General features: G+C 37.5%; 6 protein-coding genes, 1 long non-coding RNA gene and 1 pseudogene across 14 annotated transcripts; 2 read left to right on the top strand and 6 right to left on the bottom strand.

Moving 5' to 3' along the window:
- Window positions 1–97,111: 97,111 nt before the first annotated feature.
- Window positions 97,112–118,502, bottom strand: CETN3 (centrin 3; the record flags this gene model as incomplete). 2 transcript variants are annotated; one of them, XM_082620446.1, is made up of 5 exons in its annotated part: window positions 97,112–102,672; window positions 108,386–108,577; window positions 114,705–114,819; window positions 116,418–116,553; window positions 118,375–118,502. In XM_082620446.1, the coding sequence occupies 5 exons, from the start codon at window positions 118,389–118,391 to the stop codon at window positions 102,629–102,631; spliced, it is 504 nt and encodes a 167-aa protein (XP_082476572.1). In that variant the 3' UTR covers window positions 97,112–102,628. The 2 variants fall into 2 exon arrangements, with proteins under 2 accessions (XP_082476572.1, XP_082476573.1); XM_082620447.1 differs by lacking the exon at window positions 118,375–118,502 and adding an exon at window positions 118,286–118,353.
- On the top strand, window positions 118,446–216,017 carry POLR3G (RNA polymerase III subunit G). Of its 5 annotated transcripts, none has more exons than XM_082620445.1 (8): window positions 118,446–118,514; window positions 181,589–181,710; window positions 184,462–184,591; window positions 197,624–197,680; window positions 200,083–200,133; window positions 205,789–205,871; window positions 209,767–209,913; window positions 213,640–216,017. In XM_082620445.1, exons 2-8 carry the CDS (start codon window positions 181,594–181,596, stop codon window positions 213,724–213,726), a joined length of 672 nt encoding a protein of 223 aa, XP_082476571.1. In that variant the 5' UTR covers window positions 118,446–118,514; window positions 181,589–181,593; the 3' UTR covers window positions 213,727–216,017. The 5 variants fall into 5 exon arrangements, with proteins under 5 accessions (XP_082476571.1, XP_082476570.1, XP_082476569.1 ...); XM_082620444.1 differs by lacking the exon at window positions 118,446–118,514 and adding an exon at window positions 173,362–173,533; XM_082620443.1 differs by lacking the exon at window positions 118,446–118,514 and adding an exon at window positions 173,401–173,490 and having other exon boundaries at window positions 205,792–205,871.
- LOC309804427 (phosphatidylinositide phosphatase SAC2-like) lies at window positions 151,847–153,805 on the bottom strand (annotated as a pseudogene). The gene is made up of 2 exons: window positions 153,754–153,805; window positions 151,847–153,371 (listed from the first exon to the last, which is right to left on the bottom strand). The product of its transcript is annotated as a phosphatidylinositide phosphatase SAC2-like (transcript).
- On the bottom strand, window positions 162,020–172,857 carry MBLAC2 (metallo-beta-lactamase domain containing 2). The gene is made up of 2 exons (XM_082623399.1): window positions 172,310–172,857; window positions 162,020–162,890 (listed from the first exon to the last, which is right to left on the bottom strand). Exons 1-2 carry the CDS (start codon window positions 172,761–172,763, stop codon window positions 162,505–162,507), a joined length of 840 nt encoding a protein of 279 aa, XP_082479525.1. The 5' UTR covers window positions 172,764–172,857; the 3' UTR covers window positions 162,020–162,504.
- A 1,287-nt stretch (window positions 216,018–217,304) lies between the features above and the next one.
- LYSMD3 (LysM domain containing 3) lies at window positions 217,305–230,444 on the bottom strand. The gene is made up of 3 exons (XM_082620661.1): window positions 230,194–230,444; window positions 226,014–226,279; window positions 217,305–221,331 (listed from the first exon to the last, which is right to left on the bottom strand). The coding sequence occupies exons 2-3, from the start codon at window positions 226,266–226,268 to the stop codon at window positions 220,666–220,668; spliced, it is 921 nt and encodes a 306-aa protein (XP_082476787.1). The 5' UTR covers window positions 226,269–226,279; window positions 230,194–230,444; the 3' UTR covers window positions 217,305–220,665.
- Window positions 230,445–295,737: 65,293 nt separating this feature from the next.
- On the top strand, window positions 295,738–824,234 carry ADGRV1 (adhesion G protein-coupled receptor V1; the record flags this gene model as incomplete). The annotated part of the gene is made up of 90 exons (XM_082623775.1): window positions 295,738–295,920; window positions 298,145–298,294; window positions 299,371–299,466; window positions 302,435–302,539; window positions 303,950–304,063; window positions 306,370–306,935; window positions 307,307–307,577; window positions 307,946–308,275; window positions 314,478–314,654; window positions 317,073–317,296; window positions 320,189–320,221; window positions 321,987–322,113; window positions 323,441–323,626; window positions 324,387–324,567; window positions 325,286–325,449; window positions 326,757–326,880; window positions 327,911–328,177; window positions 338,538–338,664; window positions 339,317–339,534; window positions 340,053–340,796; window positions 343,023–343,396; window positions 356,060–356,236; window positions 359,853–360,033; window positions 361,022–361,224; window positions 368,542–368,671; window positions 371,311–371,391; window positions 372,802–372,941; window positions 376,622–377,231; window positions 380,795–381,010; window positions 382,473–382,688; window positions 383,396–383,640; window positions 384,880–385,061; window positions 385,887–386,698; window positions 388,972–389,181; window positions 397,310–397,440; window positions 398,765–398,864; window positions 399,507–399,686; window positions 400,331–400,494; window positions 403,790–403,883; window positions 406,998–407,076; window positions 407,181–407,319; window positions 407,967–408,108; window positions 409,134–409,396; window positions 411,276–411,451; window positions 412,257–412,381; window positions 415,051–415,208; window positions 415,299–415,445; window positions 415,776–415,883; window positions 418,944–419,208; window positions 419,955–420,077; window positions 425,809–426,031; window positions 426,364–426,568; window positions 437,900–438,046; window positions 440,513–440,768; window positions 442,457–442,659; window positions 444,140–444,316; window positions 444,686–444,868; window positions 446,984–447,163; window positions 450,294–450,458; window positions 453,504–453,621; window positions 455,479–455,602; window positions 463,037–463,175; window positions 463,349–463,534; window positions 463,807–464,039; window positions 466,205–466,353; window positions 467,954–468,155; window positions 468,677–468,896; window positions 470,939–471,178; window positions 472,612–472,761; window positions 481,382–481,855; window positions 484,836–484,979; window positions 487,430–487,604; window positions 488,298–488,433; window positions 489,635–490,695; window positions 494,490–494,607; window positions 495,463–495,634; window positions 500,712–500,954; window positions 504,907–505,314; window positions 518,151–518,335; window positions 523,888–524,137; window positions 524,663–524,802; window positions 526,328–526,488; window positions 533,831–533,931; window positions 649,821–649,937; window positions 660,466–660,644; window positions 735,274–735,431; window positions 762,414–762,535; window positions 811,204–811,395; window positions 813,564–813,741; window positions 823,161–824,234. The coding sequence occupies 90 exons, from the start codon at window positions 295,738–295,740 to the stop codon at window positions 823,277–823,279; spliced, it is 18,891 nt and encodes a 6,296-aa protein (XP_082479901.1). The 3' UTR covers window positions 823,280–824,234.
- A 55,045-nt stretch (window positions 824,235–879,279) lies between these two features.
- Window positions 879,280–924,641, bottom strand: LOC309805669. Its single transcript, XR_014294281.1, has 3 exons — window positions 924,154–924,641; window positions 923,301–923,379; window positions 879,280–881,088 (listed from the first exon to the last, which is right to left on the bottom strand). It is a non-coding gene; the product is annotated as an uncharacterized lncRNA (long non-coding RNA).
- Window positions 924,642–987,846: 63,205 nt separating this feature from the next.
- On the bottom strand, window positions 987,847–1,001,980 carry ARRDC3 (arrestin domain containing 3). Of its 2 annotated transcripts, XM_082623776.1 has the most exons (8): window positions 1,001,474–1,001,978; window positions 997,458–997,539; window positions 995,373–995,520; window positions 994,221–994,323; window positions 993,620–993,876; window positions 993,129–993,291; window positions 992,704–992,858; window positions 987,847–990,588 (listed from the first exon to the last, which is right to left on the bottom strand). In XM_082623776.1, the coding sequence occupies exons 1-8, from the start codon at window positions 1,001,751–1,001,753 to the stop codon at window positions 990,532–990,534; spliced, it is 1,245 nt and encodes a 414-aa protein (XP_082479902.1). In that variant the 5' UTR covers window positions 1,001,754–1,001,978; the 3' UTR covers window positions 987,847–990,531. The 2 variants fall into 2 exon arrangements, with proteins under 2 accessions (XP_082479902.1, XP_082479903.1); XM_082623777.1 differs by lacking the exon at window positions 987,847–990,588 and having other exon boundaries at window positions 992,720–992,896; window positions 1,001,474–1,001,980.
- Window positions 1,001,981–1,153,433: the final 151,453 nt, after the last annotated feature.

Here is a 1,153,433-nt window from a genome sequence, read left to right as displayed (position 1 = left end):
CAGAAACGACACCTCGTTACTCCAAACCTAAGCCTCCTATCTGAAGACCTGTTGGTTAAATTGGTTTTATTTGAAGTAGATGGAAAAACTTAATAAAGGAAAGGGTATAAATATCAAAGTCACAATGGAGAAAGAGGGTTACTGATACCAAATTGAGCTCATGAGGATCCTGGAAAATGTTTTAAATACTCATCAAGGAAGATGTGAAAGCCAGCATCAGTCACTAGGAAAAGCATCAGAGTAAACAAGCAGCAGCAAGCAGAATGCATATACCAGGATGGCCCGGCAAATAGAGCAGGATGGGAGTGAAAGCACATCTCTCCTTAGATGGAGCTGAGCTGTGAGTGACAGCAACACAGTATGATGACAAGGGTAGAATGGGGAACTGACCAGCTGAGAACCAAGTGCCAAGGCCTCTGCTCTCACAGAAGATGGGGAGAGAGGAGATAAGACCACATGAACAAATCATGCTCCTCTTTTAAAACAAGTTTAGAATTTCATTGTTATAGATTGACACACACTCTTACACAATTTGTTCTTATCCTATTTTAAATCAGAACTACATGCAATGCATGGACCAAGTATATTCTATACTCTATAGGGAAGCCTTTCAGGAGAAAGGCTTAACAGTATAATAATAATGCCACTATTATATCTATAGCATTTTATCATAATGCATTTCGACAAAATACTTAATTTTATAATAATGAATAGTATATAATGTATAGTATTTTCTTATTATTATGTAGTATAATAACAAAAATTACATAATATATAGTATAATATAACATAATAGTCAATATTATAAAGTGGTATTTGTCTCCAAGCCTTCCACCAAAGCACTGACCTTCTTCTCTCCACTTCTGGCTAGCTCCTAAATTTCTCACACTCCTCCTTATCTGTGATTTGACTGTGAAAGTATTTTTCCTTCCACTCAGTGAAGGTTTGCTTTGTGGTTGCTCTTTGCACTGCCCAGAAAAGAAGCCAGTCCTGTAGCCACTGAGGCCACAGGCTACCTGCTGCCTTTCCCTTCTCCAGCCCCATTATTATCCAAGCATCAGTGTTCAGGGACATATTCTTCTCATTTATCTCATCTTCTCTCAAAGCTTTTCTAATAGAACTGAAGCTTCTATTACAGAGTTCCCTGGACGTGACCAGGTAAGCATCAGTTCACATTTTCAAATCTCAAAAAGTATGCAAAGGCCAAGTAAACAGATATCAGAGACCTGCCCACTCCAGCTCCCCCAGAGATCTACAGCAAAAAACACAGGCTGCATCCTAAGCCACTTCATTTAGTACCTAGTACATAGATCATCACAGAGGGAAATATTGTGAAACAGTTGATGGCAAGCAAAGACCACACAATAGCCTACTGGGGGTAACTTACTAAGACCGAACCTTGTGGAAGACAGACAAGTATGAAGATGGAGGAGATGGTGGAGGATAGAAAGGGGCAAAGAGGAGGAGAAGGAAAAAGAAACAGTATTCTTATTTGAAAACACATAAGATACCACCACTTTTACAAGATAAGTATATTTGGAAAATGACCACTGCTCAGTTAGACCCTAGATAACCACTCATCCTGATGGCTTACTTCATTCCCACAGTTGTCACTTTCCTCTGAGCCATGGAGATCTAAGTTGTCAATTAATAGATAGTGTAAGTTTACCTAGATGTCATGTAAGCTTTTAGCCATGTAGAAATACTTACAATGTTGTACTTCTCTTTCAAGGTTATCGTGCTTAATTAAACTCTGTTTTTCTGAGGAAAATCAGTGTTTAACAAATGTTCAAAGATTATAGAGTCAGTGACCCTTCGGGATGGGAAGTAATACAATTATTATGTTTTAAATGGCTCTCCACTCCTCTGAGACTACAGAATGTAATATCTGCTCTGAAAAATGTTTATAGTATATATATATGTATATATACATAGATTATATAAATTTTGAAATATAATTGCATGATATTTAAAATTTCCTAATACTAAGCATGGATTAATTTTAAACAGTTTTGTTTCAGTAAATGCTTTTTATCTATTTTTAAAACCTAAGTACCACATAATAAATGCAATTCAAACTGGAAAAGAGCTAGATAATGGAATATAATATAATTAGAAAACACTTGTCTCCTAAAGATACAGCATCAATGTCTCTGAAAGAGTTAATATAACTGCCAAAAATACCAAACCAGGGACTATGAAAAAGCAGTGAGAAAACTGGTTCAATATAATATTGATTTTTCGAATTCTTGAGTCCAGAGCGTGAGTTCCCCACTTGGCCTATAGATCCAGTCTATGTATTCCTGGAACGAATATCTATAGTTCAGGCAGAGAGCTCAAGAGAGATCTAGCAATATGAATAAAGTTTGACCAAATTAATTCTAACATGGTTTAGCTACAGGTCTACAAACAATCATGCCATTGTTCTCCTGTGAACCCTTGGACTTGCCCATATTATCCATCTTGCTGTGAAATGCCCAGATATACTCCAGCAGCCAGGTAAACAATGGATGGCATTTAATAAAAGCAAATCAAAGTTAACATTTTGAATCAATTTCTTTCCCTAATTTAGCAGCAGAGATTTAAAGCAAATGCTTTAATTGTGCATTTCTTCTGGCCAATCTTATTCTAGCATTAAAACAGTGCCTCCTACAAATTCATCACTCCCACCTGCCAGTACTAATGTTGTAGTTGTGTAGGCATAACCCATGTGCATTTAGGCCCAAATTTAAAATATTCTGGAAGTTAGTGTTCCTTTTCAGTGTACTTATCTATATACAAACAGGAAGAAGTTAAGTCTAGACAAAATCTGTATCTCTTAGGACATTTTGTCTTAAGCATTTTCCTCACGCTTTTTGTTCTTCTCATAAAACTGCTCTGTCAGATAATACTGGTTAAATTCTTAAACAAAAACAGCAGAGAACTGTAAATAAAGAACAGTATAAACAGCTCCTTGCTCCAAATTAATACATTTCCTATTGTATTTTGTCAGTGTAGTTACAGCTTAAAAGATATAAAAGGAAGGTCCAAAGCAGCTGTGTAAACAATAAATATTATCTAAAAATGAAACACCCTTTATTAGCTTTTTAGGACTTTCTATTTCTTTTGGCTAATAGAGTGAATAATTTAAATAAAACATTTGAAGCTAAATCATAAATCCATCAAAGAGCTTATTTTCCCTAAATCCCAACTTCCAAAACATATGGAAAATTGCCGTAAGGTAAAGAAAGTTGTTGCTTTTATCACACTGTGCATCTAAATTCCCAAGATGATTGATTTAACGAGGTTCACACATTAGAAGCCTTTTCCATTGTTACAATAAGAGGAAATCACGAGACAGATTAATGCCCTCTGCATGGTGCCACTGTATTAAAATGTCTTTGAAATGTCTTCACTCCAGGAGCACTTCCTACCCATGCCAGTGCTTAGTAAAGTTGGTCTCTGTGTAAAGAACTTATTAGTTATGGCCGATGAAGCTGTTGTGTTGGAAATAAATACCTGCGACATGCTTACTTTCAAAGAGACGTATAAGCCAGTCAGTTTGCAAACAAAATTTGATTTCATGGCTTGGTTACAAGGAGAGCACATCTCTGAGGTGCTTGCAAGTGAGGCCATTCACAGGCCTGCAACGGTATCTAGGATCTTGTCACAACAGGGCAGTGTTAGCAAACTGGAAGCAAAGCCATGCACCCTCCTATCACTTAGAAAACTTCTCACACTTGGAGGCTTAAGGTGTTTTCTCTAAAGTGACAGAATGTTTTCTTGCCCTCACCTTCCCTCTTTTCCACATACACTGGAGAAAAAACATTTCAACCCACTCCTACAAATCACTGGGATGGTGATATCTACCTGGGTCTGTTCCTTCTTACACCACTCTGGTAATACAAAAGAGGTGACTTTAGAAGAATTTTTTAAACCTGATTAAGCTCATACCACATGCAATCAACCATCCTACTAATAACATTAACTGGGCACCAATCAAATGCCTGGTAATGTACTGCATGCTGGGATATACACATGAAATGATTTATGAACCAAAAATATTATTTATTATTTCATGACCATGAAGTAGATAATAAAGTCCAAAGTATGTAGCCTATACAATAATAAGACAAGTTAGAAATAATAAAAATCACATTGAAAATCAAGAGAACTATGTCTGACGGATACCAAAATGTATACGGCATAGAAAGACAATTGTTGGCACACATTGAACATTGGACCAACAAGCCTGGAAACAGAAAGTTTTCTATCTATCACGTCGGTCTTATTCCCTGGTATTATGCATTTCTGCTTCCTAGCCTTTACTTACGCTCCCCTGATCTGGAGTGTTGTGGCTCCTCTCCATGTATCCAAGGGATGCTCTTCAATAAAGACTCAACTGAAACCCCACTTGCCTCATGGCAACTCCAAACCCCAACAACCTCTCACTTCTATAAATTCTTACAGTTTTTTTAAGCTCCACCTCATACTTCAGCAAATATTGTTCTATACTGCTTACTATTGTTTCCCCTTGGTTAATTTTATAATCCTAGCTAGCTAGCTTACAAGCTTCCTGAGGGCAGGAAACAAGTCTTCCGTAATGTCTGCCTCCCCACAATACTTAACTATAGGAATAAGCCCATTGTTATTTGCGCTAAATAAATACCTGACAGTTTGCTCTAGGATGTGCTGTTACCAAAAGGGCTTCCTGTGGTTCTAAAAAAGTTGAGAAATGCAGAATACATTTATTTACCACTTTAAAGTAAAAAATGAAACAGTTATCAAAATACATAGAAAACAAGAACACTGGGGTACAAATAGTAAAGTTGTAAATGTTTAATTAGGTCATTAGTTGAAAACAGTGAAGATTAGAATCATGAAGAAAATCCATAAGCAAACATAACAGGAACAAACAACGTAAGAAAATGCATAGTCTCTTTGCCTTACTCTGAAAAATTCTAGCATTGCTTCTTGAGCATCCCCCTCAATTTAAAGAGAAGATAGAGAGAAAAGCTGTTGAGGCAGCTACTGGTGAGAGAGGTAGGCATGAAAATACAGACCAGGGTTCCAGTTCTACTCAGATACTAACCAGCAGAAAGATTTGAGAAAGTTATTTAAACTCTTTAAATTACAGACTTCATATCTGTAAAATCAGACTGATAAAACCTAGCACACTGGGCTGTTGGGAGGATTAAGTGAGTTCTTAGCCTATGTTTGACTCTCAGTAAACGGAGTAAATGTAACCATGTTATCCGTAACAGGCTTTGAAATTTTTACTGATAATTACTTAGAAGAAAAAAAGTATCATTTGTTCCTACTTGAAAACATGTTTCCTCTTAGAAATTAGCATATCTCTAGGCAAATTTTAAGAACTGGACCCTATAAGAGGAGATCCCTATAGCAGAGACTAAACAGCATGTTGGTAGTGCAGAGAGAAGCCAGGTGAGCATGCCAGACCCTGAACTTTGCACATGTCCTTCCTCTCCATTTCACACTTCACCCTTCCCATTCTTTTGGCTATTTCTTCAAGCTTTCTTGACCTCTTCCTACCCAAATCCTACTTTCACCCTTTCTTCTTTTCCTATATTTTCATGAGTTCCCCTTCATCCATCCTGTTGCCTACACATATTGCTCCTGAGAATGCAGAAATTTTAAAAATGAAAACAAGAGGAAAAGTATTGATTCTCTTTCGTGTGTATAATAAGTTGAACCACATGAAATTGTCATTTTATAGGTAATATTTATAGACACAAAAATATACAGTATGTAACAGTATGTCTACCTACAAATATTACAAATATCTTTTAATGCTCTTACTGTTCTGAGTTTGTAAAAAGTGAAGGTAACTTCACTTTGGTAACATTGAAAAGTCATGTTCAAAGTGTGTTGAAATTTCAACTGGTTTTGAATAACCTTAAAACTTCCTTGCATTTGGCCAAGATGTGACTACAGCTTGTAAGTCAAATGCTTTTTCAAAAAATGAGCCATAAAACATGGATCACTGTGTGTGGGTATGCAGTTAGAGTTCTCTGGTTGCAAGCACTCAGTCTAACTTAAGCATGAAAAGTAACTTAATGAAAGATAAAAGATAATTCATAGAATTTTTAAAAATCTGAACAATCAGGTCTTGGGAAAAAAAGAAGATGGCCAACCATGAGCTCTCAAGAGCAGGAATTAATGTTCAGAATCCTTAGGAAGCTCCCAAAGAATGATAAAACTCCATTTAAAAAAAATAATAGACTTTATTTTTTAGGGAAGTTTTAAGTTCATGGCAAAATTGAGTGGAAGGTAAAGAGATTTTCCATATACCCCCTGTCCCTACATATGCATAGCCTCCCCCATTATCACCCAAAGTGTATAGTTTAAATTACGGTTCACCCTTGGTGTTGTACATTCTATGGGTTTTGACAGATGTATGACATGTATCCACCATTATAGTATCATACAGAGTAGTTTCACTGCCCTAAAACTCCTCTGTGCTCCACCTATTCATCCCTCCCTCCCCATAGCCCCTAGCAACCACTGATTTTTTTTTTTACTATCTCCACAGTTTTGCCTTTTTCAGAAAGTCATATAGTTGGAATCTACAGTATTTGTCCTAAAACTTATCTGAAAAAAAAGTGGTAATAAAGTTCTTATAAGTTAATATATGTAGACTGCTTAGAACATGGCTTGGGACATCATAATGCTCAATAAAAATTAGCTGGATATTATTCTCCCAACTCTCCTGACATAGGACTGTTATTAATTCTCCCATTACAGTCACCCCTCACCCTTTAAGCTTGTATTTATACCTGTCTCTCTGGAATATGGTCTTTGCTTTCCCCCAGACTATATTTCTTTGCCTCATCTCTCATAAAACCAACAGAGAACACTCCTTTTGGACTGACCTAATTTTTTCCCACCCACATATTGCCCCCATAATCAGTCTCTTAGTCTGATCTCTTATGACTCCAAATATGTCAGCAAACCAATGAAAAAGCTGACCCTAGGTATTCAAGACATCATCCCCGGGGCTTCCCTGGTGGCGCAGTGGTTAAAATTCCGCCTGGCAATTCAGGTGACGTGGGTTCGAGCCCCGGTCCAGGAAGATCCCACATGCCCGCAGAGCAACTAAGCCCGTGTGCCACAGCTACTGAGCCAGCCCTCTAAAGCCTGCGAGCCACAACTACTGAAGCCCACACGCCTAGAGCCTGTGCTCTGCGATAGAGTAGACCCCGCTTGCCACAACTAGAGAAATCCTGCGCCTGCGTGCAGCAGTGAAGACCCAGTGCAGCCAAAAATAAATAAATAAATATATTTTTAAAAAAGACACCACTTTCATGTTGTTTAGAAAAGAAGATCACAGTAATTAGGAGAGCATCAATTTAGTAGTGAAACCACCATTCAAGTTAGGTAACTTGGGATAAAATCCTATACTCTGGAAATTTCACTCATCTATGCTAAAAATTATCTTTATAGTATTCTTCTATGCCTAAACTTCACATAAATGTTTCAAATACTAACAAGGTGGCTTGGACAGCAAGAGCTCAGTGGTACTCAGATTGGTCCCAGGGAAGGAGTCAGGCCATGGGATCATAAAGCAATGGCAAGCCATTGAAAGAGAGGGAAGGAAGTAGATCAGCCATTAAAAGTTGTAGTGGATTTTGTTAAGACGTAAAAATAAAGATTCAAGGAAACTAAAGAGTACTCAGAGTATACAGGTAAAGGATAAGGTTTATTTTAGTAAATTCAGTTAGTTTGTTAGTGATCGAAAAATAAGGAGTGACAATGACATACATATAGAAAGTTATGTTTCACCAGGCATTGTAGTTGCCTACCCACTAGCAAGTTCTCTGCCTTTTCATTACTAACAGCACTCGGTTTTTTCAAATATAAAGCATCATCTTCTCCTCAAAGAACTGGGCTTCTATTCAACCCCAAGAAGGTAAGCTTGTCTGATTCAATTCTATTGTGGTAATTCTATTTCCCTTGCAAATGATCACTTCAGGAATAGACATGTGCTACCAAAGTGGTCAATAAGAAGTAAAGGGAAACTTCTGAAGATGGATGGATGCGCACGTTTTATCACTCTTAAAAAAGGCCAGGAGAAAATTTTAAAAACGGAAAGGAAGTATCAAGCATTTATTCTCTCTTTCCTGTATTTTGAGTAACTAAATCATTTATGAGGAAAAAATCTTCTTTATTTAAGAATTCCAACTAATAAATGCAACCTTTAAGAGAATAATGAATCTAAGCAACAAGTATCAATGCATGCCAAAATACTATGCAAAAGCTGACGTGGAACTTTATAAAGAGTGGATCTTACTGACAACGTCTGAATCCACTGATGAATCATAATATCACTAACAGTAGAACAAACAGATATTACCTGTCTTCTGATTTGAAATTTTAGGAAGTACACAGTATCACTTATGAAATATTCCTGCAAAAGTGAATCTGAATCTGTTCATCTTATATTTAAATATCTTAAATATGAGGAAGAGGATCAAGTTTAATGCAACACAAGGAAGCAATCAGCCAAATCCAGTATGTGGATAGTCTACAGGATAAATGATCCAGTTTCTTCAACAAAATAAATGGAGAGAGACAATTATAGATAAAAATAGATTTAGAAAAATATAACAACCAAATGCAGTGTGTGGACCTTATCTGGATTCTTTTTTTTTTCTTTAGATAGTTGGGGAAAATTGAACATAGATTAGTATGTAAATGTTTTTAAGGAATTACTATTACTTTTACATGTGATAAAAGTATATGATCTCATTAAAAGTCCATATTTACTAAATGCATGCTGAACAATTTATGGGTTAAATATGTGATATTTGTTGTAATATAGCCAAGGTTAAAAAGTGGAGGAAAGGAATAAATGAAGCAGATCTGCAAAATGTTGATAATCATCAAAGCTGGGAGAAGGGTGTATGCTTGAAATTTTCCAAAATTGAAAGATTTTAGAGACATGGGAAAAATCTGACATAGAAGGATGCACCCTCTTCCTGTTTCCAGATTCTGAACATTACAATGACCCTGATGGGGCACCTCTTCTTATGGCAGAGCAGAAAAAGGGAAAGAAATTCAGTCACTGATGACATCATTGAGCCACTGGATTAACCAGCTCTGACACCAAACTACTGTGTGATTTTATTAGGTCAAGTAATAAATGTTTTATTATTTCAACTAATTTTAAGATGGGTTTTCTATTACTTGCAGCCAGAATTATCCTAATTGGAACTGTTATTTTTAATTAAACAAGGTATTGCCTGCTCATTGAAAAAATAAACAAACAATAGAGAAGAAAACAGGGCACAAAGTTATTATTCCTCTTTATGCTCCCCCCCACCCCATTTCCCACTCCTTATCAGATGCATCCACTATTAAAACATTTTAAATTAACTGGAATACCTGCACCTATGTTTGCCCAGATGATACTGTTTGTGAGTATTCATTTGTGAATCTGTGTGCCTATATATCTATGTGTATCCTCATATGGGACCTAATCCTTTTGGGACAAAGAACTTGTCTTTTTATTCAGCTATGATTGTCTCCCTAAGTGGCTAATGTAGCACTAAAATTTCACCAGGCTCTCAGTAAACATTTGTCTGTAGATGATCATGATGTTAAAAAGAATAGCTGGGCTCACAGGAATCATTTCCAAACTGCACACAAACTGAACTCCAAGTCTGCAAATGCAATATTGTACCTTCCCCACCCCCGCAGAAAAATAACAATAGATCACAACTAAAGATACCAGCAGGTGTGCAACATGCAAATGGCAAGCATGGAAACTGAAGTGACTGACATTCTGAAGACATTTTCCAGCAAGATAAATTGTCAAAGCTGAGAACATTTGAACAGCAGGGCACAGCAAAGAGGCATTACATCTTCACATTTCAAGTCATTTGGCTGTGCACAGCAGAGTTACTTATAAAACTTAGTAAAGAGAAATCTACATTAACTGTTGAGCCATCCATAGGACTGCATTTGGTAAGGAGAGAGGGCATATGTGCCCATCTGTTCCGGATCTAGCTACCTTCCCAACCTTCCCTCTCTTGTCATTTTTAGAATGTAAACATTTTGAATGTAGGGAGGAACTGGGTTCTGTGGTATGTTCTGAACAGTTTCCAGCACTTTGAGCACTTAGAACATTTTTAAGGAATAAAAACATTTTGCATTGGACTGGAGGGAATAGAACTTCCCCTTCATTTGCTAAAATGAGAATATCTTTTATTCACCAAAAGCTGTTCTTTGGCTGACCAATTTAGTAAAAGAATAAAGAACTCTTCTTCTCATGCTTAGAAGAGACCTGTTCTTAAACAATGAAATGGTAATTCAAGAAGACATGTAGCATCAGAGAGTTAGTTTGTAAAAGTAGTACTTCTGTGAACAAGAAAGATAGTTTCAGAATGTAAAAGCTCAGTTGAACCCAGCCAGTGGTTCTGCTTTGGGAGGCCTAGTCTCTAGAGCAGATACAGAAGAAAAGTGTGCAAGATTAGGCTGGGCACTTATAAAAATGGACAGAAAACTTTTTAATTCCACATGTCCAAGTTGCAAAAGAGGGGAAGGGCTAGTGTCAATCTTGTAGAATCTTTAAGAAATAATAATAACCTGTTTCTTAAAAAGAAAATCAAAAAATTTTAAATCCTACTTGGAATTTATCCTACAAATATCATTGCTCAAGTGTGAAGCGGGTGTGAAATTAAAGTGAGTCATTGTGCACTGTAATAGTGAAAGATGGGAAACAATGTAAGCACCCATCAATAGGGGACCAGTTGAGTCATTTATAGCACATCAACACAATGGAATACTATGTAGCTATAAAACAAGAATGAAAAAAAAGTGCTTTACATTGTTATGGAAAGATCTGAGTTTAAAAAATACAGAATAGGGCTTCCCTGGTGGCGCAGTGGTTGAGAGTCCGCCTGCCGATGCAGGGGACGCGGGTTCGTGCCCCGGTCCGGGAAGATCCCACATGCCACGGAGCGGCTGGGCCCGTGAGCCATGGCCGCTGAGCCTGCGCATCCGGAGCCTGTGCTCCACAATGGGAGAGGCCACAGCAGTGAGAGGCCTGCGTACCGCAAAAAAAAAAAAAAAAAAAAAAAAATACAGAATAGTATGTATAATATAATATCAGTTTTAGAATAAATGAAAGATAAATATCTATATTAGTAGCAAGTATATGCATAAACAAAACTCTGTAAGGGCACATTTAAAATTTTCACAGTAGCTGCCTGGGGAAAGTGGGAACTGGTCATGTGTGAGAAAAGAATTGAAAGACTGCTTTACACTGTGTAGGTTTTCATAGTTTCTTATTTTGAATCACATGACTATTAAAAACATTTAAAATTAAGTTCTTTTTAAACTTTTATTAAAATTTAAAATTAATTAAACAGGCCAAATTTCTTTTTAGGACAATTTTTAAAAATACATTCTTCCAAATATTACAAAAGAAGGCCATGCTTCCTGCCCTGATTGCCTTAAAAAATAAAAAATTAATAAAAAGTTGGAGCAGGTAAGAAGGATGTAAGTATACAACAGACTGTTTTTCCCTAGATAGCTGTTAACCAGAATATATAAATATTTGAAATGGTGAGTTGCTAACGTAAAATGAAAGATGTAACCTCAGGGGTAGAAATGAATGCACAAGGGAATGACTACAATTTAGAGGAAGAAAAATATACAGTCAGACTAATGCTAAAACCTCAATTTTGTCCACAGAGACTGTAAACAAGAAGTCTAGGTGAGTGACAAACATTATAAGATCTTCAACAATGAATGCTGCTTTATATTCTCCACTCCACTTACATCAATAACAGTTATATTTATGGAATATATAGCTGGCATCACCCAAAGGCCCTATTACCATAGAAAATAAAAGTGTGGATAAGGGCAACTCTGCCCATTGCCCCTGGTAAAAATAAATTGTTGAGGATACAATCTAGTCAAAAAATGAATGCCTAAAGGCCTCTGTTAAAAGTTTTAACTTAATTCCAAAAAACTTTTGTTGTATCTTTATTTTCTGTTATTTCTCAATTGTTTTGAAAATAAGCACTTATGGTAGTAGGGGAAATAAATGCTGTATTAGGTTCTCTGCCAAGGCAATATGGGTCCTTCTCCCTCAATAATAACACAAAACAAAACAAAACAAAAAATTCAAGTACTATTGTTGGCTTCATTTTACCCTCTTTTCTTATTAAAAAAAAAAGTTTAAAGAAAATGACCACTGCTTTTTAATGTTGATTAAATGAGAAATAAGCCAATATTACACTAAAAAAGTGCAATGAACATAAATGATAAACCAGCTAACATTATTATATTTGCTATTTAATTTAGAGATATTAATTATAAATATAAATCAATATAATGTAGGCATAATATTCTCTGATAGTGATAAATAATTTCACATTGTAATTCACACAAAAATCTTTCACTGGAAAATGAAGTCACTTTTTTATATCAGGGAAAATACACTTGAGAAGATTGGAGCCTCTCCAAATAACTCATAGAAGCACAAACATGAGTTAATAATCTGAGTGGCATTTCAACTCAGTGTCGGCGAAGTATCAGATGTATGAAAAACTATGGTGAAAAACAAGGGGAAAACATGTCTCAACAAATTATCATTATAAGTTATTTTATTTCTATACATGGTTTTTAGGTTTGTTTTAAATCAGTTATCTTTCCTACAATCCAGACCACAGTATATCATAGATGACATTGTTTCATTTGTCTAACATCATTAAAATTTATACCCAAGTAGTTATCGGTAGTTACAACTTAAAAAATTTATAAAAGGCCCTGTTTAACAATTTGGGTATGCTATACTGTGACCTCAAATCAATCAATCAATCAATCAATCAAATCAATCCAAATGCAAAAGCAAAAGTGCAGTCACTCATCTTGATAGTTTGCCTAAGTCACTAAGTATCCAAAAGTAGAAGTGAAAACTCTTAAGGACTGGAAGGCTCTAAGAGGCTTTTAGTAACAGAGGGGACTTCTTCCACAACACCCCTTGACAGATGATCATTCACACTGGATAATTGGGTAAGCACTATGAGAGATGAGTAATCAACAGCGAGCAGTTCCTTGTTGAATAGTTCTAATTCTTATTGAAAAGCTTTCCTTATTCCAACAACTAGCCCCCATACCTTATAGCAATTATTCCAAATCAGATGAAAAAAAGTCTCTTTCCCCTACATGGCAGCCTTTCAAATATTCAAACACTGCTGCCATGTACTGAGGTTCTTTTAGGTTCCAAACCAAATATTCCGAAGCCATTCCAGTGTTTTCTTATAACATACTTTCCAGACTCTCTACCGTCTACCTTCCCCGATTCTCTTTGATACATATGTCAGTGTCCCTCTTGGAGTGTGACACCTAGAACTGAGTGTAATACAAGTTTAGTCTAACCAGCAGACAGTGCCCCAGGAAGTCTCTTGATGTGAACAATGTCAAGCTTCAATGAATGCAGCCTGTAATTGTATGCCTTAACAGTCATACCACTTTTTTTGGTCTCATATTGCATTTAGGATTAACCATAATGCTAAGGTCTTTGTAATATTATACTTTCTGATTTCCTTTATATTATTTCAATAATCTTAGGACTTTATATTAAATATTGGCAAAATTTTATCTGATTTCATCTTTCCAATGAGTATTGATTCTGTTATCTAGTATATTCACTATACCTCAAGGTTCATATTAGTTGTAATTTTTATAAGCTTGGATACTGTTTCCAAGGCATTAAAAAGAATGTTTAATAAGAAGACTAGCGCATTATGAAACTTCACTAAAGAAAGTCTTAAAAATTGACATCAGTGCATTAATTAACCATTTTTTTTGCATTTAGTTCACAGTCATATGCAATTCCAGTTAATTACATTATCACCAATTCTACATTTTATAACCTGTTCAAAAAGTACATGAAGAGGGGCTGTCAAATGACCAAGCCACTCTGTACCAAGGAATATTGCTGATGCATCAATTTCACAATCCAAAAAAAAAAAAAAAAAAGGAAATGGCATTACTTAAGAAGGACTTTTTGCTGGTGAATACATGCTGCCACCCAGAGATTACATTTCACATTTCTATATACCATGTACAAGTTTATTTTCTCATCAAAAAATTTTTCTTGTCCACCACAGATGACCTTAGAATTTGGAATTCAACCGTTATGGAGTGTGACATTTTTAAAACACTAGTGAAATTACTAAGAGAGGTCAAGGGAAAAAAGTAGAAATATGGTATGATTACTCAGTTCCAGTTGAATCTGGATAGGTGAGTTCTATCCAGTTTTATCTCCAATGTAGTAATAACATAAAATAGTCTGGAGAAAACAGTCTTCTTTTAAACCATTATCTTATTAATAGTACCCAAAGTTGCATGAGTGTTTGTTTTAAGTGGCTTCTCTTCTGTCAACATTTGTTACCTTCTTGGCAAATAGAGGAAGAGGCTAGGAACAAGATACTCCTCCTTGGTTATGATAGTATCTAGGATGAGCAAGTTAATGAACTAATGAATAAAAAATAGGTAGAGAGAAGGAGAGACAGGGAGGGAGGAGTGAGAATTATGTCTACTAACAAATTGATCTTGAAGCTCTCTTTGTTAGGGTATAAATGCTTTCCTCAAGTGACTTGTGGTGGGAAAGCAAATTCACCAAGGAGAGGAGCACAGAAGCAGTGGGAAAGAGGTACACTAATGACTTGAGACATACCACCCAAATCTTTCACACAAGTTCTTGGATAGACTTGATTAACTTATTCTAAAAGATTTTTAATTTTTAGTAGGGAAAGATAAACCCCTCAAAATCCTGTCTGTGGACTAATACAGAAACATAAACCAGTTGAGAGACCGTGGTCTGTCTACATGTAACATTTTGGAAGGCCTAATTAAAGTTGTAAGAATGATATAAATTATTTCTTCAATTATTTTAAAAATATTCCTTTTATAACAGATGAGTCTAATGCAAAACATTTTTTTCCCCAAGGGAACAAAATAAACTTGAGATGAATAGATTTCTAGAAAAAACTAATTGAGTTGACGTAACCTTATAAGAAAACATTAATTATAATACAAGTAGACTATGTAGAGATTAACTGATCTAAAATCCTACACATTGTGTAGGTGAAGATGAACTTGGTTTCACAAAGCAATTCTGGTCATTAAAATTTCAGGTTATAGGACAATCTAAAAGTTTTAAAGAATATTCTCAATTTTTGAAAACTAGTTTATTCTACAAGATTTCTCATTAATGTGCATTCTTTTCTTGGATCTTTTCCCTTGACATTAAGAAAATCACTTGATTTTTTTTAACTTGCACTGTTCTGCCAACTACAAATTTGAAAGGCAATATTATTTGCTCTTCCTTCCCCTTATTAAAAATTATAAGCATTAAAAAATTTTATTCCTATTTATGTTTTGTGCCACTTTGGATAAAGTGTGTAGGATGTTAATTGTGTAACGGAGAAGGGTGATTCTTGTTGAATTAACTCTCCCCCAACATCTTCTTAGCATGATATTGTGTTGGTCCAGGGATGGCTAGGAAGAGAAGAGATGCATGGGTACATTGAGCCACACTGGCTCTAAGCTCTTTGGAACCTTGAAGCCGGAAAAACTACCTTTTCAATACTGTGAGCAACTTTATGTCCTCCAAGATGTGGAATCATATACCACTTTTTCCTTTGTCCTTAGAAAAATACCACAATGAGTCCCTTTGTTATATAGATATAAAACAGCGATGTTTGGGAAGCTGTGACTCCTAAGAGCTAAATTTTTCATTGAGATCATGGAAAAGGCTGAGTTCAACTTCCACAGACTCTTTCCTTTAAAGAAAAATTCCTTTTTCATATCTGTTTTCATTGCAGCATACTTCCAAACTGTTGCTTTCCTTGTGGGTGAGGATGTGTGATAAATCTAATTATTGCTCACAGAATAGCAAGAACTAAGATTTAGAGCTACTGAAAAGATATCTGATATTATACTATTTCAAGGATAGGAAAGTGAATTCGAGTCAGAATCTCTGGGGATGGAGCCTGCACATGTATATTTTAGAAAGCTCCATGTATGCTTCTGAAACACAGTCAGGTTTGAAAAGCCTTCTACAATGGATTGTAGGTAACCCTCTCATGGTCTAATTTAAGGTTAAAAAACCCAGATTTTGGGCTTCCCTGGTGGCGCAGTGGTTGAGAGTCCGCCTGCCAATGCAGGGGACACGGGTTCGTGCCCCGGTCCGGGAAGATCCCACATGCCGCGGAGCGGCTGGGCCCGTGAGCCATGGCCACTGAGCCTGCACGTCCAGAGCCTGTGCTCCGCAACGGGAGAGGCCACAACAGTGAGAGGCCCACATACCACTAAATAAATAAATAAATAAATAAATAAATAAACCCAGATTTTGAAAATAATCTGATGTTGGGCTATTATGTTCTGATGTGACTGGAGCAAAGACACACCAGGAATGTTGTAAGACTGAGGGTTTTCTAAAAAGAAGTGGAAGTGAGAAGATCCAGGGACAAGACTGAGACTGCACGTGTGAGACTGGGATGGTAAAAATTTCTCAGCTCACATTGGGCCTTATAGTTCAGAGTATAGGACCTTGGAGCATCAGGTCATACTAGATGGTGCTCCTGGAATAAGCTGAAGTTCACTCGTGGAAGCAGACCAAAAGCCAGACTAGAAAGCACATGGGAATGGCAAGTGCCAAGGGAATACAGGCAGGGCACTGACAGCTTCACCTACACTCAGGAGCTAGGTTGTACTTGTGCATGAATTATGTACAAGACTGTCGAGTTACCCATCTATTTCTCATTTTTTGTCTGTTAAATTTATCTAAATTTGGTTCTGCACTTAAGTACAAAGATCACTCCATTTAAGATATTACAAATCATCACTAGTTCAAAACATCCTCTGCCTCTGGGACAAACAAATAGAGAAGAAAAGTTTCATCTGGCATTCTTGGCATCCGACTTCTTCTCCATCAGCAGCTCAAGATGAAATCTAAACGCTAGCACATGCTCCAGGCCCTGACAGAGAGAAATATGTTGCAACAACAATTGTTGCTACCATGTTCAGATTCACATGGATAATAGATACGACTTTGCAAGTTGCCTAGCAGTGACGAGACTGTATTTCATGTAAGTGAAAAGTGTATGATGGTAATATCTGCATGTGGGCTCAGAAAACTAACATGTTGCAATGAAATGTGCAGGATTTACAATATTTAATGACTTTTGTGCCATATAATGCACAAGGATCCTTGGACTCCTTTTTTTGGTAAAATATCTCATCGCTGAATGTGCTGATACTGTGATGCAGTGGCTACAGGAAGATTCTAAAATTTCATACAGATTTATACATAAGATTCTTATTGCTGAGTAAAAATGGAAAAGTCAACCTGTTATTTTGTTAAACATTGCAAAATTCCTTCCAGAGGAGTTGTACATTTTACACCCTCTTCCCCCAGAAATGTAAGAAAGTGCCTATTTCCACAAACTTACCAACAAGAGTATATTACCAAACTTTTGGGTGATAATAATCTGAGAGATGAGAAATACACCTTGGTGTCATTTTAACCTAACTTCACTTGTTATGAGTTTGGACTATCTCCTAATGTGTCTAGGGATCACACGTACTTTTTTCTGTGTTGTGTATGTTTATGCCCTTTGCTCACTTTTCTATTGAGTTCTGGTCTTTTTCTTCTCAATTTCTAAGATTTGTAAGACTCTCCCTAAATTAGCTTATAGATTTAATATAAGTCCAAGAAAAAATGCCAACAGTTTTTTTTTTTCCTGAAATAAGAAGTGCTGGGGTTTTTTGGATGCTTCTTTCTTGTTTATTTTTCTCTAAAAACTTGAGAACAACTTGGGTTTGCTTTAAATATATAGAACAACTTATAAGATTTGCATATTTCTTGTTAACTTTTCTCTAGGTACCTATTTTATCTTTATCTTGATATTGTAAATGGTGTCTTGTTTTCGACTGTATTTTCTAACTAATTTTTGTGTCTATTAAAGCTATTTTTTGTATATTTTAATTTCATATCCTGTTACCCTTCTGAGCTTTATTTGTAATTACTTTTTAACAGATTTTCTGGGAATTTCCCAGTTATCCATTCATAGATTGATTTTTCCTTTCCTATTCTTATCATTTTAATTTTTTCTCTTATTTAATTGTGCTAGCTAACACTGCCAATACTATTTTAAATAGTAGTGCCAAAAACACGTGTCACTGTCTTATTCCTGACTTCACTGAGAATGCCTCTGATGCTTCCTTTATTATGTAAGATGTTGTTTGGGGGATGATGACACACAAATATGCACATATGTGTGTATATGTATTTCTCCATTTAGATAGATATATAGATATAATTAATCTACCAATCATCATTTTATTGTTTTTTTATTAAATCAGAAATGGAGACTGAATTTTGTCAAATGCCTTTTCAGCATCTATAGACATAATCAAACGATTTTTTCCCCTAAATCCCCTAACATTACCAATATCAAACCACCCTTACTTTTATGGGATAAACCCCACTTGGCTATGAAGTATTATTTTTTACTATACTGATGAATACTGTTTGCTTATATTTTATTTAATATAGTAATTGCATCAATATTTAGAAGTGATACTGATTTGTAGGGTTTTTTTGTCTTGTGAAACCTTAGTTGTTTTGGTAACAGTATTATACTCCCTTCATAAATGAATTTGGACATATTCTTATGTTTTCTTTATTAAACTGGAACAGCTTAAATAGCATAGGAAGCACCTAACTATTATGATATTTTTAAGGGATACCACTTTGACCAATTTTTCTTTTTTTTCTAAACCTACCTTCCTTTTCCTCCATCATCCAATTTTAGTCAATAATTATTTTTCAGAGTACTTATTTTGGGAATCTTATATACGATTTGTCACCTTAAAGTGATATTACTTTACTTCTGGTTATTACTAAGGAAGCACTATTGAACTTACATTACTTTCTACCATCTGACCTCCTCCTTCTCCCAATTTTTTCTGAGGTGCTCATTTCTTGCATTGTTAAGGCATATAACATTTATATACTATTATTTCACCCCTATCCTTTTGTACATTTTTTTAAATTCTTGGTGCTATATTTATATCTATGTATTGCTTACTGCTAGTCCTTCTGCCACTGCTTCCTGATGGGAAAAAGTGCATCTTCAAGTTCTTACTTGTTCTACACTTTTTATCTGAAACTTCAATTTCTTTCCTGAATGCTATCAATTCCCATTTTCATTTCATTCCCATTGTCATTTCATTCCTATTGTCTGGCCATCTTTTCTCTGAGTTCCTTTATTTCTATTTCATGATTTTTAAATAGCTGTATGATATATATATATAATATATATATATATTATATATATACATATACACACATTTTCCTTTCTAAGAACATCGTTTGCAATTTTCTTCTGATTGTGGTGCTGTTTTCTAGTGAGTTTTCTTCCATTGCCAAGCTCACTTGTAATTCCTTATGTATGTGGATGTAGCACTTTTACTTTTTTTATTCATAATTGAATGAGTTTCTTTTTCTTGGCCTACCTATTATCAAGAGAACCTGTTGGATCCGAGAAGAGAGGTAAGGGTGCTTTCCCAGTGTATGTGGATGTAGCACTTTTACTTTTTTTATTCATAATTGAATGAGTTTCTTTTTCTTGGCCTACCTATTATCAAGAGAACCTGTTGGATGCGAGAAGAGAGGTAAGGGTGCTTTCCCAGTTTCTCAGATCAAGGAATCTGCCTTCTGTTGTTACTGTGACAGGTATTTTCTTTACTATCTTCCACTGCATCTTTCCACAATCATTCTCACTGCTTCCCCAAGACCTAATGCCTTGTCCTACTTGTTCTCAGTCCTGCCCTCAGCAGTCCTCACTCAGATAGGACCTTCCCTCTTTTGGAGGGTGAATATTTGCTGATTTTGTGGGTGTATTCTTACTCCAAGTTCTTCCCCACAGCACCTGCCATCCTGCAGCACCCTTTGGCATCCCAAGCCATTTTCATATGTTCTTTCCTCAACTTATATTTTATTTAGAGTTGGTGGAGTAGGGTGTGGGGAGTTGTATGTTTTGTTGTGGCTTTTTGTTGTTTTTACTGGAACCCAGGATTCCTCTAGTACAAACTTCAAGTTATTATCTCTGTTGTTCTTACATTGTGTTATCCAGGAAGCTTTAGTAAATTTTGATAAAACTAATAGCCAGGTCTCTGGAAGATTGTGGAACACTCAGAAGCATCTGTGTTCACGTATAGCATCAAACAGAAGGTGTAGAAGAGCTTTTCCAGTCGAAGGATGGTCAGCCATCTGAGACTTGAGAAAGCATGCTGAACAGAGGGAAGCTAAAAATCAGGGTATATCTGCAGTGTCGAAACAGCCAAAATAACACATGATGTGTTATTTATGAAGCTAGTAGGCACACTCAAGAACCCTCACAACTTCCTGTGGGGGAGAATAATAATAATAACAGCTAACACAGCATGCCTCCTATGTGCCAGGCACTGTTCTCAGTGCTTTACATTTCTCTCTCACAACACTGTGAGATGGTTACTGCTCTTTTCCCTATTTTACAGGTAAGAAAACTGAGGCACAGAAAGTATGAGTAATTTGCCAAAGGTTACACAGCCAGTGAAGAGTAGAGCTGAAATTCAAACCCATTCTGCTCCAAATGCCATGCTCTTGACTGGCATGTGATCTATATCTGTCAATCTTTTTCAAAAAAATTAGGCATCTTCAGAAAAGCTGATTTTTAAGGTGTCCTAAATATAGGACTCTACTTTCTTCAGTTTCTTAGGACATATGCCCAAAGCCGCTATAATTTGAGCAGTAATGTTAATGTGACTGCATATGAGCCAATGAATAGATCAGGGAAATTTTGCTTTGCACATATATATTAAGAACAAATATCACTCTGGCACTTTAGAAACCAACGGGTAAAAATTCAAATCTGGAAGATAGTTATTTAAGTGAGAAAGTAAATGATTTACTTCAAGATGGCAATGATTTGATGTGCTCCATATTTTACATAGAAAATGCGATTACAGTAAGTCCCCTACATAGGAACGAGTTCCATTCCAAGAGCACGTTCATACGTCCAACAAAGTTAGCCTAGGTACCCAACTAACACAATCGGCTATACAGTACCAGCTACGTCGTCGCTGCTTTTAAACCTGCTTCCGACATCCTGGGCTTGAAATAAAGATACTGTACTACTGTACTCTGTACAGTAGTGTACAATAAAGTACGCAAAAGCACAACCACTTGTGGAGGATGCACGCACGTGATAAAGTACGCCAGACACGTGAACTAACATGCAAATGCACATTCACATCTTTGAAAGTTTGCAACTTGAAGGTTCGTATGTAGGGGACTTACTGTAATTTTATTTCATTTTAAAACCAAACTAATATTAAAAAATAAATCCTCTTCAATTAAAAACTGTACCTGCTCTGTTTGCTAAAATGACATCTTTCATTTGTGTTCTATGTATGGCATACAATATTGCTTCCTTGAATATGGTCCCATGACTAAAAAAAGAGAACTCTTTTAACAACCACCAGAATGTACCAAACACCACTGATGAGTTAGTGTCACAATTATTAGAGAATATAGACATCGCATAGACAATTTGTGTTCTTAATTCCAAACTAAAATTTGACTTTCCAAATTTTTTTTTTAAAAAGGTATTTTCAGGAAAGCTGATTTCCCTGAAATATTTTACTCAGAGCTGCTTAAAAATGATTACTCTGATTCATATAATAAGCTGTCCAAAAAAGTTTTTGAGAAACATTCACAATCTTAAAATTTTAAATTTCTGCTCAAATGGTTTTCAAAAAACTCATTAAGAAAATGAACAAGCAAACCAATGACTAGGAAAAAAATAGTTACAGTACATATATCTGAAAAGGACTTGGGGTATATAAAAACTCTTGTACATTAACAATAAAAAGAAAAATAACCTAATAAGACATGTGCAAAAGATTTAAACACTTCACAGAAGAAGGTATGCAAAGGGTCACTAAAAAAGTTTTTTTTAAGTGCACAACACTATGAATTTTTAGGGAAAAAAAAGAAATCTTGACATTTAGGACAAAATAGGTACACCTTGAGGGTATTAAGTAAAATGAGTTAGAGAAAGACAAATAACATATGATTTCACTCATATGTGGAATCTAAAAAAAGACAAAACAAACAAACAAAAGAAATGAAAACAAACCCATAGATACAGAGAACAGACTGGTGGCTATCAGAGGGGAAAGGGGTTGGGGGTGGACGAAATGGGTGAAGGGGTCATTTGTATGGTGATGGATGGTAACTAGACCTTTGGTGGTGATCACTTTGTAGCGTATACAGATATCAAATATAATGTTATACACCTGAAACATATAATGTTACATACCAGTTTTACCTCAATTTTTTAAAAATGACAATGCAAAATGTAGCAAAGATGTAGAACAACTGGAATGCTCATTCTCTGCCCATAGAGGTATAGATCGTATAATCATCTTGAGAAATGGGTTGATAGTTGCTTGTGAAGGTAAACATACATCTACACTGTCATCCAGTGATTTCACTCCAGCTATTTACTCAAGAGAAAGTAAAACATATGTCCACAAAAAGACTTATACAGGAATACTCACAGCCCCCAAATTGGAAACAATCCAATATCCATCAACAGGAGAAAAAATAAATAAATTATGCTGTATTCATACAATGGAATACTAATATAGCAATTAAAAAGAATGATTTCTGAAACACACAGCATGGATAAATCTCAAAAACATTACATTGAACAAATGAAACAGAATACATAAGAATATCTGTTGTATGATTTCTTTTATCTGAAGTCCAAGAATAGGTGATATGTGGTGACAGATATCAGAAAGTGATCCCCTCTTAAGGGTTGGGAGAGTGACTGAAAAGGGACATAGGAAACTTTTGGAGATTATGGAAATGTTTTTTATCTTGATTGTGGTGGTGCTTATACACGTGAACCCAAATATCAAACTCATCAAACTGAACACTTAAAATATGTGTATTTTATTGTATGAGAAATATCCCTCAATAAATAAAAAGGGAAAAATTAACAATGGTCATTTTCACTTATTTATTCAAAAACATTTCTTGAGTAAAGTTAGTATAATTATATAATTGATTTAAATTTGGACTTAAAATGATAAATGCCATATATTTCCTGCCGTCAGGATCTTAAATTTCATTATTTTTCCTTCTATAAGTAAAGGAAACACAATAGCATCTGAAATGATCCTTAAGTTCTTTGGCTGAAAAAGAACAGACCCTCATTCAAATTACCTCAAATAATAAGGATATTTTGTGAGCATGCACACTGACATAATCTCGAGAAAACCCAGAAACAACCATGAGGTGGACCTCTGGAATTTGGAACAGGTCAAAAATTGAAGGACTTCATGTACCACAAAGTTCATTGCAGCTCTATTTACAATAGCCAGGACATGGAAGCAACCTAAGTGTCCATCCACAGATGAATGGATAAAGAACATGTGGCACATATATACAATGGAATATTACTCAGCCATAAAAAGAAATGAAATTGAGTTATTTGTAGTGAGGTGGATGGACCTAGAGTCTGTCATACAGAGTGAAGTAAGTCAGAAAGAGAAAAACAAATACCGTATGCTAACACATATATATGGAATCTAAAAAAAAAAAAAAAGGTTTTCATGAACCTAGGGGCAGGACAGGAATAAAGATGCAGACGTAGAGAATGGACTTGAGGACACGGGAAGGGAGAAGGGTAAGCTGGGATGAAGTGAGAGAGTGGCATGGACTTATATATACTACCAAATGTAAAATAGATAGCTAGTGGGAAGCAGCCACATAGCACAGGGAGATCAGCTCAGTGCTTTGTGACCACTTAGAGGCATGGGATTAGGGAGGGTGGGAGGGAGGGAGATGTAAGAGGGAGGAGATATGGGGATATATGTATATGTATAGCTGATTCACTTTGTTATAAAGCAGAAACTAACACACCATTGTAAAACAATTATACTCCAATAAAGATGTTAAGAAAAAAAAATTGAAGGACTCAAAGCAGGTATGGGAGCTAATTAGCCTATCACCCCCTCAACAGAAGGACTTTGTCGATTTCCCTCTGTTACCAGCTCCTGTACTTCTGCTCTAGCCACTATCGAGCCAACTATCTCGCTCTGTGCTGTATTATGTCTTTTGCCTTCTGCTTATGAATGATTTCTGCTTGCTCATAGCTTAGTCTCTAAGTAAAGACTGCTTACTCATCTCTTCAGCTCACTCAGCCCTACTGCTGCTAATAAAATAACCATTGCTTTCTCCATATATCTTCAGTAAGATGTACTCAAATAAAACATCTAAGTTGGCCTAAAAAAACATCCACACTTTGACAGAACTTACTTGCAAAATCACCTTGCAAAATGACCAGGTCATTCACTAGACAGCTTAAAGACCAGCTGCACTGAGTTTATTGCCCTTCCTTGAGTCAACCACAGTGACATAAAGACGGAATAGATGATGCCATCATAGCAAGATATGGGTAAGAAAATACATATGGCTTTACCCTCAACAGGGTGCTGCTTTAAGCAGAGCAATTTCCCTTAGATGGCACAATAATTGGTAAGAATGTGATTGGCCTGTACTGCATGTTATCACTCCTAAATAATCCAAAAATATACCTGAAGTCCATAGTGGATTTTTCTGATGGGAGAGGAGAGACTGGCAGGAGGGTACCAATCCCTAGAGATAATACTTAATTTGCAATGTGTCTTAAAGCTCATGGAAGTGAAATGAAGCGTAATCAGTGTGCTCTTGGTGGATCCTTACAAAAAGAATAATAGAAACCAGGCCGGGAGTGAGACGTAAGTCACCTCATTTAAGTGAGGGGTCAGTTAGATTAACATAATTATAATAACATAATAACAATTACATGGCACTCCCTACACACCAGGAGCTCTTCTAAGCACTTTATGTTATTAACTCTTAATTCTCATACATATTATGAGGTAGAGGAGACCAAGACACATATGGAAAAAGTCATTTATTCAATGCCAAATATCTCAGAAATGGCAGAGGTGGGTGGGATTTGATCATAAACACCTTAGCTCCAGAGTACATTTTAACCACTATATTATTTGGCTTCTTTGTGGCTATTCACCAATTTACCAAGATAGAATCTAGTTTGAAAATGGAGGACTGATGCCTATTTTAAAGGAAAGAAACCCTGCTTCTAGTGGGTGACCTCCTTCTATAACAGTAACTTGATTAAACCTTGTAAGAAACCACTAGAGTAGCTCCCCAATGAAGTCATGAGACTTCATTAATGAAGTGATGAGATTCACTTAAGTGACTCTCTAGATCTAAGGGGAAAATGCAGGCTCCATTCCTGGTACTATCTGGATATCATTGGTGAGAGGGAGAACCTTCACCCATGAGGTGGAAGATAAGTATGAACCAAGAGCCAAGCTCAGAACCATCCAGCAGTGGCTGCTCAATCACCTGCAACACATGCACCCAGAAGAACATCTCACTTCTCATTTTACCTCACCTTACATTGTTACACAGCACCTAATAATTTTCAAAGCATCTCCACTCTTATTTTGAGCTTACACCAACCTGGTAAGGTAGGTAGAACTCTATCATCCTCATTTCACAGATTATGAGGTTCAAGTTCCAAGACAGTAAGTGATCATGCAAGGCCACATGAAAAGTTAAGTGAAAAGGGGATGAAGACCCAGGGTTTCTGCACCCAGATTCGATGTTCTCCCCATAGCACTTTACCAACATGTACATGTGAGAGACAATCCAAATGCTTTCAAATAATAGAGCAATGAGACAACTTAGCCAGGCTTTCCACGTTAGGTCTAAGATCAGTAGTCAGATACCCAAGAATGCCATCCTAAGTATATTGGAGCTCATGACTTCTGATTTCTTGTTCAGTAGAGAGGTTACAAATTCATTTAGTTTTCTGTATATTTGCCTTTTGAAGTCATCCATCCAGTCAACAATAACTGGGTATTAAGAGAAGGACTGTCATGTATGTTAATCAAACATATGCCTAAGTTTTCACCAGGGCAAATGAGAAGCTTACATGGGTTAAAACTAGCTGAACTTCCATTACAAGTACATTCCAATAGATTAAAATCAGTTGACCTAAACCCATACAAATGATCCACCAACATGATATTTAAGTATACTACATCCTATTAATAGTCTATTTTTACAAAAATTTATTTTAAAAACTAAATAACTCTGATTGTAAATTATGAACAACAAAGTTTAAATTTCTCAAGAAATGTACCATTGTTTAGGAAATAATGCATTTGTTTTGAGAGTCAAATTACCTTTGACCAGAACTTTATAGATTCCAGTCAGAAAAGGCAACAAAATATACTAATGTGGTAGCACTTGAAAGGTAGCAGAATACACCACCCCAAAATATGATCGTAGGAGTTCAGGACAGGACACCCCACCCCAAACTATGCTGGTCTGGTGTATTGATTATTTTGAGCTGTAGGTACTTTAAAAAACAGAAAATTCAGGCTTCCCTGGTGGCGCAGTTGTTGAGAGTCCGCCTGCCAATGCAGGGGACACGGGTTCGTGCCCCAGTCCGGGAGGATCCCACATGCCGTGGAGCGGCTAGGCCCGTGAGCCATGGCCGCTGAGCCTGTGCGTCCGGAGCCTGTGCTCCACAACGGGAGAGGCCACAAGAGTGAGAGGCCCGCGTACCGCAAAAAAAAAAAAAAAAAAAAAAAACAGAAAATTCAGGGACAGGCTTTCTCTGAACTCCCCTTACCTGCCTAAAGGCAAATCCTCCAAAAGTAACTCAGTTGTCATAAACTTCCTCCCTTGGGAATTTCTTCAACTAGGAAAGATTGACTCATCACATGAGATGAGAGTAGAAATGGCACCACATGGGAATGTAAATTGGTGCAGCCACTATGAAGAACAGTATGAAGGTTCCTCAAAAAACTAAAAATAAAGTTTTAAAACGAAAGTCCCACATCTTAGAAATCTTCAGTCCCAGGCTAAACAGGATACTTATCACTCTAAATCTAGACTGAGTGTCCAGAAAAGACATACCATGAAAATATTATTTGAGAAAAAAGAACATTCCAGATAGAAGAAACAGAAAGTGCAAAGACTGAGGCTGGAACATGCCTGGCTTATTTGAGCAAAAACCAAGGACCAGTGTGGTTGGAGCTGGTGTGAGCAAGGTGTGAGAGAAGTAAAAAATGAGATGAAAGTATGACCCAGTGTGGTGCTTCAGGGAAATGTTCAGTGTCCTCAGCAGGAGGAAGGAATATCGTCAGTACTGCTGCTCCTTACCAGGAAGAAACCTGCCCTGGAAGCTGGCTGTTCCCACTTCTGACTTCTGGTACTTCAGGGAGACCAAGAAGCAAAAGGGGACAAGAAAAGTAGTTGGGGAAGGGAGGAGAAAGAAATGAGCCCAGCCCTAAGGAAAGGATCTCTCCCATAACTTCATCTTCCTCAAGGAAGTTTGAGGTTCAATCCTCAGATGTGCCTGCGTATTTATCCCATCTCTCCATTTCTTCCTCTCTAATCCTGTTCAGCTAGGCTCCTTCTGTTTGTTGACAACTCAGGGTTTTAAAGTTAGTACTACCACCAGACATTCCTGCTAATGGAAGAAGTCCAAATTCTATTTGGCCACGAATACAATTACACCCACAGAAGTATATTTTTGCTCCCAGCTTCAGTCTTCTTTTTGCCAGGTAGATAATTTATACAGAGCTAGAAAAAGATTGCTTGGGGGCAAATGACACAATACACTTGCCACAGAAAGACACAGCCTCCATTTCTGAGACTGAGACATTGAGCAGTTCACTTCACTTTTCAACTCCCATTTCAGCATCCGTTTGAATTTAAATGGAGATGATATTTCTTTACCATCTACTAGCTCCAGGAGGGTGTCATGAGGACACTTTTAAAATGTTTTCAACTACCCAAGATGAAAGATACTTTATGAGCATTATGAGATGCTGTCACTGAATCTTCATCCTCACTAGCCCTATTTATGTATCTTTCTTTTTTATTTTCAACAAACATAATCATGCAGTACACCCATTGTCTGCATACTTGGCAAATTTGCTAACTAGTCATTCGTGTGCTCCTCCAGGTGTTTCATCCATATTTATTGATATTCATCAAATAAGCAGGAGTAGTGATGTAGCCTGTTTGCTTTTTTTATTTTGTGCTGCTTTAGTTGAAGACGAATTAAATTGTCTTTCACATGTTATCAGCAGCTGTCAAAAAGCATACCTTACTCAAAGACTTATTTTGTATTCAGAAAGCACGGAATCATGCAACCCAGTCACCCCAGAAGCAAACTCAATAGTTATCTATAGCTGTTTATTGAGAGGCAACTATATGTCAACCATCAAATTCTTAAGACTGTATCTGGGAGCATTACTAGGAATGGGTAAACCACCATGTGACATATATGATTTCAAAGACTTCTAGCAATAATCCTTCCCCTGAATGTATTTTCCTAAATAGATGCCTCTAAATAATACGAGAGGGCCCATTAATGGTCTCCAGGTCTTGAGTGGAGGCTTCACAAGTAATTTCAGCCACAAACACCCTCATAAGAGGGGTGAGTTTAGGTTTGGGAGAGTGGGAAGTAAGAGGATAAGAGCATAAGCATAAGAAAAACACTTGAAAGAGATTAAACTGGATATGTGGGACCCCTGCCTGATAGAAAAATGAAGAGTAGAAATGAAAATATTGTATTTTAAAGGGTATTTTTATAAGTATTTGAAGTCATTCAATTTCTAGAAATTGACAATTGATACCTTGTAAGAGCTCATAATCTAGCAAAAATTTAGCCTTTAAAAATTATTATGTATATTTAACATAGCAGGGATGGGACTTACCTGGTGGCGCAGTGGCTAAGAGTCCACCTGCCAATGCAAGGGACACAGGTTCGAGCCCTGGTCTGGGAAGATTCCACATGTCACTGAACAACTAAGCCCATGCACCACAACTACTGAGCCTGCACTCTAGAGCCCATGCACCACAACTACTGAAGCCCGCACGCTAGAGCCTGTGCTCCGCAACAAGAAAAGCCACTGCAATGAGAAGCCCATGCACCGCAACAGAGTAGTCCCCACTCCCTACAACTAGAGAAAGCCCGTGCACAGCAACGAAGACCCAACACAGCCAAAAGTTAATTAATTAATTAATTAATTTTAAACAATGATAATTGGAGAATATTAGAAGCAATTTAAAAAAAAAACAGCAGGAGTTTTTTTGTTCAACTCTTTTTTTTCTTTTGTTTTCCTTGTATTTTGTTTTGTTTTCTTTCTTGAAAAAAAAAAGAGGGAGGAGTAAAATATTTACTAGAAAATGTACACACACACACACAGAAAAGAAACAAAAAGTTTAAGTTCATGAACCTTATTCTTAAATCTGAGATTGTTGACAAATTCATTTAACCTTCATATATATTGATTACCTAATCTGCCAGATGCTTATAACATTACCACCCTTCTCTTATCCCAGGATTACTCCATTATGTGAGATAACGTGTACAAAAACACTCTGAAAAACATATCACTATTCAACTATTAGATAGAAATCATTATTTTTTTAGTTTCAACCTACTAATTTTATTCTCCCTTCTGTCCATCAAAGTGTACCCTGAACAAACTTGCAAAAAACCCCTTTTGTGGGACTTCACCAGTGGCGCAGTGGTTAAGAATCTGCCTGCCAGTGCAGGGAACACGGGTTCGATCCCTGGTCCAGGAAAATCCCACATGCCGCAGAGCAACTAAGCCTGTGTGCCACAACTACTGAGCCTGCACTCTAGAGCCTGGGCACCACAACTATTGAAGCCCACGCGCTCTAGGGCCCGTGTGCTGCAATACTGAGCCTGCGTGCTGCAACTACTTAGCCCGCGTGCTGCAACTACTGAAGCCCGCACTCTTAGAGTCCATACTCCACAACAAGAGAAGCCACCGCAATGAGAAGTCCGCACGCCACAAGGATGAGTAGCCCCCACTCGCTGCAACTAGAGAAAGCCCATGCACAGCAACAAAGACTCAACACATCCAAAACAAAACAAAACAAAAAAAGAAAACAAAAAAAAAAACCTTTGGCATTTTCTTATGCAATTTCACTCTGCCACTTCCATAGGAGACTATGTTTATCTTCGCCCAACCTCTAGCAAGCATATCACTCCACCTTGTGTAGCCAAAGTGAAAGAATACTCCTGAATAAAAAAATAAGGGTCAATCATTCAATAGACAAAAACTCCTTGTGTTTCAGTCATCTACTTGTCATGATGAGAAGCCACAAAACTATATTTGCATAGGAAGTACAAAAATAAATAAATAAAAAATAAAGAAGGGGGAAAAAAGAAAAACCTGAGCAATCACCACATATTTTTCCTTTGAGGGAACATTCCTCAGTCTGTGTTTCAAGAAGGTATTTTTGTTAAAGATTTTTTTGTAGATTTCCCAATATGTAACCTTATAATGATGTAACCTGCATCTCTATAAATTATATAGCATGTGTCAGAATCAAATGCTCTTAAAATATTATAAAAGGTTGCTAAATATATTTTGCACATTCCTTCCTAACTCTACGTTATACAGTAATTGATACACAGCCCACAAAACATCTAAAAATACTTTTACAGAAAAATAAATGTCTGCAATTTCTTTCTACTCTATAGTAAATGTGGACCACAAAACCAATGTAGAAATTTAAAAGTACAATTCAGGAAGCAAAGGAAAGGAAAGATAAAATAGTGGTCTCCACAACTCAACATTTACTTCATCTCTGCCTAATTACCAATCTACGCATAGTTCAAAGAGTTAGAGTCCATTAGAATCATGCCCTTTTCCCAAACATATGGAAGTATATTTTTCTCTGGTCAGGAGACTGAATTTAAATTAAGCAACTATGAAGAAGTAGCAAACAACTTGCTTGGACACACTGTTGTTCGTCTATCCCACATCCAGTCTCCCTTCATCCTTCCTAACAGAAGGATGGTTTTCTTTAGGTATCCAATGACTCAGGAGAGGAGCTCCTGACTCCTCACCCTCTCTAAACGTACCTCTACACTGAGTAAATAGAAAATTGTGTAACTCTCGAAACTGCTTTTGGTCTAAGGTAGGATGTGTCCTAAGGTACACAGATTAGACTGAGGGGAACAACTTGATTCCATATGATTCCATACTTGAGGTCGGGGATCTCACTCTCTCCTATTGGATGTGAACAAGAAATCATATAACCCTGACAGTAACCACAAGGGAGAGAAACAGGAATAGGATGAAGCTGATGCTGTGTATGCTAGAGCACAGAGGTAGAAAAAAACCTGGATCCTCAATGACTTCACACCAGCCATTTGATAACAAGAAGCCTGCCTTACTTCTGACTTAACCAGTTATATAAAATAACTGTCATAATTGTTTAACCAATTTAGGTTGGATTTTTGCTGTTGTTGCTACTTGCAGCCAAACACATTGTAACTGTTAGCAGACATATTCCTTCCAAGTGTTCTTTTATTTTGTGCAGCTTATTAATGAGTAGACCTGTTAGGTAGGTACAAGCAAGCTCATACATGTACGTTTGCATTCATTGTATTGTATGCAAGTGATTAGTCCAGCTAGCTGCTGTTACTGGGCTGGAGAGGTGAGGGAACAGTAAAAATGCTTCATGCATCTCCATACAAAGGTATCAGTTTTAGCACTAACACAAAACAAGTAGTGACCCTTCCCTGCTAGGAGTTGTTAAAAACAACATTCTCATCACCACAGTGTACAAAAATTATTTATGAAGAGAAAACTTAGTTTAAAAGCCTGCATGCTATCTCATCTTCCTGAAGGAGTCTTTCCACTCTTCCCCTCCACCTGATCTGGCTGAGTCTTACTCAGTCTTCAGGGTTCAATATCATAGCCTCTTCTCCTGGGTAGCCCTTTTTGACCCATGAACACCAGACTAGATGCTCTTCTTATTTGTTTCCATAGCATTCTCTTTTTACCCCAATCCCAGCTCTCTACTATATGGCAATTCCTTTTTGTTTGTTTGTACTCACCCCTAGCATGTAAGTTCCCCTGGGGCTGGGATGATGTCCAATTCACTATTGCATCCATAGTATCTAACCCAATGCTTGTTCATCATAGGTGTTCAATAACCATTAACAGAATGAACATAGGCCCAGAATGCTTTGAATAGAACAAGACCTAGAATTGCAGCATAAAATAGCCATTCCTTTTAGAAAATTGAATAGGAACTATTTTGGAAAAAGCAAAATTTCCAAAATAAGACCTTCTTTGAGGTGAATTCTGAGCATTTGTAATTGCATATTTCAAAAAATGTATTAAAGGCCCTGATGCAAGAAGAAAATATATCTTATGCTATAAGAGATAATATATACCTATATTTTTAAACTGTGTAAACTAGGGAAGAAAAAAAAGTGGGGTTTATAGCAGAGACAGTACCCTTAGCTAGATTGCCTAGAGTAATCATCAGTTCCTTAATGAGAAATAATTGAACATGGAGATTAGAATTCTATGTCCTTTATCATTTATTGTTCTTAAGTACAGTTATATACTTCAGTCATTCTCAAAATTTTGTAGTGTTCATAAAGGTCCAGATTAAAGGGTCCTTTCAAGTATTTTTGATGTAGGTAAATCCTAATTGACTGTTTTACCCTAAAGATTCTGTTGCCCAGAAATGATGATTTCTATTATGTATGAAGTTTTAATAATTATTAACTTTTTAAAAATTTAACTGGGATTTCCCTGGTGGTCCAGTGGGTAAGACTCCACACTCCCAATGCAGGGGGCCCGGGTTCGATCCCTGGTCAGGGAAGTAGATCCTGCATGCATGCCATAACTAAGAGCCCGCATGTCACAAGTAAGACCCAGCACAGCCAAAATAAATAAATAAATAAATATTATTTTTAAAATTCACCATCTCCACCTTTAAGTAAGTAAACAAATAAATAAAATTTTAATCACTAGTCATGTTATTCTGGGTGCATATAATTCTAGAGGTCAATTACTATTTAAACTGGAACCAGAGACAACCAAAGTTATGTTATTACACCACAATGTTGGGTATCAAATAATTACAAAAACTCAAACTTCACTAGAAGGGGGAAAACTCAAGCACTTTTCTAATATAGGACTTTGTTAAAAATAGAACTTGTTTTATGCCATTAGAAAATGTCAAAATTTTAACAATATAAATTGTAACAGAAGGCTTTCATTTTCCTTAATTAGAGCAAAGAAATTTGTTTTTTTAAAGTAACATTTTTATTCATGAAAACCAACACCCCAAATAGGTCATAAAGTGTGTGAAGAGCAGATTTTATGGGAGATAAAGCAGAATAGTCACACTATATATCTAGAATACTTGCATTTGTTTTTATTCTATTTTATTTTTTTTATACAGCAGGTTCTTATTAGTGTATACATGTCAATACCAATCTCCCAATTCATCCCACCACCACCACCCCCACCCCCGCTTTCCCCCCTTGCTGTCCATAGCTTTGTTCTCTATATCTGAGTCTCTATTTCTGCCTTGTACACCAGTTCATCTGTACCATTTTTCTAGATTCCACATATATGCGTTAATATACAATATTTGTTTTTCTCTTTCTGACTTACTTCACTCTGTATGACAGTCTCTAGGTCCATCCACATCTCTACAAATGACCCAATTTCGTCCTTTTTTTGGCTGAGTAATATTCCATTCCATCTTCTTTATCCATTCATCTGTCGATGGGCATTTAGGTTGCTTCCATGACCTGGCTATTGTAAATAGTGCTGCAATGAACATTGGGGTGCATGTGTCTTCTTGAATTATGGTTTTCTCTGGGTATATGCCCAGTAGTGGGATTGCTGAGTCATATGGTAATTCTATTTTTAGTTTCTTAAGGAACCTCCATACTGCTCTCCACAGTGGCTGCATCAATTTACATTCCTACCCACAGTGCAATAGGGTTCTCTTCCCTCCACACCCTCTCCAGCATTTGTTGTTTGTAGATTTTCTGATGATGCCCATTCTAACTGGTATGAGGTGATACCTCACTGTAGTTTTAATTTGCATTTCTCTAATAATTACTGATGTTGAGCAGCTTTTCATGTGCCTCTTGGCCATCTATATGTCTTCTTTGGAGAAATGTCTATTTAGGTCTTCTGCCCATTTTTTGATTGGGTTGTTTATTTTTTTAATATTGAGCTTCATGAGCTATTTCGCTTTTTGAGATTAATTCTTTGTCCATTGATTCGTTTGCAAATATTTTCTCCCATTCTGAGGGTTGTCTTTTCATCTTGTTTATAGTTTCCTTTGCTGTGCAAAAGTTTTTGTTTCATTAGGTCCCATTTGTTTATTTTGGGTTTTATTTCCATTACTCTACAAGATGGATCAAAAAAGATCTTGCTGTGATTTATGTTAAAGAGTATTCTTCCCATGTTTTCATCTAAGATTTTATAGTGTCTGGCCTTACATTTAGGTCTTTAATCCATTTTGAGTTTATTTTTGTGTATGGTGTTAGGAAGTGTTCTAATGTCATTCTTTTACATGTAGCTGTCCAGTTTTCCCAGCACCACTAATTGAAGAAACCATCTTTTCTCCATTGTATATCTTTGCCTCCTTTGTTATAGAGTAGTTGACCATAGATGTGTGGGTTTATCTCTGGGCTTTCTATCCTATTCCATTGATCTATATTTCTGTTTTTGTGCCAGTACTATATTTTCTTGATTACTGTAGCTTTGTAGTATAGTCTGAAGTCAGGGAGTCTGATCCCTCCAGCTCCATTTTTTTCCCTCAAGATTGCTTTGGCTATTCAGGGTCTTTTGTGTTTCCATTTAAAGATTGGATTTAAAGATTTAAAATTTAAGATTTAACTTTAAGATTTTAAGATTTAAAATTTTAAGATTTTTTGTTCTAGTTCTGTAAAAAATGCCATTGGTAATTTGGTAGGGATTGCATTCAATCTGTAGATTGCTGTGGGTAATATAGTCATTTTCACAATATTGATTCTTCCGATCCAAGAACATGGTATATCTCTCCATCTGTTTGTGTCATTTTTGATTTCTTTCATCAGTGTCTTAAAGTTTTCTCAGTACAAGTCTTTTACCTCCTTAGGTAGGTTTATTCCTAGGTATTTTATTCTTTTCGCTGCAATGGTGAATAGGATTGTTTCCTTTATTTCTCTTTCTGATCGTTCGTTGTTGGAGTATACGAATGCAAGAGATTTCTGTGCATTAATTTTGTATCCTGCAACCTTACCAAACTCATTGATTAGCTCTAGTAATTTTCTGGTGGCATCGTTAGGATTATTTATGTGTAGTATGATGTCATCTGCAAACAGTGACAGTTTAACTTCTCTTTTCCAATTTGTATTGCTTTTATTTCTTTTTCTTCTCTGATTGCTGAGGCTAGGACTTCCAAAACTATGTTGAATAATAGTGGAGAGAGTGGACATCTTTGTCTTGTTCCTGATCTTAGAGGAAATGCTTTCAGTTTTTCACCATTGAGAATGATGTTTGCTGTGTGTTTGTTGTATATGGCCTTTATTATGTTGAGGTAGGTTCCTTCTATGCCCACTTTCTGGAGTTTTTATCCTGAGTGGGTGTTGAATTTTGTCAAGAGCCTTTTCTGTATCTATTGAGATGATCATATGGTTTTTATTCTTCTATTTGTTCATATAGTGTATCACATTGATTGATTTGCATATATTGAAGAATCCTTGCATCCCTGGGATAAACCCCACTTGATCATGGTGTATGATCCTTCTAATGTGTTGTTGGATTCTGTTTGCTAGTATTTTGTTGAGGATTTTTGCATCTATATTCATCAGTGATATTGGCCTGTAATTTTCTTTTTTTGTAGTGTCTTTGTCTGGTTTTGGTATCAGGGTGATGGTGGCCTCATAGATTGAGTTTGGGTGTGTTCCTCTGCAATAATTTGGAAGAGTCTGAGAAGGATGGGTGTTAGCTCTTCTCTAAATGTTTGATAGAATTCACCTGTGAAGCCATATGGTCCTGGACTTTTGTTTGTTGGAAGATTTTTAATCACAGTTTCAATTTCATTACTTGTGATTGGTCTGTTCATATTTTCTATTTCTTCCTGGTTCAGTTTTGGAAGGTTATACCTTTCTAAGAATTTGTCCATTTCTTCCAGGTTGTCCATTTTATTGGCATAGAGTTGCTTGTAGTAGTTTCTTATGATGCTTTGTATTTCTGTGGTGTCTATTGTAACTTCTCATTTCTAATATTATTGATTTGAGTCCTCTCCCTCTTTTTCTATTTTTTTTTTAGAATGCAAGTTTTATTTTTGAATCCCCATTGAAATAAATATGTTAATCTTTGAAAATTATTTGGTTATATGCCATTAAAATTATTCCTAGTGCCCCCAGTGATATTCATGCCCCATTCTGGAAAACAGTACCATAGGGAATTACTGGAGGTACCCTGGGGAGGTAGGATGAGGCCACTGTTTGTTGGGCAGGGGTCATCTGTGTCCCAAGTAAGCTGCTCGCTGTTGTTCAAAATTCTCTGAGCCCCAGACCTACCAGCATATTTGATCTTATCTTTCCTGGCTGGCAACTATTTGGTGGCTCCCTATTCTCTTCTAGAAAGAAGAGGAAATGCCTTAACATAGCCTACAAGGTCCTTGGGGATCCTGGGATAGGCCTACCATGGCCCCATCAGGCTGGTGAAGAGAGGAAGACAGGAGACAGGGAGGATCTCCTGGAGGAAGTGACATTTGAGCTGAAGTCTAACCGAGTTATGGGAGAGAAGTAGGTGATGTTGGTGAAGAGCTTTTACAGTAGAATCTCCCTCTTTTTCTTGATGAGTATACTAAGGTTTTATCAGTTTTGTTTGTCTTCTCGAAGAACCAGCTTTTAGTTTTACTGATCTTTGCTATTGTTTTCTTTGTTTCTATTTCATTTATTTCTGCTCTGATCTTTATGATTTATTTCCTTATACTAACTTTGGGTTTTGTTTGTTCTTCTTTCTCTCGTTCCTTTAGGTGTAAGGTTAGGTTGTTTATTTGAGATGTTTCTTGTTTCTTGAGGTAGGATTGTATTGCTATAAACTTCCCTCTTAGAACTGCTTTTGCTGCATCCCATAGGTTTTGGATCGTCGTGTTTTTATTGTCATTTATCTCTAAGTATGGTTTGATTTCTTCAGTGATCTCTTGGTTATTTAGTAACATATTGTTTAGCCTCCATGTGTTTGTGTTTTTTACGTCTTTTTCCATGTAATTTATTTCTAATCTCATAGTGTTGTGGTTGGAAAAGATGCTTGATACAATTTCAATTTTCTTAAATTTACTGAGGCTTGATTTGTGACCCAAGATGTGATCTATCCTGGAGACTGTTCCATGTGCACTTGAGGAGAAAGTGTAATCTGCTGCTTTCGGAAGGAATGTCCTATAAATATCAATTAAATCTATCTGGTCTATTGTGTCATTTAAAGCTGTGTTTCCTTATTAATTGTCTGTCAGGATGGTCTGTCCATTCGTGTAAGTGAGGTGTTAAAGTCCCCCTTTATTATTGTGTTACCATTGATTTCCTCTTTTATAGTTGTTATCCTTATGCATTGAGGTGCTCCTATATTGGGTGCATATACATTTATAATTGTTATATCTTCTTCTTGGATGATTCCTTGATCATTATGTAGTGTCCTTCCTTGTCTCTTGTAAGATTCTTTATCTGATATGAGTACTGCTACTCCAGCTTTCTTTTGATTTGCATTTGCATGCAATATCTTTTTCCATCCCCTCACTTTCAGTCTGTATGTGTCCTTAGGTCTGAAGTGCATCTCTTGTAGGCAGCATATATATGGATCTTGTTTTTGTAACCATTCAGCAAGCCTGTATCTTTTGGTTGGAGCATTTAATCCATTCACATTTAAGGTAATTATGAATATGTATGTTCCTATGATCATTTTCTTAATTGTTTTGGGTTGGTTTTTGTAGGTCTTTTTTTTCTCTTGTGTTTCCCACTTAGAGAAGTTCCTTTAGCATCTGTTGATGGTGCTGAATTCTCTTAGCTTTTGCTTGTCTGTAAAGCTCTTGATTTCTCCATCGAATCTGAATGAGATCCTTGCTGGGTAGAGTAATCTTGGTTGTAGGTTCTTCCCTTTCATCACTTTAAATATACTGTGCCACTCCCTTCTGGCTTGTAGAGTTTCTGCTGAGAAATCAGCTGTTAACCTTATGGGACTTCCCTTGTATGTTATTTGTTGTTTTTCCTTTGCTACTTTTAATAATTTTTCTTTGTCTTTAATTTTTGTCAGTTTGATTACTATGTGTTTCATCATGTTTCTCCTTGGGTTTATCCTGTCTGGGATTCTATGCACTTTCTGGACTTGGGTGGCTATTTTGTTTCCCATATTAGGGAAGTTTTCAGCTATAATCTCTTCAAATATTTTCTCTGGTCCTTTCTCTCTCTCTTCTCCTTCTGGGAGCCCTATAATGTGAATGTTGGTGCATTTAATGTTGTCCCAGAGGTCTCTTAGGCTGTCTTCATTTCTTTTCATTCCTTTTTTCTTTATTCTGTTCTGCAGCAGTGGATTCCACCATTCTGTATTCCAGGTCACTTATCCTTTCTTCTGCTTCAGTTATTCTGCTATTGATTCCTTCTAGTGTATTTTTCATTTCAGTTATTGTATTGTTCATCTCTGTTTGTTTGTTCTTTAATTCTTTGAGGTCTTTGTTAAACATTTCTTGCACCTTCTCGATCTTTGCCTCCATTCTTTTTCCGAGGTCCTGGATCATCTTCACTCTCATTATTCTGAATTCTTTTTTCTGGAAGCTTGCCTATCTCCACTTCATTTAGTTGTTTTTCTGGGGTTTTATCTTGTTCCTTCATTTGGAACATAGTTCTCTGCCTTTTCATTTGGTCTATCTTTCTGTGATTGTGTTTTTCGTTCCACAGGCTGCAGGATTGTATTTTTTCTTGCTTCTGCTGTCTGCCCTCTGGTGGATGAGGCTATCTAAGAGGCTTGTGCAAGCTTCCTGACGGGAGTGACTGATGGTGGGTAGAGCTGGGTGTTGCTCTGGTGGGCAGAACTTATTAAGACTTTAATCTGCTTGTCTGCTGATGGGTGGAGCTGAGTTCCCTCCCTGTTGGTTTTTTGGCCTGAGGCGACCCAGCACTGGAGCCTACAGGCTCTTTGGTGGGGCTAATGGCAGACTCTGGGACCCTCATGCTCAGGAGTACTTCCCAGAACTTCTGCTGCCAGTGTCTTTGTCCCCTGGTGAGTCAGAGCTGTCCCCTGCCTCTGCAGGAGATCCTCCAATGCTAGCAGGTAGGTCTGGTTCAGTCTCCTATGGAGTCACTGCTCTTTCCCTCTGGGTCCTGATGTGCATACTACTTTGTGTGTGCCCTCCAAGCGTGAAGTCTCTATTTCCCACAGTCCTGTCAAAGTCCTGCAATCAAATCCTGCTAGCTTTCAAAGTCTGATTATCTGGGAATTGCTCCTCCCATTGCTGGACCCCCAGAAAGCATGACGTGGGGCTCAGAACCTTCACTCCAGTGGGTGGACTTCTGTGGTATAAGTGTTCTCCAGTTTGTGAGTCATCCACCCAGCAGTTATGGGATTTGATTTCATTGTGATTGAGCCCCTCCTACCACCTCACTGTGGCTTCTCTTCTGTCTTTGGATGAGGGGTATCCTTTTTGGTGAGTTCCAGTGTCTTCCTGTTGATGATTGTTCAGCAGTTAGTTGTGATTCCAGTGCTCTTGCAGGAGGGAGTGAGAGCACATCCTTCTATTCCACCATCTTCAACCAATCTCCTGCATTTGTTTTTTATTTGATGCCTATTTTCACTTATTTCTAGTTTGCTGGTGATAACAGGATTTTCCAAGTTTATTACTGTTGAAAGATAATGATTTTAGCTGCATATCTCAAGAGGACACCCATAGAAGCTTTTAAAAGCCAGCAAAGTTGCCCCTAATAAGAGTTCTCCAAATATAATTTATTAAAAGCAAGCAACAAAACAAACAAACTAGGTTAACTCAATTTCTTTTGCAAGTTACAATTCCTATCTATAAATGTTTGTTGAAAACCCATTGTGGTTATCACTCAGCTCTTTTATGGGTTGGGGGTAGGAGGTTGAAGAACTGTAGTTAAAGACTCATCTTGCGTTCTAGCAACTGCATCCTTGGTGTGTGCCAATAGAAAGAAAGAGCAAGAGATCTAAGGAGAGATGACAGAGTTGGCAACAAAGTTAGCTTAGTAAATTCTTTGAGCCTCTTATAACCATCATGAAGAGTCTTGGTTCACCTTTATTGAGTATCTACCTACTTAAATCCAAGCATGTTAATTGGGACAGCTTATTCTGTTATTGCATGGATGGTTGGTTGACTGGGTGATTTTTGTCAACAAGGGAGGGAGTAGTTCCCTATACTACTATTGCCTAGACTAGTAAATATACTACAGTTTGTTGCTTTACTAATATTTACTCTTAAATAGTGACTGTCCTTATATGCCACCTTAATGCTCCTCCCAAGATATATTATATTTGTGTCTCTGTCTCATGCTCTAGTTCTCTATCTCTCCTCTTTACCTCACTCCCACTTTGCCATAGGTAAGTCTCTTTAGAAAAAAAATTGCTAAGAGTATTAAATATGAAATGATGCACCCTATAATTACATTCATCTCATTTTAGAAGTCTAGAAGGGAGAGAAATTCAAAAGCAGCCAATAGATTTTAGCTACATAACCTAGTAGGAAGAAGAGATGTAAGATTATCAAGCTGACCAACTTGAGAGAGAGACAATTTAAGGTTCCAAGAATGATGGCATTTGGGCCCTAAATATTGTGAAACAACATCTCACAATGCACCACACATACTAAAAACCTCATGTTAAGCAAAGAGAATGGAAAGCTTAGAAACCTGACATTTGAAAGGAGAAAGGTAAAAGTTGGTTACCATCCAGAGATGAACTGTGAGGAAGGTAGCATTGAGAAGAGTGGAAAATAGAAAGAAATCAGAAATGCTGCAAATCCCAATCATATCTATGGAAGATGCATAAAGGAGGAGTGGATGGCAAAGTGGGACATTTAAAAAAAAAGAACTTACCTCAGAAAGTAAAAATATCATCATCAAAATTAGAAACAACAATAAAGGGAAAAGCTAAATAGATTGGGAGTAGAAATTATAAATGTAATTGCATGGGATTTTGAATATTTACATACACAGACATACATGAAATGTCTATCTAACAAACTGCAGAACAATGGAGAAGAGGTTCAACTTGGAGCCCCTTAGTTGAGTGGAAGTGAGTCTTAGGACCACGCCTCCCTATGCTTGCTAAGACATTAATGTCAAAACCTAATATTGATATTAAATAAATCACTAAATCTTTGCTAAAGTCTGTAATATGTAACTAGAAATAATTCTCTAAAGATGTGTGGATAAATGTGAATATGCATAATAGTGTGCTGTACTATTATAAGCACTTTTTCCTTTTTTGATATTTCAATATCCAGCAGTGTGTAATTATATAATGTCAACCTGTTATATTTGAAAATAATACCCCCACAGGGGTTGGCTTATATCACAAGATCTTTGAATATGAATGTGCTTATAAAAATTTTCTTTTTGATTATACCTATGTTGAGGTAGTTTGTTGCTATAAGTTGTGGTAATAATACTTCACATTTTATAGCCCTTTCATACAAGGCTTTGGAGAGATGTTACTAAAAATAGGAGAGCTAAAATTCAATAACTAGAAAACCTAAAGTTGTGGTTCTTTCTCTATTTATTGTGGAGTATTTTAAAGGTAAGATTTTTTTTTTTTTGGCTATTTCTCAAATTTTTCTGTGGTAACACAGAGGAAGATTATACTAATATAAATGTAGAGGCAATTACAAGAAACATACAATTGCATAATCAACTAGAGTATATGTAATTGAAGAAAAATTTGTATCTAGAGCAAAGAAAAGACAAGCAGTTAAAGACTGCTTTGAACTCCAATGAAAACATGCTATATTTAAAAATAAGATCACAATGGTAAGCTTCTTTTTGAATTGCTTTCTTGGGAATATAACTGGACCCATATTTGCAAAACAGCAAACTATGTCTAGTATGCTAGGCTAATCCACCATTTGGAATGGAATATACATCTAGTTCTTATATAAAAAATAAAAACTGCAATGAGAAAATATTAGTAAAATTGCATTAGATTTTGAAAATTTATAATTCATTATAGCAAAAGTTCCCAACCTTTTTGGCACCAGGGACTGGTTTTGTGGAAGACAATTTTTCCATGGACCAGCGGGGGGGGGGATGGTTTCAGAATGGTTCAAGCACATTACATTTATTGTGCACTTTATTTCTATTACTATTACATTGTAATATATAATGAAATAATTATACAACTCACCATAATGCAGAATCAGTGGGAGCCCTGAGCTTCTTTCACTTGCCACTCACTGATAGGGTTTTGATATGAGTCTGCAAGCAATTGATTTATTATGGTCTCTGTGCTGTCAAACCTCTCTGCTAATGATAATCTGTATTTGCAGCCGCTCCCCAGTGCTAGCATCACTGCCTCAGCTCCACCTCAGATCATCAGGCATTAGATTCTCATAAGAAGTGTGTAACATAGATCCCTTGCATGCGCAGTTCACAGTAGGGTTCGCACTCCTATGAGAATCTAATGCCGCCACTGATCTGACAGGAGGTGGAGCTCAGGCAGTAATGTGAGTGATGGGGAGTGGCTGTAAATACAGATGAAGCTTCACTGACTTGCCCGCCACTCACCTCCTGCTGTGCAGCCAGGTTCCTAACAGGCCACGGACTGGTACTGGTCCATGGCCTGGGGGTTGGGGACCCCTGAATTATAGTGTGATAAGAATATAAGAACTTACTGCTAAATAGAGAAGGTGAACATACGTTGCAAAAATTTCTTATTTCATGAATCACTTGATTTCGAAAAGGATTGGATTTCTTCATTCTTGTGAGTAAAACCTGAATTTCAAAGTAAAAAAAGAAAAACTCATTCTAAAATAAGGGCTTCAGTGACAGACTAAGTTTTAATTCTAACTTTGTCATTTACTATGTTCCTTCAGCATTTTCTTTATATATATTAATACCTGCTATGGAAATATGTTATGATGTATATAAAGCACCTAAAACTTCCTGTTAAGTATGGTGGATTAAACACACCTGTTCTCTGGTCCTTCCCCAAAGCCCTAGATTAAAAAAGAACAATACAAGACAAGAAAAAACTTTTAAGTATGAATCCACAAGGACAACAAAAATAAGAGAGAAGAATGTAGGAGACAAGATTTGACAAGATAATTTTAATAGTTGGAAAGAAAATGGGTGAAAAGTAGGTGTCTTAACATATCAGAGAAAGCTGAAACCTGTCTACAATCTACTTGTGCCACAGAGCCTGGGAAGTCTCAAGAACTCACAGCACCAAGTATTTCTGAAGCTACATGTGGAGTAGGACTGAAAACAAAATTATAGACAAATCTCTCTCCTCCATCTGTGCTGAAGACTGAAGTTTACTATCTGGGGAGAATGAATGAGGGAAGTTCTGGAACTAGGGACAGAAGTTACAAGTGAAGGCATGAGCAAAGTACCAAGTTGAAAACAGGGGCACTGAGTGCAAGGTTACATTTAGAACAACCTTCCTCCTCAATCCCTGCTTGGTTCACAGAACACCAGCAGCTATTCTTACCCCATAACCCAAGACATAAGATAGAAGTTTCCTCTCTGAATTAACTGGTCCAAGGGAAAGTACATAGAAATGAAAATAAGAGGGAAAGAAGTAAAAAACTGAGGGATCCACCCAGGAAGTTCAATATCAAAATATCAGGGTTTTCTGGGGGGGAATACAAAAAAAAGAAAAATGGAAGGACATAAATTGTTATAGAACTAATATAAGAAAAAACTTCAAATTCTAAAAGTCATAAGTTCCAAACTAAAAGCTGGATTAAAATAGATTTTTTTAAAGCACTGGTAACAACTAAGGCAACCTGGACTTGAAGAGCCAAAATCACAGAGAAAGGGGAACTCAATGAGGTGAGTGTTACATACACTGATGCTTTTTCCCCTCAGAGTATGTGTTGATTTGCATTGTGGGGCACTGAAGTTGAACAAAAAGGGTTGGCCTAGAGTTTGTGTCCGTTTCCATGGTTTAGGGAGACCCAAATTTAAGTTCAGGGATACTCAGGCTTCCAAAATTTGAGGATCCGATATCCTAAAGAAAAGGGGATCACAGGAAGAAGTAAACTTGACATTCCTTGGAACTTTCTCTCCTCAAGGCATTTGCAGATCCTTAAGATGTGCAAGAGTAGAAGCCAAGAAACCAAGCAGAAATCTGAAGTTAGAAGCTAAAAATGAAGTAGAGTCTTCAATTGACCACAGTGTCAAAAAGACAAAAATTGGAGTTCAAAGCCTGCCAAGGATAAGAGGTCTTGGTAGACACCTCCAGACTTTTAGCTGAGAATTGCAAACAGAAATACTGTAAGAGCAAGAACAGACTGGAAATAACTAGCCACAAATATATCATGGTTGATCCATCCCTCTAATTGCCTGCTAGAAGGGGAAAAAGAATTCTCTCTGGAAAAAGATAAAATCAGAACCTCTATAATTTTTAATTTAAAATGTGTAGCATTAAGTCAAAAATTATGCATGCCAGGAAGACAAGAATGACTAAAAAAAAAGAGAAAAAATGAAAACAGAAACACATTCCAGGTATTAGAGTTATCAATAAGAACTTCAAAATAACTATAAAAATATATTCAAGAAAATAAATGGCAAGATGAAAAAATTCATCAAAACTGCAGTCTATATTAAAAAGAATCCAATGAAAATTCTAAAACTGAAAAAAGAAAATAACAGTTTAAGAAATCAATACATGGGTGTAAAAAGATTAGACAAGCAAAATAAAGGATTAATGAATTGGAAAATACTTCATTAGAAAAAAAATCCAAAACTGAAACATAAGGAGACTAAAAGAATGGAAAAATCAGAAACAGCATTAGAGACAAATGGGACACAGTAAAAAGGTGTAACAGACATATGAGTGGAACTCTCAGGATGACAGCTATGTGGCAGGCCTGAAGAACAACCAGTGCAGATCAGGGCAGGAGAACACAGGTCTCTAGAAGGGATACCTCTCACACATAATGAACATGATGGTTACCCAAAGTGTTAGGATTTCAGTTCTGTCAGAGAATTGAGGATGAATTAATGATAATTACATAGAAAAGTAAGAAACAAAAGAAGAATTTTTTTAAATTTCAAAGAAAATATAACGTACACCTGAAAGGAAGTGAAATAGAGTAAAATATATGGTTCACTTTCTGTATATAATATTTACATGATGATAACAATGTAAACAAACATTGACTTAAATTAAAAATGATTATATAATTTTACTGAAAGAATGAGGAAGGGGAGACATGTCTATCTTGAAGGGATGGGGATATAAGAGAGTTAAACTGCAGTCTTCTAGAGCAGGAAGTTGATAAATAATATTTAAAACTGACAAATCAAAAAATAGCAATAAAAGCTATTTATATATATGGAAGCAAATGTAAGAATAAATAGTTAAAAATAAAGTAGTTGCGACATTCACAGAAAGACAGACAAGAGGAAAAGGCAGAGGGCTATGTACCAGATGAAGGAACAAGATAAAACCCCAGAAAAACAACTAAATGAAGTGGAGGTAGGTAACCTTCCAGAAAAAGAATTCAGAATAATGAGAGTGAAGATGATCCAGGACCTCGGAAAAAAGAATGGTGGCAAAACCAAGAAGATGCAAGAAATGTTTAACAAAGACCTAGAAGAAATAAAGAACAAACAAACAGAGATGAACAAGAAAATAACTGAAATGAAAACTACACAAGAAGGAATCAATAGCAGAATAACTGAGGCAGAAGAACGGATAAGCGACCCGGAAGACAGAATGGGGGAATCCACTGCTGCAGAACAGAATAAAGATAAAAGAATGAAAAGAAATGAAGACAGACCTTCCTCCCCACGGATACACCAGAAATACAGCTACACGTGGAACAACTCCTACAGAACACCTACTGAACGTTGGCAGAAGACCCCAGACCTCCCAAAAGGCAAGAAACTCCCCACATACCTGGGTAGGGCAAAGCGGAGAGATTCCCACACAGAGGATCGGTGCCGAGCGGCACTCACCAGCCCGAGAGGCTTGTCTGCTCGCCCGCCGGGGCGGGCGGCGCTGGAAGCTGAGGCTCGGGCTTCGGTCAGAGCGCAGGGAGAGGACTGGGGCTGGCGGCAAGAACTCAGCCTGAAGGGGGCTAATGTGCCACAGCTAGCCGGGAGGGAGTCCAGGAAAACTCTGGAGCTGCCGAAGAGGCAAGAGACTTTTTCTTCCCTCTTGGTTTCCTGGTGCGCGAGGAGAGGGGATTAAGAGCCCTGCTTAAAGGGGCTCCACAGACGGGCGCGAGTCACGACTGAAAGCGCGGAGCCCAGTGACGGGCATGCGACACTGGGGCTGCTGCTGCCGCTGCCAAGAAGCCTGTGTGCGAGTGCACGTCACTGTCCACACCGCCCTTCTGGGAGCCTGTGCAGCCCGCCACTGCCGGGGTCCCGGGATCCAGGGGCGGCTTCCCTGGGAGAACGCACGGCGCGCCTCGGGCTGGTGCAGCGTCACGCCGACCTCTGCCGCTGCAGGCTCGCCCCGCACTCCGTGCCCCTCCCTCCCGCCCGGCCTGAGTGAGCCAGAGTCCCCGAAGAGGCTGCTCCTTTAACCCTGTCCTGTCTGAGCGAAGAACAGATGCCCTCCGGCGACCTACACGCAGAGGCGGGGCCAAATCCAAAGCTGAGACCCAGGAGCTGTGAGAACAAAGAAGAGAAAGGGAAACCTCTCCCAGCAGCCTCAGAAGCAGCGGATTAAAGCTCCACAATCAACTTGCTGTACCCTGCATCTGTGGAATACATGAATAGACAACAAATCATCCCAAATTGAGGAGCCAGGAGTCAGTGCTGTGCCTCTGAGGTGGGAGAGCCAACTTCAGGACACTGGTCCACAAGAGACCTCCCAGCTCCACATAATATCAAACGGGGAAAATCTTCCAGAGATCTCCATCTCAACACCAGCACCCAGCTTCACTCAACGACCAGCAAGCTACAGTGCTGGACACCCTATGCCAAACAACTAGCAAGACAGGAACACAACGCCACCCATTAGCAGAGAGGTGGCCTAAAATCATAAAAAGTCCGCAGACACCCCAAAACACACCACCAGACGTGGACCTGCCCACCAGAAAGACAAAATCCAGCCTCACCCACCAGAACACAGGCACTAGTCCCCTCCACCAGGAAGCCTACACAACCCACTAAACCAACCTTAGCCACTGGGGACAGACACCAAAAACAACGGGAACTACGAATCTGCAGCCTGCAAAAAGGAGACCCCAAACACAGTAACATAAGCAAAATGAGAAGACAGAAAAACACACAGCAGGAGAAGGAGCAAGAAAAAAAACCACCAGACCTAACAAATGAAGAGGTAATAGGCAGTCTACCTGAAAAAGAATTCAGAATAATGATGGTAAAGATGATCCAAGATTCTATTTCCAAGATCCAAAATCTTAGAAATAGAATAGACAAAATGCAAGAAACAGTTAACAAGGACCTAGAAGAACTAAAGATGAATCAAGCATCGATTAAAAACACAATACATGAAATAAAAAATACTCTAGATGGGATCAATAGCAGAATAACTGAGGCAGAAGAACAGATAAGTGAGGCGGAAGATAAAATAGTGGAAATAACTGCTGCAGAGCAAAATAAAGAAAAAAGAATGAAAAGAACAGAGGACAGTCTCAGAGACCTCTGGGACACCATTAAACGCACCAACATTCGAATTATAGGGGTTCCAGAAGAAGAAGAGAAAAAGAAAGGGACTGAGAAAATATTTGAAGAGCTTATAGTTGAAAACTTCCCTAATACGGGAAAGGAAATAGTTAATCAAGTCCAGGAGGCACAGAGAGTCCCATACAGAATAAATCCAAGGAGAAATACGCCAAGACACATATTAAGCAAACTGTCAAAAATTAAACACAAAGAAATCATATTAAAAGCAGCAAGGCAAAAACAACAAATAACACACAAGGGAATCCCCATCAGGATAACAGCTGATCTCTCAGCAGAAACTCTACAAGCCAGAAGGGAGTGGCAGGACATAATTAAAGTGATGAAGGAGAAAAACCTGCAACCAAGATTACTCTACCCAGCAAGGATCTCATTCAGATTTGATGGAGAAATTAAAAAGGTTACAGACAAGCAAAAGCTGAGAGAGTTCAGCACCACCAAACCAGCTTTACAACAAATGCTAAAGGAACTTCTCTAGGCAAGAAACACAACAGAAGGAAAAGACCTACAATAACGAACCCAAAGCAATTAAGAAAATGGGAATAGGAACATACATATCGATAATTACCTTAAATGTAAATGGACTAAATGCTCCCACCAAAAGACACAGATTGGCTGAATGGATACAAAAACAAGACCCATATATATGCTGTCTACAAGAGACCCACTTCAGACCTAGAGACACATACAGACTGAAAGTAAGGGGATGGAAAAAGATATTCCATGCAAATGGAAACCAAAAGAAAGCTGGAGTAGCAATTCTCATATCAGACAAAATAGGCTTTAAAATAAAGACTACTAGAAGAGACAAAGAAGGACACTACATAATGATCAAGGGATCGATCCAAGAAGAAGATATAACAATTGTAAATATTTATGCACCAAACATAGGAGCACCTCAATACATAAGGCAAATACTAACAGCCATAAAAGGAGAAATCGACAGTAACACAATCATAGTAGGGGACTTTATCACCCCACTTTCACCAATGGACAGATCATCCAAAATGAAAATAAATAAGGAAACACAAGCTTTAAATGATACATTAAACAAGATGGACTTAATTGATATTTATAGGACATTCCATCCAAAAACAACAGAATACACATTTTTCTCAAGTGCTCATGGAACATTCTCCAGGATAGATCATATCTTGGGTCACAAATCAAGCCTTGGTAAATTTAAGAAAATTGAAATTGTATCAAGTATCTTTTCCGACCACAATGCTATGAGACTAGATATCAATTACAGGAAAAGAGCTGTAAAAAATACAAACACATGGAGGCTAAACAATACACTACTTAACAACGAAGTGATCACTGAAGAAATCAAAGAGGAAATTAAAAAATACCTAGAAACAAATGACAATGGAGACACGACGACCCAAAACCTATGGGATGCAGCAAAAGCAGTTCTAAGAGGGAAGTTTATAGCAATACAATCCCACCTTAAGAAACAGGAAACATCTCGAATAAACAACCTAACCTTGCACCTAAAGCAATTAGAGAAAGAAGAACAAAAACATCCCAAAGTTAGCAGAAGGAAAGAAATCATAAAAATCAGATCAGAAATAAATGAGAAAGAAATGAAGGAAACGATAGCAAAGATCAAGAAAACTAAAAGCTGGTTCTTTGAGAAGATAAACAAAATTGATAAACCATTAGCCAGACTCATCAAGAAAAAAAGGGAGAAGACTCAAATCAATAGAATTAGAAATGAAAAAGGAGAAGTAACAACTGACACTGCAGAAATACAAAAGATCATGAGAGATTACTACAAGCAACTCTATGCCAATAAAATGGACAACCTGGAAGAAATGGACAAATTCTTAGAAATGCACAACCTGCCAAGACTGAATCAGGAAGAAATAGAAAATATGAACAGACCAATCACAAGCACTGAAATTGAAACTGTGATAAAAAATCTTCCAACAAACAAAAGCCCAGGACCAGATGGCCTCACAGGTGAATTCTATCAAGCATTTAGAGAAGAGCTAACACCTATCCTTCTCAAACTCTTCCAAAATATAGCAGAGGGAGGAACACTCCCAAACTCATTTTACGAGGCCACCATCACCTTGATACCAAAACCAGACAAGGATGTCACAAAGAAAGAAAACTACAGGCCAGTATCACTGATGAACATAGATGCAAAAATCCTCAACAAAATACTAGCAAACAGAATCCAACAGCACATTAAAAGGATCATACAGCATGATCAAGTGGGGTTTATTCCAGGAATGCAAGGATTCTTCAATATATGCAAATCAATCAACGTGATACACCATATTAACAAATTGAAGGAGAAAAACCATATGATCATCTCAATAGATGCAGAGATAGCTTTCGACAAAATTCAACACCCATTTATGATAAAAACCCTGCAGAAAGTAGGCATAGAGGGAACTTTCCTCAACATAATAAAGGCCATATATGACAAACCCACAGCCAGCATCGTCCTCAATGGTGAAAAACTGAAACCATTTCCACTAAGATCAGGAACAAGACAAGGTTGCCCACTCTCACCACTCTTATTCAACTTAGTTTTGGAAGTTTTAGCCACAGCAATCAGAGAAGAAAAGGAAATAAAAGGAATCCAAATTGGAAAAGAAGAAGTAAAGCTGTCACTGTTTGCAGATGACATGATACTATACATAGAGAATCCTAAAGATGCTACCAGAAAACTACTAGAGCTAATCAATGAATTTGGTAAAGTTGCAGGATACAAAATTAATGCACAGAAATCTCTGGCATTCCTATACACTAATGATGAAAAATCTGAAAGTGAAATCAAGGAAACCCTCCCATTTACCATTGCAACAAAAAGAATAAAATATCTAGGAATAAACCTACCTAAGGAGACAAAAGACCTGTATGCAGAAAATTATAAGACACTGATGAAAGAAATTAAAGATGATACAAATAGATGGAGAGATGTACCATGTTCTTGGATTGGAAGAATCAACATTGTGAAAATGACTCTACTACCCGAAGCAATCTACAGATTCAATGCAATCCCTATCAAACTACCACTGGCATTTTTCACAGAACTAGAACAAAAAATTTCACAATTTGTATGGAAACACAAAAGACCCCAAATAGCCAAAGCAATCTTGAGAAAGAAAAATGGAGCTGGAGGAATCAGGCTCCCTGACTTCAGACTATACTACAAAGCTACAGTAATCAAGACAGTATGGTATGGGCACAAAAACAGAAAGATAGATCAATGGAACAGGATAGAAAGCCCAGAGATAAACCCACGGACATAGGGTCACCTTATCTTTGATAAAGGAGGCAGGAATGTACAGTGGAGAAAGGACAGTCTCTTCAATAAGTGGTGCTGGGAAAACTGGATAGGGACATGTAAAAGTATGAGATTAGATCACTCCCTAACACCATACACAAAAATAAGCTCAAAATGGATTAAAGACCTAAATGTAAGGCCAGACACTATCAAACTCTTAGAGGAAAACATAGGCAGAACACTCTATGACATAAATCACAGCAAGATCCTTTTTGACCCACCTCCTAGAGAAATGGAAATAAAGACAAAAATAAACACATGGGACCTAATGAAACTTAAAAGCTTTTGTACAGCAAAGGAAACCATAAACAAGACCGAAAGACAACCCTCAGAATGGGAGAAAATATTACAAATGAAGCAACTGACAAAGGATTAATCTCCAAAATTTATAAGCAGCTCATGCAGCTCAATAACAAAAAAACAAACAACCCAATCCAAAAATGGGCAGAAGACCTAAATAGACATTTCTCCACAGAAGATATACAGACTGCCAACAAACACATGAAAGGATGCTCAACATCTTTACTCATTAGAGAAATGCAAATCAAAACTACAATGAGATATCATCTCACACCAGTCAGAATGGCCATCATCAAAAAATCTAGAAACAATAAATGCTGGAGAGGGTGTGGAGAAAAGGGAACACTCTTGCACTGCTGGTGGGAATGTGAATTGGTACAGCCACTATGGAGAATAGTATGGAGGTTCCTTAAAAAACTACAAATAAAACTACCATATGACCCAGCAATCCCACTACTGGGCATATACCCTGAGAAAACCATAATTCAAAAAGAGACATGTACCAAAATGTTCATAGCAGCCCTATTTACAATAGCCCGGAGATGGAAACAACCTAAGTGTCCATCATCAGATGAATGGGTAAAGAAGATGTGGCACATATATACAATGGAATATTACTCAGCCATAAAAAGAAATGAAATTGAGCTATTTGTAATGAGGTGGATGAACCTAGAGTCTGTCATACAGAGTGAAGTAAGTCAGAAAGAGAAAGACAATTACTGTATGCTGACACATATATATGGAATTTAAGAAAAAAAATGTCATGAAGAACATAGGGGTAAGACAGGAATAAAGACACAGACCTACTAGAGAATGGACTTGAGGATATGGGGAGGGGGAAGGGTAAGCTGTGACAAAGTGAAAGAGTGGCATGGACATATATACACTACCAAACGTAAGGTAGATAGCTAGTGGGAAGCAGCCGCATAGCACAGGGAGATCAGCTCGGTGCTTTGTGACCGCCTGGAGGGGTGGGATAGGGAGGGTGGGAGGGAGACGCAAAAGGGAGGGGATATGGGAACATATGTATATGTATAACTGATTAAATTTGTTATAAAGCAAAAAATAAAAAATAAAAAATAAAATTAAAAAAATAAAGAAAGAAAGAAAGAAATGAAGACAGCATAAGAGACCTCTGGGAAAACATTAAACACAACAACATTCACATTATAGGGGTCCCAGAGCAGAAGAGAGAGAGGAAGGATCAGAGAAAATATTTGAAGATTATAGTCGAAAACTTCCCTAACATGGGAAAGGAAATAACCACACAAGTCAGGGAAGCGCAGCGAGTCCCATACAGGATAAACCCAAGGAGAAACACGCCAAGACACATAGTAATCAAATTGGCAAAAATTAAAGACAAAGAAAAATTATTGGAAGCAGCAAGGGAAAAATGACAAATAACATACAAGGGAATGCCCATAAGGTTAAAAGCTGATTTCTCAGCAGAAACTCTAGAAGCCAGAAGGGAGTGGAATGATATACTTAGAGTGATGAAAGGGAAGAACCTAAAACCAAGATTACTCTACCCAGCAAGGATCTCATTCAGATTCGATGGAGAAATCAAGAGCTTTACAGACAACAAAAGCTAAGAGAATTCAGCACCACCAAACCGGCTCTACAACAAATGCTAAAGGAACTTCTCTAAGTGGGAAACACAAGAGAAAAAAAGGACCTACAAAAACAAACCAAAAACAATTCAGAAAATGGTCATAGGAAAATACATATCGATAATTACCTTACATGTGAATGGATTAAATGCTCCAACCAAAAGACACAGAGTTGCTGAATGGATACAAAAACAAGACCCATATATATGCTGTCTACAAGAGACCCACTTCAGACCTAGGGACACATACAGACTGAAATTGAGGGGATGGAAAAAGATATTGCATGCAAATGCAAATCAAAAGAAAGCTGGAGTAGCAATATTCATATCAGATAAAATAGACTTTAAAATAAAGAATGTTACAAGAGAAAAGGAAGAACACTACATAATGATCAAGGGATCAATCCAAAATGAAGATATAACAATTATAAGTATATATGCACCCAACATAGGAGCACCTAAATACATAAGGCAACTGCTAATAGCTATAAAAGAGGAAATTGACAGTAACACAATAATAGTGGGGGACTTTAACACCTCACTTACACTAATGGACAGATCATCCAAAATGAAAATAAATAAGGAAACAGAAGCTTTAAAGGACACAATACACCAGATAGATTTAATTGATATTTATAGAACATTCCATCCAAAACCAGAAGATTACACTTTCTTCTCAAGTGTGCACAGAACATTCTCCAGGATAGATCACATCTTGGTTCACAAATCAAGCCTCAGTAAATTTAAGAAAACTGAAATCATATCAAGCATCTTTTCTGACCACAACGCTATGAGATTCGAAATGAATTACAGGGAAAAAAACGTAAAAAACACAAACACATGGAGGCTAGACAATACGTTACTAAATAACAACAGATCACTGAAGAAATCAAAGAGGAAATCAAGGGCCTCCCTGGTGGCGCAGTGGTTGAGAGTCCGCCTGCCGATGCAGGGGATACGGGTTCGTGCCCCGGTCTGGGAGGATCCCATATGCCGCGAAGCGGCTGGGCCCGTGAGCCATGGCCGCTGGGCCTGTGCGTCCGGAGCCTGTGCTCCGCAACGGGAGAGGCCACAACAGTGAGAGGCCCGCGTACAGCAAAAAAAAAAATAAAAATAAAAAAAATAAAAAAAAAATAAAGAGGAAATCAAAAAATACCTAGAGACAAATGACAATGAAAACACAACGATCCAAAACCTATGGGATGCAGCAAAAGCAGTTCTAAGAGGGAAGTTTATAGCTATGTAAGCCTACCTCAAAAAACAAGTAAAATCTCAAGTAAACAATCAAACCTTACACCTAAAGGAACTAGAGAAAGAAGAACCCAAAGTTAGCAGAAGGAAAGAAATCATAAAGATCAGAGTGGAAATAAATGAAATAGAAAGAAAGAAAACAATAGCAAAGATCAATAAAACTAAAAGCTTGTTGTAGGGAAGATAAACAAAATTGATAAACCATTAGCAGACTCATCAAGAAAAAGAGGGGGAGGACTCAAACCAATAAAATTAGAAATGAAAGAGGAGAAGTTACAACACACACCACAGAAATACAAAGCATACTAAGAGACTACTATAAGCAACTCTATGCCAATAAAATGGACAACCTGGAAGAAATGGACAAATTCTTAGAAAGGGATAACATTCCAAGGCTGAAACAGGAAGACATAGAAAATATGAACAGACCAATCACAAGAATGAAATTGAAACTATGATTAAAAATCTTCCAACAAACGAAAGTCCAGGACCAGATGGCTTCACAGGTGAATTCTATTGAACATTTAGAGAAGAGCTAACACCCATCCTTCTCAAACTCTTCCAAACAATTTCAGAGGAAGGAACACTCCCAAACTCATTCTACGAGGCCACCATCACCCTGATACCAAAACCAGACAAAGATACTACAAAAAAAGAAAATTACAGACCAATATCACTGATGAATATAGATGCAAAAATCTTCAACAAAATACTAACAAACAGAATCCAACAACACATTAAAAGGATCATACACCATGGTCAAGTGCAATTTATCTCAGGGATACAAGGATTCTTCAATATATGAAAATCGATCAGTGTGATACACCATATTAACAAATTGAAGAATAAAAACCATATGATCATCTCAATAGAGGCAGAAAAATCTTTTGATAGAATTCAACACCCATTTATGATAAAAAGTCTCCAAAATGTGGTCATAGAGGGAACCTACCTTAACATAATAATGGCCATATACAACAAACCCACAGCAAACATCATTCTCAATGGTGAAAAGCTGAAAGCATTTCCTCTAAGATCAGGAACAAGACAAGTATGTCCACTCTAACCACTATTATTCAACATAGTTTTGCAAGTCCTAGCCATGGCAATCAGAGAAGAAAAAGAAATAAAAGGAATACAAATTGGAAAAGAAGAAGTAAAATTGTCACTGTTTGCAGATGACATGATACTATACATAGAGAATCCTAAAAATGCCACCAGAATACTAGAGCTAATCAATGAATCTGGTAAAGTTGCAGGATACAAAATTAATGCACAGAAATCTCTTGCATTCCTATATGCTAATGATGAAAAATCTGAAAGAGAAATTAAGGAAACACTCCCATTTACCATTGCAACAAAAAGAATAAAATACCTAGGAATAAACTTACATAGGGAGACAAAAGACCTGTATGCAGAAAACTATAAGACACTGATGAAAGAAATTAAAGATGATACCAACAGATGTAGAGATATACCATGTTCTTGGATTGGAGGAATCAATACTGTGAAAATGACTATACTACACAAAGCAATCTACAGATTCAGTGCAATCCCTATCAAATTACCAATGGCGTTTTTTACAGTACTAGAGCAAAAAATCTTAAAATTTGTATGGAGACACAAAAGACCCCGAATAGCCAAAGCAGTCTTGAGGGAAAAAAACGGAGCGGGAGGAATCAGACTCCCTGACTTCAGGCTATACTACAAAGCTACAGTAATCAAGACAATATGGTTCTGGCACAAAAACAGAAACATAGATCAATGGAACAAGATAGACAGCTCAGAGATAAACCCACCCACCTATTGTCAACTACTCTATGACAAAGGAGGCAAGGATATACAATGGAGAAAAGACAGTTTCTTCAATAAGTGGTGCTGGGAAAACTGGACAGCTACATGTAAAAGAATGACATTAGAACACTTCCTAACACCGTACACAAAAATAAACTCAAAATGAATTCAAGACCTAAATTTAAGACAGGACACTATAAAACTCTTAGAGGAAAACATAGGAAGAACACTCTTTGACATAAATCACAGCAAGATCTTTTTTGATCCATCTCGTAGAGTAATGGAAATAAAAACAAAAGTAAACAAATGGGACTGAATGAAACTTCAAAGCTTTTGCAAAGCAAAGGAAACCATAAACAAGACGAAAAGACAACCCTCAGAATGGGAGAAAATATTTGCAAATGAATCAGCGGACAAAGGATCAATCTCCAAAATATATAAACAGCTCATGCAGCTCAATGTTAAAAGAACAAACAACCCAATCAAAAAATGGGCAGAAGACCTAAATAGACATTTCTCCAAAGAAGACATACAGATGGCCAAGAAGCAATGAAAAGCTGCTCAACATCACTAATTATTAGAGAAATGCAAATCAAAACTACAGTGAGGTATCACCTCATACCAGTTAGAATGGGCATCATCAGAAAATCTACAAACAACAAATGCTAGAGAGGGTGTGGAGAAAATGGAACCCTCTTGCACTGTTGGTGGGAATGTAAATTGCTACAGCCACTATAGAGAACAGTATGGAGGTTCCTTTAAAAACTAAAAATAGAATTACCATATGATCCTGCAATCCCACTACTGGGCATATACCCAGGGAAAACCATAATTCAAGAAGACACATGCACTCCAATGTTCATTGCAGCACTACTTACAATAGCCAGGTCATGGAAGCAACCTAAATGCCCATCGACAGACGAACAGATAAAGAAGTTGTGGTACGTACATACAATGGAATATTACTCAGCCATAAAAAGGAACGAAATTGAGTCATTTGTTGAGATGTGGATGGATCTAGAGACTGTCATACAGAGTGAAGTAAGTCAGAAAGAGACAAACAAATACCGTATATTAATGCATGTATGTGGAACCTAGAAAAATGCTACAGATGAACCGGTTTGCAGGGCAGAAGTTGAGACACAGATGTAGAGAACAAATGTTTGGACACCAAGGGGGGAAAGCCGTGGGGGGGTGAGGGGGGCGGTGTGATGAATTGGGCGATTGGGATTGACACGTATAAACTGATGTGTATAAAAAGGATGACTAATAAGAACCTGCTGTATAAAAAAATAAATAAAATAAAATTCAAAGAGAAAAAAAAGATAGACTATCTACTGGACCCATGGAGAGGAAAAATGGAGCTGGGTTGGAAAAAAAAAAAAAGAAAGTAGTTGCCTCTGGAGAGAGGGAATTAGAAGAGGAGAAAAATAAAACAGGGGCCAGCTATTTCTCATGAGTCTTGAAGTATTGCTTGGGCTTTCCTTGTGGCGCAGTGGTTAAGAATCTGCCTGCCAATTCAGGGCACATGGGTTCAAACCCTGGTCTGGGAAGATCCCACGTGCCATGCAACAACTAAGCCTGTGCACCACAACTACTGAGCCTGCGCTCTAGAGCTCACGAGCCACAACTGCTGAGCCCACGTGCCACAACTACTGAAGCCTGTGTGCCTAGAGCCTGTGCTCCGCAACAAGAGAAGACACCGCGCACTGCAATGAAGAGTAGCCCCTGCCTGCCACGACTAGAGAAAGCCCGTGTGCAGCGACAAAGACCCAGAATAATGAATAAATAAATAAATTTATTTTTTTTAAAAGCTGGAATAATTTATCATTATCCACCCCACACCACCCCAAAAACCAAAAACAAAAAAAATTGTTTAACATTCACATTTCACCTCCATGTAACGATCAGATCTGCTTAGGTGATCATATATCTGATAAATTGCATTTATAGTGTGGCTATTTACAGCTTCAAATAGCACAGCAAACCTGATAAGTACCTGGAGAAACAAAGTAGTCCAGAGCAGAGGCTCAGTGTTTATTATTAGGATGGATGGATAGTTGGATGGATATAAGGATGAGTACTGGCTAAGAGGACAAAACATAATCATAGCACACACCTAATCTTAGACATGCAGTCTGAAAATATGAGAGTGAGGCTGTACCTCTTGTATTCCTTCTTTCACAATTTTGGGTTACCTTATACAGTCACAGGTCTCAGAATTGGAAAGGATATTAGGAGATCATTTCGTTCTCTATTCTAACAGATGAAGAAACAAAAGCTTTAAGAATTCAAGGTAGGGAGAAACTCTGGGAAGACAGTGGTGGCAGTGGGGTAGTTTTGAAGCTCCCAAATTCTGTCATAAAAACAGAAAACAGTTATAACAGCAAAACCAAAACCCACAGACCAACACCTAAAACAAAGTAGGTGATAAGGTATCCTGTTGAATCCCCAAATCAAGCAGATAGGAACAAAACATCAGCATCTACATGACCTGTGTGGAGTTGGCATTTTTGTATAAGGAGATGGAGAGGTGTCTGACTGACCTGAGGATGGCAAAAACCCCAAATCACTGGAAAATGTTTCAGGCTAAGACTCAAGGCTTCTTCCTAATAAAAATAAAATTGCTGTTTTAGAGGTAAATGTTGATTTAATTGATATCACAAAAGATCGGTGAGCTATTCTTATGCTCTAGACTGCAGATTGGGTCACAGAAAATTTGAATATTGGAAAGTTATCAGGTTATAACAGTCACATTAGTTGGCAGTTTTAAAAAATTCGTAGTTAAATAAATAGCAGTTTGAAAGACCACTCATGTATGTGTGTGCGACCTTATCTATAACAATCTATAAATATTTTTATATAATCTTCCTTCAGACTATTAGTTTTGTACTCTTTTTTTGATACTAAAACAAATATTCTAGAAAATCACTATATTTTGATTTTAAAATTGTTTCAAACTATGAAATTGACCTTTAAATATACTAATGTTTTAGCTAAGGGCTGAAGTATCCTTTTAGCATCAGGAATACTTATTCTTATTTTGGGGATATCAAATCTGCTATTTTCCCTCAGAATGCATGAGAAGACCCTCCAGTAAACATTGATATGGTGCCCTGAGGATGTCTCTATTTATAATGTGGGGTATCTCATGAACAATTCTGGTTCTAGGCAATAGTGCTCCAAGGCAGAAGAGCATGGTCTGTCCCAGGTGTTTCTTAGGTGGCCCCCTACGATGCAAATTGGGCTGCCCTCAAGGCACCCTGTAAATTTATTATAAAAATCTAAAATAAAAAATACACAAAACCCCAAAAAAGTTTGCCTTAATAAAATGAAAACTGTTCCCCTGAACTAAATGTAACTTTAAAATAGAGCAGAGCAACAGCTGCCATAAGAAACAATGGAGGAGGCCTCCAGTACTTCAAAAAACACTTGTATATAACTCTGAAAGAAGTTTTTAAAAATCTGATTTTAAGTTGCTGAGGTGATTATAGTGTCTTCCGTGCTTTGCAATCATTACATTGCTTTGTGGGTAGACAATGAGCATTGACAATTGTTACAGTTTATTATAACAAATCCAGGATTTGTTTTAATAACCTTCTCACTTTAGTGTCTCCAGAAATGGATCCTAGCAAGAATTGCTGAACAAATAGTTAAATTCAAGTCTTAAACTACCTTTTAAACTTTAGTTATTTGCAACATCTGCTTCTGACTGTGATAGAGTAACAGGGAGCTTTCCACCTTAAACAGTTAGAAAACTTGACCAAAATATAGGAGAGAGTTGTTTTCAGACATTGAATAATAGGTGGCATAGGAGTACGGTTCCTGAGGAGAGGGAGATGCTGAGCTCTGCAGCCCTCCAGCATTCTGCATGAAGACAGTTAACAGTCCTCAGGGAAGGGGAGGGAGCCCAAAGCGAACCTGGTGGTCTTGTTGAGTTGAAGAGACAGAAGGTGAAATTCAGAAAGGCCAAGACAGGTAGACTTTCTGGGGCAAAGTACCAGAGAGGCGGGAGCTACAGAGAGATTTCCAGAGTTCTGTGGAGGGTGTCCCACAGATCTTTGGCTAAGCACTAATTTGTACATGCAAGAGAAGATAGTACCTCTGACCAAACCAAGAAGCAGCAGAAAGCAGTAAGCGGATCAATTTTCACATCTCCTACAGGGATGGAAATAGTCCCATGTTCCCACCAGGCAGAGTGGGAAGACATGTAATACACTAAGCTTGAGGAAGAATCTTCAGAGGGTACTGCCTTAGCCACAGGGCCAAATTAGCCCTAGACTAAAGGCTGTTCTGGATCTGCCTAACAAAGCTTAAAACTCAGCTTCACCCCCATTGTGAAAGTGCAAATTGAGAGAGTGGCATGGACATATATACACAACCAAATGTAAAATAGATAGCTAGTGGGAAGCAGCCTCATAGCACAGGGAGATCAGCTCGGTGCTTTGTGACCACCTAGAGGGGTGGGATAGGGAGGGTGGGAGGGAGACGCAAGAGGGAGGAGATTTGGGGATATATGTATACGTATAGCTGATTCACTTTGTTATACAGCAGAAACTAACACAACATTGTAAAGCAGTTATACTCCAATAAAGATGTTAAAAAAACAAAATTCACACAAAAAAACAAAAGTACAATATCCATTATCCAATCAGTATTCACCACACAGGAAAAAGAGGAGTACATGACAGAGATTATAGAATTGGCAAACATGAGGTGATGAGGTGAGAAATGGAAGATTTTTTTTTATGGAACTTTTAGAGATGAAAATTTTAGGACCTGAAATTTTAAAAATATATATCCTGATATAATTAACAGCAGATTAGGCACTACAGGGGGGAAAAAAACTGGATTTGAAGACATTCAACAGAAACTGCCCGAAATGAAGCATAGAGAGAAAAGATTGGGGAAAGAAAGTACCACTGACCTCTGGGACAATGTAAAGTTGTGTAATATATGTGTAATCAAAATCCAGAGGAAAGCCAAGAGAGGGGAGGAAAGAAAAATATATGAGTAAATAATAGTTTGAAATCTCCAAAATTTGGTAAATTCTAGTTATTTTTTAAATTCATACTATCTCTAAGAAAATTCCATTCTCCAGTGATTGATGAGCCTAATATTTAACTTGGGGAGATAAAAAAGTCAAAAATTCAAAGGTAGTACTGAGAAATTCAACATAACATCTCAACTCTTTTATCAAAAAAAAAAAAAAGGGACAGAGAGAGAGAAAGAAAAAGAAAATAAATAGCCATAGGAAGTGAATTAAGGTTGAAATGCCATGTGGTATTTTACCCTTAATTCTGAATTTCCTTGTTCTCATCTATCTAAATGAGGCCCTAATGATATTTAAATGAAGCTACTTGTAATTCCCATAATAGGCAAAGAGAAGGGAGATTAAAATAATTCTATTATTTCACAATGATGAAACAGATTGAATATTTCAATTATTCTACTTATTATAGTACACATAGAACAATGCTCTGTAATCTGCTTCGATATATATAGGTTCTTTACCCACACCACAGTGGGACTAATGCAGTCAATTTGGTTGAGCCTCACTCGCTGATTCAGTGTTGGAATAAAGTACTTCACAGATTAGCTTAGTCTGCAGCACTTAAAGGTCAGGATTTATTGTAATGTAAATCACAAAGCAATTTTATCTTGACAGAGATTACATACTGTTACAATATTTCTCGCTGAATCTAGCGATGCGTTTGCTTTTTCTTTGCAACTGCTGTGCAAATTGGACCGTAGCCCAGAAAAGAAAAAGAGATGGCAGGCTGCTTTGGCTTTTTAGAAACAACTTAATTCTCTTCATTTTTCAAAGTTCCACAAAGAAAAAAAAACTCTGAATATACACATAAAACCATACATAAATACTTGTAAACCTTTACAGATCCTGAGCTTGAGTGCACACAGATATCTTTGAATGACCATCTCGCAAATATTTTGACGTGTTTTAGGAAAGAGTATAATTGCTAATGGCTGACCTCTTATCATTCATACCAAAATGTCTTGATATATTATCTAAATTGTCTCCATTTGAAGCAAACAAACAAAAGCAATAACAAGCACTCATGCTTTCTGTTGTTGGAAGTCACAAACAACAAAACTGAGTGCAAACAAAGTAAGGTGAGCATTAGGAAGTCCAGTGCTGTCAGATCTTGGTAACATACTGAGAGACAGAATGGTAACACCTTCCTAATTTTTCTGTTTCTTTGGAGACTGCAATTAAAATAGAAAGGATTGAGACTAGATATCAGAAAGACCTTTTTGATTACCAGAGAATTAAATGAACTACTCAAAGAGTTTGAAGAGTATTCATTCCTGAAATTCTCAAGATGAGATCAACTAAGTCTCCATCCTAAATCATGTATCTCAAAGAATAAACATGAATAAAATGTTCCCACGAAGTTTAAACCAGTGTATGTATTAAATTTTGCCAAGTTTTATCAATTCTTCATACATAGCTTCCATTATTAACATACAAAACTACTGGTGAGGCCCAGGACTTACCAGGAAATGTAACAAGGCTTATCTTCAGGTGCAAATACTCCATTTCTATTCCCCTCACCTGAGCCACAGTTGGGTATTTGTCTTCTCCAACTCTTGCAAAGCACTTTTCCTGGAATGAAAGGTGATATATTATAATACTGTTTATTTAAATACTGAATAGTTTATTCTTTCATTCTCCTGGCTGTATCCTATCAAGCAGAGCTTCACACATATCAGTCATTCTGTAACCCATTTATAATGATTTATTTGTTTCCTTTAAATCAATTCTAAGTTTGGTCTAAATAAATTTATTTTAAAATTAAAAACTTTACTTCCAAAAATATAGATTTGACATGCTAGTTTAAAAAATTTAATGTTTGCTATATAACAAATGAAATGGTCTCAGGTAACACCTGTTGTCCAGGTAGCAAACATTGGGAAATATAAGCTATACAAGGAGTTGCAAAAATAAAATATAAGTGGTACAGGTTCATCTTGTATGTGGGCAATGAATGATATTCTTATTCATAAAATTCAGGCACCTGTTTCCACAATAATATGTACAATTAGGCATAGGCACTTCCCATCTGAAAGTTCCCTACGTCTGGACTGATCAGACATCCTGGTTTGCTTGGGACGGTCCCAGTTTCTGTCTGTCATTGTCCTGGAGCTCCCTCTTTCACTCTCAGAAAATGTTCTGGTTTGGATGATAGCCAAAAGAGTAGAAAACTGGACACCCTCAGAAAACTGGACAGTCAGATGTTTCTGATTGGCCTTAATCTTATCTGCTGGACAGCTCTGCAGCTCTTCCATACACATTGTCTTATTCAGTCTTCACAACAAACCTGTGACTTAGGTAGTATGTATAAATTACAAATGGGGGGAAAGGCTCAGGGAGGATAACAACCCAGGGTTCACACAGCTATTCCAGGACACAGCTAGAACTCACATCCAGTCTCTGCTGCATATCGAGAGAGCTCTTCTAGGGAATTGGGAGGTGTGGGGCTCTAGGAAGGAAAAAGGTGGGGCTTAGGAGGCAGAAGCATTCTGAGACACAGCCCATTCTCTTTCACAGTGGTTTTGAAGAGATCAGAGCAAGAAACATCACAGCTCGTCTGCAATGTTGTCACATTCTCATGTCATAAGAAGAACTCATTTTCCATTAAAAGTTTAAGTACTGGTTAGATTGCCAGGATTATAATCAACAGGCCTTGTGAGTTAAATGGACTTTTGTGCTCTGCCCTGAAAATCTAACCAGACTCTTAATCACAGTTAAATTTTATAACTCTGTTTTCTTTTTTGATGCTGAAAAGAAAAGAACTAGATGGAGGAAAAGGAGGCACCCCTGTGTGGAGACATGGAGAAAAGGGGAGGACATGTAACAACATAGTCAGCCTGCCTTTCCCCAAGACCCTCCTTTCCTCCTGTGCCACTGTGCACTGCCAAGCACATCTCCCCTCCCAGCTCGCATCGGAGAGGGCCAAAAGCTTTGCGTTACACCACTGGTTTACACCCTGAGAAACGTTGTGTGAGCTGCAAAATACACTTTGAAGCAACTTTCTAAAAGGCACATCTATATTTACCAATGTGTTCCACATGATTAAACTGTGAAATTTGTCTCCAGTTTGGCAATACCTTAGAGAGATGTTGTGAGGTTTAGAAAGAAAATGTCTGTGAAGTGCCTTAAGTTCCATGGAAGGAAAGCACTATATACATCCAAGGTGCTGTTACATGCCTTGATGCTATATTGGTGCAACAGCAAATAAAATAACGTAAGTTATGATGTCACAATGTTGTCACGCAACATCATCCACAGTGAGAGCAAGAAAAATCTGTTTTTAAAATGCCTCTTTTCCCCCTCCTTTTCAGCATGTTAAAGCATATGGTATCCAAAACTAGTTCGCAGTGAACTTCATTTCTGCCACTGCTGTAAATGAAGTTTCTTCTCAGGCAGATGTCAGTGCTAAAAGTTTGGTGCTCATAAATACCAAATTTACATAAAATCTATATAGCTTTTCTCAAAAGTCTTCCTTGGTTGATTTAGGCTGATTGGATAGAATTCATAGTTCACTTATTTATTCCTGAATCCCTAATACATTTCAAGATTCACTAATTTGAAAAACAATAATTATGACTGAACCACAAGTGATATTCCCTGAGGCCTCTCTGACTGTAAATGTCACATATCAAAAGAAAGAGAAAAAACTAGAAAGGTAACGGATATTCTTGAACTGTTAATTTAGGCCTTATGGGTCTAAACTATGAGTCACCAGTTATACAAAAAGCATTTGTAGATGGAATAAGAAATAAATCTTGTATGTACTTTACTCCCTGAAAACACCACCAAAATAACCTCTTAATAAAGCAAACCTGAATTTATTGCTTACCACAGTACGAGAGGCCAATTCTCTTGACAAGAATCATGATGGTGTTTCAGAAGAGGAAAGGCAAAGACACGATACATATAAGATATGGGGGATCTAGTTTAAGATGGATATACTGGACGGCTTGATTACAATTAGGCAAATTTATGATCTGATAGTTTAGGACTGGTAGACAGAGGGAGGGGAAAGTTTTTTGTTTTTTTTTAAAGGGTTTCGGGGCTTCCCTGGTGGCGCAGTGGTTGAGAGTCCACGTGCCGATGCAGCGGACACGGGTTCATGCCCCGGTCCGGGAGGATCCCACATGCCGCGGAGCGGCTGGGCCCGTGAGCCATGGGCACTGAGCCTGTGCGTCCGGAGCCTGTGCTCCGCGACGGGAGAGGAGAGGCCACAACAGTGAGAGGCCCGTGTACTGCAAAAAAAAAAAAAAAAAAAGAAGAAGCTACTACTTCTTTAAGCTCACAGTTAGTTCTTGGGACCATTCCTTTCCTTTACGTGACTTAACATATCTCTATGTATACAGCATAGTTCAACACTTTGAGGACAAACCTCAAGTTCTTTGGAAACACCTCATCATCATTTCCACAGTAAAAATCCTGATCATATCTCTACTCTGCTTAAAACTTTTTAGTAAGTCTCCTTTGTCCTCTGGATGAAGACTAAACTTCTCAACATGCCTCTTGAACTGTATTTCCCTCTGCTCCTCTCTCACTTCTCTACATTTATGAGTTCATACATGAATTCTATATGCCAATCACATTAAACTACTTGCAATTCCAGGACACATTTGGCTCTCTCTTCCCTCACTGAAAGTTCTCTTCTGTGCAGAGCTGTGGCTTTCTGGAAAACTCACCAACACTCATTTACTTCTCTTTCCACTGGTTAATTCTACTCATGTTAAAGATCCACTCAGCTGGATCTTTCTCCAGGAAGCCTCTTGCAAATATAAGGGAAATGCTCCCCTTTAGTGCTCCGTTAATACTTTGTACTTATTTGCATCAGCCAACTCCATCCCCAATAATGAGGTTCTTGTTACATTGTATTGTAATGGTCCATTTACTTGCTTACCCCGTCCTCCCTGTCAGTAAGCAACTTGAGGGCAAGTACCATGTCTTACCACATGGTCTGGGAAATAGCGGTCGCTCAAGATATTTTTTGAATAGGTAGTGAGTGAGTGGATAGATAAAATCTTATGACTGTGACCAAAAAAATTATAAAACTTGACAGCATCTCAAAAAAAAAAATCATCTGATAGACCCTAAAAAATAAAAAGGAATTCTCAAAGTGTTAGTTCCAACTCAGCAGTAAAATTTAAGAGAATTAAAATTAAACTTTACACAAACCAGATTAATAAAACTTTTAAAACATGGGAATGAACTCTGTTGGTGAGGCTGTGGGAAGGCAGGCACTTTCATACCTTAGGGTACACCCTTTTGGAGGGGAATTTGACAGCAACTAACAAAACTACATACACATGTACATTTTAGCCCAACAATTCCACTTCTGGAATTTAGCCTGAAGATTCACTTACAATAGAAAAAGACATATACACCAAGTTGTTCATTGCAACATTGTTTACAATTGAAAAATACTAGAGACAACCTAAATGCCCATAAATAGAATAATGATTAATAAATCATGCTACATCCACAAATGGAGAATTATGCAGCTAAAAAAAAGAATAAGGAATATCTCTATGAGCTGATATGGAGTGATTTCCAGGATACTTGGTTAAGAGAAAACAGCAAAATGCAAATGAGTATCTATGGTATTCTGCCATTTGTGTTAGAAAAAGAAAAGGGAAATAAAAGAAGATATACATATAAAGGATAAATCCAAAACCAATAAAATTGACTACCTACAAGGGGTGGGAACAGAATGGAAGGAAGGAAGAATAAGAACAGGATAGAATGGATAAGGGGAAATATCTCTAAGTACATCTTCTTGTATAATTCTGGTTTTTAGAAAAATGACATTGTTTCACATACAAAAGAATATAAATAAATGATTAAAATCAACCAGGACTTGGAGAAAACCCAAAATGGAATATAAATAGCAACAAATGAGCCTAACTGTGTTAGAAAGGAATAACATAACCCTATTTAAGAGGACAAAGAAGAAAAGAACTAACCTAAGTAACTTTGGAAAAAAATTTTTTAATATATATTTTAAGTCTAAAGACAATAAAAACTGTACATAAGTGTTATACCCTAATTAATAAATTATTCTGAAACTAAATACATTCTAGAACTGAGCAAATAAGTATATTATGGATAATAAAATCCAGATATCTATTTCACTGTTGGAGAAAGGATTTACAAATAATGAAAGAGGGAAGGCTAGAATGAATCCTGTAGTGTAGGATTGGAATTAGAGATATCAGTATGAAATTGTGGTTTTTATCTATACAGAGAAAGAGAGAGAATGTTTCCTTGCTCTGTCCACTGAAAGGGTCTAGAAGCAATGACACCTCAGTAGTAATGAACACACTTAGCCCCCAGATCTTGATTTCTAAAGGTAGCAATACAATGAACCAGGACTCCTTGGAGAAATGACTTTCTCTGCTGGAGCAGAGAAAGTTCAATATGAGCCTAGAACATCTCGTGGAACCAGAAAGTATGGAAGTGTTCAAATAGGTAATGTTGATATATAGTCCCTACGCACACACAAATATACAAATCTCACAAAATCTAAATGAAATAAAGAAGGTGGAAAATATATGAAGTTTTTTTGTTTTATTTTTTAAACCCCACTGGTGGCAAGGGAGTGTAGAGAAAAACTATAGGGGCAATATTCAAAATAGGTACCTAAAATTAATTAATTAATTTAACTCTTGTTTAATTTTTTATTTTATTTTGTCTAGGTATCCAAATTTCCCAGCCTCTTTTTGAAGGGTATTTAGAATGAAAGCATAAGCAATTATTTTATATCATGTGCTCTAATACCATAAGTGGGAAAAAGAAAACATTCCACTTGCTTGATCATTTTAATCCATTTTCTCTTTACCTATTATGGTCATTACAAATAAAGATTAAATACTGCATACTTCAATGGTATTCTCAAGAATAATTTCCAACAGTAAGAATAAAGATCCACTTTTATGTCTCATGGCCCTACAATAGCGGTTGGTAAATAACTATAGACAGTATTTCTTTGCCCTCCCTGGGTTACCCCGGAAACAGAAAAGGGAAAAATGTAATTCTGGTTGCCAATATCAACTTCAAATGAATGCTTTTATTTCAAATGAAAGTTGACCATTCTTCAGAGAGTTGCATTAGCACATATTTATGCTAATGGTGAGTGTTCGGACAATTACTCAGGTACTACCTGGGTCAGCTCTTCTAACGTTGCTTTGAATGTTATTTAAATTTTCTATTTTTATTTACTTTTCCACTTGTTTCGGATGTCTGTCCACTGGTGAATCAAAGATACCTGAGGGCACAGATTATATCTTACAATTCTCTTCTTTACACCCCCTACAGCATGTATCACAGCATTTGCTTAAAGAAGGAGAGGGAGTTTGAGTAAGAGAGTGCTTATTACCTTGCAATTTTGATACACGCTTTCTTTACAAAGGAAGATAGATCAATGTTACATACTATGAATAGAAAGGACAACCAATTAATCAGAAAAAAATACATTTAATCATCTTCAAACTATTAGAAAAATGTAAATACAAATGAGAATTTGAAAATGATAAATACCTTTAGTCAAGTTAAATTAATCTAAGCAATTTTTTAAATGGCCAAAAGTTATTTTAGAAAAAAAGTAAAGGAGGGACTACCCTGGTGGCACAGTAGTTAAGAACCTGCCTGCCAATGCAGGGGACACGGGTTCGAGCCCTGGTCCAGGAAGATCCCACATGCTGCGGAGCAATTAAGCCCATGCACCACAACTATTGAGCCTGCACTCTACACCTCATGAGCCAAAACTACTGAGCCCATGATTGCAACTACTGAAGCCCATGTGCCTAGAGCCCGTGCTCCACAACAAGAGAAGCCACCGCAATGAGAAGCCCATGCACTGCAAAGAAGAGTAGCCCCCATTTGCCGCAACTAGAGAAAGCCCACACAGCAATGAAGACCCAATGCAGCCAATAAATAAATCAATAAATCAATAAATCTTTTTTTTTAAATGGGTGTTTTTCCCAGTACATTCCATTCTTTTTTTTAAACTTAATTTTATTTATTTTTTTATACAGCAGGTTCTTATTAGTCATCCATTTTATACACATCAGTGTATACATGTCAATCCCAATCTCCCAATTCATCACACCACCACCCCCACCTGCCACTGCTTTCCCCCCTGGGTGTCCATACATTTGTTCTCTACATCTGTGTCTCAATTTCTGCCTTGCAAACCAGTTCATCTGTAACATTTTTCTAGGTTCCACATATACGCGTTAATATACGATATTTGTTTTTCTCTTTCTGACTTACTTCACTCTGTATGACAGTCCCTAGATTCATCCACGTCTCTACAAATGACCCAATTTTGTTCCTTTTTTTGGCTGGGTAATATTCCATTGTATACATGTACAACATCTTCTTTATCCATTCATCTGTCGATGGGCATTTAGGTTGCTTCCATGACCTGGTTATTGTAAATAGTGCTGCAATGAACATTGGGGTGCATGTGTCTTCTTGAATTATGGTTTTCTCTGGGTATATGCCCAGTAGTAGGATTGCTGGGTTATATGGTAATTCTATTTTAAGGAACCTCCATACTGTTCTCTGTAGTGGCTGTATCAATTTACATTCCCACCAACAGTGCAAGAGGGTTCCCTTTTCTCCACACCCTCTCCAGCATTTGTTGTTTGTAGATTTTCTGATGATGCCCATTCTAACTGGTGCGAGGTGATACCTCATTGTAGTTTTGATTTGCATTTCTCTAATAATTAGTGATGTTGAGCAGCTTTTCATGTGCTTCTTGGCCATCTGTATGTCTTCTTTGGAGAAATGTCTATTTAGGTCTTCTGCCCATTTTTTGATTGGGTTGTTTGTTTTTTTAATATTAAGCTGCATGAGCTGTTATATATTTTGGAGATTGATCCTTTGTTCATTGATTCATTTGCAAGTATTTTCTCTCATTCTGAGGGTTGTCTTTTCATCTTGTTTATAGTTTCCTTTGCTTTGCAAAAGCTTTTAAGTTTCATTAGGTCTCATTTGTTTATTTTTGTTTTTATTTCCATTACTCTAGAAGGTGGATCAAAAAAGATCTTGCTGTGATTTATGTCAAAGAGTGTTCTTCCTATGTTTTCCTCTAAGAGTTTTATAGTGCTCGGCCTTACATTTAGGTCTCTAATCCATTTTGATTTTATTTTTGTGTATGGTGTTAGGAAGTGTTCTAATTTCATTCTTTTACATGTAGCTGCCCAGTTTTCCCAGCACCACTTATTGAAGAGACTGCCTTTTCTCCATTGTATATCCTTGCCTCCTTTGTCATAGATTAGTTGACCATAGGTCTGTGGGTTTATCTCTGGGCTTTCTATCCTGCTCCATTTATACATATTTCTGTTTATGTGCCAGTACCATATTTTCTTGATTACTGCAGCTTTCTAGGATAGTTTGAAGTCAGGGAGTCTGATTACTCCTGCTCCGTTTTTTCCCCTCAGTACTGCTTTGGCTATTTGGGGTCTTTTGTGTCACCATACAAATTTTAAGATTTTTTGCTCTAGTGCCGTAAAAAATGCCATTGGTAATTTGATAGAGATTGCATTGAATCTGTAGATTGCTTTGGGTAGTATAGTCATTTTCACAGTATTGATTCCTCCAATCCAAGAACATGGTAGATCTCTACATCTGTTGGTATCATCTTTAATTTCTTTCAACAGTGTCTTATAGTTTTCTGCATACAGGTCTTTTGTCTCCCTATGTAGGTTTATTCCTAGATATTTTATTCTTTTTGTTGCAATGGTAAATGGGAGTGTTTCTTTAATTACTCTTTCAGATTTTTCATCAGTAGTGTATAGGAATGCAAGAGATTTCTGTGCATTAATTTTGTATCCTGCAACATTACCAAATTCATTAGTTAGCTCTAGAAGTTTTCTGGTGGCATCTTTAGGATTCTCTATGTATAGTATTATTTTGTTGAAAGCTTTTCCTCCATCTATTGAGATGATCATATGGTTTTTCTCCTTCATTTGATGAATATGGTTTACCACATTGATTGATTTGCATATATTGAAGAATCCTTGCATTCCTGGGATAAACCCCACTTGATCATGGTGTATGATCCTTTTACTGTGTTGTTGGATTCTGTTTGCTAGTATTTTGTTGAGGATTTTTGCATCTATATTCATCAGTGATATTGGCCTGTAATTTTCTTTTTTTGTAGTATCTTTGTCTGGTTTGGTATCAGGGTGATGGTGGCCTCATAGAATGAGTTTGGGTGTGTTTCTTCCTCTGAATTTTTTGGAAGAGTTTGAGAAGGATGGGTGTTAACTCTTTTCTAAATGTTTGATAGAATTCACCTATGAAGCCATCTGGTCCTGGACTTTTGTTTGTTGGAAGATTTTTAATCACAGTTTCAATTTCATTCTTGTGATTGGTCTGTTCATATTTTCTATTTCTTCCTGGTTCAATCTTGGAAGGTTATACCTTTCTAAGAATTTGTCCATTTCTTCCAGGTTGTCCATTTTATTAGCATAGAGTTGCTTGTAGTAGTCTCTTAGGATGCTTTGTATTTCTGTGGTGTCTGTTGTAACTTCTCCTTTTTCTTTTCTAATTTTATTGATTTGAGTCCTCTCCGTCTTTTTCTTGATGAGTCTGGCTAATGGTTTATCAATTTTGTTTATCTTCTCAAAGAACCAGCTTTTAGTTTTATTGATCTTTGCTATTGTTTTCATTGTTTCTATTTCATTTATTTCTGCTCTGATCTTTATGATTTCTTTCCTTCTGCTAACTTTGGGTTTTGTTTGTTCTTCTTTCTCTAGTGCCTTTAGGTGTAAGGTTAGATTCTTTATTTGAGACTTTTCTTGTTTCTTGAGGTAGGCCTATATAGCTATAAACTTCCCTCTTAGAACTGCTTTTGCTGCATCCCATAGGTTCTGGATCATCGTGTTGTCATTGTCATTTGTCTCTAGGTCTTTTTTGATTTCCTCTTTGATTTCTTCAGTGATCTCTTCGTTATTTGGTAATGTATTGCTTAGCCTCCATGTGTTTGTGTTTTTTACATTTTTTCCCCATAATTCATTTCAAATCTCAAAGTGTTGTGGTCAGAAAAGATGCTTGATATGATTTCAATTTTCTTAGATTTACTGAGGCTTGATTTGCGTCCCAAGATGTGTTCTATCCTGGAGAATGTTCTGTGCACATTTGAGAAGAAAGTGTAATCAATCAGCTGTTTTTGGATGGAATGTCCAATAAATATCAATTAAATCTATCTGGTCTATTGTGTCATTTAAAGCTTTTATTTCCTTATAAATTTTCTGTTTGGATGATTGTCCATTGGTGTAAGTGAGGTGTTAAAGTCCCCCACTATTATTGTGTTTATGCCAACTTCCTCTTTTAGAGCTGTTAGCAGTTGCCTTATGTATTGAGGTGCTCCTATGTTGGGTGCATACATATTTATAATCATTATATCTTCTTCTTGGATTGATCCCTTGATCATTATGTAATGTCCTTCCTCATCTCTTGTAACATTCTTTATTTTAAAGTCTATTTTATCTGATATGAGTATTGGTACTCCAGCTTTCTCTGATTTCCATTTGCATGGAATATCTTTTTCCATCCCCTCACTTTCAATCCGTATGAGTCTCTAGGTCTGAAGTGGGTCTCTTGTAGACAGCATACAGATGGGTCTTGTTTTTGTATCCATTCAGCAAGCCTGTGTCTTTTGGTTGGAGCATTTAATCCATTCACATTTAAGGTAATTAGTGATATGTATGTTCCTATGACCATTTTCTTAATTGTTTTGGGTTTGTTTTTGTAGGTCCTTTTCTTCTCTTGTATTTCCCACTTAGAAAAGTTCGTTTAGCATTTGTTGTAGAGCGGTTTGGTGGTGCTGAATTCTCTTAGCTTTTGCTTGTCTGTAAAGCTCTTGATTTCTCCATCGAATCTGAATGAGATCCCTGCCGGGTAGAGTAGTCTTGGTTGTAGGTTATTCCCTTTCATCACTCTAAGTATATCATGCCACTCCCTTCTGGCTTGTAGAGTTTCTGCTGAGAAATCAGCTGTTAACCTTATGGGACTTCCCTTGTATGTTGTTTGCCATTTTTCCCTTGCTGCTTTCATTAATTTTTCTTTGTCTTCAATTTTTGCCAATTTGATTACTATGTGTCTTGGTGTGTTTCTCCTTGGGTTTATCCTGTCTGGGACTCTCTGCACTTCCTGGACTTGGGTGGCTATTTCCTTTCCCATGTTAGGGAAATTTTCGACTATAATCTCTTCAAATATTTTCTCTGGCCCTTTCTCTCTCTCTTCTCCTTCTGGGACCCCTGTAATATGAACGTTGTTGCATTTAATGTTGTCCCAGAGGCCTCTTAGGCTGTCTTCATTTCTTTTCATTCTTTTTTCTTTATTCTGTTCCACAGCATGAATTCCACCATTCTGTCTTCCAGGTCACTTATCCTTTCTTCTGCCTCAGTTATTTTGCTACTGATTCCTTCTAGTGTAGTTTTCATTTCAGTTATTGTATTGTTCATCTCTGTTTGTTTGTTCTTTAATTCTTCTAGATCTTTGTTAAACATTTCTTGCATCTTCTCGATCTTTTCCTCCATTCTTTTTCTGAGGTTCTGGATCATCTTCACTATCATTATTCTGAATTCTTTTTCTGGAATCTCGCCTATCTCCACTTCATTTAGTTGTTTTTCTGGGTTTTTATATTGTTCCTTCATCTGGTACATAGCCCTCTGCCCTTTCATCTTGTCTATCTTTCTGTGAATGTGGTTTTTGTTCCACAGGCTGCAGGATTGTTGTTCTTCTTGCTTCCGCTGGTGGATGAGGCTATCTAAGAGGCTTGTGCAAGTTTCCTGATGGGAGGGACTGGTGGTGGATAAATTTGGCTGTTGCTTTGGTGGGCAGAGCTCAGTAAAACTTTAATCCGCTTGCCTGCTGATGGGTGAGGCTGGGTTCCCTCCTTCTTGGTTGTTTGGCCTGAGGCGACCCAACACTGGAGCTTATCCAGGCTCTTTGGTAGGCCTAATGGTGGACTCTGGGAGGGCTCACTCCAAGGTGTACTTCTCAGAACTTCTGCTGCCAGTGTCCTTGTCCTCACGGTGAGACACAGCCACCCCCTGACTCTGCAGGAGACCCTCCAACACTAGCAGATAGGTCTGGTTCAGTCTCCCCTAGGGTCACTGCTCCTTCCCCTGGGTCCCGATGCACACACTACTTTGTGTGTGCCCTCCAAGAGTGGAGTCTCTGTTTCCCCCAGTCCTGTCGAAGTCCTGCAATCAAATCCCACTAGCCTTCAAAGTCTGATTCTCTAGGAATTCCTTCTCCCATTGCCAGAACCCCAGGTTGGGAAGCCTGACATGGGGCTCAGATCCTTCACTCCAGTGGGTGGACTTCTGTGGTATAAGTGTTCTCCAGTTTGTGAGTCACCCACTCAGCAGTTATGGGGTTTGATTTTATTGTGATTGAGCCCCTCCTACCATCTCATTGTGGCTTCTCCTTTGTCTTTGGATGTGGGGTATCTTTTTTGATGAGTTCCAGTGTCTTCCTGTCAATGATTGCTCAGCAGTTAGTTGTGATTCTGGAGTTCTCACAAGAGGGAGTGAGAGCACATCCTTCTACTCTGCCATCTTGAGCCAATCCAACAAATAAATATTTTTTTTAAAAAGTAAAGGAAATAGGAATGTAAGCATCTATTTGTTTCATCCTTACAATAACCTTGTAGGAATGTAGGAATTATTATCCTCATTTAATAGATGAGGAAACTGAGGCTCAGAGAACTTATTAAATTTGCTCACAGTCATTCAGCTAGTAATTGGCAGAAATAGAATTCACAATTCAATTTGATTTCAAAGCAAATAATCTCTGTACTATATCACAAAAAGAAACATCTCTAATAAAATCTGAAAAATATAAAATCAAAAGAGTCAAATGAAGTTTTAATTATATTAAAACTAAAAACAGATCATGAGAGGCAAAAACAACCTTAGAAATTAAAAGCAACTCAAATAGCACTGGACTAGAAGTAAGGAGACCTGGGTTCTACGTTATTTCTCACTTTACACATCTTCACTCTTCTAATACCTAGCTCATCAAAACCAGTCATTAAATATTCATTGCCTCATCCACTGACTGCAAGGTACAAATAGAATTCTTAAAATCAATCAACAAACTGTATTATAGTAAAGTTTCAATTAGCCAGAACAATTAGGAGATTGTTCATTTTAATATAATCCTTGGTTAATTAACCATAAATGAGAAAATCCTTTTTGTAGGTTCAAGGCTGCCATTGGAAATATTTCCAACTCTATTTTACTAAGCAGAGCGAATTTTATTGTACAGAAGCAGCACTGGAGGACTTGCTACAATGCAGATTCCTAGGTCCCACCTCAAGAGAGTATTATTTGGTATGTAAGTCTGGAGAGATTCTCATTCAGATCTTAAGATGAAACTAAGAAGCATTAAGTAAAGGATACAAAACATAATAAAATCTTTTTTGATGGCAAGACTTGACAGTACCTCAGCCATCATCCTGACCACTAATCATTTTTTCCAAACCTCTGAAATTAGAGGTTGAAGGCACAGAATCCTGGACAAGAATCTAAGAGTCAATAACCCTGGCTTTTACCTTTGTTCTCTAAGGAAACTATATTTTAAAACTTCAAACTGAGGTTAGTTGCCTTCTAGTAAATTGAGGTTTTGAAATTTTTATTAGATTTATGTGACATGGAATACAAAGTGATATTTGGGATTATTAAAAACAATGTTCATGATACATCATACCTCAGGAATTAATAAGAATATGCCAGTGTCACACAAATGGTGTACACCCGACCTACTATTTCACACCTTCTTATTTCAGTAGATCATAGGCTCAGTATATTCATGGTTACAACACAAAGTGCATGGTCAATAGCCATGGGTTGCTAATGGATATATTAGGAATTAGTCTATAAGTAGCAGAATTTAAGTGATATGTTAAACAGCTGGTACCAATATTCTTCTTAAAGAGAGAAAGAACAGGGCCTCCCTGGTGGCGCAGTGGTTGAGAGTCCGCCTGCCGATGCAGGGGATACGGGTTCGTGCCCCGGTCTGGGAGGATCCCATATGCCGCGGAGCGGCTGGGCCCGTGAGCCATGGCCGCTGGGCCTGCGCATCCGGAGCCTGTGCTCCGCAACGGGAGAGGCCACAACAGTGAGAGGCCCGCATACCGCAAAAAAAAAAAAAAAAAAAAAAAAAGAGAGAAAGAACAGTCTTTGTTTAGGAAAATGTCCTGATGAGCCACTTGGATGGGAAAATATAGATCAGAAGAAAACAGAAGAACAAAGGGAAGATTAAATTGTTCTGGATGAAAAATGTAAGAAATTTGGGAAAGATCTTCCTTGAGAGTGGAGAAAGAATGGAGAAGATAAAGGTAAGCAGTATGGCAGGAGGTTAGAGTACAAGCTATGAGAAATAGCTAAAATTTTTCATTTTCTTTAAGCACAGCAATGCTCAATACAATTTAAAATTATCTGTTTGGCTAAGATATAAACTTTTTCTCTCTCTCCAAACATTCACTGAAGTCCACTACTCTCTAAACTTATACTTTTCATTTTAATCCCTTCTGAATTGTTCTATTTTTAATGTATATATATATATATATATTCATAAAAAGGAGATAATATTCAAGTACTAAGCTCTTCAATATTTATTATATCATTTAACCTTCAGACCAATTCTATAAAGAAAGTACTATTATCAAATCCATTTTACAGATGAGAAAGCTGAGTTTAGAGAGGTTAAATATCTTACTCAAGGTCACAAAGCTACTAAATGATGTACTGGGATTCAAACCATTACTAGATCAAACTTATGTTCACAGCTAAATAGGTACATACAGACATATACACATATATACATACATACATACATACATACATACATAGAATAAAGAGACATCCTAGTATCTACATTTAAGCAAAATACATTTTTATAAAATAGGAATATTAAAAATATGAGTAATATTCAAAATACTAGCAACAATGTTATATTATGATTCTTTTCAAAATCACTAAAAGTGAAAGTATAGTAATAATGAATTCTAGCTATTGAATTCTGGCTATTCTGCATTTCTTCTTTATTCCTTTATCATATTATCATCTTTGAAGAGTTAATCACTAATTAATTAATTGCTAATATTAGTAAATAACTAATAACTACTTAGTTAAATACTAATTATAGAGTATAATCTCTACATTGATTTTAAAATATGCCCATGAATTTTTTTAACACTCCTCCCTTCAAAAGTGGATCCTAATTCCCTTTCCCTTAAGTGTGGACTGGACTCAGTGACTCACTTTTAATGAATAACATGTGGCAAAGTGATGGTATATGACTAGGTCATAAAAGTCTGTAGCTTCCTCATTGCCCTCTATCTTGGATCACTTGCTTGGAGGGAAGCCTGCTGCCATGACATAACGACACTCAAGCAGCCCTATGAAGAGATGCAGATAACAAGGAACTGAGTCCTCCTGCCAACAGCCAGTGAGGAATTGAGGCCTCCTGTCAACAGTCAAGTGAGTGGGTCACATAAGAAGTGGATCCTCCAGCCCCAGTCTAGCTTTCAGATGACTGCAGCCCTGGCTGACATCTTGACTGCAACCCTATGAGAGACCTCATGCCAGAACCAGCTAAAGTACTCCCAGACCTGTGCCCACAGAAACTGTGTAAGATAATAAACGTTTGTTTTAAGTCATCTAAGTTTGGAATAATTTGTTATACTAACAATAGTTAACCAATACACTCCCTGTGTCAGTGATTCCCAAAATGTGGTCCCAAGACCAGCAGGATCAGCATCTCCTAGGTACTTGTTAGAAATGCACATTCTCACTCTCTACCCAAGACTTACTGAATCAGGAACTCTGGAGTTGCAGGGCAGGAATTTGTGTTTTAACCAGGCCCCTAGGTGATTCTAATGTACACTAAAGTTTGGGAACCACTATGCTAAGCCCTCAATAATTTGGCTAACAGTTAACAAACCTCAAACCTCCTTAATACCAGCCCTCGCTCTCCACCTCCAGGGAAACCTGTATTTATTCTTGGAATATAGTATAATATTTCAGCATCAGATTGTGGACATGCTTCATTCTCATGACAAAACATCAGCTCGGAAAGGGCAGAGAATCTGCCTATCTCCACATTATGCCTGGAACATAGTCAATGTTAAATAAATATTACTTGGATAAATACATGAATAACTAAATACACAACCATTGTTTAGTGAAGATTAAAATGAAGTCTTATCTTTTTTTCTTTTCCATTTATCATCACTTGAACTTGAACTCTTTTAAACTGACTTCAGCCAATATCATGTTTGCTATGATATCCATGGAAATGAGATGTTCCTAGTATATAAAAGTAGAGGGCTTCCCTGGTGGCGCAGTGGTTGAGAGTCCGCCTGCCGAGGCAGGGGACACGGGTTTGTGCCCCGGTCCGGGAAGATCCCACATGCCGCGGAGCGGCTGGGCCCATGAGCCATGGCTGCTGAGCCTGTGCGTCTGGAGCCTGTGCTCTGCAACGGGAGAGGCCACAACAGTGAGAGGCCCGCGTACCGCAAAAAAAAAAAAAAAAAAAAAAGTAGAGATTAAAATGACTAAGCCTGACTTCACACAGACACTCACTTTGGTGGCTTGTGGAGTTGTAGAACACAAAATGAAGTCCATCAATTATCAGTAATGTACAATATGTCCCCTGGTCCTTATTAGGGACCTTATTTGGTGTTTGAACACCAAAAAGAGAGCTTGAGGAACCTGACAAATGCTAACATTTGCCTGACATTTGTTCTTATCATTCCTTTCTAAAACATGTATTATTAGAATATGATAAGTGCTACTGACTACAGGAGTGTAGGAAAATTAGCAGGTAGTGATATGAAGCCCTCAAAATCAGCCAACTTGCTGAGCTCATAACACTAATTCTGTAGCATTTTTAGTTAATTAAATTATAAAAATCTGTATTCAAACAATTGTGGGTTACAAGATAGAAGAGCCTTTTTTCCTAGTGAACATATCAGAGCCTTTGACATACACTAATGTGAAAATATGGAACCTTTTAAAGGAGCAGCTTGTAAAGCTAACACTTTAGTAAACAACAGTCTATTGTAAACCTTTAACAATTCCTTTACTTTGTTTCTTTTTTTTTTAATTGGAGTATAATTGCTTTACAATATTGTGTTAGTTTCTGCTGTACAAGGAAGTGAATCAGCTATATGTATACATATATCCCCTCCCTCTTGGAACTCCCTCCCACCCACCCCCATCCCATACATCTAGGTCATCACAGAGCATGGAGCTGAGCTCCCTGTGCTATACAGCAGGCTCCCACTGCTATCTATTTTACACATGCGAGTATATATGCCAATCCTAATCTCCCAGTTCATCCCATCCTCCCCTTCCCCTGCTTGTCCACACGTCCGTTCTCTACATCTGCGTCTCTATTCCTGCCCTGCAAATAGGTTCATCTGTACCATTTTTATAGATTCCACATATACGTGTTAACATACGATATTTGTTTTTCTCTTTCTGACTTACTTCACTCTGTATGACAGACTCTAGGTCCATCCACATCTCTACAAATGACCCAATTTTGTTCCTTTTTATGATGAGTAATATTCCACTGTATATATGTACCACATCTTCTTTATCCATTCATCTGTCGATGGACATTTATTTTAGCTTGCTTCCATGTCTTGGCTATTGTAAATAGTGCTGCAATGAACATTGGGGCACATGTGTCTTTTTGAATTGTGGTTTTCTCAGGGTACATGCCCAGTAGTGGGATTGCTGAGTCATATAGTAGTTCTATTTTTAGTTTTTTAAGGAACCTCCATACTGTTCTCCATAGTAGCTGTATCAACTTACATTCCTGCCAACAGTGCAAGAGGGTTCCCTTTACTCCCCACCCTCTCCAGCATAATCTGACCAGTGTGAGGTGAAACCTCATTGTAGTTTTTTTGTTGTTTTTGTTTTTTTGTTTTTTTGCGGTATGCAGGCCTCTCACTATTGTGGCCTCTGCCGTTGCGGAGCACAGGTTCCGGACGCACAGGCTCAGCGGCATGGCTCACGGGCCTAACCGCTCCACGGCATGTGGGATCTTCCCGGACTGGGGCACGAACCTGTGTCCCCTGCATCGGCAGGCGGACTCTCAACCACTGCGCCACCAGGGAAGCCCCTCATTGTAGTTTTGACTTGCATTTCTATAATAGTTAGTGATGTTGGGCATCTTTTCATGTGCCTCTTGGCCGTCTCTATGTCTTCTTTGGAGAAATGTCTATTTAGGTCTTCTGCCCATTTTTTTAATTACATTTTTGGTTTTTTGATATTGAGCTGCATGAGCTGCTTGTAAATTTTGGAGATTAATCCTTTGTCAGTTGCTTTATTTGCAAATATTTTCTCCCATTCTGAAGGTTGTCTTTTTGTCTTGTTTATGATTTCCTTTACTGTGCAAAAGCTTTTAAGTTTCATTAGGTCCCATTTGTTTGTTTTTATTCTCATTACTCTAGGAGGTGGGTCAAGAAAGATCTTGCTGTGATTTATATCAAGGAGTGTTTTTCCTATATTTTCCTCTAAGAGTTTTATAGTGTCTAGTCTTACATTTAGGTCTCTAATCCATTTTGAGTTTATTTTTGTGTATGGTGTTAGGGAGTTTTCTAATTTCATTCTTTTACATGTAGCTGTCCAGCTTTCCCAAAACCACTTATTGAAGAGACTGTCTTTTCTTCACTGTATATTCTTGCCTCCTTTGTCATAGATTAGGTGATCATAGGTGCATGGGTTTATCTCTGGGCTTTCTATCCTGTACTACTGATCTATATTTCTGTTTTTGTTCCAGTACCATACTGTCTCGATTTCTGTAGCTTTGTAGTATAGTCTGAAGTCCAGGAGCCTGATTCCTCCAGTTCCGTTTTTCTTTCTCAAGATTGCTTTGGCTATTCGGGGTCTTTTTTGTTTCCATACAAATTGTAACTTTTTTTGTTCTAATTCTGTGAAAAATGCCATTGGTAATTTGATAGGGATTGCATTGTATCTGTAGATTGCTTTGGGTAGTATAGTCATTTTCACAATATTGATTCTTCCAATCCAAGAATATGGTATATCTCTCCATCTGTTTATGTCATGTTTGATTTCTTTCATCAGTGTTTTATAGTTTTCTGAGTACAGGTCTTTTGCCTCCTTAGGTAGGCTTATTCCTAGGTATTTTATTCTTTTTGTTGCAATGGTAAATGGGATTGTTTCCTTAATTTCTCTTTCTGATCTTTTGTTATTAGAAAGTGGGCATACAGGGAACCTACCTCAACATAATAGAGGCCAAATATGACAGACCCACAGCAAACATCATTCTCTATAGTGAAAAACTGAAAGCATTTCCTTTAAGATCAGGAATAAGACAAGGATGTCCACTCTTGCCACTATTATGCAACATAGTTTTAGAAGTCCTAGCCATGGCAATCAGAGAGGAAAAAGAAATAAAAAATACAAATTGGAAAAGAAGAAGTAAAGTTGTCACTGTTTGCAGATGACATGATACTATACATAGAAAATCCTAAAGATGCCACCAGAAAACTACTAGAGCTAATCAATGAATTTGGTAAAGTTGCAGGATACAAAATTAATGCACAGAAATCTCTTGCATTCTTATACAACTTTACTTTTAATTTTTAATTTAAAATTTTAAGTAAATTGTTTGCTTTATAAGATATGTCTTCTAGTGATATTTAAATCATTATTTCATATACTTTCTATAAACTTAACTCCTACCCATTCCCAACTCCATTATTATATATTCATTGATATTATTATTATATACAAAGTAATTCTTTTATTATAAAGTACTTCGTTTTTAAAATTACATGCCCAAAATCACATCAATATTTCCCCTTGTGTTATTAATTTAAATAAAAACCATATAGAAATATTTTTAACAGCTCAAGGAAACAATTTTATAAACTGACTGTGATAGTCAAATCCTTTGAGAGTATACTTATAGTCTATATAATTGTACTGATAATACTCTAAAACAATGATTTCCAACTATAGTGTTTTCCAACTGTTATCTGCAGCATACACATTCTAGGTTGTCAACCTCATTCTCTGAGAACAAATATTCCACCCCATTCAGAGATGGGTCCTGATACCCATGTGTCCTGGTGCCATAGACCAGAATTAATTGGGCCAGATTTGGATACTCAACTAAAGCTTGTCCAATCAGATTCTCTTTCCAGGAAATTGTATTTAGGAATAAGAAATTCTAGTATGTCTCTGCTGTTGTTAAAAACTGAGTCCATATAAATTGGGGGACCTGTGGGATGACTATTAAATAGAAAAGAAAAATGAATTTGCAAGAAAACCAATAAAACATACACACCAAGGAAAGTGTATGACCTTAGAAAGGTGCTTCATAATTTTTTATTTGTAAAAGCATGGCATGTCTTTATAATGGATGCTTTACAGATTTAACAAAGAAAAGTCCCTTCAGTTTGTCACAACCTACATGAAATACACATAATAGAATGGTTATAAAGTAGTAGGTAAATTGCGAGTCATAGAACCATACTTAGAAACTTCTACTTTAACATAAATAAAAAAAATAAGGAAACAAATAAATAAAAACACTAAGCATTCTCCATTCCCCAAGGTCAAGCTTTCAAAGATCCTTTACCCACATCTAAAGCAGCAGCCCTATTTTTATAAATGGCTTCTGTAGCTGAACCACGGAACTCAAAGGCTGCTCTCTGTTCTTCTATCAGCAGATTTGATTCTAGGTAATGGGCCCTTGTAAGGAAAAACTTACTTCTGTGTGTTTCTCCTTTGCTTTCACACTACTACCACACTCACACTTCTGATACAAGATGTGTGGGGCTTTTTCTCACACCAAGCAATTTTTTGCGACACCAGCTGGGTGTCCTACAATTCAATTCAATTATGACACTAACCAGAGTTAGTTAAGTCCCCACAGGTTAAGGACTCAGTCCTACAACACTGTCCCCAACTTTAGATTTCAATTATAAGTAGTAGGACCTTTGGTTACCCACAACTGCTGTCCAACTTAGTATAAATTGGAGGTTCCCATGACCCCTCTCCTTGGATCCAATCATTTGCTGAAACAGCTCACAGAACTTAGGGAAACATTTACTTACATCTACCAGTTTATTATAAAGGATATGATAAAAGATACAGATGAACAGTCAGATGAAGAGATACATAGAGCAAGATCTTGGAGGATCTTAACACAGGAAATTCAGTCACCATGGAGTTGAGAAGTACCACCTTCTAGGTACATGGATGTGTTTGCCAACCAAGAAACTCCCTAAACTCTGTACTATGGGGATTTTATTGGAATCTCCATCATGTAGGCACAATGGAATATTAACTCTGTCTTTTCTCTGGAGAATGGAGATTAGGGCTGAAAGTTTCAAGCTTTTAATCTTGGCTTGGTCTTTCTGGTGATTGACCCCCATCCAGAAGCCCACTTAGAGTCACCTCATTAGAACAAAACACATTCCTATCACCCAGGAATTTCAAGGAAGTCTCAAGGAGCTCAGTGTCAGGCACTCTTTTCACTCAGGAAATTACAATGGTCTTAGGAGCTCTGTGTCAGGAACCACATTTTAAAAAAATTTCAGAGCCTTGCTGGAAAAACGTCCACCATCTTGTGAACTACCTGTGACTGTCATGACCTGCAGAGAAAGCTAAAGGTAAAACTTACAAACACTCCTTGCCCTACAAGGGATGGATGAAAATATAAGCTATTCGGTGTCTGAGATTTCAACTCTTCCTGACTTACTAGTGTATGATAGCCATCTGGGTTAAAAAGAAAAAAAAAACTATTCATTTGAAAAACCAACTATTCAGTGAATAATCTGTGGATGGAAATCTGTGTTGTTAAGATATCAAAAAATTATACTTTTGTTTACTTTTTTATCTATCCAACAAAACTGGATTATGATGTGATAATAAAACACCTCCAAAACATAGCAACTTAATACAACCAGTTTAATTCTTTCCATGCTAAATATTAAAGGTGGATCATAGGAGATTTCAGTCTTGTCACTAAGAAACCCAGGCTATGGAAATTCCATCTTAACATATAGCTTCCGGATCGTCACAGCAAGGGAATGCCAGACTGCACATGGGCTCTTAATATTCCTACCACTGGTTGACACGTATAATTTCTCCTCCAGTTTTATCATCCAAAACATATAATATAGCCCACCTAACTTCAGAGGTGGTGGGAAGTTCACTCCTTTCAAACTAACTCCTAAAAGTAGAATGTAATACTTGTGAATACATTATGACATGTTTTTCATTGGAGCACTTGACAGTTCACATTTCTGTTTAAGAAGTAGAAAACACTCCTCCTCACCTCCATAGCCTCTTCTCACTTAAAGTTCAAGTCTGACCCAAATATTTCAATTCATACACAGCACCTCAAACACTTCTGAACTAGCTTCTTATGATATAGAAGAATTCGCTAAAGGATTCTGGCACAGGCACTAGCAACTTTTCAGAAATAAGAGGAAGATGATTTGTGTAAGCAAAAGAAATAGTGAGGCCTTGCTTTTCACAAATATCTTCTACCCCCAAAGTCTATCAGTTTTACCTCTTTAGGTTAAAAGAAACTTAAAATTATTTTAAATTTAAAAAGCAATGTATGCTCAGAAATTTCAGAAAGGGTAGGAAAGAATCAAGACAATTCAACGTAATCTTTTTCACTACCTAGAGATATCTATTTCTTATTATAGAGAACTTCAATACATATTCAAAAGTATCTAAGCATTTGATACATGGCATTATATTGTTAGGCATTTAAGGAGATTATAGTTTTATGCATTATAAATAATGATGCAGTAGGAATTTGTGTGCATCAATCTTTGTACAAATCTCTTAAGTATCAGATTAGATTAATAAAAATATAATAACTAAATAAAAAAGTGAGGACCTTTTTAAAGTTCTTAATACATATTGCTCACCTGTAAAATCCATAAGGTCAGGAACTTTGCCTTATTTGTCCCTGGGTCAGCAGAGCCAGAAAAGTGACTGGCACATAGTAGACCTTCACTAAGAATATGCTAAATGAATGAATGAATATATTGCAAAGAGACTTTCCAAAATAAACTGTACTTTCAAATATTATTTTTCCCACAGAAAGTTAAGTCTATCACTTGTTGCCATCTTGATCTGATTCGTTGTTTAGCTAATTTCTTTCTTCCTGATAATCACTAAAGGAATAGGTACATTTAATGAGAGCCATTTCCTGGGAAGTAGTAAATGAGAGGATACAAATTTACTTTTCCCTCTAAGTCCTCCCCCAAATTTCCCTGAGACCTTAGGATTCAACAATTTATTTGACAATTTTGCAGCAAGAAAAAGAAATACACTCCATAGGAAGATATTTATATTTTCCTAAAGCCTGGGTAGGGGATAGATGCTTATAGTTGAATGAATATAAATACTATAAATTACTGGTGTGTGTGTGTGTGTACACCCACTAATGGACACAATAACACCAATTACATTTTGCCTCAGATGAAAAAATGTTTAAAAAAATTGTTCATATTCTTCAAATTAATCCACATCCAAAATGTATATATTGTTTTCCATTTCTAAACAGTACTATGATCTCAGCTCAATCAGCCTTTGACAAATTCTTTAGCTTGCCTGGCTCACTTTTCTCTAATAATACAAACGAAGTACACATGTAGTAGTTTGATATGAGCTTCTATATCTCAATTCCTAAATTAAGACCTTTCACAGAGCTTTTAATAATACAGTCCCATGCTCCTGGAATTACAAAGTTAAAAATGATTCCTTCTTTGCCTTTCAACAAATTTCAGTTCTCTCCTCTGTGTGCATGTAAATTCTATTAATGCTAATGGAGGCAATGCATGTGCATACGGAGTGGAATATATCTCTAAACCACACTTTAATCTTTAGCTACATAACTCTGGCGCCTGTTCAAATGATGCATGTGCCTCAGATACACACTGTATGTCTGGTTTCTGGTCTGGATATTAAAATTTATTCACGTATTTTTAGTAGCTATTACAACATTTTGGCCAACAAATTTTCCTATTATTATTATACATGTGTTGAGTTTTCACTGAGTGCTAAATGTGACTGTAAACATTCATGATTTATTATAATGTAATTAGAATGTAAATGCAACTCCTGACCAGGTTATATTTGTTTTAAAAAATGGAAAATTTCTGTTGTTTTCCACCTGGTTAAACATAGGTAGTAAAGAGAAAACATAATGCAAACAAAATAAATATAAGTAACCTGGTTGCTTGTTTCTGTACTGAATCATGGTTATCCTTACATTAAAAAAAAATTAATGCATGTATTTAAAACCCAGTTAAATGATATATTAGGTTTACTAAAAATACTAAAAATATTTTATTAACCATATTAACTTTTTGGAGAAAGTGGTTAGCTAAATAATTTTGCATTGTTTTTACATAATCCTAATTGATGTTCTATAAAACCATGTAGCAATTTCTCAAGAGAGCCCTACGTATCTCCATCTTTACATTTCTTCTTTCCTTTTCCACTTTTTATAATATTGCCCCAAAAGATTAAAAGAAGATAATCCTGAAATATGTAAAATATTGCATGGCCAAAACTTATATACTTTGAGGTGAAGAAAAATGGTAATTTTTCTCTATAACTTATCTCTTCTTATTCTGAAGCCCTGTTCCAGTAGAAAAAAAATTCCCAATTAAATGTAATTCAGTCTATTTGCGTTTTGAAATGTGAATATTCAGTCAATGCAAAGTTCAAAATCTCTGTCAGATCTGTTTTTCCCTTCCTTCCCCTTTCCCTTCCAGAAACAGTAGAGGGAGTGTGAAGCTTTCATATCCTCAGGCTGTGATGTAGGGAAGCTCTCCTGTGATCCATGCAGTTTTGTCAGTTCTTTTGGTTGCAGCCCAGTCATTGGCCTCAACCAGTCTTCAGGCATAAAAATCCACCTTCTACAGGAACTTCAAATTATATGGCACTCACATACCCTCTCAGACACCTCTCATTAGCTCCATTCTTCAGCGATCTAATCTCTTACACAGTGGCATGTTTGATGTGGCTTTATTCCAATTTCAGGACTTCTCTAAAAGACTTGCAATGTCCTAAACCATGTCTTAAGAAGCCAAGACTAAAGGTCCCTTCACTAGGAACCTGTGTGTTTCCATCACCCTTAACCTCTGCCTGCAAGGCCCCTTCCCAAGTTTAAACCCCAAGGTGTGGAGTCAAGACATTCATCACTGACCTTTCACTGCCTTTCTCTCTCTCCTCCTCTCAGTGAATTTTCCACTTTCCCTTCCTATCTCACCAGAACTATTGCTAAAATGTATATTTCTTCTTTTCTATTCCACGGCATTTGCCTTTCTCCTCCCTTATTCTTTGTTAACAATACTGGCTTTATTCAGGTATGAGTCAGAGTTGTGTTCAGGGGAGCCTGAGCCCCTTCTCAACTTCAGAGAGCATTATTTGGAGTAAGCCAACCTTGGTAATTCCATTACTCTGGTGACTTGTTTAGGAATGACATGTGATGCAATTATGATCGTTGAGATGTGAGAAGAGACATCCTGGGGCTTCTGGCAAAATGCTCAAATGTGAATGTCTTCATCTCCCATGCTGCCTTTGGATATTTATGAGGACATAAGGCCTGAACTGTTGCAGTCAGTTATTTTGCACCTATGACAAGAGTAGCCACCATGCTAAGAATGGCACACAGAATAAAAACAAAAATAATAATGTCATTGAGCCATTGAGCTAGACACCCTCCCTAGAACCAGTCATCTCAAGATTTCTTTTTATGTGAGAGAATATTTCCTTATGGTTAAACACTCCTAGTTGGCTATTATTTGCGGCCAAAAGCATACTAACTGATTATATCTTCTCTGGGGTAAAAATGTCAGAACGGCCACACAGAGAGAAATCAGAGACCAGACAAGGAAAACTATATGGAAATATAGTGTAAAAAAATTATACCCATAACAAATACGCTGTTGTCAAGTGAGGTGAGAGATATGTAGTATCATTTCACAATTCTCTCTGAGGGGGCTCAGCTATAAAAGAGTTATTGGTGGACTTCCCTGGTGGCACAGTGGTTAAGAACCGCCTGCCAATGCAGGGGACATGGGTTCAATCCCTGGTCCAAGAAGATCCCCCATGCCACAGAGCAACTAAGCCCATGCGCCACAACTACTGAGCTTGCACTCTGGAGCCCGCAAGTCACAACTACTGAACCTGTGCCACAACTACTGAAGCCTGTGCACCCTAGAGCCAGCGCACTGCAACTACCGAGCCCACATACCACAACTACTGAAGCCTGTGTGCTCTAGGGTCCGCATGCCGTAACTACTGAGCCCGCGTGCTGCAACTACTGAAGCCCGTGCGCCTAGAGCCGTGCTCTGCAACAAGAGAAGCCACCGTAATGAGAACCCTGCTCACCACAACTAGAGAAAGCCCACGTGCAGCAACGCAGACCCAATGCAGCCAAAAAAAAAAAGAGTCATTGGTGAATTCAGGTTCCTACCCAGGAGTAATGAGTCCCAGTTGGCTACCTGGACATTATTGAGGCTAGATTTAATCTAGCCTGCATTAAAAAAGAGTGCCCAAAGTGCTATTAGCCCCTATTTAGTGGCATCTTTGATAGAGACCCAGATGTCTACAGTGCTTGAAAGAGAACTCCAAAGAGTTCTTAATGACTCAGATTAAAAAAGACAAGATATAACTCTGATTTATCAGATGCTGCCTTCCATTTTTTTTGTTTGTGCTTTTTTTTAGTTATAAATATACATAGTTAACAGAATCAACGAGTTCTACAAAGTTTTCATTAGGAAAAAAAAAAGCCATCTCTCTTCTGTACTATCAATACATCCTGCTTCCCAGAGACAACCACTCTTTAGCTCTTTAAGGTAAATCTTCTGGAATTTGATAATGTATTAGTTTGCTAGGGCTGCCATAACAAAATACCATAGATTGTGCCTTAAATAACAGAAATATATTTTCTCACAGTTCTGGAGGCTACAAGTCTAGGATCAAAGTGTCAGCAGGTTTGGTTTCTCCTGAGGCATCTCTCCTTAGCTTGCCTTCTCTGTGTGCCATCTGTGAGAAGGACACACTTCTCCTCACATATCATTTTCTCTGTGCCAATGCATCCCTGGTGTCTCTCTGTGTATGCCCTCATCTTTTCTTATAAGGACACCAGTCAGATTAGATTGAGGCCTACCCTAAAGGCTTCATGTTAACTTAATTACCTCTTTAGAGGCCCTAGATCCAAATACAGTCACATTCTAAGGTACTAGAAATTAGGGCTTCAACATATGAATTCGGTGGTGGGGGAGGGCACAGTTCAGTCCATAACAAATAATGTAAATTGAAAATATTTATATTGCAGTTACTACATAGCAGTACAGTGGTGATCTAAGCTCACTTACATATTATCCTCACAATAATCGTGTGTGATGTGTATCATCATATCTCCCTTTTATAGATGAGTACTGATATTCAGAGAAGTCAAGTAACATGCCTAAGGTCACACTGCTGGAGAGCAGCAGAGCTATCTTTCAAACCTAGGCAGTCTGAACCCAAAATTCATGTTCTTAATACTAAAGTATGCTCCATTCTTATATTGCTACTTCTCTCTATAGAAGATGAGCATTTAGTTCTCTAACACAGCAAATACAAACACATGAACACATGCACATACACATGTGCATGTGCACACACACACCCATTCTTCCCTCATCTTCTCAATATTATTATTTCATTAATTTTGGTTAGATCAATATTCAACATTTACCTCTTATGATTATGTATGTTTTTTACGGTTAGGCAGTAAAGACATTATTTCTTTCTCTTTCTTGCATATGTTTTCATTTCCCTGGAGTTAATAGCAATCTTGTTTTTACATTTACTTAGTTTTATGTGTAGTTATCACCAACTTAACCCCAAACACGCTGAAAATTATTAAATCTCTTCTCAATTTTTTATTCACGGTAGGTGTTCTAGTGATTTCATCTTGAATAATTTCTGCCAGAGCTTTTGGACTTACTCAAATCTGGATTCGTCATTCTCTAAAGCCTAAGGGACAATCAACATCTTGGTATTTGCTTAATCCACATCATAGAGATTTTGCTTTGCTTCTTCTTTCATGGACAATACATCTTATAGTTTCTTATACTATGTCCTCATTTTACGGGAGTATATCTTCCAGGAGCTTCCAAAGAAGACAAATGGGGAGGTAAATTTTTTGAGAACTTTCAGGTCTTCAAATGTCTATTCTATCTCACACTTAACAGTTTGCCTGGCTGTGGAATATTAGCTTAGAAGTCATTTTTCTTCACCATTTTGAACCTATTGTTATATAGTCTTTAAGCGTCCAGTGTGCTAAGAAACCATTCTAATACTTAATACTCTGTATGTGACCTATCTATTCTCTCTGGAAAGTTACAGAATCTTGTTTTTGCTCCCTAGTATTCTGAAATTTTGCTGTGAGGTGCCCTATATTCACAACTGGGCCAAGCACTCAACCTGGAAGCTCATATCCTTAAGTTCTTAGAAATGTTATTATTTTACTGATGATTGCTTTCCCCTTATTCTCCCCCATGACACCCATTTCCTCTATTGTCTCTTTCTGAAGCTTTATTTATTCAGATGCCAGATATTTAGACTCACTTTCAGAACACCTTTCGCTGTACTTTCTGAGATTTCCTAAACTTTACCTTTAAACTTATCTATTGAGTTTTCTACATTTCTACCATCACATTTTTTTTTTAATTTTCAGAAGCTCTTTTTTATTCTTTCAATTTTTCTTCTTACAGTGTCTTGCTTTTGTATCATGGATGTAATATCTTCTCGTATTTATTTGAGGTTATTAATCTTTTTCTATTTTTTGTTTGTTTGTTTGTTTTAGCTTCTGTAATAGATAGGGTTTCCTGAGGCCGAGATTTAGGGGCAGGTGGTTAATCGAGGAGTGCCTTCAGGAACAATACCTTTAAGTGAGTGAGGAAGGCAGAATTGGGCTGACCGAGAAGCTGACCTCTGATGCAGTTGCAACAGCCAATCCCACAGGGAATTCTGAAGCCAGAATGGCCCTTTAGAGTTGTTCCCCATTTTTGTCCCCAGTTGAGGCAAGGGAACCATGTCTTTGTGACCGCAACTTAACATCTTACCTCTCAACCAGATGTGGGCTGCTCTGAGGATGTAACCCTAGGCAAAGTGACACTTCTCAGTCACTCAGCTGAAAGTGAGCCCTCAGTAGTCAACATTACCAGCAGCTGGAGGAAAGCTTCAGTCCTTGAAGAGCCAATCTGAACAGTGCAACACAGCATCTACTACAGTCTTTATCTTTCAGGTTAAAAACTTGCTTCAGTTAATTAGTGATCTTTGGTTTTTCATATTTAAGAGTGAGGTACTAAAACGTTTTCTGAAAGCTCTAAGTTCATGTTAGCACTTGTCAACTGTGAGCTTTACTGTACTGTGTTTGGGCCGGTCATTCCATTGGATTCCCCAGATGTCTTTTCTCTTGACTGGTCACATTTCATAAAGAAGCATCTTCAGCCTAGACTGGACTGTGAACACTCTGTGCACCAAGTGGGAAAAGAGAAATGAGAGAATGGGTCTTGATATTCAGTATGCAAATGCTCAATTAATCACTTTGTTTTCAGTGAGTTACTTACTCCTCCCCTACCTCTTCCTGGTACATTTTTTTTTTCTTTTTTTTTTCTTTTTTTGCGATACGCGGGCCTCTCACTGTTGTGGCCTCTCCCGTTGCGGAGCACAGGCTCCGGACGCGCAGGCTCAGCGGCCAAGGCTCACAGGCCCAGCCGCTCCGCGGCATGTGGGATCTTCCCGGACCGGGGCACGATCCCGTGTCCCCTGCATCGGCAGGTGGACTCTTAACCACTGCACCACCAGGGAAGCCCCCTGGTACATCTTAATCCAAAGAGTTTTGTGGGATTTTTTCTTTTTTTAACCCAGTCCAGAAACTAAACCAGAAGATTGGGGAAGGGAATTTGCCTGGCTGTGAAACTGGGAACTTAACTGCTTAAAGAGGCTTTCAACCATTCTTCCTATTTTTAGCCCCACCTTCAATCGCATTTCCAGAGGTAACTGGAGAAGCCAATTCCTGAACCTTTTGGATATTCTGCAATGTGAAAGCTTCTCAGCTTTTCCCACTGTCAGCGAAGAATCTGGCTTTCTGGGTCTGCTGAGTCAGTACCATTCATTCATCTGCTTTCCAGCTTCCAGAAATTTGCTATTTCTTCCTCTTCCAATCTCTCTGTCCTTGTTGGTGTACACCTTTTCAAAAATATCTCTTTATTGTCATTTTAGGAAGCAAAAGTATATGTGTCTACTTAATCTCTGACTTACATATTCTTTTTCTTTCCTCTTTCTCACATACACACTTTTAAAATAGGTAGAATATTCTCCTGGTTCTAAAGAAAATGTCTTTTTTACCCATCTCTCAGCTACCCAGTTGCCTCTTTTGCCTCTGATCCCAAGCAGGTAATCACTTGTATTAATCTTTTGTGTATCCTTCAAGAGTTTATGAATATAAAAGGAAATATGAATATGCATTCTTATTCTTTCCCTTTTAGACAAAAGGTGGCTTAAGACTGTTCTGCATCTTGCAGTTTTCATTTAATATTGCTTAAAGCTCTTTGCATATCAGTGTAGAGCTTTCTCATTCTCTTTAACAGCTGTGTAGTATGCTATTTATCCAACCTCCTATCAAGGGACATTTATTTCCAATTTTTGCTATAATAAACCTATGAATAACCTTGAACATAAATGATTTTGCATGTGCACAAGTATATCCACAGGCTAAGTTCCAAGAAACATGTTGCTGGACCAAGTAGTGTCTATCATTTATAGGGCTGATAGATGTTATCCACTGGTGGTTGTACCAATTTTTAATCCCAGCAGTGGAAGAATGTCTAGTTTATTTATTTATTTATCATCCCCCAACACACACACCTTCTAGTGTTTAACAGAGTATATTACAAAAATAACTGAATAGGTGAAAATGGTATCTCACAGTACTTTAACTTGGCATTTCTTTTAGTATGAGTAAAACTTTTCATATGTCTGAAACACATTTTTATCTCATTTTGCTTGAGTTGCATTCAATTCTTCATAATGTAGAGTTAAAACTTTTCTTTGGGGAGAAAAATGGTGTGTGTGTGTGTGTGTGTGTGTGTGTGTGTGTCTGTAAACAGAAATTAAAAGGCATCCTTAAAACACTGTTGAGTCAAACGTATTATTATAGTATGAACAAAAAATATCTCTTGCTACAACTAAAACACCATGTGCTGGTATTTTCTAGGGACAATGGAAATTATCCAAATACTTTATCTAGAGCAAGGCATTTCTCATACAGAAAAACATATCTAGTCAGAAGGTACACTAACTCAAATTATGAGTTCACTAGTCTTGGTTGAGAAATATGCTTAAGAGCAAGGCATTTCTCATACAGAAAAACATATCTAGTCAGAAGGTACACTAACTCAAAATTATGAGTTCACTAGTCTTGGCTGAGAAATATGCTTGGAAAGATGGTTAGTCCATATCAGGAATACCTTAAAATCAACTGTGGTATTGTGGAGAAAATACTGGGCTTAGAATCAGAAGGCACAGTATATTACATTAGTCAGGTGATGTAATCATTCTCAGCTTCAGTTTCCTGATCTGAAAAATGGAGATAGTAATATCTGCCCCACAGAATTTGTAAACTGTCCACCACTGAGAACCATTAATGTAAATTACTTCTAATCAGTAAACTCAGGAAGGAGGTAGTAACATGAGTCAGGTAAAAAACACCTAGAATATAGAAACAGAATTACTTGAAGCATAAAAAAAATTAAGGAATATTAAGAAATATTAGTATAAACAAATAGAATAGTACCTGATGCTAAGAAAGCATGTATAATCTGAAGGCACAAAAGAGAATGTCTTCACTAGAAATGAGGCAAAAAGATTTACCAATTTTGTGATTACATAACTTACCCATTTTATGATTATAAATATTATAGTATAAATAAAAATGTTCCATAAAAACTATAAGCCTTTACATCACAGACAAAAGCCAGTAGAGTAGGGAACAAAATATACTGAATTGGCAAAATTTAGAAACGTGTTTTGTGAAACAGATTCTTCTGTTTTATGTAGGTCATCCTATATATAATTTTAAATACAAATTATTCTCAAATAAAGACTGAATTTATATTTTCATTTTATAATTATTTACTAAAAAAAGTTTGTTAAATCAAGAAAACCTCATCTTATTTCCCTATTTTTATATTTTAATTTTTACATATAATATAAAAATAAAATTGAGAAATATTCATATGGAATATAAAAGCATTTTTTCAAATGTGTGTATACCTCAAAAAAAAAAAAAAAACTAATGTCATGTAACTGTCTGTGAAATGCATGTTCTTCCTCAGATTCAATTTTTTAGTTGCAGTAATAGGTCCCCCTGGTGGAGGCTGAAAGTATATTTTGTCCTATTTTTCTCTTTCTGAATACTATTCTAATGTGAACAGATTAAGTACATTTACATTCTTCCTTGAAGAAATGCATAGAGAAAGGTTTAAGAGAAGAACTGGTTGATTAAAATAAGTTAGAAGGCCTGTGAATTAACTGTCAATTGCACCACATGTAAATTTGTTCTTAACACATTCATAATTACAAGAATCAAAATCCCTCCCCCTAAAAAGAACATCCTCAAAACATAAGATTTAGTTAATAGAGATTAACAAAGTTGAATATGTAACAAGATGAAGCTTCAAAAAATCAGACCCATAGATTACAAGAATCTAGCTAATGACTCCTCTTATTGGTCTACATCTATTAATGTATACAAGGCAAATGGCTCCCTAGAGACAAAGTGCAATCACTGTTCACTGAAAACTCAAAAGAATATTACCAAATTGAAGTATCAAGAGTTATTACACTTCTCACTTTTAGGTTACATGGGATGATACCGTAAGTGATACAAAATGGGAGAAATAAGTGTGCCAACTTCTTCTATGCATGAATGAAACAAGTTTTTGAAATGAAACCAGAACCAGGTGTTCCCATTCAATCCCATCAGTGGATTCCCACCCAGTCACCTTAGAACAGTATGGAACTAAGATTTCATTCCGTGCTCTTTTGAAAACTGAGGTCAAGCAAAGTCAGTCTCAGGACAAAAACAGAAATTTGGATGATATTGTTTTCCACACCCTAGAGGTCCTGGAGATCCCAGAACATCCAAGATCAGATTGTAAATGCACAAGCCAATAACTACTGAGCAGTCTTTGCCATCAGTGTCTCTCGGCCACCCATCCTTTTCCGACAACTCCTTCTAGCTTCTCCCACACCACTCCTAAATCTCTGGCTTCCTTGAGGCTTAGGAACCCCTGAGCAGCTATTGATATGGTTAGCAGCTATTGAATTGGGCATTCCTCAATGCCCAATTTATCAGAATCCTGAGCCATGTTTTAAGATACTGGGCCATACATTACAGCAAACCTAATTTCTTTTAATTTCATGTTTCTAGACTTTCTTTAGAAAGTAGTATATGGGATATGTCACTGGGCAAACAATGAGTCTGCGAATTACTTTGCACTTCGGAAACTTCTACATCAACACAGTTAAGTCAGAGTCTAAATCAAGCTTGTATTTTTTTTTACCTCTTAGCCCTCACCTTTTACCTTGGTCTGGATTCCTGGAACAAATACCTTGATTATGTAGGAACAGGTTAACTACTCTGTAGATTAACAACACTAAGGTATAGCAGGAACCCAGTATTTTCCCTCCCCTACAGTCTAGGAGTTGGGGGGATGTACTGGAGAATAAGGGGCTGCTGTAGGTTCTCACTCCCACTTCAACCAGAGATGCTTCTCTTAACTCAGCACTTCTCCAATCCCAGGGAGACAAAAGGATGAAGGAGAGACTAAAAGGGGTAAAAAGCAGCTATTTGTGATGGGGAGATAAGCCTTGCCCCAGGTCTCTGCTAGCCAGTTAATTTAAAAACTCTTTCAAATTAACACTGAATAACTGAAGGTGACTCTGCTTTGTCTCTTCTTCCTTCCATCTGGTTTGTAATCTATTACTGCTCATTAAATAATCTTACTGTATTTGTGCTGGAGACGTTTGCTATAAATTTTTCTTTGGAAAAAGATGATATAAATTATCGATAAAATAGAAACAAAGAACTCTTTAAGGAAAAAATTTGCCTTTTCTCTTTTTCACATGAATTAGAAATGAAGAAATGAATACCCTTTAGAAATGAAGACTCTAATAGCTGCTAGGAGTTAAGATTAGCTTTTTACAATAATTTTTTAATATCTCTTGATCATAATAACTTAAGTAGAAATATAAACTGTTATGATTTTAAGCTTATTTCAACCAAATGGAAATAGTTAACATTATTATTGTTTTGACCAAATGTAAACAATATATGATTTATATAATTCTCTACTTTGAGATACCCCAGGTTCCCTAAGAATATACTTCCTTCAAATGGACTGAACACTGTGCTTGCTCATATGCTTATGAACATTCCAAACAAGAAACTAATGTGGGTTTAAAGTTTTCCTCTAAGCAATCTCCTAGCTACCTGGGTCTGGGTACACCTGAGAGTCCCTTAGGGGCCTTGGAGATCCCAGAATTTCCAGGATCAGAACTGTAAGTCACCTGGGCCCACAGATCAATAATTCCAACCAAAGTACACGCCTAATTATATGAAAATTCGTATTTTAATAAAATTTGCAATTCACAAAACATTTTCACAAGTGTAATCTAATTTTTCCCAAAACCAAGTAAGTTACAACAGATATTACATTTTCTAGTTTTTAAAAATCTTTCCTAGCTATTTTTTTCTTTTAATCTTTGCTATAGCAGTGAAAATAGCCAATTAGATTTGAACATAGTTTTCTTTCGTAAAGAAAATCCTTAGAATCTATATCTTGCTGCTTTTTTTTCTATGAGGGAGTTATTTTGTTTTTATTGCCAATGCTGAAAAGCATCACATCATCTCTTAGGACTTAGGTTTGCAATAATTCTCTCAGCAGGATTGGTATAGAAAAAGTCTCCTGGAAAGTTTAGTTTTGGCCAGCTAGTTCACATTTAATTGAATATGATTATCTTAATAGAAAATGAAAAAGAAAAATGTAGATTTTGTTTAAAGTATGGTTAAGTTTACCAGCTTGGCAAGGACTTTAAATGCCTGAATTTTCAACACAAGCAAAATGCATGTTTTCTAAGGAAAGACTGCTCCTCAGTAAGCCAAACACAAATCATTAATCTGCTGCTAAATTTAAGGAGGTCATCCATGATAGGAAATATGATTTGGAAATATTTTAACCATTTAGCATTTAGCCGATGTATGCTGAATGCTATTTACTCTAAAGAGACAGCCATTAGGAGTAGGCTTGTATCAATGAGTCACCAGAATTTATGTTCTACAACAGTACACGTTTCCTAGCTGTCAGGCTTACACAGACCTTTTGGAAGACCTTGGGGATAGACAGTCTATGATGATGCCACACGGAGAAAATAATTGCTCTTTTCAGAGAACATAGTGCTATGTTGGACAAATGTTATAATCATATTAAAATTAGAAATATTGGACTCCAGAAGTCTATTAAGTATCCCTGATTTCTTTTATTACAGAATAAAGAAAACCCATTTAAAAATATTTTTAATTAAGTATAAAATGGAAGTAACCCTGCTGATCTTTGATTCTATAAAATGTCAGTAATCTTCCCAAAATTACCATACAATGAAAAAATATTTTACGTATTCTCAGAACAGCGCAAGACATACAGCTTTCCCAAGTTCTAAAGAAAAAGACAATTTGGATTTTTGTAGACAATTAGATAATACTATTATAATTACACTCAGTATTTACAGTACAACTCACAAAGGTAACTCTTAACATAAATATATTATCTCAGAAAAAACAGAGACTTGATTTCACTAGTTTTAGATTGTATTTGGCAATCTTTTGCAGTCTTAGATGAAATTTTCAATGAATGCTGTAACTGTAGAATGACATATGACTTAACGCAGAATCAGGATATGTAGGCAAATTACCTATTTCAATTGAATGGGTAAGCCTAGGCTGTTTAATCAAGAGCTCCAAGACCCAATTAAGCTGCCATCCAGATGACTGCCACATTTCATCCCAAGAATTTCTCTTTGCAACCCAAATCCTAAACAAGTCATCATTCTACCATTAAAATAACCTTTACTGACCCTCTTCTCTGACCACAGAGACCGACAAGAGATTTGCTTTAGACTATCAGGTCCATAAACCTTCCTCCTCTCCAGCTAGATGCCTCAAAGATCTTCCCACACATCCTTTTACCAAACATACTCCTAAGCCCAAGGTTCCTTCCATTTCCTACCAAGAATTTAAAGAGTTCTTTCTTCATTCAAACAGCCCCTAAAATAAAATCTTCTCCACAAAGGGTAAGTGGAAAAAATGTTTTCTCAAAATGAAAATACTTTATGACTATTCAATAATATGCACTTTATCAATAAGCATTTGTTTAATATTATTTTTTTCCCAAACATCCACTTTTTCAATGTGTTGACTCCATGATTTTAAAAACAGTCTATCTAAGCTTATTAGCTTCCAGAGGACTGGCACCAAATGTTAACTCACATGAAATAATACATATTACAACAAATGCCATGCTAGATTATGCATAAATGTTTAATGCTTTTGCTGTTGAGCCTCTGAATTCCAGATTCTATCTCTTAGTTTTGTAGTTTTAAAAGTCTGATCCTTTACACCTTGAGATAGTTTATGAAAGTCATTGTAAGGAGATAATACAATCTAGTGGCTATGAGTGAGCCATGGAGTCAGAAGACTTAGGATCCAATTCCAATTCCAATTCCTATTACCGTGAACAAGTTACTTAAGCCTAAGCTTTGGTTTTCTTGTGTGTAAGACAACCCAACAGTATCTATGTCAGGTTACTGAGATTAAAATATATAATGTATGTAAATACCTATGTGTGCCTGGAACACAGCAACACTTAAGTTACTTTTTTTTTTTTTTTTTGCGGTACGTGGGCCTCTCACTGTTGTGGCCTCTCTCATTGCGGAGCACAGGCTCCGGACGCGCAGGCTCAGCGGCCATGGTTCACAGGCCCAGCTGCTCCGCGGCATGTGGGATCTTCCCGGACCGGGGCATGAACCCGTATCCCCTGCATCGGCAGGCAGACTCTCAACCACTGCGCCACCAGGGAAGCCCAAGTTACTAAATTTTTAAAGACATTTCCTTTATAAAACTTAGCTGCAGAATGGACAGAATATTCATGTGGAAAAAACTACTTCTATAATTTCATGTAAATACAAAGGAAAAAGGTTGAAAGAATCTCTAAAATAACAATGGTTACTATTCCTAGAGATCAGGTGACAGTTACGTCCTAGACTGCCCAGGCTAGTTCTGAATTACACCTGTTGTGCCAAGATAAATAATAGTCTCCCCTAAGCTCCTTCACTCTCAAGTAACCCGGTTTAGATCATAAAATATATGGTCAATTGTGTTGGTCATTAAACTTTTTTCCCCCACAGTTCCAAACCACTATTCTGTATTCAAATGTGTAACAGTAGGGTTGGGACTGTGTAAACTACATTTCCCCCTTGCCAGCTGAATTTTTTTAAGCTCCACTAAAAAGAGGACTAGAAGAATAAAACAGGAAGGCAGGAGGGGAAAAGACTCTTTTGCTGTTTCCAGTTTGCCTGGAGTTCCTGTCAGCATCCCCAGGGCAACAGTTCTTCGTTCCAGGAGCAACACTTGGTTCCATCCTCCAGCTTTTTCTCGAGATTCCCCAAACCAGCCTCATCATTCCCCATCAACATTAGCACCACCTACCAGTGCCCCCTTCCTCAACCATCTCCGAGTCTCTGCTCCATAGGACCATTCCTCCCAGCTTCTAGTTTCCAGTAACTATAACTTTTACCCTCAGCTATCTCAGTGTTCCTTTCCTGATTTTTTTTTTTTTTTTGGTTCTCCAGCACCAATTTAACCTATTCCCTATATTACACTCTGTGAAAATATCCAGTTGTGCTCCTCTTGATGTCTGAGGTCTAACTGAAACTGATACTATTCAGAGGAATGGGAGTGGAGCTGGCAGTTTAAAAAAAAAGTATTTTCACTTTTACTTTATATATTGCCTTTACATATTACTTATGTAATTTGTTTAACTTCATATTTTAAGTGATTTTTTGAAACTCTTTTGCCTTCTTCACATTGGTCTTCAGAACATTAGAAATTATCTTTAGTGTAGAACACAGCACCAGCAATTCCCAAGAGAATTTACACCCAGAGATTAGCATCAGACAGAATGGTTTAGGGAGTTGAGGAAATTAGCAACTCAGTTGGATCGTCTAACTCATCATGGTATTTGCTAATGCAAGACCATTAACACTGGCGCATCAACTAAATTTGAAAGTCTTCCATTAGAGGTGCTGTATGAATTTCCTGCAATAAAGATTAAATAAGCCTAGTGCAGTACCCACACCACATATTAACTGCATAACAAGTATGTTTTTGATTTCCTCCCCACCCCAACTACCTACCTCCAGACCCTAATCTAGGAGCTGTTAAGAGGCACACAACTTAAAGTAGGTTTTGATGGTTTATATATAAGACAAGATCTTAGCTGACAAATCCCAAACTATCAAAGCTTACCAGACACCAGAACAGCAGATGCAGTAGGTAAGTTTAGCAAGAAAGTTATTTTCTTACATCATGAAATGCCATTGTATAATAAATGTAACTATAATGGTAAATGACTAATACCCACCTTCACTTCCTTCTTGTTTAAAGCAAATTCACTCCTTTCTTCTTATTGCTGCCTCTACTAGCCAATTTTATAAGCCTCTGACTCTACAGTTATTAACACTGGAAAAAACTTGAAAATAATTCATACCCTTCTGTAGGAGAAAGCTTTCACAAACATAAAGAACTGAAGTGAGCATTCCTCCCTCAACCCACAGTAAGAAGAAACAAAATGCTGGCATCCCAAGGAGTACCCATTTATATTAAGAATAAAGAAGTTATCTCTGTAAGTGACAAAAAGTACCTTAGGTTATTTATTCCAATAAAGTGGTAGAAGACTAGCAAGCCTAAATACATGTTTGTGTTTTATTCTTCATTTTCTTTATTCTTCAATTTCCTGGAAATCAACACATTTTGTGATTGAGATATGGAAGGCAAATTCATCAGTAAACGTGATACAATTTTTTAAATTTCACAGTCTATTTGTTGCCCTGGATATTGGTATTACTGTGAACACTGATTTCATATTCAAAACTGAATTTTAATATGGTGAACGATTAACTTGCTTTCTAGATAACTATTTGAAATATCACCACTGTTACATTATTCTCTACTGATTTTTTTGTTAAATTTCTAGTGGATAACTCTTTCTGTAATATTCTAGGAGGCTCACAACATTTAAAGTGCCTCAAATTATTACTATGACCTATCTCCCCAACCACGTGTTTCCCCCTAACATACACTTCTACAAGGAAGAAGAACCCACCAATATCTGGAAAATCTGTCTCCACTGTTTCCTGGTGAATCACAGAACATTCCTTTATACAGCGAAAACAGAGCCTTAAATGATTTCTGTGGCTTACAGTTTCCTATTTTCATCACTGTGACGTTTAATTGAGTGATAATTATCTTAACAGATCAAAATTCCAAAATTTAAATCTTTCACTTTGTCAAGAAGTTAGATGATTCAAACTATATTCAATTAGTTTAAGAAAGAAATATCCAGATTTAACTGTCATAACTTAAGACACCAAAAGTGTTACAGAACATAATATTGAATACATGAGGATAAATGAGTCTATATGCACAATATTTTTCCCTCCAAACTGAAAGACATGACTCATGAAAAAGGAATTATGCCTATACTGAGTCATCATTTTGTACTGAAACATCAAATGTCAAACTTGTAATGGAAAAATGTGCTCTTCTATTGCAATTTATATTTCAATTTTCGTTTCTGAAACCAACCGTGTACAGAGAAAAGATTTAAGAAAGATACTCTCGAGGGTTAGCAGACATTTGGAATCAAAATAAACAGAAAATTTACCAAATTTTAAAATACTAAAAAATAAACATTTTATTAAGGAAAGTCTGAAAAACATGTGCACCAAAACAGAAATGACTACTAATGCTAAATAAAAAACCTTCAAAAAATGTGTACCACATGATTCAATTTTTTAAACTTTATATATAAAAGCTATATTATAAATACAAAGCTAAACTATTAGAGTACTAACAATACTGTTCATATAAAGAAACCTAACAGTAGTAAAATATGAATACATAAGATGCTTATTTTTGGTCCTTTTGGAAAAAAGAACTAAGTTGTTTTTTTTTTTAAACACGGCTTCAGGCACAAAAATAGAATATAAGATGATAACTGCAACATTCTTAGTGTTTATCCTTGTAATTCTTTAAATGTCACCAGTCATAATAGCAATGAATTCCTCTTGATTTACTGTGGTAAGAAAGAAAATGTAAGTCAGAAATACAAATTTTTTTCAGAGAACACTATTACTATTTTACCAAGTATCTTTAAATTTCATATTATACAAAATTCTTAATAAACCAAGACATAGCTTTTTGCTTTTACTTCTTTGCTAGGAAGTTGAATACATTAATTAAATTGAACTTCATGAATACAAAAATACATAAAATATAATAAACAATATAAATTAATATTCTATAGTATTAGCCAAGAAAAAGACATAGTAGTATATAAGTTACAAAAAATCCATCATAATCATAATATTTATACACACTTAATAGCTTTAAAAACTTAAAATTTTAAATTTCTTAGATAAACTCTCTTGATAATCGTTATTGTACTAGTTCATTTAGCAAACCCTTTCTTAATAAATAAGCTTAAATATATCACACATGTAAGTTAGAATTCTGAAGGATAAAAATATGTTAGAATTAGAAAAAAAGTCAAGTCATTGTTTTTTGGAACTTTTATATATTTAAAAGCCTATTTTAAAGAAAAACTAATTGAAACATAGTTAAAGAAAAAAATACTGCAAAAAATAAGCTATAGGGAGTTAAGAGGAATGAGCCATCCAGGAGCCGATAAAGAACCATGAATTCATGCATTCAATATGAAACATCTACAAGACACTATGATAGACACAGTAGAACAGAATACAAAACCTGTAATACAAAACTGAAAATACTTTCAGTGATTTTATAAATTGCAGTACTGATCTTTTAACCTTTGCAGTTAAACAAATACATTTCAGTATCTTATGAAAGCTATGACCCCTCTCTCCCTAGTTAAAAAAATATATCAAAATATATAAAAATTTTAAACAATTTCATCAATATGTACCTTTATTTAAGAACCCCTGATTTAGAAAAATCTAGAGTGAGGCATCTAGACCAAAACAGGAAACAAGGGTATATTTTTAAGAAAAACAACATAAGGAAAGCAGCCTTGGAATGATCTGACTACACATTATTTTAACAGCATAATAGAGCCATGATTAAAATATTCAAAATCTGAAAAGTACTTATGTTTTGTTACTTAAAGATCTAAAACTTTTTTCCCTCAATACTCAAATTCCAAATTAAGCTTCATATAGTTCTAAAACAAAGCAACTCAATATTTATATTATTTATATGTAAACACTTTAAAGCACTGTAGCAGTTCAGAAGTATTTTAAACTATTCCATAACTTCATACCTAAAAACAAAATACTTAAGTCCAAAAAGTGAACCTAAAAGCTGAAGGGAAGAAAGTGGCTAAGGAATTTAAACTAGCTCCTTTATCGTCAGTGAGACTTTCAGACAATTAGGAGAATCTGTGATGCCTTTATACATTTGGTTTTATAACCTTCTCTATCAAGTTCCTTGATGTAAGGAACACAATACCTACCTTAAAATAGGCATTTGATAAAATATATATTGACTCAAACATATATGACACTTCATTTTTTTCTACATTGCCTTTTTAAACAAAATTTTCATAAATCAATCATTTCATAGGGTAAATCTTATTACATGTCATTAAAATAAAAAATTTTAGAGAAATTAAGTACCTTAATTTCTTAAAGCCAGAGACCATCTGGCTTTGAGGGGAAAAAACAAATTTTAATATATGAAGTGTCAGTTGAATATTTTACTGACACACTATTTCCCATAATAGTATGCAATTTTAAAAACTCCATAAACACAGAAACCTAATTAATATTTTACTTTATAGCACAAGAGGCAATACAGTGTTATGGTTAAAAGCATATTCTTTGTCATTATGGAGGTATGAGTTTAAGTCTGGCTCTGTAATAACCTTGGACAGGTTATTAAACTCTCAGAGCTTTAGTTTCCTCATCTATATAAATGCATGTATCCTAAGCATAAATGGGTATAACATTGTATTCACTTCACAAAAGCTATTATGTAAATTAAGTGACATAATCCACAATGTAACATGCTAAGCACAGAATCTAACATATATAAAGTACTAAACAAATGTTAACATTCATCATAATTATTTAGAAGATGGTCCACTTTGGTTTTTTAGATGTTGCTTCCACTTTTCCAAAATGATTTACTGTATTTTATATATCTTGGGAGGGATTCTTTCTATATCATTACCACAGCTGTATTTATATTTTGTATTATATCTACTTTTCCTTTAATTCCTCATTCACCATGTTTATTATTCTATATATACAATAAAAAAATTTTTCATTGCTCTCAAATACTGAAGTGTGAAAAATTCGTAAGAACAGAACAATTACTGAAGTCCAAAAAAGGTAGCAAAGTATTATGATCTTTACCAGTTTAACATATACAAAGAAAGCAGGTTAGTTATATCTAAGAAAAACTCTGCCTACAGTCCAAATACAAAAAAAAAACCAGATTAAGTGATCAGATTAATAAATTATTATAAAATCTAACTTCCCACTTTTTCAAAAATGGGCAGATTTTCAGATAGCTACAGAGACCCAATATAAATTAAGGCAGTAACCCGAAGCCACACTAAATAGATTAGGGTTGGAGTTTGCATTGTTTCTGAATATGAAAATGCCTTTCAATAATAATTTTCTGGACTTGCCACAATAACAGCTATCCTTAGTATATCTCATTTGAGAAGTAGATAATGTCAAATAGCTATATAAACTCTGCAATCAATCACAATAGCATTTAAATATAACTGAAAAAAGCAGTATATGTATGCATGTGCAATACTATTATTATTATATTATATTATTATAATATTATTATAATATATAATTATATATATATAATATAATTATATATAAATATATATTTATATAAATATATAAATATATATTATAATAATATATAATATATAATATAATTATAATATTATAATATTATTTGTATGGTCTACAGACAATATTTGATGCATACATGAACTCCCAGACCCTGCACAATACCTCAGAAGGCCTCCACCCCTAGATACCCACATCTCAGATTGGAAACTACTGGATTAGACTATTTTAATATGATAAGACCACCCTCCTATCCCCCCCAAAAAAGACAAGTCTTAACAATAAAAGATTATGTGTCAGGTGTATTTTATTTGTAATCAATCACTTGGAAAAAAGAAAAAAAAGTGTTATTTGCCTGTTATTTTATTTGTAATCAATCACTTGGAAAAAAGAAAAAAAAAGTGTTATTTGCCTGTTAGTCATGTGAATAAATGACAGTAGGATGCCCAAGCAACAGTTGTACAGTGACTTAAAGTGGAATAATGCAAGCAGTGAGGACCGAAGAAATGGTTTAACGATGCACTAAAATAAATCTCCCAGCAATGGAGCACAGGTGTGAACTCAAATTCAAAAGAAGCAGGTAGAGCGGTCTAGCAAGGGATGCAAGAAATGGACACATTTTCTAAGAAAAGTTTCACACGAAGTTTGAATTTAAGAACAGGCTACTAACTGGTATTTTATTCTAATGTCAAATGAAGCTAATAACTAAAACCTAACTTGCATGAGCCTAGTACAGGAAAAAGAAGCTGTTTATAACTCTGGTCGTTTGACACATAAGTAGCTGGAGTATGAAAAAGACATACCAAGATTCTCTCTACCACTGAAGAGAGTACCTTTACATAAAAGAACTCATTTAAAGCTAATTTACGGTAATAATCAACAGCTAGGGAAGACACAAACATTTTTTAACTATGAAGACAGCGGATTATAAATCCAAATATTAGAATTACAGCTTAAGAAGTCCTTTAAGTTTTCTCAAGTTTTAATCATCTCTGTTTTAAAATATAACTAACTATATCGATACCCTTCAAAGAGCTAGTACTAAAAATAGAAAAGTTGTATAATGCTCAAATAATAGTCACATAAATATAATTAGAAAGCACAATAATGCACAATTCTAATGGACAATCTGAGCTGATAACTATTTGCTACTGTCTTATCTCCTTATTGAAGCATGCCAGTATTTCCAAGGTTTTAGATATATATATATTTTTTTCAATGTAAAAATGAATAGTTGGTACTATAGCAACATATATCTACTGTAATGCACACTCCTGCTCGCTGCTTAAGTCAACAAACGTCAGAGTACTCATCATGTTCAAGAAAATGCAGGAGAATATAAAGATGAAGAAGAAAAAGGAAAACAAGTTTACATTTAATGCTAGGCACCTTCAGTTATCTTCATTTAATACTCACAACCATCAGGAAAGGTATTACCATTCTGATTTTTATAAATAGGAAAACTGAGACTCAGACAATGTGAAAAACTTGCACAAAATTACAGAGCTAAGGGCTTCCCTGGTGGCGCAGTGGTTGAGAGTCCGCCTGCCGATGCAGGGGACACGGGTTCGTGCCCCAGTCCGGGAGGATCCCACATGCCACGGAGCGGCTGGGCCCGTGAGCCATGGCTGCTGAGCCTGTGCATCCGGAGCCTGTGCTCCGCAACGGGAGAGGCCACAACAGTGAGAGGCCCACATACCGCAAAAAAAAAAAAAAAAAAAAAAAAATTACAGAGCTACTTAAGTAACTGGCAGAGATTAAATTAAAATCCAGGTCTGTATAATTTTAAAGCCTCAGGCCTTTCACACTATATGATTCCAAACTACTCTTCAATGGCTCACAATATAACTGGAGAGACACACATGTATATAACTAACAGAAGGCAGTGTACAAAAGGTCAAAATAGTTTATTTCTCTAAATGTTATGGGCCCTTAATGGAAATCTCATAATTTATAAACAGAAACCACTGAGGGAGGCTTTTGAGAAAAAGATGGAGTTTAAAATGAACCTGAGAGAACGACTAACATTTTAGCAGACAGCAATTGGCAATTAGAGCATTCTAGGATTAAAGAATAGCGTGATGAAAGGCACAGCATAAAAAGATAGGACAGAGTATATTTTGTCAAAGTGTGTATACTATATGGGAGGTGAGGGTTAAAGTAGAAAGTAGAAGAATACAGTGGGAAATAAAACTAGATAATTATGGTATGACAGATCATAGAAGACTTTGGACTTTACTCCATAGGCACTGAAGAATCATCATAAGTGTTTGAACAGGAAAATGACATCACCAAACCTGCATTTTAGGAAAAGAATGCTGCTAGAACAAATTAGGAAGAGAAAAGAGGCTTATAGGCATAGAGGGCAATTAGGAGGCTACAAGAGACTGTAAAGTCAGTGAGAGCAGGGACAACATCAGCCTCTTTCATTGGGTAGCACCAGTCAGCACACAGAACACTGTACCCAGCAGGCATTCAAGGAAATAATGAACAAAGCTATGATAACATTCCTACAAAGAAATTAGGGCCTGAATTAGGACAGTAGCAGTAAACAAAGAAATAAAACAGATTAAAAATATTTGGAGGGTAGACTCAACAGAACTTAGACATGCATGTAGGTTGAGGAAGAAGACATTAAAGGCTGAAATTTTACTGAGTGGCTGAAATTTTGGAGATATTTCACCTCAGAGAAAAGTAAAGCAGTTTCTTGAAGTGTCGAAGCTCATACTATAACCTGTACAGTTGGTTTTAAAGGTCTGCTTCATTCTAAACTGAGTATGTGAAATATTTATGCAAAAATCCCACTATAGGATGAAAAACATTTACACTAAATAGATAGTTTGCAAAGGGTCTTGAAAATCATTTGGTTTTAGAAAAAATTACTATATGTGTATAGTAGGCATATTTGGAATATATGTTTTACTCAAAACTTACTTTCTCCATCACCATCTTTATCAAATTCTTCTATCATAGCCCGAAGTTCTTCATCACTCATGTTTTCACCCAATTCTCTGGCAACACGTCGCAAATTCCTCAGGCTTATTTTACCTGAATCATCATCATCAAATAGTTTAAATGCCTTCAATATTTCTTCATGTGGATCTCTTTCCAATATCCAGTCTGTCACTATAGTTAAAAAAATATGAAAAGTAAACCTTTATAGTCTCAAAGGCATTCATTTGTGAAATCAACTAATTATTAGATGAGAATTAAAGCTCTGAATCTGTCAACATTTAGTTTGACAATAAAAATGCCAAAGTCCAAAAGCCCAAAGAGATAAACAGAAAATTAGAAAAACCAAATCCACACTTTAAAATTTAACCTTTACATTATCAACAATTTATCCTATTATAAGAATAAGCATAACTATATCACACAGAAGCAAAATTTTGAAAACTACATTTATACCATATTTATTTAAGTTTTACTATTATCAAGAATTGTACTAGGCTCCACTGACATCAAGCACACAAGTCTAGGAGTTTGTAACCTAGTTGTAGAGATGATATACCAACAAAACAATTAAAACCAACTAGATAAAAGTTGTTTGCTGGCTAAACTTAGTAATACTGATTGTTCTTCAAATTTAATACAACTTGAAAAGAAACAAAAAACCCCCGACAAATTTATAAAATTAACTGCCACCACTGATACAGACACAATCTCAGACAGTAGATGAAAATTCCACTCATATCGTCATGATTTAAAAGAACCTCTGGGGCTTCCTTGGTGGCGCAGTGGTTGAGAGTCCGCCTGCCGATGCAAGGGACACCGGTTCGTGCCCGTCTGGGAAGATCCCATATGCCGCGGAGCGGCTGGGCCCGTGAGCCATGGCCGCTGAGCCTGCGCGTCCGGAGCCTGTGCTCCGCAACGGGAGAGGCCACAGCAGTGAGAGGCCCGCGTACCACAAAAAAAAAAAAAAAAAAAGATAATACCTATCAAACAGCTAAATTAAAATTAAATGTGAGTAATTTCAGGCCTCAATAGTAGTAATTATTTTAAAATACTAAATGTAATAATATATAATAGAGTCAACTTAATATTTTCAATATAACCACAGTCTTTAATCAATAGCCATAATAACAGAAATTTTTAAATCTGTGGTATAAAATTTTTTAAGTTACTAGATAAAATTCTGAAAATATCAAAGGAAATATCTCTGAAGTAATTCTACATGCTAGTCTACCACTACAACAAGACGTATTTATGACCTTCACTGTCCCATTAAAAATAACTCAGTCCTGGGCTTCCCTGGTGGCGCAGTGGTTGAGAGTCCGCCTGCCGATGCAGGGGACACCGGTTCGTGCCCCGGGCTGGGAAGATCCCACATGCCACGGAGCGGCTAGGCCAGTGAGCCATGGCCGCTGAGCCTGCGCGTCCGGAGCCTGTACTCCGCAACAGCAGAGGCCACAACAGTGTGAGGCCCACATATGGCAAAAAAAAAAAAAAATAATAATAATAATAATAATAATAATAACTCAGTCCCGTTGAGGTTTACAGAATCACTAAAAATTTGTAAATGCTTATAGATGGAAAATACTGGAATATTTAATGTACCCAAAAGAAAAATACAATCCAAGCCCCCACAAATAGTTGTTTTGCTGCTGTTTTCATCATATTTGGTTGAATAAGCTTTAGAATAAGCACCTATTCAAGCTAATGTTAAATCATCTACACATATATTCAATAGTTTTCTTTTATCCATTAATTTTATACAAAAAGTCTTCCAAGTAACTAATTGAAGTATATTACTATAAGTATGCAAATCATCAAAGCTCATAAATATTCAGTTAAAAAGGAGTTGGCATATATACAGCCATAACACCAAAATAAAATACCACACTTAACTCTATGGCTCATACTCAACTTATTTTGAATTTAGTCCCAACAAAAAAGCAGGACAAGGAAAAAAAAAAGTGTTAAGAAATTTTCTTCACCAATTAAATAATTTACATGACAGGTGAACCAAAAAAGCAGCTTGCTGAAAATATTAATGTATTTAAAGAAGCAACAGGGTGATCTGGGGAACAGATGGGGCTCCAAGATGTATAAATTCCTATCCCACTGGTGCTTTAATTGTGTAAGTTACTTCAGATTTATGTGTCTATATAATCTTTTATCAATACTTTGTCTTAGAATGCACCTTTTCTTTGGAACTATAAATACCCATCATTCTGGACAGCTAAAACATTGTAATTTTATGGTGACTATCCTCCATGCCTTCATCTTCTATTCTTATTCTACAAAGTAGAATTATAAGAAATACATTTATTTTTCAATGAAAATAAATCGACTGACATACAAGCAGTAAAGATGGGTTCAATCTATTTTACAAATTTCTGTCCATGTAACTCAATTTTCAAATGATTTAATTATACTCTCAGAAATGTACTTACTCAAAATAGGCCTTATACATTATAACAATCACTTAATAAAGCAAATTCAAAAACATCACATTAAAACTTTAAATCCAGTTACTTATATCCTAGAGTACTGAGGTTACCACCTTTTTTACTCTTGAATGTACCGCTTTTCTTTTTATTCTCACCACCCTCAGCATAAAAAGTCTATTACAGTTATCCCTCAGTTTCCATGGTATCCATGGGGGATTGGTTCCAGGACTCCCCTCAGACACCAAAATCTGGGACAGATAGCATTTGCATATAATCTATGTACATCCTCCTGTATACTTTAAATCATCTCTAGATTACTTATAATACCTAATATAATGTAAATGCTATGTAAATAGTTGTAAATATGATGTAAATGCTATGTAAATAATTGCCAGGCACTCAGCAAATTCAAGTTTAGCTCCTTGGAACTTTCTGGAATTTTTTTTTCCTAATATTTTCAATCCACAGAAGCAGAACCCAGGGATAGAGAGGGCCAACTGTATCTTCTGCCTGCAATCTCTTCCCTCCAACAAATCTTTAATAATCTGGACAGTTACCTCTCTAAAACATATTACCTCCTCTTCTTTAAAGACTGACATAGATCCTCTGCTAACTAAAATCCAAACCCTGTGTTATACAAGACTTTACCTAGCTGGCCCAGTCCTACCTTTCCAGTTATTTCCCTATCCTCTAGAGCAGGAGGCTAACTGAAGTTTTCTGAACATGCTATATGTCTGCTATTACTCCTTGTTGTTGCTGTTTTCTCTGCTTAGAATGCCTTTCTATACCCCTCCCACAATTTTCCCCTTGTGATGAAATCCTATTCCTGTTCCCAAAGCCTAAATTAAAAATCCCCTCTGCAAAGTCTTCAGTTGCTCTAGATCAGGAATTGACAAACTTTCCTGCCAAAGACCAGACAGTAAATATTTTAGGCTTTTTTTTTTGGGGGGGGGCGAGGGAGCATAAGGTCTCTGTCTCAACCACTCACTCTGTCATGGTACCACAAAAGCAGCATAAAACAATGGATGTGGCAGGGACTTCCCTGGTGGGGCAGTGGTTAAGAACCCACCTGCCAATGCAGAGGACACAGGTTCGAGCCCTAGTCCGGGAAAGATCCCACATGCCACGGAGCAACTAAGCTCATGCACCACAACTACTGAAGCCTACGTGCCTAGAGCCCGTGTTCTGCAACAAGGGAAGCCACCGCAAAGAGTAGCTCCTGCTTGCCACACCCAGAGAAAACCCGCACGCAGCAACGAAGACCCAACGCAGCCAAAAATAAATAAATAAATAAATAAAATTTTTTAAAAAAAAGAATGGATGTGGCAGCATACAGCCAACAGCTGAATTTGGCCCAAGGGCTGCAGTATGCCACCACTGCCCTATACAAAATTATAAGTTACCACAGAGCATCATAGCTTGTTATCACCCGCATTTAAATTGTAAGCTCCTTGAAAGAAGAACCTCTTAGTAACTTTTGATTAATTCCCCTCCCTCACCCCAGCACAGTACTGAATGCCAAAAAATTCAGCAAATGTTTGCTAAGCAAAACAAAAAACAATATAATATTCTATTCTAAATAGGCAATGAAATAATAAATAGTACATGCCAAAAATAGATGAGTACAAATAGCTGACTTATCTTGGTCTTACTTTAAAGCAGCAATTCCTAAAACACCTGTAACTCACTAGCCTCAGGCTGTCTAAATTCTAAACTTACATTAAGTATATTTTAATACTTTTTTCTAGCATTGGAAAGAATATGAAATGCCAAACTTTATCTAGAAATACCTGTAAATATCTGTGGAAAAATATCCTTAAACAGTAATAGATAGTAGATAAAAGTAAGATTCAAATATTCTGATTTAGAGTTATTTGTCCCAAATTATAAAACATATATTCATCTGTGGCCAGTTACTATTTAAAAATGATCAAAAAATGGGGAAAGTAATAGTTTTTGATTATTTGATTCCCAAACAGTAATAAAATTTTATTTGACAGTTGATATTCTCAATAGGTAACCTTAGGATAGTTAAAGTATGTACTAAGCCTGCCAAATGGTTGATCTTTGAAAGTCAGGCTGAAGTTTACTCATGACCATTTATTCTAGAAGGAACCCAGTATTTCTGTTCTGTTAATAACATAGAAGAGATGCAGGGTCAGGAAAGGTAGAGATTACATGGGACTCTGGCTTCAACTGCTAATAAAATCAAAACTTTAAAACTGTATTCACCTAAGATGAAATGTTTTGTAAAATTACTAGAGGTAAATAGTGCTTAAAATAACCTAAAACTACAGGAAAAAGGTAATGAGAAAAATATAAATACATGGAGCAGAATACTTTTTATGTTCCAGTGATATACATATTTTCCAGCCATTGAAACAAAGACTAATTTTTGAAGTAATAATAACAACAAACCCTTAATAGAACTTACTACATACTAGGCCCTTTTCTAAGTGCTTTACATAGTTTTAGCTTAGTTATTCCTCCTAAGAACCCTATGAGATAATACAACTATACCCATTTTATAGCTGAAAATGAGGCACAGAGAAGTAAAATGACCAAGTTACAAGCTAGTAAGTGGCAAAACCAAGATCTAAACCCAGGCAACCTGGTTCCAAAATGTCCATGCTAAAACACTACACTGTACCAAATGTACCTGAATTATAGCTCTTTCCTAGTAGTATCATTTCTACTGTATCCTGATCCTTGTTTCAATAAACAATCTAAGTTGAAACTTGAACTAAGATCATAAACCCCAGAAAGCTTCAATGCTGGGAAAATAAAGATGGCTCTCTACCTCTTCTCAAGTAAATAATTCTACGAACTAGAGAAAAAAAAAAAAAAAAAAGAATATGCTCTCCAAAGGGACAAGCTGCCTCTCTAAATAGTCATCTATTAGTTCATAAATTGGGGATCTTCTGTGCAGTGCTTTTTTTTGTCTTTTAGATTTATTTGTTCTTTAATTTCTTTTTTCCTTGCTTTTGGTTTGAATTTCCAGATTTAAAAGAAATTACAAATGATAGAATCTATTTTTCCACACGTACTAACTGCCATTTCTTTTTGTTTCTCATATTACTTCTTGTTGAATATTTAAAATAAAGGGTTTGTGTGTATGTCTGTGTGTAACTGAATTTTCCTAGATTTTTAAAATATCTAAAAATAACCAAATAATATGCTGATACTATAACCCAGTGGGTTGTTCTAAAATGTTTTCTCCTGCTCCCAGTCTGCCAACTGCCTCCCTTACCACAATCTTCTCCCCACCAGCAACTTTAAAGAGATGACTTTATTCATTGAGATCAAGGTCATCCAGAGTAGGTAGCCCCTCTTAAGCTTTGTCAACCTGAAGGCATGCACTTCATCTACAGCTAAAGATACCAACTGCTACCAATTTCCTCTCCTTCCACTTTGCCAACGAAAATCACATACTAGGATGGTCCTGGGAAATATTTTCCAAACAAAAATATACCAAATTTTATCTTTTACTGTGAGAAATAATTTTTTGGTCACTCTTTTAGTTTTATCACATAATATAGGTACATATTACATGGAAAGACATCTTCCCGGGAGAAGCTACAGAACAGTTCCTTGGTTAAAATCTTCAGAACAAAAGACAAAAAGATAAATCCCATTTACAGTGAAGCTATAAATCTTATTTTTTCTTTGAAAATCAGCAAAAAAAAAGAGTACCAAAAAAACCCGAAAATAAGATCCACATTACACAGCAATGTTCAATAGCAAAATTCCATAACCCAGAGACTTTAAAAAATATTGATAGTAACCAGATAACTTCCTAACAAACTGCTGATTACAAAGACTATTGTAAAATAGTCTTTACAATATTGTAAAATACACACCAACTTCATTAAAATCTTCAAAGGTGATTTTCCCTGTGGCTTCTCTGTCATAATCTTTAAGAATCTTCAGTACATCAGCTTTTTTTACATCAAACCCCAAGGCTCTCATTGCCACCTTTTGGATTAAAAGGGAAAAGCAAATTATAAACATTTTTTACAAAAGAAGTGAATTCCAATTCTTAAATAAGTTTTTACTACTTAAAAAAAGACAACACATTAATAAAACACACTCTTTTGCATGTTTTATGTCTCTAAAATAACAGTGATAGTTCTTCTTCATTACTGAAATTAAATGGCAATTTTTTTCATTTATATATCCCTTGTTTAATGACAAACTAATCAGTGAGTATTTATAAAATACATTCTACAATGTACTGACTTTAGTGCACAGATAATTTTAATAAGTTATTTTTTCTCAAAGGATTAACAAACAAATCCAAAAAAAGGCACAGCATAAATATTAAAAAGTTATACAATAGAAGAGATTTTAAAAATTAAAATAAGAATTTTCATCAGACTCGACATGGTTAGTTATCAAGTAAATGGTCTAAGAACCTGACCTTAGAGAAAGAAGAGATCTAGTTACTAGCAACAAGGAAGGAGAGATGTTACTGGTTAAAGAAGCCTTATTTGGAGAGATTCGAGTTGTTCCTCGAATCATATGTGGATGAAGTAGAGTAGAAGGGCATTTAGAAAAGAATGACTAGTATTAAAACACACAGAGAAATAAAGAATAGTCTTGAAGGCAATGAACAAAGCAGTTTACCTTACCTGAATGGGAAAAGATCAGGCGGAAGAAAGCAGCTAGCAAATGAGAAAAGTAGGTGGTAGTAAAAGTGTGGAGGGCATTCAATACAAATGAAAAAAATCTGAACTTTACCCAGTGTACAATGAGGAGCCACTAAGGGTTTATGAGCAATGAATAGTATGGTGAAAGAATTTTAGAAAGACGAACCTAATGATAGTGCATAGGAAATGGAGAAACCATTTAGGAAGTTACAGATATAAAATAAGATCCCAAACCAAGATAATAAGAATAGCAACAAATGGAAGAGACATTATAAAGGAAGAATGGATTGAAGCTGGGTAACTAAAACAGTGGAAAAGTGAGCTAAAGAGATACAAAAATATTATCTTTCGCATTGTGCTGAGTTTAAGACCCAAACTACCTTAAACACCAATTTCCCCTTGGTTCTTTATAAAATTCTAAAACCTAAAATTGACATTTTTTCCCCATTAGCATTGTGTCAACATCAGACATCACTTATGTTGTTTGCACCAGAGAAAATAGGTTGAGACTGTTAATAACATGCTCAAATTAAAAAAACAAATTAACACTCCCTCAGTGTGAAAAATCAATGGATCACCAAACAAAACAAAACAAAACAAAACATAGTGGGAAGAGGAATATAGTTAGAACTGTTTAAAACCTATAGTTTCAAATTTTTTAAGTATGTGAGTAGAAAATAAGCCCCTCCATAGGAATATATTTTTACAGTTAAAATACTATTCATTTTACCATGTGAAAAGGAGTTTCTAAAAAGATATGTTTTGAGTACTATTCAATTTTATTATAGCACTTAACGGTAAATGTTTAAAATGGTTTCATATTTCCAAAACCAGTTTAATTAAAACATTTAAAAATATATTTTAAATCAACTGTCAAAAATGCAAATCATTTTAACAAAAAAAGATATATTTTATGTATATTACCTTTAATTCATGATAATCTATTGCTTCATCTTTGTCTGTGTCAAAAAGTTCAAAAGCATCTTTAATTTCTTGTTTCTGTTCTTCAGAGAGTTCTCTTCTTTTTTTCCTCTTTGTTTTGTCTACTACAAGCTCATTTCTATGAAATGATAAGAAAAAAGTCTATTTAGTCCACTTTAATCCTATTCTCCTAGGATTCTAAATAATAAAATTCCAAAAATGCAATAAAAATTAGCCAATGAATAATTTTCTAAATTTCGAAAAAGGAAGTGTTTTGTAAAAATATAAAGAAATTTTCCCTATGTGAGTCAAAGCCCTGCTCATTTTATAGTCTAGGTTGCTATAAATGTGTACTTCCTAAACTGAAAAGTGTTACAGGTTATTAAAAGAAATGAGGACCTAGCTTTCCCTCTTCCTCGCTTTGTATTTATTCCCACTAATATTACTGTGGAAGAAACAAGAACTGTGAATAAGAAACACTAGTTTTATGTCAGAAACCCCAACAAAAAACAAAGCAACCATATTCCCATCTTTCTACAATATAGACTGTTAAAAAAAAAAAAGAATTCAATTCACAACTGATGATCACTATAGATTAGGTTTACTTTTATAGTGCTTATAATTATCAAAATCATTGTAAAAAAACATCTAATTCATCAATTAACTTACTATTTTGGCACTGTGGGTTAAAAATGTTTTTAGATTACACATTTTTAAGTTTGGCACTTCTTTGTAATTTCTCTCATTAATATTAACAAATCAGCCAAAATAATGAACCTAAGCATACCATGAATACTAAACACCAAAAAAAGTACATAATATTTGTGCTAATTCTATATAATAATGTGAAGAGGCAATAGTCTTGTAAATCTCACTTAACATATACATCTAGACTTAATTTCTCATAAACTCTGAAAAAACTTTAAGAAAGTAATTTACTGTAAAAGCCAGAAATGTCTTCCTTAAGAGGTGCCGATCTAAGTGTTCCAAGTTTTCAAATGGGGCTACAAAACTTGTATAAGAACAAGTTTTGAAACGAAAGAATTCTATAAATTTAAAAAATGTAAAACCCAGTGGAGTTTATTTATTTGCATTTGAAGTTGTTTTGTTTTCTGAAATCTACCCCGAAAAAGGCAAGAGACGACTAAAAATGACCAAAAGAGGTATGATAAAGCTGAGGAAGTTCTTTCACAAGAGACCTGACTTCACACAAACTTGCAACTCCCGGGGGTCATTCTCTTCCCAAGATTCTGAAGGGGCAAGTTCGCAACCCACCAACAGCTGACCCCATCCAAGGATACCACGATTATCCCTTATTAGAACTCGGTACCTTTTTAGTGTGACGTAACTACAGACATTTTTAAGGTAAAACTTCTAGCTGGGGTTGGGGCGGAGGCAACAAACAGTGCGTTAGAGGTTGTAACCGAAGGAAAGGTAAAGAAGCTGAAGACATTTAAGAAACTAAGAGATTACCAACTATAATCACTAAAATGTGTCTCCGATTATACCGTAAAGCCTGGCCGCAGGAGAAGAGCGAGGAGTGGGTTTTGTGTTATTTCCAAAATTTATGGGTAAGTATGTTAGCAGGAGGTCAGCGAGCTGGAAGCCGCTGACAAGGAACTGAAACAAGGGATGCTCCAAGGCCTGGTTTCCCGCAAACACCGCGCATAGAAACCTCGCGATATTTCACTGCCTCCTCGAGACTAAGACAGCCCACCTTTTTGGCGGTCCAAAGCCCAACGGCCTGACAAAAATGACCACCTCAGCAGAAGTGTGCGGAGCTCACCAGAGCCTCCAGGGTGAGGGGTCCGGGCCCGGGAAGGTTGGCCAAAGATCTCTCCTCTCGTCCCAAACTGCATTCCCTTCCTCGCCTCGGCCCCAAGCTGCCTCCCTTCCACACACAGCCGCCCTGGGGCCCGCGGCGGGGTGTGGAGAGCATTGCCGCCTGCTCATTACCGACCTCAGAGCTAAACTCATGTTCTCTTCGGACAGAGACGTTCCTCTCGAGAACGATTTTAACCCCTACCCAATGCAGCACGACTTCCACAAGCCGTTCAACAGACACCAACGACCTCCGCGGCCTCAAGCACCTCCCACAAGGTAAACACGTCTGAGCTGGATTGGTTGAAATCGCTAATGTCCTGCCCATTGAGGCGAAAGCGTCACTAGTCCTCTGCTCTCATTGGGCGTATTTCGCGTCAATCAAAGAGATCTCCCTGCCGGCCTCCCCCGCTACGCCTCCGGCCCTTTAGATTGGCCTATTGCTTTTCCTCCGTAATCCTTTGCGAAGCGAGGGTCTGAGTGTCTGTTTGGCTCTTCGGTCGGAAGGTGGCTGAGCAAGGCCTCAGGGGAGAGGGCCTGCGGCTTGTGGGCCAGTGTCGGGAGACGGGGCGGGAAGGGAAGGGGAGAAAGACGCCGCAGGCTGTCCTCTGGCTAGAAGGAAGGAGAGGCTTACGAAAGAGGTCTGCGAAATTTGACTGCCTTGTGTTCTACATTTTTGGATGGTTTAAGTATATGGGGAGTTTGTTTAAAACGCAGATTTAAATATCCCTCATTTTGATTCTAGTAGGTGTGAATCTGCGTTTTTTTTTTTTTTTCCTTACAAACGCCAAGTGATTCTGAGGCAGGTGCTATGGATTATACTTTGATAAGCACTGGGTTGAATTATTAGGCAATTTACGGTGGAGCTGTACCTAAAGGGCCATTTGCTCCCCTCTTCCTCCTTTGAACGTTTTTGTCCTTATTTTCAAGGTCTGTAAGCTGCTTATACACATGATGTTACCTTCACTTACCTAACCAAGTCTCTTGAAGCTCACTTGGGTATTTAATATCTTTACCTGTTCATCTCTCCTACTAATCTTGAAGGCCAGGATTATACCTTTCATTTAACGCTATTCCTAGATGTTCAATAAATATTTGTTGCACTGAATGGAATCTTGCTGTGAAAACTCACAAAGTACTGAGCTAAACTGAAAATCTCATAAAGGAATGAAATTGCCTGAGGGTAGGTGTCGAGCCGGGGAAGGAGGAAGATATATAAACCCTGTGGTATAAATATAAAGGGATACATGTACAGGTTTAGAGAAGGGAGAGAACACAGCAGGGTAGAAGAAAGACTTCTTGAAGGAGATGACATATATGTTAGGCCTAGAAGGATGAGCTAAATTTTGTTAAGTAAAGATGGTATGATGGAATAAAGCTAAATAAAAATTAATATTTACAGGATAGCCCCCCGAAAAAACAAAAGTAGAAAACTTCAAATTGTCTTTATAAATCACCTTTGAGTCTAAAAGGACAGTAAAATTGCAATTACATACTTGAACATAATGACAATGAAAAAACTATGTATTAAAATTGTAAGATAGAGACCAAGCTATAGAAGAAAATGATTATTAAATACGAATGAAAATAAACCAAACATTTATTTGAATATTTTAGAAATGAAGAACAAAATTAATTGAAATTAGGAAGAAGAAATTCCTAAAGATAAAACAATAACAAAAGAATTAGAAAACATGTTTTAAAAAGAAAATTGTTAAAATAGTAAATTGGTAAGATATTCTCATAATCTAATAATAAACTGGTTTTTGGCAATACCAATAAAATTGACAGAGTTAGAGAAGTGTAACAGGAAAGGGAATATTGTCACTAATAAAGTTGGTAGTTTAAAAGGGAGGTTTAAAAATTATTAAACTACTTTATACAACTTCATTCTGCCAATAAATATTAATACCAAAATGAAATAGTCACTTTTCAAGGAAAACAAAGATAAGGACTCAAAAAAGGTAGAAAACTGATTTAGGTTAATAGCTATAGACAGGACTTTAAAATGATGCCAAAGTTCTGTATCACAAGATAAAAAGGCATCCAGCCTACTCAGATGTATGGGTGAGTTTTAAAAATTCTTAAAGAGCCAATTCTTGTGCTTTAAATCCAAAGCATCATGGCGAGCTTCTTAGCTTAATTTTTGAAACTAGCACAACCCTTAGCGTCTTAAAAAGCATTTAAAGTACTGAATGCATGCTCCATGATGAGAGTGTGTGCATGTTGCTCACCATTGTATGTGTTGGCCTCATATTAGATATTCATTAGTGAACATATGTGCAAAAGTCCTAGATAGTGACAAAATGAATTTGGCATTGTCTTAAGGAACATTTCACTATAACCAAGTAGTGTTTATTTTAAAAATGCGAAGATAGTTCAAAATGTAAGTCTGTATTAATTAATCATAACTAATTAATAATAATTCTAGGTTAAGGTGATCATCTCAAATGTCCAAAAAAACACTGGAAAATACTCAATACCCATTCCTAACAAAATACATATTAATAAACCAAGTATAAAAGATACTTTTTTTTTAACATGACGAGTAATGTACCTAGTAAAATGTTAGTGTTTTTCACACCTGGTCTCTGAAACACTAGAACTTTGTGAGATGTTTACGGTCATTTCGTGGAGAATGGGTTTTGTGGGCAAATAATTTGGGAAAATAGAATATGGTAATCAGAATGGTAAGTCCAGAGCCAGAGCCAAAAGTAGATAAAACTCCTGATTTAAGAAGATAGTAGCATTAGTATTTGTTTAGTCTTCCTCCTGAAACCTTAATGAAACAATAGTAGAGAAATTAATTTCTAATACTGAAGTGACCTGGAGAAAAACCATCAGCAGACAAGATATTTCGAAAAATATTTGAAAGATCTAAAGAAACATGGAAGCCTGTTAACAAATGACACAGATCATCAAAGTGGCATCTCAGAATTTGCAGGAGATGACTAAAGGTTCAGAGAGAGTTGATCTGACTGGCAGAGTCCCAGAGAGACCCTAGGATTAGAGTTATACAGTAGAGGGTGGAAATGAGAAGAGGGCTAAATACAAAATGTAAATTTAAAAGCTCTTTAGGAAACCACTGCACTTCAGTTTCTCCAGATTCCTCTCTTCATTATTCTTTCTCTTCACCTCTGTCTAGAACCCCACTCTTAAAAAAATGAATGAAAAATCACAAACCGTCAGCGATAGGAAGAAAATCAATGGCATGAAAGATAAAACTATGGAAAACAAACAGCTATCTAGGAAGACTGAGCTTAGGAACCAAAAGCAATTCATAATAAATTAATAATATTAAGCTTTCTAAGAGGTGGTCAAAAAAATACTGTATTGGAGAATGGGATACTTTGAAAAAGGAACATCCTGACAGTAAGAAAAGACTTGAAAATAAATGATTGCAGAAATTAAAATTTTAATACAATGGTGAGATGGCTTAATTGAGGAAATATTTCAGAACATATAGCATTCAGACAAAAACATGGAAAAATTGAAAAAACGTGGAGGATTAATTCAATAGGTCCATCATATGATTAACAGGAATTCCAGAAAGAGAGAGCAATAACTGGAGAAGAGGCAGAAAACTATCAAAGTACTAAATACTTGACGAAAAATTTCAAGGTACTGAAGAGTAGCACAAGTCTCCACATTGATAGATATTCCTAGTGCTGAACAAAATAAATGGTAAAGAAACCACACCTAGCCACATCAACAAAACATTTTATAACATCAAAAAGAAAAGAAAAAGGCCTAAAAGCTTTCAGAGACAAGAATCTGATCTCCTATAAAAGAATAATAATTGAATTAGCATTAGATTTCTTATCAGAAACATTAGATAGATGACAATACCATCAAAATTGTAAGGGGAAATTATTTGAATTTAGGATTCTATTCCCTGTCAAGACAAAAATCAAATGTGAGAACATAATAAAGATTTCAGAAAATTCAGTCATCATTTATGCTGTCTGAGAGGTATACTCCATAAAAATGAGTGAAATAAAAAAATAAGATAGACATAAAAGACAAGAATTATAACCTAGTGTGGGAGGTAGAATGGCTCACCAAAAATGTCCATGCCCTAATTCCTGAAATTTGTGAATATGTTATATTACATTGCAAAAGGAACTTTGCAGGTGTAATTAAGGTTACCAACCTTAAGATCAGGAGCTTCTCCAGTAGGCTCAGTCTAATCACATGAGCCCTAAAAAGCAGGGAACTTTCTCCACGTTGAGGCAGAAGAGGTCAGAGAGATGTGCATAATGAGAAGGACTCAATCCACCATTGTTGGCTTTAAAAAGAAAAAATGATGTTATGAGTCAAGGAAAGTGGGCAGCTTCTAGAAGTTGAGACAACCTCCAGCCAACAGCCAGCAAGGAAACAGGGACCTCAGTCCTACAAAAGCATGGAACTGAATCCTGGCAGCAACCTGATTAAGCTTGGAAGCAGATTCATCCTCAGAGCCTCCAGAAGAGAGCACATCACTTCTGACACCTTGATTTCGGCCTTGTGAGACCCTAAGACTGAGTTGAACCACACTGTACCTAGACTTCTGACCTATAAAACTGAGACATAGTGAGCGGGTGTTGTTTTAAGCCATTGAATTTGTAGTAATCTTTTATGGCAGCAAGAGAAAACTAGTATGTTTCGTAATTCAATGAAAAGAGAAAAGGTGAGATACAAAAGGCTTAGAAGGCAATTAGTCTAAAATAAATAGATGGACACCTAGAATGTTTTCAAGAAGAAAAATTGAATGGATTGCAAGCAATAGATAGAAAAAATATATGTGTAAAAGATAAGTATGATAATAAAACCAATAAAACCCCCAAAATACAAAGATTAAAAAATTGAAAGGCAAATAATGAAGTAGGAAAAATACATGAAGGACAAGGAGATGTTATTTTTTATAATATAACTGAAAACTGTTTACTATACAATCTGACCTTGACATGTTCCAAACAAGAAAGAAGTTTATTTTCTTGTTCTCCAATTACTGCTTTCAAGTATACTTTACCCAATCTCTCCTTCCGGTTGCTTCCTGTCTAAGACATATCTTATAGCTTTCTTTTCATGGTTGATTATAAGAATAAGTCCCATTTCTATAATTATGATTTCCTTTCTGGTATTAAAACATCCAATCTTGTCTATGGCAAAATCACATCTAGTCCATTGCTTTTCCCTAATAGTTAGATAAGTTGTATTGGAACTGGGTAGCCTTGTGGAAAAAAGATAAAGATGGATTCATACCACAAACTTAACACCAGGATAAATTTCAAATGGATGAATGATTTAATAATAAGAAATGAAGTATAAAAAAGTACTACAAGAGAGTGTGAGGAAGTGCTTTTATAATATTAAGAGTGGTGAAGTCCTGCCTAAATGCGCCACAAAAGTCAGATGCTATATAAGTGTGTTATAGGTTGAACTGTGTCTCCCCAAAATGCGTATATTGAAGCAACCCAATGTAACTACATTTCTTGGTAGGTTTTTTTTTGTTTTTGTTTTTTTAAAGCTGTGGTTTTCTTTTTTTTTTTTTAAGATGTTGGGGGTAGGAGTTTATTAATTAATTAATTAATTTTTGCTGTGTTGGTTCTTCATTTCTGTGCGAGGGCTTTCTCTAGTCGTGGCAAGCGAGGGCCACTCTTCATCGCGGTGCGTGGGCCTCTCTTGTTGCGGAGCACAGGCTCCAGACGCGCAGACTCGGTAGTTGTGGCTCACGGGCCTAGTTGCTCCGTGGCATGTGGGATCCTCCCAGACCAGGGCTCGAACCCATGTTCCCTGCATTAGCAGGCAGATTCTCAACCACTGCTCCACCAGGGAAGCCCCCGTGGTAGGTTCTTAAAGAAGTAATTAAGGTTAAATGAGGTCACAAGAGTGGAGCCCTAATCCAACAGGACTGATGTCCTTATGAGAAGAGGTTGAGAAACCAGGGATATGTGCACACAGAGAAAAGATCATGTGAGGACACAGCAAGGAGGCAGCCATTTGCAAGCCAGGAGAGGGGCCTCCAGAGAAACCAACCCTGCTGGCACCTGGATCTTAAACATCCAGCCTCCAGAACTATGAGAAAATAAATTCCTGTTGTTTAAGCCACCCAGTCTGTTGTACAGGGTTGGCCAAAAACTTCATTCAAGTTTTTTCGGTTTATCTTATGGAAAAACCTGAACGAACTTTTTGGCCACCCCAATATTTTGTCATGGCAGCCCTAAAAGACTAATACAACACACAAAGATGGACAGATTCTACTATATGATAATGAAACATTTCTGTACAGCAAAAACTCCATTAAGCAAACTAAACAAGCAGACAAAACCATCGAATTCAAGATAAAATAACTGCCTTAAAAAAAATTGATTTGTGTTGGAGAACTGTATCTTCATATATTTCCGAAGCAACGCCACATAGATGACTTTCTGGTCCCAAGGGGGAAAATGTAATTTTACCACAGGGTGTCACCAGTCTAATCTAATGGTTTAAGTTAGCATCAGCAACTTGGAGTATTACCAGATATCAAATATCTGGTAATGTAATTAATATGAAGTACCCAACCCAACCTCTTACATCTTTTAGCCAAGAATGTTTAACTTCAATTTTATTAAATTATAATGTTTAATGTTCCATTTTATAGGAAATATAGGAGATAAGGAAACCTCTTTTTTCTTAAAAAAAAAAAAAAAAAAAAAAAAAAAGACACCATGAGGAAACAATCAGACGAGTCCAGAAAGTAAAACATTCTACAGGACAAATGGCTATTCTCTTCAACAAGTCAGCGCATGGAAAAAAAGGGGCTGACATAGATCAAAAGGGTCTTAGAAGAGAGTACTGGTTTGGACAAAGCAGCTATAAAAGGCATTATGTAGACAATTGAGAAAATTTGAATATGGACAGGGTGATAGATGCACAGGATGACAGGTGATACAAGAAAATTATTTTGTCAGGCATTCTAATAATATTTTGTCAATCTATGAAAATGTTCTCTTGTTTAGAGATACAAACTAAAGTGTTTAGAGGTGAAATGTTCAAAATATTTGTAGTTTACTTTAAAATACCATACCTAAAGCAGTTAAAAAATTTTTTAGTGCAAAGATAAATTCTATGACGAAGATAAGACAGGAAAGTGAGATAAGAGGTGAGTTGAATACTCAGAGGTTAAGTACTACAAATTTGGGAAGGTCTCTGAGAAACTGACATTCATACTGAGATATAAAATGATTGCCAGCTTTGTTACCTCAGGTCCTGTAAAGTCCAGAAGAAAAGATAGAATTGGGTGTGACAGAGATTAGGAAACATCTGTGAGAATAAGGTGTGGCAAGAAGAAGGCAAGAGAGTCTTCAAACAACAATCCAGTTGTGACACATGGGAAAGGAGAGCAGGAAGGAAGGAAAATTAGGTAGGAAGAGCTTCAGAGTGAAATGTAGTTGTGAGAAAATCTTAGGCCAATGAGGAGCCCCAAAGCAAGAATTGCCCTTTCAAGGAGTCCTGTGTTAGGCAGAAATAGCCTAACACTAGCTCTGATATCCCTGCAGTACTCACTCATTGGCAAGGTGCATCTCAGGATAAGTGTGGTCTCAATGTGAGTGGATCTGAAGGTAGAGCAGCTCAAAGGTAGTAACTAATGATCCTCACAGCAGGTTCTTTTAAAGGGAGATCTGACCTGGATGCCTTCATTACTGTTGCGCAAACCTTGCAAATGTCTGGAGGGAGAGTATATCAAAAAGAGGCAATAGCACAAAGGCCCTAAGATAGGAACAAGATTGGCATGTTCAAGGGAAAAAAAGAATTCAATAAGTCTGAAGCACAATGAAAGTGGCAGAGTGGTACAGAAAGGCAGATTGATAAACAGAGTCCTAATCACATAGAACCTAACAGATTATGATAAGGAGATGAATTTTATTTCAAGTGTAATGGAAACCCATCAGCATGTTTTAAGCAGTGAATTATTATGATCTGATTTAGGTTTTAGAGCCAAACTTCCTGAAACAATCTATATACAGCATCCATTTCCTCATATCTCATTTTCTCTGAACCCACAGCAAATCTGGCTTACATCCTTACCTCTCTACTGGAAGAGCTTTTACTAGGTCACCAAAGACTTCTTAATTGCTAAGTTCAATTGCTTCTTTTCAGTTCCCATCCTAGTTGTCCCCTGGGTCACATCTGCACATTGACCACTCACTCCGTAAAATTGCTCTCATGGCTGCTTTTTACTACTCCTTCCTTGTTTCCTTTGATGGCTTTTCTTCACCTACTCCCTAAATATTTATTTTTTACAGAATTATATCCTTAGTACTTCCATGCTATCTCTAGGCCCTCTCATCTCCTAAATTCCAATAATCACATAACATGCTAACAACTCCAAAATTTCTCAAATTTTTTCCTCTAGCCTTCTACTCTTAGTCTTTCCATTTGCATGTTATGCATGTCCATCTTAATGGAAAATAATATACCAAAACAAAAATCTTTTCTCCTAAAAGACTTCTTATGTATTTTCTACATTGGATAATGGCATTGCCAGTCACCTCGTTCACATAACTCATTGGAATAACATTTAACTCCTCACTGTTGTCAAAGAATAATTTTCAAAATTTAAAGATATGACTATTGTACAAATGTAGAATGAATATGAATATGTTTCCAAAATCTATTTAACTCTTTAATCAGGAAACCAGCAAGATGATAAAGCTGGTTTATAGAAAAATTAGAGAAACTGAGTGTACGTAGGTAGTCACAAAAGGTGTGCTGAAATAAATTTGCTAGGTTACAATGTCCTGCAGGTTAATGTTTTTATAAGTCAAAATAAACTGTAGCCTTTGGTATTACATTCTCTACCAGACAAAAATCATTTGCAAAAATCTACAAGTTAACATTTTACTCAGTTTTAGCCCTAATCAATGGCAAATGTATCAGTGGAGTAGGCCTACTCATACAGTCAGTTGATTCACTACAAAGGCACTAATATCATTCAATGAGAAAAAGATCTTGCAATGAATGGTGCTGCAGCAACCAGATGTCACACAAAAGAGAAATGAACCTGATTCTTACAAAAATTGATTTGAGATGGATCATAGACTTATACATGAAAGAAAACATTATGAAGCTTCTAAAAGAAATATAGGAGAATATCTCCATGACTTTAGGGCAGATAAGATTCCTTAAACAGGACTTAAAAACCATTAATCATAAAATTAAAAATTGAAAAATTAGATATCATCAAAATTTTACATTTTTCTCATCAAAGATACCATTAAAAAAGTGAAGAGACAAGCCACAGACTGGGAGAAGACATTTACAGTACATATATCTGACAAAGCATTACAAATCAATTATAAAACTACAAAAACCAAATAAGAGCATTGGATAAAATATTTGAATCGGCACTTTGCAAAAGTGGATATCTAAGTGGCCAATAAACATATAAAGAGGTGCTCAACAGTATTAGCTCTTAGGAAAATACAAGTTAAAACCACAATGAATATTATCACACATGCACCAAAATGACTAACATTTTAAAAAATGAAAGTTTTTTGAAAGACTATCAATATCACATGCTGGCAAGGATGTGGGCCAACTCTTAAACACTGCTGCTATGAGTGTAAAATAAAGCAGCCACTTTGTAAAATTGTCTGCCTCTAGTAATGTCAAGCTCACTTACCTTATGACACAGCAATTTCATTCCTAGGTATATACCCAAGTGAAGTAGTATGTCTCCCTAGAAAGATTTTTACAAGAATGCTTATTGCAGCTTTATTCATAATAACTCCAAACTGGAAATAACCCCAATTTCCATTAACAGGTTAAAGGACAAACAAAGTGAGGTATAGTCATAAAATGGAATACTACCAGTGATAAAAGAAAAATAATAAAGGACAATTCATAGAGTCAACAAAAAGATGGATATTCACGGATATTGTTTTAAGTGAAATAAGTCATATACAAAAGAGTACATGCAAATGAATTTGTAGCACATGATTCCATTTGTATAAAGTTCAACAACAGGCAGAACTAATCAATGTTTGTCTAAATCACAACAGTATTACCTTTGGGTAGGTAGTAGCCGATGGTATGTACTGAAAAGAAGCACAAAGGAACTTTATGGAGTGGTGGAAATATTCTATATCTTGATCTACATGGTGGTTATAAGAGTGTATGCATATGTAAAAATCTTCTAACTGCACAGTTAAGATTACTGTACTTTATGCATTTTATTAGGTATGTTATCCATTAAAAAATATTAGTTTTTCACAGGGTCTTTGGATGAAAGTTTTGTAGAATTAGGGAATATAGATTGTAAAGGGTTAAAGAATGATGAAGCAGTGATTAACTTCACTTTGAAGAAATTCGGCTATGAAGAGCAGGAGATTAAGGAATTAATAAAAATATCAACAAGTCAAAGAAAGTTTTAAAAATTCCTTTAGAATAGGGAATGCTTTATCAGGGGAGAAGCCAATTGAGAGGTACAGGTCAAAGACAGGAGTGAGGTAGGAGAAGAGAAAGTTGATAACACTAGATGCCTTGGAGTCAAAAGTGGAGGATTATCTAAATAAAGGGAAAGAAGATAGAGTGAAAAAAGAGAGGTAGGGTGAAGATACTCAGAGACCGTGAGGTGGAAGATAATTTGAGGGCTTTTACTGTACCTGTTCTCAAACTTCTTAGTAAAATAGGAAGTCAGGACATCTACTAAAAGTCAGGAGGTGGGATGAAAAGATGACTGGAGGGTTTGATGAAGCCAGTTAGCTATTTCATTAGCTGTGAAGGACTAGTTATTTACTTTTTAAGTTTCCTCATCCCTGTGATGGAGATTACATTTACTTCACAGAGTTGTTATGAAGATTAAATAAATTAATGAATCTAAAGTATCCATTAAGACAATCAATAAATGTTAGTTTCCCCTTAAAAAAAAAAAGGACCAGAGTTGCAGAAAATCATTCTCCATGAGTAGTTTGAAAAACAAATTGAATAATCTGAAGTCAGGATAAAAGACTAAGTGGAGGACAAGGAACCTAGTCCCCAGCACTTCCTTAACATTTGTGAGGACTGGTGCAAATGAGACTCCAAATACCTTATATACAAATATTTTAAAGTTATAAATCAAGCTGGCAAGCTGTTAAATAAAATATGTTCTATCCTCCTACTTTGACAAGTATAGCTTCATAATGACCTGAAGTCCAGGTTCAAAGTTAGAATTCTCATTCCTTAGTGTTTCATACTGAATCCTGGTAATGTGGGAAGATCCAGACCAACTCAGCCTTTCCTTCCTCCTTCCAACTCCACCCCACACTGTGAGGGGCCTGTAGTGTACATGTGTGGGTACGCCAGCCTGGAAGCCCAAGCTTCATTCTCACCCTTGGCAAATAGCGGCCACTTGGCCACCCATGAGCTTAGGGTTATACACTCCAATGGCAAGGTCCTTGTGCAAAAACCCTAGAGGCAGGCTCAGAGCCATTTGCACAGGGAATTCTGGGGTCCCAAGTATCTGGAACTTGGTCGTGAAGTGGGTATGTGGGCTTTGGGTGTGTAGGGGAGGAAAGTAATTTTCCCTCTACCCTTTTGAGTCCTTGCCTGAGATCCCTGTAATAAAAGACAGATTAACAAGAGAAAAACAAACAGAAGTTTATTAACATGTTTACCCCTCTGGGCTAATAAGGATCTGTCTCTAATAAAGGGGGATTTGTATCCTTTGAAGGACGTAGGTAGAGAGAGCTTTTCTGCATTTGCTGCTTCTTAATTGCCTTTGGCTCAAAATCCTTTTTTTTGTCAGAGGCACATTTTAAGGTAGCGTATTCTGCTACTCTTCAGACGGGTATATCTTAGGCCCCTGAGACTCCTCACCTCGTATGAAGTACAGCTTAGGAGGAGCCAGAGTGGGTTCCAAAGTGTGGTGCCCTGAGTAGGGACCTCTTGTGCCCAGAGCTCAGGGCAATATAGCTAGTCACACTTAGGTCTAGGATTAGCCTCACTTCCTGCTTCTAGCAGTGAATACACATAGACTCTAATACTCTTAACTAGAAAGAACAAAAAACTTAAGATCAAAATGTGCTGAAAAATATAATAAAAGTGAAGTGGAACATATACATCCTTAAGAAGCTGCTTTCCACTTAAGAAGTAAGCCATCTAGCCTTTTGAGTTATTTTGATGGATTGAAAGCTTCCCTATGAAGCACTGCATAAAATTGAAAATGATTTGTTAATTTTAGATCTCTTCAGATCAGAATATTTAGTCACCAGCAGTGGTCTGGTAACCAGCTTTGGGGAGCCTTGGCTAAAGCAAAAGAATGTCATGGCTTTTTTGTCTGGCTTTACATTTCTTAAAACCAGGTAAGTTGTATTTAGGTACTCATGATTGTAGATTCATAGGCTGTCTTTGAACCCAAATTGTGTTCTTATCACAACAGTTAGAAACAAAGGATTTTGCATTTTTTGGATGAATTCTCATTAGTAATGAGTCACTAAACATGCTACTAAATACAATATAGAGAAGAAGATTAATAGAGTTATTTTTAGCTATCACCTACATACTATAGGCAGACAATATCAAAAGCAGGAGGGAAATAATGGTTCTTTTAGTTTAATAAATCATAATGTTCCTAAAAAAGTCTTCTCTTTCCTCCCAAACTTGGGGCATCCAGTTATATAAAGTGGTTACTGTCGCAACAGCTAAGATATGAAGAGAAAGAAAAAGAGAGAGGGAAAAGAAGGGGAGGTGGGAGAAAGAGAGGGAGGATTGGGCTATTATACAAAAAAAAATGATTAAAAGAAAAAAGTGTTTTGACTGAAGAGTAAAATGTGGTAACTGGTAACTAAAAGAGAAACAAAACACTGAAATAATTATGTTTAGGGCTTGAACAACTCAATATCTGAATATCAAAGTAAAGAAAAACTTTCTGAATGTAGATAAAAGAAACACAATAGTAGCTTGCATACGATAGGGTGGGAAATATATTTATATTTCCAAATAAACCCTCAAGTCAAATTCAATAGAATATAAAATACCATATAAAATGAGATAAAAATTTACGTTATATAGTATATTATATATTATTATATATAACATTTAATATGTTTTTATATTAGAACCTAAAATATATGGAAGACAGGTCACATAAAAAGACATATAAATATCTTTTAAACATGTGACTTGCTCAGCTTTTCTAAAAATAAGTTAAGAGCTCAAATAAATTACACTGAGATATAAATCTTCACCTACTAGATTTGCAAATGTCTAAGCCTGGAATTATAAACTTACTATGGGCAATAGCAGGAAAAGCCTTCCTTATGCATTGTTGATAATTAGGTAATTTGGGGCAACCTCTTTGGAGAGCCTTGGAGTTCATATGTATCAAAATTTTAAATGCACATACCATTTGAACTAACATTTATACTTCCCTGAAATTATCCTGTGGATGTACTTGTGCATAAAGTATGTGCAAAACTATTCATTGCCATTTAGAAAAAGATTGGAAAAACACTAAATGTCCATGAACAGAAGGCAGTTAAGTATATTAATTTACATCCATAGCTTGGAATTATTATGCACCTGTTAAAAAGAATAAGGCAGATCTGTACATACTAATATGAAATATGTTTGAAATATATCCTTAAGTGAAATAAAAGAAAGTACAAACCAGTGTATATAACATACTATTATTTGAGTTTAAATAATAATAACAATAATAATAAAGAGAGATTAAGCCCACTTCACAATGTCAATGCTCTTAGGCCAAAGACTAAGAGAAATAACTGTAGTTGAACAAGTGAGTTTATTTATTTATTTATTTTTGCTGCAAACTCCATCAGGGAACTGTGAGGTGTCTCAGAAAAAAGAGTATAAGAAAGGACTTGTCTCTGGTTGAGTAATTTGAGAGGGTCCAAGGAAGCAGGGGGAGCTATAGGATTGGGTGTCTGAACAAATTTCATCTATAGAGAGGACAGCCTATAGGAGGATAAAGATATAATTGGATAAAGTCTCAGCTCCCCACTTGGCCTTTGCTGGCATGGGTGGGGATGGGGCCATAGCTTCTTCTGTGGTAAATGGGTTATTTTCTAACAGTCTTCTGTCTTGCTAGGCTGCCCTTTTCTGGTCATTTGGTTCAAGGGAGCAGGCTCTTGCTGGGCCTTTGTCAGCGCCCATTGTCATTTTCATGTTGCCGGCTTCGTTCTGGGATGATGTGCATAAAAAAAAAAAAAAAAATCTAGGCAGCTCACCATGTTGTTTGTTCTTTAGATCCTGAAGTCCTTAGCTACTCTGCTTTCTCTTTACCTATCAGAACCTTCATATGTTTGTTTTATATGTTATGCCCAGTATTTTAAATTGTAATTGGAAAAGTACAGCTATTCCATCTTCCGGGAAGTGGAAATCTCCTGGATATATTTTTGCACTGCTTGAATTGTTTCATTCAAAGCCTGACTCATCCATTCAGATAAATAAAAACCTACATAAATACATGCCTGGCTTTTTTAGAACTGATCATTGCTAAATATCTATGAAGAAAATAAAAGAGAACAATAAGATAGAGAGTAGATAAAGTATGTAAATCTGCGTGGATAGGGTAGTCAGGGAAAGCCTCTCTACAACACTTGAACTAGGATCAGAAGCCAGTCTAGTGAAGAGCTGAAAAAGAGCAGAAGAAGGGTAAATGCAAAAGTACTGAAGTAGGAAGAAGCTTGGCATAATCCAGGAACAGAGAGAATTCTAATATTAGTGGAGTACTAGAGCTGGCTAGTGTTGTCCTACTTATCGACATAATGAAAAGAATTAATTAACATTCATATTGGAACTACATTTGTTTTATCAGTTGCAACCACAGTTTGAATACAGATACAAGGTTTTTTTTGTTTTTTGGTTTTTTTTGCGGTAGGCGGGCCTCTCACTGTTGTGGCCTCTCCCCTTGCGGAGCACAGGCTCCGGACGGACGCGCAGGCTCAGCGGCCATGGCTCACGGGCCTAGTCGCTCTGCGGCATGTGGGATCTTCCCAGACCGGGGCACGAACCCGTGTCCCCTGCAGCGGCAGGCGGACTCTCAACCACTGTGCCACCAGGGAAGCCCCAGATACAAGGTTTTGACAAAAATCAATGAGAGAATTCTGCAATAATTGATATACTATATGAAATTTATAATAAAGAATATTTTCTATTTTTACTAATATTTACAGCTTTGTGCAACATATTCTTTATATCATTAAAATTTATTCTAATATGTATGAACCTTTGTATAAACACGTGTGTGGGTGTATGATGCTTCAGAAAAAAGTGAAAGCTAAGTATAAATTTGAGTCATCAGTATTTAAATGGTAAAGCTATATAACTAGATAAAATCAACTAGAAAAAGCAGCGTGTGTTAAAAAAAAATAAAGTTCAAGATGAAATCCTGGGCATGTGAAATGGAATGGTCAATATAAGAAAGAAAGAAAACCAGGAGAAAATGTTGTGCTCAAAACCAAATAGGAGGAAGTGGTCAGCTCAGTTGGACTTGGCAATATTGGTAACTTCAGCAAGAGCACATTTAGTGAAAGGTTGTTGTTGGAAGCCAGACTGGATTAATTTAAAATAGTCATAGCATTTCTATTGTTGATCAAGATTTATGCAAACTATTTTGAAATTTTCTCCTAAGTAAGAGAACTATAAGGTAGAAAGAAAACTACTTATATACATAGGTTTACCTGATAATTGGAGAATTTCTTCCTTTAACCTGATTCTATTATGAGATATCCCTTCTTGCTTGCCCTTCCCCCCCCATCATCACTAAGAATCTTCCCACAAGACTACTGTTTTTCATACATTCCTTAGGAAACTGTATAAATTTTGAAGTATTTACAAATGAGATGATGTGATGTCTACAGTTGGCTTCAAAATAATGTGTGTGTGCTTCAAAAGCATGTGTGTAGGGTAGGAGAGTAGGGATTTGATGAGGGTGTGGATGAAACAAAATTGGCCACATGTTGAAAATTGTCAGGATAACCAACTCAGGGGTTGATTATAGTACTATTTTTCTACATTTGTATATGACTGAAATTTTCCAGAATAAAAAGATTATTTAAGTGTGGGGGAAGAACAAGGATAGTCTTTACCATCAAAAAACTTACACACAACTTGAGAAGGACCTTATTCAAAAGAGTTAAAACTTGGCAGGTGAAGGGGGGAGATTGTGCACTGACAGAGATGGCTGTACCGTGTTGATGGAGGAAGCCAGACTGCCCCATGATTCAAGCATAGTAGGAACAAACATTCATGGAATGCTTATTTCTGTGTGCTATGTCTTACAGGTGTTTTCTCATTTACTGCTCATACATCCTGTGAGGTCAGTGCCATACACACACACACAAAATTAATGCTAGGACATGTTAAGTTATTTTTCTTGGGTCACAAAGCTGGTAACTGGAAACTTCTGGGTGAGTAATCTCACTGGAAAAGCCAGAGTGAGGAAGTAATGTGCTAAGGAAGAGATGACCAGAGACCACCTACTAGCTTAATAAGACCTACAGAAGGTATGTTTAAAATGTTTGATTTTGCTACGAATATTTACAAGCCAGGAACAAGGAACAAAAGTTTGCAATTTCTAGCTTGTCTTAAAGAATCGAAGATTTAGCATTACAGATGCTGCCCCCGCTCACAGCCAAGGTACTGCTGTCCCCTTTCTGTGGGACTTGAGCTCTTTTATGCCGGAATCCCCTTCACTCGTTTTATTGCAAATGAACTGCTTCACTTTGTGCATTATGGCCTGTATAATTATATGAGTTCATTTATATACTAATTATACTCAACTTGGAGTGTTATGACACACTAGTGTGGGTCTGATCAGTGAGAGAGAAAGGAATATAGTCATAGAAACAATGTGATTTGTCCACCACATGTTGAGAACTACAGTCCAAACCACTCGTCTAGCCATTAATCCTGTACTCTATGCCTATTGTAATGTCTCTTGCAGAGTTTTCTTGTGCTATAAATGTTAAGTGCCATATAAATGAATGGTATAATAATAAATGCTTGATGATTCAGAGGAGGGCACAATAATTTCTACAGTCATTAAGGCAAAGAATTTTAAAGTTGGGTTGAAATTTTATAAGAGAATCAAAAGCCTTTCAGATGGAAGGAAAATCAAAGGAAACATGCATGAATTTAGGAAAGTACAAAACATATGGAGAGACTAGGATGGCAGACTAGTATATTTAAAGCTGAGACTCCTTCATTCCAGTAACTCTAGTACTCCATCAGGATTGGATGGAATCACAGAAATGTTAATACTAGAAAGGAACTTACGGGTAATCTATACTTGAAGCCCTTCTTTCCACAGATAACAACCAAGATTTTGAAAAGCTAGGTGATTTGCTTAATGTCACACAGCTAATTGGTGAAGGAACTGAAATTAGATCTTCCGATTTCTGATATTCTTCCTCCATACTTCCCTTCAATGTGAGTTATTTTCATTATAGGCAAGGAGAGGAAAATATGAGCTGAGTTCTGGATATATTATTTTTAATGACCTCAAGTAGCAGCTGCCTTTTCCTTTCATCACTCGCTTCCACTTCAAATTTTTAACCAGGAGTTAAACCATGAAAGTGCTAGGGGAATCTGAAAGAAGAACGAAGGGTTAAGAATGGTTGATGTATCATACCACTTTCTGCCATTACATTATTATATTTACCTCATTCAAAAGGGATCGGCTCAGCTTCTAAATTGTACATGACTACCATTCTCAGTAAGAGGAAGAAACTACATAATGAATTTTCAACCCTCTAAAGTGGACATGAAAAGAGGAAACATATGCTGGCAGCCAAGTCTCAGGCTCAGCCTTTATAATAATAAGGATCAGAATCTGAAAATAGTAATCAGTCTCAATATTGCTCAAAAGAGACTGGGCTGCCTCTGGCTTTCACTCCAAGTTAGTGATGCCTGGTTTACATCTTGGAATTTGAGACTGGCAGTAGAGCATAGTATTAAGATCACAGGCTTTGGATTTGAATCCAGGCTGTAGCGTTTACCAGCTAAGTGATAAGAACAATTTATTTAACTTCTCCAAGCATTAGATTGCACATATATAAAACAGTGATAAGAATAATTTCTACCACTCTCATTGAGTTCGTTGAGAATTGAATACCTTGGTTTGGGTTTCCTCCAGAGCAATCTCTTAGACAAGGATTTGGGTTCGAGTAGTTTATTTGGGAGGTGATCCCAGGAAACATGGTGAGGGTGTGATAAAGTGAGACAAGGAAGGGAATCCTACTGGGGAATCCTCCACTAACGGGCTAGGAAACTTGGAAGGATAGTTATCCACGACCTCTATTCCCCACTGGTTGAGGGTTACCCCAGGGGTATTAACTGTTATACACTTCTGGCTTACCCTGAGCACAGGTCAGGCACACTCCAGGGTCAGAGAAAGCCCTCACAGAGAAAGGTTCAGGGCTTGACGTAAGAAGCTTTGGGTTTTTCCAGGAACTGTCAATGAAGGCTACAGGACCTCTGGAGGGGGCTGAGAGGATATGGGCAGGGCATTGACAGCATCTTCTATAGGGAGATAATGTGTTTGTCATGGTAGCATTTGGAACATAACCAGCCCTAGCAAATGACATTAGTTACTTAAAGTACAAAATACTAAGATTCCAAAGGGAAAGTCTTCCCAATTAAAAAGAAGAAGCACTCTTACCAAGGAGATGAGATGAATGGACTCAAAACAAAACCTAGAAGTCATCCTTCACTCTACCTTCCTCTCATCCCATCAATCTAATCACTTTAACACGTTCCGCTCTCTCTTCTCTGTCCCAGCAACACTCCTTAAAGCAGGCGTTTCACGTTTCTTGCTTGAATTATCAGGTAACCTTCTAACTGGCCTTCCTGCCAGTCTCCCTTTCTTGCCCCACCACTACCCCACTCAGCCCTTCATTCAGGACTATGAGAATGCTTTTTCTAAAACCCAATTCAGAGGGAGTTACCTTCTACTTCACTACTTCAATGATTCACCACTTATTTGTGGGTGAAAATAAAACTTTTCAGCTTAGGATACAAGACTCTTCATGATCTAGTCCTGCTTACTTCTCCAATCACATTTCCCCTGTGCCTCACTCTTAACTCCTAAATTCCAGATGTAAGAAACTTTCCTTGGTTCCTCATATATGCCACACTTTCTCATAATTCAGTGCCATTTTTCATGCTCTTCACCACCTTTCTTCATCTAGAAAACTACTAGTTTTTATTCAGGAATTCAAGTTGGGATCTTTTTATAAAAACCTATCCCTGACATTTACCCTTCCCTCTTGGTCTTGATCAGTGATCCAATAACATTTTTGTATAGCTCTTAAAACTTACCACGTGTATTATAAATGTCTGTTTACTTTCTTACTTACTAATTAGACCAATGTGCTTCGGATAATCAGATACTGAGCATCTGTATTCTTAACAAGTACCCAGGGTGATTTTTATTCCTACTGAAGTCTAGGAATCAATTTATTATACTAAGTGCTTCTTAAGGGAAAACATTTTTCTCTGTAATTCTAGTGCCTATTTATAGCACCTGGCATGTAGTTGGTACTCAATAAGCAACTCCTGGTTTAATAAATACTACTGTTTACATTTTGAGAATTTCCATTCTTTCACGGAGATTTTATCAGGTTGCCATCTATGGTAATATGACTCATTAAAAAATTATTCCCTGTACCAATGGTATTATAAAGTGGGAATCTCACTGGTGATCTGCCAGTCCTCCAGCTAAGTGGCTATTAAATTTGACCTGTTGTTCCACTTTTTCACCCTTGATTGCCTTTAAACCTTTTCCATGAAAAGTATTTAGTCTTACTGGTTTTGTTAACGGTGTCTAGAAGAATAGTTCTCAAACTAAGATGTATCATAAAGACCTGGAGAGCTTGTTAAAAATAGATATGACGGGGCTTCCCTGGTGGCGCAGTGGTTGAGAGTCCGTCTGCCGATGCAGGGGTCGCGGTTTCGTGCCCCGATCCGGGAAGATCCCACATGCCGCGGAGCGGCTGGGCCTGTGAGCCATGGCCGCTGAGCCTGCGCGTCCGGAGCCTGTGCTCCGCAAAAAATAGATATGGCCCCAGTCTCATAGATTCTACCTCAGTAGTATTTGAGAAAGGAGGGGCAATGCTCTATATTTTTAATAAGATCTTGAAGAAGGAACTGTCCCCTATAATAAATAGATCTACATATTATATAGACAGAGAAAAGGCTGACATTTCTACAGACTGCCAGATACATGTTTTATTTCGTCTAGACAAATAGTGTGACCTGTTTCAGCAGAGATTGTCAACACACTTTACAAATAGCACTTGAAGTTTAGCAGTTCTATAATATTTTGCCTTGCTTGACTTGCCTGGTAACTTAACGTACCTAAAGAAAATACATTGTCTAATTTTTTTCTTTTGCTTTTAGTAGATATAAATGTAGATTACATACTTAATCTACCAGGATCCTTTGCTTTTATTAAATAGCTCCATGACAGCAAAATTGGAAATGTAGTCAAGGATTAGGAATGTGGTCATCCAGCTTTGGCTTGTGTGTGTTCACATGGCTTCCTTCCTGCATGTAGCCGTCTTCCTAGATGCCAGAATCAAATCTTTCTCCAAACCTTGAGTCTGTGCTTTTTTCCATTAGAACCACAACAGGATCTGTAGTTACCTGAACCCTGACAACAATTGTGTGTGGGTTGGTTGGGAGCCTGCAGGATGAGAAGGAGTATACACAGTAATACTACTTCCTTCTCCTTCTTTTTGTTTGTTTGTTTGTTTGTTTTTTCCATCTACTGTCAGTCATCTTTCTTTTATATATATTTTTTCCTTGAAGTATAGTTGATTTACAATGTTAATTTCTGCTGTACAGCAAAGTGATTCAGTTATACATATATATACATTTATTTTTATATTCTTTTCCATTATGGTTTATCATAGGATATTGAATATAGTTCCCTGTGCTATACAGTAGGACCTTGTTGTTTATTCACTCTATATAATAAACTTCTCCTTACTTCTAAACACTACTCAAGGGTTATATGGCAATCTGTGCCCCTGAACCATTTTTGGAATAGAAGGTTTCATCATTTCACACAGGGATCATAAATGGAGCCTATCTGTCCCTCTGTCTGGTTTCTGTGTCTCTCCTTTAGATTTTTACATACCTTAGAAGATGCCATGAAAAGATAGCTTTTCTCTTGTTTGTCCCAGGCTGGATGGATTCCAACATGATACTTTCCTGACCAAGGATGAGAAGGCTCTGCTAAGTTCAATGTAAACATTATGGTTCCCAGAGTATAAAGTTTGCTTTAAAAGTGGAATCAGAGTACTCAGAAATTTTTATTTAAAAATTCCCCTTTGAAGAAACCTGGGTATATGATGATCTGAAAATCCAAGAGGTACCTGGAAAAATCCCTATCACAGCCAGATGGAGTCAGAATATCTGCAGGAGCTATTGTCTCTCATGCTGCTATTAGAAATGAAATAGTTCTTGGGACTTCCCTGGTGTCACAGTGGTTAAGAATTCGTCCTTCCCACGAACCCGTGTCCCCTGCATCGGCAGGCGGACTCTCAACCATTGTGCCACCAGGGAAGCCCGAAATACATTTCTTATAATCAAAATGAATGATAAAATAATATTTATTTAATGGAATATTCTTTTGTAGCCAGTTTGCTGTAACGGAGCTATTTAATAAAAGCAAAGGCTCCTGTTATAAGAGCCTAGCTTTAGACCATGCTTTAGAGAACATGCTATTATAATTGTATTTAATGTATACCTATTTACTTTATATAGTTCCTTTTTAAAATTTGATTTGAACTATTAATTTTATCATTAATTTGATTTTATGATTTGGTTTAACATTTGGTTTGTGGTTTGTGTAACATCTGACAATTTATTCAGTGGGACATTGTCTTTTATTAATATTTTCTTCAAATTATGAAACCATCTTTGCCTGTTCTAATTCATATTCTACAGAGCTTAATAATTAGGGAATATAACATGAAAAAAGGAGTAACAAAATCTGAAACAGTAATTTTTTAAAGTATATTAATAGTTGCTTTCTAAAAGCAAGTTTTTTCTTGTTGTTGTTTTAACTTAGGGCCACATAAAGGAGCTATTAATGTGAACCTTCATGAGAAAAATTGTTTTACTGAATTTTTTCAATTAAACCACTAGATGGCAATATCTTTGTTTCTTTATGAATCCACTAGACAAACGGCTCTTGAAGAAAACACTCAGTTATCATATTTTTTTTAAAGCTCTGACCTCAGCTACCAAATTGCTATTCCTCAATTCTAAGGAAAGAAATACACAGAGGAGAAAACTCCAGTCCAGTTAAAGAGGACTCTATTGTATTTGGGTAGTAAATTAACGTCCTTCCTTAATAACCAGAGGTGTCCCTGGGTCACTGAGGTGAAAACTCACTTTGAAGTTTGGCTTCACTTTGGAGCACACAAACGTCCAAGATTTTAGGCCTGTAAGGATACTCTGTACAGAAAGACAGCTGAAACAGTGTTCTTGAATCTTTCTTCATTTCTTACCACTAATTTTTTTGCTTTCTCATCTGATTTCACTATTTCTAAAATTTTTCTTTCCCCTTTATGGATTAAGAAATACAGCCAATTTCTCTTTCCCCTTTATGGATTAAAAAATACTCTTTGTGGAGGAGATTCCTTTACCACAGAAAAGTTTACATACTGAATGCCAAAACTATAGTCACTATACCTAAAATATTCTGTGCCTAAAATTATCACTACAACTAATTTTTGTATAATTTAGGTTTACATATTTAGTAACCTGTCTGAGTTTCTTTTTCAGTTGGAGCTATTGAAATACAATAATCAAAATATCAGGTATTTATTTGCTAAAGTATTATGTTCAAAAAGAAAAAAATATATTTTTTACTTTTATGTATATATAAAATGAACACACATGAAAGATTTTATTCAACTTAATAATGGAGAATCAGTTTAAAAGAAAATTTCAAAAACATACATGCATACACACACAATCAGGAATGCTGGAAAGAACTTGCTAATAGATGCAAAACTGGTTAATTCCCAATAAGGCAATAAAATTTAATGTTTGTGGTAATCTTTCCTATAAGGCAGAAATAAATTTTATATCTATGACACAAAATTAATTAATTTTCATTGATATGCACAAGCATTATTTGCTTTATTATTAGTTTTGTACAAGTTAATTTCTATGATATTGAGATGTAAAATAGCCTCCTCAGTAGAAAGTCAATCAAAGATGCACAACGTTATATAATCAGATAATCCCCAGAAGGTCTGCTAAGCTCAATTAACTCTTTTGCCTATTTCCAAGTAGTGGACAGTTTTTCCTAACATTACTACTTTTTAAAATAATTATGTTGCTGGGATGAGCAATATGGTTGCAGAAAGAGCCTTATTCCATGTGCTGCAATCTTAGGACAAACCACAAGGAGGCACTTTTTGCACTAGATTCCCTGCACAGATGGTGACCAGGACCAATGATTAAATCAGGCATACTGTCATTAAGTTTTGTAATAAATTAAGCAGACAATGGATTTCCTTTACTCTGGAAGTAGATGTCAGAGGAGGTAAGCAAAGAATTGTCCCTAAATTAAAAGAGAATAGAAATTACTTGTCTCTGACTTGGCTCACAATTTTGAGTGTAATGTGGCACCACAAAATATTCTCAAACCTGGAGATGTGTCACAATTTCTCCAGAAGTTAGATTTGGAAAAAAATAAAAGAATACAGTAAATTTCAGGAACTAAGAAAGATCAAGATTTGCAAACACGAATGCCTACAAGGGCAAGGCATTTAAGTAAAATGAGTCAAGCAGGCTGGATATAATACAGGACACAGTAGGGGAACTATGACAAATTGGGAAACTCATGCCCCATCTAAAGAGGGAGACTACTATGTGGGTCCAGCTGTATGAAAATACAGATCCCCAAAGGCCAGATTTTCAGATTTTTCAAGAGAAACAAGAAAACCATATTGTTATTTGAATTCTCCTGATTTTTTTTTTTTTTTTAATGCTGGCCACTTAACCAAAGTAAATAAATAAATAAATAAACATCATGTGTCTTCCCTTCCTCCCCCATAATTTGCCTAAGGGAATTTTCTAGAATCCTTCTCTCATGTGAAGGCTGTTGAAGGGGCAAGTTCTGAGAAGTGAGAGTATGATTGCAGAAGTAGTGGCAAGAATTGAGCGTCACGGATGAGCAGGTCAGCAATAAGTTTGGGTAGACTACACACCTATGAGCCCATTGGTAATTACCAGAAATGGAGGGTCCTTTAAAGGTTTAGACTTTTCATAACTTAGAAAAACCTAGGACATCAAAGACCACTTTTATCACTTATTGTCCTCCTCACCTCTCCCACCCCAAGTTGTCCAGTGCTGAGCTCACTGAAGGGAATCAATAAATATTTCCTCATTGAGTTTTCATTCAAATAAAAAGTCAAACAGAATGATCAAAATAACAACCTTAATTTTTTGTCAGCTGTTCGATAATTTAGAGTGTGTGTGTGTGTGTGTGTGTGTGTGTATTGTCTTAACTTCTTAAACTCAGTGGGGAAGAAAAGCATGAATGAATTAATGGTAAGATTCCAAAATGGAGCTGGAAATATACTATCGCCATCGGCCTCTTTACCCCTTAAGCGTTTCACAAAACTGTAGATGATGTGTATTTTAACTGGTCACAGCCCCTGTAAGGCCATATACTAAGGCCTCCACACCCTCTTGCTCCACCTGGAGACACCTGACCTAAACTGAACAAATCGGATTCTTTTTCTCAGACTTTTGAATACAGATACTGAGCCAATGAGTCAGAAGATGCTAAATACTTGAACTGAAAGGTCAGGGCAAAACATGAGAAAGAACAACAAATCAAAGCTAAGAACAAGATAATTTATGGGGGAGCAGAGGTGCCACAAGTAAACAGAGACAAACAGAGTCCATAGCACTCTGAGGGTCCATAACACTCTGAGGGAGGTGAAAGGAAGTTGTTGGGTCTATAACAGTCTTTTTCCATTTTCCAGGTGACCCAACTGTATTTTATTCTTCAAATGTTTTTCAAATGGCCAGTTTCATCCCTTTGATAAATCCCCCCTTTACTGATGCTGATTTGAGTGTGTATTTGTTATACTTGCAACCACACAGTTTTCTGTCTACTAGATGCAGCACTGCCAGATGCAGGGAACTTGTCTTTGGCAGAATGGAGAGACCTCATTAATGTGACCTGAGAACACGGTGTGGTCTCCATGGTGATTCTTACAGTTGATTCTCAAGTACTTTTTATCATTTTTTTGTTTTTTTTTATCATTTTGATTCTGAGGTTAAATTAAAGTGTTGCTGAAGAGACATGAAATAGAACCTCAGGGTCAAATTGAGTCTTCCTTGGCATTTCCTCTGTAATTCTCTCAACACAATACATTTCTGTTAAAAATATCATGATGACTGCTAGGCTTACGTTTAAAGGTTGTAATTTTTGCAGTTTTTGCCATAAGAAATACCATTTAAATATTTAAAATTTAGTTCATCTTATTGTCTATTTAATGGCCAGATATTTCTAAAAGCTTGAAATAACCTAAATAGTTCAATGGAAACAAATCACCTAAAAACAAATGTATTTCTCCTTGATTCATTGATCAATGGTTCAATTACTTTTTTCCCCCTTTCCCACTGTCTCATTTTTCCCAGTACCTTACCAGAATTTCTACATAGCTTGATAATATAGAACACACTCCCAATATTCTCTATTTGTGTATTCATTTGTCTATTCCCATAGTACAACATATAGTTCAGTACTAGGTACCTTGTAAATGTTAAATAAGCAAGAATTGAAATGAATTATAGAAGATGCATAAATCATAGTTTTTTAAAACATCTTTTTTCAAGTCTTTTACTGGCAAGTAGCTTTGTAATTATATCTAATTATACCAACTATGTGGACAGTTATGTTATGGATAATTAAATTTCATTATTATTATTTTGCTATGAACTTACAGTATAGCAATAAGAACAAATAGACTCCTCAGCTTCTTTACCTCTAGTAACAAGCTTCATTGTACATTAGTTTTTACCATCAGTAAATAAATATATAAATATTAAATGATACTGAGCTGGAGAGGATCTATTAAAACCAGTCTTTTAGGGAAATTATTCTAATTGTAGTACTCAGGATAAGAGAGAGAGAAATGATGGGAAACACAGTAAGAGGTTCCTGCAGTAATCCATGTGTTAGACGATAGAACCTTGAAATAGAGGGAAGCAGAAGGGATGAAAAGTAAAAGGGCAGCTTGAGAGACATCATGAAGATGATGGCATTTTTTTTTTTTTTTTTTTTTTTTTTTTTTTTGCTGTACGCGGGCCTCTCACTGTTGTGGCCTCTCCCGTTGCGGAGCACAGGCTCCGGACGCACAGGCTCAGCGGCCATGGCTCACGGGCCCAGCCGCTCCGCGGCATATGGGATCCTCCCAGACCGGGGCACGAACCCGTATCCCCTGCATCGGCAGGCGGACTCTCAACCACTGCGCCACCAGGGAGGCCCAATGATGGCATTTTTGATAGGGAAGAATCAGGGTAACTGAGTGTTTGAATCTGAGTACCTGTGAGAGAAATGGGGAAATCAAGAGAGTTGGTTTTGTGGCAAGACTGTCTAAGTCAGAGTGATGATACAACTATTCCTTTCATGATCAGTGACAACTTTTATTGTTATATTCTACACTATTGGCACCATAAATAGTTATTTTATCAATATTACACATAAGAATCCAATCATTTGGAATAATCAGGTCTACCTACATTGAATAATTCTAGCCTAGAGCAAAAATTGGTCTGAAATAGCCTTCTTTTTTTTTTTCCCCTCAGTTATTCATTAGATAAATATATTACTGAGCACCTACCTTGAGCATGTTTGTCATATTCAAAGAACAACAAGGGGGCAGATGGGACAGGAATTATGTGAGCTGGGGTAGAATGGGAAGAGATCAGAGAAGTAAGGGGGTAGATTGGTAGCAACTTATAAAACTACATAAGCCATCATTAGGACTTAACTTTCATTTGAAATGAGAAAAAAAAAACTGTTAAAGGTTTGGGGCAGAGGAGTGATGTGATCCACCTTATGAATTTTATAATGTCGCTCTGGACACTTGTTGAGAAAACACCATGGGGAGCCAGGCAGGAGAAGGGAGACCAGTTAGAATTTGTTGTTGCAATAACTCAGGTGAGATTTGATGGGACAAGGGTAACAGTGGTGGAGATAGTGAGAAGTACTCAAACTCTGAATTTGAATTAGATTTTGAAGGCAGAACCAATAGGATTTGTTATAAGTGGAGTGTATCAGTTAGGAATTTAGAACCTATATTCAGCAATTAGGAACAGAACTCTACCTAGACTGTTTTTTTTTTTTTAATGTAAAATAATCCCAGAAGTAGGCCATCCAAAAAGGTGTGGTGGCTCTCTGTGTCTTCTATCCAGCTAAGTCGGACCTTTTAAACAACCTTTCCTGAAGTCCTACAAAATATTAACATTTTGACTTATAATTCCTTAGCTAGAGCTTAGTCACAAGGCTATGCTTAACTACAAGGAGTGTCTGGGAAATGAAGTCTCTCAAGTGAGAATATTATTGCTCCCTGCCAAAAAACCCTGAGGTTCTGATACTAAGGAAATAGGAAGAATACATATTGGTGGTAACTAGCAGCTTCTGCTACATGGGTATGAGATAAACTGAGAGGTCAAGGATGACCAGAAGAAAAGGGCTTTTACCCTTCCTATGGCATGGACCCTTTTAGCCCTTGGTGAAGCTTATGAACCACCCTCTTAAAACAATGTTTTAAGTGTATGAAATGAAATGCATAAGATTACAAAGGAAGCCAATTGAAACATTGAAATATTGAATATTATATTGAAATATTGTTATCAAAACATTAGAAAATATGTGATATATATGCTTCTTCATAATTGCTCCTATAATTCAAAGCAATGATAAGTATGAAAGATATTTTGAAATTTCTGCAACAACTGTATATGATATAAAAATATCTGTGATTTTTATTGGTGACAATGTCACAGATACTACTAACACTACTGTGGTTTATTGCCTATGATCATAAATGAAGGAAATATTAAATTTTAGTTATAGGTTCATGGTATTATAGGTGTAAATTTTTCCAAGTTTATAGACTCCATCACCCCTTGAGCCTTCATGAACCCAAAGTTAAGAACCCCTTTCCAAAAGAATTTTAGCCTGTGCAACTGGAAGGGTATAAGATGCCATTATTGAGGTTTGAGAGAAAAAAATCCAAAGTCCATTTTTGGACATATTAAATTTGTGATGTCTATTTTACTAGTTAGGTTTAGATGCAGTTAAAATAACAGAAAAATTCAAACTATCAGTGGCCTACATAACATTAACACATAAAGGTCTGAGATAGGCAGTCCAGAGTTGACACGATGGCCCCACTATGTCAGTAACCCAGGATCCTTTCATCTTGTTGCTCCACCATGTTTTTTCATTCCTAAGTTTCCTCTATGGTCCAAGATGGGTTTTGGACCTGAATCATTATATCCATTCTAAATGCGTAGAACAGAATTCTGGCAAAAATGTAAATATTCGTTGAATGAATACGATAGAGACACAAATATTGTAGTCATCTTCCCAGAAGTAACAGCTCAAGTTTTAAGAGGAGATGAAATTTTTAAGGAAGAGAAATAGTTATGAGTGTGTGTATACACACACATATATGTATACATAAAAGCATATATATTTGAGATTTTTCCTTAAAAATCTAATTTTTATAAAGAAGTTTTGTTTGTGTATATATACATTCACATGCAAAACACACACACACACACACGTGTAGAAGGGTCTGCGTTTAGAAGGGTTCTACACTCAGCTTAATGCTCTGCCATTGCCATCTTGAAACTCTTTATAATTTCTGAACAAGGGGCCCCACATTTTCATTTTGCACTGAGTCCCACAAATTAAGTAGCTGGTCCTCTGAATAGGCTTTTTGTTTTGGTGATCCAAAACCTTAGATCAGTCTTGAGATTGTACTTTGTCTGCTGGAGAAAACAAAACCATGATAAATCTTGAGCTAATGGTCCTGGAATACAAATGGTGAATCACAAGTTTTAACTCCCACATAAAGTCTTAGTTCCCAACAGATAATACCTATGCTAAGATACACAAATAGAATTATTACGTAGCCAAACACATACCTGAATAAGCACATATATTGACTTGATGGAATCTAGATTAATACCGCTTTTCTGTATTCACAATTTGCAATACAGGACAAAGAAATTCAACTTCCTTGCTTGTCAGAAAAGCCTCTTAAGTGGAATTCCAGGTTTTGAACTATTTAATCTTTAATGGATGACACCAAAACATAAAGTTATAAAACAACTTGACAGTGAAACAAAAAGACTGGTGGCAGATAAGTTTAAAAAAAAAAATTCTTGACAGATTATATCACTAGAAATGCAGCTGGTTCTAATCTGCATTCACCAGCTACTTTTTCCTCATTCAAGCACAGGCTGCTCTTCATCCTCTAACCAGCCAAGGTGACTGTCACTGTCAGTCCCAAATATAAAGGAAGCCAGCTTGGAGAAATGTTTTGGGCATTTTGCCTAGTCTAAGAAAAGAAAAGGAGATGACCAAATCGTCATTTGTCACAACTGGATTTTTTTAAATTTAAAAATATGTTGATTACTTCAATCCAAAAGACCCTGGATATCTTGGAAATGGTGGAAAGAAAATATGAGTCAACAGATCTATTGCTTAAAGTTACCTAAACTGTCATTCAAAATTTCAGTATAATAATATTTCTAGCAGTGGTTCTTAACCCATTCTCTGAGCATCAGAATCACCTCTGGAAATTTTAAGCACTCAGATATCCAGGCTTTTAAAATTACAGCTCATCAGTTATACTTTTTTAATTGGTTTGTGTGCATCCCAGGCATTCATATTTTTAACACTCCTACATGATTTATATGTACAGTCAGGCTGAGAATTGTTATTTCTCTCACTTTTATATAAAGATATTAAAATATCTATTTTCCTATCACCCAAATACCTCTGGATTTTTTTTTCTTTTTCTTTTTTAAATTGTAGGGCAGGTCTGGGATGGTCTGACTTAAACTTTAGAGTTAATAGTAGACTTGCAATTTACTTTTGGTGAGTCCTATGATTACCTGAGAAAGATAAGCAGCCATCTGCAAAACAGCTACAGAAATCAGTATGTTTTGAGCTGATTCACACAACTTTAAAGAAGGCTCATGCAGCATAGCATGCTCCAGGGTGAAGAACAGCAGGATTTTATTTAACAATAGTCAATGGACTTCCATGCAGTGCTGGGAAGGCCACTAACTGATGTGATAAAAGTTCAACTACTTGGGGCCTCCCTGGTGGCGCAGTGGTTGAGAGTCCGCCTGCCGATGCAGGGGATACGGGTTCGTGCCCCCGTCTGGGAGGATCCCATATGCCGCGGAGTGGCTGGGCCCGTGAGCCATGGCCGCTGAGCCTGTGCATCCGGAGCCTGTGCTCCGCGACGGGAGAGGCCACAACAGTGAGAGGCCCGCGTACCGCAAAAAAAAAAAAAAAAAAAAAAAAAAAAAGTTCAACTACTTGGACACCTTGGGAAATAAAGCATTTTGGGTGGCAATTTTCTGGATAGCTGTATGTTTCTTCCTTTAAGCTTTAAAACCTACTTTAACCATTTGGGATACAAATAGTTCTCAACTGTGTTACAGACTTAGTATTTTCCTAAGAATTTTATTCAGTATAATTTAATCTTTTCTTTTTAATACAGATTCTTAATCATTATCAACTATTATGGAGTAATCAGTCAAGAAATTGTAAAGAAAGGTAGAAATGGTGAGGTGAGCCAGGGTTATCCAAGGTCAATAGGACCTGCTTTCTAACTTGAAGGTCCAGAGAATCATTCTTATCATAGGTGTTGTTAAAAGATAAACTGAGGCATATTAAAAATGTTAAGAGTTTATTTGAGCAAAAATCAATTTGAATTAGGCCGCATCCAATCTAGCAGATAGAAAGGAGCTCCAGGGGCTATACAAAATGAAAGACTTTTATAGCCTTAAGGGAGCAGGAACAAGGAAGTTATACTAGGCAAAAAAGCAGGTGGTTATTGCAAAGTTGCTTTTTTTTTAGGGGATTACAGGGATCTATCAGGCAGATTACCTAACTAGTGGTGATCAGGCAATTCCTGATTGACTGATTTAAGATTCCATTTCTGGTAGTGCTGAAACTGTAATTAAAGTGTCTTGGTTTGGTGACATGGGGCTTAGAATAAGCAACTCCATTTTGGGCCTGTTGTCTTGTTTTTACCATAGCCTAGAGCCATGATCATATAAGATTAAACTCATACTCACTGGGGGGAGGGATAGTACAAGAATGCCAAGTTTGTAACTCTAACTCTCTCACACTGGAAATACTGATGTTAACCTAGCACGCTTTTGCAAATCTTCAAGCTCCAAGGGAAGCCAAATAGACTTGTATCCATCATACAAGCCAAATGGACTTGTATCCATCATGATAGTATTACAGAGAGCATTTTTACAACCCTAAAATTCCTTTCTGCTCCACCTATCCATACCTGCCCCGGACCCCAACCCCTGGCAACCACTGATCTTTTTACTTTATCCATAGTTTTGCCTTTTCCAGAATGTTATACAACTAGAACCATATAGTATGTAGCCTTTTCAGAATGGCTTCTTTCACTAAGTAATATCCATTTGAGTTTTCTCCATATCTTTTCATGGCTTGATAGCTCATTTCTTTTTTTTCTTCCAGTTGTATTGAGATATCATTGATATGTAGCACTGTATGAGGTATACAGCATAATGATTTGACTTACATACATCATGAAATGATTATCACAATAAGTTTAGTGAAATCCATCATATCATATAGATACAGAATTAAAGAAATATAAAAAAATTTTTCTTGTGGTGAGAACCCTTAGGACTTACTTTCTTAACAACTTTGATATATGACATACAGCAGTGTTAATTATATTTATCACATTGTACATTATATCCCTAGTAATAATTTATCTTATAACTGGGAGTCTGTACCTTCTGACTGTCTTCATCTAATTCCCCCTCTCCCACTCCCTGACTCTGGTAACCACAAATCTGATCTCCTTTTCTATGAGTTAGTTAGTTTGCTTGTTTTTGATGTATAATTGACCAACAACACTATGTTAGTTCCTGTTATACAACAGAGTAATTCGATATTTCTATATATTTCAAAATGATTACCATGATAAGTATAGTTACAATATGTCACCACAAAGATATTACAAAGTTGCTGACTATATCCCCCACAGTGTACATTTCATACCCTTGACTCATTTGTTTTGCATCTGGAAGTTTATACCTATTAATCTTCCTCACCTATTTCTTTCCCCCCTTTCCTCCCCCACCCCGAACCTCCTGTTTATTCTCTGTAACTATAACACAGTTTCTGTTTTCTTTTTTCATTTTTTTCACTTAATTTATAATGATATTTTATTTTAAATAGTCACAACATCTGACACTTCAAAAAAAGATACCACTAATAAATAACAAAAGTAGAAATATCAAAGTTACAACAGACATAATGTTTAGCTGAGAATCACTTCAACAGAGTAAGGCTCTTAAGATATCAGACAAACCAATACTTATTTGGAAGAAGGTGTGCAACTTTCTTACTGTATAGGCTTACAGACAAGGCCCTGGTTCCATGTGGTCAAGGTTACAGTCATAAAACCTAAAATTTTAGCACAACTGTGCTTCAGACTAAATTTTCAATAGTTGTGCTCATCTACACAGGATGTTATGGACTGCCCCCTGCAAAACATTACAACTTGAAAGACTTCTTTCAAGCATTACCAGTATCCAATATGTATACATTCTTAACATTTCTGAAAATAGAGCAAAATTAATAGGTGCTGGTATTCACATCTCACATCTCAGGTTTTATAACTGGCAAGTCTTAATGCTCCTAGACTTTGGGGTGTACAATGTTGCAGTATTTTAAATTTGTTTAGGTAGAATGTAGAGAAAATCAGGATCAAATGGACATTCATTTCTTGACTGTAGCACCATTAGCCCTCAATTAACTCTTTATAGGGAATGATTAAGCCATCCAAAACTAAACTGATAGTTTTTATGTTAAAATGCTTCTCCATACTAGTAACACTTTGAAGTCACTAAAAACTAAGTATTTACCTTGTAGAGGAAACACACAGAAATGAACTGACAAACAGAAAAAAACAAATTATGAAAAACGCTAATCACCTAAATGGATCCATGTCCACCCTTTGTGTCTACTTCATACATTCTACTCACCCACCCCGCTCCAGAAAAGCTTCAGGTTATTACGTCCCAAAGCAATGTATTCTTGAATTACTTTTAGAGAGACAAACTGCTCTGTAGTGTATAAGCTACTTAGGTCTACACATTCTAGGGTGATGCACTTCCATTGTCCTAGCTCTCAAATTTGGAAATCTGCTCAGGTTCAGTCTCTTTTTAAAACCTTTCCAAGTAAACATAATTAGAATTTGGGATCCCTAGATTCAAAGACAGTACAGGTTATATGATACCTCCTTTTTTTTGGATTAAATAAAAGCCACAGGATTCTGTGTGGCTAAACACTAAATCTGAATTATTCGTGTCTGGCACTGAGTAAACATATTTATAAATTCATTCAGCTGGACTTCATTAACTACTTCAGGTTCTGCAGGGTTCTTCTGAACCTTTGCCACTGCAAAGTTTATCCCCTGGGTTAATCCAGCTTGGGTAATATTAGCAACCTGGACCATGCAACTTCGAATCTTTGCAAAGGGAGAGACTGCTCTGCTGCTACAGCTCTCTGAAGGAGAAGGAGTTCTATGAAGCCTTCTCTCAAGTTCAAGTGTGCCAGATTCAGAGCCGGGGGTCTTTTGAGATACAATTGAATGAACTGGTTCAACTGACAAAAGATGTGGGCCTGCTGCAGAAAAAGACACATCTAATTGAGATGGTCGAGAAGGTATCTGTTCCATTGATTCAAAGTGAGTTTCTTCGTTAGAAACTCGATTGGTCATTTGATTTCCTTCCCCACTAGCCTGCTGAGAAATAGACCTGGTTTCTGACAGCTGGGTCATTTTGTTTTATGCATCTTGAACAAATCTGTGGCAATAAATATCCACAGGCTAGGCAAAGCCAGTCAATGTGTGTATGTTGTCAGCAGAAGGACTTTTCTTCAAAGAAGACGCATAGCCTTTTCCAAGCCCACTTTCATGAGCAGGAGTAACCTCTGAAGGAACATGAATGCTAATTTCAGTGCTGCTAATAGACTGGGATGGACTGCCTAATCAAGGTATTGAAGCAATAATACCACAACTAGGAAGAACATAGTCTACTGGCCCTACATTCTCTAAAGAGTTTGCTAGCTGCCTGTCTTCATCAGACTTGGAATTTGTAAGGAATTCATCAGAGTGGTATGAGTCATTATCTGAACACATTTCCCCGTCTGACTCTGCCTGGGCTTCATTATCCATCACACTAGTGTTTTCCATGGTTTCAAGACTACTATCTGATTTCCAAAGATTTACTTTTAAGTTTGGTTTTAGAAAGTTAACTTTCATTTCAGGTTTTGTAAAGTTTCCTAGCTTTCGTAGAATGCCAATATTTACATTGGATTTGGTCTGTTTCACTTTTTGATTTAGAGATGAAAATTTGCTCATTAAAAAATTTTCCCCTGGGCCACAGAGCCTTGGTTTTGAGATCTGATGCCAATGATGTCTTCATGAGGTTTACTGCTCTTCCTCTCAAGCTTTTTCTCTATTATAGGTACATCTAATCCCATGGCTTCCTTGGTGATCTGCAGCATCTCTGCAATGCACTGAAGGGTATCTTTTCCATCCTCTTCTGCATTGAGCATTACAGCTCTCAGGGTGTGGAAATAGCCGCTTGCTTCTTTATATCTGTAGTGCAGTCGCATGCAGCAGAACTCTGCCTTACCAAAAAGAATAGGTTCAGGACCTATTTCAATTTTTTCCAGGTCTTCTAGACTTAGTCGTTGATACTGGTTTACCTTGTCAACTTCATCATCATAATAGGCCACATAGTAGGCAGAGTTGGAAAGCAGTAACAGCACATCCACGTCTCTGTGAGCAGCATCAATGAGGGTGCACTCTTAAAACTGTCGCTTGAGCCAAGCCAGAAAAATTACATCATGACACGTATTTTAATATGAAATAAATTTTAAACCTACTAATTAGTGTTACTTTATCTTAGCTTCTATTCTGACACTAATATTTACATTAGTCAGACATGATCTCAGTCAAAAGCATTATGTCCAGAGTGAAGAGCACTTGGCAACTTAACAGGCAGTGGAGAAAAATGTCAGCCCTCCCCACGCCCACATTTTTACCAAAGTGTAAGCTGCAGTAAATACTTAATTTCCCTCCCCTCTTAAACAAAAACAAAAACAAAAAACCCCAAAAAACAAAAACCCACACTTTTTCTTTTTAAACCCGGACAAGAAAACCCCTTTCAGGGCTTCCCGGCCCCCCACGCCTGCAGCTTGGAAGCAAGGGCTGCGCTGCTCGTTTTTCTCTTCCCGCCATTCAGACATCCCCTCCTTCCACACGATGAACACGAACCCCGCCAGCACCACAGGCAGGCCCACCACTGCGAAAATGGTCGCGCAAAAGCCACTGTCCTCAGGGGACATTAACAGGAGGCTTTGGAAAAGCGGTAATTTTCAGGAAAAATACAACCCCACGGGAACTTTAACCAGAAGTCCTGCAAAAAGGAGAAAAATCTTGAGAAGTCGTCGCCAGGCGGCCGCCTTCGGGCTTGGGCTCGGCAGCGTTGCTCGGGGCAGTGTCGCCTGCCGCTGGGCGGTTGGAGGAGGCCGGTGGGAGCGTGGCACCTCGTCAGTCCGTCGGTCCGTCCACGAGTGGAAGCTCAGTCAGAGCTGCCTGCACCAGAGCTAACACCTGCAGCGACTGCCTATTTTGTTTTTTAAGACTCCACATATGAGTGAAATTTGCCTTTCTCTGTCTGACATTCTCTCTCTGATTTTGGCATCAGGGTGATGCTGACCTTGTGGATTGCGTGCAGAAGGGCACCTTCTTCTGCAATTTTTTGGAATAGTTTGAGAAGGATAGGTGTTAACTTTTCTCTAAATGTTTGGTAGAATTCACCTGTGAAGCCATCTGGTTCTGGCATTTGTTGGTTAGGAGGTTTTTTTTTTTGTTACTGATTCAATTTCATTACTGGTCTGTTCGTATTTTCTGTTTCTTCCTGGTGCAATATTGGGAGATCGTACATTTCTTCTAGGTTTTTCATTTTATTGCTGTGTAGTTGTTTGTAGTAATCTCTTATGATCCATTATGTTTCTGTAGTGTCAGTTGTAACTTCTCCTTTTTCATTTCTGATTTTATTGATTTGGGCCCTCTCTCTTTTCTTCTGGATGAGTCTGACTAAAGATTTGTCAATTTTGTTCATCTCTTCAAGAACTAGATCTTTGTTTCTTTCACCTTTTCTATTGTTTTTTTAGTCTCTATTTCATTTATTTCTGCTCTGTTCTTTATGATTTCTTTCTATCTAATAACTTTGGGTTTTGTTTATTCTCCTTCTTTTAGTTCCTTTAGATATAAGGTTAGGTTGTTTACTTGAGATTTTTCCTGTTTCCTAATGTAGGTTTGCATGGCTATAAACTTCCCTTTTAGAACTGCTTTTTCATTTGTCTCCAGGTACTTAAAATTTAAAAAAAATTTTTTTTTTATTTTTGGCTGCGTTCGGTCTTTGTGGCTGCACACAGGCTTTCTCTAGTTGTGGCGAGCAGGGGCTACTCTTTGTTGCAGTGTGCGTGCTTTTCATTGTGGTGGCTTCTCTGGTTGTGGAGCATAGTCTCTAGGCACATGGGCTTCAGTAGTTGTGGCACACAGGCGCCATAGTTGTGGCTCGTGGGCTCTAGAGCACAGGCTCAACAGTTGTGGTGCATGGGCTTAGTTGCTCCACAGCATGTGGGATCTTCCTGGACCAGGGCTCAAACCTGTGTCCCCTGCAATGGCAGGCAGATTCTTAACCACAGCACCACCAAAGAAGTCCCTCCAGGTATTATTTGATTTCCTCTTTGATTTCATCAGTGATCCATTAGTAGTTTAGCAGCATATTATTTAGCCTCCACATGTTTGTATTTTTTGCAGTTTTTTTTTTCTTATAGTTGATTTCTAGTCTCACAGCATTGTGGTTGGAAAAGGTGCTTGATATTTCCATTTTCTTATACTTACTGTGATTTGTTTTGTGGCCTGGCATGTGATCTGTCCTGGAGCATGTTCCATGTGCACTTGAAAAGCAGCAGTAGGTGTTGCTGCTTTTGGGTGGAATATTCTATATACATCTATTAAGTTCACCTTGCCAACACATGTCCTCATGGTAGAATGACTCCCCCAAATGGCTGCAGTCAGTGTCTGTCCCAATGTGATCTCCCATTGCCTCCTTTCTCTCCAGGAGGCTCTCCAAGATCAGCAGGGAGGTCTGGACCCAGGCTTCTTTCAAATTACTGCTTCTGCCTTGGGTCCCAAAGCATGTGAGATTTTGTGTGTGTGCCCTTTAAGACTGGAGTCTCTATTTCCCAAAAGGGTCTCCCAAAAGTAAACCCTGCTGGCCTTCAAAGCCGAACATTCTGAGGGCTTGTCTTCCTGGTGCAGGAGCCCTGGGCTTAGAAGCCCAATGCAGATCCCTCACTCTTTGGAGAAAAACTCTGCAGTTGTAATTATTCTCCTATTTGTGACTAGCCCACTGGTGGGTACAGGTATTAATTATACCACATCTCTGCCCCTCCTACCTGTCTCACTGTGGTTCCTTCTTTACATTTTTTGTTGTAGAAGATTTTTTCTGCTAGTCTGCTGGTCCTTCTCATCAATAGTTGCTCTGTAGATAATCTAGTTGTAATTTTGGTGTGCCTACGGGAGGAGGTGAGCTCAGGATCTACCTACTCTGACATCTTGGCCACTTCCAGATAGCTGATTTCTCTTTTGGCACTGAATAATATGCTATTGTCTAGATGTACTACAGTTTATCCATTCATCTACTGAAGGACATCTTGTTTGATTCTATGATTTGGCAATTATGAATAAAGCTGCTATAAACATCCATGTGCAGAATAAATCTTTACTTCATTTGGGTAAATACTAAGGAGCACAATCAGATCATTTGGTAAGAATATGTCTTGTAAGAATGTGCCAATATTCTTCCAAAGTGGCTGTATCATTTTGCATTCTTACCAGCAATGAATGAGTTCCTGTTGCTCCACATTCTCACCACCATTTGGTGTTGTCAGTGTCCTGGATTTTGGCCATCCCAGTAGGTCTGTAGTGATATCTCACTTTTATTTGCACTTCCCTGATGACATATGATATGGAGCATCTTTTCATATGCTTATTTGCCATCTGTATATCTTCTTTGGTGAAGACTGTATATTTTTTATGTTAATTTTATATCCTGCTACTTTGTTAAATTCTCTTACTACTTTAAGTGGGTTTTTTTTTTCATTTATTTCCATTTATTCTTTTAGTTTTCCATAAGATGCTGGCTCTTGGTGTATATATTTAAACTTAAGAGTAGAAGACTTTACAATTCCATGTGTGAAGGTGCTAAGGAAAGGAGGCTCAGCAATTGTGCACTGCATTGTAGGGTAATCTCACAGGAACCTTTCTTTGGGGACTCTAGATTCAGTATCACTAGGTCTTTTCTTTGGGGAGTCAAATTTTTAAGAAATGGCTCTTAAAATCTACTGCCTAGAGGGTAAATCTTGGTTGCCAGCATTCTTTAAGCTAGGTTAGAGGAGTCTGGGAATGTGAACTTTTAGTATACAAACTTCACTGTACATAAAGCTTTGCTAAATCCCTCTCTTTTTAGTATAGGACCCTGGCTTAACAATGTCTAGTTTCTTTTGAGTAGAGATCCTATTTTATCCTCCTTACATAATAATCCTCTAGTCAGGAGCAGATCCCAGTTTTGCAGGGTCTGAAACTCATAAAATTTAGGGGCTTTGAGACAGAGAATAAAAAAATAACTTAGTTTAAAAAATTAAAACCAACCAAAAAATGACCATTTGAACACATTTCTTGGGCCCCTCCCAGGGCCTTGGAAGGGACCCATGCCAGTGCTAGGCTCTGAACCTAAAGATTACTTAATTTCATGGTAAATCTAAACTAGCCTCCGATCTTCCTTGAGGTGGGGGGAGAGGAAATTGCTTAGTAGTATAGAATTAGGGGGGGTTTGATTTAAATTGCAAACAAACTTTGAAGCAAAAAGACTTTCACTCCAAGTCCTAGAGGTACCTGCTACTATCAATTTCTCAGCCTTTTTAGGGGGAGTTGTGTTGTAAAGGATTGCTTCTTTGCTTTTCGCATTTCTGTTTTCAGCTTTCTTGTGTTTGCCAAATTAGTTTTTGTTTCTCTGTCAGCTGTCCAATGTCCAAAATGTTGATGCTGTTGGGTCCTTTACATTCTTGCTATTCTTGTTAGTTTATGCCACTTGAAAAAAAAAAAAAAGCCTTTCTTGTCATTTTACTGAGTTTCAGAAAGGGGCAGAAGTTAAGGTGTGCTACACCTGCCATTCTTAACCCAAAATCAGAATGTGCCATATCACACTCCAAAATTGCCCCCCAGAATAGCTGGAGGACTTTACACTCCTAGCAGCACAGCATGAAAATATCCACTTACCTTACCCTTGCCAACACTCCATATCCTCCACATTTCTTAATCTGGTTAAACTATCTCATTGCTTAAATTTGCATTTCCCTGATTACTAGTGAGGTTCAGGATAGTTTTATGTTTATTGGCCTTTTGTGTTTCCTCTTCTATGAATAACCTGTTTATATAATTTACCCATTTTTCTAATAGGTAGTGAAGGGTATCAGAACATGCCATCCCAAAATATATCACTGTGGCATGCTGATTAAGCTGAAGGCAATTGAGAAAAAGCAAATACAGAAAAGGCTCTCTGACTTCCCCCTTACTACCCAAAGCAGGGCATAAAATTTCCCTTGAGAAAGATGCCCTCCCTGTACCAGGACAAGGAGAACATTCTTATCACTGGAGATGGGGATGCAACATCAAGATTAACCTGTATAAAAAAAAATACATTAAAATAACCCTGGGACTTCCCTGGTGGTGCAGTGGATAAGAATCTGCCTGCCAATGCAGGGGACACGGGTTTGATCCCTGGTCCAGGAAAATCCCACATGCTGTGGGGCAACTAAGCCTGTGCGCCACAGCTACTGAGCCTGCGCTCTACAGCCCGTGAACCACAACTACTGAGCCCACGTGCCACAACTACTGAAGCCCACACACCTAGAGCCCGTGCTCTGCAATGAGAAGCCACCGCAAGGAGAAGCCCTAGCACTGCAACGAAGAGTAGCCCCCGCTCGCTGCAACTAGAGAAAGCCCGCGAGCAGCAAAGACCTGACACAGCCAAAAAAAAAAAAAAAAAAAAAAAGTTGTATTTCATTAGTTTACACAGTTTACCAACCCTAGCTCAAGCCCCTTTTTCCTGTCTCATCATTCTCCAGTTTGTCATTCTTTGCTAAAATGGTATACATGCACTCAAGCCTATCCATTCCTTTGGGTTTATATTTCACATATATTAACCTCTGTGTACATGTAAAAATATTAACGTCAAAAAAATTTGTATGCTTTGCTCCTGTTAATCTCTTTTGTAAGTTTAATTCTCAGGCCCAGCCTCAGAATCTAAGAGGGTAAAGGAAAGGTCTTTCCTCCCATACATTAGTTTACCTTTTTCTTGTTGATTTGTAGGCATTCTTTGTATTTGTTTAAAATTTTTTTTCTGTTACACGTTAGGAATATTTTTAAATTTCTCTCCCTCTTTAACTTTCATTATGACATCTGAGTTCTAAGACATTTTAAATTTTGATATAGTTTTGTTTTTTGTTTCTATATAGAAAAGATCTTCCCTATCCTAATGTCTTAAACATGATTAAAATTTTCTTTCAATACACATGTGATTCTGCTTTTTACATTTAGATGTTTAATCCATTTGGAATTTATTTTTATGATGGCAGGGGCCTTTTTTCCCACATCAACAATTGAAATATATATTAAATAGTCCCTCTTTTATCCATTTATTTGAAATGCTATATTTATTAATTACTTAAGGCTTATACAGGTATTATTCAGTTTCTGGGTTCTCTATCCTTGCCTAGGGATTTACAGCTTATTTCTTACAAGCTTTTCAAAACTGCACTTCCCATAGAAAATAACCTTGCAAGACATTAAATGGAAATTTGCTAACATTATAAAAAATACCAACTATAGGTTGAAATAAAATGTCCTTTAATAGTTATCACATAAATGTTTACTTACACTTATCTGAAAATTATAAGAGGACAATTTGTGCATGTCACATTCATATTACTATCCATATAAGAACAACGACACATAATCATTTATTCAACTATATCAGGATAACACACAAGGTTTTGTTTGTTTTAGACTTCTCAGTTACAAGGAAACACCAAATAAGGAAACTGAATTTCCAAAAATTAAGTTATTAACAAAATGAATAATAAAAATTATTTCTAAATGTCTTAGGTTTTGACAACTTTGAATTATACTTACATAATATTATTTCCCCAAACCATAAATTACAACAAGGGTCACTGTCAGGGTGAAAATATATATTTTTAAAGCTTCTTTAAAATATGCTATTATGCTTTAACATCACTTGATTTATTCTTGGCACATGTGGCATCTTGAAAAGTAAAAATACACTTTGCCAGTTTTATGTTATTGTGCAGGTATAAGAGAAAGAGCTCAGTTTGGGAGGCAGACAGACCTGTGTTCAGTTACCAGCTTTATCCAAAGTTGTGTTAGGCTGGTCAATTACTTCTTGGCACTGGGGCCAGGATTAAATTAAATAATGCCTATTTTAAAATGCATAGCATGGGCACTAAATGAATGATGCATCCTTTCCCTAATTTACCCACATTGAAGCCATAGCAAAATATCACAGTCTTATGTTTTGGTACAATTTGAAAAACCAGGAAAAAAAACTGGGAAATTTAAAAATAAAATCAATGTGCTTTGAAAAAATCGCACTTTTAAGAAATAAGGAAAGCCTTCATCAGGTTTAAACATTTTTCAATAAAACTTAGTGCCTACTATAACCTGATTTTTTTTTAAAGTCCTAAAATATGATAACATGGTCAATGGTTAAGGACTTTTGGTTTTCTCTTGTGCTATTGATATAAAAATAATGGCTATATTTAAGGCTCATTAAGTGATATAGTTTGTAGTTGCCCTGAACCAGATCTATGTTCTTGATGTTACACTATCAATTAAAACAGACCTACTGCCTTGAATGACTGTCATAGAGAAATTCCCAAGTTATTCTTCATTTCAACAACCATGGCTTCCTTGCTGATTTTAAGTAAGGGTTCATTTTGTGGCATGTGGCAGTACAGCTTGTCTGTCTTAAGGATGATTCTTATATACACAATCACAGACTCATCTTTCTCATGCTAAATGCTTGGTGTTTAGAAGATCTAAGACACTGGAAAATTGAATTGACACAAGGAATAGCCTACTCTAGACAGCAATACTTCCATCCCTATTCTTAGCACTGAGGATGCAGAAACAACCCCATTCTTGTTTTCTACCCTCACCACCCAACAAATCATCCTTCCAAATCTGACTCAAAAACTCCTCCTCCAGGAACCTTTCCCTAACCAAACTTCACACGCCTCCATTTATGTCCCTGACACTCATGTGTAATTTGTATTAACTTCAACCTGCATATACTATTATTCAAGTTTTGTTTGTCTTCTACTTCCAGCTAGGATATAGTCTCTGACTTTTTAAGCTTCCACAGTGTTTAGCACAATGTATGCATGTATGTATGTGACTGTGTGTATGCATGTGGGGTGTGTGTGTGTGTGTTGAATGAATAAAAGACTAAAGAACCTGAGTGGGGTGTAGGGTAGGAAAAGTTTCATATTTTTTCAGAAATCAAAGTTGCTGGACCTTCCTAATATTAAAAAATCTGATTTCCAAAGCTATCTGAGTTTGGTTTTGGCTATGTCAATAATAAAAAGGCAGTGAAAAAACTGTTTAAAAAACTCTCATGAAATATTCCAAAAGGCTTTTCAATAACTTATTAAGAGTACCAAACTAAAACATTTTACTAAATAGTGGGATAATCTTTTCTATATCTTTATAAATGTAGACTTCTTTTCATTCAAGACAAAGAATACTGAACAGGAATAGGTGTTGTGAATCAGGATAAAAAAAGGCAATTCACTCTAAGTCAATATCTAATGCACATTTTGCAATTAATTTGAAAAGCCTTCTGTGGCAAATATGTATGTTATGTTAAGTAAAAGAATGGTTTATATTAGGATGTTGTTTGCTACTATAAAATATGACTCATATACTAAAGCTGCTATTTAAAAAGAAAAATTTTGTTTATTATAGCTGTTATTATTAAAATAGGATATAATTTTAAAACTACTCTTAATGTGTATATTTTCAAATTTGCCTGACAGTGTCCTTTTGAGAAATCTGACAATTTATAGTTAGATTACAGACATTTGAATTTCACTTTTACAATTGAAAGTATTACACTTACATAATAACAAACAACAATATATAGTAGTTTCTTTTTACTGAAGCACTCTGCAATTTATATTTAAAACTTCGCAATAAAACAAAATTCATTGTACTTTTTGTACGTAAAATTACATAACACATAATGTACACTATAATTACATTAAGAATAAATAAAATGAAGAATAAAAATTCTGTACCATAACAATTGATTGTTTTAGCTGTCATTCTAAATGTTAGTTTAAGTTTTGAGTTCTAATGTACTTTAAACCCCAAAACCTTTATCTTCAAATAATATATTAAAAATATCAAGTTCGGAGTATAAACATAAAACTCTTTATGCTCTTTTTTCTAGGTCATCTAGGAAATAAAATGAGAGAAATGAGACGCAAGGATAGTTCTTTCTGTTACTGCAAAATGCCTCCTTGCTTCCCCATATACCTCTATATCATTTCTAGAACAAATATTACAGAATGATGGCAAATTACAAGCTTTGGCAAATTATAATCTTATTTAAGTGGTTTCTTATTTGGAAAAAAGAAAAAAATTTAAGAAGTTCCGTTTTTGGCTTATTCATTCTCAACCTTTTTTTCTCTAATACATAATAGTAGTAAAAAAGCACTTCTTAAAATGCTCACTATTTTAAACAACACAGAATTAATTGTATTAATTTATAGAATTAAATACTAGGGCGAGGTCCTAGAATTTGTTACACGTAGGGCTAAACTTGCAAGAGATCGCATGGCAAAAGTAGAAACTTTGTGACATATCCCAGCTTTTGAAATATAGTTAGAAGCCAATCGAAAAAGCCTTTCAGCACCAAAGGTATTGAAGTGCCCAGGAAGCACCTTCTCTACCAGACCTCTGTCCACTAATTCTATCAGACGTTCACAGGTTCCAACATAGTCACTTATCCTGCTGTATGGGAGCCAGTCAATCAGTGATCCATCATACACGACGTCTCCACTGAAGAGAATCTTTCGGTCTTTGTCATGTAAGCAAATACTGCCCCTAGAATGACCAGGCATGTGCATAACAGTGAGCTGTCTGTCACCAAGGTTGATCACATCCCCTAAAAATGGAAACAGAATTTACAGATAAACATGTTATATATTTGACTTCAATCACTTAAAGAATAGAAGAACACAACAGTTTCAAAGATGTTGGGAAGGATGAACTTATTTTACTTTTATTTTAAAAATACCTACTTCTTATTGATGATTTAAAATAAGTTGCCTATATTTCACTTCTGTTGTTTGCTAGACCAGTGTTTGCCGAAATAAACAGTGAAACACAATTTCTGCTGGTTGTTATAATATATAAAAGAAAAGAAGAAAAGAAGATTCTGTGGTCAAATAATTTTGAAAACTCTTCCTTCAAAGAAAATTAAGCAGCTTTCTTTTCTGCAAGATATGCTAATGTACATTTAATATGCTAATGTACATTGTGGATATACACAACGGAGATATGGCTGTATAGTTTCTCAAATTCATTTGACCAAAAACCTCATTTTTCAGAATATCCATTGTACTAGAATCTGGTGACACAATTCATGAATGGTGCTCTAGTGAACAGTATTATATTTTTGCCCTTTGTTTTGTCACTCTATGGAATTTAAGACCTGAGGAATCGGTACAAATGATGATGCTCTGGCTACTGGTATTGCTGTAATAAACTGTTCTTAGTCTCTGACCCAGGAACCTCATGTCTTCTGTCAGAATCCATGAAACTGTGGCAGGGTAACTTACTAACCTGCAAGTATGGTAAAATCTCACACTCTTTCCAGTTATTTGACAGTGGGGAGGAAACTGAGCTATGAATACAAATTGCTGTTTTACTGGATTTAAATCAGTACTAACTTAGGTAAATCATAATAAGTTAAAATATTCATATTGTTATCTCTAGTGCAAACATACACATATACAGAAAAAAAATCAAAGAAATATAGCTAAAATTAATAGTGAAATTAAAATGGTGTAATAATCAGGAATTGTTAAACATAAAAGAAGAAAATAAAGGAAAAACAAAGACATAAACAAGAAATGAGACATAGAAAACAGATAACAAAATGGCAGACCTAAATACAACCATATCAATAATTATATTAAATATGAAAGGGATAAATACTCTAATCAAAGGCAGAGATTGTCAGTCTAGATTAAAAAGTGAGATATGTATGCAGTCTACAAGAGAGGAACTATAAAATCAAAGACAAAAATAGTTTGAAAAATTATACCATATAAATATTAACAATAAAGGCTTCTCTGGTGGTGCCGTGGTTAAGAATCCGCCTTAACTTAATGCAGGGGACATGGGTTCGAGCCCTGGTCTGGGAAGATCCCACATGCCATGGAGCAACTAAGCCCATGCACCAGAACTACTAAGCCCACACGCCACAACTACTGAAGCCCATGCATCTAGAGCCCGTGCTCTGCAACAAGAGAAGACACCACAATGAAGAAGTGCACCGCAACTAAGAGTAGTCCCTGCTAGCCACAACTAGAGAAAACCCGCGTGCAGCAATGAAGACCCAACGCAGCCAAAAATAAATAAATTAAATAAATTAATTAAAAAAATATATATTAACAATAAGAGAACTAGAGTGGCAATACTGTCAGACAAAATGGATTTTTATATAAGAATATTACTAGAGGAAACAGGTACATTTTATGAGGCTATACATTAGGTCAATACATGAAAAAAATTCTAAATGCATATGTACCTAAAATAGAGACTAAAAATTCTTCAAATAAAAACTGACATAATTAAAATAAGAATAAACAGTTCAACAACTGTGCTTAGAGATTTGAATAGTCCTCTCTGAATAATTCATAATACAAGTAGATTGAAAATCAGTAAGGATACAGAAGACCTGAACAATACTATCAACCAGATTGACCTAACTGACATATATAAAATAGTTTACACCAAAACAGTGAAGTACACATTCTTTTCAATTGCACATGAAAACGGTGTTTTGTTATATTTGTACACTGAAAACTACAGAAACACTTTCAAGAGAAATTAAAGAGGATCTAAGCAAAAGGAGAAACATGCCATATGCACTGATTGGAAGACTCAAAGCTGTTAGGATGGTAATTAAATCCAGTTTTTCCTATAACTGCACTGTCTAATAGTATTTTCTGAGATAATGGAAATGTTCTGTATCAACACTGTCCAATATGGTAGCCACCAGCTACATGTGGCTAATGATACTTGAAATAAAGCTAGTGCAACAAGGAACTAAATTTTTAATTTTAATCAATCTTAATTAATTTAAATTTGTATTAGATAGCTACATGTGGCTAGTGACTACTTTAATGGTCAGTGTAGATCTATAGATTCAAGAATCTCAATCAAAACCTTGAGGGCTTCCCTGGTGGCACGGTGGTTGAGAGTCCGCCTGCCGATGCAGGGGACACGGGTTCGTGCCCCAGTCCGGGAAGATCCCACATGCCGCGGAGCGGCTGGGCCTGTGAGCCATGGCCACTGAGCCTGCGCGTCTAGAGCCTGTGCTCCGCAACGGGAGAGGCCACAACAGTGAGAGGCCCACTTACCGCAAAAATAAACAAACAAACAAACAAATAAATAAATAAATAAATAAAACCAAAAACCTTGACATGCTTTTTTACAGAAATTGAAAATCTGGCTCTGAAATTTATACGGAAATGCAAATGACCTAGAATAGCCAAAACAATTTTGAAATAGAGGTATAAAGTTGGAGGACTTAGTCTAATTTCAAGAGTTATAACAAAGTTGCAATAATCAGGAGAGTGTGGTGCTGGCTAAATGATAGACATAATCATTGAAAGAGACTAGAGTCCAGAAGAAAACACTCACATATATGGTGAGTGGATTTTTGACAAAAGTATCAACTAAGATAATTCACTGGGTAAAAGAATAGTCTCCTCAACAAATTAGAGTGGAATACTTTGGATATATATATATATGCAAATAAACAATAGGCACCTCTCAACCCTTACTTCACAATATTAACAAAAATTAACTCAAAATGGATCATAATCCTAAATGTGAGAGCTTCCAGCAAAAAAAAAAAAAACACAGAAGAAAATCTTTGTGATCTTGGGCTAGTCACAGAGCTCTTAGATATGATACAAAAAGCATAAAACATAAGGAAAAATGACTAATTGGACTTCATCCAGGTTATAAACTTCCTTGCTTAAAAAGATACCATTAAGAAAATGAAAAGGCAGGCCACACACTGGGAGAAAATACTTGCAAAATGTATATCTGATACAGGACTTGAATTCAGAATATATAAAGAACACTTACAACTCAATAAGAAAACAATTTTTCAATTTTTAAAAAAGAGAAAAGATTTTGATAGACCCTTAAACAAAGAAGATATTTGAATAGCAAATAAGTACCTGAAAAGATGCTCAATGTCATTAGTCATTAGGGAAATGCAAATTAAACCTCAATGAAATACCACTACATACTCACTAGAATGGCTAAAATCAAAAGGACTGACAGAATCAAGCATTGACAGAGATGTGGAGAAACTGGATCTCTTATACACTGCACTTGGGAATGTAAAATGCTATAGCACTTTGGAAAACAGTTTGGCACCTTCTTAAACATTTAGCATACATTTACCATACAACCCAGGAATTCCATTTCTAGCTATCTACCAAGGAAATGAAAGCATGCATCCACACAAAGGCTTCTATGCAAATTTTCATGCTGCATTATTCATAACAATTTCAAACTAGAAAGTTCAAATTTCCTTCAACAGGTGAATATATAAAATGTGTTATATCCATAAATGAGTTATTTCTCAGCAATAGAAAGGAATTATTAATAGATAAAACAACATGGATGAATCTCCAAAACAGTAGGCCAAATGAAAGAAGACACAAAATATATTATATGATTACATTTGTAGAAAATTTTCAGAAAAACAAAACTATAGTGACACAAAACAGATCAGTGGGGCCCGGGATGGGAGTAGGGATTGTTCTGGTCTTGCCTTGAATCCCAAAATTACATTAAAATGGAATCAGGTGCTCCCAAAGTTCCCCACATTCTAGTCATAAGGGGCCAGATTCCTTCACAGGATAATTGTTCCAGATTTAAAGTGCTCCTGGGGATCACAAACCACTGCCATTTCCTGTATGATTGGCAAGTAAGGTAAAGGAAATTATAGCTAAGTTGATTTAATAATAGAGCTGTTGGAGACAGATTGTTTAATAAATGTACAGAAAGGAAAGGAATGAGGGAAGTTCGATGCTAAAAAAGGAGCTCTAGAGAATTACCGATGGAGGGGTAGAGTCTTACGGGTTTTTGATATTCAAGGCAAGGTGATACTCAAAATACTTAGCAACAGATAAGACATAAGCACCCACCTATCAAAATGGATACCAACTATAAGCAACTGGTAAGGCCATAGTGACTGAATATTACTAGATCTGCCATTACCCTATGGCTTTATAAATGCCTCCCTTATGCTTATAATGCTCACATATAATTTCATCAAGACCTCTCTTATAAGAACCAAAACTGCCTATGAAATGTATCATACGTATATCATATATAAATATATATAAAATTATATATATACACACACTATCCTTCCAAGCCCTCACGCTAACCCAGTTGTCACCAGATTCCAACCATACTAGGCTTCTCTTGGCTTCTCAAATACTCTTTCCCATCTTGGCATCCCCAATTTTTAATTTTTATTTCATTTTTAATCAACAAACTAGATGTACATATTTCAAATAAAATACTTCAGAAGGGCTTAAAATATTCTTTGCCCCATCCTGGCTCTATCTCCAATTCTGCTCCCAAGAGGCAACAACTTTTAACAATTTTAGCAACTTCTTCTGGTAGTTGCCTCTACTAGATATAGTTATTTAAATAATATTTATACTTCATTTCTTGTTTTCCCAATTAGATATACTCTACTGATTTCATTCATGTATTACAATTTCTTGGTTTTTAAATTTTAGATGTTGTCCATTGACAGCCACTATGAAATATAAGGATTTTTAGTAGCTCTTTTTACTCCTCTCTGTCCACCTACCATCAGCACACATATATACATTTCTCATCCTTTCACCCCTCAAAAGAGTAATGATTCAACTGCTTAGATCTGGAACACTCTGTGCCTGAGGTTCTATCATTGTCAGTGTCATCCTTTGCCATCATCCTGATACTTCCTTTCACCTTTCTCTTGCATTAGATCTCCTGTTTCCTTTACTCCATATCTTCCTCTTGGTTTACTCCCTTATTTTGAAGGGAGTAAACAGGATAAAGGTATATCTTAGTATCTTCCTAAGTAATAGCATGCGGGATTTTTTGAGAACTTGATTGATAGTGGAATGGATGTTAGAATTTTAAGTTGGAAATCAGTTTTAGTCAGATAAAGCACAGCTCTTCTTTTCTAGCTCCAAAGCCATTATGATCTAGATGACCTTTTTTTTCTTTAAATTTGGAAGCCCGTAGACTCTTCTTTGATCCCAGTGTTCTGAAATTTTATAATAATGTGCCTTGGGTTGGATGTGTTTTCATCCATTGTGCAGGGAACTCCGTGGGCTCTTTCAATCTGGAAATTTACATCCCTTGATCATGGGATATTTTCTTGAATTTTCTCTACTATGTTTCTTTTCCTCTACTTTCTCTATTTTCTCTATCTGTGCTCCTACTATTCCAATGTCAGATTTTTCACACTGGTCCTTTACTGGTTCTCTCCTACTTTTCATTTTGCCTATTTGTTCCTTTTGTATGTTTTTCAACTTTATCTTCCAGATATTCTACTAAATAATTTCTGACATTTTAAATTCCAAGAGTTCTTTTATGAGTATGAATATTGTTCTGTCTGCTGCTTATTTTTAAGGCATCCTGTTGTCTCTCAGATATCTTGAATGCAATAGATTCTGTTATCCCCTGATGATATTAATGATTGCCCTCTCCTCTCAAGTTGCTTTATGCTGTTTTAGTATTTGATTTCACGTGAGGATTTTCTCAGATTTTTTATAATGCTTGGTTGTCTGTTTAAGAGTGGGGGATAATGAAAAAGTTGTTTGAAGCACATGCATGGGGCCTGGTGATCTAGGCTTCACTGTAGAAAGTTCAAGCCAAGGATTACTTAGGAATCAGCATCTTAGTCTTTCCTCTAGGGCTGGGCAGATTTTCCAGATAAAATTCTTCTAGTTTCCTACTTGGGTGGGGGAGCAGTAAAGGCCTGACTCTCAATTCTTCTGGGAAACTAGTAAAGAACATATATATTAAAAAAAAAAAAAAAGAACATATATATTTCCTATCTATCTATTCTTTATTTGTATATATACATACACATACACTTATCCCTCCTATTTTCCATCTGAACTCCTGAGCTCATTAGTACTTGGCATCCCTCAATCAAGAAACCCCTTTGCTTGCGCCTTCCCTGGTGGTCCAGTAGTTAAGACTCCTTGCTTCCACTGCAGGATGGGTTCAATCCCTGGCGGGGGAACTAAGATCTCATATGCTGCATGGCACAGCCAAAAAAAAAAAAAAGAAACCCCTTTACTTTATTCTCCCCAGAGAACAAACTAACTCTGGGGAGAGGAGCATTCACTTAGGGAGAAGAGTTCAGAGTTTTAACAGCTTCTTAAATGGCTTTCAACAAATTCTACTTATTTTAGTTTTCTTCCCTTTGCCCCCACTAAGGTACCAGCTACTGCTAATTCCTGAGCCTTTTAAATCTCCTGCAGTGAAAACTGGATTGGCTCTCAATTTTCTATTGCTGGCATAGGATAAAACTGCTAACTCAGTCATCACATTTACTCTCCAGCATCCAAAACAGAACCTCAGTCAATGTGGATTTACACATAAAACAAATAGACAAACCATGGTGCATTTGCTGTAATCTTAGTGGGATTTTGAGAGGGAGTCAAATTAGATGTGTTCGTTCAATCTGCTACCTTTCTGGAATCTATTTTTTGTTTTTAACCTCCCCAAATGATTTTTAAGTTTACCTGCAACAACTGTTCTAATATCTTGATGACTCTAGGAAAATTGTTTAAACATATACAATAGGGGCCAAAATGCCTGCCTATTGTGAAAAACAGGCAGAATGATGTGTGCCCATTCAAGAAGAATGTGCTGTATCAATTTAGGGTTTATTGCTATCTTCTTATAGGAAGATATGATTTCACTATTAGTAGGGCGAGTTGTTTTTCCATCAAAGATGATGCACTGGATAATGATCTCTCCTTGTCTTCCTTGTCCCTCATGCACAAGTAAGCTTTTGGGTTAGTGATACACTGCGCAGATTTATGCTTCTCCAAGACAGGTGGTCATCAATACACTAAATGAAATGTAGTAAGCTAATGAATTCAGCCTCCTTATTTTCTAACCAAAACAATGAAGACTTCATGCTGTTAGGTATGTACGGTTCATGTGTATGTAACTGTGTATGAGTTTTTAATATAAATATTTTCTATCTCCTTCCAGGCATCTGGATTATGATAATATCAAGTTAGCAGGCCACACCATTCAGAAGAGACAGGAAATTAATATTCCTGAGAAAAGAGGATATTAGATACTACTTGAGAGGGTGAGACATCCAGCTCCTAATGAAAAACAATTTTTAATTTAACACAGTATTACCACCTTCAAAGTGTTTAGTAAATATTAACCTTTCATTTCACACTTTCAAAGGCTTAAAGCACCACAAAGGTAGCTTGCAGGTCCCTTGCAACTCCAAAATCCTGTAATTCCAGCATCAACTGGGATTTAGGAAACCTGGTTTCCAGTCCGAGCTCTTTCCCTAAATATGTGACTTCAGGTATGATATTCAAGCCTGTGTGGATTCTTCATCTATAAAACAATAATTCTTATCATTCTTTCATCATTGATTTCCTATTTCTGGCACAGAAGCAAAAGTAAATAAATCAAAAGTCATTTATTCATTTAGATAATTTAAATATATTTTAAATACTAATGTAAACTTTTTTGGGGGGGGCTGGGTGTTAATTTAGTCTGAATACCCATCAACTGCATGGAAATTCTACCTCTAAAAGTATCAATTCCATCAAGAAATACAGCAATTAAAAGTACCTTTAAAGTAAATTTAGTTTTCTTTCATCTCAAATTGTCAGGTAATGTAAGACTCCCATCTAAACCATTGTTTTTTTTAATCTTTAGATTTAAAATTTTAACGAAAAGACTGTTTAAGTGGGGTGTGAAGTATAGAATCTTGCTTTCTCTTATGCCTCAAGTGATCAATATCTCATCTGTAAGAAACTCATTTTTGTAAAGTACTTCATTATTTGTCATACTGGTCGGTCATAAAAGTGAGACTTATTGTACTGCAGCAACTGGATTTTTCTGCCTCTTAGGGGAACGGTTTAATAAATTAATTTGGCAAATAAAAGAGTTTCAAGATAGAAAGGAAAGAGGGTTTCACCTCCTACTCAGAATTACCATAATATATTTATGGGGTAGGATTTATGTATGATCTACATGCTTTGATCTATTGTGCCTGGGTTGCAATCCTAGCTTTTATCTGTATCTTGCTCTGTGGACTCTAGACAAGCCATTTAATTGGGGGTCAGTAGCCTCACTTCAAATGTGTTGTGAGGATAAAATCAACAGAAGCATTCTAAAAAGAAAAAAGAAATTAATATACAAATATCACTGCTGTGACCAACTGGCTCAATTATTTAAGTGACTGTGTGAGGTTGGAAGAGCTGGAACCCTACACTATTTTATTCCATTAGTTTCTTTCTGAACCCCATCCTGCTTTTCACAAAGCCAAAGAGGCCCAAGGTTATCTAAGCACACACTTCTCCATTACGGGAAATAGCCTCCTTATTAATCTTTCTCAGGCCTTGCTTTCAACCAGAACAGAGAGCTGTCATAACATAAGACTCAGACACATTCTACTTTTTATGTTCACAATCAAGCTTTTTCTCTTGTGAGGCAACATCAAGAACAGAAACCTATCTGAAAGATAAAGATGCATGAGCAGATTAGAACCACTGCTCTCTAACGGCTTTCTAAGCTTACAGGTGGGAATTGTTCATACCCAGCGGATGAAGTCAGCAGTTCTCAAAAGCATAGAACATGACAAGCACTCTCCATGAGGCATCATTCCTTAAGAGTCTTTTCGCTAGAAAAGTGCCTGGAAATGTCAGACTTGTGTTCGGGAAAAGAATGGGAATCCTAGTCATAAGTCTCTATAGCGTTACTACAAACCGTACGTTACACAGGAAACTGACTAGGGGGTGGGGCCGGCTTACAGTCGAGTACTCAGCATTACTACAAGGTGCCGGAGCTTGTCTCTGGTAGGGAAGGCTGCAATGGCCTTCCAAAGACTCTATGGTCGAGTGGGCTTTTGACTCAGGGAAGGGAGAAACAGAAGTAGTGTTTCTGCGATGTGACACCTTACAGCCAAGCAGGTCTGCAACAAGCATCCCTCGGACAGTTTCTCCCCAGTCCCTTCCCTTAATGAGAGAACGCGCGCCCGTGAGGGACCATTACCATCCTGCAGGATGAGGGTGGGCTGCACCGCTTGCACTCGGAACTGCCTGGCCCTCCAGCCCGGGCTCGGCGCCCGCACCACCTCACTGTCGGAGAGCCAGGTCACGGTCTCAAAGTTGTCCCCGCGAGCCAGCGCCTCGGCCTCGGCGTGGTGCACCGCCACCCGGTCGAACTGGTAGAGGCCGCCGGAGTGGTCGAAGTGCACGTGGGTGGCCACAGCCAGAAGTGGCCGGCACGCCGCATCCTCTTTGGCCCTGTGGTCCTGCAACAGGCCGGAGGAGTACAGGTACTCCGGGAGGCTGCGCAGCCCCAGGCCTGTGTCGATCACCACGTCCTGCTCGGAGCCGCGCACCAGCCAGATGTTGGCGCGGTTGCCAGACTCATAGAAGCGTTCTTGAATCCAGAAGACGCCGTCGCCCAGGGACTTGTGGGCGTACCACTCAAGCGCAGACATGCTGGGCAAGGATGCGGCCAGGCGGAGTGGGTGTGGGCGTGTGTGCCTCCCGCAGGCTGTCCAGACTCGGGCGCTGCAGCTGTATGGAGCGGTCTGCCCGCAACCCGAGAGAAAGCGCAGAGCAAGGAGGGGGCGGGGGATGCGGATGGGGTTGGGGGGAGAACCAGGAGGAGGAAAGACGCGCGGAGACTCTGCCTGGAGCGTCCGCCCGCACCCTTCTGCCAGGTCCGCAGAGAGCAGGAGCTGCTCTCCTCGCACCGGGGCGCTGGAACAATCGCAGCCTCACTGGCCGCAGCACAAGGGAGCGTTAACGCAGGGGCCAATGCAGTAGACGAGAAATCCAGAAAGTGATAACTCTTCCCACCTCTGGGGGTCTGACGGCAGAGGCCCAGAGCTAAGCGTGGGAGGGAGCAGGGCAGCCCACCCACCGCGCGCTATCATGCGCACTTCCAGCTGGCGCAGAAAGAGTCAGACCAAAGGGGTTGGACGACTACGGCGCCCGCCAAGGGCTAAAAAGCTCTTTGCCAGGAGGGCGGGGCCTAGCTAGGAAGTGGGTGGGGCTAATTGGTTGGGTTTGAACGCGGCTGTGAGGCCGCGAGGAGGGCGGAGCGCGCTTCTCCAGAGGTGGAACCAGCATTGGAGCGTCGGAACGTTCTGTCCGCACCCCTTCCTTGCCGGCCGGCACTTCTGTTGCACAGTTTTCCAAGCCTCGAGACTTAGTGAGCAGGTAACAGAGGAGGCAACTGAGGGCTTGGGAGGAGTTGGAGAGGGTAAGTGGGGAGTTAAAGGGGCACGTGGAGAAGGTGGGGGAAGTCAGGAGTGGAGATTCATTAAAGCGCCTCTGGATTGAGGGGCATTGGGAGATAGCTTTACGTCCCCTTCTCCTAATCCCTTCACAATCGTTTAAAATTGTCGTTTCCAATTTTTACTTAGTCTCCACTTCCTAGGACCGTTTGCAATGAGAGTGGAATTTATACTCTTACTGATGGTAGATTTCCAATTCCGATGGTATGATTGGTTCAAACACGAGTCATTGCCGCAGACTTGCAGCTAAGGACAGACTATTCAGTATATTTTCTTAACTGTTAGCACTTTACCCTGTATCATGGGGGAGAGGTGTTGTTGATAAGATTTTTCCTCTCTTCTAAAAAATTAAATTATATATTTGTTCCCCTACCCTCCTTTGTTTTGCATTGTTTGTCCGCTCTTGGAAGACAGCAAAGAAAGTTGGGAGAAAGGCTCAACTAAGGAAAGGTGGAGGCAGCCGCACCTTGAGAGGACGGGAAAAGTGGATAATGCCTGGGCGTGGCCCCAACAGCCACAGAAATCACCCCACTATTAACACCAGGTTCCTGTCCCCATCCCGCATCTCCCCACTGTGGAAACATCCATTTAGGCTTCAGAAATTCCCTTGAGAACTTGACTAACCTCCTTGCTCAGCCAGGAAAAATTATAAAGAGACCCATGAGACAGCATTATAAAAGATAATTAGGAAAACACTTATTGTGGCAGCTGCTAATAAGCCTTCTTAGAGGGAGAGGTGTATTCTCCTCCCCTACAATCCTTAAGTCTTCGATGAGGATGTAGCCTTTCTGAATATTTGCCTAACCTAGTTAGAATTTAACAGACACTCTGTTCAGGGTTATTGTTATGTGCAAGTCCCAAGCTAAAAGATGTGTAAAAAACAGAATTGTATTTAAAAAAAAAAAGTCATGATCTGGGTTCTCAAGAATTTGAAGGAGGATAATAACTGTACACAAATGTTTGCAATGTAAAGCAAATGAGATATGTACCCCAGAGGAAGTAAAAACTAAGTGCTATGAGAATATGCATGGAAGGGATTGTTGAGTGGCATTTGAGCTGGCCTTAAAAGACCACTGTTTGTTAGGATCTTCTCAGCAGGGAAGTACAGAACTCTCTGCAGTTTTATTTTTCCTCTAGGCAAAGGGAGGTGAATTAGAGTAATATCCTTACTAGGCCATGAGCTCAGCAATAATTCTCCCAATTTTTATTGGACTTTTGCCAGGCTCTGGTTGGTAATGGGGCAGGAAAAGGTGAATAAGTCTTCAAATAAAGAGGCCTTCACACTTACAGATCCTTCTGCTTGTATTACACTTTCCCCTATATATCCTTCCCTAGTTCTCAGCCTGGCTTTTTCCTTCTCTTTGTCAGGTTTGTGCTCAAATATTACAAAATATAGGAGGACTTATTCAACCATTCTTTCCATAATAGCACCCATGTTTCCTACCTTTTTTTTTTTCTTGCACTAATCACTACCTGGCACTCTATAAAGTATACTTTTTTCCATTTCGCATAGTAGACTATGAGCACTACGAAACCAGGAATTTTGTTTTGTTCGCTATTATATTCTCATTATGTAGAAGGTGGTCTGACACAGAGGTTGCTTAACAAATACTAGAAGGATGGATAATTGAAGAAATTACTGGGGAGACAGACAAGAACTGACAATTACAACATGATTTTTAAAAGGGTAATAAAAGCAGTGTAGTACTTGGGAAACAGAAAAGAGATAGGCCTACCTCCACTTAGGATGGAGGAAATGGTCAGAAGTGGCATTTGCATAGTATCTTAAATGATGATGGGGGCTTGCTTACGTGGGTGTGGCCTTCCAGGCAGAAGGACCAGTGACATGCAGCAGCTGGTGTAGCAGAGTTGGGAGCAGTTAGAGCTGGGGGGTGGTGGGGGAAGGGGAGGTGCAGGGTGCAAGAGGCGGAAAGTTAGTCTCCAAAGCTCTGTTAGTCAAGGAGAGTGATACATCAAGTTTTGTGTTCTAGAGAGATGACTGGAGAGTGGATTGAAAGGGGGAGTCTGGGCATGAGAAGTTTATTTGTTCTGTATTAGAGGTCCAGGCAAGAGATGGTAAAGGCCTGAACTAAAGCAGAAGTGAAGAAAGACAAACATGTAAGAAGGGACACAGAGCTGATAGTCTTCTACTATTAGATAAAGAGATCAAGGGAGGTGGAGACAAGGTCAGCATAACTATTAGTTTCTAATTAGGGCAATTTAGGTGCTATTCATCAGGAAAGAAACTGTGACCTGGCTTTCAGTGCCTCTCCTAGCTTCCATGCCTGCTTATATCTGTTTGTATGTTTACTGACCAAGGTAATATGTGCAAGAGACTGTGAGATGTGGAGGTCAATACAGTTAAGCCACAATTATAACTCATAAAATGTTAGAACTGGGCCTCCCTGGTGGCGCAGTGGTTGAGAGTCCGCCTGCCGATGCAGGGGATACGGGTTCGTGCCCCGGTCTGGGAGGATCCCATATGCCGCGGAGCGGCTGGGCCCGTGAGCCATGGCCGCTGGGCCTGCGCATCCGGAGCCTGTGCTCCGCAACGGGGGAGGCCACAACAGTGAGAGGCCCGCATACCGCAAAAAAAAAAAAAAAAAAAAAAAAAAAAAAAAAAAAATGTTAGAACTAGGAGGAATTTCAGAGATGAGCTAAATCTCTGCCACAAAGTTGTTTCCACTGTTAATTAGAATAGGCTTTTGCATTTCGGCTCTTGGATACTTGAATTACACTCATCAAACTATCTCAGAACAATTCTGAATAGGAATTTTCAGGAGGCATCCCAAAATGGAAGGGTGGTGCATCTGATTTTACATTTCTTTTTTTTTTTTTGTGCGGTACACGGGCCTCTCACTGTTGTGGCCTCTCCCATTGCGGAGCACAGGCTCCGGACGCGCAGGCTCAGCGGCCATGGCTCACGGGCCCAGCCGCTCCGCGGCATGTGGGATCTTCGCGGACCGGGGCACGAACCCGTGTCCCCTGCATCGGCAGGCGGACTCTCAACCACTGCGCCACCAGGGAAGCCCTGATTTTACATTTCTAAAACCAATCTATTTTGCCATTACTATTTCACTTCATTGTAAAGATTAAAGACATTGCCGGGATTTAAAAGATCTTCAACTAACCCAGAAGTGTGCTGCAGGCAGCATAATATAAATGCAAGGACAATGGAAAGGTATCATGAAGCTTTAACCCAGTCTTGTCTTTGTTAGGAATTAACTCTGTCTTTAGGCACTCAGCTGACCTCTTAGAGCCTTGCTTTCCTCTTCTATATAATGGGAAGTTCAATCTGGAGCAGTGGTTCTAAATGTAGGTTACATATTGGAATCTCCTGGAATGCTTTAAAAAGCCCTAGTGCCTAAATCCTACCTCCAGAGATTTTGATTTTATTGTTCTGGGGTGATGCTTGAGGGGTTTTTTTTTCTTTTTCTTTTTCTTTTTTTTTTTTAACTCTCCTGATGATTCCAGTATACAACCAGATCGCAAACTTGTTCTAGAAGTTAAAAAAAAAAAATCCTGAATAGTAGGCTGACTGAATTCTATTTCTGTGGGTAAATTTGCCCATCAAATCATAGTAAGTAAGTAAATAAATAAGGAAAGCCTAACATTGATTACAGAGCTGTTGTATAGAGAGTATTCTGCTAAACAGTGGGGGATATAAAATCTCTACTGTTAATATAGTTGAAGAAATAAACAAAAAAAAATGGAAGTGAAACTCCTTCTCTTTGGAACAGGTCCATTTCCCAAAAGAGGCATTGTCTATATTTCTTCCAGAATTGAAGAATGCTGCTGCATTGTATCACCTCAATTTTTAAAAATCCATTTATTTTAGCAAGAGGATCTTTCCAAGAGCAAGGTGGGGTGAAATGACAGTTGTGGATGTTGAGGGACTTAAATTGGATCTTAAGGTAAAAAGGGATGCAGCCAGGCAAGGAGGAAGTGGGTTCCAGTGGAGAGAATGCTAGTCAAGACGTGATTATAGGCAAGTGAGTCAGGAGGATCAGTGCAGCCATCTTAAAAGGGCCCCCAGTACTTGTAATAGGGAGTTGTTGTTTTTTTTTAAATTAATTAATTATATTTAGTTTTGGCTGTGTTGGGTCTAAGTTGCTGCATGGGCTTTCTCTAGTTGCGGTGAGCGGGGGCTACTCTTCGTTGCAGTGTGCAGGCTTCTCATTGTGGTGGCTTCTCTTGTTGCGGAGCACGGGCTCTAGGCACGTGGGCTTCAGTAGTTGTGGCACGCAGGCTCAGTAGTTGTGGCTCGCGGGCTCTGGAGCGCAGGCTCAGTAATTGTGGCTCACGGGCTTAGTTGCTCCATGGCATGTGGGATCTTCCCAGACCAGGGCTCAAACCTGTGTCCCTTGCATTGGCAGGCATATTCTTAACCACTACACCAGCAGGGAAGTCCCTGGGATTTTATTAAAACCTAGAGAAGAGACAGTTTCATAAGGATGGAGGCAATAATGAGTGGTATGCTTTGGAAGTCCAAGAGCATGAACAAGGGGAAAATGCCTGTGGATTTTGCCATTGAGGACCATTAGGGACCTTTGCATTTCAGCATCTGCCTGAGTATAGTTCCCATCACAAGTAAGATAAAAGCCAAACCCTTTACCATAGCTCACTCAGGGCTCCACAAGATCTGGTCTTAACCAGACTCTCCTTGTTCCTCACCAGCTGCGTGAGCTTCATGTTCCTCAGACGCTCCCAGCTTGTGGCTTCCTCCTTTGCCCCTGTTCTTCCTTCTGTGCATAGCCATCTTCACCTCATTCCTTCATCTTGAAGCTCACAGCCCCTCTCCAGCACCCTGCTCCGATTTATCCTCCACAGAAAGACTTCCCTTGTGTGAAAAAGTCAGTACCATACCCCTCTGTTATTCTTTACCCCTTTACCATGATTTATTTTTCTTCAGAGCTGCACTGATTTCCTAGGCCTGCCATAACATATTACCACAAATTGGGTGGCTTAAAACAACAGAAATTTATTCTCTCACAGTTTTAGAGGCCAGAAGTCTGAAATCAAGGTATTAGCAGAGTTTGTCCCTTCAGGAGGCTCTGAGGGAGAATCTGTTCAGTAACTCTCTTCCAGCTTCTGTGGTTCCTGGCGCTCCTTGGTGTTCCTGGGTTGCTGCTACAGCACTCAGGTCTGTGCTTGCATCTTCACATGATGTTTCCCCTGTGTGTGTCTCTCTCTGTCCAGATTTCCCCCTTATGAAGACACCAGTCATTATGAGGGGGCTCACCCTTATCTTATATGACCTCATCTTAATTTGATTACATCTTCAAAGAGTTTATTTCCAAATAAGGAAGGTGACATTCACAGGTACCCAGGGGGTTAGGACTTCAACACATTTGGGGGTGGGGGGACATAATTCAACACTACAGGAGCACATAATATTATGCTACATACTTATGCTTGTTTGTGTTCTTTCGTCCACTGAAATATAAGCCCTAAAGGCAGGGAGTTGGTTTTGTTCAGTGCTCTCTGAGTCCTACCACAGTACCTGGAATGCTCAATATTAGTTGGATGAAATTGGCCCACATGAAGTAGAGGATGGTTTGGATAATGAGAAAATGGGAAAAGCTGGTTAAAAAGACTCTTCATTCAAGAAGTTTAGCAGGATGAAAAAGGGCCACAGTAATGGTTAAGTCAACTTTAAGGATTTCAAACAGTGAAGCTTAGGCCACACTGTGAGCCACTTTTTCCATGAGATGGTTACCCGAGTCCAGGGATTACCTTTCAGCTCTGCAAGAGAAGAAAATGAATTTAGCATCTTCCCCAGGTACAGGAGAACTGACTCATGATAACCAAACTAAAAAGAAATGGATTTGTAGGCCAGAATGCCATGTAACTATTAAGAGTGTCTCAATAGTTAGGATTGATTTTTCTGCCAAGGGCAGTACATTCACTAATGGTAATCAGTTTATATACCTGAAGGTTTCTTGATAAATATGAAAGTTTAGAGTCAGCAGAGTTGATATTTCTCAAGGGATATTCCATCAAGCAACGGCAGCTGATATACTCTCTTTTGTAGGGTGGGTTTTCCTTAGAGTGAGGGTGTGAGCTCTCCTGCTCAGCAATTTTTGTACTTGGGAGACCTGCTTTCTATAGGTTCAGCATGTTTTAGTGACTCCGCAATTGAAGCAAGGCCATTTGGATATTTTCCCTCTCATAGCGTGGACAAATGGAATGAGTTGGTAATTAAAGTAAGTATCTTTTCTGTATGAATTGTGTTGCATAGTAACTAAATAGTAGATGAGGGGAATTGATTACTGGTGGGATTCTAGTTAGTAAAGAAAGAATGATGAAATTTGTGTATCACCACATTACAATCCATAATGGAACCGTGAATCTAGGCTATGATCATCAATGGCTGCAATTTTAAAATCATTAAGTGAAAACTGGTAGGAACTTTATACTGGACGAAACAGACTGACAGCACCTAAACCCAATGACCAGAGAACATCACCGAGAAAGACTTCATGTGCGTCCTGTGATGCAGTAGGAAAAACAGAGCATCTCTTTTAAGTATTCTTGTAAAATATCAAACCCAAATTTGAGTAAGCCTCGATTCCATCTGTTTATAGAAAATACAGGAAGTAGAGCAATGTGTTAAACCACATCTTGTGTAATCAATCATGCAAATCCAGAATATGGGAAATTGCACAGCCTTCCTACTCTCAAAGTGTGGTCTGCAAACCAGTAGCCCTGATAGCTTCAGAGAGCTTGTTAGAAATGCAGATTCTCAGGCCTCACCCTGGGCCAGCTGGTTCAGATTCTGCCTTTTAACAAGATTCCTAGGTAATTTGCACATCCCTTAAAGTTGGAGAAGCATTGCAAAGGACAATGACCTTGTTTTTTTTCAACACATAAATGGTTAGGGAAAAAAGGGAGGGAACTGTTACAGTGGTATGGAGGGCATATTATTGCTTTCTTGGGCTTACAGAGTTGAATGATACTCAGTAGCATCATTGGGGGAAAGATTTAAAGAATGTGCATTATAATCTTCACTACAGTCCAATGCAGAGTTGTAGTGAAAGAGCCCTAGTGTAGGAATCCTGTTTTCGCATTACAGTTGACTCTGAACGACACAAGTTTGAATTACGTGGGTCCACTTATATATGGATTTTTTTTTCAATAAATACTAACACTACACAGTCTGAGGTTGGTTGAATTTGAGAATGCAGAACCACAGATTCGGAGGACTGACTATAAAATTATACATGGATTTTTAACTGCGTGGGGGGTCGGTGCCCCTAACCCCATGTTGTTCAAGCATCAACTGTATAGTGTAATCACATTTCAGACGATTCAGAAATTCAGTACAGGACTTAAGAATGACATTGTTATTATCTCTAAAGTTAAAGAGTACAGATTTATCTTACCTTTAACTTAACTATTTGAGATGTTTTTCTCTGAAGTTAAAAAATTTTTTTTGCTTGGACAGACCTCTTCAAAGTTTTACTGAGCCCATTCCCATTTCTAAAAGGAGGACATTGGAGGATCTCAAGGATTCTAACACTCAAATTTTAGGATAAAAGAATTATTTAAAAATTTAAAGTATACATGACTGCTGATAGTCTTCAAGTTGATTAAAAAAACGAGGTGTCCCCTCTTCATCAGCACAACCTTTCCTTGGCCACATTTTGTAATATGTATCTGAGATCTTGTTGCCAAACCACAGAGAGGTGGAGAGAATTGCATCAGCTGGCTGCACAGTGCTTGGGGCAGCATCGCAAAGGAGCCCCAGGATCAGCCCTCCACCCAGGATCTGGGTGAGGTAGTTGAGCCCATCATCACTTTACTTGCCAAACGTGACTAGATGTGACGGGTTCAGGAGTCAGTTTATCACATATTTATTTATTTACAGGTTTTGCTTTCCAGAAGTGTTTTAAATGGGCCATGCTATTTAAGGAGTGGAGTGTATTTTGTTTTAAAATGTTGGTTTCATTTTTCATTTGATCCAGTGAATCTTAATCATTAACAGTGTCTTAATTTGCCCACTTTTTCTGATGTAACAGTTCTGATGGCTGGGAATAAAGGAAGAGGACGTGCTGCTTACACCTTTAATATTGAGGCAGTTGGATTTAGCAGAGGTGAAAAGTTACCTGATGTAGTATTGAAGCCACCCCCACTATTTCCTGTAAGTACATTAACAGCAAAATGCTCACAGGGTGTTTTTTCATGTTTCAGAGAAAATTTAAATTCTGTATAAGACTTGAATATATGATATCATTACGATATCCTAACTATAAGAAAGTAAAAGAGATTGTGTCACTTACCTTTAATTTAAATATTTCCACTGTTCTTTTCTGAAACTTTTCTAATTTTCAAACTGCTTTCTTAAAATACAGAAAACTATATACACCTTTTCCTGAATGTATTCAGTATTTTTTGAACCAAGAAGTTTTTTTTCAATCCTTGCATCTTATAATGCTGTTATTGATATATTCCAATATTAAAATAATATTTTTAAAAGTAAAGTCAGGTTTTACAGTGGTCCTCACTTCCCATTGTGCCAGACCTTCACCTAATGATTTTCTTCTCATCTTGTATCTATAGAAGTTAATTTTGTTCCCTAGTATACCACTTGATCTTTTACCCACTGAACTTTTTTTTTGCTTATTTCCTTATTAAAGTCAATTTTAATTTTGTTGCTCTTTCTCAGAATATAAGCATTTGTACTATATAAGCATTTCTACATTTAGTGTTGCTTTTAAATTTAATGAGTATGCTGCAGACTTAATTGGTGTAATTTTTAATCTAATGTTTTTGCTTTATATTAAGTTTAAATGTAAGCTTACATTTCCAGATGCACATGTGCTGTAGTATAAAATATGAAAAAATCATAAATAACCAGATACTCCCTCCAGGAATCTTTTCCCTCTTTTAAAAGGAAACATCCTTTGTTGAAAGATTTATGTAAGTAGAGGACCCTGGATAAATGTATTGGGGATCTAGATGTCTCACATGGGGAGTGTCTACTTTTTGCTCTTGGTATTTTGCCTTTCTGATATTCATTACAGCCTAAAAACAAAGGTAAATATCTCAGGTATAGACATAATGTCACTTTACATTGATTTCTTTTAAAACAAGCTCTTCTTCATGTGTGAGGTTACTTCTAAAGCTTGGGAATATTAGTACATACTGTTTTTTTCTGCACGGAATAAAAATGAAATTCCTTATTACTGGCTAAAAGGCTCTGTCTGATCTGGCCTTACTGATGTCTCTCTGACCCTTTTCCTGCCACTGTCCTCATTCCTTAGCCATGCTGATCTCCTTGTTCCCTTAGGCATTTTCCTCTGCTTGTTTCCCTGGCTCGAGCCATTGATTTCCCCATTTCTTTGCATGGATGGCTTCGTAATTTTATCTAGATCTCTGCTCAAAGGTGACTTCCCCGAGAGATCATGCGTGCTTACCCTGTCTAGACCAGCCACTTCCAATCTCCACGTACTCCGTTAGCCACTCTTTCCTCTTCCTGGCTTCAGCCTTCCTATTTCACTTATCACTATCTGAAATTTTATATTACCTCATTTGTTTACTTATTTTCTCCTCTAGAATGTAAATTCCATGTAGGTAGGAAGTTTAACTAGTTCATCGCCTGTTGTCCTTGTGACTTATAACAGGCACTCAATAAATAGTTGTAGGGGCTTCCCTGGTGGCGCGGTGGTTGAGAATCTACCTGCTAATGCAGGGGACACAGGTTGGAGCCCTGGTCTGGGAGGATCCCACATGCCACGGAGCAACTAGGCCCGTGAGCCACTACTGAGCCTGCGCGTCTGGAGCCTGTGCTCCGCAACAAGAGAGGCCGCGATAGTGAGACCCGCACACCGCGATGAAGAGTGGCCCCCGCTCGCCGCAGCTAGAGAAAGCCCTCGCACAGAAACGAAGACCCAACGCAGCAAAAAAAAATAAATAAATTAAAAAATAAATAAATAAATAAATAGTTGTAGAATGAATAAATTCAGAGTGAAATTTTTTAAATGTACCCTATACTTAGCCTGTGAAACCAGAAATATCTTTTATATGTACCCTGAGTACCCACATTTTAATGAATATATATATTCTAAATATATATACATATGTGGGTGTGCATGTAATTTTTAAAAATTGAAGATACAGATTCAAATTTCTGCTTTGCCACTTTTGTGCTATATGGGCATATAGATTGTTCATTTCTCAGTTTCCTCACTATAAAAGGGGAGATATTGATACTTTAGATGAGTTCATGGATTTTGAATATTGAGTACATCCAGGTTGTAGTATGTAGTAACCAGTTGTTAAATGGTAGCTGCTACTACTTTTTTTTTAATGCTGCTGCTCCCACCAGTACCACCACCACGGACTGAGGTTAATAGGAGACTAAAGAGGCTGCTTTTATTTGGGTGCCTTGATTGTTAAAATATAGAATCACAGTCAACAGACTGTATAGCAAAATGATTATTGGTGTGATCAGTAGAAAAATTAGGGCAGGTAGGAAAACTAAGTATCTTTTCTACTTCTAAAAGAAGAGCAAAATTGGGCTTCCCTGGTGGCGCAGTGGTTGAGAGTCCGCCTGTCGATGCGGGTTCGTGCCCCGGTCCGGGAGGATCCCGTGTGCCGTGGAGCGGCTGCGCCTGTGAGCCGTGGCCGCTGGGCCTGCGCGTCCGGAGCCTGTGCTCCATGACGGGAGAGGCCGCAGCAGTGAGAGGCCTGCGTACCGCCAAAAAAAAAAAAAAAAGAGCAAAATAGGAGATGGGTGAAAGGTTTAATAGATTATAAAAGCTCAAAATCCTTAAAACTTAATACCTGTAAAATGTAGTTTTTCAATAAAACTGACATTTTTCAGGATATAGACAAAAAGGATATTAAAATATTTAATTTATTTTTAAAAATTGCCTCTTAATTTAAACAGGATACAGATTATAAACCAGTGCCACTGAAAACAGGAGAGAGTGAAGATTATGTGCTGGCCCTGAAACAGGAGTTGAGAGAAACAGTGAAAAGAATGCCTTATTTTGTAGAAACACCTGAAGAAAAACAAGGTGCGTATTGGACTCTTTATGTGGTTCACTGTCTACAGATGAAATAGTGTTTCAGCATAAGATATATGACCTTTAATACTGATTGATTTGATTCAGTCAGAAATTTCAATCAGCTGCCTTGAAAAAGCATATTTATGTTGATTTAACAGAAAATATATCAAACTTTTTGATATTTTATTTTTTAAATTATCTTTCAAAATAGAAGTTTTATATGTTCAGTGAAATTTATGAAAAACAGAAGTATTAAGAAAGTAAAAATCACCTGTATTCCTTATGTCTAGAGAACTACTATTAATATTTTATTGTATATTCCAGATTTTTCTTCTGTGTGTGTATTCCTTTTATAAAATTGGAGTCATATTACTTTGTATTTTCCTTTTTCACTCAATAGCATATTATTATCATTGTCACATATTCTTTTCTAGTTAATTTTTATTGGAGTATAGTTAATTTACAATGTTGTGTTACTTTCAGGTGTACAGGAAAGTGAATCAGTTATACATATACATATATCCACTCTTTTTTAGATTCTATTCCCATATAGGTCATTACAGAGTATTGAGTAAAGTTCCCTGTGCTATACAGTAGGTTCTTATTAGTTATCTATTTTATCCACATATTCTTAGCATTCTTAGAAAATATGATTTTTGATGACTATGTGGTATTCCCTTGTGTGGATATAACATTATTAATTGTAACTAGTTCCATGCTGTAAGAGTTAAGATTGTTTCTAGTTTTTTTTCTCGTATGTATAAAACTGTGAGTACTATCCTTATACATAAATCTTTAATCAGGTCTCTGATTATTTAATATTTTGGTTAAAATTTTTGAAAGCCTTGACTGTATTTTGCCTTACGATTTATATATCAGATATAAAATATAAAATATGTATTCACTGGTTATGCCAAGGACAGAGAGGGGAAATTACAGTTGGAGAAGGCTTGACAGTCTCAGACCGGAAGTGCAAACTGATTTTAGAGGAAGAGAACACATTCCTAAGTAGTTATTTAGCACATAGAACTATATTGATTTTCAGTTTCTGCCCCTGAATATTGAAATTAGAGAGATCGATATCATCCTTGAGTTCTCAAAACAACATCATTAAAACATGAGAAATAAAAAACAAACAAACAAACAAACAAAAAACAAAAAAAAACATGAGAAATTCATATAGTATCATTTCATTCCGTTAGTATTAAAAATGCATAGCCTTTTCCCTCATTCTAAAAGATTTAGATTGGATAAGAATCAAAAAGGAAGGCTTATATAGTACTATTACATGTGCTTATAATTGTAAGAAGCATTTTAGACAAGTTTATTTAATTTTTCAAAACATAGCTTCTTGAAGTTATGTAATAAACGGTTTGATATTTTTACCTCAAAAATACTGAATTTTTTACTTTCATGATTATGTTGCATGCTTTTCTCTATTTGAGTTTAAAAATGAAATTAAATCTCATTTTAAAGATTTAAATAAGTAAGATTAAATGAACTAATAAATATTCATTCTTAGTGAATAGTGTAAGATATACTTTAAGCTTTTTAAAATTAGTCTCTTGGGGCTTCCCTGGTGGCGCAGTGGTTGAGAGTCCGCCTGCCGATGCAGGGGACACGGGTTCGGGTCCCGGTCCGGAGGGATCCCACATGCCGCGGAGCAGCTGGGCATATGAGCCATGGCCGCTGAGCCTGCGCGTCCGGAGCCTGTGCTCTGCAACGGGAGAGGCCACAACAGTGAGAGGCCCGTGTACCGCAAAAAAAAATAAATAAATAAAATTAGTCTCTTCTCTAGATTATGGGATGTACTTACTTAACTAAATGTGGTTGTTATTAAAGTACATGTCTAATTTAAAAGTATGTCATACCATGGAGACATTTATTTGAGTCTTTTAAACCAGGAACATAATTTTGTTCCTGGTTTCGGAGAGTAGCTGGCTTATACCCGGATCAAGAGGCTCTTTACCTTTGATAACTGCATAATAAAGTATTTAAATATATAAGGAATCTTTTGCTACTGTTCCAGAAGAAACCTCTTGCATAGAATTTTCCAAATTGATACAAGTATATTCTCTTTGAATATACTCATGTTTACCTCTCTTTCCTGATATAATGTGTTATTAAAAAAAACTATGGTTGAAAGTAAAGGCTTGAGCTTCCCTGGTGGCGCAGTGGTTAAGAATCCGCCTGCCAATGCAGGGGACACAGGTTTAAGCCCTGGTCTGGGAAGATCCCACATGCTGCGGAGCAGCTAAGCCCCTGTGCCACAACTATTGAGCCTGCGCTCTAGAGCCTGTGAGCCACAACTGCTGAGCCCATGTGCCACAACTACTAAAGCCTGTGCGCCTAGAGCCCGTGCTCCACAACAAGAGAAGCTACTGCAGTGAGAAGCCCGCACACCGCACGAAGAGTAGCCCCTGCTCGCCGCAACCAAAGAAAGCCTGTGTGCAGCAATGAAGACCCAATGCAGCCAAAAATAAATAAATAAAATAAATAAATTTAAAAAAAAAAAGAAAAAAAAAGAAAGTAAAGGCTTTTTCGGTCGGGGCATGACCTTGGCAGACCTGCACTCTGAGCCTCTGTTTACTGCGTGCAAAAGGCACACGAGGCCCAGGGCGCCGCCTAGAGGCACCTGGAGGAAGGAGAGTTGGTGCAGAGCCGGAAGAGCATGCAGCCAGGCGGGGGTCGCGGCTCCTACAAAGGCACAGAGCATGTCAGTAAGCTGAGATTCAGTGGCTAAGACCGCTGTTAAGAGCCTTCTGGCACTACTAATATCAGAGCCCTGTGGCTGACAGGGTCTTGGTGCTCTGGCTCGGTGTCAGGCCTGTGCCTCTGAGGTGGGAGAGCCAAGTTCAGGACATTGGTCCACCAAAGACCTCCCGGCTCCAGGTAATATCAAACAGTGAAAGCTCTCCCAGAGATCTCCATCTCAACACCAACACCCAGCTTCACTCAACGACCAGCAAGTTACAGTGCTGGACACCCTATGCCAAACAACTAGGAAGACAGGAACACAACCCTACCCATTAGCAGAGAGGCTGCCTAAAATCATAATAAGGTCACAGACACCCCAAACACACCACCGGACGCGGTACTGCCCACCAGAAAGACAAGATCCAGCCTCATCCACAAGAACACAGGCACCAGTCCCCTCCACCAGGAAGCCTACACAACCCACTGAACCAACCTTCGCCACTGGGGGCAGACACCAAAAACAATGGGAGCTACAAACCAGCAGCCTGTGAAAAGGAGATCCTAAACACAGTAAGTTAAACAAAATGAGAAGACAGAGAAACACACAGCAGATGAAGGAGCAAGGTAAAAACCCACCAGACCAAACAAATGAAGAGGAAATAGGCAGTCTACCTGAAAAAGAACTCAGAGTAATGATAGTAAAGATGATTCAAAATCTTGGAAAAAGAATGGAAAACATACAAGAAACGTTTAACAAGTACCTAGAAGAACTAAAGAGCAAACAAACAATGATGAACAGCACAGTAAATGAAATTAAAAATTCTCTAGAAGGAATCAATAGCAGAATAACTGAGGCAGAAGAACAGATAAGTCACCTGGAAGATAGAACAGTGGAAATAACTACCACAGAGCAGAATAAAGAAAAAAGAATGAAAAGAATTGAGGACAGTCTCAGAGACCGCTGGGACAACATTAAATGCACTAACATTCAAATTATAAGGATCCCAGAAGAAGAAGAGAAAAATAAAGGGACTGAGAAAATATTTGAAGAGATTACAGTTGAAAACTTCCCTAATATGGGAAAGGAAATAGTCAGTTAAGTCCAAGAAGCACAGAGAGTCCCATACAGGATAAATCCAAGGAGAAACAAGCCAAGACACATATTAATCAAACTATCAAAAATTAAATACAAAGAAAAAATGTTAAAAGCAGCAAGGGAAAAGGAACAGATAATATACAAGGGAACCCCCATAAGGTTAACAGCTGATCTTTCAGCAGAAACTCTGCAAGCCAGAAGGGAGTGGCGGGACATATTTAAAGTGATGAAAGGGAAAAACCTACAACCAAGATTACTCTACCCAGCAAGGATCTCATTCAGATTCAATGGAGAAATTAAAAGCTTTACAGATAAGCAAAAGCTAAAAGAATTCAGCACCACCACACCAGCTTTACAACAAATGCTAAAGGAACTTCTCTAGGCAGGAAAAAAAAGCGAAGGAGAAGACCTACAATAACAAACCCAAAACAATTTAGAAACTGGTAACAGGAACATACATATCAATAACTACCTTAAATGTAAATGGATTAAATGCTCCAACCAAAAGACATAGACTGACTGAATGGATACAAAAACAAGACCCATACATATGCTGTCTACAAGAGACCCACTTCAGACCTAGGGACGCATACAGACTGAAATTGAGGAGTTGGAAAAAGATATTCCATGCAAATGGAAATCAAAAGAAAGCTGGAGTAGCAATTCTCATATCAGACAAAATAGACTTCAGAATAAAGACTATTACAAGAGACAAAGAAAGACACTACGTAATGATCCAGAGATCAACCCAAGAAGAAGATATAACAGTTGTAACTATTTACGCACCCAACATAGGAGCACCTCAATACAAAGGCAAATGCTAACAGCCATAAAAGGGGAAATCGACAGTAACACAATCATAGTAGAGGACTTTAACAACCCACTTGCACCAATGGACAGATCATCCAAGATGAAAATAAATAAGGAAACACAGCTTTAAATGACACATTAAACAAGATGGACTTAATTGATATTTATAGGACATTCCATCCAAAAACAACAGAATACACTTTCTTCTCAAGTGCTCATGGAACATTCTCCAGGATAGATCATATCTTGGGTCACAAATCAAGCCTTGGTAAATTTAAGAAAATTGAAATCGTAACAAGTATCTTTTCTGACCACAATGCTGTGAGACTAGATATCAACTGCAGGAAAATATCTGTAAAAAATACAAACACATGGAGACTAAACAATACACTACTTAATAACCAAGAGATCACTGAAGAAATCAAAGTGGAAATAAAAAAATACCTAGAAACAAATGACAATGAAAACACGATGACCCAAAACCTATGGGATGCAGCAAAAGCAGTTCTAAGAGGGAAGTTTATAGCAATACAATCCTACCTCAAGAAACATGAAAAATCCCAAATAAACAACCTAACCTTACACCTAAAGCCATTAGAGAAAGAAGAACAAAAAATCCCAAAGTTAGCAGAAGGAAAGAAATAATAAAGATCAGATCAGAAATAAATGAAAAAGAAATGAATGAAACAATAGCAAAGATCAATAAAACTAAAAGCTGGTTCTTTGAAAAGATAAACAAAATTGATAAACCATTGGCCAAACTCATCAAGAAAAAAAAGAAGACTCAAATCAATACAATTAGAAATGAAAAAGGAGGAGTAACAACTGACACTGCAGAAATACAAAGAATCATGAGATTACTACAAGCAACTATATGCCAATAAAATGGCCAACCTGGAAGAAATGGACAAATTCTTAGAAAAGCAGAACCTTCTGAGACTGAACCAGGAAGAAACAGAATATATAAACAGCAATCACAAGCACTGAAATTGAGACTGTGATTAAAAATCTTCCAACAAACAAAAGCCTAGGACCAGATGGCTTCACAGGCGAATTCTATCAAACATTTAGAGAAGAGCTAACACCTATCCTTCTCAAACTCTTCCAAAATATAGCAGTGGAAGGAACACTCCCAAACTCATTCTATGAGGCCACCATCACCCTGATACCAAAACCAGACAAAGATGTCACAAAGAAAGAAAACTACAGGCCAGTATCACTGATGAACATAGATGCAAAACTCCTCAACAAAATACTAGCAAACAGAATCCAACAGCACACTGAAAGGATCATACACCATGATCAAGTGGGGTTTATCCCAGGAATGCAAGGATTCTTCAATATACGCAAATCAATCAGTGTGATACACCATACTAACCAATTGAAGGAGAAAAACCATATGGTCATCTCAATAGATGCAGAAAAAGCTTTCAACAAAATTCAACACCCATTTATGATAAAAACCCTGCAGAAAGTAGTCATAGAGGGAACTTACCTCAACAGAATAAAGGCAATATATGACAAACCCACAGCCAAAATCATTCTCAATGGTGAAAAACTGAAACCATTTCCTCTAAGATCAGGAACAAGACAAGGTCTGTCCACTCTCACCACTGTTATTCAACATAGTTTTGGAAGTTTTAGCCACAGCAATCAGAGAAGGAAAAGAAAGAAAAGGAATCCAAATTGGAAAAGAAGAAGTAAAGCAGTCACTGTTGCAGATGACATGATACTATGCATAGTGAATCCTAAAGATGCTACCAGAAAACTACTAGAGGTAATCAATGAATTTGGTAAAGTAGCAGGATACAATTTAATGCACAGAAATCTCTTGAATTTGTATATACTAATGATGAAATATCTGAAAGAGGAATTAAGGAAACACTCCCATTTACCACTGTAACAAAAAGAATAAAATACCTAGCAATAAACCTACCTAAGGAGACAAAAGACCTTTATGCAGAAAACTATAAGACAATGATGAAAGAAATTAAAGATGATACAAACAGATGAGAGATATACCATGTTCTTGGATTGAAGAATCAACATTGTGAAAATGACTATACTACCCAAAGCAATCTACAGATTCAATGCAATCCCTATCAAACTTCCAATGGCATTTTTCCCAGAACTGGAACAAAAAATTTTACAATTTGTATGGAAACACAGGAGACCCCCAAATAGCCAAAGCGATCTTGAGAAAGAAAAATGGAGCTGGAGGAATCAGGCTCCTGGACTTCACACTATACTACAAAGCTACAGAAATCAAGACAGTATGGTACTGGCACAAAAACAGAAATATAGATCATTGGAACAGGATAGAAAGCCCAGAGATTAACCTATACAACTATAGTCACCTTATTTTTGATAAAGGAGGCAAGAATATACAATGGAGAAAAGACAGCCTCTTCAATAAGTGTGCTGGGAAAACTGGACAGCTACATGTAAGAGAATGAAATTAGAACACTCCCTGATACCATACACAAAAAAAAACTCAAAATGGATTAAAGACCTAAATGTAAGGCCAGACACTATAAAACTCTTAGAGGAAAACATAGGCAGAAAACTGTATGACATAAATCACAGCAAGATCCTTTCTGACCCACCTCCTAGAGAAATGGAAATAAAAACAAAAATCAACAAATGGGACCTAATGAAACTTAAAAGGTTTTTCACAGCAAAGGAAAACATAAACAAGACGAAAAGACAGCCCTCAGAATGGGAGAAAATATTTGCAAATGAAGCAACTGACAAAGGATTAATCTCCAAAATTTACAAGCAGCTCATGCAGCTCAATATCAAAAAAAAACAAACAACCCAATCAAAAATGGGCAGAAGACCTAAATAGACATTTCTCCAAAGAAGATATACAGATTGACAACAAACACATGAAAGAATGCTCAACATCACTAATCATTAGAGAAATGCAAATCAAAACTACAATGAGGTATCACCTCTCAACAGTCAGAATGGCCATCATCAAAAAATCTACAAACAATAAATGCTGGAGAGGGTGCGGAGAAAAGGTAACCCTCTTGCATTGTTGGTGGGAATGTAAATTGATACAGCCACTATTGAGAACAGTATGGAGGTTACTTAAAAAACTAAAAGTAGAACTACTCTACGACCCAGCAATCCCACTCCTGGGCATATACCCTGAGAAAACTATAATTCAAAAAGAATCATGTACCGCAGCATTCATTGCAGCTCTATTTACAATAGCCAGGACATGGAAGCAACCTAAGTGTCCATCGACAGATGAATGGATAAAGAAGATGTGGCACATATATACAATGGAATATTACTCAGCCATAAAAAGAAATGAAATTGAGTTATTTGTAGTGAGGTGGATGGACCTAGAGTCTGTCATACAGAGTGAAGTAAGTCATGAAGAGAAAAACAAATACCGTATGCTAACACGTATATATGGAATCTAAAAAAAAAAAAAAAAAACGGTTCTGAAGAACATAGGGGCAGTACAGGAATAAAGATGCAGACATAGAGAATGGACTTGAGGACATGGAAGGGGGAAGGGTAAGCTGGGACAAAGTGAGAGAGTGGCATGGACTTACATATACTACCAAATGTAAAATAGATAGCTAGTGGGAAGCAGCCCCATAGCACAGGGAGATCAGCTCGGTGCTTTGTGACCACCTAGAGGGATGTGATGGGAGGTTGGGAGGGAGATGCAAGAGGGAGGAGATATGGGGATATATGTTTATGTATAGCTGATTCACTTTGTTATAAAGCAGAAACTAACACACCATTGTAAAGCAATTATACTTCAATAAAGATGTTAAAATAAAGAAATTAATTAATAACTAAAAAGCAAATAAAGGCTTTTTAAAAAATATATATGTGTGAATACAGTTTTATATATACTGTATATATACATTATGTGTGTATATATATATATATATATATACACACACATACACACACACACACACACATAGTGTGCATATACACACCATGAATGGAAAAGAATTGGCCAGACTGAATAGAAGTGCACAACTGTCATAGGGAGCCATATTCTAGATAGTGTTCCATCTCTGTATGTTCACCAGCTTTCTCTCATCCCCCACTGCCTACGTGCTTTAAGAAAGGGAGACTTATAGACTAATGTAAAGAACTAAAGGTCTACAGACTTAGACAAATAAGGTAGGAGATCTCTTCCTTATAATCAAATGGCTGGTGGCTCAGGGCATTGAGATTTGTTCACAAAGAACTGAGGGCACAGATTAAACATATTTCATGTTGTAATAGATTCAATGTTTGTTTATAGTGTTCTGAGGTAGAATTATAGAAATGATTGGTATTTTCTCTGCAATGAAATTTATTATATTTTTAATAAAGAGAAATGAATCAATGAATTTTATTATTTTAATGAGTTTTAGCTGCAAAGGTGCATAGACAGCATCTGGTCCAGTGGTTCCCAGCTCAGGTTCCTGAACCACTGGGGTCCTCTGAGCTAGAAACAGGAGTGACAGTGGTGATAATTCTGTAAGCCATTTCAGAAGCTTAATGGAAATCATACATTTACCTGCATTGTGACCACAAGGTCTGTTATTGAACAAATGGAGTTTGTTTGGTTTATTAACTCTCAATATACTGTCAGGGTCCATTTTAATTTTTTAGTTTCTTTTTGAGCAGTTCTTACTATTTTATGTAGTGATTGATATTCATTACTTATTTTTTCATAGACATCTTCCAAAGAACAAAGAGAATTTGCTTTAGAAAAGAAAAAAAATTCATATTGTCTTAGCATTACCATACTGGCCAATTGGACCCTTTCATAAATCTAAAATACAGTTTGGAACCTTAATGATCTTATTTTTCTTGCATCTTGAAATATTTTACTGTTTCATCATCATAGATATTATTTCATCACTTTTCATTAACTGTTCTCTACTATGAACTCATGAATCAATGAGTAAACAGTATATCTCTAAGAATGAAAAGGACATATGGTATTTTCATACAATTAATCTTTCACATAATATTTTGTGATAGGAACCTTGAAAATTCTGTTTGCTAAAATGATGTGACCATTTTTTTTTCTTTTTTTTTTTTTTTTTTTTTTTTTCTTTTTGCGGTATGCGGGCCTCTCACTGTTGTGGCCTCCCCCGTTGCGGAGCACAGGCTCCGGACGCGCAGGCCCAGCGGCCATGGCTCACGGGCCCAGCCGCTCCGCGGCATATGGGATCCTCCCAGACCGGGGCACGAACCCGTATCCCCTGCATCGGCAGGCGGACTCTCAACCACTGCGCCACCAGGGAGGCCCTTTTTTTTTTTTCTTTTTTGATGGTATTTATATACCAAATTTTATTTCATATAGTTTGTAACAAGACAACTGCTGAAGGCAAGGGCAAAGACAAAGATGATTGAAAGGAAATAGATTATGTAGAAATGAAACAATTTATTGGACTGATCACATTAATTGGTAATTATAAATTTAATTATGAAAATGTTTTACAATTATAGATCAAAGAAGATGGCTGGGCCATCCTCTCTTCAACAAAAGTGTGAACCATAACAGTTTTTTAAAGTGTTACATTTTGATGGTGCTAATACAAGAAGAATTGGAAGTAATGATAAGCTAAAACCTATTAATAGAAATGTATTTGTCATCTAGAATCACTTGGGTGGTGCAGGTGTGAGAAAAAACAGAAATAATCAGTTAGAATTTATTCAAGATGTATTTGAAATCTGGAATCAGGATATATGAAATGCTTATATTTAAGGCTTATACATGACAAATTCATGACGCACAGTTGATGCACAGTTAGCTGCATTCAAAGGATGTAGCCCATTTTGGGTGACTATACCTTCAAAACCAGGGAAATAGTGGAATATAATGAGTTTACTATACTTTGTTATTAAAGTTCCCAGTAATTAATTTTCTTTTTAAATAACAGCTTTACTGAGATAAAATTTACAGATCTAAAATTTACTTTTTAAAATATTTCAGTGCGGGGCTTCCCTGGTGGTGCAGTGGTTGAGAGTCCACCTGCCGATGCAGGGGACACGGGTTCGTGCCCCGGTCTGGGAAGATCCCACATGCTGCAGAGCAGCTAGGCCCATGAGCCATGGCCGCTAAGCCTGCGCGTCCAGAGCCTGTGCCCCGCAACGGGAGAGGCCACAACAGTGAGAGGCCCGCGTATCGCAAAAAAAAAAAAAAAAAAAAAAATTTCAGTGCCTTTGAGTGTACTCACAGAATTGTGCTACCAACAGTGCTATCTAATTTTTAGAATTTGTTCATCATCCTGAAGAGATACCCCCACACCCATTAGTATCACTCCCCATTGTCCCCTCCCCCCCTCAGCCCATGGCAACCAGTAATCTGCTTTGTCTCTAGTGATTTGTCTGTTCTAGACATTTCATATAAATGGAATCATAATATGTGTTCTTTTGTGGCTGATTACTTTCACTTAGCATAATGTTTTCAGGGTTCATACATAGTAAACCATGTATCAGTGTTTCATTCCTTTTTATGGTTGAATTATATTCCATTATATGTATATACCACATTTTGTTCATTCATCAGTTGATGGACATTTGGGTCAGTTCCACATTGGGGCTACCATGAATAATGCTGCTATGAACATTCATATACATATTGTTGGGTGGACATATGTCACTTTTATTGTGTACATATCTAGGGTCATATGGTAACTCTTTATTTTACACTTTGAGGAATTGCCAAAATGTTTTCTGAAGTGGTTGCACCATTTTACATTACCAACAACGTATAAGGGTTCCAATTTCTCCACATCCTTGTTAACACTTATTACTGTCTTTTTAGTTCTAGCCATCTAACTGGGTATAAAGTGGTAGCTCATTGTAGTTTTGGTTGGAATTTCCCTAATGACTAATGATGTTGAACATCTTAGCATGTGCTTTTTGTCCATGTATATCTTCTTTGGAGAAATGTCTATTTATATCCTTTGCTTTTTTAAATTGAATTCCAGTAGTTGGTTTTCAACATCTCTTATTCTTCTGTAAATTATTTGAAAGTAACTTAAAAATATAAAAATGGTTCATTGGTAGTAACTGTTATTATTAATAAATGGTAATAATTTTTTCTTGGTAAATTGAGGGTTAAATTTTTTCAAAATATAGAATCTGTTTTGGAGAAAAATTTTAAATGCAGATGCTGGGAATCTCTCATTTGCCTTCTCTTTACAGATGAAAAACTTGAGAGCAAGATTGAAGTCAAACAGTTAAATATCTAGAAAAGCCTTGTCTCTTAGTTTCTGATCTACTCTTTATTTTAGTTATCTTTGTCTAACACCATGGCCTTAGTATTATTTGGTGTACAATATTATATGTTACAGGTGTACAATATAGTGATTCACAATTTTTAAAGGTTACACTTCATTTATAGTTATTATAAAATATTTACTATATTCCCTGTGTTGTACAATATATCCTTGTAGCTTATTTTATACCTAATAGTTTGTACCTCTTAATCCCCTACCCCTGTATTGCCCCTACCCACCTCCCTCTCCCCACTTGTAACCACTAGTTTGTTCCCTGTATCCATGATTCTGTGGAAGCATTTTTTTTAACATGGAAGAAAAATCAGTGTCTGCTTGGGTCTTAATTTTTATATTTTCATCTTTTATATTACCTTCTGCTTTTCATGACTATCCTCCTAAACCAGTTTTTATGATGAACCATGGTTTCAAGCTATTGTATAATGGTGTCACTTGCTAACTTGTGCTGTTGGGAAAGGGTTTGGGCCCTCATCGAGGGAATTTCTTGTGTCAAAGTGGGCAAAGCAGAGCAAGAGCCACAGCCACAGTCCCGTTTTTGGTGAGCTCATAAGGTCCCTGCAGAGTTCTCAGCAGTGACATGGAAGGCTTGCAGCTTGCTCATTCATGCCCCATCAAGTCCAACCTTGCCTACTCCTACCCTTTTCCCCATTGTCTTCCCCAATGGATTGTGAAAAGTAGCTCACTGAGAAGCCTAAGTAAATGTGTGTACTAAGCATTCGCTTACCTTACTGGAGGTAAGCAAACAGCCCTCCATCCTCACTTAGGTACTTGAATACCTTCCAGTTATACAAGGTTTAGAGATTGGGAGCTGAAGGCCAGTGTCACAAGAAGAAAATAGAAGATGCCAAGTAGACCCCCTGCCCTTATGTGTAAGTGGCTTCCTGACTTGTATTTGGGCTTTTGTGAATATTCTTAGAGATGAGTCAGATTGTCTGATTCTAAGAACCATAATTAGGGTTTAGGTCTCTGCTCACCCCCAGCCATTCATACCCATGTGCTTCTTGCCACTTCCCTAAACATGTAATACTCATTGAACTGTTCAGTATGTGTCCAGGAACACATTGTGGAGAAATGTAAGAAACTCCCTGTATGTGAAATAAAAGATGTTACCTGGTGTTTTCAATTATTTTAAAATTTGTTTTTCTATCTTTTTTCTAGATATTGAAAGATATAGTAAAAGATATATGAAGGTGTACAAAGAAGAGTGGATACCAGGTAATTGTAAAACTGAAAATGTTAAAATAATCTTTAAAGGCTATCTCCCTACCCCATATTTTTTAGGACAAATTTTGTATTTTCACCATAGGAAAGTAGAGTCTGGCTCTTTTCCTATAATTAATTAGCAACATAGATCTTTTGAAAACTAAGATGAAAAGATTTTTATATTGTAACACGGAAGGGTTGAAGTGTTTTTTTGGAAATTTTAGGATACTTTGTTTTTCTTTTATAAACTGGGGCTCACCAGAACCATTGGGTTTTCCATTTCCTTTTGCCACAATCACAGTTTTAGTCTCTAATCCCAGTATTCCTCACTTCTGTGCACCTGCGTGATTTTATAGCTTCTGAGGAGAAAGCAAGTCTATTTTTATGAATATTTTAAGCCAAGTTTGTGTATCTTCCTTTCTTTCCAGCAGGCATAGACTCTTTTTGATTGTTAAGATGCCTTTTCAACAGAACCATACCTAAGAGTTTTTTTTTTCAACATTCACAAAATTGCCTTGGATAGAGACAAGGTGAAAGGGGGCTGCAGAGAACTCATCCAGTTCATTCATTTTATAGAAAATTAACAGTTGCCATAGAAATGAAGAGACCTGTCAGGACGACATGGACCATACTACTAAAACCCAGGTCTCCTCATTTTAACTCACTTTCCTTTGACATCTCTGTCCTTGGTGTGTTATAGAAACTGCCTGTATGTAAATGCATAAGTTGCATTTACAGCATTATTGTTTTCCTGACTTACAGTGCTCTTTCTTTTCAGTGCCGATTATTGATAAGGTTGTGTCCCTCTGAAAACACTGTCTTAGGTCTCTCATTTCTTCTACTTCATAAACATTCATCTCTAAATGATTCTCTTTAAATACTTTCTCATGATCACCTGTGGATTGTTTATAAAAAGAAACATATTTAGGGCCTCCCTGGTGGCGCAGTGGTTGAGAGTCCGCCTGCCGATGCAGGGGATACGGGTTCGTGCCCCGGTCTGGGAGGATCCCATATGCCGCGGAGCGGCTGGGCCCGTGAGCCATGGCCGCTGGGCCTGCGCGTCCGGAGCCTGTGCTCCGCAACGGGGGAGGCCACAGCAGTGAGAGGCCCGCATACCGCAAAAAAAAACAAAAAAACAAACAAAAAAAGAAACATATTTAAAGCAAAATTTATTAGTTCGGCTAAAATAGCTTGAGATATAAATGTTTTCTGCAGAAGACACTGAGTTTTTCTTTTATTAGCAGGCAGCATTTTTATCTATTTTTATGTTGCTTCATTTTTCTGATTAAGCTTAAAAATGAAAAGGAAGTGACAAATTAAAGGAATTTTTTAATTAATGCAGGCAAAATTATTAATTGGAGGGAATTTACTTTTCCATAGCTATTTGTATTTTTAATTTTAAAGTTTTCCTATAATAGAATTGTTTATTTAGTTTTGCATGTATTAGGATTGTGATCACATATTTTAACTTTTGAAAAAAAATTTTATTACATAAGAAATACATATCAACTACAGGGCTTCCCTGGTGGCGCAGTGGTTAAGAATCCGCCTGCCAATGCAGGGGACACGGGTTCGAGCCCTGGTCTGGAAGGATCCCACATGCCACGGAGCAACTAAGCCCGTGCGCCACAACTACTGAGCCTGCGCTCTAGAGCCCACGATCCACAACTACTGAGCCCACAAGCCTAGAGCCCATGCTCCGCAACAAGAGAAGCCACCACAATGAGAAACCTACACACTGCAACAAAGAGTAGCCCCCGCTCACCGCACCTAGAGAAAGCCGGCGCGCAGTAATGAAGACCCAATGCAGCCAAAAATAAATAAGTTAAATAAATAAAATTTAAAAAAATACATATCAACTACAGAAAACTTACAAAATACAGAGTAGTTAAATAAATAACACTTAAGAAAAACAGCTGTAATCCTAACACTCGCAAGGAATTACTGTAATATTTTGTCCCCAACCTAGAGCTTCCTCTGCACAAATATATATAAAAATATTTATATGGTAGGTTTATTTTTTAAATGGAATTCTATATGTATTGTTTTAGAAGCTTTTTTAATTTACCAGTATATCATGAATAACTTTTCATGCCCATAAATATTTTTCTACATTTTTTGTTATGAAAATTTCTGTATTTGAAATTAATTATATAAATACTATATAGCTGTTAAAAGAATGTTGTAGAAATTTTATAACACTGTTTCAAAGCTATTTTAATAAACTTTTTTTCTTCATAGGAGAAAATATATCACTGTTATAATTTGATCCCAGCTAAATATGTATAATCAGATATTAAGAAACTTTATTTCCTTTGCATGAGCAACTATCATGGTCTTTAAATAGTTATAGCTATTGCCAGTAATTCCTAGAGGAAACTGCCATTTTTATATTTCTCCTTTTGTATGCACAGATTGGAGAAGACTCCCTAGAGAGTTGATGCCAAGAAAAAAATGCAAAAAAGGTACATTAACTAATATAATAATAATAATCCAGGTGGGAAAAGGTACATTAACTAATATAATAATAATAATCCAGGTGGGAAAAGGTTATTGCTTAACTTCCATTTAATATGGAACTGTCAATCTAATGTTACACTCAATGTTCTGAATGCTTTTTCTTAAAATATTTTTGACATTATGATTACTTTGTTGGAGCCTTTTGCTGTTGATTTTTTGTTTTGTTTTCTTTGCTTTTGTTTGTTTAATTGTTTTTCCTTTATGGAATTTTGATGTGCTAGGAAAGACTTTTCAATTATGTAGATATTCTCATTTGCATATTTGAAAGTTTTAAAATGATTATACTGGCTATATTTTAAGTTTTTAACTAAAACATTTGGAACTGGTAACTTTTGGGAACTGTCAAATAGAACTTTATGGTGTACATAAAATATCACAGTGAAAGCTTCTGTTGTGTTACTCTCTCATAATTCCACCAAATACAAAGTTGTTGAGCATCTACTATTGCCAGACACTGTGCTAAGAGGGATAAAACAGTGAGCAAAGTAGGAGTAATCCTCTCCCTCACAGAGCTCACAGTCAGTTGGAGTAAAGACATTAAATGTAACACACTGTCTTCACTGGGAGGCCAGGGAAGGGTTCTTTGAGGAAGTACAATTGAACTCCAGATTGAAGGACGAGTACAAGCTTGCTAAGATGAGGTTGTGGGAGAGACATTGAGAAATTGGGTTTTTTAATGCGTTTTTATTGTTGAGTTTTAGGAGTTCTTTGTATATTTTGGATGATAGTCTGTAGGAAAAACACTCTTGCTGGGTGTTTGTCCTTTCCTGTCACACCACTACCACATTCACAGCAATTCTGACACCAGATGTATGGAGTTTTTTCCTGCACATCAAGCCATGCTCTGCAACACCAGCTGTGTCTCCTACAATTTAATTCCGTTCTGACACTAACTGGAGTTAGCACAGACCCCACAGATTAAGGGCTCCGTCCCAGGAGACTACTCCCCACTACAGATGTCAATCACAAGTATAGTGTGTCTCCAGGTTACCCACGAATTCTGTCTGAATTGGCTACAAATCAGAGGTTCCCATGCCCTCCACCCCCAACCTTGGATTTGATTTGCTAGAACAGCTCACAGAACTTAGGGAAACATTTACTTAGGTTTACCAGTTTATTATGTAATAAAGGTTATGATAAAGGATACAGATGAACAGTCAGGTGAAAAGATACATAAGATAAAGTCTGGAAGGTCGCCAGTGCAGGAACTTCTGTCTCTGTGGAATTGGGGTGTGCCACCTTCTAGTACATGGATATGTTCACCAAGCCAGAAACTCTTGGAACCACATACTTTGGGGATTTTTATGGAGGCTTCATCACATGGGCATGATCAATCATTAACTCAATCTCCAGCCCCTCTCCTCTTTTCCAAGGGATGAGAGATGAGGCTGAAAGTTCCAGGCTTCTAATCATGGCTTGATGTTTATGATAACCCACCCCATCCTGAAGCTGCCCAGCAACCCACCAAGTGTCACCTCCTTAGAACAAAAGACACTCCTATCACCCAGTAAATTCCAAGGGATTTAGACACATATTAGAACAACAACAAAAAAACACACTACTGTCACTTAGGAAGTTATAAGGGTTTTAGGAGTTCTGTGGCAGGAACCAGGAGCTGAGACCAATATATATTATTTTCTATTTCACACAATCCTTTTTCAAATATGTCTTTGGAAAACATTTTCTCCTAGTCTGTAGCTTGTCTTCTTATTACGTGACAGTGTCTTTCATACAGCAGTTTTTAATTTTAATGTAGTCCAGCTTATCAGTTCTTTTTCTCATGGATCATGCCTTTGGTTTTGCCTCTCAGAAGTCATCACCAAGCTCAAGGTCATCTAAATTTTCTCCTATGTTATCTTTTAGGAGTTTTATAGTTTTGTGTTTTACATTTAAGTCTGTGATCCATTTTGAGTTAATTTTTGTGAAGGGTGTAAAGTCTGTGTAAATTCATTTTTTTGCACGTGGAAGTCCAGTTGCCTTTTTCTGTATTTATGTGGGTCTCTTTCTGGGCTCTCTATTTGGTTTCGTTGGCCTATGTATTTATTCTTTCACTTATACCACTGTCTTGATTACAATAGCTTTATAGTATGTTTTAAAGCCAGGTAGTGCCAGTCCTCTAACTTTGTTATTTTTCTTCGGTGTTGTGTTGGCTATTCTGGGTCTTTTGCCTCTCCATACATACAGTAGAGTCAGTTTGTCGATTTCTGCAAAATAATTTACTAGGATTTTGATTGAGATTGCATTGAATTTATAGATGAAGTTGGGAAGAAATGACATCTTGAAGATATTAGCTCTTCCTATCCATGAATATGGAATATCTCTCCATATATTTAGCTCTCTGATTTCATTAATCAGAGTTTTGTAGTTTTCCTCATATAGATCATTTTGGTAGATTTTTACCAAAGTATTTCATTTTGGTGGGTACTAATGTAAATAGTAATATGTTTTTAATTTCAAATTCCACTTGTCAGTTGTTCATATATAAGAAATCTATTGAATTTTGTATATTAACCTGTATCCTATAACCCTGCTATAATTGCTTATTAGTTCCAGGAGTTTTTTAGCCAGTTCATTCAGATTTTCTACATGTTGTCTGTGAACAAAGGAAGTTTTATTTTTTCCTTCCCAATCTACATACCTTTTGTATCCTTTTCTTATCTTATTGTATTAGCTAGGACTTCCAGTGAAATGTTGAAAAGCAGTGATGAGAGGGAACTTTTTTGCCTTATTCCTGACCTTAGTGGCAGAGTGTCAGATTTTTATTATTCATGATATCAAGTTTTTCACCACTAAGTATGATGTAACTATGAGGTGTTTTTGTAGATATTCTGTATCAAGTTGAAGAATTTCCCCTCTGTTCCTAACTTACTAAAAGTTTTTATCATGAATGGCTGTTTGATTTTGTCATATGCTTTTTCTGCATCTATGGATATGATCATGTGATTTTTCTTCTTTAGCTTGTTAATGTGATGGATTACATTAATTGATTTTGGACCAGCCTTATATCCCTGGGATAAATCCCCCTTGACTGTGGTGTATAATTCCTTCTATACATTGTTGGATTGGATTTAAGAATATTTTGTTGAGGAGTTTTGTATCTTTATTCATGAGAGATAGTGATCTTTAGTTTTCTTTCTCATAATATGTGTCTGATTTTGGTATTAGGGTAATTCTGACCTCATAGAATGAGTTAGGAAGTATTCCCTCGACTTCTGCCTTTTGAAAGAGATCCCCCTCTCCTTTTTAACATCTTTATTGAGGTATAGTTGACATATAATAAAATGCATATATTCGAAACATACAATTTGGTGAATTTTGGCATATATATTTTAAATGGAAGTATTTTTATTTTGTTTTATTTCAAAGCTACAACATATAAGAGTATTTAGCTTGATTGAGAACAGAATTATTATATATTGAGATCTGATAGTTTACCTGCTGTCCTTTATACCCTTGGCTTTTCTTAGACAAATATATTATTTTCACAATAAAATAACATTTGCTTGAATGATACTGGTCATGTCCTAGTGGATCACAAATTTTTAGCAGATTTTAAAGAGCTGAAAAGAATATATCTGATTTGGAGGAATTAATGTTCAAATACATCCCACCAACTGCTCATCCCTAGAATCACATATATACATTGATGATTTGTAAAAGCTTCCAGTGCATCAGGATTTTCATTTGTTGAAAAAGAAAACAACAAAACTTTCTTTTTCCATTCTTCTTAATATTTTTATTGCATATTATATAATTTTTGTGTTATGTTCCTGGTAAGCTTATACTCTCTCTTTTGTTAAAATGGCCTCCCTTGATTTACATGAAAGTAGACAATACCAAAACAGCCAAAGACTGAAAAAGTTTGTTTCTTGAAGAACCAGCTATTGGCAGGTGTTGAAAGAAACAAAAAAATTCAAATATATGCATGTATTTGGCCAAAGATGAAAAAAAATTCATGTAAATGTTTTGGGGTTGAAACAGTCTTTTAACAACTTTTCATAATTTGACACTTCTTTCTCAATTATAAATAATACATAGCCAAATTGCTGAGTAGACTTGAATATGCAACTGACTTTCTTGGCTAAGAGATTAATAATTTTGATAAGTTTATTTACCTGACCATGTTCTATAATATCCATTTAACAGATTTGTGTGTATGAAATTTAAATAATTTGATAAAAGCTCCTTAGAGACAAAGACTTCTTGATGTAAGTTACATTCTTAGCTAGTGTTTTCTAGTATCAATATTATAATATATATTGAGAGCTTTTTCATATATGATATTTTATGTGCTACAATTCAGTTTAAACAGTCTTTGCTCTCAAGGGGAACAGAGATAGTTACCCATCATTAAATCTAACTATTTTTTTTATAACTTTTGTTTGAGCAAAACCTCACTAATATGTATGTTTGGGAGTTCTGAACTCAGTGACTCCCTGAGGGGCAATTTGGTATCACAAAATAAATTGTAAATTCCATCAGTTATGGGTCATGCACCACAATCTAAAAATTTCTTCTGCTATAGGTTAAATGTTAATCTTTAACAAAATTACATCTTTCTGAGCCATATTTTCCTCTGTTACCAAGTAATTTCTAGGTATTTAGTTTGATTTGGGGAAAGAATGGTAATACTTTTTGATCACCATGGGACAATTTTGTAACATATCATAATGTTTTGGTAACTGACTAGCAGGATCTATATGTGAAACAATTTTTTATACCCTGCAGTTTCACATTAGCCTCAAAATGCAATATTTTTGATATAGCTTAAAAAATTTTGTATCCCAAAGCTATTAAAACATTTTATTTATATTGCTTTGAGTTTTCAGATTCATATGATGGGTGTGTTTGTTCCATTTAACTATTTTAATCTTCATTACAAAGATAATGCTATGCTGCCCTGAATATAACCTCTTTCTCATCTCTTTAACCACTGGCAAATACATATTTATTCTACACTTGTATGTTTTTTAATTGAAGTATAGTTGACTTACATATTATATTAATTTCAGGTGTACAACATAGTGATGTGATAACTTTTATACATCATGAAATGATCACCACTATGAGTCTAGTTACCACTGATTACCATATAAAGTTATTACAATATTATTGACCTATTCCCTGCACTGTACATTGCATCCTCGTGATTATATATTTTATAACTGGAAGTTTGTTTTTTATTTTCCCAAACCTGGTAGGATTGCCCTATTTAAAATTCCTGATCAGTGAACAGGAAGCCAGTGCAGATGATACATTTGTGGGAGCCTTTCACTGGCCCTCTAGTGCTTCTACCTGAGGGAACATTGTCGCAGTTTGGGCCCTGAGGACATTAAATGCCAGTTCAAGTTTTCAGTAAAGATATCTGGTTGCAGTCTTAGAAAATATCCTATTAAGTGATTATCTTTTACTCCTCACCATGGAAAATTGGTGATGTGTGCTGATTTGTTTTGTTCATTCTTTAGGAAAATTAATTCATCCTGCAAATTATGTGTGCCTGGTATGGCATACCAGCATGCTAGATGGCATATTAAAAGGTGAAGACATTTAATATACAATTGCTGTTATAGAAAAATGTGTTAACAGTGGTTTTACTTCAGCAGGCCCCAAATCCAAAAAGGCAAAAGATACAGGCAAAGGCACTTCACTCACTAATACTGCAGATGTATTGAAAAAAATTGAGGTAAGGTTTTCTTCTTATTATAAGAACAAACTGAAAAAATGTCATACCTCTTTTTGTCTTCTTCCACCTTTCCACCTTCTCTCTCTTTTTAATAACATGTACACTTGGCAGAGCCAAGCCCAGCATACAGGGTAACTAGCAAGGTTTGAACATTGTTGGCTGGGAGATATGGGGGCTCCATTCTGTCCTCTCTATGACTCACCTGTCAGCTTGCCTCACCTTTTGTCACCTGACTCCTTTCCCACTCTATTCCTCTTTTCCCCTTGCATTTGGATTATGCATGGGAAAGAAACATGAATGTATATCTTTAAAAACCTCTCATTTTTTTTCTCTTATTGGTATGTGTGTATTTTTAATGCTTTTCTTCTGCTTTATGTTTAAGTGTAGAAGACTTTATTGAGGGAAAATCCTATCTTATGGCACTTATTTTTATATCTTTATTTTTTAATATTTCAAAAAAAAGATGTAAAATTAAAAAGATTAATAAACTAAAAATATGCCCTCCCATCCCTGTCCCTAGCCATCCATTCAATTCCTCTATTTTAGACGGCCAGTGTTACCAGTTTCTTATATATCCTTCCAGAAACATTTTATGCATAGAAAATACAGAATTTTTTTCTTTTTAATGACAAAAAAGTAGCATATTGCACTGTTTTGCCTCTTCACCCTATCACTTAAAATATCTTGTCAATGTTTCCATGTCAGTCTGTGAAAGAGTTCCCTCATTCTTTTCTTTTTCTTCTTTTTTTTGGCTATACTATAAGAATGAACCATAATTTATTTAATCAGTAATCTATTGATGGACATTATGTTTCATCTAGTGTTTCACCATTATAAACAATGCTGCAGTGAATCCATGTTAAGTATGTGATTTCACATGTTTAGGATAGATTTCTAGAAGTAGACTTGTTAGGTCAGCTGTTATGTGTACTGTATAATATGGAAAATATGGATAAATATTGGCAGATCATTCTCCAGTGAGGTTATACCAGTTTATTCCCTTTATTCCCACTATCAATGCATGAATTACCTTGCATTGATGGTGATGGTGATGGTAATGATAATGATGATGATGAAAGCAGCTAGCACTTTTTGAGAACTTTTTATATAGCAGGCTCTTTGATGAGCTATTTACATCCATTATGTGCTTAAGTCTTCATAAGAACAAAGAGAGATGGGTATTATTATTCCTCACTTACCGATGAGGACGTCAAGGCTTTAAAACTTTTACTTGCCTGGCCAAGTTGGCATAGCTACCTGGTAACAGAAACTCAACTTTTAAAATTTTACTTTTGACCAGTACTTGAGCTGAAGATAACATGTCTGAAAATCAAGCCAGGAGGATTGTTGAAGGAATAGCAATAACTGTCAGGTTTTACTGTGGCGGAATGATGGATGGGGTTGCAGAACTAGCCATCTTGTATTGATTGAACACAGATTCTGACTGTTCCTAAAACTTCCTGGAAAGAAGTTTCTAAGATGATATGTGCTATAAGGAAGATAGATCTGGACCTCTGGATGTGGTTTCTTATAAGAAAAAGTTGTATTTCCTTATTCTCTACATTTAAACACCTTTTTTCATTACACACTTTGTTAAAACTTGAGTTTTAAATCTAGAAATCCCAATGAGTTAGCAGCTTTATTTAATAGAGCAAAGTTAGCCTCCAGATGACTCCATTATTGTTCATTTCTTCAGCAAAAGTAGTGGCAAGTGTTCTTTAATAAAACTTCTTTAATGGAGAGGGAATGACATCCAGTCAAATCTCATGGTTATTGTGTGAATAATCAGACAGCAGTAAACTAATATTTGAGCTTATTTCTGTATGACATAGAGGTGGCTCTGAGTGGTCTGTAGTATTTAAGCTAGAACTGTTAACTGTTCATAATTCAACTGTTTTCAAAGTGTTTTCACATTGTGTTATTCACATTGTTCTTTAAATAAATCCATAAAGTAGTAGGGGTAAATAGTTATATCTCACAGAACAGAAAATGGAGACTACTAAGTAGATGAATTAAAACTAATACCTTAACACAAAAGGAATAAACTGATGAGACAGTGTGTATGAGATCTTTTTTCTAAATTTCATAAATCTGATATTTGTTAACTGATTTAGGTATTTTATTGGTTTGATTTAGGTCTATGTAGTAGAAATAAAGTTGAAGTTATTTATTTAAAGATAATTGAGGTGGCAGTAGTGGAAGTCAAGACCTCCTAGTCCCTACATAGCACTGAATGAACTCTATATTTGAAAGTATTTTTACATAACTGGTTTAAATAATTCTATTGCTAATTATTAAATAATAGCTAATAGCTAATAGCATGGTTCTTCAGATATAGCGTATACCTTGCACAGAGTTAAATAAGTATAGCACTACAGTTCCCTTTTAACTATACAATCTTGTGGGTTGTAGGCCTTTTTACTAGAGTTTGATTAAAATAGAAAAGAAAATTTCATATCTTAATTAACATTAATATATCATCATTGTATGTATGTGTTTTTATAAACACTTAAAAAATCTGTAAATACTATTTTGTTTACATGCAGTTTTCCAAAGAGATTGCCAATTGGTAAAAATTGCACACATTATATTGTAGTAATAACTCATATAAGGTAACATGGGTCAGTATGAAGATAAATCATCTTATGTCTATTACCTTGGTCTTATTTGTTCTACCTAAGTGGGGTAAGGTGACAGGAAGGGTAGAGTTTGAATTTTGATTAAAAATTGAGACTATCTGATGTAGTCTTTCATTGCCTTTGGTTTTCTTAAATGTAATTAAAGGGATTAAAAAATATTTAAGAACCAAATGGAATAGTTAAGTTGTAGTCACACCAAATACAAAATATGTTTTCTCTCTGTATGTAATCTACAGAGCAAATATCTTATAATAGGGTAGAGTATTTACAGATTTATGAATTAGTGTTCTGATTACTGATTAAGAATAATAGTGTTTTAGTTAAAGTGATCTTATACATTAATTATGAGTATTAATATATGAAATTATTGCTGTCCCCCACCTCCTAGAAAACTGGTGAAATTCTGTCACTTGTGCAAATTAAGCATAGAACAATTTAGCAAATGGATGGTAACAGTAATAAAAACAGGTCACTTTTTATCAAATGGAAAAAATTATTGGTAGTCATAATAGAAATATAAAGATGTAATCTTAAAGTTAAATCTCTGTCTTATGAGAAGGTGGCAGTGGTTTTAACAAGGTGGATAAGTGGAGTCATCAGGTAATCAAAGTTTCTCTAACTCTGCATCTCTTCTTTGCCTTCATTCTTAGAGTTGCTAATAATTGCTAATATTTACTGAGATTTGAGTTTTAATCTCTCTTTTCTTAATGTACCTGCCAGATACATTAAGAAACAAAAATCCTTGGAAATGGGAAGTAAATAATGAGGGAGAATAGAGATAAGAACATGGATAATCTGCAAATAGGATGACTTGATATTATTTTAAACAGTTTCACTTAGAAACTAAAACATAAACATTTTGAAATGTTACCATTACATTCTCTTTTCTCCTTTCATGTTTGAAGGAAAACAAAATAACATTCTGAAAGTGCTTCTCCATAAACAGAATCAACTCAATATTTTAGAAGGAGGTAGGATAGGAATCATAAAAATAAAGCATTGGGCAGCAGAGCTGATATCACAGCATGACTCAAGACCCAGTTATGAAGTAGCAAACTCAGAGAAAATACCAATGTAATGACAGGCCATTTAGTCCCATCTTTCTTGAGTTAACTCACGGTGTCCTAGGTGGTGGCCTGGAGGCGTTGGTAAGGGAGGGTTAGAATTAGGGTGATAGGTAGCTGTTCTCTTGAGGTTGAGCAGGCAAGTCAGAGTCTAGTGGTTTCATTTAAATTAATGAAGCTCATTTATACCAGGAATTGGAAAAGAGAGGTGATGGTGAAAAATCAGATGAGGAAAATGAAGAGAAAGAAGGAAGCAAAGAGAAAAGTAAAGAAGGTGATGATGATGAGGATGACAATGCTGCAGAACAAGAGGAATATGACGAAGAAGAGCAAGAAGAGGTAATGGTCTATTCTGGGAGAGTAACAAAGTTAACTAAGCTTAAGGATGATCTAATATGGTATATAATTAAAGTAAACCAACAAACAAAAACCAAGTTGATGGGAACCAGGGGTATATTATTATCACTGGCATCAAGTTCTTGGTACCAGGAGAATTATTATAGCATTGAAATTATAGTGATACCAAATGGAATGTAAGAGGTAAAAGTAACTTGATAGGCAAATTTGAAAGTGGAAGTCCACAAGTTAAGGAAATTGATCAGATTAGTTTAAGATCTATATACATACAATTTTAAGTCAGCAATAAGGTAATTAAGGGTTTAGTCACATAAGTTTGAGGGGGGAACTCTGCAATACCATCAGGTTTTAAATCCCAAAGTGCAAGTGGACACTACCAGAGAACATTCATAATCCAACCTCAAGTATCTCAGTCAGAACTCAGTGTTTTAGATTTGGGATTTCCAACTTTCAGAAACATGGTGCATTTCAAAATAAGCTGGAGTCAGTCAAGCAGGGTAAGTTTGTTGGTCACAGCCTCTTTGGGACTTTGTAAACGTCTCATGAATTAACCCTAGGCTGAGAGTTTCTTCTGCATTGCAAGTGACCATTGTCTTCATTTCAGCTTCTCACACCACACTCTGAATCTTTTTTTTCATCTGAATTGCTCCACCTAAGAAATCTTTATTATATGCTACAAGTACTTTACATTAAATTTTGGATTCTTATAAAATTTATATTGGTGTGCAGTGAGGAGGTACAGAAACATTTTTATCTGTTTCCAAGTGGTTAGCCAGTTGCCTACCTCATGTACTAAATAATTTTCTTTCTGCATGGATTTGAAATTTTCTTTTATCAGCTATTAGATTCCTTCACGTACTTAGATATATTTCTGGACTCTGTTCCATTGATCTATTTCTGAACTATCACTAAGATGTTCCAATTAATAGAAGCTTCTGATTATTTGTTAATATTTTTAGAACATGTTACCCTTCTTTTTCAGAATTTTCCTGAATATTCTTTGGCTTTTGAAATGTTCTGTTTATAAAGTTTACTTGAGTTGAGCTGTGTTGAAATTTAGATCTGTCCTAACAAGAACAGCAAACATTAGGATTCTAGTAATTTCAGAATTCTGTATTGGGTCTTAACAGAGTCCAAAACACCACCAGTGGGTTTATATAACTATATTTCATTTAAAAAAACCCCCAACTTTCTACTTTAATAAAGAAAGGCTATATATTCTGAGTGTGAGGCTGGGTGAGTCAGGGTATAAGCAAGCTCAAAGCCTTTCCAGATTTAAAGCTACTCTTTGCTCTTTCTATCATTTAACTAATTAATGAAAAATTACTGCTAATTAACTCACCTGATATATATTGAGGATTTAAAGAGCATTTTGTTTTGAAGAGTAAAGTGGAGCAAATTATCTATGTAACACCTACATATAAAATTGAGAAAATATAGACTTTTTTCTTTCTGCACTCTTTTGAGTGTTACAATTAAAGAAAAAAGCAGGGGCCCAAATGAAGCCAAGAACCATTTAAGCCATCAATTTCAACAAGTTCTCACTTTGTACCAATCTTTGTATTAAGATTACTAATCTCACAAAATTACCTAATGCGCATCATTGAACATACTTGGAGGTGCTCATGTTTAAACACAAGTGGCATATGCTCAATTTGAAATACAGTATCTCTTCCTTACTCATTTCCACTTGTATGTACAACTTGGCTAGCTTATATTTTCACACAAGTGTCCTTGCCAAGATCTCACTTACAAGGTGGACTCACTTGAACTCTCAACCATTCCACTCGTCCCTGGTACATGGCCTCCGGATTCAGCCAGGTTTCCAGACTGTTGGATTTCTTGGCACCAGAGAAACCAGGCCAGCCTCCTAGGATCTTAGCTGGATACGGAAAATTAAAGTGTTTAGGGAGGACAAAGTAATGAAATACATATCTGAATAATACAGGTTACCTTTCTTATATTATTTATATAAATCTATATATAAAATCCCCCCATGCAGATACTAAAAAAGGTGATATCCAGGAGACTTTCTTTTGAGAACAGTCCCTATTTCTTACTCTATCATAATTTCTGCTGTAGATAGTAGAGATGTGGAGATTAATTGGGGGGGGGAGGGGGTGAAGTAGAAGAGAATAGCTTTATTGCTTTGCTAGGCAAAGGAGGCCACAGCGGGCTAATGCCCTCAAAACTGTGTATCCTGGAAATTAATTTTTTTATGGCAAATTTTAATCATTTACAAAAACTAGTTACTAGTATAATATAAACACCTACAGACTCATCACCTAGCTTTAACAATGATCAATTCATAGCCAGCCTTTTGGCCACTCTTTCCTCCACCCAGTCTGCTCCTTTCCCCCCCACTTCAAGCCTGCAGCTGCCTTGGATTACTTTAAAGCAAATCCCAGGCATTATATCATTTCATCCATAAATATTTCAGTATGTACTGAAAAATAAGGGCTCTTTAACAACATCACAATATCATTATCATACCTAGCACAATAAAATGTAACTCTTTAATACCATCAAATATTAAACCAGTGTTCAAATAGTTTTGATTGGAAAAAAAATTTTTGCTTATTCCAGTTGGAATCCAGCTGCAGTCCATACACTGCAGTTGGTTAATAACGCTCTTTTCTTTTAATCTATATCCAAAATGGATTTTTTAATTTTTGATAGAAAGCAGAAATATCTTGAGTCATTTACACAGATAGTAGTCTTACTCAGCCATAAGAATTGGAATGTTCCCAGGGGCTTAATCTCTCTTAATTTAAAAGAAACTGAGGGGCTTCCCTGGTGGCACAGTGGTTGAGAATCCGCCTGCCAAGGCAGGGGACACAGGTTCGAGCCCTGCTCCGGGAAGATCCCACATGCTGTGGAGCAACTAAGCCCGTGTGGCCACAACTACTGAGCCTGCGCTCTAGAGCCCGTGAGCCACAACTGCTGAGCCCGCGTGCCACAACTACTGAAGCCTACGCACCTAGAGCCTGTGCTTCTCAACAAGAGAAGCCACTGCAATGAGAAGCCCGCGCACCGCAATGAAGAGTAGCCCCCGTTCACCGCAGCTAGAGAAAGCCCGTGCACAGCAACAAAGACCCAACACAGCCAAAAATAAATAAAATAAATAAAAATTAAAAAAAATAAACTGAGGGGCCCTAGATGTAATATAATATGGCATCTTCTGCATTTGATTTAGTATCTTCAGGTCTTTTCGTTTGTTTGTTTTTTGGTAGGAAGCAAAAATCTCTGCTTATGCTCAGCTATGCATTGTAACTGGAAACCTCAGTTCTGGTGTAGTCGAATGAATGTTAGTATAAATTGGCTTCGTTTCTTGAGTGTTTGTACATTTGTTTGGAGTAAGTGTTTAGTGGTTTAACTAACTAAACCATGTATCATCCCACTAAGGTATAATGAATGAGATGTATAATCCTATTAAGGTGTAATGGGCATCCGTTTACGTTCTCTTAGCTAGTTGGTGCCTGAGAATAGTAGGAGATGGTGGTCTTGAGGAAGAAAGCACAGTTACATATGTGAAAGTTAATGTATGTTTTAAGCGTTGAAATAACAGAGACTTCTTTTAAGCCTGGCATATTTTCTAATTACCTAACTTTGATATTTATAAACTTATATTAAAGGGACTACATTACGTTCTTTAATGTTACTACTCATACTTTTAATGTTTACTGAGGAATATATCATTTCACTTAGGAAAATGACTACATTAATTCCTACTTTGAAGATGGAGATGATTTTGGTGCAGACAGTGATGACAACATGGATGAAGCAACCTATTAGCTATGAAATTTCTCAAAAAATATTTTTATGATACAGCTTCTGAACATTTGAACAGACTTGTTTTCTATTTTATTTCTGATAAGGAATGAGTATTTTATTTTTGTTCCTGTTTTGTTGGAAAGATACTTGTTACCAAAATATTCAGAACCACTTTGAGTTTACATATTAGTTACTTTACCAATTAGTCTCTGACATTCCTTCTCAACACCTCTGTCATCTCTCTAATGTATTCAAGTGGATTTTTTTTTTTTGGTATTATTTGGATTAGAATGCAAAGAGTTTTTGCATCTTTTAATCTATGTATTCATACTTAAACAAGTTTTTCTTGTTTAACTGCTGATCTTTTCTAAAACTACTAATCATCATAATGGATTTCTATAATCTGAAAGTTGGTTTAATACTGCACATGGAGCACTTTAAATACAAAGAAACTTGAAAATAATTTTCTTTTTTACTTTTACATGGTATGTTCTGTGCTACTATATTATGACTACATAAACCTACCTGAGCTCTTACAAGTGCATATTTTATGAGATTAAAAATTTCGTGATTGGAAACACATGCACAGGGAAAAATGCCAATCTGAGCTAAGTAAATTTCACAGCTTACATCTCAACCAATACAAAGGCCTGGGATGAATATTAAAAATACCTGAATTAGAGGCTAACTTCATACCATACAATATATGAATTAATCATCCCACTGTAACAAGTTTGATATCTCTGAGTCATTGGCTTATGAAAAATTAGACGGAGATTTAATTTTGTACTTTATAAAAATGTAGACTAAGTTCTACTCATATAAATCTCATTGCAGGATGCATGTATGTGTAATCTGTGAGGTGTAGTGGCCTCTGTTACGTTGCACAGGACTGAGCTCTCCAACTGATTTATATAACAATGCAGAATGAAACTCAGGTCACTTTGAAATTTAGATTAACCTTTTTTGATCCATTTAAAAACTAGCTCCCCTGCCTTTTTGTGGTGGGGGAGAGGATATCTATAAACTTCAGCCTCCAGTGACTCACATATGCCAAAGATTTTCAAGGAAATTCATATTATATATCTTAAATATGATTTATGAACATTACCCACCAAAAGAAATAAATTTTTCCCTCTTGGGAAGATACCACCCATTACCCTCTAACCTGAGAATCAAGAGCCCTAGATTCTATTTCTACCTTTACTATTAAACTCAACCTTGAAATTGAGCTTGTTTTCTGTGCCTTAGTTTCTTCACTTGTAAACAATTTTCTATAAAAATTGTTCAAATTCGAACCAAAGTTTACCATATGTATTCATTCTCTCACCTTGTAGAAATGATCATTCTTAATTTAAATTTAGTTCTCACCCTTTAAAAAATTGTAGATGGTAAAGTGATTGAAAACCAGTTTTGAGATACAAACATGTTTTCCTCATAAAATATAATCTGATTTTCCCATCTTATTTCCTGGTGGGAAAAATTGGAGAAAATGTGTATTGTCTTGTGACATTTTGTAACATGGCTTTCTCAGGAAAAAGACCACTTTCAATTATATTATCAGATAATTCAGTATGTGTGTGAGGGCCATTATTAGTTCAGTATTGTGCTGATCCTATGTGCTTTCTTATTTAAAGGAGCTTATCAATAATTTTAAAGATTCTAAATGGAAAACATGAATAAAACACTGAAGTATTAGCAATCTACCGTACTTCTTAGAGTAGAATCCTCAGTTTTCAGTTGTAATGGGCAAGTAGTCATTTAGGATTGATAATTAACAGAAGTTTCTTAATCTCTCACCTCCTTAGTACTATAGCCAAATACCATTTAATTTATAGAAAGCTTATCTTTATGGTTCTGTTTACTTGCTTTACTATACATCTGAAGATAACACTTAAATTGGGCAAATACACCAAAGATGCAGGAATCTTTTCCTGGCTTTCAATTTGTTGCTACCATTTTAGTCCTGCAGATGGTAAAGCATCTCCTATGGGCAAGGATTTCCCGGGAAGGCCCCAGCCATCTCCGTTAAGTGCATTGTCTTCCTCCTTTGGAAGATCTTTTTATGTTTAGACTAATTGTGAGAACAGGCAGAATGTATTTGCAGGTTGCTTTACCAGCATGAATCTTGTTTTTCTGGCTTAAAATCTCAGAGAATGCTAAATTATTCTATAAGAAGGCAAGCTTTAATACAGAAATTAACCTCATACTTGGTGAAGTATCTTTAAAATTTCTATATAAGATGCAAAGCTTTTGTTGCTCTAATGCTTATTTTTCTGTATTTGTTTACACATTAAATTCTTACAAGTGTCCTTTTGTTTTATATTGTTTTCTTTGACCCTGCTGAAATATATTTGATAGAGAAAGCTAATTTGTTAATACTTATTTTACGTAGTAAAATAACTGTGTATTGGGCTTCCCTGGTGGCGCAGTGGTTGAGAACCCGCCTGCCGATGCAGGGGACGTGGGTTCGTGCCCCGGTCCGGGAAGATCCCACATGCCGCAGAGCGGCTGGGCCCGTGAGCCATGGCTGCTGAGCCTGCGCGTCCGGAGCCTGTGCTCCACCAACGGGAGAGGCCACAACAGTGAGAGGCCCGCGTACCGGGGGGGGAAAAAAAAAACAAAAAACAACTGTGTATTTATTGAGCAGGGATGCCCGTATCAAATGTTCTTGAACAAACCACCATCAACAACAAAACTCCAGGTGATTAAAGTTGTGATAACAAACTAAGAGATTTGGATATTGAGAGAATGCTAAGAAACTCAGATGACCTTGTTAACCTTTCCTTCTCCACTACCTTCAGATGTACAGTATCAATGGCTTTCCTTAATATGGTTAAAGGCTCTTAAGTTAGTAAAAACTTCTTATAAGAAAAACTGTAAATACAATTTTAAGATCAAGATACTTTTAAAAATGGAGAATACAGGGCTTCCCTGGTGGCGCAGTGGTTGAGAGTCCGCCTGCCGATTCAGGGGACGCGGGTTCGTGCCCCGGTCTGGGAGGATCCCACTTGCCGCGGAGCGGCTGGGTCCGTGCACCATGGCCACTGAGCCTGCGCATCCGGAGCCTGTGCTCCGCAATGGGAGAGGCCACAACAGTGAGAAGCCCGCGTACCGCAAAAAAAAAAAAAAAAAAAAAAAAAAAAAGGAGAATACAAGGATTACACCACAAATTCTCCATTAAATAAATAAAAACTCCAAATAACTGTCCCAATTCTTTTTGCTACTGGTATTTAAAAAAATTAATATTTTGAGATGGAAAGGTTGTTTCGTGATAATAAAATTTACATATAAATAAAGCATATCGTTACAGGACCAATCTGTAACTTGCCAAGGAGGTGTGGACCAGGTCTCATGAGGCCTTCTTCCGTGAGATCAGAGATCCCCCCACCAAATAACATTCATCTGAAATTTGTTTTCATTTCCTTTCACTTATGTACTATAAATAATCCAGTGTATTTTGTTTCAGTATAACAAGGGGGAATCTGAATTGGTAAATCTTTGGCAATTCAGTCTATCTTACATAGTATCTCTAACAGAGAAGGAGAAAAGGTTTGCTTTATTCAATTAAATTAACCAGATTCCATTTTCGATTGAATAATAAAATAGAAACTTTATTACATTTTGCAGATCTTTTAAAATATGAAAAATGAGGGGCAAGAAGTTTTAAAAACCAGTTTTACAGATGTACATGCTAACATAACATTCTACAATTCCATGCTGCATTTGTATAAAATACATTATAAAAAAGACATAATTTGCATATATAAAAAGAATGAAAGCATCAGATTTCTGTGGTCTAACAGTGCAATATGCACATACTTGGAAGAAAAATACTGATTTCATGAGCACTTTGTAATTCAAAATAAGAATGATTCCCATCATAATGTACCATTTAAATACAGACTCCTAAAAACTACACCTTTACTCTGTAACACTTTGACTGGATCTTTGTTTCACGATATTTCTAAAACTCTAACTGTATCCTTCATATTCCCAAGTAGGTAATTTTAGTAGTAGATACTTTAAAAATAACTAATAACTAAATAGTGGTTCATTTAAAGAACTCTTCAGGCCACTGAACAAGTAAGTAGTGTCCAGAAAAAGATAAGCTTTAAAAAACAAAAAGTCTTTGGAGAAATTAATTTAACATTACTGTCTTCTAATTCTTAACGTGGCCACCAGACTCTATAACTGATCTTAATATATCTTTTGGGGACATGAATCATAATTTTCTAGGAATACGATGGCAAAAAATATTTAATTTAAATGGCATCCATTAGTTTGAAACAATCTTAACCATTTGTACCCAGACTTTAAGGAAGAATCTGCCCTTTTTAAAAATAGGTTTTTCTTCACTTGCAACTCCAACTTTTTAAGTGAGCCAAATGCAATGATTCACAGTTCTGTTACTTTTACATCTGCACGTATGTGTGTGTGTGTATATATCTTCTAATGTAAAGCCTCAAAGTAAATTCAAATAAGGGTTTCAACACAAAAGCCACAATATCAAATAACTTTTGTTTTATTAAGTTTTACAAAGTAATCTGCATTTGTTACAAATTTTGATGTATTAGTACTTTTTAAAAGCTAAAATTATTCTAAATCTATTAAATGCTTAGGAAATTTTTCCTTTACAAATGACACTTAAGGATTAGAATCTAGAATTCTATATATATAACACAGAATTCTATATATGTTATACATATATATAGAATTATATATAATTCAAATTATATTCAATTAAGTAAAAAAAATATATTGGGTTGGCCAAAAAGTTCCCTCTGGTTTTTCTGTAAAATGTTATGGAAAAACCCGAACAAACGTTTTGGCCAACCCAATGTAATTCAAATATATGGACAAAGGAAACTGCCTGTGTCATAAGGATATGTTATACTGCCTTCAAGGAATAGGACACTCTGCAAGACAGAAAAGGTTTTTAATCAAGTACATGGTATACCTCATTACTTTTTAAAAAGTTACTTATTTTATAAATCAGACTTCTCTATCACAATTTCAAAGTACCGCTAGCAAAAAGGAATCCCTGACTCCGTAATTTCATCAATTTGATGTAAATAAAGTTCTTCAAAGGACATCTAGCCCATTCTACCCTAAAATAATCTGTATTTTCTTTCTTGAAACTTGATTTTCAGCAGGCTTAATAAATACAATGTAAACTAAGTTAACACTGAGCATAAATTAGAAAGATCATACTTTTCTCACGATGCCCAAAGCACATTAAAACAATTTTTTAAATCTTAAACTAATAGAGTTAACTAAAAAAATCAATTTGCTACAAACTTGCATATTAACACTTTTTGGTAATTGTCTAAGGCCCTCTAATATATGCAAGGGCTTTAATGTTTGACATCTTTGTCCTTTCTATGATACACTGCTCCTAAAAGTACATTAAACCTCATTAAGCATATATATTTATTCACCCCACTTTGTATCAAGACTGAAGTTTGAAGTATAAAATGACTGGTCAAAAATCTGAAACATTAAAAGTTAGGAAATAATGCCCAGAAAATGAGGTGGTATAATATATCTCAAGGTACATACTTTATTATACACAAACAGGCAAGCCAGACTCCACCAAATGAATCATTTTGATAGCATTTTAAAAACACATACTTTTAATAAATGATGGAATCAATATGCAAATGCTTATTTAGCCAGACTCTGACCGACAACAGATCTTAAAAGTGGCACTCTTTTGACCAATCCATATACACCTTTGGCCTCTCTTCCCCGATTTGATGCTCTAGTTCAGGGAAAAAAGAGCTAAGTTGAACATTTTCTCTCTGAAAAACAGAGGTTAAGTGATCAACATACAAAGCAATTTGTCTGTTTTTGCTAATGCAAAAGGTCTCTTTACCCTTGCTTTTCTGCTACAGACCTCAGAGAGAGACAACGAAAATGTTATGATCCCATTAACTTGTGCCTGACAGTGAAGGTGGAGACAAATTTATACAGTCTATGTTATGAATCCTATCGGACCATCTGAAATAATGCTTAATTTTAATTCTAAAAATTATACTAGTTTACATAAAGTATTATAAGGCATTAAATGTAATTAAGGCATGTTATTACATGTAACACAGCAACAACTTATCACAGTATGTAAGGAAATATTTCCTAATTAATACTAATCTGTACATGTATAACACTTTTCATCAAAGAACAACAAAAGTGCTTTCAAATATCAGAGGCAAATATAATCACTTAAAAACAGAAGCAGAGGCAGCATTCTTTCAGAGACAAAGATAACTTTTAGGTCCTGACATAATCCAGTGTTTTAGTGACCAAATGACAACTTCCCAACAGTAACACATTAATTTGGGGGCTTAAAAATAATAATATATCTCAGCTTCTATTACAGACATTATACATGTCTTTCCCCTTTCTGTTCTACTTATGTTTTCATAGCGTATGTACTAAATGTGGGTTTTTTTTTAAGTTTCGAAATGAAATTTTAAGTCCTATCAAATAATTTTAGAATCAGACTTTTCTGCAACTAAATATTTTGATGGTTAGTAATAAATTTTCTTCAGTTGTAGACATCTGATGCTATCATTATTCTGCTTAATGAATTTACTATTAATAACCTCAAACCAAAAACAATTGCCTAAAAAATAAAATTTGAACATAACCAGTCTTGAATAAGAAAAAATGCATTTTCCAGGAACTTCCGAGACACATATTTAAATTTACTTCTGCTTTAAGCATTGATAGAACAGATATACAGATTTACTGCTTTCAGTATCAACAACTAGCAACTGTAGGGATTTTATACTTAATCCATTTGTAAATGGTTCCAAAAAACAAACAAACAAAAAAAGGTGAAAAACAAAGCAATCTCCCTAAATTCTGCCTTTGAAGTGGTTATTTAATATAACTGATTCACCCACCAAATTCCAGATACACATGTGATCGCTAACACTGTAACTGAACTAACTGCTACGTTTTGTGTTGAGCAGCAGGTAACTGAGAATATTGACTATAAAGCTTATGGTCATCTTGTGGGACAAAGGGTATTCCTTTCGTTGGAGCAATTTCATTTTCCGTTTCTCTCTGCTGTGATGGGGGTGTGACTCCTGAATGCAAATGTGAAGAATCCACTGTTGAATGGTGACTAACATCCACTTTAGCTAAAATTTCATAATACAGCAAATAAAATACTGGCGTTATTATACCTACTATCAACATTATCACTACAGCTGTCCACCACCCTATTCCCCAGTCAGCTCCATAATAAGGATCCTTACGTTGAATGTTTTTGTTATCAGGTTCAAAACGTACTTGTTGTGCTGTCAAGGCAGACACCACCTCATTAAGGTTCTCTCTTTTGGTGTCTGTACATTTTACTATTTGTTCTATGTCTCGGTCTACTTCTTTTAAAAAGCTACCAGCTGACTCACTGGAAGAAGGAAAATCATTAGCTGACAAAACTTCCTGTTGTTCTGAAAGGTATTGAACAGATGAAGGACGTGAAGTCTGTCTTCCTTTTGGAGGATAAAGTGTTTCAGTCAATGAACTAAACTTTTTTACTGGAATTTTGATAGACCTAAGGGCAAAAAAGTCTTGATCACTGATGAGATTGTTAACCCTCTTGATATCTGCTACCTGTAAAGGAAAAAAAAAAAGCAAAATTCAACTAAATTCTAAATCAAAATAGAAGTAGTAATATTCATTCATCCCAGTTACTTTTGGAGGGAAAAAAATTGAGTTTAATTATTGGAAGTAGTAAGTTATCACATCCAGAGAGGATTTTATATTATTTGTGGATAACAGTTCTATACCATTCTTGATCTACCAGTCTTAAGAAATCACCAATTACATTCTATAATCACCCACATATTATCAATATTAACACTAATTCTAGCTATTTAAGTAGATTCTAGGATCTTTTGGTATTTCTCTTTCTATATCATACACAAATATCATACTTCTGCCGCCTGTAAACAATTTGTGAAGGATTACAGATACTTATGTTCTTTCTTCTAATGTGGCGATTAGAGTATAAGCAAATGTCAACTTACCCAACTAAAAGTACCATATTTTATCAAAACCAAGATGCAATCCACTCTAAGATGTGCCATTATTTTATGTATCATTAAGGTAAAAAAAAAAAAACCACCAAATATTGAAGACGCCACCATTCTAACTTCAAAGATGTTAAAGTGTGTAAAAAAATACACCTTAGAATTGATAAAATATGATAATTTGTCTCCTTCACTTGTCCCCTGAAGCCATTTTTCCCCAAACCTCTTGGTGTAAATGCATCATTCAGCTATCCCCCAGATCAGCCATTTTTATAAGCTTTCCTTATATATTTTATATAGTCCTCAACCTGTCTACATGTTCTCTCCACCTGCCATTGTAAGGGGAGCAGGAGAGTGTTTCTCAGGTTACCAATTACTATGCCAGGCTCTCCAACTGCCTTGAAGTTATTAATCCATCATTTCCATCAATGCTGTAAACCAAGCACTGATCCTTTATCACCTGATTGATATCAGAGAGGTAAAGTGAGTCTAGGATAAAACTTAGATTTCTGGCTTGGCCAACTCGATGGATAATGATGTCACTCACTGAGATTATGGAACACTGTAGAGGGATAAAAGAGAATGAACACAGATTTCACACATGTTGACTTTGAGGTGCTTGAAATGTGCCAAGTGGAAGATGTCCAAAGGCAGTTATAAATGTATGCCTGAAATTCAGAAGAATGATCTCAGCTAGAGATATAGATTTGTGGATTACCAGCAAAAATGGTAATTGAAGTCACAAGAGTAGATTCACTAGAAAAAGTCTAGGAGAAAAGGGTAACATAGGAAAGATCCTTTAGGAATGCCAACATTTGAGGGGTATGCCGAGTTAAGAGAAATCCACAAAGGAGATTAAGAAACAGTGCCCAGGAAAGCACTATATGATGGTGGTTAAAAGCACAGACTGGGGCTTCCCTGGTGGCGCAGTGGGTGAGAGTCCGCCTGCCGATGCAGGGGACACGGGTTCGTTCTCCGGTCTGGGAAGATCCCACATGCCGCGGAGCGGCTGGGTCCGTGCGCCATGGCCGCTGAGCCTGCGCATCCGGAGCCTGTGCTCCGCAACGGGAGAGGCCACAGCAGTGAGAAGCCCGCGTACCGCCAAAAAAAAAAAAAAAAAAAAAAAAAAAAGCACAGACTATCTGGGTTTGAAGCATGGTCCTGACACTTTCTAGCTGTATGATTTGGGGCAAGTTGTTTAACCTGTCTGCAAATCAGTTTCACATATGTAAAATGACAGTAAAAATACTACCTACCACATAGGGTTACTGTGAAGATTAATGTATTAAAATGTCCAAAGAACACCTACAGTAGTGACACACAGTATGTTATGTAAATGTTAGCTGTTATTAAATTTTAATAGTGGGAAAGTCAGAAACCTGCAGAAACCTGGTTGTCAAACAGGGTTTTTAAGAGGTAGTAGTGACCTGGATTAACTGCATATTACTGATGAATAATGAGAGTTCTTATTGGAAAAATCAATTCCTTTGAAGTGTATGTGTGGGAGGAAAAGGGAGAGAGGACTGAACAGTAACTTGGAGATGAGAGTGTAATGTTAAAGGGTGCTTTGTCACTTTACTACCTTGAGACTCTTTTAAGGCAAATGAAGATTCACTGACAAAACCCAAAGCCTGATCCTATTCTCTTTAAATGCTCTTTTGCCTGGTATTGTATATTCTGACTAATAACTACTCAATAATCTTTCTGAACCAGGTTTCCAAGGTTTAGCTTCTACCTCGGTTATCTCTCTAAATATCCCTATAATATTTTCTCTGTTATGCTAACTTCCTTGGTTACATTTAGGATTCCAAATGTAACCTTGAGTTTTTTGTTCCTCTTATCACTGTTTTATAACAGGCATATTTTTAATAATTCCTAAGGCTGAATATTTATAAGTGGAATATAGCACTAATTACCATATTTTTAAATGATAAATCCTTTAGTAAGGTTAATCTTTTTTTTGCTAGTTGAGCTCTGTCAAAAGGGAGCACTGCTTAACTCCCTATCTCTGCTATATCAATTTTCCCATTATTGTGGCCAATGCCATCTTTTCCCTAACATTCAGCTAACCGCCTTTCATCACTCTTCATTTTAATTAAGGAAACAGTGGATACACCCTGTGATTTCCCCAATATACTTTCTATTGGCTTCTCTTCTTTACTATAAATATTTTAGCCTAAGCCCTAATCATATTCATTGGATCATCTTCCAGTAACGTCTTTCTTGGATTCTCTCTAATTCACCAGCAGGTTCCTGCCCCCCCCCCATCTGCAGCACTCTTGTTAAAATCTTACAATGATGTTCTCTTACTATATATCAAACTTTCCCTCAGTTATCTTAAAGCACTTCATCCTAGTCTGTGTCACTCATTTCTGAAACAGCTATTAAACTTCCTCCGTTGTCCGCCTTATTTCCTCCTTGAAATCTCCACATCACTGTCATGCCTGAAATACTTTCTCCTTCTCACTCCATTGGAAATATGACCTATTTTTAATCATTCAGATGGCACTTCAAATTTCTCTTTTTCTAAGAAAATTTTCTAGGCTCATTAAAAGAAAACTAATGTCTTTCTCTAATAAAGCTGCTGGACCACACTCTTCTCTTGGATCTTCACCTTGATATTTTCAGTCTTGCCCCTAATTTTAAAGTCTTGATTACTTTCCATTATCATCCTTCTAAAGCACATTCTATAATTTATTTCTCAGTGGTCTTATTTCTCTACAGAACACATATTAACAATTTTATTTGCATTAAAGAATGAAATCAGATATTTTCTGATTTAACAATAAATAATGTTGCCATATATGAACAAGTCGCAAAAAAAAAACCCAAACCCAGCTTCTCTTACCTCATCAAGAAATGCATTTCCATAAAATATTTATTAAACATTTAAATTAAAATTTATAATTTTTTTGATCAATCGTGAATAATTGCAATAATTATTCAGGAAAAATAATACATAGAACCTCATGGTCATCAGAGACTTTAAAATTAATTTAAACATATATATATAAATTTATCAATATATATGTGTTTCTATTGCAGAGAACTATGACAGGTAATAAAAGGTTTTCAAGATAAAAATATTTTATACTATGAAAGACTCTTGGGGGGATGAAAATATTAATCAAGGAGAAAAAAATTTTAAATATATAAAAAAATTTAAAATATAAAATTTCATGCTACTAAAAAAAGAGCTCATATATATATTTTTTAAATGAATAATTTTAGGTAGCAAATTCTAGTGGCATTTAGGATTCCATGCATATATTTAAAGAGTATTCTAATAGTCTCGTTTTTAAATATCAATATTGACAACATTCTGGAAATTAAATCCTTTATAACTACTTTAAGTCAGGACGTATTTAAGATGTTCACTTTAAAAGGTGCAAGGAGGTACACAGTATATACATTTCAAAATTCTTTTGGGAGCATGAGAATAAAAAGTTTGCAAACGAAAGATATCAACAGTTTCCATATCAATGTGTTTACATGAAAATAGATTCCATGCTATGGATACAAGATGGACATGACACAGACATTAAATGGATTTAAACAGAGTTTAATACCTAGTAAAATAAAAAATATACCTTTCATCTATAAATCCCACTTTTGAGAATCTATTTCACAGAAATAAGGTACCAGTTGTGATGATATTCACTGCACAATGCAAAACATGGAGAAAATCCTATCAATGAGTAAGAGAACAACTTAATAATTATGGTACATCCATACTATGCAACATTATATAGCTACATAAAATAATGAGTTAGATCTATAAGGCTATGAGGGATATGGTATACCAAGAAATGAAAAAGTCAAAGGCAACTTGCAGAGTAATAGGTATAATATAAACCAATTTTTAAAACACAAAAATCACTATACACATATATATCTCCCCCCCAAAAAAGGTATGGAAAGAAATACACCAACGTGTGTTATCTCAGGAAATTGGGTCAGGAAAAAACCTTTCCTTATATATTTCTACATTCCCTTACAACTTGAATAAGGAGAAAAATAAACACATTTGAGTGTTTTTCAATCTGAAAATAAAATTATGATTTAGAAATAAACAGAAATTCAGGTATTCACTTAAAAATTTAAAAAGTTAACATCCACCAACATGATACTGATTTCTGTGAAAAGATAAAAAAGTGGGGGGGGGGCGGGAATACAAGATAAAAGGGCACAGTATTTCAATTTTGTGCTATGAACAAATAATTTACTTGGGGCTGCATTATGCAAAATCAAATTAAAACTTACCGTACAACAGTATTGAAGGGCTATTGCATTTAAAGTGTCTCCTTCCTGTATATCTTTTGTTAATACTATAATGTCATCAAGTCTATCTTTTGATGTACTTCTTCGGATTTTTTCTTTTCCTCTGGATCGAAGCTCATACACTTCAGCATCCTCCTCCAACATATCATTGTCTGTACAATTTCCAAATGCATGTACTTGACCACTTGAATGAACTCCTGGAAGAGGAAAACTACGATTCTGATGCCTCCCTGCCATAATGTCAAAATCTGGTAGGGAAAGAAGGCAGAGAAAACTTTGGAATGTAGCTGATCCATTTGACTAATTTACATGAATCTTATATTCAGGACACTTTATCTTTTGTTTTTTAAAGAATGGTTTTAGGTTCCAGTTTTATAGTTGTTGAAGTACAATGAATGTATTTGGCAATGGAGACAATGGGATGGGAGGAAGAAGTAATCCATTCTTATAGACCATATATCACAAAACATGGTGATGATTACATTTTAACAAGGGCAAATTGCTATATATTTTGAGGTCAAAAAATTAAGTTTCCCCATTCTGAGTATGTGAAGAAAATTACAGAAATAATTCTGTATTATGTCTTAAAAACGTGTGATCATATATACAATTTACAGATCTGATAGAATCAAAGTATATGTTTATATGTACACACACAACACTTTTATGAACCCCAAACTTTCTGAGTTGTTCTGCATTTTAAGTTCCATGGGATTGAACTGTCTTTTGAACTCCCCACCTACTTCCCTGGATCACGCTGATTTCAGTATTTTTATTTAGTATAGTATGTGCCTTCTATACAGGTCAGTATTTTGCTCTCAACCAGGGATTTTTCTTCCCTGGTAGCTTTTCACCAAACTTTAACTTACCAAAGTCCTCATGAAACTCAATTTATGGTCTATAAAGATTGTGAACAGATTATAAGTTCTACATTCATTTCTACTTCAGAAAAGACATCTTAAGACCGAGATGAGAGCTGACCTAAGTGTACTCACTCTCAACTCACCTTCATCAAGTTAATCTATCCTCATTAAAAAAGAATAAGCGGGAGAAGTTCTCCGATGGGAAGGGCACTGGGTGCTACATGTTCCGAATGGATGACTTTGATGTGGGGATGCCACGATGCATGGCAATGCTGCCCGTGTCATCAACCACTCCTGTGAGCCCAACTGCTTCTCTCAAGTCACCCACGTGGAGGGCCAGAAGCCCATCATCATCTTCACCTACCCTGCACTGCACCCTGCATGGTGAGGAGCTCACCTACAAGTGCACCACTGATGATGCCAGCAACAAGCTGCCCTGCAACCGTGGCGCCAAGTGCTGCTGAAGCTGTGGCTACCTGCCACAGCCCCTGCTGCCAGCCTGGCCCTAGCCTGGGGACTCCCTCATCCCTCCCAGAGCATCTCACCCCACCCTCATGTTCAGGGTGGATGTGGGCATGCAGGTGGTAAGGGCCCTGCCTCCACCCTTCCAGTCCGCCCACCCAGCGATCACCCCCTTCCTGCCCTGGGGGCCCAGAACAGATACTGTACAAAGGTTTCTAAATCCCTTCTTATCTATATTAACAGGGTAGGATCTGGAAATCAGATCCCTGCCCCCATAAAGTCTGTCAATGTTAAAAACAAAATACAAGAACATAAAAAACTATTACCACATTCACAGTTTTAGCTTCATATTAATTGTTCACATAAGAAAGGATAGTAGATTATTCTCAATTATTGTGAAAGATGGAGAGTAGAGAGGTCGAAAGAGGAATTTGGGGAGATAAAATACTTAAGGCTTAATGATGTGGCTCAGATATGAAGAGAAGAAATTAGTTAAGGATCACACCAAGACTTCTGATCTGCATCCCTGAGTAAATGGTGGTGCCATTCTCTAAGATCTGGAACACTGGAAAAAGAGCTTGGTGGGGGCAGGGGGCTTGGTGACTTTGTAAATTCCGTTAAGACAACCAAAAAGAATGTCAAGTAGTCAAGTAGGCTATCTAGTCAAATTCAGAAAGGTCTGGGTGATATAATTTCATGACTCATCTGCACATAGGTGGAAACTGAAGCTGTGTAGATGAGATTACAGAGAGACAGAGAGACAGAGAGAGGGAGGGAGGAAGAGAGGGCGCGCGCGCAGAATAAGAGGGTCCAAGACTGACCCTTGAAGAACTGCTACATTTAGTACCTAGACGAAGGAAAATCAGACTGCAAAGACGAAAAGAAGTGTTCAGAGGAGGAGGAAACCAAGAAAATGTTGTGCCATAGAAGCCAAGACTAAATGATGTATCAAAGGCAGTTGTGAATACTATGGACAAGTACCAGGTGAAAAAGAAAAAAATCGAAAAAGACCAACTCCAAAAGTCTGAATTTGTAATATACATGACAATAGATTACACACTCTCAATGTCGGGACATACTTTAAAATTTGGGGAACTATTTCATATCATTGAATAGAACCCTTGAAAACCAGTTTGACTCTGCTCTATGGCAACACTGTAATGCTTCAAAAACTCAAAGGTTTCTATTCAGATAACATAAATAACTAATAGCTATATATTAAGTTGATAATTTCACCTGTTCCCCCAAGAGCTACATTATTTATTACCATGAACTGGAATTCCTAACTCAACAGCCACCAAACTAAAGAAAGCTACCACATTTTACATCTTAAAAGCAGTTTTAAAGTCACACCTATTCCTTCAAGGAATTCTAACAAGTGACAACTCCAACAAGCTTAAAGATTAAACTTGTTTTAATACCATAATAAATTAAGGATGCTTTATTTTTATTCTGTTCTCAAAAAAGTTGAAAGAGTATCTCACCTTCATCTAAAACAGATAATAATTTCCACTTATTTTACAGTCTTTCCTGTCTTTAATGTAGGGAATGTCTGTGAATCCTGTGGATTCCTAGGCAAAATTTTATACATATTTACATTTTTCTGGGGATAATATTTATTGTTTTCATATTCTCAAAAAGTTTAAAAAGTTATGAACCACTTAATATACAGCAATTTACCCATGGCTATACTGACTCAGTTATGCTGCCCTTTAGACGTTTTTCCCGATAATTTGGTCTCAGAACCCCAAACTGGCTTAGTACAGCTGAAATTCACTGAGCAATGCCCCAAAGCCATTTTAGATACTTGTATCAACGTCTTTCCATGATATATTGCTAAATAATATTTAAAGACTAGAACGTCATCTGTTTCACGATCTCTTCACTCCGCTTGGAATGAAACGCAGCCAGTAGAATACCACAAACTGTGTAGTCTGTTTCTGAATAATCAAAAATTGGTTGTGTCCCTAATTGACGCGAAAAGGTAGACTCTGGCCCAGGCATACAATTATCTGAGCCAAGTATATAGAAATTAGAAAGTACCCAGTATTCAAGTCATCTGGTTCAATTCTCTTCACCTGTCATAATTCTCTTAAGGCAGGGAAAAAAAAAAAAGCACAAATACCCCCTTCAGAAAACTGAAACAAGCCTGCATGCTACATAGATGACAAGACTAACACAGTGGATACCGTGTTGAAGCACTCATCAGCTCACTTTGTGACTGAAAATGATTCCCCAAACGCTTTCGTGCTGCATAAATGCTGCTGGGTGTTTCGCTTTGACATTCCTTAAGCAGAGAGCAATAAAAGGGCCACAGGTCACAATCCAGTTCAGCACTGGGACAGTATCACAGGGACTGTACCTGCCAGGGCCAATTCAGTTTCTAAAAACTTAACTTCCCTCCTCCTCCTTTCCACACGTCTTGTTTTTTCTTTCCCTGTTACCCCCTGCGAGAATTAAATCTCAGATCTCTATCTTACACCATCACACTTGTGGACGAGATGCTGTCAACGAATATTCAACAGAGACACGAAGTTGTAGGAGAAATGTAGTGTGTCTAGGTGGGAAATGCGCTGCTCCGGGATTGGAGCAAGTAGGAGTCCTTCCTCTGAGCCTCAGATTCCCCGACAGTGTAACAAGGGGCTTTGGTGGAGCTGCTCTCGAAGGTCTCCCCTGCCTCGGAGTCTCTTCCACGCGGGCTGGGGTCCAAGCCCCAACCAGGTGCCTCGCCACATCTGCGGCCGCGGGGTCCGCGCCGCCTCCAGCGAGGGTGCAGCTGGGGCCCAACCCCGCCGGCCGGGACCCGGCCACCCCCGACCTCTCACCGCCATCTTTACCTGTCCCGTTAGCAGGCGGGACTCAACGAGGAGACGGCTACCAAGTCTGCCGCCGCCGCCAGGGAGGCCGTCCCGGTCCAGTTCATGGCCGAGGCTCCGTTTTTGGCTGCCCCAGTCGACCGTCACCGCCGCCGCCAACGTCTCGTCCTTTCGTGCCGTGCGCCGCCGCCACGTCCGCAAACCTGCCGTGCGTCATCGCGTCAAGTGGGCGGAGGTGGGAAGGGACCTGGAGGAGGCGGAGGCCGGGGCGCGAGGGCGAGCCTAGAACCTGGGGCTCCCCAACCACAGGCCTACGCGGGCGCGCAGGCGCAGAGATTCCGCCGCAGCCTAGGAGTAGGGTCCAGTTCCAGCCCCGCCCTTGACTCCTCCCCTTAGGCCCCGCCCCTTCATCCCCAGTACGTAATAGATCCAGGGCCAAGGCCCGGGGCTAACCCGGCGGCCCGGGGCGACCTTCCGGCTGCGCTTTTGTCCTTCGTTAGCACAGCGCTGGCAAAGGCTGGCAAGAAAACACTGAGCGGGGAGGTGCTGGGGATTTGTCGGCGGCTGTTGTGTATTTCCTCTTGCTCTGCATCTGGAGTTTTCTGTGTGATGGTGAAGGACTCGCCAAAGCTATCGACATCCATGTTTTAGATTGTTCTGTGCTTCTAACTCTTCCTGCTGAATCCTCTAGACTCCTGCAGAAAAGACAAAATGCTGGAGAAAAAACCCTTGGGCGGCGGGAGACAGTTGTTTCAGCCTTTGTGCTTTTAGGTGAGGAAAGTGAGCCACCTAGAGTTAGACCCCGGGAAGTAATTGCCCTCGAGCCCTGGTTCCAGGCTTCCTATTCTCAATGAGACAAGGCTGTCTACAAGTTATAACTTAATTTATTTTGTTTTGAAAATTAACTGAAAGTCTATCAGTTTTGGAGTCAATAATATATTAGTTTGTAAAATGACAAATTCATGACCTCATATATGATTCTTCTCAGAAATTTACTGAATGAGTATGATAATGTGTTTGAATTTATGTAAATGAGGGTAAAGCGTTTTAACGATGTGCCTAAAGCCTCCCAGTGTTGACGTTAGACTTTGCACTTTGACGACCGTGCTGTCTTATAACAATATACATTTTAGACCCAGACAGGCAGGGTGCAGGATGCAGGGCACTTCTTTTCAGAATGTCTGAATATTTATGCATCATGAAACCTTTGAAGCTTTGTTTTAAATTATTCACAAAGAGTGTGTTTTTTGTTTTCTGGGAGGTGCCTCAGTAAAGGTTAGGAATTCTGCATTGCAATATTTTTCTTTTATTTGAGGGGATAGGCACTGCGTTCCACAATCTGCAAAAAGAACTGGAGGAGAAGACTTTAAAAAAAAATGTTTTTTAAGTTTGTCGGAGCTGTTCTGTATGCTGTTGCCCTTGTGACACCCCTGTCTGTAACCATTTATCACTGAGACATTTTCTCATCGGTAAACAAAGGATATATTCCCTACTTGATGTGTAGGGCTCAAGCTGCTCAGCCTTCATGAATGTTAATGTGAATACAACCTTCTTTCTGCATATAGGTTACTTTTCTTATTTTAATGTCAATAGGCAGTGGAATCCGTGTGAAAGCCCAAGAGATAGAATTTCAAGCACTTCTACAGGACTGCTACCTGTTTCCTTTGTATAAATACTTTCTCAATGACATGTGCATGCTCTTGAACCATTATTTATATTTGACAAAGGTGCAGTTATTGAGCTTTTTACAAAAAGACAGTAATAGAATTATATCTTATTATTAGAATATACAAAGGAAGCAGTTAGCCATGAATTTTGGCCAAGTTCCAAAAAGCTGGCCAGAAGGAACAAGTACTTTGTCCTTGAGAAAAAGGATGTCCCTAGTGCTGAGCAAGGCCACAAGGATTTTCAGTTTTTTAGATCTCATCTGACACAGTTTTTATTAAAAGGCTGTAGATGAAAGAATATGTAGTTTCTATGAATGTGTATTTCTGACATTAAACATTTAGGTTTTGTGGTTTGCCCCAGAATAAAAATTGTATTTTAATAAGAGTGTAAAGTGATGCAACCAGTTAGGAGTGTTACTTGGAAATGTGAAAGTTAAAAATGCAATTGACTGAACTAGTACATTGCAAAGTAATTACCTTGGATTCACTTACAGATAAATATGTGTAAGATTTAACAGATAGGTTCAGGAATGTTTACTACAGTAATAGCCAAAAATCTGAAAATATTCTAAATGTTCATCAATAACAGACTGGAAACTTCTGGTACATTTAAATAATGCAATATTATGCCTTTGCTCAAAACAATGAAGTTGTTTTTCTTATTTTCTGATTTATTCATTCATTTACCTAACACATTTTTTCTGGAGAAAAACTATTTCTGAGACCTTTGTTCTAGGCACTGGGGGTACAATGCTTAAAAAGACAAAGTTTCCTTATTCATGGAGCTTCCATGACTAGGTACATGGAAAGGTCTCCAAAATGTATTTTAAAGAGAAAAAAGTGAGCTGCCACATAGGAGGTATGTTACTCTTTTGTAATAAAATTTTAAATGCATAGCCCTCATCGCCCCCCCCACATTCATATATCTATATAGGAAAATGCATTTAATTTTTCTTTCTAGAAAATTACTAAAGGAGTTTTTAAGAGTGGTTGAAAGGACTAGATGTGGCAGGAAACTTTGCCTTTTCTTTTTAGACCTCTCTACATAGACTGAATTTTTATTACCATGTGCTTTTATTATTATTTAAAAATATTAAGACTGAACACATATTATTGATGAATAACTGGACTTGTTTTATCCACAGTTAACCAATAGTCAACCATGCACCCCTTAATCATTCCTGAGTCTCTTTGTAACTTGTGTTCAAGTAGTGAGTGTCTGTAAAAAACCAGATCAAATCTGGTTCTTGGAAATCAAAAAAATGAAAGAGTAATGGAACATTTAATTCTTTTTATATTTCTTCTTTATTTCCCTCTGCCAGATTTCTTTCATCCTTGCTTCTTAACTCTTTGCTCCTTCTTGTATCCTTTTATCAGCCGTTCCTTCTCATTCTACTTTCTAGAAGCAAAAGACTGTAGTACACCAAGGAAATACTTAAATGAATTTAAAACTGGATTATGAGATGAAACCTAAAAAGCCCCTCATCTCTTATCTTCAAACTATCTCTATATAGAAAAAATTATTGTGTCTTTTCTCAAACAAACAAACCAGACTGCATGATTCAGATTATGTTCTGCTAGAGATAAACCAGATGAGCTCCCTAGTTGCTGTTCACCCTGTGATTTTAAAGCATAGTGATTATCATAATCACAGCTCTGCCATAATGTGGATAAAAGAAGAGTCAAGCATACTTCAGGAATTCAGAGTTGCTTATAAATGCATTTATATATGCAAATATAAATGCTTATAAATGCAAATAAATGTCAGGGATATTAACTGTGACTTGAATGACTTCAAAAGTCTCTATCTATACAGACGTAACTAGATGAAAACTAGACTCAAAATACTATTCTTAAATTCTTTAGCTAGGTAGTTGTTACACATAGAAAGCAATAGTTATATATGTTTATAATTAAGTAGACTATAGTTTTTTTTTTTTAATTTATTTATTTTTGGCTGCGTTGGGTCTTCGCAGACAATGAAGACATCCATGGAAAGATCTCCAAAATGAAGACACAAAGTGTTTTCTTTTTCTAGTCTAGGTCTTTCCAGATAGTTAAGAGACCATTCCCGTGACAGTCCTTAGCTTAACCAACAGTATTTGAAAAGACAAGATAGAAATTCAAAGCAAAGCTTCCATGCCCATATAAATAATCATAGAACAGCAAGGTGCATATACCTAATGAGAAGGTAGTGCTCATCTGACAAAATATAGACAGAAATTACATCTATTCATTTGACAAATATTAACTTAGCACCTACTGGGTTTCAGGCTCTGTTTTAAGCACTGGGGATCTATAGTAAACAATCAGTCCCAAATCCTTGTTTTCATGGAGCTGAGTTTCTTGTGGTGGAAGAGAGATAAAATAAATAAATGAAACATTAGTACATTAGATAGTGATAATTTAATGGAGGAAAATTAAGTAGGGAAGGAGGTTGCCGTAGTTTGTTGTTTTTATTGAAGTATAGTTGATTTACAATGTTATGCCAATCTCTGCTGTACAGCAAAGTGACTCAGTTATATACATATAGACATTCTTTTTTTGAAGTGTTTTGGATGGGGGAGTTGCTTTTGCAATTGGGTAGGTAAGGAAAGGCCTGATTGAAAAAGTGATAGACGGGCTTCCCTGGTGGCGCAGTGGTTGAGAGTCCGCCTGCCGATGCAGGGGACACGGGTTCGTGCCCCGGTCCGGGAAGATCCCACATGCCGCGGAGCGGCTGGGTCCGTGAGCCATGGCCGCTGAGCCTGCGCGTCCGGAGCCTGTGCTCCGCAATGGGAGAGGCCACAACAGTGAGGGGCCCGCGTACCGGGTTGGGGGGGGGGAGAAAAAGTGATAGACACAAGCCTGAAGAGAGTCAGTTTGTGAGCCATGTTGGCACATGGGAGGAGAGCTTGCCAGGCAGAAGGAACAGCCAAGTGCCAGGTCTAAGGAATTGTGCAGTGTATTGGAGGGACAGCAAGAAGGCCAGCGTGGCTGGAGTGGATTGCACAAGGTCAGAGAGCAACAGGACATGAGGTTAGAGGGAGACAAATCGGATAGGACTTTGTAGGCCATTCCCAGGACTTGGGCTTTAACTCCCAGAAAGATGGGAAACCATGGGAGAGTTTGGAGCAGAGGAGGACATTATCTACCTTTTAAATGGATCATTTAGGAGAGCCAGGATAGAAGCAGGTAGATCAGTTAGGAGGCTATTGCAGTAACTAGAGCAGGAAAGAGGTTGGCGTGAATCAGAGAGAACATAATATATCAGATTGATTTGGATTAAAAATACTTGGTTTAAAAATATTTTTTCAAAGCACCCAAATTCGTGAGGTTGCTCCATTTTGGTTTTTAAGATATTTTTCACAGGTTCCTTCTTGTATACCTTCATTAGTGAGTCTCTTTTCCCTGTTAATACTAAATAAGCCAGATTTACCACTGTAGCAATTGTTGCATCTAAATTTCCCTTCTCCCTTCTCACCATGTTTTCTTTTATTTACAGTTAAGGTTGAGCTGATTTTTTTCCCTCTTTTTTCCAAGCTTTAATCCTATCAGGCTTCTAAATCCTTTCAGAATTATTTGAAGCAAAGAATGCCTGCTGACTTCAAAGAGGGTTTCACACTTGGATTTACCCGCTGGGGCATATAACGAGAGTAGCGGAACCTTCCTTCCTTTCCACAGAATAGTATGTTTGGCAATGGTATATGTTGACCAGTGAACAGTCTGCTAAGAAGAAACACACTGAAACTCATTTTTTTTTTGATCTGTTATTTTGAAAAGGACTTATTTTCCTTTCTAATATTCTAAATCTAATCTGTTATTTTATAGGAGAATCAATTTGTATTAATAGAAACTTGATTTACTTCCCTTTTATTACCTTGCCTTTAAGGTTACACTATAGATTTGGTTATCTATAGCATAACATAATATAAATGAATAATTTGTTTATAAAGATTTCTAAATCTTATTGCTTCACTACAGCAGTCCTCAAAAGTGTATTACTCTTGGCTTTGTGAAAGACAGTTTATATAGATTTTATAATTAATGCTGATGCAAAAGAAGGGATTAGCTTGAGAAAGAATGATTCTTTGTATAAAAATATTATGGTTGCTCATAAGACAAAAGCCATTAAAACCATTACATAATATAGTCTGGTAAAATAGATATGCTAGCTTTTCTGCTTTATTTGGTTTTAGCAACTGGATGGGATAGAGTTTGGTGGTGAATGTGATGTGAATTCACGAAAGGGTTTATAATAAATCTTTTTTCTTCCTGCCTTGTCCTACCTTCCATGAGCCATATTCACCTTTCTCTAAATATCTGTCCTTTCCCCATTAAAATTCCAATTTCATAATAATTGAAAGTGGGGACTACTGTTGCTGGTTGGGTGTGTGTAATGAGAGCACCTAAAGGCATTGCTAGTAGACTGGAAAACTTCAACAAGGAGATTATGATAAGAATGGTAACATCCACTTCTTTCAACATTTGTGAATTAAGGCAGTCTTATGCAAAACTGACATTTCAATAGCTATACCAGCTTTTGTCAAAGTGTGGTCTGCCAAACTTGTCTAAGTGTGGTCTTGCCAATCCCCAAGACTCCTTCATAGAGTCCTCAAGGTCAAAACTATTTTTGCAATAATTCTAAGAAGTTATTTGCCTTGCTCACTGTGGTATCATTTGTACTTGCGTGAATGAATCAAGGCCGTGGCATCAAACTATATTAGTAGTCATTATATTGCTCACTGTTACATACTCATTTTTTATTTTTAACTTTATTTATTTATTCATTTATTTGGCCGTGCCGCGCAGCTTGCAGGATCTTAGTTCCCCAACCAGGGATCGAACCTGGGCCTGCTGCAGTGAAAGGGCCAAGTCCTAACCACGGGACTGCTAGGGAATTCTCCATACTCATTTAAAAAAAAAAAACAAAAAACTTTACTTGAGAATGTTCCTTAATTATTAAATTTCAACCCTTGACTACTTATTATTATTCTTTCTGATGAACTGTTAAAGCTGCATAAAGGTCTTCTACTACATATCAAAGTACAGTTGTTGTTTGGAAGAAAAGCCCTTGAGTTGAGTTGGAAGCTGAACAAGCCATTTTTATCACCGGACACAAATAGAAAGAATGACTGATAGAAAAACTATGGTCAATAAGATTTGGATATTTGGTGGACATTTTCTTGAAAATGGACAGAGTAAGCCAGTTACTTCAAGGAAAACAAGACAGCATTTGCTACCATTGATAAAATTCAAGCTTTATCTCAAACAAAAATTAGATTTTAGAAAACTTTTATTGCCTCTATAAGTTTGGCAGCTTCCCAAAACTGGAAGAATTTTGTGATGAAATTGGTGGTGATATTATAATAACATGGTTTTTCAAATATCATATTATGAAAAGTATCAACACTTAAAAAATGTTCATAACTCAGTATACCTAATATTTTCCAAATGTACAGTGTTACAAAATCATGCACAGATAAAAGATGCATTTAAAGTATAAGGCTAAGGGGGACTTCCCTGGTGTCTGAGACTCTGCGCTCCCAAGGCAGGGGGCCCGGGTTCCATCCCTGATCAGGAAACTAGATCCTGCGTGCTGCAGCTAAGACCCGGTACAGCCAAATAAATAAATAAATATTTTTTAAAAATAATAAAGTATAAGACCAAGGGATTTTAACATGAATAAATAAACAATGCTTATTGATATAATTTCACATGCCACATTGCAGCTAACCTTTAAGAAACTATCACTTACTGAGACTTGATATAGTTATCAAAGACAAATATCTATAATTATCTGAAAAACTTGCTAAAATTCTTTTTTCCTATCTTAACTAAATATATATTAGAAGCTGGATTTTCTTCATATACTTCCACCAGAACAATATATAACAACAGACTGAATGCAGAGCAAACAGAAGAATCCACCTGTCATTAGTGCTAATAAATACCTTTAGCAAAGTTGTGGGATGCAAGATCAATGCATAAAAATCACTAGTATTTCTATACACTGCAATGAAAAATCTGAAAGAAAATAACTTCATTTATTATAGCACTGAAAAGAATAAACACTTAGGAATATATTTAACCAAGAAGGTGCAAGACTTGTGCACAAAAAACTACAAAACAATGCCGAGAAAATTAAAACAACATCAATAAATGGAAAGACATCCTGTATTCATGGGTTGGAAGACTTAAGATTGTTAAGATAGAAATACTCCCCAAAAGTGATCTACAGTTTCAATGCAATCTCTATGAAAATCCCAATGGACTTAGAAATGGAAAAGCTAATACAAAAATTCATAACGAATGGCAAGGGATTTCAAACATTCAAAACACTCTTAACAAAAAAGCAAAGTTGGAGGACTCATGTTTCCCAATTTCAAAACTTACCACAAAGCTAAACTAATCAATACAGTGTTGTACTGGCATAAGGATAGACATATATAATATATTCAATGGAATAAAATTGAGTTCAGAAATAAACCTATACATCTATAGTCAATTGATTTCTTCTTTTTTCTCTTTTATTGACTTTTAAAAATTATTTTTAACTTTTTAAAAACTTTTTTTAATTGAGTTAGAGCTGATATACAATATTATATAAGTTACAGTGTACAATATAATCATTCATAGTTTTTAAAGGTATAGTCCATTTATAGTTATTATAAAATATTGTCTATAGTCCCTGTGTCGTATAGTATATCCTTGTAGCTTATTTTATGCATAATAGTTTCTGCCTCTTAATCCCCTAGCTCTATATTGCCCCTCTCTCCTTCCCTCTCCCTACTGGTAACCATCAGTTTTTTTCTGTGTCTGTGAGTTGGTTTCTTTTTTGTATATTTATCAGTTTGTTGTATTTTTTGGATTCCACATATAAGTGACATTATATGGTACTTGTCTATTTCTATCTAACTTATTTTATGTAGCATAATACCCTCCAAGTCTATCCATGTTGTTACAAATGGCAAAATTTCATTCTTTTTTATGGCTGAGTGGTATTCCATTGTATGTATTACCAATCTTCTTTAGTCATTCTTCTGTTGCTGGACAGAAGATCACTTCCATATCTTGGCAACTGCAAATAATGCTGCTATGAACTTTGAGGTGTGTGTATCTTTTTGAATTAGTGTTTTTGTTTTTGTTTTTTATATATAACCAGGAGTGGAATTTCTGGGTCATGTGGTAATTCTATTTTTAGTTTTTTGAGAAATCTCCATACTGTTTCTAATTGGCTGTACCAATTTACATTCCCAGCAAAAGTATATGAGAGTTGCCTTTTCTCCAGATCTTCTCCAACATTTGTTATATGTGTTCATTTTGAAGATAGCCATTCTGACAAGTGTGAGGTGATATCTCATTGTGGTTTTGATTTGCATTTCCCTGATGATTAGTGATGGTGAGCATCTTTTCATCTGTCTGTTGGCCTTCTGCATTTCCTCTTTAGAAAAATGTTTATTCAGATCTTCTGCCCATATAAAAATATTTTTTTTGATGTTGACTTGTATGAGCTGTTTACATATGTTGGATATTAATCCCTTATCAGTCATATCATTTGCAAATATTTTCTCTCATTCAGTAAGTTGTTTATTTGTTTTGTTGATGGTTTCCTTTGCTGTGCAAAAGGAATAAACTTACCTCAGGAGATAAAAGATGTGTACTCAGAAAACTATAAGACACTGATGAAAGAAATTGAAGAAAACACAAAAAGATGGAAAGATATACTGTGTTCTTGAATTGGAAGAATTAGTATTGTAAAAATGACCATACTACCCAAGGAAATCTACAGATTCAATGCAATCCCTATCAAAATACCAATGACGTTTTTCACTGAACTAGAACAAATATTATACTTTAAATTTTTGCAAGGAAACACAAAAGACTTTGAATAGCCAAGACAATCTTGAGAAAGAAGAACAGAGCTTCAGGAATCACGCTCCCTAACTTCAGACTATACTGCAAAGCTACAGTCATCAAAACCGGATGGTACTGGCACATAGATCAATGGAAAAGGATAGAGAGCCCAGAAAAAACCCCACACACTTATGGTCAGTTAATCTATGACAAAGGAGGCAAGAATATACAATGGAGAGATGACAGTCTCTTCAATAAGTGGAGCTGGGAAGACTGGACAGCTGTATGTAGAAGAATGAAATTAGAACATTCTCTAACACCATACACAAAAATAAACTCAAAATGGATTAAAGACTTAAATGTAAGACTGTCTACTATAAAACTCCTAGAGGAAAACGTAGGCAGAACACTCTTTGACATAAATCCAAAAATTTTTTGTATCTGTCTCCTAGACTAATGGAAATAAAAACAAAAATAAACAAATGGGACCTAATTAAACTTAAAAGCTTTTACACAGCAAAGGAAACCATAAACAAAATGAAAAGACAACCTATGGACTGGGGGAAAAATATTTGTAAATGATACTACTGACATGGGATTAATTTCCAAAATATACAAACAGCTCATACAGCTTAGTATAAAAAAAAAGAAAACAATAAAAATGCAGAAGACCTAAATAGACATTTCTCCAAAGAAGACATACAGATGGCCAACAAGCACATGAAAAGATGCTCAACTTCACTAATTATTAGAAAAATGTAAATCAAAACTGCAATGAGGTATCACCTCATACCAGTCAGAATGGCCACATTAAAAAGTCTACAAATAGGGCTTCCCTGGTAGTGCAGTGGTTGAGAGTCCACCTGCCGATGTGGGGGACACGTATTCGTGCCCCAGTCCGGGAAGATCCCACATGCCGCGGAGCGGCTGGGCCCGTGAGCCATGGCCGCTGAGCCTGCGCGTCCAGAGCCTGTGCTCCACAACGGGAGAGGCCACAACAGTGAGAGGCCCGCGTACCGCAAAAAAAAAAAAAAAAAAAAAAAAGTCTACAAATAATAAATGCTGGAGAGGGTGTGGAGAAAAGGGAACCCTCTGGGGCTTCCCTGGTGGCGCAGTGGTTGGGAGTCCGCCTGCCGGTGCGGGGGACACGGGTTCGTGCCCCGGTTCGGGAGGATCCCACATGCCGTGGAGCGGCTGGGCCCGTGGGCCACTGCTGCTGAGCCTGTGCGTCTGGAGCCTGTGCTCCGCGGCGGCAGAGGCCGCGACGGTGAGAGGCCCGTGCAAAAAAAAAAAAAAAAAAAAAGGGAACCCTCCTGCACCGTTGGTGGGAATGTAAATTGGTTCAGCCACTATGGGGAACAGTATGGAGGTTCCTTTAAAAACTAAAAATAAGGCTTCCCTGGTGGTGCAGTGGTTGCGAGTACTTTTCTAAGTACTTAACACACTTAATTTTAAAACAATTTATGTTGTAGGTATTTCTTTTATTTCTTATGAGTTCCAGTACTTTGTAAGGATGCTGAGAGATTGTGTCTTGTCTAAGGTCAGCTAGCTAGTAAATAGTATAGAGCAGAGTTCTGAGCTCAGTTGTTCTAGAATCTGCAAAATTAACCACTAACTAACATTGTAAAGAGACTGATAACTGGTTTTGTGATTTTTATCTTTTACCTACAGGGTATATAAGTGGAATCCAAGAGATTGATCTTGAGGCGTGTCCTGAGAACTCCTTTGGAGAGAGCTGTCATTGTGCTGTGCATTCCACTTCTGCCAATCCCAGGCAAGAGTGGTAAAGAGTCAGAGAATCACTTACAGAACTTGACATGGAATTTGAGGGATAGATAGACTGGTACCTGACTCATCCTAAAAAAGTCAAAAGGTGAGTTTGACGCTGCTCTGAGTCAGAGTGATGGCAAGGGAAAGGTGTGGTGTTCTGAGGGTCAGTTGTGGACATGAGAGAGAGTCTAAATCATTTAAAGATACCACACTCAAGAGATATATCTAGAAGAATGAAGCGACCCCTACCAAGAGGATCTGTGACAGACTGTGAGAAGGCAGGGGCTGAAAGGTTAATTATAAGTGGCCTGCCCAGGGAAACATAGCCCTCCCGTGTCGGAGATCCCCATAGATGAGACTCTTCGAAGAACTCATTTAGGAAAGAACATTTCTTTACCTCTGTATATCTCTTTCCCTTCTTTCCAACCCTGAAGGACCCATAAAAGAGCACAGTAAAATGGATAAGTTTAAGAGTTGGAAGGGGCTTCCCTGGTGGCGCAGTGGTTGAGAGTCCGCCTGCTGATGCAGGGGACACGGGTTCATGCCTTGGTCCAGGAAGATCCCACATGCCGTGGAGCGGCGGGGCCCGTGAGCCATGGCTGCTGAGCCTGCGCGTCTGGAGCCTGTGCTCCACAACGGGAGAGGCCACAACAGTGAGAGGCCCGCGTACCACAAAAAAAAAAAAAAAAAAGAGTTGGGAGGAATCGAGAAAAAGAATGACCATGCCCTCCTTCTCCATTGTAGGCTTTATCACCTGCATCAGACTCAAGCAAGAACAGAGTGACTCTCAAAGCGTAAATGGGAGGGAGGTTTAGCTTTGCTTATACTATCTGAGCATGAGATCATTTGTTAGTAATTGAAAAGTGAATGTGAAACATGGGATCCACCCAAGATTTCATCCTGGGACAGAGAAGAATGCAGCGTAGCTTTAATGAGTCACTGGTGAGAGAGAACAAAACTGAGTTAATTTAATCAACTGGCTACTTTGGTGTGGAACCCCTTTCCAGTATTTTTCCTCAGGTAACCCTGGAAAACAGCTTCATCCTCCATCACTGCCAGACTGCCTCTGATCTTTGACTTTAATTTAGGAAGAGTTGTTTAACCGTTATTCTCCTTCTGGGAAATGTCCAGAGATGTGTGCTAAGCACAGTTTTGTGAGCTGCAAACAGTGTGAACTGCAAACAGAACTTTTCCAGTTGTTGAATGGAGGAGATTATCACTGACAACATAATATTTTTCAGTAGTACCACCCAAATCCTGCCCCTACAATGGGAGCCAACCACAGTTGTCTGAGCATGGGCCAAGCATGTGTTGGGATACCTATTCTGCTCTGGCCGTTGAGCCTGGAATATGGACAGTGCTTGTCCAACTCCCAGTACTACATCTTTAAACTAGGTTGTGCAGGCAGCACTCAGTGGCAAAGTTCTTTGTCTCTTTCAACTCAGTCCCATTCTGCCCCTCTTCTTGCTTCCTATTCTTCTCTCCTTTCACACTGTTCCTAAGATGAGCCAGCTTCTCATCGTTGGCTTTACCTTCTGTTTTCCAGCGCTAGGCTTTCTCTCGAGACCCTAGAGATGTGGTGTTTCTGATTGGAGGTAGGATGGTCATCCATAGTAGGATCTGCTTTTGCCCTCTAGTTCCATTTGGGTTAAATTCCACTCAGTCCTACTCCAGCAGCCCTACACCTCCCTCTCAGCTTCTCCAATCCCTCAACGCGCCCATACTACCTGCTTCTGGGCCCCTCAAATTAGCAAAGGGAGGAAGCCTGGCACATTGTTTATGTCCCCATTTTGTAGAAGGGTTATAGGAGCAGAGTCTATCTGGAAAAGAGTTTTCTCCTCTTACCATCATCTCAAATAGAGAAGGGCCTCCACTGAAGTGCCTCACGACTGTCTGAGAGTAGCCCTAACAGAAGGACAAGTGAAAAATTTTAAGTAAGATAACTGTAAGTATATCCAACTTATAAAATATTTATTCAACAAGGGGGAAAGGGCTTCCCTGGTGGCGCAGTGGTTAAGAATCTGCCTGCCAATGCAGGGGACGTGGGTTAGAGCCCTGGTCCAGGAAGATCCCACATGCCGTGGGGCAACTAAGCCCGTGCGCCGTAACTACTGAGCCTGTGCTCTAGAGCCCACGAGCCACAACTACTGAGCCCACATGCCACAACTACTTAAGTCTGCATGCCTAGAGCCCATGCTCCGCAACAAGAGAAGCCACCGCACTGAGAAGCCCGCATACCATAACGAAGAGTAGCCCTCGCTCTCCACAACTAGAGAAAAACCCGCGTGCAGCAACAAAGACCCAATGCAGCCAAAAAAATAAATTAATTAAAAAAAAAAAAAACAAGGGGGAAAAAAGAACATTAATTCATTCATGTGTTTAGGGAAAGGGGCTGAAAATGTTAAATAATTTAAAATTAAATAAACTACATAAAATTAAATAAATGTCTTTTATTTTATTGAATGATGATGATAAAGAACCGAATGGGCTGCCATTTTAAATTAGGAGGAAAATTGTGTATTAGATTAAATTATATAAAATTTCTACTATTCAACAATTTTTCCATTGTTTGACCATTTTAATGTAAGAAAATATCAGTTTCATGTGGTTCAGCCTAATATTGATGTTTTAAAGGCATTTCTGATAGTATTTCTCTGCTTTAAATAAATGATAATATATGTTAGTCTAAATTTTTTCTTTTATATTATTTTCAATTACTTCACACTGCCAGCAGAGTGTGTTGGGTGCCTGGTGATATCAAAGGAAATTTTTATAATAAAAATGTATGCTTAGACACATCTGGTTATGATTTGCTTTTCCTTTTCTCCAGTTGCATAATTCAAGTTGATGCTGCATAATTCTTTCTTCCTTTATTCCATTCCATATGGTGGCAGAACAACTACCAAAAGATGAATACTTTCAGTACCTTTCATATCAAAGCTGCAGCTTTCACATTCTGTTCTATTGATACCGCATTTTGGCAGTGGATTAAGGGACACAGTTAAAATCTCTGCTCATAATTGGTTTTATTTGGGAAAGATTTTCTTTGAACTGGTGACCACCCGTGATTTTATAATTATCAAAAATTAACCAGCTCAGCATTTCTTGTAGGAAATATTCACAATTCACTTCTTTGCTTTTAGAAGAAAAAAGAAAAGGAAAAAGAGAAAAAAAGAAAAACTAAGGAGTGTTAGAGAACTCCATTTTGTTTGGGAGTGTTCCATGTGGGATTACTCTAATGCAATGCTAAGGCTGTATTTGTCTGCATAGTACTCTTTCAAGCACAATCTAGAAAAACCTTTTTTCTTTTTCAGAACCCTACAAAGAGAAAAACTCAAAAGAATTTAGATTTTCTGAAAAGTGAGACAATTCCAGTGTAACTTTTCTGATATGACCTGACTTACAATACAAGCTACAGACAAAGCAATGAAGCTTTCTGCAGAATACTCTTTTTTTCTTTCCTTTCTTTAAACCGTTTTCTTGAGATATAATTCATGTACCATACAGTTCATCCATTTCAAATGTATAATTCAATGGTTTTTGATATATAACGTTATTAATGTTGAAAAGTAATAGTAAAATAAATATAGCATAAAGTTTGCCATTTTAATCATTTTTAAGCATCAGTTCAGTGGCATTAATTACATTCACAATGTTAGATATCATCATGATCCACCTCAAAAACTTTTTCATTACCTTAGCCAGAAACTGCAAAGAGTATTCATATGCATTTCAGTATGAGTTGAAATTCCTGTGGCTGTATGAAATTGTTTAAGTTAAGAAAGCTGACTGGATATTTGGAAGGTAAAGCACTCCAAACTTAAGTCTAAGGCTGCTGGCAACGATGTCTGTTTTAAGTAGACAAGCACCCACACATACATATACTTTGCAAGGCCCTGCGTGATCTCCAAACATAACATCAGTCAAACCTCTCTTCCCACTGGGCTTGATTTTCCCACCCATGTGGGGAATAGACAGCGGGAGCTTTGTTTGCAGTGGCTTTGTTTCCTTGCAGCCATTGGTAAAATAAACATTGCCTCAGTTTGAAGAAGTTCTTGGTAGAACTTGGGGGTCCTGGGATAGCAGATCTTATGGCCCAACACCGATGACTTCATCATTTTATCTGGTGTAGACTCGCCCCACTGAAGATAATTGCATCACAGCGTCCTGTGTGGATTCTCGTAGGACTGGCCTAGGTCAGAAGATGTTAAGTGGGAGACTCCTTGGCTCTGGGAAGAGGTGTAAAGGAGAAATACTGAAGAGAACCTTGCCCTCTCTCACATTAGCCTGCCCTATATGTCAATGAAGCTTCAAAGACATTTCAGGGTCTCACCAGGCAGATCCATACTTATGAAAATTTCTCATTTCATTGTTGGACAGTATTGATGAGCTCTACACTGAATTTAGCCCAGTGATAACTGAAAATACACACAGGGAGTATTTAGATTGAGAAATCAGACTCATTTTGTGACCCTATCCACAAAAAGTCTTTGAAGAAATAAAGACTTTATAAAAAGACTTTATAAAAAAGTCTTTGAAGAAATCTCAGTATTTGAAAATAGAAAAGATCAGTTTTACAATTTTATATTTATTGAAGGGGAAAGTGGACATTAATAAACAGAAAGATTTAGTAGTTAACATGCTTGTCCTGGTTCTTATTAATTATGCCTCTAGATAGGATATATAAAAATGGAATTTAAGGAATCGTATATTAAAGATTTAAAGATTTTCTATCAAAAGAAAATCTCTCCTCCCTGCCCTCCTCCCCCATATTGCCCAGGAAATTAGATATTTGAATTCAGCATTTGACAAGCTTACCACAGTCCACAGAATGTTTTTAGAAACTTTAAATTCTTTTTCACTGTATTATCAGGCATGTAAATGCAAGCTTATTACAAGATAATTATGCAAAGAGTGGAAACCTTATAGTCTATCCTCATAAATAAAGTGTCGACAGAAATCATAATCTTGACCCAAATAGAACCTGATATTAGGAACGAAGGATTTGTTTGCCTCGCTTGCTCCCAAACCTCAAGTAATAAATCTCAAAAGCTTCAATATTGATTCAACAAAATGAATGGCTGAGTCACACAGAACAACTCTGACAAGTGGACAAATGCTGCCATGGCGACATTTTGATATGCAGTGTGGTTACTGAGCTTTGCTGGTTTCTTCCCCGGCCATTAAAGCAAAATGACAAACCACGGGAAGTACCACACACAGCGTGCCTAAACCAGAGGCAACTAGGAAAAAAGATTTAATTAGCTGTTCTTAAAGGATTAAAAATTCCATACACATTTGTATCTAATTTATGGGGAAATTCCTTTTAAAATATGAGAAAAACTGTTCTGAGACATGCTTCTTGTTAAGAAATAGAAATTATTATTAATGTAAAAAAAGTCTCAGCATTTTCTGTAAATGTTTTGTAAACAGATTTCTTGAGGAAAAAACATTTTTAACTTGGCAAGATAAAGTTTTAAAATATTTTCTACAGCATATAAAATTGTACTTAATTCATTCTTGCTAAATAATGTAATAGATATTGCATATGGCCATAATAAAAATAAAATACAGTATATATGGCCAAATACTACTACTGTGTATACTTAGATTTATAAGGAGATGAGACTATTTGTTAGAAAGTGATATGTATGCTCGGCTATTACTTGATCTTAATGTTCATTTGATGGAGCTATTTAGCAATTACATATATATTCTTTTCTTTATTGGTATAAAATATACACAGATATATTAAAGACAGATGCCATCACATCATAGCAATGAAAAGAAATTATTTAAAAATTTTAATGGGGAAATGCTTTTAAATATACAATTATAAATTTGTAAAATTATTTATGTATAATTACCATAGTGCTTTCAATATTGGATTGGTTAACTCACAAGAGAAACTTTGTCAACTACATCTAAAATAGAGCTAGAGTAGGAAATCATTGTTTTTATTTCATTGCTTTTCTGTCAGTTATTGAAATCTCACTATGTACCAGACTTCACTATCTCTTTCAATCCACACACAAGTCTGTACAGTAGGTATTATAAAAAACCTCCATTTTGCAGATAAGGAAAGTAAAAGTGTGAAAGACTAATAAATTTATGTTTGCTCGACCTAGTTATGTTACATTACCTCTTGGCACCATCTGGACCTAGCTATGAGAAATGCTTTTACTTTTGTTCTTCAATGCCTTTATTTTTATTTTTTTAAAAACAAATTTGTTTATTTTTGGCTGCATTGGGTCTTCATTGCTGTGCGCGGGCTTTCTCTAGTTGTGGCGAACGGGGAGGGGGCTACTGTTCATTGCGGTGCACTGGCTTCTCATTGCAGTAGCTTCTCTTGTTACAGAGCACAGGCTCTAGGTGTGCGGGTTTCAGTAGTTGTGGTGCACGGGCTTAGTTGCTCCGCGGCATGTGAGATCTCCCCGGACCAGGGCTCGAACCTGTGTCCCCTGCATCGGCAGGCAGATTCTTAACCACTGCGCCACCAGGGAAGCCCCCCAACCCCATTTTAACTGAGGTTTTTGTTTATTAATTTTTTACAGTCTGCAGAAGTTTGATCATGAAAGTCTTGCATAGGGTAGGAAAGGCATGAAAAATGCCTCTCGGGAGCTATGGTATTGATAACCTTCCACTTATTCCAGGCTTCCAACTTTATTTTCTGATTTAAGCCTTATACTCCCCAGAAGGACTTACTCCTCTCAATTTTCCAAGACCTTTTTTGGCTTTTCAACCCCCTCATAAAGTACATGTTTTCTCATGTGGTCCTCATTGGTGTGAACAACTCCAGGGGGCATCCCTCACATAGATTTCCATGTAAATGATACTGCCAAGAGTTGCACAGCTCCTGCAGCCCTGGAGGGAATAACGCAGACAGGCAAGGAACCCAAACCCAAAAGAAACAGGTTTCTTTCCATTAATTGCCCAGTTGGCATTCATATGACTTTGAGTTTAGACTTATTAGCCAGGCTTTGATATTTTTTTTGAACAGAATTTTCAAAAGTGTATTTTGAAGAATATTAATAAGAATCACATAGAAAAAGAAAGTTTCTATGATCAAATAAATATATAAAACAGTGAGCTAAGCACATTTAAACTGGTTTATTTACTATAGTATTCAGATGCTTTAACATTTTAAAGTGCTTAATCGTTTTTAAGAATGTTTCCCACATTTATGGTTTGATTACAGAGCCTTTTGCCATTTGCAAATTTGGGAAACTGAAATCCACAGTACATGCTTTCGGAAATGCTGGTATAGCTGGTTTACTGAGGAGTTTTAATTCAGTGGGGTTCAAACATGAACTCCAAACATAAATATGATTTAATATTGTTGTCTACAGTCTCTTCCCTCTGTGTCCTATGTCAAATTATTCTTTCTCATTGGATAGCAAATCTCTTGGGGATATTCTGTAATTTCAATATATGCCAAACTCAAATCGGATTCAAAGCTTTTTCCTCCTCGCTACAGGCTAGACCAATGGCGCCAGGGGCCTGAAATAGAAAGGAGACATGATTAGGTGTTGAAGTATGTAGTGTGTGTGTGTATGGTGATTCTGGTTCTAGAATACCTGTCTTTTCTATCTGTTCCTTTTCAAGATCTAACTCTTCTGATGCTGAGAGCTGAGAGGGAGAATAGGAGAAGGACAAACATCTCTTTGACTGCTTATCGGCATAGTGTCCTCCTTTAAGGCTGTGGCCGCTTCTCTGGATAATACAGACTAGCTATCCTCTGTGTGCCTGGCATGCTGATGTTCTCAAAGGCACATGGGTATGTTCTGGTGGGTTCTGTGAGCCCTTCCCATTGCATGTTTCCTTGAAGTCAGTTTTTTCTTAATCGCCTCCTTCAGCGACTTCCCAGAAGTACAGAGTCTTTTGTTCCTGAGATCTTCCCACTTCATGGGCTGTTCTCTTGGGTCAGGTATTGACAAGATTTTACCAAAGTGCACTTTCCATGGTATCACAATCAATGAGAGATCTACACACTTTTGTACAAAGGTGACAGTGAGGCTGCTCCCTTACCCTCTTTCTCTCTGTCCTGCCTTCTTTCTTTCCCAGTTCTCTTTCCTCTTAGTGGTAGGGTCAGGGCAGATCAACAAATTTATTGGCCTGAGCAGACAACGCTGGAATGAGTAGCCAATCCTGCCTCTCTACTATGATCTCCAGTCTCTACCACAGTTCTGAAAGAGAGATAAAAGCAAGAACCTCCCCCATAGGCTAACTACTCAGGGATGATATTCTTCCCCATGAGGTGAGGGTGAAGGTAGGTAATTGTCCTATATTTATCTTTACACCTCTGAAAAAGCCCTGGAGGCACAGTCTGGTCTCAGTGGTTGGCCGCTTTCTTTAGAAGTCAGGTACTTGTCTCTTTGTTCCTGGCTTAGGCCAAATCAACAGTTCTATGGGAGCAGAAAATGGCCCATTCAGTACATTGATTTTTTTTTTTTTTTTTTTTTTTTTTTGCCGTATGCGGGCCTCTCACTGTTGTGGCCTCTCCCGCTGCAGAGCAAGGCTCCGGACGCACAGGCTTAGCAGCCATGGCTCACGGGCCTAGCTGCTCCGTGGCATGTGGGATCCTCCCAGACCGGGGCATGAACCCGTGTCCCCTGCATCTACAGGCGGACTCTCAACCACTGCGCCACCAGGGAAGCCCCAGTACATTGATTTTTAATACTGTACAATGTACACAGCAGATGGACAAGAAGCCCCAGTTGATGCATAAGTTGATAATAGTTGTTAGCTGCTTTTTTAAAGTTTCTTTTCTTTTCTTTCTTTTTTTTTTTTAAAGAGTGAGAATGTAGAACTCAAGGCAAGTTTGTTAAGGGTCAGAAGTTTGGATCAGAACAAGCAAGAACTTAGCCAGAATCTGCACATATAGTTGTTGTGAAGGTCAGATTAAAACATTGATTAGAAACTAGGCAGAGAAAAAAGAAACAGCAGATTATGAAAATGTGGATGTAGGACAGGGAATAGTCCAGACTTCTTGCAAAGACTCAGGGCTAGAATACATAAAAAATGGAATATATAGAGGGACCTTGTGGAACAGGACAGCAAATTCTGCTACAGAAGTATTCTTAAGGACTGAGACCATATCCTTATTCATCTTTACATTTCTGAAACATCATAGATCCTTGGCACTCAATAAATGTTTGTTGAGTGAATTAATCAATTTAGTATACCAGTATAAAAGAAAACCTGCTAACTAAAATAACTTTTGCTTCTGCATAGAGCAGGGATCAGCAAACTATGGCTCTTTGGCCATTTCTGGCCACTGCCTGCTTTTGTAAATAAGTTTTATTGGAACGCAGCCATGCTCATCTGTTTACATATTGTCTTTGGGTGCTTTCACACTACAATGGCAGAGTTGAATAGTTGCAACAGAGGCCGCACGGCCTGCAAGTCTAAAATATTTACTGTCTGGCCCTTTATAGAAAAAGTTTTCTGATCCCTGGCATACAGGTTTAAAATTGTTTTTCTATAAGTTTCCTGTTGAGTGTGACTCAGTCACAGCATGGTTAACTCAGGTCCAGAGGTCATTGGGAGCAGCTGGCTGTTCTGTCAGACAGGACAACGCAAGCCCTGGGAACCAGAGCCGGGTGGATATGACAGATCTGTCAGAGCCAAGAGGAAAGTCATCTTGATGCAGTCCTGTAATCTCGTCTCTCCCTTCTCTGAACCATCTTTGTAATCTCTTTGATGGTCACATGGTACTTTTGATTATCATGATTTATGTCTTCTTTCTTCTATTCAATGTGGACTATAGGAGGGCAGAGGCCACATTTTGTCCATTTTGTTCATACTCTGAAGGTCTAGCGATGCTTCTGGTTAAGTAGGTACTCACTTAGAAGACAAATTGTAGCTAGCAGGATTATGGTGCTATCCGAAGAAGAGGAAAAGCAAGGTCTGGCAGCTCAGAGGCAGATGGCCTTTAATGATCAGTAAGCAAGAGATTAGTTAAATGAATTTGGAGTAGAGTGTTCAAGGAAGCCGTAAAACTGAGGGATAGCTATAGTTCAGGGACTTGCTCAGATTTTTATGTCCAAAAAGTCCAAGAATATTTTTCTTTTTCTAAACTGGGAGAAGCACCTCAAGCTTAAAGTATTCTCAGTTATTAAATGGATTCTCTGGTCCCTTTGTGGCAGAGAATGGTTTCCTTTGGCTCACGAAATGAAATTCTGGGTCCAACAGTGGGGCCTCCTTCTGACGTATTTGTCCAGTCACATCACTCATTCAACAAATGTTTAATGAGCTACTACAGTGCGCCAGGCCCTTTGAGAGCTTGGATTTAAGCTCTGTTTGTTTTTCCATTATGAAGTGCTAAGATGATAAACACTAAAATTTATTGAGAACTTTATGACATATTGGGGGTGCAAGGGAGGAAATTTGATTGGCTAGTTGCCTAGGCAGGTCTGAACCCAGAGAAAGAGGAGTCCAGGAGTGTAGCAAGCTCCTGACAGATCTTAATTTTTTCCTGTCTGGGCCCAAACAGAAGAAGCCTCTGGCAGACAGATTTGGGTACTCCTGCAGTAACATCCTACTTCTATTTTTTTTGGAAGGAAGAGCAAGTAGCTACTGCCTAAGCTTGGTGTTGTTCCTTTGATGAAATTCCCTATGCATACCTAAACTTAGATATCTAAACTCAGAATGTCAAGTATGAGAAACACCTTTTTCAAGGAACTGAAGAGATCTTTGGAGAAGATTTACAAGGCTTATTAGTATGCAAGACTAACTAAATTGGAGAAGGAAGAAAAACTGTATGACATCAATACTTTCCTTACAGGGTTTAAGAAAACTAATTATTCTTTAATGTGTGAAATTTAGTGATTGATTTGATTTCATGAAGATTACAATAGTGAAAAAGACTTACACTCCATCCGTGCTGCATTTAGGCAGAATTGGGAATTGGGCCAACTTGCCTTCAGATCTTTCAGCTTTCCTTTCAACACCCTTCTCTCAGTGGCCCCTCCACCTCCCACTTCCAGATGCCCAGTAATCCCCCTCCTTTCTGTTTTCCTTATCAAAGCATGACTTGAAGAACCAGGTGTCTAAGCTGTAAATGATGGAAGAAGTTTAAAATATCTCTGATTCCAGCATATTTGTACTTTAACATGGGATCAAGTCATGTTTTCTAAGGCTGGATTGTGAAGTACAAGAAAATAAGCTCTGGGAATCCTTTTGATATGATAGCCTCCAGGTTCTTCACACAATCTTATTATATAGGCCTTTCCTCTCTCCCTCCCTTTCTTCCATACATATTAACTTTCTCCTATATCCCAGAGCCTATTCTAGCTACTAACTATAGAGCAGCCAATGAGAGAGACATGGAACCTACCCTCTTGGAGCTTTCATTCCTATGGGCAGACAAAAACACCTAAATAAACAAATAAGACCTTTATTAGGGATAAATAATATGAAGAAAATAAAACAAAGTAGTAGGTAAGAGTGCCCACAGAAGTAATCAGGTCAGACACCTCCAAGGAAAGGACAGTTGAGCTACCCCTCAAATGAAAGATATGATGGAAGGAGCCAGCCATATGATCTCTGACAACAGTGTGCCAGGCAGAGAGGAAAGCTTGTGCAAAGGTTCTGAGGCAGGAATGATTTTGCTGTGTTTGAGCCAAAGAAAGAAGTTCACTGTGATGGGAATACAGTGAAAAGAGGGAGAATGGGACAAGTTGAAGCTGGAAAAGAAAAGACAGAATCATGTGGTTCTTGCAGTCCAGGTGAGGAGTTTGGAGTTAAGTGCAATGGACGGACATGCATTGAATACTTTCAGCAGTTGGTAACATCTACACGATTTAGCTAAAAATATCAGCTATACTGTTTACTGTGGTTTTATTTTTCAGCTCTTGGGAGAAGCTTTCAGCATTCTATATAATCTCTTCCTCTCAAAGCATTGCTACTACTCTTTGGGATGCTCAGTTTTTTGCTTGGCATATTCTGCTTTGTGGTTCATTAAACTCTTACCCAGAGAGAGAGTGCAACCTCAGTGAACTCAGGGTGTGATTTAGAGATCATAGTTTTTCCCACAGTGCCTTCCAGTGTTTTCTGCTTCCTAAACACTCAATAATAATTGTTAATGAATTACTTAATTCCCTGAGGTAGCTTTGAGAAAAACAGTGGATGTTAAGTTTTCATTTTGACCCACACAGGGCCTAGGATGGTGTCACACACAGAGTAAAAATGCATGCTAAGTCCAATTGTGCAGAATGGCTTTAATCACAGAACTTGGTGAAACAATGATTGAGACAGAATAGCTCCTTGGTAAACACAGACTTTGTTGGGGTCTCAGTAAAGTAACATTTAACTGCAAATAAAGCCTTTAAGCATCCTAGTAATACAATAAAACTGTGGGTGGACTTCCCTGGTGGCCCAGTGGTTAAGAATCCGCCTGCCAATGCAGGGGACACCGGTTTCGAGCCCTGGTCCGGGAAGATTCCACATGCCGCGGAGCAACTAAGCCCGTGCGCCACAACTACTGAGCCTGCCCTCTAGAGCCCACGAGCCACAACTAGTGAGCCCGCGTGCCAAACTACTGAAGCCCGAGTGCCTAGAGCCCATGCTCTGCAACAAGAGAAGCCACCACAATGAGAAGCCTGGGCACCGCCACGAAGAGTAGCCCCCGCTCACTGCAACTAGAGAAAGCCCGTGTGCAGCAAGGAAGACCCAATGCAGCTAAAAATAAATTAAAAGCAAACAAAAACAAACAAAACCTGTGGGCTGAATATGTATTTTAGTAAGACATTTCAAATAATCTGGAAGCTTTAAGAGGTTTTAAATAATTTAGAAGCTGTAAATTCATGGGGTGTATTAGCAGAGTAAACACATATTAACAATAACTAATGTAAGTAAGTGGATCTGTTAATAAGGCCTCATGGATTTACAGCTTCTAGACGCAGATCCACCTTTGCAGCTGAGCCTCACAGGGAAACTGTTCAATCCCCTAGATCATTTAGGTCGCTCTTCTCACAACCTTCTCTTAAGTTTGAAGTGCATCATTTGCAGTCCCACACCATTTCTGCATCAGAACCCTTTTGCCTGAGTAACTTTTGGCTTTGATGCCATTTGTTGACTGTTGCAGCTTTGAGATGATGCACTTAGTAACAGCTCATAATAATGCTAAATGAATACTCCTGGATAGCAGTTTGGAACTCAAAGTAACATTCTGATTATTCCTGTTCCTACACCCTTCCTTAGCAAGGGAACCTTGGAAATAGGAAACCTAGGACCTAGTCCTAATTATGCCTTTAAGCCACTCAATCAGCATTTATTTTAATTTTTTCGACCATAAAATTAGCGGTGAGGTGGTGCTGGACTGCTAATTGCTAATTTCAATCTCCCTCCTGGTTTCAAACGTCTATAGTTCTAAGAATGCTGCATGTGCTTTAAAAATCTCTGATGCAGATGGTGATTTGCACGTTGCTGATGAGATGGTCTGACCTTGGGGGCTTTACTTTTAAGCCTTTGGAAATAACTGCCAACATTTGTTGAGGATTTACCACGTGCCAGGTGTAAAGAGTTGCACCTCACACGATCTCATTCATCTAATCCTTCCAACAGCCTTCTTAGGTAAAAATTAATAGTCGTATTTTATAAACGAGGAGACAGATAACTTACTCAGATGTTGATCTCAGTCTGCGCTTATAAGTGTATGTGAGAGTAGATTCCTCATTTCTAATATTTCACCAACTCACGCGCAAATTCTCAAGAGGTGAACATCTCGGGGCGTGCTTCAACGTTAAAACAAATGTCCTTTTAGGAACGGAACAAGACTCAGTAAATGGGTTTTCTCCCCGGAAAGGACACCAGCAATTGCTTACAGTGGTGTACGTAGGGCGGAGTACCCCGCTGTCTAGGTGCGTGTGGGGTTTTTGTGTCCAAGGGGTCAAACTAGCAAGTTTCGTCAAAGCTGACTACCAGATAGCGCAGTCCGCTCTCGAGGTCGAAGATGCGCTGCAGCTGCAAGACTCGCGTGTTCCTGCGCGCAGGCAGGTCAGCTCGGGGGCCTAGCTGCTGGAAGAGTCCATTAGGGACGGCCAAGACAGGGTGTTCCCGCCGCCGGAGCGCCGACCTAGCCGCCCGCTGCGCAAACGAGGGCGCGCTGCCTTGGGCGGCCACCCCCACTCCGCTGGTCAGGTGAGCGCAGCCCGGGGAGCCGCGAGTCCTATTGGAGCAGACGGAGGATGGAGGGGGAGGAGGCAGGGGGAAGGATGAGAGGGGGAGGATAGAGCCACCTTCCTGAGCCGACCCCGGGAGAAAGACTCGGCAGCCCCGGCGAAGCGTGGGGACGCGACCGAGAGGCGGAGCGAGGCTGTGCGAAGGGAGGACCGGCGGGACCTCGGGGCGCGTGCGGATGTCGGTGTCCCCGGGGCCAGGTAGGCTGTGGCTGCGGGGTGGTGCTGCGCACATCCCGGTGGCCCACGGGAGCGCCGCCGCACCCTCGGCGGCACCCTCGTTCGCCAGCACCTGTTGCTGGAGGTGGGCGGCGAGCGTGCCGCGGGCTGCGGCTAACTCTGACGCGCCGCCCGCGTCCGCCCTGTCTACGGCCGCGGCGGTGCATTGAGCGTGGCGTTCCTGTCACCCGCCCTTTCCACAGCTGCCTCACCTCAAAGAAGGTGAGAAGTGAGTGAGCAGAGGGAAAAGTTTCTTTTAGTCTCTTTCTGCCTGTTGGAAACTCGAATCCTAGCTTTAATTTTAAAAAGTCTGCCTGAAAAATAACCGTTCAAGAAAGGCGCGCCTTAGGTAATAATTAACACCGGGAAGGTTGAGATAAATTTAAGGAGTCTTATGTTCCAGAATAACCGGTACGTCGAAGAACTTTCAGGGAATTGATGTCAGGGAATTAGGAATTAGCCTGGAGCTGTAGAATAATACATATTAAAAACTTACACATTTTTAATGTTTTAAACTATTTTAAAATAGATTTTTTTCTTAAAACTAAAACTAAGAAATTATGGCAGTTTTCATCAGGGGTGCAGCTGATTTTAAGGTGCAGTGTTTTTTTATTCTGTGTAACTATTGTTTTAAAGTAAAACAAAAATTTCACAAAACCCAAAACCTTTAAAAACTTGTGTAATGTGTTTGTATGTTAGATGCACAGTGTTTTAGAGATTACTAATATCGAATCTTGAAGGTGCATAATTACTGACAATTAGGATAAAGCTCAAAAAGTGTACCGTAACTGATGCATTCAGCATTATATACAAATTCTTGCAGAAGTTATTACCTTACTTTACTAGAGTTCTTTTTCCTCTGCTGTGTTTCATTTATCAAAAGAACCAGATGGAACCACACAAAAGAAAAAAGAAAAAAAGATGTTTTATGTTCTAGTCATGATACAAATGAACACCAGCAATTTATTTATTTTGGGGTAATTTCCTAGGATGCTGGGATGTGCCAAGTACATCTTGAACTGTGTTGCAATAAAATGTTTTAAATATATGCGTTTAGGTATAACATGGCTTTGCCATTAATTTACAGTGACTTTGGACATTCACTCATCCTTCTGTGCCTTAGTTTCTTCATTTATAAAGTAAAGGGATTGGACTAGGTGCTTGGAAAGACTTACTATGTCTCAAGATTATAACTTTTTAAAAAGGAGTAACCAAACTGTATACGCTAAAAATAAGTATGACCGAAGCCTGTCTCCATGATGAATGACAATAGCAGTCACCCAGTATTGAATGCTTGCTATGTAATGAATTCTGAGAAGGCCTTTATATATGATATTTTATGTAACACTCACGACAAGACCATAAATTAAATAGTATTATCCCAATTTACAGATAATGGCACTGAGGAATGGAAAGTTTAAGCTCCTTGTCCAAAGTTAATAAGAGCTGGATCAAGGATTTTTCCTAAGTGCTTTGAGCATCTACACTATAATGAATGTGAAGATTAAAAGCTGAAACCACCCATAAACACCAGCTAAGAAATAATCTTAGACTAAAATGTAAGTTCATAATGGAGTGAAAGTAAATTATGAAACAACACTGAATCTTGATATCATCACATATAGAAATGATGTATCAGTTTATTATATTTCAATAACAACGATTATAGTTTATATTGTATATATACTTATCAAATATTGAGTGCTAATTATATTCATTGTCCCAACATGATAACATGAGGTATATTTGGAACACAAATGCTTTTGTGGTAATAAAAAGTAACGATTAGAAATAATATGGGAAGTCAGAGGCTAGTGTTACACAAAAGTATTTCAGATTATCTTTCTACTTGGAGGTGCCCTTGCCTATGCTACACTCAAAGAAAAAGTGTTCATAGAAGAATCAGCTGTGAGTAAATCCTTTTGTACATATTCCCACAATGAATGATAATAGTATGCCACATTTTTTGAAGGTCCGCTATATACCAGGAATTCTACTAGGCCCTTTAAATAGAGTAACTTTATATTTAGTTGTCAAATACTGTTTCCTTGATTTGCAGATGAAGAAACTGAGGCAGAAAGATCTATGCTTTGGGAGGGTCCACAAAAAAAATACATTTTGACTTAGATTAGGTGTGTGATCCTTCATTGTTCAGAAATTCATAGGCGGTGAATATAGCATTGAACTCCTCAAGTACTGGGAGGAGACTTGGAGCCAAACTAGACCAATCCCTTTATTTTATATTTGGTGAAACTAAACTTAGAAAAGTTAAGAGATTCACTTAAAGATATATATTCTGTTTTCCCATTTATGACTTCAGTCATCTGTACATTCCTAGAAACTAATAAGTGAGAAGCATGTTACCATTAACTTGGTTATTAAATATTGAACTTATTGCCACTCAACCAAATGCTGCCCCATGCCCGTTTTTATTTTGCTGTCTTCCTGTTACTGAAAATTTCAAAGTTGCTTCCATTAGGATATAAAATCTTTGAGGACAGTGACTGTATTCTGTATTTCTCCAGTATCTCTAGGGTTTAACAAAGTGGTTAATATATTGAACAAGTGGCTTTGTTAACTATTTACCTGTGACAAGGGATTATTTTATGTACTGGGTGCAAAATCTGCACAGTGGAAGCACTACGCCATCACCACTTTGACTTCATGTAGAGGGCAACTAGACAGTTTACACTTGCTTATAAAGCATATTAAGCTACTTAGATCATGATTGTTTAATTTGACTATAAAATATAGTATGTTACCATGGAGAGATGTGGTTGGGCATTTCCCTGATGTTGTGAGAAAAATAATCACACAGCTAAGTATTACACACAGTTGAGTGTACATTTCTCTCTCGCTGATTTGCAAATAACTTTTTTTTTTCCAATTGTAAAGATAATACAGAGTCATGTAGGACATTCAAATAGTACAGACAAAAATAAAAATTATCAGGAACTCCACTGTCCAAAGATTTTGGTGAACATCCAGCCAGAGAGATGTCTTTCTTCCCTTAAATCCTGCCGAATCAGGGTGAGAACTGAATTATTTATTTAACCGTTTACGGTTTAAAGCTCTATTTAGTCTTAGTATTCTCTCACTCTCAGGCAGCCCAAACATTATATAAACAAAGATATCTGTTGAGAAATGAAGATAAACATACTACTAATAAACCAGACTCTTTCCCTCTCATGCAGAATGAAGTAGTACAGAAAGTTGATTTTGCCACTTATGCAGGCCTGTTTTTTTCCCCTTCAGAAGGCAGGACTGGGGGGACAGGAGGCATCTTTGCAAGTTCGGAGGGTTCCCCAATGTGCCAGGATCTCAGGCCACACAGGAAGCCGAGCTCTGTTGTCCTGATAGAGGTGTGGCAGAGGAGGAGGAGGGTGGAGCTGGGACACAGGAGGCTGTGGTAATGCAAAGGCTGTGTTTTCTGATCGCACTGTGACACACTATACACTTTAAAATGTACCACACCAAGTCCCTCCCCCAGCTGTTGGGCAGGTGGTCATGGGGGCCCTTTCTGGTGCAGTCAGGCGTAAGTCTGCCTGTACCTCAGAATGAGGGCAAGATGCTGGAAGGACATTTCTCATTCATTTATTCAGAATTCTGAAAACCCAGAATGGACCTTCTTTCATATAAAAGGGCTAAAACTGACTGTTGGAATAGATGTCCATAAATGAGTTTTGAACTAATACAAAATTATTAGTTAAAAAGGAAGGCCGGGGGCGGGGGAGGTCTCTTTGAGAGAGGCAATGTCAGCTCTCCATATGTATTTGAATGTAATTACGTTGAAAATATTCATTTTAAAGATTATATTATTTGACTATTTAAATTTAATAAATGTATTTGTTATTCAAAATTCTTTTTCCCTAGGCATGTTTTCTTGATTTGTACTATGTATTTGGGAGTAGAATTCTTTCATGCTTTACTTTATTAGGGGCTTAACATGGCTTAAATCCAACCATCTGTTCGCATCTTGGCACATCAGGTTGGAGGTGGTGGTACAGGCTAAATAAAATTCCCACAATTTAAAGGTTAGGGAAAGAGCTACTTTTATGAATAGATTTCCAGTGATTCTCAGCAAGACAATAGTGCAGAAGTGGAATAAAAATGCACTTCATTCTCTGAAGCACAAGGTCCCCTGTCTGTCTTTAGTTTTGCTGAAAGGCAATTAGCATTTCAACTAGCCAATTTGGTTACATGCAACGAAGTACTTGGGTTTATAATTTGCTGCTCTCTGTCTGAGGCTGTTGAGCTCCAGCTCTTATGTAATCCTCTCCAAGTAGCCTTCTCTCCAGTATAGTTATTGTTGCTGGTCTTAAATAACTAATCAACAGAGAGTGTTCCTTGCCTTCGTAGGGTGCTATGGGGCAAGGAAAATGAAATGCCAAGCTAATAAGGGGATGATTGTAATTATTAAATAGTCATTATTGAAATGTGGCACAGGTTGAAAGATACTGAATAGCTTCAAATCAAATGCAACTTCAGAAAGGCATTGTGTGATACTCTTAATAGTTTATTTCTGCATGTAGTATGTGCAATAAACAGAGGGTATATATATTGGAATTAATTAAGATGACTCAAAATTAACAAAGAAGAAGCAATTCTTAATTATTTATGTTGACTTTGCTCCTTTCTGCAAGAAAGAATTCTGTGGGGAATATGTGTAAAAGAGAAAATAATTTTTTTCTTATGGGTTATAACAAATGAACAAGTGCTCTGAGGCATATTGTGGAAATAATTCAACGGTTTGTATTTGTGTGCTAATTGGAAATAAGATTTTGTTAGCTTCTTTAGTCATGAATTCTGATAATTATAGTACTGTTGATATATTTCATGTATATACTCATATCCCTCTGAAGGAACCACTGTATGTTATGATAATCCTTTTGTTAGGATAACTGAAACGATATCCTTTAATCCATGTCATGTGGCAGTAATTCAATTTAGCTCATCTTTTAATGCAGTCCTGTTTTTGCAAGTTGTGCTTATGTAATTATTTGGAAAAATAATACATTTCTCATTTTTTTCAAATAATGTTTAACTGAAAGAAGGCATGTATTAGATACAAGCCTTGCAAGTGATCATTATAATTGAGAACATATATGAAAAAATTGCCTGATTTTCTATATTTCCAATCTGTGATATAAAGTGAAAGCCCTATCTGCAGCTACAATTAGAGTCATTTGTATGTTATTCAACTAAATTCAGCAGTGTTGATGAGTAGGAATGAAACAAAGAAGGCTTACCTGTCCTCTGGCAGACTAGTCAACTAAGGATGGAAAGTGTTCTGGAAAAAGTGGGACTTGATCTGGACTTTGCAGAGTGGTAAAGGAGAGGGAGTGGGGAGAGGTAGGAAGAAGGGCCTGGGGAGCATCTCAGATCAAAGGTGCAGAGATAAGAATGTTCCGGCTGTCTTGTCCCAGATACACCTTATATCAACTTGACTGGAACTGTTGACAGAAGAGAAAAAGATGACTGAATGTACAGGGTGGGATGGATTTTTTTTTAAAATTGAGATATAATTCACTTAAAACAAAACAAAAAAATCACCTTTCAAAGTAGGTAATTCAGTGGTATTTAATGTATTTACAAAGTTGTGCAACTGTCACCACTGTCATTCCAGAGCATTTTCATCACCTCAAAAATAAATCCTGTTCCCGTTAGCGTTCACTCCCCATTCTCTCCCCACCCCCAAGTCCTCAGCAACCCGCCTACTTTCTGTCCCTATAGATGTGCCTGTTCTGGACATGTCATGTTAATGGAATCATCCAGTACATGGCCTTTCCTGTCTGCCTTCTGTCAGTTACTGTGATATTTTCAGGGTTCATCATGTTGTAGGATGTATCACTACTTTGTTCTTTTGTATGGCTGAATAATATTCCATCGTATGAATATACTACTTTTTGTTTATCCATTCATCAATTGATAGACACTTAGGTTGTTTCTACGTTTTGACTAAATATTATGGACATTTGTATACAAGTTTTGAGTGAACATATGCTTTCAGTTCTCTTGGTTAGGAGTGGAATTGCTGGGTCAATAGAGAGGTGAATAAAACAGCCAGGATGCATTTAGAAGAACTTTATCCCTTCTATACATTCTGTTAAGCTTAGGGTTGCATTACGAGGCAAATGCATCAAGTATGGCCTGAAGGTTTATCACTTAGAACTCTGCTTGCATAGATCTCTGCCAATTATAAGACATTTAATACAACCAAACTGTGATAAAACAAGAAAAAGGAACAGTTTGCAGCCAACAACTTCTCCCTCACCACTGGCTGTAGGTTTTCTTAAGAAGGGAAGTATGGTGATGGCTGGCATAATGCTTGACCTATCTAGGATATGCTAAAATCGGAAATATGATTGTATATTATCTGATGCAACTGAATTCAGTTTTCTGATGACTTCTTTCCTTTTGGTAGGCACTCATCTAAATGATATGGTTGAATTGACAAAATGAGATAAATTTATTTTTGCTACTAAAACAAATTATAGAAGCTTTAAAATGTTATTTTGTTAATGAGGGTAATTCATTAAATCGCTTGATTGAGAATTGGGTTTTAAGTAAAAGACATGTCCAATTCACTAATGTATAGTTTGCCAGATATCACTAATTCTGGTGTGTGTGTGTATGTGTGTGCATTCATGTATTTGTTTATCTGAAACCTTAAGTAGTTTCCTGAAAGGGTCTGATGTACTTTATAAAATAAATTGACATTTGAACAAGTTTGTCTAATTTTGGTTGAGGCAAAATATTTTAAGCTCTTTTGAAAAAACCTAAAAAATATATTTGCTTAGTGCCTTATGATTTGGAACATATGTTCACATAAATTAATTCATGTCATCTTAATAACCACTTCATTTTAAGTTAACTGTTTTTACTTTATAGATGAAAGGAAGATTCATAAAGGTCAACAAAATTAATTAAAAACAACAACAAACCCAGATCTTCAACTTAATGTCCAAAAGTTGTCCACTCATTAATAATCACAGTAATGATCATATTGTAATATTTTGTTATTTTTGGTGTCTCACAAAAACATTTTTCTATTAATTTTAAAATGAATTGACTTCCTATCTTAAATCTCCTAATATAAACAAATCTGTTTCGTTGGGTAGCATTACACTGAAAACCTTACTATAGTAAAAATATAATGAGAACCTCAGCCAGGACTTCACTTCTTTTGAACATTTGTTACCAAAATTATAAATAATTGGAGATAATCTTTGCATACCAGTGTAAAGCAATTTGATTATTGTGTAGCAGTTTTACATAGTATGTAAATACCTTTCTTAGAGAAAGTCAGCAAATTTTGGAAATTGTTCTTGTTTTTAGGTGACTAAAATGCCTTAGCTTTTATAAGTCAGTGCTGTACCTACTACTTGAGAGCTTGGAATAATATGATTAATAGAATTTCCAAAAGCTCTTTTAGCTTGCAGGGAATTTTATTACTAATATTCATGAAAGATATATTGGCGGTTGGTCATTCATGCATTCATTGTTCACTGAAGCACTCTACCATGGACTTGGAAAACACACTGAGCTGGTAGTGTCTACTTTCATATTTTATTATATCTATGGACCTCAAAATTTATTTCGATTTTATAGTGATTTTTAATGATACAAAATTCCAGTGATTTCATAGCACTGCGTGTTTAGAAATCCGAATGCTACACTTCTAGGCAGCCAACACCTTTCCCCTCCACCCCCAGGCTCACTTTTTTCAGCACAGGAGATGAATGTAGCCATGGAAAGAATTAGGGCTGCTTACTTGCCTTCTTTCATTGCTTCTGCTCTTATTAAAGTATCATGTCAGCTACAAATAAAATCTATACTGATAACTAATTACCTTGCAAATGGCCAGTCACTCTGGGTGTGAAATTGTACATAATATGACCATTCTTATTACATCATTAAGCATTGGGTATAGGGCTGTTCTGTTCATTAGACTACGAGAGTGAGTAGGTTGTGGCTGCCAGTAAGAGGCTGAGTTTGATTATAGAGAGAAGAGAATAAAGATGTTCACTTTTCACTTCATGGCTTTTTTATATGATAGGCTGTATGGAGTGGTGACTTGAAAAATTATCTTCCCTGTATGACTGTTAGCAAGATTCTTTTGTTAGTAGAGAATAGTAATCTAATATTTACTTAAGACCATGGGACCTGGACCTTGAGAGCCTGAGTTTGTAACCTGGCTTTGCATTTCCAGGGTACAGTCTTGACAAATATATTTAATCTCTCTGTATCTCAGGTTCCACGTCTGAAAATGAGTGTGATAATAGTACCCATCTTATATTTCAAATGGTTGCTATGAGGATCAAATGAGTTAACACATGTGAAGCAATTAGAACAACATCATTACCTAGCTTAGTAAAGTTAGCTGCTATTAGCTAATATTGTCACACATGAAGTCCAAATTATTGATGATTAAGGTGCCTAAGGATATTTTCTTCCTTAGCTCCTTTTGCCTTCTCTAGATCCCTGAAGAGGATTTAAATTTACCTCGAAGATACTAGAGCTCAAGCTTCAGCCCCTAACTTTTTTTTCTTTTTTACTTTGTAGGCTTATTTTAGATCCTTAGAACATTAATCTTTAGCTTTTCTATTTTTTTTTTTTGTTTGTTTTTGTTTTTTTTGCGGTACACGGGCCTCTCACTGTTGTGGCCTCTCCCGTTGCGGAGCACAGGCTCTGGACGCGCAGGCTGAGTGGCCATGGCTCACGGGCCCAGCCGCTCTGCGGCGTGTGGGATCTTCCCGGACCGGGGCACGAACCCGTGTCCCCTGCATCAGCAGGCGGACTCTCAACCACTGCGCCACCAGGGAAGCCCTTCTATTTTTTAATATAAGCACTTCCTTGAGAAAGTCTTCCACAAACCCTCAAATTAGGTTTTACGTCGTTCAGGGTCCTGTTTCTATAACGATTGCTGCTTTGACCCATGAGATTTTCTAGAACTTGTTTTTTAAAAAAAATGTACAAGTAATGCTGCTTTATTTTTGGTTTTTGGTATTATTAATTTATCAATGAATTTTATTGTATTCAGCATACAAGCTCAATATGATAACCAGTTTTTGGAACTTACTGTCAGTTTTTATAAACCTTTCCTGTGTGTTCAAAAGAACATTGTGTTCTCTGATTGTTGGGGATATATTCTATATGCCCATTGGATCATCATGTCAAGCTTAACTGTGTAGTTCAAATCCTCCAAATCCTTCCTAATTTTTGTGTACTTGATATAGCAACTACAGAATGGGGGCGGGGAGCGGGGAGGGAGAGGTGGAGGGAGAGAGAGATAGAGGATATGAATTGAAATCCCACACTTCTTTTTGGGGTTCTAGCAATTTTTGCTTTATATATTTTGAAGCTGTGTTTTAGATTGTAGTATCTCCTGGTAAATTGATATTTTTGTTACTGTATAATGACTGTCTTTATCTGTAGTAATGCTTTTTGCCTTGAAGTCTGTTTTGTCTGTTAGTAACAGACACCAGTAATATTTCAGTAGTATTTGCCTATTATCTCATGAACTTCAAAAAGAAGGGAATGATCCCAGAAGGGTCTAAGGTATAAGGAATGTTGACTAAAGTATAGAGTAAACATTTGGATAAATGAAGAAAATAAGAATGATTAAATTCTATATTCTAATGTTAAATATTGAGAGTTAAATAAAACAAGATATAGCTTACGTTGTGAACAAAATTAGTATGATAGTGGGGTTTGTGTGACAGATGGTTGGGTTTAACTAGTCTAAGATCTTTTTATTGTTCAACAGTAAGGTGAAGATATTAACTTTATTATTATTTTTAAAAATTAATTAATTTTTGGCTGCATTGGGTCTTCGTTGCCCCACGCGGGCTTTCTCTAGTTGCAGCGAGTGGGGGCTGTTATTCGTTGCAGTGCGCGGGCTTCTCACTGTGGTGGCTTCTCTTGTTGTGGAGCACGGGCTGTAGGCGCGCAGGCTTCAGTAGTTGTGGCGCACGGGCATAGTAGTTGTGGCTTGCGGGCTCTAGAGCACAGGCTCAGTAGTTGTGGTGCATGGACTTAATTGCTCCACGGCGTGTGGGATCTTCCCAGACCAGGGATCGAACCCATGTCCCCTGCATTGGCAGTTGGATTCTTAACCACTGTGCCACTGGGGAGGTCCCGAAGATATTAACTTTATTTATTTATTTTTCATTTTAAAATTTAATTTTTAATAAACATAATATAATTGACATATAACATTGTATTAGTTTTAGATGTACGTAATGATTTTTAAATTGAGGTAAAATTGACATACAACATTGTATTAGTTCAGGAGTGCAACATAATAATTTGATGTTTGCATATGGTGTGAAATTATCACCACAGTAAGTCTAGTTATCATCCTTCACCTCACATAGTTACAATTTTGTGTGTGTATGAAATGAGAACTTTTTTTGAAAAAGCCTTATTTTTTTATTTTTTTTAATGAATAGGTTTTTTCTATTTTTTTTATGCAGCAGATTCTTATTAGTCATCAATTTTATACACATCCGTGTATACATGTCAATCCGATTCACCCAGTTCATCACACCCCCACCCCCACCCCCCAGTGGCTTACCCCCCTTGGTGTCCATACATTTGTTCTCTACACCTGTGTCTCAATTTCTGCCCTGCAAACTGGTTCATCTCTACCATTTTTCTAGGTTCCACATATATGCGTTAATATACGATATTTGTTTTTCTCTTTCTGACTTACTTCACTCTGTATGACAGTCTCTAGATCCAGCCACATCTCAACAAATGACCCAATTTCGTTCCTTTTTATGGCTGAGTAATATTCCATTGTATATATGTACCACATATTCTTTATCCATTCGTCTGTCGATGGGCATTTAGGTTGCTTCCATGACCTGGCTATTGTAAATAGTGCTGCAATGAACATTGGGGTGCATGTGTCTTTTTGAATTGTGGTTTTCTCTGGGTATATGCCCAGTAGTGGGATTGCTGGATCATATGGTAATTCTATTTTTAGTTTTTTAAGGAACCTGTATACTGTTCTCCATAGTGGCTGTACCAGTTTACATTCCCACCAACAGTGCAAGAGGGTTCCCTTTTCTCCACACCCTCTCCAACATTTGTTGGTTGTAGATTTTCTGATAGTGCCCATTCTAACTGGTGTGAGGTGATACCTCACTGTAGTTTTGATTTGCATTTCTTTAACAGTGATGTTGAGCAGCTTTTCATGTGCTTCTTGGCCATCTGTATGTCTTTTTTGGAGAAATGTCTATTTAGGTCTTCTGCCCATTTTTGGATTGGGTTGTTTATTCTTTTAATATTGAGCTGCATGAGCTGTTTATATATTTTGGAGATTAATCCTTTGTCCATTGATTCGTTTGCAAACATTTTCTCCCATTCTGAGGGTTGTCTTTTCGTCTTGTTTGTGGTTTCCTTTGCTGTGCAAAAGCTTTTAAATTTCATTAGGTCCCGTTTGTTTATTTTTCTTTTTATTTCCATTACTCTAGGAGGTGGATCAAAAAAGATCTTGCTGTGATTTATGTCAAAGAGTGTTCTTCCTATGTTTTCCTCTAAGAGTTTTATAGTGTCCGGTCTTACATTTAGGTCTCGAATCCATTTTGAGTTTATTTTTGTGTATGGTGTTAGGGAGTGTTCTAATTTCATTCTTTTACATGTAGCTGTCCAGTTTTCCCAGCACCACTTATTGAAGAGACTGTCTTTTCTCCATTGTATATACTTGGCTCCTTTGTCATAGATTAGTTGACCATAGGTGTGTGGGTTTATCTCTGGGCTTTCTATCTTGTTCCATTTATCTATGTTTCTGTTTTTGTGCCAGTACCATATTGTCTTGATTACTGTAGCTTTGTAGGGAGTCTGATTCCTCCCACTCTGTTTTTTTCCCCTCAAGACTGCTTTGGCTATTCGGGGTCTTTTGTGTCTCCATACAAATTTTAAGATTTTTTGCTCTAGTACTGTAAAAAATGCCGTTGGTAATTTGATAGGGATTGCATTGAATCTGTAGATTGCTTTGGGTAGTATAGTCATTTTCACAGTATTGATTCTTCCAATCCAAGAACATGGTATATCTCTGCATCTGCTGGTATCATCTTTAATTTCTTTCATCAGTGTCTTTTCTTTTTTTAAAAAATTAATTTATTTTATTATTTTTGGCTCTGTTGGGATTTTTTTTTTTTTTTTTTTCCCTGTACGCGGGCCTCTCACTGCTGTGGCCTCTCCCGTTGCGGAGCACAGGCTCCAGACACACAGGCTCCGCGGCCATGGCTCGCGGGCCCAGCCGCTCCGCGGCATGTGGGATCTTCCGGGATCGGGGCACGAACCCGTGTCCCCTGCATTGGCAGGCGGACTCTCAACCACTGCGCCACCAGGGAAGCCCTCTGTTGGGATTTTGTTGCTGCGCGCGGGTTTCTCTAGTTGCAGCGAGTGGGGGCTACTCTTCGTTGCGGTGCACGGGCTTCTCATTGCGGTGGCTTCTCTTGTTGTGGAGCACAGGCTGTAGGCGGGCGGGATTCAGTAGTTGTGGTGCGTGGGCTTCAGTAGTTGTGGCTTGCGGGCTCTAGAGCTCAGGCTCAGTAGTTGTGGCGCGTGGGCTTAGTTGCTCCACGGCATGTGGAATCTTCCTGGACCAGGGCTTGAACCTGTCTCCCCTGCATTGGCAGGCAGATGCCTAAACACTACGCCACCAGGGAAGTCCTCATCAGTGTCTTATAGTTTTCTGCATACAGGTCTTTTGTCTCCCTAGGTAGGTTTATTCCTAGGTATTTTATTCTCTTTGTTGCAGTGGTAAATGGGAGTGTTTCCTTAATTTCTCTTTCAGACTTTTCATCATTAGTGCATAGGAATGCAAGAGATTTCTGTGCATTAATTTTGTATCCTGCAACTTTACCAAATTCATTGATTAGCTCTAGTAGTTTTCTGGTGGCATCTTTAGGGTTCTCTGTGTACAGTATCATGTCATCTGCAAAGAGTGACAGTTTTACTTCTTCTTTTCCAATTTGTATTCCTTTTATTTCTTTTTCTTCTCTGATTGCTGAGGCTAGGACTTCCAAACTGTGTTGAATAATAGTGGTGAGAGTGAACATCCTTGTCTTGTTCCTGATTTTAGAGGAAATGATTTCAGTTTTCCACCATTGAGAATGATGTTTGCTGTGGGTTTGTGGTATATGGCCTTTATTATGTTGAGGTAGGTTCCTTCTATGCCCACTTTCTGGAGAGTTTTTATCATAATTGGGTGTTGAATTTTGTCAGAAGCTTTTTCTGCATCTGTTGAGATGATCATATGGTTTTTATTCTTCAATTTGTTAATATGGTGTATAACATTGATTGATTTGTGTATATTGAAGAATCCTTGCATTCCTGGGATAAATCCCACTTGATCATGGTGTATGATCCTTTTAATGTGTTGTTAGATTCTGTTTGCTAGTATTTTTTTGAGGATTTTTGCATCTGTATTCATCAGTGATATTGGTCTGTAATTGTCTTTTTTTGAAGTATCTTTGTCTGGTTTTGGTATCAGGGTGATGGTGGCTTCATAGAATGAGTTTGGGAGTGTTCCTTCCTCCACAATTTTTTGGAAGAGTTTGAGAAGGATGGGTGTTAGCTCTTCTCTAAATGTTTGATAGAATTCACCTGTGAAGCTATCTGGTCCTGGACTTTTGTTTGTTGGAAGCTTTTTAATCACAGTTTCAATTTCATTGCTTGTGATTGGTCTGTTCATATTTTCTGTTTCTTCCTGGTTCAGTCTTGGAAGGTTATACCTTTCTAAGAATTTGTCCATTTCTTCCAGGTTGTCCATTTTATTGGCATAGAGTTGCTTGTAGTAGTCTCTTAGAATGCCTTGTATTTCTGCGGTGTCTGTTGTAACTTCTCCTTTTTCATTTCTAATTTTATTGATTTGAGTCCTCTCTCTCGTTTTCTTGATGAGTCTGGCTAATGGCTTATCAATTTTGTTTATCTTCTCAAAGAACCAGCTTTTAGTTTTATTGATCTTTGCTATTGTTTTCTTTGTTTCTATTTCATTTATTTCTGCTCTGATCTTATTGATTTCTTTCCTTCTGCTAACTTTGGGTTTTGTTTGTTCTTCTTTCTCTAGTTCCTTTAGGTGTAAGGTTAGATTATTTATTTGAGTTTTTTCTTATTTCTTGAGGTAGGCTCGTATAGCTATAAACTTCCCTCTTAGAACTGCTTTTGCTGCATCCTATAGGTTTTGGATTGTCGTGTTTTCATTGTCATTTGTTTCTAGGTATGTTTTGATTTCTTCTTTGATTTCTTCAGTGATCTCTTGGTTATTTAGTAGTGTATTGTTTAGCCTCCATGTGTTTGTGTTTTTTATCTTTTTTTCCCTGTAATTCATTTCTAATCTCATAGCGTTGTGGTCAGAAAAGATGCTTGATATGATTTCAATTTTCTTAAATTTACTGAGGTTTTATTTGTGACCCAAGATGTGATCTATCCTGGAGAATGTTCCGTGCACACTTGAGAAGAAAGTGTAATCTGCTGGTTTTGGATGGAATGTCCTATAAATATCAGTTAAATCTATCTGGTGTATTGTGTCATTTAGAGCTTCTGTTTCCTTATTTATTTTCATTTTGGATGATCTGTCCATTGGTGTAAGTGAGGTGTTAAAAGTCCCCCACTATTATTGTGTTACTGTTGATTTCCTCTTTTACAGCTGTTAGCAGTTGCCTTATGTATTGAGGTGCTCCTATGTTGGGTGCATATATATATTTATAATTGTTATATCTTCTTCTTGGTTTGATCCGTTGATCATTATGTAGTGTCCTTTCTTGTCTCTTGTAACATTCTTTATTTTAAAGTCTATTTTATCTGATATGAGTATTGCTACTCCAGCTTTCTTCTGATTTCCATTTGCATGGGATATCTTTTTCCATCTCCTCACATTCAGTCTGAATGTGTCCCTAAGTCTGAAGTGGGTCTCTTGTAGACAGCGTACAGATGGGTCTTGTTTTTGTATCCATTCAGCAAGTCTGTGTGTTTTGGTTGGAGCATTTAATCCATTCACGTTTAAGGTAGTTATCGATATGTATGTTCCTATGACCATTTTCTTAATTATTTTTGGTTTGTTTTTGTAGGTCATTTTCTTCTCTTGTGTTTCCCACTTAGAGAAGTTCCTTTAGCATTTGTTGTAGAGCTGGTTTGGTGGTGCTGAATTCTCTTAGCTTTTGCTTGCCTGTAAAGCTTTTGATTTCTCCATTGAATCTGAATGAGTTCTTTGCCAGTTAGAGTAATCTCGGTTGTAGGTTCTTCCCTTTCATCACTTTAAGTATATCATGCCTTTCCCTTCTGGCTTGTAGAGTTTCTGCTGAGAAATCAGCTGTTAACCTTATGGGACTTCTCTTGTACGTTATTTATCATTTTTCTATTGCTGCTTTCAATAATTTTTCTTTGTCTTTAATTTTTGCCAATTTGATTACTGTGTGTCTCGGCATGTTTCTCCTTGGGTTTATCCTGTATGGGACTCTCTGTGCTTCCTGGACTTGGGTGGCTATTTCCTTTCCCATGTTAGGGAAGTTTTCGACTATAATCTCTTCAAATATTTTCTTGGGTCCTTTTTCTCTCTCTTCTCCTTCTGGGACCCCTGTAATGAGAATGTTGTTGCATTTAATGTTGTCCCAGAGGTCTCTTAGGCTGTCTTGATTTCTTTTCAGTTTTTTTTTTTTTTTTTTTGTCCTGCAGCAGTGAATTCCACCATTCTGTCTTCCAGGTCACTTATCCGTTCTTCTGCCTCAGTTATTCTGCTATTGATTCCTTCTAGTGTAGTTTTCATTTCAGTTATTGTATTGTTCATCTCTGTTTGTTCTTTAATTCTTCTAGGTGTTTGTTAAACATTTCTTGCATCTTCTTGATCTTTGGCTTCATTCTTTTTCCGAGGTCCTGGGTCATTTTCACTATCATTATTCTGAATTCTTTTTCTGGAATGTTGCCTGTATCCACTTCATTTAGTTGTTTTTCTGGGGTTTTATCTTGTTCCTTCATATGGTACATAGCCCTCTGCCTTTTCATCTTGTCTGTGTTTCTGTGAATGTGGTTTTTGTTCCACAGGCTGCAGGTTTGTAGTTCTGCTTGCTTCTGCTGTCTGCCCTCTGGTCCGAAGATATTAACTTTAAACCTTTAAAAGTTTATAGGATAAAAATGAAATCTCTCAAAGAACAAACACATGTGCAAGCACAGCGAAGGGAAGAAAGAGAAGAAAAAATAAAACTGTGTAAGAGCAGGGCAAAAAAACCACGAAATAATATGACAGAAAAAAATCTAAATATAAGACTAATTGTAATAAATGAATATAAACTGAACTCTTCCATAAGAACACAGAGATTATCAGAAATGACCAAAAAATATAGAAATCAATTATATGTTGTTTACAAGAGACAGACATTAAACGTAAGGACATAAAAAGGTTGAAAACCAGAGAATGCAAAGAGAGATAACAACCCCTAACAATTTTGTATTTAATTTTGTACTCTTACTTGCAGAGGAGCCCTCGGTTATGTATGCTTCAGTTACAACCGACCACTCTAAAACTTAATGGATTAAAATAAACACTTATTTTGCTCATGAATCTGCAACTTGTGTAGGGCTTGGTAGGCACAGCTTGTCCTGCTCCACACAGTATTTTCTGGGGCAGCTTACCTGGAGCTGGAGGGTCCTCTCCCAAGGTGTCTCACTCCCAGTGGCTGGCGAGTTGATGCTGGCTGTCGTTTCCTCTCCACGTGGACTGCAGTATGAGGATACTTGTACTTCCTCATAGCATGGTGATAAGTTCCTTGAGCAAGCAGTATTTAAGGGACAGGAAGTGGAAGCTGTCAGTGTTGTAAGGTTTGAGCCTGGAAGCTAGTACAGTATTCACTTCCACTGAATTCTGTGGGCAAGTGGCCACAGAGTTTAGGTTTAAGAAGAGGGGACATATAAGCCCATTTCTCAATGGAGAAGTGTCAAAAAGTTGTGGGGCCATATTTGAAAACTACCACACTGCTGTTGTTACTAAAAAAATAATAAGAAAAGTAGCTATGATGGAGTACTTTGTTGAAGTGATGGCAGTTTGGCAGAGGGTATGTTTTGTGGGTTATTTAAAAGGGGAAAAAGCCACTTTGATCTCCTGATGGCAGTATATTCATGCATTTTTTTAGACTGGAATTTTTCAACTGAGGCACCAAAAAATATGCATATTAAATGTCAAAGCAAGTTGTGAGAAAGTATTGAGACTCAAAATTTCAAAGAAGATAACAAACTTATTGCATAATTAAAAAATTTCCTTGTATAAAGTATATAAAAAATTCAAAAGAGTGAAGTCTGAGAGAAGATTTTCTGAGGAGAATTTATATTTTAAGAACCATGGAAGTGCTGTGACTGTCCCCTTTCCTGGGAGTATCTGTGCCTTATCTTAAATGTGGTGAGGAGAACTTCAGCTCCCTTTGGAGAGTTTGATTTGTGGATGAGGACCATGGCAAAAAAGTTCCTGAATAATTTCTGAGAGGGCTTAGCACGATGGAGGGACGTGTGTGGCCTGAATGCATCACCTCCCACAACAGGGCAAAGGGAAGTAAGCCTTAAGGGCTAGCCATGACACTTACAGTAGGGATGTTAGCCTGAGGTCATTTTAAAGAGATCTTGCCTAAGAGGACCGCTTGCAGGCAGGCCCTAGTTGGGGTAAAAGAAGAGTTAGTGTTAAATTAATTAGAGCTTTGAATTGTTACGTGGGTTTGCCAGTAAATATGTATTATTATGAAAGCTTTCAAACATACACATACATAAAGAGAATAGTAAAATGGACCCCTTTACACCCACTGTCCAGAATTGGCAGTTTTTAAGATTTTGCCATACTTGTTTCATGTATCTCAACATATCACAGAAGGAAGCTGTAAAACGTGGTTATCTTCTTAACATAACCACAGTGCTGTTATCTTACCTAACGAAGTTAACAATAATTCCATAGTCTCATTCAGTAATGAGTTCATATTCAGATTTCCTTGATTGTCTCAAAATGTCTTTTTAGAGTTTGATTCTTCTATTTAGTATGTAAATAATTCTTAGATTTTCTATCTGACAGCCTCTTGAAGTCCTCTTGAATCTCCCCTTTCCCCCATACCTTTGATGTGTTGAAGAAACTTTGTAATTTGTCCCCTAGAATGTCCATGTTCTGGATTTGATTGTTTCTTTCTTTTTGGAATACTTAATGTTTCTTTATTCCCTGTTTTTTTTCTTTCCTGGTAAACTTGGAGTTAGCTTTCAAGCCTCCATTGGATTCAGGTTCTGTACTTTGGGCAACTTAAGTGGTGCTCTGAACTTTTTTTTTTTTTTTTCTTTTTGCGGTATGCGGGCCTCTCACTGTTGTGGCCTCTCCCGTTGCGGAGCACAGGCTCCGGATGCGCAGGCCCAGCGGCCATGGCTCACGGGCCCAGCCGCTCCGCGGCATATGGGATCCTCCCAGACCGGGGCACGAACCCGTATCCCCTGCATCGGCAGGCGGACTCTCAACCACTGCGCCACCAGGGAGGCCCTGCTCTGAACTTTATATGATATTTATATGGTCATGTCTAGTTCTCTCTCTTTAGCGACACTAGGAGTCAGCAGTGGGTTTGGGTGGTAAAAGCCCAATCCCTCCATTCACAAGTTTCCCATTAACCACCCCCCCACCCCCAGCAGTTTTTATAATTGACATATAACATTGTATTAGTTTAAAGTGTACAGCAAACTGATTTGATATATGTATATATTGTGAAATGATCACCACAGTAGTTGAGATAACATCCATCAGCTCACATAGTTACAAATATTTTTTCTTATGATGAGAACTTTTAAGATCTGCTCTCTTAGCAAGTTTTGAATATATTGTCAACTGTAGTCACCATGCTGTGTATTACATCCCCAGGACTTATTTTATAACTGGGAGTTTATACTTTTTGAACACCTTCACCCATTTCCACCCCTACCCAGCTCTGGCAACCACTGATGTGTTTTGTTTCTGAGTTTGTTTTTTTAAGATTCCACATGTAAGTAAGACTGTGCAGTATTTATCTTTCTAGGTATGACTTATTTCACTTAGGGTAAAGTCCTCATGGTCCATCCATGTTGTCAAAATGGAAGGATTTCCTTCTTTTTTATGGCTGAATAATATTCCACTATATATATATAAACATTTTCTTTATCCATTCATTCATTGATGGACACTTAGGTTATTTCCATATTTTGGCTATTGTAAATAATGCTGCAGTGAACATGGGGGTGCAGATATCTCTGATATAGTTAATTTTTTTCCTTCAGATATATACCCAGAGGCGGAATTGCTGGATCATATGGTGGTTCTATTAATCTTTTTGAGGAAACTTTTTAATGTTTTCTACAGTGGCTGCACCAATTTACATTCCCTCCAACAATGCACATCCTTCTCAACACATGCCTTGTCTTTTTTGATTATAGCCATTCTAACAGTATGTGATATTTCATTGTGGTTTTGGTTTTCATTTCCCTGATGATTAATGACGTTGAGCATCGTTTCACGTACCTGTTGGTCATTTTTATGTCTTCTTTGGGAAATGTCTATTTGGTTCCTTTGCCCATTTTTTTTAATCAGATTTTTTTTTTTTTTTTTGGTATTGAGTCTTATGAGTTCTTTATATATTTTGGATATTAACTCCTTATCAGATACATGATTTGCAAATATTTTCTTCCATTCCACAGGTTGCCTTTTCATTTTTTTTTGATGGTTTCCTTGGCTAAGCAGAAGCTTTTTAGTTTAATATGGTCCTACTTGCTTATTTTTGCTTTTGTTGGATTTGCTTTTAATGTCAAATCGAAAAAATCATTGCCAAAACCTATGTTAGGGAGCTTATCCCCTATGTTTTCTTTTAGTTTTATGGTTTCAGGTCTTATATTCGAGTCTTTAATTTATTTTTTGATTTTTATCTAATTGTTTCATCCATGAATGATCATTTCTTTAGTTATTTTTTTAGGAGTTGCAAACAGGTGCTTTTCTAACTCTCATTCTTGCCATATTACCTGGAATTCTCTAAGGAAAAACTTTTTCCTTAACTAGGCTATTTGGTTACTCTGAAAAGGAATTTACCCAGGATAGACAGGATAAATATTTAATTCTTCTTCTTTAAATGTTAATTTCAGAGTAAGGAGTTGATGCCCTAGTTGCTTTCATTGGTGACCAATGAGACAGACAGACGGATAGATTGATTTTAGTATCCTTTTGAACATAAGGATTTATATATTCAATGTGTTTCAAACAATTGTAGTCATTACCCTTTTAGAGGCACAAAATTTTAATCTTTGATCAGTGGGAATCCTTTCATGTTCCTCTTGTGTCCCATTGGCATGACCTCATTAATCTTCAGTAGCTTCCTTGCTGGTATGAGATATTCAGGTTCATTTTGCGTATTTCCCTCCCCAGACATCAGTTATTCCTCTAAAGAGCCCTGGTTCCTTTTGGCTGGGGGGATGGTGTTTAGAGACAAAAATCTGGGCACTAGTGATGCTTATTGTTTTGGGTTTGTCATTACTTCTAAGCCTTTTTAATGCTCAATAGTCAGGAAATATCTATTTTTACCAAGAAAACTCATGAAGTGATACTGCTATTTCCAACTTAAGTTTCACCTTATATAGACTTGGCATAATTTCTTTGGTTTTATTGTTGTTTCTTTCTTTTCTTATGTAGTTACTTATTATTTGTTCTATTCTACAACATATATAGTTCCAAAATATATTCTACAATGTATAAAATATGGTCCTGAAATGTATATTCTACAATATAAAAATTTAATTTAAAGAAAATAATACTGATGTTACCACTGACAATAAGAATACTGAATGAAGTATAAGCTTTCTTTGCAGGTGTATTTGTCCTTAGAATTTATTCTACTTAGGGCAGACAGTCGAAATACTATGTTCTAAACACACTAGAGATAATTATTTTGTCTGTGTGATTATGTCACCACTTGATATACAGTTACCTTATTTTGTTTCAGTTTGTTTGTCTCTATATAGTTATGTTTGCCAAAGAAACATTAGCAACATAATTCCAGGGCTAGTAAAAATGGTTTCCTGTAGAGGGAGGAAAGGAATAGGTGGACGGAGGTGAGAATTCTTTGAATATACCTTGTTATATACTATAGGTTTGAGCTTGTATTCATAGAAATGAGTTATATATTTTGAAAATTAAAACTAGATTAAAAGATTACCTACACCTTGAGGTGTCAAATAGTCTGATTGACATCTTCGCCCCAAATTTAGGGCGAAGTTTGGCTGGAGATGTAAATTTGGAAGACTTATGTTTAAAGCAGTGAGGTGAATGAGATCACAGAGTGAGTGTAGACGGAGAAGAGGTCTGGGCCTGGGAACTGGAATATTCTGTCACCCAGACATCAGGAAAACAATAGGGATCCAGCAAAGGAGGCTGAAGGGTACCTAGTGAGTGAGAAGGAAAACCAGACGTATGTGGTGTCAGGAAGCTGCATGAGAAAGTGACTCAAGAAGAAGGAAGTGACCACCTGCTCTTTCAGTCACATTTTGTATTGCTAGCTTTCTAGTATATCCTAAACCACAAGAGCGTATTTAAAGAGTTATAGGAGGTTGCTGAACTTAGGGAAATGGGAGATATTTAGAGTGGGAGGGGTTGTGCTCTGATAATGGGAAAGCAAGTCCAAGTTAGAAGAGAAATTCAAGTAAGCCAATTTTTGTAAACCCTTCACTCTTCATCTAACTACCTTCTCACAACCTCAACCTTCTCAGTGGATTTTGTAAGTGTAAATAGGACTCGGGATTTAAACTAGGATGAAGTTAAAATTTAAAGTTGAAAGAATAAGAATTAACAAAAAAAGTATTGTCTTTCATGAGTTGTAAAAAAAAAATTCAGACAGAAAAGTGATACATCTTTTTAAAAAAGCCAATTAATCTGATAAATTTTATGATGGAAGGAAGGGACAATTACCATGCTAGAAAGTGAGGGCCGAGTGGGTAGTATAACTTCAGAGTATTCTGTACCCTGGACACATCGATCAAAGGCAAAATAAAAAAAGGAGCAAGTCTGAGGGAGTCATCGCATTATGAGAAAAAGACTCCCTGTATTTCAATTCGTGACACCAGATCTCCTAAGGCAAAGTCAAGAGATGAAAGATGTTGTAGTTGATACACACAGTGAATTCTATTAAAGGCTTCCTTTCACTTGTGAATTTTCTTCAAAGGTAAGTTTCAGGTATAAAGGATTTCATGGATGTGAAATACACGTGTGTGGGGGGAACTGTGTTCTCTTCTCAAGTCATGTATTGCAGCTGAAAGAAGAAAATGGAGAATGGAGCATAAGGAAGAAAACGGGAAAGGTACAAGATGATGAAAGATTTGTTTGTATTCTTATTTTGATTAAATGATGTTTTTGCCTTTTTTGTTTTATAAACACACTTGGGTACTAAACATATCTAGAAGTTCCGTATTTTGATAATGGGTTGAGAATACATTCACAGAATTCTAAGGTTGTAATTCTTGGATTATAATCAAGCCCTGGGGATTTATATCTACAATTCAAGTGTTAGGATGGGGTTATTAGTTTTTGGGTTTAGTTTCAGAGATCTATATTTTGCTTTTCAAAAACAGGATCAGGGACTTCCCTGGTGGTGCAGTGGTTAAGAATCTGCCTGCCAATGCACGGGACACGGGTTCGAGCCCTGGTCCAGGAAGATCCCACATGCCGTGGAGCAACTAAGCCTGAGTTCCACAACCACTGACCTGCACTCTAGAGCCCATGAGCCACGACTACTGAGCTTTTGTGCTGTAGCTACCAAAGCCTGTGTGCCAAGAGCCCGTGCTTTGCAACAGGAGAAGCCACCGCATTGAGAATCCTGCACACCACAGTGAATAGTAGCCCCCGATTGCCGCAACTAGAGAAAGCCCACGCAGCAACGAAGACCCAACGCAGCCAAAAATAAATAAATAAGCAAATAAATAAGTAAATAAATTTATTTAAAAAAAGCCCCCCAAAATAAAAAACAGGATCAGAAATGTCCAAAGTAAAACATATTCAAATGCGGTAACTATGGAAAATGTAGAAAAGCACAAAGAAACAGCAAAATCACTTCAAATTTTTTTTACCTGAAGTTGACCACTGTCCTTTCAGTACTTTTCTATGTGGATACTCACTTGTATACATAAATGTGTGTGTATGTTTAGTATTTACTTTTTACATAAAGTATTATGTTTTAGGTTTACATACTGTAGCATAAAATTCAGTTAAAATAGACTAATATTTCATAATATGATGTTCTTCATTCTTTTAAATAATTATGTAATAAGAACTAAAGTGACACATTATATTTGATTTGGGGAATTAACATATATTAAAATGGCAGGATCATGAACAGAGATATTCAAGTTGTCTATTGCTGCATAAATGAACCATCCCAAAATTTAGTGGCTGAAATTAATTTATGATTATCTCTCACAGCTCTGGGGTTTGAAGGGCTGAGGGGTCATCTTGCTTGGGATTCATCACAGAATTAAAGCCAGATAGTGGCTGAGGATGAGTCATGTGACACTTAATTACTCACATATCTGGTCTGACTTGTGAGGTCATGTCTGGACAACTAGAAGCTGTCTAGGTATCTCTCTATCCTTGCAGCCTTTCCATGTGCCTAGCTTGGGCTTCCTCAAACCATGGCAGTCTCAAGGGAGGCACATGTCCTAAATTGTGGTTGACTTCTGCTGGGGCAAGCATTCCAAGAGGACTGGGCAGAAGCGTCAAAACTTTTTATGACCTAACCTCAGAAGATCCAGAATGTCACATTTATGCTACATTTTATTGGCAAGATTCAAGAAAAGAGGAATTAGATTCCACCGTCAAAGGAGAAGTGGCAAAGAATTGGCAGCTATCTGTAACCTGTTGCAAGTGCCCTCATCCAGTTTTAAAGTGGAATAATGCATTTCAGTTCCAACTTTCTATGATAGTAGACTCATACCAGCCATGTTATATATTCATCTAACTATTGTGAACACGGACATTTAAAAATAAAAATGCTCTCATAGTGTAATATTGTATTCATCCTACTTTTTAACCTTGAACGTTTTCTCATGCCTATAAATATTTTTATAAAAAATGTTTAAGGACTTCATAGTGCTCTCATGCAGTACTTCTTAAAAAATAGGTCTTTGCACAAGAATTATCAACTGGTGTTACTGTATTAATGACAAAATAGTTTAAATTGTTTACTCTAAATTGCAGAGAGGTTAAGCAAACCAATATAAAGGGCAAAAGTAACTAGAGATCTGCTAAAGGAAAGGTATAACTGCTGATGGCTCATTACTTAACTAGCCATTAGGGAACTGTAAATGATTTAAGAAGTCAACTAATCAGAGACATTTAAAGTGAATTCCTGTCTTAGTTGCTAAAAATAATTTCAACCTGGTGGAATTACTACTTTTTGATACATCCTTATAGAAGCTATAGTTTTGTTAGTATTATATGGGTGAATTAATAACAGTAATGCACAGTTATTGAGTAGTTACTCTAAGTTAGTGTGCTAAGAGTAGCTAGATGGAAGTGTCTGGGTAGTTGAAAATATGAGTCTAGTTCTTCAGGATGTACATAGATACCAGTAGGGGTGAATTGTTCTATGGTCATTATAGGCTTGGGAGATGATGGGTTAAATAAAGTTAAGTCTGCTGTGTTTAGGTCATCTTGGTGCTTGTTGTTTGCTTTAAGTATTTTGAATATTTAGGAAGGTATGTATAGTATGTATACAACTTTTCCTAAACATAATTCACAACAGGTTTCTTTAGTCTGATCAAAATGTGGGCATAGCATTGCATAGTATATTGGGGAATATTGGTTGGAGCTTACATGAGAATTTAAGAGTTGGACTTGGGAGTCTTTTATAGGGGTTAGGAAAAGTTGAGATTGCTAAGAAGGAAAGTTTAAATGTGATATTGAAGGGAAGGATAGAGTTGAGGTAGAAGCTTGAAGAGGAAGCAAGGTTGAGGACTGGGTATTGTTTGACTGTGTCTGGGGCACAGGGAGGGCTGGAGAGAAGGAAGAAGAGGGAGAAGAGAAAAGGTAGAGAAGAGGTAGAGAGACTAATAGGGGTAAAGTCTTAAGGAAGCATGAATGAATAGGGTCAGAAGCATAGGTGGTGGATTATTCTTAGCAGTATGGGTGTTCCATTTTGGGAGACAGTCATTGGTGATGGAGGAAGAGAGGGAATTTTGAGGGAAGGGAAATAAAATCCCTAAATTGTTTGAAATATAAAATTTTAAATGTGGGCAGTTAGTATTAATAGGCATTCTGATGCAGTAACAAAAGCAAAGAAGAATAAACCTTAGCTTAATTTTGAATTTACTAAGATGTACAATCCATTTTCCAGTAACTGTTTACACATCCATGTGGAGTGCATAGTTGGGAGGCAAAAACTGATCTAAAGAAGATTTACCTTTCCTTTACCTAGGAAGAAACTCAAGATGAAATTCTATTTTAATGTCCTGATTTTGGTCACGTTAACTGCTGTGTGCTCAGGCCTTAGACAATGCCTGGCACATAGTAGAGACTCAATAAGTAATTTTTGAATGTTGTTGAGTGATGAATGAATGTTAGACACAGCCACGGTACAGCAATAGGGTCCACGTGCAGCACATGGGTTTCCTTTGAGCTCTTTCAAACTTGCTTGCATGAACGAAAAGACTAAGCTCTTGAGAGGACTTGACAGTAAACTCTGTTGCTGGAGGGAGCTGGTTAGGGACTCTGTGGGCTGAAGAAGTGGTACAGTCCGTGCAGTGGCCCTCCTCTGAAAGGTGGTGCTGACCTGTGCTGGGAGCTGGGAGCAGTGTGGCACGAGGGCCACAGCCTGAGGCCGCAGGTGCAGGCAGATGGAGGAGGACCAGGTTCTGACAGGGTACAGGGTTCTGAGGCTCAGTGGCAGCTGGAGCACTCGAGTCTGCGAGACACCAGACCTTTTTTAGGAATGCATAATCCACTCGAATTCTTGGAGCATGCAAGTAAAGGGCCTCCAAGAGGTAAAACTGGATTTCCTTTTAGCATGGTGCATGGAGCCTTGAGTAGGATTTAATTTAATTTGGAGAAATAATGGCATGGTGACATATTTGCACCATGGTTGTTTTGGACTAGTTCATACTTATTACATACTAAGGATTCCAAGGAATTAATAATTTTCATTATATCATAGCTGTAAGAAAATTTTAATCAAATCTAACTCTGTCATCCTCCCAACGCCCAGCATAGTGCTGAAATAGAGTTTGGGCTACATTTCAGACAACAAACACTATATCCTTTAAGAGGAAGAAAGAAGAGAAATATTTAATTTTGGAATACGTGTAGGCAGTGGATCATGGCCATGAAAGACCCAAAAGAGTGGAAAGTTAAGGTAAGAAAAGAAAAAAATTAGATGAGTTAGAAAGAATGCTTTGAGAAAAGCACAGATATAGTTACCAAGCATGTTTATGAAAGCAAGAAAGAGTCAATATAGTTATTAGGCATTTACTTTTCTGTAAAGATGAGTTTAAATCAAACCTAACAAATATGTTATTTATAATGAAAAATGAGAAGATCTTTCAAAATGTTTTATACAGCTCAGACCCATCTCAACGATCTATTAATGATAAACTCCTAGGCTTTCCCTGAACTGGAAAAATTTCAAACTTTGACATAGAATTTTGAAATGATGCTTTGATAGGTGTTATAACGTTAATAACATGTATCAGAACATTAGTCAAAATCCAGCCTGAAATGAGTTTACTCTGGAGTTAGTGGCACTTCCGGAGGGTGCTTAACAGTATATAATGAGTTCAGTGAAGAGTATTTTAGCATTTGGAAGTTTTGACCCGCTTGATAGGGATACTTTTGTAATCTACAAAGTGTTGTAGAGATTTATCAAAATGAACTTTTGGCTTTATCATGATGCTTTTTATTTGTAAACCAGTCTGTGTAATTGGACAGTGTAGGAAGCTTAATCTCAGTGATTTCCCTTAGAGATACAAGTATATCGACAAAACATGGTAGCATACTGAGGTGACATTAAATCTATTTCTCACAAGTACAGTGTGTGTGAGACAGATGGAGAAATAAATTAATATTGAAAGGTCATTGGCTTCAAACTTTTGGGGATGGAAATGTTTGTAATCCAGTCTTAAGTTTTACAAGTTTCAAAGTTGCTGAGGACTATGGAAGTTGAAGGAAGAGTAGAAGGTGTTCAGACATTTTGGTTTCAAATTAATTTTGTTTTAACATTAAAATTTTGAACAGTTCTTGAGGCCCTATGGAAAATTTGAAAATTGTTAATTGAAGGGGTTGGGTATCTAAATTTGTTTAAATTAGAAGAGGACTCCTGGCAGTTGTAACAGATTGCATGGCATGTAATACCTTACAAATGGGAAAGAGGAATTACTCATCTGGACCATAGGTGATTTTCTATCATTTTACCTAATTCATCTGAACATTACATATTTAGGCAGTGTAGTTACTTTAAAGAAGCTGTTTACTTTACCTTAACAAAATTTTGGTGAGACCAAAGAACTAAAGGCTTTTTCCCCCCCTTTTTTCTTTTTTTCCCCCATATATTGTTTAGCTTACACTATTCAGTTTTGTTTCAAACTTAATAAGTGAAAAGGATTAACAGAAAACAGAATGTTATGAACAAAATTAAATAAAAGCCTACTTTTTATTAAAACAAAAGTAAAAATGGTAATAAATTTTAAAAAACCTCCCTTCTGCTTGGAAACAAGAGAAAACCCAGCTCTTCTAAATAATCCTTGTTTTACCGAGGAACTAATATCTGCAGTAATAAAATGTTTAGAATATCATAACAGCAAAAACTTGGCTTATCAAAACCTATGAGATGCAGCCACAGCTATTCTCGGAGCAAAACCATAGCTGTAGAGGCTAAGGAGTAATGAAAACTAAAATAATTTTTAATTTATGAATCTTAAAAAAATACTATAATAAACCAGTCAGGATAGAGAAATTGATAAAGATTAAAGAAAAAATAGGTGAATTCAAAAACAGAAAATTTGTGGACTTGGTAAATAAATCCAAGGTCAAATTAGCCAGATAAAGTCAGTAGACTTATTACTTCATTTTACAGGTGAGGAAGTAGACTCACAAGGTTAAGTGACTGCCTGAAGTGGCTCAGGAGTTTTTTTAACAGAAGCAGTAGTGAGCTTATGCACATATAACTTCAAAGAAATCGAGGAGCAAAATCTGAAATTGCTAATTAACCAACCATTTGGCTACATATCTTCATAATGACCCTATATTTTATTCTATTAGACTTCCATATGTATCCCTGGAAGATACATATCTTCCAAGGATACATATGAAAGTATCTGCATCTTTCAATTAGATTCCATAGACAAGTTATTACAGATTTATAATACTATATCTAGAAAATGTTTTGATGCTTGATATAGTTTTTAATAAGTGGATGGATGGATGAAAGGAAGTTGAACTTGTTTGATTTAAAGGAAAGCAATAAAAGCTTAAAAAAATAAAAGGGTAGTTGGCTGCACATAGTGACATCCTTTCAAAGAGTATAGTATGGAAAGGGGCAGAGGCAGGGGCTAGTAACTTTGCAGTGGAGAATCTGACAAATAGTACCTCAGTCAGGCGATCAAGGGCAGCAGCAACAGTGATGTCATTTTGATAGGATGTACCTTGGACACGATGTGATGAGAGTGTCACTATGTCTGAAGTCTTCCCCATAACCCCAGTCTAATCATGAGAAAGTCATCAGATGAATTTCAGTTGAAGAACATTCTACAAAATACCTGGCCAGTACTTTTCAAAATTGCCAAGGTCATCAAAAATAAGAAAAGTCTGAGAAACTGTCACAGCCAAGAGGAGCCTAAGAAAACATGACCACTAAATGTAACATGGTACCCTGGATGAGATCCTGGAACAGAAAAAAGACATTCGGTAAAAATTAAAGAAAATCAGAATAAAGTATTGACTTTAATTAGTTAAATTATGTGTTTTTTTTTCTATTTCATTATGAAAATGATAAATATTTATTTACAAAATCATGATATAAAGTCATGGTGATGACCCAGCAGAAGCCAGGTGGTTAAAGATGTGTAGTGTTTAAGCCTGAATATATCACTGGGCTCTGGCACAAAGCAGTTGTGGCAGGGGTTTTGACCTCAAGACACCTTCAGGGCCTCTTGGTCTGTCTTCTGTTTTTCTACCCTTCTTTTTTTTTTTTCCGCAGGAGGAACCTCACTTTACTACAGGTAGAATACAAACCAATTCTTCTAACTCTGAAAAGTACTCTCTTTCTGGGTTGATAGGTTGGACCAGGAGGGTGGGCATTTCCCACGTTCCCAGACCTCCCTTCTACCTATGCTTCCCATGCCAGGTACAGTGTTGTAGAGGTAGTTGATACTGTGGTTCAAGTTTTGCAGGTCATCCAGGAACATCAGGAACCCCACTATTTTGTTCTTCAAATACCATGTTGCAGTTCATTCCCCTTCTGACCTTGAAGTTAGAACCCATGATGGGTTTTCATTGTGCTTTTTGAACTTTCCTAGGTTCTCAATGTTTGCATTTACCATAAACATCCTCCTTTCATTCTATTGTTGCTGCTGTGAGGGGGAGTGGGTGGGAGGATGGTCTTTACACGGGCAGTCTAGGATACCCAATCTACTTCCTTTGGTGTCTTGACCATATGGACGTTGAAGGCCTAGAGCCTGGAATCTGGCACTTGGTGGCATGCTGGGATGAATTCCTTCCCCTGAACCTTACAACTACCCCGGTGCTGTAGCTGTTCTTTTTTCCTCCCTTTAACAGTTGAGGGAACTTGAGGCCCAGAGAAGTGAATTGATTTGTCCAAAGTCACCCAGCTGGGAAGATGGTTGAGACTAGAGTAGAGCCCATGTCTGACTCCAGAGCCAGTACTTACCTCCTGCTTTAGAGGCATCTAGGGGCTCAATACCCCCAGAGGCCTTGGCAGTGTCCAGCTACAGGCTTCATAGCATCTATAGCAGAATCTTCAGGTATAACAGGAATGCTTTCCTGTTGTCTTATAAAATCAAATTCCTGAAACTGCAGGGAGGCAGTCTGCAAAGTGTGTGAGTGTGTGTATCCATATGTCTGTGTGGGCACACACTTGTGCTTGTTTTTCTACCTTTGATTGGCATACATAGAAGAAATATTTTACTTTCCTCTTTTTTTTTTTTTTTGCGGTACGCGGGCCTCTCACCGCTGCGGCCTCTCCCGTTGCGGAGCACAGGCTCCGTACACGCAGGCTCAGCGGCCATGGCCCACGGGCCCAACCGCTCCGCGGCATGTGGGATCCTCCCGCACCGGGGCACGAACCCGTGTTCCCTGCATCGGCAGGCGGACCCTCAACCACCGCACCACCAGGGAAGCCCCTTTACTTTCCTCTTTGACCCTAGTCTGAGGAGATATTGGCAGGGTACTGGAGAGCAAATTATCTGTCTAAATAACAGCTGCTGGACAGATCCAGCCAATTGATGTCATGTAAAACTGTGGACTCAGATTTGCCAGGTCTGTAATTTTTCAAAATAGTCTAGAAATCCATTTTTTAAAATGTAAAATCTTCACATTCGATCTTGGCAAAAATTCTTTCAGTGTTATTTTGTAAACACAGTTTAGACTAAAAAACACACATCTCTAGGCTTCTTTGGGTTGAAACCTCTTGGTTTATATCATGAAGCTCTCTCCTTTACCTGCCATGAGTGCAAATAATTCATTTAGAAAATAAAAGCACCTACCTGCTCAGTAAAAACAGATGATATTCAATAACTAGGTACAGAATAGAAAGAAACTCACACAAACTGACTGAGAGAACCTTTCCCCACCTTTTTTCTTTAGGTTAATACTGAATCTCAGAGGAAAGACTAGAACTATTAGAGCTCTCATAGTGAGATCTTAATTTCAAGGAAATTACTCTTGTGACTTTTGTCTTTGAACTCTGTGAAGAATTAAAAATCGTATTTGTAGAGAGTTATGGGTGGCAAAAATCTATCTTTAAATTCTTATAACCTCTTTTCATAATTTGAGAAATGGTTTATAGATTGTTTTGGAAGATGGAGGGGTGCCATCTAATGGTAGTTCAAGAAACCTTCCTTTAGACACAGGATCCTTGTATTTCAAAGGAGCAAAAAGGCAAGTGTGTCTTCTCCTTGACAGAGCTGCCTTTCACACACTCAGATTTGGCGGCTGCGTGAACATATCTTGACTTAATTTATTGCTTCTGAGTTTGTCTCAAAGGATTTAGTATAGCGAATCTTTCATTTTGCGTTTTGCCAAAGTGGCGTTGAGAGAGCACAATTGAAATCCATAATCTTTGAGAGCTCCGCATATGTGCTCTAGAACTGAAGCATCTCTACACTGTTCATCCTTTTTCCTTGATGGGCATTTGTAATCCAGATATGAGCAGCTTGAATGGTTTTTGTGATATGCTTATTTGGTGACTTATGAAAATGAGAGTACATGATCTCGTGGAAAATGAAGAAATTTTACATAGAAGATAGGTTCCAGAGTAAATACCAAAGCAACTTGGAGGTAACAGAGACTAAAGAGAATAGAAAATTTTAAAAAATAAGTATTTTCTGAAAGGTAAAAGAACGTTTAATGGGTTAAAGGAAGAAGAACAGGATACCACTAAATTCTTAGAAATTGAAAACACAGTGGCATAAATTAAAAAAAAATAGTAGAAGAATTGAAATTTAATGATGAATTAAATTCTCTGAAAGGGCAGAAATCAAAGGATTGGAAATTAGAGAGAAAGATTAGAAAATCAGAGGGTTAGTCAGAGAATACTAATATCAAATAATAGGAGTTTTAGGATGAAAGAACAGTGAAAATGGAAGGAGGATAAATCATTGTGAAATAATATAAGAAAAATTTCCAGGTCTGAAGGATGTGTGTCAGATTGAAAGGAACTGACTGAGTGCTTAGCCAAATGGACAAAAATAAACCCATTCCAAGAAAAATCCTCTGCAATGTCATAACACTTTTGAACAAAGAGGAGAACATTCCAGAGAGGGGATGACACAAATATGCAAGCACATATAATACTTCAGAATCAGAATGATTTTGGATTTTTTAACAGCAACACTGTTCCATTGAAAACAATGGAATAAGGCTTTCAAAATAATGGAAGAAAACTGTTTTTACCTAAAATTCTATACCCAGTGAAAGTATTAAGTGGAAGATTAATATTACAGTAATTTCTAATATGCAAGACCTAAAACATTTATCTCTACACACCCTTTCTTGGGAAGTTACTGGAGGATGTTCTTCATCAAAACAAGGGAATAAACCAAGTAAACCAAAAAAGAGGAAAACATGGAATCAGCAAATAGGAGATCAAACACAGGGAAGAATCAAAGGGAATCCCAGGATGATGTTAAAGGGGATCTCAAGATGACTCTTGTGTTTCAGGTGTAGAGATCATGCTTAATGTAGTTCTTAATTAATGTAGGTTTTATAATGTGTGATCTAGGAAAGTGCAGGTTTCCAGATTTGTGTCTACTGTTCCCTTGAGGGTGAATTGATAGGTATAGTAAAAGTCAGCAGAAACCATCATTTTATTGATGAGATCTACAATATTGATGGGGATGTAGTTGAGACAATAGATATGTTCCCATCATGAATGTCTACATCGAAGCCTAGTATTTACCTCTCTATTAACCACTGTCTTGAAAAAATGTGTTGATTGCTGTAGTCTGTATGTAGAAGAAAACAGAATTCATTGCAGGCATTGTCTCCTATAGACGTACTTTTTTTTTTTTTTTTTTGACGTGGACCATTTTTTTTTTAAAGTCTTTATTGAATTTGTTACAATATATCTTCTTTTTTTATGTTTTTGGTTTTTTGGCCACGAGGAGGCATATGGGATCTTAGCTTCCCAACCAGGGATTGAACCTGCATCCCCTGCATTGGAAGGTGAGGCCTTAACCACTGGACTGCCAGGGAAGTCCCTAGACATACATTTTAATACGTGTATAATAGATTCTCTCATGAGAGACAGACGACATTGATAACTGTAATGGACTATGGGTAGAAGAAGCATTTGGCTGGTGGGGGCTGGTGTGAGGGAGACTGACTTTTTATTGTTTAATTTTTGTTCCTTTTTAATATTGTACCACCTCTACATATGTTAAAGATGAATAAAATATATATTCCTTAAAATTGTAAAGTAAGTAAAAAATAAAAAATAAAGGTAAGAAACATCATTTATAGTCTGAATAACTATGAGACTATTCCCTTTATCATTTTTTTTTTAAGATTTATTTATTTATTTGGCTGCATTGGGTCTTCTTTGCTGTGCGTGGGCTTTCTCTAGTTGCGGCCAGCAGGGGCTACTCTTCATTGCGGTGCGTGGGCTTCTCATTGTGGTGGCTTCTCTTGTGGTGGAGTACGGGCTCTAGGCGTGCAGGCTAGTTGTGGCATGCAGGCTCAATAGTTGTGGCTCACGGGCTCTAGAGCGCGGGCTCAGTAGTTGTGGCGCACGGGCTTAGTTGCTCCACGGCATGTGGGTCTTCCCGGACCAGGGCTTGAATCTGTTTCCCCTGCATTGGCAGGCAAATTCTTAACCACTGTGCCACCAGGGAAGTCCCTCCCTTTATCATTTAAAAGTATTTAGCATTTCCTTAATTTGTAACATTAGATTATTTTGCTTTTGAAAGTTGCACATTTAAATTCTATTTTGGTACGGAAGAAGGAAACGACCAATTTTTTGTAGTACTCGCCAAATACCAGTAACACAGATTAAGAATTCTTAGAGGCTGAATAATTGATGATATGAATGATGAAACTTCTCTTGTTCCACAGGAGTAATTCTATAGTTTTAGAATGCTCTTTAGTAAATGTAATAGAATTCAAGTAATTCTAAACTTGAAAACCTTGCTCCATTAGGATCATATTTTCAGTATGAATTACCTGGTGGTCACACCGTGGGAAGATGCTTGCTATGGCATTGACAGGGCAACAGCTGAAGCTGAAAGGTCAATGTATCTCTTCAATTCATCACTAGTAATGTTTGTCTTTTCACCTTGTCCTGTCATTCACAGAGGTTGTACATTTTTTTATTGTGAAACTTAAAAAGACCAAGTTAACTTTCACATTGATGAAAGGTTATGTATGAAAGTTGATCACTTCAAAATCAGCAAAATCAGTTGAATTCTCCTGTTTTTCTTTACATTGTCATCTATTGGGTCCTGATTCTCATTTACATATTTTATTCTATTTTGTTTCTACAGACTTATCGAAACTTAAAGTAGAAGACTATTCCCATTTATTCAAAATATAGTATACTTGCTACCTTTCCTGAGGTACCTATTAATAAGAGGAAAGGTGGGAGGAAGGTAATATCCTAGATAAACAGAATTTAGAATTCAGTGATTCTTATAACATATTGTGGGGGCAGGTATTTTTTTATAAATGAAATTTAGTATGTTTCTGTACTAAGTAATACAAGTGAGGAATGAAATTAGCAAATACCAGTAGATTTTCAGAAGGGAAGAAGAGCTAGGCATCAAGGGAGAAAAGCAAGAGAAAGGAATTAATGCCTGGCTAATTTGAAGAAGCATGATATTAGGGTTCCTTAGGACAATCAGAAGGGCATTAACTTTTTCAGAATGCTGAGTCAGTGTGGTATACTCCTGTCCTGCTTTGTTCTATTGTGAAAGCATTTTTGGTTTGTCTACGTGTCCTAAATTTCCTCACTAGTAATTGTCTATTTCAAGGTGGAGGGGATAATATTGTAGATGGTGGTAATAATTGCATGAGAACAGGAAAGTTAACTGGTGTGGTGTCCTTTCACAAATGTTTAGAAAAGACCATGGCTGTTGAGTGTGAGAGGGGAGGAGGAGGGATCTTCCACTTGGTGTATCCTAACATGAGTTCACAGTGTCACAGGTTTGAATTTAATGGATAAATACTGATGCTGGAAGTGACTGAATATCCAAACCAAGCTGGCTATAGCAGAAAATGTAATTTATTGCCTCAGCAACTGAAAAGGCAAGGGTAAAACTGGATTCAGGAACCTGAGCTTGATTATCAAGACGTGGCTCTTCTCCACCTCTTAGATCTGTCTTTGGCTGTGTTGGCTTCATTTTCAGACTTCAGAGAAAACTGGCCCCAATCAACATGATCCTGAGTCTAGCAGTAGAGGGAATCTGCATCTTTATGCTTAAGCAAAAGTCTCAGAATTGTCTTTAAAAATTTTTTTTAAATTTTATATTGGACTATAGTTGATTTACAAGGTGTGTGTTAGTTTCAGGTGTACAGCAAAGTGATTGAGTTTATACATACACATATATCTATTCTTTTTCAAGTTCTTTTCCCATTTAGTTTATTACAGAATATTGAGCAGAGTTCCCTGTGCTATAAAGTAGGTCCTCGTTGGTTATCTATGTTATATATAGTAGTGTGTATATGTTAATCCCAAACTCCTAATTTATCCCGCCTCCCCCGGCCTTTCCCCTTTGGTAACCATAAGTTTGTTTTCTAAGTCTGTGAGTCTGTTTTGTAAATAAGTTCATTTGTATCATTGTGTTTTTTTAGATTACACATATAAGTGATATCATATGATATTTGTCTTTCTCTGTCTGACTTACTTCACTTGTGTGATAATCTCCAGGTTCATTCATGTTGCTGCAAATGGCATTATTTCATCAGAATTGTGTCTTGTTGGCTTTGATGGCCTGATCTAAATCCTTTGCCCATCCCTGTGAATATCTTGGAACCAAGGACCATCCCTTGTGGGTCTTTGTGTCCTCAGTGATTAGCACAGGTGTTATACAACGTATAGTAGGCACTCAGTATACAGATGTTATACCAAACTGTAAGCTGCTCTTCTGAAAGCAACCAGTTTGCATGGTTAGAGCTGTTCTAATATATTCCTGAGTTTAGTTTTGAAGTATTTTTTGTAGAATTAGGTGACTAGTTGGTTAGGCTGAATATGCAAGAACCTGAGACTTTGTGTCTGCATGCTATCAGGACTCTATGCAAACTTCATAGTATAATCCAGGAAATAAGAAAGTAACCTAAATCTCATATTGTTTTAACACAATAAGAGATTGATTAAGAGATAAGAGATCTACTGGCAGGAACAATTTTCATTTTTTTTTTTGAATCATGCTGAGCAGGAGTGGGAGGTGTGAGGGTAACATGGATGGTAGCTGGAAATGAGAGGGTTTGAATATTGGAATATCATGCCATTGCAGAGCAGAACAATGATTCAGTGAAGCTAAAATTATTCTTTCACAGTTGTGACAGAATACGAATTAAGCACATAATGATCTTTAAACATATGTGGTTTGAAATTCATTTCATAGAGATGTTTAAAATAGGTGGTCTTGTGGGTCATGTAAAGCATTCATTAAATCTAATAAGAGAAAAGTGACCTGAAATAGATGTAAGATTTATGTGTTGTGGCTGTTACCAATGCCTAGTTTTCTGAGTTTAATAAAGGGAATTCCAAAGACTAGATTTTTAGTATGATAGAGGAAAATGTACCTAGTTACCCTAAAAAAGAAACTATTCAGCATTTGTGTAATTATGCCTGTCTTCTAATGGGAACTTCACTTTCAAAGCTTTTTCTTCATCTTCTAACTTCTATTGAATGCCAACTTTGCCTCAACAGCTTTTCTTACAAGTTGAAAAGATGAAAGCAGAGGAGATTCAATTATCAATGATGTCACAGAATTTGAGGCATTTCCAGTGATGCTTGTTTGTTCATTTTGCATAATCTCAAAACTCACTGATGAGAGTCAATTTAAAATGAGTTTACTGACTTAACCACAAGATCTAATTGCCTGGGAGACTGCAGGAATGCACCATTTGAGCTCATTGGTCCTGACATTAAAAGATGTTAAATATTTAAAGTGGTCAAGAGAACCGTAGTTTTAGCTAAATAAATTTCATGTTTAACAGAATAATAAGCTGCAGACTTTTAGGAGATGCATTAAGTATGCAGTTTTATGGTAGTTTTGGTTATTGTGCATGAATTTAAAATAATGGAATGCTTGGAAACATGTAGCATAAATTACCTACCACGTTATTAAAGACAGAGATGTGTGATTTGTAGGAATAACGTGTAAGAGGCAGTCTAGTGTGGTTATGGGTAGAGCGTCTGGAGGTAGACTTCTGGGTTCAAATCCTGCATAGCCACTTACTTAGCTAAGTAACACTGCCTGTGTTAACTAATCTGTCTGTGCCTTAGTTCCCTGAGCTATAGAACAGGGTTAATGATATCAGCACCTTCTTCACAGAGATGTTGTGAAGATTAATTGTGTTATTGTGTATAAAGTATATAGAACAACACTATATAAGCATTTGCTGTTACGATTTTGTTCTATAGGTCATGACATTTTTTTCTTCAGGATATATGGAATCTAAAATGCTATATAGTAATATGTAGAAAAATAAATGAGGACGTCTGCAGTAAGTTCAAGCGTATTGCATTGAAAAATTCAGTAATTAACTTAAAGCTACAAATGTGATCTATTTCATGTCTCCTCCAAGACACATTCCTCATAATTTCTCACACTCTTGGTTAATGTATTTCAAAGGGTGTCCCAAGGATCAGTTGTATTAGAATCGATAGGGCTGTCTGTTAAATGCAGATTCCTGGGCCCCACCCTAAACTCACTGGATCAGAATTTCTGGGTTTGCAAATCAGCATTTTAACAAATGTTGGAGTTGATTGTTATGCATGACAGATTTTGAGAACTTATGTTCCCAGTCATACATGATTTGCCCTTCTCATGCTATAACTCACTCTCACTTTTTCTTACTTAGAGCTTCAGGTGTCATCTTATTTCTCTCAACTCATGGTTCTATTATATCTCATGTTCAAGGAATTGAGATTTTTCTTTCAAAATTGCAACAGACCAAAGTTGTCTTTTCTTACACATCCAAGGCTTGGGTTATTACCTCCTCACCCCTCCATTCTGTATTCTCTTTCTTGTCCCTAGTTTCTTTCTTTCCCACTATTTGTCATAAGTGAGATGTAGAATCATCCTGGCTTTAGAATTCCACAAAAGATCTTCAATTGTCTCTGGTTTAGCCCAGAGCTCCCAGTTTCCCGCCTTACCTATGCTTTCCTGTTTTCCTTCTCTTTCATCTTTTTTCTTTCCTTCTCTCTCAGTACACACTCTTGGCTTAGAAGTCGAGGAAGAGTTTGCAGTTGGTGAGGGAGAACTATTTTATTTCTCCCAAGTCCCTTAGCCCCATGGCAGCCTTTCTAAGAGAGAAGGCACAGGTGTAAAAAATGCCTCAGTGCTCCAGAATCTCTGTCCCTGTTGGTCTACGTCTGTTTCCTGGACTCTGTCTGAACTCTGCATCCCTGTCTATGCAGCCATAAACATGTGAGACATCATTAGGCAATCCCAGACTGTACTGTTTGAATATACTCAACTGAGAAAATTGCATTTTAACCCTAAAATATATCAAGAGCTCGTTTATGTGGTAGTTCCTAAATAGAAAGCCATGTTTCGCCATGTGGAAATACCAGATACATGAAAATTTTATTACTTCTTGACCAAGGTAAAGATTAATAGGAAGCATTTTGGCTCGTAGAGTACATAATGCAACTCTTCTTTAAAACGCATGAACTTGTTATGTTCGTGTGACTGATCACATAATCCTTTGGAATCTTAATGATCCGTGAGATAAATTTTTTACATTTTTAGAGGTACATCTACATTACAAAATAGCAGCTCTTTCAAGAGGCCACTGCACTGTTATGCTTGTGAAAACTTGAATTACACAGTGTTAAAAGTAGGAACAATATTGATGACTCATAAACACACACATTGCACTAAGAAAACTAAGAGTTATGGAAAAGAAAGAAACACTTTGACAAATTTCCTTAGTTTTAAAGCAACATGGACATTTTCTAAGAAGTGATATTAGTATTTTAGCTAGTAAAATGGGAGAAATTTAAGTCCTGGAAATTTACGTGTTCTTTGAAAGGGTTAGCATTTCCTTGCAATAACTAAAAAAATTTAAAAAGCATTCTCAAGACAGAACTATGGGAAAAGTAGATACAAACAAGATATAAACTTTTAGCTTCAACTGCTTTATGTAACAGTTCCAAGAGATTGCTCATATTTGTATAATCATCAAATAAATAATGTCCCATTAAGATTATCAATCCATTTGGTAATTTTTAGTTTTGGCTTGTATTTTACGGTTTGATTTGGGGGAAGATGGGATTTGGGGGAAGATGGGCTTTAATTTAACTTTCATGTTGTTGCTGAGGTTTTACTTAGAATAAATTGGAGGGACTTTTTTTTAAGATTATTCTTTTTTAAATTAATTAATTAATTTGTTTTTATTTTTGGCTGTGTTGGGTCTGTGTTGCTGCACGCGGGCTTTCTCTAGTTGCGGCGAGCGGGAGCCACACTTTGTTGCGGTGCGCGGGCTTCTCATTGTCGTGGCTTCTCTTGTTGCAGAGCATGGGCTCTAGAGCGCAGGCTCAGTAGTTGTGGCACACGGGCTTAGTTGCTCCGCGGCATGTGGAATCTTCCCGGACCAAGGCTTGAACCCAGCTCCCCTGCATTGGCAGGTGGATTCTTAACCACTGTGCCACCAGGGAAGCCCTGGAGGGACAAATTTTTTTAATAAACTACATTTAATAAATAAGTTCAAGGCAAGTTATAACTATTATGTTAATATGTAAGTTAAAGAACAAAAAGTACTTATGGATAGTAAACAGTACCGAAGAGGGTTGTGATTTTTGACTTATTTCTGTGATCACACGTTTGCATTGGATGGCTTAATATTTGATGGATTTTTATGTCTTAGTTGCTTACTAACTCTTTACTCTTATCTGTAGGTAATGCAACGTAATGAAAATATATTGGATATATTTTGTGAACGAAATCTTTTTTTTTTTTTCCCTATAGGGATGCCCTCTGCATCTTTATTAGTAAATCTTCTTTCAGCTTTATTCATCCCTTTTGTGTTTGGAGAAACAGAAATAAGATTTGCTGGACAAACAGAATTTGTAGTTAATGAAACAAGTACAACAGTTATTCGTCTTGTCATTGAAAGGATAGGAGACCCAGCAAATGTCACTGCAATTGTATCGGTAAGAAATGACAGTAGTTCTGTTTTTACAGAAGTAGATAGGAAATGTTTTAGTTTCAGTGATAAGAATTTTTTAACTCTTTGAGATTGAGTAGTTCCATTATGATAAACAATTTGCAGGTAAATGGTTTATTCCTTTTATATCTGTTAGAGGTTTATATAGAATGCTGTAAGGTAGCATGTGCATTTGACAGTGAAGATAGTATTTTAAAGATATAGGCTGATTATTTTTAAATGTTCATATGTTTATTTTAAAACAAAACCCCAAGATATGAAGAAGTATTTCTAAGTAAAAGAACATTTTATTTTGGATAACTTGTATTCTCGTTATCTCTGCTTGGATTTATTGCTTAGTATCAGGTGGCTTAGAGAAAATATATGAAATATTTAAATGTAGAGAAATGGCAATTAAAAAAAACCCTTCTTATGTCAGAGAGCTCCTTTTTTGGGAGAAATTAAGTATATTAAGTAGAAGTTAGATGGAATTTGTTAAACTATTGCTCTATCTTGCACACAGTTTAGTTAGTAGATAGATTATATGTACATGTATTTGTGTTTAACCAGAAAATCATGTCATATGACCACTAAGGACATTGATATATTTGAGGCCCAAACTACTTGGAATTTTCATTTTAAAAAATAAGTTTTGTTTTTTTTTTTGCGGTACGCGAGCCTCTCACTGTTGTGGCCTCGCCCATTGCGGAGCACAGGCTCTGGACGCGCAGGCTGAGCGGCCATGGCTCATGGACCCAGCCGCTCCATGGCATGTGGGATCTTCCCGGACTGGCGCACGAACCTGCGTCCCCTGCATCGGCAGGTGGACTCTCAAGCACTGCGCCACCAGAAAAGCCCCCCAAAATAAGTTTTTAAACAATAGGTTAAATCGTCACATTGGGAAACACTGTAAAAAGAGACAAAGAAGAAAAACTAGCTATGAAAGAAACCCAGTATTATAATTTTGTGCATTGCTTTTAATTTATGACATGTATATATATTTATTGAATTTATTTTTAGTTTGAGTATATATTATATTTGATAACTTTTTACATATAATTTTGATCGTATCGTAATAATTTTTTCAGGTTGCTCTATCGTATTCACAACTTTTCTTGATGGTGGGGTCATCATTTCCCAGTCATTTCTCAGCAGTTTTTCATAGAGGTTGCTTCCAATTTTTGCTGTTGTAAATATTGCTCTGATGAAACTGTTTATGTACATATCAATTTTTATATATTTTGGATTGTTAAATAATTTTTTGGGTTGGATTACTGTGGTTTTTCTCTGTATTTGTATCAGTGTCTCTTGATATTTAATGCTTTCTAAAAAGATTGTGCCACTTTTTTTGTGTCACTTTTTATATTAAGGTATGAGAACAAGTTTTCCAACACCCTTAACAACTTACTTGGATTTTTCAAGTATTTAAAACTAACTTTATTTTGTAAATGAGAACTAGAAATTGACTACAATATCCCTATAGACATCCTTCATTTTTAGTTTATACTAAATCGTGTTTTTTTCTAGTAGCTAAGTTATTCATTTTGGGTTCTTTGGCAGAAGAAATCTCATTTGGATTTGCACAAGAACTTGCTCCATTATAATTTCATAATTATTGCTCCCTTGAGAATCTTAGCAATGCTGATGTTACAGAATGAGGTCTTAAAAAGTTTTGAGGAAAAATTTATAATGACTAGTAAATTGGTATGCTAAAAGAATTGGGTCCTTATTGGTGTTGTGGGAGAATATAAATAAAACTTCAGGTTTAAAGTTTTGGAAAGAGTAGTTTCTTTAAAACTGATAGGGAAATAATTGATTTTCCTGATATATTTTGGCTACTTACACCTCTTCTTTGGGAGAGTTTTAACTACAATTTGTCTTCCCTGTTAGGTTTGCTGTAATCCACTTCAGATCAATCAAGAGGCACAGAAAAAAATTTCACATCATTACTTTTCTATATAATTATTACTTTTCTATGTAATGATTCCTTTACCTTCTAGAGTGTAAACAAATGTTTTTATATAGAATCATTTCTTCTTATAATGCTTTTTTTAAGGTGATTTTTTATTAGTTGTTAGATATTTGTTTTGTTTTTCCACATCCTGTTTATAAACATCAGTGTCATTTGATGATTCATGTTTTTTTTACCTGTTGATTGCTCTAATTAGCATCAGTTTTGCTCGTCCAAACACTGTGTTATGTAAGAACTGTCTATGTTTTGCATTTGATAGCTGTATGGAGATGACACCAGTGACTTTTTTGACACATATGCTGCAGCTTTTATACCCGTTGGAGAAACAAATAGGACAGTGTACATAGCAGTATGTGATGATGATTTACCAGAGCCGGATGAAACTTTTATTTTTCACCTAACTTTACAGGTAAGTCCTTTTTTCCCCGATAAGCTTAAACTCATAAAAATCTTACAATGCTTAAAAATCATTTTCTCTAGAGATGAGCCAATTTAAGTGCCTGGTGGTGGTTTTCATAGAAGCCAGAACTGACAATCTCTTTGGCAATTCCACGGTCTGGTTATTCCTCAGACAATCTTGTTTAGAAGATTCTACAGCTAGTTTTTGGATTAATTCAGCTTATTTAGGAATTGCCATGACGGATGCTCAGGAAAACCTTGTCTTCCCTTTGGTCCTTTTCTCTTTTATCCCTCTTCTGCTACCAGATGCACATAGAATGACCGTGACTTCTGAGTTCAAAGGAGAAGGGTACAAAAAGCGGGCTTGGCAGTGGGAGGTCCCTGTGCATTAGAATAAATTTGGAGCGCTCCTGGGAAAAATGCTTGACTAGCCTAAGGTTTAATTGTCCTTTATAGCTGAGGCAGTGACGGCTAACACTGCTCTACTTAATTTTTCTGAAGTGAATTGAGAATTTTTTTAGAATGACTGGGTTGGTGTGATTAAAATTTTTGTGAAAATGGCACTTGAAGCAGTCATGTTTTACTTTTGTAAGACACTCTTTTTTCATATTTCTTTATGCTGCTATTGAATATTAATAGAAATGTAGCAAACTCTTCCCATATTAGAAAAATTGCTTTAATATTTTAGCTTTAATTTGGTTCTGTGATTTATAGAATATTTCTTAAGTTTCAGCACCTTCTATAGTGTAAGAAAAAATCGCATATGAATAGAATTTCATACTGTTACTTAATTCTGTTATATTAGTAATGAAATTAGAATATATTACTATCCAGTGATTATTTATAGTTATACCAATTTATATTTTAATAGTGATTAATGGTTTTCAAAACTCTTGAAGAATTCTTGTTTAGAACTTAACCACGTTGACTTAGTTTTAATATATTTTCTTAATCTGTACATTAAAAATATACTTGTATTTTTATTCATATTCTGAATACTTACGTAACGACCAAAATCCTTTAAAAATAATCTCTTTTTTCCTCTTATGTTTAATTTCTTAATTTACTTTTGGGCTTTTATTTTAGAAACCTTCAGCAGATGTGAAGCTTGGATGGCCAAGGACTGTTACTGTGACAATATTGTCAAATGACAATGCATTTGGAATTATTTCATTTAATATGGTATGGTTACAATTTGATTAATCTTGTGGTTGCTTAGATAACCGTCTATTAAATTTTTTTTTTTTTCTTTTTTTTTTGCGGTACGCGGGCCTCTCACTGTTGTGGCCTCTCCCGTTGCAGAGCACAGGCTCCGGACACTCAGGCTCAGCGGCCATGGCTCACGGGCCCAGCCGCTCTGCGGCATGTAGGATCTTCCCCGACTGGGGTATGAACCCGTGTCCCCTGCATTGGCAGGTGGACTCCCAACCACTGCGCCACCAGGGAAGCCCGTTAAATTTTTTGATTACTTTCTATGCTACCTAGAATCATCCTGTCTTTTGATGTATAAATAAAATTTGGTCTAACTCCATCTGTATTCCACATTCTGTAGACTATCCTTTTGCTTTACCTAAGATTTCTGTGAAATGAGGGGCCCCCTATGATCGTGGTCATCTCTTGCCCTAATCTCTTTCTGCTGATCATTTCACCTGACTCATTTGTTACCTCCTCTGGTGGTCTCTAACTCACATGTTGTCCTTGTCAGTTTGGTCTGCTATAACAAAATACCATAGACTGGGTGGCTTAAAAACAACAGAAATTTATTTCTTACAGTTATAGAGGCTGAGAAGTCCAAGATCAGTCAGGGCTTTAGCAGATTTGGTGTTTGGTGCAGGCTGACTTCCTGGTTCATAGAGAGCTGTCTTTTTCCTGTGTTTTCACGTGGTGGAAGGGGCAAGAGAGGTCTCTGGGGTCTCTTTTATAAGGATACTAATCCCATTCGTGAGGGCTCTGCTCTCATAACCTAATCCCATCCCAAAGGCCCCAACTCCTAATAGCATCACTTTGGCGGTTAGGATTTGAACATGAATTTTGGGGGGGACACAAACGTTCAGTCTGTAGCAGATGTTGTAACACAGTTCCTTGTGCTTGATGTCCCCAGTTGGCACTTCAAAAAGCATTGTCGGGCTTCCCTGGTGGCGCAGTGGTTGAGAGTCCACCTGCCGATGCAGGGGACACGGGTTCGTGCCCCGGTCTGGGAGGATCCCACATGCCGCGGAGCGGCTGGGCCCGTGAGCCATGGCCGCTGAGCCTGCACGTCTGGAGCCTGTGCTCTGCAGCGGGAGAGGCCACAACAGTGAGAGGCCCGCGAACCGAAACAAACGAAAAAAGCATTGTCTGTTAGCCTCCTCTGAAAGTTTGGGGTGATTCTAGACAAGAAAAATATATTGAAAGAACACTGAAAAAACCTATAATAAACTAACAATTGAATAGCAGATGTTATAGCTCTTAAATATAGTTATTCTATATTTATTCCCTACCCTGAGATTTTCCTATTAATTACTATTTCTTGAAGGTTAAAACTCCATGTCATCTTCCTCAGTTTTGCTCAACAGTTCATTTTTTCTCCTTTATCACCAAATTCCTGTGTCCCTGGCCAGTCCTATGTTCAGAGGGTTTTGTTCTTTAGAAAAAAAACACACAACACAGGTCCCCCCCACCTTTGAGAGAGATTGTTTTCAGCTCTGAAATAAAACAAAATTTATCTCAAGTAAAATTGGATATTGCAAGTTAGTTTTAGTCTACAATAAACTTCCTGGTGTGGAGTCCTTTTGAATCATGTTACTAATTATCATTACTAAAAGGTAATGTGACACTCCCCAGCTTTTTATTTATTTTCCAATTTAGGTTGCTACTTCAGTTGGTGTATTATATGTCATTTTCTTAGCACCTTGAATTATCTTTGAAACAAGGTGAGCTATAGATAAATACGATCTTTATAGTTGCAGTATCCTTATTAAAATGGATATGTGAATAATGCCAAGGTAGTAGACGTTTTGTAACTTCCATTATATCAACATTTACAAAAATTAATTAAATTAATTAATCGCTTCTATTTGAATGATATGGATTTTTAGTTAAGTTTGAACCAGGCTCCCTTAATTGCTTAATTTTTCTCCCTACTGCTTTTCCTCTACACTCACTCCCAACTTTCATCCCCCACCTCATACTGACTTGTTTAAAGGTTTCTTTCCTTCTTTCTTTTGACATTAAATATCTTAGCCTCTGGGAGTGAGTCCTAGTCTCTAGCATTTGTCCTAAGTCCCTGACTGTTGTGGTCTCAGAGCTGCCAGGAAGCCTCCGACTGGGCACCTGCCCTGTGTGATTAAAATTAAACTAAGTAACTGTTGAACTCACAGTTGTTACTACATAGGCTGGCTTTGGTTTCCAGAGTAGATGATGATTACATCGATGATGAAGGTAACGATGATGATGATAACAATTATAGCCAACATTTGCTGGGTCCTCACTATGTGACATGTACTCAGATAAGCACTTAGACGTGAATTATTGACACCTCATCGCAACTGTTTGAGACAGGCATTCCTATTCCTGTTGATGGATGGGGATACTGAGACTTAGTGTCACCTGCTGCCTTAGCTAGTGTGTACCTGCCCACTCATCTCTTCTACCCTGCCATGCCAACACTTTGCAACATTTGAAGTCCTGGCTTTTTCTTCCCCTCAGTGATCATGTCCTGAAAAAGTCATTAGCAGATGTCTGTTTTCAGTGGCTAGCTGACCAGTGAGGAGGGAGCAGTGGTTGGGAGCAAGGCTGAACCGTAGTCCCAATGAGCTGCCCTGGTTTGGAGGCACAGCTCATTTCTGTGACCTCCTGGGCCCCTGGGAGCATTTGAGTTCATCATCTTTCAATGAGATAACCTTTAAGATTCCTCAGCGGAACAGCTACTTGTTGCTGGAAGCAGGACAAGAACCTACATCTTTTGCCTGACTAGTTTTATGTTCCCTTTATGCTGTTAACGCTTTTAAGCGTTATTAGCTACAGTTAGTGAATGCTAGGAAACTCCACATTTTTAGAGCACAATGTGGATTGATTTGTCTGTGGAAAATTAGGATTTCTAAGGTAACAGTTTGCACGAGCTCCTGTCTCTGATTGATCAGCACCTGATGGTCTTTGCTCTTCCCAATAGCCTTTCTCAATCACAGTGAGTGAGCCCCCGGGCAGAAATGAAACTGTGCCTCTTACTCTCATCAGAGAAAAAGGAACCTATGGGATGGTCAGTGTGACTTTTGAGGTAAGTTTACTCTGAAATCATTTTAAATGGTAACGCTTCAGAGTTCATACCAGATGGCTGTAATTTTAAAATCAAGGTCCTTTGTATAATAAACATGACTCTTAATGAAAATAAAATAAAAGTAAATACTTTGATCATCTGATAAATTTCATGTTTAATATAAAACTGTTTTCCTTGCTGCTTGGATATACTGTGCTTACGTGAAACACAACATATCATTTTAGATTACAGGATAATAATAAACCACAAATTGAATAATAATAATGTTAATTCTATAAAATTCATAGAACCTTTATGATAAATCTTTTCAAGGATATAAAGTATTAAAATGCTTATGGGTTCCTTAGGCTTATATAAAATTATTTAATATGTAGTCTTCCCCCCATACACATTCCCCATTTAAAAAAATACACTTAATGGATGGTGTTAACAGCAGTTGTACTCCAAAATTTGGAAGAAAATTGGCTGTAGAAACGATAAGCCATCATCAGGTTATAGTGTTTTCAACTCTCTGTGGATGTCTGAAGTTATTTTATTAGCTCTTGAGCCTTCTGTTATGTTGAAATAATTACAGCTAACATTTGTGGAGCACTTAATATTGCCATATACTGTTCTAAGTGCTTTACACTGATTATCGCTGCATGTAAACTGCAACTTTTCCCAGCACTCAGTCTCCCTCATGCCCTGTAAAATTTTTTCTCCATAGTACTTACCATCATCGGGCACACATTTATTTATCTTCCATTTGTTCCTTTTCATTATATGTAAGGTCCTGGTGGGTAGAAAGTTTGCCTTGTTCACTGCTATATCCTTAGTACCTAAAAGAGGGTTAGACACAGAATACTTAATAAATACTTTTCAAAAGGCATATGATTTTATTAAATATTCATATCTAGCCTGGAAAGTGGACATTATTATGCTCATGTTAAAGATGAGGCAAAAGCTGGACAGAGTTATTAAATACCTTGCCCAAGGTTACACCGCCAGTGGTGGAACTGGTATTTGATTCCGTTACTTAAGAGAATACACTAACTGTGAATACATTCTGCTCAAGAACAAGTGCTTATAAGTTTTTTTGTCAGGTTTAATAGTATGGTTGAGAAAAAAAGAGAAAGCTCTTAGAAACCATGTAGTTTAATGTAATTATAGTCAAGATCTGTAATTATATTACAGGCCTTGACTATTAGTTAGAAGGGCAGACTTAATATAGGTTAGTATCATTCTTCTTCTTCTTTTTTTTTTCTTTTTGGTGGAAGTATCAGGATATATTTGTTTATTAAAAAATTTTTTTAAAGTATCATTTCTCTTGCAAAACATTTTTAACTAAATATGTCAGCTGATATCACAATAATGCTTTCTTATTCTTCTGAAATATTTCATGTTTATTGATGGCACTGTGTTTCCTTGCAGGTAGAGGGTGGCCCAAACCCACCTGAAGAAGATTTAAGTCCAGTTAAAGGGAACATCACTGTTCCTCCTGGCAGAGGAACAGTAGTTTATAACTTGACAGTTCTCGATGATGAGGTAGGATGTGTTAAGTGCTTAAAAGGGACAAGGCCTTTCTCTGTGTTACAGACATGTTAGAGAATATTATGTCAAGTATTAAATTATGTTCAGAATTTGAAATTATTCAAGAACATAGTCCTATGTGAAGTTAGTGTATTGTGGCCAATTATGCCTTAGCTATAAATATCTCTTTTGAATATATCTTGCTAATATTTATCTTATTTAATTCACATGAAGTTGTGTATCTAAAAGGTGATGAACTTGCATGTAACTGACAGCCATACTTAATACAAACATTTAAGCATTTGTAAACCTTGATGATTGACTTTGCTAGTGATTTCAGTTTTGAGCAGGTACAGTACTACTTACCCAGCATAAATATTTTACTATAAAAGCAAAGAAAATTTGGTTGCATATGATATTCATTTTTTTGGATATTTTAAATGTTTACATTCATAGGAAGGCTTTTATTATTTTTAATTTCACATTGAAGCTACCAAGGATTGAGATACATGATACAGCTAGTTTAACTGGTAAGGAAAGAATGAATTTGAACAATATGTACAAGGATGTCCCCCATGAGCTAACCAAAAGAAAACATGACTTAATAAAATAATCTTAGTATTAGTAGTATTACTTAGTAGTATTATCAGAAACAAAGGGAATAGCTGGGAATTTATAATTATCCCCCTACCTTCCCACAAAAAAAATCATGAAACCAAATCACAACAAATCCCAAGAGAAGAAAAATGAATTAGAAGACATTATTAGAAAAGAGTATTTCTCTTGAAAAAATGAAATATTAGATAGCATTGATAACTCTAATTCATCTGGTTGTGAAAGCTAACAAAAACCTTTTGTCTATAGATCCTGGAACATTTAACAGGCTATAATTTGGGGGCAATGATTAATTATACATTGTAATTATAAATTTAAAAGATCATCTTCTGAGGATCTACTATACAGCATGGTGACTATAGTTAATAGTATGGTATTGTATACTTAAAAGTTACTGAGAGTAGGATTTAGGTATTCTCTACACACACGTGCGCACACACACACACAGAGTTAACTATGTAAGGTGATGTATGTGTTAATATCTTGATCTTTGTAATCACAATGTATATGTATATCAAATCATCATGTTGTACCCCTTAAATATATTAGTTATATTTGTCGATTATTCCTCAGTAAAGTTGGGGGGAAAAAGATCATCAATCAAATCATTACATTTTCTTTTTTGAGATAAATAGCTTTTACTTTTTATATTTCTATTGATGGAGGTAAAAATATATATTTTTTCACTTTCACTCATTTATAGTGAAGTAAAAACTCAAATAGCACAGTAGAGATAATCCTTAGGATTTCTGTGTAGTTAAAAAAAAAAAAGTTTCAGGACTTCCCTAGTGACGTAATGGTTAAGAACCCGCCTGCCAATCCAGGCGTCACGGATTCGAGCCCTGGTCCAGGAAGATCCCAAATGCCGCAGAGCAGCTATGCCCATGCGCCACAACTACTGAGCCTGCGCTCTAGAGCCTGCGAGCCACAGCTACTGAGCCTGCGCTCTAGAGCCTGTGAGCCACAACTACTGAAGCCCGTGCGCGCCTGGAGCCCGTGAACTGCAACAAGAGAAACCACTGCAATGAGAAGCTTATGCACCGCAATGAAGAGTAGCCCCCGCTCGCCGCAACTAGAGAAAGCCCGCGCACAGCAACGAGGACCCAACACAGCCATAAATGAATGAATAAATTTATTTATTTATTTTTAAAAAGTTTCATTTTAACAGTGTCATCATTTTGCCTAATAGTGACTCTTGTAGCTTGTTCTCCAGAGAGACATGATATGTATTTTGAAAATCATGTGATTGGTATCATATGTTTAAATCTTGAGATAGAAGCTGTTTAGAGAGAAGCAAGAATAATTTGGCATGATTGAAAACTAACAATTTGTATGTGATGTTAATGTAGTTTTCCAGATTCTTATATATTATCAGACCTTGAATGCTGCTTCTGACCCTACCCACCTGATGAAACTAGTTTTTACTGTCAGATCTTTAGTTATCTAAAGATTGATCAAGGTTGAAAGCCATTATACTGACAATTCCTTACTTGTTCTTATCATTGCTTTATCTAAAATATGTTGTTTACCTTTGGAAAATATTTTAGTAAATAGACACTGAACAAGCCTCTTTATCTGCTCCCTTCAGGTAAAGATATTTTTATTTCTATGTAATTGCATTGAAACAGAGGGACTTTTCACACTTTGGTTTTTTTGCAGGTGTTTTGGTTATTGATGTTTTACCACTGTTTTTATTTCTCTGACAGGTACCAGAAAATGATGAAATATTTTTGATTCAGCTGAAAAGTGTAGAAGGAGGAGCTGAGATCAACACCTCCAGGAGCTCAGTTGAGATCATCATTAAGAAAAATGACAGTCCTGTGAGATTCATTCAGAGTGTTTATTTGGTACCTGAGGAAGACCACATACTCACAATTCCAGTGGTTCGTGGAAAAGATGACAAGGGAAATATGATTGGATCTGATGAATATGAAATTTCGATCAGTTATGTTGTTATAACTGGGAATTCAACAGCACATGCCCAGCAAAATTTAGACTTCATTGATCTTCAGCCAAACACAACTATTGTTTTTCCACCTTTTATTTATGAATCACACCTGAAATTTCAAATAGTTGATGATGCCATACCAGAGATTGCTGAATCATTTCATGTTATGTTACTAAAAGATACCTTACAGGGAGATGCTGTGCTATTAGTCCCTTCTGTTGTACAAGTCACCATTAAGCCAAACGACAAACCTTATGGTGTCCTCTCATTCAGCAGTATCTTGTTTGAAAAGACAGTTATAATTGATGAAGATACAACATCAAGGTAGGATTTATTTTAAATGTTGTATTGCTACAATTATTTTAATATATTATTCCAAGACTTAATATTTGTGGTGTTGGACACAGTGCTGAACTGTTAAGTGTATGTGTCATTTCCTTGACCATGGTTTCACTGTTTTTTTTCTATTTTGGGAGTGATATTTAAATCACATATTTAAATATGCAAGTTAATTCACATTATGGTAGTTTCCTAGGGCACATCTACATATCAACTCCTTCATATTAAAAACAGTCACTCTTTATGATTTGGATTCTGCTTTTACCAGTGTCTGGTGGCCAACTTGACATTGAAAATGCTCATTTCAAGGGAAATAGAGTGTATTATATGACCATATATTTTTTTTAAAATTATAGATTTGAAGAAATTACAGTGGTTAGAAATGGTGGCACTCATGGGAATATTTCTGTGAACTGGGTATTGACACGGAATAGCAGTGATCCCTCACCGGTAACAGCAGATATCAGACCAAGTTCTGGAGTTCTCCATTTTGCACAAGGGCAGATGTTGGCATCAGTTCCTCTTACTGTGGTTGATGATGATCTTCCAGAAGAGGCAGAAGCTTACCTACTTAAGATTCTCCCTCATACAATACGAGGAGGTGCAGAAGTGAGCGAACCAGCAGAGGTAGATCTCTTATTATGCTTTACTTGTGGGAATATTTCTGTGTCATAGAACAGCTGAAGAATTTGACCATACAAAGCACATTTATGTTTAGTTTGATGTGACAGGAAGAGCACTGGTTTTAGAAATGGTGGTTACTTCCCTTGCTGAAGGTCGTCCCTCTGTAAATAAAAAGTTTGCCCTTAAAAAAATTCCACAAAGTTTTCAAATGTGTTTTTGATTCATCTTTTACTCTATTACCTATGAGAGTAATCATTTTAGATGTGATACATAAATAAATATTAAAATTCAAAATAGCCTAGAAAATAAACCATTTGGCAATCTCAGATGTGAGAATTCTGCACTTTAATATTTTATTCCTTTATCTGCAGCTTTTGTTCTACATTCAGGATAGTGATGATGTTTATGGCCTAATAACATTTTTTCCTATGGAAAACCAGAAGATTGAAAGTAGCCCAGGTGAACGATATTTATCCTTGAGTTTTAAAAGACAAGGAGGAACTAAAGGAGATGTGAATATGTTTTATTCTGCACTTTATATTCCTGCTGGAGATGTGGACCCTTTGCGAGCAAAAGATGGCATCTTAAATATATCCAGGAGAAGCAGCCTCATTTTTCCAGAACAAAAAACCCAAGTCACTATAAAATTACCACTAAGAAATGATGCATTCCTTCAAAATGGGGCCAACTTCCTAGTACAGGTACTTGAATGATTAAAATAATCTCAACTTTGATTAAACTACAAGTGTGCTTATCTGAGTGAGAGAGTTAAGTAGTCATTATTTTGCCCTCATTTATATTTTGGATTCTGTTGCTTACTAGAAGTTATGTAGGGAGTCCAAAGAGAGCCTGTCTCCCCTTAACGCATATAAGGATGAATAAAACAAGGATTATACTAAAGTCTGTTTTAATCGTGATAATAAAAGTAGATCAGACATGAAATGTAGGTCAGAATATAATGGATGATGTAATGGAGAAATTCATGAACTCTGAGTCGGGGAGGGCCAGGAGAGAGTGAGCCATTCTTTTGAGTTGATTTAGGAAAATGTGACATAGGAATATAGTTTGTAGAATAAATATGTTTTTCATGATGGATGCTGCAGGGAAAGCATTCCAGAAATAAAAAAAGCAATATGAGAGAAATTGTGTAGATAACTTTAAATAGTATACTAAAAAATCTATTAACTGTAGATAGAATCTATGGACTTCTCTCTACTTAATAAGAAGAAATAAGGGCCCTATATTTCTCCATCTTATCTCTTTTATTTCTTAACTTTTATTAACCAGAGCATATTTTTATTGCCAAAGTTTGAAACATCTGTACTTATTTATGATACTATGGTTATATTTTCCATATGGTTGGTATTGGTTGATTTTGAAAATTAGAAAACAATAAAGGGTGCTTATCAAATTTTGGTTATGTAAATAAATTTAATGCAGAATCAGATAGTATGAATAGATCAGTAAAGAAAGAATGTATGATCTATGTCACCATACATTTTGCTAACTGAAATATATATCAAATGAAATCTCATATTCCATTAATTTCTTTGAATAATGCTGCATTTAAATTTGTTTCATATTTTTGCCTAGACTTTGTTTTATACTTTATTATTGCTTTCTCTGGAGTTTCTAATTGCCCCTTTTAATTTATTTATTTATTTTTGGCTTCACTGGGTCTTCGTTGCTGCATGTGGGCTTTCTCTAGTTGCGGCGAGCGGGGGCTACTCTTCCTTGTGGTGTGTGGGCTTCTCATTGCGGTAGCTTCTCTTGTTGTGGAGCACGCGCTCTAGGCACACGGGCTTCAGTAGTAGTTGTGGCTCGCGGGCTCTAGAGCGCAGGCTCGGTAGTTGTGGCACACGGGCTTAGTTGCTCTGTGGCATGTGGGATCTTCCCAGGCCAGGGCTCAAACCAGTGTCCCCTGCATTGGCAGGCGGATTCTTAACCACTGCACCACCGGGGAAGCCCTGCTCCTTTTTATATGCCATTCTTACCAAATTAGGTCTTCCAGCTGTCTTAGATGTGTTGAATGCTGAGTTTAGCTGTACCAACTGCTTTCTTCACTTGCTTCACACCTGCTACTTGGGACTGTTTTTTACTGAACTCCTCAATTTTCTTGATTTCTTGCCTTTTACTTCTTGGGTTGTGTTTTAGTTTTGTTGAAATATATCTATCCTCAAATACATGTGCAGAAAAAGTATGTGCAAGGTAAACTTTTTGAGTCTTTGAGCAACTGAAAATGAAATTTCATACGTTGATAACTGGCTTCATAGAATTTCTAGATTAAAATAACTTCTTCTTCAGAACTTAAAAGGTATTGCCTTTTAGCTTCCAGAGTTGCTGATAAGAAATTTGAGGGCAAAGAAATCATTTACCTTTAGGTTAACTTGCTCTTTATCTCTGAAAGCTTTTTTTAAAAATCTTGGCATTCTGAATTTCTCAGGGCTGTGTCGTACCTTGCTTAGCACTTGGTGGGGTGGGCCCTTTTATTTTGAAGACTTTTGTCTTTTTTTTGGGCTAAGTCACTGCTCACGCTTGTATGGTTTGTGCATTAATTGCAGACTCCTAGTGGAGGTGTCTAGTGAGTGGCCCGTTATGGGGATATATGATTTGTCGGTACGTAGGGATGCCTTTTTGCAATATGTCTACATATAGGGAGACCTTTTGTCAACATTCCAAAAGCTTTGTAGTGGGAGATCTGCTTTTCACCTTTATTATTATAACTATTATTATTATTCTATTGTGTCTCCTCAAAATGGGGAAATTATGATACGATGCACTTCTATCTATGAGGATAACCCACTTTTTTGGAGGACCCTTGAATTCTCTTCTTGGGGTGATGGGTGAACAGAACATGGTGTCATTCACAGTTGTTTCCGTTCCCCCCTGCAGCTTGTGGAATGCTCTTATGAGATGACTGGCCAGATGGTGGGGGATCTGGGTCTGTGAAGTGGAATTGAGCAAGTGGTCAAGCCCATGGCCCTGACCCCATTGAGCAAAAAGTTAAGGCAATTAGAATGCTGCCACCAGAGCACATTTAGAGAGAGATTTAGAAAATTTTAAAAAGTTTTAAGTTTGACCTTCTAAAAAACATGTCATAACTTACTTTTTAACGTTGGTCCTTTTAATATATGGAAATACATACTAATTTCACCAGTTTGCAATTAGGGTAGCATTTCCCAAACTTAGGAATTCTCAGGTGCCTCTGGGAGATTTAAATAACTTGTTGAGAGGAGTGTCAGAATTTATTGTGGGTTTTTGTGTGGTTTTTTTTTTTTTTTTTTTTTTTTTTGGCATCAGCGCTCTCCTTTGCCTTCTCTGAGGTTGGTGTCCTCTGTATTCAGAGCATTCTTATTAGTAGACATTGTCTTGGTCAGTTCGGGCTGCTGTAAAGACTACCACAGACTGGGTGGCTTAAACAACAGACATTTACTTCTCACAGTTCTGGAGTCTGGGAAGTCTGAGATCAGAATGCCGGCATGGTGGGGTTTTGGGGAGAGCCCTCTTCCTGGTTTTCAGACTGATGTCTTTTTGCTTTTTGTCCTCACATGGTGGAGAGAGAGAGAGAGGATGCAAGCTCTTTGGTGTCTCTCCTTATAAGGGCACTGATCTATCATGAGAGATCTACCCTCATGACCTGATCACCTCTCAAAGGTCCCATCTCCAAATACCATCAAATTGGGCATTAGGGTTTCAACATGTGAATTCTGGGTTTGGGGATACAAACATTCAATTCATAGCATATATGTTTAAGGTTTTTTGTCCCTAGAACCTCAGTATTCAGTTCTCCCGCTGTCTGTCTCCTATCCTGCATAGGTCAAAACTCATATGAGAAACAAATTATTAAAACAAGTGAAATGAAGCAAAGGTTTCACACAGTTGCTTTTGCTTCATGGAGGCCTGGGCATCCTGGAATTCCTGTAGTAGTTGCAGTGACGTGACATGAGTTTGAGAACTGATGATGCAGAAGGGTTGATTTTGAGTTGTAGAGAACTTTTCTGTTTTCCATTTCTGATATCTTTTTTTACTCTGCCTCAAAACCAGTTTTTACTGTGGATAGAGACCCCCTATATCTAGGCCAATATTAGTAACCTTTATATTAAACTTTCAGTCTCTTGAAAATATCCAGTATCTCTATCCAAGTAGCTGCAGAGAATCCTTTTGTAAACAAAACTTTATTAAGAACCTTCAATCGGTCAGATATTATTCTAGCTTTTTAATTTCAGCATTCTATATGAATATGACAGAATTTATTTTAGTCAACACTTGAAAAGAAAGGAAAAGCTTGAAGAAGCATGTAATATCTGAATTTTGGTGATTCCGGGTTAGAAATCTGTTTGCACTGCTAATTCCAGACTCAATTTTTTATCTACCTCTGTATTCAGTTGAAAAACAAAGGTCTTACAGTGCAGACAGTCAATTTAACACTTTAGGACAAAAGGTCATTATTAGTCACTGACACAATTCCTTAAAGTTCAAAACAGCTGTAGGTTCTGGAAGGCTAGTTGGAATTAGAAGGTTGTGTAGTTTGTATAGTACGTAATGGATGAGCAACTCAAGAATAGGAGGCATCAGACTCCGCATGGAAAGCTGAATGAGGCTGAAGAAAGGAGAATCTGAGACATGAGCTCCTCATTCTTCAGTAACCCTCTCAGCTAAAATACGTTAGTCTGAGATACTGTTTTTGGCAGGCATGGGGTTACTAATGTGCTGTCTCAGTTGCAAACTGTCTGGAAGCAAAGAACGACTCTTTATGAATGGAGTAGTTTGATTTAGCAGATGCTTAAGGAACCCAGACAAAAAGGCTTAGAGACTAGGAAATAAGCCATGGAAAATCAGCATTTTTCTTTTGATCAGTTCATTCCATAGCCTTCTATATCTTCTTTCTCTATATTTTCTAAAAATACTATACTTAGAATTAATTCTGTAACTGTTTTGATAAATGTAAGTAGAATATGAATTTTCTTCCTTTCTTTTTGAAAAGTTTTGAAGTAAAAATAAGTCATTATTTTCCTTGATATATTCAACAGTATTATCAGTTTAACTCTTTGTGAATGTGTGGGAATGAGAGTGTTCATTCACAAACACGTGCTAACTCACACAAGACCAGTGTATCTTAAAAAGTCTTCACCTCCATCCAATGCACACTTTATACTTATATGCCATTCAAATATATATTTTTATTTTTAATTTCTTGTGCTATTTTTAAAGATAAATACATATATATGGGTATGTATATTCTTTTTCTCTAGAAGGAATGACAGTTATGTGGTTTTAACTATGTATCTTTATGTTTGATATATTTTATAAAGTAAATGCAGTATCCTAAAGAACCGCATGTTATATTTTACTTGACTTAGTCCACATACCAGTATTTAGCAAAATTGGTCAGTCTGATTTCTTTTCTTTTACCCAAGTGAATATTTACCAATCATGGAATTTTTGATATTCTTCTCCTGTATATTATTTTCAAAGCAAAGTGTGTTACATTTAAAAAGGCATTTACTTTTACCCTTAAAATGTATATTGTTCATCACAAAATGTGAGCATATGTGCAGGATCAGTACAGTCCTTGTCCACCTGTGGAATATCAACTTAAATCACCAGTCTCTACAGGTGGTTACTTAGTGTCACTGTTTCCACATTACAAAGCCTAACAGAGGGCTCTGAAGAGTGGGCAATCCATAATGCCCCGTTAAGTTCACAGTTGCTTTTTAACTTAAAATCTCTATGCTTTTTGCAGTCCTGTAATGATTGTCTATGCCTACACTCACGTGAACACTGTGAGGATTGATAAGTTGGATTTTGAAAAGTTAGAATATTAAGATGTTGAAAGTTTTGATATATCAGGATTCTTATAGAGCTCATTTTGTCTTGTAGGGATAAATCAACAAGTCTATTGTGTAGCTGCTGTACTTAATGTCATGTTGCAGGAAAATACTGAGAAGGACACAGACACACAAGAGGTCTATAGTCCTGTTGGGAAGTAAAAGTCTGGAACACACAAAATGCTGACAAGCAAGCAATATGTGAAGTTTAATGTTAATTTCCAAGTTTAGTGAGTGTAGCAGTAGAAGTTCAGGAAGAGGTAGAAGAAAGAGGGCTGGAGAATCCAAGGAAGTCTTCATGGGAGAGAGGGATATTTAACTAGTCTTTAAGAGCGAGTACATTTTGACTTGTGAGATGATGGAAGGAGGCCATTCTACATGAGGAGAAACTGTGAAAGTTACTCTGAAGGTCATGTTCATTAATCACGGGGACATTATATGTTATACATGTGTCACATTTCTTTAAACATAAAGACATATTAAGTCACATTTGGAGTTCTGAATGGTCTTCTGATAGTGAATTTTCTCTGGCAGAGAAGGGGAGTGGGTGATTTGATTGGAGGTGTGGGTCAGTGGAAGAGAGGAGGGAAATGTGGGCAACTCGCCAGTATTTGGCTTTACATCAAGGTAGTTGGGTATAGGCAACAAGGAGGAAAAGCGGATGGTGGTATTGGTGAAAATAGTGGTAAGAGGACATGGAGCACAGATAGTGATTTCTCTTTGGCACATTCTATCTGTAAGGTATCTCTGTGATATTTATGTCATATTCAGTGGCAGTTGGTTATAAAGATTTGGAATTTGAAGGAGGGATCCAGAGATTATTATGGAGAGGGTATGAAATTATAAGATAAAGGTCTTAGGAAGAACCCTGGGGAATAATAATAATTGAGGATCAGAAAGAGCTCAAGAATCCAGTGTGGGAGGTTGAATCAGATGGTGAATGAAGAAGGAAGTTGCCAAGTTATTGGTGGCCTTACCCATGCTTATTTTTTTGTCCATGCAATTAAGACTTTAACATTTTTCTTAAAAATGTCTTTTCTTTCCATTTTTATGGGTTTTTTTTTGTTTATTATAGTTGGAAAATCTGGAGTTGGTGAATATAGTTCCCCCAATCCCACCCATAAGTCCTAGATTTGGAAAAATCCGAAATATTTCTTTAGTGGTTACTCCAGACATTGCAAATGGAGAAATTGGCTTTATTAGCAATCTTCCAATCATTTTGCATGAACCAGAAGATTTTGCTGCTGAAGTGGTAAGTAGGCTTTTTCTTATTTATGGGGCCTAATGAGTTTGAGATAATGTAAAGACACTATTTTTTTGAGGGGGAGGTCGGGTTAGTTTATTGAGTTAACAGATCTTGAAAAGCTTCACCATTTACAGCAAGCCTTCAGTATGTAATTTGACATAAGTAACTGGTGAATGTGTGATTTTTCATCATCTTTTGCCATATTTGATAGAATAAAATTAGAATTAATTGCTCACAGCAAAAGTAGGATTTTTTTTTTTTTTTTTTTGCAGTAGGCGGGGCTCTCACTGTTGTGGCCTCTCCTGTTGCGGAGCACAGGCTCCGGACGCGCAGGCTCTGCGGCCATGGCTCACGGGCCTAGCCTCTCCACGGCATGTGGGAATCTTCCCGGACCAGGGCACGAACCCGTGTCCCCTGCATCAGCAGGCGGACCCTCAACCACTGAGCCACCAGGGAAGCCCCAAAAGTAGGGTATTTTGATGAGGCTGTGTTCAGCTAGTGGTATGACATTTGGTAGAGTAATAGCCAAACACAATTTTTTTTTATTGGCCAAGTCATATGTACCACAGGAATCCTTGACCTTTTCTATTTCTGAGCACTCCTCATGCTTGCCTTGGGCAGGATTCAGGTGACGTCCTATACTTGGTGGTGGAGGTGTTGGTGGTAAAGTAGTGGATGCCAAATCTTCGGAATTATATATATATATATATATATATATATATATATATATATGTATATATATATAACATTTTATTTACATATATATGTAAATTTCTGGATACACACACACAGACACACACAAACATGCTCACATATACAGCACCTCTCCATGCCTCCCCCCACCGTGGTTGAATTTTCCTGCCATCTATATAGGGACCCCTCTGGTTTTTGACCTTACCATTCCCTGAGCCACAGTCTGTCCCTAAAACCCTCTCCAAGTCTCTTACACTTAGATTTGGTTTAAACTGGGTTGCAGTTGAGATCAGGAATGTGGAGAGTTGTTTTTGTTATCAAAGCCTCATGTCAAAATATGGTGATCACAACTTCCTTTGTATATTTGATTCTATGAATTGGCAGAGAAGCTCTATTTCAAGATGGTTTTGGCTTTTTATATTTTTCATAATATTTTTATATTTTCTTCTAAAAACTAAAAAGTGTTCAGTTTTTTCTGAAAGAATGGGTTTTTATTCATTTATCTTACAAAGCTGTACATTTACCATTTCGTATTTTTCCCTAGAGGAAAATTAGCTTCTAGGGAAAATTTTGGGCTCTGTGAAACCTGCATTCTTCCCATCCTGGGAAACAGCAGAAAGAGTGAGAATTTCCCTTTGTTCTCTTTGTCCCCATCTACAGCCTGGCCACGCCTACCCTCTTGGGGTGATTTAAGGGCCCAGTCCTCTCTTACTTTGTTTTGTCTTTTCTAAGAATCTTACTTTGCTTGCTAGTCTACAGACTTGACCGTTGCTAGCCAAATTAGAATGGTTAGTGAGGAAAATATCTTCCATGTTTTTCAAGATGGCCTATGTTCAAGGGCAAAGAGCAGAGGATACCTTTTTTAGGCACTTAAAAAGAATAGCATTATATACTATTAAATATTTGTTTACATTCTTTGTTTGAAAAAAACTTCATTATGATCTTCAGTGATCCTTTTCTTATACGTATTTAAAATGTGCTGCACTTAAATAAAACTACCAAATACAATTTGGTTCAGAATTATTATAATAGTTTCCATTTATTTAGCTCATGCTATGGAGAGACACTTTAATCTTCACCAGGAACTTGCAAAATAGGGAACCACTAGCTTCATTTCACATGTGGAAATTGAGGTCAGAGAGGTTAAGTAACTTGCCCAGGGTAACCCAGAGCCATGATTTGAGCATCTGATTTTGTTTCTGCTGCATTTGTTGTGTTGGTTAGAAACATTTCTTATTTGTATTATTATTTTCTTATTTTTCCCCCTATCACATTAGGATGCATTTGACATCACTGTGTACTTCCCAGATTTAGTCACAAAAGCTTATTTTTTCAGTTTGTATTGTGATATTAAATTCATTCTTTTTTTCAGAGAACCTCTGATGTAAATTTATTCTTTAGCCATTGTTCTGTGGTTTTCATGGTTCTTTGGCTTTTAAAATGAAGTCTTTTTTTTAAGACAAATCCCAGGTTAGGCGTGTTTTTGGGTGGGGGAAATTTAGTAGAGAAATTTGATTAGCAAAAACTAATATAAAATAGTCAGATCTGAAATTATCATCATACTTAAAGAGAAGCTTGTTCAATTGTGCTTTTAATATCATTTTAATTGTTCACTTCTCTATGCACAATACATAAACATATTCATATAACAAGTGTATGCACTAACTGAAAAGCTTATGTAATTTGTGAGCATGTATTTCAGAAGAACTTGTTCTGCTTTCTTTTTATAAGGTATGCATTCCCTTACATCGGGATGGAACTGATGGCGAGGCTACTGTCTATTGGAGCTTGAAGCCCTCTGGCTTTAATTCAAAGGCAGTGACCCTGGATGATATAGGACCCTTTAATGGCTCTGTTGTGTTTTTATCTGGGCAAAGTGACACAACAATCAACATTACTGTCAAAGCTGATGACATACCAGAAATGAATGAGACGGTAACACTTTCTCTAGACAGGTAATAACCCATTTAGGTAATGTTTAGTGACATTTATATGTTCACATTCTCTGAAATAATTCTGTTTCTTGTTTTAATTCTTTCCTCCACATAAAGTAAAAAGAAAAAACTAACTAGATAACGTCATGCTGACCTTCTTCTGACTTTTCTGCTGTTTGTTGATGGCTTCTGGTTAGACTGTTATAACATAGTGAACTCTTACCCTGCTATTTATCATGAAGAAACATTACATAGAGAATTTATGGAAGGTATTAGATACATCTTAAGCATAGCTAATATGTTGCTATGTTCAAAAAATAGGCAGCAGCAAATCCAAAATGTTAGGTTAGGCAAACATCTCTGCTGGCTTCATGTTCATCAGGGAAGAGGATTAGAGCTTTTTTGAGTGAGTAAAAAGAAAATGTTAATCTTCATATAATGAAATTCTCTTTTTTACATGGAATTTAACATTAAATAATACTAATTTTACAGAGAATAAAAAATAATAAAATTTAAGGGGTATTTTTAAGTAATAATAAGGATTTAGTTAACATTTCTCAGTAAGTAATTTATATCAAGAAAATATCACAATCTCTCAGAGAAATTTTTTTTCAGCGATTCAGAAAATTCTCAAAATAAAAAACTACTGTGCTTAACTGATGTTAATTTAAAAAATTGAAACCAAGGTTATCTACTACAGGTCTCTATATTAAAGTTGATACATATTAAAGAAGGTTAACATGTGACTTGAGGGCTTTGCAAAATTTTTATTTTAGAAAAAATAAAATTCATAGATGAATCAATATGTGTTATTTTATACTGTTTTAATCAGGACTGAAGTAGTAATAATTATTTTATGTAACCCCTGGTCCTCTCCAAATTTTACTCTCAGTCTCTTGTAGGTTTTTCTATGTTGATGTATTGTGTAAACATTTTATAAACCTTATGAGTAGTTGTTTTTATTTTTATGTGGAAGAAAAATTCAGAATATAGGGAACAAATCTGTTGCATGTCTGCTGTTCATTTTGTGTGCTTTCAGTACCACATTGTGTTTTCTTCCTTTTTCTTAACATAAAAATTAAGACAAAACAAAATAAGCAAACAACAAAAAAAAGCAAAAACCAAATACAACACACACACACACACAAACACAAATACACATGCACAGTCTAAATGACTTATGGTTTTAATATATATTTTCCATTAAATCTTAAGGAAATATATTTCATATGATGAAAAAATTGGTGAAATGTAATGAAATGTAAACTGAAAATTATTAGTTTTTCACTTGTGTGCTTTTTTCCCTTAAGTTAGATTTGAGTACTTATTAAATCAGTGGACAGTCTTAAAAACAAACTAAAGAAAAATGAACAGCAATTATTAACCAAAGAGGTAGCAATCTATAGAGACTTGTTAGCTAAGCTGTGAGTTTCTGCTCTGAACTAAATGTCTAAAGAATGATTTAAATTATACCTCTGCAAGTTCATAAGTGACTATTCTTCATATTCTTTCAAAATAGTCATTTTCAACCTTATCATGTAAATCTTTGAAATTAACTAAATATAATTTTAAAGTATTTTTTCTCTCTCTCTTTCCTTTGGGTTAAGGCAGTACACAAGAAAGTATAAACCATGGGGCAGAGAATTTCAGAAATTAATGGTTCCTCTCTTTTCAAGCAGAAGAAATTAGTTCAAATTTATACTAAAATGTTTTAATGCAATTAGTAACTAGTGCATACTTGTATTATCTCAGTTGTGCATGAACAAATTACAATTCAGTGTTCTAAGACATTTAATTAAATAAATGTGACAATCTCGTATTTTGTCAAAATCTCAATTTTGCAAATTTTTAACAAAACTAAAATGAAAGAATGAGTGAATGCTACTGTGATTACAGTAAGTTACAATAAAATATTGCAACAAAAAATAATTAACACTTTATTGTGATACCATTTACGATTTTCTTTTAATGTCAAATTCAAATGAAAATTCTCTATATTTCAATTAAATAGAGATAAAAGTTGCCCTGGTACTGAATGATTTATGATGCTTTTAATACCATACTAATTAAAAATATTTTGTTGTTTAGTTCTCGCCAAATCAGAAGCAATATTATTATGCCAATTTATTTCAGAAAAAATTGTAATATATGTAGTATACAACTCCTTATTTATAGTGTTATTTGACTCGAAAAATGAAGCACTACGACTCTATATTCTGACATGTTTTTCAAGGCTGTTTAAAATACAGCACATTGGGAATTTGGCAAAGTGTTTAGATTTCCTGATATGAAGTTATATTTAAGTAATATTTGTCATAATTAAAAGATACAGTGATATCTTTTGGCTTCTTGAGTATATTCCTATGCAAATGATGAAAGATATGTATTTCTCTGCTGATAGAGTTTTTATATTTTCAAAGAATAACTGGCTTTATATCTGAGGATGTGGGATTTTATTTTTTTGAAACCTAATTAAAGCTACTAAGTAATTAAAAGTTGGGCTGAATGAAATTTGCTCAGCTGCTGTGGTTTTGTGAGCATGCACAGTGCTTGGCAGGCTCCAGCGCCTTGGAGCAGTCCTGGAAAGGAATGTCTTCAATGGGTCTGCCTTGGAGCAGGCCTGGAAAGGAATGTCTTCAATGGGTCTTGACGTGCTGGCTGGTCATGGGGTCATCTTCCCTAAGTGGGAACTGCCAAACCTTTTGCTAGCATTTGTGAATAGCAAAGAACCCAGTGTGCAGAGTTCTCTTAAAGTGAATATGACTAGCTTGTGCGGGAGGGAGGGAAAAAAGAGAGCTTTCTTTAGCTTTATTTTTACCCTGCCATTCACATTTCTAACAGTATTGGTGAGATTTTGGCAAATAGTGTCTCTGTCTTCCCCCCCGCGCCCCCCCCTTCTTTCTGTGTTGACAGGGTAGAAACCGAAAGGTTTGTCGTGTATTTTGGGTAAGTGTGCTAAAGAATGTCTTGTTTTTGGTGATTCAACATTTTGCTTTGCAAGTCAATGTTTTGGACAAGGCTGCTGTTCTGCATGACTACCAGTCTTGAGAAAGTTTGCTTGTCCACCTGCCTGTGCATGCTTTGTGTGTCCTTTTATCTTCTAATGATAAGCTTATATGAAGTGTTTTTTTTTTGTATTAAGAGTTTTAAATTATGAATGCATTTAAGGTATCTGATAAAAATTTTTGAGAATTTATGTAATTACATGTTTTGAAGAACTTAAAAATTTTAACTTTCCTTATAGTGTACATATAACCAAGAGAACAATTAGTGTCCTTTGCTTGTGAGATTCTTACTTAACATCTTTTATGAATCTTGTGGTTTAACAAAGAATTCAGAAGCAGGGCACTCATCTCTTCCATTGGTTTTTGAGTGCATCTAAGCAATTTCTTGCCTACATTCTCTCAGTTGTCATATAAAGAACTTTTCAAAAATTTGCCTTTTTCCAAAAGGGTAGCACATTAAAAATAAATTCATTTGTTTAATGCTCAGAATGGATTTTTATATTTCACATTCTGATCGTGTTTTTTTGTCTCTTAGCTTATATGGACATAGGAGATTTTAATTAAAATATCAATGTAAATGAAATATGGGCAAATTTGCTATGAAAATCATATGACTGCGTTAATAATCTAAAAAGGATAACTATCTTATTATTTGGATTATATCTTCTGTGGCCACTAGTATGCTAGGTATTGGCTGTCAGATTTCCAAAAGCTGGGGAAGGATGTTAATTCAGATTCTCTATTACACAGGAAGTGTGCTGTCCTTTTTATATATTAATTGTGACTGCATTGTAATTTTGAGGTCTGATCAACGGTACTTTTTGATTCAATAGAAAGTGACATTTGGAAAGGTTTAGAACAGCTTGCAGGATTGAGAATTCTCAAAGAGTATGCTGGCTTTTAAACCGTCAGAGCGTTACAGTCCTAGTCCCTTTGATCATTCTAATTATAGGCTGAACATAAAAATCAGAAATAAAAAACATCTTGGTTTAATATGTTCTTCTGAGATTTGTATAGGAATTGCTATAGCATGTCACGTATCTCAGATCTATTCCATTTTTTTCATGTATGTCACGCATTTTCTTTTGTAATAAAACAAAAGAAAATGCGTGAGGTTAAAATCAAGGTGAATAGAATCATATTAAAGGTCACAAAATATTTCTAAAATCTCATCACAATTTTATTTTTGGTCAGTGTGTCTTGCTTTTAGTCCAAGCAGTTAGCTAACTTGTATTCAGTTAGTATAATCTTATGTAATGAGTTTTTTTTTTTAAAGAAATTCAAGTGTATGTAAAGTTAAAACAATTTTATTTAAATTATTTTTAAACTACATGTTACAAATTAACTTTTTCTAAAACTGGAAACAAACTTGTGAATTTGATACTACTTTATAAAATATATTTAAACCTTTGATTAATGTATTTTTAAGGTACATATGCAGTGTTTGGTTTCAGTCAAATATGAAAGAACCAATGAATTTAGAAATAGAAGTTCTCCCATAAATGTTATCAGTAAAACTGTTTTGATCTGAAGTGATTTTAACACACTTAAATTCAACTTAAATTTTACCTCCTAATAACCTTCATATTCATTATCTGAAGTGTTTTAAATATTTTAAATAAGACTTCAAAATTCAGAAGTAAGACTATAGGTAGTCTATAAGACTTACAAAGCCTGTAAGACTTTTTCCCCTCTGACTTCTCCAGGGTCAACGTGGAAAACCAAGTGCTGAAATCTGGATATACAAGCCGTGACCTAATTATTTTGGAAAATGATGATCCTGGGGGAATTTTTGAATTTTCTCCTGCTTCCAGAGGACCCTATATTATACAAGTAAGTACGAAAGAAAGTTCAATCTATTCTGTACTCACAGCTTCAAAAGAACAATCTCGAAAGATTTAAACTTTTGTGGACTTTTTTTTCCTGTCCTATATATGGTACTTTACGGGCAAGAACACAGTCATCATCACTATTATTGTTATAATCATATAGATAACATATAATGAGGGCCTTCTATATTCTATTCCCTGTTCTAAGCACTTTGTAGTCACAGCCCTTAATCTTCACAATGAGTTAAAGAGGTCTGTGCTCTATTTCACATTTTACAAACGTGAAAAAGAGACACATTGGCATTTCTAGCTGAGCCTTAGACAAACTGCTTAAAGTTGTGATGCAAAACCTATTCAGTCCAAAATTCAGGGTGTGTGGTTCTTTTGTTTTTTTTAAATACAGTTTTGAAAGGTTACTTTCCATTTACAGTTAGTACAAAATATAGGCTGTATTCCCCATGCTATACTATATATCCTTGAGCCTGTCTTACACCTAATAGTTTGTACCTCCTCTCCCCCACCTCTCTATTGCCTCCCCACCCACTGGTAACCATTAGTTTGTTCCTGTATCTGAATCTGCTATTTTTTTTGTTATATTCACTAGTTTGTTGTACTTTTTAGATTCCACATATAAGTGGTAACATACAGTGTTTGTCTTTCTCTGTCTGACTTACTTCATTCAGCATAATGCCCTCCAAGTCATCCATGTTGCTTCAAATGGCAAAATTACGTTCTTTTTTTTTTAAAGCACGGATCATTCTTTCTTTATTTTATTTAATTTATTTATTTATTTATGGCTGTGTTGGGTCTTCGCTTCTGTGCGAGGGCTTTCTCTAGTTGTGGCAAGTGGGGGCCACTTTTCATCACGGTGCGCGGGCCTCTCACTATCGCGGCCTCTCTTGTTGTGGAGCACAGGCTCCAGATGCGCAGGCTCAGTAATTGTGGCTCACGGGCCTAGTTGCTCTGCGGCATGTGGGATCTTCCCAGACCAGGGCTTGAACCCGTGTCCCCTGCATTGGCAGGCAGATTCTTAACCACTGTGCCACTAGGGAAGCCCAAAAGTTCGTTCTTTTTAATGTCTGAGTAGTATTCCATTGTATGTGTGTGTGTGTATATATATATATATATATATGTATATATATATATATATATGTATATATATATGTATATATATATATATATATACATATATATATATATATATATACCACATCTTTATCCATTCACCTGTTGTTGAACACTTAGGTTGCTTTCATATCTTGGCAATTATAAATAATGCTATGAACATTGGGGTGCATGTATCTTTTTGAATTTTGTGGATTTTTTTTAAGGAAGGAGAATCTGTAGAGCTCCACATCATCCGTTCCAGGGGAGCTCTTGTTAAGCAGTTTCTACACTACCGAATAGAGCCAAGAGATAGCAATGAATTCTATGGGAACACAGGGGTACTGGAATTTAAACCTGGGGAAAGGGAGATCGTAATCACCTTGCTAACAAGATTGGATGGGATACCAGAGGTATGGGATTTTATTTTTTCCGTGTGCTTTTGTGGAAAGTTGATAGTATCTTGTATATTATGAATATAAATATTTTGAACATTGGCAAGGAGATACAGGAAAGGAAGCGGGCAAGAAAGGATTGAGAAGTGCTTATGTTTGGAAAATTAAAAAAAAGAAGCTTAAAAAACAAAGTAAGACTTATTCCAATTTGAATTGTCCACGTTTGTCCTACATTAAAGCAATACCAAACAATCTGAAACGTTCAGTGTGTAATCAGTTTTCATCTCCTTTTAGGTTTATATATGTTAAACCTTATTTTATGTAGTCTGTATTAACTGAACTTTCAGTGATACAGTTTTGAACTGAAGAAATTTTTCTGTAAAATTACTCTTTTAAAGGAAATAAATTTTAGTTGTACATTAAGGGAATCAGATATTGTTCCATTATGTTTGCATACCATTGCATATGTAGCTTTTACATTAATTTTATTTTATTTACTCTTATTAGTTTAAATGACTAGATCATCAGTGATAAGGTTAAATCTTCTTAAAATTTTAATATAGTATCATGGTTTATCTTTTCCCTTTTTGAATAATGTATACTTATATCTGATGTCTCTCCTAATTGATGGAAGGGTGTTAAAAATTAAAAAAAAAATCAGCTTTGTTTACTCAGTGAGTGACATGTTTGTGAAAAGCTGATTCTTGAATATATATATTTTTATTTCCTCTGAAAATTTCAACTTTATATTTTTCCTAATTTGACATGTTCATTTTAGTTGGATGAACATTATTGGGTGGTCCTCAGCAGCCATGGTGAACGGAAAAGCAAGTTGGGAAGTGCTACAGTTGTCAACATAACGATTCTAAAAAATGATGATCCTCATGGGATTATAGAATTTGTTTCTGATGATCTAATTGTTACAATAAATGAAAGTAAAGGAGACGATACCTATAGTGGTAATTTATTCTACTTTTTATATTCTATTACTGTTTACTGAAGAAATTAGTCATATTTTTAGTTTATTTCTTTAGTAAATAGTTATTTTTAGTTGTCCAACTGCTGAGAAATTACATGTAGTACAGAAATGGGTGTTTTAAAAAATCATATTTAAGATTGCTATTTTTATTTCTTACATAGTATTGTGATGATGACTTCAGTTATATTTTGATTTCAATTAACCATATGTGGTAGAACTCAAACACTCAAAAGAGTGAGTTGAGTCAAATAGGAAAAACTTTAAGAGTTACTGCTAGGGAACTATTGCAGTGGCACGAAATGAGATGTATTGATAGGTTATTTTTAGAGCTGTGTCTGTCTGGGTAAGAAGATCACTTTTGAGTATGCAGCTTCCTCTTGCTGCCCTTAACAAATATCCTTATAGGACTTTGTGATAGGTGTACCTAATTAGTCACCATTCTGCTCCTTTTGCTGAATGACTTTTAAAATTGCAAACTGTGATAGAAAAGATCAAGTCCATTTATTTTATCAATTGTATACCTACAGAGGGAAGACTAGGTTAATTTATATATATACCTTGAGGCTGGGCTAAGGAAATAATTGGTTTTTATTAAAAAGAGGGCTTATTTTTACTTTTATTTGAACAATTTCTTCACTCATCATTTTCAAATTGTTTGATATATGCTCATATATGTTATACCCATTTGTATTTCACAGCTGTTTATGGTGTAATAAGAAATCGAGGCAACTTTGGTGATGTTAATGTATCATGGGTGGTTAGTCCAGACTTTACGCAAGATGTATTTCCTGTCCAAGGGACTATTTTCTTTGGAGATCAGGAATTTTCAAAAAATATCACCATTTACTCCCTTCCAGATGAGGTAAATGTTACACAAATAACTCTCTTTTTTTGTTTAATAATTATTTTTAAAAATAATTAAACATCTGCTAATTTACTTTGTCATGAGAATATGTGATAAAGCAGCAGTCCCCAACCTTTTTGGCACCAGGGACCGGTTTTGTGGAAGACAGTTTTTCCACTGATGGGGGTGGGGTTGGGCAGGGGGCAGGGGATGGTTCAGACGGTAATGTGAGCGATGGGGAGCGGCCGATGAAGCTTCTCTTGCTCACCTGCCGCTCACCTCCTGCTGTGTGGCCCAGTTCCTAACAGGCGGCCGTGGCCCGGGGATTGGGGACCCCTCTAAAGAACTCATGTGTGATAATGTCTGACTATAAGCCAAAATAGAAATATTATTTTTGGTTTCCCTGAAGGCATTTTTAACTCTTAGAACTCATAGTCACTGGTGACACTGTGTAGGTGTCAAATATCAGGGATTCATACTTGTGAGAGAGGTTAAGCACTTGGTTTGTACTTAGGCCCTTTGAGGATGAGGGCACCATCTACCAAGTATCCTATGGTGCACTCTGAGAATCGGGACATTGGACCAGATGGATGGTGGATTCAGGGTAATGCAGAGAAAGAAGTTAGTAACAATGGGGTGGACCTTTATGAGGGACACTGTGCTTCGAATAGGTATGGAAACCTGTCTCCTTTCCTTCACACTTGTGCCTCGAGAGACAAAGTTCCAACACTGTTCCATTTTAGGCTCTGGAGAAGACCAGCTTACATGGATGAGAAAGAGAAACAGTGTCCATCTGGGGAGCTATATAGGCTCAGAGATGTGGGGAGTCTCATCTTGTTAGGACAGGGGAATGAGGTCTTTGTGATGTACTTCGGTGAAACTTAAGTAAGGTTTGTAAGGGGCGTTTGAGAGCTAGCTGAGCTTTTGTTACGATTATGAATTCTGTTCTAAGTGTGTCAAAAAGTTATTTTTCTGTTCCATTGTTTTTCCTTAAAAACAATATATATCCTATTTTCTTATAGAAATAACTTAAGCTATGTAGTATTTCTGTTTTTAACTTATGTAAGGCAAAATATCTCTTTCCATTAAATTTTATAGTGAGTCAAAATAAAGTGACTGTTTGGATGAATGTACATTAAAATTTTGAGGGGTTCTGAGGCCTACTTGAAAAATTTAGAGTGGTTCTGCCTCAGAAGTAGAAACGAACATTAGTACTGTCATTAATAAAGCTCTTTTTTTAAAAAGATAAAAACAATTTAGGAATATGTAGTGGAATTATTTATACAAATCACCTGACTAAAAGCATGTGTAACATTTTCCAAAAGATTCCAGAGGAAATGGAGGAATTTACCATTATCCTACTTAATGCCACTGGAGGAGCTAAAATAGGAAATAAAACTACTGCAACTCTGAGGATTAGAAGAAATGATGACCCCATTTATTTTGCAGGTGGTATTGCTTTCTTATTTGAGTGAGATCACATCTTTCTTGAACAGTATAAAAATACTTTTTTTCAATAATTGTTTTAAGTGAACATTTTCAATAAAGCACAATTGTTGCTTGTTTAAATAGGATTTCATAATTTGTTTGGATGATCATTATTCAAACTCTTTGACATTTTAACAAATACTTTTAAGGATCTTCTGAAGGAAAAATAAAATAAAATAACTACTATTTTATTAGCTTTGTTCTCCTCCCACTTTTAAATTCCAAGGTATTTTGTTTCCATTGTGCAAAAATGAACACTCTTCCACATAACCTCTTCCAGTACACAGTGTAGCCAGTTCAGGGTCTGCATATTATACTTAATGAATGGTTACTTACTATAATTACTATTATTTAATGGACATATAAGTTAACATATAAATTAAGGTTTCCCCATTTTTGCCACTTTAATGCTTTCTTTAGAACTGTCTTTTCCACCTGAGACATCTTTTAGTTTTATTTGGTATCAAATCTATTGGTATCTAATTCTTTCTTAAATCATTTTTGCAAGATGTTCAATTTATAACTGTAGGACTCTTAAACCTCTTGAGTATTATTGATTTATATTTTAACCTTCAGTTAACATGTACTTAATGAGTTAGTCCTGTGTTCAGTCTTCTACTAACCCTGTAGAAGAAGTGGCAAAAATAAAACCTAAGATATCTGGGCCTATTCTCAAGGAACTTATGGTCTAAATTTGAAAATAAAGTGTATGAAACAGTAGGCAGAGGATTCCAGACACTATGTAATTTACTGACAAATTGGGTGTTGAAGAAAATGGATTCCATAGGAGTCAAGGCAAGAGGAAGGCCATTGACTAGAAGTAATCAGAGGAGACCTCATGTAGGCATTGGGATCAGAGCTGAGTCTTTAAGTAAAGACACAGTGGAGATCATTTCTTGTGGGGGGCCGGGAGAAACATATGTGATCTGAAAATATGTAGATGGAATCAGAAAAGCTCACATGTTTCTTCTTTTCTTTATGAATATTTCAGAACCTCGTGTAGTGAGGGTTCGGGAAGGTGAGACTGCTGACTTTATAGTTCTCAGAAATGGATCTGTTGATGTTGCCTGTACCGTCCAATATGCTACCATGGATGGAAAGGCTACCGCCAGAGAGGGGGACTTTGTTCCCATTGAAAAAGGAGAAATGCTTGTTTTTGCAGTTGGAAGTAGAGAGCAAAACATATCTGTATTCGTTAATGAAGATGATATCCCAGAAACAGATGAGTCCTTTTATATAATCCTCTTTAATTCAACAGGTAAATAAATTACATTTATGGCATATCTGTTTTTCAGTGCTTTTATGAGATGACATTAAGTATTTAACTGTCACCTGGGATTGTTCAAGAGCAAAATTGTTTATTTCATTGCTTTCTTGAGGGAAGGGTTGAGAAATATATGTGTTGAGACTTTGTGTACCTGGTATACTCTACGTCATTATTCTTAATCTTTTTTCACAATACAGCACACATAGAAAATAATGTTATTATTATATGAGGAATAGAAATCTTTTAGCTAAAGCTACCCTAAGTCTTTTTGACTCATCCAAGGGCTTAGGGCATCTGTAGTCTCTTCCCTCCTAGCAGGGTGCTGGGCATAGTGGTTGGGAAGCTGCATTCTGGGGGTGACTTGAGCCCAGTTGGCTCTACAGCCACAATGCATGACAATTTTCAGGAGGGGAAATTCCTTCTTCTCCATGGTATAAATGATGCAGGATGTTTTGTCCCCATTATATGGGTCCTGAGAATGTTTTGACCCCATCTTTAGTAAATTAGAGGGAATATAGCTTATTTTGGTATTTATTTTATTCTTTTAAGAGTAAATAGAGTTATTTTTTTCCTTAATCTTTTAGATTAAGAAGACATGATACTCCGTCACCCCTGAATACGCGAGTGTGTTTTTTCCTATATACTGGGACATTTTCCTACATAACCACAATATAACCATTGAAATCAGGTTAACATTAATACAATTATTGCCTCAGACCCCATTCAGATTTCTCCAGTTTTCCCAACAATGTCCTTTCTAGCAAAAATGATCCTTTCCTAAATCATGCATTGCATTTAATTGCTGTGTCTCTTAATCTCTTCAGTCCGGAATAGAGTCTTTCCTTGACTTGCATGACCTTTATAATATAGAAGATTACAGGGCAGTTATTTTGTTGAATGTCCTTCATTTTGGTTTGTTTGATGTTCCTCATGATTAGATTCAGGCTTTGCATCCTTGGCAGGAATTTCATAGATGTAATTCTGTGTTCCCATTATATCCCTTCTGTTGGCACATGATTCTGTTTTGTCCCTTTACTGCCATGTTTACTTTGACCACAGTTTAGGTGGTGACTGCCAGGCTTCTCTACTGTACTTTTTGTTCCTTTGTAATTAATAAATATTTTGTGGGGGAGATAGTTTATGTAAATATCCTGTTATTCATCAAACCTCCAATTTTTTCATTGATATATTTATCAGTATGGACTCAGGATTTCTGTTTAATGCAGTGGGTTATATTTCGCTATCATTTTTTTTAACATCTTTAGAGTATAATTGCTTTACAGTGTGTTAGTTTCCGCTTTATAACAAAGGGAATCAGCTATACGTATACATGTATCCCCATATCTCCTCCCTCTTGAGTCTCCCTCCCACCCTCTCTATCCCACCCATCTAGGTGGTCACAAAGCACCGAGCTGATCTCCCTGTGCTATGTGGCTGCTTCCCATTAGCTATCTGTTTCACATTTGGTAGTGTATATATGTCCATGCCACTCTCTCACGTTGTCCCAGCTTACCCTTCCCCCTTCCCATGTCCTCAAGTCCATTCTCTACATCTGGGTCTTCATTCCTGTCCTGCCCCTAGGTTCTTTTTTTTTTTTTAGATTCCATATATATGTGTTAGCATACGGTATTTTTCTCTTTCTGACCTAACTTCACTCTGTATAACAGACTCTAGGTCCATCCACGTCACTACAAATAACTCAATTTCGTTTCTTTTTATGGCTGGGTAATATTCCATTGTCTATATGTGCCACATCTTCTTTATCCATACATCTGTCAGCAGACACTTAGGTTGCTTCCGTGTCCTGGCTATTGTAAACAGAGGTGCAATGAACATTTTGGTACATGACTCTTTTTGAATTATGGTTTTCTCAGGGTATGTGCCCAGTAGTGGGATTGCTGGGTCGTATGGTAGTTATATTTTTAGATTTTTAAGGAACCACCATATTGTTCTCCATAGTGGCTGTATAAATTTACATTCCCACCAACAGTGCAAGAGGGTTCTCTTTTCTTCACCCCCTCTCCAGCATTTATTGTTGTAGATTTTTTGATGATGGCCATTCTGACTGGTATGAGGTGATATGTCATTGTAGTTTTGATTTGCATTTCTGTAATGATTAGTGGTGTTGAGCATCCTGTCATGTTTCTTGGCAATCTGTATATCTTCTTTGGAGAAATGTCTGTTTAGGTCTTCTACCCATTTTTGGATGGGGTTGTTTGTTTTTTTGATATTGAACTGCATGAGCTGCTTGTATGTTTTGGAGATTAATCCTTTGTCAGTTGCTTCATTTGCAAATATTTTCTCCCATTCTGAAGGTTGTCTTTTCGTCTTGTTTATGTTTTCCTTTGCTGTGAAGAAGCTTTTAAGTTGCATTAGGTCCCATTTGTTTATTTTTGTTTTATTTCCATTTCTCTAGGAGGTGGGTCAGAAAGGATCTTGCTGTGATTTATATCATAGAGTGTTCTGCCTATGTTTTCCTCTAAGAGTTGTATAGTGTCTGGCTTTACACTTAGATCTTTAATCCATTTTGAGTTCATTTTTGTGTATGATGTTAGGGAGTGTTCTAATTTCATTCTTTTACATGTAGCTGTCCATTTTTCCCAGCACCACTTATTGAAGAGGCTGTCTTTTCTCCATTGTATATTCTTGCCTCCTTTATCAAAAATAAGGTGACCATAGGTGTGGGGGTTTATCTCTGGGCTTTCTATTCTGTTCCACTGATCTGTATTTCTGTTTTTGTGCCAGTACCATGCTGTCTTGATTACTGTAGCTTTGTAGTGTAGTCTGAAGTCAGGGAACCTGATTCCTCCAGCTCTGTTTTTCTTTCTCAAGATTGTTTTGGCTATTCGGCGTCTTTTGTGTTTCCATACAAATTGTGAAATTTTTTGTTCTAGTTCTGTGCAAAATGCCATTGGTAGTTTGATAGGGATTGCATTGAATCTGTAGATTGCGTAGTATAGTCATTTTCACAATGTTGATTCTTCAAGAACATGGTATATCTCTCGATCTGTTTGTATCATTATTAATTTCTTTTATCAGTGTCTTATAGTTTTCTGCATACAGGTCTTTTGTCTCCTTAGGTAGGTTTATTGCTAGGTATTTTATTCTTTTTGTTGCAGTAGTAAATGAGAGTGTTTCCTTAATTCCTCTTTCAGATTTTTCATCATCATTAGTGTATAGGAATGCAAGAGATTTCTGTGCACTAATTTTGTATCCTGCTACTCTACCAAATTCATTGATTAGCTCTAGTAGTTTTCTGGTAGCATCTTTAGGATTCTCTCTGTATATTATCATGTCATCTGCAAACAGTGAGTTTTACTTCTTCTTTTCCGATTTGGATTCCTTTTATTTCTTTTTCTTCTCTGATTACTGTGGCTAAAACTTCCAAAACTATGTTGAATAAGAGTGGTGAGAGTGGACATCCTTGTCTTGTTCCTGATCTTAGAGGAAATGGTTTCAGTTTTTCACCATTGAGAACGATGTTGGCTGTGGGTTTGTCATATATGGCCTTTATTATGTTGAGGTAAGTTCCCTCTGTGCCTACTTTCTGGAGGGTATTTATCATAAATGGGTGTTGAATTTTGTCAAAAGCTTTTTCTGCAACTATTGAGATGATCATATGGTTTTTCTCCTTCAGTTGGTTAGTATGATGTATCACATTGATTGATTTGCGTATATTGAAGAATCCTTGCATTCCTTGGATAAACCCCACTTGATCCTGGTGTATGATCCTTTTAATGTGCTGTTGGATTCTGTTTGCTAGTATTTTGTTGAGGATTTTTGCATCTGTGTTCATCAGTGATACTGACCTGTAGTTTTCTTTCTTTGTGATATCTTTGTCTGATTTTGGTATCAGGGTGATGGTGGCCTCATAGAATGAGTTTGGGAGTGTTCCTCCCTCTGCTATATTTTGTAAGAGTTTGAGAAGTTTAGGTGTTAGCTCTTCTCTAAATGTTTGATAGAATATGCCTGTGAAACCATCAAGTCCTAAGCTTTTCTTTGCTGGAAGATTTTTAATCACAGTTTCAATTTCAGTGCTTGTGATTGGTCTCTTTATATTTTCTATTTCTTCCTGGTTCAGTTTCAGAAGATTGTGCTTTTCTAAGAATTTGTCCATTTCTTCCAGGTTGTCCATTTTATTGGCATAGAGTTGCTTGTAGTACTGTCTCATGATTCTTTGTATTTCTGCAGTGTCAGTTGTTACTTCTCCTTTTTCATTTCTAATTCTATTGATTTGAGTCTTCTCCCTTTTTTTCTTGATGAGTCTGGGTAATGGTCTATTAATTTTGTTTATCTTCTCAAAGAATCAGTTTTTCATTTTATTGATCTTTGCTATCATTTCCTTCATTTCTTTTTCATTTATTTCTGCTCTGATCTTTATGATGTCTTTCCTTTTGCTAACTTTAGGGGTTTTTTTTGTTCTTCTTTCTCTAATTGCTTTAAGTGTAAGGTTAGGTTGTTTATTTGAGGTGTTTCTTGTTTCTTGAGGTAGGATTGTATTGGTATAAACTTCCCTCTTACAACTGCTTTTGCTGCATCCCATAGGTTTTGGGTCATCGTGTTTTCATTGTCATTTTTTTCTAGGTATTGTTTTGATTTCTTCAGTAATCTCTTGTTTTTTGTTTTTTTTTTTTTTTTTTTTGCGGTACACGGGCCTCTCACTGCTGTGGCCTCTCCCGCTGCGGAACACAGGTTCTGGACGCGCAGGCTCAGCAGCCACGGCTCACGGGCCCAGCCTCTCCGTGGCATGTGGGATCTTCCCGGACCGGGGCACGAACCCGCGTCCCCTGCATTGGCAGGCAGACTCTCAACCACTGCGCCACCAGGGAAGCCCAATCTCTTGGTTTTTTAATACTGTATTGTTTAGCCTCCATGTGTTTGTATTTTTTACAGATTTTTTCCTATAATTGATACCTAGTCTCATAGCATTGTGGTTGGAAAAGATACTTGATATGATTTCAATTTTCTTAAATTTAGCAAGGCTTGATTTGTGACCCCAGATATGATCTATCCTGGAGAGTGTTCCATGAGCACTTGAGAAGAAAGTGTATTCTGTTGTTTTTTGGATGGAATGTTCTGTAAATATCAATTAAGTCCATCTCATTTAAAGTATCATTTAAATCTTGTGTTTCCTTATGTATTTTCAATTTGGATGATCTGTCCATTGGTGAAGGTGAGGTGTTAAAGTCCCCTACTATGATTGTGTTACTGTCAATTTCCCCTTTTATAGCTGTTAGCATTTGCCTTATGTATTGAGGTACTCCTGTGTTGGGTTCATAAATATTTACAACTGTTAAATCTTCTTCTTGGATTGGTCCCTTGATCATTACGTAGTGTCTTTCCTTGTCTCTTTTTGTAATAATCTTTAAGTCTATTTTGTCTGATATGAGAATTGCTACTTAACTTTCTTTTGATTTCCGTTTGCATGGAATACCTTTTTCCATCCCCCCACTTTCAGTCTGTATGTGTCCCTAGGTCTGAAGTCGGTCTCTTGTAGACAGCATATATATGGGTCTTGTTTTTGTATCCATTCAGCCAGTCTATGTCTTTTGGTTGGAGCATTTAATCCATTTACATTTAAGGTCGTTATCGATATGTATGTTCCTATTTCCATTTTCTTAATTATTTTTGGTTTGTTATTGTAGGTCTTTTCCTTCTCTTGTGTTTCCTGCCTAGAGAAGTTCCTTTAGCATTTGTTGTAAAGCTGGTTTGGTGGTGCTGAATTCTCTTAGCTTTTGCTTGTTTGTCTGTAAAAGTTTTAATTTCTCCATTGAATCTGAATGAGATCCTTGCTGGGAAGAGTAATCTTGATTATAGGTTTTTCCCTTTCATCACTTTAAATATGTCCTGCCACTCCCTTCTGGCTTGCAGAGTGTCTGCTGAAAGATCCGCTGTCAACCTTATGGGGATTCCCTTGTATGTTATTTGTTGTTTTTCCCTTGGTGCTCTTAATATTTTTTCTTTGTATTTGATTTTTGATAGTTTGATTAGTATGTGTTTTAGCATGTTTCTCCTTGGATTTATCCGTATGGGACTCTCTGCGCTTCCTGGAGTTGATTGACTATTTCCTTTCCCATATTAGGGAATTTTTCAACTATAATCTCTTCAAATATTTTCTCAGTCCCTTTCTTTTTCTCTTCTTCTTCTGAGACCCCTATAATTAGAATGTTGGTGCATTTAATGTTGTCCCAGGCGTCTCTGAGAGTGTCCTCAATTCTTTTTATTCTTTTTTCTTTATTCTGCTCTGTGGTAGTTATTTCCACTATTTTATCTTCCAGGTCACTTATCTGTTCTTCTGCCTCAGTTATTCTGCTATTGATTCCTTCTAGAGAATTTTTGATTTCATTTGTTATGCTGTTCATCATTGTTTGCTCTTTAGTTCTTCTAGGTCCTTGTTAAACGTTTCTTGTTTTTTCTCCATTCTATTTCCAAGATTTTGGATCATCTTTAGTATCATTACTCTGAACTCTTTTTCAGGTAGACTGCCTGTTTCCTCTTCATTTGTTTGGTCTGGTGGGTTTTTAATCTTGCTCCTTCATCTGCTGTTTCTCTGTCTTCTCATTTTGCTTAACTTACTGTGTTTGGGGTCTCCTTTTCGCATACTGCAGGTTTGTAGTTCCCATTGTTTTTGGTGTCTGCCTCCAATGGCTAAGGTTGGTTCTGTAGGTTGTGTAGGCTTCCTGGTGGAGGGGACTGGTGCCTGTGTTCTGGTAGATGAGTCTGGATCTCGTCTTTCTGGTGGGCAGAACTGCGTCCGGTGGTGTGTTTTGGGGTGTTTGTGACCTTACTATGATTTTAGGCAGCCTCTCTGCTAATGGGTGGGGTTGTGTTCCTGTCTTGCTAGTTGTTTGGCATAGGGTGTCCAGCACTGTAGCTTGCTCTTTGTGGAGTGGAGCTGGGTCTTAGTGTTGAGATGGAGCTCTCTGGGAGAGCTTTCGCCGCTTGATATTACATGGAGCTGGGAGGTCTCTGGTGGACCAGTATCCTCAATTCAGCTCTCCCACCTCAGAGGCCCAGGTCTGACACCCAGCCGGAGCACCAAGACCCTGTCAGCCACATGGCTCAGAAAAAAAAGGAGAAAAAAAAGAAAGAAAAAATAAATAAAAAGAAATAAAGTTATTAAAATCAAAAATAAAAAATAAAAAAATTATTAAAAATAAAAAAATTAAAAAGTAATTAAAAAAAGAAAAAAGAGAGAAAGAAGAGAGCCACCAAACCAAAAAACAAATCCACCAATGATAACAAGCGCTAAGAACTATACTAAGGAAAAAAAGGAGAGATGGAACCCTAGGTCAAATGGTAAAAGCAAAGCTACACAGACAAAATCACACAAAAAAGCATACACATACACACTTACAAAAAGAGAAAAAGGAAAAAAAAATTTATCTTTTGTGAAGTCTGAGGTCTTCTGCCAGCGTTCAGTAGGTGTTCTGTAGGAGTTGTTCCATATGTAGATGTATTTCTGATGTATTTGTGGGGAGGAAGGTCATCTCCATGTGATACTGCTTCGCCATCTTGAAGGTGTCTCAGGAATTTTATTGCAGATGACCTCATCATCTGAGGGGCTCACACACCGCCACGGTGACCACCTTCGCCTGCCGTCCAGTACCCTTCATGGTGACTGCGGCCACCACCGCCGAGCAACTGACACTAACAACTAACTACTCGCCCTATTTCGCTATCGTTATTTACTTTGATGGTCAAATTGTCCCAGATTTGGGCAGTGGTAGCCTGTTCAAGATGACTTTTTTGTCTTTGTGACCTGTCCCTATTATACTGTGAGCATTTTCTTACTTCCTGGAACAGCAAGCTAGTCCAGACTCCTACTTTTCCTGTCAAAACCCTGAAATCAGTCATTTTTTCAAGAAGCCCTGACTCCTCTTAGTGAGGAATGTTATTTATCTATTTTATTATTATTATTATTTTTTGGCTGCGTTGGGTCTTTGTTGCTGCATGGAGGCTTTCTCTAGTTGCAGTGAGCAGGGGCTACTCTTTGTTGCGGTGCATGGGCTTCTCATTGCGGTGGCTTCTCTTGTTGCGGTGCATGGTCTCTAGGCGTGCAGGCCTCAGTAGTTGTGGCTCACGGGCTCTAGAGGAAAGGCTCAGTAGTTGTGGTGCACAGACTCAGTAGTGGCTCGCAGGCTCTAGTGCGCAGGCTCAGTAGTTGTGGTGCACGGGCTTAGTTGCTCCGCAGCATGTGGGATCTTCCCAGACCAGGGCTTGAACCCGTGTCCCCTGCATTGGTAGGTGGATTTTTAACCACTGTGCCACCAGGGAAAGCCCAAGAATGTTAAGTAGAAAACAGGACCTCGGCACTAGGTATGCTTATTATTATTGAGTTTATGGTCCTCCTAGGCCCTCTTAAAGAGATAGGGAATATATGTATGTATGTATGAATTTATGTATATACACACCACATTAACATCTGTAGTTCTGTACCCAGCTGTATACATTGAAGACCGTTAGTTCACCTAGGGTCTCCATTTCTATCCAGTATCACAAGTTTCATTCTAGTTTTCATATTTATCTCTTCCTCCCCGGTAATGAGAAATCCAGCTCCCATTATCTTTAATATCAATATATTTACTTATTTGATTAATTCACCTTGTGTGTAACCACTTTCCCATTGCTTCGTTTACCTTCTTCCCACAATGAGTCTGCTTTTCTTACTGCAGTAGTGTTCTAGCTTCCTGCTCTAGGCCAACCCCCTACCCTCATGTGGATGCTCTCCCACTCCATTCAGACTCCAACATCAAACCCCAAGCTTTTCTCTGTTGGAGATGTCTTCCTTACCCTGCGTGAGCTCTAACCTTGTGTTGGGTCACTGTGGTGTCGTATCCCTAACTCACAGTATGCATGCCTACGTTGTGCTCTACCTCTTAGACTGAAATATCAAGAAAGAAGAAGAGGAAAAGAAAGAGATCACTTAATTTTTGTTTGTGCTGTGTTTATCTTTCTCCCTATTCCTTTGTCTCTCTATTTGTGTCTTTCTTCCTATTTCCCCTCCTCTCCATTATTTTCAATACCACCTATGACATGTTGCATAACAAATGTACATTATAGCAGAACCCTGCCAAAATTAGGCGTTCTTGTTTTATTTGTTTTTGTTAGATTTTATGATATATTTTAAGTTATTTTATTCCTGCATAATGTCAGGATTTTCTATACAGTGATTTACTGTCTGTTTTTATGTTTTTTTCCTCTTTCCATTTGCTAATATTATCAAGTAAGGTTGAGTACAATTGTATATTTATATAAATTATTTTTAATGTGCTGGTTTGCCACGTATTTCTGTTTCTCTAATTTTAGTTTTAGGTGTTGACCTCGTCTAATTTTCAAAGTTTTATTTGTGTCAGTTCAGCAAACTTTGATAAATACCAATGACTGAGCATCTACCCTGCTAGAGGATGAAATTGATTAAGAAGCATTTGTACAAGAACTTAACAGTAATATTGTGTGTGTGTGTGCCTGAGTGTGTGTACGTGTCAGTGTGTGTGTGTATTAATATAAGGTGATAATCACTATGCCAGATTGACAAAGTGTGAAGTGCTGTAGGAACACAGTGGAGGATGCACTTAACTTGGGAATTCAAGGAAGAATTCCCCGAAGAGTTGTTGCTTGAGCTGGTCCTGATGAGTGAAAAGAAGTGAATAAAGGTTGGGAAGACTTTTGCTCACAGAGGGAACAGCTCCAGTAAGAGGAAAAGCTATGGACCTCAGGGGAGTGATTAGAAGAGACCTAATTTATTGGCTGTAATGGTGCTAACATGCTGTGGAAACAATTGGAGTAGAAAGGAATCAAGTTCAACACCATAAAGATTGCTTTGTTCTATGTATGATCAGATCAGACTCTGCTGCCTAAAGGTGGAGATCTAAATGGAAATAATTGGGTTGCCCAAAAGGTTCGTTCAGGTTCTTCCATAAGATGTTATGGAAAAACCCGAATGAACTTTTTGGCCAATCCAATATTTAAGCCAGTGATTCTAATTAATATATCTTATGGGGTAATACTTTCATTAATTTTTATGAAATGAAAGAATCTACCTCAAAATGTTGAAATTTGATAAAGTTATGTTTTTAATTTCTAATTAAACTATTGAGGTGATATTCCTATTGCAAAGAAAAATATCATGTATGTTTTTCAGTAAAGTAGTTCTGTAATTAAACATTTCTTCAGAGACAGGTCACATTAAACTTATTTAGGCATCTCTTTCATTTATTTATGACCTTCAATGAGGAAGTTCTTCCTGGAATTTGAAACTTATTTTAAATTGTTTCTTAGTTTAAAAATACAAATTTAACAATAAGTCAAGTACTTTTTTGTTATTTTGACTTTTCCATTTTTAATTTAGGTGATACAGTAGTATATCAATTTGGAATAGCTACAGTGATAATTGAAGCTAATGATGACCCAAATGGTATTTTTTCCTTGGAGCCCATAGACAAAGCAGTAGAAGAAGGAAAGACTAATTCATTTTGGTAAGCATACTTGGACAAGCAAATTCAAAATTGGTTAAAATAAAATAAAATCTTTACGTATGCAAAAATTTGAAACATTGTTAATCTTTCAAAATTAAAAAAATGGTTAAGAATGGAATAATTTCAAAGTTGGTAGTCTGAATGAATTGTAAACTTTGTTTATGCTGTTTCCACTTGTTAAAAAAAACCCCGACACTTTAGATGGAAAGCAGATAATACTCTCCCCACCCTCCTTTACCCCACTTCTGTTCCTCATCAAGACTGAGGGACTTCAATTATTCAAGGTCTTCTGGAATTCTTCTTTCAAATGATATGTGACTACCCTCACCCTAGGCTTTGCTTTTGAAGAACTTTTGCCAGTTCTCATCTAAATATTTTTTGATTGGATTTATCTTAGAATTTATCTTTCAGTTTGGACTTCGAAGATTATGATTTTTAAGACTGCTTCTTTTTATTATTTAAAGTTCTACTTCATTCTTCCTTTTCGATGAGATTCTTCATGGTTGCTCAGTAAGAACTGGCTGGCTGGTTTATATTAAAGATGATAAATAGACAAAGTGTATTTCTGAGATAATACAGAAAGTTCTCAGTAGAGTTACTCACTACTTATACATTTTTCATAAAAAATCATTTTCTTTAATTTGTTATACAGGATTTGGAGGCACCGAGGACACTTTGGCAATGTTTCTGTGGCTTGGCAGCTATTTCAGAATGATTCTGTTTTGCAACCTGGACAAGAGTTCTATGAAACTTCAGGCACTGTTAACTTTATGGATGGAGAAGGAGCCAAACCAATAATTCTCCATGCTTTTCCAGACAAAATTCCTGAATTCAATGAGTTTTATATTTTAAAGCTTGTAAACATTTCAGGTACTGTGTTTTCTCATCTCTTTTATTTTACCACCAAAATTTACTATTTTATGCTGGAATAATTAGAGCTGTATAGAAAATACAGTTAAATGAAGTTTTATGGATGGAGACATATCCATCCTCAAACTTGTAAATAGATTTTTTTCCACACCAAATAGAGTATCTCAAACAAAACATTAATGGTAGTTAGGAAGTACAGATTCATGGTAGCTTAAAGTTGGTCTTCATACTATAATTTAAATAATCAATTTTCCCATCACTTTTGGTTTTAAGCATGGGAATTAAACCTTTCTAGTTAGTATCCTCTTTTCAGGCTTGACTGGTTGTTAATGAAATTATACTGAACCAGAATACCCTTGAAAATGTGGTGAAAGCCATATGGTGACACTATTGTTCATTGATTAACAAGTAAATTACTTAATGAGAAGTTTGCTAAACAAATTCTTTTTGTCTTCATCTTGTGCTAAAAAGTACTCCCAATTCTGGTTTTTCATTCCTTATAAATTATCTTATTACAGGTGGGTCCCCAGGTCCTGGGGGCCAACTAGCAGGAACCAACCTCCAGGTGACAGTAATGATTCCATTCAATGATGATCCCTTTGGAGTTTTTATCTTGGATCCAGAGTGCCTAGAGAGACAAGTGGCAGAAGATGTCCTCTCAGAAGATGATATGTCTTATATCACCAACTTTACCATTCTGAGGCAGCAGGGTGTCTTCTGTGATGTACGAGTAGGCTGGGAAATACTGTCTAGTGAGTTCACTGCTGGTTTGCCTCCAATGATAGATTTTTTGCTGGCTGGAATTTTTCCCAGCACTGTGCATTCACAGCCGCACATGAGGCGTCACCATAGTGGAACAGATGCTTTGTACTTCAGTGGACTAGAGGGTGCATTTGGAACTGTTAATCCAAAATACCATCCCTCAAGGAACAACTCAATTGCCAACTTTACATTTTCAGCTTGGGTAATGCCCAATGCCAATACGAATGGATTTGTTATAGCAAAGGATGATGGTAACGGAAACATCTACTATGGGGTAAAAATTCAGACAGATGAATCCCATGTGACACTTTCCCTTCATTACAAAACTCTGGGTTCCAGTGCTACATATATTGCCAAGACAAGAGTCATGAAATACTTAGAAGAAAATGTTTGGCTGCATCTTCTAATTATCCTCAATGATGGTATAATTGAATTCTACCTTGATGGAAATGCAATGCCCAGAGGAATCAAGAGTCTAAAAGGAGAAGCCATTACTGATGGTGAGTGTTATCTTTACAATTAGGACCCTGAATTTTGAGTTTTTAAAAATTTTGACTTCTTAAAAAGGCTAGTAGGTATTTAAAAATCTGCTTGTGTATTATTGGTTTATTTTTTTAAATAAAACTACACGTCTACCAAGACCATAAGTTCTGTGCTGAGTGTTGCAGAAATGAATGAGGCAGTCTCTGCCCTTAAAGTACCTGAAATAGGCTCTGGGAGAGAGGTGTGCAAACAGATCACTTCAACACATTGTAGGAAGAAAGAAAAAATTAATAAGGAAGAAAGAAAAAAATTCCTCTTGTGATAGTAGGAGGGATGGGTGTGATATTCCAGGTAGAAAAGGGAACAAAGGTGTAGAAGTGTGAAGCAGAGTATTGTATCTGGAGAACTGCTGTCAGCTCAGTGTTCTAGAGGTAAAGGGTGGTGGAGATAAGGTTAAAGAGGAATCAAAAGAAAATCATATTGAACAATCCAGCAATTACAGGGGTTTATAGTATCAGGAGTTAAATAGATGAATTCTGTGGTGTGCTTTAAAGAGAGAGAATCTTTGTCTTTAAGCTGAATTATGTGCTGTTTCCTTGAGAAACACACTTGTTTGCATGTTTATGTACAAATATCAGTTATTTCTGTTACAATCACCAGTTCTCTCCCAGGCCCTCTATCCTATAGTTTGATTCTGTTTTTTTATTTAGTAGGAAAGTAGAGCAGAGCTTATATACCCTTGAAAATATCTTAACAGAATATTTTCCTTCTGAACCTCCTGCATTAGATATCTGGTTGTATTTTTTCTTTCCTAGTAGGAAAAAAGATGGGAAAAAGAACAACATACACACACTACTGATTTCAGCCTGAAGAACTGTGCTTACAACAATCTGTGGCATTCAATTATTAATCTTTTGATTGTGTGAATATATACATATGTCTGTTAACATTGATGTTAACATCAGTTTTTTTGACATGATGTTAACCACCATGATGACATGGTGGTAGAATGGGAAAGATTGGGGAAAGTAAGAGCTGGTGTTTCTTTATGTAGCTTACTGCAAGGAACTTATATTGTCTATATAATTTGTAACTTAGAAATAAAATTGAAAAGGTATATATATATATTTAGGTTATTAATGAAATACAGGATATTTTATGTATATTATAAAATATACAAAAGTGTATATAGGTGTACAGGTAGATGAATTAAAAAAATTTTTAAATTCATCAGTTTCAGCACTCCATGTAACCAGCCCCCAGATCAAGAAACAGTGTTCCAGAAGCCCTCTTTGGCTCTTCTCTAGTCATTGACTCATCCCCATGCCCAACTACTATTGCCATTTCTAAGAGCATAAGATTAGTTTTAAATCTTTCTAAAATTTATGTACATAGAATTGAGCAGTGCGTACACTTGAGTGTCTGGGGTTTGTTCAGTATTGTGTGTGAAGTTCATGTGTATTTTTGTCTATTGTAGATATTTCACTCTCATTACTATATAGTCAGTCCAGAACCTCTGGAGAAGGCATGGAGGCAATCCCAAATCACTGCCAAACTCTCATCTTACATAAATATCTTAGTTGAGTTATTGGAGAGGGAATAAGTAAAGTAATAAGAATTGGTGAATTCCTAAAAAGGGTTATTATTGATGCATAGTAAAGAGTTGAGCTGCATATTGTTACTATCATGAAAAAGTCCTTAAAACTCATATAATGTTGTTCCTGGGAAGGAATATTTCTTTTTCTACATTTATTGCATTAGTTGTTTGGATTAAAAGTTAGTTTTGGTCCACAAAAACTCCTTCTGCTGAATTCTCACAACTTCATTTAACTCAAGGTGAATTTCTAACAGATCAAGAATTGAAGTTCTCAAAGGATGGTAGTACTAAAGTTTTAAAATTGTGACTGAATTGAATCATTCCATTCTTAGATGTGCAGGGAAATTTTTAGATTTCCCAGAAGAAATGTCTATCCAAATATATACATATACATATGTATATACACATACATACGCATGTACAATATATCCTTTGGTACAAAATATCTTAAATCCCAGCGATTACTTTACTGATTCATTTTTCATTATAATAGATAGGCTTTATTTAATTGTGTTCTAGTTATGTGAAAGCTTTACTTACCTAATAAGACTTTTTAATAAAATCGCTTCACTTTCTGAATCACACTTGTACTTTAGGACAGGATAGTTGTGGTTATTGTAGCATTTAAACCCATTTCTAATTTCAGGTCCAGGAACACTGAGAATTGGGGCAGGAGTGAATGGCAATGACAGATTTACAGGTCTGATGCAGGATGTGAGGTCCTATGAGCGGAAATTGACCCTTGAAGAAATTTACGAACTTCATGCCATGCCAGCAAAGAGTGATTTACACCCTGTTTCTGGATATGTGGAATTCAGACAGGGAGAAACTAACAAATCATTCATTGTTTCTGCAAGAGATGACAATGAAGAGGAAGGAGAAGAATTATTCATTCTTAAACTAGTCTCCGTATGTGGAGGAGCTCGCATTTCTGAAGAGAATTCTACAGCAAGATTGGTAATACAAAAAAGTGACAATGCCAATGGCTTGTTTGGTTTCACAGGAGCCTGTATACCAGAGGTAAGTAGTGAGTTTGGTGAATTTCAGAGTTAAAAAGTTCATCGTGCGTGGATTTGTTTGGGAGTGGGCTTTCTTTCATTTGGTAAGATTGCCTGAGTATTGACGCTAGGCCCAGAAGTATGCTATAGCCAGCGGTGCAAACGTAAATTATAAGGTCTTTTCTCTTGTAAGTTCACAGTTTGAATCAGAAGCTTAATAAGCTGAGATAAGTAATAATAAGTTAGCAAATGAAACTTTAGCAATTATCTTTAAAGTTAATGCATTTCACAGAATGCATAATTGTACTCCACATGTAATTTACGTTTTGGCTACTGTGTAAGTAAATGAAATAATATATATTGAAAGCTTCTATGAATAATTGTAATTGAGACTTTATTAAAATACGATTTTTTGAGGGTTTTTTTCCCCACATATGAAACGTTCTTAAGTAGTTACAGTGTTCGTCCATGTTGGATGTAAATGCCTTTCTTATCACCCATCTTGGCCAGCTTAATTCATTAGGCAGCTTTACTACCCTTATCAGTCCTTTCCAAGCTTTCAAGGATTCGTAATCATCTTGGTTTCCTGTTCAGTAATGTGAGATCTTATGAAACCGCTTCACAGGTGTTCTGTGTGAAGCAACAGCTCAGTGTCCATGAAAGGATGCCAACGAACAAGAGAGGCTTTCCTTTTGCAAGTTGATTCTTGTAGGTTTAGAGGGGTGCATATGTAAATTGAAGCAATTAAGAAAAACATGAATGGGTAGAGCTTGAAAAAATATCTAGGTCATAGGGCTCATTGTATCAATAGTTCAAATTGGGGTGCCTGGCTCTCTGGAATGTTTTATTGCCCCTCTTATTCTTTGGTTTGGTGACAGTCATAAGAGATCTTCAATAAATGTTCTTTTTCTATACCAGAAATAGAATATCCTAAACAGGGAGGACAAATGTCATATAAATCTATGACTTAAAAGAGAAATATGTTTATCTATAATGATAATACTTTTAGATACTTAGTTGTCAAAAGAACTTTACATGTTAGTTTTTTATGCACCTTTCTGACAATTCATAATGTAGCTGCAACAAATATTAATTATTACCTTCTCCACTTCATAGGGTTAGAAACGGCAGCTTAGAGACCTGAGAAAATAACTTACCCTAGTTGAATTAAATGAGATAGGACCAAAACCTGATTCAGAGTGTGGCAATTACTAGTATTTAATAAATACTAATTTTCTCCCCCTGCCTTCTTTTGTTTCTAAGATAACAGTGGGAAAAACTGGAATTTGAACTTATGTCTTGTGAATTCTAACCTGTTGTCTTTCCCCCATGTACGTTTGATATCATCGTCTCTATTTTTAAAAAGAGGAAGTGACTTCCATCAGGTTGTGAGAACCATTCTGTGCCATCTAAAATCAGCTTCCCTTCATATCGCTTCATGACCTGGCACCTGCCTATGGCTCTGACTTCTTGTGTAATTCTCCTGTTTGGTCAGTATGTTTCAGTCAGACTTGCCTTGTTTCATTTCCAATCTCAGGGCATCAGCACTTCCTAGCCTTTCAATCTGGAACGCTCCTATTCCACATCCTCAGAATTAGTCATTCAAGTCTCAGCTCCAAAGACATCTACTCAGTAAAGACTTTTTAATTTAAAGTAATCCTCCCACTTCTCCTAACTGGTCACTCTCCATCCCTTCACCTAGTTTTACTTTTTTTTTGTAGCATTGATCACACGCTTCAATTCCGTATGTTATTAATAAGTCTGCTTATATACCGGCTATCCCTTTCTACCACAAAGGTGAAAAAGCTCTGAGTGTGACAAGGTTTTATTATTGTTCATATTGTATCTCTAGGACCTAGCATGGCACATAGTAGGTACTCAATAAGTCTTTGTTGAACTTGTGAATGTATTTTATTTTATTTTATTATTTTTTTTGCAGTACTTGGGTCTCTCACTGTTGTGGCCTCTCCTGTTGCGGAGCACAGGCTCCGGACGCGCAGGCTCAGCGGCCATGGCTCATGGGCCCAGCCGCTCCGCAGCATGTGGGATCTTTCCAAACTGGGGCACGAACCCGTGTCCCCTGCATCGGCAGGCCGACTCTCAACCACTGTGCCACCAGGGAAGCCCCCTGTGAATGCATTTTAATATCAAGACATGAAAAGGCTCATAGTTCAAATAACAAACACATCTAGATTCAGCTAAACTGCATAAACAACCAAACTGAAAAACAAAACAAAACAATACATAAGTTTTTAAAACCTGCCTAAAATGAGTAGTTTTTGAGTGTTTCTCTGACTTTCTGGACCATTATAGTAAGTCTTCAGTGCTGGCTTATCTCACAATTTCCCTTGATAGATTGTGTTGGTGTTGGTTTAGTTCCACCTAGGTATGCACCTTTGTTCCCAGATATTTCAGAATTTGAACAGGGCCAGTCAACCATTGATTGCAGAAGAGAGGAATAGAATACATCTATACTGGAAAGAGTAAAGTTTAGATGGTTAATATAGGGAAAATGTTGTGTCTAAAAGATCAGATATTGGAATTTGATTGTCAGGAAGATTATAGAATTTTCATTCCTGAAAGTCTTAAGAATTGAAGTATAAAACTCTTACTTTCATCTTGGTGTGATCTGAGACGGGAGTGATATGAAATATTTTTGTCGTGATCACCATCATCAATATTTATTGATTGCTTACTGAAGTCATTCTCAAAGTGTAACGCAAGGACCCCTAGGGGTTCCTGAGATCTTTCAGGAGTTCTACAAAAGTCAAACCTAATTTTGTAAAATGCTATGATGTCTTTTTCATTTTATTGACATTTGCACTGCAAAAGCAACGGTTGCCGAAACTGCTAGCTGCTAGTGCCTTTGTATGAATCAAGGCAGTGGCACCAAACTGTACCAGTTGTCATTGTTTTATTGATCACCACACACCTGTAGTTTAAAAGGTGAATATTTCACTTGAGTATATTTGATGAAACAGTACAAAACATTAATTTGATAAAATTTCTACCCTTGAATACCCACCTTTTTAACATTCCATATTGTGAAATGAGAAGCACAAATAAAGCACTTCTGCTACATTAACAGAACATGATAGTTGTGAAGAAAAGTGTTTGTGCAGATACTGAGTTGTGAGCTGAACTGGCTGCTCTTGTCGTAGAACAGAATTTTTACTTGAAAAATGACCAACAAAGTTTGGTTATTCAGACTTGGGTATCTGGCAGGCATTTTCATGGAAATGAATGAAGTGAGTCAGTGACTACCTGGAAAACAACTGATAGTATTTGTTACCAGTGATAAAAATTTGAGCTTTCAAACAAAAATTAGGGTTGTTGGGACATTTTACCTGCCAAAGTGAGCCTGATGGTTTCCCAATACTTAAAGACTTTTCAGATAAATTGATAGTGATATTAGCAAGTGTGATTTACTTATTTTGTATAATGAAATACATCAACATTTGGAAGACCTGTATAACTCAGTGAACCAGTATTCTCCAAATAATCCACGTGTATCGTTACAAAATCATGCATGGGTAAAGATTGATTTAAAGTGCAAGGTACACCAATGGGTTTTAATGTATTAGAGTATGATTCCACATTGCAACTAAACTACCACTTGTCAAATTTTGGTATAATATTGAGGAAGAATACCCACAGCTGTCTGAAAAGACTATTGTAGTCCTCTTCCTTTTCCAGTTATCTATCTATGTAAAGCTAGATAGTCTTCATATACTTCAACCAAAATAACAAATAGCAACAGACAAATTGATTACAAATGGAGATATGAGAATCTAGCTGTCTTCTATTAAGCTAGACTTTGAAGAGAATTGTAAAAATCTAAAAGCAGTGCCCCCATCATTAATTTTTTGTTTTAGAGAATATAGTTAGTTTTCATAAAATATGTTGCTTATGTTAACATGAGTTTATTATTGCTATTTAAAATGAGTTAGTATATCAATATTTAATTTTTTTTCAATTTTCATTCATAAAATGGTAAATATCAGCAGATTTCACCAACATAAGCAAGGAATTCCTTGGGGTTCTCAGTCATTTTTATGAGAGCTCAGGAGTCCTGAAACTAAAATATTTGAGAACTGGTGGTTTATGCCTGGAATTATCTTGAGTTTAAATTTTATGGTTATTTGCTTCATTTTCAGAAATAAAAACCACTGTCACATCCATAGATTCTTCTGCATTGTGATGTTTCAGTGACATTGAAAAGTTAACTTTTTTCTTATTCGTCCAAAAATGCTGAAGCCGATAGGGATCGTTTAAAGACTTCTCTCTGAATTATGTTATGCTTTTACATTTTTCATAGATTCGTATGACATAAAGTAATATTAAAGTTAAAATGGGGCTTCCCTGGTGGTGCAGTGGTTGAGAGTCCGCCTGCCGATGCAGGGGACACGGGTTCGTGCCCTAGTCTGGGAAGATCCCACATGCTGTGGAGCGGCTGGGCCCGTGAGCCATGGCCACTGAGTCTGTGCGTCCGGAGCCTGTGCTCCACAGCAGGAGAGGCCAGAACAGTGAGAGGCCCGCGTACCACAAAAAAAAAGAAAAAAAAAGTTAAAATGAAAGCATAATCAGATCTTAAACAAATAATGAAAATATGTAGAATATGACATAGTCTACTTGTTGGCATATTGAAAGAGATGAGATTATTTTGTGATTTGTTTCCTCCTAACCAGGTACACCGTGTCCTGGCAAATAGCAGGTGCTTAATAAATTTAATTGAAAGAATGAACAAATGTAGTTTAGAGCCCTGGTGGGGTATGCCAAATAATTCTTTGTCTTCCTAGTGGGCTCCATATTGAGCAGATGGCTGATTTTTGTTGGACGTATTGCCTAGTAGTCACATTATCATGTTGCCTTCCTGTGTTTTGTTATTCATTGTACTTAACAGTGTTATTTTCTCTCCACCTTATTTTCGCACTGTTTTTTTTTATGTCCTGCAGTCTTGTATACCACATAATTATAAAGTTGCTTTTCCTAATGATTCATAGAATTTGCTAGTCTTATTTTACTTTTACAACTAATATTTAGATTATGTTTTATATTTATAAACTCATGGCTTAAGAATAAATTTAGAGATATTTTAAGAGGATCTTTGTAAAAACGAGAATATTACTTAACTTGGACTGTGTTTGTTTTTACACGCCTGCCCTATGTTATGTGAATAGATTCCTTTAGATATAAGTGATATTGGTATAATCTGATATTACAGATCATCAGCCAAGCATGAAACAAAATAAATAATTAATTCGATGTGTAATTGTTTAGCTTTAATCTTCTATCTCAATAGAGAAAGCCAAATTCATGTCTTGGAATAGTGTATTATTTTTTCTAGGAAAATGTATTTAAAAAACTCTTCTCATTGTTAACCTTTATAATTACTTTTCTGATGATCTGAAGATGTGTCAAGTTCCTGACTCAAAAGAGAAAACAGTAGCAGCTGCTACTGTTTCTTGTGAAAAACTGAGTGATGATGGTTCTGATGATTATTACTTGATGTTGTGCTCCTTCATATATATTGGCCTATTTGGAATTACAATATTTGATAGAATTCGCCTGTGAAGCTATCTGGTCCTGGACTTTTGTTTGTTGGAAGCCTTTTAATCACAGTTTCAATTTTATTACTTGTGACTGGTCTGTTCATATTTTCTATTTCTTCCTGGTTCAGTCTTGGAAGGTTATACCTTTCTAAGAATTTGTCCATTTCTTCCAGGTTGTCCATTTTATTGGCATAGAGTTGCTTGTAGTAGTCTCTTAGGATGCTTTGTATTCCTGTGGTGTCTTTTGTAACTTCTCCTTTTTCATTTCTAATTTTACTGATTTGAGTCATCTTCCTCTTTTTCTTTATGAGTCTGACTAATGGTTTATCAATTTTGTTCATCTTCTCAAAGAACCAGCTTTTAGTTTTATTGATCTTTGCTATTGTTTTCTTTGTTTCTATTTCATTTATTTCTGCTCTGCTCTTTATGATTTCTAACTTTGGGTTTTGTTTGTTCTTCTTTCTCTAGTTCCTTTAGGTATAAGGTTAGATTATTTATTTGAGATTTTTCTTGTTTCTTGAGGTAGACTTGTATAGCTATAAACTTCCCTCTTAGAACTGCTTTTGCTGCATCCTATAGGTTTTGGATTATCGTGTTTTCATTGTCATTTGTCTCTAGGTGTTTTTTGATTTCCTCTTTGATTTCTTCAGTGATCGCTTGGTTATTTAGTAACGTATTGTTTAGCCTCCATGTGTTTGTGTTTTTTACGTTTTTTTCCCTGTAATTCATTTCTAATCTCATAGCGTTGTGGTCAGAAAAGATGCTTGATATGATTTCAATTTTCTTAAATTTACTGAGGCTTGATTTGTGACCCAAGATGTGATCTATCCTGGAGAATGTTCCGTGCACACTTGAGAAGAAAGTGTAATCTTCTGGTTTTGGATGGAATGTCCTATGAATATCAATTAAATCTATCTGGTCTGTTGTGTCATTTAAAGCTTGTGTTTCCTTATTAATTTTCATTTTGGATGATCTGTCCATTGGTGTAAGTGAGGTGTTAAAGTCCCCCACTGTTATTGTATTACTATTGATTTCTTTTAGAGCTGTTAGCATTTGCTTTATGTATTGAGGTGCTCCTGTGTCGGGTGCATATATATTTTTAATTGTTATATCTTCTTCTTGGATTGATCCCTTGATCATTATGTAGTGTCCTTTCTTATCTCTTGTAACATTCTTTATTTAAAATCTATTTTATCTAATATGAGTATTTCTATTCCCGCTTTCTTCTGATTCCATTTGCTTGGAATATCTTTTTCCATCCCTGCACTTTCAGTCTGTCTGTGTCCCTAGGTCTGAAGTGGGTGTCTTGTAGACCGCATATATATGGGTCTTGTTTTTGTATCCAAGCAGTGAGCCTGTGTTTTTTGGTGGGAGCATTTAATCCATTCACGTGTAAGGTAATTATCGATATGTATGTTCCTATGACTTTTCTTAATTGTTTTGGGTTTGTTTTTGTAGGTCCTTTTTTTCTCTTGTGTTTCGTACTTAGAGAAGTTCCTTTAGCGTTTGTTGTAGAGCTGGTTTGGTGGTGCTGAATTCTCTTAGCTTTTGCTTGTCTGTAAAGCTTTTGATTTCTCCATCGAATCTGAATGAGATTCTTGCTGGGTAGAGTAATCTTGGTTGTAGCCACCGCAGTGAGAAGCCCGCGCACTGCAACAAAGAGTAGCCCGGGCTCACCTCAACTAAAGAAAGCCTGCACGCAGCAACGAAGACCCAGTGCAGCCAAAGATAGATAAATAAGTAAATAAATAAATTCAATTAGGTGAACATTTTAATAGTAGAAAAGATCTTTTAATTATCTATTCTCCATGTCTTAATCGTCTTCTTGTATTGCAATTCCATCCTCTGGTCTGCTATTTCCCAAAGTGCTGTGTGTGGATGGCCTTGGTTGGAAATATCTAACGCATTTTGCTGGATACCATTCCTGAATCAAGACCCCATTTCTGAGTCAGAATCTCTAGTGGGGGATGGGATGGGAGGCAAAAAGCTGAATTTTAAAAATGTTTTAAAATGGAAAATATCATACGTACAGAATAATAGAAAAAGTAGAATAGTCACCCCAGTGACCCATCACCTAGTTTCAATATTTATTAGCCTTTTGCCAGTCTTGTTTCTTATTTTTTGGCTGAAATAGTTTTTAAAGCAAATGTCATGCATTATGTCATTTCTCTGTAAATTCATAAGTATGAAAGGTGGATTTTTACCAAGCATCCCATGTCATTTTTTTTAATGGATTCTTGGCTCTTAAAGCTTCTTCCCTTGTTAAAACTTTACAGAGTTTACTTTATTGTGTAAATTATTAATTTATTAAAATTTCTATGCAATTTTGATATATAGCACACATCTGCACATATTTGTATTGAATATGGACAGTCTTTTTTTCTCTTCTTTTCCAAACTGAAAATAGTTAGTAGGTGATAGATTTTAATGAAGGCTTTACTGAATGAAAGTGTGGTTAGATAACTTTTCCCCATGTGATTCCTGCAAGCAAAATGCTTAGTCCTGTATGCTGCATGATAATGTCATTGACTTGGTAAAAAGCTATAAGAAAACATCATATTCCTTAGTGTATCTTTGGATCTAATTAATCTATGTCTCTTGCTGAAAGGGAAAGGCTGAATACTCATATGTTGGGATTAATGACTTATTAAGTTAACTCATTCAAAATAGTCATTCTGATTAAAATTTGGGGTGGGAAAATGGAGCAAATATGTCCCCACTGCGATAGGAATCTAAATACATGGGAATTTGCTTTTTTTAAATATGCAAGCATATAAGTTTCTTGATAAAATAAGGGAATGTTTTTATGTGGCATTTTTTGTTACTGTGTTTGTGTGTCTGTATTTTAAGAGGAAGAAGTATAAGATTTTTTTAGCACTTACTATTTTACTAGGTACCATGTAAAGCACTTGTTTAACCTCAACCAAAATCCATGAGACATTGTGATCTTCGTTTTAAGAAGAGATCACTTAGACGGAGGACTTTTGGTAAGTGGTGGAGTGAAACAGGCAAACAGGACTGTTTGACCTTAAAGCCATGCTCTTTCCACCACACGTGTTTGTATACCATTCAGCTATGATGAAAATGCTGATGTAAATGTCTAAGTGGAAATTAAATTAGGTGCTGTGTTGAGCACCTGTGTCTTTGCTGCTTCCTCTTCTCTCCAGCCTCTTAGGGTTCGAGGGCTCCACCTTCAGAACAGTTAATTCTGCCATAACATGATAGATGGGTTCCTAAAAATCACCACACTGTACCAAATCGCATAGTGAAAAACACAAGAACTTATGGGAAAGATGGGTTAGGCGAACGCTATCCAAAAATTTGCTCAGTGATGTATGAAAAGAAAGGAAGGGACCTAATAAAAAATAGGTTTACACAATAAGTGTTTAATTCTTAAGTATGATAATAAATATGGCATATATCTTGAAAAAACCTTAAGTTTGCTTGTAGAAGTGAGCATCAGAGGAATATAGCTTGCGTGCTACTGTGAAGTGATGGAAGGAGGTTTATTCGAAATCAGAGGGAAAGTTGCCACATTCACTGCAGATAAATGTGGCTGGTGACAGATGCGTTGAACTGAGGTAACTGGTAGATGTTTGGGTGTGTGTGTGTGTGTGTGTGTGTGTGTGTGTGTGTGTGTGTGTGTGTGTGTGTGTGTGTGTGTGTGTGTGTGTGTGTATTCCCATGTGGCTTGTTTCAGGTGGTACAGTTTTCTTTGTTCACCATGTTTCTTGTGGATGAATTTATACGTAAACAAATGTGAAATATGTTCAAAGTGCTCCCTGATGTATCAGTTGCATTGGAACAGTTTCATTTCAAAACCAGTGTTACAGAAGAACTGATTGTACTTGGTCCTTTTCTATCTATACTTGCTTCCCTCATTGTCTTATCCAGTCTTTAAATATAATTTATGTAATGGCCTTAAAATATACCATTTGTATATGGCCTTAAAATACCAGGCCATATGTTAAATACCATAACATTTTTACAATGTTATGCCAATCTCTGCTCTACAGCAAAGTGACTCAGTTATATACATATATACGTTCTTTTTAAATATTATTTTCTATTATGGTTTACCCCAGGAGATTGGATATAGTTCCCTGTGCTATACTGTAGGACCTTGTTTATCCATTCTAAATGTAATAGTTTGCATCTACTAACCCCAAACTCCCAGTCCATCCCTCTCCCTCCCCCTCTTCCCCTTGGCAACCACAAGTCTGATCTCTGTCTGTGAGTCTGTGTTTTGCAGATAGGTTCATTTGTGCTGTATTTTAGATCCCACATATAAGTGATATCATATGGTATTTGTCTTTCTCTTTCTGACTTACTTAATATGATAATCCCTAGTTGCATGCATGTTGCTGCAGATGGCATTATTTTGTTCTTTTTATGACTGAGTAGTATTCTATTGTATATATGTACCACATCTTCCTTATCCATTCATCTCTCAATGGACACTTAGGTTGTTTCCATATCTTGGCTATTGTGAATAGTGCTTCTATGAACATAGGGCTGCATGTATCTTTTTTTTTTTACAACTTTATTGAGTATAATTACTTCACAGTGGTGTGTTAGTTTCTGCTTTATAACAAAGTGAATCAGTTATACATATACATCTGTTCCCATATCCCTTCCCTCTTGCATCTCCCTCCCTCCCACCCTCCCTATCCCAGCCCTCCATGCATGTATCTTTTTGAATTAGAGTCTTCTCTGGGTATATGCCCAGGAGTGGGATTGCTGGATCGTATGGTAATTCTATTTTTAGTTTTCTGAGGAACCTCCATACTGTTTTCCATAGTGGCTGCACCAACCTAATTCCCACTAATAGTGTAGGAGGGTTCCCTTTTCTCAACACCCTCTCCAGTACTTGTTATTTGTAGACTTTTTAATGATGGCCATTCTGACTGGTGTAAGGTGGTACCTCATTGTAGTTTTGATTTTCATTTCTCTAATAATTAGCGATGTTGAGCATCTTTTCATGTGCCTACTGGCCATTTGTATGCCGCCTTTGGAGAAATGTCTGTAAAGGTTTTCTGCCCATTTTTTGATTGTTTTTTTTTTGTTGTTGAGTTACATGAGCTGTTTAGAAATACCAGTTTTTAAATTGAACTATAGTTGATTTAAAATATTGTGTTAGTTTCACGTGTACAGCAAAGTGATTCAGTTATACACACGCATGCACATATATATGTGTATTCTTTTTCAGATTCTTTTTCATTACAGGTTATTACAAGATATTGAATATAGTTTTCTGTGCTATACAGTAAATCCTTGTTTATTTTACATGTAGTGGTGTGTATCTGTTAATCCCAAAGTCCTAATTTATCCTTCCCCCCTTTCCCCTTTGGTAACCATAAGTTTGTTTTCTATGTCTGTGAGTCTGTTTCTGTTTTGTAAGTAAGCTTATTTGTATTATTTTTTAAATTCCACATATAAGTGATAGCAAATATTTGTTTTTCTCTGTCTGCCTTCACTTAGTATGATAATCTCTAGGTCCATCCATATTGCTGCAAACGGCAATATTTCATTCTTCTTTGTGGCTGAGTAATATTCCATTGTGTGTGTGTGTGTGTGTGCGTGTGTGTGTGTATTATACGACATCACCTGAAGCAGCTGGCCTAGTGCAGCAATGGGATTGCCTGTTAAAGACTCAGCCAAAGTGCCAGCTCAGGGACAACATCTTGAAGTGTTGGGGTTTTGTGCTCCAGGATCCAGCATGTGTGCCCAATGGCTGATAGCTAATTCCGTGCCCCCGGTAATTAGATCACATGGGCTCAGGAAGCAAGAGGTAGAAGTGAGACTCTTAACTCTGTCACCCCCAGTGACCCACTGTCAGAATTTGTGTTTCCTGTTCCCATGTTATAAGTTCCACTGGATTAGAAGTTCTGGTTGGACCTGGAGATGGAACATTTCCATCAGGAGACAGACTGAAGGTTCTTTTGAACAACCATAGGGTCATTTTGGGCTTCCTAGGCTCTCAGAGGAGCAGACAAAGGAGTTATATTGCCCCAGGGGTCCTTGATCTTGTGTATTCTGAGGCAGTAGGGTTTCTGCTGCATTTTGGAGTAGGAATGCTGATGCTCAGTGAAACTCAAAGGATTTACTGGAACAACTCCTGGTGCTTCCATGCTCATTGATAACTGTTTTGACTGTTGCCTGTTTGCAGACAAATTTCAAATCTGTTCTTTCTAGCTCTGATGTTGGCACCAAAATAGCTCTATTTAATGCTGATCAGAGGTGCTTATGATTGATGTGAAAAGTAGAGAATGACCTTATATATATTAAGATTTGTATTTTGAGCTCTATTTATTCAGTTTTAGTTCTTTTTTCTATGAATTTTATGTTAGATACTATAAAAATAGAAATGAGAGATGGAGAATTTAAGAATAGGAAGACCTATTCTCAAAGATATTCCAATTTCCCGCTCCATGTAATTTCTAAACATTATCTTAAATTATGTAAATAAAAATACCTTTCACACGAAAAATGCACACACATGTATGTATACATATGTATATGTATATATGTCAGAAATAGCAAAAAGATATTAAGCATGATATCAGTGCCCTCCTTTACCTGACTGTTGTCTCCCCACCAGGAGTTTCTCCAGGCTGTCCCCACTGGATAGTTTATACCACCCGCAAAATGATTTCACCAAATCCACTCGATTACTTCTTGTGTCTGTGCCTAGAAAGTTCTCCCTGATGTCATGTTCCACTGTTTACACCCAACTTTTTGTGCTGAACTCATCATAAAATCATGAGTTTGTTTTCCTCTTTAGACTTACCCAGATAAAGGATTGTGCTTTTTTAAAAAAAATCGTTTGAAGCCATAGCATCTAGCATAGTGGCTGATACACAAGAGGTTTCAATGAATGAATTACATGTGTAGTTAATTAATTATTATTGTTTCTGCTTTTATTTATCCCTTTAAAGGAATGAGTGGAAAAACCAATGATTGTAAATACTTTTTAGCAGTCAAAAATATATCCGGAGGAATGTAGAGGCCACCTTAGAGAGGTAGAAAGTTATAGAATTAAGTTTATGGTAAAAGGATTTCAGGAAAGCCTTGTAATTTTATCACTGATTTGAATTGGTGTATACTTATGAAGAACTTATGTTCAATTTCAGATTGCAGAGGAGGGATCCACCATTTCATGTGTGGTGGAGCGAACCAGAGGAGCTCTGGACTATGTGCATGTTTTTTACACCATCTCACAGATCGAATCTGATGGTGTTAATTACCTTGTTGATGATTTTGCTAATGCCAGTGGAACTATCACATTCCTTCCTTGGCAGAGATCAGAGGTAAACTCTACCTTCTCTGTTTCTTTGAAAGCCTCCTGGAAAGCTTTTCCTGATCTGTTTGTTCTGTAATTTATTTGCAGCTTCCTGCTTTTTTAAGCAATTTAGAATATTTAGACAATTAGTTATATATCATGGCATAAAATATTTTTGTATTTATTTCTGCAGTGAAAAATTAAGGATGTTAAATAATGTTGGTTATATCTGTTCTTTAATCTCAATATAATAAAAGTGGTATAGCTTGAAGATTTATCATTGTGGGTTTTTGGTTATTACTGATAAAATGAGAAACTGCAGAATTCTTAATGGTACTCTTCTGGTCAGCCAAGAGGAATTCCTAAAACTGTAATATTTTATTTTTAAATTTGGAAAAAATAGGTAATTTTTCTTTGTTTTGAAAGTACAAGCGATCACCAGTTTTATCAGAAGCTTTCCATGAATTGTTGTCTGATTTCTGAATAGATGCTCCAGAAATAAGTGACACTTACTGTAAGTGAAATTGGGATGAGACCTTCTCCTATATAAATTTTTGTTACATTCTAATATAAAATGTCTGATATGTTGGAATATTCATACCAGTATAATTTTTCTTTAGAAATGTAAATAGTTTATAGGTCATCAGGGATAAATAGTAAAATAACTTAAGACTTGCAAATATCTTTGAAGACATTTCTAAGGGACTTAGGCATTGATTGGATGAAAAAGATAAAATTAGGAAAAATTTAAAATATCCTTAAGATTTAAAGAGTTCAAGCTAAAGAAGAGTGATCAAATCTCTATAATTTGGGGTAAGAAGGAAACAAATAACTTACAACAGAAGTTCCCAATAGCAGTCTGTAAATAAGAGGCATGATAAATGTTTTACTGGTCTTTGGTAAAATGAGGAAAATTAGGACAATGAGTAAGTTTTCATAAGGCTGAAATTATTCCATTTAAAGGACTATAATTTATTCTGATCCTGTCTTTTTCACTTCTTTTTTGGATTTAAATTGCTATTTCTTTTATCAAGTAACAGTGATGATATGTGATAACTTTTTAATGTTCCCATTTGGAAAACAGAGTTGATCCTCAAAATTTTCCCCTGGAAAATTTACCCTCTATGAAATAAAAATATAACTGGGAGCCACTGTTTTATAAAGAGTATTCATATATATTTTGGAAGAGCTAAGAGTTAATAAAAGTTTGGTCAGGAAAATAGTCATAAACGCTCCTGTCAAGATTTATTTAAAATATTATATTCTGTCATTTTAAAATTTCTTTAAAACTAATTGACCTTTAAAGCAACAATAACATTGAATACGGGGGTTGGTTTATAGCGCTGTGCCTGCTGGATCTACACTAGCTTCTCAGTCTTACTAAGCCAGAGACTGGATACTGAGGTGCCTGCTGATGCTCCGTGACTATGCTTTACAGCACAGACAGCAGTCAGGTGACCTCCACTTTGCTATTGCCTTCCAGATGTCTGGGGAGTACATTTAATTAAATACACTTAAATCACATCTAGAAACCTAGCGGCAAGACAGTCTGGGAAGAGTGTGTGTGTGTGTGTGTGTGTGTGTGTGTGTGTGTGTGTGTGTGTGTGTGTGTGTGTGTGTGTGTGTGTGTTTTGCTACAGTACAGGAATGTATACTGGAAATGTGTTTTTCAAGTGTTTTTAAATGGCCCGTTAGTTATGAAATCAATTTAGTGAGTTATGAGAAAGATTTTCAAAAGAGAATAGAAAATAGCAGCGTATAACATATAGTAAAGGTAAATACTGTTTTGTGTACTGAGTCACCATGTGAGATACATTTATACCTTGATAGGGTCTTCAGTTTCAAACTCTTCATTTCACTAATTGAATTGAGCAAGTACTTTGGTATGCTTCAATACTTTAAAAATATTAATTGCTTCATTTTTAATGTATATCTTGATATTTTGGTATTGCTTTTCATAGCAACATTTGTCAGCTTACTTTCTAGGGGCAAGATATTTTAAATCTTCAGACCGCTATTGTTCCCTTTTAGTTCAAAAATAATGACAAGATTTGGGTAGAAGTGTCATTTTTATACTTTGAGCACATTGGCCATGCCATGTATTACTTTATTAATTAAAATTTTGATTAAAATGAACATTAAAACCAAATTCAGATTCTGTCTTGGGCCTACATTAAAAACTACATTAAAAAAAAAGTTCTTCAAATGCTTTTAGGCCTAATGACTAGTGTTTTGGAGATTGCATTTGGAGTTACAGTTTGTTTTCAGACTGTTGTCACCCTCCTTTCTGGAAGAAACCAGGAAATCATACATCATTCCTTCCTATCCCTCACTCCCAATGCTGAGTCTTTAAGGCCTTGGTCTTCTATTTCCAGAACAAATTAAAATCCATCCATTTTTCCTCATCTCCATTGTCACTGAATTAGTTCAGTACCTCATTAATTCTGGTCAGTCACCTCCTAACTCAGCACCTTGCGTCCTTTCTTGCTCTGTCCACTCTGTTTACATTCTGCCATGGTATTGATTCTAAAATGGAATTCTCATTTTGTCAGTCCCCTGCTTATGATTCTTCCATTTTCCTTTACTCTCTGTGGAATGAAGTTCATTTTTTTAATGATAGCATGAACGGTCCCTATGATCTTGACTCTTGTTTATCTGTCCAGACTTCTCTCCCACTCCAGCCTTAGTGGTCTAACTGTAGTTACCCAGGTGTCTTATTCTTTCATGCTGTTGTTTCTTTTACTTGCAATATCCTTCCTCATTATTACTCATAACTACAACTAATTCATTAAAACTTGCTTCAGACTTGTCTGTTGTAAAACCTTTACCAGATAGAGCTGATTGTTTTGTTCTCAGTTTACTTTGTACATAAGTCTATTATGACATTTTTGCATTGCATTTTAAATGTTTTTCCACAGATCTCTCTCCTACAGAAGACAGTGAGTCTCTTAGCAACTGGGGCCATTTCTAGCCCTGGCACATTGTAGATGTCAAAACATGCTTGTTCAGTTAATAAAAGAAGGTGGAATGGTTTTTTTCACTTCAAATTTTGACTTATATATTGTAGAGCATGGCTGAGTTATTGCTACTTCCTTTCCTAATGTTTTTTGAGCAGTTTGTGTATGCCAGACTTATAGGGCTCATTTTGGATCTGTTTTCTAGCATTTATTGTGGATCTGTTTTCTAGCATGCAGCTGCTAGGTATGTCAGGCTTTCCTTAGGCCAGAACTAGACACGGATACATTGTCCTTTCCTATTGCCTTACCACATTCTATCAGATAACGTGCAGTTCCTTAACCAGGAACTCTATACACGAGGTTGGTAATACCACCGTCTTTGGTACAAAGAATATATGATACTATATTGATATATCAATGTATAATATATGGTATGATATTAATACATGACTAGGATATTTTTATACAGAAAGTATTACTCCTCAGCACCCATTATTGATTAAAGAATTACTTTCTCAGATCTATCTCTCTCTTTCTCTCTCGCTCTCTATTTTTATGTCTAAGTTTGTGTAGAAATCTGTCATGTTAAAAAGTAACTTTGTTTGGCTGCTTTATTTTCTTCTGATAAGTGGCAAATAATTTCTACATGCCTCATTGCTTAATGCCTTTGGATTTTTATATTTATAGGTCCTGAATATTTATGTCCTTGATGATGATATTCCGGAGCTTGATGAGTATTTCCGTGTGACATTGGTTTCTGCGGTTCCTGGAGATGGGAAACTAGGTTCAACTCCCACCAGTGGTGCAAGCATAGACCCTGAAAAGGAAACAACAGATATCACCATCAAAGCTAGTGATCATCCATATGGTAACCAAGCCCTTTTGCAAGAATAATCCTCTCTTCTCTGGGTGTACTTGATCTCGCTAAGGGTTTAAGGGACTTCTGCAAATGATTGAAGTAGAACTCCTTCGGATGCTCTAACTTCCAAGCTCTTGGAACTTCTAAGCTGCCATTTTGAGGGACAGTGCTTGTGAAAAAAATATAGGGATCGATTTCTAAAGTTTAATAATATATTTTGAAAAGTATTTTTAAATGCAGGATTATTTTAAATGAAAAAAGTATTTTTATTCATGGTAATCAAATTTTTTTTAATTTTGAAAATTGTCCTACTGTGATATGTTAACACCTAATTGGAATACTTTGTAATTTATATTTTATTTAACTTCAAGAAGTAGCATTATCACTGTCTGTTTATATTAGTTTCTTTTTGTTTTAGGCTGAAAAGTGATAATTTTCTTAATTGAGGAACTATCATAGATGTCTGTCATAATAAGTTGAGACTGTTTTCTGCATTGAAAAGTAATAGTTCTTTTGTAGGAATAAAGCAAGACCATCCAATAAAAGATATGTGAAGGAAACCTGGGAAGTTCTTCAACTCTTATTTTCATACTTAAATTTTCAAAAAAGCGTGTTGCAAATCCTTTAGGGTGCCATTAATTTTGTTCTGCTATAAATTTAAGGATGAATTCTGGAGAGTCAAATATGAGTAAATGTTTGATAATAATATTTTAAAACTCCATCACTATTCTTTTTATTGATGCTTCCATTAAAAAAAGCTTTCTTTGGGTAGAGACAAGGAAAATTAGCACTTTAATTTTTAACATCCTGAAAACTTACTAACATATTCTGTCAAAAGCATGTTAGTCAAATCTTCACTCAAGTCTTTTCTAAATGAGAGCCCTCTGAATTTTATCCTGGTGATCAAAATAATTGTGTAAGATTGTTTCAAGTGAATAAGAGATTTTTCCACAGATAATTGGGGCAAGAATGCCCTGCTTCTCTTTGTATCTGCCAGGCTTGCTACAGTTCTCCACTGGACTGCCTCCCCAGCCTGAGGACACAATGACCCTGCCCGCAAGCAGTGTTCCACACATCACCGTGCAGGAGGAAGATGGAGAAGTTAGGTTGCTGGTCGTCCGTGCTCAAGGGCTTCTGGGGAGGGTTATGGCGGAATATAGAACAGTATCACTGACAGCATTCAGTCCTGAGGACTACCAGGTAAATCACTTAATCCTTTTGAAGCAGTATTTATGCTCATAAAACAGACCCAGTCCTCTTGGGGGTTTGGAAGGGACTTGGCACTGTACCTGGAACTTACTAAACAAGGAAAAGAAGCATTGATGGCTTTTTAGCCTTTAAATTTCTGTGAATTAAAGTATTTCAGTCCACTAAAGCCTGACACTTAAATAGCTGTCATATTGATTTCTCTTGTACCTTATATTTGTCATAGGCTTCATTTGTATTATTTATTTTAAGTTATAGGTTTTAATCATATATATTTAAAATTATGTTTCTTACACATTTTAAATCCTCTTGTCTGTGTCCACTGAACAACTCCAAAATTGTAAAAATATTATATGTCTATGTCATTTCAATTTTAATTTTTTTTTCTCCAAATGAGAACCAGTGTGGTACTGGCAAAAAAAACAAAACAAAACAAAACAAAAAACCTGGAATTTGAAACTGGGCAGAACTGGGTTTAAATTGACCTTCTAAATTTGTGGCCTTGGGAGACTCAGTCTTTCCTGACCTCAGTTTCCTTATTTGTAAGGGAGAGATAATATTTGCTGGGCTGGGCCACTCTGAGGATTGATGGCATTTTCAGTGTCACGTATAGTACATGGAACATATATAGTAACCCTCAATAACTGTTGCCTAGTTGTATTATCACCAATACTCATATTAAGTGAATGCTCATAATTTCTTCTCAGCTATACTTCTCAGGAAGTATTTTATATCCTTCAACATTTGTTTTCCCAAAGAATCTTTTTCCTTAAATTTAATATTAGTTTTCTTGATTTTCCTCTTATTCCTAATAAGACCTGTACAAGGGTGTAGTCTTCAGTAATTTGTACATACTTTTTCTCCCAAACCCCAGAAAACTTGGCTAATTGAATTCAATTAATTTTGGCTGTATTGCAGTTAGCAGAGTTTTCTTTGCTAACTGCAAGAAGATGATTTCTTCTTTCTCAAACGCTTTTATTGGGCAAGTTATATTTCTCTTGCCCTGACATTTATTTTGTCTTTAGTTTGGTATGTAGTATACTCCATAGGGCATCTCATCTCGGCTTAGTATTGTCTTCTCTGTGTTCTGTTAAAGAAATACTTTAGTCCTTATATTGATGGTCTTTTTAAAGTTTTTTTTAGCTTTATTGAGGTATAATTGACGAATAAAAATTATGTATATTTAAGATGTACAACTTAATATTTTGATACACATATGTATTGTGAAATGATTACCACAATAAGCTAATTAACATATCCATCACCTCACATAGATATAATTTTCTTTCCCTCCCTTCCTTCTTTCTTTCCTTCCTTCCTTTCTCTCTTTCTTTCAAGATGCTTAAAATCTACTTTCTTAGCAGATTTCAAGTGTACAATATAGTATTGCTCCAGAACTTACCTTGCATAACTGAAACTTTGCATCCGTTGATAACTTCTTATCTTCCCCTTCTTCCAGTTCCTGGCAAGCACCCTTCTAGTCTAGTTTCTGCTTCTATGAGTTTGACTGTTTTAGGTTCCACGTATTATTGGATCATGAAGTCTTTCTGTGTCTGGCTTGTTTTACTTAGCATGGTGTTCTTCAGGTTCGTCCCTGTTGTTGCATATGACAGGATTTCCTTTTTCTATTTTTTAAGGCTGAATAATATTCTGTTCTATCTATCTACTATCTAATTTTCTTCATCTGCTGAAAGACATTTAGGTTGTTTTAATATCTTGGCTACTGTGAATAGTGCTTCAGTGAACATGGGAATGCAGATATCTCTTCAACATAGTGAATTCATTTCCTTTGGATATATATCCAGGAATGGAATTACTAGATCATATGACGGTTCTGTTTTTAAGTTTTTGTGGACCCTCTGTGCCATTTTCTATAATTGCTATATGAATTTGCATTCCTACCAACAGTGTACAAGCATTTCCTTTTCTCCACATCCTTTCCAATACTTGTCATCTCTTGTCTTTTTAACAGTATTCCTTCTAACAGGTGTGAGGTGATATCTCATTGTGCTTTTGATTTGCATTTCCATGATGATTAGTGATGATTTGCACCTTTTCATATAGCTGTAGCCCATTTGTACGTCATCTTTTGAGAAATGTCTATTCAGGTCCTTTATTCATTAAAAAAATTTTAAAAAAATTTTATACGATTTTTAAAGGTTATGTTTCATTTACAGTTATTATAAAATATTGGCTATATTCTACATGTTGTACAGTACATCCTTGAGCCTATCTTACACCCCATAGTACCTCCCACTCCCTCAACACTACATTGCCTCACTACCCCACTGGTAACCATACTTTGTTCTCTATATCTGTGAGTCTGCTTCCTTTTTCTTTTCTTTTTTATTTATTTATCTATCTATCTATCTATCTATCTATCTATCTATTTATTTATTTATTTACGGTACGCGGGCCTCTCACTGCTGTGGCCTCTCTCGTTGTGGAGCACAGGCTCTGGACGCGCAGGCTCAGCGGCCACGGCTCACAGACCCAGCCACTCCGCGGCATGTGGGATCTTCCCGGACCGGGGCACGAACCCATGTCCCCTGCATCGGCAGGCAGACTCTCACCCACTGCGACACCAGGGAAGCCCCCTTTTTCTTATATTCACTAGTTTATAATGTTATTTAGATTCTACACATAGATAATTTCATACAGTGTTTGTCCTTCTCTGTCTGACTTATTTCACTTAGCATAATGCCCTCTAAATCCATCTGTGTTGCTACAGATGGCAAAATTTCATCCTTTTAATGGCTGAGTAATATTCCATTGTGTGTGTGTGTGTGTGTGTATGTGTGTACATATATATATATATATACATATATATATATATATATATATATATATATATACCATAATTTCTTTATCCATCCATCTGTTGATGGACACTTAGGTTGCTTTCATATCTTGGCAATTATAAATAATGCTGCTATGAACGTTGGGGTGCATGTGTCTTTTCAAATTAGTGTTTTGGGTTTTTTTTGGATATATATACTCAAGAATGGAATTGCTGTGTCATATGGTAGTTATATTTTTGGTTTTAGAGAAACCTCCATACTGTTTTCCACTGTGGCTGCACCAATTTACATTCTCACCAACAGTGTATGAGGCTTCCCTTTTCTCCACATCCTTGCCAACATTTGTTATTTGTGCTCTTTTTGATGATAGCCATTCTGACAGGTGTGAGATGATATCTCATTGTGGTTTTGATTTGTATTTCCCTGATGATTAGCTATGTTGAGCATCTTTTCATGTGCCTGTTGTCCATCTACATTTCCTCTTTGGAGAAATGTCTATTCAGTTCTTCTGCCCATTTTTTATTTGGGTTTTTTTGTTTTCATGTTGAGTTGTATGAACTCTTTATATATGTTGGATATTAATCCCTTGTTGGTCATATCATTTGCCAATATTTTCTCCCATTCAGTAGGTTGTCTTTACATTCTGTTGATGGTTTCCTTTGCTGTGCAAAAGCTTTGAAGTTTAATTAGGTCCCATTTGTTTACTTTTGCTTCCATTAGTCTATGTGTCTGTTTTTGTGCCAGTACCGTACTGTTTTGATTACTGTAGCTTTGTAGTCTACTATGAAGTCAGGGAGTTTGATTCCTCCAGCTCTGTCTTCAGGATTGTTTTGGCTATTCAGTCTTTTGTGTTTCATACAAATTTTAAAATTATTTGTTCTAGTTCTGTGAAAAATGACATTAAGGGACTTCCCTGGCAGTCCAGTGGTTAAAACTTCACCTTCCAATGCAGGGGGTGCAGGTTGATCCCTGGTTGGGGAGCTAAGATCCCACATGCCTCGTGGCCAAAAAACCAAAACTTAAAACAGAAGCAATATTGTAACAAATTCAATAAAGACTCTAAAAAAATGGTCCACATCAAAAAAAGCTTTAAAAAATGACATTAATATTTTGATAGGGATTGCATTGAATCTGTAGATTGCCTTGGGTAGTATGGTCATTTCAGCAATACTGATTCTTCTAATTTAAGAACACAGTATATCTTTCCATCTGTTTGTGTCGTCTTCAGTTTCTTTCATCATCATCGTATATTTTCGGAGTACAAGTCTTTTACTTCCTTAGGTAGGTTTAGTCCTAGGTATTTTATTCTTTTTGACGCTATTGTAAATGTGACTGTTTCCTTAATTTCTCTGATACTTTGTTGTTAATGTATAGAAATGCAACAGATTTCTGTATATTAATTTTGTATCCTGCAACTTTACCAGATTCATTGATGAGCTCTAGTAGTTTCCTGGTGGTCTCTTTAGGATTTTCTATGTATAGTACCATGTTGTCTGCAAACAGTGACAGTTTTCTTTCTTTCCAATTTGGATTCCTTTTATTTTTTTTCTTGTCTGACTGCTGTGTCTAGGACTTCCAATATTATGTTGAATTAAAGTGGCGAGAGTGGGTATCCTTGTCTTGTTCCTGATCTTAGAAGAAATGCTTTCAGCTTTTTACCATTGAGTATGTTGTTAGCTGTGGGTTTGTCATATATGGCCATCCCCAATCTCCAGTTGGATTATCATTTTCTTTAATAACTAAAACAAAATGAAAGAAACAAAAAAATCTATATATGTATCCTTCATGACTGTCAGAAAGCTAATACCCTTGGAGATGTTTCTGAGAATTTTCAGGCCATGGGTTGCAGAATGGATGTTGTGTTAGCAGGTATGAAAACAACATGAATCTCATTGTACATCTCTATTAGAGCTCTTGTGACCAGGTGCATTGTCAATGAGCAGTAATATTCTGAAAGGAATATTTTTTTCTGAGAAGTAGGTCTCCACAGTAGGCTTAAATATTTAGTAAACCATGTTGTTAACAGAAGTGCTGTCATCTAGGCTTTGTTGTTCCACTTACAGAGCACAGGTATAGTAGATTTAGCATAATTCTTAAGGGCCCTAGGATTTTTGGAATGGTAAATGAGCATTGGCTTCAACTTACAGTCACCAGCTGCATTATTAGCCCCTGATAAGAAAGTTAGCCTGTCTTTTGAGGCTTTGAATCCTGCCATTGAATTCTCCTGTCTAGTTATGAAAGTCCTAGATGGCGTTTTCTTCCAATATAACACTGTTTTAACTACATTGAAAATCTCTTGTTTAGTGCAGCTGCCTTCATTCATTATCTTAGCTAGATCTCCTGGATAACTTGCTGAAGCTTCTATGTCAGCACTTGGTGTTTCATCTTGTACTTATGTGTTATAGAGATGGCATCTTCCCATCAACCTTATGAACTAACCTCTGCTAGCTTCAAACTTTTCTTCTGCAGCTTCCTTACCTCTCTCAGCGTTTATGGATCTGAAGAGAGTTAGGGCCTTGCTGTGGATTAGGCTTTGGCCTAAGGGAATGTTGTGGCTGGTTTGATTTTCTATATAGCTACTAAAACTCTCCATATCATCAGTAAGGCTGTTTTGTTTTCTTATCATTCATGAGTTCACTGGAGTAGCACTTTTAATTTCCTTCAAGAACTTTTCCATTGCATTTAAAACTTAGCTAACTGTTTGGCTCAAGAGGTGTAGGTTTTGGCCTGTCTTGGCTTTTGACATGCCTTTCTTACTAAGCTTAATAATTATTTCTAGCTTCTGATTTAAAGTGAGAGACATGTGACTCTCCCTTCCACTTGAACACTTAGAGGTCATTGTAGGGTTACTGATCAGCCTAATTTCAATATTGTTGTATCTAAGGGAATAGGAGGCCCCAGAAGAGGGAGAGAGATGGGGGAATGGCTAGTCAGTGGAGCAGTCAGAGAGCACACACAATTATTAAATTAGCTGTCTTATATGGGTGTAGTTCCCTGTGCCCCAAAACAATTAAAATAGTAACATCAAAGATCACTGATCACAGATCACTGTTAACAAATATAACAATTAGGAAAAAGTTTGAAATATTGTGAGAATTACCAAAATGTGACACAGAGACAAGAAGTGAGGGAATGCTATTGGAAAACATGGAACCAATAAACTTGCTCTATGCAGGGTCGCTAAAACCTTTAATTTGTAAAAAATACAATATCTGCAAGGTGAAATAAGGCGAAGTGCAATGAAATAAGTTTTGCCTGTAGAAATTTGGAAGTTGGGAACATATACATGACATTAAAAGCCTAGAATATGGTAGCCTTGTCTAGAGATAGGGTCTAGAGGGAATCTGATGAAAAATAGTTTTTCCAGGTCCTAGGAGAATGTTAAAATTCAAAGAACACAAAGATGAGCTAAAAAGGTAGGAAAAATAGGAAATGTGGTATCACGGAATACCAGAGAGAGAGGGAGTGGCCAATTGTGTAAGATATTGCTAATGTCAAATAATATGGTTTCCTAAGACAGTCAAATGTTATTTCTGCTGTTAAGATTTGTAGAATTACTCCTTTGATGACTGCACTGTAGGCAGGGTTAATTACTTTTTTTGCTTGAGCTGCTGTGTGTCTTTTATAGCAGTTGTTTTCTATCCTGTGCTTAATACTCCTTAGGGAATGTTTTCATGGAGATACAGATATGATTTGGCTGTTTTTGAATCCCAAGCATCTAAAATGGTACAACGCACATACTATGTGTTTGAAAATATTGAAAAAAATTAGTAAGTGAGTGATTAAATGCATTGGTACTTGGGCTCCTCAGTTTAGCTTTAGGATCATTAATTGCTCCGCAGGATGAAATATAGTTGTCCACAAAAGCTAACCCTAGAAAAAATTTAAACATCTTTATTTATTCTCATGACTTGAGGGGGAAATGCTTATATTAGATAGTGGGAGAAAAAGGGCCTTAAGACTTTAAAAAACTACTTTTCTAGTAGCTATGAACTTTTCTGATGGGAGATTTGTATCGCGAATTGCAATTGTGATATAATCAAGGAAAGATTAATGCCCAGTGGATTGATACTTATCATTGCTATAGGGGAAATTTTTGGAATGAAAATACGATTATTATTATGCAGTGAGTATTTAAATTACTCAATGACATAAACCGAATAGTTCTCAATATACTTAATCAAAAGAATTCCATGCATCTCATTGACTTAATTCTTTAGGAATTTGTGGGTGTCACCTATTCAGATTTCTCATTTGCCTTAACAATTTTTTTTTGATGAATAGGAAAATAAGAGAGATAAAAATCCATCTGCTTTATTTAGTTTGAGGATATTTGTTTAGAATTCATATTGAACACTATTCATATCCACTTAAATGTTTTCAATTTTATATTTTACTTTATCTGTTTCAGTATTTATAACAATTTGGGATATAGTAAACATTCTTATTTTACACATTCACATACAGAATAATTATAATCTAATGGATAAATCTTTTATTTATATTTCAGGGTGTTGCTGGTACCTTAGAATTTCAACCAGGAGAAAGATTTAAGTACATTTCTGTTAACATCACTGATAATTCTATTCCTGAATTGGAAAAATCCTTTAAAGTTGAGTTGTTAAACTTGGAGGGAGGAGGTAAGACTCAAAAATGTCAAATATTTACTTGTACACTCACCATGGTGGTAGTAGATTCTATTAAGGAAATAGGTTCTTTTGAATTAACCTATTGTGCTGGTTTTCACCCTTTCATTACCCATTGGTCTTTTCCTAAAGTAGATGTGCTTTTACAATGAAATAATTTAATTATGCTGAATCACCAAATTATAGCTATCATTCAGAGTAGGTGCCTCTAAAATCACCTCTCTACCTTCTTCCTTATTTCAATTTTCACAGTAGCTCCTTTAGAGCTACCTCCAGCTGTAGAACAGGTCAAAGTTAATCTCTTTAGATAATCCATTATGAGGTGATTATCAATAAAACAGGTTAATAATACCTTACTCTCAATTCTGTAATGCCGAAAACTCTGATTATCACAGATTTTTGGAGTCAAAAATCCACTTTGTGGCAAAACTCATCTGTATTGAAGAGAGGCTACTTGTAATCTTTATTTATCCCACTTAGATTAACTATATACGTTTCTTTGCAGAAGTATCACTGTGTTTGATTATCAGGTGCTACTGGGGGTGTTACAGTACACATGAGATGTGTACCATATTACCTTTATAAATGTAAGAATTTGGGAGTTGGTATGGTATTCATCAGGTCAGTCTCTTCCATTACAAAAGCTGGTATTATTAGCTTATTATTATTTTTATGTTTTGATGAAGAAAGTCATAGTACTGAATAAGCCATCCAAAGGGAGAAATTGGGTAAGACAGAAATACTAAGATTGTCTTTTAGTATGCAGTGAGACTTTGGGGAAGTATGACAAAATTTTCCCATGTTTCCCTTCCTTGTTTTCCCAAAGCCCAGGTGGCAGCAAAGGAGGACAAGCCAGGGAAATGATTAAACAGCGCCACAGCTTGGCTGACTACATAAAACAGTGAAAGTATGCTGGACAGCCTGCTGGGCTGGTGTCATGTAACAATACCAGCTTTGCTTGTCTTCTAGAGACAAGTCCTTTCATTTCCAAATCATTATTTTCATGAAACGACTTCATTAATCAGAGGTCACTATAAAGTATTTGAAGAATCGTTCTTTGTATTACTTATAGCTAAAAATACTTGCGTAATAGAGAAACTGTTAGTGAGTATTACCTAATATTGATTAATAAGGAGCATCAAATATTCTTCAGAAATGATATTTGTGATCATAGTGATACTTGTGATTTTATATAGAAACTTCTATATCTCTAGAATATGCATCGTTATGTATTAATTGGGCATGAGTACTCATTTGAAAACCAGTCTTGCACCTTAAGTGGGCAATACTGGCAGAGAAGCTGATCCTCCCCCGCCCCCTTTGAGTGCGGATTGGAGGTAGAGGAATCTAGACGCTGGCCTCCATTCCTCCAGTCGTAGCTGGGACTGCCTAAGAGGTGAAATAGCTTGTAGAGCTAAATTCTTTTGAGGATCAAAGGAGAAACCCTTATTCCTCACTGTTTTGCCTATAATACTAATTCTACATATGATAGCCACCTGAGTAGATGTTTTATGCTAGCCAGGGTACATTGCTGTTAAATTTCACCCCTCTTCCTCACAACTTCTGGTTAATATGGAAGCCAAGCCATGCACTGGATAGTCCCTGAAATCCATTTTGCCTCTTATGTCTCTAAGATCATTTCAGGTTTTGAGTGCCATAAATTCTCATATATATCCCAGTCCTTTGGAGGGGAAACACAGAAGAGCAGGGCAGATCTTAGACTGGCCTGTCAATCAAGGATACTGGTAGAAGCACATAGGTGTGGATGTGGTCTTGCTACTCTTACTGCTTTTCCACTGCTGCCATCGCTGCCCTTCCTGTCTTCTTTGTTTTCAAATATTTGGCAAAATAATGGTTGGCTTGTGAGATGTAGTGGAAGTAAAGTTAGAATCATTTTCTCTTTATTATAGTCTTTATATATTGCCAGGGTACTTCATTTTCTACAATATTATTTATTTGATCTTTACAGTAGTTCTGCAAAAGGCAGCAGGCACGTTTCATAGGTGAGAAAAGTGAGGTACCAAGAGGTTTAGTGACTTGCTAAAGGTTTTACAACTGCTGTGTCTCACAGCCAGGGCTGAAGCCAAGGTTTTTAGGCTGCTTGTCCAGGGTTCTTTGAGAAATGTCAGTGGCAAAAGGGTGATCAAGCCTGAGAATGGTACATATGGTGGGAATTTAAGTGTGTGGTTGAAGGGAAATGTTAGATGCCTTTCCCTAATTTTGAATTGGTGGTTGTAAGTGGTAAGGTGACTGTCAAAGGTATATAGAACTAAGTGTAAGCTGATATGTGCACGCAGATGTTTAAAACATATTTAAAATGTTAAAAACAATTTACACTGTTGTAAAGTGAAAATTTAAAAATAAAACTAGTTAAATTGGCAGAAATGGGACATACCAATTACAGCCTACATGGAATATTTCCTGAAGCTATGAATGAAAGTTTTATGTATTGGTAGCTTGACTAATGTTATACTATTACCACCTAATATGTTGTTTTTTTTTGTTTTTTGAAGAATGCATGTCTAATATTACTGTATTTTCCTCTTTGCTGGATATGTTTTAAGAGCTCTCAATTTTCTCATTGTGTCAACGTGTGTTGCGTGGGTTGTGTCTCTGTGTTTCTCCTTGTGAAGTGACTGAACTCTTTAGGGTTGATGGCAGTGGTAGTGGTGATGGGGACATGGAATTCTTCCTTCCAGCTATTCACAAACGTGGTAAGCAGCTGTTCCAAGGCCCTTTACTATTCTACATTTTAACTTTTCTTTTTAGAGACAAGAAAATTAACCATTTATTGATACCTACTACATGCAGGTCCTTTATGTATTTCATCTCATTAACCAGCACAACTTTATGAAGTATTATTTGTTCCATGTTATTGTCAGCCAGCTAGAAAGTGATCAAGTCACAATCAGGTCCTGTCTGCCTCCAAAGCCCAGACTCTCCTCCTCTCTGTGTGAACCTAATGCAGTTTCCTGATTCTAATCATAACAACTTTTGCTTGGTATCATTTACAAAGTGATTATTGAAAAAGATTTTACATCGCTTTGAGTACCTGAAAAAGAGATAAATAGGACATTTATACTTTCACGTAAAATGTATCACACTGATTTTCTTTACGAAAACAAATGGGTCTTTATATGTAACTTTTAATCAGAACAAATGGGAAAGAGAAATTAAGAAGAAAACAAATGGGGAGAATAAGTTGCCAGTTAATGGGCGGGAATATTGAAAAGAGGATGCCTTTTGAATTATATTCGTATACAAACATGATTCAGCTTTTTACCTCAAATATTTTTCATATTAAGGGAGAATACATAGAAATACTTGTTTTCTTTAAGGAGTACTCTTACTAACCCTCAAAAGGATTCCTGTTGAGGAATCCTCAAAACATTCCTTTTTCACCATGTCAGGTTTTATATTTTAGTTTCAGAACTCATATTCCCACCCCTGTCATTCCTGACTTCCATGTAATGCCTCATGTAACTTCTGTATTTAATTACTCTCCTAATTTTGGGATTGTTTATTTTCTAGTTCAAATCCATTAATACAACATAAAAGTTGAACCTACTTCTTAGGAAAACATTAAATACTTCTTTAGATCTTGGCATCTTTTTAGTTATAGGACTGGATGAGACCGGGGGAGGTAGATCTATAATATCATAATATGATGAAAATAGGCCTTAATTTTAATGCACATTTGGAAAGCAAGAATCTGTGCAGTCAGATTGATGAAAATCGTAGGGAAACTAGTATTTCATAAGGGTAAGAATCATTTTGGTTCACGTTCTTCTGAGGTTAGCAAAGGTCATGGGAGAATTTCCTCATATGCTCCATGTGGAAGAATGTTCTCTTTCATAGAAAAGAAAAAGAAAAACAAGTTTTCCTTATTCATCTTCAAGTGCTTATGCAGCACTTGTATATCACGTTAGTGCCCAGACAGGGGAAGGTCATAAAAGCATGAATATGTGTGGCAGCCATTTGTGTGTGCCTTTCTTTCTAAAGCAAATTAGAACATGCTCAGTGAATGGTACATCTCTTTTCAAAAACTTGTTCCTTGCTTTTCCCTTTGGTTTGTAAATTACTGATTAACATTTTCTTCTGTTTGTTGGAACTTATCCATGCAGCCAGTCTAGGAGCGGCTTCCGAAATTCTAGTGACAATTGCAGCCTCAGACCATGCTCATGGTGTATTTGAATTTAGCCCTGAGTCACTCTTTGTCAGTGGAACTGAACCAGAAGATGGGTACAGCACTGTTATATTAAAAGTGAGTACGTTTTCCTCCAGTCCTAGACATTGCTTTTAACACTGTTTTATTGTTTTATTAAGGTGTACTTTATATTGATTTTTTTTCTATTTAAGTGGAGGGGAATGAGCCTGGAGGCACAGACAATTCAAACTGATAATTAAACAGCGATTTGGCATTTGTCTTTGTCTTTCACTTTGCATACAAATTCATCTTATGACTCTGAATATTCCTGAGTCTTTAAGGAATACAGTGAATGTGTCCTACATAGATTTTTATATTGATTCATATAGGCTGTAGTAACAAACATCTCCAAAGCTCATTGGCTTACTACAACAAAGATTTATTTTTCACTCATGGTTTACGTCCATCTGAAGTGGGCTGTCATCAGTGACTTAGAACTGAGGATTGTAGAGGCTGCATCTCAACAGGTGCTTCTCTCTCCACGGAGTGGGGAAGTGTGAATGTGAGGAACTGCACACTGGCTCTTCAGCTTCTTTCTGGAAGTGATTCACAGCATTTCCACTTAATTTCTTTGGTCAAAGCAAGTGCAAGTCACATGACAACGCTAATGTAACCACGTAGAGAAGTGCAATCCTGGCTTGTATCTCTCCCAGAAGGAAAGAAAATCCAAAACATTTGTGAACAGCAATAATAACAACTCTATGTGTGTGTGTATGTGTGTGTGTATGTGTATGTCTGTATGTCTGTGTGTGTCTACTCTGCATTCATCCAGTAGGAATTAAGTAGGATTCTATGGTTAAATAAATTAGAGGAGCTAGAAACTTGCTCAGCTTTCTCAGATTTTATACAAGTGATACGAAGGATCACTCAAAATATATCCTTTCTGTATTCTCATGGCAGATCTTCAGTTAACTGTTGTGGAGTAAATTAAACAACTTCAGAAGGGATAACTAATTTATTTTATTATTATTTTTTTGGTTGCTTTGGGTCTTCGTTGCTGTGCACAGGCTTCTCATTGCGGTGGCTTCTCTTGTTGCAGAGCACGAGCTCTAGGCATGCGGGCTCAGTAGTTGCAGCATGTGGGCCCTAGAGTGCGTGGGCTTCAGTAGTTGTGGTGCATGGGCTCAGTAGTTGCGGTGCGCAGGCTCTAGGGTGTGTGGGCTTCAGTAGTTGTGGCGCTCAGGCTCAGTAGTTGTGGCTCATGAGCTTAGTTGCTCCGCAGCATGTGGGGTCGATTGGGGGTTACTTTTAGTTGTGGTGCGCGGGCTTCTCATTGCAGTGGCTTCTCTTGTTGCAGAGCATGGGCTCTAGGCAAGCGGGCTCAGTAGCTGCAGCATGCGGGCCCTAGAGCACATGGGCTTCAGTAGTTGTGGCATGCAGGCGCAGTAGTTGTGGCTCATGGGCTTAGTTGCTCCATGGCACATGGGATCTTCCCGGACCAAGGATTGAACCCGTGTCCCCTGCATTGGCAGGCAGATTCGTAACTACTGTGCCACCAGGGAAATCCCGATAACTAATTATTGGATTGGCCAAAAAGTTCCTTCGGTTTTAAAGTAAAAATAAAAGACACATTTTTCATTTTCACCAAGAACTTTATTGAACAACGTATTCACCCTTCTGTTCCACTACCTTTCGCCATTTTTCAGGCAACGTCATAATTCCATCTTCCCAAAACTTTTTAGTTTTTTGAGCAAAGAACTATTCCAGGTATCTTTTACAATCTTCCAGGGAATTGAAATTTTTTCCATTAAGAGAATTTTGTAAAGACTGAAATAAATGGAAATCCGAAGGTGCAGTGTCTTGTGAATATGGCGGATGAATCAGAACTTCCCAGCCAAGCTGTAACAGTTTTTGCCTGTTCATCAAAGAAACATGCGGTCTTGCGTTATCCTAATGGAAGATTTTGTGTTCTCTGTTGACTAATTCTGGACGCTTTTCATCGAATGCTGCTTTCAGTTGGTCTAGTTGGGAGTGGCACTTGTTGGAATTAATTGTTTGGTTTTCCGGAAGGAGCTCATAATAGAGGACTCCCTTCCAATCCCACCATATACACATCACCTTCTTTGGATGAATACCGGCCTTTGGTATGGTTGGTGATGGTTCATTTCACTTGCCCCACGATCTCTTCCATTCCACATTATCGTACAGTATCCACTTTTCATCGTCCATCACAATTTGTTTTAAAAGCAGAACATTTTCATTACGTTTCAGTAGAGAATCACATGCGAAAATGCACTCAAGAAGGTTTTTTTTCCCTTAACTTATGTGGAACCCAAACATCAAAGCGATTAACATAACCAAGCTGCTGCAGATGATTTTCAGTGCTCGATTTGGACATTTTGATTATGTTGGCTCTCTCCTGTGTGGTATAACGTTGATTTCTCAAGTAATGTCTTTATTTGATCGCTGTCGTTTTTAACTGGTCTACCCATCCGGGGAGCATTGTCCAGTGAGAAATCTCCAATATGAAACTTCACAAACCACTTTTGACATGTTCAGTCAGTCACAGCACCTTCTTCATACACTGCACAAATCTTTTTTTGCATTTCAGTTGCATTTTTACCTATCTTGAGATAATACAGCTATATGCCAAAAATGTTGCTTTTTTCTTCCATCTTCAATATTAAAATGGCTACACAAAAATTCACCAATTTTGTTTTTTTAATGCACGCTGATATGATAGCCTTTACAATACAGTCTAACAAAATTGTTTCTAATGAAGTTAAAGACAACTAAGCACTACTAGAGCCATCTTACGGAAAAATAACAAATGAACTCTTTGGCCAACCCAACACTAAAGAAAGAAAAAAAAAAGGATCAAGGGAAAGCATCAAGTTTTATAAATTCCTGGCTCTAACTTTATTTCGAGCCAGCATTCATATTTTAAGTATAAATAAAAATTTCTTTTAGTTGGGACTTAACGTGAAGTGATTTCTTTAGGCTTTTCATTCTTTTTAACACACTGTTGACAAAATATTTCTTGCTTCTTAAATGTGTTTTATATAACCTTGGATTATGTACTTTTTTGGTGAACTTTTTTTTTTTTTTTTTTTTTTTTTGCGGTACGTGGGCCTCTCACTGTTGTGGCCTCTCCCGTTGTGGAGCACAGGCTCCGGACGCACAGTCTCAGCAGCCATGGCTCATGGGCCCAGCCGCTTCGTGGCATGTGGAATCTTCCCAGACCGGGGCACGAACCCGCGTCCCCTGCATCGACAGGTGGACTCTCAATCACTGCGCCACCAGGGAAGCCTGAAGTTTTGTTTTTTATATTGTATTGAACATACAATTAAATATAATTTGTTTTTAAAAATGAGTTTTATGGCTAACTTTTCAGAAAAATTATCAGTCATCTTTTCCTTACAGTAAAGTATATACCTTCTTTGTAGGAAATATAAACATTTTCATGAATATACTTAAATATAATACACTGTTAATTACATTTGCTTTATTACTAATATATGTTATGGTTGCAGAAGTGATACAGCTATAGTTTAGTTAGACGCTAAAAATGTTCAGTCAGTCTGTCATTTCCTGCAACAATCACTTTTTAAGTGGGACTCCCTGAGGGTCTTCAAATATGGGTAGTACATTGCCTTCAAGAATTTTATATTCTTGAGAACAGCTTATATAAAATAAAATAAAAAGTTAATATCCCGTTATCATTCTGTATTTACAGACCTCTAAGTCAATGGTTTTAATTCCTCTTTTAATACATTTTAATATTAAATATTTTAAAGATTATGAGAAGTCATGGGACTCTGTCTCGAGTGACTTTGCTTTGGAGCATAGACTCTGATCCTGATGGCGATCTGGCCTTCACCTCTGGCAACGTCACATTTGAGATTGGACAGAAGAGCGCCAACATCACAGTGGAAATATTGCCTGATGAAGATCCAGAATTGGATAAGGCATTCTCCGTGTCTATCCTCAGTGTCTCCAGTGGCTCTTTGGGAGTTCATACTAATGCCACATTAATAGTTTTGGCTAGTGATGATCCTTATGGGGTCTTCATCTTTTCTGAGAAAAATAGACCTATTGAAGTGGAGGAAGCTACCCAGAACATCACTTTGTCAATAATAAGGTTAAAAGGCCTCCTGGGAAGAGTCAAAGTCACATACGCAACACTGGATGATATGGAAAAACTGCCTTATTTTCCACCTAATTTAGCCAGAGCAACTCAAGGAAAAGACTATATTCCAGCTTCTGGATTCGCTCTTTTCAGAGCCAATCAGAGTGAGGCAACAATAACTATTTCAATTTTGGATGATGATGAACCAGAAAGGTCGGAGTCTTTGTTTATTGAACTGCTCAACTCTACTTTAATAGAGAAAGTACAGAATCGCCCAAGTAAGTAACCATTAGTGTGTTGTTATTACTATTAGAGGTAAGAATCCTGAAACAATAAATTAAGAATTTGGTATAGTAGAAAATTCTATAAAAATAATAAGTTCTAACTTTGAAAGCATCTTCTTACAAAAGTTTATCGATAAGGCAAATGGAAGTGGGATACTTGAAAACATGAAATCATGTTTTAAAAGCCTGTTATATTCCCAGACTAAATTTTTAGAAGTGTCTGTGTAATCCAGTGTAACTGATCTCTAGTACTATTGTACTTGATATTGTAGCTTCCAGAACATTCTGGAATCAATGTGGGGGTTCCAAGGACAGTCCTGGTAGCAAGATCCTGAGTCTCTTTGGCCTTGATCCACTCTGGAAGATTCCTTAATCAACAGTCTCTTTGTATTAGTGAGGAGCCTGAGTGAGGATCTGGCAACTGCATGAGGGAAGTGGGGGGACAGGGCTATGTAGTAGTAAGAAATCCTGGAAATTTTGTGGGTCACCGTGAAAGCTAAGAAGAAGGCAGTGGTTGGGGATAAGAATGAGGAATGCAGAGTGACCCGTGTTGGGCAGAGGATCTGGTGCAGCGGCTTCTGTTGGAACATAGCAGCCTCTACCCCTGGGGTTGTGGCTCAGTAGCTTTGTAGAGAGAGGGGGGCTACTAGTTGAGAGCAGGGCCTGAGCTTGGGGAGCTAAAGGTAGTTATTATACTATAGTTTGTTCATTAGTCACATCTCTCTGCGAAGATGTATAACTTTAGAAAGGGGGTTTTAAATAAAGAGAAGAATCTAGATTTCCTGGAACAAGACAACAAGGAAAGGAAGAATGGTGATATTAATTTAATATCAGTTTTAGGATAATATTGGTAAATATATATAACATAGTAAATAAATATTATGTATCTAACAATATAATAAAACCTTCTTAAGGAAATTGGAATTAAATAGTCCAAAGAGTAAAATTTAAGATCTGCATGTTGACTATGTTCTGCCATATAGATTAAGGTTTCTTACAAGTAAATTTCTTCACCTTACTGATAAACTGTATAGTGAGCACCATTCTTGCCCACAGTGTAATCATAGTCCAGGGTTATAGAAGGAAATTTACTTTCTAGGACAACTGCTAGCATTAAATTTTCAGGTTACAGTCAAGGTTAAAATTCTCACACAATAACCCGTCTCTTTTTTTCTTAGCAAGATTTAGCATCAGTTATAATAGCAAATACATTGAAATAAAACCCAATACTTAGTCTTATTAAGTAAAAATTATAAAATACATCCCTGTTTTCAAGGAACTCGCAGTTTTATTGAGTGAGCTGGAAATAAAACCGGGAGGGAGGATCACGTATAGCAGTGACTAGGAGCGATGGTTGCTGGTGCAGATAACTTAGGTTCAAGTGTATAGTAATAAATTGTTGCCATAAACTTTTTTTTTTTTTTTTTTTTTGCGGTATGTGGGCCTCTCACTGTTGTGGCCTCTCCTGTTGCGGAGCACAGGCTCCAGACGCGCAGGCTCACTGGCCATGGGTCATGGGCCCAGCTGCTCCGCAGCATGTGGGATCTTCCCAGACCGGGGCACGAACCCGTGTCCCCTGCATCGGCAGGCAGACTCTCAACCACTGCGCCACCAGGGAAGCCCGCCCATAAACTTTTAAAGCTCCAGTTTCCTAATCTATAATACAGAATTATTATAGGACTTAAATGTCATAATATATGTGAAAATGAATACAGTTTCTGGCATGTGGTAAGCATTCAATAAATGTGAACGATTATTATTAATAAAGTGGTATGTGCAAAATATTAATGTGCTGTGGAATGGGAGAAACAGTCAACATGTATTTATGCTTGATATGTTCCTGGAACCATGCAGCGTACTTGGGGTGATTCAGAATAGGCATAAGCTACGATGTGAAATAATTAAAGGACAATTAAGTGCATTAGAAAGAAAACAGTAAATGTCATTAAAAATGAAAAAAAAGAACAAGGGCAAATCTATGTGATATTGTCTCAATTTTAATAGCAAAATCAGTGTAGGACCTGATAGGGTCTCTCTACTCTGCTCTGAGTGTAACCATCAACCTTCAGGACAGCCGTGTGAGAAGACTGGTGATGAACAGGTGCAGGGCAGGATGAACAGTCGTGGATAATTGACAGTTTGATGAGGAATTGCATATAGGGAGCAAGAGATTAGACAAACCCTTACATGATGCCTCTTAATTGTGTCCAGCAGGTACTAGTCTAATGCCTTAGCTTACTTCCTCAACATCTTTGTGCCCTTGATTCCTCATCTGTAAAATGTGGATAGTGTTACCCACCACATAAAGATGGTATGGGAATTAAATTCCTAGATGCAAGAAAAGTGCTTAGAACAATGCCTTTTGAATAGGGCATACTCAGAAAATGTCAGCTGCTTCTACAACTCTGTGTTACTGCCATTTTTTTCCAATGTAGTTAAACTTAATTGTTATATTGATTTATAGTTTTGTGTTTTAAACTATATAATTTAGTGCAGTCTGGGCCTGTATCATTGAAATTAAATTGTGTCATTACTTGTTTTGACAAGGGTGCTAGTTGGAATTGAATCTAGAAAGTAAGGGAGTTTGTGGAGGGTCCTACATGCCTTCAAAATAAGTTTTGCTCTCTCTAAAATCAGTGGCAAGTAAGAAGAGAGTCTTAAAAGTAGGCTTAAAAGCATAGTCTTAAAGTATAGCCTTAAAAGCCTAAGTGAGCACACTCTGTTATAGCAGCATTGGGATAGCATGACTCCGCTTTCTGGATGAGGTAGATGCATGACTATTAACTGAGATGGGGCCGGGGGAACAGGTTTGTGAGGAAGGACAGTGAAGCAGGGAGAGAGGCAGTAATTGAATTAGAGTGTGATGATTTTCAGCTCCTCTTTGAGGGCAAGTAACTAGATTACTTACCTACTCAATTTTGTAACTGTAGTGCCTTTAAAAAAATTTATGGCATACTGGTAACTAATTAAAAGAGCATAATTCTGTAGGTTTCATCATTTTCTGTTATATTTTGCAAAGTGATGATTAAATATACTCTAATCATTTTTTTTTTGCCTTTTTTACAAGTTTCCAATAGTTATTAAAATAATTCTTGTAGGGTAACTATTCCTTTGCTATAATAAAAATCTCCCTAGAAGTTATAGGAGAGTAGGGACTTTCCGTTTAGTTTATTTTTGTATCCCCAACATCTAGATTAGTGCTGGTACATAGTAAACGATAAATATGTTTTTGCTAAAAATGGTAGAAAACACAAAATGATTCTCCCATTTGGCTGATGGATCTTGCCGAGGCTTTTTTTTTTTAAATTTTTTATTGAAGTATAGGTGATTTACAATATTGTGTTAATTGTACAGCAAAGTGACTCAGTTATACATATATATACATTCTTTTTCATCTTCTTTTCCATTATGGTTTATCACAGGATATTGAATACAGTTCCCTGTGTTATACAGTAAGACCTTGTTGTTTATCCATTCTATATATTGGCTGAGGCTTCTTGATGACTTTTGGCCAGTTCTTAGAATTTTGATATATTAGCTTTTCTTCTGTCTTTCAGTTCCAAACTCTCCACGCCTTGGGCCTAAGGTAGAAACTATTGCTCATCTAATTATCATTGCCAATGATGATGCGTTTGGAATTCTTCAGCTCTCAGCACCAATCGTTCGAGTTGCAGAAGATCATGTTGGACCTATTATCAATGTGACTAGAACAGGAGGAGCATTTGCAGATGTTTCTGTGAAGTTTAAAGCTGTGCCAATAACTGCAATAGCCGGTGAGAAAAGACATCTAAGGAGCAGTGAAGTGTTTTAGAGGGAAATTGTATCCTTGATTAACAAAGCCCCTTAAAGATGTAGTTTAAAAAATCAACTAGAAAGCAATAATACCCTTGAATGTTTTTAAGTCACAGACCTAGAGTTTTTATTATATATTTATCACATTGATTTTGTAGAATTTGTGAAAACTGTTGGCAAATTGTATATGAATTTAAAAGCTTTGATGACCCAAATATGCACAAACCAATGAAAAGTAAACCAAGGAAAGGGTTGTTAGGCTTTCTCTGTGTGTACTTTTAAGGTTTTTGGAAGGGATTCATGTGTAAATAATACTGAAGAATACAGGATAAAATGTGCAGCCATATGATTGCAGTGCTTGGCAACAGTCTTGTCTCTCAACTCATTTATCTTGCTTGTTTATTTATTTATGAAGAACATGGTAGAGTCAATGATTAGCATTAACTATTTTATGTATAAGCAAAAGGATTTCATTGTCAAATGCAAATATTAGGAGACAGCCTTCTTTGATAGTGCAGTTATAGCATCTAGAGAGAGATTTGCCTAAGAGCTATTCAGTCAGAACCTTTCTAGTGTGCACTCAAAGGACATGAGTGTGAATGGATGGGATAACATGATTGATTTTTTGAAATAAATCATCTGGATGTGATACTTGCTTGAAAAGACAATGAACCAGGCTCACCTAGTCCTTAAATGACATGTGTGTAAGGGGTGGGGTGAGGAGGGGTAGCTCAGAGGAGTGCCTATCTGTAGGGGGCTTTACACATTGACAGATGATGAGGGTTGATCACTGTTCTAGAAAATTAGCACCCAAATTCCATAGGAAGCCTCTCTCTTTTCCTCATTCACTTTTTGACCAGAGACAAAGCCACCCTGAGTGGTATGCAGTAGCAGCTTTTAATCCGACTTTGTAGAAAATTTCATAGTTTCCAACCATAAGATTGATGACGCTGACATGCCCGTCTCTGTGCAGCATTGTAATTTATCTCCCCAGTGAGATCAGAATTCTAGTTTTGTTCTTTGTTTTAAGGTATGATACACATTTTTTTTTTACTGTTGTAGATAAGGGGCCATCTTGTGGTAATGAATGATTCTCTATGTTCATGTGCATATCCATATCCATATCTATATGCCTCTGTCTATATCTGTATCATCTATATGTGTATATGGCAAATAGAACACATTATGTATACATTGTTCTAAAAATGAAGAAATGAACTTGAACAACCCAGATGTCTTTTTCATTATTTTGTTGTATCAAACCCATTTTTTTCTTGCAAGAGAGGTAAATCTTGTTTAGAATAAATGTAGTCACTATCCTCGAAAAAGTCTTTCAAAGTATGTCCATGGAATGTGATATGTCATAGTATTTCCCTAGAGTATGGGATGTTTATTATCATATACTGGAATAAGTCTTAGCATTTTTCTTTTTTGTCTTCATAGGTGAAGATTATAGTATAGCTTCATCGGATGTGGTCTTGCTAGAAGGGGAAACAAGTAAAGCCGTGCCAATATATATCATTAATGACATCTACCCTGAGCTGGAAGAATCTTTTCTTGTGCAACTGCTGAATGAAACAACAGGAGGAGCCAAACTAGGGGCATTAACAGAGGCGATCATTATTATTGAGGCCTCTGATGACCCCTATGGATTATTTGGTAATGAGACTAGTTTGTGTCTCTCTTTTACTTGTCTGTATAGATTCATACCTTCCTTTATTTTTAGAGACTCAGAATTGATTTGATCTTGTTTCCTTTTAACCTGCTATGACTGATATATAGGACACCTATGTGTGCTCACTAGCAGTGGTTAGTAAACCTAGCAGTGGTTAGAAATCAACCTCTCAGAATAAATCTGGAAATCATACACTTTAAGGCTTTTAGGTCAGATCTGGTTCCTAGATGTGTTTTGTGAAGTTTAGACAATTCTTTAAAAAACTAATTTAATTCACAGAAATTTGTACAAAAATCTGAATTTCTGGCCTATCTTTATAGTAGAAAAATATGGTGACATCAAGCCCCTTTCCTTCATAGCATCAGTCTTAGGAGAAAAATCGCAACTGCCAGGCTTGTCCCATGCAGTTAGCCCCCGAACTCACTAGACCTACTTCACTTATGACTGGTATATTCCTGACCTCTGTGGACATCTGAGTTTATGCTTTCTGCTTCTATCATAATGAAAATAATTTGGAAAATTTGGCAGGCCTGACCAATTTGTATCACAGCATGTTTCTCTCATGTTATAGGGTTTAGCTTCTTAGATTGCTTAGGGGAAAAAAAGAATCAACTGTAGGATGGCAATTGGTTTGCTCTACATTGACTTAGTTTCACTTTGTATTTGAAATTATCTCTCCTTTGCCCTTTAGGTTTTCAGATTACTAAACTTATTGTAGAGGAACCTGAGTTTAACTCAGTGAAGGTAAACCTGCCAATAATTCGAAATTCTGGGACACTCGGCAATGTTACTGTTCAGTGGGTTGCCACCATTAATGGACAGCTTGCTACTGGCGACCTGCGAGTTGTCTCAGGTAATGTGACCTTTGCCCCTGGGGAAACCATTCAAACCTTGTTGTTAGAGGTCCTGGCTGACGACGTTCCGGAGATTGAAGAGGTGAGAGGAATGGCTACTCTAGAATGACACTGTAAAACATATCTTGTCTTATAGTGACTAGAACAGATGGCTGTTACTGTGACATTTATAGAGGTGTCTGATAAATTATTTCTGCAAGAATGTTCAAAATATGGTAGTGTGAAAGTGATCCTTAGAGATAACAAAAAACAAGAATGTTCTAGAATTTACTAGTATAAGATTTTTTTGGTACAGTTATGTAATATTTTTCTACGTTTTGGTTAAATGATTAAACATGTATAGTCTGTCATAAGTTTTGCTGTATTGTTTCATATAAACTCTTAATTTGTTTGTATTCAGACTTCCTTTTGACTTGAGTGTGAGCCAGTCATTCTTAATTAAGTTTAGATTTTGATTTTCCACTCATTCGTTTATTCTTTAGGATTTACTATGTGACAAATACCATGCTAGATTTATCTGCCTGATGTTTATTTTTCATCATGAAGAAGCAAGGTGGCAAATAAAGATAGAGTCTCAGTGGGGAAATTGATTCATCACTAACATATATTGGCTGAAGATAATTTTATTTTATTAAATTCAAGTTTTAAAAGCTGGAGCTCATAAAATTACATTTAATAGCATTTATTCTTTAATAGTGTCAAATTTTTGTAGAAGGGAAATCCATAAAATTTATTTTTGGGTACTAATTGTGTCATTAAACACTTCTTAAATATTAGATATTAGTTAATACATATACAACATTTCTCTTTCCTTTTCTCTGAATTTAGGTATGAAAACCTAAAAACCTATCATAAATTTCTCTAAATTTATGATATGTTTTTAGTTTTACGTTTTATCAGAGAATTTTCATTTATGAGAATGTGGAAAATAAAGCATAATAAATGAACTATTCATAAAACACATATGCAGTATCCTCCCTAAGTAAAAAAAGATATAGGGATTAAAAGTATATTATTTAAGTGGTAAACATAAACAGGCATCTTAAAATTGATTCACAAGATTGTATAACAGAATATTAAGGAACTTAAACAGCCTGTATTTCTTCTGTGCCATCATGCTCTATTGTTAAAAGTTGGTGATGGATTGTTCTGTTACGTGTTGGGATTGTAAATGTAACGGAGGAGTTTCTTTGAGTCCATTTATATTTTACTCCATTTTGTTCTTGTACTTGTATGGATAGTTTTGATTTTTTTTCCTGCATCATTTTTATTCTAATTTCAGAAGCGGATTCTGTTAAGGAAGTTTTCACTGTATTTTTAGGTTATCCAAGTGCAACTAACTGATGCCTCTGGTGGTGGTACTCTTGGGTTAGATCGAGTGGCAAATATTATTATTCCTGCCAATGATAATCCTTATGGTACAGTAGCCTTTGTTCAGTCGGTTTATCGTGTTCAAGAGCCTCTGGAGAGAAGTTCCTGTGCTAACATAACTGTCAGGAGAAGGTATATGAGATGTGGCTGCTTGTATCCGGTGGGTGGAGGGGGGGGGCAGTGATGGAACTTGTGGGGTGGTGGGAAAGGATCTCTTACACAGTCAAATAAAGTTTGGTAGTTTTTATAGAATGTAAATTACTTTATAGGTTGTTATAATTTGTTAATTGAATTATGCCTATTAATATAAAGAGCTCATTGTAGCTATCATACCTTTTATTAGTGAGATGGATTATACAGCATTGGGCTTTGTAGCCCCAGACACTTATTGCTTTAATTGGTGTTGTGTTTGAATTAGAACTTGAATACAACTGGCTTCTAAATTAAAGAACATTCAGATGCCATATGAAGTGGTTGACTTTCAGGTTCTGTTTTGTCTGGATTTCTCTTGTGAGACCGCATCCAGTTCAATGAGCTCCTTCAGAAATAGAAAATAGCTGGTCTTGCTTGCGACATTGTGGCAAGTAGTTACATTTCCTTAAAATGTACTCATGTTGGTATCATTGTTACTTTGTTTCAGTGAAAGCTAGTAATGAAGATTCATTTTCTAAGTCTTTGAAAATTCTGAAATGGATATGATTTGCATATCGTACAAGATATTTTCATAGCTTGGTTAAAAATAAGTAGCATTTGATTGAAAATGAGCCAGATTTCCTTACATGAGAAAACACAATGCGAAAGACAACTGTTATTAAGAAACATGGTTGTGTTTGCGCTAGTACTTTATCCACTTAAAAAAAAAATGAAAATCACAATCAGCATTCTCTTCTCTATTATGTAATCCACAGATTGCTTTGAGTGCTTAACCTGTCTTTTAACTGTCACTCCACATTTTAGCGGAGGGCACTTTGGTCGGCTGTTGTTGTTCTACAGTACTTCCGATATTGATGTAGTGGCTCTTGCAGCTGAGGAGAGTCAAGACTTACTGTCCTACTATGAATCGCCAATTCAAGGGGTGCCTGACCCACTTTGGAGAACTTGGGTGAATGTCTCTGCAATGGGGGAACCCCAGTATACCTGTGCCACTTTGTGCCTCAAAGAACACGCGTGCTCAGCGTTTTCCTTTCTCGGTGCTTCTGAAGGCCCCCAATGTTTTTGGATGACATCGTGGATCAGCCCAACCGTTAACAACTCAGACTTCTGGACCTACAAGAAAAACATGACCAGGGTAGCGTCTCTTTTTAGCGGTCAGGCTGTGGCTGGTAGTGACTACGAGCCTGTGACAAGGCAATGGGCCATAATGCTGGAAGGTGATGAATTTGCAAATCTCACAGTTTCTATTCTTCCCGATGATCTCCCAGAGATGGATGAGAGTTTCCTAATTTCTCTCCTTGAAGTTCATCTTATGAACATCACAGCCAGTTTTAAAAACCAACCAACCATAGGACAGCCAAATACTTCTACAGTTGTCATAGCATTAAATGGTGATGCCTTTGGAGTGTTTGTGATCTACGGTATTAGTCCCAATACCTCAGAAGATGGCTTATATGTTGAAGTTCAGGAGCGGCCCCAAACCACAGTGGAGATGATGATCCACAGGACAGGGGGCAGCTTAGGTCAGGTGACAGTCCAATGGCGTGTTGTTGGTGGAACAGCTACTGAAGGTTTAGATTTTATAGGTGCTGGAGACATTCTGACTTTTGCTGAAGGTGAGTTATGGTTCTAAATGGACTTCAGTTCCCCCTGGTAAAGTCGTTATAGTCAGTTTTTATGACAAGGTTCATATGAATTTTTACTGTATACATTCTTGCTAATATGTAAAAGTGAATGATGGTTTTGAAATAATAGTAGTTGGCTTGTTAATGGTTGACATGACATATGTAGGCCCATGACATAGGGCCCTACATGTGTATCTTTTTAGTTTATTGAAAAGATTTTCAGGGAATGTGAGAATTGTATCCCTTTTATGTGTGGTAGCAGAACCTTTCAGGAAGTGTAGAGGCAGCTCTAAAGCAACTTTTAATTTTGTAAGGGAATTTACAAGAATTAGCCATGTAGCTACAACCAAGCGTGGGTAAGAAGTATTGGTAGCTAGGAAAATGGGTACTAACTGGGAAGCTTTTTCATGTGCACTAGACAAATCAGGATAAACCTCCAAAGAAAATAATTTGTAAGTATAAATAGCATAAACTTTGGTGAGTTGATTCATATTAAATTAAGACTAGTGGTAGATCAACTTATAATACTGTTCTTAGACTTGGATGGGACCACTATTTTAAATTTTCATGAACAATGAAATTACAGAGAACTTGGACAATAATTAGAATTAGGGTCAGATTCACTGATTCTTTTCCAGGGTTGGTTGAATCATTTATATTTGAAAATTTCAAAAGTTCATATATTTAAAATAGTTTTCTTTGGGTAGAAAAACGATATCTTTACTGAGATCATTATTTGAATCCTGATTTAGCCAATTATAAATTCCATATAGTTTTTTAACATAGTGTTTTTCTGATTGAAAAGTAATATTTATTCATGAAAACTTCAGGTTATACAACAAAATAAAGGAAGTAAATGTTATTCACAATTCCATATCTTAGAGCAATTCATTGCATCTTTTATCATTTAATTTTAATGCATATACTTTTTTGGAAACAGTAGTCCGGGGTCATGATACATATAGATTATATACTTTTTGAAACATCTAATAAGCATTATATTTTAGAGTAAATTTTTAAAATAGTATAAAACTTCTCAAAAATGATTGTTTCCTAGTAAATGGTTTTGGGAACAATGGAATAATGATATGCTTGATGCATGGGTTTGTGTGTGTGCACAGGTTAGTAACTGGTAACATTTCTCCCTATTTCAAAGGAAATAATGAAATTTGAGGAGGGAATGGAGATGAAAATTTTAAAGTTAGATTTTTTTAATGGCTTTGGTAACAATAAAGAAGCTATCATATTAAAGTAGTGGCATTATACAAATTAGTATTACCTTGAATTGTAACTTTAGAATCACACAAAATGGACTATATTTTATAGTTAACCTAGATTCTCAGATAATATATACTCTCTTGAGGCAACCTTGACACTGAATTGATAAAATATACCAGGGTCGTGTGTGAGAGAGAACATGCATTCACATCCACTTTCTCCTTTCTCCTGCCTTTTCTCACCCTTTCAACCTCTTTCCAGAAAGTGGCAAAGAATTAGATGGGGAACACTGTAAGTGAACAGCAGAAGCAGTGTTGGGTTTGGGGGTTTTCAGTGATGCCCTATCTACTAGTGGGGTCCTAGACCAAATTGCAAAGTAGATTGCTTGGCCCTTGTTGCTGTTATGTGTCCCTTTGAATTCCTTTTCTGTCTCCTTCCCTTATTGCCCAAATCCTGGAGACTAGTATTTGATGTTGTCATCTCATCTGGCTCCCCGAAGACTTATCCCATTTATGTGGGTTCTCTTGCCCAGAATTTACCATCCTTTTCTGTTTCCCATTTTGACCACTATTCCCTAAGGGTTCCTGGTCTTTCAGAGAAGTTTTGGCTTGATTACATGAAAATCATTCACGGTAATGCCAAAATGAGAATGAGACCCCACTTTCTAGAGGGATCTGTTTCTAAACAGTAGATGCTTCAGAACCTCTTCCCCTAGCTAGGTCATGGTTCTAGGCTAAAGATCAGGAAGTAAAACCATGATTCCTTGAAATAATTCTACCCTTTAACTTCCATAATTCAAAATGTCCTTTTCCACAATCTGCCCATATTAATGAAATTTTTACAGTCTTTTATAGGTGAAAGGGTATACAGGCTTACATACAACATTTGCTTATAGCGGCACTCATATTACTCATGGTATTGAACTGTTATAATTCACTCATGTATTTTTACTTAACTTTTGTCTTTGAAAGAAGTTATCTTGGACCTTTGTGAATTCTCTATTGATGATTTTCTTACTTAGGTTTTATTCCATTAATTCTTTATAGGTGAAACCAAAAAGATAGCCATTTTAACCATTTTGGATGATTCTGAGCCAGAGGATGATGAAAGCATCATAGTTAGCTTGGTGTACACCGAAGGTGGAAGTAGAATTTTGCCCAGTTCCGACACCGTCAGAGTGAACATTTTGGCCAATGACAATGTGGCAGGAGTTGTTGGCTTTCAGACTGCTTCCAGATCTGTCATAGGTCATGAAGGTGGGTTCCTTTTTTTGTTGAGCACATTCATTCTCTTTTCCATGGATGTCATTTTTTGTCTAGTTTTTTAAAGTTTCCCGTTTTAAAAATTCTTTCATTATTTTGTACAGCTGGGTTTGTTAATGTACATGGAGCTTATTTGGGAGAGGGCTGTATAGTGAACTGTTTAACCAGATTTAGGAGCCTCGCAGATTGGTATTGTGTTCTAGCTTGCCACTCCCCACTAGTGTGGTTTTAATGAAATTGGTCAAACCTAGGATGCTCAGCTTTCTCATCTGTTAAATGAAGGGAAATACTACTTCCTTCATAGGTTTCTGTGTGAGGATTAAGTGGATAAATGTAAAGTGCTTAGCATAGTTCTGGGCACATAGTGTTTATGTGCTCAGTGGTAGCTGTTGATGTTAAATGGTGAAATATTGGCTCTCTGTTCAAAAGAAAATAGCAGTTTCTGATCAGTGAATATTTTAGCCTGGATTTTATATGTTTGTATATTTTATGAACAAAGTGCCAAACCAGAAAAAAGTTCTACAATGTCCTCTTTTCCCATAAAAAAACAGTAATTTCCTCGAATCTTAATATTTTACATCATTTATAGGGTTTACATTTATAGGCTACTTTTTGTTTAAACCATTATAGCAGTGTTTTTGTCTTTGAATAAGTCTGTTTGAGATAAAACTGGTATTTATAGTCTGTTTCACTATAATTTGTGTTTAAAATTAAAAAATAATTGTACCTAAAAGAGTTAAGAAATGAAAAGGATATAAATCATGCATTTGGACTTCGACTTTATGGATGAGAAAACTGAGACAGAGAGATTAAGTGACTGGACAGAATCATATAGCTAGTTAGTGGCTGTGCTGGAAACTGAATGCATTTTAGTGTGCATCACCTTTTACCTTACTGTACTCCCAAGTTGCAAGTTTATTTAACTTAATGCAAATATCTGAGCCATTTCCCAATACTCTTTCCTTTTATTAACGGTTTAGAATCTCATGTTGTCATAGCAATAGTGAGTAAAAGTGACTAACAAATTGCTATAAGTCAATCTAAAGACAGATGATCAACTCTCGAAAACTTATTTGTAGTATAATACAGTAAAAAGTCACTGGAAGAGAAGTTAATCTCAATAATAATGACAACAACAATAACACTTATTGAGTGTTTTCTGCATGCCAGACATTTTATATCCATCATTTCACTTAATTTTAACAGGGCTATGAAGTGGGTGTGACGATATACACCAGTTTTTCACACAAGGAAACTGAATGTTAGAGGGATTACCCAGCACATAGTTATTCATGGTGGGGCTTAAACCTAGTGTTGTCTGAATCCAGAGCTTATGCTATAGGGCACCTTGTGAGAAGAAACTTGTTTTGCTTGAACTTACATCTACTGCAGAACCCGACAATGCAGGAACGTCGGGTAAATAGTTCAAGATTTGAGTTGGAAGGATAATGAATTTGAGTAACAGTGTCTATGTGAGAGGATGAAATTTGGTGAGAGAATCTGACTCTATCTTAAGCTAGGGGTGGAAATTGGATTTTTAGAGATAATCATTGAAATCAGGAAAATTAAAGATCTAAAATTAAGATCTTAGTGGATAGAGGGAGAAAAGCAAGTTGTCAAGGATGGAGCTATGTGGGACACCAGGGTAAGGTGCTGGGACAGGCAAAAGGCAAAGGGGAAAGAAGGCTCTGCCAGAGAGGTGGGAAGAGACCAAAATAAGAATGTGTTTTCATTAGTTATCAGAAGAAAGTAACCAGCGTGTCTCGTACTAACATGGGCAACAAGTGAGATTAGATTCCCAAATGGGCTAGAGGGAACAGTAGTAACTGCAGAGGAATTTTAAAGGAAAACCTGGCATGGAAAGCAAATAACTAAGGATAACAAAAGACAGGACTGTAGAAGCCTTGGGGGCAGTGCTCCTCAGAGTATGGTCCTCAAGCTGACGTCTGCACACAAAGTGTTTGCTTTTGGTTTGTGACAAGATAAGTTTGAAAATTGAAAGAATCTTTTCTAGAGACTTTTATAACGATTTCATTTTGCTGTGATATCCAAAAGTGATATCTATGGGCTTACATTTTGTATGTGTGTTCTTTTTGCCATTTAACTTATCTAGTCATTTGTTTTATTGTGTTTTACAAAAATGTCAGTTTATGATAGATCAAGGAAAACAAAACAAAACAAAACAAAAAAAACAGACAAAAACCCCTTGTCTGGGACTTCCCTGGTGGTCCAGTGGTTAAGAATCCACCTGCCAATGCAGGGGACACAGGTTCTAACCCTGGTCTGGGAAGATCCACATGCTGCGGGGCAGCTAAGCCCATGCGCTCTAGAGCCCGTACACTGCAACTACTGAGCTCACCTGCTACAACTACAGAAGCCCATGTGCCTAGAGCCCGTGCTCCGCAACAAGAGAAGCCACCGCAATGACGCGCACTGCAACAGAGTAGTCCCCGCTCACTGCAACTAGAGAAAGCCCGTGTGCAGCAACAAAGACCCAGCGCAGCCACAAAAAAAAAAAAAAAAGTGCTCAAAGCAGAATAAAGCCAACCCAGAATTCTATACTACTGAAAACATTTGTCAAGAATGAAAGTGAAATAAAGATATTTTCAGATAAAAGAAAACTAAAAAAAAAATTATTAAAACAAAACAAAACAAAACCCTGTCCTTCACTGCATTAGGGGTGAGAAAGCACTGCCTTAGGGGATATTCTGTTTGTTGGCTCTGTGAGCAAGGAAAGGAGAAAAATTGGAGAAACCAGATTAAAGCGTAGAGTATTTTGGACTTGCTTTGTTTTGTTGAAGAAATATAGAGAAGAAGGCAATGTAGAAGAGAATAAAAGTGTTAGTGGCATGGGGGTGGGTATAAATAAGTTCAGGGACCAGAAGGGATTAGATTTAAGGGAGAACACAGAGCTGGACTAGGTATGTGATTTTCAGCAATATGATGGGATTTTTTTTTTTTTTTTAAGAATACAAAAGTATTTGGATGTCCAGGATCACTTGAAGGGCATTTTAACCGTAAAGGAGCTAGCGTCATTACACGCATCCTATGGGAGTCTGGGTGGTGACAGTGGTGGTGGGTTGGAGGCTCTGAAGAAACCCAGACTCTTGTGCTGAGCACCAAGTCATCTTGGGGAAACTGCAGGGTCTTGGCACCTGTGTTCTCTTTCACCTGAACGAACTTAACACCTGAAAACCAGATTGTGGTCTCTTTCGTCTCCAACAGCTAAATATCTGCAGAGGATGCAAAGAGAAAAAATGATTAGTCATTAAAACACGTGGTCCAAATGTGTTATTGCTTTATCATATCAAAAGCATATCCTATCTGCTTCATCATTATCAATCTATGAGCATGAGTTTGGTACAGGAAATAGAACAATGAATTGCTTTCATTAATCAGTACTCCCTAGAATTTTTACATTTTCTAAATAAAAATTGGTAGGAATTTCTGTTTTTTTAAATTTATTTTTCTTTCCCTTTCCTCCTAAATCTTTTCCTATAGTCTAAATTAATTTTCTTTTTTCAAAAACATTATGTCTAACCTCAAGAATTCAGTATTTTGTGCATGTATTCTTTGTATTACTGCAAAATTGCATAGAGAAATGTATATCAAGCAGATGTTTCTAAAAATGAAAACTTCATGGTGATTCTTCAAAGATAACCGCTAAAGAAGTGGGGTAAAAAAATCATGCCATGTAGGCTTTTGACAATGTTAACGTTGCTTTTGACTTAGTGTTGGAGTTTCATTTATGTGATTAGGTTTAAAATGTGGACAATGCTGAATTTCTGGCTCTAGAATACATTTTCATTTCATGGGGAGGAATTGCCTTAGTGTTTAAAAGTGTATTGAATTCTGTAGAATCCTATTTCTGCATTTTTGTCCTAAAGCAATTGGACAGATGCCCAGTGGTAAATATTACTTGCTTTCAAATGTAATGGGCAGACTTCAGAAATATAGGACAATAGATTTTTACTGTGGTTGCAAAGTATGTATAAATGTGCTCTTTATAAATCTGTGTTAAACATTTCACTTCACACATCTCTGCAGCATCATAATCATTATGTCATGTTCAGTGGATTTAAAATTTCTCCTTTTCTCAGAGACAGCATGTATTTTTTCTAGGTAAAGATTTGAACAAGAGATGTGATTCTTTAAAAATATATATCGAACTGCTATATTAGAAACACTCAACTTTTTTTCTTATTGACAGTTTGTGTTTCATATTATTTCGTATCCCTGTAATTGTTTTAAGTCATTTTCTATTAATTGTAGAGCACAGTTTGGATGGTTCCTGTATACCACGTATACATGAATCTATTAAAATATATTTCCTGTATTTTAGTTTTCCATTATTTTTATACACATTGTAGTTGACGTTTATCTTTGTAAAAACAATCCTGATTTGTTTTAGGAAGAAATACACGAAATACTCTGGGTTATTAAAATGAATTTTATATTCATATTCCTTATTTGTGTTAGGCTAGGTCTAGAACCCATATGATAGATCTTCCTTGTTTTTTGGTCTTTTATGGCCATGCCACGTGGCAGGTAGGATCTTAGTTCTCAGACCACGGATTGAACCCATGCCCCCTGCAGTGGAAGTGTGAAGTCTTAACCACTGGACTGCCAGGGAAATCCTTTTTTTTTTTTTGGTCTTAGATCTTCTGCTTAGAGTTAAAATGTATCACTGATTTTTGGTGGACTCTAGATTTTATATCAAGATGATCTTCCAGGAATTAGTCAGACTCTTTAGTTGGGGAGGGCCCTCTCTAGATCTTCATTCTGGGCAAGAACTAGAAGGCAGTGTGGTAAAATATTGGCTGTCTGAAAATTTTACCTTCCTTCTTTAGGACATATCTTCTGTCCTTCCCTTGTATTTAGAAGACTGAGCACTTGTTTCTAATTTTTTCCTTTTCCTATGTTCTTTGACTTCTCTAGGTAGAAGGTAGCTTTCTGGTAATCCTTCCTAGAAGGATTTTTTTTTAAATAAATTAATTAATTTTTTTATTTATCTTTGGCTGTGTTGGGTCTTTGTTGCTGAGCATGGGTTTTCTCTAGTTGTGGTGAGCGGGGGCTACTCTTTGTTATGGTGTGTGGGTTTCTCACTGTGGTGGCTTCTCTTGTTGCAGAGCACGGGCTCTAGGCGCATGGGCTTCAGTAGTTGCGGCATGTGGGCTTCAGTAGTTGTGGCTCGTGGGCTCTAGAGCGCAGGCTCAGTAGTTGTGGCACACAGGCTTAGTTGCTCCGTGGCATGTGGGATCTTCCCAGACTAGAGGTCGAACCCTTGTCCCCTGCATTGGCAGGCAGATTCTTAACCACTGCACCACCAGGGAAGTCCCTCATAGGCATTTTAAATGGACCTGATTCTTGGCAGTCTGCCTTAAAGAGGCAGTTAATACCTCTATTTTGATTCTTAGGAAAATCTTCACACTATTTATGCTTTTGATGTGATTTTTAATAGGCTCATGAAATTATGTGTTTAAGGAATACTTGGTTTACCTTTGTGTGTGTGTTGTGCTTCAAATTGTGTTTCTTGTAATATTTTCTTGCAAGTTAAATTCTTGCATGGTAACATTAAATTTTCAAAGGTGATATCAAGTGGTATTAGACTGAGCATTTTTAAATTAATTAATTAATTTATTTATGGCTGTGTTGGGTCTTCGTTTCTGTGCGAGGGCTTTCTCTAGTTGTGGCAAGCGAGGGCCACTCTTTTTTTTTTTTTTTTTTTTTTTTTTGCGGTACGTGGGCCTCTCACTGTTGTGGCCTCTCCCGTTGTAGAGAACAGGCTCCGGATGTGCAGGCTCAGCGGACATGGCTCACGGGCCCAGCTGCTCCGCGGCATGTGGGATCTTCCCGGACCGGGGCACGAACCTGTGTCCCCTGCATCGGCAGGCGGACTCTCAACCACTGTGCTACCAGGGAAGCCCGGGGGGCCACTCTTCATCGCGGTGCGCGAGCCTCACTATCACAGCCTCTCTTGTTGCAGAGCACAGGCTCCAGACGCGCAGGCTCAGTAGTTGTGGCTCACGGGCCCAGTTGCTCCGTGGCATATGGGATCCTCCCAGACCAGGGCTCAAACCCTTGTCCCCTGCATTGGCGGGCAGACTCTCAACCACTGCGCCACCAGGGAAGCCCTAGACTGAGCATTTTTACATGTAATAAGTTTGTAGGAGGATTTTACTTTTTTCTCTCCTTAGCATTTCATTTTTAGTTTTGCCTTTAATGGTGTATTTATTCCTAAATGTCTATGTACCATCTTACAACCATAATTTTTTTTACTATGATATTTACAGGTTCCCCTTCAATATGGATTTTCATTGACCTACATTTTTTTTGCCACTTGTATTTCCACTGCATTTTTAGCAGTTGTTCAAACTTCTATAATTTTCATTTTGAAATATTACTAGGTTTTGTGATTAAAAAAAAATTGAAAACCATGACTCTGTATACCTTTTTATTTGGGTCACCAGACAACACTGTAGATGAAAGAGCTTAATAACTCCAAGGTTCTCTCTCTCCGCCATTCAGTAATAAACCCTTGAGAAATTCTGCCTGGTATACAATAGAGAGACTCCAGGGTTTCATTGTATTGCCTGTGTTTTATTCATATGAGTTATATAAGTATAAAAATTTTAAATGGCATGGCAATTATGGCTGATTGTACCCATTCTTTCAGTTATATCCTAACCTTTGGACACTCTGATTTCTAATAACATTTCCTTTATGTTTCAATAAAAACATCCAAGTCATAGTCTGCTATTGTGATAACAATTAAAAAAATTTTTTTTGAATTGAAATATTTTAAAATGTATACATTAAACATTGAACTGTTTTAGGAAATTTTATTTAGAAGTCTTTCTGTTTTGCTTTCTTATATTTTCTGCTGTCCCAAAATAATTTATGTAATAAATGTATTAAAGTTATATATGCTTAAATTTAGTATGAAAAATTTATTTTGTTTTTTAGTATTGAAATAAGATAATCTCTAAATTAATGAATTTATGATATTTTAAGAAACCTTTCTATTAGAAATAATTATTTTATTTTAAAAATTTAAAAAACTGGTAGTTAAAACATATTTGGAAAGGGTGTTTATATTTTATTGTGTTATTGCTACTCTCCTCATTTAAAAGTGTCAGAAGTGTGTATTTATTTGGATAACTAAGTAAAAGTGATATTTTTAATGAGCATGCATGGATTTCAACTATATGTCTATGCTATAAGGATGTGTTCTTTAAAGCCTTTTAAACATGAATTCATTTATCTTTTAACAATTATTAGTTTTTAGTAATATAGTTCATTAATGTACCTTAACTTCTGTTCATCATCATAAAACTTTTGAATTCAGCATATTTTCAGCAAGACACATGGCCATCACCAGTACTCCCTAGGAGCTTACTTTTCACTTCCAGCAATTTAGAAGAAATGACTTGTATGATTTTCTTCAATTTTACAAAATATTACATGAGGATAAAAGCCAGGAATGGAAAGTATCTAAAATGCCTCATTTATCCAGGAAGGATAGCTGTAACTTTGGTGAAGTTACAGAGGTTGATATACAGATTTGACACCTTTCCTTTGTATTTCTTTCTATAAAACAAAATCATTGATGGTATATGTAAGTTATAATTTCAAGAAATGTGATTTTCAGGTATTTGCAAGCATTTTTATGCATGCATTGTGTAAAATCACATTGCATACCAGTGTAAGGAATTTTTGTCCTTTTGGGAAGTGAAGGAAGAATTTACTTGTGTTATTACTAGTTTTGACCATGAGGACTTAATTATTTTCTTTAATTTACAGAACATTTATGTTCTGGTGCATGTTTTGGAGTGTATAAAAGTTTGTGTTTTCCATTTTAGCATGTGCTTTTGTAACTTTTACATGTTAAACTTCCTGAAGTTCTACTAAATGGAAGTATTTAGAAGTGGGATAAGCAATAATGTGTTAATAAACAATAAGCATGTATAAAGCTTCTAGAAAATTTCAAATAGAACAGCTTTGTAATATTCTTAGAAAAGGTACCGTAGTAGTTGCATGTTTGGGATTTGGGTTTTGTTGACTTCAAATGTTAAGCTCATTTTACATTAAGCATTCATCAATCTGTACATTTCACCTGCAGGAGAAATTTTACAATTCCATGTGATGAGAACACCCCCTGGTCGAGGAAATGTTACTGTTAACTGGAAAATTATTGGACAAAACCTAGAACTCAATTTTGCTAACTTTACTGGACAACTCTTCTTTCCTGAGGTAATACCACCAAGAAAAGCTTTACTGCAATATCCAGAGGTAACTGTGTTTTGTGAGGAAAATGGGAAAACTCTGATTACATAATACAAAGGTTAATAGAGATCCACGAGGGAGCTGCTTCCTTAGAAACCTAAAGGAAGAACATTACTTAAAGAATTTCTAAGAATTAAGGAGGGGGTTTGTTTTTCCATATGTACTAGGTAGATCTCTTTTAAGGAAACAGAAAAACTTGACTTTGTATTTGAGGCAAGCCCTCTTGTTGCTTTCTTGCCCTCCCACTGTTGGTGTCAACTGTGTCATTCTGAAGATGATGAGTACTGCTTGTCCCTCTTCTCTTACCCCTCTTACCTCTTACCGTCTTTCAGTGCACTTGGAACTTAAATGTTTCACTGCTATGAAACAGCAAATATAGCCTGAGAAACAAATGTCTTTTTATCTTCTGTTCACAAGGTATTTTTGAGGTTACATTTAAAAGCTCTTGCTGACAGTTTGAAAGAAGATGATTGGTGGAAAATAACTATAAGAAAGCAGTTCTTGGGTAGAAAGTTAGCACTACTTTATTGTTTCTCTTTGTCTTCTCTTCTCCACGCTCACTTGATATGAATTCTTTTTTTTTTTTTTTTTTTTTTTTTTTTTTTTTTTTTTTTTCTTTTTGCGGTATGCGGGCCTCTCACTGTTGTGGCCTCCCCCGTTGCGGAGCACAGGCTCCGGATGCGCAGGCCCAGCGGCCATGGCTCACGGGCCCAGCCGCTCCGCGGCATATGGGATCCTCCCAGACCGGGGCACGAACCCGTATCCCCTGCATCGGCAGGCGGACTCTCAACCACTGCGCCACCAGGGAGGCCCGATATGAATTCTTGTTTGGTAAATTGTTTAATTCTTTTTCTCTTCATTTCCACTCCCTCAATATTAAGCCTAATCCCTATAACCTTCTTCCTTGAGGACTACATTTGACTTCTAATAACTGGTTTCCCTACAACACTGGTCTTCTTTTCCATACTCCAGTTTTTCCCATTAACCACTGCCATAGAAATCTCTCCAACTTATTGCTTTGTCTGGAATTTTCAATAGGGCTACATTGCTCACTAGATAAGATCTATATTCATGAGCTCAGCACTCAGAATCTTCCACAGTTGTTCCCTATCTACTTTAAGCCTGTTTTCTTATGAGTCAGTGGTTTTTTATTTAATTTATTTTTTAAGCCACAGAACACTTTGTTTAAGTGAAAATATAGTTGGATGCACAATTTATAAGGCCAGTAAAAGCAGGAGATAGTTTGTGCTCAGTGACAGTAGAGGGATGAATTTCTTTCTGTTTGACATAGGGGTCACTGAATAAAACAATATCTGTGCATCTGTTGGATGACAATATTCCTGAGGAGAAAGAAGTGTACCAGGTCATTCTGTATGATGTCAGGACACAAGGTAATGCAGAATTTAATTAAATTATTTTTCTGGTGTATTATTCTTTTCAGAAAAAAATAATAGTTGCTGTCTCTATATTTAACAGTTAGATGCATAGCAATTTTAAAAATGTTATTTAAATATCATCTGCCCCATAACATTTAGATCCAAAAGAATCAGCTCAGAATGAAAATACTTATCTTTATGGATTCAAGTTAAAACCTCTAAAAATTTTGCTAAATATTTCCTATGGAGTAAAATATATTTCCAAAGGTAGAATTTAATGAAATTAATTTTATACGAAGCTGACCAATTTGGATTCTGGATCAGTTTTATGGATAAATTAGATTTACTAATTTGAGCAAGTTATCTGGGTATTTTCCTCAGTTTCTAATCAATTTCTGTAATTCATATGACCAGTATAGCACATAATGACAATAATAGGTCGAGCCAAAGGGGGAAAAAAAAAATTTGCCCTCTAAGAAGAAAAAAAAACCTAAAAGGTAACTTCTGTTTGTCACCCTGAAGATTTCTGTTAGAGGAGTAACCACTTTCCACTTTCCGGTTACTTTAATAGGTTTCAAAAAGTGGGGTTATATTTTAAGTATTTAGAAGTTAAGGTCAAGTCACTGTTAGATTTCTTGTGGTCCCTGACTTTCTTAGGAGTTCCACCAGCAGGAACTGCTCTGCTTGACGCTCAAGGATATGCAGCTGTTCTGACCATAGAAGCCAGTGATGAACCACATGGAGTGTTAAATTTTGCTCTTTCGTCAAGATTTGTTTTGCTACAGGAGGCTAACATGACAATTCAGCTTTTCATCAACAGAGAATTTGGATCTCTAGGTTTGTGTTACTCTAGAATGAATGGAGTTTCCAGGCAGGTGCTTTTTAAATATTCTACTAGGGTGGATGAAAGCCATTGCTAGAATAAATCAGGTACAGGAAAACAATATTTCTTAATTCAGGACAGGACTTTATAACTTCTTTATTTCTGAAAGATTAAAGGAACTTATCTAGCATCACAGAATGCTGTGCAACAAACAATCATAAAGTCTCAGCAGCATATGGTAATGGGCCAGCTGTGGGTCCACTAACTGAGTCTGGGCTTGCCTAGGGTGGCTGTATTCCATGTGTCTCTCATTCTTCTCCTGGAACCAGTAGAGGCATAAGAAGGCAAGCAAAAACACGCCAGACCCCATAAAGTCTAGGCTCAGAACTAGCGCACCATCACTTTTACCTTGTATTAGTAGCCAAAATAAGTCACACAGTCAAACTCAAAAGTCTAGAGGTAGGCAGGGATGCCTTGACCACAGTGCAACATCACTGAGCCATTACATGGTAAAGGCCAAGAACAGAGGAAGGCATGAGGAATTGGGGCCAATAATACAGCTACTGACATGCTTTTAGGAAAGTCAACAAGTTCATAATGAGATACTATTTTTTAATTTTAAATAATTTTAAAATCCCTTCCCATCCAATTCAATTAGGAGCCATTAATGTCACATATACCACAGTTCCTGGAATGTTGAGTCTAAAGAACCAAACAGAAGGAAACCTAGCTGAGCCAAATGTTGACTTTGTCCCAGTAATTGGCTTTCTGATTTTAGAAGAAGGGGCAACAGCAGCAGCCATCAACATTACTATACTTGAGGTAAAATGCTTATTTTGCTATTACTGTATTAAACGTGAATAACCAGATAAAAAGTAGAAGTTGATTAAATGTTCTGGTGTCTTTAAATCAGCTTATTTCTTTTATTGACTTTTTTTTTTTTTTTTTAAATCACACAGGATTCTGTTCTTGTCTAGATAGGCTGGTCTGTTGTTGTGTATTTTATCACAGAAACAACTTGTGATAAAGAAAATTTCCTTAGGGCAGTCCCGTTTAAGATGTCATTGGCCTAAGAGATTCTAAAGGAGCATTTTGATTACTCCAAAAGATTCATTGAACTAGCAAAGCCATGTAGGTCAGCGACTTAGTTGTTAGGACTGGTTAAAATAGAGATAGTGAGAAACTCACTAGAGGCTGATGGTATAAAATGTGATTATGGTCAAACTTAAAGTAGTCATTTCTGACTGAAATTGTGTTTTAAATGACTTTTCATGTTGGGAAATCTTGTGTTGTTTTGGGACTTAGTGTTTCAACTACCTAAATTCATTTCCAAGAAGTTTATGAAAATAGTACATATGGAGAGGGTAGGACACAGTGTGTGGGGTGGAGGGGTAGGGGAAGGGAGAAAGAGAGGGAATGAATATTGCCTCAGAAAAATAATTTTCAGTTACTATGTATTTTGGGGTTCTATTTTTTAAAGTTTTAATTTTTCTCAGAGGCCTTTTACTTTTACAAAATTATAAGTACTGTAAACCATCTACCATCTGAAATCAGTAATTCTTATTTTGTTGATTACTGTGGCACTGTGACCTAATATGGTAGTATGAGAACTCTAAAGCCGTAAGATGAAGGGTAATGTTATTTCAGTACGTGACATACAACACAAGATTTTATAAAACTTTAAGGTAAGTCTTCTTCCAAATATATAATCTATTAATGTAATTGAATACAAATAAATGGATTATTCCTTAGATACATTGGTTTTTAAAGCAGAAAATATATAGCCACCTTCAGAGGTCTGGTTTACAGTCTTGTTTTATGAACACAAGGTTTCAGAGTTTCGTTTTTTCTCCTCAAGTTTTTGCAGTCGTTTCTGTTCTCAGAGTAGCACAAGATTAAGAGACTGCAAGCCTGTATTTACAGAAATAAGCCAGCCTGGGGCATGATGGGGAGAGTTGTTGCATGGAGGTGGGGAACAGTGCGGGTAGGTGGGGGACAGTCCCTTTTACATCGCTGATTCTGTAACTCACATTGGTCCCTGTATTACAGAAGATAGAAACTGTGACCTTCATTTTCTTATTTTTTCACATGCCAGCACATCTCCATTAAATACAATGAAGAGAGAGGTGTATGTACTGATATTATATATTCATATATATACATTGGGTTTCTATGTCACAATATTGTTGGCTGTCTGGTTACTACTGATGTGGGTTTTGCTCGTCCTCATGTTTTGAGCAACTGCCTTATTAGCGATTAATAGTAATATTGTATTAAAATTAACCATCACAAATATCTGTCACTTTGTAGGGACTCTCTCTAGGCCAGGTACTCCATACACATTATTTTTAATCATTATTACAATCCCCAAAGTAGCAGTTACTTCCCTTATTATAAAGATGCCAGAATTGAGGCCTTAAAATTTAAGTAACTCACCTAAAATTACAGAAATTTGGTACTAGGTCTCTTTGACTGCAAAGCCTATATTTTTCCCATAGTATTATTCTATTCCTCATTCTAATCATTGGATATTAAGATAATTTAAAATATTTAGCTTTATATTTAAGGTACACTAAGTTTGTATATTTATATAATTGGTTTACATATTATATTAGTCCAGGTAAAAAATGATATAATATTAGCAGTTTCATATGGTTCAACCTAATAACCTATACAACAAGGTGTAAGTTTAATAATTTTATGTTTCTTTAAAAATTACAGCTTTACTGAAGTATATTTAACCAGTACTGTATGGTAAACTTAATGTAGAATCTAAAAAATGTATAAAATTATAAGATATTTGAAGTGTATATTCTGTTGATTTGATATATGTTTACATTGTGAAAGAATTCCCCACATCTAGTTAATTAACACATCCATCACCTCATGTATTTATCTTTTTTTGTGTGTGAGAACATTTAAGTTCTATTGTCCCAGCAAATTTCAATTATACAGTACAGTGTTGTCAACTATAGTCACCATGTTTTACCTTAGATCCTCAGACCTTACTCACCTTATAGCTGAGTTTGTACTCTTTTACCAGTCCCTCCCTATTCCCCCTGCAACCCCAGCACAGCCACTGGCAACCAGTTTTCTACGCTCTGTTTTTATGCGTATGACTTTTTTTTTTAGATTCCACACCATGCAGTATGTCTTCCTCTGTCTGGCTTATTTCCCTTAGCATGATGCCCTCAGGGTCCATCCGTGTTGTCAAAAATGCAAGGATTTCCTTCTTTCTTGTGGCTGAATAATATTCCATTTTATATATATACCACATCTTATCCATTCATCTGTTGACGGACACTTGGGTTGTTTCCATAACTTTGCTGCCGTGAATAATGCTGCAGTGAACATGGGAGTGCAGATACCGCTTCACTATTCTGTTTTCATTTCCTTTGGATAAATACCCAGGTGTGGGATTGCTGGTAGTTCTATTTTTAAGTTTCTGAGGAACCTTCATATTGTTTTGCACAGTGGCTGCACCAATTTACATTCCCACCAACAGTGTGAAGGGTTCTTCTTTTTCCACATTCTCACCAACACTTACCTCTTGTCTTTTTGATAATAGCCATTCTAATAAATGTAAGGCGATGTCTCATTGTGGTTTTGACTTGCATTTCTATGAGGATTAGTGATGTTGAGCACCTTTTAATGTACAGGTCGGCTGTTTGTATTTCCTCCTTGGAAAAATTTCTATTCTGTCCCTCTTCATTTTAAATCAGATTATTTATTGTTTTGCTATTGAGTTGTATGACTTTTTTAGATATATTTTGGATATGTATGATTTGCAAGTATTTTCTCCCATTCCATAGGTCACTTTTTCTTTTGTTGATGTTTTCTTTTGCTGTACAGAAGCTTTTCAGTTTGATATAGTCCCACTTGTTTATTTTTGCTTTTATTGCTTTTGCTTTTAGTGTTAAATCCAAGAAAATCATTGCCAAGACATGTTTATTTTTTCTGATTTAAATCTTTTCTACTCTATGTTTGCATTTTATGTTTTCTGTATACTATTTAAGTATATATATTTATAGTTAAAAGATAATTTTTAAAAACAGCTTGCAAGGTAATTAATTTGAGAGCATAATTATAGATAATTTAATGGGTGTAATTTTTGCAGGACGATGTACCAGAACTAGAAGAATATTTCCTTGTGAATTTAACTTATGTGGAACTTATCATGGCTCCTTTAACTTCATTTCCTCCTAGACTAGGTATGATGGGCTTTTTTGTTTGTTTCTGTTTACTCACTGCAAATGAAGTAAAGTTTCTTCATTTTTTAATCAGAAGTGATCATTGTGAAGTTTGCTAATCCCAGCTATATGTGTAAATATGTGAGCTTTTAGATTTATTTAAATTTAAAGACCATCATATATTGTAGCTTTGTACATTGGACAGCATAAAGACATTTAAAAATTGTGTGATGCTTTTTAAACATTACACTTATTTTACAACCAAATTTGTAATGTTCGAAATAGAATTAGTTCTTATGAAGGCATTTTCCTTTTAAAATTTAATTTGCTATTTTCATTAGATCTCCAAACTCTCAGATGTTTTTTATTTTCTCTTAGATTGAGTAGGGTGTTTGTTTGCTGTGTTCTCTGCTTCTTTTTTGACCTTTTATCTCTTTCTTTTCATGCTTTAGAAAAGACTCAGTTAATTCATTACAGACTGAAAGGTAAAACTTGAACCTTAGTACAACTTTATGTAGATTACTTTAAAAAGATATATTCCTATTATTAAAACACAAACTCTTGCTTACGATTTGGACATTTGATATTGGAAATTTTGTCTACAAGTTTTAGGTGTGACGGCCTAGTGGGGGTTGGTGGTGAGTTGCCCTGAAATAGCCTGCTCCCCATCCCTTGGTTAGAACAGCGGTCCCCAACCTTTTTGGCAACAGGGACCGGTTTTGTGGAAGATAATTTTTCCAAGGACCAGGGTAGGGGTGGGGATGGTTTTGGGATGACTCAAGCATATTACGTTTATTGTGCACTTTATTTCTATTATTATTACATTGTAATATATAATGAAATAATTACACAACTCACCATAATGCAGAATCAGTGGGAGCCCTGAGCTTGTTTCACTTGCCACTCACTGATAGGGTTTTTTTTTTTTTTTTTACATCTTTATTGGAGTATAATTGCTTTACAATAGTGTGTTAGTTTCTGCTTTATAACAAAGTGAATCAGCTATACATATATATATATCCCCATATTTCCTCCCTCTTGCGTCTCCCTCCCACCCTCCCTATCCCATCCCTCTAGGTGGTCACAAAGCACCGAGCTGATCTCCCTGTGCTATGCAGCTGCTTCCCACTAGCTATCTATTTTACATTTGGTAGTATATGTAAGTCCATGCCACTCTCTCACTTCGTCCCAGCTTACCCTTCCCCCTCCCCATGTCCTCAGGTCCATTCTCTATGTCTGTGTCTTTATTCCTGTCCTGCCCCAAGGTTCTTCAGAACCACTTTTTTTTTTTTTTTTTTTTAGATTCCATATATATGTTAGGATATGGTATTTGTTTTTCTCTTTCTGACTTACTTCACTCTGTATGACAGTCTCTAGGTCCATCCACCTCACTACAAATAACTCAATTTTGTTTCTTTTTAAGGCTGAGTAATATTCCATTGTATATATGTGCCACATCTTCTTTAACTGATAGGGTTTTGATAAGAGTCTGCAAGCAATGGATTTATTATGGTCTCTGTGCAGTCAAACCTCTCTGCTAATGATAATCTGTATTTGCAGCCGCTCCCCAGTGCTAGCATCACCGCCTCAGCTCCACCTCGGATCATCAGGCATTAGATTCTCACAAGGAGCGCGCAACCTATATCCCTTGCATGCGCAGTTTATAGTAGGGCTTGCGCTCCTATGAGAATCTAATGCCGCTGCTGATCTGACAGGAGGCGGAGCTCAGGCGGTAATGAGAGTGATAGTGAGCGGCTGTAAATACAGATGAAGCTTCACTCGCTTACCTGCCTGCCGCTCACCTCCTGCTATGTGGCCTGGTTCCTAACAGGCCACGGACTGCTACTAGTCTGTGGCCTGGGGGTTGGGGACCTCTGGGTTAGAAGGTGCTCTGGGCAGAGGGAAAATTAGTCTGAGTTAAAGGGGGAGAAGCATGGCCCAGAGCAGGGGCCTGAGGAATGGGAGTTCCTCATTCACTTCTGAGGCTCAGTATGACAACTTTGAAAATAGCAAAAGGGAATAATCAGTTTTTAACATTATATTATTACTTGGAAAGTTTCCATTTTTATGCAAAAGAAATATATGATTCCAACAACTAGGCTGTTTACATCAAGCAATTATTACAAGTTAATTATTGTTCACACTAGGAAAACTGACAGAGTACATCATATTTCCTTATACTCAGAGGTAATTTGAATAGTTTAACTTTTGATAAGTGCTTTCTAATGCTCCTGTTTCAAGTGTTTTGTATATTAATACCATTATTCCTTATGTGTGCCCATTTTATAGATGGGGGAGCTGAGCTAAGTGCCATGCCGAAGTCAAACAGCTAGGAACTGGTGGGGCTGGGCTTGTGCTCTGTAGCTTCTAGCTTGATGGGCACAAATCCTGATTTTATATTCTTTCTTCAACATTGTTGATCCCTTCACTCAGAGAGAATTCCACTTTCCTTACCCATTCTTCACCCAGACAGCTGTCATACGTATCCGAGAGTAAGGTGGACCTTCTGAAATTTAAAAGATAAAGGATGAACATATTAAAGAACAGAACAAAACAGTAACAGGGTTAGATGGTATTTCAAGACTGAATAATGGATATTGGTAACATACTGAGCTTGGTGGACAGAATACAGAATAAAAAGGGATAAGAGAAATTTACTTTAAGCTTAGTCTTTATTCCGCCTAACATTCCCCCATCTGTCCTACCTTCTCAACTTCTGTTTGTATCCCTGTATCTCTCTGTCTCTTTTTCACACCTGTATTTTTCTCTGCAGCACGTCCTGCCTTTCTCTTCCCATTTTTCCCCTCCTCTTTCTACTCCTTGCAACTATCCCCATTTTCCTTTCCTCTTGAAATGGATTAAAATAATAGAAAGTAACCGTAACTTCAGTTGCTTATTTTATACTGTTCTCAGTTGATTAGATTTCTGTAAGTCAGTGGTTCTTGTTAGCAAAAGTTTCCTCTTTCATATGTTATAAGTATTTATGTCTTATTTTCTTAAACATCTTTTGAGTAATGTTGGCAATACCTCTATATTAGGAATTATATAATACCAAAGGTCTTTAAATTCTATATCAACTAATTCTCTTTTTAACTACTTACATTTATTTAAAGGTATGTTTCTGTGCTTTTTCAGATTCAGAGGGCTTGACTGCACAAATTATTATTGATGCCAATGACGGTGCTCGAGGCATGATTGAGTGGCAACAGAGCAGGTAAACCGAAGGCTGCGTAAGAGCCCTTTTCTGAGTTTCAGATTCTCTACTATCTGCTGAATAAAAGCTTATAAGGAAAAATGAATGTATTCTCTTTATTATAGATTTGAAGTAAATGAAACCCAAAGAAGTTTAACATTGGTAGTCCAGAGGAGCAAAGGGACTCTTGGCCACGTTTCCTTGTTTGTGTATGCCCAGAATTTGGAAGCACAGCTGGGGCTGGATTACGTCTTTACCCCAATGGTGAACTCATTGAGAATTATAGTGATTTAGGCCCTGTAAATAAGTTAATCTTGAAATAATAAACTACTGTATATTCCATAGTAAATTAGGGCAGAAGATTTCCACATGGTGGAATAGCTCTCTTCACTATTTTGGTAAATTGTATAAATTAAACTTTCAGTACTGTTTTAAAGATTCTTCCGTATTTTACTTCATTCATTATTTTATTGTAATATTTGATACCCACTTCTTATTAATTTACTATCTTATTGCAATATTTGATACTGGAGAACACACATTATTGTGTTAAACAATTTATATCATTAGATGACCTTTCCAGAGTGTTTCTTACGCTTCCTGAAAATGTTAACTCTTCCGTTTCTTTGTTTTACTTTACCGAAACACCTTTAGTGTTTGAAAATGTTTCTTATCTTGTCTCTTTGTGCCTTTTACTGCTTAGTCAAATGTTTCCTTTCTTCCTCCACAACTTCTACTTTTTAAACTTAATATTGTCAATTTAAATAAAAAAAGATCATGAAAAAGTAAGGGAAAAATCCTGTAAATAGGTTAGTTCACATTCAAAAGTTTATTGTATTTATTTCCAAACATTTAAAAAAAACTCAGAGTGTATTTAAATATAATATTGCTACTTTTACTTTTTTGACCAGATTCTTCATTTTGCTAATGGAGAAAGGTATAAACATGTTGACATCATGATTCTTGATGATGACATTCCGGAAGGAGATGAAGCATTTCAGCTGATTTTAACAAATCCTTCTCCTGGACTGGAGCTGGGGGAAAATATAATAGGTAATTGATGATTTCTTATACACAACTCCTTTTCACCCCTTCACTCCTGAGTGAGCCACAAGCTATGGGTGATGATGCACTGACACCATCTGCCGCAGTCACACATTAGCATTTTACAATTTTTTTCATGTAGGTCTTACTTTTTTACTTTGATTCCTAGATATTGTTGCTATTATGAATGAGGTCCGTTTTTATTATATTTTTAAATGGTTATACCTGATATATAGAGGTATTACAATAATCTTTTTGAATGCATGCTCCAAAGCACTTCCTAGCTTTGAGTACCAGTACTGCCACATCCTAACTTGTGAATTTCCACAGATTGCCTGTCTGTGCTTCAATCATCAGTTCTTAAAATGAGAATGATAATATAATCAACCCCATAGGGTTATTGTGAGAATTAAATGAGTTAGTAATATAGGTTAAGCAATTTGTAAGTTCTCAGTAGTATTAGTTGTTGTTTCGGCTATTATTATTAACATTATTAGTAGTGGTGGTAGAAAATAGAAGCTCTTGATTTCTGAAGGTTACTCACCTTATATTTTAAACTCTTATAATAGTTCTAATAATTTTTTTCTCTTGCCTTTTTTAAGAAGACAATCATGATGTCTAGAAAATAGTGACAGTGCTGGCTCTTCCTTTCCATTGCTTTTATACCGGTTACCGGCTTATTAGCTCCAGGACGATGCTGAATAGGAGCAGTGATGACAGGCGTCATTGTCTTGTTCTGTTTTTAGTGGCAACCCTTCTAATGTTTCAACATTAAGTTTAATACTTTCTATTGGCTTCTGAGACATATCACTTCATCAGGTTGAGGAAGCTGTCTTTTATTTCAAGATTACTGAGTGTTTTTATTTATATCATGAATGAATGTGGAATTTCATTAGATGCCTTTTAAAATTTCTCTTGTTTTTAAGATGATCTAGAAAAGAGTTGGCCTGGCTTACAATGAAACATGCACATGCTTCTCACTACTTACAACCCATTCTATTTTCATTTATTGTTTTAATATTTTTATTTGACAGCCTTAATTACTGTCCTTGCTAATGATGATGGCCCTGGAGTTCTAGCATTTAACAACAGTGAGCACTTTTTCCTACGAGAACCGACAGCTCTGTACATCCAGGAGAGTGTGGCAGTGTTGTACATTGTTCGGGAACCTGCACAGGGACTGTTTGGAACTGTGACAGTTCAGTTCATTGTGACAGAAGTGAATTCTTCAATGGAGTCGAAAGATCTGACTCCTTCCCAAGGTTATATTGTTTTAGAAGAAGGTGTTCGTTTCAAGGTACAGGATGAACCTTTACTGAGAATGAATGATTAATAGTTACAAAATAATTTTCTCTTGGAGGAACACCCTAGATCCTAGAAAGAAAAAAAATCCAGCTTAGGTGATAGGTAAAGACGTGATTAGATTACCACGTGAAAGTGCTCTAGTGCTGTATTGTTTATATAGAGTGCAACCAGAGAAATTTGTTCCATTAATAGAGTAATAATAAATAATAATAAAGAAAATATGCATATTGCTTTAAATGTTAAGTATATTTAAATGGCATATTTCACTTTATATTGTCTATAAATCATAAACTAAAAGAAACTGCAAGCCATTCATTGCAGTCATTAAGCCATAGCCAGTCATTCTTTTGCCACATTTTCATTAAACAAAATACAACTGCTTCCTTCAGACTGCTTATTTGAGAAGCAGGTATCCTATGTGAACAGGAATAGCTTATTGGGGGAAAAATGCTGGATTTGGGATTAATCATAAATGTGAACTATAGTTGCAGAAGTTTACCTTCAGAAACTTCTATTGCTGTATATTAGTAATTTTCTGTTCCTGCTACTAAATTTTATTTTTAAGACACAGTTTAAGGTTAAAATAACTAATTATATTAGCTTAAGATATTTTTTAAGCCAGCTATATAAAGTATAATTCTAAAATAATATACTTTAAACTGTTTCATCTAAAAAGTCCACCTAATTATTAATTTTATTTATGATCAGTTTGTATAAACTTCAATACATTTTTGAATTCATATTCATTTGCATGTCTAATTTTTTCATGTTTCTGGAAATTTAGAACCTTTAATTGATTTATTCAAGGACACTTACATCTTGATATAGATAAAAAGAATTCAAATTTGAAGTATTTTATGAATTTGCTATTTTTTTACATTCACATGCCTTTTAAAAAAGTTTTAAATTTTATTTCATTTAATTTTTTGTATATTTTAAATTTATTATATTTCTATTGTGTTTTTTTTCTTAAAAGACTCTTTTTCAAACTGTGTTTAAAGACCTTTCGGTTCATTAGGCAAATTAAATTTTAGAGCAAATTGGATTAAATCGATTTTTCTCTCACCCACATAATTATCTTTTTCTCCACATGTTTTTATTCTGAGGTATAAACAGTAAAATATAAAAATCTTAAGTGTATGGCTCAGTGACTTTAAAGATATGTATACACCAGTGTAACAACCACTTGGATTAGTATATTAAACATTAAACAAACCATCACACAGAAGTTTCCTTCTTGTCCCTTACCCTCCTGAGAGGAAAGTGCTTTCTGGTTTCTGTCACTGAAGACTCATTTGCTAATTCTTGAACTTCTTATAAATAGAACCATACAGTATGTATTCTTTTTGTGTCTGACTTCTTTTGGTCAACATCATTTTTGGTTGCACACATGAGTAGTTGGTTCTTTTTTTATTGCTCAGTAGCATTTCATTGAATAGACCACTGTTTGTTTATCCATTCTTCTGTTGATAAACATGTGGGTTGTTTCTGATTTGTGCCTGCTGTGGCTATAACTGCTTTTTAAGAGTGAATTCTAGGCTAGGAAGAGACTTAATGCAGTTACATAGCCAGGGCAGGATAAAGAAGTAGCAAAAATGAAGATCTAAATTTAATTTTTTAATCTCAGTGATGTTTTCAAATGCCATAAATTTTATTTTTAGACATTTCAGTTAGACTGTGTCACAGTGTTGATAAACTTGAAAGTTGTAACTTGAAACAGTTGTAGCTATTACTTTATGAGGATCAGTATTAAAATAAAAAAGAGGTACTGTTTTCCAAAAATACTATTTTGTTGTCATAAAAGTTTAGCAAATTACTCTGTATGTGTGTTGCTGAATTCTAGTAACTTTATCTTTTGATTGTGTTTTCAGGCCCTACACATATCAGCCATATTGGACACGGAACCAGAGATGGATGAGCATTTTGTCTGTACCTTGTTTAATCCGACTGGAGGTGCTAGACTAGGGGCCCGTGTTCAAACCCTGATAACAGTTTTGCAAAACCAGGCCCCTTTGGGGCTATTCAGTATCTCTGCAGTTGCAAATAGGTATAATTTATTTTAAGGAAATTGTCACATCTGAAGCTAAGTAGAAAATAACTTTAGATGTAAAGAAAATGCAGAAGAAAATTGATCTCTGACTCTCATAATGGGGACTTTTAAAATGAGCTCTAGCAGATAGATTGAGAGAGGCCATATGCCCTCTCATAACAGGGAGCATCAAAAACCTAATCATGTGCTGTACAATGGTGTCATTAGAATTCTTATTTTCTCAGAATCCACACTTTCAGGTAAAAGCACTATTTTGTGTTTTCAGTAATAATAAAAAGCAAGAAATAGTTTAACTTATATTTAGCTGCTCAAACCAAATGAATGACTCTTCAAACATATATTAACATGATTGTAGTTTAAAAATTCCCTCTGGAAACTGACAAATATTTGTTTTTTTTATATCTTAGAAATATTCTAATAGATCTAGTTTTATTAATATGTCAAGAATTTCCCGATTCATTTTTTCTTTGTAAAATGTTTTTAGTTTATGTGAGAAGAAACTTAAGAATGACAAAGCTTTATTTATTTTAGAATATGTAGTGTGAAGTTACTGAAGTTACTGACCCTCAGTATTTTCTTACTATCATAGTATCAGATAATAGTGCTTTTTAAATGTCTTCATAAATGAATATTTTTGAGCTCTAGAGTCTAGCCTTCCTCCTGTATAAAATTTGTGGATGGATGTCACCTTGACTTGCATAAATTTAAGTGTATTAAATATATACTAGCAATGTGATACAGATATTTAACCTGTAGAAATTACATGCTTTTTCTGTTTTCTGCAACTGTTTGTTTCTTTCAGAGCCACCTCTATAGACACTGAAGAAGCCAACAGGACTGTATATTTAAATGTGTCACGTACTAATGGCATTGATTTAGCTGTGAGTGTGGAGTGGGAGACAGTTTCTGAAACAGCCTTTGGCATGAGTACGTTTAGTTTCTTATAAAAACAAAATTCTATAACCAAGAAAGATTGTATGTATAAGATTTACATTTTCCCTCATGAATGGTATCTTACAGATCTGTTGAAAATGGAGAACAGATATCTAATTCTTTCACTGCATTCACAGATACTTATTGAGTGCCTATCCTGTGACAGGCATGGTACTGAACTCACGGAACTTAGAATTTAGGGGGAGACAGAAATAAGTAAAAATCAATGTGTAGTTTGAGCTATAATAAATGTTTTAAAGGTGAAGTACTAAGTGTTGTGAGAACATAAGGGAATGCTTCCGCAGGGAATCATTGTTTGAACTAAGACTTAATGATGAGTAGGGATTATGCAAAGACTTGAGTTGGAGGAACATAGAAGAGAAAGCGGGAAGCTATCAAGGCAGAAGTCTAGAGCGTATAAGTGAAGATCTGAAGAGTGGGCACTGGGTTTAGAAATAAGGGGGAGTGCTGAGTTTGGAGAGCTAGATAAGACTAGATCATTCAAGAACTTGGAAGAATATATCACATACATTAGTCTTTATCTTAGGGTTATGGAAAGTCTCTGAGTGGTCTAGGCATGAGGGAGGGTTCCCATGTATAGATGTGGGGTGGTCTGATCACATTTGCACTCTGAAGGTATCATTCTTGGTGCCAGGTAAAGAATGGATTGGCACAGGAGAAATTAGAGGATGAAGGGAGACAGACAAAGGGGCAACAGATGATGGTAGCTTGGACTGGGTGATGGACTGGATGTGAAGAAGGTACCTGAGATGACTCTTAGGTTTCTAGTTTGTGCCGCTGGATGGAGATTCATGCCGTTCAGTAAGAAAGGGAGTGCCTAATGGAAACAAGGTGTTACTTTGCTGAGGAGAGTAAAATATTTGAATTTGAGTTAACTTTTTAGAAGACATTTCTCTAGACTCAAAAGAAGATCTCTGCTGGAGATACAAATTTGGGAACCTTTAGCATGCATATTGTTTTTAAAGTCATGGAAGTTGATGGAAAAACCTGGAAAGCGAGGACGAAGATAGAGAAGAGGACTCAGACTGAGTCAAATTGAATGACTAGGGAGAGGAGAAGGGGACTTCAGAGACCTGGTGAGAAACCCAGGGGAATGCAGGATTGCAGGCAGCAGTGAAAGAGCATTTTAAGAAGAAAGGAGTGGTAAATCTTGTCAATTGCTGGTGAGAAGTCCAGTAAGATGAGAATTGAAAAAAAACTCATTGTCATTAGCAATATAGAAGACATAAAATCACAAGAGCTATTTGTATAGAGGGATGTGGACCGAATAACATTTTGAGTGGAAGTGAGAGAATGCAGGCCTCAAATATGTACAACTAGTTCAAGAAGTTTGGCTGAGAAGGGTAGGGTCTAGTAAGAGTAGTGATGGAGTGTAGGAGTCAGGGTTTTTGTTTATGTGTTTAGTTTGAAGACACCTAAGCATGTGTAAATGCTGATGGAAAAGTCCTGGTAAGTAGAGAAGGACTGAGTATTTAGAGAAGAAGGGATAATTAGTAGTGGGGCAATGGCCTGGAAGCCAGGAAGAGATGGGATCCAAAAAAGAAAGATTATGGTTTCTAATTCAGAGTTATCTCATTATAGTTTGGGCTCTGCATGTGTTTTGTGGAAGTGCTTGTGGGAGTATGTGTTGGAGGTTCTGAAATGTCAGCAGGCATTGTTTATTCTTAATTCACCATCTTCCGGAATTACGGTAGAGGAGGATTTGACCATGTGGTCGACTTCAGTGCAAAACATTCAGACTCTTAAGGCAAAAGCTGTAGTGTGCCTTTAAAAGGTGGCAAGGCAGGAATCTAAAATATTGGATTTCTAGGAAAGGATATCACCAATGGATAGTACATAAAAGGCACTGACATTATGACTTCATCAACTGGTCATCTAAAAATGATCAATAATTTACAAGGAGCCTAGGTTTCAACTTTGACATTTGTTCTTGGTGCATCGTGTTCACACCATTAACTAAAGTTTAAAAAGAACTAACTTTCTATGGGAAACTGTCATGATAATAGAACACACAAGGTGTTTTAAAGGTATTCTTCATTAGGCAGGAATATTTTGTTTCTGTCTTTGTTTAATTGTAGCACAGAATTTTAGGACATGTACCTGTTATAGCAGGCTGATAAAACTTGATAGCTACTTGTAGTAGGTGAATCTGTTTTTGCATTCTTAAAATATACAACATGTAAAGTTGGAAATCATTGGATGGGGATAGTTTCAAATTAATAGTGTAAGTTTTAAAAACCTATCATTTAGCATGTTTCCATAAAAGGTGTTTATTATTTCTAAATTTCTCTGTTATATTTTCATCATCTTTATGAAAGCTGATAAAAATCATACTGAACATATTTCCTTTTAAAGTATAAATTCAGTATTTATTTATAAATATACCCTGGAAAAGTCTTTGTGGGTTTAGAGCACAGTATTAACAATTTTTCTTGTCTTTGGGTATTGATGTTTTTAGTTACTATCTATTTTGAAGTTCTCTAGTTTGTCTCTTCTCTGTCTTTCTCATACACATACACTTACCATGGAAGCATTTTCACTTCTAGTAACAAACTCACTAGTTTGACTATTTAAACAATAAACAGAATAGATAAAGTTTGGAGAGGATTTTACACAAGCAAATCACGATTTATGTTTTTCAGGGGGAATGGATGTTAAGTTTTCTATATTTCAAAGTTTTTTGGATGCATCGGCTTCTGGCTGGTGTTTCTTTACTTTGGAAGATTCAGTATATGGTATAATGTTAAGAAAATTGTCTTCTACTATTTACCGATGGCAAGGGATTTTTGTTCCACTTGAGGTAAACATCACTTATTTTATGGTACACAAACTATAATGTACATACAGATTTTGGATGCTCTGTGAATTACTGTTATTCCTTGTTTCCTAGGATTTACATATAGAAAATCCTACAACTTGTGAGGCCTTTAATATGGGTCTTTCCCCCTACTTTGTGATTACTCATGAAGAAAGAAATGAAGAAAAGCCTTCTGTTAACAGTGTGTATACATTCACATCTGGATTCAAATTATTCCTGGTAAAAAAACACTTCACTTTTTTTGTAGATTGCTTTATTTAAAAGAAAAATCAGATTCATGAGATTGAGCTAAATAGAAGATAGTGTATGTTCTGTGTTAATGTGATAAGGGGTTTTTGGCAAATTGATACACATTTTAGCAAGGTGTCTTAATCCAGGGATATTTTGGTCTTTCTTGAAATGACATCTGGATATGCATACCTAGGGATCAGAATGATTTTTCAAGTTTTGAACTTCAAATATTTACTCAGACTATTACTGTAATTCAGAGCTTTTCTTAGTTAAATTTTCCTTTAAATTTTTATTCTCACTGTTCTGTCTTCCTTGCAGGTACAAACAATCACTATTTCAGAAAGTTCTCAAGTAAGATATTTTACTTCAGACAGTCAAGATTATGTAATTGTTGCAAGTCAAAGTGATGATTCTGAATTAACTCAGGTTTGATTCTTTTAAAGTGAATTTTTTTAATACCATAATTGAAACACATCAAAGATGTAGTCTGTAGGTTTAGTATAAAAGAAAACCATAATTTGATTATGGTAAAGTAGTAAAAAGAATATAGATATTGATTAGTCATAGTTAATTTTTAAATGATAGAGTTTTGAATATTATATTGTCTTCAAGAACCAGAGCAAGTATAATAATAAGCATGAACATTTAATTAGAATTGCATTGGAAAACATGGAGAAAAATCACACAACTGGATAGATGGTATCACTAAAAATTCATGATTAACATTGCCAGATGGACACACGTCACTCCAGAAATCCCGTATTTCTCTAGTAAACTATATCACAGTGTCTTAATAATATTTATTTGATAATTTTCGTCACTCCTCAGATTCCCATACCTGCTTCTCATCTCTTCACTTTCAGCTCATGACTTTGTTGAAATGAAAGCTACCAGAAAGGAGATTACTCATCTTCCCAACACCAAATTCAGAAACTGTCTTGAAAACCAGTCTTATTTCTGCCTCCTGTTATAATGGCAGAAGTGTTTCTTCTATAAAAGACAGGCGCCTTACATAGGCTCCCCTCCTGCCTTCATAAGGGCCAGTTATTCCCTCTAGTGCCAGCATAACTAGCATCTCTCTCTCTGTAGGATTATTACAGTCAGCATAAATGCAGGATTTCCAAGCTTAAAAAGTGATTTCTCTTCTGATCTTATCCCCCTTTTCTTCCTGCTGCATTTCTTTTCCCCCCTCTATATTGATACCTTGAAAGAATTATCTACTTGCTTTGCAAACTTCTTCATGGTCACCAGTGACAGCTGGGTCGCAAATACAGTGGGTGTTTTTTTCTGTCATTATTTTGCATTGCTTCCCGTCTGCACTTGACAGTCACCTCATCCTCAAATTTAAACCGTCTCTCCTCTTGATTTTTGAACTACCACACAGATTTTCATTCTTTCTTTCTGTGTCTCCTTCTCAGTCTCCAATGCCACTTTCTTCTCCCTTTTCTGAACTTAGATATCTTGATGTTTTTCAGGTTCAGTTTTGGTTCACATTTCTTTTTTCTTTCTCTTCACTCACTCTGAGTACTTTTATCAGTCCTATGGCTTTAAATATCAACTATAGGCTGTCTTCCAAATTTATCAGTAGCCTTTCCTGTGTATTCTAGATTTCGTGTCTAACTGCCTGTTGGCATGTACACTTAAATATATTCTAGGTATCTAAGATTTAACATATCTCAAACTAAACTGTAGATTTTCTCTGTGAAACTTGTTTCAAGTGTTTGCTTTCATCTCGGGAAATAGTAACCTCATAAATGCAGTTGCTCAAGATAGAGTCCTGGGTTGTATCTTTTTTAAAAAATATTTATTTATTTATCTTTGGCTGCGTTGGGTCTTTGTTGCTGCGCGCGGGCTTTCTCTAGTTGAGGTGAGCTGGGGTTACTCTTCGTTGCGGTGCACGGGCTTCTCATTGCAGTGGTTTCTCTTGTCGTGGAGCATGGGCTATGGGCGTGCAGGCTTCAGTAGTTGCAGCACGCGCACTCAGTAGTTGTGGCTCATGGGCTCTAGGGCACAGGCTCAGTAGTTGCGGCGCATGGGCTTAGTTGCTCCGCGGCATGTGGGATCTTCCCGGACTAGGGATCGAACCCGTGTCCCCTGTATTGGCAGGCGGATTCTTAACCACTGCGCCACTAGGGAAGTCGATATCTTTCTTGATTTCTGCTGATTATTCATTCCCATCTAACTTATTATTAAGTGTTTTTGATTATATCTCCTGATACTATTTTGAGTACAGATGTTTCTTTCCATCTCTGCTTCTTCCCTAATCCAGGTCCCCATCACTTCTCACCGTGCTAGTAGAATAGTCTCCTAGCTGGTCTCCAAACTTCTCTGATCTCCTCAGATCCATGTTTCAAGTAGCTGGAGTAGTCTTTTAAAAATATTAATTCATGTTGCTCCTCATTTTGAAATTATTCAATGATTTCCAATTATGTTTGGAATAACTTCTGAATTATTTAATATGGACTGTAAATAGGATAACCATATGTTCTTATTTGCCCAGCGCAGTGCTGGGTTGTGCCTGTTGTCCTACAATGATTAAGATTGTCTCTTTCACTCTCTAAAGCATCCCTGTGTTAAATTATATGGGCACCTTAACGAAAGGTACCTCTCCAGTATTATCTTCATTCCCCCACTGCTGTCAACTGCATTCCAGCTGCACCGGTCTTCATTCAGGTTATGACAAACTTTTTCTGCCTTAGAAAGTTTATCATGTCATTCTTTCTAATTTTATTTCCTAGGACATTCATAATTCTCTATCATACCTTCCTAATTGTTGAGTACTTGTCTCAGTTTAGTAGTCATACATTTATTTAATGATTGGTGTATTTATTGTTTGCCTTTCCCTAGTAGTTAATAAGATCCATAAAGGAAGAAGTGATTCTGTTCCTAACTTCGTACATAATGTTTGGCTTATATAAGATTCCCAGTTTTTACTGAATAAATATAATCCTTTGTGAAATTGACCGGATGGCATAAGAAATCATGTAGATTCAGGGTTTTCTTTCAGTTTAAAATACATGAACACTCACCTGAAACCTTGTATGCAGTGCCACCTTCAGGACTAAAAAGTTTAGGTGTTTTTCTTTATATTCTATTGCTTGAGCAGTGGGTAATGATAATACAGCATTAGAAAGTTTCTTATCTCGCTCTGAATTTTTCATATTTAAATAAATTTTCTCCTATTTTTGGCTTCCCCTTCTCTTGCTGTCACCCACCCCTGCCCAGATGTATATTTGAAATTGATTTATTTTCAAATAACTTCTCTTTCATTCTGTGTCTGTGTACTCAGGCACACACACATACACACACAGATAAAAAGAGGGAGAGAGCAATGAGAGAGGATCAGTTTTGATATTTTCTCATTTATGAAAGTATCTTCCTAACTAAATTAAGGGGTCTAGGAGAGTAAACATGTGATATTGGCTAAATTCTCACAAGTGCTGAATTCCTAGTCATGAGTGTTTTGTGTCTGAACATTCCCTGCAGGTCTTCAGATGGAACGGAGGAAGCTTTGTGTTGCATCAGACACTCCCGGTCCGAGGTGTGCTGAGCATGGCCTCATTCACCAGAGGAGGTGCTATGTTCTTAGCCATTTCCCAAGCTAATGCCAGGTCAAACTCCCTTTTACTCAGGTGGTCTGGAAATGAGTTTATTAACTTTCAAGAAGTTCCCATCAGTGGAACAACACAAGTTGAAGCCTTGACTTCAGGCGATGATATTTACTTAATTTTTGCCAAAACTGTCTTTCCAGGTAAGACTAAAGTGTTTGCAATGCACACATAGTTGTTATTGAAATGATCTTCCATCATTTTATGTTCATATGAAAATGCTCTTGTAATAATTTTTTAGCTAATCCATAGTATGTTTCTTGATGGATCTAAGTATTGATTTTCAGCTAACAGATGGATTTTGGGAAAAAAGAAAAACATTTTAAGTGTTATGTCCATAACCTGTGGGTGTTCTAAACCACTACTTTAAAGATATTAAAATAAAATTGGGGATGGGTGGGTGAAGTAGAAAGAATTATGAAGATTTTACACCCCAGGTACAAACAGGTAACTTTTTATATGGCTATAATTGGGATGCCATGGATAATTTGCAGTGGTAATAAATAGTGCCAAGCAACTCCCGATAAGACCATTTAAAAATGTTCTCTGAAAAGAAATATGCTTTTTTTCTGCTTAGTAGGACTTTCATAGGTAAAATTGCAACATTCCTGAAAAATAAAACATTTGTTACTATTCCTTTTTTTGATATCAGATCATGATTAATGGCTAAACCATGTATCAATATATACTTCATGTGGTAAATGCAAGAAGAATTTTAAAGTGTTTCCTACTAAATTGTATTTTTGTTTAATTGAATGAATTCTGAGAAATGTCCTAAATTTGTTTCTTTAATTAAGTTTAATATTTTTATTATAGTTTTATTGTGTAATTTTGTCATTTTTTTCTGTAACTTTTGCCTTCAGATTTGCCTTTTATTCTGTTATTGTAGGAGATCAGAATTCAGTTGAAATTTTCATCTGGGAGGGAGGACAGTCTTCTTTCAGATATTTTCAGTCCCTGGATTTTGCTACTGTTAATAAGATCCACTCCTTCACACCAGCCTCAGGAATAGGTAAGGGGATTTTTTTTTAAATTTTATTTATTTATTTTTGGTTGCGTTGGGTCTTTGTTGCTGTGCACGGGCTTCCTCTAGTTGCGGTGAGTGGGGGCTTCTCTTTGTTGCGATGCGCAGGCTTCTCATTGCGGTGGCTTCTCTTGTTGTGGGGCACAGGCTCCAGGCGTGCGGGCTTCAGTAGTTGTGGCCTGTGGGCTCTAGAGCGCAGGCTCAGTAGTTGTGGCGCACGGGCTTAGTAGCTCCACGGCATGTGGGATCTTCCCGGATCAGGGCTCGACCCCGTGTTCCCTGCATTGGCAGGCATTCCTAACCACTGTGCCACCAGGGAAGCCCCCATACGTTTTAATTTTAAAACCTTTTGTAAGAAGGGTTTTCATTGCTTTTTTGTTTTTGCAGATCTCTTTAATGTCTGGTTTAATAGTTAGATTCTCATGTTTGCATCTGTAATTCAGCCTTTTTCAATAATATCAGTCATCTGGCCTCTGGAAGATCCCACTGTGCACTCATGAGAGAATGAGAGTGAACTAGACAAACAGCATCTTAGTATTATTAGGGAAATAGTTTTGACCTCACAGAACCTCTTGGAGGGTCTCAAGGACTCTTAAGGGTCCTTGGACTCACTCTGAGCATTACTGAGGTAGAGAAATCCTTGAAGGCATTTCAAAGGCAGGTGATGATCCAAGGCGTGTTTTTCAACTCCACCTAGCTTCAGTTTGTAGAACATGCTGGGTGCAGTGTGCAGCTGTCCGGGCAAGAGTAATGGAGAAGGCTTTGTGTGTGGTTAGAGGTGAGGGACTGAAATCAGGAGGACATTAGCAAGAGGACATATTAATGCATGGGGGTAGTTCAATTCACAAAAGTTAAAAATCTACAGAGGAAATTCTGTTGAGAAGAGTAGAGGATTTCTCACAAATACAGGAATCTATTCTTGGGTTTTTCTCTTAGGTGCCACACTGCTGCTTTCTCTGTCAGGTGTTATAAACTTTAGGCACTGTCACCTTCAGTCATCTGAACTGCTGACCAGGACTCAGAGGTTATTTACCTCATTTTTCATAGTAGATTGTTTATCTCATTGTACTTTGCTTCCATGTGTTCTAGTCCCCCCTCCTTAGCCCTGTGTCCTCCCAGATGTCCATGCCACGTGCTCCCCTCGCTCTGGACTCTTACATTATTTTCCAGCCTACACCCCAGGTTTACTCTGCTGACAGTCCTGTATCTGTCTCTGCTCTGCTCATCCTCTTCTTAAATAACTTCCCTTTACATTGTCAGCCTCTGACAGGCCATATAAATCTGTGATGTTACCCTGTGATTTCCAACTCTGTGACTTTCTTATCATTCACTCAACAATTGATTTACTGAATAAATTATGTATCCTTCATCATGTATTTGTTTAGTTTTTGTTTACTTGTCCTTTAATTTTGAGCCTTTATCATTTTTGCTTTCCTTATACCTCAAGTTTTCAAGTGGACTAACTACATCTACTCGAGTCACTTATTATGATTCAAAATAGTTGCTTAATGAATGTTTTTAAGGATGAAGAGTGCTGCCTGAATGGGCCATTAATTGAAGTTATAGAATTCTCTTTAAAGGCTTAAAAAAATAGAATAGGCACTCTTTCTAAAAGAATTTGTGAAAAATTCTGCCAAAGGCTTGTTCCCTTTATTTCTTTTGTTTCTGTGACTTGAGGATATAGAAGTATGAAAAGATTATAGGTAATTATTTAGAATGGCTTATTATAGATCCCCTGAAAGCTGAAATTATGCATTAAGTAATATTCAAGGACTTTATTTTGAATATGTCAAATATTTTATTAAATGTATTAGATTAGAGCCATGACTGTGAGGCTTACATATTTATTCTGGTTAATGGCTTGACAGAGATTATTGGGTAGTGACTGAATTCTTTAAATGGCAGAGGAATAATGAATATGACAGAGACTGTGAAGACATATAAACCTAGCTTCCCCTTCTCCCTTTTCTCCTTCATTATTTAATAGATCTTTCTTAGTGCCAGTTATGTGTCCAGCACAGTGGTAGACCCCAAGGAAACAAGGGTAAGCAAAATCAGTTCTAGTCCTTGCCCTGAAGAAGTTTAACATCTAATAGGGAAGAAGGCCATTATATGTAATCACACAAGTAAGTTTTTAGGTACAAACAGATAACTGCTATGAAAGAATAAAGTACTTGCATAACACGAAATGGAGAGGAGATGAATGACCTGGTTGGTCTGAGGGATGCCCAGAAAGCTTTCTTAAGGAAGAAACATTTAATTGTGAACTATAGGATGAGTAGGAGTTAATGAGGCAGAGATTTGAGCATGAGGCAGCCTCTAGGCAAAAGGAGCAGCAAGGGTAAAGAGGTCAGAGTGTGGCAGAGGACCAGGAAGAGGCCAGTGTGGCAGTGAGGGGAGAGTGGTCCAGGGTATAACTGAAGATGTAATCAGATAGGCCAGATAGGGACTTAAAGGGCTATTGTCTTTATCCTGTAAGTATTAGGGTGCCTTTTATGAGAACATAATGAGGAGACGAAAAAGAGAAGGGTTCAGTGAGAGAGAGAGGTAGACAGACACAGAGACAGATACTGTGTGTGAGAGTGAGTGAGTGTTTAAATATGTGTGTGTGTGTGTGTGTGTGTGTTTTAAAAATGGAATGTTGACTGCCAATGGGAGAAAAGCTTAGAGGCTGGTAAGAGAAAATGTCTGTAGACAAGCTGGAGGCTCTTATCACAATTCAGACTGAAGATCTTGAATTCTGGAGCTTGGAAAGTGGTAGGTGATAACAGGTGCAAAATCAGAGAAGTAGATTAATTCAGAAGCTGTCTCTCAAGTAAAATCCTGGGAGTTGATGATAGATTGCATATGGGGGTAGGTAAGAGTGAATATCAAGGATGAGCCCTAATTTCTTAAACTAATGGGTGAGTGGTAGTCCCTTAACTATTATGGTGATCACGGGGAGGAAACCAGGCTTTTGGGGGCAGAGATAATGAGTTTTGTTGGGATAATTTGAAATGCCTTTGAGTCTTGATATTTAGATACCAATAAGTGTTACTGGTTGGAGCTTAGAAGAGAAACCTAGACCGCAGCTACACATTTTATACGTTCAGAGGGTCATTTTATTACAGACAGAGGTGAAATTGTCTAGAAAGTGACTGTGAAGTATGTATGAGAGAAGGGGGCCTTGAACCAAGTTTTGCTGAATTCCACTTTTTAAAGAGAATATATGATAAAGGAGTCAGGAAAGATGGAAATCTATAGCTAACACATGCAGAATGTTTATTATGTCCAAGGTCCTATTCTAGTCCTTTACTTTATCTCATTTAATCCTCAAAGCTCTGTATGCTGCTGGAAAAATCCACCCCTCCCTCCCTAGTCCCTGAGCACTCTCAGTTTCATCAAAACCATTACCTTTGGAAATCATGGCCTTTGGAGATTATTTGTATTAATTCATCACTCTCTTCATCCCTGTTTAATCATCCTAAGAAGACCAGGCCCCCTGGGGATAAAGAGACTCTCTTCCCCATGTGGTCTATGCATGCTCTAGACCATATGAGCACTAATTTCCAGACCAGATGCTCAACTCGCACCTCCCCCAACTCCCCTTCCGTAATGCCCTGTGTATTGTATCTCAAACGTTTGTCAGAATCTTCCCTTCATCTCAGTGCTCTGGAGCTCAGCACTCTCCTGAGGACACTGTTTCTCATGCAGCCCTCTCTGGCTGCTCTGTCTCTTACTGGTTCCTTTTATATTCCCAGATCTCTAAATGTTAGGAATGCTTGCTCTTGCATTTAGTCATGGAACTTTTCTTTGTCTACACTCACTTTTTAAATAATATTATCCAGTTTCCTTCCTTTGGGATATTTTTTCTTTTCTTTTCTTTTCTTTTAAATAGTTTTGCTGTATGGAAGAGAATTCTGTAATCAGTACTAGTTAAAAATCCTGTTCCCCAGAGTAAATAGAGATTTAGGGAGTTTCCCCCGCCCTTTATAAATTCTCTGTCTAATATTATCTTGAACAAATATGAATGTCTGTTTTCTGAGAAAGTACTCTCTGCATACATATATGTAGATTTGAGCCCCTACATGACCTGCTCTGAATGTCTGATTATCTATTTGCTGCCTTGTCATTCTAATCAGATTGCGAGGAATTGAATAGGGTATATCTCTAAGGGTTAAGATAAATAATCAGTGATGTTCAGAACACTTTAGTTTATGATTTTGGTTAGACTATAGAATCACTTAAACTTGAGAGATGTGATTCATCTGGGGAATTTGCTCTTTATTGAATGTATATAACTTTATAAAACTTTATGAAACATGATCAGTTTTAAAATGAAAGTTTATTAATAACAATCTTTTTTGATCTTTATTATGTAATATTTACTAAACTGAAAGAGTACTTAAATTACTTACCATAAATAAACATTATCAATAGTTTTTGATATTTAAGAGTAAGGATATGGGATTTTCCATTTCAACCTATTGGCTAAAATTTTAAAAGAGACTCATGGTTTCTGGTTCTACATGTTATTTTAATGCCCAGTAAAACTTATTTGATACCTTCAGATTCCAATGTGTTTTTCCAAGTACTGGAATTTGTACGTTTCTCCATGATTTCCTACTTTTCTTCCCAGTTTTAAGTCTGAAGATTGCTTAATGGTAATACACAGAGTAGTAAGCCCCCTTCCCCTCCTAATTTCTGCAGATATAAATATATGCCATTGCTTTGAACTATTAAGAGCATGCTTTCCTACTAACATTTCAGAAAGCATTGGCAGAATATACTCTAAGATCATAAATTTGTTAATATCCTTTGGACACCTTTAAGAATTTATCAGGTGGAAATAAATAAAATGATGAATGCTGTCTCTAATTAATATTCACAAGTTAAATAGAATACAACAATAAACATCCAATGTAGGAGAATAATTATATTTTAAAGATAAACTCTGTAGATTAGTATCTGTGTATTAAAATTATAAATCTGAATGCTGTATAGAAAAATTTAAAGCTATATATATGTATAAAATGTATACTATAAATATAGCATAAGCTTTTTAATTAAGATGTTTTGTATTTAGACTGTGTCGATTATGAATTCATATGAATGGTGACTGGAAAGGAAAATATAAAAATGAAACATTTAGTGATGGGATTATGAGTCTTTTTTACTTTAAAAATATCCTACCATGCTATCCAATAAATAAATATTAAGATGAACACAAAAGAGTTCAAAGTTCATTTGGGTTTTAACATCCAGTGATTTTTTTTTTTTTTTTTAAGTGGATTGTGGGTACACTGTCAGGCTGACTTGCACCTTCCACAGTATTTAAAAATTATTATTTATATCTAGTTATTTCAGAAATTGAATCATAGTTAGTTACTGCAGCAATCAAAATGGAACTTTGAGGGCTTCCCTGGTGGCGCAGTGGTTGAGAGTCCGCCTGCCGATGCAGGGGACATGGGTTCGTGCCCCGGTCTGGGAAGATCCCACATGCCGCGGAGTGGTTGGGCCCGTGAGCCATGGCCGTTGAGCCTGCGCGTCCGGAGCCTGGGCTCCGCAGTGGGAGAGGCCACAACAAGTGAGAGGCCCACATACCGCAAAATAAATAAATAAATAAATAAATAAATAAAAATAAAAAATGGAACTTTGAGAGGTGGGAGGGTTTTGCTGTGGGAGCTGGTGAGGTGACATTCACTTTTCATTCTCGATGCCTTTTCTTTCCTTCCTCTAGTCCACATACTTCTTGTTGGCCAAGCTGTGTCTGCTCTTTACTGCTGGAATTCAGAGCTGAATCAATTCTCTTTTATTCTGGAAGCACCATCTGCTCATGATGCAGCCTCTGTTACAGTAAAGTCCCTTAATTCAAGCAAGCATTTAATTGCTCTTGCGGGAGCCATCCACTCACACACATATGAACTGGCCTATGTCTCGAGCCAGTCTGACTTCATTCCTAGGTAGGTTCAACATTTTATGCTGAATGTCTTTGTCTCACCATAATTTTATATGGTACCTAACTTCTGAGTCTTTATCTAGTGATGGAAGAATATACAAAATATAAGAACTATTAATAAGCCAGAAGTTTGGTTATTATCCATATTTCTAATATCTATTCTACCAAGTTAATTAGTGGTATATGAACATTTTGGATTAAAATTTTACTTACGAAATGTGATTTCTGCAAACTTTTAATAGTAATCAGTATTATGAGAATTTTATGATTAATCTACCATTTATATATCTTTAATTTGTTGTAGTTGACTTATTTTATATATACTTCTTATGCTAGTTCAGGTGAATTGATATTTGAGCCTGGAGATAAAGAAGCTATAATAGCGGTAAATATCCTTGATGATACAGTTCCAGAGGAAGATGAATACTTCAGAGTTCAGCTTAAAAATCCCAAAGGAGGAGCAGAGATTGGTATTAATGGTTATGTAAAAATAACTATTCTGTCTAATGATGATGCCTATGGAGTTGTTGGATTTGCTCAGGTAAAGATTCCACACTTTGACGTCAAATGATTTATTCATTGTATTTATTTATTAGCTACTATCAGCACTCAGTGAGTCATACTTTGAGTGTCTTAAGCCTTTCTTCTTTTCCTTTCCCTGCTTCATCCCCAACTCTGCATTATAGGGTGAATTCTACTGATGATTGAAATTTACAGACTTGCACAATGGACCCTTGAGTCAACTTGTCTTAAACTTGTTTTTGGTACTGATTCCTTTCCTAAGATTGAATTTGAAATGTTACCAGTTGGCCTTGGTCCAGGAGTTTGGCTCTGCTCTTACCCTTGTTTCCAGAGGGTAGTGGTAAAGCAGATTCCAAATACACACTATACACTGTGTCTTGTCACGCACATCACCTACAAATATATTACTGTCCTTTTATGCCTTTGTTACTTCTGTGTATTAAGAGAAAGAGAGAGAAAGATGTTTGTAACTGTATGTGCATCGTACACACGGAGATGCTTTCTCCTGAGGAAAGAGAGCTATCCAGTTATTCCAGTTTGACTTCCATACCCAGACTTCATATTCCTTTACCAATGAGCAAAAGGGCAACCTTCATATTGCATCATTTAGTCCTATTTGCAAAATGTTTCACGATTTCTTAGAGTTACAGCTGCAGGTATCTTGTGTTTTTCTCTGAAATATTCTGCAGATAAGGAAAACTGAAGTGAAACTGACTTAAAACACCTAGGGCGTGTCCACAGAGAAGGTGGGTTTGGGGTTGACTGGATACTCTGCTGTGTCACTATGGCTCAGATTCTTTTCATCTATTTTGCCAGCAAAAAGCTAACCTTTCGTTTTGTTGATTGAAAGCTGATGCTATCATTAGGGCTACTGCTTTCTTGTTCATGTCCATTGCACAGAGAGAGATGCCTTATGTGGCTCTCTGTGTAAGGAAGAAGTTTCCCAAAAGCCTCTTCTTATGTTTCATTGGCCGGAACTGGGTAACAAGCCCACTTACTCAGTCATTTATTCATTCATGTAGCAGGTATTTAATAAACACCTTCCAAGTACCAGATGCTGTTTAGGATACTAGAGATATGTTAGAAAATAAAACAGTAAAAATCTCCATCCTCCTGGTCCTTAAATTCTAGAGAGGACAAGGGGAGACAGACAATAAGCAAAGACAAAAGAAACATCTGTACCATAGCTGATGTTAATAAGTGCCATGGAGAAACATTAGACAGGGAAGGCGGATGGTGAGTGAGGGAGGAGGTGGAGGTTGTGTGCTGGGAAATCAAAAAAATCAGGGAGGGCTGCACTGAGCAAGTGACATAGGGCAAAGGCCTGGAGGAGATGAGGGAGGGAGTTTTGTGCATATCTCGGGGGAGAACATTCAAGGCAAGGGCACCCATCAGCAAGGGCAGAGGCCTGGACGTGAAGCCTTGCTCCTCTGGTGCAGCGAGAAGGCCACCGTGGCTGAAGCCAGTTACTAGGGGAGATGAAGGGCCAGGGCCCCATGTCGGGGTCCCCGCCAGCACCCACAGTTGTGACGACTTGCTAGGAGGACTCACAGGATGAGCATTTAGTCTTTCTCATGTCTCTGATTTATTGGAGTGAAAGGTTACAAAGCAAAATCAGCCAAGGGAAAAGGCTCATGGGTGAACTCCAGAGGAAACCAGGTGCCTTCTCTCCCAGTGGAGTCACATAGGACACACTTAAATTCCCCCAGCGTCAAGTTGAGTTGTGATAACGCTTGTGAGTGTTGCTGACGAGGGAAGCTTTATTAGACACTTAGTGCTCAAGGTTTTAACTGGGGGCTGATCACACAGGCACCCTGTACCTGGCATAGAACAAAATTCCAGAGTCCCAGCAGGAAAAGGAGTGTTCAGTATCAACCACATTGTGTGTACAAACAGTTCAGGCACAAGACGCTGGTTATCAGTTCTGTGGATGGTGAGAACCCTCCCGATATCCAGGTTCCCAGACATCAGCCAAGAAGGAACCCTGTAGGCCTTTTGAAGGATAGCAGTCAGGCCTGCTACCTTAACTCTTGCCTGCATGAGCCCCTTAGTGTTTTCATGAACTTGGCCTCTGAGGGAAACTGGGAGCTTTTGGAGGATTGGGGTAAAAGAGAAATTTGATCCAACTTGCACTTTTAAAGGACATTCTCTTCATAGAATTGAGACTAGATTGTAAGTGGACAAGGACAGATACAGACTAGGAGGCTATTGCAGTAATTCAGCAGCAAATGATAGAGCTATGGGGAGCAGGAATGTGCCTTTCACCATGTCACAACCACTGTAAGAGGAGCAGTTTGGGGGGATAAGATTGGACTTACTAATACCCTGAGTCAATTCCTTGCAAGGATCGTAGAGTCACCCTGTTACCCCTCTGTCCCATCTCTGGAGCCAAAGGCAGGTCAGCTTCCTCTGAGGCACCTCTGCCCAGTAGAAATATAATATGAGCCCCTGGGTAATTCGGAATTTTCTAGAAGCCCCATTAAAAAAGTAAAAAGAAACAGGTGAAGTCAGTTTTCATGTTATATTTCATTTAACCCAATGTATTTGAAATATTATTGTTTCAACATGTAATCAACGTAAAATTACTTATGAAATATTTCACATCCTTTTTTTCCCATATTTTGTCTTCAAATCCAGTATGCATTTTTACACTTAAAGACTAGTCACATTTCAAGTGCTCAGTAGCCACATGTGGCCAGGAGCTGCTGTGTAGGACAGAGTAGCTCTAAGATGTGAGCTGCGCGGGTAGGGTTAGAAAGAAAGAAGACAACTCCTTTCCCCACCAGGTATTCACATGACTTGTTTCCTCACTTTGTTTCCTCTCTGCTGAAATGCCATCTTACAGAAAGGCCTTTTCTTGCTGAAAATTGTGACTCCCACCATCATTCTTTATTACACCTTAATCTTCCTTATGGCACTTACAATGGCCTGATTTATCTATTGCCAGTTTCTTTTTACTAGAATTAAAGAGTATGAGAGCTGGCATACTGCTTTCCTCGCAGCTTTCCCCGAACCAGTCAAGTGCCTGGCACTCTGTAGGTGCTTCCTGTGAGCCTGTCATTATGCAGGGGAGGAAACAGAAGACTCACGGGGCCTTCTCAGGATCTCATACAACTATGGAGGGCAGAGCTGGGGCTCCTGGGGCAGAACCCAAATGCTCTGCAGCTCAGCTTCATCTTCTCACTGGAAGCTGTGCTGCAGATGGGGAGTACATTCTGTTCCTCAACTATTTAAGCATAGATCGTGCTTTATGAAGCCTGTTTCACAATTGTTCTAGAGACACGAAGTCACCGTGGTCTGATCCTTGCCAATAGATGTATCCTAGGTTTCTTCAATCCGTTCAGGAAAATTCCTCAGTACAGGCCTCTCGTGTCTGGACAGCCTGGTTCCAAGATGAGACTTAGTAGATGTTGAGAATTTCTTGAATATCTTCTGGCTGTATTAATCCTCATTTTACTAATCCTTGTTAACAGATGGCATGAAGCCTGAGAGAGACTTCTCTTTTTAAAAAGCATTTTCTTTCTTTCTTTTTTTTTTATTTTTTTTAATTTTTTTAATTTTTTTAATTTTTTGCTTTATAACAAATTTAATCAGTTATACATATACATATGTTCCCATATCCCCTCCCTTTTGCGTCTCCCTCCCACCCTCCCTATCCCACCCCTCCAGGCGGTCACAAAGCACCGAGCTGATCTCCCTGTGCTATGCGGCTGCTTCCCACTAGCTATCTACCTTACGTTTGGTAGTGTATATATGTCCATGCCGCTCTTTCACTTTGTCACAGCTTACCCTTCCCCCTCCCCATATCCTCAAGTCCATTCTCTAGTAGGTCTGTGTCTTTATTCCTGTCTTACCCCTATGTTCTTCATGACATTTTTTTTCTTAAATTCCATATATATGTGTCAGCATACAGTATTTATCTTTCTCTTTCTGACTTACTTCACTCTGTATGACAGACTCTAGGTCTATCCACCTCATTACAAATAGCTCAGTTTCATTTCTTTTTATGGCTGAGTAATATTCCATTGTATATATGTGCCACATCTTCTTTACCCATTCATCCGATGATGGACACTTAGGTTGTTTCCATCTCTGGGCTATTGTAAATAGGGCTGCTATGAACATTTTGGTACATGTCTCTTTTTGAATTATGGTTTTCTCAGGGTATATGCCCAGTAGTGGGATTGCTGGGTCATATGGTAGTTCTATTTGTAGTTTTTTAAGGAACCTCCATACCGTTCTCCATAGTGGCTGTACCAATTCACATTCCCACCAGCAGTGCAAGAGTGTTCCTTTTTTTCCACACCCCCTCCAGCATTTATTGTTTCTAGATTTTTTGATGATGGCCATTCTGACTGGTGTGAGATGATATCTCATTGTAGTTTTGATTTGATTTCTCTAATGAGCAAAGATGTTGAGCATCCTTTCATGTGTTTGTTGGCAGTCTGTATATCTTCTGTGGAGAAATGTCTATTTAGGTCTTCTGCCCATTTTTGGATTGGGTTGTTTGTTTTTTTGTTATTGAGCTGCATGAGCTGCTTATAAATTTTGGAGATTAACCCTTTGTCAGTTGCTTCATTTGCAAATATTTTCTCCCATTCTGAGGGTTGTCTTTTGGTCTTGTTTATGGTTTCCTTTGCTGTGCAAAAGCTTTTAAGTTTCATTAGGTCCCATGTGTTTATTTTTGTCTTTATTTCCATTTCTCTAGGAGGTGGGTCAAAAAGGATCTTGCTGTGATTTATGTCATAGAGTGTTCTGCCTATGTTTTCCTCTAAGAGTTTGATAGTGTCTGGCCTTACAGTAAGGTCTTTAATCCATTTTGAGCTTATTTTTGTGTATGGTGTTAGGGAGTGATCTAATCTCATACTTTTACATGTCCCTATCCAGTTTTCCCAGCACCACTTATTGAAGAGACTGTCCTTTCTCCACTGTACATTCCTGCCTCCTTTATCAAAGATAAGGTGACCCTATGTCCGTGGGTTTATCTCTGGGCTTTCTATCCTGTTCCATTGATCTATCTTTCTGTTTTTGTGCCAGTACCATACTGTCTTGATTACTGTAGCTTTGTAGTATAGTCTGAAGTCAGGGAGCCTGATTCCTCCAGCTCCATTTTTCGTTCTCAAGATTGCTTTGGCTATTCGGGGTCTTTTGTGTTTCCATACAAATTGTGAAATTTTTTGCTCTAGTTCTGTGAAAAATGCCAGTGGTAGTTTGATAGGGATTGCATTGAATCTGTAGATTGCTTTGGGTAGTAGAGTCATTTTCACAATGTTGATTCTTCCAATCCAAGAACATGGTACATCTCTCCATCTATTTGTATCATCTTTAATTTCTTTCATCAGTGTCTTATAATTTTCTGCATACAGGTCTTTTGTCTCCTTAGGTAGGTTTATTCCTAGATATTTTATTCTTTTTGTTGCAATGGTAAATGGGAGTGTTTTCTTGATTTCACTTTCAGATTTTTCATCATTAGTATATACGAATGCCAGAGATTTCTGTGCATTAATTTTGTATCCTGCCACTTTACCAAATTCATTGATTAGCTCTATTAGTTTTCTGGTAGCATCTTTAGGATTCTCTATGTATAGTATCATGTCATCTGCAAACAGTGACAGCTTTACTTCTTCTTTTCCGATTTGGATTCCTTTTATTTCCTTTTCTTCTCTGATTGCTGTGGCTAAAACTTCCAAAACTATGTTGAATAAGAGTGGTGAGAGTGGGCAACCTTGTCTTGTTCCTGATCTTAGTGGAAATGGTTTCAGTTTTTCACCATTGAGGACGATGCTGGCTGTGGGTTTGTCATATATGGCCTTTATTATGTTGAGGAAAGTTCCCTCTATGCCTACTTTCTGCAGAGTTTTTATCATAAATGGGTGTTGAATTTTGTCGAAAGCTTTCTCTGCATCTATTGAGATGATCATATGGTTTTTCTCCTTCAATTTGTTAATATGGTGTATCACGTTGATTGATTTGCATATATTGAAGAATCCTTGCATTCCTGGAATAAACCCCACTTGATCATGCTGTATGATCCTTTTAATGTGCTGTTGGATTCTGTTTGCTAGTATTTTGTTGAGGATTTTTGCATCTATGTTCATCAGTGATATTGGCCTGTAGTTTTCTTTCTTTGTGACATCCTTGTCTGGTTTGGGTATCAAGGTGATGGTGGCCTCGTAAAATGAGTTTGGGAGTGTTCCTCCCTCTGCTATATTTTGGAAGAGTTTGAGAAGGATAGGTGTTAGCTCTTCTCTAAATGCTTGATAGAATTCACCTGTGAAGCCATCTGGTCCTGGGCTTTTGTTTGTTGGAAGATTTTTTATCACAGTTTCAATTTCAGTGCTTGTGATTGGTCTGTTCATATTTTCTATTTCTTCCTGATTCAGTCTTGGCAGGTTGTGCATTTCTAAGAATTTGTCCATTTCTTCCAGGTTGTCCATTTTATTGGCATAGAGTTGCTTGTAGTAATCTCTCATGATCTTTTGTATTGCTGCAGTGTCAGTTGTTACTTCTCCTTTTTCATTTCTAATTCTATTGATTTGAGTCTTCTCCCTTTTTTTCTTGATGAGTCTGGCTAATGGTTTATCAATTTTGTTTATCTTCTCAAAGAACCAGCTTTTAGTTTTCTTGATCTTTGCTATCGTTTCCTTCATTTCTTTCTCATTTATTTCTGATCTGATTTTTATGATTTCTTTCCTTCTGCTAACTTTGGGATGTTTTTGTTCTTCTTTCTCTAATTGCTTTAGGTGCAAGGTTAGGTTGTTTATTCGAGATGTTTCCTGTTTCTTAAGGTGGGATTGTATTGCTATAAACTTCCCTCTTAGAACTGCTTTTGCTGCATCCCATAGGTTTTGGGTCGTCGTGTCTCCATTGTCATTTGTTTCTAGGTATTTTTTAATTTCCTCTTTGATTTCTTCAGTGATCACTTCGTTGTTAAGTAGTGTATTGTTTAGCCTCCATGCGTTTGTATTTTTTACAGCTCTTTTCCTGTAATTGATATCTAGTCTCATAGCATTGTGGTCGGAAAAGATACTTGATACAATTCCAATTTTCTTAAATTTACCAAGGCTTGATTTGTGACCCAAGATATGATCTATCCTGGAGAATGTTCCATGAGCACTTGAGAAAAATGTGTATTCTGTTGTTTTTGGATGGAATGTCCTATAAATATCAATTAAGTCCATCTTGTTTAATGTATCATTTAAAGCTTGTGTTTCCTTATTTATTTTCATTTTGGATGATCTGTCCATTGGTGAAAGTGGGGTGTTAAAGTCCCCTACTATGATTGTGTTACTGTCGATTTCTCCTTTTATGGCTGTTAGTATTTGCCTTATGTATTGAGGTGCTCCTATGTTTGGTGCATAAATATTTACAATTGTTATATCTTCTTCTTGGATCGATCCCTTGATCATTATGTAGTGTCCTTCTTTGTCTCTTCTAGTAGTCTTTATTTTAAAGTCTATTTTGTCTGATATGAGAATTGCTACTCCAGCTTTCTTTTGGTTTCCATTTGCATGGAATATCTTTTTCCATCCCCTTACTTTCAGTCTGTATGTGTCTCTAGGTCTGAAGTGGGTCTCTTGTAGACAGCATATATATGGGTCTTGTTTTTGTATCCATTCAGCCAATCTGTGTCTTTTGGTGGGAGCATTTAGTCCATTTACATTTAAGGTAATTATCGATATGTATGTTCCTATTCCCATTTTCTTAATTGTTTTGGGTTCGTTATTGTAGGTCTTTTCCTTCTGTTGTGTTTCTTGCCTAGAGAAGTTCCTTTAGCATTTGTTGTAAAGCTGGTTTGGTGGTGCTGAACTCTCTCAGCTTTTGCTTGTCTGTAAACGTTTTAATTTCTCCCATCAAATCTGAATGAGATCCTTGCTGGGTAGAGTAATCTTGGTTGCAGGTTTTTCTCGTTCATCACTTTAATTATGTCCTGCCACTCCCTTCTGGCTTGTAGAGTTTCTGCTGAGAGATCAGCTGTTATCCTGATGGGGATTCCCTTGTGTGTTATTTGTTGTTTTTGCCTTGCTGCTTTTAATATGATTTCTTTGTGTTTAATTTTTGACAGTTTGCTTAATATGTGTCTTGGCGTATTTCTCCTTGGATTTATTCTGTATGGGACTCTCTGTGCCTCCTGGACTTGATTAACTATTTCCTTTCCCATATTAGGGAAGTTTTCAACTATAATCTCTTCAAATATTTTCTCAGTCCCTTTCTTTTTCTCTTCTTCTTCTGGAACCCCTATAATTCGAATGTTGGTGCGTTTAATGTTGTCCCAGAGGTCTCTGAGACTGTCCTCTGTTCTTTTCATTCTTTTTTCTTTATTTTGCTCTGCAGCAGTTATTTCCACTATTTTATCTTCCACCTCACTTATCCGTTCTTCTGCCTCAGTTATTCTGCTATTGATCCCATCTAGAGTATTTTTTATTTCATTTATTGTGTTTTTAATCGATGCTTGATTCATCTTTAGTTCTTCTAGGTCCTTGTTAACTGTTTCTTGCATTTTGTCTATTCTATTTCCAAGATTTTGGATCTTGGAAATAGAATCTTGGATCATCTTTACCATCATTATTCTGAATTCTTTTTCAGGTAGACTGCCTATTACCTCTTTATTTGTTAGGTCTGGTGGGTTTTTTTCTTGCTCCTTCTCCTGCTGTGTGTTTTTCTGTCTTCTCATTTTGCTTATGTTACTGTGTTTGGGGTCTCCTTTTTGCAGGCTGCAGGTTCGTAGTTCCCGTTGTTTTTGGTGTCTGTCCCCAGTGGCTAAGGTTGGTTTAGTGGGTTGTGTAGGCTTCCTGGTGGAGGGGACTAGTGCCTGTGTTCTGGTGGGTGAGGCTGGATCTTGTCTTTCTGGTGGGCAGGTCCATGTCTGGTGGTGTGTTTTGGGGTGTCTGCGGACTTTTTATGATTTTAGGCCACCTCTCTGCTAATGGGTGGCGTTGTGTTCCTGTCTTGCTAGTTGTTTGGCATAGGGTGTCCAGCACTGTAGCTTGCTGGTCGTTGAGTGAAGCTGGGTGCTGGTGTTGAGATGGAGATCTCTGGAAGATTTTCGCCGTTTGATATTATGTGGAGCTGGGAGGTCTCTTGTGGACCAGTGTCCTGAAGTTGGCTCTCCCACCTCAGAGGCACAGCACTGACTCCTGGCTCCTCAATTTGGGATGATTTGTTGTCCATTCATGTATTCCACAGATGCAGGGTACATCAAGTTGATTGTGGAGCTTTAATCCGCTGCTTCTGAGGCTGCTGGGAGAGGTTTCCCTTTCTCTTCTTTGTTCTCACAGCTCCTGGGTCTCAGCTTTGGATTTGGCCCCGCCTCTGCGTGTAGGTCGCCGGAGGGCGTCTGTTCTTCGCTCAGACAGGACAGGGTTAAAGGAGCAGCCTCTTCGGGGACTCTGGCTCACTCAGGCCGGGCGGGAGGGATGGGCACGGGGTGCGGGGCGAGCCTGCAGCGGCAGAGGTCGGCGTGACGTTGCACCAGCCCGAGGCGCGCCGTGCGTTCTCCCAGGGAAGCCGCCCCTGGATCCCGGGACCCCGGCAGTGGCGGGCTGCACAGGCTCCCGGAAGGGCGGTGTAGACAGTGACCTGCGCTCGCACACAGGCTTCTTGGCGGCGGCAGCAGCAGCCCCAGCGTCCCACGCCCGTCACTGGGCTCCCGTCTGTGGAGCCCCTTTAAGCAGCGCTCTTAATCCCCTCTCCTCGCGCACCAGGAAACCAAGAGGGAAGAAAAAGTCTCTTGCCTCTTCGGCAGCTCCAGAGTTTTCCCGGACTCCCTGCCGGCTAGCTGTGGCTCATTAGCCCCCTTCCGGCTGAGTTCTCGCCGCCAGCCCCAGTCCTCTCCCTGCGCTCTGACCGAAACCCGAGCCTCAGCTTCCGCCCCGGCGGGCGAGCAGACAAGCCTCTCGGGCTGGTGAGTGCCGCTCGGCACCGATCCTCTGTGCGGGAATCTCTCCGCTTTGCCCTACCCAGGTATGTGGGGAGTTTCTTGCCTTTTGGGAGGTCTGGGGTCTTCTGCCAGCGTTCAGTAGGTGTTCTGTAGGAGTTGTTCCATGTGTAGCTGTATTTCTGGTGTATCCGCGGGGAGGACGGTGATCTCCGCGTCTTACTCTTCTGCCATCTTACCCGGAAGTCTCTTTCTTTCTTTTTTTAAAGGCATTGTCTTTTGTGAACAAATTATATGCATATTTTAAAATCAAAGCATTTTCTGTAGGAATGTGTGATTGCCTTGAGCAAGATTTTACTACTATGTAACATCTGTAACAATGTGTTAAAATGCTGTGTAAAATGCTATAGGATTGATTGGATATCTACTCAAGTTAGCATTCTAACTGGAAGCTTACATAAGCTTAAATGAAATTTCTTAATTTCATTTAAGAAATTAATGGGGGAGTCTTTTTTTAGATTAAGTAAAAGTAAGTAAAAAGACGAGAACAATCTTACTGGAAAGATTTTAAAAAATGTTTATACTCTGTGTTCTTGCTGTATTGCCTATGGAGAAACAAATGTTATTGTAAGAAGAGATTTTTTGGAGTATTGATTTTGAGGAAGCGTTCATTAAATGGCTGGCAAGAGAAGTCGCAGGCCTTGAGCAAAGACTTATAGTCACACAGAGGCAGAAATCAGTTTGGAACAAAGGTAAGAGGCTCAGAAGTATAGGTGAGAAGAAGAAGAGAGTAAGGGATTCTAACATGAGGGAAAAGGATCGTTCTGGCAGGAAAAACAGTTGTAAAGACCATGAGCTAAGAATGAAACATCATCCATGGAAACATCACAGCCTATAGAAACGTTTCAGAGGATATGAATTTAAGGATAAGAGACTTTTGTAAATGATCAGAAAGAGCTCACTGCTACTCATGATGTCATTACATTTGGATGGGTCCTTGGGGACCACATAGACCAAACACTTATTTTACAAACAGGAAACAAAGACCTAGAGGGATTACCAGAGCTTAACATAGGGGAGGAAGAAGATTTCTCTGTTCTCCTGACTCTCTCTATGACACTTCTGTTGTATAAGCTATTTACATGCTGTGTATACTCTTTTTAAAAATATATATGCTTTCTGAGTATAAAAATAATGTTTATTGAAGAAAATTTGAAAAATATAGAACCTGGGAAAAAATCCTATAAAAATTAACCTTTTCATCTACTTTAACTTAGTCTTTTACTTATTCAGACATGCATGTTTTAAAGTAAAATCATGGTCATCCTATATTACTGTTTTTTAAATATTGTTTTTTACATAATATGTCATGTTGCTTAGTACTGTGAAGTTTGCAAATGCATAATAGCATGACCTAAAAGTCTGCTTAGATGATTTCAAATAACCCCTTATGACTTCCTGTGTATTTTTCAGAATTCATTATATAAACAGGTGGAGGAAATGGAGCAAGATAGCCTAGTAACCTTGAACGTTGAACGCTTAAAAGGAACATATGGTCGTATAACTGTAGCGTGGGAAGCTGACAGAAGTATTAGTGATATATTTCCTACCTCAGGAGTGGTATGTAATTTACAGAATTATAGGAGAGTCACTTTTAAATTATGGTTACTATTGATGCATGGGACCAAACCCTGTCTTGTGGGTGAAGTGTTTGAGTTTGACCATGTCAGCATTGGATTCCTCCTAATCACCATAGAGAGGGATACAAGTTAAGGTTAGTTTTATTGTTGTAATTCTTCTTTTTTCCCTATAATACCAAAATTATCTGTAAAAAGATCATCCCTTTTGAGATTCAATACACTGGTTGGCCAAATTATGGATGTATTACACTGTCAGAAAGATAAAACTAATCCAGCTGGGGCTGGAAATGTGGTTTTGAGATTTGGGTAGAATAAAAGCAGTAAATAGGAAACAAGTCCAGTGAAATAACTGGAAGTATGGAAAAGTAGACCAGAGTTGCTGAGTGATGTAGGTTGAGTTTCCTATAAATAGACTCTGAGATTGAGAGTTGTGGGCCAAAAGTTCATTGGGAAGAGCACGTATAAGGAAGTGAGGAAGGCAGTCATGTGCAGAGGGAGAAGTTGATCCACAGACAGTTGTCCCTGAGGTTGAGTTTATGAGGGAGTTTTGGAGCTGAGCTTGTCCTTTGGAGTTGTTTCCAGTTGGGGTGAGGGGATATAATGTTGCATCCTGTTTTAGCTGTCCTTGACCTCTGGTCACCTTTTGGTTGAGGCATAACCTGGGGTGAAGAATATTATGGCAAATTTTATTGCAGTGAATATTTACTTTATTCAAGCTACCAAAACTGTAAGTTGTATCTCTCAGGTTCTGTGTGTTCTGAATTATAATATGCTTCCCCAATTAATATTTCTTATATAAGCATGATTAAAATTATTTCTAATTTAAATACACAATAGTATCTTAGGTATGGACTGTATTTTTTAAAAATTTATGTATTTTATTTTATTTATTTTTGGCTGTGTTGGGTCTTTGTTGCTGTGCACGGGCTTTCTCTAGTTGTGGCGAGCAGGGGCTACTCTTCGTTGCGGTGCGTGGGCTTCTCATTGTGGTGGCTCCTCTTGTTGCGGAGCATGGGCTCTAGGTGCGTGGGCTTCAGTAGTTGTGGTGCACAGGCTCAGTAGTTGTGGCTCACGGGCTCTAGAGCACAGGCTCAGTAGTTATGGCACATGGGCTTAGTTGCTCCGTGGCATGTGGGATCTTCCCAGACCAGGGCTCGAACCCGTGTCCCCTGCATTGGCAGGCAGATTCTTTTTTTTTTTTTTTGGTGGGGCGGTGGTTCACGGGCCTCTCACTGTTGTGGCCTCTTCCGTTGCGGAGCACAGGCTCCGGACGCACAGGCTCAGCGGCCATGGCTCATGGGCCCAGCCGCTCTGCGGCATGTGGGATCTTCCCGGACTGGGGCACGAACCCGTGTAACTTGCATCGTCAGGCAGACTCTCAACCACTGCACCACCAGGGAAGCCCTGGCAGGCAGATTCTTAACCACTGTGCCACCAGGGAAGCCCTGGACTGTATTTGGGAAGAGAATTATCTTATCCAAAGGTCAGTAAGTTCTGTAAAGGGCCAGATAGTAAATATTTTAGACATTGAGGGCTATATGTTCTCTTTCCCAGCTATCAGCTTTGCTCTTATAGCACAAGGGCAACAATAGACAGTATGTTATCAAATGACCTTTTCTGTTTTCCAATAAAGCTTAATTTATAAAAAATGGGTTTGACCAAAGGGCAGTAGTTTTCTGACTCCTGATTTTATTAATAAAGCTCTTGAGTTTATATCCTGAAGTGCCTTCTCTAGGTAGAGAGATGAGTGTCAGCAAAATAGGCCTGTAATGCTAGTTTGAATTGTTGTAAATAGTATGTATCCCTATTACTAGAGAATAAAGTCTGAAATGGGGAAAAAAGGGAAATGACATTCAAGAAGCAGACAGAAGCCCTATCAGAAAGGACTTCAGATGCTTTTAGCAAATTTAGTTTTGACTCTTCAGACAATGGAGACCCAGGAGGAGAGAGAGACTCTGATTTGTATCTCTGCCTATCTTTCTCTCTCTATTTCTATTTTGATTGATTCATTGTTAAATAATACATCTATTCAGAGTTTAGGTGAGGGAAGTAGCACTCCTAGCAAAAGTTTTGTAGAGAAAAATGTTTAAACTATATGCCACCTTCTTTTATGTTTTTAGATTTTTATATATGGTATCCAGGACTTAAATTTCCAGAAAGAGTATGTACTCAATATTTTATTAAGAAGGTAGGTTTCAGGATAGGACAGTTTGGCTACATGTTTTATTAGCTACGTTTTAGTAGTGGTTTACTTTTTCTTTTTCCTAACAATCTTCTACTTCTCATGTGAAAGGCATTTGATTGATTTGTAGGATCATATTATGTTGCTTAAATATCTCATTATTTAAGATATGGTCGATATTAAAAGATAATCTAACCTTTTGATATTCTTACTGCACAGTGATAAGTAGAATATAAATAAAATCTTCTTTCTTTAAAATTTTAGATTTCATTTTCTGAAGGCCAGGCACTGTCTACAATTACTCTGACTGTTCTTGCTGATGACCTACCAGAGTTGTCAGAGACTGTGACTGTAACACTCATCCGTATTATCACAGAAGGGGTTGAGGACCCATCAAAAGGTGCTACTATTGATCAGAAAAGAAACAAGTCTGTAATAACCACTCTGCCCAATGACTCGCCCTATGGCTTGGTGGGCTGGCATGCTGAGTCTCTCTTCATCAGAGTAGCAGAGCCTAAAGGTAAATCTTGTTAAGTATTTTTCAGGTTCTAGTAAGTTTTATTGGATGACTTAATTCTAATATTTACTAGTAATGTAAAAAAAAGTTTCTTTTTACATGATATTTTTCAGTTTGACAGGTCATACTCAATCCTTTTTTACTTTTTGTTTGTTTTTATTAAATTTTCTGATCATGTCATTACACAGTGATATGGCTATATGAAATATTTACTTTTTTTTTTTTTTTTTTTTGCGGTACGCGGGCCTCTCACTGTTGTGGCCTCTCCCGTTGCGGAGCACAGGCTCCGGACGCATAGGCTCAGCAGCCATGGCTCACGGGCCTAGCTGCTCCACGGCATGTGGGATCTTCCCGGACCGGGGCACGAGCCCGTGTCCCCTGCATCGGCAGGCGGACTCTCAACCACTGCGCCACCAGGGAAGCCCTACTTTTACTTTTTGAGACATTACTGTCATAATAGAAGTAATAATATTTTAGTAAATCATTATAGTAGAAGTGTTTGGTTTCTATTTTACTTTCTCTTTTTCATTTTTGTTATATCTGTTCTCTTTCCTCACTCAGATTTCTCTGCTATAGATTTTCAATAGTTATAGAAAACAATGAGCAGCACAGAGAAATGCATGTGGTACTCGAGGTGTTAATTATTAAACCCAAAGCAGTAATTAGAATAATATTTTTTCTGTGAAGCGTAAGTGATCAGTGCCTCTTTTCCTGTTTCCTTTGAGCTTAGTGTTGACATCTTTCTCTAAATGACTATTCTTATCAACTGTAGAATAAATAGATTTTTATAGATAAAGGTCATTTGACTTATTTGAATAAAAGGTTATATATTATATATATCTATTAAGAATATGTGAAGGCTCTAAAATTTTCAGATAGGAACATGGACATCTTTCAAGGACCTTTTATTTAATTAGTTGATGGAAAAAAATGAAGTGTAATTATGCATCTAGGTCTTTATATGTCTGTATATATCGGAATAGAAAGAGCAATCTTAAAATAAAATGATCTGTTCATTTATCCATTCAACAATCATTTTTGAAGCACCTAGTAAGTACCAGAAATTGTGCTATGTGTTCTGGAAACAAAGACATGGTATTTGGTCATTAGAAATTCACAGACTGGTAGGGAAATTGACAAGCAGTTTTTTTCATTTATATAGCAAACTAAATTTTAAAAATCTAAGAAATGAAATAAAAAATACGTGCTGGGAAATACCTTGAGCTTTGTGATAGCCATCTTTACTGTAAGAACGAAATTGCTCTTCTTCTAATGATTAGTTATTAAGTGATGACTCTATGTGCTTAATTTTTCAGTTTTCGTTAAGAATCTTCCTAGCATTTGTAATTAGCCCCTCTGCTCAACCAGCAGGTATGCACTTTCCTAAGATTTTCAGCAGTTTCTGTTAAAGTGCATGACATGTGCAACATAGGAGAGTGAATTAGAGTACCAGAAGTGAAGGTTTAGAACTGGGATGTAATGCTAACAGCGTGTGGTGATTCTCAGCACAACTTTGGAGACAAGGTGGATAAAACACTAAATACTCCCTGGGAGTATACATTGTCTTTGTTTTACCTCTCTTTTTTGCCTGTCTGAAAGGGGTAGTGCAGAACAGTCTATCCTAAGTGCTTGGAATAGCATCAACAGCAAATAGAAAAGCTTACTTAACTTAAGGCATGTCTGTCTCACAGAGAACATCACCACTCTTCAGTTACAAGTTGTTCGAAATAAAGGGCTACTTGGAAACATAGCCATTCAGTTGGTAGCTAAACCCAATTTCTTACTGCACGTCAGTAATCAAGCCACTGAGAATGAAGATTATGTGCTACAAGAAACAATGATAATAATGAAAGAAAACATAAAAGAAACTTATGTCAAAGTTGCCATTTTGCCGGTGAGTCTAAGGCTGCAATGAATGTGATATAAAATAAAGGAAAATACTCTTGAAGATAAAAATGTGATGCTCTTAAAGGTAAAATCTTTAAAAAGGGTGCTTTTTAAATATAAAGATACAAGTACTCTAATGCTCCCACCCACCCTAATATTTAATAATGAATGACTATTTAATAACTGAAAGATAAAATAAGAAGTGTATTAATTGTTTATATTTGTGAACAGGAATATTGTTTGAATGAACTTTGAAGCATTGAATCTGGATTGATTATGTGTCTGGTTGGATCTTCTGTTGCTTTGTTAGTTGGTTTCAGCTAATGATTGAATGAATAAAATACCCACGTCAATCTGGTTATTTTTATTATTGGTTTTACAAGACAGTGTTTTCATTCCATGATAAAATCACTTGAATTAAAATTAGTCTTCAGATGGTGTTTAGATCTGGTTTTAGTGCTCTCGCTCTATTTCTCTCCTTCGTCTAAAGAGAATGTGTATATACGTCTGTAGTGATGCCCAAGAAACTGAAATTTGTTATTAGTATTATCACTAATATATGATTAAATATTGTATTTATATATTGTAGTCCTACATATAATATTAATTATTATCATATCCTATTAAATGCATATAATATTGTATAATAACATTAGTGTTATTAATAGTGTTATTAGTGGCATTAGGTAATAGTGGCTTCTGGAGAGGACATTCTGGAAAGATGTAAGGGATGGGACAGAGCGGAGGTTTCCTTTCCTTTTCTCTAGGTATTCTTTCTATCTTTTGAAATTTTTTATTACCTATTGAAAGATAAGGCAACAATTTTTAAAAAGTTAATTAAAATATAGGATTATAATTAGATTTACAAGTTCAGAGCTTTCACTTTTTAAGATGTATGTAGCATTTACCAGTTTCTCCTAAATTGAGGGGATATTATATATGTAAAACATATTCAGTAGGATGTGGTCAAAATTGTAGGATAGATACTTCTAAAAAATTATTTTACTTGCTCATGAGTATGTGGCTTCCATTGAAACGTCACCAATAAGCTTGAATATCCCCTAAGATTCTGAAGTTGTCAGTGGAGATGTACTAACATATAAAAAGGAATCTTTTTTTATATGTGTGGTAGAGCTGCCCATGCCTGTGGACAGTCATTCCTTTTTTTTTTTTTTTTTTTTTTTTTTTGTGGTACACGGGCCTCTCACTGTTGTGGCCTCTCCCGTTGCGGAGCACAGACTCCAGACTTGCAGGCTCAGCAGCCATGGCTCACGGGCCCAGCCACTCCGCGGCATGTGTGATCTTCCCGAACTGGGGCACGAACCCGTGTCCCCTGCATCGGCAGGCGGACTCTCAACCACTGCGCCACCAGGGAAGCCCTGGACAGTCATTCTTTACTGAAAAATATTGTATTTCCAATGCAAATCAAATATATTAAAAAAAATAAAACACCATCTCTCTCCCCTCCCCCTGTTCCTTACCCCCAGGATGATGCCCCCGAGCTGGAGGAAGGGTTTATTGTCAACATCACTGAGGTGTACCTGGTGAACTCTGACTTCTCTGCAGGACAGCCAAGTGTGCGGAGGCCTGGGATGGAAATAGTTGAGATAATGATTGAAGAAAATGATGATCCCAGAGGAGTTTTTAACTTTCATGTTACCAGAGTGAGAGGAACTTTCACGTATTTATAGTAATAACAAAAGCTTGTACCTGCTGATTTGGCCAGTATCATATATTTTCTGAAAAGTAATTGACTTTTCTTGTAGGTATTAATAAATACCCATCTTAAAGTTTTTCTTATAGACTAATTCTTAGTTCTCTTTGAGCTAGAACAAAGGATTAAGCACGTTTATTTACATTACATTTAAATGTAAGAGTTCTGAAGACCGAATATGCATACTTATAGTCAACTATTGATTTCTACTTTGAAGAGTGAAGTATAAGAACTAATAGTAGAAATAATAAGTTTAGAAAGTGATGACTTACATGAGTTACGTTTGTCTTGCATTTTAACTTATATTCTTTATTTAAAGGATGTTGGTGGAGTTATTACTGCCTATGAGGTACCTCCACCCCTGAACATTCTTCAAGTTCCTGTAGTCCGGCTGGCTGGAAGCTTCGGGGCAGTAACTGTTTATTGGAAAGTAACACTGGACAGTGCTGGCCTGGAAGACTTTAAGCCATCTCACGGGATTCTTGAATTTGCAGATACACAAGTATGCTAGTTACAGACATATTAACATGTTTTGGTTGTACTTGAAACATTTTATAGGCATCCACCAAATGAATGTGCAGTAGTGATTGCTGAATGTATTAAATTCAAAATTTCCATGTCAAGCCAACAGAGATATCGTTAGTTAATGTATAATTTTTTAATGGACATGGGAAGAGAATATAAATAGGCAAGAATCTTACCCTCTCTGAAATTCCCCACCTTACTCTATTTTAAATAGAAGTTATAAAATGATAATAACTGGCTTGGAAGTACCTAAGAATGTATAAAATACTGCCTGATGAACTAGGCTATTCCTATGAACTTTAGGTTCTTATATTCTAGTTGTTTCTTAAGGATTATAAATATAAATTTTTTTTAGGATTTGCAGTAGAAGTGTATGCATTTATTACTAAAGACATTTATTATTATGTACATTTATTATTACCCAAAGATTTTTTTACAATTAAAAAACACTAAAATGATAGAAAAGGAACAAAATAGTTAAAACTGGAAAAAATTGAAAAACAGTATTCTAGATTTGGGCCAACCAATCTTAAAAATTACAAAATAATTCCTTAAGAATTGTAAGCTTGTGAACTGGGCATTTTGCAATATGTAAGAATAAGGTGTTTTGATAAATTTTTAAATCAGTAAGTGGAAAAAGCATGTTGAATAACCATGAAAATGTTAGTAGCTTCAAATAGCAGTATCTATTTAGATTCAGTCTGATTTTGCCTGCACAGATTTGCACAGCATGCATCAACTTACTAGTTGCCATTAGGGGGATAGTAAATACTGCTAAAAGATAAGCATACAGATCTAGATTTTCCTACACATAAAGGTCTGTTGTTAATATTTGAAATCATGAGATTTTAACAAATTTAAGACTTTAAAACATTTCCTACTAAAAGGAGGGGAAATGCAGATTTTCATGTTAAAAGTAGAAACAAATAAATTGATTTTTCATTGAAGTAACCTTCCAACTTTATATTATCAGGACTTTATTCTTTTCATGAAGTTAAAGTCCCATCACTTAGCAGCACCCTTAGGACCATCATCATTCTTAAATTTAACATCCTGTAGGGAAAGTATTCTGTGTTCTACAGTACTGATTTGAGGTGCAGACATTTTGACAAGCTTATATTTTAGCATTTGATTTTGTTCAGGTTCCTCTTTCTCTGAATGTGATGTCCAGATTTCTCACTTTTCTCTGTTACTATATTAAAGGTGGATTTAGGTAGGAAAACATTTTTTGATAAATGTCTGTGTCATTTCCCTTTGGGTTACAGAAAATATTTTAAATATGGACATACAGCTGGGATATTTTTATGACTAATAGTGAAATCACAAGCTGGACCAAAGTTTTACTCATTTATAAGTTATAAAAACTTGTAACTTAGATCCAGACAGATGAATGAACTCCTGATCACAAAGTTCTAAAAACATGAAATTTGGGTTTTCTTCCTGCCTGTCTTTTTCCCTACATTACAAGAACAGTAATTTGAAACCGAAGGGATTTATTCTAGTTACAGAAGATGATAATAATTTATATGGTACCATTTTATATCAGGTCGTATTAATGCTAAGTATACTAAAATTTATGTTTGTGCAATGGTTATTAGAGCCTGCATGACATTTTAAATATTTTTCATCAAGAATAAGCCTTCATTGTTTTTTTGAATCTATAAATTATCCTATATTTTATTACATATATAATTTTCTTTATCTTGGAAACAATAGACTGAAAAGTTTTGACTTTGAAATACTATAAATATGACTATTTTTTTTAATTTTTAAATTTTTATAGAAAATTTTTGGCTGCACTGCACGGCTTCTGGGATCTTGGTTCCCTGACCAAGGATTGAACCCAGGCCCTCGGCAGTGAGAGCGCAGAGTCCTAACCACTGGACCGCCAGGGAATTCCCTGACTTTAAAATAGTATTATGAACACCACAGGCAAAAATTCCTGCTTTTTTCTTTGGTACTATGTTTCTAAGTTTCAACTAAAAAGTTAAAATGTATGCGATCAAAAATTGCTATTGCATTTTACCCTCTCTCCCTCCCTTTTTCCTTCTCTCCCTCCCTCTTTTCCTTCTTTCCTTCTTTTCTTTTATAGGTTATCGCAGTGATAGAAATCACTATAATTGATGATGCTGAATTTGAACGCATGGAGATATTCAATATTTCCTTAATCAGGGTGGCTGGAGGTGGCAGACTTGGAGAAGATGTTGTGGTAACTGTTGTTATTCCACAGAATGATTCTCCATTTGGAGTGTTTGGATTTGAAGAAAAGACTGTAAGTGAAATATATCAGGAAGTGGGGTGCCTTCCCCTAAGCTAATTTTTTCATGTAATTTGTAGTAGAAAGGTCTTTTTCTTTATTTAAAAAAAAACCTCTGCATTACTCTTTACTTATAGTTCTTTTCTCAAGGCTCTTTTGAGTTGGCTTTTGAATTAGGGGCCAATCTGCTAACCTGTGCACACAGTTTGATAGTAGTGAGAGCTCTTAACATCAGGCAGTTACAAAGGGGTGTAATAGACTACGAGGTACTTTTTGTCTATACATTCTGTTCTGTACCGGCTCTGCTACCAGACTGCCATCCTGGTTACAAGGCAGGATTCTGTCATGCTCCGGTTTTACACCCCAGGAATGGATTTAGCTGAGGAGGGATTTATATTCCCCACCTTTCAGGCCCTCTATCTTGATTTATACTGAACAAAACACTACAGTCACCCCAGCTCCTGTGTTTCTCTGTATTTCTTCCCTCTCTCTCCCCTCTTACTTCTCATTGGCTGCCTACTTCTAAGACCTGCAAGAGTGAGCCTAATTATTATTGGTTCAACCCCTGAGAGAGAAAAAAAAGCTTTGGCTAGTACAAAATTCTCTCTCTACCTTAACTAGACAATGAGGTACTATAAACTATATCATAATTATTATGACATAATGATTATATCATCATCATTATGATTTACCTTTCAAAGGAAATTTCAAGATGAAATAATCATACAAATATTTAGATAATTTCGATAGACACAGCAACTTTTCTGGCTCTTTTGTCACCATTCCCTTTATTTAATCACTTATAGGTAATCAGTAATTCACCATAGATCATTTTAAATAATAGCAAATTGTCTAATGCCAATTGTCTTTACTGTTCAGTGGATGCAAGGCTAGACCTGCAACTTGCCTATCAGGGCTGGGCTTCCTAGATGCTCCAAAATTTAGATAAACCCTAATAATTGCCTAATTATTTGATCATTGAAATTTCAACTTCATAAGAAAATGGAAACTATAAAAGGAACAGAACCCTTCTACTGCTGTAGCCTATTTGAGACTCTTTTTCTTCCTCGAGAAAGGAATGAGCAGATATAAGTGTTTGTAAAGAGTGGTAGATTCACAAAAGAGTAGCTGTGAATGTTTTCTAGGCAACCTAAAAAGTCTGGAAAATACAAGATGTGTAAAGAAAAGAGTAAAAGTACCCATAATATTATTGCTCTAAGATAGATATCATTAGTATTTTGTTATATTTCCATCCAGGCCTTCTTTGCATATATGCAGAGAAATATTTTAATATATACGAGTATGTAATTTATTTTTATAAAATGTATTAAATGTACTAAAAATGTATTCTCTGTTACCTTCTGAGGTTAGATAAAAGGTTCAGGGTTTAAGTAGTCCAACCTCCAACTGATGAAATGTTATAATAATGTTTTTGCTTTTAGCTTTGTCACACTTTTGGACTTAGCCATTGGATGGTATATTTACAGGTTTCTCTCACCTTTTGAGAAAATGAAGGAGTTATGCTACTGTTCGTAAATAATTTCTGTTTATTCATTTTATCTTAACTGCTGTCGTAAACCTTACTGCAATAACTTTAGTGCATCCTTGATCTGGGAACTACTGTCTTATTATAATAGCCTCCGATTTCCAACTTGTCTTATAGTCTAAAAGTAAGATTTAAGGTACCCAAACCCTTGTTGTGAGGAGTGAGTTGATAACATGTAAAGCACATATAATTGGGCTTTACCCTCAATAGGTGTCAATTGCTGTTTTAATTGTTGATAATATTAGTAGTAGCTTGTGGCTCAGCCCTTTGTGGCTACTTTCCTTGTATCCTATCTTTCTTATAACCAATAGCTCTTGATAACTTGGAGTTTATCTTTTAACCTGTATCTAAAATACACAATATTGTGTGCATAGTGAACATTCTGTTAGTATTATTTGGTGAGACAGATTATATTCAGAACTGAAGAACACTGAGAAAGGATTATTGGTATTAATCTGTCAAAATTAATAAGCTTCTACAGGGAAATGTGCTGAGTATACCAAAGCACTGGGAATCGCAGAGACTCCTGGAAATATGCTTGTGAAACTGAAACTAGAATATTATTATCTATGGAAACGAAAAGGACTTATATACGCAGTTTGTTTATAATGGATTTTTTTTCTTTCTCACTTTGCTTTTTTCTTACTTGATATTTCTGGTGTCTGAGGAGTGCTTTGAACAGCACTGCGTGTGGAGTCAAAACATCTGAACTAAATCGCAGGCTCCTTTTCTCCAAATACATGTATATCTGTGCTCCTCAGCTTTCTTAGAGTTTTTGTGAGGCTTAAATAAGATAAAGTATGTGCAAGAACTGACACATATTAGAAGCTCAACAAATATCAGTTGGCTCCAAATCCCTACTCTTGGCACCAATGCAAAAATCTCATGAAAAAAGACCCCAACAAGATTGAATTATACACTCGTTAAGTGTCTTTCTTGAAAATGGAAAGCATTGTGTTATATGTTTGTATTTACATAACAGGTGCATAGTATAGGCTCAGTTTGGACTTTGCTTCACAGAGTCAATATGTGTAATTCGTATTAGGTCTGTATTATGTGGGGAGCCTGACTGCCATAAAAGAACCCCCAAATCTCAGTTCCTTAATATGATAAGAGTTTATTTCTTCTTTATGCAAAAGTCCTACATCACTGTTCCTAGTTGGGGTCTTATGGGTACCTCTTCTCCAACTGGCATCTCAGGCACCAGAGTCTCTCCATCTGTGACTGTCCTCCTCTAGTCATCCAGCAAATGGAGAAAGAGGGAGTGTGGAAGATTGTGTGGGAAGTTGATGGCCAGACTATGATTAGCATACTTCACTTCTGCCTGTATTCTTTTGGCCAGAATTCAGTCACAAGCTCCACCTAATTGCAGAAGGGGCTAGGAAATGCCAAGTAGCTGAGTGTCTAGGGCAAAAAGGGAATGGGATTTGGTGAAACATTTTTTTTCTACCACATGATTGTAACATGCTGTGATTAGAGTTCTAAATTCAAAAATTGCAGTCATTGAGAAGAGAAATGAGATTCTGTTTGTTCTTCCTGCTGCTTTTTGCTCTTTTTTTTTTTTTTTTTTTAAACCTTACTGGATTTTCTTTTTTTCAGGTAATGGTTGATGAATCCCTTTTGTCTGATGACCCTGATTCGTATGTGACATTGACAGTTGTCCGGTCCCCAGGAGGAAAAGGAGCCATCCGACTTCAGTGGACCATAGATGAGATGGCTAAAGATGACCTCAGTCCTTTGAATGGGACACTTCATTTTGATGAGGTATAATCGTCATCAGGACTCCTGTAGTTTTTCTCTAATTTGTCTTTGTTTGATTTTCTGAATTTTTTGAAATCATATGCACCGTGGAGAAAAATCACACACACACACACACACACACACGCACGCACGCACGCACGCACACACACACACACACACACACACACCCAAGATGTCTGAGATTTAATTCAGATGCTACCTACATCCCACCCTTAAAACTGCTCTTTTCTTGACATACCCTCCCCTGATTGAGGGCAAAACCAGTCAACCGAGCCGGACATCTGGGTGTCATCCCCATCGCTACCCATTCTGTAACTCTTGCATATATTTGACAGCTGAGTTTAGTCAGTTTTCCCTTTTAAATACCCTTTCTGTTCCTCCTACTCTGTCATGGCTGTGACAATCCGTACCTCCATCTTCTTTCCTTGGATGGTCTTTTAACTGATATTCCTACTCCAAGTCTTTTCCCTATTCTGTCCAGTATCCGTGCCACTGAGTAAGGCTACTTTTCTATAAGGAAGATCTCGTTATGCCACCCCCTGCTTAAAAGGATCCAGTGGCAGCGTCTTACCCACAGAACTTCAGGCTCTGAAATGTGGAACACAGAGCCTCTCGGAGGGAATCCTGGCGATACCTTCCTCCCAGTTAATCTGAGCACAGAGTTTCACTGTGAATGCAGTGTAACGAGAACCAAGGAGCATTTATCTATCAAACTCTGAACTCTTTTTTCCTGGAAGGAGGGATGGAGAGGTGGAAGAGAATTGACAGGCTGATTCTTAAATCCATATGGAAATGCAAAAGACCAAGAATAGTCTCAGAAACTCACAAAGAAGAATGGAGGGTGCCCCTCCCTAACTAAACTTAAGATAATATGTAGCACAGGTAAATGTGACAGTATGATACTGGCTCTGGGACAGACAAATAGACCAAAGAGAAGAAACTGGAGAGTCCAGATTTATCAATCTTTTATGGTTTTTGCTTTCATGTTTGCATAAATCTTTCCTAAATTAGTAAAAACGAAAGCAAAAGGAAATTAGTTAAAAACCAGAAAAACAGTAGAACTGATGAATTAGTTTTTTAAAAAGCAATAAAAAATAACCTCACAAAATAAGAACAAGCAAGAAAGAACCATTAAAGGAGAAAGTATAAAATTTTAAGAGATTACTTTGTACATATCTAGACAAATGAATATAAACATCTATATGAAACTGACTCTAATAGGTAAATAGTAGATATAGAAAGTCTAAGCAGATGAATTTCCATAAACGAAATAGAATTTAAAAAATTAAATAGGAGAGTAGAAGGTCCCCGAGGTGGTTTTCTAAAAGAAATTTGACCAAACATGTAAAGATAAGATGGTCCCAGTGAAACATGGTCAATCTATTTTTTTTGAGTCTATTGACCTTTTATCAGAGCTTTCAACACCAAACAACACAAAAGCAAATACTTTTTTTCATTCAGTTTTCTAATAGGTGATGAATAAATTAATCGGTGATGCCCTCTCGCAATCCATTTGCCACTTAGACATTCTGCCACCATTTTTGAGGTGTTGGTTACTCTAATGGAATTAAAGATCTCAAGCCAGATGGCACAGATATTTCATCCACTCATTTCTTAGGTTCTGATATGCGATGGCTCAAGAAACACCTCGGTTGCATGCCCTAAACCTCTATAAACTTCTCATTTGTCATGAGAAGAATTTAGAAATTACTTTGAAATTTCTTTAAAGATTTTCCATAGTAATAATGAGCAGTCATTTCCCAGTTACTAGATCTACTTCCCAGATGATTAGAAAGACTTTCTGGTGTTGAGCAGGATATCCATACCAAAATGGCAAATAGTCTGATCTTTTACCCCAGGGGATAAGGCTGTCCTTGTTCAGAGTACTGCATCAGGAGGGGTGAGTTTATGGGTCACCCTGGACTTGACCCTCTTCATCTTGTGCTTTGCTTACCAACCTGGTGCATTCCATGTACCTCTGCATAATAGCTTTATTGTTCTTGTATATTCAGCTACTGACATACCTATGTCTCCATTCTAACAAATGGCTTTGTAGCTAAGCACATAGTTCAGAGCCGCTAATTGACAATGTGCAGAGAGTAAAAGGGATGGGAGTGATTAATTGCATCCCAGGAATTATAGATTTTCCATGAGTGCATTTAATAAGGTCTGAGGCAGGAAGTATACATTTTCCTAGCAGCTCTTACAAAATTTTTAAGAAGTACAGTTACTGTAAAATATAAAAAAAGGACTCTTATGAAGAGAGGACAGCTTGAGTGAAGAGATTAGAATAACGCTTTTAATAATAAAAATCTCAAGAGATGCAATTGCGGAACTAAGATGTACATAAGAAGCAATAAACTGCAGAATTCAAACTATAGAAAACTAATCAGTGATGCATAGGACAAATTTGAGTTTTTTTAATCAGCATACGGAGGAGGCGGTAAAGATAAAAGTGATTTCTGTCACGGTTATGTCTCAAAGTATTAAGCTGGTTGTCTTCTATCTATTTGCTTTTCCTTATTCTTTCTCTTCCAGCCTACACTGAAAACTTAGCACATGTTCCAAGAAATTACTGAGCTAAGTTTAAGCCAAGAGAGGGAAGGCATGATAGTGAAAATGCTTGAGATCAACACCTATGGAAGGAATGGGAAGGAAGCAGGCGTGGGTAGAGGGCAAGGAGCAAAAATGGGTAGTAGAAAGATAACCTTTATAAAGTATTAAACCTATGACGTTCATCTATTTACATCATGCTGTGACCATTTAATTTTAAGTGATCGAACTTTCAATGGTTGAAAATTTTCAGGAAATTTAAAAGTTGTGTTAACATTTCCCCCCTTTTTCCTATTACGGACCTTAATCGGATTTATGCTCAGAGCTAATTTTTATATAGTAATTCTCTCTAGCAGAAACTCATAATTCTAGGGCACAGAAAGGACACACATTAAAAAATGCTTATGAACATAAATGTTATTCTGCTAATGGGAACATTCGAAACTTAACTTTGGTCAATCTGGAAAATGTGTTATTCCTCCTCATTTGATGTAGACTGAGTCCCAGAAGACCATTGTGTTGCACACACTTCAAGACGCCATGTTGGAGGAGGACAGGAGTTTCACCATTCAGCTGGTACCAGTTGATGAGGTAGAAATATCTCCAATAAAAGGTAAGAGAAATCGACATTTTTGGAAATTAAAAAGTAGATTTTTAGAAAAATGTAACCAGATAATCAATAGTTACAAAGATAGGTAGTATTTGTTTTTATAATTCCTAAAACATTTTCTAAATCTTAAAGATGTTATTTCCTACTTGTATAACAGCTAAAGACTTTTTAAAGCTAAAATTACCATACCCAATGTTGGTAAGGTCATATGCCAAAGACTTCATACTACTCAGCTGTGTGATTTTTAAAAAGATAAAGATGTTTGTTTTAGCAGTGTTTATAAAGTAAAATATGAAAGCTTTTTAAGTGATCCTACAGTAGGAGACTGGTTAAATGTAACAGAATACTATGCAACTATTCAAAAAATGTGGCAGAAAAAGCCTTACTTACATTAAAATTAAGAACACTTCATTACATGGATAATTGTTACATTAATAAAATAGGCTTTGTAACAACATGTTCAGTGTGATCCCCTTTTTGTCACATGCATGTCATAAACATGTTTGGAATTATTTATTTGAAATGTTGATAGTGGTTTTTGATTACCTATATTTTCTATACCTACTTACAATGATCACATGTTACTTTTGTAATAAAATGTTATTTTAAAACTTAGCATCTTATTATGTCTCTTTCAGCCTATCTATTGCCTATTTTGATCAGAAAGTAATTACTTAGATTTTGACATTTCAGAAACAGGCATCATAATTCTCACTTGCCTATGGTCCATGTGAAAATTTGTTTCTTCGGTCTGGAGAGAAAGGATTACTGGAGCTAAAACGGTTTCATTATAGTACAAATAGTAATAACCATAAAAAAATGGCCCAGCAACTTTGATATGAAAGCTTAGTTACTGTTGCATGTCCTTTTTTGCCATCAAGAACTTCATCCTATGCAAGGGTTCATGGTCAAAGAAGCAGAATTCCGTGGCTAAGGAAATTCGCAGAATTGTAGAGAGTATTGTGTACTGTCACCTATGAAATCACCTAGGGTAGTTATTCCTTTTGCATTTATATCTAGAGTACTTCCAGCAAGCATTTGAGGGAATCATATCTTTGCATTATATTCTTCCATAAGTCTTAAGTCAGCTCAGTTGTCTACATCGTGTTAAATGTCAGTGTTGATATTATATAGACTAATTAGATGCAAGAACAAGAATATACCAGTGGATCAAGGTAAATCATTTGTTAATATAAAAAATTCATAATATATTTCTAACTGTCACATACTTGCACTTGACAAACCACTCTTGATTCCATTAATCCATTGCCAAAGAAAGTGATAGTATAGTAATCCAATCCTTTGTTTCATTAAACTCTAATGTGTGCTTCTGGAAACAATTTTATTTAAGTTACTGCTAAATTATGATATGAATACTCAAATTACTTGATATGGTTTTTATTTCTATTTTAGTAGTAACACTTAGAAGCAAATGGTAGAGTCAGAAAATTAAAAATAAAAATGGGCCCCCAAGAATTCTAGCTTTTGCTACATAGCTAATACATACAGCTACATAGCCAATTTCAGTGAGCTACAAAATGGTTACTGTAGAAGTGGATTAATGCACATGGTAGAAGAGTACTTATTTATCATGGGAGTGATAGTGGAAGTACTGCCCACTTTATCCCTTTCATTAAAGTGTGATCTTGGGCAAGTCATTTGCCTTAGTGTCTTCAATGCCTCTATGTGCTTAAATGTCTGTGCTGGTAAAATGAGGATAATATTAGTACCTAACTTATATGATTGTCATGAGGACCAACTCACAAGATTAGTATATGTAAAGCCCTTAGAACATTGCCAGGCATGTACTAAGTGAATCCATGTGTTTTCTACATAAGTGGTATATCATCTTCAACTCAGGTAGCGCATCAATAATCATTCGAGGAGATAAGGGAGTGTCAGGAGAAGTTGGGATAGCTCCATCATCTAGGCACGTCCTCATTGGGGAACCCTCAGCAAAATATAATGGTACTGCTATCATCAGGTAAGGGTTTTCTAATTTTTGTTTGCGTAGGTGAGGGTTTTGAAGTTTTATTTAAATAATTAGCATTATTAAATACATTGTTCTGAATACAGACATATTCTTAAGGCATTGTCTTTTTATATATTTGTAAAATGCTGTGGAGAGTAGAACATATTTTTGATAAAAACTGAAGGTATGTTTTGAGTTATCTTGACGTTAGATCATGAGAAGTTTTTTTTTTAACACTTTTATTGGAGTATAATTGCTTTACAATGGTATGTTAGTTTCTGCTGTATAACAAAGTGAATCAGCTATACATATGCATATATCCCCATATCTCCTCCCTCCTGTATCTCCCTCCCACCCTCCCTATCCCACCCCTCTAGGTGGACACAAAGCACCGAGCTGATCTCTTTGTGCTATGCGGCTGCTTCCTACTAGCTATTTTACATCTGATAGTGTATATATGTCCATGCCACTCTCACACGTCGTCCTCGCTTACCCTTCCTAATCCCCATGTCCTCAAGTCCATTCTCTAAGTCTACATCTTTATTCCTGTCCTACCCCTAGGTTCTTCAGAACCATTTTTTTTGATTCCATATATTTATGTGTTAGCATATGGTATTTGTTTTTCTCTTTCTGACTTACTTCACTCTGTATGACAGTCTCTGGGTCCATCCACCTCACTATAAATAACTCAATTTCGTTTCTTTTTATGGCTGAGTAATATTCCATTGTATATATATTCCATTGTATATATATGTATGTGCCACATCTTCTTTATCCATACATCTGTTGATGGACACTTAGGTTGCTTCCATGTCCTGGCTATAGTAAATAGAGCTGCAGTGAACATTATGGTGCATGACTTTTTTGGAAGTATGGTTTTCTCAGGGTATATGCTCAGTAGTGGGATTGCTGGGTTGTATGGTAGTTCTATTTTTAGTTTTTCGAGGAACCTCCATACTGTTCTCCATAGTGGCTGTATCAATTTACGTTCCCACCAACAGTGCAAAAGGGTTCCCTTTTCTCCACACCCTCTCCAGCATTTATTGTTTGTAGATTTTTTGATGTTGGCCATTCTGACTGGTGTGAGTTGATACCTCATCGTAGTTTTGATTTGCATTTCTCTAATGATTAGTGATGTTGAGCATCCTTTCATATGTTTGTTGGCAATCTGTATATCTTCTTGGGAGAAATGTCTATTTAGGTCTTCTGCCCATTTTTGGACTTGGTTGTTTGTTTTTTTGATATAGAGCTGCATGAGCTACTTGTGTATTTTAGAGATTAATCCTTTGTCTGTTGCTTCATTTGCAAATACTTTCTCCCATTCTGAGGGTTATCTTTTTGTCTTATTTATGGTTTCCTTTGCTGTGCAAAAGCTTTTAAGTTTCATTAGGTCCCATTTGTTTATTTTGTTTTTATTTCCATTTCTCTAGAGGTGCATCAGAAAGGATCTTGCTGTGATTTATGTCATGCAGTGTTCTGCCTATGTTTTCCTCTAAGAGTTTTATAGTATCTGGCCTTACATTTAACTCTTTAACCCATTTTGAGTTTATTTTTGTGTATGGTGTTAGAGAGTGTTCTTATTTCATTCTTTACATGTAGCTGTGCAGTTTTCCCAGCACCACTTATTGAAGAGGCTATCTTTTTTCCATTGTATATTGTTGCCCCCTTTATCAAAAATAAGGTGACCATATGTGCATGGGTTTATCTCTGGGCTTTCTATCCTGTTCCATTGATCTATATTTCTGTTTTTGTGGCACTACCATACTGTCTTGATTACTGTAGCTTTGTAGTATAGTGTGAAGTCCAGAGCCTGTTTCCTCCAGCTCCTTTTTCTTTCACAAGAGTGCTTTGGCCATTCGGGGTCTGTTGTGTCTCCATACAAATTCTAAGATTTTCTGTTCTACTTCTGTAAAAAATGCCATTGGTAATTTGATAGGGATTGTATTGAATCTGTAGATTGCTTTGGGTAGTATAGTCATTTTTGCAGTTGTTGCTTCTTCCAATCCAAGAACATGGTATATCTCTCCATCTGTTTATATCATCTTTAATTTCTTTCATCAATGTTTTATAGTTTTATGCATACATGTCTTTTGTCTCCCTTGGTAGGTTTATTCCTAAGTATTTTATTCTTTTTGATGCAGTGGTAAATGGGAGTGTTTCCTTAATTTCTCTTTCAGATTTTTCATCATTAGTGTATAGGAATGCAAGAGATTTCTGTGCATTAATTTTGTATCCTGCAACTTGACCAAATTCATTGATTAGCTCCAGTAGTTTTCTGGCGGCATCTTTAGGATTCTCTATATATACTATCATGTTGTCTGTAAACAGTGACAGTTGTACTTCTTTTCCAATTTGTATTCCTTTTATTTCTTTTTCTTCTCTGATTGCCATGGCTAGGACTTCCAAAACTATGTTCAATAATTGGGGTGAGAGTGGACATCCTTGTCTTGTTCCTGATCTTAGAGGAAATGCTTTCAGTTTTTCACCATTGAGAATGTGATGCTTGCTGTGGGTTTGTCATATATGGCCTTTTTTATGTTGTGGTAGGTTCCCTCTATGCCCACTTTCTGGAGACTTTTTATCGTAAGTAGGTGTTGAATTTTGTCAGAAGCTTTTTCTGCATCTGTTGTGATGGTCACATGGTTTTTATTCTTCAGTTTGTTAATATGGTTTTTCACATTGATTGATTTGCATGTATTGAAGAATCCTTGCATCCCTGGGATAAATCCCACTTGATCATTGTGTATGATCCTTTTAATGTGTTGTTGGATTCTGTTTGATAGTATTTCGTTGAGGATTTTTGCATCTATATTCATCAGTGATATTGGTCTGTAATTTTCTTTTTTTTGTAGTATGTTTGTCTGGTTTTGGTATCAGAGTGATGGTGGCCTCATAGAATGAGTTTGGGAGTGTTCCTTCCTCTGCAATTTTTTGGAAGAGTTTGAGAAGGATGGTGTTAGGTCTTCTCTAAATGTTTGATAGAATTCACCTGTGAAGCTATCTGGTCCTGGACTTTTGTTTGTTGGAAGCTTTTTAATCAGTTTCAAGTTCATTACTTGTGATTGGTCTGTTCATATTTTCTATTTCTTCCTGGTTCAGTCTTGGAAGGTTATACCTTTCTAAGAATTTGTCCATTTCTTCCCGGTTGTCCATTTTATTGGCATAGAGTTGCTTGTAGTAGTCTCTTAGGATGCTTTGTATTTCTGCAGTGTCTGTTGTAACTTCTCCTTTTTCATTTCTAATTTTATTGATTTGATTCCTCTCCCTCGTTTTCTTGATGAATCTGGCTAATGGTTTATCAGTTTTGCTTATCTTCTCAAAGAACCAGGTTTTAGTTTTATTGATCTTTGCTATTGTTTTCTTTGTTTCTATTTCATTTATTTCTGCTCTGATCTGTATGATTTATTTCCTTCTACTAACTTTGGGCTTCGTTTGTTCTTCTTTCTCTAATTCCGTTAGGTGTATAGATTGTTTATTTGAAATTTTTTTGTTTCTTGTTGTAGGCTTGTAATGCTATAAACTTCCCTCTGAGAACTGCTTTTGCTGCATCCCACAGGTTTTGGATTGTCATGTTTTCATTGTCATTTCTTTGTAGGTATTTTTTGATTTCCTCTTTGATTTCTTCAGTATATCTTGGCTATTTAGTAACATATTGTTTAGCCTCCATGTTTTTGTGTTTCTCATGTTTTTTTCCCTGTAATTGATTTCTAATCTCATAGAATTGTGGCCAGAAAAGATGCTTGATATGATTTCAATTTTCTTAAATTTACTGTGGCTTGATTTGTGACCCAAGATGTGATCTCTCCTGGAGAATGTTCCATGTGCACTTGAGAAGAAAGTGTAATCTGCTATTTTTGGATGGAATGTCCTATAAATATCAATTAATTCCATCTTGTTTAATGTATCATTAAAAGCTTGTGTTTCCTTATTTACTTTCATTTTGGATGATCTGTCCATTGGTGAGAGTGGAGTGTTAAAGTCCCCTACTATGATTGTGTTACTGTTGATTCCCCCTTTTATTGCTGTTAGTATTTGCCTTATGTATTGAGGTGCTCCTATGTTGGGTGAGTGAATATTTACAATTGTTATATCTTCTTCTTGGTTTGATCCCTTGATCATTATGTAGTGTCCTTCTTCATCTCTTGTAATAGTCTTTGTTTTAAAGTCTATTTTGTCTGATATGAGAATTGGCTACTCCAGCTTTCTTTTGATTTCCATTTGCATGGAATATCTTTTTCCATCCCCTCACTTTCAGTCTGTATGTGTCTCTAGGTCTGAAGTGGGTGTCTTTTAGACAGCATATGTATGGGTATTGTTTTTGTATCCATTCAGCCAGTCTTTGTCTTTTGGTTGGAGCATTTAATCCTTTGACCTTTAAGGTAGTTATCAATATGTATGTTCCAATTACCATTTTCTTAATTGTTTTGGGTTTGTTATTGTAAGTCGTTTCCTTCTCTTGTGTTTCCTGCCTAGAGAAGTTCCTTTGCATTTTTTTTTTGTATAAATTTATTTTATTTATTTATTTTTGGCTGTGTTGGGTCTTCGTTGCTGCGCGCGGGCTTTCTCTAGTTGTAGTGAGCAAGGGCTACTCTTTGTTGCAGTGCGCGGGCTTCTCATTGCGGTGGCTTCTCTTGTTGCGGAGCATGGGCTCTAGGCACACGGGCGGCTTCAGTAGTTGTGGCACGTGGGCTCAGTAGTTGTGGCTCGCGGGCTCTAGAGCTCAGGCTCAGCAGTTGTGGCGCACGGGCTTAGTTGCTCCACGGCATGTGGGATCTTCCCGGGCCAGGGCTCGAACCCGTGTCCCCTGCATTGGCAGGCGGATTCTTAACCACTGCGCCACCAGGGAAGCCCTGCATTTTTTATAGAACTGGTTTGGTGGTGCTGAATTGTCTTAGCTTTTGCTTATCTGTAAAGATTTTAATTTCTCCGTCGAATCTGAATGAGATCCTTGCTGGGAAGAGTAATCTTGATTATAGGTTTTTCCCTTTCATCACTTTAAATATGTCCTGCCACTCCCTTCTGGCTTGCAGAGTTTCTGCTGAAAGATCCGCTGTTAACCTTATGGGGATTCCCTTGTGTATGAATTGTTGCTTTTCCCTTGCTGCTTTTAATATTTTTTCTTTGTATTTAATTTTTGATAGTTTGATTAATATGTGGCTTGGCATGTTTCTCCTTGGATTTATCCTGTATGGGAGTCTCTGCGCTTACTGGACTTGATTCACTATTTCCTTCCCCATGTTAGGGAAGTTTTCAACTATAATCTCTTCAAATATTTCTCAGTCCCTTATTTTTTCTCTTCTTCTTCTGGTACCCCTATAATTAGGATGTTGGTGTATTTTAATGTTCTCCCAGAGGTCTCTGAGACTGTTCTCAATTCTTTTCAATCTTTTTCTTTATTCTGCTCTGTGGTAGTTATTTCCACTATGTAGAATGTTCCTCTGCCTCAGTTATTCTGCTATTGATTCCTTCTAGTGTATTTTTTGATTAACTATTTCCTTTTCCATATTAGGGAAATTTTCAACTATTATCTCTTCAAATATTTTCTCAGTCCCTTTCTTTTTCTCTTCTTCTTCTGGGACCCCTATAATTCAAATGTTGTTGTGTTTAAAGTTGTCCCAGAGGTCTCTGAGACTGTCCTCAATTCTTTTCATTCTTTTTTACTTATTCTGCCCTGCAGTAGTTATTTCCACTATTTTATCTTCCTGGTCACTTATCCGTTCTTTTGCCTCAGTTATTCTGCTATTGATTCCTTCTAGAGAATTTTTGATTTCATTTATTGTGTTGTTCATCATTGTTTGTTTGCTCTTTAGTTCTTCTAGGTCCTTGTTAAACGTTTCTTGTATTTTGTCTATTCTATTTCCAAGATTTTGGATCATCTTTACTATCATTATTCTGAATTCTTTTTCAGGTAGACTGCCTATTTCCTCTTCATTTATTAGGTCTGGTGGGTTTTTACCTTGCTCCTTCATCTGCTGTGTGTTTCTCTCTCTTCTTATTTTGCTTAACTTACTGTGTTTGGGTTCTCCTTTTCGCAGGCTGCAGGTTCGTAGTTACCATTGTTTTTGGTGTCTGCCCCCAGTGGCTAAGGTTGGTTCAGTGGGTTGTGTAGGCTTCCTGGTGGAGGGGACTAGTGCCTGTGTTCTGGTGGATGAGGCTGGATCTTGTCTTTCTGGTGGGCAGGACCGCGTCTGATGGTTTGTTTTGGGGTGTCTGTGACCTTATTATGAGTTTAGGCAGCCTTTCTGCTAATGGGTGGGGTTGTGTTCCTGTCTTGCTACTTGTATGGCATAGGGTGTCCAGCACTGTAGCTTGCTCGTCGATAAGTGGAGCTGGGTTTTAGCATTGAGATGGATGGAGATCTCTGGGAGAGCTTTCACCGTTTGATATTATGTGAGGTCAGGAGGTCTCTGGTGGACCAGTGTACTGAACTTCGCTCTCCCACCTCAGAGGCTCAGGCCTGACACCCGGCCAGAGCACCAAGACCCTGTCAGCCACACAGCTTTTTAAAAAATGCTACTTTAGGGTCCCTGCACCTCTTTCTTTGCGGAATGGGAGTGTGTACCTTCTGCCTTCTGCTTTGGACCTGCTAGTGTTGGAGGGTCTCCTGCAGAGGCGGAGGGGTGCCTGTGGCTCCCCGTGGGGACAAGGACAGTTGCAGCCATAGTTCTGGGTAGTACTCCTTGGTGTGAGCCCTCCCAGAGTCCACCATTATCCCCACCAAAGAGCTGGGTAGGCCATGAGAGGGTTTCTGACTGTTTTTTTAGATTATTTGCACAGCCCCATGCCAAGGAGCGCACACTGAGTAACATCAAGAATTCTGTGCTTTCAGCTCTGTTCTGTCACTAACCATGTAAAATAGGAGTTACTTCATCTCTGTGAGCTTGTGTGCCTTAGCTACAGAATCATTCCTTAAAAAATCATCTGGATCAAAGATTTTATTATTCTGATTGTTCTAAAATTAGGACCTATTATTTAACTAGGGTAGTATGATCATAGGCAATTTTGTTTATCATAAATTTTCTCATGAGGAGTGAGATAGCAGTTATCAATAAAGTAGTTGAATTTGTGTCAAAACTTTATCTTTTTGGTAGTTTTTTCATTAACATTGCATGTGTGAAGTGTTTACTGTTCTTTATTTGTACTTTGTATCTTGTGTAGTAAGTGAAAAGTCCATATGTACTTTTTTTTTATTCCTTTAAGCCTTCTACTTTTACTGTTCAGCTTTTCCTAGTATTCTTGTCAAGCAGATTTACACAAGCTCAGTATTTTGGGTGTTACTGTCTTGGAGTTAAAAGACTTTTTTTGCTTTATAGTTGATAGATAGGGTTATTGAAATTCATAATATTCTTGAAATAATTGAAAATTTTTTATTGTTGAAGGATAGAGCAAATATTTAGGAAAAGCTCTTTCAATAAAAATGAAATATACATTTGTGTGTTGTTGTAGCCTCGTTCGTGGCCCAGCAATTTCTGGGGAGGTCACAGTGTACTGGAGGATATTCCCTCCTTCCATGGGGGAATTTGCTGAAACTTCAGGAAAACTAACAATGCGAGATGGACAGTCTGCAGCAATTGTAGTGTTACAGGTATCAGTATTACTGATTGCTGTTATGCCCTTTGCTGTGTGTGTGTGTGGTTGGGGGGTGGGGTGGTGGGAGGTGGTCAGTATCACAGAGTTCGTTGTTTTGCTTTTATGATAGATATATTTTTTAAAAATGTTCAGCTTCTGCTGCTCATGGCTCTTTCTGTCCTTCTCTAGGCTTTGAATGATGACATTCCTGAGGAAAAGTGTTTCTATGAGTTTCAGCTCACTGGAGTCAGCGACGGGGGGGTATGGCGTGAATCCAGCAGCACTGCCAACATCACAGTGGTGGCTAGTGACTTTCCCTATGGACGATTCGCCTTTTCACAAGAACAACTTCGGGTATCAGAGGAAGTGCAAAAGGTGGAGCGTGAAATGCTTAAAATCTTAAATATCATTTTTATTTTTTATATTGTGAGTGATCTTTAAAATGTGTTTCTTTGTTCATATTCCAAAGTAAAGTGTTCACAAACTCATTAACGTGTTCCTGATATCACTTTAACGTAGAATTTATATATTTTGATAAATTTACATGTAACTTCGACATAATCCTGGTAAATAGAATTAGAGACACTCAAAATTAAGTCTTGTCTGGTAGAGTACTCATCCAAAATAAAAAACTGCTTCTTGCATAGGTTAACCTCACAGTCATCCGTTCGGGTGGCTCTTTCGGCCCCGTGAGGCTCTGGTTTGAGGCTGTGAGTGGGACAGCCGAGGCCGGCGTGGATTTCATCCCTCCACCAGGGCAGCTCCTCTTTGAAGCGAGGGAGACGGTGAAAAGTGTGCACATTGAAATCCTTGATGACAGCCTTCCTGAAGGCCCTGAGGAATTTTCCCTAGTGATTACAAAGGTGGAACTCCTGGGAAGGTAAAGTAAAAGAGAAAAATAGGGAAAAGGAAACAAAACAGAGAGAAAGGATGAGTGAAAGCTAGGTTGTGCAGGGATTAATACTGAACTGACTGTAAAACAGTCTTTCCCTGCTTTGTCTCACATTTATGTGACACTAGACCAGGACAGTGGTGGCAAAGACTGTTAATTATACAATGTTCTAAAGTAAAATTTTTCCCTGAAAGTTGAAAGTATGTGTTTCTGTTGTGTGAAGTCACTCTGGGCAGCAGGGGAATCGAACATGGTGTAGTCTTGCAGTAATTTGGTGAGGAAAGAGAGGAGCTGTTCTCTAGGTCAAAGGTCAGCTGGTGGGGCAGATTTTGGTTCCTCCATCTCTGTCTCTACAGCAGGGAACAGGCTGGACTGAGAGATTTCTTTCCTTGATGTCTCTGAAGACTGTACAATATTGTCTTCTTTGTGATGAATGAGGTAGATGTTTGCCCAATGGCATTTTTGAAGCAGGGGAGAAAATTTGAGTAAAAGATGGTTGGTAGTTAATGCACCGTGTTTTCACTGAAAATCAAGAGTTAACCATATTGAGGCCCTCTCATTCTCTGATTTAGTGCAGTGACTTGATTAACAAGGGTGGGAAACACGTGTTGCATGATGAAATAGATGGAATACCTACAGGTTAAGTGGCTCAAGAAGCACCTCTGCACCTATGGCTTACATACAACCTTCAACTGGAATAATGTTTGCACTTAGATAGGTCCTAAAGGAAGTTTACTTGTGCATTCAATGAAAATACTTTTGCATTTGTGATATGAATGCAATGCTTTAAAGCTTTTTTTAACTAAAATATTATACTGAATGACTTAGGCAGAGTGTATATCATTCCCCCGGGAAAAATTATTGTGGACTCACTAACACTTCAACTCTTAAATTTCCCAGGTATGATTCTGTGTCTGACGATGGGAATGAATTTGTACTTCTATTAAGTGTATTAAAACTTGAGATGGTCACTGACTGTTTTAATTAAGTGAGTGAAGTTTGGTAAATGTAGCTCATTATGTGTGAGATTATATCTGTGTTTTTGACTAAGTGGGGATTGAGGCATTTGTCTTCGCTGCTGCTCTTTAAAAAGGCAATTCCTACTTAAGCTTAATTCTGAGGAAACAAGTTTTTCTTCCAGATAAATTTCTAGGCTTCCTTTGATCTGAAAAGGAGAGTAGTATAAACCCAATTTGCCTAGTTGCTAGAAAGTTTACTGCCTTTTTATTCAGTTACGGTAAGCAGCTAAACTATGATCCATCTCAGACTACTAATAACGGTTTCTCTTATCATTTAATATTTTAACCCCCAGTTTTCTAATTTTGTCTTGTATATAATCTAATTAATGAGCGTTCAACCTTTCCAAACTAGGTAGGTTAAAAATACTGGGTAAATAGAATTTGGGAATTGAAGGAAGGACTAAAATGGTTTAGTGCCATCTTTTTTGGTGGCTTCAGGAATTAAAGCGATGTAAAACCCAGGAAGTCAAAACTTTTCTTTGATGGGAGTAATAGCAATCTTTAAAAGAGACTTTCTCAGCAGAAATATATTGCTAGACAAGTAAACTACCATCTATATGAAAGAATAGAGGCATTGATTTAATTGATATTCACAGAAACTGGAATATTTTCTTGAATCTTGATGGTTTAGCTTAAAATTTCTTTAGTGGCATGACACTCATTATATCCTTAAAGTAACTCTCTCTTCCATAAAAAATAAAATAAAGTAATCCTCTCAACCTAACACTGTAGATCTCTAGCCCAGCTGGTTTCCGTCTTTGAGTGTACTACAATTTAATGTACATTCCCTTCCGTGACCCATTACTGTAGTATGTGTTCAGCAGTACATTCCTAGCCCCAGAGGTTCATTTTCCAACTTCTTCCCAATTTCCTAATAGTTTTATTATCTTCCTATTGCCTAAGTTTAATAACTTTACATTAGTTTTGGTTTTATGCAGGCAGTGATAATTGGGAACAGCACAGAAATATATTTCAAACATCATTTCAGAAAAGAAAAGTATTTTCGTGTTGGGATCTTTAAAAGGATGAAAAAGCTTAATAGGACTAAATTATAGGAGCTAATAGGACCCTTCTTCAATTCATGCTAAACAATTATACTCAGTTTATTTTATTTATTTTTTATGACTCTGAAAGAGGGTATGATTTTACCATCCAAGAAAATGGACTTCAGCTGGATCAACCTCCTGAAATAGGAGACATCTCCATTGTCCGAATCATCATAATGAAAAATGATAACGCAGAGGGAATCATTGAATTTGACCCAAGGTATACTGCCTTTGAAGGTAGGTTCAGTAACGTTACTTATAAATTTACCACCAATTTCTGAATTAGAGTACCTCAGCACGACATTGTCAGTTTGAATTGCCGTATGCAAATTTTCCTGGTTTGTGGTGTGTGCATGTGTGTGTGTGTGCGTGTGTGTGTACACATATATACACCTTTGTATGTATTTATATATACCTTTATATATATTTACATATTTATTTTTAAAATATATTTTGAGTTACCTTTGGGCAGTCTTGAATCTCACTTTTGTATGGCAAAGTGGAATGGTTGGGAATAAGGCATTTAGAGAAATTATGTTTAACTTTAAGATTGTTGAAATGTTTATATTTTGAACACTTATGAATATATTTCTAATTTATGTAATGCTTAATTTCCTTTGTGATTAGAAATCAGTGAATATTCACTTCCTGATGAATAATCACCTTTGAAATATTTTACTGGACCGCAGGTACAGGTAGTATCTGGACTCCTAGTCATGCTTTCTTGAAACAGTTTCTAATAGCAGCTTGCCTTATCTTGCCAATTCTCCCCTCTTGTAGAAGCAGAATGCAGAATATATGGTTATATTTCCTCCTGATAGAAGGAGGTGGCTGCTTTTTCTGATTTTATTCAAAAGCAGAATATGAATATACCTTTCAAAATAAACATGGTGTCTTCTTGTTGCAATTAATTTCTTGGCTTCATTGCCTCCGTCAAATTCTTTCGTTATCTAGCCATTTTTAAAGTTCATCAGAAATCACTTTAGGAGTTGATTTGTATTGACTTCATGGGTAAAGTCATGGAAAACATCACCATTTTGTGAACTTCAGTCTACAGCGAGTAAAAAAAGGCTGCATTTTTACACCAACAGAAAAATGGGACTTGGATCTTTTTTTTCACTGATTTCTGTTTGATTCACTATCTTTGGGGATATTTGGGACAATGCATTTATAATTACAATGTAAGTTCAGTACTATTTAGCCCTGGCTAGTGTGAACGCTATTAAATGATATTTTAATATACATATGTTAGCATAGCTGAAGAAGAAATAAAATATGAATAGAATTTTTAAGTTGAAATCAAGCACTGAGGAAACATTTTCAGATTTACAAGTAGATTTCATAGGAACTGAAAATGTAACAGAATCGTCTTTATATATGGATTTTTCAAACACTCATGATATAAATAACATACACCTTATTTTTTTATATTACTGATGTTTCAGTTAAATATGCAGAAACAATCCAGAATGGTTTCCTTTGAGTACACATATTTTAAGTGTTTTTTGTGCTCATCTAGCATTGTCAAAAAAGCAAGGGTTATTTATTTATATGTGGCACACAGAGAAAGAATGGCTATGCTAATGATTAAATCAATTATTTAAATTCTAACTTACACTGCTCACTATAATTTTCAACTTGTGACATACTGTAGTTCTCCTAAAAAAATTGTCATGACATTTTCACTAATTGTTTTTTAAAGCGATAAATGAACTGCGGAAAAATTGAGTGCTTGTGTTGTACTGTTATATTTAATTGTCATGTTTGATTTGACTGAATCTTATAAAAGTCACTTGCTTTGTCTGGCATACTAATTAACTTCAAATTCCTGTTACAGTGGAGGAGGACGTAGGGATGATCATGATTCCAGTGATGAGGCTTCATGGCACTTACGGCCATGTGACAGCTGATGTCATCTCTCAGAGCTCTTCTGCAGTTCCTGGTGGTGTTGATTATGTACTGCATGGTAGTTCAGTCACCTTTCAGCATGGGCAGAGCTTAAGTTTTATAAATGTTTCCATCATTGATGACAATGAAAGGTAAAACTATTTAGTGATATTGGAAATAACATGGGCATATGTAAAGCATGAGTATTGTGCTCCAGTCCTTACCTATGTTTTGCACTGATAATAGAATTTTAGATTATACTTGTACCCATTGAAAAATGAGTGAGACACTTTAGGAGGTGCTGAGATAGGGAAAAAGGGATTGGGAGTCCATTGTGATTGTGCATCACTTTTTCTCAAACAGAAGAAGAAATAATAATTTTTATTCTTCTAGATTTGAAAAGTCTAATCAGAATGTGGAAACATCCTGCAGATCACTTCCTTAATGCATTAAGCAATTAAAAAGAGGGGAAGGAAGTCTAATAACTATCCCAGTTTATATAATATTGAAGTGATCATTTGTGCTTTTAGCTAAGCACCCTCTTCTTACCACTTGGTGTGTGACTACTGTGCCTTGAATATGTATGACCAATTTGGAAAATGACTAGTTATTTGGATTTTAGAAGCATTTTAATATGTTTAGACTCACAGAATTGCTCCTTCTTGCTATGCAGTGAATTTGAGGAGCCCATTGAAATCCTGCTCGTTGGAGCTACTGGTGGAGCGGTCCTTGGGCTCCACCTAGTGTGCAGAATCACGATTGCCAAGAGTGACTCTCCCTTTGGTGTAGTAAGATTTCTCAATCAAAGCAAAATTTCTGTTCCTAATCCCAATTCTACAATGATTTTACCCTTGATGCTGGAGCGGACTGGAGGACTCTTGGGAGAGATTCAGGTAGAGTTATTCTCGCCATGATTTAAAAAATAATTTGGATTGATAGATATGGTGTTGGATTTTCTTATTCCTTAAATATAGTCATTTATTTATTCACAGTCAGTAATACTTATTAATTACCTAGTAGGTATAAAGCAGCTTCTGAAATCCTTTGAAGTACATAAAAATGCATAAGGCATATAACTGTCTTCAGGACACTCTTGAGAGAAAGTTAAAAATTAAATGAAGGATTCTGGTAAAACTCAGCAAGTATTTGTAGGGGGCTTTCCATGTACCAGACCCTGTTATAGGCCCTGAGAACGCACTGGTGAACAAGACAGACTTCATCTCTGTTCTCATAAAGTTTTCAAACAATAAACAAAAAAATGAAAAGAAAATGATCTGATAACACTAAGTTTTTGGCAGGAATGTAAAATCAGGAGACACAATCATAAGTGACCTGCTGGCCACTATTGATTGGATGGTAAGGGTGTGATATTAAAGCTGAAAGATGATAAGAGGTGCTCAAGTAATTGTTAGAGGGATGAGCATTTGGGCAGAGGGATTAGCTAGTGCAGATCTACAAAGTTGGCATGTTTGCGGTATGCAGAGGTCCATGTGGTGGCTGGGCTTGGAAATGAAGGGATAACAGCACAAGATAGATCAGAGGGGCCAGTAGGTGTTTGGTCACAGAGAAACTTTCTAAGCCAGGTTAAAGATGAGTCTAAGTGAAAATAGGATGCCATTAGAGAGTTTTAAGCAGGGGAATGATGTCAGTGTCACTGGGTTGTCAGCTCACTTATAACTGCTGTGAGGAAAATGGGTTGTCAAGAAGCCAGAGTAGAAGCAGGGAGAGCAGTTAGAAGGCTCTTGCCCTCTATAGCCCAGGGCAGAGCTGACGATGGCTCAGACGGGTGGAGATGCAGCTGGCCAGATGGGAATGGACATCGAGTATGTTCTGAAAGAAAAATTCACTGGGCTTGTGGAGGGGAAGAGAGTAATCAAGGATAACTGCTAGAATTTTAGTTGAGCAACTGGTTAAATTGTAGTGCTGTTTACTGAGATGCCGAAGCTTGGGGGAAAAGCAGGAGTTCTGTTTTGGCCTTGTTGATTTGAGATAGCTACTAGACACCCCAGTGGAGGGGCAGGTAGACAGGGGGAAGTTCGAGTGTGGGTTGTGGGGAGGTCAGGACTGCAGACAGATTCAAAAGATGTTGACACACCTGGAGGCATTTGAAACTGGCCTAAGGAGTGTAGACAGGGATGTAAGGGGTATAGACCCAAGCGAGGGCTCCCAACATTTAGGGATCTGAGGAGGGAGAGCCAGCCAAAAAGATTGAGAAGTAAAGAAGGAAAACTAGGAAGGTATGTGTTATGTGAGTAACATGTAAGCCAAGGCAGACAGGACACAGTGTTTCAAGAGAAAGAAGCGGTCAGCTGTGTCCAATGCTGATGAAAGATGAAACAAGCAAAGAGAAGTACCCAGTTTTCTTTCTTTTTGCATATGAAAAGTATACAATTTTAAATTATAGAAACTTTAAAAAATGCATTTGTTGCAATATAAAATTTTTGTTTCTTGTAACAATTTATGAAAATTTCTGTTCCTCTTACACTAGGAATTTAAGTATATTTATTGCTGCATGCCCAGCAGACCTTTCACATGATTTTATAGTCTGATTCAAATAGGTTTTGATGGACAGAAGCTGTGCACTAGCAAGACAGTTTGTACTCATATTTTTAAAGTTCATATTACTCTAATATGTATATTTAGAATATGTACCTTTATGTTTTTGTTATCCTGTGGTGATAACAAATGACTGGGTATTCAGATCTTTCTTTACTTGTTAGACATTGCTATTCATGAAAACAGATATTCTATAGATACATAGCTTATATTTGCAAATATTGTTTTAAGCAACATGAGTTGATAGCATAGGAGTTTGCTGGAGATACTCTAGAATAATTTTCACATGTATTATATATATTTTTAATACTACATATCCTGCTAAGTAATTCTTTGTTTAAAGCTGATCGTTTCTATTAAAAAAACAAACACCCTGCAGGTAAACTGGGAGATAGTCGGACCCAATTCTCAGGAAGCCTTACCATCACAGAACAGAGATATCGCAGACCCGGTGAGCGGGTCCTTCTCCTTTGGAGATGGGGAAGGTGGAGTGAGAAGCATCATTCTGATAGTCTATCCTCATGATGACATTGAACTTGAAAAGACTTTCATTATTAAACTTAAACTTGTGAAAGGAGAAGCTAAATTAGACTCCAGAGCTAAAGATGTTACATTAACAGTAAGTCTGACTTTGTTTTGCCCACAAAATTTTGGATTTAACGATTTATTGGAAAATGCATTTACATTTGTTGAAACTCTGTGGGCTTATGATGAATTGAAAGTTATAAGACCAAATGAAGTCATAGTAATTCCTGTGGGTCAGATGTTCTGGTTGTTATATTAGTTTATTCCATAGCCTCATTATTGATAATTTTTAAAGGCTTTAAGATAATGAGAGATACTTATTTTATACTTTCTGAGAAAATCTGACGTTTTGGGGATACTTGGCACTTTTAGAGAGGAGACATTTGTCATATCATATGCATTGGATATCTTTGCCATTAAAGTACACAAAAGTTCACAGATAGTCACAAGTCAGATTGTTGGAAGGAAGAATGGTATTTGTTCAATTAGGGCAATGATGGTGTGGATCAGATCCGAGTTCAGCATATTTTGCATGAATCACCCAGTCCATTTGGGCAGAAAGTACTGGGGACCAAGGTTACTGAAAAAAAGACTGAAAGATGCACCTTTTTTTTAAGTTTGGAAAACACTCTTGTCTGGGGTCTGTATCAGTCAGATGTCTCCAGAGAACCAGAACTATTAGGAAATATATATGGAGAAGGAGAGAGGTTTTTTTTTTTTAAGGAATTGGCTCATGGGATTGTAGAGTCTGGCAAGTCCAAAATCCATAAAGCAGGCTGGCAGGCAGGAAGCCCAGGAAAGAACCGAAGTTGCAGTCTTGAGTTTGAATTTTGTGGAGCAGACCAGCAGGCTGGAAACTCAAAACAGGATTCCTAAATTGCAGTCCTGAGGCACAATTCCTTCTTCTCCGGGAAGCCTCAGTGTTTGCTCTTTAAGGCTTTCAACTGATTGGATGAGGTCCGTTCACATTATTGAGAACAATTTTCGTGACCTCAAGTCAGCTGGTTGTAGATATTAATCATATCTGCAAAATACCTTTACAGCAACATCTAGACTAGTGTTTGACCAAACAATTGGACACTGTAGCCTAGCCAGGATGACACATTAAATTAACCGTCACAGGGCCTTTGCTTCTCTCCATATTGTATTATATCATAACGAGTAGAAAGAGGTTAGCTAAACTTAACTGGTTAAATGAAGCAAATGAGAGGCGAATAAAGCTAAATTCAGTCATTGAAGTATTATCCTTTGGTGATTCTACAAATTGTAGTTTTCTGAACACTTATTCCCATTATCCTTGGGGGATAAGAACCTACCTGTTTTGGGTAACAATCAGTGTAATAAAGAAGGTTTTTAAAAATCAGGTAGCTAGGTGGATTATATCCAAGTATCATGATTGTGATTCTTTCATTTCCTCAGCTTATCTTGTACATACACAATACATCAGTGTATTGATATATTGGATACCGTAATTTCATCCATAGCTGTTATATACATTTTCACTCTGCTCTCTGTTTCTCTTTCTAGATACAGAAGTTTGGTGATCCAAATGGAGTGGTTCAATTTGCTCCCGAGTCTTTATCTGAGGAGACCTATTTGGAGCCATTAGCTCTGGAAGGGCCCCTGATCATTACTTTCTTTGTCAAAAGAGTCAAGGGCACTTTGGGAGAGATTATGGTATCATTTTTCCTTTGATTTTTAAGTAGAGTAGTAATTTGCCTAACAACTGCAGTTGAGAGGAACAGAGAAACTGTGTGTTCTGGAGAATTAAAGTTTTAGATATACTGAAGTGACGTAAGTTTTCACACACGCTGAGAAGGCTCATTGGAGCACCTTTGGACTCTCTAGCCAGCACCAACCTCTGGCTGTCTTTCTAAATTCAGTTACAATTAAGTTAAAAAGATCTTTCTCACATTTAATGATGAAGAAAATGACTGAACTATTTTGTAATTTTTTGTTTGCTATAATGTGAAGCTTTTCCTACTGAACAGGCCTATCCATGATTTTTATAAATTGCTTAATATAGTCTTAATTTATTCTTTTTTTGGATATACCTCTTTAAATGTGTTTATTATTTTAAGAACTTTAGAACATTGTTTGAACTGAGTTAAATGTTTGTGGAATCCTTGAAACATTTCAAGAAAACATGGCTTGGAATCACTGCTGTAGACTGTTACTCTCTTAACATAGATCAATAGGCATATATTCTTTATTTTCAATATAATCGAGATGCTCTTGTAAATCATCAGCATATTCATTGAACAGATCAAGGTTATCTGTTTGCTAGCAAAACATATTTTGTGAACTCTCTCTATAAACTTACCTCTTTTCCTGTATTGGTGATTAATTGTTACTTCCTCAGTTGAAACTTTATGGTTTGGAGTTAAAAAAATTCTTAGAAGATAAGTTTTTACAGATTTTGGGAGAGGGGAAGAAATTCTTAATTTCTGAAATCTTAGATATCCTCTTTTTTTTTTAAACATTCAATTTTCTCTCAAGTTTTTTTGTTTTTTTAAAAAAATCTTTATATTGGAGTATAATTGTTTTACAATGGTGTAGATTCTGCTTCATAACAAAGTGAATCAGTTATACATATACATATATCACGGTACCTCTTCCCTCTTGTGTCTCCCTCCCTCCCAACCTCCCTACCCGATCCCTCTGGGTGGTGAAAAAGCACCGAGCTGATCTCCCTTTGCTATGCGGCTGCTTCCCACTAGCTATCTATTTTACATTACGTAGTGTATATATGTCCATGCCACTCTATCACTTTGTCCCAGCTTACACTTCCCCCTCCCCGTGTCCTCAAGTCCAATCTCTTGTAGGTCTGCATCTTTATTCCTGTCCTGCCCCTAGGTTCTTCAGAACCATTTTGTTTTTAAGATTCCATATATATGTGTTAGCATACGGTATTTATTTTTCTCTTTCTGACTTACTTCACTCTGTATGACAGACTCTGGGTCCATCCACCTCACTACAAATAACTCAATTTCATTTCTTTTTATGGGTGAGTAATATTCCGTTGTCTATATGTGCCACATCTTCTTTATCCATTCATCTGTTGATGCACACTTAGGTTGCTTCCATGTCCTGGCTATTGTAAATAGAGCTACAGTGAACATTGTGGTACATGACTCTTTTTGAATTATGGTTTTCTCAGGGTATATGCCCAGTAGTGGGATTGCTGGGTCGTATGGTAGTTCTATTTTTAGTTTTTTAAGGAACCTCCATACTGTTCTCCATAGTGGCTGTATCAATTTACATTCCCGCCAACAGTGCAGGAGGGTTCCCTTTTCTCCACACCCTCTCCAGCATTTATTGTTTGTACATTTTTTGATGATGGCCATTCTGATTGGTGTGAGATGATATCTCATTGTAGTTTTAATTTACATTTCTCTAATGATTAATGATGTTGAGCACCCTTTCATGTGTTTGTTATCAATCTGTATATCTTCTTTGGAGAAATGTCTGTTTAGGTCTTCTGCCCATTATTGAATTGGGTTGTTTGTTTTTTTGATATTGAGCTGCACGAGCTACTTGTAAATTTTGGAGATTAATCCTTTGTCTGTTGCTTCATTTGCAAATATTTTCTCCCATTCTGAGGGTTATCTTTTTGTCTTGTTTATGGTTTCCTTTGCTGTGCAAAAGCTTTTAAATTTCATTAGGTCCCATTTGTTTATTTTGTTTTTATTTCCATTTCTCTAGGAGGTGGGTCAGAAAGGATCTTCCTGTGATTTATGTCATGCAGTGTTCTGCCTATGTTTTCCTTTAAGAGTTTTATAGTGTATGGCCTTATATTTAACTCTTTAATCCATTTTGAGTTTATTTTTGTGTATGGTGCTAGGGAGTGTTCTAATTTCATTCTTTTACACGTAGCTGTCCAGTTTTCCCAGCACCACTTATTGGAGAGGCTGTCTTTTCTCCATTGTATATTCTTGTTTCCTTTATTAAAGATAAGGTGACCATATGTGCATGGGTTTATCTCTGGGCTCTCTATCCTGTTCCATTAATCTGTGTTTCTGTTTTTGTGCCAGTACCATACTGTCTTGATTACTGTAGCTTTGTAATATAGTCTGAAGTCAGGGAGTCTGATTCCTCAAGCTCCGTTGTTTGTTCTCAAGATTGCTTTGGCTATTCGGGGTCTTTTGTGTTTCCATACAAATTGTGAAATTTTTTGTTCTACTTCTGTGAAAAATGCCATTGGTAGTTTGATAGAGATTGCATTGAATCTGTAGTTTGCTTTGGGTAGTAGAGTCATTTTAACAATGTTGATTCTTCCAATCCAAGAACACGGTATATCTCTCCATCTATTTGTATCATCTTTAATTTCCTTCATCAGTGTTTTATAGTTTTCTGCATACAGGTCTTTTGTCTCCTTAGGTAGGTTTATTCCTAGGAATTTTATTCTTTTTGTTACAATGGTAAATGGGAGTGTTTCCTTAATTTCACTTTCAGATTTTTCATCATTAGTGTATAGGAATGCAAGAGATTTCTGTTCATTAATTTTGTATCCTGCTACTTTACCAAATCCATTGATTAGCTTTAGTTGTTTTCTGGTAGCATATTTAGGATTCTCTATGTATAGTATCATGTCATCTGCAAACAGTGAGAGCTTTAATCTTTCTTTTCCAATTTGGATTCCTTCTTTTTTTTTTTTTTTTTTTTTTTTTTTTGCGGTACGCGGGCCTCTCAGGGTCGCAGCCTCTCCCGTTGCGGAGCACAAGCTCCGGACGCGCAGGCCCAGCGGCCATGGCTCACGGGCCCAGCCGCTCCACGGCACGCGGGATCCTCCCAGACCGGGGCACGAACCCGCGTCCCCCGCATTGGCAGGCGGACTCCCAACCTCTGCGCCACCAGGGAAGTCCTGGATTCCTTTTATTTCTTTTTCTTCTCTGATTGCCATCGTGAAAACTTCCAAAACAGTGTTGAATAATTGTGGTGAGAGTGGGCAACCTTGTTTTGTTCCTGATCAGAGTGGAAATGGTTTCAGTTTTTCACCATTGAGGACGATGCTGGCTGTGGGTTTGTCATATATGGCCTTTATTATGTTGAGGTAAGTTCCCTCTCTGCCTACTTTCTTGCGGGTTTTTATCATAAATGGGTGTTGAATTTTGTCGAAAGCTTTTTCTGCATCTATTGAGATGATCATATGGTTTTTCTCCTTCAGTTTTTTAATATGGTGTATCACATTGATTGGTTTGCATATATTGAAGAATCCTTGCATTCCTGGGATAAACCCCACTTCATCATTGTGTATGATCCTTTCAGTGTGCTGTTGGATTCTGTTTGCTAGTATTTTGTTGAGGATTTTTGCATCTATGTTCATCAGTGATATTGGCCTGTAGTTTTCTTTCTTTGTGACAACTTTGTCTGGTTTTGGTATCAGGGTGATGGTGGCCTCGTAGAGTGAGTTTGGGAGTGATCCTCCCTCTGCTATGTTTTGGAAGAGTTTGAGAAGGATAGGTGTTAGCTCTTCTCTAAATGTTTGGTAGAATTCACCTGTGAAGCCATCTGGTCCTGTTCTTTTGTTTGTTGGAAGATTTTTTAATCGCAGTTTCAGTTTCAGTGCTTGTAATTGGCCTGTTTATATTTCTATTTTTCGTGGTTCAGTCCCGGAAGGTTGTGCTTTTCTGAAACTTTGTCCATTTCTTCCAGGTTGGCCATTTTATTGGCATATAGTTGCTTGTAGTAATCTCTCATGATCCTTTGTATTTCTGCAGTGTCAGTTGTTACTTCTCTTTTTCATTTCTAATTCTATTGGTTTGAGTCTTCTCCCTTTTTTTCTTAATGAGTCTGGGTAATGGTTTATCAATTTTGTTTATCTTCTCAAAGAACCAGCTTTTAGTTTTATTGATCTTTGCTGTTGTTGCCTTCATTTCTTTTTCATTTATTTCTGATGTAATGTTTATGATTTCTTTCCTTCTGCTAACTTTGGGGTTTTTTTGTTCTTTCTCTAATTGCTTTAGGTGTAAGGTTAGGTTGTTTATTTGAGATCTTTCTTGTTTCTTAAGATAGGATTTTATTGCTATAAACTTCCCTCTTAGAACTGCTTATGCTGCATCCCGTAGGTTTTGGGTCGTTGTGTTTTCATTGTCATTTGTTTCTAGGTATTTTTTGATTTCCTCTTTGATTTCTTCAGTGATCTCTTGGTTAATTAGTAATGTATTGTTTAGCCTCCACGTGTTTGTATTTTTAACAGATTATTTTCCTGTAACTGATATGTAGTCTCATAGCGTTGTGGTTGGAAAAGATACTTGATATGATTTCAATTTTCTTAAATTTAGCAAGTCTTGATTTGTGACCCCAGATATGATCTATCCTGGAGAATGTTCCATGAGCACTTGAGAAGAAAGTGTATTCTGTTGTTTTTGGATGGAATGTCCTATATATATCAATTAAGTCCATCTTGTTTAATGTATCATTTAAAGCTTGTGTTTCCTTATTTATTTTCATTTTGGATGATTTGTCAATTGGTGAAAGTGAGGCGTTAAAGCCCCCTACTATGATTGTGTTACTGTCAATTTCCCCTTTTATGGCTGTTAGCATTTGCCTTATGTATTGAGGTGCTCCTATGTTGGGTGCATAAATATTTACAATTGTTATATCTTTTTCTTGGATTGATCCCTTGATCATTATGTAGTGTCCTTCTTTTTCTCTTGTAATAGTTTTTGTTTTAAAGTCTATTTTGTCTGATATGAGAATTACTACTACAGCTTTCTTTTGGTTTCCATTTGCATGGAGTTTCCTTTTCCATCCCCTCACTTTCAGTCTGTATGTGTCCCTAGGTCTGAAATGGGTCTCTTGTAGACAGCATATATAAGGGTCTTGTTTTTGTATTCATTCAGCCAATCTGTGTCTTTTTGTTGGAGCATTTAATCCATTTACATTCAAGGTATTATCAATACGTATGTTCCTATTACCATTTTCTTAATTGTTTTGGGTTTGTTTTTGTGGGTCTTTTCCTTCTCCTGTGTTTCCTGCCTAGAGAAGTTCCTTTAGCATTTGTTGTAATGATGGTTTGGTCGTGCTGAATTCTCTTAGGTTTTCCTTCTCTGTAAAGGTTTTAATTTCTTCGTCGAATCTGAATGAGATCCTTGCTGGGTAGAGTAATCTTGGTTGTAGGTTTTTCCCTTTCATCACTTTAAATATGTCCTGCCACTCCCTTCTGGCTTTCAGAGTTTCTGCTGAAAGATCCGCTGTTAACCTTATGGGGATTCCCTTGTGTGTGAATTGTTGCTTTTCCCTTGCTGCTTTTAATATGTTTTCTTTGTATTTAATTTTTGATAGTTTGATTAATATGTGTCTTGGTGTGTTTCTCCTTGGATTTATCCTGTATGGGACTCTCTGTGCTTCCTGGACTTGATTAACTATTTCCTTTCCCATATTAGGGAAGTTTTCAACTGTAGTCTCTTGAAATATTTTCTCAGTCCCTTTCTTTTTCTCTTCTGGGACCCGTATAATTAGGATGTTGGTGCATTTAATGTTGTCCCAGAGGTCTCTGAGGCTATCCTCAATTCTTTTCATTCTTTTTTCTTTATTCCTCTCTACGGTAGTTATTTCCACTACTTTATCTTCCAGGTCACGTATCCATTCTTCTGCCTCAGTTATTCTGCTACTGATTCCTTCTAGAGAATTTTTGATTTCATTTAGTGTGTTGTTCATCATTGTTTGTTTGCTCTTTAGTTCTTCTAGGCCCTTGTTAAACATTTCTTTTATTTTCTCCATTCTGTTTCCAAGATTTTGGATCATCTTTACTATCATTATTCTGAATTCTTTTTCAGGTAGACTGCCTATTTCCTCTTCATTTGTTAGGTCTCATAGGTTTTTTCCTTGCTCCTTCATCTGCTGTGTTTCTCTGTTTTCTCATTTTGCTTAATTTACTGTGTTTGTGGTCTCCTTTTCACAGGCTGAAGGTTTGTAGTTCCCGTTGTTTTTGGTGTCTGCCCCAGTGGCTAAGGTTGGTTCAGTGGGTTGTGTAGGCTTCTTGGTGGAGGGGACTAGTGCCTGTTTTCTGGTGGATGAGGCTGTATCTTGTCTTTCTGGTGGGCAGGTCTGCATCTGGTGGTGTGTTTTGGGGTGTCTGTGACCTTATTATGATTTTAGGCGGCCTCTCTGCTAATGGGTGGGTTTGTGTTCTTGTCTAGCTAGTTGTATGGCATAGGGGTCCAGCACTTTAGTTTGCTGGTTTTTTAGTGGAGCTGGATCTTGTCGTTGAGATGAAGATGTCTGGGAGATGTTCACCATTTGATATTACGTGGTGCTGGGAGGTTTCTGGTGGACCAGTGTCGTGAACTTGGCTCTCCCACCTCAGACGTACCGCCCTGACACCTGGCCAGAGCACCAAGACCCTGTCATACACACGGCTCAGAATAAAAGGGAGAAAGAAAGAAAGAAAGAAAGAAAGGAAGAAAAGAATAAAATAAAGTTATTAAAATAAAAAGTAATTATTAAAAATAAAAAAATGTTTATCAAGTAATTTTAAAAAAAGGAAGAAAGAAAGAGCAATCAAACCAAAAGAAAAATCCACCAATGATAACAAATGCTAACAACTGTACTAAAAAAAAAAACAAAAATGGACAGACAGAACTCTAGGACAAATGGTAAAAGCAAAGCTATACAGACAAAAATCACACACAGAAGCCTACACATACACACTCACAAAAAGAGAAAAAGGAAAAATATATATATATTGTTGCTCCCAAAGTCCACCTCCTCAATTTGGGATGATTCGTTGTCTATTCAGGTATTCCGCAGATGCAGGGTACATCAAGTTGACTGTGGAGATTTAATCCACTGCTCCTGAGGCTGCTGGGAGAGATTTCCCTTTCTCATCTTTGTTCGCACAGCTCCTGGGGTTCAGCTTTGGATTTGGCCCCGCCTCTGCGTGTAGGTCGCCTGAGGGCATCTCTTCTTTGCCCAGACAGGACGGGGTTAAAGGAGCCACTGATTCAGGGGCTCTGGCTCACTCAGGCCGGGGAGAGGGAGGGGTACGGAGTGCGGGGTGAGCCTGTGGCGGCAGAGGCCGGCGTGACGTTGCACCAGACTGAGGCGTGCCGTGTGTTCTCCCGGGGAAGTTGTCCCTGGATCACGGGACCCTGGCAGTGGTGGGCTGTACAGGCTCCCAGGAGGGGCGGTGTGGAGAGTGACCTGTGCTCGCACACAGGCTTCTTGGTGGCTGCAGCAGCAGCCTTAGCGTCTCATGCCCCTGTCTGGGGTCTGCTCTGATAGCCGCGGCTCGCACCTGTCCCTGGAGCTCGTTTAGGTAGCACCCTTAATCCCCTTTCTTCGTGTACCAGGAAACAAAGAAGCAAGGAAAAATCTCTTGCCTCTTAGGCAGGTCCAGGCTTTTTCCCGTACTCCCTCCCGACTAGCTGTGGTGCACTAACTCCTTCAGGCTGTGTTCACGCAGCCAACCCCAGTCCTCTCCCTGGGATCTGACCTCTGAAGCCCAAGCCTCAGCTCCCAGCCCCCATCTGCCCTGGCCGGTGAGCAGACAAGCCTCTCGGGGAGACCGATCCTCTGTGTCGGAATCTCTCCGCTTTGCCCTCCGCATCCCTGTTGCTGTGCTCTCCTCCGCGGCTCCAAAGCTTCCCCCCCCCCGCAGTGCCCCCCCCCCACCCCGCGAAAGGGCTTCCTAGTGTGTGGAAACCTTTCCTCCTTCACAGCTCCCTCCCACTAGTGCAGGTCCCATCCCTATTCTCTTGTCTCTGTTTATTCTTTTTTCTTTTGCCCTGCCCAGGTACATGGGGAGTTTCTTGCCTTTTGGGAGGTCTGAGGTCTTCTGCCAGCGTCCAGTAGGTGTTCTGTAGGAGTTGTTCTACATGTAGATGTATTTCTGATGTATTTGTGGGGAGGAAGGTGATCTCCACGTCTTACTCTTCTGCCATCTAGAAGCTCCTCCTCTATATTCTCTTTTTATTAAAAACAAACAAAAACAAATTCCAAGATGAACGTCAGATTATCTACTTTTTACCTTCAAATATTGTCTGTGGTTCACTATTGAATATATTTGTGTTACTGGTATTTTAAAGTTAACTTGTTTATCTTTTCAAATTATGTTATTTTAGAAGCAGGTGAAATGAAATTTTATAATCCTGTCTTGCAAATTGCATACAACAGCCTGAAAGAGTTAAGATCCTTTCTAAATTACCTAACTACTTGGAAAGTTTCACTTGGAATATAATGATGCACACTTAATTGTTTTTGTATATAGTAGAGGAAAACTAATTTAAAGGATTTTTGATTCAATATACTGAATTGTATAACTTTGTTGGGTCTTTTTTTCCTTTTATTTTAGGTTTACTGGGAATTAAGCAGTGAGTTTGATATTACTGGAGACTTTCTGTCTACAAAAGGATTTTTCACCATTGCTGATGGAGAAAGTGAGGCCAGCTTTGATGTTAACTTGCTACCAGATGATGTACCTGAGATAGAGGAAGTTTATGTGATTCAGCTTGTTTCTGTAAAGGGAGGAGCAGAACTTGATCCAGAAAAATGCATCACACAGTTCTCTGTTTCTGCAAATGATGACCCACATGGGGTATTTGCCCTGTATTCAGATCACCAGTCCATACTTATTGGACAGAACCTTAGTAGATTCATCCAAATTAATGTAACCCGGCTTGCTGGAACATTTGGAGATGTGACTGTTGGATATCGAATATCATCTGATCCTAAAAAGCAGTCTGTTGTTACTGAAAATGCAGAGAAGCAGCTGGTGGTCGAAGATGGCACCAGATATAAGGTGGACACAGTGTCAGTCAAGAGTCAGGTTTGTAGCATTTCTTTAATTTCCTGATCATTGCAATAAAACTCCTTCAAGAAAGCCCTAGTTAATCTCATGATCAGTTTAAAGTCTTATTCTGATATTTAAATGGAGCCATGAAAAATGCCTTAGAAAATGCATACTAGTTATTGGATAATACATATACTGGAGTATTTGCAGATTATAAGTAAATAAGTATATTCTTATTTGGAGATAAAATATTTTTGTCTAGATAGTAGCAGGCACTTATTTAGTACTTCAGAGTTCCAGAAATTGTTCCAAGTGCTACACAAACACACACACACACACACACACACACACACACACACACACACACACACACACACTGGATGCTTGTTGAAGGGAAGATATTTGTATACTTCCTAGGACAGCAGACTCTTCTGCCAACATATCAGGTGAGGGTGCTAGGAATACATGGATTTTCTGTGGGTCAAATAGATACCTAGCAGTATTTCTCAGTCTGATCCACAGAAAGTGATTTGAGCAACTGTTTTCATCCTCCCAAGAAGATAACTAGTATCATTCCATATGCATGGCAGAGAAGTTAATTTATTTCATGCATGAGATGCATTATAGCTGTGAAGATTAATTATCTCATGGTTGAGAAAGTCTGTACCAGAGGACACTTTTAGATTATCTCCTGTGGTGGTACCTGGGACATTTTGAAGGATGGTAGTCCTCTTTTCATTTTACTTTGAAAACTTAATGATATAGTTGATAAAGATACTTAGCTTTCTTAATACCTGTTTGAATTATCTATGGATTTGTTAATATCTGTTTTGAAGCTCTATTTTTATGATTTCTGTCTATTTTCAATAAAGAGTAACAAAAGTTTACTAGCTTACAATATATGAAAGCTTCCTCTTATTTGCTTACTTTAACATCTTTCATTAGTGTATTTAAATTTGCATGGGTTCCTTCTGTCTCTTACATTCCACTATGTGTGGTATAGACTACACATAGATTATTATGTGAGTTAGTCTTCCAAGGTGACTATTTAGGGCAATGTGTGACATGCACATAAACTGAGGGGAGGATTTTTCCAGCGGTCCCTTTCTCACCTCACACCCTGGGTGTAATGCATCGCTCTTTAAAGTTTGGGATATTAGTTACAAGTTACATATAGATCTACCTGATCTACTGCCCTGATAAAAATTAGGACTTCGGACAGGTCTGCCACAGAGAAGGACCTTCAAGTGGGTCTTGGGACAGAATGAGTTTCCATTAGGCTCTGAAAACTAGAAGACTCTTGATGTTGGTTTAACATGAGGACCAGGGAGTGAACAATTACCTCACCTGGGTAACAACAGGCTTCTCAGATGAAGTACTCACTGATGATAAGAATCATTGGCACGATAAAGAAACAAGTCTACGTTTAAAAGAATTTAAGTTAGAATGCAAGATAAGATTATATTCATGGCTGTCATTTATTCAGATATTTATTGAGCACTTGCTATGTGTCAGTCATTGTGAGAAGCACAGCAGCTACAATGATCACAAAGACATAATCTCTGTTGTCAGGTTGCTCCCTGTCTAGTGCAGGAGAAGGCCCTTGAACAGCCAATTATAAAAGCAAGGAGATAAGCAGTGTTCAAGATGCACATAGGATATTATGGGGCTGTAAACTCCATTTGTGCCCAAAGCCATCAAGAATGATGGGAAATACGTAGAATAGTATTGGTGATGCAGTCCTGGATCAGGGACATGGAAGGGCAAAACAGAACACCCTCAACTCCTAAAAACCTTCAAGGTCCTTTTAAAATTAGTCTGCCTGCTTTTCTTCTGTAGGCAAACCAGCGTTTCTCCAAATCCACCATTATTCCTGTTCAACTTTAATGTTTAATTACTGCACCTTCGGGACCTGCCACACTCCACAAGTCTGTGTGCTGCACGGGCCCATGAACAGAAAAGTTGGGTAGGAAGGCACAAATGCCTGGGAGCTTTGAGCTGACATCTGGCCGTTCATTCTTTAGGAAATAGGGACAAAAAAATCCTTAGCTGTCCAGCCAGTGAACTGCATGGGGAAGGGACACACCCTTCAAGGAGAGGAGGGAGGCACATGATTGAAGTCAGGACACCATGATTTATTTGTTTCCTCAACACTTGATCTATGCTTCATGTTCAGTGAATGTGATTTTGAAAAAATGACGATTGATTGAATGAATAAAACATCTGTTCCCCTCATGTTGCACATTTGAAACCATTATAGTACATATTTTACACACTTAGAGGGTGTGATATGTGTTTAAGTACATTACATTTAAAAGAACAGACTTCACAGAAATGGTTATTTGTACATTCAATAAAGATGTACAGAGTTGTTAGTAATATTCCAGGTTACAGGGGCCTATCCATTATCAATAACAAGGTTTCTATGGAAAATGTATTATATCAATAAGTGTTAAAAAAATCTTTTAAAGTAATACCAGGTTTTAAATTCAGGATTTCTCTATTTTGTTGGATTCTAAAACTTTGAAAATTGGTAGTCTAATACATGGTGTTAGTAGTCTTTATTTGTCCAAAGTATTCAAATAATCAGTACACCTAAATCATTATCTGTTTTAAGTAACTGTCGTTAGAGCTCTTAGTTTCTATCCAATGAAAAGGGAGAAAATGAGTTTTGCTGGTTTTAGGAGCTGACACTGTTCACCAGTGAGCTCTTTCCATTCCTGTGGCACGTGATTCTATCACTAATACTACTTCTGAGATTCTCATCATTCTTCAGGTCATTTGGGCACACAGAGAGTATTTGCAGATTTGTGTTTTTTTTAATATTGTATGGCTCTCAGTGTTAGCATCAAAGTCTTCCTGCTGGTGCTTTGTTTTGTAACATGGGGGAAAGGGCATATACTGATGAAACCGATACAAAAGGAGGAAAGTGCTAATGACTCATTTCAATTGTCAGTATTTTTTTTGAAAATTATTTTTTGCTATTAAAAAAGTCATTGATACTGTTTGTATATAGGTCTTCCTACCCCTGGGCTCTAATTTCACCTTGCAACTGGTGACTGTGATGCTTGTTGGTGGAAGTTTCTATGGCATGCCAAGAATTCTCCAGGAAGCAAAATCTGCCGTCCTTCCAGTCCCTGAGAAAGCTGCCAATTCTCAGGTAATTGGCCCTGGGTGTGGTACTACCCCGGAACCACTAGAGGGCAGCTCTTACAGGAAGGACTAAGATTCTTAGAATTTCTTAAGATTCACTATTTTCTTAAATCTAAGTAATCCTATGAATATCAAAGTAGACAGTGTGGATACACTATATGAAAATGATTTGTCAATTTTCGACATTAGATAGAAAAATATATCTCCTTTCTTGAGTTTTAGAAAGTTTCTGTCTTTTAGAATGTAAGGTATAGAATTTTAAAATTAATTAATTAATTAAGTTTTGGCTGCATTGGGTCTTCATTGCTGCGCGTGGGCTTTCTCTAGTTGTGGCGAGTGGGGGCTGCTCTTCGTTGCAGTGCGCGGGCTCTAGGCGCTCGGGCTTCAGTAGTTGTGGCTTACGAGCTCTAGAGCGCAGACTCAGTAGTTGTGGCACACGGGCTTAGTTGCTCCGCGGCATGTGGGATCTTCCCGGACCAGGGCTCGAACCCGTGTCCCCTGCCTTGGCAGGCGGATTCTTAACCACTGCACCACCAGGGAAGTCCTAGAATTTTTAAAATAACAGTCACCTAGAGTCAAAACTTCAGGTTTTTTCTTGAAGATGAATATTTAACATTGAGGTATTTTATGCTAAATAATTAAAATTAGAATGAAACCTCAGTTCATATTTCAGACTTTCTCATTTACTAAGATTGTAAATATTTAACTTGTGGCAAGTTTGTTCTGATGTAGGTTAATGCTAGTGGTGCACCTAAGTATTTGAATCTTCTACCTGAGTTCATTTTAGGGAGGATTGTTCCCTAATCACTTTATAAATTCACATGAGAGCAAAGAATACCTTGAGGGCTTTGCTTCCTGTGTAGGCCAATTCTGTCGATATAGGAACAAGACAGGGCTCCTGTCTCTGGCTACGGTAATGTGTGTATTTTATAAACCATAATAAGGGATAAGCATGCATCCTACTCCTTCAGGTGGGAGTTCCTTCAGTTCCTTGACCAGGATGTGGAATCTGTGCAGGAGGGGCAGGAGTGTGGGCAGATCTGGCCACCAGCTTGTGTAACAGGGTCTCTGGCCATTAAGGGGATGCTCTTCAGTTACTCCCACCTGGGCTGCTTCTCCCCAGGGAATGAATTTGCTTTGCTCCCTAAAGTGGAATCCACCAACATTAAAATTAACTGAGAGGAATTGTCTTCTTTCTGCACCTCCTCTGCTCAAGAAGGAAAGAGGGTGTAGAATTTAATGCTTTGACATTTTGTTACCTTCTTTTTGTTCACAGGTTGTTATAACAAAGATTCCTTTTCAACCTGAATCCTTTGTTTGGTGTAGCAAACTATTTTCTTCTCCTTGTCCATGCATGTTGTCACAACATTATGTCACGTCAAAGGGCCAGATCAGAGCCAGTCATGGAGTATTCCTGTCCTTGGTGTATCCTCTGTACTCCTTACCAGTATTTGTATGTGGTGTGTGTGTGTGTGTGTGTGTGTGTGTGTGTGAGTGAGTGTGTGATGTGCCTAGGACACTTTCAAACAACCTCTAGCCATTTGGCAAGCATGAGCTCAGATATGCCAAAGATTTTGGCAATTGCTAACCGGTAGCCTCACTGTAATAAGGGATCTAGGCTGGTGTCAAATTGAAGTTGTTGTTGTTTTTTCTTTTCTGTGGCTTCAGAAGCTGTCCTGTGGCACCCTCTCACACTTTCTGCTACTCTCCATTCCAATTTAAAATGGGGAGAATGAGTCTTAATATAGAACTGTTGATCCTATGGTATTCCAAATTTATAGATATTGGGACCAGAGAGGTAAACTGAGTTGTCTAAATAAGAATGTGAAGCCAGGAATCTGGTTTTATTCTTATTCTTTGACCAGAACTTATTTTATCTATAAATCCCAGGGTACCCTGGGAAGGTTGCCCTGAAAACCAGATCTTACTTGGTGTGGATGAAAAAGATTGTTATTTAAAAGAAATCTTTGAGGGTTTCTGATCCTCAAAAAAAAGATATTGTATTGAATCAAAGAGCTGAAAAGAACCTTAATAGAAAATCTAGTTCATGGTACTCACTTTATAAATAAAGAATTTATTATTATACCTTAGAAAGAAGTCAGATTTCAGTTCTAGACAAATTAGGTTCTATAAAGACCCATGAACAAATATATTAAAATGCCATTTTTAATCTTTCCTTTCATTTAACCATAATTAAAATTATATTTTTAGATATTGTTAATTCAGGAGTTTACATTTTGATAGAAAAATAAAGCTATAAACTATAATCAGCATTATAAAATAGAATAAATTTTCAAATTTCACGTGTCATTTCTTAAATACTACTCTTTAATTGAATATATTTTAGAACAGGGAAATATACTGTGTAAACAAAGAGAAAGTTGACTTTTAACCCACTCTTCAGAAAACAAGAACCTTTAGAGAGAAATAAAATGTTCTAAGCATGTTTTTCCTCAGGTTGGATTTGAGTCTACTGCTTTTCCACTCATGGACATCACCGCCGGAACAAGCCAAGTTGTGATTTCTAGGAGAGGCACGTATGGCTCTCTCAAGGTTTCCTGGGCGGCTGGATATGTTCCTGGGTTAAAAATCCCCGAATTCGTTGTTGTTGGCAATATGACCCCCGAAGTGGGTGAGTTGTGGCTTTTCTAGGATTCTCCCTGTAGAACATGGAAATGTGTAATTGGCCTCTAATTTTCCTGGATCCTCTTTACTCTGGGCAGTGAGCTATTTGCCTTCTCTGGACAGTGAGCTATTTGCCTTCTAATACAGTCCTCTCAGATTTAAGTGATCAGAATTTCACAGGCTGCTTGGTGAGAATGAGAGGAACTTTATTCGTTCAAATGGAAAACTTCATACCTCACCTGGAAATAATGGTCACTAAGCAGACTACTCTGTTTATACCTGAGGAGTTTTGTTAAAAGTAGTTCTAAAAACCTAATGTGGCCCATACGATAATCAAAAAAGACACACCTTTATATCCATTTACATGTTCATCTGAATATTTCTGACAGTTGAGCAGCTGTTATTTCATCTACTTTATTTTTAGTTATACCATAAGCTCTGTGAGGATCAGTGAGATGCAAAAGTTAGATGGTTTGACCTCTACCTTGTAAAGTAGCCATGATTAAAGGCAAGGTGTGTGTGGTCTACGGAGCTTCCTCTATTTACACTCCTTCCCCCACTGACTTTTTTAATGTTTTACCTTTTGTAGACTGTCATAGAATTTTGGAAAAGGAAAGATTTCACTATATTTTTAAGAGTTGAATCCCAATTTAAGAACTCAGAAATGAAACCCAACTTCCCGTTTCATGTCCCCTGTCAGGGAGTCTTTCATTTTCCCATGGAGAAGAAAGTAAAAGAGTCTTGCTGTGGAGTTTTCCTAGCCCTGGTCGGCCAGAGGCCTTTGTCATTCACCTCTCAGGAGTGCAGAGCAGTGCCCCTGGTGGGGCTCAGCTTCGGTAAGACCAATTTGATTTTCAGCCAAGAAAGTCTCTGAGGAATAAGCTGGAATTTACCAGTTGAAACAAACAAAAAAAAGACACAAGGATCTCTCTCCTTGAAGCAGAGGCGAAAACAGTTTTAGTGTAGAGCAATATATGGTCCGCATTGCCAAAGATGCCACCACCCACTGCTTGCTTGAAGAGCATTTATCATGACCTCTCACTCAAGAACGTTGGCCTGAGGTGACATCTCCGAAAAGAACCATCATGGCAAAGCCACCTATTTTTAAAGGAAACTGTCTTCAGAAAGGTAGCCAAAAATACCTGATTTCTCCAAGAGATAAAGAGTAAGAATAAGAAATCATAGTAGGATAATAATGTGACTTGAACTAGTAGTTCTTTTGAGTTTAATTTATATCAGTATATTTGCAGATAAATATGTCCTGGTCAAAAGCAATTGACTTTTCTCATATGTGGGATGGACTTGATCAGAACAGCAGAGGACCAATCTTAGAGCCAGACTCCTGGGTTTAATCCTGGCTGTGTCACTTACTTTCTGTGTGACTTTGGGAAAGTTACTTGATCTTTCTGTTCTTAAGTTTACTTATTTGGAAACTGGGAAAAATGTGTGGGCAAAACCAGTGTGTGTTCAAGTGTGTTTATATACATATTTATGTATGGGAGATATTGGTTGATGGAATCCAATATGGCTTTTGATTATACATATGCCATTCAAAAAGTGTTTGGACACAACGTATTTTAGGTTAACAAATTCACATACCTTTAACAATAACAATAATAGCTAACAGTTTTTTTATGTCTTATTTTTAAATTTTATTGAAGTATAGTTGATTTACAATGTTGTGTTAATTTCTACTGTACAGCACAGTGATTCAGGCTAACAGTTTTATAGTGCTTACCCTAGGCCAGGCATTGCCCTCCTCCTCTCTCCATATATATATACATACATACATATATATATATGTATATATATATGGACCTTGTTAGGTCCTGTCACCTGTGACTGCAGCTCCTGTTCTTACCTTTCTTGTGCTCTGGTATATTCAACAATAAGTAAATAGGGTTTTATGGAATTTGAAAGGGCATGTCATTTTTAAGATGTCCTCATGAGCAGTATCTTAAGTGTGTGAAAGATGAATCTCTACAGTGGTATTCCTATTTTTCATCAGTTCTCTCATGGTTTAATTTTTTTTTCCAGATCAGGTTTCACCGTTGCTGAAATTGAACCAATGGGAGTCTTTCAATTTTCCCCTAGTTCAAGAAATATCATAGTGTCAGAGGATACACAGGTGGTCAGATTACATGTACAAAGACTGTTTGGGTTCCACGGGGATCTTATTGAAGTTTCCTATCAGACAACTGCAGGAAGGGCAAAGCCCCTGGAAGACTTTGAGTCTGTTCAGAATGGGGGGCTGCTTTTCCAAAAATTCCATGCTGAGGTTGATTTTGAAATAACTATTATTGATGATGAGCTTCCTGAGATAGAAGAAATTTTTTACATTAATCTAACTTCAGTAGAAATTAAAGGATTACAAAAATTTGATGCTAATCGGAGACCTCGCCTGAATCTAGATTTCAGTGTGGCAGTGATCACAATATTGGATAATGATGACCTGGCAGGAATGGATGTTTCTTTCCCCAAGACAACTGTGGCTATAGCAACGGACACAGCTCTTCCTCTAAAAACTGACTCCTCTACCACACACCCTGACCCAACCAAGATAACTGCCATTCCACAGCCAACCGGAGTGGTGTCTCCCATCCCTGAGAACCTTGTCACCCTTCCTGGTACGTCTGCTGGGCCCACTGTAACTGCAGATGTTTCAATTCATGGAACATTTAGTCTTGGGCCATCTGTTGTTTATGTCGAAGAAGAAATGAAGAATGGCACGTTTAACGCTGCAGAAGTTCTTGTCCGAAGAACTGGTGGGTCTACTGGTGATGTCAGTGTAACAGTTAAGACTTTTGGTGAAAGATCTGCTCAGAAGGAACCAAATGCATTGCCCTTTCCTGACATCCATGGGACTTCCAGCCTAACATGGGCAACCGAAGAAGAAGATTTTGAAGAGCAAACTCTTATCCTTACATTTGTAGATGGAGAAAGAGAACGTAAAGTATTCTTTCAAATTTTGGATGATGATGAGCCTGAGGGACAAGAATTCTTCTACGTGTTTCTCACAGACCCACAAGGTGGAGCACAGATTGTGAAGGGAAAGGATGACAGTGGGTTTGCAGCTTTTGCCATGATCATTATTACAGGTATATATTTGGAGTGATGGAGTTAAAAATGTACTTTTGTGATACAGAATTTGTAATAAGATCATTCTATCTTTAAGAAGGTGAATTACTTGACTCACCCATAGTGAATCATTAAAATTTTGTTTTCTTATGGCATGAACCCATAACATAAACTCATGATGTTGTTCTGAGGTGCCAGGCTAGAGTTTAATGGACTATAAATGTCACTTAGCTCAGAGCCAGCTAAACAATTAAACAATTTATAAATCTGTACTTTCACAATAAAGGGAAAACCTTAAAAATACTTAAGTTCATGTACTTCTTCTGAAATATACTTAATCACCCAAACATGATTGCCTGTCCTGTTTTGAAACCTCGTTCTGAATTTCCCAACCACTTTCATTAATCTATCCCAGAGTCTAAGATTTCATTGTCAGAAAATTCTTTATATCTTGTTGGGAAATATATTAAAACTATTTCCTTTTGTTCTGCTTTTGAACCAGTGCAGTTTATATAAGTTTTGTACTGTTGGGAAAGTTTGTGCATATATAGAGTTCCTCATGCATGTTATAAAATTTTTTGGTGATAATTTGCAGTTTTCCTCTGAAATCATACTATATTTCTTTAAGTGGCTTAGCTCAGCTTGTCAGTACCTTACTGTAATTAGAGTATTGACAAGGCTGTCTCATGATTCTTACCTACTCCACTCTTTCATACAAACAATTATGAGTTTTACACAGTGTTTTAGAGTTTCAGATAACACTATGGTAAAACATAGTAAAAAGAAAATTAAAAGTTATGAAGTCTATATTTTGACCCAGCTCAACCATTAATTGAGGACTTAATAAATCATTTAGTATTTATGCTTTGTTTTTTATAAAAGGAAATATTTAGAATAAACATGTTTATGATCCCCTTTTAGGATTTGGTGCTTCCTAGAATTTTATTTATTTTAGCCATTCAGTTATAATTCAGTCATAATTTTATAATCATGTAACTTTTATACCCAGCATCATCCCATTTATGCTACCCTGCAAATTTACACCAATTAGAACTGTCATTTTTTCTTATTCCTTCAGTTTATTGAATATTGTAAAGTCAAATTCTATTCTCCAAGTTACTTACTGATTTTGATTCACATTAGCTTAATGCCATCTATATATCTCTATTAAAATTATTTTGGCACTCAACAACCTCCTCCCCCATTCCATGAAATAGATATTTTATTACATTTATTTGAATAAGACCAGAGCTGACAATCAAGTATTTAGCAATTAGTTTGACAGAGGCACAGACCAATCACAATGGTTGCTGGAGGCTTTTTGCTGTCCCAAACATTACCCCATTAGTTACTGGATCACAGGGAGATCTCATACTGGTTAGGGTGGTCACAGAGGGTTCTCTGGGAGCTCAAGACAGCAGCTGTATTCCAACTGGAATGGAAGTGCTCCTCAGTCAGTTTGGCATACCAACGCATACCAATATGGCGTGCTGATACTATATCAATATGGCGTACCAGTGCCTACCCATGCATCAGCTCTGAGCCTAACTCACCAGGCAACTTCCCATTTATCAGCTCTGAGCCTAACTTACCAGTCACTCAGTTGAGCCTCAATGAAGTTCTCTAATGAGAACTTCCCTACCTAACATATGGCATCGTACATACTTGGCAAATGATTGGCTTCTCTTAGTGTCACATTATGTAATTCACCAGCACTTTTGCATGTCATGTACCCTAAGTTCCCTTACTCTGTCTATGAATGTTCCTATCATTTTCTCCTCACCTGGTTTTCTAAAAAAATTATATTATTTTATTTTTTTGGCTGCGTTGGGTCTTCGTTGCTGTGGGTTTTCTCTAGTTGTGGTGAGCAGGGGCTCCTTTTCACTGTGGTGCATCGGCTTCTCATTGAGATGACTTCTCGTTGCAGAGCATGGGCTCTAGGCGTGTGGGCTTCAGTAGTTGCGGTGTGTGGGCTCAGTAGTTGTGGCACACTGGCTTAGTTGCTCCACGGCATGTGGGATCTTCTCAGGCCAGGGATCGAGCCTGTGTCCCTTGCATAGGCAGGCGGACTCTCAACCACTGTGCCACCAGGGAAGTCCCTCCTCACCTGGCTTTTTTTTTTTTTTTTTTTTTGCGGTACGTGGGCCTCCCACTGCTGTGGCCTCTCCCGTTGTGGAGCACAGTCTCTGGACACGCAGGCCCAGCGGCCATGGCTCACGGGCCCAGCCGCTCCGCAGCATGTGGGATCCTTCCGGACCGGGGCATGAACCCATTGCATCGGCAGGCGGACTCTCAACCACTGCGCTACCAGGGAAGCCCTGGCTTTTTATTTTAACATAGTATTTCTGTTTTAACTATATCATTAATTTTCCTGATTCCTCTTATTTTTATTCCTCTTATCTTTAATCTTCATAATCTTCTCACATTTAGATTTTAGAACAAACTTTCAAGATAAATCGGGAAAATAGTTTATTTTGTTTTATTTTTGATCATTGACACATTAGAAGTTTTGATTCATCTTACTAGAAATTTGACATCGACTTTATTATTGTAGATGTGGCAAGGGAAGTATTATACTCATTAGAACCATGCTAGTTGCTATTGCATTGAAAAAGAAAATGAAGGTTCTGCTTGTGGGAAGCTTATAATCTATTATTAACTGAGAGGCCAAATTCCCATTAAAAGTGACAAGAAAACAGTTGCTGCTGAAGAAAAAATAGTTGATGTCTGGTTCTGATGCAGGGCTAAGAAGCGATTGTAGTGATTAATTGGTGAGGATGAGGATGGGCATCTGGCTGAGACAGAACACACATGAGGCACCAGGACAAAAGTGGTCCATCACCTCCATGTCCCTAAGCCATGGGCTCCACATTTGCTCACACTTCAGACCTTCAAAATATGGGCTGGTAACCACCAACTTTCCCCTTTCGGGACAGTTCAGTGGTTTTCTGTTTCCTTACAGAAGTTCTGTCTGCTTGGAATCAGGAGTCAGGTTTCAGGGTGAGGGGTACAAATGGTTTTTGAGGCTGATTGCTTTGGATCATTGCTTTTAGGATCACTTTGCAAAACTGAGTCATTGAGAAATAGAAAGCAGCAGGAACTGTTTATTGGTATTTCTCTCGTCTGAGAAGCTAGTTTACATTTTGGCAAGGATTTGGAGTGACTATTTCAGTGTAGTGTGGGCCCTAGGTTTGTTCCAGTTTAAACACAATTTTGTAGAATGATGGTGCCTGTAACCTCAAGAGTTGCTCAGAGGAGTTTCTTTTACTCAGAGGTTCTCAAGAGTTCCTTAATAGTTCTGTTTTTCTCTGGGGAAAATAACCAAATGTGAAACATAAATGGTCTTTCGGGTCAACTCTCTTATAGAGAAGTAAACAGTCAGATGGAGTTCATGTATTCACTAAATATTTATTAAACACTCTTCTTGGTACCAGGGATACAGCAGTAAATAAAACAGTTGCTTCTCAGAAGAACTTATATTCTGTCAGGATGCACTGATTTTAAACAGTAGTATCAAGGACTATGAAATCAAAAGTAGAGCCTCATCAGAGAGAGATGAGCATGTTGTCAGTATGGGGAGCAGGATTTGATGTTTTCTTCCTTTTCATCTTCTGTTCTCAAAGTGTCAGCTACCTTGAAGTGATCATTTTGATTCTAGTCTGTTTTTAGTAAAGATTGTTAAATGTAGCTCCTGCCCACCCCGTTCACTTTTGAATGTCTCAGTTTTATACCATCTGAGCTGGAAAGATTAGTGAAGCATTGGAGACCTTTTTAAAGTCTTAAGTATATTATAATCTTCTATTTTTCTTTTCAGGGAGTGATCTTCACAATGGCATCATAGGATTCAGTCAGGAGTCCCAGAGTGTACTGGAGTTGAGTGAAGGAGCTGAGATGAGCAGACTGCATCTTGTTGTCACAAGGCAGCCAAACAGGTATGTTTCTATATATGTTGAAGATGTAACATCCTGTGTATCTAATTTGAATTCACAAAATGGTAGAGGCAGGATGAAATGTTGGTAGAAGAAGGTAGGGTGGAATTTGGCATGTCAGTGTACAGATGCTCTAGTTCCTAATCTGTGATTTAACACACTTGGTTTATGAACATAACTTGGGGCTGCCTTAACATTTTGTACTTTATAAAGTACCATACAGATGTTAGATTATGTAAGTCATCACTTCATAGTATTTACTATTCTCTGATCCCTCCAAATACACAACCATTTACTGTTAGGGAGACTTGGATTACCAACGTTTTGCTTGCAACTTAGTACAGTATAGTATACATGAGTGTTCATCATGTACATGCACTTGGTATGCACACATGTACATGTATTTGTATTACCTTTTCCATTTTGGGTCTACATATTCTCTGAAAATGTAAGTCATCTCTTGCCCTTTATTTTTATGGTAACAACCATTTTGGCAGTAGTGTTTTTCCTTTAGAAGGATTCTTGTTAAAAGACAAATGAGGAACACTTACTTGAAGGCAAAGGTTCCCTATAATTTTTACTTTCATATTTCTGGTACATAGCATCAAGAATCATAGTTCAATAAATACTTAATTAGTACTGAATAAAGTGTGGTTAAAGAAATGCCATGTAAACTCTGGCCTTAATTTCTTAACTGTAGTGGGGAGAATTGGTTACTTTTGACATTATCATTGAGAGAGTAAGTGCTCTGCTTTGGATAGAGAGGTACACTCAGGCACAGTGATAACACATTCTGCATTAGCTACAGGAATAATGTACTCTGTGACTGCATTTGCATAGGTTTTGCTTTGTTCCTAGAGCCTTTGAAGATGTCAAGGTCTTTTGGCGAGTCACGTTTAACAAAACAGCTGCTGTGCTCCAGAAAGATGGTGTGAACCTGATAGATGAATTTCTGTCTGTGTCAGGGACCACAGTCTGTACAGCGGGTCAAACAAAGTGCTTTATCACCATTGAGCCCAAACCAGGGAAGGTAAGACACTATGAGACACAGTATTGGCAAATTCTGATTATATTTCTTTACAATTAATCATTCTAAAGTCACTTTGTTGAAACTTATACATTGCTTATGTGGAGATTCTTTGTGTCTTGCCTAACCAAATCTCTTAGATGAGCAATAGATGTCACACTTAGAATTTATTACATTATGAATTTTTGTAAATAATCTCATCACTTGCACACTTAAGACTTACACAATGTTGTAAGTCAGTAATAAAAAAAAAGCTTGTATCTCAGTGCTAAAAAAAAAGCTCATCAGTTTTCTCTGTTCTGTTTCTTGTCATTTCCACGATTCTTCCTGGCCCACCCGCTCACTGTGTGAATGATCCCTTGAGTCATTTTCAGCCAGATTAATATCTCTGATTACTCTGAGTGTTTAGTTTTTTGCTTTTATCGTATTGATAGATTTGGTCACATCATGTTATATCCATAGATTTCATCCAGAATGAAAGTTCTCTCATTCTTTAGAGAGTTCATTTCTGACCCACTGAAGAAGCACCGAGGCCATGCTTGATGAGCCTTTGGATAAATTTCTATTGGGTCATGTTGCACATGGCACCCAGGAGCCAGATGTTCCCCCCTCTTTCTAAAGGAACCTCCGTTATTCAAACGGTATCGGTCACTGATGACCTAACAGAGCTTTAGTCATTTAGTAATCATGTGTGGCTTTTTAAGATGACTATTTCATGATACTTTAATGCCTAAGGAGCACTCAATAGTATTTGTTCTTTGTCTGCTACTTAATTTATTGAACTCAAGTATTTATACAAAAACTAGCCATAATATTATGAATGTTCAAAAGTATCATGATTTCTTTGTATATGCCAAACACTTTAAACAGCAGAAAAAGCATTGCACAAATAAAATTATTTCCAAATGTATAGCTATATTAAACTCATTCTAAATAACAACCCTGTAGATTTAACTCTTTATTCATTTTCTCTCTACCTGTTTTTTCACTTTCTGAGAATTACTGAAACAGTTATATTGATCTTCTCTAAGATTACAGTGATACATATTTTCATACCTTCCCAGAACTGTAGTAATTTTATTGGTTCCAGAAGAGAAAGAATAATTGCCTCAGATCACTTAAGGTTACATGCTCTTGGTTATCAAGAGCTCTTTGTTCTTTGTTAGGATCACAGGTCCTGGTGCTTGTCTGAAGCTGTTTCAAATGAAAATTGCTGGTCATCTGATTGGCGTCCATTTTATGACTTGACTTGTGAGATCAACATGTTTTTTTTAAGTTCATGCTTTACAAGTTAATTTTTTCAACACCACGTGTTTTCCTCAGAATGATTTGTTCTTTAAATTTTGCAGTGCCAGCTTTAACTTAACCATTGCCCTGTCACTGCTGAACATGGAGCTGGTCTATTAGTGGTATTGGAAAGATAGACCTGCCTTGTTAATATCTTGTTAATATTTAAAAAGGCAACCTAGAGGCTTTACCTCATAAGAAATGAGATAACAAATCTGTGATCTTAGTGCATCTCTGCAGTTCATCTGTTCTGTCGTATTCAAACAAGCATACATTTGCATCATTTTTCAACTTCTGTGTGACCAATGGTACTCTAACTTCTTACTTGTTTTCATCTTCATTAGTATGTGTTTCACAGGTCCTAATAATTTATTCCTATTTTTGTTGCAATTCTTACTTTTTCTAGGAATAATTGTTTTATTAACATTTTTTATTAACTCTACTAACATACAAAGAGAAGAATGCTTATCATTCCTTAATAAATGAATGTATACTTAATAAAAGATATAACTGTCTTGATATGTTAACATTCTCCTACACATTAAACTTAATAAAATATTAGGTATACACTATTATACTCACATTTTTCATTTTAACCATTTTTTAATACATTACAATAACTTTTCTCCTTTAAGTACCATTATAGATTCAAATTCAACCAATTTTAATTGGTTACTAAATGCTTTTCTTTTTGCTACTCAAATAGTCATGTCATGGACACTGAAAGATCTATTAAGCTAGTCTTTTTTCTTTTCATATTGCTTTAAAAATCTCTGGATGCTTATTTGCCTTATAGCAATAACCTGTGTTCTAGAGCCATCTTGATTTTTCCTGCTCTTAAGACATCCAATCGACTGTTGTCTAAGAACTTGATTTCTTTCATCAAAAAGAGTTTCAGAGATCTGAATGTATGTTCTGGAGATAGGCATGAGAGGTCGTGGTTGACCGAGATGCTGCTGTGAGCCATCTTGGTAGTGACGGGAGCTAGAAAATATGTTTATTAAAATATTGAGTTCCCACTGAGTTTTTTTAAACTTGGGAAATTCCAAGAATTTTCTTTTTAAAAGTTTTTAAGGGGCTTCCCTGGTGGCGCAGTGGTTGAGAATCCGCCTGCCAGTGCAGGGGATACGGGTTCAAGCCCTGGTCTGGGAAGATCCCACGTGCTGCGGAGCAACTAAGCCCGTGTGCCACAACTACTGAGCCTGAGCTCTAGAGCCCGTGCACCACAACTACTGAGCCCATGAGCCACAACTACTGAAGCCAGTGCACCTAGAGCCCATGCTCCACAACAAGAGAAGCCACCGCAATGAGAAGCCCGCGTGCTGCAATGAATGGGTAACATTAGACAAATTGCTTAGACTTCCTGAGCTTCCCAGACTTGGTTGAGTCAATAATAGGGCTGTTAGATTAAATGAGATAATGACTAAGAGGTTTTTGGTTCTTGGCAAGGAGTTGGCCCTTCACAAGGGAGGGTTACTATTATTCAGAATGGATGGGAACAGAGCCCAAGGTGATTCAGTGACTTGAGTAGTAGCCGCATCAATCCCGGTGGCAGGGGAGTGACAACAAAACAACACAGCAAACACAATGCACGCTTTCATCTGTAGAGTTACACCACTGATTGATGGTGGTTTCTCCTAAAGACGCTCAGCTGAAAGTTTTTCTACTCTATCATATCCCTAATTATCGTCCCTATAGTTATTCAAAATTTTCATTTTCAAGTTATAAAGAATTTAAGTTACTTTCCCCAGGTCAATTACTTGGCAAAAATTAGAACTCATCTTTTGAATTCCAGTCCATTTACCCTTTCTCTGCTGGGTATCTTACTGTTCTGTGGTTCTGTCTTATGGTTCTGTATTAGCAAAATGTATAAAGGTCATAGTTAATTAACTTAGGATGCATTTATTAGCCCACAAAATCTGTTTAAACCAAACAGATTGTCTAAACATTTGTTGCAAATATTTTTAAAAAGTATTTAAGTAACACATTATTTCATTATTACTTCATTTGCTTCTGAGCAGGTCTGGGCCCAAGAAAAATTATTTTATACTAGTCGGGCAAAAGATCATCCTGGAATGCTGCTGCCCTAACTAGGAAACGAACTTGAGTTCTTGTGAGGTCTCCAGTCATATTTAGGTCCAGAGAGGTTCAGATAACGATCTGTGAGTTTTGCTTTCCCAATATACTTAAGGCATATTGTTTGAATAGAGTATTTTGTTGTAAGACTGGAAGATTCCTTTTGTCTCTTCTAATTATGTGTTGGCACCCATCTGCACACTGTTCAATTTGCATAGTTCCTTACTTAGATTATAACATATTCTTTTGACTCAAAGTAGTTATAAGTAATGTTTTAATCATCATCACAATGAGAAGAAATATTATGCTGAAAAACAAAGACAGGAGTATGTTGGAATGTAATATTGAAATCCCTAGTTAAATGAAACTATTGTGAATTCAAGCTCATTGGCCATTAGGGAATAATAGTTATTGAATATAGTTACCCATACTTTTCTAGTGCTTCAGTTTATTGTATTTGCCAAGTTTAGTTTCTCAAAAGCGGGAAGAGTGCATTTACCTTCATTTCAATATTTACTGAGAGTTGATCTGCAAAAGTAAAGCATAATATATTACCACAGGAAAACTAAATATGTTTCTTCAGACAATAAAAAGAGATTAAGTTCACTTATTGTGCTACTAAGAAGCAACTCCTTTTGAATAATACTAAAGAATTTGTTGTATTGCTTCATGACATAATGATTCTCATTAAAATGATCACAAAACAAATGAATAAGGTCCTTGCTGATAAATAAAAATGATGCATTATAACAAATTAGACAATGATACACGCAGTTGAAAATGCTTCAGCTTAGCTCTTGGAGTTATGCTAGGAAGCTAAAAATGCTGCTAAGATTTTTTAGATTATTGTGTAAGAGCAAGCAAGTAAAAACAGGTGATTGACAGTATGTTATAGAATTGAATTCAGGCTTTGAAAAATTATTTGAGATTGTTGAGGGAGAACCAAGGTAAAACATGAGCAAACTGTAACCAACAGACTAAATTTAGATTTCTTGATACAGAATTTAGGGAAATTTTGAAAAATACATAAAATCACTAAATTAACTCATCAATATTTGGTCATATTTATGTAAAACCCTTTAAAAATAAAACCTTACAAAGTTGAAGCTCCCTTTCACTCCTATCCCATGTTTTTTCAATTCCACACCCTGCCTACCCCCATTGCCACCCCTTCACCTGAGATAACTACCATCATGGTGTCTTATTTTCCTTTTTACTCTTTAAATAAATATGTATCCATTAACAAAATGTAGTAAGCTTTATGTAATTTAAAGTTTTACATTTATTGTAGCATGCCATACATATCATTATGCAACTTGATTTGTTACTCATTATCATGTTTTTGGACCCACCCATGTTGAAAAATATTGAAACAGTTCATTTTTTTTAACTACTAGATAACATTTCATTGTACGAATATATCTTATGTATCCTTTTGTTTATTGAAGTATGCATAGATTGCTTCCTGACATTGATTTTCTAGTAAGAAGGTCACCCAGAGAGAGTAAAGGTATTAAAGAAAGACCAAAAATAATAAATCTCATGGTAATCTAATATAAGAATTTAATTCTGTAATTATACAGCATGTATCTCTAGATGTATACTTATTTCTGTAATAATGTATATGAATAATACTACTTCTTAATATCAGAATTATCTTAAAATAGAAATCTATTAGTAATCATCCTTTTTTTTTTTCCTTTTATCTCATTGTCAGATACCTCAAGTTGGAATACATTTTTTTGTGGAACTGTATGAAGTAACTGCTGGAGCAGCTATAAACAATAGTGCCAGATTTGCACAGATTAAATTATTACAGAGTGATAAACCTCCAAGTCTTGTGTATTTCTCTGTGGGTTCTCGGCTGCCGGTGGCTCATAAGAAGGCCACTCTAATCAGTCTGCAGGTGGCCAGAGACTCTGGGACAGGATTAATGATGTCTGTTAACTTCAGCACCCAGGTAAGCATGCAGTATGTATTATCACACAGTAAGGTTTTCTTCTTTAACTGTAGCATGTATAATGAAACAGAGAATTGATATATTATTTTCTGAATTACCATCATAATTCACATTATGTTTATTACATTAAGCTTTATCCTTGAAACAGTTCAATTTTTTTCACTTAGATCATGTTTTAAGATGTGATGGTTTTTTGTCTTTTTTTATCTTTTGGAAAAGATTATATAGTGCAAAGTGTCTTACATAAATCTGTTCTATAAAATCTGTAGTGAGTTGAAATTTCTTCAGAATGAAACTGTATAAGACCAGAAACGAAAAGTATGGGTCTTTGTTCTGATTTTTACCTGAACTAGTTGAAAATCTTCTTCAGGACTTCAAACACTAACTGATCTTTATGTTTCTTTAAATCCATGAGTTCATGAGGTCTCACAGCCACTTTTCACATCCATCATATTAGGTGACATTAAGTGAAAGAGAGGGAGCAGGTGGGTATCCAGGGATTCAGAAGAGTAATGCTACGAAACGCTAAGCAACTAGAGCCTGGGGCTGGTCCACACAACATGCTATACCTTTTGAGCATTATGTTTTAAACTTTGTTTTAGGAACAAAACTCTAACATATTAAAGCAAAAGTGTGCATCTACTTTTCTTCAAGCATGATTGTAGAGGTTGGAGCTTGCCCACCTTAGCCCTCTCTTATTTCCCCTTGACTCATATAACTCCCAAAACCTCACAATTTGGAAACTACCATTCCGGACAGTGCTACCATTTCCCCGGTTTCAAGATTTCAAAGCTGATGACACTTTAGGCCTCAAGGTATCAAAGTTGTTTTCTGTTTTTTATACAAAGTGCTGTTTAGTATGTCTTTGGTTGTTGAGTGGCTCAAACACATAGAACATTCTGTGTATAAAATACAACATTTGTGCAGCCAGTTTGCTGTAGCAATCATGTGAGTCAGGGATCAGAGGTTAAGACTGGAGCTGTGGGTAGTGAGCTGTCCTGGAAGCTTGCCAGGCAGAAAAGTTGTCTTTATGACAAAGTCTACAGCTTGGCAGGTGAGAAGACAACACTTTATATCATATGAGACTCTAGAAATAAACTCCATCCTAAATAACGTTGAAATAGTACAAACATGAAAAGAAGTACTTTGATTCATGGATATTTTGGCATTTTTTTCTTTTAAGCATTTAATATGGTAAGAGAAATGAGAAAAAAAATATGTGCTTCCTTCTTCTCCCATGAAATATATATCATCAGATGCTCAGTACTTTGTAGAGTGGAAGACTGGAAGAAGGGACAAAAAGATTTGAGGCATACTTTGGTTCACACACTCAGTTGAAAGGGGAGTTGAAAATGCCAAAATAAGAGTGTGAGTGCCAATATCTCTTATCATATTTATTTATATTCTTTCTAGATTATCCACAAATGATTCTTTGCAAAATACATGCTGTCACTAGCATGTAACTCATAGCATTTTTATAACACTATAAAAATCAACATAGAGGATCTCTGTGGTGATGAAAATGTATCTTGACTGTATCAATGTCCATATCCTGGTTGTGATATATTATAATAATGCAAGATGTTACCAATGAGGGCTGTTGGGTAAGGGGCACAGGAGACCACTTTTTATTATTTCTTATAACTGCATGTGAATCTATAATTATCTCAAAATAAAAAGTTTAATTTTAAAAATTAGAAATAAAAGTTTTACCTGTCTGGTATGATTTTATTTTCCTGTTGCTTCATTGCCCCTGCATTTTCTCTCTCAATGCTAGGCATATTGTTAGAAGAGAAAGTCATATAATTCTAGTTTCCAGTAGCTGACAAGGATGAGAAAATAATTATGGACCAAGTTGCTATTCTGTTACAGTGATATTAACTTTGCTTTTACTTTAAACAGATTTTAATAATGTAGTTAAAACAAAAGCTGTAGCATACCTACCCTTCGGTAGGTCAGCATTCCTGGTACATAAATACTATAAGTTCCCTTATATCTACATATTTGTGATCTGAAGTTAAGGGATATAAGGATTTGAGATAATGAAAATATCACTCATTCCAGTTATCTTTAAATTAAATAGGCCTATAGCTAAGCCAAATTTGAAAACCAATTCCAGATATTTCATTTGTATATATGTGTACTAGACCAAAGCCCACAAGTTCAAAAAAGAATATGCCTCTCCTTCTTATTCTCACATTGCTTATTCTATCAAAGGCTATTTCTGTATTGATTTTCGTTGTTGCTTTTAAATTGCATAGTGCTTCTTTTTTGTGTTTGTTGTATGTATTTTATAAACACAAGAACATTTTGATTGTTCTATTTCCTTTAAATGTCTGAATTGTGAAATAAATTCTACCAGAAAATAGTGGACAGAATGTATATGTGCAGTTTATAGTAATAAAATCATCACCTTAAGAAATCCAACTTAATCAGGATCTTAAAACTAGCTGCCATGAACTCTTCTCTGATGCCATCCTGCTTTTTTCTTGCAGAATAACCTCTCCCCGTCTCTCCGGTAACCTCTGCCCTATATTACATGATGAATTATTACCTTGTTTTTATTTATAGTTTTACCACATACCATATGCTGTTTAGGTTTACCTGTTTTGGAAATTATGCAGATGAGATTCTTCCAGTTGTATTGTCTTATGGTGCGTTTTTTTTTGCTCAACAGTGTTTTTGAGAAATACGTGTGCTAATGTGTATAGTTCTTTCATTTTTCCTGTTATATGGTGTTCCAGTGGATAGTTTAATTTCTCCATTCTGAAGCCAGTAGACTTTTGTGTTGTTTCCTTCAGCAAGGCTTTTTTTCCCTACCATTATGCTGCAGAGGCTCTTGAAAACCCTTTTTCTTCATTGATTTTTCACTTTTTGTAACACTTGGTCACTTCCTCCTTCTGGATGTGTGCTCTTCCCCTTTGGGCCTCTGGAGCACCACACTTTCCTACTCTTAACCCTTTTCTCTCTGGCAGCTCCGTCCTGTTGCCTGTGTTGGTCTTCCTGACCAATAAATATTGGGGTCCATCTAGACTTACTCTCTAGGCTAGACCATCCATACCTGTTTTCTTTAAGTATCATCTATAAAATAAGAACTCCTGAATTTTTATCACTACTCTCCTCACTGCCCTGAATCCAGACTCATATATCTGATTGCTCTTACCTGACATCTTCGTTTGAATTGTCTAAAAGGCATCTCAGGCTTAATATATATAATGCATAACTCTTGATTTCTCCCTTAGCGCTGTTCCCCCCCAGTTTACTGCCTTTCATTCAGGCACACAGCCAGGAGTTCTCCTCCTTCTCCTCTCCTCTCCGTCCAGCACTGAATTAATCAGAAAGTCCTGCTGACTCTACATTCAAAATATATTCCCAGTCTGAGTACTTCTTACTCTTTCTACTTATACAACCTAAACTACCGTCTGTGTTTTTTTTTTTTTTTTTGCAGGAACTAATGTAAAAACGTTCTATCTCTTCTTCCTGCTTCCATCCTCATCCCCTGCTACAGCCTAACTAACTATCCACAAGAGCCAGAATACTCATGAAAATGTGAAATAAAGTGTGTCTCTCTCCTGCTGGAATCCTCCAGTGTCTTCCTGCCATACTTTGTATAATGGGCGTACATGATCTGACCCCTGGGCATATACGCCTCTGAATATCTACAAATTGTTAGTAAGCTCACAATTGGAGACATTCTGTGAGGCAGTAGTGACATTTCTTTTCTAATTCTCTTTCTTGATCTATTTTAAGGCATCCGTCTTTCCTGATCTCATCACTGTATGATGTGTATTTATCTCTCTAATTTGTTTTAGGAAATGAGAAAAAGTATAAAACCTCCTGTTTTAACAGTAACATTGTTGTGTCCCATCAGATTGTTTAGGAGAAATAAAATTTGTTTAGGACAAGATCAGAGGTTTATAGTTTCACTTAAGTGGTGTTGTTTAATTTCTAGGAGTTAAGGAGTGCTGAGACAATTGGTCGTACTCTCATATCTCCAGCTATTTCTGGGAAAGACTTTGTGAGAACTGAAGGCATGCTGATCTTTGAACCTGGCCAGAGAAACACCGTATTGGATGTCATCCTAACACCAGAGACAGGGTCTTTAAATCCATTTCCTAAACGCTTCCAGATTGTGCTTTTTGACCCGAAAGGTGGTGCCAGAATTGATAAAGTGTATGGGACTGCTAACATCACTCTTGTCTCTGACGCGGCTTCTCAGGCCTTTTGGGGGCTTGCGGATCAGCTGCAGCAGCCCCTGGATGGTGACATTCTCAACAGGGTGCTCCACAGCATCAGTGTGAAAGTGGCAACGGAGAACACAGATGAACAGCTCAGCGCTGTGATGTATTTAATAGACAAGGTAAGAAGCCCTCGCAAATGTTAGCAGTTGCAACACTGCTTCATACATTTTTTTTCATAGAAATTTACTTTATGTGAGGAAGTTCTTTCTAACCATAAAACAAAACCCCAGAGTCATAAAGGAAATGATTGATAAACTTGACCACATAAAGTATAAACAAAATTTCTCTTTGTATATACCACAAGCAAAATCAAAAGACACCTAATGGTTATATATCAATTATATCTCAATAAAACTGGGGGGGAGTAAGAAAAAAAGAGCGCTAATAGGTGTGGGAAATATTAATGCAAATATATGTGTAACAAGAATGTTTATTTCAGCATTACTTATAATAACAAAAATTGGGAAAAATAGCTATTAAGAGGGGCCTGGCATATCCATAAAATGTAAAACTTTTTCATGATTTAGACATATAATAATTAGAATAAGACAATAATGAAACCGGCATTGAAAATGTAGATAATCACATGGTAGGGTTGAAATTTTAACAATAAAATACAAGATGCCCAATTAACTTTGAATTTCAAATAAACAATGAATATATTTTTTATTATAAGTATATCACAAATAAAAATAAATATTTTTATTTACAGGCAGTATTTGGGACATACTTATATCAAGCAATTATTGGTTGCTTATCTGAAATTCAAATAGAGTCACCTGTATTTTATCTGGCAACCATTCTTATGTCCCATATGTACTTCATATGTGCTCTAAGATATCCTCGAATTCAGGAATACAGAATAGAACTTCCAAGTACTGATACAATGTCATTCTATAAGGTCTTGTATTTTATGTGAAATTGTTTCATATTTGTAAGTTTTATTATCCCTCAGATTCTAACTTCTTTGAAACAGAATCTGCTTTATGCTATATATTTCTTTATAGGAAGAGCTCAACAAATCTTAGTTATTGTTAGTAGTAGAAGTGACTACTTATTTATGTTCAGTAGAAACAGCTACTGTGCTAAAAAGAGCAACAGCCTTAAATGACTCACTATAAAGATGTTCTGGATAAAACTCAGCTGTGGTTTTGGGCAAATTTTTGTTATGACATAATAGTCTATCCCTTGATTTTCCTAGGTATGGTACAATGAAAATTATTTAAAATGCTGTCATTTGTTTTAATAATAGTATTTGTCTTTTAAGACTGCTGGATTTGATAATGCAAATTTTTAATTTCATTGGGTTTTGGTTTCCAGGTCATTGAAGCTTGGTAAAACACAAGTCAGGAGGCATTGCCTCTAATTTTGTGTTCTAGGACACTTGAAAAACCACAGGAATAATTTCATCTGTGAAACTTTGATAGACCCTCCTTTCCCATAAACGTCCCCCCCCCTTTTTTTTTCTCTCCTGACGATTTTTAAAGTTTTCCCCATGGTTGATTCAGGTTTTCCACTTCTTTGAAAGACAGTTTTGATAATTTGGGGAGTTTTTTTCATTGCTGTTTATGTAAAATGGCTATTTAGATCCAGCATATTTCTTTTTATCATATACTTTTTAATATTATATATCTTATATTTCAATAATTATTTTTTGCATTTGATTCATTTTATAATCATATGAATGATGATTTAGACTTGGCTCTATATTTTCCTACCTGGTTTTGTGTTTCATGCTTGCAATAATTTTGACTGAATTGTCTGCAGACTGAGTCAGTCTGTGTTGTTATTTTAGGACGAGCAAATGGGGGGATGTTTTGAGTCAGGGAAGGGTGGCTGTCACAGGTGCCTCCTGGGATTGGCTGTTCATCATCTCTGTCTCCCTGGAAAAGCTAGGTATCCTCTTTCTGCCTCAGTTTCCTTAACTGGAAACAAAGCAAAATAACACTAGCATCTTCCTCACCGGAATGTTGTGAGAATTAGAGAAGTTAGTATAATGTGCTGAGAACAGTACCCTTGCAAACCAAGGGTTACATGAATAGCCTCTTTGTTTTATTGATTGATTGATTGATTGATTGATTATTTTTAAACATCTTTATTGGAGTATAATTGCTTTACAATGGTGTGTTAGTTTCTGCTTTATAACAAAGTGAATCAGCTATACATATACATATATCCCCATATCTCCTCCCTCTTGCGTCTCCCTCCCACCCTCCCTATCCCACCCCTCTAGGTGGTCACAGAGCAGCGAGCTGATCTCCGTGTGCTATGCGGCTACTTCCCACTGGCTGTTGGTTTTACATTTGGTAGTATATATAAGTGCATGCTACTCTCTCACTTCGCCCCAGCTTACCCTTCCCCCTCCCCGTGTCCTCAAGTCTATTCTCTACATCCACGTCTTTATTCCTGTCCTACCCCTAGGTTCTTCAGAACCATTTTTCTTTTTTTTAGATTCCATATATATGTGTAAACATACGATATTTATTTTTCTCTTTCTGACTTACTTCACTCTATATGAGAGTCTCTAGGTCCATCCACCTTACCACAAATACCTCAATTCTGTTTCTTTTTATGGCTGAGTAATATTCCATTATATATATGTGCCACATCTTCTTTATCCATTCAACTGTTAATGGACACTTAGGTTGCTTCATGTCCTGGCTATTGTAAATAGAGCTGCAATGAACATTGTGGTATACGACTCTTTGAATTATGGTTTTCTCAGGGTATATGCCCAGTAGTGGGATTGCTGGGTCATATGGTAATTCTATTTTTAGTTTTTTAAGGAACCTCCATACTGTTCTGCATGGTGGCTGTATCACTTTACATTCCCACCAACAGTGCAAGAGGGTTCCCTTTTCTCCACACCCTCTTCAGCATTTATTGTTTGTAGATTTTTTGATGATGACCATTCTGACTGGTGTGAGGAGATACCTCACTGTAGTTTGGATTTGCATTTCTCTAATGATTAGTGATGTTGAGCATCCTTTCATATGTTTGTTGGCAATCTGTATATCTGCCTTGGAGAAATGTCTGTTTGGGTCTTCTGCCCATTTTTAGATTTGTTTGTTTATTTTTTTTGATATTGGGCTGCATGAGATGCTTGTAAATTTTGGAGATTAATCCTTTGTCAGTTGCTTGAGTTGCAAATATTTTCTGCCATTCTGAGGGTTGTCTCTTCATCTTGTTTATGGTTTCCTTTGCTGTACAAAAGCTTTTAAGTTTTATTGGGTCCCATTTGTTTACTTTTGTTTTTATTTCCATTTCTCTAGGAGGTGGGTCAAAAAGGATCTTGCTGTGATTTATGTCGTGCAGTGTTCTGCCTATGTTTTCCTCTAAGAGTTTGATAGTGTCTGGCCTTACATTTAGGTCTTCAATCCATTTTGAATTTATTTTTGTGTATGGTGCTAGGGAGTATTCTAATTTCATTCTTTTACATGTCCCTGTCCAGTTTTCCCAGCACCACTTATTGAAGAGGCTGTCTTTTCTCCATTTTATATTCTTGCCTCCTTTATCAAAAATAGGGTGACCATATGTATGTGGGTTCATCTCTGGGCTTTCTATACTGTACCATTGATCCATATTTCTGTTTTTGTGCCAGTACCATACTGCCTTGATGTACTGTAGCTTTGTAATATAGTCTGAAGTCTGGGAACCTGATGCTTCCAGCTCTGTTTTTCTTCCTCAAGATTGCTTTGGCTGTTCTGGGTCTTTTGTATTTCCATACAAACTGTGAAATTTTTTGTTCTAGTTCTGTGAAAAATGCCATTGGTAGTTTGATAGGGATTGCATTGAATCTGTAGATTGCTTTGGTAGTATATTCATTTTCACAATGTTGCTTCTTTCAATCCAAGAACATGGTATTTCTCTCCATCTATTTGTATCATCTTTAATTTCTTTCATCACTGTCTTATAGTTTTCTGCATACAGGTGTTTTGTCTCCCTTGGTAGGTTTATTCCTAGGTATTCTTTTTGTTGCAATGGTAAATGGGAGTGTTTCCTTAATTTCTCTTTCAGATTCTTCATCATTAGTGTATAGGAATGTAAGAGATTTCTGTGCATTAATTTTGTATCCTGCAACTTTACCAAATTCATTGATTAGCTGTAGTAGTTTTCTGGTAGCATCTTTAGGACTCTCTATGTATAGTATCATGTTGTCTGCAAACAGTGACAGTTTTACTTCTTTTCTGATTTGGATTCCTTTTCTTCTCTGATTGCTGTGGCTAAAAATTCCAAAACTGTGTTGAATAATAGTGGTGAGAGTGGACAAGCGTGTCTTGTTTCTGATCTTAGAGGAAATGGTTTCAGTTTTTCACCATTGAGACCGATGTTGGCTGTGGGTTTGTCATTTATGGCCTTAAATTTTGTTGAGGAAAGTTCCCTCTATGCCTACTTTCTGGAGAGTTTTTATCATAAATGGGTGTTGAATTTTGTCGAAAGCTTTTTCTGCATCTATTGAGATGATCATATGGTTTTTATTCTTCTATTTGTTAATATGGTGTATCACATTGATTGATTTGTGTGTATTGAAGAATCCTTGCATCCCTGGGATAAATCCTACTTGATCATGGTGTATGATCCTTTTAATGTGTTGTTGGATTCTGTTTGTTAGTATATTGTTGAGGATTTTTGCATCTATATTCATCAGTGATATTGTAATTTTCATTTTTTGTAGTATCTTAGTCTGGTTTTGGTATCAGGGTGATGGTGGCCTCGTAGAATGAGTTTGGGAGTGTTCCTTCCTCTGCAATTTTTTGGAAGAGTTTGAGAAGGATGGGTGTTAGCTCTTCTCTAAACATTTGATAGAATTCATCTTTGAAGTCATCTGGTCCTGGACTTTTGTTTATTGGAAGATTTTTAATCACAGTTTCAATTTCATTACTTGTGATTGGTCCGTTCATGTTTTCTATTTCTTCCTGGTTCAGTCTTGGAAGGTTACACCTTTCCAAGAATTTCTTAGAAAGGAATTTCTTCCAGGTTGTCCATTTTATTGGCACAGAGTTACTTGTAGTAGTCTCTTAGGATGCTTTGTATTTCTGCTGTGTCTGTTGTAAGTTCTCCTTTTCATTTCTAATTTTACTGATATGAGTCCTCTCCCTCTTTTTCTTGATGAGTCTGGCTAATGGTTTATCAATTTTGTTTATCTTCTCAAAGGACCAGCTTTTAGTTTTATTGATCTTTGCTATTGTTTTCTGTTTCTATTTCATTTGTTTCTTCTCTGATCTTATGATTTCTTTCCTTCTACTAATCTTTGGGTTTCATTTGTTCTTCTTTCTCTAATTCCTTTAGGTGTAAGGTTAGATTGTGTAGTTGAAATTTTCTTGTTTCTTGAGGTAGGCTTGTATTGCTATAAACTTCCCTCTTAGAGCTCCTTTTGCTGCATCCCACAGGTTTTGGATCGTCATGTTTTCCTTGTCATTTTTTTCTAGGTATTTTTTGATTTCCTCTTTGATTTCTTCAGTGATCTCTTGGCTGTTTAGTAATGTATTGTTTAGCCTCCATGTGTTTGTGTTTCTCATGTTTTTTTCCCTGTAATTGATTTCTAATCTCATAGCGTTGTGGTCAGAAAAGATGCTGGATATGATTTCAATTTTCTTAAATTTACTGATGCTTGATTTGTGACCCAAGATGTGATCTGTCCTGGAGAATGTTCCACGTGCACTTGAGAAGAAAGTGTAATCTGCTATTTTTGGATGGAATGTCCTATAAATATCAATTAAATCTATGTGGTCCATTGTGTCATTTAAAGCTTTTGTTTCTTTATTAATTTTTTGTTTGGATGACCTGTCCATTGGTGTAAGTAAGGTGTTAAAGTCCCCCACTATTATTGTTGTTACTGTCGATTTCCTCTTTTAGAGCTGTTAGCAGTTGCCTTATGTATGGAGGTGCTCCTATGTTGGGTGCATATACATTTATAATTGTTATATCTTCTTCTTGGATTGATCACTGGATCATTATGTAGTGTCCTTCCTTGTCTCGTGTAACATTCTTTATTTTAAAGTCTGTTTTATCTGATATGAGTATTGCTACTCCAGCTTTCTTTTGATTTCCTTTTGCACAGAATATCTTTTTCCATCCCCTCACTTTCAGTCTGTATGTGTCCCTAGGTCTGAAGTGGGTTTCTTATAGACAGCATATAGATGAGTCTTGTTTTTGTATCCATTCAGTGAGCCTGTGTCTTTTGGTTGGAGCATTTAATCCATTCACTTTTAAGGTAATTATCGATATGTATGTCCTATTACCATTTTCCTAATTGTTATTGGTTTGTTTTTGTAGGTCCTTTTCTTCTCTTATGTTTCCCTCTTAGAGAAGTTCCTTTAGCATTTGTTCTAGAGCTGGTTTGGTGGTGGTGAATTCTCTTAGCTTTTGTTTGTCTGTAAAGCTTTTGATTTCTCCATCAAATCTGAATGAGATCCTTGCTGAGTAGAGTAATCTTGGTTGTAGTTTCTTCCGTTTCATCACTTTAAATATATCATGCCATTCCCTCGTGGCTTGTAGAGTTTCTGCTGAGAAATCAGCTGTTAACCTTATGGGAGTTCCCTTGTGTGTTATTTGTTGTTTTTCCCTTGTTGCTTTTAATAATTTTTCTTTGTTTTTAATTTTTGTCAATTTCATCACTGTGTGTCTCGGTGTCTTTCTCCTTTGGTTTATCCTGCCTGGGACTCTCTGTGCTTCGTGGACTTGGGTGGCTATTTCCTTTCCCATGTTAGGGAAGTTTTCAACTATAATCTCTTCAAATAGTTTCTTGGGTCCTTTCTCTGTCTCTTCTCCTTCTGGGACCCCTATAATGTGAATGTTGTTGCATTTAATGTTGTTCCAGAGGTCTCTTAGGGTGTCTTCATTTCTTTTCATTCTTTTTTCTTTATTCTGTTCTACGGCTGTGAATTCCACCATTCTGTCTTCCAGGTCACTTATCCGTTCTTCTGCCTCACTTATTCTGCTATTGATTCCTTGTAGTGTATTTCTCATTTCAGTTATTGTATTGTTCATCTTGGTTTGTTTGTCCTTTATTCTTTTAAGTGTTTGTTTCTTAATTCTTCTAGGTCTTTGTTAAATATTTCTTGCATCTTCTTGATCTTTGCCTCCATTACTTTTTACTAGGTCCTGGATCATCTTCACTATCATTATTCTGAATTCTTTTTCTTGGAAGTTTTCCTGTCTCTACTTCATTTAGTTGTTTTTCTGGCATTTTATCTTGTTCCTTCATCTGGTACAAAGTCCTCTGCATTTTCATCTTGTTTATCTTTTTCCGAATATGGTTTTTGTTCCACAGGCTGCAGGATTTTAGTTCTTGCTTCTGTTGTCTGCTCTCTGGTGGGTGAGGCTGCAAGCTGGCTTACTTGATGGTCACAAGATGAGTTTCTGCAGCTCCAGAGGTGCAGAAATATCCTCTTCAGATGTCTCCTTCGGAATAAGAAAATCTTTCCCAGATATCCCCTTTCGGACCTTTATTACTGCTCTTTGGCTAGAACTGGGACATATGACTGCCCCTGAACCAGTCACAGGAGAAGGGAATGACATTTTGATAAGTGATAACTAGACTAATTAGGTTCTATCTTCGTGGACTGAGAATTTGACACATTATTGCCTGAAAGAAGGGTGGATGGATAACCCAACACATTGCGGTTCATGGAATGGCTCTTCATACCAGCCAGTAAGAATCTGTTTATGTGAAGATCTCTTTCCTGCTAGTGTTGGAGGGTTCCTGCAGAGGCTGGGGGTGGCTGTGGCTCACCGTGAGGACCTCCTTCATTTCTTTTTCATTTATTTCTGATCTGATCTTTATGATTTCTTTCCTCCTGCTAACTTAGGGTTTTTTTGTTCTTCTTTCTCTAATTGCTTTAGGTGTAAGGTTAGGTTGCTTATTTGAGATGTTTCTGTTTCTTGTGGTAGCATTGTATTGCTATAAACTTCCCTCTTAGATCTGCTCTTGCTGAATCCCATAGGTTTTGGGTTGTCGTGTTTTCATTGTCATTTGTTTCTAGGTATTTTATATTTTCTTCAGTGATCTCTTGGTTATTAAGTAGTGTATTTTTTAGCCTCCATGTGTTTGTATTTTTCTTTTTTTTTCTTTTTAAAATTTTTTTTGCGGTACGCAGGCCTCTCACTGTTGTGACCTCTCCCGTTGTAGAGCACAGGCTTCGGACTCACAGGCTCAGTGGCCATGGCTCACGGGCCCAGCTGCTCCATGGCATGTGGGATCTTCCCAGACCGGGGCAAGAACCCGTATCCCCTGCATCGGCAGGCAGACTCTCAACCACTACGCCACCAGGGAAGCCCGTGTTTGTATTTTTTACAGATTTTTTCCTATAATTGATACCTAGTCTCATAGCATTGTGACTGGAAAAGATACTTGATACGATTTCTGTTTTCTCTAATCTACCAAGCCTATTTTGTGACCCACAATATGATCTATCCTGCAGAATGTTCCATGAGCACTTGAGAAGAAAGTGTGTTCTGTTGTTTTTGCATGGAATGTCCTATTAATACCAATTAATTCTATCTTGTTTAATGTGTTATTTAAAGCTTGTGTTTCCTTATTTATATTCATTTTGTATGATCTGTCCATTGGTGAAAATGAGGTGTTAAAGTCCCCTACTATGATTGTGTTACTGTTGATTTTCCCTTTTACGGCTGTTAGCATTTGCCTAATGTATTTAGTTTCGCCTATGTTGGGTTCATAAACATTTACAATTGTTTTATCTTCTTCTTTGATCGATCCCTGATCATTACGTAGTGTCCTTCTTTGTCTCTTGTAATAGTCTCTATTTTAAAGTCTATTTTTTCTGATATGAGAATTGCTACTCCAGCTTTCTGTTGATTTTCATTTGCATGGAATATGTTTTTCCATCCCCTCACTTTCAGTCTGTATGTGTCTAGGTCTGAAGTGGGTCTCTTGTAGACAGCATATATACAGGTCTTGTTTTTGTACCCATTCAGCCGGTCTGTGCCTTGGTGGGAGCATTTAATCCATTTACATTTCAGGTAATTATCGATATGTATGTTCCTATTACCATTTTCTTAATTGTTTTGGGTTTGTTATTGTAGGTCTTTTCCTTTTCTTGTGTTTCATGCCTAGAGAAGTTCCTTTAGCATTTGTTGTAATGATGGTTTGGTGGTGCTGAATTCTCTTAGGTTTTGTTTGTCTGTAAAGGTTTTAATTTCTCTGTCGAATCTGAATGAGATCCTTGCTGGGTAGAGTAATCTTGGTTTTATGTTTTTCCCTTTCATCACTTTAAATATGTCTTGCCACTCCCTTCTGGCTTGCAGAGTGTCTGCTGTAAGATCAGCTGTTAACCTTATGGGGATTCCCTTGTGTGTTATTTGTTGTTTTTCCCTTTTTGCTTTTAATATTTTTTCTTTGTATGTAATTTTTGATGGTTTGATTAATATATGTCTTGGTGTGTTTCTCCTTGGATTTATCCTGTATGGGACTTTCTGTGCTTCCTGGACTTGACTGACTATTTCCTTTCCCATATTAGGGAAGTTTTCAACTATAATCTCTTCAAATATTTTCTCAGTCCCTTTCTTTTTCTCTTCTTCTGGTACCCCTGTAATTCAAATGTTGTTGCGTTTAATGTTGTCCCAGAGGTCTCTAAGACTGTCCTCAATTATTTTCATTCTTTTTTCTTTTTTCTGCTTTGCTGTAGTTATTTCCACTATTTTATCTTCCAGGTCAGTTATCCATTCTTCTGCCTCAGTTATTTTGCTATTGACTCCTTGTAGAGAATTTTAAATTTCATTTATTGTGTTGTTCATCTGTTTGTTTGCTCTTTCGTTCTTGTAGGTCCTTGTTAACTGTTTCTTGCATTTTGTCTATTCTGTTTCCAAGATTTTGGATCATCTTTACTATCATTAGTCTGAATTCTTTTTCAGGTAGACTGCCTATTTCCTCTTCATTTGTTTGGTGCGGTGGGTTTTTGCCTTGCTCCTTCATCTGCTGTGTATTTCTCTCTCTTCTCATTATGCTTAACTTACTGTGTTTGGGGTTTCCTTTTCGCAGCCTGCAGTTTTGTAGTTCCCATTGTTTTTGGTGCCTGCCCCAGTGGGTGAGGTTGGTTCTGTGAGTTGTGTAGGCTTCCTGGTGGAGGGGACTGGTGCCTGTGTTCTGGTGGATGAGGTTGGATCATGTCTTTCTGGTGGGCAGGACCATGTCCTGTGGTGTGTTTTGGGGTATCTGTGACCTTATTATGATATTAGGTACCCTCTCTGCTAATGGGTGGGGTTGTGCACCTGTCTTGCTAATTGTTTGGCATAGGGTGTCCAGCACTGTAGTATGCTGGTTGTTGAGTGGAGCTGGGTCTTAGCGTTGACATGGAGATCTCTGGGAGAGCTTTTTCCACTTGATATTACGTGGAGCTGGGAGGTCTCAGGTGGACCAATGTCCTGAACTTGGCTCTCCCACGTCAGAGCCACGGGCCTGACACCCAGCCAGAGCACCAAGACCCTGTCAGCCACATGGCTCAGAAGAAAAGGGAGAAAAGAAGAAAGAAAGAAAGAAAGAAAGAAAGAAAGAAAGAAAGAAAGAAAGAAAAAGAGAAAAATAAAATAAAAAGAAATAAAGTTATTAAAATAAAAGAAGAAAATTATTAAAAATCAAATAATTGAAAAGTAATAAAAGACAAGAAAAAAGAAAGAAAGAAAGAAGATAGCAACCAAACAAAAAACCCAATCCACCAATGATGAGAAGCACTGAATACTATATTAAACAAACAAACAAACAAAAAAACGGACAGACAGAACCCTAGGACAAATGGCAAAAGTAAAGCTATGTAAACAAAATGACACAAAAAGTATACACATACACACTCACAAAAAGAGAAAAAGGAAAAAATATATATATAAAAAAGAGAAAAGGAATAGAGCAACCAATCAACAAATCTATCAATGATAATAAACTCTAAATACTAATCTAAGTTAAACATAAAACCAGAAACAAATTAGATGCAGAATGCAAACCCCAAGTCTACAGTTGCTCCCAAAGTCCACTGCCTCAATTTGGGATGATTCGTTGTCTATTCAGGTATTCCACAGATGCAGGGTACATTAGGTTGATTGTGGAGATTTAATCCGCTGCTCCTGAGGCTGCTGGGAGAGATTTCCCTTTCTCTTCTTTGTTCGCACTGCTCCTGGGGTTCAGCTTTGGATTTGGCCCCGCCTCTGTGTGTAGGTCGGCTGAGGGCATCTTTTGGGACGTCTGAGGTCTTCTGGAAGCGTTCAGTAGGTTTTTTGTAGGAGTTGTTCCACATGTAGATGTATTTTTGATGTATTTGTGGGGAGAAAGGTGATCTCCACGTCTTATTCCTCTGCCATCTTGAAGGTCTCCCCCCTTGTTTTATTTTTTGTGTGCTTTGCTGAAAGAAACTTTCTGTTACCCTTGAATATGTATGAAGGTTTGAGTGGCTCTAGAATTCTTGGATCACAGCCTTAACATCCTGAAACTGCTTATGTTGCTCTGTTGGCTTCTGTCATTTCATTTGCAAAAAAAGTGTGATGTCAGAATGAATTTTTATTTCTCTGTTAGTAATATTTTTCCTGTCTGATTTCTGGTAAGATTTTTAAAAAACTCTTGAAATTACATTTAAAAATCACCCAAATACATCTGGTGTTTTTTCTTTTCCTAATTTTCTGTGGAATAAAGCAAACTCTGCATTTTAGACGTATTTCTTTAGCTTATCAAGGAACTATGTTGCTTTTTTCTTTTACCTAATATTTTATATGCTTGTTGTATCTTACAGGTTTGTCTCATTTGTCTGTAATGTTTTCTCTGAGTTCTGGGAGTGTTCCTTGAGCTTATTTTTCATTTAACATATTCAGTTTGATCGTTTTAGTAACCAATGGGCTGTTCCCTGTCTCCCCATTGTAGTTTTTACCTTGTTAAATTTCATTTTGTACCTCTTATCTTTTTCCTGTGTATTATTCTCCATTATTCCTAATTGTCTTTAAGATGGCTACTCTTATAAACTTAAATCTTGAGTTCAGCCATCATCTCGGCACTCTATAGATTACAAAGTTATTTAAAAAATACAGAGAACATTGAGCCACTTTATCAGTGAGCTCAACTAACAGCAGTAACAGAAAAATCATTTCAACATTGTCATAAGTTCATTAGTAAAAGTATGTGCAAGTTACAGAGTGTAGTCATGTATGCCAGCAGCTGGGGCATAGGGTAGAAATCACAGAAAAAGTGATGACTAATTTGGATTTTGAAGAATTAATAGGGACTCCTCAGGTATCTAAGAGTGTAGTGGAATAACAAGTCAGTGGCTTCACACTCATGCTTACTCTGACAGTAAAAATGTGTCCCCCATCATTCATGTGAGGGGTAAAAATTAAATCATGAAGGCTATTTTCCTCTTACTCTTCTTGTCCCTCAAACAACAAATAACCCAGTCCTTTCAGGTAGGAGGGCTCATACTTACCAATAAAGGCAAGAGTATCAGGAGCTCTTGACTACTCTTGGTTGGAAAAGGATTTTCTCATTTGATGTTTGAGAAATTTAGTGATACGTGGTGGCTTCTGTCCGATAAAAAACAGATAAGAATAAATTTTCTTCTATTATAGACATATATTCTTGTGTCTATTTCCTTAGTTGTTGGTCAAAAGAAAACAGAATCTTGGGGTAGGTGTAAAAGTGAGATTAATTTGACTCATGATGTTAATTATTGTAGTTAAAATTAAGTGACCAATGCAACTGTTTGGGGCTTTATCTAGATATTAAAGAGAAAATATTTTGGTGATTATGCCTTTTCTTTATAAAATGATTATTTATGCTTTTTAAAGTACAGATGTATTTGAAATATGATTTTGATTCTAACTTCTCTTAAATTCTTTATAGGTTCATCTTTATTTTTGTTAATGTTAGTAACTGGTAATAAAGAACAAGTTATACCATATCTATCATTTAAGCAGTTTATTTTTGAACATATATTTTCATACTTGGATTTTTTTCCAGATAACTGTTGAAGGAAAGAAGCAAGCATTAAGCATTGAAAGCCGAAATCTTTTCTATGACATTCTTTGTGCTCTTGTTAACCCAAAACGCAAGGACACTAGGGGATTCAGTCACTTTACTGAAGTGACAGAGAATTTTGCCTTTTCTCTACTGACTGATGTTACTTGTGGCTCTCTTGGTGAAAAGTAAGTATCATTTAATATAATAGCAGTACCTTATATGTATTCCTTCACAGTTTACAAAGTAATATGCAGTGCAAATTGACATTTAACTAATGTAACTCAGGATTATACAATCAATACATTGTACCTAATGGGCAAATTAACTTAATTATTTGAAGAAAACATAGAAACTACATCAAAAGAAAGTAACTTATACTGTCAGTAATATATTCCTCTTGTTTTGAAGGTTCTTTTAAAAATAAAAATGTGTTATTGCCTACTCCTATTTATATAATGAGTAGAAGATACATTTCTGAATGGAAAAAAAAGCAAGATGATTCCAACTTTTAGACATATTTTAGGCCACATTTTTTATTGTGGTAAAATACACATAGGATGAAATTTACCATGTAAACTGTTTTTAGGTGTATAGACCAGTGGCATTTAGTATATTCACACTGTTGCCACCATCACCACTTGGATCTCCAGAACTGTCATCTTCTCAAATTGAAAATCTTTACCCATTAAGCAGTAACTCCTCTTTCCTCCCTTCCCCCAGCCCTGGTAACCTCTATTCTACTTTTCAGTCTCTATGAATTTGCCTATTCTAGGCACCTCATAAGTGGAATCATACAATATTTGTCCTTTGTGTCTGGTGTACTTTGCTTAGCATGTCTTCAAGGTTCATCCATGTTGTAGCATGTGTCAGAATTTCACTCCTTTTTAAAAAAAGTTTTTTTAAATTGACGTATAGTTGATTTACAATGTTGTGTTAGCTTCTGCTGTATAGCAAAGTGATTCAGTTATAATATCTATACATTCTTTTTTATATTCTTTTCCATTATGGTTTATCACAGGATATTGAATATAGTTCTCTGCTCTATACAGTAGGACCTTGTTGTTTATCCATTCTATATATAATAGTTTGCATCTGCTAACCCCAAACCCCCAACCAATCCCTCCCCCTACCCTTGGCAACCGTTTGTCTGTTCTCTATGTCTGTGAATCTGTTTCTGTTTTGTAGATAGGTTCATTTGTGTCATATTTTAGATTCCACATATAAATGATATCGTATGTTATTTTTCTTTCTGACTTACTTCACTTAGTATGATAATTTCTAGGTCCATCCATGTTGCTGCAAATGGCATTATTTCATTCTTTTTGTTTCTACGTAGTATTCCATTGTATATATGTACCACATCTTCTTTATCCATTCCTCTGTTGAAGGACATTCAGGTTGTTTCCATCTCTTGGCTATTGTGAATAGTGCTGCTGTGATCATAAGGGTGCATATATCTTTTTGAATTATAGTTTTGTCTGGATATATGCCCAGGAGTGGGATTGCTGGATCATATGGCAACTCTATTTTTAGCTTTTTGAGGAAGCTCCATTTTGTTTTCCATAGTGGCTGCACCAACTTACATTCCCACCAATAGTGTAGGAGGGTTCCCTTTTCTCCACACCCTCTCCAGCATTTGTTATTTGTAGGTTTTTTAAGATGGCTCTTCTGACTGGTGTGAGGTAGTACCTCATTGTAGTTTTGATTTGCATTTCTTTAATAATTAGCCATGTTGAGCATCTTTTCACGTGCCTGTTGGCCATCTGTATGTCTCTTTTGGAAAAATGTCTATTTAGATCTTCTGCCCATTTTTTGATTGGGTTTTTGTTTTTTTGTTGTTGAGTTGTATGAGCTATTTGTATATTTTGGAGATTAAGCCGTTGTCAGCTGCATTATTTGCAAATATTTTCTTCCAGTCTGTAGGTTATCTTTTCGTTTTGTTTATGGTTTCCTTTGTTGCACAGGAGCTTTTAAGTTTGATTAGGTCCCATTTACTTATTTTTGCTTTTGTTTCTATTGCCTTGGGAGACTGACCTAAGAAAACATTGGTACGAGTTATGTCAGAGAATGTTTTTCTTATGCTTTTCTTCTAGGAGTTTTATGGTGTCGTGTCTTATGTTTAAATCTTTAAGCCATTTTGAGTTTTTGTGTATGGTGTGAAGGTGTGTTCTAACTTCACTGATTTACATGAAGTGTGTGTCCAACTTTCCCAACACCACTTACTGAAGAGACTGTCTTTTTTCCATTGTATATTCTTGCCTCCTTTGTTTAAGATTAATTGACCATAGGTGTGTAGGTTTATTTCTGGGCTCTGTATTCTGTTCTGTTGATCCATATCAACTTTTAGACATACTTTAATATACTGTTAATTGTGCTTCTCCCTGGAGTTTTGGTTCAATTTCATCCATTTGGAGGCAGTTCTCTGAATGTTGTTGAACTTCAGAATCTGTTGTTTTAGAACATATTGCTGAACTTCAGAAATTTTGTTTCTGGCTGGAGTTTCAGGGCAGAGAGCAAGCAAGAGGAAAGGGAAAAAATAAAATGTGGTTTGTGTTATTAACTATATAGTTAATTTTGTAACTGTGTTAATATTCTCCAGTTCTGGTGTTTTATTGATAAATTACATTCGTAAGGTAAATTGGATCATTGTAGTACAAAGACCTAAATCGTGTTTTAATTCTGTTTGACTTAACATAAAAATAGCTCGTAATAGAACATGGTTGGAAGTTGATATTTCCCTCCAATTTTCACAAAGTACTATGTTATTTAAAAAACAATTATTGTTATTTAATGGGACATGTCTGATTAAAAGTGTTGTTCAGGGGCTTCCCTGGTGGCACAGTGGTTGGGAATCTGCCTGCTAATGCAGGGGACACGGGTTCGAGCCCTGGTCTGGGAGGATCCCACATGCCACGGAGCAACTAGGCCCGTGAGCCACAACTACTGAGCCTGAGCATCTGGAGCCTGTGCTCCACAACAAGAGAGGCCGCGATAGTGAGAGGCCCGTGCACCGCGATGAAGAGTGGCCCCCGCTTGCCACAACTAGAGAAAGCCCTCGCACAGAAACGAAGACCCAACACAGCAAAAATAAATAAATAAATTAATAAACTCCTACCCCCAACATCTTCTTAAAAAAAAAAAAAGTGTTGTTCAGTGAAGTCAAATAGTTCATAGCTTTGCATAGTTTCAGTCCTTTCTCTTTGCTTTTCCATATTTATGCAAGATCACCAGGATGTTGAGATAGTGGTAGACGTGAATCATCTACCCTGCTGTGAATGTTGATTCCATCTGTGCTCTCAAAGGCCTGGTGAGAACTCAAAAGGGTATAAGATGCACAAAAGGAGTGGCTTTTTCTGTCTTGTTGCCTAATGTATTCTCAGGGCCTAGAACAGTGTCTGGTACATGATAGATTCTCAGTGGTTATGGTATAATGAGTGAATAGAATGAATAAAGGAATCAGTATGTTTTTGGCCATGTGCATCGTCCCTGCAGGCTTGCTGTTTCGCATGTATAATGGCAGTCAGGCAAGAGGAGCGAGCATGGCACATTTGGGGAAATCATCAATTGGGGAGATCATCAACCTTTAAATATTGAATATAGAATACATTAGGTAGGGTGTGTGTATGTGTGTGTAGGAATCTGATTTAGGATTTTAGAGCCATCGTGTTGAGGACTATGTTAAAGTTGAGTTTTTTTTAACTCAGGGAACTCTAAAGATGTTGACCATTCTAATATGCATTATTTATACATTGTCTTAAGCAGTATTCAGGGGCATCTACTGAGAGTGAAGGGTTTGGGAATAGAGCAGGGATATTGAGGAGAATGATGGTACCTAGAACAATCATTTGGAAGCCAAGTAAAAACAATGTCAAGTGGCATTGAGGGTCTGACTGAAGTTGGTCATTGTGGATTTGTAGTGGTGCCAATCTACATGTTAATATGGGGTTTTCCCCCTCATTTAAGCCTAGGTGTAAAGCAGATTTGGGGATTGATCAAAGTGAGTGCATTGGAAGGGCATGGATATAGGAGGTTAAAGTGTCAAGAGAGTGTAGTTGTCGTCAGGCCCTCTTAAGGGGCCAGGGATTTGACACACTTGTGTCAAGGTTGGGTAGAGTCACTGTACATGTTGTGTTCGTCTCAGAATGCCAACGTAATGGGGTCCCTGATAGCGCTGATGGGCTAAATATCAGAAGATTCCAGGGTGGGTGCGTAGGGGGTAGGTTCACTGGTCTCAGTCACATTGTACCCAGTCAGGGGTGGGGAGGTTGACAGTGGCAGCTTTTTAGCTCTGAGTCACCAGTGAAGATGTAGGAAGCTAGATGGGAAGATGAAGAGATGAGCTTTTTATAAGCTGTTGTGGAGGTGCAGATGGCCTATATGGATTGAACTGTTTTAATAGGAGTCTTGGACATAGGGGCTAGAGCCTGGATGAATGGCTGGACGAAAGATAGATGTTTAAAGGTACCAATTCAAATGTGGTAGTTAAAGATTTTTTTAAAAGAGAGTATATAGCTAGAGGAAAAAGTTAGCCCTTACCCTTTCTTTTCTTTTTTAAATCTTCAGTTTAAAATTCTCAACTCCATTTCTCAGGTTAGGGGCCTTGATGAGGTACTTGTATCCATGATACATTTATACATACTCAGCATCTCTTGTGGCCCATGTAACTTTTAAAACTTAATGCATGATTTTTATCCTAATATATTCTCCATTCTTTTTGAGGCAGGTTTCAGGTATGATTCACCTTTGTGTCTCTTCATTGTTTGCAAACATGATAGATCCACAGAAAAAATTTATCAGATTTTTTGGAGGACTGGTTAAAAAATACAGATTCGGGCTTCCCTGGTGGCGCAGAGGTTGAGAGTCCGCCTGCCGATGCAGGGGACATGGGTTCGTGCCCCGGTCCGGGGGGATCCCGCATGCCGCGGAGCGGCTGGGCCCGTGAGCCATGGCGGCTGGGCCTGCGCGTCCGGAGCCTGTGCTCCGCGATGGGAGAGGCCACAGCAGTGAGAGGCCCGCGTACCGCAAAAAAAAAAAAAAAAAAAAAAAAAAACAGATTCGTAGAACCTCTAGCCTCCCCCAGGCAAGGTTTCTGATTTAGTAAGAATGGGATGTGATCTAGAAATCTGTATTTTAAAACAAGCTTCAAGGTGATTTCAGCACACTGAGGTTTGGAAGCAATTCCACTGAGCACAGGATCTTGTGCCTAGGGAATGTTGAAAACAGTTGTTAAATGGATAAAGATCCCTGCTCAGGGCTGTTTCTTTTATCATATATATGATTAAATTGGAAATGCTCTGATGGCTTATAAAGGGGTGAGGTAAACTTGATGAAAACATGGCTCTAGGTATATAAGTTTTATGATATTCTTGAATATAAAGCAGAGTTTCAGTTTAGTGGTACATTCTTTCCTCAACCTATTCCACCAATGCTGATGTGACTAATACAGAAAGTACATTTTATAACCACAGATCTGATATCTGTGAAACAGCTTGCAAAAGCCCATGTTTTAGGTTATAAGGGGGTTCAGGCAAGAGGATGCAGAAAGTTCTGTGCAGAAAATCCTAACAATTCACCATAAAAGAACTGAAAGCACATTCTCTTTACTGCTCCTGGGTAGGTAGTGTCATGGTTATACATAAAGAAAGGAGCTCCAATGTGATGAGTTTTAACAAATACGAGAAGATATACATATGCAAATGCATGCCATTTTAGCAGAACCTTTGCTTTTCTGTCATAGAAGCAAAACCATCCTTGACAGTTGCCCGTATTTGTCCATACTGGCTCTTCACTGGTACCCTCAGCAAATCAATGGGCACAAGTTTGAAGGAAAAGAAGGTGATTATATTCGAATTCCAGAGAGGTTATTGGATGTTCCGGATACAGAAATAATGGCCGGGAAAAGTATGTGTGAATTAGTCCAGTTTACAGAGTATAGCAGCCAGCAGTGGTTTATGACTGGAACTAATCTTCATGCCCTGAAAAATAAGGTAATCTATCATTTAAAGAATTATGCAGTTAGAATCTGATTTTTCCTTAGCAAACATATTCCTCAGGATACATTCACTTGATCAGATTTGTGGTAAATGCTAGACATGGTGAGCTAATTACGAAACGTGTCCTATCTTTATGAGCTAGTTGTAGAATGTTTAGTCTCAAAAATAGTTGGAAATATTTCCTTCATGTTTTATTAAGTAAAAAAATATATATAAGTGGAGAAAGTGAAAAAAAAAACATAGCTTTCTCTAATGCTATATTGTATTGTATATCCCGCTTGTGATGAAGTCTGACAATAAAGTCTGTCAGCTGTAGACTGCTCAGTAGCTGGAGTAGAGGTAGAATGTTTGCAGTGGAAAACCAGCCAGACAGCCTGCATTCATAAGCTATGAATAATAGTGACAGTAAGCAAGTAACTAAAATGACTAGAAAAATGAAGCGAAGTTCAGAATGGGAGATTCAGTCATGACATTAATTTGAAAAAATCATTACATTTTCTATTCTTTTTGGCATTATAGGTATTATCTTTGAGTGTGAAAGGCCAGAGTTCACAACCCCTGACCAACAACAATGAGATTCTGTACAGGATTTATGCTGCTGAGCCTAGAATTGTTCCCCAGACACCTCTGTGTCTCCTTTGGAATCAGGCCGCTGCAAGGTACTTGTTAATAATTCTTTAAAATCAGAATTTGTTCCTTCCCCATTCCAGTATCATTAAGCCCAGTTTTTTTTGTACTGAACATAGAGGTCTCAGGTGAGATTTTAGACTGGAGAAGAACCTCTACACTAAATGAGACAAAGCAGCATAGGAAATTGTCTAGCCTTGTGCAGGTGGCAAACGGAACCAAACAATTTAAATATGTGTTTAACACATTATGTACTCCTTTATTATGACTACTTTCATGGGACTTAGTGTGAGTTCTACTCAATTCAGATAACCTCCCTGTGGTTATTGGTTAATTTATTGAGCAGGGAAGGAATTTCTTTTGACCCCTTCCATCTGGACTTGTGGTTCTGGATCTGCTGCCCTATGTTTAGAGGGATTAGTAGGGATTTATAATTCTAGTCCACATATGACTTGGAGTGCATTTTGGGATTAAAGCCATGCACAAGAATGGGAAGAAGAGCGTGATTCTTTCTTTAACTCTCCTTGGCCTGAGACATGTTTCTGAGCAGTTCTCTCTCTGGGAGCTCAACCAGGGCTGCAGGGTCAGGCATTGCTGGCTTAGAAGGTTTAGGGTTCAAATCAGTCACTAGGTTCTGTTTGTTACTGACTTACAGCCACACCAGCTAAAATTCTAAAGAGGGTTCAACAGCTTAGTTGGGTGACCAACGGTCCTTCAAACACCAAAACTCTCCTTAGTCTCGTTGTGAAAAAATAATTTTCCATTGAAATTCCTAATGTCCGAGGACACATCTTAAACCTAATACACTCTGCAATCCTCAATATATAATTAATACTGAACGTTTCAAGCTTGAATCTGCAGTTGGGATTAAGAAGTTTTATGTCCTTAGAAAAGTAAAGGTATCAAGAGGCATTGGAAGGGAAGAGGCTCAATCGGTAGTCACTGAGGGATGCTCCGAAGGCATGGAATGTGGCACTATATTTGCTATAATCATGACAGTTATTGTGGTAAAAGCCAAACCTTTTAGAAGGAAACACCTGAAAGAACCCTGGGAAACATTTACATAATACAACTGGCTCAAAATCCAAAAAAGATGATCTAGGAAACTTAGAAAAGCGTGTAAGTAATTTATGTGGTTCAAAATAAAGGAGTTGTGAAAAATGAGGAAGGGTGAGCACTGCACATTTGATGGCTATATTGACCTTTTGGTATTCTTGAATGCTAGGGAAGAGTACTTTCTGTTGAACACCTTGAGTGTGTTTGCTTTAGATTGGGTAGGGGCTGATACTGCTCTTTTGAGAGGACCAGCTTCTTCAGTATTGGGAATGCTTCTGCAGGTTTAGTTAGTATTTAGGCTGCTTCTTAAAGTGTCTGTGGGATCTTTGTGTCATGTCTTGGACAAGATGTTCCCCCCAATGTTTCTTCTTGAAAATGTGGTCTGCTTACGTCTTGAGTAAAGAACACTTAGGTTCAGTAAGTTATTTTTACCTTAAAAGCCATCTCAACGCCTAAAGTATTGATGAAAGAGGAGTAGTGACGATTGTGTTTTTGCCCTAGCTGGTTGTCTGACAGTCAGTTTTGCAAAGTGGTTGAGGACACTTCAGACTACGTGGAATGTGCCTGTTCATACATGTCCGTGTATGCAGTCTATGCCCAGACTGACAACTTGTCTTCATACAATGAAGCTTTTTTCTCTTCTGGATTTATATGTATCTCAGGTAAGTTATAGTATTTTTGAGTCAACAATTTAAAATATCGATGAGGATAAAACCCGTTTTCCCGCAGTCTTTTTATATATGCAAGATGTGGGCGTACTGTAATTCATCAACACTAGGAGAAAATAAACTTTCCCATGGTCTTGTTCATTAATTCATACAGCAGTTGTTTATGGAGGACCATCTTTGTACTGAGGGAAAGGAAAGAACAAGACATAGTTCCAACTCATCTGTAATATAAAGTACAGTGTGGGATAGAAGCTGGATAGTAAGAAAGGGTATAGTTGATAGTGCTGTGATTTAGAAGGCAGGTTCTGCAGTGGAATATCAGGGTTGTGTGAGATAATATAAACAAAGCATTTTGTATTTTCATTAGAAAATAAACCTATCCCTTGGGTTGATTTGTATTCTGCAGTCTAGAAGCTCTAAATATGGCTTAACCACTGTGTTAAAAAAGAAATTGTCTTTCACCTTCTACATCTAGGTCCCATTTCTGGCAGGAATAGGAACTTGAGTTGTGTTAATGTCTGTCAAACAATTTACCTATAACTTAGCTTTGAATAACTATAGAATTATTCTCATTTGCTGTTTTGATTTTGTGGTTGGGAGTCTGAGAATTCCTTACACTATATTTCTGTCCCCACCCTCATCCATTCTGTGCCCTGAGTCACCTTTTACAGACGTACAGCAGCTTCTGTGAACAATATGCTACATAGAGGACTGGGTATAGGGTAACTCTGAAGCCAAATGGCCTGGGTTCAAATCCTGGTCCTGCCATTGGCTAGTTGTGAGACCTGGGCCTAATACCTCCATTTCCATACCCACAATATATGATTTTAAATTGTGTTAACAGGGTGGTAGATATACTAACTCAGACATTCTGCTTTCATGATATTTTGTGTGTAAATGTGATTATCATTGAATTTATGTCTTTTACGTGGTGTGCAAACAGTCCCCTAGTAATCTTTATCAATTAGGAAAATTTTGTGGAGGTAGAAGCATGTAATTAATTATTCTTCTTTGTCCTGGTTGCTAAAATCTTTCCACTATAATTTAATATTCTGTGTCCTAGTTAAAATATTTTCACTATAATTTCATTTTATAAAGTTATACATTTTCCTTAATGTATCTTAATTCTAAACCTTAGATTCAGTAGCAAAAGTTAATAATTTCTTATTCTTAATAGCATCTTCCATAAGAATGATGTTTCTTGCTTAATAGATTCTTCTAGGTACACAGAGTTCCAAAATCAGATGGAGACATCCTATTTTACTTTGATGCAATCTATTTACAGAAATTTCATAGACTGATGAAATAGAGCCAAAAGGTAAAATGCTGAAATAAAATCTATTTAGGGCTTCCCTGGTGGCACAGTGGTTGAGAGTCCGCCTGCCGATGCAGGGGACATGGGTTCGTGACCCCGTCCGGGAAGATCCCACATGCCGCGGAGTGGCTGGGCCTGTGAGCCATGGCCGCTGAGGCTGTGCATCTGGAGCCTGTGCTCCGCAACGGGAGAGACCACAGCAGTGAGAGGCCCGCGTACCGCAAAAACAAAAACAAAAAAACGATTTAGATACCATTTCATGTATTTCCATAGAGACATAAATCTAAGTGCTAATATAACCCACAAAAATCCTTTGCTTGTTCTAAATACTAAATATCAAAGCAAAGAGTTCTAAAAACTAAAGAGAGAATGTTACCTTGATTTTTTTAGAAGACTAGCAGGACTGTAAGATATTTCCTGAGAGAATTGTTAATAAATATGCATTTTTGCAACTAAGTCTTGAAAAGGCTGCATAGATTTACTCATGTATTTGATAACCAACACCCAAATATTAATATCTACATTTATTACTTTTGACTTGGACGCATATTTGAAATTATTGGGTTTTTTCCCCTCTGTCCATGACATATTGTAACATGGATTGCACGTTCTGTGGATCAGGAGACATAAAGTCCTATCTTTGTGCTCAGTTTCAGCTTCTGGGGAGGATGACATTCTATCCCTCTGAGGGCCCCCAGGAACGAGGCAAGAGACTTTTATATATCTTACGTACACATTCTCTAATTAGGTCAGACCACACCAAATATCCCTCTGAATTTGGAAGCAATCTGACAAACTCTTTTCATGAAATGTGGTAACATACAATTAGACAGGAATTAAACCCTTTCTAAAAATAATCAGGATAGATCACAGTGTATCTGTTCCAATTCTAGTTTACAGTTCTGGTTACTTTACTAGAGCAGAACAACTAAAATGATCCAAGTGTATGAAATGGGCATGTAGGCCAAGAAGTTAATAATCCTCCATTTAGAAAGGTGAAAAACTAGGCTATATACCTGTGACTTTTAAAATTGTAAACCAGTTTATCAAATTCCAAGAAATTAAAGTTATCCCTTGAAGATAAAAAAAGATAGAATGAGTAAATAACTGTGCACAGCAGTGTAACGTTATGGGACTCGCGTCAAAGGTGATTTGGAAGAAAGACAACTTACAATAACTTTAGATGATAATGCCATAATTTTATAGTTATTGAGGAACCTAAGCATGGTTTTAGATACTATTACTATTCGGAGAATAATATCAAAGAACCTGCTCTGCTTCCCATAACTCTGTTGATGTTGGTCTGTCAGAGGTAGACATTGGGTTAAAATCATCCTAATTTTGACTCTGGAATACAATCTGTATGGCCTTATGAACTTAATGAGACCCTGTAACGTTCTGTAATCCACTTCGTTTTTAACATCAATACATGAACTAGGTCATGTTTGATGTACTTGTAGGTGGGTGAGTCTCCTGTTTTGAAGTGCTTTTAAGCTGAGACCTCACATTTGTTCTTTTTTGTTCTCTTATGGTGGAGAAATCCCTTAACACATTAGTCAAACTAAAGCTTTCCCTTTTAAATGATGAATAGTTTTATTTACTCTATAGATTACTAAGTATATAAATGCCAACACAATGTCATTGTTTACAGTAAGTAACAGGAGATAATTGTCTATAAATTGCTAAATACTAAGACTTACAGGATAAGTAAATCAGCACAATCCAAAATCCTTTGAAGCATGCTTATTCTTTTGTTCAGGTTTATTAAACTGCAAGACTATTCTAAAAAAAAAAAGAATATTCTAGTTGTGCTTTTATATTTTACAAGCTGATATTCTAATTGTTTTTCTAGAAAAAAAAACTCTATCAGATGCCACCCTTTCATTTTAATAATTTTTAAATATAAGAGATATTTACTAAATTTCTGTGTCAGATTCTTCTAAAGATATTAAGTTCATATTCACTAATCATTGTCCTAAGATAGCCATTATAATTATCAAAACAGTTTCATTCTATCAAATGGGGAGTTGTTTACAAGAAGAATGGAAAAAATATCAGAACTTAAAAAAAAAAGCAGTTTTAAGGGGTTACTGCAGGTGATAAAGAAGTCAGAGAGCTTAGTCTAATTCTGACATGGCATAAAAATGTTGGATTTCTCTAGCTATGTATCAATAATAACATGTATTGTTTAGGATGGCCGTGATTGCAAGTGACAGAAAACAAGTCAAATATCTTAAATAAGCAGAATTTAGTTTCAGGGTTGATTAGTTCAGCACCCCAATGGCATCATCAGGGGCCCAGCCTCTTTACATTTGTCTCTTTTGCTCTCCTCAAAGGTTTTATTTTATTTTCTCCGCCTTGCCCCCACGTGATCTTGCGCTGGCTGCAGCAGCTCTAAGCATCCCACAACTCTGCCTAGGCTTGCCAAGGGAAAAGCACTTATTTGGATCCGGTTTTAAGAGCAATGAAAACTTTCCTGAAAACCACCCAGAGCGTTTTCCCGCACATCTCTTTGACCAGAATTGTGTTCTGTGACCTTTCATAAACAGTCTTGGGACAGTTTAACACAGCACTCTCCAGTAGATCTTTCTGCGATGATGGAAATGTTCTGCCCTCTTCAGTGTGGTGGCTACTGGCTACATCTGGTTATTGAGCCCTTGAAATATGGCTGGTACAATTGGAGCCTGAATGTTTAATTCTATTTAATTTTAATTAATTAAAATTTAAATAGCCACATGTGGCTAGTGGCTACTGTATTGAACTTCATAGGTTACCCAGAGGCTGGTCTCCTGGCAATCTCTTCCCTCTGGAGTAAACCCTTCCCTCTAATACACAGAACTTGTGTACTCTAAGGTGTTTTCCTATTGACTTTTGTTCACCCTAGAAAACTTTTCAGGATTGACAATTTTGTTTTCCTGTCCTTAGCTTATTAGTAGCTGTAATCAAGAGGCATCATGCTGAAGGGAGAGTTGCAGGAATATGGGAATCAATAGAGATGAGCAACAAAAAGTAAAAAAGGTGACAGTTACAGCTAACATTAGGTGGGAGAAGAGAAAAAACCCTAAGCTAACAAGCGAATAATTGATTTAATAAAATAGCGATCATTTGGTTTTTAGATTGATCTGTAGAGAAGACAGAGATACATAAGTAAAGCAATACAAAATTTATAAATATTTTAAAGAGATTTTCATGGGAAAAAGTATTAACGTTTGGCTTGTGGAGGGATAAACTTCAGTGATTTGGACAGTGTGTCCTATTTGTAAGTGATGCCAAACAGTAGAGTTATTTACTGGATATCTGTATTCATATACAAACAGTACATATGTATATATGCATACAAACATTCGAATATTGTATAGATAGATAAGATCTTTGGTCCACTTTGGTAATAGCAAAAGAATCCAGCGGTTCTTTAGAGTTTTTCTTATCTAAATCAAAGATTATCAATGTTATCATTTTGTTAAGGGTAACTTATCTTCCATCTTACTGTCTAATCATATAGAAAAGTTATTTATGTTAGTAAACTGATTAATTGCTTTTTTCCAACGGATTCTGTAACCTACATAGTGCTAGGGTAAAAAGCAAATGAAAATTATTCAATCAGCCGCTTGTTTTTCTACATAATTGCCAAGGAATCAGTTTTTACAAACCTGTTTAGAGTATACCTTTAGGTAATACCTGGAATTGTTACTTTATTTTTAAAAATTTCTATTTATAATTATACCTTTTTGTACCCTGTGATTTACATATTAAGGGAATTTAAAACCAAAAAAAGTTACAATTTTTAAAAATCTGACTTGTAAATTTAAATTATGGAAGCAGAAACTAACACACCATTGTAAAGCAATTATACTACAATAAAGATGTAAAAAAAATTAAATTAAAAAAAATTTAAATTATGGATGCTGAATCCGGCTCTTCAATATCAGATAAGAAAATAAAAGATAAATACTTAGCATATAGTGTTTAGGAACTTGGTAATTGAAGTATTTATTTCTTTAAATCTAAGGTATTCAGTATCTCTCCCAAGGCCAGTTGAGGCTAGGCCGCTTGAGATTTTTTTAGCCGCATTCTTTTCTCCTAAATAAAAAATGCATCTAGATAACCATCGTACATTACACTTACAGGCTAATAGAACCTAGCCCATTTTCCTGCCACTGGCTTTGAATCCTGGACTGCCACCAGGTGTCATGCTAGCATTTTAATTGAAGCTTAATAGACTTAATTAAATATTACTGATCTGGTCAAGTTTAACTGTACTAAATTTATATCATGAAATGGGAGTATAGTGGAGAATTACCAAGTTAGGGGAAAAGGCTGTGAATAAGTTCTTCTTGTGAACTAGAAAGAAACAGCTGACTCAGGAGTATTTCTCCTTTGCCCAGCCTCAACCCCCTTGCCTCACATTGTTACCATCCACCACAGTAAACTCACAGTAAAGCACATATTTGTGATCATGTGGCCGGCAATGAAATGAGACTTCCAAGGCCCTGCTTTTAAGTCAGTGTGGTAACACACACAGACCGCCCCCCCCACACACTCATACACACACTCTCACACTCAACCTGAACCTTCCGTTTAAGATGACTCTGACCATCACAGGAAGTTCAAAGTGTACATTTGTGAGTTTGGAGCAACAGCTTAAATAGTTTATAAGCTACCTAAGTAAAAATGCAGTTTCTGGCTATCCTGTGTACCTGTGTGGGAGGATTGGGCAGGCAGCCCCAGGACCTGCTCACCTGTCCCAGAACACCTCATGGCAGCCTTCCTAAAAGTGGATTACTCCTGATTTCTTGGCCAAATTTCTAGGCTGAAAGCCTCGGCTAATGCAAAGCCCCACTTCCTGTGTGGAACTTTGTCTACCTAATGCAAACCTAAACATGCTGAAAGCTTTTCCCAGAAGGATTTCTGAGAGGCATTTCTGTGCTGACAATTAGTCACAGACCCCATGTGCGCATTTTGCAGATGCCCAGTCCACTCATGCCAACATGTGGTGTACGTACTTGAGAAGTTTGTTCCATGGCTTCAGAAAAGATAATGAAGAAACAAAATGTTAAACAAATGCAGCGTCTCTTGTTTGCCACGGAGGCGTTGATGAATGAGCTAATGCATGCAGAGTACAGGGCAAAGCAGCATACACAAGCCAGTTGTTATGTTTCAACACTTCTTAGACAAAATAACCCTACTGAGGATGAGAGTGGAGTAAAAGGCTTAAGTGATAAAGCAAATAGGTTACTTTGTGCAGCACATTTAAATTTTAAAAGGCAGGAAGTATTTTTAAAATATATATACGTTCTACATTTAAAACCTAACATTAAAAGAAATTTATACAAATTGCAAGATAAAAGATTTATGGGTTAGTCCTGAGATTCTGATCTTCCCCTTGAAGTAGTATAGGTAGGTGAATTCAAGTAGATTTAAAGAAAATAAGAATAATGTTCTTCACACTACTTGGAAATGTAGATGTTTAGGTTAAAAAGTCATCTCAGTGAGAAAGAACACATTTTGTTCCTGGTTTTGGCACCCAGGAGCATAAGGTTGCTTTAAAAATTCATAATCACCACTGTTGTAATTACATAATTATTTCTAGCAGACAAAAAGAGGTAATTACCAAACCTGAGTTTTGGTAGCACCATTCACAATTCTATGCCTGAAAAATCCTATTCACCTCCCTAAATATCTCTATTTAGCAAGCCACCTGATCATGGAAAATTAGATTGGAATTTGATTCTTTTCTTAAACAGTAAAACTTGTCTAAATTATTAATCTGCTTAATTTGAGCTTTCTTTTTAGTAGGGAAGTAAACAAGTAGATATTTGAAATTTAAAGTTACCCTTTGGGCTTAATAAGTGTGAGGATTTTATATGTTTTGTCAAGTGGACTGGATTAAAATTGGAACATGAATGTTCCCTGAGATGTTGTGCTATGCGGCCTTATGTGCTTACCTTTTCCAAAGATTTTACCATGCTTCTGTTTATTCATGGATTGTAAAACCACACATGGGCTTTTTTGTTTCTACAGGTCTCTGCCTGGCTGTTCTTTCCCATATCTTCTGTGCCAGGTATTCCATGTTTGCAGCTAAACTTCTGACTCACATGATGGCAGCCAGCTTAGGTACACAGGTAGGAGAGCGCTGGGATTTCCCACTTTCATGTGATGTTCATGTTTCTTCTTCTGTGATCCTTGAGCTGAATGTATAAGTAAAGTTTCATCTCAATTTAGTTGAAATAAGCTTGTTTAAATTATAGTGGAGGAGGATGGGGAAGGAGAGCAGTAAGAGTATCAGGTCTAAAAAGTGTATTTTGTGAAACTTCTACAGAGAAATACCTTAGTGTCACTGCTTACAAGAAAATAACTGCTGCTTATCATGAAGCATCATATTGTCAATTTATGTATTACTAATGTGTATATATGTTAAAATGAGCACATTTTAATTTAATCTGAATAAAATATGCTCTGTTACAGATCCTTTATATGGAGGGCATTAAAATGATATATACTATTTATTTATTTATTTATTTATTTATTATTTGGCTGCATTGGGTCTTTGTTGCTGCACGCAGGCTTTCTCTAGTTGCGATGAGTGGGGACTACTCTTCGTTGCCCTGTGCAGGCTTCTCGTTGAGGTGGCTTCTCTTGTTGCGGAGCACAGGCTCTAGGTGTGCGGGCTTCAGTAGTTGTGGCTTGGGGGCTCAGTAGTTATGGCTTGCGGGCTCTAGAGCACAGGCTCAGTAGTTGTAGTGCACGGGCTTAGTTGCTCCGCAGCATGTGGGATCTTCCTGGACCAGGGCTCGAACCTGTGTCCCCTTCATTGGCAGGAGGATTCTTAACCACTGCGCCACCGGGGAAGCCCAAAATAATATATACTTTAAGACATCTGGATAATATATTTTGCTTCATTTAATATTATAGAATACAGTTTGGTAGAACATTCTTTTTTGAAAAACCGTTTCTATGGCAGAAGAAATAGTGTGAAAAACATTGAGTCATTCATTAGCATGCATTTTAAAGCATACAGTTTAAAGCCCAGAAGGCAGATCAAAAAGATGAAATTAAATGCCTTTTCTGTCCATAAGGTATTCACAGTCTGGAACAGTAGATGTACATACAGATAACTCTAATGCAGTGTAATTAGTGTGAACACAGACTATTTGTGAATATAGTTGAGGACTTAATATTTCTGCGAAGGTAAGGGAAGTCTTCACAGAGGAGGTGATATTTGGGGTGGGCTCAAATGAGAAATTCATGCAGTTTGTTGATTAGGAGTAAGATGGGCATAGACATCTATATAAGCAAATAGGAAAAAGCATTAATCACTTCTACTTGAAGACTGTAATTACAGATTCAACTGGAAGAATACACTATATAATGTTATTATTGAGAAAACTTTGTAATATTGTTTTATAAAATTTCCTCTTTTCTGGGTAGGTGGGTGCACATCTGAAGTGCAGAAAATGCTGGTGCCTTATTGCGTGCTGGTGTATGCATGTGTTCAGTTTACGTAAATTTATTGTGCTGTCCTTACACTTAGGAATTGCACGCATTTTAGAATGCTATTTAGAATTCTATTGGACTCCAAACAGAACCTTTAAAAATAATACTAGAGGAGGAGCTGAAATATAAAATGGAAGATTATCTGGGACATTGGACTTCTCTTGCCTTTTTTGGTCCCAGGAGTGAAAAATGACATGAGTAAATTTCATGACTCTATTTTTTAGGGAACAATGAAGTGCTGAATTCTAAGTAGAAGATCCCAGATTGTGCTTTTAAAGTACCTATGAACTATGAGAGGTAGCAGCTGTTACCAAAGGGGGGCTTACATTGAGTTTGACAAGACTATTTATATTGCCTTGGTAGCTATCTTAGTTGTCTGATCTTGCCTTTGCTTCTTGTATTTAAGATCTTAGAAAACCCACCTTCCATAATTAGAGTTTACTTGGCTGTATTCACCACCCACTCTGGTGATTTTTTGGCAGCAGAATTTGTACAAGTCTTAATTATAGAACCATAGAATTACAGACAGCTCTTCAGTGTCCTAGCAGACAAATTTGCTCATGTCTAGGGATGTAAAAAAAAGACAGGATTTATATCTTGGGACACTGCCTTCAGATTCACATTATACTTAACATTAATTTTGGAGAAAATAGTCAAATCCATGTTATTCAGTATATTTTTAGAATAGATAAAGCAATGTGGCATGAAAAATCCTACAATGTATGACTTGTCACGTGACGTAACTAAAAAAGAACTTCCGTAGTTTATTTTTGGCAGGTTGTGTATAGAAAGTACTGTTTCCTCAAAATGTTTTACCTATCTACTTTGATTTTTTAAAATACTCTCTAAATTAAAGAGAATAATTTTCTCCTTTAAAACCTTTTAGCAAAGGCTTTAAAAAATTTTTAGACTCTCCAAAAGAAGGAATGAAGCTGACTGCAGGAACTTGGGCCTACCCTTTCATTTATGAATTTTAAAATCACGTTTATATCTCCAGTTACAGAATCTTGCCAGTGGGGGATTCCAGTTCCAGTCTTGGACCTCTCATTTGGCCTCCATCAACTATATGTTCACATTCTTATAGTTTAAGTTTCCTGTAGAGAAGTCTTAAAAAATACAGTTTGGCCTATGGGTCTTTGGCTAAAAGAGTAAAATTTCTCTAGCTGACCTCAAGTGTTTGAGTTGTGAATGCTGTGCAGACAGGTCTGCCAAGACCATTTGGTTTTAAATCTTTATTGCTGGCCTAGGAGTATGTCGAATGGCTTTTGTGGAAAGGGGAAGAATGAAAATGTAATGGCCTCTGACTCCCTTTCAGGGCAGTGTGTCAGTGAGGGAAGCAGTCAGCATCAGGAAAATGTGATAGTCTGTATTTCTCAAAACATATATTATATCTAATGTTCTTCCTTTAAAAGGCAAAAGATTCTGCTTTAATCTAGAATTTATGTCATTCAAGCATCTTTGAGAACCACTGACTATAAATTACCAGCAGGTGGCAGTATAAGATTTTTTTTTTTTTTTTTTTTTTTTTCCAAAACCGGTTTTTAGTCTCTAGCAAAGATGGAGTTCAGTAGAGAACTTGAGATGTTTTCACAGCACTTCTTGCACTGGGCTAGAGAGTATTCTTCTGCAACTTAGCAAACATGCATTTGTGATTTTCTGCCTTTCTCTTTTTATCCCCTTTGTTCAGAATTGAACTAATGAGTCTGAAAGGCACTGTAAGAAAGCTTGTGCATCACTAGCTTGGACTATATCTTTCTGTCATTTATCATTTATAGTTAAATTCAGGGTATAACATTATTTTCATTATATTTATGTTGTTATAAGCTTTAAGAAGTGTGTTGTTGGAGAAAAGTATGTTTATTTAAATGTCACAGAAGTTTTAAGATAAGATCTGTGTTTTCAGTATTGTTTATTTTAAAAGTATGTATTTTTCTTCAGTGCCAAGTTAATGTTTCTCACTTATCTAAAAGAAAATGATTAAATTGCAAGAAATTGTGAGATCATTATCTTTAAATATGAAGGAGAAGAGAGCAAACAAATTTTCATGGCACTGGTGATATTTCTTGGGAAAACATCTAATTATATCTTAGGAATTTTTATCTTAGAATCACATTGCCAGCCCATGTGTGCCCTGATAAGGCTGGTAAACAACTAGGACAAAGGACAAGTTTGCAGTTCAGGGTTCTCAGTTCTGGGGGTTCTGTCAGGAAAAGCAATTCTCCAAATCTAAAAAAAGAACAGAAGTTTCCTCATAGAAAGATGATAAGATAGAACTGCATTTACTCTGATTAATAAACTTAACCAGAGGGAAACGTTTGTTTATTTGTTTTTTTCTCTGTTTTTTGTTTGCATGGCTTAAGCACATTTTTCTGAAACTGAAGAGCAAATTAGTCTAGAAAAAATGTATGTAAAAATACTCTGAATTCAGATGACACCGAATAGCTGAGAATTTGAAATACTTAAATATGAATTTTGGGTAGCCGCTGGATGTATGGGAGTTTTAGCTTCCGTAGGCCTTCTCCGTAACAAGGGACAAGGAAATCGCCTTAAAATTCAGAGGACTGTTCTCTGGAATTTAGCAAAAAGTTGGACTGTAAGTGACTTGTCCAGTTTCCTTATTCTGTAATGCTTTGGGATGTCATCTTGCAATGTCATTTTGTTTCCCGGGTAGGATCCTGTGTAGATACTCCTGCCAATAGATTCTGCTTTAATCTGCAATTTATGTTATTTTAGCTTTGAGTATCTAGCATTTTTGAGACGCAGAATCATTGGCTGTATGTGAAGGAAGCCAGAAGCCAACTGTGACCTCTTCAATACTGATTCCTTATGGCTACTCCAGGGTCTGGTTTCTCTCCTGGCAGCTTGCACTGTTGTGTTGAGTCTGTCAGCTCAGGAAAGTCATTGTGTGTGTAGGGTCTGAAAACATGTATCTTATAGGCATATATTTGTGGATTGAAGCAGAGTCAGACAGAAATTGTAAAATGTTCATTACTCAGAACAGATTTTTCATTAGTTGGAAGTTTTAGTTAATTGCTTGTTAAGCAGGGTATCCTTTGTTATTTCTGCTTTTGTTATTTAAGAAAAAGGAATTTAAGAGTTTGAGTACAAGAATAAAAATTGGACCTTGCTTTGAGGATTGGGAAGCACAAAGGATCATTATTCAGTGAAACATCTATGATCATTTGTTAGTGTAGATGTAAATGGATTAGGAAGGTGTTTCCTAAAGTTGGATGTAGGCATCTTGTTAAAATTCAGCTACTAAATCGTTAAGTCTGGGCGGGTTTCTGGATCCCACTAGTTGAGAGATTAGGTGAGCTCTGTTAGGACCCAGATACACTTCTGGTTGTTGTTGCTGCTACTGCTGCTGTTGCTGTTATTGTTTTTATTATTACTATTATTATTATTACTAAACCCATAGTACTAACCTGTTTTCTTTACTATAAAAATTATTTGTGGAAGAAATTCCATTAATTAAATTTTTACTTCATTTAAAGTGTCATTGCCTTGAAACCGCTTACAAACATTTATCTTTCCATCCTGAAGGGTAAACTTCGGCTACCGTTTCCTTCTGGCTTTCTTTTTTTCCTCCTGGGTTACTAAGAAAAGATCCTCAGACATGGGAACTAATGTAGGACTGAGAGTGCAGACCAGACTTTTATTTTGGTCTCTCCAATAGCATTTCACACTTGCAGAACTTCTCAGTATTGTACGTGGACATAAACCACTAGAAAGCAGGTGTAACCAGCACCTCCACCACCATTTCTTTCCTATAAAGAGCTTGTAAGCGCCTCCACTTCAATAGTATTGAGTATGTAAGGCTTTTATTTTTTATACAAAAAATTGTTAGGTATTTAACTGTACCTTTCCTTCACATAGACATTAATTTGGTGAACATGAATAAAGAGCATTCTGCACACAGCTATGAATATACATTTGAGTTGAACTTATTAAACTATTTGATTCTAGTTTAGGTAATGTCATTAATGTGGCCAAAATAGTATCACATTCATGACTATGAATGCCCATTCAATCATCCATCGGTGAAATTAAAGCAAAAAAAAATTGAACAAACCCTACTTATTCCCCATCAGGATCACCATTCATCTATGAACTCACCTGCTTCCACCTCATCTACCATATGCACAGTATTGAGACTGTGCAATGGGAAATACCAAGCAAGATATATACACGTGCAGCATGTAGATAACAGTCTGAAAAGGAACCTTATGGTAAGAATGAAGTTGTTTGTAGAAGAAAGTCTCCTCTTCTCTAGGATACTAGGTAGTATTGCATAAGCTGTAGGTGAGGGCCTCAGCTTGAAAAGGCTCCACAGAGCAAGTGGAATCAGACTTGGTTGTTGAAAGATGGATAAGATTTGAAGAAATAGGATGTGGCACATTCTAGGCAGGGGAAAAGAACAAGAATAAAGACCTGAAGGGTTTAGTGACCCTGGGAGTTCCACTTAGGTAAGACCTGCCCCTGGGCATAGGGAACTAGATAAGCCCATTGAAGGTGAGGTCGTGTATATTGTCTGAAAATTGGTGGGGGTCACCAATGGAGTAGTCCGAAAGGGCACAATGTGAAAGGATTGTTCCAAAGGGTTGATCTGGCAATTAGGGTTTAAATAAAAAATGGATTAAAGTAGAAGAATGGAATTCGGGAGATGGGTTTAGTGAGGCAGGGTGGGCAGCTTTTACCATCATCTGGTTATGTTGGGTCACAAGCGTGGACAGTGGTAGTGGCAATGAGAATTCAAAGGAAAGAAGAAGAACTAATAAAAAACACCCTGTTTTGTGCTATGAAAGTATTACTGTTTTAGTTTTCTATTTAAATCAATACAAAGGTCACACTGTAAATTTTATTTTACTTAATAAACGTATTAATAAACATTAATATAATACCTACTAAGCATTATATGAGGTTGGCACTAGTACTCTTCCTATTTTACAACTGAGGAAACCGAGGCACAAAGAGTTTTAAGTTATTTGTCCTAGGTCACGTAGCGATATGTTACAGAACTGGAAATTGAACGTAAGCACCCTTTAACCACTATGTATACTGCCTCATAAATCGTGAATTAATGAGATATACTCTGTTACCAAAGAGATAGACTTTTCTATTTAAGTCATTTGACTTAAATAGAAAAGGCCAGAAGTTTTAATAGATGGAGAAGGATACATGCAATTTTGGGCATTAGGAATTTAGAGTTCCCATAGCACATTTAAGCTACTGATTTCAATGTTAGCTACATAAACAAGTGTTGACACTATAAAATAGTTCTTTGGGACAGGTTGAGGAGAGAACCTGATTATAGAATACATGTAACTAATGTCACAAGGGCTTGCCTTTATGGCATTGAACTGTGCCATAAAACATTTACATGTATTGCTTTATTCACTCCTTGTAACAACCAGATGAGGTGGGTACTTTTTTTTTTTTTTTTTTTTTTTGCGCCACTCTGCGGCATGTGGGATCTTCCCGGACCGGGGCACGAACCCGTGTCCCCTGCATCAGCAGGCGGACTCTCAACCACTGCGCCACCAGGGAAGCCCAAGGTGGGTACTTTTATCATCCCTATTTTACAAATGGAAAGAATGGGACTAAAAGAAGTTCAGTTACCTGCCCTAACCTTCAGAGCTAGAATGTGGCAGCTGGAAGGGTCTGAACTCAAGTCCATCTACTTCCAAAATCTGTGTGTTTTAAGACACTGTGCCGTGTGGAATGAGAAGGATCATTAGAAGCAGCTAAATAAAGCATAGTTAAAGTTTCTGAGGCCAAGGAAGGAAAAAATGTTTCAAATGGAAGGATTTAGCATGAGTGGGAGATTAGTCCTCCAGTTTGGCAAGAACAAAGTCGCTGGAAACCTTGGTGAGAGATGATGAAAATAAGACACAAAATGTTAGGGAGTTCAGTCGATCGGGAGGAAATGGAAGGGCTGTTTCGGACCACACCTGAGAGAAGCTTGGCGGTGAAAGAAGGGACCTGTTGGGGCACAAGAAGCGGGAACAGCTCTGGCGCCTCTGATATAAAAAGCTCTCTGAGGGGAAGCTGGACCCTGGGGCTACCAGCTACCACCCACCAAAGGGGTAGGTCTCCTCCTCTCCCATCCCACTCCCCCTCCCACATTGGTATTTTTCTTTTGTTGAAATAGAACTTTCTTTAGCAGTTTGATGAAAGGGTAATAGGAATTAGTAAATTTCTCTGTCATCCATGTTTTTATTTATACTTTTTTACTTTGACATTTTTTATGCCTAAGACAAGTAACTCCCTGCTCGTGTGCCTAACCTAATCATGTTATACCTAGGAGACGATTAAAGCTCTAGTTTGAGCTCATATTTCCCCCCCATTTCTTGAATCCAAATTTTCTTTGATGACCTTACATTTTTGGTATTATTATAATTGAATTTCACGTAAACTTGCAATCAGTCATGAAGTAAATCTGTAGCTAGTGCTTATGAAATAATTTTATAATCTATTCTACAACCAAAAATATTAATATTATGCTATTCACACGTATGTGCTTTGAGGGATTAAGATGATATTGGTATTTAAATGGAGGAAAACTTGAAGAAATAATATGTTTTATGTTTGCTTTCTTCTTAAGAACATATTTTCTTTATATGTCAAAATTTTTTATTCTTAAATCTTTTAATAATAAAATCCAGCTCCTTTTTTCCAGCAAGCTTTCAAAATTCAGCTCAACCATAGATTCACTAAATTGAAAATAAGTGGACGCTGAAGATACAAAAATAGTATCATGGTCACACTACTGGGAAATTCAAACTTTCCCGAGTGCTGAAGTAGCAAAGCAACAGAAAGAGTGAGTAATATTCTGAATGAGGCTACAGTGACATTATCATGTTTGCAACATGGCTTTTGTTACTAGGAAAAATTGTGAAGCAAATCCAGACTTTACCAGAAAATACCAGTTTGGGATCTTCTGTTACAGCCTCAAAAATATAAACTATCCTTGACTTTTAAAAGTCTTCTTTTGATCTCCCTAAGTAAGGAAAATCAGCATCTGAGAAAAAATGTTTTTATGAAAGTTTAATGATAGCTCTAAAGAACTTAAAGTAACAAATATGGAATGTAGGAGGAAGAGTCCCATTTTTGGAATTAGAGGACCAAATGGGGGAGTATCTCTGAGCTGCAGTCGGAAAATCATTGGAAAAATAATAAGAATGCCTGGGCTTCCCTGGTGGCGCAGTGGTTGGGGGTCCGCCTGCCGATGCAGGGGACACGGGTTTGTGCCCCGGTCCGGGAAGATCCCACATGCCGTGGAGCGGCTGGGCCCATGAGCTATGGCCGCTGGGCCTGTGCGTCTGGAGCCTGTGCTCCGCAACGGGAGAGGCCACAGCAGTGAGAGGCCCGCGTACCGCAAAAAAAAAAAAAAAAAAGAAGAATAAGAATGTCTGCCTTGCAGAGTTGTTAAGAGGATAATAGGTCATATTCAAAAATCTAGAAACACAAGGCCTGGGGAACAAACGAGGGGCAAAGGCGGAGGGTAAGGATGATTCCTGCTGCCACACAACACTGCAGAGGCCCGTTGGGTTCTGCTCTGAGTCCAGTGCTTCCTAATGGGCCTCTGGAGAACTGAGCCTGCTTTTCTCTTCTGGAGGTTTTCTTAAATCAACAGTAAGGGCAGTGAAAGTTTCTTCAGCCCCACCGTTTTTAAATAATTGGCTCTATCATGCCTATTATCACACCTCTCACTGTACTCTTCCAGAAGGGTTTTTATGTTGGCCTGCATTATCTTTAGACACTATATTAATTTTTGCTTTGTTTATATTTTTCAAATGGGATTTTTTCCTCCTAATCTTAAGTATCTTCTAAGTGTTGTGTCTTTATTGCTTGTGTTGCATTGTTAGAACCTTAAGAACAGTAGAGATGTAGATAGATATTTGAAAAAAAACTGCATGTGTGTCTGTGTGTATATGGTTTGACCTTGGGAATGTGGATGTGTGTACATTTGAAATTTGCAATAGGCATTTAAAAAAATTTTTATAGAAGTATAGTTGATTTACAATGTTGTGTTAATTTCTGCTGTACAGCAGAGTGACTCAGTTATACATATATTCTTTTTCATATTCTTTTCCATTATGGTTTATCACAGGATATTTTTATTTTAACATCTTTATTGGAGTATAATTGCTTTACAATGGTGTGTTAGTTTCTGCTTTATAACAAAGTGAATCAGCTATACATATACATATATCCCCATATCTCCTCCCTCTTGTGTCTCTATCCCACCCCTCCAGGTGGTCACAAAGCATCGAGCTGATCTCCCTGTGCTATGTGGCTGCTTCCCACTAGCCATCTATTTTATATTTGGTAGTATATATAAGTCCATGCCACTCTCTCACTTCGTCCCAGCTTACCCTTCTCCCTCCCTGTGTCCTCAAGTCCATTCTCTACGTCTGCATCTTTATTCCTGTCCTGCCCCTACGTTCTTCAGAACCTTTTTTTTTTTTTTTTTTTTTTTTAGATTCCATATATATGTGTTAGCTTACGGTATTTATTTTTCTCTTTCTGACTTACTTCACTCTGTATGACAGTCTCTAGGTCCAGCCACTTCACTACCAATAACTCAATTTCGTTTCTTTTTATGGCTGAGTAATATTTATCACAGGATATTGAATATAGTTACCTGTGCTATACAGTAGGACCTTCTTGTTTATCCATGCTATATATAGTAGTTTGCATCTGCTAATCCCAAACCCCCAATCCTTCCCTCCCCCCGCCCCCCGGCAACCACACGTCTTTTCTCTGTGTCTGTGAGGCTGTTTCTCTTTCGTAGATGTGTTCATGTGTGCCATATTTTAGATTCCACATATAGGTGATATATGGTATTTGTCTTTCTCCTTCTGACTTACTTTGCATAGTATGGTAATCTCTGAGTTCATCCATGTTGCTGAAGGTGGCATTATTTCATTCTTTTCTATGGCTGAGTAATATTCCAGTGTGTGTGTGTGTGTGTGTGTGTGTGTGTCTAGATAGATAGATACACACACACACACACACACACACACCATATCTTCTTTATCCATTCATCTTTCAGTGGACATTTAGGTTGTTTCCATGTTTTGTCTGTTGTACATAGTGCTGCTATGAACATAGGGGTGCATACATCTTTTCCAATTATAGTTTTGTCTGGACATATGCCCAGAAGTGGGATTGCTGGATCATATGGCAACTCTGTTTTTAGGTTTTTTTCGAGGAACCTCCATGCTCTTTTCCATAATGGCTGCACCAGTTTACATTCCCACCAACAGTGTAAGAGGGTTCCCTTTTCTCCATACTGTCTCCAACATTTATTATTTTTAGACTTTTTTAATAATGGCCATTCTGACTGTTGTGAGGTGGTACCTCTTTGTAGTTTTGAATTGCATTTCTCTAATAACAGTGATGATGAGCATCTTTTCATGTGCCTATTGGCCATCTATATGTCTTCTTTGAAGAAATGTTTATTTAGATCTTCTGCCCATTTTTCGATTGGGTTTTTTTGTTTTGTTTTTTGATACTGAGTTATATAAGCCATTTGTATATTTTGGAAATTAAGCCCTTGTTGGCCGCATCATTTGCAAATATTTTCTCCCAGTCCTTACGTTGTCTTTTCATTTTGTTTATGGTTTCCTTTGCTGTACAGAAGCTTGTAAGTTTGATTACGTCCCATTTACTTATTTTTGGTTTTATTTCTATTGGGAATAGGCATATTTTTAACAAAGGGACACTATTTAACGAAACAATACCGCTGAGGACTACCGTAAGCTCTTGATCTGCGTAATTCCATGTAATCCTTACGACACCCTGTGAGACCGTCAGTATTATTATGATTACCTCTGCATTGCACATGAAAAATCTGAGACCCCAAAAGGTTACATTACTTGCCCCAGGCCCAATGCCCCATCTCTGTCTGAGAAAGACACCTCAGAACCCCTCAATGGTGCCTTTCCCCTCCACTTCCATGGAGCATAACAGCATGGTCTCCTGCAGACAGTTTAGAAAAAAAAAGCCTTGTTGAGATAGAATTCACATGCCATACACTGCACCCATTGAAAGTGTACAATTCAGTGGCTTTTAGTATATTCACCGAGTTGTGTACCCATTTCCACAATCAGTTTTATTTTTGTAACTTTATTGAAGTATAGTTAACATTTGCTACTAGAGTAATCATGTTAGTAGGCCTCTCTTTAATCTTTTTAGCTCCTCAACATCTTGCTTCCTTTTGTGGCTCTTTTCAATGACTGGCCCTCATAAAATTGGTTTTTACATTTCCATATACATCTGTAAGTCCCAGAAAGCTGTGCCTGAGTTTTAGCTGCTTGCTTTACCTACAGTGTCTTACACTTAATTGCCTATCTGAGCTTTAAATTCCTGAGCAAAGAGACTATTCTTTTTTTACATTATATACTATGCCAAAAGGTGCATAAGAGGGCCAAAATAACAGCAGTTATACAAGTAAAGTAGCGTTTTCTATCGGCTTGTTAGTTGTGTGAGTCCAGAACCACCTTTCTGGCAGAGCCCCATTTGGATCCCATCTCCCAGGAACGTGTACTTTGTGTTCTGCCAGGGATGAGGAGGAACTTGGTTTCAGGCACTATGTTTTGGTTGTAAGCGTGAATGTTATTGCCAAGTTGAAAAAGTTACATGTCACATATCAACAACCAAGTGCATTTCCTGGCCAGGTTTCATGCGTAGAAGATGGCATGTGCAAATGATTTTATGGGCCTGGAAACGGAGAAATTCCACAGCAACCCCAGACCTCACCTCTAAGCCATACCCCAACCCTATTTATGCCCTTGATCCTTCGGGAATACAGAAATCAAAGTTAAATGAAAGTCAGCTTCTGAATTGATATTCTCAATTTTTCCATGTTTTAAAACTATTTTAGTATGGATATCCCCTTTGAAAAATATGTATAGGATTAACCATATTTAGAAATTAAATGCATTTTATCTCTCTTCTTCCAGAGGATATCTCAATTTTATCCTTTTCTGTCAATCTTTACCTTTATCATACTCATCTAAGCCATCTCTCTTTTATAGTAGTGTCCAAATTATTACCCATGGTTTTGCTCTGGCCCCTTTCTTTATAATCTATTCTCTTCTCAGCAGCCACAGTAGTCCTTTGCAAGACTAAATCAGCTCAAGTCACTCTCCCACCTAAAATCCTTCAGTGACTTCCTACTGCACTAAAAGAGAAACTTCTGATCTGCATCCAACAGACCATGAGGATCACCCCTGCCTACATTGATCTCACCTCCTCCCATCTCCACCCGTTCACCCAGCACCAATGACAGTGGACTCTTTTCAGGGCCTTAAACATGCCACCTCCTTCTTTTCTTGGGCCCTGGGTTCCAGTTAGTCTCTAAGCCTGGAAAGTTCTATACTAGTGCTTTGCTCATTCATGTATTCATTCATCCATCCTTCATTCACACTCAGCTCCCATAGTATCACCTCAGAACAGCCTCCCTGAGTAGCTCTCCCGCCCCACAATATTGCATCCTCATTATGTTTGCTTTATATCATATATCGGTATCTGAATCCTCTTGTTCATTTGTTGTATTCATTCCCCTTCCTCGCTCCCTACTCCCCTTCTCCTAGAATGTAAACTCCGTTAGATCAGGACTCCCCTGTCTTGCTCATTGCTGTGTTTCTAGCACTCATAAAAACTTTTTGGCACGTACTAGATTTCCAATAAAAGCTAGTTAGAATAACAGAACAAACAGTGAGGTGAAAGGAAATTGCAGGCTTGCTTCTAATGAACGTCTTCAATTTAAAACTAACCTATCACCATTTTCTCATGAAAATAAACTTCCTGTATTCTCAATTCCTTAAAAAAAGTCAGAATTAAAAAAAAAGATTATTCATATTCTTAAAGAATTGTAATGTTGTAGTGATCTACAACTTATAAATAAATTGTATTATAAATTTTGGTTTATAATTTAAATGTGTTCAATTCACAATTAGTTTTTCCCCCAAAAGTAGTTATAAAGAGAAGTTAAGATCCCAAGCCAGCCACTAAAGCCCTTTAACTCTTAATCTGGCTATTGTGGGTTCTGTTAGTAATTTTTCTTCATGTAAAACACATTTCGATGTCTGGTGGGGAACTTCAAGAAAATCCTCCCTCCTTCCACAGCCTCTGTTACCTGGGTCGCCTTCCTTCAGAATTCCATAGAAGCAGACATGATGGCTCAGAATGGGGCAGGGAGAGGGGAGAGGAAACTCGAGGGGAGAGGGAGACTTCTTGAAACCAGCTTCCTGAGTTTGGGTGGATGCTTGTGCAAGGGAGTTGGATAGCAAATATGAAGGTTTTCTGGAGCTTGGGAACATAGTGTCAGGATAGAGAATTGGCTCATAAAGTAGCTTCATTAACTTCTTATTGAGAAGCAACATTAGAGATGAGAGACCCACAACTGGAGTACACAGAAAAAAGTTTTTCAATATCCCACAGTAAAATTTCTATATCCCATAGGAATAACATTTTGTGTTAAGATTGAGTGTAGACACTCAAGATAGATAACAGCTAATTATAATAGCTACTTCTGATAAATAGTTAACTAGTAAATGTCTGTAGTGCCAAAGTAATTAAAATGGGCCGTTAAAAATAAGGATATAAGTAAGGATATAAGTAACAAGGTTGTCGTATTGGTAGTGTGTTGGAATTAGGGCTGGGATGAAATACCCCAACATACTGTAATATGTCTACACATAATGAACAGTCCTGCCTTGTTTAGAGTCATGATGAAACCAATGTTAGTTTCTGAGCTTATTGTATATATCTAATACAACATCCCCAAAGCCTTTGAACTTATGAGTAAAGCATTCATTACAATGCCTGGTATTACAAGTGAGTTAATGAGACATAACAGTCACAAAACCCTATTCCTTCCCCCCAAAAAATATTGTAAAAAATTAGAGATTTTGCCTTTAAGGAGTGCAGTTTTGTACCTTGGAAATCTTTAATTAAAAAAGTAAAAGTATTGGTTAAGTTTCTTTGCCTCTTTGAATCTGTCTAGAAAAGTGTTCAATAAATATTTGTTTTAGAAGGGCAATATAAGCATGTTAAATTATATAAATAGAGGCGTGTAGGTATTGCTTACACAGTTTATTCACTCCACAGAGGTACAAAGGCCAGAGGAGTTTAAGAGATTTAACCCCAGGAAGACAGAGTAGCTGGAGTGCTGGAGTTAGCTCAGGTCATGGTCATTACTGTTGTTAACTCACTAGGTGCTTGTGAGACTCCATAAAAAATGGTCTTATATTGTACAAACAGTCCTTACTTGAGCAACTTTCAACTCTAAGGATTAGGGATTGCTCTTTGAAAATGTTTGTCAGGGTAATTATTGAAGGCTCTTGTGTGAATGTAGACAAGTCAAATGAGGACAGGGAGGTCTGTCTACTACCTTGTGTTTGAGTCTAAATCAGAGCAGCAGAAAAATATATTTATTCTGTAGGTAACAAAAAGACCTTTTCTGAAGTTTGTGTGGAAACCCAATTTAAATTTATCTCCTTGTATATGCAACCACCGTTCATTGTTCCCATTCTGCAAATATTATTGTCATATATAATATATCAAGCTCTTTGGTAAGAACTGCAGACATAAAGACAAATAAAACATAGTTTAGACCCTGGTGCATTTATAGTCTACTGCAAAGGGGATAAACATGTAAATAAATGAATGCAATAGAGTGTGATAGGCCGTCTGTACAGCATACAGTGGGAACCAAAAATAGGGGAGTTTTTAATTCTATCCAGGATGAGGGGTGGCGTCAGGAAAATCTTGATAGCGGTGAGAGTGCTAAAGCTGTCTTGAAATATGAGAAGTCTTTACCAGGTAGACTCTACATATAATTAAAATACAGACTTTAGTAAAAGGCAGAGGAATGGGCGGTGTCTGGCAGGATTGCTCTACATTGGATTATATTCTGTTTGTTTCACAAGGCTTTTGGGATGTTTCCACTGGTTAAGGGTTGATGGTGACAGAAGGAGAATTACTTCTGCTGCAGACCTGGAAGAGATGGAGAGTAGTCTCCAGACATGAGCAGAACTGATATTTGGGGAAGAAACAGGAAATGATAATTTCTTATAGGTTTTTCTAGGATAAAAATTTGGAGGCCACAGATATATTTTTGTGTCTCATGAGCATTTTTCTTAGAAGTGTGTTAACTGGTCTAACCTGAAAAGGCTAACATATCCAATTCTATACCAAGCTCATAAAAAAATCAGAAGTCTCTATTCTGTAAAGTGTCAGTAGAAGTTCAGATGGTTTTTTTTTTGGTTGTTTATTAATGCATGAGGTAATATGTTTTAGAAATCGAAGCATTCATAATGCATGGAGATAAAAAGCTATTTCATATTTTAAAGAATAATTCCTCAGAACAATTCTAATGAACTCTTTGTTGTTAGCTTTGGTGAAGAAATAGGAAAAAGTTGATCAGCTGTAAAGTATTTTTTAACGTTATTTCAGATATAATCTGCAATCATATGTTAAAGACCCATAAAGGCCTAAATCAATATAGTCATATATATTTCAATATTTAAACTTATTTAAAAATATTAATACAACACTACATTTTATATGCCCTTTAAGTAAGTCCTAGGGACAAAATTCCAGAAAAAAGCTACAGTGAAATTGTGATAACTCCAACTGTATAACAGTAGGAAATATATCCTGTGTATATTTTCTGTGATACTACCCTTTGTGAACTTACTATTGAATTCATATTCTTGAGGTAAAGATAGAATTCAGAGCATAGAGAAATGCAGTGAAAATACCACAGGAAAGTATTTGTGTTGTTGTTTAAAATTCAGCATGTGTAAAGTTATCCACAGGCTTGAGAACAACAAAATAAGCAATTTTTTCCTAAGTGGCAGCTAGTCTGAGAGAATAGACTTCCGTCAGAAGTGGCTGCTGTTAGGGAGAGGGGAAGCTGAATTCAAATAGTTTTGTGAGAAACTAGAAAAGAGGAAGCAATTCAGCTTCACAATCAGTCCCTGACATTTGACTTACTCTCTTCGGGGTTTACAAGTAGCTGACAAGTTACATATAACGCATTCTGCCTAATCCTGGGTGGCCTCTCTTCCAGCTGATGTCTGCATCAGTGGTGGCCATGAGAGAGGAGACAACTTGAAGAAAAGATTGTTTACCACTTCGGTGTAACATGAAATTTAGAAGGAAGTGATTTAGAGCACCCTTGGAATACTGCTTTGTATAAATCTAAAAGATGTACTTAGCATCCAGTCCTAAACGATAATTAGGATCTCATTCTGAAGGGCACCTTCTTACTGCTTCTTCGGGGGTAACTACAAAAAGTCAAAGACATACTTTTAATAAACACCTCTTATCTTTATAGTCATTTATAAATTCTGCATGAGATTAAACAAATAATCAAACTGACTAACAAACACCAAAGTAGTCACAGTCGTGTCCTCAAGAAGATTGTAGGGCCTCCCTGGTGGCGCAGTGGTTGAGAGTCCGCCTGCCGATGCAGGGGATACGGGTTCGTGCCCCGGTCTGGGAGGATCCCATATGCCGCGGAGCGGCTGGGCCCGTGAGCCATGGCCGCTGGGCCTGCGCATCCGGAGCCTGTGCTCCACAACGGGAGAGGCCACAACAGTGAGAGGCCCGCATACCGCAAAAAAAAAAAAAAAAAAAAAAGAAGATTGTAATCTAAGAAGTACTGGGCCCACTTATACAGATATGGAGTAAGAGAAAATAAGGAGAGCATGAAATCAGCTACATGAATGTGGTGTAGCTGTCACACATTCTTTGTTGCTGCACATTTATACTTTTTCTTACTTAGAGATGATAATTTACTTGAGGGTAAGGACTCTAACCACATTTGTTTGTTACACCTCTTTCGGTGGACAGACTGGAACAAATGGGAAAAGAAACCATTGACCAGTTGCATGTGAGTAATTCTTTCCCTGGAATAAGCCTACTTCAGCTTTCAAGGGGAGAATGGCTTGGGGAAGGTGTTGTAGAAATAAGGTCACAGATTCTGACTTGTTTGAAAGGAGGCTTTTGCTGCTGTTCTCCCAGTCTGCAAGCAGGAGGAAGGGAAGGGAGCACCCACCAGCAAAAGCAGGGTGAGGACTCCAAATTCACTTCCATAGTTCACAACGCAGGAGTGGAACCCAAGATTCCTGCCCCCACTATCTTTCCAGAAATCATTTTGAGAGCGACAGGAAAGATGGGTCTTACACTCACAAGTAAGCCCACTTCACATATGCATCTGAAGGGCGATACATGTGCACATTTTGAAAACAAGACAACTATCACTGAACAAGATGAGATATAAATTTGAAAGGAGATTTGAAAAGAAAAGAACAGTTTTCATTCAGATAAATAAATAAGGTATGACATTGTGGGAGTAAAACAATTAAGATACTTTGTTAGTTTAGGCTAAAAAAATTTTTTTTAACTTTTAAAATATGTGATACATGGATCTTTTGATTGTGGAAGATCTGATTCCTCTCATCAAAGGAAGTGTGGCCTTTCCCCCAATTCCTTTTAAGGTTTAGCCTTGTTTCTTGAAGTTTCAATTTTATTTTTCATTGTGCTGCTTTGATTTGTTTGCTTTTTTCCCTTCATCTTCCTAAATGATAAGTGACATATATTTAATTTTAAATTTTAATTCAGTTAAAATAAATTCTTTTAAGAGTCTGTGTTTAGGATTTTTTCCATTTTATTTATATAACTTTTAGAGAGGTAATGGCATTGTTAATAATATTCTTTTTTTTTTTTTTTTTTTTTTTGCGGTATGCGGGCCTCTCACTGTTGTGGCCTCTCCCGTTGTGGAGCACAGGCTCCGGACGCGCAGGCTCAGTGGCCATGGCTCACGGGCCCAGCCGCTCCGCGGCATGTGGGATCTTCCCGGACTGGGGCACAAACCTGTGTCCCCTGCATCGGCAGGCGGACTCTCAACCACTGCGCCACCAGGGAAGCCCCTGTTAATAATATTCTTTTTGAGCTCCTGGTATAATCCAGAAACTTTTAAGTACGGCTACTTCATTCTATTCTCAAAGTAGTACTCTCAGTAGGCATTATTATCTTCACTTTATAGCCGAGACTTAGTTTAAGGCTCACAAAATACAATTAAATTTGCCCAAGATACCACAACTATGAAGCAGGACTAAGATTTTAACCCATGTGTGTCTGATTCTCTTTTATCCACTAAACTACCCAAAAACGTGTATATGCACATATATGTCACAAGTACATGAATGTGTGTCATATAGAGCAGTACTTTTCTCTTTTCTTCGAAATTACTGAAGGCTTTAGCCAGATAGATGAAATTGGAATAGTCAGAGTTAGAAGGTGGCTTTCAGTGGGAAGAAAGCATTTTGAGTAAAGAAAGCAGCATCAATGACACCTTGGGTCTTTGAATGAGGGTGTTGAGGGAAAAGCTTGGAAAGGCAGATCCAGATTAGCTTATGGGAGACCTTGAAAGCTCGATTTTCCAGACATTGGAAGGTGTTGGTCAGAGAACTGACATGGTCAGAAGGTCCTGGAGCTGCCTCTCAGCTCAGCTTCTTTCGGCATATGGAGTTACTGACTTCACACCAACAGTTTCTTAGCTCTCAGCAGCGGCAGCAAAAGCAGGGTGTCAGTTTTCTGGAGACTGTTGTTGCTGTGTTACAATATGGTAGTAATCTCAAATTTCCCATTGCTTTGTAGTCTCTTACCCTTGTAAGTGAGCTTGCACTGAGCAGTAGACAGAGTTTAGCAAGGACCTTTTCTGATCAATGACTGCTCTATAAACCCCATGGCTCTACTTGGCCACTTAGAGTTCTGACATCCCCTACTATCACTCTTTGGGGAAACTTAAACTCTATCTGCTTGGTGATGCATCCTTTTTTTTCTTCATAGCTGGATGATGTTTGGAGCTGCTTTTTAGCCAAATCGGACTCTGAGGGTGAATACCAATGTGAAGAATTTTGTTGTACATTTCATCCCTAGTTGATAATTGATGGAACATTTTGTATTTCTTGGATCCTACCTCAGTCCATTGCCAAGAAACTGCTGGATTCCACCTGTGCAATTTTTAAAAAGAAATTAAACGATGCATTCCAGGAAGGGTTCACATTTGCTCATTATTTCTGGTTTAATCAAGTTAAGGAGAGAAAATAAAAAATAGTTAAGACCAGAGCACCCATAACTAGTGTTGCCGGAAATTATGACTCTGTTATTTTGACATTTTGTGTGTATGTGGCAAAGTGGTCTAATTATTGGGCTGTTAATAATATTATTTAGGTACTCATTAAATGTGCTACCATTTAATAGACTTGTCTCATCACAAACCTTCATTAAAAGTCTTAGAAAGTTTTTTTTTTTAATCTTGTATTTTTCCAAAAAATTCATGTCATTGGACATGCTCAAGAGAGGTGGACCTTGGCCAGTGGGTCACAGTAAAGGACAAAGATTGGGTATTGTGTATAAAGGATGCTCAAAATTTGTAATATTTCATAGATGTTCCTGCGGTATTAATGCAAATTGTGGAAAACAAAATCTGGAAGATGATTAGTGATTGGAAAGGAGAGATAACAAGAATAAAATTTGGGGGGGATTTCATCTTTAACATTTGACTGTAAGCTAACTTTTACTGAGAATTAAGTCAATGGAAAAACTTCTAAAATTCATCTTTGGGAGAAAATTGCAGATTTTCTCACAGGTGTAAAACAATTGCTTTTCCATTAATATGTTCGCTTCCAAACAGAAACCCATTTCTGGATTTTAAAATTGAATCTGATATTTTGATTTAATGTAATTATTTAAAAGAAATATTTTTCTCATTTCTGAAAGCAGTTTTACAAAGCTCTTCAGTGCTTCTTTGTGTGTCTTTCTCATTCATTTTGGAGGTGAGGATAGGAAATAATATTGGATACTCTGTTGAGAAACAGGTATTTTATCTTTTTGAAATCCCCATTTTACAGGTGTGGAGACAGACTTACCCACAGTCACCTGCCTAAGTAACTGAGGAAGCTGTGAATATAACTTGTATCTGGCTCATTTCAAAGCCTATTTTTTTCTATTCTACACATATAACTGTATATATATTTTTCACGACAGACTTTTAAAAACTTCTGTGTTATTTATCATTTAAAGTTTTCAAGAAAGCTGTTGTTCTGCTTGGGAAAACACCACCTGTGCCCAGACAGGCCTTTGGACGCACTCACCACTTACCTGTTTAGACATGATCAATTGCTCACTGTGTTTGCATTTCACATCTAGAAAATAAATGCCTTTCCTTTTTCTAAAGAAACTTGTATATATGGATCAAGTTCATGGAAGATGAGAGACAACATCCAAAAATACACAGATGTTTTTAATCAATAAGTACCTAAATATATAGCAAATAATTTTTACTGTGTACAGAATTGTGATTTGAAAATTCTAAAGATTCTATCAATGTTCTTAAAACCATGTTGAATTAAAAAGTCTTACTTTAAAAAATGTCTGTGGGGCTTCCCTGGTGGCGCAGTGGTTAAGAGTCCGCCTGCCAATGCAGGGGACACGGGTTTGTGCCCTGGTCCAGGAAGATCCCACATGCCGCGGAGCGGCTGGGCCTGTGAGCCATGGCCGCTGAGCCTGCGCGTCCGGAGCCTGTGCTCCGCAACAGGAGAGGCCACAACAGTGAGGCCTGCGTACTGGAAAAAAAAAAAAAAAAAGTCTGTGACCATATTATATATTATTCTATTTGTAATTAGAGATATGTAAATTAGATTTTTTTGGGTAGTGATGTTTCTATGAAAATAGCAGTGCAGTAAGAAAAAAATTCCATCTCCACTTTGAAGGTTCAGAGAGCCTTCAAAGGCTAGTGGATATGTCCCTAGCACTACTGTTTGCCTTAATTATCTCTGAATTCATTTTGTTTGTTCAACAATATGATTTTAAAGAATCATGATTCTTTCTAAAATATTTTCAGATGAACCCTAATAGATTTTTAGTAATAGAGATATTATACTAAAAATTACATATTCATCTTTGGGTACCAGAAAGAAGGCCATATCTTGCTTTGTCTCCTAGACTAGCTGCACAGTATTTCAGGCCTTGAGGAAAAGAGGCAGCAAATATGTGTTGATTCTTAAATAGCTATCTGGCTTTTTCCCCTCTTTTTCATATTATTTCAATAAGTATAAAGTCCAATACTGAGTTATATAGAAAATGCTGGTCTGCAAATCCCTAATTACTACTTTGAACATTTCATTTTAATTAATGATTTCCTTACCAACTGGTCCGTTTTATGATACATAGTTCCCTTTCAGAGCTTCCAGATTTAACTGGGAGAAATACTTGTCCCTTGTCAACCTAGCAATCACACTCCTAGAATAAAAATACTTTTCATGCACTTTAATGTCACTGGTATTAACTAAGTGGTTTTTATAAAAGTTTTATGGACCTAAACTAAGATTTCCCAACCTCTGCACTATTGACATTTGGGCCAGAAAATTTGTTGTGAGGGACTATCCTGTGCATCGTAGAATGTTTAGCACCATCCCTGGCCCCTACCCACTAAATGCCAGTAGCACCCTGCCACCCAACTGTGATAACTAAAAATGTCTTCAGGCATTATCAAATGTTTCCTGGAGATCAAAATTGCCTCTAGTTGAGAGCCAGTACTCTAGACAACCAATCTATTCCTTTTATCATTTTTATCTACATGCTTTATGAAATGTATCCTGTTGTTTTTATTTTATTTTTTCTTCCAGTTTTACTGAGACATAATTGACTTACGGCACTGTATAAATTGAAGGTGTATAGCAAAATGATTTGACTTACGTACTTCATGAAATGATTAGCACAGAAAGTTTAGTGAACATCCATCATTTCATATAGACACAAAATAAAAGATAGAAAAAATTTTTTCCTTGTGATGAGAACTCTCAGAATTTACTCACTTAATAACTTTCATATATAACATACAGCAATTTTAATTGTATTAACCATGTTGTACATTACATTTCTTGTACTTATTTATCTTATAACTGGAAGTTTGCACCTTTTTTTTTTTTTTAATTTTTTTGGCTGCACCGCATAGTATGTGGGATCTTAGTTCCCTTACCAGGGATCAAACCTGCGCCCTCTGCATTGGAAGCATGGAGTCTTAACCACTGGACCACCAGGGAGGTCCCAAGTTTGCACCTTTTGACTGCCTTTATCTAATTCCCCCTACTCCCACCTCTGGTAACCACAAAGCTGATCTCTTTTCCTATGAGTTTTTTTGTTGGTTGGTTGGTTGGTTTTTGAAGAATAATTGACCTAGAACAGTATGGCAATTCCTGGTGTATAATATAGTGATTTGATATTTCTGTACATTTCAAAAAGATCACCACAGTAAGTCAAGTTACCATCTGTCACTATACAAAGATATTACATAATTATTGACTATATTCTCACTACACTACATACCTGTCACTCATTTATTTTGTAACTGGAAGTTTGTACCTCTTAATCTCCCTCACCTATTTCTTTCTCCCCTACCCCACCTACCCTTCTCTCTAACAACCTCCTGTTTGTTCTCTGTATCTATGACTCTGTTTATGTTTTGTTATGATTGTTCATTTGTTTTTTATATTCCACATACAAGTGAAATCATACAGTCTTTATCTTTGTCTGACTTATTTCACTTATCATAATACCCTCTAGATCCATCAGATTGTTGCCAAAGGCAAGATTTCATTCTTTTTTATGGCTAAGTAATATTCCATTGTATGTATATACCACAGCTTCTTTATCCATTCATCTGTTGATGGACACTTAGGTTGCATCCATATCTTGGCTATTGTAAATAATGCTTCAGTGAACATAGGGGTGCATATATCTTTTCTAATTAGTGTTTTCCTCTTCCTCAGATAAATGCCCAGGAGTGGAATTGCTAGATCATATGGTAGTTCTATTTTTAATCTTTTATTGGAACCTCCATACTGTTTTCCACAGTGCCTACACCAACTTGCATTCCCACCAACAGTGGGAATCCTCGCCAACATATGTTATTTGTGGTTTTTTTGATAATTGCCATTCTGACAGGTGTGATGTGATATCTAACTGTAGTTTTGATTTGCATGTCATTAATGATTAGTGATGCTGAGCATCTTTTCATGTGCCCGTTGGACATCTGTATGTCTTCTTTAGAAAAATGTCTATTCAGGTCCTCTACCCATTTTAAATGGGTTGTTATTTTGTTGTTGAGTTGTATGAGATCTTTGCATATTTGGACAGTAACCACTTATTGAATATATCATTTGCAAATATCTTCTACCATTCAGTAGTTAGCCTGTTCATTTTGTTGATAGTTTTCTTTTGCTGTGCAAAAGCTTTTCAGTTTGATATAGTCTATTTGTTTATTTTTGCTTTTGTTTTCCATGTCTGAGAAGGCAGATCGAAAAAAATGTTGCTAAGACTGATGTCAAAGAACATACTGCCTATGTTTTCTTACAGAAGTTTTGTAGATTTGGGTCTTACATTTAAGTCTTTAATCCATTTTGAGTTTATTTATTTTTTAAACATCTTCATTGGAGTACAATTGCTTTACAATGGTGTGTTAGTTTCTGCTTTATACCAGAGTGAATCAGCTGTACATATACATATATCCCCATATCTCTTCCCTCTTGTGTCTCCCTCCCTCCCACCCTCCCTATCCCACCCCTCTAGGTTGTCACAGAGCACCAAGCTGATCTCCCTGTGCTATGCGGCTGCTTCCCACTAGCTATCAGTTTTACATTTGGTAGTGTATGTATGTCCATGCCACTCACTCACTTTGTCCCAGCTTACACTTCCCCCTCCCCGTGTCCTCAAGCCCATTCTCTAGTAGGTCTGTGTCTTTATTCCTGTCCTGCCCCTAGGTTCTTCATGACCTTTCTGGTTTTTTAGATTCCATATATATGTGTGAGCATACAGTATTTGTTTTTCTCTTTCTGACTTATTTCACTCTGTATGACAGACTCTAGGTCCATCCACCTCACTACAAATAACTCAATTCATTTCTTTTTATGGCTGAGTAATATTCCATTGTATATATGTGCCACATCTTCTTTATCCATTCATCTGTCAGTGGACACTTAGGTTGCTTCCATGTCCTGGCTATTGTAAATAGAGCTGCAATGAACATTGTGGTACATGACTCTTTTTGAATTATGGTTTTCCAGGGTATATGCCCAGTAGTGGGATTGCTGGGTCATATGGTATTTCTATTTTTAGTTTTTTAAGGAGACTCCATACTGTTCTCCATAGTGGCTGTATCAATTTACATTCCCACCAACAGTGCAAGAGGGTTCCCTTTTCTCCACACCCTCTCCACCCTTTATTGTTTGTAGATTTTTTGATGATGGCCATTCTGACTGGTGTGAGATGATATCTCATTGTAGTTTTGATTTGCATTTCTCTAATGATTGAGTTTATTTTTTATATCATGTGAGAAAGTAGTCTATTTGATTCTTTTGCAGGTAGTTGTCCAGCTTTACCAACACCATTTATGGAAGAGGCTGTCTTTTCCCCATTGTATATTCTTTCCTCCTTTGTCATTGATTAATTGTCCATGTAAGTATGGATTCACTTTTGGGCTCTTTATTCTGTTCCATTAATCTGTGTTTCTGTTTTGTGCCAGTATTGTGCTGTTTTGATGACCATAGCTTTGTAGTATAGTTTGAAATCAGGGAGCATGATACCTCCAGCTTTGTTCTTCTTTCTCATAACTTTTTTGGCTATTTGGGTTTTTTTTTTTTTGTTTCCAAACAAATTTCAGAATTATTTGTTCTCCTTCTGCAAAAAATGCCATTGGTATTTTGATAGGGATTTCACTGAATCTTTAGATTGCTTTGGGTAGTATGGTCATTTTAACAATATCAATTTTTCCAAACCATGAGCCATGGTATCTCTTTCCATGTGTTTGTGTTATCTTTAATTTCTTTCATCATTGTCTTATAGCTTTTTGAGTACAGGTCTTTTACCTCCTTAGATTTATTCCTGTGTATTTTATTCTTTTTGATGCAGTTGTAAAAGGGATTGTTTTAATTTCTCATTCTGATAGTTTGTTTTTAGTGTATAGAAATGCAACAGATTTCTCTATATTAATTTTGTATCCTGCAACTTTACTGAATTCATTGATAAGTTCTAAAAGTTTTTTGGTGGTGTCTTTAGGATTTTCTCTGTATACTGTCATGTCATCTGAAATAGTGACAGGTTTACTTATTCCTTTCCAATTTGGATTTCTTTTATTTTTTTTTTCTTGTCTGACTGCTGTGGCCAGGACTTGCAATGCTATGTTGAATTAAAATGGCAGGAGTGGGCATCCTTGTCTTGTTCCTGATCTCAGAGCTGAAAGTGCTTTCAGCTTTTCACCATTAAGTATGATGTTAGCTGTGAACTTATCATATATGGCCTTTATTATGTTCAAGTATGTTACCTCTGTAACCACTTTGTGGAGAATTTTCATTGTGAATGAATGTTGAATTTTGTCAAAAGCTTTTTCTGCATCTGCTGAAATGATCATATGATTTTTGTTCTTCAGTTTGTTGATGTGGTGTATCACATTGATTGACTTGTGGATATTGAACCATCCTTGCATCCCTGGGATAAATCCCACTTGATCATGGTGTATGATCCTTTAATGTATCGTTGGATTCGGTTTGCTAAGATTCTGTTGGGGATTTTTGCATCTGTATTTATCAGAGATATTGGCCTGTAATTTTTTGTGTGTGGTATTTTTGTCTGGTTTTGTTATCAGAGTAATACTGGCTTCATGGAATGAGTTCAAAAGCATTCCTTCCTTTGCAGTTGTTTAGCATATTTTGAGAAGGATAGGTGTTTACTCTTCTTTAAATATTTGGTAGACTTCACCTCTGAAGTATCTCGTCCTGGACTTTTGTTTGTCAAGAGTTTTTAAATTATTGATTCAATTTCATTCCTGTTTATTAGTCTGTTCATGTTTTCTATTTCTTGCTGATTCAGTCGTGGGAAATTGTACATTTCTAGGAATTTGTCCATTTGCTCTAGGTTGTCCATTTTATTAACGTATAACTGTTTGTAGTAACCTCTTATGACCCTTTGTATTTCTGTTGTGTCAGTTGTACCTTCTTTTTCATTTCTGATTTTACTTATATGGGCCCTCTCTCATTTTTACTTGATGAGTTTGGCAAAAGGTTAGTCAATTTCGCTTACATTTTAAAAAAGCACCTCTTAGTTTCACTGATCTTTTCTATTTTTTAAACTATATTTATTTCTGCTCTGCTTTATTATTAAATAAACTATTATTTCTTTCCTTCTACTAACTTTGGGTTTTATTTGTTCTTTTTCTAGTTCCTTTAGGTGTAAGGTTAGGTTGTTTATTTTAGAATAGGCTTGTATCACCGTAAACTTCCTTCTTAGAACTGCTCTTGCTATGTCCCATAGGTTTTGGATTGTTGTGCTTTTGTTTTCATTTGTCTACAGGTGTTATATGATTTCTTAGTTGATTTCTTCAGTGACTTATCAGTTGTTCAGTAGCATATTGTTTAGCTTCCACATTTGTGTGTTTTTTGTAGCTATTTCTTGTAGTTGATTTCTAGTCTCATAGCATTGTGGTTGGAGAAGATGCTTGATATGATTTCAGTTTTCTTAAATTGACTGAGGCTTGTTTTGTGGTCTAGCATGTGATCTATCCTGGATAGATATGCACTTGAAAAGAATGTGTATTCTGCTGCTTTTGGATGGAATGTTTTATATATATATATTAAATCCATTGAGTCTAATGTATCATTTAAGTCCAGTGTTTTCTTACTGATTTTCTGTCTGGAGGATCTGTCCATTGAGGTAAGTGGGGTGTTAAAGTCCCCTACTCTTCTTATATTACTGTCAAGTTCTCCCTTTCTGTTTGTTAATATTTGTTTTATGCATTTAGGTGCTCCTATGTTGTGTGCATATATATTTACAATTGTTATATTTTCTTGTTGGATCAGTCCCTTTATCATTATGTAATGTCCTTTGTTTCTTGTTACAGTCTTTGTTTAAAGTCTGTTTTCTCTGATATAAGTACTGCTACCCTGGCTTTTTTTTCATTTCAATTTGTGTGGAACATATTTTTCCATCCCCTCACTTTTAGTCTGTGTGCGTTTTTAGACCCGAAGTGAGTCCTTTGTAGGAAGCATATATACAGATCTTGTTTTCATGCCGATTCAGCCACTCTGTGTCTTTTGATTGGATCATTTAGTCAATTTCCATTTGAACTAACTATTGATAGGTATGTACTTATTGCCATTTGTTGATTGTTTTGAGGTTGTTTTTATACTTCTTTTTTGTTCCTTCCTTCTTCTTTTGCTCTCTTCCTTTGTTATTTGATGACTACTTTAGTGTTATGTTTGGATTCCTTTCTCTTTTTTGTTTTTGTATCCGCTATAGATTTTTGGTTTGTGGTTACCATGAACTTTATATATAGCAATCTCTATATGTATATGTGATTATTTGAAGTTTTTCATTTCTTACATTCAAATGCTGTTAAAGAACTCTGTATTTTTACCTGTCCTTCTGTTATATTTAATGTTTTTGACATAATATCTTACATTTTTTGTTTTGTGTATTCCTTAAATATTTATTGTGAAAATAGATGATTTTACTAATTTTATCTTTTAGTCTTCTTACTAGCATTATAAGTGGTTGATCTACTTCACTCTATATTTGCCTTTACCAATGAGAGTTTTCCTTTTGTAATTTTTGTGTTTCAAGTTGTGACTTTGTCTTTTCTGCTTAGAGAAGTCCGTCTAACACTTCTTATAAAGCCTGTTTTGTAGTGTTGTACTCTTTTAGATTTTGATTATCTATAAAACTTCTAATCTCTCCATCAAGTCTGAATGAAAGCCTTCCCAGGCAGAGTATTCTTGATTGTAGGTTTTTCCATTTCATCACTTTAAATGTATTATGCCACTCCTTCTGACCTGCAGAGTTTCTTTTGAAAAGTCAGCTGATACCCTTTTAGGAGTTCCTTGTACATAACTTATTGCCTTTCCCTTGCTTCTTTTGATATTCTCTCTTTATCTTTAATTTTTGCCATTTTAATTACAATGTGTCTTGGGGTGGACCTCTTAGGGTTGATCTTGTTTGAGACTCTGTGCTTTCTGGACCTGTATATCTGTGTTCTTTTCCAGGTTAGGGATGGTTTCAGCTATTATGTCTTCAGATATGTTCTCTTCCCCGTTTGTTTTCTCTCTTTTCCTTTTGGGACCCTATAATAAGGATATGAGTATGCTTGATGTTGTCTCAGAGGCTGCTTAAATGGTCCTCATTTTTTTAAATTTATTTTTATTTTTATCAGTTCAGCTTGACTGATTTCTACTACTCTGTCTCCCAGTTGGCTAATTTGATCCTCTGTACCATCTAATCTACTATTTCTTCTAGTTCATTTTTCATTTCAGTTGTATTCTTCATCTCTATTTGGTTCTTCTTCATATTTTCTAACTCTTTGTTAAACTTCTCACTGTGGTTCATCCATTCCTCTCCCAAGTTATTTGAGCATCTTCATGATCATTACCCTGAACTCTTTATCAGGTAGATTCCTTATCACCACTTCACTTAGTTCTTTTTCTATGGCTTTATCTTGTTTCTTTGTTTGGAACACATTCCTCTGTCAGCTCATTTTGCCTAATTCCCTGTTCTTATTTCTATGTATTAGGTAGGTAGTTACATTTCCTGATCTTGGAGAAGTGGCCTTATGTAGGAGATGTTCTGTGGGTCCAGAAGCACACTCTGCTCTGGTCACCAGAGCTATGTGCTCTAGGGGTGCTGTCTTTGTGAGCTGCATGGGCCCTTCTGCTGTGGTGGGGCTGACTACTTTGGGCATGCTGGTAGGTGTGACTGGTCCCCAGTCCAGTTGGTAGCCAGGCCCTACCTGGTGGGGAGGCTGCCAGCTCCTGCAGGGTGGGGCTGGGACCTGGCACAGTTAGCTGCTTGGCCTGGGGAGTCCCAGTCCTGGTTCCAGCCTGCTGGTGGGCGTGGCTGGGTCACAGGATAGCTGTCTGTGGGGCTGGGGGTCCTGTGCTGCTATTGGCCTGCTGGTGGGCAGGCCAGGTCCCTGCTCAGCAGGCTGCAGGGCCCAGGAGTTCCCAGGGCTAATGTTGGCCCACTGGCCAGTGGGACTGGGTCCTAGGTTCTCTGGTGGGGAGGGCCGGATCTCAGGCACCTGGGGTCTCTTGAGTTTTTCAAGAGCATTATTCATTCCTTCTTCTGCATCACCCACAGCATCTGATCTGTCAGCAAGTTCCATTGATTCTGTCTCCAAATTATGCCATGACTTTATCTACTTTTTTACAGATCTATCCAGTACCTTTTGTGCAACCCACCACCCAAACTTATGTGACTACTGAAATTGGCTTCTAATTGGTCTGCCTACTTCACCTCTAGCTCCCTTCCAATTTGTTGTCTCTTGAGGAGCCAGTGTCATCTTTTAAAAATGTCATGTATATCCTCTACTGAAACTCTTTAATGACTCCCTGCTGCTCTTCAGATTCAACTCAGACATCTTACTGTGGCTGGTAAGATAGTACACAGCCAGCTCAGTCTGCCTCATCAGTCAGCCCCCACCTCCATCACTCTGCCCCTTGCTCACTGGGCTCCAGCCACACTGGCCTTTTCTTGGTTCCCTGAAGGTCCCCTGTCTTGGAACCTCTGTGGGTATGGTGGCCTCTTCCTGAAATGCTCTTTTTCTTGATCCCTGGCTCTTCACATTGCAGATTCCTTCACTCACTTCAGGGATCAGGTTGAATGTTACCTTTTTAAGGAGGCCTTTCTCATCACTCTGCTTCACTCTGTTTAATTCTCCCTCATCCTCAGCATACGATATTCTCTCAGTTCATTTTTCCTTCCCTCTATAATACTAAGCAAGTTGTGGTTATTTATTCATTGCTCTTTCTGTCATGAAACTGTATACACCATGAGGACAAGAACTATGGCTGTGTTCATCACTACTGTACATTCGGTACCTGGAACAGTGCCTGGCTAATAATAAACATTCAGTGCATATTTATTAAATTAATTAATTAAGGTTTAGGTTTTATTTGTTTGTATTTAATGTAGGCCCAAGAAATATTAGCTGGGGAATAGAATTTGGGTGAGATTTTAAAAAATTATTGATTTCATATTGAAAGTGGATACCTACAGACTAAAACCTAATGTGGAGTTGTAATAATTCAACTCTGTTGTTATCTGTCATCTATCATGCTTTTATGTAGTTAGGTGTAAATATTTAACAACATTAACTAGCCAACACTTACTTCCTTTATTTGTATAATTTACAGTAAGATTCTTGTGCTACTTTTTTTTCACATATAACATTCCAGACACAGTAACTCATTTTTTTCATTTATGTGGAAAAAGAACAAATACAGCCTTGACCTTAAATACAGGTAGAAAATGACCATCTGCCTGCATACTCCGACTTCAGGGAGGTTATAAAAGCAAAAATAACTAAAAAGTATTCTTTTACTCTTGATTTTTGTGCCTGAAATTTTACCATTTTGAATATTATCTTGTCCCTGGGGTTCTGTTAAAAATTATATATACATGAGGGATTATTACACTATCCAAGTTCAGTATACATGAGATCTGTTGCATCACTTTTATTTTGACTAGTGGAACTGGATAGCATTAAAATCATTTTTTTTCCTATAGAAGGAATAATGAACTTTAGGAGAAAACTGATCTCCACATATAGGCATACCTCAGAGATATTGCAGGTTTGGTTCCAGAACACCCAAATAAAAGTGAATATCACAATAAAGCGAGTCACACAATTTTTTTGGTTTCTCAGTGCATATAAAAGCTATGTTTACACTACACTGTGGTCTATGAAGTATGTAATAGCATTATGTCTAAACAACCAATGTACATAGATTAATCAGAAATACTTTATTGCTAAAAATGCTAACCACCATCTGACAATGCAGGTTTGCCACAAACCTTCAATTTGTAAAAAAAGAAAAGTGCAGTATCTTTTTAGACATATCTCATTTTACTGTGCTTCACTTTATTTTTCTTTGCAGATACTGCATTTTTTTAAAAATTGAAGGTTGTGGCAACCCTGCATTGAGCAAGGCTATTGGCAGTTTTTTTCAAACAGCATTTGCTCACTTCATGTCTCTGTGTCACATTTTGGTAATTCTTGCAATATTTCAAACATTTTCATGATTATATTTGTTATTGTGATCTGCGACCAGTCATCTTTGATGTTACTCTTGCAAAAAGATTATGACTTACTGAAGGTTCAGTTTTATGACTTACTGAAGGTTCAGTTGTTTTAGACATAATGTTATTGCACACTTAGTAGACTATAGTGTAGTGTAAAGATAACTTTGATATGTGCTGGAAAACCAAAAAAAAGTCATGTGACTCACTTTATTGCAGTAGTCTGGAACTGAACTCGCAATATCTCTGAGGTATACCTGTATATATTAGCAACTTCTTGTAGCTGTTCAAATTATATACACAAAAAACTTGAGAACAATTGGAATGATATATTAAAACATGCACAAATATGCTTATGGACTTTGGAGGAAGAAATGACTCTACTAGGCCTTTTTTCGTAGATAATAAAGTATTTGATATTGGATATCATGTGTCAGTTACTTGGTGTTTTTAATCATAGTAGTACAGATTAGCTTAGTCAACTCTTACATTAGTTTTCTTCTTTCTTATCTAGCCATTTTCACCTTCTATGCTTGGCTTATTTTTGTTAAGTGGTACAAATATTGAGTAACATTTATTGATGTTGGCACACTTTCACAACCGCCCCCCACTGTGGCCTTTCTCCTTATTACCTTATCTGACACTCTTAAGCTGTATTTTTACTGTTCTTTTACAACTGATTCAGGTGAAACAGAGAAACCATAGTTTCTAATCCCATCTACTCTTTTTCTCACAATAGAAGTTGTGGCTACATCTGGGGTATCATTAGTTAGTTGAATGCTGAATATCACATCTTGGATTATGGCCTCTTATGAGTCATTTGTCTTTTGAACAAGGTGTGTCCAATGTCGGAAAGAAATCATAGCAAGGTCTACACTGGAGTGCCAACAAGTTTTTCAAAAGAAGTTGCCACACCTAAACCTAAAACATTTTTTCAACAGCTAAGATTAAGAATAATTAACATTAAATATAGCCCCACTTATTTGTCCATTAAGTTTCCATGAAAACTAACATTTTAGCCATGTGTGTCACTGCTTACTTTAACTTCTTGATCTTTCAAAGGTTTGTCTTTATTAGATTGGTCTTTTCTCTGTAGAAACCTTTTTTTTTTAATATTACTGCTGTTCCATAGAGAGTATGGAACTGCTCTGTGGAGGCTGATGGTCTAGATGAACTGACATCAACATTGTGATCTCTTGACAGGCCTTCCTTGTTCATTATGCAGAGAAGTCTCATTTGGGGAGTGAGGAAAAGAGCTCAATGCTATGACCTTGTACAGATCATTGTTTTCAGAGCTAGAATCTCCCTTAAGTATATATTCTTAAAGCAAATACTTTTTTGTTAAGAGTCTATTTCAGTAGGAGGGAAATTCCTTGATAGGCCTATCTTCTGAGACTGTACAATATGAAAACTATTACATTTTATTTTTTCATCATTTGTTCATCTATTTTGGTCATGTAAAAGTAACTAGATTTCTTTTTTATTATATGGTTTTCTATGAATATTTTTTGTATGCAATTTGGTATGTAAAAACATTTCCATGTATTTGTGAAAACCATGTCTACTGTGTGTTAAAGCTTAGTGAAGTTGTTATACTATTAAAGTTTTTGAGTTTTGTATGAAGATAATTGTCATAAATCAAGAATATAAGCCTTATGATAATTATGTGCCCACACATTTGATGAGAAGCCTATGGAGAGATGATAGAGAACATTTTCCTTTCTTGCACATAAGCAGATTTCTTTAATTACTTGAAAGACTTCACATGCCTGCTCCAAACAGCTACAAAATCCTTCACCATGCCAGCTGCTCACTCTAGAACCCAATCTAGTTAGTCAATCTTGCGGTTCCCGGAACTGACACATTATTTTGAGGTGTTATCAGTCCTTAACCCAAGGGCAAGAAAAGGAGCCCTTTATTTGCTCTTGATTCTGTATTTTTTGTGTGTGTGTGTGGTACGCGGGCCTCTCACCGTTGTGGCTTCTCCCGTTGCAGAGCACAGGCTCCGGATGCGCAGGCCCAGCGGCCATGGCTCACAGGCCCAGCCGCTCCACGGCACGTGGGATCCTCCCGGACCAGGGCACAAACCCATGTCCCCTGCGTCGGCAGGAGGACTCTCAACCACTGTGCCACCAGGGAGGCCCCCTTGATTCTGTATTTTTATTAATATGTATAGCCTAAGAGTGCTTTAGCTTCTTTAGCTATTGGTAATAAATCATAAACACGGTGTCGTGCAGTACAAATCATTTTTCACCTTGCCTTTTCCCTCCATGCCAGGCTGTTGGAATGTATGCAAGCTGCTGTGTGCAGTCTGGCTTTTGCATCTTACTGGCTGGTCTCTTCTGCCCCATGTGAATGTACTGCCAGTTGTTTGTTCCTTCCTCTCTGATGGGCTCTTGTATGATTTCAACCCTTTCACTCTTCCATGTGGTACTTCAGTGACCCATACATAGTGATTAACAGACTCCAGAACTAGATTGCTTGGGTTTGTGGTCCCACCACTACTAGTTATGCGACTTTGGCAAGTCATAAACCTCTGTGCCTCAGTGTACTCATCGGTAAAATGTGGTATATTTCCTCTGAGGAAGGCATGTTATGAGGGTAATAGAGTGAAAACATAGGAAGGACTTAGAATAGTGCCTGGCACGTAAAAGACTCTGTACAAGTCTTAGCTATAACATTTATTAACGTGGTTGTTTTACATGCCTTCTGAGGTCTAAGGTGACACTTTCTCATGAGTAAATGCCTAGAAGGGTAATTTCTGGGCCATAGCATAGTAATATTTTCAGTTTTGCTTGAAAATTATTAAGTTGTTCTCTAAAGACATTGTACCAACTTACACTTCTGCTTGCAGTATGTAAGTTCCTGTTTTTCCTCATCTTCACCAACACTTTCAGTTTGATAGGTGACAGGGTATTTCTCTGTTATTTTAATTTACATTTCTTGATGAAGAGTGAAGTTGAAAATCTTTTCTAATTGGCCTTTCTGGGAGTTGCCAATTAATATTCTTTGTTCGTTCTTTGTTCAAAACAACATGTATAATGCTGGATACAAGCAGATGAAATTAAAATGTAAGGAAGCTCTAGGAGGAAGGAGCAGGAATGGAATGAAAGAATAAGACTTAAATGTATCTGAACATTTTAAACAATAAAAATTTCAAGAAAATTTGGAAAATTTTTAAGTTATATCTGGGTGATGAGTAGCTGGTTATAGTTTACATTATTTGTCATTTTCAATATTTTATAATTTTTAAAAGAGAAATCAGTTAGGTTTTATTGTCAAGCCAGGTCATGATGTGTTTGAGATTCAGACCCTCTTTTTGACTGGACATACTTTTGTACTTTTCTCACTTTTGGGTGCAAGGCATTGGTTTTCTTAGTATCTCAAGAGTAGTTAGCAGTAGGTGTGTGTACAGAGGTAGTCATGCACTGTCATGTAACACAAACTGAAAGATACTGTCTTAAAATAGCCTTTATACGAAATCACCTTCCCGTAGATAACCAATAATTAAGTGATAGCAATATTCTAAATATCACTGATTAAGAACATTTAGTATGTACATGTTACTACAAGATAACCAGTTACTTACAGTAAAATCTTAATTATAAAAGTATAAACAGTAAAATTAAAATGATAACATTCACTTTATTGAAAAATATGGAAAATATATTTGGAAAGTAATAGGATCAGAAAAAGGAAAATCTTCAGCTTCTTGACAATACAGGATGATTATGGTGTGATTAAATAATAAAATATCCTATAGAATATTCTATTTTAAATGTTTTATTGAATATAAGTTACCAAAATTAACTATCAGTTATTATACTTGGGTATCTTATAAAAGTACTATTCTTCTTTGTTTTAGAATGAATTCTGTTTTAGATAACATCATTAAAATAGGTTAAATGTTATTGCCAATGTAAGGAAACAAATCACATAAACCCACTTGCTCTCATAGCTTGTCTACTTAGCACGTTTCAAGGCTCTTGTGTATTCAGCACACAAAATCCACTTTAGCAGGGTCCATTTGCCTAATATTTATTGGCTGATTGCATAACAGTCTTACAATGTCTTGAATAATAATTTTTAAAAGCACATATTTATTTAACAGTTTACTAATAGCCATTGAAAATAACAATGTTGCATTTCCTTTAAATATCCTCTCTATTTCAAGAACTTTTTGTTAAATCTGGCGTATTTTGTCCCTTTGTGTTGGTTAAACCTGCAGCATGTTATGAAAGAATCTGATTCTATTATTTGTAGTTTTACTCAGAAGGATTAATATTAAATTAGAAAGATTAGCTAATTCAATATTTATTTTCCCCAAACACTACTGTAGCAAAAAGTTGTTCATTTTGAGCTCTGTTATTGTGTTGTTCACACTTTTCAATGTATTTCCTATATTTTAGGTGTAGATACATTTAAAATTCCTTCTTAACGTTGCTTTGAGAACTGGTATGGGGAGAAATAAAGAGGAGGATTTGAGTGTAAAAATAAGCCCCACTTAGAAATTCAGCATACTTTTAAAAGATCATCTACAGTTAAATTATAGCTTATAGTTAAACTCTAATAAAGACTCAAAATATTAATAGATGTTCTCACATATTAACAGTAATAGAGTATGTGACTCAAAATAGGCCCCCAAATGCAAACAATGAAACTAAATGGAGCACAGCATCAAAAAATCTGGCAGTAAAATCATTTTGCCCCACCCTATAGCTCATGCTGTTCCCAAGAAAGAAGCAGCGAGTTCTAAGGCTTAAGTTTTGGTAAAGGTTTTCATCATTCTCAGACCTCCTTCAAACTTCTAGGTCTGTATTCAATTTCACCATTCTTTTCATACCCCTGTTCCATTTCCTCATCCTCCACTCCTATTGACCACTTTATAAACATCAGGAATACCTGCACAACTTGATGTAATTTAACTGCACCCTAAAGCAAAGCAGCATCTAAAATGAGTAGATAAAATAGCTTGCCTTTGCTTAGTAACTTTTTTTTTTTTTTTGCGGTACGTGGGCCTCTCACTGTTGTGGCCTCTCCCGCTGCAGAGCACAGGCTCTGGACGTGCAGGCTCAGCGGCCATGGCTCATGGGCCCAGCCGCTCCGCGGCACGTGGGATCCTTCCGGACCGGGGCACGAACCCGTGTCCCCTGCATCGGCAGGCGGACTCTCAACCACTGTGCCACCAGGGAAGCCCATTTTGCTTAGTAACTTGAAGACTCACTTGTTGGGTGGTAAGGATAGGAGGGAGACTGAATTTGTTGACTAACTGACAAAACTGAGTAGACTAATACGTCTTGACTATTCTATTCCCAGGACAATTCTTTATTTCACTGATATTTTATGACTTTGTTTGGAGCGCAGCGGTCACAGACTCTGCAAGGCAGGCTGGTTTCTCAGACTCCAGCAGGTTCCCTGAGTGTTGGCATAGATGCACCAAGCCCAGCACATGGCAGAGCATAGGGCACTGAGTATCATTTCCAAGAATGAATGTGGAACCTGATTCATTCTCTACCTTGAATTTCTTCAAGGTAGATTTTGATTAAATGTCAGTATTAAGGAACAGTGTCTTATTTCCAAAATTTGGTCCTTAAAATGCTTTTATTAGATCAATTTTAATCACTCATTACTTATCGAGTTTCTAATAAGGTCCAGGTAAGGTTCATAGTGGTTAATTTTTCATTCACATGGGATATATATTTTATAATATTAGTTTCTAATAATATAATTTACTTTTTAAAAACTATCATAAATTAGTTTAAATGCAGTAGATCTTCAGTTTCTTTCTGAGATATTTCAGTCATTGGAAAGGAATTTATCTCTTTGTTTCCTGAACTTGTGAGTTTAGCCTGAAGTGATTAAATTTAAAAACAAATCTGATATTACAGTGAATTATTTGTTACTCATTATATAAGCATCGGGGTTTATTCTTAAGAACTGAGTGGTTCTTAGTTTGTTCACTGTGGTGAACAAAAAAGGACAAGGTCTCTACTTTTTGTCTGTAAGTATCATAACATTTGAGACAGACGTGAAGAGGTAAATAAATACACTTTACATACTGGTAAGTGTTAGGGTGAAAATCAGTTGGAGGGAGGTGGGGTCAAAGAAGACATCATCACTGTAGAGGTGACACATGAACTGAGAGGAAGTGCAGAGACTGGGGCAAGAACATTCTTGGCAGAGAAAACAGCAAATGCAAAGAAAGGCCCAGAAACTAGAACAAGGTTGGCATACTTGAGCAGTAGAAATGGCAGTGTAGCACTTGCTTAGTGAACAAGATGGGTAGTCTTAGAAAATGTGGTCAGGAGGCGGGCGGGGCCTTGGTAGGACATATCTTTAAAGCTTAACATTTCTTTTCTTTTTTCTCAGTTCAGTAAATGCATAGGTTATCTGCCTCTTTTTCAGCAAATTTTAGGTTAGAGGGCTAGCTGATAATAATGTCATTATTTTGGCTATTTAGGGTTGAAATAATTTTTATTTTGCCGATATCTCCAGCTTGGGAGATGTACTATAACATGGAGTGAGCGTATAGCCAAGATCATCCCAGACACTTGTAAGCAAGCAGTCAGGAGGGACATATCCAAAAGAAGAAGGTAGTATCCACACTTTGCTTTAATTGAACATGCATTTTTCTATTAATTTTGTGCAGAAAGTTGTTTCATCTATAGATCTGTGACTCATTAGAATGAGATGTGCTCTGATCTGTCTAGGCTCAGGAGTGCCTGTGGAGTGACAAATAACTCCTTGAACCCCAGCCTCTGACACAGCTGACTATCAAATGGTCAAGCTAAGCAGACTTTACTGCAGTTGAAAATATAAATTGTTGGACCATATACTTTTTTAAAACTATCATAAATTAGTTTAAATGCAGTAGATCTGCAGTTTCTTTCTGAGATACTTCAAAGTCTATGGAAAGAAATTTATCTCTTTGTTTCTTGATCTTGTGAGTTTAGCCTGAGGTGATTAAATTTGAAAACAAATCGGATGTTACAGTGAAATTATTTGTTACTCATTTATATAAGCATCGGGGTTTATTAAGAACTCAGTAGAAAACAGTTTGTATTGTTGTAGCTAATATATCCGGCAGTTGATACCTATTCAGTGTGTTTGGTCCCTGACTGCTATGTTGTATTCTTATGGTTTCAATATACATGTATTAGAAGTGAAACTAATATTATAAAATATATATCCCATGTGAATGAAAACATAAGCACTATGATTTCTCAAGGAAGAAAACTATTAAAAAATAACCTTGTCATGAACTCCTTTTTACTGCACCAGCACAAAGCATAATTAAATTCAGAAGAGGGAACTGCCAGGTCTACATGTAGCTTTCATTATGGTGTGATCTTGGTGAGCGAACCAACATAGTGCGTAGATGGTGAAGTGCCTAGGTGCTGAAGCTCCTTTGCAGACAAAGACAAAATAATGGATAACACTTTCTGTTCACAACCAGAACACAGGGGTCTCTTATGACTTTAATCAGTATGCTTGGGCCAAGAATTAGGAACCCAGCAATTCAGTCACGTTTTTTGGGTCTTCAGTGGTCATTTCATTGCCTTAAATGGTTGATACATTTTAATTTAGCTCTGCATTTCAAACTGGTCATAGAAATTAGTTTTTTTAAAGCCTCATAAACACACAAGTTCCAAGGTTTGTTTTGCTTAGTCAGTCTTGAGTCATTAGTGTATTCTCACTTTCATAGCAAAATGTCGTCATTAGGGTTTGTTATACTGAAGTACTTTCCTTCTGAATAAAAATGTAGGTTAGCGTTTTCAATGTGTCTCACTTTCAAGCATGCTTGAATAAATTTAAATGCTGGTAACTGGTTGAGAGTAACTTAATCAAAGGAACTGGGGATGGTGTTACTGATTCTTGGAAGTCAGTTACGGTTAAAGATTAGAATGGACTCTGCTGCTGCCTTTCTCTCTTATGCAAACATAAAGTCCAAGGATCACATGATATCAAAAAAAATTACTAGCTTCTGCAAAACTTTTTTTTAACTCTTTCTTTAAATAGTTTCCTGATCATATCCTGTTTGCAAAGTCAATGAAACAGTTGAACTAGCTGGCTCTTGGGTTTTAGCAGAAATATCTCATATGGCACACTCACTGGCCTCGTTCACCCACGGTGAAGGAAGATGCACTGCTCTGTCCTGGGTCTCCACTCTGTCCAGACCTGTGGGACGGTATTTCTGGCCTCCAGTCTACTTGGGGAACAGATCACCCCACATACCTCTCTGTGGTTGTGTTCTCTATTCTATCTTGACCCTTCATAGGTAAACATCCCTTACCTGGCCAAAAGCAACAACGTTGGAAAAACTTGGCTGAATCGGAAGCCTGTTATTAGTCTGCCTCTTCCTGTTTCCCAGGGTCCAACTTCAGGCCACTGTGCTTCCTCGCTGTCCTTGACCTCAGCACCCATCTAGTGTATGAATTTGGACCTTCCTCTCTCTGCCTCATTTCACCCTCTTTCTTTGTACCCTGCCACAAATCTTTACACTCCATATACCTTTGGTTTTTCTTCTGTCTTTGAATGGACTTTCAGGTTTCCCCAGGCCCGGTATGCCTGTCCACTACATCTTCTAGAGTCTCACTCTTCATTCTTCCCACTCCTCCCCCACTGTTTCCCCATCTGTTCCACCTCACCTGAACAGTCTGGAATCAAGTGTGAGCTTCCTGCATCTCAGTCTGATAGAATTTTGGGCAGCTAACGTTCCCCCACCATCTAATGGACCTCGCCAATTTGTCTTCTGTCCACCAGGGGTGACACCCCTTGCCACTGGTTCTTTAGGAGAGGGAGTTCTTACTGTGGATTTGTCCTGATTGATCCCTCTGGTTTCCTTTCTTTGACTTACCTTGTCCTTGCACTTTTTCTCACCCCAAATTTCATGTTGCATGCACAGTATAAGAAACATACGTACTTCTTTCATTCACTATTTTAGTAAATTTTACCACCTGGCCCTCATTTTAGATCACTCCACTAATCTTGTTCAGTCTGTTAACATGTGATAGAAACTTAATGATAAGCATAATGAAATCAATTTTACTAGCAGAAGGTAATACTTTAGAAATGTCTACTATTAGATAGGGATGTCTCCATTTAGATAGGGATTTAATCGTTCTTTTAGTCTGCATATAGACTACTGTTATTCTTTCCTTTGATTTAGAACTGTGCTTCTCAGACTTTGATGTGAATATGGATCTGTATACAAAACAAGTAAACAAATATGTATCTCGTACTTTATGGGCAAAATCACCTCGAAAATCACTTAAGTTTTTTGGCCCCTAAGAGGGTTATGTGTCTTGTTTTTTTATAATTTTTATAATTTAAATCATTTACCAAGATTTAAAAACCAGGAAATTTCAACAAAAATCCAGATTTCCAGTGTCAACAAAATTTTTAATCTGGCAACACTACTACCTGCATTTCTCTGCAGCAGCTGTGTCCTGGCACTGAGGAACAGCTGCCTCTTGACATGGGATTATGCTCACTGGTTTGACACAATTCCCATCTTGCAGGCCTCACTCCCTTATATTAGCTGCTGAGCCTTATAGGCATTTGAGTTCGTGATCCTTGTCTTAAAAGGAAAAGAAGCATTGGAGCCAAAGAGTTAAAGGCATAGATTTCCACCGGGCAGCACTTTGTTTTTTGAAGAATTAAAATGTACAAAAAAATTACAAAGAATAAAATGTCTTTTGTATTGCCACCATCCAGAATAAGTTACTGTTAAGTTCTGAGAAATTTGCATTCAAGGTTGTTTTTTTTTTTTTCCCTTCTGTCCAGCACCATTTTTTATCCTGTAGAATTTTATTATGCTGTACGGGGCTTAATTTCTCCCTCAACAAGGTCCCCCACAGTTCTTAAAGATCTTACTACCTTTTTCCTCAGGAGATTCAGTAATCTCAGGTTTGCAAAGTCCATTCACTTTGTAACTAGGGCATTAGACATTCTCCAAATCAGCAACTCGAATGGTTCCCAGTCAGGATTCTCTCTGGCCACTAGGCGCAAGTAGGAAATGTGGTTGTCACTTGGTTTCATGGTGAACAGCATAGCCCTGAGTCCTTTTAACAGGTTAATTGGTGAGTACTCATAAATGTGGAATATTTCAAGGCAGTTGGATTCATCTTAGTCCTGACCTCACCTGTTTAGGTGTGTTTTTCAAAGATTCTGGCCAGCTTTGGGCCAATGGAAGAAATGAATACAATCCAGTATTCATCTGGACCAAAACTGGGAGAGTCAGCTGCCTTTCTTGTGTGGTATGATACCCTCAGCCCCACCTCCGTTGCCTTCAAACCTTTGCAAACCTTTGCAAACCCTCCCCTTGGGAATGAATGTGAACCCATTTGACTTTTGTTCAGACTACGTATACAGTTATCAATCTCTGATTTGTATTGAATAGTTGCTGTGCATTTTAGCAATTTACCTTACTTATACGTAGGTGTTCAGGATGCAACTAATTTTTAAAAATTCGTATTTAGACTCCTTTGCTTGCCCCCAAACAGATAATTTAAAACCATAATATGGCTGTGATATATAAATACATATATATTAAGGTTATAAAATCAATTTTTCAATGAGTTAAAGTGTAGAGCTCAACACTTTAGTATTTAATTGGTGTTCAGTTGAGGTCAGTGTCTTCCTTATTAAAAATATGCACTGTCCCAGCAGTATAATGGATTTAATAGGATTCTGTGGTCTGTTTGGGAAGCCTTGCCATCTCATAGCATGGTTTCTATGGAAAAGTGCATTCTGTACTAAGCATGTTAGAAAAGGATGCAAAGATGCTGGGATACTTTCTTACTCGGCCACAACCCCTAGGCATGGTGGAAAAGTGTATGTGACAGTCACTGCCTGCTGACTCTGGGATCTTAGGGATTAAGACTAGAGCCCTATCTCCTCCTCTTATCCCAGCTCCACATGGTATGTACGGCACATTTTGGCACCTATGGTACACCTCTCTTCCTGTCTCTCTTTTCTTACTATTTCTCTCCTGTTTGCTCCCATGCATGCAGTGTTGGTGAACATATCTCATGCTTCAAAGGAACATACTCACCCATAGGCCATTTCTGTGTGTCTTTCTGCTTATTGTTCTTATCTTAAAGATAAATTTGAAAATGCCTGTATTGTACTGCTTTATTTGTTCTGTAATCAGGTAAGTCACCACTGCTGTTATTTCCAGATGTAAATTTGTACAATTCAATTCAATAGCAAATTCTCCTAGCTAGGAGAGGACACATGATTAAACAGTTCTGTACATGGTCAGGTTTTAGTGTTGCATGAAACAGCAGTTAACTGGGATTTTTAATTGAGTACCAGCAGGAAGTCCAGCATGCCTTGGCTGGTGAAAGCAGGGCAGAGAATGGAAGAGGGTGAATTTAAACGGAGAAGTAGGGTGCAGATAATGTAAAGTCCAGTCGCTTATGATAAACAGTGTGATGCAAAGTCACTCTAAAGTTTTGGCTGCCGGGTGGGGTATAGACCGTGGTGAATAGTGGATGGTGGGGAACAGTGAAAACAAAGAGAACAGTTAGGCCTTTGCAAGAGTCCGGGTGAAGGATAGTGATGGCTTGAGCTAGGGGATCCATAGTAGGGAGAAGAGGTTTCAGGTTTGCACTATACTTTGAAGGTAAAACCAATAGGATTTACTATTGGTAAATAGTGAATTGACTGGATGAGGTAGATGTTGTGGGTAAGGGGAAACGAGGAGTCCAGGAGAACCCCTGGTTTGAGTCATTTAATCTAATTGATTCCTTTTCTTCATCACACCAGTTATCCAAGCTCCTCCTTCCTATGAGAAATCAACTTTGAGCCATACTCCATTACTCAGTTGCTTGTCATCACTTCTGTCACCACCGACCTCTGGAAGCTTACTGATTGTACCTGTTCTGTGAACTTTCTAACAGATTTTGAAATCCTTGCTCTTTCATCAAGCTCTTCTGATTGACCAGAGACCAGACTATTTCCACATAGTTTATTCAGTTGGGAGGAAGAATTTCCGTAGCTTTTCTGTCCTCGACCCAGTTACATATGTTGCCTCCTTGCTGCAGTGCGCACTACCTGTAATGGAGAAAATACTAATGCCTCATTTTCCGTTCATATACTTGCTCTGCAGGTTTAATTCCGTGTTTCAGTATATGTGCATTTGTGTAAGTGTCTGTCTTTGGTTTTTAATACCTAGAGGGCACTTCCTGCCTTATACTTGTGTAATTTGGTTTTAAATAAATGTGTTTTAAGTGATGATAATATTTTGATTCCACGGTAGTGACAGTGTTTGGTAAGAATTTTAATCACACTTTTGCCAGTAGTCAGGTTCTTTCCCTCCCAACATATTAAAGTGATGATACACGTGGGTTTTTCAGAAGGCAGCTCTGTGCTTTCAGGTTTCAAGGGCTGATTTCTTCACCACACTGAGTTTACCATACTCTCCATTATGCCAGCCTCATACCTTTGCTAATCTACACATTCACCCTATATTTCCCCAATACTGGAAAGCCACTTTTGTGTTAGAAACTGTTTGGAAAGGGATGGAAAAATCTCTTGTTTTATTAAGAAAAGGACGACACCTCATTTTAGTAATAAATCTAGATTTTTTTATTGAGTTCACTTTAATAATATGTTTTTATGAACCATGGTTAGCAAAGAGAATTAATTTCCTTTGAGACTCACCATGGACTTTTAGAAACCAAGAATTATTTATTTGCTTTGTGTCTAAGATTAACCAAGTTAAGAATGGAAAAATCCTATTAGATCATAAGAGACTGTTCCCTTCCCCACTGCAGGGTTATGCGCGAGAGTATATTTCCTAATCTTTGTTCTTTTAAATAACATTCTTCCTGTATTCATTTGAAAGTCATTATCCCAAAATATTTCCACGAAATTATAATATCGTGCATGATTTCAGGTGGAGATAAATTCCTTATGTTTATTTTATAAACATAAAGTTTATTTTATAATACACACCAAAGTTTATTTTTTAAAAATATTGAGTAATGTTTATCTCTTTGAAATGGGACAATTATGTTAGCTTTCTTTTAAACTAATTTTAATTTCTTTTAAACTTTTTTTCTTAAACTTTTTATATAAGTTTAAATAATAGCAGTATTTTCTTTTACTTGAGTAACTTTCACTGTTATTTTGGAATAGTGATATTTTGTTTGGAATATACTATGGACTATGGATTATTGTCAGATATGCTTTACAAAGAAATTAGAATGTACCCTAAACTGAGAGACAAGCAGATCAAGGGTTTTTTTTGATTGTTTTTTGGGTCTTTTTGGTTTCCATTTTTTAATATAAAAAAGGCAGAATTGGTAGACTAATGATCCATTGGGACATGAATAACTCAAATAATAAAATAGTTTGTAATACTCCATATATATAAATGGGTAAATAAATTATATATATTTATATGTATGTAAATTGCTTCATCCATATCTCCATATGTGAAGATGCTCATGTAGCCCACCAGACCTCTCAGCAAGTGACTTCTGCTGTGGTTCATGATTCCCAGATGATAGTCCAGGTAGGACTTATTTTTTTCAAAGTTAAGATATGTCTAGAAAATGCAACTAGAAAATAGTCTAAATTAAATTAATTAGCAAATTATTAGGCATGTCATTATTAATACATTAAATGGTGTCACTGTGGACATTTCTTTTTCAACCTAAATGTGTGTATGTTTTGAATTATTTTCAAAGATAGTTTGGAAATCAGCTGGCTTTTGAAAAAAATAGCTAACTTGGAAACAAAAGAATAAGCCTGAACGTTATGTATCACTTCTGATTCTCATATTATCTTAGTAACAGTTTGCAATTAATCACTTAAATCAATAAATTTTAATTTTTGTTTACCAACCCAGATGAAATCTACTGATTTACTACTTAAAGTTAGCCATGGCTCATCAGGGCCTCCAAGAGGAAACCTAAACTCCTTAACACAGTGTATGCTTCAACACCAAGCTATGCTTCAGTCTCACATTCCATCCCTTCTCTTTCTCACATACCCCTCATGCCCCACACACATACTCTGGTGGTCTCATATCTTTGCCCCTGTAGATTGTGCTGCCACGTGCAGCTTCCCCCCTTTCTTTATCTAGTGAGTTACTACTCATTCTTCATGCCCAATATCAAATGGCTGGACAGCCTTTCCGGGCTTGATTAGCTGGACTTGAAATATTGCATATTGTCTAGGTTTTTCTAAGGCTGAGATGATGCTTTATTCATCTCTGTACCCCTCTTTTCACCTAGCATCTATCCCAATGTCTTCAAAGTATTCAATAGCAGGGATATTGTGGAGGTTTATGGAATTTGTCAATAAATTAATAAGTGAATGTTATGGTAATCTTTCCCTGAATGGATAGTAATCAATGATTTAATGACTAGTGTCTAATATTTCCTATTCTAATTTTTCATATTTCACAGAAGTGAAGAAATCTATATTTATTGTACTTTGGTACAGAAGCCTTTTTTTTTAATTTGCTAAATAACTTTTACTTTGAATTCAGTGGTAGAATTTTATTATAATTATCTCAGGTAAATTAGGTAAATTACCTGATCTTGTAGAATTATATACTAAAGAGTGTGTGCATGCCCCTCTCTGCATTTATCTGAGTAAAGAGTGATATCACAGTATTTAAAGAACTCAGAGACATTTAAGAAGCACTGACTACTAAAAGTCAAAGTGTACTGTGAATTCATAGCTCACCACTTGTTTGCAATCTCTTTGGGAATGCTGACACATGGAACAAGAAAAAAGTGCAAGGCTTCACACAGTAGTATCAGAATGCTCAGAGGATAAAATAATTGCTGTAGGAATTCATAGAGTGGTATGTTGAGATGGTTAAAGAAGGCCTAAGAGAGCAGGTAAGATTTGTACGTGATTTTAAGGATGAATAGGAGAGGCGAATACTCCAGGAGGATGGGAGCATCATAGCAGAGGTACAGGCTATGGAGAATATTCCCTTGATCCCTCCTCCTTATTCCATCTTTTCCTCCAGACACTCACATCTGCACAGGGTCACACTAGCCAGGTTCTGGGAAAGGATCCAGTAGGAAACATGTAAGAAACTTCCTGGCCATAACAAAATTGCTTCAGTATCAAATTGCTTTGTTGCTTGGGTCTTGCATCTGTTTCCTTGTCCTTTCACAAGCCCCTGTGCAAGTTAAAGTGGATCTCCTGATTCCTGACTCCTCGACCTTTTGACCATTCCTGAAGCTTTGCCATTGTGACTTGGGGTTCTCATCTGCCTGCTTGATTTCTTTTCTGCATTTGGTATCTGAGCTCCTCTGACCTGTGTGGTCTAATTTCTGACTGGCTGAGGTTTCTGACTTGCTGTTCTCACTCAGACCCTTGGCTTGTTAGTATAGTTAGCTTACTGTCTATCTAGTTGCTGACCTACTGCATAGACTACATTTCCAACCAGAGACTGTTGTAATCTCAGTTTTCTGTGCCGTTTCTTTTTCTATTGTAACAACCAGCTTGCTTGCCGTGAAAGATTCATTTGTGGGAATACTGAAGAATATTTGTGGAAATACTGAAAGAAAAAAGGTTAAATTTGGGCTATGAAGGAACTTTCAAGACAGGTTGAATTTTACATTTCTATGTCAGTGGTCTTCAAAGTGGGGTGTTGGCACCTGAAAAATATGCAGGATGATCCATTGGGGTGTGGAAAGATATTATTATAGTGATTAGTTCAATGCATTTTTATCTTTAAAAATTTTAATGACTATAATTAAAGTACAAAATAAATACAAAATTAAAATATTTAAAAATAAATCAAAAATACAAATATTTAAATTATAGAATGGCCCAAGTTTTACTCTGTATACTAGATAATCATGTATCAAGTGTGGTAACAGTTTTCTGGAGGGAGCAGTCTAAACTCAACAACCTAGAAGGGTTGACAGTGGGGACCTTATGTGTTTATTCACTTACAGCTTTTTGGGGGTATTGCAGTTTATATGTGCCTAGATATACAGATTGTGTTTCTAGCTTTAACCAAAATAACACTCACAAAGTGATCAAGAGCCTTAAAAAGATTCTTGCCTGAAAACTGAAGAGACATTTAAGAAGCACTGGCTACTAAAGACTGAAGCTGCTGCTGCAGACTGAAGCTACTACTCATGATGCAGTCACATGTTGAAGCTAATACTTATACTCCTAATACAGACCCTTCCTTAACTACACTTAGAGCAAAAAATCAATGGTATTTTAGTCAGGTGTCACAGAAACCCCACCAACGAAAATAGATAATTACCAAGTAGACTATTACAAAAGTAGATACACACCAATATCTTTGAAGAAGAACCTCATCCTAAGTGTATATTCTGTTTTGAGATAGTAAGCACTGTGAGTGTGGTATTATCATATAAAAATAGTGTTTACTTCATTTTTATGCTCAACCTTTAAAATGTCCACTTTTCCCCATGTTTAGTAATGTATGTATTTAATTCTGAGAATAGATGTGTGTATTTTATACATAAATAATATTCATGTTTTGAGTATATGACCAAACCTTTTTTTAGTGATTGGGGTTATTTTGTGGTCAGCTGATTGAAAATGTTTGGAGACCCACAGGTTCTCCCAGGGAGGGGTGCTTTCAGTCTGGGAGTGACAAGATGAATTTAGACTTTCCTGAAGTTTATTCTGAAGAGGTTGAAAAGAGAATATACCATTTATTGAATCGTTAGGTTCTCATTTGAAATCATAACCCAAAAGAATTCAGTTCTCTTGGAAAATTAAATTGTGTATCATTTTCCAGAATACTCAGTATAGGCTTAATGTGAACTAAGTAATTTTTGAGGAAGAGGATATATGTGGATGGATAGATAGATGATGATGATAATAGACCGATCAGCTTTGACATGTGATCATGAGTAGTAGCTTCAATCTTCAGGTTCTTGGAAGGAATCTTTTTAAAGACACATATGTATATAATTTCACAATTTTACTTTAATCTTTAATAGCAATAAACTGATTACTGACTAAAAATCTGATTTTTTACGGGAATTAATTTTTTGACAGTGGTGATGGCAAGTTCTTTTGTCAGCATTTCTATCTATTTCCTACTAAAATTTTGGTCAGATATTTGAACTTTGCAACTCACAAGAGAAAGAAGGATAATGTTAACCTAGTCTGATGGTCCTTATGTTAACTAAGTAGTGGCCAAATCTTATTTAATATAGAAAAATAGAGTTCCAGTTCATGTGTTTTCTGTCTGTTCTACAAAGAAACCTGGTGAAGGAGTCTTAATAGAGAACTATAGCATCTTAAACATATTTGATAATGGTTTTAACAAGGAAAGTAATGATGGCTGTAAAATCAGTGTGGCTCTATTTTTAAGTGAAGTTCTTCAGGAAAAGGGGGTAGGCAGCATAATGAGAATTCTGTTAACTTAGGTCAGTTCTTTCATGTATTGACAACATGTGACTCTTTCAGACAGACAACTTGGCATTTACCTTTTGAACTCTTTTGTATTCTGTAAACATTAGGAAGGATCAGTTTGTCTCTTGATCCAGACATTCTCATCCAGACCTCATGTGCTGAATCTCTGATCAGTTACCTTTGTTTATTCAAAATCTATTAAAAGGTGTGATTTGGATCTGTTCTCTCAGTATTCCCATAGAAACTAAAAAATTGGTCTACAATATTATTTTACATACTGGCTTATCTAGAAGGAGAATAAAGTTTATTTTAGCTTTTGGTAATTTTTATTAATATAAAACATAAAATGAATCACACAGAAGTTGACCTTGAAACTTCTCATTTGTTATATTAGTGGATTACAGCTGAATTTCAAGTAAGAAATATTAAATATATAATATTTCCTGCCTTTATTTATGTATTTATTTTGGCTTCTGCCTTCTGCCTTCTGCCTTCTTAGCTTTCTGCATCTCCAAAAGAATACACAATTTTTGAATCAGAAATGGTATCATGGACTTTTTGCCCCGTGTCCTCTCAGGAAGTTAGTTAAAATGGGAACTGTCTCAGGTCCCACAAAAAGTGTCTTCCTATAGCTCAGGTTGAGGACACACTATACATAGGAGAACAATTGCAAAGTCTCCTGTGGGAGCAGCCCCATAATGATTAGAACATTGAGTCTGCAGTGCAACTACCTGGGTTCACATCTTGGCTCTGCCAATTCTGAAATGCTTGCTATGGGCAGTTGACTTAATGGGGCCAATCTCAGGGAGTTGTTAGGAGCATAAAATAAAAATTAAAAAAAAAAGAAAGCCTATAAACACTCTCACAAGGTGCCTAATACATGGTAAGTACACCTATAAATAAAAGGTGTCAATAATTATTGTCATTATGATTGTGGAGAGTAGAGAACCTTGTTTAACAGGGGTGTTTAAGGAGATAATTAACTTCTCAAAAAGACCAGTGATGAAAAGCAGAAGGCTGATACCAGGTCTCCTTGTAATGAAGGAAGGGGGAGGGGAAAGGAAGAAGAGAAGCAGCTGAATGGGAGGACCTGAGTAGACTTGTGGCCCCAGTGGCCTTTATGATTTTAAATGACAGTACCAAACATTTCTCTTGACCGTCTGCCGGCATCAACTTTTGCTCAAAGCTATTTAAGTCCAGGTATTCAACCTATATTGTCCATGCTTACTGCTGAATAGTAGAAATTTGGGACTTTGAAGTTTCAACGTGAAACATATTTTCATTCTCCGTAACACTCCTTTTCATACTGTATGAAAAGTAAGACTAGATAAACATAGTAGGTCTTGAAAAACTATTTTCTAGATTGAATTGAATAAGAAAAATTGTTCAGAAGCAAATCCTAAAATCAAAGGATGACCATTCCTATGAAGAAGAGAACTGGAATATTCACAATTGTATTATTAGAAACACATATTAATGCTTTATTAATTAGGTACTGTTCTAGTCCTTTTATACATACATATATATATATATCAACTTATCTAATCCTCACAATTATCCTAGGTACTTACTGCCATTTTACAGATGAAGATATTGAGGCACAAAGTATTTAACTTTTCCTGAGGTCAAACATCCATTAAATGGCTTAAGATGTCGCTAGGCTCCAGAGCTCGTGCCCAGACCTCTGCGTCCCATCACCTCTCTTAACCTTATTCTGTGTTAATAAAATACACATAGATTTCTGATCATTAAAAGGCTCATTGTAAAATTGATGTGCTGCACTTAACTAGGAGTTGGTGGTTTTGCCGGGCAATTTGCACCCCAGGCAAATTGTGTGCATTATAGACTGCAGAAATGAAGGTCAAGTGCCTTCTCAATGAGTTAATACTGAGGGCACGGTGGAAGCAGTACTCTGCATTGATCTGGGTCCACCTTTGGAATGAAGTGCTATCTCACACGGTAGCAGCACTTACACTAGCCATCAGAGAATTAATACTTTCGTGGATTTCACTCCTAACCTAAAGCATAAGCCTAAATTTGTAGACTTTTTACTGCAATTATCCTGTTATATCAATGTTTGCCATTTTCTTAATGAAATTTCTTATTTTTATGGTTTGGTAGAAGTTATCTAATTAGGTCTAATAGAAGTTTTACTTCTGAAAGTGGTAGCATTTAAAAATTAGTTTTGGGGGGACTTCCCTGGTGGCCCAGTGGTTAAGAATCCGCCTGCCAATGCAGGGGACAGAGGTTTGAGCCCTGGCCCGGGAAGATCCCACATGCCAGAGAGCAACTAAGCCCGTGTGCCACAACTACTGAGCCTGTGCTCTTGAGCCCACGAGCCACAACTACTGAAGCCCATGCTCCCAGAGCCCGTGCTCTGCAACAAGAGAAGCCACTGAAATGAGAAGCCCACGCACCACAATGAAGAGTAGCCCCCGCTCGCCGCAACTAGAGAAAGCCCACGCACAGCAATGAAGACCCAACGCAACCCAAAATAAATAAATAAATAAATAAATTAAAAAAATAAGAAAATAAAAAGTTTTGGATTTAATGACCGATATAGAATTGTAAAATAACTTTAGAAGAGTATTGATTATAATAAAATTTTAAGAAATGTCAAGTTTTTTTCTCAATTGCAGGAAATGTAAATTTGATATAGAAACCTAGGTATCCTTCATTCAGAGTTTTTCAACTGTGTGCCTTGTAAGCCCCATTGTCACAATTCATGCATCTCTTCCCGTTGCAGAGTAGTTTTCTAAATATATCACAAAGGGTCAGCTTCCTTTCTGTAGAACCTCATTCTAAAATGAGTTCTATGTGAGTGTCCACAGGGAAAACCAAGCCAACCCAAAGTCACTGTCATGTTCATTTTATTTGAAAATATTTAGAATTAGTTGTTCATAGATGTGTGATACTTTTGTCCTGCTTCAGCATCATAAATCTTTGCAGGTGAATTATCATGCTATACTGTTTTGTCACATGGCACAGATTTTAAAGTTTTGATAAGACCCTCTTAGCACAGTTACCCTGACAGTGAAAATCTAATCCTTTGTTAGGTATGTGCGGTAGTGGGTGGGACTAAGGTAGTGGATCCAGGCTTAGCTGAATAATAACATAACCTTATTGAGGGAGGCTTGACTCTGTGCCAGCCACTGTGCTAAAGCTTTCCTGGAAACCATATCATTCAATCACAACAGATCTTTCAATGAGCTCCTTTTATTGTCCCTATTTAAAGAATGATAAACCTGAGGCTCAGAGAGTTTATTCAGCTTGTTTAAGGTCACAGAACTATTAAGTGGTGATAAACTCTTTGGTCCTTAATTCCAGACTAAAGAATTTGGATATTATACATAGTGAAGCATAATTATACAAGTGTATTACTAAAAATTATATAAGAAAAATTTTGTAAATATGATTATTTTATCTAATAATTAACCTTTAATAAAAGATATTTCCCCCATTTCTCATTGGTTTTCATTTACCAGAAGCTGCTAGATTCTTTTCATTAAGTTTATAGGTCAAGTGGTTAACAATCTTTACACAGAGCTTTAAATCTGCCAGATATGTTTATTTATTAACAATAATAAAGACAAAAACAGACTGTTTTCCAAGAAACCTTTTCTAATTTAACAGTAGTCATATTATCATGATATTTTAATTACCTTCAAGATCTCTTAAAAGACAAATTCTCTAAGTAACTTGAAATATTGATGGACAAGGAGAGTTTATAGTCTCTGCCTGCGTGCTCTCTTCAAAACTGGCTGTTGTGATTCTTTTCCAGTTATATATTTTATATATATATGTTTGTATATATTTCTGTGTGCCACACTCACCATCCTGTGCTGGCTCCTGGAGTCCTTGTCTCTCTCCTCACTTCTCTGCCCTAGCTAACAAAACTGACAACAACCATAATTAATAAGTAGAGGCAATGTCTGTTGCTGATATCCTGAAGAATGCAAAATGATCTGATATTTCTCCTAACTATACAATAATGAGTTGGACCCAATAGGCCACTACTGTTTTGTGATTTATTCCTGTAAAAACATTCAGTGTATATTATGCATAAAAATTCTCCAAAGGCTGTCATTTTGCAGTGGCAATGCAAAATAACTAAATAAAACCTTGGGAATTTTTTAAAAAAGCATATTATGTGTGTGTGTGTGTGTGTGTGTGTGTGTGTGTGTGTGTGTGTGTATATATTCTTTTTTGGATTCTTTTCCATTATAGGTTATTACAAGATATTGAATACAGTTCCTTGTGCTATATAGTAAATTCTTATTGTTTATTTTATATATAATGGTGTGTATCTGTTAATCCCATACTCCTAATTTATCTCCCCCCTCTTTGGTAACCATAAATTTGTTTTCTATGTCTGTGAGTCTATTTCTGTTTTGTACATAAGTTCATTTGTATTATTTTATAGATTCCACATATAAGTGATATCATCTGTTTGTCTTTCTCTGTCTAACTTAACTTCACTTAATATGGTAATCTCTAGGTCCAACCATGTTGCTGCAAATGGTGATATTTTATTCTTTTTATGGCTGAGTAATATTCTGTTGTATACATATACCACATCTTCTTTATCCATTCATCTGATGGTGGATACTTAGGTTGCTTCCAGATAAGTTGTGATGTTTATAATTTTTTCTTTTGCTTTCTTTGTTTTTCTTTTAACTTTGAGAAATTTAAACATAGTTAAACTTTTTTTTAATATTCATTGTTATTAATTGGTGGGAATTATTACCTAGAAAAGACTAATTATCAAGACAGTAATCTTAGAAAATGTAATGTATTCAAATGTAGTGTAGGATAACTTGTAAAAAATTATTTGTTATAGGGTATTATCATTTTTAAACAACAAATAAATAATTTTAAATAATACTCTGGTTTAAACGGACATTGATGTTAAAATATTATTTTTAAATTTGTGTTGAGTGACTGTGGGGTTTGGCTTAAGAATTCAGTGGTTGTTTAATTCTCCGACTTAATATTACTTATTAATCTCTGTGACCTTTGGTCAGAAATCTGGGGAAGAGCCACATGAACTGAGCATGATAAAGTCCATGACCTTGTTTGTTTGTTTTTTTCGTTGTGTCTGAAGGCTAAACTCTTTTAGGAATGCAAAAGCACTCTGCAAAAATGAATGCTGTGAGATTGGTAGAAAAGGGGTGGGAACAAAGTAAAAAATACACATCGAATTCTAAAATTAGCCACTATTAATCAATGCGCTGCCCACCAGGGGCTGTTGGCTAGCCTGTGGACCCTCCCCCTCCCACTGGGATGCTCTGGGGAGGAGGAGCCCAGCCTCGTAATCACAGACTTTACTACGTGGGCATGCTTCATCCTTAGGCAGAATAATTACCAAAATCTAAGAGTAGATTGGTTGATTTTACTCGTAAATATACATGTAATTAACAATTCAGCATTTCATAATTTATACGTGTAAACATTCAGACTCTAATAATAAGGCTTCTGGCCCTACTTAACAGCATCATTTGTTCATACTTTCAAGCCCTTGAATGTTTCTGATGCTCCTATATTTGGAGTTGACAGGTTGTTGTTTAGATGGGTGTGGGCCAGGAATCTTGACCTCCTTGCAGTGTTGCCAGGAGGTTTTCTCTGAATGTGGACTAACACCAGAGCTTGGAGAGATGTGGAGGGGATATTGGGATGTGGGATGCTTTTGGCTTCCCCACTAAGTATTCAGTGTAGCCACTTTGTAATATTTTTATGGGATTGCTTCTAGAATCCCACTCTAGTGAGTTAATTGAAAGTAAGGATTATATTTAATAAGGCAATGGCAATTTTTAAAAACATAGATTTAATATAACAATTTTTATTTAATTTGAAGTGGCAACAATTAAGGTGATTTAATAACATTTAAATCAACTATGTGATTTAATAACATTTAAAAGTATGAAGGTATTTTGAAATTGATAACATCATTACACTAAATAAAATCTAAAAGAAATGTAAATTTTCAACAGTTCCACCATCAATAGATCAACTGATTAGGATCCTTTTGTGATAGAGCCTTGGCATTTCAATATTTAGGAATCTCTGCAGGTGGTCTCATGTGCACCCCGGTAAAGAACCAATGTTTTATATAGTTTTCACTACAGTGTACATATTATTTTATATTTTATTTATATATATGCTATTTTACTTAATGTTATAGCAAATATTTTCAATGCTTCTTCATAGTCTTCAAATGTTTCATTAAAATGTCTATATATGTATATATCATAATTTCTTAAAATTGTTCTTATAACATCAAGTGCTTCATGTGTAAGTCAGTAGAAAACAATGGTTCAGTATCATTTGATTTCTGTTGGATCATTTCCAGACCAAATCAAAGAGAATGAACAAACCTTGCTGTTCATGGTTGCCACATTGCTTTCATAAGGGATGTAGCAATCACAATACTATCAGCAGTGAGTGTTTGTTTCACTACAAATTTCCTGGAATTGGGAATGATCATTTACTAAACACATGTTAAATCTTCATTATTTTGGGGACTCCAAAAATGAGAAGAGGGGGGAAATGCTGCAAATAGCTACATTTACAAATAGAGCCATGGGCAATTCCCTACAAGTAGGGGGATGTACCTAATATGTGTCTGTAAAGATAGATACAGGTATGTTATTCTAATTGTAGGCAATTCCCTACAAGTAGGGGGATGTACGTAATATGTGTCTGTAAAGATAGATACAGGTATGTTATTCTAATTTAAAAGTGACTTTCTAAATCATTACCAACCAAAAAATTTTTAAATGCAAATTACCTACAGCAGCCAAGAATGGATGAAAATTAACTACCGTGACTTATGCTAGCCATGTGTTAGCAGTTGGAATACTCAAAATAAGCAAACAAGATTGTGGTAAATCAAAACAAAATGAACAAGTGAAATCGGCTTCACATTCTTAAGGTTTATATTAAGCTCTAAATCTGACACACTTCTGAAGAAGTAAGTTTCAAACCCAATAATCTCTTTCATTGAGAGAACAAACTTCTTTCCTTAGAAGAAAAACCACCTAGAGCGTCTCATCTTTATGTTGTTTATTACCCCTTGACTATAGAAAGCATGCTTCCAAGTAGAAAGAAGGTTATTGGCTAACAAATACATAGAAAAGCAGATGTAAAGACAATATCTCTGAACCTTTGAATTGGACTCCTTCTCTTCTTCTCCCTCCTCATCCTCTATCATTTTTATCATCATCATCATCATCATCATTTTTGTTAAAGGAGCATTTGTACAGTACTATACCGAGTACTTTCCCTGCCTTATTTTATTTCATCTTTATCATAGCTGTTAGGGAGGTGTATTTCACGGTTTCCTTTTTTAGATGAGGAAACTGAGCATGGAGAGAATAAACACCCAGTTCAAGGTTATACAACCAGTAAGAGCAGAAGCTGGAATTTGACTGAGGCCTTTCAGATCCTAGATAGAGTCTATCCTTCTAATCCCTGCAATCAAACATCTAAGTGGACTTTCTGAGACTGTTTGGCTCTCGCAGATGCTGTGATTTGGGCGCTAGATCATTCCAGTCTGGTGGCTATAGAAGGTGCTAATTCCTATAGGAAGTAGTCCCAGAGTTTTGGACCAGCTCTGGCTCTAATCATCCTCCAGAAGCATTCCTTGACTTTCAGGAATCCTGCAGTGGTTTTATGACAAGCCACATCTACTAGAGTAAATGAAGGCCCAGATCCAGAGAGAAATGATCTAAACTTCTATTTCCCAGACACTAGTTCTCTTTTATTAACATTTACATCACTAAGTTTAAATCTTGAGGCTATTTTCAGTGATTTTATCTCTTGCATCTCCCATGTCTATGAGTCACCAAGTTCAGTAGAAGAGGTAGGTACAAAGATTAGTGTGGAAAGACTAGATTTTGAATGTAGCTATTTCCGATTTTGAAATCCAGCCCCACTGTTTACTGTTTTTGTAACTTTGGACAGCTAAGTTACTTAATGTCTCTGTGCCCTGGTTTTTTGTTCCTTAAAATGTATATAACAAGTGTTAAATGAGATATCTGTATATAAATTTTTTATACAGTTTCTGGTACATGTAGGCTCTTTATCCCCAGTATTTTTCACTCCACAATGATTATTTAAACCGTTCTTTTACATTTCCACTTCTAATATCACTACAGCCAAGGCTTCCCTCTCTTCACGTCTTAGTTAGTGGAACATATACATATACCAGCCACCAGGATCTTCTCAAATAATCCTTTAACTATGCCTTTCCTTAGTTTAGGAATTCGGTGTTCATCACCCAGAGACTTAATCAGTCTGCCCCCAGGTCCTACACTGGACCATCCTAGTGTGCCTTTCTCTGATAGGGATTTAGGGATATATATTGTGTCTAAAAGTACTAATCCCAACCCATTTTGTCAGCCTTAGGAAACAAGGCACATTTCCCAACATGGTCACTGTTCCTTGTTGCTGTACTCCATTAATTGCTATAGATCTGTTCTTTTCTATAACCACTTTTTTGTGCCATAACACAAGCTTCTCTAAAAGTTTACTATCTTTGATCTTTAAAAAAAAAAAAGTAGTATTGGGGACTTACCTGGTGGTCCACTGGTTAAGACTCCATACTTCCACTGCAGGGGACCGGGTTCCATCCCTGGTCGGGGAACTAAGATCCCCACATGCCACGCAGTGTGGCCAGAAAAAAAAAGTAGTATTTATTTTAAAGTGAATCCTTTAGGCTTTACTGATGCCTTCTAGTTCCCAGTTTCTATTTGTGCTTATTCTTTCCATATTTGTGACTGTATAGTCGATTCTATCTCCTCTCAGCCTTCTCCTCTTGAATCTTAAAGACTGACTTTGTCAGGTAGTCACTGCAGCACCTCTTCCATCCCCTTCAGCATTTTATTTGATTGATTCCAGACATTATTACACATTGACTTTTACAAGCATAAGAACTTTTTATTTCTGGGTCGATTATAATGCATAAACCTTTGCTTGGGCGCTTTGTAGCAGCATAGGGCTTTGAGGAAGTAGCCTTCAAGGACCATAACATTTCATGTTTATCTTTTAAAGCTGGCAGAAAGCTCATTAATCAAACGTGGAGTTTGGGCTAAGTTTCTCTAAAAGTTTTTTTTTGTTTGTTTTAATTTGCCTACTAAAGATCATCCCTCGGTTTTCTGACTAATAAAGCATTGTCAACTACCCGCTACCCCAAATATCAAACCAAAACCTCTTTTTCTAGTTTTTAATATTTTCCAGCTACTAATAGCATCCTTCCTCTCACCTATATTTAGAGTGACAGAATCATAAAGGACCAAGGAACTCATCTGGTCCAATCATTTCCTTTTTGCCCAAGCCTACACCCTTGTTCCTATCTCATCTCTTGTATACTTCTCAACAGTGTCTCTATATTCACAAATAGTAGTGAAATAGAAAATCTTGTCCAGTCATAACAGCAATTTATTCTAATGATTGTAGGGATGGTATTTAGATGGAATTAGAAATTTCAAAAAGAAGTCAATAAGAGAAAGTAATGTTGGGAAATGTAGTTCGTATATATAAAATTCTTGTACTTCAGATTCAAATTAGAAGTTCACTTTCTTTTATTTTACCAGAATCTTATAGTGATTGTAATTTTAAATAGAAGAAAAACAACTGAAGTTTGAAAAATTAAAGTTCTTCCTTGAAAGTAATCTTTTACCTTGATAAAATATACTACAATTACTTAATGTACTTATCTGTGATTCAGGTGAGATTTAGTTTAAGCTTTGAGCTTAGTTCCATTAGAGGAAATACAGACAATAGCTTGAGATCATCACTGCTAGAATAAATAGGAAAAATGTTTTGAAAGAGGATTATTTTGCAGTATTCTTGAAAGTTCTTTGTATAAAACAACTTGAAGGGCTTCCCTGGTGGTGCAGTGGTTCAGAGTCCGCCCGCCGATGCGGGGGATGCGGGTCCGTGCCCCTGTCCGGGAAGATCCCACATGCCTGCGGAGCGGCTGGGCCCGTGAGCCATGGCCGCTGAGCCTGCACGTCCGGAGCCTGTGCTCCGCAACGGGAGAGACCACAGCGGTGAGAGGCCCGCGTACCACAAAAAAAAACAAAAACAAAAAAAAACAAAACTTGAATAAAAAAGATATTTTTTCCCTTCAGAGTCAGGTTTTACTTTCCATTATTCTAAATTCTGCTGCCCCCTAGAATTTATATAATTTTATCAGAGATGGGATTTATTTTTAATATGCTAATGGAGAATGATTAACACTTTATTGAATGATTAACCTATAATGAGCTAAGCTAATGAAGAAATTTATGTTTTGTTAGATGAATTGAAGTTATAATCTTGTTAGTATTTTTTTCTCTACTGAAGAAACAAAATTCATTTATTTATTTTTTTCTCATCAAATAATTATATAATTCCTATAAACTGAAAAGCTCAACAGAAACAGTGTAGCTAATGTTTAAAATTTAAACATGGAATTCTACTCCATTAACTAAAAAAAAATCTAGGGCTTCCCTGGTGGTGCAGTGGTTGAGAGTCCGCCTGCCAATGTAGGGGACACGGGTTTGTGCCCCGGTCTGGGAGGATCCCACATGCCGTGGAGCGGCCAGGCCCGTGAGCCATGGCTGCTGGGCCTGCTCGTCCGGAGCCTGTGCTCTGCTGCGGGAGAGGCCACAACAGTGAGAGGCCCGCGTACCGCAAAAAAAAAAAAAAAAATCTAACTCAAGTTCTTCTGTACTTACTAAAATTCTTCTTATGTCATTAACAAACTGCTGTCTGCCAAACTCAATTGTTTTTTTATTTCTCATCTTTGAAACTGTTTACATCCTACTTTGTGAAACTTTTTTTTTCACCATTTTAATTAGTTTCAAAATTTTATTATAAAGTATATAAACTATTAAAAATGTGAGCATTCATGTGCCCCCTCCCAGTTTGATAAATAAAATATTATCAACAGAGTTCAAAGTCCCTGTGTGTTCTTCCCTGAAGGTAATTTCCTCCCTGCCCAGACAGAAGTGTAACCATTATCCAAAATTTAGTATTTACCATTCTCATACATTTTTTATACTTTTACTGAGTATGTGTGTACTTCTACCTCAGTATGTCATATGTCACATTTTTATGTTTTAACCTTTATGTAAATGATAATCAAAGTGTGTGTGTGTTATTTAGCACCTATTTTTGTATTTTGCACTTGACATTGTTTTATGATGTTTGTCCTCTCTTTTGCTTTTTTAAACTTCTGTGACACTGTTTTCTATTTGCTCATTCACTCCCCCTACTCATCTCCTTTGGTTGGACCCTTCTCTTCCATTGGTTTTGTTCCCAGGGCCCTATAACTGACAGTATCTGCATTTGTAACTAGCACCCACGTGATCTGATACTGCTGGTGCTCAGGCTTTAGAAATAGTATATATATATTTGGTTCTTGATGCATTGACAGGAACTGTATCTTGTTCAATTTGGAGTTCTCAAAAACTTCTACAGAGCATCTGTTACGTACATTTGTACATCTGTCAGTACATTTATACTGAGTGACCAGGTTTGTATTTCATCTTGTCTTCTCTGGAAATATGCTGTCATAAGAAATCATGCTTGGACTTTGGGTGTTTTCAACACTAAACCAACCAAGTTGTTTATCTCCATGAGAAATAGAAGCATATTTTGCTCCACCCAGACCATGTCCTTTTAAACTTGTGAGCATTACATGTATGTGTCACATAAATTGGATAGAATAAATTGCAGTTTATGCTCATAATGTTTGCTATGCTTATAAGGGATCCATTAGCTAAAAGGATATTTTCATACACAAATGTTAGGGTAAGATTTAATATATATAAAAGATAATCACCTCTAATTTAGTATGTACTATAAAATTCCATCACAAGTTACAGATTTCCCGTGAATTCAATTTAAAAGGAATTGCTTTTTTTAAAGAGTAAGGGAAGCATAATCTAAAATTTAAATATATACTAGAATATATATATGTGTATATATATATATATGTATACACACACACAACTTGGAAGTTGAAAGGTACTGTTAGTATTGTTTCTTTTATGTTGCTATTTATGATTAGGCAAATCTTCTCTAAATAGGTTTTGGTCATGAGTTGGTCCAATGTGGATTATACTGCTCTGAGTATATTTAAGTTGTTGGCTAATATATAGACATATGAGTATTTTTTTCTGTACATTTTCTGTACAGAAACATTTTGTTAAGGAAAGTAGGGTGATGACTGGGCTGCAATCAAGGAAGCTTTGTATTTATGTTTATATTTTAGCTTATTTGTTCATCCATGTTCTGCTTTAAAATAGAGGAATTTAAGGTGGCCAGTCTATATTTAAGTATGCATTAAATTCAGCCATGGGTTTTGGTTTTCCGTTGAATGGAATGACCTGTTAAGATTTCTTTTGTTGTTTGTTTCTGTTTTCTTTAATATGATTTGCCTAAAATTCTTTGGAAAAAAAAAACATGTTTCATAACAGTACTGGTTTAAGGACAGATAGTGGTGTGATTCTTGATTTGACAGCTTCCTGAGCTATAGGACGTGAGGCGCAACTTTCTCATTAGAAACAGTTGATGCCAATATTTACTTTCAGTGTTGGTCTAACAAAATTTGATAGGTCCTTTTGGCAAACTGAAGAAAAAACAAATATAGTGAAGGAGAATGCCAACTTAAAAAATTGTTTTCATTATGGGCTTATTTTTCCAGGAACATTCATACACAATCTTCTACACAATTCATAATAACCAAGTGGTAATGCCTTTTCATTGTCTGGAAGTTTTGTATGCAGATTTTTATAACTCAGTATTTAATGTATGAATTTGTCTAAATGCAATAATATTGTTTTGTGCATGTGTGTTTAAGTTTCTTACCAAATAAAAAGTGGCCAAATGTTGGTGTTAGCCAAATTTTTAATTCTTAAATGTTAGAGAATTATTTTTAGATTTACGTGAGTCCACATTTCTGAGTGGGTAATATAATTCTCCTTTGCTCATGTGATAATTTTTATTGTCCTCATCAGCTTGGTCTTGCACTCTTTTTAAAAATTTTTTATTTATTTATTTTTGTCTGCATCGGGTCTTTGTTGCTGCGCGGGCTTTCTCAAGTTGCGGCGAGTGGGGTCTACTCTTTGTTGGGGTGCATGGGCTTCCCATTGCGAGGGCTTCTCTTGTTGCGGAGCACGGGCTCTAGCACACGGGCTTCAGTAGTTGTGGCACGTGGGCTCAGTACTTGTGGCTCGCGGGCTCTAGAGCGCAGGCTCAGTAGTCGTGGCCGCACGGGCTTCGTTGCTCCGTGGCACATGGGATCTTCCTGGACCATGGCTCCAACCCGTGTCCCCTACATTGGCAGGTGGATTCTTAACCACTGCGCCACCAGGGAAGTCCGGTCTTGCAGTTTTATAAATGACTCCATTTAATGGAAAAGAGGATATATTGTAGTTTCAAGTTTAATAACAATAATTTTCCTGGGTTTTGAAGAAGTTTCTCTCATGATGTGAGACCCTATATAATATAGATTATTCAACTCAATGAACACTTGCAGAGAACCCACTATGGGCAGTGCATGTTGAGGGGGGCTAGGGATAAACAAAACCTGACTTTGAGAAGGAGAACCCTAAACAAATTGGTTTACTACAGGGTATCAGTGCTAGAATATGACTTATGAACAGGTGCCATGAGAGCTCAGAGAGACGGCTACTTCATTGATCCCAAGGTGACTTGGGATAGATGACATCCCAGCTGATCACTGAAAGATTAGCTTAGTAGACTTTTGATAGGTGAAGCAGAGGAGGAGGGGAAGAGGAGCTACTGGCTGCAGTGTGTCCAAGTAGAGAGAGTAACCTTGGTAAAAGCAGGCAGCTCTGACAGAATTTGTCTTGTGTTGATGGAGGAAGAAGATCAAAGTTCAGTTGAAGATGACTGGAGTGAGTGTAAAGTAAAATTAGGCCAAAGTGGGGATGAAACTAGACTGGTAAGCGAGAGCTAGTCGTGAAGGTCCGTGTATCCAAGAAGCTTGTATTTTACCATCGATGGGGAGACAGTGCAGATTTACAGTGGAGGGGTGATATGAAAGGAATCAATTATCCAAAAAGTTCGTCATTTGTCCAAGAATATAGCTAGCTAACTTAGTGGAGCTTCTATAAAACAAGTGTCTTTTTTTTTAGTTCAGTTCTTATATTGCTGCCTAAACCGATGAATTTCATTAGGCAACAATGTTTAATTTCCTAAGAGTAATACAATTCTACTTAGAAATTAGTAAGTCTTTTAAAATCACAAATGCTAAGAATAAATAACTTTTTGGTATTATCAGTGCTTTTGAGCAAAATTTTATATAATGATTAAATTGAAATATGGAAAGTAGAGACCATTCAACAACATGCAATTGACAACAGGTTCTTAAGAGAAATATTTTAATAATTTGTCCATTCCTTCTTCTTTGATTAATTCATAATTAGGTATGTTTCCTAGCTGGTGGGCAGACATGAAATAACTATTCCTGGACAGGCATATGCTTGAAAACCTTTGCTATATATTGACTGAGAAAAATCACTGGCAATTTACTGCTGATCTAAATTTGAGCACCTGAAATCTTAACACTTAATTGAATATTTAGTGGTCATAAAATAAGTGGTCCATAGGAGCAGAGGTACCAAGTTAGAACAGCAAGAACCATAAAGAACTCTAGCTTTAGGTTTTCACTTTACTCACTTGGTTTTATTTTCCTTCACCACACAAATTGTTATAAATTTTCCACTTGCTAGAAAGGATTTCTCAAGCATTGCTGGACAGTTTAGCTTATTTTCCTCATAGATAAATCTGTATGTAATCATTTTCACAGGTGAGAGAATTCAAGGAAGTGGTGACTTGCTAGGAAATGAGTTTGCAAGGCTGTGAGGTTTTTTTTCTTTATTGGTATGATTTCCCAAATATCCCATTTATTTTCACGTGAAAGGTACTTTTCCATCTTGTCACTTCTACATTGAACAAGTCTACCCGCTAGGAGGCGCTCTTTCCAAACTCTACTTTTCAAAGCACCCGGAAGACTTTTCCCCAGTAAACCTTGTGGGTATTTATTCACCTTTTCTGTTTCTGTTTCTAAACTAAAGATGTTTGCGTGCAGTCTCTGTTTGCTAGTGGAGACAGGTCTTTTTATTGTTGTTAAAGCAGCAATAACAAAACTGCCAAATGTTTTGGTTGGTGCCTGTTTTCCTAGGTGCTATTTTTTGGACAGAGATATTTAATTTGTTAGAAAAACACAATCTATTTGTTATCACATGTTCACTAAAAGTTCTATTAATACCTTTAAAATAGTGATTCTCTCCCCAGTATTTTTTTCTCTTAGGTAAAAACATAGATCTCTAAGTTTATCTCAGTTGTGAAGAGTTGAGGATATTAAGCCACAATAGCATGCAATGTTACAAAAATTAAACATTGATTTGCGTTAGGAAGAGCTTTCAGGTTCAAAAAATCATCAGAGACTGTAAGATTGGTGTGTAGTATATATACACAAACATAAATACGGTTGAGAATGACCAGACCATAGAGAACATTTTCTTAGTGGCTTGTGAAGGTCAGTCTTATTACTGCTGGTCACAGACTGATATAGGCAGGCCCCCTTGTGATAAGGATGCATATAAGATTAAACTAGAGTTATTAGTGATGTCCGAAAAAAAATCACACTCTGCGTTTTAGAGATAGTAATTAATGCAGTTATTGAATTTTTAGATAGTTTCAGATTTCTATTATTAAAGATTGTAACTGAACATTTAAAATGCATTTCAAATTGAAATTGGTTGGTTTACTTAAAAAGCATGATTTTTCAAATTTGTTATATCAGAGTTAGAGGCCTGGCTCCTTCATTCATTTATTGAGCGCGGACTGTGTCAGGCCCTGTTCCTGACTTGGTTTAGAGCAGCAATCATAAGGACAAAATCCCTTTACCTGTGTTTGTATTTGGTAGTGGTGGTGACAAGGGTACATTCCAGGTTGCAACAAAAAAGGATAAAGCACTTGTAAAAGGTTGAGAGTAGCAGAAGCTAAGCTACTTTATACAGAGAGGCCAGAAGGGTCTCACTGAAAAGGTATTACTTGAGAAGAGATCTGAAGGAAATGAGAAAGAAAGTCATGCATATAACATTCTGGATAAAAGGAAAAGCAAGCAGTCCTGTGGTTTATTCTAGGAAGAGTCAGAGAGCCTGGGCCTGGAGTGTGGAGGAGAGTGGTAGCAGAGGAAGTCAGAGAGGTGTGAGAGGGCCTAGTAGAATTTTCTTCCAAATGAGACGGGATGTCACGGGTGGAATTTGTGCAGAAGAATGGGCTGATCTGACCTAACTTTTCAGAGGGTGAGTCTAACTTCTGAGGTGAGTCTAGGCCACATGGGGCTGGGATGAAAGTAGGAAAACTAGTTGAAATCGTTTTGCAATGGTCTAGGCAAGAGATAATGGTTCTTCGTGAATGTGAGGAAGTTCCGTAACTTTGTCGAGGCTGTTTCCTCCTGTTACTGGGAGATAACGAGACCTATGTATCAACTTGCTTTGAGGATTAAATGACAGAACATACTGGGTTAATTTGGCCGAGACGTTGTGGGACTGATTCATTTAGAAGGTCATCTCTTGAGTTTTATATGCATGCACACGTGCACACACACATATATATTGTATATATATTTCACCCAATCAAAATCATATCTTTGATTATTGCAAGAGTCAGTCAACTTAGTGTTCTCTCAGTCTCCTGTTTTCTCCATCAAATACATTTTACCATTAATTGTGTTTCTCAATGCAGTTCTGAGAATGTGTTTCTTTGCCTGCACGCTCCCAATTCCCAAACCTGTGATGGTTCCCTGTAACTTAGCATAAAATCAGAACTTTTGAATCCAACGTTTGAAAGTCTTCGGTATTCAGTTTCCTTTACCCACTGTTTAAGCAATGCCAAACTGATTGCTATTTCCTGTAAATGCCCGGCTCTCCAATCCTTCTGTTTTATTTAGGGTCCTTCTGCCTGGAATGTCGAGGATGTGAATCTCAGTTCACCCACACAGATATGTAAGGAATATGACTCTATTTGATCATAGCTGAATTGAGCCCCATTCTGCTTGGGGCGGAGGTGGAAACTTAATCTGGCAATTCTGATCTCCCTTGGCTTTTTTCCTGTGGCTGTACTTAGGTTCTTGGGGACTCTTATAACTGTAAGCCATCGGGGGAAGGAAGGCAGGGACATCAGTCTGGTCCTCTGCGGTGATCCATTGGCAATAACACGCTGGCTGGCATCCCCAAGATGTCTGCCATTCAGCTGCTCTGGAGTTGGAGACTAAGGTCTTCACTTCTCCCTCAGAGTGAGCAGTTATAAGCACCACCCTTCAAGGGTGAGTAGTACTGGGACTTTGCATCTCCTTGTAACACTCACTCCCAATTTCTGTAATCCCTGGGCCCTAACTGCTAGCAGTGGACTGAGGGGAGTAGCTGTAACTTATCTGGGCAAGTTTTGTTCTCTTATATAGAGGGGAGAGATTGATTATGCTCTTGAAACTTTTGGAAATTCATAGTCTGTATGTTCAACAGGAAAACATGGGCATGTGATTTTCTAATAGTTCTTTTGTTATTGTTTTTAGTTACTAATTCTGTAGGCACCACAGAATTTATACCTTTACCCCTATACACACACCTATGGTATGTGTTCACCACAGTTAGGAAGATATATTGAGCTTTTATAGATAGATGTCCAAATGTCTTATGTCTTAAAGCAGTGTTTCTCGCAAGGTGGCTGGAGGGCCGACTCTATCAGGGTGACTAGGAATGGTTGTTTAAAATGCAGGTATTCCAGAATTTTTGATTTAGAATCTCCCATGATGATGAAGATTGATAGTTTGCATTTGTAATAAATTTCCAAGGTGATTCTTTTGTACCCTAAACTTTCTGAATCATCACTGTAAGTTGTAGAGAAAGACAGTGGCCAGAAGACAGTGTTCTTCCAAACAACCCTTTTGATTTCTTCTGGGCCAGGATATTACGGATTGTGGATCAAATTTGGTTAATTGTTACTGGATTATTAATTATTTTATTATCTGTTTATTTCCAGCTTAAATTGTACTTTTCTTTCTCTCTCACATGCACAGACACTTACATTCTATCTGTATCTAAATCTGTATTTACATCTATACCTTTCAAATTTGTTACTATATGAATTTTTATATCTCTTTATTATTTTTAAAGTGCTATCAATTTACCTATAAACATCTTCCCCTTTTCATACCGAGTATTGTTTATTTTTGCCTCTTTTCTTGATAAACCTTTCTCTAGGTTTATCTATTTTATTTATATTTTCAAAGAACAAGGTTATGGTTTTGGTTACTGTCTCTGCTTTTTTTCCAGTAAGTTTTTTTATTATTTATTTTTCTACCTAATTTATTTACATTTAAATCTTTAGTTAGCTTTTGAATTAAATTATCTTTTTTTAGCTTTGTTTTGTAAATATGTGCAATTAAGGCTATAAATGTAGCTTTCAGTGTCACTGTAGCAGCTTTACAATAAATTTTGGTACCTTCATTTAGTTCTAAATATTTTGTGATTTTCATTTTAACTTCTTTAATTAGTTTGAGAGCACATTTAAAAAAGGTTTTAAATGTTTTATTTTTATTTTCCTGCTGAGCCCTAATTTAGTAATACTGGGTCAAAAGCATAGTGTAAATGACATCATTTTGAAAATTTTTTTTTGAGATTTTAGTGGGAATCTTGTACATAGTAGTTTTTATGAATATTTTCTGTTAACTTGTCAAACTTCTTGTTTGTTCACACCTTTTCTATCCTTACTATTTTTTTATCTGCTTGATCTATCAGTATCTGATAAAAGTGTTTTAAATCTTTATTTTGATTGGGTATTTCTCACTATCTCCTTTGAATTCTGTCAGGTTTTGCCAAATATGTTTTAAGATTACATTGATATTTTTCATGTATTTTGATAGTTTTTTCTATTACAAATATCCTTTTATCCTTTTAATGCTTTTTTCTTTTAAATTATATTTTGTCCAATTTTCTTATTGCTAAGGTAGTGTCTTGTTCCTGTTTTTAGTGTATTTCATATTTTATTTTCAGCCTTTTGTATGTTTTTGTTTTAGATAAGATTCTTGTAAACAATTAATAGCTTGATTTTTTTTTTTTTTTTAATTTGCTATACAAGGGCCTCTCACTGTTGTGGCCTCTCCCGTTGCGGAGCACAGGCTCTGGACGCGCAGGCTCAGCGGCCATGGCTCACAGGCCCAGCCGCTTCGTGGCATGTGGGATCCTCCCGGACCGGGGCACGAACCCATGTCCCCTGCATCAGCAGGTGGACTCTCAACCACTGTGCCACCAGGGAAGCCCAGCTTGATTTTTTAAAATAAATTCAAGTATTCTGTCTCTTAATAAGTGAGTTTAGTCTGTGTACATTTATTGTGATTACTGGTACATTGGATGACTTCTGCATTATTTTATGTTTTCTGTTTATCATCTTTTTTTTCTTCTTAATTTTTCTCTTTCCCTATCTTCTGGTGAACTGATAATGCCTTCTTCAGCCTCTTATTTTTTTCTGATAATTTAGAAATTGTGGATTGTATTAATGTTTCCTCATAAATTTTAACATGTATATTTAATTGTGAAAATGTTAACAGTATCTATATTTATTATTTTTGTCCTCTTTCTAATTGAAACAAGTCATCAATGTTTTGTTTATGGATTTTTTCAACAAGAATTATTATCATTTGTTTAGTACATAGATAAAAATTTTGGCCCATATTTGCTGTGGCCAAAACACTTGCTGTGTTTATCTTTGTTTCTTGTATATTATACCTTCCTGATGAGTTTAATTTTCTTGTTCCAGAAGAATATACTTTAATAAGTCTTTTGGTAAGTATGTTGGTGCCAAGTATTTCAGTCTTTTTATGTCTAAATTATATTTATTTTCCCCTCAATTCCTGAATAACAGTTTGGGTCAGTATGAAATTTTAGGTTAAGAGTTATATTTCCTTGGCATCTTGCAAATATCGCTTCATTGTTTCTTGACATCTGTTGCTGCCTATCTGTCATTCTAATGTAGATAATTTGTATTTTACTCCCTCTGGTAGTTTTTAAAGTTCTGCTGTTTTATTACAATATGTTTAGGTCTATATTTATCCTTATTTATTCTACTTATACTTGAAGTGCATATCAACTAATGACATGTTTTTCCTTAATTCTGAAAAATTCTCAGCAATTGCCTTATCACATATTTCGTGTTCAATTCTCTTTTTCTGGAGGATATATTAGGATACCTTCCAGTATCTTATCTATTCTTTCATAACTTTTAACCTTGTCTTTCTGTGCTGCATTTTAGGTGAGTTTTTCAGTATTTACTGCCCTTTCATTAATTCACTCTTTGATCCCAGCCTAAAATTATCCCATTTATTGCATCTTTTAATTTCAATAACTGTATTTTTAAATGTCAAGGTTTATATTTTTTTCACATTTACCTATTCATATTTCATTTCTGTGTATATTTTGTGGACTCGTTATTTTTATTGATAATTTTGTCTGCACTAATTCTGGCCATTGTTAACCTACTCTCTTAAGATCTTTGTCAGATTGTTTCATGAAATTAATTTCATCTGGAGCACATTTATATTCAAATAGTTGATTTTATTGATTGTCTTTATTTTCATTAGATTTATTCATGTGTTTTGAAATATTGGTTGGCAGTCTCATTTTGAGTAGCAGGTTTTTTGTTTTCTTTATCATCTCTTCACGTCTAATAGTACTGCAGTGGCTTCCACTCAACACTTAGAGCCCCCATTCTGGAACTCAGACTTACAATAACAAAGTAATATGGGGGATATGGTCAGTCTAATCTAGGAGCCAAATGATGACTTGGCTCAGTTTCTGGTCAGGAGGCTGTATTGGTGTTTTCGCTTACCCAGTCTTACAGCTTCATAGAACACTAACACAGGCGACAGTTGACAGAAACTGTTTCAGTCTGTTTTCAGGAAGTTGAGCTAGAGAGGCATCAACACATGCCACGTGCAGTCCCCCATCTCCTGTGAAACATTTTAGTTTCTCTTTATCCCACAGGAGCTGAAATTTCTGAAGTCTCAGCATACTTCCAGACCCATAGCCCAATAAGATCACTACTTCAGCACCTTTCCAGTCCCTTGATTTTTGTTCCATTTCCAGTTCACTAAAATATTCGATTATATTTGACCTTGGCTGTAATTTTTACTCTTCCCACCCTTTTTAAAAAAAAATTCCATTGTTGGTCTGTATTTAAAGTGGACTTTCCTCTGTGACGCTATTGTGCATCTTGAATTGGAAGTCCCGAACAGCTTGTTGGAGCAAGAGGAAGAAATAAAGAAATAATTTTGAGTTGTCATTCAGTAATTTTTAATGTCAGTTAAGGCAAAAGTAACTTTTTTATTTACTGGCTTTCATTCTAGTTGTAGAACTCATTGCTTCGAAAAATTCACTTTGATTGCCTTGAAGTGTTTCTTATTTAGATTGACTTAATTTTAGAACTGCTTGGTTTTGACTTGTAATTTGTTGCCAAATTTAATACACTACCATAAGTATTGAAGAGTATATGCTTTTTGGAGGGAAAGTATAACAGCAAGTCTGGCAATGTTTCACTGTCAAAAGAGATATTATTTTACTAAAGGCTTCCCTACTGAACACTTCTATTAAAGCTTTTTGTGATCTACTCTGGATAATATTACTCTGCTTCCTCAGCCAGAACCTCTGCTTAATTCCCTAATATTTTTCACTCAACAAATATTTTATTGAGTGCCTATTATATGCCAGGTACTGTTCTATGCATAAAATATGGGCATATGACAGCAGACAAATCATATAAAGTCTCTAACTTCTTGGAGCTTACATTCTAGCTTATTGTTAATAATAGCTTTGATCAAGCAGCATTTTTATTAATCACTAAACACTGAGGAAAGTTATAATTCTGGGGTTGGTTATTATGTACTATATTGGTAAGAGAAGTGCAGTCGGTGCTTCTAGGTTTACTTTTATTATCTTTCTACGCAGGTGCTATATCTAGAGGAACTCAATTGATTCTTCTTGTCAGTGCCTAGAACACTGACAAAAGAAATAGCTACCCAAATCTGTACATGCTTGTGTCTTTCCATATATTTTCTATTGTAAATCTACAGTGGTAGAAGGCTATCAGTTATTCTAATGCTATAGTTATGGAAGTTATGGACTTAAAATAAAGGTAATCCAGGAAAAGATAGATAATATATTTTGTTTGTCTAAAAATTAAATGTGCCACTTTTAGAAAACCACATTGAAATCTTCTAGCTTGAAAAACAAAGTTAAACTAAAAAGATGAAAGAAAAATGTATTGTCAGTTTAAGCCTTGGTATTATGTTTTAAAACATAGTAATCAAAGAAGGGTCCCATTTTTAATGAGGTACAAGATGTGGATTAGAGTTTCTCTCATTAATTAGTTAGCTGTGTGAGGAATGACACTTAAAAGCAATTTTAGGGTATTAGTTTTCATTGACTTACTCATTTTGTTCATTTGCTGCTGTGATTAATGAATTTTTGAACAATAACAATTAGGTTAATTTGAGTTCATTATTCAAATACCAGGGCCTAACAGATGGAACACTAAACTGAAGGTCAGGAAATGTGGATTCCTGTTTAGGCTCACTGTTTACCTTCCCTACAATTTGAATTTCTTCCTGCCTTGTAGAGATATTGTAGATTAATGTTACTGTGAATGAAATGCTTTAAAGGACAAGGATATAAAGTAATATGAAAGTACATGTGGAAAAAAATAATAATTTAGAAAAATTTTCTTGTTCACGTGGGAATAATATTTGGAATTGATAAACAACTTTTCAGTGGAAATTTAGATACTGTGCTCTACAGTTAGAAGAATAGCTTTTCCTTTCTGTTTTTTTTTTTTTGTTTAATAATCATAATACCTAATATTTTGGATAGTGATTTCTAGATTTTTAAGTATTTTCTCATCCTAACTTCATATGATACTTACAAAAGCCCTGTAAATTAGACCATTTCTGTATAGCCTCATGAAAAAAAAAGACAATAATATTTTCTTGGAGAGCTTAAGAGTGACTGGACACATTTATCTTATCCTTCAGCACTGACATCATTTTAGAATTTCCTCATACAGGCAGGAGATCCTGTCATTCTTACCTCACCTCACCTCACCTCACTTCACCTCTTCATGGAGTTCAGAAATAACATATTTCCCAAGCATGCAACTTGATATTCTGATTTTCCTTAGGCCTTCAAAACACCATTGTTGACTTTGTTCTCTTAAGACCTGTTCCTGTAAATAGCTCCTAGCATTTATTGCAGACTAGCAGAACAGCAGAAGAACTGCAGTTATTTCAGAAAAGGAATGTAAATAGGCTAAAAATCTACCACCCTCCGCTGACTGTCCTTTAAGGACGTGGATATAAATCTGATCCTGTCTTATCCAAAATATGAGCTGCTCTTATTTTGTGACATACAGAAGCACACTCAGCATTCAAACAGTTTCACAAAGGGAAAATACATTATTTGTATCATTTTTTAGTTTTCTCTAAGAATGCAAGGTAATTCCAAAAGCCAAGTTTAGTTGGCATTTACTCTGAATTTATGAGTCATCCATGATTTCGATGATGTTACTTCTTATTCCAAGTTTGTCCATTGCTGGCAAAGGGACGATACACAGGTGAACTGGCTAAGTTTTAGTACAAAGCTCTGATGAATTGTAAACGTGTACACTGGGGACAGACAGTGTAGGATTATGTATATATTGTCACAATTATGTATAATTGTTGTATCTATTGTCACAGTGAATTTGCTTCTGAGATGAAATTCCTAAAATAGAGAGGAAAATATGTGTCAGGAGCTTGGAGGCCGGCTTTAGAATGTGGTCAGTGGAGATGCTAGGTCATAGGACTCAGTTTCTGAAGTGAGGTCACAAACTTTAAGGCCTTCAGGGGCCAGTCACGTGAATGAAGACAAATATAAGGCAATGGGGAATGGTGACAGTGGGGACCCGAGGAGTACAGGCGCTGCCTAGGGGCATTCACATTCAGATTATTAAAAACACTGTACTGGCCAAGCAAAACACACATGCAGGCAAAAGTTCACTTTCCAACGTGTGACGCCTGCTGTTAGGCCAAGTTCAATTCCCTCACCTGGTTTAGTGTGGTAGATCCCATTAGATCTGTCAGGTGTATGTTAGCATCTGAGGGGCTCTGGAACCTTGACTGAAAGAGTCACCGACCCTGTCACAGTGCCCTTACTGTTCCTCTGTGCCTCCTCATCTTCCCATAGTGCCCATGCACGGCCGCAACAGGCCCAGAGATACAGGAGCCTGAGGCCAGAACTCCACTCACAACAGGCTGGCGTATGAATCCTCAGCACTAGAAGGGGAACTGCAGTTAATATGGGGTGGCAGATATTTGGTGTTATAAATAATGCAAATTTTTATTTTATCAGAACAGACTATTTCTTTTTTTTTATTCAAACAGAAAGTCACAAAAATTATAATCATCCTCATCAGTTTACTCAGTCCCATGTAATTAATTTTTTTTATCTTGATCTTTTGTTAGCACTTTTATGAATTCATCACTTTTCCATTAGAGTTCTGAAAATGCTTATTCATTCAGTTCAGCAGTATAGTTAGTTACCAGAAACCTGTACTTGTCAGAGTCTTTTCCATGAATTCCTTGAAGATGAAACCGTTTTATAGTAACATTTTTGTGAAAGCATCAGAGTACACCCAGAACTGTCTGTAAATGACAAAAGATTTAAAAATGACCACAGTTAAAGATTTGATGAAAGTTCATAATAATGCAATTGACAAGGAAATTTAGTTATTTCTGAGATATACATTTTAAAGTAATAACTAGAATTATGACTTATAACATTATACCAGAACATAAGATTTTTAGAAATTTCATGTAATGTCTGAAACATTTATATTAACATATTTCCATACAAATAACCCAAAGAAAGTTTAGTATTTGTTGGTTTTGTTTGTTTTTTTATACTGCAGGTTCTTATTAGTCATCAATTTTATACACATCAGTGTATACATGTCAATCCCAATCGCCCAATTCAGCACACCACCATCCCCACCCCACCACGGTTTTCTCCCCTTGGTGTCCATACGTTTGTTCTCTGCATCTGTGTCTCAACTTCTGCCCTGCAAACCGGTTCATCTGTACCATTTTTCTAGGTTCCACATACATGCGTTAATATACGATATTTGTTTTTCTCTTTCTGACTTACTTCACTCTGTATGACAGTCCTAGATCCATCCACACATCTCCACAAATGACTCAATTTCATTCCTTTTTATGGCTGAGTAATATTCCATTGTATATATGTACCACAACTTCTTTATCTGTTCATCTGTCGATGGGCATTTAGGCTGCTTCCATGACCTGGGTATTGTAAATAGTGCTGCAATGAACATTGGGGTGCATGTGTCTTTTTGAATTATGGTTTTCTCTGGGTATATGCCCAGTAGTGGGATTGCTGGGTCATATGGTAATTCTATTTTTAGTTTTTTAAGAAACCTCCATACTGTTCTCCATAGTGGCTGTATCAATTTACATTCCCACCAACAGTGCAAGAGGGTTCCCTTTTCTCCACACCCTCTCCAGCATTTATTGTTTGTAGATTTTCTGATGGTGCCCATTCTAACTGGTGTGAGGTGATACACCATTGTAGTTTTGATTTGCATTTCTCTAATAGTGATGTTGAGCAGCTTTTCATGTGCTTCTTGGCCATCTGTATGTCTTCTTTGGAGAAATGTCTATTTAGGTCTTCTGCCCATTTTTGGATTGGGTTGTTTGTTTCTTTAATATTGAGCTGCATGAGCTGTTTATATATTTTGGAGATTGATCCTTTGTCCGTTGATTCGTTTGCAAATATTTTCTCCCATTCTGAGGGTTGTCTTTTCCTCTTGTTTGTAGTTTCCTTTGCTGTGCAAAAGCTTTGAAGTTTCATTAGGTCCCATTTATTTATTTTTGTTTTTATTTCCATTACTCTAGGAGGTGGATCAAAAAAGATCTTGCTGTGATTTATGTCAAAGAGTGTTCTTCCTATGTTTTCCTCTAAGAGTTTTATAGTATCTGGTCTTACATTTCGGTCTCTAATCCATTTTGAGTTTATTTTTGTGTATGGTGTTAGGGAGTGTTCTAATTTCATTCTTTTACATGTAGCTGTCCAGTTTTCCCAGCACCACTTATTGAAGAGACTGTCTTTTCTCCATTGTATATCTTTGCCTCCTTTGTCATAGATTAGTTGACCATAGGTGTGTGGGTTTATCTCTGGGCTTTCTATCTTGTTCCATTGATCGATGTTCCTGTTTTTGTGCCAGTACCATATTGTCTTGATTACTGTGGCTTTGTAGTATAGTCTGAAGTCAGGGAGTCTGATTCCTCCTGCTCCGTTTTTTTCCCTCAAGACTGCTTTGGCTATTCGGGGTCTTTTGTGTCTCCATACAAATTTTATGATGATTTGTTCTAGTTCCATAAAAAATGCCATTGGTAATTTGGTAGGGATTGCACTGAATCTGTAGATTGCTTTGGGTAGTATAGTCATTTTCACAATATTGATTCTTCCCATCCAAGAACATGGTATATCTCTCCATCTGTGGGTATCATCTTTAATTTCTTTCATCAGTGTCTTATAGTTTTCTGCATACAGGTCTTTTGTCTCCCGAGGTAGGTTTATTCCCAGATATTTTATTCTTTTTGTTGCAGTGGTAAATGGGAGTGTTTCCATAATTTCTCTTTCAGATTTTTCATCATTAGTGTATAGGAATGCAAGAGATTTCTGTGCATTAATGTTGTATCCTGCAACTTTACCAAATTCATTGATTAGCTCTAGTAGTTTTCTGGTGACATTTTTAGGATTCTCTATGTATAGTATCATGTCATCTGCAAACAGTGACAGTTTTACTTCTTCTTTTCCAATTTGTATTCCTTTTATTTCTTTTTCTTCCCTGATTGCCGTGGCTAGGACTTCCAAAACTATGTTGCATAATAGTGGTGGACATCCTTGTCTCTTTCCTGATCTTAGAAGAAATGCTTTCAGTTTTTCACCATTGAGAATGATGTTTGCTGTGGGTTTGTCATATATGGCCTTTATTATGTTGAGGTAGGTTCCCTCTATGCCCACTTTCTGGAGAGTTTTTATCATAAATGAGTGTTGAATTTTGTCAAAAGTTTTTTCTGCATCTATTGAGATGATCATATGGTTTTTCTTCTTCAGTTTGTTAATATGGTGTATCACATTGATTGATTTGCATATATTGAAGAGTCCTTGAATCCCTGGGATAAATCCCACTTGATCATGGTGTATGATCCTTTTAATGTGTTGTTGGATTCTGTTTGCTAGTATTTTGTTGAGGATTTTTGCATCTATATTCATCAGTGATATTGTTCTGTAATTTTCTTTTTTTGTAGTGTCTTTGTCTGGTTTTGGTTTCAGGGTGATGATGGCCTCATAGAATGAGTTTGGGTGTGTTCATTCCTCTGCAGTTTTTTGGAAGAGTTTGAGAAGGATGGGTGTTAGCTCTTCTCTAAATGTTTGATAGAATTCACCTGTGAAGCCGTCTGGTCCTGGACTTTTGTTTGTTGGAAGATTTTTAAACACAGTTTCAATTTTATTACTTGTGATTGGTCTGTTCATATTTTCCGTTTCTTCCTGGTTCAGTCTTGGAAGGTTACACCTTTCTAAGAATTTGTCCATTTCTTCCAGGTTGTCCATTTTATTGTCATAGAGTTGCTTGTAGTGGTCTCTTAGGAAGCTTTGTGTATTTCTGTGGTGTCTGTTGTAACTTCTCCTTTTTCATTTCCAATTTTATTGATTTGAGTCCTCTCCCTCTTTTTCTTGATGAGTCTGGCTAATGGTTTATCAATTTTGTTTATCTTCTCAAAGAACCAGCTTTTAGTTTTATTGATCTTTGCTGTTGTTTCTTTGTTTCTATTTCATTTATTTCTGCTCTCAGAACAGACTGTTTCTATGCTTTAACTTGCTTTTATTTCCTTTGAATTTTGATAATAACACACAGGGAGGGGGAAGGGGAAGCTGGGATGAAGTGAGAGAGTGGTGTGGACATATATACACTACGAAATGTAAAATAGATAGCTAGTGGGAAGCAGCCACATAGCACAGGGAGATCAGCTCGGTACTTTGGGACCACCTAGAGGGGTGGGATGGGGGGGTGGGAGGGAGGTGCAAGCGGGAGGGGATATGGGGATATATGTATATGTATAGCTGATTCACTTTGTTATACAGCAGCAACTAACACACCATTGTAAAGTGATTATACTCCGATAAAGATGTTAAAAAAAAGAGAGAGACATATTCTTATTCCAAAAACAGAAATTGCTTTGCCAGAGTTTCCTTCCCACAGGTATTGTTACAGATTGGGCACATATTCTGTGCTTCAAATAATTGATTCTAAAACCAGTGCATTGCTTAAAATAATGCCACTGTATCAGTGACATTTTTCCATTTTCCCCTTGTTGGATGACTCAGGACTGTTCTGTTTACTCTTTCTGTCTGTCCAGTGGAAAAACAGAAAAAGTTAGGATATTTGAATGAACTTTCCTTGGATTCTTTACAAATTCTTTATGTAAATATTTCTGTAGGACTTTATAAGCAAGCAAACAGAACAATTATACTGAATGACTTATACAGAATCAGGAGAATAGAGGAAATACAAATATGTCTGATAATAAACAGTAAAGATGCAGTTATATTTGCTTTAGATTAATATTATCTTTTCAGATAATTAAGACATTAATAGGTTATTCAGTGAGGTGTTTCAGTTTGGCGGTTAATTGCACAGGCTACATGGAAGCAAAAAGCCATGCTCTGTTCTAACTCAAACAAAAGCCCAGAGAAGGAGAGGAAGGATGATGCAGAGACTGGAGCCAGCCAGTTTGAACCGGCACTAGTTGGTAATGACAGGGAGAGCCGAGGTGGGACCCACAGAGAGGAGGAAGGCGCAGAAGGGGAATTACATTCATTCAGCCTGGGCTCGTTTCAAGGTTTGCTGTGAAGGCCATTTAGAAGCTCTCATTTAAATGTGTGTTTACGGGCATCATGTTCTGACAAACTTCTTATTCTTCCGTGAAAGAAACACAGAAATAGCTGTTTGCACTAGAGCAGAGCTGTCTACATTTTCCCCCCGAGGATTTGCCTTTTTCTCCCCGTCCTGTTTAGAGCAGAATATGAATACTGATAAAAGGGAATCCTTAGTTTTGAACATTTCCTGAGGGAAAAAAAAAAAAGCAAAATATTAATAGAACCTGCTTCTAGAGAATTCCTAAGCAGGCTGTGCCAAGTAAAAGCACTTCTTTTAAATGTTGTAAAAGCAGACGTCACCATGCAAAGCAAATGAAACTTCACTTCAGACGATGTCTAATTGCAATGTTGTAGACTGTGCATCATTGACGCCCATTTGCCATCAATCAACAGACAGGAAATCACTTATAACCCTCTGTGAGGATAGTCACAAAAGATTTTAAGGAAATGAAATTGGTTGATGGTAAATGATCAGTCTTGTAAAAATGTGTGATACACATAGCTATTTTTAAAAATGAGAATGACCTTTAGGAGTGAGTTAAATTGAGTGGGCAAGAGTGTGGCTATGGGGCTTCTGGTATATTTCAAACTCATCATTCTCAAATCAGTTCTGTCTCATTAATTTTGGTCTTACTACTACTAGGCAACAATCCAAAACCATTTAAAACCTGCTAGACGGTTTCCACTCTAGGAGTCACTGCCAGCATGGTCCCCTAACTGAAAATACAAGAGACGGAACTGGGAGAACGGTCTAACCCCTATTCTCAGCCACGCACATATCTTAGGAATTTAAAGATGTGACTTCAGAGCAGACTCTCATGCAGATCAACGGTGGTCTAAATTCAGGTGCATATGAAATAAAACCCATAGCTAATTTGACATTGCATTTTGTAGAAGCCATCCAGGATGAGCTCATAGTGTTATAACGATTTTGGAAGCTAAAATACGATGATGAAATTGATTTTTATTTTTACATGGTAATTGTGATCACAAAAATCCTAGGTAATCTAATTATCTTATTTTAGCCATTGATTTCAACCTTTCTTCTCATAAAGCCTTATGCTAGAGCATTCACGAGAAAACCATACCCTTCTTTTTATTCTCCCCACTCTTTGATAGATACCCATCAAGTAAGGAATTGTCTAGAAGTAAGAGGGTGAAGCCAGAAGCCTAGCTAATCTAATCCAAAGAGTGAATAATTAGAATTATTAACTAGCCAAGCCACTAACACCATTCACTCGTCAAGCAGTTTATGGAACTAACCACGAGTATTGTAAGTGTTAAGTGCTAAGATGATAGCAAACACATTCATGATGACCCTATATAATCTTTAGCTTAAATACATGTACTTGACAATTAACTAGCAATGCCAGTCAGCATTCAGTTAAGAAAACTCTAAGAAGCAGACACAATAAGGAGTTAGTTCTAGAAAAATAGTGGGCCAGGTATATTTGGAGAAGATGCCGTAACTTATGTTGTTCCCTGGCGGAGGGTAGACTTGACTAAAAGAGAGATGAGGAGGAGAAATGAATATGAAATATTTACAGAAGAGTTGAGGAATTTCTCAGAGTTAATAGTAGGTTCTGAGTTTGAGACGAGTGAGAAGTTTAAGTGTACAGATAAAGTGGGGTCAGGTTGAAGATTGTAAAGTTTATCTTTACGGAGCAAGGCTCACAAACCCAAATGCCTGCAAGAGACCAGAAAAGCTATTTAAGTGAGTCTCTAGGGACTGTGGTAACCCGTAACTGCATGCCCTTTCTAAGTGGAAGCCATTTTCCAACTCAGACCAATCATTCCCTGTGGCAACGACTTCTGACTTTTTAAGAAAAATTGAGTATCTGAACTGTTGTGTGAAATATCCAGATTTTTAAAACACTAAGCAGATCAAACAAAACCTACCTGGAAGCTGATTTCAGCCTATGACACTACACCTACAATTTGTGTAGGAAAAGGTGAGCCTTGCAGCTTTTTCATCAGGCCAGAGAAAGTGATGAATATTTCAGGAAGGTTTCACAATGGTTGCCTCTAGGTGGTTTTGAATAGGAGAGAGCTACAGTCTCCAGGAAGCCTTTTCTGCCCCTTCTCCAACGAGGACCTACAAATAATCACCAAGACTTGGAGACTGATTAAGCTAGTTTTCACGTGTGTTTCTTGAGGGTGCCTTGGCCTGGAGGGAAAATTATAGAGTACCTCTTTAATACTAGCCTTTTCCTGTCCCTCATAAAAATGTCCTTTGTCAGCAATATCTGCTCTGCCTGCCTCTAGCCATACTTCACTTTTAATTGCGAATAAAATTGAACAGCGAGGGGTGAATGGGTGGGTGAGTTGGCTGGTTGGTTGGTTGTTCTGTGGATGTTCTGAGATCTGGGATGTAGTAGGAAAGCTTTAAGCCCTGGTCTTTGAATTAGATTGAATTAGAAGTCTTGGAACCAAGTCTCAGTTCTTCTCTTCCTGGCTTTATGACCTTGGACAAATCATTCAGCTTACTGAACCTGACAGACTCTTCTCCATCCTGGGGCCATGGCACATGCTGTGTTTCCTTGGCCTGCAAAACCTCTCTTACCTTTACCTGACTGCCACTCTCTTGTCTCTAAGAGGACAGCTGAAATGTCACTTCTTCAAAGAGGCCTCCCATGACCTTCCCATCTAAAGTGGAGCCTGTACTCGTTTCCTAGGGCTGCTGTAGCGAAGTACCACAACTTGGGCAGTTTAAAACAACAGAAATTAATTCTCTCACAGTTCTGGAGGCTAGAAATCTGAAATCACAGTGTCAGCAGGACTGTTCCCCCTCTAAAGGCTCTAGGGAAGAATCCTTCCTTGCCTCTTCGTAGTTTTTGGTGATTTCCCGCGATCCTTGGCATTCCTTGGCTTGTAGCTGCACTACTCCAGTTTCTGCCTGTATCATCACATGGGCTTCTTCCCTCTGTGTGTCTATTTGTCTTCATCTTTCTTTTTTTAATATGTATTTATTATTTTATTATTTATTTAGGCTATGCCAGGTTTTAGTTGTGGCACGTGGACTTCTTTGTTGTGGCATGCGGACTCTTAGTTGTAGCATGCGGACTCTTAGTTGCAGCATGCATATGGGATCTAGTTCCCCGACCAGGGATCGAACCTGGGCCCCCTGCTTTGGGAGCATGGAGTCTTACCCAGTGAACCACCAGGGAAGTCCCTATATGGCCTTCTTATCAGGATACCAGTCATTGGATTTAGGGCCCACTCTAAGCCAGTATGATCTCATCTAAACTAAGACCCTGCTTCCAAATAAAGTCAATTTCTGAGGCTCCAGGTAGATCTGAATTTTGGGGTGACACTATTCAAACTAGCACAAGCTCCCCTTTTATTTTTAAAAATGCAATTCCAAAATTCCTAAGCAAAATGGTACTAGGCCTTACCTGGCCAACGAACTGAATTTCTTCCTATTCAAAAGACAGATTTTTCTTCTTTCTTTCTTTTTCTTTAGTATTCTAAGGAGGCCTAAAATACCAGTATTTAATAGAGGTAGGAGGAAGAGAATGCAGGTTCTGAAACAGCATGGAGAAGGTCATGGTAGTCTATTCTTGTCCCAGGTATATTTATCCCCCAGATAAGGAGGACAGTGTTGCAGGGTGAATGAGAACCCATATGTCTGTCCTATCTTCCTACATCATCAGTTATCAATGTTATTTTACAGCATAATAAAATTAATATGTAGTTAAAGTTAAATAAGCATGATGATGTTAAGCAACATGTAAATTCACATAGTATTTAGGATTAAGTATGACACACACACAAAAGAAGTCTTTGTCAAGGATACAGCCCCAGACTTCCCAAGAAGAGTCAGACAAGCATATTCTTCTCCAAAAGAGGTACATGAATAGAAAAGTTTGAGATATGCTAAATGTGTTATAACTTATTCTTCACAACGACCCCACAAGATAAATATAATTTTAAAGATGTAGATACTGAAGTTCAGAAAGTTGAATAACTTACCTGACATCACTGTTAGGTGATGGTAATATTAAAATTTGAATCCAGGACTCTGATTCAGAAGAATGAAATCTTTATGTTACATAAGGAAGAGATTTAGGAGCAAGCAAGTGCAAAGGAAGGCATGCCAATAACATGAAATATCAAACAGATCAAGTAGGATGAGGACTGAAAAGTAGTTTTGGTGGCTACTTGGTGACTATGGAACCTAGATTAAAGAAGGTTGAAAATGAATGTGAACCAGAACGATATACAACTGTTCATCAACCAGAATGACTAAAATTAAGAAAAAACAAACATACAGTTCCAGGTATTGCCAGTGGGGATTTCTGCTAAACATATAAATCACGTGCCTATCCTACAACCCATCAATTTTACTTTTAAATATATACCCAAGATAAATATGCCATAGAAGACAAGTTTGTAAGTTATTCATTGTAGCTTTATTCATAGTATTCCCAAATTGTAAATAACCCAAATGTCCATAGGAAGTAGAATGGATATATTTTGGTATATTCACTCAGTGGCATACTACACAACAATTAAAAATGGAGTGAAATAGTATTACATACAACAACATGGATGGATCTCACAGACATTTGTTAAGAGAAATAAACTAGACATGAAATAGTACATACTATAGTTCAAGAACAGGCAAAACTAACTGATGGTAATACGGGTGAATATGGTGATTTCCTTAAAGCTTCAGGGTATTGACAGGGAAGGGTCACAAGTGAATCTTATAAGATGTTAGAAGTGTTCTATATCTTGATCTTGGTGGCGGTTTTGTGGGTATATATAGATGTAAAATTTTATCTAATTGCAATTAAAGATTCCTGAGATCTACTGTATGTAAGGTAGACTTTAATTTTAAAAATTAGAAATGAACATTTTTCTTACGGTATCCTCATGAGCTGGATGGGGAACGAGGAGGTAGTAAATAAAGAGAATATATTTTTTAAAGAAGAAAGAAAGAAGGAATCAGGCCAGAAGGTCCAATATCTGGATAATAGTAGATCTAGAAAGTATGAAAAGAGAAAATAGAGGGGAGGAAATTATCAAAGAAATAATATAATAAAAAATTCCCAGAATTGAAGACTGTGATTCATAAAAGCCCTTCAAATGCTTAGCAAACAAAACCAAACAAGGCACATAATCATCATGACATTTTAGAACACTGTAATTTTAAAAAAAGGTGTAAAAGTTTTCAGAGGACCCCACGCCCAGTGTCGCACATCGGGGATCGGAATGGTGTCAGACTTCTTAACAGCAGTGCTGGAGGACAAAAAATTAGTAACTTTAGAATTCTGACAATAAATTGTTTCTGTATCGCTGCTACTTTCCCAGCTAAATTAGTATTCAATTGACAGAAAAAGTAAAACATTTTCAGTCATACAAGACCTCAAAAAATGATCTCTGTGTATTCTCACATAGCTACTAGAGATGCGCTTCACTAAATGAAGGAGGGAAACAGAGGGAAATATGGAATCCAGAATGCAAGGGAAATCTCAGGATGATAGCTGCACAGCAGGCCTTAGAGAGCAGCTGGTCTGTTATGAACCTTCTAAAACAGTTTTTCTCTTAAAACCATGTACATGAATTTCTCTTAACCATGTACATGAATTTATTTTAATGAATTTAAAAATGAATTGGGCTTAGATGGTAGAGGTAATAAATGGGAGAGCAGAGTCCCAGAATAGGTTACCAGAAGAGGGATTTGGTTATGAGCACAGGTGTAGAAAAGAGATGGGACATGCCTTTCCCTGTTACAGGGAAACTCTAGGGGTTCTTTGCATAATAAGATGCCCGTGCACATGATGGCTAGATTTGGTTTAGAGTCTGACCCAAGTATTTTGAGATGCTTTTATATAAGTCAGAAAATGAAGGAAAAAAATCATGGTATTTTAGAGCAGTATGGTAAGGTATGTTCGCTTGCATCCAGCCCAACCCTCTTAATTTTAAAATGGATTGTGTTCCATTGACTGTTTGGAAGTGACTCAGTAAAGTACACGGTGCTCTGATGTGGAGTTTCTTTGACAAAGGAAGGATGACTTCACTCATGCTTGATTAACCATTTCCAGAATAATGCATTGTTAAACATGGACTTTGTACAAATGGCTGGTCCATAATTCCTATCAGTATCTTAACAATCAAATGTTTCTGAATATAGGAGAGCTGGCAATCAGTTCATAATTATGGTAGTTATCTCAATGAAAAATATAGTAATGAGTAGATTTTAAAGTTTCATGCTTCATTTTAAACTGTTTTTATCTCCTGGATCAAATTGAATATATATATGGAGAGAAAGAGAGAGAGAGAGGTATAGAGTGTATATATTCCTGTACATTAAGGTAATTACACCACCCTGTTCACCATGGAGAGGAAGTAGTCCAGATGAAAGATAATAATAGAAGGAGGGGGAAGGATTGACATATTCCAGAGGTACTTGAAAAGTATAGCTGATAGAATTTGAGAATTAATTACACAGGATGAAAAATAAAAGGAGTCAAGGTCTTGAGTAACTGGTTGAATGGTGGTGGAGCCATTGACTAGGACACAGAACACTGGAGTAGTAGGAGTACTTTTGATGGAGAGGTTCAAAATTTTAGTGTGGACTCTTGTAGGGAGAGGTTATGCCTGAGTATATATCTTGCATTAATTCCATAATCATAAATAATCACTTTATAAATAATGTTCTCTTATCTGTATCTCTTTCTATAGATGAGAGGCTAATTGAATAAAACATTAATGCTGACTATTTCATTTTACTGCCATCAACAGAAATAAGCCTCAGTCTTCTTTTATATCCTTATTCCTACTTTGCAGAACAAAGAATAAACCCTTTATAAAGTTTGTGATTAAGACATAAAAATAGTAGGAGGGAGGGCATCTGGTATGTGACCCAGCCTTGATATAGATTGGCTCATCTTAGCTTCTAGATGATCCACTGTTCCCAACTAAGAAACGTTTCTTCTGATCTTTAATCTCTTCCATAGAGCCCACCTCATTGCTAGTTATTCTCTGCCTGCTAGGTAAGAACTAGTTGGATTGGGTTGTAGAGAGGTAATGAGACTGCTAGTTTTTCAGCGAGTCAGAAACAAGGCAGAATTATGGATTCTTTTTAAAGTGACACAAAATTTTGAAGATGCCTGTTCCTCCTACTTTATTGAGGAAAGAATGAATAAAATTTCATCAATTACTGTGGATCCTTGAAAATAGACTGTATGATTTTAAACATTTCCTTGAAATCTTAAGTTTTAAATTTAGTACCATTTATCATTACTTATCTCATAAGCCTACTAAATTCTGTTTTATTTTAGTCACTGGTTACTCGTAAAAATTAGCATTTTACTTAATGCAATTTCTGTTTTATTGGAAACAAGGACTGTGAGTAAATTGACACAGTTAATATTTAGGGAAAAAAACCAAATAACTTTAAATGGTGCAAGCAATCAAATGAATAGGTCTCCAATTCAAATTTAATTTCTAAATCACAGATTTGTCAACATTTCCAAATGAGTTGATATCCTACATGAAATAAATTCAACAAATATTTTTAAATTAAATAATAAATAATTTTATTTTTTTAATTAATTTTTTATTAGGGTAGGTTGCTTTACAATGTTGTGTTAGCCTCCACTGCACAACAAAATGAATCAGCCATACACATACAGATATCCCCTCCCTTTCGGACTTCCCTCCCATTTAGGTCACCACAGTGCATTAGGTAGAGTTCCCTGTGCTATACAGTATGTTCCCATCAGTTGTCTATTTTATACATAGTATCAATAATGTATATGTGTCAATCCCAGTCTCCCAATTTCTCCCTCCCCTTTCCCCCTTGGTATCCATAAGTTTGTTCTCTACATCTATGTCTCTATTTCTGCTTTGCAAATAAGATCATCTGTACCATTTTTCTAGATTCCACATATATGTGTTATTATATATTTGCTTTTCTCTTTCTGACTTCACTCTGTATGACACTCTCTAAATTATTGCTTTAAATAATAAATATTTCTTTAAATTAAATAATAAATATTCAACAAATATTTATAAATTCTCACTAGATCTTAGCCAATGTACTAAGTATTAGGGATACCTCAATAAACAAGACATGAGCCCTGCCCTCAAAGTGCTTAAATCTGAGCTGAGAATTTATTAAATCCAATTACATGGAGTTGGAGCTATTTTTAAGGATATATATTATGCTGTATATAAAGCTATATTAATTTTTCCACACAATGGATTATTTGCTGTAATACTCTCATGCCAATCAATGGCAATATAGATAAAGCTCAATTATTTGTCATTATTGAAGTAGAGATTTTCTCTAAAGATGAAGGGTTGAAATTTCTATGCAGGCTTAAAATTAATGAAAATTTTTTATGGACATCCAAAACTCCATTATACAAAGAAGTGATAGTTGCCCATAGTCTACATTGAATCTTTAAAAATTCTCTCTGTCTAATTTTAGTGCTGACTTTGCTGCCAAGATAGTGCTCCACTTCTAACCTCTGTCCTGCTGCCACCCCTCCACCTCAGTGTTTTCTCTCTGGTTCTTTTGGTTTCTGCCACTTCTCCAGAGAATCCTCACTTTAGTTTCACACAGCTGACTGTTTATGGACATCATTTGGCAGTTGGCATGCTCTTTTCCTTGTGATCAATCATGAGCTACCATTTATTCTCTCTGAGTCCTTTTTATTTTTCTTACAACTTTCTGTTCAAAGGTGGTCATTGTGTTAAATCTCATTTGTGCCTCAGAGTGGGACCATGGGAAAGATTGGGGTATGTGGGAAGGTGAGCAACTTTGAAGTTTGAATCATCCTGGATACCTGAAGCTGCTATAAGGCTGATCTGTAGATACCCAACATGTATAATATGATCAAGTACAATTCATCTTCCCTAAGTCCTTGTCTTATTTCAAATAGTATTTTTTTAACCCTCTCAGGAGAATAAGATTTTCTTCTTTGGGGCACGAATTCTCTGTTTGGATAATAATAAGAGGATAATACCAAAATATCCCCTCAAATGCCTACCATTTAGATACAGGAGTAAACTTTTATGTAGATCTTGACCTGTTTATGTTGACTTGCCCTGTTTTCTTATACATAGCCTTCTTCTGTGTTATTTCCTTTATGCTGCTGAATGGTCTATAGGAGGAATTCTTCATTTTTAAAAATTTTAAAAGAGAAGCACTTGGATTTTATGTTGATAATTATGTCACCTAGTTTATCAGTTCAAGAATATAAATTTTAGTATTAATATAAATTTAAAACAGTTTAATAAAATTTATTCATTGAAAAGAACAGTTTGAAGCACTTGTGAGAGTCACTAGCTTTGACCAAGTATATGAGAACACTGGTATTAACAGAAATATTCTTTAAAGCCATGTGGCAAATCTCAATTCTGTCTCCACATTCAAAGAACTAATGGCAGTCCTTGCCTGAATTTTAGCAGTTATCATGAAACAGCATAAAAGCAGCAGAGAATAGCAAAAAGAGCATTGAGTTAGTGGTCAGATATGCCCAATCCAAATTCTGTCATTGGTTAGCTGTAAAGCCTTTGAGTTTCTGTTTCCTTAGCTATCACACAGGGGTAATAACCTAATAGGACTGTTATGAAGATTAAAATGAAATAACCTATCTACAGAAAGCCCACCACACCTGAGAAACCCAGTAAGTGTTGATTACTTTCCTCCCCATTTGAGTCAAAACATTGCCCAGGGCCTTCCCTGGTGGTGCAGTGGTTAAGGGTATGCCTGCCAATGCAGGGGACATGGGTTTGATCCCTGGCCGGGAAGATCCCACATGCCACAGAGCAGCTAAGCCCGTGCACCACAACTACTGAAGCCTGTACACCTAGAGCCCGTGTTCCACAACAAGAGAAGCCACAACAATGAGAAGCCCACGCACCGCAACGGAGAATAGCCCCACTCACCACAACTAGAGAAAGCCCGCGCACAGCAATGAAGACCCAACACAGCCAAAAATAAAATTAAATTTTAAAAAAATTAAAAAAAGAACATTGCCCAATGTCCCCGTAATACTCAATAGTTTCAGACAGTTCTGGGGTTTATGTACTCACTTCTAGACCCAGGAATACTGGGTCTTCTTGGAGGAACTAGTTTATTTTTAGTGCAGGTTTTGGTTTTGGTTTTGTATTAACTGACCTACTCAAATAATGAAGACTCTTGACAATTTATAAGCATCCTAATGTTTCTACTTTAAGAACAGTTATGCAAAATTAAAACACAATTCAAACTGAGAAAAATCTGAAACTCGTAGGAAATGTGACTTCATTTATACCATAGTATCCTCTATTTCTTTAAAATATGATTTTATTAACTAACATATTAGTTGGAAATAACTGGAGTCTTTAGTTGCTAGCTGTTCATCAACTTTCCAATTTGAGACTCTCTTTAACTTCAATTTTTTGAAATTAATTTTAACTTGCCCTTTAATTTCAAATATTAAATGTCTTTAGGAGATTCTCATGACAACACAGATGAAATTTGCATTTGTGGCTTCACTTTTTTCCAAAGATTTTTATGAACTGGAAATAGTAAAATAGGCTGGCCTAAATTCTACAATTCTGGCCCTTTCCTTCATCCCATCAGGCAATGAGCTTTGTTGCTTGCAGTGTCCAGAGCACAACCTTGTTGGATTAATGGTACAGTGGAGAAATCTAGGTATACACACTTATTCTTCTGATTTGAATAAAGTGTGTAATCTTAGTTTTTGTTTTCATCATAGATTTATATTGTCTGATAAAAGAACATGGCTTGTTCATATAATACTCAACTTCTCAGTTTCCTTATGAGCAGGTGATTAGATGCTTTAGTTCTTGTGGGCTGACTAATGCGATTACAAACTGCTATAATACCTCAGGAGCCCTCACTCTGTATCACAGGTATCCTGTTTCTTCCAGAGGGCCACATGTTCTACACGTAGAGCAGGCTTCATTTATTTGAGCTGTCTTTTTCTAAATAATACATATCCCTCACCAGAATTGATTCAGTCATGTCACTTTCCAGATATGCTGTTGTTGCTCTAGACCCTGCAGATGCATCTATTTTGCTACTAATGAATCTAATAACCTCTGTGAAATTACGGATAAGGTCAATGCAACTTGCCCTGCATTTGAAGAATAGCAATTCAAGTGAAAAGTTTAAAAAGTTGTATATAGAAGTTTAGCTATTTGATTTGATTTGAAGTAAAAGTATGAATTGAAACTAATTAACCATGAAAATAGTGTATGCCTTTCCTTTGTAATAATTGTTATAATTTTCTTGCATAATTCTAAAAGGGGAAATGGTGCAAAGAGTAACATAAGAACTTCAGTTTGATGTACAGTAGAAACTAACACAACGTTGTAAAACAACTATACCCCAATTAAAAAAAGAAAGAAAGAGTATGGTAATGGTTGTAGAAAATGTACTTGGTTGGCCAAAAAGTTCGTTTGGGTTTTTCTGTAAGATGTTACCCGAACAAACTTTTTGGCGAACCCATATTTAGTTTTTTTATTCCTTAAAAATCTAGATGAAAGATAAAAGCTTCTTTCTTTAAAGGTCTTTAAAAATGTGTTTAGTTTTTCTAATTGTGAATTAAATTTCTGCCATGCTCATTTAATTTTAACTATGCCAGTGGATTGATCAAATAATTATCAATAGTAAATAAAAAGTACTTCATATATTTAAACAAATATTGGGGTAACTAAGTGTTAAGCTGACATTGATTTTTAATGATAACAGAATATATTGGATACCCACAAACTATGTAAAATCCTAAAAAGTTTTTAAAAACTTTTATAAAGCCTCAGTGTTCTCCTCTATAAAATGGAAGCAATGATCTCTAAATTGCATGGATTATTTAGGAATAGGATGAAATAATACCTTGTAGGACATTTAGCATAGTACCTGGCACATAATAGCCATTCATTAAATGGAAATTAGTATTATTGTTATTATTACCGTTAAAAATAAGTTATTACTTCTTTGGCTATGTGCCAGATAAAAAAGACTAGTCTTGGTGTTAATAAATGACTCCTAAAGATATGTTTCTCAGAGAGATTACTCTTTAAAGAAAAACATAGAAATAAAAACACAATAAAATAACTCAAAAAATCTGAAATGGGGACTAAGAGAGTGTTAGATTTTTTGGAAATTCTGGTGTCTTTTACAAGATGGCCTTTTAAAATGTCTTTTTCTCTTGGTGGCATATGTCCCAAGCAATCTACTTTACCAAAGATGAGCTAGGACCAAAATTAAGATGTTTATAGACAAGCCATAAGGTTTTTATTTTTTAATGATAATTAACAACATTTTATAGACCAACTTTTTTTAAGTCATATACCTAAACAGATAATCTCACTGTGTCTACAGTTTGAGTGAACACTCCCAATCTCCATCTGCTTCTGACTAAGAGCTACTGATTTACTTGTGTTCTGACAGTACCATGCAGCATGAGTAGGAGATCTGTGTTATTTACAGCAGTTAGGGACAAGGATACACTGAAGACAGAACATGTACAGAATGTGCCACGTGAAAACTATAAATATGTTGATTGATTTTTTTATTGTATTTTCACTACGACAGCTATAAAAAAAGTAATAATTATAAAAACCTGTTGAGACCAGTTTGTGACATTCAGTAGTTGCCAGAAACTTGCATAAAACACCTTCCTGACACACCTAGGCATTCACAGCCATATTTAGCTTATCATTCAAGGGTCTTTGATTCCATACATTTTATATAATAGTCAAAGTAAGTATAAAGTACAGGGAGTTGAGATTTGTTTGAGATGGAAGGAAGAGAGGGAGGGAGGGGGGGGGGGGAGGAGGTTGGGAGGAAGGAAGAAAGGAAGGGAGAAAGTCATGAAAGTGAACATAATAGATTTTGTATTCCTTGACATGAAGACCATAAGAAAGCTATTCAAGAATGTTTAAAGTCTTCTAGCCAATGTACGAAAATAATAGCTGTGTGAAATCGGTGAAAATAATTAGAATGTTAAGTCAGATGGTTTTAATAATAGTGAAAATTAAGATTTGGTATTGACAGAACATTCCTGACATTTAAACACTCTCTTAAGGGATAGGGTAGAAATACAAGTGAAAAATATGCTAGCCCAGAAAAAAAAAATAGTTGCAAACATACTGTGTGATCACAAGGTAATAAAGAACAGATATAAGAAATTAAGTATGGCATTATTCCAAGTGCTGTGTTCTTAGGAACATCATCCTGGCAATCTCTTTTGGGCACAGTCAAGCAGGGAAAAAAAACTGATAACCTTTCCTCAGAGTTACTTTTCCACTTCTGACTTCTATACTATTGCATAAGGAATTAAGGAGTATCACTAAGTTCTGTTGATATTTTATGTTTAATACTGTGTTAAAATTCTTCAGACAATTTTAAATGTTTTTTCAAATAATTTTTAAAATTGCACAGGTAATGCTGATAAAAAGTTAAACAAAAGGGAGTCTGTTACCACAGAATGCATTAGTGTCATGGAAGTGTCATTACACTTTGTGATGACACACTTGGCATTGCCACTGTGGCCAGTGCAACAGCAGCATGCAGAGATCTCTTTGTCTCTAGCATCAGATTAAAGTTATACACAATTCTCTATGAAAAGGTATTTTGCAGACATAAATGATTTACAAGTAACCGAGATAATTCAGAGCTCAGCATTTTGTGATTTTTTTTGAACTTAAAATATCTTGTTTTTGTCATTGAAACTAATGTGTAAAATAGCTTACTTACCAGCTAACTTTGAAAGAAGAGAGTGTAAAACTTTTTGTGGTCAAGAGAAGCTGAGTAGGTTAGAAAAAGTGAGCTATAAAAATTCACAAAAGAGATTATATTGATAATTTAGATTTCAGTGCTTTTTAGTTGAGCTTAAGACAGAGCACCATAACAACAGAAAATTTTTAATTAAAAAAAAGTGTACTAATAACAAGATCCAATACCTTGAATACCTACTGGATTCTGCTTCAAGCTAAAATGAAATGACAGGGATCAGATTTACCCTCAAATCTGAAACAAATAAAAAATAAAAAATTATTTTAAGTTAAAAAAATGAAGTAACAGTTTTCAAGAGACTGGAGATCAGGCAGTGAAGTATAGTGATTCCTGAGGTGTGGGAAAGAAAGTGAGCATAACAATTGTCCTGAAATACTGCCTTATGAGAGTTTCCAGCCTATGGCAGAAGGAGGAGGAACCCAGGTGGAGTCCAGCAGACTCACAGAACTTTTTTAGCATATAGTTTGATGAATTTATATATATATATATACACACACACACACACACACACACATGTATATATGTACATATACACACACATTTGTGTAATCTGCAGCTAGATTCACAAAGGATATTTCCAGCACCTCAGTCAATATAAGAGATAAATATAAGATATATGATATATGATATAATATAATATAATATATGAGGTAAACCCTTGCCTTTTTTTGTGATATGCACTCTTCAGATTTACTCTCTTAACAATTTTCACACATAACATAAAGCACTGTTAATTATATTTACCATGTTGTACATTGCATCCCTAGTACTTTTCCTATAATTGGAAGTTGGTACCTTTTGACTGCCTTCATCCAGTTCCTCATCTGCCCACCACTTGCTTCTGATAAATACAAATCTGATCTCTTTTTCTATAAGTTTGCTTGTTTTTGAAATATAATTGACCTACAACCCTATGTTAGTTCATGTTACAAAACACAGTGATTCAGTATTTCTATGCATTTCAAAAATGATCACCATGATAAATCTAGTTCTGATGTCACCATAAAATATATTTTTATTGACTATATTCCCCACACTGTACATTTCATACATGTAACTTATTTATTTTGCAACCTCTTAATCTCCATAACCTACTTCTTTCCTCCACCCACTCCCCTCCCCTCTGGCAACCTCCTGTTTGTTCTCTGTATCTATAGTTCTGTTTCTGTTTTATGTTTGTTCATTTGTTTTGTTTTTTACATTCCACACACAAGTGAAATAATACAATATTTGTCTTCCTCTGACTTATTTCACTCAGCCTAACATCCTCTAGGTCTGGTCATGTTGTTGCAAATGGCAAGATTTCATTCTTTCTTATGGCTGAGTAATATTCCAATATATATCACATCTTTATCCATCCATCTATTGATGGGCACTGAGATTGCTTCCATATCTTAGCTATTGTAAATAATGCTGCAGTGAACAGAGGGCTGCATATATCTTTTCAAATTAGTGTTTTTGTTTTCTTTGGATAAATACCCAGGAGTGGAATTGCTGGGTCATTTGGTGATTCTATTTTTAATTTTTTGAGGAGCTTCCATACTTGCATTCCCACTAACAGTGCCCAGGGGTTCCTTTTTCTCCACATACTTGCCAACATTTGTTATTTGTGGTCTTTCTGATAGCCATTCTGACAGGTGTGAGGTGATATCTCATTGTGGTTTTGATTTGCATGTCCCTGATGATTAATGATGTTTAACATCTTTTCATGTGCCTGTTGGCCATCTATATTTCTTCTTTGGAAAAATGTCTTTTCAAATCCTTTACCTATTTTTTCAGTCAGGTTGTTTGTTTTTTTTGATGTTGACTTGTATGAGTTCTTTGTATAAATTTTGGTTATTAACATCTTATTGGATGTATCATTTGCAAATATTTTCTCCCATTTAGTAGGTGGCCTTTTCATTTTGTTCATAGTTTCCTTCACTATGCAAAAGCTTTTTAGTTTGATGTAGTCCCATTTGTTTATTTTTGCTTTTGTTTCCCTTACAAATGAGGAGACACATCCAAAAATATGTGGCTGAGACCAGTGTCAAAGAGCTTGCCTAGGGGCTTCCCTGGTGGTGCAGTGGTTGAGAGTCTGCCTGCCGATGCAGGGGACACGGGTTCATGCCCCGGTCCAGGAGGATCCCACATGCCGCGGAGCGGCTGGGCCCGTGAGCCATGGCTGCTGGGCTTGCGCGTCCGGAGCCTGTGCTCCGCAACGGGAGAGGCCACAGCAGTGAGAGGCCCGCATACTGCAAAAAATTTAAAAAATTAAAAAGAAAGAGCTTGCCTATGTTTTTCTCTAGAAGTTTTATGGTTTCAGGTCTTATATTTATATCTTTAATCCATTTTGAATTTATTTTTGTGCATAGTATGAGAGAGTAGTCTAGTTTGATTCTTTTGTACATAGCTGTCAAGTTTTCCCAACGCCGTTTATTGAAGAGGCTGTATTTTCCCCATGTACATTCTTGCCTCCTCTGTCATAGATTCATTGTCCATGTAAGTGTGGGTTCATTTCTGGGCTCTCTATTCTGGGCCATCCATTTTTGTGTCTGTTTTTGTGCTAGTACTGTGCTGTTTTGATGATTGTAGCTTTGTAGTGTAGTTTGAAATCAAGGAATGTGATGCCTCTAACTTTGTTCTTGTTTGTCAAGATTGTTTTGGCTGTTCGGGTCTTTTATGTTGCCATACAAATTTTAGAATTATTTGTTCTAGTTTTGTGAAAAATGCTATGGGTATTTTGATAGGGATTGCATTTGAATCTGTAGATTGCCTTGAATAGTATGGTCATTTTAACAATAATAATTCTTCCAATCCATGAACATGGTATATATTTCCATCTGTTTGTGTCATTTTCAATTTCAGGTCTTTTACCTCCTTATTTACATTTGTTCCTAGGTATTTTATTCTTTTTGATGCAATTGTAAAAGGGACTGTTTTCTTAATTTCTCTTTCTGATAGGTAGTTGTTAATGTATAGAAATGCAATAGATTTCTGTATTTTGTGTCCTGCAACTTTACTGAGTTCATTGTTGAATTCTATTTTTTGGTGGCATCTTTAGGATTTTCTATGTATAGCATCATGTCATCTGTAAACAGTGACAATTTTACATCTTCCTTTCCAGTTTGGATTCCTTTCATTTCTTTTTCTTGTATGACTGTTGTGTCTAGGACATCCAATACTGTGTTGAATAAAAGTGGTAAGAGTGGGCATACTCGTCTTGTTCCTGATCTTGGAGGAAATGCTTTCAGCTTTTCACCCTTGAGTATGATGTTAGCTGTGCGCTTGTCATATATAGCCTTTATTATGTTGAGGTGTGTTCCCTCTATACCAATTTGTTGAGAGATTTTTATCATACATAGATGTTGAATTTTATCAAAAGCTTTTCCTGCATCTTTTGAGATGATCATATGTTTTATGTTCTTCAGTTTGTTAATATGGTGTATCACATTGATTTATTTGCAAATATTGATTCATCCTTGCATCCTTGGGATACATCCCACTTGATCGTGTTGTGTAATCCTTTTAATATATTGTATTTTGTTGAGAATATTTGCATCTATATTCATCAATGATACTGACCTGTAATTTTCTCTCTTTTTTTTTTTTGTGATATCTTTGTCTGGTTTTGGTATCAGAGTAATGCATTCCAGTAAGTTCAGAAGCATTCCTTCCTCTGAAGTTGTTTGGGATAGTTTTAGAAAGATAGGTATTAACTCTTCTCTAAATGTTTGCTAGAATTCACCTATGAAGCCATCTGTGCCTGAACTTTTGTTTGTTGGGAGTATTTTTATCACTAATTCAGTTTCGTTATTGGTAAGTGGTATGTTCATATTTTCATTTTCTTCCTAGTTCACTCTTGAGAGATTGAACATTTCTAGGAATTTGTCCATTTCTTGTAGGCTATTTTATTAGTGTATAGTTGTTTATAGTAATCTCTTGCTTTCCTTTGTATTTCTGTGCTGTTAGTTGTAACTTCTTTTTTCTGATTTTATTGATTTGGGCCCTCTGTTTTTCTTGGTGAGTCTGGCTATAGGTTTATTAATTTTGTTTATCTTTTCAAAGAATGAGCTCTTAGTTTCATTGATCTTTTCTTTTGTTTTTGTAGTCTCTATTTTATTTATTTCTGCATTGATGTTTATGATTTCTTTCCTTCTACTAACTTTGGGTTTTGTTTGTTCTTCTTTTTCTAGTTCCTTTAGGTTTAAGGTTGTTTATTTGAGATTTTTTTCTTGTTTCCTAAGATAGGCTTGTATCACCATAAACTTCCCTCTTAGAACTGCTTTTGCTGCATCCTTAGATTTTGGATTGTTGTGGGGTTTTTTCATTTATCTCTGGTAATTTTTTATTTCTTTAGTGATACTTGGTAGTTTAGTAGCGTACTGTGTAGCCTCCATGTGTTTGTGGGTTTTGCAGGGTTTTTTTTCTTGTAGTTGATTTCTAGTCTCAGCATTGTGGTTGGAAAAGATGCTTGATATAATTTCAGTATTCTTAAATTCACTTACTGTTGCTTTGTGGTCTAGTATGTGATCTGTCCTGGAGAATGTTGCATGTGCACTTGAAAAGAATGTGTATTCTGCTGCTTTTTGATGGAATGTTCTGTGTATATATCTACTAAGTTCATTTGGTCTAATGTGTTATTTAAGGCTAGTGTTTCCTTATTGATTTTCTGACTGGATGGTCTTTCCGTTGATGTAAGTGGGGTGTTAAAGTCCCCTACTATTATTGTTACTGTCAATTGCTCCCTTTATGTCTGTTAATATTTGCTTTATGTATTTAGGTGATCCTATGTTGGGTACATGTATATTTACAATAGTTATATCTTCTTGGATTGATCCCTTGATCATTATGTAATGTCCTTCTTTTTCTCTTGTTACAGTCTTTGTTTTAAAGTCTATTTTGTCTGATGTAAGTATTGCTACCTTGGCTTTATTTGCATTTCCATTTGCATTAATACCTTTTTGCATCTCCTCACTTTCAGTCTGTGGTGTCTTTAGAGCTGAAGTGAGTCTCTTGTAGACAACATATAGATGGGTCTTATTTTCATATCTATTCACCCACTCTGTGTTTTTTGAGTGGAACATTTAGTCCATTTACACTTAAATTAATTATTGATAGGTACTTACTGCCATTTTATTAATTGTTTGGGGTTCTTTTTTGTTCCTGTCTTCTTCTTTTGATCTCTTCCCTTGTGATTTGATGACTACTTTAGTGTTATGATTAGATAAAAGTGAGTATATAGTATACTATATATATTTGATTAAGTTGGCGATCTCTTAAGTTCAAATGCATTTTAACAACCCTACATTTTTACTCCCCCTGCCCATTTTTACTGTTTTTGACATCTTATTTATCATCTTTTTGTTTTTTGTATTTATTAACTACTTACTATGGATACACATGAGTTTACAGTTTTGTCTTTATCCTTCCTACTAGCTTTATACATGGTTGATTTACTACCTGTACTATATATATGCCTTTAATGAAGAAACTTTCTCTTTTGTTATTTCCATGTTTCTAGTTGTGGCCTTGTCTTTTCCTCATAGAGAAGTTTCTTTAACATTTCTTGTAAAGCTGGTTTGGTGGTACTGAATTCTTTTAGCTTTTGCTTGTCTGTAAAACTTCTGATCTTTCCATCAAATCTGAATGAAAGCCTTGCCAGGTACAGTATTCTTGGTTGTAGACTTTTCCCTTTCACCTTTTTAAATATATCATGGCACTCACTTTTGGCCTTCAGAGTTTCTGCTGAGGAGTCAGCTTATAGCATTATGGGAGTTCACCTGTTTGTAACTTGTTGCTTTTCCCTTGCTGCTTCTAAAATCCTCTCTTTATCTTTAATTTTTACCGTTTTAATTACAGGGTGTCTTGGTGGGTTGCTCTTTGTCTTGATCCTGTTTGAGTCTCTTTGTGCTTCCTGGACGTGGATGTCCTTCCTAGGTTAGGGAAGTTTTCAACTGTTACGTCCTCAAATATATTCTCTGCCTCTTTCTCTCTCTCCTCCTTCTGGGACCCCTATAATCCTAATGTTAGTACACTTGATGTCCCAAACTGTCCTTATATTTTAATTCCTTTTTTCTGTTCAGCTTCAGTGATTGCCACTACTCTGTCTTCCAACTCATTGACCCATTCCTCTGTATCATCTAACTTTTTGATTCCTTCTAGTGTATTTTTTATACCTATTATTGAATTCTTCATCTCTGTTTGGTTCTATTTTATTTATGTTTTCTAACTTTTTAAAAAAACTGATAACTTTTCACTCTGTTCCTCCAATCTTCTTGCTAGTTCTTTAAGCATCTTTATGATGATTGTCTTTAACTCATTATCGGGTGGATTGCTTATCTCCATTATACTTAGTTTTTCTTCTGGAGTTTTATCTTGTTTCTTCATTTGGAACATGTTTCTATGTCACCCTATATTGTGTGACTTGCTGTTTTTATTTCTGTGTATTTGGTAGGTTTGTTTCATTTCCTGATCTCAGAGAAGTGGCCTTTTGTAGGAGATGTCCTATGTGTCCTAGAAACACATTCACCTCTGGTCACCAGAGATGTATGCATTAATGGTACCCCCTATTTGGGCTGTGTGGGTTCTTCTTTTATGGAGGGCTGCGTACTGTGGGTAGCCTGGTCAGTGTGGCTGGCCCTGTCCATTTCATTGCCAGGCCCTGCCTTGTGAGGAGGCTTCCAGCCACTGGTGGGTGGGGCCGGGTCATGAGGAGACTGCAGAGCCCCATGGGGTCCTGGGGCTAGTGCCATCTGGCTGGAGGGCAAAGCCAGGTATCAGAGTCTCTGGCTACAGAGCCCTGGAGGTCCCAGAGCTGGTGTCTGCCTGCTTGTGGGTGGGGCCACATATCAGCTCAGCTAGCTGAGGAGCCCAAGATATCCCAGAGCTGATGTTGGCCTGCTGGTATGTGGGCCATGTCCTAGGTTCTCTGGCTGGAGGGCCTTGGGGTCTTGGAGCTACTTTTGTGTTGCTGGTAGGTTGGGCTGTGGCCCAGGGGGTCTCAGGGCTAGTGTCAGCTCTCTGGTTGGTGAAGCTGAATTCCAGTCTCTCTGGCTTCAGAGCCCGAAGGGTCCCAGAGTTTGTATCAGCCACTGGTGTGCAGGGGTGGTTCCTGGGCCCTCTGGTGGACAGAGCCAGTTTCTGGTTTGGCGGGGCTGGGTCCCTGTGCTAATAAGCTGGAGTGACGTTTGCAAAATGATGCTTGCCAGAACCAGTGTTCACATGGTAGAACAAACTCCCAGAAGGAGCTGCCACAACTGTCTATGTCTCCAGGGTGAATTTCAGTTGCTCCTGCTTCTCTGGGAGGCTCTTCAAGATCAGCAGGTGTGTCTGACTCAGGATCCTTTCAAATTATTCCTTCTACCCTGTCTCCCAGAGCATGTGAGATTTTGTGTGCACCCTTTAGTAGTGAAGTCTCTATTTACTACGGCCCTCTGGGACTCTTAAAATTAAGCATTGCTGGCCTTCAGAACCAAACATTCTGAGGTCTTTCTTCCCAGTGCAGGACCCCCTGGGCTGAGGAGCCCTGTGTGGGGCTTAGACCCCTTGCTCCTTGGGGAGAACCTCTGCAATTGTAATTATTCTCTTCCATGTGTGTTGCCCACCCGAGAGTATGCAGCTCCACCCCTCCTTCCCATCTCGATGTTGTTCATTCTTCCCGTCTTTAGTTGTAGAAGATCTTTTCTGCTAGTCTTCTAGCCTTTCTCATCAATAGTAACTGTGTAGATTGTTGTAATTTTGGTGTGCCTATGGGAGGAGGTGAGCTCAGGGTCTTCCTACTCCATCATCTTGGCTACCCCTCCCAGACCCACAGAGTTAAGGAGACAAGATGAGAGTCTTGGGAAACCAAGGCAGCTAGAGTTTGCAGGACAGAGTACTGGAGAAGAAAAAACTATAAAAAGAACTCTGGAGATATGCAGAGGACTTGGGGAAAAGCATTTGAAAAAATAATGATTTACAAATTTTCAAATTTGTTGGAAGTGTTAAACCTACAGATTCAAGAAGTTGAAAGAACTGCAATGAATCACAAACAGAAGAAACATAAAGAAACTATACCAAGGCACATCATGATCAAATTGCTTAAAACCGGTGATAAAGAGAAAATATTAAAAGCAACAAAAATTATAAAAAACAAATAATTCCATACAGCAAATTTCTTGTCAGAAATCATGTAAGTGAGGAGATAGTAGAAACCATGCTTAAGTACTGAAGGAGAAAAAACCTGTTAACCAAAATATCTTTCAAAGTAAAGATGTTTTCACATATACTAAAGCTAAAATTATCACCAGATAATTTTCACAGATGTGACAACTAAAAATCAAATAACAAGATGATAGATTTAAACTTTAGCCCACAAAATCACATTAAATGCAAGTGGTCTTAAATATGCTGTTTAAATGGAGATTTTTCAAAATGAATAAAAAGCAGGGCACAGCTATATGCTGCCTGCAAGAAGCATACTTCAAATGTAAAGCCACATATATTTAGGTTAAAAGTAAAAAGATGGAAAAAATTGGATTGACTATATTAACATCAAAGTAGATTTCAGAGCAAAGAATAATATAAGAGAGAAAGAAGTTTATTCCATAATAATAAAAGGGTCAGTTTATTGAGAGGATATAGTAATTCTAAATATTCACATACTTAATAACAGAGCTTCCAAATATACCATGTAAAACTGATAGAATTACAAGGAAAAAATGACAAATTCACAATTACAGTTGGTAATTTAAAGACCTCTCTTTAATAACTGAAAGAAAAAGACCCAGAAAATCAGTAAGAATATAGAATATCTTTAAAATGTTATCATCCAACTTGACCTAATTGAGATTTATAGAACACTTCGCCCAGCAACAGTAGAATATACATTTTTATCAAGTGCACGTGGAATATAGGCTAGTAAATTTAAAATGATTAAAGTCATACAGAACATGTCCTGTGACCACAATGGAATTAAATTAGAAATCAACAACAGAAAGATTAATGGAACATCCTGAAATATTTGGAAACTAAATAGCTTACTTTAAAATAATTCATAGGTCAAAAAAGAAATCAGTATGAAAATTTCAGAGTATTTTGAACTGAATGAAAATGAAAACACAATATAACAAAATTTGAAGGATTCTGTTAAAGCAGTATTAAGAGGAAATTTAAAGAACTAAATGCCTATATTAAAAAATATATGATTACATAAAAAGAAAAACAATTTTTTAACTCAAAATAAATAATAAATAAATGATAAAGAGGAGAACAGAAATTACTGAAATAGAAAGAAGGAAAACAATACAGAAAATCAGTGAAACCAAGGTCCAGTTCTTTAAGAAGATCAATAAAAGTATCAACCTTTAGCCAGAATGATTGGGGGAAAAAAGAAAGTAGATCCAAATTACCAATACGAGGAAAGAGAGAAAAGACATCATTTCAGGAAAGATCTTAAAAAGATAATAAGGAAATATCATACATGACTTTACATCGATAGATTTGCCAATCGTGGTGAAATGGACAAATTTTTTAAAAGACACAAATTACCAAAATTCATTCAAGAAGTAATAGATTACCTGAATATCTCTATGTCTATTAAAGAAGTTGAATTTATATTTTAAAATCTTCCCACTAAGAAAATTATAGTCCAAAGTTGGTTTTACTGGTAAATTTTCTCAAACATTTAAGGAAGAAAAAAATACCAATTCTACACAAATTCTTTAAGAAAATTTAAAAGGAGGAAATGGTTCCCAACTTACTCTCTGAAGCCAATGTTATCCTGATACCAAAATGAAACAGATATTACAAGAAAAGAAAACTATCAACCAATGTTCCTCATGAACATTGATGCAGACATTCTTAATACAATTTTAGCAAATCAAAAGGATAATACATCACAGTAAAGCGATAACTATCCCAGAAATGCAAGGTTGGTCTAATATTCAACTCTCAATCAATGTAATTTATCATTAACGAACAAAAATAGAGTAATACTTTTCAATATCTCAATAGAGAAATAGCTTTGTCAAAATTCAATATCCATTTCTGATAAAAACTCCCAACAAAGGAGGAATAGAGGGGGAAACTTTCTCAACCTGATAAGGGCATCTACAGAAAAAAAAACATAGCTAACCTCATACTTGTTTTAATTTATTGGGGCTTCCATTACAAAATCACAGACCAGATGGTTTAAATAGCAGAAATTTATTCTCTCATAGTTCTGGAGTCTGAAGTCTGAGATCAAGGTATTGGCAAGGTTGATTTCATTTTGACCCCTCTTTTCTTGCTTTTTAGATGTTCATCTTTCTCCTTTGTCTTCATATGAATTTTTCCTCTGTATGTCTGGATTGCTGTATCCAAAATTTTCACTTCTTATAAGGACACCATATTAGGTTAGGTCCCACCCTCAAGACCTAATTTTAACTTAATTACCTCTTTAATGACATCATATTTGAATATAATTACATTCTGAGATACTGGACTTTGGTACTTCGACATACGCATTTTGGGAGGACACAGTTCAGCTCATAAAAATACTTAATGGTGAAAAACCAAATGTTTAGCCTTAAGATGAGAAGTAAAACAAGGATGTTCATTTTCACCACCTTTGTGTGTATATATACACTATATCTGTATTTGTATCTATCTACCTGTCTATCTATCTATCTATTCATCTGTCTATATCCAGTGAGTATAGTAAGGGAAGAAAAAGAACTTAAAGCCATATTGATTTTAAAAAATAAGTAAAATTTCCTTTATTCAGAGATCCTTCATGTAGAAAATATAATGTTTTCTACAGAAGAACTATTCAAACTAGTTAAGTGTGTTCTATAAGTTTGCAGAATATATATACAAAATCAATATGCAATCAATACTTACAATCAATACAATATATAAAATCAATATACAAAATTAATTAATATGTATAGTCAATATACTAGCAATGAACAATCAGAAATTAAAGCTTAATGAAATACCATTTATAATAACAGCAAAATATAAAATACTTAAGGATGAATATTTTTTAAAATATATGAAGGACGTGTGCATGGAAAATTACGGAACACTCCTGAGAGAAATTAGAAAAGACCTAAATAAATGGAAGGATAAAATGTTCATGAGGCTCAAGAGTCAATATTTTTAACATGTCAATTCTCCCCAGGTTGAGATTCAACACAGTCCCAATCAGAACCCCAGCAGAACTTTTTTGTAGCAATTGAATACCTGGTTCTAAAATTCATATGGAATGCAAATGACTTGTAATAACCCAAACAACTTTGAAAAAGAAGAAGAAAGTAGAGTCTAGCACTACCTGTTTTCAAGAATTAGAGCTACAGTAATCAAGATGACATAGTATTGTGTAAACATAAACTGATGAACGGAAAAGATTAGAGAGTTTAGAAATAGATCCCCATGTATATAGGAAAATATGCAAAGATAATTCAGTAGAGAAAGGGTAGTGTTTCAAAAAAATTACACTGAAAAAAGTGGTTATCCACCTGCAGAACAAAAAGCTTTGGACCATACTTTGCGTTGTATTCAGAATACCTCAAAATTAATCAAAGACCTAATTTTAAAACCAAAAACTGTAAAACTTCTAGGAAACATATGAGAAAACCTTTGTGAATTTGAATTAGGCAAAATTTCCTTAGATACGATACCAAAAGTATAATCTATAAAAGGTCAAAAATGTATGACACAATTCGTAATTGGGTTTCATCCATGTTAAAAAGTTGTTTTTCAAAAGACAGTGTTTAGAGAATGAGAACACAAGTCACAGACTTGGAGAAAATATTTTCAAACAAGTATCTGATGAAAGACTTTTATCATGAATATAGAAAGAACTCATAAAACTCAATCACAGAAAAACAAACCAACTTTAAAAGTGGGCAAAAGAGTTTAGTGGGAATTCCTTCAAAGAAGAGATATGGATTGCGAATAAACACATGAAAAAATGATCAACATCATTGCTGATTAGGAAAATGCAAATTAAAACCACACTGAGGAACTTCTGTGTACCTATTAGAAAGGCTAAAAATTTAAAAGCTAACCATTACAAGTTTTAGTGAGAATGTGGAATAACTGGATACATACATTTCTCATGGGAATGTAAAATATTACAACCACTTTGGGAAAATAATCAGTTTCTTAAAATATTAAATACACACTTACCATATGATCCAGCCATTCCTCTCCTAGGTATTTACTCAAGATAAATGAAAGCATATGTCCATACAAAGGCTTGTACATTCATAGCAGCTTTCTTTGTAAAAGCCCAAAACTGGAAGCAACCCAAATACACATCAACAGGTGAAAGGATATGTAATTAGAACACTATTCAACAATAAAAAGAGAATGAACCATTGGTACATTATTTTGGGTGAATTTCAAAATAATTATGCTAAATGAAATAAACTAGAGAAAAAAGTACCTGTGATTCCATTTGCATGCAATTCTAGTAAATGAAGCTAATGTGTAGTGACAGAAAGCAGGTTGTCTGGGGAAGTGAGGAGTGGTGGTGGTGTGGGGGCGTGCTGCAAAGGTCATGATGAAGCTTTGGGGATGATGTATACGTTAATTATCTTGCTTGTGAGGATGGTTTCACGGGAGTATCTATGTGTCAAAATCATACACTTCAGATATGTGCCATTATGTATTGTCTGTCAATCATACTTCAATAAAGCTGTTTAAAATAACACTTACTATGCTCAAAATCATGATAGGGTCTGTACGGGATACTGAATACTTGCTATGTTTTCCTTCTTAAAAAAAATGTAGTTCAAAATAATAATACTAGAGAATACGATTGAATTGTTGCCTTTAAGGAGTTGACAGTTTTCCAAGAGATTAAGGCTGATTTTTATATAAGAATTGGGAGAACTGGATAGGAAAATCAATCCTTATGTTAATAAAATCCTGTTTTAAACATTCAGAGGAAGGAAGGGTTATTTAAGGTTGAAAGCAATAACCATATATTCATGACAGAGTTGACATTTTAACCACACCTTGAAAAATGGACTTTCAACAGAGAAAGATAAGAAACAATTCTAGCAACACAGAAGACAAAGAACAAAGGCAGAGCGTTGAGAGATAATGGAACGTGTTTTAGGGAATGGCAGTCAATGCAGTTAGAGTAGCAGGTTTGGAGTATGCAGGGTCCTGTGGAAGGTGAGCTTAGGAAGAGAAGGTGGGGCAGATGGGACTTGTAGACAAAGCCACTGCAATTCTGTTTCTTTGAATATTTCTTTGACTTCCACAAGCAGAACTACTCAGTCTTGACTTTGCATTCCCCTGATATTTTACCCCATATTGTATTACAACACCTGTTACATTTTATTGCATCGTGTGCGTGTCTGGCTTCACCCATACGCGCTCTCCTATTAGAAAGGACAACATTTGGCCATTATTAATACTCGACAACATATGCTGTTAACACTCTAAAAAATAGGAAAGTCTAGGAGTCTGTCATGATCAGAGTAAGCAGGTGGAATTTGAACTGCTCCTGTAAAAACTGAGTAGGTTTTGGGTAAGATGGAGAGTAGAGAGAAGGGCATTTCATAGAGGAGTGAGAATGTCCATAGTAAAGTGTGGGGGAGGAGTGGGGAGTGTATATTAAGGAGTACTGAGAATTGAGGTTTATAGGAGAACCAGTTTTTATTATTTGTTATTATTTAACCCAAGAAGGAAGAGACACGTGCTATATATTTTTTTAATGTTTTTATATCTTTATTACAGTTTTGTCCAGCAGTAAATAGTATATAATGTTGTCTCTTGTTTCTAAAAAATTTTTAATAGATCTTTATTGGAGCATAACTGCTTCACAATACTGTGTTAGCTTCTGTTGTACACCAAAGTGAATCAGCCATATGCATACATATGTCCCCATATCCCCTCCCTCTTGAGGCTCCCTCCCATCCTCCCTATCCCACCCCTCTAGGTCATCCCAGAGCACGGAGCTGATCTCCCTGTGCTATGCCGCTGTTTCCCACTAGCTAACTATTTTATGTTCGGTAGTGTAGATGTGTTGATGCTACTCTCACTTAGCCCCAGCTTCCCCCTCCCATCCCGTGTCCTCAGGTCCATTCTCTATGTCTGCATCTTTATTCCTGCCCTGCAACTAGGTTCATCAGTACAGTTTTTTTTTATTCCATATGTATGCATTAGCACACAGTATTTGTGTTTCTCTTTCTGACTTACTTCACTCTGTATGACAGACTCCAGGTCCATCCACCTCACTACAAATAACTCAATTTCGTTTCTTTTTATGGCTGAGTAATATTCCATTGTGTATATGTGCCATGTCTTCTTTATCCATTCATCTGCCGATGGACATTTAGGTTGGTTCCATGTTCTGGCTATTGTAAATAGTGCTGCAGTGAATATTGTGCTACATGTCTCTTTTTGAATTATGGTTTTCTCAAGATATATGCCCAGTAATGGGATTGCTGGATCATACGGTAGTTCTATTTTTAGTTTTTTAAGGAACCTACATACTGTTTTCCATTGTGGCTGTATCAGTTGACATTCCCACCAGCAGTGTAGGAGGGTTCCCTTTTCACCACACCCTTTCCAGAATTTATTGTTTCTAGCTTTTTTGATAATGGCCATTCTGACCAGCGTGAAGTGATACCTCATTGTAGTTTTGATTTGCATTTCTCTAATAATTAGTGATGTTGAGCATCTTTTCATGTGCCTCTTGGCCATCTGTATGTCTTCCTTGGTGAAATGTCTATTTAGGTCTTCTGCCCATTTTTTAATTGGATTGTTTGTCTTTTTGATATTGAGCTCCATGAGCTTTTTGTATATTTTGGAGATTAATCCTTTGTCTGTTGTTTCATTTGCAAATATTTTCTCCCATTCTGAGGCTTGTCTTTTTGTCTTGTTTATGGTTTCCTTTGCTGTGCAAAAGCTTTTAAGTTTAATTAAGTTCCATTTGTTTAATTTTGTTTTTATTTCTGTTTCTCTAGGAGGTGGGTCAAAAAAGATCTTGCTGTGGTTTATGTCAAAGAGTGTTTTTCCTTTGTTTTCCTCTAAGAGTTTTACAGTGTCTGGTCTTACACTTAGGTCTTTAATCCATTTGGAATTTATTTTTGTGTATGGTGTTAGGTAGTGTTCTAATTTCATTCTTTTACATGTAGCTGCCCAGCTTTCCCACCACCACTTATTGAACAAGCTGTCTTTTCTCCATTGTATGTCCTTGCCTCCTTTGTTGTAAATTAGGTGACCATGTGCGTGGATTTATCTCTGGGCATTCTGCCCTGTACCATTGATCTGTATTTCTGTTTTTGTGCCAGACCATACTGTTTTGATTACTGTAGCTTTGTGGTATAGTTTGACATCAGGGAGCCTGATTCCTCCAACTCCATTTTTCTTTCTCAAGATTTTGTTGGCTATTCGGGATCTTTTGTGTTTCGATATGAATTTTAAAATTTTTTCTTCTAATTCTGTGGAGAATACCATTGGTAGTTTGATAGGGATTGCATTGAATCTGTATATTGCTTTGGGTAGTATCATCATTTTTACAATATTAATTCTTCCCATCCAAGAACATGGTATATTTCTCCATCTGTTTACGTCATCTTAATTTCTTTCATCAGTGTTTTATAGTTTTCTGAGTACAAGTCTTTCACCTCCTTAGGCAGGTTTACTCCTAGGTATTTTATTCTTTTTGTTGCAATGGTAAATGGGATTGTTTCCTTAATTTCTCTTTCTGAGCTTTTGTTGTTGGTGTATCGGAATGCCAGAGATTTCTGTGCATTAATTTTGTATCCTGCAATCTTACCAAATTCATTGATTAGTTCTCATAGTTTTCTGGTGTCATCTTTAGGATTTTCTATGTATAGTATCATGTCATCAGCAAACAGTGACAGTTTTACTTCTTCTTTTCCAATTTGTATCCCTTTTATTTCTTTTTCTTCTCTGATTGCCGTGGCTAGGACTTCCAAAACTATGTTGAATAGGAGTGGTGAGAGTGGACATCCTTGTCTTGTTCCTGATCTTAGTGGAAATGCTTTCAGTTTTTCACCATTGAGTATGATGCTTGCTCTGCATTTGTCATATGTGGTCTTTATTATGTTGAGGTAGGTTCCCTCTCTGCTCATTTTCTGGAGAGTTTTTGTCATAAACGATGTTGAATTTTGTCAAAAGCTTTTTCTGCCTCTGTTGAGATGATCGTATGTTTCTTTTCCCTTAATTTGTTAATGTGGTGTATCACATTGATTGATTTGTGTATATTGAAGAATCCTTGCATCCCTGGTATAAATCCCACTTGATCATGGTGTTTGATCCTTTTAATGTGTTGTTGGATTCTGTTTGCTAGTGTTTTTTTCAGGATTTTTACATCTATGTTCATCAGTGATATTGGTCTATAATTTTCTTTTTTTGTGACATCGTTTTCTGGTTTTGGTATCAGGGTGATGGTGGCTTCCTAGAATGAATTTGGGAATGTTTCTCCCTCTTCAGTTGTTTGGAAGAGTTTGAGAAGGATCGATGTTAGCTCTTCTCTAAATGTTTGATAGAATTCTCCTGTTAAAGCCATCTGGTTCTGGACCTTTGTTTGTTGGCAGATTTTTAAATAAGATTTCAATTTCATTACTTGTGATAGGTCTGTTAATATTTTCTAAGTCTTCCTGGTTCAATCTTGGGAAATTGTACCTTTCCAAGAATTTGTCCATTTCTTCATGGTTGTCCATTTTATTGGTATAGAGTTGTTTGTAGTAGTCTCTTATAATCCTTTGTATTTCTGTGGTATCAGTTGTGATTTCTCCATTTTAATTTCTAATTTTATTGATTTGAGCCCTCTCCCTCTTTTTCTTGATGAGTCTGGCTAAAGCTTTATCAATTTTGTTTATGTTCTCAAAGAACCAGCTTTTAGTTTTATTGATCTTTGCTATTGTTTTCTTTGTTTCCATTTCATTTATTTCTGCTCTGATCTTTCTGATTTCTTTCCTTCTCCTGACTTTGGGCTTACTTTGTTCTTCTTTCTCTACTTGTTTTAAGTGTAGGGTTGCATTGTTTATTTGAGATTTTTCTTGTTTCTTGTTGTGAGATTGAATTGCTGTAAACTTCCCTCAGAACTGCTTTTGCTGCATCCCATAGGTTTTGGGTCGTCCTGTTTTTGTTGTCATTTGTTTCTATGTATTTTTTTATTTCTTCTTTGATTTCTTCAGTGATCTCTTGGTTATTTAGTAGTGCACTGTTTAGCCTCCATATATTTGTGTTTTTTACAGTTATTTTTCTGCAGTTGATTTCCAACCTCATAGTGTTGTGGTCAAAAAAGATACTTGATACGATTTCAGTTTTCTTGAAGTTTCCAAGGCTTGATTTGTGACCCAAGATGTGATCTATCCTGGAGAATGTTCCATGTGCACTTGAGAAGAAAGTGTATTCTGCCACTTTCGGGTAGAATGTCCTGTAAATATCAATTAAGTCTATCTGGTCTATTTTGTCATTTAAAGCTTGTGTTTCCTTATTTATTTTCTGTTTGGATGATCTATCCTTGGTGTAAGTGGGGTGTTAAAGTCCCCTACTATTACTGTGTTACTGTCGATTTCTCCTTTTGTGGTTGTTAGCATTTATTTGCCTTATGTATTGAGGTGCTCCTATGTTGGGTGTCTAAACATTTATAATTGTTATATCTTCTTCTTGGTTTGATCCCTTGATCATTATATAGTGTCCTTCCTTGTCTCTTGTAACATTCTTTATTTTAAAGTCTATTTTTATCTGATATGAGTATTGCTACTCCAGCTTTTTTTGTTTCCTTTTGCATGGAATATCATTTTCCATCCCCTCACTTTCAGTCTGTATATGTCCCTAGGTCTGAAGTGGGTCTCTTGTAGACAGCATATATATGGGTCTTGTTTTTGTATCCATTCAGCCAGTCTGTGTCTTTTGGTTGGGGCATTTAATCCATTTACATTCAAGGTTATTGTCAATATGTATGTTCCTATTACCATTTTCTTAATTGTTTGGGGTTTGTTTTTGTGGGTCTTTTTCTTCTCTTGTGTTTCCCGCCTAGAGAATTTTCTTTAGCATTTGTTGTAAAGCTTGTTTGGTGGTGCTGAATTCTCTTAGCTTTTGCTTGTCTGTAAAGCTTTTGATTTGTCCATTGAATCTGAATGAGATCCTTGCTGGGTAGAGTAATCTTGGTTGTAGGTTTTTCTCTTTCATCACTTTAAGTATATCCTGCCTCTTGCTTCTGGCCTGCAGAGTTTTTGCTGAAAAATCAGCTGATAACCTTATGGGGATTCCTTGGTATATTATTTTTTGTTTTTCCCTTGCTGCTTTTAATATTTTTTCTTTGAATTTAATTTTTGTTGGTTTGATTAGTATGTGTCTTGTTGTGTTTTTCCTAGGGTTTATCCTGTATGGGACTCTCTGTGCTTCTTGGACTTGGGTGACTATTTCCTTTCCCATGTTAGGGACATTTTTGACTCTAATCTCTTCAAATATTTTCTCAGACCCCTTCTTTTTCTCTTCTTCTTCTGGGACCCCTGTTATTTGAATGTTGGTGCATTTCGTGTTGTCCCAGGGGTCTCTGAGATTGTCTTCAATTCTTTTCATTCTTTTTTCTTTATTCTGCTCCTCAGCAGTTATTTCCAGTATTTTGTCTTCCAGCTCACTTATTCGTTCTTCTGCCTGAGTTATTCTGTTATTGATTCCTTCTAGTGTATTTTTCATTTCAGTTATTGTGTTGTTCATCTCTGTTTGTTTGTTCTTTAGTTCTTCTAGATCATTGTTAAACATTTCTTGTATTTTCTCAATTCGTGCCTCCATCTATTTCCGAGATTTTGGATCATCTTTACTGCCATTACTCTGAATTCTTTTTCAGGTAGGTTGTCTATTTCGTCTTCAGTTATTTGTTCTTGTAGGTTTTTAACTTGCTCCTTCATCTGTAACATAATTTTTTGTCGTGTCTTTTTTTTTTTTTTTTTTTTAATGAGTGTGATTGTGTTCCTGTCTTACGGGTTGTTTGGCCTGAGGCTTCCAACACTGGAGTTTGTAGGCTGTTGGGTAGAGCTGGGTCTTTGTGCTGAGACGGGGACCTCCATGAGACCTCCCTCCGATGAATATTTCCTGGGGTCTGAGGTTTTCTGTTAGTCTAGTGGTTCAGACTTGGAGCTACCACCCCACCTGACCCCTGGCTCGTGAACCAAGATCCCGCAAGCCACGTGGGGTGGCAAAAAAAAAAAAACAATAACAAAGTTAAAAAATATATATTAGACTAGGAAACTAACAGGTATGTTAGAAAGAATATAAAAATAAAACTATAGATGAATCAACAACCGGAAGGTATAACAGTATCACAATAGTAAAAAAGAGGAGGAGGGAAAAGAAAAAAAGATGGGGGGGCCCTGGCTGTGGAGGGGGGCGCCTAAGCAAGGGCGAGGTTTGGGCCTGGGCAGGGCCTATGCTTCGGACCCACAGGGCTGGAAGAGGCCCTGGGGGCTGTGAGCGGTGGGGCTTAGGCTCAATGGAACAGAAGGGGCCCAGGCTTGCCCCTCACCCCTGGTCTCAAGGGCAGGGGACTTCACCTGGGAGCCCAGCAGGCTTCCTGGGCTCAAGTGGGTGGGGCAAATGCCCTCCTCTCCGTTCCTGACCCTCCAGTCTAGGGGGCCCTTTCCGCCTGCCTCTCCTGTTCTCCCCTTGGCCTCCTTCCTATGCTCCCAGGACCAATGCGGCCGGGTGCAGTGGGCGGTCTTGGAGGGCAGGGGACTGGCCTGGGAGCTCAGCAGGCTCCCTGGGCCCAAGTGGATGGGGGAGACGCCCTCCACTCCTCTCCTGTGCCTCCAGCAGGGCCCTTCCTGCCTGCCTCTCCTGATCTCTCCAGTCTCCCTCTTATGCCACCAAGACCCACATGGCCTGCACAGGACTTTGGAGGGGGTGTACCAGCCTGGAAATTCAGCAGGCTCCCTGGGCCCAAGTGGGCGGGGCGATTGCCCTCCACTCCTCTCCCTCTTCTCCTGGATGACTCCATGTGCCTGCCTCTCCTGATCTCCCCGGCCTCAGGGATGCTGATCCTGTCTAGCCTCCACTTCTTCTCCCCACCTCAGTCCCCCCACATCCTGTTGGTTCACTTTGGGGTTTCTCCCATCTCCTTGGGTGTCAGGGTACCCCACCAGTGGCCAGCTCGCACCCTAGTTGTGGGGAGACGCTAACTCTGCATCTTCCCACACTGCCGTCTTGATTCCATCCCCTATATATTTTAAATGAAAAAAAATTAGGTATTTCCTCCCTTGGTTATTATAGTAGAGCTCTAAGGAACCAGAAGAAGAAAGAATTTTATAAGTTCTTAACAAAATATATCAGATACTCTCTTCTGGAAATATATTTATTTTTTTTTAGTTAAGATGTACATATGTTATATCAATATAGAAGTAAGAGTAGCATTATATTTGCCATGGGCATTATGTTCTATTGCCGTGGTGAACCTGTGGTGGCCCATAGGTTAAAAAAGATTAAGAAACAGGGCTTCCCTGGTGGCGCAGTGGTTGAGAGTCCGCCTGCTGATGCAGGAGACACGGGTTCGTGCCCTGGTCCGGGAAGATCCCACATGCCGTGGAGCGGCTGGGCCCGTGGAGCCATGGCCGCTGATCCTGCGCGTCTGGAGCCTGTGCTCCACAACAGGAGAGGCCACAACAGTGAGAGGCCCACATACCACAAAAAAAAAAAAAAAAAAAAAAAAAAAGATTGAGAAACAATGAACTAGAATTTCGGCACTTTGAGACAGGACTCACGCTGGATGTAGCTTGGTGGGCAGCAGTGTGATGTTCTAGAAAGAACGCTGGCCTCTCAAATCAGAACACCAGGATTTGAATCCCACTTTAAAACTTGTTCAGTGACCCTTAAACAAGTTATTTCCCCTATCAGATCTTCTTTCATCATTAATTAAATTGGGATAAAACAATAATGACTTCACGTCATTAATATGTGGCGCGTCTGCACACACACACACGGACAACAAAAAAAAAATGAGAAAACATGTAGCACCTTGCTGGTACGTGGTACACAGTTTTCCGCCATCACATTCTTCATCTTGCATAGGTGGCATAATGCTCTGTAGTTAGTAGGTATGCCAACACTTGCTTACTGAATGAATCAACATATGAATGACTGAGAACCATTGAAAAATTCCTTGTTTTCTGTTATGGTGTTCAACTTAGTGTATCCAGAGAACTGACTGAAAATAACCTTTTTCCTGATCATCTCTATGTGTTTGAGTAAAAAAGCAATGGTAAAACTTCCTCTCTTCCTCGGTTATGTACCTTAAGAATAAGTGAACTAAATATGCTAGGAGATCTTATTTTATTTTACTTTAACCATTTAATTTATATTTTAATTCAATTTAATTTTAGATAGGCCCCATGACACATAATCTCTGGTTCTCCAAGTATTCTTAGCTCATCCCTGTTGTAGTAATGTGTATTGAGAGCTCAGCCTTGTCTTGCTTACCAACCTTCTCCCATACAGAGAGAAGCATTTCTCATAGTTCAGAGAACATTCTGGAAGAATGTTCATAGTTTACAAAAGTAGGTATGTAGCTGGTCTTATGATTTAGAAAAAGAGATTAAAACGTAATGAAATATGAAGAAGCCATATCTTAAGAATGGAATTTTGGATGTTAAAGCTGTATTCTGAAAATAAATATAGTTTTAAACAATAACTTGTACTAATTTGCTTCAAAGAAAAAATATTGAAAAGAATAAGAGTTATTTAAATTAGCATACCATTTATAAGTAGTTTCATAGTTAAAACTAAACACATTCAATTACAGTTTGGATTACACTGTTGTTTTACCTAACAAACCATTCAGGTTGATTCGTACAAAACTAGGAAATAAATTCAGCACAATCCATATTATAGAATCTGAATTAGAGAGGCTCAAATTTATTATAAGTACACTTACAAAGACTTTATGAAAAGATGCCACTTTGTGAAAAGAAAAAGCATAAAATGTTAAAATTATTCTTTTTGTTTTCTGGATTTTTTATTTGGCTGAATCTCACAGTTCTGTGTTTCTAAGGTCTTTTAAGGCATAGTTTTTGGTTGTTTAGTGTTCATTGTTAGTGTTTTGGTGAAGGTGTTCAATGAAGATTTGTGGAATTTAGGAAGTTTAAATGTATGACCTATAATATATTACAATTCAGAAGTTTGAAGCTAAAATCTAGGGAAATCTAAGCATGTTTTTAAAATAAGCTCTGATAATTCAAAAGCTATTTGTGATACATTCTGGAAAGGCAAATTTGTTGGCTTTATTTTTTCCAGGGAGCTAATTTTTACCAGATTGTTAGGATATAACGAGACGTACATTTCTAGTGTCTGCTTTTTTTTTTTAATTGTGTGTTACAAATACTCCAAAACTAGAGTTAAAATAAACAAAAAGTTGAGTCAGGAATACTTCTCATTTAAAAAATAATCCTGGAATTTTGGAGTAGAAAGAGACTTTAGAGTTTATTTTTTCCAACTTCCTCCTCCTACTAATGAGGGAATTAGTCCCAGAAGGGTAAACTGACTTGTTTAGAGTCCATAGCTTGAAAAAGAAAAAAAAAAAGGGGGGGAAAGGTTTCTTTTTCTTCTATACTTGGTACAGGAAGTACCCAATAAATAATTCCCAAGAGGGAAGTCAGCATGGCATGAGGTATGTATTATTGTGAATTTATTAATTAGCATTTTGGTTCTTCTGTAATTGACTAAGGAGACTGGTTAAGGTAAGTTTTTCCCCATGAAATAGAGATGCTGGGAGCATGCATGTTCTTATCCCAGATCCTGGCATTCTCCACAATGATGCCATCCTGGGAACACTCCTGGGCAGAAATTTTCAAGAAGATTTAATGTACACACCTTTGAAATAAAAAGTTTGGGGAGGGGTATATTTCATTTGAAAATAAAAACAATATTCTGATTTGATTTTGAGAAAATTATTCATTTTTTAAAATCCAAGAAACATGAATGACATTTGCATTTCCTTTTTAGAAGTTGAGAGATTTTGAGACATAAGTCAGCTAGTTTTCTCCTTACAGCACCCCTCTGTTGTTTTGGAATCAATCATTCTTTCTTTCAACAATTATTTATTGAACATTTCAGACATATTCCAGGCATAGTGGTAGCTTATTAAAATATTAAGTTAAAAAGACTTGGCCTCTGTCTGAAAGAGGAAAGGAATTTATTCCTGGAGAGGTTACAGTACACTATTATTGCTCCAGATTTTCCCTTGCCATCTATACTTGCCATTATAAAATTTGACATAGTAGTCATATAGTAGAGAAAATGATAGATAGAAATTATAAGAATGTTTCACTGCATTTATTTATCCATTTATTCAACAAGTATTTATTGAGTACCTCCAATAGAGACTTTGCGAGTACCTACTGTGTTCCAGACACTGGGCTGTGTGAGTGTGGGGTACACCAGTGAGTAAAACATTCAGTGATCCTGCCTTCATAGGGATTACATTCTAGTGGGTGACACTAACAATGACCAAGAAACATAAGAAATAAACAAATGACAGAGCATGTTAGAAAGTGACAAGTACTGTTTAAAAAAAACAGAAAGATAGAGTAGGGAGATCACATATGTGGGAAGGAGAGAAGAAAAGAGGGTGTAATTTTAAATAGTGTGGTCAAGAAAGGTCCCATTGTGAAGGTTACTTTTGAAGAAAGACTTGAGAGTAGTTGAAATAAAAATCCAAGAATTAGGGTAACTGTAGGGTTTGAAATTTTACATTTATTTTAAGTCTATTTTGTTATATGTGTACTTCCTGACCAGAGGATGCAGATGATGGTAAACTCAGAGCTTTTTTCTTCTCTTTCTTTTCTCTCCTATTAGCTTTGACTTACACAAGGAATGGTATTTCCACTCTATTTTCTCTTTTGTACTTAAATAAAATAAATGTATTTCATATGATTTTTGTCCATCTGTAAGAACAGGGTTTACTTTGAGAATTTCCTCTTGACAGTCCGATGCAGCGTGTAGCATAATTTCATATAATTCATTGTTTCTTATAAACATAAAAATCCATGTATTGCCATTTTTAGAGTGACTTAGTCATCTCATTTTGGGCAACAAATCAAATTCTTTTCCCTTTGAGTCATTGAATCATCGATTCAGATAAGAAAATGGTTTATTTTCTTAATATTCTTGATTGACTTTAACATGATTTTAAAATAAAAGTATTTGTTTCTTACAGATTGTATTTCTGGCATCTGCCTATGTAAGTCCCCAACTCACGGAGGAGAGCTGTTCAGCCGTGGCTGCTGTCATACATTACCTGTATCTTTGCCAGTTTAGCTGGATGCTCATCCAGGTTGGTACCTCATTTCCTCCCTCTGCCCCCTTCAGCTTTCCAATGTGTCTGGATGGAGTGGCCTTTATATCTGATATTCTTTATACTGAAATGGAAGTAATTCCATATATCCATCACTGCATTCCCAGGAGATCAATGCAAGAAAAACCTTATAAGCTGTACAACATTAGAAAGTGTAGTGAATTTGAGGAAATGAAAAGAAATCTAGTAGAGTTGGAAATAAGGGAGTGGTAGGAGATGAGACTTGTGATGCAGGCCCTATATGACACAGTAAGAAATTTTAACTTTTTTTCTATGAGAAGTCATAGAATTATTTTTAAGCAAGAGAGTGATGTGATGAGATTTGGATTTTAGAAGGAACTCCCTGTTTGTAGTGAATTGAGTTCAGCGAAGAGTGGACATGGGAGCCAATTAAGTAGCTTTAGCTGTATTCAGGGGAAAGAACGTGGTGCTGTGAACCAAAGAGGGAGAAGAGACAAAGGGAAGTGAACAGCTTCTAAGAATTGTTTTTTTAAACTAGAACTATAGGATGTAGAGATTGGTTATAAAGAATGCAGAAGGTGGAACCAAGGATGTTACCCAAGTTTCTGGCATGAATGAATGGGTAGATAGTGGTGCCTTGAACTAAAATAATGATCCCTGGAGACTGGGAGAAGATGATGAGTTTTTTTTAAGGACATGCTGAGTGTGAAGTTCTTGTGAGATCTCCAGTGGAGACTCAGGGAGAAGTGGAATATGCAGAGCTAAATCCCAGAACAGAGGTCCATGCTAGAGAAATATATTAGACAATTACTGACTTAGAGTTGGAAAATGGAGCCATTGCTTTGGAAGAGATCACTTTGGAGAGAGTACAGAGTGAAACCCAAAGAGGCCTAGCATACTCTCCTGAGGAACTAGTAAGGGTTGGGGAGAGATTTGAACTCTCCTTTTCTGACTAAAGTCCCAAATTCTCTCTATTGTCTAATGCTGATTTGCTTGATAAAGAGGCTAATGTGAGAGTTGGATCCACTTAAGCACTATTAATGTCACTAATTCAATAGCTCAACTAAGATGCTGCCTTCGAAAGTGATTTCTACATGGTGGTATTGTTCAATCTTTCATGGATAGAAATAGTTTCATATGTGTTTCTGAGTATGCAGGTGAAGTATACTATGTAAACAGATGCATTCAGGCCCTTGCGTGTTCTTTTTTCTAATGTTGAATAAGAAAGATGTGGGATTTCTACCATCTGGCAATATTGGAGGAAGGTGAGGTGATACTATTAGTAGAGAATACCATACAGAGTCAAGGAAGGGATCTTTTCCCAAGTATCATATTATAGTTGGCTCTGAAGGAGAAGAAAACTGAACTGTTTAGTTAATAGAACTACTTGGAACAATTGGAGGCCTGCATCTGGGTTTGAATTCTGGCTCTGTTACTATCTTTGTAACCTTAATCAAGTTATTGACTCTCTCCAAACTTTGTTTCTAAATCTGCATATGGAGATAATAATTCCTACCTCATAGAATTATTGTTTTATAGCTCTTTGAGCAGCTCTAATTATGGAAAGTTTATGGTGTTCTCCAGTCCCCCACCAAACAATTAAAAAATAAATCTAAACCATACAACATAAAATAAATACTTGCTGAAATTACAATAGCATTTGCAAGATTCTCTGACTCTCTTTAGTAGTTTATCTAAGTTGAACTTTTTATGTGCGCCCTGTGTATGTTGTCATTTATCTTCCTGAAGTGAGGTCCATAGCGGTTTGCTGAAGGTCTTTGTCCATGTCCCTGACCTATTCAGTTTTTGATGAAAGACCTGGATGAAAACACAGGAAGCTGTCTTATCAGGTATGCAATGATACAGAGCTGAAACAAGCTAAAACAGCAAGCTGCCTGTGTTAAGAGTACAGGTAGAACGAATATAGAAAACCTGTACTGTGACAGCTTGAAAATGAGAGTGAAAGAGACATAATCTGATGGGGGTTAATGTAAACAACTTGAAATTTTAATTTAACCCAAACTCAGTAGCAATCGAATGTGTGACCAGATTGCTTAAACCATAGCAACTACAGTAACTACAAAAACAACACAGACCTGGGTTACATTAATAACAGTATGGAGGCAGCTGGGGGAACCATGTTTAAATTATAATCTACAATAGTCAGACAACCCTGGCACCCTGTAACCACTTTCAGCAGGAATATTAACCAGCCAGTGAGAAGTTGGAAGACAGTCCTATAAGAAACTTCGAGGCAGCTGGAGACAACTAACCTGGAAAGAACTTAGTGAGATGTGATGGCTGTCTACAGATACTGGGAGGGCTGCTACAGGAAAGAAAGAATGGACTATATAGCTCCATTTGGAAGAACCAGAGCAAATGGGTCAAAAATTAGGGAAGCAAATTTTGAATCACGTTAAGAACTTTTACAGTCAGTAAGGATTTCAAAGTTGAAAAAGCTATGTCTAAAAGTAGAGAGCGTCCAATCACTGAAATATATTCAAATAGGGGAAATGACCAACTTTCAAATATGTTGTAGACAGATTTCCTGCTTTAGGGGATGGCATATAAAATTTCATCCAACTTAATAGAGATTGCTGTATTCTGTATGTCTTCTTCCAGTTTTGAGTAAATATGATCATGGATGATGCACATTTAGTAAACTAATTAGATTTCTGCATGGCTAATGGTTTAGGAAAACTATTTAAAGTACCAGTAAAGTTTAATGTGTTTCAGATGGTACACCACACACTTTCATGGTTTGTGGTGTGACCACAAGGGAAAAATTCAATAACTTCTGATTCTAGGTAGGTTACTTCTAATGAGTTACTTTGTGGTCAGAGGTTGTCACCTTTACTAACCTGTATTTTCCTGTTTATAAAATACTGTCTGCTAAAATCTTTTTTTTTAACGAGAATTCGTTTTTAAAACATTATGTAAAAGATAAGACTACTGTTAATCCAATCTTGTTAGTCAAACAGTGGAAAAAATTGAAAGAACATTAACATTTCAGTAGTTCTACTTCGTATTTCTAGCAATGTAGGAGAGAAATTGATATATGTATGTGTGCATAGCTTATGATGAAAAGTTAATCACTAACTTTTAATCATTGAGCTAAGCATGCAAGAATTATTTATTTTGATCTGCATTATATCTTCAATCTTAGAATAAATACATTTAAATGAATTTATCTTGAAAAGTTATATTACTTTTACTTCATACTTTTAATACATTGTAGTAACAAGGGATTCTATTTTAGAGTGGGTAAAGAGCAATTTTGTTGGTAAACATGTTACATAACTTCTCTGAGCCTAGATTTTCTTATTGAATGATTAGATTTGTAATAACAGTACCTCTCTTTGAGGACTGTAAAAAGACAAAATGAATGAATATATGGAAAGAACTTGGAATGATTCCTGGTACAGACTGCACACTCCACACGAATTTACCCATATTATCGGCTAAGCAAATATGTAGACTAATAATTCTTAGATTTTGAAACATGTTGAAATACTCTGTTTTTCCAGTATAATTTACATCTTTTTTTTTTTTTTTTTTTTTTTGCAAAAGAGAATTAGCTTGATATAGGGGAACGAGAGAGCTGACATTGTGAGGCAGACATGAGCTGAAAAGCCTTAGCAAGCTGATAACCTCTAACCGCTTTACTGAAGAGCACGTGTGGCTCATAGCAGGCTCCAGAGCTAGTGGCCTTGACTGTTTCTCTAGACTTCCCCTTTCTTGAGTGTTTCTTTAGGCTTCCCCTTTCTTTGACAGGGAAGTCACACTGTGCATGATGGGAATAGAGTAACAAATTATTTTGCTTATTTTTTTAGAAGTATACAACTCACAAATTCCTTTTTGCCCATGGAAATTGAGTTATCCTTCTGTTTGCTCTTCATGTAAGATCACTCTGAAATTACTGAAACAGCAGGGTTATGTCTACTCTAAGAAAAATTGACAGTGAGAATTTAAGCCCTCATAGTACTTTTGCTCTATTTTCTTAGTTATTTTTCTAATTTTTGTTTCTTTTTTCTGTTTTGATTGGCTTTCATTTTAGAAATAACATATACTAATTGTACAAAACATAATCAAACACTATAGAGAAATATTAAATGAAAAGTACATCTATTTCTCCCTCTTTCATATGCTCTCCACCCTCTGCTCTACCCTCAACCCTACTCCCAAAGTTAAACAGTTAATGGTTTCCTGTGTATGCCTCCAGATATATTCCACAAACATATAAATATTTATAAATATATAAAGAAGCACATGTGTGTGTTTATGTGTATATAGTGTATGTATGTTTACATATAGTGTATATATATATATATATATACTATATATATATATAATATACATATAAATTTACCCCATACTGATATACTTTTTTTTCTCTTCTATAATATGGTTATTCCATAATTTTTTTCTGCTTCCTATTAATGAAATGCTGGTTATTTCCAGTTATTTTTGCTATTATAAACAATGTTTCTTGGAACATCCTTACACTCTGAATATTTGTTTACTTACAGAATATCCGTAGAATAAATCCCTAGAACTAATGTCTTTGCTCTTAACATCTACGTGAAACATGCTACCAGATGGATTGCCAGACCATGTGTGAATTCATGCAGGAAATAAATCACAAGTAAATTATTTGAGATATTAGTATATAATATAGGTAAATAGAAACTTAATTTTGCCTGTATATTCATTTGGCCCAGTTTTATGATCGTTTCCTGTCACCAAGTTAAATTATATAATAATCTGCTTCAGTTATGATCAATATCCAAGCCTGGATTGTCCTTGCAGTCTGTTCATTTCATGCCGAGGGACACAGCTTACTCAAAACTATAATGTTTTATTTTGAAACTAAAGCTTACTTGAAGAACATATTTCTTAAATGGTAGAATAAAGTTAGAAATCATTTCACAGTTGTACTTGAGCATTCATATCTTGTGCTTTAATCTCTCCTTAAAATCTGGCTATGAAGAAGCAAATGTATGTATATTTATTTCTTGATAGAAAGACTACTTAGTGCCAGAGCATAACAACAGGAAGGGAAATGCTAATATTAGCTGTGTTTTTCCTTTGCCATTGATTTAATTTGAGGGGACATCAAAGGTATTAAGGACAACAGACTGGTAATTATCAAGATAAAAATGATATATCCAGGGCTTCCCTGGTGGCGCAGTGGTTGGGAGTCCGCCTGCCGATGCAGGGGACACGGGGTCGTGCCCCGGTCTGGGAATATCCCACATGCCACAGAGCGGCTGGGCTCGTGAGCCATGGCCGCTGAGCCTGCGCGTTTGGAGCCTGTGCTCCGCAATGGGAGAGGCCACAGCAGTGAGAGGCCCGCGTACCGCAAAAAAAAAGATAAATCCAGGAAATACTGAATTCTCCAATCCTCCCAAAACCTTGTAAAAATTGTTAAAAGGGAGGATAACTGGAACAAGGACACATGGTAACATTTCTTAGACTCTCCTCTGAAATGAATAAGAATGTATGGTAATGACAGAATTAATAGCATCTATGATCTCTGACTGAACTTGATGCTATATATCAGCGCAAGGTTTCTGGTGACACAATTAATAACCAAATATTAAACAGCAGGCTAGATTCCAATCTTATTCCACATATCATGAAAAGGTATGGGATTCAGGCAGCCTATTTTAACTTAAAAAAAGAAAAGGCATTTCTCCTTTACATTTTATAAATATAATATGTACTATATTAGCATATATTATATGAGCAAACTAATGAATCTGTGTTTATGGAGCATAGGAAAGCATTTATGATTTATTACCATCAAACATTTAACGCAGTATAGCTTCAATTTTCCTGTGCACTTGGAAGATAGTAGCGGGAATCACTGAAAATGTTACTGTAAAAATAAATAGACATGTCCGTATACGAATGTAAGTAAATATGCTTATAGATACACCATCTTTTAGTTTATTCCTATCTATATTTGAACTAAATTGTATCTGGGTAATTCATTTGGTTGGTTTGCATCTTAATCAGAACCAGTTTAAATTCTAACAGCCTCAATTCCCAATTCTGAGAAATACGCTTCTCCTGTCCTCAGTTTCCTCCTGTATTAATGATAATAATAATAATAAAACTTAGGAGAGGGCTTCCCTGGTGGCGCAGTGGTTGAGAATCTGCCTGCTAATGCAGGGGACATGGGTTCGAGCCCTGGTTTGGGAGGATCCCACATGCCGCGGAGTGGCTGGGCCCGTGAGCCACAACTACTGAGCCTGCGCGTCTGGAGCCTGTGCTCCGCAACAAGAGAGTCCGCGATAGTGAGAGACCCGCGCACCGCGATGAAGAGTGGCCCCCGCTCGCCGCAACTAGAGAAAGCCCTCGCACAGAAACAAAGACCCAACACAGCAAAAATAAATGAATTAATCAATAAACTCCTACCCCCAAACATCTTACAAAAAAAAAAAAAAAAACTTAGGAGAGCAGTTGTCTTTATTAAATGAGATACAGCTTAATGTGGGGTCTACATTTATTAACCAATTAGTAAGTACTGATTCCATTCTTCTTCTCTTAAACTGTTGTATTTAACATTTGTAAGTTTCTACCAGTTTAACATTGACCCCCTTCATTAGGAGTTCAATCAAATCAATTCTACAATTCTTTCTGAGAAGGTAGTATATAAATGAATAAACTCAATAACTAAACCAAATTATGAAATTGTTATTAAATTCAATGAAGACTGTTAAATATTGAAATTGTGTACATCTTCATTTATTTGATATTTCTCAATAAAGATTGTATGCAGAGCATTTTACTAGGTACTACAAGGTATACAAAAATTAATCTACCGTAGCTCACAGATATGTTTCAGCCATTCCTATTCTGATTAAGGCCTTTATAAGTTCTCATTTAGTGCTGGCAAAAAGTGGAGAGGGAAAGAGAATGGGTTATCTCCATACTTGAACCAGGAAAATACATCTCCACTGGTACATACAATGAGTGCGGGAAAATGAGGACAAAAAAATAAGCTCTCATGGAAACAATAATATTGTCAGCATTTGTGTGACTTTCTATGGAAATAAATCTTAACCTTAGTCTTCACAAGATGCTTTGTTCTATAACTAACCCAAATATGAAAAAGCTATGTTTTTCTCTTGCTGCCTCAGCTTCCTTATCTCTAAATAAAATGTCTTGAGATGGTCCATAAGATGGTTCTAACAAAGTGTTTAAAGCCTAGAGATAGAAATGTAACTGGAGACCTAGGTACTGACATTTCGATTCACATTTCGTCTTTAGCAAGAAATATGTAAGTGTGGTAAGCTGTGCTCAGTCAGTATGAAGCAAGTTGGTGAGAGTGACACCTTTAACTTACACTGAATTTTCATAATTCTTTTAGTTCTAACATTGGATAAACACAGATACTGAGGCACATATACTATATATCTGGCAACATAAAAATATTATGCAAAGATAATGGTCTCTTGATACTCTAACCTTCGATTACAAAGGAGGAACCACGATTACAGGGAAAGGAATGTATCTCAAATGTTCCACTCCCACCTTATTGTGGAGAATGGCAGTACTGGAGCTTTTAACCCAAGTGCTTCAGAGGAGCAATATATGCCTCAATGTTTTTAGAACAATGAAGAAAAACTAAGTTAATCTAAGCAAACGTTCAAATCATAAAAGGAATAATAAGCATATAGGCTAACTCATTGAACCCAAGTTCTGTAAGTACAGTTGGACCTCAAGGAGCTGCGAGCAGGAATGGAAAGCTTTGTCCCTTCTTCTTCTCTGCAAACACACTTTCTCTCTTCACTGTGCTTTTGGCTACTCCCACCACTAAAGTTCATATGTTTTCTTTTCTCAGTTGACCAGCTTAGCTATCACAAAATTTCAGGGAACTCAATGAGAAATGATTGGTCCAGCCTGGCTCAGGCTTTGTCGCCAAATCCACAGCTGTGGGCAGAGGAACAGGGTCATGAGCCTACCCTGCATATGTTGGCAGGGGGTGGGGGAAGGTGAGGAGGGAGACAGGGTTCAGAGAAGAGCGCTGATGGCCTAGGCGTACATCCCAAAATATACCTACCACACATACTATATTAAAACATTTTAAAATTCAAGTAAAACTTGAAGTGAGTTAGTCAACACAAATCTTAGGTTTAGGCCATATGGTATTTCCAGAATAATTAGATGTTGTTTCATTACATAGTGTTTCCATTCTTTAGCAAAAAAAAAAAAAAGTCATATAGTGGTAAATACTGTCCCTAGAGTATACCTCAATGATTGGATTCTTTTGAGAAGGAAAGAGATTTTTTTTTTTTAATTAACAAAGGCTTATGACATTTGGAGCTTGATTTGCTTAACTGAGCATTCAAGAATCAGTGACCCTGTACCTTGAGCTCTTTAGAGCAGAAGCATTGTGTGTGTAAGTCTAACAAGCAATTACATTTGTCTCAGTCTTATCTGAGGCTGTGGTAAAGGTCAGACAGTTGCTGAAACGTTCAGTGATTCTAACTGATGGAACTAATGTTCATCTGTGTAAAAGTGGACATTTTGGAAATGCCCCAATCTTTATCATGATGAATCAACTTAAAAGTCATTTACCAATCTGTGCGCTCCTTCCTGATTCTTCCACCGCCTGCACCACTGAGTTACCATGTTATAAGGATACACACAACATCGATTTAAAATAAATAATCCATACTTTTATTTTGGAAATGGGTTAATCATCCTTACTTTGCATGAATTTTCATTCTCTAAACAGGCAGTATTGACCACTCCAGCATCAGACACTTGATACAGTCCCACCTATTTGAGTCATGTCCCTACACTAATAATAGAAAGGAGGAAAAAAGCCTCTTGGACCTAATAATTTTTAAAAAGAAGTTAGAACAAATTTACATAAGCAGCAACTCAAAACATCCTTCCTAATTACAGATAGATGCAGATGTACATAAAGATATGGAGTGCTGACAGGAGAAATTAAGAGACAAAAATCTTCAAGTAACCAAACATTTTTATCCTTTCCTGGTTTAGGCCAATCAATACTAATCCTTCAAGGCTAATTTGGTTCAGATAGAATCTTACCTGGAAGCCTCAGTAAACTATCTGAAAGCCTTCCCAGGAACATTAGGCATGTTGTTTCTCACATAGAAGAGTTTCCATTGTATCACTGCTTACTTTTGGTCTTTATTTATCTTTTGTTTTTCACACTGTCCGACATCCTAATAGGAGATTTAAGTGAGGTGGTCACATTTTTTAGTGCTGACTATGTACTTAGCACTTTATATGTAGTGTCTTACGTAATCTTTATAATAGCTTTGTTGTACACATGAAGAAACTGAGATTGTTGTCACTTGCTCTGGGATTGTTGTCACTTGCTCTGGGATTGTTGTCACTAGTGTATAAAAATATACATATATGATTAATCTGTACTCACACTCCCCAATATGAAATTGAGAAGGGGGATTTATCTAGTGGATAAGCATTATGTGTGAAATATGTATGATATGACTTTCAATGTTGTTTCTGTAATAAAAGATAATTAAACATAAGTGATCTCATGGGAAAAGAACACTAGAAGGCAGAATATGTAAGTTCTAGATTTGGCTTATATACATGCTAGGTGTGATTTGGGGCCAGTAGTAACATTTCCAGGCCTCGGATTCCTTCTTCTATTTATCTAATGTATCCCTTCATCCCCCTCACTCTTTATATACACTTGTCCCTTTTATATTTTTATCTTAAGAAGATAAGAAATAACATATAAAGTATGATATAAATTTAAATGTTTTCCTTAATGATTTCTTCCCATTTGTTTGGAAAGTAAGATTCAAGAAGGTAAATACCTCTACCACCTCTGTTACTGTTATAGCCCCAGTGCCTGGACGGGCCTTTGAAATGTAGTAAGCACTCAATAAGCATTTATTAAGTGAATGAATGAAAAAGAGAGAGTGTAAATTGAGAAAGGAGAATGGCCGCAAAACCTACCCCATCACAGTACATTTTTCTCTGTGCAAACATTTTCTGTTTACTTGTCTGTCTCCCACTTGGGACTGAGACTAGGGCTGTTGTCACAATTCTATCCCCATTCCCTGGAACAAGTGTCTGACTCTACCACATGATAAGCCCTCAATAAGTAAACATTGTTTAAAAGTCTGGAACACAGGACTATTTACTTCATTATCATCATGAAGCTGTTCATATGGAAAGTAAGTTTGAGTATCTGTGTGTTTCTTCAGACATTGACAGAACAATCACAGACGATTATGACTGAGTCAAATCGTCATAATCAAAACAAATTAAGCAAAATATAAAGTACAGTAAATAAACTAAGTATTTACTAATGTTTTCAGACTTTTGAGATACCCTGAATTTCTCGGGTATATGAAAAAAATGAATGTGTGAACTGACTTTAAAAATCAAATCAAAACTATAGTTATTGAGTAGAGCCTGGCCCTTTGTTGATCTGTTGTCCCTCTTTATGCCTAAGCCAGGTGAGTGTGTTTCCTGTACCACTAGACCAGAGCCTGTTCATCTTATGCTCTGCTTCTTTCCTTAGTCTGTGAATTTCTGGTACGTGCTGGTGATGAATGATGAACACACAGAAAGGCGGTATCTGCTGTTTTTTCTTCTGAGTTGGGGACTTCCAGCTTTTGTGGTGGTTCTCCTCATAGTTATTTTGAGAGGAATCTATCATCAGAGCATGCCGCAGATCTATGGACTCATCCACGGTGACCTGTAAGTACATCCAGGCAGAGCACACTGCCTCCTCAGCCTTTCTGTATCCAGGCAGATTTACTGGTAGAAAGTGGGAGCAGTTGACTAAGGGGTCTGACTGAAGGAGCACCATGAAGACCTTTGCCTTCCTGCCACACCTTACTTCCTCTAATTATCTCTATAAATAAGAAACTATTGCCTCTCCAGTTCCTTTGATAGGTGCAGTTTTCTCAGGTGAATTGGTGTATGAAACAGTTCACAGCAATTTATACTTTACCATAATTTTAGTTTGTTAGATTGGGACAAACAGAAATACCTAGTGAAATCAGGGAACTATGAAAATTTTGGTGAAGAATAGAATCAGTGACAAATTTGGAGTGTGGCATGTTATCTAAGGAGTCTGATATTTGGGGGGCGGTGGATGGGGAGCATGGCAGCCACCATCATTCATAAAATCACTAAATACCAAAAGACTATCAGAGTGAATGGAGAGTGTCTTCAAAAGTACATGGGAAGGAGGCAAGGTCAGCTGGGTCCTTCTGATAGATTCTTATTAAAGTACACTGTAGTCTTGAAATCTAACGGATCTTTATACACACATATATATGCATGCCTTAATCCTGAATCTGGTATCTTACAACTTTGAGGACCACTCAGCCCCTTCTATTGACTCCACATTAAAAAAAAAAACTTTGGGTAATAAAGCTTAATTAACTCCCTTGGTGTAATGAGGATTTAGAGGAAAAAGTAACATTTCTAAATAAGAAAGAATAGCCTAGTCACAATCTTATGAAGACAGTGTTACCTAATTATCTCACAGGTTATTGTGAAGATAAAAATTAGTTAATAGATGTAAAGAATCTTTTGAAGCAAAAGTACTATATAAGCAGAAGTCATTTTCATATTATTATTGCCTCTGATCAATTATGATCATCCATTATATATTAATCAACACTTGTTATTGATGTATGCAGATATACTTCACACGTGGGCAATCGCAGACTAATATCCCATACCACATTAAACCAAAGGAGATGAGCTATGTAATACACACCCATTGAGATACCATATATATAATTTAGTCTTTTTATTGCAATTCAGTAAGATTCCCTCATGCTGATTAATTTATAGCATTACAATAGTATTGAAATATAGTATTATATTTTGTTGATATAAAATTCTAAAAGCCTGATCTTCTAGAAGGGAATGGTTGTGTCTTTTCACAGTTATATTATGACATATTACTACTCCTGGCATTAATTTAAATCTTGGGCTGCCAGGATTAATTTCAGAAAGTTCTGCATCTTTCTTTGTCAAGTACAAAGTAACCATGAGACAAGTCCTGGTGGCCAGTAGCCATCTCTTTCATGAGCTCCCTGGCAAGATTGGAGTTATTTGGCAGCAGTTTTAGCATCACATGTATACACACCCAGTCTGGATAGATGGGTGTGTATCACCCGATGAAAGTGATGTTAACTAGAAGAAACTCTCTCTTGATGCTTCTAAAAGGATTTTTAAGAGAGAAATTAACTGTTATACAAGAATGTACAAATCAACTGACTCTTAAAATATTTGCCTTCTGAGGCTTTTGCAGAAAGTTCTTTATTACCAGCTCAACTATAATAAATGCAATGTAAAATATATTAACCTTTACCCAATCTTAAAATTACAGCCTTATTCAACCAAAAGTGACTAACCTTTGTAAGTAGTATAGGTTACTTTTCTTCTTCATTCACATAGAATATTCATGTGAACTTATTCCACTTTTTAAGAAATTCCGTATTTTTGATATTACTTTAATCTCAATGTAAGAATAAATTACTATGTTATTTTTGTAAAATATTGTATACTTATATCATCATTCAAAAACATGCCTTTTCTCTGGAGATGGTAGGATTTGTGGTTGTAAAATAACTGGACATCTGTTGTGCAGTGGTTGTTTGCAGTAATAAAACTTTATTTTTAGTGAGGAATTTTCTCTAAGTAGATCTTTAATGTATTAATATGCTCAAGTTGTTATATATACAATGTTTTAGTCAACTTTTGGAACCAAAATTATGATAATTTCGTAAAACCGGTAAGTGATTGCTCTTTTCCTATTAGCTGAAAAAGTTTGCAAGTTTAGTGTTATTTCTTCTTTATTATTTTGGAAGTCACACATGAAGCCAACTAGGCCTCAGGTTTTCTTTGTAGGAAGACTTTTAATTACAGATTCATTTTCTTGTAAACATATAGAACTATTCATATTTTCCATATGCAGTTCTTTCTGTGTCAGTTTGATAAATTGTCTTTTTTTCAAGGAATGTTTCCATTCCATCTAACTATTCAAATTTTTTAGTGTTTGTAAGATCTGTAGTAATGAATCTTTTTTCGTTCTTGATATTGACAATTAGTGTCTTCTTTCACTATTTTTTCCTCTCCTCATCAGTCTTGCTGGGGTGTTTATGAATATTACTGTTTTTTTCCCAAATTCAGCTTTTGACTTCTTGATATTCTCTGTTGTGCATTTATTTTAAATTTCATTTCAATTTCATCAATTTCTAGACTCATCCTCTTGATTTACTATTGGATTTTATCTGACTTTTCTTTTTTTTTATTCTATTTATCTTATTTATTTTATTTGCTTTGCTTACTATGTGCCAGGTACTATGTATTTACTTTGTTTATTTTAAAAAATTTCCCCAGCTTTATTGAGATATAACTCACATATATAATTTTGTAAGTTTAAGGTGTACAATGTGATGCTTTGATACCCACATCTATTGTGAACTAATTACCACAATAAGGTTAGTTAACACCTCCATCACCTTACATGATTACCTTTTGTGTGTGTGTGTGTGTGTGTGTGTGTGTGTGGTTAAGAACATTTAAGATTTCTTCTCTTAGCAACTTGCAAGTATGTAATATATTATTGTTAATTATAGTCACCATGCTGTACATTGGATCCCCAGAACTTATTTGTCTTATGCTAGAAATTTGTGCTTTTTGACCAATATCTCCCCACTTTCCCCATCCTCAGGTCATGGCAACCACCATTCTAATCTCTGTTTCTATGAGTGTGGCTTTTTTAAGATTCCTCATATAAGTGAGATTATACAACATCTGTCTTTCTCTGTCTAAAGTACTTCACTTGGCGTAATGCCCACAAGGTCTATCCATGTTGTTGCACATGGCAGGCTTTCCTTCTTTCTTGTGGCTGAATAATATTGTAGTGTATTGTATATATTACAATATATATCTCACATCTTTATGCATTCATTCATAGACAGATACTTAGGTTGTTTCTATATCTTGGCTATTGTGAATAATGCTGCTGTGAACATGGGGGTGCAAATATCTCTTCAAGATCCTGATTTCATTTCCTTTATATATATATACCGAGAGGTGGGATTGCTGGATCATATGCTAGTACTATTTTTAACTTTTTGAGGAACCTCCATACTGTTTTCTGTAGTGGTTGTAACAATTTACGTCCCCACCAAAAGTATGTAATCTTTATTATTTCCTTCCTTTTGCTAACTTTGGGCTTAGTTTTTTCTTTTCCTAGTTCCTTGAGGTTTAGAGTTAGGTTGTTTGAGATCTTTCTTTTTTCGTCATGTAGGCTTTTATCACTACAAACTTCATCTTAGAACTGCTTTTGCTGCATCCCATAAGTTTTGGTATATCGTGTTCCATTCTTGTTTGTTTCAAGATTTTTTTAATTTCCCTTTTGATTCCTTCTTTGACCCGTTGGTTGTTTAGGAGTGTAGTGTTTAATTTCTACATATTTGTGAATTTTCCAATTTTCTTCCTGTAATTGATTTCTAGTTTCATACTATTGTGGTTGGAAAAGATACTTGATATGATTTCAGTCTTTTAAGATTCGTTAAAACTTTTTTGTGGCCTAATATATGATCTATCCTAGAGAATGTTCTGTGTGCACTTGAGAGGAATGTATATTCTGTTGCTGTTGCATGGCATGTTCTATATGTCTTTTAGGTCCATTTAGTCTAAAGAATAGCTCAAGTCCAACATTTTCTTATTGACTGTTTGACTGGGTGATATATCCATTGTTAAAAGTGGGATGTTGAAGTCCCCTACTATTACTGTATTCTCGTCTACTTCTCCTTTCAGATTGGTTAGTATTTGCCTAGTATATTTGGGTTCTCTGATGTTGGGTATATATATATTTATGATTATTATATACTCTTGATAAGTTGACCCTTTATCATTATATAATGGCCTTCTTCATCTCTTGCTACACCATTTGAGTTAAAGTCTATTTGTACGATGTAAGTATAGCTACCCCTGCTCACTTTCAGTTCCACTTGATGGAATATCTTTTCTCATCCCTTCACTTTGAGCCCATGTGTGTCCATAAAGCTGAAGTGAATCTCTTATAGGCAACATATATTGGACCTTTTTAAAAAAAATCTATCCAGCCATTCTATGCCTTTATATTGAAGAATTTAATATATTTACATTTAGAGTAATTATCGATAAGGACTTACTAATACATCTTATTAATTGTTTTTTTGCCTATTTTATTGTTCCTTTCTTCCTTTTTCCTCTCTTGCTATTTTCCTTTTTGAATCGGTGATTTTTCATAATGATATGCTTTGATTCCCTTCTCTTTATCTTTTGTGTGTCTACTGTAAGTTTTTTGCTTTGTGGTTACCATGAGGCTTACATAAAATATCTTATTGATATAACAGTCTATTTTATTGGTCAACTTAACTTCATTTGCGTACAAAAACTGCTCTTTTACTCCTCCCCTTTTCTTTTTTGGGTCACAATTTACCTCTTTTTTTATTGTGTATTTATTAACAAATTAATGTAGCTATAGTTATTTTTAATACTTCTGTCCTTCAACATTTTTAGTACAGTTAACTGGCGAACACACTACCTAACTACTGTATCAGAATATTCTGAATTTGACTACATGCTTATCTTTACATGTATTGTATCTTTTCATATGTTTTCATGTGACTAGTATCCTTTCATTTCAGCTTGAGGAACTCCTTTCAGCTTTTCTTGTAAGGTGGGGCTAGTGGTAATGAATTCCTTCAGTCTTTATTTCTCCTTAATTTCTTAAGGACAGCTTTGCCAAGTAGGGTATTGTTGGTTGGTAGGTTTTTCTTTCAGAACTTTGAATATATCATCCCACTCTCTTCTGGGATACCTCTAAGGTCTCTGCTGAGAAATCCACTGATGGCATTATGAAGGTTTCCTTGTAAGTTACAAGTTTTTTTCTCTTACTGCTTTTAAGATTCTTTCTTTGTCTTTGATTTTTGACAGTTTTATTATAATGTGTTTTTCAGAGAAGATCTCTGTAAGTTGAGTTTGTTTAGGGACTTCTATTATTTATTCAGAAGTCCAGTAAACATCTTTACCAGAATGACATGCAGCTATCTTATATTTAACAGGTTTAAAATTAATCTCTTAAATGTGTGCTTTGACCTACATTCCCTAGGAAAAGTCCACCATCTACCTAGGTACCCATGCTGTGAACTTGAGAGTTTTTCTATTTTCCCCTTAACATTTCACATCCTATTAATCACAAATTGTTTCCTAGTCTAACTCCTAAATGTCTTCCTACTACTTTCTCATTTTCATCTCTTACTTCATCACCATGTCTTCAGTTCATTTGTGTCATCTTTGTCTTGTCTGTTGGGTTGCCTCTTAACTTGTGTTCTTATCTCTAATTTCTTCCTTTTACAGTCCATTCACTAAATTTTGAAAAATGGAAATAACCATATCGCTCTGATGCTTAAAACCCAGGAGGTGCTTTTCATTACCGTCAAGGTCATGGATTGTTAGGTTGTCCACGGTTTGACTCTAAACTATTGAACCAGCTTCTTTTAGCATCCTTCCCACCCATCCTTTCCAGTTATCCTTTGTAACTGAATCACTTGATATTTCCCATGGTCTCCTATGCATATACCTTTAACTATGTCTTCTATGTCTCAAATACTTTTCTTTCTTTATGTCTGCTAAAAAAAATACCTATTTTTCCTCTAAACATCAACTTAATTATCAACTCTTTAAAGTGTCTATTTTCAGATTAAAACACTACCTCTTATATATAACCTTGGTAGACTCAGAACCCGTCATAAATCCTATGACTGTACCAGTCATACTATATTATGAATACTTGAGTAAGTTAGCTATGTAAATTGAAATTCATCCTGGAGGTCAGTGATTAATTATAGAATATATGGTAAAAATAATAAATTTATGAAGAATGTGGGGCTTAATTTACCCCTTGATGGAAATATCTGAACTGGAAAAAAGAAAAGCCTTAACAACCAAGGCAAGTTTACACAAATGTGGGTTTAGAGAAAACTTTCATGCTTTCTCTATAATATATACCTAATAAAATTTTACACAGTAATATGGTTAGCGAAATGTATCTAAAATACCTGGAAGTCACCAAATGATACTAATGTCTCAACATTTTAAATACTGCATGAGGCATGTCATAGCTTATAAGAAAAAAGTCTTCTTATACATATATAATAGATAAAATTCTCATTTACCAAGAGTAATGGATTTTTGGATCTAGATTTAAATCACACAACATGATTTAGAGAAAGGTTTTAAAGAGCCTATAAAATTTTAAATTTACTTTTGTCTATGAAGTAGAACACCCAATATAGACTTGTTACCGCTTCTTTGTCACTGAGCCGGTTAATGCTATGAAACTATGAAACACTATACTATACTCAAAGTTAACAAAAGAAGGCTTCCTATACCTTTAAAAAATTTTAAAGACATTTTCATCACTTTTTGAAAATTGTGCTAGATATTCTTCTAGCTTTCTTTTTTATCTTATAATTGAACAGTGTTTAACTAAAGTAAAGCTGAAGTAAATGAAGTCTGTCCTTAATTGATTTCCATTGGTTACCAGAAGTAACTCTGTTGAGAGTACCTAGAGGTAGTCTGTATTGCGTGGTGTATATTTAGTGTCTTTGGAAGTAGCTACTGATTTTTCTTGGGTTGGCTTCTCAGCTGCTCTAGGAAAAGGAACAATCTGAAGAAAAATCCCTAGTTTTATCATGCCAAATGCAGAGGAAAGAGAATACAGAAGGGTCAAGAGCCAGGGTAGAAGCCAAGGGAATATGGCCCTGAGACATTGTCCCTAAATAGATAATATGCTGTTAATCTGGAGCCACAATTACGTGACTATGGAAGGATAGAGTGATTGAGAATGAGTGGCAGAGTCATGTCATACAGAGGGGAGGAGAGTGAAAACTTACTTATCTCCATATTCCTACCTCTGAGCTGTAAGACCCTGACACATTAATAAATGTCAATAACAGTAAAAATGACATAACAAAGATGATAGGTTATTTTGTACTTCCAAAACACTTGCTTTTTTCTCTTTCTTGCTGGGTCATATGAATTCAACCTTAAAGAAAAAATCAGCAAATTGCTTACTGAATAACTATTATGTGCTAAGGCCTAAGTGAATTCTCTTATATTTAAGCTAAGAATTTGTTTGCTCATGATGAAAAAATGCATAACTTAATTTAAAAATTGATTACAGTTTTTTAGTTTTTCAGTATTTTAGTTTCTTAATATTTTGGCATCATGTTTTATTTTAGATATTCTTAACAAATCTTAGTTATAACCTATTCTGATTATCCTCCTCCTGAACTGAATTACTTGTTTTATAAATAACTCAATCGTCTGAAAACAATCTAATTTTGCTAGCTATATTAGGAGAAATGTTGTTAGCGTAGAGGGCAAATCTGTGTATTCTAAATTAGAACTAAGTAGGAGATATAGCTCTGTATGGGAAGTATGATATCATATGAGAGTCTTTATTTTCATTGAATTACTTAAAAAGAGAATCATGAAAAATGTTTATAAATACAGGGAGCCTATTTACCTATCATCTGAGGATTAGAGAAAATTGCAGTAAATCTATGGAAGAGAGATGTCAGGATCTCTTCAAGGATTTTCTCAGGTGGGTGGTGTGTTATTGCACATGGGTGTGTATGCACACACACACACACACAAATACATGAATAGAAATAGCAGCTTTCGACTCGCATTTTCCATTTATTCAGAACTCCAAATAAAAAAATATTGAGAGTATGCTTCTTCACAAAGTCTTAGAATCATAGAATCAAGGGGTTGGAAAACTTCCAGGCATGTCCTCAAAGGCATATCATGATTCAAACCCCTGTTCTGAGACTTGTTAGCTTCTTGAACTTCTTACTCTAAACATACTCAGTTTATATGACCTTTTATAGCTACTGATTATACAACTCATTCTACTACCCTTACCTCATTCTCTTAGCTTATGTTAGCTTTAGCTCTCCTAGCACCAGCCTCAGCTTTTCTGACTACTGCTGTATCTCTCTGAGAAAAATTCCAACTGGTGCTTTGACTTACACCCCTCATGACTTCTCTTAAGTCCCTGGATCCTCTTCTTCACATGCAAGGTGGAGTCTAGGTGAAAAGAGAACTTTATAAAGCATTGGATCCAGTCTCCATACAATCCTTAGGTAATCTTTACAGCAATCCCTGACAAATGTTCATTCACTTTATATTTGAACTCCTCTATGTATTTCCTCCCAGGACTTTCCACATAGAGTAGAAATCTTTTAGATTCTGGCTCAAAATCTAATTGCTGGATTCACATCAAAAAACCCCTAAACATTTCAATTTAATAATCCTTCAGTTTGTCACTGTTATTTTGTTTCCAGGCTAAACATTTCTTATTTGTTCAAATATTTCCACATATAGCATGCTTTTGCGTCTTTTCACTATCTTAGTAGCTCTCCTCTAAATTTGTTCTATCTATCCATCTATATCCATCTTCTTCTCTTACATTTTATTTTGGAAAGAATTTTAAACACAGAAAAGTTGAAAAAATTGTCAGAGTTCACATATACCCTTCACTCAAGGACATATATATACATACTTATATAACCATAGTACAGTGATCAAAACCAGGAAATTAACTATGATAAAACACTATTAACTAAATGGTAAACCTTCAAATTTCGCCAGTTTTCTCCATCTTTGGAGACAAGCATATGATTTTATTAATGTACCTCAATATATTAATGTGATATATGATATTATTAGATAGAGTGTACCTACCATTGCTAGAAGAAATCCCTCTTGGTCATTGTATTATTTCTTAATATGGAGTTGGATTCTCTTTATTTATATTTCACTTAGTATTATTGTATCACTGTTCATGAATGATGTTGGTTTATAGTTTTTTTTCCCCTTCGGACTGCCTTTATTTGGTTTAGGTAACAGTGTTTTACTTGCTTTATAAAAGGACTTAGGAAGTTTTTCTTCCTTTTAACAGTGCATGAGACAGTGTGGTCTCAAAAGGTTTGGTAGAATTCCCCTGTGAAATCATCTGGACCTGTTTCTTTTTGTGGAGTTGTCCCTCAATAACTTTTTCTAGTTCTCTGTAGAAACTGGTCTGTTTAAGGTTTCTAAATCAAATGGGAACAATTTTGATAGTCGGTATTAAACTAGGATTTTATCCATTGTGTGTAGGTTTTCAAATTCATCTGCATGGAGGACTGCAAATCCTCATCACTTCTTTATGATATACCCACAAACATAAAATTCTGTTCTCCACAAATGATGTCACCATAGTGACCTAGTTTGGCTAATGTCAGACAGCATGACGGAGTTCTTTATTAATTGCTTGTAGCTATGGATAATGAAGAGAAGGCATATAATAGCCTTAAAATGTGTCTAGCATACCTTTGCCATTATTCAGTTTAATTTGAATAATAATTACAAGGGTTTTTGTATTCTGTACCTGTGTCCCCATGATGTGGTGTATTACTTAAGATACACAAGCAAAATAAGTTTTCTTAGTCAAGTAAGAGAAGTTGCCATTAGAAGACAAAAGATGAGAATTATCTGTGATCAATTTAATATTCTAAGTTAAATGACCTGAGTCATTTTACCTGTCATAACTACTGGACAAATTCATAGATAGATTACCTCCCTTACTCCTTCTTTCCATAAGCATTCATTGAATACTATATAGGATAACCAAAAAACCAATTCTACCATGTCCTATATTTGAGTAAAAGTTACACATTTTTTAACACTCACTTAAAATCCACCTGTAATATCCTTCTATGTAAAGGAGATAGCATCACCAAATAACATTATCAGTAAAAAGAATATTCATTTAGTCACTCTAGCTGGTTGACACTTATAAATAAGCACACATGGCCAGATGCAACTCTGGCTCTTATTTCTAGTACACAGGCATCCAACTCTTAAGTAAATGTGCTTAATATTTGGCACACCCAGGTACTGAAATGTAGGGACCTAAAAAAAGTGTACTTTAGCCAGTTCACTGTACTCACTCTGTGTAGGGAAGTGGCTGTAAAATTCTTCTTGATCGGAACACAGTGGAAAGAGCAGAGGCTTTGGAGGTAGATAGACAAGACGTCAACTGCTGGCTCTGCTATTTTCTAGCTCTGTGACCCTGAGCCGGTTACCCTCTGAGAGTTTGCTGTTCCCCATCTGTGGAATAGGTATAATAAAACCTGTGTGTCATAGGATTGTGATGTGGATTGAGTGAGATGATGCATGTAGAGAAATTGCACGTGCAGTACCTGGCATGGGGATGGGGGTGGGGTCAGTTCATGACAGCCTTGTGATAGGTCTGTGAATGTGTGTCACACGTGAAGTAATAATTACATGTAATCTATCAGACAAGCCTGGCTAAACGTTACTGAATTCCTGAAGGGCAGCTTATCCTTTTACTACCTCCAGTTATTCTGAAACTATTATTTAAATTATTTTTATCATTTTCTTTTGCATCTTTGACATCAGGATTACAAATAATACACTCTCTAATATTTCTGAAACTCAGAAGCTTTTATCAACCAAAGTCAGGAGTTTGGTTTATTTTGCTTTCTTTTGTGTTTGTCATAAATGAGAACAAAATGCCTCTAAAGTTTGCAATCTTCTATGATACTGTCTCATTTGGTTCAGGTTGATATAACAGAATACCATTGACTACTGGGTGACTTAAACAACAAACATTTATTTCTCACAGTTCTGGAGGCTGGAAATCCAGATCAGAGTGACAGCAAGGTCAGATGCTTGGTGAGGGCCCTCTAGCTGGTCTTGTCCTCACATGGCCTTCCTTGGTACATGCAGAGAGAGATCCTGTGTTTCCTCTTATCTCAGAGCATTAATCCCATCACAAGGCCCCACCCTATTTCCTAATCTAACAGTAATTATTTCCCAAAGGTGCCATCTCCAAATATATAACATTGGGGGTTAGAGTTTCAACATATGAATTTGGGGAGAGGAGGAACACAAACATTCAGTCCATAGCTGGTATCTTTATAGTTTATCTAAATGTAAATACAATCTGAAGTGAAAGATTAAGTATCCAGTTAGTTCCAGGGATTCCTTTTTGGAGGCCACAAGTTGTAAAAAATAATAGAACATAAGCTTCATTTATGTTGAAAGATGAGGAACTGTATCCTTCCATATCCAGAAACAACTAGATTTATTCTAATATTATTTTCGGACAGTATTTTTATTTGTGATTACTTCAGTAGTATCAGTAATAGCTTTTTCCAAGTCTCAATACTTATAACAATATTATAATAATATGTAACTTCACCTATAACTTCATATTAAAGGTATTTGGTATGTATTTTTCTACCTTTTCTCTATGTATATTCTAATATATATGTATGCACATGCTCATACCTACATAAATACGCACTCACGATGAAAACAGGATATGTTCTGTTTTGCAATCTACTTTTTATTTATGGGACAGTTTTCTATATCCATATATATCAATCACATTTTGTACTGTAATGTTCTATTATATTTATATCACCAAACTTCTATTGGTAGACTTTTGGGCTATTTCCAGTTTTTCTTTATAACATTGTAATGAATATCCCTTTATAGGTATCTTTGTATACTTGTGCTATTGTTTGCCATAGGATGAATTTTGAGCAGTGGAATGGCTCATTCAAAGAAGACATATATAATTTTTTACTTTAAAAGATATTACCAAAGCATTTTCTAAAATGGACACACCTATTTACACTCAAATCACAAAATATGACAGAGCCTGTTGCTCCACGTTCTTGACAACTCTGGGCATTGTAAGTTTTTTTTCAGTGTTTGCCAACATGAGGTAGGTAGGTAGGTAGGTAGGTAGGTATATAGATAGATAGACACATACACACATAGACATATATGTTTATATATATACATATATACATATATACATATGTTTTATGTGTATATACAGATACGTTTATATATATATGTTTTAATAACATCATTTATTATGTATCAGACATCATCCTAAGTACACGTCTCATTTATATATCATTACATACACTTATTTACCATTTTTATCTATTTTATGACTTGCTTGTTCATCTTCCTCCATTAATTTTTCTGATTGTTTGTTCATGTTTTCCAATAATTTGAAGAGTAGTGTTTCCTTGTTTTCTTTTTCACTTTTTTTGGAGGTGAGGTGCACTATATTAGGGCTATTAGCTTTTGTCTCCCTTGAATTTTTATTTCTCTGTTAACACATCTTTCTCCTATCCATTTATAAGGAAAATTTATATTTTAATGTATGAGATAAGTTTTGTGTGATATCAGATTATTTCAGAGAATTAGTTTAAATGTTTTGTGTGCTAATTAAATTTTCCAAGTACAATAATGGTACAGTTAACACATTGAGAACATTTAAAGTGATTTACTCAGGGTCAAAATGGTGAAAACGTGTTGCCACAAGAATCTCAGTCTGTGTTCATCCTAATTTATTAACTAGAGGCAGAATCAGGAAGAATAATGATTATGTTTTAATGCAGAGTGCTAAGAACTTAGGCATTTGAAATATCAAGCTGAATAAAGCATTAGGAAAGAGGTAATTGTAAAACTGCAGGAGGTGGAGTTGGAATGAGAGATGCCAGTGAATTGCATTTCATCTTGCTTATTTTCTTTAAAAATTTTACAGATGAAATGAAAAAATTGATCAGCTTTCATTTTCAGGTACTCTGCATTACAAGGTATTTTGCAATATATTAAAAACTCTCATTTGGAAATCTAAGAAAGCTCTTACAACCACAAATGGTCAATCGTGTATTAGTTCAGGAAATAAATCAGTTATTTATAGGGGAAGTTTTGTTGAAGTCTCTAATGAAAAAGGAAATGCCCACAAATACAAACAGTTTGTCCAACAGGATATTTAGTGACTTAAGAAAACCATTCCTGGCTCAAAAAAGATTTTCTGACAGTTGATTTGGGGGTTATATTTTCTACTTTGTGGCTTTTCAGGAGCAAGGAACCTGCTTGCTTTTTTTTTTCTTAAAATAATATTTTTTAATTATAAAATTACATTGTTTTAGAAATTATGGAAAACTTAGAAAATATAATTTAAAAAATAGAAGTCAGATATATTCCCATCATTCAAATATTAGTACTTCTAACTGTTTATATGTTTCTGTTTATATCTAGATTTATAGATTTTTGTTTTTATTATGTAAAATTGAGGTCACACAGTTTTATCTCCTCCTTATTTCATTTAATGTTATATCATTAGAATTTCCCATGCCATTGGGTATACCTCCACATTTTTTTAATGGCATCACTGTCTTTTAATGGCATCAATGTCATATCTGTCTCAAGATGGACTTTATCATAGTGTGTTTACCATTCCCCAGCATTGGACATTTAAGTTCTTCCCTTTCCTCATTTTTAATATTTAAAAGGTCTGCAGTGTGTGTGCTGTGTCACATTTCTACATCACAGATTTCTTGAAGTGAAATTACTGGATTAAAAATATGAAATTTTTAGAAATATTGCCAAACTGTCATCCAGAAAGATTAAAAATTTAGTCTTAATGATGTTTCTGGAGAGTACCGGTCTCCCAACAGCAGTGCTAGTCTTGATTGTGAGCTTTATGGTTTTGATAGGTAAATGCAGTGTGTTAGGGTTGTCCAGAGAAATGGAACCAATAGGATGTAGGTAGGTAGGTAGGTAGGTAGGTAGATAGATAGATAGATAGATAGATAGATAGATAGACACAAATTTATTGTAAGGAGTTGGTTCATGAGATTACAGAGGCTGGCAATTACCAAAATCTGCAGGGAAAGTCAGCAAGCTGGAGACCTGCGAGAACCAATCGTGTAATTCCAGTCCAGAGGCTGGCAGGCTTGGTGCCTCAGAAGAGGCAGTGTTTCAGTTGGAGTCTGAGGGAGGATAAAAGCCAATGTCCCAGTTCAAAGACCATGAAGTAGGAAAAATTCCCATTAGGGAGAGAAATCTACTTTATTCAGTTTATCTACCAATTTAAATGTTAATCTCATCCAAAAACACCCTCACAAACACAGGCAGAATAATGTTTGACCAAATATCTAAGCATCCCATGGTCCAGTCAGGTTGACAAATAAAATTAACCATTACATGCAGTGATTTATTATTGTTTCTATTGCTATTTATTTAATGAGACCAGGAAGTTTGAATACACTCATATATTTATTCGGCCATTTGTACTTCTCTTATAAATTGTGCATGTTACGGGCTTCCCTGGTGGCGCAGCGGTTGAGAGTCCGCCTGCCGATGAAGGGGACACGGGTTCGTGCCCCGGTCTGGGAAGATCCCACATGCCACGGAGCGGCTGGGCCTGTGAGCCATGGCCGCTGAGCCTGTGCGTCCGGAGCCTGTGCTCCGCAACGGGAGAGGCCACAGCAGTGAGAGGCCCACGTACAGCAAAAAAATTAATAAATAAATAAAAAATTGTTCATGTTGTTTTTCTATTTTTTTATAGATTTGCGAGAGCTTTGTCCCTATTAAAGACATTATCCTTTGTAGTATTTGATGAAATATTTGTCACAATTTGTGATCGACGTTTTTAAATTGTAGTAAAACCTATCCATCTTTTCCTGCATTTTTCTTGGCTTATTATTTGTATGCTTACAAAAGTTTTGTGTTCTTTCAGCATGAAGATTTATTTCTTCCTTAATTTCAGAAAATTTTTCTTCAATTACATCTTTAATGCCTTTCTATTCCCTTCCATTTAGGGAGGTTCTTTAGTTCCTGAATACCAATTAATTTATTGGATCTTTGTATCTCCTGTATATGCATTATATTCTCCCTAATTTCTTTTCCCTTTGTGTTTTTTTCTCTCAAACATTTTCTACTTTTTGCTAATTCAGTTGCATACTGTATTTTTTATTTCCTACGCTCTTAAATAATTTGTTATTTTTGCTGGATATTATTTTTCACATCAGAACTCGGGAAATAATATATTATTATTGTCTGGCATTTCATGTTACAGAGATTAGCCTGATACTGTTTTTCCAATCAGGTAAATTTATTCTTTACCTTCTTGGATGCTTGTAGATCTTTAACATTTTATTTCTATAATGTAAAAATTTGGGCTGAATGTATAGAGATATAGCTATTTTTTCCTTTAAATGTGTCTGGTACTTGGGCTCTTAACTCCACAGACATAGCGTGTTCTGCTTCATTGAGTTTTTCAATCATATACATTTTCTTTGCTATTTTCCCGTTGTTCTAGAATCAGAGATAACAAAGTATTATGAGTACTTATCACTATACCTTGTCTTCTATGATCATAATAATCACACTTAATTGTTTTCAACTCTTTGACTTTTCCCCATGCATCCTGCCACAGCTTCTCACGTTTGTCTGCTCTGTTAGTCAGCTGCGTTTCTGCATTGTTATTCTGCTTATCCCTGCTTCCAATGCAGATTTCAGTTGTTACACATTTTTTTCCCATTTCTTTTGCTTCTTTGACAGTTCCTTCAGACAACATTTGTCTGGGCCTTATTTTGCTTCTTTTCCTTAGGCTTTGCCTTCTTATATTCTATTTAAGTTCTAAGCAGTTAGAAAAAAATTTTTTCTGGCACCTTAATAATTTTCAAAACCAGTATCTTTTTTTATTATTTTATTTTGGGGGTTTCACTGTTTCTTCTCATGTATCCCATGTTGATTTTTCAAAAATTATTTACTCATCCTAGAATGAGATTTCCATGGAGCCTTCTGTTGTCCAATACATGAAGCTGTGATGGTTAGCTCTGCTCGCTTTGTTCTTAGTTAGAATCTTCTTTTTAAATATCAAGGTTGATTTAATATCTATGTACATAATAATAGCCCAATTAACAATAATGTATAGCATACCTCTGCTGCAGGTCTATAGGATAGAAGTGGCATTTTCATCTGCCTATATAGCCTAGTTGTCTGACACTTTAAACCAATAAAATACATGAAAAATGTTAGCCCCCAGCAGACATTGCTGCCAGGGTTTTTCCTGTCTCTGTACCTGTGAAATACATCTTTCCTAGGAACCATACCTCTCAGAGTACGATGCCCAACACAGTCCCCTTTACTCCTACTGCTCCTATGGATTTGGTGAAATGCAGGCTTGGAAACAGTGGCTGAAGGTCATTTGTATCAATTGGATGAGTAGACTGCTGGCAGGAGGAAAAGAACTCTGGCTACCTCACAAGGAAGTTTCTGTGAGCTGCCTAGCTTTCTAGCGATAGAGATCCTGGTTGTTATTAGCTAAATGAATGCCATGGGAATTTTTAGGTAACTTGTTTCTTCATGAGAAATTAAGGTGCAAAGAGGTGGAAAGTCAGAAAAATTATGGGTAGCACAGCCAGGATTAAACCCAGTGGGTTTGATTATCCGTAGGTCCATAGCTGCTCTCTCACATGCACACTGGAAATCCTATTCTGCTTAAAACAGAGTAACTGATGATATTTTATTTGAATATCTGACAGTTTCTCAGAAGGTAGAGGAAGCAGTGAGGCAAACTTGACATAATTCTGTTCAATTCGAGAAATAGAAACAATAAGATCCAGCAGCTATCAACCTTTGCCAAATGGAGCCCTTGATAAACAGAGGAAAAGCTTGAACATAATTAGATATGTGTTCACACTAAAATTTAGGAAGTTCAATTTTAAAACACTCAGATAAAAATTAGATAATATTAATATTTATGACCAGAGACTCTAAAAGGAAACAGTACTAGAGGAGAAAGTTTAAAAATTAAATTCAAATGAAATGGTTGAAATAATTTTAAAGATAAAAAAAGGAAAGATAGTCATCAGAATCAATAGGGTATATGTATTCTTTCTGGTGGGCTCAAATGAAACAAGGACAGGCATAGTGAAAGAAAGTAGGAATATATCATTAATAGAAAAAGAATGGCTAATATAAGAAAAAGGGAAGCTTAAACTTCAAATGACGTGAGGCTTGCTAAAAAAAATGATAAAATGACAACTGAAGGGAAGGAGGGGCCATTTAAAGTTATTGTTCAGATTAAAGATACACTAAACAGTGAGGAAAATGTCTACTATAGGAAGGCATTTAATATTAGAAAAAGAAAATATGATTAAGGTAGATTTTGCTTTACCTTTCTCTGTCAAGTAGAAAGAGCCTCTAGAGGGAAGAAAAAATAAAGGCTGCTGGTAAAAGACTTGAAATCTCAAACAGGTGAACTGTTTATGAGAGCACCTAAGTGTTCTAAATAACTTCACATTTCTCTTCCTGCATTAATGATAATATTCAAGTATGAGAGAATTTGCTGAACTGACACTGAGGAATGCAGGACAGTTAGGGAACAAATGGAGAATAAGCAAATATTGTCCCCAATTTCATAAATTGGATTCTCAATCTTCCTGGTCCTGAAAAAAGTTCCCAAAATATCTTCTTAAATTGATTCCTTAGGAGCACTTAGAAAAAAGAAAGTGGTGATAAACTAAAAGATAACATATACTCTTAGACCAATTTCCTTTATAAGGGGTATATCAATATATCAGGAGAATCCTATAAATATTGTAATCTGTGACATATTTTCCTATGATTTTTTTTTAAGGATAAGATGGTAAAATATGGACTGGATATGGTTGAGTTATCTTATGCTTGCTTAAATAAATTTATCTAACGGGTATTGATTTAATAATTTGTTTTGAATTCTGAAGGTAGAGAGACATGCAAAAAACAATAGGCTGTCTGGAGGAGAATGGCCGTGATGGTTAGGAGGATGTCAAATGACATTATGTAGGGGTTTATGAATAGAAGCGGGGCCTTGTTATAAAGGAAAAGTCTTAGGGGACACAATACAGCTTTCTTCAAATGTGTGAAGGACTGACATAACAAAAAGGGAGACCGGGAGAGTCAAGCTTTGATTGAAAGCTAATTAAATGACCATTAAAGTTCTTCAACCCTCAATGGTTTATAATATGATTCTCTTTTATAAACCTGAAATACTGATTTGTATTTTTTAATTGCTTTTAAGTGTAACATACTACATTTAATCCTCCACTAAAAGAGCGTTCTGTGTATGCTTTTTCAGAATTCATTTAAAACTTTATAGCTTATCTGTGCTGGTTTTAGAGTAAATGCTCAATAAATACTCAATAAATATATTTGGTTAACTTGATTTGCTTTAAGATTCTATTTGTTGCTAAAATATCACCTAGGATATAACTGATAACCCCAAAATTGACTTCTCCTAAGGGAAGAAGACAGCACAAGATACTCATAAAAGAAATTTGACAGTATTTTAACAAATCTATTTTAAAAGTGTACAAAACTTTTTAAGGCAGCAATTCTAATTTGTTTGCCATTATTACTTACATTGTGAAAATCTGCTTATGCTGCATTCTCCAACTTATTATCAGCCGTATTATTCCTCTAGGTGCTCAAGCAAGAAAATTGAGTCATCTTTGGCAGCTTCCTCTCACCTACTTTCCACATCCTGTTAGTCACAGAGCTGTTGATCCTTTTGATAACACTTGAAACCTGTTCCCTCCTGTCCTGTTCTCTTTCATAGGTCTAATTCGGGTCCTCATAGTCTTGAACAAAGTCTATTGCAATAGCTTCAAAGTCAGTTATTTTATTATTTACTCCTCATTTTAATTCTTTCCTTGTACTATCACCAGAGTTATTCTAAAACAAGTTCTGCTTAAAACCCTTCAGCCACTCTCTGGAAAAAAAAAATTCAAACTCCTATAAACAGCAAGCAAGCACCATTAACGCCTATGTTTTTTTCAGCCGTTCATATCCACTTGTGTATGCTAAGCCCTGATTCTATACTTTTCAAACTAAGAGTACTTGTAGAATGCCCCAGAGTCGTAGACAGAGCCTCAGAATAGACATGGCTTACCTTCCTGAAATTTAATTTTATTTAAATATCTAGGGTAAAAATAAAATAGTTTAGTTGGTACATAAATTAAAATATTATTTTTATACTAGACATAATATGCTCTTTGACATTTGAGTGGGAATACAGGCACAGGGCCTTACAGGGGCTGATCCAGATTCCAGGCAAACTGTGGAGAGACTGAAAAGATCAATGATTGCCAGGAGTTATTCTGTATTATATTATAATGATGGAAACATCATTATACATTTGTCCAAACCCATAGAATGTACAACACCAAGAGTGAGCTGTAATGTAAACTATCGACTTTGGGTGATTATGACGCATCAATGTAGGTTCATCAGTTATAACCCATGTACCACAACTATGGGGAATGCTGATAATGAAGCTATGAGTGTGTAAGGGTAGGAGATAAATGGGGACTCTCAGTACCTTCCCCTCAATTTTGCTGTGAACCTAAAACCGTTTTAAAAAAATAAAGTCTTAGTAAAAACAAAAAAGTATATAGAATATTTATCATTTTACTCATTAGATATATTTCTGACAGAAGAGAAAAGGGGTGTAATCATAATTGGAAGCATTTTCTGCAGGCCAACTTCTGAGTATATACATTCTAAACCTTGTTCCTCCACCATGCTCTTCTAAGGCTGCACTCATTTGCACATTTTCATATTTATATAACCTCTGACCCTGCATGTCCTCACCACTGATGCCCAGCGAGGTGGTACCGTGGATGATGTCTAACAGTAACTTCATAAATGGAAGTGACTCTATGCCACATGAATATATCCCACACATTGCAGCGAAATTTACTCCCATCTGAACTTCCCCTTAGCCACATCCCAAATTATCAATCATTCCAGTATCACCTAATACAAGAGGTAATGTGACAGAAGGAGAGTTGGGATTGAAAAGACAGCAGTCTTAACTGATTGCAATTAAAATATCTTAGTTTCATAAATTTTACAAAAACACATAACCAGGTGAACATACTGCTAGGGCCATTCCCAGGCCCTTGAAAAGGGTTTATGCAAGTGAGTAGTCCTGAAGTTTAAGCTTAAGCTTCATTAGCTTCCTGGTACATCCAACACTGGTTCATTATAAGAAAGAAAGTCTGCTGATACCTGATCATATACATATTTGGAGTCTAGGGGACAGTTCGAAAACATATCTCTACAGTGTAGCGTTCAGTGCTTAGAATCATTCCAAGAAGCTTTCCCTCTTTGATCTCTCTACTTCCTTTTCTATCTCATTGGCCCTGCTCCATCTTGCTACTGCATCTTTGCCCATTTTTCTCTCCATCCTGGGAGATTATTAATGGGTACTTATACCCTCAGAGCATAGCATATACAAGAAATACTAATATTTCCCTTCATAATATTGATTTTCCCTCATGCCTTTAAATACTTGATGTGTTGAAAGACCTTTTCCCTCCTAGTGGAGAGGTCAAGGTGGAAAAAAAGATGAAGCAAACCCTATCCCAAGTGAAAATATCAATACATAAGGATGATGGAAAATTTTGATGAATTTTAAAGGCAAAATAGATGAAATTAAAGAAATGTCTCTTAGTAGTGAGCCTTTTCAAGCTGCAGCTTCAGATCACCCGAATAACCCATTCATTCTTTGCTATTAATGGTTCTGAGTGGGGAAGTCTCAGAAACACTGCCCTCAATATATTCAATTATTAGCCCTTTCCAAAACATGCCAAGGCATTTCATGCTTTACCCTTTGTTCTTTTTTGGAAGAGCATTTCCCTTCATCTCTGCTAGTGAATTTTTATTCAACGTTTAAGGTCTAGTCAAAGTTGTTTATGAGACCTTCTAAGAACACCTCTAGTCAAAGTTGTTTATGAGACCTTCTAAGAACACCTCAAGCAAAATTAATTACATATCTTTCTTTTCCTGTAACACCTTTAACCCCTATTTTGTCACTTACAAGACAATCTTATAGTTAAGTATTTACCTGTCTCCCAGTTAGGTCATAATTTCTATGAAGGCAGGGTCTTATTCTTCTTTGTAATCCTGGGACCCACCCTGCCAGTATTGTGCTGGTAAATGTTTAACAAGTGGCTCATGGGAGCAGGGCACGACTGATTGTAGCATTAGTTAGTTTCCATGTTGTAAATGCTCCCACTATGGCTGGGTTCAAGCTATCAGTGTGCCATCCTTAAAACAGAGGTGGAAAGGGATGCATAATAGCACACCATTATATGGCATTTCCACCACACAAATATAATAGATGCATGGGTAATAATAAAATGAAGTAAAATAATTAGAAAATGGTGAGTTTTGAGTATTTATTACCTTTGCTTTTAATATAATTAACTGTAAGTCTGTGTAATTTCAGTTTTAATAATGGGTCTGTTTAACAACTGGTTCACAGAATTCTTGAAAATTTAACAATCACTTCTCATGAGCTTGTACAAGCCAACCTTAGCACAACACTGTTTGTAGTTCCTTAGAAGCAAATGTTGATAAATCATAACATTTTCAGAGGATTCTATTAAAAAATCATGTTGGTAGTGGAGTAGGGATGCTAATACCTCCCCCAAGTTGATAACTGATGTTAGCCTCATAATCTGTTGCATTTGTATGTGACTTGCTATCTCTTCAATTCGTAAAAGTCTTCAAAATGTGTAGTCCATAGGGGCAAATCACAGACTAAGGAAAAGACTATTGACTATTTCCTAAAGTTCCTCCAAGTGTGACTTTCCCCCTCATGTAGATATGAAGTGAAAGGAAGCAACTATGACCTCTACTCTTAGGATCTCTGCAAAATGATCTTTCATCAAGGAAATGATGGAGAGAATAGATGTGGTATCCAGAGCTGTCAGTATTTCCTCTGATAAGGTTTTACTAGCCCAGCATTGTAATCAGGCCACATGTCCTCAGGTTGTACCTCCTGGTTCTGTTGGACAGAAGTGAAACAAGACGAGGAGAACCATACAGTCCTGGCAAGTCCCAAGAATGACTTACTGCTGATTTCCCTTGACATGAAATAATATACTCCTGGGAGATTTCAGAATGCTTTTTTTTATTCCAAATGTTCATACCTCTGATGTTTGCTTTGTCATATAATAAATATCTGTCTGTGACAGATAATTAGAGACAAATAATGAAAAATAATAATTACAAATTTTCTTTTGTTAAAGCTGTAACTTTTGAGTATGATTTTAATAAAAAGAATTCCATTTAAGTTTTTTTTCCATTTTTTAATGGCAAAAGAGTGGCAAATCAGTCATGTCATGAACTAAAGTTATATAATATGTGTTTATTAAGTTGTGCTATAATGCCTATGTCACTAAACTGGGTGGATTTGAAAACACTCTATCATAGCCCTTCAGGTATTTGGAGTCAAGGAGGAGGAGAGACTAAAAGCATCAGAAAATTAAGGCCATATATTTAAATATGTTTCAATAATTTAAGGGTAGTTATGTGAATTATAAGTATGCATTTCATGTGTCTCTAAAACACTGAAAGTTGCTTTTATTTCTGAGTTCCATTAAGGTGTTACAGAAACAAAGGGACATTGACTGGATCAGGGTCACCCTAGTAATACTGCCATCATCTTAGCATCTCATTCACAAAAATCTGTCTATGGTAGGTCACAAACAAAATAGTCTTTTAATGTGAGTTACTGAAAGCTGGATGGGGTAGGAAGTAGATGTTAGTAGGGGAACAAAATGAATGGGAATGTATAAAAGCTAAATGCAGCATGACACATGGGCTTTCTAAGTAATGAATAATGATCTCATTCAGAGTTTCTGAGAAACGGTAGTTACATACGCAGTTCCTAGGGTGGATCAAAGAACCACCTAAATATGAGCATACTCTGTCCATCTTCTAAAAGAAGGGGAAATGCTTGACTGAACACAAAGCCTGAGTTAAAACACCAGTCTTGTTCTCAGAGATCAGATGATCTCTGAGGCACTTTTCACTGACTCTTGTTTGCCCTTGTACAGGCATAGTTATGAATAGTAAGTGAAGTTTTGTTTTCCTCTGAGCCCCAAAATATTTGGAAATAGAGAAATCAGTGTTCACAGTTGTTCAGTGGATTTTTGTTGGGGCAAAAATAAAATGACAATTTTTAGGTCAAAGATATTTTCAGTAATTAAAACCACTGGAGAATGAACACCTTAAGTGACAGTCACTCTGTAATATAAAGAAACTTTGCCTGACTTATCTGAAAATGCCTGGCTAACTCTTGTAATATTTGCATTAGAAACTTTGTGAAAATCTAGATTTGCATCCTAGAAATCACCTTTCACTCAAATATGTTAATTTTAATTTCTAAAAATTTTCTGAAATTTTTGAAATATTCAATATGCATTAGACAAAGTAATGATTCTCATACTACTAAGTTCTGTATTATAATAATTAACTTCTCTCTCTTTCCTTATAGTAAATTCCCTGAAAATAAAATCCAGACACTTTTTGACTTTAGATTCTCAGCCTAGTACAGAATTACTATTTGATAAATGAATGATTTCTTGGAAAGAGATAGCAACATATTTTATTGAATTCAATTTATATTACAAATGTTAGTATGCATAGAACAAATCTGTAACAGTGTACAGGAAACCACTAACAGTTGTTTTCTCTAGGGAAGGAGATGGGGAAAGGGGTCAGGAGGCCTTTACTTTCTGCCTTGGAGTCTTCTGATTGTGTTTATCACAAACTTGCTCTATTACTTTCATAATAATAATGTTTAAGGCCAAAAATGTATGGCACCTTAAAGCTTCATAGAACGGAAAACTTGGCAAATAACTCTCTCTTACATTCATATTGGAGGCTTCACGAGGTTTTGTTACTATTCCTTTTGTTTCCAGAGGAAGAAAATTTTAATTTGAACATTTTTATAATTATGAATGTGTCATTTCTAGTTCTTTTCTGATTTCTCGGATTCAGCTTCTTTACATAGTTCTGTATCCATTTCCCTTTCTTCTAGTTTCCTCATTTAGTCATATCGCCTTACTAAGTGGCAAAAAACACTGTATCCTAGGAGATTTCACTCCACATTTTTCCTCATTCATTTAGAACACTATTAAATTCAAAATATTTACTTTCATGGACCCTTTATATGTATTAGTATATTAGCATGTTGTGTACATATACAGCATTACTCATCTATAAAACTAGAAAGTGATGAATTTTAAATTTCTCTATTCTTCCTCTTACTATCCCTGTATCATTGTCAATTTATCTGTTAATAATACGGTTTATGCTTTCCTTTCACAAAGGCTTTTACTGTGCAGATTTAGTAAGGTAAGAAAAAAAAAAGTGGTGCTAAAAAGACATGGTTTCCCATGTAATAGAGCTACTTTATTAGCTTCAGATGGCATTCCATTGAAAATAGTAGCAATTAGTTGATCTATCCATTTAAACTAAAACACTTTCCTGCCTGGGAAATGAGCCATGATCTCCTTCAATTCTGAGAATTCTCCCAGGTATCTGAACTTACCTTGACTCCATTCCCCTCCTCCATTCTTCACGTCAAATACAATCTCCCCTTCTTTTTGATCTTCCTTCGCAGCACATCTCACATTCGACCTTTCTTTCCATTCCCACTACTACCACTTAAATCCATGACCTGAAATATTGAAATAAAATCAACCTCAATAGCTTGCTGGTCGCCTTCAGTCTCTCTTTACATTGGGGCTGGGTTGGTCTACCTTCCCCTGTTGCCATTCTTCTAGTGACTGGTTTCCTACTAATGCCTAAATAAAATTTGATTTCCCTTTGCCTGACTTTCAATATCCTTGGACACCTTTTCAGCTTGGTCTGTAACTGTTAGACATTCCATTTATTCCAGTCTAGTTGGGATATTTTTTTATTCCCCTTCATACAACTTACTCTTTCCTTTCTCCACCCATTTGCTTATACCATTTGTTTTAATAAATCTCCTTCAGTTTTCCTTTCCTACTTGTTTGTTAAAATCTTATATATACTTTGGGTTTAAATTCCATGACTTTCTAGAAGAGTTGCTTCATTTTCATTATAGGCAGTCACTCCTGTGAATAGCTTTCTATTTATTTAAACACTCTTATGGCACTTACCACATACTTTCTTGTATAATTTCTGTAGCTTTTTCTCTCCTTATTAACTTACTCATCTACTGTGTGTCAAGTAGTGTGCTGATGGGGATGTTTTCCACGGCAAACAAGAAATAATTGCTCCCTGTCTGACAAAGGATTAGTGATAAAGTATATTCACAGATGATTAAAATATGCTTAAAATTGAGATGCTCAAATATACATCTGATTGTAATTTTTAATCAACCTTTAATTGACTGATTTGGGCCATACTTTGCCTTCTATTCATTCAGCAAAGATTTACGGATTATCTGTTTGGACCCAGGCACTGTGTGGTGGGGAGTTCTTCAGAAATTACCAGAACTTGGAGGATTCTTTCTCTCATGGAGTCCAGTCACTGCCTCAGCTCCCAGCCCCTGCAAGTTTCACACCACAAATGCAGAGACAAATACCCACCTCCACGGATCCAAACTTAGGACGCTGGTCTCTTTCTTGGCCTCTTTTTCTACCCGAATTTCCTTAAGCTGACTACTAATTAAAGAAAAGAAACCCTTGGGACTTTGGAGGGAGGGGAAATGCTGGCTGGTATTCCATAAAAACCTCTCTATCCTTCGGGATCATCCATTGAGAACGCAGACATCAATCCCATAAGCTTGCCAAGGGCAAGGTTGATGGATTTTAGGTGTCCTGTGGCAAATGGTTAAGAATGAGAGATTACTCTCACCCACTTCACCTTGAGTACAGAGACTGAGTAAAGTTAAGATGGAATAAAAGATAATGTGACCAAAGGGGGAAAAAGCCATTTAATTCATTTATTCATTCACTTGTTCATTCATTCAAGGAGTATTTATTAATCATTTTTATGTGCCAGGCACTCTAATAGATATTGGAGGTATGGTATTGAAAGTAGTCTCTGACATTATTCCCAGTGATAGTAGAGAGAGAGAGGGTATAGGGATGAAAAGGGGAGGATAAAGAGAAAAGAGAGCAGAAAAGAAGACTCTGACGTCACTCGACTGTCACATGATTGTAAAACCTAGGGATGTTTAGGCTATAATTTGAGGAGTTCCAATGGGAGAACCATTTATGAAACTATTGTCCCATTGCATTCAGTGGTACCTAGCAGCCTATAGGAATTAATACATATTTCAAACATGCCTTACTTTAAGGTGTGGGTTTCAAAATGTATATATGTAACTCATGAAGAGCCTTGTTCTATATGCTCTTGCTAAATTTTCAATTTTACATACATATTTTTTCTCGTTGAGAGATGTTCTCTCTTGCAGTGGCAATTGATCAGCTACCAAACCATGTAAACTGCATTTAGACCACAATTGGCAGAACGTGTTCTAATGTAAAGTGTAAAACACCAGGCATTTTCCTATAATTCTGTGTTAAAAATTAGAGGAAAAAATAAGCGCCCCTCAAAATGTTAACCTTTCAAATTAAAATGTATCAGTGGATCCATGGGAGTCTATGAAATGTCTTGCTTTGTCACCTGAAGGAGAACTGAAGCTGTTTGTTTATATTGCGCTGCCACTTCAGCCCGTCAGGAACACTTTATCCTCCCATGGCATGAATACTGGGGGTGATAGCAGACAAAATAAGTAGTCAGAGCAATATTCTACTCAAATTATTAACTCTGTAGCTCTTGATAAATAAGATTTTATGCTAAAAGCATCAAGTTGAAGATATGGCACCAGCGATGTAAATTGCTGTTGCATTTACAAAGTAGGAATGAATGCAAAGTACAAATGACTGTGTGCCCTTGGATGTGAATTTCCCCCCAGGATAATGTTTCTCAGTGTGTGGTTCTCAGGTGATTTGCATCACCTGAAAATTCAGATTTCTAGGCTCTGCCTACAGTGATTCAGATTCCTCAGATCTGGGGTAGGCCCTGGGGGTCTACTTTGAACAAGTCCTTGAAGGATTCTAATGCAAATTGAAGTTGGAAAGCTAGGGGCCTAGAAGCAAAAGAATCTTTTCCTGTCAGTCAATGTAACTAACTGGTTAATAGAAATAAAATAATAATAATTACGTGTTCAAAAGTAGAGAATATATGTCATACACTGAAAGACAATGTAAAACAAATTTATCTTATTGAAACTGTTCATAATCAGCCCCACCCAGATTTTACCAAGTACATGCTGGGTTTCCCATATTTATTTAGAAAAAGAAAGCAACATCCAGAGACCCAATAAAGAATCTGGTCCCGAAAGGGAAAGGAAAACCTTTTCTTCAAGCCTCTGAGCCATCTCCTGCCCCTTCTGACCGTGTCTGTTTTAAGAGCTGGTGTCCTGCAGGAAGTCCCAGGTGGGCTTTCTGGAATGCAATTTCATACTCTGCCAGCTCTCCCTGCCCTTAACTACTTGGAGTTAATTGAAGCTCCAGGCAGCTCTGGCAGCCAGCTGCGTTTCTCGAGCAGTTCTGTCTGCTGTCCCAGGACCTGGATGTAGATTCCATGGGAGATGCCGTAAGTAAACTTGATATGGGAGATTTACTAGCTTGTAGGACAGAGGTTTTGGCAGAGCCTCTTCAGAGAGGTGTTGATAGAAAAGTTGAGATTTATGTTACTCAACATCTTGACCTCAAATAGTGTTTGTTTTGGGTTCTTAGGTGTGAAAGGCAACTTTTGCCCTTCTAAAAAGTAACATTCACTGTAAGTCTTGCATCTCATGTTTGCTTTAAATCAGCTAATAGAAAAAATGTACTGTATATTCATGCAAATAAATTAAGAAGTGAGTCTGAAATCCTTTTATGCAGTAGTCCCATTGATATTCCTTTCCAAAGCAGTGTTCTAAAGTACATTGATACCGATTCAATAAAAATCCCCACATTTTATGAAGCAAGATTATATTACTCAGAATTCATGCTAATACAAAAGGCAGAAACCCAGTGCAAACTGGCAGGGCATAAGCCTTAAAGATTATGTATGTTAATTGATGTGCTGTGAATGAATGGCTTCAGGCATTGCTGAATCCAGGGGTTCAAGATGTCATAGCACTGTGACTTTCACCATCCAGGGGTGGAGCTCATGTCATAGCGATCAGTCTTTCAGTCATTTATCACTGCGAGATGCTTCCCTTATGGTGGCAACATGATAGCTGGTGGCTTCAGACTCTCATCCTACCAATATAGATGAAAGAGATTTTTCTTTTCAGGAGTTCTAGGGCTTCCCTGGTGGCACAGTAGTTAAGCATCTTCCTGCCAATGCAGGGGACATGGGTTCAAGCCCTGGTCCGGGAAGATCTCACATGCTGCGGAGCAACTAAGTGCATGCACCACAGCTACTGAGCCTGCATGCCACAACTAAGTGAAGCCCACGTGCCTAGAGCCTGTGCTCCGCAACAAGTAGAAGCCACAGCAATGAGAAGCCTACTCATCACAACAGAGTAGCCCCTGCTCGCCACATGTAGAGAAAACCCGCGCACAACAATGAAGACCCAACCCAGCCAAAAATAAATAAATAAAATAAATTAATTTTAAAAAAAAGTTCTAACAAAAGTCCTAAATATGAGTCTCATTGGCTTCATAGAGTCAGTGTCCAGCTCTGAGCTTACCCCTGTGAACAGGGGAGCAGGTGACATCAATTGGCCAGGTCATAGGCCCATTCTTAGAGCAAGGAAGAGTGAGGTAAGCCCTGACCAAATCACATGGATCTCAAAGGAAATTCTGAAGTTCTGTGACCAGAAGAAGAAGGAATAAATGCTGGGCAGGCAACTAGCAACTGTGTGTATTACATAGGTACATCATAAGTAATAATATGTAAAAATCTACAGGAAATTAATCCTAGGGTTAGGAAATATAAGGGAAATAGCAGTGGGCTTTTTGATCCCCACTCTTCTGATGAGATTGCGGTCTACTTTGAGCTAGTATAGATGACCATTCTTAGATATAATACTTTTAATAATCTCTTCTTCCCTTAAACTGTTGAATAAGCAAGCATGTTACACTTTAGTGTAAAATGAAACCAATTTGAGATTGCTCTTTGGTACACTTGTCTAATGGTAACAGATGTGGTAGCTTGACCATTGATGTGTCATTAATTCACTTAGTTTTTTTTCTCATTCTCTGGAGAAAAATTGGAAATGATGCCATTAGATCTTCACTTTTTTCATAGGAGTCTGATGATTAGGAAACTGCTTTGTTATTTATTTTTAATTATAAAACACCCAGGATTCTTTGTGGTAGATGTCATCCAAATAAAATGGTTGTTGGTGAAAATACCATCATCCAAGCACATTTTTTAATGAATATTTTTAGTTCTTCACATTTTAACTCTTTAGATTTGCATAACTATTTAAATATATATGGAGAGAGGTCCAGTTCTTCTTTCTCAGAGAATTTCCTTATTCATTTGTCTAGCTATTTCCTACTCTCTGATCTCTCCCACTCCCAGGTCTCCAATACTTCCTCATTGTATAATTATCATTTGAGCAGCTGGAACTTTAAAATTCTCATCAAATAAGTTGGGCTTAGCTAGGCCTTGGTGATCAAAAAAGGTCATGTTTAAGAAAAATTTAAAGAAAATACGATAATGTTTTTAAATGTAATTTCTTCATGGCTTATAGTTATGGCACAATGACTGTGGTTTCTTCCCCATAGATTGCATATGATGCTACTATCTTGTAATATTTGCTGGTTTATGTTATTTCTGGACAGGTCCCAGTAGTCATTCTTATTGGGCTGCCATGGGTACGCTTTTGGAAGCTGGTCTTGATCCTAAGGAGTGAGACTAGGAATCCAACGTGTGTCCAGTTCCATTCTCAGCCCTCTAAACTATGTGACTTTCTTAGTGCTGACATAGGCACTGGCCTGCATTACCTAATCAGTGGATCACAGAAAAAAGAACTTTCCAGACAGCTTCCATTTGTATGTGATTTTCCATTTTAGAAACTATTTTCATGTACATTATCCCACTTGAGTCTCATAACAGATGAGGTATCGTTATCCTAAGTTTTCGGGTAGACTGGAGCTTGAGGACCTTTCATAAATTGTGCCAAGTCATGTAAGTAGGAAATGACAGTGTCAGGACTTTGACTCTGGACTGAATGTGTATTCTTTCCATCATGCTGTTGCCTGGAATCCATTCTGGCATTTGTAGACCGTGAGACAAAGCAAAGTATGTGTGGAAGACCCTCTGCCATTGTTCATGTCCTTAAGGAAGGCTGCAAGTCTGAGGAATTTTAGTTGGCAAGCATAAGGGCTTGAGAGAAATTGAGACACTGGGAAGACACTGGGAAGAGAATGAACCAGTAGGAGACATCTTAAAGGACATTAAACCTACTGAGTGCCATTGCCTTGCCGACTAAATTTCTGAAATATTATTTAAGAGGTACTGACTGCGTATAAGTTCTTGCGCTGCTTGTATCACAATTCAAATAAAATATTTTCATTGAATGTCACGTATTTTGAAATATGTAATGTTTAACTTTGAATTCTTTCAAACTTATCCCATTTACTAGTATGCAAAAAGAAAAAGCATGGTTTTTCTCTTTTAAGTCCTTTTTATATATTTTCAAATTTTAATGTAAATTTAGAGCATATATTTCCATATCAGAAGGAGACACAAATCAATTATTTGGGTCCCTAAGGGCAATTATTTTCTGTCAGTTACTTTATTGTTGGGACTTAGAATTGCAAAAAGAAGATATTTTATTTTATCTAACCTCAGTTTTAGCTTGTTTCAAGAATGTCAGTTACCACTGTCACAACTGATTTTGTGGGGCTATAATGCAGAACGGCATAAGGTTGTCAGTTTCATTCATCAGTAAGTAAATATGACTTGATTTCTAACCAAGGGCTACTGTTTTTCCCTTGGTGGTATTATTTTTCTCTCGATTTCCTCACAACGTTGTATTTACACAGTTAAGTACATAAAATCCAATTTGAGTGGCTGGAAGTAGATCAAATGGTTTAATAAACTCAGCTTTATTTATATTAGGTGGAGAAATCAAAGCTGAGACTGATAATTTCTGTGCCCATGAAAGAATCAGAGACCTAATTAAGCCCACACAGAGAACCAGGTTAGAGACTGCTTATCTTTCACATTTCCTGTATGAAATAATCCTGTGCCATCTCATCAGCTTTTATGTGAATCTCTACCAAGGAAGTGCAAAACCAAGGTAAGTGTAAATCACACTGGTTCTTGACAAAGGCTGGCAGCAGGTAGATATAGTGTGGTTGTACCACCAGATCATTACATCTGTGTGGCACAGGCCCATGGTGACCCTTGCCCTGGTTTTTCAGAAAATACTGCAGCAGTTCTGAATTTTATTTTAAAGGAAGGGTAGTGTCTAGGTAGAGAGCATAATAGTATCTGCACCTGGAACAACTGCAACACTCGGAATTCAGATTTAGATGCTTCATATGAGCCAGGGTATCGTACATCCAGGGAGGGAGCCAGTGAAGATCATTTTTTAAATGATTGCCTACCCGTGAGAATAGGACAGCATGGTTATTAGTGTCCTCTTCAGTCAGCACGATGGCAATTGAGGATGGGAATACAGTGACAGATTGTAAAATTGTGCAAGCAGTTGTATAGCACGTAATGCAAAACACTTTGAAATTAAAAAAAAAATGGTGGAACGGTCATAGAGTAATCACCACCTTCAAAACAATTCCACTTTGAACTAGTTAAAATAGCATAATCATTGTCTGTCTTGTAGCCTTATGTGTCCGATTCAACCATCCATGTGTGTATCAATGCAGTCTCAGTTCTGTGATAACAGATCTTTATGAGTAGAATTTATAGCCAAGTAAACATATTTCTGCTAAAGCTAGACTTAAGCTTAGATACATCCAACTGCTTATAGAATGTCCATGGAACAAAGGCGTGAAGAACCACTAAGATTACCATCAGAGAGAGTTGAATAGTTGAGCTATAAAAATTTACTGTGACTTCTAAGAATTTCTTTTTTTTTTTCCTGCCATGAAAATAGGTAGTAGGAAAAAAAATCTGACTGAAAGATTTGATTCAGATGCTCAACATAGAGTACCCCCTGTGCTTTAAGATTTATGGAAAGGAAAGCCTCTAAGCAATTTTCTGAGTCCTTAATACATTTGGGTTCTTATTTGTGTAATGCCTGTAATCGAGGCTAAATAAAGACAGCTAAGAGTTTAGCTTGGCCTCCGTTTTCTTGAAATGGCTAACATTCATTTATAGGCTCATAAATCCTTCAAGTGTCTCCAACTGTGGGGTTTGCGGAACCCCACCCCCATTTATGAGCAGCTAGAATTGGGTCACAGATAAGCTTGATTACTGGTAGAGATACAGTTTTGGGGAGATGAATACAGCAAGTTAGTTTCCCTTAATGTGAGGACTAAATTTGTTCCAGTAGGTTTACAAGTTACACTTTTAGCCTACAGCTTTCTGTATTGCTGTTTTAAGATGTTACATTTAAAGAAGACAAAAGAGCTAACAATACCTAAATGTAGGTGTGAAATCCTGGGACCTTTGAAAGGAAATTTGAGATCCTATGATTATTTCTGTCATTTTTAAGCTCCCTGTTGTCTCAGGTCTTACTTCCTTTCTGAGAGAGTTAAATTAGAAGTGATTTCTTTTTCCCTATTGAAGATCCTGCAGGTGAATTTAAGATCTAATGGTTTTAAAAGGGGATCGATGCTTATACAGAAACCATTACTTATAAGCAAACTTACATGTTACAGTTTTACAGTTAATAAGGCCAGTGTTTAAATGTTAAAAACAGTCTTATGACTAAAACACTGTAACATGTAGTTAAACTATGACTTTAGTACAAGCACTACATACTCAGAGCATTAAGATTAATCTGCAGATGTTCACAGGCTGAATTAAGGGTGGGATATCAGAGCCCAGGGAAAAAGTGTGATAGTCTAAAGAAGTGGTAAAGGTGAGGTGATAAAGACCTTACTTAGAGATGCAGTGGGAATGGAATGGAAAACAAGGACCTGACACCAGAAATAACAATTGTTGCTATATATTCAAATTAAAAGGTGTATGATTTCCTCTCCCTTTCTTTTGTTTGGTTTTTGAGTTAGAGAATTGTTAATTTTCCTGAACTGTTGCAGGTTTAGTTGCCCAAGAATAGTGGGTGAAAGATATTTGGAAATGCTTTCTGGTATCAGGTTCAAAAATAAATTATATCCACACCTATGTTTTCTACCTCATAATCTCAAAAGGATCCTAGGCCACCCCCAAGATGCAGGGGTAGCTTAGGGGACAGGAAACCCAGAGTCCTAGCAAAGCTTCCCCCTGGAGCCCTGAGCAAGTCTGTTAGAGCTACATTTCCTTTTTTGAAAATGCAAGTGTTTATACTGACAGAGATGCGATGAAAAACACAGAATGTTACTTAAATGCTTTTAAAATATTATTTTTGTTTATTTTTAGAACGTAAATGCAATAATTAATATATAGCAACTAGTAACTACCCATACTAGAACTTCACACATTAAAGTTTATCCCTTCATGGTTTTCATCCTATAGACCAGTGGTTTTCAACCTTGACTATACATTAGAATCACTTTTTGAAACTAGTACTAAGCCAGTTTCTGCACCTAAGGCCTAGCGCCCAGATGTGAGTAGGTTCTAAAAACTCCCCTGCTGATTTAAATGTGCAGCCAGAGTTGAATTCCTCATCTCTGGATGCCCAACCACGTAGCATCGCTTTGTCTCGGCTGTTTGTTCTCTTGGTGATCTTAGCCATTTCCTCCATGGTATTACTAGCCTTATTTACTGTGTGATGATTTTGAGACAGAGAAGAATGGCAATGAAATTGAAGGTTTGAGCACTTTCACTCTAGATGAAGAAAGGAAATTCATGTTAGTAATATCCTGTTTTAGAAAGGGAAGCACTCTCTCTATTGCCTGAATTATTTTTGTAGATTAATAAACCCGAAGGTAATGCTCTATTAAGTGCTCCTTTTACTCTGCCAACATTTAGGGTTTGAAAACATTAAATCTTTGTTTACATCCTCTATAAATCAGTAGCGATTTGTTTCTCTCCTGGGATTTAACTAAGAGCAGTGCTCAGTTACACACACATATTAACAAACTGAACAACTATACAAAATGATTAAAAGATGTAAAATTAAATTCCTAATCCCTAGAATATGCCTCTGAATATGTGCATATTTCATAATGAGGGCAACTAGTTTCCACTAAAACTTTTACTTTTTGGTTAAAAAAATCAGTTCTCATAGACACAAACTAAAGCATGAGCATTTCTGTAGGGTTTAGAATGCTGCTTATTGCATAATGGGCTAAAGAGGTTAAATCTTTCATTGAAGGAGAAAGCATGCCCTTTAAATTTCATGCCAGGCTAAATGACAGATGAGACAGTTTACATCCACTGAGATTTCAGTAACTTGATGCAATAACCTTGGCAACAAAATTCTACCAAATGAAAAGCGTCAAATTGCACAGAATGGTGTTGGTAGCCAGTGGGTCTCCACATCGACTTCCCTGGGAATTGTGCCAAGATAAAAGGCTTTAAGGTTTCCATTGCTACTTCTGAGTTATAAACTGCAGCTTTTTGAGCTCTCATTAGACTAGGAAAGTTGAATGCCTATAACAACGTTCTCTGACCAACCCCAGCAACCTCGAGAACATTCCCGATCCATGCAAGTAGGAGACCTACTACACACTGAGTAACATTTCGCTGTTCTGCATAATTCTCCCTCCCTTCTCTCTAGCATCCCCTTGGTTCTCTGTTCTGTTTTTCCATTTACTCTTTCTCCCATTCACAGTCCCCCACCTCCTCCCCCATGCAGAATTTAGCTAACTTACATAAAAATCCCACAATTCGTCAGGGACAAAATCAGGAGCTAGCGTTATTGTAAAACAATAAAGTTGCCCAAGGGCAGAAGGAAGATTTTGAGGCCATGTCTTACCTAAGCCTGACGATTAAGCATTTTAATACCAATTATCAAAATGGATGCACACATACCTTTAAAAGAACTTGGGATTGATTTAGGATAAAATGATTGACCTTTGTGGACAGAGTTGGAACAATGGATATAATTACTTTAGAAAATGTGGGATCTTTTCGGTTGTGAGAGACCTTGAGGAAAGGCAAGCTCTAAGATAAATAAGGTTCATTTCTGCCGATGTCTCAATGGACTGCCACAAGCAAAAGACAGAGCCAGTGGTGTACTCTTCCCTTCCCTTCTGCCACAACATTCAGCCTATAAACCACAGCCATCACCACTCTGCAGCAGTGAAAAGACACCACACAAACTCTTAATTTTTGTTTCCATGAACGGCCACTGCATTTACGCCAGCACCTCCACTGATAGCCCAAACAGAGAATGGAAAGAACACTGTTTTAGTGCTCTTATTCCACTGTGGTTGGCCCAGGAACTCTGGATATACTGGTAAAAAATAAGGCATAGTACATAGAAAAGCTCAGCAGTTGAGCTTCAACACATGAAAGCACCTCAATTCTCAATAAGGCAGAGGTGACAAATTTGAAGAATTGGGCACATTATATTGATGAGATGATAACCCAAAAAATGCCATCTAACAATAATAATAATAATAAATACCTATTGAATGCTTACTACAAAGTGCTGCTATGAAGTACATACTATTATTATCATATCCATTTTAGAAGTGAGAATACTGAGGTACAAAGTAATGAAGTAAAACTTGTACAAGTCACCCAGCTAACAAGTAGCTTAGCTGGGATGTGAACCTGCTCCCAGGTCAGTGCTTTAAACCCCTAGCCTACCGTTCTGCTAACTTTTAGGAAACTTCTGTGACTTACAGACAAGATTAAATATTTGCAAATGCTTTAAAGCAGAATCAGTATGATGCCAACAAATGAAGTGTAAAATATTTCATTGGAGCAGGGCATAAAACAATGCCTTTTACTTTCTTTTATTGGAGTATAATTGCTTTCTAATGTTGTGTTAGTTTCTACTTTACAATGAAGGGAATCAGCTATATGTGTACCTCTAGCCCCTCCCTCTTGGATGTCCCTCCCACCCACCACCCCCATCCCACCCATCTAGGTCATCACAGAGCACCTAGCTGAGCTTCTGTGCTTTATAGCATGTTCCCACTAGCTATCTGTTTTACACATGGTAGTGTATGTATGTCTATCCTGATCTCCCAATTCGTCCCACCCTCCCCTTCACCCTCTGTGTCCCCATGTCCACATCTGTATTCCTGCCCTGCAAATAGGTTCATTTGTACCATTTTTCTAGATTCCACATATATGCGTTAATATACAACATTTGTTTTTCTCTTTCTGACTTACTTCACTCTGTATGACAGACTCTAGGTCCATTCACCTCTCTACAAATGACCCAATTTTGTTCCTTTCTATGGCTGAGTAATATTCCACTGTATATATGTACCACATCTTCTTTATCCATTTAAATTTCCAAATGTCATTGGACATTTAGGTTGTTTCCATGTCCTGGCTATTGTAAATAGTGCTGCAGTAAACATTGGGGTACATGTGTCCTTTTGAATTATGGTTTTATCTGGGTATATGCCCAGTAGTGGGATTGCTGGGTCATATGGTAGTTCTGTATTTAGTTTTTTAAGGAACCTTCATATTGTTCTCCACAGTGGCTGTATCAATTTACATTCCCACCAACAGTGCAAGAGGGTTCCCTTTTCTCCACACCCTCTCCAGCATTTATTGTTAGTAGATTTTTTGATGATTGCCATTCTGACCAGTGTAAGGTCGTACCTCATTGTAGTTTTGATTTGCATTTCTCTAATAATTAGTGAGCATCTTTTCATGTGCCTCTTGGCCATCTGTATGTCTTCTTTGGTGAAATGTCTATTTAGGTCTTCCACCCATTTTTTTAATTGGACTCTGGTTTTTTTGATATTGAGTTCCCTGAGCTGTTTGTGTATTTTGGAGATTAATCCTTTGTCTGTTGCTTAGTTTGCAAATATTTTCTCCCATTCTGAGGGTTGTCTTTTCATCTTGTTTATGGTTTCCTTTGCTGTGCAAAAGCTTTTAAGTTTAACTAGGTCCCATTTGTTTATTCTTGTTTTTATTTTCATTACTCTAGGAGGTGGGTCAAAAAAGATCTTGCTGTGGTTTATGTCAAAGAGTGTTTTTCCTTTGTTTTCCTCTAAGAGTTTTATAGTGTCCGGTCTTACATTTAGGTCTTGAATCCATTTTGAGTTTATTTTTGTGTATGGTGTTAGAGAGTGTCCTAATTTCATTCTTTTACATGTAGCTAACTGTCCAGTTTTCCCACCACCACTTATTGAAGAGGCTGTCTTTTCTCCATTTTATGTTCTTGCCTCCTTTGTCATAAATTAGGTGACCATATGTGTGTGGGTTTATCTCTGGGCTTTCCATCCTGTACCATTGATCTATATTTCTGTTTTTGTGCCAGTACCATACTGTCTTGATTACTGTAGCTTTGTAGTATAGTTTGAAGTCAGGGAGCCTGATTCCTCCAGCTCCATTTTTCTTTCTCAAGATTGCTTTGGCTATTCAGGGTCTTTTGTGTTTCCATACAAATTGTAAACTTTTTTGTTCTAATTCTGTGAAGAAAGCCATTGGTAGTTTGATAGGGACAGCATCGAACCTGTAGATTGCTTTGGGTAGTATAGTTATTTTCACAGTATTGATTCTTCCAATCCAAGAACATGGTATATTTCTCCACCTATTTATGTCATCTTTGATTTCTTTCATCAGTGTTTTATAGTTTTCTGAGTACAGGTCTTTTGTCTCCTTAGGTAGGTTTATTCCTAGGTATTTTATTCTTTTTGTTGCAGTGGTAAATGGGATTGTTTCCTTAATTTCTCTTCTGATCTTTCGTTGTTAGTGTATAGGAATGCAAGAGATTTTTGTGCGTTAATTTAAACTTAATTAAATTAAAATTAAAATAATTAAAAATAAAGCAAAGAGTATTTGACCACTGTGTTGCTTTGGAAACATTAACCAAACTACTATTTAAAAAGCCTGCAATTTAATTATTACATAATATATATTTTTCTATCTTGGTGCAATTCCCTTTCCCTATGTTGGAACACAAGTCTTGAAAAATGGAAAATGTCAAGATTAAATCTCTGAGCTCGATATTGAGAAGTAGTAGGAAAATAAGTATATGCTATTAACTAGGGATGACTTTGGATTGGTGCCTACTTGGATTTCAGTTAATAGAAGGAATGTATTCAATGTTGAAGCTCTTAGGGAGGTTTAATAGCACTTTGAACATGAACATTCCTGAACTCGTAGGTGACACAGCCATCTGTGCTGCGACTGGATTTTAGAGGCATGCCAAAGAGACCTGGCAGGTGGGAGATGGGAACACTGAAAGCCTTAGCCAAATACCTCGTCTATCAGTAAGAATGAATGTTTTCATGAAGACAAGTTAACCTCAGCTCTTATAGTGTGATGAGGATAGGACCAAAAGTCCACAGGACTAGAAATCAGTCCTCCCTGCCATTAACAAGCTGCCTGACTGGAGGAAAGGAACAATCTCTCAGTTATTCATTTTCCAATCCATAAAATAATTAAGGGACTAAGTAATGGTTGCTAACCTCTCCGATAATCTAATGAAAGCTCAGAACTCTCTCTCTTGAGAAACGTGCAGGCATAAATTCAGTGGTGTTCTTGGGCTCCTAAACCTCGTCATAGAACCTAGGTTAAAAACATATAGGTTAAATCTCTCACATTCTTTACAATGCCTACTTTGGTGTAATGCTGAGAAGTTGAGATACAGTGGGTGTGTTTCCTTGTTTGGGAACAAGGCAAGGCCACCCCAGAATATGGAAAGATATAGGAACAGCATGAGAAAGGGCATCAGAAGGTTATTGGGTTAGTTGGGACAGGCAGTCAGTGACAAGAGGGAGATCATTGAAATGAGAAGGCTCAGCTCTGTGCCGAGGATAAACTGGAGTGACTTGACGGTTGTGCTTGCAGGGGAGGGGGTGACAAAGATTTTAATTTTGCTCTACTGCTTTGGTGTACTGTGCTTTATACCTTCATCCAGACTGCCTAATCGGGATCTCATTAAGGAAAAGCTTAGCATTGTTCGAGTTCTCTTTCCCACAGCAGAGCAAAAAGTAAACAGCAGCCAAAGATAAACAAGGAACATTGCTCTTTTCCTGCGTTGTACAATAGTAAGTCTAATTTATTGACAATATTTTTGGTGGTGTAAATACTGAATCTTACAATGAACTTTTTTTTAAGAGCCTGCTGGTTTCTACACTTTACCAGGCCAGTAGACTTTCTTTTGTTGTTAATGGAATTTGTTTTCTAAATCGGGATTTCTTAAATAACGGGCTTTGTGTACTAGAAGACACTAGAGACCACTTGCTATTCAGGTCCAGTGGTTTGTTTTGTTTTGAATTCTTTAAACCAATGAATGGCTGAATTTCAGCTTTTCTCTGTTTTTGTTTCTTGTAAAAAGAATAGAAAGACAGATTTATAGTAAAGAAGAGTTATACATCCCTGCTCTTGAATCTGTTCTGAGGCTGTCTGGATCATGGTGTAGGGAAGGATTCCTACCACAATCCATTCCTACCAAAATTCCTCTTCACCCTCATACCCAGTTATCTACATAAACCTAGATAGAGGGCCTGACCCCATAGAACCTAGAGTTTCAAACAGAGCCATGGCTGGCCTGGGTTACAGGCCGGGTTTGTGCCAGAAAATTACATTTACCGAGGTCTGCTTCACCATTCCATCTTGACTGCTTGCTTATTTACTTGTGGCTGTATTTTCAAAAGAATTTAAGCTGTCTCTGATATTCTTAAGGTTGGTTTTGGTATCCTTTTATTTTGCACTTTGTTTGTCTGACCCAACTCACATCCTGCTCCTAAGCTGATTCTCCCAGCAATAAGGCCCATTTAAACATGGCCGGAATATAACACACTAGAAACATCCTAATCATCTGGTGATGCCTTGCCCTGCCCCAGTGTTAAGACATCTCTACCATCCAGGACAAGACTCTTTAAATACAGCCTGTCCCAGACTTACCAGACTCACTGAACATGACTGAACCAAAGTCCAACAAGTGAAAACATTAGACTTTTTTTCTTAGTTTTCTTTTTTAAAGGCATACTACGTAGATACAGTTCAACTTCCCTTTCTATCCTCTATATTATGAAGGTTACTGTATATCTTTTCTACCAATGTTTGTTTTTGTGGGGGGTTTTTTTGATTTTTTTTATTAGTTTCTGCTTTATAACAAAGTGAATCAGTCATACATATACATCTGTTCCCACATCCCTTCCCTCATGCATCTCCCTCCCTCCCACCCCTCCAGGCGTCACAAAGCACCGAGCTGATCTCCCTGTGCTCTGCGGCTGCTTCCCACTATCTATCTACCTTACGTTTGGTAGTGTATATATGTCCATGCCTCTCTTTCGCTTTGTCACAGCTTGTTTTTTTAATAAATTTATTTATTTTTTGCCTGCGTTGGGTCTTTGTTGCTGCGTGCAGGCTTTCTCTAGTTGCAGCGAGCAGGGGCTACTCTTCGTTGCGGTGTGCGGGCTTCTCATTGCGGTGGCTTCTCTTGTTGCGGAGCACGGGCTCTAGGCACGCAGGCTTCAGTAGTTGCAGTGCACGGGCTTAGTTGCTCCGTGGAATGTGGGATCTTCCTGGACCGGGGCTGAAACCCTTGTGCCCTCCATTGGCAGGCGGATTCTTATCCACTGCGCCACCAGGGAAGTCCTCTACCCATGTTTTGTTTTGTTTTGCTTTTTTATTTTTGGCTGTGTTGGGTCCTCATTGCTGCACGTGGGCTTTCTCTAGTTGCGGTGAGCAGGGGCTACTCTTTGTGGTGGTGCACAGGCTTCTCATTGCGGTGGCTTCTCTTGTTGTGGAGCACGGGCTCTAGGTGCATGGGCTTCAGTAGTTGTGGCACGCAGGTTCTAGAGCGCAGGCTCAGTAGTTGTGGCGCACGGACTTAGTTGCTCTGCGGCATGTGGGATCTTCCCAGACCAGGACTCGAACCCATGTCCCCTGCGTTGACAGGCAGATTCTTAACCACTGCGCGACCAGGGAAGCCCTACCCATGTTTTTATACTTTTCATGAACTACATAGAATATTGATTTATTTAAATGTACCTATCCTTCTGCCATTTGGTTGTTTAATCAATGTAATGTTTTAGAGGTTATTCCAACATGGTACATATACCTTTAGTTCACCTATTTAAACCATTCTCCTATATGCGAAGGTATAAATAGAATAATTTATTTCTTCAATTTGTTAACTATAAATAGATAGACATATAGATTTTCCCTAATTTTTTGTTGTTATAAATAGTGGGTCAGTGAACACATTTGCATATGCAAAAATGTGCATATGCAGAAAATAAACAAAAATTTCTCAGGGACTTAAAACTAGAAATGAATGGAGGCACATCTCAAACATTAGTGGAAATTGACAAATTGCTCTTGAAGATGGTTGCAGCCATTTATACCCCACCAGACATACATGAGCATATCCCCATAGCTCTGACGACACTTGGTAACTGGTCCTTTCAAATAATTGCCCATTTTTCCAATAGATAGTTTATCCTTTTCTAATTGATTTTTAGGAGTTTGAATAACTTTTTTTCATGATAATAATTTGTCTTAAATATCTGCTTCCAGTCTGTCCCTTGTCTTTTTAATTCTGTGTATCTAGTGAATATTCAAGTTGATGTAGTCATATTAAACAATATTTTCCTTTAACATTTACTTTGCTTAAGAAAAAAATCTAACCTGATACCATTAATAATATTTTATATTGTCTTCTAAGATATTTGAAGTCTTACTTTTTACATTTAGATATTTTACTTATCTGGAATGTATTTTTGTGAGTGGTGTCAAGTAGGGATTTATTTTTTTAAAAATAGCCACCAATTGTCTCAGTACCATTTATTGAGTAATTTATTCTTGCCCCATTATTTGTCTTATACTAAAATTCCCCTTCGCATGTGGGTAGACTCTTCCTTCTGTTCCTTTTGCTTATCCCTGTACCAAGATCATACTCTTTTAATTGCTGCATGATATTTCTCCTATAATCTGTGCATGATAAGATTATATTTATAGATATCCTTATGTTAAGCTATCTTTGAAATCCTTGGATAAACCCTACTTTGTTTTGGTCCACTCTTGGATTCAAATTACTAATATTTAATTTAGATTTTTTGCATGCATCTTCATAAGCAAGATTGGTTTATTATGATCCTTCTCATATATTTCTGGCCCTTTGATACCCAAGTTATGGTAACATCAAAAAATGAGGTGGAGAACTTTCTATTTTGTAATATTATTTGTATAAGATGGAGTTATCAATTTCATAAAAGTTTATTTAACACTCACCTGTAAAACCTTAATGACCTGAAAATATGGGGTGAGTTTTGACTCTAATTTCTTTAATAATTTTTAGTCTATTCATGTTTCCTATTTTTATTGAGTCACTTTAGAACTTTTTTTCTAGAAAACAGTTTATTTCACCTAAGTATTCAAATTTTTTGGCATAAAGTACTTGATATTATTTTCTAATACCTAAAGTTATATCCCCCTTTTCATTTTTAACATGTTTTTTGGCTTTCTTTCTTTTTAATGACCAGAAATGCCAATGATTGTTCATGTCTTTTCAAAGAAGTAGCTTTTTAAACAATTACGCTTCATTAAGGTGACTAGTAAACTCCACTGAATAACTACTGTATGCCAGACTCTGTTCTAAGTGATTAGGATGGGGATAAAAAGAGAGCAGTGAAAAATAAACAGATCCTACATCCCTGCTCCTGTGGAGTTTATGAGGCAGAGATGAAAAACAAATGTAAAATATAATTAATTATATGAGATACCTTAAGAAAAGCTATGGAAAAACGTGGAGCAGGGTAAGCAGGATCAGAAGTGCTATAGGATATGAGGGGGCATGTGGGTTGCAATTTTAAAGAAGGTGGATAGGGGAGGTGTCACTGAGAAGATAAGAATTGAACAGATTTAAAGGGGGTGGGGGAGTTAGCCATGTGTGTATCTAGGAAGAAATTCCTGGTAGAGGGAACAGCCAGTGCAAAGGCCCTAAGGCAGGAGCATTCTTGGTATGACTGGAGATTGAAAAGAGACCAGTGTGGCCCAAGTAGAGTGACTGAGAGAAAGAGGAAAGGAGAAGTTAGGGAAATAGGTAAGTGTAATCACTCTGGGTCTACACTGAGACTGCTCTGGTGGGAATGACAGGATCTGATTTCAAATGTAAAGGAAGCAGGGTGAAGTTAAGAGGCTATTGCAATAATAGAGACAAGAGATAATGACCACTTAGCCCAAGGTGGTAGCAGTGGGACTGCAGAGGTGAACTTGGAATCATCTCTCTCTGCTGTTTTTGTTTATTCATTTCTATTTTAGCAGTGTTGGCTGATATCCTTATTACTGTCTTCCTTCTACTTTCTTTAGTTGAATAATTAGCCACCCTTTCTTAACTATTTTGTTCTACTAATTATAATTAAACATTGTATTTAGCCAAATCCCTAATTATATAGTTTATTCTTTCATTGTTTTTTCTAACTTTTTTGTTTTGTCAACTTGATCTATCAGTTTCTGAAAAGAATGAAATTTCCCAATTAGATTGTAGATTTGTTGATTTTACCTTATATCAGTGTTTGCATTATGTATTTCAAGACTATCTTGTTAGGTGCATATAGGTTTCAAATTGTTATATCTTCCAGGGAGGAATTGTTCTTTTTATCATTAAATAATATATCTTTTTATCTCTATCAATGCTTATAAGCTTTCTCCTCTATTTGGTTTTGTATTAGTATTACTATCCCAGTTTTCTATTTTACTGTGGCATTTCCTGACCTTTTACTTTAAACTTTATGGGTATGATTTTTAGGTAAATCTTATGTGGCATGTATCTGGATTTGCTTAAATCAAATCTAAGCTTTATTAGCTAGTGGGTTTAATACATTTACATTTACTGTGATTGTTGGTAAACCTTGAGTTATTTCTACTAACTCATTTTGTATTTTTTGTGAATCTGAGCTTTCTGTTAGCTTTTCTTTTTGCTGTTCTTTCATTGGTTTAATTAAGCAATTACAGGTTTGTGTAGTTTTTGAATATATATACTTAGCAAAATGTTAAAGACAGTTAATAGTGTCTTTAACATTTTCTTGAATGATACAAGGACCTTTATTTCCTTGTGTGGTGTATGATTTTTTTTAGTTTAAGTTTAGCTAGACAAGGGTTGTTTTCTACAGGAATTTTCTGTACACTTTAATGGGTCCTATACAATTAACGTGTTCCAAACCAATTTTATCTTAATTTCTCAGCTTGATATTCCTGATTATATGAGTATGTGAATTTGGATGCCACATCTAAATACATAGGGTAGGGGTTGGAGTTCAAATTTCTGGCTGGTAACTGTTTTCCACTTCTTCAGGGCAGTGTGCAAAGATTTTTTCTGGTTCCCCTTTCATGATCTTGGCAGCCATTCACGGGTCCTAGATTTCTGCATGTAACTCAGTTCTACAGCTTGCAGGCAAAGCCCTGCCACCTCCGCACAGACATTAAACCCAGACCTCCCTGGTTCTGATTGCTCTGTGTCACAGGACTTGCAGCCCCCATTGACCAATGTGTGGCTTTAATTTTGGCATGTAAGGATTGGTTGTGTTATATGTTCAGTTAGGCTATATGTTTACATTTTTAGTATTCTTGTTTATTTACTTATTTTTTCTTGTTTATTTTTAAAGTAATTTATTTGGAGTAGAGGGGAATTCAGTATAGTCAACCATATTGACTTAAAGTCCACCTCCACATTTTTACTTTAAATTGATATTCAGAATATTAGTGATATTGTTTCATATTTCTAATACATTGGTCAAATACATTGTTCATTTAAAGTTTTTTTTTTCTTCTTTTGGGTCACCAAATATTTTAATTCCTTTATATAAGGGAAATAAAATTCAGTATATAGAAATTCTCAACCAGCTGCTGTTTTGTGATAACTTGTTTTTATATATGAATACCAAAATTTAAAATTTTTTAAACTTTTAACGTTTGGTTGAGTGCTTCTAAGAACATGGGAACAGTGATTGCTTTCTCTAAATCTTCCAAACTGCAGCTGGAAGACCGAGGCCAGGGTAGGCTAGGAGGTTACCCACACATTTTTCTGAGACTTGTAAAAACTAGTCAAGGCCAGTCTAAATACAAACACATAACAATTTCAATCCAATAAGACCTGGATGCAAACTTTTTTTTTTTTTTTTTTTTTTTGCGGTACATGGGCCTCTCACTGCCGTGGCCTCTCCCATTGCGGAGCACAGGCTCCAGACGTGCAGGCCCAGCGGCCCCGAAGCATGTGGGATCTTCCCGGACCAGGGCATGAACCCGTGTCCCCTGCATCGGCAGGCGGACTCTCAACCACTGCGCCACCAGGGAAGCCCTGGATGCAAACTTTAAGCAGGTTAAAATCTGACCACCATGAAACTCATAGAAGAATTAACACAAAAATTCATAGATTACTGCACTGAAGCAAGGTTTACTGAACATCTGAAGAGAGATTCAAGAAGGGTGACATTATTAACATCAATTAATCTGTTTTGTTTTAGAAAAAGGATCCTTTTAGAACTTTTACTTATCAAGTACTCCATCCTCCAGGGGTCACCCTTCCATTTAATGGTTTTGAGAACTTGACCTGATTCCCCATCACAGGAGAGGTGAGGAGTGCAGTGTCTTCACCTGTATCTCCATGAACACTTGTGCTTGGATTCCTGCCTTCCTTGTATTCCCCCTCTCCACTCTGCATCTAGCTTCTTTCATGAACTTTCTTCTTTCTCTTATCAATAAAGATAGAAAACATAGACTTCTTTTACTTTTTTGTGCCCTGCCAAATTCTACAAGCATAAGTCAGGGTAAAGAGGAGACAAAACAGTATAATGGACATCTTGCTTGACATCCCTATTTTTAATTATTCTCCTGTCTTCTGTGACATAGAGACTTTCTCTGTGGCTCTATCTTCCAGCCCGGTCCTTCTTCTATCATCCAGCTTTCATATCTTCTCTATCCTCCACCCTCTTTTATGTCCTAAGCTTTCACTACTTCCTGCTTGGCTGCCCCTGGAAAGGAACAAATTTTTTCTCACCTTCTTTGAAGAGCAAATCAATCTTCCCTTGGTCCCACCTTTTCTTTCTCTTGAGGCCCAGGCATTTACCTCCCAACGGCCTATTAAGAAGTGTTGCTAACTAAATTAGATCCATAAGAAGAATTCTGTTTATCACATTTTGAAATCAGATTTTTTTCTTCCTCAACATATGTTTTAGAATCATTTTTGCTTAATCTCAATTTTCTGAAATGCTTCAGCCAACTTTGATTTTGTCAAATAATAAAAATTATAAGAATGTAATTTTCAAGAATGTGATTGTTTAGCTATTATTTCGTAGTTATATTATTAACTAGCCTAACTTAGTTAAATCAAATCAAGTAGCACACATAGGCCAATATGTAACAGCAAAAGGAATCCAAAAGATCTTGAATTTTTAATCAAATTGAAAAGCTAATATAGCTTATGTGTGAAGGTCATATATAAATTCATATATCTCCCTGTCTAGTTTCAAGTCTTCCATCACTTGCTAGCTGTGTGACTTTGGACAAGTGATTTAACCTCTTTGCTCTTTAGTTTTCTCATCTGTAACATCCAATAATAATAATAACAATAATAATAGTACCATAATAGTATGGATGCTGTACGTAATAAATGAGTTAATACACGTAAAGCTCTTAGAACAATGCCAGGCACCATGTAAGCTAAGATTCACATATTCACACCACACACATTGTTTCAAGTACTTAAGAACAAAAATATGATATAAAGAAATTTGACCAATTGGGATTTTTAGATTAAGTATCACAGATATCTGACATTTAAAACATACTTAATGAAAAAATTGCTGGTTTTCAACCTATTCTAGTATATCATAAATAAATATAAAATATTCATAAGGAGATAAGGCATACACCCTTAAATTGTTCTTAACATTTTTTCTGGCCTTTTGGAAAATATAATAAAAAGCAGTTTACTCTTTTTAAGAACTCTGTTAAAACAATAGTGCTTATATATTGGATTCTTTATTCCCATGAAGCCCATCCTGGTACCTCAGCTTAAGTATTCATGGCTTAAATATTTTCTTAGATCAGTCTCCTAAGGCAAAAGAAATAAAAGCAAAAATAAACAAATGGAATCTAATTAAACTTAAAAGCTTTTGTACAGCAAAGGAAACAGTCGACAAAATGAAAAGACAACCTATGAAATGGAAGAAAATATTTGCAACTGACAAGGGCTTAATATCCAAAATATACAAACAGCTCATACAACTCAACAACAATAAAAGAGACAATCCAATCAAAAAATGGGCAGAAGATCTAAATAGACATTTCTCCAAAGAAGACATACAGATGGCTAACAAGCACATGAAAAGATGTTCAATATTGCTAATTATTAGAGAAATGCAAATCAAAACCACAGTGAGGTGTCACCTCACACCTGTCAGAATGGCATGAAAAGATGTTCAATATTGCTAATTATTAGAGAAATGCAAGTCAAAACCACAGTGAGGTATCACCTCACACCTGTCAGAATGGCTGTCATCAAAAAGTCTACAAATAGCAAACGTTGGAGAGGATGTGGAGAAAAGGGAACGCTTATACACTGTTGGTGAAAATGTAAATTGGTGCAGCCACTATGGAAAACAGTATGGCAGCACCTTAAAAAACTAAAAATAGAACTACCATATGATCCAGCACTTCCACTGCTGGGTATATATCTGGAAAAAACAAAAGCACTAATTCGAAAAGATACATGCACCCCAATGTTCACAGCAGCCCTGTTTACAATAGCCAAGACATGGAAGCAACCCAAGTGACCATCAACTGACGATTGGATTTAGAAGATGTGATACACATTTACAATGGAATGTTACTCAGGCATAAAGAAGAATGAAATACTGCCGTTTGCAGCAACATGGATGGACCTAGAAAATATTATGCTCAGTGAAATAAGTCAGAGAAAGATAAATACTACATGATATCACTTATATGTGGAATCTAAAAAATAATACAGATGAATCTATATGCAAAACAGAGACAGACTCACGGGTATAGAAAACAAACTTGCGGTTACAGAGGGAAGGGGGGAGGGATAAATTAGGGGTATGGGCTTAACGAACTACTATACATAAAATAGAAAAGCAAAAAGGATAGGGTATAGTGTATAGCACAGGGAATTATACCCATTATCTTGTAATAACCTATAATGGAGTATAATCTGAAAAAATACTGAATCACTATGCTGTACACCTAAAACCAACATGATATTGTAAATCTACTGTACTTCAATAAAAAAAAAATTCATGGCTTAAGAGTTTCTAGTAGTGGGGATATATGTATACGTATAGCTGATTCACTTTGTTGTACAGCAGAAGCTAACACAACATTGTAAAGCAGTTATACTCCAAAAAAGATATAAAAAATAAATAAATAAGAGTTTCTAGTAGGAAATCAGATGCCAAAAGAAGTTTTAGCATTGTTTTTAATGTTAAGGATTACAAAAAATAGATGATCTCCTGTTGTCAGAAACTCAGGATCTAAATGTTCACCTTCCTTCCTAGCCTGCCACAGCTCATGGATACTGGCAGATATGAGAATTCTGGGTCAGAGACAAAGCAACTTTAATACTCCTGACACAGCCAGCAGTTCAGCTCCTTATAGCAATTCCCCTTGCCCTGCTCACTGCTCCCTGCCCCAAGATGCACAGGGGCAATGCAGGGCAACCTAGGTGGGTGCTGTGCACAGAGTGGATTTGCATCCCAGCTGAAGACCCTCAAGTTTAGGAAGCCCCAGTCTTTTATAATGGGCTGCAAGCAAACCTATCTGATCTTTGCACAGGAAGGACAAATACTTATTACACCAGACAGTAACTAAATCCGCCTTGGCTCCACAAGGAAGCACTATCTCTACCTTCCAAAGCTGTCCATACATTCTTCAAAAGATAGTCCAGAACAAAAGCTGTCAGTGCCTCTGTTTGCAAGCCATCCAGAAAGAGAGAGACCCATGGAGAACTCTCTCCCAATATTTATCCCCCAATATTTATCCCATCAAGTCAGGGTAGAAAGGTATTGTCATATGTTCTTTGGGGAAGGGGGAATAAAGTTAGTTATATGGATAGATAAACAATGATCTCTTCATTATAATAGGAGGAATATGAAAGGAACAAGATACACATAGTGTTTGCCTTCAGGAAGCTTACAGGTTTTAAACAGATAGGCCTTAAAATGATTAATTGCAATTTGGATAAATTCTACCAGAGAAAATTAAAATTAAATTATGAAATTATATATTGGGGGGACTTGATCTAGTTCATGATGTCAAAGAAGGTGTCACTGAGGAAGTAACAGTTGAAAACAAGGCCTAACAGAGTAGTAGGAATCATCAGGTTAAGAGTAGAGCGTACAGTGTTCTAGGTAGAAGGAAGATCCTACTCCTATTGGATGAAGGAAGCCTAGGTTATTTGAGGAACTACAAGAAGGCCAGGATTATTAGATCAGAATAAAATAAACGGGCTAGATTGGATTTTAGACTTGATCCAGATGACAATGCAAAGACACTGAAGGGTTAAGAGAGAGAATGCCATTATTATGTTTGCATTTTTAAAAGCTTCCCTCTCACAACCATTGTTGTATAAGAAACAGGTTGTAGGGGAATAGTGAATGCAGACAGTGGAGTTGAAAGTTTATTTCCATAAGCCAGGCAGGAGGTGATAGTGATCTGGTTTATAGACAGTGGCAATGTAGGTGAAAAGAAATGAATGGATTCAAGAAATATTCATAAAGTACAGTATAGTTGTCAGGCCTGGGTGATTGATTTGATTTAGAGAGAGAAAAATAAAGTCATGGATGATTCTCAGATTTCTGGCATGGGCAACTGCACAGGCAGAGTGCCTAGAAAGAATTAACTAGCCTCTTGAGGATTTATCTCATAAATTCATTTCTATTTCAGTGACAGCAAGCATTTTAGATATACACATAAGGAACCTGATTCTCTCCAGGGCTCTAAGAACTAACTTTGGTGCAGGTGAAAGATGAGCTGTAGGGAATTGACATGTTGCATATACCTCTTAACCTCAAAATATATTGCTTTTTTGCTTAAGTTCATTGAAGAAATAAGACCCTTATGCTATCAGTTAGTAAAAAATAATGCCTCAAATTTTCCCACCAGTATGATCCCTTCCAAACTCCTACAATTAAAATTAGGGGGCTTCCCTGGTGGCACAGTGGTTGGGAGTCCGCCTGCCGATGCAGGGGACACGGGTTCGTGCCCCGGTCCGGGAGGATCCCACATGCCGCGGAGCGGCTGGGCCCGTGAGCCATGGCCGCTGAGCCTGCGTGTCCGGGGCCTGTGCTCCACAATGGGAGAGGCCACAGCGGTGAGAGGCCCATGTGCCATAAAAAAAGAAAAAAAAAAAAAGGGTATAATGCCATCATTAATGCTCCCTAAATTCCCAGCATGTTAATTCTGAGGCTTATGTCCTTTTCTCATATTGTCTTACTGCTCAGACATACTGAATATATAGTAGATAAGCAACTATATCAAATATGTATTGAACCTGATGTTCACAATGTGTAAATTATTTCTTAGCATTTAGGAACTCCTAGAAGCATATTCTTGGAGTATTTAAAACATAATTGACAAAAATACAACTCAACGTAGCATAAGAAAACATATAGCACATGTATGTAAAATCCTTCAGAGCAGAGTAGGATTCAGCAGCTATGAATACAGAAGAAGTCATCAGGGTTCTGTCTCACTCCATGACTCACCTCTAGATTCCTTTGTTACTTTCATTATTGGCAGGCTTTCTCCATGAGGCAGGAAGGGAGGCCACTGGCAGCTCCTAGCCTATGTGGTCCTTCTGGTTTCCCAATGGAAAACTGTATTGTTTACCCACCATGAAAACAGGGAAGACCATTTGAGTCATATACCCATCTCTGAACCAATCAGTGTGGCCAAAGGATGAAGCACTTACTGTCCAACTGAAGTCACCTGTTTGCCTTGATCAGCTTAACCAGTGTTATATGTAATCTCCTCTCCACAAGAATGGGGGATGTGATCCCAGAACATGGGGAAGAGGTGATGGATGGACATGCAAACTAACGAACAATAGATGTCATTTCAGGTAGGAAAATAGGAAAAGTGCTGAAGCATCACTGAATGATTTCAATAAGGGCAAAAGCAGAGTTACAGACCTGAAAGGTTAAAACCAAGTATATAAATGTAAGATGAAGAGGAGGTAATTATGCGATAATATAAATAAAAAGATGAAAAGACTATATTGTGTTGCTTGTGAATCAGTAGGTGCCAAAGTTTTAAAGTCAAGAAAGTACAAGGATGAATAAAAACTATGTATAGGACTTCCCTGATGGTGCAGTGGTTAAGAATCCGCCTGCCAATGCAGGGGACATGGGTTCGATCCATGGTCCAGGATAAATCCCACATGTCGCGGAGCAACTAAGCCCAAGCGCCACAACTACTGAGCCTGTGTTCCAGAGCCCACGACCCACAACTACTGAAGCCCGGACACCTAGAGCCTGTGCTCCGCAACAAGAGAAAGCCTGCGCGCAGCAACGAAGACCCAACGCAGCCAAAAATAAATAAATAAATTTATTTTTAAAAAAAGACAAACTGTGTATAGAATATGGGAATGATGATTTAGTTTTACTATTTTACTACCCTTAACTGAAATGCTTGTATCTAAACTGGTACTCTTCAACTAAAAAAACTGACTGAAAACAAATTGGAAAAGATTCAGAAGAGTTTTACAAAGATGTGTAGTGGGTAGAAAATGAAATTTAAAAATCAATAATATGAATGTAGTGCTTTGTCTATGCAAAACAAAGCCTTTTGAGATAGATAAAATATGTAAAAGTATTGCAGCAGTAAAAGAGAAGTTGAATACTTTTATATATATATAGTTTTAATTCAGAAAAAAATGCATCTGTACTCAAGATAAAAAAAAAAATACAAGAAGTTTGAGAAGAAGCATGGGGCTTCCCTAGTGGTGCAGTGGTTTAGAGTCTGCCTGCTAATGCATGGGACACGGGTTCAAGCCCTGGTCTGGGAGGATCCCACATGCCGCGGAGCGGCTGGGCCCGTGAGCCACAACTGCTGAGCCTGCGCATCCGGAGCCTGTGCTCCGCAACAGGAGAGGCCATGATAGTGAGAGGCCCGCACACCGCGATGAAGAGTGGCCCCCGCTTGCCACAACTAGAGAAAGCCCTCGCACAGAAACGAAGACCCAACACAGCAATAATTAATTAATTAATTAATTAATTAATTAACTCCTACCCCCAACATCTTCTTAAAAAAAAAAAAAAAAGAAGCATGAAACATTTGGATTTGAGATAGAGAAATTTTTAGCTAAGAGTTAATAAAGCATTGGAATGAATCAGAAGCCTTTCTGAAATCTTTTAAAATAGCATTCCTTCTTATATGTTTGAGTGGTGAGGACCCTGTGCTGTTCAGAGTCAGAGTGAAGAGTTAGATGAATATAGGCTTCATGAGGGCAGGAATCATGTGTTTTGCAAATTTGCATCTCAGGGGCTGGAGCATAACAGACCCTAAAATATTTGCTGAGTAAATGTGTGTTGATGCTAATTTGTATAATACACTCAATTCTTTTTTTTTTTTTTTTTTTTTGCGGTATGCGGGCCTCTCACTGCCGTGGCCTCTCCCGCCGCGGAGCACAGGCTCCGGACGCGCAGGCCCAGCGGCCACGGCTCACGGGCCCAGCCGCTCCGCGGCACACGGGATCCTCCCAGACCGGGGCACGAACCCTCATCCCCTGCATCGGCAGGCGGACTCTCAACCACTGCGCCACCAGGGAGGCCCTACACTCAATTCTTAATTATCTGTGTATGGAATCTGTTTTGTGGATCTGCCAAATAAATATTATATTTATGCTGGTGTTGTCATCATGCACAACAGATGCCTAGACTGCCAATTTTCTAGCTACTGTGTTTTCAGTGAATAGAAGCAGGATATGCTATTAATCCAAGTAAAAGATTAATGACAATGTGAAATGATATAATTTCTAATTATTTGCAATTTTGGATCCTCTGGTCCATAGTCTCCCTCTATTATTGTCATCAACTAAGAGTTCATTTTAACAATAATTATGAAAGATGGCACTTATTAATATCATAAATTATACTAAATAAAAAGCACATGTTCATAGCACCTTTATAAATAGATTTAATATTGAATTCAGGTTAAAATGGAATTGAGTGATAGAATTTGGGTTACAGAAAGAAACTGAAGGCCCATCTTCTACCTAACCTCTCCTATAATCATCTCATTATTTAAGTGATGAGATTGAGACCTAACTATGTTAAATGATTGCCCAATGTGAAATAACCTGTTTACGGCAGAACCTGGACTAGAACCTGCTTAAAATACGAAAATTTCCTGAAGTCAGAGGAAAGTTTTCACAGGCTCTTTCTTAATTGAAAGATTCATTCCAATTGGTTAATATAATCCCTACCTTAATACCATCATGAGATTGATTTGTAATTTTCTTTTTCGTGATGCTCTGAAAACAAATTCCACACATGCAAATAAATACAGGCTTAATATGTTTTCCTTTCTCTTTATACATAAGGAACATCTTAGATTTGAGAATTGTGGTTCTTTTTTTTTCTGGGGGTGGGGGGCGCACACCAAGCAGCATGTGGGATCTTAGTTCCCGGGCCAGAGATTGAACCCACGCCTCTTGCAGAAGTACAGAGTCTTAACCACTGGACCACCAAGGAAGTCCTGAGAATTGTGTATTTAAAATTAGGTCTCCATTAGAAGGTAGTTTTAAGGATAAAGAAATGAGGAAGTTGTTTAACTGCTATTAAACTTGAGGTTCTTAGTCAGTTTTACCGATTTACCTTCAATCTGATTAATCTACACCACTGGCCCAGGAAGACATGCTCATTCAGTTCAAAGATCTCCCCAAGCTCTACCTAAACTTTTCTGAAATCAGTTGAGTAGTTAATGCATTATGAAAAGATTGTGCTTTGCTACAGACAATCGCTTTTATTTTGAATAATAAAGTATCCAGTAATCATGCTGTTGGGAGCCACCATAAGTGATAATGGGTTATATTAAGCATCACAGTACAGTTAGTATATTAAAAAATAACACCTTTCTTACAGCCACAAAGAAAACTGTTTTATTTCATTCACAGCTGGGCCAGAGCTGTCCATTTGGACTTCACAAGACACGTCTACCACCTTGGACATTAAAGCAAATGTAACGCTTTTTCAGCATGATGCATTTTGGTTTTTAGCCAATCATACTGCAGAGAGCTATCTATTAAATCAGGATAATTTAATCTGAATAAAATGTCAGCATTAGAAAATACAGCAGACTTTTAAAAATAATACCCTACACATTAGCAAACAATCTCTTTCCTGTTTCCTTTATGCATTTCTAAAGTTATGTATGTTGGGGCTTTAATAAACTTTTTCTTGTACATCCATAAATGGGAGGCACCCTAGAAGGCAGCCTGATTTTTTTTTTTTTACATGGGATTCCTAATGCTGAAAGCATTCACTGTTTTGTTCCAACTCTTTATTGAGATCCTTAAAACTTGATTTCTGGCTTTTTTTTTTTCCTTCCCAAGAGAACAAACAAGCTATAGTTTGAGCCAATAGTAACCCCCAAGCATTTTTATTAATGTGTGCTCAGCAACAGGCTGAGCTTTCTATGGTTGCTTTATCCACAGTCCAATGTTTATCTGCAATTTCCTGTTCACCATCTGGGAAAAGCAGATGTAACTCTTTTGAGAGGAAGCACCGAAGTTTCATCTCTGCTTCATTATTTCAGATGTAATCAAAGAAGTAAGCCTATGGAGTGTTTTTGACTCTAATACAGTAGAGTTGTCCCTAACCTGGACAGAATTCCATCTGTGTTCATTATTCTTTTAGAGGAATTTCTATTCCAGATATAGTTATATTAAGTATTATGTTGGTTCAAGCTGATAAATCTTAATTTTTTAAATTAAAGCCAGTATCTTACATCTTGATAGCAATACTCTTTGAAGCTCTGGAAGTTCTTGCTACAACTTTTTAAGGAGACTTCACTCAGTGCCCAACCCCCAGAGCCCCCTTGTTGAGAGAAGGAATGTGGTGCAGTGGTTAGAGAAGGGACTCTGGAGGTAGACCAACTGCTTGGGTTCAGACTCTGATTCTGCCTCCTCTTAGAGTTAACCTGGAACAAGTTATTTAACCTCTCTGTGCCTTCTTGATTCCCCCATTTGTAGAATGGAGATGATAATACTAGTACTACCTCTTAAGGATTAAATGTTATTCCACTCATTCTACCCTTCTACTACTGAGAAGAGTGCCTAGCATTTAGTAAATAACACTTAGGCGTTACATATTTTTACAGCTATTCCTGTCTCAAAACCTTTGCACTTGATGTTCCTTCTGTCTGGAATGTTCTTCGTTCAGATACTCCCATGGCATGCTCTTTTTTTTTTTTAACATTTTTTAAATGTATTATTTATTTTTGGCTGCATTGGGTTTTCGTTACCGCACGTGGGCTTTCTCTAGTTGCAGCGAGCGGGGGCTACTCTTCGTTGCCGTGCGTGGGCTTCTCACTGTGGTGGCTTCTCTTATTGCAGTGCATGGGCTCTAGGAGCGCGGGCTTCAGGAGTTGTGTCTCACGGGCTCTAGAGCGCAGGCTCAGTAGTAGTGGTGCATGGGCTTCCTTGCTCCGCAGCATGTGGGATCTTCTCAGACCAGGGGTCGAACCCATGTCCCCTGCATTGATAGGCGGATTCTTAACCACTGCACCACCAGGGAAGCCTCCTATGGCATGCTCTTTCACTTCAACTATCAAGCCTCAGGGAAGCCTTTCCTGACCATCTTTTTCACTCTATCTCTATTCGCTACTTTATTTTATTATAGCGTTGATCACCACCCAATATTATATATTATATTTATCTCATCTTTCTAACTCTTTGTTTCTTCAAAAAGAATGTAATCTCAGTAAGGATTTTTGTAGAATGTTATATATCCCTTGAGTCTAGAATGGTGTCTGGTGTGTATATATATATATATATATATATATATATATATATATATATATATATATATAGTAGGTGCTCAACAAATATTTGATGACACAATAAATGAAGATTTTTGTGTTAAAAGGATATTTACATTAGAGTACATTTCTATAGATATATGGATCTTTCTATCAGAATTCTCTAAAGCACAAAATAATCACAGTTACTCCAAAATGAACTAAATTAAATAACTAGGTAAATACATGCATACTACATCAAATGGCCACATGGACACTTGTTGCCCTATGTATTAATGCAGACTTGTAACAAATACTATTATTCAAAGTATTTACTGGATAGCTTGTGCTTAGGCAAATACTAAGACTTAAGGGATGACTATAATCAAATGAATTGGATTCTAATAAGATAGAAAAAATGTCACCCTCAGGCAAATTTAAGGTTCGAATTACCAGTGTCTTTTGATTATTTTTGAAGGGAGAATGCTTTAGGCAAAAGATATAAACTGACTGTAAGTGAGAAAAACAATACAGTGTATGAGATCTCGAAATGCCTCATATAAATCTGTAGACTTACCAGATAGTCAGTGCAACTATTTTACTGACATGGGTCACGTGCTGGCCTGTCAGGGAGAATTCCAGATGTCCTCCTCCAGATCCTCCTGATAAAGAATTAGAAAAATAATTAACCATACCCATTTGGGTACATATGGTGACAATGAGGATCTTTATGTTTTAGAAATAAAGTGATTGATAGGATTTTTTTCCAGTAGAGTAAGGTGTTCATTGGGTGATATTCTGCCATTTCAAGACTTAGCATTAATTTGTTCAGGACAACAACATGTTGGTAATAATACTGGAATATTACTATCTTTTCCTGTTGTTTGAAAGAGACATTCAGTTCACTGATTTGTTTATAGAAAAATCTCATATCTCAGTTGAGATATATCTCTCTGACCCTTTCATGTAGTATTAGTAATTCCCAGAACTTCCTAGTGACCTTATCCTATTTTATTTTCCATCATGGCATTATCACCATCAGATGTAGTATCTATTTATTTATTTGAATGAGTTTTTTTCATATTTTCTTTCTCTCAGGTATCCATGTCAGATTCCAGTTGTGGTCTAAGAGGAAGTTTTTACTTTTTAATTTCTTTCTAATAACTTAGCTCAGGACAAGGTTGATTACAAAGAATTAAGAAAAAGCAGTATCCACTAGAAAGTAAGCTCCAGAAGGGCAAGGACTTTTTGTTGTGGTTATTCACTGCTCTAGTCCTGGAGCCTTGAACAGCCTCTGGAATTTAATAGGTGCTCAGTAAGTACTCACTAAATGAAAAGAATGGAGAAAACACTGCTAGTCTTATGGATTTGTCATGAGGATTAAACTAAAGGTTGTGTGCAAAAGTACCTAATACAGGAGGAGATGGAATCCAAAAACCCTGAAAGGACTCATATCACACCCAGAAATGCCAAACCTGACTTTTAAGTGTATGAACGTCAACCCTTAAATATTGATACTGATTAAATACGTGTTTTAAATAAATTTGACTTCTGAAAATTATATTCAGCATCCTCATCTTTATAGTGAATGAATTTTTTATAATGATGAGAAGCTCATTATGATTTTCATTAGCAATTTGCTTTATGTTTGGCTTATACAAGCTTCTTTCTTATAAAAGATGAAATAATATCCTAAACATTTTACCAAACCATAGACTGAGAACTACTCATGATCTTTATTTGACTGGTGTCTTGGCACTGTTCATTTCATAAAGATGACACTTAAACTACTGAACCAACTTGTTGACTTTGCTTTTTTTTTTTTTTTAATTAATATCAAAGAAGGCTAGAGATAGTGCTCCACTTAGAACTCTAAGCAAATGCAAATATTAACACCAGGACCTCTGCAGTGAGATTTTACAAGGATTAAAGAAAGGGAGTTAGGGCTTCCCTGGTGGGGCAGTGGTTAAGAGTCTACCTGCCGATGCAGGGGAGTGCCCCGGTCTGGGAAGATCCCACATGCCGCGGAGCGGCTGGGCCCGTGAGCCATGGCCGCTGAGCCTGCGCGTCCGGAGCCTGTGCTCCGCAATGGGAGAGGCCACAACAGTGAGAGGCCCGTGTACCGCAAAAAAAAAAAAAAAAAGAGTTACAAAGCATAAGACATCTGATATTTGCGTGTGTGATAGGCTGATAGCCTCTTTATTTTCTTGATCCTTTCTCCTCAAAAAGATGCATCTTAGAATCTAACTTTTCAAAATTGCATAGTAATTGCATTTATTAGATGGACTGTAGTATTTTATACTCTGTTTTTGTTAAAAGCATTGACATACAGGAGAAGCTCTGCCATATTTCTTTACAAGATAGATGCTTTACATGCTGATGGTGACACTTCTTTTAGGCTATCAGGAGAGTCTAGCTTTTAGACCTAGCATTTTAAATATCTTGTGACTTGTTAAAGATGTCTATGTCAGATTCCAGTTATAGTTTAGGAAAAATTTTTATTTAGCAATCAAGGACAAATTTACCTTGAAAAGATATGGAGGGGGGGAAAGCAGTATCAAAGGCCTCTTCTCCCTCCAGAAATATTGCTTCTTCAATGTTCTTCAGTTTGCTACTTTTTATCCAATATTAGTACATTCTTCAGTTGTTAAGTTTGGATTAGTTTTCAGCTAACACAAGTGGAATTTTTCAAGGGGTGGTGAATTATACCCCTACTCCACTTCCCAAGCCCCCTCCACTCAGCTTTGATCTTATGGATCACATCTTGTCATGTCCATTGGGTTGAAAGGTCCTAAGAAGAGAGCATTGGTTCAGTAACTGCTTCCTTCCTGAGGCTGCTGTGATTTCTGGATTGTCTGGGCTTCTTTTGAAATTCTTATATGGCAGTTCTCTTGAACTTTCTTCCATAATTATCCTTCACACAAACTGTATTGGAGGGGTTGTGAAATGACATGTCTCTCTTTTACTCTGGGCCTTTTTTCTAAAATTAGTAAAATACACAGTTCTTGTATCTTTGGACCAATCAAGCCTCTGTTTTAATTCTATATAGTTATTAATTTTGGTCACTGCATATGCCCAAATCAGGGTCTATACACAAATCCTTGGCCTTGAAAGTTTTATAGCCCCAGAGGAACAAAGATTAATCATAATTATGTTATCTTCCTGAAAATCTCAGACCATGCTTCCTTTTTAAGAGCACAGATGATTCCTGAAGCAACAGGAAACAAAGCTGAGAAGTTTTTGAGCATTGCCTTTTCTTTGCCATTGTCCGGGAAAGGGAGTATGGCTCTCCCAAGACTGTCCAAATCATTTTCCTATCAGGTGACTTAAGTAACAAATGTTCTTCTCAATTCTCATCTCTTTTCTTTCTTGGCAAATATGATTTCACCATTCAACTCCCCTTGCACACAATAGCTCACGCCTTCCTTTGAGCTCCCGCCACCCTCCAGGTGGCTGTGCTATCATATTTAACACGTTGCAATAAAATTTGGCACGAGCCTCTTCTCCACTGTAGACTCTGATCTTCTCCAGGTCAAGAGGCATGTATTATTCATCACTGATGAATAGCATGGCAAATAGAATGCACATAGTTTTTGCTTAGTAGGTGTATGTTGAATGAATGAATAGTAGTCATGTAACATGAACATTGTAACATGTAGCAAGAACATTGACCATTGTATGACACAGTAACCATGTTGCTCTCATATTGGAAAGAGTTGTACTTCTCTTGAACTACTGTGTGTGTGTGCATGCATGCGCACGCATGTGTGCATGCCTCTGAAACATCTGCTGGAAAAAGCACACTGGAATGAATGTATAGCTCATTTTTAGCAAATAGTACTTTGATACCCCACTCCTGATGCAGTCTTAGTTTATTTTTTATTTGCCTCGTTTCTCTCATTTTTATTTTATATTATGTAGATTATATGTCTTTATAAACTACTTAAAACACTTTTAGGAACATTAGTTAAACTTTCGTATTTTATAGGAATAATAAAGAAGCATAAAGAGGGTCCAGTACCTCTTTGCTGAGGAGGAAAGTAGGGGAAAAAAACACCCTGAGAATGCTATTTACTATTACCCAGGTATTGAAATAACATGATAGGCAGCTTATTTACAAAGCTGCCTCAGCTGCCAAAGAAAATGTCTTCCAAGGACAGTAACATAGCTGTGAAAATAACAGCTTAGTCATAACAAAGGAGACCACTGTGATGGCATGTGTTCCTTTACCCTTCAAAACAGCAACCATAGGGAAACACATCCCTAAGCAGTTAGGCAATCTACATCCCAACATGAAGACTTCATCACACCTGACCTTTCTGTGGTTTTAAACCTAGGATTTAGTGCAAACAATTTTGGGTTACCTCAGCAGTACCAATTGAAGATTTAAACATATATTTTTTAAAGATTGCATGTCTGTCTTAGCTTTCAAATGACTAAATATCGACCCAGAGCCTTAACTTTTTTTTTTTTTTTTTTTTTTTTGCGGTACGCGGGCCTCTCACTGTTGTGGCCTCTCCCATTGCGGAGCACAGGCTCCGGACGCGCAGGCTCAGCGGCCATGGCTCACGGGCCCAGCCACTCCACGGCATGTGGGATCTTCCCGGGCCGGGGCATGAACCCGTGTCCCCTGCATCAGCAGGCGGATTCTCAACCACTGCGCCACCAGGGAAGCCCCCTTAACATTTTTTTGTTTAATTTTTTTATAATTAACTTACACTATATATTAGTTTCAGGAATACTGCGTAGTAATTCAATATTTTTATGCATTACAAAATGATCACAATAAATCTAATAACCATCTGCTACCATACAAAGTTATTACAGAACTATTGCCTATATTTCCTATGCTGTACATTGCATCCTTGTGACTTATTTATTGATATTTTATAACCGAAGTTTGCCCCATTTAATCCCCTTCCCCTACTTCACCCAGCCACTCCCCGTGCCTGGCAACTACCAGCTGTTCTTTGTTTCTATGAGTCTGTTTCTGTTTTATTACGTTTGTTCATTTGTTTTGTTTTTTAGATTCCCTATATAAGTGAAATCATATGGTATTTGTCTTTCTCTGTCTGACTTATTTCTTAACATAATACCCTCTGGGTCCATTCATGTTGTCATAAATGGCAAGATTTCTTCTTTATAGTTGAGTAATATTCCATTGTATGTGTATGTGTGTGTGTGTATATACACCACATCTTCTTTATCCATTCATCTGTCGATGGATACTTAGGTTGCTTCCATATCTTAGCTATTGTAAATAATGCTTCAGTGAGCTTTGGATTGCATGTATCTTTTTGAATTACTGTTTTCATTTTCTTGGGATAAATACCCAGAAGTGGAATTCTTGCTGGGTTATATGGTAGTACTATTTTTAATTTTTTGATTCAAGTCACTGCTATGGGTGTTAAAGGAAATGCTTGCTCTTCTGAGAAATGCTGCTGGACCTTGGGCTATAGGTGATGATGACTTTGTGGATAAGCTTGCTATGACAAAAAAAGTCAGTGATATTAACCAAATACATGAAACAATCTGAATACAGTTAAAGGCCACATATAATTTCTATTCACAAGTTCACATTACAGTGTTTCAGCAAAGTAATTTAACCAATTCACGTGCTAAAGTGAATGGTAATGGCTGTCCTTTATTGAGTCTTTACCACATGCTAGGCATTGTGCTAAGCACTTTAAGCAAGTTAATCTAATTTAATTCTTATAACACATTTATGAAAAAAATAGATTTTATTCATATTTTATAAACAAGGATACTGAAGCTCAGAGAGGTAACTTCACTTGCCCATAGTCACACAGCTATTAAGTAGCAGCCGAGGTTCAAAGCCAGGCCCATCTGATTCAGAGTCCACATCTGTAAGCACTTCACTTTCTCACTCCCTGTTTTGTGAAATCATCATATTCTTCCTGTCTTCCATTTAGAATGTCCCAGACAGTAGTGGGTTTTGATGCATTTTCACCCATAATCAAAGCCAGTTAGATTAGTCTCTGTTTTTAGTGATAACAGGCAGCAGAATCTTCAAGCAAGTGTTTGATTTAGAGGAGATAATATCTCCTGACTCCTCTCGCCACACACCTGAGTAATAGGCCGTGACATTTGGTCAAGAACAGTCTTGACATTTGGTAAGATTTTATCATAAAAGTACATGATACCCTCCCAGACAGCATGTATATCACACTCTTGCATTTTCAGCATGTTTTAAAAATTATTTCCATTTTGTGGCACATGGAACTTTCATTTGAAGAAAGAGAGAATAAGAAATAAAGAAGAGAATACACTAGTATACCATCATAAAGGGAAGTTTTTCAAGACTTTAGCTGGCCCAGATCTACATTTAAGAAGTTTGGCTACAATGAAAAAGTTAAGAATTTTAGCCAAAAAAAAAAATCTTTACTGCATGTTAGATCATGATATTTTCTAATTAAAAGAAATTCAGAAAATTCATGAAGGAGATAGCCTTAATTTTTTTAAGACAGGTTTTGGACTATTTGGGTTTTTCTCATACATTCATGATTATGCTCAAAAATTAATATTACTCTGCTGTTCCCATTTCATTTCACTGCCCTGAAATCCTGTTGTTGAAATTACAGGACTTGAAAATAACAGGAACATCCTGTTGTCAAAAATAAATTCCTTAGGATAAAGTATTAATTCAACTGAAGCCAATTTTTTTTGGAGGGTGGGAAGTTCCTCAGTGGGAGAGGAGCTTATGAATGACAGAGTGCCATTCACTGCCCTTTCTTCATATCTTTGGATTCACTGGCCTTTTTTCCTATCTTTGCTATATCTCTAAATGATATTTATTCTTTTGTATGAATATTTATATGTTGCAAAAACTTAATATGTGGTGTCATTAAAAACTTCCATGAGAGGGATAAGTAAGGTCTAAGCTGCTTGGGTCACTACTATTGAGTATTATATTCAGAAATATGCATGTTTATTGTTTCATTCTATGATTTATTTAGTAGTCCCCTAGCCCCTGGGAATTCATATGCAAGGTAAAATAAAACACTGGGGACACTTCCTAAAAAAAGGAATTTTTAGATTATTTGCAGAATATGGCCCCTGAAAACATTGGGGTTATTTTTCTTGAGTCTGACTTATGCTTTGGACCCTCATTTGGAACACCGACTTAGGAGTTTAGACAGTCAGGTTCTGGGCAGGCCTCAGAAGTCCTTGGTTCTTGGGTTCTTCACCCATACAGCTAGAGGGAGGGTGGAATGACCTTTATTATTTCTTCTAGTTTTAAGATTCTATGAAGAAAAAATGCCTTCGTGAAAGGAGGAGGTACAGTTACCTTTCTGGTGGACGGGTCAGGTTGATGGGACATTCACAATGCCTTGCTTTCTGATAGTCAACACTGGGAGTCCTTCAGCAGTCACCCCATCCAGACTGTGGGCTTCCCAGTGGCTTGTAACTCTCCCTCTTCTAGAAAACCATCAGCTAATTGGCCTTTTCCCTCCAGAACTGTTTGCCTTCTCCTTAGAGGACAGCAGGTAAGAAACCATCTGTTCAAATGCCTAGAGAAGCCCATGAACCCAGCTCTGTCTCCTGCTGCTGACACTTCTGGACCAGGCCTGTTTGTCAGCCTGTGGCAGTGCAATAATGTTATGTTGGACTTCCTTGAGGGTTACCTACCTCTTTTTGAATGACCGACCCATAATTACCTTGACTTTTCAAGTTGGAACCAAGTTTTAACAACTGGTTTTGCAGAAACACAGATGAGTCATGTGGAAAAGCTGCAAGGGGAAAGTTTTCCTCTTTCCCCTCTTGCAGAGCCTCTGTGGACAAAGGCAGATCATCTTATTTGCATGACTAAATCACACTAAGTATCTGCTGATTGGCAAGAAATTCCAGAGGGAAAAAGCTGATTATCAAAACCCACCTCTCGGGCCTCCCTGGTGGCGCAGTGGTTGAGAGTCCGCCTGCCGATGCAGGGGATACGGGTTCGTGCCCCGGTCTGGGAGGATCCCATATGCCGCGGAGCGGCTGGGCCCGTGAGCCATGGCCGCTGGGCCTGCGCGTCCGGAGCCTGTGCTCCGCAACGGGGGAGGCCACAACAGTGAGAGGCCCGCATACCGCAAAAAAAAAAAAAAACAAAAAAAAAAACAAAAAAAAAAAACCCACCTCTTCCATGAAGTCTTCCCTGACTACCCCAGTTTAAAGACTTTTCTGTTGTTAAACTCGTACTATTCAGCACTTTTCTCTAACAGATAAAAAAGGTGCTAGGTGTTCACACTTCCCTCTGTACTAAAAAAAGAACAGTACAAATTCTTTTTATTCAAATACAGGTTAAGTCTTGTATAGACATAAGAGGATTTGGGGCTTAGTAATAGATGATATACATATATATAATCATAAATATCTTTATTGAGCACCTACAGTGTTCCAGGCTCCCATCCAAGAGCTTTACATTCAGTTCTCACTCCGCTCTTATGAGGCAGATGCTGTTGTTCACTCCATTTTATTTTTTAGGAAACTGAGGTATAGAGAAGCTCAATACTGGCCCAGATCACAGAGTCAGTAAAAGGTATACCTAGGATTGACTTCAGACAGTCTGCTTCCAGAGCCTTCATTCTTAACGGTACACTCTTTTTTTTGTAGGCAGTATTATCCTGATCCAGTAAGAGACTTTTTCCTCCTCTATCCTTCCCGCACATAAATTGTCAATAGCAACATCATTTTCTTTTGAGAAAATTCTCTACATAAATCATAAAGGAAATCATTTTATACCTATGTATCTGGTATCTAGTGTAAGACTTTCCAACTTCGGACTTTCAAACGTTGCTTCTACATCTGCATGATCTAATCCTTAAGATTTCAAAACTTCAAGGAAAGTGAAATGTGTCATTTCCCATCAAAGCTGGGGATTCCCCTTAGAGTGGACAGAATTTTGGCCTCCATTTGCTTCCGTTTTACTTTCCTTTTCTGAAATTAATCCATAAATTCTATCTCCTTTCCCCCAGATATTTTGGCCTGTATTTCTTAACCATTTAAGCATTTATTAGATATCCCTCACATGTTGGCAGTGTATTATGGGATTTTATAATGTTCTCTCATTTTTACATTGTACTTCTCTTGCTCCAAGACCCTTCAGGGAAGAAGTTATGCCTTTTACATTTGCTAAGTTTCCAGCTGTAACTGTGACAGTGCAGGAGGTATAAAAATACTCAATAAATATCCATTAATTGTAGTATCATAGACCAGCTGTAACAACCACCCAGTATGAACATATTAAGGGTGTGTAGATACCTTAAAACACATCTTTGATGTGCTAACCCATTACTCTGAAGACCAACATCCTTAAATATTTGTTCAGTAAAAAATTCAGCACATCAGATTGAATTGAACTCAGCAACAGAGTGAGTATTGGAGTTGAGACATAACTATGTTTTCTACAACTTGACATAATGACCTTGAAATAATTGACGTTATCACCTCATCTACTTAACATTATCCTGTTCTCTCAATAGTTAAAAGTTAACACTGTTGTTTCCAGGATTAAAATTTTACAGAAAGCACAAGGAAGTGTATAGTGTATTTTAAACAGGGTATGACTAACTTCAATTAACAATTTCTTAGTGATTTTAAGTCAATATTTAGGAACATTACTTATTACAATGTGTTATAAATGTTAATGTGAGTATAAATGATACAAGATGTGGGTATGACTGAGCATTCACTCCTACAGGGAATGCTCTAGGCACTTTTTCTTGGAGTATCTGCAACTTTCACATAAAGCCAGAGAAATCTGTGGGCCTAATCTTCCGGACAGTGTAATGTGGCTACTGTTCAGTAGTATATAGTCGATTAAAAGTTAGATTATCCTTCTACCAAGTGATTTTGCCCTTTTGAAAAATGAGTACCATTGCACTCAGGATTTTTTGCCACTTGAAACACCTATATCATTAATAGAGTGGCCACAGTGACACTTTTGTAAGCATAGACATGCACTTCTACCTTTCTCATAATTTCCATGGGCTCTAAATGAAACACTACAAGTGTGTTCTAAGACTGTGGAGGGAGAAGTACTCCAAAGTCTACAGAGTCTTGATCAGGAAAAGAAGAGGATATTTATGCTCTCATGAAACATAGCCCCTAACTTCTTCTAAACTATCCCTAAATGTTTTGAGTTTATTGAAATCACAGATTCAAAGCACAAACAATAAAAAATTGTATCTCCAACGTCAATCTAAGATCAGAAAGTATGGGTACTTCATCCTGCCTGTGGGATGAGGGATTATCTCACCTGAATCTGCTTTCCTCACTGTCCAGTTCAATCTGATGTGCTGAATTTGTTACTGAACAAATATTTAAGGATGTTGGTCTTCAGAGTAATGGGTTAGCACATCAAACATGTGTTTTAAGGTATCTACACACCCTTAATATGTTCATACTGGGTGGTTGTTAGAGCTGGTCTATGATACTACAGTTAATGAGTATTTTCTGAGTATCCTTGTCCATAATTGCAATTGTGAATGAAGATAGGGGGTGCAAAAAGATAAATATTTCTTGGACTTTAATCTTGTATTCCCATGGTCACCTCTATCACCTTTTCAGATACAAGAAGGGGATAGGATTAGTCAGAAAAAAACTTTTTAGCCATCCATTCAGAGGCTTGGTAAGCAAGAGGTTAAGGAGGACACCTTTGAATGCTCTAGGGCAATGACATTTTCCAGTACCTATCAGTTTTGTTTTATGAGGACATAGAGCATTAGTACATGCAAAAAGTAACGAGTCAGACCTTATTCTGATTAAATTCTGAAGGGGCTTGATTCACTGGAACCTACCTGGAGCGCAGTCGACAAGCACTGTCCACTGGACCGATTTCAACAGTATCATCAAGTTGTTAAGGGGACAGGCTGCTCAGACTTGAGTTTCTTGGAAAAAGAACAAAAAGAAAAGGTCATTGGAGGGTACCATGAGTTTTAAGACTGTTTTTTATCAATCCTTTCTATGCTGTTAATACTTTAAGTTTTTAATGAGCTAATTATGTACAGTACAAGGCTGCATTTTAGTGTATGTAGTATATCTGACTACTTCAAAATTTTAGGCAGTTTAATATTCAGTGAATCAGAATATCTGCTCCTTTTGAAGTAGATGAAACAGTATTGCTTGGATATGTCCACATTTTTCTTAGCTCAATCTTTTCAAGTAATATAAGCATGTCGATACATTTTAAATACTAAAAGGTGAGACTGATTCTTTAATCACTTGTCAATGCATAGAAGTAGATAGCAATGCTAACCATAGAGTAGATTTGAGCTCTAAAACTGGTAGACATGGCAGTGATATCGGCAGGAAATGAGGTGTAGTTGGACCTCAGAGGACCTGGAATTAAAATGCTGAAGACCAGACCACACTCTTCATCTCTCAGGGGCCACAGAGTCTCACTTCTTGTCGTGGTGAACATCTCAGTGCCCCTCCCAACCCTCGCCTCCCCCTGCCATTTTTCTATCCATTTATACTCTATATTCATTGTGTGTTTACTCCAAAATGGCTGTTTGCCCTGAACTTAGAATGGTTCTAGTGCCCACCACTAATTGGCAATTATCCATGTGAAATTCTCAAGAGCAAAAAACTGATTGGCTCAGCTCAACGTTTAGAGCAGAGTCACCAAGTTATAAATCAGGGGCAAGCCAGAAGAATGGCTGTCTTTGGGTCAGGTATCCATCTCAGAGCTAGTCACCTGTATTTGGGTGATCTGTGGGTGGGGTGTGAGGATAGAGGTATATGGAACACAGGCTCTTCCAGAACCCTTGAGCAGTGTCAGCAGTTATGGAACATGTCTATTGTGCCCACAACTAACAGAACCCTTATTCCTTCAAGGGTTGTTTAGATGCAGCGGATTATTTACCTCCCATCCACACCTGTCACAGCCCAGCACTCCCCTTCTTGTTTTGTTCCACCGGTCTGCAGATTGCTTGTGTCCTCTCTCACTTTATTTGCTCTTTCTCTCTCTCCTTTTCTGTAACCAGAATGTTCAGGTTGCTAATCCCAGGCTTCTAAATGTGACAGAAGCTAATTGCCAGGCTTCTAAATATGACGGATCTCTGCTTCTCCATCCCTTTTGCTTCCTGCTGCTTTTCTCTCTCTGGTTCTTCAGGCTGCTGTGACCACCATGTGCTGCAAAATCTCTGGGCCTGATTCTCCTTTTGGGGTGATACTTGGCTTCACTGCCAAATAGATGTAAAGATTAGTTAATTTTGTTAATTACTTTAAGCTACTTTATGCCTCAGGAGTGCGCTAGAAGAGTGCTTCTCCAACTTTTCAATGTGCACATGAAACACGAGGGGATCTTGTTAAAATGTAGTATCAGGAGCTCTGTCATGGAGTGTGAGATTCTGCATTTATAGCAAACTCCCAGGTAGTGTTGATGATGCTGATGAATTAACAATGCTTTGAATAGAAGATTAGATTGACTTATTGTAACTATGATCTCCTTGATGGGAAGGACTGTGCCTTAGGCATCTTCATCTCCCCTTCCGTGTCCAGCACCATACCTGATACAAATGTTGCTTGGGTTTTGATTAAACTAAGCACACAGGAAATACAGGATTTTCTATGCCTACTTTTTTAGGAAGTGAGTGGTTTCAAAGACTGCTAAAAATCAGTGAAATAAATAAACATTTCTTAAGGGTCTGATTATGCAAAGGACTAGGAGAAATATTTTTAAAATTACAGTCCAAGTCCTCAAGGAAACACTGTCCTACTAACTCTAATATGTCTTTGCTAGAATTGTGAAATAATTTTAGAATTGTAGGGGTAGCAGAATGAGCCTATTTATGTTATAGCATTTGACCTCATATACTTTGTGTCATTTTTCCATACGTACAATGAGGCTAAGGGGACTGTTGTGATATTTATGTGTGATTATACATGTAAGGATTGAGTTTCATGCCTGGCACATAGTAAATGATCACTGCTAATACTGTTAGTAGTGGTAGAAGAAGTAGAAACAGTAGTAGTAATATTTAAGATTGTTTTCATTACTAGCTAATTCAGTTTAAGAAAATACTTTGCTCTTCCTCTCCTTCTCTAAGTCCATACATTATCCTAATATGAAATTTCACTTTGTAGGGCTTATCTGCAATTTAGTCTTAATATTGTTCTTGTTTAGAGTTTAAAGGAAAATGAATTTTAGAATTCAGTTGTATGCAGTACAACAGAAGGACTTCTAGAAGAGTTTATTTTCCTAACTTGCAGCTCGTTAAACAGTTATTTTCTCTTCACTCCAATGTCTTCATAAATTTATTCCTGAGAAAAAAATGAATGTGCTAAACCTCTCCAGTCATTTTGGATGTGACAGGAAATGCACACATATACACAGAAATACATGCATACGTACATACAAACATACATAAATTCACAGGTGAACTAAAAGTGTGTGTTAGATAATAACATCATCTTTGGAAAGAAAGTAAATTGAGCGGGCAAGGAAAGGAATATTGAACTCATAAGTATTGGCTTAGATATTATTTATAAGCATCCACATAATGAATAACATCTGTATTCTTCAACTAATAGGGCCAGTACATTGATGTATTGTACTTTCTACACAAAGTAGAACTCAGTTTGCAATAAGTGGACAATTCTTGATTCATCATACATTTTAAAATTTCTGGAATAGAACTGACAGACCATCTCTTTTTTTCCCATATAAAGTAGGGCATCACCATGAGTTTCCATGTGGAAAAGAAAAAGCTGGTTGGAGCGGCAAATGTAACTGTGACATAGGTGCCATCATTAAAGAAATTTCCCCTCCTGGGGGAGGTTGGCACATGAGCCTATGAGTCATAACTATTATCATTGTCTTGTTGAGGAGAAGTACTTATAAAGACCTTAGAAACAAACATCTATTATTCTAGTTCCTTTTTCATTACCTATGTAACCCAGATGTAACGCACATGTCAGCTGCCTGGATTGCTTCATGTCCTCCAGTGCGCCAGGGTCAACTTGTTCTCTAAAATATAATTTAAATGGACTCAAATTACAGTTTCACGTACAGGGAGTTCCCAGCATCTCTTCCAATATTTTTAGGAGTTGTAAGTGAAGCTTTTGTCTCTCCTGGACTCTTTGCTTCTGAGCCCCTCCTTATGCTGATTTCATACAAGAATAAAAAAAAATTGAAATACCTTATACCACCCACATAATTTTTTTTAATCAAGTTGGGTAATACAAGTAGAAACACTTCAATAAATATAAAGAGCTACCTGGGCGGGGTGGGGTGAGGGGGTAATAATAATCTTACTAAATGAGAAAGTGAGGGGCTTCCCTGGTGGCACAGTGGTTAAGAATCTGCCTGCCAATGCAAGGGACACGGGTTCGAGCCCTGGTCCAGGAAGATCCCACATGCCACGGGGCAACTAAGACCATGCGCCACAGCTACTGAGCCTACACTCTAGAGCCCGCAAGCCACAACTACTGAGCCTGTGCACCACAACTACTGAAGCCTGCATGCCTAGAGCCCATGCTCCGCTACAAGAGAAGCCACCGCCATGAGAAGCCCTCACACCGCAGCAAAGAGTAGCCCCTGCTTGCCACAACTAGAGAAAGCACAGGCACAGCAATGAAGACTCAATGCAGCCTAAATAAATAAATAAATAAATAAATTTTTTTTAAAAATAAATTAAGTAAATGAGAAAGTGACATAAGGCATTGTGAATGCTCCAGGGTAGACTTGAAGAGGAAAAACTGAAGATAGTGAAACAACATCTACTCATTTCATCTGGCTTAAAATAGAGAAAAAGATGAAGTCCTGGCAAGATTTTGAAATAAAGTAGGAGTGTCTGAGGGTTATAATAAGAAAGAAAATTTACCCATGAAACTTTAAAAGGGAACAGCAAAAGTTAGTCATGTGATTACAAGAACCCAAAAGAATATTTAACACCAAAAGAGAGAAGGGTCACCAAAATGCTTTGAAGCTGGTTGAGCTAGTAATTACAAGGAACAACTTTCCTCGCCCGTTTTAAGAAAGCAAATCCACATGGCCTTTGTCTCATTTTCTGGTAACTGCCACAGCTGTTCTTGAAGCAATAGTTGCCAGCAGGTTAATCAGCTGCTTCCACAGCCCTGTGTATGCATAGTATTCAGTCTGCTTGTTTCTTACATTACATTGTTTTTCCAAGAATTTGTTCCCAGCCTTACTTCAGAAACTTTTGAACATGATATTCAGTTTCCTAACTCCCCACATCACTTTCATGTGATCTAATCTTTAGACTACCTGGATGTACTGTACATCTTAGTCAGTTGGACTAAAGAAAATTCTGGTTAGTGAGGCTTTTTTTTTTCTTTAAGGGTAGGGTATAGTTCATTTATCTTGGGAACTTTTAAATGTATGTCGCAAGTTTTATTCTACATCAGTAGAAATTCCATTCAGAAAAGATTGATCAGAAACTTAGAATACGTATTAGCTTTAAAGGAAAAGTTCAATGAGTATTTAAAACAAGGAAGTGTTAGTATATAAGGTAGAATGTAGAATGACATAGCCAGCTCCACCTGCATTCCGTGGCCCAAGTCACATGAGTAGGGACCCTGACTGCGGCCTGCACTTGTGGGTTACCCTTTCATCCCTGTCTCATTTGCAGTTGTTAGTGTTTGTTGCAGGAGAGTTGTCTGACCCCCTAATCCCTAAGAGAGATAGTACGCAAGGCAGAGAGTTTGTTGGAGGGAGACTGGGATGGAGTCACAGCTGGACAGGAGTGGGCGAGGGAAGCCCCTGCCGGACTGTAGTACCTGAGCAGGAGAGGAAGGCAGGAGGGGCTGCAAACAGGGCAGGCGCGCTGGGGGCCCAAGCCCTCCTCATTCATGATCTGGCCCCATGCTGACCAGGTGGAGGACAAACTTAGGGCACTCTCACCAGCCCGATGCTAATGAGAGGCCATGATTTGTAGGGCTCTGAAGAAACAGAGGGGAAAAGGGTTGCTTCAGGATTCGATAATTTTCCTGCCCCTTTCTCTGGAAGAATGGCCCAACATGGCCAAGTCACTGTACAAACAGGGAGAATTGCAAATGAGATTGTGAAGAGCTGTGACACTTTGGGAATTCTCCCCCTCTTCCCAAAGCCACTGCACACGTGACTGGTTACTTCTAACCTCCCAGAGGTCCACTTTGCCCAATTGATTTTTTGACCAGGATCGCACAGCATTCATTGAAGTCCTCCTTGCAAATGTTTTCCTCTAAAATAAAGGAAAGTTTTCAGGAAAGCACTTCAGATAGAGAGGTGAGAACCAAACATGGCCAGCCACCAGCAAGTGTAGATGGTGGAGAGCCAAACCTATACGCCATAACACTGTGTACAAAATGTTTATTATCCTAAAACAGCTCACAGTAGATTCGGTAATTATCCCCATTTTACAGCCTGACATGGACTTGTGATGACATTTTTCAAGATAAAAAATAAAACACTGAAGCCCATGTGACTTCCTTTGTCAGTGTCTGTGTTTATCTAAGCTGCTTTAAGCCAGCCTGTGGCAGTGAATCCATAATTCAGGTGAAAACAGTAAGAAATCATTTAAAGCCAATGTACATAAAAACAAGTAGCCAACATGACCCCTATTTTTAGTGCAGAAATATATTCAAGATCAAAGCCATTAATGTTTGCCTGTTCTATTTAATCACATGCCTTTTACCTGCAAGATGTGGGTCTTATGGCATACAAATGAGTGTACAGGGAAGGATTCAGGCTTTATGCTGTCCAAATTAAATTCTAAAAGCCAGAAAATTCATCATCCTGACATCTCTTTGCAGATGCAGAATGTGTGTTGAAATATCTCTTGAAATGTGTCTTGTTTACTTGAGGAATACATTTAGCAGATCATATTAATTAGAAATAATATCTGAGTAAAGTCTTTAATAACGTATCTCTTTTTAAACATAAAATCAAAGGGACTGATTTCCCAAGTTGCAAGAATGGGTGTTTCCCCTGATTACCTATAGTTTGGACTTTGAGGTTTTCTTCTTAATAAGTTATATTTTTTTCCTTGAGTTATCAGCATCCATTATTTTTGGCTATATTGCAGTCTAGGTTTGCAGATATTATGTATTAAAAAATGGAGGGGCTTCCCTGGTGGCGCAGTGGTTGAGAGTCCGCCTGCCAATGCAGGGGACACGGGTTCGTGCCCCGGTCCGGGAAGATCCCACGTGCCACGGAGCGGCTGGGCCCGTGAGCCATGGCCGCTGAGCCTGCGCATCCGGAGCCTGTGCTCCGCGGTGGGAGAGGCCACAGCAGTAAGAGGCCCGCGTACTGCAAAAAAAAAAAAAAAAAAATGGAGAAGTTGGGGAAAATATTTCACAAGAGACATTCTCTACTATTAAGATTTCTTATAAAGTATTATTGCCATTTTAAGTTGTAGGAGGTGTGTCCTCTATAAGAATACCTCAGAAGCACAATTTTAGATACTGAGAACCTATTTAACAGTCCTCCATTTTGAGATTTTTTTGTGAAAGATTTTATATGAACAAGATGATTTTTATAACCCATGAGTAAAATCTTCCAATTACATCTCTAAGACCATTTTCCGTGGAATTTCAGTATTACCGAAATATATAAATAATGTTAAGTTTACATTAAACCTCATTGATCTAAATAAACTCCAGTAATAATAGATACAGTTATGCAGTATAGCTTCTAAATGGAAAATTGTCATCATTTTCAAGAGAATGAATGGCTCTAGGGAAATGTACAGCTTAGGAATGACAAAACTGTCATTCAAGCAGAGAACAAAATTGTGGAAATTACAGAGTTGAGCCCTGGGAACCCTCAAATTAGCCTTTAAACAATACCTTCTTCAAACTAGTGGTTACCAGTGGGGAGAGGGAAAAGGGAAAGGCAATATAGGGGTAGAACTATTAGGTATAAAAGAGATAGGAAGTAAGAGGTTATACTCTTCGGTATAACGTAAGCTACAAGAGAATATTGTACAACACAGGGAATATAGCCAATATTTTATAACAACTATAAATGGAGTATAATCTTTAAAAATTGTGAATCACTGTATCGTACACCTGTAACTTACATAATATTGTACAACAACTATACTTCAATAAAAAAGTTAAAAAAGATAAAAGAAAACAATACCTTCCCTCATGTGGTCCCTCGTGGAACCGTGGTCTCATTAGATGAAGAAGACAGAGCTGGAAAAGCAAGTAGGCGTTTCTGAAATTTGTTTGGCCGTAACCTTTTTTGAAGTTTTCTGAGCACCTCAGGGTATGCATGTTCCATGGAACCTACTTTGTGAAGCAGTGGGTTAGATTTAGTCACGTAGCCTCTACTCAAACAGAGCTCCAATTTGGCAAGCCAGAAAGTTGCTTTTGCCAACATTTAGATACAAAGAGCTAGTACAAAGCGGTGATGTAATGCATGGTGCATTTAGAAATGTTTGTGTTGAAGCTGAGTTATCTCTTCTCTTGTCTCTTCCAGGTGTTTCATCCCAAACATCTATGCAGCTCTGTTCAGTGCAGCTCTTGTTCCGTTAATGTGCCTCGTGGTAGTATTTGTGGTGTTCATCCACGCCTACCAGGTGAAGCCACAGTGGAAAGCATATGATGATGTCTTCAGAGGAAGAACAAATGCTGCAGGTTTGAAAGAAACTGTATTTGTATTTTAAGATGGGGACTTTTAATGGAGGGAAAAGGTCACTGAATATTCTTTATCAAGAAAAGGAGTGAGGGCTTCCCTGGTGGCGCAGTGGTTGAGAGTCCTCCTGTCGATGCAGGGGACACGGGTTCGTGCCCCGGTCTGGGAAGATCCCACATGCCGCGGAGCAGTTGGGCCCGTGAACCATGGCCGCTGAGCCTGCGCGCCGGAGCCTGTGCTCCGCCATGGGAGAGGCCACAACAGTGAGAGGCTCGCGTACCGCAAAAAGAAAAAAGAAAAGGAGTGAGGTTCGACTCAGCTTTCAGCTCTGAAGCCATAAGTTAAATTATAGTTCTCCAATTTCTCCCACTCCTTGAGACTTCCTGATATCTGTCTTTCTTCAGGGCTCTGCAGGTTTTATTCCAATGCCAGTTTTGTCCCTAAGATATTAATATTCAAGTAAATGACTCACAGCCTTTGGGAGCTGCTTCCCCAAGTGTTCTTCAACTCAAGCAGTAACAACCTGTGTTCAACCTGTGAAATCTGTTCATTTCGTTCAGATTCTGAGACTTCTTCACAAATCTCCATAATGCTTGGGAGTGCTGTATTTTGCATGTGGAGTTCTGACTGTGCTGACAAATGTTTAAAAACATATGTGACCAGACAGCTTCATAAGTGGCTACACATGTCTGGTTACTTAAGAGTACAGTCTTTCCAGCTCAAATTGGCTTTCACTACAGCTCATTTTTTCCCTTTGAATCATACTTAACACAGGTTTTTATGATGTGTTTCTTTTTCTGTTGTTAGATTAGCATCTCTTAGGAATTGTTTTAAGGAACAATAACCAAACACCTACATACAGAAAACTCACTCTAAAATGGTTTGAGTGATATTAGGGAGAATCTAATGAGCTGGGGGTGGGGGAATCCGGCTTGGGCCAAGAGGAAGACTAGTCTTTTCTAAGCTTTTACAAATCTAAAGCCAAATGAATGGAGAAGTTCTTCACTTTTTAAGTGCTTTTCAGAGTTTAAGCAAGATACCATATATGAAGTCCCTAGAATACATAATATAATAATGTCTAATACATTATTAGAGACTCTATAGATATTGTCATTTATAGGCTAATAAAAGGATTCATTCTAATATAAGAAAAGCCTCTAGTTCCTAAACTGTGTCAGGGAAGATGCAAAAAGATTTTCCTTGTTGTGTAAAAAGAAGGGACTCTTTTATATTAGTCTGTGGGGTAGTTTATAGATAGTTGTATCTAGCCAACTCTTCCCTCTTCTCTCTCATTTAGCATGCAGTTATTATGTGGGCAGAAATATTATTTAAGGTTATGATTAATCTTAGATTCTTCAGTTAAAAAAGCAATATTCAATGTAGAAATCCACCTTTTTCACGGGATATAGAATTTATCTAGAAGCTATGCTTTTATTCAACTTGAGATTCATTTTATTAAAATGCATATTCTCTTTTGAAGGAAAAGTTTGTTTCTTTCCCCAAATAACCATATTTATTTTGTTCTGTATATTATGTAAAAGTGCCAATGTTTGCATGTTTTCAATAATGATAACATCATAAGGGCCTAACCTAACAAGTTAGTCCTTTCATGCCTGAATCACCCCTGTGCCTTTTTGGATATGATCCATCATGAATACAGTAGATAAACAATGCTCTGATTATCTGGAAAACAGCCCTCAAGCATTGAACATAATGCTAAAAGCCCTAGCACACTTCTTTCTCAACTAGCGAAACCTCTCTTGCAATGAAATATTAAGAGAAGCATTGCTTTTATTGTAGCTTTTCAAATAAAAAAAAATTATGGCAGTTCTGATTCCCCTATTCCCACTCAATCTAATAGTCATTATCTCACTTGGACTCTTACAGTGTTTTCCTGATAGGTCACTAGTTCTAGTTCTTCTCCAGTATCATTTCCTCAGATGTCTATATTTCAACAAAGTGGCTCCCCTCACTCTCTAGCTTTACAGTCATTCAAAGTCTCTCTCATTGCCCAGAAGAAAGTCCAGTCTTTTTTTTCTTTTTTTTTTTTTTGCAGTACGCGGGCCTCTCACTGTTGTGGCCTCTCCCGCTGCGGAGCACAGGCTCAGCGGCCATAGCTTACAGGCCTAGCCGCTCCGCGGCATGCAGGATCCTCCCGGACTGGGGCACGAACCCGTGTCCCCTGCATAGGCAGGCGGACTCCCAACCACTGCACCCCCAGGGAAGCCCAGAAAGTCCAGTCTTTTTATAACACAAGAGTCTCTATAAGTCCACCCCTGGGCCATCTTTTCATCCCCAAGTTAGTTACCATTCAGCCTGCATTCTGACCATGCCATCAATTTACTCCTCTTACTCGTTCTTTTTTTTTAATAAATTTTATTGATTGATTGATTGATTGATTGATTGATGGCTGTGTTGGGTCTTCGTTACTGTGTACAGGCTTTCTCTAGTTGCGACGAGCGGATGCTACTCTTCGTTGCAGTGCACGGGCTTCTCTTGTTGCGGAGCATGGGCTCTAGGCACGCGGGCTTCAGTAGTTGCAGCACGCGGGCTCAGTAGTTGTGGCTTGTGGGCTCTAGAGTGCAGGCTCAGTAGTTGTGGCGCATGGGCTTAGTTGCTCCATGGCATGTGGGATCTTCCCAGACCAGGGCTCGAACCCATGTCTCCTGCACTGTCAGGTGGGTTCTCAACCACTGTGCCACCTGGGAAGCCCCTACTCTTACTCATCCTTAAAATTACCTGATACTGTCATCTTTGCTCATGTAAGGCGCCCTCTATGAACTCCTCATCATCAGTTGATAAAACTCATGTGTTTCGTGAATAATGTGAGAAAATGTGGATGAAAGAGAGGTGGAAGGTGCTTATTACCCTTCCATAACCTTCATTATCTCCCCAAAGCTGTCCTAATAAAAGTGGTGTGCTGAACAAACACAAGTTAATCTCTAGGAAGCCCTTCCAGCAAGATACTGCTCACTCTTCTGTAGAAATCTTGGAAACTCCCAACATGCTACCTCTTCTGTGACGCCTTTGGAATTCCCTCTTTACAGAGCCCCACCAAATAAGCATTACTCATTCCTTCTTCTATGCTTTTAAAGCACTTTGTTCCTACAGTCATTACAGCACTTAGCACTTATTTCAGAATGAAATGGTGACTTGTTTTGGTGTGTGTGGCTGATTTCCTTAATAAATTATGAATTCCTTGAGGGTAAGGACCATTTATTATTCATCTCTATATCACCACAGCCCGGTAGAGTGCTCAGTAGATAGCAGGAGCATAAATAATATTTGTTGACAAAATGAATAAATTAATAATCAATGCACCATAAAATCTTATGATTATAGGAATGGATCCCCAAGCTAAATATAGCTTTAAGAAGAAAAGGAATCTGTCTTATCATCAGAAGTAGAAATTATAGAATTTATCTCATTGATCTGTTTGTAGGTATCCCTTTAAAAGTTATTATTAGGACTATCATTTTTTCCTTCACTTCTGTGATTCCCAAAACTATGTGTTCAGCTTTGACCTCTAAGCTGATATCTTACATTTTATTTGAAACCTCCTTTAACTCTCTTCTGTTTGAACATGTTCCACTTACCTCAAATTCAAATTTTCAAGAAAAAAAATGTCAATCTACTCTACCAAGGAGCATTTGATACTCTCTTTGAATCTATCTGCTAAAATTCCATTGCATTGACCTGAAAAATATCCAGTCAAGAAGGACTGTAAATTCATGTTTTGCCCATTTCCCTGCTCCATATACATAGCAGTTAATGACAAGATATAACAAGAGAAAATTAAAAAGAAGATGAATTGTGGATCAGAAAGAGCAGAAACACAAAGTATAACCTGGGCTACTGTCAAGGAACTGATGTTTTCTGGGTCCACAAGCCTGTGAATGCAGGAGTATCTCAACTGCTGTGGTGGTAAGTTGAGAATTAAAGGTCTCACCCAAGGCCGGTAGACTGGAGCAGTAGTTCCTGTAGGAAAGGAACCTGAAAAAGAGCTGCCATAGTAGCTTGGGCTTTGGCTTAGGGATCTGGGAGCCCAAAGAGAAAGCAGAGGAAGCATCTCACCAAGTTCCTGGGCCAAAATCTCTAGAGTTCACAGAGTTTATCTGCCATATTCATATGTATATGTCATTATGGGGACAGAAGACCCATGACACCAAACTAGTCCTTTTTGGACAGAAGGGTTAAGTGGAGGCCACCACAAAACCATTAGATAGAAAAAGGTAGCCAGAGAGAAAGAGAGAGAGGGAGAGAGAGAACAAGCAAGGAAGCAAATGCTTTCTACTCAAGATTAGCTGCAATATAAAAGTCCCAAATATTGGAGGAAAACTAACAAAGATAGCCCTTAAAATCAGCAAAGAGATGAATTTAACATAGAAAAAGATATAAAAATAGAATAAACTATAAATAACTTTGTCAAGTTATTTAGGCTCCTCAAAAATATAAAGTAGGAATCATCAAACTATGGCCCTGCCAGCCACTTACCTGTTTCCTCATTTTATCTATTTATTTTTTTAACAGCTTCATTGAGATATAGTTTACATGCCATAAAGTTCATCTGTTTAAATTGTATAGTTCATTGGTCTTATATAGTTGTGTAACTGTCACCATAATCTAATTTTAGAATATTTGCATCATCCCAAAAAAGAAACCCCATACCTGTTAGCAGTCACTCCCCATTCTCCACTTCCCTGAAGCCTAGGTAACTACTAGTCAACTTTCTGTCTCTATAGATTTGTCTATTCTGGACATTTCATATAATGGGATTATAGAATAAGTGGTCTTTTATTAAGTCTGGCTTCTTTCACTTAACATAGTGGTTTCAGAGTTCATATTTTATATCATTTATCAGTACATAGTTCTTTTTATTGCCAAATAATATTGCATTGTGTGAACATACTACATTTTGCTTTCCTATTCATCAGTTGATGGACATTTGGGTTGTTTTCACCTTTTGGCTATTATGAAGAACATTGCTATGGTCATTTATATATAAGTTTTTGTATTAACATGTGTTTTCATTTCTCTCGGGTATATGCCTAGAATTGGAATTTCTGGGTCATACAGTAGCTCGCTGTTTAACATTTTAAGGAACTGCCAAACTGTTTTCCAAAGTAGCTGCAGTGACCTGTTTTTGTAAGTAAAGGTTTTTCTTGACACCCAGCCACACCCATTTGTTTACATATATTCTATGGCTGCTTTCACAATACAGAGTTGAGTATATGTAGTTGCAACAAAAACCATGTGGCCTGAAAAACCTAACATTTAATATCTGGCTCTGTACAGAAAATGGTTGACCATTGACCCCTGACGAAATGGAAGATGTATCCATTCAAAGCACTTAAACATAAAAAAAAAAAAAAAAAAGATATAAGCAAATAAAATTAAAACAGACCAAAATGAAAATGAAAAGATTTCAATAATCTTGGCAATGAAAAATGACACTAGTTGAAAATTTTAAATATCTTGATATTTGAGATAAAATATAGATGAGACACAGAGAAGAGAGAATTAATTAATTAGAATCTGAAGCTAGGATTAAGGAATTCATGTGAAAGATACAAAAAAAGAGAAAATATGAAAACAGAGCTAAGAAGTATGAGAATACATTGCCAGGAGAAAAGAATAGAGGGAATGGAGAGTAATCAATATTTGAAGAGGTAATGTTGAGAATTTTCTAGAATTAAAGAAATTAACATAACTACCCATAAATATCTACCTTGTTTAAAAATTGGGGGAGGGGGGTAGGGGAATGCTGAAAAGTCTACTATATTAGTAAAGTTCCCACATCTGTATTTTTGAAAACTGGATAGCAAGTACCCTTTCTTTGCTTCTAATATTCTTTATTGTTAGAATAATTGGCACAAACCCCACTCAGGAGTTTGAGTCCACAGTGCAAGCAGTTGCCACTACTTTCTCTAAAAGCCAAAGCTTCAAATGCAACACAGACTGGTACCAAGCCTCTTCTCTTCTTTCCTCTGAGATTCCTGTACTTTTTATACTCCATGTATACATTATATCTGAGAAGGAGGGCAGTTCCAGTTACAGTCGGCCCTCTGTATCACCAGGTTCTGCATTTGCAAATTCAACCAGCCATGGGTCGGAAAATATTTGGGAAAAAAAAATTCCAGAAAGTTCCAAAAAGCAGATCTTGAATTTGCCACACACCAGCAACTATTTACATAGCATTTACATTGTGTTTACAACTATTTACATTGTATTAGGTATTATTTTAAGTATTCCAGGGTATGTGCATAGGTTATATGCAAATAGTATGCCATTTTATATAAGGGACTTTGAGCATCCTTGGATTTTGGTATCCTGCAGGGTCCTGGAACTAATCCCCAATGGATACAGAGGGAAGACTGTAGTCTCAAGCAGATCTGGCTTAGTTCTCTACAATTCCAAGCATGCAAAATAGCCCTTTTTCCTAAGGCAGCTGAGATGGTTTATAGTTTAGTTTTATTTTGCCTTGCATTTTTTAAATTTTAATTTTTTTAAATTAATTTATTTATTTTTGGCTGTGTTGGGTCTTCGTTGTTGCGCGCAGGCTTTCTCTAGTTGCGGTGAGCGCGGGCTATTCTTCGTTGCGGTGCACAGCCTTCTCATCGTGGTGGCTTCTTTTGTTGTGGAGCACAGGATCTAGGCACGTGGGCTTCAGTAGTTGTGGCATGCGGGCTCATTAGTTGTGGTTCTCGGGCTCTAGAGCACAGGCTCAGTAGTTATGGCAGATGGGCTTAGTTGCTCCGTGGCATGTGGGATCTTCCCAGACCAGGGATCGAACCCATGTCCCCTGCATTGTCAGGCAGATTCGTAACCACTGTGCCACCAGGGAAGTCCCCTGCATTTTTTTTATTGGATGAGTATTTTCAGATATTACAGTTGACCCTTGAACAGAACTGATTTGAACTATGCACTTATATGCAGATTTTTTCAATAGATACGTACTACAGTACTATACCATCCACCGTTGGTTGAATCCTCAGATGCAGAAAATATATATATTATTATATATATAACTGTAAAGTTATATGTGGATTTTTGATTGTGAGGGGGTTTGGCACCCCTAACCTTTGCGTTGTTCAAGGCTTAACTGTATTAGATAGTAGCATGAGAAATATATTCTCAAATAATAAATCAAGAGTTGAAGGTAAATTCCCTTTTATTACAGAAGCACAGTTTCCTAGTTTTCCAAATTATGTTAAATTTTGAGTATTTTTGGTCAAACCTTGTCAAGAGTTTTTTATTTATTTCTAAATTACCTTTAACAATGAGTAAGATGCATTATGAGAAGGAAAGGTCAATTTATAGTTTCCTTATAGCCAAGCTGTTTTTTGTTTTTAGTAGCTAGAATGATTATGATTATTTATTTATTTATTTATTTATTTTTCTTCTTCTTCTTTTTGCGGTATGCGGGCCTCTCACTGCCGTGGCCTCCCCCGCTGCAGAGCACAGGCTCCGGACGCGCAGGCCCAGCGGCCATGGCTCACGGGCCCAGCCGCTCTGCGGCATATGGGATCCTCCCAGACCGGGGCACGAACCCGTATCCCCTGCATCGGCAGGCGGACTCTCAACCACTGCGCCACCAGGGAGGCCCTATGATTATTTATTTACCTTAGAGTTTTAGGTTTGGTAAACAGATGTGATTAGTTAACACCAGCATCAGCCCTGTTTGAATAACTGAAGAGCTTATATCAGTCATTTTGTTTGGGCTGGAATCTTCCATATTTCTATAGAACTGTTCTCCAAACTATTCACTCTGGTGCAGATTAGATGTGCCTGACAACAGGAGCAATTTTACATCAACACTTGTGTGTTGGTTATGTCTGCTCTGTATCAACCCCTTTATACTCTATATTTTGAGTGACTTCTTCACTCCTGACATCCCTTAATTTCAGATCTCAAATTTCCACTGAAATCCAAAGGAAAGGGGGAACAGAGGAAGAGCTGCTAGTAAATCAAATACACTCTGTGCTGTAGTCTCCAAAGACAGCCACTGTCAGTCCCTCCCTTTCTGAGCGTGGCTGGGACAGTGATGTCAGCTTTGCTTCCTTCTGTGCCCTTTTTGCTGCTCGACTGCTGTGAACCACATTTTCGAAGGTCGGTGGCTCCTAGTGAAATTCACTGGCCTCCTCCTCCTTCAGTGAAGTGAGTGTGCAGTGAGAATGAGTCAGGATAAAGGTATGTTCCCTGAACTAAATTTCAGTGTCTCAAACAGCATTTTAAACAAAGCCTGTAATTTTAGGGTTTGGTTTTGATCTCTGGCAATGATAAGCTTGTCTCTCCTTTTAGGCTCATTAGAATTTACTGACTCTTTTCTGATTCATCAGCCAGTTCTTATGTGAGGAATGATTCATGGATCAGGGAAGGAAAATTAATTTGAATAAAAAGAGGAAGCAGATTACAAATCCCTTTCTTATAAAAATCCCATGCATATGTTTCAATATGATATATTAAAATGTAGAGGTGGCTTGATCCAGCCAGCCATGTATAACATGAATCTGAGGTATTTGGAATCTACTGGTACAATAATGGCCACTTCTCTGCTTGGTAATATATTTGAGGATGAATGCTTCCATTTCTTCTGAGTCTCCATGTCTTCATATTTACCGAACAATACTAACGTAAATCAAGATTCTATTGCTATTATGAAAATCATTGGAAACTTGCTCTAATGAATATTATGAAGTATCATCCCTTTCATCCTAAGGTTGAGTAACTTTTTTTCTCCTGACATCTTAGAAATTTCAAAAAGAGTTCAGAGAAACTCAATATAAGCCAAAGGAAAAAGAAGAAATAGGAAATAGCTCCTAGTAAATGCAGTACACTCTGTATTGTGTTCTCCAAAGATGGCCACCATCAATTATTTCCCTCCCTTTACATGTGTGCTTCTCCTCACATACAGCAGTGGAGTCTATTTCCCCTCCCTTTAACTCTTTGGACTTGCTTAGACCAAGGTAATCTGATGGAAGTGATACTGCCCCATAATGCGTCTAACCTTTAAGAAGACTAGCAGTTTCAACTTCCTTTCTCTTGGAAGCCAGTCACAGTGTAAGAAGTCCAGTTACTCTGAGACCACCATGATGTTAGAAACTCCAAGCTAGTCATATGGAGTGGCCATGTGAATAGGCATATTTGACCAGCCTCCAGTTGTTTCAGGCGTCTGATTCCAGACATGGGAGTAAAAAGCCTTCCTGTAGGTTCCAGCCCGAGTAGACACCACACAGAGCAGAAAACTGCCCAGCCCAGATTGTAAATTATTTTAAGCCACCAAGTTTTGTGGTGGTTTATTATGTAGCAATCAATAGCTGAAACACTCTGGTTCTAGGATCCTTATTATTCTCACATCAAAATTCTAAGTATGTTATTGTCATTTTAAATTTTATTTTCATTCTTATTTTATTGTGCTGTTTTATTTTAGTTTTTATTGCTTGTCATTTCAAATACATATTACAGAATTCTAAGTGTGTCATTATCGTTTTAAATTTTACATGGTTTATAAATATAAATGGAAAAACACAATATGATTTTTTTTCCCTAAACCAAAATTGAGGCTTCCACTAAAGCAAAGTAAAAGTAATCTTACCTAGCAACAGTATGTACTTGAATCAGATCCAGAATGACCAATATAACAGGTTTCACATGTCCTTGGCAGTAAGCTGCTTGTTTGCAGTCTACTCCCAGTTCCATTGCTGAAAAGAAAATAAAAAACAATGCCTAGGGACCTAAGGAAAACCCCAGAGCTCCTCACTACACAATGAACAATCTCTTCCACTTGAGCTTAAAAAAATCTTTGTGAGCACAGTTTAGTCTTCCCACATTTTGTCAATAGTGCTGGGGAAAATCCAGAATATTTTAAAAAAACATTATGGATGCTCATCCTCTGCTTAGAATTATATCTATGACCTCAGTCTTCAAAGATTCAAATCAGAAATCTTTGAGCCTGAAAGATGATGTGTAGTCATTCAATGTGTGTTGGGTTTTTTTTATTATTGTTTTTGAAAAAATTGGGGATTTGATATTGCTCATTAAAAACTCCTAGAACAATAGCATCAGGAATTAGTTTCCTAAGGCTTAGAACGTCAAGATAAAAAGTAAAAAATAAAATCAGAGAGTTGAGAGAAAGCTTGAATTTCTGTTTGAACTCCTGATTTACGCATGTAACCAATGAAGAAAAGGGACTAGTAATTTGTGGCAGAGCTGGGTCTTTCTAAAACTCAAGTTTCCTGAATGTCTATACCTCAGTGACTGCCTTTTACCTAGTCTGTTAAAACTGATGAGACAAGAATGGTCCTCTATTCAGGCTATTTCAGTACTAAACTGTTAAATTCAACTTACATTTGTTTTCTAGGTGGGCAGCGGGCATAGAGCATGGATGTGGTAGGTTTGGGAGAGAGAGTAAAAGGCATGTAAGTGGCAGCTGTGAAAGGATGTGGGCCCTGGTGGTAATCATCATTATCCTCATCACCACTACCAATCACCGTATGCCAGACACTGGGCTAAGCATATATTATCTCAATTTTTACAAGAATCTTGTGAAACAGGTATTTCTATTCCTATAGTGAGACAAGAAAATGAAGGAAAAGAGAGATTTAGGAAAGTCCAGATTTGCAAAGCCGTTAAATTGTGCAGTTGGGATTAGAACCACAGGTGACTCTGGCCAACAGCAATGCTTCACAGTTTACCATTTTGTTATCGAAACTGTCATTGAGAAAAATAACATGTAAACATTAAATTAAACCTGGAGATCTCTAATTCCATAAAAGGAATTGTTAGATTTTATTCCCGAGAAAGAATGTGAAGTGATCCAGGCTAGCAAATTATTTCTTCATCTTCTTATTTCCAAGAAAGACTGCCCCCTCTCTTTATGGTACTGAAACATGCCTAGTTTTCCTCACTATTCTCATATGTAGTACAGTTATAATAATAATATATAACTTTATAGCACTGTTTGAAGGATTAAAGGATTAAATGTCAATTCATATAAAGTCTTTAGCACATTCTCTGAAACATAGTAAGCACTCAGTAGGCATTGGTATTTTTGTTAACATAACAACTCTTTCAATATGTAATTGGTGCAGAATATACTCAGACTTTGTCCTGTATACTTACTAAATGTCTCTCAAGTATGCCTCTCTCTTCCTTTCTTCATGATTATGCCTGATGTATTAATCAGCTCGAGCTGCCATAACAAAATGCCATAGACTGGGTGGTTTAAACAATTAAAATTTATACCTCACAGTTCTGGAGGCTGAGAAGTCCCATAATCTGGGTGCTGGCCAATTCGGTTCCCGATGAGAGCCCTCTTCCTAGCTTGCAGACGATCATCTTCTTGCTATGTTCTTACATGGGGGAGAGAGGGAGGGAGAGAGAGAAAGGGAGAAAGAGAAATGTCTCATGTCTCTCCTTACAAGGACACTAATCCCATCATGAGGGCTCTACCCTCATGACTTACTTAACTCCTTAGGTCCCTATTTCCAAATACCATCACATTGAGGGGTGGGGCTTCAACATATGAATTTGGGGTGGGGGCCTCAGTTCAGTTCATAGCACCTGGGTTATATCCTCCATCATCTCACAGCTCTCTTAAACTGATATTCCTTGATTCTTGTCTGTCCCCATTCCACATTGAACATCTAAAAGGTGAAATTGGTCACATCATTAATTCATCCAGTACCAATCCTTAGGGACTTCTCTGGCCATCCAGTGGTTAGAACTCTGTGCTTCCAGTGCAAGGGACACATGTTCAATCCCTGGTCGGTCTGGGAACGAGGATCCCACATGCTGTGAGGCGTGGCAGAAAAACAAACAAACAAAAAACAATAGCAATCCTTAAACTGTAGGATAAAAGGAAAATTCCAATACTTCCCTGCATAAACTCTCCATATGCACAGCCATACTGAACTAGTGCTGTTGCCTAAAAGTGACATGATGTCTGATAAGTCTGGACTTAAACAACATAACTGAATTCACTCTCACGTGCTGAGTTCATCATTTATGGTGCTTGGGGAGGAGAAGGAATGGAATTGAAATTAATTTCTTGATACCCATCATAAATAGGCTTCAGTAGAATGTCAGTGGAAGATGTGGTCAGTATGATATACATTTAAAGCCAGTGTCTAAGAGCATCACAGTGGCATTGCTGCTTGGATTCACTGCAGACTCTTTGCCCTTCCTCTCTTATTGACATAGGCTTACCATTGCCATGCCAATACCATTGCCATGCCTCAGCTTGACCCAGAGGGTCAGTGAAACTTTCCCCATTGTTTATAATTTTTATGCATAGGCTGAGTTTCCAAATATTTCCTTGGCAGTTTTTCCCAAGTTAATTAAAAGTTTACATTTTAACTTTCCTGGCATACTCCACTCTTTCAAAGGACTTTTCCCCCCTTAAATCCTTTTTTTAGTTATCTTGGAAAAATTACAGTGAGACATTACTTTCTACTCTTTTGAAAATTACATGAAACAGTTATTCATATTTATTGCTTTGATCTAAGAGCACATTCAGTTTTTTAACCGGTGACTGAAGTCTTTCATTCAACTCTTAGCTAATGAAAATACAATTTCTGGGTTTTTTTAACATGTCTCTCTCAAATTTGTATTTAGACCATTGCCAAAGAATGTATATAAAACTCTACTGAAAAGTAGAAAAATGAGTTTTTCAAGCCTGTTTTATCTTGGAATATTTATGGCATTGAAAACACTATATTCCCACTCAACCTGGTCTGTGAGCCACCTCAGTTGGTGTCAACATTGTGATCTTGTGATATTCCATGGTTCTCTGTAATCAGGCAAATCCCAAGTTCTAAAGTATAAACTCCACTTGTGATTTGCAACTTTTTTCATGTATTATTTATTACCATTCTCATTATTTTGAGATACTTTCAATTATTCAGTGCCTATACAATTCTTTAAAGAATACATAGCCACAAAATAATAGTTTGTTTGATCACACTTTAATAAATCAACGGGTACAGAATTAAAGAGAAGATCCAGAAATAAAGGAAAATAGCGTTGATAGGTCTGGGGAAATAGGCAGTGGGGACAAGTAATCTGGGGAATTAGCAATTGCATCATAAATTTCTTTAAAAATGTATAGTTGGCACGTCTGTGATCACAGTGGTATACTTAATAGTTTATGCCTTATAAAACTCAGAAAGTTGAATAATGAAAAAGGACATTTTTATAATAAGTTGTTTCCTTTTGGAAGAAAAGGACATCCATATAAGGTGAAGTTTGAATTTCGTTGGGCCAGAAAGCAGTAACAAACTTGATCTGATCCTTTTATAAAATGACTCAGTTGCCTTATCATAACCAAAATGGTGGCCTCGTAAACCAATCACTTTCCTTACAACCAGTTGTAAGAGGCTACTCCTTCCAACTAACAGTATATCAAAATATTTTTGTTCCATCTTGCACTTACTTCAAGGTCATTATGTCCCTGCTTAATAACTTTTCCTATTTTAAAATTTTTGCATTTTGCTTACACCACCCTTTTCCTATTCATATTACCGTGATTACCATTTCTCATGATATCCTCCCTTCCTGGGTCACCATTTCCCTCTTCATATCTCTCCCTGCCCTCCTCTCCCAGTTTCTCACTCCTACTGGTCTTTATCTTCACTGCGACCTCCCTCTCTTTGACCTTGTGATTGAACATCCAAGGATATTTTCACTAGCTCCCTTGATATCCTCACCAACTTGGCTCTCTCCTTAAGCAATTTTGCCAATCACCATTCCAGTCTATGTCACGTCCTTCTCTTCTTTTTACCAGACAATTAATGCTACTCTGTAATAGATACAAATTTAGTCTAAGTAATCTTAACTGAGCCATCTCTGCTTCTCAGTAATCCTTTGGATTACTTTTAATTGATTCTTTGGTAATCTTGGAAACAGATTGCCCGTTAAGTCTTATGCTTAATACCTTCTATTCTCACTCTCTATATAAGATGTGAAAACAACCTGATGTTCTCTCACTCGACTTTCCTATATTATCTGATCAATTCTTTTCTTTTCTCCCTTCTTTGCCATTTTTCCTTCCATTTTAGGAAGGGAGTAAATAACTCATTCTCACCAAAGCCAACCCTCCCAATTGTGCCCTTCATCTCTTTTTCCTTTTTTGGAACTTGTTTCATTAAATTTTCCACAATTGCCTTACATCTTAAACATCTCTCTATTCTGGGTCTTTCCTCTCCATCTAAAAACATACATCACTTTTCAGTGCCTGAAAGAACTTACTCATAATGCTGTTGCTTTATCAAGTTACCTCCTTGCCTGTCTCCTTCACCAACAAACTTCTTGTAGAGTAGTCATTATGAGCTATCTATATTCATCACCTTATGTGCACTGCTAAGCCTTGAGAGTACCTTGCTTATTCTTTTCCATTCATCACCTATAACCTTGGACACCAAGTCTACTGACCACTTTTCTCATGTCCTTATCCCTAAACTCGTCTGCGTAAATCGATAACTTCCCTTCCTTGAATAGTCTATCTCCCTTGGTTTTCATGATGCTCTCTTCTTTTTTATTTTCCTGTTAAATCCCAGGCCATGACTCATTCTTTTCGTGACTCATAACTCTGGAGTGTATGTGTTTTCCAGGGATTGCCTTTGCCTTTTTCACATCACAGTAGTAATTTTCAAATCTGTCAACTTGAGCTCAACTTGTCTTCCCGTCTTCTTTTCTGTCCCCTTCCTGGGAACAATATCTTGTCCTCAGGAAGTACAAAACTTGTCAATAACTTGCCTGCCCCAATTGCTCTGATCTCTGTGTTACTCTTTCTCCCTCTTCCTTCTCTTCTTCCTCTTAATCCTTTTCTCATTTTCCTAATTTTGATGCCAGTGTAATTTCTTTTACTCCACACTCCTAGACTTTTAGGTCAGTAGTTGTCAAAACTGATCATCAAAATCACACTTTCACAAATGATTGTTTGATGAGTCTCTCTAGAGACTCAGTGAATTGGAACCTTCAGAGATGAAGTCCCAATATCTGTATAATTTTTAAAGTTTCTCACTGTTTTCTGATTTGGGGGTACTTCACCTTTAGATTCTCTGTAATATTTTTGTGTCCATCCCCTTCTTTCCACTGTGGGAGTCCCTCCTCCGCCACTGCCCCAGGCCTTCAGTATGTCTCACGTTGAGCACTGCAACAGTTACCTAACTGGAATCCCTGCCACTAGCACTCTCTCCACCAATCTGTTTACTTTCCTGTGAGATTAAGGAAATTCCTGTTTTGATTGGGCCACACATCTTCTCAGAAATTTTAAATGTCTCTCCATTTCCTGTAAAATAATTCTGTACTGCTCAACCTGGTCCTCAAGAGCCCTTCATGACCTCATGCTGCAAATATTCTTCTCACTATTTACCTTCATGGACCTTTCACGCCAATCAAAAGGGATATTTTACACTAATTTATGCATTTGCCTTTTTGCCCCTCTTTCCACTACCTTGACTTCAAAGTCCACATGTTCAAATATGGCTCGTCTTTAAGTCCCAGTTGAAATGCCAGTGGCCTCTCTGATACCATCAATGGTAGGTAACTGCTGCTTTCCCTGAATTTTTGTATAACTTTATCCCTCTTTTCTAATATTGATCTTCTACCTTTTATTATAGTGGATATATATATTTTATATATATATAATATTTAAAAGAAGACCCATATGCAATTCATCCTTTTACCTGTCACATTTTATCAAATACATTTTTGAATCTTCAATAAATATATATTTCTTGAATAATAAACAATAGCCAAAGTTTATATAAAACTGTTCTAAGTATTCTGCATTTTAACCATTAAATCCTAACTGAATTCAGTATTCTGTATTTAGGAGGTACTAGTGTTATTCTCATTATACAGATGAGGAAATTGTGCATCAGAGCAGTCAAGTAACTCACCAAGGTCACACAGCTAGTAAATGGCCCTCAAGTAATCTGGCTCCAGAGTCCATGCTCATAACCACTCTAGTATTCTGCCTTTTGATGAATAAATCCCACTCAGTCAACCTCAGCGCATGCTTTTTATTTTTCATTTATTTATTTATATATTTATTTATTTTTGCCCACGTTGGGTCCTTGTTGCTGCACGCAGGCTTTCTAGTTGCAGCGAGCGGGGGCTACTCTTCGCTGTGGTATGCGGGCTTCTCATTGAGGTGGCTTCTCTTTGTTGCAGAGCAGGGGCCCTAGGCGCACGGGCTTCAGTAGTTGTGGCACATGGGCTTAGTTGCTCTGCGGCATGTGGGATCTTCCGAGACCAGGGCTGGGACCCGTGTCCCCTGCATTGGCAGGCAGATTCTTAACCACTGGGCCACCAGTGAAGTCCCAGTGCATGCTTTTTAAAAAAGTTTATTTGACTGACTGCCCATATTCAAAACAGATCTTTTTCTTTTAATTGAATTTAACAGAAGGAAATTAGAAAACTTAGTATAAATAACCTTCAGGAAAGCAAATGATGTGATTTATAATTAGGATACATCAACTTCAAGGAAGAAGTAGAAATTGGGTCGTAGGAAACATTAAAAGTATTGAAGAGCAATTTGAAGCTCTATTGTACAGTTTTATAAAGACAGTATAAATCCATGTGGTTGTAAATTAACAAGTAATTGAAATGAACAATAGTTGATACTTATACTCATTTAATTTTAAGGTTTCCAAGAAGTGTGGTGATTTCCCTCTTTCCATCATTTTCCCACTAATGCCAGAGTCTTTGCAAATAAACACTTAATCTATGGTTATAGTAAAGCTGCTTTGCCACCATGAAAAAAAAATTGTTTTTTACAAATGTGGCTCACAAACTTTGTAACAGAATAAACTTCACCTGGTTTAAAAAAAAAACAGGACAGAAACAAACAAATGAAAAATATAGCAGGATCTGTCTAACCTATTAAAGATGGAATTGAATAGTAAAAGTAGCTCTCTGTTGGGGGCTTGGGAAGCAAGGAAGGGAGGGAGGGAGGAAGAGGGGAAGGAAAGGAGGAAGGAAGGAGGGAAGAAGGGAGGGAGGAAGGAAGGAAGGAGTGGAAACATGGGCTAATTTGATTATGGGGAGGGAAGGAGGCGGGGAGGAAGGAAGGAGTGGAAACATAGTTTTGAGCCTGAGGCAAAAATAAGCTCTAATATCTACCTTATATTTGCTACTAACATCTGACACTTGTGAAACAGTGTAACCATTAACAATTTTAATTCCACATGAAAGAGGAGAAAAAGTTGGAATTAAAATCTTACATATTTTAAGGTCTACACATGACATTGACAAATACAGAAAGGAAATTTTCAGGTTTATCATTGGGTCCAAATCACTTTGATAAAATTACTTTGATCACTAATATAGAAGTATTGTCAATGTAGATTTTTTTTGGACAGCCTCCTTCTCCCTAGATCATACACATGCCATTCAATCTGGGGATTACCTTTCTTAGCACAATGGTTTCTCTTTCTTTTCTCTGTAAGGGCTTGATCCAAGGTTGTTAGTAAGAATGAGCAATAAAACATTAGTTCATTCCCATATGCATAGACCTTCCTGGCACAACTATTACTGTGCCATTATTTAATGGTTAACGATAAGCTTTTATATAACACAGGTATTATACCACTTTATGGTCTGTTCTTGTATATTCCCAAAAACAGCTCTCTGTGTGGGTTTGGTACTAGTTTTCTGTATTTGCAGATGTAGTTATTTAACAACAGAGGGTAAGTAATATCCCCAAAGCTTTTGAGAAATACATAACATTATTTTTAAGACAAGACAATGCCCTGATAATCTGATACCAGAATATCTTTTGGGAGAAGAGATGCAATTAATCACATTGACAGAGAGGAACCAAAAGATTTCATTCAATTAGACTTTTTAGAATAGTGACATGGCAAAGGAAATTAAAATAAAATAAAATTTTAAATTGGTGTTACAGTTTTGTAATGTGAGGCCTAGAGAACCAAATTAAAGAAAGGAAATACGCATTGAGGTCAGCTGGCATTTATCCAGATTGAGGATCTCTACCAGGAAACAGTTCTGGGAACTGACATATTTAACATACTGTAAAAATATCTTCTTGAACATATAGAGTTATTTTTAGTGTTAATTTTTCTGAGACATTGTGTCAGAATTGATTCAAGACTTCAGTGTTGAATTTGAGCCTATTAAATGGTAATGACTGCTCTGTGATGTACTATCAAACTATCTTTAAACATAACTGGCTAGTCATGGCCAAAGACATAGCAACCTGATTTCCCAAATTATGAGACCATCTAGTAAGACTTAAAATATAGATATAGCAGGTTGAAAGATGCATTGTGTGTCTTCATTGTGTTACCAAAGCAGAGTGTGTTGGGAATTGCTGTTAGGTGCCTGAGCATGCCTGGAGATGACTGTTCTGAACTCCTTAATGGCTAATTAACTGGGGAATGTAGTTAGGAAGCTAAGTTAAGCCAGTCTTCGATTGTTGGTTGGCTGACTTCATGGTTGTTTTAGAACTCTGATCTTCTAAAAACGTTTGTCATAATGTGATTTTATGAAACATTTCTGAAGTGTGTAGAAAATTACTATGTTGGCTATGAAACCAAATGGTAATTCTCCTTCCCATAGTTTCAAGACATTTTTCCTCACAAGAAGAAAACTGATCATTTAACCTTCTCCTTAAGAATCACAGACCTATCTGATCCCCGTCAGTAGGTTATTCTCTGGCAACTTTGAAGTACACGGTTCAAATGGTATTACTCTAATAACAGTGCGTGCAAGGTCCGTGTGGGTAGGTCTCATCTAAGTTGATTATTCTCCTTGGATTCAAAATTATAGCCTGCAAATTGAAAATTATACATAGTTTTTGCAAGGCGAGACCATAATTCTAGGCTTTTGCCATTTTGTTTCAATCCCAATAAATCACCCTCAAAGTAGGCCTGACACTCAACTGTCTTTAGCATCCAGGAGAGCCTCAAGTCAGCCATTGACAAAGTACTGCTATTTAGGGTCCCAGCAGTCTTGAGACTCCTCTGAGAATTTGCTCACATTCCTCCTCTTTACCCCTGGAAAATATACTCTAGGCCAGTATTGGCTCTCTGCTCTGCCTGCAGATCTAATGTGTCACCTGTACAGATTCCTCCAAATTAGGCTTGCCTCCTTCGTATAGCAGGAAGGGTCAGGGTAAATCCATGTCAGAACATGGTGGCTGTAGGCCTCCCATGATAGTTACATTTACTCTATCTACCTTGTGTCTGAGATATCCTACTAGCTACTTAAATTACCTTTTAGAGCAGAGGTTTACACATTGTGGGTCACAATACATTGGTGAGTCTCATTGCCAGCATTTTAAAGTGGAGTGGGATGAAACGGGATGGGAGGGGATGGGAGGGGATTGGAGAGAATAAAGTAGGATAGAATAGAATAGAATAGAATAGAATAGAGAGACAGAGGGGAATAGAGGATACGGAGAGGTCCATGTTAAATAGGTTGGTCAGGAAGTTTTCAGTGACAGTTTGGATGTGATGGAACTTAGAGTCTGCACATTGAAAGCAACCTTCCTCTCTGTGTGATCGTCATATTACATCAGGATAAACAGAAGGGTTCTAACACCAAATAAGTTTGGAAAATCCAGGTACAAAAAAGTTAAACATAACATGATTTTTTGGCCTTTTAAAGATGCAAGAGAGGGCTATCTATAGCCATATGCTGTTTCTCTAACTTGACTAAAGTCATGATGGTGATGAGGGTGAGGATGATGGGATGAGGGTGAAGATGATAGGAGGTAAGGCTTTTTGAGCACATGCTTTGTGCCAGGCTCTGTGCTGACTGCTTTCTGTGCGTGGTTCTCTCTCCCTCCCCCCATTTGGTGCAGTGTATGAGGAAAAATGAGTCATGGGGTAAATCCATTTGGATGGTGGTACCTGTACTCAGAAGGAAGAGAGAGTTTGAGAGGAAGGATAGCAAATTTAGCTTTAAATGAACTGAATTTGAGATGCTTTGAGGATCTCCAGACCTGGAGGTCTAGAACTCAGGAGAGATGGAGATGCATATTTGGATATTGTTGGCCTAAAATGCTCATTGAAAGAAGGTGACACTAGAGATTATGAGTTTGATAAGGATGGCTAAGTAAAGTGAAGAGCCTGGCACATCATCCAGGTGACATACACAGAGTCCAGCCTGCTGCAACAAACGTTTGCAACTGTGTCTGGACACCAGAGCCACAGGACTCAGAGTGGGTTCCCTGTTGTCCAGATGGTTCTCAAGAGCTCTTTTGGGAATGTGTTGAAGTACTGAGGCAAGAAGGAAACTCTAAAACTAGAACCAAGTATAGGACTAGTGACCAAAGGTTAGGAATGCAAACTACCCAGATGAAGTATGGAGTGTTTCTTTGAACAATTTACAAATCCAGTCCATAAGTTTGTTGTTATCTGTTCCAGCCACAGTATCCTAATGCTGATTTGGCAGTTCTGTGAAATATGTACCTTGTTCTCTTCTACAACATTAGGTTTATTTGCTGAGAATACTGGTGGGTGACTATACATTGTGTATTAACCCTTGTTAAGAAAGCTGAAGAACACATTTAATATTTTCTCACCAGGAAATGGATCAGATCAATGAAACTTCTTGACCTTCAAGTATCTGCTCATTTCAGAATAAAGGCCCATATTTTAGAAATAAGACCTTTTGATGCCTTTTTTTAATTACCTTTTTTTTCTAATTTAATAATAATGCATGCTTATTGTTGGAAATAGACCCATAAATATCTTAGATCCTCATTATTTCACAGTTGTGTTCCTTGTTTTACGTTGATGAGTTTGTTTTAGTAGCACATCCAAATTGTTAGAATCAGAAGGTCAGTGAGGTAAAATTAAAACAAGTACTTTAGAAGATTGTAAACTCAGAATAAATTTCAGCTTCATGTAAATGAGGTGTGATTTCCATAATAAAGCCATTATTGTTGTCACTGGTGCATAGCAATAAAGCCAAGACTGCAATTACAAAGAAAAGACATAATATAGAACCATACTTCCTTTAAAAATGGCAATGCACTGAAATCATATTTTCCACTAACAAGTAAAGAGATTTTATGTATTCTCAATGGAATCTACTAACTCCCATAAGTAGACTTTACTAATGATAGTAGTACTAAATAACAAATCCACTTGTCCGGGGTTTTTTTTTTTTTTTTTTTTGATACTTTCCACAAGTAATTTCTTTCACTAAAACCTTTTCAGATTACTTTGTTTATCACATGAGTGACTCTTGCTGTTGTAAGTATTTTAAGTACTTTGAGGATTGATTGTTTTCTCCCTCATTGTGGAACTTCATCTTGACACAAGCCTGTCTTTTTTAGCATGTAGTAAAATATACATAACATAAAATTTACCATTTTAACTATTTTTGAGTGTACAATTCAGTGGCAATAAATGCATTCACAGTGTTGTGCAACCATCGCCACCATCTATTTTCAGAACTTTTTCATCATCCCAAACATAAACTCTGTACCCATTAAGCAATAACTCCCTCTTTTCCCCCTCCCAGCTCCTAGTAACCTCTATTCTACTTTCTGCCTCTGAATTTGCCATTCTAGGCACCTCGTATAAGTGGAATAATACAATATTTGTCCTTTTGTGTCTGACTTATTTTACTTAACATAATGTTTTCAAGGTTTATCCACGTTGTAACATATGTCAGAATTTCATTCCTTTTAAGGCTGAGCAATATTCCATTGTATGTGTACATTGTATTTTGTTTTTCCTTTCATCTGCTGAGGGACATTTGGGTTGTTTCCACCTTTGGGATACTGTGAATGATGCTGCCACGAACATTGATGTACAAGTCTCTGAGTCCCTGGTTTTAATTATTTTGAGCATACACCTAGAAGTGAAATTTCTAGATTATGTGGTAATTCTATGTTTAACTTTTTGAGGTACCACCAAACCGTTTTCCACAGGAGCCGCACCATTTTACATTCTTACAGGCAAGGCACAAGGGTTCCAGTTTCTCCACATCTTTGCCAACATTTGTAACTTTCTCATTTTTTGACAATAGCTATCCTAGTGGGTACAGATAGTATCTCATTGTGGGTTTGATTTGCATTTCCCTAGTGACTAGTGATGTTGGTCATCTTTGCCTATGCTCTATGGCCATTTGTATATCTTCTTAGGAGAGAAATGTCTGTTCAAGTCCATTGCCCAGTTTTGAATTGGGTTGTTTGTTTTTTGTTGACTTCGAGGGGTTCCTTGTATATTCTGGATAGCACAGTCTTTATATAGATACCCTTATTCCATGGGTCCAATACTGTGTTTTTAGGGTTCCCTTTTATCGGGAACATCGAAATGATTCTGTTTTCTATTAACTAATTCACTCCTAAACATATATTTCTAACATTACCTATTATAAATGCCTGCTTCAGTAAGCAGTGACTTATATAGCCAACAGAAAAGTTACTAGTATTTCACCAAACGTGAAGTATCAGCTTAGGAAATATGTAACTAAATGATTTTCATTAAAAGAACATTAATTTTCAATTTGCCAAGTGGAATTCATAGTAGCTTTTAAACAACAACATGCTCCTCCCCACTTTCATCACCATCACCCACTCTCACACCCCTTCTCCCTTTGGTCATTGTTACTCTAGGCCCCAGAGGTGAAAGGTACCTCCTTTAGGTTAACCATAAAGCTGATGAGGCATACGTTTTAGGGCCTGTTACTTGCGTGGGCCTCTTCCAAGATCTTCTACCTAATTATGCTTTTGAAATTTTTATTTTTTAAAGAAGCCTTTCCAAGTTTTATAAAAGTTCAGTCCCACAAAATCCGGATGTACCTCTGGATATGTTTCTTCCATCTGAAATCATGTCTTAGTTATTGTTGCACTGCTGGAAAACCAACCTGGGGTCTATTGTGCAGTATACTGAGTTATTTATGACTGGCTTTCTTTCCTTGCAGTTTCTGATCTGGGTTGCCAAACTACCACACTTTTCTGCAGAGTTACAGAAAAACATGAGCCCTGGGTGTTCCTAGTCAGCCCCGGTATGCTCTTTTGGCTTCCTCATGGAGCTTTGTCAGCACACAGCACTTGTCTGGCTCTAGGCACTCACAGGAACATGCAGGCCAAATTTTGAAAATTTGGTTCCTAGCTGTTCATGCAAAATATGCATGTCCTTTTATACTGTACACAGAGCCATAAATAGAATTTTGTACTTGCACAGTGAGAGCACAAAATGTGATTGCCAGACTAATACCTAATCTCTGAAAACTTTCATGAGCATAGCTTAGGCAATTTCCTAAATATTAAGGTATCTTGTCAGAAGTAAAAAAGAGCCTTCTGGCCCTTTATCAAATTGTATGATTTCATTAAATGAAAATGATGTTTTTAAAAAAAAATTAAATAAATCTTAATATATTCGCTCCAGTCCTGTGGTAAGGCATCGATGACACAGGAACTATTCATCTGCATAAACTGTGTCTTATATTATTCTTATTTTCTCTGTGCAGTTGTAATAACTTAGACAATTGACATTTTTCTAAAAAGGGGATATCTGACAAGATATCAGTATGGTGTCCTTCGAACGCCTTTTTTCTTCTCAAAAAAAAAAAAAAAATGTTCAGGTTCCCTCTTCCTTTCTTTCTTTCCTTTCTTTTCCCTTCCAGAACAATTCCATCTTAAAGCCATTAGTTTGACAGAGCCAGGTATGCATCCAGTGGAAGGTGTCAAGCATGGAGTGTCACAAGCCAATCATTGTGAGGGGGCATCCATGTGAAGGGTGGAGTGTACTCACAAGGCTCCTAAGAACCTGAGTGGATTTGGGAGGCCATCTGTACAAGGCAGGGACAACAGCAATGGGAGATTGGTTACAATTAAATAGAGTTGATCAAATAGGTAAATATTTTAAGAATAATGAGAAATACATTTCTTGCCAACAGAGAAGGAAGTTACAAATACAGAAAAAGAGACAATTACAATTAACCTTGTGGCATTGGATTGTAATTGGAAATATTGGTATACACTAATGATTTTCATTGTACAGAGATAGCTATAGAAATCTAGATGGAAATGAGTGTGTGTGCAGATGTTTGCAGACAGGTATTCCCCAGCTCTGTCTACAGAGAGGACGTAGGAGCAGCAGCACCCCAATAGCAATGACCATACCCAGCCCCAGATCTTGGTTTCTGAATGCCATTCTACCCTAAAGGAAACCAGGACTGGGGCAGGGAAAGTACAAGATGAGCTCGAAACATCTTGTTGGGCCAAAACAGAATGATGAGGGCATAACAAGTCACAGAAACCATCTTGAAGGGGTTCCCACTAATCAGGACAATTGGAGCATCAAAATAAATGGTAGTAATAGATGATAACCCATTACGTTGAGAATATATTGAGTCCATATTATAAAAATAAATAAATGAATAAATCAGATATTTGCTAAGTGAAAGGACATTTACCTAGTTTCAAAGTAATGCCATGCAAGATACATACTAATTACAAAGGGAAAAAGACTAACTTTATGGTGGAGAATTCATACAGCCACTACCTTAATCAAATGACCAAAATGAGCATCCTAGATAATGGGACAAATTGAAATCTTGTGCTAACCAATAGAATGTTATGAAAAGAACCCAGGATCACTTCTGTGATTTCTGGCAAAGCTTATAATCTAAATCATAGGAAAATATCAAACTCAAATTTAAGGGCACTCTACAAGACAAACTGGGTGGTAATCTTCAAAAATGCCAGAGTCACAAAAGCCAACGACACTCAAAGGAGCCATTTTACTTTTTAAACATTTTTATTGGAGTATAATTGCTTTACAATGGTGTGTTAGTTTCTGCTTTATAACAAAGTGAATCAGTTATACATGTACATATATCCCCATATCTCTTCCCTCTTGTGTCTCCCTCCCTCCCTCCCTATCCTGCCCTTCAGTCACAAAGCACCGAGCTGATCTCCCTGTGCTATGGGACTGCTTCCCACTACCTATCTATTTTACATTTGGTAGTGTATATATGTCCATATATACACTACCACTCTCTCACTTTGTCCCAGCTTACCCTTCCCCCTCCCTGTGTCCTTGAGGACATTCTCTAGTAGGTCTGCATCTTTATTCCTGTCTTGCCCCTAGTTGCCCCTAGGTTCTTCATGACCTTTTTTTTTTACATTCCATATATATGTGTTAGCATACGGTATTTGTTTTTCTCTCTTTCTGACTTACTTCACTCTGTATGACAGACTCTAGGTCCATCCACCTCACTACAAATAACTCAATTTCGTTTCTTTTTATGGCTGAGTAATATTCCATTATATATATGTGCCACATCTTCTTTATCCGTTCATCTGTCGATGGACACTTAGGTTGCTTCCAAGTCCTGGCTATTGTAAATAGAGCTTCAATGAACATTGTGGTACATAACTCTTTTTGAATTGTGGTTTTCTCAGGGTATATGCCCAGTAGTGGGATTGCTGGGTCGTATGGTAGTTCTATTTTTAGTTTTTTAAGGAACCTCCATACTGTTAAAGAAGCCATTTCAGATGAAAGAAGACTACAGAAATGTCAACTGGATTCTTCTGCTACAAAGGAAATTACTGGAATAATTGACAGATCTTGAGTGGGATCTGAGGATAGTTGTAACATATCAGTGTTAATTTTCGCATTTGATGGTTGTATTGTGTTAATGTAGGAGAATGTCTTTGTAGAAAATATACATTACAATGTTCAGAGGGTGATGGGGGATCAGGTTGGCAACTTTCAAATGGTTCAGGGAAAAACAAAACTTTCTTGTCATACTGTACTTGCAACCCTTCTATAAGTTTGAGATTGTTTCAAAATAAAATAAAAATTTTAATTTGCTAAAATTGTAAATAACTGTTCAGATTTCCGCAATGTATGTAGATTTTAGGCATTAATTGATGATGTTGAGTATATATGGACTTTGAGGTCTGTCATGAGAGTTGTCAGTGATGTGTGGTCCTTCCTGATGTCTTTCGGTAGCTTGAAAATGTGTTTATGTGCAGCTGCTAAGATCTGATTCAGTTTCCAAATATTCTATAGCTTTCCATTTAAATATTAATAACCCTTCTTTAAGATTACTATTCTAAATCCCAAATATCAAAAATAAGTAGAAAGGGTAATGAAGTCCTTTGGCCCTGAAGAAATCTGTTCTGGAAACTATTAAAACAAATTGCACAATAAAATGATGGGTAGGGGCTTCCCTGGTGGCGCAGTGGATGAGAGTTCGCCTGCCGATGCAGGGGACACGGGTTCGTGCCCCGGTCCGGGAAGATCCCACATGCCACGGAGCGGCTGGGCCCGTGAGCCATGGCCGTTGAGCCTGCGCGTCCGGAGCCTGTGCTCTGCAACGGGAGAGGCCACAACAGGGAGAGGCCCACATACCGCAAAAAAAAAATAAAAAAATAAATAAATAAAATAAAATAAAATGATGGGTAGAATAAGCTTAGTGTTGTCAGTAGTGAATCCTTCACTTCATCTTTGCTGTTAACCACAGCTGTGACGTTTGGTGTCCACTCAGTCAGAAAAAGAGATAAATATGTATTTTTCCATTACATACAAACAAGTTATATCACTTAAGTTTTAAGATGTCAGACTGGACTACAGTAATTTTGAGAGCACACTCCTGCCTACCATTTTCTGGTACAGAGCTCTTTTAAGGAGATTTATATACCCGGTCTTCCCTGGGATTGAAATGTGATTGCACCTGCCCAGTTGTTGGTGGCACTTCCTGAACAGTCCAGCAGGTGGTAGTCTAGGAGAGGAACAGTTCTTATCCTTCTTCAGTCCCCTGCCTACCAGCAAAACAGAAGGAAGGTGGACTCAACAACGTTACCGTTGCCTTCTCTTCTCTGTCGTAAGACTGGTATTTCCAAGGTTGTTCTTTCAAAATGAGTGCTTGGACATAGAGAGTATCTCCAGAAAATAGCTAAAAATAATTTTGTGTATATGTATGATTATGCAGTATTCTGAAGTTCAAAAATTCTTTTTCTTTTCTTTTTATTTTATGGTGTCTAGAAATTCCACTGGTTTTATATCTCTTTGCCCTGATTTCAATGACGTGGCTTTGGGGAGGCCTGCACATGGCTTACAGACACTTGTGGATGCTGGTCCTCTTTGTCATTTTCAACAGTCTGCAGGTAAGACTTACAGTTTGGTTACAGCACACATGAACACAAGGCAGGGAGTTTCAACGTAATGAAATCAAGTGTCCACATGTAGGTGAATCCGTATGCACAAAAACATCACACACAGTTTTAGAATAAAATGGCAAAGATTATGTTAAAATTTTTTAACACCTGAAATATGGCTGGACCTCTAACTGCTGGTTATACAAATAGGGAAGACATAAAATATTTACCCTCCTTCATTTTGACAACACCTAAGTAACTACAAAAACATGTTTCTTTTTCAATAGGATTGATGTTTATATACTTCACAGATGGCAGCCATCTAGGGCATATGCACATATTTGGAGTGGGTCTGTGTCTAGAAATTAGATCAACTGAGAGTAAAATAACAATGATGGTCAAGCAATTCCCTCTTGAGTCTGGTGCTTGGTGTTTTGGTTCACTGAAAAATGATTGACATCCTCCAAGTCTGGCAATGCCTAGCTTAAATTAGCTTTGTGAGAATGTTTGGATAGCATAACCAGGAATTATATAACTGTAACAAAAGTTAAAGCTGACTGTTTTAGTGCTTTTGTTAAATGGAAAAAAAGTTGTACCCTGAAATTAGTAAATTGAACAAATGAACACATTTTTTCTTATTTTTCAAAGTGAAAAGATATGTCCTAGACTAAAACAATTTATTGAATTTGCCAAGGATATCTGTAAACAGCCCTTGTTTGGACCACCATCTTACAAGAAACCTCTGTAGGAAAAATAGTAGGATTATAACATAAAACTGAAACATGACTGAAAACATATTTAGGTTTGCTTTTTAGGAGACAGATTCATTAGTGAAATCATATCTAACAGCATGGTGCCTAATCAAAACATAATATCGATTTAGGGAGGGAAAAATACAAAGTGGCTTAAACATTTGGAATCAAGTTGATACAAGTTGATATATAGACATCTCCCAATAGAGTTATAATTGAGTACCAGCTACTGGCACAGTGTGCCAGTGCTACCATTACTAGGATGAAGATGACAGCGCTGCTTCTCTAGGATCTGATGATCCAGGGAGTAAGCAAACAATTAGCTGTAAGGGTATACTCTGGCAGGTGCCATGTAAACACAGTGTTATGAGAGCAGAGTAGAGGACTTGTTTACTCCTACCTGTGCTAGTGTTTGAGCTGAACACCAAAGGTGAGCCACTCAGGTCAGAGGCCCTGTCTTGGTCACCTTTGAATACCTAGGCCTAGCGGAACTAACACCAAAGTCCACATTGACAGCCTATAGGTGTGTTTTATTTGGTGGACACACAATGGTACACAGAACGGGATTTTAGATTTTTTTAATATACAGAGTGAAGTAAGTCAGAAAGAGAAAAACAAATACCGTATGCTAATGCATATATATGGAATTTTAAAAAGCGGTACTGATGAACCTAGTGGCAGGGCAGGAATAAAGACACAGACGTGTAGAGAACAGACATGAGGGCACCGGGGATGGGGGGAAGGGGAAGCTGGGATGAAGTGAGAGAGTAGCACTGACATATATACACTACGAAATGTAAAATAGATAGCTAGTAAGAAGCTGCTGCATAGCACAGGGAGATCAGCTCGGTGCTTTGTGACCACCTAGAGGGGTGGGATAGGGAGGGTGGGAGGGATGCTCAAGGGAGAGGAGATATGGGGATATATGTATATGTATAGCTGATTCACTTTGTTATACAGCAGAAACTAACACACTATTGTAAAGCATTTATATTCCAATAAAGATGTGAAAAATAAATAAATAAATATTTGCTCAATTTTTAAATTGAGAAATTTCACATGAAAACCTGAATGTCTGGCTTTTCTCTAATGGCAGTATTTGCATGGCAGCAATTTTCAAGTCTTGAATAGATGCTGCCCTCTTTAGATGGGGCACGTTACCTCATTATACTCGATATATTCTATTTGTTCATTTTACCTGCCCCTGAGTTTGTGTCATATTTAATGTTTATTAAATAAGTGATGAGTAGATAGTTAGAGATGGGTACTTCAGGCAGAGAATACAGTGTTAGCCTAGGCTGCAAAAAAGAAACGTGATTAATCTTGCCTACATTTACCAAAGGTTAGGGGGAGGAAGAAAGGTTTTGCAGTTAGTGGTGGGAGAGGAGACAGAAGCCTAGGTTGGCTTAATCGCCATGTTACCGTGCTCAGAATGGGATGTTAAACGTCAGCTTTTAGGTAAAGGGAAGCCATAAAAGTTGGGTATTTTGTTTGTTTTATTCTGATTAGTTTTTTAAATTTTGTTAGGTTTTTTTTTTTAATTTTTATATTTTGAATGGGAATGACATGCTTATACCTGCTTTTTAGAAGGATAACTGGAAATGTTTAGGAAGGTATTGAAAAGAAGAGCAGCTCCGGGCAGGAAGGCTGTTATCATATTCCAGCCTATAATGTTTGGGAGTGCACCTGGGAATAGAGATAGGTGACAGGTTTGAGAATATTCTAGAGATAAATATTGACGAAATTTGGTTAGCCAATTAAATGTAGGAATGTAGGGGGCAAGAGGGCAACGTCACCTAGAGATGCTGGCTGCAGTGAATGACTGAGCACTGACTCCTTTGGTCAACATGGAGATTACATCAAGAGAAGGTCCTAGGGAACATGCAGCAAAGTTGGTGAGTTGGTGAGATTCAGGAGACATTGGTAAAGCTAACCAATGTTTTAGCAAGAAGGCTAGTGAAAGAGATTGTTAGTGAAAGAGAATCAAGATATAGTAGTTTGGAGTTTCTGGTAGAAAAGAAGGCTTCAAAAGAAAACACCTACCTCTGTCAAGTGTAGCAGAGAAGTTAAATAGAATGAGAACAGAAGGGCATTATGGTCTAGTGCACTGGTCCCCGAACTGTAGTGTCATCAGAATCTCGTGAAGGGCTTGCTGAAACACAGATAGTAGGTCCCACACCCAGAGCTTCTGATACAGTAGATCAGGGTGGGACCTGAGAATTTGCATTTCTAACAAGTTCCAGGAGACGCTGATGCAGCTGCTCTAGAGACCACAGCTTGAGAACCACTGGTTAAAGTAAGTGTGATCGTAACCACCAGCCTACTATCTGGTTGACTTCAGCTGAGTCACAGATGTTTACCCAGTTCTACTTTCTTCATCTGTGAAACGGGAATAAATACCATTTAGGATTACAGTGTGACTTAGTTAAATGGCATAATGAACATAAAGCAATTGTACAGTAACTCACACTTAAAGAGCAGTTTTTTTTCTTTGTTTTATTCAAGAAGTTTAATGGAGAAAGCAATAGCTTAGGAAGGAAGGTTGGTTGGTTCAAAGGAAATTTGGGGGTTTGGTTTTCTTTCCCTGTGAAAAAAACCAACAGAGAAGAAGAAACTGACAACTGGAGGAAAGGCTCATTGCCTTGGCAAGATCATGGACAGGGCAGGAAAACAGAAGAGACAGACGGCCTGTCTGAGGGAGGAGTTAGACATGTTTCTTTCACTGAGGCTCAGGAAAGAAGGAAGGATAGGAGTACACAAAAAACTGTTCTGGAGCTGAAAGTCTGGAAAGTTGGGGTTTGTATGTAATGCTGTCTCTTATCTCTGAAAGGCAAAAAGCAAGGACATTTGTTGAGAGGAATGGATTAAAAGCTTGTGGTAAAAATAGTAAAAGGTAAGGAGCAGTTTCTAGGCAGAAAGTAAATAATAAATTACGGTGGGTTGGAAGATGGTAAAGAAATGACTGCTTAGAGAGAAATTGGTGGGATTCGGGTTGGACACCTGAAATCTGTAATTGTAATTCAGCAGTAATTAAATAAATTAAGCCTTACGATTGAAATGGTAGCCATTGTAACCTATCAGACCACACACAAGAGAAAGGTTTATTGAGCTCTTATGGAGGTTAGAGGTTTGGTAATAAAGGAGGATTGTTGAGGATTAAACTATATTTCACAGGAAGATATAAAAGGAATTGTTATGATCTCTTTCTTTGAGGAACTGAAAACAAGCTAAGTATAAGTAAAAACTAAAAATATTTCAAACTCATGTTTAATGAGCTTAGTTCCATCTATGCGGCACCATTGAAGCAATGACTGTTTGTATCACTGTTGCCTGGTATCTGGTGCACTGGCACGTTCCTAGCACCAGTGCTCAGTGAGTCAGTCCTAAAAGGAATGCCTGTTAAGAAACACTTGGAAAATATGGTTTGTCTAGGGTTTATTAAAGTTCATTTAATTTATAAACTACTTCACGTCTTCAACTTGGGCATTTCCATGATTCCGTGCTATTTTAAAATTAATTAATTTATTTATTTAGGCTGCTTTGGGTCTTAGTTGTGGCATGCAGGATCTTTAGTTGCAGCATGCGGGATCTTTTAGTTGTGGCATGAGGTCTCTTAGTTGTGGCATGAAGACTCTTAGTTGCTGCATGCATGCAGGATCTAGTTCCCCAACCAGGGATTGAACCCAGGCCCCCTGCATTGGGAACACGGAGTCTTACCCACTGGACCACCAGGGGAGTCCCTGATTTTTGTATTTTCTTATTGGCTTTTGTCAACACCTGTGACCGGAAAAGTGTACTATATATCTTATGCTTGGCTTTTATATTTTGCTCAGAGGTGATTACTGCCTCACTTTTTAATCCAGATTATTATTATGCCATAGGTGCTCTGAAACAGACAGATGAAATTTATATTTTTATAATATTCTGATATTTGATATTTATTATTGGGTACAATTTAAAAAAGAAAATCTTGATCATTTGAAATATTATCAGAAATTTCTTGATCACTTTCTGAAGATTCAGGGTTGAGCTACCAAACTTTTAATATGTTTGAGCATTTTAAGAAAATGTATATGAAATACTTTCTAAAGCATGATGGATGCAAATGTGATGTAAAAAAACTTATTATTCTAAATATGTCTACTGTTACTTTTATTGCTTCTTCCTTGAACTCTAAGACATTTTTTCCCCAAGAACTGAACTTTAATTCAAATTTTTATTGATTTAGGCATGTTATTTACATCTTCTTGATTGTTTAAAAAAATTTAAACTGTTGAGTATCAAGAGTAAGCAGAACAAGAATAAAGGGGGAAATGTCCTCTGAGTCTATTTCCTGGGTTTTTTTTTTTTTTTTAATTCTGGGAGTTGCTTGCTAGCATGTCAGCATGTTTATGGTATCTGCTTTTTTTTCACTTCCCCATGATGCACTTGATGTGTGGATGTGAGGTGAACAAATCCTGATTTCCATTGCGCTTTCTTTTGTATCAAAAGAGGAACTCTAAAATTTCCAAAAAGAAAAAAGTAGTTCTGTACATACTTGCTTAGCAATCCCAAATCCCAAAGGCCTCGGGGCTCTATCTTGTTTTTTGCTAAATGGGCTTTCTGAGTGCGCTGAGCATGGTGGCTACCACCAGTCTTAATTCCTACCGGCTTTCCAGCCCCAGCAGGGAAAATCCTGTGAAGGACTTAAATTACCCTCACTTTGAATGAATCACTGACTATCCAGAAACCAGTCACAGGGTGGCAGGTACTCTAGCCAGGCCTGGGTCATGAGCAGACGCTAACAGTGGGAAGATGAGTTGATCTCACAAAAACCACATGGAATGGAATTCCCACCAGAAGAAAATAATCTCTTACCAATAGAATGGTAACAGTGCTAGGCAGACCAAAGTAACAGATGTCCATTATATATATTTTCTAAATTTTCCTGTTCATTGATATGTTTGGACAAGGCCAAGGACAGCTATTGTCAAACTACTAGGAAACTTAATCAATGTGACATAGGTTTATTATGAATATCCTTGAGATCCATCATATAACCAAATGTCTCTATATTGTCCACAGGAAAGTCATAAGGGACTACATTATTTTTCTTAATTTTCTCATCCATTAATTCAATAACCTCTATTTTTTTTAAAAAAGTTGAGTTTGTCATTTCTAAGTATATTTATGCTAAAACTTAGAGATGACAACTTTCTTAAAATGTTTAGTCCAAGGTATATCCACATTTGTGTAACAATTACAGAAAATAATCACTAAGTTTGATACTCAGCTGGTAGTCACTAGTAGAACCCTATCAGTCATCATAATATTGAAATAGCTACTGTCTAAACCCGCTGCAAGTGTCCCAGACTTCTAGCTATTTAAGCTAGAAGCACCACAGACCTCTAGCAGCTAAAAGGCTAATGCTTGGCTAGACAGGGAGCGCCAGGACCCTGCTCCAGCACTAGACCTGCAGTCTGATGGGTCAGTGCCTATGGCACACTCTAAACGTTTTGTGCATCGCTCCTAGCTTAACTGTGTTCTAAAATACATTTCTATTTTTAACCTAACCACTCAGCTTCAGACTTACATACAGCATTTATTTCAGGTTTCTCTAGGGTTCTCACATTGACTACGTCAAAATTTCACTGACTGACAATCTTCATACATGTAGGGAATCCCAGGTAAGATAATGAGGGTAGCTGGCAGTAAAGAGGCATGAGCTGGGGCTTCCCTGGTGGCACAGTGGTTGGGAGTCCGCCTGCCGATTCAGGTGACACGGGTTCGTGCCCCAGTCCGGGAAGATCCCACATGCCGCGGAGCAGCTGGGGTGAGCCATGGCCACTGAGCCTGCGCGTCCGGAGCCTGTGCTCCACAACGGGAGAGGCCACAACAGCGAGAGCCCCGCGTACCGCAAAAAAAAAAAAAAAAAAAAAAAAAAAGGCATGAGCTTCTTGGAGATGCTGAAAAATAAGTTCTGGAGACGATTCATAAACACACATTGTTAAATAATCAGTTACAGAGGACTAATTGTTTCAAGGCACTCCCTTTGCCATTGCTTTCCAACAGCCAGCAGTAATAAGAAATGTCACTTTGTTTCCATTGGAGACTAGCACATGAACTATTCATGAAGAGTGGAAAAGCAATGTTCCCAGAAAACCCTGGAATAAACATGTAGAAGCCAGAGGAGGTTGGGATTCTATCATTGATTTGTCCCAGAACCATGTCAAGTTCAGTGGAAAAAAATTACTACACTTGTTTTGTAGAGTGAAATTCAGAAACTAATGAATGCCTCCTGTGCTCTTCAGAATGTCCCAGAACATTTCTGTAACTTTACAAATAAATACACAGAAGCTAGCTCTTCAGAACGTCCCAGAACATTTCTGTAACTTTACAAATAAATATACAGAAGCTAAGACAAGTAGATGTATTTAAATTGTCTTGATTAGGTCATGCAACTCTGTTCAGTGTTCAGTAGCATCTGGGCTGGTGAAATATCTTTGAGTTTTCACGTAATAAACTTCTTACTCCATTTGACGATGAATGATCGCATTACCTTCTCATTAACCTGTTGACTGGCGAGCAGGGCTCTTAAGACAGACTGCAGGATTTTTACTTTTGTTTGTGCTGGGTTCTCTAAATACAAATGTCAGGATCTGATCTGCCAGTGAATGTCTTCTCCAAATACAGGTTTAGAAATGATGGGATTGAATAGACTACCTTTTGACACCTGGCTGCATCCTTGCAAAACAGGTACCCCATTTCTCCTGCCCTAATCCTATGTTAGTTTCTTATTCGATGGTTTTTCCATTTCAAAGTTTTTTCCTGTGCCCTCTATGACTGCATTTTTTGCATTTTAACCGTGTAACACGGCTTCTTGGGCTTTGTGAGCCTTTACTTTACCTGTGAAAGGATTTAGCACGCTCTGATTCTGAATTATCAAACCTACAAGAATTAGAGTAAGCGAGACACATACCTCCCCTTGTTAAAACAGTTTTGGGAGAATAAAACAGTTAACGTTTGAGCCAGTTTTTACTCAGTCATTCAGATTCTTTGCCTTGGTGTTAATTTATAATTTTTCCAGGGTCTAAAATTTTGTTTTTATCTCATGTATTACTCAGACATTGGGGTGGGGAGAATACATTTTTTTGTAAATACATTTATATGTATATTTTATGATAGCATTCTTTAATATTGAGCTGTTAGGTATAGTAGAAGAAGCATACAATTAAGTGTCATGCAACCTCTATTCTACCAAATGACTTGACATCTCTGAGCTTTAGTTATCTACTTTCCAGAGAGAGATGCTAATTCTTGCTCTCAGTTTTGTCCTAAGTATTGTATAAAATATAATTGGTAAACTACATAATGTTTTACAAATACAAAGTTCTATAAATGAATAAATGGACAGAAGAAATGTTTGTCAGAAGCTACATGAAGGCAAATGAGAGACCAAAGAGAGGAAGTTTGTAAGCTCAGTCTTTTTTTTTACTGAGGCATAGTTGATTTACAGTATTGTGTTAATTTCTGCTGTATAGCAAAGTGATTTGGTCATACATCCATACATTCTTTTTTTAAAAATATTCTTTTCCATTGTGGTTTATCATAGGATATTGAACATAGTCCCCTGTGCTACACCATAGGGCCTTGTTGTTTATCCATTCAATATATACTAGTTTGCATCCGCTAACCCCAAACTCCCACTCCATCCCTCCCCCAGTCCCCCTCCCCCTTGACAGCCGCGATCCTGTTCTCTGTGTCTGTCGGAGCTCAGTCTTTAAATCCTCTCTTTGGCCACTGGTTCTCCCCCTGCATGGTCTCATCCCCCCTTAGGTATTCCCCTCATGCAGTCCCTTGAGATTACACTCACAGTGCTTGGCTTACAACATAAGTTGTTGTCATCACTCATCTGCTTTTAAATGTGTAGCACATGCCTTCAGTTTCAGGTAAGTAACTTATGAGGGCAAAATAGGTTTATTGTGAGACTGCAGGGATTGGTCGGGACTGTAGAAGAACCAGACAGTAGAGCCTCCTCCCCAAACATGCAGATGAGAAAAGCAAACATTGTGTGGGCCAAACAAAAGCTTTGGCAGGTAAATTCTCATAGGTGGCAGTCAGTGTGCAACTCCCGTATAAAGAGAAGTTCAAATTTCTTTCTCTGAAGAGGATTTAATTTTCTTTTGGAAGCCAAAAGAGAATACGGGCTGATCACCTCTTTGGTCCAGCAGAAACTGGGTTTCAGGCATTGCGATGGTTACTCTAGTTATGGTTTGCCCCCTCTCTTGGGGCAAACTAAAAGTTTGTTCAGGGGACCCAGGTGACTCAGCTGAAAGCCTATCGTGTTTCCTGGAACTCCTCTTCTTTGCAGTCTCTGGACTCCATTGTTTCATTCCCTGGTACTGTGAACCGGCTGAATTCTCCGCTTAGCTTTTGAGCCTCTGAGCAGCTGCTTTCTGCTTAGTTTCTTAGCCTTTCAGCCCCATGCAGCTTCAGAAGTGGCAAATGCCTTTACCGTTCCCTTTCTCTTTGGAGCCTTGGCCCCTCAAGTCCTGGTTGCTTTAGTAGATTTGAACTCTATTTTTTGTCTCCCCAACCTAGTCAGATTGTTGCAAGTCCCAGCTACAACTTTCTGTTCAGCCTCTGAGCATCTCACTTTGAATTGGAAAACTCCCTGAAGAAGAAAAAAAAAAAAAAAAAAGCAGTGAATATAGGGCTCCCCACTCAATGGGTTTTGCTTCTCTCTAGGATCTTGGTCCCTCAGATACTAGCTGTTTGTATGCCTTCCCTCTGCTGTTTTGTTACTGTATTTGTTGTTGTTTTGTTAGTGTGTATGTGTGTCTGAAAGTATATTCTCCAGCTTGTAGAACTGTAATCAATTAGAGTTAATCTGATATAAACTCTATCAGAGCCAGAAACAAAAGTCTCAAATTTATTTCAACAAATATCTAATAAATGTTTAATATAAACAGAATGCACATTAATAAATGAAGATATTTAGAGTCACTGCAATTCATCAGATATCCAGTGGATACCTCTTAAAACATATGCACTGGGCTGGTGCTCCTGGGAACACTGATGAGGAAGCCTATACATGCAACTTCTTAAGGTCAACTGATGAGGTGTACTTTATGTCTTCTAAATCACCAAAACATATATATAATATATATATAATATATATATATTATGTATATATATATATAGTATTTTGAAAAATAAAAAATGAGTAAGGTCTTAGAATTTATAATCCATCAATTGAAGACTGAGATTCAAAAAGTATTTTCTGGCTATAGAATAACCTCATACCTATTTCACAAAACTAAAATACACCAATAAGACAAACAGACAGTCAATACAGAGGAGCAGCTAAAGGTGCATATTTTTTTTTTTTTTTTTTTTTTTTTTTTTTTTTTTTCCGTACGCGGGCCTCTCAGTGTTGTGGCCTCTCCCGTTGCGGAGCACAGGCTCCGGATGCGCAGGCTCAGCGGCCATGGCTCACGGGCCCAGCCGCTCCGCGGCATATGGGATCCTCCCAGACCGGGGCACGAACCCGTATCCCCTGCATCGGCAGGCGGACTCTCAACCACTGCGCCACCAGGGAGGCCCATGGTGCATATTTTGAAAGGTTACTGCTCTAGGAAACAGGTTGGCCTTCTCAGAATATGGATTTTAAAAAATGCCAACTAAAATCCTACTGAAAAAAGTTTTAGTGGCATGAATTCAAATATAAACTAAAATTTAAAAAAAATCATTTTAGATAGATGGATCCAGGACGTTCTATCTTCATCCTTCAGAATAAATCAATTCCATATTACTGTTTTCCTCTGCAAATATTTAAATAACATTCTCGTTAGCTTGAGAAATACCATGAAATAGTGAGGTAAAAGTATTTTGGAATACAAATACTATCCTACAGATTTTCAGCTTTGTGATCTTAGGCAAATTATTTAATTTTTCCAGAATGGGAATACTACGATTTACTTTGTAAGGCATCTGTGGACATCAAGCAAAAAATATTTTTAAATTTCTAGCATATAATAGGTGTATAGTAACATTAACTGCCTTTCTTCTTTCCCTCATGAGACACCATAATTGTATATGCATTTAAGATTATTTCCACACAAATGAAACCTCTGAGCTTCAGATCTTCAGAGCATACCACTGAAATCAGTTAGCAGTGTTTCTCTAATTGCTGATTATTCGGTCTTTTCAGAACCTGCTGATGTCACAGGCCACATTCACTAAGCTATCATCTCAATGATCTTATTTAGCTACAAGACCCCAGTGTATAGATACTATATAAATGTGATGTAAATATGACATCTGTTAGTTATAGGGTGTCCTTTGTTCCAAAATGTTAGTTATGAGTATAACTATAAACACTTCAGACTCTCTGTCAGCCTTGGAAACTCTCACTATAAAGTGGTAATATGGTAGATTACATGTATTTTACCTTATTGTTTGAGCCAGTATCATAACACTGGAAATTTTATATTCATCCATTCAAAAACATTAATCTAGAATGTGTTTTTGTATGTACATGTTAGACCACACATCTCCATGCCTCTCTGCTCAATATATATTTATAATAAAAATCACAACAATAGTAACTAATATTTATTAAGTGCTTATTATGTGGAATTGTATTTATTTCATTATCCTTACAACAACCCTGCAAGGTAGAGACTATTATATTTGCCATTTTAAATACAGAGAAACAGAGTCTTAGAGAAGTTAAGTAATTTAGGCTAGGTCACACACCCAGTTACTTATGAGCTGGCATTCTATAAACTATGATCAGTTCCCCCACTAGGCTCTGCAATGCTGCAAGACTGTAGAACCTCCTATTATTTCCTTATTCCACAGTACCTTAGCAGAAGGCTGCGCTTATAGTAGCTATTCAATAAATGCTTGTTGAATTAAAAATTTTGCTGAATTAAAATGCATAAAGAGACAAGATGAATTAAAATGAATCAATAAGCATAGTTAACATATGAATTATTGTTTTGTTATCTTTCACTTATAAAAATTAATGCATTTCAACAAATGTTTGTCTATTTTAACATTGATGTTCACTATAAAGTCACATTCTCCCAAAGAACAGTCTCTTTTTGGCTTAGTTGAAGATCTTCATTGAGGGATCTGTGGGGCAGCAGTATCATACAGCAGACTCCAGATTAGACGGAGGTTCCACAGTGAATATGCTACCCACAAGTTATCTGCCATCCTTCATTTCCCTAGTTCTGTAATTTAGGCAGTCTTAATAGAAGTGACCTTGAGCATCAGGTCAAGTTAGCAAGTCAGGTTCCTGTGGCTTGCTTAGGACACTTGTAAACACTGAGAAAGCTGAAACAGACATTAAAAAAAAAAAAAAAGATCCCTACCTTCAGAGGCAGGAAAAGTTCTAAAAAAAACATGTGAAGTTGGTGGTATGTTTATGGCTCCCTTACAGATCCCTTGCTTTCTCTTCCCATCTCTCATTGTCTCTGCCACTCTCTAAAGCCCAAGCTCCTAACTGCTGCTGCAACTGAACTGCCTTCCACCTGGACCAATTGCCTAGTCTGTCTTTTTAAATATCATATGGACCTTACTGGGTAGGAAAAAACTTACATATGGGACACAATTAGAGACTCAGACAGGGCTAGAAGAAATCAAGCGTTGGATTACATGGCCCAGGCTCCAAGCATCTAGGAGGATGATCGTTAAAGGAGATCCAAAAACCATATGCCTTGAGCTAAACAGGCCAGATGGAGTGGCTTTCCCAAACCTCTGGTAACACTCTTATCCATGAACTCCACTGTTTTCTGAAATCCCTAACACATTACTTTTCAATGAATATCAACTAAGTTTAAACATGGCAGCAAAAGCACAGTACAGTTAACATTCTTCTAGGAAAACATAAGTCTCTGGCTTTATTTTTCTCCACTTACTTGATATTTACAGTGAAGACAAAGACATAGTAAACTTAGCACTAACTAGGGCTAGACAAGCCATCTGAAATGATGGAATTGCAAAAAAAAGGAATGGAAACTTTGGATTCACTGGCTGTATTCAATCCAAGGAGCAATTGTCCCAGATGTGCTTGGGTCTCTTAAAATGAAGTCAGAGAATTGATGCTTGAGAAGCCATTGTCTCCCTTTTGCTTCTCTGCTTTCTCTCCTTTTTGAGGGTTTAGGCAGTCTCTTGTCTGCTGATGTGGTAGCAGCACTTTGCACTGAAGATTTCTTGTTTCATCACTGAGTGCCCACCTCCATCCCCAGCACTAGCAAGAGTTGGAGAATCTTAAGTGTAAGAGTTCAGGAAAAAAGATTACTAGAACTGTATAACCTGATTACTAGAGCTGTATTAGTGACCTGATCATTTGCTAAAAGGAAGTTTTTCAAAGGAATTTTTTTCTTTTTTCAATGAAGAGTGATAGGCAAATTAAAATTGAATAAATTTATCCATGATTTTTTTTTAATCAGAAAACCCTCGAATACTTTTTAAAGTGTTTGGATGTCTCTCATCAGTGCTAGTGTGACTTTATGTGTGTACAGTCTTCAGTACAATGAAATAATATACTACAGGTAAACAGAGAGTGACAAGTTCCTGTTGACTACACTAGTTGAATACAGGTTCTATACGAGAACCTCTACTCTGTTCTTCACTCATGAGCTCCACTTCAAAATTAAATTACCTGAAAAACATTAACCTAGAATAATATAGATGTGTACTGCCAGTGCAAGAGTTATCTTGAAGAATGGGTGCCTTCAAATCATTGCTGCAAATTTTGTGGACTTGCTGTGTTTATCACCCCAATTTTTGTAGGTTTTATTAAGATGTGCTTGTAAAATTCTTTTTTCGTCCTCTTCGTCCATGCTCTAGTATGTTACTTATGTATAAATGATAAAATCCACAGTGTTTTGTAACTGGTAGGTTTCTCTTAGTACACTATAATTTAGTACTTTCGTCTTTGGACAGAGTCCACAGTGTTTTTCTATGCCTCTAAACCATATAAATCAAACATTTTATTCGGAAAAGTAGAGTCGTTGAAACAGAAAGGTCATCTCTACCAAAACAAAACCACATTTCGCTAGTCCTTGATACTTAATTTCATCATGTGCTCTTCTCTCTCAAGCATGGAATGCACATTTTTAATGCAAAAGTGAATTGAAACCATATATAAAATCTGTTTGAAATCTGGCTTTGTTTGGATCAACAAATGGGTTCATTAATTGGTGTGAATTAACAAAATCCTATACACCCCTGGCCTTGATGCTCACTACTCTGTTCCTTTCTCCTGCCTCCCTTTACTGACCTGAGGGAAAGAGACTTGTTCTGTCGTGCTATAGTTATAGCTGTGCTCCCCCTCTGCCTGTCACTGTGAATTTTCTGAGAATCCTGTCTGGTTGCCACTATTACCCCACACACCTGTAGGATTCATTCCAGCTTGTTCTTTCTTTTACACATTACTCTTCTTCTGCAGACCTCTCCCTCTCATTGTATACAACCATAACTTTGAGAGATTCTGCACTTTTCTCTATTGGTATCCATACTGTTTATAATTCCCTTCTTCTACTTAAAACAGTCACCTGCCCCTGCCTAACCTTCTTTGTTTTCTACTCCTCTGGATTATTATCTCCTATCACATATATTGCATTTTTTGCTCCTTTCACTATGACAACTTGGGTAATTCTTGGGCACCAAAAGTAGTTTTATCATTCTATCAGATTCTCACTGACTTAGTTATCTTTTTTTTTAATTTATTTTTATTAATTTATTTATTTTAGGCTGTGTTGGATCTTCATTGCTGTGTGCGGGCTTTCTCTAGTTGCGGTGAGCAGGGGCTACTCTTCGTTGCAGCGTGTGGGCTTCTCATTGCAGTGACTTCTCTTGTTGCAGAGCATGGGCTCTAGGCACGCGGGATTCAGTAGTTGTGGCACATGGGCTCAGTAGTTGTGGCTCGCAGGCTCTAGAGCACAGGCTCAGCAGTTGTGGCACACGGGCTTAGTTGCTCTGTGGCATGTGGGATATTCCCGGACCAGGGCTCGAACCTGTGCCCCCTTCATTGGCAGGCGGATTCTTAACCACTATGCCACCAGGGAAGTTCCCTGATTTAGTAATCTTGCATCAACTACTTTACCTTATGGATGAAGAAGCCAAGGCTGGAGAGGTTGACTTGCTAAGTCACTAAGTTTTCTTTCTAAAATTTCTACTTTTCCTCTTTATTTTCATTTGGGGCCAAAATAGTCCTTGAAGAACACCATCATAAAAAGAAATCAATTACAAATGTATTACTATATCGCCCAAGTACAAAAAGACATGTATAGACTCGCATATACAATAGGTTGTACTTATGGGTTGTGATGACCCATGAAGAAAGCTTTGAACTAAGAATTAGGAAGCACAGATATGTCCCTAGTTAATTGTGTGACACTGACCAAGTCATGAGGCCGGAATTTCTTCATCTATGAAACAAATAGAATCAAATAATATCTTGCCTAGCTCTGGAACTTAATGATTCTTTTCCAAAACTTTATAAAAATGACTAATGCTCTGTGTGAGGAATCAGAAAAGTTTCGGAGACATTGCTTTTGCCATTCGTTCTTTTTATAACTTGTGCAAGTACACATTTTCTGTTCTTTTGTTTTTTGGCGGTACGCGGGCCTCTCGCTGCCGTGGCCTCTCCCGTCGCGGAGCACAGGCTCCAGACGCGCAGGCTCACCGGCCATGGCTCACGGGCCCAGCCGCTCCGCAGCATGTGGGATCCTCCCAGACCGGGGCACAAACCCATGTCCCCTGCATCGGCAGGAGGACTCTCAACCACTGCGCCACCAGGGAAGCCCTCTGTTCTTCTTTTGTTTCAATTGGAAAACCGAGACCTCAGAGAGTAAGATGAGCTCTAGGGTAACTGACCAATGAGGGGTTGGTCTGGGAACTGAACCTGGATTTCCAGCAAACAACCACTGGTCCCAGATGACATCCCAGTGTTCTTCTGTGCTGTCACTGCCCTTTCTTCACTCATAGGTGCTCTCCACGCTTCTCTTTGCTCAATCTCAGATATCTCATAAGTCTCCCAGAACCCTGAAAAGCAATCACAGGATTAATACAAGAGTACCTTTTGTATTTGAAACCCCAGTTTTGTTTCATACTAAAACCCCTTGCCCAAACAGTGCATTTAAAATAGTTTAATGGGGCTTCCCTGGTGGCGCAGTGGTTAAGAATCTGTCTGCCAATGCAGGGAACGTGGATTCGAGCCCTGGTCTGGGAAGATCCCACATGCCGCGGAGCAACTAAGCCTGTATGCCACAACTACTGAAGCCCGCGTGTCTAGAGCCCATGCTCCACAAGAAGAGAAGCCACCGCAATGAGAAGCCCGCACACCACAACGAAGAGTAGCCCCTGCTCACCGCAACTAGAGAAAGCCCACGCATAGCAACGAAGACCCAACGTGGCCAAAAATTAAATAAATAAATAACTTTATTTTAAAAAATAAATAAAATAAAATAGTTTAATGACAGTAACAAATAGCAACTCAAGAGACACAAATATTTATAGTTAAATGCTAAATTGATGATACTGACAAGAATACTCTATCACTTACTAGGTATCACTGGGAAATGTACTTCACTTCTCTAAGCCTCAGTTTCTCTCTGTCTGAAAAATGGGGATGATAATAGTACCTACCTGAAGATTGAATAATATGACAAACATAATATATGTGAACCACGGTCAAGTTTGTGGAGTTGAAAGACTGCTCAGAAATATTAGTTACTCTTACTGTGATGGTTGCGATCTAGTCTTATTCGTAATTATTCTTAGCAACAATAATAATAATTAGAGAAGTTCACTGAAAGGTCTAGAAAAGGCAGAGATGACTTCATGAAAGATGTGGTTCTAGAGCTGGGCTGCAAAGGATTCCAAATTTGGATGAGTTTGGAGGAGAAGAAAGTCTCTTCAGGGTCTTCAGATAGAAGAAATGGATCAGTCAAAGGCACAAGATGGGAAAGTACATGGTCATCTTCATCTAACTGGAATGACGCTTATGTAGGAGAATAAAAAGAAATAGCATTGAAAAGGCCCTGGAGTGGGAGTGGGGAGGTGGCATGAGCAAAGTCTTTTCGCCACATTGTTATGAGATCTATTAGAACAGTTTCAAGAACTTCTTTTAAAACTTCTTTAAAAAATCATTCTTTTGTAAATACCTTGACCACTGTAAATATTTAATTCAGTTCTTTTGCATTCCATCTATGAAGACAAGTTCAAAGACAGCCACCAGGGTGTTTATTTTGCTGGAACACAGAACCATAACCACGGATGCCCTTGCTCCTCCCACTGTCACTGCCTCAGCATGAGCTCCGAGCAGCATGAAAGAAATGTGTTATAAATAAATAAAACATAAATGCATAAAATAAAATTGTGATCCAGAGTGTAATCTTGAGATCAGGGGCCATGATTTATAAATCTTCCATGCATCTCACAATCCCAGCCCTTCCAATAGTGCTGAGAACCTGCTGAATTGAATCCAGAAAGCACTTAACAGTTTTGGACACTGCACCAAGGGGCACTGCTGTGAAAGAACCTCATCCCAACCTTAAGGCACAGAGAATGGCACCTGAACTTCGCACTGTTTATATCCATCTAAAACCACTGGCCGTTCCCTTTTTTCTCTTCCTATCTCAATCTCTATTCCATCAGCTGGACTTCGTTAGCATTTTTCTTTCCCTTTCAACATCTGTTTTTGATTGCATCTGTTCTCCTTGTTTTTTAATCTGTCTTGATCATTCTCACACATTCGGGGTTCCGTCAGTAATCCTCAAGATAACTATGTATGTTATCGTCTGAGACAGCAAGGCTTCCGCACACAGGGACCCATCTCTGCACTGAAAACACAAAGCCAAGAAATCCACCTAATAGTGTTCTGCAAGGCATTGTTTGTTTGTTTGTTTTAGGAGACATGCTGAATTTCCCAGTTCAGAAAGGGTGAAAAAACAGAATAAAACATCCAGATTTGTGCGATTTCAGAAAGCCAATGCACATTCCTAGTAGCAGTTAATAATGGCCGGTGCTGTGAGGAATCACAGGCAGGCAACTGGATTCTCCAAGTCATCCCAGAGTTGATTGCTTATGTTTTCAGAGCTGTGTGAAAGAAAGAAATGTAGCTGCCTCACTGCTGTGCAGTCAACGGGCGTCTTACAGCTGCAGGCCCTGAAGCACTTTGAAAATCACCCCAATTGTCTTTTGCTTCTGTGTTACCAACTTATCACCTAGTCCTGCAGCAGGTTTCACGCTGCCTTTCACCAGAAGCTAGCCTCTGCTGCTTTCTAAGGAGAGAACTGGCAGCTGTCCTGAATACGGAGTCTAAATGTAATCTCCATAGTTTCAGGTTGAAGCAAAGAAAATATTTGAGTGCCCTTATCTTGACTTCGGACATCAGGCCTTAAATTTATCAACTTTGCATTCCAATTTGGGGCCCACATTAAGAAATAAAATAAAATCACACACACACACACACACACACACACACACACACACATTTCTCCTTTAGCCCTTAGCACCCTCTCCCTTAGCATGACGTTACGTCTTTTTATTCACAAATAGTTGGCTCAGTTATATGAGTTATCTATCTTCCTCACTAATAAGTCTTTTCCTGCCAGAGCAATTCGATTCACAGACACAAGGCCATCAGAGAAGGGTGGCATTTGGGCCTTTCTTGAACTTCTGACCCTTTGGCAAAGGAAGATGGTTCTTACTAGTAAGTGCCCACATGCAGTTTCAGAGCAGCTCAGAGGCAGGTAGAAAGGGGAAGGAAGAGGTTAGAGAAAGTACCAGGCAAATTGCCAAATATCTGCTGACAACAGCCTAGTGCTTCCACCAGGTTCTCTCTTAGGAACTTCGGCTGCTTTCACGAGCAGCTGCACACACTCCCACGCTCCAAGGCCTGAGAGCAGACAGGCCGGGCCTGCGGTCAAGAGGCAGCGTGCATTGTCTAAAGGGGCAGCAGCTACTTGGCTCCAGCTAAGCGTTTACTAGACAGGAAGCAGAGCTGGTGTCAGCCCAATCGTTATGATTTTTCTAGAGAAGCCAGAAACCAGATTTTGATGTGCAAGCTCCTAATTTGTTAATGTTGGCAACTATTTTTTTTTTTTTTTTTTTTTTTCCCGTACGCGGGCCTCTCACTGCTGTGGCCTCTCCCGTTGCGGAGCACAGGCTCCGGATGCGCAGGCTCAGCGGCCATGGCTCACGGGCCCAGCCGCTCCGCGGCACATGGGATCCTCCCAGACCGGGGCACGAACCCGCATCCCCTGCATCGGCAGGCGGACTCTCAACCACTGCGCCACCAGGGAGGCCCTATGTTGGCAACTATTTAAAGGCAACCTTGAAATAGTGTACAGGCCAATCACAGCGTGTTAGCAGGTGATGCTCAGCTGCCAGGGTGGGGCCTCTGGCTTTACCTAGGAGGCACTCACTGAAGGGCTTCTTCCCTCATAGTCCATGTGGATCGGGGACAAGAAACTCTTTCCCGGCTTCGCTGTCATTTACACATTTTTTTTTATACCGAACATTTTTTAAAAAATCAGAGTTGTTTTAAGAATTCTTGGACCCCTTTTCTGAACATAGTCTGGAATGAACCCCAACTCCCAGGGTGGCCACAGGATGATCCATCCCCTCAAGTGACCTCCAGTCCATGGCTGATCCGAGAGGGGAAGGGGAAGAGGAAGAGGCTGGCCCTTCTGGATGTTCTGGATGATTACGAGACACGGGGTTCAACCTTGCTCAGATCTGTAGCCCGAGAGCAGGCGCAAATCCAGTTATCCTTGATAGATGGGGAAAAGCGCACGCCCGGCAAGTCGGGCCAGGACCTCCTCAGCTGTGCTTGGCAACCTGCAGTATGTCCAAGCAGACGGGAATGAGATGCTGCCGGAGACGGAGGAGATAAAGGAGCAATGGAATGGGGAGTGTCAGGGAATGGTACTCATTCCTATTCCTCAACTGGAGCTAAAAACAGGCCATGAAAATCAAAAGTACAGGAGCTCAGTAACCATGGTCTGTGCTGCTTCCTTACGTGTTCCTTGAATGTGCCCCTCCATCCACCAGGCTATTGGAAATTTTCACCAAAAATAGAAGCAGTGCCAGTGGTCTAGTGGCTGGGATGGAGACAACAGACGATTTTTGTTCCACGTGGAGGACTGGGGCATGTGAGCAGATGAGTCGTGGGACAAGGCAAAAGAAATGTCAGCCCCTGGCGCATGGGTGTATTTCTTCTTTACGCTTCTTTATGGTGTGTGAGAGTTGGGCCAGAGTCTAATTAAGTGAGTCAGGACCTGCAGTTTTGGCTTTATCCAGCTGCACTTCAAAAATGCAGCTCAGGGCTTCCCTGGTGGCGCAGTGGCTGGGAGTCCGCCTGCCGATGCAGGGGACACGGGTTCGTGCCCCGATCCCGGAGGATCCCACATGCCGCGGAGCGGCTGGGCCCGCGAGCCGTGGCCGCGGAGCCTGTGTGTCCGGAGCCTGTGCTCCGCGACGGGAGAGGCCGCAGCGGTGAGAGGCCCGCGTACAGCAAAAAAAAAAAAAAAAAATGCAGCTCAGCATCTGAGACAGTGTCATCCGTATCTTGTATTTGTTCCTTTGTTTCTTTTTAATTGATTTTTTTTTCCCAGAGAGGCGAGGCTGACATCAGTCAAATATGCGAAGCAAGCTTATCTAATTAAAATTTTGTTTGTTTACTTGTGATTTTAAAAAGAATATGAAGCATGTTTGTGAGACGTTTGTGTCTGGAAAGAGTTGAGCAACTCTAAAGCTGTAGCATGTGGCTATTGGCTAAAAATTGCTAAATTATGTTTCTTTATTTTCCACAAAATGTCAGATGTTGTTCTTGTGCTTCTATAAAGGTCAGTATGACTTAAAGAGAGGGGAAAAAATGAAACATGGACCATTCACTTGTTATTGAACTTCAGAAGTGTTTTATTTACCAGTAAAATTAAATCTAAAAATGTTTTCCTGGCTCTGAAACAAGAGGAACTAGATTGCAATAAAGTTAATGACTTTGTATTACTTTCCTCTTCTTTCTGGGCCTTTCACTGAAAAAGCAGGGAGAAAACTAGTTTGACAGGAAAAGTTGTTTATGATTACTCTGTGTGTACATATATGTGGAATATATATTATCATGTGATGTGGGTGGGTTTTGTCATAATTTTTCCCTTATGCTTTTCTACCCTTTGTTGTTCTTGAACAGAATATAGTTATGGAAACAAAGTCTTTCACTGAATATATTGCATAGGCAGTTACCAAATGCTAACCAGGGACTTGCTTTTCAAGCAGAGAGGTCGTCTCCTGTTTATAATTGATGATGGTGAACAACCGAGCACACACACACACACACACACACACACACAGGGCTAGAAAAAGAGAAAACACTATTTGTTCTAGGTTATTTCCAAATAACCATTTTTATTTATTAGCACTGTTTGATCTGGTCATGGTGCACTGCCACCTCATAACCTCTTTTTTGGGAAAAAAAAAGTGAAAATAATAAAACAGCATTATTTAACAGTGAGAAGCCATAAATTTCTATTGAATTGCCTCTTCTGATCCTGTAACAATGGCTGAAAGTAGTCTGGCAAAATACAGGTCAGGAAACTATCATTGCTATCAGTGACAGAACACATACTAGTAATATTTTCAAGATAGAGTATGCAAAAGTTTATCTTTAGTAGCTCCCCACTCAGCTTCCCATGTCGTTTTCCTTCTCCTGCCCTGTCTACCCCCTACCTCCTAATTGTGCTTTTTTGTTGAGTGTGGTTCAGTGTTACTTAACCCCCCATGACAGTCTCAAGGTGCCAGTCTCAGGTGTGCCTCTTGCCAGAATATTGGCATCTTAGAAAGGGACCCCCCCGAGACCTCCTCCCATTTCTCCTATTCCCAGAGAGAAAGTGAACCTCCTAAAACCCATGTGCCTCAGTTTTCCACCTTCCAGCGTGTGCAGATAGCAGGCACAAGCTCTCCACCACACTTCCTGGGTTCAAATCACAGCTCACCATTTGCTAGTTCTGTGATTTAAGACGAGTTACTTAACATCCCTGTGCCTTGGTCTCCTCATCTGTAGAGTAAGCATGATAAATGGTACCGATCTCACAGTGCTGCTGTGAGGATTACATGAGGCAATATATGTAAAGCATTTCAGAGTGGTAGTACCTGGTAAGCATTCAATAAATGTTCATCTTTTTTGTTTTTTCTGTTATTCTCAATGTTACCTCCTGTTTTACAAATGTCATTTGCTGAATTGACTTGTAATAATTGCTTCTCTGTTCCTGGACTATGAATTTTCTGTAGTTAGCACTAGAAGATGGTTAATTTTAATTAATTGATTGATTAATTAATTAATTTACTCTGTTTCAAGAACTGTTATATGTACTTAGGATAAATCAGTTAACAAAACAGACAAAAATGCCTGCCCTTGAAAAACTTGCACTTGGGGGTGGGGAGTGGGGGGTGTGTGGATACATAATACAAATAAACTTAATAAGGAAATTAGGTAGCATGTTAGAAGGTGATAAATGCCAAGTTCAGGAGAGTGAGGGTCAGGCTAGTGGGCTGCAGTTTTAAATTAGTGGTCGGAGACGCTCATTGAGAAGGCAAGTGATGACCACATCTGAAAGGAAACAAGGGAAAATCTCATAATCTAGCTTCAGTTGCTTTTACTTCCTTGTCTATTTATTTTTTAAATTTTTTCCTGACTAGAAGTTTTTGTATTATTTCTTATTTATTTATTTATTTATTTATTTATTTTGGGGCTGAGTTGGGTCTTCGTTGCTGTGCGTGGGCTTTTTCTAGTTGCAGCGAGTGGGGGCTACTCTTCGTTGCGGTGCGCAGGCTTCTCATTGCGGTGGCTTCTCTTGTCGTGGAGCACGGGCTCTAGGCACGCGGGCTTCAGTAGTTGTGGCTCGCGGGTTCTAGAGCGCAGGCTCAGTAGTTGCGGCACACAGGCTTAGTTGCTCCGCGGCATGTGGGATCTTCCCAGACCAGGGCTCAAACCCATGCCCCCTGTGTTGGCAGGCAGATTCTTAACCACTGCGCCACCAGGGAAGTCCCTGTTTGTATTATTTCTGAGTAGCCATTAGTGAGTTCCATTACATTATTAGTATCACAATTGGCAGGCAGATTCTTAACCACTGCGCCACCAGGGAAGTCCCTGTTTGTATTATTTCTGAGTAGCCATTAGTGAGTTCCATTACATTATTAGTATCACAAAGTGACTGTCTCTTAGACTAGCTCTTTTGATCTGTTTTTTGGGGGCCTTTATCCTAAAATTTCCCATTGCATTAATTCTGGTATATTTTGAGTTCATCCATCCAAAGGCACCACAAAATTTTAAAAAATGTTTGCCTTGTTTTTCTCTCCCAAGTAAGTAGGGTTAATGTTAGGTTCATTATGTAAAGTTTCAATTTTACCTTAGGCCAGTCTAGTATTGCTGCATCAAAAGGAAGTGAAAACTTATTTGCTTCACATCACTTATCAAGATAGGTGCAGTGTGAGCCAGAGTAGGACTAAAATACTAGATCTGGAGATTGAAGAGTGCCAGTGGTGACTTTACCACAGTTGTGGAGAAAACTTTCTCTCTTTAGTACAGACACCTGAAGTTAACTTAATGAAGGACAGAAAAGGTAACAAGTGGGACAAAAGCAAACTTTCTGTAAAATGGAGTTTTCCTCAAAAATATCTCTTCATAACAGGCTTCGGCATTCCCGAAAAACAGGAAGAAAAATTTTAGATTGACTGGTTTAGTTCAGGGAAATTACATAAAACTATATGACTCTAAAGTTTTCCATAATACTCTCTTATATTTGAATTTGTATGAGTTTTTATAATGAACATCAAAAGAAATATTTTAATTATTTAATATTAAAATTAAGTTTCACTTCAAGTGTGAAGTTGAAAAGTCTCTGGAACTGAGGTGGTCCCTCAGAGACAGGGTTTCAGCAGTTTTGCTGTGGGCAGTGCAGACCTCAGAGTGAACAAGATAAAACGAACAGAGTAGAAGAAGGGGAGTCACGCACTGCTTTTCTCTCTACTTCCTGTTGAGGTATTGTCAGCTCTCAAGACCTGCTTTTCCTGAATCTATGTGGGGAGAGAAGAGCAACCATTGCCGCTCCCTGAGTGTGTTGCTTCCCAGGCATTTTAAACTATGGGCTGCTGACGTGATACGTAAACACTGGTCTTTAAAAGTACATATCTTTCACTCTGGGTGAGTCATGTTATGTAATACCATTTGCCCCAAAAGTAGGCTTTCCTTTGCTTCTCTGCATGGATCAGGAGTGTAGTTAGAAGATACAGTGAAAGCTGTAATCTGGAGCATCACAGTATAGCATTAGTAGGGTGAAAAACCTGAATGCATTGAAAATCCCTAAGGTCCAGAGAGAATCCAGGCAACACTAGCCTTGATAAATTACAACAAAGAGTTAGGGCTTTGGAATCAGACCCAAGTTTGAATTCCAGGTACTGTGCCATCCCTAAGTCCCAGTAAATGAAATAATACACATAAAGTGCTTAGCCCAGCACTTGGCACATAAGTAAACACTCAGTAAAGGTAGTTTTACTATTGGGGGGAAAAAAAAGGAAAAAAGAAGAGAGGAAGAGAAGAGTTGCACGGCCTTAAATAATTCTCCAGATTTATTTTGAGTAAATACATTTTGTGCTAGAGCTTTTCATGGTAACCAGGTCACCGAAGCATGAAAAGCACTATTGCTAGGGCATACTGGCTGGAATGAGCAAATACAGCAATTATGGTCATTTATGATACAGAGGGGTTTTATTTCATTCCCATCTCCTTGCCTTCGACCACGCTGTTATGTTCATGTGTAATTGTGTTCCCCTTTAAATTTTTTTCCCAAATCTTACCTTTCTTAAGGATCCAGCTTTAAATGTCCACTTCCCTGAAATCTTCTGTTCCTCCCTAGTTTACCGTAATCTTCTGATCGCCCCACATCGTATTCTGTATTTTCACTCACTTGGTACATCCTACACCACCTGGAGGTGTTCCCCAACCAGTTCCCTGAAGACCCACTCTCCCACTTCTTTTGTACTGCCCAGAATGCCTAATTAGAGGGCTGGCAGAAGGTCCTCAGTAAATTCTTGTCGAACTAAATCTCTTATTTGAAATTTCCAGTGTCTCCACTTCCCTCCCACCAATCTCCTCAATTTAGGGAAGTCTCTTGAAATGACTCACAAGTTTTAGCACCTCATCCCAAGCTGACCTTTTCAAATTATTTACATGCTTCATAGCTTTCCAACATGTACCACCAAAATATTTATATTAAACTAACATATTTAATTATCAAACATTGGCCCTAAGAGCTGTGTGATAGCCAGCAGCATTGTTCCAGTTAAGAGCTATTTTAATTGCTAAAGATTACATGCTTTGCCTCAAATCATAGACTTAGTGGTGGGTTTAGGAGTAAGAGTAGCCTCCCAGGGCAGTCAGGTGGCCTTAACCAACCAGGAAGGTGAAGTCGGTGCCTCAGCTAACTCACTAAGTTTACTGGAAGTGCATATTTTCCACGTGCCAAATTCATTAAGTCATGGAGCAAATGTTGATTTTGCTATGCTTTGAAAAGTTGCTTTGCTTCTTGTACGTTTTCACGGTGGAAGAATTCCAAGATGTGACTTACTCTGTGTTTGCAGCATTCAACTGGAAACAGGATTTGTTATGTGACTTGGCTCTGTCGTTTATGGGCCACTTCTGCAGGGAAGGTGTGTGGAAGCAACAGGAGAAATGCCTGATGTTTGAACAGTTGTCTCTCTCACAGAGGCAATAAGCAATATACCCATATTACCAAGTTTTTTTTTTTCTTTTTTTCGTAAAACCAAGTTTTTGATTTTCCAACATCTGAAGGCAGGCATGCAACCTTACAGAAGAGTCATGTGTCCATCTTGTGGATTATTGTCACTTATTTCCAGAATTACAGTAACCAGGTTATACATGGGGTCATCTCATTGGACTTCCCAATAACCTGGACAGAGTACACTTTTGCACTTTGCTGTAGCTATTATGGTTTGACGTTTTTTATAAACTGCCTCAGGCCAGAGGTGAGCCAGCCATCACAGTAGGGAAGCCCATCCCCAGTCAGGGCTGTTATTATCCCTTGAACTTACTCTGCAGGTATCCTATAAAGCATTGAGACTTTGCTTGTTAACTAATAATAATCTTATTAGAGATTTGATTTATTACAAAAGGGACCACTAAACAGTTTATGTCTCAGAAAAATCTCTCCTCAGCTGGATAAATAGTCCATGTAGTCACACAGTAGACAAAGCCAAAGCAAGACTTTTTGACAGCTTGAATCCTGGGTAAGAAATTAGGAAGCTAACTTCATAGGTGACACCAGCACTTGGCCTGAACCATTTCAAGTTTTTTCTATTTTCATAATACAAATTTGGGTTGTTTTCAAAATCAGCAGATTGTCTTGCTGTTGATTCACCAGCTAAACAACTTTGTTAAGCCTTTCCTAAAGTCACTCTGATCCTTGCACTCACTGGAAGAGTAGTAGCTTTACAAGTCTTCAGAATTCCTCAGGCCCCCCTCAAAGCAACACTCCACAATATAGTTTAAAATCTAATCAAACTTCTTGGTACTGTAATGTTGAACAATCAACAGGATTCATTTGGGGTTTGCAGTGTACTCACTGGAACAATAATGCCCATTTAGTAACCATCTGTGATTCCCCTTTAGTTGTACACTGACAGTAATATGCTACATGAAGATTTGGTTCAGTCTGATATCTGAAGCTTCACTGCTCTTCTCCACTGCTTGCTTGAGCATGAACATGTTGTCTGGTCCTCTTGGGTACCTTCTTCTACTGCCCTTTGCTCCTTCCTCCTGCCTGCTGCCTGGCTTCCTAATTGTTTTTTTAAAAAACTCACTTAGGAGTCAAGTCTTACAAGGGGTCTTTTCTGCTTGCCCCCAACCACTTTTTGTTGTATTTCCTCTGAGTTCCTACAATATGATTATTTTTCCTGATTCATATGCTATAATATCATTACTTGTGTTTTTCTCTCACTCACCTGCTGGCCACTTGAAGACAAGTGTTATGTGTTTTATCTCTTGGTTCCAAACTCTAACAATGCCTATGCCCAGTAAATATTAAATGAATGAATGGATCCATGAATGAATGAATACTTGAATGAATGCTAAGAATAATGAAAGGTTTACTGTACCTTTCCAACATGTTGACTTATACTGGTGTGTCCTAAATTTAAATGGCTCTCTACCACCCCCCAACCCCCCATCCAGACACACACACACACACACACACACACACACACACACACACACTGGGGAAAAACTAGTAAACACAGGAAGGCCCATTCTGCTGTTCTTGCAGTGAACTGATAAGGACCACACTGATTCCAGAATGGTCTATCCTGTATTCCCAGTACTTAGTACTCAAATCATCAACATTGGTCAGTCCTAGGCAAATCTGAGAGGATTTACTGGGAAATAAAACTTCTGTTTAAGTTCCTAGAGGATTATTATAAAAACAATGAGGCAAAGATTCTTTAATGTTAAAAAAATAAAGCAAGACTTCTGTAATGAAAACCAAAAGTTATAGTATAGATGAAGAAAAACAGTAATCAGCCTGAAATAGGAAAAGCCTGAGTTTAAAGTGTTTAATTTTCTCTGGACTAAGAAATTGATGCGGACTACTGTCGATGTTTTAAGATCAAAATTATTTAGACAGATATATGTAGAATGTTTTGCTATTTTATTTATGGGTTAGAACTAACTCTGAAATTCACTTCCTTTCGTTATAAACAAATATGGTTGACATTTACTAGAGATGCTCTTTCTCCTCTGACACATAAAATGTGGATCTACGTAACAAGAAGAACAAAAATCACTGTTAAAGATCTAGTTCTGGGCTTCCCTGGTGGCGCAGTGGTTGAGAGTCTGCCTGCTAACGCAGGGGACACGGGTTCGAACCCTGGTCTGGGAGGATCCCACATGCTGTGGAGCAACTAGGCCCGTGAGCCACAACTACTGAGCCTGCGCGTCTGGAGCCTGTGCTCCACAACATGAGAGGCCGCCATAGTGAGAGGCCCACGCACCGCGATGAAGAGTGGCCCCCGCTTGCCACAACTAGAGAAAGCCCTCGCCCAGAAACGAAGATGCAACACAGCAAAAATACATAAATTAATTAATAAACTCCTACCCCCAACATCTTCTTAAAAAAAAAAAAAAAGATCTAGTTCTTAATCTTCCCCTATTACCACTCTCAGTCATGCAGGCCATGAGCCAGGCTAAATGAGAAAGCACTCTGGAAAGAAGGTAGACTTCTTCCCTTCCTATGAATTCTATCATCACTTGCTGTGATTAGATTCACTAGTATTTTTATGATATGTAGGATGAGGAATTACTTGTTTTTTCTCAAGTATCAATATATTGTAGAAGCTGCCTTTATCTTTCAGGGCACCATAGATCAGAGTTTGATCCTTAACTTTGCAGGCTCAAAAACTCACACTTAACAAGGCTCCAGAAAGCTGATTCACTACTCAAGTATTCATGATGTATTAATTTACAGTGAGATTTGTGTATGGCTGGGAAATAGACCAGTTGTCTACAGAAAGTAAATTTCATAGATTTAAACCTTCTTTGTGATAAGCCCTAAGAGAAGACAGAATATCTGCAACTATGTTATGTTCTACAACGATAGAAAAAAAAATCAAACTTTTAATTCTAGAAAGATTCATATAAAATCCGGTCTACAGCACACCTTGGTTTTGCACATAAGAAACTGGGACCCTAGGTTTTCAGCACTATTTATTGACAGAGCTGAGATGAGAATCCTGGTTAGAGATCTATGCACTTTTCACAGCCCCTGCTGTCTCCTTGATTTTAGAGTGAAATGAGTAGTCAGAAGTTGGACCAAGAGATGGTTGAAATTCTTTAGTGACTATAAAATTAAACAGGAAAAAAACTCAAAAATAATATTTCCATTAAGCTAAAGTCATCTGCTAAAGCACCTTGTCTCCACTTTGGGTTGGGGGGACTGGTAAATTTCTAAATTTAAAAATGGAAGAGGACATCAAGAAATAAAGGGTCTGGGTCACTGGTTAGTGATGGAGAATCTCTGACAAGATTCTCGCCTCTCACTGGCTACCTAAGTGATCACCTGTCATTGATTTCCTAAAAGTTTTGTCTTTATAGAACAAACTGTTAAACTTATTTTAACTGTCTACACTTTCGATTAACGTGTCTTTAATTATAAGTTCCTCTGGAGTTTCTGATAAATTTGAGTTTTATTACCTTCATCAGTAACACATTTCCAAATCATATTTTAGGTTGTAACTGAAAAGAGTTCAACAGGCAGCTTCCCTCATCCATTTATTCATTCAAAGGTATTTATTAAGTTGGCCACTACATCTGGTTCTGAGGGCAAACAGAAATGGTCTTAAAAAGAATGCATAAAACCACAGAGGCTGCTTCTCCTGTAGGAGGCATATTTTGATAAGATAATCACACAGGCTTTGTTAAAAATCGTGATAAGTTCTACAAGAGAACAGTGCAGGATGCTATTAAAGAAAGTGTAAACAGAAAGAAAGAGAAAACAGAAGAAAGTCATCTTATCTGGGGGATTCCTAAGGAAGTGAGGTCAGAGGTTTGAGTAAAGTGGTGCCAGGCCCAGGAGGGATTATGTGTTTTAGAAGAGTTTTCCAGAGGGAGCAGCAGTGTGAGGAAGCAGCACTTAGAGCTGTGCCTGGCCATTCTACCTGTGTAATACACATTCATGGAATGATTGAAAAAAGGACTATGCAAAGGCCCTGAGGTGGGGCACTTGAAATCAGACTAGTGTAGCTGGACGTGACGAATGCAGGCTGGGTGGTGACGATGAGCTTGGAAAAGTGGATAGAATCCAGGTCATGCAGAGGCTTATAAAACATGGTAGGTTTGGGGCCTTTGTCTTAAAAATAGTGGTAAGCCTTAAAGGGTTATAAGGAGTTAAGTGACATTTTCTATTATGGAGTATTAATTATTGTAGGAGAGGAGGGGAAGCGAGTAGGGGCAGGTTGATACAGAGATTCTTGCCATGAGGAAGGTGTGAGATTGTGGTTACTTTGACCAGCATATGAGCAGTAAATTTGGAAAGAAGTCCAAGGTTCAAAGATGTTTTGGGGGTAAAATTGACTGGACTTGATGATGAATTGGATTGGGAGTGGGGAGGAGGTGAGAGAAAGTGTCATCCCAGGTGTCCCAGGCCCTCCTGGGGACCTCAGTATGCGTAGATGATCCACCCTACACAGCTCTTGGTGCTCTCCAGCCCCACTCATGCCACCTGGTGCCACCGGGACTTTGCCATCACCTCAAATTACTTCACTGCTCCAATATAAGGGAAGCACAAACTCCTGTGCTTCCAGCCACTTCACACCTCGGTTTCCAAGCCTGCTAAGGAGAACTGTGTACTTGAGGAAGTTACTGAATCCCTCTGAAGGAAGGCTTCATAGCATTGTTAAAAGGTTTGAATGACAATGTTTGCAAAGCCCCTAATACACTGCGTGGTACACACAGAATGCAATAAGATAGGAATTACGTTTCCTCGTTTTTGTGCTGATTCTTGTATCTTATACTTCTGAGAATCCCCACTAACCTTGTCTGATTTGCTACTACAGTAAACAAGTATGTTTTTTTGTTTGTTTGTTTGTTTGTTTTTTGCGGTACGCGGGCCTCTCACTGTTGTGGCCTCTCCCATTGCGGAGCACAGGCTCTGGATGCGCAGGCCCAGCGGCCATGGCTCACGGGCCCAGACGCTCCGTGGCCCGTGGGATGCTCCCAGACCGGGGCACGAACCCGCATCCCCCACATCGGCAGGCGGACTCCCAACCACTGCGCCACCAGGGAAGCCCCCAACAAGTATTTTTTTTTTTTTTTTTTTTTTGCGGTACGCGGGCCTCTCACTGCCGTGGCCTCTCCCGTTGCGGAGCACAGGCTCCAGACGCGCAGGCTCAGCGGCCACGGCCCACAGTCCCAGCTGCTCCACGGCATGTGGTACCCTCCCGGACCGGGGCACGAACCCGCGTCCCCTGCATCGGCAGGCGGACTCCCAACCACTGCGCCACCAAGGAAGCCCCAAGTATGTTTTTAATACAGCACTTCTTTTATCAGGGTCTTGTACAGAGGTCAGCTCCACCACACAGCTAATTAAAGATACATACTTGCTATCAATTAGGCAGTAATAGGTGTTCTGAGGCCAGATTCCAATGTGTTTGGGAGAGTGTTTTCCCCACACCACCAACTAGCAATTCTCAGAACACCAGTTGGATGTCCTACCATTCAACTCAATTCTGACACTATCTACCTGGAGACAGCATGAGATTCCACAGGTTAAGGGTTCAATATTATAAGACTGCCCATCTCGGCACCTCCCCCCAACTTCAGATGTAGTTGCAAGCCCAGGTTTTTACCTGAACTTCTGACTGTCTATAAACCAGATTCCCAAGGCCCCCTCCTCAGGTTCAATTAATTTGCTAGAGCAAAACTCAAAGAAACATTTACTTACTAGATTATGGGTTTATTATAAAAGGATGTTAACTCGGCGACAGCCAGATGGAAGAGATACAAGGGCACGGTATAGGGAAAGGGTGAGTAGCTTCCGTTCCTTCTCCAGGTGCACCATTCTCCCTGAATCTCAGTGTGTTTGCCAACCCAGAAACTCTCCCAACCAGGTCCTTTGGGGTTTTTATGGAGACTTCATGACATAGGCATGATTGTTTAAATCACTGGGCGTTAGCAACTGATTCAACCACCAACTCCTCTCCCCTCCTTGGAGGTCAGGGGGTGGGACTGAAATGGCACCATTGGCATCCAGCCCCCATCTTAGGTGCTTTGCAAAAGTCACTTCGTTAACCTAACCAAAAACACCTTTATCACTCTTCTCGCTACAAGAGTGTCCAAGGGTTTTAAGAACTCTGTGCCAGAAATGAGGGTGAAGACCAAACATATATTTCTTATTATAAAACACAATATCACAGGCAGTAACTCTGTTTATAGCACCAAGAGGGTGCTTGCTCCTTTCTTTAAAATGTAGCTACAATTTTTTTAAAAAACAAAAGGTAAATGTTCAGGATGCCACTGACTTCAGCTTTCTATATTAAAGATTGAATAAAATGGAAAAGACCTAACTACCAATATCTCAAGCCTGTTAACTTCAAATCTGTGCATAAAATATATAGGAATGAGGAAACAATATGTAACCTGCAGAGATACGTGTCCAAAATTCCCGAGGGAAAGAAAAATAGGCAAGCCTAAAGCAATCTGTTTTACCCCATGTAACGTATTGTCAAGGAATGGCCTGATGCTTCTCTGTGTCCAGATTTTGTTATTATTGACAAATAATATAAAGGACCTCAGTCATCCTTTTGCCATGTGGTAGAATACATAGATTCACTATTTTTCACCAATAACATGTAAATAAATATTTTTAGATTGTTTTTATTGACTGTACAAACATTTCCTTATACAAACTTAGAATGCTTTCTTATAATTTTTAGATTATTTTTTCAGAGAATATGGGATTTCATTTCTTTGTCTTGTAAGTCCCACATTTTCATTTGTTTATAAGATTTTTTTTCTTTTGGCCACGCCGCACGGCTTGCGGGATCTTAGTTCCCCAACCAGGGATTGAACCCTGGTTTCACAGCAGTGAAATCTCTGAGTCCTAACCACTGGATTGCAAGGGAATTCCCTGCATTTTCATTTGTTCTAAAAATTACAACCTAGGTTAGGATAATGTTGTAAAATATGCATTCTCTTGTAAGGGTGGTAAATTTAAAGTCAAGGTACAAACCACTTTCTGCATTGAAAGATTTGCAGGAGTACATAAAGTACAAAATTTGGTGTTTGGTGTTTAGTTCCTTAATTTTAGCAAAGTTTCATTTTAGACATAGCTATTGCTTCATATACTTAAAAGTATTTTTAAACCAATAAAATAGTAAAATGTATCATGCTTTCACATATACTCCCAAGGGCTTTAAACACACACACACACACACACACACACACACACACACGGTTCAGCTTTTATTGCCTTTCCCATAACATGCCTTTCATCCCCTCCCACTATAGGTGGTTTTTGTTCCAACTTAATAGCCTATAAAAATTTGTGATTACATACCCTCATACCTCTACTTACTTGGGATCTGAGTCATGGGAGCAGCTGCCAAAGAGAGCACCCCAATTTATCTTCTAGAATTTCTGGGAAGGTGTAGTAAAGAAATGGCATAGATGGTACAACTATACTCATTTCTTAGTTAAGAGTAAGGCATCAATGCTGTTTGTAGTGGGATCCTGGTTTTTCGTGCCCTTATTTTTCAAGGACCCAGATAATACAGATTTGGCGGGGGACTTCATATATTCACTCACCCACTCAACAAAGATTCATGAAGAACTTGGTCTTCACAGGGTGCTGTGCTGTGCTTATGGCAGTGATGCCCAGGGTGTGGGACAGAGTGTTGGGTTACCTAACCCAGAATGGAGTGGTGGGGTGGCCAAAGAAGCATCTCAGTGTCCTGGAGGAAGCTGATACTTACTTAAAGCCTTACCCAGGCTAGGGGAGGAGGAGGGAGCAGAGAGAACAGCAAGTCCACAGGGCAAAGCGGAGAAAAAGTGCAGCACATTTGGAGGAATTGAAAGTTCCTGGTGGTTCATTTTGCCCGGAGTGTGGAGTCTGAGGCAGGGAATGGTGACAGACAGGACCAAACCACAGAAGGCTTTATTAGCCAAGTTACAAATTGTATACTCTGAAGGTACTGGGAACCACTGGAGCATTAACACCTCCCCACTACCTTCACATTTTTGTGAAATGACTCAATAATGAATAAACCGTATCAGTGAAGAAACTGATGCCCATGTCTTAAGAAAGATGGTCAAGACTTGTATTTGTAATCACACTAAGGCAGAACAGCACCATGGTTTGTATTCTCTACCAGTTCTGGGAAAGAAGTGGTTCTTAGCCATGTAAAATATTCAACCACCAAGAGCCTGCTTGGCTTTATAGTGTTACGTTATTTCTCGGAACACAGCCTTGTGGCGGGCCACCTCAACTGGTAGGAATGTGCTATACAAAGAAAGAAACCAACCAGGTTAAGGATGAGACTAACTTTGTGCAAATCCTTTTAGCATAAAAACAATATCACCTTATGTTTATAAAGCAGATTTACAGCTTACAAATATACCTTGCATTTCTTTTATCTGAGCCTTATAATAATCAATTGAAGTAAAAGTTATTGATTCCCATTTTATAGATGAAGAAACTGAGGTTCAATAAAATATAACTCAATATAACAGTATTTAGCAAATAGCAAAGCAATGTATACTAATTATACTAATTAGTATATAATTATACTTATTTACTAATACTACCTATTACACATTAAATTCTAAGATATATGACTTTAAATCCCATTCTCCACAAGAGAATGATTATAACCAGTCAAGAAAATTAAGTTTAGGGCTAGAATAAAGTCCTTATTTTGAGTTTTTGTTAAATTATCAATCGTAAGAATTAAACACTCCACTTCCTAAAAGAGTAGAAGATAATACATAGTGTTCTTGGACTCCAAATATAAAACAATATAATACCCACTTTGCTGATTGGTATACTTGTTTTGGTCTAAGGAAGAGAAATGCTCTGTTTAAAGTGTTCTTTTTTTAAAAAAAAAAGAAAAGTTATTTGATTGACTTAAGGTCATGGTCATTAAAAGAGGCACTAACTAAAAATTTATCTTTTACTACCAGTATAACATATATATAAATTGTGTTCTGAAATATTGGCTATGGAATCAATACATGAAACTAAATCTTTTTTTCCCTTTGACTTTCATCACAAGAGATAATACATGCCCACATATGAAACTTACCGACTATCACAAAGTTGAAAAATTCTGTTGTGAAAGAAGTTTGGGAGTGTGGACCTGCATCATAGGAGGCATTTTAGGCCACAGGACTTAATTAATTTATATGCTTCATATTTTTTAACTCTAGTGTAAATTCTTTGAAACAGATACCACATCTTTTATATTATTTTATGAATCACAGAATTTTCCTATACTAGACCCACAAAAACTTTTCAAAGAATAGTATACAACATTATTTTGAGTAAGAAAGATAAAATATTTGGAAGAGTATCCCCAAATTTAGGTAAGGCCAGTCACTGGACCCATCTTCTACTTCACCTATTTCCCCCTCAGGCAGCGATCTGAGATTTAGGAAGCAGAGGAACTCCTGGTGGAGCTCCAAGCATTGAACCATGAGACGGCATGAAATACTCAAGAAAGCACTGAGCCTGTCTGTCCACTGCCTGTGTGGAACCTAAGTGCACTTCTTGGTGAACACTCAGCTATTATGTATTAATGAATGAATTGAAGATTGTTAGGAGAGAATTTAAATTGCAGACCATCCTTACATAAAGAGGGCTGGTTAGAATCTGGATTTTTATTAGGATATACTCAATAGCTCTGTTGTTTCAAATAGGAGTTCTTCCACAATGCAGGATCCTTCTTGAGCCCTATCTAGCCCTACTAAATTGCCATATAATTCATTGTCATTGACACTTGAGTGAAAGGGGGTGATGTTAATATAAATGCTGAAACAGCAAGCTAAACCAGGAATCCCAAGCAAACCGGGACTATCCCAGGCAAACCAAGATCTGAGGTTTCTTCAGCTATCGCCCAATTGTAAATCCAACCTTCAGCTCTTTTTCCCCAAAAAAATGCTTACATATAAAAACATGTCCTTACATAATTAACAGGTTGGGGAAAATAAACCCTCTCTAGAAATTGTAGTTTTAAGAAAGTTCATAGACAAGATAGAGTGGTTATTTCTGAGTGTTAAGATCTGGTATAAATTTGGGGTGCAGGGGCGTTGGCTTCTCTGTATTTTCTTTTCTTTCTTCTTCCCCCTTCTGCAATAAATGTTAACAATTGAACTTGGGCTGCTTTAAATTTTGCTCTTTAAAATTAAAATATCCATACATTTTTAGAGTTTTGTCAGTAAATTAATTATTCCATAGAGCATTCCTAGAGATATCTTAGTGTCCTTGTTTCACTGACTAGAAAATTACAATAAAAAGATACTAGCTGATTTATCCCTATTAAGTAGCTCATTAATCATCAGAAAAGAGTATTTGAAAATAATAACAAATAATATATATATATATATATATATATATATATTTTTTTTTTTTTTTTTTTTTTTTTTTTTGCGGTACGCGGGCCTCTCACTGCTGTGGCCTCTCCCGTTGAGGAGCACAGGCTCCGGACGCGCAGTCTCAGAGGCCATGGCCCACGCGCCCAGCCGCTCCGCGGCACGTGGGATCCTCCCAGACCGGGGCACGAACCCGTGTCCCCTGCATCGGCAGGCGGACTCCCAACCACTGCACCACCAGGGAAGCCCCAAATAATATTTTGATAATGTGTAATCTGGTTCTTAATATCTAGAATTATTATTGATTTCCGTTTACGTGCTATATTATCTCAAATCTATAAATGAAAAGATTCCCAGAAGTGTGGTAACTCAGAGTTTCTATCTGCTGGTGAGATGTCTCAGAATTTGCCAGTTTTGCCACTTATAATAAGAAATCTTTCTCTTCAGTGCATGATTTATAACCTGTGAGTTTCAGTACAGCAAATCATAGGATGCTGAGTTCTACATTTCTATAAAAGTCTATATAGACTGTATCCTTATTTTGGAATTGACTCATCCAAGAATGTTTCTAAAACAAGGCCATTTAGATCACCTTTGATATTTGATTAACCATGTTATAATGAAATGCATAATTTCTTAAAAGCTTACTAGATTTTCTTTTCCTTTCAAAAGCAATACAAAAGATGTAGAAGCCCAGTAGTTACGTGTCATTGGCTGACTGTCCGCCTTCAGCAACCTGTGGGACAGGAATAAGTCAAAAGTACAAAAATTTGGCATCTCCCAAAGGGACCTTGGTTATCAGAGTTGACTTAATATTGGCAGGCAGGCACACCCGTTGTAGAAAATGTGAAATATTCAATGTTCATTGAGTATCTTCAGATGGAATGCCTGAAGTGAAGTTTGTAGTTTAAAGGAATTAAACTCTGTGCTATATAGTCTTTTGCTCTAAGAATAATAATGAATGAAGTAGATGAGGTGGAAGGAGGAAACCCCCCCCATCCAGTGTCAGCATGTAGTTATCAAACTGGCTGATCTCATGTCGTGTGTCAGATCATTCCATAACCTAAGGGTACCTTTTTCTTGACAACTCTGTGTATTATGTATTTCAGTCTCTTCTCATTGCTCTCTGGTTGGGGGTGACGATAGACTGCAGTATATAATATATAGTGCTATCAAGGAAAAGCTACCCTTGGGTTAGGGAATGATCTGGTTGTGTTTTTCCCAAAGATATCAGTTACATATGCAGTGAAGGAATGCCTCCTTTCACTTCTTCTTAATGTCTGTTTGTGCTGATGTGGACCACCTCTCTCTCCTGGAACAGAGTCTTCTCTTGGGGTCCCTGATATAGTGAGCTGTGGCTGTTCTGTCATCTGACCTGCCTGACCAGTCGGTCGTTCCTTGTTTATTTCACTTGTTCCTCTTCCTGTTCGTGTTCTCCAGCTGTGCCGAATCCTGAGCACTCAGCATTTTCCTCTACATAGTGTCTTCCTTAAAAAAATCATATACCATATGGCTTCAGCTTTTACCACTGCACAGCTATTTGCACACTTATGTCTCTAACCTTGCCTTTTCTCCTGATCTCCTGTCTTGTACTTACAATAATCTTATTTTCACTTCAGCATGGATGGTATGTAATTTAGTTTCCACAGCAAAATGATCCCTTCTCCTCTCTTATTTTTATTGGCACTGGGTCATTTAATTTTCCCTTTTCGTCATCATCAACATTATTCTTTGATCTCCTATCACTGCACAAACAATTAAGATTAATCCATAGAGTTGTTAACAGATATCTGAATGCTAAATTTTTAAGGCCTTTAGAAAAGGCAATTTAAAGGATGCTGACCAAAACTATGTTAAAAAGTTCTTATAGGGTTAAGAATGGTTTTTTCATTTATAAATGCTGGAAAAAATAGAAAGGAGAATGATATTTTGTGACATGTGAAAATTGTATGAAATTCAAATTTCAGTGTAGTTTCGACAGAGACCATATGCCCTGCTAAGTCTAAAATATTACTATGTGACTCCCTTCAAGAAAAAAGTTTGCTGACCCTTGGTTTAAAAGATTAGTGTTCACTTTATTAAAACAACAAATTCAAAACTCTAGTTTGTTCTTCAGCTTTTAAAAAAAAAACAGGTGGTTACACACTCATGAAACCACAGTCAAGATACAGGACATTTCCATCACCCCCAAAAGATTCCCCAGGCCCCCTTGCAGAACATCCCTCCCTTTGCTTCCATAGCCAGGCAACTACTGATCTGCTTTCTGTCACTGTATATTAATTTGTAGTTTCTAGAACTTTGTATAAATAGAATCATACAGTGGGTACTCCTTTATGTCTGGCTTTTTTTACCCAGCATACTGATTTTGAGATTCATTCATGTTGTTATGTGTATCAGTAGTTTGTCCTTTTTATTATTGTGGGGTTTTTTTTCAGCTTTATTGAGGTATAATTGACAAATGAAATTGTAAGATATTTTAAATGTACATCTTGGTGATTTGGAATAAGTGTACAAATTGGCAGTGGGCCGATTTGACCCCTCACCATAGTTTGTTGGACACGCTGCAGACTTTTTACTGTTAGACAAAACTAATAGTAAACTTCTGAATAATATCTTCTGCATAGGAAAACCACCCCAGAGGACAAGGAAACAACTCACTTTATTTTATTATTGTCATTGTTATTATTATTAATAATATTATTCTGCAGACTCTAGGTATTTCCAGTGCCTGTGGCAGAGATTTCTCAGAGTAAACCAAAAATGGTTCAAATTATTTTTTAAGTACTTATAAATATAACAATATTTAAATAAATAGTCATGGTACAATTTGGCATTTTTGTAATTTCAGTTAAAAACATTTTTCACATTCAAAGCTTAATCCAACTTGAATCTCTTCTCCACTTTTTATTAAAACCTTTAAAAAAATTATCCTCATATTCCAAACCTCTTCTGCATTATTTAGTTCCATCCCAGTACTGTCATGACCACTTCCAGCCTTCTCTGCCCCTCAATCCTACCACCAACTCAATTTGTACTTCTGAAAATTTTCTTATCTAGCAACTCTCAAAGCAGGGTGTTGGTGGGATCAGGTGTTTGTGTTGTTGTAACTTAAAAAAACCAAAAAACTTAATTTTCAGTTCCTTCTATCTTGTGAAAAATAGTCTGTCTCCTGATAAGTAGTATCATGACTGATTAGCACTCCATGCTTTGAAACTTAACAGAAGCGTAAAGAACATTGAGAGTCTCTGTGATGAAGTCCTGTAGAACAAGTTTCAAGAAGAAAAGCTGAAAGGAAAAGGGACCATACCTTCTGGAGATGAAATTGCTGAGGCATAACCTAATAATTGTCTTTTGATTCATGAGTATTAATCTCAAAAAAGACTGAGCAAATGTTTCTCCTGTCCATAAGTGACACACAGAGAAATAGGTTCTTAAATTGCAGATAGAAACTTTAGTTGTATAAAAGAAAAAATATCTTGTCTATGCTCTGGATATTTATGATAAAAAAAAAAAACACATAGAACTGTTGCTCCTAGGACTTAAAATATTTAGAATAGACATCTTTTGAAGCTCCAACCTTGAAAGTGAAGCCCTGCTACCCAGATATTTCAGTCACAGACATGTCTGAAGCCAGCAGACTAAGTTAACTGAACTTCTGTTGACTCTCCTTGTTCTGAATAAATTGTGTCCCTTAAGTTAATAAGAAATTTTAGACGAACTTGACATAACCCATGGTGAACACTAGGTAATTACCGATCCCATCCAAATATTTTTAAGAGCAGTTGGGTGATAACTGTTCCCAAAAAGTTCTAAATATTACAATTGCACTGATAACCAATGGCCATCAAGATGACTCACTTGTTTCCTTTCTCTGTATATTTAATGCACATGTTAGATTGAAGATTCTTACTGTAAATAAGAACATTAACAAAAGCAACTTAAACTGTGAAAAATAAGAGCAGTTCAAAAAATATGAAGCAATGAAAAATGTAATTCCTACTTTTCTCACACCTGAAAAAAATGTACAAATGCATATACTGCATTTGTCTTTTCAATTCTGTCATTGGCATGACATCCATTGTCTTTGCTGCTGAGTCACTGGTGATGCAAAACAGCAGTAGGTCAGCAGCCCAAGAGCTATGTGAAGCCAAAAACAAGAAATCACAGAGACTTCACAGGGGTGTCTACCAAGGGGAGAACAAAAGCAGAAGCTTGAAGCCCTGTAAGGAGAAGTAGTCACAAGAAAAAGCAGCAGCAGTATGCAAACGCAGTCCTAGCAGAGAAGGCAGAGACAGCCAGGAAGTCACCTGGGGATTCAGCACCAAACAAGCCTACCACCAGAGGGGCAGTGACCCAGAAGAGCAGAGACCCAGCCAAGAGTGGATGCTTCACTCTCCCATAAGAGAGTCTTGGCACGTGTAATGTATAAAACACAAAGACTGGGCTTCCCTGGTGGCACAGTGGTTGCGAGTCTGCCTGCCGATGCAGGGGACACGGGTTCCTGCCCCGGTCCGGGAAGATCCCACATGCCGCGGAGCGGCTGGGCCCGTGAGCCATGGCCGCTGAGCCTGCGCGTCCAGAGCCTGTGCTCCGCAACGGGAGGGGCCGCAACAGTGAGAGGCCCGCGTACCGCAAAAAAAACAAAAAACAAAAAACAAAAAACACCACAAAGACTGAGCCAAAACCAAATTTTATTGAGCAAATACCAAATTACCTAACTATAGTGAGAAAATTAGAGGACTAAAACGAACACTTGCCTGTCCCCACTCCATCATACTCTCTCCCACTGATGAAACTTAAACACCAGAATTTCTTATTTAACAAATATTTCTTAAGCTCCTCCTGTGTGCCAGGGACCATGCTATAAACTAAAAAATACAACTATGAGCTAACTGGACATAATCTCTTGCTTTCTAGGAGGTTACAATTTAATGAAAGATATTCTTTTTGTAATCCCAAATTTGTAATTTTTGAGTTGAAAAAAAAAGCCTAATTTTAATGAAGATTTCATTCCTCTAAGTCCTTTATCCTACATTGTTTTGTGCTCTTTCTTAGGCTATCCAAAAGATAGGTGGTTTTGATTAGGCCATTTGTAGGATTACACTGCCTATTAACTATTTTTCATAACAGAATTAACATATACCTGGAGATTTTGAAATTGCACATTTTCCCTGGGTCTCCAAAAACAATATTCCTATTATTTTAATATCTTTGTGCTTCAAAGTTTTAAAAACATAGAAAAGAAAAACAGCATTAATAAACGGTCCCTGTGTCCATGTTCCCTTTATTACTAATATACTGACAAATTTGCTTAGACTTTTTAAAAATCATTATTATTTTTGGAAAAATGATAAATATTTATTATAAAGAATTGAAACAAATAATAAAAATATAAAGATTGGGCTTCCCTGGTGGTGCAGTGGTTGAGAGTCCGCCTGCCGATGCAGGGGACACAGGTTCGTGCCCTGGTCCGGGAAGATCCCACATGCCGTGGTGCAGCTGGGTCGGTGAGCCATGGTGGCTGAGCCTGCGCATCCAGAGCCTGTGCTCCACAACGGGAGAGGCCACAACGGTGAGAGGCCCGCGTACCGAAAAATATATATATATAAAGATTAAAAACTTTTAAAGTCACTTCAAACTTCATCCATAAGTAATCCTCATAACTATTAGGTGACTATAATGATGGCCAGGAATTTTCCAAATTTGTTAGTAGAAACCACAGATCCAAACAGCTTAGAGAATCCCAAGCAAAGAAAAATATGCCTAGGAATATCATAGTCAAACCCTTGAAAATCTGAGTAGAAAATCATGAGGGCAGCTTGGGGATGTGAAGGGAACATTGTATTCAAGAAAATAATGATAAAAATTAATACCATTCTCATCAGAAACTCTGGAAACCAGAAGACAATGGAATGACATCTTTAAAGTCCTGTAACAAATGAGAAAACAAAACCTGTTAACCTAGAAATCTATATCAGGTGAAAATATCCCTCTAACAGGAAGGTGCAGTAAAGACATTTTCAGGCAAAAGCTGAAAGAATTATTTTCAAAAAATCTGAGCTTTAAGAAATCCTAAAGAGGAACTTATTCAGGTTGAAGGGAAAGGGAAATGATATAAGAGAAGTCCAATTATATGGAAATTAGTGGAGAACACCAGAAAGAGTAGGTCATTAAATATAAAGGATCATTTAACAAATCATTCCTACTTTATACATATGTATGTCATTTTGTCTCAAAGACTATTGACTATTTTAAAGTAAAAATAACAACATTAAGTGAACATCATTTCAGGCATCTTTCTAGACATACTAAATATGATTGGATGCCTAATTATAAATAAAATTTAAATAATGTGACCATATTATAGTTGCTATAATACTTTGGGTGGGTCAAAAAGTGCCTTCAGTTTTTTAAGTAAAAATAAAAGACATTTTTCATTTTCACCAAGAACTTTATTGAACAATGTATGTACTCTTGTTCCACTACCGTCTGCCATTTTTCAGGCAACTTCATAATTCCATCCTCCCAAAACTTTTTATCTTTTTGAGCAAAGAACTATTCCAGGTGCCTTTTACAGTCTTCCAGGGATTGGAAATTTTTTCCATTAAGAGAATTTTGTAAAGACCGAAATAAATGGAAATCTGAAGGTGCAATGTCTGGTGAATACGCAGATGAATCAGAACTTCCCAGCCAAGCTGTAACAGTTTTTGCCTGGTCATCAAAGAAACATGCCATCTTGCGTTATCCTGTTGGAAGATTGTGCATTTTCTGTTAACTAATTCTGGACACTTTTCGTCAGGTGCCGCTTTCAGTTGGTATAATTGGGAGTGGTACTTTTTGGAATTAATCATTTGGTTTTCCGGAAGGAGCTCATAATAGAGGACTCCCTTCCAATCCCACCATATACATAACATCACCTTCTTTGGGTGAAGAACAGCCTTTGGTGTGGTTGGTGGTGGTTCACTTCGCTTGCCCCACAGTCTCTTCCATTCCACATTGCTGTACAGTATCCACTTTTCATTGCCCATCACAATTTGTTTTAAAAACGAAATGTTTTCATTACATTTTAGTACAGAATCGCATGTGGAAATATGGTCAAGAAGGTTTTTTTCGTTTAACTTGTGTGGAATCCAAACATCAAAGAGATTCACATAACCAAGCTGGTGCAAATAGTTTTCAGTGCTTGATTTGGATATTTTGAGTATGTTGGCTATCTCCCGTGTGATATAACATTGATTGTTCTCAATTATTGTTTCGGTTTGATCACTATCAACTTCAACTGGTCTACCCAAACATGGAGCATCGTCCAGCAAGAAATCTCCAGCACGAACTTTGCAAACCACTTTTGACACTTTTAGCACCTTCTCCATACACTGCACAAATCCTTTTGCATATCTTTTTTTACCTTTCTTGAAATAATAAAGCATAATATGCAAAAAGTGTTGCATTTTTTTCTTCCATCTTCAATATTTAAATGGCTACACAAAAATTCACCAATATTGTTGTCTTTTTTTAATTGCATGCTGATATGACAGCTGTCACATACAGTCTAACAAAACTGTCTCGAATGAAGTTAAAGACAACTAAGTGCTAAGAGCCATCTTATGGAAAAAAACAAATGAACCTTTTGGCCCACCCAATAAAAATTTTAATTTCAATTTATTTGAATTTGTCACAAGAAAAACTAAAATGGAAGAGAAATAATTGTTGAATATCAAAAAATGCTTCTATACCACAAAAGATATACTAATCATCACAAGAAAAATAAAGGTCTCTCTTAAGAAAAGAAATTATAAATATAGTAAAGGATTGGAATCAGTTTTTTATGAGCTGTTTTTTATTTCAATTTTATAGTGTCAATTGACTACATACTATAAAAGATGATAAAATCATCAATACTCAGAGCTCCTCCCATTTTCACTCTTCCCAATCTTAAGTATTTTTTTGGTTAATATTATACTTTTTACATTGTCTAGACTTAACATTTACATTTGAATCTATAACTGTAATTCTGATAATTTTTTTAAGATTGGTCCTGTATCTAAATGCACAGATGCAGGTCCATTTACATGATCCTTTTACCATCGTCATTACTGAATTCTGTTTTTTCCTTGGTATGGACAATTCATCTCTTTGTTAGTTATATTTTATTATCATGTAGTTTGGGTTATAAGTTTTTTTCCCCAAGAAAATTTATTAATGCTGCATTCCCAACATTTTTATGTTTGATAATTTCAAATGCTATATTGGCTGGGTATAATATTCTTGGACCACTTTCTCCCACAGAACTAAGTAGATATTGCTCCACTGTCCTTTTTTTTTTTAAGATTTTTTTTTGATATGGACCATTTTTTTTTAAGACTTTATTGAGTTTGTTACAATATAGCTTCTGTTTTTTATGTTTTGATTTTTTGGCCCCAAGGCACATGGGATCTTAGCTCCCCGACCAGGGACCGAACCAGCACCCCCTGCATTGGAAGGCAAAGTCCCAACCACTGGACCACCAGGGAAGTCCCTCCATTGTCTTTTAACACTAAAAGTTGATGTAAAGAAGTCTGAAGGCAGCATAAAATTTACCACTTATTAAGAGATTGGTTTTTTCCCCACTGGAATCTCTTAAAGTTTAAAACCTAATAAGGCTATGATGTGGTATTAAAGAATCTGTATCAAAATTTCCAGAGTACGTGGTATTATACCTTCAATCTTCAGATTAAGTTGTTTTTTTTTTTTTTTCTCCAGGAAACTTTTCTTGTGTTAGTATTATATATTTTTATTCGTCTTCAGTTACATTCATTGGATTCCCTGTTTCAAGGAGAGCAATTACCAATTCTTGAGTATTTTTCTTACGGAGTAGCTTCTTTTTTTTTTTTTTTTTTTTTTTTTTTTTTTTTTTTTTTTGCGGTACGCGGGCCTCTCACTGCTGTGGCCTCTCCCGTTGCGGAGCACAGGCTCCGGACGCGCAGGCCCAGCGGCCATGGCTCACGGGCCCAGCCGCTCCGCGGCATATGGGATCCTCCCAGACCGGGGCACGAACCCGTATCCCCTGCATCGGCAGGCGGACTCTCAACCACTGCGCCACCAGGGAGGCCCCGGAGTAGCTTCTTTAATTCCTTTAATCTCTCTGTTTTTTTTTAATCTTAATTCATTGGAATTTTATATTAGCAAAATCTCTTCCTTTATTTTCAAATTTTCTGAGTCATGATATGCCTTATCCATAATCAGTTCCAGCTACTGACAGCACAGTTGTTCATCAACTGTCAAGGCATCCGTGAGATATACAGTGTCTGTAAGACCAACCCCTCATTGCTTGTAGGTCTCTAGCTTCTTATTCCTCAAATATTTAAGTGCTAATACCACTATCACATTTATATTTTAATATCTAGACTGATTCAATTCTTTGTGTTTTAATGGCTAGCGAGACACTATCACCAGCATATTTTTATCACATATAATAACTCTTTGCCAGAATCTAAAGTAAATATTAGAAATAGAGGCCATGTGGAGTCAATATGTCAGGTTGCTGAACACATCAGGTCAGGATTGCTGAGAGCTCTTGCTGTGTGGGTGTGTCTGTGCTCACTGTTCTGTCACACTAGCTCCAACTGGCTGTGCATGCAGGCCAGCATTCAGAATGCAGACAAAATAATGAACTAATATTTCACTTTATTTAGAGACATAAAATTAAAGGAATGAGCCTGGGCAGCTGTTAAATGGGTTCATTTAATGCATTGATAGTTTAACCACTTTTCTGTAACCTGAAGAAATTATGGGATGGGAGAGGCAGAGACAAAAAAGACTGCTGCCTAAGACTGTGCCTTTAGTTACAATTTGATACCTGGTTTTACCCTCCTCTGAGATCTTTTTACAAGTCCTGCGAAGCTTAACTATTCTTAATTAAGAGCTGTATCTTAGTCCTCAGAGGGGATACTCAGATGAGATCTCCAAATCAGTATGAAGCCCTGAGACTTCACTTCCTTCAGAGATAGGCAGCTTAATCAGCTTCCCATTTTACCCACTTCTCTGCCATCACTTCTTGGGTAAATTTGGCAAATGGCAATGTTGATTCTTTCCCACCTTATATGGAACCAACATAAATTTTTGAGATAAGCAGCCAAAATCTTCTGTACTTATTTGCTCCTTCAGATGTTTAGAGTATTTATTAACTCCTTTAGATCATTTTGGTCTCGTTTGTGTCTCACTGAACGTTTGCTAATAAGTTTAAATTCCTGAATCAAAAGGAATCCAAGGTTGGCCAATCCAGATACAATCTAACTAAAGACTTTTGAAAGCATTTTTCATCATTGTAGTAGGAGACCCAACAAAATAATCAAAACAACAATGCACAGAAAGAATTTCCTTCTCTGTAAGCTTTCACTAAATAAGGAAAAGGAAAGACAGATGAATTATATATGTCCTGCTTCTGGAAGAGTTAACCTATTATTTTTTAGGATATTGTTGTCTTTGTGAGCAACTTGGGAGTAGCAGTCAGTGTTCTATCCTTGCATCTCATTATCTGGCAGTGCACATAGGGGTGGTCTGCAGATTGGATTGAATAATTGAGATTCTAGATTCTCTCTTAAAATTCTTTTACGGAACATCATACAAAGGAGAGCCTGAGATTTAACATACAGCGTTTGGAATAGGGACTTGTTTTTACTCTGAGGTCAGAAACCTCCACAGCTGAGTACTTTGGATAATGAAGGTCCTTTTTCTATATTCGCCCAGCCTGGGCTGGGCACAGGCAAATGTCATACAATCTGCATTTAAGCATTCTTTTCTTTCCATTTTAACAGTGTTTATGTTTCCTGGCACACATCTAAAAGATTCAGAATATTTACTGTATATGTAAATATGCTTTTAAGGAAAAAAAAACATGCAGTTTTCACATGCAAGTTATTTTCAGCAGACAGTTCCTTAACTGAAACACAAAAGACTAGATATAAAAACAAACAAGAGAGAAGTGCTGTTTTAACAAATGGATCCTTGGAGATGGATTTTTAGGACTTCTTTTTTTTTTTTTTTCCTGATCCAGCTTTTACCCTATTACTTAGTAACGCTAAGAGAAATCCTGAAATAAATCGGTGACGTTCTCACAGTTTTTAAGGCTGACAGTTTAATTTTTTTCCTGTTTTGTCTGTGGCCAATATAATTAGGTCATACCCATGTGAAAAATTACTTGTACAAGAAAAATTTTGGATGTGTATGTTTTCAGGAAGATTTGTTTCTGCTAATGTACATGACATCATTTGCATGTGAAACTAATTCACTTACCCTACGTAATTTAGAATATTAATGTTGTTTCCAAAAAACCAAAACGAGCCCAATTCAAAAGGAAATGAACGTTTCTGTTACTAATTTTATATCACGGTTAGAGTAATTACATTTTAAAATATTTTTAGCAGGTAAACCACTGATTTTAAAACATATTTGTTAATTACATAGACTGGATGCCAACTCAGGAAGGGGTCATTCCAGTAAAAAGAGGAGAAAGGCCTAATTTATAACAATATTCCAGAAATGGCAACAGAGATCAAATGCTAGCATTCCTACCTTGCAGACTGTCCTCTAATTTCATTTTACATTAAAAGTTAGTTGTAATTCTTGTGCCTTAAGGATTTTCTAATAGACTTTTTACTATTTATACCAGCAGATACAAGTTTTAAGCCCACCATATTGTTTGCTTTACTGCTTCTACACTGCCAGAAATATTAGGAGCTATGGGAGAATGCAAACTTAAAAAAAAAGACCATATATTTGTGTTTTATGAAGATCTTGACATTAACTCCTTTTTTTCTATAACAAGCTGAGTGTCTTGCTTTCATTTTTGTGGATTAATTTAAGAAGTTTAGTAATTAAGGAGATTCTTATTTGCTTCCAAAACTTAAACACCAGGATTAACAGACACAAAAGTCACAATTTAACGTATTTTATTGGCTGAGTGTAAAGGTTAAAATTACCAAGCTTTGTAGAAGCACCATTAGAAGTATACAGTAGATCCCTTGTAGAAATCATGAAGGAAAGCCAGTGTAGGCAGTGTCTGGAACACAATTGTAAAATGTGAGTTGCTCTCTGTGACGGGAAACAGAGCAATTGTCAAGAGTTTGACTAGGTTGCAAAAGAATTTAAAGGGCCTGCAGATGTTTAAGAATGCACAAGATAGCTTTGTCATTCTCATGTAAAGTTTACTGAGAAACAAGGCATGCTAAATATTAAGCAGTCCATACTGAGTCCCTACCCAGCGATTTTATTTCCAACTGAGATAAGTAGGTGAGATATTTAAACAGAATTAGAAGGCTTAATTAGTGCTGTCCTTCCCTGAGTCTCCAAGGTGGCTGGAGCATTACTCCCCATTTTGCTAAGAAAAAAAAAAAAAGAGATTAAGTGAGGTAGGTGGGAAAAGACAGTAATTTTTCAGAAGGCAAGAGGTTTGCCCTCTAAAACAAAATGTACACAGCTAATCAGATATACTTCTGCAATTCTGTTTTCATGTATTTGTAGAGCTAGATTCAGAGTTACTGATATTCTAACCAAGAAAAAAAAAAAAAGACTTCTAAGTGAGAGAGCAGTTTTCTCAAATGACACTGAAGAACTTTTGTGACATCCAGAAATTTACAGTGGCCTGTTGGTAGACTTCGAACATGTTCTGTCATTCCCAGCTTTGGGTAGCATTTGGAGAACACTTGTAGAAAATCAGCTATACTTACAATCATGTTTATTCTTTAGCTAGGATAGCAGGACTTCCTTTAATATGCTAGTGTTCTCTTCTTTTGCAGGGACTGTACGTTTTTGTGGTTTATTTCATTCTGCACAACCAGACGTGTTGCCCTATGAAGGCCAGTTACACAGTGGAAATGAATGGGCACCCAGGACCCAGCACAGCCTTCTTCACACCCGGGAGTGGAATGCCTCCTGCTGGAGGGGAGATCAGCAAGTCTACCCAGAATCTGATCAGTGCTATGGAGGAGGTGCCTGCCCTTGCCCTTTCTCCTTCTCTGTCTCTCTTTCTCACTTTTTGATATACAACCTTTCCATGTTATGGAGTACAAGTTAAATGGTGCCATGTAACTTTTAAATCCTTTTCCTACTGACATTCTCTGATCTCTGGTATTTGCTGTGCTTACCATGGTATCATGTCTGTTATCTAATTCTTTGTCCTCCTTGCTTTGTGAGCTCTATTAACCAGCAGTTTATACTGGGAAATCAGAGCTCTTTCTTCAAAAGCTTCCTAATTGGTTACAGCAGTGACTGAATCTGCTTCAGAAATGGTTTTTCAAATACTGTTTCTTCCTGGAAATATTTTCACAGCTCTCTTCCTTTACTCATGCCAATCCACTACTTCAACCCCAACAAACAAATAAACCTCCCAGTGTTCTCCCTCCATGTCATTTTGGGTTCTTGTGTCTAAATCACATTGTCACCAACCTCTCAGTAGTGCCACCCATAGCATTGGTACCACTGCTTGTATTTTGAAACATACCTGAAGACATTTGTCCAGGAGGAGGTGGTAAACAGATCCCTGACAACTTCTGCAGTGCCTGAGATGGGCTTGCCTACCGTTGCTTACACAGCCCATGTTAGTGTCTCTGTATTAAAGAGCCAAGGGGAACAGTATTTGTGTTTGCATCCTGAAAAATGGCAAGAAATCAAAGTGCATATGTCTGAAAAGAAAACAGTTTATAGATAGTTAAGTAGGTAAATAGATAATCTACCTGCTCAGTGATATTTTTTTGTCTTCCATGTTCATTTAGAAAGTAGTTTTATTCATGTCAGGTGAAAATTAAGGTAAGTGATCACAAATAAAGTACCATATTTAAAAATCTTGATATGTGTTTAGTACCCTAAAGTGTTCAGCAATCTAGTACCATTTCTATATCCCATAAGCTCTTAAAACTGAATTATTTTCACATCCCAGGTGATAACAATAGAAACGGATATTGTTAAGATCAGCAGTGTGGGAGTAAATCTTTAAAAAAATGGTTTTTGTCTCTTTACTTGGCTACCCAGTTTAGCATTTGTCTAGATCGAGACTATACATTAGCCATTAGCCATGTGTGTCTGTTTAAATTTAAACTAGCCACAATTAAATAACGATAAAAATTCACTTCATCAGTCACCCTGGCCACGTTCTGGTGTTCCATAGCCACGTGTATCTGGTAGCTACCATAATGGAGCACAAATATCTAAAACATTTGTGGCATCACAGTGCTATACTGAACTGTATTGAACCATCACTGTGTTGAACAGTGCTAGTCCAGATGTTCTGCTTCTTCGTGAAATCTTTTAAGGTTTCACGTTCTCTCAAATTTATTTCTCCAGCGCTCAAATCACTTTTCTCAGTGCGAGGCATCCCCGCAGTGTCTCAGAGAACCTTATATTGGGAGGCAGCAGCTGTGACAGTTCAGTTCCTGGCCTGAGCCACTACTTGAATGTTCACTGGGGGTGGAGCGCAGTGGCATACCCTAAAGTGTGCTCTGCATTCCTCAGAGGCTTAGAATTGGCCTTGATCCAGCTGTCAATGAGGGACTGGCAGAGACATTCCAGAAAGCCACGCAGAGAAGGGAAGGCATTAGGAAAGGAAGGATTAAGGGGTATTTACCAGTAACCACAAGGAAAGCAAATACATTTACTCATTTCAAGATAGAACTACCTTTTTAATCATTTAATTTTTTAAAAGGAGGACTTTAGCATTCTATCAAAGAGCTTTTATTTTCAATTCAGTATATCCTCATAGATAGCTACTATACTTAAAATTATATGTTATATCTTAAAGATTTAGGAGGGTTCTCCAGTTCTTATATTTTTAACAGCTTTCTTTGCACATATTCTATGAAAAAATTTAACGTATTGATTGCGTTAAAAAATAATTCTCTTCTTCCACGCATGACAGCTTAGAAATCTACAAGTAATCCTCGTAGAGAAATTCTTTAGCATCGCCAGATTAGACTGTCTCATGGAGAGACATACTTTTATAAGGAACAAAGGTAAAATTAAAGGTCAATTCTAAACAGTTCAACAGCCCTTTCACTTAGTCTTTGTAATGAGATGCAGAGATAAATAGCTCATATAGATTTCAGGATAAGTATGTATGTACTCATATTATGGTTTCCTTTTCTCCCAATGCCAACCCAAAAAGGTGCCACCTGACTGGGAGAGAGCATCCTTCCGACAAGCCAGCCAGGCCAGCCCTGACTTAAAGCCAAGCTCACAGAATGGCGCCACGTTCCCTTCCTCTGGAGGATATGGCCAGGGGTCACTAATAGCCGATGAGGAGTCGCAGGAGTTTGATGACTTGATATTTGCATTAAAAACTGGTATGTGAACCCACAGACCCCATTGGAAGTAGGCACTCTTGCTACGCTACAATTTATATCTTCTTCCCATGAAGTTGCAAAAGTACAATCAGTCACCCGTACCACATCCCAATTCTCATGACCCATTCCTAATCCCAGCCGAATTCTAGGATATTTTGTTCTTGGCACCAAATATGAGACAACCTAAAAATAATTGACAATTTGCTTTTAAGAAAAAGGCATACTCTAACCAGATGTAAATCTCTCTGCACTGGAATCTTGCTAGAACACCAAGATACTGCTGAGTCATAAGAGTCTGGTAGTGATCTCCCTGAGAGAGTTTTGCCTCTGACATACCAAAGAGAATTTCTTATGGAGTATCTTTGGAGCAGAAACTTTCAAAGGCAACATAATGGGCCTCATATAGTTCTACAGTTTTCAAAGTGCCATCATATATATGGTATTTCATTGGCTCTTCCTATTTGTTCAACTCCACTCAACCTGTGACCCCGATGGAGAGTTGTTTTCAAATCAAATATGCAACTTTTTTCTTTTCTTTTTTCCCTCAGAAAAACGTTGAACTGTCACTGTTAGAAAAAGTTCAGTGAACTTTTTCATTTCTAGATGTACAAACATGCAAGAAGTTGTGTCTGTGCACAGATGAACCTATTGAAATAGTTATTTAAAAGTGCATGCTACTATATGTATATTCCCATGTCAGATCAGTGCTTGGCAGTTGGTAAACCTTTTGTAGATGTTGTTGGAGAATGAATGAATGAACTCATTTCATGAATGAGTGAAAGAAAAATGAAACTTAGAGTTTCCTTGGAGGAATAGACATTAGATAAACATGACATAAAGAAGAGCAAAATAGCTAGTGGAAAGATTTATTAATTATTGAGAATTCAAGGAAATTTTTTTTAAAACCTGCTCAGTTGGTTCTTGAAGATATATAGAGCTTAAGTAAGTAAAGAGTGGAAGAAAAGCATTGCAGACTGAGGAAATAGAATTAGCCAAAGCCCAGGGCTGCAGGTGCATGACCTGCTTGGGGAGAAGAAGCATGCAGTGTGGCTGGGATGGAGGGTGAGTAAAGCCAGGCAGCAGGAGAAAAGCCCAGAAAGTAGTTTACCTACATTGTTAATAAGTTACTGTAGTTCCTCAACTGGGTTTCAGCAAGCACCCTCCTTGGGATCTTCCTAGACATCCTTGGTGAAAGGATCCCCTGACCAAGTATATTTGGGAAACTGCAGAGATTCACAATTCACTTGAGCATTTTAGCAGCTCTAAAAAGTCCTAGAGTAAAGAAACCCACTTCACTTAATTTAACTTGGGGCTTCCAGAATACATTTAGTGATAGATTCATTTGGGGGAGCAGAAGACTTCCTGATACCCTGCATAATATTAAAATGCTCTTCAGATGCCATGCTAAGGGATGGGAGTTTTATAGAACTCAGTGAGCCATCGAGGTTTTTGAGGAGAGGCACAACATGTTCCCACTGGTTTTGAGGCAAAATAACTCTTAGGGAAGTCTGAAGAATAAATTTAGAAGCAAAATCAGAAAGACTGAGAGGTGTTTACCATGGTCCCAGGGAATAAGGTTTAGGCCTCAAATCTGGTGAGTGGAAAGAAAAACGACAAGAAGAATGCTGAGGAAACACGGAGAGGACAGTCAGCAAAGGCTTATGCCTCTCACCTAGGTGACTGAGGGATCATACATAGAGCATTTGCTTGTTTATTTGTTTTCAAGGGGAAATTGATGAGTTCAGACTTGGATAATTTGATCATTCTGCCTGGTGGCTCTTAAATAGTCAAACTGGGATCTTTGGCAAGGGATCGGGGTTGGAAGTAATGGTCTGAAAGGCATCATTGCAGAGATTACATTTGAAGCTATGGGGATGAATAAGTTTAGTCTGCAAGAGTGGAAGCTAAGAGATGAGAAGAAAAGAAGTGAGGGAGGGAGAGGGAAGAAGGGAAAACACGAGAAGGGAAAAGGAACAAGAAGAACATCTAAGATAATACCTACGTTTAAGCGTAAATAGAAGAGGGTCCCACAGAGGACACTGTAGCATGGTCAGCACGAAAACGAGAGAAGAGTTTCATGAAGGAGGAAGGAACAACTGTATAAAATGCTCATTCGAGCTAGGACTGAAAGGGGGCTTTCAGATTACAAATAGTTCCCAGGGTAGATTATGTCCCCAGCACTGCAATGCAGTCAGTTGATGTTACAGCACTGGAAGCATAAAATGAATTCTTGCAACGTAATTAAATTAGATCTGGGTCCTGTATATATATAACAAGTACTAAATGCATTCCATTCCGGAATGTATGGAATGACTGACTTACTTATAGACTGAGTTTAGCATTCCTTAGAGTTCACTAAACTCTTTAGGAAGTAAATACTTTAAAAGACCACAATAGCAGTCTCTAACACTGGCCCCCTCTATTTTTAGAAAAGGTACAATAATAATCAAGTACCACCCCCTAGATGCTTTCCATCATACAATATGGTCAAATCAAAGGAGCAGTCGACCTGCCACTCCATCCACAGTGGAATTCACAATTGATACATTGGCCAGATGTGGACCAACAGGGAGTTTTATTTGACCTTCATTGCACTTTAACAATTTTTTGTGGCAAACTTTTAAAATTTAGAGATACCCTGTAAAAATCCAGAATTTCTTTAAAACAAAAATCTACCAATAGAGTGCTTAAAATCTAACACAACACTGCTTGATTGGAGCTGAGTAATGGCTGTCCCTTTAGACAGGACATGAGCTCTTCAGTTTGTCCAGTGCCCACCAGACCTTTGTCAGTGATTTATGTGAGCCTCCCTGGCACCTGTGATGTTTGAGTTTGCAAACCTTGACCTATCTCAGGTCCACCTTAACTGCGGGCCACTCCAAGTCAACTACTAGGAACAGTGGGACTTCCAAGTCTTTTTCATTTGAACCCCTAAACAACTTTGAAAAGTTATGTTACCCTTTGCATATATCTAAATAAACATCCAAAGGTTTTCATAAGTTTAAATAGAATCAAACAATGTCATTTCTATTGTATTATAAATTTTAGGGTTTAAGGGCCTAAGTACCAGAGCAATTTGATACCCACTGCTATTCGTTTTATTTTAAATATGTACAAGAAAGCTTTTCTTTTACATTTGGGGATTTTACACTATTCTCTTTTCTCTTTGAACTTGTATTACCATTCTACTCCCGACACAGAATTTTATCCTAATGTAATATATTTTATGTTTGAAATTCATTTAATTGGTATAAAATAGAAGCCCTTGTCCCAAAGCCAGTCATGGACTTGTTTTTCCATTTGAATTTTAGCCATATTGAATTCCTTAAAGCAAAAAAAAAAAAAAAAAACGGACACAAAGGAAAACACTACTGACCTTTTTCATTTTTAAAATAAATTATCTTTCTATGAGAAATTCACATTTCACTCTAAAAAGAGGACATCATATCTTTCAATTAGTTGTTCTTGAAATGCATCAGCCTCTCCACAGGCAAATGAGACACTCAGTTCTAGACTAGTGATGCCATGGTTATTATTAGTTATTTTAATAGAACTTTCCAATGTATCATCAGTGTCCCCAACAAGGACTTTGGGAGAATGAGAACAGTCACCCTGGGACAGCCTCCATTTAGGGAAGAGGAGAAGGTAGAGAGCTAACTAGAACAGATTCAGCCTACATAGAGTGTGAGTCCAGGATGGAGGGGCATGCACTCTATTTACATCCCTAACAAGAAGTGTTTTGAGTACTGGCATTTTTATGTTGATCCAAAGCTGACAAGATTCTAGAAAATGTCAACCTGGGAGCCTGTCGGGCTTAAAAGCAGGGTGTTTTTCCACGGGGGCTTCTCCCAGAGGGACTAATCTGATTCCCCATCATCCTTAGTCCCTTAACTTCCTGATTTTACCTCAGACCAATGACACTAATGTCATGGTAAACGTTTCCCTACTGGAAATGTTTTGTTTGTTTGTGTGTTTTGTTTTTTTAATTTTTGGCTGTGTTGGGTCTTCGTTGCTGTGCACGGGCTTTCTGTAGTTGTGGCGAGCGGGGACTACTCTTCATTGCAGTATGCAGGCTTCTCACTGCAGTGGCTTCTCTTGTTGTGGCACGTGGGCTCAGTAGTTGTAGCTCGTGGGCTCTAGAGCGCAGGCTCAGTAGCTGTGGTGCACGGGCTTAGTTGCTCTGTGGCATGTGGGATCCTCCTGGACCAGCGCTCGAACCTGTGTCCCCTGCATTGGCAGGCGGATTCCTAACCACTGTGCCACCAGGGAAACCCAAATTTGGAAAGATTTTGATTTTTTTTTTCCTCAGAAGAAGATTGAAGGAGTATGACCTTTGTATCACTGCCGCATTTTAAAAGGCCATAGAAAATAAGAATGGACTCAGAGAGGGTTCAGAGAGCTCTGTGTTGGAATCCTAGCTCTGCAGTCTACTATCTGTGTGACTTTCAGTAAGGAACTCAACCTTTCAGTTTCCTCATTTATCAAATAAATGTTCTTTTTTAAAATTTTTATTTATTTAATTTATTTATTTTTGGCTGCATTGGGTCTTTGTTGCTACACGCGGGCTTTCTCTAGTTGCGGCAAGCGGGGGCTACTGTTCCTTGCAGTGTGTGGGCTTCTCGTTGCAGTTGCTTCTCTTGTTGCGGAGCACAGGCTCGAGGAGCACGGGCTTCAGCAGTTGTGGCACGCGGGCTCAGCAGTTGTGGTGCATGGGCTTAGTTGCTCTGCAGCATGTGGGATCTTCCTGGACCAGGGCTCAAACCCATGTCCCCTGCATTGGTAGGTGGATTCCTAACCACTGTGCCACCAGGGAGGCCCATCAAATAAGTGTTCTTATTGTAAATTTTCATGAAGTTTGGAGATTGTCTGTGTGAAGAATCTACCACAGTGTCTGGCAGAATTTAAATTCAGTATGTAGTATAAATTATTTGTTGGATTCGATTTGTTGTTATGTTTAAAAACAGTTTTAAATATTCAAAATGTGTTCTGTAACACCTGGGTGTTCACTACACCATAACTATTGAGTGAGGGAGGTTCGTGCTTGAATGTGTGCCAAGGAGTTTGAAATTTATTCTATAGACAAATATGAACATGTGAAACCTGTGAGACAAAGAAGTCACACGAATAGAGCTGCCCCCATAAGAGGCTGTAGGATGTAAAAGACAACACCCTACGTCTGGGGTCAGAAGTCCAGTTGGGGGACTTCCCTGGTGGTCCAGTGGTAAAGAATCTGCCTTCCAATGCAGGGGACACGGGTTCGATCCCTGGTCAGGGAACTAAGATCCCACATGCCGCGGGGCAATTAAGCCCACGTGCCACAGCTACTGAGCTCCCGCCTCAGCTAGAGCCCACGTGCCACAGACTACAGAACCCACGCGCCCTGGAGCCCACGCCACAACTACAGAGAGAAAACCTGCACGCCACAACTACAGAGGAGCCTGCGCACCATAAGGAAGAGCCCGCACCACAACAAAAGATCCCGCATGCCTCAGTGAAGACCCCACATGCCTCAACTAGGACCCGACGCAGCCAAACAAATAAAGAAAATAAAATTTTTTTTAATTAAAAAAGAAAAGAAGTCCAGTTGGATATCTTCATTCTGTGACTTCCCTGCTGTGTGACGTGGGCAACTCAGTGGACACCTCTGATCCCCATTCAGTCCCTATGTCTGTAAAACAGGACTAATAATCATGCTTTCCTAACTAAAGCATGTTTGAAATGTTGAGGAAAGGAGAGACTCTAGATGAATGTGAATTATTACTTGTAGTTCCTTTGACATTGCCCGTTCAGTCTACCAAGGGGGAGAGTTAACTGTTATCACGGTTGCTGGATTTTTCGTGAATTTTTGGCTTAAAATTTAAGCATGAAAATACCTTTCAGAAAATCAGGATACTTACTGCCAAATACCTTCCTAGACCATTGAATGAATTACAAAGAGACAAGAAACCTGGGCTGTGTTCCCAGTTCTGCCGTGTTATACTTGTATGTAGAATGTGTCCTTTCTGAGTCTCAGCAAGGGGTTAGGATTTGGGTATTGTGCATTTATGTCAACTGGGAGGAAATTGAAAAGGAGGATGAGGTGGATCATACAGATGTGGTGACTCAGGGGAGGCTGTATCCAGAGCTTGCTGACATTTTCCAGGGCTCTGGGCTACTGAACAAGCTGGTGACACCCAGTCGCTTGTAAAGCTGCACCCCACATTGAACCTTCCAGCCCAGTGTGCTTTGTCCCTCACAGTCTGCTCAGCAGGCTCTTAGTTCAGAACTTCTAGTGTGCTTTGTCCCCATGCTGGGCAGATGCTTATGCATTCCTAGTGGCATTTAGAGCAGGCCAACCTTGAAATCAGAGGGAGTTGGTGCTCGTTTGTTCATTAAGCCCCACTCTTCCATGGTGCTAATGCTGGGGTCCTCTCTTGTTTCTCTGTAGTTGACCCCATATTGGGCAACTCTGTTACTCACCGAGATCAAGCTGCTATAGGCCTCAGGGCCTCAGTCACCTTCTCTTTATAAAATGGCAATGTGTCACTGATCCACTTGGAGGTTCTTCTAAGTCAGACAGTTCCTCTGCTTCCCTGGCAGAGAAACATGGGCCCTTTGTCCTTCAGAGGCAGTGTGGCAAACTCAGAAGTTACTCACATGTAGGGCCAAACACCATAACTGATTCAAGAGGGCTGATAAAAACAACGGCATACCAGAAGGTAGTACCTGGTCCATGTTTTGGTTGTTGTTGTTTTATATAATCCAGAAATACAGGCCCAGTGTTGCCTTGTCTTCTGCTTTTTAAAGCGAAACCCCAAATCTGATTTTTTATGTTAAATATATTCATTTTTAAATCATGGCAACTAACTAAATTTTTGAATATACATTGTCATTGGTAATATGCTAGTTCTTAACTTGAGGAAAGAGTTCACGGGTGTTTGTCACGTTTTGCTTCATGACTTACATGTACATTATATAGAGAGTTACCCTACAGTTTATCATCCATAGCAGGACAATTCAAGAGAGTAAAATGGATGTGATTAATAATTTTTTCAGGTATAAACTAGGACTTTTCTTTTCAAATATTGCATCCTCCAGCTCCCTGCTTGAAGGAATAGTGAAAGAAGTATTTGTGAAAGGGTGTGGATGTGGGCCTTGACGGATAGGTAGGAAGACGCTCAGGCTGGATTTACATGGCACTGCAGGACCAGTCAAGAGAAATCACTTTGAGAAAGCTCTCCAATGGGCAAAAGTTGGAATATGTCTATCTGGTGAGGTCCAGCCGAGTTAGGAGTATCTTGAAAGGCAGGGCAGAGGGTTCCAGGCTGACGCAGTTGACAATAGGAACTAATGTTTGTTCTTGAGAAGGCAGTGAAATGCAGAATGGATCAGAGGAACAGAACAGGCAGTAAAAATGGAAGAGGAATTTTCAAGAACTAAGATGAAGAGCATAATTTATTAATACATTGAGCAAACATTTACTGAACACTCACAGTGTGCTGGGCACTGTCCTATTAGCTAAGAGACATAATCCAATGGGAGAATCTGAAATTTTAAAAGAGAATCATCATGTTTCCATGGGTAGCAGAGGGGATACTACCTGAGTTGATATTTATAGGAAGAGTGGAAGCAGCCAAGCTAAAGCGTTGAGGGGGCAGGGAAAGAGCATCCTAGGCAGAAATGCTTGAATGATAACACGGTGGGGAAAGAGAGTGACCAGCAGCTCTAGTGAGACATTAGGCTAGAGAGCAGGCAAGAATCAGGTGGATTGTGCCTTGAAGCTGGGCTGAAGACAAGCCCTCCAGAGGTCAGAGAGCAGGAGGAGATGCAAAAGAAAGCAGAATAGCTTTGGAAAGGGTCAACAGGGGACTTCCCTTGTGGCGCAGTGGTTAAGAATCCACCTGCCCATGTAGGGGACATGGGTTCGAGCCCTGGTCTGCAAAGATCCCACATGCCACTAAACCCGTGTGCCACAACTACTGAGCCTGCGCACTAGATCCTGCGAGCCACAACTACTGAGCCCGCGAGCCACAACTACTGGGCCCACGTGCCACAACTACTGAAGCCCACGTGCCTAGAGCCTGTGCTCCACAACAAGAGAAGCCACTGCAATGCGAAGCCCAGGCACCGCAAGGAAGAGTAGCCCGCACTCACCGCAACTAGAGGAAGCCTGTGTGCAGCAATGAAGACCCAACGCAACCAAAAATAGATAAATAAATTTATTGAAAAAAGGAAAGAAAGAGTCAACAGGTCGGTGGATGAGTGGATGAGATGGACCAGTGTAGTGTCAGAGAAACAAAGCCAGGAAGTGGGGTTTCAACAGCAGCCTTTAACAGAGAGAGGGTGGGAAGGACAGAGACCCAAAAGAGGGAGAGTTTGGCTTGAAAGAGGTCATTAGTGGGCTCCTGCTTCCATCTCCGAATAGGTTAAGAAGAAGCTAATCCACTATCTTCCCATAGCTACTAACTGCAGAATTGCCTTTCCTACATCTCAGACAGATAGGGAAGTCTCAGCTGCCCAGGCAACTGCTTTTTCACTTCCGTTCTTGTTTGCAGTCTTGTGCCCAGCAGAGGGGGTGGGGCTGGGAACTGTAATCTCTGGTAATTAAGCCAACAGCACACCCTGTGACCACATCCCTAGTCTCTGTGTGTGTGTGTGTGTGTGTGTGTGCGTGAGAGAGAGAGTGTGTGTGTGTTTATGTGTTCCTCTGCACATTACAGAAGAAAACAACAAGGTGTTAGTCTAACATAGTGTCAAGTTTTCTGAATTATTCTGAGTTGTAAAAAAAGTAGTAAACAGTGGAGCGTCCTCAAAACAGAGATTCCAGGCGCTATCTCCAGTTAACAGCTAGCTTTGTGGGATTCTTGTGTGGATCTGTTGTGGCACTGTGTTACATAATTATTTTTATCTTGGGAGCAGATCTGAGTCATTGAGAGCCAGTGTCTTTTGGGCACTGATATGATACCAGGTGTTGTCAATGCACAGTTTTCTTCTCGGATCCCTGCCACACTGAGTCTCAGCTGAAGGACCTACTAGGTTTGGTACATGTAGGGTTGGAGGTTATACGTTTTCTAAGAGAAAATCCTACCCCCTGCTGAAAAATTCTAATAACCTGCCTGATCTTTTTTATTTTAGTAAGCCCCCAATTAAGAAATGCTGTTCTTTGGAGTAAGTTATACCTGTCAACCATGTAGAAACAGAAAAAAAGATTGAGAAGCCAAATTCGTGTCTTTAGTAATTAATTTGTACTTATAAAAACTACCAAAAGGAATTTAAAATACAGTTTTATAATTGCTAGGTATTAATAATATTTATTCTAAATGTGTAGCTCACTTTTTACTAATTAATAGAAATAAACGTGTGTTGACTTACTGTAACTTGACCATTAATTTGCTGGACTAATTGTTGGGAGTTTTGTGTTTATTCTTTTTCTATTGCAGGTGCTGGTCTCAGTGTCAGTGATAATGAATCTGGTCAAGGCAGCCAGGAGGGAGGCACCTTGACTGACTCCCAGATCGTAGAACTCAGAAGGATCCCCATCGCCGACACCCACCTCTAGCACCTCAGTAACCATTAGAATGAGAGTACTTCCCTGTTTGTGTTGGCTCTGTGCTAAAACTTTCTAAGTACATGCAGCCGTATAATAGGACTCTGTGAATTGTACTGGATGACTAACCCAGAGGTGATTGTTGTGTTTGGAATATAAATTACTTATCTTTGTGCAACCTGAAAATTAACTGCTATAATGAAAGACTGGATTGATCTGTATCAGTTAATAGGATTGACATATCAGTTAATAGAATGTACATATTCCAAGACTATTAGTTGTTTTTTAATGATGCTACATGGCTAACATTGTTTAATAAAAGTAATAACAATCAATAAAAACCATAGAATCCATTTGGCATGACCCAGGCTCATTATTTATGAGGAAATATTGTGCCTGAGCAAAGAAACAAACTCTATCTAGATGATGTCCAGCACCCCATTTCTTCCCGCATTGATACAGGTGATCCAGATTTGACTTCACCTTCATTCCTAAAAAACGTAAAATGTATTGTCTGTTGATTTTGCACCTGAGTGTCGACGGAGTACTGTAGTTTGCATAGTCTTTCATCAAAAGTATGTATTTCTGCTCATTATAAAATTAGGGATCTGAACATTTTCCAGAATGAATGTTCTGTTCCCAGTTAAAAATAACTCCATCAAGCATTTTAGTACAGCTAAGAAGAGGATCATCCAAACAGTGCAGAGTTTGTTTGGGAGAAATATTTCTTGGTTTGGATTTTTCAGTCTTTGTCTTGGAATGAGAAATCAGCAAGTCTGTCCTAGAACAAACCCTATTATGTTCAAGATGATTTCATTGACTATGGTTCCAGAGGAATCATTAAGAACAGAACAAGTTTGTTCTAAGAAAGCCTTTTTGACCTTTTATTTTTGAATTCTTAAGTATTCGGGGGAAAATCAGTAGTCATTTCAAGAAAAACTTTAAAAATTGAAAAAAAATCTGCCTAAGGAAAAATTTTGTTCTGTTAATCATTTCACTTAAAACCATAATTAAAACACCCAAGTGTTCTATCATCACTGTGAAGCATGACTTTATTTTTTATAAAACCTGAGGTGGCATTACTGATCTTGTTGAATTATAAAATGACTCTCCTTTCTTCTTCCTGTTGGTCCTCCCCTATTTCCATCTCCTCCTATATTGAGTTTTGATCAGTGACTTTTTAGGTAGGAAACAAAAGCTGCACAACAAAATCAAACAGCCTGAAAACAAAGGCAGCATCATTGGCAGAGTTACAATCCTTTTTAGGAAGTTTAGAAATGGTGCTAATAAGACTGAATTTACGTTACATGACAAATAAGTTAGTGTCTCTCTCAACCTACAGCATTGTACTGTAGTCTCTTCCAAAATAAGAAGCAATTGATGGAATTGGTTATAAAATAAAAATTTAACATGAAAATTTTGAAATTGGTAATAAGCATTTTAAAATTGTTGATAGGTTTTAATGAATTTGAGGCTTAGATGATGATTACAGAAATGTGAAATTTCATGGTGTGGAATCCATGAGTCATAATTACTATAACATTTTTTTTGCAGATAACTCGATTCCTATTTATCATTTAAGGTAAAGTTATTATCAGCATTTTTAAGGTTCCTAAATGGATTATAACTACACCATAATGAATTCTCTAACAAAGACAATTGTCAATAGTTGTTTTCATTTCTACGTGTCGTCAGAATTTGGGAAAATCTGGCCAAAAACATGACCAATCACAGACACCTTTCTTACTGCAGCTTACTGAATTTCTATTGTTATCCAAAACGCCATCTTGATAAAGAATCAAAAGAAACTCCTGCCGCTGATCAGCATGATTCTTTAAACATTAGAAGGAAAGGGCAAGATTTCTAGAAGCCGCAGTGCTAAAACAAATAAGCTTCATATTCCAACAGCAGCAATATTTTGCCATCCGGTTTCCTCTCAACGTAGAGTGAGATTGGACATCAGCCAGGGAAGGATAGTACCAGGTAGGAGGAAGCAGATCAAATCAAAGTCTTAAAAATGAAAACTCGAAGACTAGAACTATAACACTTTGTGATCTTTCTTTTTCAGGAGGTTTTATGCTCCCTTTCTCCATGACTTTTTTTTTTTTTTTTGCAGTACACGGGCCTCTCACTGTTGTGGCCTCTCCGTTGCAGAGCGCAGGCTCAGCGGCCATGGCTCACGGGCCCAGCTGCTCTGCGGCATGTGGGATCTTCCTGGACCGGGGCACGAACCCATGTCCCCTGCATCGGCAGGCGGACTCTCAACCACTGCGCCACCAGGGAAGCCCCTCTCCATGACATTTTTAAAATAGCTTTATTAAGATAGAATTCCCATTCAATACAACTCACCCATTTAAAATGTGCAGTTCAGTAGTATTTGATTATATTTCATTATTGGGGGTTTTTACAATTAATTTTCATTGGAGTATAGTTGCTTTACAATGTTGTGTTAGTTTCTTCTGGACAGCAAAGTGAATGAGTTATATGTATACATATATCCCCTCTTTTTAAAAATTTCCTTCCCATTTAGGTCACCACAGAGCATTAAGTAGAGTTCCCTGTGCTATACAGTAGGTTCTCATATTGGGTTTTTTTTAATTGTTGTAAAATATGTGTAACACCAAATTTGCCATTTTGGCCATCTTTAAATGTAGTTTTTAAATTCAGTGATATTAATTATACTCACAATGTTGTATAATCATTACCTCTATTTCCAAAACATTTTTATCACCCTCAGACAGAAACTGTGTATTCATCCCATCTCTTTGACATTTCCTTCCCTTTGTCAGTAGACACCTAACATTTCTTTGGGAAATGTCTCTGCTTTTGCATTTTTGTAACTATTTAAAATTTTTTTTTCTTGTTGCTTTAGTTTTTTTCTCAACTTTTTTTTTTTTTTTTTTTAGAATGTTAAGGCAAAAAAGAAGGATTTTCCTAATTTGGATGCAAGTGCAGACCAGGTATGCAGTTGAGGTATGGAGCAGCAGTAGAGCCCACAGAATTCCAACCAAGACGGGAGCCTAGGCAAATGAAAATCTTAGTAAGCAAAACACAGAACGAATTTCACTCTGGAACTGTATCTTTGTGTTGGCTTTCAACCTCTTGAGGTGTTTTAGGGTTTAATTAATACTTTCCATGGTTCCTAAATCTGACCAGAAAAGTTTAAATACGCAATGGGGGTATGGCTGGGAAAAGACAATGCCATTCAGGAATATAGCTCCCAAACAACTTAGCCTTGTGTTTACCAGCACTTATGATCCGCCTTGAGTTTAGCCTTAAGTACTCTGGGTAGATCTGTTTGAGGGTAGGTCTCAATCAGATCGGTAGGTAATGTTGAGTTTTCAAAGCAGCTGGGTGGCAGAGTGGATCTCCTCTAGACAGCCTGACCTTGACAGGAACAGAGAAAGCAACATGGGAAATTCTGTTTCATGTGGTTTTTAATTGTTAATGGCATGGACCCAGTTCCCCAGTACTGCTCTAGCAGGATGTAAGTCAAAGGACCACATTGCCTATAAGTAACATATTTAAAGAATGGACCAAGTGACTGAGGCTTGGAACTCTTCCATTATCTTGAATCTCTTTTAGTCTAATTGACTAACTAGTGAAATAAAGGTGAGTGATATTCTTATTGGTAAGATTTAGTTGGTACATTGATGTTGTTATTCAATACATCTCACGTACCTAAACTTTTTACTCATAAAAATAATTTCAACATCATAATAGAAAACCAAACTGACCTTTGCAAAAATTTAGAAAGCCCCAGATGCTTTATTAAACTATAACACATACTAGCTAGCACATACAATGAATACGTGCACAGTATTTTTAAGAAATGATAGCCCTGAGGGGGAAGAAACTTTACTTCTGTTGTGGTCTGTAACCATTCAAATCACCCTGACAAGTTTGGCAACCCTCTTAATTAAAAATTACTACACTGGAGATAAAAGAGTTTAACAATTATGGTTAATAAACATCTTTTACTTAAGTAACTTACATGGTTTCAGGAAAAGAAGCAAATGGAAAATAACTTTGTTTCCCGTCATCTATGACAATGGGATGCAGTTATCAAACATCGTTGCCATGGTCCTTGGGAGCACTATGGGATGCTTCAGTTCAGTTCCCAGCCTGCCCCTGCCAGGGAGTCAGCAATGGGGCCCAATAGCTTAGACAGTGCTGTGAGCTCCAAGTTTAGCACTGAAGTCCCTGGAAAGACTCAGCTCAAGGAAATTGTTAGCATTTGCAGGGCATGAAATGGTATGTTAGTCCTGTGAGAAAAGATAAGTACTCACTGTTTTCTAACAGATAAAAGGATTCCAACTTAAGCAGGGTAAACTATGTTCTTCCCTGTGATTAGCCTTTAGAAGTCTGAGCAAAATCACAAATTTGATATTTTTTAAAAATTTAAGAATGTATTAATACCATTTGTTTTATAACGAATGAAGGGAAGAGGAAATGCAAATCATTTCAACATCACTTATTTGATTATATTTATTTCAAAGGTAAGGGTGTATGCTTGTGAGAGAGAGAAACAGAGAGAAAGAAAAGAAGGAAGGGAGGGAGGGAAAGGAGGAAAAGAAAAAGAGATTGAGGGCTTCCCTGGTGGCGCAGCGGTTGGGAGTCCGCCTGCCAATGCAGGCGACACGGGTTCGTGCCCCGGTCTAGGAAGATCCCACATGCCGTGGAGCGGGGGGGCCCATGTGCCATGGCCGTGGAGCCTGTGCTCCGCAGCGATGAGGGGCCCGCGTACCGCAAAAAAAAAAAGATTGAAAAAAGAATAAAAGATTTCTGGAAATTCAAAGCAAGAAAAGCAAGGAAAATCAAGATAATAATTTCCATTACAGTTTACAGTACACGATAAAAAGATATTTTGAAAAGCTGATTCATGAAGTATGTGACACTCCGTCATCCTGCTCCACAGTACATATCCTTAGTCTGTACATTCATCAAAATCATTGCAGAATTTCCTTCTTCTTTTAAGGCTGAATGGTGTTTCATTGAATGTGTACACCGCATGTTCTTTATCTGTTCATCTGTTGGACATTTGGGTTGTTTCCATGTCTTGGCTATTGTGGATAATGCTGCAGTGAAGATGGGAGTGCAGTGTCTTCAAGATACTGATTTCAGTCCTTTTTCATAAATACCCAGAAGTGAGATTGTTGGATCATTTTTCATTTTTTTGAGGAACCTCCATACTGTTTTCCACAGCAGCTATGCTATTTTGCATTCCCATTAACAGTGCACTCCATATCCTCACCAATACTTGTTTTTTTGTTTTTTTGGTATTAGCCATCCTGACAGGTGTGAGGTAATTTTTCATTGTGGTCTTGATTTGCATTTTCCTTATGACTAGTGACATTGAGCATTTTTGCACATACCTGTTGGCCATTTGTATATCTTCTTTGGAGAAACATCTTTTTACATCCTTAGCCCATTTTTAAATTAGGTTATTAGTTTTTTTGCTATTGAGTTTTAGAAGTTCCTTATATTTTAAAGATTAATTTCTTATCAGATATGTGGTTTGTAAATATTTTCTCCCATTCCACTGGTTGCCTTTTCACTTTCTTGATGGGTGAAACAAGACAGTGACAGAAAAACAAATACTGCATGATTCCACTTATAAGGTATCTAAAATAGTCAAATTCACAGAATCAAAGTGTGGAATGGTTGTTGCCTGGGGCTGAGGGCAGGGAGACATGGGAAGTTACTAGTCAACAGACGTAAAGCTTCAGTTAGGCAAGATGAATAAGCTCTAGAGATCTGTTCTTCAATATTGTACCTATAGGCAGCAACACTGTATTGTACATTTAAAGTTTTAAGAAGGGTAGACCTCATGTTCAGTGTTCTTACCGCAATAAAATAAACAATTTTTTAAATTGTTAGCAGGACTGCTTGATCACTATTCTTCACTGCAAGTGCTAGCATTGCATGGAGAGGGAAGTTCAAACAATTTTTTAAATGTTTTCCAGTCTCTTCTGGAACTCCTAGTTAACCTCACGACCCCTAATGACATCTGCAGAACCCCAAAAGAGAACCCCACATTTGCCTGTAAGCTCCTACAGAGCAGGAACTATGTCTTACTTGTTTTGGTATCCTGAGCACCTAGCACAATGCCTGGAACAAAATTGCTGACCAGTAAATACTTGTTCAACTGAAAAATAATTATCCTATTTGGATAGCTAGAGAATAATTTTTCTTGATCTTTTATAGTTTTAGTTACAGATGTTTTGCCTTTAAGAATCCAAATGAATGGCAGTTATTGCACAAATCAGATGCCATATCATCTTCGCGTTACCAACAGCTTTCATTTCCAAAGCTATAATTTGTTGAATTATATATATGTAATTCATTCTGCTTCCTAGTCATCCAAGGAGTCTTGAAAACCACTGAAGACTATGAAAAACTTGTCATTTTCATTTTGGCAGTAGTCTATATAACAAGTTTCAAACTAGGATAGTTTTTTTAAGGCTTACTAGGAAAGAGGAGGCCAAACCAAAAGTAAATAGGCAACAAGAGGTGATGTTTACTCTTCATATCTCATTGTTATTCCATGACCTGTTAGTCATAAGGGCTTTGTGTGGGAAATTACATATGCATGAATATTTTGTAACCAAAGGATTATAATCTACAATCTTTCTCATACTTAATTGGTTCCACAGTAGGAAGTCAAAGAAATATATATGTGTCATTTCATGGTTGATTCATTATGCCCGTACTAAATATATTTGAAATAACGGTCTGCACTGTAACACTCAAACCTAGATAACATGTAATTTCTAATCTTAGTGAGCCAAGGGAATAAGACTAATTGTACTCTGAAGCTAAGAAGTCAATGTCTACCAGATTAATTGTTAGTGTCCAAGGTTCAGAAGAACACACTATCATCTTCATAACTGAGCATGCCTTTACCCCATGCTGTTAGAAACTAATTATGGATAAGAGTCAAGACCTTCCCATATTCAACCACTTCGTGATTTCTCAAGACAACCCAAAAGATTATGAGTCAAAAGTCATTGTTTCTTGTCACTATCCAAGATAAAGACTGATCTGTGGAAAGTAGACTTTCTTTCTGGCAAAGGACAAAAATATGTTTGAAGAAAGCAACTAATTTTTTAAATAAACATTTTAAAGTCAGTCAAAAATAGTTGATAAATTGCTCAAAGATCACAATTTGCCTGTGTAGATGCTCTAGACTATATAACAGAATTGTCAGATTGGAAGGATGAACAGAAAGATGGAACAGATTTTATTTGAATTTATCTTTGGTCGAAGTATTTTAAAACTCTGTAAATTAGAACTGTATAAAATATTTTGAAAGAGAGAAAAAACATTTGTTTAATTCTACAAAATCTCCCTTTTTGTCTTAGCTTGTAATACTGCTCACATAGTAAAGAAGGTTCTGGATCTTTACCCTTTGTCTTCCTATTTACCATTTCCCCTTTTCCTCATACTGGCACACTTATTTTATATGAGAAACAATTTCTTAAAATTTATATTAAAATCATGTATTTTGGACTTCCCTGGTGGCGCAGTGGTTAAGAATCCGCCTGCCAATGCAGCGGACATGGGTTCGAGCCCTGGTCTGGGAAGATCCCACATGCCATGGAGCAACTAAGCCTGTGCGCCACAACTACTGAAGCCTGCGCACCTAGAGCCCGTGCTCTGCAACAAGAGAAGCCACCACAATGAGAAGCCCACGCACCGCAACGAAGACCCAACGCAGGCAAAAATAAATAAATTTATTTTAAAAACCCCAAACATTAAAATAAATAAATAAATAAAATCATGTATTTAAATAAAGTATATCACATTTTTCACTCCATGTGAGAAAGTTTGATTATAAATAAGGATTCTGATGGATAAACAACAAGGTCCTAATGTATAGCAAGGGAACTATAGTCAATGGAAAAGAATATGAAAAAAGAAAGTCTCTACGTGTATAACTGAGTCACTTTGCTGTACAGCAGAGATTGGCACAGCATTGGAAATCAACTAGACTTCAATTTTTAAAAGCAAAAAAAAAATAAGGATTCTGATAAAAGTTCAGCTTATATTAAGATGAAGTGCACCTGCTTGCTCATCAAAAGGAAAAGAGAAAAAACAAAAAATGGAGATGTGTGATGTTCAGCCAGTTCTTCTGAGAGCCTAAGTCACCACCTTATCATGATTCAGCTGCTGGAGATGAGCTGTAGGCTCAAGTACAAAAGCATGCATTAGAGGCTAGACAGCCAGACAGGGAGAGCGGAGCAATAGAAAATGTTTCTCTTTGTGTTTTTATCTTATCGTCAGGGTTTGCTTAAGGCTGATAGCAGCTCTAAAATGTTGCAGTTACTCCTTAACACAGAGATGTTGACCCTTAGATTGGATTAGCCACTGCATTAGAGACACTGTTACAGTATTCAGTCACACTAACTTCTTCACAGCAAGGAAGGTCTTCTGTCCCCAGAGAACAGATTGAGGTTGGAGATCTGCAGCCCAGAATGAGAATCTCTCCCCTCCCAACCTCAGCTGCCCCGATGCAGGCACCTGCATTTGTGCCTCAGGTGCTTGGGGATATATGAGAGCCAGAAAGGCCCACTTTTGTGTGCTGATCGTGGTCAGAACAAGTAAAGGACCAAAACGGTCAGCATGTTCTTCTCACCTCACATCACTTCCACTTTGTAGCTGGAAATACCAGGTAATTTTTTTCCTTTCACAGTTCCCACCTATATCCTCCCCACTGTTGAAATATGGGTTATGTAATCCACACTGGATTTTGAGAAACTCATTTAATAAATACCCCCACTCCATTACTGCCTTTAGGGAAGTGAAAAGCAGTTGGTATTTTCTACCTTCTAGGATTTTCACCAACAAACTAAATATGTTTTCAGCATAGATGAGGCAGAAAGACACTTAACTGTAAGTGTTCTCAATGCAATGTGTGTTTTTGGCAAAGACAGGCAAGATTTTTCTGTATGGGGGTGAATTATTTTGATACAAGATAGAGACAAGAGGCGAGATGGGATGAACCTCTTTGCTCTCCTCAGCTCAGGAGGTTTTGTGATACTCTCCTCCCTTCCCCTCCCCTCTCCTCCCCTCCTTTCTTCCTCCTCCTCCCTTTAGGTTCTCTGAAGTAGTTGTTAGGGGTTAACAAATTAGCAAGTCCAAACAATTATTCATAGTAATTTTAAGAATGATTTATTTAAACAGTGATCAGTTTCCTTATGACATTCAGACTAGTAGACTCTGCTTGTTAATAGCTAGGAAACCCTATAAGGAAATTGCTTTCCTGGACTTGAACTTATACAAATAAATATGACCGATTGTATACCCTACAACTAAAGAAAAATGTATAGAACATATACTGGATTTTAATAATAGAGCAAACAATAAAAGGAATGAATCCCATCAGGTGGAGAAATTTATTTTTTGAAGGGTCACAAGTAGATGCAGTTATTAGAAATAAAGTAGGAATTGAAAATGCTTTAAAGACAAGGTAGGGCTTCCCTGGTGGCGCAGTGGTTGAGAATCTGCCTGCTAATGCAGGGGACACAGGTTCAAGCCCTGTTCTGGGAGGATCCCACATGCCGTGGAGCAACTAGGCCCGTGAGCCACAACTACTGAGCCTGCGCCTCTGGAGCCTGTGCTCCGCAACAAGAGAGGCCACGACAGTGAGAGGCCCGTGCACCGCGATGAAGAGTGGCCCCCGCTTGCCACAACTAGAGAAAGCCCTCACACAGAAATGAAGACCCAACACAGCAAAAATAAATATATTAATTAATAAACTCCTACTCCCAACATCGTCTTTTGTGTATGTGTTAGTTTCTGCTTTATAACAAAGTGAATCAGTTATACATATACATCATTCCCATATCCCTTCCCTCTTGCGTCTCCCTCCCTCCCCCCCGCCATGCCACCCCTCCAGGCATGCACCAATCTGATCTCCCTCTGCTATGCGGCTGCTTCCCACTAGCTATCTACCTTACATTTGGTAGTGTATATATGTCCATGCCTCTCTCTCCCTTTCTCACAGCTTACCCTTCCCCCTCCCCATATCCTCAAGTCCATTCTCAAGTAGGTCTGTGTCTTTATTCCTGTCTTACCCCTATGTTCTTCATGACATTTTTTTTCTTAAATTCCATATATATGTGTCAGCATACAGTATTTGTCTTTCTCTTTCTGACTTACTTCACTCTATGGCAGACTCTAGGTCCATCCACCTCATTACAAATAGCTCAATTTCATTTCTTTTTATGGCTGAGTAATATTCCATTGTATATATGTGCCACATCTTCTTTACCCATTCATCTGATGATGGACACTTAGGTTGTTTCCATCTCCGGGCTATTGTGAATAGGGCTGCTATGAACATTTTGGTACATGTCTCTTTTTGAATTATGGTTTTCTCAGGGTATATGCCCAGTAGTGGGATTGCTGGGTCATATGGTAGTTCTATTTGTAGTTTTTTAAGGAACCTCCATACCGTTCTCCATAGTGGCTGTACCAATTCACATTCCCACCAGCAGTGCAAGAGTGTTCCCTTTTTTCCACACCCTCTCCAGCATTTATTGTTTCTAGATTTTTTGATGATGGCCATTCTGACTGGTGTGAGATGATATCTCATTGTAGTTTTGATTTGCATTTCTCTAATGAGTAAAGATGTTGAGCATCCTTTCATGTGTTTGTTGGCAGTCTGTATATCTTCTGTGGAGAAATGTCTATTTAGGTCTTCTGCCCATTTTTGGATTGGGTTGTTTGTTTTTTTGATATTGAGCTGCATGAGCTGCGTATAAATTTTGGAGATTAATCCTTTGTCAGTTGCTTCATTTGCAAATATTTTCTCCCATTCTGAGGGTTGTCTTTTGGTCTTGTTTATGGTTTCCTTTGCTGTGCAAAAGCTTTGAAGTTTCATTAGGTCCCATGTGTTTATTTTTGTTTTTATTTCCATTTCTCTAGGAGGTGGGTCAAAAAGGATCTTGCTGTGATTTATGCCATAGAGTGTTCTGCCTGTGTTTTCCTCTAAGAGTTGGAAGGTTTCTGGCCTTAGGTCTTTAATCCATTTTGAGCTTATTTTTGTGTATGGTGTTAGGGAGTGATCTAATCTCATACATTTACATGTTCCTGTCCAGTTTTCCCAGCACCACTTATTGAAGAGGCTGTCCTTTCTCCACTGTACATTCCTGCCACCTTTATCAAAGATAAGGTGACCATATGTGCATGGGTTTATTTCTGGGCTTTCTATCCTGTTCCATTGATCTATCTTTCTTTTTTTGTGCCAGCACCATGCTGTCTTGATTACTGTACCTTTGTAGTATAGTCCAAAGTCAGGGAGCCTGATTCTTCCAGCTCCGTTGTTTGTTCTCAAGATTGCTTTGGCTATTCGGGGTCTTTTGTGTTTCCATACAAATTGTGAAATTTTTTGTTCTAGTTCTGTGAAAAATGCCAGTGGTAGTTTGATAGGGATTGCATTGAAACTAGATTGCTTTGGGTAGTAGAGTCATTTTCACAATGTTGATTCTTCCAATCTAAGAACATGGTACATCTCTCCATCTATTTGTATCATCTTTAATTTCTTTCATCAGTGTCTTATAATTTTCTGCATACAGGTCTTTTGTGTCCTTAGGTAGGTTTATTCCTAGATATTTTATTCTTTTTGTTGCAGTGGTAATTGGGAGTGTTTTCTTGATTTCACTTTCAGATTTTTCATCATGAGTGTATAGGAATGCAAGAGATTTCTGTGCATTAATTTTGTATCCTGCTACTTTACCAAATTCATTGATTAGCTCTAGTAGTTTTCTAGTAGCATCTTTAGGATTCTCTATGTATAGTATCATGTCATCTGCAAACAGTGACAGCTTTACTTCTTCTTTTCCGATTTGGATTCCGTTTATTTCCTTTTCTTCTCTGATTGCTGTGGCTAAAACTTCCAAAACTATGTTGAATAAGAGTGGTGAGAGTGGGCAACCTTGTCTTGTTCCTGATCTTAGTGGAAATGGTGTCAGTTTTTCACCATTGAGAATGATGTTGGCTGTAGGTTTGTCATATATGGCCTTTATTATGTTGAGGAAAGTTCCCTCTATGCCTACTTTCTGCAGGGTTTTTATCATAAATGGGTGTTGAATTTTGTCGAAAGCTTTCTCTGCATCTATTGAGATGATCATGTGGTTTTTCTCCTTCAATTTGTTAATATGGTGTATCACGTTGATTGATTTTCATATATTGAAGAATCCTTGCATTCCTGGAATAAACCCCACTTGATCATGGTGTATGATCCTTTTAATGTGCTGTTGGATTCTGTTTGCTAGTATTTTGTTGAGGATTTTTGCATCTATGTTCATCAGTGATATTGGCCTGTAGTTTTCTTTCTTTGTGACATCCTTGTCTGGTTTTGCTATCAAGGTGATGGTGGCCTTGTAGAATGAGTTTGGGAGTGTTCCTCCCTCTGCTATATTTTGGAAGAGTTTGAGAAGGATAGGTGTTAGCTCTCCTCTAAATGTTTGATAGAATTCACCTGTGAAGCCATCTGGTCCTTGGCTTTTGTTTGTTGGAAGATTTTTAATGACAGTTTCAATTTTAGTGCTTGTGATTGGTCAGTTCATATTTTCTATTTCTTCCTGATTCAGTCTTGGCAGGTTGTGCATTTCTAAGAATTTGTCCATTTCTTCCAGGTTGTCCATTTTATTGGCATAGAGTTGCTTGTAGTAATCTCTCATGATCTTTTGTATTTCTGCAGTGTCAGTTGTTACTTCTTCTTTTTCATTTCTAATTCTATTGATTTGAGTCTTCTCCCTTTTTTTCTTTATGAGTCTGGCTAATGGTTTGTCAATTTTGTTTATCTTCTCAAAGAACCAGCTTTTAGTTTTATTGATCTTTGCTATCATTTCCTTCATTTCTTTTTCATTTATTTCTGATCTGATTTTTATGATTTCTTTCCTTCTGCTAACTTTGGGGGTTTTTTTTCTTCTTTCTCTAATTGCATTAGGTGCAAGGTCAGGTTGTTTATTCAAGATGTTTCCTGTTTCTTAAGGTGGGATTGTATTCCTATAAACTTCCCTCTTAGAACTGCTTTTGCTGCATTCCATAGGCTTTGTGTCTTCGTGTCTCCATTGTCATTTGTTTCTAGGTATTTTTTTATTTCCTCTTTGATTTCTTCAGTGATCACTTCATTACTAAGTAGTGTATTGTTTAGCCTCCATGTGTTTGTATTTTTTACAGATCTTTTCCTGTAATTGATATCTAGTCTCATAGCGTTGTGGTCGGAAAAGATACTTGATACAATTTCAATTTTCTTAAATTTACCAAGGCTTGATTTGTGACCCAAGATATGATCTATCCTGGAGAATCTCCCATGAGCACTTGAGAAAAATGTGTATTCTGTTGTTTTTGGATGGAATGTCCTATAAATATCAATTAAGTCCATCTTCTTTAATGTATCATTTAAAGCTTGTGTTTCCTTATTTATTTTCATTTTGGATGATCTGTCCATTGGTGAAAGTGGGGTGTTAAAGTCCCCTACTATGAATGTGTTACTGTCGATTTCCCCTTATATGGCTGTTAGTATTTGCCTTATGTATTGAGGTGCTCCTATGTTGGGTGCATAAATATTTACAATTGTTATATCTTCTTCTTGGATTGATCCCTTGATCATTATGTAGTGTCCTTCTTTGTCTCTTCTAATAGTCTTTATTTTAAAGTCTATTTTGTCTGATATGAGAATTGCTACTCCAGCTTTCTTTTGGTTTCCATTTGCAGGGAATATCTTCTTCCATCCCCTTACTTCTAGTCTGTATGTGTCCCTAGGTCTGAAGTGGGTCTCTTGTAGACAGCATATATATGGGTCTTGTTTTTGTATCCATTCAGCCACTCTGTGTCTTTTGGTGGGAGCATTTAGTCCATTTACATTTAAGGTAATTATCGATATGTATATTCCTATTCCCATTTTCTTAATTGTTTTGGGTTCGTTATTGTAGGTCTTTTCCTTCTCTTGTGTTTCTTGCCTAGAGAAGTTCCTTTAGCATTTGTTGTAAAGCTGGTGTGGTGGTGCTGAACTCTCTCAGCTTTTGCTTGTCTGTAACGGTTTTAATTTCTCCATCAAATCTGAATGAGATCCTTGCTGGTTAGAGTAATCTTGGTTGCATGTTTTTCTCCTTCATCACTTTAAATATGTCCTGCCAGTCCCTTCTGGCTTCCAGAGTTTCTGCTGAAAGATCAGCTGTTAACCTTATGGGGATTCCCTTGTGTGTTATTTGTTGTTTTTCCCTTGCTGCTTTTAATATGTTTTCTTTGTATTTAATTTTTGACAGTTTGATTAGTATGTGTCTTGGCGTATTTCTCCTTGGATTTATTCTGTATGGGACTCTCTGTGCCTCCTGGACTTGATTAACTATTTCCTTTCCCACATTAGGGAAGTTTTCAACTATAATCTCTTCAAATATTTTCTCAGTCCCTTTCTTTTTCTCTTCTTCTTCTGGAACCCCTATAATTCGAATGTTGGTGTGTTTAATGTTGTCCCAGAGGTCTCTGAGACTCTCTTCAGTTCTTTTCATTATTCTGCTCTGCAGTAGTTATTTCCACTATTTTATCTTCCACCTCACTTATCCGTTCTTCTGCCTCAGTTATTCTGCTATTGATCCCATCTAGAGTATTTTTAATTTCATTTATTGTGTTGTTCATCATTGCTTGTTCCATCTTTAGTTCTTCTAGGTCCTTGCTAAATGTTTCTTGCATTTTGTGTATTCTATTTCCAAGATTTTGGATCATCTTTACTATCATTATTCTGAATTCTTTTTCAGGTACACTGCCTATTTCCTCTTCATTTGTTAGGTCTGGTGGGTTTTTATCTTGCTCCTTCACCTGCTGTGTGTTTTTCTGTCTTCTCATTTTGCTTATGTTACTGTGTTTGGGGTCTCCTTTTTGCAGGCTGCTGGTTCGTAGTTCCCGTTGTTTTTGGTGTCTGTCCCCAGTGGCTAAGGTTGGTTCAGTGGGTTGTGTAGGCTTCCTGGTGGAGGGGCCTAGTGCCTGTGTTCTGGTGGATGAGGCTGGATCTTGTCTTTCTGGTGGGCAGGTCCACGTCTGGTGGTGTGTTTTGGGGTGTCTGTGGACTTATTATGATTTTAGGCAGCCTCTCTGCTAATGGGTGGGGTGGTGTTCCTGTCTTGCTAGTTGTTTGGCATAGGGTGTCCAGCACTGGAGCTTGCTGGGCGTTGAGTGAAGCTGGGTGCTGGTGTTGAGATGGAGATCTCTGGAAGATTTTCGTCGTTTGATATTATGTGGAGCTGGGAGGTCTCTTGTGGACCAATGTCCTGAAGTTGGCTCTCCCACCTCAGAGGCACAGCACTGACTCCTGGCTGCAATCCGCATGGCTCAGAATAAAAAGGAGAAAAAGTAGAAAGAAAGAATTAGTAGAAGTAGAAAGAAAGAAAGGAGGGAGGGAGGGAGGAAGGAGGGAAGGAAGGAAAAAAGAAAGAAAAGATAAAGTAAAATAAAATAAAGTATGATAAAATATAATAAAGTTATTAAAATAAAAAATAATTATTAAGAAAAACCAACCACAAAAATGGACGGATAGAACCCTGGGAGAAATGGTGGAAGCAAAGCTATACAGACAAAATCTCACACAGAAGCATACACATACACACAGAAAGAGAAAAAGGGAAAAAATCATAAATCTTGCTCTCATAGTCCACCTCCTCAATTTGGGATGATTCGTTGTCTATTCATGTATTCCACAGGTGGAGGGTACATCAAGTTGATTGTGGAGCTTTAATCCGCTGCTCCTGAGGCTGCTGCGAGAGATTTCCCTTTCTCTTCTTTGTTCGCACAGCTCCCGGGGCTCAGCTTTGGATTTGGCCCCGCCTCTGCGTGTAGGTCGCCGGAGGACGTCTGTTCTTCGCTCAGACAGGACGGGGTTAAAGGAGCCGCTGATTCGGGGGCCCTGGCTCACTCAGGCCGCGGGGGAGGGAGGGGCACAGAGGTGGGGCGAGCGTGCGGCAGAGAGGCTAGCTTGACGTTGCGCCGGCGTGACGTTGCATCAGCCATCCCTGGATCGCGAGACCCCGGCAGTGGCGGGCTGCACAGGCTCCCCGGAAGTGGGGTGTGGACAGTGACCTGCGCTCGCATACAGGCCTCTTCGTGGCGGCAGCAGCAGCCTTAGTGTCTCATGCCCGTCTCTGGCGTCCGCGCTTTTAGCCGCGGCTCCCGCCTGTCTCTGAAGCTCCTTGAAGCAGCTCTCTTAATCCCCTCTCCTCGCGCACCAGGAAACAAAGAGGGGAGAAAAAGTCTCTTGCCTCTTTGGCAGCTCCAGACCTTTTCCCGGACTCCCTCCCGGCTAGCTGTGGCGCACTAGACCCTTCAGGCTGTGTTCACGTCGCCAACCCCAGTCCTCTCCCTGCGCTCCGACCAAAGCCTGAGCCTCAGCTCCCAGCCCCCGCCCGCCCCGGCAGGTGAGCAGACAAGCCTCTCGGGCTGGTGAGTGCTGGTCAGCACTGATCCTCTGTGCGGGAATCTCTCCGCTTTGCCCTCCGCACCCCTGTTGCTGTGCTCTCCTCCGCCACTCCGAAGCTTCCCCGCTCCGCCACCCGCAGTCTCTGCCCGCGAAGGGGCTTCCTAGTGTGTGGAAACCTTTCCTCCTTCACGGCTCCCTCCCACTGGTGTAGGTCCCGTCCCTATCCTTTTGTCTCTGTTTATTCTTTTTTTCTTTTGCCGTACCCAGGTACGTGGGGGAGTTTCTTGCCTTTTGGGAGGTTTGAGGTCTTCTGCCAGCGTTCAGTAGGTGTTCTGTAGGAGTTGTTCCATGTGTAGATGAATTTCTGATGTATCTGTGGGGAGGAAGGTGATCTCCGCGTCTTCCCAACATCTTCTTAAAGACAAGGTAAATTGGATTTATTTTGCAATACAATTATTTAAGTCAAGGAGTAAAAGACAAAAACACTATAAAATATTTGACAAATTTGGAACACAAAAGATTTGTGTTGGAAAATGGTACAACTCTAGATTAATGTCTGCCTATTTTACTTAAAGGTGAGCTTAGAAACAGAATTATTCTTATTAAAGAATAAGAAAGCTTATTAATAATAATAAAGCTTATTAAAAGCTCTCTTTGCAAATGCCCAAAATTTTCTAAAATTCTGTTGGATTTAGCCTGCTGCTTCATTTCTACAAGAGAGTAGCTTATATTTTCTATTAAAACACATACAACTGCTTACTTTTCTTGGTTTCATGGTACCGTACTTGAGATTATATACTCCTATCTCATCCAATCAATAGAAGTTTATAGCAAAGTTCAGTGGGTTTTGTATTTTGCTCAAATATTATCTCTAGAACACAGGGTTGTCCATTTGGAATTAAAAGATTCCTTCACTTTCCAGCATTTAAGCTATTTGTTTTGCTGTCCTTGGAGAGCAGCCATTCTTTGCAGGACTTAGATCGCAATAAATAACAGAGACCACAAGCTAGAAACTCTCTAAAGATGACAAGCCTTTTAACTTCAGTGATTTGTACTTCTCTTTGCATCCACACCTTCTCCAAAGCATAGTTGCTGAAGACTTAGACCTTCAGAGTGGAAAAATGCCAATCGGATATATAATAAATTTCATGCATTTCATCAACTTGATTCCAGTTGTCATATGGTACAATGTGTAGAAACCAAGGCCCTGTATGGCTTTTGGAATACACAATAGTTGATTACTGTTTTAGGACTAAACTGTGTAATGTGAAGCAGAGTGGGGAATTGCTCACACTCTGCCTGCTTCAAGGCAAAGTAAAAATTAAGCTCAGCATGTCATCACATACTTACAAGTGACTTATCTGAGCATTATTTATAAATAGATTTTGACAGTGCCAAGGTTTCCAGTAAAATAGGAAACCATTAAAATGGTTTATCGTTTATCATTTTTATTATGGGAAAAACAGGGAGAACCCTGATTCCCCTCAGGCAATAATTGACCCTTCAGGGACTGTAAAAGAATCATAGACAATGGTGCAAACTATTAAATTCATTCCCAAATAGGTAGGCTTTTTAAAATATGGCATCTACAATGACCACCTTGGCAGTACGTATGTTCATGGCATGCGAAGAAGTACACATAATAAAAGATTTTATAAGCTTCCTTTTGATGACATTGATGAGCTCTAGTTCAGCTTTCTCTTATAACTCTAAAGCTTCATTTCAAAGAAGAGACCATCATTTGTTTTAAAGAAAAATGTAACAGGGGTAAGATTAGAAATTTACACACGATACGTGCCCTTCTATGGTACAAATTTTATGGACAGTGAAATAAATGTAGGAAGAAAGCTCTTGTGAAGTCACTTGAGAGAGAATATTTTTAGAGTGTCTTAAAAATATGAATGAATAGGGGCTTCCCTGGTGGCGCAGTGGTTGAGAATCCGCCTGCCGATGCAGGGGACATGGGTTCGTGCCCCGGTCTGGGAAGATCCCACATGCCGCGGAGCGGCTAGGCCCGTGAGCCATGGCCGCTAAGCCTGCGCGTCCGGAGCCTGTGCTCCGCAACGGGAGAGGTCACAACAGTGAGAGGCCCGCATACCGCAAACAAACAAACAAACAAACAAACGAATGAATGAATAGGACTTCCCTGGTGGCACAGTGGTTAAGAATCTGCCTGCCAATGCAGGGGACACGGGTTCGATCCCTAGTCCGGGAAGATCCCTCATGCCGCAGAGCAACTAGGCCCGTGCGCCACAACTGCTGACCCTGCGTTCTAGAGCCCATGAGCCACAACTATGGAGCCCATGTGCCACAACTACTGAAGCCCATGCGCCTAGAGCCCTTGCTCTGCCACAAGAAAAGCCACTGCAATGAGAAGCCCACGCACCGCAATGAAGAATAGCCCCCGCTCACCGCAACTAGAGAAAGCCCGCCACGCAGCGACAAAGACCCAACACAGCCAAAATAAATAAATAAATTTATTTATTTATTTTAAAAAACATGAATGAATAAGACAACTTTTATAATACAAACTAAAGTTTATAGCTAACAAAGTTATATACAGTAAAATTCTACATATTTACATATATGCAAATATATAAATATAAAAATATATTTCCATATTTGTATATAAATATATAACATATACATTTATATATTACATTTACAATGTAAGTATATATTTATACACATCTTCACAGACACACACATGCACATATATACATATATAACAAGTTAATAGTGTTCAGAGATTTTCCACTTTTTCTTTGGTTTTTGTGTATTTTTCAAGTTTTCTACAAAGAACACGTATTATCTTTGAAATCAGAGAAAGTATATAGCTTTTTCGAAATTATTTTAGCCCTGAATTTACAACAGGTGGTATTTAAGACACCTCTTTTTTTTGTTTTTGGCTCAATTTCTAGCGAAACAATTATAGCTAGTGAGATTTTTTAAAGACAATTTTTTTTTTTGGGGGGTGGTAAGTGGGCCTCTCACTGTTGTGGCCTCTCCTGTTGCGGAGCACAGGCTCCGGATGTGCAGGCTCAGCGGCCATGGCTCACAGGCCCAGCCGCTCCGTGGCATGTGGGATCTTCCCAGACCGGGGCACGAACCCGTGTCCCCTGCATCGGCAGGCGGACTCTCAACCACTGCGCCACCAGGGAAGCCCAAAGACAATTTTTTTTTTTTTTTTTTTTTTTTTTGCGGTACACAGGCCTCTCACTCTTGTGGCCTCTCCCATTGTGGAGCACAGGCTCCAGATACACAGGCTCAGCGGCCGTGGCTCACGGGCCCAGCCGCTCCACGGCATATGGGATCTTCCCGGACCGGGGCACGAACCCGTGTCCCCTGCATCGGCAGGCGGACTCTCAACCACTGCGCCACCAGGGAAGCCCAAAGACAATTTTTAAAAGCAGTTTTAGGTTTACAATAAAATTGAGAGGAAGGGACAGAGATTTCCCATATACCTCCTGCCCTGATACTTGCATAGTCTCCCCTATTATCAACACCACTCCCCAGAATAGTACTTTGTTAGGACTGAGGAACCTACGCTGACACATCATAATCAACCAATATCCAAAGTTTACCTTACAGTTCACTCTTGATGTTTTAATTCTCTGGGTTTAATGATGTAATCCATCATTATTAACTCATACACAGTATTTTCACTGCCTTAAAAATCTTCTGTGCTCTACCTATTTCTCTCTCCGCCACCCACCCCTACCCCTGGCTGGTGAGATTTTTAGAGTCTGAGGTGAGGACCTTGAACACCCTGTTCCTGGAGGAAATTACCTGCTTTTATAATCTGCTTCGTAGATGATATTAGGAGACCACAATGATTGACTCACAGTGACCACCATGAGCCTTGGGACCACTGGAGCCATGGGTGCTAGAGCCTTGGGGAGCTCTACTCATAAGCTCTTAGACTTCCCTCTCAGCCTAAGGAAATCTTGAATTTGTGTGTGGAAAGCAAGGGGGAAAAGAAAAGGGAAGCCCCAACCCACAGGAAAGGTCTGTCACTGGCAGTTTATAGACGGAACAAAGGAGTGCTTTTATCCCAATCAGTGGGTGCCACAATGTTAGCATACTTTAAAGATAATGACATATATTTGGTGGTTATTCACCGAAGAGTGAACATTTGGGGTATTATTTCAGATGTTTGGATTTCTTACATGTTTCAGGAAAAAAAAAAAAAAACAAACTGTGCTATATTTCAAAGAAACTGTTAGCTCTAATTTTTTACCCTTCAGATGTTTGGAAATTTCAAATAACTGTTCCAAATCTGATCACTAAATATTTCTTTTGTTGCACAGAAACTGACTTTTAAGTCACTGTATTTAAGTACTAAAAAGCAAAGAGAAAAACGGGTCCTCTCCTGCCACTTTCTCTGGACTCCCAGGCCCAGCATGCTTCATATCTAATTGCATGCAAGCCAAACCTTCTCCTCATACGGTTCCCATCCTCACATCACCCTCTACTCAGCAAGCTCAGAGCTTCCAGCCTCTCCTATTTTGAAATACATGTAGCATAACTCAGCATTGTTTTAAAAAAATCTTTTTTTATATTTAAGAACTTTATAGTTCTTTGATTTTTTTCCTATCTTATATTTTTAAATAAACTTAATAGATTGTGCTTCATTTACAGTTGTATGAAATAGATATTCTTTTAATTATAGTTGTCAAAAATAAGTCAGTCTACTTTTATACAAATTGAGGTCCATTGAGAGGTGTCCTGCTCAGTTCTAAAATTAGATCAGTACATCCACAAAGTGTTTTCTATCTATGGAGGCCCTCCATGCCCAATGCCATCTGTTTTCTCCTGCTCTTCAACCCACCCCCCTCCCCTTGAATATTCTCTCTCTGAGTAATATTTTTCGGCTTCTTTATTCTTTCTTTTATTCTCTTACTGTGACAATATCAAAGACAATATAACCAAAGAGATACTATGTTAATCAGGATAATTAATGTTAGCTATTGTAAGAAACAAATAGCAACTTTCAGTGGCTTAAGTTTATTTCTTGTTTTCCACAATTCAATATTCCTCCACTCCAAACAACGACTTAGGAGACCCAGCTCCTTCTATCTTGTGGTAGCATCATCTTTCAGACCCTCAGAATCCTTCATTTTTAGCACAGTGGCTTGGGAAAGAGAGAGTGGAAATCTTCATGGGATATGTTGTGATCAGAACGACAAGTTCATTGGCCAGAGCTCAGTCACGTGACTGAGTACAAGAGGGGCCAGGAAATATGTTGAACTGTGCACTATGAAGGAATGTATCTAGGTAAACACCAAGAGCCTATACCACTCAATTCTTTCCATAATCACACCATCTCAGGTGACCAACCCTTATCTGGGGCATGTTTTATGCACACCCTCCTCTTACCATCCTAGCCACCCTGTTGCCTTCTCTGTCTTACCTCTCTGGCACTATCATTTTAACTCACCCAGAGCTATTCTTCCCACAATCCCAGTAAATTACTTCAGGCCAACCCTCACCACTGTACTTCAATTTCCAGGGTAAGATTCAAGCACTTCCAAAGCTAATATCCTTGCCTCAGTTTGTGTTTATCCTTTCAGTGTTTGTAAAGAACAAAAAATGATGGAGAAATAAGCCAATAGAATCATCACCAGCCACCATAGGAAACTATTAATACTAAGAATAAGAAACAATAAAAGTGGCTATGATGAAGATTCTAGAGAAGAGAGAAGCTGAAATAAGAACTTAGAGTTTTTCATAAAAGATTAACACAATATTACTTGATACTCTGATACAGGTCTACAATCCTTCAAAATTCCCTGAGATGAAAAGGTAAATCCTCAGTGTCAGAATAGAATGCCTGGGGGTAGAAACTAGAGTTATGAAAGAGAAGTGCTCCAAAGAACAAGCTACATGAGGAAACATCTTGCAATTTTCAGACCTGAGGTCAATGACCCAAAGATGAATTGAAATATTCTGAAATACAATCTCTTACACCAGACGTCACTACTAAACCAGATATTTTTCTTCCCCGGAAACAAAAGAAAAAAACATGATGAAAAGACCTCACAGCTCTTCTGGAATTCAAAATCATACAAACACTGCTGGAAAAATAAATAGAGGGAGGTACTGAGGGACTTCCTAGTCTTTGCTTATATCCATTAAATTAATCATATACAATAAAATTAAAATGTTCCTATTTGACTTTATAATAAGTCAAATTTGACTTTTCTTTATAAGGCATTTTATAGTTTTTCAAACTTTGTTTAGGTTTATCTTATTAACTTCTTTGTCTGTATGTCTTGAATAACTTAAGGGAGTATAACAGTCCTTCTGATTTAGATTGACTTGTTGCTACTAAAACTTTTTGTTTAATCAAAATTATTCTAAAGCTTTACACCAGGTCAGATTTTTCTTGGCTGATTGGGGCAATAGTAGGTATTATAATTAAAAGTGAAGAAACAACTTAGATCAGAATAAAAGATTTTCCCTGGCTCTTTTACGTACAGGAAATCATAGATTATTCTTTTCCAAAGGGTAAAAAAACAGTCTTGTGTGAGTAATAAGACAAATTTTTACACAAATAACCAATAACATGAGCTAGGCAGATGTTTATAAATTCTTTCATTTGTGCCATTTCTCTGGGAAGTTATTCAATTTAGGAAAAAGAAAATCATTTAAAGTGCAAGAGAATAGATGCTTTGCTCTTGGGACTTTATTATAATATGCCAGAGACAAAGTTCGAGTCATTTTTATTGTTAATAAGCCTAAACTGTAAAATCATGAATAGTGTGATAGATTCTTTTGGTTGCAGAAAGATCCACCTATAACCAGCTTCTGTGATAAGAGGAAATTGACAATTTATTATAAAATTACTGGTCATGGTATGGAACTCTTTTCTCTGCCTCTCTGTCTCTCTCCCTTCAGACTAGATTTCTGTGCTTCCTGGGTAGCTATGAGAGAAAATGTGGCTGACAAAATATACCAACCTATCCTCCGTTTAAGAAAGTACCTCGGGCTTCCCTGGTGGCGCAGTGGTTAAGAATCCACCTGCCAATGCAGGGGACGCGGGTTCGAGCCCTGGTCTGGGAGGATCCCACATGCCGCGGAGCAGCTAGCCCCGTGAGCCACAACTACTGAGCCTGTGCGTCTGGAGCCTGTGCTCCACAACAAGAGAGGCCGCGACGGTGAGAGGCCCGCGCATTGCGATGAAGAGTGGCCCCCGCTTGCCGCAACTAGAGAAAGCCCTCGCACAGAAACCAAGACCCAACACAGCCAAAAATAAATAATAAAGAAACTAAAAAAAAAAAAAAGTACCTCAATCAAGTCCCAATTCTTAATTCCTGCAAATGAATCTCAGGTTGTTGCAGTTTGAATCAGGGTTTCAACCTCTGATTCAATCAACTTTGGCAGCAGCTGGGTCATTTCTTACAAATGGGGGTTAAAGGTGCACTGCTTGTACAGTTCAAGAAAAACACAATATACAGTAATAAACAAGGGCAAGAACAATGTTAGCATTAAAGCCTGGAAAAGTAAGCTTGCACAATGATGAATCAACCACCTTAACTAAAATTATTTATTAATCTGGCTGATTAGCTGTCAGCTTTATTAGCATATTACACACAATCTCAATGAGCTGCTTAAAGAGCCAGGTTAATGTACTAGTTGCATCACTGGCCTCCTCAGACAACTCACAACCACGAGGAAGATTCCCAAGGAATGGCTCATCCATCTACCTATCCATCTATCTGTCTCTGTCTTCTGTCTCTGTCTCTATCTGATCCACTATTTGGTGTTGCCACACAGGCTCTGAATTGTTTAGCTTTAGGGCACTCAATGCACAGAGACTGTGATGTGTATATCATCTTCTGGTTCTACTGTACAGCAGTCCTCTTCATATGACAGAACATTTAAAGGCTTTCATATTTTGTTATGTTTTTTTGTGCTGTAACCTACTTCTCCAACTGCATTGCAAACTTATGGAGGCCAGGGGTCATGCATTACTGTATTAGTTATGTATTGAAGCATAACAAATTACACAAAAACTTACCATCTTGAAACAACGCATATTTATTATCTCACCGAATTTCTGACTCTCAGGAATCTGGGAGCAGCTTAGCTAGGAGCTTCCGGCTCAAGAGATCTCAAGAGGTTGCAGTCAAGCTGTCAGCCAGAGCTGCAACCTCGTGGAAGTCATCTGACGGGTTGACCAGAACTAGAGGAGCCACTTCCAAAATGGCTCGCTCAGATTACCGTTGGCAGAAGCCTCTGTTCATCAAGACATGGGCTTCGCAGGGCTGCCTGAGTGTCCTGACGAATTTCAGCTGTTCTTCCTAGAGCCAGTGACGTGCACTCATGAGAGGGAGGGAGGCAGAGCACCACCGGGCCTTTTTATGACTAAAGTCTCCAAAGTCACACACCACAACTTCTGCTTTATTCTTGTTGGTTAGAAGCAAGTTCTTAAATCCATCCTCAAGGGGAGGGAAATTAGGCTCCACCTCATAAAGGAAGGGCTATCAAAGAATTGGTGGACATGTTTTTAAAGCTGCCATGGATTTTCTAATGAGATCTTCAGAGTTTACCTTTGAGCCAGTACTCAATTTTTATTTTTTTGATTGATTGCATTGTACAGTTCACCGAAGTGAGGTAGAAGACAGTGATATTGTGAGTTATAATAAGAAATATGTATTTTGTCTTCATCCCATTTCTGGCACAGAGTTCCTTTAGTGATGAGAGTGATGTTATGTTGATGAGGTGACAACTACCCCCTTATCCTAAGGATGAGAACAGGGAAGGAAGAGGGCCCGCAGGTTGAATCAATCACTAATTGCCAATAACTTAGCCTTGCCTTGTAATTAAGCCTCCTTTAAAAACCCAACAGGAGACGATTGGAAGAGCTTCTGGGTTGGCGAGCACAGGGAGGTTCAGGGAGAATTGTGCTCCTGGAAAGAGTATGGAAGCTCTTCTCCCTTTCCCATACTTTGCCCTATGAGTCTCTCCATCTGGCTGTTCCTGAGTTATATCCTTCTACAGCAAACCTGTGATCCAGTAAGTAAAATATTTCTCTGAGTTCTATGAGCCACTCCAGCAGATTAATCTTACCCAAGAAGGAGGGGGTCATTGGAACCTCCAGTCTGTAGCCGGTTGGTCTGAACTACAGGTGACAACCTGGCTTTGCTATGGCATCTGAAACGGAGTCCAGGGGTTGGGGTGTGGAAACAGTCTTGTGGGACTGAACCCTTAACCTCTGGAGTCTGATACTCTCTCCTGGTAGATAAAGTGTCAAAATTGAATTGATTTGTAGGACACCAAGCTCATATCCCCAGGGAACTGGTGGTGGTATGGGGCAACCCCTCACGCCCATTGTAAACTGGGTGCTCAGAACACCAAAAGGAGTAAACCAAGATCACAGCTCAACATACCTGCTCTTGTTTCAACTTTCTAGAAAAGTGTTTAATTTACATGTGTGTTATTTAATCAAATATATTGATTACTTATGCATTTATTAATACATTTATCCTTTCCTTTTTTTTTTTTTTTTTTTGCGGTACGCGGGCCTCTCACTGTTGTGGCCTCTCCCGTTGCGGAGCACAGGCTACGGACGTGCAGGCTCAGTGGCCATGGCTCACGGGCCCAGCCGCTCCGCGGCATGTGGGATCTTCCCGGACCAGGGCACAAACCTGCATCGGCAGGTGGACCCCCAACCACTGCGCCACCAGGGAAGCCCTATCCTTTCCTTTTAAAACAATTATTAAGCCCAGACTCTAGCCCAGAACAATTAAAGCAGAATCTCTTAGAGTAAGAACTTGGTATTGGCAGTTTTATATAATTTCTCCAGTGATTCTAATATACAGCTAGCAACAAGAACCACTGAACCCAACAGTAATTTTGGATGTCTTTTTCAGTTCCAATTTTCCATGATTTATTCTCTTCCATAATGGTCTTCTGACGTTATAGCAGGTCCCTCACACAAGACCTATACAAGATGGGTGCATATAGTACCCAGGGAGGTCCAAGAGACAGTACAGGAAAAGATAATAGGTATTTCTCCATTCCCTGGCATATGGTGTGTCTTTAGCTATTTGTATATATGAAAAACACATTCCCAATTGCTAACTCTTTTCTTTGATTGAGAGAATGCCTTGGATACCACCTGTATCTGCTTCTATAGCTAGATTGTAACTAATTATAACTGAGGCACAGAATTTCCTTCAGCTGGGGTAGGAACAGGAATTCAAGAGATCAGAGAGGACCCTTCAGAGATTCATCATAAGGGAGGACTTGGTAGGCCTTAGGTATTTTTCTTGGAGTTTGCTGGCTCAACGTGTAACTAGATAATTGCCTGCTTTATATAAACACTGCATCCGAAGGTAAAGATAGAGGCATCAGCTTCCTTCTTCCATGTTTCTATATACAGAGCTTTGACAAAGTCATTTCTCTTTTGCTGGCTACAGACTTCTCATCTGGGTGGAGCTGAGCTCACTGAAAGCAGGATTATTTTTAAAATACCACACCTATAATTGTAAAGGATTTCTTAAATCCTTTTATGATCTATCTTTTTTCTATGGCCTCTTACACCATCCAAAATCAAACCAGCTGAATCCAGAACCCAGGTGGCAGCTGTTCAGGCCTGGCACCCAGCAACCCTTAGGACTCAGGGTGTGACTCTTCAGTGAGATCAGACATAACCCATGAGGCATCTCTGGCTACTTTCTAATTATTTCCATTGCAAAAGTCCCTCATTTATTTGATGAATCATGTCATTTTTGTTGAAAAGTAAACCAAGAGTGATAAAAGACCTATGGCCACACACACAAGAATCATAGGTTCATAACTGGGATCCAGAGGAAGAAAATCTGTACATACTCACTGTATATTTGGGTTTGGGGCACCAAGAATTGTGGCCAGAAGGCAAGGGTCAGATCATCTATATCACACATTTCAGCAAGAGTAGGAATTATGGTTCCTTTCTTTCTTTCTATTTATTTATTATTTATTTATTTTTGGCTGCGTCAGGTCTTAGCTGCATCACGCAGGCTCTTCATTGTGGTGTGTGGGCTTCTCTCTATTTGTGGCGTGTGGGTTTTCTCTTCTCTAGTTGCGGCGTGGGCTCTGTAGTTTGCGGCATGCAGGTTCTAGTTGAGGCGTGCAAGCTCAGTAGTTGTGGCGCATGGGCTTAGTTGCCCTGCAGCTTGTGGGATCTTAGTTCCCTGACCAGGGATCGCACCTGTGTTCCCTGCATTGGAAGGTGGATTCTTTACCTCTGGACCACGAGAGAAGTCCCGGTTTGTTTGTTTTTTTAAACAAGGAGCTATCTCTTGCTAAAGATAGATTGATACACATCTAATTTTTAAGAATTATTCCTTGTTTAAATTCCCTTGTTATAATAACATAATATAATAATTACTGATTACTAGTAATATACCGGGCACTGCTTCATGTTTTTTTCTATACTTAATCTTACAGAATCCTCCTAACTTTTCTAAAAGCTATTTACTCGATTATTCCCATGTTAGAGAAGAGGAAACTGAAACCTAGAACAATTGAGAACTTTACCCAATAGTAATTTCCACCTCAATCTTTTCCTCTCTGTCTCTTCTAGCTTTCTTTCTGTTCCACGCTATTTTTTGTTTTTGTTTTTGTCTTTTTCCCTTGATTCTTCTTCTCCCTGCCACTTGATTCTCTGGGCTTCAGGAGCAAGGAGTTCAATTTTAGAAGCATAAATGTTGAAGTCACATAAAAAAAAATAAGTACAACCCAAGTTGAGGTGAAATTGCTGTGCAAAGAAGGGGAAGAAGCCAGGTCATCAGTGCAAGGATTTTCTCCTGACCCAAGCCCTCCCCCCATTACTGTCTTGAGAAGTTGGCTCGCTCACCTGACAGCCAAAACAAGTTTGCTAAGGGGGGGAAGTGAGCACAGGAGCCTTACAACACTTGCCCCACCTGCCACCCACTTACTCAGAGAGCAGGAGGGTAAACATCACCTCAACTGGTGTAGCTGCGATTCAGCTCTCGACGCTGGAAGCCATGCACCCCAAGGAATCTGGAGGACTCAGATATGTGAAATTTTAACCATAATAACGCCTTACATTTGTATAACCTCTTTACAAAGAATGGCCTCACATGTCATATCATCACATTTTTTTTTCTTTTTTTTTTTTTTTTTGCGGTACGTGGGCCTCTCACTGTTGTGGCCTCTCCCGTTGTGGAGCACAGGCTCCGGACACGCAGGCTCAGCGGCCATGGCTCACGGGCCCAGCCGCTCTGCGGCATGTGGGACCCTCCCGGACTGGGGCACGAACCCGCGTCCCCTGCATCGGAAGGCGGATTCTCAACCACTGCACCACCAGGGAAGCCCCACTTACAAATGTTATTCATGAAAGTGTATGTGAAGTTTGAGATTAAGGTGAGGATGTTATTCCCCTAAAATAGCTTGAGACTTTGATTTTTTAAAAAAATCCTGTCTTTATTATCCATTTTAATAGTTTTTTGATGCAGTTTCATGAAATACAGAAAGGACTTAGTGGCACAAACGAGAACTATCTCTGGAGACATCTGTGTAAAGAGCTATGGGTAATTCCTGCATATATGCAAGTCAGCAGTATTCCACTGAAATATTCAATACACTGGCTGTGTGTAAGACCTCTCCCTACAGCCTCCCAGAAGTCTCCACTGATTTTTTTAAATATAAATTTATTTATTTCATTTTTGGCTGCGTTGGGTCTTCGTCGCTGCACATGGGTTTTCTCTAGTTGTGGCGAGTGGAGACTGCTCTTTGTTGCGGTGCACGGGCTTCTCACTGTGGTGGCTTTTCTTGTTGCGGAGCACGGGCTCTAGGCTTGTGGGCTTCAGTAGTTGTGGTGCACAGGCTCAGTAGTTGTGGCATGTGGGCTTAGTAGCTCCACAGCATGTGGGATCTTCCGGGACCAGGGCTCAAATCCGTGTACCCTGCACTGGCAGGTGGATTCTTAACCATTGCGCCACGAGGGAAGCCCCTCCACTGATTTTCTACATAGCTCATAAACAGGAGAGATCTTAAAGTTATGAAGACTTGGAAAGACTTATTTTTATGGAAAATTGAGAAACTGGATTTAGAGAATGAACCTAAGGGTTTAATTAATCTTCACAGTCAGCTTGTGACCTTTCAATATATTGATGTCTCCAGGATCTGTGAAAGGCACTGGCATGAGATTAATACACTCCCCTTAATCCCTAACTCAAGGGGACTTTTGTTTAGCTACCTGTTCTCAGCAGCCCTGCACTCCTGCCAGCAGTCCCAGCCCTTCCCAGAGGTCTTTTAGAGGTGCTTTATCAATGGAAAGAACCAAATGGTAATTCCTACCAGGCTCTGGAATTTCCAGATGCACACAGAATTTTTATCATTATATATAATACAAACTTGGGAAGCCCTCACAGCTCCTAGAAGCGACACCCATTTAGAAAGGTAAACTGATTTGTTTCCAACCCAAGCAGGCAGTTTCAGTTAGAGCTCTGCTAATCGGGCAAATAAGCATTTTAATCAGTCAACATATAAAATGTATAATAATAAAAGTAATATATATAAAACATATTTACTCTTATAGAGTGATTATAAAATTTATCATTTAAGGCAAGACACTTAAGATCAAGAGGGACCACTAATAACAATCATACCAGGACAACAGATATAAACCTGGACTGTCCCAGGCAAAACAGGACATGTGGTCAACCCACCCATCAGTGAATATTTAAAACAGTTTTTCTCTGTTTCTCATAATATTTTTATTACAGTAGAGTGTGGCAAGGATCTTCACTTTCTTTTTTATACTGAGAAGTGGATTTGTTCTAATTTCTTGAAAAAAATCCTACATTCTAAGTCTCAGCTAATCTGTTCATCGTATAATTTACTTTTGTGAAACTGAGCTGTAGGTTTCCAACATACATAAGCTTCTGTGAACCCTTCAGAAGATTATTTTAAAATACCTGCAGTCCTTCCCCTGATTTCAACATTTATTCAAAGACTTTTAGTTTTATTTTGAACAAATTCAAAGTTTATTTTGGAAGTAAAGTGTCAGTTTTTCCCTAAAATGCTTCAATATTTAGTAGAGCAATGGACTCACCTTTGGGAGGAACTTTGAGTACCTGAGTATATCAGCAATTTACTGGTCATCAAATGTTATAAACTAATTCTCCAGCCCCCGCCCCATGGGTCACTTGCCTGCCTAGTTTATATATAGATGTAGATGTAGAAATATAAAGACAGATACGCAGGTAAATTGGTAGACAGATACATACATTCTATTGGGCCTAGGTCAGACAAACACACAGGGAAAATCAGTTTGAACATCCTAGATTTTAAGAGGGCTCATTTGGCTACATTTCCAATTTAATTTTATTTAACAGTGTGCTATGTATTTTTTCTCCTGCTGTGCACGTTTTTGTAAGCTTTCTCAAATTCTTTGGAACTAGGCAGAGTACAAAAAAACAATCACAGGGTTGTGACAGAGGGTGTGAAAGCAGGGGGGCTTAGAACTGGTAAATTCAGAGGTTTAAGCAATAGCTAGTTAGGGGCAAAAATGACATGGTACCTGCAAGAAATGGAGAGGATTCCTAGCACATGTTGCATTATGAGGTGTTTTTAATTTACCTATTTTTCTCCCCTGTATTAGCATCCAAATATTAGTTTCCATTTTTGCATTAGTTGACATAGTTGCTTAAGGTAAGGGCACTACTCTAAGGGATTTCTGGAATACCTGTTTTTCAATAAAATTATCAGTTATTTATGAACATTCTAGAATCTAACTTGTTGGTATTGGGAAGCTATTCTGGATTTGTGTGTGTGTGTGTGTGCGATACGCGGGCCTCTCACTGTTGTGGCCTCTCCCTTTGTGGAGCACAGGCCCCGGACGCGCATGCTCAACGGCCATGGCTCACGGGCCCAGCCGCTCCACGGCATGTGGGGTTTTCCCGGACCGGGGCACGAACCTGTGTCCCCTGCATCGGCAGGCGGACTCCCAACCACTGCACCACCAGGGAAGCCCTATTCTGGATTTTTTTGAGCAAGCAATGACATGATAAAATATGCTTTAGAAAGATCGGGCAGTGAATAAAATAACATTTACATAGTGCTTGCTCTGAACTGAGCACAATAAGTATCTTATATTGATTATATCACTGAATTTTCAAAGCAATATATATAAAGTAGATACTTTTATAATATCCATTTTCCAGGTGAAAAAATAGCATCTATTTGTATTGAAATAACTTGTCCAAGTTCATGTAACTATAAAAAGGTGGAGGTGAGTCAAACCTCTGCAAGTAGTGCTGAAGGTTGTTTGATCATCCACTATACTATCAAGACTAGATTGACTAGAAAAAGATACTGAAAGCAGGAAAATGATGTAACTGACCATTGCAATAGTCCAGACACAAGAGGATGAGGCAAATTGAAGGGGTTGACAGTAAGGAAAATGTTACAAAGGGAGAAATAGTAGGATTGTGATGTTCCATGGATTTGTCAGGTTGTAAAGAGGGCACTAGATATGATTAGCTTGATTAATAGTAATTAATTGACACTGATAAACTGGTAAACATTGATAAAAGAGTAGAGATTTTTTGTTTGTTTTGCTGGTAAATTTCCTTTCAATCTTTATTCCATGCATATACTTTTTTTTCAAATTTTGAGTCATATCATATACAATGTTTTATTTCTTAGCCTTTTTTTAAAGATATAATTTAACTTAGCATAAAATTCATAACATAACATTTACCCTTTAAAACGTACAATTCAGTGGTTTTTAGTATATTCACAGAGTTGTTTAGCTATGATCGTAATCAATTTTAAAACATTTTCATCACTCCAAAAAGAAACTCTTGTACCTATTAGCAGTCACCCCCCCAGACCTTGGAAGCCACTAATCTACTTTGTGTCTCTTTGCTTATTCTGGACATTTCATATAGATGGAATCATACAATATGTGGACTTTTGTGACTGACTTTTTCACTCAGCATAATGTTTTCAAGGTTTATCCATGAGTAGCATGTATCAGCACTTCATTCCTTTTTTGGCTGAATAAAATTCCGTTGTATGGATATACCACTTTTTACTTATCCATTCAGTAGTTATTACACATTTGGATTGTTTCTACCTTTTGGCTATTGGGAATAATGCTGTTGTGAATACGTGTACCAGTTTTTTATGAATATGTCTTCAATTCCCTTGGATATATACCTAGGGGCAGAAAGGCTTGGTCATATAATAAGTCTATGTTTAAAATTTTGAGATATCTCCAAACTATTTTCCAAAATGACTGCACCATTTTCATACTGTTTTACAGGCTGCTTTTTTTTTCGAGAGAGAGAAAAAGACAGAAATGATAAATGTATTTCCCACATCAAATTTTAGTTACTAAACCATTTAGGGTCTTACTGAAGAGTAGAGGTTTTGCTGGGTGGGGGAATAACTCCTCTTTGGATGTTTTGAATTCAAAGGATATCTAGAATAAACAAAGATATTTGATATGTTGATATTGTTCGCAAAGCAAAACTAAATACCCAAATGAATGGTTGCTGGACTTCCCTACAATATTTTACTTCATTATGAGGAAATCCTGTTGGTAGGACTTATGGGATGTCTAACAAGAACCATATAAAAGAAGTATGATAATTTTGTTGCAGAAATAACAGGCTCTTGAGAACTTAAATAACTTGTTCAATATCCCACAAACTTGTAAATAACCAAACCTTCTGTGTTTCTTTGGTTATCAATAATAAGTCAGAATACTTACCACCAATGATGATTTTCAATCCCTTAGGCAAGGAGAGCTCAAAGTGTGAAGAGGACAAGGGAAGGAATGAACAAATGACAGACTGATGAATGAATGCATGGTATGTAAATTACAGGAAGAAAGAAATTCTCACCACTTGGAATTTACTTTTCCTGCTTTTCCACTAAACCCTGTAGGTTGTTTTGTTTTTTTTTTAAACATTACTCAAAATTTAACCTTGGTTTCTTAAATCTTTCTAAATGGAAAATCATTTGCCTCTTATCCCTTTGTTGTTGTTTAGCAACCCTTCATACACAGAGTGTAATCTCAAGATATTTCTACTTAGAGCCTATATCGATGTTGCGCTTGGTCTCCTTTAGGAAATACTGCTGTCCCAAAGGACTGGGCAGCAACTTTCTGTCTTCACTTTGTTCAGAAATTCATGCTAGGCCATATTTTATGGTTCACTGGATGAACATATCTTGGACACTGCCTGTGTCTTTGTATTTGTATGCAGGTTCGCTTATCTTTTGGCTTCTAAAGCACTAGTTGTGGGAACAGGTTTCTTTCTGCTAACTAAATCTTGACTGGTGAACTCCTCCTTGTTTGGAGGTATTTTAATCCTTTCCAAATAGATATTAATTTACCTAGTTGATTGACTGGAGTTAAAATTCAACTGCAAAGTGAGAGCAGCTTGTTCTCTTCCTTCTGACAGATTCATGTCCATCGAGTACATAATCTTCAACAAAAGATGACCAACCCACGAGGTGACTCTGAAGGTTAACAAGGTTTGGCAATGTTTATACAACTTTTTGAGCTCTTATTGGAAAAGTGCTTTGGTGACCATAAAAAGTTGATCTTAACCTGTCTATGCTTAGAATAAGAATCGTCTTTCACAAATTCAACTTTTTTCCAAAAGTAGTTTGCGTTAGCAAGTTGCTGCTTTCCAAAAAGTTCAACCTGTGTTTGAGACCAGTTTAAATTATAGCTGGTGTGAATTCAGTTGTTCCCTGGAACAGAGATCCTCAAATTTTAGCATGCCTGCAATCACCTGGAGGGCTGGACCTGGGCCCCAGAGCTTCAGATTCAGCAGGTCTAGGAAGACGCCCAAAATGGTGCATTTCTATCAAGTTCCCAGGTGAAGTGGATTCTTCTGGCACCAATACTTTGAGAACCACTGCCCTGGGAATTGCACACTGCCACCAGTGGGACTGAGAGCAAAAACATCCAAGGGAAGTTGTGTAAACTTCTCCAGAGAGGTTCATATGTGGTCATTTTAAATTAGATCTGGTTTTTGTTTGTTTTCTTATCGTTCGTATATTATTTGTCTTGGAAGGGAGCTATGAAGGAAAAAAGATGCCTTCTAATAGTCGTATCTAGTTCTTTTGTTACTTGATCGAATTTCTATCAATGCCTGCTTCTAAATCCAGTATCTTCACTCACATCTTCTTTCTCCACCTGAAACAGAACAAAACAAAACAAAAATCTAAACTGAATGTTGTCTCTTGCCAGCACTTAAAAAGTTAACAACAGGGCTTCCCTGGTGGCGCAGTGGTTGAGAGTCTGCCTGCCGATGCAGGGGACACGGGTTCGTGCCCCGGTCCAGGAGGATCCCACATGCCGCGGAGCGGCTGGGCCCGTGAGCCATGGCCGCTGAGCCTGTGCGTCCAGAGCCTGTGCTCCGCAATGGGAGAGGCCACAGCAGTGAGAGGCCCGCGTACCACAGAAGAAAAAAAAAAAAAAAAGAACAGCTTCTACACTCTGGCAGCTAGTTTTCCTTCTGTGAGTTTCCCTGTCATATTCATTTTTGGTCTCTGAGAAAGACCAAGACATAATGTAAAGAGAGCAGTTCCACAGGTTGTAGGATTAGTCAATTCTCCGAGGAGACTCAAAACATCATCTGCTGCAATTTATTAGATCACTGTGAACCACATGAATCTACCGATGAATGGTAGCCAATGATACCCCATTACAACAATGGAGATAATGTAATAGCCATGTCATAAAACGATTACCATCATCATGGTTATGTTTCAGTTGTTTCTCAATGCACTGAGCACATTAAAGGGCTGTATTTCTACCTGCTAAACAGAATTCTGGTGCTGGAGCTCCTTGGAGACACCTGCTATGAGTGAGAGGTAATATTGTGATGATTATTTCTGCCTGGAGAGCGATTGCACAGCCCTGTGCCAGCTGCCTGTCCCTGTGCTGGACTATGTAACAGTGGGTTTAAATCCAACTGAAAATCAAATCAGTTAACTTTAAATTATTTAAATTTCCCAACGAAGCAAAATTGCAGATAGGCTGACTTATCCTGTCCAATTTTGTGGCCATACTTTGGGCAACAGGCTGTAATGAGGCTGTAGTGATGCACAGATATATTACTATTATATATCTATTACTATATTACTATTCTACACTATTCCTAATATTACTAATTCTAGACTATTTCTAGGATACCAGTTTCACAGTTCCTTCAGTATCTATTTTTCCTTCTGAGGAGCACAGAGGCATGCAAAAAAAAAAAAAATCTCATTTTCTGTCAGATGTTTGAATCTGTCCAGTCTTATTTCTCAGTTCAGATTAACGAAGAAAAGCATCCTACCCTTGCAATATTAAGTGAATGACAACTGATTTCTAATCAGTTTCCCAGGGCTGCATCAAAGCGACCCTTTGACCTCAAGAATGAGAGATTTTCAAACCTGCAGCCTAGATTCATGGGCTAACTGATCATAGATCTGGGATAGCTGAGAAGCCGACAAGTAGCCCCAAACCTAGGATTCTACCCTGGCCTTTGCTCTCCTAGTGCAATCTCTGAAAAGCCTGAAGGAGCCCTAAAACACAGAGCCCTAGATGCGATCTACATAGTCATCACCCATGAATGTATCCCCACCCCACTGTGTCTCTGTTATCTCCTGCAGCTTTTTTTTTTTAATTTGAGTGTTTTTTTTTAATTGAAGTATAGTTGATTTACAATGTTGTGTTAGTTTCAGGTGTATAGCAACAATGCTTCACATATATCTATATATAGATGTATATAGATACATATATTCTTTTTCAGATTCTTTTCCCTTACAGGTTATTACAAAATACTGAGTATAGTTCTCTGTGCTATACAGTTCCTTGTTGGTTATTTTATACATAGTAGTATGTAAATGTCAATCCCAAACTTCTAATTTATCTCTCCCCTCCCTTTCCCCTTTGGTAACCATAAGTTTGTTTTCTATGTCTGTGGGTCTATTTCTGTTTTGTAAATAAGTTCATTTTTATCTTTTTTTTAATGTTTTTTTTTTAGATTCCACATATAAGCAGTATCATATGATATTTGTCTTTGTCTGGCTTACTTCACTTAGCATGATAATCTCTAAGTCCATCCATGTTGCTACAAGTGGCATTATTTCATTCTTTTTCACGGTTGAGTAATATTCTATTGTGTATATATATATGCCACATCCTCTTTAAACATTCATTTGTTGATGGACATTTAGGTTGCCTACACTGTTGATGGGAATGTAAATTGGTACAGCCACTATGCAGAACAGTATGGAGGTTCCTTAAAAATAGAGCTAGCATATGATCCAGCGATCCCACTCCTGGGCATATATCTGGAGAAAACCATAATTCAAAAAGACACATGCACCCCAATGTTCATTGCAGCACTACTTACAATAGCCAAGACATGGAAGCAATCTCCCATAGCTTTTGCTCAGGAAACCTATGGAGATGGAAAGTGACCTTTCCTTTTTTTTTGAATTTTATTTGTTTTTTTATACAGCAGGTTCTTATTAGTTATCCATTTTATACATATTACTGTATATATGTCAATCCCAATCTCCCAATTCATCACCCCCCCCGCCACTTTCCCCCCTTGGTGTACATACGTTTGTTCTCTACATCTGTCTCAATTTCTGCCCTGCAAACCGGTTCATCTGTACCATTTTTCTAGGTTCCACATATATGTGTTAATATATGATATTTGTTTTTCTCTTTCTGACATATTTCACTCTGTATGACAGTCTCTAGATCTATCCACGTCTCTACAAATGACTCAAGTTCATCCCTTTTTATGGCTGAGTAATATTCCAATGTATATATATATACCACATCTTCTTTATCCATTCCTCTGTCGATGGGCATTTAGGTTGCTTCCATGACCTGACTATTGTAAATAGTGCTGCAATGATCAATGGGGTGCATGTCTCTTTTTGAATTATGGTTTTCTCTGGATATATGCCCAGTAGTGGGATTGCTGGGTCATATGGTAATTCTATTTTTAGCTTTTTAAGGAACCTCCATACTGTTCTCCATAGTGACTGTATCAATTTACATTCCCATCAACAGTACAAGAGGGTTCCCTTCTCTCTACACTCTCTCCAGTATTTGTTGTTTGTAGATTTTCTGATGATGTCCATTCTAACTAGTGTGAGGTGATACCTCATTGTAGTTTTGATTTGCATTTTTCTAATAATTAGTGATGTTGAGCAGCATTTCATGTGCTTCTTGGCCATCTGTAGGTCTTCTTTAGAGAAATGTCTCTTTAGGTCTTCTGCCTTTTTTTTTTTTTTTTTTTTTTTGCAGTCCGCAGGCCTCTCACTGTTGTGGCCTCTCCCGTTGCGGAGCACAGGCTCCAGCCACGTAGGCTCAGCGGCCATGGCTCACGGGCCCAGCCGCTCCGCAGCATGTGGGATCTTCCTGGACCGGGGCATGAACCTGTGTCCCCTGCATCGTCAGGCGGACTCTCAACCACTGCACCACCAGGGAAGCCCTCTGCCCATTTTTTGATTGGGCTGTTTGTTTTTTTAATATTGAGCTGCATGAGCTGTTTATATATTTTGGAGATTAATCCTTTGTCCGTTGATTCGTTTGCAAATATTTTCTCCTATTCTGAGGGTTGTCTTTTCCTCTTGTTTGTAGTTTCCTTTGCTGTGCAAAAGCTTTGAAGTTTCATTAGGTCCCATTTGTTTATTTTTGTTTTTATTTCCATTACTCTGGGAGATGTATCAAAAAAGATCTTGCTGTGATTTATGTCAAAGAGTGTTCTTCCTATGTTTTCCTCTAAGAGTTTTATAGTGTCCGGTCTTACATTTAGGTCTCTAATCCACTTTGCATTTATTTTTGTGTATGGTGTTAGGGAGTGTTCTAATTTCATTCTTTTACATGTAGCTGTCCAGTTTTCCCAGCACCACTTATTGAAGAGACTGTCTTTTCTCCATTGTGTATCCTTGCCTTCTTTTTTTTTTTTTTTTTTTTTTTTTTTTTGCAGTACGCGGGCCTCTCACTGCTGTGGCCTCTCCCACTGCAGAGCACAGGCTCTGGACGCGCAGACTCAGTGGCCATGGCTCACGGGCCCAGCCGCTCCACGGCATGTGGGATCCCCCCGGACTGGGGCACGAACCCGCGTCCCCTGTATCAGCAGGTGGACTCTCAACCACTGCGCCACCAGGGAAGCCCCCACTGTGCCACCAGGGAAGCCCCTTGCCTCCTTTGTCATAGGTTAGTTGAAGATAGGTGCGTGGGTTTATCTCTGGGCGTTCTATGCTGTTCCATTGATCTATATTTCTGTTTTTGTGCCAGTACAATATTGTCTTGATTACTGTAGCTTTGTAGTATAGTCTGAAGTCAAGGAGTCTGATTCCTCCAGTTTCGTTTTTTTCCCTCAAGACTGCTTGGCTATATGGGGTCTTTTATGTCTCCATACAAATTTTAAGATTTTTGGTTGTAGTTCTGTAAAAAATACCATTGGCAATTTGATAGTGATTGCATTGAATCTGTAGATTGCTTTGGGTAGTATAGTCATTTTCACAATATTGATTCTTCCAATCCAAGAACATGGTATATCTCTCCATCTGTTGGTATCATCTTTAATTTCTTTCATCAGTGTCTTATAGTTTTCTGCATACAGGTCTTTTGTCTCCCTAGGTAGGTTTATTCCTAGATATTTTATTCTTTTTGTTGCAATGGTAAATGGGAGTGTTTCCTTAATTTCTCTTTCAGATTTTTCATCATTAGTGTATAGAAATGCAAGAGATTTCTGTGCATTAATTTTGTATCCTGCAACTTTACCAAATTCATTGATTAGCTCTAGTAGCTGTCTGGTGGCATCTTTAGGATTCTCTATCATGTCATCTGCAAACAGTGACAGTTTTACTTCTTCTTTTCCAATTTGTATTCTTTTTATTTCTTTTTCTTCTCTGATTGCCGTGGCTAGGCCTTCCAAAACTATGTTGCATAATAGTGGTGAGAGTGGACATCCTTGTCTTGTTCCTGATCTTAGAGGAAATGCTTTCAGTTTTTCACCATTGAGAATGATGTTTGCTGTGAGTTTGTCATATATGGCCTTTATTATGTTGAGGTAGGTTCCCTCCATGCCCACTTTCTAGAGAGTTTTTATCAAAAATGGGTGTTGAATTTTGTCAAAAGCTTTTTCTGCATCTATTGAGATGATCATATGGTTTTTCTTCTTCAGTTTGTTAATATGGTGTATCACATTGATTGATTTGCATATATTGAAGAATTCTTGCATCCCTGGGATAAATCCCACTTGATCATGGAGTATGATCCTTTTAATGTGTTGTTGGATTCTGTTTGCTAGTATTTTGTTGAGGTTTTTTGTATCTATATTCATCAGTGATATTGGTCTGTATTTTTCTTTTTTTATAGTATCCTTGTCTGGTTTTGGTATCAGGATGATGGTGGCCTCATAGAATGAGTTTGGGAGTGTTCCTTCCTCTGCAATTTTTTGGAACAGTTTGAGAAGGATGGGTGTTAGCTCTTCTCTAAATGTTTGTTAGAATTCACCTGTGAAGCCATCTGGTCCTGGACTTTTGTTTGTTGGAAGAATTTTAATCACAGCTTCAATTCCATTACTTGTGATTAGTCTGTTCATATTTTCTATTTCTTCCTGGTTCAGTCTTGGAAGGTTTTACCTTTCTAAGAATTTGTCCATTTCTTCCAGGTTGTCCATTTTATTGGCATAGAGTTGCTTGTAGTAGTCTCTTAGGATGCTTTGTATTTCTGCTGTGTCTGTTGTAACTTCTTTTTCATTTCTAATTTTATAGATTTGAATCCTCTCCCTCTTTTTCTTGATGAGTCTGGCTAAGGGTTTATCAATTTTGTTTATCTTCTCAAATAACCAGCTTTTCATTTTATTGATCTTTGCCATTGTCTTGTTTCTATTTCATTTACTTCTGCTCTGATTTTTATGATTTCTTTCCTTCTGTTAACTTTAGGTTTTGTTTGTTCTTCTTCCTCTAGTTCCTTTAGGTGTAAGGTTAGGTTGTTTATTTGAGATGTTTCTTGAGGTAGGATTGTATTGCTATAAACTTCCCTCTTAGAACTGCTTTTGCTGCATCCCATAGGTTTTGGATTGTCGTGTTTTCATTTTCATTTGTCTCTAGATATTTTTTTTAATTAATTAATTATTTTTGTGGGGGCTGCGTTGGGTCTTCGTTGCTGTATGTCAGCTTTGTCTGGTTGCGGTTCACGGGCTTCTTATTGCAGTGGCTTCTCTTGTTGCGGAACATGGGCTCTAGGCATGCGGGCTTCAGTAGCTGTGGCTCATGGGCTCTAGAGCACCGGCTCAGTAGTCATGGTGCACGGGCTTAGTTGCTCCGCGACATGTGGCATCTTCCTGGACCAGGGCTCGAACCCCTGTCCTCTGCATTGGCAGGCAGATTCTTAACTACCGCACCACCAGGGAAGCCCTGTCTCTAGGTATTTTTTGATTTCCTCTTTGATTTCTTCAGTGATCTCTTGGTTATTTAGTAACGTATTGTTTAGCCTCCATGTGTTTGTGTTTTTTATGTTTTTTCTCCTATAATTCATTTCTAATCTCATAGCATTGTGGTCAGAAAAGATGCTTGATATGATTTCAATTTTCCTAAATTTACTGAGGCTTGATTTGTCACCCAAGATGTGATCTACCCTGGAGAATGTTCTGTGTGCACTTGAGAAGAAAGTGTAATCTGCTGTTTTTGGATGGAATGTCCTATAAATATCAAATCTATCTAGTCTATTGTGTCATTTAAAAATTGTGTTTCCTTATTAATTTTCTGTTTGGATGATCTGTCCATTGGTGTAAGTGAGGTGTTAAAGTCCCCCACTATTATTGTGTGACTGTCAATTTACTCTTTTAGAGCTGTTAGCAATTGCCTTATGTATTGAGGTGCTCCTATGTTGGGTGCATATATATTTATAATTGTTATATCTTCTTCTTGGATTGATCCCTTGATCATTATGTAGTGTCCTTCCTTGTCTCTTGTAACATTCTTTATTTTTTTTATTTATTTATTTTTTTTGCGGTACACGGGCCTCTCACTGTTGTGACCTCTCCCACCGCAGAGCACAGGCTCCAGACGCGCAGGCCCAGCGGCCACAGCCCACGGGCCCAGCCGCTTCGCTGCATGCGGGATCCTCCCGGACCGGGGCACGAACCCATGTCCCCTGCATCGGCAGGCAGACTCCCAACCTCTGCGCCACCAGGGAGGCCCTCATTCTTTATTTTAAAGTCTATTTTATCTGATATAATATTACTACTACAGCTTTCTTTTGATTTCCATTTGCATGGAATATCTTTTTCCATCCCCTCACTTTCTGTCTGTATGTGTCCCTAGGTCTGAAGTGGATCTCTTGTAGACAGCATATATATTGGTCTTATTTTTTTACCCACTCAGTGAGCCTGTGTCATTGGGTTGGAGCATTTAGTACATTCACGTTTAAGGTAATTATTGATATGTATGTTCCTATTACCATTTTCTTAATTGTTTTGGGTTTGTTTTTGTAGGTCCTTTTCTTCTCTTGTGTTTCCCACTTAGAGAAGTATCTTTAGCATTTGTTGTAGAGCTGATGTGGTGGTGCTGAATTCTTTTAGCTTTTGCTTGTCTGTAAAGCTTTTGATTTCTCCGTCGAATGTGAATGAGATCCTTGCAGGGTAGAGTAATCTTGGTTGTAAGTTCTTCCCTTTCATCACTTTAAATATGTCATGCCACTCCCTTCTGGCTTGTAGAGTTTCTGTTGAGAAATCAGCTGTTAACCTTATGGGAGTTCCCTTGTATGTTATTTGTCATTTTTCCCTTGCTGCTTTCAATAATTTTTCTTTGTCTTTAATTTTTGCCAATTTGATTACCATGTGTCTCGGCATATTTCTCCTCGGGTTTATCCTGTATGGGACTCCCTGTGCTTCCTGGACTTGGGTGGCTATTTCCTTTCCCATGTTAGGGAAGTTTTCGACTGTAATCTCTTCAAATATTTTCTTGGGTCCTTTCTCTCTCTCTTGTCCTTCTGGGACCCCTATAATGTGAATGTTGTTGTGTTGAATTTTGTCCCAGAGGTCTCTTTGGCTGTCTTCATTTCTTTTCACTGTTTGTTCTTTATTCTGTTGTGCAGCAGTGATTTCCACCATTCTGTTTTCCAGGTCACAGAATGTGACCTTTCCTAATGCTCCTCAGTCTTTAAGGAGCTGCAGTGGCAAAGTTGCCAAGGTTTTTCTCAGTTTCAGTTAAAAAAAAAAAAAAGAAAATCACAGTTTGGCCTAGAGACTGTAGTACTAAACAAATATCCATGTGCTTTCCACATTTCCCAGGCTCCCTGACAGTAGATCTGGGCCATGTGGCTAGCTCTACACATAGGATAATGGCAGAGGAACACAGTCACTTCCAGGCCTGGCTCCAGCTCTTCCCTGCCTTCCCCTTTGGAGGCACTGGTACAATTGTGAAACTACAATGGTGGAAGCCACCAGATCTGTATCAGACCAGAAAGTGAGGGAGAAATATCTTTGTTGTATTAAACCACTGAGATTTTAGGAGTCTGTGTTAAACCTGCCAGCATTGGTAATCCTGACTGAAATAGTCTTCTGGCTGCCTCATTGAATTAGTATCTGGGCTCTGTACCTTGTAGTTTGACCATTCTGATCAAGTCGTAGTAATCTTAAGGCTTGCACTAGTGGGCAGGAAAACAGTTAAATGCTTATGGTTAAGCACACTATGTATTGCTGACTGTATGTACTAAGCAGTGAGCTGAAAGTTGTGGGAAACACCCAAAAAAAAGAAAAAAGGAAAAGCTATATTCAGTGAGATTATGTGAGAGGCAAGGATAAAACAATTAACAGATAAAACAGATAACAATGGTTCTTAGGAAAAAATTCAAAGTATGGGAAGGCCAATGTGGGTTGGACTTACCTGAGGAATCTTCAGGTATAGTCTAAGGTACAGTCCCAAATAAAACAAAAAACAAAACAAGTTCAGGAAAGCCCAATATTGAGAGTGTGTGTGAGTATGAGCTCATTTTAGTTCAAGAAAAGATTGCCCCTAAACATATAAACCTGGAGAGATGCCCTATGTACTATTCTGAATTTTTATTATAATAATCAGAATCATTATTTAACTGAGTTAAATGTGAACATTTCTAACAGAGCAAATAAAACCAATCAAAAAGTGTTCATTAAGACTCTGTAATATATATCAGATTGCTTACAGCACAGATGTTGCCTTGCCTTCAGAGAAAATAAAAACACAGTATTCCAGGCAGCAAAAGAAGAAACAGATAATAAGTAGATAAAAAATAGGTGAGAGGAAGCATATACACTGTTTAAAGATCAAAGTCTAAATGAGCTCTAGGGCAGCTGGTGTAATCAGTGTTAAATTTATATGAAAAGAAGAAGAAATAAAGGCAAACTGAAAGTTAAATTTTTGTTTATGTAAAATATATCCACATAAAGATATAAAATGCCAAACCACAAAGACACTTAATTTTGGATCAGGGTGTCCATTTTCTATCTTTGGGCTTTAAATTCTCAACGGCGTCAATATTTCACTGAAGGATAGAGACTATTTGTCCAAATCTTACTTTCCTTACATTTGCCCAGATAGCAGCAATCCCTGTGGCAAACTTCAAAGGACATTTTCTTAAAGCTCACTTCTCTTTGCTGGGTGATTTTTGCTGTTTACCTAATGAAATAGATATTATCTGTAGAAATGATGTTATTTCCTGTTTAATAAGGATATTATCCCACTAGTTTCTTAGAAGTCTATATTTGTATTGACCTTTTTCACACATCTCACAATCATCCAAAAAGGACATGTATTTATTCTTCCTATGGTACAGATAGGGAAGCTATGCACATTTAGTGTAAGGTAGAGCTGGGACTCAAACTTGACTTCTCTGACTCTAGATTTGTCACCTCTGTTCTATGTAGCATTCAAAACTAGAATAAAACTATCTTATTAACTGTCTAGCACAGCAGGTAAGTAGCAGTAACTTATTATAAGCGTTAGAGAAGTAGAAACAAAAGAGAAAAGGGTTTTTTTAATTGACTTGACTGAAATGACACAAAATTAGTGGCATTGAAATACAAAATATTTTATTTTCTTTAAATTATGAATTATAATAAAAAATTCTTAGAGAAACAGTTGAAAAGTAGGAATGAAGCAATATGGATCCACAGATAGTCTAAAAAAGAATTGTTTTTCCCATGAGAAATGGCTTCTATTCTCCGCCATTAATTCACAAGATAAAAAAGCAAATAAAATGTACTTGGTTTGTACTTCAGATACACGTCTTTTGGGATTTTAGAGAATTAAAGAAAACCAAAACAACAAAACAGCAACAACAAAAAAACACTGTGCTATAGCCTCTAAAACAATCCTTTCAACATTAATATTGCCTCACTAAGCTAATTTAACTGCAAACTTTTGATTTTATGCTTCTTTTCAGATGAGTCAGGTATATCCAATAAATCAACATTTAATGCATATGTTGAGTTCACAGCTCTGTCTATGGTGACGTCTCCCCTCTTTCAGTTTTATGCCAGAGGTCCCACTGGCTCTGAAGAGCACAGAATGGTTAGTATAGAAGGGAATTTCTCTGTAGAACCTTCACGAAAAATGGTTTCATTTCAGAGCCTAAGTACTGGAAGCTGCCAAAATGATTCTGAGTAATGGAAAGAGACCTCACATGTACCTCATGGCTCATTTAAGAGTTTGCCCCTTATCCCCAGGCTTTTTCATCTTTATCATAGATTTCTTTCAATCTTCAGCCATTTTGCAAAATTTCTAGAAAGAATAGTGACATCTGATGCTTCCACAGCTATACTTCCCTCTCAGTCACCATAATCTGGTTTTCCTCCATTCTATTAAATTTTTCCCCAAAAGGTCTCCAAGGGCTTTGTATTAGTAAGCATGGAAGCCTCTGGTCCTTCCTGTTGTGGCATTTCAAGCACTTGATGGCTTGCCATGACAGCCTTGCTCTGAACTTGAAGGCTTGCTTCACAGCTGCTTTCCTCCTTCTCCTTTAGTCTCTCCTTTTATTTAGTTGGGTGCTGAAATGTAAGTGGCTCCTAAGCCTCCATATTTGGCCCTCCTTTCTTTCTGCTCACCCTGGACAATCTCTCTTGCTTTCATGCAGGCTTCCACGGGGACTTCTATATACTGATGACCCTCTGCAATTTATCCCCCCACCCCCGATCTTTGCGAGCCTGAGCCTGTATTTCTTTCCGAATAAAAGCTCAATATTTCCCCTTGGATGTGCCTTGGTCATCTCAGGATCAGTTTTCCAAAAATCAAATGTTCTGTCCCCCCCAATTTTTCTTTTCCTATGTCTTGGGCCCTTCTTCGGTGAATAACATTGCCATCTCCCTGTTCATTCAAAATCGAGAACTTAAGTCATCTTCGATACTTGCTTCCACCTAAGGTCCCTCCTTAAGTGGTTTAATCTGTATTTCAAGTTCTTCTCCTCTTCTCTCTTTCCTTTGACCCACCTGAGCTCAGACTCTCACCACCAGTGTTCTGAACAATCCTGGTAGCCTCCTAAATTGTCCCCTCACTTCCAATCTTTCCTAATCCAGTGCATGATGATCCCGATGGTGGTCCATGAGCACTGAAACTATTATTTCTTATCAAATGATAAGGTAAAATTCAATGGGAAAGCTCATCTCAATAACATTTTTGATAGGAAAAAAAAAACCCGCCATATTGAAGGACATCCTGAACACCAGTGTTTTCCACGTGACTCCCTGCCAGAGGAATATTTGTAAGGTAAACATAAGTTCCATTACTTCCCTGCTGAAAACTCCTTAGATGGTCTTATCTTCCACTCCCATCTCAATTTCTTACCGGCCTTATTTCTCACTCCTACCTCACTCCATCTCTGCTAATTTGTGTTTAAATCTCTAGAGATCACTATGCTCTTTAATAACTCTGGGCTTTGTACTTTCTGTTTTTTCTGCCCAGAATGTTGTCTTCCCACCTGTTCTTTGCCTGTCAGATGTCTATTCCTCCTTCATTAACCAGCTCCACTTTACCCTTCTAGGCTCCTGTCTCACCATTCTCCTTAAAGTAAGTCAGCATTTAACCCATCCCAAATGTCTTTTAGTCCTTTGACATTACTCTTTCTTGCCTGGGGGACTTTGTACATACAAGTCTGTCTTGAACACTCTTTCTATACTTAGCTTGCCTGACATTTACTTAGCCTTCAAATTCAGTTCAGATGTTACCTCCTCTACCCCTGACTCCCCAGGCCAACCTCTGTTCTTGGATCAGAACATGTTTTACCACTAGCAGAGCACTGTACTATATAGTGGGTTTTTTTAAATCTATCATCCTGTTTGGTTTTGGGTGCAGTGTATTAATTAGGGCACGGCTAGGTATTGTAGGAGATAAACTCTTATATCTAAGAAGTTTAATGCAATAGACGTTTATTTCTTGCCCATGAGAAGTCCAAAACAGATGTTGCTAATTGTCAGGTGGCTCTTCTCCAAGCAGGAGTCAGGGTCTTAAGTTCTATCTTGTGGCTCATCCAGTTTCAATATATATTGACTTTGAGAAAGGGGAAGGAAGTGCTACGGATCAGGCCTGCTAGCATCACACTTGACTAGTGCCCACAAGCCACTGGGCTTGGGCGCACAACCACACCTAATTAGAGGGGCTGGGAAAAGTGGTCTAGCTGTGCACCCAGGAAGAAGAGCAAATGACTTGAGTAACAGTCATCCAGTCTCTGCTGGAGTTAGGCACTGCTTTTTATCTCTATCACCAGTGCTTGTCATAGGCCTGACAGTAGAAGTTGAATGGGTGAGTGATTGGAAGGTAATAGAGCTTCCAGTTCTCAGCCCTGAGCAAACAAGTACAATAATCCATAAATAGAAGCCCGTGGAGAATCTGGAAAGATTCAGACAAGAACAAGAAGAGATTACTCAGCAATTGGAAAATAGGTATCTGTGGAACAATTAAAAGTTCTGGATTGTTATTCATGGAATAAAATAGCCCGAGAAAAAAATTCATTGTGTTCCTAAAAGTTATCAAAGTCTAATAAAAGTACTTCAAATATTATACTTAATCATTCCACCACCAAGCTTTGTTTCTTGGTTGTTGAAGAGTTTGGGGGATATAACTAGGATTTCTAACCAAAGATAATACCTTTGGTAATTTTTAAAATGTGCAGGTTATATAAGATTTGCTGAAAGAAGGTCATGATATATAAATCTCAAGTAACATCTGATCTGTGGATATTTGGAAATGCCAGGTAGGGACATACTTATCTTTTTCTTAATTGTAGAAAAAGAAGTAAGTTTTCAGATTAAAAAATAAAATCTGGGGCTTCCCTGGTGGCACAGTGGTTGAGAGTCCGCCTGCCGATGCAGGGGACAAGGGTTCGTGCCCCGGTCCGGGAAGATCCCACATGCCGCAGAGCAGCTGGGCCCGTGAGCCATGGCGGCTGAGCCTGCGTGTCCGGAGCCTGTGCTCCGCAACGGGAGAGGCCGCAACAGCGAGAGGCCCGCGTACCGCAAAAAATAAATAAATAAATAAAATCTGGAATAGGAATTCACTCTGTTGGTGCTATATAATGATTCTTTTTTCTGCTTGCTTCTACCGTGTGCAATAAGAGCAAAAAAGGCATAATGAACTAGGGTAGAATTTCTGTGTGATTTTCTTCTCACTAGCAGTTTTGTCTCTGGCATGAGAGAGAGGAGGAAAAAATGAAGAGAGTGCTGATACTTTAGTTGGTCTAAAGTTCTGAGGTTGAGATCTTAGTCCCAGAAGATGACTTTTTTCAAGATCACGGTCAGGGTTTTAGACAGGAGCACTTTTAAAAATCAGCCTCCTGTTAACCATGTGAATGACAATTAAATATATAAGACAAAGACATCAAACTTTAACTCAGGAATTATTTTTGGTATATATAACCTCTTTAAGCATAGAGCCCAGTAATATTGCTCTAGTTTATGTATCAACTAAAATGTATATGAATAAGCTCTATAATTGGAAGAAGCGTAATCTAATGGGAAAATAATTGGTATGGAAATCAGGACACCTGAGTTCTTCTCCCAGTTCTGGCATAAACAATGTAATCCTAATAAGTATAAAATTGAATTCATCTAAAAGTGTCATGGTTATAAGTCCTATGTATCTGAATACTAGGCAATATAGAGCTTTTCATGTAAAAGCACTAAAGCATAGTGGTTAAAGATGGGGCTTTGGAATCAAATAAACTGAGTTTACTTCCTGACCCTAACATATACTAAATGTGTGACATTGGGAAAGTTACTTAATCTCTCCAAGCTTCAGGAAATGAGGATAATGAGGGTATAATAAAATGACCCACTGCCTTGCAAACAGTTTGTGTGAGAGTAAGATGAGATGATGGATATAAAGCTTTAAATTCAGGGCCTAGCCCTTTGTTGACTATCTTATACACTTAAGATCATATGTATTAAAAACAATTCTGCACTTATCTGGCTGCTGATGCTAATTTGTGGGCAAATAATTTAGCATGAAAGAGTGTCCAAGAGGACTTACCTGGTGGTCCAGTGGTTAAGACTCTGCACTCCCAGTGCAGGGAGCCCGGGTTCAATCCCGGGTCAGGGAACTAGATCCCACATGCATGCCGCAACCAAGAGTTCGCATGCCACAACTAAGGAGCCCATGAGCCTCAACTAAGACCTGGTGCAACCAAATAAATTTTTTTTTTTAAGTCCCAAGAATGCTGAATTGTAAACAACCTCACAAGACAGAGGTTACTTGATTCTCACTTTCACAAAGAAAAAACCATAACATTGAGAAAATGGGTTATTTAAATGCCAAAGAATGTCTTTTTCATTAATTGTAATTGTTAACCACAAGAATGGCTCATTTAATTCCAGAGCTAATTTTACAGGCATTCAGCTTCAGTTTCTATAGGATTCTTTTTTCCATTATCTCCAGTTTTAAAGATCTCAAATCTTATATCTGAATTGATAAAATAAGAGGACTAGAGGCAAAGGAAATCCTTAGTAAATTAGACTTTGCTAGATTGGGAAGCTGGTACACACATACACACACACACACACAATCTGCTTATAATGCAAAAATTAATATTTCAGTTACAACCACACTTGCTTCAGGTAAAGGTAAAATCAATTATATCAACCACAACCACTAGCCAGAGAAAAACCTAAATAATTAAATTTACTTCTATATTTCAACTGATATCACTCATAATAAGAGCTTAAAGTAATAGGTCCCTGGCCACAATTAGGAGTATGTGAAGTATATCGCCCTGGATATTTCTTTCAAATTGCAGAAGAGTGATGAAATTTTGTCAGGGAGTGTGGAGTAAAACTTCTTTATGTAGGCATTATAAGAAAGGCTAAAAGAAAACCTGTAACAAGCTAATGTTACTCTTAAAATGTCTAGGGGGTGGAATATAAGGAGTGAGGTGGAGAGAAATTAATATCAATTCTACACTTGGGTACATATAGGTCATTCACTCAACATACTTTTAATCACCTATGGAAGATACCATGCTTGGTACAGATTACTATTATACAGAACAAGATAGAAACAGTCCCTCCCTTCATGGAGCTTAAATTTTAGAAGGAGAGACATATATGAAACAATGAAATCCTTAATTATTTGTTTAATTGGAATTGTGACATGCTAGGAAGAAGTACAGAAAATTGATAGAATATAATCACGGAGATGCTCTTGGTTTGAGAGGATCAGAGAAAGGCTTTAAATAAAGTGCCATTGAGCAGAGCTCTGAAGGATGAGCTGGAATTAAGAAAGGTGGGGCAGGAGAGAGCAAAGTGGGGTATGTTTCAAGCAGAGGAACCTCTTTGCTCAGAGACGACACAGAGATAACCAGTATAACTAGAATCTGGCTATGCTAAAGGGGTTGGCAGGGGACATGAGAAGATTTTTGTCTATCCTAATAGCTGTGGCAGATCATAGAAAGGATTTAAACAAGGAAGTTAATTCATTGTGTTTGTATTTTAAAAATTTACCTCATTCTGGCTGCAACTAGGAGAATGGTTTGGAGGAAGCAAGAGTCATTGGGGGAGATAGGACCTTTTACAGTGGTCCAGAGTGAAAGATGGTGGTGGCTTAAGTGAGGCATGCAGGGGAAATAGAAAACAGTGAATGGATTCACAAGTTCTTTTTGAATCCTGGAAATTTCTCTTATTTCCCTAAGAAGTCAATTATGCATTTTAAAGGATATTTATTATATTTTAACTCAGTACCTCTAATGGTTTTTTAAGAACACTTAGACCACAAGTCCACTTAAAAGTCTTCCATCCAATTACCTAAAAAAGAAAACCAAAACAAAACATGTTTTTTAAGGAAAATGTAAAATAAACAATACCAGTGATGTGTACTACTATAGCAAAAGTCATGAAAATGTTACTCAAATGACATTTAAGAAATCCCCTCTGGGGCTTCCCTGGTGGCGCAGTGGTTGAGAAACCACCTGCCAATGCAGGGAACACGGGTTCGATCCCGGGCCCGGGAAGATCCCACATGCTGTGGAGCAATGAAGCTCGTGTGCCACAACTACTGAGCCTGTGCTCTAGAGCCCGTGAGCCACAACTACTGAGCCCACGTGCCACAACTACTGAAGCCCGCACGCCTAGAGCCCGTGCTCCACAACGAGAGAAGCCCGTGCACCGCAACGAAGAGTAGCCCCCGCTCACTGCAACTAGAGAAAGCCCGCATGCAGCAACCAAGACCCAACACAGCCAAAAATAAATAAACAAATAAATAAAATTTAAAAAAAAAGAAAAAAAAAAGAAATCCCCTCTAGAAAATTAACAGTGATGGTAGTTGTATTCATTTGCTGGCACTGCCATAACAAAGTGAGTGGCTTAAAAAAAAGCAAACAAAAAATTGTCTCACAGTTCTGGAGGTTAGAAGTGTGAGATTAAGATGTTGGCAGTATTGGTTCTGTTACCAAATTGGTCAACCGGACCCATGCGGGGGTCCTAGCCTGGGCCAAGACCCCCTTTATAGGCCAAGTAGGTTCTTTTACCAGTCGGATTCACACAGCCAGTAACAAAACTGATGCTGAGACTAGAACAACATGAGCTTTATTCAACGGCTAAAGAATGAAGAAGTGGAACCTTGTTCGCTGCAAATCAACTTCCCAACCCAATTCAGGTAGAGACACCAAATACATAGGAGGGACCAGGTAAAAGAGAGAGAATTGGAAAGAGTGGGAGGAATATTCGTGAGAACAGGGGTGTGGTTTGGACCTGGAACTGATGGCAACTCTCCTTTTCAGTCCTTGTATGGGCTTTTCTGATTGCTGTCATGGCAACAGTCAATTGTCATGGTGCTGGTGGGTGTGTCATTCAGCATGCTAATGTATTACAATGAACATACAATGAGGCTCAAGGTCTACTGGAAGTCAAATCTTCCTCCATCTTGGGCCTAGCTGGTTCTAACTGGTCCTTGTTTTTTTTTTTTTTTTTTTTTGCGGTATGCGGGCCTCTCACTGTTGTGGCCTCTCCCGTTGCGGAACACAGGCTCCGGACGCGCAGGCTCAGCGGCCATGGCTCACGGGCCCAGCCGCTCCGCGGCATGTGGGATCTTCCCGGACCGGGGCATGAACCTGTGTCCCCTGCATCGGCAGGCATACTCTCAACCACTGCGCCACCAGGGAAGCCCCCAGTCCTTGTTTTTTTCTCTTTGCAGCCTCCTTCTGAAACTTAGATAAGAGTGATTGGTTTCTATTCGAGGGAGGGGCAGGAGTATGATTCTGGGGCTACAGCCTTGGTAACACTTCCTTCTGAGGGCTGTGAGGGAGAATCTGTTCCATGCCTCTTCTCTAGCTCTGTTGATTTGCTGGCATTCTTTGGCCTCTGCTATATCACCCTGATCTCTGCCTTCATCTTAGCATGCCATTCTCCCTGCGTGCCTTTGTCCAGATTTCCCCTTTTAATAGGGACACCAGTCATATTGGATCAGGACCCAGCCTACTCCAATATAACCTCATCTTAACTAATTACATCTGCAACCAATGACCCTATCTCCAAATAAGTTCACACTCTGAGATACTGGGACTCTGAGATACTTAGGACTTCATCCTATGAATTTTTGAAGGACATAGTTCAACTGATAACAGTAATATTTGTGAAGTTCAGATGTGTTAGCCTCCCAATTTATCCTTACCTTGACATAACACTTAAAAAGAATCTCCCCATCTGGATTAGACTCTTTTCTGTTAAAGAGCAAACTGTGATTCCAAAGGACCTTACTAGCTGAAGAGGGATGATGAGATGGAAGGCAACCCTGACACCAAGTGCACAAGACCCACTTGCAACAACAATACTAAGAATTAACCTTCCCAGATTGCTTTCTTCCTTTGAAACAGAACTAATTAAACCTCTAAATGCCCATTGTAAGTTTGATACAAATTTCAAATTGGTCAGAGAGGCATAAAACATACTGAAGACCTGATATAAAGCACTCTTTTTTTTTATGTAGTACAATGAATCATTTCTGATGATGGATCAGTAGCTTGGATTAATTCAAGCATTTAAGAAGGAAAGGACTAGTCAGTACAAGAAAATGTGAGTTTAGCCCTTACTCAAATTTTATAATTTTGAATTATCAGAGAAAATTTGTATTATTTTAATGCTTATGGATCTTAAAACTATAAATAAAATAATTCTATGACCAAAAAAAAAAAAAAAAAACTACCTTCCCAACAACTGATACTGAGCTCTTAGAAAAGACATATTTGGAAACCAAGGTAGAGTACTTTGCTTTGACTGGAAAGTCAATGTCAACTGTTCTTTATGAGTACTTTTTATTCCCCTGAAGTTCCATCTAAATGAAAATATATGAGGAATCTTCCTTTTCAACAGACACATATACTAAGTGATATCTAGCAATTAAAATAACAGCTTCAATAAAAATCTGATTTCCCACATCATCTGGTCCTTTGAGTCATAAATATCACAGTCATCAGAGAGCCTTGACAAACACTAAGTGGAACAAAAGACATATTTTCTCTTCTTCTGTAGGGTTTTCATTAAAGACCTCATAGAATTGTAGAATTAATGAGCTTGAAGCAATTGTGGAGATTTTCTGGTCTGGGGAATTTCCAGGTGTGCACAGCAGAACTGTCAGAGTCCATGGGAGTCCCAAGGACTGGAGGTAGATGGGGGGTGGGGCATGGGTAGAGTAGTGGGGCATTGGGAAGGGAGCCAGGGGAAGAGGGTCCTGGCCTTGTCAGCCCAACCCCACCCCGACTGGACCCGGGGCAGTCTATCTTCATCATATCCACAAAGTACCTATTTGTGGCTTTGTTTGAAGAAAGGGTTTCACACTTTATAAAATGAGAAAGTTGAGACCCAGGGGACTTGTGACTGGAGCATTTTTAGCTCACCCCTCCCTCACAGCATAGTGAGGATTTTCATGATGTAAAGTCATAAATCTTATAGATGACCTATTATATTTCAAGTTAATAACAAATATAGACCTTTATTCCTCATCTGCAATTCTTTTTCTCTCAGTTCAATGAAGAGCATCTAATTTTTAAAGACCAGTTAGTGCCACTGAAGCTGATTGAGCCAGAGGAGTGTTTCATCAAGTCAAACATTACAAAAGGTTAAATTTTAAAGATAGTAATAAGCATTTTCAGTTGCTACATATAAAGACTGTCAAGCCAGCCTGAAGCTGCTTCTTAAATTCAGTGTACTTAACAAATGGACTATTTTAAATAAATATACTCCATGTATTATATTTTAGTATAAGCAGTCACTTTCTCATTTGTGCCCAAGTGGTCCTAGGAATGTCCCTCTGCTCTTTTCCTCTCCATCCTGGCCATTTATTTCTATTTAGGGCAGAAAGAGTCAATACTTGGAGAAGAACAGAGGTGGGAAAAGGAAAGAAGGTCCTCTTGCTCTTTGAAAGGGAGAACAGAAGAATGTTAATAGTAGAAAAGGAAGAGCATCAAAAGGATCAAGGAGCTGGAGAAAGAGGAAAGGGAGAGAGAAAAGTGAGATGGAGGAGGCAGCAGAGAGAATAAGATACAATTTTGTCTTCTCTTCTCCCAAAACCTTGTTGTCCTGTCATCAGGAGCACATTTAAATTAGCTTAAGTGAAAAAGAGGAATTAATTGGAAGGACACAAAAGATATTTCATAGAAAACCCAGACCACAGGAGGGACTGGTATCTATAGCAACAAATTGACAGGTTTCAGGGAAAACTCTCTCCCTCTATTTTTTTTTATTTGTTTGTTTGTTTTTGCTCTTTCTCTCTCCCTTGTCTACTTTTTCTCCCTCTCCTTCCCCACCCACAACGCGTGGTTCCTCATCTCTTCTCTCTGTGTCTCTCATTCTTTTTCCATGGATGCTGGCCCCCTGCTGGTCCATTCCTTTGAAATGCCTGGCTCCCTTGTAGCCCCTGGAAATCTCTTCATTTCAGATAACGAGCAGGGGTTAACTGGTGTATCTGTCCCCACTTGCAAACTCTTAAGTTAAAGTATCTGGTTGACTTACCTTAGGTCATGTGTACACCCATGGTTCCATCAGTTTTCGCCTAATTGCCAAAGTAACTACTCTTGTTGGATATCGTAGTAGGGAAGGCAGTCAACTTAATATATTTCTGTACCCCCTGGCAACCCTGTCTTGAGCTCTCAGCCAGTGTCCTCAGTCTCCTGCTCTTATCACAAGGGTCTTCAACCTTTTATAATAGTGTTTCTCACAGTATTGTTCAGATCACGTGCATCAAAGTGTGTTTACAAAAAAAAAAAAAAATACAGATACTCAGGCCCTTACCCCTTATCTATTCCAGATATCCTATGTGCTGAATACTTTGGGGACTGGCATGAAAAACTCACTGTTAATAAGATTTTTTGTATTGGAAAGCATGCTCTGAGTTTCAAATAACCTATAGACAAATTAACTTCTGGAACAAATATATTCCAGATAATAAATATAAAACACTAGTGACAAAAACTATATAGCACTTTGAAGATTAAAAAGATATGTACTTTAATATTTCAGATGCTATCATGCAAAAGTTAACATGCAGGATTTTCTCCTTTATTTGCCATGCCATTTACTTCATACAATTGCCATAGGTCTATAAGGAATCTAGGAAATGTGCACTGGTTTAATCACATTTCTGCCTCTTCCCCATCCATCTTTATGACTCTGTATTTTGACTTTATTGTCTCTTCAACTCCAGTGCTATCTAGATACTCTTAACATCCCTGTCTCCGTACAACTATGTACTAGATCTTATCATCAAAAGCCACTGTTCCCCTGTGAATGTCATCCACAGCAGAACTCGGGCTGATCCTCCTTACCAACAGATTAATCATTAATACCCATTCTTCCCTGACTAGATCCTCTCCCTCACTATTCTTCTAAGTTTGTGTTTCTCAAATTTGAATACATATAACCCTGGGGATACACAATTTTAGATCATAGGAGCCACAAGTTAATAGTGATGTTTCTTACTGGAACATTTATTTAACTGAAGATTTAGTAACTTACCTGAAAGCAACCTACATGTTATTTTTGTCTTAAACACAGATAGGTTAAAGAGAAAGTTACAACTTTCACATTAAACTTTTTAAAAAAAGGTAAGCCTTCAAAAAATTTGAGCTATGTTTTCCAGGTTCCCAATCTCAGGCACATTATTAATTTGATAATGTGTTATGGATTTAGCTGATCTTCATGAAACACATGCATTCAACAGTTATGAAAATACCAGCTTAAACAATGAGAAAGTTTTAAAAAGCACATCAAGTCCGGCTGTCGTCTCCCCTCTCTATCTAATTCTAATTGAGCCCCAAGGTTCTCTGGTTTTCAAGGGGCTGGGTGGAAGCCAAAAGAAAGCAATTTCATTTTCAAGCAAGTGTATCTTTCAGTAGATCTTCAACGAAGTAAATATCCTCTGGAGCTGGTTTCATAATAGGTTCCTCTTATGAAGACTGGCTCTAACCGGTTCTTGGGAAATGTGCTTGCAGACAGGGATTGCCCAACTGATTTCAGTAGACAAGAAAGTACATAGGGCAACAGAGGTCATGCCAGTGAATGTACACCCTATACACATCTTTATGGACAAACTAATCCACCAAACAATGCCACATACTTACCTATTATTAGTATTTAGACAATACCCTCTAAAAGAGCTCAAAATATTCTTCATAAAAACTAAAAGTAAACAAAGTTGTTCAATCTTTTCCTGCTTAGCAGATTAAAAATTACCTCTGTGAGGGTTGGCCATATAGATAGCTGGAGTGCATAGCTGCCCGCACAGTTTAATTTGATTTCTCAGAACACAGCCTTCTCCATATGCCTGACCTCTAGTCCCACCATTAATCACCAATAAATTAGACTCTAAGTAGAAGTGTTATCTCCATGAGGTCACTGTGGAAACATATACTTAAGTGATCTGGGAGGGGTGTTGTTTTTTTTCCCATTTATACAATAAAATACATTAGTCATTGACATGGGTTAATTTACCTGGATTAATTGTCAGCTTGGAAAACAAATACTAAGATTCCAATGACATACGACATAAAATGGTAAGTTTTTAATGAGTGTTGATACATGGGTTTCATGGGCTGTTGCCCAGAATTAGAACTCCTGGTTGGAGCCCAGCAGAGGGCACCCTAGGAAACCAACACAAGGAGACTAGATATATAGTAGTGGAGACAGATTTACTAAACCTAACCTTTTCCTCCTTTGTAATTTTTGCTAAGCCAGCCCTGATCACCACAAAGCAAACTGGACAACTTCAAGGTTAAATGGTCATGAGTAGAGTGGTCAGGAGGCAGCCAATCACTTCTGAATTCTGTAAAATGCTAAGATAATAACAGTCATCATCATCATCATCACCATCACTCCTGTGAGCCATATATAACTTCTCAATTGCCTCTGGTAAAATCAGTCATTTTCATTCCTCTGTTATGTGATATAAAGTTGCTGGCAGCCACAGAAAACATAAAGATAATTAAGGCACAGAGGGGAGTCAGGACTGATAAGCACAGTCAAGGGAAAATAGTCAAAGGGCAGCTTAGATAACATTCTCGCTGATTGCTCCATAATGTCTATTGCTGGAAAGGCCATCAAATTCCTTTTCTCTTTTAGACCTGTTTGCACACATACCTGTAAGGTCTTTATAGAAACTGACAAATAAAGCCAGATTGGTTTTTAGAGAGCCAAAGGATACCTCATCCACACGGCATACTAAATTATTTCTAAGGAAAAGTATGGAGTTTGCTTTACATTCACGAAGATGATCCCAGAATAGAATTGAGTGTGCGCTTGCACTATGTCAAGGAGTAGGAAATGAACTTTGAAAATTTATCAAAACAAAATTAATCCTTGGACTTCCCCCTGGTGGACCAGTGATTAAGACGGTGTGCTCGCACTGCAGGGGGCACAGGTTCGATCCCTGGTCATGGAAGTTCTGCATGCTGCATGGTGTGGAAAAAAAAAAAAAAAAAAAATTTAATCTAAATCATCCCAATCATGTAGAGCAAAACATGAGAATCCAACATAACTTAATATAGCCAATAACCATTTTCCTTGCCATTCTCCCCCCACAAAAATTTAAAATAATTTTTTAAACAACGATCCTATTTTGTGACATAAACAAATGTGAAAGTGTTAAGCTATGATGAGAAAAGAGGATATAGGGATGATCAAGGCCTACAACTGTCCCTGTCCATGTCCTTATTACACCTTCTGTGTCCATCTTCCCCCACGATTCTGTAAATTGTGAGTGCAGAGCCAAAGTGATTTGATTTGGTAAATGCTCCACAAATACTGATTTAATGAATAAATCCAATACATTCCCTAAGATTGAGGCAGTATTTGTGGTGATCGCCCAATCAGAGGTACTAAGAAGAAGTCTAGTTGGGCGGTGGAACTTGTTGCCAAATATGTGTACTTAGAGACAACAGGTATCAGTGATATCCAGAAAGTAGCTCTGGAATGTGCCAGTGGTCGAGTGGCACGAGCCTAGAAACAAGAAATCTAGAAGGGGCAGCACACAAATGTATATGTGCATGGAAAAATAAGATCAGGATAATCTGTCAGCAGGTAGCAAAATCCGAACATCAAGCTGGTGTCAAGGAGAGATAGTCATTGAGAAAGCATCCATACAAAGAAGGCAGAGGCTAAATCCTAGAATATCAGATGATCAAGACAGGACTAGATATTTTAGGAATAGAATCTTCCAAAGCTAGGTTAAACAGGAGAAGAGGTTTGGTTTCATTAACAAGACAAGCAATTGTAGCAGATCAGCAACAGGTGTTATTGGTCCATTTTACAGATGGGGAAGCTGAGGCTCAGTGAGAATAAGTAACATGTCCAAAGCCTAATTTAAGTCTCTGATCCCAGGTTTAAAAATAAAGCCTACTACAGTCTAAAGCAAATTATCCCTCTTTTTCTTACTTCCACCTGCAAATCTAGGAAATCAGTAACTGGAACTAGTAAGTCATACTAGCTTTGTAACTTGAGTTTGTCTTCTCCAGACTCCTCAGAGCACTGTGCTAGCACTCCTCAAATCACCCCCTTAAATGATTCCTGAGCTAGGGATGGAGCTGGGTCTGCAGTAGTGTTTCTCAACTTTGCCTGCACACTGGAATTATCTGTAGTGTTAAAAATACTGGTGCCTTGGTTCTGCTACCGGAGCTGATCATTTCATTGACCTGAGGTGTGGCCTGTGCCTCAGGATTTCTAAGAAGCCCTCCAGGCAATTCTAATGTGTAGCCAAGCTGGAAACCACCAGCTACAAGCAAAAGTCAAGAGCCCTCAGCTGCTTGTAGAGGAGAGATATGAGGGCCAAGCTTGTATAATTCAATGAGCTAGGAAAAATACTACAAGACTCATAGGCTTATTTTTTTTCTTGGACAAGTGGACCATAACTTACTCTTTGCTTTTACAGTTTAACCTCTTAGAAAATATGCCAAAAGTAAACAGGTGTACAATTAACCTTGCAAATCAAAAGGTTCCATGTTTTTAGATTCTAAGTGCTAGTTGTGTGACCAAAGGCGAGGTTTTAGAACTGGATCTCCCAAATTTCTCATTACTATTCTATGCTTGGTTAAAACTCTTACATCATCCCACAATGGAATGTGACCCAAGTTAAGAACAAACTGAAAACATTTGCATCGCTTTCGTGATTAGTAATGATATTGGAGAGGGGTTGAGGTGTCTCAAAAGAACTTGTAATTTTCCCAACCTATTTGAGAGCTGATTCATGTTATTTACTAACTTTGATGCTCCCAAATGATATAACAAATGTATAATTTCTGGATATGTAACTCTAGATGTGTAATTTGCTTGGACTAAATCCAAATCCAGAAACTCATTTATTATTTAAGGTATATTCTTTTTTTAAAATTAATTAATTTATTATTTACTTTTGGCTGCATTGGGTCTTTGTTGCTGTGCGTGGGCTTTCTCTAGTTGCAGTGAGTGGGGGCTGCTCTTTGTTGTGGTGCGCAGGCTTCTCATTGCTGTGGCTTCTCTTGTTGCGGAGCACGGGCTCTAGGTGCATGGGCTTCAGTAGTTGCAGCACACGGGCTTCAGTAGTTGTGGCACACGGGCTCAGTAGTTGTGGCTCGCGGGCTCTAGAGCTCAAGCTCAGTAGTTGTGGCACACGGGCTTAGTTGCTCTGCGACATGTGGGATCTTCCCGGACCAGGGTTCGAACCCGTGTCCTCTGCATTGGCAGGCGGATTCTTAACCACTGTGCCACCAGGGAAGCCCTAAGGTATATTCTTAATATAGCAAATACAACAAAGCCCCTACCCCCAACTTCCATTTTCAGAATTCTTGTCCACAGCTCCCTAATAAAAAGCAATTAACTATGAAACAAGTACACATTTGTCTATGGTGACAATACATCCTGGTTTACCCAGGGCAGTCCTGGTTTATGCCTATTGTTCAAGCATAATTATTGATAGCACCCTCTCTCATTCTCAAAATGTTTCCATTTGGGTGATAAATTATCTGGTCACCCTACATATAACTCACTCAATCTGCATTCCCTCTACAAGTACTATAGGGAAACCTTATGATTGGAGTGTGGTCCCTTTATATTTAGAATGCTCCTCTAGCTATACATGAAAGTAAGATCACTGAAATATCAATCAGCTGATCAATATTCCTTCTTTAAAAACAAAATAATAGAGATTTCTAAAATATTTTCCTGTTTAACTCCATTAACACAGAAGATCCCATTAAATGAAAGTAAAAACCCTGTACTTTTCCAGCTTAAAACCTGCGTTCTTTATCTGTTTCTGCTAGAAACTAACCATGTGGCCTTGAACAAGAAGTCTATTCTTTGTGATCAAGTTTACTCCTTTGCAAAAAGAGTAGATTAAACTAGGTGGTCTCTATCATTCTTTGAGTGACAGTTCTGACAGTCTACATTGCTACTTTCTCTAAGCATTTTATTTTAACCAATGTTTTGCCAGTTCTGTACTTCTGCACTGTTTTAAACTAAGCTCATAGATATCTAAGACCAAATCTATTGAATTCACTTTTTCAGTCTTTACCATCATAATCTATACATGTGATAGTTAAATATTTTTGAAGTTAGTCTTGATTCCAGCAATATTTATTTAATATTTACTATCTGTGAAACTCTGTCCTGGGCACATGGATACTCTACTAGTTAAGTTTTTACTAATTAAATTTCATTTATTTGGCCATTGTTCACTGTCTATGGCATTATCTATGAAATATTTAGACTATTTTGAAAAATATGTAGTAAACTGTTTTTAAGCACTTAAACATATCAAAACATATCACTTGTTTTAAAACATGCATCTGCCAGTTATATGTGTATTTTTAAGGACAAGTGCAAAGTTTTGTGATTAAGCTAAAAACAATATGATTAGATTTATCCACCCCCTTATTCAATAAGCATATATTTAAATATCTACTATATCCTGGAACTGAGCTAAGCTCTAGGAATACAAGGTCAAATATAGTCCCTCAAGTAGCTCACAGCCTAGTGCACCTGTGCCTGTGGAATAACCTGTCACACCAGTAATAGATAGTGGTTCAAGACGAGGGTGACCAGCATGAGATTCTGAAAGTGAAAAGGGCACCAATCATAATTACACTAGCCCAGAAGGCATAATTGGGGCTGTCCTAGGCAATGCAGACTATGGTCACTCTAGTCAAGACAAAATATAAAGTGGCCTATTGCATCCACTTTATGTCTAAATCCAAGGATTGGTATCCTAACCCAACTGGACTGCTGGTAGAAAGATGGGCCCCAGTTAACAAAATGATAGTCTGTATTTCATGGTGTAATCTTGTTTTCTTGTTTCATTTATCCTTCCCCAAAGTATTCTTTTATAGAAGCATATTTTTTATACCCTAGTAAAAGGAACATAGAGAAATAAGAAAATGTCTTGAGGAAAAGTGTCCAAGACAATGAAGGTCGTAGAAAATGTGTCATTTGAGAAATGGCTGAGGAAACAATACCGGGTGGGAAGCATGATTTGCATCATATCTGACCCCTTACATTTTAAAGAACATTTTTTTTTTTTTTTTTTTTAGATGTTGGGGGTAGGAGTTTATTAATTAATTTATTTATTTTTGCTGTGTTACGTCTTCGTTTCTGTGCGAGGGCTTTCTCTAGTTGCGGCGAGTGGTGGCCACTCTTCATCGCAGTGCGCGGGCCTCTCGTTGCGGAGCACAGGCTCCAGACGCGCAGGCTCAGTAGTTGTGGCTCACGGGCCTAGTTGCTTCGCGGCATGTGGGATCTTCCCAGACCAGGTTTCGAACCCGTGTCCCCTGCATTAGCAGGTGGATTCTCAACCACTGCGCCACCAGGGAAGCCCAAGAACATCATTTTAAGGTAGGAAGGGGCAAATGCTATACTTCAGAGAGCAGAGCGTAGACAGGTTGATGGTTTTAAAATCCAAGGAAGCAAATTTTAATTCATTATAAGGAAGAACTTTATCACTTATTGGCAACAGAATGGATTGCCAAATGAGAAAAAAAATGTATCAACACAAGGAGTGTACAAGTGGAAGCTGAGTAACAGTCAGTGGTGTTAGAGAGGAGCCTGATGCTCCAGGTGGCTCTTAGAATCCAAGGTCCTCTAGTGAAATGGCTGTTATTTCTGCCTGGCCAGCATCCCATTCCTTCTTCTTCTGGTAGTAGCATCCCAATATTCTTTGTTGAACAACTTCTCCACTTCTACAAGGTTTGAGGTTTGATAGAGCTGAAGTCATCCTAGGGTTCTAGCAACGGGAATGTGATCCCAATATAGGCATTCAGTGTCCTCCATATTCTTGGCCAAAAATGGCACATGGATCATGCTGGGTAAATCTGTGTCAGACCTAGGACTTTCTAAGAAACTATTGGGGGAAAAAAAATTTTTTTTGACAAGATTGCTGAAAGAAAAAAATGTGGGCCCAGAACTTCTGGCAGCCAACTTGCGAGCAGTAGGGGAAGGCTTGCCCAGGAATAAAACCAATACAGAGGAAAGTATAACCCAACAATGTGGAGAGTAGACTGAGTCCTAGTGATTTTTAGCCCCTACATCCAGTGCTGCCTGAAGCCAGACTAACTGGATTTTTCAGTTCTGTATGCCAAACACGTTCCCTTTTTGAATTTAAGCCAGTTGAATTGAGTTTCTATTATTTGAAACAGAAAGAATCCTGAAAAATACAGGTCCCGCTCAACAAAACTTGATTGTATGGTTGGTTATGTATTCTATAAATCTAGCTTGGCAGATTTCTAGTAATTTCTAGTAGATTTCTATCATCTCTAGTAATGCTTTGTTGGTATTTAGATGTAGTTACTTATTGTAAATACTTGGAAATTGTAAAAGTTCATTACTTTAAAAATTGGTATTTTTACATTGACATGGAAAGTCCTTCCTCCTTTTTAATTTGAACTAACGAGGTTTTATTGCATAGTGTGTACATTATCTCAACCTGGTGATCCTCAATCTAAAAGTAGTGATGAAGGCATATATCTTATTTTTAGGATTTTTAGACTGATGAATGGTGTAATTTCATCTGAGCTAAAGTTGCACAGACTTAATAAATGCATTTTGTGTAATATTAAAATACTTTAAAATATGAGGTCTGTGACTGACTTTTTAAAACAGATTTTTTTAAAAAGGGATTGTTTTGAAGGTATTTTTAAAAAGTGATTCATAAGGTTGACAAAATGTTGGAAAGTACCTCAACAGATGCTATATTAGTTGGGACTCTTGATTTCTAACAATTCCAGCTAGAGTTAAGTAGAAAAGGAATTTATTAAAAGGACATTGACTAGTTTACAGACACACTGGGAGGGCTAGGGAGCCCAATTTCAGGCTAAGAATCCAAAGGAAAATCTCCAAACTAAGTCTGTCTTGTTTTTCGTAAGGAAATTATTGCTGTCATTGCCACGGTCACAAACACACAGAAAAAAGCCTCCTGTTCTTGGTTTCTTGCATTACTAACTACTTGGTCAAAGTCCAGCTATGAATTTAAGTCTCACAAGAGTGTTCTATCTTTAAGGGAAATTGCTAACATTCTCAGCTTCTATAGCAATAGACTCTTTGCCCCACTCTAATACTCCTAAATGGAGAATTCCCCAAATATAGAAAGGGGCTTGGTTGCTATATAGCCAAATGAATCACAGATGTCCTCTATCAGTCAAACCTTTTGCAGCCCAACATCAGTTTACACCTTCTCTTGCACTTAGCCTAAAGTAACTACTTTTCCCCATATAAAGGGAATGAGCTGAAGTCTTATCCAAATTGAAATCCAGGCTTTCTGGAAGATGTCCAATTCTTCTGGAGTTGTGCCATGGTCTTGTCTCAATATTCTATAAATTATCTACTAATATTTAAGCTAACCACCAGTAAAATACACTACATAAATCTCAGGAGAAATGGAGGGAAAATGTAGGAAAACCTGATAAAATATATAAATACACACCTGAAAGAATATATGCGTAGATGCAATCCTTATTTCTGCAACTCATCGTTGGTGCAGTATTTATGTTGTTGACTTGCCTCCTCTATCATCAATTTCATGTTTCTTTTGCCCTTACCCAAGAGTTTACCTATACCTTAATCCCTGAGAAAAGGGGCCCCTTGACCATCTTTCCCCTATTGGGTTTTTGTGGATTTCCTTTAACTTTTTTTTTTTTTACACCTTTATTGGAGTATAATTGCTGTACAATGGTGTGTTAGTTTCTGCTTTATAACAAAGTGAATCAGCCATATGTATACATATATCCCCATATCCCCTCCCTCTTGCGTTTCCCTCCCACCCTCCCTCTCCCACCCCTCTAGGTGGACACAAAGCCCTGAGCTGATCTCCCTGTGCTATGTGGCTGCTTCCCACTAGCTATCTATTTTACATTTGGAGGTGTCTCTATGTCCATGCCACTCTCTCACTTTGTCCCAGCTTACCCTTCCCCCTCCCCTTTAACTTTTAACACTGGAAATGGCAGTATTAAAAGGCACCTCAGAAGATCACTGGGTTTCCATTAACACCTTTTTGATCCCATTGTGTAATAGCAGCACTGTTTCCCCATTATAGCTAGGATCAATCATTCCTGTCATACCATAATCCTCTTTTTGACTACTCATCCTGTGCTTTCGGAATCAGAAATAGAAAAGTGGCAATCTCAGCTTCCAATTCAACTAAACCAGTCTTTACTTGATTCATGGCAGCAGCCTCCCCTAGCCTACTAAGACCCCTAAACCCATGGAGCCTAAGGGGACTGGAATAGGATGCAAAACTTTTGTGAATGAGCCATTAGGTGAATTTGTGGGAGGTGTCAGTTCCACTTTTGCCCCTTGCTTACCTGATTCATGTATTCTGGCTGTGGAAGCATCAGTGCCATAAATGTTTACTGGTTCAGAGCACATACCATATGTATACTATGGTATATAGTATACCATATATACTAGCACCCCAACTTCCAAGCTAACATAAGAACTGAGTATTTCATGTGCTGTTCCAAAATTCTGTAAGGTCAGCTGCTGCTGGATAATGGGAATACATGGTAAAGCCAGTAATACCTTAAGCACTAGTCCATTTTCTTACTTCTTTCACCCTGAATGCAATCCAATTCAATGCAATCCCTGTCAAAATTTCAATGACATTTTTCACAGAAATAGGAAAAAAATCCTAAAACCTATATAGAACTACAAAAGATCCCAAATAGCCAAAGCCATCCTAAGAAAGAACAAAGCTGGAGGCATCACACTTCCTGATCCCAAACTATAGCAATGCTATAGAAATCAAAACAGTGTGGTACTGGCATAAAAATAGACACAGAGATCAACAGAATAGAATCAAGAGCACAGAAATAAACCCATGCATGTACCGTCAACTAACATTTGACAAGAGTGCCAAGAATACTTACTGGGCAAAAGATAGTCTTTTCAACAAATGGTGTTGGTAAAACTGGATAATCAAATGCAAAAGAATAAAATTGGACTCCATTTTACGCCACTCACAAATATTAACTCAAAATGGATTAAAGACTTATATGTAAGCCCTGAAATTGTAAAACCTGAAGAAGAAAATGGGAAAAGAAAGCTCCTTTACATTCATCTTGGCAATGATTTTTTGGATATGCCACCAAAATCACAGGCAACAAAAGCAAAAATAAACAAATGGATCTACATCAGACCAAAAGCTCTGTACAGCAAAAGAAATAATCAACAGAATGAAAAAGCAACCTACAGAATGGGAGAAAATATTTGCAAATTATCTATTTGATAAGGGGTTAGTATCCAAAATATATATGGAACTCATATAATGTAGTAACAAAAAAACAAACAATCCAATTAAAAAATGGGCAAAAGATCTGAATAGATATTTTTCCAAAGAAGGTACACAAATGGCCAATAGGTACATGAAGAGGTGCTGAATGTCACAAATCATCGGAGAAATGCAAATCAAAACCCCCATGAGATATCACCTCACATCTATTAGAATGGCTATTATCAAAAAGACAAGAAATCACAAGTATTGGTGAGGATGTAAAGAAAAGGGAACACTAGTGCACTGTTGGTGGGAATGTAAATTTGTACAGACACTATAGAAAACAGTATGGAGGTTCCTCAGAAAATTGAGAATAGAACTATCAGCAATGATCCAGCAATTCCACTTCTGGCTATTTATCCAAAAGAAATGAAAATATGATCTCGAAGAGACATCTGCACCCCCATGTTCATTGCAACATTATTCACAATAGCCAAGGTCTGGAAACGACTTATATGTTCATCAACAGATGGACAAAGAAGATTATATATAATACACACACACACACACACTCACACACATACACACGCACAATGAAATATTATTCAGCCATGAGAAAGAAGGAAATCCTGCCATGTTCAACAACATGGATGGAACTTGAAGGCATTATGCTAAGTGAAATAAGCCAGACAAAGAAAGACAAATACTAGATGATCGCACTTATATCTGGAATCTGAAAAAACCAAACTCACCTAAACAGAGAGTAGAATGGTGGTTGCCAGGGGCTGGGGGGGTGGGGAAAATGGGGTGATGTTAGTCAAATGTTACTAACTTCCCATTAGAAAATGAATAAATTCTAGGAATCTAATGTATAATACCATGACTCTAATTAACAATACTGTATTATACACTTGAAAATTGCTAAGAGAGATCTTAAATGTTCTCACCACAAAAAAATGGTAATTATGTGATGTGATGGAGGTGTTAACTAACCCAATTGTGGTATCATTTTGCAATATATAAGTGCATCAAATCATCATGTTGTATACCTTAAACCCACAAAATGTTATATGTCAATTATATCTCAATAAAGCTGGAAAAATAAAAAAGAGATACCAGAGCTCACTCACATGCCGACTCTCGCTTGCTTGATCTCCCTCCCCCATGCAAGCACATTTGGAGGAAAGGCCATGTGAGGACACAGTGAGAAGGTGGCTGTCTGCAAGCCAGGAAGAGAGTCCTCACCAGAAAGCGACCATGCTGGCACCCTGAACTCAAACTTCCAGCTTCCAGATCTGTCAGAAACTAAATCTCTGTTGTTTAAGCCATCCAGTTTGTAGTATGTTGTTATGGCAGCCCCAGCTCACTAATACGACTCCCCACTTTTACATGAAGAACAAAATGCAGAATTCTCAGTGTTACTAAAGGAGGCCAACATTATCCTAACTTGTCTGTGACCAGCTTCTCCTGCATTCACTTAGCACCAGGCACACTGGCCCTCTCGACGTTCTTTAAACGCACCATGCCCAGTTCAGTCCCATCTCACGGGCTGTGCACTTGCTTCCCCTCTGCTTGAGTCAACTTCCTCAGGCCCTCTAATGTCTCAGTTCCTCACTTGGTCTCCGTGTAAAATCTTCTCTTCACAAAGATCTTCTCTGACCACCTCATCTAAAACAGCAACTCCCATTTTCACTCATGCTCCATCACTTTATCCTCTCACTCTGTTCTATTCTTCTTTGTAATGTTAATCCCCACCTAAAATTGTTTATTTATCATTTTACTTGTTTTCCTAAAGTATCTTCCCCACTGGAAGATAAACTCCATCAGGGCAAGAATCTAGCCTGTCTTGTATACTACTGTATTATAGGAATGTACATATTCCTATTGAAAATTCTAGCCTTCCATATATTGGTTTTAAAAAGCCATGCATAGTTCAAAAAAAAAAAAACTTTTGCACATGAAACAACAGGCAAAGTTTTAAAAATTACATGTTAAACAGAGTAATGAAAACTTTCTAGGAAAAATCAATAACATTTTAAGTCAAGCATTGTGCTAAAAATGTAACACTGCAGAGTAATGTATAGCATGACTTCATCAGAAATCCATAGAAGGAAAAGCCCTTAGTGTACTATTTATGAGAGAAACACCTAAAAAATTATTTTTAAGGGACTATTAAAAATAGGTGTTAAATGAATGAACTTACCTACGAAACAGACAGACATAGAGAACAGACTTGTGGTTGCTAAAGGGGAGGGGAGGTAGAGGAGGGGTGAATTGGGAGTTTGAGGTTAGCAGATGCAAACTATTATATATAGAATGGATAAACAACAAGGTCCTACTGTAGAGCATGGGGAACTATATTCAATATCCTGTAATAAACCATAATGGGAAAGAATATATATATGTATATATATATGTGTGTGTGTGTGTATATAACTGAATCACTTTGCTGTACAGCAGAAATTAACACATTGTAAATCAACTATACTTCAATAAAACAAATTTAAAAAAAGAAAAATAGATGTTCAGATATAGTTGCCTTGAACAATTTCTTAACCTGTGGTTATAGCTTTAACCCACTCATCTCATCCCAAGAATTTTTGTTTTTGATAATGAAGCTATAGTAAAAAAAAGAAAAAAAGGAAAAAACCCAAATAGCATGTATCTGTGATACTTTTAGGTTGAGAGTGTAATTAAGATTAGCAGCTGGAGACAAAAAAAAAAAAAAAAAAAAACCCAGCTAGAGATTTCTGTACTTTAGTAAATTCTCCTTCCTACGCTCCTAACAGCAGTAGCACTGCCACTATGAGCAATGCTGCAAGATAGTTTGCTCACACACCCTGCTTAGCCAAGAATGGGTGGCTTGAAGCAACCAGGAAGACAGGTTTAAATTGGCAACATCATTTTCCTGCTTTGACCCTATGACTGAAGCATCCTCACAGGACTTGGGTCAGTGAATCAGCAGGTATTTATCCAGTGCTTACTTGGTGTCCAGAGGCTATTAACTCAGCAGGATAACACAGGCAAGGCAAAAAGTTAGAAGCAAGAAAACAAAAAGTCAAAAGAACAAAAAATGGGCTCTCCTGGTGGCGCAGTGGTTGAGAGTCCGCCTGCCGATGCAGGGGATATGGGTTCGTGCCCCGGTCCGGGAAGATCCCACATGCCGCGGAGCAGCTAGGCCCGTGAGCCATGGCCGCTGAGCCTGCGCGTCCGGAGCCTGTGCTCCGCAACGGGAGAGGCCCCAACAGTGAGAGGCCCGCATACGGCAAGAAAAAAAAAAAAAAGAACAAAAACTGAGAATAGAAAATCATATTTCACTGAAGAAAATTTTAGTACCACTAAAAAGTAGGAGATAATTATATTCACAAATACATGAAGTAAAGAATCATCCATGGCTATAATCTATTGATTTAAACCAAACATACCTATCAAACATATGCTAAAAACATTGGAGAAATGTATATATATATATATATTTAAGTGTTTTGATTGTTATTTCTACTGAGAACAATAGGAACTGCCTAGCTATTTATTTTGATGATATAAAATTCCATACATCACCCCCCCCCCCCAAACTTCTCATTCCTCTCAAAATTAAACAGTTGTTTAAAAACATTTAAAAGTTCAAATTTGAGTAAAGTCAAGCATTATCAGACAATGCCTCAAATTGTAGTGATTCCTAAATGCACTCTAATGGCAAAAAGAAGGCGGTGTCAAGGCCTACACCAAAAAAGAATCAGTCTCTATGACAGTCTGATGTTCACATTTAGAGGGGATCTCACCTTCTGTACCAGCTACTTTCACATCCTTAATCTTGGAACCTCCTCCTCTGGCCTTGCATCCCTATTTCTGGTCCAAGAGAGACATATCTGCAGCAATGTCACAGCCTTGAATATTTTCTTTTATGTGTGGGTCAAGTCCTCATAACCATGAATATATAAAACCATTATGGTTTAGCACGATGAGATATATCCTTAAAGTTACTGTGATCAAGTTGCTACTTTCACATCCTCTGGCCTCTTAGCAGTGACCACATCTCCTACCCCACTGAGGAGAATTGCAGCAAACAGATGTGTAAGGAGCCCATGACTCATTTCACCTTTTTTCCCATCTCAAGAGTTTGTTCCTGCACTAAAAGGTAATTCTTCTTGATTCAAAAGTAGATCCCCTACTCTCTCTTGCAATATTTTGTTTCATAAATTATTTCCTCAAAAACTGTATTTTAGTATCACACTTCTTTCCCCTGTAAAACAGATTTAGTCTCACTACTATAAACAATATAATTAAAACACTCTTCCTCAACTTTGCACCCACTTCACAGCTGGCTGCCCTGTTCCTCTACCCTTCACAGCCCAGCTCCACAAAAGAATGGTCTTCAATCTCTGTCTACATTTCTTTTTTTTTAAATTGAAGTATAGTTGATTTATAATACTGTGTTAGTTTCAGGTGTATAGCAAATTGACTCAGATATATATAGATATAGATATAGATATATATAGATATATATATAGATATATTCTTTTTCAGATTCTTTTCCACTATAGGTTTTTACAAGATATGGAATATAGTAGCTCCCAGTGCTATACAGTAGGTCTTTGTTGTTTATTTATTTTATATATAGTAGTGTATATCTGTTAACCCCAAACTCCTAATTTATCCCTCCATCCACACCTTTCCTCTCTTGTAACCATAAATTGTTTTCTATGTCTGAGTCTGTTTCTGTTTTGGCTCCACTTCTGTATATCCCAATTCCTCCTCAATCTCCAGCTACTTTCCGTGTGGCTTAGTTTCTCATATTTTCCTGGTAAAACTCATCAAAGACTTTACTATTTCCAAATCCCTGGGTCCTTTTAGTCCTCGCCTTAATTAAATTATCTTCTATGTTTCTGCAGTAGGAAGTGGACCACTTCCTTCTTGAAACCCTCATCTCCCTTGTCTCCAGAGACAATTTCTCTGACCACTTCTTTATCTTCTTTACTGGTGCCTGCTACTTAAATGTTGGCATTTCTTTTTTATTACTCTACAAATTTTACTAGGAAATTGTATGTGCTGATAACTCCTAGATCTCTACATCCTTCCCTGCCTTTTATGTATCCATCCCATAATCTTCCCCACATACCCAGTTGCCTAGTCTCTATCAATCTCTATCCTGCAGTCTCAGATAAATCAAACTTAGCATGTCCAAAGCAGAGATCATTCTATCTCTCAAAACTTAATCCTCAGTCTATTTTTCTTATTTTAACAAATGTCAGTGATATTTCTATGTCAAAAGGTTTCTTGCCATCTGTATTTTATCTATTCTGTTCCCTCTGCTGAAATTACACTTTTGTCCCACATGTCTGACTAGGAAAGCTTATTCATCTTCAAGTTTGAGAATCACTCTGTCATGAAGCCTTACCAGCCTGGCCCAGTAAAACTAACCACTGCCTCCTGACCCTTAAAGAGATGTCTAGAATAGTACATGCAGCACTAAATTGTGAATGAGAAGCATATTCCAGGGAGAGGGAAGAGCACAGGGGAAAGCCTTAAGATAAGGAAGAATCACAGGAGCTCCAAGTGCCTGGAGTCAAAGGAACGGTGGCTGGAGAAACAATTGAAGAAGGTAGGGTCCTAATCAAGCAGGGTCTTATAGGTATGGCAAAATTTTTGCACTCTATCTTAACTGCAGTGGGAGGCAAAACCTTTCAACATCTCTTGTCTAGTGACAAGATCCAAATTAAGTTTTTAAATGATCTCTAAGACTAAAGTGTGAACAGATTTCAGGGAAGCAAGATTATTAAAGAGGCAACCAGTTAGTAAGTCATTACAGTAATCCAGCTGAAAAACAATGGTCACTTAGCCTGGCATGGTGGTAGGAATGATAAAGAACAGAGTCAAGATTTCTGACAAATTCTCTCTTACAAGCAAACAAATGAGACTATGTTGCTTGATTAAACTAATAATGTTTCAGGATGTTCCATGGTCATTACTGGCTGCATCCTGTGACCATCTGGAGATCAGAATGACCAGCCAAGCCCTGTGTCTTCACACACACCAAAAAACAACTTTTACAAAATTCATTGGCATGTTCCTCAAAGTTTGCTATGTTCTTTGAACTCTCCTGACCTCGGGAAAATGCTTTGCCCACAGAAAACTTTTCAGCCAATAGGGCTTGGACTCTTCTTAAAGGTCACATGGACTCCTGTATTAAAAATGCTATTTTGTACATTTCTGTTTCCTTTTTGGCTCCAGATTCTACATTTCTCTCATAGGGCAAGCAAAGCATAAAGTGAGATGCATGAAGAAAATGGGTTGTAGGGACCAAAGTACCGGGTCCAGCTCTGAATTCAAAGTTATAGGCCTAGTTGCAAAGATACTTCATTATTAAATCAGTTATGCAATGTTCATTCCATAAATATTTATTGAGAACTGATTATGGTCTCAGATCCATGCTAGGTGTTAAGGATGACAAAGCCATTGCCCTCCAAGGAACTCACAGACTATCAGATGGAGACTTTTTGTTAACCGTTCAGCAATTTAAGCCCTACAAACACACAGGTAACTCAATTTTTTAAGTATCATATAAGAAAGAGATAGAAGTATGGCTTTTTTTCCCTACTAGCTTTACGTAATCAAAGCCAAGTGAAAAAAATAGGCTATTTTCTAATGGATTTACATATCTTGTAAATCTGGGTAATCTGAATTCATCTGGGTTGGCTATCTTCCCACTATCCAATCCATGTCTGCTAGTTAGTTATCAATTTTAATCTGTTTCTACAGTGGATCTAAAATGATTTTTCACATTTCCTTTATAATATAATAATGGTAAGAATAAGTAAATAGGGAAAGTTGTTGAAAATGACAGCATATCTACATGGGAATAAATTTCCCTAAGACCACCTTTAAATATTTTTTTAAAAAACTCTCAATGAGAATATGGATCTCCAACATAAGGAAGGAAAATCATCTTATTTCATTTCATTGTTGAAAAGTGTCTGATCTCTGGGACTTTTAGGGATTACTGAGTTTGTTCTTTAAAGTCAGGCTAATTAGGACTTCCCTGGTGGTCCAGTGGTTAAAAATCTGCCTGCCAATGCAGGGGACACGGGTTCTATCCCTGGTCCTAGAGTCCACAAGCTGCAACTACTGAGCCCATGTGCCACAACTACTGAAGCCCGCATGCCTAGAGCCCGTGTTCTGCAACAAGAGAAGCCACCGCAATGAGAAGCCCATGCACTGCAACGAAGAGTAGCCCCTGTTCGCTGCAACTAGAGAAAACCGGACATGCAGCAACAAAGACCCAGTGCAGCCAAAAAAAAAAAAAAAAAAAAAAAAAAAAAATCAGGTTAGTTAATGGTAACTTCATCTGGCTCTCTGGAAAATTATCTTTTTTTATCAACTAAAATGCTTGCAAGATATTTTCTTAGTTATTTGTACTAAGGTGAGACGTGACATCTGAAACATACTTTCAGTGTTTAGTAAGCTAGGTGCAAGTGAGCAACATTTTTATACTGGGTTTCTTTGTGTATCTTCTCTATTTCTGATTTTAATGGTTGCTGTGGAATCTCAGATAGAGTAGAATCCTGAAAATTTTCAATCATTGAAATTTCTTCATCAATCTTTGTGTTATTTCATCTACTTATTCAGCAAATATTCATTATCTATCATGTGCCAGTTGGTAAAAGAACATAGCAGTGGCAATAAAGTAATGAGCAAACAGAAAAGGCCCTTGCCTGCATAAGCCTGCACATTCTAGTGAATGGAAATACACAGTATAAGAATAGTCAGAAAACTATGTAGTGTGATAAGTGCATGGGGAAAAAATAATCCAGGAAAAGAGATACAGCACGTTGATTAATAATAGAACAATAATTACAAGAATAGACCTAATTATCTGGAAATCACGGTGGCTTTACATACTTGAATATAATGTTTATTACTTATAATTTTTTTTTTTTTTTTTTTTTTTCAGTATGCGGGCCTCTCACTGTTGTGGCCTCTTCCATTGCGGAGCACAGGCTCCGGATGTGCAGGCTCAGTGGCCATGGCTCACGGGCCCAGCCACTCCGCGTCATGTGGGATCTTCCCGGACCGGGGCACAAACCCATGTCCCCTGCATCGGCAGGCAGACTCTCAACCACTGTGCCACCAGGGAAGCCCCGACTTATAAATATTTTTGATAGCTGGGATGTCCTATGGGTTCATATTATATTCAAAATAACTGGTTCTATATTTTATATATAATCAATCAAATTACATATTGAAATTGAGCTATGATAACAATGAGAATGAGTTTTTCTTTGTGAATTTCCACTGTGAAACTCAACCAGGGTCAAATTATAACATTGTAGAACTTTGTCTGTTTTCATTGCTCTGAAGTGAAAGCTGACTTCTGTTGGCTCTACAAAGTGAAGAATAATAATTACCTGGCCCCTGCCAATGAGTATGCATTTACTTTCCAGTGTACACCAACCTACACCCTACATTTGAAGGACTTCTGGTCCTCCACATCAGGTTTGGCTGAGGTTCTAGGGAAGACTATTCTTGTTTCAAATCAGGATAACCTGCAGCAGACCAGAACCAAGGTGCTTGATAAGATACTCATTTAATTACATTGCATATCCCTTTTACAAATATACTAGATTCCTCAGAACTTCCCATAACTTAAAATTCTGAGTAGCTGCTTCCAAATTTTCCAGAACTAATTGATCTCATGATGCTGAAAATATTCTTCAAGTACATGACATTTTGAATATACTCCAATTCTGAATCGGACTAGTCATTCTAAACTCCAGTTCCAAATTCCATTGCCTTCCTACAACTAAAACCACATCCATGTTTTCTTTTCTTTTTTCCCCCCTAAATAGTGATATGCAGGTCAGTGTTTAACAGCTGATACTCCAGGGTAAGAAGAGTGGATTTATAGTGTTTTCCCATTTCTGTGATATAACTCCTCTTGCCAGGGCTGATTTCGAACTATAAGTATGATGTCACTGAATGTGGGGTTAGAAAACACCCACATTGGTTCTCAAGAGTCAGTTTGCACCAGCTCTAACACACCATGGACATAACATGGACATAACATAACGTCTTTATATCGCACTGGAAAGTACACAGAATTTGACCTGTGAAAATTTTTGTTTAACTGTTTCAGGCAGCTTTGGGGGTTGTAGTTGAGAAGGCTGGGCATAAGATATTCGGATCTGGAATCTAGTTTATAAACCAGACAACTGCCCAATGTACAGTCTTTTTTAGTATCAATAATAATGATTATTAATGATAATTTTACATCCCAAAAGAAAGAACTAAAGATTTATTTGAATTACAAATTCCTGATCTTCAAATACCCCCAAATACATTCTTGATAAAAAAAAGAGCTATTATTTTTCATTGAGAGGTAAAGGCCTTATGAAATATTATTCTTGGCATCCTCACACAGAAATACTAGCCAGTTCACCATCAGCTGGCCAGCTCATGATTAACATAAAAAGTATTATAAACATAGCAATATTTAATTATAATGTTGGGTTACTTTCACTGTTGAAGGAGAAAAGTGTGTTTTTCTTGAAGATAACTCAAAATGAGCTATTTTGAAATTTTATACAGTCTCCAATAACAAGTATTTTGACAATTCCAGCAAACTGAATTTAGAAATAGCAACACTTTAAACTTTCGAAATATTACACAATACATTAAGTTCTACCTCATGCTTATAAATTACACATGGAATCACACAAACACACAATTTTTTGTCACTGCACAGATATGCATGACCTTCCATTTGCAGTCTTTCTACATGCCTGGGAGAGAGTAGATAGTTGACAGCGGCCTTTGCACAAGTATCACTGATAGTAACATGCAAACACAAGCAACACATACATGCAGAATGTTGCTTGTGCTGAGCTGGAAGTGAAGAAACTGTTCAGAAAATATGTGTTAGTCAGTATCACACTTATTAGAAATATAGGAGATATTTTTATTTCAACTACTAATTACTTGAACTATGAATTGGAAGTAGACCAAAACACAGTATTTTTGTTTTCCATTACATTTTTAGACAGACATTAATTCATTTGATAATTTCCATCTATATACGTCCTACAAAATTATCTGAAAATGGAAAAATTTTTTCATTTAATTTTATTGGCCTATAACCCCTCCAAAATTTAAGTGTTTTTCTCACAAACTAGCTAAAATTTCCTGTCAAAATCACTAGCTTAAAACTCTTATTGGTCTTACCTCAAAGGAGACTGAGCTTAATACTAATACTTTTCACTTTAGAAATGTTTGCTCCAGTGATTCTAGAATTTTTACTCCCATTTACACACGTACACACTCGTGATGTGTGATGAGTTAGAACTGAAGTGCAGATTGTTTTTAACTACAAATTCAAAGCATTTTATAACACTTGTTGGAAACAGCATTTATTTTAGAACCTATTACTAGAGCCTTTCCCCAGATTTTATGGGTATATTATGAAATCTCCTTTTAATGCTTTTCTCTTTTTACCTTCTTAAATGTTGATGTTTTGAGGGTTCCCCCTTCTTACATTATATTTTTTCTTGTGTGATGTTGAGTAGAATTCTTCTTACCTTGTTTGCCATATGTGTCTTAGTTACACTTGGCCTTTTGTATTTTCATGGAAATTACAGACTCAGCTTATTAAGGAATATGCACACGCTAGAATTGGAATGGAAGGTGGAAAAGTGTACTGGGGAAGGAGAATGGGAAGAGAGATTGGGAGGTTTTGCCGGGCATGTAAAATACAGTGGTCGAGAGATCCACACCTACAAACTTGGGCTACTCTGCTAACTTGTGTCAGGCAAAAGGAAGAAAAACAAAAAATAAATGCCCTTTATTCCCTCTAATAATCCAACTCCTCTATAGATAAAATTGTTTCCCTACAAGTAGCTAACTCCACTACTATGCCTCCAAAGATTGTGATGCTCTTCCCCACCATTTGAGGTCATTGAGAAAGAGATTAACATTAGAGTTAATGGAAAAGTCCATGCTTAGCACCATAAAATCTCAAGAGTGTGTGGTAGAAGAATGCAGTTGAATAACATCGGCTGGAAAAAAGGACCAATATGCTTTGCTTTTTAATTCTTTCTGATAGGACTTTAGACTCATAAATGACCAAATTTCCAGAGATTTTCATTTTAGGGACTGTCAATCAGGAACAGAATTGAGGATCTAAACGTGTGCATGTCTGGACTCCAAGACTGCTAAAAATGTTCCAACTGCCAAACAGAGGGAGTGAATATTTTGTCAGCATGCAGCTGAGGGGTAAATGAAGACAGCCAGGCTGGGTACACTGTCACAGTTGCCTCTGCATGTTCAGCTCACGTCATACATTTCCTTCCCCCACCAGTCACCTCCGTCTTTCCCTCCTTTATGCTTAATAATACTCGTATACTTAAATTTAAATATGTTCTTTGTATATTTGTGTATGCATTTAGATGTGTTTTTTATCTCTTTTAGAGATAAAGCTGGTTAAGGTTAGAGATCATCTTTCTTCCCTTATAATTCATGTGATCTGATTCACAGTAATATGAACCATGGAACAGGGCTGTGATACAGACCAGGAAGTTTGTTAATTTCCTCAGCTCTTGGGTGGGGCAGGGCAGTGCATGGCAGACTGTGATCTACTAATTCTAAAGAGTCTAGAACTTCAGATTTAATGGTTTAGTACAAGAGATAGGATCCATTCAATATAGAAATTCTTTTATGAGACACTCCTCCAATGACAATTAAAATTTGTTCCCCTCAATAAGACAACTAAGAAGAAAGAAAATAATAAAGAAACTTGCCTCTCTTAACCTGCTGTGTAAAATAAATAAATAAATAAATAAATAAATATAAATAAATTAAATCAAATTAAAAAAATTTTAAAGCACACTTATTACAAAAATAAATATTAATGGGACAAATGAAAGATAGCAATGTTATCTTTATGTGGTAAGTCTATGGGTAAATTTTTTATTCTAGTTTTTCTAGGCTGTCCAAATTTCTATAATTAGCACTCATTACTATTACCTAAGTAAAAAGTCATTATTAAAACACTCCACAAGGAAAAAAAAGAAAGAAAGAAACTTGACTCTCTTGATCTTAACTCTGGATGAGGGTGGGAATTCTTTCTTGACAATATTTAACCTCAAGCTAGCCCTCAACCTGAGTTTAGGTCAAACTTTATACTCAGTGTCACTCAAAATGCCCAACCTAAAAATTTACATCAAAGTGGTCCTGGGCTGACAATGTTCCCAGGTAGCACTGATAGAAGAAAATGTAGGGGTTTCAAATACAGGTCTCAAAGAGTTCTTACAGATACATTTCCAAGGAACAGGAGTACAAAATGAAAAATCTCAAAACATATAACACAAGAGGCCACTCTGAACAGGAGAAACAAGAAGAAGAAAACAAAATGGCATCACCACAGCAGAATCAAAACTGCAAAGGCTGAAGATGCTGATATTATAGGCTATAGAATATAAGATAATAAGCGTGTTTAATGTATTTAAAGTAATTATTTTTAGAAGAACTAAATCGATTCTAGAAATTATATAATAATTAAAATAGAAACTCCACATTCAGTTTAAAGCAGTTTATAGACACAGCTGAAGGGTGAATTAGTGGGCTAGCTTGTTACTTTAAAGAAATTGCCCAGAATTGTGCACAGCTTTGTGTACATTAAAACTGTTAGTAGAAGATAATTTTTAAAGATGTAAATGAGAATATTGTTGGATTGAGAAAAGATACAAATCTTCACATTCAGGAACATAAGGAACCCCAAGCAAGACAAATGAAATCCACACCTAAACTTGTATTTAAATTGCAGAACACCAAGAACAAAAAAAAAAGGGGGGGGGAGTCTAAATAGGACTCAGAAAACTAGATGAATTTAGCAGAACTCAAGAAGCTTCCTACTCTAAAATGACAGTAGAGAAAGTAAGAAGAGCAACCCATTATATACCCCAAACTCACTAATATCTCAGCATTGCTAGTATCTGATCATTTTGGAAGTTGGAGTAAAGTTAGGCCTAAAAAAGGAGGACCTCGCTACCCAGAACCTTGCAGCTCTATGTAGCCAGGGGGTTGTTGTTTTCCTACCCCAGCAGAACACTGGAGGTTTATCCCCTGGAGAGGATAGAACAAGAGTGTTTCTGGACTGTAGGGCTCAGGGCACAGCTGAGGACAGAACTGGCTACCACCCTGAAAACAGAGGGATTAAATGAAATGTTTACAAACTGGCTATTGAGATACCACCATTCCCCACCATCCTCCTGACTCTGAAACATTAGCAGTCAGGTTTTACAGGCAAGGGAGGAGAAAGGAAGAATCTCTTCTGGGGAATCTTCCAGCTCTCATAAAAACACTGATAGGCAAGATGTCAGAGATTCCCCAATAAAATTGTTTAGCCAAAACATCTTAAAATAAGCTCACAGTCAATAAGTCCAAGACATGAATATGGAACTCTAAACACATTTTTAATGCCCCATTCTTAAATAGTGACAGGACAAAGATCACTATAAGATACTGAAGAATGTGAGAAAGAGCCACCAAAACAAAGAAACAGAAAAAAGCATTTCCAAGAAAATAGAGACCACACAAAGAGGAGAAAAATATTTTTCAAGTTATTTATATATTCAGAGAAATAAATAAGATAGTGTAGCCATAAAAGCATCTGAGACTTTAGTGAAAGAACAGATGAGGAAAAGGCACTGTATAAGAAAAATCACCCCATTTTTCCCTTCTGTGTCTCTCCGTTACTACTCACATAGAACACTTTACTTCTGATATTCTGGTCACCAAATGCATGGAGGTTTTTCCCCACATCAAGCAATTCTCTATGACTTCAACTGGGTGTCCTACTTTTAAAATTAATTCTACCTGGAGATAGTGTCAGATGCCATATGTTAAAGGTTCAGTCCCACAAGACTGCTCCCACCCCACTTCAGATGCCAATCACAAGTAGTAGGTTCCCAGGTTACCCACAACTTCCGTCCAGTTTGTCTACAAATTGAAGGTTACCATGACCCCCTCTTCAGGCTTGATCATTTCACTAGAGCAGCTCACTGAACTCAGAGGAACACTAACTTATGTTTACCAGTTTATGAAAGGATATGATAAAGGATACAGATGAACAACCATATGAAGAGATACACAGGGTGAGGTCTGGGAGCGTCCGAGAGCAGGAGCTTTTCTGTTCCCATGGAATTTGGGGTACATTACCCTCCTGGTGTGGATGTGTTCACCAACCTAGAAGTTCTCTGAACCCCTTACTACTGGGATTTTTATGGAGGCTTCTTTACGTAGGCATGATCAATTATTAACTCTATTTTCAGCCTCTTTGCCCTCTCTAGGGAAGTGGGGGACAGGGCTGAAAACTCTAAAGCTTCTAATCATGGCTTTGTCTTTCCTAGAGTCACCTCAAGAGATGCTCCTAGTGCTCTTATCACGTAGGAAATTACAAGGGTTTTAGGAGTTCTGTGCCAGGAACCAGGGGCAGAGACCAATACATACATTTTTCTATTATCTCATAGGAGCCATTGGAAATTATAAACATGATAGAAAGAAATTAGAAGGGCTTAAAGATAGAATTAAGAAAATGTCCCAGAAAGTACAGCAAAAAGGCAAAGAGATAAAAAAAAAATGAGAGAAAATGTTTAAAAAGTTAGGACACCAGCCCATCACATCCAAAATTTAAATTAAGAGCAGGGAACATAGGTAATCATCAAAAAAGTAATCTAATAACATTTCATGGAGCAGAAGTTCATGAATTTCCAGAGTGAAAGGGTTCACAGAGTGCTCAGCACATGATAAAAATAAACCCACACTGAGACATTGTTGTGAAATTTCAAAACACTGCAGACAAAGAGCTTCCACAGAGGGCAAAAAGCAGGTTACATACAAAGGATAAAGAATCAGAATGGCATCAGGTGTCTGAAGAGCAACACTGGAAGCCAGAAGGCAATGGAACAGTGCCTTCAAAACCCTGAGGTGAAATTCTTTCCAACCTAGAATTCTATACTCTGTCAAACTATCATCATTGGAGAGGGAAACACAGGGGTTTCTAAGATAGGAGTAATGTTTTATCTTTTAGACTTGCTGGAGAGTACATGAGTAGTCATTTTATTACCCTTTAAGTCAGTTTAAATATACTATTTAAACTGTCTAATCTAGCACATAGTTTAAAAGAATAATTTTTAAAAATTAACAAGTAATGTTAATGTTAAAACAAAATGTTAGGCAAAATGTTAGAACTTGATGGAGTTGAATGATGGGTATGTGTATATGTGTTATGGTATTCTCTGTACTTTTTGTATACTTAATAGATATTATGATAAAATATTAAAAATTTTGTTTTCAAAGAATAAAGTTTTGGAGGGGAGATGGTGTGGAGAAAGAGTGAGAGAATGAGTGACAGCACACCAAAAGAATGTTCTCTCTGTCCCGAATTATAAAAAGACTCCTCTTCATGGTGGGCTCTGGTCCTTACTACCTTATCTTTACCATTTTTATAGGTGTAATCCTAAGCAGTTGGACTCAATGAGTTGTCTATTCCACTTACAAACCACAACATGACCTCTTCTATCAACTTATAGACTCTTGGCTTTTTGCATATGCCATTCAAAATGCATGTTGGAGTCTTTCTTCTTCCCGTATTCTACACTAGAAATAGGCAGGCTGTCATGACCCATGCAATGCTGTCATTATGTTTGTACAGTTTTTACCTTGTGTAGATTAGCTGGGCTCTAACCACTTAGTCATAAATTTCTTAGTAAGTTTCTATCCTCTTTTTCAGTATCCTCATCAGTATACTGGGAATAATAACAGTGTCTGACTTGTAGGGGTTTTGTGAGGATTAATGTTAGCTATTGTTATTATCACTATTTGCAAATGACAGAGTTGTATTGTCATAAACTGAAAGTGGTCGTCATAGTTCTCTAACGTTGTTAAATAAATGCATAATGAGCATTTTGACTTGTAAGGTTAGATGTAAACATAGTCATATTGCAGAGAGACAGACAATAAAATAATACTAAGACAAATATAAATATGACAACCCTAAAGATTGGTATACATCAGTACTAAAAGGGTCTCTGAACTAGGGCGCTGTTCATTACTTTTGGAATAATTTTTTTAGCATGAAATTTTGTTTTTTTTTCCCCCAATCAATACTCTTTACTTCTTACAGTGCAAGGTAGTTGAAGGACAGCTAAGGACTTCTGGTTTGCTAAAAAAATATATTACCAAAAAAGAGGGAATAAATGAAGATGGCCTTACCTCCTTGGAAACCAAAATTATAATTATTTCTACCAAACAGGAATTGTTTGGCTGAAGTCTTACAGAGCAGTAGGGTAGCCTAAATACTAAATTTCCTATAGCCAACGGTTGCCTCATAACAGGTTGAGTAGGTCACAATACTCATCAAAAATAATATTAAATACAACATTTAAAAGATCAAGTAAACTGCATATAAACATGTTGGTAGTACTAAAATTGGTCATAAATTCATATTGTCTTCATTTTAAATTATATAGTAATTTCTGCCCTTTGACTATTAGTACAATATTCCTGAATAAACTCTAAAATTATAATGCTGTTTAAACTCGAAAACTTATATAGTACTTCCCTAACCTGAAGGCATCAATTATAGAGCTTAACATTAGTGAATTTTGGTGGTAAAAATGGAATAATTTGGTTATGATCCTGATTACATCAGAGGAAAATATTAAATGAACTCTTGTCCTTTCTGGCCTGTGCAATCCTAAGGCTTTTTTGAGTTTGAGTTATACTATGCAAATACAAAATGCATTAAAATTTTTCCGAGCCTATTATCTTTTTTTTGTCTGCCCAGACTCTGCTCATTCTCAATCCATGAGGCTCAGATAAAACTGACATCACCGCTGGCTAAAGTGGTGACTCAAGAAAACAAAAAGAATAGCACATCCTCTTGGGCAAGAGATTGCTTCCCTCACTGGAGCTACTGAGAAAAAAACCTCCCTTTATATGCTGAGGTTTCTAAACCATTAGTATATAAGTCTGGAGCTACTTAGAGTATGTTTGCTGGGATTGCCTTCCTGAGAACGAAGGTAACTCAGAAGAAAACAGAGCAGATCAAAGGAGTGACATCGTTTCTTAATGACAATGTCTGAATCTCTGTATCTGAAGTAGGTCAAACCGCAAACTTCCCAATTTCACAAATGAAGAAACAAGACAAAGACCGACTCTAAGGAAAACAAAAAATTATGCAGGAAAGAAGAAAAGAAATTATAAAGTGCTACAGGGATCAGCTGTGAATAGCTTGTACATAGTCATAATAATGTAAATATTGAATATTGATTTAACCAAAATTGCAGTATAATTATATTAGGTGGATTTGAGGATGAGAAGAGAGAGACAGATGGAGTGGGTAACGGTGAAACAACACGAAATCTACATCTATCATGTTAGGGAGTCAATAGATAATACCTAAAGCTGCAGAATCAAGAAGCAGCAATATAAGCACATTATACTGGAATATGGCAAAAAATTACCCCCCATCCCCCCCAAAAAAATCACTGGAAGATTTAGTAATCTTTGTTGTGCGTACTTGGTAATCCCTTTTAATGGGGGAATTCAAATCTTTCATTTCTGCAAAATGTTCTTGATTTACTTATTTGATTATTTTCTTCTAGCCATTTTCTCTTACTTCTGTTTCTTAAACTTCTGTTACTCAGATGTTGGACCTCCTGGATGGTCTGTAGTCCTCTGATTTCAAAATCTTTTCTTCTTATCCTCTCGTTGTCTTTTCCTCCACTTTCAGAGAGATGTCCTCAACTTATCTCCTTATATTTCAACCCTCATTATTTTTGTTTTAAATTTCTACTCTCATAATTTGAATTTTTAGGAGCTCTTTGTTTGTTCTCCTTAGAGATGAGAGAGATGATAGATGATAGATAGATAGAAAGGTAGATAGATAGATAGATAGATAGATGATAGATAGTCAGTCACCCTGTTCTAATTTATGGCTACCGTACTACCTCTTGTCGATCTGGGATACGAAAGACAGTATTTTCGTTTTCTTCCCTTGCCTATGTTCATCTCTTCAATGCTGCTTTTATCTGATTGTTTCCATCTTTGTCTTTCACACAGAGGCTCCCCTCAAATATTGAGTGACCTCTGTTTTTCTAAGAGTGGGGGGACCAGAAAGCTGATAGGAAGCTCTGAGCACCTCTGGGTGCAGTATGTTGAGGGGGGCTTTGCTTTTGGTGGGTGATTTGGGTGGCTCATGTCATTGAAGGAACCCTGATGTCAGGATCCTAGGGCTGATCAGATTCACCAGAGGTGACTTTTCCATTCCTAGGCCTAGGAAGTAGTGGGTGGAAGCGAGCATTCTAGGAACCAAGTGTGAGAAGACAAGACGGTTGTTCTTAGAATTCCATATGTTAAAGTTCACTTAATTCTACTTTTTAGCAAGGTACCAGTAACTTCGATTTTGCCTAGTGTCCTTCTTTTCAAAACTCCTCTTTAGAATAAACCTATGATCTTCTGTAATAATTAGGAGTGCTCAAGTGGTCCATTTTACAGATAGGGAGAGAGCTCTGTGGGGGGAAAGTATCCAACTGCATTCCACTGACATTCAATTCATTCTCCTGTTTATAGCCTCACATTTAACACAGTTCAAAATCACCTAGTGCCAATAGTTTTGAGCCCTCAGAAAATCTGAATTGTAAATTAATTTGCTTCTTGAGTTTCCCCACAGTTGCTTTCTAAAGTTTTAATAGGCAGTTACCACTTCTGAGTCTGCTTCTCAGTTTCTAGAATTTTCTTATATTGACTCCTCTTCCATCCTCTTTGTCTTTATGGGTTTGTTCTTTTAAAATCACTATCATTTTGATGATATTATAGAAAGGAAGTAAACACAAGTACATATATTTGGTCCATTATCTACAAGTCTAATCTCGATTTTTCATCATTTTAGCTCTTATAGCAAGGACCCTAAAACTATAGATATTAGGTTTATATAAAATATCTGAAGATAGATATCGTTTAAATGGTTTAGATTGAACAGATTTAGGCGAATCATGGAAACTCCTATATGGCCGCCAAAATTTTATTGAGTATTATTAGCTTTTATAGCAATTTATGAATTTCTTAAATTGACTCAGAAAAAGTTCCCCTCTCATTTTCTAGGTCCTAAAACTGATTTATTCTTTTTTTTTAATTAATTAATTTATTTATTTTATGGCTTGTTGGGTCTTCGTTTCTATGCGAGGGCTTTCTCTAGTTGTGGCAAGCGGTGGCCACTCTTCATCGCGATGCACGGACCTCTCAGTATCGCGGCCTCTCTTGTTGCGGAGCACAGGCTCCAGACGCACAGGCTCAGTAATTGTGACTCATGGGCCCAGTTGCTCCGCGGCATGTGGGATCTTCCCAGACCAGGGCTCGAACCCGTGTCCCCTGCATTGGCAGGCAGATTCTCAACCACTGCGCCACCAGGGAATCCCTAAAACTGATTTATTCTATACATAATTTCCTCCATATTTTGAATTCAATAGGAAATTGTTTCACTAACATAAGAGAATATTTTCAAATCTGTTCACCAAAATATCTGTGTGTGTGTATATATATATATATATATATATATATATATATATATATACTTATACATATATATAAACTTTTTATGGCATATAAACAATGAGCAAGCTCTAAAAACTGTTTTCCCTTCAGTCCTCATTCAATTTTTAATGATAAAAGTAATATTAGTCTATTTAGTTTGACAATAGCATATTCAAAAGTGCAGTTTTCAGGTACATCTTAGTATAAATTCAACTTTATAGAATTTATGGGATTATCTCTGCTAGATGATAAGCATCTGGGCATCAAATATAGGTTAATGTTTGTGTTTCTTTCCATGTCTAGCACAGTGAATTGTACCTCGAACTTGGACAATAAATGATTATTGAAGTGCAATTGATATCCAGCATAATGATCATGAGTCAGGATTACATATAAGAAATCTAACAGATTAAACCTTTACCAGTCTCTAGGTAATTTTTACCAAAAGTTTGGCACCAAAAAATGATTATTTTTTTTCCTTCTAAAGAACAATAGGAAGCATTTTGGACTACGTAGGGATTAGGAGAGATGATTGGGCAGAATGTCCAATAAGATTGTATAGTTAGTCAAATTTTATTTTGAAGCTGTTTTCCTAAAACTTAAAAGCTTGCCTCTTTGATGTTTTGGGAACCTCTTTGTTAATGACATTGGAGTCCTTGGTGTACAATTGCACATTGTCTCATGTGTTCCTGGCCAGCACCAGGTAGCAGAACCAATATTACTCAATGTTTTTTTCTTTCTAAGGGTGAAGACGTTCACATAAGCCACCTGGCTGGTCAAGGCTTCTTCTACACTGAGATATTTCAAACAGGTATGTGGAATCTTTACTCACTGGATAAAATAAGAACCTTGTTTGAAGCAAATGTTTTCAATATTGTTTATTTATTCCATGGTATTGTCCGAAGGAGTCCTGTGATTCTGACAAAATTTGGTTCTCTAAAGAAGGGTATCAAGAAGCACCTAAAGCTTTTATCTACCAATCTGAAGCAAAATCGTCACTAAGAACTAACTAGATTATAAATCCTTTGAGGGCAAAAACAATTTCATTTTATCTCTCATATTTCTTCATCACTCTAAACCACTGATGGACATAAAATAGATGTTCAATGCCCTTGTTGGCTGAATAAGCAGTTTCCAAAAGGGCTTATCTTTTCAATTTTAAATGGATTTTATTGAAATTTACTACCTGGGCAATGTTAATTTGTTCCTTCATTGAGGAAGAGCTATAATTCACATTTCTACTGGTTAGTAAGTTTTCCAAAGTTGTTTAGCAAAATGAATTTGATGTTAAATCAGCGTAAAGGTTAGAAAAGTCACTAAGAAACTTTGCTTATTATTTTATTTATTCTGACTATTCTGATATTCCAGAATTACATGAATCCCAATTTTGCTTGTTCTTTAGAAGCCTGCATTTTATTTGGAAAAGGAGATCCTTCCCACTAACAGTTTATTCCACTCTCAATATACACCAGTATAAAATGTGCATTTGTAATCTCTCCATCAGCAGATTCAGCAAACATCTTTGCCAAAAGAACAGCCCAGAAACAGAGATATTTGGGGCTCACTGATCTGTAAATCTAAAATTAGTGAATCATGTTCTGGTACTTATTCTACTGTTTGTGTGATTTTTAGCTTGTTGTACCGCATTTAAATAATTATACCACTGTCTGTAAAATAGAAATACTACCTCCTGAATAGTTTCAAGGGATAACCAAGAAAATCCACTTTAATACTAAAATATATGTGTGTGTATTGATGTAATGAGTCATGATTGATTACAGAAAAAAATGATCAAGTATCAAATTGTATGTGGCACATTATTAGGTAATATAAAGAAGGTTAAAATTTCAGCCTTAGGAACTTCCCTGGCGGTCCATTGGTTAAGACTGCGCTCCCACTGCAGGACGTGCGGTTTCAGTCCCTGCTTGGGGAACTAAGATCCCGCATGCTGTGTGGCGTGGCCAAGAAAAAAAAAATTCAGCCTTGGAAAGAAATGTTCTCCTTTAATTTTCCCCCAAATTAGGTAAAAAGCTTTCTTTATAAAATTTTAAACTATGTAGTCTTTACTATTTAATAAAATATGTTTATATCATATCAAGTAAACAATAAGAGTCTTGCTAGCCATCTTCGCTTTGATAAACAAGGCTCCGAGAATTACTTAACCTAGTTATCCTTAATCTTTCCAAATATACACAGCTCTTGTGTTTAAGAGTGACAAGTTACCATTATGGCCTAATTACTGGTGCTTGCTCTAAACATATGCAAAATATTTACAGTGGAATAAAAGAATCCACACATCCCAATTGCCTTGGTACAGATAAATTCTACAGCCCTCTCTTTTTTCATTTTTATTTTTTATTTTAGGGGAAATGCATGCTCAGCATCAAAGAAGTAAAAATTACAGTTCTCAACCCTGCTTTGTTTAAATGTGTTTGCAAATGTTCTTTCTGTGTGGATTTCTAAACATCCCCCTCACTCGACTACCTGCAACACACACATATTTGGACATATTTTGCCATTGCAAAATAAGTCTACACAATTATAGTAGCATTAGATGTTTTAAAATACTTAGGGTTACTGATACAGATCATAGTTTTCCTAGAAATTGGTTTGTCCAAGTTCTTTGCACTTCACTGAGCTGTCATTTTGTGTATCCTACTAAATGAGCTAACATCATGTAGAATCTTCTCATAGTCATCTATTGAGGTTTCAGGACATATGTCATGGGTATTAAAGATATTGATATTTGATATCCTTCATTAAAATTGGCAGAAAAGATAGGCATCCCTGAGCAGGAGTCAGCAATTGATCAAAGAGTATAACTGGGCTAGAATTCAAATCAGTAGACTCTGATCCTAGTCTCTGACTCATTAGATTTGGCCATATATTTATCTCGATTTTAAATTTATAACCTATAGAATAGTAGGACTAATAGTTGTTCATCTCATATTTTGTAGGATTGCTATGATTCTCATTTTACTCTATTATTAGTTATTTTCCAAACTTTAAGTTAAGTATTTTTATATGCTCAGAACTCTAAAGCATTCACAAATCGTATATTCACAAATATACAACCTGTATATTTACATTTTTTCATAACATTGAATTTACTTTAGGCAGACACCATGAGCCATTTAGATTGAAAATATTTGGGGTGATTAAAATGGTTTGGATTTGCCAGTGACCATCAGTTTCAACTTAGTTTCTTACAGTTTTTAAGCATACAAACTGTGTGGTTTTTTCTCCCTTTTTCTTCTTTAAACAGATTTTTTCCTATACTTAGAGAAAGTATAGGTTTGGAATTAAATTGATCTGAGTTTGGCTCCTCTTTACAGAATACTTCCAATCCATTGGGTATATTGTCAGCTCTGCCTTCAGAATATGTACAGAACCCCACTACTTCTCTTCAGCTTCACTGTTACCATACTGGTCCAATCTTTCATCTGGGCAATTGTAATAACCTCCTAACTGGTCTACCTACATCAACCCTTGCCTCCTATAGTTTATTTCCCATATCAGAGTGATCCTTCTAAAATACAAGACACATTGTATCTTTTTAATGTTCAAAATCCTAAAATGACTTCCTATTTCATTCATTCCAAAGTTCATTCGCCTAAAAGCCCTTCATGAGCTGGGCTTCCTACCTTTCTGACCTCATTTCCTATTCTCCTCTCTCACTCCACTGCAGTCCCCTTGGCCTCCCTGATATTCCTCAAACACACCAAGCTCTTTTGTACATGCTGTTTTCTTTGCCATCTGAATGCTGTTCCCCGAGATATTTTCATGGTATTCTCCTTCACTTCCTCCAGGTCTTCACTCAAATGTCTAGAAAGCATTTTTTGACCATCTTCTGCAAATAAAAATGTATCATCTAGGCCTTTTTAACATCTCTCCATAGCACTTATTCTCAATGAATATATTATATATTTATTTATTAGTTTATAATCTGATTTTCTCCATTAGAATGTAAGTTCCATAAGGCCAAGGACCATGTGATAACTTCAGTAGATGCCGAAAAGTCATTTGACAAAATTCAATATCCACTTATAGTAAAACTCTCAGCAAATAGAAAAGAAAGGAGTATCCTCAGTCTAATGAAGGGCAACTATAAAAAAACCTACAGGTAACATCATACTTCATATTGAAATACTGAGTATATCCCCACAAAGACTAGGAAAAATGCAAGGATGTCTGCTTTCACCACATATATTCAACCTTGACTAGAGGGCCTAGCCTTTGCAATAAGGCAAGGAAAAGAAGTAAAAGACAAGATTGGGAAGGAAGAAGTAACGCTGTACTTACTCACAAATAACATGATTATAGAAATAGAAAATTAAAAGGAATCCACAAATAAACTACTGTGACAAGTGAATTTAGCAAAGTTATAGAATACAAGGTCAATATAAAAAAGCAATTGCATTTCTACATGCTAGTTATGATCCTCTGGAAGTGAAATTAAAGAAAAATTATATTCACAACAGCACAGAAAAACACGAAATACTTAGGGATGAAATTAACAAAATATGTGTAATACCTGTACATTAAAAATTTCAAGATGCTAATGAAAGAAGTTTTAAAAGACTTAAATAAATAGAAAGATATACTGGATTCATAGATTAGTAGACTCAGTATTGTTAAGATGGAAATTCTCCTCAAATTAATTAATGCAATCTTAATCAATAGCTCAGCAGGCTTTTTGTAGAAATTTAAAGTCAATTTTTAAGTTTACATGAGGTTGCAAACAACCTAGAAAACACTTTTGTTAAAGAAGTATAAAATTTCAAGACTTCTATTGACTGATCTCAACATTTACTATAAAGCTAGAGTAGTTCAGGCAGTCTGTTACTGGAATCAGTATACATGATTCCATGATTCCATTCCATACACATATATTTCAATATAATCAACAGTAAATTTTTAAAAATTGGCTCAAACAATATTGTTAATTGATTTTAAACAAAGTTTATCTTTTAATCAAATACTACTTGAAATGAACCTCAACACTTACTTTAACCATAAACAAAAATATAACTGGATATTGATCAGAGACTTAAATATAAGAGCTAAAATCATAAAGCTTCTTGAGTAAAGCATAAATGTTCATGGCAAACTTGGGATAGGCAATGCTTTCTTAGGGTATAAAGCATACAAGTCATAAAAGAATGAAATTGATAAATTGGACTTTCTCAAAATTAAAAACTTTTGCTCCTTGAAAGACACCAGTAAAAAAATGAAATGACAAGCCAAAAGGTAGGAAAAATATCTGTAATACATATATTTGATAAAGGACTGGTTTTCCAAATATATGAAGAACTTTTACAACTCAGTAAGAAAATAACAATCCAAAACAATATCGGCAAAAGATTTGAACAGACAGTTTATTAAAGAAGCTATCCAAGGGGCCAATAAGCACATGAAAAAATTGTTTGATGTCCTTGGTCTTCAGAAAACTGCAAATTAAAATCACAATGAGACAGCTCTATAAACCCACTAGAATGGCTAAAATTTTAAAAAGTTGACAAAGCCAAGTGGCGTTGAGGATACAAAGCTACTTGAATTCTCATATATTACTTGTGGGAATGTAAAATGATGCAATCACTCTAGAAAACAGGTTGTAGTTTCTTAAAAGCTTAAATGGGTACTAATCATACAACTCAGCCATTTGCTCTTAGAACTTTGCCCAGGAAAAAGGAATATTACACAGAGAATTATACACAAAGGTCCATAGTGGCTCTACTCATAACAGCCCCCAAATGGATACAACCCAAATGTCCCCCAACAAGCAAATGGATAAACAAATGTTATATCCATAAAATGGAATACTTCTCAGAGGGGAAAAGAAAGAACAAGTTACAGATACATGCAACAACGCTGATGAATCTCCATAAATTTATGCTAAGTAAATAAGCCAGACCCAAAAGAATACATGCCGTTGGTAGGAAATTCTGGAAAAAGTAAAACTACTCTATCATGTTAGAATGCAGATCAATTGCCTGAGGTTGGGAGTGGAGGTAGGATTGACTGAAAAGTGTATTAGGAAGGCTTTGAGGGGGGAGATGCTCTTATCTTGTAGTGATGGTTTACTCAAGTACATACATTTGTCAAGATGGTACACGCAGTATGGGTGCATTTTATTGTATGTAAACTCTAACTCAATATAGGGTTTATTTTTTAAAGGAGGCTTCATGAGAAGAAAAAGAATATAATCCATGGCTGAAAACAGTATTTTTAACTATATATCTTAGAAAAGGGGGGGGATCTGAGGGTACATCATTGAAAATTTGTATTCTTTTTTTCAAATACAATTTCACTGTTCATTACAACTTAAGATGGCTGGTAAAAGCATCCTGGTTGGCATGATAAGAAAAGTGAAGAAGTCACCCTGAAATCAAAGCTGTGATTCCTGTTAAGCTTCTGAGCTAGTATAGAAGCTCTGGTCCTTGTGAACATACAAAGCAGTGTTCTGGAGATGCAACGTCACAAAGAATAAAACCCAAAAGGTTGGGGAGGTGGTGAAAGGGGGATAGTGCTAATACCAACCTGGCTCCTTTGCTGGGAATTCTTGTTATCTTGTTCTGTACTTATCTAGTGCCGTATTTAGAAAAGATTAAATCAAAACTGTGAAATTAAAACATGATGAGTGGCAGTTGTGAGAGACAATAGCTGTGGCATTAGATTTTCATCATGTCAGGCCTGAGATCTGTACTTCAGATTACTTTTTTCCACTGGCACCAATCCTGAACTATATGTAGAGAAAACAGATCACTCATTGCTGAAGGCTGGGGGAAGGTAGGACTTGACTTTCAATGAGTTTGAGGAGACTTTGAGGAATAATGAAATTGTTCTGTATTTTGACTGTGATGGTGGCTGTGTATCTGTATGCATTCGTCAAATCTCACAGAACAGTGCACTAAAAAGGCTAAAAATTACTGCATGTAAATTATACCTGAATTTTTAAAAAGAAAAAACATAAGTATTTTCCTAGAACTATTTCCCCAAAAAATGTGTTTTAATGCGAAGGAGCTATTAATGGTCATCATAGGTATTACATATCTAAACATCCTCATTAGACTGTCAGTGTACAAAATGAGTCATCAGGCTGTTCTATTAATAGAAATTGAAATGTGTGAATAGCGATTTTTTTGGTAAGGATATAAGACATAAATAGCTGTAGATACTGTTGTGGGTTTTGGTTGATTTTTTTTCTTTGCATTTGTGTTCAAATCTAGTAAGTATAAGAGTTATTGTATATTTGAATTTTGCTCTTTTACATTTGCAAAATTAAGACACTTGATTGAAAGGAAAGCAGGAACTTTCCACCAGTAGATTACTCACATTTAGTTTTAGAATGCTCTATATATGCTTTTTTTTTTTTTTTTTTTTTTTTTTGCGGTATGTGGGCCTCTCACTGTTGTGGCTTCTCCGGTTGTGGAGCACAGGCTCCGGATGCGCAGGCTCAGCGGCCATGGCTCACGGGCCCAGCTGCTCCGCGGCATGTGGGATCCTCCCAGACCGGGGCACAAACGCGTGTCCCCTGCATCGGCAGGCGGACTCTCAACCACTGCGCCACCAGGGAAGCCCTCTATATATGCTTTTTAATTACCTTTGTAAGTTGTTTAAAGTGAATAGATTGTTTTGTTTGTGCATATAAATACTAGTTCTCCAGCCTGAAAATGTATTTACACATCTATTTATTCATCATTCTATTGTATCTAACATCATTCTTATTAGTAATCTTTCTATAAAAAGAGCACTTCAGTAATATTTTGTGGGAGTGGCACTTAGTACAATATCTGGAAGTAAAAATCAGGAAGAAAGTAAAACCTACCCCTCCTGATCACTTTCGTTTTTATGCTAATGGCACTATCACTCTGGGAGTCAACTCAGGCTTAAAACCTAGGAGACAGTTTTTATTCCTTCCTCTTTGTTCTTTCTGTACCCAGTCATTTGCCCAGTCATGAGCCTCCTACATCTGCTTTATCTTATATAGTTACTTCTTCCTCAGGAAACTAGTAACTTCTTGGTAGTGCCCGAAATTGAATGTATGCATGAGCCAGGGAAGGTATTAAAAAAATACAGATATCTAGGCCCATCCCAGATGTGCTGAATCAGGATCCCTAGGTAGAGCCCAGGAATCTGTACTTTTTGAGAGTTTCTAGGAAAATGCAGAAGGCTGCCTATTCGTACCACCCAAACAGTCTCTCTTCTCAGAGACTGAGAGATGTAAGAAAGGATAACAGTGAAAAGTGGGACAAAAACATCGAGATGAAGTGAAAGTCCTGTGGAGAACAGTGGACCACAGTGAATGAACAATGTTCCCCATTTCCCTACTTCCAGCCATCTAGCTCAAAACATGTAACCATCAGGCATTTGTGCTAATCCAAAACAAAAAGCAAAAACTGAAGATTTTCATCTAGGGGCATTGAAAACAAACATTGCCTGGGAGAACTATGACAGCTAGTAGCAAACTGGATTCTCGATGCCCTAAAATAAGATCATTTTGGAATTTGAGGACCTAGGGGCTTATGTCTCCTAAATTGATGTATTTCTGGTGCTTTTCATAATACAAAAACACAATCAACAATTCCTAGACATTTGAAGAAAACCTGCAAAATGAAAGAAATGCATCAATAGAAAACCCAGCATAAGGAAACATAAATAATTCAGGGAACAAAGAATTCTTAAAAAAAAAAAAAAGAAAACTCTAATAAGTTTATCAGAGAAATTCGAGCAGATAGGATGTTATAATAAAAGAACAATCAGACATTAAGTAAAAGTTCTCAGAAACTAAAAGTATATTTGCCAAAGTGAAAACATAATTGGAAGGATTAAAAGATAAAATTAAGTAAATGCATCAAAATAGAAAAAAATCAAGAAAACATAAGATAGAAGAAAGTTATAACAAAAATAGAGAGTTCCTCCAGATCCAAGATCTAAATAATAACAGTTCCATAAAGAAACATCAGAGAAAATAGAAACAGGAAGTATTTAAAGAACTGAAGGGAGCCATGAGTCCTCAGACTAAAAGTTTTTACTAAATGATAAATAGAATAAATGAGAAAATGCCTACAAACACCATGAACTTACAGAAAGTTAAAGATAAAAAGAGATTCAAAGGTTGGAGAAGAGAAAAAAAGGATTGAGATTCTGGCTTTCATATGATTTCTCATCTGCAATATTATTAAAAGAAAATAAAGTAGTGCTCTCAAGCTTTTTGAAGAAAAGTTATCTTCAACCAAGAATTCTATAGCCAGCTTAAATATCAATTAGATATAAAGGCAGAATAGAAACATTTTCAAATATGCAAGAATTAGTACATGTATCTCCCAAGCATTCTCTCTTTAAAAGATATTTGAGAGTGAAGGGAGTAAGTTAAGGAACAAAGATATGAGATCCAGCAAACAGTGGCTGTAACCTAGTGCTGCAATGCACAGGAGCCTCAGAGGGATAGCTGTGCACCAGGCCTAGAGAGCAATCAGTTCAGAGGCTGAAGGGGGACCGGAGGCTGGACATGTCCTAGAAAAAGAGGTTTCCACAGACCAGGTAGTATGTTTGACAATTTTTAAAAAAAATTATGGGAGATAATGGAAGAAAAAAATAAAAGGGCAAGACAATAAGAAACTTTAGGAAAAACAAGAGACTGTAGAAAAGGATATGTAATCATACTACACTATTTTCTCTGCTGTGACTAGTCATATAGTCTTAATATAATGCAAATGCTGTTTAAGAATTTTTTTTAGTTGTGTCAAATCTATAGACAAACCTCAGAACAAGTATATAAATGTTATCAATTTCAATAAGATACAAGGAAATATACAGATGACAGAATTTAACAGAAAGAAGAGAAAGGTAAAGAGAAAGAATGGGGAGCATATACCCTCTTCTAACAAAGTAAATATTCATATTGTCTGTCACTGATAAAAAAATTTTTTTGAGTCTTAAATATTTTACATAAAGTCATAGGTGGTGTAAGAGAGCTAAATCCACCTATCATAAGCAGGAAATTGATGGATAATGTAGTTCCAGGCATATAATATATACTCAATAAATGTCACTATCTTGATCAAAAACCATTAAATAATTATGTTTACGTACCTCTCCATGATATTCATGATTCACTATAATTTCAAAACAGCTACCTTGGTGGCTTATTCTCCCTATAAACTCCCTACTCCAGCCAAATGAAACCATATCCACCATGCAACTATTGATACAAGCATGTGATGGGAGAGAGATTAGTAAGACTAAAGACTTAAGGATTCTGAGAAGCTGATGTACCTTGATGAAATTAAATTTCATCTGTAGAACTCAAAAGACACACATTTATTTAGTGTTGGCCAATATGGAGCTTGCAAAGAAAAGATCACATTTAATCTGGCATAACAGGGACTCTGTTTCTATTTTGCCAGTTAGCCCCCAGTAAAGAGCTCTAATTAGAAACTTTGGAGTACTCTTCTTTAATCTCCTTAATACTGCAAATATCATGAAAACCACAGTGAGGAGCTGGAGGCAACATAAAGAAGATTACTGGTGTCCACAAGTAGCATAACAAGAGTGATTCTCCCTTTTGCACCCATTGGCAATTTGGATGGTCCAGAAAGGAAGAATGATTCAGCTTGAAACACAGGACAATAATGATAGCTGAAAAAATCAACTGAAATAAGCTGAAAAGAGCTTCATTACATTTCAAGAGTACATATTTTGTTCATCATGAATGCAGATGACTATTTCAGGTTGTCTTAGTATGGCAGCTGTAGGCAATATGTGTTCTCCCCATCAATATATTCATGGTAGTTATGTTCCTTTGGTTGTAAGCAATAGAAACCAACTGGAGCTAACTCTTGGCCCCATTAAAAAATAGTAATAAATTATAATAAAATAATGAACTAAAAAGAGTAAGTTAAAAATAAACATTTTTATTTATTTATTTATTTATTTTATTTTTTAATTTTTTTTGCGGTACGCAGGCCTCTCACTGTTGTGGCCTCTCCCGTGGCGGAGCACAGGCTCCGGACGCGCAGGCTCAGCGGCCATGGCTCACGGGCCCAGCCACTCCGCGGCATGTGGGATCTTCCCAGACTGGGGCACGAACCCGTGTCCCCTGCATCGGCAGGCGGACTCTCAACCACTGCACCACCAGGGAAGCCCGAAATTTTACATTTTAAAATAAATTAATATTTGGAAAGATACTGAGTAGCTCTCAGAATAAAAGGAAGAGTTAAACAACTGGGACTTGGGAAGACTGTAACTAGGGTTACTCTGGTATTCTCCGTGCTGAAACGAACAAACAAACAAAAAGACCTGGTTGATGTCTTTGAGCACTACCACTGAAATGACTCAGCTTCAACCACTTCTACATTTTTGAGACTCACCCAGATTCAGATGTGCAGGACAGAAAGTAAACAGTCATGTGTTTTAGCCTTGGGAGGAAGGGGGAAGGGAAACCCTGTGGTTGACAGTCCGGCACAAAAATGTTGGAGTGGATGACGAGAGCTTTCTCAAAGGAAAGAGGGAAAATGCATGATGAGCAAAAAAATCAGGTGCCCACTACAAACTGTCAAGGGCTCTTAAAAAGACGTTACTCTCTTGGAGCTGCCTCTCTGGTCCTATTCTTACCCTTTCCTGCGGTTATCAGGATTCCCTTCATTTTCTTGCCCTGGTCCTAAGGTATTTTCAGTTTGCCCATCAATGTGGTTATAGTTCTAGCTGTAAGTATTTTTTTCCTTTATTTTAGGGCTTAATTTTTATGGTCAAACTAATCTTTGTGGTAGAATTTTCTCTTACCCTGTACCAATAATAGATTAAAACATATGAGATTTTGTATATTTGTCCAATAGTATTTCATAGCTTGATTATCATAATTAATAACTACTAAGTTCTTACATGAACTCAGCATCATGTAGAAAGGGTGGCAAAGAAAGTTGGTTTTGGAAAGAGTTCATTATCCAGCTGAGAGAATACGAGATAAAAGTGTGAAATAACAGCCAATGGGAGAGAATAGTTTATAATTATTTTATAAAATGTGATCAGGTTATTTTAAAACAATAATTATTTTTAATGTTATTTTTCACATAATGCATTTCTACTTATTGAAAATGGAATTTCCACATCTTCCTGTCGTGGGTTGAATTGTGTCCCCCAAAGAGACATGGTGAAGCCCTAACCCCTGATACCTGTGTATGACCTTATTTGGAAATAGAGTCTTTGGAGATGTAATCAATTTAGCATGAGTTCATTAGGGTGGGCCATCATCCAATATGACTGATATCCTTATAAGAAGAAATGTAAAGACAGAGAGAGACACACAGGAAGAATGCCATGTTATGACAGGGGCAAAGATAGGAATGATGCAGCTATAAGCCAAGGAATACCAAGGATCCACCATGACTATCACTAGAAGCTAAGAAGGATTCTACTCAGTCTCAGGGAAAGCATGGCCCTGATGATACCTTGATTTTGACTTTTGGCCTCCAGAACTGTGGAAGAATAAATATCTATTGTTATAAACCACTTAGTTTATGGTACTTTGTTACAGCAGCCCTAGGAAACAAATATAACCCACTTCTGTCTCTTCTCTTTTCTTCCACCAGCCCCAGATTATAACTCTTACCATTACTGTAAGACAGCACCTCCCAAATTTTAATATACATACAAATTGCTTGGGGATCTTACTAAAGTGTTGATTCTAAGTCAGTAGTTCTAGGTGGGACCTGAGAGTCTGCATTTCTTATAAGTTCCCAGGTAATGTACATGCTGCTGGTCCAGAAACCTCATTTGGAGAAGCAAGGCTATATAAGAAAGTCAGCATGGAGATTCCTCTGTCAGGTGTGTGTCAGATCTAAGCTTTTTGACACAATGCAACAATGATGAAGTGAAAAACCTATCCAGTGAGACAAAAAGAAAATGAGTAAATAGAATATCCAAAGAAAAAGAATAAGAAAAATTTCAAAATCAACTCCCAGATTATTCTCCAATCATCCACCATTCTCCCCACCCCCTCCCCTCCAAAGATTTAGAATACAAATATTTCAAACTTGCTTTCTGAAGAAGTGAATTTACCAATATAAAAGTAAGTTGAGGGGCTTCCCTGGTGGCGCAGTGGTTGAGAATCTGCCTGCCAATGTAGGGGACACGGGTTCGAGCCCTGGTCTGGGAAGATCCCACATGCTGCAGAGCAACTAAGCCCGTGCACCACAACTACTGAGCCTGCACATCTGGAGCCTGTGGTCCACAACGAGAGGCCGCGATAATGAGAGGCCCACGCACCGCGATGAAGAGTGGCTCCCGCTTGCCGCAACTAGAGAAAGCCCTCGCACAGAAACAGAGACCCAACACAGCCAAAAATAAATTAAATTAATAAAAAAAAGTACGTTGATATTTTATGTGGTCACTTTTAACTTTATTTTTTAAATGGTGATTTCAAAAGCAAACAGTGCAGGGGACTTCCCTGGTGGCACAGGAGATAAGACTCCACACTCCCTATGCAGGGGGCCTAGGTTTGATCCCTGGTCAGGGAACTAGATCCCACATGCATGCTGCAACTAAGAGTTCGCATGCCACAACTAAGGAGGCTGCCTGCCACAACTGAGGAGCCCACCTGCCACAACCGAGGAGCCCACGTGCCACAACTAAGGAGCCTGCCTGCCGCAACTAAGGAGCCCGCCTGCCGCAACTAAGACCCAGTGCAACCAAATAAATAAATAATAATTTTAAAAAAATCAAACAGTGCAGACTGAGAGATGAGTGAACACCATGGAACAACACAGGCCAACCATCCTGCAGTTAATGACATTTCTATTGTATTTGGGAATAGTCGCCTTTTGCAAAGGAACAGAGACTAACTTTCAGAGCTTTTCAAACTGCCTGTTCTTGGACTTCACCTTCAGATAGTGGTTCTTTAGGCCTAGAGTCTGGCCCAGGGATTAGAATGTTTTAAGGCTCTGTGGGTAATTCTATTGCAAAGTCAGGTTTGGGAAATACTGGTCCGAAATAAGAAAATTTACTCAATAGGTACTTCATTTTATTCTATACCTGAATTTCTAATTAAAAAGAAAAAAATCTGCCTATATTAATACACAGTTAAACACAGTATTATATATAAAACTAATTTTAGAAATATGATTACCTGGCATCAGAACTTCAATATCAATTTTAGAACAGAGTGTTCTTGATTATAAAGATTTCTCCTAGTCTTCACAGAATAATATCTCATACCCTCGTCCTCTGCCTAGTAGTTTACAAACTTAAGTGTACATTGGAATTCCATATGGGCTGATTTCCAGGCCCCAGCCCAGGACATTCTGAGTCGGCAGTTTGAAGTGGGGTCTAAGAACCTGCCTTTTGGCTACGTACCGCTGGCACTCTCCATACAGGTGGCCGGTGGGCTACAGCTGGAGAAATACTACCTTGGTATTGCCCTCTGTGCTGAACCCTGCAGAGGAAGAAATGAACATGACTGCTCAAGAATCTGGCTATCAACAATCTAAATCTATCCCAGGACCTTGCAAAGGGCAGTGACAGACTGAAAATGAGCATGACATCTAATCAGCAAGCGAGATGGCAGATAAGGACGTCTTTATGAAGTGTTCCCTGGTTTTTACAGTAAGACACTCAAGGCCCACACATAATGCCAAGTTCCAACCTGATTTGCGTCACCACAGTTGTGGGTTTGAGCCAAGGCTAGTTATCAGACATATTGAAAAGATAACCTCCCCAAATGTGGGACAAAATAAGACGCGAGCTCGGTGCGCCTGAAGCAAAAATCTGAGTGGAGGTCATCTCTAAGTCACTGTGGAAGGACAACGTTAGGGATTTGTTCCAACAAGCCTTTGAAAGAATTTGATCAGTGGACTATGGAGCTCTTAAAGTCAAAGACAACAAAGCCAGTTAATTCCTTGCTTGATCGGGATTCAAAAGCTATAAAAATCTGTCCCGCTCTGTTGAAAGCGCCAGGACTGGTCCGCGTGCAGGAAAGGACGGGGGAGCAGGCGTCTTCGAGAAGCGGCTGAGCGCTCGGACCGGGAAATCCACCGGCAACGGGTGCGGTGAGTCAGCGCTGAGTCACGCCGGGCGCTACGTGCCGGCCAAGGCGCCCCAGCCCGACGCGCAGCCGCTCGCGCAGCCGAGCTCCGGGCTTCCTGGAAAACCCTCCCCGAGCCGTTTGCCCCCAGATCCCCATCCCGGACCCCCGCGGTCACACACTCACTGGCCTGCACGCACGCCTTCTCGTCCCAGCCTGGTGACATCTAGACTTCAGCACCGAAGAGTCACAGATGACAGTCGGTGACAGAGCTCCGGCGGATGCTTCAATCCCATGTGTTTCCTCAAGACCGAGATTCCAGTTGCTCTGGCTTTTTTCGTGTTTGTTAGATTTTTTCCATTTTTTTTCTTTTTTCCTGGCAGGGGAGTAACACACTGATCTTTTTATAGTTTCCAGTATTTTAAATGAAGCTCAGGAAGAATGGATTAATAAAACATGTGTTGAAAATTATGCATCAAATGGTCACACTGCTTTGGGGTCTAAAATTATTACAATGTGACTACAGTTAGAGCTTTGAATGCTGGGTAACTGGAGAAAAAGACTAACTCTGTTCTGATTTGCTTTTTGTTAGTGAAAAAAAATCTGCTGGTTTGTCCAATCACCTTTCTAATAACTAAATTATTTTGAAGACTGGAGACGTGTTTGGTAGCGATTTGATGTGAGGTTACCAAAAAATGGGGAGCCATGTCTTTGTGTATCCTATAATATCCCACTGTCCTGAGGTACAGATGATACTTTGTTGGTCTTACAAAATATGACAATGATTGCATTTGTGCTGAAAGTTCATAGCAGGTATTATGTCATTGAGTGGCTAGTCAATGAGATAGTCCTGATGCAGATGGGGTAATTATTATTTAAGGGCAGTTTGAGGCTGATTTTCAAGACAGAGTCAGACTGGATCTTTAGAAGTTGTTGTACCAGCTGTTGCCAGTTGTTTTGCTTCTTTGGGAGAATTATATCCCTCTTTATCCCTGTGTGCGTGCGAGATGATGCAAAACATTGGAGTGTTTTTGTATTTTGACAGCCTTTCCTGCAGGGAAGGAGACTGAAGTAATTAGAGGTTGAACTGACTCACCAAGGTTCCAGAGAACCATGACTATCCAATTTTTTAAAAGGAGGGAAAAGCCACCAGACTGAAAAAAAAAAAATAAGGAAACATGAAGATATGATAGCCCAGAAAAGCAAAATGAGTAGTTTCAACCAGAAGTAGAACCTAATATACTTGAACTGTTCATAACCAGAGATATACTTGTGTGCAAGGCTTTTAAAAAAGCATGTTATTCTCGTATAAAATATCTAAAATTTTAACTAAGCATATACAGATCTTCCTCAACTTACAATGTGCTTATGTCCCAAAAAACCCATTGTAAGTTGAAAATAACATAAATCAAAAATGCATTTACTATACCTAATCTACTGAACATCATAGTTCAGCCCAGCCTACCTTAAACATGCTCAGAACACTTACATTAGCCTACAGTTGGGCAAAATCTATTTTATAATAAAGTGGTGAATATCTCACGTAATGTATTGAATACTGAAGGCAAAGAACAGAATTGTCATAAGTGTATTGGTTGTTCACCCTCGTGATCGTGTGGCTCACTGGGGGTTACTGCTCACTGCCTCTGCCATTGTCATGGGGAGTCTACACCTCATAGCTCATGAGCTCGGGAAAAGAGCAAAATTCCAAGTACCATTTCTACTGAATGTGTATCACTTTCTCACCATTGGAAAGTCAAAAAATCATAATTTGAACCATTGTAGGTAGGGGATCCTCTGTGCATCATTTATTTAAAAAACTGTGCATGGTTCTGATTCTTTCTTACTACCTTATCAATATTGATACTATCTTGGCACTTATGGAGTCATACAAACTTCAGTTTGAAACCCAAGTTCACGTTATAACAGTGTGAACTTGGGCTACTTACTTGACTTCACTAAACCCTTTTCCTTCTCTGTGAAATGGAGATTAAAATCACTATTTCATGGGCTTGTTAGACAGGATTAAAAGAGATGATGCCCGTAAAAGGTTTAGCACAATGCTAGGCACATTAAAAACAAACAAATTCCTTCAGTAAATGAATGCTTGCATCCTGCTGTCATTGTTATTGAACTTGATTAAACTATAGATTAGGTCACACAGAAGTAGTATTTTGTCCAGATCACAGAACTAATAAAGGCTTTGGGAATATACATCACAAACTGACCTTAGGCAAGATATTTGGGTAAGATTTGTAAAACAGCTGGGTGAGTGTTTCATTATGAAAGGAAAGCTGAAAGAGAATGCCTACAGTCATCAGTTGACCAGAAAGGTGATGCAAAATAGCCAAGCAAGAGCACTTTTCTTCTGTCCTCAGAGAGAACAAGTTGGCAGAGTAGAATGGCAGTCACTAGGCAAAGAGAATATAACATTTGCCCTTTAAATTATAGATCAACTCCCTTGACATGCAATTATTCATTATTTTGCAGAGACAGAAATTTAGTTCTTTCCAAGTATAAGTAATGAGCTTAGCTATTAATGGAGGTTAGCGACCAATCTTCAAGCAGCTCTGAGCCCCCCACCCATAAGACGTAATAGTCATGCTCTTGAAATAATAAAATAAATATTTCTTTTATAATTACCTCCCTCCCAAATAAAGCAACTGTTTTGTACATGATTGTGGTCTCACATTTACTGAATCAAGAGGTGAACATGGTCACGAAAGCAACTGCATTTTATGATAGTTACTCTCTATAATAGTTTTCCATTTATTTCCTTTTGCTAATCCATTGAGTATTCTCTGCAATCTTCAGTATAGATTCTGGAGACTGAAAAATGAACAAGACAGACAAGACCTAATCGTTGAGGTTATGTTCTGGTAGGGAGAACAAACATTTTAAAAGTTAAGAAACTAACAAATTCAGTAAGTATCAAAAATTCTCAAAAAATTGATAAGTGCTAAAAAGGAAAATTCATAGGCTGCCATCTAGAATCCCAGAAGGAAATTATTTATATAGTTAGATCAAAGAACAACTCTCAGAGGAGGTGACATTTAAGCTGAAGCTTGAAGGGTAAGAAGGGTTGCATAAAGCAGGGGGAATAACAGCTCAGGCAGAGGGCACAGGGATCACAAAGACAAAGACCTTGAGTCTGAAAGCACTTTGTTCAAAGAACAGCAAGTGAGGGGATGAGTAACATGACGTTAGGTTTGAGAGGCCAGATTCTGCAGAGCCTTGAAGGCCATAGTAAACATTCTGGATTATATGCTCAGTAAAATTGGCAGCCGTTGAAAGGTTTTAACAGAGGGCTCCGTGACGTGATTTACATTGTCAGAAGACTGCCCCGTGGAAAATGCATCGCAGGGATCAGGAATGGAATGGGGGTTCCTTTAGCATTGGTACAACAATGGATAGTGAAGGTTGATATTGGGGCAGTGGAAATAGAGAGAAGTGGAGGAATCTGAGATATATGCTGGAGGGAGGAGAGCCAGAATGAGCTGATAGATTAGAATGAGAGCCAGGAGCATGAGGAATCAAAGATGACCTCTGCTTCTCTGGGTACTGAGCACTTGGCGAGTCACCAAGTTCTTGGTGTTGTTTCCCTGCCAATATTTAAAGTTGAGAGTTCTGAAATGTGTGCTCATACATATACACACATACACACTTGTGAAAACTCCCACTGCCACTAGAGAACTAAGTCCCACATAAGGAATGACCGAGTGAATGCTTAAGTGAATGCCCCACACTTAATGGTGTTTGTCTCTACCTCTGTACTTTTGTCCAGGCACATAAAGTGGCAAGGCACATAATACCTTCCCCTCTCCTCTCCTCTCCTCTTTGAATTTGTGTATTCAAATCCAGCTCAATATTCATGCACAGGTAAAGTCCTATTTTCTCTATGAAACCATCACTAACACCCAAGTCAAATGGATCTCACTGTCCATGTCCAATCCGCTTGACACTTGAACTTTGGCCTTGTCATGTGGCTATACCAAAGGTTTACGTGTCTCATAAATGTCGATATAAATGTCTCTCCAACTGAACTTTAAACCCTCTTAAGACCAGAGACAGATTCTCATACACGCATTATAGCCCCCACAGTATCAGCAGCATGTTTTGAACATAGGAGGGGCTCAAAAGCAATGCAATCACTGGCATTTTTACATGGATGGAAACTTGGTGATCACCCAGTCTAATAGTCCATATATCTGGTAAATAGATTAGGTCACAAAGAGGTAGTACTCTGTCCAGATCATAGAACTCATAGAATGTTTGGGAATATACATCACAAACATGTGGGCTCGGTCCCCTTAAGTGGGATCCTTTACTTCTGGGCCTCCATTTCTCATTTTAAACAAGAAAGAGTTTACACCTTGTGACCCCAAAAGTTCTTTCAGGATTTCTTTTTTTAAAACCATAGTTTACTGTCTATTGTTATGAGCCAGATACTGAAGTAAGCACTTTAGACATGCTTTTACTTCATTCTTGTAAAAGCAACTTTGTGAGGTGAGACAGTACTATTCTCATCTTCACAGACTGGGAAACTAAGAAATAGGAAGTTTAAGTAAGTTGCCTAAGAGTACTCAGGTAATAAGCAGCAGAATATAATTGAATTGGAATCCTGGCCTGTCCAATTGCAAAGGCTGGGAGCTTCATCATAATGCTATGCTGCCTCATTTCTACACTCTTCATTTTTATAGACTGAGAAAAGTTAGATATTTTACTCAGAACTTCACATCTAAGAACTGGTAGAGGTAGGCCTGGATTCCAACACCAGCTCTCTTTCCTTTATAACATGCTTCAGGTATCAATTTTATCAATGAGTATTCAGAATGGGGGTTGTTTTAACCTATTTCAACGAGTATACTGGTATTGAATATAATTCAACAATGAACATAGTCGATTGTGTTTGTTGAGTAAATAAATGAGTTTATCTTCTAGTTTACAAAATACCTCTATGCTTCACCAGTTCTAAGTCAAAGTCAATGAAAGGGCAAGTAACTGATAGATTCCAGTAAGTAATTGTGGGAACACCCTGGAGTGTGAGGGGTGGCAGTCATCACTATAGTATAGGACACAGCCTCTGTGGGCAGTTTGTTGAGAAGAGTAGAGTATAAATTATATTCCCTCTTAATCACATCGACAAGGAATGACCTAGTTTATGTCATCTCTATCTCCAAGGAAGAATAAACGTGGTTCCCTGCCCTGAGTTCAAACTATGATGTGGATCACCCCAGAACCCACTTTTCCTCAGGGAAGGAGAATCTCTCAGGGTGTAGCCCATGAAATACATAAAAGAATAGCATGGACCCCCCACCCCCAACCTGCAGGAATTTGTAATTTACTTTAGGAAACAAAGTAAGAGAGGAATTCTAGGGCCTAACAGGTCTATCCTTGATCATGTTCTGTCCTTTGAATAAGTCCCCTGAAATGACCTTGCTGGGTGCTCTGTGAAGCCAAGCAGGGCCCCACTCAGCATCTCAGGCCTTCTGGTTTCTCAGGTCTGAAGTCAATGAGGGCAGCATTAAGGTGACAAAGACCTTCTGGAGAGCCCTCTGTGAGAAAGAAACAATTTTGAAGGGAGAGGTCAACACTAGAAGGATGATGATGGTGATTATCTAATCACATGTCCCAACCAAGTTATTCCTAGAGCTACCCTGGGATTTTCCACAGCCAGACCAGAGCATAAAGCTGGCATTCATCCCAGTAGACCAGGGCTTGTTTTGAGTCTCCTCAGCAATTTGACAGACCCTGAGGAAACTTAAGTAATAGTGAAAAAACAGACTCTCCCATAGCTCCAAACGTCAGAGAGTTGCCCTTAGAGTTAAAAATGATCATTTACAACCTTGTGTGTGTTTTTTCTACAAGTGTACATAATATGTGTATTTATAAGTATGACTGGAGAATGATTCACCAACATTTCCAGATGAGTTCTAAAGACGAACTTCTGGGTAGCTTGAATAACATATGTATATGGCAAGGAATGTTTATTCTTATTAATAATTGTCAGAAAGCACAATTCTGCTTATTAAAGCACTTCCCAAATGTTAATCTATATACATATTTTCTTTTCGACAGTATAATCAGATGAAATGAAAGATCTGTGCATGAGGGCTGGCCCTAATTCAGCTGACATCTGGCCACTTGCATCTGTCCGCTTTCATATGGCCAAGCCTTTGCCTCTAAACTTCAAACTTTGTGGGACAGAACCTCCTTTCTAATGGAAAAGGTTGGTTTTGTTTTGTTTCAGAATCTAGGAGAAAGACTCAGAGGCCCAAATGAATTCTATGTCTATCTTGAATAAAATCTAGAGACCCACATTGAAAATGCTGTTATCCACACTTTACATTAATATAGGGAATGGCTGTAGTAAACAGTAAACAAATGGATTCACCATTAACCAGTGCTGGTTAATGATAATCACAGCATTTGCATAGTGCTTTGTCCTTCGCCAGTGCAATCTTTAGTTTTACATAATACCCTTTTGAGGCAAACTGGCATGATATCATTATCCTCCCTTTGTAGATAAATTAACTAAGTCAAGAGATTGGAAGCTTTGAGGCCACCCAGAGATCAAGCAAAGCCAAATACAGACTACTGGCCCCTGCAGGCTGTTGTTTTATTACCTGAGGACATGGCAATTCCTGCAGGCTTTGTACCTTGATAGCCTTAGGGGGTGGAACTAGGATTGCCCGCCCACTCTTGAATAAGAGGTGTAGGGTATTTAGGCCAGAGGTGTGGTGAGGCAACTTGAATGCTTTGTCCCGTGAAGTTTCTAAAATCAGAAGGAAGCCCGGAGGCATGGATATTGCTGCCACATCTAAAATGTTGAAGTATAGTAAATACCTGGTTACTGTATAAGGGCAGTACATTAATAAAACCACAACATGACTGAATCTCCTAAAGGAGCCTTCAGGATGCCAAGAACAAAGCAGTGCTCTTAAGTGTGTGCTGGGGTGAAATTCAAGGGCACTGTGCCTCTGATGAGTTTGGCAAAGAGAAAACCAAATGTGAACCTTTGGGCCACCCACCGTACTTCCACCTAAGTGATGGGGGGTGGATGGGGAGGGGGTGGAGCTGGAAACAGACTTTCCATGTTTAAAATTTAGATTTTTTATCTTGGCTCAAAAGGAATTTTACCTCAAATTTCCCCAAATCTAGAGGCACATATCCCTCCTTCAGAGCAAACTCACGGAATTAAACAAACATGTAAAAGGGCGTGCACATTAAATACTGTCACTAAAGACACATGCATGAACGTCCCTTCACCTCTAAGCATTTACAATCTTGGTAGCTGGATGTGCAATGCTATGTGTACAACAGGTAATCAAATCCTACCAATCAAAAGTTCATACTCAGTCAAAATGAGCAAATGTACAATGATAATTATTGTCACGATCACGATAAATAACACTTACTCTGGGCTTACCATATGCCAGATCTTAGGATAACGTCTATATCTCATTTAATCCTCACAATAAGCCTAGAAGATGTTATTATTCCTAGTTTTACAGATGCAGAATCTTGGATCAAAAAATTTGCCCAGTGTTATCCAGCTATTTGTTTGCCACTAGGGTCTATGATATTATGACTGGACATATATATTTCACTGGGCATGAAATTCCAAACACAGACTCAGGTATAGCATTGTTACTGAATTGGTCATATAGACGCCACCCATGGGCCCTAGCCCGACAGAAGCCCCCCGCCTCACCTGGGAAGGTTCTTTCTCTGTTCAGATTCACACAGCCCATAAGGAAACCGTTGCTGAGACTGAAACAATACAAGCTTTATTCAATGGCCAGAGAATGGAGAAGGAGAACTTAGTTTGCAAATCAACTTCTCAACCCCACTTGGGCTGAGACACCATATACATAGGAGGGTCCAGGTAATAGGGAGGAAACTGAGTAAAGAGAAATATTCATGACTTATCAGTCCTTGTAGGGCTCTTCTGGCTGTTGCCATGGCAATTAACTGTCATGGCACTGGTGGGTGTGGTGTCTGGCATGCTAATATATTACAGTGAGTCTATTATGAGGTCAAGGCCAACTGGAGGTCAGGTCTTCTGCCATCTTGGACCTACTTGGTTCAACCAGTTCTGGTGGACTCTTGTTTTTCATTTCTGGTGGTTTCTTGTAAGACAAGGATAATGCTTCTTCACAGCCTACATTTTTCCCTGGAGGAAGAGGGAGGGTAGGAGCTGAAGCTTAACAGCCATGGTAACAGCATGTAGTTTTATTTCTCTATCATTAATCTTAGCCTAGCCCTACTTCCACTGCCAGTGGAAAACTGCATTTTGCTAATTCAAAACTCATTTTCTATTGAGTAATTCTCACTGAACTCAAGATTACTCTTTCTCTATCTTTCCTATCCCCTTTTCTGGGGATGAGATATTGAAGAGAGGAGAGTAAAGCATATACATCATCCTGACATCTGACGGGAATGGGGCCCTTGGTCTTCCATCATTCTCTGTTCCTGCTGGCCTTGGTTGATGTAGAGCCCAATCTGCTTGGCTCCACTGGCCTCTGCTGCTGATGCTTACAGTCCATATACTGCAGATGTCATGTCCAGCATTCTGTATCCTCCTCATCCCACCCCAGGCTCCTTTGGGTCCCCTGGATATTCTCAGCCACCCCAGTGCTCTTGAGAACTGGGGGATCTGGTGGGTCCTTTCCTGCCCCGTGTAGGGTGAGACTCCCCACAGTTCTGACCACCCAGACCCCCCCTCATCCACTGTGCTCTGTTGCCTTGCTGGATGTGACGGTTCTCTGAAATGTCTGGAGTCTCCTCTGGGCATACTCTACAAATAGAGGCAAGATTTCCCACATTCTCCATCTCCAGTCTTCCTAAGTCTTTATGCGGCTTCTACTGCCCCCTCTCAGGGACCTAGGCACTAACCAGGTCTCCTTTTGAATTTCTCACCCCTTCAAGCTGGAGGAACATGTATCTCCTATCTTAATGGTAAGGACGCTAGCCATTTTACTCACTTTATGTCTTACATAGAAACTCCGTGGGGCTCTGGCTCCTTCAGGCTCTAAGCCTTATGGAACTTAAAACACCCTTTATTCTTTTGTAAATGTTGGCTTTCAAGATAATTCTATCTATCTGAAAATTCATAAAAGCTACTGAGTACTTTAATTTACTTTTTTACTCTATTCTTTATCTTCCTGCTTTCTGAGGCAATATTTTCCCCTAACTTACAGGTCGATGTGGGCAAACAAGAGAAATGCAAAAAATAAAAACCTTAAATATTATCTCTAAATAGTAACTCATAAAATTTCTGTACAGAGATATGTATATTGTGAGTGTGAACAGTAACACTTTATTTATTTTTTTTGCGGTACGTGGGCCTCTCACTGTTGTGGCCTCTCCTGTTGCGGAGCACAGGCTCTGGACACGCAGGCTCAGCGGCCACGGCTCATGGGCCCAGCCGCTCCGCGGCACGTGGGATCTTCCCGGACCGGGGCACGAACCCGCGTCCCCTGCATCGGCAGGTGGACTCTCAACCACTGCGCCACCAGGGAAGCCCAGTAATACTTTATAATTGTCTTCTATGGCATCACTGTCTTAACCTCAACTTTCCCCATAAACTTGTGTCTTTTAGTCATTTTCAACAGTATTCAGGCTATGTTACCTGTTAATTAAATGAAGGATGCTACACTTTTATGATCTGCAGTTTCACTTTCCTTAGCAGGAAAGCAGTTAAGATGTGTGAAAAGCACTATATTGTGTGTGTGTGTGTGTGTGTGTGTGTGTGTGAGAACAACTAATCAGGCTACCATTTTGCACATACATCGTAATTGCCTTTTGTGCTAAGAGCCGTGCAAAAGTGAGCCATAAAATTTTAGCCACTGGGAAGTTTCATTCCAATTTCACTGCATTCAAATCATTGACATTTTCAGCTGAATCACATATCACGGATTCATTCGCATGTTCCCTCCTGGCTGGTTAAAGTCGGCCTGATGCTGGCCTGTGTTGGGCCCTGAAACACAAGTACCTGACTCTTGGCTGCATGACTTGTATTTGAAAACCAGATGTTCTTTGTGCCATTGGCCATACCTCTGCTGCACGGCCAGATCCTGGATGCTACACCAGAGAGCTCTCCTCTGTCATGAGGTCACCCAGAACCAGCTCACGGGGCAAGCCTGAGAGGGAGGGGAGGAAGGCAAATTGCACCTGAGTCTCTTCCACCTGCTGTCCACACACATTTTAGCAAATAAAGTGAACATTGAGAGCCCATTTTTGTAAAAATAAGCCCCTAAAATCACAAACTCATAGAATCACCTACACATATATATATATATATATATATATATATATATACATATACACACACACATATGTATATATTTGCATGTATTTAGAGAAAAGTCTAGGAAAACACCAAGACACTGGGGGTACAGAAGGGCAGAAAGGTGGACTTCTACCTTCAATTTATATACTCTGGGCTATTCTGATTTTTTTCCCCATAAGTACAGTCTAGTAATCTTTTTTATAATGCAATGAACACCACTATATCCATTAACACAATTCAATAATTGTCTTTTTTAAGATTAATTAATTAATTATTATTATTATTATTTTTGGCTGCATTAGGTCTTTGTTGCTGCGTGCGGGCTTTCTCTAGTTGCGGCGAGAGGGGACTACTCTTTGTTGCGGTGCATGGGCTTCTCATTGCGGTGGCTTCTCTTGTTATGGAGCATGGGCTCTAGGCATGCAGGCTTCAGTAGTTGTGGCACGTGGACTCAGTAGTTGTGGCTTGTAGGCTCTAGAGCGCAGGCTCAGTAGTTGTGGCTCACGGGCTTAGTTGCTCCATGGCATGTGGGATCTTCCCAGACCAGGGATCAAACCTGTGTCCCTGCATTGGCAGACAGATTCTTAACCACTGCACCACCAGGGAAGTCCCCTAGTAATTGTTTAATATGTATATTTTACGAAAGAGAACATCAGTGCCAGCATTATAAGGGAAGAGGTCATGCCAGAAGGGGAGGTTAGAAGATGTTTCCTTCCTTCAAATGCAGAGTCAGCTCTGGGAACTGCTGTTGTAGAAGCATTTGGTTATACAAAAGGAGCAAGGGAGAAACATGAACGCTTTACTCTTAAGAATGATGAAACAAAAGGGTCCAGGAGAAACTTTCAGGTACATGATGTAGACAGGTGGGCTGAAATCTACAGGCTACAGCCTGACTCTTCTCCAAAACATGCCTCCCAAGGCTGAGATAATAGACTCAGCACATAAGTCACATCTTGACTCTGTCTCAACAGCATCTCTGCCCAGTCGCCCAGAAATTCAGTATATTAATGAAGTGAAGGATGTGTGGCATGCCCAGCTCTGCAGTTGGGACACAGCCCTGGCACACCTCCTGCTGACATGTGCCACTCCTGGAATGTTGGGCCACTCCACCCTCAAACTAACTTCTGGCTGAACTGGGGGTGTCCTGGCTCCAGCAGAGAAGAAGCTTCAGTCCTGGTTTTCACACTTGAACTTTCCAGTTCTGGAACGAGAGCCAAAAAATGCAACCTACCCTGAGCAACAGCCAGGATGTTGATGCTGCCAGGCAATTCCTGGCTCATTGGACCACCGCCTCCCACTTTCTGGACCAAGAGGATACACTAGAGACCAACCTCCTTTGATTCAGGTCTTGCTGACAAATCACTGATCCAGCCAGATTGCTTCCTTTGCTTGAGTTACTACCTGCTAATGAGTTATGCACTTTGTAAAATGTATTAATACTCTTACACTAGCAAGATGTGGAAGAAATTCATACGGCATTTATTTTAAAATGATGGCCTTAGGGACTAGAAGAGTTTTAGGGGAGGTGGAATTTTATTTTTACTACCATATCTGCTCTAACAAGTTTAAAACTTCATATAAGTTGCTACTGATGTGATTCATCATATCATCATTGCAATTCTAGTGTAGTGGTGTTTTTGTTTTTGTTTTTTTTACATGGAAGTATTAAATGCATGGGACTTAAAATGCTGTGATCGGGCCACAGCTGTATGGGAGGATAATTCTTAATCTCTTCGGAAAAGTTGACTGTGACTCAAATAAACTAAATAAACATGGTTGTGGTACCCATTAATACAATGTGGTATAGTAAAGATGAGAAAAATCTAAGAATATTGAAAGAATATGCAGTGAAGGATTCTGCAATTATAATAATGAAGATTTCTCAAAGCCTTGTTTCTGGTTCTGGCAATAATACACTTAATTTGCACTTTATTTCCATATAATCTATTCGTGCCACTTTAATTGGCAACTTTACTTTTAAAAATTAATTCATATCTTCATGTTCTTTTTGCTTTATTTTGAAAATCGAGTCACGAAACTTTGACTAAAGTTTACCAAATAAATGCTCAATAGAGACAAATTCCAACCCTCTCCTGACTCCAAAACAAATATGATGCATTTTATTTGACCAACCTGCCTCCAAGGCTCTGATTTCCAGGCAATTATGTTTTATTGCTGCTATTCTTTTTTTTTTTTTTTTTTTCTTTTGCGGTACGCGGGCCTCTCATTGTTGTGGTGTCTCCTGTTGCGGAGCACAGGCTCTGGACGCACAGGCTCAGCGGCCATGGCTCACAGGCCCAGCTGCTCCGCGGCATGTGGGATCTTCCCGGATTGGGGCACGAACCCGTGTCCCCTGCATCAGCAGGCGGACTCTCAACCACTGCGCCACCAGGGAAGCCCTATTGCTGCTATTCTTAATGCCATTTCGAAACTTTAATTTTTTTTCTTTCCTCCTCACTTACCTGTTATCACTGAGCCATCTCTACTGTACAAGAAATGCTCAACAGAGGTTGGAAAAACACATAGAAACTTGGAAAGCATGAGTAGGTTAACAGCTTAAGTACCAATAAAAATTCTCATAGGTGCTTGGTGTAGTAAAATATGAGAAAACAAAAATGTGTTTGCTTGTTTACAGTTACATTGGCTTTGTCACAACGATGAGAACAGAGAGTTCAAACTTTAAATATGGGAATGGAAGAAGTTAATAACCATTTTTTACATATTTCCAATTTCATCAGTTTATATTTTAGCTCTTGAAATTTGCTGTATCTTTGTACTAACTATAAGAGGTTTGCATTCTTTATGAGAATAATGACTATAAGAATGATGAAGAATGTCAAGTAAGGAAAACTGAATTCCCTCTACTTGTTCCAACTTTGACCTTGGAGAAGACAGAAAGTTTTCTTGTTAGGCATTGTTTATGGTTCATGTGTTCAGATGAAGCAAGCTAGTAAATTTGTCAGAGAAAAATTAATGTTTCTCAGGAGATTGAACATTTATGCCAGCCAGCATCCCATCAAAGAACATGATTATATATATTCATATATTTAAAACTCTGGGGCTTTGTTTATAGTATTTTAAGCTTCAATTCACGAGCTTGTTGACGTATGAGAATCTTCCTTTTTGGAAGTCCAAACAGATGGAAAAACAAATTGTGAAATTACATGACACTTAGAAATATTGCATCATTCTATCCCCACTTTCTGTATCAAAAGATTTCCTAACATCTGAAAGCATCATCAGTGTGAGTAAACTGACATTTAAAAAGATGAAGAGATTTTTAAAGCCCCCAAAGCATTTACTCTTTAGAACCATATATAGAATGAATTTACCATTGAAAGTTAATCTCAAAGGACTTCCCTGGTGGCGCAGTGGTTAGGAATCTGCCTGCCAATGCAGGGGACACAGGTTCGAGCCTTGGTCCGGGAAGATCCCACATGCCGCAGGCAACAAAGCCCGTGCACCGCAACTACTGAGCCTGCGCTCTAGAGCCTGCGAGCCACAACTACTGAAGCCCATGGGCCTAGAGCCCGTGCTCCGCAACAAGAGAAGCCACTGCAATGAGAAGCCCGCGCACCGCAATGAAGAGTAGCCCCTCTCGCTGCAACTAGAGAAAGCCCGTGCGCAGCAATGAAGACCCAGTGCAGCAGAAAATTAATTAATTAATTAATTAATTAATTTTTTAAAAAGTTAATCTCAAATATGAACGTGTTTTATTCCATCTCAATCACAGTTGAAAGGACACTGTTGTTTTGTGCTAAAACAATGTTAAGATGGCTTTTATTTTATATATCTCTTCCAGTATTTGAGTAAGTAGGAAACAAAGAAGTAAAGTTAGAAGAGCTGGTTTTAGTAATTTTTAAAAATCACAATAAAAAAAGTCACAACACTCGGTTCCAGTTGCCTCTCCAAGGACAGTGAGCATAAGTCCGTTCTCATTGGTAGATGCATCACCAACAAGAGGCAGGCCCAACAACAGCTGCTTCTGATAGAGGGCCCTAAACCTGGAGAATTTCAAAGTAGATTAGCTGTCTTATAGTCAACGGATGCAGCTCCCAAAAGAATGTTAGTTCATACTGAGTTTTGACATTTTATTCGGCAAAGTATTATTATTATTTATTGATATATTATTAGTACTTGCTCATTAGCTGTTATTATTATTATTATCATCTGCTTTTGATCATTGTTACATTTCCAATACAGAGATTAGTACTTGGCATGTAAAGGCAATCAATAAGTATTTGTTGAATGAATAAATGAATGACTCAATTAATCAAGAGATAAGAATGACTACTTAAAGAGTAATTTTGCCCTTGTTTTACTGTGTAAAAGTAGCACTTAATAATCAGCTATATTTACTTTCTTTCAGACCTTTCTTTGCTAAAACTTTACATTTCTTCTGTCTCTTCTGCTGAGTCAGTGAGATTAGACACTCAGCTTTAACTTGATTTTCCTCCTATTTGTGGATGTCATCCATATATATGCCTTTTCAGCCAGTATAATCTTTCCAGAAGTTCTTGTTGACTGCAAGAGCTTAACAGCTCTTTATTGTTGAAGGGATGAGAAGACTGATATCCATTGTGTTTCATTTGGTGACTGAAATGTGTGACACATAACAAGGGCTTTATCCTCTGTTTATCCATCTGGAAAATGAGAACAACAATACTCACTAGTCTGGTATGGAAGTGATTGCCAAGGACTTTGCGATCCACGCAGGGAAGGTGACATTTTAGTTGGTACCTAATACAGATGTTTCCCTTTGATTAATTTGGTGTTCAGGTACTAAAGCACTTTCAGAGATGTTAAGCAAACAACAGGAACAACAACAACAAAAAGCAGAGTCTGGCTTACAGATTTTTAATGGTATTTACATGCTTCTACCTTAACGTATTAACTTTATATTCAATAATTCTTTAATACACAGCCACAGATTAGAGACCATTGAGTCTAGTGCTTCTTAACCAGGCTGTGTCCACACTCCCCTGTGGAATCTTTAAGTCTACACATGCCCTGTCCCCACCTTATTTTCTCCTGGGTAAGAACCAAGGATCCAACCTCTTTCCTTCTTTATGAAATAGCACATTAAGGACCAGCTGCTAAGTGTAACATCAGGACTAAAATCCTCATCTTCTGACTTCTGATGGGTTGTTATTCCCCTACTATGACTGATAGTTTGCATCGTTATACAGTTGACCCTTGAACAACACAGATTTGAACTGTGAGGGATCACTTATGCGTGGATTTTTTCAATAATAAACACTACAGTATTACACAATCCTGGGTTGGTTGAATCTGAGGATGCGGGGCTAAGTTTCTAGAGGGCCAGATGTAAGTTATACCTGGATCTTTGCACAGAGGGTCAGCGCCCCTCACTCTTGCATTGTTCAGGGGTCAACTGTATTTTAAATTAACTGTCTAGATAGAACTTTGCTGTAACTACTAGAAGTTTAACTCTGCTGCTTTTAGTTCACAGCTATTTTCCCCTTTTCCATTTCTTATCTATTCTATAAAGCCTTCTGAGATTCATCTTGTTAGAAATAAATTCAACCCCTTAAGAGCTTTCAAAGCAAATTAAACCTGTATTAGAGCATTTGTCAAACAGTATGGTCCTGATTAAAGAACTTAATAAAGAACTCTGTCTTTCCCTTGATTGTGAACTCTTTTTTTTTTTTTTTTTTTTTGCGGTACGCGGGCCTCTCACTGTTGTGGCCTCTCCCGTTGCGGAGCACAGGCTCCAGACGCGCAGGCTCAGTGGCCATGGCTCACGGGCCCAGCCGCTCTGCAGCATGTGGGATCTTCCCGGACCGGGGCACGAACCCATGTCCCCTGCATCGGCAGGTGGACTCTCAACCACTGCACCACCAGGGAAGCCCTGATTGTGAACTCTTGCAGATAAAAGTCAATATACTCATTGTCTTTAGAACAATAACGAGAAACAAAAGCTTAGGCACCAGGCAATGTGTTAGACCAGCAGTTCTCAAATTTTAGCAACCATCAGAATCACCTGCAGAGCTTGTTAATTGTTTTTTTGCTGGACTCTACCCCCAGATCTTCTGATTAAGTGGGTCTGGGGTAGGGCAGAGAATTTGCATTTCAAACAAGTTCCCAAGTAATGCCACTCTTCTGCATTGTTTCTATTTGAATATTTGCTACTACTTCAATAAGTAGGTTTTATAATCCTCATTTTCAAAGAAGTTATACAGCTAGTAATGGGGTGGGGGGAGGAGGGCAAGATTGTAATCTCATCTCTTGATGCCTAGTGCTGTGGTCTTTCCCTTAATTCTTCCTGTACATCATAAGCTTTCAAGAAATGCACACGGCAGATAATTTAATTGTTAGAATGGAGATAGACTTTTAAGATTCAATTATGATCTTGGGCAAATTACTTAACCTTCCTCCTCTATGCCTCAATTTTCTCATCTGTAAATTGGGAATTAGCAGTATTTACTTGTAATGCACATTGTAGTTGGCTTCCCAATTTTGCTCTATTCCTCTTCCATTGTGTACTAGGCAATGTGGTTCAGAGAATCTCCCCACCTCCAGGAATAAATTCTAAATCATCCAAAGCAATCAGGATAATTGGATTCAAGAAGATGAGTTAATTATACAATAATATTCCTCCTTCCCCTGACTTCCATCCACAATAGCTACTGTTTCAGAGTTAAGCAGCTGACTAAAGTTAGGCAGATCGTGAGGAGGAGAAAGCAATTTTTTCATTATTTGTGCGGGCACTACCTCATGTTTGCTAGATATAAATAAGGAAGCAGATTTCCTGTTTTGTTTTGTTTTGTTTGTTTTCCACACCTCCCGGCATATGGGATCTTAGTTCCCTGACCAGGGATCGAACCAGTGCCCCCTGCATTAGAAGCATAGAGTCTTAATCACTGGACCATCAGGGAAGTCCCCAGGTTTCCTGTTGATGGCCATTGAGGGGGATTGGTGCTAGGAGGAATCCAACACTGGATGTCAGGACAGAGATAGAACCTGGGGAGCTGGGGACAATGTGAAGCCACTGGATCCATAAACCATTCCCAAAGCTGCCCTCTCTTTAGACTATGTGAGCCAACAAATGTCCTTACTGTTTAAGTCAGTTGGAGGTTGTTTTTTTTTTTCCTGTCACTTATAGTCAAACACCCTGATACCCTATCTCAAAGGATTACTATAAGAATTAAATGAGGTGATGCATTAAAAAAAAAAAAAAAAACAAAAACTTGGCCTTAATAAGGACATAACAAATATGAGCTAAATATCATTATCAGGGAAGTTACTAGGTCCAAATTTTAAAAAGTGTATATTATTGGTGGTTTGACCCTGGTTTCCTTTCAAATTCTCTTTCTCTGCCAAGAGCACAAGTGACCTTAAATGCCATGGTCAACTCCTGACCAAAAGCTCCCTTGGAGGTGTTCTCACCAGCAGGATTAGAGAAGCCAAAATAACCAGGTGAATATCTCTGTCAATGATAGAGAATGTGGCTGTAACAAGAAAAGATTATTCTGAGAATTGACGACTCATGAAACAACAGACACAGTTAACTTTAGTAAGGAGAGTTATGAAATGAATCAAGTATATCAATACTTGATATACTTGAAGAAACTGAGGCTCATATTAAGTGAATTGTCCCCAGTCTCATAGCAGAGATGGTTCTCATCCAAACCCGGCACTCATATTACTTATAGTGGACGTCTGTTCCTTTGGCTGTCGGGCATGCTGCTCTTTCCTTTAGGGCCCTGCCCCTCCTCTACATCTCATGTTTAATAACATGTGATTCTTTTGGGGCTGCTAAAAAATTTTAGTTCCTTTTTTATTGGGCTAAAACAAAATTGTTTCTTCAATAATTACATTTATATTCATTGATTCACTCCCAAGCATGTTAACATCCAAGTTTTGAAAGGAAGCAAGAAAGGATACATAGAGGACACACTATCTTTAGTCAATAGATGATTCCATTATGATATCTTTTAGGGTCTGGGTATTAGACAAAAAATTTCATAAGAATGGGCTAGAGAGAGAGAGAATAGATCCATTTGAAATGAAAGTGTATGATTTTGAGAGTAAATTTCAGAGGGGAGAAGCTTGCAAGTCACCAGAACATGCCCTGGACTCTGTGTCTGTGTCTGCCTTGGTAGTGATGTTGTATCATTGCCTCATTCTTGGCCCTCGGTCTGTACTCAAGAAAACCAGATTGAAAATTTGGAATCTGTGCTTTAGTGGATTGAAACTGACCTCCAGTCACTAAGGAAAAACCAAAACAAAATACACAGGAGTTTAGAGAGGACATTTTTCTGCCAAAAAATAATTTTTCCTTGATGTTATTTCTTAGCTGGGCCAATATTCCAATGGAAACAATAGATAGATTGGTCAAGGGTTCAGTATAATTTTCTGTAACATTTGACCTAAAGTGACATAATAAAAAATTAATTTTTTATTAATTGTATGCTTTCCTATGGATGCATGTGTGACAACTTGTCTCACACACATTGTTTAAGAGAAAAAAATAAAAAAGATGAACTAATGATATTTTGTTTTACTTCAAATGTTAACTCTCAAACTAATTTATTTATTCAATACGTATTTATGCCAGGTGTTCTTATAGGCACTTGGGATATACCTGTAAACAGAACAAAACTAGTAGCAAAACTGTACGTGGGAATGAGGGTTTAAATTATTGTTGGGCTTCTGAGTCTCTTTTGTGAACTAATTTATTTGCTTGCTATGATTGCTGTAATAATTGTTGTCTACTATAATGTCTCGATTTTGGGAAAACTTCACTTGGGATCTAACTTCCCGTCCTTTGTGAGCCAAATGACATGACAGGGAGGCTGAGAGGAGGTTAAGCTGATCTTTGTGAAAACAGAGGGGCAAACTGGGATAATTTGGAGGAAACGGGAAGAAAATTGTCATCCAGCTAAGGAAGAACCTATATGAAGGGAGATGTGGGGATTTCTTTTTTTAACATCTTTATTGTAGTATAATTGCTTTACAATGGTGTGTTAGTTTCTGCTGTATAACAAAGTGAATCAGCTATACATATACATATATCCCCATATCCCCTCCCTCTTGCATCTCTCTCCCACCCTCCATATCGCACCCCTCCAGGTGGTCACAAAGCACTGAGCTGATCTCCCTGTGCTATGTGGCTGCTTCCCGCTAGCTTTCTGTTTTACATTTGGTAGTGTATATATGTCCATGCCACTCTCTCACTTCGTTCCAGCTTACCCTTCTCCCTCCCCGTGTCCTCAAGGGATTTCTATAGAAAGAGAAATTCTGAGAAAAACTGTTCAAGGTTTCAACAAAGTATTCATTATCTTTGTGGTGTGAAGTACAGTACAAATGCCTCAGCAGTACTTAAGAAAACTCCAATAAAACCTCCCTTTCTCTTCAGTATTTTTGCTGGGGATTTTTTTTTCCCCCTTTGTATCTTTTCTTACTTCTCCTCCTCTTCTTTTTCTTTTGCTTCTTTTTTTTCCCCTTCCTCTTCTTTTAGGTCAAATGTGCAGAGAATAGACCTTAGGGCAGGGGCAAAACAAACTACCTTAATTAAATCAGGAGGTCATTAGTCTGAGGTGGTTCTAATGCCTTAGCAGCCTAGTAAACAAACCAAAACATAAGCCTGTAAATGCCTCAAGGTTAAGAAATCAAAACCTAAGGACACCCAATCACAAACAGCCAACCAGCCTTTTCCAAATAAAGCAACCACTTAATCTATAGCCAATAATTTCCTTGCTTTCTTCCACCTCTTTTCTATAAAACTCTTTCCCCTGGCTCCTGCTCGTGGAGAGCTCCTAACCACTTCTGGTTTGGCACTGCCCCATCTAGTTCAATCTTCACTCAAATAAATTATTTAAATCTTTTTAATATGCCTCTGTTTATCTTTTAACACTACTATATTTGAGTTACATGTAATTTAGAAAAATTCAATATTATAATTTTATGTTTGAGAAAAAATATTGCTCTCATAAATTGAACATTGTAAGTAACCCAGACAATATCTTCTTGACTGGGATTTTCAACTGGAGGTCAATTTTGAGTTTTTATGATTGTTCAAAGAAGAATATGGATTTAGAAAGGATGAGACAGGTAATTCCCTGGCCATCCAGTGATTAGGACTCCGTGATTTCACGGCAGTGGGCACGGTTTCGATCCCTGGTGCGGTGAAACCAAAAAAAAAAAAAGAAAGAAAGGATGAGACACACTGAACCATAGAATTCTATCATTAAACATAAGACCACTGGTCATACCCTAGAAAAATTGCTGGCTTTATACGGGCAACCTAAGTAATAGTAGTAGAAATAGTGATCATAATGATAATAAGAGGAGTTGCACTTGTGATGGCTTCTATGTACAAGGAGCCTACTGTGTGCCAGGCACCATTCTAAACATTGTTTCATTGAATTCTCACAACTCTTTTATGAGGCGGGTAAATTATTTCTTAATGTTACACAGATTTGCAGCCATTCTTTGACACATCTGTTGGGCATGGACCACCAGAGAAATGATAGATTTTCTACCATTAGGGATTCTGACCCATTCTGAGGAGAAGAACAAAGCGCCTTTTACTCTCACAGGGGATTCTCAGGACTTTAAGTGTTGACCTCATTTCAGAATGGGCCTCCTCGATTCCAGAATGTCCCTGGTTAAGAGGCTGTGAGTGTCCTGAGGCACTATAGAATCTCCAGATCCACCTAAGAGCAGAAACCTGTAGTCTATTTGAAATTCTCATTACAGAAGAAAAAAAAAATTAACTGGATGCTTTCATCTTTACTTCCAAATACAGCAAAAAATAATAGTGAGATGATTTTTTCCCCTCCTCCCTCTCTTCCTTCCTTATTTCTTTTCTTCTTTCTTTCTTCTTTCATATATTTCTTCCACAAACAAGTATTGAAGGGGCTCCTTCATGTAAGGCCCAGTGCTAGATGCTGAGACTGCATGATTGTGTTATAACAAGAAATATGTATTTTGGTCTTCATCCCTGGTTTCTGGCACAGAGCTCCTAAAACTCTTGGAATTTCCTGAGTGATAGTGGTGATAGGAACATCTTTTGCTATTCATGGTAAGCTCCTTTCAACCATACTTAATTTTATGATAATAAGGTAACTCTTGGAAAATGGGGGCTGGCTGCCAGTGGATCCAAGCATGTGATTAGAGGGTTGGAACTTTCAGCCCCACCCCCTGACCTCCAGGGCAGGGAGAGGGCTGGAGATGGATTTAATCAATCATGCCTACATAATGGAGTCTCCATAAATATCCTAAACTAGGCGTTTGGAGAGGTACTAGGTTGGTGAACAAGTCAGGGTACTAACGGTGATGTGTCCAGAGAGGACATGGAAGCTTCACTGCTCACCCCTCCACCCCGCTCCAACCTTGCCCCATGTAACTCTCCCATCTGGCTGCTCCTGAGTTGTATCCTTTATAATAAACTGGTGAACATAAGTGTTTTTTTCTGAGTTCTGTGAGCCATTCTGGCAACTTATCAAACCTGAGGAGGGGATCGTGGAAATGCTTGATAGAGCCACTTAGTCATAAGTACAGGTGATAAATGGGACTTGCTGTTTGAAGTTGAGGCTAGCCTTATGGGACTGAGCCCTTCACCTGAAGGGTCTGTGCTAACTCCAGGCATTTAGTGTCAGAATTGAGTTAAATAGTAGGATACTCATGGGCTACCCTGGTGGAGCAGTGGTTGAGAGTCCGCCTGCTGATGCAGGGGACACGGGTTCGTGCCCCAGTCCGGGAGGATGCCACATGCCGCGGAGTGGCTGGGCCCGTGAGCCATGGCCGCTGAGCCTGCACGTCCGGAGCCTGTGCTCCGCAATGGGAGAGGCCACAACAGTAAGAGGCCCGCGTACCGCAAAAAAAAAAAAAAAAAAAAAATAGTAGGATACTCAGTATTTGCCAAGAATTGGAGAATTTCTTGGTGTGGAAAACCCCACACATCTTGCTGTCAGAAATGTTCTGGGGGTAGAGAGGAAACAACAGTTTTCCTTTAGTTGATGTTCCTTTTAATGGTATACAAAGCACAGCCCCTGCCTCTAGAGGGGAGAGTATAAATTCCATAGAGCATAGAATATCAGCACCATGAGGTCAGGAGCTGGACTGTTTGCCACTGTATCCTCTACAGCTACCCAGGACAATACATGGCAATGAGCACGTGCTCAAAAATACATTGAATGAATACAAGTCTAGTGTTGCTTCACTGATAAAAAGGTAATCTTGCCACTTCATCTGGGTAAAGACACCCTACAGACTGTTCAAGTTGCCCTCAGGAAAAACAGAACTAGTCTACATTCAGATCTTGAGAGTGGTCATCCAGAATACATACCCTATGAAATGGTAAGGATATGCAGATTGAGTAATGACACACTTGGTTTGCAAATAACACATGTTCGTTTTTATGTTGCTGAAGACTCCTTGCTAGGAAATGAAACACTTGTAATTTAATATGTAGTGTTCTCAGAGTCTGAGGCCAAACCACCTCGAGCTGTAAACGCCTTGGCTCTGAAGAGCCAGTCAGGGTCAGGGCAGGGCAGTACTTGGCCTGATGCCCCTCCAGAATAAACCAAACAGCTACAGGAAGTGGTTTCCGTGATTCAGTAGGTGGCACACTTCCTTTTGAGTCAGAACTGAATCACAGCTGTGAGAGGCAAGAAAGACCTATTTCTTTATCCCATATTTTTTCCCTATTCCCAGTAGTCAATTTATCACAGTCTGTCGTATGATATATCCCGTTTAGTTTAATGTGTTTAACTGAAAAGAAAAAACCAAAAACAACAACAACAAAAAGTCAACTACAAGGAAGCAGGAAGGGAGTGGGAAACCTCACAGATTATAATGAATCGAAGCATTATTATTTCATCAGAGGCCCATATTCTCTGAGGAGATGGAAAGAAAAGCCATAATCTGATTTCACTGGGGTCATTAAGGCTCCTGGTTCTCTTGACTCAAATATGACCCATTTCCAGTGGAAGCAATTAGATCACACTTACATAAACCGTGTTGCTTTAAATGGCCCTGCTCTCCACTTCACTCACTGACCCTGGATTACTCCCTGGCATGTCTGCTGGAAGGCTGTTCTCAGTGCTGTCCCAAGCATGGCCCTAGTTCAGCTGTGGGTGAAATGATCCTGTTCTGAATGTACTGAATGCTGTTGGCAATGTTGTAAATTGTTTTGAGGCTTAAGGAAAAACCCCATAGATATCAACAAGTCATAAAAACAGACATATTTTCCCCTCATCTTTTCCCCAGTGGGTCTTTCATTCTTCGGTATTAAAAGTTCTGCGAACATAAACATATTTATCCATATTTTCATCTGATGAAGTAGATTTTACTCTATGTTCTTTGCTTCCTTCTACTCCAATTTATTCCAATTGGTTTCATGTTTCAGAGCAAAGATTCAGAAACTTGTGCTATACATCCTGTATTTATATCACTATGAGAAGACTGATAATCAGACTGGAATCAGAAATTTTATTGCCATATTAATATTCCACAGCTCTTTCTGTGAACTCTTCCAGTAGTTTAAAGAATACAGGAGTCAAAGTCACATAGTCCTGTGTTCAGATTGAAGCTCAACAAAAAACTGTAAAACTGTGTGACCTTGGATAAGCCTCTTGGCCTCTCTGAGCCACAGTTTCCTCAATCTATAAAATGGGATTCTGACATACAGACACTATTGCTGTGAGAACTAAATAAACCTTTTACATAGTGCCTAGGACAGCTCCTAGTTCATATTTGGTGTTTAAAATAAGGTAGTGCCCTTTCCCTTTATTTACAGTACCTTTCCGTTGGGAGGTAAGGACAGTATTTGGACACAACAACTGCGTGGGCACGCAGTCTCGTCCTTACCAAAGGTGTCAGTCATATCCAGCAACTTTAGCACTTTCATCAACTGCACCTGCAGCCCATGTGATATCAAATGGTACCCTTAATGGAGTGGTGGAGAAGCCCAGCCAGGAAGCAGGCTTGAAAGCCAAAGCCAGTGCTTCTGGTCTGGACAGTCGTGGCTGATAGATGAGAGCCAAATGTGAAGAGAGTCCTCATCTGACACGCTAAAGGGAGCACCTAGAGGATGGGCAGGGAAAAGAATCATCAACAGTACTCGCAGCCAGACAGAGCAGCCGTGAGGGCCCAGGTCAAACACGGTGATGGCTGGCAGACAGGTGGAAATGCAAATACACTCAAATTTGAAAAGCCCTTCTAAAACGTCCATCCTCCCACATCGCTTTGATGTCTCCCACATCCCTTCAGTCCTCCCAGAGAGCCACACACAGAGGGTGATAGCTTTTAGAGAAGAGTCGTGGTACCTTCCTCCTTCCCCAAAATATCATCTTGTACTTACCTATCTTGGAGCCATCACTGCATAAATTGTTGTTGCCTGGTTACCTGTCTCTTGCACTTTAGCCTCTAAAGGTAAGGAATGTGTCTCGTTCGTTTATCCTTTGACCAACCCTTACCTGTAGGTCAGTGCCCAACCCATAACAAGTGCTCAGCCAATGTCTGCTGACTTGACAGAAATATTAGAAAGACTGTGAGAAAACTTGAAACAGGAATTGGTGGCCTCTGGGGCCAAGGTCCCATTGGAGGATCGGCTGGATAGGCTCATTTTGAGGAAAGGAGCCAGAAGTCAGAACCCCGTAGCGTGACAATTCTGGGAAGAGAGGTTGGAAACTGTTTTTGGAAATTGTCCTCTGTCGTGGGCAATCCAGGGTGGACACAGTTTCTGGAGGTCTGGGCATTGTCTGAGTGGAGTGTTGATTGGATGTCTGCTGGAGGCTTCTGTTTAAATAGCTACCAGAGTAGGATGACTCAGCAGCGGCGATGGGACACTCTCAGGCTTCCTCCTCCTGTAATTGACAAATCACGCTGCCCCGGGTGTCTGTGGCGGTCTCTGATATAGCTCCTTTCTCACCAGCCCATCCGCCTGGATGCCAAGTCACCCATTACTAATCTGGAGACTGACAGAAAGTGTTTGACAGGCCTGATCTCATGCACCAAGCGTATCCCTATTTCAAATGAACTCTTATCAACGGATTCCATTTCTGAAATTTTTTTTCTTCTATCTCCTTATCAAGGACCTCTGATTATCTTCAGGGTAAAGACAAAATCCCATCTCCTGGCAATTGAGACCCTGCAGAAACTCATCTGCCCCTGCTTCCCGGCACCATAGACCCTCACCGTGTTTGGTTTGTTGTTTTCCTTTAACACGGGCTTGCTACTTTTTGTTTCTTTGTTTTTGTCGCTGGCAGATAAACAGGAGCAAGACAAAGCTTTAAGAAAGAGGCTTGGGAGGAAATCCTACCTAGTAGTTATTTCCTGAGAATTGTGGAAGTTAGCATTATTCATATTGGTCAGAGAGAGCAGTGTTCTCTGGATTTTTTGTTTGACAGATGCTAGTCACTTTTCAAGTAGGGATCCAAGAATAGCTCAGATACAAGGATCAAAAACTATACCTAAAAAAAAAAAAAGAAAAAAAACTATACCTATAGGAGCGCATAAATTAAACTTTAGAATTGGACTAGCTGCAAATTGCTATGCCTGAAAAGAACTAAATAAGATTTCAAACCTTTATTTTTAAGCACTCTAAGTGTTTAAAATACCTGCAGGACTGAGTCAACTTTCAAATCACATTTTTGGCAACCCCTGGCTCAGATTAAGGAAGTAACACACACCATCCACAACTCCACTCTTCATCTCTAGCACCATCCTTCCCACATACTCAAAACAGCCTTCTTGATGAGAAGGCTCTCGGCTGCACCAGGATGGTCACTGGTCAGCAAGCACTTTGCAACACATGTTCTGTGTTTCTTAGGGCTTAGTTCTGTGGGTCCAGCATAGGCAGGGTGCTTACTACCATTTATTTGATTTGAATTTGACAGAGGATGTCTCCACTAACCTCCGCAGATTCCACTCAAGGATAATGGTGAATTGTGGGTTTTGTGTTTACCCCCCAGGGTTTTCAATGTCAGCCTAATTATTGTTTGCAATAATAATTTCTGTTGGCAGATGGTGGTAATTCTACAAATCCCTTTTGGAGACCAGAGAGAAATGTGTTCCACTTGAGATAAATATTGGATAACAGAAATAGAGAGAGAAAATATTCAGACATTTTTGTGATTCTAACTCACTTGAAAATTTCATTTTTCCACTTTAAGATATGCTGTAGTTACGAGTCCTTAGGAAATCCGTTCTGGATTGCTTATAATAATTTTTAACACTATTGAAAAATGAAATAAAATGAAGCAACACTTTGTTTCAATAGTTTATTGTAGACATTTAAAAATGTATAGATAAGCACACAAAAGAAACTCTGAAATGTCTATACTCTCACAACCCAGAAATAACCACAATTAATATTCTGGAGTTCCCAAAGTTTTTCCATGTATAAGGAATTAGGCTGAACATGCTACTTTGTTACCTACTTTTAAAATTTAATAATATATAATATACCTCTTTCTACAGCAATTTAATTGCTATAATGATTTAATATTTTATGGTTTCTTCATAATATATCTAACCAAGTCTCCTTATTTTTTTTTAAATCAAATATACGGTACTTTATTTTATTTTATTATCATTATTTTTTATTGGAGTATAATTGCTTTACAATGTGTGTTAGCTTCTGCTTTATAACAAAGTGAATCAACTATACATATACATATATCCCCATATCTCCTCCCTCTTGAGTCTCCCTCCCACCCTCCCTATCCCACCCCTTTAGGTGGTCACAAAGCACCGAGCTGATCTCCCTGTGCTACGCAAGCCTCCTTATTTTCCATGCTATTACAGAGATGCTGCAAAGACACTTTTGTAAATAAATATATGAATCTTCTATTAAGCCCTACAAGTGGAGTTTCTGAATCAAAAGTCATGATTTTTCTTAAGTTTATTTTTTAATATATGGTAAAATTTCTCCTTAGAAAATTTGAGTCAATTTCTATTTCTACACATGGTGTAGATTTTTAAAAATCACCATGACAATCTCTGCCGTCAAATACCTTTGAAATAAAAGTGTGTGTGTGTGTGTGTGTGTGTGTGTGTGTGTGTGTGTGTGTGTCTGTGTGTGAATTAATAGAATTTATTGAGCCTCTTCCTCATGGCCAGCTTCGGTTCTAGGCACCGGAAGAATAAACAAGTCAGGCAAGGACTTGTCTCAGAGAGCTTAAATTTTATTGATGGGATTGAACAATAAGCAAATAATATAAGTTCAGGCTGTGATATATGCTGTGAAGAAGGGTAAAGTGTTCCGCGTAGGCATTCGTGTGAAAGTAGGGCAGGAGGGAGGGATCACTATTTTAGATAGATGGCTGAGTAAGCCCAGTCTAAGGGTGCGATATCAAAATAGAAACTGTTTCTAAAACTAATACCTGATTAACTCAGAAATCTTTGAATGTGGACAAGTATAAGCAGAAAATTAAAAATTACCCATAATCTTAGCAATTTGGTTTTTATCTTTTCAATTTTTGCTTCATCATAGACATGCACGCAGCTGTATATTATTGAGGTATTACTGAATATACTATGCATATTTGCTCAGCATATGTAGGCAGTAGTAGTCAGAAGACTGTATGGCCAGTGTTTCTAAGTGAGAAGATTCAGTGCTCAGAAATTTAGGTTTTGCAATTGCAACATCCCTTGGTAATTTGGCTTAAAATATTCCTTTTCCTCCTTTTTCCTAAAAAGGCTGTGTGACATGTGTGCAGGTTTGCTTTTTTAATTAAAATGGGTTAAAATTCATTCCCTTGGGTAGAAATATCTGCAACAGTCTAGAGATGATTGGAGAAACTGCAGAAGGCCCTAGGACAGATTCTAGGAATTCCACTTTTGAGATGAACACTACCAATAGGAAAACACTTGCTAAAGCAATCTTGAAAATTCTTAGAGGATATCTTCCCACCTCTGAAAAAAACCACAGTCAATTCCTTTCTGTCAGGCCTCTAAATAGCACCATTTTGTTCCACAGATTTTTAAAATGAGGAGTCTTTTCTGACACTTTTTTCTTAGTGCCCATAATTAATGCATCAGTAAGTCCTGTTGGTTCTGTTTACATTCAATGAATTCCGGACTCTGACCATTTCCCACTACATCTGTTGTTACTACTGTGGTGCCCAGCACCATCCTCTCTCACCTGGATTTTCGCCATCGACTTCTAACTGATGTTTTTATAGCCTCCTCCAGCACCCCTCACCCCCAGCCAAGTAATCTTTTCCCTACAAAACAGCCAGGGCAACTATATCTCGATGATATCAGGGTCTTAGTAGGAAACAGATGACACACACAAACTAATTTGAAAGGTTTAATAAAGGAACAATTTACAAAGGTAAGGACAGGTTTGAGGGAAATCAGAAAGGAATGATGTGGTATCTCAGAGCACAGGAAGTGGTTACCAGAATCCAGAAAGGGGAATACTCAGACCTCACCCAGCCTGAGCTCTTTGATGCCCCCCTTACAGTCCAATCCCATTCACCCTGGACCACGCAGCCAGAGGAGGAGAGTGAAGAGTGGATCTGGAGGGGTAAATAGAAGGAATCCTCAAAAATGTAAATCAGAAAATGTCCTTCCCTGTTCCAGATCCTCGAATGTGTGTCTATCTCAGTCATTAGAGGATCTACTTTTTCCCCTCTCCTGGTTTCCATAAGGAGGAAGTATTACTAAGCACATTCCTGGCTTCTGTCTCTAGACACTCTGCTCCTGGGAAGATGGACTGACTTATCTAAGTCCGGGCTGATAAACCAGGCATGGTACTTCATCCCTTTGGGCTCTCTCCTCTGCTCTGCCATCACATAACTCTTCCTCAGGCTGCTTCTGAAACAGGAGGGAAGGGGGCAGGGCACATTCTTTAAAAGAAAGACAGCCCGAGGACACAACATAAACTGATTAGAACCTAATAGGTCCAAGAAGGAGGACAAGTCCACTTCCACTAGACCTTAAGCCTCAGTATACACTCATTGTAACACATCAGCAAGCTAAATGACATACCCACAGGCACCATGACAGTTCCAAGGCCAACCATAAAGGTCAAAAAGTGGGTGGTGGCCCGATTTCTGGAAATCCCCACCCCTTTCCCAAAATAGCTGGAATACTACTCCCACTCATTAGCCTATGAAATTACCCACTGCTATAAAAACTGACAGCCCCGTACACTGGTGTCGCTCTCACCTTCTGAGATGGCCCACACTCTGTCTGTGGAGTGTGTTTCTCTCTAAATAAATCCACTTCTTACCTATCACTTTGTCTCTCACTGAATTCTTTCTGTGAGGAGACATCAAGAACCTGAGCTTCATTGAGTCCTGAGATCAGGTGTGTGATCTCAGTTAAAAGACTGTGGGTTCAAGTCCCAATCTAGGTTTTGGCTGGGTTCGAATCCTGACCCATGGGTTCAAGTCCCAATCTGAGTGGCATGGTTTCACTCCTGCCCCTTTCAGTTGATGCACTGATCATTGGTTCTTTCTGCCTAATACTGGGATTCAATATTAGTAAGTCCACTTGGCTAACTAACCCAAAGCAGCTGCACCTCTATCAGTAATAAAGCTGACGTGTTGGTTTCCATCTTTACTTTAAAACAGAATTTCTTCTTTCATTCATTCATCAAATATTTGTTGAGATCCTCCTCTATGCCAGATACTGTTCTGCTGCTTGTGATACATTAGAGAGGGTGAAAAAAAAAGAGAATCAGATAAAAATCCCTTGCTTTATTTCACCAATTATTTAAAACCGGGGTGGGGAAGGGGGAGGCAGCTTACTGGGGATCTCTTCTGAGACCTTTCGCTTTATTCAGAATAAAGTTCTAATTAAAATAGAAAATTCTCAGGGCTTCCCTGGTGGCGCAGTATTTGGGAGTCCGCTTGCCGATGCAGGGGACACGGGTTCGTGCCCCGGTCTGGGAGGATCCCACATGCCACGGAGAGGCTGGACCTGCGCGTCCGGAGCCTGTGCTCCGCGGTGGGAGAGGCCACGACAGTGAGAGGCCCGCGTACTGCAAAAAAAAAAAAAAAAAAGAACTCATCATAGCCTACAAGTCTCTTCCTGATCACAGTCCTTGCTTCCTTCTGTCCTCATCTCCCACCATACTCCCTTTCTTGGTTGTGTTGGCTTCCTTTCTGTTCTCCGAACATATAGCGCACACCTCCTCCTCTGTCCTTTGCTGTTCCCTCCACCCAGACCTTTCCTCCACTAGATGGCCACGTGATCTGGACTCTCACTTCTGTCAGGTATCTGTTCAAACGTCCTCATCACAGTGAGGCTTTTCTCAACCAACCGCCTGTATAACATAAACCACCCCCCCATATCTGTTTCTAGCCTTTCTCTATTTTCCATACCCAGTTTTATAACTACTGACTCATTAATATCATACCATATCACTTCATATCAGCCTTCTAAGGTAGGAACTGTTATCCTCTGCACTTTACAGATAAAGCAGTTTAGGCACAGAGAGATTATGTAATCTGCTCAAGGTCACAGAGCTTGTAAGAGGTGAAGCAGAGATTTAAACACAGAGTTGTACCCCTGATGAGAATTATAAACTGTAGCAGAGCAGGGACTTTGTTTTGTTCATGTTCTACCCCCAGGGCAAAAAATAGTGCCAGGCACTTAGTATATGTGTATTAATAAATGAAGGGATGATATTGTATGCTTCTAATATTCATACACATAAAGGGTTTAAATCAGTGCCTGGTACATAGTTAAGCACTCAATAAAGATTAAACAAAAAAAAAGGAAGTTGCCCATAGATGCCTTCTAGTTAACCTTGGCCTATATTAATACCTTGTCTCTACCTTCTGAGCAGCAATTAGATGTAATGCAGTCTCAATTTAAAATTAGAGGAACAGTTCTCAAGCTATGCTAAAATCTATTATTGCTGGACTAATGTCTTCAGTGCTAAAATCAAAAAATGGAATTTTCCCAACTCAGAAAAATCTCAAAGTAGATAGAATCTTAGAAATTTTAGATTTTTCTCTCATAAATTTTTCTTAAAACATCAGCTATTCCATCTTATTTGCTGGGTACAGAAGTGAGTGAACAAGTAACAAACAAGAACTAACAGGAAAAGATGGAAGCAGCCCTAACTGGAAACCAAGAAGTAGCCTTGTTGTATTTATAAATATAAGATCAAGAGAATGCTATTTACAATACCAACATTGAATAATCTTGAAAAACAAGTAAAATAAATGCATAACTTTTTATATATCTCTATAGAGATCTGTCTCTAGAGAGAGATACATAGTTCAGTCTTTTTGTACTAAATCAGAATAAATATATCTGTATTTCATCACGTGACACGAAGAGCACCTTGACTTCCAGGGTGTTCTGCTTTTGAAACAAATTAGAAAACCATTGAACTTGGAAAGAAAGAATAAAGAAAAAGTGAAAACCTGGCAAACTCAGTGTCAGAGATTTCCCACTGGCTCACTCATCACTTAAATGAGGAAACCCACAGGACTTTAGCAGAACTGTATTTTCAGTGTCATTTTTGGTCTGAAATTTCTTCTCCACCCACGTGGAACTCATTTAAGTGTTCACACTGCCAAGAAATGCAGTTTTACAATGCTACTCAGACACTATAAAGATAACTCATAGATCATTTAAAAATATATATAACTAATCAAGAAAATCATGACTTTTTTCCATTGGTAAAGCTTATCAAAGAATAGCCAAAATTGGGACTTCCCTGGTGGTCCAGTGGTTAAGAATCCGCCTTCCAATGCAGAGGATGTGGGTTTCATCCCTGGTTGGGGAACTAAGATCCCACATGCCGCGGGGCAACTAAGCCCTTGCGCCACAACTAGAGAGAAGCCTGCATGCGATGTAGAGCCTGCGCACCACAACAAAGACCTGATGCAGCCAAAATAAATAAATTAAAAGCCGGGCTTCCCTGGTGGAGCAGTGGTTGAGAGTCTGCCTGCCGATGCAGGGGACACGGGTTCGTGCCCTGGTCCGGGAAGATCCCACATGCCGCAGAGCGACTGGGCCCGTGAGCCATGGCCTCTGAGCCTGCGCGTCCGGAGCCTGTGCTCTGCAATGGGAGAGAAAAAAAAAAAAAAAAGCCAAAATACATTTTTTAGAAGTTATCCTGTAGCCTAGTATTATTTTGCTTAATTGTTTTTGCAAAGGAATAATCTAAATGCAGGCAGAGGATGGCAAGAAAAAGTTTGCAGCTTAAGAGTAAAAATGTGAAAATAACATGTCATTTGAAGGGCCTAATTATGCTTTTGGAAAGAGCACTGAACTGTAACTATTTTCATTAGTAGGCATTGACTGTGCAAATCCCCACTTCAGTCGGGCCTTACCATTGCCCCCAAACCATGCCCTTCGTGTAAATATTAGTGCAATTTCCACCACAGGCATAAATCATGGTGATATTAACCAGATCTCCTTGAACAGTTCCACTGAGTTCCTTCTGGCTGTAATGAATCTCACCCAGCAGTCAGCTGAAACATGTTTATTTTAAAATATTTAAACATTTACTTGGTGCAAAATAAGGGAGTAGCAGCAGCGTGTTTAACGGCAATTTTCTTAGCAGAAAGAGGAGAAATAGACATATGTATTTACAGTAACTCCTCCTTACCTCATGGAAAGACACATTCCAAATCTAAAAAAGAGGAAGATATAAAATCCGCCCCCCCGATGCCAAAAGTTACAAAATCATTTCTCAAAAAAACCAAACCAAAACAAAACAAAACAAACCCCTCAAAACCTGGAATGTCCCCTTTCCCTAATGTTCCTCTCCTCATCGATGTTGGCGCTCCATTTCTCCCTCCACTGTATCTTTCATCTTGGTAAATCCCCTTACATCCTCACTATTTTAAATTAAAAAAAAAAATTCTGGGCTTCCCTGGTGGCGCAGTGGTTGAGAGTCCGCCTGCCGATGCAGGAGATGCAGGTTCGTGCCCCGGTCTGGGAAGATCCCACATGCCACGGAGCGGCTGGGCCCGTGAGCCATGGCTGCTGAGCCTGTGCGTCCGGAGCCTGTGCTCCGCAACGGGAGAGGCCACAACAGTGAGAGGCCCGCGTACCGAAAAAAAAAAAAATTTTTTTTTTCTTTTCTCCCATGGACAGTGTTATTGAAAGCAGTCTAGTCTCCTCCGAACAGGCTAGGCAACCCCGGGAGTTGATTGTCACTCCAGCCGAATGAGTCCTGCTCACTCCCAGAACCAGCCTGTCTCTCACAAGCAAAGGGCAAGACAGGTTCACAGGTCTCTGGATCAGATTGGGGCCCGCTCAAGCTTCCTGGGACCGTTTCCACACCTAAGAAAGTTGTGTATAATGTGCTTCAGGAAAATGTATGTAGATAGAACTGGCACTGAGAATCCCTTTTTAAAATATGGAAAAAGATCTAAAATATTGCAAGCAGCCTCTTATTGTGAGCCTTGTCTTCTGACTACAGCATACAGCTGCTTCTCACTGGTGCTCAGCCTCATGGAAGATGTGACTCAGCTTCTGTTGTATTTTAAACACATCTGGTCATGTTACACAACAAAATTAACAGGTAGTTCCATATCTCTACTGCAATCTAGTCTCGTACATTGGTGGCTTACATAGCAAACAACCCATTCTGTTGCACCTCAACCTTGTCTGGAACATAACACAAATGTAAACCTCAATATATCTGAAGAGCTAATGCTTAAATTTCATTTTTCCCTACATCTCCATTCATTAATATGTGAATGTTTTTAAAAATGTTATAAAAATAACTTCTGTGTTTCTGTAGAGAAAGTAAAAGGATAGAATGCTGGAGTTAGCATTTCTATAAAAAGGTTAGGCACGTTGCTGTTGCAGTGTAATTTCAAAGCCACCAATGATTATTGTGAGTTAAGAATCTGCATTTGTAGTGTGTGATTGGCATTGGCAACAAATGCAGAGGTTTATAAAATTCAACTGTTGTACTAATACTTGGACCATATCGGGCAGTCATAAACTAACTTCTAGAAAACTTTCAAAACAAGTTCACATTCTGCGGTTGTGCACCTTGAATTATAAGATATATTCTAAGATCCAAACTCAAAAATAGTCTCTATTTTTAAAAAGATGACTATTGGCTTGACCAGGACTAGTAAGTCTATTTTGTTTTCAAGTTAAAAATTGGTCTCATCTTTCAATAATAATAATAATAAGTCCTTAAAAAAATTGGTCTCATCTGCGTTATTTCATACAGTTCATAAAATTGTGCAGTGAAGAACATAGTACAGCATATATCCTGGCATCTTCACGTTTATGGATGAAATTAAGGATGGGAAGAAAAACGAGTATCCAGCACTATTTACCAGGGAAGGATTTCTCTATTTTCCACTTCCTCACGTCCAATCTACCACAAAGTCCTTTCTATTCTACATAAAGATCTACCTTTCATCTCCTTTGTTCCTTTCCCACAGGCCTAGTTATCATCCTCTGTCACCTGGACTAGTGCAGAGCCTCCTGACTGTCTTCCCACCTTTATACTCTCCCCCAACCCCCAACCTTAATCTATTCAGCATCCAATAGCCAAAGAGATATTTTACAAATTTAAGTCAGATTACTTGACTCTTCTTAAAACCGAAGGCATCCCATTGCACTTAAAGTAAAAATCCATACCCCTTGCGTGGCCTTCCTGTGCTACATCCTCTAACTCCTCATGTCCTACCATGTTGCTTCTTATTCACCGTGTCCCTGCCAAGCCCTGGCCTCTTCCCTGTTCCTTTACTATGCCAACAACTTGCTGCTCCCTTTGCCTGGAACAATTGTCCTTCTGTTTTTTTTTAAGCCACACTAAGTACTAAACACTGATTACATTTGCAAACAGGCAAGTTATCATTTAGCCATTCCCTTTTCTTTGAGCCACTGGGTAGATACTGCTGGTTCACCATGATCTATATTCCCCTCCTTCTCGGGCTCATAGGAGACTCTACTTCCCAGCTCACTTGTAGTCAGTTGAGGCCATATGAACAGTGCTAGCCCAGTGAAATATGAGCAGAAGGAAGATGTGTTGCTTCTGGGCTGAGGCCAAGGGCTCTCTGATTTGTACAATTCCCCATTATCATTCTGGTCTTGATTCAAGTGTCACCCACTCAGGGAGTCCCCTCACATCCAGTGCAGTCACTCCACCCACAAGATCCCATTTTTTTGTTTTTGTTTTTAGTTTTTCTATCTCCATTACATTATTTCCTATTTGAAGTAATTTGCATGTTTATGTAAATGAAGTCATTTAGTCTCCTCCCTTCCACTAAAAATATTAAAATATTAAGTTTTATTAAGAGAGGAACCTTTTAAATCTTTTGTACTGAGTTACACCTATGCCTAGTACAGTGGCCAGCACATAGCAGTGCTCAAGAAATGTGTTAAATGTGTGAAGAAAATGAAAACAAAAAACATTCTACCCAGTCTCACTCTTCAAGACCTCAAATATGGTGATATGCAAACCTCATGGTCAGTCATTAATCCATTCATCCATCCTTCCATTCTGAAACTCACTCAATGACTTTCACTGAGCATTACTATGAGTTAAGCACTGTTCTAGAAAATGCGAAAGTGAGGAAAATTGGGTCCTAGCCATTGAGGAGCTCATACTGTAATAAGACAGTCAGATATGTGAGCATATAATTATGATTCCATGTAGTATGTGGTAAAATTGAGATCAGTGCAAAGTGCTGTGGGAGTGACATGGAGATTCCTCATGTCTATTAGTTCTGAAACAGTTAATGAAAGATTTCATTAACAATAATCTGGAGTCAAGCGGATTAAAGTTTTACTGAGCTCTGCCCACCAGAGCAACAGCCAGCTCTACCCACCACCAGTCCTACCCATCAGGAAACTTGCACAAGCCTTTTAGATAGCCTAATCCACCAGAGGGCAGACAGCAGAAGCAAGAAGAACTACAATCCTGCAGCCTGTGAAACAAAAACCACATTCACAGAAAGATAGACAAGATGAAAAGGCAGAGGACTATGTACCAGATGAAGGAACAAGATAAAACCCCCAAAACACCAAATAAATGAAGTGGAGATAGGCAACATTCCAGAAAAAGAATTCAGAATAATGATAGTGAGGATGATCCAGGACCTAGGAAAAAGAATGGAGGCAAAGATCGAGAAGATGCAAGAAATGTTTAACAAAGACCTAGAAGAACTAAAGAAAAAAAAACAGAGAAGAACAATACAATAACTGAAATGAAAATTACACTAGAAGGAATCAATAGCAGAATAACTGAGGCAGAAGAACAGATAAGTGACCTGGAAGACAGAATGGTGGAATTCACTGCTGCACAACAGAATAAAGAACAAACAATGAAAAGAAATGAAGACAGCCTAAGAGACCTCTGGGACAACATTAAACGCAACAACATTTGCATTATAGGGGTCCCAGAAGGAGAAGAGAGAGAGAAAGGACCCGAGAAAATATTTGAAGAGATTATAGTTGAAAAATTCCCTAACTTGGGAAAGGAAATAGCCACCCAGGTCCAGGAAGTGCAGAGAGTCCCATACAGGATAAAACCAAGGAGAAACATGCGGAGATACATAGTAATCAAATTGGCAAAAATTAAAGACAAAGAAAAATTATTGAAAGCAGCAAGGGAAAAGAGACAAATAATATACAAGGGAACTCCCATAAGGTTAACAGCTGATTTCTCAACAGAAACTCTACAAGTCAGAAGGGAGTGGCATGATACACTTAAAGTGATGAAAGTGAAGAACCTACAACCAAGATTACTCTACCCTGCAAGGATCTCATTCAGATTCTATGGACAAATCAAAAGCTTTACAGACAAGCAAAAGCTAAGAGAATTCAGCACCACCAAATCACCTCTACAACAAATGCTAAAGGAACTTCTCTAAGTGGGAAACACAAAAGAAGAAAAGGACCTACAAATACAAACCCCCCAAAATTCAGAAAATGGTCATAGGAACATACATATTGATAATTACCTTAAATGTGAATGGATTAAATGCTCCAACCCAAAGACACAGGCTCACTGAATGGGTACAAAAACAAGACCCATATATATGCTGTCTACAAGAGACCCACTTCAGACCTAGGGACACATACAGACTGAAGGTGAGGGGATGGAAAAAGATATTCCATGCAAATGGAAATCAAAAGAAAGCTGGGGTAGCAATACTCAGATCAGAAAAAATAGACTTTAAAATAAAGAATGTTACAAGAGACAAGGAAGGACACTACCTAGTGATCAAGGGATCAATCCAAGAAGAAGATATAACAATTATAAATATATATGCACCCAACATAGGAGCACCTCAATACATAAGGCAACTGCTAACAGCTCTAAAAGAGGAAATCGACAGTAACACAATAAGAGTGGGAGACTTTAACACCTCACTTACACCAATGGACAGATCATCCAAAATGAAAATAAATAAGGAAACAGAAGCTTTAAATGACACAATAGACCAGATAGATTTAATTGATATTTATAGGACATTTCATCCAAAAACAGAAGATTACACTTTCTTCTCAAATGTGCACGGAACATTCTTCAGGATAGATCACATCTTGGGTCACAAATCAAGCGTCGGTAAATTTAAGAAAATTGAAATCATATCAAGCATCTTTTCTGACCACAACGCTATGAGATTAGAAGTGAATTACAGGGAAAAAAACCATAAAAAACACAAACACATGTAGGCTGAACAATACGTTACTAGATAACCAAGAGATCACTGAAGAAATCAAAGAGGAAACAAAATACCTAGAGACAAATGACAATAAAAACACAACGATCTAAAACCTATGGGATGCAGCTAAAGCAGTTCTAAGAGTGAAGTCTATAGCTATACAAGCCTACCTCAAGAAACAACAAACATCTCAAATAAACAATCTAACCTTACACCTAAAGGAACTAGAGAAAGAAGAACAAACAAAACCCAAAGTTAGCAGAAGGAAAGAAATCATAAAGATCAGTGCAGAAATAAATGAAATAGAAACAAAGGAAACAATAGCAAAGATCAATAAAACTAAAAGCTGGTTCTTTGAGAAGATAAACAAAATTGATAAACCATTAGCCAGACTCATCAAGAAAAAGAGGGAGAGGAATCAAATCAATAAAATTAGAAATGAAAAAGGAGAAGTTACAACAGACACCACAGAAATACAAAGCATCCTAAGAGACTACTACAAGCAGCTCTATGCCAATAAAATGGACAACCTGGAAGAAATGGACAAATTCTTAGGTATAACCTTCCAAGACTGAACCCAGAAGAAATAGAAAATATGAACAGACCAATCACAAGTGATTAAATTAAAACTGTGATTAAAACTCTTCCAACAAACAAAAATCCAGGACCAGATGGCTTCACAGGTGAATTGTATCATTTAGAGAACATCTATCACCCATCCTTCTCAAACTCTTCCAAAAAATTGCAGAGGAAGGAACACTCCCAAACTCATTCTATGAGGCCACCATCATCCTGATACCAAAACCAGACAAAGATACTACAAAAAAAGAAAATTACAGACCAATATCACTGATGAATATAGATGCAAAAATCCTCAACAGTGTACTAGCAAACATAACCCAACAACACATTAAAAGGATCATGCACCATGATCAAGTGGGATTTATCCCAGGGATGCAAGGATTCTTCAATATACGCAAATCAATCAATGTGATACACCGTATTAACAAATTGAAGAAGAAAAACCATATGATCATCTCAATAGATGCAGAAAAAACTTTTGACAAAATTCAACACCCACTTATGATAAAAACTCTTCAGAAAGTGGGCATGGAGGGAACCTACCTCAACATAATAAAGGCCATATACAACAAACCCACAGCAAACATCATTCTCAATGGTGAAAAACTGAAAGCATTTCCTCTAAGATCAGGAACAAGACAAGGAGGTCCACTCTCACCACTATTATTCAACATAGTTTTGGAAGTCCTAGCCACGGCAATCAGAGAAGAAAAAGAAATAAAAATAATACAAATTGGAAAAGAAGAAGTAAAACTGTCACTGTTTGCAGATGGCATGATACTCTACATAGAGAATCCTAAAGATGCCACCAGAAAACTACTAGAGCTAATCAATGAATTTGGTAAAGTTGCAGGATACAAAATTAATACACAGAAATTTCTTGCATTCCTATACACTAATGATGAAGAATCTGAAAGAGAAATTACGGAAATGCTCCCATTTACCACTGCAACAAAAAGAATAAAATACCTAGGAATAAACCTACCTAGGGAGACAAAAGACCTGTATGCAGAAAACTATAAGACACTGATGAAAGAAATTAAAGATGATACCAACAGATGGAGAGATATACCATGTTCTTGGATTGGAAGAATCAATATTGTGAAAATGACTATACTACCCAAAGAATCTACAGATTCAATGCAATCCCTATCAAATTACCAGTGGCATTTTTTATGGAACTAGAACGAAAAATCTTAAAATTTATATGGAGACACAAAAGACCCTGAATAGCCAAAGCAGTTTTGAGGGAAAAAAATGGAGCTGGAGGAATCAGACTCCCTGACTTCAGACTATACTACAAAGCTACAGTAATCAAGACAATATGGTACTGGCACAAAAGCAGAAACATAGATCAATGGAACAGGATAGAAAGCCCAGAGATAAACCCATGCACCTATGGTCAACTAATCTATTGACAAAGGAGGCAAGGGTACACAACAGAGAAAAGCCAGTCTCTTCAATAAGTGGTGCTGGGAAAACTGGACAGCTACATGTAAAAGAATGAAATTAGAACACTCCCTAACACCATACACAAAAATAAACTCAAAATGGATTAGAGACCTAAATGTAAGACTGGACACTATAAAACTCTTAGAGGAAAACATAGGAAGAACACTCCTTGACATAAATCACAGCAAGATCTTTTTTAATCCACCTCCTAGAGTAATGGAAATAAAAACAAAAATAAACAAATGGGACTAATGAAACTTCAAGCTTTTGCACAGCAAAGGAAACCATAAACAAGATGAAAAGACAACCCTCAGAATGGGAGCAAATATTTGCGAACGAATCAACGGATGAAGGATTAGTCTCCAAAATATATAAACAGCTCATGCAGCTCAATATTAAAAAAAAACCCGATCCAAAAATGGGCAGAAGACCTAAATAGACATTTCTCCAAAGAAGACATACAGATGGCCAAGAAGCACATGAGAAGCTGCTCAACATCTGTAATTATTAGAGAAATGCAAATCAAAACTACAATGAGGTATCACCTCACACCAGTTAGAATGGGCATCATCAGAAAATCTAAAAACAACAAATACCGGAGAGGGTGTGGAGAAAAGAGAACCCTCTTGCACTGTTGGTGGGAATGTAAATTGATACAGCCACTACGGAGAACAGTATGGAGGTTCCTTAAAAAACTAAAAATAGAATTACATTATGATCCAGCAATCCTACTACTGGGCATATACCCAGAGAAAACCATAATGCAAAAGGACACATGCACCCCAATGGTCACTGCAGCACTATTTACAATATCCAGGTCATGGAAACAACCTAAATGCCCATCGACAGATGAATGGATAAAGAAGATGTGGTACATATATACAATGGAATATTACTCAGCCATAAAAACGAAACTTGGTCATTTATTGAGACATGGATGGATCTAGAGACTGTCATACAGAGTGAAGTAAGTCAGAAATAGAAAAACAAATATCATATATTTATGCATATATGTGGAATATAGAAAAATGGTAGAGATGAACCAGGTTGCAGGACAGAAATTGAGACACAGATGTAGAGAACAAACGTATGGACACCAAGGGTGGATAGCCGCAGGGTGGTGGTGGTGGTGGTGTGATGAATTGGGCAATTGGGATTGACATGTATATACTGATATGTATAAAATTGATGACTAATAAAAACCTGCTGTATAAAACAAACAAACAAAAAACAATACTCTCTTATCCAGTATTTTTATATAGTAAAAGTGCTACCTTGTGAAGCTTATGTTCTGCTGTGATTACAATGATCCTTCAGATATCCTCTCAAGGAAAAGCATTACCCAGTCTCATTTAATAAGATGTTAGGAATAGGAATAGTTTGGCAAATGTAGTTTTAAATGGCATGCCACTTATTTTAGTAGAACTGCTATCCTGTTTGTATCCACAGAGTATGATTGTCATTATGCCTGGGCTGTGCCATTGGATGTTGAAAGTCCTGTTCTTAAAAATTGAATTTGTGAGACTGGTTAGTAATTTAATGTCGTTGTGCTTTGGTTTTCCCATTGATATAAACTAATGTCTATTAAAGTCTATTAACTTCAAACTAATGATGTTTGAATTAAGGTTTTAAATGTAAAAAAAAAAAAGAAAAAAATCAAATAAACCCCTTGTATGTTTTGAAAGAATATTTAAGTTGTCTGAAATAATTTTGAGTTCTTGAATCCCGCTTTGATATTTAGAGTGCTATGATCTTGAGAAAATTAATAATCTTGCTAAAGCCCAAATTCTGCAGCTATATACTTGGGTTAAGAATTAAGTGATTTAATGACTGTGCTTGGTACAATGCAAGCCCTCAATAAGTGGTAACTATATTGTCATTATTAGTGTTTTATTTTGAAAATATGCTCAATCCTTATTATTCTTGGATTCTATATTTACGAATTTGCCTACATGCTACAATTTATTTGTAACCCTAAAATCAATACTTGTGGTATCTATGGTTATTTGCAGATATGTGCATGGAAAGAGCAGTGAAAAAATTGTTACCTGAAATTCATGTTCCCAGCTGAAGTCAAACAAGGTGACCTTATGTCTTCTTGTTTCAGCTCTCACAGTATAAACAAATGTCCTTTTTGTGATCTCTTTAGCCATGTTTTTCCCATTTTTGTGCTTTTTGTTGACGATATCAGTGTTTATGCTGGCCACCAAGCATTGTGCAGTAGTGCTATTCCTAAGAGCAAGAAGGCTGTGATGTATCTTACAGACAAAATACTTGTGTTAGATAAGCTTCAATCAGGCATGAATTATAGTGCTGATGACCATGACATTATTATTAAGTTGTATTTAAGCAGGAAAACATGTAAACATAGTTATGTATTGATCAATTGACAAAAATATTGTGACCAAAGTCTTGTAGGAACCTAACCCTGTGTCTCCCCTAAGAGCAGTGTTTCCCTAAGAGCAGTGTTTCAGTGTTCACTAATTCAGTGTTTGTGGTGACTTTATAGAACGTAACTACCAAGAATAATGAGAATCAACTATATTTCTATTGGAGTCTGGCTTTAAAAAGCACCTGCTATTTAGTGGACTTCTACACAAACAAGACTACTGGAATTCTCAGAATAAATTTATTCTTATAAATACCAGAAGTACCTACCTATATCAATATTTGATATAACCCAGCAAATATTAAGGATCAAGGCCAAATTTAATTTATTTCACTCTAACTGGGGTTCCCCTGGTTTTATCTTGTCAACCTGGTAGGTGGAAAAATAAAGCATAAACATGGTGTACAAGAAAATAGTTTTTATTTCCAAATATATGACTTAAATGAAAAGACATTTTGGAAAGAAGAAAGATTATTTCTTACAGAGAGAAGCATCCTTCCCCTCAGTCAAACCCGCACCAGGGCAGAACATTAGAGAGAAAGAAATGCCTTGAATAAGAGAGATGTTGTCATAAATTCTCTCCCCTTCTGAGCCTGTGAGTATACACAGTCATGGCATTGGTTACTAGTTTGCATCAAAGTATTGAATTCAATTATGGAAAGGAAATCTTGAGAACTAACATACTAAAACATTATCCATAATTATTGCCTCAACATCTCTCAGAAGATTAGTCTTGACAGAGAATTGGGCACAAGGAAGTGAGAAGAGAGAAGGGCAAATTTGTACCTGGGAGAAAGGTCAGGAAAAGTCTAGGCCAAGACAGTGGTTCTTAAACATCAGTGGGATTTAAGTATCACACTAGATCAGACTAAAACACAAATGCCCAGCCCCACCTCTTGGGATTCTAAATTAGTAGGAGTAGTTGGAGCACCAGGAACCCTGATGAGATTGTCCTGGACCACACTGGGTGCTGATGGGATGGGCATCCAGCTTGGAGGAGCTGTGATGCCTGCTGATAGAGCCCTCACCACTCACCTGAATATGTTCCTATGCATTATTTCGAGGATATAACGCACAAATGGAGTGATTCTCTGGGAGAGGAAAACTTAACAAGGATATGCTGAACAGACTGAGAGGATGAAGGGTTCTGAAAAACAGTGCTTATGTATAATTTTTTTTATAACTGTTCCCATTCCTTTTGGGGGCCTATAAGGTGAATGGGAAGAGGGTATTTGGATTTTTTGCTGGAATGGGAAATTTCATGATTAAAGCTGTAACATTCATTGCTTCTAAATTTATATTTTAATGTTGCTGGTTCATGGGGAAAAAATTTAGGTTCTAAAATTCCAAACACTTATGTCTGCATGCCAAAAACTGATGCACTCAATAGTAATATATTTCACATACTTCCATAGACAAATTATTGACTTTAAAAACCAGCTGTACTCATTCTTTAGGGTCACTGACTATGACCACTTACTGTTTCCTTCATTCATTCAACAAATCTGTATGGCATTTAAGATACATTAATGTTGACAAGCTTAAATTCTGGTAGCAAAGACAAACAATAAGTAAGTAGTAAATTAGATATTATATTAGAAAGTGGTAAGAGCCATGGGAAAACAGAGAGTGAGAGAGAGAGTTGGGGTTCAGCAGGTCCAGGGACAGTAGTACTTTATAATTTTAATTAGGGTTTTCAGTGTAGGCCTATCATTTGAATAAAGACTTGTAGGAAGTGAGAAAAATGACCATGCAGAATTTAGGGTAGAGGGACTGGCCAGTGCTAAAGCCCTAAGACAGAGAGCCTGTGTGGGATATTCGAGGACAGGGGGAACAAGTAGTCTGGTGCGGGTGGGTGGCTGTGTACGTGGGAGGGGATGAGGTCCCTCCAGGGAGGAGGAGCAGAGTGTATGTGGCCTTGTAGGCCATTGTTACAAGCTTGGCTTTCACTCTGAATGGAATAGGAAGCCACCAAATGGTTATGAGCCGAGAAGTGACTTGATCTGACTTTTGGTTTTAAAGGATCACTCTTGACTACCGTGTTGAAAACAGCCTGTTAGAGGGCAAGCCGAGAAAATATTTGGGAGATTAGAGCAGTAATCCAGTAGGGAGAAGGCAGTGATTTAGACCAGGATGGTGGTAGTGAAGATGGTGAGAAGCAGTTGGAATCTGGGTATATTTTGAAGTTTTCTGACAAATTGAAGTGGGATGTAAGAGAAAGACAGAATTCAAGGATGTTTCTCTGGATTAAGCAAAAGAAGGACAGAGGTGGCATTAACTGAGATGTCATCCTGTGTTTTACCTAGCAATGTACCGTATTCAAAAGCCTACATTGGTTAAGTGTGTAACCTCTGGAGGCTGACTGCCTAGGTTCTAATCTTGGCTCACCACTTACTAGCTATGTGACCTGGAGCAAGTTACTTAACATTTCTGTGCCTCAAATATTTTTTCTGTGAAATGGGGATAATGACAGTACCTACTTCACAGAGTTGATGCAATTCAATGAATTGATATATGAAAGCACTTAAAGACAGGACAATTTGAATACTAGCTGTGAAGAAGTTGCATCTCTTATTCCCACACTTCATTAGAGTTGGTTTTTCCCATTTCTTTCCATAATGAGTCACTTGGTGACTTTTAGTTAGGAAGTTGTAAACCTTTCTGGGAACTTCAGAATAAAGGGTAAGTATGATTTCCATCTGCCAATTTGTGAGATGAGAATTCAAGGAACAAAAGAAATAATACTTGGACATGCCAGAGAAAATGTATACACATTCAAATGTTAAAATCAAAAGCAATTATTCTCAGATTCATGCCTCAGCCTTTAATGTTAGAAAGAATAAAGAGGGGAAATGTTTGAAAAAGAGACCTTAGATATCATCTAGCTTCGCCCTTCCTTTATTCATTCCACATTGTTATGTAGCACAGATGCCAGTGCCCAGGTCTCACCTGCTTGGGAGCAATGAGACCTCTAATATTAAAGTAAGATTGACTCAAGCCCTTTATATAAATATGGGGAAAACCCAGCATCTATCTCAATATCTTCAGTAGTCCTCGAGGGGCGTACCTTTCTCATCACTCTACTCCAATTTTCTGTAATCTACTGAGATCTCAGGCTACTCCCCTCTCTGATGTCTTTTTTACATCCTGTTCCCAACATTGGACACAGCCTGGATTATACTCCCATTTCACAGAGCACCACTAATACAAGGTTGAGAAAGCAAAGTTTTTACTGGAATTCATGTTAATAATTAAATGTTACAGAGCTGTACAGTATATGAAACAACTTCAAAATCATTACTAGAACTCTCCAAAAATCTGGCAGTTAGTCCCTGTCATAGAGAATTTCAATGTCTCCTGAACATACTTTTGTGCCCACAGGTCTCTCCTCTCTCAAGTCACCTCCCCCACCTCCAAATCTTCTAATTCTTATTTCATCATACAAAGCAGTTTAATACTTTCTTCCCATCTAAACTATAACTGCAAGCAGATGCATAGTAGTATGCTGATAAAGACATTTATTCCAATCACCATCAGTTACATTAACTCTTAGAAGACAAAACCTGGGATTCGTTCATTCAGTTGTATAACTGAGCTACTATATCAGGTACCATGCTGGACCTTGAAGAGGAAACCATGGGCAAAGTGACTCTGCACTCACAGAATTATGGTCAACTAGCAGAGCTGGTCTACACGAGTGTATAATGCAGTTATGTAGAGTATTAAGGAAAATGTACAGGGGGCTATGAGAGTTTATAGCAGATTGACTTTATCTAGTGAAGATGGATTAAGGAAGGCTTCCTTGAATTGAGATTAGATCTGAAAGGTAAGAAGGATAAAGAGGGGTGTGTGCAAAACTGGAAGGCTCTGAGATGCAAGGAATCAAGGTTATGGGAGCAACTAGCAGGTCCGTGTGTGTTGAGGAGAGAGGAGGCAGGAGGGAGCTCCCACAGAGTCTCATAGGACATTGACCTCAGTAGGGTCTACAGCAAGGGAACCCCCCATCATTTAAGCCATTCTGGCTGCTCTGGGGAAGACTGGAATAGGGAGGAGCAGAAGTAGAAACAGGAAGGCCAGTGGGAAGGCTACGGGAGTAGTCCATGCAAGAATGTATGCTGGAATGGTCTAAGGTACAGGCAGTGCACATGGCGGAAAGGGTGTGTGTTAAATTGTTTTCGCTCCTTGTGCACTAAATTCTGTCCCATGGGCCCTGTGGCACATCACATAGTTCAAATAAAGAGAAACAAAGATGTGTCATGTCAAGGTTAGTCAACTTCACTACTCTCTACATTTGGGGTGGGCTAATTCTGTAAAGGGGCTGTGCTGTGCATTGTAGGATGTTTAGCAGCTTCTCTGACCTCTGCCTACTAGATGCCAGTAGCAGCTCCTCCTCTCCCCCCAGTCTTTTTTTTTTTTTTTGCGGTACACGGGCCTCTCACTGTTGTGGCCTCTCCCGTTGCGGAGCACAGGCTCCGGACGCGCAGGCTCAGCGGCCATGGCTCACGGGCCCAGCTGCTCCGCGGCATGTGGGATCTTCCCAGACCGGGGCACGAACCCGTGTCCCCTGCATCGGCAGGCGGACTCTCAACCACTGCGCCACTAGGAAAGCCCCTCTCCCCCAGTTTTTTGTTTTTTTTTTTTTAAATTTTTATTTATTTATTTACTTATGGCTGTGTTGGCTCCTCGTTTCTGTGCGAGGGCTTTCTCTAGTTGCGGCAAGTGGGGGCCACTCCTCATCGTGGTGCGCGGGCCTCTCACTATCGCAGCCTCTCTTGCTGCGGAGCACAGGCTCCAGACACGCAGGCTCAGCGGCCATGGCTCACGGGCCCAGCCGCTCCGCGGCATGTGGGATCTTCCCAGACCGGGGCACGAACCCGTGTCCCCTGCATCGGCAGGCGGACTCTCAACCACTGCGCCACTAGGAAAGCCCCTCTCCCCCAGTTTTGACAGCCAAAAATGAATCTAGACTTTGCCAATTTTCCCCTAGGATATGGTAAGTGTTGGGGTGGGAGGAGGCACAATTGTCCCTGTTGCAAACCACTGGTCTATATGAACGTAAATATTTATTTATTTGGAATTATCCCAGAAATGTACAAATTTTCAAACTGGCTTCTCTGAAAATAATTGAGATGAAAGTCACAGCAGAACTGAATGTGTTTGGAAGTATTCTACAATAACATTTCAGTTTGCGCAAATAATAAGGAAAAAAGGAAAGTGATTTGGAAAAGGGGTTTTGTCTATTATCATATATATATATATATATATATATATATATATATTTTTTTTTTTTTTTTTTTTTTTTTCCGGTACGCGGGCCTCTCACTGTTGTGGCCTCTCCCGTTGCGGAGCATAGGCTCCGGACGCGCAGGCTCAGCGGCCATGGCTCACGGGCCTAGCCACTCTGCGGCATGTGGGATCTTCCCAGACCGGGGCACGAACCTGTGTCCCCTGCATCGGCAGGTGGACTCTCAACCACTGCGCCACCAGGGAAGCCCTATTATCATATTTTATGTCTGGTTTTTCAAACTAAATTTCCTATATGCCTTCTATTACTGTAGGAGAAAAATTACCAAAAAACTTTTTTTGCCTAAGTTTTATAAGAATTTGGTGCTCAAGGTTTTCTTCTTTCACCTCCGACATAATGTCCAAGAATGACTGAGACATGCTCCTGATTATTTACGTAACATTTCCTTAAGAGGAAGCGGGCACTTTGTAAACACAGATACAGACAGTAACTTAGAAGAATTTTTGCTGCTGATGATTATTTCCCCCTCTTGAACACAGGGCCTGGATGTTTTAGATTCACACTAAAAATAATTCAGGCTGAAGGGCACTGGAGATTCCACCTAACACTTTCTAATTGAGGACTGGCAAAAAATTGTGTTGAATAGATTACTTACTATCTGAAATCTCTACATTTGACTAGCTGTTGAGATTGCACTGAGAGAAAACATCTAGCCCCAAAATAGTTTTTTAAATAGTTCATAACTTGCTTTAACAATGGTAACATTCGATCAGTGTAAGGATTTTAATATCTTTGGTCTGACTCAGAGTGGACCTGTTAGGAATTTTATGGTACATAAGGTTTTCCTTTCTCCCTGCCTCCTACCTCGCCCTCTCCCGAAGTAGCAGAGCCAAAAAACTGTCCACTTGGCAGACAGCTCTCACAGGCTCTCACAGGCCTCACGGCAGGAAAAATTCTCTTGGATTTTGTCCTTTCCCTTCCACAAATCTGCTCAATGGAATGATCTGTGCTTCAGTTTCCAAATCATTACTGGCAGATAACTGGAGTTTAGAAAGATTTATTGTTTTCAATTTAAAGCACTGCATTCTGAATGTAGATTACAAAGTATAATCCTTGATAGACCTCTTTCTTAAACCCCAAGCACTTAGGCACCATCACGCGGTCCAGGAGCTCCTATATGGTTTCCAGCTTCTCTCCCAGGGTGTATTTTTCTTTCAAAGAAATGTTTACTTGTGGTCCAGCAGGGGCTTATAAGAATCTGAGCTTACAAACACTGTGGGACCAAACTAGAATTCCCTTTAGGCACTTTCAGATTTTAAAATTTGGAAAGATTTTGATCACTCCTTCACATCCTTGATCCCTGAAGCTAAACTCTGAAACATAGTCTAGAGATCCTCAAAACATTTTGCGCTATGTGTTTTGCATGTTAGCCTAGCAAAAGCTTGTCATTTTCTCCAGGGGCTGACATGCTCTTGCTGGGGTAACATACATGTGATAGCAGCAGAGCATGTGTGTACAATGTGGCTTTCCCCTTAACATATACAGTCTGTGTCTCACATGACTGCAGTCCCTGCCTACAATCTGGACAATCAAGTTCTTCCTTCACAGTGATGACGTTAAAAGAAAGCATGATCCTTGCTATGTCATTTTACATTTCACCGGCACTGGGTCTTAGAGAAAAAATACACATAACATTCCACACGTGGCAAATACTGTCTCCAAACTGAATCCTTGGATTAGAGGAAACCTTAAGGAATCTGGTTCATGCTCAGAGTCTCACCAAAGGAGAGGCAAAATATTGCAGTGCAGAGGAAAGACCCATCTTCTAGTCCTGTGGAAACTGTGTGCATGTATGTATGTGTGTGTAAATCATTTAGCTTTTCTGATTCTGTTTGTTCTTCTATGAATAATATCATATTCAAAGACTTCAAGATGTCATTGATGTGAAGATGCATCATAATTTTAGGTATCATTAAGAAAGGGAAAAAATGATGCCAATTAAACTGACAAATCTTTTTATCACTTAGAATTATTATTTTTGTAGTTTAAAGAGTTCTTTCAGACTTAGATATAGATTTTTGTCATATTTTACTCTTGTAAACAGAAAAAGGAAAATAGAAGCCAGATAATTAAGGTATTCCTAAAATTTTTTGGAATTAGCCTTTCAGATTCATTTTTTAAAAAAATTTTGTTTATTTTTGGCTGCATTGGGTCTTCGTTGCTGTGCATGGGCTTTCTCTAGTTGTGGCGAGCGGGGGCTACTCTTTGTTGCGGTGCGCGGGCTTCTCATTGCGGTGGCTTCTCTTATTGTGGATCATGGGCTCTAGGCACGTGAGCTTCAGTAGTTGTGGCAAGCGGGCTCAGTATTTGTGGCTTACGGGCTCTAGAGCGCAGGCTCAGAAGTTGCAGTGCATGGGCTTATTTGCTCCGTGGCATGTGGGATCTTCCCGGACCAGGGCTCAAACCTTTGTCCCAGCATTGGCAGGCAGATTCTTAGCCACTGCGCCACCAGGGCAGTCCCTTCAGATTAACTTTTGAATCAGATTTATCAATGACTGTGGATGTTGATGCAGCATTTTCAAAAAGACTGCTTTACTGTTGTCATTATACATTTTTCCCCCAAGCTTCTGACACCTGTTTACAAGTTTTTATGCTGTAGCTTTTTTCATCTTACCAGAAGACATCAACAGAAAGTTTTTAGACAATAAGCACAACTCAAGTGGGCCTAAAATGTCATGAGTTTAGAACTTTTCCAGTCTTGCTATCAGAAATAACTAAAAGTCTGTGCACAGTCAATGGCAACTGCATCACAGTTCCTGCTTGGCCAACAAAAATTGCAAGATACTATCCAATTTCAAAGACTCTAAAATGTGAAATAAAAGTGTGTTTCCTTTTTTAAAAAAAATTTTTTTTGCGGTACGCGGGCCTCTCACTGTTGTGGCCTCTCCCGTTGCGGAGCACAGGCTCCGGACGTGCAGGCTCAGCGGCCATGTCTCACGGGCCCAGCCGCTCCGCGGCATGTGGGATCTTCCCGGACCGGGGCACGAACCCTCATTCCCTGCATCGGCAGGCGGACTCTCAACCACTGCACCACCAGGGAAGCCCCTAATTTTTTAAAAATAAATTTATTTATTTTATTATTTTATTTATTTATTGTTTCTGGCTGCATTGGGTCTTCATTGTTGCACGGGCTTTATCTGGTTGTGGCGAACGGGGGCTACTCTTCGCTACGGTGCGCGGGCTTCTCATTGCGGTGGCTTCTCTTGTTGTGGAGCACAGGCCCTAGAGCTTGCGGGCTTCAGTAGTTGTGGCACATGGGCTCAGTAGTTGTGGCTCGCGGGCTCTAGAGTGCAGGCTCAGTAGTTGTGGCACACGGGCTTAGTTGCTCCGTGGCATGTGGGATCTTCCCGGACCGGGGCACGAACCCGTGTCCCCTGCATTGGCAGGCAGATTCTCAACCACTGCGCCACCACGGGAGCCCAACAGTGTGTTTCTTAAAATCAAAAAATTGATTTAAAAACCTAAATGAAGTTGTGAGTCTGTAAAATGACTTAGTAAATTTTAAACATCCTGTCTCTGTAATGCTTTTTTATTTAGGTATTCCTGTGTTCACTGAAATAATAAAAGAGTTTGCCATGAAGAATATTATGCCTGCTAGGTTTTGGAAGAGAAATGTCACACTCAGAGTCCAAGGCAGCTCCTTGAGGGGTGCTATTTTTAGGGATCAAAGTGGTCACCTTGCCCGCTAAGTATCTCTTATATTCCCTGATAGAGCCTCTGAAATTCCAGACTATTTAAATTCTTTTAGGGAAGATGCATGTTAAGAACATAAACAATCTGAAAACAGGGATATGTTAATCTATTATTAGTCAATAACACCTTGGATTAAGGTTATCAGAATAATTATGAAATTGACATCCCAGTTAGAGAAAAACTAATCCATAAACATGTAATAAGAAGAGAATAATTGCAAAGTAATAAACATGTACCAAGTGGCAGAGTGTGGCACAAAGTAAATATGTACATGCTGTGAGTATTAACAGGATCACAACCTACCTACCCCCAACAAATGATCATCTTAACCCACTTTTATGGTCTTGAGATGGACAACTGATTCTGGAAATGTTTTCCAAATGTATCAATTCATAACTTCAGGGTGTTTAAAGAAAATTATTATGTATTTTTTAAAGATGAGGCTATGGTAGCATAGTGGATAAAGAATAGGCGGCTTCCTTAGTGTGACTTTTGGAAATTTCCTTTACTTGCTTGATCCCACACCTTCCCCTTTCACAGTGGAGATGGTTACCATACCTACCTGCGTCCACGTGCATGCCTTTCACTTTGTTCTCTTTGGCTTCCCTCGTGGTTGCCAAATGAATGCTGCAGTTTCTGGCATCACATCTAGACATAACGACACACAGTGCAACAAGATACGATGTTTCTTTCTTCCATTTTACTTTAAGGGAGAGGAAACACTTCCCAGATGCCTCTTGGTTCACTGGTCAGAGATGAATCATATGCTCTTCTTTAACCCATCACTGGCAAGGGAGGAGGGTTTATTGTGATCACCTTACCAACCAGAATTCACTCCTGAATCACTTGTAAGGAATGGATGCCCTGAGTAGATTAGAATTCTGTCAACAAAGAAATAGATGGGAACAGGTGTAAACTGGACCACCTAACAGTTCTGCTGTACTATCCCATGGGATTATTAGAAAGCTAAGTGACACGACTCCTACGAAGTACTTAGTAATGATAATGACAATGACAAACACTTCTATGACACATGCTGTGTGCAATACGTTGTCCTACACATATTCAGATTTATATATACAGCAATCCTCACAAGAGCCCCATGAGGCATTTGTATTACTGTTATCTCTGTTTTACAGATGTGGAAACAGAGAAGTTAAGTAACTTGCCCAAGTTTCACAGCTTTTAAGTGGCTTTGCTGGGATTAGAATCCTGCAGTCTTGTCCAACAACACATGTGCTTAACCATACTCCTAAAAAATAGAAATGCTCAACCCCTGTTAGCTATTACTATCATCTCTGCTGATCTACATTCCTCCAGCAACATTTACGGGTTTTTTTGGTCTTCTTGTTTTGTTCTTTGAAGAGATGGAAAGATACATTTAAAAAAATGTAATATAAGGAGTTTGAATACAAATTTATTGGAAGTGTTTTTCAAGCTTTGTGTCATCACTTATTAGTGGGTCAAAAAAACTCTTTAATGAGTAATGATCAATATTAAAAAAAATACAATAGGGTAGAATAAAACAGTGGAATCGGATAAAAATATAAAAGTACACTCCATAAAATAACTTTTGTCTCTGTTTCAATTATATGTCTGTTTTGTATATGTTCTAGGTTGCCAAGTAAAATTTATTTCTTATTTTAGACTGTGGTCAAAAAAGTTGGAAAAACCTACTCTAAAATCTTGCTACTCAAAGTGTGAACCAGCAGCTTTGCAACATCTGGGAACTCCCTAGAAATGTGACTCTCAGTCTCCGCTCTAGACCAGGCTCAAGTCAGAATCTACATTTTAACAGGATCCCCAGGTGACTCTCATTTGCACTTTGGAGGTCAAGAAGCCCTGTTCTGGGGCTGGCCATTTTCTGCCTAATGACACCTGGAGGGCTACTCTCAGGTGTGGGGGAGAGGAGATGTGAGACTAGTTTGAAAATGATGCTCAGATGATCTCCCCTCAGGCTCCTTGAAGATGACCTCTCTAAAGGCTAACTTAAAAAAATGGCTCACTGACTTTCTTTTTTCCCTTCTCTTTCCTTTCTTTGGAATGAACACTGATTTTCTTTTTCTGATAAGTTACTTTTACAGACACACACGCACACACTCCATATACACACATTTTTAGCTTCTCTTGAAAAAATGGAAAATCCGACAACACAAGGGTAACATTTATATAGGGCAACAAAGTTCTAGAGCTAAGTAGCCCCTGTGCACTTTTTTTTTTTTTTTCATGTTACGCGGGTCTCTCTCTGTTGTGGCCTATCCCGTTGCAGAGCACAGGCTCCGGATGCGCAGGCTCAGCAGCCGTGGCTCACGGGCCCACCCGCTCCGCCACATGTGGGCTCTTCTTGGACCGGGGCACGAACCCGTGTCCCCTACATCAGCAGGTGGACTCTCAACCACTGCGCCACCAGGGAAGCCCCCCTGTGCACTTTGAACAGAGCACTAATCCTCAGCCCTCTGCTCTCCCCGCTGCTCACAATTCACTCAGGTGCAATACCTGCCTGGTCACTGGTGGCATTTGATTTTTGTGATCTCTGAGCTACATTATTCCGGTTTTAAACTTTCCTTCATAGATCTTAACCTGCAGTCGTTAGATCCTCTTTGGACTTCATATTTTTTAATTCTTATTATTTTAAAAAAATTATTTTTTAAAACTTAGGCTTCTGACCCATGAATCAGCAACAGAGTTTAGTTAGAGTGTATTATTGCAACCATGACAAAAATATATGGCTCTGGACCTCTTGTGTTTGCAATTGGCTTCCAGTCTACACTGCTGACTCCCATTCTGCTGCTAAGAAAGCGGGACCCAGGCTTTTCTCAGTGGTTTTACAATATTTCTCAATTCTTCTCCATGGAGTTTCGGTTCTTCTAATATATGCCCCTGCTTTGCTTCTTCAATTGTTCATTCTGTTGTTCTCTTTATTTTATCAGAGACTTTAGTTTGTTCTGAGAGGACAAATTTATGTAATTTCTATCTAGTGTAAGTGGACTCAGTAAAGTGCCTCAGGCTCTGGGATGGGCCAGCACTCACAGAGATACAGTATTGGAGGGTTAGGACAAATGTCCTTACAAAGCATTTGGGGGATGAATTGGGTCAGATTGAGATACAACGTGAGGTCTGAATTTTCTCCTGTGAATAATAATTTCCTAATTGTAATGGGTTTAGCTCTCCTTTCTATAAGAAAGATATTTCTGGTTGCAAGTATTTGAAGGCCAGGCTCACACTGACAATGAAGGAAATTTATTAGCTCACAGAACCAAAAAGTACAGGGGGAAGTCAGGATTCAGGTGTCATCTGAGCAAGGCTCCAGCTCTACTTCTCTCTCTCAGCTCTGCCCCTCTCTCTGGGTCTGCTTCATTTTTAGCCTACCTTCCCACACAGTAAATAAACAGTCAAAGTAATTCCACACACAACAACTTAATGTGAAGAAAGAATAGCTGTTCTGACAATTCTTTTTTGAGAGCAAGGAATTTTCCCAAAAATTCTCACAAAATTCTTCTTATATCCCTCTGGTTGGTATTGGATCATTTACTCATCCTTGAAGGATTCACTGTGGTCAGTGTAACAAGACTAAGCTAACCAAGGCTTACTCTTTATTAGTTTATTCGTACCTTGTGGCTAAAAGGTGTTGGGTAGCAAAATAAGATAGACTGGGTGACTTAAACAACAGAAATTTATTTTCTCACAGTTCTGGATGTTGGGAAGTCTAAGATCAGGGTGCCAGCATGGCTGGGTTTTGGTGAGAGCTTTCTTCCGGGTTTGCAGAAGACTGCCTTTTTGCTGTGTCCTCACATCGTACAGGGAGAGAGAGAAAGGGGGCAGGAGGGGAAGAGAGAGAGAGAGAGAGAGAAGGAGAGAGAGAAAGGGAGAGACACAGGAAGAGATCTCTCATCCTTATAAGGCCAGAGACCCATCAGAACAGAGCCCGACCCTTAGGACTTCATCTATCCTTAATTCCCTTCTGAAGACCCTATCTTCAGATAATGACATTGGGTGTTAGGGCTTCAACATATGAATTGGAGAGGGCGGGGCACATTCAGTCCATAGCAGTGCCCAGACATTAACCATTGTCTTGTATTTTTTGAGCATCTGTCCTGGACCAGGCTGGAACAGGCATTGAGAAAGTTGGGAGTGGGGTGGGGTGAAATATTCATTGGGGAGGTAAGAGCAGTAAATCACAAACTAGAATAAATGCTGAGGGAACTCCAGAGCAGCAGAGATCAATGAGTGTTTGGAACAGTCCAGAAAACTTTATGAAGGAGTTGAAGCTTAAGCTGGGATTTTAAAATGGGTAGAAGGAAGAAAGAAATGTGTGACAGGATGAAAACCTAGACCAGGAGGGTAGCAATGTGAGTGGAGGAACAGGGACAGTGACCTTTCCGACGTCTTACCATGAAGACCTTCTTGGTCTTACCGAGAAGACCGAGAAAACTTCATAACTTACTGGCCTGCAGAAAACCTCAGTAACTGAAGCATGGAGTAAATGAGTGAGGAGAGTAGTTCTTTTAAGAGAGATCAGAAATTCCAGAAAAAGGGAGGGTAGGGGAGTGGTGGTGGTTAGCTACCTGGGGAAAGATGACTTCATTTTAGAAATATCAGGGGGTTTTTGTTTGTTTTCTTTTTAATTTTTTCATTTTATTTATTTTTTTATACAGCAGGTTCTTATTAGTCATCAGTTTTATACACATCAGTGAGAAATATCAGTTTTTAGGAACTGAAGAATTTACTAAGTAAAATATCTGTAATGTCTTTGAGATTAAGAGCAAAGAGATGAGAAATAATAGAGACCACAGATAATGGTTATTTGAATCATTATCATAGAGTTGGTAATTGAAGCTAGGGAAATGAAAGGTTTCTTTGAGAAAATATGTAGAGAGATGTATGGAAAGCAAAGAGCTATTAGCCATCATCATTACCCTGAAAGATCTAGCAATAGCAAATGGTGTAGTGGTTTAAAACTATAGAAAATTTAATGGACTTAGTTCTGATTTTTCTCAGGACCTACACAGCACTTAGTGAAAATGAATATTTATTGGTTGGCTTGATGATTGAATGGGTGAATGTTAGAGGTTTAAAATCCAAAATGCCTAGTGGGCATCAGGGATGTTTTGAAGTGAAGCAGCTTTCCCACCTCCATTGAACTGAGTGTTCTGAGCACTATTTATTATTTATTACTCCTGCACTGAAGAAATGATTAGCTGAATGAAATGAAATTCATTTTCGAAATTAGCTGAAGAAATGATGAGTTCTGCCATCACATGAAGGGATTAATTAGCTCAGTTTTCAAAGGAGTCATCTGACTGTCAGACTAGTCCAGGTACGTTCACTGAGGCACTCCCAGCGGGCAGGGAGCCTGGGACAGTGCGACACTGCACCGTGACCTAGTTTTCCCCTTGGAATCAGGTCCTGTCCCCTGGGCCTACTGTGGCCTCTCCCCCTGGCAGTTCCGCTCTCACTGACCTTTCTCCTGTACTAGTAGCTGCTGCCGACAGTCAGGCTCTGGTTCCCTCCATGAAGACAGTGTGTAGTAGTCTGCCCTTAAGCTTCCTATTCCTCCCCCAGGAGCTCAGGGCTGCCTACACCTGCACCCAGCTTTTAGATCCTCCAACCACTTCTGCCTTCCTACATGCAACATTCACCCTTCTAGTGTCTAGTTCTTCAGGGCTCCTGGTGAGGATAAATGCTAACTGGGAACTTTCTGAAGACAAAGCCTTGGTTCAGATAAGGGGTTAATTAATAATATACGTAGTGTTATAGCAAAATGCCAGGGCTTTAAATCCAGATAGTCCTGGATGTGAATCAGTGGTCTTTAATGTGACAGGTGTGTGGATTGAGACAGGTGCTCAAACTTTCTTTAAAATGGTTTCCCCAACTAAAAAATACTACATGTAATAATTATCTTTGAAAGTGGCTGGAAGGGTGATTAAGAAAATATACATAAAGAGACCTTGAACAGTACCTGACACATTGTAGGAGGTTCGTAGGATGGTATTTACAAGACAGGCCAAAGAAAAATACACATATGCTGTTTCTACACTTCACAAATCATTCTACACAGGCTTAGGAAAAAGAAGATTAAGGCAGACAGACATACAATCATTCCCCTAATTTAGGAATATGTACTCCGGGTTCTACCTGGTCAGAGATTTTCGATTTCTATGATGTTCTTTTGTAAGCTAGTGCTTCGGCATACAGAAGAATAGTACCTTAGAGAATGAAACGAGTTAATAGATTTTCCTTGAATTGGAGCAATTTTCTTCTCCTTTATTGAATCAAGAAAGCTAACTGTCAAAGAGACATAGAATGGTGTAGATAATGCCCTAAGGTAACAAAACTCTATTATGCTGTATTCCATTAGCACCGAGCCAAGGGTATTTTGGAAGGAAATTTCGCTGTGTAATAAGGGAGGATTGTAGCTCAAACTTTATACTGCATTTTTCCAGGTTTTTCTACTTTGTACCATAGTAACATTGTCCTAAATGGAAATGTCCCAGGTTAACTTTTTCCTCTTGAAAGAACCTCGTGTTAACACTAAATTGGAGATTATCTTTGAAGTAATCTACATTAAGGTGAACAGAGAAATATTCAATTTCCCTTAGAAGGAATGTTTCGACTTATCATCTTCCTCCCTCCTTTTAGGGAAGCCAGGGTCACCAGTGTCTTCACCATAAATAAGCAGGCAGGTGGCCTTGAAGCTGCTCCTGAGCACTAGCCAAATCTTCTTGGGAAGATTTACTCTCTTCTGACTCTTATACCAACGAAGGCTCAACAGCTCTTTCTATGAATTAATGTTTGCTGTCAGAAATCTTATAAAACCAAATATATTTCTTATTTAATAGTCATATCCCAAAATTTAAAAAAATATATCCCTATCTTAGCATTAGGAATACGTATTAAAATTGCTCAATGCTAGATAAAAACACACATCGTTGTGCTGGAATTGGGAAGATTCTAGTTACCTTAAGTAAGAAAGAAACTTATGACTTAATAATCGAACCCATCCCAAATCACACAGTTTGATTATGTGGTACTCTGAAAGCAGGGTCTTACCCGCGCTTCGTACCCACTGAATAAGAAAGAGGTATGTCTAGAAGAAATTGCAGAAGTCATGGAAAAGTTTCACTTTTACTGTTGGAGAATGAAGAAACTGAAGTCCAGAGAGTTTACTGATGTGTGCACTGTGGTCAGCTAGCTAGAGGACTAGGATCTAGGATTCTCAATTCCTGACACAGTGTGCTTTCTAAAACACAGTGGCTATTCGATGATATCCTGGCTAGCTTTAAAAGAAAATGGTGAGTTTTATTGTTTTGAAATAAAGTAGTGTCCTACATACTACTACAAATTATTATTATTATTTTTGCGGTATGTGAGCCTCTCACTGTTGTGGCCTCTCCTGTTTCGGAGCACAGGCTCCGGACACGCAGGCTCAGTGGCCATGGCTCATGGGCCCAGCCACTCCGTGGCAAGTGAGATCTTCCCGGACCGGGGCATGAACCCATGTCCCCTGCATTGGCAGGCGGACTCTCAACCACTGCGCCACCAGGGAGGCCCTACAAATTATTTTTGAGAGTAAAATTCAATTGTATAAGTTTTAAGCTACAGTATTGGTTTAAATATATGGAAATTATAAATTTTGTAATAATTATAAAATCTTGAACACCAGAGCCTGAAAGCAAGGCTAGGTATTTTCACTCCATTATATCAGGTAACCCAAGTAGAAAGGTATTGTTGGAAGGGCCCCAAAAGACTTCTGTTTCTTAAATGAGGAAACAGGAAATGGGGACCCCAGAAAACTCAAATGACTTGTTCAAGTTCATTCAGCTACTTTGTGTCTGTGGACCAGAACTTAGGTTTTTATCTCCCAGATGAGTGCTTGCCTACCACAGTATCTAATCAGGAGAAAAAAAAAAAAAAAAAAAAAAAAGTGGTAGCTTTTCCTTATAAATACTGCATTGTTATTATGGTTTCATTTTTCAATGGAAGGAAGATGGTATGAGTTGAATTGCATCTCCCAAAAAGATATGTTGAAGCTCTGATCCCCAGCATCTCAGAATGTGATCTTATTTGAAAAAGCGTTCTCGTAGGTGTAATAGTTAGTATAATAAGGTCATACTGGAGTAGGGTGGGTCCTTAATCCAATATGACTGTGTCCTAATGAGAAGGGAGAGGCAGAGAGAATGCCATATAACGAGACGGAGATACACAGAGAGAAGATGGCCATTAGATTACAGTGGCAGAGATTCCAGTGCTGCATCTACAAGCCAAGGAAGGCCAAAGACTGCCACCCGCTACCAGGCAAGGAAAGATTTTCCTCTCCAGGCTTCAGATGGAACTTGGCCCTGCTGTGATTTTGTACTTCTAGCCTCCAGAACTGTGAGCGAATAAATTTCGGTTAAGTCTCCTGGTTTGTGGTACGTTGTTAAAGCAGCTGCAGGAAACGAATACACAGGGCAATGTAACGAGGCAATTTATTTGGCTTTTTCAGATCAGTCTGCTCAAGGCACTCATAAAAGCTCACCAGCCTGAGGCATTTGTCTACTGCTTCCCTTCACAGCATGTACTCCTATGGCTATTTCTTCACAAGGGTTTTGTAGAATTGGCTTTCCAAATGGGAGGAGGAATAGTGAAGGGGAAGGAACATTTTCTCCTCTGCTTTTGTAATTTTGGAAGGCAGCTATCCTCACCACTATACCACCAACGCTGCTTTTGTAATTTTGGAATTGACAATTTGGAGAAGAATGCCTGTGTGATTTTGTTGTAGGTTCTGGGTATGTTTTTATAGGCTGCCGGCATACTGTTTTGTTTGCAAGATCCATGTGCTGTATTTGAGTTTCTGATTATTTTCCTAATATTCTAAACATCTTGAGTACTACTTTTTGGGATTCAGACCTGTCAAGATGTCTAGATTATCAAAGTGGGCCTTGTACTAGAAGATGGAAATATTGATTTTCTTTAAAAAAAAAAAAAAGGCAGAAACGGACTGCTTATTCTAACATTTTTTTGCATTTCTATCATTGTTTAAGCTACTAATTCATGTGACAAAATTGACCTAATAAATCCAAATTCCTATACTCAGTAAGAATCAGATAGCTTTTGCTTTAGACGAAAATTCTTATCATCTAAAGTAATAACAGTGTAATACTTTGACTTTCACTAGTTGTAGCATCACTGTTAGACCTAGAAGTTGGCAAAAGTAACATCATCTTATAAGGTTAAAAATTAGGGCAGTATATTTTAATTTTTCGCAACCTTCTGTTCACTGTTAAGACTGTTCTGTGTACCTGGTAAACAGACCTCTAAATTATACAAAGTGATGTTCTAACTCATTGTTTTAACTTTATTAATGTTCCCAGAGACTTACCAGTGCCAGAGGTAATAATTATTTTGTTTAGATTGGAAATTAATGTTGAAAGCGTATGTAAGTCTTGAATTTAGAACTAGCAAAAATCCATTTCCAGTTAGAATTAGCTATGATGTATCAGAAGTTCTTAATATAGGTGTCATACATATTTGTTTTCTTAAATCACATTAGACTATATACTTTTTAAAAAAGGGATGATTTTTTAAAACATTAAAAATATAAATTTATTTATATTTTTTATTTATTAATAAATATTTATTAATATTCATTTTGGCTGTGTCGGGTGTTAGTTGTGGCATGCAGTATCTTTGTTGCGGTATGTGGACTTCTTAGTGACGGCATGCGGATTTCTTAGTCGCGGCATGTGGACTCTTAGCTGTGGCATGCACGTGGGATCTAGTTCCCCGACCAGGGATTGAACACCAGCCCCCTGCATTGGGAGCACGGAGTCTTACCCACTGGACCACCAGGGAAGTCCCTAGACTATACACTTTTAACATATAAATGCTATAAACTATTCTAAAGCATCTTTATTGCTTTTTGGCTCTATATATTACCTTGACATTATTTGTCTAAGTTGATATTTGTGAAGCTAATTTGAAAAAAAAATTCCTCTCCTTTTATGTTTACCTTTGTGCTGTTCAGCAGTCAAAGACAGTGATACTGGTTCCATTTCCAGTTGGGCATGTGCTTTTGGATTTTTAAACTACTAGTTGTCTTGGATTTGAGGTGACCTTTCCATATTCATGTGTTTACCACATCTCTGGGTTATTTCCCTAAAATTTTTTTCTTCAGAATATTGCAGACTTACATTCCTCAAAAGTAAAAAAAAAAAAAAAGTCAAAATAAATTTTCTTATATCAATAATTCTTTTCTCATGAATTGAAAAATGTATTTCCCCTCTGTCTTGATTTGATATCAAGAAATGAAAAGGCAAATTTCGTTATTCAGTCATGGAAGTTTTGAGAAATGCCGATTGTTGACATGGGAGTTCCAAAGGTATAATAATTGCCACCAGGGACTTCCCTAGTGGTGCAGCGGTTAAGAATACGCCTGCCAATGCATGGGGACATGGGTTCGATCCCTGGTCCAGGAAGATACCACATGTCGCGGAGCAACTAAGCCCGTGAGCCACAACTACTGAGCCTGCAGACTAGAGCCCGCGAGCCACAACTACTGAGCCTGTGTGCCACAACTACTGAAGTCTGCAGCCACAACTGTTGAAGCCTGTGTGCTTAGAGCCCGTGCTCCGCAACAAAGAGAATCCCCCGCGATGAGAAGCCCGCACACCACAACGAAGAGTAGCCCCCCGCTCGCTGCAACTAGAGAAAGCCCGCGCACAGCAACGAAGACCCAATGCAGCCAAAAATAAATTTTAAAAAATAAAGAAAAAAATTGCCACCATCTCAGTAGTTACAAAGTTCTATCTCAAAAATATCAAGCCGTAAATATGCCTTGGGATTTAAAATGGCTTGGTTATTTTCCACGTATTAAGTGGCCCAAATCCTCAGCTCTGTTACACCTTGGGATTCATGAAAACAAAGTTGCCTATTGTTTTCGTCTCATACGTTTGTTTGGTGTGCTGCAGTTTCTCAAACTTTGCTGTACTTATTGTACAAATCACCTGGGAATCATGTAAACAGGTGTTTTGGGTCAATATTCTGTGATAGATCTTGATATTTTCCTCTTCTAATGAGCTCTCAGGTGATGCCATTGCTGCTGGTTTGGACAGCACTTGAATAGTAAGAATATAGTGATCTCTTTTCTCCCTTCTTCTGGAAACACAACTCTTTCTTTTGGGATCCATTCTAGGTAGCATGAAACATGACCCAGGTATTGGCCAACCAGGATTTTCCCTAACAAGTGATTTGGGGACTTGAGATAGTATTTCTTCTGTGAGCTATAAACGCTGAGGTCGTCTTTTCTGACCCATCTAACATGAAAGGATAGGCTGATAGGAAAAAATAATGCTAATATGAAAAAGGGTAAGTGAATGGAGATGAGAGATGAGTGTGTCCCCAGACGATTATTTGGATTTCTGGATCCAAATGTGCTTAATATAGTTCATCCCTGGAATTACTATTTAATATTTTACTTAAGCTAGTCTGAGTTTCTCCCTCTGTTACAATCAAAAGTCCTGATAAATATACCAATGTTGGCCATTCAATAAATTATAATGACAAAGGGAGTTTGATGAGTATAGGTGATGTAAGGCAAAAATTAGACCCAGATAACTGTCTTTTATATAATTTGAGACATGTACTATACTGTCTAAAGAAGAAATCAAAATTCACATATCTTGTTCAAGGCTACATCTAAAGCCATAGAACCCAGAACCTAGGTCTCCCCTTCTCATGCTATGATTCCTCTTCTTCTAGTCATTTTTATTTTCTTATCGTATTAAGAATTATGTAGATTGCTGTTAACAAGGATGATAGTATTTCTATAAAATACAATATGTCTGTCTCTAAATGTCTCTTTGTAACACACTTTTTTCCATGTGTGTATACATTTGAGAAGAGTGGAGAATCATATACTAAGGTACATATACAACTTGATAGTTCATCCGTGAATGTATAAACACTGAAAGAAGATAACTTCTAAATGTGATTCCAAACGTACTTCTAGTTACAAATCACTATAAAATTCAGACATTCTTTGAGAAAAAGGACGTTTTAAAATTTAGAAAAATTGTTTCAAGATTAGATTAATACAACTTTTAAATTTATGGGCTCTTAAAATACTAGAAACTTGGACACATCATAGAGAAAAAGAATTAGTACCTGAAAATATACCTGGTTAAGTTTGGTTCATGTGTAAGATGGAAATTTATATATCTTTTCTAACTTTTAAATTTTATTTAAAAAATCCATAGCTTAGTGAATCATTAAGTAAAACGATAATTTGTACTAAAAATTCCTTTAAGCCTTCAGTAATTTCCTTTAACAGAGAGCTAGAAACAATTCTTACCCAGAATGGCTTAAGAGTTTAATTGTAGTCTTCATTTTATTTTTAAAAAATTTTTGGTCATGCTGTGTGGCTTGCGGGATCTCAGTTCCCTGACCAGGAATTGAACCCAGGCCATGGCAGTGAAAGCACTGAATCCTTACCACTAGACTACCAAGGAACTCCCTAATTGTAGTCTTAATTGTGTTTGCATGTATGATGAGTTACTGATATGATCAAGATTCAAATAAATCTCCAAACAAGTTTACAAAAAGGAAAAAAACCGAAAACACTTTTATTTTCCACAAGGAAGAGCAATAGGAAAAATTAAATCATTTCCCACATATTGTTTTCTTAAAACAGCCTACAAGGACATATTCAGCACCAAATAAAAAAGAAAAAAAAAGAGAAATTACAAACAGCCACAGAATATAATCTATAAAGCAAACATTTAATATTGCACTTCGTTTTGCTAACATTTTGGATTTTACTTTTCCTAATTGAAAAATCAGGAATCTATCTTGAATACTGGAATACACCTGTGAACCTCACATCTTATATCAAGAATTGACCAATATTTAGAAAGGAGTAATGCCTCTAAGTAAGAAAGTAAAGGAATACTTTAATGGGGAAAATAAAACTTTATTTGATAAAGTTTTATATATTTGAAATTTTATCACATTTTGTAACCCAGTGCCAATTATCAGAATATTGGTCATTCTTTCCTCATGTGTTATTTAAGAGTATATGGTGATAAGTATTCCAATGCTATGCATATCAATAATTGTTCCCTAGTCAGTTAGACATAAGAAGAGAAAAGGGATTTTCTGACAATCCCCCCACCCCCCGCCCCAACAAAAATAAAACCACCAAATGCCCTTTATGCCAAATATTCCATTAGCTTCTTTTGAGGGGGACATTCACAAAATGATTTAACAACAATAAAAAAATATTTCACCCCCATTTCCTTATTATCTAGTATTAGTTTGCTATGGGAGCCCAAACCCTTTAACCGAATCACTTAAAACGCGATTCATTTTTACATGGGCTTTCTTCACCCTGTCAGCATTTTTCAAACATGAATTGTCTTCCATGTTTTCTTAAAGGCCACTTATGGAAAAGCCTATTTGTTTTGTATGAAGCTTTAAGACAGTATTTAACCAGGTCAAGCACCAAGCCAGAGTTACTATTATTTTCAGCCACTTTATTAACTGTGGGATTAAATGGCAGGATAGATGTAAGACCCATTTCACGCATATGTTGCAACACCAGAGATGCTGATTTTCATTAAGATACATCAGAGCTGAATTCCTTCTAAAATAAGACAATCAGTACAACTTGGTACCTTGGAAAATGCAGTTATAAGTGTCTTCATGAATGCTGGTTTATTTATGAGCCAACTGTAAATTATCTTTAATATAAGCTATAATTTACTGATGTGATCGTTCTTCATTACTATATATACTGAAAGTGAATGATTTCTCATGCTTAGCAAAATCTTCTTTAGGTAATGGAAGAAAATACTTTCATTAAAAGAACCACAAAAATATAAAAGTTATTATTCCAGCACATATTCTAGTATTTGTAATTTTGAAGTCATACACTTTTAGAATAAACTTGGGTTTTCAAGCTCTGTCAAGCTTGAGCAGGATAGGAAATGTTTAAATTGAGCTCTCTATCATAATCTGAACATATATATTCCTGCTCATGAAAATACTCTGCACCAGCAAAAACGATTTCCAACATATGTGTTTTGGAGGTAATTAAGTAACTCTGTATAAAAATAAATGCACTTTCTCCTCCTTTCCAGTGACTGGAAAACTTCCATACTTTTAAAATAATAATAAAAAGTAACAATAATTTTTAAGAGCAACAGCCCTTAACTCTTTGCTGGTGCCTGCCATACTGCCTCTCTTTACTCCATTCTTAGCTCTGCTAGTTTCTTCTCATATGTAATGATAAAAAGGCAATGCGGGTGGGTTATCACTTTTGTGTATGTCCCTTTTCCAAATTTCCCTCTCCAAAAAGCCAACCAAACAAACAAACAAAAAAAACTCAACAGTGCAACAAAACACAAATAGCATTCCAACAGTTTGGCAAGTGATGCGTTCACCTGAGATTAAGTGATTTTAGGCAGTCAGTAACAAAATGCTGCTTTGCTGTAATAGTAGAAAGGCAACAAATTCTTAAAAGAAACCAAGAAGGTATACAATCTTGACAGTCTCTTATTAGCTTCCTCCTCTTATCTCTTTTCCCACATATCTGTTGCGTATCTACTACAGTAGGCTGCAAAACATACAGCAAGAAGGATTGGCTTGAAGGCATTTGATGTTTGTAAATAAATCCACAATAGGATCCAAGCTGAAGAGGTGATACATGGTCAGCCTAGTAGGACAATTCTGAGCATGTGCATACGCAGGTAAAGTCCAGGCTATATTAAATTAAAAAAAAAAAATGTCAGTGCGTTTTTTTCATGTTAAAGTTTTTTTCAAAGCTTTCTTTTGTTCCTTGTTGTGCTCACTGCAAACAAGTTTTAAAAGAGTATCAAGAGTCTGGCATAAATGGAAAAAAAAAAGCTGTAGTGACATGGAACCGCACAATGTAAGCATTGAGCATGTGCAAATTTTCAAATCAAAAGAAGGAAATCATCCCTCTTTACAACGTGGTGTCTTGACACGTATGACCATAGGCTAAGAAGACTGCTCTTAGTATGTGCCAGTTTTAAAGGAAAAAAGCTTAGATCTTCAAGCATGTTGGAGCAGTCCCAGAATGTTGCTGTAGGCTTCTAAAGCATGATCACTGGTTGTTTCATGTATTCGCCATTTTTCTGGGCAAAAGCAATTCCACTTCCTCTGAAAACGTGTCTCCAAGATACTTCTCTGTCCTCAGCCGGGAAGGGAAGAGATACAGTTCGGAACCCACATCAACTTGATTTAATCAAGTATTCCTTCAACGAGATGGGCAGGATGGTCTATCATCTGCTGACTGATCAGGATTTGGATCAATCTAGAAAGAAAAGAGAAAAAAAACCCCAAAACCAAAGTTAATTGATAAGGTTTAGTAAGAATGCAGCAAATAGGCTAATATTTTGAGTACTGGTTGAGAAATGTAATCAGAAAGAACATACAGAGTTTGTATGGGGAAAAAAGGGTATTAGTATCATCTATAAAGTACTTGCTATTCAATTACTAGATTAACAATTAAATTTAGAAAGGTATGCCGGAATAGTTTTATTTGACAAAAGCTAAAGGTAATGTTCTATCAGAGAATGGAGTTTTACTCAGCACTTAGTCATACTTAAGACTCAAATACACAATTGGCCAACATTTTCATAGCAGTGATTTTCTTCTGTAAAGTATCCATTTCTTCCTGTTACAAAAAAGTCAACTCATCTTTTCCCGAGCTTTGGGAAGAATGTAGTTGTGTAAACAAAGTTCTTGGTGCTTACATGAGGTAATAACTCATGGGTGTAAAGCCCTAGGGAGGGCCTAGGAATACAGTGTATATCAAGAAATAGGAATGGTGAACCCAAAATGCTCTAGAGGCTTCCCACCTTGCCTCTTTCTGTAGTGACTTTCATATGCACATACACTTAATAAAAGTGAACATATTTCAGTTGCTTCTCAGGTACAAAGAGAATGGGCACAGGAAGGCAAATTGTTGGGTTTAATACATTTCTTTTACTGAAAGATCTTTTGGACAAGACCCATTTACAATACTTTCCTCCCTCTATGTGGCTAGATGTTAAATAATTAAATCACACCCTGAACCAACTTAGGATTTTAAAAGTTTTGAATTCTCTTAATTATCTTTAGTTCATTTTAAAAGAGGAGGTAGATTTTATGGCAAATTGCTTAAAAGTGGATACTTAGATTGCCATTCTTTTAAAATGCCTGTCAGATCAAATCACAAATGAGGGACTTAATAAGCAAGACAGAAATGTCAGAATAAAAATGTAGTGACAGTGTTTCTAAAAAGTGGGAGGACATTTTTAGCATCTAATAACTTTATGAATTGAAATTAGTGGGATAGAAAAATTATGTCCAATCAAGAATCTGCAGAGAACAGAACAGATTCTGAACATCCTATAATCAATGAATAAAGTGGATTTCATATTAATCACATCCAAAGGAAAACTGACTCTTCTAGTCATGGTATTAAGGGGAAAAAAATAAAAAAATAAAAGCAATTCGTTGAAGAGTGAAACAATCCTTTTATGTCTTTCTTGTGAGTAATATTTCACTGTAAAATAGCTGTCTAAACTACAGCAACCAAAAAGAAAAAGCTGATGCTAGTGATTTACAAAATCATTTGGTATTAAATTGGTATCAAGGCCAACTCTAAAGTCCCTACAATGTGTTATTATGTATATATACATTCTGAAGTATCCCGACATTGCTGGATTGCTCCCTACCTCCTTTCCTTTGCACATATTTTTCTTCCTGCCTGGAACATTCTACATTTTGAGAATACTTACTCTTCAAGAATCAGTCTAACAGTCACCTTCTTAGGGAAGCCCTTCCTAATTCTCAAGACCCTGCAAGCTGCTCCTCAAATGAACTGTGCATTACTATTACATTGTTAGGTCATATTTTGCTTCTAAGTTTGTTTTTCTCACCAGTCTGTACGCTTCTCCCAAGGGCCATGTTTTATTCATGTAAGTGCTTAGTTACTTGAGATGAATAAAAATAATCTAAGAGTACAGGAATGCTGTTTAAGATGTTATTACATATGTTATTTTTCCTTATGACTGAGAATGTTAAAATATGTAAATTAAATTGGAAAAGGATGATGAATAAGATAAATTCTAGCTATTTAATCAATGACTGTAAAATGCCAGTTCTATAGATGCTTTGAAAGATGAATTATTCCTTTAACTGGCATTTTGGAAGTATGAGGTTAGATCACTATCTTTATTTCCCCAATAATATAAGAGACCAGTCCTACCTCTGGGTCAAACTTAGTAAATAGTGACAACCTTATGATCTAACTTTTAATCTGTTGTTCAAAATTATTTTTCTCTTATCATGATAATCAAAACCTAACTGTTTTTAAAAAGTCTGCAATACTGTTTACTAAGAGAGTCACAGCCCATTTTGTACTTGAGGGTTTGGTGCTTACCTCTGAATAAAGAGGTGGAGGCAAGAAACGAAACTCCTGAATATATGCAAACAGTGGTCCCTGAAGCGCTCTCTCAAAGTCATCACAAGCACTCACTGGTGCAAGATTATTCCGCCTTTGTTCCTCTGTTACCACTTCTGCATAGCTGGGTGGTGCTGAAGGAAAAAGATACACGCAATTCGAACAGCACGTTCTTATGCATGTCAAAATACACAGAATAGAAGGTATTAAAAAGGAATGTCAAGGTAACATAATAATAATTTGTCTTGTGATCAAAACTAGGGGGATATACGTTTTAAACCTAACATTAGGGGCACATCTACTCTCTTCAAGTATAGACAAACTTTAATCATAAAATATCAGAAGCAAAATTATGTTCTTGAAAGTAACAGATTAAGCTTAGATATGCATTATCAAATTATTACCTTCAGGTCTTTCAGGTAGGGATAAACCAAGCCAGTTCATATTCATGCTACACTGACTGCTTACACTTGAGGTTCTGCTACCAAATGGATGTAGAGGAATGGTACCAATGACAAGTGGCAAATTAAGAAATAAATCCATAGCTCCAGGAATATCCACGTATACCTAAACAATGAAAGGAGATGTTAGGTTTAGAAGCCAAGTAGCATTTCCTTTAAAAAAAATGAATAACCCAATCTAATGTTATTTGAGGCTCTCATTTACTTCATTTTTAAACTTATATACATATGATATACTTGAAAAGTTTCTCCATTGTGTACATTTACCTCAGGTAAAATTAGTAATTATATTCCAAACTATATAAAGAATTACATATAATTATGTATATCACACATGGAATAAAAAAAAATCAAATCCTGGATAAGACAAAATGATACTCTTACGACTTTAAAACCTAAAAAAACCCACCCCAACCCCTTAAATCTATACATACCATTAGTGAATATTCCACACGGATTATACTACAGTCGAGGATAGAGGGAGAAACTGGTGGAATTTTCAGCAACTTGCCATTCCACGTCTCTGTCTTTCCAGATGATAAGGATTCCCCACGCAAGTTAGCCACGAGCTGTTTGACTTCCTTCATTTTCCCTTTGGCATAGAAGGCCTGTGTTTGGTAAATGGCTGCCTTTGGCACCACCATTCGGGAGGAGCAGTTCTCAATCTCAGCAAATATCTGAATTGATTCACCTACAGGAAAAAAAAATATATCTACTGTTAAAAACCAACCAACCAACCCCAAAACAAATGTAGACTCTCAGGCTAAAGTCTGAAAGTTCAATGAACTACATGGATAAAAAGCTATCCTAAGAGTGGCAAGTAACTTATAGTTACAAAAATAAACTACACATTTACAGTAGCAATTTAAAAAAGACTACATTCCAATTTATAAAAGGAAAGTGGATAAGCACAATTTATGATATTTTACCAAAGAATACTGTATCATGTCTGCATTTAGTAGAAATAATGTAAATTTATACACAAGAGCTAAGTGAAGAAAGATCATTTTTTGTGGGAATCCACCTCATACATACCTGGCGTATAGCCCTTCCTTTCAATTTTGGCACTTAAGGATATTGGGCCTGAGGTACAGAACCAGCAACAGAGAGTCTTTTCTTTTGTGCCTGCTTGGGGTGACTGTAAGAAATAAATTTATAGAAAAAGATCAATGTATGAATTGAGACAGTAATAGAATGTTTTAAAATACAATCTTAAATTCTTGAAGAATTTAACATTAAAAGTAGTGTTTTTTTTTTCTTCTTCAGTATCCAAATATACTTTTCCACTAACCAATGGCTTCTGATTTATATTAGTATTTTTGTCTTTATACAAGTTTCCATTCAATTAAAGAAAAAAGGGTACAGGGTTTAACATCATATTTCATAAACATAGTTTTAGCTCAGGCTATTTACATACACAGTAATTAAAAAACAACCAAAAAAAACAAACAGAAAAAAAAAAAAAACCCTTTCCACATTCCATTTAAACTGCCTTTAAAAAAAAAAAAAAAGAGGCAGTTTGGAAAGCAACTTGGTTATAATCCCAAATGATAACATCTTTCTCTGAGATTGTAAAACTCCATACGTAAAAAAAGAAAACTGCTCATTTTTAAGGTTAGTTTTACTTGCTTAAAGATGTTATTATTTGTTTAAAGCGAGTAAAGTTTTTGAAATCAAATTTGAATCTTGTGAAAAAATACAATTAAAAAAGATTTCCTTTAAAACAGAATTTAAGTTTTTTCATGAAAATAATAATCTCCCCATCATTTGACAACTATCCCTATATTGGAATAATGCAATAAATAATACAAATTTTAGATTATGGTATTTTCAAGTTAAGTGATATTGTTATAATAACAATTGATACTACTGTTCCTTTTCCACTAAAATTATTTAGGGAACAGATCTATTCTTTTGTTATTGCTGTTACCTTCTGAGGAAGATATTTCATACCAAATACTGGTCTTACTTTAAAATTTTACTTAAAGTTATTATAGTATCAGAAAATGTGAGCATATTCTGCATTAATTTGTGTGCTCTTAACTATTTTTTTGAAAATGGTATTTATGTAATTCAAAAATGAAGTTACTATTTAAAAATTATAAAGAATGTGTATGTAGTTTAGGTGATTATTCTTTAATATTTATATGCCAAAAACAAAAAATGAAGAATTCAGTTAATTCTTACCAGTAATGAAGGAGTGTTGATATCTATATGCTCAAAGACTGTAAATTCCTTCTTTAATTTTACTGGTAGAAGCCAAGGCCTGTGCAATTCGGCTTTCACCCAATAGCGCACACTGCCATGTCGGCCTTCGAATGAGGTAGCAAGTGGTCTGTGCAGAATATAAAGGTCAATATATTAATCTTACACCTCTTTTTAATATTTATACAGTAGCTCAGCACAGAAGTGTTAATATATTGTAAGTTTATACATCAATGAGTTATCAAAGGCATAATTTATATTTCCAAAGGGATAAGTCACTGGGGAAAAAACCTTCTGTTTCCAAATAATAACACATAGTTGTTAAATATTACAGAAATTTGGTTAAAAAAGCCAGAAGAATACAATCTCTTTAAACTAAGAAGAGGCTACTTTTAATGCTGGTGGCAAAATTACGAAAGTCTGGAAATGAACAATTCTTGAAAAGGTCAAGACTTTAGTTTAAAAATAAAGTTAAGAATGGTTTAACTATTTCTATTGAGATATTCTGGACACTGGTTAAACACTCAGACCAAATGACTCCCTATGGCGCTCCATTTTGCATTAACTAAGAATTATTATTATCTCTTATTATAGTAACTAATTAAGATTTAGAAAAGGCCTGGAATAGTCGTTATAGTTTCAAAAGTTTTTCACATTTCATTAAATCCACTGAAGCTCTAAAAAAATGCTTTTACATTTCCCAGTTTACTTATGTTCTAACACTTTTTGGCCATGCTTTCTTACTATAGACTTAAAAAGAAAAAGAATCTCTTCTGTTGACCTGTATCAAGAGAATCAGAATTCTTTTTCAACTCTTCCCAGATTTTATTACTTGTGAAAGATTTTATTTTAGTGAATTTAGTCTCTTTTTCATAATTTCATTAGAAAAATGCACAAGGTTCATTTATTTACAAGGTAGAGTGCTAGCTTTTTACAAGGTGTAGTGGTATTTTACTTTTTGTTTTGTATTTTAGACTTCTGCATTAACTTGTATAGCAGAGAAATAAAACGCAGGATCTATGCTAGTCTTCTAGAGTTTACTTTAAATGACTTTGGTTTATAGATAGAATTAAAAAAATATATATTAAATTACTTCCATCCTTTGAAAATATTCAGGCCCAAATGTATTAGTCCTATTGTATTCAGACTTAAAATATTTCTCTCAGAAAGTAATTAGGGCATTATATTAAAAATCATGTTCTTAAGCAATATGATACACAGGATACTCTGAAAAATACCCTTTATGAATTCTATCCATATATAACAAGTACTAGAACTTAAAAAAATACAGAATTATGTACCTTTGGCACTTGAAGTTCTTATGTAATGCAAGTTTACCTTTCAGAGCAAACAGTACAAGTGCCACTTTGCATGTTTTAATATCTGTTAAGGCATTTTTTTCAAAAATTACTCTTTGTATAATTTCCTCAAATGATTTATTATTACATTAAGAATATACTACTTTCCTTCTTCCTTTCATACTAGATTCCAAGCCTTATATTAAGGTATCTCTGATGGATGTTTCCTTTTAAGTCCAGGTCATAATATCTCGAGTGACCTTCTCAATAGCTCTTTGCACAGAAGCTAATGAATTCATATCAGAAAAAACACATCACTTCTAAAGTGAGGATATTCTTAATTATTTTAACTTTCTTAGCTTACTGCTGTTGGGTAGCATCAGTAGAAAAAATGATCACTGAATTTTTATAAACTACTAAATGAGAGACTTGTTATGTTCTACCTTTTCTGCTAGTGCTGATGATAAACTAAGTATAAGTGCTTACTATTTCACTGGCACCTTCCAATTCACTCACTTTAAATGAAATACTATTCAAGTTTTAAAAACCATATAAAACTTGAGACAGAATACTAAGAATTGAGCTTTGCTTTCTATAATATTGCCACTCTAGCTTAAAAAAATAGCTTCTTTTCTGAGTATATGTTTTCCTGTAGCAAGTTTCAGTAATGAAAAGGGTTTTTTTTTTTAAACTAAAAATATTTAAATTTAGAATGTTTCATTTTAAAAGAATGGATGTTTATGAAAAATGCCTGTTACAAAATACTTACGTCTGTGGAAGCTCGAAGCTGAATGCATATTCATGCCTTCCTGAATGAATAGTGTTGAAGCCTTCTTCGGAATTATCATCATCTAAAACAAACAGAAAAAGAAAACAAAAAACTTTTTAATAAAGCTTTACACTCTCTTCCTGGTGGCAGAACTTTAAAGATGCTCACATAGTAATTAAGGCCACAAACTTTAGAGTGTGAGAGATCTGAGTTCTAATTCCAACTTCATCACTTCCTCTGGGTAAAATAAAAGTCCTGTCTTCAGTTGCTTCATCTGTAGAATGGGGATAATTAATACTTATACCCCATAGCTGGTTTTTCAATGGAAAACAACCTAAACTGTAAAGCATCTGTGTGACAATACAGGCTCAACAAAAGATTCAGATTTCAAATCTCATACTAAGATGTTACCTTTCTCTTCATCCACTTATTTAAATTTATCCTATTAAGACTATATATAAAATGAAAACTGTTCATGTAAGCCTTTTAAAATATGTCAGTTTTGATGCAGAAGATGTGAATGTTAAAGCTCTAAAACCATTAGAAAACTCTGTCAAATAGATGTTGGAGTTAAAAAAAAAGGAACAGTGATTTTAATGTCAGTTTCATAGCTAAAAATAAAAATTCTTATTGAATCTAAAATTATGACAACCTCAGTCTGTCCTAGCAACAGCTAAAAATTCGTATATATAAACTATACCTTAGATTTAAAAGGTGCCTGCTTAATGGAAACAACTGTCACACATCCTTGAAAAATGAAGACTAGGTTTGTTTCCCATTGCTAGAAAAAACGGGATGACTTTATTTTACAACCAATTTCTTTTGCTCAAATAGGTTATCTCCAAAACGTCTCCAAAACAAATATAACGAAATGTGGGAGGGTGTTCTGGATTCTTAAAATGATTTTCTAAAGCGTTCTGACCGGGTAATTTAATTACATAAACGTCTACTAGCGCAGTTTTCTCGGTGTAGAAACCTTTATCATTAACCAGGAGACTAAGAGAAACGGGTATTATCATTTAACTTTCCCTCACCAAAGTAATGAATTCACACAAAAACCGTGATGCTTCCCTTCCACCACAGGAGAAAAGGAAAAAAACGCCTATATGTGGAAACTTTTATTCAAAAAAAATCACCAAGACTCCCTTCTATCTCAGTAATATTTTCTTCTCCCCCCGTGCAAATCCTCTCTACGGGATTTCAGCACCGAAATCCCGCTGATGAGCTGGGGGCCATTTAAAATCGCTCCCCACGACGGCGCCCAAAGTTTGTCTCCCTCTCCCTTTCTTCCCGTCTCGCTCCCTTTTTTGTGCCAGCTCAGCAGTCTCATCGAGGCGAGCGGCGGCGGCCGCGCCGTGGTAAACAAGTGCCGGGCTGTCAATCAAGAACTAGACCGGAGCAGGAGAGGACCGGCCTAAACCGGCGCGAGCAGATCCCAGCCGGCCCGCCCGCGCGCCGCCGCCGCCGCCCGCGCGCCCCGCTATACATACGGCATATGTCGCACGGCGCTCGCGCTCGCGGCCGCGCAGCCTAGCCTGCTGACGTGGGGCGGGGCGAGCACGCTGCGGCGCTTCCGCTTTACACGCCCCGGCCGGTGACCGGTTCGATCTGGCTCGGGCCACCCTGACACCTTTACAGTTGCGGCGACGGCGGCGGGGAAGGGGGCGCGGGGTGCAAAAGCCCCAAAGAAACAATGACAAGGGGGCAAGGAATACTCGCCGAAGCCCCCACCCCACCCCGCTTTCAATGTTAGTGTCACTTTTCCTTCCCCGTCCCGGCCAGTCTTGGCGCTCTCTCCCCACTCGTGTCACATCAAGGTAGCCAGTCTGTGACTGCATAGAAAGGGAAACACGCTGTTTCAGCTAAGAGGAAGACAAGCGTTCACAGAAGCTGCCTGACAACTTCCACCCGAAAATGTGGTCCTGCTAACCCTGCCCACCCAATTTGCCGTGAATGGGATTGTCAGCTAAAAAGTTGCGCCCAGGGCCATCCGGCACCTGTAAGGCCGGCGGAAGCTTCTCCTCTCCACTCTGTTGAAACCTGTAGTCGTTCCTTTCGGGGCTGCAAGCGGGCCCAGGTGAGGGGCAACAGAACGGTATGTGACATGAGCCCCGCGCGCCTCCAGAAGCCCGGGCAGGGATGCGTGTAGGGGCGGGGGCCGTAGCTCTGGAGGGACCTTTACCGGCGCACGCCGGTTCCAAGCCTCACCCCAGCCGGCGAGCCCACTCTCCCCACCCTCTCGCGCCCAATCCAATCAGAGCCTGGCATCGCCTTAGCAACAGGCTAACAAACCCGGCTCCGCCTATCGCCGGCCGCCCGGGGCGGGGTCTCAGTTACCAGGCTAGTTTGAGAGGTCCCAGTTTTAAGTCATTGAAACTATTCCAAGCGAAGCTCGTTCAAGCTTGCAGGGGTTGAGGGGTGTCTCGTGGGGGTGCGGGGCACATAGTGTTCTTTACTATGAAATCGTGGCGCAATTAATGAAATTGTCCCCATAAGTCGTTATTCTACTTTTACCCCACTGCAAACCTCAACTCCTTAAAAACCTTTGTTTCTTCTCACTCATCTTATAAAAAGCTGCCAGTCCAGGAAGGATCAAATACAAACTCTTGTGTGTCCTGTTCAACAAATACCAGGACTGTCATTAGGCAGTTGCATTCTTATCACTGTCACTGCTTGGAGAGGTTAACTAAAAATTATTTCAGGATGCAAATTACCTATGTGTAACTGAAAATCCAACTAAAGATTTATTTCATCTTAATACTTTAAAAATAATGCATTCATGATGTAACTCAAAGTACCCTACGTTCTACACTTGCCTTAGTTCAATTAGCACTTCCTCGTGGATGTGTATTTTTTTAATTAAAAATGGAGGTAAAAATGTGCTCTACTCTGAAAAATCATCAACATTCGAGTTAAATACTGCATTAAAAAGGAGAAGGACAAAATTACATAACCAGTTTTAACACTATATTCTTCTTGGGCTAGGAATTAAGTCATCGCCACCACCTGACGCGTGTAACCAATCTGCTGAGAGCAGAACAAGCGCCCCTCCTCACCACCCCCTAGAACTGGTCCGAAACAGGATTGAACCGCTTCTAACAAAGGGTGGAAACTTAGAAAAACAAGCTTAGAGTCTGCTATATTTCCACAATGTAACCATTTAAACAATAGATTTGAAATCTCAGGACCGCTTCTCCCTTTGACAACCCTTTATCTCCAGTTTCTAACCAAAAATCAAATCCAATGAGCCTAATACTTTTCAATTCCATTTGACTGGCACGGGTTTCATTGAATGCACGTTCCAAAGTTAGGCATGATGCTTGGAAAAGAAAATTTCTCACCCTAAATGGCTTCTAAAACTGACTTTAAACATATCATAATGATAGGTGCTGTCCTTTAAAATAGAGAATGCTTGATGTAAATTTCTAAAGGAACTGGAAAGAATAGGGAAAAAACACGTGGGGTGTTGATACCATATGTCAAAATAAACCACAGAAACCCATTATCAAAGAACAACGATCAATTCTCTTAAGTCTTTTGCGTGTCAATATTAAAAATGAAATACACCTATTAACCCACTTAAAAATGTTACTCCATTTCTTCACTGAAGCTTAGTTTTTAAGATCTAAGGTTGCAGAGTACAAGGGAAAAACCTAATATTGGACTGCAGCTTTTAGCAATTCACTTGAAAACATATTAGTAAAATTACTGAATCGCATATAAGCAGAATTTATACGTAAGGTGGAAATGGATTGCAAGTGTGTATGGCACAGACCAAGCCGGGTATAGAGGTAGTGGAATAAGTGCAGTTTGCAGTCACTTTGCAGATGCCTGCATGCATTACGGCTTAACACACGATGAATGTCAAGGAGAATTCAAATCTTCCACCTTTCCAACCTTTATCAAACAGCTATACGTTATGGTAGGAGTAGGATTACATTAATTCAGAAAAATTGAAAAGGTACTTTGCCAAAGAAAACAGGTATAATAATTTCTGAATAATGTAAAAAACTTACCTCTTTCGTGTCCAATTAAGATGTCTTTATGGTTGAAATATTCTACTTCTTCAGTGTAATTCTGTGTATAGGCAGTATTGGAGCCGGCGTTTCTCGATTCGGTCCAGCGTACTTTCGCATGTCCTCTTGCATGAATTTTAAGAGATTTTACTCTGATTTCCCCAGTAACTTCTAAATTCACCCTTCCTGAGACTGTATCCCCACTAGAATACACAGGGACATTGCTGTCATTAAGACAGTCAAAGCTTATTGTCAAACTCTTTACCTTTCCCAGCACCATGTTTATAACAAAATCTATAAAAAATATAATGTAAGACAAAAAAGTCAAGATCACATATAAAATGGGATCTTCACTTAACACTGATCGATGTCTTTGCCGTGCAAAGAGCTTGCAGGCAGGATCAGTGATTCCTTACAAATAGTTCATTGAGATTTCTTAAAAAGTCAGGGCAGCACAGAGGCTGCTGCTCCGCGATCCTGCTAGTCTCAGTGGTCTCCTTACAAAGACGGGCGGCTGGAAGCTGCCAGCTCACTTTAAGAGCAGCTTTGTGAAAAACAACCCCAGTGCGCATGCGCACGCCGCGGCTGCTGTCCGCCCTCCCTGCGCGCACCCTCCCGCGCCCGGCTCGCTCGCGGGTACAGTAGGTGTACAGCCAGGGGAAGAAGACACTGGGGCTGCCGGGAGGCTGAACCTGACTTCTCTTCATTGTAGGCTCCTATTGGTAGGCAGGCTACCGTAAACCCTCGACGTGCTAGCTGGAGTCCCTTACTGAGCACAGTCTGGTAGAAAGATAATGGCCGAGGGAGGGAACTGGGGGACAAGGTTGGGTGGGGAGCTGTTTGCAAAGCCAAGTGAGGATAAACTGCTGAGTGACCGGCCCGAAGCGTGCGTTCCCGGCACTGCAGTGTTTTGCCCACTGCCCTGATGGGAGGAGGAAAAAGTGATGTGTGTAGAGAGATGGGGGAAGGGTAGAAACCGGTTGGGCAAGGGCTGGTTGTTGAACATAATCTAACGAATTTCAAAAGAAAATGTAATAAAAACCAGAGAAGAGATAACGTTCATAGACAAGAGCATTCTTGGCTTGGATTTTTTTCTTTTTAAAACCAGTGCTTTGTAGGCAGGGTGGAAATGAGCCCAGTCGAGGTCAAGTCGAGACCTTAAAAGAGAATACTGTAAGGAGTAAGGAAGAGAAGCAAGTATAGTTTAATCAGTATATTTTGCTTTCTCCTGAGCTACTTTCTCTTCCATCTCTCAATTCGATAGCAACGAAAAACAATCAAGTTTTTGCCTGATGACAAGAGGGAAAAACAAGGTTTGACCACTTCCTAGAAGGAAGAAAACGTCCTTTTTTGAGACACCACCTACCGCTAGATTTGCAGGGTATGACATGATTACAACTCCTGTGTCCAGAGGATTAAGAATAGGATTCGGCCTAAAAAAGTATCACCTTATAAAAGGCAGCATGACATAGTGTTTTAGCTGACATAATGTTTACAACAGCGTTGAAAAATCTTTGTTAGAAGTTAGTGAAGTGCAGAAGATGTTTTTTTAAAAAGCATGGTTTGTTATATAAATAGGGCTTAATTTTGTAAAACTTTAATTTTAATTTTCAGCTTTGGACTGTTCAACATAATTCTCATTATACATCTTAAGGACAGGTACATTTGTCTCTACTGTGAACGTTTTGGTAACAAATTGCAGTGCTTTCGTAAAATCACACTGGGATTCAAGGCATAACAGCATAATTATCTAGATTTTTTTGCAATCAGTGAAATTGCTTATAGGAGAGAAATATAGGGAAAAAGAATATGAATCTGGAAGTATATATACATAACCAAATACACTTTGGAAGATTCTTGGCTGTCTGTGTCTAAGCCGTTTTAAATTCTTTTGTGCAGTGTATTTGGATAGGTTGAAACTATGAGTCACAATACATTGAGCTCATTCATTGGTCTTGCTGGGGTTTTTTTTGTTTTTTTAATGAAATTAAATTTTACTTAGTTGGGTTTTAGTTGAAAGGCAGTATCTTGGAGTCAAGAGCATTGTATAAATTATATAGAGTATAAATATGCAAACTATTTAGACAGTTAATGGACAGGGCATTTACCTCTGATAGAGTTTAGATGGTTGTGCTTAAAACTATGAATTTTTGTATTTGAGTGGGGAGAATAGTCTTTTTTTTTTTTTTTCCTCTCTTGGATGACACCTGGTGGCTATTTTAGTTGTTCAAATCCTTGGGATCTTGTACTAGCTTTGTTAACAGATACTATTTGGGTTTTTTCGCCACCTAGTGGTAAATTTGTTAAAGTGTTAGCATTAAGGTCAAATATACTAACCATTCAAATAACTTTGGGCGTGGATTTAAAAGCGCGGTTCACAATGATGCCTTTATTACCAAAGTTGTTTTAAATTATTAAGGGCTAGTGAACAATTGCTGAATTCTTCACAATTTTTAGTAAAATCTCTCTAGTCGGAATATAACTTATTTGTGAAAAAATAAGAATCAGCTGTTTAAATCAAACTAGAATTCCATTTAACCAAAAAGAACTATTAAGAGATTTACTCATAGTTTGGAAAATTGTTTAAGCACATTAAATGATTCAACCCTGTCACTGTATTACATTATTCCTTCTGTTTGAACCCTTTAGGATATTATAAATCATTATCATTATTTATTTTTCTACTTCTCTTTACTTTCTTTTTACAATGTCTTCCTAAACACTTTAGTAACTGACAAGTTGCCAAGAAATTCTTATCCCCTATCATTTTTACTTAAGATCCTCCTCACTTACCCTCATTATCACCTTTCTTCTCTTTGGATTGAGTCATGTGACTATTTCTTAAACACCTAAACTTGAGTTTACTTGCTTCATTTTGTTTTCCTCCTCCTATTTATTCAAACTATGAAAACATCAGAAACAAACAACCAACTCTGGCACCTCTAAATCCCTGCTTGTGTTTTCATTTCTATGAAAACACTTGGACTAAGTTTTGAATGTTTTCTCTCATGACTTTTATAACCTCCCCTTTTCAAGACTCCTTATCTAAATATCTACCCTGTAGACAGCTTGAAATGCTGTACTGTAGCCATTATTTGCGGCTTCTGGACTTGCTTTACTGGGCCTTTATTGTATTTTGCGTGAAATTGAAGCTGTTCATCTTTACCACCAAGGCTCTTTCCTACCACACCCCAGCCTGCGTCTCATATGCCATCTCCTCCTACTCATATGCTAACCCTCTCTACTGTCAAGCACATCTTCTGTCCCCTTTGTTAGCCTGTCTCCCCCTTGCCAATATGCAGTTCAGGCTGCTTTCCGTGCCCAGAACAGTATCCCACGGCTGTGTTGTCTCCCTCCTTCTGGCACAACTGAATAAAACTCTGACTAGGCAGAGTAACCAGTTCCCCTCCCCTTTTTATAGCTGCTTCAGAACTTATATGGGAAGCTCTTCTTACGGTATTTGTTTCTTGGATTTTAAGCTCCATGGCTGTTCCACCTTACTGTATAAAGGTTTAAACTCAATCTCAAGAACTCTGTCAAAAACAGACAAATGATAATTGCTATCATGGTATATAATACTGAGGCAGCATGTCAAAATTACTGCCAAGTCTGGAGTTTTTCACATTATTTCAAAATGCTCAGTATCATTAAAAAAAACCCAACAATCCATCTCAACTGAAAGTTTCGCTGTGTGGTTGTAAGAAAAACCATATCAGCAATCGGAACCTATTTCTTAAGGAAAAATAAGAAATCCATGCTTACTCCTTATTTTAACTAGCACCTGACAGGCTTGAGTGCTGTAGAACTAAGGGAGGTTTTGTTTGTTTGTTTTTTAAGTCTTGACTCTGCCTTTCAAGATTTTGCAACTCTGGCTTAACTCTTTAACATCTTCAAAATGCAGCAAATTTGACTTTGATGTGGAGATTAGAGGTAAGATTTGCTATACATAATATTAGAAAAATGAGTAAGATTTGTTTTTTATATTAATTATATATATGTTTGTTACATTCTTTGTACTTAATAAGTGTTTTAATGTCTTGTGGATTTTGTGATAAAATTCAGTACCAAATATGGTTTCTGTTTTCCATCGTTAAATAGTGTGGTATGTGTTATGTGAATGCCATTTAATCTTCTTATTTTTGATTTAATATAAAATATTCGTAATTCTACTATTCACCCGGAGATGCCACTGTTAACATTTTGATACATTTCCATCTAGATGTACAACTAAGAAAGAAAAGCATTACCAGTTAAGCAATACATTTCCATCTAGATGTACAACTAAGAAAGAAAAGCATTACCAGTTAAGCAATGACAGTGCTTCTTATCAAGTACACTTTTTAAACTTTAAAAAAATTACATAGGTTTTAGGTGTACAGCATTATAATTTGACACCTGTACACACGATAAAGTGATCACTACCACAAGTCTAATTACCATTCACCACCATCCCCTTCCCCGTTTTCACCCACCCTCCAAACCCCCTTTCCCTCTGGTAACCACTAAGCTGATCTCTGTATCTATGAGTTTATTTTTGTTTTATTTTGTTTGTTCACTTGTTTTGTCTTTTTAGATTCCACATATGAGTGAAATCATAAGGTATTTGTCTTTCTCCATTTGACTTATTTCACTTAGCATAACGCTGTCCAGGTCCATTCATGTCGTTGCAGATGGCAGGATTTCCTTCTCTTTTTATGACCGAGTAATAATCTGTTTTGTATATATAACACACCTTTATCCATTCATCCATCTATGGACACTTAAGTTGTATCCATAGTTTGGCGATTATAAACAATTCTGCAGTGAATATGAGGGTGCATGTATCTTTTCAAATTAGTGGTTCTGTGTGCTTCGAGTAAATACACAGACGTGGAATAGCTGGGTCATATGGTAGTTCTTAATTTTTTGAGGAATCTCCCTACTGGTTTCCACTGTGGCTGCACCAATTTACAGTTCCACCAACAGTGTATGAGGGTTCCTTTTTCTCTGCATTCTCTCCAACATTTGTCATTTCTTGTCTCTTTGATAGTAGCCATGCTGACAGGCATGAGGTGAGATCTCATTGTGGTTTTTGTTTGCGTTTCCTGATAATTAGGAAATTATCTGCCTGTTGGCCATCTGTATGTCTTCTTCGGAAAAATGTCTATTCAGACCCTCTGCCCATTTTTTAATCGGGTTGTTTGTTTTCTTGTTGTTGAGTCCAGTAGGCTATTTTGACAACAGATTTGATTAGTGGCTCCAAGGGTATAGTCTCTTTAATTAATTTGTAACACTTAGGGCCTGCTAAGTTAGATGAGTTGAAAAACTTTTTTCATCCAGGCTCAAAGTGGCATCAGGCCTACAAGAAGGATCAGAAATGCTGAATTTCTTTTCTGAACTATTTTATGATTTTTGACCAGGCACAGCATTATGTAATGAGGGTAAAAGAATTCTAATTATAATAACTAATATTTTCTGATGGATATTGAGTTTTAGTGGCAAAGTATAATTGAAAGGAACGAGTTCTCAGTTTTTTACATCAAACTCATATTTGGCTAACTGGAATTTCATGTTCAGTATCTTACTTGGAGAATTTTGCCCTTCCAGTCATCTACATTTTTTCTTTGATGTCGAGAATCATTATGAATGATTTAAAAAACCCAAAACTTGTTATTCACTGCCACTACCTTCTCTATACTGTTTAATGGAAACATTTTACAAAGGTCTGCCATCTAAGGTTAGTTTTATTTACTGTGGTTAATTATTATTAATATCGTAATTTAAAAATTGTAAGAGAGAATTCTTGCTCCTCACCCATCTGTAATCAGCTCAGTTTTCATGTTACTTTCGTTTCTGTTGTTGGGGAATTTTACTTGCTACCACATTGAAGAAGTAGCTATGATGAAGGAAGTGTTTTGTGTGAAACGCTGTAAGGAGGAGGGGCAATTTAAGTTTAGAAGTTTGCTGAGGACTCACTGTCTCCAGAATTTTACAAATTTCAAATGACCTTTTGTTTCAGGATTAGGGAACAGGTTAGGTGCTAGCTAAACCTTAAAATCACAGTTTCAGTCTATGACATAGTAAATTCATATGTGGATCATCAGCAATTAGCTTTATATTTGTCGTTTTTGTAACATAAACATCTTTGTAGTTCTTGTATAAACTTCTTAATACATTTCAGTGGAAACATGAGGCAACTAAAATTTTCTGCCTCAACTTGCTATAACATTTTTGTGGTCATGTAAGAATTTCAAATTATTTTGCTGCAGAGAATCTGATTGAAAGAAATTTAATGCTTTAATATTTTGGACTTTGAAACATATATGAAGGATTTTGTTGGCACGGAGGTACAAATGCTGTTGTGAAGATGTATAAAGCAAAGTATCCAAAGTGAGGAACAGAATTAAATCATGAATAATTTACAAATTAAAATAATACAATGTGTCTTGGTTTTTAGAAAGTGGGAGTAGTGCTTAGATAAAGCCAAAACAATTTTGTAAGGTATGTGTTAAAAACAAAATTTGGAAGCTAGAGTGGATGCCCTTTTACCCAATACTTATAATGTCCAAATCATATCTTTTGCACTCTTAGAAATAAGGAACACTTAGTTCTACCAGTGAGCCACTTGAATAGGGAAACATCTTTTAACTTTAATTTGTCATTTATTATTATTATTATTTATTGCTATCATTTGAATCTGTTTTGGTGAAACTTGGTAAAAGCCCTCAGAAAGGTGAATGTGTAAGAAGAAATTGAGTTGAGCCCTGCCCCTCCCGTAGGTCTTTCTGCAAATGAATAGGAAGGAGAAAACCTTTCAGAAAGGGTCACTTGATAGAAAACTGGCCAGTGGGAGATTATTGCAGGGAAAGACTGGATTGTAAAATAGTCATGATCCTGAAGAGGATAAAGTAGGAAAGAACAAAAGACCCAAATGTTATTCTTTTTCTAGCACTAGCTTTTCTCAACCTCACAAAGCTTGATGATTTTGTTCTAATCATATATATATATATATATATTTTTTTTTCTGTCTCTGCAATGATGGTAACTCCAAATGAATGAAATGTTGGCCATGGGCTTGGAGACAGTGGTGGCCAATAGTTAGAGGGCAAAGCTGATTAAGTGAAATGCATAAAAATCACCAAAACACTGGTAAGAAAGACCCATCAGAGACTAGTGTGGGGCTGAAAGCCAAGAGATCTGTCTCCTGGTGGATATGGGGGACAGTGAAGGATGAGAGGAGAGTTGTGGTGGACAGGTAGTCCAGAGATGCCTCGGTGGTCAGACTCACGTTCAATGAATGGGCATGGCGCAGGCATGTCTGGTAATGACAGCAAGTCAAGCAGACTTTTCAGGGGACTGGGAAGCCTGGATGATAACAGAAGATGGGGGTGAGGATGGAGCAGTTTTTTCTTTTATAGCTGTGTGGCATATGCATACATTGGCCGAGAAGTCCAGAAACTACCAGGTTGTACACTGAGTGGGGTGTGTATGTGTGAGAGAAAGTGATCATCATTATAACAACCAGAATACTAGTATATCTTACAGCAGCCATTGTGCTTTCTACTCTTATTTGGTGCTTCTACTCTTATCTTATTTGGTCCTCTTAACAGCCCAATGAGGTGAATACTATTATATCCATTTTGTAAACAAGGAAACAAGCTTGGGATGATGAAGTAAGTTGTCCAAACATATACAGTTGGTAAAAGTTGGTGCTAGGATTTGAACCTGTGCTCTTAAATCATTAGGCCATACTGCAAGCAAGTCAGTAGGCTTATTTGTTAATAACTCCTCCAAGAAGGCTCCTGTAACCATCCTTTCCTCCCCTAGTTTGGATTATATATTTCTCTTCTTTGTACACAGCACCTTTTAAGACCCTGTTCCTTAACAATCTTTTATATAGTTTGTACATTAATTGCCTCTTGCATAATACTCCAAGCCTCTTAAGGGCAGTCTCCATGTCTTATCTAGTGCTCAAGTGTTAATCATTTTTATATCTCCAGCACTTAGCATAGTGCCTGGCAAATAATACTCGCTCAATAAGTATTTATTGATATGTGATATATTGATAATGGAGTGTTATCTTTAAGCAATTTTCCGTTGTAAGATTGTAGAATCTTTTTTTTTTTAACATACACATAGTAAAGTGCACAAATCTTAAATTTACAGCTTGATTTTTACTTATTTATTTAAATTTATTTATTATATTTATTTATTTTTGGCTCTGTTGGGTCTTCGCCGCTGCGCATGGGCTTTTCTCCAGTTGTGGTGAGCGGGGGCCACTCCTCGTTGAGGTGCGCGGGCCTCTAATTGCTGTGGCTTCTCCCGTTGCGGAGCACAGGCTCTAAGTGCGCAGGCCTCAACAGTCGTGGCACTCAGGCTTAGTAGTTGTGGCTCACGGGCTTATTTGCTCCACGGCATGTGGGATCTTCCCAGACCAGGGCTCAAACCCATGTCCCCTGCATTGGCAGGCGGACTCTCAACCACTGCACCACCAGGGAAGCCCCTGTAAGATTGTAGAATCTTATGGGAAGTTTTCCCAGAGGACCACATGAGACTGAAGAATTAAAAATAAGATTTAAGTTTCAAACCATCATTTTGTAAAAGTATGCCGATTGCCACAAGGTCACCATCGTGATGTATTATCCAATACTAGTTAAAGCAAATAAGGATTACTATTTGCTAAAGTTTTATGGTTATGAAGTAATAATCATATTAAAATTCATATATCCTCTTTGGGCATTTTCTACTTATATTACATTTGGTACATTGTTTACAACTGATGAACAAAGAGTCTTCCAGCCTGCTTTTGATTGCTTAGGAAAAATCCAGTTGTGTGCCACAGCAGAGAGCAAAATACAAGACTGTAAGAATTTGGGAAGTTAAATGAAACTTGTAATATTGTTTATCTGTATTTTAACAGTGTTTCACAGCTGACATTTAATAAAGTATTCTGAACAGATTTGCAAGTAGGTAATAGGTTTGTTTCAAAGATTTCAATTATGTAATATTTTATTTGCTACATATATTTAGATTATGTATAGGTGATGTCTCTCTTAGAAATTAAAATCACTAAAAACATTTCTGAAGACAAACATTTCTTCATTCATAGGTTTGGTAAATTCAACAGTCTGGTATGTGAAACCCTGGTCATTAAAAATATATATTATTTTAAAATGATTACATATATTGTTGACTATTGAACAACCTGAGGGTTATAGGCACCAACCTCCCCCGTCCCCTGTGCATATAATCCATGTATAACTTTATAGTCAGCCCTCCGTTTCCCAGGTTCCTCTGAACCCAAGGTCCTGCAGCCTCTGATTCAACCAACCCTAGGCAACCTTGGATAGCCTAGTACTGTAGTATGTATTTAGTGGGAAAAAAATCCACATATCCATGCAGTTCAAACCCATGTTGCTCAAGGGTCACCTATATTTTTAAGTATGTTTTTATTTTTAAAAATAATGAAATAATTAGGTGGAAAATAATGCAGTATTTGCTGTGGAGAAGCAGATTTTTATGCATTTATGACTTGAGATGTAACATTCTAGATACTTGCAAGATATCACAAAGCATGAGCAATGGTTAGTACTGTGGATTAAATTTGTTTGTATAAATTTAACTCTGAAAATATGGATTACTTTTCCTTTAATAATGAAAAGAAAAGCTTTAGGGATGTGGTTAGTGTATTATCTTATATGCTTTACTAAACAAAGGGGATCTATGATTAAATCATATAATTAACAAAGACAAAACAATCATAGTTAAATTTAGAGAAAGTGTAGTCAGTGAGTAGAAATATACAATCATGTAATTCTGAATTTTCACTTCTGGAAGACGAAACACAATATAAGGTAGAGAGCTTCAAAATACCCACATATTTTTCTTCACAATTATGAGACTCCAAAGAGCTTTAAATATATTATATTCAATGTCCAGTCTGTCAATGCAGGACTCATTAATTGTTACTGTTGAATTGTTATTCTTTTTTACAAGAGGGCTTACTTTCCCAAAACAATGTTTAGTTTTTTTTTTTTTTTTAATTTTTTTTTTTTTTTTTCTTTTTGCGGTATGCGGGCCTCTCACTGCCGCGGCCTCTCCCGTTGCGGAGCACAGGCTCCGGACGCGCAGGCCCAGCGGCCATGGCTCACGGGCCCAGCCGCTCCGCGGCATATGGGATCCTCCCAGACCGGGGCACGAACCCGTATCCCCTGCATCGGCAGGCGAACTCTCAACCACTGCGCCACCAGGGAGGCCCAATGTTTAGTTATTAATAAACAACTCTTTAAATGATTGAAAACATTGTTTTCCAGAGATTTATACATTTGGCACTCATTGTTTTGTAATATGTTAAAAGTGTATTTTCTTATATATATATATATATATATATATATATATATATATATATACACACACACACACACACACACCCACACACTATATTTGCTATACTATATATATGTAGAATTTGCTGTGGGGACTTACATGTGTTTACTCACTAGAACACGGAGGATAGAAATATCCCATTGCCTGAGCAGAGCTAATAGTTTGTGGTGTTATCTCATTTCCCAGAAGATAACTTTCTGTAAGAACATGTGTTTTCTTTAAAAAAGTAAATAAAATTTAAAAGAACTCTAGCCTGCACGCAGCAACGAAGACCCAACGCAGCCAAAATTAAAAATAAATAAATAAATAAATTTATTTTTTAAAAAAGAACTCTATCATGGAGACTTGTGATATTTGTGTTTAGAAGAAACAATCTTTAACTCCACTTGCTTGATAAATAGGGTACATAAAAAGATTAGGTATGAAAAGGAGACAGCTAAGGAGCTCTAGAGAGAAAAAATACTTTTGACTATTTACATAATTCTTAAAACATAAAATGATGAAGGTGGTGGGCTAAGCTCTTCATGCACTTTATATCATTTGATCTTAACAACAATACAGTTATCCTTGTTTTACAGATGAGGAAATTGAGGCTTAGAAAGGTTGAGTAACTTGTTCAAGGTCACACCCTGAGTGGCAGAGTTATCTGTACAGAAATGCAGTTTAAGAAGGAATATAAACAAATAGTTACAATAGAGATATGTATGCAATAGACAGAGTTACTAGTAGGATTATTATAGCGTTAGGGAGCATCTAGCAAGTATAGTGAAGCCTGATCCAGTGTTCAGGTAGAGCTTTCCCAAAAGAGTTGAGATTCACTAGCGAGGAGAGGGAAATTGGAGGAGTGCTTAATGATCAAGCTAGAGAAGTAAACAGAGGCCAGATTTTCAGAACCTTACAGTGAGAACATTTAAGTTATTGGTTGTCCTGGTTGGGACACTTGAGAGTGAAAAGGAGGCCAATAATGTCTGTGTTGGTACAACAGAAATGAACAAAACCTGTTCGGGCAAACCAGGAATTCACTGAGATGAGGAACATGAGGAGGAGTGAAGATGATAGTGAATTTGTATTTGTTCAGTTTCATATTTGTTCATTTAAAAATTTTTGATTTTTACACTTCTGAAACAATTAAAAATTGTTTTAATTGTTAAATGTGTTTTAATGTAAACAATTAAAAATAGAAAACTTCCAGGCATAAAAAAGTACAAAGACTTTTTTTCCTGAACCATTTGGAAGTAATTTGCCAGTGTGCTGCTCCACTAGCCCTGAATACTTTACTGTGTATTTCCTGTAAATAAGGACATTTGCCTACATAAACATAACACAACCGTGGAAATCAGGTCATTGACATTATAATGACTACCATCTACTCCACAAATCCCAATCAAGTTTGTTGTCTTAATACTATCCTTTAGAGCAAAAGGATACAGTTCAGAATCACCTGCTGCATATAGTTATCATGCCTCCTTAGTCTCCTTCAGTTGGGAGCAGCAAAACAATCTTTCCTGGTTTTTAATGACCTTGACATTTTGAAGATTACAGATCGGTTGTTTTATGGACTATACCTCTGGGCCTTTTCCAGCCTGGGTTCTGGAAGGGAATTAAATCATCCTAAATCATCTATTGTATGAAAAAATTAACTTCTCTCAGTACACCTAAAACAGTATTAGTTATGAAGAATTCTTGAGAGAGTTGAGGAAATAGTCACTGTATTCTCTGGCTCAGCTGAAGAAAGCTAAATTATTAGATTTTGACAGGAACACCTCGAAAGTGATGATGTTTTCTTCTCATTGAATCCCTTTAGATGACATACAATTTTGATTTGTCCCATTACTTATGGTCACTTGATTAAGGATGTGACTGTCAAGATTCTCAACAATGAAGTTTTTTTTTTATTTTGGTAACTAGTAAGTATTTTGCAGGGAAATTCTTTGAGACTGCAAGTATATCATTCCTAATCAAACTTTCAATATACTCATTTATTTATTTATAGTACTATTGAGCCTTAATTCATTACTATCATTATTTATCTTGATGTTCAAATTGTGCCCAATTTAGCTAGAGGAAACCCCTTCCAGGTAGCTTGTGTGTCTCTTGACATGTTTCCGTCACTTTTTTACTACTTTCTTTCTTTCTGGTACAAGATATTAACAAATTTATCTTGTACTTTCCCTACCCTAACCCTGGAATCAGCCATTTTAGACCTGAGTCTTTTTAGCGGTGAATAATATTTAGAAGACAGGATCTGGGCACTATCTATGCTCTTTGCTTTTGGAGTGTTGTGCTTGAAGGCTATCTCAGTGAAGAGAGCTAGGACATATATGCATGTATATATGAATGTATGTACACACCTTTGCGTTATATCTATCTATCTGGCCATGAATGTACACTGATACCATCAGTTCTAATCTAGTACCTCAGAGTTTCTTCTAATTTTCTTCCTTTACATATATGTTACCCCCTTTTTTGATGCTGAGAAACCTGGCTCCCTTTGGCTTTATTAGATTTACTTGTTTAGCCACTCTCCCTGTATGTAATCAATCTCTCCTTTCCACTGCCATCCCTTCTCCCATATAGATGTACTCTTCTCCTGTGTGGGCTCTGTTATCCACATCGGACTGCCCCTCTACATGGATGTATCCTCACCCTACTCAGACTGGGCCTCTCCACACTGGACTGACCTTTCTGTGATGCCGTCTTCACCCTGTACCAGGTGGGCTCTGACTCACATGCTGCCATTGTTTCTTCCTCCTGGGCCCTTCCTTCCACAAGCAGGGCAGATATACAACTACTTTAATTTAGTTGAGAAGGAGAAGAGAAAGGGCAGTAGCTAAAAGGTGACTCATTCAGGAAAGAATTGTTTTTTTATAAGATACCCATCTGGAGGGTAAGGTTAAAGATATATCAATAGAAGAGACAGAGATAATTGATAAAGCCGCTTCTCTCAGAAGGTAGAAGAGAATGGGATCTAAGAGCATAATCCTAAGGATAGTTTTAAATATGAGAAAAGACCATGTTCCCACTCTAGCAGAGACCAGGAGGGAAGAATGGGTTTAATACAGGTTTGTTTGAGAGTTTCCCGCCTGGAAGAGGAGTAAATTTCCATCCTATGGCTTTTACTTTCTCTGTATGGACGTTGTTGAGAAGGAGTGATTTAGTTGGAGATTTGAGGAGAGTGGAGAAGGTTCTAAAATCACTGTGGAAAATGAGAAGTGAAATGAGCAAAAACACAGGAAGATTTCTGTGTGGCATGGAAAATCTAACTGAAAATAGAAACTGAAAATGAGTGAAGACACTAACCCGAATGGTTGCAGTATTTTCTCCAGCAGTCCCAGCACTAGGAGTGGAGAAGGCAGTTTTTATCAGGCAAACAGTTAAATAGAAAGACATGGTGCAAGTAAGTTGAGGATATTGGCTAGAGAGAGGTTGACATGAAGGAAATGAATATTGAATGTTGAATAGTTCTTTTGTAAAGAAAAATTTACTGAAGTGTAGTTGATTTACAATGCTGTGTTAGTTTCAGGTGTACAGCAAATTGATTCAATTATATATATATTATTTTGTATATTTAGATTCTTTTCCATTATATGTTATTACAAGATACTGAGTATAGTTCCCTGTGCAACAAGTATGTCCTTGTTGGTTATCTATTTTATATACAGTAGTGTGTATATTTTAATCCAAAACTCTTTTAATTTATCCCTCCCCCTCTTTTCCCTTTGGTAACCATAAGTGTGTTTTCTGTGTCTGGGAGTCTATTTCTGTTTTGTAAATAAGTTCATTTGTATCATCGTTTTAGATTCCACATAGAAGTGATATCATATGATATTTGTCTTTCTCTGTTTGACTTACTTCACTTGGTATGATAATCTCTAGGCCCATCCATGTTGCTGCAAATGTCATTATTTCATTCTTTTTTATGGCTGAGTAATAGTCCATTGTATATATATACCACATCTTCTTTATCCTGAAATGAATAGTTCTTTAAACTGTTAGAAAAGCAAGGAAAGAAAGGAGGGTTCTGGAATAGGGACAGTAGATGGGTCATGCCTATCCCAAGGTCCTTGTGTGATTTGGTCCCAAACAGTAAGAAACCAACTCTGTCTAACTTAAAGGTATGTGTTTAGAGGTGGGAAGGGAAAGGATTTATTATATGTATATTGAGTAACTCACAGAATTTAAAATCAGGCTGAACAATCATGCCTCAAAAATACAGGAAGCATGCAGCTTTGGTGTTGGAGGTTTTAGGAAGCCTCTTCAGATGATCACTGTGGGGATGAATCTGCTCTACCATCATTTATTCTTATGTTACTGCTCAGGATTCAAATACTGAGGGAAAGGTTAAAGTTTCATGGCTTTGCTTGGGTCAGCTAGGTGGTTGAGGGTTCTACCAAGACTGCCTGAAATGGGATAGGGGTAGTTCCTCAAAAGAAAACAAAGGTGCTGTTAAGAGAAGGAGGAGAATGGATGCTATGCCGGCAAAAACAAAAGATGTTCAGCACTAGTAGATTGCATGTGTGGTATTGAATTTACACAGGATAAAGCATGATTTGATACAGAAGGGAAGATGATGAATAAAATACTAATCCTTGTTTTTTTACTTTTATTTTTCTTAATCACAAAAATAATAAATGTACATAGTAAAAATAATTAAAACTATCTCCTTTTCCCCAAATCTTTTGTGACTGTGTAACAATGACCAAGATATGACAGCAAAGGGGAGAACTGGGTAGAAGGTGGTAGATTGATTTGAAAGTCATGGCTTGAACATTTTCTGTGGTTCAGGTCTGTCAGGTGCACTGTGGATAGGAAAGTGCATAATGAGAGTTTGGTCTCTTGCTCATAAGTTAAAGTACAAAGCAGTGCATTGAAAACTTTAAAGTCAATACAAATCCAAAGTTGGCTTTACTAAAAATGTCTCCTTTTGGAAAAAACATAAGTAAGTATGTATCTTCAACTTATATAATAAAATTTATATGATTTTTTATTCTTTTAAAATCTCCTTCCATAAACCCTACATTTAAGAATTGACTTGGTTTTTGTTATCTTTGTTCTTTTTATTGTTCATTATTTTTGAGACAATGCGTAACCTCCTTCCCCCCCAAAACAACCCCTCCCAGCTTGCTTTCAAAAGTCAACATTTTCGTGCAGTTTATTGAGTAGACTCTACGTTGTGCATATTAACACAGTAATGTTTTTATTTTTCTCCAATCACAATTCCCAATAGTGCTATATAGAATCTTCCAAGACAATTTCTTGGGTACATTCCATAACTTTCTCATCACTTTCAGTTATTAAAAAAACAAAGCAAAACCAGACTAATTTCACTCCAGTGTAAAAATCCAATCTCAAATCTAATTCAAATGTAATCCTCTCAATTCCCTCTACTAGCATCTAACTCCTTTGTTGGGGAGGAGGAATATGAGAGATGGCAGGGGTTGCTTACTGGAGATGAGGAGTACCCCTCCCCACAAGACTACATGATTCTGTTGCTGCTGGTATTCTCTGAGGATGTGGTGGTCTCCTCATAACTTTGTGCAATTTTTAGAGTTGTTTAGCTTCACCTTGGGTCACCACATTACTGAGGACACCTGCAGAGGGAGCACGCATGTCTTCCTGTAGTCTTGCCTTTGGTCTACATCCCAACCATTTCTCCTCTCTTCTTTATATTCCTTCAGATGGTGTCAAACATGGTAGTTCTCGTCTGCACCCTCTGAAAGACGAGGAGACCTGGAATGGGTTGGAGGTTTTCTCACCTTCTTCTTAAGTTCCCTATGACGTGGTCCCTTTTTGTACCACTTTCCTGGGCTCAGACAGTAAATCCTCTTCCTTCAAAATCTCCAGAAAAGAAGCACAATTTTTGGTGTTCACATATGTTCCCAAATTCCAAAGGACACAAGTCAAATTCTCCCCCAGACTCTCTCACGGGGCTCACTGCACTTTGAAGGCAGGCATCAGGTTGGTCTCTAGGTACCTGACTCTGCAAGTCTTCAGCCAGGTAGCAGGCTGTCAACCTTCCCTCTTTGTCAGTACCCACTTTTTGTGTTCCATTGAAACTCCACGCTCCCTTGGCTTCTGGAGGGTTGATGGGAAATACTTTTCTGCTGACCTAGGACTGAGATGTTGGTTGGGAGGAGCAGAGGTGGTTCTGAGTAAGTCCTTCAGGAGGCTTTTGGCCCCAGTGGTTGGAGAAGCCTTTTTTTTTTTTTTACTTTCGAATTTTATTTATTTATTTATTTCTACAGCACATTCTTATTAGTTATCTATTTTATATATATTAGTGTCAATTATATGATATATGTCAATCCCAATTCATCCCACCCCCCCACTCCCCCCTGCTTTCCCCACTCGGTGTCCATACATTTGTTCTCTACATCTGTGTCTCTATTTCTGCTTTGCAAACCGGTTCATCTATACCATTTTTCCAGATTCCACATATATGTTAATAAACAATATGTGTTTGTCGCTTTCTGACTTACTTCACTCTGTATCACAGTCTCTAGGTCCATCCACATCTCCACAAATGACCCAATTTTGTTCCTTTTTATGGCTGAGTAATATTCCATTGTATATATGTACCACATCTTCTTTATCCATTCATCTGTTGATGGGCATTTATGTTGCTTCCATGACATGTCTATTGTAAATAGTGCTGCAGTGAACATTGCGGTGCATGTGTTTTTTTGAATTATGGGTTTCTCTGGGTATATAGTGGGATTGCTGGGTCATGTAATTATATTTTTAGATTTTGAAGGACCCTCCATACTGTTCTCCATAGTGGCTGTATCAATTTACATTCCCACCAACAGTGCAAGAGGGTTCCCTTTTCTCCACATCCTCTCCAGCAATTGTTGTTTGTAGATTTTCTGATGATATCCATTCTAACTGGTGTGAGGTGATTACCTCATTGTAGTTTTGATTTGCATTTCTCTAATAATTAGTGATGTTGAGGAGCTTTTCATGTGCCTCTTGGCCATCTGTAGGTCTTCTTTGGAGAGGTGTCTATTTAGGTCTTCTGCCCATTTTTGGATTGGGTTGTTTGTTTTTTGAATATTGAGCCACACGAGCTGTTTATATATTTTGGAGATTAATCCTTTGCCCATTGATTCGTTTTCAAATATTTTCTCCCATTCTGAGGGTTGTCTTTTCATCTTGTTTATAGTTTGCTTTGCTGTGCAAAAGCTTTTAAGTTTCTTTAGGTCCCATTTGTTTATTTTTGTTTTTATTTCCATTACTTTGGGAGATGGGTCAAAAAAGATCTTGCTGTGATTTATGTTAAAGAGTGTTCTTCCTGTGTTTTCCTCTAAGAGTTTTATAGTGTCTGGTCTTACATTTAGGTCTTTATCCATTTTGAGTTTATTTTTCTGCATGGTCTTAGGGAGTGTTCTAATTTCACTCTTTTACATGTAACTGTCCAGTTTTCCCAGCACCACTTATTGAAGAGGCTGTCTTTTCTCCATTGTATATCTTTGCCTCCTTTGTCATAGATTAGTCATTCATAGCTGCATGGGTTTGTCTCGGCTTTCTATCCTGTTCCATTGATCTATATGTCTGTTTTTGTGCCAGCACCATACTGTCTTGATTACTGTAGCTTTCTGGTATAGTCTGAAGTCTTTTTTTTTTTTTTTTTCCCCTCAAGATTACTTTGGCTATGTGGGGTATTTTGTGTCTCCATACAAATTTTAAGATGTTTTGTTCTAGTTCTGTAAAAAAATGCCATTGCTAATTTGATAGGGATTGCATTGAATCTGTAGATTGCTTTGGGTAGTATAGTCATTTTCACAATCTTGAGTCTTCCAATCCAAGAACATGGTATATCTCTCCATCTGTTTGTGTCATTTTTGACTTCTTTCATCTGTATCTTATAGTTTTCTGAGTACAGGTCTTTTACCTTCTTAGGTAGGTTTATTCCTAGGTATTTTATTCTTTTTGTTGCAGTGGTGAATGGGATTGTTTCCTTAATTTCGCTTTCTGATCTTTCATTGTTAGTGTATAGGAATGCAAGATATATCTGTGCATTAGTTTTGCATCCTGAAAATTTACCGGATTCATTGATCAGCTCTAGTAGTTTTCTGGTGGCATCTTTAGGATTTTCTATGTAGTGTATCATGTCACCTGCAAAAAGTGACAGTTTTACTTCTTCTTATCCAATTTGTATTCTTTTCCTTTTTTTTCTTCTCTGATTGTAATGGCTAGGACTTCCAAAACTATGTTGAATTATAGTGGCAAAAGTGGACTTCCTTGTCTTGTTCCTGATCTTAGAGGAAATGCTTTCCATTTTTCACCATTGAGAATGATGTTTGCTGTGGGTTTGCCGTATATGGCCTTTATTATGTTGAGGGAGGTTCCCTCTATGCCTGCTTTCTGGAGAGTTTTTTATCATAAATGGGTGTTGAATTTTGTCAAAAGCTTTTTCTGCATCTATTGAGATGATCATATGGGTTTTATTCTTCAATTTGTTAATATGGTGTATCACATTGATTGATTTGTGTATACTGATGAATCCTTGCATCCCTGGGATAAATCCCACTTGATCACGGTATATGATCCTTTTAATGTGTTGTTGGATTCTGTTTGTTAGTATATTGTTGAGGATTTTTGCACCTATATTCATCAGTGATATTGGTCTGTAATTTTCTTTTTTTGTAGTATCTTTGTCTGGTTTTGGTATCAGGGTGATGGTGGCCTCATAGAATGAGTTTGGGAGTTTTTCTTCCTCTGAAATTTTTTGGAAGAGTTTGAGAAGGATGGGTGTTAGCTCTTCTCTAAATGTTTGATAGAATTCACCTGTGAAACTGTCTGGTCCTGGACTTTTGTTTGCTGGAAGGTTTTTAATCACAGTTTCAAGTTCATTACTTCTGGTTGGTCTGTTCATACTTTCTATTTCTTCCTGGTTCAGTCTTGGAAGGTTATACTTTTCTAAGAATTGGTGCATTTCTTCCAGGTTGTCCATTTTATTGACATAGAGTTGCTTGTAGTAGTCTCTTATGATGCTTTGTATTTCTGCATTGTCTGTTGTAACTTCTCCTTTTTCATTTCTAATTTTATTGATTTGAGTCCTCTCCCTCTTTTTCTTGATGAGTCTGGCTAAAGGTTTATCAATTTTATCTTCTCAAAGAACCAGCTTTTAGTTTTATTGATTTTTGCTATTGTTTTCTTTGTTTCTATTTCCTTTATTTCTGCACTGATCTTTATGATTTCTTTCTGTCTACTAACTTTGGGTTTTGTTTGTTCTTCTTTCTCTAGTTCCTTTAGGTGTAAGTTTAGATTGTTTATTTGAGATTTTTCTTGGTTCGTGAAGTAGGATTGTATTGCTATAAACTTCCCTCTTAGAACTGCTTCTGCTGCATCTCATAGGTTTTGGATCGTCGTGTTTTTGTTGTCATTTGTCTCTAAGTATGTTTTGATTTCCTCTTTGAATTCTTCAGTGATCTCTTGGTTATTTAGTAACGTATTATTTAGGCTCCATGTGTTTGTGTTTTTTCTTTTTTTTCCCCTGTAATTTATTTCTAATCTCATAGCATTGTGATCAGAAAAGATGCTTGATATGATTTCAATTTTATTAATTTTTTTTTGTGTGTGTGTGTGTGGTACACGGGCCTCTCACTGTTGTGGCCTCTCCCGTTGCGGAGAACAGGCTCCAGACGCGCAGGCTCAGCGGCCATGGCTCACGGGCCCAGCCGCTCCGTGGCATGTGTGATCTTCCCAGACCGGGGCACGAACCCATGTCCCCTGCATCGGCAGGCGGACTCTCAACCTCTGCGCCACCAGGGAAGCTCCGATTTTCTTAAATTTACCAAGGCTTGATTTGTGACCCAAGATGTGATCTATCCTGGAGAATGTTCCGTGTGCACTTGAGAAGAAAGTGTAATCTGCTGTTTTTGGATGGGATGTCCTATAAATATCAGTTAAATCTATCTGGTCTATTGTGTCATTTAAAGCTGTTATCCCTTATTAATTTTCTGTCTGGATAATCTGTCCATTGATGTAAGTGAGGTGTTAAAGTCCCCCACTATTATTGTGTTACTGTTGATTTCCTCTTTTATAGCTGTTAGCATTTGCCTTATGTATTGAGGCGCTCCTGTGTTTGGTGCATATATATTTATAATTGTTATATCTTCTTCTTGGATTGATCCCTTGATCATTATGTAGTGTTCTTCCTTGTCTCCTGTAACATTCTTTATTTTAATGTCTATTTTATCTGATATGAGTATTGCTACTCCAGCTTTCTTTTGATTCCATTTGCATGGAATATCTTTTTCCATCCCCTCACCTTCAGTCTGTATGTGTCCCTAGGTCTGAAGTGGGTCTCTTGTAGACAGCATATATATGGGTCTTGTTTTTGTATCCATTCAGCAAGCCTGTGTCTTTTGCTTGGAGCATTTAATCCATTCACATTTAAGGTAATTATCGATATGTATGTTCCTATTACCATTTTCTGAATTGTTTTGGGTTTGTTTTTGTAGGTCCTTTTCTTGTCTTGTGTTTCCCACTCAGAGATGTTCCTTTAGCATTTGTTGTAGAGCCGGTTTGGTGGTGCTGAATTATCTTAGCTTTTGCTTGTCTGTAAAACTTTTGATTTCTCCGTCAAATCTGAATGAGATCCTTGCCGGGTAGAGTAATCTTGGTTGTAGGTTCTTCCTTTCATCACTTTACATATATTGTGCCACTCACCTCTGGCTTGTAGAGTTTCTGTTGAGAAATCAGCTGTTAACCTTATGGGCGTTCCCTTGTATGTTATTTGTCATTTTTCCCTTGTTGCTTTTAATAATTTTTCTTTGTCTTTAATTTTTGTCAATTTGATTACTATGTGCCTTGGTGTGTTTCTCCTTGGATTTATCCTGCCTGGGACTCTCTGTGCTTCTTGGACTTGGCTGGCTATTTCCTTTCCCACGTTATGGAATTTTTCGACTATAATCTCTTCAAATATTTTCTTGGGTCCTTTCTCTCTCTCTTCTCCTTCTGGGACCCCTATAATGCGAATGTTGGTGCATTTAATGTTGATCCGGAGGTCTGTTAGGCTGTCTTCTTTTCCTTTCATTCTTTTTTCTTTATTCTCTTCTGTGGCAGTGAATTCCACCATTCTGTCTTCCAGGTCACTTATCCGTTCTTCTGCCTCAGTTATTCTGCTATTGATTCCTTCTAGTGTATTTTTCATTTCAGTTATTGTACTGTTCATCTCTGTTTGTTTGTTCTTTAATTCTTCTAGGTCTTTGTTAAACATTTCTTGCATCTTCTCAGTCTTTGCCTCCATTCTTTTTCCGAGGTCCTGGATCATCTTCACTATCATTATTCTGAATTCTTTTTCTGAAGGTTGCCTATCTCCACTTCATTTGGTTGTTTTTCTGGGGCTTTATCTTCTTCCTTCATCTGGTACATAGTCCTCTGCCTTTTCATTTTGTCTATCTATCTGTGAATGTGGTTTTTGTTCTACAGGCTGCAGAATTGTAGTTCTTCTTGCTTCTGCTGTCTACCCTCTGGTGGATAAGGCTATCTGAGAGACTTGTGCAAGCTTCCTGATGGGAGGTACTGGTGGGGGTAGAGCTGGGTGTTGCTCTGGTGGGCAGAGCTCAGTAAAGCTTTAATCCACTTGTCTGCTGATGGGTGGAGCTGAGTTCCCTCCCTGTTGGTTGTTTGGCCTGAGGTGACCCATTACTGGAGCCTACAGGCTCTTTGGTGGGGCTAATCGTGGACTCTGGGAGGATCACACCAAGGAGTACTTCCCAGTACTTCTGCTGCCAGTGTCCTTGTCCCCAAGGTGAGCCACAGCCAACCACTGCCTCTGCAGGAGACCCTCCAACACTAGCAGGTAGGTCTGGTTCAATCTGTGGGGTCACTGCTCCTTCCCCCTGGGTCCTGATGCGCATGCTACTTTGTATGTGCCCTCCAAGAGTGGAGTCTCTGTTTCCCCCAGTCCTGTCGAAGTCCTGCAGTCAAATCCCACTAAGCCTTCAAAGTCTGATCTCTGGGAATTCCTCCTCCTGTTGCCAGACCCCCAGGTTGGGAAGCCTGACATGGGGCTCAGAACCTTCACTCCAGTGGGTGGACTTCTGTGGTATAATTGTTCTCCAGTTTGTGGGTCACCCACCCAGAGGCTTTGGGATTTGATTTTATTGTGATTGTGCCCCTCCTACCATCTCATTGTGGCTTCTCCTTTGTCTTTGGATGTGGGGTATCCTTTCTGGTGAGTTCCAGTGTCTTCCTGCCAATGATTGTTCAGCAGTTAGTTGTGATTCCGGCGTTCTCACAAGAGGGAGTCTGGAGAGACCTTTAAACCCATGAAATCCTTGTGCCTTTTTTCATCATTTTTCAGCCAGAATAACTAATTTCAAGACAACAGAAAAAGTCCCATTCAACATTCTATTATTATAAAACTAAAGTAAATGATAACCTTTATTCTTATTTGATACTGCAGTTTACAATGAAAAGAAAAAAAAACACAAAGTCTAGCCCATAGGATATGGCAAAGCAGACCTTTTCAGTGCCTAAGATTTTTAGTTAGGCATGTTTAAAGTGCCATTGATTTTCCACAGTCATCAGAAATATTATTAATGAATAATATTATAGTTGTTTTGTCTGACTTCCTATTGGAATATGGCAGGTATAAGAGGGGTCAGTGAGGGAGAGATGTTAGGCCTATTATTAATCATTGGTCAGTTAAGAATATAGATCAGTAACAATGTTTAACTATTTTTATTAGAAGGGCTTTGAATATAATAAGTAGAATTGGTGTCAGTTAAAAAAAAAGATCTTCGTTTAGACCTTTGAAAGACACTTTTTTATTTAAGTAGATGTTAAAATGTACTTGTTAATCTTACACCTCGTAGTCCCCTTAAGAGAGGTTTGAATAAAGAAGTATTTTAGGTTCTGGCTTAAATATGAAGATGATTTTTAGTGTTCCCAGTGGCCAACAAATATAATGGTTATCATTCCCAGAGTGGTACTGTCTTCAGACTGTCTCAGCTGAATTCTTTCTGAGTGACATTTCTGTTATCCATATCGTTCTTGTTAAGGATTCAATAATGACTAGGTTAATTAGAGATAGGTAATCTTACCTTATATTAATCATCCTTCTGTCAGAATAAATTAACCTTTTTAGCTCCTATTTTGTGGAATTCCCAGACTCTGCAGACTCTCTTCTTGAGGCATTAGTCTCATAAAATTTTAAACTCATTTGAATTTAGAAATACCCATTACTGATAGAGTTATTACACTTGATAATCAGAGCTTTACTCTGAGATCACTGAAGGTAAGTCTAGTTCATGCACCTCACAGCCTTGTTCCTTCCTAGATGTGTGATCTGGGGAAATTCAGTGATCATCTCTGAGTCTTTATTTCTTGACTCAGAGAATAGGGATAATTATAGCCACCTCGGCTTGTGGAAATCAAATGGGATAACACCTACAGTAGATTCTTAATGCCCTGCTGAAATGCTCGAGATTATTTTGAAATGTGATCAAGTCAGAGGACTTTACTTTTTCCAGTGTTGGTGTTAACTGACCCCTGATATCATGAAGTCTTTTTCACTGGATCCCCTGTATCGTTGGCAGGGAGAAAAATCATGGTAAAATGTTGTGTGAGAGGGTATTCTGACCACTTATGGCTCCCACAATTCTTTGGTACGTGTGTGGTCCGGGGAGCAAATGTGTCAGTCCATCAAAGACTAGAGCTTGGGCCATCTGTGGTAGAGATCCATGGCACCCCGTGACAAACACACTGAAAACTAGCATGCATTGAAATAAATCTATTAACAATGTACATATAAGTTCATCTGCTTTTAAAAGGCAAAGTTTGCAGTGAATTTCATCAGAGGTAGTTTGGGATATATTGAAACATTTGGCTTTAATTAGAAAGCAGGAAAATATATCAGAGCTAGATTCCGTTTGGAGAGGATTTGTTTATCCTTCTCATCTTGAGTTTGAGCCCCAAATCCTAAGTTTTGACTAGTTCTTAAATGTTTCTCCCAATTTGGGCAGAGCCTTTGGCCTACTTAGATGTAGATGAAACTTAGGTCATGTTAGATAAGAGGGATGGTGGCCCATGCATATCAGGACCCACCAAAATGAAGAGCAGGGGCGAATCATGCTGTGTGTGTAGACAGAGGGTCACCACTAGTGGGTAAATGAGTACTTCATGAAGTGGAGGAAATCCCATTCGCTGGAGTGTCTCTTGGGCAAAGAATGTATGTATTTAGAAAAAAAAATGCTTTGATAAACTACTTGGGAGTAGTTGTCAGAACCCGCCTTCCTCCCCCTACCATTAAGGGAGCATCATTGCCTTCCACACAGGGCCCTTTGTTTTGGTCACTTCCCTAAAGAGTTGGTAAGTAGGTTTGGAGGTAGAATTTAGGAGAAGGCTGAGTTTTGGGGTATATTTGAGGAGAATGGAATATGAGTTTCTGAGGAATACTGGGAGGAGTGAAGAGCCAGCTTACCGGACCTTTTAGAGAAGGAGTAAAAGGAAGTAGCCACTAGGTTAAAAGAAACACTTTGAAAAACAAAAATGTTTAATGAGGGATTTTTAAAATTAACTTTCTGAATAGAAGATAGAAACACATGTTTCAACAGAAGTATAGAAACACGGACCATAAAGTTTCCTTAATATCCTGGTCCCTCAGTGCCTACCCCTCTCTCCACTAGCTAACCACTGTTATTGTTTTTTTAATGTAAGCTTTCAAATTTCTTTACACACATGAAAGCAAATATGAATATTGATTTTTATTTTTCTTCTGTGCTTTTTTTTTTTTTTTTTTTGGCAGTATGCGGGCCTCTCACTGTTCTGGCCCCTCCCGTTGTGGAGCACAGGCTCCAGACGCGCAGGCCCAGCGGCCATGGCTCACGGGCCCAGCCGCTCCACGGCATGTGGGATCTTCCCGGACTGGGGCACGAACCCATGTCCCCTGCATCAGCAGGCGGACTCTCAACCACTGCGCCACCAGGGAAGCCCTGTGCTTTTTTTAAACACCGAATTTAGCTTATTACATACATTGTTCTGTACCTTAATTTTTTTTCATTATACAGTATATTTTGGACATCTTTCCTATCACCACATAGAGAGCTTTCTAGTTCTTTTTATTGTCTCACTGTATTCCATTTTATTGATATATCATAATTAATTGAACCTATTTGTGGACATTGGGTTATTTCCAATGGTTTGAATTTACAATATTGAGTACACTTATATAGAGCTTATTTTGCATTAGCACATGCATACCCACAGAATAAATTCCCAGTGTTGGTATTGTTGGACAACATATATGATATATGCAGTTGGAATTTTGATTGACATTGCTACATTTCCCTCTTAAGGAGTTGTACCAATTTATACTCCCAACAGAAATAAATGAAAGTTCCTGTTTTCCCAAAGCTTCGCCAGCACAATGTATTGTCAGACTTTTACATTTCCACAAATCTGGTAGGTAACAAATGGCATCTTGGTGTCTAGGTTCAATTCTCAAGTTCAATTTTTCAAAAATTTCAAGCTATATCAAACTTATAGAAAAGTTGCAAGTACAAAAAACTTTTTTTCGCCTCTTGAAGAGTAAGTTGCCAACATGATATCCCTGCACTCTGGAAAACTTTAGGGTATATATTTTACAAACAAATACATTCTTTTTGTAACCAAAATAAAGCCATCAATCTCAGGGCATTAGCTTTGATACATTACTACCATCTAACCCTCAGACTCCATTTATGTTTTGCTCATTATCCGTAATATGTTCTTTATGGCAAAAATATCCAGTGAGAATCATGTGTTATGCTTAGATGCTCGGACTCTTTAACCTCTTTCAATCTGAAATGGTTCCTTCTGTTTTCTTTACCGTGATACTCTTAAGATTAGAGGGTAGATATTTTGTCAGATTTCTCTTAATTTGGGTTTGCCTGACGTTTCCTTTTGACTCAATTCAGATTATACATCTTTGACAGGGATATCACAGAAGTGACGCTGTGTTCTCATTGTAACCTATCAGATGGTGCATAATTTTTTAAAATTAATTACTTAATTAGTTTTTTTATTTTTGGCTGTGTTGGGTCTTCGTTTCTGTGCGAGGGCTTTCTCTAGTTGTGGCAAGCGGGGGCCACTCTTCATCGTGGTGCGCGGGCCTCTCACTATCACGGCCTCTCTTGTTGCGGAGCACAGGCTCCAGACGCGCAGGCTCAGTAGTTGTGGCTCACGGGCCTAGTTGCTCCGTGGCATGTGGGATCTTCCCAGACCAGGGCTCGAACCCATGTCCCCTGCAGTAGCAGGCAGATTCTCAACCACTGCACCACCAGGGAAGCCCAGATGGTGCATAATTTTGAATTCTTGCATTAATGATGATGTTCATTCTGGCCATCTGATTGAAGTCATGGCTGCCAGGATTCTCCACTGTAAATTTAGCCTTTTCCTTTTGTAATAGGTAATGTTTTGTGGTAGGGTACTTTGAAATTGTGTAACTATCTCTTTCAGTATTAAAATTTTGATTTATTAATTTGTTTCTTTTAGTTATATCACTATGGACTTATTAGTTTCTATTATGTTCAATGATTATAATCTGTTATTATCATTATTTATTTTGTTGGTCAAATTATCCTAGATTTGGTCAGTGGGAGCTCCTTCAAGCTGGCTCCTCTGTCCTTTTGACTTATTTCCATCATTCTGTGAGCATTTCCTTATTTTCTGATTCACAGAGATGTCCCAGGGTCATCTTGTACTTTTTCTGACCTGGACTTGGAATTATTAATTTCTTCAAGGAAGCTTTTAGTGAGAATGGTGTTTGGAAGCCAAGATCTGGAGTTAGGTGTGCTCCTTCCTATTGGGGTGTCTCTGTTCCCAGGCCCTCTTAATAAACAGACACATATTTACATCTGTATTTGTTTATTTACTTCTATGTTAAAAATTATGAGTCTATACCATACCTTCACTTCTTATCTGATACCACATGATTGATTTTAGTTTTCTCCCTTTCCACATTTTTAATTCCCTTCTCTGACAGTGAGAAAGCTAGCTCACGGTATCCTTACATATTTATTTACTTGATCATTCCCTTGTGTGTAACATATCTCACATCACTGCCTCTCTCTCACATAAAGACTTCCCACACTCCACGTGGGCTTTTTGTTTCCCCTTCCATATTCCCTCCCTCTGTCTCCCGAGGAAGTTCTCTTCATTCCTCATTGGCTCCTCAAGCTTCTTGGTGTAGTTTTTGTTTTTTTGTGCTATAAATTTATTTATTTATATATTTTTGGCTGCATTGGGTCTTCATTGCTGCATGTGGGCTTTCTCTAGTTGTGGCGAGCGGGGGCTACGCTTCGTTGCGGGGTGCAGGCTTCTCATTGCGGTGGCTTCTCTTGTTGCGGAGCATGGGCTCTAGGTGTGCGGGCTTTAGTAGTTGTGGCGCATGGGCTCAGTAGTTTTGACTTGCAGGCTCTAGAATGCAGGCTTAGTAGTTGTGGCGCACGAGCTTAGTTGCTCCGTGGCATGTGGGATCTTCCTGGACCAGGGCTCGAACCCATGTCCCCTGCATTGGCAGGCGGATTCTTAACCACTGTGCCACCAGGGAAGTCCCTTGGTGCAGTTTTAATTTATATTCTTTTTGTTGTGAGTGAGGTTGAGCAATTTTTAATGAAGAGTACCAATATAAACCCTATCTTCATTTCCCATACAAAATGTTCAGTAAAATCAGCGTTGCCCAATAGTATTTTTGTATGAGTGAATTATTTAGTAGTTCTTGAATCAGAGCTGAGTTTTATGTTCAGCTGCACAGAGTAAGTACAATTATTTAAATCATTTATTCATTTAACAAATTATCTGTTGAAATCACTGTATATTCCAGCCACTCTTCTAGACACTGAGGATCAAATGGTAACAAAGAGAGACAAATTGCCTTCCCTCATAGAATTTATATTTTTAATGGTGGAGTCAAATAATGAACAAGTTAACCTATCAGCTTAGAATGCAATTTCAAGTAGTAAAAAATCTACAGAGAGAATAAAGCATAGTGACAGCATTTACAGTTGCAGGTGCCAGAGCAGCAGGGAAGCCTCAATGGGTACCCAGTGACAGAATGGAAAGAAATGTTTTGTGCATACATCCCCAAGGATCAGCATCTGGTGAATCACGTCTACCTGGAAAGAATAAGCCAATTTCTGGGTTTCAGAGCCTGGGTCAGAGATCCAAACCACATAGGAGGAAAACTACTCAGTAGTCTGTGGACCTCTTGCTAATTAACCCTGGAGTCATTTCCCAGACCCAGGCCTGTGCACCACTGCCTGCTCAGCTTTAATTCTAACAAAAACATCAGAAACAGCAACTTCATAAGAAACCAAAAAAACTTTGTCTTAAAAACTTTATAAACCTATTTCTAATCTTTAGGACATCATCCTTGCAAGTTAGAAGATATTACTTCCTTCTTACAGATGAGGAAACTGAGACTTTTAAAGATTAATAACTTGCTCAGTATCATACAGCTGGTAAGACACTGAGCAGTGATTAATTCCAAAGCCCAGTTCTTTCAACTGTTGACAAGGGTCATACCCTTTCCTGTTCTTTTAGGGAAGTGCCTTGCAGAGGCAGCTCCACTAGAAGGTAAACTAGGTCCTTAAAGGAGCCAGGATTCTCTAGACTATGGGCCTCTTGCTAAAACTTAATTAACATCCTCCTGTCATGTAGATCTGTTTCCATTTCAGTTACAGTAGAATGTGAACAAATTTTTATTCACCTTTTTAGGCTGAAACATTATCCTCTAGTGTCCAGAATCCAGGGTATATTAGATGGTTCGTTATATACTTGCAATAAACTAAAAGCATACATCCTTGTAAGATATAAAAATACATAATATTATTTCACAGCAAGTGCAGCTACCCCATCTGATACTCTTGTAAATGTGCATCTCTGAACTGTATTGCACCAATGAGATCACAGATAAATTCAACCAATCAACTCAGCAAAGCCCTGATCACAGATCAGTTACTTAAATAGATTTATTTGGATTAGATATGAGAACTCAGTAATTAAACTGTAGTGGTGGTTAATATTACACTTGAAAGCGTCAGGTAATTTAAAAAAACAAATTGTTCATAATTGGGGACTGAATAAAATAATAATATTATACCCATCAAAAATCAAGTTAAAAAAACCAACACCAGGAGAGGTAATAAGAGCAAAATATTTGAATCACTTTGTGTATAATGAGAAAGACATGTCACTGTGGAAGAATGAAATTTGCCTCATCTGTGCTTTAGGTGAAACCTGGGAGAGTGTAATCTTCCTGGTCATCGGCAATCACTTGGGAGTGCCTGCCTAGAATGCTGTATTGAGAGACTGTGAATCCTAATCAGGTCTCAGCAGCATAGAGTGCAGGGATTGAATAGTGATGTCTACCTTGGGAAGGTGAATAAGGAGTGGTGGCTTTCCTTTTGCCTGGGGCTACACAGGCCCTGAAGCCACCGCCAAGCCCCTTTCTGGAGCTAACTCTGCAGCTCTTTCCTCATGGTAACTGCAGAACACAGTGAAAATAAGCACGAGACCTAGAAATGCTGGCCACCCAAATTTACTTTAACTTATAGTCAAATAGCTTAGTCTAGCACCCACCACCCTATGAGAAGAGTTTGTCAGTATACTCATCCTGTTAAAGGGAAAGAGCTGGAGGAGCCTCCGGTGCTGGGGAAAAGGAAACCAAGACTGTGTGAGGAAATGGCCTGAGAGATGGAAGTATTGCTAGGGTCTTCAACAGCTGTGCCCTCTACAGGCCAGAGTACCAGTGCACCGGTTACAGCCCCGCAAGAGAGGCATGTGGAAGTGGAAAGGAATTCTGCTTAGGAAAACAAAATCACGCCAGGAATAGTAGCAGTTGGTGAAATGAAAAGAATCACTTGGCAGTATCTTTTCAACACAGAAGCATAATGATTAAATTAAGTACATTTCTGAAGCATAAAACTGAAAATTAAGATAGGATATTGCAATATTTTGAATCTTTTCTGAATTCTGACTCTCCTGTCTGTGAAACCTTGAACCCCAGTTCCTTATCAGTAAAGTGGAGATAATAATTACCCTTGTGGGTGATCAGGGAAACCCACTGAATGATTTCATAGAAATGAAACACTACACAGCCATTGAAAAAAGGGAATGCTCTCCAAGATATGTTGCCGCTTGGAAAAAAGCAAGGTTCAGGACAGTATTACTGTATGCTTGCATTTTTAAAAAGGATATTCAAGCACATGTACACTTGTATACTTTGGCTTCCAGTGTGGTAAGAGAGAACTCTGTTATCAGTCTGAGATTTTCCTCCTTGTAGAACCTGCTCTTTCTGCCTGAAGTCATGTACCATTTTCTACTAATGATTGGAATTCAGAGATTTTATCATGATATAATAAGTGTTTCCCCTCATCGCTCCAGCCTAGAACCTGGTGAGATATGTACATTTTTTGGAGTGATATTCAAGAAACTGTTAGTACTTGGCGAGGGGCAGAATGAGTGGTCCATAAGCCTCATTTTCACTATGTACCTTTTTGTACTGTTTGAAATTTTAAATCATGCATGTGTACTTTTTAATTGCAAAGAAAAAGTTCAAAGTTAAGAATATATAGAGGTAAATATTCACTCAGGGCAGACATTTTTCCAAAATATTGTTTCACCTATTGAAATAGAAAATTTTCATTGGTAAATTACAAAAGTGAGCTACTGCTAACAGAATGATCCTTAGGAATTCCAATAGGTATGATTGAATACTGAAATCTATACAAAATTATCTGTAGTCAATCATGATCTATAACAATTTATGGTATATTATGGTGAAATATTTGTTGGATCTCATTTTAATCCTCATCTTTAATTCAGTAATTTGGATTAGAAGTGTATTCTAATTAACTGAAACTAAATCATAATAGTAACTTATTTATCATCTAGAAAGCCTGTGACACATTTCAGCCAATAATAAGCATAGACTTTTAAAATGGCATACGAGCAGCCAACAGTTGGCTTTAAAATGAATAACAACATGTAACTTTCTTGTTTATTAAAATCACGTGTATTCATTTTAGAATATTTGGAAATTGTAGAAATAACAAACATGCCCCCACCCATAAAATTTCTATCTGGTACACCTACTTGTGTGAGTGTATTTTCTTCCAGCCTTTTTCCTCTTAGTTTTTATAGATTGCATAAGAAGTTGCTGGGAAGGTAATATATGGAAAATTTTTTGCTTCATTTTCACTCCCAATTCCACTCTGCGTGCTTCTCCTGGATGGAACTGAGAAAGCTGAGTGCAGGTAGGGTGTGAGGCCAGTGGCTGAGTGGGCAGAGGAGAGCCAGAAAGCAGTGGTTTCAGGGGAGACTTCGGACCCTGGGGGACAGGGCCAGTCCAGGCTTAGCATGAGTAAACCCAGTCTCCTTGGTTTCTAAAGTCAAGAAGGAGTTGGGGCTCAGAAGCCAGAGGGAAAATCAGGCAGAATATTCAGTGAAATAGAGCTTTTGGATGGAGAAAAAGGAAATCCTGAATTCAAAAATCAGAAGAGCACCCAAGGAAATAAACATGCAGCACAAAAGAGGCTTTCTGAAGCCAAAAACAAAACAAAACAACCAAACCAACCAAATAAATAATTTATTAGAGGAACTTGGGGAGAGGGTGCTCATTGTTGAAATCTGAAATTGCCTGAAAATCAGCACCAAGACATTTCTCCAAGTGCAGAGTAAACAAAGAGCTGGGAATCTGAAAAAAGCAATTAGATACCTAGAAAATGTGTCCAAAAGGTCTAACAAGTGAATAATGGTAGTTCCAGAAGAGGAAAAAGGAAGTTAGACAGTAATTAAAGTCAGTTTCCATAAAATGAAAGAAATGAGTTTGCAGATTACAATATCTCACCAGGTTCTAGGCTGGAGCGATGAGGGAAAACACTTAGTATATCATGATAAAATCTCTGAACTCCAATCATTAATAGAAAATGGTACATGACTTCAGGCAGAAAGAGCAGGTTCTACAAGGAGGAAAATCTCAGACTGATAACAGAGTTCTCTCTTATCAGTCTGGAATAGCATCTATTGGCACTTGTACTTCTTAAATGCCTTAGAAATATTAATTATGCTAATTCACTTATTCTTCACAACAACCTGTGAGGTAGGTATCATTTTAATCTACATTTCACCAGTGAGGAAACTGGGGCACAGAGAGGTTAAGTAATAGGACCAAGGTCTTACAGCTAGAAAGTGACCGGCAGGACTCAACAAAAGCAGTCTGGCTCCAGAGGCGCCTTGCTTTTTCATCACAAGTTGGGTCTCAAATGGGATATCAAATTTAAGGAAGATGCATGGGAAAGAGTCTAAGCAAACAGCCGATGAACTAGAAGAGAAAAGAAACAAAATAAGCAATGAACCATGGTGTGTGTGTGTGTGTGTATATGTATGTGCGTACACCTGCACTTCTCCCCCCAACCACGGCTTCTCTCTCTTTCTCTTTCTCAGCAAATTCTACCTTTGTGGGCATTGGTTCATCTCACTGCCACCCCAGGTGGAAGGGAAAAAGGGAAAACTTGGAATTGATTGTTCTGACTTGAAATGATCATAAGAATGTGATGTATTTCTCAGGGTATCAGAGTTTTGTGTTAAAATTTATGCTGCTAAGTGATAAAGTATACACCTATTTTATTAAGTTCATTTCTCAGTCTTTTTGAAGATGTAGTTGTAAATGTTCTTGTAATTTACACTTCACCTATAGAAAAAAAATTCAGATAATGAGTGATAAAAGTTTGATAAGGCTTTGTTCTTTGAAAATTCCCTAATGCCGGGAAAGAATACAAGCTCAGAATCAGATCCTCACTCATACAGAAAATTGATAAATGACAGAGATATTATAAAAATCAAGGAGAAAAGGATGCACTGTTTCATAAATGATGCCACAACAATTCTTGGCCCATATGGAAAAAAATTAGATTTTTATCTAACATCATACTCAAAAATATATTTTTGGTCCATTAAAGTCTTCAATGTGAATGAAAAACTTAAAAAATTTTAGAATAAAATATAAAGAAGTATCTTTATGCCCTCAGAATAGTGATTATTATTTTAAACAAGACACAAGATATAAAAAGTACAAACCATAAAACAAAGAGATGAAGCTGCCTGGTAGGTATTCCTCCTCATATTACTTTATGTGCATTAAAAAAGCATTAAAAAGGAAAAAAATGAGCCACAGATGGAAAGATATTTGCAGTGCTTATTACTGACTTTCAGAGGAATGATATTCCAAATGTACAAAGAATCCTACAAAATCAATAATAAAGACATCAGCAACTTGATAGAGAAATAGGTGAAGATATGAAGAGGCATTTCACAGAAGAGAAAAACTGAATGGCCATTAATACAAGAGAAGATGCTTAACCTCACTTGTAATCATGAAAAAGGAAATTCAAACCTCATTGCAACACTATTTCACTCTCATCAAACTGGCATAAAATTAGAAAATTTCATTTAAAAAAAGTTTTGGTGAAGAGGAGAAACAGAAAGAATTCACACTGCTAATGAGAGGCTGTGTCAGGTCAGCCATGTACCTTGAAATGTGGAATTCAGACAAAGTCTTGCATATGTGTACGAGAAGACTGGGGCAAGAAGGCTGATTACAGCATTGTTCATAAAATATGGAAAAATATCTAATTCCAACAATAGAAGAGTGGGTAAGTAAATAATATGTGGTAGAAAATCTGAATGACCTATAGTGTCATATGTGTCAATTTGTAGCTAAATCCCAACATTATATTGGATGGAAAAGCAAAATGGGAAAGCATCTGTACAATAGAATACTATGTGTATAAAGTTTAAAAATATGCCAAATAATATTGTACATTGTTCGTAGGTGCTTATATAAGTAGTAAAGATATAGCAACATGCAGGATCATAATGATAAATATCAAATTAAGATAGAGTTTATCTCTGGGATGGGATTAGGGTGTGTGTGGAGGTACACAGGAAATTTAATTTTCTGTTTCATGTTTTAAACTCGGGGTGGGGGTGCTTAGCTATTTCTGCTGTTACTGTCTGTATGTTTTGATAGGCCTGACAATTTTTACGTTTAAAATGAGGGAAGATACACTCTTGGTATTTTTTAAAAAACATATGGCAGCAGGCATTTTCCAAAATGATGCATAACATTATAATGAACTTGATTGGATGTTGGATTTTTATTCATCTTTTAAAAATTAAGGCATCTGTCAATTTATTTGCAGTGGAGAAGAATGCCCTGTATAAAGAAATATGATTTTAAAAGTTAATGCAACAAAGCTTTTATTTTTTTAGAAAAATAAAGCATTATTTTACCTCAAAGGAAAACACTGTGATTTAGAGTTAGGTTAAAACTACTTGAAGATAAAAAATATACTCATGGTTTCAATAACTCCTGATAAATACTTGTAGTCTAATCTAAGTAATGCCTTCTTTCTCCAGAGTTACACACGTATAAATAACTAAACATTTGGTGCTTAAGTAGTATTGTTTTCATAGACTTTGTGGTTGAATGGGTCACAATGAAAGTAAAAACACAAGTGAGATTAGCATTATGTAAACATGATTAGTTTGCTGCATTCCCCTGGGGCCAAGTCTACTAGATGAAGGTTTAAGTGATAGACCCAGAACAGTGGAGGATGTTGAAATACTTTCTCATTGCCTAGTTATAGCTTTGTTTATATAGCATTTTTTTCAAGATCTATGGAACATTTTGATGTGTCAGACATTTAAGAACTCTGTTTATTTTACAAACCATTAGAAGAAAACCTTCCTGGATAGGGAGGTGGGAGGTAGCGGGGCAGGGGGAGAATAGGTTTATTTATTTATTTTAAATTTAAAAAATATTTTTTATTGGAGTATAGTTGCTTTACAATGTTGTGTTAGTTTCTACTGTACAGCAAAGTGAATCAGCTATACATATACATATATCCCCTCTTTTTTGGATTTCCTTCCCATTTAGATCACCTCAGAGCATTGAGTAAAGTTCCCTGTGCTATACAGCAGAGGTGTATTTTATTTATTTATTTAAACAAATGAATTTATTTATTTATTTTTGGCTGCGTTGGGTCTTTGTTGCTGCACACGGGCTTTCTCTAGTTGCATGGAGCGGAGGCTACTCTTTGTGCGGTACGCGGGTTTCTTATTGCACTGGCTTCTCTTGTTGCAGAGCACAGGCTCTAGGTGCGTGGGCTTCAGTAGTTGTGGCACGTGGGCTCAGTATTTGTGGCTCACGGGCTCTAGAGCACAGGCTCTGTAGTTGTGGCACCCGGGCTTAGTTGCTCTGCAGCATGGATCTTCCCGGACCAGGCCTCAAACCTGTGCCCCCTGCATTGGCAGGCGGGTTCTTAACCACTGCGCCACCAGTGAAGCCCAACAGTAGAGATTTATTTTTAAGGTCTTTTTTTGGTTTCTTCCCACCATTCCTCTCCTTTTCCTCTGTCTGCATCCTAATCCAGTCCCCTGTATCTTTCTGAGTTACTGCAGGTCATTCTGGATGTTCTTTCTTCTAGGCTCCCCCTTCTACCTCCACACCCCAATTCTAGTTGGCCCTCTACTGAAAGATGTACAGTAGTTACTGGTTGCCAACCAGGTGAAATTACTCAGCTTTGTTTTGAAGATGTGCTCACTTTCTCATTCATCTCAATTTGGACTCTCTGTATTCAGGTCAGTTACTCACAAAAGCTGGCTTGTGACAAAGTTTTCACTGGCCCATAGTAAAATGATAAAAATATGGAAAATGTGGTTAGAGTAGTATACTCAAATTAAAAAATCTGAGATTATTTGTCCTGCTTTTTGTGATAAAATGTTCATTCTTCATAAAATGCTGGTAGTTGATGGCAGAATTTTAAAAAACATATTCCTTGGGAAAAGTACAAGTTGGCAACTTTGATGGTTGCCTTCTTCCCACCTCCCTGCTCCTCTACTTCTCCCCACCATAAAAACACAACACAGATACACACACACTCTCTCTCTCTCTCATTCTCACTCACACACACACACACAACATACTTATTCTGTTAAATTTTTTTTTTTTTTGCAAGTCAGGGAAACAATGATCTTAGTCGTTTTACATAATTCATACTCAGCAGTTGTTTATTCCCACTTCTCTGTCCTTTCTCATGGTCATTCCCATTGTCTCAAATGTCCTCCTGATACTTCAATACAAATTCTACACTTCCTGTAATGCTCAGATCAAATCTCCTCTCCTTCAGCTAGTTTTCTTTATCACTTTGTGACAGTTTTATTTTATCACTTTATTTATTGGCATGGGTATTGGTAATTTTGTTTTTCAAATATGTCTTTTCTATCCAACCAGTTTTAATGCCTGTGAAAGAAAGACCTTTTGCGTTTCTTTAACACTAGGAAGATTTGATAAGGCCATAAAAATTCATATAAGATGTTTTATATTATAGTAGTCCTAAATCTGTTATATATGGTAGAGTGATATAATAGTTATGATTTGCATATAGTGTCTCTTCACCATGTATTTCCAGCTTTCTGCTTTATAGGTCTCCTGGTGTTAGTTGTATCCATGTGACTGGTTTTGGCCAATGAGATGTGAATGAAAGTAGAGTGTTACTTCTAGATGGAAGCTTTTGAGCAACTGTAGGAATATTCCAATTGGCAATTGATCCCTAGCTTGGGTCCTAGAACGAGTTTGATGCGAAAGAGAGCCCCAAACAGCCTGCAGTGGACTTGTAGTGTGAGCAAGAAATAAACCTTTGTTTCTTAATCCACTGAGATTTTGGAGGTTGTAGATAATAGCAGCACAATTTAAGCTATCAATACCGATACAAACTTTAGTTAAAAAAAAAAGATAAAATTTCTAATTTTCTTTACTGATAATTTTAAAATTCATTTATAATGTTAAATATCTACAGTTTCAATATATTCTATTTCTTGTATTTAAAAATAAAGAAGAGAATATTGAAACCTGAATCATGTTAATGAGATCAATACCAAAGTCTCAAAATCTTATAGTATCATCCAGAAACATGTAGAACGGATTTTAAAATATACAATGGAACATTGAAAGTGTCAAGTTGAAAACTAAGATACATATGAGGAAGAAGATTCATCTGTAGATTAAAGTATTAACAGCAAAGCGAGAATCTGGTAAGATCGCATAAAGGAGATTTGACCCTTAGGAAATAATTTCCCATGACTCTTCAAGGTGGTGGTGTATGTAACCACAAAAGTCAGTAAGCAAATGGCTCACCTTCTAGACCTAAATTAACTTTTGAATGCTGTTTTGTTTGCCTGCTACAAAGATTTTTGGGAGCTTGGCGCCATCTTCTGGTCAAATACCAACTTTTTGGATTTCCTTTTGTGACTTTTCAAGAACTACTGTGATTATACTTTCTAATAAGTACCATTAAGTAAATAAGTAAAAGTCTTTCAAATATAAATTTCAAGAACTTATGCACATTAAAAAAAGACATATTTCTATGTAATATAAGCTACCTATATTTATATGACAGAGTTTCAATCATGAGTGAGTTTTTTAATATTTGTTCTTGATTTATTTTTGAGAACCTTACACAGAGAAAACTGCCACCTTTTTCTTAATATAAAGAAGACTTTTCCAAAAAGAATTCAGATTTGTCTATGTTCGATAAGATTTAAATTTATTTTATGACATTTCTGTAAAAGCTTGAGCTAGGGATGGGGTGTGTGTGTGTGTGTGTGTGTGTGTGTATGTGTGTGTGTGTGTTTTATTTCAGACATTATTTTTAAAATACAAGAAAGAGAAGGGGCGGGGGGGGGCTTCAAATAACTGTTAATTGTCTGCATTGTATTCAGCCTTGTGCTAGATGCTTTCAGGAGATGGTCTCATTTACTTCCCAGCCTTACCCCTCAGGTTAGGCAGTGTTGCCTCAGTTTTATTGCTCAAGAAGTAAGTCTAAAAGGTTAAGGACATAAATGCTAATATTTTGGGAGAAAGCAACTTTATTTTAATAGAATGATTGCAATTGCTCATTTATTAAGCTGTTCCAGAAAAGCTGAATTGACAGATTTTTTTGGTATTTTTTCTTTTGTAGGGAGTGATTTTTGTCATTGTTAATTAGATTAGGTAGGTATTTGATTTAATTCTATTTTTAGGATAATGAAAGGCACAGGGTTGTTTGTGTTCTTCCCTATTACACTTTTGTTCACAACTGTCTCCAGTATCTAAAGGAAGTAGCAGCATTAAGTGTAAAGTAGGCATTCAATTTCTATTTCAACAGAAAGAGAAAAAGAATGGGAGAAATATATATAATATTATTATTATTTTATATATTGATATCAATATTATATATTGATATATATATATATATATATATATCAATAGAAAGAGAGAGAGAGAAAGAGAAAGGAAAAGAAGGGAAGGCAGGAAGGGAGAGGAGATAATTCTCTACTTGGCATGTAAAAGGCTTCAGTAAAAAAAAAAATTAAAAAAGATACAATACCCATGGCATTGGGGTGTTGTGGACTTGGGGTGGTGGAAGGTTAACACTTATTGGAATTTGCTATATGCCATGCACTGTTAAGCACATTATACCCATAATTTCATTAGTCCTAAAACCAACCAAGTGAGCTATTTATTATTATTTCCATTTTTACAAATGAGAAAATTGTACTTAGTGTGGTTAAGTAATTTACCCAAGGTCACACAGCTCGCAAGTGGCACAGTCAAGATGTAAATCTATATCTGTCTGACTTATAGAGATATTTTTTATTTTTTTATTTATTTTATTTATTTTATTTTATTTTTTTATAGAGATATTTTTTAATGGGCTGTTTACCTATTCATTTAGCAAACATTTACTGAATGGTATATCACTCTTGTCAGATAATCTTATTTCTTCTCATACCTTACAATATCACATGTAAGATAAATACTCCCAAAGTATTTCTTCATATACCCAAATGCCTTTTTGACATTCCTTACTCTGCCATCTGTACATACTTTCACCTAATATGTAAAATCAAATTCTAGATTTTAGCCCCCAATTTGTCTTTTCCTGGGTCTCCATTTCCTCTGCAGATTATACAACTATCGATATAGTTAATAAAATCAGAAAACTGGGAGTCATCCTTAACTCTTTTCTTTTTTAAAAACTCTCAAATCTTAATCTCATGTTTTACAAGACTTTATAAGGCCTGTCCACTACCCCCATCTCTACCTTCATTTCTCTCCTGCTTCTTATCTGCTAGTCATGTGGGCGTTCTGGAAGTTTTGAGAACAAATCAAGCTCTTTCTTTTTTTTTTTTTTTATTACATTTAAAAATATTTTATTTTGTTTATTTATTTTTTGGCTGTTAGGTCTTTGTTGCTGTGCATGGGCTTTCTCTAGTTGCGTCGAGCAGGGGCTACTCTTCGTTGTGGTGCACGGGCTTCTCATTGTGGCGGCTTCTCTTGTTGCAGAGCGCAGGCTCTAGGCGCACGGGCTTCAGTAGTTGTGGCATGCAGGCTCAGTCATTGTGGCGCACAGGCTTAGTTGCTCCGCAGCATGTGGATCCTCCCAGACCAGGGATCGAACCCATGTCCGCTGAATTGGTGGGAGGATTCTTAACCACTGCACCACCAGGGAAGTCCCAAGCTCTTCCTTACAAAAGGTTTTTGCACTTGCTATCATCTTCCTGGAATGCTTCCTTCATCTTTTCTCTCAGGTCTCAGCTTAAATGAAACCTCCTCAGAGAAATTTGGTCCTGACAAACCATAATTTAAACAAAAAATTTCTAACTAGATCCTTGGTTATTCTATCATAGCACTCTACTCATTTTCTTCCTAGTACTTGGAATGGTGTAGAATTATTTTACTTTGTTTACTTGTTAAATGTGTCTGCACAATAGACTGTAAACTCTTTGATACATTAAATCTGGTTCTTTGCTGCAAACCTGTGAGCTAGCACTGGACTTGGTACCTAGTAGGTATTTGATGAATATTCGCTTAGTCAACAAATAAATAATTTTTGGTAGAACTTCTTGAATCCTGTCTGTGCATTCAGAATGCTTCTCTAAGACCCATAATGATATCCATCTTATGAATAGGAACACTTTTGTGTCTACCAGGATTTTGTCTTCAGCCTCTTCTATTTTCTCTCACAGCTCTCCATGGATTAGAGTCTCCTAAACCTAACCCATTATCCCAGACATTTCTTTTAATTTTAGGCTGCTATTACTGTGAGTCTTCTGAATACAATACAGGTAACTTAAACATACTTTTTTCAAAGCCAAACTGTTATTTTCTCCCCAAACTTTGTTCTTTCTGTATACCAAGATCAGAGTCCACACAATTCACCCAGTCCACCAAGCTAGCAATGTGAGTCCTCTGGACTACTGCTCTACTTCATCCCACATCTGATCAAGGAAGTCCAGCCCACTTTAGCTCAGATATGTCTCTCAGTCTGATTGCTTATTTCACCTTTGCTGCCTGTGCTTTAGCACATGTCACACTCCATCTCAGACACCTTTTATCTCTTTATCGTCTGCAGGATAAATTGTAAACGTCTTCCCATAGTGTGCCATGCCATGCTTACCCTTTAAGAATTAGCTCACATATTATCTGTGTGAAGCTCCTTACTGAATTTCCCTTCTGATATCCTGTACTGCATTGTGCACACATTGAATTGAGCACTTATCATGTTGAATTGTTGTGATCTGTCCATTAAAGTTTGGAGTTTTAAAAGACAGTGTCTGACCATCTCCAGCATCTAGCAAGGTGCTTTTTGCATAGTTTCAGTTGGTGTTTAATGTCTTTTTTTCAAAATGAATGATGATCAGAGAGGTCAGATGGGTTCCCCAAAGTGACATGCCTCTCTGTGGAAGATTGAGCTTAGGTTCTCTGATGCTTTTGCCTGCTGTAGTGTTGGCATAAAGAGGCACTTTGAGGAGAAGACTTTACACCCTTCTGTAATCTACAGCCTTTCTTCCCTATTTATCAATCCCACATAAATGTACAGTGTAAAGAAAAATAACATGGTTATCTTGCAAACATAGGCCAAGACTAGCCCCACCTTCCAACCAGTTCACCTAAGTCCCTTCTATAAAAATGACATTCCATACTTGCTTATTTAGATTGCATTACATAGACTTCATAGCTGATTTAAATATGCAGATTAGCACAATGCACTTATGACTGATGAAAAACTGTCTGCGATTTACTAATTCATGTATCTTTTTGGTAGTCATCAGACAGGAGATTACTCTGACAAAAGAACAGGTTAATGACAAGTCTGAGATCAATTTGTATCACATTGGATTTTCATGTACATGTTCACTACATTTAATAACTCATTAGTAACTCCAGCATAGATCAGTAGACTAAAATGGAAATAGACTGTTTTTCAAAACACTAGGGCAGTTTTTGTGTTAGATTGGTTATTAAATACTATCACATGAAATTCTTGCAAATTGAGTGTTATCTCCCATGGGATTTTATAAATGTTTGTTACATAACTTCATAGTCTGAAACGGGTTGGCAAACTGTGGCCACTGGGCCAAATACAACCTACCTCCTGTTTTCGTATGGTTGCACACTAAGAATAGTTTTTGCATTTTTTGTGGCCTCTGTTGTGGCCTCTCCCGTTGCGGAGCACAGGCTCCGGATGCGCAGGTTCAGCGGCCATGGCTCACGGGCCTAGCCGCTCTGCGGCATGTGGGATCTTCCCGGACCAGGGCACGAACCCATGTCCCCTGCATTGGCAGGTGGACTGTCAACCACTGCACCACCAGGGAAGCCCAGTTTTTGCATATTTAAGTGGTTGAAAAAAATTGAAAGAAGAATGACATTTTTTAACACATGAAAATTACATGAAATTCACATTTCAGTGTCCCTAAAGTTTTATTGAGACTCAGCCATGCTCATTTGTCTATGTATTGTCTGTGGCTACTTTTGTGCTACAACTGCCCAGTTGGGCAGCTGCAACAGGGATTGTAATGGCCCACAAAGCCTAGAATGTTTACTCTTCGGACATTTACAGAAAACCTTTGCCTACCCCTGGTCTGAAATATAGCAGAGACTGTCCAAATCCCATCAGGTCCCACCCACCCCTGTAGTACAAAGTCCTTGTTACCGTCTGAGGGCTTTCTCTGGGCCTGAGCCCCCTTGCCTGGGTTCTCAGCAGGTTGGAAACAGCCACAAATCAACACCTTTGGGGAGTAGCTTTGCATCAGTGACTATTAATGGGTAGATACCCAGGCTCCCTTGTCCCTCGACTGGGCATGTTGAATACTGACTGTCAGAGTCCTCTTTGGTTGCCCACAGTGTTAACTGCCTCAATAAAACACCCTTCACTGACTTCTACTCCACCACACTGTTCCCTGTGTTTTCCTTCCAGGTCAACTAGTCGTACTAGAATCTTTGTTGTAGAGTGTGCTTCTGGGGGGAATCCAAACTAAGACAAATGTGAATTATTCATGTATATATATTATTTAGGGTGTCACTTTGATATGTAAGCTAGTCAGGCGTGATGAAAAATTTCTAACCAAACATTTGGGCCATTTTTTTTTTCTTACTACTAAAGGAAATGCAGGTTTTATTAGTTGATAGTTTTATTCTGTATGACATTTATCAGCCAAATTTATCCTGAAAGATGCAGTTTGCTAATTTTCTCATATTTTTGAACATAATGCCTGTTCCAGCAGAGTGATTCTTGAAGTATTGAATTAATCTTTCATATTACAAAATCTTCCTTTTCTCTTTTGTAAAATTTATATTTTCTCCTTTTATACTAATAAAACTTTTCTGCTTCCTCTTCAGAAAACTTCAGCCCAAATTTTATTTTGCATCAATAATAGATGGAAGCAAACTCAGTATAAGAGGTGGCCAAGATAATTTTTTTCCATATGATAATTAGCTATAGGTTCAGAATGTTTAAAAAGAAATATTTCATAACTCTATGAAAATGTCCATATTTTGTTCTTTGTATACCCCTCATATTTTTTTCACTAGTGGTTAGTTAAAATTAATTAAATAGTGTCAGACCTAAACCCCTGCCATTTATCCTTTAAGATTCTGTAGGTGGGCTTCCCTGGTGGCGCAGTGGTTGAGAGTCTGCCTGCTGATGCAGGGGACACAGGTTCGTGCCCCGGTCCAGGAAGATCCCACATGCCGCGGAGCTGCTGGGTCCGTGAGCCATGGCCGCTGAGCCTGCGCGTCTGGAGCCTGTGCTCCGTGAGGCCCGCGTACCGCAAAAAAAAAAAAAAAAAAAAAAAAAGATTCTGTAGGTGTCTATTGCTTGAATAAAACTTTAATTTTACCACTTAAGTTACATTGCCTGTTTTTTTTTTTTCATTTGCTTAATGAGCATAATATTTGATGCTCCTAAACTGTTTCAAGGAATAGAACACATGTTTAAGAGATTTAATGAAAAAACTCTGGGACTTTCCTGGTGGCACAGTGGTTAAGAACAGGGTTCAAGCCCTGGTTGGGGAAGATCCTACATGACGCGGAGCAGCTAAGCCCGTGCGCCACAACGACTGAGCCTGTGCTCTAGAGCCCACGAGCCACAACTACTGAGCCTGCATACCACAACTACTGAAGCCCACACACCTAGAACCCGTGCTCTTCAACAAGAGAAGCCAGGGCAATGAGAAGCCCGCGCACCCCAATGAGGAGTAGCCCCCACTCGCCACAATTAGAGAAAGCCCATGCACAGCAATGAAGACCCAATGCAGCCAAAAATAAACTAAAAAACAAAACAAAACAAAACCCTGAGGAATAAAGTGTTCTGTTTGTTTTCACCACATTAATGTTTTATTGTTTAAACAATTATATTGCCTCAAATTACTTGGATATTTTCCAATTTTTACCTCTTTTTTTTGGTGTATATGTTAATGTAGTATATTGTTTAACAATTTTAGAGACATGGTTATATGAATAAAAGTTGAATTGCTGCAGTTAAAATACTACCATTTGTGTAAAAAAAAGATACATATATTTGTATATGCCGAGGATATATTTAGAACAATACAGGGGAAACTAGTGGCCATATTTTTCTTTGAGGATGGGAACGGGAGACCAGAATCAGAGGTGAAAGGGAGACATACTTTTCACTGTACACTTCTTATACTATTTGTGGGTTTTTTTTTTTTTGACCATTTATATGAATAACTTTAAAAAGGAAGTTAAAAAGAAATAAAAGAAAGAAGGAAGGAGGCAAGCAAAGAGACTCAGGTGTTAGAGGGATCCAGGTTTGAATACCAGTTAAGCCACTTACTGACCACATGATTTTATTCATTTCACTTAATCTCTCTGCTCTTATTTATAAAGTGCAGATAATACAATTATAATACATTCGTAAAAGCACTTTGCACACTGCCTGGTATCTAGTAAGTCTCCAATAAATGGTTATGTGACCATATGCATTATTAATATTTAAAGTAATCTTCTGCCCTGACTTCTACACAGAGTAGGTTTTTGTTTATCCACTCACTCAGCACATGTTTTCTGAGCATTGTCTTATTGACAGGTACAATAAGTAGCCTGGGAAGTCACGCTGCATCACTTCTGCTGTACTCTGTTGGTCAAAGGAGTCATAAGATTCAAGGGGAGAGGCTGTAGACCACGTTTCAGTGGGAGGAGTATAAAGAATTTGCTGTCATCTTCAATCTACCTCAGTCGGCTTTCTGGTTGCAGATTATTTATATCCCTCTCACTTGTAAAATGTACATACCCCTTCCAAGGTTTTCTAAAATGTCATTCTACTAGAGCATCAGCTCATAATCCAGGAGCTCTTTATCTAAATCAGGTCCAGATGTGGCTGAGGTTCCTCACATGTGGTAACTTGGGTACAGTTCCTTGAGTTCAGATCCAGTTGCTCTGAAGACCTGTTCATTAAAGAGCCTGATTATCTGTCCTCTTCCACACTATTAACCCTCCCCACCCCTGAGCATACCTTGGTGAGACAGAGATAGGATCACTGCAGAAGATGTTCCATTAAAAAGGGGGAGAACAGGGGCTTCCCTGGTGGTGCAGTGGTTGAGAATCCACCTGCCAATGCAGGGGACGTGGGTTCGAGCCCTGGTCCGGGAAGATCCCACATGCCACAGAGCAACCAAGCCCGTGCGCCACAACTACTGAGCCTGCGCGCTAGAACCCGTGAGCCACAACTACTGAAGCCTGTGCACCTAGAGGCCATGCCCTGCAACAAGAGAAGCCACCGCAGTGAAAAGCCCGCGCACTGCAACAAAGAGGAGCCCTCGCTCACTGCAACTAGAGAAAAAGCCCACGTGCAGCAACGAAGACCCAATGCAGCCAAAAATAAATTTAAAAAAAAAAGAAGCTCAGTTAAAAAAAAGGGGGGGGGGAACAGAAGGCTATACCCCTTAGTGATTATGGTAGGTAGAAAAAGGCCCCACAAAGATGTCTATGTCCTAATCTCCAGAATCTGTGAATATGTTACTTTACATGGCAAAAGGGACTTTGCAGGTGTGATTAAGGTTAAAGGACCTGAAATGGGAAGATTATTCTGGATTGTCCAGGTCACCTGAGTCACCTGAGTCCTTAGAAGTGGAAGAGGAAGAAGAGTGAGTCAGAGAAAGGCTGCTGCTGGCTATGAAGGTGGAGAATGGAGGCCATGAGCTAAGGAATGTGATGACCTCCAGAAGCTGGAACTGGCCATCCTTTTACAGCTGGCAAGAAAATAGGAAACTCATTCCTATAATCTCAAGCTACTGAATTTTGCCAAACACCAGAATGAGCAGGAAACAGATTCTGTCTTAGAGCCTCCAGAGAGCCCTGCCAACACTTTGGTTTTAGTCTGGTGAAAATTGTACCTGATTTCTGATCTAGAGAACTATAAGATCATAAATTTGTGTTGTTTCAATTCAGTAAATTTGTGGTAATTTGTTATGGCAGCAATGGAAAATGAGTCCCCTGATCAATAGCAATTCTGAAATCCAGCTGGGCACAGGCTGCCAGTTCCTTGATCAGGCCCTGGCTCTGCCCTGGTTATACGTCTCTGTGCTCTTGGCTCCACACTCTAAGATCTTTGGTTCTGCGCTCTGTATCATCCTTCCTTTTCCATGGCCCATGTGGTAGTTGGGCAGACTAAACCTGCTTTCCACCCTCTGTAGAACATTAGTGGCACTATGGCTCTTCTTCCTTGTCCCCTTTAGTCTAAGTCAATGGTGCTCCTGTTAGTACAATTTTCTTAAAAGTTTTGTGGGTTTTCTATGAATCTCGTTGTGGTTTACTGCATTAGATAAATTCATTCCCTCTGAATTAAATCACAGCAAATATTCTTGTCTGCTCTTGCCTGCCAGTTCATTACAAATACAGTGTAATGCAGTTGTTCTCACTTTTTAATGCACATCAGAATCACGTGGGACTGATGCCTGGGCCTTATATGAGAAATCCTAATTAATTTGTCTGGGGTGTGGTCTGGACAGTAGGAGTTTTAAAAGTTCCCCAGGTGATCCTAACAAGGATCCAAGATTGAGAACAGCTGCCTTTAAACAACGTTTTACTATTGCTTGTAGTCAGAGTTTCAAAACATTTATTTCGTCTTGAACTCCTAAACTTCTTTTTTCTATAGGAATTTCCTAAAGGATTAAATGAGTGATAAAGCAGTATTTTTAGGTCTCCACATTGTAGTAAACTGTTAAATTCAGAGTAACAAAAGCTATAGTTAGCTTTTCAATTTTATAAAATGATTTTGACACAAACCAGAAATTTTATGGCCATCCTAAGAATAGTGTGAATAGATGCTTTCAATTAACTCTGTGGAAATATTGTTTTTATTTCATGGTTTTTAAATCTAGCTTCTATATTAGGCACTTTGGAAATGATGACCAGTTCTTCAGTACTGTTTAGATGGAACACTACATTTTACATTTTAATAAGATTTATAAGTTACATTTTATAACTTTACATTTTATAAGAACGAAATACAGTGAATAGGAAGACATTCCCCTACTGCCTGCAAATTAAGGTATCCAGAGTTGCCCAGGTTGCTATGTGTGGCTTTAAATGTAGGATATTCTGGTTCATTACATGCACTCTTTGTGAGCAATGTCTTTTTAAAACTGATTTTGGTTTGCATTAGAAGGAATGCTTTTCTTGTTTGGCAGCTGGGTATGAATTTAATTATTGAAAATAAATATGATCTACTTTTACATTGAGCTTTCTGAATAACAGGATAATTTGGTCAGCACTGCTATCTAAAAAGGCCTGGAAGAAAGCCAAATCACAAGAAGCAACTGCTCTGGGGAGGAGGAAATTATTGGCAAATTCATGTGACTTAATCCATTTAACATACATTTTAAAAGCAGGTGTAGACATATATATGGAACCAAAAAAAAAAAAGGTTATGAAGAACCTAGGGGCAGGACAGGAATAAAGATGCAGACGTAGAGAATGGACTTGAGGACATGGGAAGGGGGAAGGGTAAGCTGGGATGAAGTGAGAGAGTGGCATGGACTTATATATGCTACCAAATATAAAATAGATAGTGGGAAGCAGCCGCATAGCACAGGGAGATCAGGTCTGTGCTTTGTGACCACCTGGAGGGGTGGGATAGGGAGGGTGGGAGGGAGATGCAAGAGGGAGGAGATATGGGTATATATGTATATGTATAGCTGATTCACTTTGTTATACAGCAGAAACTAACACACCATTGTAAAGCAATTATACTCCAATAAAGATGTTAAAAAAAAAAAGCAGGTGTAGATTTGCTTGATACTCTAATGCTTCTGTATCTTGTGACTTGGTTACATAGAAATGTTATAGAAAGGAAATGGCTGCTGATATGTGTTCTACATTTAACGCGTGGTTTCACAACCAAAGCTACTGTTCCTGTGTAGAACTGCTGCCTACAGTGGCAGCTGGATTTGAAGGTGCAAAACCAGGAGCATTTGCAATGTGAACATGTTCTTGGCACTGAAAGTACATAGGCAGAGGAGAGAAACAAGGTTTGAAATGGGTAGAACCAGAAACCAGTCATATATGAAAGAAACTTAATGAGAAGAGTTGTCAAATTTGAAAAAAAAAACCTAAAAATTTACTCAACATTCCGTATTAGGTGTTGTAAAAGAAACGTTTAGAATCTATTTGTAATAAAAAACAAAAATCTGCCAACCATGCTAGAAGAAAGATTGAATTACTTTTCTGTTCTCTCTGTAGAAAATGAGCTAATTGTTGTCATTTAAAGACATGGTCAATGAGTGTACAGATTAAAAAATGTAGTAAACAGTCTTAAAAATCTGTCAGATATGTCAGCTTTAAAAAAATGAGTAATTCATTGTTATTTATTTTCTCATTCTAAATAAATACTCACTTTTGTGCCAGTTTTAAAAACTTGAAAAAAAATTGTAAGTCTGTGTATTAAGCAACCGTGGGTCTGCCCCGGCCATTTTTTTTTTTTTAACCCTTTTTTTTTTATTAGTTTCTGCTTTATAACAAAGTGAATCAGTTATACATATACATCTGTTCCCATATCCCTTCCCTCTTGCGTCTCCCTACCTCCTGCCCCTGCCATTTTGATTGAAGAAATTCACCTTAACAGACTTTTCCTTATCTCCTTCCGGATCATAACCTACTTCTTATACCTTCCAATGCCTTCACTCCTGCCTTTAAATCTGTGCTTTTACTGATGACTGGATCACTTCAGGGCTAAATGTCTGGGTCTATAGTACTTACTGCTTGTGTTTTTCATCCCAATAGCACAAGACCCCCTCTTTGGTAATGGCTATTCATATGCTAATTTACCAAGGGTACCTGTAGGTATTTTAACAGAGCTGATCCAGAGAGACCAGGCCTTAAACTTCTGTGGCTATTAGTGTGGGAATGTGAGGGCAATGTGAACGGTTACAGAAAGGGAAAAGCACCGTGGAGGTTTTTAGCAACTCATTAAGTCATAACATTTTCTCTTCCTGTGTTTGTCTCTGTCTGGGAGCTAGTTTGTTGAGCAGGGATTGATTGATCCAGAACATTGAGATGGAAACCTTCAGAAACTGAGAGAGAGAGAGGGAGGAAGAAGGGGAGGGGGTGGGGGGAAAGGAGGGGAAGGTAGGAAGTAAGGGAGGGAGAGGAAAGGAGAGATTCTGATTTGTAGATTTGTAGTTGGGCAAAATAAATATTAGCTCTGGGGCTGGTGATGGGGACACCTGCAAACTTCCTTGAGCATAGTACACGATAATAAGGCTTTCCTGCTGATCCTGTTGGTTAACCTACCTTAGTAGGTGACTTACTTCACTGGAATATAAAAGGCCATTCCTAATACTTACTAACTGAGGTAGCAAGCTGGCAGGGTGAATGATGCGCAGTTACATGAATGATGAAATCAGTTTAGATTGTGGCTTATAAAGCTTTTGAAAGCTGACGTAGCAGTTCCTTGACGGATAAAGAAAAGCAGAAACTGCAAGTAAAAAATCTCCCAGGTGTTAGAAAAAAGTTAAAGAAATTCAATTTCTAATATAAAAGGAGGATGGAAAAGTAAATGAAAGCTGTATTGATGTTTTAAAATTTAAGCTGAAAAAAGTTATGTTAATTCTGAGATCTAATTGTATTATCTGGCTCTAGGCAATTTTGAAATTGTGACTAATGGGGATTGGGAGAATATATTTTTTATAAACTTTATGCCAACAAAGTACAAGTGATATAAATAATAAATGCAGAATAAGTAATTTTCATTGTGGGAAATCATTGTTTTGGCAAATAGACAGAACTTTGCATATTTCTTGTGTAGGGATAGCAGGAAGCAGTGCTATTGAAAGTGATTTTAAAATTCTTTTACCAAGTCATGTTATTAAGTCACGTTGGTAATGAGGTAGATTGTCTCTGTGGAAACCATCTGGTTTGGGGGTTTCGAGTTCAGTAGGGTGAAGTTATTGTTGCAAAACTCCTGCGCTTACTTGCTGTCCAGCTCCTTGTTAGCTGTGTGCCGTAGTGCACTGCAGTTACAAACTCCGACCTAGTTACGGAGCAAACTCTATACTTCTGTAATTCGAACTTGCCATGCACTGTTTTCTCTTCCCCCTAATTTTCTTATTAAGTTCTGTTGGTATGTTGCAAAAGTCTGTTTTTATGTTAGCCTCTGTTCTTTGACCTTTTTCATTTGTGAAATGGCATTGTCACCTACTGACATTGGATGGGTGTGATGGAGAGTTTTATTTTGCAAGGCATTTTCAAACTTTTTTCGTGAAGGGGCCCAAGAATATACAATTAACTCATTTATTAAGAGACTGTCATGGGAAGGACTTGATTGTACAAAATAATTTGTGTATCACTGAGGTGTTTTTGGCTTCAAGGAGCGAAGACTGTCCCTTACTGAGCTTAGGCCAAAAAAGGGAAAAGAACTGGTTCAGAAGAAGAGGAAGATTTGAAAATTCAGGGCCTTGGGAAGGTCAACAAGCAGAGTGGCTCCAGGGATCTCTATGGTAAGAACTCATGGAGAATCTCTTTAGGGCACTAGACTTGAAATGCCTCAGCTCCAAATTCCTTCTGTCCCATGTGACTGCTCAGATTTCAGATCCTAAGAGAGCGAGGCTGATTGAATGCTTTGTCCAGAAGTCTCCCCTGGGCCAACTGCAGTGGGAAGGATCTTAGGATGCCATAGTCTTGATCACGTGCTCACCCTTTGCTTAGCAGACCCACAAGGACTCCATGGAATAGAAACCCTTAGAGAAAATGGGGTACTGTTGTCAAAACAGATATCCATTACAAGTCCATCGGGCTACACTGCCCAGACTTGAGTAAATCTCAAAAGAATCAGGTAGTAGGGTAAAATAATTTACTTACTATGTTAGTTTGCTCAAGGTGCCATAACAAGTACCACAGACTGGCTTAAACCACAGATATTAATTTTCCTTACAGTCCTGGAGGCTCGAAGTCCAAGTAAGGCCTTTTTTTGGCTTATAGATGGCTGTTATCCTCCAGTGCTTCTCATGGTGTTGCTTCTGTGTGTGTTTGGGTCCTTATCTCTTCTTATAAGGACACCAGTCATATTGGATTAGGACCCACCTGCATGACCTCATTTTTATCTTAATGACCACTTTAAAGACCCTATCTCCAAATAGAATCATATTCTGAAGAACTGGGGGTTAAGACTTCAATGTATGAATTTTGGGGGAACATAATTCAAGCTATAATACCTACCTAGTAAGTTGTAGGTTAAATGACAGTGTATTTAAGTGGCCAGCATAGTCTTCAATCAATGGTAGCTAAAATATTGTTACACAGCTCAGAATATTTGTGTTGGCCATAAGGTGTCAGGTTATTAAACTGGGTACTCTGATACAAAGATGGCTAAATTATGGCTCTTGCTTTTGGGAAGCTCAGTTATACATATTTTGTGTGAATTATGTTAATAGATATATGTATGTGTGTGTGTGCTATATGTCTAGGTGCATATGTATAATATATAGCACTTGGTAATCATACCACCTGACTTCAGAAGACAATCAGTTCCTGCTTTGGCAAACTACATCCTCTCTTCTGTACTCAGACAATTCATAATCCTTCATCCATCCCTCAGAATACCTATTGTGTAATTGTCTAGTTCTAGGAAAGGCCCAGAGACAACAAGCAAGTTAAGCAAACCAAGAGTAAAACTTAAAATAGGAATTATTTTGTATTATATCTTTTATTATCTTTTTAAAAGTGATTTTTCCCACAAATTTTCATGGTTCTTGTAGTTTTTTTTTTTGAGGGGAGAGGAGGTTATGTTTTAAATAAGGCCATACATTTTCTTAAGCAAATCTTATGTGTATGAGATTTGTTGTTCCTTACATTTCTGACATTCAGCAAGTTATTTTTGTATGTATATAAAGCAGAAAACCTTGAAACATTCACACATAATATATGAATATATGCTCATTGTAAAAATCCAAACAATATACAGAACTACACAGGGAAAAAGTCAACATCTCTCTTTACATTTTCTCCCTCTAACTCCCTCCAACCCATTCTCCTCTTGAACAGCAGCCATGATAAGAATTTAGTTTCCATCCTTTCTGACCTTTTCAAAAAGTATTTTCATAACTGCATAGAACATACACAGAATTTGGGGACATTTTTATTTTGACAGAAACAGAATTATAATATAGATATTGTTCTAAGGCTTTTCTTTCTTCTAAAAGATTTTTGCTGGAATATTTGGTGGAATTTTAATACTAAATCCTACCACTGGCCCATCTTCTCTCCAGGACTCTTGACTAGTAAACAACTGCCCAGAGGCAGGGAGGAGGGGGGCAAAGTACAAGTAATGACTTCTAAGATAGACTAGCTGGGTAAGTGCCCATATCTTTGGAAGGAAGGTTTCCCTGTGAAATGGCAGTGGTTCAAGAGGAAGAGGCCAAGCTGTCTAAGCAGGTATTCTTGCCCCTTGCTTCCTAAGTCCAGTTACCTAGCTAGCCTATGGCTGGGTGTGCTGGCTTGCCTCTGAGGCTAGGCTCTGCTCTGTGAACCAAAAGCATAGGAACAGGTAGCAGTAGAAAATCAATGGAAGCTATTCTTACTTTTAAGCAATAGTAGCCCTGCTACTAGTCAAATTTGATCCAAGCATCAGGCTAATGACATTAACACTTCCTCTTCTCACAGGAGGCAGAAGAGTAGCTGGGAAGTGGGTGGAGAGATGGCCTGGGAGCATGGGTGGGAGTATGCCCTCTCCCATGGGCTGACATGGAGATGTGAAGCAGGAGGAAAACATCTTCACCAGCAGATATATCTTGGAGACCTTACCATTTCAGCACATGGAGATTTAAATCATTTTAAATGGGTGGTATTATTTTATAACTTACATTTATATAGGGTTTTAGAGTTTTAAAAACTTTTGTATTTTTCCCCTAATTTCACTCTCATAACAGTTCTGTGTAGGGCTTATTTGATAGATAAAGGAGTAAAGCCTTAATGGGGGGGTCAAGGCATTTGTCAGTGAATTCAAGATCTATGGTCATCTGGTTCAGTTCCCTTTCCACCATAACATACTGCTTCTTGTTAAATTCTAGTTTATACTAAATTGGACAGGAGTAAATGGCAGCCATTAAAGTTATTTGTTAATAAGAACTCCTCTTCTGAAAGGCCTAATTTCGACTCTCTGTTGTAAATCTGATTCAACAAGTATTTACTGAAAACTATCATTGACATCTTTATTTTGTGTTAGTTTTTTTTTTTTTTTTTTTTTTTTTACGGTACGCGGGCCTCTCACTGTTGTGGCGTCTCCCGTTGCAGAGCACAGGCTCCGGACGCGCAGGCTCAGCAGCCATGGCTCACGGGCCTAGCCGCTCCTCGGCATGTGGGATCTTCCCGGACCGGGGCACGAACCCGTGTCCCCTGCATCGGCAGGAGGACTCTCAACCACTGCGCCACCAGGGAAGCCCTTGTATTAGTTTTTATGTTTTGATGCCCAGCATCTGAACCCATGCCTACGTTCAGGATAATTTTCTACCTTATTCATGTTGTTGGGGATAGCATTTGCCCGTAATTATAAAGCAAAAACATTTGTGTATCCAGCCTCCCTTGCAGCTAAAATATGTGTTCATAATCTAGGTTTAGCTAATTTTTGCACCCACATTAGACATTGAATTGGTAGCTACTGGCCTGAGAAGTCAGGACAGAGAATCCTCTCATCTGGCAGGTGGTTGCTATGAAGTGTTCATAACCAGTTTCCAGGGGCTGTAGGGATAGCAAGGGTAGTGAATCCCGATGGAGCTTTGCATGTTCCATGCCCCAGATGATGTCGGTGCTGTGGTCTGTGGCATCCAGTCTCCAGAAATAGTGGTTCCTTGTCCACATGGAACTGATTTGGGCTGTGGTCCTCAACATTGACTGGCCTTTTAAAATTTCTGCTCAGTTCTAGATCTAGTTCTCCAAAAATATAGTGATTATATGAGCTTTCAAGTAACCTTTCATTTTTTAAATTTACATGCAATGAATTCATTCTTCGTGGTAGACAGTTCTATGGATTTTGACATGTATAAAGTTATGTACCCACCATTGTCATCACCCTTCAGCCACTCCCAAACCCTAATCTGTTTTCTATTCCTATAGTTTTCCCTTTTCTAGAAACATCAAGTATTACCCAATAACCTTTTAGTAACTTTTCATTATTACATAAATAACCTTTAAAATTGGTATTAATACATTTATTTTCTGCTTAAATAAGAATAGTCAAAATTTATTGGATGTTTAACGTTTGCTTTGTTCTGTTCTTACTAAGTGCTTTAGATGAATAAACTCATTTAATCCTCACTACAGTTCTAATACGTAGATCCTCTTATAATCCCCATTTTACATATGAGAAAGCTAAGGCACACGGAAAATAGGGATGCTGTCCAAGGCCACAGAGGTAATAGATGGCAGAGTCAGTATTCAAATCCAGGCAGCTTGGTGCCTGATGTAGGTTTTAACCCTTATGTCTCCTGTGTTGTAAATCGGTCATAATTGGTGTCTGTTGCTTGCACCCATGAATTTGAGTGATAGAACTGGTGAGCAAAAGGTTCAAAGTACACACTCTCATGGATGTTACCACTGAGTTGGGGACACAGACATTATTGAAATAATCCCATCATGAATGCATAATTGCAAATGTAGATAAGTGAAGGAAAGGATCATAATCCTTTAGAGTTCATAAACAAACTTGACCTAGACTGGGGGGTTATGGAAAGTTTCCCTGAGAAAATGATACTTTAACAGAGATTAGAATGACTTACTTGGTCAAGACTGTGTGTGTGGGCCCATGGAGCATGAGACTGGAGCCTTCCAGAGGGAGCTGCAGGTGCCGGGGCCCTGGGGCAGGAGGCGAAGTGGCTGGTCCACCTGGAGCAGTGAGGGCTGGGGGAGTCCCACTGTTTGCCAAGGCAGGGGGAGTTAGAGGTAGGCAGGTGGCCAAATCATGCTGGACCTTGTAGATCGTATCAAATACCTGTGAGGCTTTACCTCCTTCTGGTTCGAAATGACATGAGAGTCTTTAATCACCCACACAAAGTAAGAAAACCAAACAGAGGGCAATGTACATAAAAGACTATGCTTTCTTTTTTCTTTTTCTTTTTAACATCTTTATTGGAGTATAACTGCTTTACAATTAGTTTCTGCCGTATAACAAAGTGAATCAACTATATGTATACATATATCCCCATATCCCCTCCCTCTTGCGTCTCCCTCCCACCCTCTCTATCCCACCACTCTAGGTGGTCACAAACCACCGAGCTGATCTCCCTGTGCTATGCAGCTGCTTCCCACTAGCTATCCATTTTACATTTGGTAGTGTATATATGTCAATGCTACTCTCTCACTTCGTCCCAGCTTACCCTTCCCCCTCCCTGTGTCCTCAAGTTCATTCTCTATGTCTGTGTCTTTATTCATGTCCTGCCCCTAGGTTCATCAGAACCTTTTTTTTTTTAATTCCATACATATGTGTTAGCATATGGTATTTGTTTTTCTCTTTCTGACTTACTTCACTCTGTATGACAGACTCTAGGTCCATCCACCTCACTACAAATAACTCAATTTCGTTTCTTTTTATGGCTGAGTAATATTCCATTGTATATATGTGCCACATCTTCTTTATCTATTCATCTGTCGATGGACACTTAGGTTGCTTCCATGTCCTGGCTATTGTGAATAGTGCTGCAATGAACATTGTGGTGCATGACTCTTTCTGAGTTATGGTTTTCTCAGGGTATATGCCCAGTAGTGGGATTGCTGGGTCATATGGTAGTTCTATTTTTAGTTTTTTAAGGAACCTCCATACTGTTCTCCATAGTGGCTGTATCAGTTTACATTCCCACCAACAGTGCAAGAGGGTTCCCTTTTCTCCACACCCTCTCCAGCATTTATTGTTTGTAGATTTTTTGATAATGGCCATTCTCACCGGTGTGAGGTGATACATCATTGTAGTTCTGATTTGCATTTCTCTAAGGACTATGCTTTCTCATGGAGCAAGACTCTTGTGATGGGAAGGTAGTGGGTGCAGGATCTCTTGCATATTTCCTGGAAGGTATTCTTGGACCACCTGCCTTACCTCAGGAGGTTTCTGGGAATATATTGGGACCCACTGATGGGCACAGGAGCACTATGAGGATGACTTCTGTTCATTGTTAGGCCTGAAGCTGTTACAGAATTTCTGCAAACCTCACTGCAGAGTGTGTATTTCGTGTCCCTTAGTGACTGGTAGGTTTCTCAATGAGTACAACAGAATCAGCAAACAGACACAGGCTCTTCACTCTGTGGGCTTCATAGACCCAGACTTCAGTGAACCATGGCCATGTTGGAATGAAGCATTGTTTTGCAAATAAGGACAGGTTAACCCACCACAAAAAGACAGGTTAAGTTGGCCAGGGTTACAAAAATAGTGAATGAAAGATCACAACTAATTCTCATGCTTTTTGACCTCCAACCTACTTGACGTGTATTTTGACACACATATTTCTAAAGCAGTTCAACAACAATCATTGTTTAAATGGCTTAATTTGATAACACTGGCCAATGCATTTGTATTTGATAGAAAGTAGATCTAGGTGTTCAAGAAACACACAGTTGAATTTTTCCTAGATACTGCAAGTGATTTTCAGTAAACTAATTTAAAAATCAGCAACAGAAGGCCTATGGTAATTTTTTAAAACTTTTTTTCATAATTTTACATTTGACTAATCTTTTATAACATCCAAATGTATGGGCATGAGTTCGTGCTGAGAGGAAAACTTTCACAAATCTAGGAACTGAGGAAGACCGTAAGGCATTCAGAAAATAAGTTAATGTTCTGAGGTGCATTAATTAATACTTTTGACTACCCTGACCAGTCAAGATCCTCAGAGACATAAACCCCAATTTCAAATCCAATTAAAATGATATCCATTATGAAATTAACCCATGTACATTCAAATCTTGAAATAAAATGACATAGTCTCAAGACACCAATTAATCAAACATGCAAAAATGTGTCAAGAAAATTATTAATCCATCTATTCTGATGTTATATCTCAAAGGTCTTCAAGCTTCTTATGTATTAGAAGTATTATATACTACATCAGTTCTTCTTCACTTCATTTAAAAGATAACCCTGAAAAAATATTTCACCATATGCTTGTTTTAGATGCAGTGAAAAAATGTTCTTTTCAAAGCATGTGGTGATATAATTAGGTGTCTCTGAATCCAGCAACGTTGGAAAGAGAACTGTATGAAATAAATTGAAACAATTTGCTCCTCTGGTGTTCCCCCCACCCCCATCATCACAGTATCTTCTCTGGGTTATCGTCGTTTTAATAAAGAAATACTATCCTAAGCACTTGAAGATGAGAAAATCTGCTGTCACCTCCCATAGCTATGGCGAATAGAATCCCAGCCTGCTCCCTCTGCCCTTTCCCTGTGTAAACCTGTGTGACTCATGTTTGCTGGTTGAGGAGTTCCGGCATCACTCCAGCATCATTGACATTGGTGTAAAGTTCTGTGGCCAGGAGCCTGCTTTTATCTATGGCTTAGCTACCTTTCTTCATCCGCCTCTTGGGATTATCTTCTAAATACTAATGGTGAAAGGCCTTGCATTTCTTTTACTTCAATAAAAGGGTTTGTTTTTAAAATACTTCTTCCTGTTTTGCTGTACTCAATCTCTAAAGAAAAGAAAAAGTTTGAAAATAGATTCTATATGATATAATGATAAGGACATTAGTTATTTGTTAGGAGAAATGTAAAGTTAAAGATTCATGTTTTAAAATCTGGGAAACAAAGCATCATGGCTTCAGATGGATTTGGGTGTGATCTTGTATACTGTTTTTTCTTCATTTTTCCAACTCATTAGCATGTACATTTACCAGTGCATTAAGGGTAGTAGGATTTGTCACATTTTAAACAAATTCCTGAGTATATTTGAATAATGAACGTTTCATTTTAGAACATCAGTGTTTAATATTCCACTGATTATCAGAGTCTGGATCCTTAAAAAATTTTTTTTCTTTAAAGTATCTGACTGGAATGAATAATATGTGTTTATCTTAGGCATATGTTGTTTTCAGCCAAATTCATTGCAAACTGATACGGTAAGTTTCACTAATTTTAAGTCCTATTTTTACATCATTTATAGTGAGTATTCTTGGTTTTGGTTAACAAGTGAAACTGTCAGAAAACAAATGTGGATTGTACAGCAATATACATAGAAGATAGATGCTACCGAGAGTGGTGACTCATGATCACTCAATGGATTATTTGCCTTGTTTCTTTTGTGACATTTTGGTAGATATTGAAGAAATGAATCATTTCCTCTAGCTTTCCCAGTACAGTGACTTTCTAATCAATTTGTTGTTACCTGTATCAGGGGACGAGTACCTCCTGAGGTGAAATGCTGTCACGAGCCAAATCCTATTCCCTAGCGCAGTGGTTTGCAAACTTGTGCATATATCAGAGTCACCTGGAGGTTTATTAAAATACAGATTACTGGGCCTCAGTCCCAGAGGCTTTGGTTCAGTAGGTCAACAATGGGGCTGCAGTGTTTGCTTATCAAATAAGTTCCCAGGTGAAAATGACATACTGGCCTGGGAACCACATTTTTAGAATCGCTCCTATAGTACAGCTCCAAGTACCTGTCCTCTGGTCAGTCATCTCTGTGGCCCAGGGGAGATGGTGAAATGTCCTACTGCTTATTGATCTTACATATACCATGTAAACAGTGTGAACCTCAGTTTCCTCACCTGTAAAGTAGAATAATAATACTTATCTCATGTAAGTATTTACATGAGACAACATGAGGCACTTAGCATAAAGCCTTAGAAATATGAGTTTTCAATGGTTGGCAGCTATTATTGTTAGTAGTAATAATATTATTAATAAAAATACAAAGTGCCCAAATGTTAGGGATACTAAATGACTTTCTTCTAAATGGACCCCTGGTAAAATGACAGAATCTTGGATCTGGATGAGATCTCTCAGAAGAACCTCCTCTCTATCATTGCTTCATCTGTTATTTATTGAGCACTTACTAAGTGCCGGCCACTGTTCACTCTCTAATATATAGTCTTTGATATAGCACTATTGATCCTCTGAATAAACACCTACAGGAGCAGCCTACTCACTACTTTAGACCAGTCCCCATTCCATGTTCAGATTACTTTAATGGTTAGAAATTTTTTTCCATAATGTAGTAAAATCTGCACCTCTATTAACTTCCACTCACCGAAACCTTGTACATTAGTCTAAAAGCAACACAAAGCTCTTGTTGTCAGTATGTGGCAGTTATTATGTGGTAACTTCCTTTAAGAAGTTTGAAATAAAATTTATTCTTTGAGTATTAAATTTAAAGAACAATACAAAAGAGGACATATAGATACATACGTAGCCACCTTACAAATGTGAGTGATTCCAGCCTACAAAAAATGGACTCTAGGTTGCAAACTCAGAAGCTCCAGAGAACTAGACAGTTAAAAACAAACAAAAAAATAGTTCAAGGCCTATGAAGTGGGTAAATTTTTTAGCACCATCAATCAGGAATATTATTTTGCTGAGTGTTAGGTGAAAGTCCTATTGATAACAGGAATATACTCTCTTTAGGTAAACTAGATTATATTGTCCATGGAGGAAAATTAAGACTTAATATTGTTATGGGTTGAATTGTGTCCCTACAAAGATGTTCAAATCCTTACCCTTGGTATCTGTGAATGTGACATTATTTGGAAGTAGGTTCTTTGCAGATATAATCAAGTTAAGATGAGGTCATACTGGTTTAGGGTGGGCCCTGATCAAATGACTGGTGTTCTTATAAGAAGAGGGAAATTAGGACACAGACACAGGAGAATGTCATGTGACTATGGAAGCAGAAGTTGGAATGATTCATCTACAAATCAAGGAATGCCAGTAGTCCAGACAGAATTTTATGTAATTTACTACAAGGCATCCACCTTCCTCAGAACGCTACTTCCACCTGGTTGGATGAATGTCATAATAATATACAAATATATGAAATCCATATGAATGTTGATGATGTTGGTTGTGGTCATTGTGCACTGTGTAATCCATATAATCCGCATAACTGTCCCTGGTGGCCTTGCCTGGCAAATTTGCTTTGCAAGAATAGCCAGAAAAGAATGCATCAATCAGAAAGGTTGGTCAGCTTACCCAGGAAACAGGAGAGTCGCTGGGGAAACATTAACATTGCTCATCCAGTCTTTGTTCTGTGGAGTCAGATTTGCAGGCCTGTTCCTACTGTGCAATGGTAATGCAGGCTCAGTTACTCTGGTGCTGTTCAGCATCCGAATCATACTGTCACTCCTTTACGTGGGTTGTATGCTCATGTGCTAATTGTCATTTGACCTCCATGACTTAAGCTGGGCAGGCAGATTGAGTGGTTGGTTCCCTGTGACTGTTCTTTCACTAAAGGCCTTAAGTTTGCCTTCTGGTATCAATGTTGTTGTTGCTCTCTTGCACGGATGGAACCACTCTCTGTGTTCTGACATATCAGATTTCATAGCTGTTGGCAGCATTCACTTCCATGCTGGCTGTTGGACAGAGACTGCCCTCACTTCCTTGTTATATGGCCCTCTCTATACAGTAGCTCACTACATGGAAGCTTGCTTCTTCGAAGCCAGCAAGGGAGCGTCTCCTAGCATCATGGACATTCCCATCTTAAGTAATCTAATCACATATATGTAATCACATGCATCCCATTACTGTTACCATATTTTATTGGTTAGAAACAGGTCCTGCCCACCCTCAAGCAGAGGGGATTATACAAGGGTGTGAATAACCAGGAAAAATGGATCATAGGGCCATCTTAGAGTCTGTGTGCCAAAAACTGAATATATATGTCTGCTCAGCTAGAGTCTATGTTTCCTAGCCTTCCTTGTAGCTAGGGGTGGCTCTAAGTTTTGGCCAATGGGAAGATAGCAGAATTAGTGGGTGGAAGTTTTGGAATCTATTTAAAAAAGGAAGTTTCTTGCCTTTCACTGCTCTTTGCCCATTCCTACAAGTGACAATGTGAATACGGTACTAGTGAGTAGTGTTGACCATGCAGATGAAGATAACCCTAGGAGATGATAGAGGAAGAGCATGAAACGACTGCATCCCTGGATAACCTTGTACAGCAGAGTCACTTTGCCAGCCCCAGAATGTTCACTTCTGAACTGTTACATGAGAGCAAAATAATCCTCTTTGTTTCTCTGTGTTTTGGAGCCTCTTTGTTATAGCAACTTAACTTATACCTATTCATAGCAGTTCATTCTCAAGATAGACTATCTCAACATGGTGGGTCAGCTGCTTGGCACTCCCTGAATCATGGCAACCACTCACAAACCTACCTGAATTGGAGGATAGGGTACCAGACAAAGAGCAACATATATTCACTACAACAGACTTCATAAACTTTTTTTTTTTTTCATAAACTTTTATTTTATATGAGAAAGACATCACCTTAAAAGCAAACTTTAAGTTTGTACAAGAAAGACATTACCTTAAAAACATGCTTATAAGGAAAAAAAAAACCAAGTTTATAATATTAACTTAATCTTCGTGGCATTAAAAATGATTTTAATAGGTAACTTCTAGTTTTCTATTGCTATGTATTAAATTGTTCCAAAATTTAGTGTCTTAAAAGAACAGGAATAATTTTAGTTTTCTCTCTCATGATTCTGGGGTAGTTGGGCTCAGCTAGGCGGTTCTTACTTGGGATGTCCATTTAGTAGTAGTCAGATAGTGACTGGGGCTAGGTCATCTCCAAACTCACTCCCTCATGTGTCTGGAGGTTGATGCTGGCTCTTGGCTGTCACCTCAGCTGGGGCTGTTGACCAGAACACCTTCATGTGGTTCTCAGTGAGGTCTTTCCTCTTCCTCCTGCTGTGGTGAGTGATTCCAAGAGGGAGTATCGCAAGGGACCCAGGTAGAAACAGTGTCACCTTTTATAGCCTGTGCTCTGAAATCGAATCACTTCTGCCATAATCATACATCTTGCCAGATTTAAGGAGAAGGGAACATGTACCCTCTCAGTGGGAGAAGTGAGCTCTCAAGGTCACATTGTAAGAGCATCGGTAATGGGAGGTCTCATGGTGGTCATGCTGGAGAGTACTATCAGTTGCAGTCAACCCTTTGGCCATAATTTAAATTCCTCCCTTGTGCAAAATACACTTATTCTGTCCCCTTCCACTGAGTCTCACTCTTTGATGACATTTGCTCAAAGTCCAGGATCTTGTCATGGAAGTGAGGCCCAGGTACAGATGCAGCTTCTTGAATGTGTTTCCTCGGGTACATCTCCTTGAGTCCCATTCCTCTCAGTTTGTAGACCTATGAACTAAAGAGACAGACTTCCTTCCTCCCGCACCCCAACATACAGCTGTGGGATAGTGGCCCAAGGCTAAAACAAGAGGGACAGCCACTGATTTACAGCTTGTTTCCTGAGTCAGTACACCTGCTTGGCTCTTGGCTCCATCCACCTTCTGGGCTCTTGGTTCTGCCCTGAGTCATCCTTTAAAAAAATTTTTTTTCTAATAAGAAAACTTGAGTTTGCAATTGAGAAGCCTTCTCAGCCTGCTTCCTGCCTATAAAATAATAGCGGTTCAAAGTCCTCTTTTTATTTAGTATTAATCTGTTCTTTTTGTTCTAAGATGGCAGTGGTTCCACCAGAATAATTCTCTTAAAAACACTGTGAGTTTGTGTGTCTTTAAACGTAATAATCCTATTTCTTCAAGCTAAACTCTTCTTTACCAGAGCTCGTGTGACACTGGTGTAGAACGACATCCTTAAGATTCCGATAGGCCCAATTATTCAACTAAGAGGATCTTCAAGGCACGCTCTCAAGAGCCTTGAAAAGCTTTGGGTCTGATTGAAGGGGTCTATGAGGTACTATTTTAGATATTTCTAAAATCTTAACAAAGCATTTTAGTCGTGCCCTCAGTTTCATTTTTAGACCATGTTTTCCTGATAGTGCACTGGATTTCATCTCTGCCCAGAAGCTACTTTTAATTTTAGAATCATTTGCTGTCTAGAGAGGCTGGGAATAAGAAATAGTTTTATTTTCAAACCCAGCAAGTCTTGGCGCCTCTATATTAACAGTTCATTCTTTAGCTCTTTCCTTTTGCATTTTATCACTGGCAGGGAGAAGGAACCAGGTGGCAATTTCAGTATCCTGCCTGAAAATCTCCTTAGCTAGATCTTCTAGTTCATTAGGTACATTTTGCACTTTACCGTAGGCGACAGTGTTGCCAAACTTTGCGCCTCTTCATGGCAAGTGCACTGTTTCCTCTTGCTTCCGGTGACATTGGCCTTACTTTGCTTGAGCCCTTGCTGGCAGCCTCCTTAAGGCCTTCAGGTTCCACTAACGCTTTCATGGAGGTTCTTTAGTTTTCCACCAACAGTCTCCTCAGTGTTCTTCCATTTTCTGCTCACAACCTGGTCCCATAGACAATGCTGCATGTCTTAGGATTTTGTTAACGACAGCATCCCAGTTCCGGGAGCCAGAATCCTTCTTAACTATCTACTGTTAGGAAACAAATCACTCCAAGGCATAATGGCTTAAAACAACAACAGTCTGTTCATTATTACCTCCTCTGGTGTTGGGGTAGACTGGGCTCAGTTAGGCATTTCTCACTTGAGATCAATCTTGCGATGGCAGTCAGATGGTGGCTAGGGCTGGGACTTCAGCTCAGGCTATTTTTGTTGCCATGTTGAAAAATACAATCTGACACACTAGCTGTATCAGAAGAGTTTAAAATGTAAATCCTGTAGAGAAAACCTCACTGATTAATTAAAACAGGAAAGAAAACAGAAAAGAACTCACTGAGAGTATATTGTATAAATTATAGTACTGATGGACTGGCAGGAAAACCAGCCTCAGAAAATTCGAACCAAAAAGCCAGTAGAAGGTAATGACAAGGTTGCACTGGATGAAGGATGGAAGAGGAGAAGGATATAATCATTTGAGGAGCAGAATCTACCTGGTCTCTTACCTTGAAATATGGAGGTGATAGGAGGGTGTTCCTACTTTGGACAAGGTTTGATGTGTGTTAGTAGCATCATGACTTCCTTGTATTTACATTTTGATTTTGTTCTCCTTTCATTGTAATAACCACCCTATAATCTCCCAATGTTAAAATCTACTCATCCTTAAAAAGTCAGCTCCAATGCCAATATTCCCTAATGCTTTGCTGGGTTTGCCAAGCAGAATTGATTTCTCTCTCTTCTAACTCATAGTGCACTTTTCCCTTCTCTTATGAAACTTATTGCAAAATGTCTAGTATTAAAGTATGTGTTAAACTGCCTTATCAACCTAACCATACGTAAGTACCTTGAAGGCAAAGACCTTGGCTTAGTTTTTTTTATGTCCTAGCGTATCTTAAAGCAACAGGTGCTCAGACATATTTGAGCATAATGAGGCTGGGTACCAAGGTAGAGATTTTGTAAATAGCTTAGCAATAAGTTCTGCATGAGTATTTCCTGTTTATTGATTAAAAAGCCCTTAAAGATCATTATCTTCCCTTAATGTGTCATTAATTAAAAGCTTTCAGAAATCAGACATATGCAGAAGCTTTTTTTTTAATTTAAATATACTTTGAGATTAATGATTGATATTGCCTTGGAATATTGGATAAGATAAAACAGCAAAATCTCTCCAAGTAATTAGTTTCCTTATCTATAATTTTAACCAATGACTCAAAGTGATTTTTGTTTTTGTTATTAGGTAAGGGCTTTCAGTGGATTACAAATAGCTTTGCTGTTAGATCAGATACATTTTTTCATCAGTTAAATGTGGATATGCTTGTAATTTTTAGATTGATTAAATTATTATGGTTGAGAACCTCTATTTTTACCTTTATGCCATTTTAATGCTCAGCCAAGACAGAAAAGTGAACATGTGCAAAATCAGATTTCAACCAAATAAAAGTGTATGTACAATGGAAGCTTAAAAATTTGAAAATAAAATTTGAGTGTGGTAACCATCCTTCAAGATGGCCCTCAAATATCCTCACCTCTGGTATTGAAGCCCTTGTGTAGTCCCCTCCCATATTAAGCTGGGTTTGGTTTGTGTGACCGTTAGCATATGGCGGAAGTGATGGCGTGTGACTCCCAAAGGTAAGTTGTAAAAAACTGTGCTTCCTCTGCCTTGCGCTCTTTGATCAGACATTGGGGAATCCAGCTCTCATGTCATGAGGACATTCAAGGAGCTTTCTAGAGTTTCACATCAAAAGGACTGATACCTCTTGTCAAAAGGGTTAGCACCAACTTGCCAGTCACCTGAGTGAATCATCTTGGAAGCAGATCCTCCCGCCGCAGTCAAATCGTAAAATGTCTACAGTGCTGGCACCTAAACTGCAAGCTCATGAGAGATCTTGAGCTGTAACTGCCCAGCCAAGCCACTTCTGATTTCCTGACCCACTGGAACCTTGAGATAGGAAATTATTATTGTGTTTTAAGCCATTATGTTTTGGGGGTAACTTGTTACACAGCATATAACTAATACAAAGACATGTTTGTTCAACATACAGTGTACAAATATAAGGCAAATAAATACCTGTAGAGACTGAGGACATTGTAAAGATTTATTTAATTAGATAACCATACAGCTCACAGTGCAGATATTTTTCCAGTAAGTAGTATAGTTGTCAGGAACTAAGGAGAGAATGTGTTGGACACAGATTTGGCAAGGAAATGATTGTTTTTTGCTGTATGATGACTTGAAGATGGGTACCATACCGTACATATGTTCAACTGTGACAGCTAAAGTTATTTCTCCATTAGACTTTTGCAACAGGTTCTACCAATACGTATTAAGCATATAGCTCTATTGGTAAGAAACATATGTTCATTTGTAGATAAAAATAGGTCCAAAAAATATCATCTTATTATTTTTGAAAGTTCAGCATCATAGCAAATGATGCATGGGTTTTGTGATATTGCTGGATGCCTCTCCATATGGGGAGCTGAGCCTGCACACACGTGGTAATGCACGCATCACCACATATTCACTAATGAAGCAAGGTAAAGAAAAACTTTCATTCCCTCAACATGCAGCTGGTGTGTGATGCCAGATGTAAAATCATTGATGCTCTTGCCAAGTTCTCAGGAATATGTTATGATTTATTTAAACTCAGACAGTCAAGAATACATTGATTTAAAAAAATAGTCAAATTCAAGGAGACTGATTAGTAGGTGAATAGAAATATATCTTTTAAAATAAAATATTGGCTGTCTATTAAATATGAAATTCTTATTTACATCTTTCATTCTTTCTTTGTGGGTTATTGTGGTTTTTCTCTGAAGAAAGAGTTAATGACTTTACTTTCTAATCCCTCAACTCCTACAGAATTACTTTATAATGAGGCATATAAACTCACTAGAGCTGTAATTGAAAAAAAAATCGTTATTTTGAAACAAATGTTACAGATGCCTATCCAAAATGGATAGTAAATGGCATGTCTTCTTTTAATAGTCTCAAGCATTTCCTTTGATACTTTGTAATTTGTGATTAGAATTGATTATAATAGAGACCAAGCTGTAGGGTTTCTTCCAGAGCTGCTATCTCCACCATCTGCAGTATCAGGACATGAAGCACTACAAGAGTTAGAGATTTTTTTTCCCCCAGAGGAAAATTTTTATCTGGCAATAGGAACTGCAGGCATTCTGGGTGACTTGTCACCATCAGGGGCAGCTATGATCTAGCACTATTGGAAAAGGAAACTAACTTTATCGAGCTTCTGCCCTGTGCCAGGCACTCTGGTATCTCACTCCATTCTCAAAACAACCTTGTGCTTCAGTAGCACAACTTCCCTTTCTTCTTACCATAGCAAAAATGTGGTAAAAATATGGACATTTAAAAAAAAATTGTGGCAAAATCTACGTAACGTGAAATATACAATTTAAATCATTTTTAAGGGTGCAGTTCAGTCAGTTTGGCAGCATTAAGTGCGTTCACACTGTTGTGCGACCATCAACACCATCCATCTCCAGAATCAAGGAGCCCTTCACCTCTTAAGGAAAAATTACCCAGGAAAGGAACAGTGTTAAAAACTATATTAATGTAAGAGACTACTCCAAGCAACTCTATGCCAATAAAATGGACAACCTGGAAGAAATGGACAAATTCTTAGAAAAGTATAACCTACCAAGACTGAACCAGGAAGAAATGGAAAATATGAACAGGCCAAACACAAGTAATGAAACTGTGATTAAAAATCTTCCAGCAAACAAAAGTCCAGGACCAGATGGCTTCACAGGTGAATTCTATCAAACATTTAGAGAAGAGCTAGCACCCATCCTTCTTAAACTCTTCCAAAAAATTGCAGAGGAAGGAACACTCCCAAACTCATTCTACGAGGCCACCTGATACCACCCTGATACCAAAACCAGACAAAAATACTACAAAAAAAGAAAATTACAGACGAATATCACTGATGAATATAGATGCAAAAATCCTCAACAGTGTACTAGCAGACATAACCCAACAACACATTAAAAGGATCATGCACCATGATCCCTGGGATTTATCCCAGGGATGCAAGGATTCATCAGTATACACAAATCAATCAATGTGATACACCATATTAACAAGTTGAAGAATAAAACCCATATGATCATCTCAATAGATGCAGAAAAAGCTTTTGACAAAATTCAACACCCATTTATGATAAAAACTCTCCAGAAAGTGGGCATAGAGGGAACCTACCTCAACATAATAAAGGCCATATACGACAAACCCACAGCAAACATCATTCTCAGTGGTGAAAAACGGAAAGCATTTCCTCTAATATCAGGAACAAGACAAGGATGTCCACTCTCACCACTATTATTCAACAGAGTTTTGGAAGTCCTAGCCACGGCAATCAGAGAAGAAAAAGAAATACAAGGAATACAAATTGGAAAAGAAGAAGTAAAACTGTCACTGTTTGCAGATGACATGATATTCTACATAGAGAATCCTAAAGATGCCACCAGAAAACTACTAGAGCTAATCAATGAATTTGGTAAATTTGCAGAATACAAAATTAATGCACAGAAATCTCTTGTGCTCCTATACACTAACAACGAAAGATCAGAAAGCGAAATTAAGGAAACAATCCCATTCACCACTGCAACAAAAAGAATAAAATACCTAGGAATAAGCCTACCTAAGAAGGTAAGAGACCTGTATGCAGAAAACTATAAGACACTGATGGAAGAAATCAAAGATGACACAAACAGATGGAGAGATATACCATGTTCTTGGATTGGAAGGCTCAATATTGTGAAAATGACTATACTATCCAGAGCAATCTACAGATTCAATGCAATCTCTATCAAATTACCAATGGCATTTTTTACAGAACTGGAACAAAACATCTTAAAATTTGTATGGAGACACAAAAGACCCTGCATAGCCAAAGCAGTCTTGAGGGGAAAAAAAACAAAAACAAAGACGGAGCTGGAGGAATCAGACTCCCTGACTTCACACTATAGTACAAAGCTACAGTAATCAAAACAATATGGTACTGGCACAAAAACAGAAATATACAACAATGGAACAGGATAGAAAGCCCAGAGATAAACCCGTGCCGCTATGGTTGACTAATCTATGACAGAGGAGGCAAGGATATACCATGGAGAAAAGACAGTCTCTTCAGTAAGTTGTGCTGGGAAAACTGGACAGCTACATGTAAAAGAATGAAATTAGAATGCTCCTTAACACCGTACACAAAAATAAACTCAAAATGTATTAAAGATGTAAATGTAAGACTATACATTCTAAAACTCTTAGAGGAAAACATAGCGAGAGCACTGTTTGACATTCACAGCAAGATCTTTTTTGACCCACCTCCCAGAGTAACAGAAATAAAAACAAAAACAAACAAATGGGATCTAATGAAACTTAAAACCTTTTGCAAAGCAAAGGAAACTACAAACAAGATGAAAAGACAACCCTCAGAATGGGAGAAAATATTTGCAAACAAATCAACGGACAAAGGATTAATCTCCAAAATATATAAATAACTCATGCAGCTCAATATCAAAAAAAAAAAAAACAACCCAATCAAAAAATGGGCAGAAGACCTAAATAGACATTTCTCCAAAGAAGACATACCAATGGCCAAGAGACACATGAAAAGCTGCTCAACATCACTAATTATTAGAGAAATGCAAATCAAAACTACAATGAGGTATCCCTCACACCAGTTAGAATGGGCATCATCAGAAGATCTACAAACAACAAATGTTGGAGAGGATGTGGAGAAAAGGGAACCCTCTTGCACTGTTGGTGGGAACGTAAATTTATAGAGCTACTATGGAGAACAGTATGGAGGGTCCTTAAAAAACTAAAAATAGAATTACCATATGACCCAGCAATTGCACTACTGGGCATATACCCTGAGAAAACCATAACTCAGAAAGAGTCATGCACCCCAATGTTCATTGCAGCACTATTTACAATAGCCAGGTCATGGAAGCAACCTAAATGCCCATCGACAGATGAATGGATAAAGATGTGGCACATATATACAATGGAGTATTACTCAGCCATAAAAAGGAATGAAATTGGGTCATTTGTAGAGACGTGGATGGACCTAGAGACTGTCATACAGAGTGAAGTAAGTTAGAAAGAGAAAAACAAATATCGTATATTAACGCATATATGTGGAATCTAAGAAAATGGTACAGATGAACCGGTTTGCAAGGCAGAAATAGACACAGATGTAGAGAACAGACATATGGACACCAAGGGGGGAAAGTGGGGGTTGGTGGTTGGGAGATTGAGATTGACATATATACACTAATATGTATAAAATAGCTAACTAATAAAAAAATATCATGGAGAAAAATCCCCCCCACCAAAAAAGCTATATTAATGTATCTTAGGTTTATTTAACCTTATAGCAGCCCAGTCAATATTTTGGTACCTATGAGAAACAAGATATCATACTAGGCTGTTTAGAGGATTTACAGGCTAACGAGGTGAAAGCCCCACTCTCCAGTGTAGATTGGAATTCTGTAGTCTGGCCTTGATTCCTTTAGGAACTTCATTCATTTGACGAGTCTAGAATATTTTCTCCATGCCAGGAGCTCTGCCAGGAGCTCTGCTTGGCATTGATATGTAGTGGAGCATAGTTGCAGCCGCCTTGGAACTACATTCAAATCATTGTCAGTGTGGTCCTCATCTGTTCCTCCTCAGCTTTTTTTTTTTTTTTTTTTTTTTTGCGGTATGCGGGCCTCTCACTGTTGTGGCCTCTCCCATTGTGGAGCACAGGCTCCGGATGCGCAGGCTCCGCGGCCATGGCTCATGGGCCCAGCCGCTCCGCGGCATGTGGGATCTTCCCGGACTGGGGCACGAACCCGTGTCCCCTGCATAGGCAGGCAGATTCTCAACCACTGCGCCACCAGGGAAGCCCCCCTCCTCAGCTTTTGCGAAGGGAGTTGGAAGGGTAATCCCCAAACTATGCAGAACTAGTAGCAGCCTTTTGTTATATATGTATTTATACAAAGCACTTTTAAATAGCTATAGTCTTTTTGAATTCCTACAACAGCCCTAAAAAGTAAGTACATTTATCATTTTTATTTTAGAGATGAGGAATTCTAAGCACACATATGTTAAATAAGGCCTATAGTCACACAGTGGTAGGACTGGGGTATAAGTATAAGCTCAGGTCATCTTATTCTAGAAGCTAGATGCTTAACCCTACCTGACACTGCCTCTGTTATGTGACCTTCATGGAGCTCCTTCTAAATTAATTGTTCAAAATAAATCACTCTTCAAGGGAGGAGTGTGGAGGGAGGGGAAAACAGAGGCTAGGAGAATTACTCTAGGGGATCTCCCTCCTAGTGGAAGGATTTCCTACCACAAAGCAACAAGGCTAGCCCAAAGGTCCTCTGTGGAAATCAGAAATAGGTAAACCTTCCTCCCAGAAGATTTCAGTTATAAAATTTCCTGCAGGAAAATTTTCCATTAAAAAATACACAAATTTGTGATAACTGTGATGTGGATGACACATTTTGCCGTTGTATAATGCATAACTGACACGACCATATGTGGTAGCCTTGCCCCCTAACACCCTGTTGTGAGCTGAATTTTGTCCCCCGCCACCCAATTTTTATGTTGAAATCTCATCCCTCAGTACCTCAGAATATAACTGTATTTGAAAATAAGGTTTTTTAAAAGAGGTGATTACCTTAAAGTGAGGCCTTTAGGGTGTGGTCCTAATCCAACATAGTGTCCTTATAAGAAAAGGTAATGCCAAGGGTGGCAGGCACAGAGGAAAAACCATGCTAAGAGATGGCAGGAGGGTGGCCATCTGCAAGCCAAGGAGGGAGGCCTCAGAGGAAACCAATCCTGCCCTAACCTTGAACTTGGACTTCCAGCCTCTGAAACTGGGGGAAAAAGAAATTCTCTTGTTTAAGACACCAGTCTGAGGTGTTTTGTTATGGCAGCCCCAGAAAACTAATATGTGTCTGTAACATTTTCAACTGACTAAAGCGTGGGTATGGATATGCCATGATGGGCATTGAAAGAGAGAGAGAGAGAGAGATAGAGAGAGAGAGAAAAGAGGGGAAGGGAATGAGAGAAATATCCATACTGGGGTAGAGAACCCTCAGCATCTTAAAAACTTGATGTTTCTAATTCTTCACCTGGTACTGTATTACCTCGCTTTTGTAGCATCAATTACAATTATATATTTATTTGTGTACTTATTTGAATAATTTTCCCCCACTATGCTTTATGCTTCATAAGAGACCTTCCTTGTGTCCTCAGCATCTACATAGTGAATGGCATATACTAAGTGATCAATTAATATTTGTTGGGTTAAAGAATGAAGGAAGCAAGGAGTGTATCTCTGAACTTGTGAATGTTTTCAATCAGATTATTACCTGATTAATGGTGATACATACATCCAAGAAAAATGAAAATATAATAATTACACAGAATACTAATACATTTTTTTCCCAGTTAAAATGACTAAAGTATACCCGAAAGTAAAACATGGCTTCATTAGACTACTTTTGCTTAAAAGATTTATTTTTATTTGATGACATACAAACCTGAGGTCTGGACCATTTTCTGTCTTTAGAAGTCCCATGACTTTTCTTAATGCACTAGGTTCAATATGCCACCCAAATTCTAGTAATTATGTGTTTCCTTTGCAGAATTCCCGAAGAGTATGGATTTGGAAGATAGTTCTTTTCTTTCCCCTGTTGGCCATTATGGCAATTTATTGAAACCACCAATGTGTAATGCAGCTGGTGGAAAATATCAATTTGAGCCACAGCCATAGTTATGTTCATTGGTTCAACAACCCCCCACAAGTTACTGAAACAATTACCTGATACATGAGAGTTTGAACTCAAGGGTAGACTGGCTTGATGGTTAAAATGATGAAGAATAAAAAAAGAGGGAAAAAATTGAAATTCCTATAGAACCTCTTTAGCTGGTCTTTTCAAACTCCTATTTATTCATGTACCAGTGCTAAGAATTTCACATTTATTATATCATTTATTTTCATTATTACCTCTCCTTGTAAAGTTGGTACAATTATTGGCCCACTTTTTTAGATGAAGTAACTAACTGTAGTTGGGTGAGTTAAGCGACTTGCTCAAGGTGACCCAGCTATCACTAGAATCCAGACTTTTCTTTTCTTTTCTTTTTTGACTGGTAAAAAAAATATTACATTTATTATAGGTGATGTATAAAATATATAAGGTATTAAGAACAAAATAAAAAATCAACAATAACCCCCAAAGCCAGAAATAACCGTGATTGACATTTTGGTGAATGTCTTTCCAGTGTTTATCTTCCATGATTGTGTGTGTCTTGTAAAATGTTATAATATTATATACAGTATTTTTTAACCTGCTTCTCAAAATTTTTTACATTATTTCACTGAATACATTTCTACAGCATCACTTTTAGTGATTATATACTATTCTGATTTATTAATGAATTATATTTTACTTTACCAATCTTTTACTTTTAGACATTTAGTCTATAGTTACTTTGCTATTAAAAATATTGTGACTAGGGAATTCCCTGGCGGTCCAGTGGTTAGGACTTGGCGCTTCCACTGAAGGCGGCATGGGTTCAGTCCCTGGTCCAGGAACTAAGATCCCGCATGCCCACAGTGCTGCCAAAAAAAAAAAAAAAAAAAGAAAAAAAATTGTTACTAAGTCTTTAAACACTAAGTTAGTTGTATTAACATTAAATTGCTAAAATTAAAAAAAATTTAACATCTTTATTGGAGTATAATTGCTTTACAGTGGTGTGTTAGTTTCTGCTATATAACAAAGTGAATTAGCTATAAGTATGCATATATCCCCATATCCCCTCCCTCTTGCGTCTCCCTCCCACACTCCCTATCGCACCCCTCTAGGTGGTCACAAAGCACTGGGCTGATCTCCCTGTGCGATGCAGCTGCTTCCCACTAGCTATCTATTTTACATTTGGTAGTGTATATATGTCCATGCCACCCTCTCACTTCGTCCCAGCTTACCTTTCCTCGCTGTGTTAAAATTTAAAATTTTATGTAATTCACATTGTCCATATCTAAATTCTATAGAAAAAAATAGTTTTCTCTGAATTCATGGACTTCTTATGGAAGGAAAAGTTCCATTTTTCTCTGTTTACTTAATCTCCTTGCACGAACAGTGTCTTCTCTAAGAACTAGTGTGCAGGGAAGTCTTCCTAAAGAAGATTGACTCTGTGGCAAGGGTTCCAAAGTGCAGGTGAACTTGACATAGATAGGAAATTGTTGCAGAAAAGCAAGATGAGGCCAGAGTGCAAATAGGCAGTCAAGTTTCTGTTCTATTATAAATTAGGGAAAATCATTTTTCTTTTTACTATCTACTATTGTACAATTTTAAAGTACAAGTTTTTTTTTTTTTTTTTAATTTTGGGGAGCCACAAAAATTTATGTTGCAAACAAAAGCCTTTCTGTAAAGGAATAAATTGTTATTTTTGTGACCTTTTTGGTAGTGCATTATAGTAAATATTCAAGAACTATTTTTTGCTTGGAATGCAAACTATTTTCAGTAGAAACTACCAACTGAAATTTTATCCTACTTGACCTGATAAATGATCCTTAAAATATAAAATTTAGGGGCTTCCCTGGTGGCGCAGTGGTTGAGAGTCCGCCTGCTGATGCAGGGGACACGAGCTCATGCCCCGGTCCGGGAAGATCCCGCATGCCGCGGAGCGGCTGGGCCCGTGAGCCATGGCCACTGAGCCTGCACGTCCGTAGCCTGTGCTCCGCAACGGGAGAGGCCACAACAGTGAGAGGCCTGCGTACCGCAAAAAAAAACAAAAACAAAAACAAAAACAAAAACATATATATATATATATAATTTAACTCCAAATAATATCTGTGTTTAATATGTTATTATTAAACATCAGCTTATCATTATTATTACTATTATTATAAATTTATTTATTTATTTATTTATCTATTTATTTTTGGTTGCATTGGTTCTTTGTTGCTGCGCGCCGGCTTTCTCTAGTTGTGGCGAGCGGGTGCTACTCTTCATTGCTGTGCCCAGGCTTCTTATTTTGGTGGCTTCTGTGGTTGTGGAGCACGGGCTTCAGTAGTTGTGGCACATGGGCTCTACAGTTGTGGCTCATTGGCTCTAGAGTGCAGGCTCAGTAGTTGTGGCACACAGGCTTATTTGCTCCACAGCATGTGGGATCTTCCTGGACCAGGGCTCGAACCTGTGTCGCCTGCATTGGCAGGTGGATTCTTAACCACTGCGCCACCAGGGAAGCCCTGTTATTACTATTATTGAACATCAATTGTTTTGCTAGGTTGAGGTGTGCAGTTTTCTTTTTTCTTTTTTTAAAGAATGATAGCTTAATGTGGAATCTATCTCAACTCTCAGACTGTGAACTACATACACAACACCTTTTTCCATGGAAGATAATGGAGGTATTTATTTATTTATTTTAAACATTTTACCCCTTTATTTAAAAATTTTTTTTCAGTTACACACATATATATATCCATTCTTTTTCAGATTCCTTTCCCATATTGGTTATTACAGAATACTGAGTAGAGTTCCCTGTGCTATACAGTAGGTCCTTGTTGATTATCTATTTTATGTGTAGTAGTATGTATATGTTAATCCCAAACTCCTAATTTATCCCTCCCCCCACCACCTTTCCCCTTTGGTAATCATAAGTTTGTTTTTAAAGTCTGTGAGTCTGTTTCTGTTTTGTAAATAAGTTCATTTGTATCATCTTTTTAGTTTCACATATAAGTGATAGCATATGATATTTGTCTTTGTCTGACTTACTTCACTTAGTATGATAATCTCTAGGTCCATCCATGTTGCTGCAAATGGCATTATTTCATTCTTTTTTTATGGTTGAGTAACATTCCATTGTATATATGTACCACATCTTCTTTATCCATTCATCTGTCAATGGGCATTTAAATTGCTTCCATGACCTGGCTATTGTAAATAGTGCTGCAATGAACATTGGAGTGCATGTATCTTTTTGAATTATGGTTTTCTCTGGATATATGCCCAGGAGTGGGATTGCTGGATCATATGGTAGTTCTATATTTAGTTTCTTAAGGAACTCCATCCTGTTCTCCATAGTGGCTGTACCAATTTACATTCCCACCAACAGTGTAGGAGGGTACCTTTTTCTCCACACCCTCTCCAGCATTTATTGTTTTTAGACTTTTTGATGATGGCCATTCTGACCAGTGTAAGGTGATAACTCATTGTAGTTTTGATTTGCATTTCTCTAACAATTAGTGATGTTGAGCATCTTTTCATGTGCTTTTTGGCCATCTGTATGCCTTCTTTGGAGAAATGTCTATTTAGATCTTTTGCCCATTTTTTGATTAACTTGTTTCTTTTTTTGATATTGAGCTGCATGAGCTGTTTGTATATCTTGCAGATTAATCCCTTGTTGGTTGGTTCACTTGCAAATATTTTCTCCCATTCTGTGGGTTGTCTTTTCGTCTTGTTTATAGTTTCCTTTGCTGTGCAAAAGCTTTTAAGTTTAATTAGGTTCCATTTGTTTATTTTTGTTTTTATTTTCTTTAAGAGGTGGGAGTTTTAGTTTAAAAACATTTAAAATACATATTCTTGGGTTTAAGATCATATATTTTTTTAAAAAGTTGAAGTATAGTTGCTGTACAGTATTATGTAAGTTATAGATGTACACTATAGTGATTCACAGATTTTAAAGTTTATAATCCATTTATAGTTATAAAATATTGGCTATATTCCCTGTGTTGTATAGTATATCCTTGGAGTTTATTTTATACCTTATAGTTTGAACCTCTTAGTCCCCGACCTCTATATTGCCCCTCCCCACTTCCCTCTCCCTGCTGGTAACCACTAGTTTGTTCTCTATAACAGACCATATCTTTTGAATCAGAATATCTGATTCTGATATCACAAGCAAGCATCACAGGTAATACTGTGTCATTCTAAAGCTTGAAAACCTCTGTTTTTAGAAACAATCTATCTGGAACAGTCATTTTTTTCTGCATTTATTCACATAAAATAGTTCCTGAACACTCAGTATATGAGGGTATGAGGGGGACCATTTGAGGCACTGAGGGGATAAGAAGACAAATTAGACATACTCCTTCCTTGCAAGAGCAGAGACCTTAGTAGGGAAAGAAGATCCTTGAATAAAAACAACAATTACAATACAAAGCAATATGTTTTCCTATCAAATTACAGCAAATAAAGGCTCTAAGAGAGAACAGGAGAAACTTCTGATGGGGGATCTGTGGAAATGTGATGTGAGACTTAAGGTGTGGAGGACATCTGAGCTGATGCCAAAACGTGTGTGTGTGTGTGTGTGTGTGTGTAGGGGTGGCTGGAATGTGCTGGGGCTGGGGAGATTGTAGTACAGGAAAAGGAAGTGGCAGGAGTTAAGGCAGTAGAGTGTGGTACCAGGAGGAGGATTATAGTCAGCATGCCTGGTACCCAGAAAAATAGGAGGAGGTAAAACTAAAAGGCAGTTTAGGATGCATTTGGAAGTAGCTTGGAATATCTTTGTATACCAGACAGGGGAAAATCACAGAATACTTCTGATAAAAATAGTGACCCAAACAAGGCAGAGCCCAAACTCAAAGCTGAAGCTACCTGCCAGATGGATTGTTTGGAAGAGTCAAGGGGCTATAGTCAGGGAGCCAAGTGTGAGGTCAAAACCAAATTAGAGATGAAGCAATGGGAAAAGAAAGCAGCAGAGAGCTGCAAAAAAGTGCTGAACAAAAAACCGTTCCAAGTTGGTGTTTAATTAGGTATGATGAGGGTGGGTGAGGAATGAAGCAAGATGACTCATGTTTGGAGCTTGAGAGAACAAGTGTACCCTTAACAAACAAGGAAGTCAGCAGAAGCTGGTTCTTGGGGAAGTTTAATTTTAGAAATGTAAAGTTTGAGGTGCTTCCTGGGTATCCAAATTTAAACCTTTTATTGGGTTTTTTTATTGCCAAAGCTAACAGGCAATTCTATTCCATTCCAGAGAGTCCTGCTGTTAACCCATCACCTACCTTACTTTTTCCATTGGGTTCCCTACCTTCTCCCCCAGGGTTCTTTAAATCCTTCTTGCACCGGCAATGTCAGGTCTTTTCTGTACATTCTTGGACTAAGACACTGGAGAATCTGCAAGACATATAAACATTTTTTTCTTGTTAATATTGATTAGTCCCACACTAAAATGTCAAGGAATCACTATGGCAGCCCACGATGGTTCTTTTCACTAGGTCTTAGTAAAGGTGCCTTCCATACTAGCAGGAAAGCCATGAAGAAAGGACAGAGTGAATCATGGGGAAAGAATATTCCATCTCACCACCCAATACAATTATATAGTTATATGAGTAGAATCGGAACTCTTAGAGAGGTCAGGGTTTTAGAAAGAGAGATTGATTGATTCGGGAGTTTTTTGAATGAAATTGAGTAGGAAAGCAGAGAAGCAGATTTTCTGAGTGTATGCTTTAGCAAGTTCTGCTTTACAATTCACATTTTGTTGGTGGCTGGCTCTCTTCTAAAATAGATCACACTGTCCTCGGGCACAGTGAGTCATTTCACGTTGTCTTCCTCATTTCTACTCTGCATTTGTCCCTTATCAGCTTGCTCTCATCTCTAACCCCTTTGCCAGTGTTTCTGTCTAAGCATTTCTCCTATCTCCACTAAGGTCAGAGAAAAGGGAAATACGCGGAAATCACCATCCCATCAACAGGGTCTATGGAGTAACTTGGTCGCGCTTCGCATCATTCTGGGTGTTTCAGTCATATCATATGAGTGAATGAAGTTAGTTTAAAAAGGCTTACCTTTATATGACAATTGTTAAAAGTTGGAACGAGTTATCTAGAGAGGTCGTATATTCTAAACATGGAAGAAATGGTTAGAGTGGGTGCTGCCCGGTAATTGATAGTGGAACACAATGTCATATATGTTCTTGGGATAATATAAATATATTTTCAATTATATTTCTTGCTGACATGTGGGTCGATTGTTTTCCACTTCTTTCCACACTTGTGTAAGCAGAACCCTTATCATTGAGCTTGCGTCAACTTTTATATATGATTACTTTATATCTGCCACATCGTCCATATTGGCTCGTATGTTGGCCAATGCAATAGGAAATTCTGTTCTTTCACTTAAAGCTTCTTTTTTCAGCCATTGTGGAATAAAGTAATCAGTGCTGAATCATGTTCTTTAAATGAGACTGATAAATATTTTTTTTCCTATACACGGTGGATATTAAGCAAATGACAACCTTTTTACTTGCATTAAGAGAGAAAGAAGAAGCAGTGTCCTACTTCAGCAGGAGGTACTTTTGTTTTGCGTAACTAAGGCATTTCCAATTTAAGCAATAGCAGTAGGTCAAGGTTCAGGGAGGAGGTCACTGAAAGACTAATAAAATGTATTTTCTCTTTTTCTGTACGTTTCTCTGACTAGAACAGAAACTGACCTCTACAGGATGTTTGGGTGAAGGTAAGGCTAACTTGAGGCAAATCTACTTTTTTTTTTTTTTTTTTAACATCTTTATTGGAGGCAAATCTACTTTTTAAGTACCACAGTCTCACCTCCCTCTAGCTGGAACCCCAGCCCCTGAGGGCAGAGTTCTTGCCAGCTTCTTCTCTTGGACTGTCCCCTCCGATAGCTCCTATCCTAACCCTGGCCCCTGCTGTTTTCCTTGGTGGCTCTGATGGAAGTAGCAGAAGCACCTGGTACATGCTGGACATGGGGGATGTATTTGGGGGCAGTATTTTTCCTCTTTAGCATCTCTATTCTAACTACTCTGTTTGGGTGTAGCTTCACTCTAATTATAGCGAACACTAAACAAAGTGAACTTCAGTCCAGGAACTTTTCAGTTCCTCAATTTGAGAGAGAGAAAAGTTTTGCAAATAATTTCTTCACTTACTGGTTTTCATTCTGCTTTGTGGGATACATCTAGTTAATTGATTAATCATCTAATTACTGTTGGCAGGATAGCAGACAAGGAAAATCTCTAAGCTTATTTACTATCTAAAAGTGGGCATAGCCATACTTTAATTCTAGGTTTATTCTGAGGATTAAACAAGATTATACATAATGCCTAGAACATATATTTGATAAAAGAATCGATTCAGTTCAATTTCCCACCAGTATATTGTGATTTGCTAAATCCACTGTTAATTCTGATTCAGAGTTTTGAGAATGGCTCAAATAATTTTATATTAACTTACTATAGTAGCAACCACTTATTTGAGTGCTTACTATGTGTGAGGCTCTGTGTTAAACACCAATATTAACCTGTTTACTTTTCACTACAACACAAGGAGCTAAGTCCCATTATCTCTGTTTTATGAAGCTTGGGTAGAAGTAGCTTGCCTAGTGGCAGCTTCTTAAAGTCTGTTTGACACCTAGGTCTGTACCCCTAGCTATACTATACTGCCTCCCTGTGACCATCTTCTAAATACTGTGTCATATTTTGAAAGTACAATACTCAAACTTGAGCAGCTGTGCTTCTCTAATGATTGTGAAGTTGACTCAGGTAGGAAAGTGTTGCAATTAAAGTGAAAAAAGACTATGGACTTGGAACTCTATGATGGTGTATGCCGTGGATCAGGTCAGATGGGGACAGCATCTCTTTCCTTCTAGAACATTGGCTAAGAACCAGCCTCTAGAATCATATTTCCTGGGTTGTATCCCAGCTCTGCCACTAGTAGCTTTGTGACCTAGGGCAAGCTCAGCTTTCTGAGCCTCAGTTTTCTCATCCATAAAATGGCGATAAAATTACTCACCTCACAGACTTGTTGTGAGAATTAAATCAGTTAATACATGTAGTTTCCTTAAAATAGTGGCTGACACTTGGTGAGCACTACTAGGTATTACTAGTGTTTCTATGTCCTTCACTTTATATCTCCCTTCTGGCTGCCTTTCTGTGTGCATACTTGCACTCTTGCTAAGAAAGGCATAGATTTACTTAAAAATGTTGTGATGCCTGTTCCTATGATCATAATCTGCTTTTGTAGTTTTTAGTAAATTATATAAAGAGAAAAGTTGATTGTTACTCTTAATAATAACAATTATTGCTTAAGAATTAATGAGATTAATAATCTTTTATGTGTTTAATTCTGACTTCAAATTTATGAAATTGAAACCTGTTTAAAATCAATATTAACAGGGCTTCCCTGGTGGCGCAGTGGTTGAGAGTCCGCCTGCCGATGCAGGGGACACGGGTTCGTGCCCCGATCCCGGAAGATCCCACATGCCGCGGAGCGGCTGGGCCCGCGAGCCATGGCCGCGGAGCCTGTGTGTCCGGAGCCTGTGCTCCGCAACGGGAGAGGCCACAGCAGTGAGAGGCCCGCGTACAGCAAAAAAAAAAAAAAAATCAATATTAACAAAAGCCAAAAATATTAAGTGACCCAATTGGCCTTATCTTTAGTCATCATTTCAGATTAGAAGCAAAAGTGAATTTAAAATATGTGGCTATATAGAATCTTTCCTATTTTTGTACATGTTTTGTGAGTGAGGTGCATGGTTAGATATCTTAGCCTTTTTGCCCAGCTCAAGGAAGAGTTAATGAAGTAAAGTTATGTAAAGTGCATCGAACTCCTCAGGAGAGAAGTGTTTTATTAATACCTGCCTCACAGTGATGTTCTTAGACTTAATGACAGAAAGTTTGTAAATTGCCTTGGTACTCCCAGTAACATCCTGATGAAGCATCATTTTGTTTTATTGCAAGGAGCTCTAAGTTACACAGAATGCAAGTTAAGGGGGAAATAATATCCCAGTCTTTATTTTACAATCAGAAGTACATAAAATAAAAAGGAAACATTTTGTTTTAGTTGTGAGTGGTAGAGTCGATCATTTTTATATTAGCTCTTTCCATTACTTTTGGGAGGGGGAGGAATTTATAATACACAGTTTAATCAGGCACTCATCATTAAAGTATACAATGGCAGAAATAGCGATCATGATAGAGACCTTGGGCTTCCCTCGTGGCGCAGTGGTTGGGAGTCTGCCTGCCAATGCAGGGAACACGGGTTCGTGCCCCGGTCCGGGAAGATCCCACATGCCGTGGAGCGGCTGGGCCTGTGAGCCATGGCCGCTGGGCCTGCGTGTCCGGAGCCTGTGCTCCACAATGGGAGAGGCCACAACAGTGAGAGGCTCGCATACCGCAAAAAAAAAAAAAAAAAAAAAGATAGAGACCTTTAAGACACTAGTGTTCAAATATTTAAAAATCAAATTCTAGTTTTAAAAGAGTAAAACTCTTTTTTATATGATTACTATTAAGTTTGGCATTTTTGAGACATGTCTTCAATCGATACCTGTAATACTTACAAACATCAGTAGGGAGAATAGTATTGTAAACACATATTCTTGCTGTAGGGTACTTTTTAAATGTCTAAACACTAATCAATATAGAGAAATTAAGTATTGACTAAAATAGCTTTATAATAAGTAATTATTGGTTTGCTCTTTTAGAAATTAGACATTTTCACTTTGGGAATAAAGAGTAAATTTACTGTCATGAAATTAAAGTGTTTTTGACCTTTTTGTACAACTTTCCTCTCTCTATGAAATGATTAGGTTTAAATATGATTGCACAGCTGTATTATGTTGCAAGCATCAATTTTTAATTATTATAAGGTCAACGTTAGAACAAATGTGATTAGTATAGTACCTCAGTGCCCTTATTTGCTTTCCACTCAAAAACTACCTGGTGTTTACCAAAACCAACCTGAACCTCTCTCTGTTGATATGACTAATTAGATATATGCCAAATCCTTTATTTTTTTCCCTCAGTGTTCATCCTACATATGTTATTTTGTTGATTCTTACAGCTTTAAAATATACACATTCCTTGATTTATCTCTTCCCTTCATAGAGGGACATTTATTTTGCTATGTGTCTATGTGTAGGGTCTCTGTGTGTATAATCATAGCTGTTAATAACTTCACAATTCTCCTGCCTTTGTATGACATGTTGTCCTGGTCAGCTCAGGCTGCCATAACAGAATACAGTAGAGTGGGTGGCTTAACAACAAACATTTATTTCTCACAATTCTGGAAGCTGGGAAATCCAAGATCAAGGTGCCAGCAGATTCAGTGCTGGTGAGAACTCTCCTCCTGATTTACAAATGGCCATCCTCTGGTTATGACCTCATATGGGCTTTCCTTTGTATGTGTACATGGAGAGACAGAGAAAGAGAGAGAGTTCTTACTTTTCTTTTAAGAGCATTAATTCTATCTTGAGGGCACCACCCTCATGACCCCATCCTCATCATGACCTAATTACCTCCCAAAGGCCCCACCTCCAAATATCAGGACTGATTTGTATGAAGTCCATCTAAAAAGAAAAGGAGTTTCATTTCCAGACATGGGTTTATTTGATTACATGTTTGTACAGATTTGCCATTCGCTCTCATTTTTCCTACTGCTCTATGAGACTTTGAATTTAACTCTAAAAATGAAATGGTATTACATATAAAACCTACAGAATAATACATGACCTACACACTAGCCATTAAAATTCCCCAAATGTTTAGCATGAATAGTGATTCAGGTTTTAATGCAAAAGTAGTTTTCTAATTCTTAAAGAGTTTTTTAGATTTCATTTTCTGTTGATATATTATTTACATTTAAAAAATAACAACACTAGACAAAAAATATTTGTTGTATTTAATAAATGAAGTAGCATATGGTTTCCTATAAACTAGAAACGTGCAGGCCAGATATTCCATCTCTGTGGCTTGGGGAATGAATGTTCAGAAGCTGGTTGGGCTCCAGTGGGAATCTTAAGATGTGGTAGTGGAGAACAGACCTCACCAGGCTGTGACGGGGCCAAGTGGCTGGTGGGGAAATGACTCAATAGTATTGATCAGGGTGGGCTCTAAAGAAGATAAGTCTTGCCTTTGTTTCCTCCATACTTCTTCAGTCAATTGAGTAGGGGCATAAAGGCCACTTATAAGAATTACAAGAACTTACTCCTGTGTTAGATGAAGCTTCCCCTTCCCCCATTCCCTTCTCATCTACTGTGTTATTTTTGAGTCACATATTCTAAAAATAGTTGCTTTTAAAAAAGAAACATGTAGGGCCTAAATTTCTCTTGTTGAGAAATTTTAGGGCCTAATAATTAGGGTCTAATGATCAAATTCTAGGCATTGAAACAAGGAGTTAGGAGATATTTTGGGATTGTATGGTTCTCTTCTGAACTTCTTAAATTATGTTCCCCAAGAGTAAGCTTATTCGAAATGGTTTTACGAGCCACTTTTTCTCCGACTCCAGCTCTACTGCCTCTACTCTCACTACCTACATAGCAGAATATTTGTGAATAATGCACCACAAACATTGCTAGAAAAATTCTTTTTATTTTAAACAGGACATTGTGAGAGCAAGGAAAGAATTTGTTATACACTAAACTTGTAGAAAGATCATGAATGTATGATTTGATAGAATGTAAAAGCCACAGAAATATTGATGATCAAGGTTAAAATCATGCTTTATTCCTCCCAGCCATGGAATTTGGGCAAAAGCTTTTGAACTACGAAAATGTCACTGATTCAAGAGATCACACATCTGATGAAGGAATTACATGGAGTCTTTCTCAGTTACCTTCACTGAGCCCAACCCTTTTCCCAAGATATAATTAAACATCTTAAGATGAGATGGCCAGCTATGGCACTTCATTTTCAGTCTCTAACTGCTTCTGGATGTGCTTTACCTTTCAAGACTATGCTAATTGTTTTCCACCTTTTAGATGTGTAATTGCATGGATTGTACATTTAGAGAAGATTTTACAGTGTTCAGTGTGGTGGTCAGGGGAGTCTAGTGTAGGGAGTATAAATAGGGCCCACAAGATGAAGGTGTAAGCAGTATCATACTGATATATGTTTCTAGGTCAAATAAAGTCCATGTATTCATTATCCACCTCAGTTTGGCTAGATAATCAATATTAGTCATAGTTTGTTGCTCTCTTCTCTTTTTGCATGGAATAGGATGCTCAGGTGTTCTATCCAACCTGAAAACATGAGGGAAGTGCTTTAGGGTACCATTTAACTTGTTTTTGCCATTGTGATAGATGCTTTTGGTACAAACTTTGATGGCCAATTTGGGGGTGCAGGGCTCCCATTCTAAGCAAAGAAAGGAGAGGGAATCTTCTCAAGTGATGGTCTTTAAAAGAATGTTGGAAAATGAAATTTTTGAATAGCCTGGAGACATTTTACCTACCCTGCTTGTATCAGCCCTTCTCTGGCATAGTGATTTTTTTCCGTGAAGCCACATGAATAGTCAGTTATCCTATGAAACATGATCAATCACATTAGGAAAATGAAAATTAATATTAGAATGAGATATCATTTTACACTCCTAGATAGCAAAAATTAAAAATGAGGACTGTAACAAGTGATGGTGAGGACAGGGAGAAATGAAACACGTAAGCTGCTGGTGGGAGAATAAACAGGTGCAATCATAGGCAATAGTCACAATGTTTAACCACTGGGTCAGGCATTGACCCTTTAGTTACTGAACTGTGGGAAGGTCTCTGACATCTAGGAGGCTGGCCAGGTAGTGTGACCAACTTGTCCCCATTTGCTGGGAACTTTTTTGGTTTAAAACTGAACATCCTGTGTTCCCCAGACCCTCTCAGTCCCAGGAAAACCAGAATAGTTTAGTCACCCTATGGCCGTATTAACTGCAAGGGGACCCTCAACAGACCCAGGGTAGCAGCTGTTTCTTAAGTGTGGAATTATTTTAGTATTTAAAAAACTGGTGAAGCCATACTGGTGAGCACCTGCTGAACACTAGTCCTGGATACACACACGTTGGAAGACAATGTGACGTTATCCTATGAAACTCAATATACACATATCCTATGACCCCCAAATTCCTCTCTATCACAAATGTATTAGGGCATCTTTTGCACATGTGTACTAGGAGACATGTACAAGAATTTTGTAGCATTGTTGTCTGTAATAACAAAAAAAATTGGAAACAACTTGAATGTCCTGCAATAAAATACTGGATGACTATATATTTAGCTTTTCATACAATGGAACACTATGAAGAAGTGAAAATGAAAGGACCATGACTAAAAGCAACATGTGAGTTCATCTCTCAGATAATATTGTGCCAAAGAAACAAGTTGAAAAATATACAGCATATGGTTCATTTATATAAAGTTAAAAGTAGGCAAAGGTCAACAATATTTTTAAAGGGATACAAACATGCAAATTATAAAGAAAAGCAAGTGGGTGGAAAATACAAAAATTCATGATAGTGATCCCCTGTGGGGAAGGGGCTCACAAAGGGCTTTGAAGTTACTTGAAATGTTCCATTTCTTAAGCTAAGTAGTGATAAGTGTTTGTTCTTTTTATTCTTTTCACCTAACATATATGATTTACAGTTTTTTTATACACACACAGTATTTAATAAAAAATATGAAAATCCAAAAAAGTGAGAAAGAAACTTTGGGGAGTTCCTAAAAATACATTTGTGTCTTTCATGTCCTTCAAAGGGATATGGGAAGCTAACCACTTAACAAATAGTTATTGATTCCCTACTGGGTTTTAGTTATTTAAGGTTGAAAACACCCAAATCCTGCCTTCATAGGACATAAATTCTAGTGGGAGAGAAGAATGATAAGCATGAATAAATATATAAGTAGATAGATACAATACATATGTTATAACATTTCAGGTTAAGATTAGCATTAGAGAGTAATAAAAAGCAAATAAGGGGAAAGAAGGTGATGGTGGGGTGTCGGAGGTGGATATTTCTGAGTGGTTAGGCAAGGCCTCCAGAAGCTCACGGCATGTGATAGAGGCCTGGAAGAAGTGTGGAACCAGCCATATGAATATTTGGGGGAAGAGCATTCAGGTAGAGTGAAGAGCCCACTAACTCACTGCACAAGGACCACTCTAAAACCTTTCTCCTCATCCAGGGCATTGTGTGTAAAAAGCAGAGGTGGCCGCTGCTCACATATCCAGATACCTTCCATTTTTCCAGGCTCGGGGAAGTTATCCTTTTGTCCTCAATAAGGCCACTTTCCATCCTCTCCAGACTCTATGGCCTCTTACAAGTAGAAGATTTTCAAAATGGAGCCCTATTAACTTTCCCCTTTGACAAGAGAGTTCCCAGCCCTCGAGGAGTCCTGGGTTCATTTGCTCTCTGGTAGGGGGAAGAGGACAACATCTCTCATCCTTTTGAGTCTTGAAAGAAGCAAGAAGAAAACATGGATGATTATTGCAATAGACTATCTTGCCATGTTATGCATGATACAGTGTTTTGAAGTCTGGTTGATTATGATGTCTGCTAAGGCCCAAGAACCAAGCTTCAAAAAATCAAGTAGGGGACTTCCCTGGTGGCGCAGTGGTTGAGAATCCACGTGCCAATGCAGGGGACACCAGTTTGAGCCCTGGTCCGGGAAGATCCCACGTGCTGCAGAGCAACTAAGTCTGTGTGCCACAACTACTGAGCCTGCGCTCTAGAGCCCGCGAACCACAACTACTGAAGCCCGCGTGCCTAGACCCCATGCTCTGCAACAAGAGAAGCCACTGCGATGAGAAGCCCGCGCACTGCAACGAAGACTAGCCTCTGCTCGCATCAACTAGAGAAAGCCTGTGCGCGGCAACCAAGACCCAATCTAGAGTAGGTTTTCTATAGTCATTATCTTTAAGTTAGGAAGTTTATGCTTAGCTGTGGGTGATAGAAAGTCCTGGTACAGTGACAAGATGCATAATATTGTCAAGCCACCTCTGTTTTTCTGAGCCTCAGTCTCTCTTCTTCTCCTACCCGAAATGGTTATTGTGCAGATTAAATAAACTATTGAGTGTGAAGTTGCTTTGTAGTTGATATTATCTCTGCAGTAAAGGTAAGAATAACCATTTGGAATGAGAGAGAAATTTAATTTTGAATCCTGATTCTACTTACTAGTTGTGGTTAAGTTTCTCTTCTGAGTTTTGACTTCTTCATTCATAGGCTAAAAATTCATTCAGAAAATATTTTGGTAGCTTACATAATCAGACACTGTATGAGGCATTAGAAAATAATAATAATGGTAATAATACTCATTATTAACTCAAAAGTTTGTCTTGAGGAATAAATAACTTACCTACAGCATCTAGTACATTGTTTGGTGGGTAGTGGTGGAAGTAACTGTTATTAACATATTACATGAGTAATGCTTATATCTTCAGTTCTGATATTTTTCTTGCACTCTAGACTTGTATATCCCATTGCTGTCTTGGTATCTCTGCTTGGAGATATTATAGATCTTTCAAATTTCACATGTCCAAAAAACAAACCCTCAATTCTTTCCTTAATATTTTCTTGCCATCTTTTTTATCTCAGTAAATAGCAAAATCATCCTTTATTTTGCTTAGGCCTCAAATCTCTTAATTATCCTTGACCCCATGTGTTCTATCACATGCTATATCCAATTTAGCTGACACATTCATTATGATTTTGTAACTAAATAAATGATGGCTTAGAGAGTTTAAGTAATGTGGGCATGATCCCACAGCTAGTAAAATAAATGGGGGCATCAGGATTTCAGCTCAAGTCTTCTGATTTGTAGTCCAGGGCTCTTTCCATTTTACTATTATTCTAATTATTCTACTATTTTGAGGTGTCAGGGCATGAGTAGGGATTCCTCTTTATCATCTTGGTTAATTAAATGAACTAGTGCATGTTGACTTAATACTCATATAATAATTATCACCTCTAGCAAATACCAGAGGATATAAATGCAGCCAGAAAATTATTAAGTACCATTCAAAGAAAACTATTTGTTTCTGAAAATCCAATTTCAGTAGAAGCACAAAAGGAAATTTATGTTATCAAATAAATAGGGCACTGATGGAAAGCAAATTTTGTATGAGCTTACACTATGAGATACTGTCATAACAAAACCAATGACATCTTTCAGAATCTGTTAAAAGCCACAACATAAGCAATAGAGGGAACTGGAAATCTCTTCAGATATCTGCTCTGTTTAGTCATGAGGAAATCTCCAGGACAATAGGAATGGCAATTATATTTTCCAAGCAAAACAAACACTCTTCTCTGTTGCCAAATGTTAGTAAGAAACATATCAGGCAGAGAGTAAGGTGAAGTGAGAAAAGCACGAGAGAATTTATTTATGCTGATTTAAAGAATGCTGAGTGTCATACTTATTAATTGCAATGAAGAGGCACTAATTAGACTTACATTTGATGTTGAAAGCAGCAACTTTCTCTGTGACTTCTCAAACTAATTTTTTTTTGTGTGTGTGTGGTACGTGGGCCTCTCACTGTTGTGGCCTCTCCCGTTGCGGAGCACAGGCTCCGGACGCGCAGGCTCAGCGGCCATGGCTCACGGGCTCAGCCGCTCCGCGGCATGTGGAATCTTCCTGGACCGGGGCACAAACCCATGTCCCCTGCATCGGCAGGCGGACTCTCAACCACTGTGCCACCAGGGAAGCCCTCAAACTAATTTTTAAATAAAAATATAGGAACCCAAGAAAGTAATTTGATTAAAACTCTTTACTTTTGGCATTGGTAATTACCACAATAATTTTTTATTGCATTCTCTTTGAATATCATGATCTATTTAACTTTATGATGCCTGTCACTGACATACTAACTGCTAGAAGTTGATATGGTAGTACAGTTATCGTTAGTACTTACTGATGTGTGAATTAAACATTGGTATAAAAGATGCTTCTCACAGCCGCGGAAATGTTAATTAAATTGGTAAGAATAAAGACACTTCTCTGGAGGAATTTTTAATTTTAGCAGTCAGAATAAATACATTACACATTAGGAGAGTCTGATTCATGTATTTTGGGGTAGAGGAAAAGTGACTTTGGCAGGTTCCCTCTTTTTTTTTTTTTTTTTTTTTTTTTGCTGTACGCGGGCCTCTCACTGTTGTGGCCTCTCCCGTTGCGGAGCACAGGCTCCGGACGCACAGGCTCAGCGGCCATGGCTCACGGGCCCAGCCGCTCCGCGGCATATGGGATCCTCCCAGACCGGGGCACGAACCCGTATCCCCTGCATCGGCAGGCGGACTCTCAACCACTGCGCCACCAGGGAGGCCCAGCAGGTTCCCTCTTAAAGTCATCAAATAGGCGTCTGTTTTTCTAATTAAGTATTTTGACATAAACTTTGAATGTAATAAGGTAATATTAAAAGATGACTTATAGAAAGATAACTCATAAGGCAGTAGGATGATGAAGCTGCCAAAAAAAGCTAGTACAATTTTTAACTGTTTTAAAGCTATGGTATAAGGAAGGAGAGGTGGTGCTGTTGCTGTACTTCCTGTTGGTGGGATGGATATGGGCTGTTGTCTTCATTGGTGAGGGCTGTGGCTTTGGGAGAGGAGAACAACGACCAGTATTGGGAGAGGACCGGAAACCATGATAATGAAGCCAGTTCTGAAAGTCATGGGAATGTTTAGTCTAAAGAGAGAAAGACATAGATGACTCTTTCTTTCCTTTTTTTCTTTCTCTTTCTCTTTTTTTTTCTCTTTCTCACTCTCTTTTTTCTTTGTCTCTCCTTTTTGTTCTTTCTTTCTTTCTGAGAAAGAAGCATTGGTTAACTGGTGTCCTTTTTATAGTGGCTAGTAAATATTAATATTTTCCTCAAGTGTGTCAGAAAGTCCCTTAAAATGAGTGAAAAAAAATTTTTTAACCACTGGACAGTCTTTTTCTTTTCTTTTTTATTGAGGTATAATTGACAAATAACATTATATTAGTTTCAGATGTACAACATAACGATTCAGTATGCAAAATGATCACTACAATAAGTCTAGTTAACATCCATTGCCATACATAGTTACAAAAATTTTTTCTTGTAATGAGAACTTTTAAGATCTACTCTCTTAGCTACTTTCAAATATGCAATACAGTATTATTAACTATAGTCATCATGCTGTACATTACATCCCCATGACTTATTCACTTTATAAATGGAAGTTTTTACTTTTTGATCTCCTTCACCCATTTTGCTGACCTCCCACGCCCCACCTTTGGCAACCACCAAACTATGAGATTTTTTTTTTTTAACAGAGATACTGAAAGATTCTTCACTTGGAAGGATCTATTCTCCATAAAAGGCAGTAGGGATTATGAACAATATATATATATATATATATATATATATATATATATATTTTTTTTTTTCTGGAGATATGTATATTCAAAACCAGGAACTAAATGAGGACAGGACTCACTTATATGGAGCCATATATTAAACCTCAGTTGACTGGAGCCATGTTCTCAGTTTATTTAGGGGATTTTTGGTGTCTGTTATGGCCTGGCACCCTGGCAGCTGTCTAGCTTACCAACATCTTAATTCAACTTTGTTTGGATGACATGATTATTGGAAAGATACATAATAAAATTAAGTGGAGCTTAAATGTCTGGGATACAGGACTCTTAAGTTCATCCCAGCCCTAAAATACTGTAGTAGAAAATTACAAGATAATTTGGTATTCAGAGATACACAGAAACATCTTGACTGCAACCATTCAGCTAACCAGTTGATCTGTCTTCTTATGTTTCTTGAAATTAGGACAAAATGGTTAGAGCTACAGACCAATTACCAGAAAGAAGAGTCAGTAAAATTCACGCACTGTTCTTCTTCCTTTTGTACTGTCTCTCAAAAGATTTGTGTTAGTTTTTGATTATAGAATCTTCCAAATGAAAATGATTGCATTTATAACTTTTCAGAATAAAATTAAAAAAATTTTTGAAGTTGATATCCAGAGTGGAGAATAAGCACTTTGTTTCATTACTAATGTTACTTGTGACTTCTAATTAAGACAGAGGCAGTTTGCTGAAGAGACAGCTTGGGTGAAGTGTAAACAGAGGGTGGTTTGTAATTTGCAGATGGGGTTTTCCTGTTTTTGCCTCTGGTCAGCTTTTTATTTTAAATCATTTAACCATGAAAACAATGTGTGTGTGTGTGTATTTTAAGTTACTTCTTATAACATATTCCAATCAAACATTTATCAGAGGATAAATAGAATGCTTTTTTTGGTCTATTAGTGACCAGGGATTTGCTGTGGTTCACTCCTACTTTTTGCCAGCTGGGGGTTATAACTGGTCTACAACTGGGATTGCCTTATGATCTTGACTTTGGTAATGCAGGAATCTCATTAGCTCAGCTCCCTAGTATAATTCTGATTGAGAACTTGGTCATGGCCCATGCTAATTATCCAGGAGCCAGAAAACAAATTTGCAACTTAGTTGGGCTTATCTGCTCTTCACTACCACATTAAGTAGGAAAACTATGAAATAGTAGAGATAAACTTATAAAGAAGGAAACTATACCTATATGAAGAAAACTGTAACATCTGTTGAAGTCCATTAACCAATCTGAAAGATACTGTGCTCTTGAATGGGAAGACTCAATAACATAAACTGTCAATAATACCAAATTAATACATATATTTAATGCAACTTCAACTAGAATCTCAATATTTTAAGAATACATTGGATAAAATGACACTAAGTATTTGAATGTAAAAGAATGAACCACAAAAGGTAGCCAAAAATGTTAAGATGAACAGTGAGAATAAATTTGTCTTAATACATATTAAGACATTAATCCATTAGTAACAAATAATATGGGTTGGTATAGTATCAGAATTTATATATATATATATATATATATATATATATATATATATATATATATATATAAAATAGAGAGCTCAAGGCAGTATACAAGGGATTTAATATATGGCAGTTTTCTGGGAACACATGTTTCATTTAATAAAGCTGGTTATATATTTTGAAGAAAGTAAAAATGGGCACTTCATTCCTTTTATCATATACAAGATATAAATTCCAACAGGAATAAGGATTTAGATATTATGTATTCATTGAAATAAGTTATTAACTCTCTACCCTCTACCAGCTGACTTGGAGAGATTTTCAAAAAGTAGAGATAAACCATTCCAGTCCCCACCCACTCCACCACACACACACAGTGAAAGCCACAGAAAACTATCTTCCAGGTTTCTAACACTGGTTATCTTGATGAAAATGTGATGACTCATAGCAAGGTAGAGGGAAGACAAGGAAAACAAACACATAAGCAAATAAGTAAAGAAATAAAGTTGTTCACAATAAAAAAATACCTTGGGTGATATAAAAGTGTGTGTGTGTACAGATGCATAGAGACCCATGAGGCAATGATCACTAAAGTATTAATGTTGGTTGTTGCAGTGTTAAGGAATTTCTGATGATTTTTGCCTTCTTCATTATGCTCTTCTGTATTGATTACATTTTATTCATAAACAACATTTACAATTATATAAGCAGAAAAACAACTGACGAAGTTTTTCTGACTGGAGGGCAGTCAGACCTGAGGGATAAGAGGAGGAAAAGTGCAGGGTTTTACATTCGCATAAGAAGATACTAAGTCACTATGTAATTCAGCCACTGTTAATAGTTTTGCCTATCTAAAAATTGACATGCTAAGAAAAAAAATCACAATTTGTTGTAGAATATGAAGCTTTTACTTGTTTTCTCTAAGCATTTTTGCAGTGTTTGTGGAGAAAGAGGGATAAGCTTATAACAAAGGGAGGAACATAATTTTTGCTCCCTCTATAGCTGTGATAATTTTGTACTGTGTCACCTAAGCTTGGTCTATATTTCCCATTGTTCTTTTTCCTGTTTGGTTCTGGGTTAGAGTTGCCACAAGAGAAATATGAATGAGATTTTGGAGGCAAAAGTGAAGCAGCAGCCATTACACTGTGATATATGTGCCTAATGAACTTATGAGTATTGCTCAGTAGATCTAGACATTACCAAATAGTTTTTTAGTATTTGTAATAAAACAAAATGAGGAGAGAGATATGAACTCAAGAAGGAACCTTTTTGAATATAATTTAGAGAAATTTAAGGAACAGTTTTTAAGCAAAATTAGAGGAAATATAAAGAAGTCAGGACTTTCTGTGTTAGAAAAATAAAATTGTTTCTCATCTTCAATGTCTCATCTTCAAAAATTCTCAAAGTCAGTGATGACATCAGAAAAAGATCAGATCCAGGATGGTACAAATAAAGATCTCAAGAATATGCCTGTAAGATTCTTTGTTATGACCATAGAAAAATGTAAGGGTGTACTTTCTTTTTCTTTTTAGTTTGACATTAAGTTCTATTTGTTGGGAGGCTATTTTTTAAATGACAGAAAGTCTAATCTACATCCAAGATAATCTTTTTTTAAAAGAATTTTATTTTATATTGGAGTATAGTTGATTAGCAATGTTGTGTTAGTTTCAGGTGTACAGCAAAGTGATTCAGTCATACCTATACATGTATCTATTCTTTTTCAAGTTCTTTTCCCATTTTTGTTACAGAATATTGAGCAGAGTTCTCTGTGCTATACAGTAGGTTAAGGGTGTGCTTAATAGAACTTCTAAGAATATTCTGGTATATCTTTTCTGCTAGAAAGTAGAACCTTAAGAGTTTGACTCAGATATTTTCAACTAGACAGACTTCTAAGTATGCTAAGGTCACTGTCCCATGGGATCTTGGTGCATAGGCCAAGTATTTTTTGGAAAGAAGTTGGGGTGTGACTTTTGTTGAATGGAGTGGATTATGATTTGACACACAGGAAGCCCGTAAAGCTTTGAAAGAATTGTATAAACTTGGAATGAAAGGGATGAGGTAATACAAATGAAAAGTTTTTGTTTTCTTAACCTGCAGGAGGCAGGCTGAAAACATTAGTTATAAGGATGGTTATTCTCATGGGGAAAGAAGGATGACTCAGAGGGCCAGAACCAAGATCCCAGAAGGAGCAACCAAAAGCTCCAGTGAATCATTCTCAGGAAATAGGATTGTGCCATGATCAAGGAACTGGTGACCCATGCCCAAATGGATTTCAGAACTATTGTGGACCTGCTGTGTCCTTCCCATCTAGTCTCTTTGTGACAGGGAGTATCTATTTCAGTTATCCTATGCCTTCTCACCATTGTGTGGGGTGTGCATGTGGCAGATAATTTGTCTTTTAGTTAACAGGTCTTCAGATTGATAAGAACTATACTGGAAGAACTAAACCTGAGGAAACAACACATCTGATTTAAATGACAGGATTTTGGCCCTCAAGTCTGAGCCTTAGGCCACAGAGGGATGAGAATGCTGGGAGTCTTAAGAGAGTGAGTGGGAGGAGCATGGATTTTGGTGGCCAAAGGGTAGATTGTGATAGATAGTAAAATATTACCCTTGTGAATTCTATTCCTCTTTACATATACATGCTCCTACTCATGTCAAGGGGTTGAGTTTAATTTCTTTCTCCTTGAATCTGCTCTGACCTCAGTAACTTGCTTGACCAATAGAATGTGGTGGAAATTATGTTATGGGACTTCTGCGGCTGGATGATAAGAAGCTTTACAGCATCTGCCTTGGTCTATGGTGATGCTTGCTTATGAGACATCTCCTCTTAGAAACTCGCTGCTGCTGTGAGAAGCCCAAGAGACACAGGGAGGCCACTTGCAGGCACTCCAGTTGAACACTCCCGCTGAGCTCCCTCCACGAGCCAGCCTCACTGCCAACTTGGATGAGCAGCCTGGCTGAGTTTAGCCACTGTCTTACTCCAATTGCATGCGAGACCCCAAGTAAGTGCCACCCAGCAGAGCTCAGTCAATCAATAGAACCATGAAAGGCTGTAATAAAATGCTTAAGCCACTAGATTTTATGTTGGTTTATTACATAGCAATAGCAAAACAGTAACCATTTTCCACACCTTGCACACCTTTCACACCTTTTCCCACGTGGAATACCTTGCTGTGACACTTTTCTAGCATTCCACACCATTCCATTAAAGATTAAACAAACCTTTAATCTGGATTCTACTTCAAAACTCTAAATAAAATTTACTCTCTCCTTTACTGAGTAATTCACTTGTTTCTGACTCTCTCCTCTGCACTTGAGATATAATTTGTCTCATTTTAATTTGCACTTAGTTACATTTTGTTTTCAAAAGTCCTTGATTCATTCTCAAGTGGTGTATCCTCTGCTTTTTCTATTTAGTTGTAGATTTCTTAAGACAGACTCAATCTCCTATTTTCCTCCTCACAGCCTCCCCTTCACAGTCCCCAAGTTTACACTGATCACTCAATAATTTTAACTGCCTAAATCTCTTCTAGATTGCTTTTTATAACTGGATGGACAACACTCTCTGTTGTCCTAGCAGCCCTACTGAACTGGCTTACTATCAACTGTTAATCACCACATGAAATTTTCTGTTCTATACCACATTAATGGCATGGTATTCTGGTGACTACTGACTTATCTCGAGCTGCTATTGATCTGTTTCCTTATTTTTCTCTGATCCTGTCTTGACCTGCTCCATCTACCCGTTTTCCTCATTTCTTACCTGTGGCCCTGGTAGTTTTTCCTGTCTTAGGCCAAGCTTTTTCCTATCTTAAGACCTTTGTCTTTGGGGTTCCTTCAACCCTGACTTCAGTCCTTCAATCTTTGCATTTCTTCTCTTTCTTGGCTTCTTTATACCCTTCTGCTATCAGATCAAATGTCGTATCCTCAGAGAACTTTTCTGACCACCCACCCCAAAGTAGCTCCAAACTCCACTCCTGTCTCTATCCTTTTATTTGGTTTTTCTTCATTGTGTTAATCATTACATGGGATTATCCTCCTTGTTTGTTTATTTAATCTATGGTTTCTCTTAATCTTGTTTGCCCTCCTCTCTCACTAGTATGTGAGGTCCAAGAGAGAAGAATTCTTTTTTTTTTTTTTTTTGGTTGTTTATTTCAGTTATATATAGCTACATGTTCAGAGTATGGCAGATTGCCTGGTGCATAGCAGATAGTCAATAAATATTTGTTGAGTGAATAAATAAACTCATATTCTTCTCCCCCATCAGCACTGGGTGAGCCTTGGGGAACCAGCTCTATCCAGGAGTTCTTGATTCTGCCTACTGGGAACTGCAGTGACAGCACCTGGGCTGACTGGTGGGAGGGATAACAATGGGGAAGGAAACTACTTTAACAAGTTTAAAGAAGTTCAACTCATTCTTCTAAGGTTAAATGAAAAATATTGGAGTCTTAAATTTCTTATTAATATTTTTGTGCTTAAAATCTGTGTTTATGATTCAGTGAGCCAGAATTGGGATGACTGAGTGTCAAAATGAAAAATTTTATTTTAAATTATGTTTATTACTTTGCCAATTGGAACAAGTTTAAAAAATTTTTAAAGATAACTATTTTTATTAACTTAAACTATAGGCAGAATATTGGCTTTCCTCATATATATTTATATGGCAGCTTAAATAATGGAATCAGTTGTTAATCTTAACTTATCTGGTGTCATATAGGTAATTTTCTTTCTGAATGTGTAACATTATAGATTCCAGAGGAAGTACATGTTTTTCAAGATTCTACAGGGAGAGTTGCCTGTAATAAACTTGGAAATCTTTATTCTTTAAAAACATGTAAGTCTGTCACTTCTTAAGCTCACCCATATCCTATTTTCTTCTTCCAGGCACATAGGAGGATTATGTTTTCTCCCAACCTTGCAGTTAGGAAAAGCCATGTAACTAGTTCTGGCCAATGGGCTATGAGCACAAAAGACTTATAATTTAGTCATGCAATCACTGTCTCAGGACCTGCAGCTCTTTCTTCTCCTTCTACAGTGTCTCGGGAGGTTTTATACTCCAGATGATGCAGCTATGAGATGGTAGGGCCTCCACAAACCAGGCTCCCTCAGTGACTCTCTGGTGACCTATGTGGAGTATGTAGAAAGGGTCCCTGAGCCACTGAGTCCCTAAATGACTGTCTGTGGACCTGTTTGGGGTACATAGAATGAACCAAAAAGTATTGTGTTTGGCCGCTGAGACTTTGTGGTTGGTTATTACTGCATTGTAGCTGATTCTAAATGCAAAATATAGTTGAGAAATAGGAACTGAGGTTGATTTTTATTAGTTTATCTCTAGTAGAAAAGATTTATAAATGTTTAAGGAACCATTTTAAACTATTTTGCAAATTTTTTTAAAGAACAAAGAAATTTGTATGATGTATGTCTGAATTTAATAAAGGGGAATACTTTGTATGTTCCCAGTTTTTCTTGATAGTATTGAAGAAAAAACCGTGTACTTAAGTACCTGGTTATAGCATTACAGATGCTTGATCATATGTGGATACAGAGGAAGAAGCTCTGGGTCTTCTGTGGCTTTAATTCACAAAAGCATCTTTTAATTCCGCTTAAAAGTAGCTGTAGCTACTGTCACTTAAGATATTTTTTCAGCTTTCATTGTGCGATGGAAATTAACATTTTTATTAGCACAAATTATTCTTGTTTACTAATTCCAGAGATGTCCAAAAGCAAGAACAGCCTTCTGGGCTGTTCAACTTTGGAAGAGAATAGAATAGTAAATCAACGGGTGGATAGGACCATATATCATATTAAACACAAGGAATTCACCACAAAATCATTACACTAAAAAGCGACAATTTTGATTGATTAAAATGGTATGGGCTGGATAATGTTAAATCACTCTGAGTGATATGACATTATAATATTATATAGCATATTTCTGCCAAGACAATGAAGGTAAAAGGCATTGTCATCAGATGATAATAGACAATAAGAAGAATCCTGATGTTAGATTTATTACCTGGTTTAGATTTAGAAAGAAGTAATTCTTGTCCTGTTCCACTTATCAAGTGACTGTAAATTCAGTGATGATGTAAAATTCTAAGGCAGAGCCACTTACAGGTTTGACAAAGTGCCAGCTATAAAGTATTTATTGTTCTCAGTGTTTCTGTCTTACACACTTAAATATTTATCAGAAACATAAGTCCCTCTGATAAATGTTTCTGATCTTTGTGGCTAGATTATTTTTTTTAACATCTAGATTTTTCATCAGAAACTACATCTACATTTTTATTATGTTAATAACTTTGAGCTGATAATTTGAAAAGGTAATAGGTGAGTTTTACAATTTTGTTCCTTTTAGCTTCTGTTTTTTTTAAAAATATTTATTTATTTATTTGGTTGCACTGGGTCTTAGTTGTGGCAGGTGGGCTCCTTAGTTGTGGCTCACCAGCTCCTTTAGTTGTGGCATGCAGACTGTTGGCTACGGCATGCATGTGGGATCTAGTTCCCTGACCAGGGATCTAACCTGGGCCCCCTACATTGGGAGCATGGAGTCTTAACCACTGCACCACCAGGGAAGTCCCTTAACTTCTGTTTTTAAGTATGAAATTTTTGAGGTAATATTCTTAGTATAGAAATGAGAACTTCCTTATTTTGCCTTTGCTATAAATGCAGTCTAGCCAAATATTCTAAATTTTATCCTTATGTATATACCAAATGAGATGCAGGTTGATGATGGTCTAGGTATAGTCTGAGAAAATGTATGGTGTCCAAGTACATTAGGTATTTATTTTAATGCCACTTAACTCCATATCCTGCTTCTGAAGAACACAGGCACAGGGCAGTCCTTACCCTGGGCACAGGGGGAATCTTGCTTGGGAGCATAGCTAACTGGATCAAGGATTAGCATCTGAGTCAAAGGAAGGCAGCACTATACTGGCCAGTGATCTGTGGGGAGGCATGTCATTCGCATGAGAACCCTAGGAAACAGGATGCCTTCTACAGGAGACAGGAGACTGGTCCTGGTTAGATCTTCTGAGGGCATTCAAAGAGAGACACATAAATGGTAAAGCAACTCGGAAGCACAGAGACTCATAGAAAGAAAGCAATTAGTAGACTCCATAAGGTTGCCAAGGCCACCACATACAAAAGCCAGAAGGTGAAGGAAGAAAAGCAGAGTCACTGAGTGAGTAACAAGAGAAGTAGATGATTTATGAGCTGAAGTAGAAAGTAGTGGGACCATAAAGAAATTGAAACTTGTGATTAAGGAGTGAAAGTGGTCTAGGGTGCTAGAAGAAAGCTGTTCTTCAATTCCCTGGGTATCCGTACAGGAAAGTAACTTTAACCATATTAAACTGGGCTTCTCAGTCTTCTTCCAACTTCAAAAAGTCTAACACATCTAAGAAAGTATAATGAAGTCATACGATCACAGAATTTTAGCTCTACAAGAGAACTTGGAGATGTCTTGCCAAAATGCTCTCCTATTTATTTATTATTATTTTTAATAAATTTGTTTTATTTTTAATTTATTTTTGGCTGCATTGCGTCTTCGTTGCTGCACACAGGCTTTCTCTAGTTGCAGCGAGCGGGGGCTGCTCTTCGTTGCAGTGCGCAGGCTTCTCATTGCGGTGGCTTCTCTTGTTGCAGGGCATGGGCTCTAGGCTTCAGTAGTCGTGGCACGCAGGCTCAGTAGTTGTGGTGCACGGGCTTAGTTGCTCCACGGCATGTGGGATCTTCCCAGACCAGGGATTGAGCCCGTGTCCCCTGCATTGGCAGGTGGATTCTTAACCACTGAGCCACCAGTGAAATCCCCCCAATTATTTTTATTATGAAGAATTTCACAATAAAAATAAAGTCCCTCTTTTTGCTCTACCAGCTGATCCTATACTGTGATCATGAGCTTCTTAAGGCTTGCAGAGCTGGTTAATTATAAATAGTTAAAAGAGGGGGTATAGTAAAAAATGAAGTGAAAAAACTAACCCTCCCTAATCTATTTTATTAACACTTTCTCCTCGGTGTACCATACATACACACACTCATATACACACTCAGATAAAGGAGTTCTTAGCCTTGTCAGCTGATTAAGGAGGTTTTATATCCATCAAAATTGGTCCTGGAAAATTCATTGCACAAGGCTAGCATTTGGGGTTCAAAATTGCATGGATGATGGGGCACTGACAGCATCCAACTAATTTACAGTTAGGTCCCCACAGTTGCTTAAATTCATGGATTAAAAGTGAGAAAGCTTTTACATTTGGAACATTTTCTGACTCAAGGATAAGGAAGGTTAGTATGAAGCTAAGTTCTCTGACCCTGTAATAATTTATGTGGAACATTCAGTATCAGTGTCATTTTCTCGACTATCAAAGGCTAAAGATTATTTTGAATAAATCTAAACTTAAAAGAAGGCTCTGGGAAATATGACATGTCCGTTGAGCAGGCTGTTTCATAGAAGGAGAACAATTAGTTGAATTCAGGAACATTTCTTCAATTTTAGCCATCTCTGTGAAAGAACAACAGGAAGGGCTGGCTGTCAAAGTTACATCCGTCACTCAATTTTGTTTTAACTTTCAGTTTTATTATTCCCTCGAGATAAATCCTTCAAGGCCATAATAAATAATTCTCCAAAATAGCATATAGCAAAGAAAGAATGCTATTTCTGATCTTCATCTGGGTTTTATCTTAGGAGTTATAAAGACAAATCCTTAGTTTTGGACTAATTTTGAATTGTGGTCTGTATTGGAGAGGTGGGTTCCCTTTGCTAAGAAAGTGTTTAAATTTCCTAGTTTAAATTTACTTCAAAAGGACTTCTGAGAATTGTGATGGTTTATCAGACATTATTAAGGGATCAGGCTTAGGAAAGAGAGGAACCCAGCAATTTCCATACTGTGCTATGTTGGAGGAGTGGAAATATTTCAGGGTAAGGGCACACACAAGGACAAATTCTGACCGCTCTCAAATTACTTTACTCATTGTGCCAGTTGGGGTGTTTTGATTGTGTACGACACAGCAGTTTTTGTCTAAATTCTGGAACAAAACAAAACAAAGGCAAGGTCAAGAAAGTTTGGAGTTCTTATTTGTGTGAAAAGAAAGAATAAAAGTGATGAAGATCCTGTAAATAGGTAAACTTTATATCATGCGTTGAGAACAAAAAAAGCATTTCAAATGTTGAAATGTATCAGCTGAAGGAAAACTTAAAGTTGTCCTCCCCATGGCTCAGGACTGTTAGCATTTGTGAGGGAAATCCGAACCCCTACTGAGGAGACAAGATCACTTTCATAATTCTTTATGAGCCAGACCCTCTGTTTTAAGAATTAGTTCAATGGGGCCCAGGGACTTGGGCTATCCTAGTTTCATAGAACTTCAGAGTTTGAAAATGTTTCTAGATTCTAGTTGGATAAATTCTTATTCTGTATTAGCTGAGTGAATTTTCACCCTTCTTTACCTAGGGCTATTCTTGAGTCTTGGGAGACTGACTTAGAGTGAATAAAAAGTCATAAAGCTCCCCTGAGTGCTGTTGGTGTCCACACAAGATGTGGGCCATGATTATAGACCTGCCACAGGACCATCGGGCAGCAGCACAAGAGCAAATAGGATTGGTGAATATTGAAATTCTAACCAAAAATTGGTCCTTTAATTAGCTACTTAATTGTGAATGTTTGATATCCTTTAATTGTTGCTTTTTATTTATTATTATTATTAATTAATTTATTTAGGTATTTATGGCTGCGTTGGGTCTTCGTTGCTGCACGTGGGCTTTCTCTAGTTGTGGCGCGTGGGCTTCTCATTGTGGTGGCATCTCCTGTTGCGGAGCACAGGCCCTAGAGCGTGCAGGCTTCAGTAGTTGTGGCGCACGGGCTCTAGGGCGAGCAGGTTCAGTAGTTGTGGCCCACGGGCTCTAGAGCACAGGCTCAGTAGCTGTGGCACGTGGGCTTAGTTGCTCCGCGGCCTGTGGGATCCTACTGGATACACATCGAACCGTGGATCAAACCGTGTCCCCTGCATTGGCAGGTAGATTATTAACCACCATGCCACCAGGGAAGCCCCTAATTGTTGCTTTTTAAAACTGAGATTGTTTTGAAGCTTAATTTTTGCTGTTTGTGTTATCACATATCTATTCTACCTTTCCATCCGTCAATCCATCCTATATGTTTTGACATATATCAGAAATAAGTTGCAGATACCAATCAGTAGTCTTTCTCCCTAAGCACTTCAACACAATGAACATTAGAATTCAGTATCTGTGTTCTTTTTGAGGTAAGATTTGTATACGGCGAAATTCTCAAGTCTTAAGTGTACAATCTTGGCAAATGAATACTCCTGTGTAACCCAAACCACTTCCTGTCACCCAGAAAGTGTCCTTGCACCCCTTCCCAGTCAATCCCTACTCCCATCCTACTGTTGTGATTTTTTTCAGGGCAGATTAGTTTTGCTGTTCTAGAACTTCATATAAATGGAATCATTCATATCCACACTGCTTGTAAGATATTCACTGAACAGGTTTTTAAAATTCAGCTGTATCATTATGAGTATCAGAGTTCATTACTTTTTATTGTCAAATGGTATTACCTTAAATGTAGTGACTGTAATTTCTTTATCCATTCATCTGTTGATGCCTGTTTCAAGTTTTTGACCATTGTGAGTAGAGCCACTACAAGTCTTTATGTGGCCAAATGTTTTCATTTCTCTTGGGTACATACTTTAGGGTAGAACTCCTGGCTGTAGCATAGGTACATGTTTAGTTTTGTAAGTGTTTCCCTAGGCTGCTAAAGCCTTTTTCCCTCAAGTCCCATCTTTAATGATTTTAATCTTTTAGTTCCTCCAGGCCACATTGTACTTCTCTGAAGTCAGGGCCTGAGATAAGTACAGGAATATTGCTTTTGTGATAATGCAACAAGCCTGGGCTGGGCTGGGAGAAGGAGGAGGAAGCACTGCTCTGAATTATTTCAGAGCCTTCAGTGCATTACTGTGGTCTCTTCACGATAGGTAGAGGATATGCTACATTATACTACTGTGACCCAGTCGACAGACTAAGCTCCACCCACAAAATGTGGTACAAGAGGCTAAATATGATGCAGTGTAATGGTGTCTGTGTTTGCCCTAAATCTATAAGCCTATTGAAGACATTAGTGGCTATAAGTATAGAAAAGTATGCATACAGTTCTATAAGTTAAGTTCATGTACTTTAGATTTCTACTACTCAGATTCAGCATATATATATTTTGTTTTCATCAAATACATGCTTATCCTTCTCTATAAGCAGTATAAACAAGACCCTGGTTTATAAATTTGTCAACTTTTCCTAACCATAAAAATTGGCTAACGTATGGCAAGACCGTAGCCATTGCAAATCTAAACTCTCTTTTTTATTATTAACACAGGATAAAACCTTTCTAAAACTGGTGCATGCCTGTGAAGTTTCCACAAAGTAGAAAATACATATGCTTTTCTAATTTCTTTTTATAAATAAATGTCATAATTGTTGGGATTTTCTAGATGTAAGTTTTATAATGACTTTACCTATTCTTTTTTTTTGCGGTGCGCGGGCCTCTCACTGTTGTGGCCTCTCCGTTGTGGGGCACAGGCTCCAGACACACAGGCTCAGCAGCCATGGCTCACGGGCCCAGCCACTCCACGGCATGTGGGTTCTTCGCGGACCTGGGCACGAACCCGTGTCCCCTGCATCGGCAGGCGGACTCGCAACCACTGCGCCACCAGGGAAGCCGGACTTTACCTATTCTTGCATAACTTATTTCCTTTTTTCTCCCTTGACTGTTTAACTGTAGGATCCTTTTTTACCAGGGCTGTTCTAAAGGACTTGTGATTACATTGACTCACCTGGATAATTCAGGAGACTCTCCCTATTTTAAGGTCAGGTGATTAACAAACTTACTTCCACCTGCAACTTTAATGCCCCTTTGCCATGTAACTTGCCTTATTTACAGGTTCTGGGAATTGGGATGTGTGTGAGAGAGTATTATTCTGTCTACCACACATGACTTACTTATGAGCTTCATTTAATTATCAGAAATCAATTCATTTTGTGATCAGAGTTATTTGCTGCTCTTTGCTATCTCATTCCCAACTGGAATCCTGAGTGGTTCTCACTTGGACAGAAAGCTCCACGGCTCTACCCGTCTTGCTTTGGTTGTACTGTTGAGAGCAGAAACTTTAGACCCTAGGTCTGTCATTTGCTTGGATGTCCTCTAGTGTATTCTGCTTCTTCCCAGACAAATTGCTAAAGGGACCTCCCCTCCACTGACCCCCACCACGAGGTGGGGCAATTAGCAAGGTGCCAGGACGCACAGATTGGTTAGAAATTAAAGGACAGATTACTGCACCATCTCAGCAGGGTACATCCTATACACAGCAGCCCTCCTTCTTCACTTATAATTTCTCTAGACTGAGTCCCATGCTTCGAGCCTCTGCCTTAAATCGGCTTCACACTTTGAACCACCAAAGGGCGATCTGTGTCTTACGAGGCTCCCTAGGGCTTAGCTTAGCGCTGAGCACAGAGTAAACCCTCAGGACCCTGTTCTACCGGCACCTGTGGGTGGAAACACAAGACCATACCCTCTCTTCAGACAAAGTTTAAGCATCTTAAATTAAAAGTTTACAGATCTCTAGCTACTTAAGATGATTAAGAGTCATTACAAGAAATCTTATTTTATAGTAAGTAAAAAACAATATATGGGGCTTCATCTTGTGTGATGAAGACAGGGCTGAGTGCGCTGTCATCTGTGTAGGCCCAAGGAATCAGCTACTCAGAGATCCCAAATCTGGCCAGGGACCTTTAGAGGAAGAGTTTCTGTAACCTCATTAATTCTGAGTTCCCGGTTCCCTGGAGAAAGTACAGTGAAGTGTCTGACATTTTATGAAGACAAATTTTCTCAATAGGGTTCACTCAAAGTAGAATTTCTCTGCTATTAGCTTTATTAAGCTTCCTGGACATTTGGGGGAAGAATTCTAGATGGCTTGCAGTCATTTTCTTATTCCACAGCCTCTCCTAAAATCAGATGTGTTAAGGAACAGCTGGTGACTTGGACCACAAGAAATATGTTGTTATTAAACATTCTATTTGTCATAAGACAGTTCTTAGCTTTCTATGCGGGAGGATTTGCCATCCTGGAATTGAAGGTTCTAAGGCTCAGACCAGCCAAAAGAATTCAGGAAAAAATAATAATTGACCTCAAAAACCTTTAATGATGAGATCCTGAAATTGCTTAAGATTCTTTTGGACACATGTGAAAAAATCCAGTTCAAATTACCTTGAGCAGAAAGGAAATGTGATGGTTTTTGTAGCGGGAATAGCTCACATGCCTGAAGGAACTGCTAGAGGAACCAGGACCTCAGATCCTAGAAGGGGTCTCAGTACCACTGTGCTCACGGTCTCTCTCTATCCTGCTTTTATCTCTGCTGGCCTCTGATTGGCTTTGTACTGCACACAAGCCCTTTCAAATGATGGAGAAGATGCCTGCTGAGCCCCAGTCCTGCCTCCCAGACTTAGCTCAGCAGCCTCAGCAGAGTGAGAACTCCTTTCTGCCAGTCCAGTTCTATGGAAGGACTCTGGTCTTCCTTACATCCTGTGCCAAATGCTCGCCAACAAATCTCTCTCGCCAGAAAGATGGGGCACCATGATTTGACCGTCCTGGCCCATGTTTCCTTGAGCCTTCCACTTACCTATTGGTAGCAAACACCCTGAGAAGAAGGTTATAAGTCAGAGGGGCCAGGACTAAGGTGAGGAGAGTGAGGCACTCATTTCAGATGCAAGATATAAGATGACATCTAACAATTCAGAAATCAAGAGAAATAATGTTTTTAATGCAATGTTTAAAAAAAGTCAATCCAGCCACCTATGCCTTAAGGATTGCCTGCCTGTTTTGGTTCATAAAGTCTTATTGGAATCAGGGCTGAGATGGGGGTGGACCTGTGAGGTAGGGTCATGTGAGTGCAGGGTCAGAGTCCATCTTTGTTTAAAACTGTGATATTTTGTTCAAAAGTCTTTGTGGAAAAACATAAAATGTAAGGTGTAAGAGTCACAGAAGCAGCTTGTTAGGGTTAAAAAAGGCTAATTTGATACTCTTTTCCTCTGCCTGAGCTTAGATGGGAGACCCACACATACCTATCATGTTAGGCAGATGACATTTTTTTTTTAGGTTTTGTTTATTTTCCTCCTGTCCTACAGGATAATCTATTTTCTTTTTCTTTTCTTTTCTTTTCTTTTTTTTTTTTTTTTTTTTTTGCTGCACTGCACAGCTTGCAGGATCTCAGTTCCCTGATCAAGGATTGAACCTGGGCTATGGTAGTAAAAGCCCAGAACCCTAACCACTACACCACCAGGGAACCCCCAACATTTTAAAACATTACCTTTTTTTTTTTTTTCCTGATAAAGCTTTTGGAGAAAGTGGTTTCATAACGATCCACTGACCTCCTCCTTACCCATTGGCTATAACACTGGGGACGGCACACCTGAAGCGAGGGAAGGTCAGGTGTTTAGAGGAGTTCCTTCCATTTGCCTGGCTGCCTGGTTTATACTGGTTCAGGGCAGCAGGAAAGAAAATCCCTGCTCTTCATTCCTTTTAGATTAGTAAATAAGCACCACCTGCCAATCAAGGCAATCTCTGGTAATTCACAGAAGGAAAATGGGGCAAGAGGTGAGGGGTGCTACCAGAGGTTCTCTTTGTCTGGAAACAAGGAGTCAGAAAGAAAAGTTGCCACTAATAATGACTTGAAAGCACCTATTCTGTATTTACTTTCAAATATTTGAAAACCCTGTTTTCCTCAAATAAAGTAGATCTGTGGGTTGTCTTTGGAGTAAAGGCTGCCATTTATACTTCTGCTTAAGGCTAGACAGCGTACATCTGAACATCTCCACTTCCCAGCTACCGTCAGGGTTGTAAACTGCAGGTGATTACTGAGTACCTCCTTGAGGAAACGTCTCAGTGCTGTACTCTGGTTATGGAGTCGTGTCCTAAAGGAGCTTAAATCCAGTCGAGACGGGGGTGGATATTAGTGACCAAGGTGTGAGTCGGGAACCCACTGACTGCTCCGAACCAGAGAAAGGAGAAATTGGGTGGAAAGCAGTGTTAAGAAAGTTGTCATGATGGAGGATGGACTTAGTCAAGCCTTGAAGGAAGGGTGCTCCAAGCAAAGGGAACAGTGTGAGTAAAGTTACAGGACTTAGAATATACTTGGGATATTTGGGAACTGGTAGGATATTTCACTGGTTGTGAATCTAGTGGAAGAAAGTTACCACAGCAAAAAAAAAAAAAAAAAAAAAAAGTTACCAAACACATTAAACACTTTCTACAGACCAAACTCTATGGTGCTTTTCATGTATCATTTAATTTAATCCCATAAAACCCCTATGAGGTAGGGACTAGCTCATTTTATCAATGAAGAAGCTGAAACTTCCAGTGGTTAAATAATGTTTCCTGGCTACATAGATAACATTTAAGACATAGGAATAAAATCCAGGTCTGTTTGACTTCAGTTTTCATGTTCTTAACTTCTTCAGTATGGTGAAGCTGAGGATAAGAAGGCAGGGAAGAGACAGGCTGGAGAGCCTGCCCGTAGGTTTGCTCAGTCGCGCATGAAGAGCGAGAAGGCAAAATGAGATCGCTACTGGGCAGGTTTTGTGCTTGTGTGTGTTTTTAAAAAGTTTGTTCACTTATTGAATACTTGCTTTGAATCATCTACGTTGTATATTCATAACATAGGTATGAGTAAAGAACCTGAGTAGAGCAAACACAGCCTTGATCTTGTTTTTTTGTCTCATGCAGGCAAGAGAGCCAAGCCAGTAATCGGGAGCTAAAGGCAGTATACAATTAAGTCTCCTAAAGAACACACAAAGTGGTAAGGTCTTTGTGTGCTTCCAGAGAAATGGGAGATACTCATTGAAATAACCTCTCGTTTTCAATGTAACAATTTCTATTTGTATAAGTAAATTGGAATAGATTAGCTAGTGCTACCACTTATCACCAGTAGATGGCACCATGAGACTAAAGTTAAATGACTTTTTAAACTCCAACGCTCCCCCGCGGCACCCCACCCATTGGTTTTTCACTGAAAAAGTGGATTAAGAAGTAATAAGAAGGCGTACACTTTAAGGCGAGAGGGCTTAAAAAAAGAATGCTTTTATCCTAAATATTATTTTTTATTCTAGTGCATTACCTTTTGGAGAACATTGTATCACTTGCGGAAAAATGAAGTAATTCACAATAGGTATCTGTTTAGAGTTAATATTTTAATTAGTTTTGGTTTGAAAATATACTCATTAACTCAAAACTAGGTAGAGCTTTAGACCTAGACTTTGGGTTGTCCGTGTGTGATGGTATTTTAAATTGTGGTTTTAATAAAAAGAAAGCAGACATAAGACAGTGTCCTGTGACTATTGCTAACCACATTTATGAAAACAGTATATCTTCAGAATGATATGGTGTTGGGGAGATGTTTTTTTGACTCTACAGCCTCAGTGAGTTTAACAGAAGGTAGCTCAGCACCTTTTATGAATGCCATTTGACTCAAAGATATCTAGCTTGGTTAAAATTCACAGAATTTTATCGCCTAAATTATGTGATGAAGATTTTTCAAAAGGAGGAAGATTTTATTTTTTCCCTCTGCTGTTGTAGTCCTTACCTTAATATGCAGATTTTATTTCGGGTAAAATATTTAGGATTTTGGACTTCTGATTTCACTTTTTAATATTTCGGAGTGTTAATATTGTTTTATGATCATTTCCTTTATTCTAATGGTTTTATTATATTTCATCCCAGCTCTGACACATGAATCTCTTTTTCCTCCCTTCCTTTGCCTGAGATTCTTTCTCTGTTCTTCCTCTCTGGCTCCCTAGCAGAGCAAGTCCATCACAAGGGCCTCTCTGCGGCATTCATGGTGCATGAGTGCTTCCTTTTCCTTATTTTATTTACTCTTATGAATTTACTTTTTATGTAGTCTTATCCTTTTCTTACCAGCTTTCTTTCTTAGCATCTTTCATTAACCTTAGATAACAGTAAAGAAGATGAAAATAGCAATAGTTTATTTCCCCCAATTTACCTTTCTCATCATTTTCGTGACTACATGACACCAAAGCAACTGGTTGAGAAACCAGTTTAGAGGACCAGCGGCTAGTTTTTACAACTTCCAATCAAACACTTACTTGGATTGATATTTATTCCCAGTGAAAAGACTGGATATTTGGATTCATATGGAATTAGCCTTTGTTTCTTTCCATTTCCCACAGTTCCTCAATTTTTCACTGTTACTCCCCAATTTCATCCAACTATTTCCTACTGCCTTTAATTGAGTTTCTTCCTTACAGTTCTGAATCTTTGGAATTACACAGGACATGAGAACAGGGCTTACGTTTCTCAAGGCCCACTATCAAATAGTTTTTTTTCTATCGTGCAAGCAAGCATAGGACGAAACCAGTACATCTGGGAGCTAGGTACAGGTTAACTCCTCCCTTTTATCAAAACTCCACTTTCTTTAGAACCTGATCTTTGCCACATAGGGATACACTGTTCTTCCCAGTCCTGGAGACCTCATCTCACCTTGCACCCAGCTTTTCTTAGGTGTGGCCAGTACTGGCTTGTTGCAGCCAGCCTGAAACTGTTTTCTTCCTTCTACATTAGGAGGAGATAGGTTTGAATGTTTCATCAATAATTAGGTAACCAATATGCAGGATATACAGGGCATAAGGGAACCAATAACCAAATACCAATGATCAAATTGTTCCTGTGGAATGCAGTTAGGAAACATGGAGAATATGACCAATAGTACACAAAAGAGAAATAACTGAGATGTCACAAAGTTAACCCTAATGTTAAGTCTACTTTAAACATCTGAGAGCAGCACAGACCAGTTACAACTTTTGTTTGAATGAATCCATCTGGTAGGAACTTCTGTTGCTATGCAGGGGAATCTAGATCATTGCTACTCAGTGTGGTCCATGGACCAGCACCATTAGCATCCACGAGGATCTTTTTAGAAGTATGGACTCTCAGGCCCCATTCTTGACCTACTGAATCAGAAGTTGCATTTTGGCAGGATCTACAGGTGATTGGCATGAACGTTATAGTTTGACAAATACTGATTGCGTCATGATTAGAATGAAGACTGTCTGTTTTAGTTCAGCTGCTTCAGGCTTTGAGTGCCCCCTCCCCTCCTCCTCCCCCCCTCTTGTCATCTCTCCTTCTCTCTCCCACTCTTCCTCCTCCTTTTTCTTCATTTTCATAAACCATTTGGGAGAATATTGTTAAAGAAAGAAGTTTCAAAATTTTTTGAGACATCAGAAAAAAGACCACGCTTCAACTTTTTCCAACTTCTAACTGAGATTCTGTGCAAGAGAAAATGTAAAATAGCTCCAGTGGTTTGAGGAGCTATATGACTTCAACTTTGCTCTGTGTCATCCTTTGTCCCCAAATAAAGCGATTTTACACAAAGCCCCACTACGTTTATATTAATTTTCGATTGTCTCCCCTGCCCCTTTCAGCTGTGAAATGACATTCTTTCTTTTCTCCAGTTTCTTTCTCCCAGGCCTCACCTTGCTCACCGCCCCCGCCCCCCCACCCCCACCCCCACCCCGGTTCCAGCTGGTAACAGTTTATGAAGCACGTTGCAGTGTTAATACCCTGTTAAGGTGGTTTCAGCTGTTGGGTCTTGGCTATGTCAATGTCAGGACTATTTCACCGTGAACTCTTGACGCGTAGGGTAAATCTGCGGCCGAGCTGAACTTCTCCCTTGTCACACTGCAGGAAGCCGTACAACTATAGGCGTCTCTTCCCATGATGTGGTGCTGCTGGCTGGGTAAGCAATTAGAACTATTCTGCTTCTACTCAAATAATTAGGACAATTTTAAAACTTATTTAAAATTATTAGTGGACTAGACATGGCATTATTGGGATCCCCTGCTATTTTAAACTTCAGTGCAGTCAGGTATTGGAGTTAAGGATGGGATGAATATTATAATCTTTATTTCTAACAGGTGACATGTAACATTTTAGAATTTATAACAAAGAAAAAAAGAAAATAATTTTTTTCTCCAATTTTTTCATACTGGCATGTTGTTTAGAATTGTCTTAAACTTCATTAGGATGTTTGGCGGTTGATGTTTTAGATTTTAACAATAATATTTTAAGTATTTAAAGAATTTTTTTCAATGTAGCATAGTTTATTGAAAGCAACTTCTTTTCTTTTTCTTTTTCTTTTTTTTGTTCAAGAAATATACATTATCCAGATCTCCAACTGTGAGAAGAAAGAGGGATAAAAACACTTCGGTGGTTCAAATCTGATATAAGCCAGTTTCACCTAAAATGCAGCATACCTAGTCTTTTTGTTCCCCCCTCCACAAAAGAAAATGTAATGTGCAACATGGAATTTTTTTTCACACTCGTTTTTTGGTTAATTTAAGCATGCAATTTGGTCAGTTTTTACTCTTGCTTGCAAGGTTAACTATAGGCCAGCACTGTTTGTTTCTTTAATATTGACTTAACTTTGACTGCTGTTGACATTTTTTAAGGTCTATTTCTTTTAATACTACATAATTTAAGGAGAAAAATCAAGACTAATTAGTTGTTAATGAGAAACGCATATAATGAGAAACAAATGTAACATTAATGTCATGTACAATGTATTTCTGTGTGGTTTAAAAGGTAGGAACACAACCATTATTCAAAATTAGGGAATAAAATCATCGTAATAATCACTAGCAGATGTGTTGTAACTTGTGTTGCAAGTCAAAATTTCTTCATCAGGACAATGTGTTGCACTGTTTGATAGCATGCCTTTGATAGGATTTTTGAAGGGTTTATATTTTTTTCACCAAAATCTGTTTTTAATCCAACTGCCTGGCATCTTTAGCAGATTGGAAAAGACTTAAGCAAATGTTTTCTCTTCCTCACAACTTTATTGTCCTCTCATAAGCACAGAGATACTTGTTGCCACATGCTGTTGTCAGATTGGGTTGTGGCAGCTCACCACTCTGCCAGGTATCTGTTCACTCATGGTTTGAGTATCTTGTGTGTCCCAACTTCAAGTTTAAAAATCACCCGGTTACTACAAGAGACTGTTAAATTCCACACAATGGCTGGAATGTAAAGATCAGATGACCTGACATATTCCCGACAAACCTGAGGCTGCCCAACTGGTCCCACTAATTCTCGGCCTCGCTTCCCAGATCCTGCACTGCTGAGCAATCAGTCGGGTTCAAGCAACAGTCTTGCCACTTAGGGAACTCTAGATGGAGGCAACTCTGAAATACCATCCTTTCAGAATTACAAACCAGAAGGACTATATGTTTTGGCTGGGGGTGGTGAAAATGTGAGGGTGAGGGTAAGGAGGGCAAAGAAGGCAAGAAAGATGGTAAAACTATCTAAAAATATCAACAGGTTTGAAGTTTTAACTGTCGAGCTTTTGAATGGTGTAAACCTAAGTAGGTGATAGTGATAACAACAGTTTTCATAGTCCCGCTCATCCCTCCATCCATCCATCCAACAAATATTTCTCAAGTGTCCTCTATGTGTTGGAGCAAAAATTACAGCAATGAATAAAACACAGGAAGTCTCCGGTCTCATGAGACTTATGGTCTAGTGAAGAATAGCTAATAGTATTGAAGCTTACTGTATTCTAAGCACCCTTCTAATTACTGTACATATTATATACCTCATCTAATCCTTACAACAATCCTCATAGATTGTCCTAACTGAAAAGGTAATATGACTTTAAAATATGACATCACTGATACTAAAAATTAAAATAACACATCCTTATAGAAATACATACTTGTTAGAAAAATATTTTCGATTATTGCAACCAAATATACATTCAAGCTCCTGGAAGAATTATGTAAATATCAGTATAAGTGTAAGAAAACATACATATATATTGTATAAAGGGAGAAAAAATTTCCAATACAATAAAATTAACTCTGATAGGACAAATTTAAAGGGAAAGGCAAGCATTGGAGTATGTGTTGCATACATGTTGCATTCATGTTGGAGCTGGTTACTACCAGGCTCCTAATAATGGACACATACCTTTTCCCCCAAAGGATGGCACATAGACCACTTGCATCAGAGCCACCTGGGATGTTTGCTAAAACTGCCAGCAGGTGGGAATTTCTTAGACATAGAGTATACGAATAGCTGGAGGTAGAGCTCAAGAATCTGCGTTTTCCACCAAATCCCTATGTGATTCTTATTCACATTAAAGTTTGAGAAGCACTGATGCAGAAGGTCATTTTCACAGTCTAGTATCTCAGATGGTCTCTCTCTATTTGAAATTCTCAAAGAGTTATATTGTCAGCTGGTGAACATCTGTCTGGAATTCTAATACACAATAATAGTGCTTAATAACATACAATATCCATTAATGCTGAACAAGTGTGTCTGTTCTCTGGCACTACGAAACCTACAAAATTGCTTTTCTTTCTGTGTGTGTTATGAACCAGTGGCATAAATCTTAATTGTTGTCTAACTTTATTTTTGATGGCTACTATTTCATTTATCATACCCAATGCTTTAGTTTTTTTGTTTCCTGTTATTTTATTATGTCCCTAATCTTCTCGCCAAACCAATTTCGTTACAGTTCTTCTGGAAATTGTTTTTGTAAGGGTGAAGACAACTAATTGCTAATCAATCTGTAATCAGGATCATTAAATTATTAAATATATATTTTTTCTTTTTATTGGTCAGGGTAAGAGAGGCTGAGTTGTGGTAACAAATAATTTCAAAATCTCAGTAACTTACCGCACATGAAATTTATTTCTCCCTTAGGCTTCTAGTCTAGCATGAGTGTGCGGGGTTCTGCTCTTCACAGTCACAAAGGAATGGGAGCTCAAGAAGCCTCTGTGTTTTGTGGCTGCGCTGAGACTCGTACCTCTTGGACAAGGTTTGAGAGTTGAAGGGTCCCACTTGGACTTGTAAATGCTTTGGTCTAGAAGAGACATGTACCATTTCCTCCCATAGACCATGGGCCATAACTAGCCACCTGGCTTTACCTAATAACAAGGGGGCAGGAAAAGGTGGGGGAGTGCTTGTGTCTTCGGTGGGCAGTTACACTCTTGCCATACCTTTGGTACCTTTAAATTTCCGGTTCGGTTCCATGCTGCTTGTCATGAACAAAGCAGATGTGGGTTAGTGTATTTCATTTAACCAGGAAGGAGGCAGAAAGAAGACGCCTTTGCTAAAAAGACATTGTTACTTGTATCTGTGCATCTGTGAACACAATTTTTCTTAAACCCCTCTGAAAAATACAAATAATGTATACGATATAGGAGAAAAATCATGATATGAAAGAGAAACAGAATACTTGACAAAATGAAACCCAAGTGATAGTTTTTAATTCAACAAAAAGCTTTTAAAAGCATGACAGTGCTAACAAAAAGGCATATTGGTCAGGCACTACAAGAAACTGCATAGAAATTATTTTTTGGTTTGAATTTTTTAGTAAGTAAGTTATATGAAATTGCAATATTGTTCGAGTAGAAGTTACAGCAGTGAATAAAACAAATGAAGTGCCTTACATTAAACTTACATTAAAGAGCATAATAATGGCTAACATGTATTCAGGCTCACTATTAGTCCTCTTGTTACTATTTTATGTACATTACCTCTTTTAATCCTTTATAACAATCTCATGAGGTAGTTGGAGTTGACGAGGGAATAGTAAGATAAACTTTGAGGAGATTGGCACCCTCTTTAAATTTTGTTCTGCTTTGCTTCTTAATTCCTGTGAATCAGCCGTGGGCTTAGAAACGTTAGGTTGGACCATATGAAATGATCATTTATATAGGTAAAAAAAGATCAAATATTGGCAGTTTCATGAATTTAACCTAACAGTCAAAATTTCTGAAAATTATTATCAGAACAAAAATATTCATCTTCATGTTAACAACATTTATTGAATACTTCAATGTGTCAAGCATTATACTAACATTTTTCATCTATTTTCTCATTTAATTCTAGATTAGTTTCCTATGGTTTCTGCAAACAAATTACCACAAACTTAGTGGCTTAAAAAACCCCACAAATTTATTATCTTACAATTCTGGAAGTCAGAAATCTAAATAGGTTTCACTGGGCTCAGATTAAGTTATTGGCAGGATTATGTTCCTTCTGGAGACTCCAGGGGAGAATCTGTTCCCTTGCTTTTTTCAGATTCTAGAGTCTGTCTGCATTCCCTGGCTTGTGGCCTCTCCCTCCATCTTTAAAGCCAGTGATCACATCACCTGACTTTGATGTCATGGTCACAGCTCTTTTTCTGACTCTAAAGGAGATTGTGAATACATTGGATTCACCAGGATGCAAAATAATGCAAAATAATCTTCCCATCTCAAGGTCCTTAACTTAGTTGCATCCGCGAAGTCCCTTTGTCATATAAGGTAATAAATATACCCACAAGTGTCCTTTTGTGGAGTTAGACAAGTTCATAGCAAAGTTCATACTGAAATAACATGCAAGAATAAGTAGGATAACACTGAGAAGGAAAAACTATGAGGTGGAGTAGCTCTACCATATTTTAAAACACCCCACAAAAGCCTCTGTAGTTAAAATGGTGTGGGTCTGGTGCATGGATAGGTAGACAGATCAGTGGAACAGACTGAAACATCTAGAAATAGTCCCAACTGTATGTGGAATTTTAGTATATGAAAAAAGTGTCAAATCATTGGAGAAAGGATTGACTATTTAATAAATGACGTTGAGACAACAGGATAGTTATTTGGAAAAAGATAAAATTATATCCTTTTCTTATACCAATAAACGAAAATAAAATTAAAATGGACTGTATCTCAAAGTAAAAAGTAAATCCAGGGACTTCCCTGGTGGCGCAGTGGTTTCTTTATCTGCCTGCCAATGCAGGGGACATGGGTTCGATCCCTGGTCCTGGAAGATCCCACGTGCCGCAGAGCAACTAAGTCCATGCACCACAACTGAGTCTGCACTCTAGAGCCAGCGAGCCACAACTACTGAGCTCACATGCCACAGCTACTGAAGCCCACGCGCCTAGAGCCCGTGCTCCACAACAAGAGAAGCCACCGCAACGAGAAGCCCATGCACTGCAAGGAAGAGTAACCCCTGCTCACCGCAACTAGAGAAAGCCCGCGTGCAGCAACAAAGACCCAATGCAGCCACAAATATATAAATAAATAAATAAATAAATAAATAAATAAGTGAATAAATTTATTTATTAAAAAAAAAAAAGTGAATCCGTATAAGACCTAGAAGAAAACAAGTGAATGCTGCTGAAATCTGGGTTTGAGGAAAGATTTCCTAAATATGATTTCAAATCCAGATGAATTAAAGAAAAAAATTTGATATATTTGACTATATAAAAATTTATTTTTTGTGTCAAAAATAGTACCGTAAGCAAAAAAAGTCTAAAATCCCTAAAACATAAAGAACCTTCAAAAATTGAGAGAAAAAAGACAAAAATCCTATAGGAAAATGGGCAAAAATACATGAAGAGACAACTTTTTTTTTTTTTAATTATTATTATTTTTTTGCTTTATAACAAATTTAATCAGTTATACATATACATATGTTTCCATATCCCCTCCCTTTTGCGTCTCCCTCCCATCCTCCCTATCCCACCCCTCCAGGCGGTCACAAAGCACCGAGCTGATCTCCCTGAGCTATGCGGCTGCTTCCCACTAGCTATCTACCTTACGTTTGGTAGTGTATATATGTCCATGCCGCTCTTTCACTTTGTCACAGCTTACCCTTCCCCCTCCCCATATCCTCAAGTCCATTCTCTAGTAGGTCTGTGTCTTTATTCCTGTCTTAACCCTATGTTCTTCATGACATTTTTTTTTCTTAAATTCCATATATATGTGTTAGCATACAGTATTTGTCTTTCTCTTTCTGACTTACTTCACTCTGTATGACAGACTCTAGGTCTATCCACCTCATTACAAATAGCTCAATTTCATTTCTTTTTATGGCTGAGTAATATTCCATTGTATATATGTGCCACATCTTCTTTATCCATTCATCCGATGATGGACACTTAGGTTGTTTCCATCTCCGGGCTATTGTAAATAGGGCTGCTATGAACATTTTGGTACATGTCTCTTTTTGAATTATGGTTTTCTCAGGGTATATGCCTAGTAGTGGGATTGCTGGGTCATATGGTAGTTCTATTTGTACTTTTTTAAGGAACCTCCATACCGTTCTCCATAGCAGCTGTACCAATTCACATTCCCACCAGCAGTGCAAGAGTGTTCCCTTTTTTCCACACCCTCTCCAGCATTTATTGTTTCTAGATTTTTTGATGATGGCCATTCTGACTGGTGTGAGATGATATCTCATTGTAGTTTTGATTTGCATTTCTCTAATGAGTAAAGATGTTGAGCATCCTTTCATGTGTTTGTTGGCAGTCTGTATATCTTCTGTGGAGAAATGTCTATTTAGGTCTTCTGCCCATTTTTGGATTGGGTTGTTTGTTTTTTTGTTATTGAGCTGCATGAGCTGCTTATAAATTTTGGAGATTAATCCTTTGTCAGTTGCTTCATTTGCAAATATTTTCTCCCATTCTGAGGGTTGTCTTTTGGTCTTGTTTATGGTTTCCTTTGCTGTGCAAAAGCTTTTAAGTTTCATTAGGTCCCATGTGTTTATTTTTGTCTTTATTTCCATTTCTCTAGGAGGTGGGTCAAAAAGGATCTTGCTGTGATTTATGTCATGGAGTGTTCTGCCTATGTTTTCCTCTAAGAGTTTGATAGTGTCTGGCCTTACATTTAGGTCTTTAATCCATTTTGAGCTTATTTTTGTGTATGGTGTTAGGGAGTGATCTAATCTCATACTTTTACATGTCCCTATCCAGTTTTCCCAGCACCACTTATTGAAGAGACTGTCCTTTCTCCACTGTACATTCCTGCCTCCTTTATCAAAGATAAGGTGACCATATGTCCGTGGGTTTAACTCTGGGCTTTCTATCCTGTTCCATTGATCTATCTTTCTGTTTTTGTGCCAGTACCATACTGTCTTGATTACTGTAGCTTTGTAGTATAGTCTGAAGTCAGGGAGCCTGATTCCTCCAGCTCCATTTTTCGTTCTCAAGATTGCTTTGGCTATTCGGGGTCTTTTGTGTTTCCATACAAATTGTGAAACTTTTTTTTTTTTTTTTCTGTACGCGGGCCTCTCACTGTTGTGGCCTCTCCCGTTGCGGAGCACAGGCTGTGGATGCACAGGCTCAGCGGCCATGGCTCACGGGCCCAGCCGCTCCGCGGCATATGGGATCCTCCCAGACCGGGGCACGAACCCGTATCCCCTGCATCGGCAGGCGGACTCTCAACCACTGCGCCACCAGGGAGGCCCCAAATTGTGAAATTTTTTGTTCTAGTTCTGTGAAAAATGCCAGTGGTAGTTTGATAGGGATTGCATTGAATCTGTAGATTGCTTTGGGTAGTAGAGTCATTTTCACAATGTTGATTCTTCCAATCCAAGAACATGGTACATCTCTCCATCTATTTGTATCATCTTTAATTTCTTTCATCAGTGTCTTATAATTTTCTGCATACAGGTCTTTTGTCTCCTTAGGTAGGTTTATTCCTAGATATTTTATTCTTTTGGTTGCAATGGTAAATGGGAGTGTTTCCTTGATTTCACTTTCAGATTTTTCATCATTAGTATATAGGAATGCCAGAGATTTCTGTGCATTAATTTTGTATCCTGCAACTTTACCAAATTCGTTGATTAGCTCTAGTAGTTTTCTGGTAGCATCTTTAGGATTCTCTATGTATAGTATCATGTCATCTGCAAACAGTGACAGCTTTACTTCTTCTTTTCCAATTTGGATTCCTTTTATTTCCTTTTCTTCTCTGATTGCTGTGGCTAAAACTTCCAAAACTAGGTTGAATAAGAGTGGTGAGAGTGGGCAACCTTGTCTTGTTCCTGATCTTAGTGGAAATGGTTTCAGTTTTTCACCATTGAGGACGATGCTGGCTGTGGGTTTGTCATATATGGCCTTTATTATGTTGAGGAAAGTTCCCTCTATGCCTACTTTCTGCAGGGTTTTTATCATAAATGGGTGTTGAATTTTGTCAAAAGCTTTCTCTGCATCTATTGAGATGATCATATGGTTTTTCTCCTTCAATTTGTTAATATGGTGTATCACGTTGATTGATTTGCGTATATTGAAGAATCCTTGCATTCCTGGAATAAACCCCACTTGATCATGGTGTATGATCCTTTTAATGTGCTGTTGGATTCTGTTTGCTAGTATTCTGTTGAGGAGTTTTGCATCTATGTTCATCAGTGATATTGGCCTGTAGTTTTCTTTCTTTGTGACATCCTTGCCTGGTTTTGGTATCAAGGTGATGGTGGCCTCGTAAAATGAGTTTGGGAGTGTTCCTCCCTCTGCTATATTTTGGAAGAGTTTCAGAAGGATAGGTGTTAGCTCTTCTCTAAATGCTTGATAGAATTCGCCTGTGAAGCCATCTGGTCCTGGGCTTTTGTTTGTTGGAAGATTTTTTATCACAGTTTCAATTTCAGTGCTTGTGATTGGTCTGTTCATATTTTCTATTTCTTCCTGGTTCAGTCTCGGCAGGTTGTGCATTTCTAAGAATTTGTCCATTTCTTCCAGGTTGTCCATTTTATTGGCATAGAGTTGCTTATAGTAATCTCTCATGATCTTTTGTATTTCTGCAGTGTCAGTTGTTACTTCTCCTTTTTCATTTCTAATTCTATTGATTTGAGTCTTCTCCCTTTTTTTCTTGATGAGTCTGGCTAATGGTTTATCAATTTTGTTTATCTTCTCAAAGAACCAGCTTTTAGTTTTATTGATCTTTGCTATCGTTTCCTTCATTTCTTTTTCATTTATTTCTGATCTGATTTTTATGATTTCTTTCCTTCTGCTAACTTTGGGATGTTTTTGTTCTTCTTTCTCTAATTGCTTTAGGTGCAAGGTTAGGTTGTTTATTCGAGATGTTTCCTGTTTCTTAAGGTGGGATTGTATTGCTATAAACTTCCCTCTTAGAACTGCTTTTGCTGCATCCCATAGGTTTTGGGTCGTCGTGTCTCCATTGTCATTTGTTTCTAGGTAGTTTTTAATTTCCTCTTTAATTTCTTCAGTGATCACTTCGTTATTAAGTAGTGTATTGTTTAGCCTCCATGTGTTTGTATTTTTTACAGCTGTTTTCCTGTAATTGATATCTAGTCTCATAGCATTGTGGTCGGAAAAGATACTTGATACAATTTCAATTTTCTTAAATTTACCAAGGCTTGATTTGTGACCCAAGATATGATCTATCCTGGAGAATGTTCCATGAGCACTTGAGAAAAATGTGTATTCTGTTGTTTTTGGATGGAATGTCCTATAAATATCAATTAAGTCCATCTTATTTAATGTATCATTTAAAGCTTGTGTTTCCTTATTTATTTTCATTTTGGATGATCTGTCCATTGGTGAAAGTGGGGTGTTAAAGTCCCCTACTATGATTGTGTTACTGTCGATTTCTCCTTTTATGGCTGTTAGTATTTGCCTTATGTATTGAGGTGCTCCTATGTTTGGTGCATAAATATTTACAATTGTTATATCTTCTTCTTGGATCGATCCTTTGATCATTAGGTAGTGTCCTTCTTTGTCTCTTCTAGTAGTCTTTATTTTAAAGTCTATTTTGTCTGATTTAAGAATTGCTACTCCAGCTTTCTTTTGATTTCCATTTGCATGGAATATCTTTTTCCATCCCCTTACTTTCAATCTGTATGTGTCTCTAGGTCTGAAGTGGGTCTCTTGTAGACAGCATATATATGGGTCTTGTTTTTGTATCCATTCAGCCAATCTGTATCTTTTGGTGGGAGCATTTAGTCCATTTACATTTAAGGTAATTATCGATATGTATGTTCCTATTCCCATTTTCTTAATTGTTTTGGGTTCGTTATTGTAGGTCTTTTCCTTCTGTTGTGTTTCTTGCCTAGAGAAGTTCCTTTAGCATTTGTTGTAAAGCTGGTTTGGTGGTGCTGAACTCTCTGAGCTTTTGCTTGACTGTAAACGTTTTAATTTCTCCATCAAATCTGAATGAGATCCTTGCTGGGTAGAGTAATCTTGGTTGCAGGTTTTTCTCCTTCATCACTTTAATTATGTCCTGCCACTCCCTTCTGGCTTGTAGAGTTTCTGCTGAGAGATCAGCTGTTATCCTGATGGGGATTCCCTTGTGTGTTATTTGTTGTTTTTGCCTTGCTGCTTTTAATATGATTTCTTTGTGTTTAATTTTTGACAGTTTGCTTAATATGTGTCTTGGCGTATTTCTCCTTGGATTTATTCTGTATGGGACTCTCTGTGCCTCCTGGACTTGATTAACTATTTCCTTTCCCATATTAGGGAAGTTTTCAACTATAATCTCTTCAAATATTTTCTCAGTCCCTTTCTTTTTCTCTTCTTCTTCTGGAACCCCTATAATTCGAATGTTGGTGCGTTTAATGTTGTCCCAGAGGTCTCTGAGACTGTCCTCTGTTCTTTTCATTCTTTTTTCTTTATTTTGCTCTGCAGCAGTTATTTCCACTATTTTATCTTCCACCTCACTTATCCGTTCTTCTGCCTCAGTTATTCTGCTATTGATCCCATCTAGAGTATTTTTTATTTCATGTATTGTGTTTTTAATTGATTCTTGATTCATCTTTAGTTCTTCTAGGTCCTTGTTAACTGTTTCTTGCATTTTGTCTATTCTATTTCCAAGATTTTGGATCTGGGAAATAGAATCTTGGATCATCTTTACCATCATTATTCTGAATTCTTTTTCAGGTAGACTGCCTATTACCTCTTCATTTGTTAGATCTGGTGGGTTTTTATCTTGCTCCTTCTCCTGCTGTGTGTTTTTCTGTCTTCTCATTTTGCTTATGTTACTGTGTTTGGGGTCTCCTTTTTGCAGGCTGCCGGTTCGTAGTTCCCGTTGTTTTTGGTGTCTGTCCCCAGTGGCTAAGGTTGGTTTAGTGGGTTGTGTAGGCTTCCTGGTGGAGGGGACTAGTGCCTGTGTTCTGGTGGATGAGGCTGGATCTTGTCTTTCTGGTGGGCAGGTCCACGTCTGGTGGTGTGTTTTGGGGTGTCTGTGGACTTTTTATGATTTTAGGCCGCCTCTCTGCTAATGGGTGGCATTGTGTTCCTGTCTTGCTAGTTGTTTGGCATAGGGTGTCCAGCACTGTAGCTTGCTGGTCGTTGAGTGAAGCTGGGTGCTGGTGTTGAGATGGAGATCTCTGGAAGATTTTTGCCGTTTGATATTATGTGGAGCTGGGAGGTCTCTTGTGGACCAGTGTCCTGAAGTTGGCTCTCCCACCTCAGAGGCACAGCACTGACTCCGGGCTCCTCAATTTGGGATGATGTGTTGTCTATTCATGTATTCCACAGATGCAGGGTACATCAAGTTGATTGTGGAGCTTTAATCCGCTGCTTCTGAGGCTGCTGGGAGAGGTTTCCCTTTCTCTTCTTTGTTCTCACAGCTCCTGGGTCTCAGCTTTGGATTTGGCCCCGCCTCTGCGTGTAGGTCGCCGGAGGGCGTCTGTTCTTCGCTCAGACAGGACAGGGTTAAAGGAGCAGCCGCTTCGGGGACTCTTGCTCACTCAGGCCGGGCGGGAGGGAGGGGCACGGAGTGCGGGGCGAGCCTGCAGCGGCAGAGGTTGGCGTGACGTTGCACCAGCCCGAGGCGCGCCGTGCGTTCTCCCAGGGAAGCCGCCCCTGGATCCCGGGACCCCGGCAGTGGCGGGCTGCACAGGCTCCCGGAAGGGCGGTGTGGGCAGTGACCTGCGCTCGCACACAGACTTCTTGGCGGCGGCAGCAGCAGCATCCCCAGCGTCCCACGCCCGTCACTGGGCTCCGCGCTTTCAGTCGCGACTCGCGCCCGTCTGTGGAGCTCCTTCAAGCAGCGCTCTTAAATCCCCTCTCCTCGCGCACCAGGAAACCAAGAGGGAAGAAAAAGTCTCTTGCCTCTTCGGCAGCTCCAGAGTTTTCCCGGACTCCCTGCCGGCTAGCTGTGGCACATTAGCCCCCTTCAGGCTGAGTTCTCGCCGCCAGCCCCAGTCCTCTCCCTGCGCTCTGACCGAAGCCCGAGCCTCAGCTTCCAGCGCTGCGCGCCCCGGCGGGCGAGCAGACAAGCCTCTCGGGCTGGTGAGTGCCGCTCGGCACCGATCCTCTGTGTGGGGATCTCTCCGCTTTGTCCTACCCAGGTATGTGGGGAGTTTCTTGCCTTTTGGGAGGTCTGGGGTCTTCTGCCAGCGTTCAGTAGGTGTTCTGTAGGAGTTGTTCCACGTGTAGCTGTATTTCTGGTGTATCCGTAGGGAGGAAGGTGATCTCTGCGTCTTACTCTTCCGCCATCTTACCCGGAAGTCTCAAGAGACAGCTTTTTAAAAAGTGTGAGGACCTTCAATACATGGAGAAATATTAAACTTCATTCATACTGAGAATAATCTAAATTAAAACTACAGTGAGATGTCATTTTTCTCACACATAAGATTGGCAAAAATGCAAAAGCTTGCTAATGTCACTCTGTTGACAAGGCTCTCAGGGAGAAGGCTGGAAGGAGTGCTAAGCTATCAAGCCCCATGTGGACTCCCTGTGCATTTACTGCTTGGGTCAATGGCAAAATTTTCTGTCTGCGTTCTTTGGACATCTCAGCATTTAACAATGTTGATACTCTCTCTCCTCCCATCCCAACCTTTTAAAACATATTCTCTGCTTACATGATTTTCCAAGTCCATTCTCTTGTAGAACTTATACATATCGGATACCACCTTCTTTATTACCTCCTTAGCCTTATCATTTTCTTTGGAAATATTAACACATAAGGGATTTCTAATGGAATGGTCTTTAGTTACCTATCATTGTAATGTTTGATGTTCTACCTGTTTAAATTTTGGTCTTTCCTTTCTTCATCATCCTTGTGCTCTTCCTGGATGATCCCATTTACTTCTACAGCTTTAACCATCCCTTGCATGCTGATGGTGTCAGTTTATTTCCTAACACCTTAATATGTTCAAGTTAAATTTCTCTTCTCATATATACCACTTCCAGACGTGCTCTCTATCCCTTGCTCTCTATTTTAATTACTATAATCCCTACATACTCCATGTAGTTAACCTAGTAAATTTGAGATCATTGCTGTTTTTTTTTTTTCCTTTCTCATTACCCACATTAAAGGATTACCTAGCATGCAAGGTATCCTTTGAATTGGTTTCTTTTATTTCTGGTATTATGTTAGTTTAGATCATCATCTTTTCTTACCTGAGTTAATGATGAGTTTTTAACATTGAAAAAAATATTATCTAAATTCATATAAGGTCATCTCTGCACTATATTGAAAGTAATTATATGTAATATTTTTTCCTTTAACTTCAAAAAAAATTTCCAAAATAGTCTTATTGGTACCAGATACAACAATCTAAGGATGTAAAGGAAAAGTGAATGATTTTCTCATGTCTTTCTATTTTCACTTTCCTGAATTCAGCCACATGAATAGCAGACTGTGTAACATTTTCCACCTGTCTTCATGTCCGTAAAAAGATACCAAACATAAGCAGGTTTTTAAATAAGAAAATATTACTGTACATGTTATTCCATGCTTCGCTTTTTAAAAATAGACTTATAGATTAATAGAAAACATTCTTTTTACTGGCTGGTGTATATTGCATAGAATGAAAATGCTATATAGTATATTTCATTGTCTTCCTGTGTGTAATAGTCAAGTTGATTTCAGTTTTCCTTTGACACATAAAAATCCTTGTGCATATATCCCAATATTCTAATGCTTTTATTACTGTCAAATATATTTCCCAAAGTGAGATTTCTGCTTTTAAGAATATTTGGCATCTTATGTTTGTTTGAATTTTCATTTTCCCAAATATTAGTGAAATTGTACGTTATTTCATTTGTTTGTTCGCAGTTTGGTTATGTGCTTCCTAAGTTTGCCCACTTTTATGTTGGCTCTTTGTCTTTTATCAGTCTGTAGGAGTGCTTTCCACTCTCCTGGGCTAGTAATGGATGAGTTGGCCAACTCTCAGTCCTCTATGATTTATTGGGAAGAAGAGTCTCTGCTCTGAGATTTTTAAGGGGCAAGGGGACAGTCCTGTCATTACAGAAACTGGGAGTAATTTAGTTTTCTCATGTGGCTAGCTTTGTAGGACAGCTGGGCCCGGTGGGATTGTGCTGCTGGCTCAAGGATTCCATGTAGAAAGTACCCTGGAGAAACTTTCTCTCGTTGTTTGATGGGTCAGTGGGTTCTGATGACTTTTGCTAGCTGTACTCCTTTTGAAAGCCAAGAAATTTGAGGTCCCTGCCTTGGGCTTTAAAGAGAAGCTACTGATATTTTTGTGTGTGATGTTTTCCTTGGCTCTCATCTGCCTCTGGGAGGAAGAAGCTCTGGTGATGGTCCTTGGAGATCCAAGTAGAACTTGGGACTATAGGGATATCCCCTAGTCTCTGCCAGCATGCTCGCAGTGGTTGTTGAGTCACTCCAGTGGGACCATGGAAGGCAGATGTGTCAGAGGTATTTGCTAAGACTGCTCAGATTCCCTGTGCTCAGGTTTTAAATTATAGATTTGCATGACTAACCAGACATTTTTTGGCTTGTGGTTTTGAAATTGTTTTCCCAATGAAATGCTTCTCAGTTTGGGGTTATGTAGTGAGCATAGCATAGCAGTTAAGAACCAGAAATTTTGGAAAGAGATGCATTTAAGATCCTAGTTACTTTACTTGTCAACAGGGCTTCCATTTATTTATTTATAGAATAAGCATAATTATTATTACATTGTAGTATTATTTAAAAAAAATGGGAGTTAAGTGAAAAAAAAAGTTACTTAAAGTGCTTAGTAGAGTGTTTGACACGTTGTAAAGAGCTAATAAGTAAAAAGCCTTACAGGAATATTTAAGATTAAACCTATCAGTGTGTATTCATCATCCTTAAATTAATCTCTGGTTCTGGCAAGTCTAATTACTATGAATTCCTTTTACTGATCAGTTTTCACCCTTGCTGTTCTAGCAAGCATCTCTCTATGTCATTCCTTTATATGTATCAAAAGTTTGCCAAGCAGTTTAGTCCTTTCCCAACTCTATATAGTGGCCAGGTTTCCTCCACAGTTTCAGAATTTTCAGTTAAGATGCATTAAAAGTAAAAGGCACATTGCTGTGGGCTCTGTGAAAATCAGTATTTTACTTGTGTGCTGCTTTTTGGGGAGAGAATCTTAACCACCCCTTTTGAAACAATTTATTTTTAATGGATTAAAATCGGTTTAATATTAATAATGGCAATGGCAGACAGCTCACAGAATGGAATGCTAATAAATCTTTTCCCCTTCTTTAGTAAAGGTTTCAGGTAAAACTTGAGTTTAAAGTAAAGTCTTCAGCAGCCTCAGGCTCTGCAAATAACAGCTCCAGCAACAAATCAAAGAATGATGTTTATGTTCTTCTTATAGAAAGATCATTACCAATTGATCTTTTTCAGCAAAACCTACTCACATGAATAGCTGTAGAATAATTGAAGTAGAATCGGTATACTCTTTGAAAGTGACCAACAATGTAATGTGATATGATTAACCCTTTGAAAGCATTCTCTCTGGAGCACATGAAAATGCTGAACTTTATTTTGATTATGTGTTGGTAAAAATTCCTGTTGGGTTTTTTGTCTTGGAAATTCTGTTATTTTTCACTGTGTATTTCATCATGAAATGTGCCTGTAGTGGCCATCCATGATTCGGGTAAAAGGCAGTTGACCTTAGAGAGTTGAGTGGAAAAAGACTTGGACATCCATTCATTCAATGAGCACCAATTAACTGCTAGCTCAGTTCTGAGGCTGCAGTGAAGGAAGACAGAAACGGACATGGTGTTCACGGAGTCACAGCCTAGTGGAGGAGAGTAATTAATTACAGTTGTGAGAAATGCCATGAAGGAACATTATAGTTAAGGGGAAAGCAGGGTGACAGAGCATGGTTGCCTTAACACTTAGATCTTGCACAGTAAAATTCATACCAATCCTTTCTGAGAGATGATATCTGGGAGTTTTAGATGTGATACTTGTAACTGGACAAGGGAACGGGAGAGGATTTATTGAGCCTTTACTGTGTGTCATGCACTTTAAATGCATTATTTAATTTTAAGAACAGCTTTAAGAGAAATAATTATTCCTATTTGCGCACGAGGAAACTGAGATACAGGGGTCAGGTTACTTCTCCATGCTCTCCCAGTGACTATGCAGGACTGAGCTCAGCCCCTGCTGATCCCAACGTGCTACTTCTAGATACTTTAGCTCTTCCAGTAGATTCTTCTCATTAACCAATAGCCTTCTTTTGCATTAGGCCAATATGCTTCATGGATATTTTCTGTAAAATGTTATAGAATTCTATCACACAAGTTCCCTCTCTTCACTGGAGGCTCTCAAAGCAAATAGAAAATGAGACATGATTTATATGTCCTAAGTCAGTAGAAAAAAATGTAACATCCTCATGATCATTTGAAATAGTTTCACTTGAAAAAAGTCTATAGGTGGTCAGGAAAACTTGTAAAAACAGATAATTCAGGAAGTACTGTTTCTTTGGTATTTACCAGGGAAAATGGTCAATTTCATGAATACTCTTTTAATTATGTGCTTTAGTGCAATGCAGGACCTTTAAATTAGATTTTATGAAGTCTGGCTATTAAGAAATTATTCAGTTAAATGAAAAACTATTTCAAAGTCATGCCAGGCATATGAGGGTGAACTATTTTATATGTACACAAACTTTTGATTCATGTAATATACTCTATGAATGCAGAGATGATTCACAAAATAGAAAAGACTGACACAAATACAGGAAAGAAGAAAACTGCTTTCAGGTGCAGAGTATTGAATGCATAATTCAACAGTTAAAAAGAATAAATTTATGGCCAGCTGATTAGTTAACATTATTTGTGGCTTCCTGTGGTTAAATGATACAGCTAATTCCATTCTCTTTCATGAGCCACAAACAAACATTCATTTGCCAATATGAGAATTAAACTGACACAGTCAGTAAATGGATCTAAAAACCAACTAATAAAAGTGGAAGTTTGTGAATGAATATTGGCCTATCAGTGTCGGTTTCAGGCTTCAGACAAAACACCAAGCCTGCTTCCTAGAAATTTCTTTCCATTGGTATTTATTTGGTATTGGACATTAGTTATTTACTTATAAAATATGTGCTTGTTACAAAGGTCTGTGAGTGCAGTTGCATTAATTATTCATCCTAAAATTCTGAAACATGTTGGAGGTTCTGAGTTCCGAAAGGTAATTTCAACTACTGATGGGAAATGTTCCACATGAGAGTCAATCAGCAAGGTTTCAGGAAGTGGGTCATGGATTTGGAAGGTTGCAACCAATCAGGCACTTTTATCTTCTCCCTTAAAGTTCTCTACCATTTAGAAAGATAGAAGAAATAATTAGGAAATTAAATACACTTTTTTTCCTGAAAAATTGATACATTAAGATATGTTGAAAATGCGTAGATTTGTATCTTATTTACCTCCTTCTCCTCCCCCACCACAGTCCCTTGAGTGAATATAGACTAAGAATTACAATATCATGAGATTGTAGAAATCAGGTTTGCTTTACTATATTTACTGTTGTAATGGAATCAGTGTGAACCACACGTTAAGTAGTCTATACCAATGTAGAAAGCTAGGCATGAAGACTGAAAAACTAGAAGATTGTTAATTCATTTTAAGAAATGTTTTATTTTTTCAATGTTTAATATTTTCCATTGTATTTGTCTAAAAACTAAGCTCTCAATGCCTTAAAATGATTTATTTATTTTTTCTTTTGGAAATTTTAGTTTTAATTACTCTAAAACACTCTAAAATATTACTCATTAATTTCACACACACAAACATGTTACACAAAGTATAAATATATCTCATTGTTAAAAAATCAAATTATACAGACCTATAGTCAGAAAAATGTGGAAATCTCCCTTTCTTCTTCTCCCATCTCCATTCCCCTCCTGGGAGATAGCACTGTCAATCATTTTATAAGCTTCTTTTCTATCCTCCTCCTATTCATTTGCTAATACTAATACACACATGTACACATACATATATATCTCTTTGGCTTGCAAAAATGGGATAAAGTATTTTAAAAATTAAATTTATTAGAAATATTAGGATAAACAATCTCTTACATGTGGATGAATCTAGAAAGTATTATGCTTAATGAAGTAAGACAGAGAAAAATATTCTGTTATCACTCATATGTGGAATCTAAAAGACAAAACAAACGAATGTACATAACAAAACAAAAACAGACTCACAAATAAAGAGAAAAAACTAGTGGTTACCAGTGGGAAGAGGGGAGGGGAGAGATGGGGTATGGTATTAAGATACAAACTACTATGTATAAAATAAATAAGCAAGAAGGATATATTTTATAGCACAGGGAAATATATCCATTATTTTGTAATAACTAACTGGAGTATAATCTATAAAAATATTGAGTCACTGTGTTGTACACCTGAAACTAATATAATACTGTAAACCAACTATACTTCAATTAAAAAAAAAATAAAATAAAAGAAGAGTTTAATACTTGTAACACACACACAAAATGATTAAAAATAAAAAGTATACATTTGATTCTTTTTCTTGGAAGTTGTATACATTGAATTTGTTAGTTTATAACCTAGAAAAAAAGCCTCTCATATAAAGTGATGACTATTTTTATAATCATTATTAACTCATTCTGTTTTCTTTTGGGTTAGTTACCTAGTGTAAATTTGTAGAGGTCCTTCATTAATGGTAATTCTTTTGTTCCATGTAAATGCAAAGTGCTTGGAATATATTACTGTTTAAAATTTTTTCCTTTGTAATTTTTTCCTTTTCCTTTGTAATTAACAATGAAGATATATTTGCATTTTCTGATTAGATAATCTGTGAAGGCATAGTCTAAAATAGAAGCAAATATGTAAATATATAGTATGTGATCTTGCAAAGGGAAGAAAGATATGTAATAAGAAATCTCTAACTTCCTTGAGAGACTTAGTGAACTGAAAATGAACTCTAGTATTTCAGGAGAGTTAGAGCCCTTTTGTTAAAGATACTGTACATGTAAGGGGAAAATGAGGAGAGAGAAGAAGCAATTTTTAAAAAATTTAATATATATATATGTTTATTTCCAGAGGATATTAAAATATTTTACCTTATTGTAAACTTTCTTTTTCTTTTAATTTCAAAAGGGATTTATGCACATGGATAAAATAATTCAAGCAGTACAGAATGGTACCAAATATAAAGTAAAATCCTCTGACCCTGACCCTATGCCTATTATCAATCCCACTCTAAGAGGTACCTTTTAAAGTGTTTCTTTACCCCCTCAACCCCAACTCAAGAAGCAAAAATTTTTTTAAATTTTATTGATGCTGAATTTGATGGAACCAAGAGAAAGAGAAACTTTATTCTCTAAAAATAGGGCTCTCTGGTATCAAGATACCTGGACCCTTAGCCATAGGTTAGAATTTTTCCATTGTTAAAATGGTTCTGGGGTTCTGACTGTCATAGCGGTGGATGTGCCCATGGTAATGGATGCAGATAACAAAGGGCTACCCACATTTATCTGCTCATCTGTTTTTGTGGCACATCTGTGACTAAGAAGTATATGGGTGAAATGTTCATTCAATAAACATTTATTGAGTACCTATTATATGAAGCTATATGAAGGCATGTTCTAGGTTTTGGGGATACAAATATGAATTAAACCAACTACCTGTCCTCATAGAGCTTACATTTTAATAGGTCATTTTGTCAATAAACAAGAACAAATTTGTAATATAATGTGAGATAGTAATAAATTCTATAAAAATATAATACACAGTAGGGTATATTTAGATAGAATGTCAGGGAAGGACTTTATGAGAAAGATGTATGTTAACAGAAATTAGAGTGAAACTAGGAAGTGATCCATCAGGAGGAAGAGCATTCCAGGTGAAGGGAATGTCAGTGCAAAGTTCCACGGCAGGAACATAGTGCTTTTGGGGAATATGCAAAAGGCCAGTATCCTGGAGTGGAGTGAGTAGAGGGGAGAATAGAAGGATTTCATCTAAGAGAACAGAAATGTTACCAGGGGACAAACCAAGCAGGGTTTAGAGGCCATGGAAAGAACTTTTGATTTATTTGTTATGAGGAGAAGCCATTGGAGGATTTTGAACAAGAGATTGGCATCATCTATCAGTATTTTACATTTAAAAAGAATTGGTCTGGCTGCTTTGTGTCTATGTGCTATGGTTGGAAGTCTTGGTATAGAAAGCATCCCATAGAGGGTAAATGCAGACTTTGGAAATGTGGGCAATATCAGGTTCATGCTAGAGCTATTATATGTGAAGCTCTCCTTTATAAGTTTCTTTAGGCACAGGATGCTTTTTTCAGCTATTAAAACTGGTCGAGAAAAAAACAAAAAACAAAAAACAAAAACTGGTAGAGGAGCAGGAGGAGTGGAAGCTAAAGGCAGGCTGGGAGAGCAGCAAAAGCACATCCCAGAAGCAAACATGCTCCTAACATATGCAGGGCCTGAGATAAGCATTTACTATGAAGGACCACACATCATTTCTAAATATTTAAAAGTTATTAATCAAGCTAAAAATGTATTCTATTCTCATTCTTTGATGAGTACACCTTCAAAATTACCTGGAAGACAAAGTTTAAGATTCCTTGACTTCTTGGAGTTGCTATATTCAGCTGTGTTACAAATAAGATTACTTCCTCATCAAAAGACATTATAGAGTCAAAAGATAAACTACAGAAGATAAAATACAAATGTATTTGAAGCATATTTAGCTGACAAATTAGTTTTCAGGTATATGAGAAGAAAAAAAAAGGAACCTAATATCAAAATTGTCAAAACACATGAATAGGTATTTCACAGGGGCAAAAAGAGAAACCATGAAATTATAAAATATTTTATAATCTAATTAAGATCAAGGAAATACAAAGTAAAACTAGAATGAGATATGACCTTTTAACCACTTGGTAGGAAAAAATTAAAATTGGAAAATACAAGTTTTGAAGATGATGTAGAGCACTAAATACTTTAAAAAAAATGTTGAGGTGTAGTTGATGCACAATATTATGTAAGTTTCTGGTGTACAACATAGTGAGTCACAATTTTAAAAGGTTATATTCCACTTATAGTTATTATAAAATATACCTAGTATAAAATAAATAAGCTACAAGGATATATTGTAAAACACCTGGAATATAGTTCATACCTCTTTACTCCCACCCCTATTTACCCCTCCCCCCTTCCCTTTCCCATTGGTAACCACTAGTTTGTTCTCTATATCTGAGTCTGTTTTTCTGTTATTTTCTCTAGTTTGTTTTATTTTTCAGATTCCACATATGTGATACCATACAGTATTTATCTTTCTTTCTCTGACTTATTTCACTAAGCATAATACCCTCCAAGTCCATCCATGTTGTTGCAAATTGAAAATTTTCATTCTTTTTTATGAACTTAACATGCAGCCTCTTTGAAGAAACTACTTAAAAGATTGGCAAACAGTGCAAGATACTGATCCACTTTATCCATTCATCTGTTGATGGGCACTTAGGTTGCTTCCATATCTTGCAGTTGTAAACAATGCTGCTATGAACATTTTGACTCCTTGCATATCTGAAAAAGTTTTCACTTTATTTTCATAGTGCTTTGATTAATTTTTGTGAAGGATTTTAGGTTCAAAACATTTTTTTTGGAATTGTATAACTTTTTTTTTCACATTTAGTCTAGCATTTAGAACCAAAAAGTAATACAGTGCAACTGCAATATTGGTCTCACTATAGGTAACATTTTTTATTAGTTCTCATTTCATCAGTTGTAGTTTTTCTTTTTTCAAAATACAAATCAATTATATTTTTTAATTTACAAGGATTCTTGTTCTGTGATTGCGTCTTTTGCCCATAGCAGCTTATTCTTGCTCTGTGGATACAATAGCCACCTCAAATCCTCTGATAAAACCCATTATAATTTTTGTTGTGTATTCTCTTTTCCAGATTTATCTCTGTCTACCATGGGTCATTTTTCCCATTTGTTCAGCTTGATCCTTCTCCTTTTTACTATTGGTTTTATTTGTATTTCAGAGCAAAAGATTAGGTAAATTAATATAAAATCAGATGTAATATGAAAGAAGGGTGAACATACTAAGTTACGCTTAATTTTTTTTGATTTAAATAAGTAGGAAATTACGGGTGTTTTGCTCCATTAAGCATACGTCTGTTTGTAAAACATCATATGTACTTGTTTCTATCTGTAATCAAGAAAGAGAATCAAAATTGGTGAGTGAGCCATATGCTTCTGGGGGAAAAATGTGACTGTAACAGGATTGTGACAAAGAATTTAGGAGAGATTAGAATAGGGTAGACAAGGAGCCAAGTTTATTAACTACAGATGTCAAATACACATTAATCAATTAGAAAGAGGGTCCAACATTGTGTTCCAAAAATGATAAAATAGCTAAATTTCCTTTTCTCTTCTTTTATTGAGGTATAGTTGATTTACAATATTATATGATCTTCCGGTGTATAACATAGTGATTCACAATTTTTAAAGGTTATACTCCAATTATAGTTATTATAAAATATTGGCTATATTCCCTCTGCTAAAACAGCCAAATTTTCTTGAAATGGTAGTAACTGTATCTCATCAAATCTAGGATGCCTTTGAATATGTCGTATCATTATTTTTATACCACCAAGAAAAAGTAAATCACTGCCAATTATACCGTAGCAAAATCATTCTTTTCATTTAGAATATTTAGTCTTGGTTAGATGTAATTTTAATCCTTGAGAATACACAAAAAGAGAAATCTAAGTAAAATAAATTAAGGTATAACTAGAACCTTTTCACATTCTGAGTCTTCTAAGCCACTTCTTGACTCAGAGTCATCAGTGTCTGAGTTTTTCTACACAGTTTCACCCTTTGACTCTTCAGAGTATCGAGGCAGCGTCTTTTAGATGTGTGCTCCACTCATTATCTCTGGGAGTTTCTTCTAAGCCATTGGCATCCCTTCAGTAAGTTTTGATGCTGATGTTTTCCTGTTCTTGACAGCAGATATCAATGGAAAGTTTTCAGTCAACAACCAAGGCTCATAACTCTTCCTTAAATATTTTGTTCTCTGAAATGTTGAGGGCTTGCTGTTGTCCAGTCATGCCTCTTGGGATAACAACCAAGTAAGCGCATGACAAAGCAATGGCCACACTGTCACATCTACACCGGATGGAGCCACACTCCATGATGCCCTTTTTTATAAGATGCACCTGAATTTCAAGGTGTTAATGTGGAAAAAAAAAAAAGAGTGTCTTAGAAATGATGAAATAAACAGAATTTATTCTTTACCTCTGGAAGACAAAAACTTCTAATTTCTGTAACCCCTACAAATTTTATTTACCTCCCTTCCTTCCTTCCTTCCTTCCTTCCTTCCTTTCTTTCTTTTTGGCTGTGCTGGGTCTTCATTGCTGCATGTGGGCTTTCTCTAGTTGTGGTGAGTGGGGGCTACTCTTCCTTGTGGTGTGCGGGCTTCTCATTGGGGTGGCTTCTCTTGTGGAGCACAGGCTCCAGGCGCACAGGCTTCAGTGGTTGTGGCACATGGGCTTAATTGCTCTGTGGCATGTGGGATCTTCCTGGACCAGGGCTCAAACCCATGTTCCCTGCATTGGCAGGCGGATTCTTAACCACTGTGCCACCAGGGAAGTCCCACCCCTTTGAATTTTAGTAAAATACTGATAAGAAATACAGGTATTTTTAATAATACAAAAAGCCAAGTCAGTAGATGATAATTATAGGAAAATTGGTCAGATAGAGTTGGTTATTTGACTCTTAAAGAACATATTTCTGAGAAAGGCAAAATGTCTTAAAGAGTGAAATTTTATCAATAATTGGACTTCTCTTCATATGTGCTCCTTCTCTCCACATGTAGCCGTGTAGAGTCCGGATTTACTTCCATCTCCACTCTACCTCTGTCTCAGCAGTCTTAGCCCGCCCCAGAAGATCCTTCACTTTCCTTAGACTGCATTCTTATGGTTTTATCCTGAGGCAGTGCTGCTGCCTGGTCCCTTGTGAGAAGCAAGAGAAAGGCTTGAGGGAAGAGCTCACTGACTGGTCCGTGCAAAGTCCTTTCATTTATCTCCTTGATTACAGCCCCACAGCATTCTTTTGTTCCCTGTTCTTGTTCACTCCAAACTTGGCACCCCTCTGGGACTCTGCCATTAAAATAGTTTCCATGCCTGCTGCCGTCTTCTGCAGCTTTTCATCCTGTACTATCATTTTTTTAAAATTTGTTTTTGGTTGTGTTGGGTCTTCATTGCTGCGTGTGGGCTTTCTGTAGTTGTGGTCAGCAGGGGCTACTCTTCGTTGCGGTGCGCAGGCTTCTCATTGCAGTGGCTTCTCTTGTTGCAGAGCACAGGCTCTAGGCGCCCGGGCTTCTGCAGTTGTGGCAAGTAGTTGTGGCTCACGGGCTCTAGAGCACAGGCTCAGTAGTTGTGGTGCATGGGCTTAGTTGCTCCATGGCATGTGGGATCTTCCTGGACCAGGGATTGAACCCGTGTCCCCTGCATTGGCAGGCAGATTCTTAACCACTGTGCCACCAGGGAAGTCCGATCCTGTACTGTCTTATCTGCCTCTATTTAGCCTCTAACTTGAGAAAATTTTCTGGTCTGCTGATTGCTCCTATTCTCATCTCAGTACTCAACATCTAGTCCCTTCTGTTCATATTTCTGTTATTTTAGTGTGATTTTAGGAAAGAGGAAAAGTGTATGTTTATAGTCTGCCATTTTGATCTGGAAACCCCTAGGATTTTAAAAGATGGCAAGAATCAAATTGTACATTCCAAGAAATTAATATTTTTTTGGTGGTTTAGATGTACCTCAAATTTTAAGATATAAATAGTTTGAGTCTTTAGCCTGGTATTATGTTCAGGTTATGTTCTCATGTTGTACAGATATTGTAGGTGCATGCATCAGTTTTGCACAAATGTTTGGATTTACTCTTTAAGTAACTCCAGTTTAGTTTGGGATATCCCAGTTGAACATCTCACATTTAGAAAAATTTTAAGTTCTTAAGGAACAGATTATGTTTTAATTATTGCATTTCAGAGTCACAAAATACTCAGTCATTTTTACCACTAGAATATGTTCCATGAGGAAATAAAATCTAAACTGAAGTACCGTTCCTTCTGTTGCTGAGAGAAAAATGTTCTTAAAAGGCTTACCTCATAGAGTTGGATTTACAGACTACTTTCTAAGCAGCTCACCTCACAGCCATAGTTGACTTCCATAACTTAATATAAAGAAAATCTGTTTCTTCATAGATTATGGTTGTAAGATTTATTGGTGGCTGAAGCATGTAATTCCCATAAATAATCCAGTTGTGTGTTAGATTCTCCAAGGCCAAAAGGCTCACGTGACATTTTTCATTTGGGTACAGAATGGCCATTTGGGCTTATAGGATCGTTGAGCCTACATTTCTAGTAGTTGACACTGATCCATTAAAAGTCTAGAAAATGTAGCAGATGCCTCAGATGCCTTTAAAGTTTTAAAATAAATAATTCAGACACCTTATAATTTTTTGCCTGTAGGCTCTCTGAAACTAAGTGAAGGCAAACTTGGTCAGTACTTAAATGGGAGATAGTCAAATAAAGAATAGAACAAGGAGTGGCTGAAGTATCAGTAATGTTTCCCCCTGTATTTTTACAATCTTCATGGAGCAATTTCTGGTATAGTATTAATATTGTTTTGCTGTGAGTAGTGGTTTTTCAGGTGGGGCTTTTTAGTTCTTAGATGAAAGCAATACTACAAAATAAAGCTGCTTGGACACAAACTATTTAATCTCTATAGTTTGACTAAAATAACCTGCTAGGAATTAATGGAAACATCTCTAAATATTAGTAGAATGGTTTTTCTTTTTTCAGAAGTTGAATTTCAGTATTTTTTCCATTTTTTCTTTTATCTTGTTCACAAGTCTCAGATGAGTGAAGTAGATTAATGTATCTTCTAAACACTTTTAATAGAAAAGTATAGTAAATTCTGTACTATTTACATGTATATTTGTATATAGGTGCAGATATAGTTCTTCAACAGTTGGGTAAAATTTTTATATTTTGCACTATATAGCATTTGGGATGCCTCAAATTCCTTTTGCAAAGTGGTGGGATATAAAAGAATAAATATGATCACAGCATCTGAATTTTTTATTTAGTAGGTTCTCATAGTGGAGAAAATCACCTGTGTACATATGTGCTGCGTGATTGTAGAATAGAATAAAGCAACACTAGTTATTTCCTGTCTTGCCCTTTACATTTCCTGCATATGACCAAAGGTGATAGAGAAATAATAGTGTTAGATGTTCCTTGCTCTTATTTTTCAATATCACATATCCAGTCATATTTTCAATGTTTCTTAATCTTATATATAATGTTACAGGAATAATATAATCAAATAAATATTTGGATTAGGTCTGGTGGTGGTTTAAAGGGAGATCTCCACTCATTCTTATGACTTGAATCATAAATTGACAGTCCTCAATCCTGTCTCCAAAATTGCGTTTCTCCTGAGCTCCAACAACTGCTCCATACTCAACTGCTCTTGTTTTAGGATCCCTCTAATTGCAAAGGAGTTTGGGAAATGCAGTCCACTGGGATGTCTGGGCAGAAGGGGAGCATGGATTTGGTGAGCTGTTACCAGTCTTGGACACAGTGCTTCCCCTTCCTAACTTTAAGTTTAGTTAGTGGTTTCACTTTTTTCAAAGTTAGAAGTCTTGGATATACTATGAATTGTTTCCACTCTTTCCACAATTATTCGAAATTGGTCACCAAATGCCACCAATTCTATCTTTTTAATCCAGTTTCTCTGCATTCCACTATCTCACTATTTCTTGTGTGGCCAATTGCCTCCTACCTACTTCCCATTCACCTTGGTCCTCCTTCCACACTGGTGGAGCAGTTATATTACTCAAATATTAAATGAGAATTAAAGAGATCATCTTAGCTCACTTTTTTTTAAGACAAGACCTCATGACTCACTGAAGTGTAAAATTTAAACAAAATTAGTTTGGTGTATACATTGCTCCTTGCAACCTGACCTTTATCAATGTCTGCAACTCACCTATCACCTCATGCTCCAGTAACATTGAACTCTGTATATTTACCAAATATATTATTCCCGTTGTGTCCTTATGAATGTTGTTTCTCCTGCTAGCAATGCACTTCTCTTACCTCTCCAAGTGGATGAATACCTAACTCATCCTTTTACCTAGTTCAAATGTTGGCAAGGATTCTCCTATGTTCCTCCATAGTCGTGATCACATTTTTCATGCATTTGTGAGTAACGGTAATAACATTCTTTGACAATTTGAGTATATGTGTATTATGTTAACATTTAGCACAGTACCTGAAATATTATAGATGCTCAGTAAATGTTTACAAAATAAATACCTTAAGTTGATATTGCTAAGAACTCATAACTTATTGAATAGCTATCCCAAGGCTTTTAGATAAGGAGAGGATGAAATTATTTAACTTCTGATGTATGAATCAATAATATTTAGTGCTAAAGAATTGAACTGTGACTCATTCTGAAATCACATGGTCCCCTAGAGAGGGTGATTGTTGAGAAGATTGACATTTGAGTCAGTGGGGGATCTACTAGTAACCTGGCCATGTTACATTCCCTGTGATTTAGGGCAGTATCAATCAGTGTGCCCTCCAGCCATATCTTTCCATGTGTCAGAAATAAAAATGTGTTAAAAGATTTTTCTTTAATTTGAGGCAATAATCTCATAATTGTTCATGATTAGGATTGACTTGTTTAGGTCACCTGGTCTCATCTATTTAAAACTTTCAAAGCCCAAACCCTCTTCCTTTTCTTCAAATAGGATTTAAAAAAAAAGCACATTGGAAACCCGGTTGATACCTTTGAACGGAAATATACTTCCAGTTGATGAGACCTTGTCCTTATATACTCAGCATTCAGCAGCAATTTTAAAAGACTGCAAAGAACATCATTTTCCTTAGAACCACAGTTTCCTGTTTTCTATAGTTGTCCTTATTAAACCTCTGAATTCCCAGATTCTGGATCCTGTCTTTATAATCCCACCTTCCGACTTTGTCGACTTCCTGAAACTTTTTTATTCATGTTATCTATCTAGTTTCTTGCTTACTGAGTTTTATCCCTGGCCTCTTATGACCATCTCTGCTCTTACGTAAATTTTTAGGATAGTTGTGATAACCTATATGTAGTTACCTGTATGTAACTTCTCTCTCCACCGTTCTGCAATGGACTGTCTTAGAAAGAATTTTAAACCTGATTGGATCTAAATAAGAAAGAAAGGAAGGAAGTATGTGGAATGAGTCTGGAGCCAAGAAACACTCATGATGATTTTGCCAGCAATACAAGAGTTGCCATATTTCCCATTGGCTTTAGAGCATTGGCCAGAGCATAAATACGGTAGAGTGCCTGTCCCTACAGAGAGTACAGTTCACTTAAACTGTGAAATGTCGTTTTGTTAAAAGTGAATGTATGAAATACTCAAATTTATGATAATATTTTTTTCTGTGGAGTGAAAAATATGTGTTTTTCTGCTCCTTGTCTCTTTGGGGGTTACCCATCCATCATTGTTGGTCAGTGTAACCCAGAGGACTGAACTCACTGGCTCCAGGGCTGGGTGTGTGGTCCAAGTCTTGCCAGTCAGTATGACACACACTTGGACAGAACAAACAATTCAGAGCTGGGTGTTTACTCAAGCTCAATCTGAGTCAGTTTAAGATTTTAGCAGAAACTACTGGGAGAGAGACATTCCTTTTCCACTTGGGTTACTAAACTGATGGAAAACTCTCTTGGAGCTAGCAGAGGGCATCCTTACTGTGTGGGGAAGGCATATTTGACAATAGAGCAGATGGAGGAAAATAGGGTTAAGAAATAAAGAGACAGGAACGGTGTTCCAATGAATTTATTGAAGCAACTGGATTCAGCACACGATTTAATCATGTGAGGTGGTAGATTCCGTTTTAAGCTGGTTTGAGTTGGTTTTTTTTTTAAAATAGATCTTTATTGGAGTATAATTGCCTAACATCATACACAAAAATAAACTCCAAATGGATTAAAGACTTAAATGTAACACCGGACACTATAAAACTCTTAGAGGAAAACATAGGAAAAACACTCTTGGACATAAACCACAGCAAGATCTTTTTTGACCCACCTCCTAGAGTAACGGAAATAAAAATAAACAAATGGGACTTAATTAAACTTAAAAGCTTTTGCACAGCAAAGGAAACCATAAATAAGACAAAAAGACAACCCTCAGAATGGGAGAAAATATTTGCAAATGAAACAACGGACAAAGGATTAATCTCCAAAATATACAAACACCTCATGGAGCTCAAAATCAAAAAACCAATTCAGTTAAAAAATAGGCGGAAGACATAAATAGACATTTCACCAAGGAAGACATACAGATGGCTAAGAGGCACATGAAAAGATGCTCTACATCACTAATTATTAGAGAAATACAAATCAAAGCTACAATGAGGTATCACCTCATGCAGGTCAGAATGGCCATTATCAAAAAAGCTAGAATAAACGCTGGAAAGGGTGTGGTGAAAAGGGAACCCTCCTGCACTGTTGGTGGGAATGTAAATTGATACAACCACTATGGAAAACAGTATGGAGGTTCCTTAAAAAACTAAAAATAGAGCTACCATGTGAACCAGCAATCCCACTACTGGGCATATACCCCGAGAAAACCATAATTCATAAAGAGTCATATACCACAGTGTTCATTGCAGCACTATTTACAATAGCCAGGACATGGAACCAACCTAAATGTCTATCGACAGATGAATGGATAAAGAAGATGTGACACATATATACTATTGAGTTGGGTTTTTGTCCTCTGTAACTAAAAGAAACTGGCCAAGTCGGTCATTTGAATATACCCTTTAGATGAGACATTTAATAGTTTTGTAATTGATAGGCTTACTTTTCTTGTTGGAAATAAGGTAAGGCTTTAAAGCCATTTTTCTTGTTTTCCTTACAAAATATGAAGTCCCTCTGATAAGATGCTATCTTGCTAACAAGACAGTTGATTACATCTTGCTGAATTTTTTAAATGCAGTGGTTTTCAGACAGATTTGAAAACAAATTATTTACCTTGTCTTCTACTTGGGCTCTATGGATCATAAGCATCCGTTTCCTAAACATTATGGAGAACACCTTTTTTCTTTATTTTCTGTGATTGTATATAAGTACTTAATGATCCCTGTAGAATGTACCTAAACAGTGGAAACTTGCTTAAATCCATTTAAAGTTTCTCTGGACCTGGAATTGTATATGTCCTATAACGGTTAAAGACATCGTTAGCTGAAGGATTTTCTACCTTCTGTGTCTTGGGAATCATTTCACTCTTTGACCCATCACTGAACTTGAGAAGGCACAGTGGCCATTTCTTAAGTCAGATCTTATCTTTTCAGATTTCTAAGGCTGCCTTTTGAACTTCTTTGTTGTTTTATGACTATATAGGCTTGTCTCTGAGTAAATTTCCAGAATGAAAGGGAACTTGGAAAACATCTCATTATCACGAAAACACGGTTTCTTATGAGCTCTATTCCATATGTAAATACCCACTCATTTGAGTTTCTTTTCAATGTTTGGCATTTCAGTTTGTATACATCTACATATTTATATATAAATTATTCCACACATTTTAGGAGAAACTATTATGGGGGTGGGAAACATTATGTTAAATAATTATCATTTTACAATTTGAAAGACTTTCCTTTTCTGTTTTAAAAACACTACACTTTAGAGCTTATGTAGTAGTGACATTGCAAGTTCTACATTTCAGATCCCTGGAATTCAAATAACATATTTTATTCTTGCATAATTAAAGTTCATTGTAATTGGAGATTTCTGTGGAGACTATTCAGCATATTTCCATGGTCTCTCTACCTTTTCTGTTCAACTGATGAGTTACTGTTTCCAAACTTCTCTGAAAGAAATGCACCTAATAGCTTGTGATGCAGATTATGCACATGCAGGATTATATATTTATACACATATAGCAGTATTTGTGGTGGCATTTGTGTATGAAAATGATGCTTCTGACCTCTGGTTACTTACCTGTTCACTGCTTGAAATTAGGAAGTGACACTCCATGGTCAGAAAGATAAGTTCCAGCACCCGTGCATGCTGACATGCCTTGTGTCTTGCATTCCCTGGTTCCAGTCCCATTAACATGTCCTAGGCTCTCATGTGGTTTTAGGCTGTGGGCTTTTACACAGGCTGTTGTCTCAGTCTGCAGTGCTCTCTCTGCCTGCTTTTGTACCTGGCAAGCTCAAGGCTCAGCTTAAGTGTAGTATCTTAAATGAGGCCTTTATTGACTGCTCTGAGTAATCTTTTCCTCTTTGACCCTGGTGTACTTTTTTTTTTTTTTTTTTTTTTTTTGCGGTACTCGGGCCTCTCACTGTTGTGGCCTCTCCCGTTGTGGAGCACAGGCTCCGGACGCGCAGGCTCAGCGGCCATGGCTCACGGGCCCAGCCGCTCCGTGGCATGTGGGATCTTCCTGGACTGGGGCACGAACCCGTGTCCCCTGCATCGGCAGGTGGACTCACAACCACTGCGCCACCAGGGAAGCCCCACCCTGGTGTACTTTTTACACACCATTATCAGAACAATTATAGTATTCATGTTTGTTGAGATGTAATATTAATGTGGTAGAATAAGAAATGAGGCAAACTTTGATTACCCTTACTTTGCTGAATCTTAAGGCAGGGTGGCTTCAATTAAGGAGTCATGGTTTCTTTCCTCACAACTGGTGGAAATAGAATACGTTGTGCAATAAACATTCTTCCAAATCTAGACCTCTTTTACAGAACTTGCTTTAAACAAGTATGATTTTATAGTTTTGGATTTATTTACCCCTCCATGATTCAATCACATCTACTTCCAAGGACCTTTCATCAAAGAATATTCTACTCTTTCCCTTGATTTGGAACCATAGGACAAATGCATGCAGATATCTGTATCTAAGTTCAAGGCCTTGGTTTATATGTGAGACAAAAGTTCAAGATGACATGACTAGAGGTAGGCTCTAGATCCGTCTTCCGGGCTCTGTCCCAAAGTACTTAGCCCTGCCAAAGTCAGGGCAGAGCCAACACTCAGATGAATCCATCCTCTGCTTGATTTATAACCATATAAAACTGATTCCCAGGAATTATGACAACTGTTCTTCTCGTTGATATAGGTGGTGATTGGCTGTGAGGTACAGCCACTGCTTTGGGCCTTACTGTCTCATATGCCCTAAGGATGCTCAACTCTGTTTGACTCAACCCATGTGGACAAGTGACCTTTCTTTAATAACCTAGGACACTATAAAGCCAAGAGTGGAGGTGGGTCTGGGATACAGGGACCACAGCCTGCACAGTGTTAGACCATAGCAAAGGTGTTGAGGGGGAAAACACCAGCTTTTTCCCTCAGTGTTTCTAGATGGATGAAAATGATCACACTATATTAGTGAAACTGAAAATGACCAGGTAGAATCAGACATCTCTCAGGGTAAAGGACAAAGGGTGTGAGCCCTCCTGATTACATTCCCTCTCATGCTCTTGGCTTGTATGACTGGTGCGTTGAGAGAGTGGTGGGATTGGTAGGAGGAGACTTAGAGAAGTCATTGCAATTTAAGAATTGGTCTAAAATGGGACCTGACTCCTAGATATATAGATGCTAAAATGTCTGTTAAGATTATGGAGGTCAAATGTCTCTACTTCCTATATCTTTATTTCTGTTATTCCAAGACCCAGGGGCCTGACTACAGGGGGAAATGAGTCCTCACGAGCAGTAAAAATACTCTATTTGTCTGTTACATGTCTTTTAAATGTCCTTTTCTTCTTTCCATATGAACATATTGTAGCATATACTTAGTGTTTTCATATCTGTATCCTCATCATCTAGCATAATGCCCAGGTCTCCATGAAGTAAATGAATGCTGAGTGAATGAATGGCGGCAACACATGGTTTGCTTTGATGAAAAACATACATTTGATGAGACTGCTGGTGTGCTTATTTGTATCAGATTTATGACCTCTGAGCACAGCACTCTGTAAATGTTCCTATGTGAACATGCCCATTGCTAACTTTTGTTTCAAGACCTTTTTGCAGTTTTGTAAGCTAGCAAGATCAATGCAGGATTCTATGAATGCCATTATTTTCAGCATTCACTCATTTTAGAAGAAAAGGAAGCTTCTTTTCCTCACCTCCCACAGCCTGAAGAAAATTTCCTTTTTGAGAACAAAATTACCATTTGTTTCAAGCTTTCTCTTCATTTATAGCAATTTCCACATGTTTCAAACTATTCTCAGCGAAAGAAAAATCAACACGTGCACTTTTGATACATAGACTAATCTGGTTGACACAGGTTTAAAGGCATCGTGGCTGCAACATGTAAGTTGGAAGATTTTTCTTTATTTGCTCTTGGCTATTGCCAATGCTGTCTATGAACTCAGAAGCAGGACAAACTGAATTTTTTTTTTTTTTTTTAGTGTCCCTTCGAGAAAGGGGCTGGGAGGGCTTATAGATGCCCATCTCACTTGCCCTTTGCCTTGTGCTGGCTGTCCATCTTCTTGGGGAGCAGCATGGCCTAGAAAACTGAGCTTTTTTTTGAGTGCTGTTAAATGGGCCACGTAGAGTGGACCTTGAACTATACTATCAAATACCTCAGTGTCTTCTTAAGGATGAGACAGCATACCATTTAGCTGAAGTTTTGCCTGCATATTTTTTTATCATCCTCTGCAGTCACCCAGCTGTGGCCTGCCAATTCCAGCTCCTGACAGGTAGCAAGCTGGATTCTTGGCTGCAGAGAATCTCAAAGCAGTTTCGATATGCTCTAGGGAGGGCAACTGTTTAGCCTAAGCAATTCAAAGAAGCATAATTGTGCTTCACACTACACAGAAAGTCACCACATCTGTTTCATATTTTTGGCTTTTAGAACTGAACTAGAACAGAGAAATAAACATACAGCTTTGAATATAGAGTAAAAACAAGTTCATGGTGCACAGATGAGCATATTGTATGTAACTCAGTGAAAATTTCCTTAATGAGGGTTTCTTTTGGTTAAGTGAGAAATATTTCTGGTGTTAATCAAGGTTTTTTAAAAAAGATTTAATAGAAAATATTATCTATTTAAATGTCAAGGCAGCCTATCATTCCCCCTTAAATCTATTACAGTCAATTGTTGAGATGCTGCAGTGGTGTTCACGTGACCTATTGCAAATATTTGGGGAGTCATCTGCACTGCATTAGCCTTTCTAGTGGCAGTTATTTAAAAAAAAATAATTTGGATGTAGTAGGCTAAAAACATTCAAGGCAATGAATTAGAACTTCATTAACCACTTTCATCTTTTATTTTGGTTCAAATGTAAATGCAGTCATTTGATATCTAAGTGTATATAATATGTGATGACTGTCTTTTAAAAATGTAATCTAGCAGAAAATACATCTTAATTTGAATGTAACAGTGTCTTAAATATAATTTTAATATTCTTCAACATCTGGCGTCTCGAAGAATGAGGTCATTTGAGGTTAAGAAACTTTTCCCTGAAAAAAAAAAAATAATAATAATCTTCAGACAAACAGTGAAAAAAGCAAGCACTTATCTAAATGATCAGATACCATGGAGAAAATAGAAGAAACTAACCTGCACCAAGGTTTTCCTTTTATAGGGGGTTTTACATTATAATACTTATGTATTTCCTACAATAGCTATTATATAGGTAACATTTTTGAAATCTTTCAGATGAAGAATCTGACATGAAATAATTAGCTCAAATATCACGAGATCTGCTGTCCTCTCTTACTTTCTTTCAATTTTGCAATTATGTGTTTTTGTGTTTATTTTTTAATGTCTATCTTCCAGCAATCTGCAAGCTCCATGAGGCCAGAGGACTCACTGTGTACTCAGGGACCTGCTCACATATGAATAGCAACTAATTGATATATATTGATAGTAATAGATGCCAGGCCCTGTTCTAAACTACTCAAATATATTGACACATTTGGTCTCCTCAACAAAACTTTGAATGGATTATTATTACCCCTACATTATAAGTGAATAAAGACAGGCACAGAGAAGTTAAGTAACTTGCCAAAGTTACACAGCTGTAGGTGGAAGAAGCAGGGTTTAAGCCTCAGCAATCTGATTCTATCTAGGTCCAAGCTTTTAACTACCAAATGGACTCTTGACAAAGTAAGAAATACTCTGAAGTTCATCAAGATTGAAAAAACCTCATAGAGAAAATTACTCACTTAAATGTTAAGATAGCTTTTCATTACCTCTTGAAAGCAGTCTTGCCCAACTCCAAAATCAGTGCTCTGTGTCATCGTGTAGTGCTCAAATCTCTTTCCCTTCTCTGATTATTAATCCAGTAGAGGTAGGTCTTTTTAGCCACAATGTGGTGACACCTAGGAAGATATTAATCTCATTGATTTTTGGCTTCCTTTTTTCTTATTTAAAGATTTGGGCTTTGTGAGTAATGTGGGTCTGTTTTTTCCTTGCCTTGAAGGAAAAGTAAGATGGGGCAGAGGCTCACCTTTGTGACAGATTTAGGCTGACGGGAGTTTAAAGTGTAGCCCTGAAGTTATGGGCCTAGAGCCGCCATGGGTCTGTGCAGTAAGCCAGAAGGAATAAATTATTCTTTTCCCTTTTTCTGTCATTTTAAATCTGCAAAGGAATTGTGTGCTATAAAAACTCAAAACCTGTTCCTCTATTGTTAACATCTAATTTTTTTATAGGCTGTCAGAGGTTAGAGAGAGGCTGCACGGTTCAAGTGTTATTTTCAATCAGGTACCTATCACGCATTTTATATCAGAAAGCCAATGAGTATTTGTTAATGACAGCGATCATATAATCTTTCAAATGCAAATAGTCTGACTCAGATTTCAGTTTGTTTGGTACCAAGTGATGATGAAAGAATGGTATAGCCTGAACGTTGTTTTACTCCCATCTGTGTGCACCAGGCAATCACCACTTACAGATGGTTGTGATTCAGAGACAGGTTGCCACATGCGAAAAAAGTATGTTTCAGTTATTTTAATAAGATTTATTGCAGTAGTCACAGTTAAATGCTTAAACCTTAATGATAATTGCTGCTAATCTTTCAAGAAAATGATTAGAGTTTAATAAACCTCAAGAAGGATATTTTGCTATAAACTTCAGCAAAATTACAAAGGTAAATTTTATGTTTACTCCCTGATCTCATAAATTAGAACTCTGCTTATACCCTCTTCCAGTCTCTGAAATTAGATTTTGTATATATATATATATATATATATATATATATATATATACACACGTTTATATTATATGTATTGGGGACAAATTAAGACACCCAGCTGCTCTGAAAAACATAATTGGTCAAGTGGTAATGAATAATTCTGAACAAATATACTAAAACAATTTCTATTAGCCTTGAGCTTTTTTGTGGTAAAATATATATAACATATTTATCTTAACCGTTTTTTAAGTGTACAACTCAGTGGTATTAAGCACACTTACGATGTTGTGCATCTATCGCCACTATCCATTTCCAGAACCCTTTCATTTTCCCAAGCAGAAACCTTGTACCCATTAAATAGTTAATCCCCATGCCCCCTTAGCCCAGCTCCCAGTAACCTCTATTCTGCTTTGTATCTCTATGAATTTGCCTGTCCTCAGGACCTCATATAAGTAGTATCATACAATTTTTGTCCTTTTGTGTCTGGCTTATTTCATTTAGCATATTTTTTTCTCCTAGTATAGTGTCTTCAGGTTCCTTCATTTATCAGAATTTCATTCCCCTTTATGGCTGAAGAATATTTCATTGTGTGTATATACCACATTCAAAAATCCACTTGTCTGTTGATGGACATTGGCATGGACATTGGGAATAATGCTGCAAGGAACGTGGGTGTAAATCTTTGAGTCTGTGCTTCCAGTTCTTTTGGGTATAAACCTATGAGTGGGATTGTTGGGTCATATAGTAGTCCTACGTTTAACTTTTTGAGGAGCTGACAAATGTTTTTCACATTGGCTGCACCATTTTATATTTCTACTGGCTATGCACGAAGATTCCAGTTTCTCCACATCCTTGCCAAAACATGGGTAAAGGGTATTTCTCCCCTTTTTTAAAATAACAACCATCCTGATGGGTATTAACCTTATGATTTTTATGTTAAATAAATACTTTGAATAATTGTATGAAAATTTTTGTTTACTAATTTTGTGCAAATGGTCACAAAGTTGTTAACTTAGAATGATCTTAATTTTAATTATTCCATTATTTTTATTTGTTTGATTAATTTCCATGACTCTAAATAGGAAAGTTGCTTTACTTAAAGGTGATGCCAAAAAGGCAAGTATAAATAATTTTTAACCCTTTATGAAGACCTAAATATTTTATCTTAGTGTATAAAATAAGGACAGCAATAAAATGCATAAATACATGAAAGAGATAAAGCAATATAGCTTATAATTCAGGTCATTTCAGTTCAGGTAGGAGGCTGTGTGTTTGCTTAATAGGTTGAAATAGTATATACATATGTGTGTGTGTATATGTGTATATACATACATACATACAAACAGACCCACACACATATACAGAAATCTCTATAACCAGGAGACTATTTCAGGGGAGATATGGGTAGATTAATTGTGATCCGGATAGGTATCAAAACCTGGGATACCCTCGTTGACCTTGGATTTCAGGATTTGTCTTTACTGAGGAGGCACTTGTTTTCTGGGGTTGGCCTAACAAACAGGTGTAATCTATTAGGCACATTCTAATTATGGCTATTTCCTTTTCAAGCCAGGAACCAAATCTGCCTCTTGATTTGAGTGAAATTAGTACTTCTTTAAATATTGTGTTGTGCTAAGTCCATACTTCTGACTGGGGGAAATGTGGAGAGTGGGTGTTGGGGAAGAGTTCCACGTGAGAGAGGCCACTCAGAGGGGAACTGGGCCTCCTGTTCTGGGAAAAAAATCAGTGGGTACTGAGTTTTGATTGAAGATGGCTACAAACCATCCATTAGACACATTTTAAGGTTTAGTGTTTCATTTCTTGTACTAAGCACCAACATTTTATCGCCATATAATTCTAGGTTTATATGGATTTGGAGCTTCAACTTTGGGTTCATGTCTGAAGTAAAAGTCCTTAAATTATTTATTTGTAGTTTTCAGATGAAATAGCTGTATTTTTTTCAGAATCAAGTTCAACATGTTTTGTAGAACTATTATGTAGAAAAACTCATTTAAGAAAGTAGATACAAATGAAATAATTCTTCTTTGAGATCTACAATTTTGGTAGCATTTTCACTGATACCATTCAATGTTTATTTATAAGTACATTAGTTTCTAATAACACTTAATAAGATGCTAGCACTAAAACAAATATTTTGCATCTCTGATCGGGGCACTGGAAAATATAAATTAAAAAAATCGTGTTCTTTTCTCGGGCAACTTACCTTCCAAACTGCACTGAAGTGCACTGCAAGATGAGCTACTGTACACATATTTAAAATGCAACCATAAATGAGAGACCACATTGTCAGGAATAGCCAATATTCTCATTGTACTGGAAATGCATGTTAGCCTGGGTAGTTGTGGAAAGGAATGAATCATAGCCTCTTTTCCAATGAATGAGTCATGGCTGGCTGAATGGAGGTGGGAGTTTCAAGTGCTCTTTCTTTCAGTGATGGAAAGAATTTTTCATTGTTTTATATATTATTCAATATCTCTGTCACTATCGCTGTCAAAAAATGATATGAAAAATGATCATTTATCATTTAAAATCAATTGAGATATTTACAACTATACTTTTTTTCCATGGATCTAAAAGTGCTTTCCAAAAATCAATTAACTTGCACAATATACTACTGTAAGGTTAGTCTTATTATCACCATTTTATGGACAAATTCAAAGCAAGAGAGGTTAATTAACCCATCGCAGAGTCCAAAGGGCCAGAATGGCAAGGCAAAATGGACTGAGCACCAACTTGAAGGCCAGGAACTCTGCTTTTAGCATGAATTTTAATTGATTTAGATCAGTTTCTCTAGCCTAAAAAGCACAAGCAATAATTCTGAACTATCATGCAGAAATATAGTGTGGATTAAATAATTAATATTCTGAAGCCCTTTATAAATGTGAATTATTATTACTCATTCTAGCCTAGACTGCTAAGTCGGCCAAGCTACCTTCCAGCACTGGTGACTAAAGTGTAAATTAATTGACTAAGTGAGAAATTCATCTCATACATTTCCTGCTGAGAGATAAGACTCCTCTGTTCTGTTTGGAAATATATATATACAGGGGTGCATTTTACTCTGCTTCCCTTAATGTATATATTTGCATCTGATTCCCTAATAACCTGGGAATTCATCTTACACAAAGAGATACATGTTTAAAATACCAGTATAAAATGCTCATGCTATTAGAAAAGCATATCTCTCATCTTTTAGAGATGTACTGTTAAGAATATTGTCATGTGGCTAGCCAAACAGTAATTTGCTTTACTACTCTTGTACACACATGTTTGGAAGGATTACCAAAAATAGTATTTTCTCCACGAATATACTGTCCTGGGCTATTAAGCTTTGTGCTTATGCTTCGTGCTTTTTCTATAAGTATACTTAGGGAACATTACAATATTGGAAATCCAAGGTTGCTTGATTGACAGTTTTTCCCCCTAACCATTTGATTAGAAAAGTTATTGTTAGAGAGGAAAAAAGCCCCAAACACTTCGTTTGAAGGAAAGGAGAGCTAGGGATTGAAAGGTATGAGGACTAAAACTAATTAGTGTTTTATGTCTTTTCAGAGGCATAAGGAAGACCATCTAAATAAGTCTCCACATATTATTGGATAGATGATAAGAATAATTTTCAAGATTGTGTTAAGACAGCATTTCAGTCGTTTATTCAACAAATATCTTTTGAGCACCTATTACATGCTTGGCATGGTTCTAAATGCTAAGAATAAGAAGCAGGCCTGTGACTCTGTCTGCTATCACTTACAGTAAACAAAAGAATGAAAGTGTGTATGTATGTATATATGTATTCTAAGTTGATTAGATAAGGGCTAAGATGAAATGATGAAATGGTGAAAGGGGACAGAGTATAGTGGGAGTACTATCTTCAGAGGAGTGGGCAAGACAGGAGGAGATTGACAGTTGAGCAGAAGTTTGAACAAGGTGAGGATGTAAGCCTTATGCGTGTTTTTGGAAAGCACATACCACCACACAGAGGCAATAGTCATGCAAGAGCCTTGGGAAGGTGGCATGTGGCAGGAGTAAGCATGGTGGTGACTCTGTGGGTCATCACAGGGCTTAGATATTTGGAAGTGTACTCAATTCTCAGAAAACAGCTAAGAGACCTTTGGAGAAGGTAATTGTGCACATGTACCTGTGGGAAGACAAACTGTAAACAACTTGAACATGGTACAGACTATCAAGAGCTAGCAGATGCCTGGTTTATATAAAGCTAGCAGAAGCTTGACATTAATTTCAAGGATATGTAGAGAATAATTCTTAAATTTTCAAAACGTATTCAAGAATCTGATTTTGAAGACAGAAGAGTAAATATATACTGGAGAAATCTATATAATTTGGACAACTGCAGGTTGGGTCAAAAGGTCCATTGGATAACCCAGACAAACCAGGAGAGTATACAGTGATTCATGAATCAGTAGATCATAATTTTTGCTTTCAATTCTTTTTATTAAGATAAAATTCACATGCCATAAAATTC

Source organism: Mesoplodon mirus (genome assembly GCF_964341445.2).
Source record: "Mesoplodon mirus genome assembly, chromosome: 5".
Classification (NCBI taxonomy): domain Eukaryota; kingdom Metazoa; phylum Chordata; class Mammalia; order Artiodactyla; family Ziphiidae; genus Mesoplodon; species Mesoplodon mirus.
Note: the sequence above shows the minus strand (reverse complement) of the source record. Positions and strands in the feature narration are given on the sequence as shown.

What these genes read in the sequence shown, in the direction of transcription:
- MBLAC2 (XM_082623399.1), bottom strand. Translation starts at nt 172,763, where the DNA reads ATGTCTGCGCTTGAGTGGTACGCCCACAAGTCCCTGGGCGACGGCGTC. An exon ending in CACCCTCATCCTGCAGGATG is followed by an intron (nt 162,891 to 172,309) that starts GTAATGGTCCCT and finishes TTCCATTTTTAG; the next exon opens with GGGATGTGATCAACCTTGGT.
- POLR3G (XM_082620445.1), top strand. Translation starts at nt 181,594, where the DNA reads ATGGCTGGGAATAAAGGAAGAGGACGTGCTGCTTACACCTTTAATATT. An exon ending in AACACCTGAAGAAAAACAAG is followed by an intron (nt 184,592 to 197,623) that starts GTGCGTATTGGA and finishes TCTTTTTTCTAG; the next exon opens with ATATTGAAAGATATAGTAAA. An exon ending in ACGAAGAAGAGCAAGAAGAG is followed by an intron (nt 209,914 to 213,639) that starts GTAATGGTCTAT and finishes CATTTCACTTAG; the next exon opens with GAAAATGACTACATTAATTC.
- LYSMD3 (XM_082620661.1), bottom strand. Translation starts at nt 226,268, where the DNA reads ATGGCAGGGAGGCATCAGAATCGTAGTTTTCCTCTTCCAGGAGTTCAT. An exon ending in CCCTTCAATACTGTTGTACG is followed by an intron (nt 221,332 to 226,013) that starts GTAAGTTTTAAT and finishes TTTCCTTTACAG; the next exon opens with GTAGCAGATATCAAGAGGGT.
- ARRDC3 (XM_082623776.1), bottom strand. Translation starts at nt 1,001,753, where the DNA reads ATGGTGCTGGGAAAGGTAAAGAGTTTGACAATAAGCTTTGACTGTCTT. An exon ending in AGCTTCGAGCTTCCACAGAC is followed by an intron (nt 995,521 to 997,457) that starts GTAAGTATTTTG and finishes TATTCTGCACAG; the next exon opens with ACCACTTGCTACCTCATTCG. An exon ending in GTGTGGAATATTCACTAATG is followed by an intron (nt 993,292 to 993,619) that starts GTATGTATAGAT and finishes TTCATTGTTTAG; the next exon opens with GTATACGTGGATATTCCTGG.